The sequence below is a fragment of the Callospermophilus lateralis genome, chromosome 3 (assembly GCF_048772815.1).
Source record: "Callospermophilus lateralis isolate mCalLat2 chromosome 3, mCalLat2.hap1, whole genome shotgun sequence".
NCBI classification, from domain to species: Eukaryota; Metazoa; Chordata; class Mammalia; order Rodentia; family Sciuridae; genus Callospermophilus; species Callospermophilus lateralis.
In genome coordinates this window covers 43,447,217-44,528,007 of record NC_135307.1, presented here as the reverse complement: position 1 = coordinate 44,528,007, position 1,080,791 = coordinate 43,447,217, and the positions used below count along the sequence as shown (strand labels likewise).

General features: G+C 36.4%; 3 protein-coding genes and 2 non-coding genes across 14 annotated transcripts in view; 1 reads left to right on the top strand and 4 right to left on the bottom strand.

Annotated features, from left to right (window-relative positions):
* The window catches only part of Npas3 (neuronal PAS domain protein 3), an 834,969-nt gene extending 727,731 nt beyond the window's left edge, over positions 1-107,238 (bottom strand). For all 6 annotated transcript variants that reach the window (XM_076848201.2, XM_076848200.2, XM_076848202.2 and 3 more), the window contains exon 1: positions 107,081-107,238. In XM_076848201.2, coding sequence (XP_076704316.1) covers positions 107,081-107,238 — 158 coding nt within the window. The remainder of the gene's footprint in view (positions 1-107,080) is intronic.
* Positions 107,239-180,996: 73,758 nt separating this feature from the next.
* Positions 180,997-681,760, bottom strand: Akap6 (A-kinase anchoring protein 6). 3 transcript variants are annotated; one of them, XM_076850183.2, is made up of 14 exons: positions 681,595-681,760; positions 570,868-571,225; positions 475,777-476,028; positions 465,500-467,266; positions 432,763-432,885; positions 413,036-413,132; positions 411,759-411,922; positions 331,593-331,741; positions 315,827-315,947; positions 277,866-278,012; positions 274,568-274,792; positions 238,219-238,434; positions 193,385-196,802; positions 180,997-181,085 (listed from the first exon to the last, which is right to left on the bottom strand). In XM_076850183.2, exons 2-13 carry the CDS (start codon positions 571,189-571,191, stop codon positions 193,428-193,430), a joined length of 6,960 nt encoding a protein of 2,319 aa, XP_076706298.2. In that variant the 5' UTR covers positions 571,192-571,225; positions 681,595-681,760; the 3' UTR covers positions 180,997-181,085; positions 193,385-193,427. The 3 variants fall into 3 exon arrangements, with proteins under 3 accessions (XP_076706298.2, XP_076706295.2, XP_076706297.2); XM_076850180.2 differs by lacking the exon at positions 180,997-181,085 and adding an exon at positions 185,165-188,406; XM_076850182.2 differs by lacking the exon at positions 180,997-181,085 and adding an exon at positions 192,759-192,909.
* Positions 681,761-786,243: 104,483 nt separating this feature from the next.
* Positions 786,244-786,350, top strand: LOC143395963 (U6 spliceosomal RNA). Its single transcript, XR_013090868.1, has one exon. It is a non-coding gene; the product is annotated as a U6 spliceosomal RNA (small nuclear RNA).
* An 894-nt stretch (positions 786,351-787,244) lies between these two features.
* LOC143395962 (U6 spliceosomal RNA) lies at positions 787,245-787,351 on the bottom strand. Its single transcript, XR_013090867.1, has one exon. It is a non-coding gene; the product is annotated as a U6 spliceosomal RNA (small nuclear RNA).
* A 34,621-nt stretch (positions 787,352-821,972) lies between these two features.
* On the bottom strand, positions 821,973-899,935 carry Arhgap5 (Rho GTPase activating protein 5). Of its 3 annotated transcripts, none has more exons than XM_076850178.2 (7): positions 899,877-899,935; positions 882,634-886,516; positions 857,110-857,257; positions 834,409-834,486; positions 831,283-831,414; positions 829,524-829,629; positions 821,973-825,578 (listed from the first exon to the last, which is right to left on the bottom strand). In XM_076850178.2, exons 2-7 carry the CDS (start codon positions 886,351-886,353, stop codon positions 825,251-825,253), a joined length of 4,512 nt encoding a protein of 1,503 aa, XP_076706293.1. In that variant the 5' UTR covers positions 886,354-886,516; positions 899,877-899,935; the 3' UTR covers positions 821,973-825,250. The 3 variants fall into 3 exon arrangements, with proteins under 3 accessions (XP_076706293.1, XP_076706292.1, XP_076706294.1); XM_076850177.2 differs by lacking the exon at positions 899,877-899,935 and adding an exon at positions 899,499-899,652; XM_076850179.2 differs by lacking the exon at positions 899,877-899,935 and adding an exon at positions 899,499-899,652 and having other exon boundaries at positions 857,110-857,254.
* Between the last annotated feature and the right edge of the window lie 180,856 nt (positions 899,936-1,080,791).

Here is a 1,080,791-nt window from a genome sequence, read left to right as displayed (position 1 = left end):
TTTAACCTCAGTTTCCCCACATGAAATGGGAAAAATGAAAAATATCTACTTCATAACATGCTTCATAACAGGAGAATTAAGAGATAATTCCATAAACTGCTTAGCTGAGAACTTCCACATAGAGCACAATAATTGTTGGTTTTTAATAACAGTAATTATCCTCCTAAATAACAAAGTTAGCAAACTCATTGTAAGATCAAATATTTTTATAAACTACAGGCTGAAAATGGAAAACTGCAGATTTCAATCACAATGAGTCTTCCCCAAAGAGATCTTTCAAGATTTCTTCTTGCCAAATAGACTACATTCTTGATAGACTTTTGTTTTGTGATAATCTATCATCTCTAATGGTGATTTAATTAATATAGTATTTATTAAAATACATTTATTTAATCAATGAATTTTTGCCATTGGTATTAATGTGCTAAATTCTGGACCCTCTCCTTTAAAAGGCATGCCGATAAAATGGAGTAGAATGAGGTAAGAGTAACATCATAGTGAAAGACCAGGAGCCAGGGCAGATGATAAACCATTGAAGGAACAAGATCCTCTAGCAACAAGACCTGAACAAGATCATCATCTTCAACATTTGAAATGTTGACCTGAAGAAGATATTTGTTATGAGCCCACAGAGAGGACTTGGGTCCCATCGGTTGAATACATAAGATGACAGATTCCGACTTAAAAAAAAAAATTTTTTTTTTGAAGGACCAAACATAGTCAGAGATGACATGAGCTGCGTTCCTAAGTGGGGCGTTCCCTGTCACTACTAGAGGTTGAACTCTACTTGTGGCCAGGCTCTGAACAGTGGGCTGAAGCCCCAAACTGGGAAGAGGTGACTTTTAACAAAACCTGAGAGTCTGGGTTTTAAATTTGACTTTGAAGTATTCCTGCAGTTCCTGTTATCTCTGGAAAACTAATAAGCTTTACATGATAAGAAGCTTCAAGGCAAAACAAACAACAAAACTTAAGAGGGTAACTTGGAAAGTATTCGAGCATTTAAAGTAACTAGACTGCAGTGAATCAGACACAAGGGAAGTAATTACATGAGCCCCTATTTCTATTCCTTGGTCTTACCTACCTGATCTTTGAGGGTCCCCACATGTGTCTAGGTGTTGGGAGATATATCTAAGAAGTGCTTAGGAGCCCAAGCTTTGGAAGACAGACATCTATGCAAATTTGAGCTCTGCTACATACTAGCAATGGGACATTGAAAAAGGGGCACTCCAGGGGCTGGCGACATAGCTCAGTTCGTAGAGGGCTTGCCTCGAATGCACAAGGCCTTGGCTTCAATCCCCAGCACCACCAAAAAAAAAAAAAAGAAAAGAAAAGAAAAAGGGGGCACTCCCTCCCTGAAACTATAATGACAATAATAAACAATACTTCGTGGGTACTGGAGATGATGATATAAAGCACTTTTAATATCTGGAGCAAAATAAAGAGTTTTAACTATCACAACTACGAATTCACATTTTGAGTTATCTAAGTTGGTCATTGTGCAAGTATATCAACCTGTGCTGTCTAAATTCTATGGACATGTATCCATGAAGCCCACAGATACCATTGGTAACTGGAACCATAAACTGTAATTTCTGTGGATCTGGAAGATCTCTAATCATGGAAAGATGGTTGCTAAATGGGCTTTGATCTACATGTTGTAGTCCTGTAAAAGGAGATTAGTGCCTTCAAAGGAACTGAAATACCTCCATCAAAAGCCTCCTCTACCAAATATGTATACACACACCATTTTTCTTCACACAAGTGCTGTGTACCTCTTGGTCAAAGAGACCACAGATGCTTGTCTGTACTGGGAACTTTCATCCAATAAGTGTTAGAACATTATATTGTAAACCTCTCAGCCACTGAGGGTTTCAGGCCCATTCTGAGATGAGTGTACTCAGCAAAGTGGGCTATTTACCACAGTGACCTCTTTTTCTCCATTAATTCTGAGTTCTGAAGAATAGTTCTGAAATGTACTGGCTGACAAAATTATGCCAGTGCTACACCTGGAACTAGACAAAGGAACAAAAGAAATTAAAAATGCAAGGTCTATGTGGCTTGAGGCACTGTCCTGTTCCTGGTGGTGAAAGGGTGGGTAGAGATCTGCAGGCAAATGAGGATTTTGAGATTCCTCCCAAAGTCAAGGCAGCTCAGGAGCAGGCACCAAACACTGCAGGAACTATGCTGAAAAAAATCTCTGCCTGAAGGCAGCTTGACTCAGGGATCTGAAGAGAAAGGAAGAGTGATTTCCAGTGTGAAATGCCTACCCTTTGTCCTCATGGGCTGTGCCATAGTACATGGGTCCCTACAGTGCTGATCCACCTAGGAGCCCACCTCCAGGACCCAGACTCCAACATTAAAAGAATTATTATGTGTGCACGTATCAGGTTAGGATGACCATGCTTTGAGCAAAAGTAACTTATATTTGTATAAGCCTGACAGCCTTGAAAATGATCTGCACAACAGACATGCAATCTTTATTAATATGTTAATTTTAAAATGAAGAAACTAAGATTGAAAGCATTTAAGTCACACAGCTGATAAGTGGATAGAGCCTGATTTTCAGCTCAGCTCTTTGGACCCCAAATCTCAAACATTTTCCTCCAAACAAACCAACTCTCAGACAGGAGTATTCCCAGAGCAAATTCATACTACTAGGATTATCTACCTGCAATGCAAACAATCATCTCTAAGTTATTCAGATTTCATAAACTTTCTTTTCATTAATACAGAATACCCCATATAGCGAATCCCAATTGGACAGCTTTCAGAGAAACACCTCACACAAATCCATCCTTTCATTGATGAAACAGACTCAGGCAGGTAAAGAAGCACACCAGACTGTACCCAGAGAAGCAGTAACGGAGCTAGATATAGACTCAGACACTGCTAGAGTTCCAGAGAGTCTTTTCGTCTTTATATTTGAGGTCAGTACCACAACAGATTCAACACAAAACACAAAACTTTTCTATGCTTGAGAAACCTCAGCATGCATGTTGGGGGGTTTTCCTGATCACCCTCTATTGGGCCTGTGTAGGTTCTTCAGGGTCTGTTTTGAAGGGTTTGAAGACCTATATGTTTGTATCTATCAGTATTTTACCTTCTGCTTTTTACCTTACTTTGAAAAGAATCATACATGCAAGAAATAGACATAAATCATTAAATGATTTGAAATGCATAAGTTAAAATTCACTCTAATTCTATCCCCTGATATTAGGACCTCTGGTTACCACCTGATTTCTTTATAACTCTTGTCCTGAGTAGGAAAGGACAGCAGCAGGCACAGTGGGAATTTAGGTTTTAGGTCACATTCTAATTATCAATAGATTACACACTAACTTTACCATTATCAGTCAACCCTGAATATGCTTGAATAAATATTTTAGGCAATGAAATTGTTTGACTTATCAAAACTATTAAAGTATCAATGGAAAGATGCGTTACTTAGGAATTAATTTCTCTGATAACCACTATACCTTTTCTCAGGTTAATTTTAACCTTTAGCTTCAATTTTTTGCTATATATTATTGGCTCCCAATTCTTGGTCCCAAACCCAAGGCGTGTGTGTTCATCTATTAACTGGAAATTTCTAATTAAAGATTCTACCTGATCTTTTAAAAATGAAACCCATCACCTTTCCTCTCTAACTGCCCTAATAATCCTTGCTGGAATTATCTCAAAGATCAGTCCCACACCTTCTCCCAGGTAGCACATCCAGAACTGGCCCTTAGTTCTTTTCTTTCCTTGTCCTCCATTTGCAAGCAGTAACCAAGCCCTTTTGCATTTGTCTCCTACATACCAAAACAAGGTCATTTCTCTTTACAGGGTCCTATTCACAGTTTAGGTAGGTGACCTCATCTATATCACTACAACATCCTTCTCCAAGACTGTCTGGTTCAGACCCATGTTCCTTCACTATATCAGCCATTTCACCATCAGAAATGGGCTTTCTAAAGTGAAGTCTAATCAGAGCATGCTACAGTTTTTCACCTAAAATATTTCCCAGAGGCCTATGTGTTAAAGGCTTTGTTCTCAGGCCAGGGTTCTTTGAGAAATGCTGGAAACTTTAATGGTGCCTATTGGGAGGTTTTAGATCATTAGGGGACATTTACCTCCGAGGGGAATGGAGAACCCTGGCCTCTTCCCTACTTTCCCCCTCTTTTGTGTCCCAGCCTTGAGGTAAGCAGCTTTGTTCCACCACATGCTCCTGACAGTGATGTTCTGCCTTGCCATAGGCTCAAAAGCAATGGAGCCACTCAATCATAGACTGAAACCTCTAAATCTGAGTCAAGCGAAACCATTCTCTATAAGTTGATTATATCAAGTTTTTGTGAAGGTAATGGGAAGCTGACTAACACAGATCACTACCCTGAAGATTCTCCCAGAACCACAATCAGACATATAAAGTGTATAGATCTGGCTCATACGTACATCCACAACTTCCCCCATCCCCATTCCTCCATGCTTACAGTTTTCCTGTCAGACTCTGACTTACATGCCTACCTATTCTATCTCCTTACTCTTACCTCCTTGGTTGACTTGTATGTGCCTTTCAGGACTTGCCACAACTTTAACTTGACCAGCCACCATTGTAAAGTAGAGCCTATCTTTTATATAAGCTGCAAAATTTTCTCTAATAAAGCTTTTGTTGTTTTGTTTTTTGCTAAAGTATGAACTCTCTTTCAGAATATACTTTGTATTTCAGAATTTCACTTCTAAAAATTACTAAAAAGCTAATAAGACAAAAGAGTATGTACACAGAAGTGGTTTTGTGCTGGTATCCTCACAGTTCAGGTCCCCAATATTCAAAACCACTTTAGGAAACAGGAAAGGATTAAGATGAACCATGTCTACAGGCAATGAACATTCAACCCAACTCAGTCCAATTTTCTCCTATTTAGTCTAAAAGCTCTGGAAACAAATGTAGCTTCCCCAAAAGAAGTTATTGTAACCATTTTCTATGTAGTCTTAAGACCTGATTAAAGGCTCTTTGCTAAGCCTTATCCCAGACTATTTTTAGCTGAGAAAAATATCAGTCCAAATAAGAAATGATCATGAGACTCTTCTCAGCAGCTCTTGCCCAAATGAACTTAAGTGTAAAACTTTCCTAACTAGAACAAAAATGAAAACTCAAGAACAGCCTGGATCAGCTTCATCTATAAGACATCAGTTCAACCTGAGGTAATGGCATATTCCGCCATAAGTAGGAACATGTTTGCCTCTCTGATACAGGAAAGAAGCATATAGTATCTAGGCTTTGGGTCCCTTACTAGATGGATTAAATCAATCTGTGATGGTGACCAAAAATAAAATGAAAAAGTCCTCTGAAAATAGTAACAGAGGAAAACACTTCGTAGCAGGTCAAAACATAAACTTTACAATTTAAAAGGCTGGGAAGAGGCCATAAAATACTATGATTTCTCCAGTAAATCTCAGAAGATACACATGGAAAAAGGCAACTTTTGAACTTCTTTTTGTATTTCAAGATGACCTATGGGGTCCTTGGTATCTGGACTCTGTGTACCAGTGGCCATGGTAACAGGGCTGGAAACTAGATACCTAGACCCCCTTGCAGCTGGGTATAGTCATGTGACTAATTTCCCACCAATGGAAGGTGAAAGAAGGGTTAAGCACCACTTCTAGGTTGGGCCTTAAGACACTGGGTGTGTGTTCCTCCACACCTTTTCCTCCCCTCAGGCTGTTATCAAAGTAACTACAATTTAGCTTTGACCATGCAAATAAGAAAAATAATAATGGTAGAGCAATTAAAGAGAAAGGCTCTTAGGACCCTAAATAAACATGTGGAGCTGAGCCACCTTCAATGGGGCTGCTGTCTTGGTGCTGGTAAATGAAGGACAATAAAACTTCAGAGTTCTTTCAGCTACTATATTTTACAGTCTTTTGGTTACTATCACTTAGCTTTTATCTAATAATATAAACCTATCCAAGTTTTCCCGCTGCCACTCATCTTTCAAAAACTAGCTTCTTCTCTGGAGCCTTTCTGAGATTCCATGGTACATCTACCTACCCATCTTTTGAGTTACCACAGTCCTCTGTTCTCCTCGCTATTGTAGCACTCTTCACACTTCATTTTAACGGTTTGTTTGCCTCCCACCACCTCCCCTAAAGAACTAATACTTAGAATTCTGAAGGTAAGAATCCATGATATGCTATCTTACACAATCCTTGGCACAAGTGTGTGGCTTAATAATTCTAAAAGATTAAATCAAACTGGGAACCACACAGAAGTCCACAAATTGAATAAAAGTAAATAAGAGTTGTTGCCATACTCATCCATCAGCTCACACTCAACAGTAGTCATGCTGCATTACACTTTAGAAGAAATGTTCAGGTGTTCCAAGGGCATGGCCTTTCTGATAGCAATAGAAGTAAAATATAATGGTTATATATGTGATTCAAATGCATAAGGGTAAGGAAGACTGAAAAATAACTACAACTGAGTGGAGAAAAGATAAATCACCCTAAATAAATAAATGACAGCATTTAGTTTAGGTTGATCATTTTGTTATTAAAATTAATATGATTATTCGTGGCCATGGGTTACAGAAACTTTGGCCTCTTCCACAATGTATTATCTTTTAAATCTTTTAAAAGAAATGGCAAAAATAAGTAATATAAATGTTGCTTCTGTTCAACCCCTGTCATAGATGCTAGTGATATTAATATTGGTTTGATCCCAGTACTACACTGAATTTCACTGTCTATAAAAAAATATTGCATTAAATTCAAACAAAAGAAACATATGTTTGCAGCTGTATAAAAGAAAGGAAATGGTAATTAAGAAAATGTGAAGTAGATTATTAGAAGATATTCCTTTGGATATATAAATATTTTCATCTGGTTATTTTTTGTCTCCTAGACAAATAATTGGGGAATTTTTAAATTTTCCATCAATCTATTTTACAGTAACAACATATTTTTAAATTTGAATTGCTCTGAGATTATTAGCTGTAATTAGGTCTTTAAAAAGTAGTTTATGTTTAATGATCATGTACTGTATTAAGTGCTTTTTTTCCCCCCTCCTCAAACTCTAGTAAGAGTTAATAGCATTTGTCATGTTGCTCTTTCTGTTTCAGGAAGAGAAGTAAACAGGTAAAATCACAAGTAATCTTGACACATGTATTCTATTCATTATAACAATTAAATTTACAGAGTTAGGCAAATGCTCTAGAGAATCTGCTTCCTCAAGTTTGATTTGGGTTGAAGCCAAAACATTTCAGCTTTGGTACTCAGGAGTATTATTTAGAAGATAAATTGCCTGATATCAGATTTTGGAAAAGGTAGAATTACCATCAAGTCTTGTTACACAACAATTCATTGGAGGGAACATACCCTGTATTATTCAGTTTTGCTTATCATAAAAAAGGATTACTACTAAGGAGAATTTAATTGGAATAAAATACCACTGAATTATAGTTTAGTGTAGCATTTCAATAATAAATAGACCACCTCCTTCTCCCTGGGGGAGGAAAAAGTGTTTTATTTTGAGGTTTTACTCTACCGCCGGTGTGTAATATATATTTAGAAATGTGCTCTTATCATAAATCTTTTAACACTAAAGTAGACTGTACCAACTAATAGGAGAGCTTCAGTATTGATCTTCCACTTCTTTTGAATGACAAAAATGGTTTCAACTTTCAGTGCGGCAATTTCTCAAAAATAAATTTGAGTGGAGGAGATTACATTCAACTAAAACTACATTATGAAGCAGCAGCAGCAAGGTAATATAAAGTACTTTTCTTGGGTATATTTGAGATCTGTACATATTTTCAGTTTCTTTCAAGGTCTTGATTCAACAAGATTTATTAGCACTGTCTTCTTTAAAGGCAAAAAATGGCTCTGTGTAAAAGTTTGTATTTTTGTCTCTACAACCCATTGCTGTACTCAACTGTCTGAAAACCACCACTGTGAATAAAAGGCTTTCTCTAACTTGGTTAAGCTAAATTACCATTGAATGATAGCCAGCATTTACTCTTTTTGTAGAAAAACTCGTAACAGAAATAGCAGGCCTTCAAATTGGGACTTTAAAATTGAAATGCTAAAAGTGTGATGGAGGATAAGAATAATGCAGAGGCCAAGTACACGGTGGTCGTGTGAAGCGGCATGTTGAGAGTAGACAGTAATGCGTGTAATTAAATAGGAAAAAGTAGAGAACAAGAAATATATTTCCATTGTATTGCTATTTTGGCAAAGGTTTTATTTTGGCAAAATAAATTTTTATTAAGATAGAGCTATTAAGATAGCTCTATCTTAATAAAAATTTCACAAAATGTTCTAAAAATTCCTCATATATAGCCTGGTGAGCAGGCAAGTCCTTGCAGAACCGTATGTGCCTCTCATCCTGGAGCATGTCCACACACCTACATTCTCCTAAAAAGATAAGTCAACACCAGGATACAAACACCCATTTCCTCACCACTCTTTTCCTCACCATTTATGATTTCCAGTTACTGTCCTTACACAAACCATCTAGTCAGAACAGTCAGTCTCACAAGTGCAATGAAGAAGCCTTACAACATCAGGAAATGTTCTACATGGAAAAATCATGAGAGGCTTCCATAATCAAAAGTTTCCCAGGACACAATGCCCAAAGTTAAAGTGCTTCTAAAATATGTGGGAATATATGAGTATAGGATCTATCTTTGGTATATAGCTTCAGGTACCTTGGAATTTTTTGTTGGCCTTTAAAAGGTACTTTTTATACGCCTACAAAAAGAAAATGTAACATTTGGGAAAAGAATAAGACAGTTTGTTGGTCTTCCAATATTCTAATTGAATGATTCACATTATACCCCACTGTGAAGTCACTACATTCAGAAACATTTCCCTTCATTCACCACTGGAACATTGCAATATATATGTTCATGAATTTATGAACATAATTTATTTTGTAAACAACTGACCTGGAATTGTTCTGAAGAAGCACATTATTTTCATTAAGTGGATAAAATAATAAATAAATCATTAGAGACTATTAATAGATATTACAATTTAAAGATATTATTTGAGCACTGAAAAAAATCTTGATAGCAGTTCTTTTTATTTCAAGTTCTGATATTCATAAAAGCTATTCATCTCCATTTCCACCCAGTAGGCTCTAGACTCATATGCAGCTGACGCCCTTCTAGTTTTAGTTCTCCCACTTAACTACCAGTGCAGCCTTGACAAACTCACTCACTTATTCTGTGTCTTAGTTTCTGAAATCGGGAACAGTAACAAGCCCTCACTGCCTGACAGGGTCATTAGAAGGTCAAAAGCTTGGGAAAAGAAATCACTGGAAAATGTACATTCTGTGCAAATGTGAAAGGTGATTATTAGTGTTATAATTACCTAGGTCTGCAACTAGAAGAGATGTTAAAGATAATCTCATTCACTAACCACACTTTAGGGGTGTGAGAACCAAAGTGAGGAGAGGTTAGAAGACTTAGGTACAGCCACATACTCATTAGAGACAGGTCAGGTTAAGAACATCAGCTCATGGCTCCAATCTTCCTTCCTTCCTTCCTTGATTCCACACAACTCATGGAATGAAGTAATAAACCAAGTCATAGATGTATCAATGCCTCCTGTACTTGGATGTGTGTGTGATGTTAAAGCATCATTGGTGACACAATTGTTATTCTATGGATCATTTCATGGAGTATATGTGCCCTTCCTTATTAAAAAAAAAATTTTGATTTCAGTAACACTAACCAAATGTACATTAGAATGACTCATTTCATATATGATCGTTTTACAAAGTATCACAAAAATCTGTTGTGATCCTCACTTCATACCAAGACATTTGGAAAAATTCCACACCTACCCAGAATTTCTGTCACCTCTTTGATTTCTAGTCTGACAAAGTAAAGCAATCCAGCTAATTATACAGATACCTTATTCAAATACATAAAATTATCTATTAGTTCTTTAAAATAATAAGTTTATCCATTCAATAGCCTCCTGAAAATTGACTAAAATGCAATCATAAGATTCTTCTACTCCCCCCAATTCAGTCATAGAGTAATCAAAATGAGGAATATCCCTGTAGGTTACTGACACTTCTAGTGAGTCACTATTCTAACAGCTTAACTCTGGAATCTTACTAACAAATCTACTTTAGCAGAAAACAAATATTTGTCAATTAGTCCTTTCTTGCACAAGACCTTATAATGTAGTACTTAAAAATGTTCCCACAAGAAAACAGTAAAGCATCATGTAGAAAAAAGTTTAATAGCTCACCAAACACAATTCTACTAAGGAAATAAGTGAAATGTTTAAATATAACTTGTGTCTCTTTCCCCTTCTCTAGCAATCTAAACTTAGGCAGAGAAATTTTAAAGCCTCATTCCCAGGCCCCAGGCCCCTGCACACAGCCTGCACATGTACTGTGCCTGCTATTGAAAGTGTTTAATAATAGAGGAGCTTGCACTTTCATGTAATTCATAATTAGAAGAAGACTACAACTGCATTATTTAAAATCAAGCCTTTGTTATCAGCACCAGTTTTAGACAGAAGCTGAGAATCATTTGTGAGCTGTGGCAGACCCAGACTGTTCAAAGCAATTGCTGTTCAGCATGAAAGCTGCAATGGAGGTCACGAAACAGGTCAGGAGGAAAGATAGTGTATCGATTTCACACCAGGAATAGAGGCAAAGCGAGGGCCCACTGTTGCTGCATGTGATGAATTTCACTTCAGTTTAAGGCACATTTCATTCCAGTCCAAGAGGGGGTGGGGAGCAAAGGGCAGTAGATTTCACACTGAATCATGATGAATTCTGAACTTGTGGATTCCAGTAAATATCTCCTTCCTGGCATTAAGTATTTCTGTAGCAGAGTGAATATAATGGAAATTAGGCCTCCAGTGGTAGCAAGCATGTACCTTAAAAAAAGGTAACCATGTGGTAGGAAGTTCACTTCCTCCATTGATTAAAATGCAATAACAGTAGACATAAAATGTAGGCAAGTGAGCAGCTCTGCTGAATGACCTCACAATGAGGACCCTTTATACAGTCAGAGTGATGCTGCAGATCACTCAGTAAAAGAAGTTGATTAACAGAAACAAACCTTTCAAAAAAGAATTCTTGGGCATAGCCTCATCAGTAACTCTTCGATGTCACACACAGGATATTGATGGTATCCAAATATGTCATTTTGTGACCCTACACTGCACATGGTGTTTTCTTCTTCCTCATCTCTGAAAAGCCATCCATCCTCAGTAAGATAAAGGAACCAATTTATACCAAACTTCATCCTGACTGAAGTTGTCCTAAGACTACCTGTAAATGCCAACATTTGTGTCCAATAAATGCTGGTTATGACCATCAGCATTTGTCTACCTTCAAATTTTTAGATCAGTTGGATGAGGTTAGGAAAAATGAAATAGCTGATTGGATGTTTATAATTCTAAACAATTGGCAAGGGAGCAGCCTTGCTCTCTGTTCTTCCAGTTGGATAAAAATGATTTTCCAGGGTGCACATTCAACATAACAGTAAAGCTAATCCCAAATGCTACCCAACTATCATGGAAAACAAATTGCTTTTTAATGATAACAGCATTGTCCCTTTAAATAATACTAATTTCATTACATATAGTGCATGTGCACACCCACAATTCTGAATCCCTGGCTTTTCCTGTTTAAAAACATAAATATTTTCTCTTTCCTGAAAGCCAAGATTATATTAGAAATAGCAGAGGGACAGCCTCTTAAATTATTCATATCATTTCTCTACCTTATCATTATTTGTGTTAAACTGATCCAAGACATCCATGTAGGTCTTTCCATGGCTCCTTCTTCCTGCACAACTCTTATTATTTTTAAGTAAGGAAATAAAGAGATGTCACAGAAATTAAGAGATGGCAACTGAAGACTATCTTAGTAGATTTTTTAAAAGATCATTTCACTCATTCCTAAGACTCCTTCCCTAAATGGGGAGGGGGTGGGACTGAGAGAAATGGCTTATTTCCTTTTCATCCTGTAATGGAAAAAAAAAAAAGCTCAGATAGAAAAAAAAATATTCAAATAAAGAAACAGCAGCAGGGCTGGGGTTGTGGCTCATGGTTGAGCACTTGCCCAGCACATGGGAGGCCCTGGGTTCGATCCTCAGCACCTCATAAAGATAAATAAGTAAAATAAAGGTATTGTGTCCAACTACAATTAAAAGGAAGAAGAAGGAAAAGAAGAAGAAGCAGCAGTAGACTTTTTCCTGCAAAAGTAAAGCTGACAAGAAGAAACTACACAAGGTTAGGTGAAGTTAGAAATCAAGTGACAATGGGCTGGGATTGTGGCTCAACGGTAGAGCACTCGCCTAGCATGAGCGGGATCCAGGTTTGATCCTCAGCACCACATAAAAGTGAAGGCATTGTGTTTTGTCCATCTACACCTAAAAAGCAAATATACAAGAAAAAAAACTGCCTCTAATTTCAAATTACTCTCATTTTAAATCCAAAATATCAAGTTCTAAATTCACAGATATCTATAAGGATAATCAATCCAACCAGACATTTAGACGGACAATGAATTTAATAGAGGAAAACAACTGGATAGGGTAATATAGAAATTTCCTATTGAGCTATCTATGAAATTTGAATGACATTTTTCCTTTGAATGGTTCTAAGTCATCCACCCAACTTCCCTAGGCTTCATGAAATTTTTTTGTTACTGGAAATACATTTGTTTGAAAATCTTTAATACAGTAAGACTCACTTCTCAAACAAGTATTTTGACTTGGATAGCAATTTTGAAATGTCTAGCAAAGTCCCAGCTACCTATCTTTTATTTATTTATTTATTTATTTATTTGCTACATATGGACACAATACCTTTATTTTGTTTATTTTGTTTATTTTATGTTATGCTGAGGGTCAAACCCAGTGCCTCACATGTACTAGACAAGCACTTGGCCACTGAGCCACAACACCAGCCCCCAGCTACCTATCTTAATACAATATCAATTCAGAAAAAATAAGTGACGTTTCAATATGTATTAGAACTCACAAATATGTTAACATTTTTTAAAACCTAATTAAGGTAGTTGGTTCAAATACTCACTCCCAAGATGCTAATTCCTTTTTTAAAAAATTTTTATTAGTGGTTGATGAATTTTTTAATTTATTTGTATGTGGTGCTGAGAATTGAACCTAGTATGTCACACATGCTAGGCAAGCACTCGACCACTGAGCCACAACCCCAGCCTCCCCAAGATGCTAATTCTTGGCTTCTGTTTTTTAGAGTTTCCCTACTCAGCACAAGTGAATGTTAAAAGCACTAACTATGGTATGTACAGGCATTCTTTTTTTTAATATGTTCTATTTAGTTACACATGACAGTAGAATGGGTTTTGACATAAATCGAGTATAACTTGTCATTCTTCTGGTTGTATACGATGTATAGTTACATAGATTCTGTAATCATATATGCATATAAGGTATTATAATGTCTAATCAATGAGTGAATAGAGAGCCTACAGAATGGGAACAAATTTTTACCCCTCACACATCAAATAGAGCACTAATCTCTAGGGTATATAAAGAACTCAAAAAGCTAAACACCAAAAAAAAAAAAAAAACAAATAACCCAATCAATAAATGGGCCAAGGAACAGAACAGACCCTTCTCAGAAGATGATATACAATCAATCAACAAATATATGAAAAAATGTTCATCATCTCTAGCAATTAGGGAAATACAAATAAAAAACTACTCTAAAATGTCATCTCATTCCAGTGAGAATGGCAGCTATTAAGAATACAGGAGGTGGGGCTGTGGCTCAGAGGCAGAGAGCACTCGCCTAGCATGTGTAAGGCCCTAGGTTAGATCCTCAGCACCTCATAAAAATAAATAAATAAAATAAAGGCATTGTGTCCAACTACACCTAAAAAATAAATATTTTAAAAAAATAATAATAATGTCTGATTCATTCTACTCTCCTTCCTACCCCCATACCCTCTCCCTTCCCTTCACTCCCCTTTAATCCAAAGTACCACTATTCTTCCCCAGTCACCCCACCCTCAATTGTGAATTAGCACCCTCATGTCAGAGGAAACATTTGGCCTTTGGTTCTTTGGGATTGGCTTATTTCACTTAGCATAATATCCTCCAGTTACTGGAAAATGCCATAATTTCATTCTTCTTTAAGACTGAGTAATAGTCCACTTTGTATATATACCACAATTTGTTTATCCATTCATCTATTGAAGGGCACCTAGGTTGGTTCCATAGTTTAACTATTATGAGTTGAGCTGCCATAAACATTGACATGGCTGCATTACTGTAGTATGCTGATTTTAAGTCCATTGGGCATAAACCAAGGATTGGGATAACTGGATCAAATGGTAGTTCCATTTCAAGTTTTCTAAGTAATCTCCACACTGCTTTCCAAAGTGGTCCCACAAGTTTGCAGTCCCGCCATTCACATTCACCAGCAATGTATGAATGTATGTACATACATTCTAAACAAAAGTACAGAAGTTTGATTTCCATACAAAAAAGTCCACAGCAAAAAAGAGCATGCTAAGTTAGAAGTACAGCTTCAAATTGCATCCCCAGTTTATAAGCTAGTTTTGGCTTTTCTGCAGTGTGATCATTATGATGCCATGAAAAGATCCCAAAATTTGTATGCAGGTAGCTCTTTGATGGGTCTAAAGCAGAACAAGTCCATAGTGTATTCCTATGTAATTTGTGCTGAAATCATTTATCTTTCAGCACCCTTCAAAGAATCTCCTCTGGTTTATCAGTAATGGTCTGATTAATTCATTCATCCCTTCCTTCTTTTCTTTCTCCTTCTCTCCCTTCTTTCCTGTTTTTTAATCTGGAAATAGACAAAATAATTTCCTTCCATGTTATATAACTATTAACGCTAGAGGTCAATTTCCTATACAGAGAGCTTTATTTTACTTGATAAATTCTCAAGTTACTTTTTAAAAAATCTGCTTGAAGTGTGACTTGCCACAGTAATAAATGTGATGCTATACTCTATTATCACCCTGGAAAACTTACAGAGTTCAGAAATTCTGCTGCCTTTACTACCCCATCACCTTTTCCCATAGTTCCTTCAGGTGTCCAGTGCCCTCATTCTGGCCCAAGATCTTAACAGTAGCACCTACAACAATACAAGCAGTGATGTTCCTTCTTCTTCACTAGTGGATTCCCTCCATCGCTTTTGATCAGTGTTCTCTATGAGCACCTGTTCTTATCAAACTGCCAGCAGTCATTATAATATACCTAATAATATACCTTTCTTCAGAGAACTGCCCAGAATTCACAGGCCCTAGGCTCCCTAACATTACTGAGGCCATTGCTAGAAATTTAAATAAGAATACAGCACCCTACCACACTCCAGCCCCCAGAATTCTGACACCTCTGCTTTCCAGAACTCTTTTCCTTAGAAGCAGATTTTGGAAAAGATGAAGAATATCACTAAATAGGATGGCATGGGATCTCTCTGCCCAGATATTAGGCAAAGCCACTCTAAGGTTTATAGGTTGTGTACAGATTTTTTAAAGGGAGTGGCTTCCAGGGTAGTTTAAAAATAAGTTAGGAAAGCACAAGTCACTTACAGTTTTTATTATCCTATGTCTGTGTTCCTTCTTCATACCAAGAAACCGGTATCCCACATGGCAAGTTTGTGAGAGCCCTACATCCACCAGGAAATAACCAAGGACATTAGGAATTTCCATCTGGTAAAATGTCCCCATACCTGAAGCCCAGGAGTGTGAGGAAGCTACTGAGGATAAAACATAAATGGTACAAAGAGATGACCTAGTGTCCGTAAAGAGTCTGTCTAGCCCCCAAATCACATCAGTAGCACAGACAATTCTAAAATATCCCTTGGCAATCTTTTTTGCAAAGTAATTGGGAAATGCTGCACCAAAAGATAAAAAGCATTTCAAGTTTCTGCATAATGTCTGTTATATATTTTCAAAGTACCGAATGAAAAAAAAAAAAAGATGAAAACTAGTTCTGAAATAAACAACAAATATTTATTGAACAGTACCTATCAGGCTATCAGGCACTTTGCTGGGACTTCAGGGGATTTGAAGATGTATAAAACTAAGCTTACAATTTAGTTGGGAGATCAGACATGTGCACAGTAGAGGTTAAGCTCTAATACAACACAAAAGTACTTGAAGTGTCAAAAAACACCAGCAAGTATTTCCATCTCAGGGTGTGAGGCTTCTGCTCTCCAAAGGCAAGTCCTAGCCCATCAAAATAGACAAAAATCTCCCTCCAAGTAATAATAACCCAAGATAAAAACAAATCAAAGGGATCACTGTCAATTTGAAAATGCCCTCTAAAAGGTCCTTGATTTTTGTTTGCCCATTAAGCGAATATTATGTATGCATTAAATGGATCTTTTGCTAGGCTTCATTTACATGCAAAATTCACTAAATACATTCAGAAAATAAGACCAACTTTTTAAATGATGCCCTTTCATTACATGTCTGCAAAATATCAAAATAAGTGATCAGTTCAGTCACTAAAAAAAAGAATTTCATCGGATCAATGTGATTGGCATTAAACATAGCAGGCAGCCTAACAGATTTTTTTTCTATGAAATTGATTTCTTAAAAACTAACAAGATGATCTTAAAAGACAATAATGTTGTCTAAATAAAATTTTTCCAAAGAACCAGGATTACTGAGTGAGGTTCAGAGACAAAGAGCCCAATGGTGCTCTGTTACTGGTCTATGACCTCCCTGATCAAGTCATCATCCTCTTCTTGACTCAGTTTTCTTTTATGAAATGAGACACTGAGTAAGATGCTCTCTGGGGACCCTATAATCTGCAGTAGCACAAAGAATGAAAAATCTAGGTTATCAAATTAAATACAACTATTTTAGTATTCACAGTAAAAAAAAAAAATACTCATACCAAGCCCTTCACTGCTTTTTCTTTATTAAAATATATATGGGTGTGTATGTGTACATATACACATATTTAATCTGTATAATGTGTAAATGTTACATTATATTTAGGTAGTTTACATTATAACTACCTAAAGTAAAAACGACATACTAACTATTACATTTATGGTTAAATTCTAACTTTGAAGAATAATTTCTTATAGAACCAAAACCAACTTCATTCTTATTTTCTGAGTATGTAGCAAGTGTACCAAAGTATAGATGAAGTTAATCACATTTTAATAGAATGAGCGTAAAAGACTCAAGATTTTATTTATAATATTTTATAACTTTTGTTTGCAATATTTTAAAATGAAATGTTTTTATAATTCTAGGCTGCTAATCCTACTTTATAAATACTACTATAATTGGACTGTTAATTTCATGTAATACATATCTACATTTCTAAATTTTGTAATAACAACCTCAAAGTGAAAACAAATAATAAATAAACATTAATTCCCCCCCCCAAGAAATGGCTGTGCATCCAAATTAGAAGAAAAATCTCTGTAAATTTAGCATAAAAAGTACAGTTATTCAAAAACATTATTTTTACTTATTCTCAGAGATTATCTAATTTATATAACTATCATCACTTCAATTTATAATTAATTATTTTTGATATGTTCTTTTCAATTAAGGTCTCTAAACATTAAATAAATGTAGTTGTATAGTATACATCAGGTCCAAAGGTTAATGGCCTGTGAACAATTGTGCCTATAACAACAATTTTGTTCTTAATATAACAATTAACTGCATGTTCTTAACACATCAAAAGAATATCAACATACCAACTCTAAGGGTAAAAGAGTAAACATAAGCAAAGCTTGACTCTTGGCCGATGTCAGAATGTGATTGAGAGGTAACTGGTTTTGTGTGGACTGTAAATATGGAAGGTATCATTATTATGTGATGTATGATAGCTCTTAGGAAGTGAGGGTGGTCATCAGTTAAACAAATGAACCATTGGGCAGAGATTAGATGTGACACTATGGGCATGATCTTCTAATTTTCTGATAGGCAATGGACATTAACTGGTTCACAGATTTTAACGAGGACATACACTATATGTAGTACATATCCATGTACAAACAGGTCTATATATTTATTTGAGTGAAATAAAGATATTAATATGTCACAACGGAAGATGTAACTTTTTTCTACTTTATATCAAAACTTTTTGAGGTTGAAATTTTTCTGTCTACCTAAAGAGAATGGTTCAAATCACTGCTTAAGAGTTCCTATTTTTTTTTTTTTTTTTGACAGTCTGTATTGGGATATCTAGATATTATTGTAATTGAGCTGAAACCACTTTGGGATTGTGAATGAAACAAATTATACTTTACAGTTTGAATTTAGTACCAATGAAAATTCTGACTTAACAACTCCCCCTATGTATAATATAAGCTCATAAGATCAAAGTGAAACTTCTTCAAGTTTGCTTTTGTTTAGGGTCCCCTGCAAGCAGACCAATTTGAGTTCAAATAATTTACTGGAAGTTAAGGAAACTCTGAAAGGATATTGGGGATGTGACACAGAGAAAAGGAAACAGTCAATAAGGGTATGCAGTCAGTACTACCACTGTGGACCACTGGAGTGTAATCCCACTGAAATCAGGGAGCCACTGTAAACCACACATAAGGATAATCCCATCCAAGAGGTAAAGAAGCTGATGTACCTATAAGCTATCATAAATTATCACAGTCTTTGGGGACTGAGTTAATTCCCTGGCAGGGGTTTCAGCAGCCAGAGAAAGCCCCAGACCAAGGATACTGTATAGCAATTAAAAGTCAAGTTGTGCTCACTAATCACATAAACTATGGTGTTCTAATGCACTCAGAAGCTCCTGAGAAACAACCCATGGACATGCTGCCACACTCTTTGACACTTTCATTTCCTTTTGCCTTGACTATTCTAAGTATCTTCTAACTGGTCTTCTCTCACAGTTCCTCTCTCCATTTCAATCTCTCCTATACACCACTGCCAATTAATCTTTCCAAAAGATAGTTCCAATCATTGCCTTGCTCAGAACCTTCCAATGATTCTTCTTTATCTGCAGAACAATTAAGTCAAAATGTTTCAGTCTGGCTCTTTCTGTCCATAACATATACTCACTCTTCTTTTGCTGTGAGCTATCACTGTTCAATTGAACACACTTTCATCCTTGCTCACCTCCTACTCTTCATCTGGGACATCTAAACTTTATCACAGTCTATTTCCAAGGGTTCCTATACTTGTGTAAGGAGATGAGTCTTTTTCCTGCAGGTTTTCCTTACATGTGCCCTTTCTTTACTGACACAGCATCTGATTTCCTTCTCCACTTTATCATTCATTGGGCTAGGATTATATCTATTTGTATACAGTAATTATCTTTATTCACCTACGTTCTCATCTCTGTGAGATCGAGCACTTAGTTTTAATTCCTAACTAAAACAATGTAGATGCTTAAAAATCAAATGATAAGTTGAAACTATGACTGCAGGAAGGTGCCATGTGTCATAAAAAGAGAATGGAACTTGAAGCCTGGACACCTAAACTGCAGTCACAGCTAAGTGAATGACATTGGCATTCACTTAACCATTCAGTGTCTCAGTTGCTTTACCTATAAAACTGGATAATAAACTGCCCTTTGCTGCACATTTCATATAACTTGAAATCAAATAAATTAGCACCCATAAAGTAAATTTGAAATTTTCAGTGACAGAACATCACAGGTTATTTGTTTTATCACAGTGAGGTCCTGTCCTTCAGGTGATGACAGAGATGACATCAATTCACTGCTGAAATGCTGTGAGTAATTTTGCCAGTAATTGTCCTGAATATTCTTTCTAAATTTTGGCTCTCTTTAAAAATTAATGCCTATACATATAAGCTGACTAGCTGGGAAAAAGTATCAGCATTTGAATTTAGTTTAGAACAGGATCAACTAGCCTCCTATGGAAACTGAATAAAGGATCCAGACCTCGTTAACATCAGGCTTTAATGCAACAGGGTCAAATAGATGTGTGTGTGTGTGTGTGTGTGTGTGTGTGTTGTGTACTCAATAAACAAAAATGTCTACTGAAACAAAGAAGAAATTTACAGGACTCTCCTACTTGTCTATGGTACAAACAGATAATTTTCAAAAGCTATGCTTGTATACGTGTCTAGATAAAATACATGCATGTCCTCATCCTCCTCTTTCCTAAATGATATATCTTGACTTTACAGTATGCTCATACTCTGGCATTGACACACCCTTTAAATATTACTAAAAGGCTGCCTTTCTACAGTGTATTAAGCAGCTGCTTGCATATGAGTATCTTGTTGTCCAGAGTGACAGCTGTATTTTCGCCTGTTTTGACATTGAGTCTGATCTGGGTGAATAGCTCATATCCATTAAAGTGCTATTACAACACTGAATGACTGCCAGAATACTTCCTGATCAATTTTAAAAGCCAGCTAGCTGTCATCATCTAATCGCAACAGCAAAAAACAAATCTTTGGGGAATAAAATGAGATTTTTAAACATTTTTAAAGCAGTATATTAAATATAATCCCTAAAAACTATTTGAATAAGAATTATAAGCCACAGAAATGGGAAGGTGGAAATAATATTTTCTGCACTTTGAAAACCCTTACACTTGCATATTGGCAGGCAATCTCAAATACTCCTTAAATTTACCATTTCGGCAATCACTGAGTTTGAACTCCTGCCATTACATAACTTAATAAAGCAGCACTGAAAACAATCACCACAGAGTGCGATTGTGCTCACCATTAAATTTAGTTCTATAAAATTTAAGACTGAATTCAATCATCTTTCTGTCTTTGCTTCAATGGTTGAAATCCAAGTGTTCAGGTTTACACTTTACTTTCCTCAACAGCCAGACAATATGCATATTTTTAAAGTTACAAGGCTGGCACTTTTGGATTTGCATTTATTTAGCATTGCCATAGGGAGGGAGAACTCACTGAAACAGTTAAGACCATGTGAATCAACAATTTAATTGGGGAAGTCTAATTCAAAATTGTAATTCTGCCATCATTATACCAACAATATCAACAAGTACATTGGCATAATCCATATGGAGGACAAATATTTAAAGTATGTAATCTGCCAATATAATTAATCATCTGGGATGGTTTTCTCAATGGGTAGTCTTCTCATCTTGGTTTTGGCCTTCAATGTTTTCACATGGCCATTACGTCAGTAACACAATTTGGAGTGGGCCATCTCAAGTGCAGACATGAAAAGATCCAATTTCATGACATCAGGAGGTACAGTGATCATTAATTCCTTCCAGGATCTTGCAACATTGTGTCAGAGAATCTGAATAAAAGTCTAGAAATGCTAACTTCTCAACTCACATTTTATAGAGTATGATAAGAAGTGAACAATATATTTTAAAAACCCTTCAAATTTTAAGTCTCCTTAATAAAACAGAGCCATTAAGGAAATACTGGACTGATAAAAAAAATTCACTATTTGTTTCTGGAGATTCAAGAGCTCTTCTAAGAGACTAGAACCTCTGCTACAAAGAGTCTTCTCTGAATTATTAGATGATCTCTTTCACTTTTGATCAAAATCTCCCTTCATTTTTACTTAAAAAATTTTTTTCACTTTTTAATCCATTTTTAAATATTAAAATTGATGTTATTCTAAGAAACGGACTCATCTTACTTCCTCACTTAAATAGTCAATGCTCCCATTGCGAATCAGGGAGACTCAGGCACCTCTGTGGGCACAACGGCCTCCAAAGTGCTGCTGGTGAACTCACCTCTGTTCCTGAGCTCCTCTGGCTCCCTCTGTCTGGCCCCTCAGATTTCTCCCATCACTCCAGGCCCTTCTTATGCTCTGCCTTTGCACATGTTGTGCTCCATGGTCAGCCCACCTTCTGATCTCTTCCACCTAATCCAACTCCTGATCTTTCTTTTTTCCTTTTTTTAATGTGTATGTTTTGCTATATTTTAGTAAACTCTTTATTAATAATTTTAGGTTTACAAAAAAAGTTTCAGAGATGTTAAGCAGTACTTCAAATTCTTTTAGTGATTGTCACTTTAGACTATAACCTTTTGTTTCTTTGTGGGATTTTTGATGTTATCAAATTGATTTATAATTAGTGTATAATATTCAAATTAAGCAAATTATGTTATGCACATGACAAATACACCACAATGAAACCCACTATTTTGTATAATTATTAAACTCCTACTCTTTCTTTACAATATCTCCCCCATCACCTCCTCTGAAAAATCTTCTTTGATTTTCCCAAGCAGATATATATTTCTTCCTTGTATCTGTCATTCAGACCAGGAAGTAGGCATGACTATTTCACTTATTTATCTGTCTGTTTGGCTCACGGACATGAATACTGGTTCTGTTGAGAATAAAATAAATTCCACAAATAAATACCAAATAACAAAAATTATCTGACAAAGAGAACCCAGAATGAAAAGAAAACAGTAGCACCAGAATGGCATCTCTTAACAGTAGGTTCACGTCTATGTTTATTTTCTGTGGCCTTCTCTCACTTGTTCTTTTTTTTTTTTTTTTTTTTGTATTATTTCCACCAATGGGCAAGCTTTTCCCTTGTAAAGCAGAATTATCAAAATCTGTCAACGCTTAAAAACAGGAAATAGCTGAGGTTTAGACACAAAACAGAACACAAAAACTGACAAGGTAGAAAAGTCAATGAATTTGAGAATGAACTGCAAAAAACATCTCAATGTTTTTTAAATTTATGTTATTTTTAAAGGTAAATGCTCATATTGATGAGTTACAAATGTATTCTGCCATGTAAGGCAAAGACTAAATGTTCAAAAAATGAAGACTAAATAAGATTCACTATAGAGACTGAAGTGTAAGCTATGTGACAGTCCAAGGCAGGAGGTACTATTTACCCCAAGAAACTTAAGTTCATAAAAACAAAGTGACAGTTTATGAGTGACTGTGTGTTGCATGACAGCAGACTACAGTACAAGGGATTGAAAACTCTCTACCATATATGTATTCTTTTTCTTTCTTGAATTTGAAGATACTCTGAACAGAGAATCACGTGGTACATAAAAGAAGGTACCAGAAAAGGTCATAACTGAGGTCAGCTATTTGTGCCAATCCCCATTTCCTTTATATCCACTCCATTACTCTCAGCACAAGTTAGTTCGGCCTCCCCACATACTGTTAAAAATATGTATATTGCTTCTGGGAGATCTACTGCCCCTTGTAAATTCACATATTAAAGGGTAGCATAGAAGGGAAAGGAATCTGTAATAGAACCGTTTATAGCCAAGCACTAAATCATATAATACGGAAAACAAATGTAGATGACTTGGAGGGTGGGGGCAAATATATTACCTCTCCTCAATGAACATTCATAAAATAAAATGGGATCTCCAAGCTGCCAAAATTAAGTGGAGCTGGGCTACAAAAATATTAAAGAAAGAAGAGAGAGGGAAAAGGATAGGGAAGTGGAAGAGGAACGGAAGGAAGGGAAGGAGGGGAAGAGAAGCCAATTTAACCCTGTCTGAGTTAAGTAGTTAACCAGGTATTAAGCAAATTGGCATTATTTAAGTGAAATTCATTATACCAATACACATCTCCAAGGAGAGAGAGAGAGAGAGAGAGAGAGAGAGAGAGAGAGAGAGAAGCTTTAAAAAAAAAAAACTGGAAAATCAGGATAAAAAATGAATAGACTGCAGCTTTTCCAGCTTTCCCAATGATTTCTATTCCTCCTGACTCAGTGCCCAAACACGTCTTTCTCTGAACTGCCTTGCTATTTTGCCAAAAGAGAAAACTTATTTTCCATCTATGTAAACTCCTAGAAGAGGAGGGAGCAGGAAGACTACTCAATTCAGCCCAAGAAAAATAGGGCCCTTGTTCATATCTCCAAGTGTCTGGCAGTGACCCAGTCCCCTGCCAACGTTGGTGGTCCAGGCTGCAGGCTATGATCTGACCCAGGAATTAGAAGCGTTTTGCTAACCTCCCTTCAGTGGGTCAGCTGGAGAAAATGATACACTTACCGGGCAGGAAGGAAGGGCATGAGCACATCACATTCAACACCACCCCTTTCCCGGAGCTGGCAGGTCTTAGAGTCCCTGGAATTTAGCTACAAAGGATTAAGCCTTACTAGTTTCTGTAATGAGAGAACAACTTCAAAGATACAAGGGGGGAAAGGACAAAGAGAAGGACAAGGGGAAGGACAGGAACTGAATTCTGCATTCATGAAGACAAATCTATTTTTATTTATGCGCAATGTTAATTTAAAACAATCCAAAAGTCATAATAGAGACCAGCCATATATTTATACTAGCTGTCAGACGGACTAGTCTGCCTCAGCTAAGAGGAAGACTGGGGAAGGAGTGAACAAACTGGAAGCCAGAATATAAAGGACAATAAATCCACTGTAAGGAACAACTAAAATAAGGACAGGAAAGATAACAGATTTTGAATTCCTCCCTAACTCTCACAAAATGTAAAAAAAAAAAAAAAAGCCCAACCAGGAGAGTACCGTGAACAGTGGGAAACCAAAGAAGGAGGAAATCATTCCCCCCATTGTTGGTGAGCAGGCTTCTGTCCAAATGATTCACATGGGCAGATGTTAAGTCAACAGCTCTGCGAGTCAGAAACTGTGGTAAAGACCGCAGACACAATGAAAAGGCATACAGGCTTCCTGCCCTCAGAAAGTCTATATTTTAAAGAAAAGGGACAGTTGATAAATTTATAATTACAATTGGGCAAAATAAGAGGCACAAAAACAGATCATAACCAAATTTAAGGTACCTGAGGAGTACAGCACCTAGGTTGAGACCTGAATAGGAGCCAGCCAGAGGACTGGTAGGGAGGCACTCCTGTGTTTGCATTCAACTATAGTCATCTGATGAAATAAATTATTTGAATTTGACTTATACATCTTATTGCTATACCTAACATCAACATGGGACCTGGAATCTTGCTCATTATTGAGCAGTCAAGAGAAGACTGTAGGCTGATAATATCAGAGAAAGCCTTCAGTGAGGAAAGAGCAGAGGGTTAAGACATCTTATTTAAATAATTCCAGTATTTTGTCGTTTTCCTGTGTAACCTACCTGGAAGCTCTCATGGAGTTTAAAATAGTTCAATGCCTGACCTGGCAGACTTCTTCTGACCAGTTTTTCCTATAATAACACCATATAGTTAATGCCTGGACCATATCTATATTTGGAAGTGGGGGAAGTTAGGCAGAAAGAACTAGCATGTATTGATCACCAACTGTGTGCTTTATGCTTAGGGTATGACATGCATTATAATATATTCAGTTCTTGCAAAACCCTCAACAAGGAACATCCTGATACTTTTTTTTTTTTTTTTTTTTTTTTTTTTTGATGAGTACACAAGACTCAGAAACTTAAACATGTTTTATCAAAGTTTTTACGGTCAGTAAAAAATCCAAGACCAAAACCCTCATTTGTCTGATCCCAAAAGCCTGCTCAAAACCATTTAAGCCAGTTGCTCTCCACTTTCCAAATCTCAATGATCACTGCCAAGATAGCAGCCTCCTCTGTTCACCCCTCACCTCCTCCAACTCACAGGTGTGCCTTTGCTTGCTTGCACTCTCTCTGTCTCTCTCAAGCTTACTACTTTAAGATCTATAAAAACACACATGGTATTTTTATTAGTGGGCAGGGATACACATTTCAAGAGTACCCTAAAATTTCAGAAATAACCAATAGGTTAAGAATAAAATAGTGTTGATGGGCTAAGGATAGAACTCAGTGGTAGAGCATTTACCACCATTTGCAAGTCTCTGGGTTCAGTGCCCAGCACCACATACATACACAAACAGAGAGAAAATAAAATGCTTTTGAGAACACAGCTATGTGATATATTTTTTTTTAATTTTTTTAGTTGGAGATGAACACAATACCTTTATCTTATTTATTTATTTTTATGTGGTGCTGAGGATCGAACCCAGGGTCTTGCATGTGCGAGGCAAGCGCTCTACCGCTATCTGATGTATTTTAATGGCAAAACTATATGTGGTTTACAATTTAGATTATCATGACTCATTTAAGGATATTGTGTTCTAAAAAACACAATATCTGAAAAAAAATTTAAAAAAAAAATAACTGAAAAAAAAATTCTCTACATTTAGTATTTTCCAATTACAAAAGGAATGTATTTCAGTATGAGAGAGTTTGAAAGCTACACGAGTATAATCAAAATAAAAATTATCATAATCCCAACAAATGTTCATTCCTAAACATTTTGGTTGGTATATTTTTGTATTCTTGTGTACAATTGTCAACTAAGATTTAAACTGTGAATGATGTTTTGTAACCGGACTTTTTTCATTTAACATAATATGGATGGCATTTACATACAATCCCAGAATAATCAAGAACATGATTCTCAATGAAAATCCTATGGTAGTCATTAACCACATATGATGAAATATGAAGACTCAAATGTATGTTAATATATTTTCCTGTCCAAGAGTCATATCAAGTCTCTCTGACAAAAAAAAATTAAAGTTTTTCCTCTGCCATTTTTTCACATTCTGAACACCTAAGGACAAATTCTTTTTTGTTTTTAATCTTTGCATTCCCAATTTTATGACTGATACATAATAAATGTTCAATAGTTATTTGCTGAATTGATATGAATGCCTGCCTATATAAGACCTACTGGATGACAGGCAAGGCTACACAGGGTGGATTTCTGTGTACTCTACAAATATATGCACAATAAAGTCTAAGCCTTCCATTTTAATATTACAAATGAACACAAAATAATATTCAAGACAAAAGTTTTATTTGTCACTATTTTATATTAAGCCTAGAAAGAGATGTTTTCCCAAAACCCCAGACTACTGGAAGATTTAAAAATCTAATATGAAAAGGATGTATTCTGAATACTCTTCCCATCTACTTTTCCAGTTCCACATTCAGGCTATTATAAAACTAGAGAATCAATCCACCTTTATAATGCATTTTTAGAATGTATTAGGAATGACAATAATTGTTAACAGCCTACAGATCTATTTCCAGCAGCAAAAAGTATCAACACATGTATGAAAAAAGGTGATTCTGACTCAAACTCAAATTAGGAAATAAGATACATAGAAGAAATATGGAGATTAGGTCACACCTTCCAATGAAAAGAAATATTCATTCCAAAAGTGATGTCATGGGTCAGCTTTGAATCCAAGTGTAAGGTTAACATTTTGTCTCACTAGAAAAAAATGAATTTGACCTTGTAATATTTATATCACACAAAAACTACCACAGACAGATTTCTTTCTGAAAGCCTTCAGATTGCTTCTTGTCAAATCGTCTGTGTCAGAGATACGAAATGGGATCTTAACTGGTAGCCATATTTGATGGTGACAACCCAAAAGGCAGGCTGAGGAAGATTTTAGTGTGGGCATTTTTTGTTTGTTTTGTTTTGTAATTTGTATTTGCCACTACTTTTGTTATGTCTGCTTGGAAGAGTACAAATGTCACTGAGGGCAGCCCTTGGGAAGAATTTCTTCTTCTTAGAAAACTGTTAATAGTCTTAGATTAAAAATTTCTATAAGCACTCAGAAAAGTGACATACAACTTTTGACTTAAATGTGGTAACTCACTATAAAGAACAGAGAACAAAAAGAAAGCATCAACACATGTATGAAAAAAGGTGATTCTGAAACATTTCTAAACATGAAAATGGCAGACAAACTATCATAAGTTTATTTTGATGAATATTGATAATAAATACATTCCTTATCCCTTATAAATTATGCAATGAATATAAAGAAGTAATGCATTGCAAAATTTATAGATGGGTATTAATTAAGGAATTAATTGAGAAAGTAACCACCAGGTACCATGGTGCATACCTGTAATCCCAGTGGCTTGGGAGGCTGAGGCAGGAGGATTGCAATTTCAAAGCCAGCTTCAGCAAAAGCAAAGCGCTAAGCAACTCAGTGAGACCCTGTCTCTAAATAAAATACAAAATAGGGCTGGGGATGTGGCTCAATGGTCGAGTCTCCCTGAATTCAATGCCCAGTACACCCCCAAAAAAAAATTTGGGGAAAGTAACATTTTTCAAATCTCTAAAATATAAAATTTCTAGTAACTTTAATGGAACTGCCTTGTAGCATGATATTTAAGAGACATATAGCTGAGCATGGTGGTGCATAAGCCTGTAAGCCCAGCAACTCAGGAGGCTAAGGCAGAAGGAAGGTAAGTTTGAGGCCAACCTGGGCAACTTAGCATTAGTTGTTGATGAGGATGTAACTCAGTGTAGAGCATTTGCCTAGCATGTGAAAGGACCTGGGGACCATCTCCAGTACCAGTGAAGAAATATGAAGCTTGTACATACTTGTTACATTTTTCAAAGTATATGCTCCAATGTATTCTTTAAGATATGTAGTATTAATAGATGAATAAATAAAGAAAATGTGGTACATATACAGAATGGAATATTATTGAGCCATAAAGAAGAATGAAATTATGGCATTTGCCAGTCAATGAATGGAATTGTAGACTATCATGCTAAGTAAAATAAGCCAATCCCAAACAACCAAAGCAGATGCTGACTCACAGTTAGGGGGTGGGGTTCATTGGATTGGACAGGGTGGAGTGTTGGGAGCCATCCATGGGCTGTGTGTGGACTATATCGCGTATTACAGCCTAACAAATAGGAGAGTCTGGGGTCTGGGAACTTGCAGTGGACACTTCCTCTGTGTAAGAGTGTGCAGACACATCGTGAGCCCTATTCAAGCTCTGCCCCAGGTTCCACAGAGCACCATAGATGGGGTGACCTACTGTAGCCGCACAGCCCCTCTGAGATGGGGGTGACCTGCCCAGATGCCAATCAACCTGCTGACTTGAAGACATCACAAAGCAAGACTCCACTCCTGAAACCTTATCCCTGCCTCTGATGTACCACCTTTAAATAAACCACAAGAGCCATTTTCTAATTGTCTAGCTCCAACTTCTGTGTGGACTGGATCTATCATGGGCTCCAACTTTTGAAAATATTTCTGACTTTGTCTTTTGTTCTTCACTAATTATTCTAGTCTTTAATTTCTTAGGAGGCTTATCCCTCTGAGCAGGCAAGAATTCCCTGGTAAGATACAGGCCACCCCGCGATAGTGGGGTGGGGAGAAGAGGCGGGTGGGAATGGGAAAGATAGTAGAATGAATCAGACATAACTTTCCTATGTTCATATATGAGTACACAACCAGAGTAACTCCACATCATGTACAACAAAAATGAGAAGTTATACTCTATGTATATGTGTCAAATACATTCCACTGTCACGTATATCTAAAGAGTACAAATTTAAAAATATGTTATATTACTTCATAATGTCTACCTTCATTATTTCCCCATAGACATAAGAAAGTTTATGCCTTACATGTTTAAAAGCAAGGTAAAGACACCCTTTAAAGATCAAATATATGATTTCTTTGACATGCTATAAAACGTGGCAGGTGAAAATGCCTAATGTTTTCTCTGTTATAAGGAGCCTGATTCATAGTGGGATAGGCAGCAGGAGCATGGGAGGAATAAATGAACTCTAGATAGGGCAGAGGGGTTGGAGGGGAAATGAGGGGGCATGGGGTTATTAATGATGGTGGAATGTCATGATCATTATTCTCCAAAGTATAGGTATGAAGATATGAATTGGTGTAAATATACTATGTATACAATCAGAGATATAAAAACTTGTGCCCTATATGTGTAATAAGAATTGTAATGCATTCCACTGTCATATATAAATTTAAAAAAGTGAGAGATGCTTAAGCTTAAAAAAAATGTGGCAGGAGAGCAAGAGGCTCTAGATGAGAGGTAGCCTATGGATCAGGTGGAAAATGTATGGGGCTCAGGTCGGACAGCGGTGAGTTCCAATGTCCTACCCTCTGTGATTGGCATACAGCATTACCTAACTTCTGGAAGTCTCCATTTAGTTTCCTATCAATGCACTGCAGATAAAGACGTCCACCTTGATGTCCCATAAATCTATGAGATGGTCTTTGTATGTGTAAGATAAGTGTTCTAAGTGGTAACAATATTGCTCTATCATCACTCCTGCTATAATTATTATTTTATCCCTTACTATGAGAACTTAATTGGAGAAAGCCTGTGACACTTCAATGACACAAAATATTGCATATTTTGTTATATTTGTTACATAACTTTGTGTCAAATTAAGTATAGACTAAAAGTGTTAAAGGAGATCAGCAGAGAAAAGATAATGTTAGGGTACAAACAATTGTTGATGACTTCAGGGAGAAGGGACTTGATCTTTGCTTTGGAAAACAAGTGGGATTTAGAAATCTACAAGTGCTAGAGCAGGGACTCATGGGAAAGGCATTTTTATGTGAAAACCTGATTGCTAAAACCCTGTATAGCTGAAATGAAATGAGTAAGCCCACTTTGACTCTTGGGCCATTATTTGCGACTCCTGATATATAAGAAATGTACATATTTGGAGAAAGGAAGAAAACTACTTAGGCCCTCGGGTAAGGGGTTTAGTAAAAATAACCACCACTTACTGAGCAACTGCTATGTGCCAGTTACCCTTTGTGTCTCTACTTCCTCTAATAAGCATTTGAATGTTGGCTCTGATTTTCATGCTGCTGCTGCTGCTAGTTTGGATGCTCAGTACCAAGCCTGTGCCATGCACTTTCCCTAAGTGGCATCATCTACCCCCCACAATAACTCTGCAAGCCACATCACAACAAATGAGTTGAATAGAGTTAAATAGGAAAATGTTGGCCTTGGTATGGTAAAAGCAATCACTATGAACAGTTTTAGGCAGACCCAATATTTTAAAAAGATTGTCACAGCAGGATAGCTGGGAAGTCAATCCATAGCCCCTCATTCCCACACTGTCCAGAGAATGAAGGTCTAAGAAGCACTGTCAAAGTGGCAAAAAATAGGGAGGAGAGAAATTATGACACCCCCCAAAAACTGGACATGATTTATTATCTTACAGCTCACTACCAATTATTAAGTGCTTAAAATGTGCCAAGCAATGTGTTAAATGGTTTTTGTTTGGTTTGGTTGGTTGGTTTCTTTAGTGCTAAGGATGGAACTCAGGGCCTCTTGCATGCCGTGCAAGTGCTCTTCCATGGAGCTACACCCCTAGCCTATATTTAAATGATTTTTGTAGAAATTGTTTCATTTACTTATCATGGCATTACTCTGATAGTTATAATTATCATTTAAATTTGCAGATGAGTCATCGACATCATCTACAAAACCTACAGTTTACATCACTCACCCTATACAGTGGGTCAGCAGTGGGTCTGGCCTTGAACTCAGATTTGTCTGATCCCAGAACCAGCACTCTTGGCCTCTTCACTGTGCTAGTTCTCCCACGGCAATACTTACGATGACAAATATGGGATCTGATTGTAAAAATTAATTGATATTGACTTTCTTACTCTTCAGAATGTATCTCCTTAGAATCTAAAGTTTTGCTCTTTACTAGATATTGTCAAGGCATATCCATTTTTTAAGCAAAGAATGCAAATTCCAATTGCCCTTCATTAATCATTTGAAAGGTATAACAATATAGATGAGACATTTTAAAAATTTGTCAAGAGATATAACATTTGTGAAGTTTTTCATGAAAATCGACCTATTTATGAAAATAATTATTGATGCTTACCACTGGGTTCAGGTCTGTAAGCAGACAGAAGAGAGAGATTCATATAAAGCCCAAGCAAAAGAAGTTTCCATACAGCAAAATCAAAAAGTTCATTTCTTGAAACCAACAGCTTTAAATGGGGTTGTTTTGAAGACACTGTTCATATCTATTCAAATAGACCCCAGCCCGACCAAAATGTTAATCTGTCACTCCTAACTGATCCTTTACAAAGCCTTAGACCACTGCTTACAAAAGGAATGTAGTTTATTACAGTTGTTGCACTCCAAATGAATATTGATTTCAATCTCAGAATGCTATGAAAGGACTTGCATCAATTACACAGTACATCAGAGTCATAATGCAAGTTACCTAGTTCCAATGATGCACACAGCAAATCAATCATTCACTTTCACACACCTTTGAAGAGACACCAGCCACTATGAGCTTCCTTTATCTAAACCTTAAAATAAGCCAAGCAGTGCAAAGCGGTGATGGAAAAGGAAACCATCCCCGGTTTTTAAAAACCATAGGCTACTGTCAGAAAGCCATTATAATTACTCCCTTTCAAGTGGGCTGTGTGTTAATACAAATACAAATGAGGGGGTAAAAAAATGAAGCCTTAATGACAGCATTATGAGGGGAGGTTTCTCCTTTACATTATTTATTTATTCAATGGAAAATTATTTGGCAATTATGATAAAGCAACTAGAGGACAATGACTTTCCTTTGAATCACTAATTAAAATGCTGATTGCCTGTGGAGTGAGATGTGCAGTTATGGTCAAACAAGAACTTTCATTGTGCTAAACAGCTTGGGCTGGCCTGACACCTGGGTGGGGAGGGGAGAGGATGAATCAAGCCGACTTCGCTACCAAAACCAGACTCATTTTTATTCAGGAAAATCCTAACATAATGTTAGAAATCTGGGCAAGATAATAGTGCTGCCAGGAATCTTAAGAGAAAGAAGAAAACGAAAGAGAAAAGGGGGAAGGAAGAAAGCTAGTCCTGATTCTCAATGAATAACCTTATGATCTGAGAATATTCGATATATACCAAGTAGTCTTCCATGGGAAAGTTACTTTTTACAAGTCTGCATTTCCTATGTTCTTAGATTTTGCTATAAGCTACTTTTATATATACACAAACATCAAAGAAATGTCACCTTCTTAACTCAACATAAATGCTCTTTAAGCACAGACGATTTCTCTCCAATAATGGAAGAAATGTCTTACAATTAATTGTGAAGAGGAAACTGTCTTTCTTACAATATAATGAATTCAGTGCTTTGAATTTTACTAAAAAAATAATGTCTTTCCCAATAATACTGAAATAGTCATGTTTCTAAAATGAAAAATATATTTCTTATATTTGTAGCTTGATTATGTTCTTCAAAAAATAATTAAATTCATAAAATTAAGGAAGAGTAGACACCTTAACCAGTAACATCACCATTAGAAAATACATTACTTTGAAAAATCCAGTCTCTCACAGAATGATAAATTCTTAGATTCAGAAGAGAATTGAGAGGTCATCAATCCTATCCAATTTGAAAATTCCCTCCAGAGTGTCTCTCAGAAGATGCTCGTCACCTTCAAAGATAGACTGTCCCACTTCTGAATGGCTCTTTAGGTCAGCTAAAATGTAAAGGTCAAACTGGCCTTCCTGGGGTTAGGATGTGGCTCAGCGGTAGAGTGCTTGCCTAGCACTGCGAGGCCCTGGGTTCAATCCTCAGCACAATACAAAAAATAAATAAGTACATAAAGGTATTGTGTCAACCACAACTAAAAAATATTTTTTAAAAAACTGGCTTTTCTATAACTTCTATTCCTGGAACCCCTTCTACCCCTGGAGCATCACAAGATAAATCTCTCCCTTTTCCAAATGACACCCTTCAAATAGTTTAAGATGCCTCTCATGTTTCCTTCAAAGTTTTCACTTTTCCAAATCTTATTAATTCTGACTTTTCCAGCTAGTCTTGATGTGACTTTATGCCCATTCTCCACAATCTGTTTTTCTTAACAAAAGATTGAAGAAAAATAGAAAGAACTATATCCTAAATGGGGTCAAATTATTCAAGTGCATTGGAACTAGTTTCTTTATTTTTATTTCTATTTTTTAGAGCCATACATGACAATGCATCATATTTATCTCATATCAACTAAAACCTTTAGATCAATGTTATACAAATGATTTGTTAAAAAAAGTACAAGCTTTATGAAATTACAAAATGCTTTAAGACTTCAATGTCTTTGTCCATTTTTAACCCTAACAAAAATCCTTTCCTGTCCATTTGATGCTATTTGCTCTTTCTAAGCCTTAGTTTCCTCATGTATAAAATGCTTAATCTGATAAATTCTAAATAGACACTAGCTGACATTTATGGAGGATTTGCCAAGTGGTGGGAACCCTGAAAGGGCCCTACGTGTACCATGTGCAGGTAGATATCATCAGTTGAATCTTATGAATGAACAAGCTAAGGCATAGAGGGGTGTGGTAATTTGCTCAAGTTCTTCAGCTAGTGACAGGGCCAGGCTGCCTTTAACCACCACACTATCAATGATCATTCCTCTTAATTTCTTGACTTGTAAAACATTAACAGTTGGGACTATGATAAACTGTTAATCAGGATCAGATTAAAGCAGTGTTTCTTTAAAGATCAGTTCTCAGTTTGATTAATTTATCTTGGGAGGTTCATTTGCTCAAAACCCGTGAATCCCTCACCACACAGTACATGTCCCCACAAAGAGCCAGCAACCATGATAACATAAGGCGCTTTCTCAATTGGCTTGCACACTGAGATATACTATGCCTTGGGAATTCCCCTCATCTACAGATTTAGTCATCCTGGTTTTTTTGTTTGTTTGTTTTTGTTTTTTAAGGACAGGATATCAGCTTGGTATCCAAAGTGCTGTCAATCTACCCATTTCATAGTTCCCACTCCAGTATAAGCCTCACATTAGACACCTACAGGTTTTTTTGTTTTGAGTTTTTTCCCCTCCAAAATATCAAGAAATTGTCTCATCTCTCCTCTTGCCTATATTTTCCAGATTTCCAAGAGAAGTTCCACAATCCCAAATGAAAATCTCTTTAGTACCATGGGATGAATCTATAGCAATTTAAAGCGGCGAGCTCATTTAAAATCTCTACACCTACTTGGGATTTGCAGTTCTTTTAGTTACAGTTGTGCTGCCCTTTCCAATTTGAAAAACCATTATCCTTTACAGAGAAAATAGGAGTTAAATAGAATTTAGTGGTGTTTCTCTTTCTGTAGTCATCTTTTAACATGATACCATCTGTTCCAAACAATGCAAATCAGCAAATATTTCTGGAGTGCCTAGAATGTGCAAGTATTTTTATGAGAACAAAGGGAATATGAAGATGACACAGCATGCTTAAAACTCAGGAAGGAGGTGGGGCAGACGGCAGGAAGAGCAGTTACAAAGGCAGAAATGGTTAAGTATAATATAATAGAGAAACGACTACATAGAAGAGCAAACTGCTACAGGATCCTACAGAGAAGGGACCAATTTAGCAATAAGATAGTTCTTCTTTTCCCCCTTCTCATTTCTGTTTCCACACGTAACTTTAAATCTTTTTCTTTTATAGTTGTATATTATACATGTATAAACTGGCATGTGACACTTTTTGGTCAACTACTCTTTTCTTTATTGAGGTAATCTATAATTGTCAGAATTTTGTTAGGAGAGCCTCCCACACCAATGGTCCATACACATTCCATCACCTTTTCTCTCATTCATTCATTAAACAAACATTACTATGATAGCTAAATATTTTAAAGTCATAGTATTGTCCTACTGAGAGAGGGGTGAAGGACAAGTGGTCAGCTTAGATCATAATGGGTCAGAAAGACGAGGGCTGATTATCAAAGAAAAGGAAATGGATTGCTAACATTTCCAGAGCACTTTCCTGTTCAACCAGTTGCTAACACCTTCAGGGAATCACACTTTCCAGTACAAGGAGTTGCTAATGATTGCCCCCTGGGCTGCTCCTTCCTGCCCTTAGGCACATACACAGGAAAGAAAGAGAAGGTGGGGAGGGAGAGGAAATCTGGGATCTATAAAAAAGCAAGACACACCTTCTCCCACCAACACTCAGCTCTGGGCCCCTTCTCTGCAGAGAAATCTGCTGTCTCTATTCTATGTCTTTCTTAAATACAACTTGCTTTCTACTTGCCTCAGCATTTCTCACGTGTTTAATCTTCAACACTGGAGGATCAAAGACCTGATCCTGATTTCCAAGACTGGTGTCACTTTTATATTTTTAGATTATTTACAATTGGCAAATACTATAGAGTCACTGGCCTTGCATTTAAGGAGCTAAACCTTTTTTTTTTTTTTTTTAAATTTGGATTTTTAAAAATCTGCTTCCTTCTGGACATGGTAGTACACACTTGTAATCCTAGCTACCCAGGAGGATGAGACAGGAAGATCACAAGTTCCAGGCCAGCCTGGGGCAACTTAGTAAGACCCTGTCTCAAAATAAAATAAAAAGGGTTTGGGATATAGTTCAGTGGTGGAGCATTTATTTGCCTAACATGAATGCAGCTCTGGGTTAAATCCTCAATACTGGAAAAAAAATTCTTTCTTTAGTTATAAACCAAAAACTACTTCCTAAATTCTCAGATTACTAGACAGTTTTCACTTCACCAACAAATTTTCCCCTAATTTAAAATTAAATTCAGAGAAGCCAATCATTCCATTGTTTCCACAATCATTTAAGAGATTATTTTTTCAAGACAAATCATAATTTTTTCATAATCTTGACAGACTTTATATAGAGATGAAATTCTGCAACACTACTATATCTACCCTAATAACAGATTTAAAATCCCAACAATTAAAACATCATTCATCCTGATACGTGGCCAACAATCACTGCTGTTCAAACTCAAATGCTTTCTACTTAAATATGTTTTTATATTTTTGGTATTTAAAAACATTACTTAGTATGTTTCCACTATCAAAGAGTTAGGTGTCCACTATTTAAACATTTGAAAATATAGAAAATCAGAAAGGCAAAAAAAATATCCTACAATTTACTACCTGGAGGTAATTTAACAATTTTGGTATATTTCCTTCCTGAGTATATGTGAAGGTGTGTGGATGTGTGTGAAAAGACACATATGTGTCTATGTATGCCAATGTATTTATTCTGTGTATGTATGTGTGTGTGAGTTCTGCAGTTTACTTGTGAAATATATAGTGAGTCATCACTGTATATTTTAAAATTCATTTCTTGTTGAGGAAAAGGTGTTTCCCCTTAGTACAAGAGTTGCTTATACTCCTTATGCTCTAATTTAATTTTCTAGGCTTAATACCTATACTTATCTTCTGCATACAAATATCCGACCATACTGACCCTATCTATACTATTACTGTTTTTCAGAGAATTTTTAGGACTTCCCTCATCCTTTTTCTTTATTAATTAAGTATTAAATTTGTGTTTTTATTATTTTATTTTCTTCTCTTTACCAGTCCCAAATTTCAATTTAAAGTTCTCTTGGCTCTAATGATGAGCCCTCTGTCAAGCTCATCCTTCCCAGTACTAAAAACTAGAAAAATAGATTAAGACATTACTTATGTCAAAAACTGTAGAGACTTTCCCAGGCCCCTCTAACCATCTCACTTGCAAATACATAGACAAGAAGAACTCATCAATTCCTAGGTTCAAAGAGGTTTAACAGACCAGTCTCATCCATTCTAGGGTTCCTGCTCCAAGAATGTGGTGCATGTCTCCCAGCACTATTTCCACAGTGTATATTGTCTCCTTCCACTACTCAATAGAAACCACTGCAGTTTAGGGAGTCACCAAGGGAGATTCCACTATGCCACCTGACACTGTGAACACTCTTTGTTCAGCACAGCAAGAACAGTGCCTCCTGGAAAGGGCCTGCCTGGTGCTGCAGGGACATCTCCAAGGGCCCAGCAGCTAGGCTGGGCTGATATGCCTCTCCTCTTTCCATGTGGAATAAGTTCCTACACTCACCAACTCCTTGATGTTGATTTATAATTACCTGCTGATGCTCTTTTCTTCTCAGAATATTTGCTCCATTCAGACTGCCCTAATCAAAAAATTAATCTATTTTATTGCACATAATATTTGCACATAAGATATAATGTAATGTTTTGATTCATGTATCCATGGAATAATGATCAACTAGAGAAAAAAAGATAAAATGTTTGTGAAAGAAAATAAAATGGAGTGGCTGTCAAGTCAGATATGAATTTATTATTATACATAGTATGTTAAACATTAAAGTGAATCAAACGCAAACATATTAACATATAAAGTTAAAATCTAAATAAAAAAGGGAAATTTGAAAAAAAATCAAAGAATGAATGTTCAATCACCCAGGTATCTAAAACAAGCAAAACTTCTTTCCATAGTTTAACAAGTTTATTTACTAAAAAGAACAAATATGATTTATTATTTTAATATACCAAGATTTCATTATGTAGCACTTAATCATTTAAGATATGTCACATATCACATTATAAAGGCAATATTAATAATGATCTTCTTATCAGTATATGATCATCATTTTAAGATTAGCTCAAAAGAATGACATATAATATTTTATTACAATTGTGGCATTTCAATGGATTGTTTAAATTGAGAACACTAATTACAACATATCTCTAAAACTTTAACAGGAACAAAAAGCAAATATTTATTTCTCTATATTCTTTCTATTTTTTATTACTGAAAACATATTATGAAATACAGTCCTTAAATGTATAATATACTTTAGAAATAAAGAGTACAAATAATCCCTTGTCCTGTGTCTCTCTATAATATGCATCTTAGTATCATTCCCCAAGTAACATGATAGTAAGGTACACTCAAATATTAGCTAAAAATTAACATTTTCCTCTCTTGTCTAATTTTTAAAAAAATATTATGGGGGCTGGGGATGTGGCTCAAGCAGTAGTGCGCTTGCCTGGCATGCGTGCGGCCCGGGTTCGATCCTCAGCACCACATACAAAGATGTTGTGTCCGCCGAAAACTAAAAAAAAAAATTTTTTTTTTCTTAAGAGAGAGAGAGAATTTTTTTTTAATATTTATTTTTTAATTTTCGGCGGACACAACATCTTTGTTTGTATGTGGTGCTGAGGATTGAACCCGGGCCTCACGCATGCCAGGTGAGCGCGCTACCGCTTGAGCCACATCCCCAGCCCCAAAAAATAAATATTAAAAAAATTCTCTCCTGTCTCTGTCTCTGTCTCTGTCTCTCTCTCTCTCTCTCTCTCTCTAAATATATATATATATATATATATATATATATATATATATATATATATATATAATGGAAAATTCCCTTTTAATATTTACTTTTCTGATTTTTTTTGAGTAATGTCTTACAGGAAGTCAGAAGTAAGATCAAATCTACTGGGCCTGAACTGAAGATATTTCAGGCTGATTTTTTTTATTATTCTTTATTTGGACATACAGATAAAAGTAAAAATGGTTTTATTTCTTATTTCAAGTTACTGTGAACTTTACATGTTTTTACTGACATGAAAATAAAATTAAAAAAATCTAGAGGACAATTTGACAATATTCATCACAATTAAAATGTATATTCTACCTCTCTGAACTTAACCTAAATAAACCCAGTAACTGAACAAATATGCACACAAATGCAAAAAGATAACACTGTCCATAAAAATGAATATATTGAAATCAGGTTAAACATCCATTAATAAGGAGCTGCTCATATGAAATAATATATAACTAATTACTACTGTATAACTACAGAAAATGTTGATGTAAAAATTTCCACAATAATTTTAAAAGCATATTCAGATGAATGTATGGTAAAATACATTTTTAAAACACATGTATAAAAAGTCAACAAGATTATCACTAATTTTTTTAAATAGTTTTACTTCTGTAAGGTGGGATCCCAGGAAACTTTCCTTGTCTTTATATTTCTACATACTGTATGGTGTATGATGAGCATGTATTACATTTATAATTGAAAAAGGAAGATAATTAGACTACCCAAATTTTGAAATTTGCCAGTCACAGTGGTGCATGCCTTTAACCTCAGCAACTCAGGAGGCTAAGGCAAGAGAAGCTTAAGTTCAAAGCAACTTAGGGAGGCCCTGAGCAATTTAGTGAGACCCTGTCTCAAAATAAAATAAATAAATAAATAAATAAATATTTTTTTAAAATTAAAAAAAAAAAGCCCAGGCTGGGGATGTGACTTAGTGGTTAGAGCCTCTGGGTTAAATCCCTGGTACCAAAAAAAAAAAAAAAAAAAAAAAAAAAAAATTTAAATGTGAAATTTACCTTTAAGCTCCTAATCTTAAATTTCAAATATTAAAATGAGCCAAAGCACATGACTCTGAATTCCATTTGAGATTTTTTTTTAATAGAAATGCTAAATCTGGCTGATTTTAAAATATTTACAGGGAATCTGCTTTAAATATTTGATATCTAGAGAAATAAGATATCTACCATGAATAAAGAGATCCATTCATTTATTTATAACAACAAACAGTTTCATTAGTCATATGAAGAAACCATCTAATCCGATCTGTGTGTGCTCATTAGGTATAGAGAACCTGACTAAAAATACCATGCTTTTTTCAGTCTTCTCTCCTTCACTGAATTAGTATTATCTTTTCAGCAAGGGAACAGAAGTTCAGTGAAGTAGACCGTTAGGATCTGCTATCTTACAAGGTTTTAAACATTCTGAGTCAGAGAACCCATCCATTCTCACTGTTTTCTCAGCCTCTAAGAACACTGAGACTGATAACCATCATTCATACTACTAATCAACAAAATTCAACTCTATGTTCTGTTTCATGCTTTGCCACTATTTATGTATAAATATGTTGATCAAAAGATAAGACTTCAAGACTAAAAGTGTTATGCATTTTTCTTGATAGAATTTAGTTGGAAGTTCTCACAGGTCCAAATTAGAAAAGAGAAACTCTCAACTAAAAGGAAGATTTCTATTATTTTCCAAAAAAAAACATTTAGTGAGTTATTAGTTCACATTAAACTTTAGCTACATTTCGCTAATATAGCATGCCTTCACTGCAATAATAATCCAACATTCAAGACTGAATATTTAGAGTAGGTTGCAACTAAAGACTTTGTTTCATGCAAGAAGAGGTCTTAATCATCTTCAACTCTCCGCCCCAACTGAAGTTACTACCTAAGAAAAGAAAAATATTAAAATCTATACCAAGTAGATCATAAAACTCAAAGTGTCCTCATATCATTAATAAAATTATAAGGGACAGGTCAATGCTCTATACAATTGTGGGTGTTCAATAGGGGACCATGGAATGGAAAGAGAAAAACAAGCAGAAGAAACATCTGGAAAGCCAGGCACAGTGGCCCACACCTATAATCCCAGCAACTCTAGAAGCTGAGGCAGGAGGACTTCAAATTCAAGGCCAGCATGGCCAACTTAGAAAGACCCTGTCGCTCCCCCCCGCCCAAAAAATGGCTGGTACTGTACTGCAGGGGTAGAACATCCCTGGGTCCAATCCTTAGCACCTCAGTAAGTAGGTAGAAAGGTAAAAAAAAAATAATTAAATAAATAAATAAAAGTAAGGCAGGTGCAGCCTCAGGGCCATTCAACCTAGCAGTACAGTTCCTACCTGTGTCACGTACAGGAATTCTGTGCAAGTTTTAATTGGGGGAAATGGGCCAATTTCTTAGGGGGGAAAGGAGAAAAGAAAGAGAAGAAAAACTTTTGAGAAAAAAAAGTACATGACCCCAGGCTTTCTAACCTAGGAATCTAAATTTTTCTTTCATCTGTGCCACAAACCTGGAGCCTATTTTTCTCTGAAAGGCCACCACAACTTACCCAGCCTACAATGCATTACAGGTAACACAAATACCAAAAATAAGAGGAAGAAGATGAGGAAGAAGAAGAATATGAGGAAGAAGAAGCAGCAGCACCATAACTAGGTTATAATCAAATTATTTCCTAGGCATAAGGAGGACATACAGATACAAGCTACTGGAAGAATAAGTAGGAAAAGCAGGGCTCTCATTTAGAAGTTACTGGCTTCTTACAAATTATTTATAGACATATCTTAACATAAATCAGTTCAAAGTTAATCTAACAAAGAACTGGCTGTTCCATTTCTCACTTGGACTCTTGAGACTTAGGGATGTTGTTCCTTTTACAAAGCCACTGCCACTAAACCAAACACAATATACATGCAGTTATATTTCAACAAAGGTAAGAGGGCTTCTCAGATCGACTCCCTGGTCATGACCTACATCTTTAAGGCCTGAACCTAAGTAGAGAAGTTCATGCTAACCCTATGACATCATCGTCATCCAGCAGACGCAATGTAGAAGCAATTAGCTAAACTGCTTGTTTGATGACAAGATAACAACATTTTACTTATTGGACTCTAACAATATATTGTGTTCTTTTTGCCTGACATTATCTCACTGTCTCTCCTAATCCACACAGCCCCATTATTAACTCCACTTTCTGATGAAGTAACTGAATCACAGAAGTAATGCAAGGCACCTTTGTTTTATGATGGAGGGAAATGATGCAGGGGGTTGTTATTTAATGTCAGAGCCAGCACTAGACTAGGTGCCCACTGAGCAAGCCTCGCCTTGGGAGGTTTGAAACTTTGGGGTTAGACAGCAATATTTACATCCTGGGTTTAGCACTCACCAGCTGAGGGTTCTTGGGCAAGTTCTGTAACTTCTGTAAACCCAGACTGCTCCCTTTATATTGAGAAGGAAGAATGATACCATGGCCCTAGCCTTAGCCTCAACTCAAACTTTCCATTGAGTCCCAAATCAAGACACAGCTCTCTTACAGAGATGTCCCTCACCTGCCAGCCTCTGTTCCCTTATCTGCTTTTTATATTACTAGATTTTCAAATTGGTCTTTGAAAATGTGACATCTTAGGGTGTTATCTAATTTCTTCTTCCCCAATGAAGTGGGTTGCTCTTTCAGGAAAGGGGCTGTCATTCACATTTCCTTTGTTATCACTTACCTTTTTAATATAGTGAAGGGTTCATAGTAGGTCTTCAACAAATACTTGCTAGATTGAAAAAAGAACCTCTTCTCGGCTATAAATAAGAGTCTTTCAGCTTTGCAATTCTATCGTAGGTCTGGATTCACATAGTACATTAATTTATAAGTCACATTTTAAAACAATGTGACTTCTAAATTAAGGTACACTGGCATCAGTTCCTCACAGATTTCTTTCTCTAGAGAAGGCAGCATATTGCAAAGTTTCTTTATCAAAGTGTGGCACTAGCACAGGTAAAAATTCCTAAGGCCAAACTGACCATAACATTGATGTACAGCTCATAAATTGCCAAGCACTGTGGTTAGTCTACTACCTTTGCTAAGTTATTGAGTTTCTAAAACTTCATAATGTCCAAAGATTTTCTGTAGATCCAAGGCCTATGTAATAAATAAATCTTATGCCCATTCTATTGGAGGTAGAGTTTTTACCTAACATTAATTTCCTATAAGCCCATCAAAATTATAAAGACTGTAAATTTCACGTGCTCTAATTTTAAACTTAAAAATTATAAGCCCTCATACTTTATACTCTTTCAGAATATAAATGTCGGTCTAGCTTTTATTTTGCATGTCATTCTCTAATGAATTTTTTAAATTCATGGTTTCATATCCTCTTTGACCTTTGGCTAACACCCCTAAATCTAGTAGCTACCCAGCGACAATCACTTGTATGAGGTTGGTGTGTGTTCCCCTAGAGCTTTTTCCTATAAATTCACAAACATATATTTATATCCATGGAGAATACTGATGCTCTTTTGTGATTTGTTTGTTTAGTATGAATGTTGTGGTACTGTTCTATAAGATGCTTGTTTATCCTGTAAGAAGTGGTATTAGGAAGAAATTTCCTTGTCAGTTTAAAAAAATACATGTGGCTCACTCTTTTTTAGCTATGCATATTTTCACAATTTTTTTAACTAGTTTTCTATCAATGAACATTTAGGCCATTCTTCATTTTTTTTTACTACAAATATTTCAGGGATAATCCTTGCTAATGTTTCTCTATTATTTTCCATGGCATTTTATTAAGAATTATTTTATTAAGCATACATTCCAATTATATACAAATCCTCAATAAACAATATGATACAGGGTATTTTTTTATTGCTTAACTGGAATAAATTTAAATTCTGGCTTTTATCTATGCTAACAATAAATTTAGAGAGCTACCTTCACACTAAAATAGGAGTAAGCAAACTACTGACCACTGGCCAATCCTACTCATTGTTTATTATTATAAATAAAGTTTTATTGAAACAGCCACAAACATTCTTTACATATTATGACTACTTTTCTACTACAACAACAAAATTGAATTGTTGTGACAGAAACCATATGACTCACAAGGCCACAAATATTTACCATTTACCACAAATGTTATGGACCCCTCCACTAGAACACAAAACATTCTTTCTCAAAAAAAATTTTTTTTTTCTATTTCTCTAAAGTGCAAGTTAAAGGACCAGTATATTTACATTTAAAGTATAAGACATGTAGTGGCACTTGTTTCTAAAAGGCAAACAAAAAGTCCATCTCTGCTAAACAAAACAATATCTTTTTTGAGCTCCATGATCAAAACCAGGTAGTATTAAGCCACATCTGCCCTGGATCTTTCATAATTTTTGAAGATATTGAATGAATTAATTAAATTTAAGATTCTTCTTTAAATAGCAAGTTATCCCTGATAGGTGATTTAAGTCACCATTTTGAATAAAAATATGTTTTTATTATAGCTGAGTGGTGTGTAGTAATATTTGAGATTAAACAAGATTATAGAATGAAATAACTAGTGAAGTAAGCCAAGGGGATAATGCTTCTTGGCTTCCCTGAACCCTTGGCATCTGGGATGGTTGTTCTAGACTACTAAAATCCTGGTTAGTCTTCACATTTGAAATCACCTTTGATTAATACTTAAAAGGAGGTACTTATAATAGTAACTCTATGTATTTAAAATACTGAAAGCTATACAACATTCACAGCAAACTCTGTTATTCTGTTGCCACTGACTGCAAAATTCATGTTAAAGTTGGTAAGTGGATAACAACAATAACAAAAAATCATCATTTGAGCTTAGTTACTCTATGCTCATATACAATGAACTGGTACTTACAGAGTTAATTACTAATAGTTTCTACCACTTATTTAAAATAATAAAGGAGACTCAAAGCAGCATAGATGAATCCTAAATGTTTTGAACTCAATTTGCCAGGTTGTGCTACACTTGCACCAAAAGGGAACAGGGCTTCCAGCCATTGTCCTAGGTAAGTGTTAAAGTTCTCTCAGCATTCCTCATTATGAAATGTTTTACAAAGTATAAATAAGGTCCCAACAGTTGTCCAAAGCAACAAATTCTCATTTTACTCTCCTCTACAGAAAGAAAGAATAGAGAAGTGAGTCCACTAGTTTTGTTTGATCAAAAACAATAGTAATACTAATTACTTCTCAATTATTTGCTGGTTTACAGTTAGCAGACTTCTTAGAAACCTTCCTGGTAACCTGTCTGCTTAGTCTCTTAGGTGACTGGGCCATAGTAACCCACAATTGCCCCTCTTCCTGGAAACTATCTTAAAAAAAAAAATAGTGCATAGTTTGTTGGTGGTGCTGTTGTTGTGTAGGGGAAAAAAATGAGAAGAAGAAATAACTAATTTTCCCTACCAAAGTTTGGGTCCAGGGTGGACACACAACCCAGTTTGCACAGAACAACCAGGTGTGCACCAGGTTGCCCTATTGTAATTATGAACATCCCTCCCCCTACCCCAAAAAATGTCATAAGTTGAACTATAAATTCTGCATTTGATCTCACTAGGCTCAGGTCCATTCATTTTTGCCTCCTCCAGTGTCTTCTTTCCATCTCTTCTTTGAGAGTCCTGATTAGGAAGGAAAATACTGAAGGAAAAGGAGGGGAAGCATTGGATTGGAAAAATCAACAGAGTCAGAAACAAGAAGGGCTCCAGAGATCCAGAGAACTAGAGGTGAGGAAAGTAGTGAATGATAGAGAGTCTGGTTAGAGGTTTGGGGTCAAGGTCAGTTTCTCTCTGCCTTCTGGTAGGACGACTAGTCAGGGAAAGGGAGTTACATGCTTCTGTATGTGGCTATGAGGGTGAGTGTTAGGGGCAGAGTTTCTGTGCAACAACTGTAGCCATAATCATAAAGATAGTAGTCAGTACCCTTAAAACTGGTTAAGGAACAAACAGGAATATCCTTCTCCGGAGATCTAAAATGAAAGCAGAGATACTTCAGTGCCATCGTGGAAGCAGACATTTGAAAAACTGAGAAAAATCTCTGAATCTCAAAGACCCAACAGTCAATAAGTGTGCAGGAAACAGCTGGTTTATCAATTTTGAGAAGAGTTCCACAGCCTACACAGCTAGACCCACTCCCCTTCGAATCAGTCTGCCCCACTCTCTCCTCTAAACTAAGATTCCCTCTATTTTCTGGCCCAGATGATTTCAGAGTGAGTTTTCTCCTTAGGGATGCCTTGCCTAGGTGGAAAACATTGTCTGGGTGGAGTTCCAAAAATCTCAGGAGCTGGGGACTCATCTCTCAAACCCACTTCTCATGCTGTTATCAGCAGAGTACTGGGCAGTTGAAGGGCTATGACACTACGTGACTTGTGCTCTCAAGTAACCAAAACAGACACACTAAGTGATCACAAACAATACTACAAAGTATTATTATAGTTGTTGTATAGCTAACACTTATTGTTATCTATGTATCAGACTCTATTCTAAGCACTTCACACTTACTAATTCATACAATCTTCACATGACCCTAAGAATGATGGTATTATCCCCATTATACACATTAGAAAACTGAGGTTAAGCAATCTGTCCTGAGTCACATGGCAACAGGTAGCATAACCAAGATTCAAATCAGGGTGATTAGGTTCCAGACCCTACACACTCAACCACTTTACTCCAAGTGACCCTCTGATACTAACTCTTCTGAGATTCCACAATAGGTGAGATCTTAAAACTAATTTTTGATAGTTGACTTTTAGAAACCACTTTGTCACAAATTGCGGTAACCTCAGTGTATTCCAGCAAATCATACACACTATTCACTATTCTTGAATTTTCCCTCTTGAAAATTAAAATGTAAAAAACGATGCTTTGTAGTTTCCCAAATTCTTATGAAGCAAATAATAATCTTAAATCTTTCCAACTGTTTCATAGCTCACACTATGAAAATCTTACTTGGATTTCTTCTAAACCAAAATAACCTGCCAAAATATTCAGGGAAGAAAGCTCATGATGGCGTTATATTCCTTTTTGAAAGCTTCATTTAGACACCTACCAGAGATCCCTTCATGGACACAGAAAAATCTTAAACTGTTTCCATTTGATTGTGCTTGCCTAAGGCATAAAGTCCAATCCACCATGTCTCACCTCAGTAACTCGACACAGACTAGAAAATTCTTACAGTCAGCTTCCCCAAGGGATTTGTTAAGTTTCACATGCATTTAGTCGTGCAGTTGCCCTGCTCAAATTGATAAACTTGTAGCTAAATTCTTTCTGCAGCAATGGGCTATTGGGCTTATGTTTTTTATCGCCAAGAGAATAAATATCGCAAAAGAAGCTGTTGCTATGTGTTAGTGTTACCCATTAGTTTTTAGCATAATTGAGCTTACATTCCAATTTCTCAGTAACTGATAAGTATTTTGTGGATGTGGTTAAAAGGTGAAAGGAATTAAAAAGGGCTAATGCTGAAATATATTTGTAGCAAAAAAAAGAAAAAAGAAAAGAAAGAAAGAATATTTTGATGTCTTAAAGTGAGCAGCCAAATGAAACAAAAATTATGAATAAAATTATTACTTATATGAAAACTCTCAAGTTGCTATGTTACATGTCTTTACAAGGGATTTTTTTTCAATGTATCCACCCTGTAAAAATAATGTAGCCTAACCCATTTACATTACACAGAGTTTCAAGGTCACAACAGAGTCAGGACTAGACCATTGGTTTTCTAGCTCTACAAATCATAAGATTCTGACAACTCTGGTAAACATACACATCTGAAAGTCTCATTGCAATTGGAAACTGAAGGTATATTACAGTCATTCAAATCATCACTCATTCTCAATCTGTTAGTAACAGTATTTCGATACTATCAGAATTTGTGGGAGCCATTTCTCTCTTTGGTCTCCAGGGTCATTAAGTGCTACCATTTATTTTATATACTATGTTCCTCAACTAGAAAGCCTTTCAGGAATCATCTCAGGCTTTCACCTCTCCAATCCTATAGGACATAGAGCCACTGCATTATTTTTCCAAACAAAGTGGGTCTGTTGCTTTAACTCCATCTCTAACATGTTGTATTTGTCTGTTTACAATGTCTCAGGATCCTACACACAACCATAAGCATTTTCTTCCCTGAGTAATTTTTGTTTCCTGTTCTCAGAAGCCATCAATGGCTCCCAATTGCCTCTTGAATCAAATGAAAACTCCCATCCAAATGATTATCTTCACACCTAAGTACCTTCATCTTCATTCAATACGTTTATTCAGCAAGTATTTGTTGAGTAATCACTTTATGCCCAGTTAGATGCTAGGCTGTGTAGGAAATTATAAGATAAATGATATAGTTCCTGACCTTCTAGATCTTAACAATCAATTTGGAGAGACAAAACATGATCACATTAAACATTTTTATAGCAGGGAAAGGCTGCCCATGACCATGCACTCATAGGAGGGAGTGGAACACACAAGTCAAAGTTTACTGGGAGCCAGCGTACTTGTATGACGCTGCCTGAGCTATTCATGAAGTGAGTGGAGCCTGCTCCAGAATGTGTGACAAAAGCACATTCTCCTGGGAAAGCCCATGCCTCCAGGGTGGGAATTAACATCCTCTAAATTCAGAGACTAAAGTGACCAGTCTATCTGAAGTGGAGCCTTTTTGTGTTTAGTAGTCAGAAATGAGGCTAGGAAGGAGACGGAGACTGAATAACAGTGATTCTTTAAGTATATGCTGAGCAATTTGGAATTCATCCCTGCACAAAAGGGAGGAAAAGGGATTACTGAGTGAGAATACAGCAAGAAGAAAGTGATTATTTATCTAGTAGCAATATCCAGGGTGGAATTTTAGATAGGAAATTATTAAGCCATTGCAATTGTTATGAGATAAGGTCACTAACAAGAGCATGCATACATGGAGGAAGAAAAGGAAGACAGACTGAAGAGACTTTCTGAAGGCACACTATTAATACATACATAAAGAAAAGACAGCCAGGGGCTGGGGACAAGTGGCTCAAGTGGTAGCGTGCTCACCTGGCATGCGTGAGGCACTGGGTTTGATCCTCAGCACCACATAAAAATAAAATAAAGTTACAAAGAAATTGTTCTACAAATGTGAAATAACTTTTAAAAAAAAGAAAAGAAAAGACAGCCAGGCATAGGGGCACACGCCTGTAATCTCAGCAACTCTTGAAGTCTGAGGCAGGAGGATGGCAAGTTCAAGGCCAGCCTCAGCAATGTAGCAATACTGTCTCAGAATAAAAATATAAAAAGGGCTGGTAATGTGGCTCAGTGGTTAAGTCTCCTGGATTCAACTCGAAGAAGAGGAGGAGGAGGAGGAGGAGGAGGAGGAGGAGGAGGAGGAGGAGGAGAAGGAGAAGGAGGAGGAAAAGGAGGAAACAGACAAACCTGAAGGATTGCAGTACATAAGGTAATATAAGAAGAAATTGTCAATAAAAAAAAAATAACACATAATAAAGCAAGGAAAGGAGGGAATGGTGAGTCTGAAGTGTCAGCAGGGTAGATTGAAGAGACTAGCCTAAACTTCAGATTCAGGAAATGGGAATGTGCTCTAGATTTGCAAGATACTAGCATAGACATGATGGCAAGAGACTGCTACGCATTTCCAAAAGCTCATGACTTTTTCCTGCTGAGCACCCACCTCCACTACCTTTTCCAGGCTCTTGCCTGGAATCACAGCCAGGTGGAATGTGGGCAGGGTTACTTCTAAACTGGGCCCATATGTACTCCCACATATTATCCCCTGTTGTCTGTCCCTTTCACCAGGTGAATGAAAAAGGAACCTACAGGAAGACTCCTAGAACCTAGGATTTGGCTGGACAAAATCTGGATCCTTATATAATTGCACGGAATAGAAACCCATACATGTGGAGAATCCCACTGAATCTGATAGAAAAGATATGACTTTTGGTTGTATTGAGTCACTGTTACTTAGAATTGTTTGTGCAGCAGTCAGCCTATGCTAGTATGGTTGGCTTTCCAGAAGAAATCCATGTCCTACAAAAATCCAACTGTTAAAGCAAACCTTATGATCATCTACACCTTATTCAATGCCCACTCTCTGTTTTTTTTTCATTTCATTCTACTTTCTAGAATGATTTCCACCACTCTAAGCCTTGTCCTTCCTTCTTAATATTTTTGCGTAAGTTTTACATCCTGCGTTAAAGGAGCTTCTGATTTACCCCAGCTGACAATAGTCACTGCAATCATTTTCCCAACCCCACAGCACTTGTGCAAATATCTCTATCCATCTGTAACTGGTTATGACTATGTTTTTATGTTTATTTTATCTGTTATCATGTATCTCCATTTATATTTGTTCCATTAGATTATAAACTCAATATGAACAAAGATTGTGTTTCCTATTTCCTTTGTAATATCCTACATGCCTCATATATTGCCCTACACTGTCAGTGCTTCATAAACTCAACTAATTGAAGTTCAAACTTCTACTCATATACTTGCACCAGATGTGTAACCACTCACAAAATCTGTGCCTACAACATAAATGCATGCACAGTTTTTCAGTGGCACCCTTGTTTATCCACTGTCATCAGGGAACAAGCTGGCCCACAGAGTTAATCTTGGCAATCAAATATAATGCAGCAGGGAGGAACACAGTGGCTCAACAACACAGCACGCTTAGCTGGCATCCTTGCCTAAAAAGCTCTTTAGTAAATCACACTTAATAGTCATTAAAATAGGTCTCTACTAGACATCTGGTAGCAAACAAGTTCAAACTGGTTAATATCAGTTTGCATTTGTCAGACATAGGCAACAACTGATAAAAATATTTTAATCAGAGGCTTTTGACACTCCAGATATCATTACTCTTTTTTGCCCAAAAGTTCCTAAGACTTAACTCACTAACCATGGTACCCATGCCCCTCAGGTCACCAGGAGATGGAGGGGCTCCCTTCTTCTTTGTACTAGGTCATTTTGTATAAATGTCATTTACAGCATTCATCACACTGTGTGGTATTGATAAGCTTTTCTACCTGCTTCACCCCAACCCACTGCAAACACCTTGGGAACAAGGACTGAATCTCACACTTCTGCAATCCCTAATGCCTATGTAGCACTGTAGCCTCCTAAGTTATATTATTTGTGATAAGCTTTTACTATAAGAAATAGAAACCCAAGCTAAACAAATGTGAAGGAAAAGAAACCATATAACAATAAGGATAACTGAAACTAGTAAAAATACATCCCCACTAGATTTTCCTGCCCAAATACATCATTTTGGACGATCTTTTTTTTTTTTTTTAAATTGGTTGTTCAAAACATTACAAAGCTCATGACATATCATCTTTCATACATTTGATTCAAGTGAGTTATGAACTCCCATTTTTACCCCAAATACAAATTACAGAATCACATCAGTTACACATTCACAATTTTACATAATGCCATATTAGTGACTGTTGTATTCTGCTGCCTTTCCTATCCCCTACTATCCCCTCTCCCCTCCCCTCCCATCTTCCCTCTCTACCTCATCTGCTGTTGTTCAATTCTCTCCCTTGTTTCCCCCCGCCTTTCCCCTCACAACCTCGTATATGTAATTTTGTGTTACATTGAGGGTCTCCTACCATTTATTTTGGACGATCTTTACCAAAGGTAAAAAGCTTTAATTAAAATTGTTTCCCTTCAAAAATATGAAAGAAAATAACTAGAAAACTATATGTGTAATTATTGGAAATAAAAATACTTCAGGAGGGGAATATGCACTCTGGATAATCATTTACAAAATGTAACTGTGCTAGACAATTAGTATAACATTTATAATAAAACTCATCTAATTCCTCATGTATGCATATCAAAAAGTAAGGTATAGGGACTGGGGCTGAGGCTCAGAGGTCTAGCCCCTATACCTTACATATGCATGCCTCACATATGTAAGGCACTGGGTTCAATCCTCAGCACCACATAAAAAATAAATAAATAAATAAAGATATTTTTTAAAAAGTAAGGTATAGCAAAGTTCAACTGGACTTTTTTGACACCAGAGTCAGTAATTATAATCAAAAAATTATAATCAAATTATTATCTAAAAAACAAAATTACTATTTAAAAGCAATTGAGTTTTCACTATTTTCCACGGTGGTCACCACCCCAAAGGAAGACAGCACAAAGAGGGGAGAGGCAGAAGCACCAGTACCAGAGGAGTGTGACTCAAGCAGTGATCTGGTCTAGGAAAGCAAGGAAGTTGGAAGAATGCTATTGCCTGTCATGTGGCAAGAGTAGGGGATATTTCACAGAACAGCTGGCACATCTGTCCTTTGTCAAAGAATATGTTTGAACTTTACCCAGAAAGGAGACAGGAAGAACGGCATGAGCCAAAGCAAAGAATGATAAAATATATAGTGTATTTAGGGAAAAAAAATCTCCCTAAATTTGGGAAAAGATTATGGGGGAAGTATTAGCAGATCATAAAACAGGAAATGAGGTTGCAGCCTGTGAAACGTCTTCTAGGAAGCTGGGGAAGCTGGAGGTTCACTCTGTACACAAGGGGGAGCCAGTGCAAGTTTGCTGATTTTTTGTTTGTTTGTTTGTGTTTGTTTCCTCCAATTGAGGTGAAATTCCCATCATATAAAATCAATCAATCATGAACAATTTTGTGGCATTTCTGAATGAGATATTCAACCACTGCCTTAATCTAGTTCCAAAGTATTTTCATTGCCCCCAAAAAGAAACTCTGCACCTATTTAAGTAGAAGCTCCCCATCCCTTGCTTTCCCTGTAACCTGACAACCACCAACCTATTTTCTGTTTCTATGACTTTACCCATTCTAAATATTTCATAGAAGGGGAATCACATAATATGTGACATTTTGTATCTGGATCTTTTACTCAGCATAACATTTTCAAGGTTCATCCACATGGGTGTATCAGTACTGCATTCCTTTTTATGACTGAATAATATTCTACTGTGTTCATATAACACGATTTCTTTATCTACTCATCTGATGGCATCTGGACATTTTTTTCACCTTTTTTGTGTGTGAATTGTGCTGCTATGAGCATGCAAGTCTGTGTACTTTTCTCTGTACCCATTTTCAAATCTTTCAGATTATAACTAAAAGTAAAATTGCTGGTCACATAAAAAAAATCTATACTGAGCTTTCTGAAAAACTACAAAATCACTTTCCACCATGTCTGAATCCTTTTACAGTCCTACCAGTACAAGTTTTGAAGCAGGAAAGAATGAGGCAGTTAAGAGGCCATTCTGGTGGTATACACAAAAGATGGTGGTGCCTGAGCCAGGACTAGGCAGTGGGAAGCATGGGAGGGCAGAATAAAGAGCACACAGAGGAAGGAATACCATGGAAGGAAGACTCAGATGTGACTCCTAGGCTTTGAGCTTGAGAAACTGGATGGATAATTCCTTCAACCATGAACTAGGTTATATAGAGCAAGAAAACCTGAGAAGGGAAGGATTTGGGAGATCCCAGCAGCTCCCAAAGACGTTAAGTGAGTCATTAGAAATTCTGGTCATGGGATGAGGTTGGTTTTTACTGTAAGTCCAGGGGTGGTTAATAAAGAGGGGTTAGTCTAGTCAGGGAGATATGCAGAACAAGTCATTCAGAGAGGGATCTAGAGAAGAGAACCAACGAAAGCAGTTTGGAGGACACTCACTCAGTATGATGTGAACCAAGACCCTGAGAGTAAAAACAGAGGGGTTGGGGAAGTGGACTAAGAGAGCAAGAGCCAAAACTAAGATTTAAAAATTCTTTACTGGTATTTCATCCAGAAAGGCTGGACCCTAATTCACGGTTAGTTTCTCCTGAGCAAAACGCTCAACAGATCTAGATGGCATATTTCATACACCATTGTTTTTTATTCTACAGGAGCTCTGTGTGGCATTATTTACACTTTGGAAATGACAACCAGATATTTGGAAAAATCCACTTTCCCAAAACACAGAGCTGGTGTCAGCAGGAGGATTTGAACCCATTTTCCTTCTAATGGGCTGAGTGGCCCCAGCTTCAGTTTCTCCCTGAAACAATTCTCTTTTCTCTCTTCCTTAAAACATTTCCCAAGGGTTGTTTCCTTGATAAAACAATAATGGTTCCAAAGATAGAACCCTGATTCTAGGAATTCAAAGTATTTAAGTATTTAAAACATAAATACTAGAATGACTGTCCAATTTTTAAAATTTTAAATTCCAATAGCAAGCACTCGTCTTGCAAATTTTATCAAAGACTTTATGTAGCTTCTCATTATATGAAATCATTTTTGTCCATTTAAATTAACAGTTTTAATGGAGAAAAAATATTTTGTGCTCTAATGTGTAATTGACAAGCGTTTAATATAATTTTGATGTATTATATTTTATCTTTTGCTGAAAAATAAGGAGTATTAACCTAGCTTAACTTTTGTGAACAGCTATTAATTTAATATATAGGAAGTTAGTTTGGAAGTATCTCTTCTAACAGAATTGTACCATGTACCATGGAATGCCACAAGCATTTACAGTTTTTCTCAATAGTGTGCATTTAATATAAATACAAGTGATTGCATGTTTAGAGTACTCATGGAATTTATAGTACAGTATTTCAAACAAAATAATAAATAACTTCCTAACCCACTCCATCATCCATACTTGCTTCCCCTTACTTCCCCACAAAGTACCAGGCTCCATCCCCTTTCAAATTGTAAAAGTCAAAGGAGGATATCTCTGCAAAGTTGCTGGTACCTCTTCCCTAGGGTACAAGGTAATTAATTTGACTTAAAATCCTCCTCTTCAAATTCCTTCTGGGCTATGATAAGCTAAGATCCTGTTTATGTAAATAAAAGTGCTTAATTAAACAGAGTATGTGATAATGCCAAAAAGAACTGGAAAGATTTTCATGGTACCATTTCATTGTTAAAATTTGACTGTATCTAATGGAGCTTCCATGAAGATATATCTGTTCCTTAAAAGGTAGCAATATTTAATTTCCTAAAACTTTTATTTCATTTTCCGAAACTAACTTTGCCTCAAGTTAAAAATTAAGTTCTATAAAAATTTATAAGAGAGAATGGTTAATTTAGTGGGAAATAAAGGCCACAGTCTGTCAGTGAAGCCCAGTAAGGTGGGAAAAAACCTTAGTTGACCTAAAGCAAAAATATAAAGAGGTTACAAAATGACTCTTTTATCACATATGACACTATTATCAAATTCAATACATATTTGGGGTATAAAATCTCTTAGCTTGTTGCATTTGCTTATTTATAATCACCTCTTAAATTTCTTACCATCTTAAATCATCTGACCCTACACAAAGCAAGGAATTTGATTTCATTTCCTCTAGAATTCCTCACCTAATTGGGTCCCCCAACCCTGTTCTTCCATTGCCTCCTTGAAAGTTCAATTTATTTTCTTCTTGGAGTCTATTATTTCTCCTCTCTCAAACCTCCAAGACTGGCCAGTCAAACCTACGCTCACTTCTCTGTGCTGTCACATACACTCCAACTTTTAAGGGCCTATAGACATTTTTTAACACACCAACATCAATTCAAATGCAATAGAACTATGATTTTCCTTGCCAAACCAGCTCCATATCTTAATCTTCCTTTTTTGATTATTAACAACACCATTATTCTAGTTATGCAAAACTTTGGAGTCATCTTTGACTCATTTCTCTCTTTCATCCTGAATTTAATTATTTTTTTTCCTTATAATTTTTTTTCAATACAGATAATGTTTAGTGTCTTCACGTGAATGTATAAAATAGCTTATGCTCAGATATGTGGCACATAAAACATAGTCAGTATGTTCCCTGGTTCCCTACTTTCTGCCATATAGTACTTCTAAAGCAACAGTTAAATATAGGAACTTATCTGCCAGATAATCTCATGTCAGACTTTATGATAGATTCTAAGGCCAGGGATAAGCAAGTTCAGTCATTGCTGATCATCCCCAACTACTTCAGTTCTAGACATTGCCTGTACCTGATTGCTGAACAGTGGCATTCTACAAACACCTGGAGATTAAACCAATCTATGAAATTTCTGCCAAAATAATAATATATGAGAGCATAAATAGGCAAAGTCATTTTAAAGAAACAGAATGAAGCTAGATGTGGTGGCCTTGCCTGTATTCCCAGAGTCTGAGGCAGGAGGATTACAAGTCTGAAACCATCCTGGGCAACTTAGACCCTGTCTCAAAATAAAAATTAAATTTAAAAGTCTGGGAATATGGCTCAGTGCAGGAGCTTTTGTCTAGCATGCATGAGGTCCTGCGAGTCCCCAGAACAGCAAAACAAAACAAAAACAAAAACAAAAACAAAACAGAATGGTTTCTAAGCCATCAAGATTTGAACATCATTGGATGACCTAAAGAAAGAACATGACACTCACAAAGTCTCCTTAACCACAAGTACTGCTTAGAAAATGAGAGTCACAGAGACAAACACTGGGTGTGCCCTTTCACTCACTATCCCACACAGGAGCAGCCTTGGTTAATAGACTTTGGAGGTCCTTGTGCTACTGAACAGTCTACAGGCAGCTGGCCACACTGGGCTGTTACAGTTTGATCATCCAACTCCCCTATTCTAACTCCATGCTCAGTGGGCCCCTTCTGAGTATGATCCAGCTCTCTATGCTGGAAAAGAATATTTGGTAAGACAAGTATTCAATCTGTGACTGTGTTTCTCATTGTAAATGAGTGCTTTGGCATTCTGGTTTTATTAGCCTTATGAACATGGTTAATGTGAGTCTGCCTGAGAGAGATGGATCTGCCTTCAGTGCTGACAATGTCAGACTTGTGGACTGGCTAAACTAAGTAACAGACACTGTGTTACAGATAGCATCAAACCAAAAGGTGGTGAACATCTTAGTATAAGGCATAAAGGGAGATGCAGCAGTATTTTTGACCTCTCCCTGAATGATATTTGGAAGAACTGAAAGTAAAGGATAACATTAACAATCCAAATTGCTTGGAACCATGAGTTATGATACAAACAATGTAAATTAAGCAATGGAAAATAACTGTCATTCATATTTTTTTGTCTTCCAGTCATTAACTGAATAGTGTGAATTATTTTTGCAGCTTTCCAGAGCCACAGGAAAGAATTCTACCTATATTCGGTCTCTACTTCCATTACAAGGATAAAAACAAGGGATCTCCAGTACCATGTAGAGCTTCAAAGGAAGGTCCTGCTAGTGTTACTGAGGAAATCATGTCAGACAGGCAGCAAGCTAAAGACACTAAGGCATGTTTTGCCAAAGGCCAAGCATTCCTCCAACTGAGAATCTGCATCCTTCCAAAGCAAAGACCTCCACGTAGTCTTGGAGGGGACATTTTCCCTACTGTCTAGATTATACTTACATGGAATTTGATTCTGCTAGACTTATAGCCTAATTAACATATGGGATTTATGAGGAAGCATCAAGAACATCAACCTTTATTACAAAATGGTCACAAATATTCCTCTATAGGGTCATATGGAACCCTCCTGTACCTTGCTCATTGATTTCTGATCAGCCTTCATTAATAAACCTCAACAAAAACAAATTTTGAATCCAAATGGATGAATCCTCCAATTACTTTAATAAACTATACTCTCTTATAGTTTTCAAGTCTTTTCTCAGTCATTGTTTCTCTAGTTACTGAATTCATTCACTGGTAGCTTTCCATTGTTCTTAGGACATTCCAAAAATAAGTAATGAGGGGAAGTGGAAGGCGGTGGCACTTACATTAATTAGCTCTAAGTACAATCATGTACAGCCACATTAACTTGCTTGGAAATTTTTAAGCAACAAAGAAATTGTTCCTGCTATTTATTTTTTTAGTTTTATAATAATCGAAATGCTGATTTTAATAATTAGAATGTATGATTTTAAAATAATAATAGCAAGTCAATAATAGTCATTTAAAATGTAATGAATTGATGGCTAATCTACACATTTATTCAGTCATTCAATAAGCATTTGTTTACCACATACATTCAATTATTTTCATATTTAGGATTAGTCTGCAAATGCTTGGGTTTCTGTCATTTCACTTTTTATTGTAAGGCCTCAGTCTCAAAACAGGCCTTAGCACCTTCTGGCACAAATCTCTGCCTTTTCTCTATTTACTATTTCAGGATACAGAAACACAATCCACTGAGTCAGAAACCTTTGCATATCATGGCTCCTTCCTTCTTCCTCACCCCTCACATCCCAATAGCTAATTTGTGTAGACTTGCCTCTTGTTATGTATCAAGTCCATCCCCACACACACTACTTGGACCAGGGTACCACCTTCAGCCTGGAGGACTGAATGAAGTAGCCTCACACTGGCATCTCCTCCCTTTTGTCCCACCTTCTTTCTCCCTCCACATCACCAACAGACTTAGCTTTCTAAAATTAAAATCTAGAACTAATTCAATCCCTCTTGTAACTCTTTCAGTTTAATTCAACTCACAGCACTGTAATGGGAAGTAGAAAATAAGAAGCAAAATCTATTGCATGAAATACAAGTTTTAATGACTTCATTAAATATTGCTTTCCAGCCTCAATTCCTAGCCTATGAACCCAATGCATCCAGTCACTACAGCCTATATCAAATTCTCTATGATTTTTCTGCCTCTGTGCCTGAAATGTCTGTCTCCATTTTATCTACCTCTCTAGTTCTTTCTCATCCTTCAAGACTCAAAGGGTTCCACTGCCTTGAAGCCTGAGTTCAATCACTTCTGGGCCTTTACAATAAATCTAGCGCCCCAACCCTATGCCTCCAGATTATCCTATACTTATCTGTTCCCCAGCATGCATCATGTTGCAATTGTTGCTTTGCTCATGTTTGCCTTCCCTCCTGCCATTTGGACTGACAGGTTCCAGATGTGAGGTGCCACATCTAGTTCATCTGTGGTCTTTAGCACCCTGCCCAGTGGCTGTTGTATAGCAGGCACTCAATCAGTGTGTTGAACCACTCGATGATGGGAAAGATTCCTATAGGAATTGTGCCATGGGTTTCAAACTGGAGGTTCAGAATAATAAATGAAGAGGAACCTACAAATTGAAAAGCCTTCTTGAGGAAGAGATTTCAAGAGATTAAGTAAAGAAAAGTTTTGGAAAACAGGAATCAAGTGACAGGATGGTGTGACATCGAAGACAACAAAAGAAACTCATATGTCTTGTTTACTTGGTTTCCACTGTGTTTGCTACTCTGGTTGATGACACACAAAGGTGACATATGCTACTGGTGGTATAAAACCAGATTTGCCCTCCAGAGTCCTCATAAGAAAGGTATCAGATAAATAGATTTCTCTCTTTCTTTTTAAACAATAATAGACCAGTTGAAGGCTTACATCTTCATCATGTTTATGGATTAGTCAGGTTCTTACTCATTACTGTACTTAATCATTGTTAACATAAGGGGTGTGTCTGTTTCTAAAAGGGCTGTCATAAACTAAAAGGAATTACTTTTTATAACTTTTTTCATTTTTATGGAGAAGAGGAAAATTAGAGAAAAATTGAGTCTTCTTTGACAAAGCTTTTTTGTAAACATGTAGCAAAGGCAGTCTTCTGGAGTAAATATAATCATCTTTTTAATTACATGATCATCAGATTATGCCAAATGTTCACCTAGGAGGGCTTCATTCTGTTTTTCCCAAAGTATCCTAAATGCTAAAAACCACTATAAAATGTCTAAATGCTTTATAATGTATCTACAAAAACTACAAGAACATACTTTTAGGGAAATTAATTAACGGGAAAATCCATTAGAAGTCAAGTCAAAGAGGCAATAACCACCGAGAAGTAACTGTCTCCAATCCATAGTTCAGCTGGAAAACATATTTAGAAGCATATCAAAGTTACTTGCTTTATCTGCTACATCTATAAACTTTTCCCATTTTGTTCTAATATTAAAGTGACTATGTTCTCGTCCCCATGGGTATGGTCCTGAGACACAGAGCACAAGGGAGAGACGAGTCCAGTTCCATTGTTTTCTTGTCATTTCTAATGCTCCATTTCCAGGAAGCACATATAAAAAGCTGACAGAAGTTGCCGTTTTGCTTGCCTCTGCCAGTTCCAAGACTTCAGTTAGGTGAGCAAAGTCTCCCTTCTCACCAACCTTCCTGCTCCAAGGGACAGCACACTGAACTGCCACAGGACAGGGTCCCGGAGTTCACTGGCCTTGCCCGTGTATGTGAACCAGCCATCTCCCTTCTCCGGTTTTCTTTCCCTCCGTATTTAATGTTTTTCCTTCCCATGCAGGCAGAAACCCTTTGATCCATTAATGCTTTTCTTGATGTAAAGACCTTTCCCATCTATTACATAATGATTCATTTTCAAGCCATAATTCAATGGAGAACTGTAGTACACAAATATTATAATTCTTAAACATAGAGGCAATACATCACCAAATCAATGATTTCTTAACTATGATTTGAATATTTTACATATTAGCACTTTGACATATTTTATTGAAACTGTACTTGTTAAAATCTTTTCCAGAACTCCCATTTTTCTTCTATTGATATAGAACAGGAAAAATTAATAACAATAATTAACTTTACCTGTGTATTTATAGTTTAAAAGGGGGAAAAAGCATGTTTCTCTCATATATTAAACTATGGACAAAATATTTAGTTGTTATTTTAATTAACATGCATTTTATCCAAGTACAGAAATTTGTATGAAACTGTTCCAAATTAAGTCACAGTAAAGCCTAAAAAGAGCAAAAGGCAATTTAAAGTATTTTTGACATCATTCATTTAATACGTCTTGTAAATTCATAAAATTATAGCATCTAAAAACAAAGATTTAGTATTGAAATTTACAATTTTAAGTTTGTGATTTTTTTTTAAACAAAATTTACAACTATACTATCTTGCTGTTGTTACTGTCATAAATTACTATCATTTGTTTTATAACAACAGCACTTTTTTGTTTGTGGGAAAATGCTGTATCACTAATGGTCCAAGTCTGATTGCAGTTTTGGTCTGTCTCTAGTCATGGGAAATAACAAAAACTTTTGTAAAGGTCTGAATCCAACTCCCCACTCTCAGGGATCATCCTTAATTTTTAAATCTATCCTGAAAAATGTAACATTTTTCAAGCAGCTGATGCTTTAAACACGCTGGACTAGACTGAGCATTCCTTCGTCCTGATGTCATGCACAAGCGTTTGTCTCAGAAGACATCTTTTGTAGTTGTAACCAAAAGGCAAAAGAAATCAGAGCTGTGAACAGGGAGAGAGAGGGAAAGAAGGAAAAATGCTTAGACCAATTCACTCCAAAGAATTCAGACACAAACCTGTATGTTTTTAGTCACTCAACATGCACACTTTAAAATAATGCCTTCCGACTTTTCTAAGGTATTGTGTGTATTTTCACACTATTGGTTTTAAAAATACTCTCTGCTTTATGGTAATGTGTCACAGGGAAGTTAGCTATAGTTTCATGAAAGACGTTTTCATCCCTGACTGGCATCTTCTCAATAGCTGGGGCCCAGGCACACCGCGCTCTTCCCGGCAAGGCCCTCTGCACGGAACACAGTGCAGCATTCATAAGTATTCTCAGCACTGCGGGGCAGCTCACAGAAAAGCTTCTCCAGCCTAATGGGTTACATCACTGAAAAGTCTTCCATTGGCCTAGGTGAAAAACATGAATGCATGCCTCATTCATTTCTCCACCTTAAAAAAAAATCAAGTAAAATCATATCCACCCTAAAGCAAGACTTACATTCCCACAGCCCAGCTCCATCAAATCTAGGACTGAACCTTATGCAATGGTACTAACTTGCTTAACCACCACTCACCTTCAAAATGATTTTTACAACCTGTGCCACTATTAAAAATATCCAGTAAGCTACCAAAAATAACTTCAATTTTTAATGGAATAATCTTTGATTGGTGCTAGCATTGCCTTTATATTTAGGTCGCATTTTAAAAATATATTTGAGGTGCAGCCATAGAAACAAAAATCTCACCCTTTCCACTGACATCAACACCATAAACCAATGTGCACAGAGATTTCCATTTCTCCTTTTTCCATACCTTTCCTGATGGTCAAAAGAAATCAGTTGCATCCAGCACTTTTCAGAATGTGCCAAATATCTGTGATTCTTTGGAAGGTAGGCACCCACTAGTGTGTCCAAAATATTTTAAATTGAAGAGAACACACTTTTCCCTCATTAGAATATGCTTTTTAAGGCTAACCCATAGTTAATGGCTTGAAAACATTTCCACATTTTTCTCAAAACACAGGTTCAAGTGTGAATACAAGTAATACTTGGAGGGAAAAATAAAACCCATTGCTCATATTCTGTACTCTAACTCATACAAATGAAAGAAATGAAACTGGAGCTGAAGCTCTCTGGCTGTGCTTTTAAAAATGATGCCAAATGTCCAAAACTACAGCTGCACACAGACGTTCCAAAAGGCATGTAGTGTTCTGCACAGAGAGCATGGAATCCTCACGGTGGCATCCATGTGGACTCACGGGGTTGCTGTGACAATGGCAGCAGCTCCATGTCCTTACTGCTGTCTGTCTGAATGACAAGGGAAGCCATGTCAATTATGAAGAATCGTGGACTTTATGACTAATGATTCACTCAAAGCCATTTATATCCTTGATCGTGTAAATCCATCCTCGCTCACCAACCCATGACATGATAGAACTTTATAGCTTCTTCTAAGCCATTTCCGTGCATTATAGGGGACTCAGGCTGCTATCATCCGTGTTCAAAATCTGCCTAAACATCCTTGTGAAATGCTCACAGAAATCAACTCTGTACTCCTATGCAGCTAAGAACTTTTTTCTGCTTTATTTTCCTTTCTTAAAAGTTTGTTAATATTTTTTTGTTTGTTTGTTTTATAAACATAATCCCTAACTGGCAACATGAAAAAAAAATTCTTCCCCAAAAAGTCTACACTGAGAATTCCAAAAGAAGCTGAATTCTAAAAGAAACTGAATGCCTTTTCTAAACATAACATATCTCTTTGGCATTAGATAAACTCTACAGAACACAAGCATAAATATTAATTCCTGAAATAGCAGAAGTTCCAATTTGCATAGGAATGGCCTAACATCAACAAGGCAGACTTTTTTAATAATCAAAGGTCTCCTCATTGTGTTTTTTTTGTGTAATGTAGATTTTTGTGTCCTGTAGATTTCTGATTTTGCAAAAATGCTCTAGAATATTCAGCCTTTAGAATGTGTAGCCATATTCACGCAAGCCCTACTTAACTGAAAATAAAAAACAACACTGAGATACATAAAGGCCACTGTTACCAAGCCCATCAACAGATAATATTAAGTGCAATATTTCTCTGCTCTCCATTTTTTATCAATATATATTAGTTGCTTATCTGACTATAAGTATATCTTGTTGAGACAGGATTCTTACATGTCATACTAGATACCCCCATAAATATCTAGTAATTAGCCTTACCATAATTTAAACTCCCATTATGAGAGAATAGATATAATTTGGCCCTCAAATTCTTTACCTATCTATGCACATTATACCTAAGACTTCATGGTTTGCAAGATAGACATCAAGTCAGAAAATGCCCCTTCCTGAAAGCATCTTAGCAATTAATTCAGATTTTGAACTGTAGAACATAGAAATGACTAACTAGAGCTACAGATTGGGTGGCCATTCCTCCACACACTCTTTTAGAAGACAGGGCAAAAATTCACAGAATATTCACATGACTAAGGATAATCAACGTCAACCATTTCCACCCTGCAAAGGAAAATGGAGCTTCTGTTAAGAATGAACAATAAGGACATTATTTTGGTTCCATTGTGTTTTTTCGAAGGAGTTCCCATCTCTAAAAAGTACACGCAAAAGCACCAGAACCCAAGCATTATTCAATTCACTGATGATGCTGTTGTAAAGATTTATGTAAATACAAAAAGGCAATTAAAAACTGCTTTAAATATTATTTCCTCTCAAAACACAGCACAAGAAAGGCTTATAGGGAACTGAAACATAAATAGTTAGGAAATTATTCAACCAAGATGGTCACATCTCCAAAGATCAATGAAACAAAATATTGATAAAAGAATACTAGATCTGTTACAGTTGACCACTTTTCTTTCTTTTTCTTTTTTACTTAATGCTTTTTAAATATTTTCATATCATAAAAGTCCTTAAAAAGTTTGTATAAATACATGATTCTAATCCAATGAAAGATACTTGTAGAGCAGTATGAGGAAGAATCCTTACTCCACTTAGAACTCCATACAAAATTCTAAGTTGTAGCAGGGATTAAAATCAAACAAAAATAAGATTGAGCCATCATAATATAGGTTATGGATATATCTAAAAAGTAGGTAACTCATTTCCAGAGCATGAGACAACATATAATATGTTATTGCTGAACCTAGTCAGTTAGGCTTCATTTAAAAACCATGTTGCATTAAACAATTTCTCCTCTGAATGAGTTTTTCTGTACAACACTTAATAATTCTATTTCATTCAATAAGTTTTTACAAGTTCTATAAATATAGCACTGCATCACTAATTTATAGTCACTATTAGAGGAGGAAACCCAGCACATATCATGTAGTTTCAACTGAATATTTAAATTTACAGCATTTGACAAAGACTTTGGGAATGAATACTAGTATGTATATTTTTTTCACTTTTTAAAGGGGAAACTTTGTGATTTTGGAAGAATAAAATCTGCAATCCAAGATAAACTGTTCATCTCAAAAATTAATGATTTGATGTGAGTGACCCCCCGTATTGGGAATACAGGCAGACTTTAATATAATAAATTATTACAACAATATAAAGCACACAAAGACACAATTAGGAATTTGAACTCAAGGGCACTTGATCACTGAGTCACACTGCCAGCCCTATTTTGTATTTTATTTAGAGACAGGGTCTCACTGAGTTGCTTAGTGCTGTGCTTTTGCTGAGGCAGGCTCTGAACTCATGATCCTCCTGCCTCAGCCTCCAGAGCCACTGGGATTACAGGTATGGACCATCACGCCCAGCAATAAAATTGTTTTTATAGTCTAAAGAAAATATAAAATTTCACTTTCTTTTTGTTTTTTATCTTACATTTAGCAGTAGAATTCCCATTGCCCTATTCATAAAATGTAATGGATAGAAGCAAGCAATTGTGCAGAATGTAAGTATGTGGGATTCGGGAACTAAGTGGATTTAAGAAGGTAGAGGTACTCTCAAAAACTGGCAAATCTTAAGCATATATAACAGAAATAAGAAAAGGAAGGTAAGGGGTAAGTGTCCTAAGGAGTACAGAGATTATTTTAGGGGGCATCTTATTTTGAAATTTCAGAAGTTGGTGATTTGTCTGAGAGAGGAAACCACCAGGCAGTTAGATAAAGTAGAAAGATAAAGGATAAACCAAGGTGAGGGATGGGGAGAAGAGATGAAATGGAATAGGACATCAGCAGAGGCCTGCTACGCGACACTTTAAGAAAAAAATATCTCAGGAGAAAATGCAAAGGAATGAGAAAATGACCTCGACTTATTGAACTTGTGCGACGGAGAGCTGGGCCCATGTGGCTTTGCCCATCAGGACAGCGTGCTGCTGGAGTTCCACAGCCCCGTGCCAGAAGGTGAAAATGGACACCTGCGCTGCAAGAACATCTGACAAACATCTACAGGACACTTTAGGAAGATCCATTTGGCTTGACAAAGTAGCTCATCAGAGATTTTCTTTCTTTTCTTTTTTTTTTTTTTTTTTTTTTTTTTTGTGGTGCCAAGGGTCAAACCCAGATCTGTGCATGTTAGACAAGCACTGTACCACTGAGCTATATTCCTAGACCAAGATTTACTTTTAAATAGTAAACTTTCTGAGTATTTTTCTAATCAATTATTTTTCAGTAAGAATAAAAACTGAGTGTAAAAATTTTAATAAAAAAATGCGATTTAAAAAGTTATTTAGCCAAACTTTTATGGCCAGAGACACCCTGTGCTTACTATGTGCCCTGTTAAGAATAATTAAATGGCTGGCACATTTCACCCCAGAGGTGGATTCATTTCATTTCCATATTGGACTCAAAGATCACTTTCCATAAAGTAGTCTCAAGATGCATGCTCCGTTTACAAAAGCTCTTCAGATGAAAGATGTTTTTGCAAATGCAAAATATGAATTATTGTCATCATCATCATTTTTATTGTCCTAGGCATGTGAATGGATTTTGCATCTGGTGGCTCTAAGGTTTTACCACAGCAGGGTGGCTGGGTTAAAATCTAAATTCCTGAAGCAATACTGTAATACTTTGAACCATAGTGACATCCAAGAGGGATAATGACTTTCTGATGAAGTGAGCAGCTCCACCATGGTAAGAGGAGAAATGCCAAACCTGAACCTGGTGCAAACTCACTGCTAACTCCTGATGGAAGTGGATAATAAATGGCTGCAGGTTTTCTTAGTTCTTCTGTGTGATCACCTAACAGCAAGAACCACTGCAGGTCACAATGAAGAGCCTAACAATTTGAAAGAGGGCTGTGTGTGTGCGTGTGTGTGTGTGTGTGTGTGTGTGTGTGTGTAGCTAAAATATTAAATTGAAATACTATTTTCTAAATACCTTCCACAACATAAGTGGCCTGTATCGTCTTTCAAGACAGAGTATCAGTTTATTTCAAATTTAGAGATACTGGCCTCGATTCAAATTCATGGCAGTTATAGAAACCAATGTTCCGTGCCTTGATTCAGGTGGCAAGCATTAAATCTTTTTCCGGCTGTCATGCAACAACAACTTTAATACAAATTAGCACTGCCAAACTCAGTTTCCTGGGCTCAGAGGTCCTTGATGCTAGTCCGTGAATTTTATTCAGACTTGTACATGAACTGTATTCTCTTTTGAAATGGTAGCATCCGAGAAGAAAAACCTAAACAAAATACAATTTAATTACTCCCAATTCAGCAGTCTAATTTATAACTCACTACCCAAAAAAATTAGTATTCCCTTTTTTGTTATTTTGATTAACGGAAAATTTAATCATTATATCATATGTAGAAATGTTCTTCAATGCAAATTCCATTTCTATAATGGAAATCCTCCTTTTTAAGCTGTTAACATTGAATAGAAACCTGTCAATCAATACTAATTCAAAATATAGTACTTGTGTTAGTACCTCTTGGTTCTGAGTCAAATCTTCTAATGCTTACAACCCTAGGAACAACAGACCAAAATAAGAGAGCTACCTCTCTTCCCTGGATAAGCAAGCCAAATTGACATGAACCTGACACTCCAAACAACTTTGGAAGGATTTCCAGCTAATGAAGGTCTGATAGAGAAGCATTATTTCAAGTGAGGCTAGTAGTCTTCTTATACCTTAAATTGGTTTTTAATTAAGACACCCCAAGGGTAAACAGTAATCTGGTAGGTAGTTTTAGCTTCTAGGTTTCTAGATATGTGTGATATGTTCAAATCATGATCCTCTGACAAAATTTTAACACTCACAGAAACATCAGCTACCTGACCGAGAATTGACATAATAATAGATCATTTCTTTTATCTAAAAAAAAAGTTTTTGACAAATCAATTGGCCTGATTCTAAAAACAACTGACCTCCTAGTCAAGTAACTGCTTTTATTTAATAATCACTTCAAAACATACAAAATGGGCAATGTAACACAAAAAGAATCTCATTCCAAATGTTAAGCAAATTACTCTTTTTGTGATCTTATGTCTAGGGCTGGGAATGTGGCTCAAGCGGTAGTGCGCTTGCCTGGCATGCGCAGGGCGCTGGGTTCGATCCTCAGCACCACATAAAAGTAAAATAAAGATATTGTGTCCATCGAAAACTAAAAAATAAATATTAAAAAATTCTCTCTCTCTTAAAAAAAATCTAGGATTCAATAGTTTTAATCTGAACATTTTAAGAAGGAAAAAAAATGGTCTGAAAATTTTAAAAGAGAGGTTTTGGGAAATTTAATTCCTTTGAACATTTATTCCACTATAATGTATTTAAATCCCTAAACAGAGCAAATTAAGGCTATCCTAACTTGCAGCCCTCAGGCCTGAAGAGAGAGATGTCACAGTAATGTCCCACACATGTGCATGGCCCTTCTAAATGGCCTTAGAGACTAAAGTAAAGGAAAATGGTATGAGACAGACACTGTTTATGACTACTTATGGTGACCTTAATCTGAGACCTTTACTCCATGAGCCCTGCAATTCTGAACTACAAAATGAAAACAACAGTACCTTACCCAAGGATTTTCACAAGGATTTAATGAGATAACGTATTTAATTTGGTGACACATATGAAATCCACTAATAATTATTAGTTCTGAATCTTATTGAAATTTCACAATAATCAGTGATGTGGACAACAGTGTCTCTATTTTACAGAATAAGACTGAGAGAATTCAATTGGTTTGAGGGCTCATAGATTTTAAGTGACAGAGCCAGGAGTTATTTTTTTAAGAGACAAATGGCAGTAAGTAGAATAATAAAATTATTAGTATAGAACATTTATTTGTATGCTTACAATGTGGCAGGCACTACACTAAGCTTTTTAAAATACCACCCAATTTAATCCTCATAAAGACTCTGAGATTCACACTATTATCCCCATTTTATATATAAGGAAAACTGAGTGTCAGAATAGTTAAACAACTTAAATTACGCAACAATTATTTTTTGAGTCTTTACAATGTCCCAAACATGGGGTACACAAACACAAAAGGACAGACAGGATTCCTCACCTCTCAACATTTAAAAAATCACACCTAAACACTCTTTAAAAACTGTGACCTTTGGGGCTGGGGCTGGGGCTCAGTGGTAGAGCACTTGCCTAGCATGTGTGAGGCACTAGGTTCGATTCTCAGCACCACATAAAAATAAATGAATAAAATAAAGGTCCATCAACATCTAAAAAATATGTATATTAAAAAAAAAAAAACCAGCAACCCAGTAACCTTAGAGAATGAGGAAAACATCAGCCTAAAGTTCAATACATTATTACCTGACAGTTTGTATGAAGGGGAAAAAGTCACCAGTTGGAAACCTCTCTCACTAATCTACGCAATGTTTCTCTAGAACACAAAACAATTCTCATTTCCACCATACAGAGGAGTAAACTGAGATTATAAAGTATGTATATGAATGCTGTACAGAGGAGTAAACTGAGATTATAAAGTATGTATATGACTGAAAATAGGTTCTGAAAGGGGAACACATGCATGGCACACGCCTGTAATCCCAGCAAATATGGAAGCTGAGGCAGGGGGATCACAAGTTTGAGGAGAGCCTCAGCCACTCAGGCCCTGTTTCAAAAGAAAAAAACAAAAGGACTGAAGATGCAGCTCTGCGTTATATGTCCCGGGGTTCAATCCCCAGCACACTCACCCAAAAAAGGTGGGGGCAGAATGTTTCTGAGGGAATAGACCCTAGACACCTAGTGGTCCCAAGTGCCAGAGACCCTGAGGAGACTGAATTATTCTCCTTCCTCCTAGCTCCCTAGGAGCTCCCAGGTCCACGAAGACCAAAGATCTGCTAAGACTTACACACACACTAACCCCCTTACCCCTTTCCAATTCCTTGTGCCTGAAACAGAACCTTCTAACCAGAGCCACCACTTTGCAGAACTCTAGGGCACTCCACTCACAGAAGGTACACAACAAATATTGCTCTTCAAGTTGCACACCTATAGGCCAGCTCCCTGCTGTGAGTTTGGGATTTTCCTTGTGGGTAGGGTGGGTGGTGTTTCTTTTCCCCATAGTTGTCAGTCTCTATCCCAAATTCCAATCTTACAAAAGAGCCAGGTCCTAGTCAAAGCATGAAGGCATATATTAAGAAGCAGAGAACTTCACACCACCCAAGAACACAGCCTCTGGCATCTGGACCAGCTTCTTCAGCTTACTAGCTCAGTGTCTCTGAGACGTTTCATCATATCCTTAAGCCTCCATTTCCTCATCCATAAGATGGATAATAACAACAGCACCCAACTCTGTTTTTATAAAGATTAAATGAGATAATAAAGTGACACAAGAGTAACTAGCACATGTGTGCTCCATCAATATTACTAGTAGTTATATTTATTATCATTTTAACTCAAATTATGTTAATCCTCTCCTATTTGCCAAGATACTGAGAAATATCTGGAGAAAAATAGCATTAAAATAAGAATTTGTGGGGGGGAGGTGGGCTAGGGATTGATTGGGCCCCATGTACGCTAAGCATGTACTCTGTATCACAGAACTACACCTCAACCCCTAGAAATGAACTTTTAAAATGAGAAACCAAATTGGGTTTTAGAACTTCATATACTACATGTATTATGTGGCTACTAAAACACTGACAAAAAATGACCGAAGCTTTTCAAACCAGCAATTTTATGTTTTTTTTTTTCCTCCTTTATTGGCAATTCAACTGAAAAAATAATTGTATGTAAGAGAGAGACAGACAGACAGAAAGAGCAACAAGACAGAGAGACAGAGAAAGACTGTGTCAGAGACAAAACTTAAAAGAAAGTAATAATGGCCCCAGGCCTAGAAACACTGACTAGAAGAACTGGAAAATCTTTGGATATCACAATCTATTTTAAAGAATAAAAAATATGAAGAAGCAAAATTAATGGACAATATTCATAATTATGGTAAAAATTATAGTAGTTAGTTGTTCTAATCTAAAAAAGAATATCTTTTAAAATATGAAGTTATACAATGAAAACAGTTTTCTTTTAGCTTGAATAGATATGCTTTGTTCGAAAGGGTCCTCTGTGAACAGAAGAGAAGGGATTAAATTAAGGCTTTAAGACAAAGGATGAGGAAAGTCTCCAGAAAACCCACTTTATTCATATCCACTGATAAGTGGCACCAAGTCACCAAGCCCTACTAGGAACTGTAGTGACAGACAGAACCCACAAGACCTAAGCTACCTTGATTCTTATCTTCTAATGTCTCAATAGGGGTTTGTTTAAATAATGGTATCTGATCAAAAACTAACCTTAGTACACATATTTCTACCTGACAGAAACTGCAAAGTCCTTTCCTCCTCTCAATCTTTTGCTATGCTCTGTGTGTATGCATATCTAATAAAGAAGCCTTGAGTAATGTCGATATCTAAATGAAAAACAATTAAGGAACAATAAACTCTTGCACAGAGCTGGAAAGGGGTATGGATTTTGGCGTTGTTAATCATTTTAAGTAGTGATCTCCAAACTTCTTTGATCATGCACCACTTTCATTAAAGCATTTTCTAAAACAGACCTTTAATATGTATGTACCACTCTATTTCTAAAATATAAACATGTACAACTATATTAAAATACCATGTACATTACAAAATACAAACATGAAATAAGTTTTAAAAGGCAAAGTTAAAAAAAAATGAATGTAATCAGAAGTTACATTATTTTCTTCCTAAACCAAAGTAAGTCCTTATGCAGATCATCAGAAATACACGCATCCCAGTTTTTCATGGTCAGAAGTATCCAAGACGTGCAGAGACCTAGCATGGGAGACTTTACTACCATTCCAACCTCACTTACTGTGTGCATGGGTTTCTTGAAGTGTATTCCAGGAGCTGCCTCCATCAGAATCATTTGGATTACCTTTAAATTCTCAGTCCCCACTCTTACCTAACTTCATAAATCAGTAGGCCCCTAAGCCTTGGTATCTATCAAGCTCCCCAAAGGATCTTTATGCACACTAATATTTGAGGTATAGCAATCACAGGTGTTAATTGCTTTTGTTCCTTCTTGGTTGTGGTCCCCAAGGATGCCAGAAAAAGAAAAAGTCTAAGGTTGAAGTTGTTCATGCAAAACACACATACACACACAAAAATATGCATACATACACTCACAGACACCACTACCACCAACAACAAAAACAACAAAGCACTAAAGAAAATGATCACCTTTAGGAGGTAGAAGTACTATAAAAACTGCCGAGCTGTTTGTTGTTGCTTTGTTTTACTAACTATAGCAAGTACCAATCCTCTCACCATCTGTTGTATTTGTAGTCTTCCTTTCATAAAAAGGACTTCACATTTCTCCACAAAAATTTTTTTAAATTAAAAAAATGATGTAATACTAATTTAATAAGAAATTGGAAGCACCCTTTGCTCTACCACAGTGGTCTAATGATTTAAAGATAACAAAGATGATTGATTATTTGTAAATTTCTACTGATATTATATAAAAAAAAAATGACCATGATCATTTGAAAGAAACAACAGAAGGTAGTTTCTTCTAGAAATTTTAAAAACCCACCCATCCTTCCCTAAATAAGACCAGTAATCATCCAAATGTTAATGCCAGTTCTCTAGGCTGATGGTATTAAAAGTCTTGATCTGGAGAGGAATGGTTCTTTATTCTGATATCCTCATCCATTATGAGTCTTTAATCATTCTAGTGCTCGTTGCAGACATTTATGTTATATTTTTGCTAGAGTGGTACAGCAAAAAATTATTCTACCAATAGCATCTTCTTGAACACACAAGTCTAAAGAACATGATTGATTACCTACTAAATTCTGACAGATTACTTTATTGATCAGATACTCTTTCTATATGTATTCTCATTAGTAACACTAAAGAGAGCCTTGGTTAGTTTGTTCTTTTGTGTTTGTATTTTGATTTTGCCTGTTTTTTGTTTTTTTTTTTAACACCTCTCTAATAGACTTTGGATGATACCATGATAATGATGGTCACATGACCTTGTTCTGACCAATGAGAAGCAAGTAGGAGTTAGATTGCCGTTTCTGGGACAGTTTCTGCTTTTCTGATAAAAATCTTAAAGTTTTTTCTTCTCTCTCTCTCTTTTTTGTTTTTGTTTTTGTTTGTTTGGTTATTTTTTCCTCTAGTTGCCCCATGCTTCTGCCTTGAAAACTGACATGATAGACCTGGGAAAACACTGGAAAAGAAGCCAAGAGAACACAGGAAGACATCTACTCTGTCTTTGACTGCTAAACCAACATCAACACTCATCTGCCTTTAGGTTTCTAATCATGTGGGGGAAAATTAATCTTTTTTTATACCACTGTTGACCAGTTTTTCTCTTTTATGGAATGGGGAAAAAAAAGTATCCCTTACTAATATATACAGCTGTCTTCTCAGTATTTGTAGAGGATTAATTCCAGAATTCCTTACAGATACCAAAATCCATAAATGTTCAAGTTCTTTATATAAAATGACATAACACAGGCATATAACCTATGTGCACTCACCTGTATACTTTAAATTATGGCTATATTACTTATAATATCTAATCCATATAAGTTCTATGTAAATAGTCATTATATGTACTGTTTAGGGAATAATGGCAAATAAAAAGATCTGCATGTGTTCAGTATAGACATAATTTTTTAAAAAATGCTCTGGGGCTGAGGAGTGGCTCAGTGGTAGAGCACTTGCCTAGCATGTGTGAGGCACTGGTTTTGATTCTCAGCACCACATATAAATAAATGAATAAAATAAAGGTCTATCAACATCTTAAAAATACTTTAAAAAAGAATTTTAAAAAATGTTCTCAATCCATGGTTGAATCCATGCAGAACCATAGATCTGGACTCCACAGTGCTCAGATATACAGGCTGATTATATCATCTTTTTCTTATTGCATTTCCAAATTCAAATTTCACCAACACCTGAATTATTCTTCCTCTTCTGATCTACAAAAGCACTTCGTGTGTATGTTAGCTGCAGCCCCCATCATGTTCTCATATGTTATTATTACCACCATTCTCCAATGGAAGGGAAACTCCCTGAAGGGGAGGTCCTAGTTCATTCACCTTTGGCCCCACCGAGCCCTCAGTACAGTGCCTGGCGATTATAGGTGTTCAATTAAATACTTATTGAGAAAATTAATGATAAAAAGTAACCTCCTTTGTCACTTAGATGACTATAATAAAATTCACAAATCTCCCCATGTAAATGGCCCCAGGTAGTGTTTTTTTTAATATATTTTTGTATGACAATTCTATCACTCATTTCTCAATGTTAACTAACCACTTCATATGTGTGAAGAAATATACTATGTGCCAACGGAACAAAAATCCATTTTGTAGTTGACTTCAAAGAATTTATAGAAAATTAAATTTTACAGAGAAAATAAAAATATATTCACTGAAGTTATATTCTGGGACTAAATTAGATGTCAGCACTTGAAATAGTCATTTAATCTAGGTATCCCTGCCATAGAAATGGCATTCAACAATCATCATATACTTGTTTCATTTACAAGCAAATCCAAATTTATGAATAAATGAAATTCTAAAAGTACATTTTTACATGAAACTTGGAACACTTTTTCAAACAAATAACATTTCCAATTGTGGTTAGGTGTCTGATCAGGTCCAGATGCCTGTTTAACCTTAATGTGGTAAAATTATGGACCAAGTATGCCCAGCATGAGTAACAAGTCCGTGAAAAAGGAAGTTAAAATATTTTCAGTTTTTAGAGAACATCAACCATATTCTATTCCACTCCTTCTTTGGGTTTGGAGGTAAGGCAAAAAACTTCAAACAGATGAATATGTCCTCAGAATGCTTTATTTAGTTTGCTCTTTCCTAGAAGATACCTACCTGAATGTGGTATTTTTTATTCAAATCTTTATTCAAATCTTAATCACCCTCTTCCCTATATCACAGAAGGATTCCTCAGCATCTTCACCAAATGCATTCCCTGTCCTACCCTAACACCCCAAGAAAAACTCGCTTAGTTGAGAATAAGGGAGAAGGCAATGTGATCAGACTAATCTGCAAAAATGCCTTCCAGTACATCCTAACATTAAAAAGAGATGGGTATTCTAGGTGCAGGCCAGCAGCAGTTTTGTAGTGTGGAGAGTGGGGTAAGTAAATGGCCTGAGCTGACATCCAAGGGTGCAGCCCTGTCCTAATCTTCCCATCACTTCCAAACGTTTTCCACTCCTCAACTCACAGTTCTCAATGACCCTTCTAAAAACATTTCTTGTTCAACAAAGAAACATGAAGGATCAGCTCTGTGGCAAAGTGTTTCTTTTCTTCACTTTCCTTCAGCAGGTTCCACAGCAGACAGCCAGGATTTTAATAAGGGAGAGAGAGAGAGCGATGGGTGAGCAGGGGCAACCTGCTGGATTTATTATGGGTCATTTGGAATTTGGCAACCATCTGTACTTACAGGGTTGAAGATTTTAATTAAAACAAAAACGTGATTACAAGGAATTTAATTTAACTGTTCTTTTATGCTACAGACTTTAGCAAAGGCTGTGTGTGTGTGTGTGTGTGTGTGTGTGTGTGTGTGTATTTTTCATTGAGCAAATTTGGTCTTTAGGAATCTTCAAATATAATGACAGGCATAAATTATTTAAAAATTTTTTAAACTCAGAAAAGCCTTATTGCTTAATTAGGCTTAACAGGGTACTAAAACATTAAATTTATTTGCTTTTAACCAGCATTATTCTGGCAGATTTTTTACTTCAAGGATATGTCCAGCTGACCAAGAATCCCACTGATAGAAAAGAGCAAGACTTGAATAAATGTTATATACAAGATTAAAATATTTCAAAGTGATTTGATAAGAAACATAATAATTTGGGTCCTTCATAATGAATAATATAGAAACCATAATCATGGATTTTGTTGAAACATGAACAAACAGCAGAAAGAGTACATTCCAAGAGGTTTTTATGGATTTTAGTCATCAACTGAGAAGACAAAATATATTTTTTAAAAAGTTCAAATGTGATCAAAAGTGGAGTTCATAAAATATTCCATTTTCTATTTGACCCGCTAAAAGTTACAAGTATCATCTTAAAAGTTATTTACCTTTACTTGCATATGTAGGCATTTTCAATAAATATTATCTCAGGGAATTGAATATAACATTATACATAACATATAATTTTCATTCTATTTCTTAAATCTTATCCATTTAATTAAAAGAATCTTCAATGAAAGCTACTTTTAAGTTAGAGATGATGCACAATTGGTAAGACTACAAACAAAAATACAGAAATCATTTTCTCAAGAGTTCAACCCTGGTTACTATGGGCGGAAGAGCACACATTTGTAGGTGGCCATTTCTGATATGGTAATTATTTCTGATAATATCTGTCTTATTCGGTGAAGGAGCTTTGGGCTGAATTTTGTTCCCCCAAAAGACAAGTTGAAGTCCTAACCTTTAGTAACTCTGAAAGTATAACATGAGGTCACAGAGGTAAGCCCTAGTCCAATAAAGCCAGTATATTTATAGAATGAAGAAATTTGTACATGGACACGCACATGCGTGTGCACAGAGAGAATGCCATGTGAACATGAAGGCAGAGACTGCTGATGCATCAACAAGCAAAGTCTTGCCCAAAGTTGCCAACATACCTCCAAAAACTAAGAGAGTAGCATGAAATGGTTTCTCCCTCACAACCTGAGAAGGAACCAAACCTGCTGATACTCCATTCTTGGACTTCTAGACTCTAGAATGATGAGACAATAAAGCTGTGTTGGTTAAGCTACCTGCTATGTGTTATTTTGTTAAAACAGCCCTAAGAAATAGAATGGGAATTGCTTTAAAAGGAACATAAAGTGGTGTGAACCTTTCTGAATGTACATTTTCATTAACAAAAAAAGGAAAAACTACTACTTCTGTAGAAGAAAACAACATGAAACTGTACAAAAAAAAAAAAAAAAATGGGGTAGTGGGGGGACTCAACCACTGAGTCACATCCCCAGCCCTATTTTATATTTTATTTAGAGGCAGGGTTTCACTGAGTTGCTTAGCACCTTGCTTTTGCTGAGGCTGGCTTTGAACTCATGATCCTCCTGCCTCAGCCTTCTGAGCCACTGGGATTATAGGCATGTGCCACTGCACCCAGCCAAAAATTTTTTTAAATGGACATATATGCTATGTCCCTGGGTTAGAAAATGAATCAAGTCACAGAACTTGAGGATAACAGAAGCAACTGAAGCAGCAACAAAACTGTAAGAACAAACACGTTGCCTTTCCAAAAGAACTGAGAATTTTAGACATTAATTTAATTAATTTCTAACCCAGGATAAATTGATTAAAACAATCAAAATCAAGTTCAGTTGCTTTACCACTAACAATTTTTGATTCTTTTTAATCCTGTTTTATAATTCCCTTCTGGTTTTAAAATCATTTTTATTAATGTCCAAGTGTCTTAATATGCTTTAATTTGTTTCTCCCAACTATTACAAATACTTCTAATAGTTTATTTCCTTATTCATCTTTTAAGTGTGTTTCTCTTTTCTCAATTAGCCTCTATTATAGTTTAGGTATGAGGTATCCCCCCAAACATTCATGTGTGAGATAAGAATTTTCAGAGGTGAAATGATTAGGATTATGAGACATTTAATTTAAACACGGAATTAATCCAATGATATGAATTAACAAGGTGGTAACTCTACGCAGACAGGGTGTGGCTGGAGGTACTTTACTGGGGACATGCCTTCGGGTTTATATCTTGTCCTACCTCACATTTTTTTTTTTTAATTATGGCAGAGCCCTAAAAATTATTAATTGTTAATTGCATCGTTTTAAAAGAAATATTTCTGAAGGTGAACATTTATTTGTGTACTCCTCTACAAATTCCACTACCTACCTACCGTTCTTACAGATAAGAAAGCTGAAGTTCAGAAGTGGCACAATGGACATTTGAATGAAGTACCTATAGTTCTTCCTTCATAAAAATTTACTTTTCAGGGGCTGGGATTGTGGCTCAGCAGTAGAGCACTTGCCTAGCATGTGCAAGGCCCTGGGTTCAATCCTCAGTACCACATAAAAAAGAAAAAGTAAGAAAGAAAGAAAGAAAATAAGGGTATTGCGTCCAACTACAACTAAAAATTTAAAAAAAAAAAAAAAACTTCCTTTTCGTGATATAACAAATTCCATCTAAACCTGCAAAATCATTTCAAAAATATTATCCAATACTACCCATGTGTAAGGCAGGAAGAGAATTTGGCATAGACTTTTTTTTTTAATGATGATTTTTGTAGTACAATATGGGCAATATATCTTCATAAAAACTTAGGGACTTCAGGCTAGAGTTGTAGCTCAGTGATAGAGCTATACCACCTGCCTAGCATGTGGGAGGCACTGGGTTCAATTCTGAGCACTGCATATAAATAAAATAAAGGTCTATCGACAACTAAAAAAATAAAAATAAAAAAAAACTTTGGGTTTGGGCTGGGGGTGTAGTCAAAACAGGTACAAGGCCCTGGGTTCATTCATCAATAAAATATAAAAATAAACACTTTGGGACTTTATTGGCACAACTATTTCCTAAAGAAATACTTGCAATGGTCAGTCCCCATTATGGTTCCTAACAATCCCCACCTGCTAGTACTTCACACCCTGGTGTAGTCCCCACCCCCAGTGGACCAGGACTGGTCTCTGACCAACAGAATATGGAATGGCACACCTCTCCCGCCCCCACCCCCACGCCCTTTCTCTGAGTCAGTTGCCATCTTGAGGATATCCAGGTGGCCTATATAGAGAGGCCTAGAAGGTGGTGAATTGTGACAACTAGGCAAGAGCCACAGGGAACACCAGGATTGTCAGCAACCAATGAGCTGAGTCATCTTAGAAGTAGATATTCCAGCCTCAGCATTTGGTTTCATCCTCCTGAGAGACCCTGAAGAGAAACAACAAAAGTAGGCACTCCAAAATGCTGTTGTGACACAAGGGCAAATGACAGGTAGCTGATTATCAAAGAAAAGGAAATGGGTTGCTAAACTGTGGCTAACACCTTGGGGTGGTGGGTGGGGGTGGGGGGGTGGTTCACTTTCTACAAGCAATCACCCCCTCAGGCTGCTCTTTCCTGCCTTTGGGCACATTCTCAGGAAAGAGAGGGTAAAAAAAAAAAAAAAGTAAGACACACTCCTCCCTCAGGCACCAGCTCTGGGTGCAGGCTTCTCTCTAGAAGTCTGCTACTCTGTTTTGTCTCCTAATTAGGGTGTTTAATGTTTCACACAGGGGACCAAGGACCAGATCCTGATTTCTAAGAAGTATCAGTTGTATGAGGATTTTAGTTATGAAAAGTAATGTGGTTTAAAGTGTGGAAATGTACCATGATTAAACTATATTACTGGATTTAGGAAACAAGTGATCCATAATTATATTCCAAGTATAATGATAAATTAATTGATATTATATAATTAAATATATATGTAATAGCTTAGATCGTTGGAATTTTAATGACAATAGTTCAAATAAAAATATTTTATATACATTTACATTGTATGACAGGTATATTAAAAATTTTTAAAGATATTCTGTTGGACTTTCCAAACTTCCACTTATATATATTTCTCTAATTATACCTTTTCCAATATACAAACTTTCTCTGCAGAAAAAAATAAGCTACCTGATTTATAACAGATGTGTTCATTACATCTTCAGAATTTCCTCTATTCATATGGAATATTAAATGTCTTCATTAAAGTATTTCATTCTCTAATAGAACATATTATACGTAAATATGTAGCAATTGGATATTTTGTAAAAACTAAAAAGAATGGTTAAAATAAGGCAGAGATGCTGGGTGCAATGGTGTGTACCTATGGTCCCAGCCACACCAGAGGCTGAGGCAGGAAGATTGCTTGATCCCAAGAGTTCAAAGCCAGCCTGAATTGTAACAGAGCAAGATCCATACTCCAAAAAAAAAAAAAAAAAAAAAGTTGTATGTGGGGTGGGAGAGGGAGTTCAGTACATTTGACATACAGAACATGGTGGATCAGACAAGAATCTGGGACCTGGAGTCCAGGATACCTGGGCTAGAATCCTAGCTATAACATTTGCTAGCTGCAGATTGGCCAATTTACTGAACCTCTCCATACCCAGCATCCTCATTTATAAAGTGGTTCTAATAACACCTACCACATAGGACTGAATAAGAAATGAAGGATACATAAAATATTCTTAGCACAGAGTCTAACACACAGTAAACACTAAATCAATTAATATATATCATTTTTAGCGCAGTATAAAATGGAACAAAGAGCCAAAGGAGATTTTCCAGAGGAGACAATACTGTTTTGGATATTATTAAGTCATTTTCATCCATATTCTGACCATTGTTGTAACTGTGATAACTTTGAAATTTTCATTTTAGTAAGGGTGATGTTAATTTTCTTTGAATACTATTAAGGCATATCAAGGAAGAATAGACAGTGAAAAACTGAGTCTTCCATTAATTAATGGTGTTTCAAACCTCCCAAACCACGGCTTCTCCCCAGACTATTTTTCTCTTTTTTCCTGTAACAATAACAAAAGTCCATAATATTAAAGGTCAGGGATATTTGTGCCATGAAATTATCATATTACTGGGTACTTATAGAGAACTTTAGATTCTATAAAAGCACTTTCCCATGCATTATCTTACTGAATCATCTACTAAGCTCTAGTTGAATACTGAATATTAATTTCAAATGTAAAATTAATTTAAACGTAAAGTGGAAAGCTTGATTCTGCCTAACTTCAAAGTCGCTCATGCACTAATAACTGTTTCTGTCCCCTGGATTATTCATCTGGATAAGAAGAGGACAAAATGGCTGGGAGCAGGTCAGTAAGCATGTAGGGAGGCTGCAGTCTACCTTCCTGTGTCAACTAAGTTATGCCCACTCCACCCACTCCCCTCTCAGCACTTTGAGAGGTACCAGGAGAACCTCCTTTTTAAAAAGATGAGAGCCCAATTTCCAAAAAGCGTCACTTGTCTATTTTTCCCCATGAATTGCCTTGGAACAGCCTGATCCATTATCTTTTTTAGCAGCTCATTATTTCAATTTAATGTCCTTATCTGCTGTCTTCCACTTGGCAAAACTCCTCTTATCAAATGTTACTCTGTATTTAAAATCTGAAAAGTAGCTAATATGGGACCTATTACAGCAAACACAGAAAAGACCCTAGTTTGCCATTATGTATTTGCATTCTGAACTGCTTAAACTTCTCAAGTAATTTCTTTGACCTCAGAAAGTATACTTTTATCGTTAGATTCTACCTAGAATTTCTTCAGGGTCATCAGCTACCAATATCACTGGGTAGACCCATGTAAACAATGAAGACCTTTCAGAAAGGAAGGAAATGAAGGGATCTTGAAATAGATGGAAATAAGCATTTCTGTGGTATGAATTCCCAAACTTTAGTATTTCTTTATATTTCATATAGTGTAGGTAACTTATCTCTTGTTGATACCTGCATTTTAAACAATGCCACTTATAGGCACAGTCTCTTCTTTTCAGGACAATATTTTTCATCATTTTTTTAAGGTTTGTTCATGGTTCACCTAGTTCCACATCTGATGGGAATACTTTATACTTGCAGGTAACTGGGAGTGTTTAATAGTTTCAAAATTCATTTTTAATAACGGATATTTTAAAACTCTATCTTTTTGTTTTTCAGTTTAAACCAGTTTTTATCAACCAACTAATTTTTAGTATCCTCCTCTACAGGTAGGAGGAAATTCTTCAAAATACCCCATTACTCTCCTGTCCTCTACCTCCATTATAACATAATGCCCTAAACTGGAATACAGATAAAATTCCTCACCGATATCAAGAAGCCACATGGCACTGTACTGAAATATCTGTTAATTCCCCTTCCTTTTTTTCTAATTGTTCCTTTGGACTCCATAACTGAAAATTTATTGGAAGGGTTTTATATTTGTGTTTGATTATTTACTTAGGAGAATTTGAACTTATGTAACAACGTATCAGATGCTACTGTGTATTTGAACTTCTGAGCCATTCCCTTCATTTTCTTACCTTTTATTTAGCACTAAAATGTAGCTTTATAAAAAGAACTTAAATAAAAGTGTAACTGAGTTCTTAACCTCCTAAATAACTCAGGTCCTCACCCATAACATGGGCATGTCCTCAGAAGGTACTGTGGGAATCTAATGAGGTAAAGTATGTAAAGCTCTCAGCACAGCACCTGAGCTCACTGCATGTTGAATTCATGATGACCAAGAAGGTGAAGGGGGAGGAGGAGGAGGAGGGGGGAGGGGGAGGGGGAGGGGGAGGAGGGGGAGGAGGAAGAGGAGGAGGAGGAGGAGGAGGAGGAGGAGGGTGTGACCCTGCAGGATATCACACAGTACTCACACTATCAATGACCAAGAGTCCTCCTCAACCAGAGAGATGGAGCCATTTATCACAACATGTTCTGTAGACTGTGTGTGAAAGAAAGCAGAACCAATAAAGGATGGCAGCACTACCATCATATGAATTCGCCTTCTTCAAAGAACTGTTATTAGGTTTCAAATAAGGTTCAAATTTTGCTTTGAGTTTTAAATATTTGTTTTTGTAATGGGAATAGTCACAAAATATTTTTAAGTTTAAAAATGTTTATTTCAAGAACTGCCATGAAATTACCATTTACGTGGGGAATTAGGCAGCACAAACATTTCTCTAAATACTTCCAGAGGTTAGTGAACATGTTTAAACACATATGCTGGAGGAAACAAAACAACCCAAACACACAGCCTGCCCTCAGAGTCCTGGTGACTCAATGGGGCTGTTCCAGTGCAGCTTTTTGTTTCCCACTGTTTCTTAAATGACCACCACTAGGTTTTACATGATGTCTTTGCTTTTTCCTAATTCCACATTCAACTCATAAGTATACTTGAAATATGAGCAAAACTTATGGAGAAGAAATTATTTCAATCTATAGTAAGAGACCCAAATAATGGTTAAAAAACAAATTTATGACTACATTTGACTAATCAGTAATGAGAAAATTCCATGTTTATTATTTCTGAAGCAATAAAAGCTATTATAATGTATGGAATAACAGTGCCCTTTAAAAAGGGTCCTTGATTTGACCTTCCACAGTGGCATTCTTAGTGATATGTCTACTATGCTCCCTCAGCCAACTCCCTTCAGGGCACAGAAAGAAATGTGTCTCTGTAGTCTCCATTTTCATTTGAACTTATTCTTTTCATAGGAAAGCCTGATTTTACTTTTATTCTTCTCCTGTTTCAACAAACATTCAAGGATATAAAGATATAATAAGCTATGGCTTCTCCATGGCTCCTACAATAAATATTATCTTTCCTGCTTCTCTCCCAAACTTAGTACATGAATTTGGCACTGACTGTAAAGAATATTTAAGTCAATGAAAACCACTATATAAGAAAAACATAAAAGTTAAAAAAAAAAACTTGTGGCTAAAGTTCTAGATGTCTGACCACCATCTTATAATCAATATATTTCCCTGAATATGAATATGAATATGAAGTTCCCTGATCCATACTTTCTTTTAAAAAAGAAAAGAAAACCTTGACCCATACTTGGAAGTTGGAAGGATGGAAGTTATAGACTCTACCTAACTAAACAATTACTCCCCAACAACAACAAAAAATATAAATGGAAACTCACATAAAACCTTAGATATGTTGAGTCTCTTCATAGTATTCACAAAATATTTATTATAGTCTATACAAGCAAACTGACCTCAGTCAGCACATGCCTTCCATCTGGAGTATACTTAAAGGAATACAGATATTATCACTGTACTACATGAATACATAGCACTGGATAAATTCAGCAAATATGGGTTTCCCCTCCATAAACCTGGAAACCCTTGGGAACCTCAACGCAGAGCAGTGATGCCGTCATAGAGGAAATAAGCATGTACGACTCAAACCGGCAGGTGAGCATGTTCACAGAGCTCGAAGCACTGAAAGGCTCCACTCCTTTACCCTCACCGTCACCAGGTACATTTATGTCCATCAGAACCTCCAACACAATGTGCATAAGCTAGAGAAGACTTCATCAAAGAAAAGAAGTTTTAAAAGGGCAAAATGACAACAGAATTAAGCATTTACTCATGTAAATGTAAACATAATCCTAAAGGGTTAGCTTATTTTAATTATCTAATATTACTAGACAGGAGGTCATGACTCCTCTTTTGAATTTTTACTTGAAGACCAATTAAAACGTGCATGTGCAGCCAGGAGTGGTGGCTCGCCCTTGTAAATCCCAGCAGCTCAGGAGGCTGAGGCAGGAGAATTGCAAGTTTGAAGCCAGGCTCAGCAACTTAGCAAGGCACTTAGCAACTCAGGGAGGCCCTGTCTCTAAATAAAATATTTTTAAAAAGGCTAGGGATGTGGCTCAGTGGTTAAGTGCCCCTGGGTTCAATCCTCAGTACCAAAAATTTAAAAATTAAAAAAAAGTGTGCATGTACGTATGTGCGTGCGTGCGTGTACACACACACACACACACACACACACACACACACATATTAAATACCAAGTATCCCTTAGCAAAAGTCAGAGCTGGTCTAGGATTAAAGGTTTGTGGTTTCTGGAACATAAAAAGAAAGCAAAAGTTTAGGAATAAAATCTTGGAGCAAAAGTAAAAGAGTTCAAAGATCATTCAAAAATAAGTAAGTAGTGTGTCTAAAAACCAGGAAGTCAAAAGAGAAATTAGAAAGATGGGACAGATTTCAGGGTTAGGGAAGACAAGAGTTATATGTGTCATAGTTTGGCAGAGCAAGATAACATACCACCATCAATACTTTGGCATAAGCCTATTCAGAGGCTAGTTTATTTTCTAGATTATGTATTTTCTTTCTCCTGTACTCATTTATTTGTATCCACTTATTCATTTGACACGTAATATGCTGAGCACATACCATGTGCCAAGTAGTGTGCTGTTCAGTGGGGCCTCTGTAAATAGCTGTGGAAGATACACAGCTGTACATATGGATTTAGAAACCAGGGGAGAGAGATGCTGGTTGAAAATGAGCAGTTACAGTGTTGTCAGCTCTCAGGAAGCCCAGAGTCCTGGAGGGAGTACAGAATGGCATGAGAAGAAAACCAAGACAGAACCATAGATATCAACAGAGAACCGAGGGGAACACCAGAAAAGCATAGTAGCAGCTCTGTGGAGGAAACAAAGTATCTCAAAAAGGACCAAGAGTGTCAAATGCTGCTAAGAGATCATGGAAGATAAAGACCAGAAGTGTCTTTTGGCAATGAGTATCCTCAGGTTTGGAAATACACAAGGAAGTGCATGCTCCTCACCAAGGAAAAGCTGAAGGCAGTGATGGGCTCATGGGCTTAGGGGAGAGTATTAAAATTTCTGGAAGCATTCAGTTTGGAGGGAAGGGGAAATTCACTGTAAAGAATTTATAAGATAAGAAAAAAAATCAAGGTAGAGAATAGGTTGTTACAGGCTTAAAACACACACAAACACACACACACACACACACAACAACAACAACAACAACAATAAACAAGACTTTAGGTGGTAATTTAAAATGAAAAGGCCCAATTTAAAAGGAAACGGATGAAGTATACTGAAGGAAGTGCAGAGTTGAGTACAGCAAAGAAAAGTGGTTAAAATCCAAGAGCTAAACTGAAATATTTCTGTACTGAGTTGGAGTGGGGGATAGTGAATGTAACTACAATGTTTCAAAGGCTAGAGTTCCTACATGAGTGCTACAGAATGTCTTTACCTATGAAACTGAGAAAATGGGAACTTCCATAAACCTATGATGCCCACAGGGATTTTACCACCAAATTCAGGATTAAGAGGTGCATGATCCCAAACTGAGAGACAAAATCAGTCTAAAGAATAAGAGAGTAACTCAGTTAAATAAAACTGAAAAGAACAAAAAAAGAAAAATCTCATCATTCAAAATTTCTAAGAGAATAGGCAAATGCAAAATAAAAATCTGGACTAGAAAATAAACGCTTATAATAAGAAATATTTAAAGATATCAAAGATGAATTACAAATTAACAATTCAAATGGTTAGAAAGTTTAAGATAATGTGGTAAAGTATTTGCCACTGTTTGACACATAAGAGTATGATAAACAGTGATTATTCAAATATTATTACTAAAACAGGAAAACATGCATCTGCACAAATTTTCCAGGAAGAAGGGCACAGTATAGATATGGCAAATGTTTTTTTTTAGGAAGAAAACAATCTTCCCACATATATACTGGGAATAAAAGAACAGTTTCATCTGAAGTTGGGAAGTCAGAGCAGATCTGCACAAATTAACTGAAAACACTGTCATGCTAAGGCTTAGATAATAGCCATTCACAGATATATTTGTTTCTGGAACTTGGTGGTCTCTTTGGGAAAACAAAGGTTTTGTCCAATAAAATAGATAAAATGTTTTAATATCAACACCAAATATAATTTCTAACTGTGTTATTGGGTAGAGATCTGTTTGCCCAGCATGTATGTTGGGGGACAGGCATGTTTGGGGTATGCATCGAACAGATTTAGGTACATATGTCAGTATTTTGGTTGTAGTTTTGGTTTCACAAAATTGTGTTTCCTTGTCTGTATCTACCAATAAATTGTCAGTTAAAGTTTATTCCAAAAATTATTCAAGACACGTTAATGCCTGAATAAAGCTAATATGCATTGAAGACGAAATTTAGTGTCTACAGATTATAAACTTTGGAGAAAGTAAGCAATGTCCAGAGTAAAGAGAGAAAGGAATAAGTATATTTGAACTACTGATCCACTCTTTCCCTGGAGTTATTAATTATTTCATTTCTTTTTACATATTAAGTTCAGACAAGTTTATCAAGTTTTAGCCCTCTACTAATTTATATGATGAAAGTAACCATATTCACCACCATTAATCAATCAGGGTGAAGAGCTAAATTAATCACAGCTATTCAGCTCACCCTTACAAGAGATTTTATGTGCAAAGATTTTTCTTCTAGGTACTATGTACACAAGAACATGTGATAGCTGAACTGCATCACCAGAGGAGAAAGACCTGGAAAAATGTCAGCTCTCTTTGCAACCTGTTCTATTTTATGACTGAATTTCTCAATTTTGGTCTAATCAACTTAAATTATTATAGGTACAATTTTGTGAAATATAAAATTAATGGAATTCAAATTTTATGGAATTATAATTGACTATAAAACGGGTTTAATATGATCCTAATTGGAAATATAGTAGTTCATTGTTCCAGAATTCATCTATTTGGTGGTATCATTTAGAGGGTTTTTTTAAAAAAAACTATCAAAGATATATTTGATTCTAATTAATTTTCTTGATTTCTTGCTTAATAGAGAGATGCATCTTGAACTTAAAACTATTCTCTGCACAGTTACAAAGTATAATCTTCAGGGAATCTACGACGATGGACAATGTAAATAATTCAGCCTTGAAACCTAGGAGACCCTAGGAACTACTCAGCATTAGTAAAAGATATATAATTACAAACTCCCCACCCCCCTGTCTTTCTCTCTCTAGATTTGAGATCATGGGTTATGCTGAGGATGGTTGGAGATCTGACTAGTGGGAATTTCTGGGATGAAACATAAATAGGAAATAGGCAAAATTAAATCTGGAATTCATTCGTCCTTTTATTAATTATGTCCTCAGAATGTATTTCAGCATTCAGCATGCAAAAGGGACACCAAAGTGTTCCCTTTCAAAGAGGTAATGATTTATATAGAAAGACAAGTATAGAAGAAAACTATAATTTCTTGCTGTGAACTTGCGATCCTCCTGCCTCGACCTCCCAAGCCACTGAGATTACAGGTTGCGCCACGGTACCCAGTTATAATTTATTCCTTCACTATCCATCATTTTGGTTAATGGTCCTTTCTGCTGGTATGAATACTTATAACAATAGATTTCAGTGGTAAACTATGATCTGCTTCTCAGCACATTCCCCTGAGTATCTCTTCATGAGTATCTTACAGTTTGATATCTTGGCATGGTCTCCACACATTTGACTGGCTTTTATGCAAGTAGTTCCATTCAGAGAAAAATTGTGTTGTGTATCCTAGAAAGAACATTTGGGGTCCAACCCATTAATAAATAATGAGTTTCATTACTTATTATATTATGCTTTGATAATTAATTTGCATTAAATTATATTGATATACATATATTATTGTATTAGATCGAGATAAAAATTGGGCCACAAGACTTGAAAAGGGAAAAACAGAATGCCAAATCATTGGCCATTAAGTGACTACCTAATTTTATAATTGGATCTGAGTAGACCAAAAATCACCAGTTATATTAACCAAGAGTTTCAAGTGAGCTACATCAACAAATTATTATTTATAACAAGTGCAATGCTATGCAAAAAGTAGGAATACATTATGACAAAAAGAGTGATCATGCCACCAAAACTCATGAAAAATATGTCTCTTCTCCGGTGAGTAGTCTATAAAAACTATGCAGGAAATAAACTGGGCACGGTGGCAAACGGTGGCGAATGCCTGTAATCCCAGCAGCTCAGGAGGCTGAGACAAGAGGATCTCAAGTTCAAAGCCAGCCTCAGCAATGGTGAGGCACTCAGCAACTCAGTGAGACCCTGTTTCTAAAAAAATACAAAAATAGGACTGTGGATTTGGCTCAGTGGTTAAGTACCCCTGAGTTCAATCCCCAGTATCAAAAAAAAAAAAAATTTTTTTTAAACTATGCAGGAAATAGAAATCACAGACTGTAACTTGCTAACAAACACATCATAACTTCCTAGTAACAATCATTTAATGTTGTACCTTAGCATTATGCTAGGTGTGATCTCCAAACATTTGCTTGATCTATTTATGTTATAATTAAAATTGTTAGCTTGAGAGTTAGTTATTATAAACTCAGAAGATAAGGAAGGTGATGATTTAGTATAATTTCAGGTTGCAAAAAGACTATCCTACAAGTTCATGAGTAGTATTGAAAAGCAACATATAAAAGCAGAGTCAGAGAATCAGCTGGCCCCATATTGGCATGAAGAGGTACAAGGAAGAGAAAAACAGTATGATGCAGAAAAGTAATGTGGGAAAGTAGAGAATTCCCTGAAGAAGCAATGAAGAGAAAAAGAACTCTAAGAGTCAGAAGGAAGCCAGTATGATAAAATCATTTCATCATCATTATCATGCGGACACAGGCTAGTTTCAAATCTTTACCAGATATCATCTCATCATAAAATGGCAATATTAACAGAGCCTGCTCTTTTGAGTTATGGAGAAATTTAAATGATGTGATACAAACACATAAAGTGAACTTTCAACAAGTTAAAGTTTATGGATAAATACACCAAACCAGGAAAAGCAGGTTTACAAAACAGAACAAACATCTACTATGATAAAATATGCCATGAAAATATGAATATATTAACAGTGAACCCATCTCCCATTGAATCAGTGAAACCCATATAAGCTTGATGTTTTGTATAATTTGATTCATGCTTAAGCAATTTGGGCACCATTACATGTTTGGAACTTCAGTCATTTTCTGACTTAATAGTTTACTTCACTTTTTTTTTTTTCTTTTCTTTCTTTTTTTTTTTTTTTTTTTTTTTAGGTTCAAAGAAGCTCTAAACTATAGGACTACTAGATCCTCTCATCCCTCTATAATAATGTTGACATGTAGTGGCTTGGAGTGTCAAGAAACAAGAATCGATTGGTTTCCCAAATTTCTGCATATTGTGCAGGCAAAATACTAACCATCTTTGTTATAGACTCTCTATGTAAGAGTCTGTATATAGAGAAGAGCCTTGGATAACAGAGATACTATTTCCCTCCAAAGCAAAAGGAAGACATGTTTACTGCCCATCCTGAAAGATTCAGGTTCTCTGAGCTCAGAGTTCCTCCTGTAACCAACTATTGTAAATGTGAATGTCATTTGGCCTTCTTCACGTCATCCTGTGGAAACTGGGGCTCAGAGAATTGACTTAAATGCTGATAATCTGGCTACTACTAATGCTATAATGAATTGCCCTTTATCTCTGACCTGGCATCCTTTAAAATTATAGCAAACTAACCTGTTAACTTGCAAGTAGGATAAAAATCTCAGAGATTTCTACAATTCTTCACACAGAATGTAAGGGAAAATATAATCATTCAAATAAATAACAGGTAAAATAGTATCAACCTGCCACTTCAGGAGACTTTTGGATCCCCTGAAGTCTATTCACTGACCACTGTAACACAAATGAACTGTAAGACAGGAGAAACCACACTCAATCAGAGCCTACTGAAAGTTTTTGTGACCATGCATGAACCTAATACTGCTGACAAATGGATAATGGGTATAAAATATAACTAGATGTCTGTCCTTGGAATAAGACTTGGGAAATGAAAACAACTGCAGAAGGTAGAGAGGGACTGAAATCTAATTTTGTTTGGCTCAACTCAACTCTAAAAACTTATTTTTTACAAAGAACACTATAACCATCTATATATGCCAAATATAAACTGTTTCGGAGTGAGCAGATATTTCCAACTTTGGGATCAATACATATTAGTCAATTCTAAATTTCTTGACTTGGTGGTAGATTATTGCCATGTTGAGAAACCTTTAATTTAGTTACCAATGAAAATATATACAACACATTTATTTAACCCAACTCATGTTATTTACCCACTTTTCTCCTGAATAATATTATAAAACTAATTTAAAAAAAAACAACACAATGTCACTCTGAGACACCGGTTCCAGAAAAGGTGTGTCCAGGTACTAACGCATCTATAGATGTGTGCAGCATAGTAAGAAAAGTGCACATGACAGGTTCTCCATGTTCTTTCTATTCATTTTAAAATGTGCTAGTATAGCTTCTTTAGAAATTGAAGGTAAGAGGGGCTGGGGGTACAGCTCAGTTGGTAGAGTGCTTGCCTTCTTTCTATGCACAAAGCCCCAAGTTCAACTGCCAGCACCACAAAAAAAAAAAAAAAAAAAAAAAAAATTGAAGGTAAGGGTAACTTCTAAGCAGGAATTTTTCTAATCAGTTAATCCCCTAACACATAGCCAAAATTAGCTTTGAAAAACAGGATTTTGATAAATGAAGAAGATGAATGATTTTGATGAGTGAAAGCATTTATGGAAGTATAGTCCACATTAAAACATTTAAAATATTTTCCTAAGTACTCATAATTGAAAAACAGATAATCACTTTTTGAGGAATTGAATATTTCTTCAGGGAAAAATATTTTATCAGTAGTATTCAATTATCATTGACAAGGGCATAATATAGGTACAGGGGAAAATATTCTTAATTTACATATAATACACAGAATATATGTATAGATAATCTACATTTAGAGAGAAATTAGGCAAACAAGTTAATTATCTCATAGGAATATACTTGCATTTCCCATTAAGTATCATTAATTGGAAATTTCCAAGAAAAGAACAAACAAGTGATTAAATGATACATCTATTTAAAAAGTCATTAATCCACTCTAAGTAAAAAATCTTATCTAATCACAAATCTTTAGATCTGTCTACACTACAAACATTAAATCAATTCACCTTTACAAGTGAAAGAGTAGAATTAGAAGAAGGGTCTTTTGAAAAACAAGGTTAAAAAGAAATAAAAAAAACTGTTGTAATGCAGAAATGTATTTTTCTATAAATGTTTTAGAATACACAAAATTTTCAGAGATTAGTTACCACTAAGCACTTGCCTGTCTATCAAATACTCTTCTTCTGAGTATATCATCTAATCTTCAACTATTTCCAGAGATCTTCTATCTCAACTGAATTCAACCAACAAATGTATTTATCTCTAAAAACTTTAAGCATTTTTCTTCAGTACTACATTGAGTCATATGCATAACATGTCACTTTAAAATATAACTTAATGTCTTCTAGTCTCCCATTGCTTCCACACATTCCTCTGGACATTTTCCATCAAAGTTCCTTTCAAAGATGCTCTCAGAAAAGAAAAAAAATTTAAACATACATATTTTATTGACTGTAATCGATATGGCAAACATCATAGTTGATCTGAAACTATGTGTTTCATAAATAAGAACTATTTGTAAATGTTAATGACATTAGAAAAACACTGTATACTTCAACTCATTATTTTATGTTATATATTCAGGTAATCGTGTAATCATAGATTTCTATAGTTGGAAGTATTAGAAGCTCAATATACAAATGAAGAAACTGAGGCTCTGAAAGGTTAAAGGACCTGTGTAGAGTACGGTTTCCTATAAAGATAACGGAAGACTGACACTGCTGCCCAGGACTGATGTCATTCCATGCTTCTGTATCAGTTCCCAAGGACCAATAGCCAATGGAAATTCATAACTTATTTACCCTGACAACCTCAATATCCCTGGGCTTTGTCACTCATATACAGTTATCATTGAGTAACAAAACCCTTCTTGCTTTTTGCCTGTCCATTGTTGAAAAAAAAGATTGACACACTTTGGCACATCTTGATTTGGGGGGCTTTCTACTGACTTCTGCCCTGATGTATTTTATTGGTAGTTTAAATATCCTGATTCAGCAGTGATATTTAGCATCGCTGTTATGGCTATCTTTTAAAAAATACAAAGCCACATTAGTTAGAGCATGGTGCCCTAAACATGATATGCCAATCATGTTTCAGCTGTTGTGCAGCCACATCAACACAGCACAGAGTCGGGCCTCAGGAACTTCTTAACATTCTGAAGAGAAATACAAAGATGTGTAAATATTTTTTCTATTTGCTTAGAGTGTTCTACCTTGCTAGTAGTTGTATCAATTCTGAAATTGATTCTAAAACAGATATACTTAACTTTGCAGTTAAAAGTTTCTCTATACTAATGGAAAGTGATTTGTTTTATTTTTTAAATGATACTGATTTTCCTGCTCTAAAAACTAAAACAACAAAAAAGTACTACATGAGACTAAACCATATGGATGAAACCACATGCTGGAGCAGTACAGGTTGTGGGAAAATATGCCTTCATGATGTCTTCTGCTATCTGTGCTGCTAACTATAACTCTTGCATATATAATTCTATTATACTTTTATAATTCAGGGTTTTGAAAATGCTTTTGAGCCATTAATATATTTTCCTGGTTAAAATTCTTTGAGATGTTCTTAACAAGAGTCTTAGATAATGAATTTGGGCAAACTCTGGAACAGTCTTTACAGTATTATCATTCTCATTAATTTTCAGAACTACCCACTGTGTTGAGATGATTGTCATGGGCCTAAGACTTCAATTTGGCTAAATATTTTTGCATATATTTCAACATATAAGTAACTAACAGATGTTTAAATGTTAAGTTCATATGGAAGATATGGTTAAATGTGTTTAATCTTTTGATTTCTTTGCCACACTAATTCTTATTATACTATTTCTTTATGTTTTACACAATTTTCTCTATAATTTGTTCTACAATGGACCAATAATTACAAAATCCCTTCAAAGAAAACAACCCTTTAAAACACTTTGGAATTTAAGCCATTTGTGCATAGATAGCATTTAACATTTCTAGCATCACTACTTTTTAAAGAATACCATAAATAGGAACTCTGACATTTTATTTTATATATTATATGATATACAGAATAAGACTATGCTTTTCCTTTTCTCCTTTCCTTCCTTTCTTTTTTTTAATAGAAAGAGTAGTTTCCATTTATACTCTTATTTGTCTTTAACAACCTGATATATGATACTGCCCCGACCTGCCAGGGGGGGAAAAATAGATAGGAAACGAAAGCCAATTTTACTTTAAGAGAGTTAATGCAGTACACAGTTCCATACTTTTATCCAGTGTATTCTTTTTTTTCTTTGCCTTTTTTGGTTATCTCTGAAGACTCCTTCTGTTTCTATTGTTTCATCCTTTAGCATTCACATATCAGAGCAATAAGTATTTCATTACTGGTTTATCTGTCCAGAGGCTTGAGAAGCGGTAACAATTAACCCTCCCTTCACAGTGATTGATACAGGCTTTGCTTTCAATTTGTTCCACTACACAGATCATGAAATTCTGAATGCAATCATCCTCATTGACCTACACTTTCAAACACACAGCTACAATGAGACGAAAGTAATTATTAAAAGGAACACAGGACCACTGAGATCTGAAACAAAGTCTTTTAAAAATCTGTTAGATGACCTTCTGGTAAAATTGGCAAATTTTGATGCTCAAGAAAATGATAGCTCTGTGTCCCTGTCTGGAAATATTCGATGCAAATTGATCAATGTATATTATGGTGATTGCACTGGGTACAATATGTACTTAGAAAATGTATCAAACCATTCTAGAACTGCTACAAATAAACTGTTCACGTTGTAGCTTAAATCGCATATTTTTTTCCCCCAAGAATATTAAACTTCCTGATTTGTGTAAAAAAGTGAAAAGCTTGACCATAGCAGAGAATCCAGACTGGAAAAGCAACAGTCACTCTCAAGGAAGAACTGCATACCTGAGCTCCATATTTTCTCTCTCCCCTCCCTTTAGATGAAGATTCATGGTAAGAAATGAATACATTTTTCACAAAGTCTGAAAAATAGCTTCAAATAAATATTAATCTACTGCAATCGATATATATGAGGAATGGAGAGGAGCTGGTAGAAGAGTGGTGACTACAGAACTATATTAAAACAAGGGTTGCAGTTAAAGAAAATCAGGGCGGAAAGCAAGACAGCAGGCCTGAGGCTCTAATCACAGAACAGAGTGATGGAGATGAACCAATACTGCATGGATTAGCAATGAATTATTTTGAACTGTAATCATATGCCTGCATAGAAGAGAGGCAAAAACTAACCATTACTCATAAACTGATCTGCTGATTGAGAGACAGAGAAAGAGAGAAATTCATATGCTATACTAATTCAGAATAATGAAAACCTGAAGATGTGGTTACACTTCAAGTAACATTTTATTTTTAATGTCTGCTACTTACTACATAATATGGAGTATTTAGAGTATAAACTGTGAAGTGTTTTGATTCAAACAGTATTAAGCCAATCATTTTTGAAAGATCCAGGATGTGATATAACTAGTCCTCTCACACCATTCTTTTTTTGCCCACTAAAACCATTTTTGGATAACTTTGACACCCCCCCCCCATATAAAAAAATCTTTAAAGTATTTAGTTATAAAGGAGAAATAGCACTCAGAGAATTAACTCCTTTTGGAGAATCTGAAAAATTCATATCAAATGAAGATCCAATTGTTAGAACTAATTTTGTTAGGGGAAAAAAAATCAAAACTGCTGGTAGCAAGAGATTCCTGAGATTCTTATGAACAGACTGTTTAAATGAAGAGCACTTTAATCAGTAGAGGAATCCTCACGTTTCTAATGTCTTGCTGTGCATTCTGCAGGTTATAGTAGCAGCTGGTAGAGGTCATATATCTTTTGTGAGCATCCCAAAAAGGCTCACTGCCAGACTGTTAAATTATGAATAAGCAATGAACAAAAGAATGCAGATACGGTGGTGACAAGATAATCCAAGCAAATTTATCTATGACAAATTTCACAGGATTAACAAATTACATTTACACAGAACAATAAAAATGTGCAAAAAAATGATGAGCCTACTTTTCCTTACAGCATTAGGAAAACAAAAAAAGTCACCAACCCACTGCATATATTTAAATTTAACTCTATCTAAAGTAAGACATTTATAATACATTCAAGATATCTTTGTAACATTTTCACACCTTAGGTAGACACAGACAAACACGGTATATCTGGTATACACTTTATATGTAATTTGTGTGGTATGGAATGCATATATGTGTGTATAAGGCTTATACATAAACCATATATATCATGTATGAAAACCTTATACAAAACAATCCCACTCATATATATGAATAAAATGCATGTGTTCAGAGTAGATTCTGAGGAATAAATATTTTTATAGGGAAAATGCACCCTCAATCAGTGTAATACATACTATCTACTAAAATATCCTTATGCATTAATGTCTCCATTTTCCTGGACCAGAGAGAAAGAAAGGTTCTGCAACCAATCACTCCATTTAGCCCCACCAAAATATTTCAATCTCTCAGAGTAGTGTGCTTCTGAATGAAGTTTAACACTAGCACCCTTTCCTATAGTGTTACAGCAGAAAGGAAATTTCAGAGATTTGAGGAAGAGGATGTTAATTGCAGCTATATTCACATACAAATGACCCTTCATTCAATATTAAATTTTTCTTTATAATAAAATTTTTATGAATCTTTTTACAAATCTCACAAATGAAAAACCTGTAGTCTATCACATGTAATGAGATATTACTGAAATGACCTATGATTCTTTAAAGTAGCCTTAAAGTGCTATATGGCACTACATTTCAAAATATGCAAAATAAAGATTTGGTAAGTTTTAATGTTTTATACTAGCTACCCAAGTCAGAGCTCCTTAATTCTGCCATTAGTGTGTTGATGATAATAAAATACTGTAATCAGATGTAATTTCAAGATGATCTGAATGCTGTTTTAAATTTTGTAGCCTTTTTAGTTATACTTTCTATTGGCTTTTGTGGGGTTTTTTAGTAAAACATCTCTTTAAATGAATTATTACCAATTCATTTTATCGATTTTTATCAAGTTTTTATGTAAAAAAAATTGCTGAATGTGGAAGTGAATATCTAATTAAGATACACAAACAAAATATTCAGCCTTTTCAATCACAAATACCCAAATACTGCTTATCTAGTCCTTTCAAGTCCTGAAATTTCTACTAAACTTTTTTTAAAGAAGCTATTTGGTTAACTTTACAACCAAAAATGTAAAGATAAACAGGGCATGCTTATCTAGTACTGCAAATATAGCATACAGTCTGCAATAAGCAGTCATGGGGTCAGATGCTACAAAGTTTCCTAAAGAATAATTTTTATCAAAGAACTGTTACATACCTAATCAAGCCCTTTGGATCTTGGCATGGAGAAATAAAAATGTTACCAAAGACATTCTCTTCTTGAAGATGCCTGATATGTGTATGTATGTGTGTGTATAGACAAAATAATGACCTACTATTGTGTATTTATGGTGACCCATTATTAACATGTTATATTTTTAACTAAAGGAGTTAGCATGTATAAACACCTTAAACTATGCAAAACCCTTAGAAGAATACTTGTGTATTAGCATATAGTGGTATATAAATCCTTGCTGTGTTATTAAAATGCTTGATAATTTGGCCAGAGGCCAACTTGTACAATACATTTCAAAAGAATACCTAGAAACACAGCGAGGCACTAAAGTGTGTTATTCAGAAAGTTCTGTGGGACTGTGTCTACCCACTCAGTGACAAAACCACTACAAAATAAAAATCCTCAACTGTAGTTTCCAGCAGCATGCTGTGAGGATATGCTATGTGTGCAAGAGGGCCTTGAGTACTCTGTGTGCTATGACCAAAGGTATGTATCTACAGCAAACTGATTCTTCTAAACCATTCAGCTAAAAACCTGCCCTAAAATACATATCACTGCAGAGCTTGCCCACATAACTATTGGAATGTTACAGGGAGAAGAAAGCATACTTTAAATAATTGATTCCTCCTATAGCTTTATAAACTATGCTTCTGAAGTTCTCCAAACATCCAATGAGGGACCAAAATAGAGGAAAGATATAGTTCATTATCTACAACTTAACCATTCTTGCCACCATTGGAATTGTCTGTGATTAGCTCAGAAATTTCTGACTCTGGAAAGTCCAAAACTCCAAGTCCCTCCACACTGCTGTCAAGATGCATTTCTACAAAGATGACAGTGCCCAATTCCACATCAGCCATAAATCTGAACTCAATCCCCAACTCTACCACTGTCCTTGGGAATACTAAGCCTCTTATTTCCTTATCCATATGAGGAAACCAATGAGAAAACTGCTGGGAAGTACAAATACAGGGTGAAACACAGTGTCCAATGAATGATTTTTATTATCCTACACAACCTCTTTTTAAATCCCATCAAAACATCTTTTCTAACATTTGCTATAATTCTACTTATATTTAAATAGCATCTTTTCACTGTCTTTCCTCCAAGAACTTCTAATCACTCTATTGTTATTAATTGCCATATTTTACAAATGGGACACCTGTCCTCCCAGAACACTAAATTTTCAGAAGTAAATAAAGATAAAGAACCTTATAGTTTTATGAATCTGTGCTACTCACTCTTAGAAAAAGGTATTTTATGACAGTATCATGTTTGGCATGTCCAATGTAAGAGCCATTCAATAATCAGAACAACTGCTCTTACAGGGTATATTATTCAGCACTACCCCAAGCACAAGTCACTATGGTCCATGGTAAAGGTCCAATAAATAAAGCTGAATGGAAGAAACAATCAATAATTGCAGTCTAGAGCCAGAAGCACTGTGGGCCATAGTAACATGGGATTTTCATCATGCTTCTCATGATTTTGTATACAAGACCACAAGTATTCCAACTAATTCACCAACATGTTTTACAAGTGTACACTGAGGACAACTTCACATGTCTCTTCAATCTTGCCACTGCCCTAGTCATTTCAGATACAGTAGCAGTCACTTCATTCCGACTAAGCCACATCCTATTTATTCACTGTAGTATTACTAATATTACTACAAATTATTCTAACTATGTAAGGTTCTATCAAACTTAATAGTGCAAACATCCTATTCACACTAATGAGGCCCAGCGCAGTAAAAATACCATTCAGTTACAGTTGGTTTATTACATTGCCCAGTGAGGGGAGGGGGAAAAAAAAGCCACTATTTACTATGAAAATACTAACATCATTAAATGGAGATAACTGAACTTTCCTGTAGATTCTAGAAGTTTTAACCTAATCATAAGTTTAAATAATCATAAGTCTAAACCAATTATATGAATTCCCTTATATGCAACGTGGAAAAAGCAGCCATATAACCATAGCATGGAGAGGGTGGCTAGTCCTGCTGCTCTCATGTGTTTTGGTTTTCTTTAAATTTAGTAGCATTATGCATAAGAAATGATTACAAGAATTATAAAAAATAAAAATACACTAAGGTTTACACTGGGGTCATTATTAATTACATTGGGGTCATTTGAAGAAGTTTTTAAGGGAAAACATTACAGGAATTATATAGAAGCTTTTGTAATATATTCCCATAAACAAATATGAAGATCTACACCTTAAACAAGATTGAAGCTATTCTTCTAATTCTTGCAAGGGTTGCTTCACAGAAGCCTGTGTGTATGTATGTATGTGTGTGTGTGCATGTGTGTGCGTACGTACATGCATGCACACACATGCACACACACAGTCTTTTGTCATAGAGAACCTCACTACAAAACAGGACATCCTGGACAGCAGATCTTGCTTCAAACAGATGTGATTTTAACATGCCAGTGGGCCTCAGACTAAAATCTGGGGCAGGGAAAAAGAGTCGAAGGCATCATAGAAATTCTGGCATGCCTACAAAATAACTTTGTTATAGGGGTAACCATTGTAGAAAACTGCAGGGGAAGATCAAAATTCATATTACTACAACTATCAAATTGTTCTCATTTGTGGATTGTATTTAAAGGGCAATGTAATTCTCTGAATTCATTATTGAGAAAGATGTTAATTATATATAACTTTTAATCAAAGTTCTATTTTTAAGATCACATATAGACACAAGGACCAAAACTTCACTCATAATAATACTAAGTGCTATAAAGACCTTTTATAACTTTTTCTTCAATCAAACTATCAAATAATGTTGAAATCCAGTTTGCTCATTATATCAAATCCAATCTAGTGACTGGCATATTGTACACTTGGAGTAAACATTTCTCAATTCATAAATCAGACAGTGGAAATCTGAAAGGATGCTGTGATGTGGGAGGGTCCTACGTAATAAAGGTCATTATAAGTTCTGACTCTGGAGCTATACTATCTAATATCCTCTCTGTTGGAATCTATGATATGCCCATGCATTACAGTTCTTGTTGACAGTCTGTTGCCTTGGAAATATTTCATTATTTCAGTTTTTCCATTTGTAGACCCTTGGCCTTGTGATATGAAGGCCATCCTATTTCATATTTTTGATTATCATTTAAGCAATCTTGTGGAGCTATTTATATATATAAGCAAGTGTTAGACAACACATATCATCATTTATCAATGTTTAAGCTTATACTGTAGAAAGAAATACCTCCAAAAAAGTCTCCACCACCACCTTTCACTTTCAGTCAAAACCATGCACTAGTGAAATATGCTTTGCAAACCAGCATGGGCACATCACATGCTTGACACTTCTCTCTAATTTTCTTGGTTATATATCCACACAGTGGAACAACTCTGTGGCAGTGCTATATAATTTGCAGCCCACTGGAGTTTAAAGAAAATAAAACAAGTTTACACAAACAAGGTTTTTAACTTGTTCTTTCAGGTTCTAAAGAAGCATTTGGTGTGTGTATAATTCAGAGAAATTTAAGGAATACTAAATAGTATCCAAAGACATTATCAAGAATGAGCTTCTTTGTAAGCATTATAAGGAAATGATTTTTTGGACTGTAATATTATATGCAGGCCATGCACTTCATAAATAAACAAGACAATTCAACAGTTACATTTTTTCTCTATAAGTTTTGAATATGGGTATATTTGAAAAGTAGTAAATAATCAAGTGCCCATAAACACCTTTGCGAAATCAAAGGTTTGGAAACCACTTTTTAAATAAATGGGAAGATACAATTTAAAATACATCCACAGAAAGTCATCTTTTATAAATATATCTGTGGTTCCACTGTGGTTGCAAAGAATATTAACTTAGCAAGTTCTAGGCACAAAGTGCAAACAAAGGTGGAATGACTCTACTTAGTTGAAGAAAGTACTATGAAAAACAACCCCCTCCTGAACAAACCATCTGACTTCCCATTTCTCATTACAAAGCCAAATCAACTTACATGTGTAATGTTTACACTTAAAGGCTAAGAGCATTTAAAATCCTGATAACAAAGTAAACCCTTGGGACATAAAATAACTGTTGGGATAAAGGACCAAGTTTGTGGTTATTACTGTTTGTAACAGTTTAGAACCCTTTCTTCCTCTCCTCTATAATGTTCCTTCTATACTCTACCCCCTTATTACTCCTCCCTCTCCCCATAGGTTAAACTTTTTCAGATCCAACCTTTAAAATGACAGCATCCAAGCTGAACAAGAAGATGCTATTAAAGGGCATTAAATTAAATACAGTATATCCTCCTACAACTTCAATCAGAATTTCAGACCAAGTGTTATTTAGTTCAGCTCTCAAGTGGAGCAGAATAACAAATCGCACACTTTGATTTACCTTCTTCGAATGCCAAATGGAGACAGGTGATAAAGAACGCACTCATGCACAGGCTATGAAGTTTCCCCTAGAAATTAATTCTATCTTCAAGATTCCTATCTCAGAGAAATTCCCAAAATGGCACACAAATAGGCCTCTGCTAGAGAGATTACTGGGGCCATCCCAGTAAATACATTTACTACCAACACAACTGGGAAAGGAGGAAAGAGGAAAAGAAGGAAGAGATGGTGGGAGGAAGAAAGAGGGAAAGGGGAAAGGAAATCAATTTTAACCTTCTGATTTCAAAAAGTATTCACTATCATGTTAATGTAATTATCAAAAGCCTTGCAGGATGCCTTTAGAAATAATTTTTCTACCTATAAGAATAAAGTATTTAGTATGTGAATTCTTCCTGAAACACTAATACTTAAGGATGAAATGTTCGTTATTAGCTATCATAAGATGTCAGATCTGGGGAGTAATCGTTAATGTGTATAGCATTTAACATCTTTAATTATCTAGAGTTTAGAATTAGTCAATTATGTATCTTCTTAAAAATAGTTCCTTAATCCTGATAATTTTGCTGTCCCTATTATATGAAGAAAACAAGCAATAATACAATAGAAGCTTTTTACAGCCTGAGTGTCTCCCTATTTTTTCTCGATGTATGTTGTATCAAAACCTATGTTGCATCAAAAATAAAACTGCCTGTTATAGTTAAATTCTTCAATTAAACACTTCCCTCAGCCTCTTTTCAAGTTTTCCTGAGCCTGTGAGGAAAGTAAATGTCCATGCTTGGGGGCTCCGGGTGCATTTCCCTGACTGTATTTGTTTTCCTTATGAATCAGTGGGTAACATTTCATTGAGCCTTTTCTCTTCGGAAACAGAGATATTCACTTTGCTCAAGCCGATATGCTATATGCAATTAATGTCATTAACGCTGTCAATTAATAGCAAATAGGATTCCAAACAAAGTAGGCTAGGTGGACAGCAGGAGGGGAAACTACGTTGGGGGTGGGGGGGCGGGGTGCTTAGTTACTCTAACAATGCTGTTCACGTAGGACGATTAGAGAGATTTTGAACACAAACTCCTTTTCCCTTTGGCTCTACTAGTTTAAGTAACTTCAAACAGACATGCTCGACTGAGCCCCTTGCCTCGATATGCAATTCTCACCAGGAACTTTTTAAAACACAGATCCCCAAACAGTAACTAACGGGGCATAGATGCTCCAACTGCTGGCACATTTTGGATCTCGCTGTTTGTTTGCTTATTTGGATTTAAGGGGTTTCTTCTTATTTACTTTTTCTGGGAGGGGACGGAGACGAGGGAAGGATGAGAGCAGAGGGCAGAGCGAGAGACCCACAAGTTGCCAGGGCTGAGGGCGCAGCCCGGGCGGCGGGGAGGCGGCGGCGCGCCTCGCTCCGCCCGGCCCGGCCTAGCTGCTCCGAGCGGAGACGGCCCCTCCGCGACACATTCCGGGCCTGGCGCGAGCTCAGCGCTCCCCGCCCCCGGCCTCCTCCTCCTTCTCTTCTCCTCCTCCTCCCCCTTCTTGCCTGCCTTCCCTCCCCCTCCCCAGCCTCATTCCCTTCCTAGAGAGCAGCTGCCAAGGGACCTGCGGCGGCCCCGGGGATCCCCCGGCCCCCCACCCTCACCGCTGCTTCCCGTCACACAGCAGCGCCTTCTCTTTTTTGTTTCTCTTTTTCTTTTGCCCATTTTCTTTTTCTTTCTTTTCTTTTTTTTTTTTTTCATTTTCTTTATTCTTTCTTTTTTTTTTTTTTTTTCAGCGAGTCACTCTATTCGCCGAGCCGAGGAGGTGCGACTGCTCCGAGAGCCTGGCGCCGCTGCCGCCACCGCCAGAGCCCGCTCGCTGCCGCAGCCGCCGCCGGGCGGACAATGCGCGCGGGGACCGCGGGCGAGCGCTTAGCCGCAAGCCCCCAGACGAGGTCCCCGCGGGCTCGCGGCCCAGGAGGCGGGCTGCGGAGCGGGCCCCGCCACCTCGGCGGCGGCGGAGGCGGCGGCGGCGGCGGCGGCGGGAGCAGCAGCCCCGGCGGCAGGTTCAATAAACAGAAAAGTGTTACCGTTCTCGCCTGGAAGGATCCTGCTGAAAGCTGGGCTTGGTGGGCGCCATCTTCCTGCTATTTTTTTTCCTCTCTTACTTTTTGCCTCTCTCCCCCCTCCCGGGGTGGGGGGCGTGGGGAGGGCGGGGGGTGTGCGTGTGCGTGGGGTGGCGGGAGTGAGTGCGGGCGTGCGCGGCGCTCAGCTGCTGCCCGGCGGGCGGCGGCCGTGGCCGTGGCCGTGGCGGCGGCGGCGGCGGCGGCGGCGGCGGCCGTGCTGCTGAGGCAGGGCAGCTACGGAAAAGTAGTGGGGCCGGAGCCTCGCCGGCGGCCGGCCGTCCCCTCGCGCCACCGGTGCTCCCAGCCGCAGGTCGCCGCCTCCTCCGCCGCCTGCGCCTTCTCCTCCCCCTGCTCGCCCGGCGCCGCCGTCCATGCGCCGCAGAGCGCCCGCGGCCCGGGCCGCTCCGGCTCCCGAGACATGCCCAGCTCGGAGACAGGCGACCGGTGGAGGCGGCGGAGGAGGAGGGGGAGGTGGCGGCGGGGGGAGGCGGCCGCGCGGCCCTGCGGGCTGCCCGGCCCAGGGCCCCGCCGCCTCCGGGTTCTCACCCTAGTGCGCCGCCACACACACACACACACACACACGCACACACGCACACACACACACACACACCCACAGTCACCCCACCACCACCACCACCCAGAGCTGGCCGGGTGACAGGTGGGGCACACACTCTCCCGGCGGGGGGCGGCCGGGGCCTAGGCTGGGAGGGACAGGGAGGGGGAGGACACGCAGGGGGTTCCCAGCTTGACCGCTGTGAAAGTATTTCTGGGCATTTTCCAGCTGCTTTGCTCCAGAGCGCTCTCTCGCACGCAGACACACACACCCCTTCTCTCTCTCTCTCTCTCTCTCTCTCTCTCTCTCTCTCTCTCTCTCTCTCTCTCTCTCTCTTAGGGGGACTGGAAAGCTCGGCTGCTGGCGCAACAACGCCACTCAGTTGCAGTTTCAAACACTTCCCTTCTCTGGAGTATCGCAGCCAGGAGGAAGGAAAGAAAGACGAGAACTGGGAGGCCACGGGAGTGAGCTGGGGCAGGACAGGGTCCCGGGCGCACCTTTGGAAGCAGCGGGAATAAACGTGGGGCAGGGATTTGGGCTTGGGCTGGCCCGGGCTAGCGGCCGGGATAGTCCTGTGGGCCCGCGCAGCTGCAACACAGGCACCTAGTGGCTCTGGCGTTTCCAACAGAGTCCCCAAAGCCAGAGTATCTGCATTATTCAAGCATGTACAAATATGCAGACCCCAGGGTTTACAGGTGAATCCCCGGTGGTTAAAACGCAATTACATAAAACGCTTTTCCCGACTCAGGTCCGGGTCCCTGAGACCAGACTGCTTGCCTCTGGGGATCTAACCGGGCCGCCTCCCCATTTTACAGCTCTGCAAGGCCTAGAGAAAGAGAGACTCAGTGAAGGTCCAGCGCTGGAATCCTGTTACCTGGGTAGACCCTAGTCAGTGCGTTTTCTTCGCTAAGCCACTCTGCAGCAGGAGAGCAGTTTTCTATGCAGAGACTTGGGTCAGTCATATGTCAAAGAGGCATAAAGAAAGGACTCCCAAAGCTTTTCCACTTTTAATGAATGAAAGAGCCTGATAGAAAACACCAGTCCTATGCGAGGTTTTGCATTTTGCTTTTTAAACTTTAGGAAAAATAAATGAAAGACCTGAAGAGGAGGCCCCTGTGATCCTACCATTCAGTGAAGTAGGGCTGGAACTTGGAAACTTCCATCTAAAGCATAAGTGTTTTTCGGGGGGCAGAGGTGTTTAATTTGCATGATGATGTTTGAGTTCTCTTTGGAGTACACTCTACAGGTAGGAGAAAATGAGAATGATTGAGAAATGAACTGGAATAGAGACTGTTGTCTACAAGATACAAAGTGACTGGTAGAGAAGGGGGGAAAGTTGCCAGTTGGAAGCTCTGGCTGCAGGACAGCCCTCTAGGGCATTTCTGCCCCAGATGACAAATGAGAGAAGCTTGTGTTCTCCCAACCAGCAGGCTCTTTTGCATGAAAACGCCCCACTCCTGTCACTCTCTTATAGACTCCCCAAAAGTACTTAAAATATTTTTGGGGTGTGTGAAGTGATGTGTCACCATTCACTTTAGCATACACATCCAAGTCTGGAGGTAGTAACTAAGTCTGACCCTCAGAGTTCCTGAAGCCTGACAGATACTTGGTGGCCCACAATGCTGGCTCAGACCTTACCTCAAATACTTGCCAATAATCTTCTTGCCCCACATGACTCACTCGTCTGCCCCAAATTTAACTAAAATTAAAGACAGTAACAGGTGTCATCATATCTGAGTAACACCACCAAAGAAAGCTACATTTTTTTACATCATCTTCCCTTCTGTCAATATAAGAAAACATAAAAAGGGAGGGAGGGAATAATACATCTCAAAAGCTAGAGTTTAGTGGTGATTATTTTTTATCTTTAGAACTATAGGGGGACTCAAATGTTTGACAAGAAGCCCAAATTCAAAGACAAAAAGGTGGAGGGCTCCTGAGCAGTATGGAGATGGCAGGGACCATGGGGAACTGCCACTGGATGCTTCTAACTTGAAGAAGAAAAAAAAATGCCCCAAGATCATCTTTTTTAAGGACAACACCAACACTCAGAGCAAACCTAAAGGCTAAAAATTCATAACTGCCGCCTATGCCCAATTTTATATCTTTTAGTTTAGCTCAAGTTTCCCAGAGGTCCCTGAAATCTTCTAAAGGCCATCTGACATTTCTGACCCTTGACTCCCTACTTCACAAACCACACTATTGTGACTATTGCCTGCACTTCCTAGTTAAAGTGATCACCCAAATTCTATTGCCATTTAAATGTTTTATAAATGACAAAAAATACCTGACCATGAAAAGGAAAAATCTAATTCTTTTCCAGTCCTTCATGTTTGAAAGACTCCCACATCTTTTGTATTAAAGGTTCTTGTCATCACTGAAGTAAAACAGGGCTAAAATAATTTAAGTCAAAAATCACCTTAGCCCCTTTTTGAAATATTTTTAAGATTCCTTTTAAAACTTCTGACAATAAGCAGAGCCTATAATGAAGTCTTCTTTAGAATATTTGCATTACTGGGCATGAACTTGGATAACACTCAGTGTGTTATGCAAAATCTGCTCTGGTCACTGGGCCCTTGGTTAGAAGGCACAAAATATGGCAATGATAGATTATCTTAACCTTTTCAGTTTAAATACTGTTGGTTCAAATCAAAGGTTCTCAAATCAATGAAGTTTCAAATACAAGGTAAAAATAGGAACTGTTATTTGAATTATGCATTGTGTATATTTTAAGTTAAATGCCATTGGCAAATCTCTCAGATGTTTAATCGTGTGCAATCTGGGAAACACAAATATTTAATTTCACACTTTCATGTGCTCTTTTTTCTTCCATCTTCAGTAAAATTGAACCCCACAAATGGAGAGCTTACTTTTCTTATTACATTGTTAGTTTTTCTCAGCGCATTTTTATGGATTACATTTTCAATAAAATCTTGGACCATCGAAAGTTGTCCTTATGGAAAAACTTTAGAGTTCTAGGGCTGGTGGTGGAGGTCATTTCTCTCTCTCTCTCTCTCTCTCTCTCTCTCTCTCTCTCTCTCTCTCTCCCCCTAATTGAATTAGAGATTGTTTACTATCTCAATGTCACATCCATATTTTTTAAAAATCTACCAGTATGTGTAACAGAAATGCAGACAAGTATTACTTTAAAACTTCCATCCAACCACCTATCCTAACATTGTAAAATTGGTTTCCTAAATTGTATCTCGGAATTTTATCCATTTGCATTATAATGCATTTAAGATGAATACTTGCAGCGCCGAAAAGACTCGGATTTCATGCTGTATTTCCCTGTAGTAACAGGTGACATGATAACACTATTATGTAGAAATGCAAGTCTACCGCTACACGTGAAAATCGGTCCTATTCTGTTTGGAAACAAATGATCAATCAGCCTCCGGTGATCAATTGCCTCCTGGTTGTTGGTCAGCGCCGATCCGCACCCGGCAAAGGCGTTGAGAAAATTCTGCTGGAAGGGGAACAAGGATCCCAAACTTTGCAAAAGCACCTTGTGCGGCGTCTCAGACTTCGCTGCAACTCCTTCGCTACTCGGGACTGAGGTTCTAGGTTTGGGGCTAGACGGAGGGCAAAGGATGATTTCACTTCGCCAGTGCACTGGAGTGCTTTTCAATTCGGACTGTGATTTTTTTTTTTTTTTTTTTCTTCCTTCTCTATAGAACGAGAAGAAGGCAAAGTGAGCCCTGGTGGTGTGCATGTGTGTTGTAAGGCACAAAACAGGAGCAAAGTGAGTCCCACCCCAGCACCCCGGGGCGGGGGCACTATCCCAGCTCAGGCGGGACTACTCACCGCTGCTGGTAGGATGTGATGCCCTGGACGTTCTGCGGGGTACCGTTGGCGGCGGCGCCGGCCCTCCCCATGCCCGCGCCGGTCGGCACCCCTGCGGCCGCCCCGCCGGCCGCCGCGGCCGTCACCTGCACGCTGAAATCCGGAAAAATTCGGATCATCGCCGCGACTTCGGACCCCGGGTGCTACGACTCTGGGCTGGGGCTGGCGGGGGTTCGGGCTCGGGCTCGGGCGGCGGCGGCAGCAGCAGCGCGAGCAGCGGCGGCGGCAGCAGCGGAGGCAGGCACCAGCCTGCAATCCCATTAGTGAGCCGCGGCCACTGTGCGCGGCGGAGAGGCGCTTTGATGTGCGCGCAGCGGACTGGGGGGGCCGCGAGCGCGAGGAGGAGGTGCGGGGGGCGTGCGAGGGACTTGCAAACAGCAAAACGTGTCAGGGTGGGGCCTTTTTCCCTTTTGGGGGGCAGTGGTGCTCCCCCCTCTTTCCAGGATGTTGCTCTCACTGGCTGCTCAGGCTGCGCCGCGCGAGCCCAGCTGAGGGAAGAAGGGGAGGGGGTAGCGGAGGAAGGATGCACCGGGAGGCTTGGCTAGGACTTGGCCGGTGCAAGGGAATGACGGGCAGTGGAGAGTGCATTTCTTTCCCGCCCCTCTACACACACACACACACACACACACACACACACTCGCCTGCGCACTTCCGACCCAAAGTGCTAGACTGAGGCGCGCTCTCTCCCTCCTTTCTCTAGAGAAATAGCCACCATCCAGGCAGGCTCGCGCCTCCGGTGGCTTCCAGCAACCTGGACTCCAGCCTGCATGTGTAGGAATGGGGGCGCGGAGCCTCCCCTCCTAGCCCGGGCCGCTCTTTGCCAGTCTTCCGCACACTATGCAGCGCAAGCGTTGCCAAGCGCAAGTTGGGCTCCTGGAGAACTTGATACTTATCTGGGAGAGATGGTGTGCGAAGGTGGAGGGAAAATAAGTCGCTTTTGTGCAATGAAGAGTTTGTTCCCTTTATAAGAAAGGACTCTTCCCGCTCCTAGTGGGCGGGCGGGTTGATTCTGGGCAAACTCGTGAGGTGGGTACTGTAGGACCTGCTAGCGGGATCCGAGAGTGCACTGATGACCCACCTCCACAGGCCCCCTTTCCACCGATGAAACGAATAAATTAGCAGCCACAATTGAGAAGAACTCTGAAAATTCCAACCACCAGGGAAACAAAAAGAGAAAGCACGTGCATTTATTTCCTCGCGTCTCACAGTTACTTCTCCACATTGTTGCAGCAATCCTTAGGGGATGAGGAGGGATTCTTTATGGTTTGGGTACTCCTTCTTAAGTGATAACTTGCACTCCTTTCACTCGGCTAAGGGATGTGACGGTGGGAGTTTATCATTTCTTCCACCACCACCACCCCCCACCCCCCACCCCGGCCCTGGACCCCCGTTGCCCCACTTCCTCCTCTTTCTTCCGGCTAGAGAGCGGGAGCGAAGTTGCAAGCAGTGGTCGCAGCCCCTTAGGGATGCAAGGCTCAGGCGTCCTACCCCTTACGCTCCCACACTCCCTGCCTGGTTTTGCTATTGCTGCTGGTGGTTTCCCCTTCTCCTACTCTTCTCCTTTCCACTCCCCGCACGCCAAAGCCCCGGCACCACAGCCTGGGGAGGAGTGGTCGCCGCACCCTCAGCTCAAACCCAAGTTGGGCTCAACGAAGCGTGGTGACCGCTGCCGCGCCGCCCGGGCCCTCGGCCAATAGCGCCTCGCCAGGCGAGACACCTGCTTAACCCTTTGAGCCTGGGGCGCAGCCGGCCCGCCGGGGGCCCGAGGGGCAGAATGGATTGGCTAGAAGTTGCGGAGCCAGAGAGTAGCGGAGGCCGCTCAGCCCAGCGTCTCCGCACACGGTCAAGGGGCCAGGAGTCTGCCCTTGCTGCACACTCAGGCGTCCCCTCCCACCCTGATGGCTCTGGAAAACAGCCAAGCAGCACAAAGGCGAGTCCTCGCCCCAGTGGCGTCCCACGCCTGCCAGGGCAACCTCTGAGCTTCCCTAACCCAAGTCAGTTTCCGGAGGAGCCTCCCGCGCCCAGCAGCCACAGGGAGACAGAGGGAGGGAGCCTCAGCTCTCGCTGGCCGGGCCCACGGCGCAGCTGCGTTTCCATTTTCCTCTCAAAGAAAATGCTTTGGACGGCAGATAATACCAGGAGATATGAAACTGCTTCGTCCCCCACGTGTTGCACGTAAAAAGAATCGTAATGAGCATCTGTGTCTTGTACGGAGGATCCCACGAGTTAGTTGAAGACCTGAGCGAGGTCCTGACTCCCTCCTTAGGGTCATTTTCTAGCTTAACAGGGGTACTTGTTGAGAAGCCAAACGCGGGGTTCTTGGAGCCCGGGTTGGGACCGTGGGGGGGGGGGGCGGGGCGAGGTGGGTGGAAAGCCGCCTTGTAAGGATCATAAAAGTGAGTCGTGGTCCCACGCGGAGCACGCAACGACTAGGTGTCTCGGGCTGACTTGAATCTCTCCGCTCTCGCCCCACTGCCTCTCATCCTCAGGGCAGGTTCCGAAGAAATTTCAAATAACACTCTTCGGCCCTGGGAAGGCTTTCCAGCTGAAAGAAATGGAGTTCATGCCCATTCCAGATAGGTATCATAGGCCAAAGGAAGCCTAGTAAATGCCTGATGAATGAAGCTAAAAACTAACTCTCATGTCGGCAGTGACTTTCTATAAAATACCATTTGTCTGAATTATTAGCCCATTTGTAGGGTGTGCTGTGCCTGCCACCAATGTCTACACCAACCACTTGATGGAGGGATTCCAGCAAGTGGCTCCTGCCTCCTTGTGACTCCAGTACTGTCATATACTATTTCAGGCCAGATCCTGTTGATCCAGAGGCAGCCAAAATGTGCCAAGTGAGGGGAAAAGGGAAAGAAAACTCTCCTTGGCCAAAAGAGCAGAATTTTTAGAACTTTGGTTTCCCTTTTTAAGTCTTTCTACAAATCAACAAAAGCTATATTTATGAATAAAGAATATCACTTCTTTAATTGTTTCAATCCAACACTATGACTAGAAGAAGCCAGTAATTACATTTTATTACTACATATTTTACATAATAGTTGGTCAGCAAATGTGTGATCCTGTTTCCCTTCCCTTTTGGAGGGTAATTTTTACCTGGAAAACCAAAGGACAAAATTGTCCAATGGGACAATGTGAGATTTGCTGTTGACATTTATTTACAATGAAGCCTCTTCAATTATACTATTAAAGAGTTAAATGAGCACATTCAACTTCAAAATTCTAAGCTTTCAATTATCCATTTTTAAAGGAATTGATAGGACTCCTGCTCTCCAGATCCTTCTTTCCTAAAACAGAAACAAATATACTTAAAGAAGACTTGCACTATAGGTTACCTTAGAATGCATATGTAAGTCTGTTGTAGTATTTTATCCTTACATATATGGTTTCAGAAGGTTGGTTTGCATGCACAAGAGACAAATTCCTTATTGGAAATGCTTATCTCCATGTTCATTAAGGACCTTAAGCAAAATATAAGTTTATTCTCTCATTAGTAATTCAGATTCATTACTCTCTTTCTCAGTTAAAATCTTTACATGCTGGCAGCTGTTTTGAAATATTTTGAAAGTTGCTTTGGCGTTCACCCAACCAAAAGGGCTCCAGTTAACACTGAACTGTATACTTTCTCATTATATATCCTCCCCCACCCAAATCTACATATTAGTATACCTAGACACATAGATAAGAACTGTATGTTTTAACCCTGAATATATACATATAATATACACAGCTATCACAATCACAGATTTACATTTTTAGCCTTGTACAACTGTGCCTAATGTCCATATGAATAAAATACTTATTCTGGAGAAATTTATTTCCATTTACTTACATTCTTTGATTCTGAATTTTTACTATTTGCTGTCAGAAACTGTCAATGATAGGTTAGGAGAGAAGGAGGCTACAAAGCTTGATTATATCTATTTTTTGTTTTACTTTGGTTATATATTTATAAAATATAAAATAATCTACAGAGATTAGGATAAGATAAGGCAAAACGGGAAATAAATGGCATAAAAATCCAATATGCAATGAATAAAGGTAAGAAATGCTTTGCTCAGAAATGTTGGATGCTTTTATAGAAGTGATTATGCTGCAATTAAAGATTTTTTTCTATAAAGAAACTTACATGATAATATGCATCAATCTGGATACTTCACTTTAGTAAGAGCCATGAGCTAGTATTACGGTCCCACCATACCATTTGAAGGAGATTTTACATTCTGTAGAGGGGTTAAATATTTGATTTAACCAATTTTCCATCTTCACTCCTCAATCCAAATTGAATTCAAGCTCTTCCTGCTAAATTTTCCATGCTATTAATATATTCTTCAGTCCATTTAAAAGAAAAACAATAATGTCAGGGAAGGGAAGAATAACATAAACTTAGCAATATAGCCTTTCTCAATGATCTAACAGGAAAACTAAAAGAATATTCAATGAATCATTATTTATAATATATGCATGACCGTATATAATATATAAGAAAAGTTCTGAGGATTTTTTCATCTTAATACTACATGTATCAAGCACTAAAATAAACTATTATGCCAAACTAATCTCAGAGGACTTTATAAATATATAGCTAGGGAAAAAAAAGACGTTTGGTTAGAAGAAAATCCTTTAGCTACTTTTTAAAAAATTCAGTAGCAGGCAGTAGGGGAGGAAGAATTGTTTAGAAAAATTAGTGTGATGGGGGAGAGTTCTCAGAAATCCATATTTTTTTCTTAAAATATTCACACATTATGGCACATATTATTCCAAAGCACGTACAAATCAATAGAATCTAAGATAAACTTAGACTTAAAAATAAAATAACGGAATACACTCAACATATTTAATGGATGAATTTGACTTTTAGCAACAATCTTTTGCTTTTGCTTAATTTCTTGTGGTACGGTATTTTATTTTGAAGTTGAAATAGTTCTTATTTTTAAGGAAATAGTTTTAAGTCTACCTGTTATTATAAAGAAGTCCCAATTGCTGGTTCTAGTTTTGTTTCTTCTGTTACCATCAGCATAATTGGAGCTTGCATGGAACCTCTACTTGCCCGACAGATTCAGCAACCCATGGTAGTTTTTGTTCCAGTGAAAATTATATACAGTACTAACTTAAACTCTTGTCCCTATTTGACTTAATTGCTCCAGGTAAGCATTCATATAACCAATGAACTCCTTCTTCACTCAAGTTTCTCATTGATTGTAAAATTATTAATTCAGTAACTGATTGATTGAAGGAGTAGTTAATTGCTTTGGATTGAAATTTTCTTCCAAAATGAAAACAACCATACTAGATGAGTTTTTACATGAATTTTTCATTTTCAGAAGGGTAGGATATTGTATAAACCTAATCACACAGAAAATCAAACGAGTAGTTTTATTAAGCTCCATGCTGAGTCAACCATTCTGTTTTTATTAAACTGTTATGTCCCTTCACCTAGAGGGATGGTTCTCAGACTTCACCATGCATCAGAATTACAAAAAGAGCTTATTAAAACGCAAATTTCTGGGCCTTACTTCCATAGGACCTTATCCCATAAATCTGGGGCCCGGCAATCATTTTCATTTCTAACATGTTCCTGGGTTGTGTTAATACAGTTAGCTCAGGTACCTCATTTGACAACCACTGACCTAGTGTGTTTTTAACAGAAGATCCTGACTTTGGTACACATTGAGTGGTCAAGGACAGTTATTTAAGCTTTCTTGGCTTCAGCAACCTGATATTAATCAATTAACTAATTAATTTTTTAAAGATATTTTTAATGTTTTTTTTAGTTGTAGAAGGACACAATACCTTTATTTTATTTATTTTTATGTGGTGTTGAGGATCAAACCCTGTGCCTCATACATGCTAGGTGAGCACTCGACCACAGAGCCACAACCCCAGCCCCTGGTATTAAATTAGTCCAGGAAAAATGAACTTGTCCTATGTGTTAGGAATTCAGACATAGTTCCTTTCTTTAGGGAGCCAAGAGTTTATAAGCAGAGGTAGATATGTAAGGAAACTAACAACAATTATCCCAAGTGCAACAATCAATTTGTGTAAAAAACACAAAAGTGGCATGGGGGTAGGGAAGCTAAAGAAAATGAGAAGAAGAAGTAAAACATGGCCAAGTGCACAGGGTGAGAATCCTGCACTCTGGCTTGTATACGGTTCTACCATATATAAGCTGAGTGACTCCAATTTATTTACTTTCTCTAAGTCCCAGTTCTTTTATTTGTGAAATTAGTAAGACAGTTCTCAAAGGATTGTTGTAAGAATTAATTGCTATGAAGTGTGCAAAGTGTTTAGTAAATGCTTGACCCATGTTAATTATTCAATGAATGGTGGTCATTCCCATCAGAGCAAATTCTGTGTTCTCTTGAGGTCTCTTGGGTGGAGATGGAAAATTATTTGATTACCTAGATAAGTTATGAAATATCTTTATATTATATTTATGAATGTTGACAAGCCTAAACAGTTCTTTATTCTAAGCTGTATAGCTACATACCTAAAATCAAAGTAAAGAAAGACACCAGATAAAATTACTGCATGTGCTCCAGAAAGTTAGGAGTACTTTTCTGGAGATTTCAAGTTCTGCTTCACACAAAGGGCAGTAAACTTCTGGCATCAATCATATATAGGAAGTGTAGAGGCATAAAATAAAAGAGTTTCAAAAAATGTAAATTCTGATATCAGATCCCTCCTGTATTGGCAATTATTGGAGACAAGTTTTCTTGCATTTTTTTGTGAATCTTTTAAATCAATGAGAGTAAGGATAACTGTGATTTTTCATTAAAGTATCATTTGATGCAGTGAATCACAAACATTTTTGTCTCCAAGTCATCTTTTTAAAACATTATTCGAGCCACTAAAAAAATCTGGATTATTTATATCACATTTATAAATATTTACTCTACTCAAAGTTAAGACATATATGTAAGAACTCTTTGTTAGTCCATTTAAAAATGACCAATTTTTCTCAGTACCATTTGTTGAAGGGGCTATCTTTTCTCCAATGCATGTTTTTGGCACCTTTGTCTAATATAAGATAATTATAATTTTGTGGCTTAGTCTCTGTGTCCTCTCTTCTGTACCATTTGTCTAACAGTCTGTTTTGTGCCAATACCATGCTGTTTTTGTTACCATTGCTCTGTAATATAGTTTAAATTCTGGTATAGTGTTGCCACCTGCTTCACTCTTTCTGCTAAGGACAGCTTTAGCTATTCTAGGTCTCTTATTTTTCCAGATGAATTTCATGATTGCTTTTTCTATTTCTATGAGGAATGCCATTGGGATTTTGATTGGAATTCCATTAAATCTGTATAGTGCTTTTGGAAGTATGGTCATTTTTATAATGTTAATTCTGTCTATCCAAGAGCAAGGTAGATCTTTCCATCTTCTAAGGTCTTCTTTGATTTCTTTCTTTAGGATTCTGTAGTTTTCATTGTATAGATCTTTCACCTCTTTCATTAAGTTGATTCCCAAGTATTTATTTATTTTAGGTTATTGTAAATGGGGTAGTTTTCCTCATTTCATTCTCAGATGATTTGTCACTGATATACAGAAATGCCTTTGATTTATAGGTATTGATTTTATATCCTGCTACTTTGCTGAATTCATTTACTAGTTCTAGAAGTTTTCTGGTGGAACTTTTTGGGACTTCTAGGTATAGGATCATATCATCAGCAAATAGTGTTAATTTAAGTTCTTCTTTTCCTATACATATTCCTTTAATTTCTTTTATCTGTCTAATTTCTCTGGCCAGTGTTTCAAGAACTATGTTGAATAGAAGTGGTGAAATAGGGCATCCTTGTCTTGTTCCAGTTTTTAGAGGGAATGTGTTTTAACTTTTCTCCATTTAGAATGATGTTGGCCTGAGGCTTAGCATAGATAATCTTTACAATGTTGAGATATGTTCCTGTTATCTCTAGTTTTTCTAAACTGGAAATCCATATGCAACAAAATGAAATTAAATCCCTATCTCTCACCATGCACAAAACTCAACTCAAAGTGGATCAAGGACCTAGGAATTAAAGCAGAGACTCTGCATCTAATAGAAGAAAAAGTAGGCCCTAATCTTCATCATGTGGGATTAGGCCCCAACTTCTGTAATAAGACTCCTATAGTGCAAGAATTAAAACCAAGAATCAATAAATGGGATGGACTCAAACTAAAAAGTTTCTTCTCAGCAAAAGAAACAATCTGTGAGGTGAACAGAGAGGCTACATCCTGGGAGCAAATTTTTACCCCTCACACATCAGATAGAACACTAATCTCTAGATATATAAAGAACTCAAAAATCTAAGCACCAAAAAATACAAATAACCTAATCAATAAATGGGCCAGGGACCTGAACAGACACTTCTCAGAAGATATACAATCAATCAACAAATATATGAAAAAATGTTCATCCATCTCTAGCAATTACAGAAATGCAAATCAAAAATAGTCTAAGATATCACCTCACTCCAGTCAGAATGGCAGCTGTTATGAAGACAAACAACAATAAGTGTTGGGCAAGGACATGGGGGAAAAGGTACACTCATACACTGCTGGTGGGACTGAAAATTATTGCAGCCGTTATGGAAAGAATTATGCAGATTCCTTGGAAAATTTGTAATGGAACCACCATTTGACCCAGCTATCCCTCTCCTAGGTGTATACCCAACAGACTTAAAAACAGCATACTACAGGAACACAGCCATATCAATGTTTATAGCAGCACAATTCACAATAGCTAACCTGTGGAGCCAACCTAGATGCCCTTCAGTAGGTGAATGGATAAAAAAAGTGGCATATATACACAACGGAATATTACTCAACAATAAAAGAGAATAAAATCATGGCATTTGTAGGTAAATGAATGGCATTGGAGAAGATAATGCTAAATGAAGTTAGCCAATCCCCAAAAAACAAATGCTGAATGTTTTCTCTGATATAAGGAGGCTGATTCATAGTGGGGTAGGGAGGGGGAGCATGGGAGGAATAGACAAACTCTAGATAGGGCAGAAGGGTGGGAGGGGAAGGAAGTGGGCAGGGGGTTAACAATGATGGTGGAATGTGATGGACATCATTATCCAAAGTACAGGTATGAAGATATGAATTGGTGTCAACATACTTTATATATAACCAGAGATATAAAAAAATGTGCTGTATATGTGTAATAAGAATTATAATGCATTCTGCTGTCATTAGTTTTTTTAAAAAATCAATAAAAAAGAAATAAAATAAAAAATAAAAATGACCAATAAAATTCGTTACATAGCATTAATGATGTTTTAATAACTATTAATTAATTTTATTCAAAAATGGAAGAGAAATATTGTTTCTTTTTTTTTTTGGTTCTCTTTAATATAGCTTAGAAGACAATCAGATTCTTCTATCTCTTCTGCATTCAATCTGTTACGAAGTTAGGAAAGAGATAAGAAAAATTTTAACAACCTTCAGATAATTGTGAATTGTGAATATTCTTCTTTGCTATTATACCAAAACTCAGTAAGAGTAGTTTCTTAAAACTTAGTAGTAACATTAAAATTGAAATCATACTAAGAAATTTTCATACTATGGTCATTAAAATTCATTGATCTGTAGATATTTTTCACCCATGTGTGATTTTTTAAAAAACATTTATTTTTTAGTTGTAGGTTGACACAATATCTTTATTTCATTTTTGTGTGATGCTGAGGATCAAATAAAAGTATTGTGTCCACATACAACTGAAATTCTTTTGAAATTAAAAAAAATAAAATACTTAATGTCGAAGATCTGGGGTCAGGAACTTAATTTTTTCTCAATACTCAGAGAAGGGGACAGGAATACAGAAATCAATATGATATTTCAGAAAGAGGGAAAGATGAAAAACATAAGGAGCTAAAGTTCTATGTTGGAAAGAAGTTTTCCATCAGTCAGTACTGAAGAGGACCTCTGAGGTTCTGGCCTCCATCACTTAGGATATATTTTAGTAGAACGAGATGAACACTTTCTAGGAATTCAGATGAGAAATTTTGGCACTGGGGGATCTGTTGGAGTCAATGTTCCCTAAATTTACAATTAGTATAGCCCTACTCTTTAATCATGTCCTGTCAATGACCTGAGCAAAACATCACAACACTGTTCTCAAAGTGTGTGATCTTTCTGACATGGTCTTTACAGGCAGCCACAAGTAGTTTCCTTATTGTTTATCACTATTCTCAAGCAGGAGGACTTCAAAGTCTTCTTCAGAATAGGAGAACAAACTGAATTGCAATGTAAAGTATCTTTACCTTTTCAAAATAAAAAGGGGAAAATCTGTAATTTAAGTATTTACAATAATTAATTTTATTTAAGTACCCTGGACAGCTGCTCAAGATACCGACCAAATAGGCAGAGAGTAACTCAATCTTTTGAAGTTGGAGCATGGCTTGTTATTAGTGATTCATAATTGAAAGGAAATTTCAAAGAAAGTATAAGCCACTGAAGAATTAATCACCCAATATATAAATTAATATAATCTTATCCAATAATTATATCCTGTCAGATATATTCTTGATGAGTTCTAGAAGCAGCAGCTTGCTGGCTGATTTATTTCTAGAGAACACTTTTCAGTGTTTGTATCAAGAGGAAATAAGAAAGGTATTTATCAGATAAATGTTATCTGTGTGTCTTTGCACAAAACCAAGACACAAACAAACAGTTTTAATTAGACTTATTTTGACTGAGAAATAATCCTTCCTAAAAACGGATTTGTGTGGTCATAGTCAATAAAAACTATGCACTTGAGGAAGAGTCACTGAGAATTATAACATTATATGCACGAGGGAAGACATCTAAATAAATTGTTAAAATTTAACACTTTTGCCAAATTCATTTTATTTGATTTGGAAGAGTGACACAATGCATTTTCACTTGGAAATTTTCTTTGTTTAGGATCTTGGCTTATTATGATTTTCCTCTTGCTTAATTTTTCTAAAAAGAAATATTAAATAACATAGAAGTAAAATATACCATATATCAAATCACCTTAGATTTGTATGACAGAAACACAAGTTAGTAGTTGCTTACATAAGATAAAAGTTTATTTCTTAATCATATAAATGTTTAGCAGACAGATTACTCTATATCAAAGAACCTGGGTTCCACAATATCAGGGGTGTTGAAATAATCCCTACAGTCCAATATGATAAGCTACTACATCCAATTTATAAGTAGCAAAATAGAAGTACCATGACTGAGGGACAGAAGGGTATGTGGGTTCTCTTTAAGAACACACTTTAGAAGTGGCACATAGTTCTTTCACATGTCTTTGGTCAACACTTAGTCATCTGACCAAAAATGGCTGCAAGATATGCTGGGATATGAAGTCTATGTTATAGTCAAATGACAGGATAAAAATCAAGAGTGCTAGTATTGTAGAAGGGAATCATTCAATGTAAAAAAATCCACTTGAAACTAAAAGACAAGCAGAGATCCAATTAATCTGAAACTAAAATATTGGAAGTAACTCTTTATTGAAGCTAATGAAGATTAAGTTCAACAGTATTTACTTGAAATCTAGTAATAACCAAATTCAGAGGTGTTCATTCACCTACGGAACACATAAAGATGCCTTTCTGATTTTTCAGTGAAACCAAGGGGAAGGAATACAGGCGTGAAATGGGTTGACATTTTTCGTTTTGTTAAAAGGAAGGAGGTGACAAATTTCTAAGAACTCCAGTCTAATAAATTTTGTATTGTGAGGTATAATTTTCATTTGATTTATGACATGGAACTTAAGCCAAGCAAATATACAAATATTATTTATTCCATTGTAATGTGGGCATCTATTTTTTATTTGGTCCATGTTCAGAATATGAAGGAAAGAGTTCAAGGATCAAAATTATCTCATCACCATATCAATACTTTGTGGTCTTTAGAGGAAGGACTCCATGATGCTCAACATACCTTTGACTGTGGATAAGGCTACAGGCCTTCAACAGCTTAAGAATAAGAGAATTCCTGATGATGATCTTAGATGTCTATACTCACAGCCCAGTTCTGCACAAAGGTCCAATTCTGCCTACAGGTGATCCTGCTCCCCCTACTGTTCTCCAATAAAGACCCTCCTGCCTTCAACTTGAGTGTATTTTAAACTTTGCTCTAAACTCCAGGTTTCTTTTCAAACACATTTTGATGTTTTGCTCGCTGTTCTTATCATTTGAAAGGCACAGGAGTGTTATAAAAATGAAACAGATATTGCTGCGTGCCGTGGTGCACACTGGTAGTCCCAGGACTTTGGGAGGCAGAGGCAAGAGTCTCAGCAACTTACTGAGACCCTGCTTCAAAATAAAAGATAAAAAGATATGGGGATGTAGCTCATTAGAAAGTACCCGTGGGTTCAGTCTCTAGAGCAACCTGCCAAAAACCCCCAAAGTTACAAATATTTTTCTACACAGTATTTTAGGGGTCAGTAGAGAGAAACTTGAATTAGAACACTTGGATTTTAATACTATCCAGGGATGTGGGATGAATTATCTAACTTCTAAAAGAAGGTTTCCTTTCATTGATTCATGAATTCATCTGAACAAACACTGTGAGCAACTACCATATGCCAAGTATTCTTTTAAGCAGTAGAGTTATAGCAGGGTAAAAGAAACATAGGAAGCTCTCCCTAGATGTAAGAAGAGGGAGCAATGAACAAACATCCCTAAAAGGTTGGAAAAGACAACCTCATAGGGTGGCTATTCTAGTGAAATAAAGTAAAAACAATATAAAGTATTTAGCATGGTGCTTGGCATACAAACATAATTCTAGTAGGAGCTACTGTTAATAGCATTACATGGATTTGAGTAGTCATTATGGTAGTGTGCAAATGTAGTCTCACATGTTCACAAGGTTGAGGCAGGAGGGTCGCATGAGCCCAGGAGGCTGAAGCCCAGCTGGACAAAATAGTGAAATCCTGTCTGGAAAAGAAAAAAAAAGAAAGAACAAAAAAAGAAAGAAAGGTTGATTTTAAGTTTATAATAATAGTCCAAAATAGTAGGGCTCATCTGCATTGAAAGTTTTGTTCCTTTTGTCATTTCTCTATTTTGTAAAAATAAAAAATGTAAAATCCCTAATTCCAATTCTTGCATTATCTAGTGGAAAATAATACCACATTTAACACAATTTGTATCTCCTCCTCTTCATTGCCTTTGACTTTGCATCATAGAAAGTATTTTTTTAAAAATACGGCCATAGGAAATATATAGGAGAGAGTCAGGGAGGGTAGGAAATGGGAGGTAGATATGATCAAAGTATACTATATGCATGTATGAATATGCCACAATGAAACCCATTATTCTGTGTAACTAATATGTGCTAATAAAAACATGCCCACAAACAACTAAAGATGTTAAAATGTGTAAAGAAATGAAAAACTGATGTCTCTTCATCATGCCCTACTGTTAGGCATTACCAGACATACATTCTCTCTCTCTCTCTCTTTTTTTAAGCGAGAGAATTTTATTTATTTATTTAGTTTTCGGTGGACACAACATCTTTGTTTTTATGTGGTGCTGAGGATTGAACCTGGGCTGCACGCATGCCAGGCAAGCGCACTACCACTTGAGCCACATCCCCAGCCCAGACATACATTCTCTTTAAACCTCATCACAAGCTATATTAGATCCAGGTGGAAAATTCCATCAATTGCCACAGACTCAAGTAAATGCATGGAACAACTAAAGAGCTTTTCTTTTTCAGTTTCCAGTTACTGCTCTACAAATAATTGTATTTCCAAACACTTTTCTGGTAAGAAACAAAGGAAGATGACACCATCAACTAGAATGAGAAGATAATTGAGAGTTTTTATATCTTAAAAATGGTTTCTCCTCAAATAAAGCAGGCTTTTTTTCACCTTCTGTTTTTCAGTTCATTTAGTTCTGATATAAAACAATCATAGCACTTCCAATTCAATTAGTAATGCTCATAGAAATTTCAATCTTTTCTTTTTTTTCTTTTTTTTTTTTTGTACTGGGGATTGAATCCAGGGGAGCTCAACCACTGAGTAACATCCCCAACCCTTTTTATTTTGAGACAGGGTCTCTCTAAGATGCTTAGAGCTTTGCTAAACTGAGGAGGCTGGGTTTGAACTCTCTATCTTCCTGCCTCAGTGTTCCAAATGACTGGGATTACAGATGAGTGCCACCGTGCCAGGGGTTTTTTTTGTTTGTTTGTTTGTTTTGTTTTTTTTCCCCTATTGTGTAATGATAGCAGTGGTAAAAACAGTAGGGTCCTCTGACCAGCACCACCATTTTCAATGGGGTTATTAAAAATGGAAATTCTCTGCAGCCACCTATTGAGTGAAAATGAGGCTGGGTCCAATTGATCTGTGTTTTGAAATACTCTCCATGTGATTATGATATAGTAAAAATTTCTAGAGCTGTAGGTATGGATAAGTATTGATAACCAACAAACAGTGCTACAGATCATTATAATACTACTTTCTCTAAGGCAAGATCTTCCCTAGCCAACAAAATTTATGTCATTGGATTCTTCCCACATAAACAGAAAACAGAGTACTCCTTTAAAGATTCAACATATCGGGGAACTTCTAAGTGTCACCAATTTGGGAGCTACACTCCTAGTAAAACTAAAGCAAACATTTCAAAGACAACCAACATCCAGTTTTCTTTCCAAATTCTTTCGCTTCTAACAGGGTAGGGAATGTATTGCAAAGAGCCACGTACAAAAGAGCAACCCAAAGACAGGGTGAACAGAGAGCGTCACAATCACACTTTAGAGGCTCAGTTTCCTACCTGGAGGGTCTGAAAGAACGGTCCTGTTCCATATGTAGAAGGCCAGGGAGCAGGATTGGTTTGTTAAGGCTGTCACTGAGATTAGAGCTTCCCGAAGCTCCTGTCCTAACATCAAGTCAATTTCTTGCTAAACTCATTCTCATTTTAAATGGGAAAAAGATTAGACTGTTGAGTGCTTGGGGAAAAATATAAAACTGGCTGGTAGGCAAGCTTTCCTTTTTAAAAGAAAAATTCTCTTAGCCTTCTGAACTCAACGATAGCTTAATAAAAGCAATGGAAAAGACTAAAACCAGGGGGGAAAAAATAAGAAGACAAGAAAAAAGGAAACCAGATCCCCTTTAAAATCAGTGTTCATTAAATGCCAGTGAAAGAAAATGCCTTCAAAGTTCTTACAGAGATACTGTTGGGACAGAGGAAGAGACTAACAAACACTTCAAAACAGTAACTGAGTTTTCCACTTCAGAATATCACAGGAAATCCATCAGCTAAGGATGCAAAAATGTGCTTAGGCATAAAGGTAGCCATATTTCTTACATGTATGATGACCCTTTCGTGGTATGAATGCCAGGCTCACCATCAAATCGGAAGCTCCTCTGATGAAGACCTGTTGCAAAATATGAAGAGGGCAAAGAAAACGACAGTTTACTTTTTTTTTTTTTTTTACAAAGGTAGAAAGGGTTCCTGAAGGGTTGGGGCTGTAGTTCAGTGGTAGAGTGCTTGCCTAGCATGTGTGAGGCACTGGGTTCAAATCTCAGTGTGACAAAAAAATAAATAAAAATAAAATAAAGGCATTATGTCCATCTACAACCAAAAAATAAATAAATTTTTTTAAAAGAGCTCCTGAAGGTGGATTTTTTCACCTAGCCTGTTCACCACAAAGCTATGGCTTGCACTATAATTTTGAGAAATGAGACTAAGTGAAAGTTTCTGGGGTTGCTGATGTACTTGAATGAGGTCCTCGTGAACAATTGCCATGAGCTAAGCTGGAGGAGAGTTCAAATAATTTTGAAGCAGGTGGGCAAGGTAAGCTTTCAGCCCCAAACCTTCATTTCATCAAGTTATTTAGTTGGTTATCATGACTGAAATTGAATGCTAAGATGAAGATAATGCAGGCAGGACGTTTTAGGGAGGAGGGAGAAGCTAGTAATGCCTGCAACAGAGAAAAAGAAAGGAAGCAAGTTTTGGTGAAGATAGCCTCTAAAACAGGATGTAGATCTGAGATTTATGGAAAGAAAGCAGGGAGGAAGCAGAACCAGACAGGGAGAATTGCAAACTGTGGCACAGTTTAATTGTGCACCTAAGAATTCTGTATTGGGTAGAAGTGGCCAGCCTGGTTGTCCCACCATGCTCAGCCATTGCTTGAGGACCATCAGGGAGGAGTGTGGCTTTAGTTCAAAAGTTGTAACACACTTGGAAGGAACTGCCACTGGAGACTGTCAGCTTTCTGCATCCTTCACAACTGAACAGGAAACCTGTACAGTGTTCCTCCATGGTGGACACAGGCCACACTGTGCCAAGGAATCCACTTCTCCAGGATTCCAGGAAGTGCCTGCCTGTACCTAAGAAGAATGACAGTTTTTCTTGCAGCTCAGCTGGTATTCTGTATTTCCACTCTCCACTTTACTTGTTCCCATTTATCCTTTCTACTGGTCTTGGTGGCTTTTTCAAAAGTATACAATTCTCTGCAGCAGATGGCTTAGTCTTATTTCAAAACCCTAGGGATCTATACTGAGATACTTCAGTAGGGATTTGCCATAAACTCCAGGTCCTTGCACGTGCTAGGCGAGCACTCTACCGCTGAGCCACAACCCCAGCCTCACCATTATATCTTTTCCACCAGTGACATCACAGAACAAAAAATCATAGTTCTTCCTGGTCATTTGGTTGAAGCAGTAGCAGACCTGCTTGCACATTCAGTCTGGTCCTTGCCCCTGGTGTTTGGATTGCAGCAGCATTCCTAGGGATAGACCAAAAGAAACTTGCCAGGAATCGTACAGGTGGTCCAAATCTCTTAGGACTATACTATGGCAGAGACAACAGAGCCTTCTGGCAAAAGTGTCAATATAAATTGTTGCCCATACCATACAGATGTGGACTCTTTCTGTCTCCCTTGCTTGCTTAGAATAGAAAGTAACACATTTGCTAAATCAAAGGTACATATCATGTACCTGAATTCCTTGCCAAATAAGTCCTATATTCCAAGAGATTGTCTCTAAGTCTGTCATCTGGTCCTGTGTTCTGGCCCTCTTTGTCAAGTACTCTAAAATCCCAATCCTAGGGGTACTTTCCCAGCTTCTGCTAGTCGATTCTGACCAACCATTGTAGTTTTCTTTAGCATCAGGCCCAGCACAGGTTGGTAAATGCCATCACCATGGAAGCCAGAAGTGGTAGAGTTAAATAAATCCTGAGGGGAAGAAGTCCCTTGCAATATCCTTCTGCATGGAGAGATTTCTAGCTTTCAACAGGGATGGGTGTGAAAGTCCAGAGGAGCCCAAATCTTTAGGTATACCCATTCAGACTCTCAGAACAGTTTTCTTGATTTTTCCAGTGAGTGTTTTGACCATGAGACCCATGTCCGCTGGGCATTCCATTCATCATCCAAAGCTCTGTATTTCTAAGTCCTGAGAATGTTTTTGGCTTTTTCTCCTTTCCCACTGCAGAAGATAAAGACTGTTTTTTAAGCTGCCAAAGAGGCCCCCGGGGCTTAGCACTTAGTTTTCAGTTTACTAACTCCCCTTAGCTTTTCATTATCCTTCTGCAGGATTCTAAATCAAGCTAATAACAGCAAGCCAAATTCACTGTCCTTGTGAGCATTGTTTACCACCCATCTCTGACTCAGCACTTTTCAAAGTCTTGAGTAACTGTAGCAACCAGGGTGATCTCCTCCAATACAGCATCAAATTAGGCCACCTCCTTTGAAAGTTTTAGCAATGGAGTCACCCCCTTGTGCCAGAATCTACATCTGTTTATCACCCACAATGGGGTCCTCATTGCCAGATGAATGCTGAATGACCCAATCCTTAAAGTCCATCTTCTTGTCAGATTGGGTCCTGGTAGGCAGAAACTCAGAGTTAGGAATGTGCACAATTAGAGGGAAAGGTTAGCACCTGTGAAAGATAAAGGGCAAGGCAGCAGGATTGAACAAGAAAGGCTTTCAGATTGAGATGTGGATCTGAGAGTCTGAATGGAAAGTGGGAGAAGGCAAATTAGGAGAGCACAACTACTCTGCAAACCCAGTAGAGTCTTGACCAACTCAGGGGGAATCTTTGAGTCCAAGATTGCCCATAGAGAAGTCCAGCACTGGGCAGAATGGACCAGGCTCTGGAATTCCACCATGTCAGTCACTGGGAGGTAGCTATGTGGAAAGCAGGTGCCTTGACTCAAGTTCTATGATCCTGAAATCACTACAGCTGGAAAGTGGTTACTAGCCACTTGTAATATGAGTATTGCACTTCCATAGCTGACCTTAACAGATTTTTCCCAGGAACATATATTTATTTCTTCTCATTTCACAACACAGTAATAGCTTTGCTAGGAGATACAGAGATGAGTAAATATGGTTCGCAATTTTCAAGAAGCTGGAAGATAGGGGGGAAACCATTCATGTCACAAAGTAGTGACCCAAAGTACAAAGGTGCCAGAGCCATCCATTTGCCTTGTATTGGAAACAGAAATTCTGTTTTCTTTAGGGGAGCAGTCCCTCTGAGTTCACATGGAAACGCCTTCCTGTGTTCACTCCTCCCATTCAGCTCCTAGAGAGGGTATAACTCAGACCTGGCCACTCAAGGCTTGGGTTGGAAATACTGTGTGCTCTTTTACCTGCTGGTGTTGCTTGTGAGGATGAGGTAAGCCTAGAGTTACCAGAGAACACCACGTGGACAGAGCCTGCCTGAGACTGCAGCCAAGTCACAGGGAAGTAGAGCTGTGAGGGAAAGAACTTGAGAAACTGGATTTTGATGACACCTTTGGAGCCCTTGGAGCCCACCAGACTTCAAAATCTAGGTCTACAACTTTCAGTTATTTGAGCAAATAAAGTGTCATTTTGACTTTAGGCTGTTTAGGATCAGTTTACTGTCAACTCTTGATACAAAACTGGTAGAGGAAAGGCTGAGTTTAGAACAGTCATATGTTTTAAGGCACACTCGTCTACAACAGCACCCAAAGAAGCACCATTGAATACTGGAATTTGAAAAGAGTGTACCCAGCCTTCAGTCCAGCCTGTCTCTCTAAAAGAGTCCATGAAGGTTGACTCTTCTAAAGTCACAAGCCACTTGATAAAGCACATTTTTTAAGTCTGTGGGGTTTAGGCCACAGTTGTTTTCACTGTGACACTATGTGTCCCTCGAGAATAAGATGAAGATTACATGCTGTTTAAATTCAAAGAACTCAGAGAAACTGAAAAAAAAAATTAATTTATAAACAATAGCAGTCAGCTAATGCTAATTTAGTATTTAATGCCAGTAATCCTGGATAATGTGGCTATTGAAGAATAGTTACTAACGTGGGCTTCATACTATAATTTAGCATTACTTAAGTAAGAACAAAATCAAAATATACACTTTTGGATAAAGTGTGGAAAAAGTCTAATCCTTATTAATTTTTCTTTTTGTGACTAGCCTGAAAATGTTCCTTCCTTTTGTTCAGCACCTTTTAATTCTTTATAACTTATTCTGGAATGTTGTGAGAAGAAAATAGTTTCAGAAAATTAAAATTAACTTTTTCTAGTGCATTGTTATTTACTTCACCATTGCAAAGAACTTCAAAGCGACTTTTTGCCTTGAGACTTGTTTTTATGATGTATTCTTATGGCACCTTTTTTTTTTTTTTAAATTAGCCTTTTTAGATTTTAAAGGTTAGTTAAAACAAAACCAAATTCTTAAATGATGGCTGTGTCCACATAGAATACCTAAAGAAAGAGATGAAGATTTTTACATTTAAGAGTAATTGATTTTTTTTTTTATATTTTTTGGATTTTTAAAGAAAAGTGCTTATGAACCATTTGGGGACTTTATATTTAAGGGAAGATTTATTTGAGGGCTTTGATTTGTTTTACATAAACATTATATTCTTAAAATTAGTCCTAATTCTAAAATTGGATTTTTTTCCCATACCATGTTTTTGGGTATTTTCCAGATATTTCTAAAAGCAACATTATGATCAATCACATTCTCATCATCCCATAATTAGTTTAGTAGCTCAGTTTTACACATTGAAAAATGGAAACAGAGATTAACAGACCAAATTTGAAAAGAAGCAATGAAGAGAATTCATTCCTTTGTCCACATAACATTTGGCAATTCTGGACTTTTACTTTTTTTTTTTTTTTTGGTACCAGAAATTGAACCCAGGGGTGCTTAACCACTGAGCTTCATTCTCAATCCTTTTTAAATATATATTTTATTTATAGATAGGGTCTCACTCAGTTGCTTAGGACCTCACTAAGTTGCCAAGACTGACTTTGAACTTATGATCCTCCTGCCTTAGCCTCCCAAGTCACTGGGATTACAGGTGTGCAAGATTGTGTCCTGCTTGGGCTTCTACTTTCTAAGATAAATTGTTTATAATCTTCAGTTCAAAACTTGTTGTTCATTGTCAGGGTGTCACAGGCAAATATTCATATTCTTGACATCACAATTACAAAAAAATGGTGTTTAGTATGTATAAAAAAGAACAGTCATTGCAAACATCTAGTTAAAAGATTAATGGCAAGAAAAACAAAGAAACAAAATTTGAGCATATGAATAAGGCAGGAGAGTAGTATTTTGGTATTTCACTACTAAGGAAAACCTGTTTTTGCCTCCTCAGAGTCAATGAATTCTTCTACACATTGGAGAAATATTCACTGAGCATTTATGTTTAGCACAGAGGAAATGGAGATGAAGAGACCCTATTCCAGCCCAGAGGAGTGTGAAGAAGTAGGAAAGACAGACAGACACATAAACAAATGACTATGGGAGAAACAGTTCAGTAGAACTTTGTGATGATTGATGTGAAAACATAGATGAAAAGATGATATTACTTGGGCAAATCAAAGGGAAGCCAAAAGAAGCCTTTGTGAAGGAGATCAGTAGGATTGTAACAGTTGTAGAAGAATAGGGCATTCAAGGCCAGCATTTCCCAGTAGGTGTGTGGGAGCAGGTGTATCTCCTGCAGAGAATGGAGTTTTGTCAGAGAGCAAACAGGGTTTGTGGTGGGGCATGGAGGTGAAGAAGCAAAGCATAAAGAGCCACCAGAACTTATACTCATGTTGGCAGGGTGGGCAGGTCAGAATTTTAAGACCTTGAATTCAAAGTCATGAAATTTGGGTTTATCTAATGGTACACAGAGAGCCATCAAAGGTCTTTTCATTTTAGCAAGATTGTGGTACAATCATCTCATGACATAGAATGATAAAGTCTACAAGATGTGGATAGATTGGTGAGAAAAGAGACTAGAGCTATGAACCTCTTTAGAAAACTGTTCCAGGAGAAGGAATGGCGATGAGTACCTGAATAGCAGGAACAGCAGTGGAGTGAAGGAGACAGGAATGCCACTTGGATCAAAGTGTGGAGGTTGGTGGTGTTGACTGGGGGAAAAGATGAGGAATAGCTTGTTGATGAGAGCTGGAAAGGGGACAGGAAGGAAATATTGGGTTTGGAACATGTCAGGTTGAGGTACCTGTGGTTATCTGGGAATAACTGTCCATAATATGGATCCAGAGCTGGTCGGGAGTGTCCATCTGCTGAACCTGGCTACAGAATACCTTGAGCAGACAGAAGATGACTCAAGTCTATGTTAGCGATAAACCACAGAAAGTTGCATTTTCATCTTAATGGTCTCCTGCGGGGGCTACAGATGAATGAGAAAACAAAATTTTGAGTTCATGTATCTCTCATTTCACTATTGTAGAATAGGAGTCCAGAGAAAGCAAGTGACTCAACTCATCCCCACAGCTGGTTGGTTGTAATACCCATAAGAGAATCCATATCTCCAGGCATCAGCTGTTGTTTGGGACAACTCTCAATACCTACTGGCAGGATTATAAATGGGTACAACCATGTTGAAAAATTGGTATCATCCAATAAATCCAAACACATGTATACATTCCAATAGTCCAGTCTTTTCTCTATAATTCTCCATACACAAGAGAAAGTCATACATCTATTAACTGAGAGTCATGCATGAGAATATTCATAGTAACAGTATTCATACGACATCCTACCAAGGGGAAATTTCCCCAAAACCCATCCATGATAAATAAATAAATTAATTAAGGCATATTCACCATAAAATGAGAATGAATTGGGTATAGTGGTGCATGCCTGTAATTCCAGCAGCTTGGCAGGCTGAGGCAGGAGGATTACAAGTTCAAGGCCAGCCTCAGCAACTTAGTACAGCCCTAAGCAACTCAGCAAGGCCCTGTCTCAAAATAAAATATAAAGATATAAAGACTGGGGTTGTAGCTCAGTGGTGGAACACATGCCTAGTATGTGTGAGGCACAGGGTTCAGTTCTCAGCATTGCATATAAATAAATAAAATACAGGTCCATTGACAACTAAAAAAATTTAAAAATTAAAAATAATAAAACATGAAAATAGGCTGAGTGTGGTTCAGTGGTTAAGCATCCCTGGATTCAACCTCTGGTACCAAAAAAAAAAAAAAAGTTATTTAAAAAAATTTCATAATGTCTAACACATGTTTAGCATTGTCTCTCAGTAAAATTTATTTCTGGATATACTTACACATTTGCCTATACATTCTAAGCATCCATCTATTCTCCATAGCAGCATACCTTTCTGATTAGTCAATCCTCTCTATAATATACATGGTTTGTTGTAAGGTGGAAACATCTGGGTTTTCCCTTGCTGTCTGTGACTGGCAATGTTTCCTACTGGATACTCAGGGCCTTGCACATGGAACTTTCTTGCTAAATATCAGCTAAGAGACAATGAAATATTTGTCCCTGAACATAAACTCATCATCATCATCATCAAGTAGGTTCTTGAATGAGTTGGCAAGTAAGTCATTTTTTTTTAAAAAAGAGTTGATTTGAAAGTTTTATATAAATATACCCAGGCTTTGATTCTCTTATATATTGTTTCATTTCCATCATGATCTATTATAATATAGAAAAGTAATGTTGATTCTATTATAAATGATACTTCCTAATTATTATCACATGATAGGAGTGTGTCCTATGGATAGAGGGCTACTACACTAAAAATAACAGGTGGTTTTATCAATTAAAACATTGATGCAGGAAAACCAATACTTAAAATTATATTGTTTTAAAATGTACCATTGTCACAGGTTTAAAGACATGAAAACTAGGGGGGGAAAGTTGCCAAAGTGTTTCACATATGAATATTTGTGATGATGTTTAAAAAAAGACTTAAGTTTTTAATTTTTCTGTGATATTGAACATTATTTCAACTTTAGTTTGTATAAAATTAAAGGACTAAGATTAGAAACTATTCTTTGTTAAGCTTGAAAGAATGCTTAACATTTGTTAAATGAATTGAATATAACAGTCCCCAAATCTTATAATTCTCTAGTCCATTTTCTTCGTCCAACTGAAAATAAAAACAATTCTAGATCTGAAATCCCATATTAACTTCCCATACGACTTTGTATTTACAAACCATCTCCTTTTTTCTTGAGACAGTGTCTTGCTGTGTTGCCCAGGGTTGGCCTTGAACCCCTGGACTCAAGGAATTCTGCTGCCTGAACCTCCTTGAGTAGAGTTTATATTAACCTTTTTCTTCTTCTTCTTTTTTTTTGGGGGGGGGGGCAAGTTTGGAGGGCATACCAGGAATTGAGCTCTGGGGCACTCAACCACTGAGCCACATCCCCAGCCCTTTTTGTATTTTATTTAGAGACAGGATTTTACTGAGTTGCTTAGCACCTGACCATTGCTGAGGTTGGCTTTTGGACTCACAAAAAAATTCTTCTGCTTCAGCCTCCTGAACCACTGGGCTTACAGGTGTGTGCCACTGAGCCTGACCTTTTTCTTCCCTTAAAGTAGTGTTTTCTGTCACACAGTGGTAGGGAGCTGATAATAGGTGTAACTTATTTGGGGAATACTACTTCAGTGATGCTATTGTGAAATAAAGGCTTGAAACAAAAACAAAACAAAATACAAAAAATGTTCCTGAAGGTCTTGGCCACCTCGCTGGCTATAAACTATCTCTAGGTAAGGGGGCCCTTCTCAAATACACCAGTTCAAGTTTCTTTCGGGACTTAAATGATTTAATTACAACATGTTCAAAAGAGAGCAGACAATTGTGACAGAGGTATTTGCATAACAGCCCACTGAAAGGAAAACTAACGGGAGAAAGTCATGATGTGTGAATTATTTGCTCAAAAAGAGTTTTAATATGGTCCCTTCTCCTTAGCCAAGTGGTTCCTTTATGAATGGGTATCACAGGAGTATTGAAGGACATATTCTGTTACTTAATTTTCCTTGTGTTTAGTGGCCAATGGCATGGTTGGGGTGGTGGGGGGGCACATTTTCAGCAACCTGGATTTATAGGTAACTAGACATGGCTTTATATTTATCTCAAAGAACTCTTTTGATCGCCTGCCTATAAGTGGGATCCAGCTCCTAGTTAGTGAGGATATTGCAGGGTTATCCCTATCTCCTCTCATCCTCTCCCCTTCTCTTCACCCGGCTCACTGCCAAGGGCTTCAGAAGCATTTTGTGTACTTGTTTGTTTTATTTTATTTTTGTCTGAAGCCTTTATTTCACAACAGTATCACTGAATTAGGATTCCCAAAATAAGTAACACCCCTGCCGTTGTGTGATAGAAAACACCACTTAAAAGGTTAATGTAAAAATTACAGCTTTTACAAAAACAAACCACTAATTTTCAGTTTTAAAGGAAATGTGGAAGAGAAACAAAAGTCTTAGTTAATAGAAGATTGCAGTGTTAAAGAACAAAGTGAATAGTAGTTGAAAGTTGAAAGTCAACTCACCATCCGCACTAGAAAGTCATGGCAAAATAAAGGTTAAAAAAGGTGACAGATGTGCTGAGTAAAAAAATGATCTTAGAAACAAGCTTCCCTTGAATGTGAAATGGAAGAATCCAGAGTTGGGATTGCCAACTGTTTACAAAGAAAAGATTATTCAGAAGAACTACGTGACTTAAACAATAACAGCTTTCAGATTCTTCTGGGAAGATTGGTAGATAATATGAAATTTAAACTAACATTTGGACCTTGTCCATTTTGTGCACAGTGAAGACATTTTTGGCATGCTATTTAAAATATTTTCATATCAGTTTATCATTCCAAAATATAGTGAAAACACACTCTACAGTTGCATTCTGTGGCATGAAAAAAAGTAATGTCAGAGGCAGAGGCCACATTACCTTATATAGAAATAAATAATTCCCTGTATCCAATTTACACTAATTTGCACCTTCTTATGCATGTAAGGTACAATTCCAAGAAATTCTTTGTCAGAGAAAAATCATCATGTAAACTTGGGCAAATTACTTAATCTCTTTAGTATAATTCAGTTCCTAGTCTAAAAAACAGAGACAATAGTAGTAAACATTTCCTTTAGTTAATGTGAGGATTGAATGGACTGATACCTAAAAACCATATGAGGACTGCAAAGACTAAAATATTTACAATCTGGCCCTTTACAGAAGTATTCACCAAGGTCTGCTCTAAATGGTAATCTTGACTACAATAGGGATGTTTATTCAGTGTAAGTGAATAATATAAATGAAATGCCAGCAATATTTAGATTTTCTCTGGGGCTACATAGCATTTACTAAGATTAAAAATTGATTATATAACTAAATTACGATTTCTTGTATAAGTTCAAATGTTACCAAAATATTTATCAAAGGAGAGCTTTCTAAAGTATCTCTGACATCTGATGCCAGCAAATTGTTAGTCAGGGTTTTTATGTTTTGTTTTGAAGCTGGGCCTATGAACACAACCACCAGGACCTAGCAGAGATGCATGGATACTTCAAGGGTCTTATTGTGAAATTAACCTTATTCAAGACTACAGTGATGCACAACTCCAGGGGGCACCAGTTACATCACGTTACATGAGAAGGAATTATGCCTTCTCATGTAACAATATGAATCCCTCTGAGTTGTGCAAAAACAACTGTACCGACTTTAGTTCCATTCTTAATTGGCATTAAGTTGGCAAATAAGGAAATAATTCAGAAGATATATTTTTGTTTTAATAGACTATTTGACAATCTCAGCCTTGATATCTTCTTGTCAAGAAAGAGAAATATAGCTTGGATATTCACACGATAATTTGAGTAGATTGAATAATTTTTTTCCGAAGATTTAAAGATCATTGACTGATGGAGGCCAGCTGGTTGGAGGAGGCTGCCAACTGAATGGAGGAGGAGTGGCCTACTGTGAAACAATTACTTTGGCTGGGAAATTCAACATAGTTTTAATCTATGATCTAAGAGAGGACATAGAAGCTATGCTTATCAAATTTACATATGACATAAATTGGGAAGTTAGAGGATAGTAAATATAGTTTCAAGAAAAAAAATTTAACACTGAACCAAAACTAAACAAAACAATACACTAGAAATTGATCTTTACCAATCAAGGAACTCTCTAAACCATGGCTTTCTCAATATGTATAATTCGTAGTTGAACCTAAATGTATTTTGGCTTCATAAGACTCAGGGAGTCTTAAAAAAGACTGAATAAGTATGATTATCCAGTAATTATAGTTATCCTTAAATATTTGACTCTTTTCTTTACTATGTAAGTTTAATACATTGTTTCCCAAAGATAAAATTGTGAGATAGAATTTAGCTTATGTTTAAAGATTGAAGGGCTGCAAAACAGATATGGTCCATAGATGTCTTTTATTTGACTGCCCTCCTCCATTGTGTGTCAGTGAACATTTGAATTAATTGCTTACACTGAAAATCCCCAAGATTTCATGCACATATCTGGATCTTTGGCTTCTCTGGAGTAACGGGAAGATCCACTGCACTGGCCCCTTTCTTGCACAATAGCTCCCATTCTCCTAAGGCCAGACCTGCACCCTCAGGCCATCACATTCCTCCCCATTCCCTATGGTGTTTCTACCTTGTCTGCTTTACTTATTTATCTACATGTCCTGCATCTAGGCATTTGACGTGGTGTGACTCCTGTAAAGTAAAATGATGAAGACATTTCGAATATATGGAATCTTTCTCCAAATCTGTTGGGTTTCTTTAAGAGGTGTTCAACTTCTCTCCTATCATGGAAGGAAGCATCCTTGAAAGTATATGATATGGGTATAGGCCTGACCAATGTTTTTCAAATTTCTTTTTAAAAGAAAGAGACGAGCAGTGTTGCTTGCTCAGTGTTTACTCTGATTCTTATACAGTCATAAATATAAAACCTGTGAGTTAAATTCTTATGTTTTTGTTCTGATTTAAATGAATTCCAAGCAAATATTTAAATTCCAAAATTATTGCTGTCAAACAGCTCTTTAAAGACTTTAAAATGTCTTTTCATATATTGAGTGTTTACGATGTGTAGACACAGGCTATATTTATGATATTTCATCATCTTTGTAGTTTGGACGAACATTTTGGCACTGTGCATAGCTGGAGCCATAAATTTAGGGATGATTCCCATGGTCCAAAATTCCTATGAAGCTAGGTCATGCACAACCAACATTCAGAAAAGAAAAAGAAGATGATCCTAGTTATACCAGTTCATTTCACTTGTGAATTCCCAAGTCCTGGTTATATTTGAGATGCAGATGCACACATGTAGATTCCTTTTTCAAATGAGACACTCTGACTCACTGAAATGAAGTCAAAGGATATGTGTAGTACGTACTGAATGAGGGCCACCACTGTTTGGACAAAAAAAAAAAAAAAAGACGGGCAGGGGGTATGTAAGATTAATTCCTTGCTCCTTAGGAATGCACTCTTGTTGAAGATAAGTCACTAACACAAGAGATAATTAAAGAACAATAAAAGTAGTACCTAGTCAAATATACCACAGACTACACATACAGTAGGCATTTGGAGAAGGGACAGAGGAGCACAAACCATGGCAATTTGTAGAGAATGAATAGAATGTCATTCAAAGGATAATCCAAAGGCGGGGAAAAGATACACTGAGTAACAGTTACAGCATGTGCTAAGAAACATACTCCTCCTACCTCAGGCAGAATGTGAAGCATGTGTGAGCAGGCATGTGAGAAGCCTGATCATGGAGATGCTGAATGGTGTTTAAGACTGGATCATTGAGCATTCCTTTAATTATTGGTGAAAGGATAAAATGAAGCAATGAACGTGACAGCGTGCTGAAGACCACTAAGAAGGCTGGAGCTCTGACTAAAGTGGAGTAAGAGAAGGACTCTGCCAAGAGGAGACAGAAAGGAAAACACGATTTATTTCTAATGATGAATGCTCTCTAGGTAGCCATAGGTTGGTGTAGTAAGATGGTGACAAATCAAAGAAGTGCTGTTCCCAGTATGAGGAGCTGTGAGCATGCTGGTGTGCTGATGGAGATAGCTGTATAATGCGTTCACAGCAGAGCCTGTTGCATTTTGTTTGATATCATGTCTTTAAAGAGCAGAACTAGCCCTCCAAGGAGATGGGCTCATTTTTCTTAAAGATGGAAGCCATGAAAGAGCTTAGATAAGGCTACAAATAGGTAGGTGGATGTAAGAGAAGTTGAGAAGGGTTTGTTTCTTAATGTAATTTTTTTTTTTTTCCGGTGAAGTAGGAGGCAAGGACATCTACTACTGAGAGTGAATATATAAGACTAGGGAGAGAAGGGTAGGGAATGTGAAAAACGCAGGCAAAGAATGCACTCATTTAGGGATTCAAAAATCTATAAATAAAATAAGGTCACTATTTAAGCAGAGATGAAAGAACATGGATTTGTAGCTGAGTCCAGCATCATGGTTTTGAGAATTTTTCTCAGCAATCTTTGATAATAACCAAGTAATAAATTAAAAAAAAAAAAAAAGAAAGCAAGTAGACAGCAGGTGAAAGAGGCATGAGATTTTAGGGTGATATCTCATGCATGATTGACATGGTAGTTCTTATCAAGGAGTCCAGCCTAGTTAAGGAAGTGAAGCAAATCCACTTGCCAGGATGAGGGCCAGGAAGAAGGGGAGCATTGGCAGACACCGTGGAACAAGAAGAGCCAAGGGGATGAGGAAGGAGCCAGGTTGTGTACCAAGAGAAGAAGAATAACAAATTCCTGCATTCAGAATTTTCAAGTGTGGGAAGCGCTGGGTGATTGTGTCACCACAGATGTGGCTGTGCTAGGGACATTGAAACGGAGTGAGGAAAGAGATGAGATGAGATGTGAGACCAGGGTCCTAACCAAGTATACCGAAGTCAAGAAAATGGAGGCCGAGCACAGGCTGTTGAGGAAGATAGAGGCTTTAGCGCCACCATCAATGAGAAGGTTGGAACAGCATCTTGGTGGCTGGAAACTGAGGTGAGGGTGAGGGCAGTTTAAGGAGTTGTCATAGATTCCAGAAGAGGATTATTGACTGGGAAAAGTTAGGACAACAGTGGACCAGATGCAGCAGCAATCTAGGAATTAGTTGCCCCAGTATATAACACTTTGTGTGCCTCTCTTCAAATCATCTTGAGTGCCTCCTTATTGCTCCAGTTGCTTTAGCATAGAGCTTCACACAAATGGAATCTGATACCATCGAAGCTTGACCACACAGCTCTTATCTTCTGCCCCAGGCTTTCCTGACCATGCAATGTGGCACTCCTAACATGCAATCTAAACCTGGAGGGAGTTAACCCTGATTGGGATAGCACTAGACTGACCAGTTGGGGAACCCATGTTCCCTTCTTCCCTCCCTTGGGTAAATAATTCTGAGGTGCTTTCTATGAGGCTCTTTGGAGCACTCCAGATGTGTTGCTCTTCAGTTGTGCACAGCAATAATGAAAGGGGTAGCAGAGCTTGGTACTGGCTTTCCCTTCTTCCTGGCTTTACTTCTCCCAATTCCCTACCCTATTCCCTGTGGTTGCTTCTTAAAATACACTACCTGAGTGCAGGTGCTTGTTGTAGACCTGCTCTCTGGGAGGAACCTAAGACTCTTTTCTGTGAGTGGGAGCCCCTGAGTAATAAGGAAGATATCATGATCAAGTGAAAGCCAGGTTTCAATTTAGTTGAAGAAGAAGAATCCTTGAAAAAGAGGAGTTTCTGACAAAACACAAATTTCAAAAGAATCCTCCTGGATTGGTGGCAGGTCAGAGCAAGAGCAGGGCTAATGGAGATGAAAGCATAGGAGGAAAATGAGGAAGGTTAAATATGAATCATGTACATTAAGCCAGCTCCCCTGTTCCAGAAAATAAATATACTAATAAGCATGAGCGGCACGTTTTAGACAGTTGGATTTATTGCTGGAGCTTTGCGTTTGCCTTTATCTTCATTTGTTTTGCCCTGGGCAGAACATCAGACAGTCTAGCCTTGCTGTGTATTTCCTTTTCTTGCCAACATGCTGATGTCACCCTGTATCCAGCCCTTAACGTCACTTCAATTCACATTCATGTCTTTTGTCTTTTTCCTTGGTGTCTAATTTACTATAGTTTCATTGAACTTCCTTTTCTTTGAGTAGGACACATGGTCAACTCATCTAAAATGTCAAGAAACATATATATGCACCATAACAAAATGGAGTTATGTCCTTCAGAGGAAAAATTGAAATATACATTTACATGTGATTAAATAATTTAAATAAATATCTGCATTTTTAAAAAGCACACAGTTCTGACAGTACTAGATAGATGTTTCACATTTCACTGAAACTTGAACTGTTATTGCTGAGAAAGAATTTATATAGGAGACACATTCAGTTTGGAATCATAGAAAACGAGATCAAAAGAGAACGTTCAAGTCATTACCACCCCACTTCCTGTCAGTCATCTACACTACTGTTGCTCTTACTCAGCCTAATCTTAAATTCTCTTCACATATGGCGTCTTCAGCAATTATTCCACATGTAATATTACTGATAAAACTATTGCTGGTCACTGTAGGTCTGTTGCCCACAGCAATACTAGGCCTGATATTTCTCATGCAAAGTTTTGATTACTCAATTTCATTGCCTCTTTTCTTACCTGTCCACATTTATGCACATCGGAGTCATCTTACTCTCACAATTATCTTAATTAGTACACACAGCTTTTAGAATTCATCTTCTGTATCCAGGTTTTTTCAATTATTTCTGCAATTTGTTTTTAAATTCCTTTTACTTTACCTTTCACATCTCATTGATGAAGTTTTAGAAGATACTTTTTCTTAAATATAATTCATCATCCAATCATCATAGCTAGTGGTGTCTGCTTATGGATTTAAAAGCACAATTCAACAAAATGTAATCCCTAACCTCCAATAGACTCTAATCCATAGAAACAGTTTGGTTAGACATCCTCCCTCCTCTCTTGAACAGCTAAACTCTCCAAAAGCTACTTCACTATAGCAGTACTACTAATAAAGACTAAAATGTGTTTATAAAACATGTATCAGCAGATGCTTACTAAGCCCCATGTAAAATAAGCTAGTTTAGTGGTCTGTCACTGGGAGGTTGAAATCTGATATTCTCTCTCTCTCTCTCCACACACACACACACACACACACCTAGTTAAAAGAAAATTGTATTTTACTGGTATTATTTATATGAAAAGTGTAAGATAGTAGACATGGGCTGTTTTCTGTGACCAACATATTGATTTTTTTCTTCGGAGGGTGGAATCAACCCCACCCCATAGTTTATGGGACTTAGTTAGAACTGACCTGACCATACATCTCCCAAGCCACACAAACACATGCTGACATACACTCTCACATACTCATTCATTTGGTGTTTGGCTGGGAGTGGAGGATAGACCTGACTTTGGCCTGGTCGTTCAGAGTACTGTACCCATGGCCATGGAAATTGGTTTGGGGATGGGAATATGATACTATTCAGTCCAATGAGACTCAGTAACGGAATTTTTATAAGAGAGCATATAAACAGATAACTATTGGTTGCCATCTTGCCAACTATTAGAATTCCTAAAGGAAATGACTTGCTGGAAAACACTCTTAAAAGATGGAGAGAGAAATCAGGCCCTGGCAACATCCTTTGAAAGCTAGCAACGGTCCTACTTTGAAGCCAGTTCTACCTCTGTACTTTTCAGTTCTAAGAGTTTATTATATATTTTAGCTTTTCTTGAAACAAGTTTGATTTAGGTTCCTGTTATGCAGCTAAAAGAGTCCTTACTAATGTATGTAGTTTGCCAAATAACAAATTTGACCAGCCCGTTAGAGCAATCTTTTGCGTGTCAGTGCTTCTCAAAGTGAGAGTTGCATAGTGATCTTTTCAGAATCACCCGGCATGCTTGAGAAATGTAGATTTTTCTGTAGTACCCCCCAAACTTCATCAGAATCTATAAAGGTGAGGCTCTCATGTTTGACAAGCTACCTCTGGTGATTTTATGCACAGGAAATTTTGAAAAACACTCCTGAAGTCATGACTTTAGATTATATCAACTCAGATCAAGCTGTTTTTTAAATCAAATTGACCCTTAGGTTCAGTCAAACAGCAATTCTTTTCAAATAATTGATCATCAGATTTTAAAATGTCAGCATTGATGTAGCTAGAAAACAGAGTAAACACTTCAGGGCATATGTGAAGGACCTGTAATGGGAACTGTGGTGTTTAAATGACTGTGGAGTTCCTATCACCTCTTACCTGTAGTCTAAGTGGCATTGGAAGACAGAGCCTTCCACCAGGCACGAGGCTGGGCAACATTTGCAGGTAAAGAAGAAGGGATAAAGTAAGTTTACCTTGAAAAGGCGCAGAGTCAAGGCAGACCACGCTGGCGACGTGTGGCTATTGTGCCTTTGTTCTTTCAGCTGTTGAATGAACTTTACACCTCTCCAATATGGTATTAATTTCCCACACTTGAATAATTCCTCATTTCCCAAAGAGCACGAGTACAAGGAAAATCCTTCATTTGCGAGGACCCTATGGACTCCTTTACTTCTTTGGACCTTTTAAAATCCATTTAACTACAGATGTATTTAATTAGATAAATCTTTGGACAGGACACCTTGCAATTCAAGGAATTCACTCCCCAGTCAGTTTCAGAGGAGATGGAGTTTGTGGAGCAAAAACATGAATCTGTCAACTGTTCAGTAGATAAATACATTGTGGTGTAAACTCAGTTAAAAAAAAAAAAGGAAATAAATAGTAATGCACTTAACCAGACTGATGAATCTATAAAACATTAGGCTAAGTGAAATAATTAAAACACAGTAGGGTACATACCATGGGACTTCTGCATGAAATTCTGAAACGGTAAACCCACAAGGGACAGTGGATCAGCAGTTGCTTGGAGTTGAGAAGCAGGAGAAGGCTTCTGCTACACAGGGGCACAGGAAGCTTTTCAGGATGATGGAATCATTCTATATCCTGATTGTGGGGAAGGTTATATGAGTATATATAATCATTAAAGCTTATCAAATTGTATATCTCAAGTGGCTGAATTTTTTTGTATGTGAATCATACCTCAGTAAAACTATTATTGAACAGAGAAGTTTAGATGGAGTGGAAACAGATTTTACCAGAGCAGGAAAACTAAGACACACAAAAAAACAGTTTGAGAGAGGAATGAGTTGAGGTCTAAGGACAGTGTGGGGCCTGAGGATGCAGGCAGGTCTCAGCAAAGGGAATAAGTACCCTGTGGTCCAAACGGGAAACTCTGGTTTGGGCTGTGACTTTCCTCACTCTATCCTGTCTGCTGTTGCCTGAACAAAGTGCACAGAGCTAGAACAGGGTCCAAGTTCTACCTGAAGGTGACCAGGCAAGAATGAGGCCTTTGGAGACTGAAACACGGAGAACTAGGCTGTAATAGAAGGAAATGACACAGAGTGACCCCCCCACACACACACCCCAGGGTGGGCTGCTGTGGCATGCAGCTAGGAGATGTCTTGGGAGGGAGAGGATACTCTCTAGTCTAATGGATATTTATCTAGAGGCTAATGACCTTGTGTGGTAGGTTAGTGCCCTTGGAATTATTCTAAAGATGTCAACAGGTTATTTGCTCTAGAAACAAAGTTCCAAGTCACTCCCAGATAACAAAGTGCAGGATGCTAGTAAACATGCATTGAGTTAGCAAGTTATTCTCGGGGGGGGGGGGGCGGGGGGGGGGCGGGAAAGCTTTGTAAAAGATAGAAAAAATTGCTTCTGAAAAATTGAGAGCATTTAACAAGCAAGCTTGATTACAGCTGCTTTACCTTCCAGTGAGAATGGAAGGTTTTTTTTTTTTTTTTTTTGAGAGTGCTTTCCCATAAATATCCTGTCCACATGCTGAGAGAACAAATGAGAATGGTAGAATTCGGTCCATTTTGTGAACCCCTTAAAAATAAGAGGATGCCCCCATCAACAGTGTTTTATGAGCAAGAGGATGCTTTTGTGCTGCCAAGTGGGATAAGGTTTTATTTAAACCCTAATTTTCTCTTTCACTCGTTTGCTGTCATAAACCAAATGAAATTTGGCTTTTAAAAAAAGTGGTAACTCATGTGAAGAAACAATTAGAGGGATTATTAAAAATCCATAAATTATATTAAATTTATAAAAAGCTCTTAGTGCCAATAAATAAGTCATGTCCTTATCTAGACACATTCAAACTGGGCATCCATAAAAAAAGCACAAGGAAATGAAAAGTTCAAATGGAAGAAGAATCACTAGATGAATTACTTCATCCTAAATGTTGCAATTGGCTTCTTTTACAGGAACAATTTTTTTTCCAGAGGTGATAAACACAGAACCTCATCAATCTAGCTCTTTACCCTTGGCGGATACTTGTCTTTCTATATGCATATTTTTTTTTTTCTCTTTGGCTCCAGACACAAAACAGAGTATCATTGTGATCCAGGATTTGTTTGAAGAGATTTCATCTGGAAAGAAGTCAAGCAGGGCACTAGCAGGGGAGCTTTTACAGATTATGACCTGTAATCTGGTTAATACTCTGAAACACAAAGATCCGAATGTGGGGATAAGGTTACTTCATGTGGCCATGTGCCTCACCTCCCCCATCCCCTAGGAAGTCATCCCAGAGGCTGAGAAGGACCTGGCTTGTGCATGCTGGCAGGCTAAAGGGGAAGATAATATAGCTATAATGCATATATTCCAAATCTAGCACAGGATAATTACCCAATAACAGTACTCACTTATTCTGCTATTATTGCCAAAGGAGTCAATTTCCTTTTTAGTTCAGGATTTATACCTATGATCCTTGGTAAAGAGAGGGTGTAGGGGTTGAGTATAAGTGAGGCTTTTTTCTACTCCAATATTTAGGCTAGTCCCTAAAATTTTACTTTTTTACTAAAAGGTTGTAAAAAACCAATGTTTAACTTTACATATTCATTTGCAGACCAGTAAATTTTAATTCATCCGCTTTTAGAAACCATCTGCTGAAAGTAAATCTTCATAGCATCTAAGTTAAATTGTGAATATACTTTTCTTTACTTAAACACAAAGAAGTTTCTAGAAAATATGAAATGATATATTTTTTCCACCCAAAATAAAAGATTAAAGTTTATTTTCCTATTTGAATTTTTTTTTAGGTTGTGTTTTCTTAATGGCCAATTAAAGTCCCGAGACATTATTTCTGTTTGAAAAACAATAACTGCTTTTGTGCAGATCAGTTTTCCAACACATTCACGTGCATACCCATGCCTGTGAGCAGAAGGCTTAGGCATCTCAGTGGTGAGTCCCCAAGTAATAAATACTAGACTTAAGAACAATTTATATGCAGAACAAATTATCAGAGGAAGGAAACCCCAAGCCCCTAGTTCCTATGGGCATCATCTCTTTGTTCCCAGTAATATATGGGGAGCAACTCATTTAAAGGAATACTTTAGCTTGCAAACATAATAACAGAGACACTGACCCTTGATACTGTCTATCTACCTGCTCTTTGAAGGAGTCATTGACTTTGAATCTGTTCCCTCTCATACTGATCCATCAAGGCAGAGAGAAGTGTGAGAAGTTTGTTGCTATTGTAATTGTATTACAGTTCTTGATTTACTATGAAGATTTTTGCAGACAAATTGGGGTACTGAGTTGCATTTCTAACAATATTGTCCAAGAAAAAGTAAATTCCAAATTTCAGACATTTGATTAATATATTAACTCTTGGAAATAACCCACTCATAAATCGGGAGCTTCTGGGATGATTTTTGTGAGATTGACTATTTGCCATTTGGGTTGAGAAACTGAAGTTAGGCTAAGTGACTTCCACAAAAGTTTCAGAGAACAAAAATGATGAGGTGTACCCAGACACATGTCCCATACAAATCTGTATTCATCTAATTCATCCTACAGATTTTTTTTTTTTGGTTGTTGTTCATATATAAAATTACTTGTCAAAAAATAAATGAGCCAATCTTTGTTTCAAGTGAAATTTTAAATATGAACATTAAAAAAATCCTTTTGGGTAGGGAAACCAGTAGATTTAACTCTTAATCCTTTCATGGCTCCACAGAAAGGGAGGGAAAGTTCTAATATTCCTTTTATATCCCATGGTGTTCAAATAAACCTCTTTTTAAAAACTGTTCTGCATGTTTTGTACTTAAAAATTAGAGAAGAAAAAGCAAATGGAAACAGGGCGTTTCAATCTGATGACAAATGGGTGACTCTGGCACGCAGGAAGTTTCTTTGCCCTATTTTCTTCTGTAGATCCTGCTCCTCAATGCATTTTTACATGGAAAATTTTTAAAATAGATTTATTTTAGTAGGGAAACAACAGGACAAAATTTAAGATACCATTAATATAGTTCGGGGACAGAGCAAAGTGTTAATGCAGAAGGAGCATACATTAGAGAACATGTGACCTTTCTCAGGATGAACTTCCCACATAAATCCTCTCCTTCCTCTGGAGGTGGCAAGACAAATACCTACACTGTCAAACTCAGAAGGCTTTTGATATGGGGCCTGGGGCAAGTGGTATAGTTTTTAATACCATTTTCCTCATTTGTAAAATGAGGATAATGATACCTTCTTGTTCTATAATACTATGAAAACTAAGAATTGAAAATTTAAAAGTAGCCCCAGTTTCGCAGAGATACACTGAAAAAATCAGACTTTAAATTTGAAGACCACGAGGCCATTTGGTTGTGACTTTTAAATGCCTGAGGAGGGGAGAACTAATTCTTTTGAATATCCAAAGCTTTATTCCCCACCCCCTTTAATCAACAAGCTTATTAAGTTCGACTATTTATAGCATACTCAGAAGCCCACCATATATTTCCACATGCATTATTTCATCTGATGTCCACAGGAGGTCTTTGAGGTAGTTGTGATTTTTCTTTCTTTCTTTCTTTCTTCTTTTTTTTTTTTCATGAGGAAACTGGAGGAGAATCTAATGACTCACCTGAGCCTCATGACCTGGAAGCAGCAGAGGTCTGCCTTGAACCTATGTCTGCTGGGTCAAACTGTCATGGAGCCTGTGCAGGCTCCAGGCAGGCACAGCCAGCTCCTCATCAGGGAGAAGGCTTTGCTTTTCTTTTTCCCTTTCATTTTCAGAGCTGCACTAAAACCCACCAGAATGATGGGATGAATTCTCAGACAGGGACACATATATGGGCCCATCTCAAGTAGAATGCAGATTCAATACAGACAGCTGCAGAGTTTCATATAGTTCAACGAAGAAATGCTAATCATTAGTCCTGTACTTTATTTGTTCCAATTTTGTTTCTTCTAACAATCAAATGGGGGATGGGATCAGGAGGGAGTGAACAAGAGAGAAATGCCAGTAATCATGGTGAGTAACAGTCGTAGGGGTAAAGTGACAGCTCAAGGCTTTATTGTTGTCATAAAAGTGGTGCAGTTTTAGAGCTTTAAGATGAGCAAATCTCTGGGGTCTATGTCCACTGTGGTTCTAATAGCATTAGAAAGGGTGAGTTGGTATAAACAATAACAAGATTTATGTTAGTGCAAACTGCTGACTATTGACTCTGATTTTGAAGTGAGGAGAAAAGAGAAAGTGAAACTAGACCAGATTCCTGTTATGTCCCTATTTATGGGAAAGTGAGAAACTTGACCAGTTCTAGTAGACGTTAACAATGGGAAGGCAAGCAACTGTTTCTGTGCCTTAAGATTAGTCAATAGAAATCAAATGGAAAAGAGACAACAAAAAAAGCTGTGGTGTGGCTGTTTGGAACTGAAGATTCCTAATAGCAAAGAGGAGCTGACCAAGTGGTCAGACTGGGATAACTGTATACTCAGAAAAACAAAGATTTTGAAATCCTACTTTGTGAAACAGAACATCTAACCTGAAGTGTTCACCTGTGGAAAAGGAAACTCAAAACACCCTTTTATTCATAACTTGTCGCTCATTTGGAAGCAAAAGACCTAAATTTAACTGGATGTGAATTTAAGTCATATTAATATATGAGGGAGGTCACCTACCACCTTTTCCCACTTAGTCAATAAAAAGGACCCTGAGCTGATTCTTCTCTTTTTTATTATCAGTGAGAAGAGATACTTTTCTACTCTGAGGAAACTTCCCGTTGGCTTTGTGATTATTATTGAGCTACCGCAAACATCTTGGCTTCACCAGTTTATATTAACAATTTCATTAACTTAGCTATGTATTTTCAGCAACCAAGAAATCTTCCTAATTATACTCTTTTATATGGGAAGTCCAGCTTCTTAAAAACCACTATGCGATTACAAAAACAAACATATAGTAAAGGAGTCTTCAGCCACAGGAGGATATTTAACCAAAGTACCATTGATCTTAATAAAAGAAAAATCAAGCTTAAAATAGAGAATTGAATACTTTGAGCACAAGATCTGCTCCCATAATCTAGGAATTTTATGACCTCCCTAAAGGAAAGAGTATGTGGTCTGTTAAATCTGATCATAAAATATCTCCTTGAGGCCTTAAAATGTAATGTGTCGGATGTTCAATCCATCCAGTATGGCCAATTGTGAAGCTAAGATGTCAGCCACCTGTTCCCAAACAGTCCTTCTGGTGTTATTGCCAGTCTATAGCCTTCAGGAAAAGGGTGGAAACTATAAAGCTGAGAAATAGTACAATTATTTGGATAGAAATATACTTTCATTATATAGTAATTAAGTATACTTGAATCTCATATCTATGTGCCTACTTTTCTATATGATACCTGAAAGAACACAGATTGAACTCTTAGGTGGTTCCTGATGAAGCATATATTAGTTAAGAAGCAGCATTTGCTTTTTGTTTTGCATATTAGCACATTGCATGACTTTATATAAGAATTTATTAATGTAGCAAATAAAACTTAAGTCAACATGATCTTTTCTTAAAGAACACATGGGGTGAAAACTTTTTAAAAATTTGGTAGTCTTATACAAGTTCAGTGCAGTTAAACCCAGCAATTTGGGAGTGATCTTGTGGCCAAAGCAAAAAAAAAAAAAAATCACAATGTTAGAGTGCTATTTTAATGTTTACTTGTACAGCTATGTAAATTAAGTAATTCATCTTAATTTTTATTGCTTTTGAGATGCATTAGAATCAAGTAGTCAGCAATTATTTCTGTCTCAGAAGGAGAAAATCATTACCCTAGGTAAGCCACTGATTCATTACTGAGAGTTCATCCCCACCAAAGAACACTTTGGTAGGCCAATTCTAGGGGTGCATTTTGTAAAAAGATAAACTCTATGGCTTTGGATTAGGAGCTCATGCTCAAGAAATAGAATAATAGAAAGTTGGTAGCTTTTGAGTAAGATAATGAGCAATCCTATGCCACTTGGAAAGCTGGGATGCTCTGGCAGAGAACTCTCTGACATGTGCAGTCTCACACTGAACAAAGCAGTGTTTCAATACATAAGTCTTGTGAGAACAGAGACCAATAACCAGAGGGCACTTTGGCTTATTTCTTTGCAAATATTTTTTTTTTAAATACATAGTAGAAACCAGGAACCTAATCTTGAGGCCCTTATGATGGGGAGGGCACGATAGGGGTTGAAGGAGGTGGGTATACTTAGAATTTCATAAGTCAAGTCACTTATAAAGGTATATGAAGTAGAGAACAAGTTCACAAAAACCCAGAAACTGATGATTTGCAGAAAAGACACACTCTCTAAAGCAATTGAACAAGGAGAAAAAGGGCAAGAAAGAGATACTTCATAAAGCCAGGCCTAAACTAATGCTTTTTGCCCTACACCTTCACATTTACACTTAACCTAAAAAGATTAAAATATCATAATAATTCTGAGATTTCTGGCTCTCAAGATTTCCATTATGACACATCAATAAAGCAAGGCAAGGTGACTGAGGAAGAACGGCCGGCTTTCATTTCCTGCTCATTTGAAGGTCACTTTTGGAGATAAAGATTATATTTTTGCAGAACCAGAGGATACACGAACATTTCTAGAAACTTGTAACATCAGATGTTCTGAACGAGCGAAGGAAAATGAATGATCCTATTAAGATACTTCTGACCATAAATCAGAGGTGTTAAGCTCTGACTGGCTAACTTCAGCTTCCCATTTGAGTCATTTGAAAATGGAACTGATGTGAATATAGATTGGGGAAAGATGCTCAGTACCATTAGAGGTGGCTCATAAGCTACTACTCACGAATCTCAGATTGAAATACAATGTGCCTAGCACCCAGGGACAAATATTTGCATCCTTTCATTGTTAAGTGACTCCGTACAAGAAGCAGAAAAATGGGTGTCATGCTTGTAATACAAAAGAACTGCTTGTGTTAAAACGCACAGACTCGCAGGGAGGAGTGGTGAGCAATTTACTAATGACTGACACTTGGAAAGGGTGATTTTGTTTTCAAGCTCACCCCTCTCCTATTTGCAAAAGCATCTATTTCTTGACATGTGCTGGTGTTATAAACCTCTTTCTCTAACATTTTTAGTGATATTTTGCTTCAACCCTTTAATGGAGCAACCTTTTAACAAAGAGGATATGGATTCCTTTTCTGCCATTTTTCTGAGTTCTTAGTTTCTAGGAACTTTCCCCAGGCAAAATGATGAAGTTCTGCCACTCACCCATGGGCAAGTGATTTAACCCTTCTGAGTCTCTGCTTTCTCATCTGCAAAGTGAATCTAAAATAATTCTCATCCCACGGAGTAGCTCTGAGGCATCGAATTGGATTTGTTAAAGTATATATAAAAAAATCTGGCCCCAAATAGTAGCTAACAAATGTTATCTACTAAAAGGGTGCTATAGGTAAAGATAAACCTTGACAACAAAAATCTCTAAAATTAAGTGATGCAAGTGAATCTTTTTCATTGCTTAAAACGTTGAATGCATTTACCTTCTATTTTCTAGTACTCCATACAGTGGCATATGCTAGATAATTATGTTTGCCTTGTGACTATGCCTTTAAATGACTTCTATCATTGTAAATAGATCAATGGTCAATTGAAGGGGGAAAACATCAAAATGGTTTAAGAAATATTGTCAGCAAGCATCTGAGATTGAGGCAAGTGTTAGGGAGCTTGGTGAACGCCTGAACTGCCTCTCTTCTGCACTGGGTGGGGGCACCATGCACCATGTGCCATTTATCAACATGACTCAGAGGAGAACATTACAAACAGCTGCTTAAGGATTGCGTCAATATCACTTACTCTCAAATGTGAACTAGTGACACATATACTGTTTCTGCAAAGGAAAGAGACACCCAAGTCATGATCTTTAAAAGAAGCAAATTACTATCTTATATATTCTAGCATAACTCATAGCCATTACAATAGGGAAATCACTCCTCACTAGGACTCCTAAAGCTCAGGAAATAATGCCAAGAATTAATAAATGGGTTGACATCAAATTAAAAAGCTTCTGCACAGGAAAAGTAACAAGAGGAAACCTATAGAATGAAGATTTTATTTACTAGTTATTCTTCTGACAGAGGATTAATATCCAGAATATATAAAGTACTCAACAAACTTACCACCAAAAAATCTTGAAATAACCCGATTAATAAATGGGCAAATGAACTAAACAAACACTTCTCAAAAGAAGAAATAAGAAATGAGCAAGAAATATATGAAAAAGTGGGGCTGGTGCTGCAGCAGTGGTAGAGCACTTGCCTAGCATGTGTGAGGCACTGTGTTCGATCCTTAGCACCACATAAAAATAAATAAAATAAAGGCATTCTATCCATCTACATCTACAAAAAAATATGTTTTTTTAAAGAAATATATGAAAAAGTGTTCAATACCTTTAGAAATTATAGAAATGCAAATCAAAACTACACTGAGATTTTTATCTCACTCCGGTTGGAACAGCAGCCATTAAGAATACAATCAATAAAAAATTCTGGAGAGAATGTGAGGGAAAATGAACACTTTTACACTGCTTCTGAGATTGTAAATTAGTACAAACACTATAGAATCAGTATGGAGATCCCTCAAAATATTAGGATGGAACTACCATATGACCCAGATATACCACTCCTTGATATTTATCCTATATAATTAAGTCATCATGGCTGGGGTTGTAGCTCAATGGTAGAGTGCTTGCCTAGGATGGGTGAGGCCCTGGGTTCGATCCTCAGCACTACATTAAAAACAAATAAACAAAAGCAAACAAATAAATAAAAAGTTAAATTCTTAAAAAAAAGAATTAAGTCATCATACTATAGTTTGATGCATGCATAAACATGCATACTCATGTTTATAGCAACACAATTTTCAATAGCCAAACCATGAGAGGTATCCATCAACAGATAAACAGACAAAGGAAATGTGATATATAAACACAATTGATTTTTATTCGGTCTTAAAGTATAAAATATGTCAGAAAACCAAGGGCTTTTGTTTCTTCTCATATATGAAAGCTAGAGAGGAACAAAGAAAATAAGTGGTGGTGGGGGTAAATCTCATGAAAAAAGAAGGGAAACCAGTGAGGAAAGGAACCAAGGGGAGGGAGGAGAGGAAGGGAGGGAAAAATACTGGGGAACAACATTGACCAAATTATATTGTCATATCATACCACGTGCATGTGTGAAAATGTAACAACAAATCCCATTATTACATATAATTATAATACACCAGTAAAAATATTTTAAAAATCTTGGAAAATGAAAAAAAGCCAATTATAGAATTCATATATGAAGGGAATTTTATGGCTAATTATATATTTTTTAAAATCCTGGGGCTGGAGTTATGGCTCAGCAGTAGAGTGCTCGCCTCACATGTGCAAGGCCCTGGTTTCGATCCTCAAAACCACATAAAAATAAATAAATAAATAAATAAATAAATAAATAAATAAAGTTATTGTGCCCAATGACAACTACAAAAAAAAAATTTTTTTTTTTAGAAAATCCTAAGAAAGTGTCTCCTTTCTGGTCCATGTTCTGAGTAGCTTTCCTCTACTCTGCCCTTCCACCTTTGATGTTCTGCTTCACCTTGGGCCAGAGCAACAGAGTTGATCATCTATGGACTGAAACCTCTGAAATGTGAGCATAAAGTGAACTTTTTCTTTTCTACAGTTGTGCTTGTTGGGTCTTTAGGTCATGATAGTGAAAAAGCTGACTATAACAGAAATTAGTACAGACAAGTGGAGTCCTTGCTATGCTGTGTTTCAGAAGCTTTGGGAGCATTTTGGAATTTGGGGGAGAAATTTTAAAAGTTTAAACATACAAGCTGGAAAAGCTTTAGAATGGAGTAAGTAGAGCTTAATGGTTGATTCTCCAGGGAGTTCAAAAGAACAAAATCCCATAGGACAGTAAATACTGGGTTCATGAGGTTTCAGAGGAAGAAGACTTTGCAAACTGGACTAGAGACCGTTCATGCTACATTCTGGCAAAGAAGTTGTTTACATTTTCCCCATGTTCTGAGACTTTGAGAGGCTGAATTTAAAGGCCATGTAATAATTAATCTGGTGGAAGAAACTGAGGCAGCACAGCAGTCAGGTGGTACATGGGTATGGCTGGCAGCTTTTAGCCAAGTTTATTGTGATAATCAGGAGCAGAAAGCAAAGCAGAAAGATTTGGAAAACTTGGAGTTTGGCCAGAAAAGTGCTAATGAAACTGTGGTTACACAAAATATGGTTGTTAAAGATATCACAGCCATTAGATATTACTTTGAACAGAGACAATAGGAAAGATGACTCAAGTTCATCTCAAGAATTGGCAAGGCCACACCCATTTAAACGCAAAGGATGTAAAAGTAAAATCTCTTTGAGAATGGGAACACTCTGCTTGCACAGGAGGACCTAGAAAGTTGTTTTACTATGCTCAACTTCCTAGGTACTCAGAGGCTCCCTAGAGGCTTGGCTGCAGCTTAAGATGGTGACAGACTTTGGCATCAACCATAAGTTGCTGGTTCTGCAGGGATGCAGGATGCTGAAGTTGGGGGTCATGGATGCTTCCACTAAGATTTCAAAAGAAGGCCTGGGAGGCCAGGTAAAGTGTAGCAGGATCAGAGTTCTTGTGGGTTGCCCCTGAGAGAGCTATATATGAAGAAGTGAGAAGGAAAGCTAGAGTGGAGACCCCTGAGGTTAAGAGATACCAGTATCATGGAACATCTGCCAAGGAAAGCTGTAGGAACTGAGCAGAAAAAAGTCAAGAGAGAAGCCTCATGGGCTGCAACCAGCAAGGCCATAGCAGCAAAACTACACAAATCCCTTGAAGAGAACATTACATGTGCTCCAGGGAGCTACAGGACTTGTTGGCCCAGGTGGCTTTCAGTCTTGTTTGATCCCATCCCTTCTTTCTGTGCCACTATCTCTCCCTTGTAAAATGGAAATGCTTATTCTGTGCCTTTATATATTTTGATACATGTAACTTGCTTTTTGCTTTTTATATAAGGGGAAAATATCTAAGGATTTGTCTTGAGTCTCAGAGGAACTTTGGACTTGGACTTTTGGATAATGCTGGAACCATTAAGACTATGGAGACCCTTGAAAATAGATACATGTATTTTGTATTGTGAGATGGGCATGAGGTTTTGTGGTCCAGGGACAGAATGTTAGGGTTTAGATATGAGGTGTTCCCCAAAAGCTCATATGTGAGAAAATGCAAGAAAGTGCAGGAATGACATGATTTGTTTAATCTAATTGGTGCATTAATCCATTGACAGAGATTAGGTGGTAACTGAAGGCAGGTAGAGTTTGACTGGTAGAGGCCGGTCACTAGGGGTATGCGTTTGGGGTTTATATTTTGTCTCTGGTGAATGGAACACACACATACAAACACACACATATTCTCTCTCTCTCTCTCTCTCTCTCTCTCTTACTTGTTGCCATGTCCTGAGCTGCTTTCCTCCTTCTCCTGTGATGTTCTGCCTCATCTTGGGGCCAGAGTGATGGGGACAGCTGATTATAGATTGAGACCTCTGAAAAAGTGGACACCAAACTTTTCCTCCAAAAAAAAAAAAAAAAGAACTCCCCAAGCCAGACACATACACATACACACCTAAGAAAAAAGATCTAGGCAGTTTCTTAAACTGCAAGTAGTTGAGAAATAAAACTAAATGTTTTTCCATACTTAAATTTTGAATTATAAACTATAGTCTTTTAATGCTAACACATAAACAAAGAAGAAAAATTACTAAAGTAAAATTCTATAGTTTTTTTAATAAAGGATTTTTGACAAGTCTATAAAAGTCTAAAAGAAACACTTCAGATTAAGCAAGACCTCATTGAAAACCCACAGTGAGTATGCACTGGTTTTTTTTTTTTTTTTTTTTTTTTTTTTTTTTTTAGTAAATAAATGATCAAAACGTTATGTTATAGAATCCAGAATCTCTGTTTCTATCTCCCAAGAAATTCCTTGAGAGGATACTCTAATTGTGTTTTGACACGGTTTTTGGTGCTTGTAGGGATGACTTTTGCACCTCAGTACAAATATTATAGTTTGTAAGGATTTGAGAGTTATTTGTCTCTTTGTTCAGAGGCATCCCAAGATTTTCTTTCTCTCTTTTCACAAGACTAGGTTTCCTTCATTCAAGTTGCAAAATTAAACTAACAAAATTATCAAATATTTCTCATAAATTCTGAAACTGTACACAAATATAACTTGGTACAGGTATTAAAAATCACAAATGTTTTAAAGCTAGCCTTCCTAACTTACCATGTATGCAAATATTTTCAGAGTTTTCCAAAGTTTAGTAAAAAAATGGAAGAAGAAAGTATTATTTCTTATCTTTATCATGTTCACATACTCCAAGTACAACGTTTACAGTTTCCCACATTCATCAATTCATTTATTCATTTAAGTGTTTATTCCACAATATTCTCTACCCTGTGGACTTTAACATCTAGTATGGGAAAGAGACATTAAGAAAAATGTCCTATAAGATGAATAATTATGAACCATGATAAGTTTTCTTTTAAAAATGGATTGGGAGCTATAAAAACATAGAACAAGAAAACTGATCTAATGGTGGATCAGGGGAGACTTCCCTGAGGTGGAAATTGGACTGAGGTGTGAATACTGCTGATCAGCCAGTGATGGAAAAGGCTGAAACACAATGCTGCTTCATCCACTTAGTTCTAAAGATTGTGAAGAATTATTCTATTTGAAGTGAGTAGAAAGAAGTCTAGTGTAGCTGGAGATTTTGGAGCAATATTTCCCAATCCTGGTGGAATTTGGGGAACTCTAAAAGAATCCAGGGGCCTGAGACTCCTCCCCAGAAAGTCAGATATACTCATTATTCAAGAGTCTGGAATTTTTTGAATGTTCCCTAGGTAATTCTAATGTGTAGCAAAATTGAAAATTAGCGCTGGGGAGTCAGGGTAATACGGTGGAAGAGTGTAGTGGAGGGAAGTGGCACATGTGATGATCAGAAAGCAGAGGGACACTAACCCCAGCTAACCAAATATATTCCCCAAAGGCACCCCCCCATTGTCCCACCCCTTCCATCCACACCTGACCCACCTTCAGTTGCCACTCAATTAATCCCTATCGGGAGATTAATTCACTGATTGGGTTAAGGCTTTTATAACCCAACCATGTCACCTATGAATGTTCTTGCATCATTTCACACATGAGCTTTTAGGGGACATCTCACATACAAACTATATCAGGTACCTCAGGGGCCCACGTGTCCTTGGCCCCCAACCCGTGACTCTATTGGAAGGTGGTGGTACTTTAAGAGGTAGAGACCACTGGAAGGTATTTTTGTGATTGGGGCAGGTCCTTGAAGGGGATATTTGTATCTTCACCCCTTCCTCTTTCTCTCTTGTGTTCTGGCCACAAAGTAAGTGGTTTTGCACATGCTGCTGCCATGATGTGCTACTTTGCATGTGTCCTTTCAGTTCTATAATTTTTTTTGTTGTTCAAGTATTTGAAGCTCACTAATGAGCTACTCATATGTATGTGTTATTAATATCTCCATTTATTACTGATAATATTCCTGTTCTGAAATCAATTTCTTTGATATCAATAAATATTCCAGATTTGTTGTTTTGTTTTTTCATATTATTTTTTATCTCTTTTAATCTTTTCTTCAACATTTGAAGTGATTTTTTTTGTAGATGCCAATTAGTTTAGTCTTGTTTTATCATTCAGTGTGAAAAATTAATGCCTTTTAATTTCTTGTTTAGACCATTTATACTTAATGATTATTGCTATTATGGTTTTAAATGTTTCATCTTGTACTTATTTTCTACTTGTCTGATCGCATCTCTTGGTATCTATCTCCTTATGGGCTTTAGGCCTCTGAAAGCCCACAACAATAACTTTACTTTGTGATTTTTGTTTGTTTGTTTTTTCTGGTTTCGGTCCATAAAAGATATTTATTTGCATATTATAAGGTTGTATCACTCAATGTGTTTTTCTATATTTAAATGTTTTAAATCTTTTAGTATTTTCTGATTCATTGTTGTATGATAAACTGCAAAATGTTACCTCAGAGTAGCATCTTGGTAGGAAGTATTCTGATTTTATTTCTGTGTGGAGAATGATTAGAAGGGAGAAAAGATAGCTCAAGAGAAAGCAGAAGAACAGAGAGAAGGCTATTGCGATAGTCAAACTAAGAGGTGATAGTGGCTTGGAGTAGGAAGGTGTTCTAGTTATTTATTATGACTTAACAACTTTCCTATATGTAGTGAGAAAAACAACCATTTTATTTTGTTCACAGATTCAAGTCAGAGCTTCTAAAAGGGCACATTGAGGGGACTTTTGCTTCTGCTGCCCCATGTCTAGGGCCTCATTCAGGTAAACTCAAATGGCTGTGGTGGAGGAATGGCTGGGGGCAGAAGGAATTTGGAGCTTTCCTGTTCACATGTCCCATGCCTGCCCTCAGGTGATTTAAAACCTGGCTCAGCTGGACTGTCCACTGGAACTACATATAACTATACACAGCTTGGTGTTCTCACAGCACAAAGGCCTCAGTAGTGTTGTGTTGTTCACATAGCCACTTGGGGCTCCAAGGACAAGTGTTCTGTGACCTAGGCAGAAGCTGCAGTGTCTCTGACAACCCAGCCTCTAAGTCACATAGCATCACTTCTGAGTTTTGTTTTTTGAAGCAGTTATAAGCCCCTCAGATTCCAGGGAGGAGATAGATTCCCCTCAACAGGATAATACCATTTACATTTGTGCATATATACCTACAAGCCATATTTGTGCTCCCAGTGTCTGAGCTAAAATGTCTATTGTGTGCCAAAATATTTTAGGTTGATGAATTGCTCTATATTAAAAAGTAATATAATTTGAAATTTTGATGGGAAAGCAGATCCAGATATTCAAATTTGCAAGGAGGACAATTTCTCATTGAAATATATAAAGAAGCTTTTATAAAATACCTAAATATGGTCTTTTATCTTGAACAGAAGTACCACAATAAAGGATACAAACACACTTGAAAAATATATAACTTGTCTACTTATTTCTACATTAGAACATGTGCTATGTGCTTAATTATTAAACGTGTGCTATGTTCCCTGTCCTGAGTTGAGTTTTCAAACTGAGGTTTATTGATATCAATTCCCACCCACAGGGATCTTGGAGTCTGGTAGGGAAGATCAATATGCAAAACATCAATATCCCAAAGGAGGGCTGTTGTAAGGAGACACATACTATGTGCTGTGCAGGTGTAAGACGCTCATACACTCCAAAGGGACTGTGCCAGCATGCCTGACAGAATGAGCAGTGGTTTGCCCAGGAAACCAGCAGGAGCCTTGGGGATACAGGCAAGGGAAGAGCTACAGGTGCAAAGGGAAAGATTAGGAAGGTGTGTGAGAGGGGAAGTACAGGGGTTCTTTCTGTGTAAAGTCAGATTTAGACAGCTTTTCCAGTCTACAGAGGTAAGAGCAAGTTGTTCCTGACAGATTATGGTACCTTTCTGGCACTTTATTCTGAAGACACCAAGGAGGCCAGTCCCAATCTCTTGTCCTGATAGTTAAGGATTGGAAGGAATCAGATGCTGCAGTTATTCAGATAAGGGTTTTAAAACCAGCTTACAGGATTTTTTTTTTTTTTTTTTTTACTAAATGTTGGACTTTAAAAAAACCCCAAAACTTTCAAGTGAGAGTATCAGATCCAGTTTTACTCTTGTCAACCACATTTAACAAAAGTATTTCTAGAGACAATGCTGAAATTGTGCTTAGTATCAGTCAAACATTGCTATAGCTTCATCAAGTGACTAGAAGTTTTAATTGTAAATTTTGAAGAAGCACCTAATATCTTATAATTTGGCTTTCCTTAACATCTGCTAAATATGTTAGATTGCATATAAGTCAAATTTACATATGTTACTAATATATAAACAATGTTAGGAGAGCTTCAAGAAACATGTATTTGAGGTCTCTTTTAGAAATGATGAGAAAAGCAAATTGTGCTGGAGGTACACACAAAAGAACGTGGTGTGTTCAGGAAACACCATTTTTATTCATTAAAGGAGCAGCTATTGAAGACCTTATTCTTATAAATAATACTAAATTCAAAAGGGAAAGTTCAGTTTTACTCAGTGTCTTAAATCCATTTGGGTTTCTGTAACAAAATGCCAGAAACTGGGAAGTTTATAAACAATAAAAATATATTTCTCACAATTCTGGAGGCTGGGCAGTCCAAGATCAAGGCAGCAGCAGCTTCAGTGACTGGCAGGAGCTCTCTAGTTCCCTGAAAGTGTCCTCCATCCTCCCATCCTCCAGCTGAAGGACTCTCACAGGCCTCTTTCATTGAGGCACTAATCCCATTGGGGAGGGCTTTACCCTCAGAACCTAATCACCCTGCAAGGCCCCACCTGGTCACACTATTGCGTTGGCAGCTAGGATTTTAACATAGGGATTTGGTGGGGAGTCAAAAACATACACCATAGCACTCACTCTGGGTTTTCTTTGAAAAAGCAACAATGACAATTTGATCCAGATTTGATTAATACTTTTCTTCTCATCAGCAAAAAAAGAAAGATGATGATCTGAATTTTTCTGTAAGTCAGATTCCGTTTTCGGAAGTTGAGGCTGCACGGCTCTCTGAGAGAAACATCCTTTTCCACACGGAACATTCATCAGTGTCATGTTTTGCAGTCATCACTCTGAGTTTCTGTAAAGTTTCAGAAATCTCCCTTTTTTCCTATCCAAGCAGCATAAATAACATGGATGGTGTTTCCACTGTGAAATGACCTGGTGGTAATGGGGCTAATTTCTCCCTACAGGTCTGACTGATTCTCAGGCAATGCCACCCAAAGACGTTGATGCCCACATCCAGGAACAGAAAAGACTGGAGGGAGGTTTCCAGGATGGCTTTGGTGGCCTTCCTGGCAGCCGAACACAGCAAATGTGGTATTGAATGGGTGGAGGTTCTGGGATTTTGTCAGTGTCTACAATAAACAATAGTTTCAAAGCATCCAAAATTTCCCAAAGTTCTTATTATCAGCTACAAGTTAGCATTTTGAGATGATTGAGGCATATGTCCTTTGGAAGACTGTTTTTTGAGCTTGTTTGTGGCAAGATCTATCCTATATGGTAGTAGGTTCAGAGTTGATGCTACCTGGGTGCCATGCCTACATTTGCTCTTTTAAATCCAGATGTGAGGGTGTTCCAGACATTAGGCCCAACAGTAGCTATATTGTTACGAGTCCAACACCTAATCTTTGTCTGGGTAAATTCCCCTATTCAGATGTTAGTTTTCCTCTAGAAACTCCAGATTAGTTTTAATAAAAACTCTAGAAAGAAAACAGAAAGATGAGGCCCAATCTCTCCTTTATTGACCATTTTAAGTTCTTAATGAAGAACAAGCTATGAGGTTCCCAGATTAAAATCTAAGAAGTGTGATTTTAGGCAGATAGCAGGCAGGGACAGGTGGGGTTGCTGAGGGTAAAATGAGCTCATTGGAGAGTGAGAATGAGAACTTAAAATAGAATGAAAACTTGAAACAAGGAAACTCTGACACTCCAAAAGTTTTTAGGTGATTTGTTTCAGGCAGCAAGGGGAAGCCCCAAGAAAGATGGATATATAGGCTTTGAATCAGATTGATTTAGTCTGGTTTTATCATGTGGAGCTCATTTGCAAAGTCCATCAAGTGGTGCTAATTAATAGAATAGTCAATTGTGGGTTAGTTCAAGTTGAGCCTTGAAACCTTTGGAAGGCAACCTCCAAGGTGGCCCCCTATGATCCTGGCGTCCTAGGAATCATGTCTTCGCAGTCTCTTCCCACGTTGAATCATAGTTGGTCTGTTACCAATAGAATATAGCAGAGGTGACTCTGTGTGACTTCCTAGACCAGGTCACAAAGGACAATGAGGTTTCTACCTTGATCTCTTAGATCATTCTTTCTAGAATAAGCTAAGAGGATGTCATGGACATACTGGAGCACCCCTGTGGAGAGACACAGGTGAAGAGAAACTGAGGCCTCCCACCAGTAGCCAGCACCCACTGTCAGCCATGTGAGTGAGCCCCCTTCAGAAGTGGATCCTCCAGTCTCAGCAAAGTCTTCAGAAGACAGCTATTCAATCAGTGTCTAAAAGAACCTCTTTGGATACCCTGAAGCACAACTACCAGTGAAGCCAGAATTAGACAGGCAGGTAGGCAAGGGCAGGATCCAGAGAAGGGAGGAATTGGAATGTTAGTTCCTTCCGAGCGCTTCCTCCACTCTTATCCAGGTTACCTGCCCAGGCTCCAACCTATTGCTAAAGTAATCTGTCCCAGGAATTGCCCCCCACTACAGGGAGTTATAAAAGTTGTTAATGTGTCCTGGGCTGCTCCCTCTGGCCCTTCCCCCTCCATCTGCTTCTCACCTTTTGGCCACCCCACCTGACATCTCCTGGAAGCCGGCAGGAAAACAAGGGAAGCCTAGGACATACAAACACCCTCACTTCTTAGGATACCAGGATACCAGCTATGGCCTCCTTCTCCCTCCCGGAGAAGTCTGTTACCCCTTTTTAAATTAAACCCTGTTTTATATGCTTGCTTCTCTAATATTTACTTCAACATGTGAGGGAGCAGAACTCATCACTGGTATCGGGCGGTTTCACCATGACACCAAAAGGATCCTGAATTACTGATTCACCAAAATAATCAACAAATTTCATGGTTGTTCCAAGACATTCAGTTTTATAGTAACTTGTTATAGAACAATAGTTGCTGAGCTTCATTTTCCTACTTTCTATCTGATTTCTGCAGGATACCCTAGATACCTCAAAGGTACCTAAACTTGGAAGCTAAGCCCCCGTCAGGGGTTGTCTCCCTGTGGACAGTGGGTTGCTCAGGAAGTCTCTTCTTTGACTCCCTGTTTAGCCTCCCCAGGGGTAGTTTGGCCATCTGATTGAATTCTGGCTGTGGAATGTGGAAGGTGGTGTGACTTCAAACCTACCCCATGAAACTTCTCAAATGTGCCCTCCCACACTCTTGTTCATTTCTGTCTGTATGTAACCTCTGAAGCTGTGTGTTAAAGATGGCATTTCCACTGGGCCCATGTCCCTGAAAGATGTGTGGAGCAATGTGAACTGTCATGTAAGCAAGAAATGACTGCTCAGAAGCCACTAAGCTTTGGGGCCCATTGGTCAAGTAAAGCCAGCTAATTCTAATCTACTCAATGAATCCCATATTCCAGATTCTTTCTGGAATCTTTCCCTATAAATATCGACTATTTCTTTGAAGATAAGTTCTTCCATAAATCTAAACAAATCTAATGTGCTCAACAGATGGGTCTGGATTAAAATTTGAGCCCTATATAATAGTATTTTGCAATTTAACAAGATCTGGTGGCAGATACATATGTAAAAAGCAATGCCAAAGAATTTCAGGCACTTCAGCAAGCTCCTGAGATAGACTATAGGGGACAGAGTGATTTTGAGTGACTTCAATCACAGCACCAGGGAAACTTCCTGCCCTTGTAGGATGTTGGAACTGTGAGAAATAGAAAGTCCAGTGGTCCATTTTCAGAATATAGTATTCAGTCTTAAATGTAAAATTTGAATACAAGAAAGGCAGCTGCAGGGGAAAGCGGAATGGAAAGTTACAAGCAGTTAACACTGAGGTGTAAAAATTCACAGCCCCTTGCCAAACAGGGGAGAGGGAAGGGAGAGGGAGGGCAGAGGGAGGGGAGAGGGAGGGGCCTGACCAACTACATACTTGCCCAAAGGGGCCTTCCTGCCACAACAGAACAAAGGGGTGGGAACAACTAAAGGACTATTTCTTTAAATAACCCACAGGAGAAAGTAAACCTAGGAGGATGTTGGGGAAGATTGTGTAACCCATGGTACTTGGCCAAGGAGGAGCTATAGGAGGGACCTTGCATCTAGGGGACAAAATGCTGACTAAACATTCTGTGTGGCCTGCTCCCCAGACCTCCAATCTTGTAAGATTGTCAGTAAAGCTTTGCTTTTTGCTATGCCTTATGTCTCTGAATTCACTCCTTGGGTTTGGACAGGTGAACGGGTTTTTAGCAGTACTGAATTATAATCTGACTGACCCCGGATAGAAGAGGTTTATCTGGAAGTTTGGTGTGATACCACACCCTAAAGGGTTTGCACTTCCAGAGCCTGGTCTTTGGCCTCGTTTCTCATATATAGTTATGAATGAGCATTTTTTTTTTAAATTTAGTTGTAGATGGACACAATGCTTCATTTTGTTCATTTATTTTTATGTGGTGCTGGGGATGGAACCCAGGGCCTCCCACATGCTAGGCAAGTGCTCCACCATTGAGCCACAACCCCAGTCCATGACTGAGCATTTTCTTATCCTCAAATGCTTTTCATGTCCCTTAGACAACAGCAAGAGAGAAGGCCAAATATAGTGATCTGAGGCTTTGTCACACACTAAGATATTGAGGGAGGTTTCTGTAGTTCTTGAATAAAGACATCTTAGTTTGTTTGTTTTTTTTTTTGTATGTGTGTATGTGTGTGTTTAGATTGCTGTTGCACACTAAATACACTACATTTACACATATATATGTGTGTGTATATATATATTATATATATACAAATGAATGGAAATGAACGAGAATGGAAGGGAGAAATAAAACTTCCACGCAGTGTTGCTATCCCTGAAAGGTCATGCCAACCTGAGAAAGATTATACCAGAATTTTACCTTGCTGTTTTCCCCTCATGGCATCTACATATTTCCCACGGTTTCTCTGACTGACCATAGAGGAGTGACTGGAGAATATGTCACACTTATTAACTTTTGCAAGTGGCAACAGTGCAGGGTAAGAATGTCTTTACATAAACTATAATATGAAAACATTTCTCCAACAGTGGTGTCTTAGCCTGTGTCCCCCAGAAAGTAGGGTCTGGGCAAAGATCCTATGTGCAATTCCTTTCTCAAGAAGTGCAATCCCGCTGGGCATGGTGGCACGTGCCTGTAATCCCAGCCGTTCAGGAAGCTGAGGCAGGAGAATTGTGAGTTCAAAGCCAGCCTCAGCAAAAGTGAGGTGCTAAGCAAGTCAGTGAGACCCTGTCTCTAAATAAAATACGAAATAGGGCTGGGATGTGGCTCAGAGGTTGAGTGCCCCGGAATTCAATCCCCAGTACCAAAAATGAGCAAAAAGCAAACCAAAACAAAGTTCAATCCCTGGGAAGCAGAGGTGAGGAACAAGTGGCGTGAAGCAGGGTAGATGGGAGAAGGCTTGATCCAGGGGTCTCATCACCCATTGGCCAAAGATTTTTCCCATAAGGTGTCAACTCCTTTGAATTCCCAGGTTGTATTTGGGTGGGAACAGAGGTGGGGACAGGGTACTATAGATTCATTTGTGTTTTCCATAATGTATTTAAATGGAATCAAAGTATAAGTGGGTTTTGTGTGTGTGTGTTGTATGTGTGTTTTGTACTGAGGATTGAATTCCAGGTGCCCTTTACCATTCAGCTGCATCCCCAGGCCTTTTAATTTTTAATTTTTTAAAATTTTGAGACAGGGTTCCTTTAAGTTGCTGAGGCTGGTCTCCAATTTGTGGTCCTCCTGCCTCAGCCTCCCAAGTCACAGAGATTACAGGCAAGCGCCAAGGCTCCCTCCTGGCAGTTTATGCTTTCTTGTTTGCTTCTCCACCTCCTCCCCAACTCAGAATAATTATTTAAGTCCCCTGTATTGTTGCATGTATTAGTATTTGTCATGGAGACCCCTAAGGTAGCTTCCAATAGGTCCTGCCCTTTTCTAACCTCCAAGGAGGGTGGGACCTATGACTTGCTTCGAACCAATAGAATGTGGCAAAGGTGGTAGGATGCCAGGCTGCTACTTATTTCACTTTTTCCTTGCTGTTGGATTTAGATTGTTAATTCACCTAGAATTTATTTTGAATTATGATGTGAAATGAGGTTCTATAATTTAAAATAGCTCATAAGTAGTCCTAACAAATTTGATTTCATTTCCTTATCATTTTATGGTACCAGTTTTATCATATATTAGATTCTTATATCTAGAACAGATTCTGGATGAGGTAGGACTAAAACTGAAAATCAATGAATGAAAAAAATCACAAAGAATATATAATGAGGAAAAATTAAAAGATAAAAAGATGGGGCTGGGGTTGTGGCTCAGTGGTAGAGGGCTTGCCTAGCCTGTGTGAGGCCCTGGGTTCGATCCCCAGCACTACATATAAATACATACATAAATAAATTAAAGGTCCTTTGACAACTAAAAAAAAATTTTTTTAAAAAGATAAAAAGAAATTAATGGTGAAGTTTTGGCATCATGGAAATGGGGAAAGATGTGTTTACTGATTATAAAACTATAAGAATATAATAGTCTGTGTAAAGAAATTTACAAAAAAAGAGATTGAAGAAGACACAAATAAATAGAAAGATACCTTGTGTTCATGGATTAGAAAAATCAAATTGTTAAAATGTCCAGATAACACAAAGTAATCTGTAGATTCAATGCAATCTCTAAAAAAAATTCTAACAGTATTCTTCACAGAAATAACAAAAACAATCCTAACATTCATATGGAACCACAAAAGACTCCAAATAGCCAAAGAAAACTTGGGAGAAAAGAAAAAGCTGGAGACATCACATTAATTTCAAAAAATACCTTAATATACAAAGTTGTAGTAGTCAAAACAGTATGGTACTGCCGTAAAGACAGATGCACAGACCAATGGAACAGAGACTGATCTTCAACAAGTGCCAAGGCAAACAAGAGGGAAAGAACAGTGGCTTCAGTAAGTATTGCTGGGAAACTGGATAGGCGCACCAAGAAAGAAACCGGACTCATCCCCACCACAGCTAATAATCAACTTAACATGGATTAACACTGAAACATAAGACTGGAAACTGTAAAACTACTAGAAGAAAAACATAGGGAGAAAGCTTCTTGCATTGGTCTGAGCAATTATTATTTGGATATGATCCCCAAAACACAGGTGACTAAAGCAAAAATAGACATGGGATTGCAGCACACTAAGGAGCTTCTTCGAAGCAAAGAGAACAATCAACAGAGAGAAGAGACAACATACAGGAATGAAGAAAATATTTTGAAGCCATCAATTTGATAAGGAGCCAATATCCAAACTATGTTGATTTAAAAACAAAACAAAAAAAAACCCTTCAACTCAATAGCAATAAAATGAAATGACAAGATTTAAATGTAGGCAAAGGGTCTGTATAAACATTTATTGAAAGAAGACACAAATGGCCAACATATACATGAAAAAATACTCAATGACAAATAGCAGGCTTTGTCTGAATGTGAAGTCCCAAACTAAAAATTTATTTTAAATATTTTTTTAGTTGTAGTTGGACACATATCTTTATTTTATTTATTTAATTTTATGTTGTGCTGAGAATTGAACCCATCACCTCACACGTGCCAGGCAAGTCTCTACCACTGAGCCACAACCCCAGTCCCCCAAACTGAAATTTAATATACCCCCATTATTGCCTCCAGCAACAAAATCCTGCCATCAGTATCCTAATCACACTGGCTTTGCCTTCTATTTCAAATTTCCTGTGTTCTTTCTTTGCGATCCTTTTCTCTGAGGATAAGGACTTGTCTGTTTAGTAAGCTGACCCCCAAACACAGAAAAATACCTGGCACATCGTGAGTGTCCAATTAATGCTAGCTGAGTAGGTGGGTATGTGGACTGATGGATGAATGCTACTGTGGTAAGGGCAGGAAATGATGGTGGCTTGAACTTGTGCCAAAGAAAGGTGAGAAAGTAGGATTTATTTATTTTGCATATAGAATCACTTGGACTTAGCGAAAGGATTGAATATGGGACGTGAAGGAACATTATTAACCACAGTTGACTCCCAGAATTCTGGTTGGAGGAACCTGTATATCTTCACAAGTGTTTAGTGTTTAGCATCTAGGATAATACATAGTAGGTGTCCCCCAAATGATTGTTAAGTTAGTGATTGATCTGACCTTAAACTTTAATACATTAAAAGTATTAAAAGCTATGAAACTGAGAAGTACCTGTATGTATTCTGGCTCCCCTTTTCCCAAATCTGCCACCCTCATGACCCTTGATGCTCACATTCTGTTCTGGGTGGCTGAGCTATGGAGGCAGAGGCTGCCCAGTGGCCACATGCTGTACCTTGCTGGCCTGGGGAGAGACACAGGAGTGTGATTGCCATTACTCATTGAACTTGTGTTTTCAACCAGTTGCTATAAAGGTAAGCGGTTTGCAGTTTCTCACCCTCTTCCCTGGAGAACAATGAAGAACACTGATTTGGAAAAAAATGTGGCAAATTTTCAGGTTAATTATTGGAACAGTATCTGAACCATGAAAAATTCAGTTTCCAAACGAGGATTAAAAAAGAGCATACAGCACTAATTGTCATAGAGTCCTTGCTACATTTTATGTATTTTTCATTTTGTAAAAGCAGTGATTCATTTAAAAGAAAAATTTGAATGGCAATTTCAGCAAAAAAGTTAAATTAATACAGACTCGACATGAGCGATGCTGGCAGGTTACGTGCAGCTCTTGTTCCCAGGGACAGCACCCAAGCAAGGCCACCTCTGGATTTCCTCGCTCCTAAAGCCGTTTGTTAGAATGTGAACCCTGATGTGTCCTTGCCCCTGAAATTCATTACGTGGGCTTCAAAGGCCTGCTGACCCTCCAATTAACCAAGTTTCCTTGCCTGATTTCTTAAGAAAGGGACAAAGATATTTGAATGCAGCAGTATCTTGCACAATATGGAGTCTTGATCGTTTTTCCTTTCTCAATGATTTTACAAATAATGATGTGGAGAGTGGAGAGAAGAAAACCACTACAGCATGTAGCCACCAATCATCTCTTATTGTTTTCAAAGAATGGGCATGTGTCATTCTACACTTTGGGTCAAAAGAAATTTTTAAAAACCTGCTAGAGTCAAATGCACTCATATGTAGAAAAGTTTCATTTTTAGAATTAACACAATCATGCTATCTTTTCCTAACTGGCCCTGTCACATCAAGTCTGCACTGCCTGCCATGATTTCAGAATGCCATGAGCCTGATATCCTTTCCTTGCCCCTCTATGGCCCCCCACACTCTTTGGTTCTATAAACTCTAGGTGGCTGGCAGGACAGGGAAGGTAAGTGGGGCATTGGAAGAGAGGGCCTTGACTTTAAACATTGGCTCAGCCTTGTCACCACTGTTGGACAGGAAAATGAACATCTTCATCTGCAGAATGGGCTCACGATTAACTAACTCACAAGGTGAGTGTCAGAGATGGTACCTGTGTTAGGGAAAGTATGTATGAAGCCCCTGTCATGTATGAGTGATCCTAGTTGTCAGTGGCCTAATCCCCAAGCATCCTGATTTGCTTATTTTTCAGTGTAACTATTTTTCCTTGAGTTCTGCATTGTGAAATTCTCTTATGTTCCATTTATTACACACTTGTTTGTCTTTTCTCATTTATAAGTTCATAAGTGTGAGACACACGCTCACCTGCCCAAGCCCAAAGAATGGACTAAGAGATACAAGATTCACCAAAAAAAGTGAAGCTTTACTATATTGATGGTCTTGTAAGATCTGGTGCCTGGTGTTCAGGGACCCCCAGTTCCGGCACAATCAGTGTTTTATCCCCTAGTGTGCAAGATCCCTCTTCCAGTTCCTCACTGGCTGACTACTATGGGGTGCACAGTCTTCCAGAACCTCACCTAGGTTTTACTGTCTCCTATCAGTTTATTTACAACTTTTAGCTGTCCCCACCTTCCTTTGTTCTCTTGTGGCTAGATAGTCCCCTCGGATGGTACATACAGTTTATCTCTGTTGTCAAGTCAGACCCCTTCCTTCTCACCACCTGTTTATCAGGGGGCAGTGGATTTTTGCACTCTGGTGTTAACTGCTTGTAACTTTTCATTCTGGTCTCCCTTCCAGCTGCCTTTCCAACATCCCAAGTCATTTTATATTTCAAGCTAAATACTGTATTTTGAAAATGGACCACAGAACTTTGTATTTCTCAGAATAAGTATGAACTGTAGTTTATGATTTTCAGATAAGACACCCATCAAACAGCTCTGGAAATCTCCCTGCCTCTTAGAAGACTATGTCAAATTGCCTTTTGGTATTAAAAAATCCAGGCATGCTTTATTTAAATATGTAAATGCATATTTTAGTATTAGCATCAATTTATTGAGTGCTAATATGGTGTTTGCATTAGAAGACCAAGATAAAGACCACTAGGAGAGGGGGGATAGTAAAGGATAGGAAAGGCAGCAGAATACAACAGACACCAGAATGGCAATATGTAAATCAATGGTTGTGCAACTGACGTGATTCTGCAATCTGTATATGGGGTAAAAATGGGAGTTCATATCCCACTTGAATCAAAGTGTGAAATATAATATATCAAGAACTATGTAATGTTTTGAACAACCTACAATAAAAATTAATTAAAAAAAAAAGACCACTAGGAATTTGTATCCTAATAGTTGATTTAGCAGTGGGCAAAGTATTCTAAACCAATACTCTAATAAACTTGTTCATAATTTAGACATGGAATATACAGCTTACTATCTCTATTGTGGGAGGCCATATAATATCTGAGGAATCACAGAAAAAGAAAAGTGTATTTAGTATAATCTCCACTTTATGTAAGCTTGGAACTTCCTGGACAGTATAATATATACCATTTTTAAGTACAGCACCCAAAACAGTTGGATCCTCAGTTATATCTAGAAGTAAAAGTCCCATTTTTACCTGTGACTCAGTTTTCATGGTCTCTGAACTTTGAAGTCATAATTAATTTTTGTAATCACAAATATTCTGAGAAGACATTACAGCCTGTGCCTGGTTCTCTGTGGGAGTTCTGAGACAGAGAATTTGTCAACCAGGACCTTCAACTAGGATCTCCAGCCCCGTTTCCATCAAAAGTTCTAATGCTTTCTCCTAGTGAACTTTCAGCCAGAGCTACTGTCAATAGAAACAGAAAAAGAATGCCAGGACCCAAGGCCTTTCAACACAACCGCTGCAGCAGGGAGAATTTAGGAATGCAGAGATAGAAGGCTAGGCCACAGCCAGAAGCATGTAGGGAGCCTGTTCTTCAAGCAGGTTATACAGCTACAGAGGGGAGCCAGAATGTCTGCAAGGTCCACTCACAGCCTTACAACAGGAAGAGTCCCAGCATGATCTGTGTCTAAGGTCACTTGCCCCACCCGAGGCAAGTGACCTTAGAATACTATCCTGAAAATCCCCAGAAACAGTTATACAATTAATAATAATTAAGGGCCTACTGTGTGCAAAAGCTCTAGACATAATCTCACATTTTGCATGACCTTGATTCCACTTTTATTCTCCTCAAGAGATTCCACCAGAAAATCATCTTGTTAGGCAGAGAAAAGTGCTCTGTTTGTCATTTCTGTACTGAAGAGCTTCCATCAACCTTGAATTATAGGAAAAGTCTCCTGTACTCAGCTATTGTTTGCATCATCATCGTCATCATTATTCCAGGCTCCTGAAAGGGAGCTGAGCGTGCTTCTTTTAATGCCAACTGTGATTTGCATGTTCATAGAAGGTTTGAAGTTTCAGAAATTAAATGTCGGGGTGTAAAATTTTCTTGAAGGAAGAAAGTATGATTGCATCAAACTTTCAAAGTACAATCAAAGTCTAAAGGAAATATAATTATTATTGTCGGTTTATCACCTCAAACATGTTGTTGTAAATGTCATTATATCAGATGAGTTTGGTAACAGGTTTTCCATTTTGCACTTTATTTGACAAGGTGATTCATTGTTTAGTGCAGTTTAAGATGTCAGTCCTTCTGGAAGGAATTGAGCTGAGCTGATGTGCATAAGAACATTCTTCCATCAAAGTATATGATTAAAGAAGGGTTAGACTCCTGAAATATTGTTTCCAAACTTGCTTTGAATAAGAGTGGTTTCTTTGTGGAGATATAATTTATCACAGTTTGTTCCATCTGGGAAAGAGTGCAAAGACTCGACACGCTGTCTGGGGTACTTTGTGCAGCTCTAAGCCTGGGTGAGAGAATCCTACTTTGGATAAATTTCTCTATCATGGGAGCCTATCGAGTAATTGCAGTTGTGCCTTTTGTTTTGTTTCAAGTAAAGTATCTCACAATGAACAAGGAGAACAGAGAAAACTGCTTTCCCCACCTTGTGTTGCACACCGTATGTTGGATTACTGTGTGTTGTGTGTGTTGGTCATCCAGTACCTAACACTTCCCAACAAAGCACCCAGCTTTGGGGTCCTGGAAGGAAGCCAGGGCCTTCTTTTTGCCATGTTGATGATGCCATGACCTTTTTCTCTTTGTTAATTTTTTGTATTGAAATTTTAAATAAGAATATAGATCTTGGTAATGAAGACTCTTTTTTTTTTTTTAGTTGTCAATGGACCTTTATTTTATTTATTTATATGTGGTACTGAGAACCGAACCTAGTGCCTCACACATGCCAGGCAAGTGTGCAACCACTGAGCCTCAGCCCCAGCCCTGAAGACTACTTTTTTAATATACGTACTTACAAAAGGCCATGAAATGGGATAACTCGTGGATTACCTCTCACATTCAAAGCGATCTTGTAAATTATTTGCATCTGCACTCTAAAATGAGGGAGCCGAGGCTCTGAAATGGTAACTGATTTGCCTAAGACATGCTGACCACAATGGCAGAGCTGAAATTTCAAGCGAGGCTCTGTGACTCCAATACCAGAGATCTTTTCTTTCCCATGGTTGGCATGTGTCTCCACAACACATGAACTTACCCTCTTTTTTAATAAGCAGTTTGGCCTGTAGATTTTACTGCTGTCCTAGGTGATACCTGTCATATATACATAATATCTTTTAAAATTCTATTTGATATCTGACTGTTAATGTCTTATGTTAGGTGATATTGTGCAAAATACATACAAGCTATAAAAAGAAACATTCTTTTCTTCCTTTCACCCCAGTGGAGTATATGCTGATTTTAACAAAGGTTAAAATGTCCCAGGCCTTTTACAGGGAAATTAATTGTAAAGGAACTCCCTAATATCTTCCAAATGGCATTTAAAAATTTTGGCCAAGTAGAGGTTGTCACATGAAAAAAATTCCATACTTAAATTGAACAATCTTTTTTTTTTAATGAGATGCTATGACCAGTATTTGAGAATATAAAATAATAGTGAAGTATTTATGCAGTTGCCATTAAAAAATGACAAGTATGTCAGAGCTAAGTAATGTCTTCTTGTGATGAAAGCAGACGTAGGCTTGATACTTATGTGGGTTCAAGGCTAAGATATTGTCAAGCCCCCTCAGTTCCCTCAGATTCCTGGAAGTTGAGAAGTCCAGGATAATTTGCAGGACTCTCCATCTTGTCTTGGCCCTCAGCTTGAAGTAGGAGTCCACACACTAGATTTGAATATACTTAAAATTTCAAGCATTCCAAACTAGGTGAAGAGTTTTTTTGTCATTTCTGTTACTGTATAAGAAGTTTTGAAACTTGTGATTTGTATGTGTGTCTGAACATAGGGGTTTATTATTATTATTGTTGTTGTTGTTGTTGTTTTTCAACAAATAAAACCATCTCTGGCTAAGAGGGCTTGTTTTCATTTCTGTGAAATTTTAAAAATATAAATCTGTATGCATATAGTATCTATCTATACATACTTACCAACAAATGCACACCTTATGGTTTTAAATTTCTTAAAAGAATTGAAATAGCCATAAAACAGTCCATAAATAACTTATTGATCAGCCAATAATAGAGGATTGTATTGTGGTTTAGATCTTGGTCTCTAGTACCTGGATTCAGATCCAGTTTTACCCCCATTATTTCTTACCCCTTAGGCAAGTTTTAAAATATCTGTCCCTCAGTTTCCCCATTTTCAAGTAGTACCTAATTCATAGGCTTATCTGAGTTCATATTTATAAATCACCTAGAAGAGTGTTTGGATACACAATAACCACTATTTATTAAACTACTGGTTTAATAAATGAAGTTTTTCCTAGAAGCAATATGCTCACAATAAATTATAAAAAATGTGTTTAGGAGCATATTTTGAGAAGCATTAACTCTTTTTGTAATTTCACTTGGTTCTTCTGAGGAGATGGTTGATAACATTTGAAGATAAAAAGTCCCTCTTAAAGTGAACTGGCATCTACACTAGGGTAACTACAGGAAAAACCAGAATTCTGTACACAGTTCAAGTCAGTGGGACCATTATTATTCTGTTCTCAGTAGGTGATAGCGATCAGAGACTCAATCTGCTTGAATCTAAGACTGGCCTTGGATAAGTTAGTAAATGTCTCTGAGCCTCAGAGTCCTCCTTTATAAAATGGGAATACTATTGTAGCTACCTGTGAGATTGTTATGAGACTCAAATCAGATAACATTTGTTAAACACTATTAACCCAATAAGAGTGATGATCTATATTGATATTGATAATTTTGTTATTAAAGTCTTTGCTCATTTAATTTTCTCATCTCCTTATTAAGAATAAATAGAAGTGGTATCAATTGATTCCACTTATGATGGAAAAATACATGAAAACAATGGTGACCTATGGTAAGAACTGAGGAAGCCCCTGCATTCATATCGGTGGTAGCCAGGTTGTTGAAGCATGATTTGTCAGGTTTTGATTTGCTGTATTCTAAAAATATGTAGAGAAATCACAGTGAATTTAGAAACCCTAAAAATAAAATAAAATATTAAAAAATTGGAAAACAGTCCTGAGGAAAAGGATTTGTATTATTTACATGAGAAGAGACCAACAAGTGACTAGCTCAAAGCTTCTTCAAAAGATGGTTTTCATAAGAATGTTGACTTTCATCTATGAGAAGATAAAGGAGCTGATTTTAGATAGTAGACAGCAAGTCAGATGACATAAGGATTTCTGTTTGTGAGTGAGTTCCCACAGCAGGACATTTCTCAACAGATAGGGTGCGATCGTCACCCCTAGAAATATTTAAACAAAGGATAAGCAACGACTGTCCATGATGGTTAGTGTGATTAAATCTTATTTCTGGGCATGAAAATGACCTGATAATCACTTTCGACTCCAAGGTTCTATTTTTTACACCATTGACCAGAGCTCTCATTAAGTTCTACAGTATACCAGAGTACAGAGCTGAGGTTGGACCCTTAGATCCCACCATGGACTCCACAGTCATCAAGAGCAACCTCCTCCTCCATTCTCTCCAGGGGGAGTGTAAACTGTGAAGTAAAAATCTAGGGAATTATTCACTTGGTTGTGTAATGTACTGAAAAAGAGATGGTATCTAAAAAAAAAAAAAAATGTTATGGATCAATTAGAAAAATTTTGGAGGCCCAGAGCAACTCCTTGATACACATGTGGGAGCCAGACGGATTTGAGAAAATTAAGGAACTTATAGCTTTCATTATTCAGTCTGGTGAGGTATTCTTTAGATTTTACCTCCAAAAGAATATTACAGAAATTCAACAGAAACATTGCAATGACTTGGTCATTGGTAACAAGGTCTTTATCTACATGGCAAGTGCTGATGGAGCCTGCCCATTCTCAACAATCCATACCTTGAAACTTTCAAGCAATAGGATTCCAAATTTCCTTAGCAAGAAAGTCTAAACAACCTTTCAAATTAAAGGACATAGATCACATTCATCTTGCTCTTGAATTTTCATCTCTTTCTTCTGTGTCTCCAAACTATTTAGTTATGAATTTTATATTTGATCACAACCAAAGAAGGAACTATTAAACCATTTATTCAATCATCCCACATTCATTCTTTTAAATAGTAAATATTCAGAAAATGCATATACTTCTTAAAGCTTTGGTAGATCCAGTAAAACAGAAAGCTAATTCAACCTATAAGATATATGCAAAAATAACTATAATGCCAAAGCATATATAAGAAGAGACATAAGGATAGGTTAAGAAAATAAATTTTGGAAAATTGGGAGATGAGAAATCAGCATGCAGCATATATTTCTAAATACAAAATGTAGCCTCTCAGGAGTATTTTAAGAGGTTTCATGGAAAAGTCTTATTGATTTATCATTGGTCATTAAATTTATAAAGAGGACTAAGTGTATGATTTCAACATAGATTTGAGGTTTATATTTCTTTCTTGAGCCATTACTGTTGGCCAACATGGCACAAATTAACATGGATAGGAAAGGCCTTCTTCTTGACAGATGAAATGCCTATTTTAAATGGCACAGAAAGGGCTGCATCCCAACTACACTTCTTTTAATTTTATAACGGAACAAATTGGTTGTCATCTGGTGACCTGGCCTCCGTGGGACAAGCACCTCTCATGTGTCGACATGCATTACTATCTGGTTGCAGAGTTGCTTTGACAAGACAGCCAACCTGTTGGCCAACTTCTGTCAGGAAAAGCTGTAACTGTTAGTTCTACTAAAACCAAAATGATCCATTTTGGCCGGTATGCTTTGGTGTCCAGAGAGATATCAAACTAGTCTGCTTAGCTGGCCATATTTAGTTTCTAGTGGGTCACAGTTTATGACTTATGTGGTTAATCCTTGGGATGTAATTGATCTCCAAATTAAACATTGTACAGGAATCCTGATAAGGATCTTCTGTGGTCAGCAAAGACCTTCATATTTATATTTCTTATCCTCAGATAAATTCTTTATCACAAGAAAACATCTTTGTCATCATCTATTCATCATATTTTTTTTTTAATCAGCAATGTAGACCATCTTTAAGTACAACTGGACAGTAGTTTCAATTTTGAATCATCTATTCTTTTTCTGGCAAAAGCCTAACCAAGACTGTATGGGAGCCACCAGTTACTCATCTTTAAGTGCTCCCAAATATAACCATATCATGTCCTCAGTTGTTATGTATGTTTATTGTAAGAAGTAGTTCTATGTGGACTTCTTTTTTGTTTAAGATTTAAATTATATTATCTGTTATGCCCTTCAGTGGTCTGTAAATAAAGAACTATAAGGCAGACGTTATTTCCTTTATTAGAAAATATTCTCTTTGATCATGTTTTCTTTACCTAGATTGCTAAGCTTAGAGTGAATTTTTATACTTGCTTGGTTTCAGAATTTTTCCTTGGTCTGAATTCTCATATAGTTATTCCTTTTATCATTTTTGTTTCTTGGCTCATGTGTCTCTTATTATATCAATAACTTCCAAACTTTAATTGTGATTTTTTGTTGTTGTAAGCTGTGTCACAGCGTATATCACTTTTGGAAGAGGGGAGTCAATAAACACACATGAAAAATATAATCTCTTCAACATGGATCGAGTACCAGATCAGGTACTGCCTTGAGAAATGTCTCAGAAGGCCTGGTCAATGCAAAATAATAACCTGGGATATTTGTTCCACAGATTCGTACCTTCTACTCCAGATCTATTGAATCAAAATCAAGGTGGAGACAGGAGTCTTTATTTTCACTGGTTCCTCAAATGAGTCTTGTGCAAAATAGACCAAGCACCATTGACCTAGCATAATTCTCTAGTTGATCCATATGTGTGACTATATCTTCCCAAGTTTGTAAGCTGCCCTGAGAAAAAGGATGGGTGGTCCTATGTTCCACCAGCATTATCTGCAGCTCCATCAGAGCATAAATTTAGATATTCATAAAGGACTCCATTGGATATGATATAAAAGAGTCTGAAAAATTATTGGCTGAGGCAAAGTGGTAAGCACTGGGAGTGACCTCAAAGTGAATAGAGAGGAAATTATTGCTTTGAGCCATGTGTGAGTCTTGGGAGTCCTGGCATCAGATGTCAGTGGGAACAGAAGGTACTTATGCAGGATTTCAAATTGTGGGGAATTGTTATAGTTTATATTGTGTCCTCCAAAAGCTCATGTGTGAAACAATGCAAGAAGTTTTGGAGAAATGATTGGGTTATAGCCTTACCCTAATCAGTGAATTAATCCCTGATGAAATTAACTGAGTGGTACCTGGAGGCAACATAGGGTGTGGTTGGAGGAAATGGTTCATTGGGGGAGTAGCTATGGGTATATATTTTTATCTGGTGAGTGGAGACCCTTCTCTTTCTGCTTCCTGATCACCATGTGAGCCACTTCCCTCTGCCATACTCTTTTGTCATGTTGTTCTGTCTGACCTCGAGCCCCTAGGAGTGCAGCTGACTGTGTATGGACTGAGGCTTCTGAAACCATGAGCCCTCAAATAAACTTTTCCTCCCCTACAATTGTTCTGGTTAGATATTTTAGTTACATCAGCTATTTAGCTAAAACAGGAAGGGGCAACCAGTGCCTTTTCAATCACATTTGGAAGATGAGAGAAACAGAGGGAGATATCAGAGATACCCCACATTTGAATCTTGAACAAATGGGAAAAAAAAAAACATTAATGCCATTATCTGAGATAGGATATGGTATAAAAGAGTGTGAAAAAATTATATATTTGGCTTCAGAGTATGAGGGCCTGAGGAAAGTGCCAGGTGGAAGGACGGTTGGATAAAAGGACCTATACCAAGACTCACCAACAAAAGTCAAGCTTTAGAGACAAAGTGTTGGAAAAATTACACACCTAGAAGTGAGTTGAAATTGTGGGAGTAAAGAAATAACTCGGGAACTATAGAGTGAAAAGACAGGAAAGCTTTGAAGGCAACCTGAAAGAAGACGTGCAGTAGGGAGGGGAGGAGGAAGCCGGGTGTGTTAAAAGGTAGGAGTGAAAAGAGGAGAATTTCAGATTTCAGAAATCAGAAGAAAAATGACTTTAAAGAAGAGTGTCAACCACCTGAAGCTTTTTTTGCTACCTGGTAGGATTCTAACATCCTGAAGAATTATAGTTGTGCAATTTCAATAGAGTAGAAGGGGCAGAGAAAAGATGACCGAGAAAGAATGAATGGGAGGGACACAGCTACTATAAAGCTTGTGAGAAATCTGATAAGGAAGAATAGTGATGTGACGGGGAAGGAGAGTGAGGGCATTTAGTGCCACTTGAAAAAGGAAGAAAATGTGTCTCTTGCTGAGGGTGTACCTATTCCCACATGAGTGCTGATGTGACATGGCCAGCTGAAGACTGAGTGGATTTCACCCTAAATGACTTACCTAGCAGGGAGTTTTTGTGCATTGAGCAAAAGAGAAAGTTTTTATTATTTACTTATTTATTCATTAATTTTTCATTTTTTTTTTCTGTACCAGGGACTGAACTTAGGGGTGCTCTACCACCGAGCTACATCCCTAGCCATTTTTTCATTTTTTATTTTGATTCAGGGTCTTGGTAAATTGCCAAAACTGACCTTGAACTTGTGATCCTCCTGCCTCAGCCTTCAGAGTTGCTGGGATAACAGGCATGCACCACTATCTCTGGTTGAGAGAAAGGTTTTTCATGACAATAAATATTTAAGCACATTTCTAGGCCTAGGAAATGTTTCTAGTTGTTGAAGGTGAGGTGGCAAGAAATGTATGTATTTAAGAGAGAAGAGAATAAGGAAAATCAAACAGAAGCATGAAAAGCTGGATTCAAAACACAGTTGCCCTTAGACAATGAGCAGAGCAGAAATGGCCACTTATGCCAACACCTTACCTGAAATTTTTTTCTCATATCATTAATTCTTTTGCATAATACAGGCATGTAATGGAATCTAAATCTCCTTTTGTAGTTTTGAAAGAACCTCAAAAGTTATTTCAGTGAGTGTCATATAGTTATAAAAAAGACTGGAGAAAATCTATGAACTAATTTGCAGTGATTTCTAGGGATATTAAATTTTAAAAATCAAAGGCAAAAGATACACAAAGTATGATAACTGTTGGGCTAGAAAGAAGAGAAGATAAGAAAATATCCATATATATGTTTCTTATTACAGAAAGCCAGAAGACAATGGATTTGCATACTTCCAAGAACTGAAAGGAAAAGGGATGAGAAGGAAGGAAAAGGAAGTGATCAGTTTCGGGGTATATTTTTTTGAATGGTTTCAACTTGGAAAGCAGGTTAATTATTCCACAGGTTAGAAAAATGAAATTAGGCCAATAAGAATGGAAGGGAAGAAAAAAATAGACTAAATTGAAAGGAACTGAAATAAATGAACTTATTTTTAACTATTTTGAATGAATGACATAACTGTACTGAAGGGAAGAATTACTGAAGGGAAGAGAGGAAGGGAGGGAGGAGGAAGTACAAAACAAATCCATGTAAGGAATCACATTGAAACAGTTTAACCACACACTTCAGTACTGAGCTGGGTGGGACATGTGGGAAAGGGAGGATGGGCTAGGGAAAAATTACGAATGCATCCTGAGCTCTTTTTATGTTAGGTTGTTTATTTTAATGCTTCTAATGTAATTCTAATACCATTTTAAATGTATTGTATTTTATTTAGCAAATGAGTAAAGGGGTTGATGTTGTCAAGTGTCCAGGGTTTTCATGGTGGAAGAAGAGAAATACAAATATGGAATTAAGAAAGAATCCTAAGAGAATGGTTTGAAATCAGATACTGATATAAAGTCTTGATTTCTAAAATAAGGTATGTGCAGGTATAGTCACATTTTTGCGTGTGCATGAATGTGCCTTTGTGAATATATACTTGTGTGTATGTACGTATACATGTATGGGTACAAACATTTCCTTGCTCTGTTGACTGAAAGGGGCCAAAAGCAAACACCTCAGTAGCAATAAGTACATCTAGCACTCAGATCTTGTTCTTTAATCCTCAAAGAATCAAGGCTTCTCAGAAAAGTGGCTGATTCAAGGGCCGGGATATGGAGCTTCGAGTATAGCTCAGCACTTGCCTTGCCTGAGAGGCCCTGTATTTGATCCCCAGCAACACACACACACTCACACACACAAATTTGCTCAAGGGCTAGAACCACATAGTGTAAAAGAAGACTAGAATACTTTTTATATTAAAAAGTAAGGAGTTGCTTAAAAGATGTTAAAAGAATAGTAGAGCCAGATTGAAGAGGCTCCCACTGGCTCCAATTGGGACAATTTGAGCAAATTAAATAAGAAGAGCCATGTATTATAAACAGTTGGGGACAAAAGGAATTCATGAGTTCAGGTCTAAGGTAAACAGTTAGGGATGGAGGGGAGGATCTTATTTACTGTGAAATAACACCGATGACCAACCGATTATATGAAAAGAATGTTAAAGTTAGAAAATAATGCCAGGCATGGTGGCGCATGCCTGTAATCCCAGTGCCCTGGGAGGCTGAGACAGGAGGATCACAAGTGCAAAGCCAGCCTCAGCAAAAGTGAGGCACTAAGCAACTCAGTAAGACCCTGTTTCTAAATAAAATATAAAATAGGTCTGGGCATGTGATTCAGTAGTCGAATATCACTGAATTAAAAAAAAAAAATATCCCCAGTACTCCCCCACCAAAAAAATTAGAAAATAATAATTTTACAACCATCTTGGTAAAGATTAATTAGATAAGAATTATCAGGGGATAGCCAAGCACTGCACATTCCTATAATCCCAGTGATGTGGGTGGCTGGCAAGTTCAAAGTCAGTCTCAGCAATTTAGTGAGGCCCCAAGCAACTTAGTGAGACTCTTTCTCAAAATAAAACAGGCTAGGGATGTGAGTCAGTGGTTAAACACCCCTAGGTTCAATTCCTGCTACTAATATATATATATCGATAAATGCTAAAGAGAAAATTTTGAAGAGAGGCAGAATATTTGCATAATTTTAAAGTGCTTTTTCCATTAAGTGACTAAAATTAACATCTGTAGTAGGAGACATATGGACATTGTGTTTCTCCCGATAAGATACCCTGAGAAAGACAGAATATCAACTATGAGACTTTTCTATTGAGAAAGCATAATTTCAATCTAATTATAAGGAACAAATTGGAAAAACACAAAATAAGGAACAATTTATTTAAAAAGGTGAAGCTTATTCTTCAAAATTATAAATGTCATAAAAAAGACCAATAAAAAGCTGGGAAAATAGTTCCAGATTTTTAAGGACACCCAAAGAGATGTGATACCTAAATTCAATACCTAAATCATATACTGAAGAAAAAAAATGCTACAAAATATAACAGGAAAACTGACAAAACTGGAAAGATAAATTAGATAAAGACATTGTATCTTATAATATATGGATATTTATGAAGTTGATCATTGTAATTATGGTTATGTAAGAGAATATAGCTATTTCCCCATTAGGAAACATACAATGTAGTAATTTGGGATAAAAGACCATGATGTATGTGACTCACTTTCAACTAATTCAGAGAAATAAAAACCAAATAGAGAGAGAGAAAGAGACGGGGGAAAAGAGGGGAAGCATATGGGATGAAATAGTAATAATCAGTGAATCCAGCATTATTTTTATATTATCCCACAAATCTGAAATTATTTTTAAATGTGAAAGAATGGTCACCAGTTGTTACTTTAAATGTCTATAGTTGCTGTGTGGCCAGTGGTAAAATTCAACAAACGTAGTATAGGAAAACCTCTTGAAGATAATGAAAAATTTTGAGGTAAAATATTTTGCAAACTGAGACCTCAGTATTTACTCTTAAATCTAGAATATTCTGGAGGAGAATAGGCTCATGTAAAGAAAAATCACATATAGGATCCTAGAAATCATAGCAAAACTCACGTTTTTATCTCATTAAATTGAAATTAATTGATATTTTATAGGATTGTCTCCCTTACTACCTTTTTCAGAAATGAAATAAAACACATGGATGGGAAGTCACATATTTTAAAGCATTCCTCAAGCAAAATGTAATGATAAAATGTATGTTCCCACTAGAACATTAATCTCGTCCTTCATAATTAACTATTGCAGTTTTCTTTCATCAGGCTCTGACCTTTAAGGTGTTCCTGTTGTGTGTGTTTTTAATGCCTAACTTTTCTGGAAAATGTGCAGAGGTCATAATGAGGCATAATTATATACAGTATATAATTTTCTTTGGCCTTTTTCAAGTGCTAATTTAGCTATCATTTCTTCCTATAGAATTTTTATAAGAATTACTTTTTAAAATGAAAATTCTTTCCTTAGTTTTGGCATGAGTTATATATTCAATAAGTATTTAATACAGATAGGAAATTTAACAACATATATATGAATGTTAAGTGAATACTGTATGATAAATTCTTATTTATCTGGATGGAAAATAAACTTTAAAATTAGCCCTTTCCTTCTGCATGCACTGGTTGATATGAAGGGTCTGTTTTTAATCATTCTGAATCAATCAGAACTTGTATCTTTTTTTTTTTAAATGCCCATTAAAGCTTGTTTCACTCTTATAGAAAATGCCTCAACTTGTAAATGAATAATAATTTTACTTTTAAAAGGTATTTAAAAATATAGGGGCTGGAGTTGTGGTTCAGTGGTAGAGCTCTCACCTCGCATGTGTGAGATACTGGAGTTGATCCTCAGCACCACATAAAAATAAATAAATAAAATAAAGGCATTGTGTTCAACTACAACTAAAAAATAAATATATATTTTTTTAAAAAAAGATATTTAAAAACATACTTTGCTTGGAAAGACATCATTTGGTATATTAGAAGATAATATCCAGAAATTTATAATGCTGATAGAAGTATTTAGAAGAGGCAAATCGTGAACATGCAAAAATGGAATTGTTTCTTGAAAGTTAAGAAGTTTTTACTTTATGAAACCTTGCCATTAAGCATCATTAGTCATTTGACCAGCAGGGATGAGAGCATAAATATGAAGACTGATTTGATATTCACACAATTCTAATAACAAGATAAATTTCGCCAACTTGGTTTTGTATTTTAAAAGACACTTTAAAATAAATGAAACATATTTGCAAGCAAGCAAACCACACAGAAGGAATTATTATTTGTTTTGAATTTCTGACTTAGTGTAAGTAACTTGATCAACTAATAGAACCAGACTAATTCTATAAACCTCTGAGTATATTTTATAAACCAGTGGTTAGGGAATATTAGGATTTAAAGAGGATCTTAAGCATTTTTATGTTCCTAATGCCTTCAATCATTTTAAGTCCTTGAATAAATTTTGCTGAATAATACTTTCTTTCTGTAATGTTCCATTTGTTTATAGGGTTTGGATTTTTTTTTTTTTTAGTGGTAAGTGTACATAAAGACACAGTATATATTTATTACATCATGCATTTATAAATTTGTATTAAATTAACAAAGTCCACTATTATATGTCCTCATGGTAGGAGAAAATTCCAAATTTCACTCTGGAGATTCTGCCAAACTTTCCCACATAAAATGAAATAAAGAAAGGCAAAACAACAATGGCACAATCTATAAAGTTCATAAGCATGTTAGCTTAAATGGTAGAAACACAATGATTTTGTCTATACTGGAAAATCTTGATGTTCTGACTCTATAGTTAACAAGGGCAAAGTTACCTAGGCCAGATCATTGGGACTGGCCATTTTTCCACTGTAAATGAGGAGAAACTCTATGGCATTTTACATTTGCTTTTTGAATTCACTTTTTTTTTTTTTTTTTTGGAAGAACATACTCACCAGAAAACTTTGAGTGTTTTGTAGTTGGAGATCATCTGGGTCTGTCTATACAGGAGTTGTATGAAGTTGATCCTGTTGTTCTTTGGGAGCCTTTTCTCATATTTTGGGGTACCTCATTTCAAGCAAGAAAGTGTAAACTTCAGATTCATGGTTCTCAAACATGATGTTTAACATTTGTAACCAATAATAAAATGCTAAAGTGTTTTTTTGTTGTTGTTGTTGTTTTTTTGTACTAGGGATTGAACTCAGGGGCACTCGACCACTGAACCACATCCCCAGCCCTATTTTGTATTTTATTTAAAGACAGGGTCTCACTGAGTTGCTTAGGGCCTTGCTTTTGCTGGGACTGACTTTGAACCTGCAATCCTCCTGCCTCAGCCTCCCAAACTGCTGGGATTACAGTCATGTGCCACCATGCCTGGCCAGAAGAATTCACTTTTTTTGTTGTTGTTGTTTAAGTATGAATTAGATGGGCTTCAAAGTTACCCTTAGTGCAATGTTATTCCAATCCTCTGCATTGATACCCTCCTTGAGCAGGAGAGAGGGAAGCTAAGATTGCCCATACAGGAAATTTCTTATTAATTCTTGACAAAAGCCTGGAAATGTCTCTTCTATGTCTGTATCTCACAGAAATTCATATGTTGAAACCTAATCCCCACTGTGGTAAAGAGTTGGAGTCTCTGGTGGGTGATGAAGTCATGAGGGGGGCTCTCATGAATGCTATTAGCACCCATATAAGACACCTGCGGGGGCTTGTTCATCAATGCCCTTCAACCATGGGAGCACATAGCAAGTTGGCATCAAGCAGAGAACTGCCCTCACCAGACACTAAATCTTCTGTTGCTTTGATCTTGGACTTCTCAGCTTTCACACTTTAACGTATACATTTGCTTTGTTTAAAAATTGCCTAAAGTTTTTGTTATAATAGCCCAAATGTATTTAACACAAGTCTCACACATGTGAACACCTCCCAAGTTTTGTGTACTGTGATGGAAAAGAACCTGATAAAGTTGCATTATGCAACTGATTTGCTTCAAAACACAAGGACAAATAAAATCTGCATAATTTCTGCTATCGTGAGAGTCCATTAATCAAGGGTCAGAATAGTCCCAAAGTATTGGTCAAAAATGCCTTTGGTAAAGAAACCTATTGTGGACCTGACCAGCACAAATCACTATTATTTTATTCCAGACACACAAATATGTGGCAAGTCTCAAATTAAAAGATTATTATTATATGGAAGGTATGTGGTTGTTTTTAAAGAGGGAGCTAAAGCCTTAGTATGGCTAGGTATGCAGCAGTGAGGGGGGCAGTGCTGTCACAGGTAAACCAAGAGAAAAGCAAAAAAGGATCATTTCCATTGAAGATCTTTTATCCAACAAGAATTTCCACCTAGGGGCATAGCAAGGTCGGTGTTGAATACTCATTTCCTTGGTACATTTAGATTTGTATTTATGACCAGCAGTCAGGAAATGAAGGTATATCATATACAATCTTTCGATCATTTTACTTTTTAGGGAGTTGAAAAATAAAACATAAAAAGTTGACTGTGAAATGACTTGGTTTAATTCCTTGGCCTGCCTTAGGAGAGCATTCAGAGAAAAGATTCCAATTTTTGCTGTACTGACATGAACTTAGGTTGTATCATTTTTTCTGATGGTTTTGATTGAACTAATTAGTATCTAATTGACTAACCCATCAAAACAATCAGTTACAGGAGCTGGGAGTGTGGCTCAGTGGTAGAGCACTTACCTAGCATATGTGAGGCACTGGGTTTGATCCTCAGCTCCACATAAAAATCAATAAAATAAAGGTATTGTGTCCATCTATAATTAAAAAAATGGTTATAGTTAAGGAACTAAATTTAAATCCTTAAACTATGCATGGGGAGAGATCTTTAGTTTATGAAACAAGGCACATTATTTTTCTAAAGTAATAGGAACTAAGAATGCAATAAAATCTAGAAAAGAAAAAAAAAAACTATTCCAGTTCTTCTATGTTATATTGACTTTATAAATTGAAATCTATCTAACTCTAAGAAAATGGTGTCAGAAATTAGAACAATATGTACCAGGTCAGAAAACTTTCTGCAATGAGCCAGACAGTAAATATTTTAGGCTTTACAGACAATATAGTTTTTTGTTGCAACTACATAATGCTGTAGTTACAGTGTAAAGGCAGCCCTATGTAAACTAATGGGTGACCTTATTCCAATAAAACTTTAGACATCAAAATGTGTATTCCTTTTTATTTTTTCATGCCATGAAATATACTTTTGAGTTTTTTAACCACTTAAAAATGTAAGAATCATTCTTACTTCACATGTCAAAGAAAAATAGGCAGGGGACTAGGAGACTGGGTGTGGTGGCACACGTCTATAATCCTAGTGACTGAGGCAGGAGGATTGAAAGTTTTGAATCAGTCTTGGTAATTTAGTGAGACCCTGTCTCAAATAAAAAATAAAAGGGCTGGGATGTAGCTCAGTTGCAGAGTGCTCCCGGGTTCAATACCCAGTACAAACAAAACAAAACAATACTAGTGAACTAGATTTGGCCTTTGGGCCTAAGTTTTCTGATCCTTGCCTGGGACTAACAGAGCATGATGAGTTGTAACAATAAACTGTGAACTTTGAGACACATCAAGAATGTCAGTGTTTATTCACTCTAATTAAAGAGTTGAACACATCATCACCTAGGAACCATATTTGACATTAAAGTTCATCCTGAGGGGCTGGGGGCATAGCTCAGTTGGTAGAGTGCTTACCTTGCATGCACACAGGCCCTGGGTTCAATCCTCAGCACCAAAAAAAAAAAAAAAAATCATCCTCAGTTTAATAAAGAGGTTCCATGCAAATTGTGCATCATTCCATAAAACTGGCATGGACTCTTCAATAATGTCAATTTTATGAAAGATAAAAAAATAAAATTTGAGACTAAATTGTTTAAGATTAAGAAGACACAAAACCTTTAATATGTGATCTGTTTTGGAGCCTGGATTAAAACAACTGAAAATGAATATTATTTGGGCATTTGGAGAAATTTCAATATGGATTATCAGACAATATTATTGTATCAATATTATATTTCTTGAATGTGAAGATAAAATTGTAGACTTGTAGGAAAATGCCCTTGTTCTCATGTTATATGTTGAAGTCTTCACAGATTTGTGTGTGTGTGTGCGCGCGCATGCAGATAAAGAGAAAGGAAGTAAATACTACTACCAAATAGTAACAATAAATGAACCTGAGTGATGAGTGTGCAAATGTCATTGTAATAGTCTTTCAATTTTTCTATAGGTTTGAAATTATTCAAGATTAAAAAATGGAAAAATTAAAATAGAAAAAAGAGATAAGGCAGTAAATTTAGTTGGTTCAAATGATATCTGAAATAGAAAAATCATGATACTTGAAAAATCACTTATTCTTTAAAATTCCAAGATAATTCCAATTTCATTTGGACATTAAAGCCATTTTACTTGTAAGAAATAGCTGGGTCATTTCATTCTGTATTGATATTTTCACCTACTTTGTTCCAAGAAATTATAGAACAGATAAAACCTAAACTGGATGAGACAAACATAACAAAGTCATCAAACTTAGGTTATCCAAAGCTCTAAATTTAGACTGCTTTCTTGTTGTTGTCTAAAATGCATATTTACTCAGGATGCAGAAATCTGAAAAACACTTTCTTTTCTATAATTAAGACCACTGTACTTCTTCTAAAAGTCAGATCTAAATGGTTTTGTATACTACCTTGCTCACCAGATTTTTGAAAATGTAAAAAAAAACTTGATGAGAAACAAAATAAATGGGGTCATCATTTAATTTGGAGAAAAGTCATAATCATTTCACTCAAGGATATGAAAGGCTCTTTCAAAAGAAAGTCTTTACCCTTTGGAGATGGAGACCATGTGTTAGTTACCTTTGTGTACCTGCTGCCAAACACAGAGCCTCATAAAAGTAGCCATTTGAAGCGTGTGGGTTGAATGACTGAATGACTAAATGGATGAATAAGTGGAAGAGGACCCTGTTTTATATGGATACAGGGACCCTGTTTTATATGGATACAGGTTGTATTTGTTCAATGTAAAGAAAAGATTCAAGATGACTCCAGCACTGGACTGGGCCACTGAAGGAAATAGTGGATTCTTATTTATTCACTTATTTATTTGTTTATTTATTGAAATTTACAATAATAGAATAAACATATATCTTGAATATATTTTTAGAGAAAACTTAGCACTTAAATGTTCAGATAGTTTTCTACATGTATGATGATGAAGACAGTTCCTTGATTTCAAGGATTCTGTCTGTTAACATTCAGTCAGGTTGAAATAAATCTAAAAATCATGACATTTGAAGGGCAGTTGAAGGAATAGTGGTTGGGAGAGAATGAGTAACTGGCCTCAATTATGTTCAGGGTTGCCATGAGAAATAGGGAGCAGATACTCTAAGCTGCCCCAGGACCAGTAAGCAAAATTAAAGACAGGGCAGGGGGGAATGTACACACTTTAGCAACCAAAGAAAGAGCATTCTAACAAAGAGACATACCCATCCCTAAAACAGTTTGCCTTAACAGATAACAAACCACTGTCCCTGGAAGATATACAGGCAGAATTTGTGTGGCTGTTTGTAAGGGTAACTGGGGAGACAGCATCTATGCAGGATGTAAAATTGAGGCTCTTCCATCTCTTCCAACCAGAAAAGGCATTGTTCAATAAGCCTAAAAGTCAATCTAAAAATTTGGTGTTAATACTAAACAGATGATTAGTAAATACTTTGAACAACTCAAGGTCTTTTATGAGCATGTAAATAGAACACCATGGTCAATTCATTCTTTGAAGGTTTTATCAATAGATGCAGACTTGACATTAGTTGCTACCCAGGGAAAATTTAGGTTTTCTCAGAATGTAAAATAATACCATATTCCAACAGAGGTCCAAAATACTCGTAGGTATTTCAAAGACTCTAGGATTTGTTCTTTCTCTACATCCCAGGCCACTATCCCTGTGTACTCTATCATGTCTCAAATCTAGCTTATTTACTATAGCTGCCTCCTAATTAGACAATTATCTCTAATCTCTTTCCTCTGTAATCCTTTTGAATATTGCAACTAGATGTCTGCCTAACACCCCTTTGGAACAAATGACTACCTATTCAAAAGCCTACAATGATTCACTCAGAATTATGTATGGAAAAGATTAAAAGTGGACATAAAATACAAATATTTATTGAAGTGGGAGAATTACAAATAAGTAGTGTTCTTGGTGCAGTGCTAATAAAGTTCTGATTATAAATAAAATCAGGTGAAATCCAAAGAATCTACAAGGTTTCCTTACCTCCTAGAATACTTCACACAAAAGCTCCGATTTAGCTTTTTAGAAGACCCTTCATTAAATCCTCCCAATAGGTCTTTTCTTCTATTATCCTCGCAATAAAGCTCCACTATTTTCTTGTCTTTCTGCTCTCTCTTTATCCTGTTTCTTCCTCTGTGTCCCTCATTGCTACGTCTTCACTTGTGCCTCTTTCACTATTTGCTCTCTTCCTCACCTCCAGGACAACTACTGAATGTTGTCTGGATGTTCACTTTGTCTCTACCCTAGGTAAGCTTCCTCAGGGCAGGGCCTAGTTTGTTTGTTCATAGTTGCATTCCCTGAATCTAGAATAGTGCCTTGCAGATAAAAGGTATTAATGAATTATGAGTTAAATGAATGATTGTCATTTCTGTGACTACATGAACCCATAACATTTTTCCCTTTCTGAAATATGATATAAATTGATTATATATTGTGTGATTTTATATTGCATTATATCTTTTTCTAGCTGTGTACATGTTTTAATGTAGTTCTCTCAAAATGAAGCGATATGTCATTCATGTTTCCTAATTTGATATTCCAATTTAAGAAAATTTTATTGAATACCTACTGTGTGTCAGGCACTTTAGTAGGAATTATTAAATAAATTAAAAACTGCATTTAACAAGCATTAGTAAAGACCAAATGCAATACTTCTCTGCTGATTTCTTTTACACAAAATAAATATACCTGAAATCTATAGTTTAAATAAAAATAATAGTCAAATTTTCTATACTTTTCTGCCATCTTTCTATCAAATCCACTTGAAAGAATTATTTAAAATAAATTAGACATACAAGATATCCTGAAATCCAACATTAAACCATTAATGATATGTGGAAATAAAATTAGTATACATTTTTATTGGTTTAGGGGAACTGGCCTTTCATCATTTTTTGTTTCAAGATCTTTATAGTGGCCAGAAAGATTTTGAAAATTGTGTAGGTTTCATGTCTAGTCTGTAATTCAAGTAATTTTATGCCTTCTATGCAATCTGGATATTTTGGAAGCTGCTACATGTTATATTTTTCAGAACCAGATGAAACAATTTGGTAAAGAACACAGGTAGAAGAGATCACTAATTTTCCTTTTCCCCCAATAAACTATTTTTATTATGCCAATTTTAATTACCATGCAATCTAATGGATTTAAGGCTTATATTTTCCACATCACTAGACATCACAAACATGAAAGCATTTTATACTGTCATTATACATCAATGTTTGTACTTGGTTATACATATATACAGAAATTATTCACACATCTTAACCTTGCTATTTCCTCCTTTCAAACTAACATAATTTTACCATGAAAGCAGCTTTTTAATAAATGGTATAAGAAATACAGCAAGGCACACTTTTTTAAAAAACTTTTTTTTTCTCATTACCACCTCAAGAAGCATAAAAAACAAAAAATGTTGTACATAATTGAATAGTAGAGTATCACCAGTTTGTAATATACAACACTGTTATAGCTGTGTCTTGAAGTGCTGCATAGATTATTATTAAAATGAAATAAATAGAATGGTGCTTTTAAAAATTACTTAATTTTGAAAATTACTTAATTTTGAAAATTACTTAATTTTGACCAATGTTTCTTCTCTATGCTACAATCAAATCAAATGTTGATGTTTTGAGTAAACCTCTTTCAATAAACATAGGATCATATCATTAAAAAAAAAATCCAGATTGAAACATGAAATTGGTCAAGTACTGGCAGGGATGTCATTCCAGACGGTGAATTTAATGGACCATCAATTTGGTGAACTGCAGAACTTCAAAGAGTGGATAGAGAGGGAAGGAGGCAAACAGAAAAGTCTCACTGGAGAGAGAGGGTTGGTAGAGGTAGCTTGGGACAGGAATCCATGGGAGAACAAGCAGCTTTGCTGAACTTCAAAGACGATCACCTAAAGAGAACCAGTGCACACATCCAGATCACAAGGCTCATGTGGACAAACTGCATTCAGAAGAAAGATTCATCTTGGGAAAGTCAATGTGACAAAAGGCAGTGACAACATGATGGAACCAGAGATCAGCCCAAGGCGGGAGGATGAGGCCAGCCCTGAGTTGCAGCCAGACTATCTACAAGAAAGAAGAAAGTGACAAGAGAAGGTTTCAGAAATGTTTTTCATTTGCAAAACAAAGCCCTTTGTGGAATCACTGAAGGTTGCCATTTGGGGACTACCCCATAATGCTGTGAAATAAAATAATGATTTTAATAGCCCAAGGTTCACATTACTTATAAAAAAACACTTTGATATAGATGTGAGAAATGCATTTGTTTTTGAAAAATGACATGATTTCAAAGAAAAGAAAACTCAAGTTTGACCTTTTCTCTGGATCATCCACTCTTTTGCAGGTGAACTCATCTTTAAATACTCATGATTGCTTCAAATCTGTATGAAAATGTGAGGCACAGTTACTAAGTGATTCAGCAAAGTATTACCAATGATTTGGAGACTGAGAGCATGGGCTCTCAGGTTTAACCCTTCCTTCAGTGACTTTATGTGTGATATTGAACAATGTCAATATTATATAGAGGTGAAATATTTATAACATTGTGATAATCCTAAATGTTTTAGCCTCTTGCCTATAAAAGGCTAAAATTAGGATTTCTAACTCAACTATAATGCATTTAACTTAAGATACTAACAGCATTGTAGAAAAGAAACCGATTCAATTATTTTTGTACATCTGATGGCTGATGCACATTTGTTCCAACAGATTGGAACAGATTGGCTAAAAGCAACAGGTCAAATGTGAGGAACATCGAAATTCCAGGTTTAGGAGGTAACAGGATGCAGTTACTTTAGGTCTACTTTAAGTCCTTGGACCAGCTCTAAAATAAAGCAGGCTTTTGCTTGTCTGAGTTTAAACTAAGTTCTAAAGTCTGATATTAGGTTGTTTACTGCCCCTCTAAAACTAACATGCTCATTCTGTCTTGTTCTTGCCTTCTATTTTCTACAATCTTACAACTTTTATGAGAGCCAGAAAAACTTTTAACAAAAAAGTGGTTTGGCTAAAGCCACAGGAAGTTGGGGACAGATAAAAAGTTAACAGGAACAGGGGAAGACAAACAGACAGGAACAGATGGGACACGATTTGGTGCAGTAAAATAATCAGTAACTCAAGAAAGCACAGTACATTGTTCAAACGCTGAGGACATGACTCATCTGAAATTGGCTACTGAGTAGGGAATCCTTAGGTGAGGCAAATCTGGTCTTACTAAAAGCTGGCATTTAAATTCTTTCTGGATAATCAATTCTTTCAAGTTGGCCTACTTGGAAACAGTCAGACCAAACTGGCTAAGGCACAAATCTGGTGTGTGTGTGTGTGTGTGTGTGTGTGTGTGAGTGTGTGTGAGAGAGAGAGAGAGAGAGAGAGAGAGAGAGAGAGAGAGAGAGAGAGAGGGAGGGAGGGAGAGAAAGGCTATGTCAAATAAAATCTTTGTCATTTACCATGGCAGGGCTAGTTATTCAGAAGTTCTGGGTAATTGAAAATCATATCCAGCAGAACCTTGATTTATTAAAGCGATTTTAAAGGTAAATCTGATAAGATTATACCTATATTGTCTAGTGAAAAAGTAATACACAATCCCCAAAGACAGTTTCTTAAACTGCTTGACCAGCTTTGGGAAATATCAAACACTTAGCGTCAACCCAATTAAAAGAATGAGAATCTGTGCTGTGTACATTAGGAATGTTTGCTCTTACAGCTTTCTCAGTTTTTAAAAACTGAGCAACAACATTTTTAACTGTATATATAAGCTGAGTATGCATAACCACAAATAATTTCCTAAAATCTATAAGCTACCAACTATCACATTTACAGACCAATAAAGTAGAAAAGACAATAAAACTAAAAGTGCTAAAGGAATATACGTATTGTAAGTAAATACAGCTCCCTGCCCCATCTTCAAAACATATGCGTGCACAAAAACACACAGGCATACACAAATGTACATACACAATATCCCTAAACCACCAGAACAAACCAAAAAGAAAAATAAGTACATACTGGCTGCATGCGATGAGTTAAATTTTTATACCACAGGATTTATCCAGCCTGAAGTTTAGGGTTAAACCATTCATCAAAGATCAGAGGCTTATGATGAGGATTATGAAGAAATAACTGTCAGAATACAGCAAAAAGATTAGTGCAAAGTACATCTCTTAGGCAGGTCCTAGGAGGCACTCTAGACATACATTATGTGCTTTCCTCCAAATTAGGCAGAAAGAGCTGGATCTATCCAGTTACCTTGCCTTTGATGTGATTTGCTGTAACTGACCTCTCTATTTTTATAGAAACATGACACATAAATGAAAATAGTGAAAAGCACAGCAGTGTGCCTGGAAATCAGTGCAAATGCACACTGTTAGATCACGTTAAAGCTTCTCAAACAGTTTCAGTGGGTTTTTAATTAGAACACAGTAAATAAAAACCTTTTCAAAGATTTTTGGAAAAAAAAATTTGTTTCTGTTACAGACTGTATTCTAAGTTATATCTCTTCTGGATGGAATTATAATCATTTATTTCTGATCATTTCATCAGAATTTATTTTTTTACTTTAAATCAAAATTTATACCTGGGGAGAAAAACCCAGCAAATTGAATTTAGGTAATTTTAGAGTCTAGAAAGAAAGAGTACCCAAAGTGATAATTTTCAAATGGCTTTAAAAAGCAGAGTTTTTTCTCTTGCTTTTTTGAATCTTACAGAAAAAAACAATAAATAAACTCCTATAGTCATGAAACCTCATATTTCTCAAATATCTTCATTTTGTATTCCTCACATTAAATTCTGAAAGCTGGTCAATATTTTCAGACTAAATAATGTGTCCTGGTTGACAGCACTTTAACAATATATGAATATTGACATCCAAGTACCTAATGCTAATGATGGGAAAAATTCGGGCCTCCAGATGTTTTGTCCACATGAACTAAAAATAGCACCACCTGAATAGGACCAAATTGCTCTAGGCTGATAACAAGTCACTTGGGGGCGATGTAAGTTCTGCAGAAGTAAAATTTGGCTGCTTCTGCTTGTGTCCAAGATAGGGCCATTGTGGGGGCTCAACAAAATATTGCTGACTGGCATGCAGGCAGACTGGCAGATATCTGTTCCTGCTTCTTAAATGTGAGGACTATACAGATCCATCAGCACATTCACTTTCCTCAAGCCTAAAGATGGAGCAGCTCATCATTTACATTTCATTTCAATTCTATGTCTATGTAAGGCAGAGAAGAAACTCCCAGAGGATTGAAAAGGGAGAGAGTGTCCCAGAGGCTTCTCCAGTGCCAGAGTTTCTCCTGCTCCGGATCTCAGCATGACTGGTGACTCAAGGGTCACAGTCACATGATGTCATGCTCAGAGTGGTGTTGCTTTCAAGCCTTTATCCCCATTTAGCAAACAAAATCAGCCAGGCTCTACCAACCCTTCTGCAAGGTTGGCAGAACCCACAGTACAATTGGTTTTAATAGAACTTGTTTTGAAGCTGTTTATAGAATTGCAGTTACTCTCCCTTAATGGTCAGTTTTACTGCATACGGATAGAGAATGTGATTATAGGGTGGACACGACTTGCAGAAAATACATTTCTCTCCCCTATTTTTGTTCTCGCTTGCAGCCAATTGTAAATAGAGTCTGAAATACAGAAAATTAGTTGAGCTACATTAGTAAGTAGGATGCTTTTCTTCAGTTTTGCATATTGAGTTTATTTTTAGGGTATATATATGGTATAGATTCCCCCCTCTCTCCCCATTTCTAGCAGCTCTACACAGAATCACACATTTTAATGAGCTTAGGGCACAGGTGTTGCAGGAAAAAAAAATAATGATGTTTGCCATTCATCTTTCAAATTAAATAATGTGTTTTTAAATAGTAACTTTTTTCATAATACATTATGGGAACAACATTTATCTGTCACATTTTAAAAGATGTATTTGTAATAAATGTAAATTACTTTTAGAAAATCAGTAATTAGGCTCATCAAAAAATAAACAATCTGCCACAAAAAAGATAATCTTTAGCATAGTTAAGTATAATAACTGTTATTTGAATAAGTTAACAAATTAGGGTAGATTGCTTCTGTAATTCATTTCCTATAGCACGAGTTTAGGTTACAGCATTAGGCTTCTGGAGTAGGGGGTGGAGATGGCATTAGGCACCTCATACTTCGGTGAAATATGACTCTCACATTTGAAAATTTTCTTCTTTAAACTTGATTGAGAAAGCATATTCATCATTGGGGCTTCGAAATGGGAAATAACAGAATCTTTGTGTCACTTTTAGAGATATATCATCATCTCAGAATTATCAATCAATAGCTGTCTTATTAAATATGAAGAGTGGAATGACTTTCTTAAAAAAATTGATGGAAATCAGCCTGTCACCTTCAGGCAAAATTCAAAAATTCTGTTTTTATCAAGACGCCATTAACTTGTCATGTATTCTTTCTGCATTTGCTTTCTGTGCCTATTCTCAATCTGTGTGTGGATAAATAAGAGCCTCTTCTTTAACATCGACGTCCCCTCCTGTTTGAATTCGCAGACACGGCCATGATTAGAAGCTGTGACAGCACAGCCTTCCACTGGGGGAAGCAAATGTGACGATAGCTCCATTAGAGGGAAGCATAAGAGGGAGGCCCCAGGTAGGAGCTTCAGCCCTTAGCCTGCTCACTGCCTAAGTTCAGGTACTGGAGGGAAGAGGCCGCTATGAATAGGGAGTCCAAGTCGGGAGTGGTACATTTTGATGATGGGGTATAACTGCAATTTGGATAACTTTTTTTGAGGTCCTAAACTGTTCAGCTACTTCCTCAAATTTTGTATTTTTCTTGCCAGAAAGATGGAATAAAGATAATGTCACTAAAAATGTCAAATCTTCACTATTCTCCCCCTTTTTCTTCAGTTACTTTCATTGTTGGAATTATTTCCTTCTCCCTAACTGCCTCATTCAGATAAATATCTGCCATGATTGGTCATTCTGACTAGCCTTTTCTTCTGTTATGATTTGTTGTTGCCCACTCATATTTTAAACATATAAATGGAATGAAGACTGATACATACCTTTCTATGAGATGATTTTCATGCTCGGGGAGGGCACTACATTCTATCTATGCATATTTGTATGTCGTTCTTCATGAAAGTTTAGAAGATTTTCTCTGCAGGTCAGAGCCTTGGGGCTGGGATGCAATGCAGTCTTGTCTTTGGGCCGATTCACCTTCAAGGACAAGTCTTGAACTTTAGATTTGGCTGAAGCAGCATCACGTTCTGGCATTCCGGACTCACATGGCTTTCCTGAACTCTCCTTTTCACTGCCTAGCCTTGAAGGACTAATCGCTGAGCTTCCTGCATAGCCAGTGGATGTTTGGGGAAAATCACATACTTCCTTTCCAGAGTCGGCTCCTTTCTGCAGGGGAAGACTTGAAAAAGCCACTGTGTCTGCATCAGCCACGGAGGGAGAAACATCACTGAAGTCAGAACAGCTTGCTGTTGTTTGTATTGGCACTGCAGCTTCACTGGGAACTGCAGATTCATTCGGAGAAGGACTAGAGAAATAGGGCTCCTCTCCTTCAGGGTCATCCTCAACACAGGCCTCAAAGAAGCATTCGATGTCCTCTTTGTCATCTAAGCCAGAGTCGATAGCATCTAGTGGCAATGGAGTGTTGCTCTTCTCTTCTACGTAATTGGTGACCTCCCCACAATCACTGTCATGAGATGAAAGAGACAAGTAGGAATAAAAGTCCCCTTTTCTCAGCTGGATGGGCCGGTGAGAATGTTCTAATACCTTCTCCTTGATTTGAGTTAATGAAGTGGGAGCAGCCTCCTCATTTTCAGGTTGAGATTTACTTTTTAGGGCAGTTGAAGCCATGTCAATGATTTCCTTAACAAAGTCATGTACTGAACAATCTTCAGCATCTTTTTGATGGAAAACATCTGGCTCACAGTGGCAACAGGAAGTGTTGTCGCTGATAGAGGCATTTTCCTCTGTTTCATTTTGTTCAAGTGCTAGGCAACAACTAGCAGATTTTCCAGCCTCACTTGGTGCATCATTAGATGAAGATTCCAGTACATCACAGTCTTGTCTGTCGTTAACTCTGGTTTCTGAAGCCAGTTCTGGGCAAGACTTCTCAAGGGGAATGCAATCAGCAGCTTGATTTTCAAAATGGTGGCGATTTGGACATTTCTTTGGAGGGTGTCTGCCGTTTAGGGGAACAAATTCCTTTCTACCAATATCTGAATCCTCTGAACCATCCAAAAATGCTTTACACTTACAGTGCTCACTTTCTGAAGACTTTTTCCCATCTGAACCAAGATTTTCTGGTTCCTTTGAAATTCCATTCACTTCATCCTTTTGCCTTTCTGGAGTACTTTCAATATTGCCATTTTCCATGTCAGCCACATACGGATCTTTACTAACTTTGAAAATATTTTTCTTATTTTCACCCTTTGTCCCTAACTCATGTGTATGAGATGAATTCTTAGCATTTCCATTATTTTCAGGGAGACATTTTATGGAGCCATTTAGAAGGGCCTCAATGTTTAGGGTATCAGAGGGATTGGTCGTTTCACCCCTGCTTACATCTTTATTGCCCTTTATATCATCACTGAGATTGCACCGTTTCTTATCTTTTGTCAAGGAAAATTTTGGCCTAATCCAGGTCTGCAATTCATTCTTTATATAATCCAGCCCTGACATCAGGTTGCATTCTTCATAAATTTCATCATCTGTGGCAATACTGGAGTCATCATCTTCATCTTTGATGCACAGTTCTTCTTCAGTCAAGGTGAGTGTAGAGCTGGAGAGGAGATCACTGTCATCTTCATCATCAGTGCAAGCAGAGGTACAAGAAACATTAACGATCATGCTGACATTCACATCGCTTTCATCAGCCACAGAATGATTCAGGCGCTTCCTGAAGGATGCATTTGATTCCGGGATCTTGTTCTTGTGTAACACAATATCCTCTGAGCAAAGAGAGACTTCATCACTGCTACTAAGTTCTGTAAGAGATGCCGCTGAGTCTTCATTGATAGAAGATGCTATGTCTAATGACATCTGGCCAGCAAAGGACATCTTTTGGGAACTGCTCTGGAGAGTGATATCAGAAACGCTTCGTTTTATCTTTTGCTCTGAGGGACTCTGAATATTCTCCAAACGATTCAGGAGATCTAATGTCCTTTTACTTAGTTCACCAACTGAGCCACTGCTCACACTTAGGTCCCCAGAGCTGTGACAGCTAAAAAGATCTTCATTGCTTTTATAGGATGTCAACCAACTTTCTAAAGAAGTACTTCTCTGGAGGCTGTCACTACCATTTTTAAAGATGCCCAATCCAAATAAATCACCCCCTGGAGAAAGGGACTCAATAGATGAACTACGAGATAAAAGGGAGAGCTGTTTGGCATTCGGAATGCCAGTAAATGTCTTCTCTATATCACCACTTTTATATGAATTGCGATCCATTTCATGGGGTGCACTTGCCAAAATCCTTTCATGGGGAGTTGCATCTGGTTGCAACTCTGAAGCTTGATGTTTAGATTTGCAGGATTTTTTATCAAAATAAAAACCACGAAGAAGGGGATCCTCCACATGTGCCTTTTCACTTTGTGACTGTTTCATTATCATTGGTAATTTGAGTTTTGAGCCTTGGAGGTACGAGTAATCATAAAATGTAAACACATCATGTTTTCCTTGTAATTCTTCTCCCAAACAATCAGGGGTATGTTTGGTAACACTGTTTAAGTCTCCAACTTTTCCATTTACACAACTCACTGGTGAAACGGATGAGTGAGAGCTATTTGGGAGCTTATTGCATTCCTCCTCATCTTTAAATTTTTGCTTTAACATGTTAACTGCCTCTCCCACTTGTGTGTCCAGATGTTCGGTTTCAGGGTTACTTGGGGACCCATCTCCCACATTGAGCAAGTACATTTCAGAGTTGGTAGTCACTTCAGTGTCTCCTTCACTGACGATTCCACTCTCACTGCCAGAATTCTGGCTCATGTCTCCACTGTGGCATGGGCAGGGCTTCATCAAGTTGGAACTACCTAAAAGATCTGGCAAAGATTTGGTAGATGAAAATGAAGAGTCTTTACTGAGACTCTTAGTTAAAATACTAGGCTGTGTCATGCCAGTAAACTTTGGATTGTTTTTTAGAAATGGTATGTGGCTGTCATCATAGAGTTCAACATTATGGAGGCTATACACTTGGTAAATGTGTGGGCTAGGGGGTGCAGTGATATTTGAGGCATACTGAGATCCCCCATGGTCTCCTGCTTCTTCCTCATAACCAGGGTCCTCACTACTTGTCTCTTCAAGCTTCGATGAAGGCATGACAGATTGGGGTTCTTGATCAAGGTCATTTGATTCTTCATTTAAACTAATTAACTTGTTGCTTATATCTGTTTCATCCCATTCCAAAGCATCTTCACTCATTCCGTTTAGGTCCATCAAGCCAGGATCAATCACATTCAAAGTCTCCTGTGTAGGAAGAGAGGGAGAAAAAAGAAGAATTAGGGAATATAAATAGGAAGATTTTACCCATTTGAAATCTCTTGGAAGAGTCAAAAAACTGCCTGAAGCATGGATTTGAAAGATAGCAAAACTATCATCTCTGCTTCTCTCTGGAATAACATCCCCAAATTACTGAAATAGGTTTTTCTATCAATAGTAATTTGTCACTGAAGGCAATAACATAGATTAAAATGTTAAGATTATTAGACTCAAATTGTAATTTATGGAATTAATCATTTCCTATTGATTCTTCTACATTTTAAATCTTGGATTAAGTGAAGATAAAACTGTCAGGTAGATAAAAGTAAAAAGAGCACAGTCTATGATATCTGTTCAGGTACATTCACCCTCATATTATTTTAGTTTCCAAGCCCATAGTGGGATACCTGCAGTCACACATGGCAAATTGCCTTTATCTCTATTTCTGGGTTCTCTACTTGAAGTGGTTTTTTGCCTACAGAGCTAGTTATAGCCACCATAGAGGTCCATTTATGGACCAGAGGCTTTTGACTGTCCATCCTTTTCCCTTCCTTCCCTTTCAGGGCTATATGCCTCTTTAGAACTTGGCACTGCTCCCAATCAGACCCAAGGTGAACAACAATAACTGGTTTCCTCACACCTTTCCATGAACCCTAAGTGTTCTAGGGAAGTTCCTTGATCACAGTTTTCTCAGTCCCTCTTTCTTCAGTCTGTCTTTATGGCGGAGATTCCACTTCTGTCCTCGTTCTGATCTCACTATAGTCAGTCCTGACCTCTTTTTCTTATAGGCAAGACTTTCCCCTTCCTGCACATTTTCAGCCCCAGAATAATAACCCTCTGACAACTTTCTTGACTCCCAAGGATGCAGAAGCCCAGATCTCCTTACACTGTTCTCTGTCTCCCCATTTGGGATAAATTTTGATCTTCCCTTGAACTTCTTGGTTTTGCCCCTTCTTAGGTAGAACTTGATGCATTCTGGGATACAGTAGCTGGACAGGCTCCTGGATCTTGATCAGATTCCTTCACCATCTTTACTTGCTATCCAGCTTTCTGGATATGCTAGAGCCAAGAAGGGTGATAGATGTGTACTACACGCCCTGATAGGCTCACCCACAGAACAAAATACAAAATGAACTTAGCACTTTAGTCTCTGCTCATGCTGGGTAGCCAGGCAAATGAGCTTGGCTCTAGAACTAGCAGACTAGTTGAAGGGCTAATTTTGCTGCTTACCAGCAGTGTGATTTTGGGCAAGTTACTTAACCTTTATGAGCACATCTCATTACCTGTAAAATGGACATAGGATCATCTATCTTTTAAATGAGTGTTAGGTGAGCTAACGATTGTGGAGTCAGTCAACATTAGGTAGCTAAAATTCTTAATAAATGGAGAATGCACAATTGCTCTAGACTGGCCTTGAGTCAAGTCATAAAGGGTTCTCCCTGCCTTCTCATTCTCTGCTTCTTACCATTCCTTCCAATTTGCTATTAAAACCACAAAGAATTCATGCATATTAGAGAGAGGTGTCATGCCTGTAACAGACCAGCATTTTTGCATTACCAGTCAGAATTATTTTAACTGATTAAAAAATAGGCCATGATGCTTTTATTCCTCAGTTAGTGGGAAGAAAGCTTCACCTGCAGCACATTAGCAGAATTTTCCTAAGCCCTTAACCCTTCCTGAAACTGTTGGAGGATACCACACAAACACATTAAGTATAAATACCTATTAGCACTTTATTATACTGGATATGTAGGAGATTGTCTGTATAGCACGCTTAAGTTTAAAGGAGTCCAGTTACAAAGTAAACATTAATTAAGGGATATTTTAAAATTTTCGAACAGAAATGTTTCCTGCTGCTAGTGTTACAACAGTTAATCTAGTACACTGGCAGTCATCATAGTCACTTACATGTGGAGTACATTCACTGTGATGAATTTTTATTAGAATTCCTGTTTATTCTTTGCTTGATGATAAAGGGAAGTACTAATGACCAGTTTGCATGGCTAATGAATGTTAAAATCTTCAGTTGTAGGAACAATCAATCAGTCTAATCAAATAGTATATTAATTTCAAATACCTTAGCTGACACTGTACTCTGATAGAGCTAATAAATAATTGAACTAGTCTTTCAAAGGAGCTCTCTTTGTAACTCTCAGTTGACTTTAAAGTTTAGCAGCAAAGATTTTCATGAGGGTCCCATATCTTAGGGCTCATGTAGATATACAGGGATCGTGCCACCCGGATGTGTTGGGAGTAGAACCTAAGTGTTGCCTGCAACTCAGACTGGTGTTCCATGACACAGTCACGTTCAAATGCTGCCTTTATGGCTTTGGAAATTCAAGCCTAAGAAAGTACAAAACACAGCACCTGAAGGAACAAATCTTTTGCTCAATAAAATAGCTGGAGTGGAAAATTTGCATATAATGTAATTTTTCCCCTTAACTCTCTTGTCCTATAAACCTCTTAATTTCTTGTGATTTCTAACATTTTTTGGTAAGTCAATTCCAGGGAATATGTGACAGGATCCATTAGGAAATGAGTCATATTAGACTTTGAATTTTTTCCATATTAAAGAAGTGCTACTTACTCTGCTCTCTCTCACTCCCTTCTTGTTTTTTATTAAATTCTGTCATCATTTTTAGTAAAATCTCCATTTCCTCAGGATTTAATTTAAACCATAAAACATAGCCCTGGGGTAAGAAAGTGGGAAAAATTTCCAAGAGGAAGGACACTGGGATATTTATATAGCTAAGAAAGTTGCCTTTAGAAAAACAAATGCATATACAGAGATGTAACTGATGGGAGGATGGGAAATTATTTGGTCAAATGCTGTCTTTGATGATAGCCCAATACAGACAATAATGCTCAAACTAAGTAAGCATCTGTTTCATTGTTGTTTCCCTAGACAAAATGCTTAGAACTTCCTTCCTTCCTTCCTCTTCCTCCTCCTCCTCCTCCTCCTCCCCCTCCCCCTCCTCTTCCTCTTCTTCCTCCTCTTCCTCCTCCTCTTCCTCCTTCCTTCTTTCTTCCTCCTTCCTTCTTTCTTCCTCCTTCCTTCTTTCTTCCTCCTTCCTCCTTCCTCCTTCCTCCTTCTCCTTCTCCTTCTTCTTCTTCTTCTTTACTAGGGATTTATCCCAGAGGCACTTATCACTGAGCTACAGTCTTATTTTATTTTTAGTTTTAGACATGGTCTTGCTAAGTTGCTGAGGCTGGCCTCAAACTTGCAATCCTCCTGCCTCAGCTTCCCAAGAACCTGGTAAAGAGGTATGAGTCTGGTAGAAGGAGCATGAGTCCCCATGCCTAGCTCTTGCTTGGTACTTTTTTTAAAAGGTACTAATGATACTGTCTGTGATAAAGTGATGAGTCCAAATGGAGTTGGATTAAAAATCTGAATATCTGAATGAAGTCAAAAGAAGGTGATTAGTAAATGAAATTCCACTGGAATTAATTGTGCAACTCAAATTGAGCAATACATATACTACTTATGGTAACTTTGAAATGATAGTATAGAACTCTATTTTTAGAGTTCTATACTCTATTGAGAAAAATAATAGAGGAATTATTGGTAATAATAATCATTAATATTATTAATAATATCATGAATAATAAATTATAAACTCTAAATTAATTCATGCAAGAATCTTTTTTTGTTTAAAACCAGGGTATTATATAAATAATCACACACACACACACACACAAATTCTGCAGATATGTTCAAGAAATAAATAAAATTAATTGGTGCTATTTATTATTTTTATTCTTGAAAGCAGGTTATTTATAGAAATACAATGTATATCAAGAAAGGAACTAAAAGTAGCTAGAGAAATGATAACAATGATGATGATGATGATAGAACCAAGATTACAATTGAAGTAAGTGATATACATCTGAATTGGCATCCTCTATAGCTTTATGGCTTTAATTGAGTTATATATTCAAGGATTGCGTTTTCAAGATTTTCTTAAAATTTTAGGTTTAAGGGTTGATGTTTATAAGAAATAAGAAACACATAACCTACAGAGTGGGACTGAAGAAACCTGACATTCTATAAAACAACAACCAACAGATCTGATACATCAACCTCTGGATGTCTTGGATTTCCTTTAAAAAGTAGTACCTCTTGAAAGATTTTTCCTAAAAAAAATCTCAAGAAGATTAGGCTGAACTGAATATTTTAGTAAAACTTCTGGTACTGGGAGTAGGCAAAATCTTTAGGAGGTCTTGTGATTTGTATCGTCCCATTTATTCCGGATTCAGGATATTTTGTTCAGCTTTTTCACTACTGTGACCAAAAGACCTGACAAAAACAACAAAGATGAAGGAAAGTTTATCTGGGTCTCACAGTATCAGAGGTCCCAATCCATAGATGGCTGACTCCTTGCTCTAGGCTAAAAATGAGGCAGAACATCATGACCATTGGCAGAGGGAAGCAGCAGAGGACATAATCATCAGAAAGCAAAGAACTCCACTCACCAGGGACAAATCATAACCCCCAAAGGCACACCCCAGGGACCCAAGGCCTCCAGCCCTCCCCACTGTTGAAAGAATTAACACCATCCCGTTAATTCACATCAATGGATCAACATACTGATTAGGTCAAAGTTGCCATAATCCAATCATTTTACCTCTCAACTTTCTTGCATTGTCTTATGCACAATCTTTTGGGGGAACACCTCTTATCTAAGACATAACACAGGAGTTTAATGAGCAGTACTACATGAAAACTTGGTAGGGGGTATTTATCTGTAGAAAAGAGGAATATGAAAAAAAAGCAAAATTATAACTAATAAAGATATACTTGCTTACTCTATGGTGAAAAGCAGAATACATGGAGATTTGAGAGCACAATGGAGAAAATCATATAAAGATCAGATTGGGGAAATCAATCTAAATGAGAAAAATTCCCAAATTCATGTATTTACTCTGCTTTTTTTTTTTTTTTTTTTTATTCTGCAATGTTCTTTTTAGCCCCTACCCCAAACCTATACCCAAGTGTCTGAGCATTGGATGAATAATTAGTTTCCTAAATTGGATTTTACCAATCAAAATCACAATCAACAATCATAAACAGTCCTCAGAAAGAGAAAGACAGCTTTTAAAAGAATCCTGAATGTGTCATATTCTGCCTCTTATTGAGCGGAGAATGCACTCAGAGTTAGCAGAAAAATACTGAAGGGGAAAAAAAGCAAAATGTTCACTGTTTATCAGTGCTGGGAGCCATCAGCCAAGTAGGTATGACAATTTCCTTGCCAGCGTACCCCCATGTTTCTTTAGTGGAAGGACTCATGGAAATAGGACATTTTGCAGCGACATTGCATGTAAGGTGACCTTGCTCAAGGACCAGGGCGGATCCGTGTTTAGGGTGTTCCCGGTTTAGCATAATAGGAGATTAGGGTGTTCCCCGTTTAGAATAGGTCGTGTCCTGCTGCCTGAGTTCCTCTTGAGTTCTTAGGGTCAGACAATATATTTGGGAGACAGAAGCCCAGTGGGTGTGGATTTGGGCAGAGAACATGGATTTCCCCAGAGCGTGTTTGTAGAAGGCCGGTATGAGATCGGGAATAAAGAATTGCTGTTTGAATCTACAAAGCTGTGAGTGGCTCGTGATTTGTGCCCAGTCAGACTGCGGCGTCTGGTGGCCCGTACGGGGAACGCCTGAAGCTTGGGGGTAAGTGAAATTGCTCGCCCCTGAGGGAAGGCGAGAGAATGGGTGAGCATTTCAAAAAACAATGTGTTCTTCTTTTGATTTATTTTGTTTTTCTTTCAAGCTGCCTATCCCTAGAAATTTCTCAGGCAAACTGGAAAAAATGGTTGACTAAAGGTTTGAAGTTTGTCGGCCCTGAGGAAGAGAAAATTGATACAACGATTTTTTATTCCGTTTTTGTTTCATTCAGTTTCGGTTTTGTTTTGTGTTATCTTATTGGGTTGCGTTATCTTTATAGTAGATTAAAACAAACTGAAAAGATGATAAGTAAATTGTTAGAGGTTCAGAACATGGAGAAAGACATTTTAGATCAAGCAAAAGAGAAGGTCTCTCGAGCTAGTCAGACAAAGGAAGAAAATTTAAAGGAAAAGGGGTTGTTAGGAAAAAGGCCACAACAGGAGGCTGTTACTAACTCTGTCTTATCACAAGAGGGCGTAATTCAACCAACAGCCCCACTGATAGAGACAGCTGAGTGGCCCTCAAACCCCGTTGATAATTGGGATCCTGAGACAGGACCTCAAAGATTAGCATGCCCTGTACTCTGGGGTTGGATGTAGAAACTAAAACAAACCTGGGTTTGAATTCTGAGTCCCCTTACCCCATGTTAACTGTGGACAAGTTAGTGAACTGATATAAGCCTAATTTCAGCACAGTGTGTCTATTTTAAAGACTATTAGGAGCTTTAAATAAGGAAATATGAAATCCCATAGGGTGGGCCTGGCACACAGTAGGGGCAAAATGACTCACAGCTATCCTGTGTTGAAATAGCCTATATGTCCTGTGTTGAACTGAGAGGAAGATAGCATGGTTGAATGGTAAAAATCATAACAGTTTTTGTATCAAGACATGTGGTTTGGTTGACTAATCTCTTTGGTACAACCACATGCATGGGATTCAATAAAATAAATATCAATTAGGCCCCTTACACACACTGTGCTATACTTGGGGTAGGGTCTGCTTTTGTCTTGCATGCCCTAATTGGTTTATCCTACAGAAATAACCAAGCCAGAAAGGCACTAGCCCAACTCTCAGTAAGGCCCATAGCTCAAGGACTTTCTATTTCCTGAAAATAATCTTTTTTTAAAAAGGCAGGTCTATTGTCTGTGAAATTCTATCACAACTGACACATTAGAGCAATCAAATACTGCTCACTATCTATCAGATTGACAATAATGTTAAAGTAACTTGTCTCAGCTCAGAAATGCTTTGAAAGTCTATCTCACACTAATGATCAAACTGTTCTAGTGAATGCTCTTTTTCAATAACAAAGCTGATCAGAAACTCAAAACAGACAAGTAAAATCCAAAGTCATCTCACAAATCTTACTAAAATGAGTACTGACATGGACATATTTCCTAGTCTTGACTACATAGATAATTCTGAAATAGTTGAAAATGAAAAATCCATTAGATGTTGTTCTAATGGTAAAATTTGCCTTTCTTCTCAGTAGGGACTAGGGACAAAGGGAGTTCAATGATGGAAAGCAGGGGTTTTCTTTCCATAAATAAACTTCACAGGGGAAGGGGTTTTTGTCTTCTCTCCCTTATAACCCTAGTACCTAAAACAGTGCCTGAGATAAAGCAGGTTGTCAAAAATTTTTTTACCAAGTGAACTGAAGGAAGACTTGCCCAGGGTCTCAAGAATTGTTGAAGGGAACTGAGGAAAGCTCCTGAAGTTAAACTGTTCTGTGGAAAAACCACTTGAGGGATATCTGACTTTTAAGCTGGTGCTATATCTCAGTTATAAAATTTAAAGAGCTCAGTTATGAATTCTAAGAGCCTTGAAAACTTGCTCAGTGAAAGACACAACATCATACACAGTCATCCCTCAGTGTCCATGGAATATTTGTTCCAGGATATCCACATTTTCAAGATACCAAAATCAGTGGTTTCTTACATAAAATGTTACAATATTTTTATATAACTGATCATATACTCCAGAAAACTTTTTAAAAATTCTAATACTTTAAGTAATACCTAATACATATCATTGTTAAATTGTGTTATTTAGGAAATAATTACAAGGAAAAAATCTGCCCATGTTCAGTACAGATGTAATTTTTTTCTATTTTTGTTTTGTTTTTGGTACTGGGGATTGAACTCAGGGGCACTCAACCACTGAACCACATTTTTAGCCCTTTTTTGTATTTTATTTAGAAAAAATAAAATACATTTTTATTTTATTTAGAGACAGGGTCTCCCTGAGTTCCTAGAGCCTTGCTAAGTTGCTGAGGCTGGCTTTGAACTCAAGACCCTGGGGCTCTAAGCCTCTGGGATTACAGGTTTATGTCACTGTGCCTGGCTCTTTCAAATATTTCTTATGGATGGTTGGTTGACTCTATAGAAGTGGATCTTATGGATGGATATGAAGGGTTAACCGTATTGCCTGATTCTATTTATAACCAGATCTGGTAAATATTCTGAAATAGTTAATTTCAGAAAATAACCAGAAAAGATAAATCCACAGGGACAGAATGAAGATAGGTGGTTGCTAGGGGCTGTCAGGAGGAATGGGAAGTGACTGCTTAATAGGTATGTGGTTTCCTTTTGGGATATTGACAATATCTTCCAGGTGGTAGTGAGATAGGAGTTTGGAGATACAGAAAAAGACAGACTGAGTCTTAAAAGAGAAGCACCCACGAACTGTTGGCATGCAAAACAAACATTGCTGAGCAACAAAACCTGCTTCCTTGACCCACGCCCTTGCCAGCAAAAAGTAACACATGGGCAAATGTGCAAGTGCTGAAGAAACTGGAGTAACTCTGTGCTGACTCCTCTAGTCCAGCCCCTGGTTATTGTCCTTCTATAATCATTAACACTCCAGACTAAGGGGTTGCTGTCTCTCTATCTGGGGATGGTCTGCATTCTCCCTTAGATGTATATTTTTTACTTCACCCCAGAAGACATCTCTCCCTTGAGAAAGCCTGCATTCTCCTTTGAATGTGTGTCTGCTTTCCTCAATAAATCTGTGTGTCTGACTAACTCATGCTGAAATCCTTTTCCATCCCGCATGCCAAGGATCCCACTTGTTCTGAGCTGAGGTCCCCCTCTCGGGAACTCCTCTGGTAGTGGGTGCAATGTTGTGAATGTACCAAACCCACTGAATTACTTAAAGTTATTAATTTTGTGGGAATTAAAGAACTATTGAATAAAAAAAAATCATTTGTAACCTTAGAGATGGCTGGTCCTAGATGTTGGCACATGAGGAAATGAGTATAGAAGTATTAAAGAGAAGCACGAAGGAGTCCAGGACCCATGGCAAAATTGCAATTAAGACTGGCCGCATGTGCCTACCAAGGTTGTTTACCACCTTTCTTGTCCTCTAGCACCAGTCTTGGAAGGAGAATGGAAATATAGAAACCATGAAGGTCACAGAATGTATTGGAAACTCTTCAATTATTCTAATACCTTTTTCTTCAACACCAGGCACAGTAGCCCATTCCAACTATATTTATTTAACAATCAACCCCCCACAAAAATGCTGTTTAATACTCTTGATTTGATTTTGTTTGTAGAAAAACAGGTTGCTGAGAGCTTTTATGTTCTATAAGTAGAGGGATCCTCAGGCTGTAGGAAGGAATTTCACAGAAGAAAGCAGAATACACAAAATATAAACACTTTTTCTTCCTTTCCTATAACTTCAGTTTCATTGAAGGGTCTGCCCTAGTAAAGCACTGTTTTGATTAAGAAGCTAAGGTATAATAAGAAATATATTTGGACTTTGGTCTTTACCCAAGTTTCCTAGCACAAAGCTCTAAAAACCCTTGGAATTTACTGATAGGAATGTCTTTTGTTATTCACAAAGAGCCACTTTTGATTACACCCAGTTTATGCTAATGAGGTAATTTAGGTAGGGTCCCTAAGTAGCCTCACAGGTTGGAGCTGACCACCAGAAAGACCAAGTGATTAGAGGGCTGGAACTTTCAGCTCCAGTTACAGGGTCTCTAGAGAGAAGGATTGGGCTGGATATGAAAAACCTTCAAAAAATTCTTGAAGAATGAAATTTGATGAGCTTCCAGGTTGCTGAACTCCTAGAGGTGTTGAGAGGGTGGTACACCTGAGGAGGCAAAGCTTTAATCCTCTCACCCTGAGCACCTTCTCCATCTGGTGATTCCTGTGTTGTATCTTTTCATAATAATTTGTAAGTGTAAATAAAGCATTGCCCTAAGTTTTGTGAGCCATTTTAGCAAATTATTGAGCCCAAGGAGGAAGTGGTAGGGATTAAAAGTCCTGCCAGAAGCAGACAATGGTAAGATTGGCATCTGAGGTGGGGGAAGTCTTGTAGGACTGAGCCCTTTACCTTGAGGGATCTGACACTGACTCCACCTAGATAATGTGAGAACTGGGTTAAATGGTAGGACATCTGGCTGGTATTCAGGAAGTAGAGAGTTGCTCAGTATGGAGAAAACCTACACATTTGCTCTCAGAAATGTTGTGTGTAGGGAAACAGCAAAAAATGCTATCTATTGAGTAATATAATGAGTGGACTGGGGTTGTGGCTCAGCTGTAGAGCACTTGCTTAGCACATGTGAGGCCCTGGGTTTGATCCTCAGCACCACATATAAATAAATAAAATAAACATATAAAAAATAATGAGTGCCAATAAGTTAATGACATTTAGATACTTCATAGTCTCTAAATAATTCTTAGAAACTTTGGTGTTGGTAGTATTAAAGCTAGGTGACAGCAGATGACCAAGTTTTCTCTTAAGCTAATTGTTGTATAAATCATTTTCTCTCTTCCTCTCCCTCCACCGCCTGCCTCTATGTGTGTGTGTATGTGTATATATTTTTTCTTTTTTCTTTGAGTTAGGGTCTCACTATGGTCCTCTTTTGCCCACACTAGGCTCAAGGGATCCCTTTGCCTTAATCTTCCAAGTAGCTGGGACTACGGTACAGGCATGCAACATGTACCCAGTTCACATTATTCATATTCCTTAAACACATGCTGTAGGAAAAAGTTATTTTTCCACCCAACTCTGAATGCTTTAATAGAAAAACAATTTACTTCCACTGGCAAATAATTATTTTATCTTGACTGTTGTTTTATATGTAAACAACTGAAATTTTTATTTTCTTCAGAACAGCCTAACTAGGAAAACTGTTGTTTCCTTTTCTCAGTCACTATTCTGTGGAATTTCCTCCTGAATTTCAAGAAGTTCCTAAATTTTTAGTTATATAAAATAATTTTTTATTAAAATTTAGGAAGAAGTTTTTACACAAAAGGAACTTCTCTTTCTGACCTCTACAGTACTATGTAGAACTGAAACAAATTTTAAAAAAAAGTTCAAAAGAAAAAAAAAAACCTCAATGAGGTTGTAAAAAGCCCAACTGCAATAAAATGGTATTTTCTTCTCTCCACCACATGGTAAATCTATCTGGGTGACAATGACAGACCTACATGCCAGTTGCATAAATGATTTCCCCCTCTAATGGTAACATCTAGCTTCAGTTTTCTAGATTTGTTCTAGCTCTTTGGTGTTTGCTTTCTAACTGTCAGGAATTGAGATAACATTTGAGTTTTTTGCCACTGGATGTAGTTTTTATACCTCTGCCTTAGGGAAATGTATACTCTTCATGCTCCTTTATGACAGTGATTTTACATTAATAAAAACCTACATTTCCCTCAATATAAGGGACTGAACCCAGGGCCTTGCAAATGCTAGGCAAGCACTACCACTGAGATACATTTAAAAATACTTTTTAAAATACATTTTAAAATACTTTTTAAAATACATTTTAAAATACTTTTTAAAATACATTTTAAAATACTTTTAAAATTGTATTTTGAGACATGGTCTCGTTAAGTTGCCCCAGGTTGGCTTTGAATCCTCCTGTCTCAGTTCTTTATGGGTAATTGGGATTATAGGTATGTAACACAGTGCCTGGCAATACCTACAGTTTTTTTGGTTTTTTTTTTTTTAGTTGTAGATGGACACAATGCCGTTATTTTATTTACTTTTTATGTGGTGCCAAGAATCTAACCCAGTGCCTCACATGTGCTAGGCAAGTGCTCTACCACTGAGCCACAACCCCCGCCCCCATATCTTCAGTTTTTAAAACCTAAAAAATATTGGTAGTAAAGAGGAGATGAGGAATCATATAAACAAGTGAACTTTTCTAACACATGGGCTTTTCTTTGAGATAGAATTAAGGTCTCAACTTTCAATCTGTTTTGTAAGAACATAAAATTCATGTTATAATCCTCAGGTAGCCTCAGGTACAACAAGAGTATTGTCAACATGCCAAGGTCTGCTTGAAAAGCATACATCAAATAACAGAGCTCACCCATGTCCAGGATCCATGCCCTTTACAAAGTACCCACTGGAGTTCCCCTTAAACTGCAGTTTTGCTTTCTGGGTTTCAGTTACTCAAGGTCAACTGTGGTCTGAAAGTATTAAATGAAAAATTCCAGAAAGACAATTCATAGGACTTGAATTACATACCTTCCTGAGTAGCAATGAAATCTTGCTTTGCTTTGCCCCATTCTGCCTTGGACATAATTCATCTATTTGTCTAGTGTATCTATTTTGCATATGCTTCTCTCCTAATTACTTAGTAGACATCCCCATTATCAGATCAACTGCTATGGTATGGCAGTGCTGTGTTCAAGTAATCCTTATTTTACTGAAGAATGGCCCACAGCATAAGAGTAGTGATGATGACAATTTGAATTTACCAAAGGAAAGCCAAAAAATACTTAAAGTGAAAAGCTGAAAGTTTTCAATATAACATGGAAAGAAAAAAAAAAATAGACGGTGATGTGGCTGAGATTTACAGTAAGAATGAATCTTCTGTGAAATTGTAAAGAAGTAAAAAGAAGTTTGTGCTACTTTTGCTTTCAAACCTCAAACTTCATTGAGTGATAAATTGCTTAGTAAAGATGGAAAAGATACTAGGGGTGTGCTGGGGGTCTTAGAATATATTCTCAGGAGATGACAGGGGAAGGTTTTTTTTTTTTTTTTTTTTTTTTAATTAATTTTTATTGTAGGTTGTTCAAAACATTACATAGTTCTTGATATATCATATTTCACACTTTGATTCAAGTGGGATATGAACTCCCATTTTTACCCCATATACAGATTGCAGAATCACTTCAGTTGCACAACCATTGATTTACATATTGCCATTCTGGAGTCTGTTGTATTCTGCTGCCTTTCCTATCCTCTACTATCCCCCCTCCCCCCTCCCCTCCCCTCTTCTCTCTCTACCCCGTCTACTGTAATTCATTTCTCCCCCTTATATTTTCCCTCCTTTCCCCTCACTTCCTCTTGTATGTAATTTTGTATACCCCTGAGGGTCTCCTTCCATTTACATGCAATTTCCCTTCTCTCTCCCTTTCCCTCCCACCTCTCATCCCTGTTTAATGTTAATCTTCTTCTCATGCTCTTCTTCCCTACTCTGTTCTTAGTTACTCTCCTTATATCAAAGAAGACATTTGGCATTTGTTTTTAAGGGATTGGCTAGCTTCACTTAGCATAATCTGCTCTAATGCCATCCATTTCCCTCCAAATTCTATGATTTTGTCATTTCTTAATGCAGAGTAATACTCCATTGTGTATAAATGCCACATTTTTTTTATCCATTCGTCTATTGAAGGGCATCTAGGTTGGTTCCACAGTCTTGCTATTGTGAATTGTGCTGCTATGAACATGGATGTAGCAGTGTCCCTATAGTGTGCTCTTTTTAGGTCTTTAGGGAATAGACCGAGTAGTGGAATAGCTGGATCAAATGGTGGTTCCATTCCGAGCTTTCCAAGAAATCTCCATACTGCTTTCCAAATTGGCCGCACCAATTTGCAGTCCCACCAGCAATGTACAAGAGTACCCTTTTCCCCACATCCTCGCCAGCACTTGTTGCTGTTTGACTTCCTAATGGCTGCCAATCTTACTGGAGTGAGATGGTATCTTAGGGTGGTTTTGATTTGCATTTCTCTGACTGCTAGAGATGGTGAGCATTTTTTCATATACTTGTTGATTGATTGTATGTCCTCCTCTGAGAAATTTCTGTTCAGGTCCTTGGCCCATTTGTTGATTGGGTTATTCATTATCTCATTGTCTAATTTTTTTAGTTCTTTGTATATTCTGGATATTAGGGCTCTGTCTGAAGTGTGAGGAGTAAAGATTTGTTCCCAGGACGTAGGCTCCCTATTTACCTCTCTTATTGTTTCTTTTGCTGAGAAAAAACTTTTTAGTTTGAGTAAGTCCCATTTGTTGATTCTAGTTATTAACTGTTGTGCTATGGGTGTCCTATTGAGGAATTTGGAGCCCGACCCCACAGTATGTAGATCATAGCCAACTTTTTCTTCTATCAGACGCCATGTCTCTGATTTGATATCAAGTTCCTTGATCCACTTTGAGTTAACTTTTGTGCATGGCGAGAGAAAGGGATTCAGTTTCATTTTGTTGCATATGGATTTCCAGTTTTCCCAACACCATTTGTTGAAGATGCTATCCTTCTTCCATTTCATGCTTTTAGCCCCTTTATCAAATATAAGATAGTTGTAGTTTTGTGGATTGGTTTCTGTGTCCTCTATTCTGTACCATTGGTCCACCTGCCTGTTTTGGTACCAGTACCATGCTGTTTTTGTTACTATTGCTCTGTAGTATAGTTTGAAGTCTGGTATAGCTATACCGCCTGATTCACATTTCCTGCTTAGAATTGTTTTTGCTATTCTGGGTCTTTTATTTTTCCATATGAATTTCATGATTGCTTTCTCTATTTCTACAAGAAATGCCGTTGGGATTTTGATTGGCATTGCATTAAACCTATAGAGAACTTTTGGTAATATCGCCATTTTGATGATGTTACTTCTACCTATCCATGAACAGGGTATATTTTTCCATCTTCTAAGATCTTCTTCTATTTCTCTCTTTAGGGTTCTGTAGTTTTCATTGTATAAGTCTTTCACCTCTTTTGTTAGGTTGATTCCCAAGTATTTTATTTTCTTTGAGGATATTGTGAATGGGGTGGTTGTCCTCATTTCCATTTCAGAGGATTTGTTGCTGATATACAGGAATGCCTTTGATTTATGCGTGTTGATTTTATAGCCTGCCACTTTGCTGAATTCATTTATTAGCTCTAATAGTTTCTTTGTAGACCCTTTTGGGTCTGCTAGGTATAGAATCATGTCATCTGCAAATAGTGATAATTTGAGTTCTTCTTTTCCTATTTTTATGCCTTTAATTTCTTTCGTCTGTCTAATTGCTCTGGCCAGTGATTCGAGAACTATGTTGAACAGAAGTGGTGAGAGAGGGCATCCCTGTCTTGTTCCAGATTTTAGAGGGAATGCCTTCAGTTTTTCTCCATTCAGAATGATGCTAGCCTGAGGCTTAGCATAGATTGCTTTTACAATGTTGAGGTATGTTCCTGTTATCCCTAGTTTTTCTAGAGTTTTGAACATAAAGGGATGCTGTACTTTGTCGAATGCTTTTTCCGCATCTATCGAGATGACCATATGGTTCTTATTTTTAAGCCTGTTGATGTGGTGAATAACATTTATTGATTTCCGTATATTGAACCAACCTTGCATCCCAGGGATAAATCCTACCTGATCATGGTGCACAATTTTTTTGATATGTTTTTGTATCCGGTTTGCCAGAAGTTTATTGAGGATTTTTGCATCTAGGTTCATTAGAGATATTGGTCTGTAGTTTTCTTTCTTTGAAGTGTCTTTGTCTGGTTTAGGAATCAGGGTGATGTTGGCCTCATAGAATGAATTTGGAAGTTCTCCCTCTTTTTCTATTTCCTGAAATAGCTTGAGCAATCTATTCAACGAAATAATACGAGAAAACTTCCCAGACTTGAAGAATGAGACAGAATCCCAAATCCTAGAAGCCTACAGGACGCCGAATGTGCAAAATCATAAGAGATCCACACCTAGACACATTATAATGAAGATGCCCAACATACAGAATAAGGAGAGAATTTTAAAAGCTACAAGAGAAAGGAAGCAGATTACATTTAGGGGTAAACCAATCAGGATAACAGCTGATCTTTCAACACAGACTCTGAAAGCTAGAAGATCCTGGAATAACATATTTCAAACACTGAAAGAAAAGGGGTTCCAACCAAGAATTGTGTATCCCGCGAAATTAAGCTTCAGGATGGAAGATGAAATTAAAACCTTCCATGATAAACAAAAGTTAAAAGAATTTGCAGCTAGAAAACCAGCTCTTCAAAACATCCTCGGCAAAATATTACAGGAAGAGGAAATGGAAAATATCAATGAAAACCAACAGCGGGAGGTAGTACAGTAAAGGTGGGGGGGAATAATCAAAGAGGAAAACAAACCATGTTTTGTAACATAAATAAACAAATATGGCTGGAAGAACAACCCATATCTCAATAATAACTCTAAATGTTAATGGCTTAAACTCACCAATTAAGAGACACAGGCTAACAGAATGGATCACTAAACAAGACCCAACAATATGCTGCCTTCAGGAGACGCATTTGATAGGAAAAGACATACATAGACTGAAGGTGAAAGGTTGGGAAAAATCATATCACTCATATGGACTTCGGAAACAAGCAGGAGTGTCCATACTCATTTCAAATAAAATAGATTTCAAGCCAAAGTTAATCAAAAGGGATGAAGAGGGACACTACATACTTCTCAAGGGAACCATACACCAACAAGACATAACAATCATAAATATATATGCCCCAAACAATGGTGCAGCTATGTTCATCAAACAAACTCTTCTCAAGTTCAAGAGTCTAATAGACCACCATACAATAATCATGGGAGACTTCAACACACCTCTCTCACCACTGGACAGATCTTCCAAACAAAAGTTGAATAAGGAAACTATAGAGCTCAATAACACAATTAATAACCTAGACTTAATTGACATATATAGAATATACCACCCAACATCAAGCAGTTACACTTTTTTCTCAGCAGCACATGGATCCTTCTCAAAAATAGATCATATATTATGTCACAGGGCAACTATTAGACAATATAAAGGAGTAGAGATAATACCATGCATATTATCTGATCATAATGGAATGAAATTGAAAATCAACGATAAAAGAAGTAAGGAAAAATCATGCATCACTTGGAGAATGAACAATAGGTTACTGAATGATCAATGGGTTATAGAAGACATCAAGGAGGAAATTAAAAAATTCTTAGAGATAAATGAAAACACAGACACAACATATCGGAATCTATGGGACACATTGAAAGCAGTTCTAAGAGGAAAATTTATTGCTTGGAGTTCATTCCTTAAAAAAAGAAAAAACCAACAAATAAATGATCTAATACTTCAACTCAAAATCCTAGAAAAAGAAGAGCAAAACAACAGCAAAAGAAGTAGAAGACAAGAAATAATTAAAATCAGAGCTGAAATTAATGAAATCGAAATGAAAGAAACAATTGAAAAAATTGACAAAACTAAAAGTTGGTTCTTTGAAAAAATAAATAAAATCGACAGACCCTTAGCCACGCTAACAAAGAGAAGAAGAGAGAGAACTCAAATTACCAGCATACGGGATGAAAAAGGCAATATCACAACAGACACTTCAGAAATACAGAAGATTATCAGAAATTATTTTGAATCCTTATACTCCAATAAAATAGAAGATAGTGAAGGCATCGATAAATTTCTTAAGTCATATGATTTGCCCAGATTGAGTCAGGAGGATATTGACAACCTAAACAGACCAATATCAATTGAGGAAATAGAAGATACCATCAAAAGACTACCAACTAAGAAAAGCCCAGGACCGGATGGGTATACAGCAGAGTTTTTCAAAACCTTTAAACAGGGGAAGGTTTACTCTATTCACTGAGAGAATTTTCTATCTATTCATTCTCAAGGATTACATACATCAAGAACCAACATTGTATTATTATGGCTTTTAATTGTTAACTCCTCTCAGATAAACAAGGTGTGGTTTTTGCTGTTGTTTTTAAATTTTAAGTCTTATGATTACAACTCATCATTCAGACAAAACAAAAAGAATAAAGTGTTGACTAACTTGGATTAGGAAATTATGAGTGACCCTAAATGGCATGCACTGGATTGGTTTTTTTGTTGTTGTTGATCTTTCTCATGCCAATCACTATGCTTTTCTCACATTTATCATCTGATTGGTCCAAGTTTATCTGATTAATAGGCAGGTCAGCTATGATTCATTTCCTTGAGATGGTTTAACCCTTTATTTTATTTCATTTGATTATATCACTGTTTAAATAGCCTCTCGTAAAGATAACTGCTTTTAGACTCAGAGGGGAACTAAAGAGTCTCAGAATTGCTAGGATACCTCCCTTGAGCTGTCACTGCTCCCATCACAAAAATGACTAGAGAGTTTACAAGCTACAACTGATGCTCAGAAGGTTGCCTGAAATTTCAGGATGAATTTTGCTAGGAGGTAATAAATGTTTTTGAAGTAGGTTTCCACAAGATTTTTCCTATCCTAGAATCCTTAGACATGTTGAAAATGTAGAATCCTGGGGGATTTTCTTTTTGAGATCTCATGGGAAAATACTAAGTATTCTAAAATGCCATTAAATTAAAACTTCATCTCGACTGGAATAGAAACTCTGATCCTGGGCTCTCATGGAGACTCGTGTTAGTTTTAAATGTCAGGACCTTAATTCAAACTATAACCCAAATCATAGATTTCTAAATCAAAGAAATGTAAATCTCAACCTAAAGAAAAATGATATCAAAATGTAAGTTCATTTTGTAAATTAAGAAAAAAAAACGACATTAGAAGTTCATGGTTTTAATCCCTTAAAACCCTTTGTAATGTAAAAATTAGCTCAAAATAATGATGAACTCTAAACTCTTTGGATATGGGTCCTTAAGTTGGCAACTAAGAGAATATGCTGAATTTATAGGGCAGAGAGGCAAGGCACTGAGCAGCCAGGGAAGCTAATTACCTGGGCCAAACCTGAATTTACTACTCTATAGACACTTCACAATGGTAGCATTTGTGACTGATATCTCTGCTTTGCTTGCATTCAGTGCAGTGTAACATACTTTGCACTATGTAAGGTTTTCTTCTTCTTCTTCTTCTTTTTCTTCTTCTTCTTCTTCTTCTTCTTAATAAATAGAAAGTAATCAGGGAAATAGACTACTAGATGACCTCTACCTCTTACCAACCAACAATATTTTTTTAAAGGCCTCTCTGTAAGACATTCTCTGGTAAATAAATGTCTTTGCTGCTCTTAGGGAGCACAAGGAACCTCAGATAAATAGAGATCCCTTATGTTTACCTTCAGATAGTTTCCATATTAAGCTGACAAAGGCTTTATTTTTTTTTCTTCAAATATTAAAGACCCCCCTAAAATTAATCATTTTCCTTCATTATTTAGTAAAGTATTTGATGAGCTGTGACTCCATAAACTTTAGGAACTCATTTATTATGTTGCCTGATCAGACTTTGCATTTATTTACACAGTGTACCCATAAAACCCAGCTTTCATTAGTGCTGGGGAGGAACAGTCCTGCTTCCTTTGCTGGGGAAGGTGAAGCCGGAGAAGATAATTAACCATGAAACAATAAGGAGGCTTGCTGGGTAAGCAGTAGTGTGAAAACAGTTACTCCTCACAAAAGAGGGGAAATTAGCTTGCTGGATAAAAAAGGAAGTGTCAGATTGAAGACTGAAAGGCCTGCCAACAGAAGTAGATAGCTCTATGCATCATTAATGAAATTTTTTAACACTTAAACGCCACAGCTGTCCACATTTAAATGCATGTAAATGCCATGTGTTTCCAGAGATTAATATGCATGTTAAAATATTTTTTTTCTTCCTTAAACTTCTAGAGGTTGTCTCTGTTTCATTTCACCTTCTTTTTTTTTTCTAAGAATAAAAATGTACCAGCTTTCTCAGCATTGTGTCCTCATTTCCAAAGCCCACGTACATGATACATCCTGGAGATGGGCAGCGTGCTCATTATATTTTAACAAATACATTATTTTACATTCATAATACTGGTATTTTTAGTAAACAGAAAGTTTGTTTTGATTTTGCTGCTTCACAGAGTGAAGACTTATGATGTGCGTTTCCTTTCAAAACTTCCTCCTGGAGCATTAGTGTTCCCTGAAGCAGCCCCATTTTGGCAGAAATTCAGTTCTGTGCAGTGCCAAAAGAAATAGAATAAACAAACACTGCTCCATGCAGCTGGTGAGATAATTTACATATTACTGCACACCAAACATGAAGACCTGAATATGGATTAGAGCTACGGTGATGACACAAATGTCATATAGATAAAGAGAAACAAAATCCAACACATCATTGTTTATTTTACCACTGCTACTGTATGAATGCTGCCCAGAAAGAAAAAGAGAGAGAGAGAGAGAGAGAGAGAGAGAGAGAATTGCTTTTTGAAAATTGGAATCCTTTCCGTATTTGAAGTGGAGTTCTTTCAGACAGTAATACAAGAAAAGAAAGAAGCAAAAAGGTATAGGTTATTTTGGATCCCTGAATTATCCCACTTTTGCCTTGTCAGTTAAAGCAATTTTAAAGTGCATAAATTTCGATGAGATGGGCCAGGGATAACTGGCCATAGTTATCACACAGGGATAACTTTTAAAATACAAAGATACCTGAATTCCTATCTAGCCCCTTCTCTACCCTTGATAATTTCATTTGAACATTGAGCTCTTTGAGAATGAGGTTCTTGGTTAGGGGGTTGGAATAGACAGTATAGGTCCATGAAAGTTCCTTCAGGAGATGCCATTCATTGGGCAGAACCTGCCTAGAGATCTCAGCTAACATGTCTTCTCTCCTCATTCCTGCACATGCAGTTGACCCTTCCTGACCTCAGCTAGATGCAGACAGATACAGGCAAGAAGGGACACCTCTCTGGGTACTTACTGGGGATGAAAAGAGCATATAAAGAGAATAAGAAAGTTAACACATATAATGATGATGGTGATAGGGTAGAGAATAAAGAGAAAGTGAATTATTTTAGCCCCCACCAAATTAAAAATTCTTTATCCCAGATAAGACAATTTGATGTTTTACATTCAGAACTACTTTTGAAGTTGGATTGTTTTAAAAGCCTTTAGCTCTTTAATCTTTAGGAGTGATTGTCATGAGTACTCCTGATTAACTATAAAAACAAAGAGAAAAATTAAGGCCATGTGGGTGAATCTAATTAATTGAATATCACTAAATTTTAATAATCAAGGAATTTTCTCTAAAAATTTAGGAGAAAAAACATTGGAGAAGAATTTAGAGAGTAGGTGCTATTTTACAGATGAAGAAGAGACTAGTTTTTTCTATAGTATTTGAAAAGTCACTCTGATTTGGACATTGAAAATGGTCTCTGTTTCTACAACTCAACCTCAAAGAATGGAATTATATTGCAGCAAGAAAACAGATGGGATACACAAGAAGGATTTGCTATTTAAAAGTCAATTAAACCTTCTCATTGATTATCATGAAACATTTTGAAACTCTATCTAGGGACTTAAAAAGAATAGAAGGAACAATAATGTGTTCAATATAATCCTACATATCACTTCCAAACCAGACTTCCTAAAATAAATTCGTTCATTATATTACTTCTCTTGTTAAACCAAACCAAACTTCACCCCACCCACCCATCCCGCCCATACATACACAAAACCTTTAGTGTATATCTTATCTTCTTAATTATCTGGGCTGACTTTTAAGGCATTTCATAAATTGGTCAAATAAAATGACTGAAATTCAATTCATAGTGCTCCCCTGAAGCTCACCGACAGTATAGCAACTGCCCCATGCATGGTCCCTGCTCTCTTTGTCATTAGGCCTTTGTTCATAGTATGCATTCAATAACTATTTTTGAATGAATGAGTGTGGTTTCTAATAGCCTTCACCCAAATTTCTTAAAAGTCAGTCATAGATTCCTCTTAAGATTTTTTGGTTAAAGGATCTTCAGAGGTCTTTGTCTCCTTTGATTTGACAATGTCATAGAACTACATAATTTAGCACTTTCATTGGTTTATTTGTTCAATAAATGTTCACTGAATACTTCTTAGTACATGCCCAAGCACTGAACATATACAAAGACGAATCAAACACATCTCATCTCTCAAGAATATTGCAGTTTTGTTATTAGCTTTGAAATTTGTGCCATCGCTTTCATCCCAGACAGATTTTGGCACACTTACTGTCTCATCTATGTTAGTATTATCTTACTATCATAGCCTGTGAATTCCTTGAGAGTGAAGATAATATCTAGTATTATGTCTTTGCAGGCAAATCCTAGAATGATACTGAGTAATTAGCAGATACTCATGGGACATTTTTTGATTATTTGCCTATAGGTTTAGTTTCTTTTAATCCATAACTCAATGGAATCATACAAAAAGTGATCTATGCAAATAAAAGAATACAAAAACCAATACACACTTGCAGAATCAGCAATGATACATTGATGGTATTATGGTCATGGGAAGAATATTTAATCTATTTTAAAATATTTTCAGTTTGTCAGATCCTGGACCTATGGACTTACCTGTACTATTTTAAATTGCTACTTTCTTCTATGTAAAAATTACCTTATCAATTTTGATATTTTAGTTTAAGCCCCCGAATGACTGAAACATAGTGTATTTCCTTTGATAGTCACTAAATGCTGTTGTTTATATAATAAGAAATGATAAACACAATTCAAAGGAAACAACTGACCTAAATATTAGACCTGAATAAAAAAAAATCCGCAGTAAATTTGATCTTCCTACAACAGGGTAAGAAAATTATTTGACCCCATGGCATTTTCACTTAAATGTTTTCTCTTCAATCAAAATTTAAATGTGACTATTGCTTCATGATCAGCAGGTTGATACTGAGGTTTAATACCTCTTATTTCTGGACCAGTGCTTCCCAACATTTTTCAAGTCATGACACATAGGAAATGCTAATAGACTTGCACACTGAGAAGAAAGGAAGAGAGTTCATTGCAGAAGGCTATGAGACTGGACTCCTTCTAGTTCTTCTGCTTCACCTAAGGGTGTCAATATCTTAGCCCATATCTAACTAATTCAAGGGACATGACTGGGCAGTTCTGCACAAGATAACTATACTTAGAGGTTTCTTTGGTAAAAGTATGAATATATGAGAAGGTGTAGAGGTAGTTCAACAAAGACTAAATGATATAAAAAGAAAAATTAAGAAAATAGAAGACCAAAGCAAGTTATTATGGGCTTTTCCAACAACCTCATTTATTCAATAAATATGTATTCAGAAAATTTATGTATTCAACACATTTACTAAATACTAGGTACCAAGTGAAAACAGATAAGGTTTACTCTTAGGATCTACTGAGTCAGAGTATAATCTGACACGATACTGAAGGTAGATCTGAGTTATTCTAGGATGTCAGGAAAAGTTTACCTGAGGCAATGCCTTTTGATTTGATTTTTGAAGGATAATAAGAATTTTCTGGGAGGGAACTCAGGATATGGATGAATGGTGAATGCAGAAGGAATGAGGCTCTAAGGTAGGAAGAGGCATGCTACATTTGAAGGCCTCACAGCAAACAGAGGGTCTGGCCTGCAGAAAAATGGGATATGTGCCTGGAAATAAACCCCAAGGAATCAAGCAAGGTGAGATAATCAATTTGTGCCATCTCTTTCATCCCAGTATTATTAAAAGATTGTAGAGTATTTTTAAATACTCTATAATCTGTTTTAAAAGTATTTTTAAAAGATTGTAGAGACCTCAGGGTAGAGAACACACTGGAGAAGGGCAAGAGTTGGTGTGAAGAAAGCAACTGCAGTGGTGCAAGTAAGAATATGCATAATAATATTGATTTAATACTTTTTTTGTGCTAGGAAATATCCTAAACACGTTTCACATATTAAATAATTTATAAGAGACTCAGCTTGGATTAAGGTGGTGATAAAGCACTTTTGGAGAAAAACTGATTTAAGAGCTCTTCATAAAGTAAAATCAACCAGACCTAATGATGAGCTGGATGGAACGATACTGAATAAAGAGTCAAGGATGACCAATGTGCTTTGGTTTAACACAACTGAAGAAATTTTAGTATATTTCCTTGAGATTCAGAATACTAGAAAAGGATCAGTTTGTCAGGAAAGATTAGTAGTTTCTTTGGAACACAATGAGCTTGAAATGTCTTGGGGAGTTCTCAGGAGAGCTGTACTGCTGTGTGTGTGTGTGTGTGTGTGTGTGTGCGCGCGTGCGTGCGTGCGCCTGGAGTTCTTAAAGCTATGGGTGGGGTGAGAGAGCCTAGAGAGAAAGAATGAGATGAAAAGAATGTCCACAGTGGAAAGCTAAGTAGAAGGTGACGAATAAAGAAAGACAACAGATCACTGTGGACAAGAGTAGTCAGAGAGATAGAGAACTGGGAAGAGGAGGTATCTAAGCTGAACTCTAAGGGTTAGGCAGGAGCTTCAGAGCTATTTTCCCATAGGAATTTTTTAAACCTAGAAGCATGTAAAGAAGATAATAAAAGCATTCTTAATAACCCCTGGAAATATTTTATTTAATCCCTCATGCACACACACACATTTTATAAAATCATGACTATAATTATGCATGTATTATATGATCAGCATTGCATAAATGTCCTGTTTTTTTACTGTATATTGAATCCAATTTTTTAATTCATAAAATATTTCTGACAGCCATGATATTAATATGATTTTAAATATTCTTCAAAGTTTTCTTATAATGCATATTGTTAGAAATTCATATTTTTTTCTAATTTTTATAGGGGTTTAAAAATAAAATAAAGCAGGCATTTTCACATGAATAACTCATATTATTTGCTGAGGTCAAATTTAAGAAAGACAGATATTAGGCCAAAGATTGGGAATACTTTCCAGGATACTGATAAATAGCTAAAGATTATACCAGTTTTCAATCCACTCACCTCTCTAACACTGGAATTTGTCATTAAGTTTCCCTCTTTTAGATGGGTTAAAAAATAGCAACTGATAAACTATGTTACTTTTTATTTCTTCCAATACTAGTTATAGTACATATTTATTCATAGTTTAGTAACCATTTATATTTATTACTTTGTACATCATTGGGTCATATCTTTTGTCCATTTTTTTTCTTCTATTTGAAATTAACTGGATAGATAAGCTATTGTTGGTAGAAAAGCTTTATACTTAGAGTAAGATCAGTCTATGGAGGTTTGAGAGTTTATGAATTTGACTTACAAGCAAAACAGAACTATAACATATTCTTTGATGAGTGGGATAACATAATTATAATAGTGTTTCAGTCATTTGAGCCAGATAGTTGTGTGCAGAGTAGACCGGAAGAAGTACTTGGAGATAAACATACTAGCATTTAGTCTAGCCATCAGGTGATTCTGACAGAGGGAAAGAAAGTCTAACTGTTGTGAATATCCAGAATACTCATCATATGTAAGGGCCACGTTTTAGTAAAAAAGCCTTTATTACAGCCCTATCCCTCCTGAGGAGAGACATTTCTCTGACTTCAACCTCTCTAGTCTTCCTGTTTTAACAAAACAGGTGGCAAACTAAGAGACTCTTTTGAAGATGTCTTCCCTATTCCTTATCATCACACCAACAGGGCTTCAGTATAATAGTGTATAAGAGCTGAAAGAGATAAAAGATATTGAGGAAAAGTTCTTAGGAAACCCCAAAGACAACAAGAGAGACAAAAACAAGAAAAAGGAAAAGAAATTTGAAGCTCAGAATAAAATAATCATATTTAGAGTGAACATGAAATACAGCTTGACTCATACGCAGATTAACATAAAACTCACTTGAGGCCTATTTATCTCATTTTCTATTGCCTGGTTTCTATTAACTGATCATCATGCCTAGTTTTTAACAACAACAACAAAATTTCTACACATGCTAAAAGGCAAGGGAAAAAAATCCAAAAAACTATAATCTAAAGAGATAAAGTAAGCATCAGAACCAGATTCAATATGACATAGATTTTGAAACTATGAGAAAGTTTTAAATAGAAGATTAATATATTAAGAACTCTAATAGTGAAAGTAGAGAACATTTTAAAATGGATGGGTAAAGTAAACAGAGATATGGAACCTTTAAGAATAAATAAAATAGGAAATGCTAAAAATAAAAATCACTGTTAAAGAAGCAAAGAATGTCTATAATGGGCTCATCAGTGAATCTGAAGAAAGGTCAATAAAAATTCCTAATAAATGCAAAAAGAAACAAAGTGATAAAAATAAGTAAAACATCTAATAAATGTGGGACAATTTCAGAAGGTATAACATGTATAATTAGAATACCAGAAAGAGAAGAAACAATGGATCCAAAGAATTATTTGAAGTGAAATGGTCAAGAATATTCCAAAATTAATGTCAGACATCAAATCACACAGCCAGGAAGCAGGATAAATACCAAAAAATCTATACCTAGGTATATTATATACAAACTGCAGAAAATCAAAACAGAAAATTTTATGTCTTAGAGCAAAATTTAGAGGAAAAATGATAAAAATTACAAGGGACTTTTCATCAGAAAACATGCAAAGCAAGGATAGATTAGGTGAAATATTTTATCAGAAGAAAAACCTACTAACCTATAATTATATATTCAACATTATACTTCAGAAATGAGACAGAAATAAAAATTTCTTTTAGACAAACAAAAACTAAGGGAATTCACTCCCAGCAGTAATGCCTGGCAAGAAATATTAAAAGTTATTTAGGGAGAAGGAAATGATACAGGTTAGAAACTTACATCCACATAAAAGTAAAGTGTTGAAGAAGAAACATATGGAAGTAAAATAAAACATTTTATTTTTCTTTTTTGGAGGGTACAGGGGATTGAACTCAGAGGCACTCAAATACTAATCCATATCTCCAGCACTTTTTTGTATTTTATTTAGAGGCAGGGTTTCACTGAGTTGTTTAGTGACTTGCTTTTGTTGAAGCTGGCTTTGAACTCGTGATCCTCCTGCCTCAGCCTCCCAAGCCACTAGTATAATAGGCATGTGCCACCAAGCATGGATCATTTTTCTTATTCTTAATTGACTTAAAGGGTAACTTTGTTTAAAGTAATAATAGTAACAATATATTAGGTAGTTATACTATATGAAATTAATTTTTAATATACTAAATTAAATGAATGATAGCAGTATCATAAAGTCTGGGAAAGAGGAATTGAGAATATTCTGTTTTAAATAGCTTTCTCTTTAAGTGTGAAGCAGTATAATAGCATTTCTAAGGTAGACTTGAATTAGTTTAAAACATGTATTGCAAGTTCAAAGGCAACCTGTCATTTTTTTAAAAAGATATATAATTGGTATGTTAAAAGAAGAAAGAAAAATGAAGTCATACATGCTCAGTTAAAAATCAAAGAAAGAAGAAAAAGGAGAAAAAGAAAGATCAAATACAATGAATAGAAAATAGTTACAAATATGCCAGGTATTAGTCCAACTATATTAATAAAATGTAAACTTTAAATATAAATGGTTTAAATAATTCAATTAAAACATAAAGTTTCTTAAAGTAGATTCAAAAACAAGGCCCAACTATATGTTATCTATACAAACTCACTTTAAAACAAAGATTCAGTCAAGAAATTAAAAAGATAGAGAAAGATATATAATGCTAACCCTAATCTAAAGAAAGCTGGGGTAGCTATATTAATTTCAGAAAAAGCAGATTCAAAGCAAGGAAAAATCAAGAAAAAAATTTGGGATTTACACAAAATTAAAGAGGTCAATTCTTAGGAAGACATACACTTCTGACATGTATATACCTAACAACAAAACATCAAAACATGTGAGGCAAATATTGATAGAAAAACTGAAAGGAGAAATAGAAAATCCATTGTAGCTATCTATTTCAATGTCCCTCTTTCAGTAACTGATAGATCAAGCAGACCCCAAATTTGTAAGAATATCGTTGACCTGAAGAGCACTATCAATAAACATGATCTAATTGACACTTACAGAATACTTCACCCAACAACAGCAGAATACACATTCCTTCTCCGGCTTGCAACAAACATTAAAAACACATCACAATTGTGGCCATAAACACACCTTAACAAACTTAAAAGAATATAAATTATGCAGTGTATGTTCTTAGACCATAATGGAATTAAAACTAGAAATGACAGAAAGATAGTAGGGATATCCCCCAAATATCTGAATAACACATAACTTAAAGAAGAAGTCTCGAGAGAAATTTAAAGATGTTTTAAACTAAATAAAAATTAAAATACAATTTATTAAGATTGGTGGGATTCAGTGAAAGTAGTGCTTATAGGGAAAGGAAAGCATTAATTTATATAATTAAAAATGAATATTAGAAGAGAGATTAAAAAATCGTTAATCTAACCTGCCATTTTAGGAAATTAAGAAGAACAATTTAAGAATAAATCAAGCAGTAGAAAAAATAAAATAAAATAAAAATAAAAATTAGAGCAGAAATCAATGAAATGGAAAACAAGAGAGCAACAGAGAAAAATCAACTAATTAACCAGTACCAAGAGAGAAGTGTCCAGGATTAATTCAACAGGTTTAGCTTAGGTCCACTCTTGCTGAAAAGGATAAAGATGAGGATGGATGGTCAGGTCAACCACTGAACCCATCACTTAAGACAGAAATTCATCATTTAGTCACTTCTCTATCATTTGTTCATGCATTTATTATTAAATATTAACTGCCTGCTAGACCAGGTAATGTATTATATCTAGACAATTACAAAGATAGGTAGGTCTTTGGTTGCTACAACATAAATAATAATAGCAGCTAACATTTATTGACTATGTGATAGCAGCTATTTAAAGAACTTTTTACACAGTAGTTATTTAAACCTTATATAATCTATGTGATAGGTAGTATTGTTATTTCCATCTTCCAAATGAAGAAATGAGGCTAGAAACGTTAAATAATTTGCCATGATCACACAGCTACTAAGTAGGAGAGTGTGACCAAGCTCTTAGTGACCATATTCTATTGCAGTAGTCATGGAAATTTCCTTGAAAAATCTTCTCTATTTACTGGAAATCCTCATGTTAGGAATATCTTGTATTTGTCATCAAGCACTTCTACTAATTTAAACTCATTTCTTCCTTTTTTGGCTATGATAAGTAGAAGGAGTAGGGAGGACTTGTAGATCTCATATAATTTACTGTAATGTATTTGAAGAACAGCAATAAGGGATTTATAAAAGAAAAACAAAATTATTGAAAACTATTGTTAAAAGAGCTTTTTGGTATTGAAGCTTGGCTAGAAATCCTCTAAAGAAGGGAGCTGTTTTTGACATGTATAAAGACTTTTTTTTTTTTTTAACAACCATCTCTCTTGTAAGTAATTAAGTACAAGTAATTACATAATTACTTGATTATGTAGCAGCACTAAAATTTTACAGGAGGTTTTTCACTTAAACTCTAGCCTTATAAAAATAATTGCCACAGTCAAAATTATTTTCTAAATGCAGTAATTCTTTCTGCTTCTAATTTTTTGAGGGGGGGAGATGGTGGAATCTAGGTCTATTTTTGTTTAGCAAACCGAGCCAGAGAAATGTGTAATTTAATAATGTGTCACTGTGTTCAGACAGTGACTTAAAAACTTAAAATGAATCCTCAAGTTATGATGGTAAGAAACTAGATGGGGAATGAAATTTATAAGCCGGGGTTGCATATCAGAGGATTTCTTCAGTCATAAATTTCTAAAATCAACAGTTAGATTAGGATGAGAATTCTATTACCTTAGCCAAAAAATAACATTTAGAATATTTAGTTTTTCAAAATCTATCAGCAAGTTATAAGATTGAGAGATAGGAGAGGTATTTGATATAAAGGAAACTCACAAAACATCACTTTTGAGTAATCTTTGCTCATAAGCAAGCGGCTTGGGTAACATAATGTGTGGGTTTCCCCCTCCTTTTATTTCATTCTTTCTTTCTTTCTTTTTTTAAAGTGAGCTGTCTCATCATTGCAAATTTTCTCAAGTTCTTAGAACTCTAATTAAAATGTGGTAATTGGTTATGTTACCTCAATTACCATGATGCATGGACATTGATGCAAAGTGACACCAATTGAATCCCTTGGGTGTTTTACCCTGGGGCCATCCCATTTATCCTGGCCTTATTATTTTCAATTATGTGGCTAGATGGGTTGCATACTTTCAAGGCCAATAAATGTGTAAGGTTTTTCTGGACACAAGGTTCTGTTTTCAATGCAGACCTCTGGAGTGTCAAGCAAAAAGGAAAAAAAAAAAAAAATGGGAAGAAAAAAAAATCCTAAAACCCTAAATTCGCTAAGGTTCAAAGGCATGATTGCCAAAATAAAGGTATTCCAAATAAATCCAGACTATATCTGTTTAAAACAGTTGTTTAAAAAGCAAGAATGATTTATTCACTACTGATAACTACTCCTCCTAACAAAATAGTGGTGAGACCACTCAGAGTCCTCATGAAAGTGAAAAGGGTGAGTGAGCATACAGATTCAAAAGTTTTCTTCATCATCAGATAAAGGTTTAGGTCTCTAATAGAGCTAAGCAGAGATGTACAGCATACTTTTCAGATGTATATTATGAGAAATCTGTCCTCACGAAAGTAAGAATGCTATGGTTTAGATATAAATTTTGTAAGCTGTATCTCAGTAAACGCATGTGATAGACAACGTAGGAATGTTCAGAAATAAAATGATTATATTAAGAGAGCTGTAATCTAATGGGTGGCCATTTTGTGGATTAATAATTTGAATGTTTACTTGGTGGTAACTCTAGGCAGATGGGGCAAGGCTGGAGGAAGTAGGTCACTGGGAGCATAGCTTGGGATTTAGATTTTGTCCTTTGCATTCATATTCATTCTCTACCTCCCACCCCCCACCTCAGCTTCCTAGGTGCCATGAACTAAGCAACTTTCCTCTACAAAGCCCTTCTGCCATGAGGTTCTGCCTCATCTCCAACAGAGTAATGGAGTCAGCTGACCATGGACTGAACCTCTGAAACTTTGAGCCTCGAATAAACTCTTCCTGCTCTAAGTTGTTCCTGTCAGGTATTTGATCACAGCAATGGAAAGCTAGCTAACACATAAAAGTACTGTGAAATGATTATTCAGTATTCTGAATAAATTGTTTTCTACTGGGGACACTAATGGAATTTGTGGGAAAATTTGTCTGTTTATAGGCTTGTTCCACTCATTTTTGTTATCTCCTCAGACCTACCCATTCAATGTCAGTGATATATATCCTCAGTGGTTATGAATACCCTTTGTACATTCTCCTCAAATATCTAGGAAAAAATTAGGGCATTATCTGGGAACACCACCAATAAATATAATGTGATAATTTCTCAAACCAGTTTAATTTTATGAGAATAATCCTTGTGCCTTCACCAGCTTTTTTTTTTTTTTTTTTTTTTTAATTTTCAGATTTCTGAAAACTAAAAGAAAATTTGTCATTTGCCTATCTCCAAGTAGGTAGGGCACTGAATTGGGAAAATTGTGAAAGAAAGAAGGTATACTTACAAAGAACTTCTAAACCTGGAAGAACTGGAATTATTTATGGCAGAAACCCAGGCTATTCCGAGTCAATAACCAAAGAGCCTTATGTTCGCAACACTTTGAATGTACTTTTTCAACTGAGCCTCATCCATATTTTAACTGATAGATAATTTTTTCCTTCATTTTTGTCTTTGTATTCAAGATAGTTCTAAAAGCAAATTCAAGAGAGTTTTACCTAGAATTCATTCCATTATTTTAAAAATACTTTTGAAATAAAAAACTATTGAATGATTATATATAGAGACCTTATTTAAAGCATTTAATCCATAAAAAAACATTTTAAAATCTAAACTTTACTAATAACTTATTCAAACTTTTTATTTGAAGTTTAAGTTTTAATTTCACTTCTTTAAAAACAAAAACAAAAAACCAACACTTTCCTTCTAGCTTTACTTTTAACTCAATGATTTCTCTTTGTTTGGTTTGAAACTTTTCCAAACAATATCCAAACTGAATTCCATCCATGAATGTCTTCTGATGAATCCAACCATTTATATAAGAACTGATGGATGAATATGGAGGGGAGTAGTGGCTTTATTTTCAAATGATGTTCCCTGAGTACTATCTAGCCCTAGTCTTCAGACAACAGGCATGAATTCTTAGAACTGATCAACTAATAGAAAATAACCTATTAACAGAAATTACTGTGCTGTCATTTCATTACATAATTCTTCTTGAGTTCAATTAAAAAAGAAAACTCAGGTAGTTTCTAATAAAAAGGAAAAATAATAGTAGAAGTCAGTATCACAGAATATAATAACCAACCAAGAAGTCTTGGGTAGAAGAAGGTCAAGGAATGTTATCAATAAATCTTTAAGAGAAAAAAGGGCTTAAAGTTCTAGAATAGATATACCTGGATCCAGGTCTTTGGTACTAGCAGTATGACCAGGGTAATTTATTTAATCTTTCATCAGCAGTTGTAAAGAAAATTAAGTAAGAAAAGTGGTCATAGTGACTAGGATATGTTATATGCCTAATAATATTTACAACACAACAGCCCTATTCCCTTAGTGATGACACTTGCAATATACTACCTGGCTTTTTACGGGGATCCTTCCTAAAATATTTTAAAAAAACCCAAATTAGTATAAAAATAGAAAAATACTGAGAAACATATTTTCTCACACTGTATGACACCCTCCTGTGTTAGCAATTTTGTGGGTTTCCCTGAGGGAATTAGTCTATACTAGACTGAACCTGTCCAGAGAGAGAAAGTTTTATTGAGATGACATTTGAAATAATAAATTTGATTGGTGGTATATACAAATCACTGCTGGAAAACTGGTCTTACTACAAATCCCACGAATGTCAGGAGTTTCTGTGAAGCATGTGTGAACTTAATAACTAAGAAGCCCCATGTAGTTAGAGGAAATGCTTAAATAAATGTTAGTGAGTTATCAGTGATCATCCAGCACACATAACAGACCAAATCCTCTCTTATTTTCTCTAGCATTTTGAAAGAGAAAATGTAGTTCTCTTTCTTGAACTTACTGATTTTCCTTGAACATTTAGATATGGGTTAATTTTTGGTAGCTAAAAATTCTTTATATATCAAATGGCAATAAAGGAATTTAATCCATAATTTCCTAAACTACATGGAAAAGTGGAATCATCTAATTTCCAAATCCAGTTGGCTTAATTTGTATTTATAAAAAGTTTTGTTCATTTATTTAGTTTAAAGGTAGTTGCTGTGTATCTTAATGGCAAAACACTTGCCTAGCATGTGAAAACCCTGGGTTCTGTCCCTAGAAAGGCAAAACAAAACAAAATCAAACCTGAAGACTTCATCTTAGAGAGGGAGTTTAGTATATTCATTTAAAACTGGAATTCCCAGGTTCAAATCCCAAATCAATTACAAACTGACAGATAACTTTGGACAAGTTACTGACCTTTTTTTTTGCCTCAATTTTTTCTTGTGCAAAATTGAAAGGATAAAAATAGTATACATATTATATGGTTTTTAAGAATGTTAAGTGACTCAGCGTATCAGTTACTTAAAACAGTGCCTGATACACATCAAGTGCTATGTGAGAGCTATAGTTACTGTGTTTGGCTTTTCAGGAAAAGAATTCCCATTTTCATTTACTTCCTCTAAGGCAAGGATACCCACTGCCAGGTTTCAAGGTAGTCAATCAATCCCTTTGTAATTGATATTCTGAATATGCTCATGTAAAATTCTGAATGTGTTCATGTGTTTTTAAAACAGCTTTTTTTAGGGTATAATATGTATAAAATAAACTACATATATAAGATATACAATTTTGTTTTGATAATATGAACACAGTCATGAAAATTGTACCCTATGATTCATTTCTAATTTTTTTAAACATTTTACATGAAGGTCAAAACTCACAACCTGAGAATATAGATACTCAGTTGTTCCAGGATCATTTATCATTTTCTCCATGAATTGCCTTTGTACCTTTGTAAAAAACCAATTGATCACTTGTGCTTATTTTCTGGAATATCCGTTCTGTTCCATTGATTTATTTGTTGACTTTGGCATAAAGGCCACACTCTTGAATATTGTAGTTAATTGTAAGTCTTGATATTAGGAGGTGTAAGTCCTCTAACTTTACTGATCTGTATCAAAAGTGTTTTGGCTATTCTAGGTTCACTGCATTTCCAGATGAATTTTATATTCAGCTTACAAATTTCTGCCCCCCAAAATCGTCAGAATTTCCATTGGGATTTCATTGACTATATAGATAAATTTGGTGAGAAGTGATATCTTATTGAAGTCTTCTGATTCATAAATACTTTTAGATTATCATTAATTGAATTATCATTTAATTTCTTCCAACATATTTTGTTGCATTTTTGCACACATTTCTTTAGTTAGATGTATCTCTAAGCATTTCATAGTTTTGCTGCTATTGTAAATAGTACTGTTTTCAATTTCAGCTTCTGAAATTTCAATTTCATCAAGTAGTACATAGAATAAAACTAATATTCATATATCAGTGTAAAGTTGATGGAGATGATAAAAATATATGTCCTTGTTTTGTTCCTGAAAATACTCAGTCTTTTAATTCTTAGGTTTCTGAGGACTATATGAGGAAGGATATAGATTTTGTCAAGTGCTTTTGCAGCTCACATTAGGATAATCATTTCTAAGTCTCTAAATACAGCAAGTTACATTTTTTTCACACTTATATATTGTTAATAAAAAACTTTAAGAATCTTTTTATTTATATTAATTAGGAATTTCAGTCAGTCTTTAGTAGTCTTATATTGTCTTTGTCTGATTTATGGTATGTAGGTAATATTTGCCCAAAGAATGAGAAAGGAAAATATTCCTTCTTTCCAGTTTTCTGGAAGACTTTGCATAACATTAGTATTTCTTCCCTCAAACATTTGGTATAATCCATCTAAAGGGCCATCTGTTCCTAGAGTTTTCTTTATGGAAGATTTTAAACTAATAGTTCAATTTATTTAGTAGTTACAAAGTTATTCATAATATTCCCTTTATATTCTTTAAATATTAGTAGAAACTGCAGTGATGCCTGTTTCTTATTCCCAATGTTGATAATTTGTTTCTTATCTCTTTTTTCCCTTAATCAGTCTGACTGGAGAATTATCAATTACATTAATCTTGTTTTTAAAATACAACTTTTCATTTTGATTTTTTCCTCTATTGATTTTCTATTTTATATTTCAGTGATTTCTGTTAAGATCTTTTTTATTTCCTTTCTTCTACTTTGAGTTAAATTTGTTTTTCCTTTTCTAGTTTTGAAAGATTAAAGCTAAGATCAATGTTTTGATGGCATTCCACATCAAAATGTATGTGCCTAGGGCTGGGGATGTGGCTTAAGCAGTAATGCGCTCGCCTGACCTGCATGGGGTGCTGGATTTGATCCCCAGCACCACATAAAAATAAAATAAAAGATGTGGTGTCCACTGAGAACTAAAAAATAAATATTAAAAAAATTATCTCTCTCTCTCTTTAAAAAAAAATGTATGCGCTTTTTCTATTTCTATTCAGTTAAAAATACAGTTGGTACACCATAGCCATGGGTTTGGAATCAACTGCATATCAAACATACTGAAAAAAACTGCAACTGCAGACTTTTTTTATTGTCATCATTCCCTAAATGATACAGAATAAGAATATTTATATACATTTGCATTGTGTTAATTATTACAATTAATCTAGAGATGGTTTAAAATATGTTCGGAGGATGTGCATGGGTTATATGCAAATACTATGCTATTTTAAATATTTTTAAATTTATTTTTAATTGACACATAATGAGGGTTTTGACCATCTTCAGAGTTATATGATTGGGGGTCCTGGAAACAACTCTCTACCCTACCAATGAAGGTGACTTCATAATTTACCTTTCAAAATTTTGACCTCTGTACTATATATATGTGTTATTTATTTTCCATATATTTGAGAACTTTTCATACATATTTTATTATTTATTTCTAAACTAATTCTATTATGGTTAAAGAACATACTTTAAGGTTATAAGTTCTTTTAAATTTAAGACTTGTTCCTTGACGCAGAAGAGTCAGTTTTGGTACGTGTTCTGTGTGCACTTAAAAAGAACGTTTATTTTGCTGTTGTGGGATGACGTGTCTTATTAATTAACTTTTTAATTTTCATTTTACATATTTAAGATGTGCAAAATGATGTTTTGATATACATATACATAATGAAGTGATTACTACAATCAAGCAAATTTATATATTCATCATTTTATATAGTTACCTTTCTTTGTGCACATACGGAGGAGAGTACCTAAAATCTACCCTCTTAATAAACTTCTAGTATATAATAGAATATCATTAAGTACAGTCTTCATGTTATACACTGAATCTCTGGATTATTCATTCTACTATAACTCAAACTTGGTATTTGACCCACAACTTCCATTTCCCTTCTTCCCCCATCCCAACCCCTGATAACCAACTTTCTATTCTGTTTCTACATTTTGTTTTAAGATCCCATGTGTAAGTGCAATCATATAGTAATATTCTTTCCATGTCCTCTAGGATTCTCCATGGTATTGTAAATGGCAGAATCTCCTTTTCTAAATGTTGAATATTACACTCACAATTTCTTTTTCCATTCATCCATCAATGAATACTTTCACTTTTTTCACTATCTTGGCTATGGTAAACAATGATGCAATGGACAGGGGAATACAGATGTCTTAATGAGGTAGTGACTTAATTTCTTTTGTATATAAATCAGAAGAGGTATTGCTAGATCACATAGTAACTGTATTTTCTTAATAAACTTCTAGTATATAATACAATATCATTAAATACAGTCTTCATGTTATACACTAAATCTCTAGATTATTCATTCCAGCATAACTGAAACTTGGTATTTGACCCACAATTAGGAACTTCCCACAGTGGCTGCACCAATCTATTTTCCCACCAATGGTAAACAGGTTCCCTTTTTTCCATATCATCACCAACACTTGTTACCTGCCTTTTGGATAAAAAGACTTAATTGAAGTGTTTTAATTAGGTCAAGTTGGTTTATAACATTATCCAAATCTTTTATGTTTTTACTGATTTTCTGATCTATCAATTACTGGGAAATGGTATCTCTGCCCTAATTTGTCTCTTTTTCCTGTCTCTACTCAGGTGTATTAGCTTTTGCATGGTGCATTTGTAAGGTCTGTTTTAGATGTTTAATAATGTCATATTCTCTTGATTAACTGGAACTTTTCACATTAATAAATGTTATTTATACCTTATGATGTGCTTTGCTCTGAAATCTGTTTATTATTAATATAGCCACTCTGACTCTATTTCAATTAGTATAAACTTAGCATATTTTTTCATCCCTTTTTTAAAAATCTATTTTGTCTTTAATATGGGCAACATATAAATCTTAAATTTTTTTTTCTTGATCTAATAAATTACTTTCTTTGGCCTTTTAGTTCATTGTGCATTTCTGTTTAATAGGACTATTGCTATAGCATTTAAATCTTTCATCTTGTGCATATATACGTGTGTGTGTGTGTGTGTGTGTGTGTGTGTGTGTGTTGCTTGTTACGTCATCATTGTTTTTTCTTTAACTGGGGATTGAACCCAAGGGCACTTAACCACGGAGCCCGGCCCCAGCCCCCCTTTTAAAAAATATTTTATTTACTGACAAGGTCTCACTGAGTCGGTAAACCCTCACGAAGTTGCTGAGGCTGGCTTTGAATTTACAATCCTCCTGCCTCAGCCTCCCGAGCTGCTGGGATTACAGGCATGAGCTACAGCATCTGATATTATATCTGTTCTTTATTTTCTTTTTCCTCCTTTCCTGGATTGAGACTTTTTACAAAATGATTTACTTAATTTCCTTTTACTACTTGCTATAGTTTTTAATTGTAGTTTTAAAGGGTTATAGTATTCTTTTTATCTTATCACAGTCTACTTTTAAGGATATTATACCACCACACATAGAATAAAAGTCATACAAAGCTCAGTACCATTTTTTGCTTCCTGACCTTTGTGATATTGTAGTCATATATTTTACTCCTACATGCTATAAATCCTATAATTAACTGTTATTATCTTGATTTCAACAGCCTATTACTATTTAAAGAGATCTAAATAACATGAATTTTTTCTTACTAATCCACATGCTTACCATTTCCATTGTTCTTTATTCCTTTGTGCATATCCAGGTTTCCATCAGATATCATTTTTTATTTTTATTTTTTGTTTGCTTAAGGACTTCCCTTAAAAAGTCTCATAATATGGATTTAGTGTGATGAGTACTTTAAGCTTTTAATATTTAAATACTCTTTTTTCCCTTCTTTTTTGAATGATATTTTCTATGTGTGTTTAATCCTGGGTTAAGTTATTTCCTTCTAATATTTTAAAGATGTTGCTCCTGCACTTACATAATTTCTGATAAGAAGTCTGCTACTCTGCTTCTTCTTATTCTGTAAGTAATGCATATTTTTTTTTCTTCTGGATGCTTTTAAGATATTTTCTTATCTCTGGTTTTAATCAACTTGATTATAATGCCTTCTGATGTATTTTCTAAATATTTATTGTGCTTAAAGTTTGTTGAAGTTCTTGGATTTGTGAATTTATAGTTTTCATCAAATTTGGAAATTCTGGCCACTTTTTCTTCAAAAAAATACTTTTCCTCCTTTGTCTTAGAGATGCTAACTGTACACATATTTGACTAAAGTTTTCTCACAGTTCACTAATGCTGTTTTTTTGTTTCTTTTTGGATAGTTTCTATTGATATATTTTTAGGCTTATGAATTGTTTCTTCTGGAATCCTATCCTAGGTATTTTGTTTGTTTGTTTATTTTGTACTGGGAATTGAACTCAGGGGCCCTCTACCACTGAGCTACATCCCAAGCCTTTTTACTTTTTATTTTGAGACAGGGTCTCATTACGTTGCTGAGGCTAGACTCAAACTTGCAATTCTCCTGACCTAGCCTTTTAAAAAAAACTTTTTTGGTTGTAGATGAACAAAATACCTATATTTTATTTATTTATTTTTATGTGGTGATGAGGACCAAACCCAGTGCCTCACACGTGCTAGGCGAGTGTTCTACCACTGAGCCAAAAACCCAGCCCTTGCCTCAGTCTTTCAAGTAGATATTATAGGTGTGTACCCCTCCAAGGACTCCAGTGTATTTTTTAATTTAAGCAATTGTAGTTTTAATCCTTATTTTAGGTAGGTATCTTCAATGTTTTTAGTTATAATGCTCAATATTTTTCTAGCATCTTGAATACATGGAACCAAGTATAACTTTTAATGTTCTTATCTACTAGTTCTATCATTTCTGAATCCATTTATTTTGATGGATATTTTTCTCTTCATCAGCTGAATTTCCTATTTTTGTTTGCATGCCTGGTAGCATTTGATCAGATGCCAGATATTAAATTTTATGTTGTTGGATACTGAATATTTGTACTGCTATAAATATTCTTGAGCTTTGTCCTGGGATATGGTTAAGTTTGTTTTTTTTTAAAAAAGTTTTATCCTTTCTAGTCTTGCTTTTGGGAAAGACCACAGCAGTATTTAGACTAAATAAAATAAATTTTACTCAATTATTGAAGCAAAATCCTCCTTAATACTCTATCACATGCTCTGTGACTTTTTTTATGACTGAAAGGAAAGAGAAGTGTTCCTGGCTTTGTAGAAGCTTTGAAGAAAAATCCATAGATTGTTCTTTCTAATCCTTTCTGGTGGCTACTTCTGCTAAAGACTCAAGAGGATCCATTCTGTAAATATTTATCAAACACCTAGTATATGCCAGGAAATCATAGGCCCTGAATATAGGAAACAGAAGTTGGTATCAGTCCTCTCCATTCTTCTGTCCCTTTTTTTGAGTTACCTTCAACCACCATTTTTTTTTTAAGCACAGAAGAACTTATGTACTATCTTCACTAACCAAATAATATACATATTCAGCAAGGGTGAGTCTTTTTCTGCAACTTGTATCTACCTCTACATAGTAGCCTGAGCCTCTAAGAAGTAGCCCCCATTTCTCAAAGCTAAAATTTGCCTGTACTGTAGAAGTAGGATAAAAATACCTAAATTTGGTCTGGAGAAATCTAGCCTGGCATCCCTTATTATATGATTTCAAACCAGTGCTTAAAGGAAACCAGTTTGTGTCTTCTAAACCAGTTTGAATGCTTCCAAATGTTAGAACTTTCCCTGCTGCAGTTAGATTTTTGCCCAAACTTCTTTCACCTATATCAAACTTACAGGCTTCAAAGTTCAGAAAAAAAAAATGATAACCTCTTTCCCTTCCATTTACTCTCAAATATGAAAAAAAAATAATAATAATAAAGAAAAAGAAAAACATGCCAGTTAAATAGCTTCACAGCAAACAGGTCATTTCAAAAAAAGATATCCAATTATGTAGACTCTGATTACTGGTAATAATTTGGAAGTCTTAAGAAATTTAACAATTTCAGCTCAAAATAATTAAACAGAACTGTTGAAGAGAAAATCACCCTTAGACTCAACATGGCTTCAGATGCAAAAGATCAAGAAGGTTTACTGATTCTGTGTCCCTTCTGTTTAGAGTCCCTAATGCCAAACATCTGAAACTTAATATTAAAGCAAATACTGCTTTGTTAAAATTAGGATGCATAGGAAGAAGATATTTTTCAATGACAAGATTTTTATATTTAATTTTTCAGTTTCGAATCCTGAACTTTCCAAAGACATAGAACTGAAAATATAAACATATATGTATATATATGTATATATTTCTATATATATATGTATATATTTTTGTTTATATAAGTCAAATATGAGAGTTGGCCCTTCAACTAATAGCCATTGATTTTAAGGGCATTTGGGGAATACAATCTTTTTATCAATAAACTCTTTCTCATAAGAATAAGGCTTTCTGGACAATACATTTTGTATTACAATAAAGCAACTTCTAGTCTTCTCTATTTCCTTCATCTAGCAACAGCTTGAACCTGTACTCAATTTGGAAAATCCTTAAAAGGAATGACTATCCCCATTGTGATCATGACATTAAAACTCTAAGAAGAAACTTGTCAGTTCTCAGCAATTTAACTCTATCAGAACGAGCTCCAAGTAGAAACAATGGGGGAAATTCATGTACAAGTAGATGGTATTAACTCATATGATATAAGGGAAAGGTAAACAATATACATTATTTCACTGCATTATCTGCCACGCATACAGGTTGCTCCATAAACTGAGAATGTTAAGCAACCTTCTAGCAAAATACTCATGGGCGGTGCTGGAGTGGTGGCTCAGCAGTAGAGCATGTGCAAGGACCTGGGTTTGATCCTCAGCACCACATAAAAAAAAAATAAATAAATAAAGGTATTGTGTTCAGCTACCACTAAAAAATAAATGTACTCATGGGGCATTTTACAATTAATGAATATTTTTGGTGAAGGAATGATTGAAAGAATTAAAGGCTTAGGTGGTAAGGTAAAGTGAAATCTCCATTTGATTTTTTAAAAAGAAAAAGACAATGAGGTGAGCAGTTTGACCATTCGGAGTGCCTGCACTCTGTATCCTATTATAAACTAAAGTAAAGGGGGAAAAGGGCAATGAGATACCCTAAAAGGCATCTCAGTAAGACAAGTAACTCTTGTGTTATGACAAATGGAGTTTCACTAGTGGGTAGCGACACCTTTAGTTAGCAAAATCACTTGTAAGACAAATACATTTTCCAAGCTCTGGGAAAATTATTTTTTGTCTGAAACAAAAACAAAACAAGGGACAATTACACTAAAAAAAAAAAAAAAAAAAGAAAAATTCACTCACAGATTCCTTTCCCATCTTCTTTTGTAGTCGAGTTTGCCACTGGACGGCTTGCATGACAATGGCTTCCCATCTTCTTTCAAGATTTACAATGATCAGCTGCATGGGCTGGTGGTCTGCGTTCAGATTGCAGGTCTCACGGTCATCCAGTAGATGCTGGCATAATCGAAGAATTGAGGCCACTCCTCGACGTCGCTGCTTTATTTCACGACAGAGGGACTGCAACACAGAATTGTTACAATCTATGAACTGAACGTTTATAGGGCAGAGTTCCCTAAACATGAAACATTCCCTTCCACCATTATTTTGAATTGTAATTATATGCTAGTTACAAACAACAGGACAAGAAGAAGGGCCCTGAGGTCTCTATAGATAGCTAACTAATGCTAGATAAATTAGCTTCATTCCTTTTTCACTTATTTCTTCCCTTTTTCACTTATTTCTTCCTTTTAAATGTAGGTTCCCACCTTGAAACCTAGGTAGTTAACAATTTATAATCTAATGAAATAAATCATTTAGGGCATATGAACACTAAACAGATTGACATGCTTTTTCAAGGTCAAAGAAACACACAAAAAATTGAAATATACTCCAAAATAAAATGGAATTTTTCCAAATTTATTTCTAGATTCTTTGAAAAGAACAAGTTCAGTTTTTTACTGTCTGAGAATGAATTGAATAAGGTTGCAAAGAATTTTTATATATAAAAGCTATTATCTGAAAAAAAAAAGATAAGCAGTATTTCTCTTCCGAAGCTTGATTAACAAAGCAATAATGTTCTGAAAACAGAAATTAAGATACTGGATTATTACTGCACTATTTGTTGGTTGCTGTGTTTCTTTTAATAGATATCACACTATTTAAGAAGGATATGCATGCATCAAAATAGCATTTTGCCCCCAGAAGCATTTGTATTACTGCAGTGACCCTAAGCTGAACAATTCAAGGAAAATAGTGGGTACACATGTCTAAAAATATTATATCCTTTCTTTGCCTACGGATAGTGTGTAAGTGATATTCTAATTCAAAGCCTTCAGGAGAAATGATGATTATATCCACAAACATCACTGAATTACTAATCTCCCTCTACTGCCACAATTGGACTGTTCTAACAGTTAACAGATTGCTTATTAATCAACAAGGGTAAACAAGACAATGCAATTTCATTTAGTGTGAGAGTTTTAATGCCTGAAAGTATTTGTGCTTAAAATGTTAATCTAGATAAGGCTTCATTAGAAGAAGTCTTAAAATGATTAAGTGCAGTTCATTGAAATGTGCATGGAGTAGGGGTAGTAGATCAGCAGGTGGACATTTCATACAGATGTTCCACTTATTGATATAATGCATGCTATAGCTATTTAAATGACCGTAACTCAGTAATAGCTGGAATTCTATTATTTCTATAATGAGAGAACCCTGTACCTTTAATATTTCTGAATTTTAAATAAGGTGAATGACAAATTCCCAAACCTCTATTTATGGCAAAATATGACTAGGAATTTTATTATTCAATTTATATCATTGCAGCAGTTTCAGTTTTGTTTCCTGGGCTTACCCTTATTTATTTTCCTAGGGTTCATTACTATTTTCCTATATAGCTCCTGATACAACAACCAGGTCTGACAAATTTCTTTACTGATACTATTCATTAGTTCACTGCTGATTGAGGGGAAACTCCTAGACATTCAAGGATTAAACTTGAGAACCCATTAAAGCAACAAGCATTGTTTTCATCTCCTCCTCCAATTCTGCCAGCTGTCCTTTCTTGATCCACATGCATATTCTCTCTCTCTCTCTTTGACACACACACACACACACACACACACACACCTACACATCCTATACACGCTTACTCAACAACGACTGTTGAGCAGTCCAAACTACAAAGTCCACTGAATACTTGTCAATTTTTTTGGCCTAATACTGATTGTTCAAGATAATATCATCACCAATTGAAATTGGTTCAGATGCTTCCTAAGGAAATGCACACTAAGAATTCTGTTTTTTGGGGCTAGGATTGTGGCTCAGCGGTAGAGCGCTGGTCTAGCACGTGTGAGGCCCTGGGTTCGATCCTCAGCACCACATAAAATAAATAAATAAAACAAAGGTATTGTGTCAACTACTTCTAAAAAACAAATGTTTTTAAAAAAAGAAATTTTGTTTTTTGTTTTGTGGTTAATTTATTAAAAGAAAGGGCTATAAAAACCAAAAGATGATTTGTGTCATAGTCCTAGATTTTTAAAACCACTGTTTGAAGTTACACTAGAATAGTAATTATATTTCTCAAGTCAACAAAAAGTCTCCAAGTTCTTAGCCTAAGGAAAATTTGCAATTAATGGAACTAAAGGTATGTATGGATGACTCCATAATAAATGAGGCACAGGCCATACAAGATAGTATCTGCAAAATGCCCTTATGGGCTTCATTCACCCTCACAGGTATTTTCAAAGTTCTAAAACAGGACTCTTGAGGTTGGTATGGGAAATTTTTATAAATATCATAGGCCATATTTTTTGTAAGTATCTGTAATATATCTAATATCTAAATATCCAGAAAAGCTTCACCCCTTAATGCACATGAATTAAGATGAAATGGTGGTTTAAAAATGTAAAAGCAGTTACTATTGATATTCACTATCTGATTTTTCAACCTTCACAATTCTACATTTTTCTTACTTTAAATATCTAAAGGGCTTAGTCTACATTCTGGATTAATAATTTATTCTATATGTACACTCTTCAAAAGAGGAGGAAAATTGAGAATTTTACATGGCAGACATTTCAGTACTTTTTAAAATAGGAGATATAACTGGTAAAATAACATTCTTCTACATAAATGTGTTTCCATGACAACATTAAAATATACATATTTATTTATAATCACAAACACTTACTAAATAAAATCAGTGGATCTGATGGCAATATTTCTCAGAATCAGTAGTTTACATTATTTCCATGATAAACTATGCACAGAGAAATGATAAATATAACTACATAGGATAAATGATTATTATGACTATTTTTGTCTTACATTTCAGAGAACTGTACTTTTAAATAGAAACCCAAGCCAGGCAATCTAAGTAAGGCACAGAAATATGACAAACTTATCCTTACCTCTCTCTTCTCTGCTACACTGATCCCCTCAAATATGTACTGTACCTTCAATGCTAGGTACTCATTCAGGAATGAAGGTTTCAAAAATGAACAAGCTACTGCTCGTTTCCTCAAGGAGCTGAAAGTCTACTGGAGGTGAACTATACAAATAAGTATAACCATACAAATGAGTATAAAACAAAGAAGAAAGGAAGTCTGTGCAGGTTAATATTGGAGGAACTAATGAAATCTTCAAGGAAATGGTGGAAACCAGGAAATCCAAGATAAAAGATGGGTGATAGTAGTTACAGGGATAGAAGACCTAGAGACATATGAATGTGGCAAACAAGCCTGAACTAGTACCTTTGGGTGCTTAATAGTTGGGGAAAATGAGAACGAAATGGATGAAAATGGAGTTATAGCATAGAAAAGTTTGGAATGCCTCCCATTATTGCTAATTTTGAAGCATTTTCCTTAATATCTAATGAGGTCATGGCTGGTTCCTGTACATGGTCATATTGCCCTCCTGGAGAAGTATAAGACAAGAAGAGGTAAAGGAAATTCAAAAGAAAGAAAAGCATAACTAATATCAACATGTCAAAGAAAAGTATTCCAAATGCTTTAATATTTAGTTATCATTTGGTAATTTTTTGGCAATTTCTTCGTGCAAGGCTACCTTTGTTAGTATAGAGGATTGTCTCAGAAACCCAATTGTTAGAGTGCAGTTTGATGTGCCACTTTTAAATTTCTTTTCTTTTTTTAAATATTTTTTTTAGTTGTAGATGGACACAATACCTTTTATATATATAATTTTTTTTAAATGTAGTGCTGAGGATCAAACCCAGTGCCTATCACATGCCAGACCACTGCACCACCACTGAGCCACAACCCCAGCCCTCCCACACTTTTAAATTTCTAATGACCAATTATATTTACTTATGTTTCTACTCATTTTCATCATGTTTCCAAAAAGGCAGATTTGCTATAAAAAGGAGAAGCATTAAAAAAAAATTCTTATGTTTGTTTTTCCTTTACAAAGAACAGATTTAAACACTCTAAACATTTCCCCCCCTTGGGGAGGGATCATATTATAAAAGATTTGCTAAGAGGGAAAAGATTTTGTTTTACATCTATAGGCTGTCAATTTGGTTTCTAATTCACCAATGGCAATTTACAAGGGTTTTGTTTTGGTTTACCTCCTGACATCCCTGGTCAACTTTCCAAATGTTGAAATCATTCATATACTGAACCAAATAGACAAAATCATTCCTGGACTGGCTTCAGTATGATGTCATTGAAGGTAAGACTTTCAATGCTGCTACTTTATTCTTCACAATATCTCAAATGTATCGCAAATGCTAATGTTTTACATAGAAATATTACATTTACTTGTATGTACATGTACTTGATATTGAACAAATGCCATCTACTTCATATGATGATGTAAACAAACTTACAATAAAAATAATTACTATAAGTAGATCAAGAACTGTTAAAATATTATACATACATAAGTAAAATGTGAGAACCAAATAGAGGAAAGAGAGATTAAGAGAAAAACAATGTTTCAAAAACACCAAAACTTGGGCGGGGGTTGTGGTTCAGTGGTACAACAATTACCTTGCACATGTGAGGTACTAAGTACAATCCTCAGTACCTCAGTACTAAGTACAGTACCTCAGTACACACAAAAATAAATAAAAATACTGTGTCCATCTACAACTGAAAATATTTTTTTAAACACCAAAACTCAATATATGTTAAAAACATAAATTCTAAGAAATTTGTTTCCAATACCATAATTTTATTCAACATTAATTTAATATTATTAGGTAGGTCAATATAAACAAAGTAATAGAACTTCAGATAATCTGAAAACTGAAACAGAAACTATGAAGCAATTCCATTTATAAAGGCAAATAGTACTTCTAGATTGATCAGTATGATACCTATACCTATTTTTTAAATTCATTCTTTCTAGTTATACATGGCAATAGAGTGTGTTTTGACATATTACACATACATAGAATAAGTATGACTTGTTCCAGTTAGGATGATTTTGGTTGTCTATGATGTGGAATTACTTTGGTCATGTGTTAATATATAAGGATAGGAAAGATATGTCCAATTCATTCTACTGTATTTTCTATTCCCATCCTCCTTCCCTTCCCTTCATTCCCCTTTTTTATGATATGAGCAGTTGCTTTCTCTTTGTCTGCTACCTGTAGCCAGATTTTCTAGAGCAGAGGTCCTCAGAGTCTTATTCCCAGGTCCCAGGGGTATTAGCATCACCCAGGAATTGTTAGAACTGCAAATTCTCTGGGGCCATACCGTATCTTCTGAATCAGGAACTTTGGGATGAGGCCCAATGAGGTATAGTTTAACAAGTACTACATGTGATTTCACTGCATGCCAAAATTTGAGAAGACAAGTCTACAGGGAATAGAGAAATTAGTTTTCAGATAAAAGCATCTTGTCAAGTAGATTTCTTACAAGTATAAACAGAAGGTATAAATTCTGATTCTAAAATCAAACTGATAGCCAAGAGTTGAAGGACAATGATAATTAGTGATCACTCTTTTTCTTATTGTCATCAAATGACCAAAATATAAATAAATGAATGAATCAGTGCAATAGTTTGGATCTTGAATGTTCCCCCAGAGACCCATGCTTGGTTTTTTCCCAGGGTGATACTTCTGGGAGGTGGTGGGGCCTTTAGGAAGTGGGCCTAGTGGGAGGTCTTTAGGTCATTTGGGGAATGACCCTGAAGGAAATTGTGGGACTTTTCCTAGTTGTCTCTTTGCTTCCTGTCTAGAAGGTTTGTGGTTTCGCTCCACCACTCACTAGCACTCTGGTGTGCTGCCTCCTTACAGGTCCAAAACAATGGGCCAACCTGTCATGGACTAGATATTCCAAAACTGAGCCAAAACAAACCTTCTCTCTTAAGTTGGTTATCTCATGTATATAACTTGTTATGTCAAAAAGTTAACTAATATAATCAGTGAATAGATCTTTTCATCCAACCTTATCTTTATGTTATTAATATTTTCTTGATGATATCCAAAAATTTCAGTGAAATTATAATTGAGCCTGTGTTATATTGTTTGCATCCAATATTTGGAGCTTCTACTCCTATTTTTACCAAATGTCATTTACTAGTTAATGCCTCTAATAATACGACATTGTGCTAAATTAAATAGAAGCCCTGCTAACAGAACATTTACACAATAAAACAGAAAGATGAAGATTCCTAGGAAGGTAAAAGAGATCAGGTGCATATAATGTTGATACCTGCAGTCATGGTCCAATAAGAATATAGAACAAGTGGGGAAAATGAGAGGCTATACTGGTACCCTATGCAATTTCAGAAGATGCTTTTGACTGGTTGATTCCAGATCATTATTTGGGGGGCAAGGTTAGCAATAGTCATATGCATGATATTTCTTATAGCAATAAGCATTTTTTGAGTATCAATTATTTGCCATACACTGTACTTTTCATTACAGGATTAACATTAGTGGATGAGAGGCATATAATAAGAAGTGTTACCTGTTCTTAAGATCTTATAATATGATTGGAAATAGAAGATGCTGATTCCTCAGCGTGAGATAAATAGATGTAAAGCAAAGGTAATTGATAAAACAACTAATCAGGTTGAAATAGGTTTAAAATAATGTAAGGGAGGGGAAAATTATTTGTGAATAGTATGACCATGATCCAAGTTTAAGGTGCAATTGATATATATGCTATATTATGGCAATTTACTTAGAGAATAAGAAAGTCCATTACTAGCTGCAGTATATAGATTAGGATTCACAGAATTAAAACTAGGCTTGGAAGATGCTGAAGATTGGAAAGGAGGAGGGAAGCAAATATAGGCATTACAGATTAGAGTATGCACAGAAGAAAAGGTCAAGAAATCATAATTTTTGTAACATTTTAACATGGAAGTTCAAATGGATATGATGATTATCATTGTTAAATCATTCATTCATTCATCTAAATGTACTTATTGAGTGCCTCCTACATGCCAGGCACTGTTCTCAGTGATAGGAATATAGCAGTGTGCAAGGTACACAAGATTTCTTATTCATAGAACTTACATTTTCATGTATGCAGGTGAGAGAAGCTAGAAATAAAACATAAATAAATATTCTAAAATATCAGATAGTGTCAAGAGCTATAAAATAAATTGGGTGATACAATAGAACTAGATGGGAAGTTACTTTAGGTTAGGTCTTCAATAAAGCTTCTCTGCAGAGGTAACATACAATAACAAGTTCAGATGGAGAAACAAAATGTGACTTACTGTTCTGATGCTGTAATAGTTTAGATAAAATAATGTTTATAAAGTAAAAGCTAATATATTTCATTAAAGTCTTATTTTAAAATTAAATATAGAGTGCTATGATTAAAATTTAATGCTTATCAATAAAATAAATTAAGTTTAAAAATTATTAGTGCAATTAAGTCAAAAAACAATAGTCTTTATTAAAAAATGGTGCTGGGACAACTGGATATCCACATGTAAAGGAATGAATTGGACCCCGAATTTGTACCACATGTAAAACTAATTCAAGATGAATCATAGACCAAAATGTGAGAGCTAGAACTATAAAAATCTTAGAATAAAACAGAGGAGTAGGTGTTCATTACCTTGAGTTAGTCAATGTTTTCCGAGAATGACAGGAAAAGTAGAAATGACTTTTGACTTCTTAGATAAAATACCAAAGAATAAGCAATTTTTGGACTTCTTAAAACTTCTACATTTCAAGTGACTCCATTAGAAAGGGAAAGGACAACTCACAAAATGGAAAGAGATATTTCAACATTACATACCTGATTTAAGATTTATATCCAAAATATATTTAAAAATTCTTACAATAAAAGCAGTCTTTTAAATGGTCAAAGTATTTGAGTAGACATTTCTTTAAAGACATAAAATGGCCAATAAACACATGAAAAGATCCTCAACATCATTAGCCATCCATAAAATGCAAATATAAAACATAACTTGATAGCACTATGTTTCTATTAAGTTGTCTAAAATAAAAAAATACAAAAATAATAAGTGTTGATCATACTAGAGAATTTGGAACTCATATACATTGCAGATGGAATTGTAAAATGGTGCAGCTACTTTAGAAAACAGTATGACATTTTGTCCAAAATTTAAACATAGACTTACTCTATGATCCAGCAACTTTACTCCTAGGTAAGTATTCATGAGAACTGAAAACACTTGATCACATAAAAGTCTGTACAAAAATATTTATAATAGCATTATTCATAATAGCTCAAAAGTATAAACAATCCAAACATCCATCAATCAATGGGTGAATAAACAAAACATAGCATACTCATATAACAAAATATTATTTGACAATAAAAAGGAATGAAATATCAATACATACTACAACATGGATAGACCTTGCGAACATTATGCTAAGTGAAAAAAGCTGTACACCAAAGGTCATATATTACCTGTCTCTATTTATATGAAATGTCCAAAACAGGATAATGGATAGAAACAAAGTAGAACAGTGGTTACCAAGGGCTTCAGTAAGGGTAAAATAGGGAGTAACTGTTAATGGGTAAAGAGTTTCTTGTAGAGGTGGTGAAAATGTTTTGAAATCAGATTCTGTAGTATGTGAATCATACTTCAACAAAATTGTTAATTTGAAAAAAGTTCTATTTCTTCATCAATCATGTAACTGATTTTATAATCAGAAAACTTATTATTCTCCTAGGGTATTATATATGCTTGTGTTACTAGTGATACCAGTCATCATGGTTCTGATACCATGGGTTAGTGCAAGGATGAATAGACTTACAAATATAAACTTAGTGCTTTTCTCCCCCTTTTTCAACTTCTCTTCCAGACCCAGTCTTCTTTGTGAACTTTTGTATTTGTTTTGTTATTTGTAGAAGTAGAACAGCTATATTAAAAATTGCACTTCATTATTATATAGTAGAATATCTACTTTTCATGTTATTCTAGGAAAATGCTGTCTAACTCAAAGTAATGAACACTTCTCTGTTTTCTTCTAAGATTTTTATAGTTCAAGCTCTCACATTTTGGTCTATGATTCATCTTGAGTTAGTTTTACAGGTGGCACAAAGGGTCCAATTCATTCCTTTATATCTGGATATCCAGTTGTCCCAGCATCATTTCTTGTAAAGACTATTCTTTCCTGACTTGATTATACCAAGTAATGATTATAAAATCCATTGGGATTGAATCATTAATACAAACCTACATATCTTAGTCAAATGGTCAGACATTCTCCTATATTACAATAATGTATTGCAATTTTTAATATAGCTGTCCTACTTCTAGAAATATCATGAAACATACACAGAAAAATACACAAAGAAGACTGGGTCTGGAAGAGTAGTTGAAATAAATGTGGAAAATGAAGAATGTTAATTAAATCAAATTATTTCAGTAAAGAATTTCATACATAATCATTTACATCTTATAAAACTGTACTCTATTGCATTATTGGTGTCAGTACAAAAATGGGAGACCTGACATATTGGATGTACTACATGTACTTTACCAAAGATCATTCCAAATTGATTACATCTATCTGAACCAATAGAAGATAAAAACAATGCTATCTTCAACTATTTCATCAAGGCTTGCTTGAAAGCAAAAGCCAACAACCATTGAAATTTATCAATTTCTATAGTACTATTCTTAATAGAATTTTCCTAGTTATTTTCACTAAGCCCCAATATTAATGATTAACATTTTTTGTATATGTGTGCCATGAATTTTTAGGTACTTGTATGTATTTACTCATTTAATCTCCACAACAATACATGCACACACGTATGCTCATGTGCTCACACACATACAAACACACATGCACATATATAGAAAGGGGAACAAAGGGATTATGATTTAGTTTATAAATGAGGAAATGACAATGAGGGGAAGTTAAATAACTGATATGAAGTAATGCAACTAATAAACAGCAAGGCAGGATTTTAACACAGGAAGCCCAAATTCAAAGCTGATTCATAAAAACTATGTTACACAGTTTTCTTTTCATAAGAAATATGAAGAACTTGTAAAATGTCTACATTTTCAGACTAACTGGATCTTGACTTCAACTATATGTGGATACAGTTCTAAAGTTATTGTTCCTAAGAAAGCCAACAACCTCTTCTTGTAAACCTTTCAGAAATCCAATCTTCTAAAGGGCACTCTAGGTCTTTAAATATACAAGAATTAGTCATACACACAATACTTAAATTCAGGGTGGCTACGAAAGCATGGATGGAAAAAATGTAAATCATTAATTAAATAAGCATGTATGGAATACCTATTATAATGGGTACTAATCAAAGTGCTTGAGATATATCAGTGTACAAAACAGGCAAAAATCTTCTTTCAAGAACCTAATATTCTAATAGATAGAGGAAGTATTATCTCTTGAGAAGGGTATAAATTATAGGAATAATAAAGGAGAGATTGAACAAAGGTAGAAAATGTTCATTAGACAAATGATTAACATTTCTAGCAATGGGTCAGCAGCTCTTTTGGTCCTGAGAACACCATTCTCAAGTAAATTATGTGCTTAACTATATGTAGTGTATAAAGTGTTGAAATAAGAATTTTCACCCTAGAATTGTGAAGAAGTAATTATTCAAAACAGACAAAAAACTCATATTTCAAATTAAGTATGAATTATGACTTGTATATATTTTTTTAAAATACGGCAAATGACATCTGGCTATTTTAACTGATTCCAACCTTGAAAAACAACGTCAGCCAATATAGAGATACAGTTCAGTTGCAAACTCTGGGACTTAATCTATATTGAAGCTAAATATTCTATAAGCATGCAGTGAAGTGCAAAATAATAGCAATTGAAAAATGACATGATTAAATGGCAAGACATGCAATCATTTGCTCTCAATTATATCAATGTATCTTCTTCATTTCTAGGAGTCAGGCAGAAATATTGTTTTTTAAATGCCTCTATTAAATTGGTCACCAATAATAAAATAGATGAGAGTCCTAATAAGCTCATTTACATAACATATATCATACAGTACAAAACTATTCTCTCTAAACAGTTTTGCTCATAGATTTGTCTCCAGGTTGTCATGAGTCTTTGCTACATTAGCAGATTTTAAAAGCATAATATTGCCTTCAGGACCATTTGTAGAAAAATGTTTATGAAAGTTTTCTAGTTAACCCTTGGCAGGATCCTTATTGCTAATTATGGAAAAGTATTGATATAATATCTTGGCTGTCACATTCTATTATGGTGATGGTAGAAGCAGAATCTAGGTCTGACATTTTGGAAATATCATCTAATTGCAAGTCAGAAACAGAGAATGACAGTTTTAAGTAGATTATAACTTCTTTCAAAATAGCAAACTGGTTTGCTTAATATAAAATCTAGATTTTAAAAATAGTATTAAAGCCTCCTGAATTGGTTCACCAAGCACATCTCTATCAGCTCATTGGAAAAGAGCTGGGTTGTGTGTCAAAACAGTTTGAAACTGTACATGACAGTATAAGTGCAGATTCAAACACTGAATTATTTCTTATAACCATTTAGAATCAAAATATTTCCAGTGAATATTTTTATTTTTAAGAAAAATCACTTACCCTCTGTTAATTCACCTTGTCAGCAGAAAAGAAAAGGTCAAATACAGTGCATCACCTTCCAGGACTCTGAAAAACCAGCCTTTTGACCTAGAAAAATATTCTACTTCTTCTTGCAATCTAGAATACTCACCAATCAATCTGAATCACTAAAGGTCACCAGGAATATTAATTAATACTGTAAATTCTTGGAGACCCTTTAATAAGTGATGTCATCTAGGGAAAGATAATTATTATTTTATAAATATTCATGTTTATGTTTAATAGCATGTATTTTCATCTGATACAAAAATATGTAGTAAATTTTTATATGGTGTGACACTACATCATGTATAACCGTAGAAATGTAAAGTTGTGTACAATGAATCAAAATGCATTCTGCTGTTATATATGCTTAATTAAAACTATATATATAGGGGCTGGGTATGTGGCTCAAGTGGTAGCGCACTCGCCTGGCATGCGTGTGGCCCGGGTTCAATCCTCAGCACCACATACAAACAAAGATGTTGTGTCCGCCGAAAACTAAAAAAATAAATATTAATTCTCTCTCTCTCTCTCTCTTTTAAAAAACTATATATATATATATATATATATATATATATATATACATACATACATATAGTAAAATTTACTATATATATAGTAAATTTTACTTATAAGGGGGCATTTCTACAACTTTTAGCTTTTTTTAAGCTGTAGGATAATATAAATATACAAGGAGCATTCTAAAAATGCAGATACAGTGTTATTTCTTGAAAACTGTTGTTTTATCCCTATGTGGCACTCTTTAATTTCTTTGTTATTTTCTCTATACTAGGTTAAGTACTTTTAAATATGTTTGTTTTTAAGAATCAAACTCAGTGGTTGTGTGCTTAGTTCATATTCACATGTAATTAGTAATATATTATATACTTCCTTTTCTAAATTAAAAACACTATTAAAATTCCAGACATAGAAAACAATATGAAGATTAAGTTACTCTAAAGAAAACTGTAATAGCTTACAGATTGCTTGTATCATTACTAAAATGCTGGTACCTATTATGGAGTCTCCCTGGAATAAAGAATGTACTTTTGGCAATAATCTTTTAAAAACACGTCCATTATGTTAAGATGCTAAACTAGTCTGCAATTTCAAAAAGGTAACTTTTAGCAACAAGGGGAAAAGGGTGCTGGATTTAAATGCAACTTAGCCATTATACTACAAAATACTTTTTTTAAAACTCCACAATCACTCTTTTCATAAGCAAATAAGATATTAATTGTAATTTATTTTCATCTATTATATTTATAATACCCACTGAGGTTTTCTCTCATTGATTCCATGGGAATCATTTCAAAGTAATTCTTGGGAATGGATAAAGATGATTTCTTTCCTCTAGATTATCTGTTGGTCCCAGCTACCTGAAATCACCTTTGTTTTTTACTGGATCTTTAGTATTCACTGGCCAGATCAAAGGATATTCAGGACAGACTGGAGGAAAGGAAGAAAAGAATTCTGTATGAAAACATACAGTGCACTACAATACCCATTTTATAAAATCTATAAGAAAGGGCTTATCCTAATGACCATACCTGGAGAATGAAATAGCATAAGAAGGAAAACTAGAGAATATAGGAGCCAGGGTGAACCAAGAGGAATTTCCAAGGATAAGGTGAAACACACAGTCAACCTGACTCATGACGAAAAATAGACTATTCAACTAATTAATTTCATGAGTTGCTCGATCATACTGCATGGCGTTTTTTTTTTCACTCTCATCTGTCTATAGTTGGCTATACTTCACCACACTCCTCTTATCAAGTCCTGTTTTTCTAGACTGTCTCTGGCTTCTTTTTATTTCCTACGAATACACTCCTGGACTCATCACAAATCTCAGTCTTACTTGAAGTACAAGAGTTAAGAACTAATATTTTAGAAAAGTATTCCTATGATTCTAGAATCATATAGATGGAAAAAATGGGATTCAGGAACTCTAGGAATATATAAAGAATATTGGAAAGAGAGTCAGACTTTGGGAATAAAATTTCTAAAGAGGAGGAAAATGATGCCAGGGAGAAAAAGTCAACATTCGAAAAAAAAAAATCCTTTATTTAGTAGTCATTTAATACTCCTGATCTAGAAGGGGCAGAGGCATAGACAGCTTTATACATTTTATACTCTTCATTTTATTTTCATAGCATGTAAAATAAATAGGATGACTTTTTGTATAGAGTTTGGACCACTGGGAATTTGTTTCTTAGCCCTTTCCTTTGCATTTGCCGTGGAAGCCAGAGAATCTTGCCTTCTTTTCACAGGCTTTCAGTATTCCCAGGGATGTAGTAATACTAACCAGACTCTCAAGGTCATTTTGAAATTCAACTAATATGAAATAGAAAGTCACTCTTCAACTACTATGTTAGGTAGAAAAGAGATGGTGACTAAATATTAGCCAACTGGTAAATTGCTAAGATGATTATTTAGCTTAAAGCAACATTCGAGAAGTTTGTGAAAAAGAAATGTAAGAACTTCATTCTTCATCTCATAGCTAAAAATCAAGCGGAGGTCCAGGAACATTTTCTTAAATAAAACCAATTCTCTTCTTCTGGGAAGAGATACCACATCTCCTGCCTGTTGTTTTCCCATCCCCTCAAAAAAATTGAATACATGGGGGATTAGTTCTTTTGTTCACTCTATGTAACATTTTGTCAGCAAGACAGACTATTTAAGCTAATCACACAGGTGTTTTAGTTTATATTTGAGAAGCAACTTGGAATAAGAAACTACAATTTAGGATATTCTCTTAGTTTGGCAATAACTAGTTGTATGATAGCAAGTAAATGATATAACTTCTTTGTTTCCTTAGAATCCTCTTTTTAAAATTCAATGATCCTTTGTCCTCTAACATCTTCTGGCATCAAATACTGCATAACCTTCTACTAGGTCAGGAAAAATATCATATTGTGGTCTGAGATAGACTTTTTTTTTTCTTCTTGATACTGAGGATTGAACCTGGGGCACTCTACCACTGAACTACATCTTCGGCCCCTTTTATATGTTATTTTGAGACAGGGTAATCTGCTACCTCAGTCTCCTAAGTAGTTGGGATTAAAGGTGTATGCCACCACTCCCATCCTGAAATGGACTTTATAAAATAAAATTCAAGTACCTCTAGAATAAGTTACAAGGTGACTCTCATCTTTTCTTATGAACTTCTAGGGTGTGACAGAATATTAATTTTATTTTTATGCCTTTGTCATTTTAATTTATTTTCCTTTTTGCTGACTTTAACTGTGGTCACCTGCTTTAACTGGATAAGTATGAGTTGCGGTCATCTCAATGAAACAACCTTGCTTGGTTTCAGATTCTACTCATGTCATGATTATGTTCTAACATCTTCAAAGTCTCACCGAATAACTTTATAGTGAGAATCATACAAGTAAGTGAAGCAAGCACACGTGACTGAAAATTTAACTTCCATTGCTGTGTCAGTAAAATTTTGAAGTCTGTTGCACCTGTATTTTATTGAAGATGAAGATGTCATAACTGAATAGATACTCACTGCTGGTCTTGATGGTGGTCTTTACTGACAGATAAAGGAATAAATGAACTATCCCTCCAATTCCTAAAAGTCATTTCTCCTGGTCATTTTTAGAAAAGGAGGATGGCAGAAGGGGAAAGAGGAACTTGAGTTACTGCCCAGCCTGTGCTTCTCAAAGGAGCTTTCAATATAAGACCTGTCAGTCTCATTTTACATTTATCTGCAGGGCATTAAATTTAAAAAAGAAAGAAAAATCTCCTTGGGGAAGAGAATGTGGTATTCTAAATGTACAGTGTATAATTTAGGATTTAATCAACAGTTTAGAGCATCAGTGAAATTAAGAGAGATAAGTTAGGCTATTTTTTTTTCCAGATGGGAATAATGATTTATGCCTCCACCCTATCTTAGAGAGGTTTTGGGAGGATTAATGAGCTAATGTCTGTAAAGCTCTTTAAGCTCCTCATATGGAGGTGCAACATAAACACAAGGTGAAAAATGATAGCAAACTCTATATTCAATTGAGTTCCCAAGGGTAAAGCCCCTGGAAATGAGAAGCTGTTGCAGGTCAAGATGGTAAATACGTGAGTTCCAATGCCAGAGGAGCAGTGGTTTGTTGTCATATATGTTTTTAAATCTGTTTAAAATAGTCCTTAGTAGTCGTAATAAAGCATTTCAACATTTCCTTCTTATCACAGTATTCCTCATGATGATCATTTTTATTTCTATTTGTCAAACGAGACAAGATTATTATCTATATTTTACAGGGAAAAATTGGAATTTGGAAATTGCAAAGACATCAGTGACAATCCTGCACAAGAAATCACTGGCTTGGTAATATTGGATTGTGGCTTTGATTGGGATTCTGAAGATGCAGGCTGCCATCTGGCTCTGCTTGTTTTGTCCTGGGTGAGTCATTTAATTTTGTCAGACACCTAGTTTCTTTCTCTTTCAAATAAGGAGGCTGAGCTAGTTAGATGATCTCAGGTTTCATTCAGAGATGAAATTCTATAACCTGCTTTGTACTTTAGTATCTAGTAATTTCAAGGCATTGTCTAAATATTATGAAGGACAAGCAAAAGAAAAAAAAATAAAATTTTTTGATAGGATACATAGTCTGTTGATAGGATACATAGATGCATATTTATACATGCCTGAATGAAATAAGTAAGCATACAAACAATACAGGAATTTCTTTAATTACTTACCTCCAGCACTCCACATATGCACATAGTGTTCTGTTCCTTGCCCCAACTTCACTTCAGATTTCAATTTAGAAGTCACTTACTCTAGGAATTTCCTCATCTCTCCCCATGAGAATATATATGATGTCCCTCCCCAAGAATGTTCTATGTATATATTCACTCCTGTCAAATCACATGCTGCATCCTGTGTTCTACTTTAGACTGTGTGTTTCTTGGAAGTCATCTATGAATGGTTCACCACAGTATCCTTGGTACCCAGAATGATGCTTGACAAATGTGTTTGCTTAAAAAAAAAAAAAAAAAAGATGTCAAATAAGTGAAAAATATCTCTACCCACATTCCCAAAATAATCTTGAACTGGTTTTTCCTTCTAAACACCAAAATCCCTTCATCCTTATACACCTTCTATTATTTTTAATGCCTCTGTTGAATATACTCCTTTCATTCACAGGGGAGTGCAGGTGAAATAGAGGCAATAGCTATCATTCCAGGGAGAGAGGGGTCCTTTGTAGAATGAGACCCAGGAGGGTCTCCTCCCTCTTCCACACTCATATCAGCAAAACAGTTACCAAGTCCTGCCATTTCTAACCCTGAGGCCTCTTTTATATTTAGCCCCCATGAAAGGATGTCAGCAAGATGGTAAAACAGGGAATTTCCAGTGCTTGTCTTCTTATAGACCTTCACAAGAGCTACAAAAAACAGGTGAGAGATTACGGCACTTGGGCATTGCAAAGAAATAAGACACTGAAGAGGGGAGTAAGGTTTCAATTTCACCTTTCCAGTATTACTCCTCCCCCAAATCTAGGCAGGACATCACAGAGAGATACTGTCTACTAAGGAGGAGAGTAAAATAAGCTGCTGACTATCTGAGACTCCAGTGTCAGGCCAGATCCCAGTATCCCCACAGGTCATGCCATACTAGCCTTTGTAGTCCCAGCATACAGGCTGTTACTCATGGATCCAAATACCAGACTGACACCTCTCACCCCAGTCTCCAGGTCAGCACCTAAGGCCCCAGTTTTGTCTAGTCCTAGGTCAGTCCCTGTGACCTCAGGATTTAGGCCAACACACTCCAGAAGACCAAAGGTCCAAGTCCATGCCAGTAGATCATAACTCCGGGGCAACCTCCATGAACTTAGCCTCCAGGCCCAGTCTAGCACCAGGGCAACTGGTGTGGCCCTAGATTCTAGACCAGATTTAGAGAACCAGTCTCTAGGCTGGCCTCCCATGGATCAAGGTTCCAGGTCAGCACACATAGTCCTAGGCTAGAATCTGCTGACCCATACTCCAGACAAGCCCTCTGGACACAGAGTCTAGACTGGTGCTAATGGCTTTAGGTTCCAGTGGACCCAGGTTCCAGATACTCCCTAGCAGAATCAGTGTCCAGGTCTGCCCCTGTATACTCCATCACTGTACTGGCTGCTACATACTCTGGCTCTAGGACTACCTCTATGAACCCAAGGTATAGGCCAGCTCTAGGAACAAGTTCATCCCATAGATTCAAACACTAGGAAAGCCCCTACATGTAGTCTCAAGACCTGTGGAACACCAGGCTCACCTCAGTGGACCCAGTTTCAGGCTTGACTTTATCTCATATATCCATGCTATAGGTCAGCCTGCCCATGGATCCTACTAGATGTCCCACTCAGGAATCTTAAGGCCAACTGATTGGTAAAGGACTTCTACTGATGAAGTCAGTCTGTAGAGATGAATAGGTGCCTATTTCTTCAAATGTGTAGGCACCAATGCATGACCACAAGGATAATCAGGAAAACATGAATAACACTATCAGATGGACAAACTAAAGCATGGGTAACTGATCCTAAATAGTGGAGGGTTGTGAATAGCCTGGCAAAGAATTCAAAATAACCATCTTAAATAAATTTAGTGAATGTAAAAGGCCACAGAGAGACAACTAACAAATATAGAGAATATACAAACAAAACAAGAGTTCAAAAAAGAGATATAATAAAGAATCAAGCACAATAAAACTCAACTCTAAGTAGATCAAGAACTTAGACACTAGAACAGAGAACCTGTGCCTAATAGAAGCAAAAACAGTCCCAAATCTCCACCATATTGGCTTAGGAACTGACTCCCTTAACAAGACATCTAAAGCACAAGAAGTAAAAATCAAGAATCAGTAAATGGGATGGAATCAAACTAAAAATCTTCTTCAAAGCAAAAGAAACAATCAATTACGTGAAAACAGAGTCTAGAGAATGGGAAAAAAATTTTACCACATGTACCACAGATAGAGCATTAATCTGAACATTAATTAATATACATCTACAATATATAAAGAAATCAAAAAACTTAACACCAAAAAACCCCAAATAACCCAATCAATAAATGGGCAAAGGAACTGAACAGACACTTTATAGAAGAAGAAATACAATCAATCAACAAATATATGAAAAAATGTTTAACATCTCTATCAGTTACAGAAATGCAAATCAAAACTACACTGAGATTCCATCTCACTTCAATCAGAATGGCAATTATCAAGAATTCAAACAACAATAAATGTTGGCAAGCATATGGGGGAAAAGGTACACTCACACATTGCTGGTGGCACTGAAAATTGGTGCAACCTTCCTGGAAAGGTTTATAGCAACTTAATTCACAATAGCTAAACTATGGAACCAACCTAGGTGCCCTTCAACAGATGAATGGATAAAGAAAATGTGGTAAATATACACAACAGACTATTACTCATCCTTAAAGAAGAATAAAATTATGGCATTTTCAGGTAAATGGATGGAGCTAGCGAATATCATACTAAGTGAAATAAGCATATCCCAAAGAGTCAAAGTCTAAATGTTTCCTCCGATATGTGGATGCTAATTCACAATAAGGGGGTGGAGCTAGGGAAAAATAGAGGTACTTTGATTAAACAGAGGGGACTGAAGGGAGGAGAGAGGGTATGGAGGTAGAAGGAGAGAAGAATGAATCAGACATCATTACCCTGTGTGCCTATATGATTACATGACCAGTGTAATACCATGCATAACCAGAAGAATGAGAAGTTATATTCCATATGTGTATAGTGTGTCAAAATGTATTCTGATGTCATGGGTAACTAATTACAACAAATAAAAAGATAAAAGAATCAAGTAGATATTATGGAGCTAAAGAACACCAGAACTGTGCTGAAAATTTCTACAGAATGCTTCATTAGCAGATTTGATCAAACAAAAAAAATTGATGAGATCAAAGATCAATTATTTGAGAATTACCTAATCAGAGACATAAAAAGAAAAGAGAAAGGAAAAAAAAATGAAGAAAATCTATAGAATTATGGGACATCATCAAGTGAACTAATATAAACATATAAATCTTAGAAGAAGCAGAGGAAGGAGAAGACATTTATTTAAAGAAATGATTACATAAAAATCCCCAAATCTAGGGGCTGGGGTTGTGACTCAGTGATAGAGCACTTGCCTAGTATGCATGAGGTACTGGGTTCAATCCTCAGCACCACATAAAAAATAAATAAAATAAATGCACTGTGTCCACCTACAATTAAAAAAAAATCTCCAAAGAACCTCAAATTGATTAAATAAGAAATAGCATCCCCAAGACACATAAAGTCTCAAAAGTCAAAGACAGAGAATTTTTGAAAGCAGCAAGAAAGCCACTCATCACCTGAATCAAACTATCAGCAGAGTTCTCTTGTAGAAAAAAACTTTGCTGTCAGAAGAAAATGAAGAGATATATTGAAAGTATCAAAAGGAAAAAAGAAAAAAAATTGACAAAAAGGAGCTCTCAATCAAGAATATTATATATGGTTAAGGATTTCCTTCAAAAGCTGTAGGGGTTCATCATCACTAGACTTACCTTACATGAAATGTTAAAGGGAATTCTTCAAGTAAAAATGAAGGGATGCTAACAAAGGGAAAACATATGAAAGTATAAACTTCTTTGTAAAGAATATGGTCCAATTCGGAATATCCTACTGATATAGTGATACATAAATCACTAAAGTGTTAATAGTACTATAATAGTTTGATAATAGACGATATTTAAAAGATGTAAGTTGTGACATTAATAACAAAATATGGGAGGAGAAGTTAAAATGTACTGTTTTTATGCAACCAAAGTTATTATCAGCTTAAAAATAGGCTGTTATGTTTTATACAGGTTCATGGTAATCATGAAGGAAAAAAAGCCTACAGTAGACACATAAAAGAGAAAGAGAAAGTAATCAATGCATACCACTAGAAAAAGTAATCAAATCACAAAGGAAGACAGCAAGAAAGAAAGGATCAAAGAAACTACAAACCAGTAAAAATTAAAAAAAAATTGCTGTAGTAAGCCCTTACCTATGAATCATTACTTTAAATGTAAATGGATTAAATTATCCAATTAAAAGATACAGAATAACTGAATGGGTTCAGAAAAACAAATCCAACTATTTGTTGTCCAAAGAGAACTCACTTTGGCCTTAAAGACACACAAAAGCTGGAAATTAAGGGATGGAAAATATAGTCTATGCAAATAGTAACCAGAATGGAGCAAGTGTGGCTATATTTATTTCAAACAAAATAGACTAAGTAAAAAAACTGCTAAAAGAGACAAAGATTATTTATAACGATGGTAAATACATCAAGAGTACATAATAATTGTAAGTACCTAAATATATAAAGTAAATATTAACAGAAGTGAAAGATAAAATAGCAATACAATAATAGTTGCAGGGGTTGGGGTTGTAACTCAGAGGTAGAGCACTTGCCTACCATGCATGGGGCACTGGGTTCAATCCTCAGCACCACATAAGAGCAAAATAAAGATATTGTGTCCACCTACAACTAGAAAATTAAAAAAAGAAATTGATAGTTGCAGACTTTAATACTTCCACTTTTAACAATGGATTGATCATCCCAGTCAGAAATCAATCCATGGACTTGAACAACATTATAGGCCAAATGGATCTAATAGACATATCCAGGAAATTCTACTCAAGAGTAACAGCATATACACATTTTTTTTTCAAGCACACAGAAAAATTCTCCAGGACAGATCATATGTTAGACCACAAAACCAATATCAACAAATTCCAGAAGACTGGACTTATATAAAATGTTTCTTTTTAACATAATTGTATGAAAAATACAGATCAATAACAGGAAGAAAAGTGGAAAACTCATAAATATGTGGAAATTAACACACTCCTGAACAACTAGTGGGTCAAGGAAAAAATCAAATGAGAAATTGAAAAAGCATAAAAAATGAAAGTGGAAAGGCAATATACCATAACTTATGAGATGCAGCCAAAATAATTCTAATAGAGATGTTTATAAACACCTACAACACCTACATTAAGAAGAAAGATCTCAAGTAAGTCATCTAATTTTATACTTTAAGTAATAAGAAAAAAAACTTACTAAATCTTAAGTCATCAAAAAAAAAAAAAAAAAAGAAAGAAAGAAAAAAAGAATAAAATAAAAACCAGGGAAGAAATAAATGAAATAGACACTAGAAAAACAATACAAAGGATCAATGACACTAAGTTGGTGTTTCAAAAAGATTTTAAAAATTGACAAATATTCAGCTGGAGTAAGAAAAACACATCTGAATAAGATGAAAAAAGGGGATATCACAACTGTCATTGCAAAAATACAAAGGATTATAAGAAACTACTTGAAAAATTATACTCCAAAAAATTGGATAACCTGGAAAAAATGGATAAATTCCTGAAACATACAACATACCAATACTGAATCATAAAGAATAAAAGAAAATCTGAACAAAATGATGGAGATAGAGTCAATATTAAAAAAATTCCCCAAAAGCAAAGAAGAATCTTTTCATGCTTGCATTATACTAAACATTCAATGGATGAAATCCAATAATTCTGAAACTCTTCTAAAGAACTGGAGAGGAGAAAACACTTCCAAACTTATTTATGAGATCAGAATTATTCTCATACCAAAAAGCCAGACAGGGGCACTATAAGAAAACTATAAGCCAATATCCCTGATAAATGTAGATATAAAAATCCTCAACAAAATACTATAAAACTAAATCCAATAACACATTAAAGGGATCATACATCGTGATAAAAAGGAATTTATCCCTGGGATATAAGAATAGCTCAACATATGCAAATCAGTAAATGTTACAGAATCAAGGATAATGGCCATACCATATAGCCATCTCAAGAGAAGCAGAAAAAGCATTTGACAAAATTCACCATCCTTTCATAATAAGAAATCTCAATAAATTATGTATATATGGACTGACTAACATCATTTTCAACTTCCCCAAAAAGCATGAATAAGTTCAGGATGCCCTCTCACCACTTCTCCTTGACAAAGAAATTAGCAGGAAAAAGAAATAAAAAGGCATATTAACTGGAAAGGAAGAAATTAAAATATCTAAATTTGAGAATGACAAAAACCCTATATACAAAAACCCCAACTCTACCAAAGAAATGTTGGAAGTAATAAATGAATTCAGTAAAGTACAAGATACAAAGACCACCAAGTAAAATCAATGAACTATTCAAAAGGGAAATCAATAAACTATTCCATTTACAACAGCATTTAAAAAACCTTAAAGAATAAATTAAACAAAAGTGAAAGATCTGTAGATAGAAAATAATCAAACATTGATGAAAGAAACTGAAGACATACAAAAAATGGAAAGGTACCCCATGTTTATGGATTAGAAGTAATATTATTAAGTATCCATAGTACCCAGAAGAATCTACAATTTCAATAAAATTCCTATAAATTTTCTAAAGGCATTTTTCACATAAGTAGAACAAAAATCCAAAAATTATATGAAACTTCAAAAGATTCCCATATTGCCAAAGCAATCTTGGGCAAAAAGAACAAAGCTGGAGGCATCACAATCTGATTAAAAAATAAACACTACATATCTAGGCTGGGTGTGGTGGCATATACCTATAATCCCAGAGAATTTGGAGGTTGAGGGTAGGGGATCACAAGTTGAGCACAGCCTGGGTAACCAATCTAAAAATAAAAAATTAAATGGCCTGGTGATATATTCAGGGATAGAGTGCCCCAGGTCCACAAGCAATCAATCAAACATAAGTTAGTCGACCAATTAAAAAAAAAAAAGAAAGAAACACTACAAAGCTACGGTAATTACAACATCATGATACTGGCATAAATGCATGTAGACAGTCCAATGGAACAGTAAAGAAAAGCCAGAAATAAATCCATATATTCATGGTGAGTTGGTTTTTGACAAGTGTTACAAGAACATACCATGGGGAAAAATAGTTCTCACTGATCTAAGAAAAAAATGGATATTCATATGTAGATTGAAATGATCCCTTTTCTTATCCTATATGCAAAAATAACTCAAAGTAGATTATAGACTTAAATGTAAAACCTGAAACTGAAGAACCACTAGAGCAAAATAGGGGACAAGCTTCTTTACGTAAGTCTGGACAATAATTTTTTGCCTATCACTTCCAAAAGCATAAGAAAAAAAATAAACAAAGAAAAAAAGACAAATGGGATCACATAACAAAAAACTGCACAGCGAAAGAAACAACTGAGAGAATACCTAAAGAACAGAAGGAAATACTTGTGTACCATACATCTGATAAGGGGTTAATATGCAAAGTATATAATGAATTCACTCAATGACAAGAAAACAAATAACATAATTAAAAAATGGCAAGGAACGTGAATAGATTTTCCCAAAAGAAGACAAACAAATGGCCAAAAGATATATGAAAAAATGCTCAATATCACAAATCATCAGGAAAATACAAATCAAAGCCATGATGAGGTAACAAGTGTTGGCAAGGACATGGAGAAAAGGGAACATTTGTACATTATTGATGGGAATAGAAATCAGTATAGCCCTTATGAAAAACAGTATGACAATTCCTCAAAAAATTAAAAAGAATTACTATATGATCCAGCAATCTTGCTTTGGGGTTACATTCTAATAAAATAAAATCAGCACATCAAACAGGTATCTATATTCCCATGGTTAGAGCAACATTATTTACAATAATCATGATAGACAATCAATCTAATGGATAGATGGGTGAATAGATAAAGAAAATGTGGTAAATATATACATACAACAGAATACTGTTTAGTCTTTAAAAATAAGGAAATCAAGCCATTTATAACAATATGGACAAATCTGTAAGACATTATACCAAGAGAAATAATCGAGGCACAGAAACAAACAAAAAATTACTGTAGGAGCTCAGTTACACTAGAATCTGAAAAAGACAAACTTAGAGTAGCAAAGAATAGAATTATGGTTGCTAGGGGTTGGGAAAAGGGATCAATCAATTTTTAAAAAAGAAAAGAAACACTACAAAGCTACAGTAATTACAATATCATGGTACTGGCATAAATGCATGCATATCATCCAATGGAACAGTAAAGAAAAACCAGAAATAAATTCATATAGATTGGTTAAAGGCTATAAAGTTTCAGTTATAAAGATGAAAAAATGATAACTATGTGAGATGATGAATGTTGGTTTGACTTAGTCACATTATAATACATGCATATATTAAAATATCACATTGAACACAATAAATATATACAATTCTTATTTTTCAGTTAAACTTTAATAAAGATGGGTGGGGGAGTAATCCTGCCTCCTCCTCCCTACCATAATTGAACTATTTCAAGCCTCCACAATATAGTGTCACTTAAATTACAGAATAGTAACTTCCTAATAGGTCTTTCCCTTTAAAAGATTGGCACAGGCTCTTTAAGCCTACTCTCTTGCTTAGGAATACTGAAGATATCCCTAATTAATGAGCAAACTGTAGGTTCCTTGTCCTGCATTCAGTCTCACCCAATTCTGCAGTTGGTTACAATATGCATCAGTATCAATATATAATATGTATCAGTATCAGTATACTCCATGAATATGGTCTATACTTTCTTATCCCTGAATTTCAAACTAAAGAAAATCTACATCTTCCATTTCTTGTCTTAGTCTGAGATATTTGTACAGGGGACAATTTGTATAATCTCAAAGAGGACCTATTTTTAAAAAAATATTTATTTTTAAATTTTTAGGTGGGTACAATATCTTTATTTTATGTGGTGCTGAGGATCGAACCCAGTGCCCCACCGGTGCTAGGTGAGCACTCTACCACTTGAGCCACAACCTCAGCCCCAAGAGGACCTATTTTAATACTCAGTCCTGAATAACAAAAACTCTTAAGAATAAGTAGATGTGGGTATATATTCAAAGGAGATGGAATCTTTATACCAAAAGGATACTTTCCATTCCCATGTTTATTAAGCAGCAGTATTCACAATAGCTAAAATATGTAATCAATCTAATTGCCCTTCAGTGGATCAATGGATAAGGAAAATTTAGTATAGTCATACAATGGAACATTATTCAGTCATTAAAAAAGAATGAAATCCTGTCATTTGCAGCATTATGGATGGAACTGGAAGTCATTATATTACCTGAAACAATTCAGACACAGAAAGACAAAGACTACATGCATTTATTCATTTGTGGAAACTAGGAAGCCAATCTTGGAGAAGAATGGAATGGAACAGTAGTCACTAAAGACTAGAAAGGGGAGGGTGTCAGGGGAATGGAAGAAAGTTCAATAAGGGGCACCAAAACACAAAGTATAGTAATTGCTTCTGGATCTTTTTTAGCCCAGTAGGATAACTATTGGTTAAAAAAATACATGGTATATTTTTAAATGACTAGAAAATATGAAATTCCCAACACATAAAAATAAATAATGGTTGAAGTGATTACCCTGATTTATTACTCTAATTTGATTATTACACATTGTATACATGTATTGAATTACCATAAAATACCCCTAAAAGATGTATAATTATGTCTCGATAAATACTATATGCTTTAAAGAAAAGAATAAGTAGAAAAAAATAAAACAAACATATCAACAAAAGTAGTTGAAAAGGGGGACCAATTTGAAGACTCACAGCAATAGACCCATTTTTAAATGAATTGATTGAGAAAAAAGAAAACCTTAGAAAAAAATTTTAAAAAACTTGTTGTTGTAGATGGACAAAATACCTTTATTTTGCTTATTTATTTTTATGTGGTACTTCACATGTGCTAGCCAAGCACTCTAGCCCAGAAAACCTTAGAAAACTTTACTTCATTTCTTGAAATTATGTACAAGAATATCACATTCATGGCACTAAGGGCACTTTTATAGGTGAAACAATTAAGATCAGTAAAGATTATACAAAGACAAAAATAATTTAGTTGAATTAAAAATTGAAATTGGGGGGCTGAAGTTGTAGCTCAGCAGTAGAGCGCTTGCCTCATACATGTGAGGCACTGGGTTTGATTCCTAGCACCACATATAAATAAGCAAATATAATACAGGTCCATCAACAACTAAAAAAAAAAAAAGAAAATTGAAATTAGGATGGGGGTGTAGCTTAGTGGTAGAACTTTGCCAAACATGTGTAAGGCCCTGGGTTCAATCCCCAATTCAGAGAAGAAAAGGAAAACAAAGAAAGGGAAACAAATAACAATTTCAATAAAAACTTCAATAAAAATTTTAAAATCACCAAGTTGCAAAAGCAAAAAAGAAACTTGAGGATTCTACAAGAACTCCCTAAAATAGTGAAAATAAAAATAGTTTTTTTAAAGTGGAAGCAATATGTAGAGCATAGGACTTTCAAAAGGAGGCAATCAAATATATGAAAAAGTTGTGATAATCAAAGAATGTATGATAATCTGAAGATATATTTCAGTTTTCAAAACCCATTACAAATTGTCATGTTATTAGCAACAAGAAACTCCAGTTCTATACAAATGAAAAATAAAATGTACCTTGACTATAAATCTCAAAAAAATCAATTATCAGATTTTGTTTTGTTTTGTTTTTGGTAGTAGGGATTGAACCCAAGTATCTTAACCACTGAGCCACACCCTCAACCCTTTTTTATGTTTTATTTACAGCAGGGTCTTGCTGAGTTGTGTAGGGCTTCTCTAAGTTGCTGAGGCTAGCTTTGAACTTACAATCCTCCTGCCTTAGGCTCCCAAACTGCTGGGATTATAGGCATGTGCCACTGTATTCGGCCCATTATCAGTTTTGAAGCCATAAAGTTTTACTTCCTCTAGCAAAATTTTATATTCAATAAGCTATTATATATGCAATAAAGTAAAATACATTTTCAGATATGAAAGGGTTTGGAAAATATAGTGGAAATGTACTAAGAATGCACACATACACACATATATATATACATACACATATATAATATATAATACATACACATATATAATATTACATATATATATGTATGTATATAATTTTTTTTGAAGTACGGGGGATTGAGCCCAGGGGCCTCCAACTTGCAATCCTCTTGCCTTAGTCTGGGATTACAGGTGTGAGCCACCATACCCAGCAGAATAAAAAATATTTTAATGGAAAATCATGGTATTAAAAAAACTGAAATTGAGCAATGAAAAATACTTTTATGAAGAATCAACTCTGAATTACTTTTAATATTATAAAACATGTGAATGTTAAAAAATTCTTGAGCAAGAAAAGTACATAATTGTATTAGTAAAATAACAATACTAGCCAATAATTAAATCCAAAATTATTTCAGAAAATGGAGAAAGAGGGCAAAAGTTATAGAAAGAAAACCAAGTTCAATTTTTCATTATAAAAGGGGATTCAGTAAGTGGCTAATTTATTCTTTTTTTAAAAAAAAGAGAGAGAGAGATAATTTTTTTAATATTTATTTTTTAGTTTTTGGTGGACACAACATCTTTATTTTATTTTTATGTGGTGCTGAGGATTGAACCCAGTGCCCCGCACATGCCAGGCGAGTGCGTTACCATAACTTGAGCCACATCCCCAGCCCGCTGATTCATTCTTGATGTTGTAAATAAGGCAAAAATTTTAAACAAAACTTCCAATTCCCTAGATTGAAAATGAACAAAACAAAACTCCTTATAGCAAAATATTTTTAAAAACCGCAGTGTAATCTCCTTGTGTTGCTAACATCCAAGCCTATTGCCTTTTGCATGGTAGGTATCCAGTAAATATTTATTAAATGAATGAATGAATGCGAAGAGATAAAAGAAGATCTTCTAATCTTAATGAATAAAAAAAGTATAAATGGGCTCAATCTTATTAAACAATACAAACTTTTAGATTTGATTATAATGCAATTTACAAGAAAATCACCTAAAATAATTATGGCAAAAATCTACAACAAAAGGACAGGCAAGGATACTCTGATAAATTTTATGAAGGACGTCACTTAAGAAAAAAGAAAGTAATAGTGGCCTAGGGTTTCTCGTTAGTTTTGTTAGATTTAAATCCTTTGACTCTTCAGCCTGTCATTGATTTTAACCAATAATTTTCTGTCTCCCATTTTTTACAGATCTGTACATTGCTTGTCATCACGGCAACTGGCCGTTTATTGGAGTATTTCGTTGTATTTAAAAAATGACTCAATCAAACAAGTTCTTATTGATTTATAAACCATTAAAATATATTCATGCTATCTGTGGTGCCATGCAGACTGGAATTCATAACTAGGAAGACTTTCTTTTTCCATTTTAGGCTAGCGTCTGTATTCAAATTATAAATATATTATAATATTGGAAAGGAAATGGGTATAAAAAGAAAACTTGCTACCATGGTGCCCAAGGCAATAACATTGCAACTTTGGTTCAAAAGATACTTTTTGTCCTTTTGAAGCATCATTTTCAATGAAGTAAACATGGATGCTGGGATACAGAATTGGCTGGATCCGATAGAAATTTGTGCCAAACTAAAAGTATTGTTTAGAGGAATCAAATGGCATCTATAATCGAATAAATCTACCAATGGACAAAGATGGCGATTACCAAAACCAGAATGTGAGAATCAGAGGGAATCTAGAAACCAAATCAAAATTAACAAATAAAAATTTACAAATAAAGAAGACTAGGCAGAGGTAAATTATTTGCCAGAGATTACACAATTGAAAATCCTAGACTATAATATTATCAACTAACAGAACCTGTTGAAAGTACTCAATAAATACTATCAACTGATCAATTATAAAGACATGATGCTGAAAAGTTGCAGAAGCTGACTGATAATTCAATATGAGCATGAAAAATTAGTCTTGTTTGTCTCTTTAATTGAAGATTAAATGTGTGTGTGTGTGAAGATGTAAAAATAGTTTACAAAAGATTAGAGAGACAGAAGGTGGGGAAGAAAATGAGATCCACTTTAAAATGGTTTGCCACCTTACTCAAAATCTGAAAAGTAGCCCAAAATGTGGAGAATTGCCCTTTATTTGAGATCTGGTTTTCTGTACCTAATAAAGAGCTGTCCCTTCCACAAGTCAAAGTGCAATCTTGAGAATTGTACTAACTACCTCCTTTTTCCCTCTAGTCTTCAGAGAGAAAACAATTCTCTTGTGGTTTTACCTAGATAATAATAGGTCAATGATTCAATTAATAGATAATTCAGTTCCTATAAATTATACAACTCGCCTAACATAATTGAAACTCCAAGGGATTTGCTATATCTATTTACTACAACTCTTCCATATTAAACATAAATGCCTAAAAAACATATATGAGTTTATGCCTTAGTAATTATAATGATGGCAGCTAAAATATATTGAGCTCTTACTAGGCAGGCCCTATTTTTAAAAGTTTTCATATATATTATCACATTTAACACTTACAACTACTCTTTAAAGTATTTTATTATGTTTATTGTTGAGATGTAAAATCTGGGGCTTTAAGAAAGCAAAAAGGCAGAGCCAGCATGACCTAAGCATTCTGGGAACCCACATGCTTAAGCCTCTATACTATGGTGGATCAGATTCACTGCTCCAGTCCTATATTTGCTAAAGCAGAGAACATGGGAACAACTTTTCAATTCTGTTCTCCTAATTTTGTCCTTATCTGAGTTTATTAACAAAGAAAATTACACTGAAGTCATGTTAAGAGATCACTTAAGAATAGAAACATTCATCACTCTGGTTTCTGAGCCATTGTCTGATTTTTAAGGCAATGAGAAAAGAGTATGTGAGTTCTCCCTTTTTTATTTCTAGATTAGAATGGCAGTCCTTGACTTCCATAAATCTGGCTTATCCAATAACAACAATACAAATGATGCACATAAATTGAGCATACACTTGTATCTTTGTATTTTTGCATCTTCAAATTAGGGCAGAACTTCCCACTTCAAAGGAATATCATTCAGCATCTTTTCCTCACAGAAGGTGTGATTAGAAAGGATTTGGCCTTTATTCCATTTTCTTTTACGTTAGAAAACTGCTCTGGAACTGCCTATAAAAATTTCCTTTGGGTCTTTCCACCACCCTCAGGCAGTAATATGAATAGGATTTATTTAAATGTAACATTGAATTTCAACCTTAACCCAGCCAATTTTTCTTAGAAGTCAGTTCTGGATTATATCCAATTATTTCCAGGGATATATTAGGTAACAATTTTTATTTTATGTGTGGGAGCGGAAACCTGATAAGAGTTTTTTAAATGAATATATATAGTTTTCTTTTGATTAACATGTATGGTTAGTATAATAGTTTCTTAAAAATTATCTAAGACCTATATAAAGGAAAATCATCTAATGTCTGTTAATTTTGAGTGTTTTACATGCTTTGGTTATAACCAGATTACATTACTGTAATTCTGTGTTTGCAGCTTTGCTAATAGCATCATTAAAAATTTTGTAATGTCTCCAGGATAGAGTAGCATAGATAATTCAGGCACCTGTAAGAACCATGGCTACTTTTCTCATGTATCAAAATTTCCAAAGTATTCTCTCCTGTCTTTCAATCTAATCTACTTTAAAATGTAAATTTTGGTGCTACGTGAAGTGGAATTATTTATGATGCCAATGGAGATAGGTTATAGTGGATATGGGAAATTTCCCCTAAATATCATAATTACCTTGGCCTTGTTTTTATTTTTAGAAATTATGCATTGAGATTTTAGGAAATATTTCTTAAAGCATGGACTGTGGTTAGGGGCTTAATTTCTCTATTTTACAAAATTATGTTAGTGGTATTTCTTTGTAAAGTAATTACTTGGTAATACTGCACATTTCATAGTCAATGTGAATCCTTTTCAAGGCTCTACTCTGTAAATTTGATTTAAAAGATTTAAAACATTGACTCAATGACTTCCTTTAGCCAGCTGTCAAGTATTCAGAAATGGGAAGAAACAATGGAGTATGTTACCAGCTAATGTATTTTTCTCTTTCCAGAAATAGAACTTTGACCAAGGGAATGTCACATTTACAAAAGTAGTGGTTAATTGTGGAATGATTTATAGGTCTGGATATTAGTTCTATCATCTACTGACTGTATGAGGTTGAGCAACTTACTTCAATTTCCCTTCTTCAGTTTTTACTCTGTAAGTAGGAGATAATAATACCACCTGCCTCAGGATGGTGATGAGGATTAAACAAATAAATGCAGGTAAAACATTTAGAAACTGTGCCTCATACCTTAAGAGCACTCAGTCAGTATTTGTTGTGATTACAGTTACTAAAAGAATGCTTCATCTTCCTACTGCAATTCTAGTGTAGTCTCCATTTTTAATAGGAGGTACAGATAGCAGCCATTTACCCATTTATAATAAATTTTGTAATCTAGAACAGGGTCAGGAAACTATGGCCTGTGGGTCAAACCTACCCACTGCCTGATTTTAAAATAGTTTTATAAATTAACTTCATTGAATACGGCTATATCTATTCATGTGCATATTGTCTGTAGCTGCTTTTGCATTAAAATGGCAGAGTTGGGTAACTGCGATGGAGATCATATTATATGGTCTTTCACGGAAAATGTTTGTCAACTCCTGGTTTAGAATAAAACAAAGTTTTAGCGTTTCTTTGAAAGGTCATCAAATGACAGAGTGGGAGATTATTTGAATTTATACCAAAATGCCATTGTTTTCACTCTTTTTTTAGTTGTTATGTGGATTCAAACAAGTTCCATTTATTTTCCACAATTCAAGCTCTTCATTCATAAAAACATGTAAATACACATAAGAGAAGGTGATCATAATTTTTAACTTATATAATTATGGTACATGTTAAGTATAATAACATGGAAAAGAGTATATGGTCAAATTTAAATTTCGAAGCAAGTCTGGTGCATTAATCACTGACAGGGTTACCAAATCTATCCCACTCATTCACCTTCTTCATGACAGAATCTTATGACAGGTCTAAACTTGCCTTTCTTAGGCTGGTAATGGGTCCAGGCTAGCACTGTGGACTTCTGCAGTTATAGTGACAGATAATTTCGTCCCAATTTAGAGCCTTTAGAATAATGAGTTTGGTTTGGGGATGCAAGGACACATGATTAAGTAATTATATTCTTTTCTCTCTGAAGGGTCATAATTAAAAAGCAGTGATTTCTAGCCAATGGCATTGAAGCTGCTCACACACAGCTCTATAGTGCCCTTTGCCAGCTGGCCTCATTATATCCTTGATATGCTTGCTCTCCTGCATTTTGTTGTCATCGTGTTCACTTCTTGCCAATTTTGCATTTCTGTCCCAGGGCTTCATACCTTTATGTTTCTCCTCCTTTGCTGGGCTTCAACTCTTTCTTTTTTGGATAGAATTTTCTCGTGTCTAATTCCACATGTACCATACTTACTGCTTTAATGAAAAAGGAAACGATCCACAGTTGCTTTTCCTTTTCCAAAAACTTAAGATCCTGATCTTTAGTCCTATCCCAGATCAAGCTATGAATACGAAATGCAGTTCTATCTACAATGTGAAGGGCTTTCCTTTTGGTCTGAAGCACTCTCTTTCCTGTTCTTCTGGATAGTGGACTGTGATTTGTCTATCATTGCTCTCGGAGTCATATAAAGGAATTCAGTTGTCTTAAAAGCCTAAGGTTTTTAGATGGAGAACCACAAAGTTAAAGCCTATGGATAAAGTCTGCCCTCTTCTGTGTGACCAATGACAGAAAGAGATGTGGGACCACAGGAAGAATCAGAGCACAGCAGTTTTCAAACATAAAGGTTCTATAACAACTCTCATATTTGAATTATTTTATCACTGAGAAAGGCTGAGGGTATCTGTTTTTTGGATTTATGGCAAATAAAAAGTTTTCATTCTGTATATGCTTGTTACCAATTATGATTTTGACAGTTTATAAACATATTACATTGTTATTATTTATTATACATATTTGGTTTCACTCTTTCAATGAATGTGGTAAGACAGAGAACACTTGATTAATCATATACAAAGAAAAGTAACTAGAAATATTTAAAATTCTCACTATAAAAGACATTTATAAACATGTATAAATTTTTCTTTAAAAACAAGAAAATGCTATGCTAGACCCCTTTAACTATCTGATCAAACTCCTCAAGCTCAACTTTAGAAAGGAAATAGAGCTTTAAAGTTATAAAGAAAAATCATCAGTAGTTTTAGGGCTTTATCACCTCAAAAAGTTTGAAAAGTTTCAATTTAAAAAATTACAGAGAAAAGAAGTTTGCACTGACATAGAACAAAAATTCAAGCCCAAACCACAACTATCTTCCCAACCCCCAAATATCTTCAATAGCTAAAGCTAATTTGCTACTCTGGCCAAACTGCTAAAGGCAGTGACTGATAAATCTGCCATAAAGAAACAATGAAACCTAGTTCTGTCCCAGTTTTCTCTCTGAGTCATCTGATATGGAAGGATACTCAGTGAATATCAATAAATACTAATTTTGCATAGTGGTTCAGAAAATGGACTTTAGAGTCTTATTACTGGACTTAAAATGCCAATTCTACCATGCATTAAAGGTGACCCTGGATACAGAAGACTTAACCTTCCTGTGCCTTTGTTGCATATGGAAAATCAGGATCTAAATAGCAGTCCTATGTTGCTATTAGGATTAAATGAGATACATGTATCATACTCAACAACATAAATAAATCTTGGCATTATTTAGTAAATGAAAAAATTCTGAAAGACAATTTATAGCAAGACTATCTTTTTAGAAATTGAAAAATAACTGAAATAAAAATACACTTTCCTATAAAAGGGAAGGAAGAGAATAATCAATGTGGGGTTCAGGATTACGATAAACTTAGGGGAAGAAAGCAGGGGATGGAATGGGTATGAAGAACTATATGATTATGTATACATTATTTTTAAAGTCCTAACTTTTTAGAATAGGAGATTCTCTGTGATAATTGTATTATTTTAAAATAGCTAAATAAAGTGAGATATAAAAGCAGTTTAATGAATAATGACACTGAAAACAAGAATGCTCCATGATAAAAATACATGTCTTTGAAGAAGAGAATAGAATGGCAAAACCATGTGATGGTCTCTACTGTAGTTTAGAAATAAAACTTCTATGATTATTTTCAGTTACAAAAATGCACTTGGTAAATAATGAATTAGGTGTAGTGACTATTCCCCTAGTGGCTAGAGAGTGGTAGTGCAACTTTAGCAAAAGAGTAGAATGCCCCCCACCTCCACCTATCTCCTTCTCTCTTTGCTTCTGAAGTTCTTTCAAATTTTTACTGGGACCTCGCTAAAAATAATGTTGTCACTATATAAAGTCAAAGTATAAAGCTAATGTCCTGTGGAAAAAACAACAAAATTAATGTGGAGCCTTTCATGCTTCTACCTATAGTAATAGCAAGTAACAGCAAATGGTCTATATATAAAACAGAAAACATAAGTAGATAGGTTGATCAATACTGGTTGGAACAAACTTCTTGTTGTTTACAATTATTATATAACACTTTTGGGTGGGACAAGTAAAAAATGACAAATTATGTGGGTACTAATAGGTTTTAGACTATAAAACCCACTTGTCTTGTCAAGATGTTTTCACTTTTCAGTTTGATCTTGTCAACTAAACAGCAGAAGAGGAGGTTTCCAACCAAGACAATATATAAATGTGTAATGTAGACAATTTATTGGAAAATATTGTGGCCTTACTTTGAGAGTGCCTCCTCTTGGGTTCTACCATGAAGCAAGATGAGCCTGCCTATATGGCAAAAGGAAAGTGAACCACAGGGGACTAAATTCTCTAACAGATTGCTGGGTGGGGTGAGATAAATAAAAACTGATCCTGGAAGGTTTTGAGAAGAAATGGTTGCTTGGTCCCAAGAAGTTCTTTGTTTCTTAGCTGTCCTGTTTCTCTTAATACCTTTCACACTAGAAAGTTTCTTGCCACAAAATTCAAATTCTACAACCCCAAAGCCTCAGGCTGATACCAGCCAGAACACAAATAATTAGAACCTTTTCAGGAGGGGTCAAGCAGTATGAACAAGCTAGGACTATATGATTAAACATTCAAATGTTAAACTGCTTTTGAATAGATACTGTGTAAAGAATAGAAACAAACCAGGGGAAATGCTTCTCCATGGACATGAACATGAAAACAGCTGTGTTGCTAAGGAAAGTATTATCCTACAATAGAATATACTATAATGTAGGAACCTCTTTTACTTTATTTCTGCCCTCCATAGTTGACTATTCTATATGTAAAAATTATGTTTCTTTTTGTCAACATTAATGGCCTTAAATTAAATCAGGTGCTTTGATCAGACCAATTTATAAAACTATTTTTAGTCAAGTTATTTATAGAACATTTAGGTCTACCTTTCAAAGTCCCCAAGTAATCTTTGGGTGTTTGCTGATCTGCTTTTAATTTACCAAAGTCCTCCCTCAATAGGAAATGCATAAAACACACAAGTAGCAGAGACTTTTCTACAATGTGTATTTGATATGCTTGATGTTCATCTTTATACGCATACAGGCATTAGCATATAAGAAATGTGGAAGCCATCTATAAATTCAAGGAAACATTTAAGCAAACAGTGATCCATAGATACATGGGCATAATACTTTATGTAGTTGATAAATATTTCATCTCTACCATAAAGAAAGCTTTTTATCAACTTTGATTGTTTTTTTATTACCTTAAAGTATTGCAGTTGTTTCTCAGCATTCATTGTTCCTTCCTTTTCTTGTCTCAGGCAGGAATTGAAGATGAAAAGCTCTGTATCTCTTAGCCACCCTTTCAGTTCTTTGATCCTGACCTCCAGCTGCCTTACCAGGCTTCCGCTTTCTGGAGAAAGCAGGTCACGTGAACCTGACCCACTGTGCCCTGCCATTGTGTCCTGGATCTTCTCTCCTAGGGTTTTCTAATGTATCAGATTCAAAAACAAAAACAAAACAAAACAAAACAAACACCAACAACAAAAACAAAATCATGTATTAGCTCAGGTGCCAAAAAAAAAAAAAAAAAAATCTTTAACAAGAGCTACATTGAAGTGTCCAGTAGTACCTTCCACCTCACTACTGATAATTAGTTTAGGCCAGCTTGCTATCCCATTTGGGATTCAAATTCTCAGACAGTGTGCATTTTTCTGACTGCCCGTGGATGCTTAAGAAAACCTTATCCACTTATACCTTCCTTTTTAACAGAAAGGAGATTTAGTCCAAAACTTCACTATGGTCACAGATAAAAATTCATTTGAATATTCATGACAAGAATTTATAGTAAAAAGTTCTCTACATAACCTGTTCAAGAGATAGAAGTCAGAGTTTAATCAATATATGAAAGAGGCCAAGAGTAGATTGTGCAGAGAATTAAGTTTCTTCTTTTGTTTTGTGAAGTACAATTTCCCAAACAATATGACAGAGGACATTTAAAAAGAAGTAGACTCCTTGGTGCTGATGTTGATTTTTACTTGACTGGGAAATTGTTCAACCCCACAATTCTTCCCATTTAGCATTTTGCATGCTAGATGCTATACTGTATGTGTTAAAATAATGCCCAACTCACTCTGTAGAAGCCTACTTAGATTAACAACTATGACATGAAGGTGCCTTGGAACTGGTTCTCTTTTCTTTTCTTTCTTTCTTTCTCCCTCCTTTGGTGGAAAGCACTCTCTTTGTAGAATTAATAGGATTTAATCGATAATGATAAATTAAACCTACAAAAGTAGCTTTAAAACACAAATAAAATTAAATCAACAAACATTCATCTGCTGTGTAGGTTCTGTAAATAGTATTTTTAGGAGATTGTACCAGAAAAATAGTCTTTCTTGGCAACACCCTTATATTTTCATGGTGCAAATATTGATAATTTGAAGACCCTCAGTGGAATCCAGATTTAGCTATTGTTTTTATGCTGTAACAAAAGTAGCAGCAGGAGGTGAAATCAATGCCCTTGGAGGGTAGGGTCACAAAAAAGAATTTATTGCCACTTTTTTGTTCTGGAACAGTTTGCAATCATAAATTCTTCATAAACAGAATACTTCAGAGAATGGTCCGTCTTCATAAATATACGACAGAGGACATCAATTTCATTTAATTCACAATTTGTGTCAGCACAGCAGATGCCAATGCCTGCCTTGATAGGGTTGTTTAATATGCAATTGAGACAGAGTAATATGCAGCACAGGGGACAAAATTTCACAGATTAAACTGTACGCACCACTGACATTTCATTCTAATGTATTTCCATTCCACACTGTTCACCTTAGATGAAAGTAATATTAAAAACCATATCCCTCTATTTTACTATTGTTAGAAGTTAAAATCCTTGTCTTTAATTTTTTTCATGCCAATTAAAATGTAATCAAGCCAATTAAAAGAGTATGCCTGGGTGGTGTTAGTGTAGCACAGGTTTTGTATTATAAAATCTTTCCTTCATTCTACTCTTCCCCCCAAATCACTGCAAAATGGTGTATTGTATTTGAATGATATTTTTATCAAAATCACAACTATTTTAAGGCATCTGATCAATAAAAGATAGTTAAACAATCTTTTATTTTTCTCTTCAATATGATGGTGATTTAAAATTTTTGTGGTGGAAGCAATATAAATGACATACTCTGAACAGTTTTCTAAAAAATGTTAGTTATGTATCAAATTAGCAAAAGATATATTAAAATGCAATGTCAACAGACTATCAGTTTATTGATGAAGCAAATAAAGTTGCTGTTGTTATCTATTTAGTAAACAACCTTTTAAAATGTCATAGACTAACTGCATTTCTCATGTCTGAGATCAGTGAATCCTATAAAATTTAGTAGGTTCTGACTTACATCACCATAAAGTGGAAGACATTAATTACTATTAAAAGGCAATGTAACAATAGATTAGAGTAAAAACTTTTAACATTTTAAGTTACTTTGCACAACTGCAGAGTGTAGAGAATTTAGATGAGAACCAAGGACTTAAAGTTGCAGTTTTTTAATCACCTAGATTAAGCCTGACATAAACTCAACGCTGGCATTTCTCCAAGTCATCAAGGTACATGGAATGCTTCTAATTCAAAATATTTTTGGAGTATTATTTCTTCAAAAATAATTTTAAAGAGGCAGAAAAACGGAAGGCATGAAAAATTAGGCTCCATAACTGACACCACCCATACTTAGCTGTTCAAATTAATCATTTAGGTAATTGACAAATTTAGCTTACCCTTGATTTGAAGTGAAGGCAATTTAGGGGAGAAGCTGATGAAAAAAATAGAGGTTAACTTCTCTCTCTGCTGTCTTCCAATAAAAGGACAGCACTGTCTCCTGCACAGTGCCACCCTGGTCTCTGGGTAACAGAATCTCTAGATTGCCTTTTTGCCAGATTCTTGCATCTCAGTCTTTGGCTGAGACCCAGCCCATCATTGCGTGAAATGAATTACATGAAACTTTTTTCTTTCTTTTGTTAAAAGTGAGCTGGAAATTGAGGCACAAAACAGAGGTTGATTTAATTCTGCATTTCAGATTTAGGTCAAATTTGCATCTTTGTTTTGGTGCTTTAGTGGGACTTGAAAGCTGTAGTGACAACTCCACTTTTCATCTTAAGGGTACAGTAAATAGTTAAACAGTAGATGTCTCTAACATGTACCTTCAGAATAAATTCTATTAACATTCACTCAAGCATGACAGTCAGTGTATATCAGATATACTGTATTATAGTTGACTTGGTGCATACCCATAATACATGGCATATTTTACTTACTTTTTTATGTATTAAAGAACCAAAATTATTAAAATCTGAGAGGAGACAAGCTCAGAATTTTAAAAAAAATCAACGGAAGAGGAAAAGCAGTGTTTTCCACATAATAGCATGAATAGCTTGTTTGAAATGTAGGTAGTGAATTGAAAGAGAGAGATATTTGTGCCTCAAATTAGAAATCAGACAGATAGAGTACTTCACTACACAAAAAATGTACACATAACCTACAAACAGTAATAAAAATGCAAATACCCCAAGCAGTTCCCATTTTTCATTAATTGAATCCACTTTTTCAAGGAGATCATTTGGTAGTAAAACGCCACCTTTCTTCAAAGCTTCAACCTTACTAAGCAGCTCCGTCTTTTTCAGGTGCCTGATGGACATTTCCACACTGTATCGCTAAAATGAAAAGAAAAAAAGAGATATCATCAGGGAGAGAGGTGCTCTTAGAAAAATCTTTGAGCAGAGTATGTAATACTTATGGGTGTGAAAGTTTTTATTTCCAATAAAATTTGTAAGGATAATGAACTTAAACTAAGTACCTTGAGTGGTTGAGGAATATTGATAGAAACAGTTAAAATATATATTATGCACATATACACAAATATCTAATTTATGTATTGAGTTGACAAAGATTTATGTCTTTTTAAATCAAGTTTACATCTGCATTTGATCTTTAATTGAAAGTATCCCAAATGGGAAAATATCCAGTCTTGTAGGATTTAATATTACAGTTAATTTTGATCAATATTTGGCTCCAGAGTGCTGCCTGTCTCATGTGTCCCCAAAATAAGTCTCTGTGGTTTAAATAAAATTATCAATGAAAATTATGTGACTTCTTTCTTATAAGTTGCCTGAGTTCTCAATTAACATTCTGTTTCCATTTTTCTTTTACTTAAAATCTCTATGTGGGCTTAGGGAAGAGGTTCAAATACAGAGGAAAAAGAAGATCAATGTTTGGGGAATAATTACAAACTATACCTCTTTATTGGTCATTGTAAAGTGTTTCCAAAAATTACAGTTTATTACAGAATCCTCTTCCTCAATACACCATATTCTACAAACTGCGAAATGATCTCTCTTAAAAGATGTTTTGAGGGAAATAATGTAAGAGCTATTTAATATGACAGCTACTATAGTGATTCTCTTGAAATAACTATACTTGTATAACTTCATAGTTAGAAAGTCTTATGGATAGCTATAAATAACTATGGCTATATTTTTAAAATTTATATGTAAAAATATCTCAGAGTAGAAAAATTATATTCTCTTTAAAACATTAAACATACTTTACATTTTTAGAATATTTTAAAAATACAATGGCAATTCCAAAACTTCTTTCTTTGAAACACCAAAGTTAGGTCACTGAGTTCCATGGTAACACTCCTCTTTTTTCCAATTGAGCAAGGTTGCCTTAAGGTAAGCACCCTTATCAGATCTAATATGAAACATTTTTGTCTGGGCAAAGTAGCATTAATCAGTGAGTTCAAAACATACCCAAGCACTTGGGTAATTTTATTCACCTTGGAAACATGATATTATATAAAATCCTAAACTAAAATACAATTGGAAGCAGCTTAAAGGAAAAGAGGGTATGAAATTACTATTTCAGTTAATAGATTTTCAGCATTTGCGTGCATATGTTTGCATACTTTTAGTTTCATATTTTAATCTTTCATTTACACTAAACATGCACATCATTTGTATTATGTAAACTTCTCCAAATGTTAGTCATTTGTGGATCACAGAACAAAATGTTTTAAATGAGGTGATTTAAAGCATTTCATATTATTAATGAATGTTGATCAGGATGTCAGAGTATCCAAAATTACATGAATATGCATAGTGAAGAAAATCAAGGGTTGCTTTAGAGCGCTTTCAGAATTTGGCCTGTGATACATGGGAAACTCTGATTGCATTTTCTAATGACAGGCAATTACCAGGACCACGTTACTTTAATACAGAAAACATACTGTCCACTTGAGTTTTGGGGACTCAATACTCAATAAGTATTCTAGAAACCCAGATAGGGATTTATTTGTCAGAATGATAACTGAAGAAGAGGCCAATATGCTTTATGTAATCAGATTCTCATGTAAAGATTTACATAACTAATTTGGTAAGACCTTGACATAATGTTGGGGGAACCAGTATTTCAGGGAGGCAGAAAAGTCCTGTTCAAATCTTTTACTTATGCCACATGTGTTAAATGACAGAGGGAGTCCTCTGGCTATGACACCTGGCAGTGGCCTCTACCATTTATCATTTTTACTTGTGACAACTCATTTCTCTTTAGCCCAACTCTGAATGCCTCCTACACAGCAAATTTGTCAAGAAAGAAAATAGTTTAGATGTATCCACAAAAATCATATTTTTATAGTAATAAAAATATAAAAAGCAAGTAATTGCCAGATGCAGTGAAACATGCCTATAATCCCAGCTCCTTGGGAGGCTGAAGTGGGAGGATCACAAGTTTAAGGCCATTGTATTGTTAATTGGACATTGTATTACATTGGCCATGTATTGTTAATTGGACACAGATTACATTATCTTTAATATAAATCATAATACAAATATTAAAAATGAATTGCAAATTCCCTAATAGGGAAATTTAGAGAGGCCCTGTCTCCAAATAAAAAAGGGCCAGGGATGTATCTAAGTGATAGAGTACCCTGGTTCAATCCCCAGTACCAGAGAAAAAAAGTAATTAATTTGAAATGGGTTATAAGTAGTTACAGCAATATCTTCTAAAATGATTATTATATTTAAAAAATATTGTCTTTATGTATGCTCTTGTCCCTATGTAGACTACTACATAAATAGCCCGATGAAAGAGATGATATATGGACAATGTCTTCAAACTATAAAATCTAAAAGAATTTAGTTAATGGTTAGATATATTGGTATATGCATAAAAGAATGTCATGTAATTTAAGGTGAAAATATTTATATTTTAATTTATGAAGCACTCTAAATTTTGGATTTGATAAGACTTAGGGTCTTAAGCTGTATGTGTAATAATACCAGGAGGGTTATATTTTTATTGACGATAGTATGTTTTTATTCTTCTCTACCATCTTTTCAGAAGCATTAGAGGGGGAGCAATGACAGCCAGCTCTGTCTATTCTCAGTCATGCTATCAAGTAGGGTTACTTTATCCTGTGGTGGAAAGATAATTTAATCTTCATATTCATTCCACCCACAGCAGTAAGTGAGCAGAGGCTGCCCCATTGTGTCCTGTAGTCTGGGGATGTTATGATATAGACTACTCTTCAATAGCCAAAAATGAGATTAGCAAAGTTAAAGTCAGATGGCTTTTCTTGAGTGCTAAGGTAAATAAGCATCCAGTATTTAATTTCCCCATAGCACCTGCTGTGGGCCTCTCTGTCTAGTCAAAAATAAAATATACTCTATTGAAAGGGCATATTTACATTATTAAGTGTATTTGCTTGGCCAATTCAATTTTGACTAATGAATCCTCCTAATAGATTTGTGAATAATCTAAATTAAAGACACAGGACACTACTATCCTAAATGCTAATCCAGTATATATAACTATCAAAAATTTTTTTAAAGAGTTAAAAAATAACCAGAAATAGTATTTCACTGTTCTAGCTATGAATTAAAGAAATTTTTAGGAAATTCTTACTGAAGAGTTTCCTTTTTACAAGCACAATGATAAACTGAATTATAAAACAAAACCAGCAAAAACAGGGATTTCTGAAATAAACACACTTAGAAACGCATGCAGACTTGATTGAGATAACTTTTTTGACAGTTATGCTAAAGGCTTTTTTTCCCCCCTCTAAAACCCCCTTTTTTTTTTTTTTTGTTAAAAATCACACCGAAAATTCTGCCCAAATGGAGACTGGAACAATGCCTTGAAACAGTGTTAATTGTCACCATGGAAACCAGAAGAATAAGCCATTTTGAAACTGGTATAGAAGGCACACATTGAGCAACTCAAGCATTTTTCTGCCTCCCTCAATGTTAAAGAACAAGATGCCTTGTCACTGTGAGGTCAGAGAAAGAAAGCATCATGAAAGGGTTGTAGATGCTCACTGTCTAGTAAATAAAAAAATAAAAAATAAACTATATACAGCTAATGTATAAGACTCTACCAGTGAATCTTTTTGAAATAGAAAGATCATCAAAAGATGGCCAGGATTGGGGGATGGCTCCCACCTAAGCAAAACTTCAGGGCTATATTATGTGAACCTTGCCCCCAAAGCTCCCTGGGAATTCTGCTGTTGTAATAAAACTTCAGAAGAGGAAAGAAAAAAGGCAGCATGATGGAATTCAAAATAATGCTCTAAAAGCACACAGAGAGATTAAGACATCCATTGTAAGACTTTTGTATGGTGCTTCTGTTGGTTATGCTGAAAAGAGACCAGACATTGCTGAGCAGAGAGTGAAGCTCTGGTTACAAGAAACACAAGAATTAAACCAAATAATTTTCTTGATTATTAGAATAGGACTGTCAAATTCTGTGTCATCGGGGTTCGAGTATTTATTTCATATAATATATTACTTTTAACTGGTTTCATGTGACTTTATATTAGAAGAGTTAAAACAAGGAAAATGATCTATAAAAATATCAAATTTGAATATCTTTCCTGGTGCAATTTAACACTTCAAATACCTGAATGTTTGGCATGATCACCTTTCCCATATACACATAATAGGCAGATAGAAGGAGAAAATACAATGAGAAAATAAAATATCTTAGTCTACTGACAAGACAGTACATGCAGAGAACATATGAAACACAAAACTATTGGCAAAATTATGGGTGAAAATGTGCATTTTTTTTGCACAAAAATGCAAGGATGTGTCTATGACTCTCACATTGTGTTCTCTGGCTAGTGTTTGCCCTTCTCATTGGAGGCTTCATGGTGGCCCCTCAGCAAGTCCATGCCTAATGCCATTCAGTGATGAACAAAGAGTCTTTTTATATGAAAGTCCAGGGTCCACAGCTCAGCTGTACTGCTAGAGACCAGTGTTGCCTTTGCAGCAGCTCTTGTGCTGCCTCCTTTTTCTGAAGACCAATGTCCAGCATCTCACAAAGCATGTGATGCTTCACAACGAGTCAGGATCACCAACACTTGGGGAAGATGTTCAAAATTGAAGAAGAGGGTTCAGGCCAAGACAAATAATAGTTGTCATTTCTTACAAACGACTTGTATTTTACCATTAGCATTTATGGCGAATAATTGCACAGAGAAATTATAAAGACTCCTACAATTGTCCTTGTAAATTAATAATAGGCTTTCTTGATTGGGATAAATTTGCTGCTGAGCCTTTGGAAAAATTAAAAAGTGCAATGTCATTTAAAATTGCCAGAACTCGCACAGCAAATTACATCTGAGGTTAAGAATTGAGTTTCCCCCCCTCTTCTAGCTTATTCCATTTGCATGATCTGGAAATCACATTACATTGGCCATGTATTGTTAATTGGACATAGATTGCATTATCTTTAATATAAATCAAACTACAAATATTAAAATGAATTGCAAATTCCCTAATAGAAGATCATAAAACAATCTTTTTAAAAGTATCTCCCATTAATAATTTAATTCCAATTATATCACTCAGGAAACTTAAGTAGGAGATCTGGCAACTTATTTCTCCAATCATTTCTTTTACATAACAAATATCTAAGCCTTTTAAAATAAATATAGCTGGAGAAGAATTTTTCATTATAAAATAAAAATAAAAGCACAAGCCTGAAAACTTTTAATGTCAATTTCATGTAAAGTACTGCATAAGAACAGCAAGCCTGCCTGTCTCTTCCCTTACCAACACATGTCAAGGATGAGAAAAAACACATCCTATAGGAAAGATTCATGAAGTTTAAGAAACATTGTGATTATACCCTCTAAAATTACAAAATTGATCATTATTATTCTATTTATTTTTTAAAAAGGTTCTTTAGCCCCTTAGATATTTCCAGAAATTTGATATCTTTCTGAAGCCTCTGCATGGCCTTTAATGAGTTTATATTAAATATTTAATACTGTTTAGGGCATATCCACTACTACCAAAAACAGTTATATTCCCAGCAGTCCCACTGTTTCAGGCAGAGGACTTGATTGATCCTCCTAGTCTGAATTGAGTAGAATGAAAAGAAGCAGTTGGAAAATAGCTGCAATCATTTAATGCAGATGACCTCTGACAGCCTCGCAGCTCTTCTATCTGAACAGAAATTTGCATGGGGTCTCTGTGCAGAGGAACAATGTAACCTAAATGGTAGACAATCTTTATTCTAATGAAGTGGGTGTCAAGGTCAATGTAAAACTGCAATGATAAATGGTCCACCACTAGGCAAGAGAAGTTGCATAGGCATTGTAGTGCTTTCACGTTAATTGAAGACTGAAATGCACTGCGTGAAAAGCACAAGCCTCTCTTTTCACCATAATGTGTTAACGTGCCAATGCTGAAATGATTTCTTCAAGATGTTTGCCTGTTGACATGTATCTTATTGCAAAAATAACACAAATGTAGAATTGTGGCCAAAAATGGACATTTTTAGAATTTCGCATTTTCCTGGTACAGAATCACAAAAATTAAATAAAGTGTCCCCCAAACAACATCCTGACACCTAATGTAATTCCTTTGATCCCTTTTTCTTTTCTTTTTCTATTTAGACCTGTCTTTAATTAGTTTCAACCAAGCAACCTTTTATAGAACCTTCATTAGGTACTTTCATGCTGGGCTAACTGTAAAAGAGGACAGAAGAGAATCATTTAAATATTATTTTTCTCCCTCAGTTTTCAGCTTAGTCTGCAGTTAAGATCTTCAGGTGTTGTTTGTTTTAAATGAAAATACAATGAAAAGCCCATGGTTTGTAAGAGAAAATAACTATTTTCTATGGAGGAAACTAGAAAACCATAATCTGGTCACTTGACATTGACAAAATGACTGTACAGCAATAATTACACCATTTCTTCAGTTGATCTAGCAATTTTGTGGCATTCAATATTTTTCAGCCCATAAAAATAGGGATAGTAAGCTGCTTTTAAAAAATCCTGATCTACTTAAGCCTGTAAAGGGGACACTGTTTGCTAATACACTCATTAGCAGCCAAGCACTTTAACTTCATCAATTAAACAGGAAATGGAGTTGCACCATTAGTTTCACAATTTGCTAAAATACTGATAAGAGCATATTACTAACCATTTGAGAAACATTTCCAGGCTCAACTCATAATAGGTTATAACTGAATGCATTTTTATGGTTGCCTTTTTTTTTTCTGATTCTGGTAAACTCTGTGATATTCCAACAATAAGCTTCTTAACTCCAAATAGATTTTAATAATACAATTACAGTGTTACTAGTCAAGAATGTAGTCTGCAGTCTTGGCAACTAGAAGGTTATTAGTATACATTTGTGTAAAATAAATGATATTGCTAGTTTGTAATTCTGATGTAAAAACAAACTGCCTCAAATAGAAATCAACGATTACTGAAATGGTAATTCAGAGAAAAAAAAAATCATACCATGAAGGAGGATAGTGAAAAAGAAAAAAAAGTTACTGATGAAACTGTTTAAAAAACTGTACAGCTTCATCTGTGTGTGATTTGTCAGGTCTGAAGCTTTGACGTGCCCAAGGGGCAGACCCCAGCGGGGAGTAGGCTGCCGAGCTAAATAGCTGTGAAAGAAGTCTTAATGTAGGATGGAATTCAAACTAACCTTGACATGACCTCGGGAAAAATATGCAAAAAGTAAAATGAATGCTCTCTGCAAGATACATCCTAATTTTGTGGTGGAGCTGGTTAGTTTTACAAACATAACTGAGACCTTAAAAGAAAAACAGAAAGCTAGTAAAAGAAGAAAACTTTAGAATCCAGGCAAAAAAAAAAAAAAAAAAAAGTAAGCAAGCATGATGTGTTACTGTGAAGGCATGTGAACCATTTGGAAGGAATCCAAATAAAAACCCACACTGAACAATATTGTTGTCAGCCTGTCTATTCAGAAAAATTGTTTTTTTTTTTTTTTTAAGATTGAATATAAATGACACAAAGCCAAGATTACATCACTGCATTACAAAGTCTGTTGTGGCTTTTAGCTGAACAAGCCCAATGGATCTATTGGTTTAGGACAGTAATTCAGTAAGGAGGTTTTAATGTGTTATTTTTTTTTTCCCCCAGAGTCAATAAAAATAGTGGAATTTGAGAAGAAACATCCCATGTGTTTTGTAGTCTATTTCTTGCTTTTGATCTGTATTCTATAAGCAAAACTCCAGTTTTCATTGATGCATTTAGTCCTGATTTGACTCTATTATAAATTTTGCCTGTTTTGAAGTGATCAGCTTAGTAGGAAAGCATTTGCTTTAGTTCCCTGGACAAGAACTGGCTAACTCACTGGATATATGGAAATTTTAATTGAGTGTCAACTTGTGTAGAAATTCAATCCTATTACCTTCTCAATGCAATTTTGTAGCAATACCAGTTATTTACTACACTACTAACCAGATTTTAAACATAATTAAGTTGCTACCAACATAAACCCAAAATCTAATGACTTAAATCCCTATAGCAAGGATATGAATTCATGGATCAGGTGTATGTACTTCCATTAGATTTCATAAGCATAAAGTGAGCAGAGTGATGCAATAGCTTAAAAGTGCAGGGATTTTTGTTGAAAACCTGTTGAACAACCATAAGTAAAGATAACTGTTTAATGATATGTTATGCTATAACAGGTCTCTTTTTTGGTCCAGTCTTAATCAGTATCTTAGATAAGGAAAACATGCATGCAGTATGTTGATCAAATTGACAGATTATACTAATCTCATTGATTAACAAAGAGTAATAAATAATTTAGATCATAAACTCAATTATCTATAGGTACTTATATGCTAGTAAACTGGTTTTCTGGAAGAAGAAAAAAGAAAGACAATGTCCTAATCTGTAGTGTTTGCCAATTTCCCTGGTATAAATACTCCCACAACAGCAGATTCCAAGAAAGCAGTGGTTGTCACTACTAGCAAAATCCAACACACTACTACCCAGCAGGTAATGTAAAAGAGATGAGTGGGGTAAGCCTAAATCCTTTTCTGTTGAGAGCTGCCACGTAGGAGCTGAGCGCCCCCTAGCTTCAAGTGATGGAAATGTGGAGACTGGCTTCCCTGTGTGCGGAAATATGTAGCTCCACATCTCTGCTGAGCAGAGGAGCAAAGCTTTGGAAGTGGGCATTACCCAATGGAGTGGGCTGCCTTCTTGTTCCTTTGGAATACTACCCCTTACCTTTTGTGGATAGAAGTTTCCATCAAACATCCCCTTGTGTGCCCCCTATAAAAGTAAAGAATTTGAGTGGCTCACTCTCTTTTTCCAACGGAACCCCAAGGTTGAGAGTCATCACTGGACCCTAATAAAAAAGGTATTTTCTGTCTGCCCATGTAATTATTTTGTTGCAACCCAAATTCGCCTGGGATGACCCTCAATGATTTGGTTGCGTATCGTGACACTCTTCCCTCATCATATTCTCACTATTGCTTAGTATCACGGAAAAGGAGAACTACTTTCTCTATTGAAGAAAAAACAGTGCATAAATGTGATTATTATTGATATTTGATGTAATGACAAGAAATATAAGTGGGGAGAGTGATCTGTGGTGGATAGAAGAACATACACTCCATCTAAAAGGACAAATGTTATTCAGCTATGCCAATTATTATCACATGAGATTATAGATTCAATGTGGTTTCAGTATGACCAGGTGTGTTTTTTAAGTGAAGCCAAAATACAACTTTTTATGTGAAATATGTTTATATTTTGCATTAAAACTTCTTAATACTATACAAGCCTAACTATGCCTCTGACTTGGATGTGAATCCATAGGCAAATACTTCATATTGTCTATGTCAGATGATAATAGTAGACTCTAAAGGGAACAAAAGATGATGGCATAATAAATTAAATCTAAGAAGGAGAAATGGCAAATGTCAAGCCTTACAGAATTAATAACCACTCTCAACCCATCCTACCCTCATCAAAAAGATAAATTTGTAACAACTACATAAAGGACACAGGTAACTAGGCTTTAATTGCCTTTAGGTTCACTATGAATCAGTAAACAATGGAAAGTATATGTAAGAAAAGGGGGGGTGCTAAATTGAGACAAATACAAGGTCAAGAGGATGCATTAAATGTCCAAAGGAAGATCTGACACTTCTGCAATGGGAAAGCTATTGAAGAAGCTATGTCTATTCAGAAGACATGTTAGCTGGCTGAATATTTAGAGGACTTTCACATAAAAAATATTAATTTGTTCCATTTGGTCTTAAGAGATTGGACTAGGGATCAAAGACCAAAGCATGAGTAAGAACACAGCATGGGAGAGACAGTGAGTTCCCATTCACCAGAGGTATGCAGGCAGAGACCAGAAGTATACTTGGCTGAGATATTTTATGGAATAATAAGGCACTGAATGAGAACTGGCTTGGAAAATGGAGTCTAAAGTTCCTCTCTGTTTTAGAAAGTTGAGCTTCTTTGGGTTCATATCTACTAGATCAACCACAGCAATCATTTTATTTGATGTAAAAGAAATGCCAAGATCAAAACCCACCAAATAAAGATGTCACTTGTTTGAACAAGATGCAGATATAAGATTCTAATGCAGGAAACCTGGGAGAAAACAATGGTGCAACGGACAGAACCACATAAAATGTAAACTATACAATTTAAGCCCAAGATATAGAGAACCAAAATAAAGGGCAAGGTTAACTAAAAATTCTGAAACAATTTTCAATATATCCTACTTTAGTGGAGCATTAAATTGGATTTGAGGTATTTAATGAAAAATTTCAAGTTCTTTTATTTGATAAATATATAATAGGAGCCTTCTACTATAGAACTTAGGAAGTTAGAACCTTATTTCAGCAAGGTCCTTCCTGAGATTTTTTTTCAAAGACATACTCTTCCAAATGCCATTCTCAAAAATTTCCTTCCACCAATATAGACCTTTCTCCAACAGATATCTAATAAATGCATTATAACCATTGATACCAGCAGCATGGGCATAATGGACTTTCTCTTCCAGACTATGAAACTTCGTGGTTGTGCTACACTACATTCCAAATCTATACTTCTTGATAAGTTTTCTGTGCATTCCAATGCACTTCAGTGATGATGTAGCTCATTGCCATAATACATCACGACTGCTCTAATTATGGTTTTATTATGATGCACCATATCAGAGCTATTAGAATGTTTTGTCAGCACATAGTGAGAATGGTTATGTAATTACATAATATCTGTTAGAGTATGCAACCTATGGTGGAAAAAAAGACATGGGGAGTAGAAATAAATATAATAAAAATCAGTTTTCTCCTTTTAAAAAGGTTCCAATTTGGGGCTGGGATGATAGCTCAGTGGTAGAGCACTTGCCTGGCACATGTAAGGCACTGGGTTCAATACTCAGCAGCACATAAAAATAAATCAATAAATAAAATAAACGTATTGTGTCCATCTACAACTGAAAAAACATATTTTAAAAAAGTTTCCAATTTAAAGTAGTATCCTTTGTTTTCTATCCCTCGATCTAAACAAATACCTCCAGACACATTTATTTTTGTTTCTTTGGGAACTATATAATTTAATGAATCTCTTATATCAAGCAAAATAAGAATTAAAAAGGAAAATTCTAGACTTTAGCTATTCTCTATATGTAGTAAAAGAATTTAGCTAGTACGTGCTATCAGAAATCCAGTAAAGGGCTGGGGATGTGGCTCAAGCGGTAGCACACTCGCCTGGCATGCGTGCGGCCAGGGTTCGATCCTCAGCACCACATACAAACAAAGATGTTGCGTCCGCCGAGAACTAAAAAATAAATATTAAAATTCTCTCTCTCTCTTCAAAAAAAGAGATTACTTTCTTAAAAAAAAGAAAAAAGAAAAAAATCCAGTAAAAATTTAAGTGTAGTAAATTAAAGTTCAGCAAAGGTTTATCATTATCAAACTTCAACACTGCATTCTGTATTCACTGCATTGACCTCTTGTGTAGACATTACACTTCTTGCTTCATCCACTAAGACTTGACTGACTGGCCGAATTTTATTAAATAAACTATGAGGATAAAATAAGATAAAGTACTGATAACTTTACTTCTTTCCCTAAACTCTGACTATAAATATTCCCTTGATTTTAGTCTATCTGCCCCAAATCTACCCAAATATAAAAACAGAAATCTTGTTATTTGTCTTATAAATTTGAAGAATGAACTCTCAAAGCATGAAGGCTATGTCTTCTTTGGCTGACCATGAAGTATTCCGAATATTTGAGGGTTTCAGAAAACACTAAGCCAATCAATGGTTTCTCAAACTAAGTAATACATGACTGCTATTTGTTGTTTTAACATATAATCACAGGAGAATTTATGTATCAAAGCTAACCCATATCTTTATAGCTGAATTATAGGCCTGTTCAATGCAAGTATTTATAATGGAAATGCTGATGAAGCCTAAACTATGGATGGGAACGTTGTGCAGCAGCAGCCATTTCAAATATAGATATATTTTTAGCATTAGGAGGCACCAAGTTTGTTTAAATCTGGATTTTTTTTCTACAATTGCAAGTAATGTTAATAGCACACTGTAAATGTTAAGGCTAAGTGTGCAATGTCAAAATAGATTGGATCTCTCTGAAAATTGGAAATTCAGGCTTTTCAAACATAATCCAGATGTTTGGCTTTTATTCAGATTTCAAGAAAGAGGGAACTAATATGATATAAAATTCATACATGCATATTTCATTAGTGCCTTTTGTATCGCTGAATTAAACATTCTGAAACGTGCTTTTCCCAAATCATGCAGAGTTTTAAACCAAAGCAGTTGCCAAGATGTTGTGCACCTCAAAAAGAATGCCAAAAAGGCCAAATTAATTTCATAAGGAAAAGACTATATTTCTTATGCTGACTTTGTTGATAATGTTTCCTCAGAGAGAATATCTTGCTTTCTCTTTAAGAAAAGAGAAAAATCAGAACACTGAACCCATCGTAGTTCATCAAAAATGTGTTGCTGCAGAATATAGTGACTTTCAAAATCTATGTGAACCAGTGGACTGAATGAAGGCTGGAAGTTCATATTTTCATCATCAAAAACTATATTTTCAAGTTTATCACAAATGGGTATTCCCCAGGGACTAAGGACACCAGCAATGAGAAGCTGTACTGGGAATTTACCACGTGATGGTAGGTGTTAAGACACTGCTGATTAAAGCTTTTCTAGGGTTCCTGCTCCCAAAATACAAAAGTCATCATACCCTTCACATTATAATTTTGTATGTGTGTGTTTGGTGTGTGTGTTTTAGCTTTTCAAAGGTTTTCCCATCTATAATCCATTCCCCCCACCCATTCCCCCCAGCCTCAGTGCTAGAAATGGAATCCAGGGCCTCATGCATGCTAGACAAATGCTCTTGTCTACATCCCTAGCCCTTCTCATCTATAATCCTAATAGATCCATTATGTCGTGGGGTTTTAGTGGTCATTGCCCAATCCCTGCATAAATATTTGATGTTTTACGTAACTTTTTGAGGGTATCTGGTGCCTTCATTTTAGATGAGGACAAATGTGGCTCAGAATTAGATTATAAAATCCTGCAACAACAGGACTCTGTGAGGTCAAGAACCATGTATTATTCACCCCTTACCTACTCTAACTCTGAGCACTATGGCATAGATGTAGAAGACAGATGGAAAATATTTATTCATTTGAATTTCTCCCCAAAGAGTAGTCAGGTGGGCTTATATCAGCTGTTGCAACATATATGCCAGGCATAGTGTCAGCACACAGGAATGAGGAGAGTATGAATGCCCTATCTTTGAACTTTATTGTCTACAAAAACTTATTTGATAAAACATCCAATACAGAAATATTCTCAATTTTCAGATACAAACTAAGAACAAACTTAATTGCTTCCCATAGCCAGGAATGGTTAGTATGCACACGAAAAGCTTCTATAAAATGCATGGCAGAAAAGAGAAAGGTAACAGCAATTCACCTTAAATCTTTAAAAATTTAAGGGCACCTTTAATGAAGTAGTGTTTTCTTATAGAAACAATATTTAATCAGGAATGCAAAAGTCTAGGTCTAATTTCCAGTTCAACACCAGTTTGTTATGGACTTTTAAATCTTCTGATCTAGTTCCCTTTTTGTTTCTTTTGGGTGTCTGTTCATATTTGCCCTGAAGAGATTTTAAGAAAATAAATTTGAGAGACTTCAGGTTTTAAGCTTTACATGCTATTGTTTCAGCCTCAGAAAGCTTGTTTGTCATTGCAATGGATTTTTTTTTCTCTTAAGGGAAGCTTATGATGAAAGTCAGTAAAATAACTTCCATCTTAAGATTAAAAATTGTACATAGAAGCTAGGTGACTCACCCAAAGTCAGTAAGATAGTGCTAAAACACAGAAATACAATTTCAGAGGGAATTTCATCTTAGTTTGCTAGGTCATATTATTGCTCTTGAAAAGGTATCTTTAGATCTCAGTCCAGAATCTAATAAAATTGGTAGACCCTAGGAATATAATGTACATATAGGGTCAAGAATGTCATTCAAAATTATTTTGGAGTGGCCAAACACAGTTAAGAATCCCAACATTGTGGCCTCCATGGCCTGATTCATTTTGGCATAGGCTCAGCCTCTAAAACTTCATACATTTTGAATAGCATGAGGCTGATTCTAAAAGGGCAAACAGAAGAGTTCTCTCTCACTGATAGTCATGCCTGTCACTCAGAGTAAAAATGGCTCACAGCTTAAAGAAGTTCTAGGGTACAGGTGGGAATTTCTTAGTATATATTAAGACCCAAAGCAGCAAATCTTGGTTATGATAATCATGTTGAGCACATTTCCAGCTACGTTAGGGAATCTGCCATAACATTCAAGAAAATTTATTAGAACAGTTCTACCAAAGACAAAAAGAATGTGTATATGTGTGCACGTGTGTGTGTGTGTGTGTGTGTGTGTGTGTCCAATCACAAGAGACAGAGTGATAAAAGTAAGGAGGAGGAAGAAGTGAAGATTTGGAGAACAAAATAAAGAAGATGCACAGAAAATGAAGAGAAAGTAGCAAGTGAGGAAAGTTAGAAACGTTTAGTCAGAGGAACCATTACCGGTCTACAGAGATTAAGTCATAAAAATTACATAAAAATAAATAGCATTGTAAAAACAGAAAGAATCACAGCTAAGAAGAAGGTCTTCAATGAATGACTTCCCTGAAATAAATGGATGAAAGCATATAATATATTGTCTTAAAATATAAGGGCTGAAAAAATTCATTAAAAGAAGACTGGAGCTGGGCCTGGTGGTACATACCTATAGGAGGGTAAAGCAGAAAAATCATCAGTTTGAGGCCAGAGTGAGCAATGTAGTAAAACTCCATCTCAAAAATAAAATAAAAAGGGATGTGAATGTGGATCAGTGGTAGAGTGTTTGCTAGCTTGTAAGAGGTCCTGAGTTCAATCTCTAGCACTGAGAGAGAGACCACACACACACACACACACACACACACACACACACACACGGCGGGGGGTTAATTGGAAATAAAAGAAACAGAAGCACAAAGATGTGGTCATTTAAAACAACCTACAGCCACAACAAAAGATAACTATTCAAGAAATAGGTACTAAAACTTGTGACATCAAGGATTTTCCTCAGTACCATTGAGAGGAAACCCCTCCACCAAGTTCCATCAGTCCTGTATTGTTTTTCCTGCCTTTATTCCCTTGGTGGCTTGCCACATAATCCAAGGGAAGTCATATTATATTTCCATAGTAATTCCATCTGCAAAACAGGAACAAAACCATACTTGCCATTTATCAACCATAGATATTTTAAGAATCATCATGTTTGTAAAAAATTTCATGTCTACGTGAAGTGCACCACTAAGAAAAAGTATTCAGCTTTAGTACACCTGACTTTTGTAATAAGATTTGTTGGACTGTTACACATTTGCAAGTAAAACCAATTTCTCATCAGTTTTTATTTTCTATCTTACAAATACTGTGTTCTAATTATTCTCTGGCCACATTAGAGAGTAAAATAAATCACATCCAAGTGGAGTCACTGGAAAGTAAACATTATATAAATGTTCAATTCCCATCTTCTAGAAAATACAAAGTTTTACTCTCTCTCTTTTTATTTTTATCCTTAATGAAGAAAGGAGAGAACATATTGATATCACCTAGTAATAGTACTTCTTAAAAGCTACACAGAGATATCCATTTAATCACTCACTTCTAAAACTGCGGTGGCAAGAAAGGACCATGCCAAACATTTTAATTTGTCAGTCAACGAGACTGACAATAAATAAATAAATACCTGGATACATATTATACATGTTTAAATTTTGCTTGCCTTGCTTACCAGTTATGCCTTCACAGTGCCTTAGTTGCTCACCTAGGGATAATATTAATACTTCATAAGGCTGCTATGAGGATTGATGAGCTAATATATGCAAAGATCTTAGAACAATGCCTGTTACACAATAAGCATCACATACAGGGCTGGGGTTGTAGCTGAGTGGTATAGCGTTTGCCTAGCGCATGTGAAACACTGGGTTCGATCCTTAGCACCACATAAAAATAAATAAAATAAAGGTATTATGTCCATAAAAAAATAAGCATCACATACAAACATTGGTTCAAACTTGATCCAAATGTTGCATGCTAAGAAAATATGACTTTGGCATTATTTTTCTCATCTCTTTTATGGCACAAGTTTGTATAACTATCTTCACTAAATGAAACACTGAATTTGGGAACCAATAATCAATAGAATGAAAAAAGATATTGAACATTACAATTTGTCACTGGTTTTATTCTTGTCTCTTGTGTGTCTTACTGGTTTTGGTAAAGTCCCAGGACTATGTCAAACTAATTTCCAGATCTAAGATTTTCTTCTGATATTGCATTCTTCTGCAAAACACCTACCTCTATTTTACCTATTTATTTCACTTCTATCCAACAAGGTCCACTTCATGTCTCATTGCTTACTTAGAGACTTTCTTAAGAAGATTAGCACTTAATTTTTGTACATGCAAATATGTGTCTTTACTATTAGTTCATGTTATTTTCTAAATGGATTATAATAAATCACTTAAAGAAGAGGATAATCTTTTTATTTGGTTTTCTTTCCATAGCATACTCCATACAATACCTAACAAATTTTTACTGCTGCATCATCATATGGTTACCAATGAGACAATGACATTTTCTGCTCTTTTAAAAAATATGGATATATTTAACTGAAATCCCTAATATATGTATTAGTACATATGAACCTAGAATATTTTTCAATATATAGATATAGATAGATAGATCAAATAAAGGAATGAAGGTAAGAAATGTTTTTGTGCTTAGGCATACAAAAATTGATGCAAATTACACAAATTATTTTTTGGGTTTGATACCAATTAATGCAGTTTGCAAAGGAGAAAAACTTGCAATCAATTTTTTTTCCCAAGCAAATAAGACCCTTCAATCATACAGCTCTCCAGAGAAGTAGCTCCAGTAGGGAATTGGGGATTAGAGTGACTGCCTGTCACTAGTCTCCCAGGGTAGACTTTTAATTCAAATGTGAACCTATTTTTTTATAACTTTATTGAAATATAATTCAGATATCATAAAATTCCTCCACTTTAAATGTACAACACAATGGTTTTTAGTTCACAGAGTTGTGCAACCATCACCACAATCAATTTTAGAACATTTTCATCATCCCAAAAAAGAAATCCCATAATCATTTCTAGTCTTTCCCAATTTATTTCCTCCTTCCCCACTTATCCTCCCTCACCCAACCCCCTCAATTACTTACCTACTTTCTTTCTCTATATATTAACCTATTCTGAACATTAAAAAATTCATCCTAACTATAATTATATATATATATATATATATATGTGTGTGTGTGTGTGTGTGTGTGTGTGTGTGTGTGTGTATTATATCCTTTGGACAACATTAAACCATAGCACCCTCCCCTCTAATCACTTAAGTCTCTAATAACCACCATTCTATTCTCTACTTCTATGAGATCAACTGTTTTAAGATTCCACATGAGTGAGATCATGTGGTATTTGTGTTTCTGTGTCTAGCTTATTTCACTTCATATCATATTCTCCAGGTTCATTTATTTTCCTGTTGCAAATTATAAATTTTTGTTCTTTATGGCTCAATAGTATTCCACTGCACTGGAATGCTACTGTATGCATTGAAAATATATATATATATATTCTCCATCTTCTTTATCTATTCATCTGTTAATGGACACTCAGAATAATTAGGCAAGAGGAAGAAATAAAAGCATCTAATTTGGAAAGGAGGAAGATAAAAATTGTCCCTATTTGCAGATAACATGATCTTATATAGAGAAAATCCCTAAGATTCTACCAAAAGTAAAATTGTAGAATACAAAATAAACATATAAAATTAGTAGCATTTCTATATATTAATGGCAAACTGTCTAAAAAAAAGAAATAAAGAAAACAACACCATTTACAATGGCTACAAAAAATAAGATACTTAGGAATACATTTAACCAAGGAGGTAAAAAATCTCTACACTGAAAATGTTAACATCAGTGAAAGAAACTGAAGAATGAACACATGAACACTCTCTCTCTCATGAAAGATACCCCACTTTCATGGGTTGAAAAAGTAAATATTATTAAAATATCTATAGTATCTCAAACAATATACAAATTCAATTCAATACCTATCAAAATACCAATGACATTCTTCACAGAAAAAGAAAAAAAACCCCATAAATTTATATGAAAACATAGAAGACCACATACGGCAAAAGCTATCTGAAGCAAAAAGAACAAAGAAAGAGGTATCACACTACATGTTTTTAAAATATACTATAAAGCTATAGTAAACCAAAACAGCATAGTATTAATATAAAAACAGAGCCACAGACTAATGGAACAGAATAGACAGCCCAGAAATAAACTCACATGTTTACAGCCAAATGATTTTTTGATAAACCATGGGGAAAGGAAAGTCTCTTCAGTAAATGATTCTGAGAAACTGGATATCCATGTAAATGATTAAGAACCTTATCTCTTACCATATTTAAAAATAACTCAAAATGGATTAAAGACTTAAGATCTAACACTATAAAACTACTAGAAAACATAGGAGATAAGCTTTTTTTCAGGGGAAGGAGCATTGCTGGGGATTGAATCCAGGGCCTTGTGAATGCTAGGCAGTCATTCTACCACTGAGCTACACCCCCAGCCCTAAGACAAGCATTTTTGGCATTAGTCTGAGCAATGATTTTTAGGTATGACCTTACAAGCAAAAACAATAAAAGCACAAATAGATAACTGGATTTTATCAAGCTACAAAAGCTTCTGGATAGCAAAGAAAAAAATCAACAGAGTGAAGAGACAATCTACAGAATGAGAGAAAAATTTGCATGCTACACTTCTGACAAGAGGTTAATATAAAAAATATGTAAGAAACCCAAACAGCTCCATAGCAAAAATATAAAAATCTTGATTGAAAAACAGGCAAGAATCCTGAATAGACATTTCTTAAAAGAAGATATAAAAGTGAACAAAATGCATATAAAAATGTTTAATATATCTAAGCATCAGAGAAATCCAAATCAAGAACACAATGAAATCACTTCACTCTAGTTAGAATGGCCATTATAAAAAAGACAAAAGATAAGTGTTGGCAAGAATGTGGAGAACAAGGAATCTTCACACACTGTTGGTGGAAATGTGAATAAAAACAGATATGGAAAAAAGTATGGTGGCTCCTCAAAAAATTAAAAAGAAAATTGCCATGTGATCCATCAATCCCACTACTGGGTATATCCAAAGGAAATGAAATCAGTATGTGGAAGAGATTATTTGCACTTTCATGTTTAGTAAGCACTATTCACCATAGCCAAAAAAAGGGAAACACTTAAGTAAGCCTGTTCTTTACCAAAATGCTTTAAGAAGTACTTAGATCCTTTCCTCATAGATAGTTAAATTATTTTAGCTGTATTCACTATGACTTCCAATGAAACAATTCAGATAAAACCTAGTGATGTACATACTGCAACAGAAGTAAAAGGTAACACTTAGCTCCTCTAATATGTGTATCGTCGGTATAGAGAGACCCTAAACACCATATCACTGAATGCCCCTTTTCTGTTCTCAAAAACCTAGCCAAGTTAAGGCAACAATGACAGCAAGCCTGGGCTAGAAAGTCCAGATACATATTATCTTGAAAGACACTGGCTTTCTCTTATGCACACTGGGAACAAAAGTAGGGTTTATCTATAGATGGCTACTTTCTTGCATGTACACCAGGACAGTTGCTCCTTACCATGCTGGTCATACAAGCAAACAAAGCAAGCTAATGCTGATGATGTCACTGCTTCTTCAGCCTAGCCCCTTCTGAGTGGGGACAGGTGTGGAAAAGATACATGTGAAAAGGATACATGTCACTTGTTGGGCCAGCAGCCATGGTACAAAATACTGTGTGGGAGACAAGGTACTTACAAAGCACCATGAGTGACAGAGGTGCTATCTGCCCAACCTATAGTCATGGAACTCTTGGAGCAGTCACTGATCTCTTATAAGTTCCCTCTAATAAATCTTATGTTTCCCATGCTGTCTCTAGACACTTTCATTGGCTTTCCTGCAACCAACCCTCCTGCTCTGGTACAACAGTGCTATGGATGTGACAATATGAAATGACTGGTTTTCAGTGGAAATATAGATAAATATATCTGTTCTATTCTGTGAGAAAAAAAATGAGGAGTATTTGTTAAATTTGCCTATAGGAAAAAGGTAGAGAAATTAAAGTGTGTGGAAAATCAAATATTAAAGAGAAAGCTAAATTTCCATGACACATTTAGGAAAAGACACATTGTATAGGATCCAATTGAATAGTTATCTACCACTGAATGAAAGTAAAACATAAAGAAAAGTATCTAAGATGCTTCAGAAAAATACATGTATGATACTACTTGAAATGAACAAAAAACAGTTTGGCATTTAAAAATTATACTTCTTATGGTAGTTTAAAAAATATTATATTTATCCCTAAGTTTGTAGTCTTTGAAATTGTGCTCCTAAAATGCTGGTTTTGCCAGATTGCTAATAGGTAAATTAAAGCAATTTTTGGTAGTTTTCAGCAAAGAGGGAATGCTGAAATTGAAAGGACCTTAAAGCCACTCATTCCATCCTCCCCATTTCACATATGAAGAAAATGAGACCTGATAAGATAGTCATTGTCCAAAGGAATCTTGCATTCTTCTCCAGCGCTTTATCACATGGCTTCTCTACACTGGTCTTTAGCAAAGCTTAAAAATAAGCTTGAAGAAACTTCAAAAGAAGATCTATAGAATAAAATATAAACTGGGCATGGCAATGAGATGAGGTCCATCCATTCCCTTCAAGAGTGATAATCAAGATTCTTTTTTTAAAAAAAAAAAACTTCTTTGGTGAATGTGTATGTGTGAGTACACATTTGAATATATTTTTATTTTTACTGTTTTAATGGTTTCCAGCTCTGATAGATAATTTATTTTCTAAAAATTGTCAGTGTGAATTTATTTTTGTTTCAGGACCAAATATGAAATGTATGGTTCATAAATCGATTTCAGAACAGACGAGAGCCACCAATGAAGATCTATAATAACATAGTGACAGCCAAACTCGCAAGAAGTGTATCAGATCCACTTTCTATTTTCTTTGGGTCCCACAAGCACAACAGAGTATAGGAGGCCACCTGGTGGTGAAATGAAACAATTAACCATTTACTATTACACTGAAAATCAAGAAAACAAGGAGAGTTTTAGTTGTTACAAAAGGAAAATTAGAACCCTAGGCAAAAGAATGATAGTCAACAGGTATTGCTGAAATATGTCAGACAGAAAAGTAATTGGAAAATCATTCAAGTCTGAAGAATCATGTATATTGCTAAAGTGTTGTCATAGTAGTTATTATTTATATGTAGGGATTAGTAAACTTTTTCTGTGAAGTTCCAGGTAATAAATAATTTAGGTATGTTGGCCACATGATTATTGTTCAAACTACAGTTTTGTCATTGTACTGTAAAAGCAGCCATAACTACATAAATGAATGCGTGTAAATGTGTTTCTAAATAAAACTTTATTTAAAAAGTAGGCTGTGAGCTGGATTTGACCTGCAGGGTATGGTATATCAATGACTGATTCTTTATTAAGTACTGAGCACATGCAATTTACCAAACACCAGGTGAATCCCTTATATACATTACCTCACTGAATATTTTTTGGGGTTGTAGGGGGGTGCCAGGGATTCAACTCAGGGGCACTTGACCACTGAGCTATATCCCCAGCCCTATTTGTATTTTATTCAGAGATAGGGTCTCACTGAGTTGCTTAGAACCTCGCTTTTGTTGAGGCTGGTGATCCTCCTGTCTCAGTCTCCTGAAATGTTGGGATTGCAAGTGTGTGCCACCGAACCCGACTTCCTCACTGAGTCTTAACAACAACCTCTCAAGGTGAGTATCATCAAATTTTCTAGGTTTGAAAACTGAAGTCTAAAATGCTTTTTAAAAATTGGTGGAAAATGTACTCAGCTATTTCTGCCTTAGAAATGCTTCACGTAGCTCCATGACCATTTTATTCTGAGATTGAACACATTTGTTCTGACCCTCCTTCTCATTTATTTTATAGAGAGGCTGTTTTCAGTGTCCCTCGATGGTGACTTTGCTCCTGTATTTTCATCTCATGTTCCCTTGAAATGCTGTTTGTCTCTAACCAACTCTTTCTCCATCATTTCTTTTATGTTTAAAAACTTTATGTCAGTTTTCATAACAACAGATGTAAGCAAGCATGAGAAAGAGACAAAAGCAATGTATTAAAAATAGATAGCCACATATACAACAATAAGCCAAAGAAACTGTCATACAGTGTGTGCTCCAAATGGAAACGGAGCCAAAAACGTGAGACTCACTCTTACATAAATTATGTATTATGCATCTACTGGGAGAAGAAGCAGCTCTGTTCCTAAGTGAAAGAGAATTTGGGGGAGGTTCCTTTTTAAAAAAAATATACATGATAAGTCAAAGCATCTCAAACCACATTCCTCTTCCAAACCATCCATGAACTCCATTATTAGCTGCTAATGTGAGAGAGCTGAAAAATCTGATAGAGGAATCTATGGAACTTGTTAAAGTTCCTCAAATATACGGATTTACCAGAAGTCTCTCAATGTTACCATATTTTCTCCTACAAAAGAAGATGGAAGCAGTTTCACTTAGATGAAGTGTAGACAAAATTGAAATGACTTAAAGACTTTTTTTTTAACTTGAAAAGAATAATATAAAATCATGAGAAATGTGACTACATCTAAAAAAAGAGAGAAGAGGGTTAATTACAGAGCATGGATTCTGGCTGACTTGACAATTAAATCTAACAACAGAGGGGATATACACTAGATATAAGAAGACATTCCTGGCAAGGAGAGTTGTTAAACATTTTAATGGGAGGTTGTGGAATTCCCTCTGGAAAGATTTTTTAATGGAGGACAAATTTTCTCCTATCCGGAATGGATAAAAAAAAAAAAAAAAAGACCAACCCTTGAAAGAAAGGAAATGAAATGAAGGTGCTTTGGAGGTCACTTATAGTTCTGAAACTCCACTGAAATTCTTATTTTCCACAGAACTAAGTAACTGCACAAAACCTCTAAGAAATTTGGAATATTCAAGAGAAAAGAATCAGTAATCAGGTAATTCAATTCAGAAAGTATTTACTGAGTGCCAAATATTACCTGTTCCTGGGGGGATGTTCACCCTAGTAGGGCACAGGTCTGAACAGCAGTGTGGACAATGGACAGGGAACAGAATTATTTCCCTCAGTTAAAACTCTAAAACAAACAAACAAAAACCTTTTGTGCTCCAATCAGGTTTCTGGAACTATTTCCTGAACTTGTGAGCTCAAAACTCCCACAAGCGCTGGCTGTCACATGAGATTTCTGGCATTACTCATGGTATCCCTGGATCTTTTTATAAACAGAAAAGGCTTCTGACAGTGTTTCCATACTTTATTTCTTTTTCTAGCCCAAACTTGGACGGATGGAGCTTTGTGAAACTATCATCAAAACATGGATTACAAAACGCTAGCCAAATTTGAATTCTTCTGCTATATTTTAATGTTGTAGAAAAAAGATTTTAATTAGCTCAACTCAACAGATTCATTTATACTTCAACTTTTAGTGAATATGAGGATTTTTTTTGCTCATGGTCTATAAGACAATCAGGGTTTCACAAAATGGGTCCTTAGAACAACCAGGCAGATGACAGTAAAAAGAGAAAAACAAAATCCTACAGACAGGAATGTTTTTCATGTATGTTTTTAAATCTCACGGTGTCCTAGCTGATGAAAGCTGAGGAGGAAGGACAAAGTTCAGTGGGAAGACAGTAAGCCCCAAAGGATGTCAAGGTAGACACATACAGGGCCAAGGAATGAATTCATTATAAATCTTTATCAAATGGTGTGTCTTTTAATCTAATCTTAACTGATTAAAATAATGAAAATTCAGAACTGTTACGTAAAAAATATAAATATCCATATATATGGATTCTTTTTAAAAAGTTTGAATAGTACAAACTTTTTTAATTTAAAGTTTTTATTAGTTGTTGATGCATCTTTATTTGTTTAGTTATATATGGTGCTGAGAATTGAACCCAGTGCCTCACACATGCTAGGCGCTAAGCACTCTCCCACTGAGTTATAGCCTAAGCCCAAGTATTAACATTTTTGTAAAAGAAAATGTGAAAGTTTTAAAAGCTTGTTTCAGCCCTCTCTTGGCATTATAGCAGTGAAGTTTAGATTTTAAGTTTTCACATTCTGAATTAGCTAAGCTTTGGAAAGGTGAATTATTCTTTTAAACTCTACACCACACACACACCATGATGAAACTGGATTAAAGAGTTAGCCCAAGTCCAAGTTCCTTATTGTATTTCTTACTCTCTCCGTGACTACATTTTTAGGAAAACACATTCACCTCAAGTCAAGTCTAATTTTCTGCAATGGATATGCCAATAAGCTGTCCTGTACAAGAAGAAATTGTGTTGGTATACCTACAGTTTCTAATGACTATTCATGTTCACCTATATTCACTGTTTGATTTTTAGGTCTCACATTTGCATGGGGCATGTTATCCTCATATCTATAAATAATCATACTGGTATGTGTCTAAATAATCAAGAATATATCAGAGGATGTTATCATTTGAGAGGTCAGAGATTATTAATTCATAGAATAATCATGATCAGTTGGACATTCTTGTACCATTTGTCTCACATATGGGGCATATTTGTCCTTCCCTTTGCCTCTGCTACTTCCTATTGTTCTCTCTTTCTTCTCAATATCTGCCTGGACAAATCTTGAGTGCTCTGAGTATTAAGAACCGTCCTTACTGTACTTGTTTCTTTCAAGAAGAAAGATTTTTTGTTTTTATTTTATTATATATAATACAAAAGGCCATAAAGTTTTATACTCAATTACCATAGAAAGAAAGTAGGATTATTTTCCTGAAAAAGTAATAAAATTATAGTAAAGTTCTAATTAATAGAGTTTAATTATAATAATTAAATTTTTAGTGAATGGGGTTTGATATAATATAATCCTCAAAATATACTGAGTTTTTATTGTGCCAGGCAGTGTGGTGGGAACTAGATGTATATCAGTAAACTATAAAGACACAAGCCTTCCAACCTTGGAAAGTGGAATCTAACAAAAATTATAAACATTCATTTTCAAATTTGGTCAACAAAGTCCAAATCTATCACCATTATTTAAAAACCTGCTTTTAATTAATAACAAAGTACTCACACCTTAATTATCCTCAAGGAGGGCTTTCTCACAGAGGCACTTCTGAGTATAAAAAGGGGTACTATTATTGTAATGAAGGTAGCAAAATCTAATATGCCAAAATTTATAGCATAGAAAGGCTCCAGACTGAAACTTGGCATACATGAAATAATTTTGCATAGTTATTTATATTTGCATGATTTAAATGTCTTGGGACTACCAGCATATCTGATCCAAGGAATCTGGCTTCATCCAGATTCAATTCTGATGAAAGATTTTGTAAAATTAAACGCACACATTTACATGTAGGTGTACACATGTAAATAAATGCATGTGCAAAAACATATTCATGTGTGTACTTTCACAAGTTTCTGTTTTTAATGGCTAACATGACAAAGGGAATATCACAAATCATAAATTTTCTTATACAAATGTCTACAAGCATATGGAATCAACTACTTAGAAAAACAACTGAAATAGCAAATTCAGATGGGTTTCAGGAGTGTATAGATATCCTTCTGGAGAAAAATCTCTCTGTACAAGAAAGTTTAGAGGAAAATTGAAATCAACCCCCAAACAATAAAGGTATTAGCCTAGCTGGCTCTTTCCTAACTTGGGAAAAAGAAATATGTATGTGTATATATGTGTTTTGTGTCTTATGTAAATGAATTAAGGTTCAGCAGGAATACTACTCCTTCCTTCTTAGCTTACCCCAGTGTGCCTCATTAGGGATAGAGTGTCACAGAAGTGCCTAGTTTAAGAATGTATGAGCTTGACAAATGCCCACATTATTAAAAATATGCTTGTTTCTGAGAACTGAAATTGCTTCCTTGACAGGAGTGAAAATGGTTTTTTCTGCAAATGATATTCCTATAGAGTATCTCTCCATGGGGACTCTTCTTCAGTAACTTCTTTGGCAATAACTGGATCCATGAGGTTGAATCCTCCTAGGGCAATGCTGCCTTTAATGCATCTCCAAAAGAGCATATATTTTCAGCCTTAGCTTTCCTGAATCTGACAGAATATAGAAGGCCCCTGTGAGGCTCAACATAGCAAGGCTCCCTAGGGTGTTGAGGTGCTTATGAAAGTTTGGTGGCTTTCACAAAACAGCCTGATGATTGGCTAAAGAGCCAACACAAGTCCATCATGTTTCTTTGCAGACGTACTCTCTAAAATGTAGGAGCCTCTTCTATCTATCCAAGCACAAAAAAGCGCATGTAGAGGCAGGAAAAAATGTTCTTGCAAAAATTCTACCTGTTAAAGAAGAGGATATGAAGCAACAATGAGTAGGTAAGCATCATGTGAGAGAAAGGAAATGGGCATTAGAGCTAACCAGATTGAGTTCCAATTTGGACTTATTTACTTAGTTCTTGTGGCAGTAATTGATACAGTTCAATAAATATTTCTAGCCTTTCAGACACATGGTATTTCTTTACCACTTTGAAGTTGGTTAGAGCCATGTGATTCATTCTGGTCAATGATGTTGGGTATGTTGCAGTTCGGATCTGGACCATCCCCCAAAGGCTTACATGTTTAAGACTTTCTCTCCAATGCAGCAACATCCAGAAGTGGGACTCTGGGGAAGTCATTGAATCATGAGGGCTCAAATCAGTGGAATAATTCATTGATAGGTTTATAATTTGATGACATTATTGGGAGGAAGTGGGAACTAAAAGACATGGGGCCTACTTGATGGAAGTAGCACTGGGGGCATGCCCTAAAAGGTTACACGTAGTCCCCAGTCCCTCCCCAACTGCCCAGCTTTCTCTTTCCCAACCACCACGAAGGTGAGTAGCTTTGCTCCCTCATGCTCTTCTACCACAGTTCACTGCCTCACTATAGGATCCAAAATCATTATGAGCCCAGACCCAATGGAGTCAGCTGACTATAGACTGAAAGCTCTAAAACAATTAACCAAAATAAATCTTTCCTTGAGTTATTTTTCTTAGGTATTTTTTCACAGAGATGAAAAGCTGATCAACTTGGGTGGAAGTGACTTGGGTCTCCTCCAGGTGGAAGGATTAATGGCCAGAATGAGACCCCCCAGAAATCCTTTTACTCTTTGCCACAGTGAGGGAATATTTAAGAAGGTGGCTACTGTGTAAGTCTAAGTAGTGAAGTGAAGACAATGCCAAGATGAACCAAGAGCCAACTTATGATGGACACGTAGAGAAATAAATCTTTGTGGCTTTAAGCTTCTGATATATTTTTTTTTAAAACTCAGCATACCCTAGACCAATATGACTAAAAAACTAATTCTGTGTCTTTTAGGCTATCCACTTAACCTCTGTGTTTTAGGATCAGAATCTATAAACTAGGGGAAATAATCTAGGATCATTGAGAGCATTAACTAAGATAATGAGAATACAGATAGTAAGATTTGACCAACGTTTCTTTTTCTTTCCATCTTAATTCCACGCCAGAGTACACAAATACACTCGCTCACATACGTACACATGAACACATTTCTATTTTTATCAAATGGTAGAAAAGATATCTGTTCTTAGTTCTTTTCCTGGATTTCTCTCAGTCTACTACCTTCCTTTCCCATGCTCTTCCATTTAAGTTAGATGTTAAGATTGGCATTTCATTCAATTATTGCTCTCCAACATTCCTCCATAAACTATCAGCATCTAGTAGAGAGTATTCTTTTCTACCTCAAACAAATGACTCTTAAAGACAGGATTAAAGGCAGTATGGACATTTAGAAATGGAGATAGTTGGATTGAGGTATTTCTAACACTCCAAAAATGATGTACCTTGGACATCAAAACCTATAAATCTACTCCCTCTATAGACATGGTTGTGAGGTAAGGACAGAAGAGATAAGGTTAATGAGTTTATATGTGAAAGCATTGTGATTGAGCTTATCCCCTCAGTGTTTACCCCCTATTCCAAACAGGTAGCAGAACTTCTGAAATAATGAAAACATTATCAAGGTAGCTTTTCTAGCCCTACCTTCTTTCCTTCTTTTTTCTTTCTCTTTTTCCTTTCCTTTTTTTTTTTTTGAGAGAGAGAGAGGGAATCTTTTTTTTTAATATATATATATATATATTTTTTAGCTCTTGGTGGAAACAACATCCTCCATTCTATCTTTATGTGGTGCTGAGGACCGAACCTAGCGCCCCACACATGGCAGGCGAGCGCGCCACTGCTTGAGCCACATCCCAGCCCCTAGCCCTACCTTCTTTTTACTTCAGGAAAATACATGCATGGAATTCTAATAACTTGTAAAACTAGAATAATAAAGACAAAAGACTTGGATTTAGTAGCATATATATTTAATATATTTCCTTGTGGTTATGGTTACAATAATCAATGTCTTCCTAATGTAATTACATGGAACATTAATCCTAGTGTTTATCCTTATATATTCTTATATCAAGACCCCTTTGTCAATGAGGATACTTGGTTTTCATCTTTAAACTTTTGTACCATTCTCTTTTTTAAAATAAAATAAATAAAACCCAATTCGTATCATAGTAGTCTATGAAGTTTAATCACACGTCATATTTTTCCCAGCTTAAAACCAAATAAGCCTAAATATAAACATAATCACTAAAGATAAGTAATTCAAAAATAGGAAATACTAATAAGTAGGTGGGAGACATTTCTATTAAGTTATTAACCAGAAATATATACACAGCATTGAATAGTTCAAGATCCAAAGACAGCAGTGAACCAATTGCTGTTTCTTATTGGGAATTTAAATGTTCCTCTAATCATCCTTTACAAATCAGAAAGAAATCTACAAATATCTGAGTCTAAAGCCAAAGCTCTCATCTTAATGAAGGAAGGAGCACTGTATTATGCCGATTTTATTAAGTAAAATTTTTTGAAAAGTTAAAGATGTAATTTTTTTGGTAATTTAATCCAAAATTTTATTAGTGAACTCTTAACGATTATTCCTGATTGCAATTAATAAAATTTCCATAGCAGGTCAACTCATTTAAGTGCAATCTGTAATCATTTGGACTTTAACATGATGGTTATTACTTATTACCCTGAAACCAAGCAGCACAATGAGATATTGATTACTTTTAACCTTTAGATCCAAGGATTCAAGAAAGGTCAGAGGAGGGGAACACTCTACTTCTCTCAGCTGGTAAATGGATAGCCTTCAGGAGAATTCAAATGATTCCCATTGGCCAGGTAGACCCAAGATTAGTTTATTTTCTGGGTTGACAGGAAATGATGAGACTTTTTAAATAGCAGCACATATTTAGTGAAATATTACATTTATATAACAAAGGGCCTCACATGTGCTTTACAATTCTGCAAGTCTCAGGCTGTGAGCCCTTTACCAAGTTTCGTTGGAGGCAGCATCTTTGTTGGAATGAGATATTAAACACAGTACCTTTTATTAGAATGAACTCATTTCATCAGACTTAAGCTCTCTTGGTAGGTTCCCAAAGGTTGAATACAATTATTGGTAACTGTTGGTCACTCGCATGTCTTTTGGTTTCCATTTTCCATGATAGCATTTAGAAGTATTTTTCACTTTTGTGCTACTGAAAAGCAAGGAGTTCTAGGCAGGGTCCCGTAGAATCACAGGCAAGAGAAATATAACTGTTATGTGTTAGATTAATTTGCAGAACACTTGGCATTATTATTGCCAAGTCCTCAAATTGTTCCAAGTTGTTCCGGAAGGTTGTTATTAATAGTATGTTTTCTGAGGAAAGTTCTGTCTACTTTTGGAACTGCATTTCTGTTGCCAAGGAAACTCTTTTAAGCAGAGTTTTCTAGGAGCACACTGCTGCTTTTGTTTGCCAGTGTCCTATTCATATCATCTAAGTAAGCATTTTACATGCACTAGCCTTCAGTCCCAAATGTTGAAGTTTTAGGCCATTTAAGTTGCTTTTTCAATCATGCCTGTTATGATTTCCCTCTCCCCCTTCCTCCTAGCTTCTCACTCTCCTCCCTTCATCCAAACACCCTCTCTGTCCCCACCTTCTGCCCACTCTCCCTCCAACATGACCAACTCTTACTATTCAAGGCTTATTTTTTTAAACAGTTGCATTAAAGCAGATAGTTTTCATAGTTTGATACATTAACTTTAATTTGAATAATAATTCCATAGGTTGTAGCATTAGTCCTTCAAGTGTTAATTATCTTTTCACTCTAAAATTAATGTAGTCATTTCCTACTGACTCCCCTACCCCATTTATTGAAGTGCTGAGGAAAACATGTCATTGAGTCCTGAGCCAGCCCTGTTGTTGTGATTAAGCTGGTCACATGGCCCATCTCTGCCGAAAGGAGGGCCCTGAGAAAAGGTGACAAAGACAGTGATTTCCTGTCAGCAAAGAGTACGACAGGGCTGTCTAGAAGTGATGCAAATGAGGGAACTTTCCCCACGGCTTGTTTGATCCACTCCAGGCCAGAGCCGGCCAGGCCAGGGAGAGAGGGAGCAGCACAATGCTGCAGAGGCCAGCTCAGAGAGCCAACGCACCTTCCGGACAGTAGCTCACCCACTAGAGACAAAAACTGCTGGCGAGGCTTCCCTTCCTTGCCCCTCCATACACAGAGCCAACTATTTCTTGGCATCCTATTCTCTTAGCATCTTTTTTTATTCTCCCTTCTTTTTTAAAAAGTGATTCAAATAGGAATTATAAGATCCAGCATGAACGACATTTCATGTGACATTCAGAAACCACGTTCATCTACCTTTTCTTTTCCTAAACAAACATTGCAGGATGTTTTACCTTCTCTCACACTAAAAAAGAAAAGGAAAAGACAAATATATTCAAGTGTTCATACCATTGATTCATCAAAGCTCAAATTAGCATAACAGTTAATCTAAAGGCTTTTGAACTTTAATAAAAATGGAACAACAAATTCATTTCTAGATAGGAGAGAGTCTAGGTTTTTCCATTCTGATCACTTAAAATATGACTAGATAATGTTATTTGAAATATTATAATAATTATAAGCATATTCTTATCTTAATGGAGTTTTAATCTAATATACAATTAGGCTATACAATTAATCTACTGGGAAAGAGGTAAAAATTATCATTAAGTTCTTGTGCTTGATATATCTAGCACACTTTTACCTGGACTGCTTCAATAACTAATAATTTGTTTAATTTTGAACAATCAAGGTAGAGATGTAAAACTTGGTGCTGAAATTCCAATATAAGACCTAATTAACAGGATTTAATTTTTGATGCATATTTCTATTCTATATACTAATATATGAAAAAAACCTAAAGTTAATGGATTTTTTTTTTAAGGCTGGCTACTATGACCTGGACTATATAAAGCAGATAGCATTGCATTTTTAGAAGTTAAAGTTCTGTCACAAAGGTATCAAGACACATCTGAAATTATTTAGATCAATTCAGTCCAGAACAAAATGAAAGCAATCCATTCCAGAGGGTTGAAATTTGTGAATTTATAAAATATAGGCATAGCATGATTAATCTGTTTTCTATAATCAGTTCATAGCTATGACAACATCATTTTGGCATCAATAGTGATAAAATAAGAAGTCAATCATATCCCATTTATCTTCTTTTTACTCTATATTTCTTATTCTTCAAAAATATCTAATCGTATTCCATACACATTTCTTTTAAAAGTAATGATGTTTGCCGTTAACACATACCCAAATTCTTTAGAGTAATATTTTCCTCTACTCCTTTAAAATTTATCCTTTCCTCTGATAACTATTACTTTCTAAGCCAATTTTTCTTTCACTGCTTAGTTTTTAAAATTTATTTGTATTTTTTTAGCATTTTCTTACCTATTTGTCCACCTGCTATTTTAATTCATTTCTGTTCTCTTTTCTGTTTGATTAACTCTGAATTAACTGATTTTAACTGCCCCCCACCCAATGCTTATAGTTCCCTCTCACTTTTCTAATATTCTCTTCTTTTCCAACATACAATGTTGACATCCTGTCTTAAATAATCCCACCTGGTCAAACTATCATTGAAAGGAGCCAACTTTTGGTGTGAGTTGTACTCAAAGTCTCTGAATATTACCTGGCAATGGAGACAGAGAAAAATATTTAGTTCATGTGCTAGAAGTATTATGGTTACACATTTACCTGTAAGAACTATTCTGTTCAAAATTTGCCTGTTATATTATTCTAAGCTATATAAAAAGTCTAAAAATATTTTCATATCTAAATTTCAAAATAAAGTTAATTTTCTCAAAGGAAGTTATTATGCTTTTTTTCTCACAGAAAAAGCAAACTGTGTAAATGAGCACATTTCCCCTTTTGCTTTCATCATGAGGAAACTCAAACTTTAAGATTATCTTTATGGGCCATATAAGGCCTTACAGTCTATATGTAGACATATCAACTCTTCTCGCAGAAATAGCCTTTAATCTCTATATTTTCCTTAGTTCTGATTTGTTTGTTTGTTTGTTTTAGAAGGGGTCTTACTATGTTACTCAGGCTGCTCCTGAACATTTGGGCTCAAGCCATCCTCCTGTCTCAGCTGAGACTATGGGCATGCACCACTAGCTATATTCTTGAAATATATTTATTATTTTCATGTGGATTCCTAATCTCAAATTCATAGCAAGGTAAAATATATTTAATATGTTTAATAACCATTGTATTATGCAAAGTGAATGTTCCCTTTCCTTTTACACATAGGACATGTTTGTATACTACTTATATCTATGGAGGAACACACAGAAAACTTTCATTTTTCCCATAAAATGCAGAACCATATAAGTAACTAACCTTAAAATTAAATGTACAATTTTCAGTATAAGTTTCCTGCAATCATAAAGGTCTTAGGTGAAGTGGATACTTATTTCATACTATTTTTAAGCTTTAACTCCTTGGAAATCATATAATCTTTTATTGATAAGGAACAGGTAAGGAATTCATTCAATAAACAAATATATAAATGTGTTGTTGTAATGAGCTTCATACCATCTGAAAATAATTCTTGTTTGATTAGAACAATAATTACCAAGAATCAACTTCTTAATTTGGCCCCTGAAATTAACTTTTGGACTCTGGAATCCCCTACCAACCCAGGATCACTAGGAGCTCTGCAATCTGTGCTCTGTAGGTAGCAGAGAACTGGCAGTACTACTCTGTGCATAGGTAAGGAGCCCCTGAGAAGGCACTTCCTTAAAACACTACAAAGCCAGCTGTGATTGCCAGGGACCACATATATCACTGACAGCAGCCAGAAGCAGCCTGAGATACAATTCTCCGATCATTGATACTTCCAGGTCACTCAGTCTATAAAATTTATAGGATGGAGGAGGAGGTGATTGAGCTTCCCTGAGTCCAAGAATAATGCCATATTTGATCTGTAGAAATGAAAAAATTGAGTTTTTCCTTTGCAAGTGGGTTTTAAATATTTCTCCATTAATAGTTAATGCACACACAGACTAGCAGAGTGACAGCTCCCTGTGATTATGAATTCTGGCTTCGTAACTCTAGTCCAAATAGGAGCTGAACTTTCAAAATCACAGTGGTTACTTTTGACAAATTAAATTGTCCTACTTAGGAAGGTAGAAAGAATGACGAGAAAGAAAGTGAGAGAGTGGGAGCAAATTCTCTTTGGATGTGATCCACAGACTGAGGAAGGAAGAAATGAGAAAGGACGATGTTTATATTTTCTAGGATGATGATACTGCCAAAGTTTATTAGAAAACTGGTACAGAAGGTTACTATTCAGATATAGCGTAAGACAGAGAGTGGGTAGGGAAGATGTTGGTAGTATAGTTCAACGTCTCCAAATTAAGAAGAAAATATATTTTAAAGAATGATTAATTTTTAATAAGAATTAGGTTGCTCTCAAAACCCTGTAGTTTAAAATTAATTAGGAAAAAAGGTCTTAAACATCTGAAGATCCGAAAATAACAAGAAATGGTTTAAAGAGAATATGCTCTATACAGCTCAATGTAGTATTAAGATTTCTAAATATTATTTTTCTCTATGAGTTTCTGTGTATTTTGCAGGCTTTCGGCAGGCAACAAGTGCTTCACTTAGGAGGTCTGGGGTATTTATCTGTAGTTCCATATCTAGGAGTTAAGGCCATTTGATTTTCTAGCAGAGACAAGAATATAAAAATAGATAGTCAAGAAAACAAAAACAATGCCAAAAATAGCGAATAAGCTTTACTTTCTGTGACCAGTAGAAAATCTTATTAGATTTTTTTTAACATGACATTTCTAAATGTATACCTTGGGGGATCAACTTGGGACTGTACACAAACATAGACATGGGTCTAGACATAAGGATCAGTGCCAGAAAAGGAGCTGGATGATGAAATACAGTAACCCAGGAAGAGCACAAAGGTTCCAATGCAGTAAGAGCAGAAATGCTCATAGTTTCCTGAAGATGTTTCCATCGTTTGCTCAGCTGAAGATCTCCCTTAAAAGTTTCACCATCATTCTTTCACTTATATCAGGTATCAGCAGCTTCATTTCTAATTGTAAATTAGTTTTTTCCTTTTCATGCTGGGGATTGAACACAGGGCCTTAACTCATGTCAGACAAGTGCTCTGCCATTTAGCTACATCTCTAATCCCTTAATTTTTTTTTTAAATTCAACAACTATTAGCTCAGTATCAACTATATAGAGTTCATATGTATAGAATACAAGTGCAAGGCATTTGTGTTGGTGTTAAAAAGTATTTTATGAAGTGAAGATGATATAAATAGGTTAGGATGAACTGGAAATGCTGTGAAATGGGTTTGGGTCCTGTTGAGTTGTGACAATGACCGGGAAACATGCCTAGAAAATGTTCTGTAGTACAAGGGATGGTACCACAAACTGATAAAAAGTTGCCTTAAACATCAATGATGTTGGGGCTAGGGTTGTGGCTCAGTGGTAGAGTGCTTGCCTAGTGTGGGTGAGGCACTAAGTTTGAACCTCAGCACCACATAAAAATAAATAAATAAAAATAAAGGCATTATGTCCACCTACAACTGAAAAAAAAAAACTTAAAAAAATCAATGATGGTCTTCCTTTTAAAATAACATCTTTTTTGGAAAAAATAGTTGTAATGGACATAATAACTTTATTTTATCTATCTATTTATTTATTTATTTATTTGATGCTGAAGATAGAATCCAGTGCCTCAGATGTGTTAGGCAAGCACTCTATCCCTTAGCCACAAACCCAGCTCCTCAATGATGCTCTTAATAAGAAATGTTGATCAAACATTTATATATTTGGAGGCCAACAAATATGATGATTAAAGATAGTTAAGGCAGTCTCAAATGGTATTTAAAACCTAGGAAGGCCTGGGGACCAACTGAGAAGCTTTACTCCTTCAGGGGTCTCTTTGATCAATAGGCTACCAATTCCCCTCCCCCAAGTCATCAGTTTAGCTGATTCCTGGAAAAGCAGATTTAAACAGAGGAATGGGATATTGAAAATGTTGACCTAACCTGGGATCCCTGGGGATTCTTTGGGAAGAACTGAAATTAATTCTTTTCAGTCAGTTTTTCTAATTCAGGAGGCACCCTACGTTCTATATGAGTCCTTAGTCGATATCCTCAGGATTGCTTTGGAGGTTTCCAAACCTCTGGAATATTTTCTGGGCTCTCATAGAGAAAGATAGTACAGACTTGTAGTATCTGCCCTTGGTTTCTAACTCAATCTTTGATTTTGCTTATAACTCAAAGAGAAGTTAGTGCTGGTCTATGTTGAGCACCTCAAAGCAGAACGATGGTGACAGGACATGAGTCACAAATGAAAAAAACATAGTATAGAAACTCTCTGGAAAAATACTATACCCCAGAAGCACTGAGTGGGTGGAATAATGGCCTTCAATGTGGTAGAATAGGAATTCTCAGGCAAAGCACTTACAAGGAAACCACAAGAAAAAGAAGACTGCACTTTTTGTTCGATGATTTCCTATTAATTGTGATGTAAATTATATGAATGTGATTTTGACAAAGAATAGCACTGTTTCTGAAAAAATAGTGGCATATGTGCAAAATACAAAATGCATCAAGAAGAAAAGAAATGTTATTTGGCATCATGAGTGCAATAATTTCTGAGACAGTGGCTTAGGAATAAAATATTTTTCTATCACAAAATTAATATATATTTATAAGTATTTTATATGTAATTACTGATCCTGACATGAAATGTGAAATTACCTAGCTTTACTCTAACAATATGTTATGCCAGAAGATGCATTGGGTAGCTTTGTTATTAATGTGGACAGTTATCCATACAGGACACAGCTAACAGTCAACAAACTTAATCAATGTTGGACAGAATTCTTTAGAGAGTTAAGTGTCCGCATGTGCTGAGTCCTTGGGGAGCTTATATCTTCTCTTAACTAAGGTGATTCCCAAGGGACACTAATTAAAGTAAACCAGACTCTTGAAAAGTATAAATATCTCTATTTAGAGGAGGCACACATTAAAATATATTATTAAAGAAAGGTAACTTAGAATACTAAAACTGGAGAAGAAAGAAGACAACTTTTATTTGACCTTGAATGTACTTCTTATTCTATAAGAAAATTTGAAAAGCTAGAGGGTAGTTGTTTCTTGTCATTATACTGTTGCTGATTCTGTGGTTAGTTATTAATTTTATTTTTTATGATTCACAATCTGCTCTTTGAAATATGCCATATGCTCAAAGCAATTCAAGGATGACAACTGTCAGAATTACTCCAATAAAAATTGCCTAAATGAGGAAGATTTACTGCAGTCTGATATTTCAGTGGAAAGTCCCTCTTCTCTCTCTGACAGCTTTTTCAGGCACTGTGAATCTTGCAACCATTTTTTCAGTCAAAATCACTATGGTTGTTTTGTACGAACTTCTAAGACTATTTAAATTGAACTGGTAAAACATATTAGGCTAAGAGTGAATTAGCAGACACAGAAACAATATAGATAGTTATCAGATGGATTGCCTGCAATCAATATGTGGGTTCTAAACCAGTTTTCTTAAATCACATGAAAATGTATTGACTTAATATGACCATGTCTTCTCTATGTATCACTAATGAACATTAAATTGGATGAGCTCCATACTACGTCAATAATAAACCAAACTGAAGGCAAATTTCTTTTTTCTCAGGAAAGATCTGAGAGGTGGAAAGAATTCACCTGAATGCTCCAATCAAAATACATTTTGTTAAATGTTACCAGTCCATTTATCCTTTGTTTTGTTTTAGTCTATTTATTAATGCAGTTTCATTTATTCCTATTCATCTTGCAGATAAATCTTTGTACTTCCATAGAATTACACCAAATAGAATGTGATAAAGGGAACTTTCTTGCAATTATGATGTCGGTGCAGCCTGTCAGCACACAAGGGATGGAAATGAGTTTGGGGACAGGGAAGGGAATTCTAATAGACACCATGATACATACAATGAACGCAAAGATATCCTGTGAGAGAGAGAGAGACTTGTCAGGCTAATCAGATCTTCCACAGCAAGGTAAAGGCAGGAAGGGTAGCTCTAACCTTGTAAAGATGCTGCTGCTGCTCCTCTGACATCATCAGGTCGTGGCTGTCCATCACGAGGGACTCCATGTCAATCAGCCAATCCCAGAGCTCCTGATATTCTGAATCAAAGTCCAGAAGCCTGAAGATAAGGCACAAAATGTATTATGCATAAATACAGTGTAGTTGTTAAAATCTCATATTAGAATAATATATTCTTGAAAAATCATGATGTTCCTAGGTGATACCTATAAAAAAGAGAAGGGAAAAATTCTGTGTGGTTACACAGTGGATAAAATAGGAACTCAATGCTGTACCACTGACACCTCTAGATTCTAAAACGAAACATGTAATTCCAATGCTCATACCTGAAACATGTCATGGTTATTTCCATCTTTCTGAAGGTTTGTAGCACATGAACAAAATGATCATGACCATGTCCTTGAAAAAGAATATTGCCATTTAACAGACTGAGAAACAGAGGATCAGTGATTTGTTGACAGTTTCATGGTCCAGAAATTTGGGTAAGAACAGCACCTTCAAAATTTGAAACACTTTCCCATCTACTAGATTTTCCATAGACAATGCATCTCAATAAATTTATGATTAAGATTATTGACTTATATTTCTACAGTGATAATAAGATATTATCAGATCCCAAATGTTTATTTCACTGGAAAATGACTCAATCACTTATCTGTCCTTCTGCTGTCTATCTGCCTATCTCTGCAAATATATATCCTATACTTATTGTCATGGATGAGTAGCCAGCATTTCAACTTAACACTCAGAGATAGGCTTGAGTGACTCTGGTAAGCCAGTGAGAACCAGTGGCAGATCCAGTATTAGACAGGTGTTCCCCACAGACATGTAGGAAACAAAGGTAAGGACAGGAAGTCAAAACAATGAATCTTTGAATAGCCAGTAATCATTAAAATTCAAAGGAGGATCACTATGGTTTTCAACAAAATAAATCATTAGAATAAGGAGCTTAACAGGATTAATGTGATTCTCTATTGAAAGTCTGGTGAATAAGTAAAGCCCAGATTCTTCTAAAACACTGTGATCAGAAAATGAAAATTCAGGATGAAAAACTATGACTTTTTCTACCCCCACCCCAAATCATCCTCCTAAAAGAAGTACTACAGTTTTATCAAACAGTAACTGAGCAAAACGCTATCGGTACTAATGCAGTAGGAGCCTCAGGTAGGAATTTGGATTTATCAGTTGAATATTGAATAACTACCTTGTTCCTTTCTCTCTATATATTAGACTACTTTATAAAAAATGACTCTCCACTTCTAATAACTTATAGTTTAGCCTTAATAGATCTGTCAAGAAATTAAGATGTGCCTGGTGATAGGGAAACTGGATCTGGAACTGTCTATTTTATTTTAATTACTTTACCATCAAATAAAGATCCTTGGCCAAGAACATAAGCACCCAAGGAAAGGGTGGCTAACATATCGAATTGATCCATAAGTGTTTACTAAATGCCAATGCTAGGTATAGATAATGTTGTCATAATCTTTATTAAGGCTATGATAGCCTAGAGCAATGTTTTTCAGACTTAAATATGTACATGGAACAACTAAGAATGAAGGTACTGATTCTGTAGTTGGGGGTGGGGAAAGCTTGTGATTTTGTGTTTCTAACAAGTGTTGGCAATGTTGTTGGCCCAGAGATCAACCACATTTTGAGTAGCAAGGACTTCTAGTATCCAAGTGAAATCTGAACTAGTTCTCTGTTTCAAAATACTACAACACAACAGCAGCAGCAGCAACAACAAAACCAATCACTATAATGTGGCAAATAAACCACCAGTCTTTCTTTATTAGTGCTGTGACTAATAAGGAGTGACTAATAAGCATTTGCTGACACAACAGGTTTAACCATTTAGAAATGCCTCCTGAATTATGGTCACCATTTCTCTTGCTTTTCACCTTCCCATATTTGAACCATAAAGCCACGGGAAAAGTGAAATGGCACCCACAAAATTAGAAAAGTATGATCGGGAGGAATACTAAAAGTAAAGGGAAAAGCTCACTCTTTTTAATTTAGTGGACTTGGAGAATAAGAAGGCAATGAAGGCAGGAGGAACAGGTACTCTAATGTGTATCCTCTCCTCTTTGCTGAAGATTTAGAGGGGAAAGCCAAAAGCACAAAAATGTCAGCTGCACTTCCTACTAAGAACTCTAGGGTGAGATTACGCTATAGGATGTCCTTACAATAAAGTGGAGTAGAGATGTTATAGTTAGAGCATGGGAAAGCATTTTGGTTAGGATTACCTTTGCCACTGAGAAACTAATGTGACTCCATTTTTGAGAAACCAGCCTCTACCTCAGAGCAAAGCCTGTCCAAGGAAGGGGGCGTGACCCTGGTCCTTGGAAAAACTCACAGAGCACTCCTGGGCACATAGCCACCCTGCTGAGTTGTTTGTCTGTAAATAACAGGAGAGGTCTGTGGCACCAGGTGTCCCTGACTCAGTTAGGCTAGGTGAGGACCCATAGCAACCTCCAATCATCATGAGACAGGGAAAATACCTGGAATGCCAGATGACCCCCAAGTAGTTTATGGTGGTTGATAACATGTTGGGAAACCATGTAGTTTAGCACATATACCCCTCATGGCCTAAACCAATTAGTTCAAACGAATCCCCCTCTTGTACTAACCAATCACCCTACCCAACTTGTTCCCGCCAGTGAATGTGCTAATCAATGTTAAGAGTTGTTGTTTGACTTTCCCGTGGTATGGAATGATTTTCTGTGTGATGTTGTGATGCATAGAATATTCCCCCAAACCTATAAAATCTCACTGAACAAAGGGCCGCTGTGTCAGGAACAGTTGTGAGTCCAGGCTTGAGTTTGCAATAAAGACTCTTGTGTGACTGCATTGGATTTGGCCCCTGGAGATCTACTGGGGTCCCACGAATCTGGCATAATACCACCATTCTCTGATTCCCCCAAGGAAAGACTCCAAGATTCCTAAAAGTTCACCTGGTAAAACTGTCAGAGGCATTGCCATGGCAGCAAAAGCACAAAAACCAAGGACAATCAGGTAGTCCTTTGTAGCTAGACCTCAAGAGAGCTGGGAGGGCCAGTGAGGGCTGAGATGTAGCTTGGTCAGGAAAAGATTCCACTGGGGCCTAACTGAGCAAGAGATAACAAAAACTAGACCAGCCACAGCCCTCTACCTTATATGCCCGCATAAGACCCATTTCAACAAATCCATTAGCCTGTACCCAAGCACAGTGTTAAACTAGGGGATCCGAAAGTACCCCAGAATCACAAAGTCATATGAACACCTATTTGCTCAGATATCATCTTGGAGAAAAGAATGAAGAGGAAGAGGAAATCTGAAAACTTGAGCATTATCTCAAGAAATTGTTCCTTAGAGAGATTATTCTCTACAGAGAATGATAATTAATTAGAGAAGTAATCATGTCTTTAAGAGCCTGAACTCTGAACTTTATATTATTGTTGTAGGGATTAAACCCAGGGATGCTTTACCACTTAGCTATATTCCCAGCCCCTTTTATTATTACTCTTATTTGTTTTGAGACAGCGTCTTGCTAAGTTGCTCAGGGCCTCCCTAAATTACTGAAGCTGGCCTCAAACTTAAGATCCTCCTGCCTCAGCCATCCAAGATGCTAGGATTACAGGCATACACCACCATGCTTAGGCTCAACTCCAATCTTAAAGCAAGTTTTTGTTTTTTCTTGCTTTCCCAGGAATATGAGTATAAGATGTATCACTAAAATTATCAATCAGATAGAGAACATAAAGAAGCTCATTTTCTTTTTGTATGTTTATAGTAGAGAAGAAAACTTTGATCGTGACTAAGTAAGTCAAAGGCAAGGGACAAATTTATTATCTTTTCACCTGCAGTGTCCAGCATAGCACCTGGTGATTATGATGAATTAATGTAGATGATGAAATCAAAAACTTTCAGTAGGGCAAGGATGACTTAAAAGAGCAGTGAGTGATGGAGACAATATTATCTCATTCTCCAAATCTAGTGCCAAAGCAATCAGAGCAACATGCATAGACTTTCACTCATTCTGTAGGTGAGATTTTATGTTCAGTATATGGAAATGGCACATATGCTTACTTAAAATAATTATAAGTAGTGGATACTCAAATTAATTAGTTGCCTTTCATTCCTTTCACCTCTTCATCTTTTCTACACAAAAGTTAAAGGAGATTTATGAATAAGATAATTATTAATGAATAAATTTCAAATAAATGAAAAGTATATGCAGGATAATAAAACACTCTGAACCATGGAAATTTTTTCCACAGGCTCTTTACCATGCCTTCATATATATTGAGCTTCTCCTTTCTATTTTTCTCCTTATTGAGGACCTGAGAACAAAAGACATTTCTTTCAGATGAATGCACCAAGAGTTCTCAGACAGCCTACACTTGATCCAGCAAGCAGTGAATGAGCCTAATACAGATACTCACCATTTTTCTAGTCTAGTCTGTTTTCATCCTAGCTAAAAATACTCAGGTTTGATATTTAATGTGCTAGGTACAGTAAATACTTTGGTACCATATTTTGGTTTATCAGTGTAGAATCAACAGCAATATTCCAAATAACAAATGCTTACAAAGTTCTGATATGAGAAGATAAAAACTCTTTAAAAAATAATTTGCTCCTGATAATCTTGGCTATGTGTTAATTTGAAAATTTGGAAAAGGCCTGAGATTTTTTTGAAGATCAAGTATTTAACTTTGTGGCAAATTAGAAGTAAATTACTAAATTTCTTTGTTGATTTTTGTGAAAGCTTCTGAAATGGCCACAATTTTATATGCACATTATTTCAAAAAACTGCTCAAGTAAGGAAGCAGATAACTTTCCTATTTCTGCAAAGGTAATATGTTTTTCAAGTGATTTTATAAAATACAATGCCTTCTAGAAAAGTGCTAGCTACTTACTATACAAGTAAATAGAAAAGATCATAGATGAGTGAACTTTGTTTTTGTTTTGGTTTTGTTTGTTTGTTTGTTTTGGTACAGGGAATTGAACCTAGGGGTACTTATCCACTGAACCTTAATATTTTATTTAGAGACAGGGTCTCACTAAGTTGTATAGGGTCTCGATAAGTTGCTGAGGCTGGCTTTGAACTCACAATCCTCCTGCCTCAGCCTCCTGAGCCACTGGGATTATAGGCATGCACCATTGTTTCCACTCAGATGAATGAATTTATCAAGGGTACTATATAACTAGTTAGCAGCTTGATATCACATCAAAGAATACACCTATTCTATTCGCTGAATTCAGAACCAGATTCTGCTCTTGAATTTCTAGTGACAAATGCCCTAGGTCCCTCTTTTTAGAAGGAAGAGAGGCAACTGACATTGTGGCAAGTAGCTGGGAATCTTAGGGGATGTGAGGGTATAAATTACTCTTTTAGAATGACTTTCCTCATAAAACATACTTTGTAATTGCGTTTGGGTTTATTACATCAACTCAAACACTATCATGTGATCTCTGACTTTCAAGGGTCTGAAAGCATACCTTTTAGGTATTCTACAAATATGTTACATTCTTTACAAAAGTGGTAAATTCAAATATACTCTCATAGAGAATATTCATAAAGTGGATATGAAAGCAAACACACTACCAAACTTGTATTATTTTTGATACATTTCCTTAAAATTACCATATACCTGATCTTAAATAGGTTTACAGTAAAAGAGAAAGGTTTTGTTTGTTTGTTTGTTGTGGTAATGGGAATTGAACCCAAGGTTTCATTCATGCTAGGAAAGTCCTTGGCCACTGAGCTACATCTGCAGCCCAAGAGTTAGACATTCCATTGGAGGTATAATATCCTCATTTTAGAAAATTTAAAAGCTTAATCATGAGGAGAAAAACATATTCTAACTCAAAGTCAGTTTTTGTTGTAAAAATAAAGAATTTTCAATGTTTTAATGTTATAATCAAGACTATGGAGCAATAGATGTGCAATATTTTCTTTAGTGTTTGTAAGTTCAGGTATAACTACTATGGATGATTGCCAAGTATTTCCTAGCATATTGCCCACCATTCTACCATGCTACTTCAAAGTTAAAAAATATTCTAGGGTTTCTCATCAAAGAAACAAAATAGTAAAAGTTTAGTATCATTTTCTAAGATTGGATGGCAATATATTATTTGTGAGGCTGGCATAGTTTAAGAAATAACTCTTCTTCTAAACCCTGGTGGGAGTTATGTTTGACTAGCTAAGTATTTGAATACATAAATGCATTCAGCCTTTGGTATTTAAAGTGAGCATCATTAACTCAATATTTCAACTTAAACTTTGCTTAAACGATAAAGTTTCACCCAAGTGAAATCAATGGGAGGTGTGTGTGAATATATGAGGTTTCAGCTTGGCCCACTGAGGAATTTTGATTAAAACAGACAACCAAATTAAGAAACCATCAAAATAGAGCAATTATTGGTTGAAGAAAATACTAAAAAAGTCCTCACAATTTTTCTACCTCAGGCTGAGTATGTACGCACACACACACACACACATATACACACACACACACACACAAATTTAAATATCCATCTTTTATATGCTTAATCGTTCATTTCACACTAACACATCTAAAAACATCAGGCTGGGTCCTGAAATACCACCTTGCCTATACTGGGAGTTCTATTAAATGATCCAATTTTCCTAGCTTCTTTAGCATATTGATTCTTTCCCCAAATATTCACTAAGTATTCACTGTTCACATTATTTGAGCAGGGAAGTTTGCCTCTGGTTTTCAAAAAGAAACTAAAGAGAGTGGTAAAAAAATCTTGCAAAAATATAGTTTAAGTGTTTTCCTGAAGTAAAATGCTAATAATAGATCAGAATTTCCCATCATCCTCTACTTCATGTGGGATGTAAGCAAGAAGAGAGATATATAACAGTGGCACCTAGCCCAATCATAATATCATTAAAGAATAAAATTTAGCTTTCCAGACATGGAATCTGATATGTGCAGTTGCATGCAGAATCCCTTTCCACTCTAAACATATTAAAGTGTGGACACTAATTTACTATTTTGAATGAAAATTCATGAGCAACTTCCTCATGAGAAAAGCAGCCTGCCTTTGCCATTAATAAATAAAAAGGAATATGGAGTTCTTTCCAGCAGTAATATTCTCAATTTTCATATATACCCATGTACATGTGAAAATGTCAAAGAAAAATAAAATCATGCCTACAAACTTGCTAATAACTGGCCCTACTTTCTCAAGGACCATCTGTCCACAAACACCTATAATTGAAATAAAATGCATAAAGTACCAAAATAATCCATAAAATTCTAACCAACAGGATTATTCATAAAATTAAAAATAGATTTCTGGGTATATTTTGAGGATTCTATTAGGCTGTCAGGAAATCAAACCCTTATCCAAATTGTCAGATAATATACTGGACTAAGTTCTAATCCAAAGAACTAAGAAACATTCTGAAAAACGTTAGAATCAATACTTGAGCAAAGAATTGAGGGACCTGCATTTCAGAAGACAAAACAAGAGTTAACTTTAAAAAGCAAGAGATAAGCTGTCTTATATCATCTTCTATCTGTATATTAAAGGGACACAAGATCCAGACCTTCTCCTGGCACACTGGTGTGGGTTAGGCAGCTCATCCTTTTGTAAAATAGGTCTTTCTGGGTTAAAGAAACAAATAAAATCTCATCAGTAGAAATGGGTCCAGTAGTACATTTAAACCCATTGGATTCATCTATCTGGGTCCAACTGATTTTCAAAGATTTCATAGGTGATAGAGAATATTTACTCTTTGTGTTACAGAATAAACAAGTAAACTGAAACAATTGTCTGTTGGCCCAATCTCTAATAAAAGCCTGGTAGCAGAAGTCATATGAAGCATTCTCAACACAATGTTGTCTCCTCCACTGGGGCTGACCCCACCTAGAGAGTCCAATGCTGAGACTGAAAGGCTTAGTTACTTACAGAACTGCTTTTACTGAATTATGCTTAGACATCACTTCTGTAGCCCTACATAAAAAAACTGCTTTGGGTATTTGGTTTCTCTTATAGAGATATAGTATTTTCTCTTGGGTGTGAAAAGCTTAGCACCAAATCATGGCCCTTCTTGAGGCCATGCATAGAATATATTTTACTTTGGGGCTTGGTATGTAGCTCAGTGGTGAAGTGCTTGCCCAGGACAACACCCTGGGTTTGATCCCCAGCACCACACACACACACACACACAAATTTACTTTTGCCTAAATTACTTCAGTCAAACATTTATTCTGTTTTATTGTCAATATTTTTTTAAGTTGACTCAAATCCTTTGTGGAAGGAGATGGGGGAACAAATAGGGAAATAAATGTTAAAGAACGGAGTTAAACTCTGCACACTAAATCTTGGCAGATTAAGTTTATCCTAGGTGTCTTCTTATTGTCATTCTCTACCTCTTCAAAGGGTCCCATCAACTTTCAGAAATTTGTACAGAAACCCATCATTGTTATATACATTTATATAGTTTTTTAATATATATACACATATATTATATTTATACATTATTATTTGACATCACTATTAATTTGAGGTCTCACTTCCCTAGAAAGCAGTCTTCTGCCTCTCTGGCTTGCCCTTTGTTGGCTCCTTGTATTAGATCACTATAGTGGAAGACTATCTAGGTCTACAGTTATTTTAATGAATTTTCCCATTAAAACAGTATAATATCAGGGTTGGAGTTATAGCTCAGTGATAGAGTGCTTGCCTGGCATATATGAGGTACTGGGTTTGATACTCAACAAAACATAAAAATAAATAAATAAATAAATAAGACAAATATGTTGTGTCCATCTACAACTAAAAACAAAATTTAAAATAGAACATAATATCATAACCCCAAATTATTTCTACTGGTCACATTTTGTTTGTTCCTTTGAGCCTGGAAAGACCTATTTTAATAATCACACAGTAATCAAAATATCAGTTATTTGGGAAGTAGCCCTGTACTTTTTGCTCCACTTTTGTTTTATTTTCTTCCTTCCTTCCTTCCTTCGTTTCTTTTCTGAGTCAGGGGTCTCATTATGTTGTCCAGTCTGGTCTTGAATTCTGGGGCTCAAGTGATTTTTGAGCTTGCCTCAGTCTCCTGGGTGGCTTAGTCTATAGGCACATACCACCAAGTCTGCCTACCTGTTGCTCCTTTTGACTATATGCTACATTGTGATCTTGCTATTTAAGAATAGCAGAAGTATAGGAAAAAGGGCCTGAACTGAACACTGATCAACTAGATGTTCATTAGAATAAGATAGGGCAAGAGTTGGGAGAAGGAAGTACAAATACAGGATGGAAATGTTTACTTAAGTTAACTGGTGACTTAGGTATCTTAACATTGGCACATGTAGGAGATAGAACGTCATTTATATGGCTGGTGTGTACCCCCAAAGAAAATTTTATATAACAATGTTCCAAAAATACCCATGGAGCAGATATTCAGAATGGTCAGTGTATGCATGTTAGAGAGAGAGTGAGCAAGAGAAAAAGAGACTGTGAGTGAGCATGAATGTTCACCAGTTACCCAGAGATGCTTGTGGCCTATTCAAATGAAAATCAGAAAAATCACAGGGCAACAGTGAAATCCAAGGTGATTACATCCCTTCTCAGGTGGTAAAAGTTACTTGATGTATCTTATTGCTCAATTAATTTAGAGAAACAAAGTTGATCTTTAATCAAGCAATATTTTAAATTCTGATTTATTTACTTTCACTTGTCAATATAATTTCTCTTTAGGGATGTTTTACATACATTTGGGTATGTGTGTGCTTTCACACCAATCCAGGGGTACATCTTTTCCTAAAAAAAATTTACTCATCTAGCCTGCCAAACTTTTAGCCTTTTATCTATTTAAAGTTCCTTTCATTCAAACTATTACACTAGGAAATAAGCAATATATACTGTTTGGATATGGAAATTTATGCTAAAACCTTGCACGTTAAGGAGTGACTTACTCCAATATTTTTAGATATAAGATATAAACCTCATCTATATCTTCCCAAATTTCTATAGACATTGCCTGACTTCCTTCACTGCCAGAGAAAGCCTTGCATGTGGCTGATGAGACTGAGGTATCTTATAGAATTTCTCCTCCTTGGGGATTCCTCGTCATTTTAGGATGAAGAGTCAGGCATTATCTCCATGCCTCTATGTCAACAACATCAAATTATTTATCGCGATTCTTGACATACATGCTCTACACATTTACTCTCATGACTGAAATCCTCACCCTCCCTCTCCCTCTTCTAATGGCTAAAATCTAGGCATCTTTTAAGATAGCTCCATTGTTCCCTCCTCCCTTGTCTCCATGACCCACTTGAGGCAGGCTGGATTAAATAGTCCTCCCCTTCTCAGTACCCCTATAACACTCTATATATTGAACTTTGTACATTGTTATACAAGGTTGTGTTGTGTGTGTGTGTGTGTGTGTGAGGTGGGGGGAGAGAGAGAGAGAGAGAAGTGGGGGTAGGGAGGGAGGGAGAGACACTACACTGAGGATATGAGGACTGTGGAGATTAAGTCTTATGTATCTTTTTCATTCCTAGCACCTCTATTAATCCCCAAACTAAAAATCTCAATGTCCAAGCACTGTTTCTCAAATTTCAGTATCAGAATCACCTAGTGTTGGTCTCTACTTCCAAATTTTGCAATTCAGTAGGTCTGGAGTGGAACCCAGAAATAGGATTTCTAATGAATTCCTAGGAGATGCTGATGCTTCTGGTATAGAGATCATGCTTTGAAAACTACCAGAGCGGGTTCTCAACCAGTGGTGAACATTACACATAATCACTATCATCCACTCCCACCTACTAAATTAGAATTTTCAGTAGGGTGGAAAGGCACACTTTTTCCTCCTCCCTTCCTCCCTTTATCTTTCTCCCTCTTTCTCTCTATACTCTTTCCAGCCTTCCTCTCTCTCTCTCTCTCTCTCTCTCTCCTCCTTCTTTCCCCTCTTCTTCCTTTTTTCCTGGCTTAAAACCTTCACAGATGATCATCATTATGAATCATAAGCTCAAAATTTAACTCCAGGATCTGGACTTTATCTTCTTCCAAAGCCTTATTTTTCACACCTCCTCCAACTTTCTACCCTGCTTTCTAATCCTATGACACAGCAGGCAATTGAATGATTCCAGACCTTTGCTCCCTCTTTCCTGGCCCCATAGCAGTTTCAGTTATTAATTCATGCATACATTCATGAACCCATGCACATTCTGAGCACCTATCATGTGTCAGGCACAGATTCAAGGAAATAATGTAGCAGGGAATACAATGGATGCAGCTGTGCCTCACAGAGTCCATCTCATTGTTCTAAGCCCCAGGAGCACCCCTGCGTCCCCTTCTTTCTTACTGCACAGGTAAATACTGACTTAATGTTACACTCTCTTGTAGACTGTAAATGCCATGAAGGCAGGAACTTTCTCTGTCTTTGTGGATGATCAATAAATCTGTTTCAGATTAAATTGAAAAGCTCTTCCTCTAACATAGTTCTTCTAGATCATTTCCAGAGCCTTCTCTCCCTGCTGTCTGGTCTGACCTGCTTCCCCTCAACACAGTCTGAATTGAGCTCTGCCTCAAAGAGCCTGTGCCCTAACACACACAGACTCAACACTTAAAATCTTTATTCTATTTTGTTTACAGATTTTTCTCCTCCTACCAAACTGAGCTTCTCAAAGTTTGGAGCCATTTCTTTTTGCCTTATTAATCTTTGCATTTTCATATAGAACCTAGCATATAAAGGGAACTTACGAATCTTTGCCAAACTCATGTATGCATTTATGTTGTTTCTTCTGGGTGGGGGGTATTTTGTTTGCTTTTTTCCTTTCCTTTTTATTGGTGCATTATAATTGCACATAATAGTGAGATTCATGGTTACATATTCATATATGCATATAATATAAAAATAAAGTTTGGCCAATTTCATTCTCCAGTAAATTTGTTTGTTTGTTTGAGACAGGGTCTCACTATGTTGCACCAAATAGCCTTGAACTCCTGGGCTCAAGTCATCCTCCTGCTTCAGCCTCCTAAGTAGCTGGAACTGGATATGTGTGCCATTTTGTCCTGACTTATACTTGCTTTGCATTGTTTTGTACAAAATTCCTTGTAGTTTTCATAAAATCTTCAGATGTTTTCATCTCTCTATAGTTGGAAGATACCCTAACTCAAATTTCATAGGTTGGAATATACACAACACAGAATTTAGAGTAAAATGTTTGTCAAGGATATAATTGAAATCCTAAGAGAGAGGGAAAAGTGAGACTTTTTGGAATAGCTTTTGCATTCTTGACAGGAAGTTGAATTGAGGACTTAGCTCCACCTTAAGCCTTCTATCCTGGATAAGTGAGGCACCCAGACTTTTCACTTTTTAGGCCTCTAACTTATCAAACTAATAAGATACTACATATGATCTTAGCCAAAAGGCCGAGATGCAATAGGCCTCTAACTTCGACATGGAACAAAAGACATGTTTTTTTTTAATATAAACTAAGTTTTGACAGCAAGTAAGAGGCTACTTAAATGAATTAAATAACACCTTTGAAATTCATTACAAAATGATATCAGACAACTTCTTGATAGGAACAGGTGCCTGAAAAAGAGATGGTTATGCTCTACAAAATACAAAGAATATAAGTGTTCTTAATAAATTATGTTCAAAGCATTATGTTATGTGCATAGTAGGCCCTCAATGAATATTTATTGGATGAAAGACACAAAACAATTAAATCTAAAATTACTGGCTTCTGTTACTATTGAGAATCACCAGAGTCACACATTGCAGGTCCTCCAGGAGCCATGGTTTCACTCCCTGATGCTGGAGCCAGTGCTAAGTGTCTCCACAGGTAAACATAGCCTACTATTAGAAGTCATTCAGCTTTACATGTGTTCAGGGAGATCATCCTGCCACACATATACATGACTGCTAATCATACAATTCATAACTGAATATAAGCTGATATGTCACCTTAATGCACATCTTTTCATCAAGCTGGAGAAGTTATAAATTCATTTCTACATGATATTATGATTATAAAATTTTTGCAGAAATTTAAGATCACTATTTTATGTAGCAACTGAGTCTTCCTTGAAGTAGTATTAGATATTTTTCAATTACACTATAGTACATGTAATTTAGCATGCATGTAGGCATATATGAATTTTACTACCAAATTCGTTTTCTCTGCAGTATATTGGATATCTGTATATGAATGGACATTCTAGAAAGCCACATTATTCCCATAATTACTTACTGGAAACAATGCTCATTCTATGTAACAAAAGGAAAGGTTAATGAAATTTATATATCATTGGAGCAGATAATTTTACAAAGCTATATTCTTAAGGCTTCAGAATGAATGATTTGACTGTGGGAGCAGAGTCTTAGGGGCAGGATACCCCAGATAACCTCACCCACATGCATTTCTCAAACAATGCTTTTCTGTATGTAAACAGAAAATAGAAAGGAGTATATGGTTGTTGTCCTTATTATTAAGTATCTGGCTTTTCTTCAGTGCACTTTTAAATTTCTGCACAATACACAGCCTTCAGCACCCCAAGGAGCATAAACAAAGGATATCAGGCAAGTTCACCTACTCCCACTTCACAGAACAATGCTTGTTGTTAACTAAGCAATTCCCAGGGCAGATTTATGATTTGTGGAGCCCAGAGTAAGTACTCAGGTTGGGTACTTGGAATCTGGGGTCAGAAGCATGTGGTGCTGCTTAGTCCCCGGGGCTTTTAAAAAACATGAAAATGTGACCTAAAGTTTATGCCTGCATGTACACCAGAGACTATTTAGGCATTTAGAGAAATTAAAGCACATAAAGATCTCAAAACAGTTTATTGTTCATGCTCCAAGATTTAACCTTTTCTTTCTTACTGCTGCTATGGTTTTTCTCTGGTGAATAAGTGTCTACTGAATAAATAAGAAGAATCAATTATATATATATTACATGTCTTATAAAAAATAGACTGATAAAACAACAAATCACATAGGTAATTAAATATGAAAATTTAAAAAATTTGTCTGAATTTCATAAACAAATTTATGATTATGATTTAATGGGATCAAATTCTGTTTTTATAAGACAAAATTTGTAATCTGTATACTTAATTTAACCCAAATTTCGTATGAGAACTGTAGTTCCAGTCAGAAGTGAAGTGCATAAAAAGGCTTCTTTTCTCCCAGCCTCTTTAGGAAACATTCTGGTTAGAGTTACATTCTGTTATAGTTTGGATGTGATATGTCCCCCAAAACCTCATGTGTGAGACAATGCATGAACATTCAGAGGTGAAATGATTGGATTATTACAGCCTTAACCCAATCAGTGAATTAATCTTCTGATGGGGATTAATTGAAGGTGGGTAGGGTGTGGCTGGAGGAAGTGGACATTGGGGCATGCCTTTGGTATATATTTTGTATCTGGCAAGTGGAGAGTCTCTGTCTCTGTCTCTGTCTCTCTCTCTCTCTCTCTCTCTCTCTCTCTCTCTGATCATAATGTGAGCTGCTTCCCTTCACCATACTCACTCATCTGCCATGATGTTCTGCCTCACTGAAACTGAAACTGTGAGCCCCCAAATAAACTTTTCCTCCTTAAAATTGTTCTTGTCAGGTCTTGTGATCACAGCAGTGAAAAAAACTGACTAAAACATATCCCACAGTTTTATGTTATGATAAAATTTTTAAAGTAGCTCTTTTTTTTTTTTGTACCAGGGTACCAAAAAACCACTGAGTCAAATCTCTAGCCAGTGGTTTGTTTTTGTTTCTGTTTTGAGACATGGTCTCCCTAAGTTGCTTGGGCTTCACTAAGTTACTAAGTTGCTGAGGCTGGGTTTGAACTTAAGATCCTCCTGCCTCAGCCTCCCAAGCTGCTGGGACTAAAGTGGCTTAAGAGAATCTTTTCTACCCCTTGTTGTCTGGCTCAGGTATAAAAAAGAAATTGACTACTATTTCTATTTTTATGAATATGATTTTATCAAGCCATTAAAACTTTAAAATAATTAAATTTCATCACTACTCTTTCACTCTTTAATAATCACCCATTAAATATTAAAGTTGAGCCAGAAAAGATAATATAAGAATATATATACACACAGTATATAACAATGTTTTTATAATTTTAAAGAAACTTAGAAATGTTTAAATACATGACTTAATTGTTGAATTGCATGGGTAGTTAGTACTATATAACACAGCCATATGTCTCAGGCTGAATAAAATTCTTGATGGGTCAATGAAGCTGTTGGGTCCCTTCACATACCATAGACAATTTAAGTGCTAGTTTACAATTCCAGTTAATTTTCTGTGAGGCTAAGTGGCTATTCCATAGTCATTAAATAATTATTAACTATGTTATTGAGGAAAATTATGTCCTACCAAGTTCCCAATAAAATTCTGGTGTTTAAAGTTTCCATAAATAGACTTTAACATAAACCATGAAGCTTCAAAAGGGGGAAAATACAACAAGAAAAAAAAAACTATAAAGAAGAGAGATCAATACTATTCACACAATGTTTTTTCAAAATACTCATAAAATTGCTTTTTACAAAATAATTATAAAGTTAAGAAGGTCTGGGTTAAATGACAGAGTCTGATAAAATCCACAGCCTTCAATTCTGACATGAAGGGAAAAGAACATAAATGCCTGGTCTACTGAGCTTTCCCTTGTCTGTTAGCTAGGGAAGAAATGCCTGCCTAACATCTACTAGTGCAAGGTCAACGAAAAAGTAGATTAGTGAGAATAAAACAACAAAAAGAACAGTCCCCTACCCATTGCTTCCTACTGAATGAACTTTTGACATATCAGCAAACTCTTCTTTTCTCTTGCTGCTGCTGGTATACTGTTCGCTGTACAGCTTGAGGGACATCTGCTCAACAGCATCTCTTTGTGCTTCCAGGTAGCATAGCTGAACCTCAGCCTGGAGAGAGAAACAAAGAGGAATGGATGCTTTAATCCAGAAGGAATGCATTTCAAGTGAGGTGTAACAACTCAAAAAATGGGAATTGTTCACATCATTATATGCTCCTTTTGGGGTTGGATTTAATGGGATCAACTGGGCATATTACAGGATTATATATTAGAGCTGAATCTTGTAAGTTCTTCCTTAAAATATGACCCAAATAAATGAACTCTTGGAAGACTCAGTAAATATCACAAAATATCCCTGAGATCATAATACTGTATGATAAAACTTTACATAAAATATCTGTAAAATTTTTTAATAATGATCTTGTTCACATTGTCATATATAATATTTATTTTTTTTTAAATTTCCCCTTCCAACCCAGAAACTGGGAGATTACACACACACACACACACACACACACACACACACACACACACATATATATAATATATATATGTTTTTTAATTTTCTTCCATAGAAATAAAAAGAGAAAGAGAATAATTTTTAAAAGTCCAGTATTAATTATAGTACCTCTCCAATGGTGAAAATAGGCTTCCTTTATTACTTTTTTTCCCTTTTGATTCTCTGTATTGTCTTAATAATTTTAACTCAAAGGAATAGTAATTTTGGTTACATGCAGGTTTGGATTATTAAATCTTTCATAGTTATTTGGGCTTCCTGTAAAGAAGAGGTAGTAAGTTCACTATGCTGTTTTCTATCAAACCAATGCATTCAAAAGAATGCTGAATAATATTTGGCATGGAAATGTATTAAATAGATGCTTTATTTATTGCAGCTGTTATAATCCCTGTGGCTTTAGGGTTCCCTAGAATGCCAGATGAGATGGAGAATGAAGCCTCCTCAGGGGCAAACTTGTCCATGGTAAAGAGGAAGGGACAATACTGAGTTCATGTACACCGTGGACCAAAGCACTCTTATTTTTCTTTTAGTGTGATTTACTAAATCCAAGCACATCCACTAACATTTCTAATAAGCCTTAAGACTTCTATTTTTATTAATAGTCTCCTAAGAAAAACAGTTGTGGGTCAGCTGTTGAATAGTCACCAGAATTCTACAAAATGTAAGAAAAGTCAAGGAAGACATGACCTCTTCTTAGTCTCCAGAGCCAACCAAAACCTTTTATCTGATCTATAGTTTTACAGAATAGACTAAGGAGAAAAAAATGTTATACAATGGTGGCTGCTTAAAAGGCTGAATTAGAATTCTGTGAAGAAAAATGGTTATCTTGTAAGAAGTAAGGTCTCAAACTATTCTAGAATTTCTGTTTTTTTTTTTTTTTCCAAACAGCTAATTATGAGTGCTCTCCATTGCTGAGGAAGAACTTAAAGAAACAATGTTAAATATTATAGTTACACAGTTAAAGTTTCATAAAGTAGTTCAAAACTAATTTGTATATTGGTTCATGTGAACTTTTCTTGCTTAGACCAATTGGCTTGAATAAGAATAGAGACATCTGGATTAAGAATTATGTCTTAACACTATAAACAAAGTATAATGTTACATGGAGTATATCCAGTTGGGAATAGGAGGTGTGACTGGTGAACAGGACAAAGGAAATGCTAAATCCAGTGTTATTTTGCATCTTTATTAATGATGTGGAAGAGGAGTATGCAGAATGTTAATGGCATATATAGAAGAGTGCAAGCTAAGAGGTTTGCAAATACCACGGGACCTGGAAGAATTACACCTACTGATCTAGGAATATATTTTTAAAGATAAAACAACATAAAGAGTCAATAATTAGAAAAACAATATAGTTTTTTTTTAAAAAAAGCATACAAGTTTTTTATGTGACAAATAATAGAGATAACAAACAATTTAAAAACAGTACTCTTCCCATGTGTTGTCCCCTCCCTTCCATTGCAAAGCTGTAGGCACAATAAGATCATCCTATACTAAGTATTCCACGGGAAACTCTATTACAATAATGCATCTGTGCCATTAGAGGCATGTTTGGTATGTAGATGTTTCTGTTATTTTTAAATTATCCTAAGTAACATGCTAGACCATGGCTTGATCTCACGTATGTGTGCCACTAAAAGGATCAAAAAGAGGGAAGCAATGCAGACTCATTATCACTATGGAAAATAATCAGTGGTCATCCCTTTGTGATCCTTGGTCATTTTTGTGTACAAAGTAAAACACCTTTCACATGACAGGCATACATGAAAAGGAGTTTAGAGAACAAAGCTGAGAACAACTCCAAAGATAGTTACTTAACAAAAACGACTGAAATGTCATAATCTAAGACTTTTATTGCAGAATATTTCACAGGCATTTGGTACAGAAACTTCAGTGCACTAACAAGGAAATGAATTACATGGCCCAGGTCTTTCCTATCTATCTCTATTTCTATTCCTGCTCTCAGTGATTCATTCTTAAATGTGCTGATAAAAATAGAACCACAGTAGTTCCTTTTGCTAAGGTTGAATGGCTTTTCTAGCCTAAATCTCTCTGCAGACTGTTTTAAATTTTTCTTATACCATATCTTAGTCTAAAGATGTATTTTAGAAGAAATATTTCAAAAAGTACAGTTCTCAAAATACAACAATTTCCCTATTAAAAGAATTTTATTATCATCTATGATAATAGTGGATACTTTAAAAAGTGACTATATTTTTACATATGGAAACAATCTGATTAATATTAATGACATATAATCAATAATATTTGGCAACTTAATAATTAAAGAAATAAAAAATAGAACAAGACTCTGTGCATCTACCTCATTTCTAGGCTGCTGGGAGGCCTATGGTGCCTTGAACTGGAGTAAGAACAGGATGGGTAGATGAACTAGATTTGTGTCTTTTATTTTGAAGCACTGAGTGGGACAATCAGAGAAAGATGTTCATCAAGTATGTTTAAATATTAGAACCAAAATACAAACCTAGAGGCAGCAGATGAAATTAGATAAAGTGAGAATTTCATGAAGAGAGAGAGTATGATGAGAAGAGAAAAAGGATCAGATCTCACATCACCCTATTCTAGGCCTGCATTAAACCATTGCCTGACCCAATACAATAGATTCTCAATTGTTCTACTTCTTTCCTTCTCCACCACCCCCAATTTCATTTTAGGTGTTGTTCATTGATTGATCTTTTTGTATCACAACTGATGTTACTGGTTGTGTCGGAGCTTGATTCTGGAACTCTTTCCTTTATAACCTCTTTTATTCCTTTTATTGCTATCGATACAGTAATGCCTTCTAATTTTGACCTCTGAACTCCACATTAAAATGTCCAACTAATCATGTGCCATCACTACTTGGATTACTTTAGAATTTACTGTTCAAAAAAGAACTCTTTATTCTCATCTTTACTACCCACCCCAGATCTTTTCATACTTTCCATTTAATTAAATGGTATCATCTATTGCTCAGATCAGGAACGTAACTTGACTCTTCCTCTTGCCTCTTCCTCTTCATTACCACAAGTTACTCCATGAGTTGTTGATTTGTCTTCTAAAATGTCTCTCCAGTCTGTCTTTCCAATCTGTACTGCTGCCAGCCTAGTACAAGCCTTTATTATCTCTCACCTGCAGTATAATTATCTTCTAACACGTATCTCCTCTCTTGATCACTCCTACCCCTCTGCTCTCCTCCCAATTAATTTCCTAAAAGTTAGTGTGGTTATTAAAGACTTGCTAGAAGTGGTATTTGTGCTAGAACTGAGATAATGGGTATGACTTCGTCAGAAGAAGAATCAGTTAGTTTCTTTACCCCCACGCCTGGGGATTGAACCCAAGAGCACTCTACCACTGAGCTACATTCCCAGCCCTTTTTATTTTTTATTTTGAGACAGGGACTCACTAAGTTGCCAAAGCTGCTCATGAACTTATGATCCTCCTGTCTTAGTCTCCCAAGTTCCTGGGTTATAAGTGCAGACAGATACCTTTATAGGCAGACTAACTCCTTTTTATAAGGGCCTAAAGTCAAGAAAGAATATAATCTGCTTAATGGAGAACAGAGAATGGAGAACAGAGCTTTGGGGCATTTAAATGAAGAAAATAAAATAGAAAAGGATAGAGTGTGGAGAAAGTCAGGTTAGGGAATTTAGATACTGAGGAAATGCCACCAAAGTTGTCAATGTTTCTGTGATAGCCTTAATCTTCCCTCATCTCTCTTCTTCTGTCTTGACAAAATAGTCATCCAATGAATTAGAACAAATATGCTTACATAGCTCCTGTCACTTGTACTTTGAGAACAGCACAGTGAGAAGGGAATTATCTGTTCCCATGAGGCTGGAAATCCAGCCTTCCAGACATAGGGAATACCTGAAAGATTCCTATGACTAATACCTCCAGTAAACCTTTAACATATATACTGAATCATGTCCCTTTACCTCCAAATTAATACATTGAAGCCCTAAGCCCCAATGTGTCTATATTTCAATATAGGATCTTGAGGTAATTAAAGCTAAATGAGGTCTCTTGGGTAGGACCATAATCCAATTGTACTGGTGTCCTCATAAGAAGAGGAGACACATATGAGGCCATGTGATACTTTGAGAAGATGGTCATCTACAAGCCAAGGAAAGAGGCCTTACCAGAAATAACACTTATAGATACCTTAATCTTGGACTTTCAACCTTCAGAACTGTGAGATACAAATTTCTTTTATTTAACCATCCTATCTGTTGTATTTTGTTGTGGCAAACCAATAAAGTTAGACACGTGGCTTTTCATCTAAGATTTAATACAATTGCTTTGCTATTTATCATTAGTAGCATGTTTTCCCCCTTTATTTTGTATGCACCTAGTGCCTAAGTCACAAGAGGTACCCCTCTTTGAATTTGGACTACAAATTAATAATTTAATCAGGATACAAGACACAGAGTTCTAAAATATTTTCTTTAAATTTGGCTTGGTATGTGGTGACTTAAATTCAATGATCTTCTTTGGGGCCTGAATAATGACTCAACTATAAACTTCCCTCTGATCTTGTGTGTCTGACTAATAAACAAAATAGCTCATAGTAAATGGAGTCATTTTGGGGGTAGAAAAATTTTAGTAAATTTAATAATCTTCAAGGATTATACATACAATCACTATTATAAACATATTTAGTCACATGCCTTAAACTTGTTCTTAAAAAGTACTAATTTAGTTAAGAAACATCACTAATTTCCTTACACTCTATGTTCTACCATCCTTTTTGTGTTATTATATATCCTGGAAATATTAAAATTAATTTCACTCTTTCTTAATTCATATCATTGCAGAGCTTCCTGCTCTCTCTCATACTAAACTTTATAGGTTACCATCAAATTCACCCAGCTACCTGCATCTAGGTCCAGATCCTCTACTTTCCTTTCTGTTTCTGTGGAAGTTGTCCATTTTTCTACTAAAGTTTATCGCTCCATTTGCACCAGACTCCCTCAAAGATGATCATCAATGAAAATCATCTTTTTCTCCTGAATCAAATTTTATCCTCTATTGTATTATTCATATTAATACATTATCTTTCCCACTACCCCAAAACTGTAGCTTTTACTATAGTTGAAAAAAAGAAAAAATAATTCCTAAATATCAATTGACACTGATCTGTTCTCCCCATTTCTTTATTCTTCATTGTGGCAAAACCACTATGCATTGTCTATACTTGCTGATTCCAGTTTCTCTCTTATCTTCAACATCCTCCAATCAGGTTTTTGCTCATATTCCCTATGTACTGATCTTTCCTCAGTCCTCTACCCATTATCACCTGCTCCAACAGGGCTTGTGGGCACACTCTTAAGGGCATTTGCTCTTGTTTGCCTGATAGCTCAGTGTCTCACCTTCTTTGGGTCTGCTAAAATGTCATCTTGTCAGCAAGGTCTTCCCTGACCTACAACCTAAAACTGCAACTTACTCCCACCGCTAGCAATGCCTATCCTCCTTTCTACAATTTTACCACATGTAGCCAGATATATTATTTATTTTATGTTGTTCTTCCTGCTCCAGTGGATTGGAAGGTCCATGAGGGCAGACTCTTCTGTTTACATGTTTACTTCTGTATCCCTAACACCCTTCATGACCCATGTATGTGATACACATTCTATACACATTGACTCAAATTTTAATGAGTTTGAATAACTTCAATGGATTAAAATGTACAAAGAAATAAAAGTTTGAAGGTTGTAGCCTCAGCTTGATATTTTAAATTGTTGGCTCTGTACTCCCTCAGGAGACAATTGTTTCTTTGGCAGAAAAAGAAAATGATTGAAATATATAACTTGTTTACTATTTTCTAGAAAAAAAAAAGGAGAAAAGAAAACCTCTAATTTATGAGTCATGTGGGCATTTGGAGGCAATATCAACAATGCCACAGTTTGTATTTGGAAGACTGTGTATCAGCTTAGGAAAATCATGAGGATTCTTTAATAGGATGGGGTAAACTCTATTTTTCTAGCAATAGTTTTATTATTTGGGGGATATTTTCCTACTTCTACTACTTGGTCTTTTTAAAGCTAAGCATACACCTTTTCCTTTACTGCTTTAAACAAATATTTACCATGCCTCCCTTCCTTACCCTCAGTAGTATTCCTCCTATCCACTGGCCCAGATTGCTTCCTTTTTCTAAAAACACTATCAGGTCTCAAGACCTCCACGGGTCTTGCCAAGAACTTCCAGGGTTGATTAGAATCTGCACTTGGAAATATTTACTCTTTTCTTTGGCAGAATTCCTCATACTCATTCTAGGATTTAGATTTCTCACCTTTGCAGCATTTTTACCTAAGATCTGTTTAAGTTTTTTATATTTTTGCTTTTCTTTGTCATTGTTGGCAGTTCATAATTTCCTAAAATAACTCACCTTTGGGACAGAATTCAAAGTGCATTTCCTTTGTTCAGAAACAAGCTTTCTATGAAAATCAACTCACATATCCATGATTAGCTATATTCTGGTTAAATACAAATAGCATTTGTCATCACAATGAATAAGAATCTCATGTCATGTCATTCTTCCAGCCTTAAATGCACAACTAGGTAGAATGTCAAAACTTCTTTCTGCATAGTCAGAACAGGGAGTCATAAGGTTTAAAGAAGTAACTTTTTTTTTTTTTTTTTTTGAGTAAGGTGGTTAAGGGCCTTCATTTATTCATTCAACAAATACATCTTGTGTATCTTATATGTAAGACACTGTACAAGATAGAAACATGGGTCAGACACAGTATCTATCCTCAGGGATAATATAATCTAGAATCACAGAAAAATTAATGGTATGTAAAGGGAGTTCAAATATTCATTCAAGAATAAGGCTAATATTACCATTAAAAATGTTGCCAAAAAACAATTAGTAAATTTGTTAAATGTTCTTTTTATTATTGGGTAAGAGAATTATAAAAGTCTTAAAAATGTATTTCCCTTGTTAAAAATTAAATACACACACACATATATATTTAACAAGGACTTTCAAAACTATTTTAATATTGTTAGTCATTAAAGACTATTGCATATACTAATCTTTGTACATCAGTACAGAAACATATAACCATAGTGGTAACTTCAGAAAACCTAGCTTTAGATCATCAAGATTTATTATAACTCTCATGTCTATATGTGATAGATAACTCATTTAAGTTGGAATATTATATTTGTACCTATAAAAGATTTTAATTTTTATTGACTTGTTTGCAAATCATTAAAAACATTCACTATAACGTTTAGGAAATTCAATTTTAAAACTACATCCTTAATGATATTTATTAAATGGTAAGCATTTAAACAAAGTGGAGAAATTAACAGCAATACTATTTTAATTATGCCTTATGTATTTGTGTGTAAAGAAAAATGTTCTCTTCCTCTAGTTTAATCACAGATGTTTACTAAAAATACAACAACAAAAATACCTCCATCTGACAAACATGAAAAACAAGCATATCACACAATTGCATTTGTGAATTGTGAAGTGTTTCATCCATCACTCCCTCTATTTTGATAATGCAAGTAGTTAAACTTATTAAAAATTCAGCATTTTATGTCATGAGCCAGGGTGGGAAGGAAGTGTGATTACACTGTGTGGACTGGAGGGGATGATTAGAATTTTCAACGTCTCTCCATTACTGTTTCCTTGGCAAATCTCTGCACGACGAAACAGGCATCAGGTCTGTATTTATATTCTATGGCACTTTTCTTATTCTCATCTTCAAATTCCACTAAGGAAAAATCCTTATTTACTTTCTGGTAGAAACTAAAAATTAAAAATGTATATTGTGAAGATACAATCATAGTTTTTTTGCCCTGCAGGACTGGCATTTCCTTCCCAAGAACAACTATGCTGGCAAATGCTACTATTAACTCTATAACTATGACATGCACTCCAGTTTCTTTGAAATTCTATAAAATAGTTACCCTTAGATGGTGATGGAAAAGGAGGAATGAAGCAGGAACAACAAGAATTATTTTACATACTAATAATAACAATTTAGTTATCAAAACAGAACTGAACAAGTGTGCCTTTATACTGTTCTTTTAAAAATTTAGCCTCCTAGGGTTCTAATAATCAGGGCCTATGGTTCAGGAATGCATGGTAGCACTCAGGCTCAGTGCCTATATCCTCATTTCAAAGAGAATCATTCAAACCGACATCTACCCTGTCAAGAATCTCGACTTTGAGCTGCTAATGTAGAATAAAAATCAATATAAATTTTGATCATTTGATGAATATTTACTTCTTTCTTTAGTGTTTGGGGATTTAGAATTGAAAAGTGCTGAATCAAGTCATTTTATTTTTTTGTGTTTGTGCCAACACCAATTTACTACCCTCCAGAAAGTTCCTGAACAAGATGTCTCAGGTGGCACGCATGTTGGTTTTTCCTGTCAATCATAACAGTATGTCACTAGGGAACCATAATCATTTCCCTTTCATATTCTTAGTGTTCCAAAGAGGAATATTTTGATTACTTCCCTGGAAAAGGTAAACTTTCTCATTTAGACACACTATTGTAAGGCTAGATATCTGTTGTTTTTGGCATTCAGTTATGCCTAAATGGATGCTATTAAAAGTCAAACACTTCATTTTAGGCTCTAAGGGTCATGCACAATAAATAGAATTTACAAATGGGTTTCTCTATAAGCAAAATTCAGTATCACTCCCAAGACAAAGAGCTTTTGTAGAAGCTGCCATCTTTCTCTATGCATTTTCTAAAAGGTAACAAAATATCAACTGACTGCTCTAATCAGCAAAAAAGCTTCACAATAGAAGACTTTACATTTTTATTATACATGAAAAGAAAATACACTGCAAATGACATTAAGAAAGCTTCGCAATTAAAATGTGATTCCAGTGTGAGATTAGTTACATTAGTAGAACAGCATGCCACCATTTTTACTATGATACTTTGAGGTGTGTGTGTGTGTGTGTGTGTGTGTGTGTGTGTGTGTGTGTATGTAAAACAAAAGCTTAAAAGCTGACTACCATTCTTACAGAATGTTTCCATAGTGATTTTTAAAATAATGGTCTATCCCAATCTAACAAAGACTAAATTATTTGCAAGCACCAAAGAGGTAAACTACTCTCATTTTTTAAAAATCTCATATGATATAGTGGCAGAAGACTCAATACTAAGGAGGCATTTTTGTTGGTTTCCTATAAATTAAATAAAAATGGCAGCAGCTGCCTTTCCCAAGGATGATATAGCCCTGGACAATCACTAGATATTATGTAGACAGATGTTTTAAATAAAATAAAGTATTTAGATTGCTAGATACCTTGCTCGATATGAAGGCAATTATAGGATGTCTTTGTTAAATTACATTTTTCATTTTTGTGAGGAGAAAAAAGAACTGTCCTGGAAACAGTACCAACAGGAAATGATCCTATATCTAAAACAGCTGGAGACTGTAACTAATATAAATTTACTTGAAAACAAAAATGCTGTGTGCCTCTGGAGACATGCAGTAACATGCCATAAAAACAGATGAGACTATAGAAGTATTTAAAAGGGAGAAAATACATTTTATCTAGATATTAATCCGAGATGTGATCCACTGATAAATGAGAAATATTCGATGATGAAGAAAAGAGAAAATCAGAAGAGTCATTTTAAAAACTACAACAAAATTTTATTTAAAGCTATATTTGTATTTGAATTTGTATTTTATTTAAAGCTATATTTGATGTTACAAGAAATCTTTGTTTTTTATATATTGGTTATCAATCAATTTACTAAAGTCATAATAATAATGTAAAGGCTGATACTGTGCTTGGAAAATTCTAATGGAAGCAGAGAAGATTTACTATGAGTAAATTAAGGACCCTAAATTTTGGACAAAATATTATAGTAATTTTCAAAGCTATATATAAAAGCGTTACATATAATAGCACAAAGACTTCCCACTACTTTTGGCCATCTCCCAGATTCTGACTCTTGTTAGTTGTTGAATTACAAAGACGTCTGATACACTAATTCATACTAAATAATCATAGACATTAATATTGTAACATGGATTACTTCTAATTGAACAAATTTTAATATTCTTTACTTAAAATTGAGACGCATTAACCTACATGATAATTTTAAGAAAAGCTGTGGCTAGAAATCTACTTGCACAGGCGTGGCAGGGAGAACCTGGGTAAGCACATCCAAGTCTTAGGTGTCTACCTTTTTCATTTCTCATCTATGCCTAAGACTCATCTTGGTCCAGCCCTTGGGGTCTTGGTCCAGTGGGGTCTGGACCTCCAAGAGGAGGACACTATGTGAAACTGGGATTTTTCAGGGGGCTTAAATTCCCATAGTCAGGGAAGATCCCAAAGCCTCAGAAGTTGCTATATATTGTATATATATATATATATATATGTGTGTGTGTGTGTGTGTGTGTGTGTGTGTGTGTGTGTGATGAACAGTTACCACAATACTGCCCTCAAAACCCAAAATGTAATGTTCTTAAACCAGATCTTGATTTAAAGTTCTTTTGTAAATTGATGTTGCTATAATAACCTCAAAAGTAAACCTCCAAAGCATAAACTAAAACTGGAAACAAATCCAATAATTCTTCCTACTTTCTATAAGTTCATCAAATATTTTTTTTCTTTTATTGGTTATTTTTAGTTATATATGACAGCAGAATCCATTTTGACATAATTATAAAAGCATAGAATATATCTTATTCTAATCCTGACCCAGTACTTCTCTTTCCCCTTTGTTTTCTCCACCCGCTGTGTCCTACTCAGCTTTTTCACTGCTGTGACTTAAAAACCTGACCAGAATAACTGGGGGCTCATAGTTTCAGAGGTCTCAGACCATAAACAGTAGGCTCCATTCCTCAGGGGTCAAGGTGAGGCTGAACATCATGGCAAAGAAGTGTGGTAGAGGGAAGCATCTCACATGATGATCACGAAACAGAGAGAGACAGAGAGAGATCTCTACTTACCAGATACAAATATATACCCCAAAGTCATGCCTCACAATGCCCTACCTTCTCCAACTACATCCCACGTGCCTTCAGTTCTCACTCAGTTAATCCCATCAGGTGATTAATTCACTGATTTTGTTAAGGTTCTCATGGCCCAATCATTTCCCCTCTGAAGTCTCTCACATTGTCTCATACAATGGCGGGGACACCTCACATCTAAACCATAACATCCTACTCCCCTCCCTTTTTTGATCTTTCTTCCATTTACCCATAGGTTTTTTTTTTTAAATTCTTTTCTGTGGATGTACACGACGGTGAGATTCACTGTAGTGCATTTATATATGTATATAAGAAAGTTATGTCAGACTCATTCCACTGTCTTTCCTTTTCCTATCTCCATTCCTTCCCTTCATTTTCCTTTGTCTAATCCATTTTCCTTTGTCTAATTCTATTCTTCTCCCCCACTCCATAGGGGAGAGAAATGTGGTTTTGAGGATTGGCTTATTTCACTTAGCCTGATAGTCTCCAAATCCATCCATTTACCAGCAAATGTCATAAAGTTTTCTTCTTATGGCTGAATAATACACCATTGTGTATATATACCACATTTGCTTTATCCATTTACCTGTTGAAGGGTACCTAGGTTGGCTCTACAGCTTAGCTATTGTGAATTGTGCTGCTATAAACATTGATGTGACTGTATCATTGTAATATGCTGATTTTAAATCCTTCCAATTATATACACCCAGGAGAAGAATAACTGGGTCAAATGATGATTTCATTCCCAAGTTTTCTGAGGAATCTCTATACTGCTTTCCAGAGTAATTGCACCAGTTTGCAGTCCCACCAACAATGTATAAGTGTACCCTTTCCCCACATCCTTACCAACACTTGTTTCTTGTATTCTTGATAATTGCCATTCTGAGATGAAATTTCAATGTAGTTTTAATTAGCATTTCTGTAATTGCTAGAGATGTTGAACATTTTTTCTTTTTTTTATTTTTATTTTTTCATCTTTCATACATTTGATTCAAGTGAGTTATGCATTTCCATTTTTACCCCAAATACAAATTGCAGAATCACATCAGTTACACATTCACAATGTTTACATAATGCCATATTAGTGACTGTTGTATTCTGCTGTATTTCCTATCCCCTACTATCCCCCCTCCTCTCCCCTCCCATCTTCCCTCTCTACCTCATCTGTTGTTGTTCTGTTCTCTCCCTCCCCCCCCTTTCCCCTCACAACCTCATATATGTGATTTTGTATAACGATGAGGGTTTCCTTCCGTTTCCATGCAATTTCCCTTCTCTCTCCCTTTCCCTCCCATCACTCGTCTCAGTTTAATGTTAATATTTTCCTCATGCTCTTTCCCCCTGTTCAGTTCTTAGTTGCTCTCCTTAAATCAAAGAAGAAATTTGGCATTTGTTTTTTAAGGATTGGCTAGCTTCACTTAGCATAATCTGCTCTAATGCCATCCATTTCCCTGCAAATTCCATGATTTTGTCATTTTTTAGTGCTGCATAATACTCCATTGTGTATAGATGCCACATTTTTTGTATCCATTCATCTATTGAAGGGCTTCTAGGTTGGTTCCACAGTCTAGCTATTGTGAATTGTGCTGCTGTGATCATTGATGTGGCAGTATCCCTATAGTATGCTCTTTTAAGGTCCTCAGGGAATAGTCCGGTTCAAACTGTACTACAAAGCAATAGTAACAAAAACAGCGTGGTACTGGTACCAAAACAGGCAGGTGGATCAATGGTACAGAATAGAGGACACAGAAACCAATCCACAAAATTACAACTTTCTTATATTTGATAAAGGGGCTAAAAACATGCAATGGAGGAAGGATAGCACCTTCAACAAATGGTGCTGGGAAAATTGGAAATCCATATGCAACAAAATGAAACTGAATCCCTTTCTCTCGCCATGCACAAATGTTGAACATTTTTTCATATATTTGTTGACCATTTGTATTTCTTCTTTTAGAAGTATCTGTTTAGTTCCATAAATATAGTTATCTAATAATAGACAAAGATGTTAAAAACATACATTGGAGAAAAGATAGCCTCTTCAACAAATGGTCCTGAGAAAACTGGGAATCATATATAGTAAAATGATATTTAACCCCTATCTCTCATCCTGCACAAAACTCAACACAAAAGTAAATTAAAGACCTAGGAATTAGAGCAAAACCCCTGCACCTTCTAGAAGAAAATGTAGGCCCAACACTCCAACATGTTGGCTCAGGAACAAACTTCCTTAACAAGATACCTTATGTGCAAGAAGTAAAATCAAAAGTCAACAAATGGGATGGAATCAAATTGAGAAGCTTTTTTACAGCAAAGGAAACAATAATGTGAAGGGGAGCCTATGGAACGGGAGAAAATCTTTGCCACCTGCCCCTCAGATTGGGCATCATTTTCAGGAGATACAAAGAACTCAAAAAACTTAACACCTCCCAAACTAAATATCTCAATAAATAAGCAAGGGAACTGAACAGATACTTCTCAAAAGAAGAAATATAAATGGTTATCAAATATTAATAGGAACTACTAGGGTTATTTTCCAGTAATCCTGTAACAAAGCATACACACACACACACACACACACACACACACACACACACACACCCCTACAACAGTGATTTCTATGCAGTGTATCATCTTTATAACTATACAGATTGATTATCACTGTTGTTTACTATTTGTAAAGCATGATGTGTTGCTTATTTTTTCTTGAATTTTCTTACTAGCTCCATGCTATCCCATCTGGAGGAGACTAAGAAAAAAATACACATTTTTTTCCTCCCTTTTTGATGGCTTAGTTCCTATCTCTCAGGCATACTGATATACTAAGTAAGGAACATGTTAAAATTTTATATACTCCATTTTTGGGGTCTAGCTTTACTTTAGGGTCAAACTGAAAAGATAAATATTGCCATCTCCTAAGCCAAAAGATTAGTTGTGAAAAGGTTCCTAAATATTGCTCCATCCAAAGAAGTCAAATTTCAATGATTATTTTCTTTTTGCCCTTAAGTAGTAAGTAATATCTGATAGATATTAAATGTTATGCTTAAAATTTATTTTAAGTGAAAGATTGAACCTCAATCCTTTAACAAGTGTGTTACCCACATGTCACTCCTTGGCTCAGGTCTCCAGAAAACTGCCTTGTGCATGACTCCACCCTCCTTCTGAGCTGCTCTTACTCTTGCCCACATACTCTAGCTATACTCAGCTTCTTTCAATTTCAGTTCCTTTAATGAATCTAACTCCTTCCTACTGGTACGTGCCATTTCTTTCTCTCCTTTTTACATGGCTAACACCTTCATATTTTTAAGTCTCACTTTAAATGTTACTTCCATGATTATCTTACCTAAGGTAGGTATTTTCTCTCTCTGATCTTTATTTCTTTTCTTCTTAATATTTATTACAACTTAAAATTATGTTTATTTAAATGAGTAACTTTTGTTTGCATACTTGATTGTTTTAAATCCATATCTCACTGAAATGTAAATTCTACAAGAACAGGGACCACATCTTTTTTCTTCATAATTGTATCCCCAATGCCTAGAAAATTGTGTGTTGAATGAATCAATGAGTTGTTGAGTAAAAATCCATGAGCAATGTTGATAGTTCTCAGATTAGAAGAGTAATGACCTTGGTACAAGCAAAGATCCATGCTGGGCATGATAGCACATGCCTGTAATCCCAGTGGTTTGAGAGGCTGAGTAGGATGATGCCAAGTTCAAAGCCAGCCTCAGCAGCTTGGTGAGGCCCTAAGCAACTTAGAGAGACCCTGTGTCAAAATAAAAAATTTAAAAAGGGCTAGAGATGAGGTTCAGTGGCTAAATGCCTCTGGGTTCAAATCTGGTACCAAAAAACCTGGTAGGCAGGTAGGTAGGTAGGTAGGTAGGAAGGAAGGAAGGAAAGAAAGCAGAGATCCTTGGCCAATACTGAAAACACCTTGGGTTGCCAATCTGAGAGACAAGGTATGCATGACAGAGAGCATCAAAAAAAAAAAAAAAAAAGCGTTGCTTTGACCAAAGTCTCCTGAGATTCCTTTACCTTAATAAATGGGTTGGGATTATCTAAAATTTGCAAAGGAAAATCCTGGAGTCTATTAGTCTTCTGTGTAACACATGTTAATTTAAAGTGATGATGTTTAATTTTAGTGGTCTCTATGAAACTTTAACTGTGGATATAAAAGAGCCAGCTGAACTAAGACATGGAGAAAATATATCAGATTCAGAGCATAGTAGGAAATAGAATTCACAAAGTCATAGTAGAGAATAATGGTTGAACAACACATAAAATGGTTGAACAGGACAGAAAAGCTCAAATCACAAAGGAAACAAGAGAAAATGAAAATGCTTAATAAGTGGTCAGATTCCATAAGCTGATTCTCAGAGACCCCAAAACATACCTAATTCAGCTATCAATTATCAAAGGGGAGAGGATGCAGTAATTTACTTCTTGAAGTACCAGTAATTTTTCTTTGAATCTTACTTTTTTCATTTGGAATGTGAGTCTGAGATATTTCATATCCCTAAACAGAATCTGTTCTAAGCATTACTGTTAAAATATAAACATTGATTACAATGCAATCATACTTGCAAGTATTATGGGGACTGCTTTTTGTTACTCAGAATGTTTTTAAACCCAAAATGATTTTGGAGTTCTAGTTTCTGATTTTAAAGCTTATGCTCTCCACTACCTTCATGACAGAACAGCTATTTCTTGCAATTCTTTATTTTTTGGTAGGGGAGAGAGTGCCAGGAATTGAATCCAGGGGTACTTCACCACTGACCTACACTCCCAGCCCCCCCCACCTTTTTTTTTTTAATTTTGAGACAGTTTAACTACATTGCTGAGGCTGGCCTTAAACTTGTGATCCTCCTGACTTAGTCTCCTAAGTAGCTGGGATTCTAGGAGTGCATCATTATACCCAGCTATTTCTTTCATTTCTCAATATGACAGATTTTAGTAGCTTGTCTCACCTTACACATATGTTAAATTAAGTTTAGAAGCTAGATAACTAAAGTTCCAGTAAGTGTATCAAAAACAAGAGTAAGGAACCTTAGAATGAGCATGAGAACATGAGAAGTCTCTTTTCAATATGACCTCCTAGGCCTTGATTTTCAGTAGCATTTTGGTTGTTTAGGTCATTTTGCTTTTCTGCTGTAGCTTATATAATTAAAATTGACCATGTAAGAAATCCATGGAGGTATAACTTTACCATAATTTTCAGAAGAACCAAGAAGAAAGGCATGTTATGCTTGATAGACAGATATCTGGTAAGAATAGAATTTTCCATAGTTATGGGAAGTTGAAACAACTCTTATAATGAAGCAACATTTAAACTTCTTGTGATTTTCTGTGAAACAAATCATAGGAGTGGCTAGTGCCTTGTCCATGAGCTTTTTCAGCATCCAACCCACTAGCTGTATGACCAAATTTCTCCTTATGCTGGCTCACATGAGGAAAGGCCTTTATATGAGGCTTCCCATAGCACATTTTCAGTCAAAACATTGTTATGATTTTTAAAATGAAAAAATGACAATCAAGAACAAAAGTGGTTACCATTTAGTGGTTACCATTTTCTTCAGAAAAAAATTGAATGTCATACCATAGTAATTAAATGGACTTCATGATTGGATCCTAGTTCACTCCCATGACTTCCTTTTCTGACAAATGGCAAAATTCACCTATACTCACGTTAACCTAAACTGTGTCCTCCCGTGTACACAAGTTTTTCCATCTCTGCTTTTCAAACTTTTCTTTATTTCTGCAACTCCACATTCCACATACTCCTTTAGGCTTAAGACCCACCCCCACCCCCCGCCACACCTAAATTTCCTGGATACATGAAACATATCTAGCATAAAACATATCTCATTCTACTAGTAGATATTCAGCTCACCTAAGTAGGAGATGAGCCAGATTTACTTTGATGTTATCCTCAGGTTTTTGACACTTAGTTTCTGACACTCAATAATTGGGAGCTAAATGGATAAATGACTGAGGCAAAGAGAGAGGCTGGTAGGTACAACCTATTTCTATTTAAGAAGAGCGGAAGATACCATTTTAAAAAGTCTTTTAAAAATTTGGGGCAGGAAAAGTCTAAGATGAACCTGGGATGTTATCTTGTAACAAAGAACAAACAAAAGGACACAGTTGTTATGAAAAGACTCTTTTTTTTCACAAAGGCGTGAAATATATGCATCAAAAGAAATTATTGTACCTGATTATTGCATAGTGAATAAATAAAGATCAATTGGACTATAATTACACTCTAAAGAGAAAGAAAAATATTTAATTTGATTTAAAGGGAAGCAAAACATTTAATTTGCAAGTTTGTTTGTTTGTACTGAGGATTGAACTCAGGGGTAATCTAAGCTACATCCCCAGCCCTATTTATTTTTTATTTTGAGACAGGGTCTTGCTAAGTTGCTGAGGCTGGCCTTGAACTTGCAAGACTCCTGCCTCTGCCTCCGAGTCACAAAGATTAAAGGTGTGCACCACCACATCTGGCTTCATTTGTGTTTTAAAAAACGGACTTATTAGCTCATCTAAAAAGTTGATATGAGAAAGTTTTATATATTTAAAAAACAATGCCAGCTAACAAAGTATAAGAAATAATAGAATGAGGAAATAAACATTTTGTAACTCCCAAAGAAATAATTGATTATAGCAAGAATCATCATTGGAATCGAAAATCCTACAGTAAATCTTTAACAGGGAACTAAATATTCACATGATATCCAAACAATGCCCCAAAGGTTATCTGTTAATTACAAAGAAAATCTCCTCTATATAAAGAAGGTATTGGACTGTCACCACTTTAGCATCACAAACAGTGGAAAGCCTGACATGAAGGGATGCCATTTGAGTGTATTTGTCAAAAATATTTAATCTGAATCTGAGCAAGCCTCCAGACCAAATTTCCAGTTTATAGGAAATAGGGGATAGAGATAAAAACTATGAGATACCATGAGGAACAGACAAATCTAGAACACAAAACATCTGTTCGACGATTCACTTGGCTTCTTCAAATTACCACCCCCCCAAAAAAATAAAAATAAAAAAATAAATAAAAATGTATGAAAAAAAAAGAAAGAAAATGAAGAATCAAATAAAACTGGCCCTTTTTACAAAAAAAAAAAAAAAAAAAAGACTGTTGGAACTTCAATTTGAATGAAGTTCTGAGACAGAAAAAAGTGCCAGATTAAAAAGACAGCAGTGAGAAATCCTTTCGTACTGACGTTAAATGCACTGCTGTCTTCAATCTGCAACTTCACAGATTTAGAACCAGCCCTAAGAGAAAACTATATTCTCCAAAAAATAATAAATATCATACCACTGCTAGTCATTTTTCCACACTTATAATGAACGTCTCTGCCATTTCACAGAACATTTAAAGAGAACTATAAACTTTTATATTTTACATAATTAGATATTTATATTTTATAGTTCCATCTCAAATAATCTATTATTCTATGAAATAAGTATCAATTTGTGCTCTGAAACAATATGCAAATTAACAGATTAATTGGATGTAAATTCACTATCACCTAGAGCAGCTCACTACTGGGTATTTAGATACATGCTTAAATTTTGAGAGTAATGTTTTGCTTGATCAGGAATCACTTGCTAATAAAGTACTGATACTTTTGATAAGAAATTATATTTTATGGCTTATGATTTCATGTATATTATCTTATTTGATAATCATAGCAACCAGTAGATCAGGTATTACTATCCCTACTAAATAGAGGCAGAAGCCAGAGATCAAATAAATTAGTTTTTCCAAAGTTATATAGCTAATGAGAAGAACAGCCAGGAGTTTTCTGGCTCCAAGTTCATGGCCAAAACTACTAACCATCCCAGGCATCTTCTATAGCCAGCAGTCCTGAAACAATGGCTTCCAATTTCCAGTCAGTCCCTGCAGTTGCCAGTACAAAGACAATTAACACAGCTGACAGCTGGAATCTACTATATCAAGTCTACTGTATAAGGTACACAATTCAGTTACTTTTTGCAAGGCTCAGTACACAGTATGATTTAAGCATGTATCTAGATACCCAGTAGTGAGGGAATCATTCAAATCTCCTTGGCCCTAATGGCTTCAGAAATGCACTGATTCTGCACCTTTGGTGGCTGTGCACCACCACTGTGTGCTCCTTATCCATACACCCTGATTACCTTGCCCTATTACAGATCATACCACTATCCCTCTTTCCCTGTGGAAAGGAATGAAATCTTACTGAGAGGATCATTTTTCTGGTCATCTCTTAGTGCTGACTCCCAATTAGGCACATGATTTATTACCATTATCATGATTTAGAGATTCATAGGGGGATTATAGTAACTTAGAAATTTAGGGCTGGGGTTGCAGCACATGCTAAGCTTTTTCTCATTCTGCCATCCTGTTATTCATTTCTGGAGACACTATGCCCTTCCTCCTCTGACCTCCTTTCTGTTCATTTGCCAACATTTTTTCAGAATTGCCTTTCCAGGGCTTTCATGCATGTGCCATTCTGACTGAATAAGCTCCTGCTAACCCATTTCCTCTCCAATCTCTGGCTCCTTACTGTCTTGTTCCCCTCCCCTTCTTCTGTAGTTGGATTCCACCTGGCCCTCTGATCAAAGCAACCTGTTTTTCTAACAGGACATCTGGACCCTCATTGCTTGGAAACTGAGAAGGTGAGACTCTGCTTAATGGTACACTCTTTTCTTTGTTTACGTTTTCTTTCTTTGAGCCTGGTCCCCCCAAAAAAGGACAAATACTAAGACCAAAAAAAAAAAAAAAGAAGAAGTGGGGGTTGAAAGGATTTGTCTAGTAATCTGGGAGATAATCTTCCCTAGTCATGAAATGGGCAGCAGTCTATTTTGTCTTTCCAAATTCTACATATCAGTTCCTTAGAAGTTCTGTCCTCATGGTTCCTTTATTCTGTAGAAAATTAAAAGCTCCCCAAATAAAATTTTATTCTATAGTGAGACTTCAAAGACAAGTAGTTATGAAAAATTAAGTGATCCTTGTGAGCAATGAGACACACATAGTCAAAGACAAATGGCTGTAGTAAGGAAGAGGAGGGGGACGAGGAGAAGGAGAAGCAGCAACACAGAGCCAGAGATAGCCAAAAAGCCTTTTTTATATTTCATCCAGGTTCCAGAAAAGCCATGGATAGTAAATTAAGATAGAGGAATGGTGATGTGAGTTATTAAATAATCCACCTCCCTTACCCCAGTTTAATTAGTTTCCAATATTCTCTATAAATGCATAACTTTTCTATATGCCCTCAAAATCCCATATTTTATATATTATTCATAATTTGGTATTGAAATAAATATCTTCACAAGGTAGATTACAGGTCCATATATGCCTTACAGACTCCTTTAGAAAGTCTGCTCTTACTTAGAACTTGGGGGAAAGCAAATTAATGTTCTATAAGCTATTCACCAGACTCTAAAGTTACTTCTTTTCAGAATTCCCTCAAATCCCTGAACTAGAATGTATTGCTCTGGCCAACTCATTTCTCCCATCAACCAAAACATCAAAATTTCTTTCCAGGATTTCCAGTAATTGCCTCACAATTAGGCACAGCCCAGCATACCCATTAGGTTGTCACTTCCTACCAGATGTTTTCCAGCTGTTCTCAATGTCTTTCTGCTAATGCTCTGCCATCTGCCACCTTAATGGTGGCACAATGGGGAATGGATGCTTTGGTGACTTTGCTTTTTGAGTTGTAAAGACTTGGCCCATTGCCTCATCCTAGGGAAGTCTGATATGCACATTTGTTACATTTCTCCAGCTAGTTATTATATTTATTTTCACCAACCTACTAACCAGTATCAAGCCAGTTATAACATGAAATATGTGGGTGCTCATTATCATATCTAAATCTGCATTACTCTTCATTAATGAACATTTTTATTTCATTTCTGGCTATCATATGTTCTGCCATAAGGATAACAATTAACAGCTTTTATTATTATACCTTTAAATATATATATTTAACTTGCCAGTTATATCTTACATATTAAGATTTTATGTTTATTTTATATTTTCTACAGCTGAAAGGAGATAAATCTTGGCCCTCTGAGATCAATGGTCAGTTATCAAAGTCTGCTAAGACATAACAGTTACTGATGTTTATTCCTAGGGAATCATAATTCAGTTTGTAATCTATTTGTATATGATTATTGGGAAGATTATTGCTCCCTTCAATTATTTAGAGTAATGGAAATTATTTTCCTGAAACCAAGATTACACTAGATGTCAGAAAGGTTAGCACCATTAGCTCATAATCTCTTCCACAGACCCAATGGGATGGTTATTATTGGGACTTGAGCAAATGCAAGAGTAAATTCAGAAGAACTGATATGCATACTAATTGCAATGTGCCTGTCTTCAGTCATCTGTTGAATTATATAAATATATACATATTTTTTGTGGTGCTGAGGATAAAATCCAGGTACTCATGCCTGCTGGGCAAGCACTCTATCAATAAATTATATTCCCAGCCCATTTAATTATTTTAAGATTTGAATCCTCATCACATGATAACCCCATGTGTTATTTTCCAAAATAACATAAGCTTCTATGGCTCTTCTATGGCTCTTAAGTGAATACCTTATTTAAAGTATTTGTGCTTATAGTTACAAGCCAGATTTCTAAATTGGCTTGTAGGTCAGATTATAAATATGGGGCTCAAATAGAATGTTAACATCATTCATACCAATATAGGCACTTGTTTTCTGGTCTCAAAACATTGACTTATCTTGAATAAATACCCTCCTCCCTTTCAGTTCATATTTAACTGAAATTAACAAAAATATCAATCATATTGACAATGTTACGAATTTCAAAAAGCAGCTTCATGCTTTACTTAAAGCAGCCATATATGTAGCATCAATGCAATAGTCATGTTCTAAGTGTTCACTCTTTCCCACTTTAGTCAGTAAATATATTTAGTTGTATTACAAATATTTAAAGAGTGGTTTTAACTTATAAAACCTGTTAATATCATATCAAATATGCTGGTCCTTATAAGTAATGAAGACAACAAGGAACTTTCAGTTAGCAAAGAATATAAACTCTTAACAACTAACTATAATACAAAGCAGAATGGTATAAAAGAACTAAGAGTGATATAATGAGGCATTAATAATTAGTTACTGAATATACCATGGAAAAGATAATGTTTTAATTTGATTTTGATGTATGAACAGAATTTTGACCAGTAGACAAGAAAGAAATACAGTTAAGTTAAAAAAATAAGTCTTTAAAAGTGAATCTACCAAACTCCACTGTACTTCATATAATCACTGCTATTTTGCACCCCTAAGAGTGTTATTTAAGTTTTCAATGCTGTTAATTGAAACCCTACTAGATGCAAATCAAAAGTTTCAGCCTTAATTGAGATATTTTGAAAATTGAACCCATTGCTTCAGGCAGGTGCTACATGAGATTCCATTAATATAGGTAATTAACATTAGCCTCTGCTTTAATTAACATGCACACTTTAATTAGCAAAGCATTAACCAACATTAAAAAATCTGATCTTCATGCATCACAAAAAACTGCAAAGTTATGACTACTATGTTATTTTTCTCCAAGGTTGTAAATCACAAAACAGCAATCACTTTTGAAGTACACTCCAAATATTAAAATATTAAACAGGAAGACATATACACTATGAGTAAAAACTCTATCAACATGAAAAAGAACGCCTCTTTAGAAAATATAGAACCAATGACTTTCAAATTTTAAACATGAATTACATTATAATCTTTCAGTGATCATTTGGAAGGCAGAAGACTGACTTGAAATATCCCCCAGAGACTGTCACCATCCTTGTATATATATAAAATAAACAAATGACTATACCAAAGTACAATTACTGATGTGACCATCTACCTCCTAACCTCTTCTCATAGATTTGTAAGTTGATTTGTTGTTTTAAGCTGTTACATTGGAACAATTTGTTTCCAGGGACTTCAAAGAGGTTTGGGCTTCTCTCTTGGTCCTAAGGCTTGCCACTTCACCACAGCCACCAAAGGATCAGCATGAGTCAGCATCTTTACCCTTCACTATGCTCTCCTTGTAAGCTGACAAATTGGAAAATGAATGCTTCCTGGATTTTCAAAGCCATCCTCCAAGCTGTTACTGTGAATTTCTTGGTTCTTTTCCCCATGGCAAATCAGAGCCTGGGCTCCCAAGAGATCATGCAGAAGTTTGGTGTTCTTTCTGGATTGGCACTGAGGACTGTGCTCTGGAAACAGGTGCAAAGGCACCTCTCAATTTTGTTTAAATTAACTCAAGGAACCTTTACCAAATTCTCCCCCTATTCTGTAGATTATATTATGACAAAATATGTTGAATTGTCATAGATCCGTATTATCCATGTTCTGCTCATTATATTCACTTAGGCTTTCACTCAGGAAAGGTACAAACAGAAGAGACAGACCGAAGAATTTCTAAGAAGCACAGAATCCTGATTTATAAATGTGCAACAAACCCTCACAAATACCCCTCTCAGTTTTACATTCCTGGGGCCTTCCTTAGAGAAGTCCATTCAACAGCATCAAACACTGAGTCACTTGCTTAACTGCTTATAAATATTTAAGACAATTACCAATGAGTGAGAATTCATTCTCTACTACATTGATATCTTTCCCCTCATTCTAGAGAAATATTCTTTCAGAAAGCGGTCCTTAGATCATAACTTCAGAATAGGCTGATTTGATGAACTGCAGATTCTCAGGCCTGGTTAGGATTGAATGAATCTGTTTCTGAGAGTGGGTCCAGTTTACTCAGCATTTCCAGGTGATGATTACTCAGAATAAATCTGAGAACAACTGAGAGAGTGAAGCTATAGTCTCCTATTTACCATGCCATAGGAAATGCTTATAAAAAATGAGCAAATGTTCTGTACCTAATCTTACAACTCCCTTATAGCTTAATATAGGAAAAGAAAATAGGTTTTGTTGGGAGAAAGCTTTTACTAACCTTTGGTAATGAACAAAATTTGATAGATAATAAAAATCATGTAAAACAGAAATATTTACATTTACTTTTAATAAACTTTTATAGTCATCTCTCTTGTAAAGGTTGCTTCATAAATGCATTTTAAGCAGTTTTCAAACGCATTTCTTAAAAAGTTCTGTTGGTAGAGTAATCTGATTTTAACACTCTTACTTTGCCAACAGTATCATGTTTCATGTCAACTAACTCCTTATGATTTTCACAGAAATATCTGAAAGAGAGGTGTTTATCTTGAGAGGAAACAGATTTAGCTTAAGAGAGTGAGATTTAACATACATTTACATTCTTTAGATTTCTGATTATATTCCATGTGACATGATCACCATAAATCTGGCACAATACAGTGAAACTCACCTAGCTAAACAAAAAATGTTAGATTAGCCAAAATGACTTTCCCCAGTCTGACCCCAATTTCCTTTTAAATCTTATCTTTCATTACTTTCACACAACCTTGTTTCCAAGCAGTTTGTCTCTTCATTACTGGCTCCCAAATAATAGCACTTCCTACCCCAAATCATTTTTCTAGAAAAAGTAATTAATTTATTTTTATTTGAACATCATAATTATATATAATAGTGGAATTCATTATGCCATGTTCATACATGGACATAAATTTGTCCTGCATAAAATGCCACCTCTCTTTAGTGAAACCAAAATGTCCTATAAAGGCCAATGCAAACATCTCTTTCATCTCCCCAATTCCAACTCTTTTGTTTCTATTCATCCAATATGGACCATTGACCACCTTGCTTCAGTAGAGATCTGTTGGCTCAAGTAAGTTATAGCTTCTTAACTGAATCTTGAATTCTTAGAATTAAGGCATCTCCCACAGTGGTTAGGACCCTGACTCAAATATCAGAGTTACTTGAAAACTCAATGTTAACAATTTTAAAATATTTACATAGACATTTTAAAAACCTAATAATAAATTGTTCAAATATACTACAGGGTTTAGACTTAGTAAGTTTTACATTCTTCCCCTACAATCTAGTGGAGAAATCAGATACAATTTCATGCAGTTCACAGTAGTCACCAAAGAAGGAGGAGAATAATACAATGTTAATGACTAGGTATGTAGGGGCTTTGTATCTTAACTCAAAATCCAATCTTTTGTTGATATAAAAATTTCCACCACATTCAACAGTTTCTTAATCTGCTGTGTATCAATCTTTCCCTGATGGTTAATATTTCTATTTCAATAATTTCACCTGTTCATATTTTATTCCCATTTGATGATTTTTCTGAATTCAATTGCTCAATTGAGATCGCCTCATCAAAATAGTTTATCAACCCAAAATTATATGCTAAACAAGATTAAAGTTGCAAATATTATACAGATTATTTTGTAAATTTATATAAATCCTTAGAACATGAGTCTTTGCATCCTTTATATATTGCATATAAATAGTTCTTCATACTATTTCTAATTATGTATAAGGTATCTTTATAAAAGACTACTGGTGTGGCATAGATCATTCTAATTAATCCACAGAATTATGCATTTTGTTTATTTAATTGGTTTGTTTCATTTGTGATTGGGTTCTCAATACACTTCCTCACAGAGAAGAAAATTCTCATTTTAGTCAATGCCATTTTATTCTATGACAGAAGAACCCCTAGGGTATCCCTTAGGGTATGGGAAATAAGCTGTAGGTCTGTGTCAGAAAAACAGACCTAGAATGTCAGTGGTACAGTCTTCAGAGCCCAACTCATGTGAAACTAGAGTTTGTAATGGCTTCACAAAACTCCCCCAGCCAGTTGTAAATGACGTACCAATATTAAATTGAGCATGACATTTTTTGAAAGAGGAAATTATACAGCAGATATATAGCTGCTAAAAATTATGGGCATTTTATAGGGCAAAGTCTCATTTTTAATAAAGATCTGAAATAATGACTTTAAGTTTGAGCAATTAGTAAGAGTTTAAGGTACAATGGTTTCAAATTAGACTGTGCACATGGCAGAAGAACCCAAATGGCCCAAGACATGCGTCTTCTGATTTGCTACTGTGAGTCTGCATAGGTTTTTTTATAGGCAGAAACCTGGAAATTACTACTCATTCAACTTACATGAATGTGAAATGACAGAATTCAATTATTCTGTTTTTCCATTTTACATATCAATTCATGAGCATAAATAAAAATGAGGCAATATTTTGTTTCCTTTAGTTTTGCTATCACAAAAACCAGAGAAATCAAATGAACATATTCAAACCTGTTACTTAATAGCTATCAATTTTATCATGCTCTTCAAGGTAAGTATTACTATTCCCATTTTATAGATAAGGATATTGATCCATAAATTTTACTTATTGGTTAAAAGGGAAAAAAGGACAAAATGGCCAAATATGGTAACTAAACTTTCATTGGTAGAATACTTAAATTGAGGCCTAATGTGTCAATTAGCACAGCAATCTCCCCTGCTGTAAATATCATGACATGCAAAGTTGAGTGGGAGTAAATCAATGTTGGATTTAAAAGCTTTAGGGATATGCATTCAAAAAGAGGAAGTGGAGAAAAATATTAAGTGAGGAGAAAAAGGGAAGAGCTATGAGAATAGCAGTACATTTATTGCTTGAACAGAGTATAAAGTCTTCTTGATTAGAAATAAAAAATAATTCGGTGTTGTAACTTGCAGAATCTTTAAAGGAAATTCAAAGTACCTTTGATTTGATACAACATGTATGGTTATAATGTCTTGTATTTCCTTTTAAGAAATTGAGCTTTTATAAAGATCAGAAAGGCATACAAATGCTTCAAAATAATACAGTTCCCTGATTCTGGGTTTCTAAAAAGAAGGAAGGAAAATCAGGCAAGAGGCAGGTGGAGTAATATAGACATAAACAACTAAAGGCCTAGGTTCCTATACCACCTATGGGAATAGAAAAGCCTGATTCCAAGAGACCTTGGCAAGGAAGACTCAACCGGACTTGGAGGTTGATAGTTACCATTTTGGAAACAAAAGAGAGAAGAACAGTGAAAATCACTTTCAGTCTCTATTGCTGAGGAGACTGGCACACATCGGTAGGGTAATAGGAAAAGTAGAAAATCAAAAAGAGATAAAGTTAGTTATTATGGAAAGGTATTATGCCAAGAGCCCATGTAAAACTGGCAATCTTCAGGCAGGCATGGTGGCATACACCTGAAATCCCACCTCCTTGGAAGCCTGAGGCAGGAGGATCACAAGTTTGAGGCATGGCTGGGCAACTTAGTGAGAGCCTTTTTCAAAATAAAAAGAACTGGAAAGGAAGTTCAGTGGTAGGGTGCCTCTGGATTCAATCCCTAGTATAGGAAAAATTAACCAATCAACCAAATAGACAAACAAAAAGTTGGAAATCTCCTACAGGCAACTGAAGATGGAACCATACTGTGCAAAGTAAACAGAGATTAAACTGAAGATATAGATCTGGGCATCATTGCTGATGATGGTGGTTAAAATCACCCCAAAATAAGACTCCTAAGAGAGTAGGTATATATGAAGAAGAACAAGTCATCCAGAATTCCTCATCAAAGGGTGGCAAGAAAATGAGCATTCAATAAAAAATGAATTTAAGATGTGAGTGAACCGAAAGAAAATTACAGTGATTTGTTAATAATCTCTATAGGAAATAAATCTTTCACAATACACATTAGTAAAATTGACCCCTGCTATGGTTTTAATGATGGTAACTCTTCCTAAATTCATGTTGAAACTTAATCATCAATGCAACAGTATGAAGAGGAATGGCCTTGGGGATGTTATTACATCATGAGCTCAACATCCTTCTACCAGCCTGAGATTGAAGGCAGTGCACTCTTGCTCTTCCATTCCTTCAGGTTAGGATGCCACATTCATTTCCTCTAGAGGATGCAACAACAAGTGCTTTCTTGAAAGAGGAGGTTGTACCCTCACTACACACAAACCCTGCTGGTGTCTTCTCAGTTTCTAGAATTGTGAGAAATAAATGTCTGTTCTATATAAAGTCGTGGGTACTTTGTTACAACCTTACCTAGAATAGTCTATCAGAAACAATTAGATACTTCACAGTTATCTATGATAACAAAGAGCCATTTAAATTTTTTTGGAAGAGAAGAAATCATTAAACATAGGATTCTTGGCTGCTGTGACACATATAATAAGTGTGGGCACCTTGTTTAAAAATTTGAAAGTAGCTAGGAATGTGGCGGAGTGAGCAAAGCAGACACTGCATGGTTTGTAAGTATGGGCTACTGGACATTCAAGGAACCATTAAAATATATATTTAAGAGCAAAGAGGGATTATTGAACAAATTCCTATGACTGGTCAGCATGAAGAGCACCAAATAAATTATAAAAGTACTGAGATCCTTTATGTCCAGGTAGGAGTATCCTCTAGTAGTTTTCCTATCCTAATCAAAAGTGGAATAGTTAGTTATCATGGATAATTTTCTCCCTTGTACGTCTCACCTTATGGCATGAAAAAAGAAATTTTTATAATCTTCTTAGGTTCAGTCACAGGATAATATTCATAAAAATATAAAATATAGAAAAGAGTTCTTAGAACTATTTACCCTAAACCAACCTTCCAAATAAATTTTCTTATTTTCTCAAAGTATTAGAAATTTATGCATAGTCTAGGTAAATGTAAAACACCAATATCATGGGGGAACTCTGGTTTATTGAAACATGTTTGAGCTGGAAATTGATTTACTTTTCTTTTTTAAGGTTATCTGAGCTTTTGCAAATTAATTGTTTAGCATTTAGAAGCTAAGATAAGTCATTGTTGTATCTTTAAAATATAAACTACTGTAAAGTATATTAAGCTCTTGCACAGTACCCAGCTAAGGTGACTTAGGATAAAGTACCACAGAACAAACTAGATATACTTATTTGCATTACATACTACTTTAATATTTAGGGAGCTTAATTTTAAAAAGAAAGAACAAGACCCTTAAACAGGTTATCTTTTTTGCCTCTGAAATTTATAGCTATAAGACAAGCTTAATACTACAAAATTAAAATAAAATTCTAAACCCTAGATAATGAATTCAACATTTATGTTGGAGAAAGAAAAAACAAAAGCCTTTCTCAGGCTCTATTTTTAAAAGTGCTCTATATAAAATATGTGCTGTGTGTGCTGCTTAGACAAACCCAGTGTTGCTATCAAAGATAAGGAACTTGATAACATATTCTTTGTAACTTCTCTTCATTTGTTAAACCAACTTAAACCAATTTACCAAGCTAATTTGCAAACCCAGTTTACTGATCAACCAGCTATTATTTTTTATATGATTCTTATAAAATGAAGGTCACTTCAAACAGGGACTACATAAACTTACTCATAAACTACTAAAAGTGATTTGCTTACTATTGCATATTTCTTCCATTTTTGTACCCTAAAATTTATACTTTATTGATTTATATTTATAAAAATAAGAAATTATGACATCAATAGTAAGAAAAAAGCAAAAATCTTTAAATTTATGAGATAAACACAAAAATAAAATAAAATTACATTGAAATCTATTGTAACCTTTCATTTCATGCCTTAGAAACAAAGAAATTTCTAGAAATTCAATGAAAACTTTGCAGCACAATTAAATGTAAAATAAGTTTTAACATGCATTTCTCCTGCCAATTGGCATACATAATAGAAAAATGGGAGAGAATAGGTTAAACAGTCTAAAAGGATTTTAACCTTAAATTTGACAGAAGTTAAATGGCTGTGACATTGGGTTCTTCTGCTTTATTCCAGCTAGTAATCCACCCTCAAAGTTCCTGTCAGGTAAATGACCTTGTATTTCATTAACTGATAATTAAATGGATTTATTCCACTAACGGTTTTAATTAAAATGCTAGAAATATTGATTACCCCTCTCATCCTTATTCCCCCAGATGAAAAAAAGGTTTTAGGAATGTTTATTTAGAGAAGACAGAGAATTAAATTAGATTGAATCTCTATGAGACCCGAAGACTGGTTCTTTCATTTCTGCTGCTCAAGCAGAAAAAGGTTTCAATTTTTTGATGTTTGATTAATTATTTTGAAATCCATTTATGCTTACCTTGGTGTTTAATTAAAAATGTCATTTTTAGCATAATTAAATTGGCTATCTGTGGAAGACTAACTTCAAACTTATATTTTAAAAATTCGATGCCTTTTTTTTGGTAAAAGAAACTTTTTAGTTATTTGCTTTTTCAGTAGAGGTGCTGCCTCATGAATGAAAAACTAAGGAGAGCAGGAGCTTAATTGGATTTCCTACATTTGAATATTAGACCACATATGCTTATGACTAGTCTAAGTTTATTTGGCTGTACTCTTTAATCCATTAGTAATTCATTCATTCTAACAAACACAGAGAATGCTCTTCCAAATGTGTTGGATTTCATAGTGTTTACACTGACAAAATGTACCTCATAAAAACTGTCTCTAGCATGCCTGGATGCCTTTCTACAGCACTGATTCAAAGAAGTTAAGATACAGTTTCTACTGTCAGTCCTGTCAAAGCACATCTAGGCAATTGGAAACCATTTTCACTAAACATCAGACCTGATAATGACATAGTGGGAAGTGTAATAAACAGAAAAAGAAGACCCAATCATTCTTGCATAAGGTGCTCTACCAAAGGGATGCCTCCATATAGGCTCACCAAAAGGGCAATTCTAAAAATGATCACCATTATTATTTACAAAACAGTGCTATAATAATAATTTCCACGTAGGCAAAAAGTCATTCATGAGAAAGCTACAACATGAGAGGTAACTAATGGAAATCAAATTTCATAAGAATACATATTTTGATGTAATTTTAACAACAAAGTAGGTTCAAATCAACATATTTTTCTGAAATGTTTCTTTGAAAGATGATTCCTTCTAAATTCTCCTTTAGTTAAATTTGGGTTTTAATGCATAGTTCTGACCTGCTAAAGTCACAGAGATGAAACACACACAATTCTCATGCTTATGTCTACTGAGGCCCTAAGAACTAATAATGGTCATTATTTTAAATGGAAAGATAATAAAGGGAGAAATACTGATCCAAAGACTCCAGATGAATTCTTACTTTGGTACAATTCCATATCTCATAACTTGTCTTCTTTATAGTTAATATTGTATCTTTTAAGGGTACACCTACATATTTTCTCTTGTGGTAGAGAAAGGCAGTATAATCAATCTGATAATATAATATTTTGAATTCTTCAGTGAATTTCAGAAACGGTTCTGAAAATGTTTGTGCTCTGAAGAGCAAAGTATATTTCATAGAGCTGGGCAGACTGGAATTGTGGTAGCCCAGTGCTCCGTAAATATGAAGCCCTGAGCTTCAAGTGCTCAAGTTATATGGTGTCAAACATCTACTGGCTACATTTTAGCAGTCTAACATCAATATTGTAGCTTTTTTTTCAAAGACTGTTATAAATCATTGGTGCAATTTCATTCTATCTTAGTATCCGAAGAAAATCTTGGTCAAGACTTTTGCCAGAGAGTGCATTCAAAAACTAAGAAAACTATTCAATCTTTCTAATAAAAGATAAGGAGGAAGCGCTTGTCCTTTTCATTTGTAAAAAATAGGACTAAAAAAGTGAAAGAAAGTTGAATTATAAGATTCCATCATTCTTACCAGTAAAATGAAACCTATATGGTCATATACCTCAGTTTTCTTATCTACCAAATGGGAACAATAATAACTAAGGAGAGGATTGTTCTATTCTGAAAGCTCTGCCATCTGGAGAAGTGAAGACCAGTGAACACCATTTGCAAAATAACTGCATCAGAGGTTTGAATTTAAAGACTCATAAATAAGGGATGTTGGCTTAAAACTTATTATACCTGAAAAATGTCACATTTCATTTCCATAACAATAGCAGCAGGGTTTATCATAATGCCTACCATTTCTGGTATTTAAGCAACAACACTTGTCAAGATTACTGATAGTTCTATCACATACACTTACTTTCTTGACTATTGTTTTGAGAAATAGTGACATGGTATTTCCTTAGATATATATATGGAAATATTTTCAAGACAATAGGGTTTTAGTGTCTTTCCTATGAACTTTAAGAAAGTAGCCAAGATGAATAACTTCATTATTAACACTGATATATGACTTACTTTAACCTGTCTACATACAAAAGTAATGCTGTTAACAATTGCAACTTTCTTCAAGTATGCTATGAATCACTGTATTCCTTTTCCCCTTTTTCATGCACCATTGCCACTATCTTACCTTCAGCGGTTTTGCTAGATTTCAATGAAGATGGAACTAGAGGGCACACATTAGAATTTTATATCAGTTCAAGAAGGGGAGAAAAGAAAGACATATGAAGCCAGAATGACATTCATTGAAGGTTCCCTAGGGAAGATAACACATGTTTTTGTCTCTCACCTGCTAGGCATGCTAAATCAGTGCAATGATAAGCTAATTTATGAAATATATTTCATCAAAATATGAACATCTTTACTGTTGCTAGTTCAGCCATTGAAATTTTCTAAAATAATAGCAACCTAATTTTTAAAGTGTATGAGACTTGAATTGTCTGATATAATGCTTGAATGCTTGTAGTAGATCATATATGTAACTTAATATTTCTAACTAAAATAATTGTTACCAGGTTGTTGCTTGGCCGAAACTCAGAATTTTATGCATGCCTCTTTAAAACTTGTCTTATCAATTTTAAATACCAGTATTTTCATTCCACTGTCATATGGGTATATACATATATCTTTTATGTGTTCTCAGATTCGCACAGTGGCCATTCAATTGTTTAAATGATCTTTTACAATGCTTTACTACTCAAATGTCCAAACTTTGCTTTTTACCTGTCTTTCTTATACCTAGCCTTTACCCAAATTTCTTACAAATGACTTTAATGAGGCTATCAGGCAATCACAACTAGAAGAGTAGCCCTACAGATGCTATAGATAACTCCAGAGGTATGTGCTTCCATGCTTCCAGGTGGACACCATTAAAATACAATACCATTATGGTAGCCCTTGAAACCAGTCCTGTTCCATTAGCAATAGAGCAGATAGTTTTTTATATAATCAATGTCTTCTCCAAGGAATGCAAATTAAATGTGTATCAAATTAAAAGCATCTAAGCATAAAATTAGACTCAAAACAAGAATTTTCCATTAAAAAGTGCTATTCAGCCTTGTGTGATATTTTTCAATGACTTTTCCTTGCCATGCTCTGATCTTCCTGCCAGGTTTCCAAGAATTATGTATGAACAGTGTCTGACTCTTTTACCATCTACCTGCTCCTCTTGCCAGACTCACTTGAATTCAACATACATAGCCCTGTTTGAGACTTGGAAACTCATCATCACAGGACTGAGTTCCCCTGTTATCCATACTAGATGGTGCCACAAAGAAACATACAAGATAGGAGGAGGCCAGTTATAAAAGAGAGACTGTCTGTTTACCCACAAATATATTGGCAATCAGCAATGATGAGAAAGGAAACGCAGCAAACATTACTGATAGCTTAATGGCATTTAAATAAAATATTCAAGTTAGAAAATTTCCTCAGTGCTACCTTGCTCTTTTAAGTGTTCTCTTTAGAATGAAATAGCTTTCCTTAAATATTATGTATACAAATAAATAATTTGTATAAATAGGCTATTTATTTAAAAACCTAATTTTCCTGTGCACAGAGTCAAATTTAAGTTGTCTAGCCTTTTTGACATTAGGTTACTGCCAAAAGTAAACACTCTTTTTATTTAGCTGGATAATAGCATCATTCTAAGCTTTGTGCAGATGCAGATTTTATAGCAAAGATGATAAAAGATACAGGTTTGTTACAGAAATAAATTCATAACTGGAAGCTTACTGGTTTGTAACTTTTGTGCTTGATCAATTGATTAAAATAAACATACCTGTTAATCTGTGAATGAACAGAAGCATCATGGTAGTTTTTTTTTTTTTGTTTTGTTTTGTTTTTTTAGAAAAGAGGAACCCTCTGTTTACAAAGACAGAAGGAAATTTGGGGAGGTAATCAAAAGGATAACTGTTGAGAATTTTAGGCATGAAACTGAGGCATTAAGTAAGAAGGCAAAAAATAAATCATATATGTAGAGAAACATGGATGCTTCTTTTTGTGAGGGTTGTTGAGGAATAAGAATAGAGAAAAGAGAATAGAGGCAGAGAGAAACAGAGAGGCTAACATTTTGATCCTCAAAATAGAATACACAACTAAAGTGATCCAAGACCTTATTATACAGAGTTTTATAGCAAACTCAAAAAGACTATTGAGTGCTCAAGAGCTTTTTTTTTTTTTCTAAAAACAAAAACTTCCTAGGCCAGTAGAACTCTTGGGAACATTCCAGAAACAAAACCCCTGGGCAGTATTTACAGAGAGATCAAATAAATGTTCAAGAAACCAGAGATATGTTAAAGTTTCTTTGCTCTAAGTTCACCAGATACAACTCAGCCAGGTTAGAAATTACTGACAGCTTTACTTTCTAATGTTAGGTCTGGAAACACTTGATGGGAGGAAGAAATAACCTTCATAGAAAGAGCCATTTCTCTGCACATTATTTCACAACCTTTGGAGTTGCAACTTCAAATCACCAGAGCAACCCCAACTCCATCTGGATTTAAGATCTCTGTGGTCATTGGACTTCTAATGCCTCTGCATCATTCTGTAGCAAATGAAAGATCACCAGACTAAATGGGACCATTTAAAGTCAAATGATCTGCTAGTAATGGTCTAAACCAGAAAACATCTCATCCTCAGGGGTGTACAAGTGAGTAGCTTTACCTAAGTCAAAATGATGTGCTCTGTATATACATGTACAACCATGAATGTCTTAGGATTCATTAATATTTCAGTGCATCAGGTGAATATTTCTATGAAAAAAGGGAGAAAGAGGCAAATAATTACAGTCGGCATTATGTTTAAGATACGGACTAAATACTAACTGAAGATGAAAAACTAAGTATTTTTAATTCCTATTTCAGATGGCTTTGCTCTGAGCAGAGAATCAACACTAAGAACCAAGTTTATTATAGTTCAAGTGTCCATTTAGATAAAGGACATGTCTTATATCTTTGTGTTTCTCCATGATGACACAAAGTTAACATAAAGAAAAATCTGCAATTCCTCTTCAATAGCTCAACTGTTAAAAAAAAAGGAACTATTCATGAATCAGGAGAGAGAAATAAAAAGAAAGGGAAAGGAGAAGAAAGGAGAACAATAATACAGGAAGAAAATGAAGGAGGAAAGCAAAGAGAGAGAGAAAGAGGGGAAAAGTGGGGAGGGAGGAAGGGAATAGGAAATACTTTTCTCAGCATAATATCCATTCTGGTAGATGGGTTTCACCATTTTCTCCTACTTGACATTTTCAGGGCTAAAAGATTTCAAACATCTATTGGGACAACACAAAGGCAAGAAAGTCCCTTTTAAGAGACTCAGAGCATTAATCTTTCTTATTACATTTGTTTCCTAAGAGTTATATTGACATGTACAGATTTGGTCTAGTTGTCCTAGTAAGTCTCGATTTATCCTCTTATACTGTCATGAAAACTTTATTCTAATGAAAAAATTCTAATACTATGTGGAATTTAGTTTGTAATTGTATTGCCAATTTCCTCTTCATATGGTATTCCCATGACACAGTATTAACACTGATATACTTTAACTGTGCTTCCTGTATAAATTTTTAAACACAAAGGCATATGCATTTTTTAATGGGATTTACCTGAGTAATGCTAATGGGAAGCCACACATGTAAATCCTCATGCATCAAAATGAAAATATATCTCTGCATGTTCTCAAATAAGGTTTCTTAGGGGTTCATTTAATGTTTATAAGAAATTCATTCATATTTGTAACCAATTCTGACCATCTGAAGGTCACAGCATGTGCTGTATTTCTACAATACATCCTATGAGGTGAATAAATGGAATAGACTATGTTCAAATTTGCTGCTCTCCTCTGAGCCTATTTAAAATTAGATGCCTAATTTTAAGGAGATTTACCCCCTATTTAAAAACAACTTTGTGAAAGAAAAGAAGTATATACCACTGCCAAGTATATGTAAGTTCAAAAGTTTTTCTATTGCCTGAAATAGAGACGCGAGAAATTACATTAAAGTTTTAAACAGAAACATAAGTTTTCAGCTGATGTAGATCAAAATCTATTAGAGATAAAATTGTTTTGACAAAAACTGTGTAAATACAATGCCACTGGCTGCAAGCCTATTATTGAATGCAAGTGGAAAATAAGAATAGCACTCCTGAAGGGGCATTGCTAAAGTGACACAAAATAAACACAACCATTTCAGTATAATTTTTCACATTAATTATGTTCTCTTATCGTAGATGTATAACTAGCCAAGTATAACAACAATAACAAGATAGCACTGAAGTTATTTTGCAAACAGGAAAAAGCAAATAAAATAATACTGATATGCTAGTTATTAGATTACTAGCCTTTTATCTTGTGAAATAGCTTCCTTGAACAAAAAGACTATATTAATCATTTCTGTTCTTCCAAGTAAATGATATTGCATTTCTGAAAAAAAAAAAAATGTTAACCGTATTTTCCCTTAAAGATACCTTCATTTATTTGCTGATTTGCCATTCCCAAATCTTTTGCTACTAAGAACATTTTCAAAGACAATACCTGGCAAGTAGTGTTCTACTAAGAACATAGGCTGGCGCATGTTCTCTCCCTCTGTCTCTGTTTCTCTCCACCCCCCACCCCAGGTTAAAATTCAATTCCCTAAAAACATGTTTGCCATTTTCCTTAAATGGGACCCTTATATTGGTAATTTATATATATTTTTTAAATCAAGGAACTACCTACAAAATTCACCATTTTTTAGTCTACTCAAGTAAGCTGCCCTTTCCTCATGTTTTAATTGCAGCTCTTAATTACTTCTCACTCAGTGGATTTCAGGGACCATACTGAATTCAACCAATCTCCACTGGTAGTCTTCAATATTTGTCCATTACTCTTAAAAACAAGTCCAAAGCTGAAAGCTAATAGATTTGGTAAACTTAAGTCTTCCAGTTTTTACTTAGAAGACAATAAGACATTCTCTTTGTCTGGAAGGTCCTAGCTTTCTGATTTTCTTTTCTTTTTTTTTAATTGTACATTATTGAACATTCTGCTTCCATTTACATAATTTATCTTCTTCTCTTGCATTCAGATCTACCCTTCTGTACATGAAGCATGCTAGATTAAATCAAATACATACCTGATTACTCATTACTGTAACAGATAGGGTGGTATTTTTCTTTACTAGTCCCAAAACATTATTTTCAGAGAAAAAAAAAATCAAAAGAATTTTCCAGGGAGTAAAAGAGTAGTTATCTGTTTCTTTTACATTACCATTAAAAATATTATCTGCTGTGGACCTTGAAGAAATATAAGAATTCTCTGGGTAGTATATCCAATACCAGTAGTTTATGGAAACATGCCACCAAAAAAGTCAAGACAGGGAAACAGCTCGGCATGGTGGCACACACCTGTAATTCCAGGGACTTGGGAGGCTAAGACAGGAGGATTGCAAGTCTGAGGCCAGTTTCAGCAACTTAACGAGGCCCTAAGCAACTTAGTGAGACACTATCTCAAAATAAAATTTAAAAAGGACTAGGGATATAGCTCACTGATAAAGTGCTCCTGGGTTAATTCCCCAGTACCAAAAAACCAAAACAAAACAAAAAAGGTGGAGTGGGGGTGGGGAATGGCAGCAGCTAATGATCCTTCCTAATTCACCATCTGTGTTTACATACTTTTGTTGTACATTTTTGGTTTGCATATTTCTGTAATAGAGGCCCACATCATTGCTACATAGATTCTAAAAAGTAGAATTTCTGTGTCATTTGTGAATCATATTCTTTGAAGCTTAGCATTCATAAGGTTTTACAATCGTGATCTCTTTGGGGAATAATAGTTATTAGAATATACTACCAAATATGAGGCTGTTAATTAATTGAGGGTTACCTATGAGCACAAATAAGAGTGCCCTGATCTCTACAATGTGAGGCACATTGAATAAGTGACTTATTGTGAAGATTAGAACAGATGTTTATATGTTTATATTTTATTTTTGTAGACATTTATAAATTGTTAGAAAAGAAATGGTTTCTTTTCATCACCTTAGATTAACTATGAGGAGAATAAAGAAGACATGTTGAGGAGAAAATTGGGAGGTCATGGATTCTAAAAAGAAATAAGAGAACTCAGTCCTCTCTAGGGCCTAAATCAAAGCTCTGGAGTGATTTTAAAATGTTTTAAAAATGTTTTTTAAAAGTGATTTAATATAGTGAGTTGAGATACATTACATTAGATATAATTAGACCTAGACAGGAAAGGTGGTTCTGAGAAGCTAATGAAATATCATTAAGGTTGAATATAAGATTGTTGATTAGGATAAAGCTAATCCTGATTAGGATAAACAAGATGGGAGCTAGAGATCTTATTTTTCCTCTTATTTATTTATTTTATAAGTGAAGAAGAAGGGTGCTATCTTGCTTTAAGCGGAAAGAAAAAATAAAGAATATTATCACTTTTATATTTTGTTAAAATATTCTATCACAATAATGTTTTTTCCACTTTATTTTTTGGAAAGGCATTTGCCTTGAGATGTATCTCTATTAAGGTAAAAGATATGAATAAAAATTGAATTTACCTGCTATATATTTTACCTTCACAGCAAAGAACTGCAAGGCCCCAAGCAGTCTGGCTGCTCCTTCTCCTCAGTCTTGCTCCACGCTATTGCATTCCTTGTACTCTCTATTTCAGCATTACTGTCAATCTCTGGTCTTACAATCACCAATGCTGCCCCACCACTACCCAAGCTCCCACCCCAGCTATTTAAAGATTAATCATTGTATAGAGTCCGCTTCTATTTTGCTCCTTTGATAAACTCTTTCCAACTTCTCTGACTACATCAAGCCAACTAAAAGTTTTAACACTCTGGAATTCCCTCTTATGATATTTTTCACAGGAGCAATTTTATTTTTATTTTTGAAAATATTTAGTTTTGCTCACTCTTCCTCAAGCCTCTTATGGCGAAAAGTCATGTCTAGTTTTGCTCACTATTGATTCCCCAAAAGTGTGGTGTAGCTCCTAGAACATGGGAGGTACTCAATAAACATTTGACAATGAAGGAGTCAATTAACAAATAAACATATGAATGATTTTTACTTTTTATTGGAATGATTCTGCTGCATAGACACAATTAATCATTAGTTCTAGTCTTAAGATAATGATGGATGCATTATCCTCTCTATAAAAATTTGATATATACTTGAAAACGTCTCCAATAGCAAGTGTCTCTATACTTTAAGTACATATCACAATGATTAAACACAAATTATAAATTCATGTGCACTCATAAAAAATCAACCAAGATATTTCTTTATCAACTACAGTTCTTTAATAATCTTCAGGGCTTATTCTTTAGTGTCAATGGATCATAATATTAATATGAACCATTCAATAGCAATAGTATTTAAATATACTATAGATTGCATGTATGTCAGTTATCCCTTTTGATGGAAGAAAACCAAAGTAAATTCTATACATATCACTTATATTTGAAATTTAGGGAGCACTGTTGCCATATCAGCACCAAAATTCCCACTAAGACACAAAAATTTGTAATACATTTCATATTAGCTGATTGCTCTTTCTTCCATAAGATTATTTATTCCCTGATTTTAGTTCATGATTTACAGTGGCATTATCTGTACTGTCAATTCTGTTTCCTTATCTATAACAACCTTAGGAACAGGAATGAAGTTCTTGTCATTGTTTATCATCTCTGACACTTCACTCTACCAAGAACCAAGCACAATGCTTTGGTAGTTAAAACTTAATAAATAAATGTGTGTTAAATTAAGGGAGCGGGGGAAATAAAGTATGAGAGAGAAGTAGAATAGAAAAAAGAAAACATATAAAGTCTTCCGATTTATGACATCATATTGATCAGACCTGGCCATTATATAGTATTAACATTTTGTAGCATTTCTTCCCAAAACCAACATTTTTTAAAGGTTTCATCACAATATGCAGTCATACACTGATTAGATCGTCATTTCTTTTCACTCTGTCTCTCTCTCAATTTTCTGGCTGAAATGCTAATGATACACAGTGAAATAGGCAAAATGTTGGATATGAGAGAGAAAAAGAAACAAAATGGAGTTGAACATGTCATGTGTCCATTAGGTCACAGGTTGCTGACACTTTCCAGTGCCTCTGCCTATGCCAGATTGGAAGTTTGGGACCATTAATTTTACCATGCCTCTTTCATCCTTGTCATTATTCACCACTGCTCAAAAGAAAGACCCCGTTTTCTGTGTTTCTTATTCTCATCCTAATACTTTCCCAGAAAATCTTCCCCTTGACATTCCCACTTACCCTTTCCTTAGAAGGAGAGGTTGCTCATTCTTCCCCTCTCCACGCACCATAATGTACACAAGAGAGTCAGTCTTTGTGTTCCTATAGCTTTTGCCAAACAATTGCTCCTTTATTCTATTTTTAAAATATGTTCCTTAAGATTCATCCTAAGTCTCTCTGTGTGGCTCATCCTCCTGTTACCCACACCCAACAAATTGGTGAAGGATTATGGCTCCTGGCTCAGGATCTTTGTCTCTCCCATTCCCATTCTGCTTTAAACAATTCCCATGTATGTGAGGATGACTCTTTCCATATTCCAGTTACTTGACTTCCTCAATCCCAATGGCCTACACAATTCTGCAACCTATTCCCATATTCATAGTCTTGCCATGGCTAGGATATCAACTCCCATGTTCCACTTTTGGACCACAAATTCTGATTCTCCCGTGTGTGGACACTGTATCGCTTTCTGATTTTCAATGCATTAACTCTTTACAGACACATCCTAAGCAATTCTAATTTCCACCCATGTATAAGTTCTCTTCTGCTCTCCTTTTTTTTCCAACTTAGATCTCAGGGTTCACTGTACCAACCACTCCCTTGTCAGTACTTTGTAACTTCTGACACACCTGAATATAGGCTTATGTTACAAACAAATGTGCCCAAATGAAAACAAGAAGAAAGCCTGTATCAAATATCTCCCTTTAGCTATTATCTTGTTTTATTCCTTTCTTCACGGTCACATACCTTGTTAGTCTGTCTTTTCTTCAATTCTTCACTCTGAACTTTATTTTTGAATCCACTACAGTCTTACTTTTGCCTTTCAGAATCGATCCCTTCTCCACAATGATCTATCTCAAAATACACTGCTATTTGTCCATTATCTCTTCTAAAGCCTATAGTTGCCTATGTTCTTCTTCTCTTCCCATGAGTTACCAAGTTCTGCTGATGTATTATGACATAGCATAAACCAACATTTACTGAACTTATTCTAAGTGCCAGGCCCCATCTTAAGTGCTTTACATTTAATCCTCACAACAACCCTATGGGGTATATAGTAAAGTACTACAATTGTTACGTTTCACAGATAAGGAAATCATAACTAGAGGTGATAAGCTAAGTCAAGATCTTCATACATCCTTAACATCCCTGGATCTATCCTCTCTCTATTCCCACACTGAGCGTGCTGAGGTTCTATCCTCTCACTGCTTTCTCTGACTCCATTTCATGTCTCCCATAATCTTCTCCATTTCTGACAAAGTTCCCTCTAAATTGCACAACTACTCACATCACTTCCCTGCTAAATACCTTCACAGGTGACCCTCAGCTAACAGACTAATTTCAGTGGTTACACTTATTACCCAAGTCCGTTCATAATCTGCTCCTTGCTTGCCTCCTGGTCTCATCTTCGGCCATTGCTTTCTTTCCCTATACTCGGTGGAATTAATTATTATTCCCAGAGAGTGTCACTCCATGGCTAATGCCTGAAGACACTTTTTTATTATTTATTTTTTAATTGTAGTTGGACACAATACCTTTATTTTATGTATTTATTTTTATGTGGTGCTGAGGATTGAACCCAGGGCCTCACACATGCAAGGCGAGCGCTCTATCCCTAAGCCACAACCCCAGCCCCTGAAGTACACTTTTAAATGACTAATTTTTATTCATTATTTAAAACTCAGTTTCAGTCCAGTCTGTCCAGAAAGCCATAGTGTTCCCTGGTGTAGACACCCTTCTCCACCATTGTGAGTTACTACACTGCTCTCCCAGCACAGAGTTATGTGTCATTAACTCACACTCCACTACAAATTCTTGTAGGGCTAGCAGGACTGTGGCTTTCTCAACTTTAATGGCCAGTGCCTGCCAATATACAGGAATTCAAATATTTACTTCTCAATCTTTTTCCTAATTCAGCCATTTTGATTTTAATTCATACATTAAGAGTATTTTTCAAAATTTATAATCCTTCTAAAGAAATTTAAAAAATCATTTCAAGTATAACAAATGATGTTTTGATAAGCCAACATTCCTAACGAATTGAGTAAAACAGATACCATTTGTTTGTTTCGAATGGCAAGTCATTTGCTTGCCAGCAATTACGTTGTATGTTTGTAGATATTTCTGCACATATACCATTTACAGCATTTCAAATCTGTTATTTTTCAAGTTACGTAGGTTTTGTCTACTAGAGATTAGGACACTTTTATTTTAAATAATTTTGAAAGTAAGTGAAAAACATTTCTGGGCATAATACAAAGTCCTTACAAATACTAGTCTATAAAACAACTCAGAGAGGAGACCACTATTTGCATGTAAATCAGTAAGCTTAATGGTGGATTTCAGGTCTCTTGAGAACTATCTAACATAAAGCAACGAATAAATTGAATGGTGGTGCATTGCTTTCACAAAAGCTAATAAACACGGCTTTATAACACCCTATTCTTTGAAATAATCTCCTCTCCTACCATTATTTGGCTTAACATATATTTCTACACCTTTCACATATGAAAATCACATTTTAAAAATTAGGTATTATAATTAATCATTAAATTTCAACATTCTTTAGAATGTGCTAAGTAAAATATTTCCATTGAACACAATAATTTTCCTGTAAAATATTTCACATTCTTTTCCCCCACTATAATGATTAATACCTTGACATGTACACTGACTTTTTATCAGTGTTCTTCAATCAGTTTTTGTTATACCCCATTCATTTAATCTAGCTACAACACCACTAGCTTCTAGTTCCAAGACAGCTTCCTAGTCACATCTAAATTAATAAGGTTCTCTGTTGAGGGTAGTACTTTCTGAAATTACTTTCAATTTAATAATTACAGATGGATTAGTGATGTGATTGAATCATATGATCCTTTTTATTTTTTGTGAATGATACAAATTCAAATTAAAATGGACCATAAAATATCCATACAGAACCCTTACTTATTTTGTACACATATATACATTTTCTTCTGAAGCAAGAATTCTTATTCTGACCATGACTTATACAGCAATTTCCATAATTCCTTGTTTTTCACAGTTGTATAGCATTGGCAAGATGCTTTCCAAACCCCCATTTCCTCACTAAAATAAATTGACTCCCAGAGATTCCTGGAAAGGATATAACTTTATTTTCTAATTTGAAAATAATTAGTAAAGTATTCAGCAGTGAGTCTCAAATAATATAAGACAGCTTGACCTTGGCAGAATATAACTTCAATTAGCAAGGAATAATCTTCTCTTTTAAAACTCTCCTGATTAAACTGTGGTAATACTGTGGTCACTCTTGAGCTTTACACTGAAAACTAAATATACTGTCTGGATCTCTCTTCCTTTTGCTTTGAATATTTGACATGTTTTTATCTTAACACCAAACTTCTTATTATAGGATTCCTTCAAGTTGGAGGTGCATTTGAGAAGAAAACTGAATGACATGGAGTTCAATCATTTCCAGAGAGGTCTATAACTAATATTCTATTACAACTGTGAACATTTCTATACTGATTATCCCTTCTCCTCTAGTCCCACTCCAGGCAAAAAAGAAAAAGTAACTGCTCTCAAAATGAATAACCTCAACAAAGGAATTATTATCAATTAGATTGGACAGCCATCATGTCCCCAGAATAGAAGAGAACACAGAATAGGTTTAACTCGTAGTTTAATTGTCTTCTAGAAGATTAGAACCAGAAATGAGAACCTAGTTTACTCAAATAATAATGAGCACTGAAAAAAAAATGTAGTAGAAGACTTCATAGAGAAAGTACGCTTTGAACTCAAACCTGAAGTTTGGTTAGAACTTCAAGTTTGAAGGCAACAGCATAAGGCCAGTTAATATTGAGCATTTACTCTGTGACAGGTACCATACTAATCATTTTACATGCCTACTATTACTTATTATTGTGGCCTTACAAACTGAGTAGTCTTATTATCCCCATTTTGCCTTGAGGAAGTTGCTGCTTCAGTAGTTTGAGAAACTTGTCCAAGTTTCTCCAGCTAGTCTGTGGTGAAATTAAAGTCCAATCCTAGACTGTCTGAATCCAGAAGCCACTCTCAACTATTATACTAGAATGTATATTATACAACTATTATACTAAAATGTATTTGTACAGGCTGTGAAACAGTGGGAGAGCTAGCCCATGTAATGATAGAAGTTTTGTTTGACATACGAATTAAAGTATTAGCTGTATTGGAAATAGAAAAATTTCAAATTTAAAATAAAGACTCATGGAAAATTTGTGAACAAGAGAGCAATGCTGGAGGAAGATTGGGGAGACAAGCAGAAGTGAAGAGTTCTTTGATGAGTTTGGAAAAATACTTGATCAAGCTTTTGGTAATTGCATTTGGTAAGCTCTGCTGCGGTAACAACACCCAAATGTCAGAGGCTTATGCAAACAAGTGTTTGCTTCCCATTGACTTTACAAGCCCATTGAGGATGGTTTATGAGTGATTCATGGTGTTTCCCAATTTGTTATCTTCATTCTTGCATTGAAACTGAAGGAGAAGCTCCTATTTAGACATGCTATTCTTGTGGCAGAGGGAAAAGAACCAGATCACTGGAGAAGACATGCAATGATTCTTAAAGCATCTGCTCACCTACCATTATCCAAAGAAAATCACACAGCCAAACTCTATGTTGACAGTGCTAGGGTGCATCCTCCTCCATGGAGGCCTACAGATCACACGGTAATAGGCAGGGTATATAATCCTTTTACAGGAAAGAGAGTGAATCGTGGGAACAATAATGTAATCTACCAGAGAAAGCCTGTGCTCTTTGCAGATGCTGTCACGATTCATTAAAGCAACAGAGCGAAATGAGTAAACCTCATGGAGGAGGTGAAATCTCTTGTTCTCCCTAGATAGAAGGCTCTGTCCTAAGGAGAACAACTGTTGCTCTGTTTCCATGCTTTCTGATGTAAAAATCTAATGCTGCATGATTTTGTCATGCTGCACTTGAAATCTGTCAAAGATTGAAATGTGAATCAAAGACAGTTTATATGAATTGATGGAAAGGATATGAACCCTTTACACTGTTTCTTTGCAATTACAATGAAATTAAATTAGAAAAAGTAAACACAGAAAGGACCCAGTTAGCATGTATTTGTGCCTTCTTTTTTCCTATCCTAAGTGGCATTAAGTTTAGGATGATTTTACCTGTTGCCTCTTTGTGACTGTTGACCTCATAAACAATTCTAGTCCCATATAAAATATATGCAATACAAATGAGTAAGTGTTAAGAATTAACAAAGTATATTTTGGTGCTAACAAGTCACACCCAAATATACAAATGATTAAATCAAATAAAAATCATATAAGGACATTCTTAGAATAAGTCATTTCTAAGCCTTTTGGGGAATTTTATTAAACATAAAACTAAAGTTTGAATTTATCTTCATGCTGTCTGTTTGGCTTTCTTGCTTAAGTATCTGGCCCCCACTGATCATTTATAGCTTCCAAGATCTTTCCAAAGGGTCACTCTTTCTCTGGTCCAAAGCCTGGCTTTCTCTTCCCCTTGTACCCCCCATCAAGTTCTCCTTTTTGAATTCTTAGACATACTATATATGTAGCTCCTTGCAAATTTATCATTTCATCAGAGCATAACTTTTGCTGATACCAGTAAATTCCCATTAAAGATCAATTTTACCTGACAATCAATTAGAAAATGATTTGTCTCAGACTGAAGTTTTAGCTCAGTGGTAGAACGATTACCTAGCACATGTGAGGCACTGGGTTTAATCCTCAGAACCACATAAAAAGAAATAAAGGTATAAATAAAATAAAGGTATTGTGTCCTTCTACAATAAAAACTTTTAAAAAACTAAAATGGTTTGTCTCTTTCCTTTCTTGAAGTTATACCAAATCTTTTACAGGGGAAGCCCAAGTTTTTCCAGAACCTAAATCTTCAAAGTCCAAGGAACACAATATATGGAGATATGTGATAGATATCAAATATTTGTAGAATTAATAGACAAATATATAAATAAATTAACTACTCTAGCAGGTAAGTTTCTCCTGAATAGAAAAAGCTCCTAAACTTTTATTTAAAGATAATTTCATATATATTTTTTATACAAGACATTTGATAAATATTATTTGTTTACCTGGGCAAGGAGGGAAAAGTTTGATGGTTCATAGCAAAACAGATTCCCTAATCACATTATTACTTCCTGTTACCCATCAGTTTTTTTTAAGAAATGTTTATAACCCTGGGGAGAAATAAATATAAACTGAAAATCCTAAAATTAGGAAGAGAAAGTTGTCTCCCGTCTTCTAAAATGCCTTTTTCTAAAAACTTAGAATCCTATTAGAATGTCACCAAGATTTAAAAAGGTTTCTTTTATGTTGTAATGATCTACTAAACATATTATGCTTATAAAAGAACACTAACAACTCATAGCATAACCATATCCACAGTATATTGTATTTGCTTTCTAAAGACCTTTACCTAAATTGACAATCAAAACATTGCTGTAAATTTTTAAATCATTTTAAACATCTCAATCATGTGACAACTTCAACAGCTTATTCTAAGGCTACTTTTGACAGAGGAACTCAGAGTCTTCTGACCTCCTTCTTACTGGTAAAATGTGCAGTGCTGGGTTCAATCTCAACAACAAATTTTGAAGCACTGGAAAAATATGAATAGAATCCCATTCCCTTATGCTGCAATCCCTATTCTCAGAGATCAATAAATGTATTTTCCCTAGTTTCATATAACTACACAACTATAGTATATAGCAAGTCTGTTTTGGCACATTTGTAAGACCTATTTAAAATCTAACCAATCACAACTTTAAAAAAAAAAATCATAAACTTGGGGCTGGGGTTGTGGCTGAGCAATAGGGTGCTCACCTAGCATGGGCAGGGACCTGGGTTCGATTCTTAGCACCATATAAAAACAAATAAATAAAGATATTGTGTTGTCCAACTACAACTAAAACATAAATGTTTAAAAAAATCATAAACTATTCAATCATGAAATTATAAACTATCCAAGGAGGCATTCTAAAAAGTGGAAAACTGGTAAATATAAAACCTGTCATTATAACATCATGAGTTTATTTGCATAATCACAGAAGTGGTGCTAATCTTAACCTTATACACAAATAATTATGCTCAAAAAATAAATTTCTAAAATTATAATGGTAAACAGTAGATGGAACATTCAGCTACAATGTAAGATCTTAGTAAAATAAATATAAGAACAGACCTTCCAAACAAAATGTTTTTTTTTTTTTGGAAAATGAGATATAGAAAGCATATTTCTTGACAGAAAACAAAAATGTAAAATATCTTGGTATATTTCAAATTTTTCTATATAATTTTTGAATTTTAAAAACTGTGCTTAAAGTATTAGCAGTAGAAAAAAAGAATAGAAGGAAATACACATTAGAATATTAGAGTCCTTGTCATTCAATGCATTAGAATATTAGAGTCCTTGTCATTCAATGTTAAGACAGTTGTGACTTTTAAATTTATTTCTATACTTCCCAGGTTTTCTTCAGTAATCATCTATTATTATTAATATCAGCAAGAATAATAAATTAATTTATAATATTAAGAGAACTAACCAACTCCTTAGCACCAGGAAAGGGTTACACTGTTAAACTGACTTTAAACATGCTAGAAGGGCCTACCTTTTACCTCAGATTTTAGCAAACACTAGAGGCTCTCATATCAGGTAATAATTTCATTTATATTAGAGTTATTACTTGTTTCTAAGTCCTAGCAAGTGATTGCTTTGATGGGAATATTTTCTCTCTGGTCCAAAAGTATCTTGCCTTTTATCCCTGAACTACTGCAAAAAAATTATTACAAAAATGTCTTGGAAAATAAAATCAATGCTGCTACCCAACGCCATTGTATTAACAGGTTTTTCATCAAACTCTACAAATAATGCATTATATTGCTTTTTTCCACAATAGCAACATGAGGTAATTTCCATTATACTGCTTTTATAGTTGAAAAAATATCTTTCATTTTCTAAATATTGAACAATATGCTAAGCTCTTATACTCTCATCTGGGACCTAATTTCTAATTTAAATTTAAAGATCATTTGAAGTAAATTAAATGGGCCTATGAAACAAGATCTTCTCAAAGCCCAAGTTTAAAATGAGATAGATCTTTGATAAAAATTTTTGCACATTAAACTGTGACGACTTTAGATAATGGGGACAGGAAGAGGCAGTTGAGGACTGCAGCCTCAGTTTGCAACTGTTCGACTTATTAGAGTAATACATTTCCAGGAATTACACAGAAATGATCATATAAACTTAGCTAATGGGAAGCAGTTACATCAAGGTAATTTTAAACTAGTACTTTGGTTAGTTAGTGAATTATTGGAGAGTATTATCATTCTTACAAAAGACACTATTTTAAGTCACACTCAAGTACTGAGTTGTGCTCAAAAAACTGGGTTCTAGTCTTTCTGGTTCTCTGTCAGATGAATGCTTAAACTAGCTGCCCTGAAACATGTTATGTGTATATATATATATATATACATATATATATATATATATGTATATATATATATGTATACATATATATACACACACACACACACACACTCCACACACATGTGTTTATACACACACACACACACACACACACACTCCACACACGTGTGTTTATACACACACACACACACACACACACACACACTCTTTTTTTTTTTTTTTTTTTTTTTTTCAGTTTTAAAATTTTATTTTTATTTTTATTTTTATTTTTTTTTTTAATTAATTTTTATTGTAGGTTGTTCAAAACATTACATAGTTTTTGATATATCATAATTCACACTTTGATTCAAGTGGGATATGAACTCCCATTTTTACCCCATATACAGATTGCAGAATCACATCAGTTGCACATTGATTTACATATTGCCATTCTGGAGTCTGTTGTATTCTGCTGCCTTTCCCATCCTCCGCTATCCCCCCTCCCCCCTCCCCTCCCCTCTTCTCTCTCTACCCCCTCTACTGTAATTCATTTCTCCCCCTTATATTTTCCCTCCTTTCCCCTCACTTCCTCTTGTATGTAATTTTGTATACCCCTGAGGGTCTCCTTCCATTTACATGCAATTTCCCTTCTCTCTCCCTTTCCCTCCCACCTCTCATCCCTGTTTAATGTTAATCTTCTTCTCATGCTCTTCTTCCCTACTCTGTTCTTAGTAACTCTCCTTATATCAAAGAAGACATTTGGCATTTGTTTTTAAGGGATTGGCTAGCTTCACTTAGCATAATCTGCTCTAATGCCATCCATTTCCCTCCAAATTCTATGATTTTGTCATTTCTTAATGCAGAGTAATACTCCATTGTGTATAAATGCCACATTTTTTTTATCCATTCGTCTGTTGAAGGGCATCTAGGTTGGTTCCACAGTCTTGCTATTGTGAATTGTGCTGCTATGAACATGGATGTAGCAGTGTCCCTATAGTGTGCTCTTTTTAGGTCTTTAGGGAATAGACCGAGTAGTGGAATAGCTGGATCAAATGGTGTTTCCATTCCGAGCTTTCCAAGAAATCTCCATACTGCTTTCCAAATTGGCCGCACCAATTTGCAGTCCCACCAGCAATGTACAAGAGTACCCTTTTCTCCACATCCTCGCCAGCACTTGTTGCTGTTTGACTTCCTAATGGCTGCCAATCTTACTGGAGTGAGATGGTATCTTAGGGTGGTTTTGATTTGCATTTCTCTGACTGCTAGAGATGGTGAGCATTTTTTCATATACTTGTTGATTGATTGTATGTCCTCCTCTGAGAAATTTCTGTTCAGGTCCTTGGCCCATTTGTTGATTGGGTTATTCGTTATCTCATTGTCTAATTTTTTTAGTTCTTTGTATATTCTGGATATTAGGGCTCTGTCTGAAGTGTGAGGAGTAAAGATTTGTTCCCAGGACGTAGGCTCCCTATTCACCTCTCTTATTGTTTCTTTTGCTGAGAAAAAACTTTTTAGTTTTAGTAAGTCCCATTTGTTGATTCTAGTTATTAACTGTTGTGCTATGGGTGTCCTATTGAGGAATTTGGAGCCCGACCCCACAGTATGTAGATCATAGCCAACTTTTTCTTCTATCAGACGCCATGTCTCTGATTTGATATCAAGTTCCTTGATCCACTTTGAGTTAACTTTTGTGCATGGCGAGAGAAAGGGATTCAGTTTCATTTTGTTGCATATGGATTTCCAGTTTTCCCAACACCATTTGTTGAAGATGCTATCCTTCTTCCATTTCATGCTTTTAGCCCCTTTATCAAATATAAGATAGTTGTAGTTTTGTGGATTGGTTTCTGTGTCCTCTATTCTGTACCATTGGTCCACCTGCCTGTTTTGGTACCAGTACCATGCTGTTTTTGTTACTATTGCTCTGTAGTATAGTTTGAAGTCTGGTATAGCTATGCCGCCTGATTCACATTTCCTGCTTAGAATTGTTTTTGCTATTCTGGGTCTTTTATTTTTCCATATGAATTTCATGATTGCTTTCTCTATTTCTACAAGAAATGCCGTTGGGATTTTGATTGGCATTGCATTAAACCTATAGAGAACTTTTGGTAATATCGCCATTTTGATGATGTTACTTCTACCTATCCATGAACAGGGTATATTTTTCCATCTTCTAAGATCTTCTTCTATTTCTCTCTTTAGGGTTCTGTAGTTTTCATTGTATAAGTCTTTCACCTCTTTTGTTAGGTTGATTCCCAAGTATTTTATTTTCTTTGAGGATATTGTGAATGGGGTGGTTGTCCTCATTTCCATTTCAGAGGATTTGTTGCTGATATACAGGAATGCCTTTGATTTATGCGTGTTGATCTTATAGCCTGCCACTTTGCTGAATTCATTTATTAGCTCTAATAGTTTCTTTGTAGACCCTTTTGGGTCTGCTAGGTATAGAATCATGTCATCTGCAAATAGTGATAATTTGAGTTCTTCTTTTCCTATTTTTATGCCTTTAATTTCTTTCGTCTGTCTAATTGCTCTGGCCAGTGATTCGAGAACTATGTTGAACAGAAGTGGTGAGAGAGGGCATCCCTGTCTTGTTCCAGATTTTAGAGGGAACGCCTTCAGTTTTTCTCCATTCAGAATGATGCTAGCCTGAGGCTTAGCATAGATTGCTTTTACAATGTTGAGGTATGTTCCTGTTATCCCTAGTTTTTCTAGAGTTTTGAACATAAAGGGATGCTGTACTTTGTCGAATGCTTTTTCCGCATCTATCGAGATGACCATATGGTTCTTATTTTTAAGCCTGTTGATGTGGTGAATAACATTTATTGATTTCCGTATATTGAACCAACCTTGCATCCCAGGGATAAATCCTACCTGATCATGGTGCACAATTTTTTTGATATGTTTTTGTATCCGGTTCGCAAGAAGTTTATTGAGGATTTTTGCATCTAGGTTCATTAGAGATATTGGTCTGTAGTTTTCTTTCTTTGAAGTGTCTTTGTCTGGTTTAGGAATCAGGGTGATGTTGGCCTCATAGAATGAATTTGGAAGTTCTCCCTCTTTTTCTATTTCCTTAAATAGCTTGAAAAGTATTGGTGTTAATTCCTCTTTAAAGGTTTTGAAAAACTCTGCTGTATACCCATCCGGTCCTGGGCTTTTCTTAGTTGGTAGTCTTTTGATGGTATCTTCTATTTCCTCAATTGATATTGGTCTGTTTAGGTTGTCAATATCCTCTTGGCTCAATCTGGGCAAATCATATGACTTAAGAAATTTATCGATGCCTTCACTATCTTCTATTTTATTGGAGTATAAGGATTCAAAATAATTTCTGATAATCTTCTGTATTTCTGAAGTGTCTGTTGTGATATTGCCTTTTTCATCCCGTATGCTGGTAATTTGAGTTCTCTCTCTTCTTCTCTTTGTTAGCGTGGCTAAGGGTCTGTCGATTTTATTTATTTTTTCAAAGAACCAACTTTTAGTTTTGTCAATTTTTTCAATTGTTTCTTTCGTTTCGATTTCATTAATTTCAGCTCTGATTTTAATTATTTCTTGTCTTCTACTTCTTTTGCTGTTGTTTTGCTCTTCTTTTTCTAGGATTTTGAGTTGAAGTATTAGATCATTTATTTGTTGGTTTTTTCTTTTTTTAAGGAATGAACTCCAAGCAATAAATTTTCCTCTTAGAACTGCTTTCAATGTGTCCCATAGATTCCGATATGTTGTGTCTGTGTTTTCATTTATCTCTAAGAATTTTTTAATTTCCTCCTTGATGTCTTCTATAACCCATTGATCATTCAGTAACCTATTGTTCATTCTCCAAGTGATGCATGATTTTTCCTTACTTCTTTTATTGTTGATTTTCAATTTCATTCCATTATGATCAGATAATATGCATGGTATTATCTCTACTCCTTTATATTGTCTAATAGTTGCCCTGTGACATAATATATGATCTATTTTTGAGAAGGATCCATGTGCTGCTGAGAAAAAAGTGTAACTGCTTGATGTTGGGTGGTATATTCTATATATGTCAATTAAGTCTAGGTTATTAATTGTGTTATTGAGCTCTATAGTTTCCTTATTCAACTTTTGTTTGGAAGATCTGTCCAGTGGTGAGAGAGGTGTGTTGAAGTCTCCCATGATTATTGTATGGTGGTCTATTAGACTCTTGAACTTGAGAAGAGTTTGTTTGATGAACATAGCTGCACCATTGTTTGGGGCATATATATTTATAATTGTTATGTCTTGTTGGTGTATGGTTCCCTTGAGAAGTATGTAGTGTCCCTCTTCATCCCTTTTGATTAACTTTGGCTTGAAATCTATTTTATTTGAAATGAGTATGGACACTCCTGCTTGTTTGCGAAGTCCATATGAGTGATATGATTTTTCCCAACCTTTCACCTTCAGTCTATGTATGTCTTTTCCTATCAGATGTGTCTCCTGAAGGCAGCATACTGTTGGGTCTTGTTTAGTGATCCATTCTGCTAGCCTGTGTCTCTTAATTGGTGAGTTTAAGCCATTAACATTTAGAGTTATTATTGAGATATGGTTTGTTCTTCCAGCCATATTTGTTTATTTATGTTACTAAACATGGTTTGTTTTCCTCTTTGATTATTCCCCCCCACCTTTACTGTACTACCTCCCGCTGTTGGTTTTCATTGATATTTTCCATTTCCTCTTCCTGTAATATTTTGCCGAGGATGTTTTGAAGAGCTGGTTTTCTAGCTGCAAATTCTTTTAACTTTTGTTTATCATGGAAGGTTTTAATTTCATCTTCCATCCTGAAGCTTAATTTCGCGGGATACACAATTCTTGGTTGGAGCCCCTTTTCTTTCAACGTTTGAAATATGTTATTCCAGGATCTTCTAGCTTTCAGAGTCTGTGTTGAAAGATCAGCTGTTATCCTGATTGGTTTACCCCTAAATGTAATCTGCTTCCTTTCTCTTGTAGCTTTTAAAATTCTCTCCTTATTCTGTATGTTGGGCATCTTCATTATAATGTGTCTAGGTGTGGCTCTCTTATGATTTTGCACATTCGGCGTCCTGTAGGCTTCTAGGATTTGGGATTCTGTCTCATTCTTCAAGTCTGGGAAGTTTTCTCGTATTATTTCGTTGAATAGATTGGTCATTCCTTTGGTTTGGACCTCAATACCTTCCTGTATCCCCATGACCCTTAAGTTGGGTCTCTTTATGTTATCCCATATTTCTTGAATGTTCTGCTCATGGTTTCTTAACAGCTTTGCTGAGCTGTCTATGTTCTTCTCCAGTTGAAATACTTTGTCTTCATTGTCTGATGTTCTATCTTCTAAGTGTTCTACTCTGCTGGTAGTATTCTCAATTGAGTTTTTAAGTTGGTTTATTGTTTCCTGCATTTCCAGGATTTCTGTTTGTTTGTTTTTTATAACCTCTATCTCCCTGTATAATTGATCTTTTGCTTCTTGGATTTGTTTGTGTAATTTATTGTCGAAGTGGTCGAAGTGGTCTTTCATTGTCTGATTTTGCTGTCTAATGTCTTCCTTGAGACTCCAGATCATCTGAAGCATGTATATCCTGAATTCTTTATCTGACATTCCATCTGCTGCAGATATTACCTCTTCTAAAGTTGAGTTGACCTGCATTGCTTGTGGTCCTTTCTTTCCTTGTCTTTTCATACTGATCGCGTTTCGTTCTTCTGGTAGCCACGCCCCCGTATCTGGTGCAAGAGACCTCAGTTGTCAGCACTGGTGGGGGCTGTAGCTGGGAGACCCGCGCCGCGCGGCTCCCGCCGGCTCCTGCGTCAGCGCCGCCTCAGCTCCCGCCGGTTCCCGTGCCGCTGCCGCGGTTCCCGCCAGCTCCGTCCGGCTCCCTCGCCGCTCCTGCTAATTTAGAGTCCGCTGGGAAGGAATCTCTTTGGCCGATCTTTGGTGACTTCCCCTCTCTGCTATGGCGGGCCCCTGGCTCCTTGCAGGAGTGACCGAAGGGAGAGGTGGAACTGGCTTGTCTCTGGTCTGATATAATCTCTGGTTTTAGATCCCAGTTCGCTAATTCATAGAGGCTTGGTTAGATTTCCTTCCCATCCTCTCAAGGTGGGGAGCCCTTTCCTGGGTGGGCAGGGCCGTTAGCAGAGCCGGAAGGGCACGTGCCTTCTGTCGGGCCAGGCGGGGACCCTTCTGGCTGCGCTGGGCCGCCGGGGGCTCCCTCAGCGCCAGGCAGATGGCGCCCGCGTGGCTAAGAGCCGGGTGGGGTAACCCTTCGCAGAGCGGGCGGGCCGCCAGGAGTGCCGGGATGGTGGGAGCTGTCTGCCGGCCGGGCAGGGACCCTTCTCGACGAGCAGGGCCGCTGGGGGCGCTTGTAAAGCCGGGCGGCTGCCGCCGCGTGTCTAAGACCCAGGCGGGCGGGGTGGCTGTTTGCAGGGCAAGAGCGGGACCGGCAGGGTAGCCGGGATGGCGGAAACTGTCTGTTGGCCGGGCAGGGACCCTTCTCGCCGAGCAGGGTCGCCGGGGGCGCTTGTAAAGCCGGGCGGCTGCAGCCTCGTGGCTAAGAACCAAGCGGGCGGGGTGGCTGCTTGCAGAACAAGAGCGGAATGGCGGGAGCTGTCTGCCGGCAGGGCGGGGACCCTTCTCGCCGAGCAGGGTCGCCGGGGGCGTTTGTAAAGCCGGGCGGCTGCAGCCTCGTGGCTAAGAACCAAGCGGGCGGGGTGGCTGCTTGCAGAACAAGAGTGGAATGGCGGGAGCTGTCTGCCGGCAGGGCGGGGACCCTTCTCGCCGAGCAGGGTCGCCGGGGGCGCTTGTAAAGCCGGGCGGCTGCAGCCTCGTGGCTAAGAACCAAGCGGGCGGGCTAGGTGTTTGCAGAACAAGAGCGGAATGGCGGGAGCTGTCTGCCGGCAGGGCGGGGACCCTTCTCGCCAAGCAGGGTCGCCGGGGGCGCTTGTAAAGCCGGGCGGCTGCAGCCTCGTGGCTAAGAACCAAGCGGGCGGGGTAGCTGCTTGCAGAACAAGAGCGGAATGGCGGGAGCTGTCTGCCGGCAGGGCGGGGACCCTTCTCGCCGAGCAGGGCCGCCGGGGGTGCTTGTAAAGCCGGGTGCCTGCAGCGGCGTGGCTAAGGACCAGCCGGGTGGGGTGGCTGTTCGCCGGGCGAAAGCAGGGCCGCCAGGGTAGCCGGGATGGCGGGCGCTGTCTGCTGGCTGGGCGGGGACCCTTCTGCCGCGCTGCTCTGGGCCGCCTGCCGCTTGCAGAAGCGGCGGGTGGCCGCGGGATTGGACTCTGAGCCCGCGCTGCCAGTCAAGTTTCACTTGTTTGGGGCAAACTGTCACATCTAATAAACTTACTAATTCTCGGCAGGTCTCCTTTCAACGGAATTTTGCTAGAAGATCCTCAGTAGGTAGAATGTAGCTGTTTTAATTGGTGTTTCTGATCCCGTTAATGTGGAGATATTGAAAGTGCAGCTTCCTCGCCGGCCGCCATGTTGGATCCCCTCCACACACACTCTTATTAGAAATAAAGCCTGGGATTGTCCTCTCACATTATAAAAGAGGTCCAATTTACAACTTGGCATCCAGAGATGTGGGACTAATTTAAGTGTATATTTCTACAGGTTCTTGAGTTTAAAAAAAAATATATATTCTAAATAGTTGCCTTTTTTCTTTCCTTTTCTTTCTTTTTCTTCTTTTTTTTCCCCTTTCTTTTTCTGAAACTAGCACTTTGGTAAATCACATTGTTGTACTGTGTTTTGATGCATGATATTTTCATGGTAATACAACATGTATAAATGACAAAATTCTGGCTATCTCCCAAAAATGTAAAATAGTTAAAATGCTTTTTCAAAGGAAAAGAGCCCATTATCAATATTTTTAACACTTTTTTTTTTTTTGGCTGTAAATGGCAGTCAACCAACTTAATACCAAATCTCCATAGAGTTTATGATTACAAAGAAACAAAAGAGTCTTAGGTATGGGCAATTTTGTTTATGAAATTTTTCACTACCTAAACTCCTTCTTGGCTCAAAAAACAAAATTATGAATTTTGAAATTTCTTCTATTTTTTAGAGAAGTAATAATAGAAAATTCCCTCTACAAACCACATATTCTTCTCACTTCTCCTTGAGATTTGAACTGCAGGTGGCTGGATGTTTTTATTTAGAAAACAGTCCATTTATAAATCATGGATGGCAAAGACCTGACATTAACTTTCATTTCTGATGGTTTAATTTAAATGTTTTTAATAAAGTGCTCTTGTTGTATTATGTCTTCTCACAGATACTGATAACCCTGATAGAAATGATGTCACACAGATATATTGAATTCTCAAGAGAGATAAGCTTCCTTAAAATTTAGTGAAAAAGAAAACAAACTCCTCTTTAAAAAAAAAAAATTTTTTTTCTATTCCCATTTAGTTGGAGAGGAAGGAAGAAATGACGGGGTTGGGGGGGGGATGGGAGATGTATACCATATTTAAAAGAGTGGCAAATGCTTTTAGACCTTGCCATATAAATGAGTCTCTTTGCCTTAAATTTTTTTAAAATTAAAGCAAAGAACCACCACCTAATTTTTGCTCCTTTCTTCTTCTCTTAATATTTTCTTCTTTTTCTTTTATATTTTAACGTGGTCCAAGTTAAAATATTTCTTGGAATCATTCACCCAGCCCTAATTCTAATAGAAGTCTTCAGAGTTTGTGTCTAATAACAGCTCTGTGGAGGCCCTTGAAATTCTAATAAAGACCCATCAACCTATCAGAAGAACATGTAATTTTATGTTCATTACTTCCTGGTGCCCGACTATAGAATTTGGATGGTTGCACCTCAATTAAAAGTTGAATTGAAGTTAATATCATTTAAATAAAAACTTCAATAAAAAGTTAAAGTTCTATTCTTAATAGCATTAATACCCTTTAATGACCGCTATGCTCATTACCACCAGATAACTGACCTCTTTGACCCTTTCCTCACTGAGAAACCTGGCAACACAGACAATTATTTAGCAATAATGAACACTCTATGGGAGATGATTGTGTAACCAAGTACCTTGACTTACCATTCTGTTGCCTCCATTATTCAAAAAAGTTGCATTTTTCCATTATAGGTTTTTCTATTTTTAAAAAGAAAGCTGCTCAGGCTTCAAACTCACACCCTCCCTTTGGCCTGCAAAAGTTCACCTTATAGTTGGCAAAAACTTTAAATATAATTAAAATGGCGTAAATTAGGTGAGTCTACTATTCTTGAGCAGTGACTGATGCCTGTTAAAGAACTTAACCTTTACTATTAGAGACCACTCTAAAGAAGAAGAAAAGAAGGCATAAAAAGGAAGTTAAAGGTGGCTTTCCAGGTCTCTTTCTAACTAGGCTTTGTGATTGGTGTTGAACTTATCAATATGAGAGACTTAGCAGTATGAGAGACAAAAAGAAGAAAAGTCCAAACAGATGATTTTTAACAGGAGAGACTTCACAAATCCTTTGAGACCTTAATTCCTGTTTTCCCTTCCTGGAGAATGCTATTATTAGGGGTAGTGCCAAAAAGAAATGGAAGGACATTAGCCCAATTTTTTGCTAAAAAAAGACTCAGCTCCTGAGAACTCTGAGAAATCTTATTCCATAATGTAAGCTAATAGAGGCACTGTTTAAGGAAAAACAATAAACTTCTTGCTATGCTCTATAATTTTATATCTTCATAAGCATATCAAGCTAGTAGAAATCATTCTAATTTTTGTGGCAACTCCAACTCATAATCTAGAAAAGTGAAATAATACCAAATATTGATTAACAACTAATTCTCTTACAATTCAAACTGGACTACAATTGAAGTTAAGTAATGCTTATATATTGAGATACCCCTAGCTCAGAGTTCATTTATTTTGTTTCTATGCTTTTCATATTGAGTTTTTACTTCAGTAGGAAATTATTCAAAGAATGAAGGCAAGATAATCTTTGATTCCTCTGAGGACAGATACAAGATGAACTGAGCATTTGATAGAACTTTCAGATGTAAGCAAAAGAATTTATTTAAAAGGATTTTGCACTAACATAATTTGTTGCTCTGAGGAGATTATATGATCTCTATTTCTATAAGTCTGTCAGATAAGTTCAGGTTTATATCCACATCCATAAAGCCTGAACAAAAGCAGAGAAACTGAGTTGATATCAGTCTAATAGTTCAATGTTTCCCCATTACTCCAAGCCTAAAAAAAAGAAATAACAAAAAAAATCATTCATTCTCCTCCAATAAAGCAGTACCTATTATATACTGTGCAAGGTATTGGTAAGGAAGAAAAAATGAAAGTGGTATGGTTCCTGCCCTTAAGGAGTTTATAATCCAGTAATAAGACCAATTGAAATATGTGAGAAATCAAACAGAAGCAACATACTAAAGGAATACAACCAATGTGATTAGTTTTGTCTAAGGGTGAGTTAGGAATAACTGAATGGACAATGAAATATTTGAGCTGGATTTTGAAAAAATAGAAGATGAAAAGACTGAAAATGGAACAGAGCACCCACTGTGAAGGAAAAGTACAAGTGCCAGCTTGGACCTATAGGCAAATGTGAGGCAGGAGAAGCATTGAGGAATCCATGGACTGAGGTTTAGGCAGGGCAATAGAACTAAGGGCCAATAAGCCTGGAGAGGTGACTTGATGATGAATCAAGAAATATTTTGAATACTTTGTTAAGGAGTATAGGTTTATTCATTGGCAAGGATTTTGAACAAGAGTTTGATGTGATCCAACATGTACTTTAGGAATATGACAACAGAAATAGAGATCAGTATATAGAAGTTGAAGCTAAGAGTCAATTAGAAGTTAGTGATATTATTTGGCCCTGGAACTCTGTACAGGAAAGATTACTGGGGTCAGGGTGAATGCTGCCAACATTAATTATCATATTATAGTGAACACACCAGGATACCATTAGAAGTTCACTTGTTAAATAAAAATTGTTTACATTATCTGTGGGAAATAACATTTCTAAGTAAGTCTTCAGTCCTTACCCAGAAACTGGAATGATGAGGCCTGGATCAAGTTTAGCAGTGGGTATAAAAAGGCCATGAGACAAAAATGTATGTGTGGCTCTACCAGATGCTACTGGTTCCACTGATTTGTAAATAAAATCATCCTTGAACCAAGCTAGGGAAGCAAACCAAGTTAAACACACAGTTTACTGCTGCAATGGGCTTCCCATTTAGTCCCTATTGGTCTCTGCATATATTAAACAAAAGCCAAGCCAAAGCAGAGTCATCAAAGTAGTACCAAGAATGACCCTGGAAGACTGAAATACCATTCCTTTGGTCAAAATGGTGCTTAACTGATATATTTCCAGCAGATGCCAAGAGCAGGAAGAGTCATGTTCTACATGCATCACCACATGAGACCTGGGGCATGACCACAGTTGAGATTTTCATAGACCAAAAAGAAAAACTGTCAAGCAAACATTTTTGCCATTCTGAAAGAAAATGGAGCAAGAAGGATTTTTTTTATTTGTGTAAAATATATTGTTCTTCCAGGCTGCAGTGAAATAGTTTCTATTTAATTGCACAGAAATCCTAAGAAGGTTACAGCAGTGAAACATTAAAATTCTAAGGGCAACTAATAACATTAAAACTTTATAGCCCCAGATAGAATAATTTAGACAAAAACAACATGAACATATGTTTTGTGTAATAATAACAAACATTTATAGCTGTCAAGAGAGAAAAACACAGGTTTATGCACACCTTAATGGTGTGCATGGGTGAGCATGAGTATATTTAAAACATAATATATTACAAAAATGACAGCATGCATGGCTCTTCTGGGTACTATGTTAAATCAATGAATAAATTACCAAAAGTGAGCTGTGGCTGTTTGGATGTGTAATTGAGCTTAACGTATGTAGTGTTATTTCAAAAGAAACTGTTCAAGGAGTTTCGAGCCCAATCTACTCTGCATCTATCCTAGGCAGTTTACAAATAGCAATAAATGAAACTGTTTCACAGTAGGAAGGAAGTTTAGTTATACACATTACTTAAATTGAGGAAAAGTTAATTTTAATATGCTTTGCAGGAATTGAAAACAAACTTATAATAATTTGCTTATGTTCACCAAACTGGAAATTGAAATGTTAATATTTGAATTTAAATTTATTTTAATTATTCACTGTAGGACTCAAGAAAATCACTAGAAATTATCTGTTTAACTTAAAACAAATACATACACAAACCCTTCATAAATATGTTTATTATTCTACTTGTTTTAATTACACAATCTGAATTCCACACTTTTAAAAAAAATATTAGGACTACAGAATAAGAAATAAATTTTAAGCTTGTTTGTGCCAACAAGTTAATGGCAATTGGTAATAACTGTGCTGTAGACAAAGCCATTAATGTGATTTTTTCGGATAAAAAATAACTTCTCATAATTTTCTTTCTAATTATAAGGTTGTTTGTCTTACTTAGTATTCTACCAGTTTTATGAAACAAGGAAAGAGGTATATTTTCTTACTTTTCCCTGCCTAATTTTTCCTGGCCTTTATTGTCTTATGTTTTCTGCTTTATGTAGAATGCTATGACCATTTTACATAGGAAATTTGAAATAAAATCATAAAAATTAAGTCCTGAAGCTTTTGAATTACAGATCTTGCCAGGCAGCTAAAAGAGCTACTCAACAAGTGTAATCTCTTTTAGGAGACTGCAACTTTAAGCAATTTAAAATGTTATGATGGGCTTAGGTAACAACTATGCTGACTCCTTATTTTTCATTTCTTTTCTGTTAATAGGGTCATTATATCATGGCAGATGCAGGAATGTCATATGTTGTATGAAAAGGAGACTATTTTTCTTGAACAGCATATTTTTATCTGTTCTATTAGTCCTGTGCTTTGTCATCATTTATGACCATCTAATACAACAAGTATCTTCCAATGCTGTCTGCAATTGTATAAGGCCCTGAACTCATAAATCCAAAGGCTTGCTTTTCATTCTGCACTAGATGAATAGATTCTTACTAACATTGAAAGTACAAAAATAAGTTTGTACTTATCAAGATCTTTTTATTCAAAATAACAATACAATTAGGTAGAAGGTCATTTCTCAGCATTTTTAGCACTACTTTTACTCATGTTGTCACTGTTAATTCACTTTTCCACTCTACTCTCTTCTCCCCAAATTTTGCACAAACCAACCAATTTACTGACTCTGCCAAACAATAATCCTACAGGGTTTCCATGCTTTTATGAGCAGATGATGATTAACACAGTTGGAGCAGTCAGATGCAGACAGTGAAGCCCACTTATAGGCGTTTCTTAGATCAAGATATGGAAATTCATAAGACAGGAAACACTGCTTTAAACATTGGGAGTTTTAAGGCCTAGCCATTATATGCTGAAATGGGTAAAGCTACTTGGAAAAGCTTTCTTCTTTCACCCTCTTTTTAGTCTATTCTGTCTGCAACATAAGTCCCTGGTCTTTGTCTATAGCAGCTGACCCCACAGAGGCATCATTGGTTATTAAGCAACAAGCGTCAAATATTTTGCAGAAAGAATTTACTGAAGCTTCTATGAACAAGGCCATAAGAACCAGAGACTGTCTCTGACTACACTTATTTTAGGTGACCTATTTCCTTTCCTGATTTAAACTGAGTCCTACAGAATTAACAGGCAAGGAGTAGGGGTTTGTGGGAAATGGAAAGGGACCAGCAGCTAAGTCAATGTTAAATCAACTAGACAACTACCATGTTTCAGATGTTACCCTATGAATATCAGAGCTAACAAAAGTAAATAATAAACTCATTGTCATAGAAGAAGTTTACTGTAGATCTCAAAACTCATGCTAATAAAGTCTTAACATCAAAGACCCTTGACAAGCTATCACCATAATAATATCTAATAATAATACTGAAAGCAAACATTCAAATTATACCTATACCTCTTAAATCTCCAGATCTAGCCACCTTAGAGTATAATGCTGAAGCTTAAAAAATATGAAGATGTCACACACTGAATCTGTGGACCAGCACAGAAGAGGGAACCCTGAGAGTCACAGATTGGTGTGCATATGATACAGCCTATGCTAGAATTGATATTTTTGGCTTCCTAGCTACTCTCACTACTACTACCATCACTGGTACCACCGGAGGTCCTTCCTTGAGGTATTTGACTCTGAATATTGGTGCCTCAGCGTGGTAGTCTCCAGGTTCTACTTCTGGTTTTCCTTTTTACATTCTTTCCCTCTGCCTCCTGTTGTGGATTGTTTTTGCTTCAGACTGTATTTTTGGTTCTCAAACCCACTTTTTCCCTAGATGCTGTGATTCTCCTTCATTCCATGACCCACTCAAAGCCCTCACTGTAGCCCAGATCATTGTCCCAGCTTGCTACCCAACACTGCATGAAAACAGGGAGGCAGACTCCCACCCGACAGTAATTACAGGAGTTTTGGAATGTTCCAAACATCTCTGATCATCTTAGCAATCATGTATGAATTAGTCAACCAACTTTGATATTTTCATATATATCATCTAATCTCTTTAACACCTCTGTGAGGGAGGGATATAGCATTATTATTCCTCATTTGTGGATGATGAGACAGGTAAAGAGATGGGATTCTCTGACTTATTTATCCCTTGGATCAGCACATTCCATTTCCTTATAGCTTATGGATATAGAGACTTTATTTTAAACTTTCAATTTTATGGTTCCAAAATTATGATTATTTGTCTCTATCATTAATTCTACTCTTCAAAGTTCCTCCCTAGTGAAAACAACTGATAGTAGGAATCTTAAAAAATATTAAATTTAAAAAAATTATCTACAAAGCATTTCAGTCACAACATTATTACTACTGTAATAATATAATTTTATTTCAGATTTGTAAAATATTAGCTTACCAAGTCAACATACCTTTTTCTTATCATCAGAACTATTTAAAGATACTAAAGACATATATTAAAATTAGAAAGTACTAGGTAATTAAAATGAAATAGTAGAAACTAAATAGTTGTACAGTGTGGTATGTTCTTTCCTGCATCAACTTTTGATACATTTATTAAACTTGATACAACTCTCACACACATTCTATTAAGAAATGCTAATTTTACAGGGATTTTAGGAAACACAAACACAAAAGGAGATGTTTTATTGAAATTTATTATTCTCACTGGGAACTCAATAACAATTATTTAAATGAAAAATTAAGTGTTTAAAAATTATAATAGTAGTACAACTGCCCACACTTATCATTGATTCATAACTGGTATGCCTAAGATGTCAGCAAGCTAATTAACTTATAAATAATTCCATTTAAAATGTTTTAAAAAGCCAGATTTCCAAGTCTGGACACATTAGTCTGCTTTGTTTTTACTTTTTCTTTTTAACTGTGAAATGTAAAGTTATAGAATATTTTGCACTAAAAACACTTCACTTTAGTTTTATAGAACTGGATTGTATTCTACCATATCAATTAAATTTAATCAATTATATCATTTTAATTCCACACAACCTCAGAGAGAATGGATCAGCTTATAAAACTCATACAAATACTAAAGGACTATAAAGGAAAGCCACATACCTTAAGGGTTTTGATTTCTGGTGTGAATTTTTTGTTCATCCCAAAAGAATTTTTTTAAGAACAGTCTCTGAGGGATATAGTATGCTGAGCATTGTAGTATACAGGAAAATGAACAAGAAATAGCTCCCTACCTTCAGAGAGCATGAAACCTGAGAAATATCTTTAATATAAAATTCAAAAAGAGAATATGATATTGCTATAATTGAGGTATAAATGCTAAAAGAACATTGAAAAATCAAGTCATTTTGATATAGACAGTGCTGGGTGGGAGACAGCTAGTATAGTCCATGGTAATGGAGATTAAATAGGGATAGAAGGGCAAAGACATGGGGAGCTGAATGAGAAGAGTATAGGGAAAAAAAGGGACAAACTTGGGAAACCAGGAGTGACTTCATGTGGCTACAGAAAGGGGGAAAAAAAGAGGTTTTAAAAACCAGTTTAGAAAAGTAGGAAATTTAAACTGGCAAGCTTTGTAGAGTTTGAGGACAGAGAACCAAAGAAGGTCTAGAGAATAGTAAAAGCAAGAGACATAGCTCTCAGGTTCTGACTCAACTGACAAATTCTACTGTGGTTTGTTTTATATGTGGGAACTATGAGTAAGATTTGGTTTGAAAAAAATGATTACTGAAAACCACCAACCATGATCAAATGTTTTATTTGTAGATTGGGAAGCTAAGGCTGAGCAACCATTTGTTTTGATAACCAAGAAGCCATGAGTGAACATTGATGAGAATTACTTCAGTAGAATGTGGCCAAAGGCACCATTAACAATAAATTAGAAGAGGTTTAAAACAAAGTAATGGTTTTAACAGTGGCAAAAAATACTAAAAAACTGTTTTGAGATGTAATGTAATGTAATGTAAATTGTATAATATTCAGTAGTCTATAATGTTTTTATTAAGACAGTGAATTTGTTGTTTATTACATCCCCCCAAACTAATAGAAAGTTAAAAAAAGAAGAAAATTATTTAAAAAAATGTTGAAGGAAGGGTACCTTCAGAGTTTGTTAATTCAGCTATTCAATAACAGAAAAACCCATCATTCCCCTCTACCATCTTTGGCATATAAGTATGGGTTCTCAAGCTAGTTTCATAGAGACAAAATGGATAAGGCAGCTGAGCTTCCTGTCCCTTTGAAAATATTCAGAGTTTGAAAGGGAATCCTTTCTTATTGTTTGTCTCTTTGTATAAGAAAGAAAATCTTCCCAAAGTCTCACAAAGACTTCTTTTCGTATCTTACTGGCCAGAAGTGCACTGACTATGCCTAAACTAATCATTAATGCGGCAAAGAAGCTCTTATGGTTGCCTATGGACTAGTCATGATTTACACACTCCCTGGCTGAGGAATAGGATCCATTGCACCTGAATAAGAGCATATGAAAAAAGGTGGCTATGTAGACAAAATAAATGGTTCTGTCAGAAAAAGGAAAAGAAAAATAGCTATTGGATAGGCAGTCCACAATGCCTGCTATATTAAGTTTAATACACATTATTTGATGCCACTGTTGATGGTTATATCATTAGTGCAACATCAGCAACCCATTTCCCTCTTATGAGGAGAAGTGTGCCTATACTTCCTTATATCCAATTTTACCATTTATGGGAAGAAAGAACTATTGATTGCTTTGGAAAAGTATACAAAACAAGAGCTTCTATTTTGAGGCATTCATTGATAGAAGGCTGTGTGAGAGAACAACTGCTTAAAATTCACAATTTCTAAAGAGATTCTATCTTCAAGTTCTTTTGCCTGATTTCCCTTTTGTGTATTATCCAATGGAGAATAGTTGTTAAGCTTTTTATGTACAACTGAGACTAAAAGAAGCTACAGATAACGACAGAAGATTCTATTTGTCAAAGGTCTAAAGGAGAAATACAACTAAAAACTACTACACAATTGGGTAAAATATAAAAGTAATTACAAAGGAAGAAAAACAGTCAAATTTGCCTTTATTCAGAGATATCTTTGTTCATATCTTGGTCTCCTTGTCCTGTATCACACAATTAATAATTCTTAACTTTTAACCCAAAAAGGGGGCTATTTTCAATTACAGATTAACAGTAATACTTACAAAGTTTTCACCTATTAGGAAATGACATGATTTCATTTCCTTCTAAAATACAACAAAAATTAATAGTACCACTATTCAATGACAATTTGAAAAATACATTTTCTTCAGTAATATTAGTCTAACTTACTTGACAGAAAAAAGCATTATGATATAACTTCATAATGAGAATGAGTAGTAGAACCCAGAAAGCTGTTTTTTTAAATATATATCTTTTAGAATAGTTTGTCCAGAGGAAGAAGAATGTGTTATCATAAAAGAAAAATCAGGGCTGGAGTTGCAGCTCAGTGGCAGAGTGCTTGCCTAGCATGTGTAAGGCACTGGGTTCGATTCTCAGCACCACATATAAATAAATAAAAAGCAGGTCCATTGACAACTTAAAAAAGAAGAAGAAGAATTAGAGTAAAGGCCCTTGATAAGTGTACATACAACAGGCCAGGTTCTAGAATGTCCAAAGTCTTGAATAATGGGGAAAGTTCCACCACATGAAGCTGGCTGGCATTGCATTAAAACAGTCATTATCAGGGATGCTACTGGGTCTGTTTAGCATCAGAGTCATGAGTTTATATCATGCTATTGTTAGTTTACTTTCAAATAGAAGAGAAATGAATACTTTGGGGACGAGGGGCTGGAAATTTTACAAAGAGATGAGACAAAGAAGAGTTTTTAAAAATTCTTTATAATTAAAAAGGCATGGCCCTCAAGTTATGAGTGAACTTCAGAAAGTTTGGATAAAGGCTGCAAGTTTAAATATGCTGATGAAACTTAATTCCTTTCTGGTCTCACAACTAGACCAAAATTTCCCATTAGAAATGAATGGTTTTATCAGTTTTAGCCAGATGGATCTATCCAGTGAAATTCAGTATTCCTCTCAGAAATATAATGATAGTCTGAGTATATACATGAGATATTAAAGACAGCAGAGAAATAAATTCAGCTAAACTGGGTTGAAAAGAAAATGCAAGAGTGTTTGTTTTTGTGTATGTTTTATAGAGACCCTATTCCAGAGAAGTGATCCAGGTCATTTTACAGAGCAGAGCTCTCCAACTTTGTATTTCTTATAAAGGTCTAGGAGGATATAAACTATGTTATGTTAGCTAAACCTCATTCATCATTTACTAGAAGGATGTGTATGTACACAGATTACAGTGGACCAAATATAATATGTCAGAGATTAGACTTTGTTAGACATTTAAATAGTGGTATGATCTAGTTCTGCCCTTTGAATTTATGTCAATTTAGAGACCTTTACCTTCTCAGGTTCAATCTCACCTAATCTTGTTAGAGAGCTTTAAAGCAAAGACTACAAATCTCATCAACCAGTGAGCTAGCCAGCGACATATTAGATGCTTTTAGTTTTTTTTTCAAAGTCACTCAGAAGTATATCTTCTCAGAAAGCCCCTTCAAACAAAGACTTAAACACCCCTGACAACCTGTTAAAACAATCAGCCAACTAGATTTACCTTGAGGAATAATAATAATAATAATAATAATAATAATAATACCACCAATATCAATTTTATAGTATAAATTACTAGTTATTTGGGGGAAAATAGGTTAAATGGCTCTTTTAGAGGTTTTCAATAAAATATTATTTTGTGTTCAATAAAAATCAAGAGGCAAAGGAAGTAAGAGAGAAGCATAGAAAGAAAGAGAATAAGATGGGGTTGTATCATTATTTATATAAGATAAAACATCATGAAAGATGAGAAGATAAAGTGAGGTTCTATCTTTAGCTCTAAAATGAACACTATATATTAATCAAATCAAATAAAATATATTTCAAGATGAAATAATGTATAAAGTAAGTAAAATGAAGATGTTTATAATATAGTTGCTACCAGAAGTAGTTTGCAGTCATGAAGAATGTAATCACCTTAAAAGTTAACTACAAAGATACACATGGAATTTCAAGACAAAAACAGAAATGTTATCATGAGACTGTGTGTTATTAATCAGCAAATGCATGGTATTAACAATTAATATAATGCAGTTTAGAATAGGTAGATATTATAGGAAATCTTTTTTTTTGAGAGAGAGAGAGAGAGCAGAATGAATCCTACTATACTCTCCAGTCCCTTCTTACCCTCTACCTTCCTCTATTGGAATAATTTTTCCAGTGACTAATCACTTCATTTGAAGTCCCTTGACTTCCTTCCATCTTTACTGAGCTTATCACTAAAATTCCTTCTTTCTTTAACTCAGAAGCTATATTCCCTTCTAGAAACTTACATTTCTACCTGATTCACTTCCTCTCCATCATCTAAATCATTGTACAGTGGCCTCCCTTATCCATGGTGGTTATATTCCAAACCTCCAATCAGTAGATACCTAAAACCATAGATCGTACAAAACCCTACATATTCCTCTTTTTCCTATACACATATACTTATGATAAAGTTTAATTTATAAATTAAGTACAATAAGAGATTAACTAATAATAGGGGTTGGGATACAGCTCAGTGGTAAAGCACTGTCATGTGTGAGGCCCTGGGTTTAATCCCTAGTACTGCAACAAATAAATAATAAAATAGGATAACTATAACAACATACTATAATAAATTTCTATGAATATTGTCTCTCAAAATATTTTATTGTACTTCAGTCAACTTTCTTCCTGTGACGATGTGAAATAATACCTAAACCACTTTACAGCTTCTCTTTGGCAGGTCTGAATTGCCAGTATCACTACTCTTGTGCTTTAAGGCTATTATTAAGTAAAATAAGGGTTGCTTGAACATAAGTACTGTAATACCATGATAGTCAATCTGATAGCAGAGATGGCTACTTCATAACTAATGGGCCAGTATAGTATACAGCATAGATATGCTGGACAAGGGGGTGATTCATGTTCTGGCTGGGACAGAGAAAGATAGTTAGAGATTTCACCACACTACTTAGAATAGTGTACAATTAAAAACTTATGAATTGTTTGTTTCTAGATTTTTTTCATAGAACATTTTTCAACCACTGTTGACTATAGGTAACTGAAACCATGGAAAATGATATTAGGGCTAAAGGGTATTATTAGTGATCCTCTTTCTTGTTCTTGAAACTGTCACCTTCAACTGACCTTATTTTACTATTTTTATTCTTCAGTTTGACCTACATTGCTACTGGCTGCCAGCATTCTGGACTGTTGAGCATGTTGATTCTCACTTAATCCCTAATTTCAGTACGTCATCCTTGTTCTCAGTTGCCCTAGGCATTCCTCAGGATTCTATTGTATCTCTGCTTTATTTTCATACAATAGTATCTTACTTGTCAATATCAACTTCCAAAGCTATAGAGGTTATTATTTCAATTTGGATTGTCAAACTTACATTCTTAGTGTTGATTACTCCAAACTTCAGACTTGCATTTTCAACAGTTATATATGACCACACAGATGATTTTTAGGGTTATCCTATTTCCAAATCATCGTTATCAAAACTACTTGTACTTTGGAATAAACTGGGGGGTGGGTAACAGAAGCATTTATGCTCAGGTTATATGCCTACATATTCTTATTAATTGGTCATCAAGGTGACTGTACTAAATGAGTTAATTATTTTCTTCTTCAAAACTGTTCCTTATCAAAAATGTGTTCAACCTCAGTTAATGTTATTTTAACTTATCATGTTCAATTCCCTAAAGTCACTGTTAACTCCTCTCATCTCTCCATCCCCTAAATGCCAAATTCTATTAATTCTTCCATAATATTGCTCTTATTTGTTTCTTTATATTATTATAGCAACTGCTATAAATCAGCTGCCTTTAGTTATTGTACTAGTTTCCTAATTTGTTTTTATGACTTTTGATTCTCCCTCTTTCATCCTACCTTTTCCACCTGTTTTCTGTGGCCAAACTGAATCATTAAAAACATGGTACACTAGTAAAAACAACTCTTCAACCTGGTGTTCAAAGCTGTATGGAATATTGCTCAAAGTTTTTCTGGCTTTATCCTCAGTGAGGTCCTCTACCTTCCCATAAGCACATGAACATTCTATGTTCCAAAAAGCCAAATTTTTCACTGCTCTCTATTCTCTAGATGCCCCTTGTGTTTTCTCTTTTCCATTCTTTTGACCATGCTATATCTTCTGCCTGGAATGTTCTCCCTCTAATATCTTCCTAGTACCATTTAACTGAATATTGGAGACCTCTGCAAAATCCATCTTCTCATAGGGTGAAAGCCTTCTCAGAGCAAATTAGATTGAAATAATGTTCCCTTCCCAAATTTCCATATCTTCTCTATTCCTTATTATAGTATTCGTCACATATTATATACATGTGTGTAATTTAGGATTACATACATGCAATAAAAGTGAAGTTAGCCAACCCCCCAAAAACAAATGCTGAATGTTTTCTCTGACATAAGGAGGCTGACTCATAGTGGGGTAGGGAGGGGACGCATGGGAGAAATAGATGAATTCTAGATAGGGAAGAGGGGTGGGAGGGAAAGGGAGGGAGCAAGGGTTTAGCAAGGGCGATGGAATGTGATAGACATGATTATCCAAAGTACATGTATGAAGACACGAAAAAAAATATCTCTACTGTTAGGCAGTGTGAAAGGAGAGACATGTTGTCCTGTTCACGGTTATATCATTACAGTATAAAGACACATTCAATAATTATTAATTTTAAGGACAGATTAGAATAGTATAGACAGAATGAGAAAAGCAATTAGCAAAATCAAAGAGAAAAGAAAAGGGAAAACACATTTGGAAGATGATAAACTAGAAGAAATATGAAATGAAACACTGACGTGAATATTGACTAAATTGGAATCACACAAGCTTAAGAGGTTTAGCCTTTAACCTGTCATAAATTGTTTCTCAGAAGACTGTCTCAATACACATGATTATGTAATATGTTTGGAACCTAGGTTTTTTCATCAGAAAGGGATGAATTTTAAGAGTTGGGACTGCTAGAATTCTTTGGCAAATGAATGAGACAAACCAGGTAAAACCTTAGCATGAAACTGAACCACAGTAAGTCTGTGGTAAATGCTAGCCCCATTAATAAAATATTACATAAACACACACACACACACACACACACACACACACACACACACACTCACACAGCTTATATAATAATATCTAAGATGTCAAAGAAAAGCAAGTTTTTCTGGCTTTGATTTCCAGAGCTTGAAAAGGAATGAATAAAAGGGAAGAGACCCATGAAAACACTAATGTCCATGAAATTCCTTGGGCAGCTTTTGGAATTAAGACCTCTAAATGACAAGTGAGGTAATGGTTTTTAACTTCTACTACATTTCACTAGTATGATACACATTTTCTTCTTTTATCTTTCTCCTCTGTTCTCCTTCTCACTTCTCTTTTTCTCTTTCATTGTTTAGCCTCTTTAGGCTTCTTTTATCCTTCTCCCCCTTCTCACTCAGTGAAGTCCCTGGCTTTGATTAGTCCTGCAGGGGCAATACTAAATGAGTATTGGTCTCTGCATCCTAGCTGAGTATAAAGATGAGAAGCTATTGCCCCAACTCAATGCAAAATGGTCTAGAAGTCATAGTGAGGTGGGGTCTTGAGCTCTGTCCCAACAGGATTTCCCATTTATTTCCTGAGAAACATTAACCTTCAGTTAGCCACAATAAGGGATAAGACTGGGAATGTTATGGACCTGATGGAAAAGAGCACTCCAGTAGATTGGAAAAATATCTGTTTTTGGTAGTATCATAAACACATAAATAGCCATCATCTTCCAAGTGAAATCTAAAGAGAAGGATAAAACAAAATGTGGACATCTCTATACCTCTTGACTTCACTGGACAGAAGAGATATTCTGAGTGTGAAAATACTTAAACAATTGTTTGGAGTATTCAAGGTGTTAAGTTGAAGTACAGTTGCCATTTTAAAAGAAGTCCTAAGTGACTCAATAAACACAAGAGCCAGAGCAAAGTAATTCCTATAGCAGGCAAGGTTCTCCCTGGCTCAGCCTGGGGCCCCTGCCAGAAACAACACATTCCAATAAAAAGTGTAAATCACACAACAAGGTAATTGTTTCATGATTTCAAAGGATTAACTTATTAATTTTAAGGCATTTTTAGAAGATATTCTCATCTTGATTTTTTTTTGTGCTTAAATATTTATAGATTTTTTTAAGTTGACATCCACTGTAGATCAAAAATCCCTCTAATGTGCTGATTATGTTATCTTCAAAATAGAAAAGGTGGAATATAAAACATGAATTCTGCTAGTAAAAGATGGCTGCTTTACAAAAATCTAAGTTTGTATCCAATACCATACATTTTTGTAATTCTATATTACAGAGTCAGAGATTAGATATCCTTAGACAAAATGAGAAAAAAATGAAACAACCTATATACCTCAATGACATTTCCCTATGTTGATCAGAGTCACCAAAGAATTTCACTTCTAGATTCTTGCTGAGCCAAATGATTCCATTATCAAAGACACCAGCAATTGAAGTACAGTGTGGAAAACCAAGATAAGCTATGGTCTTATACACCATATAGACTATGATAAGGCTGACCACTAGCTATCCTTTGACCTACTATTTTTAATTTTTATGGGTATATCCACTTATACAGCTGATAACATACAAATTTATGTACCTCAAAGATATTAGAGAAAATATTTTTTACTTGATTCTATCACAAATTTAATAACCATGTTGATCTTCAAAGAAGTAATTCAGTTTTGTTTCTGTCTTTCAAAAAACACTTTTGAAGAATTCTGCCCTTCCTATAACAGCAACAAAAAAATACTGTCAAAAATTCCACAGTGGAAGAAAGAGCTCTGCCTATGTACTGCAAATCAGAACTATGATTATATAGTTCAGTAGAAAAGGAACTGGATCAGATATGGGCTTTTAGGAAGTATTCTGAACAGAAGAGATGGAATTGGTAATGCATTTACTACTCACTTGCTTGCATCAAGAACTCCATTCCATTTCAATCTGCCAACATCCTAATTAAGATGATCTGAATCTTAGGTGATCTATTATTCTAGATCTAAGATAGCCCAAACTACGTTAGACAAGATGTTACTCTGTGTGCTTACATTGAAATGATAAGGCCACTGAGCAGAAAACCATGTCTTCTCTTGTGTCTGGCTCAGCACTGGACAAAGTCTCTGTCAGCACTCAATAAATAACAGGCAGGCCTTTGCCTACTGTCTTTTTCTCTACTAGTTTAGGCAAGATTTAATTTTATTAATTCATTTCAGATTCTTTTTGACAACATATACCTGTACTTTTATTTACATGGGTGGGAGAGAAAAAAGTGTACCAAGTATATTTTTATGCACACGTGCATCAGTGTATGCAGAACTAACAACATATAAATGCAAATTCCCATTCAGTGTCTTAATACTGCTTGTGAAAAGCCTATATTAAAGACTATGCCCACTATATAAGCTCCTGAGCCAGCACAGAAAGGAACGTAGCTTCTTCTTTAGGCTTCTTTTATCCTTCTCCCCCTTCTCAAAAAAATTATCAAATCCTTGAAAAGACTCAGCATCAAACTACTCTAGACAATAATGTCCACTTGAACTATTACTAGTGAGGCACCATCTAATATAGGGAAAGCATCTTGTAAATGTGCTCTCAAAATCAGCTCTTTTATAGTCCTTCATTTAAAAAAAATGTACCCATAAAATATTAGCATAATGTATTATGCTAAATGGGTTAAGACAGTCACCTGGTAAACAAACATACAAAAATACGTTTTAATGCTAGACGTCCCTTCACTTGACATCTCAAGAAAGGTCAGGTTGTCAGTGATAAGCCCAAGTCAAAGGCCATGCAAATGCCCATTCTCACCAATACCTAAAACTGTCATTTGTAGGTCTGAGCAAACATACTTGAAAAGTGTCTGTAAACTTACTCTCCTGCTATTGTTGAACAGATATCATTGATGACCTTCAGAGTCTGATATCCATTTCCAAAGGATGATGACTTCAATCTAAGAGCCTCAAAGAAGACAGATAAAATAAGCACAATCCTAGAGTTCAAAGCAGCTAACCCTCTGTCTCCTTTTACTAAGGAAATGAAGATGCTGTTTGGGACCCAGGATAGGTCACCCTTATAGTAGCTGTAAAGTTTTCTGAATTTATAATAAAATCTTCAAATATTCCTTGTTCTGGAAACTTATCTGTTTCCTTAAAACGGACAAAGAAACCATTGTTGCCTGCTTTCAGTGATGCAAAGTTTGATAAGTCATGTGGGGAAATCCTGGCCTGGATTCTAAGACATCTGTAAAGATGCATGTTTTACAGGAGAAAAGTAAAGACACAGGAAAAGAACGTTTTTAAAGAAGGTTATGTGAAAAATCTGTAAATGCTTTCTTTTTTCAGGATTTTTGTTTCATGCCTTAAAAGGTCAAAAAATAATATAGCCTTTGCAGGACATTGGATATTCACTGTGTTTTGAAATCCCTCCAGCTATATACACCATTAAAAGATTTAACATACAGAAAGCCTAGTTTAAGGAGATAAACTTTTACCAATCTAGCTAAAATAAAATACATAATTATAAGCATATTTTCAATTTTAGGATGTGAGTACCAAAGCTCTATTTCTACAACTGTTAAATTCTGTTCTCCATTTCCATGTATAAAAGATCTCACAGTCCTGGGAAAACACTTTTTTAAAAAATGAAATACAACAAATAAGGTATGCTGCCAAGTCCTGGGGGAGAAGTTTCCCAGAGTCTTTGAATTTCCTCCTATCCTCCTTCTTTACAAGATTTCTAAGACCAAGTCCTTTTCTGCAGTCTCTCAAACAAGGTAAAAAAGAAAAATACCCCCTAGATATATTCCTTAGATTTTCTATTATGCTTCTCAAGCTCCCAGTAGCTTCTGAAGTAAACCTAAGATGAATTCTGGAGTTATTTTTATTATGTTTTAATTTCAGTTCCTCTTTTAGGTCTAAGATGAAATAGATGATCATAACTGCTGTACTTAGAGATGCATTTCATGGCACAATTTGTACATGACCTGTGCAAGGTCACATCATGGAAAGGGGACTGACATTATGGATAAGAAGCCAAATCCTGATTTTAGTCTTAAAGAACTTCAGTTTAAACTATTTAAATTTGCACTATTTGGTGTGATATGGGAAGAAAAATTTCTTTTTTAACAGTGTTTGTGTACATATACCTATATATTCAATATGGAAAGCTCACTCTGGCTTGAATTGTGTCAATTATTGTTTGAACCAACAATCATTAAGAATATTTTTTTTTTTGGTCATGTTGTGAGGCTCAGTGCAGACTATCGCAAGCCAGCCTAATCATCTATGACACAGTCCTGGGTTCTGAACATAACATATATTTTTATACTTGCAGGCTTTATTCAAGCTCTTCTTTTTGCCTATTATTTTCACCTTAGCAAAAACTCTTTCTACCCTTCAAAACATCAACTCCTCTGCAAATCTTTCCTCAATATCCTCAGAAAAGGTCAATTATTTCTTTCTCTGTGTACTCACAGCCCTTTATACCAGTTTTACCAGATATATTATAATTATTTGCTTACTTTCTCCATCACAAGAATATGAAGTCTTGTATATTACATTCCCCTTATTTAGGATTTACTATATGCCAGGTTCTGCTCTAAGTACATTAGGAATGTCACCTCTTTTCAATTTGAGTGACAATCTTTTGAGGTGAATATTATCATTACCTCTATTTTACAAATGAGGAACCTGAGACATAAAGAAGTAAATTCCCCAAGGACATAAAGAAGTAACTTCCCCAAGGACACCCAAATAGTAAATGCCAGTCATTGAACCCAGGCAGTTTGACTTCACAGTTTGAGCCTCTCTATCACTGTGTTTGCCCCAGAGACTAAGAGAGGCAGTTCATAAACATTAAACAAAAGAATGATCATTCTGATTTTTCCATAGTTTCCTAAGCTTAAATTGAGAAATACATTTTTTTTGTCTTAAATTGATTCTACATTCACCCTTGAATATGTATGTATTTATTTAAACAGAGAAAATTTATCCCAGACTAGGAAAGAGAGAAGTAGTTGGGAGGTTGAAGGCCTAGAGTTCTGCTGGCTTTTGCATGTCAAAGTCTCAAAACTCTCAGTGCCTCCCTCAGGTTCCACATCCATAGATACCTAGAAAAGCCTATTATTGTATCTGCTTTCAGCTACACTACATTGTGCAGATAATGTGACATTAAAATGCTTCAGAACAAAACTGCTATCAATAAGAAAAAAGTATGTTATTGTTTGTAAACTGATATGACTCCAGGCATTTTCACTTTTGGAATGATTCAAATAAATTTCATATTATTGTGGTTGTTGTTTAAAGAAGTGAGGCACCCAATTTTAGGCACCCATTAAAAACCAGATGTATTTATTTTCCCTCTGTATATATGAGTTCATATCTTAATAAGTCTCCTGAGTTCTGTGTCACCTATTTACCCTTTAAAGCATATTAATATTTATATTTTACATGTATTCTTTATTTTCTGGTTTACAATAATTCTTGCCAAGTGTAGAGATTTGGAAAATTGAAAGATATTTAAAAATATATTTTAAAATATGTAACTGCATATTATAGGTCTCTTATGATCTATTTATTTATTTATTTTTGAGTGCCAGGTATTGAACTCAGGGGCACTCAACCGCTGCCCTTTTTATTTTTTATTTTGAGACAAGGTCTCACTAATTTGCTGAGACTGGCTTTGAACTTGTAATCCTCCTGCCTCAGCCTCCCAAGCTGTTGGTATTACAGGCATGTGTCACCACACCAGGTACTATCTTCCAATTTTTAAAAATTTCTTCTAAAACGTTTTTAGTAACTATGTAAATCTTTCATTAGAATAATATATAGTATAAATTAAACATTCCCAGTTTGAAAACATTTCAGCTGATACTAAACTGTTCATAATTATAAGTAACAATGCAACAAATCTTCTTTCTTTTTCATGTTGTATGTAGTTCTGCAGGAAAATGGCCTTCTTAGAGCCTATTTCAGTGGTTTTCTGGGAGCTTGTTGAAGTGCAATTCATGGGCCCCTCTAGGAGGGATTGATTTGGTCTGAGGAGGGGTGTGGGCAAGCAGTCACTCTTTTTGAGAAATGCTAACATCATCTCTATTGCGAAAATACTTTTCTCTAGGTTATATTCTTCATTCTCAATACCTCCCTATAAAATGAGCTGATTTAGAACTGTCTATTTCAAACTGACTCTGTTGATTGGGGTTCTCTATTGTCAAAAAGTGCTTTTATGAATTTAGGTGATTTTCCATCTCAGGAGTTCCAGGTTGGCATATCCATCACCCTTCTCTCACTCGCCCCACTCCATTGGTCACTACATCCAGGAACAGGTTTTTATACACCTTGACTGGGTGTCATTTCCTTGATTTCTTCAAAACCCTCTTCTTACCTGATAACAAAACACCCAGCTTCCCCTAACTCCTCCTTCTGTAAACACACAGATGTCACTTCCTCAGAGAAGCCCTCTCTGATGTCCTGATCTAAATCACTTCTCCCACCTCAATCTCTTATCAAAGCATGTATTATGACATTAGAGTCTGTCTCTCCAACTTCACCGTAAGTTCTGTGAGTTAGGCCCTGAGTCATCCCTAACGCCTGGCACCACAGTTAGCCTTGAGCAATACCAGTGAAAGGAAATGTGCTAGGTGCTAACAAACGTGGACTCTAGGATTAAAAGGTACAGATTCAAATCCTAGTCTTGCTATTTAGTAGCTATATGTCCTCTAGCAAATTGCTTAACTTCTTTGTACCTCCATTTTCTCCCATGGGGATTATAGTAGAACTGTGTTATATAATTCTGTTGAGATGATGAAATAAGAGAATATAGAATATAAAATATTGTCTTGCACACAGAATGTACCTAATATAGGACAGCCCTTAAAGAATAAGTACTCAGTATCCTTTCTGTTAAATAAATAAAACACAACCGAGTTTTCAGTTGCATCCTTTTTCATCTTCCTTCTTCCCATTCCCATCCCCACAAAGCCAAAGCTTTGCACAATTTCTCCCTGTAGCCTGCTCCTTAAAATAACTCCAAGTTTGCTGAATACACTCTCCATTCCACTTTATTAGTTGCAGCTTTGATCCTTTCATCACATCACTTCCTAAAATATGTGCTCATGTGCCAAGCCACCTCTCTTCCTTCCTTCAAGTATTTCCTGAAATGTGACCTCCTCCATGGAGCCTTCTTAAAGTAAAACTGAGCTCATCATTCCATCCTCTGTTTCCAACAAATAAGCTAAAGGTTGTGGTTTGAGGTTCCAAATCTGTAAATCGCCTGAGCTTTTCACTGGCTGCATGGGTCTCAGCATTGCAGGGCTGATTTTGGTTTTTCCTGTCTACATTTAAGAATTTGAGTCTAACAGGGCAAAGTGCTTGTTTAACTTGGTCTGTATACATTTAGCACAATGTCAATCCACATGGATACTGAAGAACTGTGATTTGATAATCATTTACTTGCTTTGTCCATGCCAGGAAAAGAAACCAGAACTCTTAAATCTGTTTCCCCCTTGTTATGATATGTTTCAATGCGAAATCTCTTAGGAAACACAGATACAAAAGTAAGGCAAAACTACAGAAAAATATCAAATGAATAAAATTATTTTCCACATTGTAAGTCCAAAGATATCATTAGAACAGTAGCACTATGTACTGAAAGGTGTCTCATTTAAAGTTCAGTTGCATAGGCTGCATGGGTTATTTTGTAAATATAAAATGGATAACCAAAACATGTCAATACTCATTTTTAAAATACTTGTTGTATTCGGTGCATGCACCATTATAGAGAACTTACACTCAGAGCAAAAAGATTTGTAGCAAAGCATATGACCTTCTTCCCACTACAATGACCATCCCCTAATTAGGCAATGCATCTGATAGTCATTAACAGGAATGAGATAATGAATCACTTTCTCTCTTCTTTGTTAATTTGCTGTAACCAAGCGGCTAATGGATGTCAGAGCTGAGTGATTGCACTGATTATAGTGATTTATAGTTGCAACAAAACAATTTAAAACCATTCTGATTATTCATGTTAAAGATGCTTTATGTTTTGTTTACTAAATGTTTTATGTCCCCTTTTCTCCCACCCCTAAAGTACTATCCCCCTCCTAACCGGCCACTTTTTACAAAAAGACCTCTTCCTGTAAAACTTGAAAGTTGTAGGCTTTTCCCCCTCCTTTTTTTCATTGTTTTAAACCAAGCCACTTCGTTTTGTTTATATAGAGAGAGATAGATATATAAAGTTTACCCACTAGACACGAAAAGCCTTAGGGGTGGAAAGAAAACTTCAGTGGTGCATAGTTCAAAAGAAGACAGAAATGAGAGGAAATAAGGCAAACTTCAAGCCACTTACCTTGGGGCTTCCAGTCCCTTCCTCATCCTCCACAGACACATCAGTAGCCAGTATCTCTGCTTTGATGGTATCCAGAGCTCTGAGAATCCAGCTGTGTTGCCGTTTGATTTGCCTCTGCAACTCCTTCCACTGACTTGCAATCATCCGCAGCATGTCCTTCAGTCCTTCTCCAAAAAGAGAGGAAAGCACAAGTTGGGAATCTGATTAAATTTTTACCCATTATTATTTTTTATGTAGTAAATTAGGTGGCTATTTCAAATGCTATACATATTTTTAAATGACCTTGCCATCACCTGCCACATTAGCACTTGTCATTCAGAAAAGAGAGTGGCAATTTTTGAAACAATATATAAGGATAAAAAATAGAATAACCACATGCTTTGGAAACAGACTTAGATTCAGCTATTGACTGAAAAAAAAAGGCATGTGGAACAAAAATCACAATGCATAAAAATTATTAACACTATAGCTTCTCATTCAAAGGAAAGGGCCTGTGTGTCTGTGTGGGGGCATTATAATGATCAGAAAGATGTATTGAAATAGGTAAAGTTAATTCAATGAGAAATACAGTAAATGGGTCGGATGTAACACAGCAGTCTTTAACACATCCGATTAATGTTGTGCTTTTCCTATTTAGCTGTAGTAAGCTCAAAGAGCCAAACTGTAACTCATCCTGTCTTATGATCTTCTACTACCAGGATAAGTATAGCAAATTATGACAAAATGATTTTTTATTTGTAATCTGTTCCCCTTAAATACATTAATACTGGGCTAAGAATTGGTTGAAGGCCCAAAATCCTGCTAATGCAAAGACCAGCAAAAAACACAAAATGTTCATATGTGAATTGGCTGGGAAATAATCAGATACCTCTAGACTGCCTGCCTTATATCTGTAATGATATCTATAAGCACCCTGACGCATATGCATTGTAACTATATGTACAATTCTCATTCATTATCTTAATGTTATTTCCAGAGCACCTACATCAAAAAGCATGTCAATGTGAAGTTTTCAAGAATCTGATTTCAATTGAAGCTCAGGCGAACAGCAAGCCCAAAATAAAATGAACAGACCATTTGGAGGCAGTATTTCATCTTATAAGTATCACAGCATTGTATGCAGTATATGAAACATTTATAAATCTTGAAGGTCAATCTGATAATGTAAATATTAATAATACATAAGGAAGTGAATATATGCAGTAATTTACAGCAATGCTTCTTCATTCTTAATAGTCTGGAGACATAAAGACTTGCAATATTTCAGGAGGATTTACCTGCTTTGTGGGATGCAATAAGCTCAAGAAGTTGGTGTCCTTCCTCCTCCACAGCTTCCTTGAGAGCACAATGGCTGTCTACATTCAACTTGAAACTCTGCAAAGAAAAATATGAGCATCAAACACTGGAAAGACAGTTGCACATAAAACATCCATACAAAATTACTTGCTTCTTTTTATCAAGAACCACACAGCCCAATTTACCCAATAGACAAACTAATTTGCAATACTAAAAGCTATTGATATTTGGGATCTGGGCTCAAAATGTTTCCATTAGATTAGCAGAGTGCATCTGTTTGGAAACAGCTGACAAATCTAGAAATTCATTAGGCTTTTATGAAAAGTCACATCCCGTAGGCTATATCAAGAAGTAGCAGTGTTCTATAAAATACACTGAATTTCTGCTCACATATATGAGCTCTTTTCTTCATTTTTTTAAAAGAAATGTTGGTGATAGACCTATTTATGAAACCATAAAAATTGGCAGAAGGAAATATATTAGACTTATGTGTGCATATATAAATTCATTAATACAGTAGGGTTTGATTCAGCTGTTCCTCAGATATTTCACAACCACAGAACATGGAGATGAATTTAGGTGCCATACTGAGGAGTCAAATGCTTTTCAAATCTTTGCTTTTAAAAAGTTTATTCTTTACAATATGACACTGCTTTGTAAATAAATATATTAAGCAAATCAGGGGCATTTTCCCTTCATTACAGTCATCTAAAAGACAGAAACTGCTCTCAAGAGTAATTTCTTGCAGGAAGGCTTCCTTAATGCCTCTGCAGAGTTAATTATTCCTTTTTTATCTGCTCCTGATACCTGCTTCTATTGTAGAATTTATCATATAGTATATGGGTTTATTTCTATCTTTGTCTACCAAATTATAAGTAACATGAAAATTGCCACTTTCACATATATCTCCAATTCCTGTCACATACAAGATGTTCAATAGTTGTTTGCAAGCATAGTAAATATCTGTTGAACTTGATCAATAATACTCTCTAAAGAGGAAGGTTTATACTTAAATATTAAGGGCTGGGGATGTAGCTCAGTGGTACAGTGCTTGTCCAGCATGTTTGAAGCCCTGGGTTTGATCCCCAGCACTACAAAAAATAATAAATAAAATATTTTAAGAAACACAAATGGATTGCCAAATATTTCTCTACCTATGGAATGGTCATAAAACATTTCAGTCACAGGAAGTTCAAGAGAGTATAATCACAGTAACCAATTTGTTGAATCAATGATTAGTCTTCAGGGTGAAAATTCATTCCTTGACTTGACTAATTGGAAAAAGCACAGATTTGAAATAACTGTGTGCCAAATTTTGGCTTCTTCATGAGAGGGCTCCAAAATATACAACTGTTTAGTTCTCACAAACATTCATTGAATAATAGTGTATATACTGCATTGTACTTGGTATTAAGAATATTTGAGAGAAGTTCAAAATGATCCAGTCCAGGTTGGAATATGTTTCAGATTGAAGAGGTAAACAACCATAAGTTGTGAAATTAGGTATTCATCCAGTCATCACTTAGAAACAATGCACTGTGACTGCTATAGACACTAGGCCAGGCAATAGAGATTTGGGTAGTATAAAGCATGACCTCAGGCATCAAAGGGCCACAGCAGGTGTTGCTAGGAGAACAAAGTGCAGCCTGAGTCAACTTGGATGCTTAAGGGTGAGTTTGGGCTCTCCCTTTCACCATGGTGAAAAGGGTATTTTTAAAAAGTGCAGAAGAGGGGCTAGGGTTGTGGCTCAGTGGTAGAGTGCTTGCCTTGCATGGATGAGGCCATGGGCTCGATCCTTAGCACCACATATAAATAAATAAATAGATAGATAGATTGATAAATAGATAAATAAATAAATATATTGTGTCCATCTACAGCTAAAAAATTATTTTTTAAAAAAAGGGCAGAAGACAGAAATAATGATCAAAAGAACCTGGAAATGAAGGATAGAGACATGCAGATCAGGCCTTGAAGTATAAAAATAAGAATTTTGACTGAAAAAATTCAAAAGTTAAGAATCAACTTTCATCTGACTTTCTGTTGTAAGATACAGTGATATATCAGCCAAATATGACAAAAAGTAACAATATTAACTTTACCAAAAGGGTATTCACCATTCCTTGTATTGGTCTTTCAGCTGCCAGCATTTGAATGAATAAAATAAAATAAGTCAATGTATAGGAAGCCTAGTGTTTCTGGTCAATGTAAATCTGTGAAAAATTAAATATTTATTATTATATAGTCAAAACATGGCTGTATTACTTCTTGCCACTGCCATGAAAATCATCAATGCTATAGCAATGCCATGAAGAATAAATAATGTGTATGTTGCAGAAAGAAGGAACAGGGAAAATAGAAATACCTAAGATCAACTGAAAAGCACCAGAGTTTAGGTGGGGAACCTATTCTAGAAATTTCTTCATAACTGTAAAGTTGGCTTAATGCTCTCTATAATTCACGGTTTACTTACAACAGATTTGAATGATTGGTGAGCATGAGCTTTTGAAGGGGTATGTCAAGCCTATGTCATAGAGCAAAAGAGAACCTTAGGACCTCTAAGCAGACTGGATAATTTGATATAATTGAAGCCAAGAGTATAGAACAGATACAGCTGGATCTGGCTGTGTTTCAAGATGATGTGGTAGCATTTGATTAGAAATTAGGAAAGATGAGATATTCATTATTAGGAAAAAGAGAGTCTGATAAGCTTGATGCTGTATAAAAAAAACATAACTATCTAACATAACTATTACCCAAATGGTACAATATTGCTTGATTTTTCAGGTGCACCCATTAACTATTAATATAAACTAAGGAATTCACAATAGGCCTCTGAGAAAGCCGCCAAGTAGATACATTAACAAAATTGTCAATAAAATTTCTGGCTGCTAAAGGATTCTGTAATAAGCTCTCATATTTTGCCCCTACCTCTTCCTTAGAGAAGGAAGTGGAGATAAACATGCTTTATTTTCCTAAATTTGATATTTGGACACATTTCCATTCTTGGGTTACTAACATATTTCCTCAGAATGACATATGGTGTATATTCTTTCTGCAACATCTATACCACTCCCTGAAAATGTGGGACATTCTCTGGAGACTTGATTTATAGTAAGAACATTGCCACAGGCAGGTACCATGGTCCTATGTCACTGATTATATGAAATTCCATAAATATGAGTAATCTGGGTCCTAGGGGACACCAAATCTTTTTCAGTGTCTTTAAAGCAGCATGTAACTGAATGACTAGAAGAGAAAAACAAGAAAACTAGAAAAATTCAATGACAGAAACAAATATTAGATTATCCAAAAGATGATACATCAGAGGTTAACCAATGGGCATTTACATTACTATAATTTCTGGCATGACCAGCTTATATAGATCTTGGATGTACTACTTCTTGGCAGGAGCCACATTCAGGTATGCCCACTGATTATACTTTGTAGAGTCTCCTACAAAGCAGATAAAATAAGACATCTAATCCTATTACATGCATTTTTTTTTGTAACCAGGGATTAAACTCAGGAGTACTGAACCACTGAGCCACATCCCCAGCTCTATTTTTGTATTTTATTAGAGACAGGGTCTTGCTCAGTTGTGTAGGGCCTCGCTAATTTGCTGAGGCTGGTTTTGAACTCAGAATCCTCCTGCCTCAGCCTCCCAAACTGCTGAGATTACAAGCATGTTCCACAGCACAGAGCTTACGTGCATATTTCTGAATGGCACTGTTTGATGGGAATGTGATGGTCACACAGACATGAAATAAAACCAAGGGTAAGTACACCTTAATGGAAATGAACCAATAACAAAACACAAAGAATGGTTACTTATGACGAATCATAAGAATAGACATGAATTTTCTAAAAATGGTAGGAATAATCACAAAGGTTTAAACGTCCTATCAAAGTGGTCCCATCTTAGCAGCATCACATCATAAACACAGACTTTCAATTCCCCTATGGAATACTGTTAATATCTGCCAGATCCAGAGTTCTATAAGTCTTGTAATGATTGTGAACAGAGAAGACAGGAAGACAGACTGAGTCTTTCCTGACCTAATTTTATATTTTTAAGACAGATATTCATACAATAAATATTTATTGAGCAGCCTCTGTCAGGTCTACAGATACAAACGTTATCAATAATAAAGATAATAAAGTTGGTAATCCTGGTCTTCAAGCAGCTTACAGTCTAGTCTAAGCAGGGAAGAGATTAGCACAAGTATCTTTTATACAACCCAGCGCAGAATAAATGTGTAATTAGGATTTGGTGTATAATATAGACTGATGGAGTCTTAAGCAAACTGAACAATAATGTGCCTTGTTCAATGAGATTTGAGTGTGTGTGTTTGTTTTTAATTTAAGGATTATGCCAGTCAAGCAAAAACAAGACTGTGGGCTGCATTCCATATGAGAGTGATAAGTGATAGGTGTCATAGGGGTCCATGCTGGGGTCCAGATTTAGCAGAGCTTGGCAGGAGCTTGTAAAGAATAAACTGATTTGTACTTGGATCTAGGGACACCCTTTGGTATAGCATGAAGTAGGGAAGCAGGGAGGCAGGAGAGACAGCAGCTGTAGCTACAAAGGACTTGCCTTCTAGAACCATGGAAAAATATGGAAGTGACATGAGAGAGTGACCAATGCAGATCTATGATCCAAAAAGATCTTTCTGGCTATTGTATAGAGACTTGATTTTAAAAAGGCAAACTGAAGACAAGAAGGCCATTTAGGAGGCTGCTGTGATAATACAGGCCAGATGTATCTGCATGATCATTTTTATAATTAAAAAAAGATATGCCTTTTTTTAAATGAATGGAAGAATGAAAAAATGAAGAAAATCTTCTGTCTTTTTAAGTTTTACTCAGTGCGTGAGAACAGCGTGTGCCAGAATTTAGTTCTTTGGCTGTTCTGATGATAAATACCAGAGGTTATTAGTCAGGAGTCTCCAAATGTGAAAGACATATTGAACTGATGAACTTTTACTCCCACTGTCATTTTAAAGAGATGGTATATATGCTGATGAATAAGACACTTGATGACACTTTTTCTTCACACAAAAGATTTTCGCTACCCTAAGAAAATGAAAACATGTCTTTTTTACAAGGGCAGGGGGAAGAATGTATGTCCAGTCAGAAAAGGCAAGGCTTCAAAAGCCACCTGCTGCCTTCCTCAGGCCATTTCTGCCCTGCTCTACTTTGAGCTGTGCCCAGCACAACTCTACATTTTCAGATAGCCTCCTGGTAGGAAAGGAGCCATGATCATGGTGCAGAGGCTGACAATTTTTCTTCTCCACCCCATAATGCCATCCATGGAAAATGATCAGCTGTCCTGGTCCTCAAAACATAAAATACACCTGCAAAATGCCATGTGTACCAATAACTGGACAATTTCTGTGAGTAAATACTTATTTAAGAACCTTCTGAAAACTCAACCCAACATTATATAGCCATTAAAATGAAGAATGGCGAATGTGTAGAACATGCTACAAGCAAAAAATGAAAATTCAAGACTATATTAACAGCTGGATGTTATAGTGCATGTCTCTAATCCCAGCAATAGGAGGCCAAGGCAGGAGGACTGCAAGTTCCAGGTCAGCCTCAGCAACTCAGTAAGATCATGTCTCTAAATGAAAAATAGATATAGCTTAGTGATAAAACATCCCCACGTTTAATCTCCCCAATATAAAAAGAAGTATCAACAATTCTAGCTATCTAAGTAATCTCAGTTCATGGAAAAAGATACATAAACATATAGAATCTTGACATCCTTTGTTCAAGAGCAGACTTAAGAGTTATCATGATCTGATCTTACAGAGCCAGATGTAAGTGCTTTACTTTTCTGAAATATGAAATGGAAACATTACTGACTTCTAGTTATTGTAAGAATTAGAGATAATGAATGTGAAGTATTGAAACAGTGCATGGCAATGAATAAGGCTTAAAAAACTCATTATAAAAATTAATTCATTTCCCTGTTTTTCAAATGTTCTAGGTAGTAGTTGATACTTTATGTCCTGTATTTTTGAGGCCCTCTAAAGTGCCCAAGGACAAATACCAGGTCTCATTTGCTTTCTTTTCCATCCAACACAGGCCTGCTCACAGGAGACACCCCAAACATAAATGCCATTATCTGAGACATGAGGAAGCACATGCCCAGGCTGAGAAGCCAATGATCTGGGTCTTCCTTTTCCTCTAAAGTGTGTCCTTGGACAAGTCATTTAACCCTCTGGGCTACTTATCTATAATCCAGGCATTTGGACTCAATATTTTCCAGTACTTGGATGTTTTGATTTTTATCTTCTTAAATCTAGGTAGTTTAAGATAGGCAACTTGAGAGAATTTTTATTTATTTTAAACCAGAGAATTTTCAAAGAGGGAAGAATCACAAAGGCCATCTAACCACTCATCTACCCCAGGGCAGCTCCATCCCTCAACCATCCCAGGCAGATGTGTCCCCTTCTATTTTTAACCATCTCCAGGGAAGTATCTTCTAACTTTTCATTGTGGATCTACAGCACTTCTTCTCAGGATTTTAAAATCTCTGTGAAGTGCAGCATGAGTTTCCTCCTTCTTCAGATTCTATTGCCAAATCATCTCTCCAGTATAGGGACTGGAAATCAAAAGAACTGAGAGACTATGCCAATAAGATCTGCATGTCCAATCAACCACCAAACCCAGCCAATTTGATTCTCCATCCTAACCTCTCCATATTGACCAACAGTGCCTTAGACTCAAAAACATTCCTTATCAGGGGGACTATGACAGCCCCAATGATGGTCCCCTCAAAACTACACTCATTCCTTACTTTTTGCAAGCCTATGGAGATCCAGACACTGTAGAAAGCTTGAAGGCTATGACTTTGGACAAGATAAACGTGGTCCCTGCCCTCGCAGAGTTTACAGTCTAGTGAGTGAGTGGGGGAGGGTCAAAGAAATGGAATTGTAGTCAGTTGTGTCAAGGGAGTTTTGAAATGAGTTGTGTGCGGGTGACAAGCAAGGACTCTGGAGTTAGACAGGCTGGATTCAAATCCTGACTCTTCCAATCATCACCATGTAACTTTGGGCAACCTATATATAATTATATTTTTCTATCCATGAAGAGGAGAAATTGTTACCTCCTTCATGGGGTTGATGAAAATGCACTGATACGTGTAGAACAGAGCCTGACACATTGTAGAAGCACAATAATTGTTCTTATTCACAAAATGATCTGTCTGCCAAACAAACCTGACAAAGACTCCCCTCTTAAGACTCTCCAGTGGTTTTCCAAGGCTAAAACAAAGTCCAGCCCTCTAGCATCATCAAAGGGCCCTTGAGGTTCCTCACCAGGTCAGTTCTTCACACTCAACCTGCCTTGCAATGTTCCTAAACTGCTTGAAGTTTCCATCTCACACAAGCTGAGATGTTCCTCCAAGATTCTTTTCATGCTACACTTCTGTCTGGCAAACCCTTCCCTGTCCTTCATGTCTTTTAAAACTCATCTCAGGTGTCACTCTTTAGGAAGCTTTCCCTGACAGTCTTCTACTCTACCAACTTCCCTTCCTGTGACATCCATAGTACCTCTGTAGAGCTCAAACCTCCAAGTACTATGTTGTATTCAAGTTATTGATAGATACATCTACTTCCCACATTTGAGTTTCTTGAAAATAGAACTGTGTTTTCACTCATTTTTGATAGGTATCCTCAGTGCCGAGGACAGTGCCTGACACACAGCATACAGCTAACAAATGGGCAGGGGAGTTAATACATGTAGATTTATACCAAAACGTTCCACATAATTTTCAAACAGCCTACAGCATTTGGGGAGATATTGGTGCAATCATTCTTCACTTAGAAGTGGTTGATAAATGTCCCCAAATTTTACTCATTGAACACCATGTAAATGAGCTGTCATGTTCCTTCGCTTACAAAATTACTTGCCAATTACACTTAGATGATCCCAGCGTTAATTGCCATGTAAACTATACCCTGGCTGAGATAGCCCAAATCATCAATTTAACTTTACCCACTCATCATATGGTACTTACCACATAATTAAATAAATGGTCAGCCACTGCCACAATTGTGTATTTTCCCAATGAAGTGAAGTGGCTACATTTGTCATTGATTTATCAGTTATGACAATCTGTAACACACCTCCAGGTACAATCTTAGAAGCTTAAAAAAATTCAAAGAACTCTGTATGTTTGAAAAAGAAGTTCCAAATTTTTGATTAAAAAGATACATATCATAAAATCTCTGTTTTTCTTTAAAACAAAGACACAAAGATATAAAAAACAAAACTACTCATTATTTCTGGGAAATAATTCTTTCTTCCTGAAATCTCAGATAATAAAAATTATTCCAAGCATTTGAAGTGAATTTAGCTCTTTGAGCAACTTATAATTTATTTCAAATAGTTGATTTTATGTGTGAAAAGTAGATGCATCTTACTGAGGCTGACATTCTTTTCTGATAGACTGGCTAATATCTTATGCAAGATTTAGATAGATGAGAGAGATACTGAATGCTGAATGTGGCTCTGAGTGTCAGAATTTTCATCTGCTTCTCTGGATGCCGCTTCCACACCTGACACAGGTAATCACATTGACTTCTCAGCATGGCCACATTAGGCCAAATGAATTCGCAAACAGAGGTTCTGTCTAAAGGGACCATTTGACTTCCAGAACATACTGCTCAGAGGCCTTGATTGAAAAGGAGGTCAATGCTGGCCCAAATATCTCTCTACCCCCTGAGGTGGAATAATTGATGTGCAGCAGCCCCTACAGATGCGGAGTCACCAGGGTGATGGATGGATATAAGTATATTATTCACATGTACATCTGCTAATATACAGGTCCCAGTGCAAACACCAGGACTTAAGAATATTATGTGGATTTAGGACAATCCCTGAAGGACTCTAGTTCTATTAAAATTTTGTTTGGCAGCCTGGGGCAGATCTATTCCAACTCCCACAAGCTTCATGCATCTGAGAGGGAGAACCAAACCACTTTAAAAATAAATTTAATAAATTTTGTAATGTCAAGTCATTAACATCCTGTCTAGTCATATAGTCTTCATATTTTGAAACATTAACCTGTGGAATTGTATTAACCCTTGTAATATCTGTATTAATGTTATGTGTGTGTGTGTATTTTTTTTATTAAAGAGGATTAATTACATCCCAAAAAATTGAAGAAAAAATTTCCATTTTTTCTCTATAGGTGTTTTTCTTTTCTATTTATCAATGCATTATAATTATATATAATAGTGGTATTCCTTATGCCATATTCATACATATACATAACATAATTTGATCAGACTTATTCCCTAGTACTTCCCCTTCCCTCCCCTCTTCCTTCCCCCATACACCTGCTCTACTCTACTGATTTCCCTCCTATTATTATTATTATTATTATTGCATTATATGTATGATTCATTGTAGTATATTCATACATGGACCCAGCACAATATGGCAGATTTCATTTCCCACTATTTTTTCTTGCCCTCCCTTCTTCCCTCCCTCTTGATCCCCTTTTATAGGTATTTTTCTTGTCACAGCTACCAGACAGTATCCAGAAAGCCCAGTGATCAGATCACTTTGGTTTGTAAATGTTAGAGAAAATAACTTACAGATATACTTGGTTATCATTTTATGGTTTATAACATTAGTTAGAATTTGCTGCTGTAGTGGTTATAATGTTGCTTTTACAAGTGTTCATTCATTCATTTTAGCATATTTTTTTAGTATCTACTATGTATGAGCAAGTCTGGGTGTCAGAGGAGAACCAAAGAGACATAAGCTGTCCCTCAAGTCATGACAGCTACAAGAGAACAGTTGAGGGGTGAGTGGGGAGGTGGGGAGGATTTCAACTTCTCTAAGAATACCTGAGCTTCTCATATATTCTCAGGTATCCAAGGAAGAATATACAACTTTCTAAAATGAAAACATAAAAATAAAAAGCATCTTCACATTCAACATGTTCATTTGATCTTCACAACAACCCTAAGTAAATATGACAGGCATTTTTTTCTGGCTAATGTAAAGATCTGAGATTTCCAATTATTTACCAGGTAAATTATTTTAAGATTTTAAAATTCCAGGTAACACAGTGGATAACCAGGATCTGAACATGGTGTACACAGGATGAAAGATAGAAGGTGACTGTACCTAGCTCATGTGACTTTCTTGTCCAGCCACAACATTCTCTGGCCTGTGCACGAACACCTAGTACAAGGCTCATCTACAAACTTTTTCTTCAAGGCTTAATATACCATTGCCCTAATTAGGAAGTGTTTAATAAATATAGTATTTCCCTGGCTTCTAGTTAAAAAGTCATCACTCCAGGAATTCAGGAGGCTGAGGCAAGAGGATTGCAAATTTGAGGCCACCCTCAACAACTCAGTGAGAACCTCAACAGCTTAGTGAGATCCTGTCTCAAAATAAAAAATAAAAATGTCTGAGGATGTAGCTCAGCAGTAAAGTGCCCCTGGGTTTTGCCCCAGTGCAAAACAAAGTCATTAATTCCTTAAAAAAAAAAGATAAAGCTATATATCAGTAAACTGTTTGGGCACCAATAATTTTCAAACAATTAAAACTGCGGATGTTATGGCCCAACAGTCCTTAAACTCAGGTAGAAAATGTATTTCTGAGGTGCTTTAAGCAGTGCAGGGATCCTTTTTAAAAGAAATGGAAAAATAATACTATTTGTCTCCTAGATGTACAGAATTGATTATATGAGCAAAGGTATGTGGTCCAGGACTTTCACATGTCCAAAAAGAGCCTCCTACCACACCCACTCCCCACCTCTCCCAACACATCAGTCTCAAATGCATGCATACTGTAAATTCCTGACAGACCCTTCTATCTCTATCCACCAAAGCTAAAAACTCAAGGCTGTGGGTTCAGTATTTCAAATTCCCTAAAGAAAAGTAATATTGCTGTTCCCTACAAAACTCTCACCTTAAACTCATGGGAATCAAGGAGGACAGGCAAATGGAACTTCACTAACTTTTTTTTTGTGGTGCTTGCTCACAGGGGCTTGTGCATGTGAGCAAGCATTCTACCAACTGAGCTATGTCCCCAGCCTGGCAAATGGAACTTTAAAGGTCCTGTGATGGCACCAGCCTGCTCATGGAGGCTGAGGGAGGTGGAAGGCAGGTTGGCCACACAACTCTGGCTTTTGAAGTCTGACTGCCTTACAGTAGCCGAGTAGCACCATGCATATGGCTACCGCTGTTCTTGGGAAGCTCAACTTGCTTAGGCCATGCTTGTCTATCATCTCATCAGGGAAAGGGAGGTGGGAGAGGTGGGCACCAGGAAGTGGAAAAAAGAAAACTGTATCATCTCTTAACTTCAAGCAATGAAACATGGAGCAAAGGTGAAGACAGAAGGATACACAAAAGAAAACAGCCTCAAGTATTTTTGAAAGTTTTCTTATATGGCTAAAAACTCTGTGAGAAGTATTTTTTTTGTTAATGATACACATGAAAATTATTTAATCATAAATGTAATATAAATATCTATATTGGATGACAAATGTGTACAAATATTTTTACTGAGAATTTTGTTAGCCAGGCTTTAAAAAAAATAAATAAATAAATACTCAGGGTAATGACACAATAAGGAAAAATTGTCAAACAATTCATGGGTACAAAAATAATGGATTTTTGTGCTGCTCTGCCACCCTGTGGCAACCAACTCAAATTACAGGTATTAATCCTAAAATGAACAAAAAAGTTCGGAGAGGTGTGCTTTTACAAGTCCAGCCCTGTAAACATGGACCAAAACACATACACATACAAATGTGGATCCTACTCACTTTTAAGGACATGGAGTAATAGTTGTCTACAGAGTGTGACAGACTCTCATTGCACGGAGTCCCTGAGTTGTTGCTATAGACAGACACTAACAGGATCAAGAGCAGACTCTCAAATGGTGTAAAAATAATAAAAATAATATGGATGTTCATGGAGTATTACTTGCAAAGTCATAAATAAGTAGGAAGCTTAAATTCCCATCATTGTAGGAAACAATAACACAATAAGTTAATTAACACAACGATTAATTAAGAATTAATAACACCACAATAAAATACTAAAGAACTTCTAAAACATACAGATCATATTCTTATGGAAGGATATTTGAGATATTCTTAGGTTCAGAAAGCAAACTGTTAAATAGTACATTAAAATAAATTTTAAAATCCTTGAAATGTATGCTTTTACATAAAAAGTTTCAAAATTGTTTACATTTGCTACCCAGGGGAGGGTAAAGCTTTTTACTTCTAATTTTATGCTCTTTTATATGGTTTTATTTTGTGTGTGTGTTTTTCGTGAGTAAAATGTAATGTTTTTCTTTAACTGGAATCAAATAATTTCAGTAGTTTTATGAAAGAAAAAGTTTTCTCCACCTTAAACACATGCCCCTTTGTACTCACTGTACTCTAAGGATATCTGCCCCTTCTTTTCCATGAAAATACTATTGGTAATGTTCACACCACCTGGTTTGACACAATCACTCCCTAGAACTGCTCTTGAGCTCAGTCCCTCTCCACACCCACTGCAGCTCTCAGCGACGACTATATCCTTAGCTACATACAAATCTTACCCAAACTAATGTCCAATGCAGGGCAGTGGGCCTTAGCAAGGGCCCTCTTTGGAGGAGACAAGGGCAAATGGAATACATGTTGGTCATGATATTTCTCACCAGATAAGAGTGGCCTCAAAAAGAGAGCTGTTGACTTGTCTGATTTGTCCCCTTCTCTAATTTGCCCCTGTTTCCCTATTCTCACTTTCCTCACCTAACATTGGCTCACATGCTGTCCACATTTCCTACTGCTCAATCATTCTTTAATCTACTCATTCAAGTATGGCCACCCTGATTGTAAGCTTGTTTCTTCCACACGTAAGTAAGAAAACTTTCCTGCTTTTCCAGGACTGGAATGCAAGTGTGCTTTTGCCAAGGGTAGAAACCTGTTACATGTTTATCAGACTGGCTTTTTAGATCTATCTAACCCTGGATTCATCAAGCTGTTAAGCTACCTGTGTTCTTTTAGAACAGAACCACTATAATATGTCTTTTGAAAATATTTCTATTCACATTATAGACAGTTGATTAATTAGGATTAATATTTTAAAAGCTCCTGTAAATATGGAAACAAAAGACCAAAGACCAAACAGACAAATGGGCTCATAAAATGAGCAGATAGTCTTCAAAAAGGAAATGCATGTAACTCCTAAAAAATATGAAGAGATACTCACCTCTATTTAAAACATAAGAAATACACACTGTTTAAAATTCAATAAGATGCCATTTGTAACTATCATGGTAACTAAGTTCAACCAATACTTCGAATAGCAAGAATGTGCAGCAACAGACATTCTCATGCAATGCTGAGTACAAACTCACATAATCTCTATCACAGAGTTTAGCAAAACATGAAAATTTTAAATGTGCATAATATTTTTATTAATTTTTTATTTATATATGATAGAAGAATGCATTATAATTCATATTATACATAGAGCACAAATTTTTCATATCTCTGGTTGTATACAAGGTATATTCACACCAATTCCTGTCTTCATACATGTACTTTAGATAATGATGTCCATCACATTCCACTATCATTTCTAATCCCATGCCCCCTCCCTTCCCCTCCCACCCCTCTGCCCTATCTAGAGTTTGTCTATTCCTCCCATGCTCCCCCCTCCCTACCCACTATGAATCAGCCTCCTTATATCAGAGAAAATATTCGGCATTTGGTTTTTGGGGATTGGTTAACTTCACTTAGCTTTATCTTTCCTAACTCCATTTTCCTGCAAATGCCAGGGTTTTATTCTATTTTATTGCTGAGTAATATTCCATTATATATACATGTCACTTTTTTAATTTTTTAATTTCATAATCACTAGCAATTAGAGAAATGCAAATAAAAACAACTCTAAGATTTCATCTCACTCCAGTCAGAATGGCAGCTATTACGAAGACAAACAACAATAAGTGTTGGCAAGGATGTGGGGGAAAAGGTACACTTACATACTTCTCGTAGGACTGACTGCAAATTGGTGCAGCCAATCTGGAAAGCAGTATGGAGATTCCTTGGAAAATTAGGAATGGAACCACCATTTGACCCTGCTATCCCTCTCTTTAGTCTATAGCCAAAGGACTTAAAAGCAGCATACTATAGGGACACAGCCACATCAATGTTTTTAGTAGCACAACTCACAATAGTTAAACTGTAGAACCAACCTAGATGTCCTTCAGTAGATGAATGGATATGTGCATAATGTTTTATCCAGAAATTTCACATGTACAGTATTCTAAGGGTATATGTATAATATGTAAGATGATGAATTTCAAAGCATATGCACTAAAGCATCATTTGTAATAGGAAAAAAGATTACAAAAAAAACCTAAATTTCCAGCATAAAAGATTGCTTAAATAAGTTATGACATATTCATAAAAGGGAATACTGTACAGCCATTCAAAAGGAGGTAGTTCTATGTTTACTGAGTTTTCACTACTGCTAATATTAACTGAGGGAACAAAGAACATATATGCATTTATTTTTAGATACTTGGAATAACTTTGAAATTATATAAAGAAATAAGGAGTAGTGGTTGCTTCAAGGGAGAATTGGCACCTGAGAGAACATGGTTAAGCGGGAGACTGACCTTCAACATCTTACTGCTTTACTTTATTTACTTTTTGAATTCTATTGTCATATCTACACACAGTCAGTCCAAAAACATTTTTAAAACTGAAAACTATCTACCTGTACTAGTACATCAAATACTATACTCAAATCCATTTTCTATCATGTCCATAATTATTCTCTTTTAAGCCCTGTACTTCACCTAGTTAATTATGCCAAGCTGATTTTACTCCCATAGCATTTATGGTTGATTCATGTCACTCTCCTGTTTTACAATAAAACAGACCTTCAGTGAGTCCCTATTTCCTCCAGAGAAAAACTCAATCTGTTTACCATCAGCCCCAACCTGCAAGATTCCAACCTAGTCTAGGTCACACCAGATGGCTCAACACACCTACCTTACCTAACCTATAAAATTTCCTCCCATTTTCTTTCCTCCTGTCTCTACCTACCAAAATTATACATGTCCTTTGAGGTCTACATCAAACTACTCTTTGAATCTTCTCTATTCCCAGGAATAACAAATAAAAAATTTGCTCCATACACCTAAGAGTGCTTCATTTATCCTACAAAAAGTCCTGAACAGAATATTATATTAGCAATTAAAGGGTCTATAAATGACTACATACAATCTATGATTTCCTGCCTTAGATTAAAAATCCCTGAAAGAAAGAAACTAAGTTCATTTACCATGTATTCCTAACAACTAAATAACTTCCTGGCAATCACAGTTGCTTGAAATAGATAAACTGGAGTTCATAGTCACCATTTCCTTCCACTTTTCTCATTCATCAAACTCCATTAATAATGTGGTTTCTCTAAGACTAATTCTATGTGGTTGGTTAAGGTTTGCCTATTAAAACATATGCTGCCTATAAAAATTTACTCCCCAAGTTTAAGAGGGGCCCTGTGGTTGGTTTTTTTTTTTTTTTCCTAGATCTTGGCACAACTGTCTGGTGTTGATTTGACTTCACTTTCGCTCACCAGACACTCTGATTGGCTCTAGGTAAGTGAATTTTTTATTTGATTTCCAGGGACTGATTGTATATGCTCTAGTGGTCATTGGGTGAGCAAGGCATGTGTGAAAACAATTTGGGAGATCAGAATTATCAATTCAGGAACAAATGGATATGAAATGGAAGCTCTAGAGAGGTGATTGCTGGCCTGATCTGCTGCTTTGCTCTTAAGCACTCTAATTCTGAAGATCCTCTTAAAAGATAAAAATTAATAAACTCTCTTAAGAGAAAAAAAATCTAAAGAGCTTGCCAAGAGCTATTTATGATGTGTATTTACTATGCTTTTATTTATTATAGTTCTGCTCAAATGTGATCAATCAAAAAGATTGTGGGGAAAACAGCTTAAACATCCATCAGCATGCGAATAGATAAACCATTGTATATCCATGTAATGGACTACTACTCAGCAATAAAAAGAAATGCAACTGACAAGAGAAACACAACATATCTCAAAATAAGTATGCTGAACGAAGGCAACCAGACCTCTTCCCTCCAAAAAGAATGTATATGTTTGTTTCACTCACATAAAATTCTAGAAAATACAAATCCAATATATAAAGCAGATCAGTGATTGCTGAGGAATGGAAAGGGAAGGAGAGAGGAATTACAAAGAGTCATGAAGAATCTTTTGTGGGTGGATGAGTGTGTTCATTACCTTGATTATAGTAATAATTTTATGGGCATATATTATTTGCAGGTTGTCAAAACATAATATTGTATACTTAAAAGTATACCATTTATGACAATTGTACCTCCATAAAGCTGTTTTTAAAAGTAGTAGAAAGATAGAGGTGAGGGAAGAAACAGAGAACTGAGTCTATTCAAGAATAGACCAATATAATGCTATTTTAGAAGTAATTTTCAAAGAAGGATTGTTCGATACCCCCCAAAATACACTTCCAAAATGACATTTTCTTGAAATGTCATTTTCTAAGAAGATAGGAATTACAGTTTTGAAAGGAGCAGCCAGGTTTCAAGCAGAAGATTAATTATCATGGAAAATCATTGATGTATAATTGCAATTTCACAGTATTTCTTACTGTTAAAATAAAGCTCCTTCATATCTCTCATAAAAGTATTATAAAGCTTTAATTGATTTGTGTTGGTGAAAACCCTTGGTTACCATCATGGAAAATAATTGAATCAAATATCAAAATATAAATGTACAACTTTTGTTATAATTTTTATATTTGTTTTTCTTTACAATTAATATTACAGGGTGCCAGCTATTATACTAGGGTAGATTCTCACTCTATGGGATTGTGCCTCTCTTCATTTAATGTTAAGTTATAGAATCTATAAAGTCATTTAAATAAACGTGTAGCTATCTCTACTATTGGATAACCTTGCAAATACCACTTAGCCACTTGTTAGAAGCAAAAGTCATTTACATAGGATGTAAGGAATATAAATCTCTAGGCTTACTTATATATTTGCTTTTAAGGGAAGGTAAACTTTCTTTGCCTTCTCTTTGAGAATAACAATATTAATTCAGCATGACAGCAAGGATATGCAATAAAAATATAAATGACAATAATGGTCAGAAGGACAATATAGAAACACAGAGACAGAAAAACTTAGTCTGTTTGAAGGATTTTTGAGCCACAGGCTATGTCTAGAGTAATGAACAGCATGAACAGTAACTATTAATGATTTTTTTTTTTTTTTTTTTTGCAGTTCTGGGGATGAAACCCAGAGGCTGTTGTATGCTAGGCGGGTGCTCTACCACTGAGATACATCCTAGCCCATGACTGTCCTTAAGTGTCACTTAGTAGCAATCCATACACTCTAGGGCTTTAGCAACTGTCAGGCATTGTTATTCATAATTTCAAAAGTGAAATTTGTGATTGTGACTTAATATCTAGTGGTCATAGTCTCTTACTATTTGAAAAGCCAAGGAAGAGAAGATATTCCTAAATTGTCTTTATTCCCACCAACATAATCAGAAAAGATCAAGGAGAAAACTTGTCAAAGAAAGTATTCACTCATTAGGCAGAAACAAGGCTATTCTGAAGAGAACTATCTTAAGAAGGACCTTCTGCTATGTCTCTCAAGTATAGCGATCTATAGCAAAGTAAATAATGATTTTCACGTTTTGGATGAGAATGTCATTATGAGGCAGATACAGATGCCTATAACTCACCTTAAAACATGCTGCAATTTATAAAGATAGATAGAATAACAGTAGTCACTAGGCATGTGGCAATTTAAATTCAAATGTAGTCAACTAAAATTAAAAATTCATTTCCTCAGGTGCACTAGTCACATTTCAAGCTCACAGCAGACACATGTAGCTAGAAGTACCTGTACAGGACAGTGCAATATAAAATAATCCCTCTTCACAGACAATTCTAGTGGACAGATTTGGGATAGAATGAGACAGAGTCTAACACAAGGATACCAAATAAGGATCTCTGGAGTACTGGAGTTGAGAATGGGAGCACACACTGGTTTAAAGGGGTGTATCGCTCAACTGCTAAAGCAGAAGGAGATCTTGGCTCAGCCTCTCCTAGCCCGGCTTTCAATAAGTAACCTAGAGTTAAAGTGCTCTTTATGCCCCCATGCCCTCTGGGACCTCAAAAACTAAATGTGTGTTTTCCATAAAATATTAAATCAAGAAAATTAAGACAGCACACTTAATGTGAAATAAAGTTCATATACTCCTGTTTAAACACAGATTAGAATTTCTGTCAGAACAATGCCAGTGAAAAGTTGACATTCTAATTAATACAATTTACATTATAAAGCACTGAATATCTTTATCTTGCTATTATGAAATGCCCTCTTAAAAAAAAATTGGAACTGTACTCAACAGGGAATTGAATACTAAGGGCACTATTTAAAAATACATGTACAAGAGAGGCAGTTGGGGTCACTGGCATTTTTACACACCATCAACTCAGGTCTCCAAAAAGAGAAGCAATATGCTCATCCTCTGCCACACATTTTGTCATTTTTATCATCCATACAGCTATCTGAATGCAGCAAGAGGATTTTGAGGCTTTCTTGCAACAAAATAAACATGCTGCAGAACACAAACACGTAAACACTAAGACATTTTCTTTCTCTTGCTCTCCTCTCTTTTCTCCCTCTCACAGTCTTTCCCTTCTGTCTCCCACTTAACATCACAGACAGCAGTTCTGCAGCCCTGTGAACACACACATATGTAGGACTCCCACACGGTGTTTTCCCGATCCAAATTCTGAGTTTATAAGAGGGGCAGAAAATCAACCCCACAGTTGGGTACCCAAGGATTCATTGCCTTTGTCAATTTTATGCTATCAGTGAGGGGAATGAAGATGAGATCCTTAAAGCTTGGATTTTCATTTCCTGTGACAACGTGCTTTTTCTTCATGCTTTATCACTCTCTACTACTTGGTTTCCGCCCCTTCATAATTGATATCGGCCATTTGAAGCATTCAGTAAAAACCTCATGAGGTTCATCAAATGTCCCCCAGTCTATAATTCTTGCTTTTAACATACTCAGAAACATATTCATCCAAGTGTATTTCACTTCTCCTCCATGGTTTTCTCTGTGCACAGGGACGGGTATAATGGCAGTTGTATTAATTATCTGGTGAAAAATCCACATAGCAGCAAAAATGATGGAGATCATTGTTTTAAATATTTTATTAAAATAACCCAGTGTAGAACAGATAAAGTAGACCCTCTTGATAATGAGAGGCTCATTAATTTTACAAGAATTCTAGAAAGCTTAGAATGGTCATCAAAATTGTCTTTCATTAATCTATTTTTTTTTAAAGAGGAAAACCTTTGATTGTCACTTGAGAGAGCAAGGCACTAGTAAAATTTTCTAAGGTATTTTTAAATAGCTATTTACCCTTCTGGAAAAAAAATTTAAAAATTCTAAATTTCATAATATTACTTGAAACACCTATAAATCTTCAGCTTTTGTAGTTTACCCCATTAGAATTTGGTTTCACTAGCATGTAATGATTATTGGTAACTAAAACTGATGTTTTAAATAGACAAACAAGCAGCACATTAACGTCCTTCAATTACTGATAATAAGAACAATACAATCTTGCCTACCAAGTGTGTCTCCAGGTACAGTTTGAGGCCATCCGTCTCTGCTTTAGGGGGAGTCCAATTCTCAGTGGTTTCCATGGCTTCATTTAACCAATGAATAAATTCATCCAGCTTGTTGACAAACCCCTTATGAGAGAAAATAAAAGGGCAAAAAGAAAAAGAAAGGCATATTAGTCAGTTATTTTTTAAGCCAAACTTAAAAATTCCAAACTTCACCTGTGATGAAAGTGATACCACTTCACACCCACCCTAGCACCATTTTTGCTGTGATGAGATTTCTACTATTCCTGGCCCTGAAATCTCTCCAAATAGGAAAACAAAAACGAATTTCTAAAACATGTTCTTTCATTTCTCCCTCCCCCTTAGGAACACTTTCCTGAAGAATCTGAATTGGATTGTGGGGTATCACTGCATAGGTGACCTCAAAACATCAAAACATTTTTGGTGTCTGTCAAGTATCACCTTGCCAAAAAGTCAGATCAGATGTTTTAGGAAAGCCCACTGACTTCAGGTGATAAAAGCATTCTTGTAAGGATGGTGTTCTTTACTCAGAGGCCTATGGAGTTGAGGTGCCTTTGCTGAACTAGAAATATATTCTGAAATCACATAAGCACTTGGACAAGCTCTATCCGAGGTCCAAAGGTCTGGCTGAGTCTGGGTGCTAAGAAAAATGGAAGAGAAGAAGAGTAAGGCCGATGAACAAACACAATCACCTGACTCTGGGTATGTCTGGACATAAATATTCTTGTCTAGCAAGCACAAATCACAATAATCTTGCAATTTTTCAAATAGTGGCTATAAAATTTTATTGACCATTTAAAAGAACACATCTGTAGAAACGAAAAATATTTTGAAGAAATGAAAGACCAGCTACAAACCTAAGCAAAGGCATGGGGCTTAGCATCTGCTTTCCATGTCTAGGTAAACAGCACCACCTGGAGGTCATAATGAGCAAGGGCAGGCTGCCACACTTTTTAACTTGGGATGCTATTTCCCCATTAAACTAACTCCTTCAGGTTTGCCTTTTTATTAATTTTGACTAATATCTTTAATGCATAACTAGGCTATCCTGAAACCAAAGTGAGAATAGCGAAAATTCATTTTCTTTTATCATGCCTCTCAGAAGCTATGTTTTGCTGTTTAGCATTCTACTAGATAATTCTTTAAGGTCCATAATCCTTTAATTTGAGCAATTGATTTGTCTCAAAAGAATTATTAGAAAAAGAAATATGGGATCAAGGAGGGTTATAAATAGAAAGGCAGAAAAATAACACTTAGAAACATTCCTATCTATTAGAGGACAAAGCAGAGATGTGGACAGAGGCCCAAGGAATCAGATCATAACGTCCTGTCCATAGTTTCATATTGTCAACCTAAATGGAGCTCAGTATTTTACCACATGGGGTAGTATGTCATGTATTTTCCCCATATTCTATAAATGCTAGCAAAAGCTTTCTTTATTGAAATGTTGCTACTGTGTCAAGACTCAGAGGACACAGGTGACTCATTACTAAGATTTCACAAATGAAAGGGTTTTTAAAGTGTTTTAAAAATCTATCCTAATCAGGTAGTTTGGTAAAGCCAATAAGAAATATCATATTAGAAACAGTTTAATCAGAAACTGTGACCTAGACAATTGCAATTGGTTGATTTTGCATGATGTAATTCAATGCATCAATCCTGGCCTCCAAACCTAAACCAATGATATTAATGAGGCTTCCTTTAAATATTATTCAGAAGAGTTTCTTCTAGATGAGGTAAAAGCATACTAAAGAGAACATTTCATGAATTTCACAACTACATTCCCTTACAAAATATATTTCTAATGATCCACAAAATCAACATTTTTCTAGTTTCTTCATATTACAAGTTTTTCTAAATGCTAGTAATCTATGCCAAATAATTCATTTTGCCCTTTCTCATATATTTTAGATATCAGTTTTTGAGCTTCTTCTCCTTTCCTGCATTTTCATAAATTTAAGAGTTGCTTTGTTTTTCATTTCCTCCCCAATACTTGACTCTTAATGTAGAAGTTACACATATCCACATTCAGTCTTCTCAAGAGAGCTTTCCACCTGTTCAACATGATATTCCCCAAACTCCTTTTTCTGATAGACTACCTAGGACTTAGAATATTTCACAAATTCATATCTGACTTGATGATTACCAAGAAGCCCTTCAGATGTTTACATTAAGTTTATGAAAAGTAGAGACAGAGACTATTAAAACTCAAGTCCTAACTCTTGATACTCTCATAATGGAATTTTCATAAAAAATCGAGACCCTTTGTTGAACAGATGGGCTTACAGAAATACTACCATCTATAGAAGTTTATCAGCAAAGCAGATGGTTGATGATTGTGAGGTGAAAATAGTATTTCATAGTACTTACAGTACTGGCCACATTTTTACTATTGAATTTGGACTTCAGTTGCTATATCTGTGTAAACAATTGGTTTTGGGGGAAAAATTAAGTCAGGAAGTCAATTATTTTGGAAAGGACTGATTAAATCCAAGAAGACAAATAGCAAGAGATAGTTTGTGAAACACAAGCAGTAACAGACTATTAATTACTTTATTTCTCTCTGAAAAACAAATCAATGAGAGAGTACCTAAATGGATAGGTGCCTCATTATAAAAGGTTATTCTTAGCCAAGGATTATTAAACAATGTGTATCATATTTCCTAAAAGAACCATGATTACATAGGTAGCTGCAATTTTTGAGGTGCATATTAGGCAAAATGCATGGGAACTGGGAGAACTTTTATGGATGATCTCTCTGTAGCCCAACTTAACAGAAAAACTGTTTGTTTGGGGTCAAAGAAACAAGGGCCCTTTCAAGGCTCCTCTCTGGATTTTTTTCTGAATTATATTCTCATTTGTACCAATTTTTATTTGTTGCACTTTTCCTCTTTTCTTGTCCATACTCAGTTTTATCAGTCACAATAGAAACCTGAAAAATCCTAGTGTTCCTGCCTTATAATTTAAAAAAAAAACAAAAACTTAGTACCTCTCCCTTTTGGGGAGATCTAAGTTTTCTACTTCCTCTCCTGCTTCTATATGTAAGTTTCAAGAATATACAGAAATTATGAAAGCAAGTAAAACTGGAGTCCATTCAATTCTTGCTATCTTTGTCAATTCTTCTTCTCCACCTCTCTCAGCTCCTACCACAGTATTCTGTGTAGAGTGTCTGGGGTTATCCCTATATCATGGGGCTCTCTTTCTTAGAAAGATCAAGGAAGTAACACTTGATATATATACAAGGTGGGTAAGCAAAGTATTCACATTTAAACACATACAACACATGTTTGATGCTCATTTTCATAAGTTCTGCTTAAATCTTGGTGGTATGAATGTAGTAAAATGAGTCTGACTTAAGTACCAACATAGAAAAATAGAGAAAATATTTTTAAAATATTTTTGAACACCATTTAAAATCTAGTACAATAAGTACTGATCATTTATTCATTCCATTAACAAATATTTATCAAGTGCCTAGTATGTGCAAAGCACACTGCTAGAGTGTAAAGATGAATACCATTGTGGGAAAATTTTCAGTAGACAATAAAGCATGTGTAAACACTGACCTACCAAATTCAAGTAATTTTAATCATTAACAAAATAGATTTACAATAAATAAGAACAGGGACACACTCTAGGACCTTTTGAAACATATTCTATGTCATGGTTTGAACAGGAGGTGTCTCTCAAATGTTCCTGTGGATGCAGAAATAGTCAGAGGTAAAATGACTGGATTGTGAGAGCTGTAATCTAGTCAGTCCATTCTAGTTTGAATGGACTGGGTGGTAACTGTGGACAGGTAGGACAGGACTGGAGGAGATGATTCAGTGGGTATACCCTGGAAGGGTGCATCTTCCTTGTGGCTCCTTCTCTTCCTCTCTGCTTCCTGACCCTGCCATGAACTGAGCAGCTTTCCTCTACTAGGCCCTTCCCCCATGGTATGCTGCCTCACCTCAGGCCCAAACCCAAAGAGTCAGAACTCTATGGACTGAGACCTCTAAAACCGTGAACCCCAAATAAACTTTTCCTTCTCTAAGTTGCTTTTGCCAGGTATTTTTGGTCACAGCAATAAAAATGCTGACTAAAACAATCTATATCAGAATCCTATCTGTATCTAAATTTGTTCCTATTGTTAATATTGATCTATCTGGTGTTTCTGTAAGACTCGGAGTTCATACTTACTTACCTGGAGAATCAAAGATGACTATAAAAATCAGATTTTCTTCATGACAGTTCAGTGCTGCCAACTGCACTACGTAAAAAGCAAATTTTATGCGTATTCAACTTATTGCCACACGCTGAATCACAAACTTTTGAAAGTCCACATTTCAGTCTTCATTATTCAAACTTCTAGTCATGTAGTTGGTCACTCTCTTTCCCATCATTTTCTACCACCAAATTCCTACTTTCCCTCTCTGACCCTTCTTCCATTGCCTTTCTCTGCCTTTCTCACAAGCTGTCCAGGGTCATATGGAACGTGATACAATCCAGAGGCCCAAGTGCTCCCCACCCTCTCATGGTATAATTGCTTCCTTCTGGGTAGATCCCTTAGCACATTCATATCTGATACAGGCTCTGAGAGTCCATAACCTCATGACTGGGGCCAAACAAGGACTCAAACTCCAAAAGAAATATCAGTCATTAAACTTGGAAGAAAATGGAACTACAACAGGTTCTCACCAGTTGGCAGCACAGATCCTACTTTCAAATCATTTGCATTTTCGAAGTTCTATCATAAGCTTTTTTTTTCAACTTACTTTTAAACTTTCTAAAGCATCAATCTCTTTAAAGACTAAGAAGCAGTGAAAGTACATGAAAACATATACTTATTGGTTTGTAAAAAACATAATTTGCTAGTCCTTAGCTAACTGACACACATTTGAAGTGGAAAACAAGATATTTTCCCTTCATTGTGGAGTCAAAGCCTAGGGATTTTTTTTTATATGACATGACTTTTAGGCCAAAATAAAATTGAAAATGCTCTAAAAAAAGAAAAAGGAAGTATACAGCAGGAAGTCGATACTGTGTAGTCAAAAAACTCCATGAGGTGGTGCTGAGTATAGTCATTTACAGATGAGGAAACTAAGGGTCAAAGGTGAGTGACCTCTCCTCTGGCAGAAGCAAGATTTAAACCTGGATCTTAATCCAAAGTCTGTTCCTCCCTCAGTAACACACTGCCAGCTTAAAAACAGCTCTTCCAGAGACACAGTTTCAGAGCCAGGTGAAGAACCTGCATTTCTTCCCAACCCAACATCCTGGAACTGAAACAGAATCCTCCAGGTTCTATGCCCTTCTTCTTTCACATTCACTTTTTTTTTCCCCCTGAAAAGGATTTGTGATGAGGCTAAATGCATAAAAAGATGCAAGCAAATATCACCGTAAAGTTGATTTCCTGACATAAAAAAAAAAAATTAAGTGAAAAATTTAAGGGAGGTATATTCTTGAATGAGCCCATTCCACTCATGCCTCAACTATGGTTGAGTGTGGCTCTGTTTAATCACAGAAGAGATGGTCCTTGGTTATCAAGGGGAAGTTTAGCCACCCCCATAAACTGCTAGTTTTCTTTTGTTGTTTGTATATGTATGTGAACATGTGGCATTCCCCCCTCAGAAGAATTTACATTTCTTTTTTTCTTCTTTTTAGTACTGGGGATTAAACTCAGGGGCACTAGACTACTGAGCCACGTCCCCAGCCCTGTTTTGTATTTTATTTAAAGACAGGGTTTCACTGAGATGTTTAGTGTCTCACTTTTGCTGAAGCTGGCTTTGAACTTGAGATCCTCCTACTTCAGCTTCCTGAGCCACTGGAATTACAGTATTGTGCCACCGTACCCATCAGGATTCATGTTTCTTGATGGACAGAGAAATCAGGTGTGATGTCTGATCCAGTTTAAATCAAATTAGCTCCTCTCAGTGAGTGGCATGTTGATGAACATCAAAAAAGTAAACTAGAGATCCAAGATGGCAGGCCAGAGGGAGGCAGTATTCTGTGTCGCTCAGTGACCTGGGACTCAAGTAGTGAAAATACTGCTTCTCTGCTAGCAAATATTCTTGCTCCAGGGCAGAAATCACGTCCCAGGCCATCCAGGGCTCCAGTCCTCAACTTCAGAGTAGGTCTCCTAAGTACTCGCTCAGGCAGGACTACTAGGTACCCAAGTGAGACCATCAGTGTGGCAGCAGCACCCGCACAGAACTTTTAGCTACTCACACTAGAGAAATCACAGATGCTGCTCCCATGTAGGACACCTTGGAGCTTCCCATAAGTAGGAAATCTCGCCACCACTACCCATCTACCAATGTGGGACTCCCTTGGTAGCCGCCTTCATGGGACTCTGCAGCAGCGGAGATAGTCCCTTACATGCAGTAGCCTGCCTGCACCCAAGAACCTCACACAGGCTCTGAAGTCAACTGATAGCCACACACTGCAAGGCACAGAGCTCATCTCTGAACTCATCGTCCAATACCATCGTTCTCGGCTCCCCCCGCCCAACCCAACACCCCACCACTGAAAGCAGGTGCCTCCATCTTGGGTCACCTTCATCACCATCTTCAGTGGGGGCAACTCCAAGTTTGGAACTCTGGCTGGCCAGGAATCCAGTTTCTAACTACCGCTTTCTCCAGCAGCCACTACCCCCACACAGTGATACCCTGGTTACTTTCACCAGCCTGAGGGTGGACATACCAACTAACAATAGATGACCCCACCTATTAAATGAGAAGGGAAGCAGGAAAGATACTGATCTCCAACCAAAACAATACCTGTTTCTTCCTTCAAGATTTTTTTCCCCTCTCCCTCTCTATTCTCCTGCCCCCACATCCCCAACATGTGAAACCAAGTACTATGCATGAATTAGGATTTTGAGGACTGACATGTATGAATAGTATATTACAATTGTGTTGTATATATTTTTTCTTTTTTCCCCACCAGTTTCTACAATTTTAACATTTTTTATTTTTCTTAATATATATGTGTCTTCGTTTTATGTACTCTACTGTCTTCCCACCTACTTGTCTACCCCAAATTACTTCCTCTTCCTTCTCCTGTTTCTAATCTTCCTCTATAGATTTCTCTTTCACACTTCCTAAGATATAATAACTCTACATTGTCACCTTCTACCTCCTCAGCATATCATCCTACTCCTCACTCCAGGTTCTTTGTCCACCATTAGAAATTGTAACCCTTTTACAAACCTACTGAGTATATTGTAGATAATAATTGAATTTATCATTTTTGTACATTGTGACCAAACTGTAAACGTTTTAATAGCAAACATTTGTTTTTTAGGGTGGATATTGTTTATATTGGGAGCTGCTAACATTGTCCTTCGCCTCAAAGGAGATGTATTGGATTCCTACAGGGACACTATAAGGCTATAGGGTAAAAACAGTTACGCCTTAGATCCACAGTACTAAAATGGAAGACACACAAGCAATATGAAGACAAGGGAAGAAAGTGCTCCAAACAAATCAAGAAACCATATTATCAGAATCCATGGCACAGTAGAAGAAATTACAGAGAAGGAGATCAGGATGCTCATAATTAAAATGTTCTATGACTTAAAGGATTATGTAAGTGAGCAAATACAGGCAGCAAAAGATCATTTTGACAATGAGCTACATGAAAAATATAGGAAGCAAAAGATTACTTCAATAGGGAGATAGAGGTTCTAAAAAAAAACCCAGAAATCCTTGAAGTGAAAAAACAATAAGCAAAATTAGAAGTTCAATTGAAAGCATCACCACTTGGAAGACAGGATCTCAGACAATGAGGACAAAATATATAATCTTGAAAAGAATGTAGACCACACAGTAAAAATGGTAAGAAACTATGAGCAGAACATTCAAGAATATGGGATAGCATAAAAAGACCAAATTTAAGAGTTATCAGGATAGAGGAAGGCATAGAGTGCCAAACCAAAGGAATGAAAAATCTATTCAATGAAATAATATATCAGAAAATTTTCCAAACATAAAGAATGAATTGGAAAACCAAATTCAGGAGGCTTACAGGACATCAAATGTACAACAAATTCACACCAACGCACATTATAATAAAATTGCCTAACATACAGAATAAAGGGAGAATATTAAAAGTCACGAGGGAAAGTAATCAGATTATATAGGGGGAAACCAATTACATTATGTGCAGATTTTTCAAAGCAGACCCTGAAAGCTAGAAGATCCTGGAACATATATCAAGCTCTGAAAGAAAATTGATGCCAACCAAGAATCGTATATCCAGCAAATTAAGCTTTAGATTTGATGATGAAATAAAAACCTCCATGATTTAAAAAAAAAAAAAAAGTTAAAAGAATTTACAAGTTGAAAGCCTGCACTACAGAACATCATCGGCAAAATATTTCATGAAGAGGAATTGAAAAATTACAGTGAAAATCAGCAAAGCGAGGTATTACACTAAAGGAAAAACTAATCAAAGGAGGAAACCAAGTTATGTTACATACCAAAAATAAACAAAAATGGCTGGGAATACAAATCATGTCTAAATAATAACCCTGAATGTAATGGCCTAAACTCACCAATCAAAACACATAGACTGGAAGATTGGATTTAAGAAAAAGACCCAGCAATATACTGCCTCCAAGAGACTCATCTCATAGGAAAAGACATCCACAGACTGAAGGTGAAAGTTTGGGGAAAATCATATCACTCACATAGTCTGTGGAAGTAAGAAGGGGTTCCTATCTTTGTATCAAATAAAGTAGATTTCAAGTCAAAGTTAATCAAAAGGGATAAAGAAGGATATTTCATACTGCTTAAGGGGAACCATTCATCAACAAGATATAACAATAATAAATTTATATGCCCCAAATAATGGAGCATCTACCTTCATCTTACAAACTCTTCTCAAGTTCAAGAGTCAAATAGACCACAACACAATAATTCTGGGTGACTTTAACACACCTCTTTCATCACTGGATAGATCATCCAAACAAAAGCTGAACAAAGAAACTATGGAACTCAGTAATATAATCAATAACTTAGACTTAGCTGAAATATATAGAATATTTCATCCTTCAATGAACAAATATACTTTATTCTCAGCAGCACATGGATCCTCCTCTAAGACAGAGTTGTAGTTGTAGATAGACAGAATGCCTTTATTTTATTTGTTCAGTTTTATGTGTTGCTGAGGATTGAACCCAGTGCCTTGCACATGCTAGGCAAGCACTCTGCACACTGAGCTACAGCTCCACAAAGCTACTCTTAGCAAATATAAAAAAGTAGAGATACTACCCTGCACTATATCAGATCAAAAGGAATGAAATTAGAAATCAACGATAAAGTAAAAATAAAAGCTAATACATCACCTGGAGACTAAACAATATGCTACTGAATGAACAATGGGTTGTGTAGAGAATCAGTTGTGACTGCATTACTATTACTGTCCTTGATGGAGTCTGCCTGCAAACAGGATATTCTGTCAAGGTATAGATAAGTAACAGTGGACATGCTTGAAAACAAGGTGTCTGCTGTCCTTGGGAGGGCCTGCTCGCAAAGGAGAGGCTCCTTTAAGGTTTAGATAAGGTAACAGCGGACATGCTTGAAAATGAGGTGTCTGCTGTCCTTGGGAGGACTTGACTGCAAACAGGATGTTCTGCCAAGTGGGCTAGGAGGGTGCTGAGAAAAATTTTATTATCTGTTCTTAACAAGAGCACAGAGTTCGGCATGCTCCAGGCCAAGAGTAGATTAACCATGAGAAGCGGGTCACTTCTGCTTAGAAAGTAAAACTTCTTTATGTTATGTTTAATTAGCTGAAAGACCTGATTTATTGCTGTTGGAAGGCTGCCTTCTTTGTTCACAATACTATAAAAAGATTGCTTGTATACAATAAAGGACTTTTTTTTCTGCTGCTGCTTTGCTTGCTCTGCTTCTTCTTTCTTTCTCATGCTGACCTACACGTGAATTACTGCAACAGGTTGCAAAAGACATCAAGGAGGAGATTAAAAATTTTTTACAGGTGAATAAGAACATAGATACAATGTATTGAAATTTCTGAGACACCATGAAGGCAGTAGTAAGAGGAAAATTCATTGCATGGAGTTCATTCCTTAAAAGAAGAAAAAGTCAACAAATAAATGACTTAACATTACATCTCAAATCCCTAGAAAAAGAACAAATCAACACTAAAAGCAGTAGATGATAGGAAATAATTAAAATCAGAGCTAAAATCAATGAAATTGAAACAAAAGAAATAATTTAAAATATTGACAAAACAAAAAGTTAATTCTTTAAAAAAATAAATAAAACTTACAGACCCTTAGCCATGCTAACAAAGAGAAGGAGAAAGAAAACTCAAATTACTAAAACATATGCGATAAAAAAGGAAATACTACAACAGATATTACAAAAATACAGAAGATTATTAGAAATTATTTTGAAAACTTGTGCTCCAATAAATAGAAAATACCAAAGGCATTGACAAATTTCTAGAGTCATATGGTTTCCCCAAATTGAATCAGGATGATATACACAATTTAAACAGATCAATTTCAAGTGATAAAATAGAAGATGCCATCAAAAGCCTACCACCAACCAAGAAAAACCCCAGGTAGATACACAGCCAAGTTCTACAAGACCTTTAAAGAAGAACTAAAACCAATATTCTTCAATTTATTTCAGGAAATAAAAAAAGAGGGAGCACTTCCAAATTCATTCTATGAGGCCAATGTCACCCTGATTCCAAAATCAGACAAAGACACATCAAAGAAAGGAAACTTCAGACCAATATCTCTAATGAACATAGATGCAAATATTCTCAATAAAATTCTGGCAAATTGAATACAAAAACATATCAAAAAGATAGTGTACCATGATCAAGTGGGATTCATTCCAGGGATGCAAAGTTGGTTCAACATATGGAAATCAATAAATGTAATTCGTCACATCAGTAGACTTATAAGAACCATATGACCATCTCAATAGATAAAGGCATTTCTGTATATGAGGAAAACTACCCCATTTATAATAGCCTCAAAAAAAAAAAAAAAAAAAAACTTAGGAATCAGCCTAACAAAAGAGGTGAAAGACCTCTACAACAAAAACTACAAAACACTAACAAAGAGGTGAAAGACCTCTACAACAAAAACTACAAAACACTAAAAAAAGAAATTAAAGAAGACCTTAGATCTCCCTTGTTCTTGGATAGGCAGAATTAATATTGTGAAAATGACCATTCTACCAAAAGCATTATACAGATTTAATGCAATTCAATCAAAATCCCAATGACATTCCTCATAGAAATAGAAAAAGCAATCATGAAATTCATCTGGAAAAATAAGAGACCCAGAATAGCTAAAGCTAAAGCAATCTTTAGCAAGAAGAGTGAAGCAGGAAGCATCACTATACCAGACCTTAAACTATACTACAGAGTGACAGTATCAAAAACAGCATGGTATTGGCACCAAAATAGAGCTATAGACCAATGGTACAGAATAGAGGACACAGAGACAAACCCACAGTCTCTTCAACAAATAGTACTGGGAAAACTGGAAATTCATATACAATAAAATGAAATTAAACCCCTATCTCACCATGCACAAAACTCAACTCATAGTGGATCAAGGACCTAGGAATTAAACCAGAGACCCTACATCTAATAGAAGAAAAAGTAGGCCCAAATCTCCATCATATCAGATTAGGCACCTACTTCCTTAATAAGACTCTTATAGTATAAGATTTAAGATCAAGAATTAATAAGTGGGATGGATTCAAACTAAAAGGTTTCTTCTCAGCAAAAGAAACAATCAATGAAGTGAATAGAAAGTCTACATCTTGGGAGCAAATTTTTACCACTTGTACATCAGATAGAGCACTAATCTCTAGGGTATATAAAAACTCAAAAAGTATATATATATAAAAAATAACCCAATCAATAAGTGGGCCAAGAAACTGAACTGACATTTCTCAGTAGAGGATATATAATCAGTCAACAAATATATGAAAAAATGTTCAATCTCTCTAGCTAGAGAAATGCAAATCAAAACAACTCTAAGATTTCATCTCATTCCAGTCAGAATGGAAGCTATTAAGAATACAAACAACAATGAGTATTGGCAAGGATGTGGTAGAAAAAGGCACACTCATACATTGCTGGTGGGACTGCAAATTGGTGCAGCCAATATAGAAAGCAGTATGTAGATTCCTTGGAAAACTGGGAATGGAACCACCTTTTGACCCAGCTATCCCAATACTCGGTATATACCCAAAGGACTTAAAAACAGCATACTACAGAAACACAGCCACATCAATGTTTATAGTAGCACAATTCACAATAGCTAAACTGTGGAACCAACCTAGATACCCTTCAGTAGATGAATGGGTAAAGAAAATGTTGCATATATACATGAAGAATACTACTCAGCAAAAATAGAGACAAATCATGGCATTTGCAGGTAAATGGATGGAGTTGGAGAATATAATGCTAAGTGAAGTTAGCCAATCCCAAAAAACCAAATGCCGAATGTGTTCTCTGATAAAAGGAAGCTGATTCATAGTGGGGTTGGGAGGAGGAGCAAGGGAGAATTAGACAAACTCTATATAGGGCAAAGGGGTGGAAGGGGAAGGGAGTGGGTATGAGGGTAGGATAGATGGTGGAATGAGATGGATATCATTCCCTAAGTACATGTATAAAGACAGGAATGGTCTGAATATACTTTGTATCAACCAGAGATATGAACAATTGTGCTCTATATGTGTAATATGAACTGTAATTCATTCTGCTGTCATATATAAGAAATTAGAATTTAAAAAGTAAACTATTTTCACTCTATGAAAAAAAACTGATCATCCTCTGCTATTAAAATGTATTTACATCTTTCTTAGTATTCCAAGATTAAAATATTAGTGAATGTCCTCGTCCAGATAATTCTAGCTGAAACAATAAGTATTCACTATGTGCCAGGACCTGTTTAAGTATTTTATATACAATATATTATTGAAGTCTCACAATGACCATGTAAGGTAGATATTGTTATCACTTCCATTTTGCAGATGAGAAAACTGAGGCAAGAACTGCCCACTGTCCTGTGGCTAGAAGGTGGTAGATTCAACCTCAATTCAGAGAGTGCCACTGGCACTACATGAACTCATGAAAGGCCAACTGATCTTTCAGCTTTTGTATATCCTAGCAGAAATTAGAAGATACAAACTATTCAAATGAAGATTGTGAGTGGGTAGAAGGGGACATATTTAAAAGTAAAAGAAAAAAAATAAAATAACAATGCTCATCATGAACCAATAAGGATAATGTTAAGAGGGTAGTTGTTAGAGTCAGACAAAATTGAATTTGATTTTAGGAGTAAACAAAATGAGTTATTTAATCTCCAGACCTCAGTTTCTTCATTTATAAGATATAATAATATTCACCTTGAGGTTACATGAGAACAACAAAAGAAAAACATATTGAAGCCTGATGTAAAACAAGGGCTTGATAAATGATTTTTAAAAATCATTCCTAATTAGTTCTAGTTTGATATTCTATTTCACTCAAAAAAATGTTTGATTATTTACTAAGTCCAGCACTGTGGTAGATGCTAAAGAAAAGATGGATGAGAGAAGTCCCTATGTGACTAGAACCTAAGGAGTACCAACAAGAACTCTAGGGATTCAGAAGTGTGTTAGTCTATCTGTTGCTGTGACAAAAATACCTGAGAAAAGGAACTTAAAAGGAAAAAGATTTATCTGGGTTCACAGTTTCAGAGGCTTCAGTCCATGGTCACATGGCCCCATCACTTAGGCCTGTAGCAAGGCAGAATATCATGGGTTGGATGTGGAGTATGGGGGAACAAAGCTATTCATTTCATGGTGGCCAGGAAGTAGAAAGAAAGAGAGGGACCACAGACAAAATATACCCTTCAAGGACACAACCCAATGACCTAACTAGGCCTACCTCCTAAAACTTCTACCATTTCCCAATAACTCATTAAACTATGAATCTGTAAATGGATTGATGATTCATGAGATCAGAATCCTCATAATCTGATCACCTTTCAAAGTTCCACCTCTGGACACTGCTATGTTGGGGACCAAGCCTTTGATACATGAGCTTTTGGGAGACATTTAAGATTTAAAGGATAACAAAGAAGGAAAATTGGTTTTGCCTCACATCATCAATCAGAAAGTGAGAAGAGGATAGCATCTGAACAGTAAGAATTTTATTACCTCCCTACTCCCCCAGTGGGTCTGGAAGTGATCATAGTTCTTTATTAATAGCCACAAGTTTAAAAATAATCTGATAAGTTTCCTAAACAGGCCATATTCTTTGGAGCAAGTCTTTAGATTAGCAATAGAGTACCACTGAGTAATAGCTAAAGGATATCATACTCACTGCTTTATTTAAGCACTGAAAACTGGTCAGTTAGAACTCTGTTTAGAAGCGACATTATGTCTTGAGATTTGTTATGTATACCTAACAACATATATATTTAATCTTGCATTTTGCACATAATTATTATATGCAGAATTCCAATAAGAAACGTCTAACTTAAATTTGCATACAACAGCACTCAAATGCATTTTGCCTTTTCCTTACCACCTTTCTAAGTACTTAATATGCTCCCAAGACCCAGAGGCTCAAAATGAAGTGCTAAGGAGTTAAAAGTAGTGCTCTGGATCCTATCACCTTATTCATTTACCTATCTTCCTGCCTATAAAATCCCACCCAAAAGAAATGATGTGGTGTGTCCTTTTAGAACAAAGACTGAAAAGAAGGGGAAGTGGTTTCAGGCAGTGTTAACTCTGATGTCACAAAAACTCAAATACTGAAATGCCTTATTAAATATTTAGCTTCTTTTCTAAAGGTTGAATGGGATGGCTTTAGAATATAAAAATATTCCTCATGAAATTCTTCCAGAATAAAGGTAAAAGGCTATAAGCAGGAAATAGCAAGAACGGCAGAGATCAAGCTTTGGAACACCAGATCATATTCTCTCTCTAACCAGACTTACTTTCATGAGGTCCACAGAGAAAAAACAAAGGACAGTCACATCCTCTGCTGCCTAAGCTTCTGTGAGAACCCTAGCCCCTGTCACGCAACTCAACCACTCCTATCTCAGCCCCGTTTTAGGTCATTCCTTCTGTGCTTTATCCTCTTCCTTTTCTGTCCACCTTTCCTTTCTTTCTCAGCTTCTGTTTCTCTTTTGCCTTTTTCTTCTCCCCTTCTCCTAGCCCTCTCCCAGCCGGGTTATTCAGTTCTCTTTTTCCTTCTCCTCGGTTTCTCTCATCTCTCTCCCTGATCTTTTTTCTTACAGCTCCAACCCCACCTTTTGGGCCTAATCAATTATTTTCAATAAACAACATTTCCCAACATGTCTGTGAAGTTTTAATGAGAAGGGCTGGCTCCTCCACACTGAAGTTCAGAGCTGAACATGCTGTTATAATCCTGGGTTTAGATTAGCTCTAACCACTTTCCTGATGGGTAAGACAAATCAAGTATCTGGAATAGGAATGTACATGGCTAGATAGGAGTGTCTGTAGAATACTAGGTTATCCAAAGGATTATATGTGATGTTGAGTTGCTGTTTATCCAAATTTTCTCTCAGAAGCATACCATTCTTTAATAATGACAAAGTTTTTTTGTTTTTTTTTTTTAAAGTTGAAATTCCATGTGCAGAGATTATTATACTGAATGAGTAAGAAAATGCTACAGCCAACTTCCTCTCGGAGAAGACCAGGGCAGCAAGTCAGTAGAGAGTAATAATTCTGCCAGTACAATATCAGGAGAGTCAAGACAGAAAATAGGAAAGGAGAAATGAGACGAATGCCCAATCTTCAAAAGATCCTTAGACTCTCTCTAGTTCAAAGCACCCCGCCATCCCATTTTACAAGTGAGGAAAATGAGGCTCATAAAGGTTTTGTGCTTGGCTGATAACACATAACCCACAGGAAGCAGAGCCAGAAGATGTCAGTTGTTGTGTCCTCAACTATCAAACTCTAATTTTGCATCTTAAAGCTTTCATAGTCATCTTTTAGACAAGATTGAAGTTTTTTAAAAAATGGGGGGGGGGCAGAAGTACGATTAACAAAATTCTAGAATACTGTTTGTTTAGTAAATTTATATATTATCAAGATTGACTAGCTCTAGGCCAACTGAAATAAGGATTAAATTGCATTTTTGTTCAAACTTCATATGTATGCACAAATATGCACACATGTGAAATAGTTCCTTTGTTTAAAAAAGTGTTTGAGACTTTACTATGAATAAGAAATTGTATTAGAGCCTATGCCTCACTTATCAATGACCCAGATTCTTAAAGAGTTCAGTGCAGTGGTAGATATAAAATGTGATATGTATGACAATGTCGATCGGTGCTTCTCAGACTTTCAGTCTCAAGACTCCTTTAAATTATTAAGAATTATTGAAGACTCAAAGAACTTTTGTTTTCTTTGAGTTATGTCTATCAATTTTCATTTTAGAAATTTTTAAAAATGCATTAATTTAAAAATGATGATAATTTATTATGTGTTAAATAAAGTATTATTATGAAAAGTAACTATGCTTTTACAAAATAATGGAAAGAGTGGCAGTTAGCTGTATGTAAATTCTGTGAACCTCTGGCTCAATAGAAGACAACTGATTTCCATTGCTAATTCTCCATTTAATCTATTACAACATCACATATCATGCAGCCTTTGGAAAATTCCACTGTAAACAGAATGAGAATAAAAAGGCAAAAAACACTTTAGTATTAATATGAAAATAGCTTTAACCTTGTGGACCCTTTAAAAGGGTCTTTGAAGTCCCTGAGACCCCTGGACCACACTCAGAACCTCTGATCTAGATAATCCCAAGTGCTCAGGGGACATTGGAAAGGCATTAAATTTAGCATTGAAGCATCCAGGGGAGCTTTGTGGAGGAAACTGCAACCAAGCTGATCCCTGGCAGATAAGTCTCAGTAATTCAGAAAAAGAACAAAGAGGACTGGGAGGAACAGAGAAGAACATTCCCAGCAAATAAAGCCCAAGAGAGAACAAACAGTTTGTTCTGAGAACTCTTAGCTTCAGCATGGCTAACACTCTACAGGTGAACAGGAAAGCAATGAAAACTTAGGTTGGAGAAACTGGCCAAGAGCCAGGCCATATTTGACATGTTCTGGAGTTTGGACATCATGCTGAAGACAATGGGAAGCTGCTGAAATTTTGAAGCAGGGGAATGAGAGAATTTGATTGCCATCTTTGAATACTCACTCTGGCTGCAGTGCAAAGAAGAGATTTCCAGTTGTAAGGCTGGGAGCAAAGAAGCCAATTAAAAGGCTGTTATAGCATTCTATGAAGAACTTCATGAGGCTAGAGTAGTGCAGCGTCAGTGGATGTGGAGAGAATATGCCAAGATACAGAGAGTGCTTGAGAGGAGAATGGACAAGACCAGTTGAATAGGATATATGAGAAAGATGTTAGAATCTGAGATGACTTTCAATATTCCCAGAAAGAAGGAATAAGAAGTTCAGAAGGAGGAATTATCTGAAGGAAAATCATGAACATGATATTAGATATCTTGAGTTTGGTTTTGTGATTCACTAAAAGCATCCAGTGAGGTGGCTGATAGTATGAGCCGGTAACTCACGAGCACGATTTAGTCAGAGAAGGCAACAATAGCAGGGCACTGGAGACATGGGTGCACTCATCTTCCTCTACCCCAGTCCCTCTCTTCATTGTCTGTCTCTGTTCTGGCTGTGTCTCAAAATCAGTTGTGAAATTTTTAAACATAAAGTGAATTCAGAGAAGAGAAATCTCTTCAAAGACTATCAGGGCTACAAAGATAAAGAGACAACACTAGGAATATTTTAGTGTTGATGTTGGAGGGTGGGGAGTTCTTGCAGCTCCTTTGTGACAAGCTTGCAATATCTGGTAAACCTGGAGATGGGATGTTGTAATAGGAAGTGTTCTGGACTGGAGAGACAGGTTTCAGTTGTAAAATGAAGGTATTGAGCTATTGTTTTTTCAAGTCTTTCTGATTGGTAACATGTTTGGTTCTTGCACATATCACCTCCTTCAAAGTCAGAGATGTTCAGATGATTTACCTTCTTCCTTCTAGTTAGACAAGTGACTGATCTTTTAGGTCTTCCTTATACCCTTTCAGTGTCTTCTAATCTGCTCACCCTTTATATCCTTTATGATCCACTCAAATGCTCTACTCCAACAAACCATCTCAATTTCTGCTACTTTTGAAGTACATTTTCTTAATCTCTCCATACTTATCAGTCAGTAGTTTTAGGGACAGTTCTAAATCTATTAGAGGTCTTTCCCTTTTCCTCACATAATATACTATGACCCTCCCTCTGGTTAAAATTAGCTATGGGAATTTTTATTTGTAAGCATGTAATTATAAATGAATATTTCAAATATGTGTAAATACAAACTATATATAAGTACACATTATTTATAAGGTTATGTATGACAATATTATAAATCAGAATATTTTTTGTATTTGGCTGAACTTACATTCATAGCATAAATTCCCCACATAAACTTCCTAAGATGTCATAGCAGTGCACCAACTGAAATTATTAAGCCAATTAGAGAAGAATCATCTGTCAAGGCTGGAGGCTCAGAGTTTAACAAAGAAGAGTGCACAGGAACCTCCAGAGGAGGCCATTACAGGTCCCAAGAAGGGGAAAGGGTGACCTTGACCATTGTGGATAGGGTTATTTAGAAGTGTGAGGGAGTTGACTGAAGGTAAGAGGAAAAACAGGGTGGGGGCATTTTTATCTCAAAATACCCCAATCATTTATATACAGCAGCTGCTAAAACTGGACTCCTCCTTTCCCACAGCAGCAACCACCACCATAAGAGCTAACATTTATCAAATGGTTATTAAATGCCTGGTACTATTCTATGTTCTTTATACATTTTAATACATTTAGTCATCACAACTCTATGTGATAGATAAGGCTTTTTAAATTCTGGTTTGCAGAAGATGAAACCAGAACACAGAGAGGTCAAGTCACTTTCCCAAAATAACACAGGTGATAAGCCCAACAGTGGTGGATGAGCTAGGCCTTGGTTTAGACAATATGATTCCATAGCCCACATTCTTTGCCACCCTGCTTCCCAACCATCCAGCACCAAAGAAGCTTCCTTACCCATTAATATACATTGCTCTAGAATTCTCTTCCTAGGGAATTATTTTTTCTTTGTCAAAAAGCTCCATCTATTCCTTTTCTGAATATTCATCTTTTTGGTACCTTGAACAAGTGTCTTTCTTGGAGTCCTTTCCAGACATATTTCCCCAGTATAAAAGTGTGTCAGAGAAAAAGTAGGTCCTGCATCCCATTAAGACCCTGCTTAATAATTGTCTCTTAAAAAAGATGGCATGCAGGAAACAGCATGAAACTTGAGATGTAGTGAGGATAAGATTAAACAGCTTTAGTGAAACTTTATTTTGGACTAGTAGTCTTCTCTAAACTATAGAAAATAAAAAACTAAACTATTGTTATTGAACTTGTCATCTTTGTTTTGGGGCTTAAGGAAAAAGAAAAAGAATACTAGAGTACCAATTGTGACATATGCTTGCGCCTCTGCCTGCCTGCCTGATCCCCACCCCCACACACATACATTCATAAAATGTAGTTTTAAGTTCTCAGGGGGGAAAAAAACAAAACAGAATTTCAGAATACCACCTATAAGTGATACCTTTGCTGTGTGATTTTCCTAAAGTTTTAAAAAGATAAAATACTAATAATTTCCTTTATTCCTAGATAAAGCATGAAGGCCAGTGGTAAAGCGGCTAGCTTCCTAAGAAGGAAAATACTAAGCCTTATCAACCTGAAGAATGTAAGGCATGAGGGCCTGAGTTCACAGGCAGCACTTTTCCTGGATAAAGTTGCTTATTCACCATGCAAAAATCTAGACCAGTCATCTTTAGATAGTAAGATCAGCCTCAGACATGGTCTGACATCATGAATGCCCTTGACAGAGAACCCACATTCTTGGAATGTATTTCCCCATGTTGTCTGAATATAGGACAAGCAGCAGTGCTGATGGGTAATTTTATAACATCAAAACGCCAAATCCACCAAGATGAATGTTTCCAATCTGCTTCATTTAACTGAACTTAACTTGCCATAAATTCAGACTAATCCATATCTAATTCTTACTGGGTTACTCACTTGTTTACTGTCACCATTGGTCCTGGTCTTTTGGTATCTTATAAACCCTAACCAGGCCCCAAATTCCTCTAGCATGTCTGGTTCTTGTCATATTACAGTACTAAGAATGCAGCATGAATAGTTTCATACCTCCAGGCTCGTTAATGTCTCAACCTCATATTCGCTTACCATTAAGAATCTTCTAAGGGTAATTCATGCAGAATTCCATGGAACATAAAGCTATCCATGTTGTAGTGATATAGTCCAAAATCACTGAAAATCACTGCTTTTGTTAATTATTCCTCATACTCAGTCTCACATAAAAGTTCAGAATTAAGAAGTATTTATTGATCAAGCAATGTGATTCCTTTATTGTTTATTACTTAAAACTGAGGCTTGAAAGACTGTTTCAAGGCTACAATGATACTTAGGGGCAGAATTAAGGTTCTTATTCTAGTTCTTTTCACAATAATTGATGCTAGTTCCCTAGATTCATAGAAAAAGTCACAATGGTGATAAAACTAATATTTATGTAAATTTTAAAGTCTACAATGAGCCTTTGCTCTTTGTAATTTCACATAATTGGTGTAATGACATGACAAACATAAATAAAATTTTAAAAACTATAAGGCTTATATAGTAAACTTTAAGTGACTTATTCATGTTTTTATAATTAAGCCCCAAATTCCCATCTTCAAGTCCTATACCCTTAGATAAGTTAAAAAATTCGTTCCTCATTGGTAAAATGTAAACATAACATGTCTGCATCGAGGAGGGATGTTTTTTGAAAAGTCAATGTGATAGAGTATTAAATGAATAAACTCCTAAGCATTTTGTCTAATGCATTGAAAGTAGAAAATAAGTGCCAAGATTTCCTTTTGGTTTTTCATTATATTTCCAATACATACCACCAGGGATAACAAGTTATGACCTTAAGCTTAAAGATAAATAATAATTCACCAATTTCCTAAGAATTATTTTATTTTAATTTAAACATGTAGGACTGAGTTTATCCCTTTTTGAGATTTTCATCACCATAGAACTGTTTGTTATCAAATGCAATTAGGCACTGTTATCACCTTGACACAATATGTTATTGAGTCATAGCCTTTCCACGCTAAGAACATCACAAAGAATTTGATATTTTCATTGTGATATTTAAAACTGCACACAAAGAAGCAGACCATCTTGCCCATAAATTTCAGGGCAAAAACCAGATGCAGTGATCAGATACAGCCTCACGGTGGAGCTAAATCATCACTGATAAAGCCTTCTAGACGCAGAGAAGGCTTTGCAGAAACAAAACTGACAATGGAATGAAAAGAAGGCTTTGCTGTGTTAACCAAGAAGGCATTGCTTTGGATCCCTGTGGTTCTTTTCAACCAACCTTGAGCAATGACTTGACATACTCAGAAAAATCTATTAGCAATGTTAATTCACAATATGTTTTCCTGGCATTGCAACAAACAAAAGATACACAAAACGTTTTTTTAATTATTCTTAAAAAGAATTTTATAGGCTTGTCTTTAAAAATGTTATGCTGACTTAGAATTCTCAACTTGGACTTGGGCCACAGAATTTGCATGTAAGATAACATTTACCTTTCCCCCAGTTACTGTGTATCTTCATTTCATGTGTCCGTTGGAACATTTCATCTCCCAGCCCCAAAATTTTAATTGAAATCTCAATTCTTTAGACTTTCTTCCATTCTCTTATTTTAAAACAGGCACAAAATTTTATTAATTTATCTAACATCTCTTTATTCAGTCTGCTTCCAGAAGCACAGTTCAGACCCTTTTACCACACAGTCTGGACTATAGCAATAACCTTCAAAATTAGACTTAGAGGACTAGCTCCCAACCTTGACTGCACAATGCAATTGCCTGAAGAGCACATTTAATTGCCCTGGGGTGGAGCCAGAGGCTGAGATTTTTTTAAAAGCTCTCTGGTGATTATAATAAGCAGCCACAGTTGAGAACCACTGCTTAGAGGTGCATCCAGCCAGCATACCATGACCAGATTAACCTTCTTAAACTATCAACTCTCTAAACCAAAACTTTTATGTAGCTTCCTATTAAAGGTTGCAAATTAGTGACTTAAAGGTCAAATGTATTCTATAGGTGTGTTTTGTTAAGCCTGTTTAAAATTGTTCAGACTCAACATTTAAAAATTGGGAGATGTCACATAAAACCCAGATTTTCTAGTTCTTTTTAAAAAGCTGCAAGATCTTGCCAAATAGGCCAACAATCCTGTGCAACTTTCATCTGAAGCTGAGCAGTGGCTGCCCTTTAGGCATGTTGACATTCTCCAGTTGATTTGGTCCATTGCTTCCCTTTTACATCTGGTTATATAATTTCTATCATCTGCCTGGCCTTTTAGAGTCCTTTTAGTTTGTAATACTGGTCTTGAAGATAAAATTCTAACTCAATGACACATTCACTCACTCATTCACTTATATACTCACTCATGAATTCATGAGATAATTATTTTGTGGCTTTGCTATGCAAATACTTGGAATTCAAAGACCCTATTTTGGCCCTATTCTTTCTAGCTTTATATTCCCCTTCCTTTTAACAAACTTTATTCTAATCAGAAGTTAGTTTAAGAGACATTCTCCTCCCAATATTCATAACCTAGTGGTTCATTCCAAAACTCCTTTGCAGTTAGGTGATGACATATGACAATGCCTGGCCAATAGGATGTCCGTAAAAGTGAAGTTGTATGAAACTTTCATGTTATAACCGCAGAGAAGAAGTTGGCTCCCCTCTATTCCTCCTTCTCATGAGCTGGAATGCAGGATGGTATGGTGAGCATGAGGGAAAAGAAACCCGGATCTCTAATTGTCTTCTGTCTTCTCTAGACTGTCTGTCTCTTGTTAAGTGAGAAAGAGACCTCTATCTTACTGCACTTTGGGGTTTTTTTTTTTTTTAATAGAAGCTTAGTTTGCTCTCTAAAACACAGAATCTCTTTTACTACTTCCTGAACATACCTTGTTTATTTTTTCCCTCAACCTTAGTCTATGTCAAAGCTTGTATCACTCATATTCCTTCTCCTCATCTCTGCTATATAAATTCTACTCATTATTCAAGGCCCAGCTCAAGTACTCCCTCTTCTGTGAGGCTTGCTCTAGCTACACTCGTTTTCCTTCCTTTGTTCTATCTCACATGACTTTCCCTTGGCATTTATCAAATATTGTCTTATGTAGGAACATAGAAACTTGAATTATGTTACCATATCTACAAGTTCCAAGCCCAGAATCTAAAATAAAATTTCTGGTTATGCACAGTTGAAATAAAAAGAGTATTTAGAGTCCTATAGTATTCTACTCTTGTTGAATGATCATCCACATTGTCAATTCATGTTCAATCTGTAATCCTTCAGGAATCTTGAATCTTCTAATTATAATTACAAAGCTGAGTCTGGTCAATATTTTACGAATGTAGCTTTTTACCTGATATTTAAGCTGGATTCTAGTTTCTATCTTTTATCTAATCAACTCCTTGACTTTCTGGGTCCTTATTTCTAAGTTTGAATGGTGTTAGAGAGCCAACTCCTATTGTTCTCATATTGAGAATCTGAAAGTATCTAGGACAACATTAGAGGGATAAGGAAGAAGATATTCTCAGGGGAAATTTGTGAAAGAAACTGAAAGCTAAGTCCAAAAGAAGAATACAGAAAAAAGAATGGGAGAGAAGATATAAAGAAGATGTGAAGATTCAAAATGCTTCCAATCCAACAGGGTGCTCATAAGAGATCATTATCTACACCTAAGAGAACTGCCACTCCACTCACACAAGAAAAACTAGTATGTAGTCGGTATAAAAGAAATATCAAGCAAATGAGAATTGAATTTATTGCAAAACTAACAGTAAATTTCTCTGTGAGTGAATAAAGATAAAATTGTGTTTCAAATAGGACTTATTCAAATCTCCAGGCAAGTAAATAATGTCCATACAGGACTTTTAAAAATGAGAGACCCTCAGTATTTTTTTTTTTAAGAGACAAAGCCCAGAAGATGACTTAGCTCTGACCTTGAAGCTGGGTCCTATCCCATAAGAGAGTCCGGGGTGAGTCCTCAAAAACAGAAGAAGTAACCATAACCACACTGAGATATAATAAAAGAGAACACAAAAGCCCCAGACTATAAAATTATTAGGAGAAAAATTTCATGCTGTTAGATTTATCAGTGATTTCTTGGATATGGAAACAAAAGCAAAAATAAATAAGAGTACATTTAATCTAAAATAATTTATGTATCAAAGGACACAATCAATAGAGCAAAAGGAAACTTACAGAATGGAAGAATATATCTGCAAATCATGCACATGTGTGCACATATATACCTATTATGACTTTTATTAAAATTATAAAAATTTTATGATTTTATTTTCTCCTATTTCTTTATTATTCTCTGGACTGAATACACACATATGTATGATTTGCACATCATATATATATGAACAAGGTGTTAACATTTAGACTCTATAATGAGCTCCTATAACTCAATAACAAAAAAAAATCAAACAACTCTATTAAAAAATGGGCAAAAAATGAAAATAAGATGATATGCAAATTTCTCCAAAGATGATATACAAATTGCCAACAAGTATATTAAAAGATGCTCAAATCAGAGAAATACAAATCAAAATCACAATTAAATATCATGTTATATCCATTAGAATGGCTAATATACACAAAAATACCAAGCTGGGAGTGGAGGCACATGCCTATAGTGCTAGCTACTCAGGAGGCTGAGGCAGAAAGTTTCCTTGAGTCCAAGAGTTTAAGGACAGCCTGGGCAACATAGGGAGACTCTGCCTCAAAAAACAAAATAATACCAAACAAAAATTAAAAACATAAAGTAACAAATAGTTAAAGTATGTGAAGAAATCCTTGTGGCCACCCCCCCCCTTTTTTTTTGGTACTGGGAATTGAACCCAGGGGCACTTAATCACTGAGCCAAATCCCCACCCCTTTTTGTATTTTATTTAGATACAGGGTCTCACTAAGTTGCTTAGGACCTCACTAGGTTGCTAAAGCTGGCTTTGAACTTACCATCCTCCTGCCCCAGCCTCCCAAGTCACTGTGATTATAGGCAGGCACCACCATCCTCAGTCCCTGTGTACTCTCTTAATGGAGTTGTAAAATGATGTAAGACAGATGTTTCTCAAAAAATTAACTAGATTATCATATGGCCCAGCAATTCTACTTCTGGGTACATACTCCAAAGAAATGGAAGGAGGATTTCAAAGAGATATGTGCATATAAATGTTTATAACAGCCTATTTTCACAGTGACAGATAAGAGATAAAAGCAACCCAAATATCTATCAACAGAAATGGATAAAAAATTAAAATGTAGTATACACATACAAAGAAATATTATTCAGCCTTAAAAAGAAGGAAACCCTGTTATATATCATACCCAATAAGGATGAAACTTGAGGACATCATGCTAAGTGAAATAAACCAGTCACAAAAAGACAAATACTGTCTTGATTCTACTTCAAGACACTTAGAGCAATCAAAATCATACAGACAAAAGTAGAATGGTTAATACTAGGGACAAAATAGAAAGGGTTTTGTTTAATGGAACAGAATTTCAGATTTGCAGCATGAAAAGTTCTGAGGATCGATTTTACAACAATATGAATATACTTAACACTATAGAAATTTATGCTTAAAATTGTTACGATGGTAAATTTTATGCTATGTGGGCTTTATTTTTACCACAATAAAGAAGAAAAAAGGAAGGAAAGGAAAGAAAACAAAACTCAGGACAGCATATTTTTATTATGACTTCCACCTTCATTTTAAAGTCATTATAAAATCAAAATGAAGATAGAAAAACAGCATAGGTTCTGCCTGGACCCATTTTACGATAGGGAAAGAAATGTAAAAATCAGTGCCAAGTGAAATCTCATACAAAACCTCCTCTTCATTGATGTTAAACTGGGTCCACCACTTTCCAGCTTTATCTCTAGGCAGGAGCAATGGTGGCAACCTTGGTGCCACTACTACAAAATCAGAACTTTTGATTACACAGTCCAGTTACAAAGAGTAAGCATTCAGCTGAGTACTGGCTGCACTGAATCCAAAATAATTTATGTGCAGTGACATCCCCAGCTGGCAGCAAAGATGTTTTTAGAATTGGGTTATAGATGTTTCTAGGACAAAATGCAACAACAGCTGAGTCACTGGGCAATAGCCGAGATGCCATAAGCTGGATGTGAAGACATTTACATCTCTGTGGAGAAATGGGTTCAGCTATACCATGCACCTAGCAATGATACCAATGATTTCAATCTAATGGAATCCTATTTCCAGGACAAGTTTTGAGAATTTAGTGTGAGCAGGAAGCCCATGATGGAAGAAGTAGATCTTGCACTATATCCCAAAGGACAGACCTGAAATGCTTCACTGAGGTATACTTCCTGGCACTGCACTCTGCCAGCCCTCCTGGGAATCATATAGCTATTAACCTAGCATCAATAATTTCCTACTTTGTCCAAGTGGCTACTTATCAGGCAGTTGATTTCTATTTGTGTTGTGAAGAAGAATCCACACTGTTCCTTTACTCAATCTAGAGGTAGTCTATGGGTTTTATAAACAAATTTTATCTGCATATATGATTATTGTCTAAATTTCCTGGCATTTGAATTTATCTGTAGGAGAAAACCAAGTCACTTTTGGCATCTCGGTTGGAATTCCAGCCCTCACACTTAGCAGCTGTGTGACAAATAATTTGCATTCAAACCTCAGATTCTTCATCTATGAAATAGGGTCAATAACAGATCTTCCATAGGGTTGTTGTCTAAATTAATTAAAATAACCTACTCAGAATCTGTACATAAAAGATGCTGATCAGAAATTATTTCCTCTTCTTCTGCTTTAATCAAGAGCAGGGGTCAGTGGTTATTCTCTAGTCTTTGCAGGCCACACAGTTCCTGTCACAACTACTCAAATCTGTCATCACAGGCCAAAAGCATGCATTTATGATGAGCACAACTGTGTTCCAATAAAACATTATTTTAGAAAGCAGGCAGTATGCTAGATCTGGCCCACAGTCTATAGTTTGCTAACCCCTATTAGTGATAACATCTATGTCTAGATATCACACTAAGTTAATTTTTCACCGTTCTGTTAGATTTCATCTGCTCCAGATATGTCCTGCTCTCCTTTCTCCTCATTGCTTTTGTTCTATTCCTTAACTGTATCAGGACAGGTGAGTCTAGTTCAATGGCTTGCCTCTTCTTTTTTCACTTTTATGTATTGAGAAACTCCCATTGGTACTCAAACCCAAGATGCTCAATTAACTTATCCACACCACAGGTTCTGAGTAAATCAGCCACCACTGAACAAAATCCCCTCAATCCTCACACGGAAATCAGAAAATGGACCTTTTCTTGGAAACTGACAGTTTACAGAGGAGCTTTCATTTGTGGGGAAGGAAAGACTGTAACTTATTTCCTGGTTTTAAAATTTTTGATTCACAAATATGTTTACATTTGCTTGTATGTGTGTAAACTTCTTAAAGGACATAAGATTAAAAACAGCAATTAATACCTATGGCGGGGTCAGAACTCAAGAAGGAGGATAGGGATGAGAAATAGATTTACTGGGTATCTTTTAATGTCTATATTTTAAAATTATGTGAATATATTATCTGTTTAAATTTTTAAATTTCCTAATGAATAAAGAATACATACTTAAAATAAATATTTTAAATTAATGAAACCAACCAGTGAAAGACACAAACATAAGAGATAGGAGGTTATAGGAAACTGTTAGGTACCTAAAACATGTAGTCACCAACCCCAGCTGTTATCCTAAGGAATTCTACCACAGTCCTCAAAAGTCCCACTTTGTTAGTGGGCTTTTATGTACCTTCTACCTTCTGCTCTGATGACTCAGAGAAGACAGGGTGGAACATTTAGGGAGTGGCAAGAGAAAAATATGTACCACTCTCCATTTGATAGAGTAGAACCAGAAGAAGGATATATTCAGTATTTTTTTAATGTCAGGCTATAATCCTTCCCATGTGTTCCATACACTCTCCTTTTTAGTCTCAGTGTGTACCTACCTGTACACTCCATTTTGAACTTTCTTGCTACTTCTTAATTTAAATAAGATTTAGTTTTAAAAAAAAAACTTTCATTGTGTCTTATTTTGAACTACCATCCTTTGTTTCATGCTGCTTTCATAACCAAATTCTTGAGCTGTTAGGAATAAATTTTTCTAATTTTTCAAACATCTATACTCCAGCTTCTCCTTCCATTCTCCATTAAGTCAATTTTTCTTTAAGGTCCTCATGGACTCTTTCAAACAAATCTAAAGACTTATATTTTTCTCCCTTAGTCCTTATTCTTTTTGATCTCCCTTTTGAAAGGAACAATGCTGATGTCCACCTTATTAAATATCTCTTTCTCCTATTAAACACTGGAGGATCTTCTCTATCCTTTCCTGATCCCCACAAATGAGCTTCTTCCTTATCTTGCCTCATCCGTGGGCTACAACTTGAATCTCAGTCTTTTTATTTTCTCTATTTATCCTTATTCTTTTACATAATTCATCTATTCTCAAATATTTAACTAGTAGAGAGAATAAAATAGATGGGGGCCCAAAGCATGGCTCTGTGCTTCGTTAGCTGTGCTACTTAAGAAAAGCACTTTCATTTGTCTGAACTCAGTTTCCTCCACTCCAAGATGGAATTTTTTTCATTCATTCAACAGTTTCCACTGACTGCTTACTATATGCCAGACACTGTTCTAAGTACATGAAATTCACTAGCAAACTAAACTGTTAATATCCCTGCCATTATGGAGCTCCCATTCTAATAGGGGGAGATGAAACAAATGAAATAAAAATACCACATATGAAATGACATAAAAGAAAAAAAAATGTGATAAGAGATTTAAAAAGCAGGGTTATATACCTTTTTTAAATAATAGGTGCTGGAAATGTGGCTCTGTGGTAGAGTGTTAGTGTCACATGTGAGGCCCTGACTTCAATCCCCAGTTCCCAGAATCACAAAAGAAAGGCAGTCAGGCAGGCAGGCAGAGAGGGGAAGGGGAAGGGAAGGGAAATAGAGAGGGGAGAAGAGGGGAGAGGGAAGTGGTGGGGGGGTGGTAGGTCAGATGGTCAGGTTTCTCTGAGAAAGTAATTTCTGATCAAAGACTCAGAAGAGGTAGAAAAATCAGAAATTAGGGCATTTAATGGAAAGACTGTAGTCAAGGGAAACTGATATCTCTACCCTAGCTATACCATATAGGAGCATGCCCAGAATTTTCTAGGAACAACAGAAGCCAGTGGAAATGGAGTGAAATGGGGAAAAGCAGTTGGAAATAAGGTCAAAGAGGAAATTAGGAGACCACTCCATGTAGGACCTCTAAGTGCATTGGTAGAAGTTGCTGCATTTTAAGCAGAGAGTGACATCATCCGATTTATATTTTAAAAGTATCATTCTGGCTGCCATGTTGGGATTAGACTGAAGGGGGAATAGAATAGAACCAAAGAGACCAGCTAGGAGGTTTCCACAGCAATCTAGGCAAGAGGAGAGAGTGACTACTAGGACCAGAGTAGGAAAACCAGAAGGAGAGAGAAGTGGTCAATTTAGGATTTTTTAAAAACCTTGGGGACTGAATTAAAGCAAGATATAATCCATGATTTTATAGTTATGTCAAAATGTATTCTATTGTCAGTATAACTAAGAAGAGCCAATAAAATTAAAATAAAATAAAAACCTACTTTTTTAGGATTATTAAAAGAATCCTACAATAGAATTATCATAAGTAATTCTATTATAGGACTGGTACAGAGATGTTAAGTAATATTGTCTCTTAAATTCTGCAAGAAGAATAAGTTCTCTAGGTCACTATTTAGAAGAGACCAAAGCTACGGTGTGATATTCAAGTTTAGTTGACTAGGGGTTGGCAACTACCGTCACTACTTCAGCAACCAGTGAGCGAAGGGAGGTTGAGCTGAGGAAAGAACTTAATCTTATTGCCTTCCTTTACCTCATATCCCAACCAGTATAGTATTTCTGATTACCTAACAGACACTTCTTCTTAAAGGCTTTACCATATACTCACTTATCCCATCTCTTCCTTAAACTAGCTATCAATCTAAATATTTTCATCTATCAGTCCCCAGATGATAGATGAAAACTTAGCTTTCATTTTTATAGAACTATAGAACTAGAGGATGCTACTATTAGAAGTTGATAGCACAGCCATCAGTTGGTTAAAACATGTCTTTTTATAAAAAAGAAATGAAGCTCAGAAAGAAGTATGACTTGCTGGGGGCCACACCAGGCTTTAATGACTAGACAAGGCCTGGAACCAGTTTGCTAGATCATGTTTACTTCCTTGACAATGCCTCCTTGTTCAGTCTACATCACATCAATCCCTGAGTTTTTCCGCCTCAGGGATATCTCCGCACTAGGCACTACCACAGCTACCAGGCACCACCATTATTGCCAATTAAACCTGCCAGAAAGATGATTGGAGGTAATGGCCTACCCTGCTTTAGTATACTGGCTTTGCCTTCAAATACTGACTTTGCACCTAATAGTTGTGAGGACTTGAATAAGTTTCCTAACATATGCTGCCTTAGTTTCTTCATATGAAAAATTCCTATATTCTACAACTTAAATAGAATGAGAAATGTAAATATCCAGTACAAGAAAACACAAAATAAGGGATCAAAAAGCACTATTTGTTATGGCTTGTATTACCATTCTCATTCCCTTTCAGAGAAGTTGTTGATACCTGGTAAACAAATTCTAATTGCCTTAGTGCAACCTTCAGGGTCTTGCTACAATCAGGACTATTACAGGTGTGGAAACTTTTGTTGTTCTCTAATCACAGACCTTCCAATTGGGACAGCTGTCTTTGCACTCCCATATCCATTCTCATTCCCATTCTGATCTCTGCATTTTAGCTTAGACTGCTCTTCCCTGACATGCCTAATTTCCTTTTTCTTATCTGTCTAAATCTTGAATATCCTTCAAAGCCCCATACAAGGTGTAGTGCTGTATAATAATACTCCAGGCAAATTCTAGTTCCATTGACATTACTTCTCTTCCATATTACATTGTTTACATTTAGTACATATTAACCACTTCTTTATGGAGAGGCATGACAGCATTTAGTCACAGTGTGGGATCTACAGAAGACTTCCTCAGTCTCCTCATCCATAAAATGGGGTTAATGTTAGAATTGTTGTGATGAGTAGATAGATAAATATATGATTTGTATTAATTAGTTTTATGTTATGATTATTGTATATTTATGTTAACTCTTGCTTTTAAGAACCGGCGTTTACTCCCAGTTATTCTGTCCATACGTATGACTCTTTAACCTGTGTCTAGCATATCACTGGTCTCAGAATAGTGTTCAACAATAAATGAATGTGAAAAACTGGGAATAGCAGCCACAAACCAACCATTGGGTTATACTAATCTTCTCTATCAAATATGGATGGCTCCTAAACACTGTTCTCCTATGATTTTATAGTTGCCTGGTGAAGGAGAAACTCTAACCTTTTTCAGGGAGGCAACATGATATAACAGAAGAAAACTGGACGGAGACTCAGAAGACATGGTTTATGTCCCAGTTCCCAAGCAAAAGGTTCAGTGTGTCTGTCTGGCTATCTATCTGTCCACCTATTTCAGCTTGGGGAAAACAACTTGAGCTTACTATTTTCATCAATATAAAGGGAGAATACTCAGGCATTACCTGCCTGCTTCACATAATGGCTGAGAAGATCAAGTAAAAAACTCATATGGAAGAGCTTTATACACAGTAAAATGCTATATAAATGACATAAGGCATACTTATTTATGTCACTGAACAAGAAACCATAAGAACGATCAAATCGAATGAATTTATTTCCAGTGAAGTTCTGGAGAAAGGGCTATTGCCACAGTAATCAGAGTGAATCTTTTTGGCTCAGTTGTCTCTTAAAAATCAACTCATAACTTGTATCATGGAGCTCAGCCCTAAGAATTTTGATAAGCCTATCCTCAAAGATTTTATCACATCTAACAATTCATTCAAAAAATACAGATTTACCCAAAATATCAATTCCCCAGATGGCATGGTCACAAAACCAAAGGTCTCACCAAGGATGGAGAATAAAGAAAAACAAAGATTCCTGATAAATTACAACTGTGTGGTCTATTTCAACAGAAAATTACTAGAGATGGGGAAGCTATTCTGGGGTCAGAACAAATTAATCAAAAAGCACTGAAGATAACTGGAATATTCTATTCATATATTCCTAAGATACTTATATATGTATAGCTATTGTTTTATTTTATTTTGTTATATGCAGGAGTCTACCATTCATCAGGAACCCTGTTAAGTTTGAGCAGTACCAATAGAGCATTCTATACCAGGCAGGGACTCATCAATCCAACACATTGACAAGGGCAGTTCCAAGTGATACAAATGTCACAATGTAGTGATCATTGTGCCTTTTTCTTTCTTTCTTTGGGGAATTGGTTATCAAAAACAGTAATACACTTGATAATAAATTGGGGACGAAATTGACTTTTTCCCAGCATTACTTCCAAAAATCGGGTAAGAAATCATTCAAATTAAGACCACCTTACCTCTATTTTTTCCCATATGGCTTCATAGTTGTCTTGGTGTTGAATATCTTGCATTAGTTTCTCAATTAAAGCTGATTTTGTGGTGGAATGGCTCTCATTTTTCTCAGAGGATGAAGCTGTCTCTGATTTCTCATCAATTAATTTTTTCATGCCAGAAAGAGGCATGCACAGCTCCTCATCAGAAAGAATGTCACTCAGTGGCCCAGATTCAATGCTTTCTCCGAGGGAAGAGGCTATGTCACTGGATGAGCTGGGAGACACTCTGCCTAGCCTTGTGTGTTTTTTCTTGACATGGTATGTTGGGTACATCTCAGAATCTGAATTCATTTCAGACAGTTCCCAGTCATCAATATTCTGAATGATTTCTCCTCTGGGTTTCTGAGGCAGAAGTTTTGTTAGCTTTTCCAGCTTCAAAGCTAACACTTCTGTCTGCTTAAGGTGAGAGGGTAGTGCTAGATATTCATCAGAGCCATACCAGGCCTCCACAACCTGACCATTCCTGGTAACATGACTTGGGGAGAAGGAGCAATCTTTTTTACTTTCATGTTTTTTAAGAAGGGATACTGGAGACAAAGTATTGTCTGAACCAACAGAAGATTCACTGCTCTGAGTAAAAGGTGGTGAACTGGATATTTCTGACGGCACTGACAATTTGGCATTTTGACTTCTCTGACTGCACGGCTCAACAGAGGATGTGGAAGCAGAATCTGTTTCTGGCCCCTCTATGGCCTTGGAAGTACAAGAAGGCATTCCATTCAGCATTACTGAGCTCCTTGTAGTTTTAGTTTGCTTGCCCGAACCAGTGGCCTGTTTCGGTATTCCACTTGGAGGCACCTCTTCTGAGGTCTTGGGTGGTTTTTTAAGTCGAAGTTTCTCTTTGTGGCAGTCATTAAGCCTTCCCAGACTGGAAGAGATTTCTTTAATGTGACTTTTGACTATGTTTTCAAGATTCCCAACCCCCACCTTGTACAAGCACTCATAGGACTGGCTGGCAGCAGAAGGGCTGGTGGGGTAGGAAGACTGTAACACCAGGCAAAGCTTAGATCTGTCAGGAGGGTCCACCAATGAAGGGGTGCTTCTACTCATCTCAGGCTTCAGATCAACCATCTTCTTCTTGCCGTCACTGCCTTTTAGATCATTCTTTAAAATTTCTTCTTTAAGGAAAAGCCCTCTTTTTGGCAATGTGGGCTGCGTGGGAGAGTCCTCATTATAATTAAAGCAATCTCTGATGGACCGCTTGGGGGTTGCATTCTCACAAGGAGGAGGCTGTTGGTTCTTTGCGCCAAGATGGGAGGAGGAACTGCATTCTTGCTTCACAGTCTCGGAAGGTGACTGAACAGCATTTGTCAGAGCTTCCCCTGAAGATGGCATACCCGATGTTAAGCCTGGTTGCTCTTCGATTGTACAAGCGCTGTTTTCCTCACGTCCACCTTTGTCCTCTGCTGAGAGAGATACCTGAGACATCTCCTCACTGACTGCTTCACTGCAGCTGGAAGGGACAGGGTCAGCAGCCACGGTGAGTAACCCAACACTTCGGATAAGCTCAGGGAATTCCTTTTCCATCTCACTATAGCTCCAAGAGTCAAAAGGTTTGGTTTTGACCTGGCTAGAGGTCATGTCACCCAGGCCACTGAGCAAATCCTCACTTGGACTGTAGTCAGATAGTTCAAATGCAGTAATACCACAATCCAGAGACAAGTAATTCTGAGAACATTTGATAGTTAACTGTCCTGAGTCATCCACTTCCGTTAGAGAATCAAGTCGGCCCTGAAACAGAATGGTAATGGTTTCAGTAAATTCAACATGAATCATACTCAACTGCTGTTCAAATGAAATCTCAGCACAAGCTGCTATTAAGCTCAGAAATGTATCAGTCTTGACTGCTTCTGTTTTGACATACAAAAAGGCCTACTAATCAATTACCTCATTGAATCATAGATCATATCCTGTTCTTAAATATTTGAAGACTTTTATTTCATCTAGAACATAGAGCCATAAGAGAAATGGTCAAGGTCAAGCCCAAAATATCCATTCTTATCTAATTTTCTATTTAAAACTAGTATATTAATCCTTTAATATGCATTCATAAGTAAAGCCTTAAGTAATAAAATTTCTGAGAACAAAATAATGTAAGAGTAAAATCTCTCTGACTATGTGTTTTGTTTTTTGTTATCACACCAATACCTACCACAATGGTTAGGTCATAGTAGATGCTCAGTAAGTATTTTAAAGTGAAATAATTAATTATATTAAACAAATCATAAAAAGTAAACTATTGACATTTCAAATACATAGCATAAATAGTTCATGACCAGTTTCTGTTTGGTCCCATGTTTTCAAAGGTATACACAGTTACTCCTGGAGAAAATTAATGTCAAAACTTTATCATCTTAGCCCCATCTCCTCCCTCTGTATGCATTTCTCCCCCTCCCCCTAAATCCACCAGTGTATGTTAGATCCTAAATTCCCACTTCCCTTGTTAATAATTCCAGGTAGGCTCATTGATCTGAAACTCCTCCATGCTAGCCAGGCATGGTAATACATGCCTGCATTCCCAGCAACTTGGGAGGCTGAGGCAAGAAGATTGCAAGTTCAAAGTCAGCCTCAGCAACTTAAGGCTCAAAAAAACTTAAAGAGAATCTTTCTCAAAATAAAAAATAAAAAAGGGCTAAGGATGCAACTCAATGGTTAAAGAACCCCTGAATTCAATCTTCAGTACCAAAAATAAAGAAAAGAAACCTCTCCACGCTATAAAATACAAGGGTTTCAAGTATTTACTTCAACTGTGTGATTAAAGTTTTTGTCTCATTGTTAATGTAGTTTTTTTTCTTTCTTTTTTCTGTGGTTCTGGGGACTGAACTCAGGCCTTGTGCTTGTCATGCAAGCGCTGTACCACTAAGCTACAACCCCAATCCCACTAATGCACTTTCTCAGATCACACAGCAAATAGGGAGATTTCTGATTGATTATTTGGGGCAAATGGACCCCTGAAATTCTAATTTGCTTATCATGCTAAGGGACAGTTGGTCTAATCAGGCCCTTTAGGAAATAAAGGAAGGAAATAGAAAAGTGAAAGTTTATTTTATTCCTTGACCTCTGTTCTGCTGGAGGAATAACTGGGATGAGCCCACTGAAGCCTGATCCTACATGGTTTCTGGACCCTCTCTCCCTTTCAACCAGGTATCCTGAGACTTGGCCTTGTCAGGATCTTACATGGGTTTTATTGTTCATTTGCTTGTTTTGGGTTGGGAATGCTTTCTTCCTTTAGACTTTCACTTGCCTTTATCTTCCACTCCTTTCACTCTTTATTCAAATCTGGATAATTCAAATAATAATAACAGAAACTTTTAACTTTTTTAAGCCTCAGTTTCCTCATCCATAAATTGGGATGGTTGATTCCTATTATCACCTTTTCATTTAATCCTTAGAACTTTTCTCTGGGCTCTGTACTATTCTGTTTACAAAAGACCCTGGGTCAAAAGAAGGTACAAAAGGAGCCCATAGAGGCTGTCTGACCTAAAGTCCAAGTTCTGAGCATTAGAAATTACTTTAAGCTGGCATGTCCCCTCTTCTAATTTGTTTTCCACACTGCCACCAATTTTAATCTTTATGAACTGCAAAATTGGTACTGTTATTTCTCTGCTTAAAATTCTTTAGTAGCTTCCTCTTGCTGTTCAGTTAAAAATCCTAACCCTTCCAAGGTCAGGTATGAAAAAGCCTCTTTCATGCCATTTTATCTTCCACAACTGTACCCAGTCACATTATCCTCTTTATAGTCTGAACATATCATGTTTCCTCCTGTCTCAGGGCCTTTGCTTATGTTATTTCATATCTGGAAAGCTTCCCACCTACACCTCTTAACTCTGATTCTCATTCATCCCCAAGAGTTTAGCTCAGGTTTTTATTCTTCGAGATGTCAAACCATCACTTAAGTCAGAATCTTTTATTGTAAGCTCTCAAATCTATACCATTATCCCTTCAAGAATTTATCTCAATGTAAATAAATACTATTGTGATTTCTTGACTCATTTGTTTCACACAGTTTGTAAACACTGTGAGAGTGTAAATCACACAGAAAATGGTTGACTGACCAGTGTACCCACAGCATTTAGCAAGAGATCTGTAGAGAGTGAGCACTCAAAGACACCTCTGTTGAATGAGTGAATGATGACATTTTGGGGACGTTTCTCTATTCTTTCATGTAACTCATTCCTCTGATTATGTACTTCTAGTTGACTCAAATGATTAAAATCCCAAGCTTCAGGGTCAAATTCTTGCCCTGGCACTAATTAGCTATGCAACTGAAGGTCAACAGTTTGATGTTGCTAAGCTTTGTTTCCTTCATCTGAAAAAGAAAATGGTAAGCCATTGCTGCAGTCTGGCTGGGCACAAAATCACGAGCCACTCAAGCAGGAACAAACTTTATTTTTGAAACTCCCGCCAATGCCATGCATGCTCCTGGGAAAAATGCCGAACCACACACACAGCGTTCTCCCAGGACACACTACACCAACAGACAAATCCCTCCTCCGGAAATCCCTCCTACTGCACTTCCCCAACCAATGGGAACTCTCCAGGAGTCCCGCTAGAGCTCCAAAGTAGCAGGTGGAGGTGGACAGCAGGGGTCTATATCCATTTGAATGCAGATCTTAACATAATCATATCATCTCAATGGCTTGCTGGCGTCACCTTTCAACCAAAAATGCCAGGCATCATTCCTACTTGGCTATGGCTCTCAGCAAGCCATATCACAGGGATGTTGAGAGGCTTAAACGAGATAACATATGTAAGATATGGTGCTCAATGAGTGGTCACTGTTACTGCTCTTATTATTATTTTTAGTAATATGATGAGAAGGAAACTTTCTTTAAGATGAGAGTTACCTTTAATACCAAATTACACTGCACAAAGAAAGAAATCAGTTTCAGCTGCCAATCTCAACAATAATTATCTAAATGGAATTGTGTGACTTTTGAGGTTCATACCTGGACTAGGTTCTTTAAATAACAAATTCAAAAGCAAAAAATACCAAGGAATGAGTTAGCCAATAAATGTCACATTTTTGTGCAATTTGTAAGAGAGTAACAGTGATATTTGCACTTTAAAACAGGTTGCACTTTTTAAAAATCTTTCATTTTGGTTGTTCATTACTCAGAAGTTACTCTTTTACAGAAATAGTATTGTAAGTAATGGTCAAGTCCAAAAATTATTCCATAAGACCTAGTCCAATTATCAACTAATTACAAAATAATTGCAAAATTATTTTCTGTCATTTCTATCATAGTTTATTGCACTGTAATACTTACATGAAGTTAAAGAGGCACTAAAGAAAAGTGTTTCTATGATGAGTAGAGAAAAGAAACTCAAAGTTTCTTGAGAGTTCAGGTAACAATTAGACCACTGCAAGTATCAGCCACCAGCCTTTGGACAAACAGGGAACACCATGGCCCTAGGAGTATATTTAGTTCCCATTTTGGTGGTCACAGCACCTTAAGACCAGGGACACTGTCTTGAATGATAGGTGCTCAATAAATGATGTTAGATGAATATTGTGAATATATATGTTAGATGAATATATAACTTTATCTCAGAGAATAGAGTATGACTGCCTTTCTTAAATCTTCAGGGATCTCTGGTTTAGAAAATAAAATACACGCAAAAGTACTCAATGTTCCAAAGGGGCCCTCTCTGATTCTGTTCCCAGCAAGGCCAACTATCTAAACTAGTGAGACAGTTGAATCACTTTAGGATAATTATTTTTTTATTCATACTGTAATTTGTTAATGTGAAAAAAATTTTAGGGCGAGAGGAGGGGAGCAACGAAAAACAGTCCTGTCTTTCACCGTACAAAGGCAATTTTAAGAAAAGAACGTTCTTTACAGTTTTTCATAGCAGATGAACACTGAGTTTCATTATTTGAAATATTTTTTAGTATTACTAATACTTTTAGTTCTATTGCTTCCTCCTGACTACCTTCCCAGATAGTTTTCTAATGCATGTAATAGTCTCAGATAGGCATCGGCTCAGGGGATGAGTGCATGCTGTTTTACTGTCTTTATTATTTCAGAAACATCATGTTTAATTATTAGTGCAGACACCTATGTTAGAACTGCCTTGCAATGACTCCACTCAACTATACCTCCATTTAATATACTATGAAGCAGCTTTTCAGAAGGTTATATTTTATAAACGTGCTAATTTATTCACTTTATTACAGGCCACAATCTTATCTTAGATATTAAGGAAGCCCCCACCACCATTTTCTAATAATTTGAAGCAAGAAATTTTGCTTTGTTCCTTACCCATAATTAAGTGAACTTAAGTCTTGTTCCAAATACTTTTAGAGCCTTCTTTTTTGAACGCTATACTGTATTTTGCCACCAAGTGAACATGAAATTTAAAGTCCATAATTTAGAAGATCTCCCTATTAACATGCCCCAAGAGTACATCAGTCTCCATTGCTACTTAAGGTCATTTTTATGCCTAATCTAGTATTCCTCTTGAGAAGAAAATAAGAAATAGAATTCTATTTTTGGAAGTATAGGTATAGTAAAAAAAAAAAAAATGTATATCTCTCTGTCCCCTAACTCCTTTAATCTAACTACATAGTGTTTGTTGTTTTAATTCCTAACATATAAATTCATGGACCTTTAATCAAAGTGCCACACATCCCCAGAGTCCTCAGACCCCAATGGACTAAACTCAATCATATTCCTTTCTGTTCTACTGTTAGGAGTCCATGATTCTAAATGCATTCCAGAGAGCAGCAGTAGACTGAGAGGTGCAAGTATGATAGGGAAATGTGAGGTAAAGGTCCATTTCTAATGGGCAATGGAAAAAGTACACAAAACATTTCAATATTTTTATTTATACTATATTAATGATTTTTAAGAATATCCATTTTCTACAGGCTGAAATTATGTACCAAAGAATCTCTATGATTAATTCATAGTTTACCAACCTAAAGTGATACCTCCCTGTTCCACACCTCAAGTGGTGATTATCTGTATTATTTCATTCAATTTATAAAACATTTATATACAGTGATACAAACTATATTCTGTGGAAGACAGATGAATATAATCTAGTATTAATCCTTATACAGTTCAAAATCTAACACAAACTTTGTCTTCTTATAAATTGGTTCATAATAAGTGCTAGTGGAAGAATACACAAAATGCTATGTTGTAAGTACTCTGGAAGGACCAATGTATCCTCATGGAGAAGGAAGTATCATTTAGGTGAGGTACTTACTACATCATCTGCCCATAGCCTTCATCAATGTTTGCTATTGTCTTAATATTAATTATTGTTATAGTTTGGATATGCAGTGCCCCCCCTCCCAAAGTTCATGAGCTACCATGTTCAGAAGTGAAATGATTAGATTATGACCACTGTAACCTCATTGGTGGATTAATCCATCAAATAGATTAAACATTGAGAGGACTACTGTACTGGGTGGTAAACTGCAAGGAGGTGAAGCGTGGCTGGAGGAAGTAGGTCACTGGGAGTATGTTCCTGAGGATTACATCTTGTCCACCTGGCTCCTTGCTCCCTCTCTGCTTCCTGACTGCCATGAGCTAAGCAGCTTTCATCTGCTGCACCCTTCAACCATGACATTCTGCCTCACCTCAGAGCAAGAGCAAAAGTGTTGGCCATTCACAGATGGAACCCCTGAAACCATGAACCCAAAATAAACTTTTCCTTCTCTAAGTTGTTCTTATCAAGTATTTTGGACACAACTTATCACTAGTTTTGTAACGTTAGCTTTCTCAACTTGGTCCTCTCATATGTAAGATGGATGCAATGATTAACACCCATAAAATGAGGATAATTACACCCACCCTGCCTACCTTCCAGAACAGTATGAGGAGCAAACAAAATTAGGAAGATGATTACTAATATGTTATTCATCTTTAATGCCTAATGTGTTATACATAGCAGAAATTCAATACAAATTTAGAAAAAGTAGAAAAGAAAGAAGGAAGAGAGGGAGGAAAGAATTGCTATTGAAATAGAAATCAGTTAAAAACTGGTTTGGTTTTATTTAATTATTCCTAGATTCATGTCCTTAAACATTTGCTTAACCTCTCTTAAATTCAGATTCTACATCTGTAAAATGAAACAATTTTAATACCTCTTACCTTTCTTACTAGATTAAACAAATACTAGGTGATTATCACAGTGTCTAAAATATAAAAATTTCAATTCCATACAGTTTTTATACAATTTTGAGTTTTACTTTAGTTTTTGTTCGTTTGTTTGGTTTGCCAATTTGTTTACTATATATGGTTAATTCCATACTTATTTATTTATTAATATTTATTTTTTAGTTGTATTTGGACACAGAACCTTTATTTTATTTATTTATTTTATGTGGTGCTGAGGATTGAACCCAGGGCGTTGCACCTGTTAGGCAAGCGCTCTACCCCTGGGTCACAACCCCAGCCCTAATTCCATATTTAAATAAAGAATAAAACATATTTTGCTTTTTCAAGAAACAAAAGAGTTAGAACTTGCCACTTTCTAGAATTTCAAATTCTCTCTTCAGTGTGGCTCTGAATTTCAGCTCACTTCTCAAAATAGAAAAGTGAATCCTCCTTCACTGGAAAGACACCTACTATTCTAGTTTTTCAGAGTTTTGTTATGTTTTGTTGTGTTTTGCCATTTCTCTCTTCAATCTACAAATCTTTCACATGTGAATTTATTCTGATAAAGCTGAGAATTTTATCCAAATCCCCTTCCTGTTTTCCACAATCCCAGTATGCTGGTAAAAACAAAACTAAGCAGTCATTTGATTCTCATAGAGTCACACACAAAACACGCAACACAAATAGAATAAAAATCCAGTTTCAGGAAGGATGGTCATGGAAGTATAGCTTCAATTCATAGAAAATATTCACAAAGCAGATGACTGAAAAATCCACTGTTTCTCTGCTCCTCACACAACATATTCTTACAACTCTGCAATAATAAAGACTGATCCCAAGTAAAAACTAAACTGCTTCAAATCCAATCCACAAGTAATTGTTGAGTTCATATTGTGAGAACCATTATGTATGTGTCATGACACAGCTATGAAAACAGCATTCAGAACCATTAGCCTGAATGGCTTTTCATAGTGTGTGTGTGTGTGTGTGTTTTACTGAATTTTGAACCCAAGACCTCACACATGCTAGGCAAGTGTTCTACCACTGAGTTATATCCCTAGCCCTTTTTATTTTTGAGAAAGAGTCTCAATAAGTTGCCAAGGTTGCTCTTGAACATGCAATCCTCCTGCCTCAGCCTCCCAATTAATGAAAGTGTCAATTTTATTTGAGAATGGTAGAGTTCACTTGGATTCAAATTTACAGTATCCCTGATGAAATAATTCATCAGTAATTTTAAAAAACTGTTTAAAGTCCTATTAACATAAGCAAGAAAAATAAATTAGCTCTGTAATATTCTAATGTTCATTTGATTCACTACATCCAGAATAATCTTTCTAAAGCATGAATCTAATCATGGCAATTCCCTGAACAAACACTTATTTTGTCCTCAAAATAAGGGTTAATTCACTTAATATGGTTTTAATAGCTGTTTATTTTCATGACTAACCTCTGCTTACTTACTGGGAAAAATCCTGCATCCTTTTCCCTCAAGTCTTTTTGCTCCAGTCTTATCTGTCTGTAAGCCTGTCACCCTCTCTTACCTCTAAGTCTCTGATCTCGCCATTCCCTCTGTGTAGAACACATTCTACTCCATTCACCTATCTAATTCTGCCTCTCCTTCAAGTTTCAGGTTAGATCTACTTTTTCTGAAAAAGCCCTTCCTGTCTGAATTAGGTGTTCCTTTCTCTATCCTCCAACTAAATTTTTAAACTTACCACAGCTGGGCCTTAATGTATGTTCAATTCTCTCCATTCTCCACTATAGTCAAAGTTCCTTAAAGGTAAAGACTATGTTTTGATCACTATTATATTCTTGACACCTAGGACCTGGAATAGTAAGTACTCAATAAGTAAGCATTAAATATTTGAAGGGGAACAAGAAGTCAGGTTAGTACCAAAAACTATGGACAGGATTTGTGTAAACTACCAGATGTGAGTTAACTCTGACCTAAAGCCTCATTCACATTAGAAGTGTCCTAGCTTCTGTTCACTACACCTAGATTCAAAGTCCAACTTAGGAACTGCTTATTTATCTACAAAGTATCCCTACCTGATCTCTTTACACGGAAAACATCCTCAAATGGTCATACTTGACAAGGCATTACTTCTCTTCAAGGAAAACACTCACCTCCTTTGTCTCTTCAGAGAAAGCCTGCAGAATGTCTGTCTGCCTGGTGTAGTTGCCATTGGCATCCTGCAGTCCTTGCAGAATGCGCTCTCTCAGAACCAGCACTGAGACTCGGAGCTGATGCCAAAGGAGCTGCACTGCGTGGATGTCCACAATCACATTGACAGAGTAAGACAGCAGCTTTAGAGAGAACTCTGTTTCAAGGAGGGCATGGATTTGCTCAACATGGTCAGAAATATCTTCACAAATGTCCTGTAGCAAAGAAAAGCAAAATATGTGAGAAGTTTCCCCCATCCTGGGGTGAAAGGGGTGTGGGACTGGGGAGTTCACTCTTTTACCTGACACCAATTATCAGGGTCAATGGTAGCACATGAATAATTGGTCTTAGTTCAGATATATGGTCATAGGCCATACACGTTTTTAGTTGTGTACTGGGTCTTCATACATACAGGTAAGTTGATCTTTCTCTAAACTGCAATATTGCTGTTCTTTAAGTTCAGCCAAGGTGGGGGGTTCACTTCACCAATCCACTCTCTGTTCTCTTTTATAAAGTTTGTTTGGGGTTCTGGAAGGGAACCAACAGCTGTTCTATTTTCTGTATAGAGCTCATAATATTTCAGGATAGAAACCTCATTCAGACATCCAGCAGGAAGAAAGGTGTGGTAGAATGTGTGCTTCATAGGGACTCCGGCCCTTCTCAGTACCTGCTTATTTATCTACAAAGAATTCCTCCCCTACATCTCTATACTGACAACATTCTCCAAAGGTCACCTTTGACAAGGCAAGTTCTCAGTGAACTTTGAGGTCTTCAGTGAAAGAGGCAATTGTCACTTTCCCCCAAGGACACTATTCACTATTTAAATTCACAATGAATATTTAAATTTCCAACCTATACTTTGCAAACAGAAATCCCTTTTAAGCAACAAAGCCAAACAAAATCCCAAAGATGAAAAAAAAGACAAAATACATTTTTTTTCAGACCTAGACTTTTTAAACAAAAACACTACTAAATCAAGGTTTCAATCTCCTTCACACATACTATTAGGTAGACAGATTTGATATCTGACATGTCACTTGCTCTTACAAGTTCCCAAATTTCCATTGTGCTGTCAGAGGCCAGAAGCATGAAATGAGTGGCATCAACAGAAACATTTACTTGGGCAATTTAAGAGACCAATAAGTATCAAAATGATGTTGGTGTCAGCTAAAAGTGCTCAGTTACACGTTTTTAGTTGTGCATCAGTGATTTTTTAAAATTAGGCTTTTAGTTATGATTTTTGTTAAGGCTAAAATTGTGTGATAGCAGTTAAGTTCTGAGACCTACCATCAGTGTCAAAACTGTCTTTCTATGCTAGAAACATGCCTTTCTGATTTTGCATAATTCAGTAATTATTTTAGAGAAAAACTTTCAAAACTCCTCTGCATTCCACTAGAGAATGCATCTAGTTCACATTTTCCTCTCTCCATACTAAGCATACCATTATTTGAGGTAATTTCAATATTCACACTGATGAATCAATCAATGCCCTAGCACCGGATTGCCTTTACTTCACAACTTCCAGGACCTTCATGCCATAGCTCTACTCTGGGCCTTTTCATCTACCATGTAACAACATCAGAAGGTCTCCTATGTCATCTATGTCTTTGTCCAACTTTTTTAATCCTGACTCTTCTAGCTCACCCAGGCTACCAGCCCCTCCACCCCTTTGCTCCATATGTGACCCCCTCCAAATAGAGCATCTATGGGGATCACTTCAGTCACTCTATTGGCAGTGTTTTCAACTTCCTCACCCTCTTGATTTCATAACTCAGATTTGTTAGACTCTTTCTTTTGGGTCTCACTTTGATCCTACAGATGTAAAATACTTTACATACTTAGGAAAGAAAAAGGCTTGGGTGACCTTTATACCACCTGCTCAAAACAGCCAAACAGGCATTTCTCACCTCCCCACTCACATCCCCCAATACAAAAGGTTATATATAGCTTTGGCACCATGAAAATTTCATGCCAAAACACTTGCCATCTGTTCCTCTTGATTCAGCTTCTTCATAATGGATATATTAATGCAGTAAGAGCCAGGTCATGGGTCAAGATTGCCAGGCAACAATTCAGGGGAAACAATCTATAAGACATTATTGTGCCAGTTAATTTAGGTTTCCGCACCTGACTCCTCATAAAAGAGAGGTAAATTGGCTCAATTCTCACAGAATCAAATGAAACCTTAGGGGAAAGAAATACTCTCCCCCAAGAATCAACTTCCCTCCATTGAGTACTTTGGCAATGTACTCATGCAATCTCTGTTGAAGTTTTTGAAACTAAATAATACATAGTTTATTAATATATAATTTTTGTATTATTTAGTGCAACTTTCTGGAGTCTATTAACTTAATTATTTTTATGCCCTGGACTCTTCCACCAATTGTCTGGTTTGACAACAAGTACAAGAACACACAAACTGTAAAATAATAATTACAGGTGTGTGTTGGGGGGTGGGGACTTTGCTTTGAACTTTTAGTGGGAGATTTGTTTAAAGTAGGTAACTGAGCACACTTCTGACCTGTATACTTTTTAAATAACAGAAAAATGTGTTTTTGCTTCCCCTCTATAAAATGTTGAATGACTGTTTATGGAAAAATTAGTCCAAACTATCTAATGTTTAGCCCTTTAACAATTACCAATTTGTTGTACATTCATATGAAAGAAACTGAAGATTATGGACTTTCTGTTTATTTTTATTCAGTCAGGTAATTAGGTATTAGAGACTTTCAAAAACAATATGCTGAATGGCTGCCTCTCAGCAGGAATGGTTTGCAAATTAAAGGCTCTAAGAGACTCAACCTGTTGGAGGCCTTGCAAGCTCTCCATTATTAAGGTGAAGTAGAAGCATGGGGGTGGGAGTAGAGGAGGGTTAGAATAGCCTAACTGATGCATGTGAGGAATGACTGGTGTTCACACTCAACTGCACATGTGCCTCTAGCAAAAGCAACCTGAAACTGGCTCTGTTCGCATGGCTAAAGTGCTCAATGTATTACAGATTTGCATATACTGTAGTGCAACACAGTGGAAAGTAAATAGTAATTTCAGAACAGAGCTAGTTTTTTAGGAATATAGAAAAAAATAGTCCCTTCAAAACTAGACATTTATCTACCTACCTACCTATGTATCTATCTATTCACTTTAAATACCCATACACAAAATATTTTTCCCATCTACTTACTAGGAGAATTAACAGGAAATAAAACCTTATGTTCCACAATTAGAAATTTTAAAACTTAATAAGGCAATGACTGGTTAGGCTGACACAGTAAATAAAATTCACAGTGAAGTGAAATCACCCAAGAAATGTGAATGTTTGATTTAGAATCCTTTCCTGTTTGGATAGAGAAAAGGGTGGTAGTAGGAGGTAGAAAACTGAATCTATATAAGGTCAAGAGAGGGATGAAGATGGTGAAGACTGTATGAGTGATAGGCACGGAACCATATCCAGCTTTGATGGAATAGATGGTTAGGTCTACCAGGACATCTTCTATAAGTCAGGTTATTTTTGGAAACTCACCTTTCATAGTATGAAATTATCCCATATCTCTTGCTCACACATAATTTTTGCTCATGTTCCTATCAGTTTCAGCCTCTCTAGCCAATGTCTTCTCTGCCAGACTGTTCTTCTCTGATTTCTAGACTCCTCTTCTCAAGATATATTTGGAAAGTATATCTCTCCTGGGACAAACATACCCTGGAAAAAATCTACCAGTTCAAGCCTTCTCTCACTCTCAAGACCCCAGATTCAGACTTTTACTTTTAAGGTAGCTTCTACTCATTGTAAGCAAGGTCCATGAACAGACAACTGAAGGACTTTGAGAATAAAAGGGTAGAAGAAAGGCAGAATCAGAAAGAGATAGCCAAAGATCTCAAGACAAACTGTGTTAACCTTTAGAAACTTGCTTGGAGATGGACCTGTTTTCTGGTATTGTTATAAGCAAATGAAAGTTACTATATCTAACTTCTTCAGAATATTATTAAATAATAGGATGCTTCCTTCCTATAATTTATAAAGATTTCATCATCAAAAGGAGGCAGCTTCATTCCCAGAGGATTTGTTTATTTCTGTATGTGAATCTTCTCTCTAACTAGAAGACTGTTTCCCTATGTTCTCTTTTATATAATTAATGGCTGCCCATTAGTTGGTCACTCTTTTAGTCAGTTTTCCATCACCATGACAAAATACTTGAAATAAACAATGTATAAGTAAGAAAGATTTACTTTGGCTCATAGTTTCAGAGGTTTCAGTCCATGGTCCCTTGGTCCCATTGCAACACGTATATCATGGCAGCAATTACACATGGTAGAGTAAGACTATTCACCTCATGGTATCTGAGAAGCAAAGAGAGAAGAAGGGTCGGGGTCCCAACATCACCTTATAGGGTACACCCCCAATGACCTAACTTCCTTTCACCAGGCTCCACCTCCTAAGGGTTCTACCACCTCCCAACAGTGTCACAGGCTAATGACCAAGACTTCAGCTTATAGGCCTGTGGGGGACATTTAAGATATAAATCATAACAGTCACTCAAGAATTGTGATGATATTTCTCTCCCTTTGACAGACTAACAATGAACAAAAAATTAATTTTGGTAGATAAAATTATTTAGATTTCTTGTCTTTTTTCCTTGCCTTGTATGTTTGTTTTTTATTGTTTTGTTTGGTTTTTATTTGTTTGTTTTGTTTTGTTTGTATTAGGGATTGAAAACCAGGGCCTTGTGCAAGATAGGTAGGTGCTCTCCCACCAAGCTACATCCTCAGTCCTAGGTTTATTTTTCCAAATCACGAACTAACCATTGCTTTAGCTACTTGAAATCTCCTTAATTTCCTACATTGATTTCATTCCCTCTTTATCCTTTCCTGAGGAAAATTTTTTTAAAAAAAAGTTCTCCAGCAAGTTCACTTAAATGATTATATTACCAGATGTCTCTAAAAATAACAAATTTTGTTTTTAAATTGAGGATAGTTTTTAAATGTTTTTAAAACAACTTTTTAAAATAGATACTCAAATTTTCCACAGCTCAACCCATACTTATTAAGAACAGAAGAAAAATGTCATTAGAAATTAATTACCTCACTGAATATATTGAACATGCACTAATCAATATGCTAGGAATACAAGGTGAAACAATACCTAGATCTGCCCTTCCAGAGTTCCCTGCCTGGTAGGGGCATGTCAGCAGAAGATACAGTCAAGAAGATAAATGTTCATTAAGAGTACACAGACAAGGACAAAATGCCCATGAGAGCATGGGGAAAAGACGCAAAAATACTTTTTAAAGAAAGCAAAGTTTAGATCTTGAAGAAGACAACTAGGAAAATATGGCGGAGAAGAGCATTCCAAGGAGCAGTAAGTGTCTCTGTTAACTATGAACCTGTGGTTTGGCAGTGATCTCTTGCACATGGAACTAAACACAGAATTCACAGAGGAAAAAAACTGAACTTTATAAAAATTTAAAACTTCTTTTCTATGAAAGAAATTTTTAAAAATGAGATAGGTTATAGCTGGGCATGGTGGCATACATCTGTAAACCCATAAGTTCAGGAGGCTGAGGCTGGATTGTGAATTCAAGCCTAACCTCAGCAACTCTGAGATGCTAAGCAACTCAGTGAGACCCTGTCTCTAAATAAAATACAAAATAGGCTGGGGATGTGGCACAGTGGCCAAGTGCCCTGAATTTAATCCTGGGTACCAAAAAAAAAAAAAAAAATGGAGGCGGGGCTACAGATTGGGAAAAAATATTTGCAAATCAAATATTCAACAAAGAACTTATATCCAGAATATAGAAAGAATTCTCAAAATTCAACAGTAAGAAAACAACTAATCCATTTTAAAAGAGGCACAAAATTTGAACAAGCATTTTACCAATATGGATACAGTATTAAGCATGTGACTAAAATGTTTAGCCTTGTTAGCCATTATGGAAATGCAAATTAAATGCAAATTAAAGCGCTCTCCCGCGCTCGCGCTCTCTCTCTCTCTCTCTCTCTCTCTCTCTCTTTAATTTTGAGACAGGGCCTCACTAAGTCTCTGTGACTGGCTTTGAACTCATGATCATCCTGCCTTACTTTTCTGAGTCACTGGAATTACAGGCATGTGCCACCACACCCAACTGAACCCTACTTTTAAAGAAAAATTCTCCTCACTCATACTTCTTTTTCTTGTCAGAGTTTCAAAAATCCTGGACCCTTATTTTATCCAGAACATTCCATTCCACTTAGAATTGAAAGTTTTCATATTTTATAGTCAGTAAGCAAAAGAGAAGTAAATATAAAAAGGATTTTATGTACATATTTTGGTTTTACTACAAAATGCCATGTCATCATTTCTGCTCATGTTATTATCAGTTGTAGAAATTAATGATAAAAGTATCTTTACCCATATGCATACCATATGTGTATGTACTCTTAGAAAAATCTGGGAGCATATTTTTACCTAATATATGTACCTTATATTTAAAAATTCAGATCACGAGAACAACATAGTTACATGTATAAAAGTTTCTTTTTTCCCATGTTTTAATTGGTACATTGTAGTTGTACATGATGGTGGGGTTTTTTTATTACATATTTGTACATTCACACAATATAACAATATCATTTGGCCAATAAACTTTCAAGTAAGTCATTTCAGCTAAAACTTGAAACTTTATTAAAAAAAATCAACTTCCTTTTGTAGAGTATAACATTATTTTCAATTGACTATCAAAACTGTGCTTTCTCCAAAAACAAACCAACAGATGTTCTATGACAGGTGTTTTTATTTTCTAAAAAGTAAACTTCCTCTTTTCCATATAGTAGCAATAAAGGAGTTGATAAAGAATAACTATTAAAAAAAATACCCTGTAGCTAACATCAGAGTTAACAGTGAGAAACTAGAAGCTTTCCTACTAATATAAAAAATAAGGTAAGAATGTCCCCTCTCAATAGTTTTTCTCAATATCATATCATACTGGAAGTCCTACCTGTTATCCACCCCCCCCCCAAAAAAAAAAAGAAAAAAGGGAGAAGAAGAGGAAATAAAAGGTTTGCAGATTGGGAAGAAAGAAATAAAACCATCTTGTTCACAGATAATATGATCATCTATGTAGAAAATCTGAAATAATTGACAAAAAAAACCCCTCTTGGAACTAATAAGTAATTATAGCAAGGTTGTAGGATATACAAGTTAATATGTAAAAGTCAATTGCTTTCCTATACACAAGCAATGAACAAATAGAATTTAAAATAAAAAACAAAATACCATATAAATTAGCACCCTCAAAAATGAAATACTTAACTATAAATCTATTAAAAAGTACAAGATACATATAAGAAAAACTACAAATTTCTAATGAAAGAAATCAAACACCTGATGTAAAGCTTAATTCAATCAATAACCCAGCAAGTTATTTCTTGGACATCAACAAACAAAGTTTATACAAAAAGACAAAAATCCAAATAACCAATATAATACTGTATTGAAGAGAAATTCCTCTCACTTTGTTAGTAAGACTGACATTATTCAACTTCAATTTTTCAATAAATGGTGCTGGAACATTTGGATATCCACAGGAAGGAAAAGAAAAAAGAAAAAGAATCTAGATGCAGATCTTTCTTCCTTCCCCAAAATGAATCATAGATCTAAGTACAAAACCTATGAAATCCTTGGAGACACCATAGAAGAAAATCTGGATCACCTTGAATTGGCAAACTATTTAGCTAAAATATCAAAAGCATAATATTTAAAATGAAAAAATGATAAAATAAATTTCATTAAAATTAAAATTCTCTATTCTGCTAAATATACCATCAAGAGAATGAAAAGATAAGCCACAGACTTGGAGAAAATACTTACAAAAGATTCATCTGATAAAAGATCATTTTCCAAAATATACAAGTACTCTTAAACCTCAACAATAAGAGAACAACCAATTTAAAAATGAGCCCACATTAACAAAAGCAATCTACAAATTCAATGCAACCTCCATCGAAATATTAATGACTTTCTTCACAGAACTAGAAAAAAGTCCTAAAACTCATATGGAAGAATAAAATACCAAAACTAACCAAAGCAACTCTGAGAAAAAAGCACAATGCTGGAGGCATCACAATACTCAATTTCAAATAATACTACAGAGCTATAGTAACAAAAACTGCATGGTATTGTCATAAAAGCAGACATGTTAAACCTAGTGAAATAGTGTGTTAGTTGAGCTTTTCATAGCTGTGACCAAAATACCTAAAAAAGAAAAACTTAGAAAAAAAATGTTTATTCTGGGCTCAAGTTTTCAGAGATTTAGTCCATGGTTAGCCAACTCCATTGCCATGGGCCTGAGGTAAGGCAGAACATCATGCAAAAGGGCATGGCAGAGGAAAGCTGTTCATTTCATGGCAGTCAGGAAACAGAGAGCAAGAAAGCAGGGACAATATATAGTCCAAGGGAATTCCCCCATTGACCTGCTTCCTCCAGCAACATCTCACCTTCCTACAGTTACCACCCAGTAATCCATTTAATTGATGAGGTTATAACTCTCACAATATAATCTTTATGCCTCTGAACATTCATGCTTTCAAAACATGAGCTTTGTGGGGGACATTTCTAGATCCAAACCATAACAGATAGATTACAAAGAGACAAATCCACACAGATACAGTCATCTGACCTTTGACAAAGGTGCCAAAAACAGAATGGAGAAAAGAGACAGGCTTTTTAACAAATAGTTCTGGAAAAAGTGAATATCCATATGTAGAAGAATAAACCTAGATCCCTATATATCCCCCTACAGAAAATTCAATTCAAAATGGATCAAAGACCTAGGAATTAGACCCAAAACTTTGCATGTACTAGAAGAAAACAGGACAACAATCCAAAATGTAGGTACAGGCAACAGCTTTTTCAATGGGATTCCTAAAGTTCAGCAAATAATGCCAAAAAATAATAATTGGGATCATACCAAATTTAAAAGCTTCTGCCCAGCCAAAAAAAAAAAAAAAAAAGAATTTGGAGAGTGAAGAGAAAGTCTACAGAATGGGAAAAAATCTTTACAAGCTACTCTTCTGACAGAGGACTAATATCCAGAATATATAAAAAGCTCAAAAAAATGATAAATGGGCAAAAGAACTAAATAGACATTTCTCAATAGAAGAAATACAAATGGCCAAAAATATATATAAAAAATGTTCAACATCTTTAGCAATCAGAGAAATGCAAATCAAAACTACACTGAGATTTCAACTCCAATTACAATGGCAATCATTAGAAATACAAATAATAATATATGCTAGAAAGGATTCAGGAGAAAAGTAACAGTTATACATTGCCGGTGATATTGTTAATTACTACAACCACTGTAGAAATCAAAAGGAGGTTCCTCGAGGACTAGGAACAGAACCACCATATGACCCAGCTCTCCCACTCCTTGATACATATCCAAAAGAACTAAAGTCCACATAGTATGCAATACATGTATACCCATGTCTATAGCAGTGCAATTCATAATAGCGAAGTTATGGAACCAGCCTAGATGTCCATCAACAGGTGAATGAATAAAGAAATATAGTATATGTACACAATGAAATTTTACTCTACCATTAAAAATGAAATTATATCATTTTCAGGAAAATAGATGGACATGAACAGCATCATGTCAAATGAAATAAACCAGACTTTGAAATTCAAGGGTCATATGTTTTCTCTCATGAGCTTTGTAGGGAACATTTTTAGATCCAAACCCTAACAGATTACAAAGGGACAAATCCACACAGATACAGTCATCTGACCCTTGACAAAGGTGCCAAAAACAGACTGGAGAAAAGAGACAGCCTTTGAGGCTAGGAATAAAAAGGGAATCTCATCAAAGTAGAGGGAAGACTAGTAGAATAAAGGAAAGGGATCAGGGGAGGGAAGAGGAAAGGGCAAGGGAGGTACAATGGAATGAAATTGATATAATTATGTTATGTGCATGTAAAAATATGTCACAATTAATCCTACCATTATTTATAATATACCAATAGATTTTTAAAAGAAAATAAAAATTAAAACAATAGAAATGGACTTGTCAGGCTCAGTGGTGCAAACCTATAATCCAGTGCCTTGGGAGGCTGAGGCAGAAGGATTGCAAGTTCAAGGCTAGCCTTGACAATTTAGCAAGACATGGTCTCAAAATAAAGGATAAAAAGTGTTGGGGATGTAGCTGAGTGGTTGAGTGCTTGCCTAGCAGTACAAGGCCCTGAATTCAATCCCCAGTTTTTTTTAAAAAAAATGACAAAAATTTTAACAGCTACCTCACTAAAGAAGGTATACAGATAACAAGTAAGCATATGAAAAGATGCTTCACATCATATGTCATTAGGGTAATGAAAATTAAAAGAATGATGCAATATCATTATATACCTTTTGAATGGCCAAAATACAGAACACTGACACCACCAGATGCTGGTAAGGAATAACAGGAAATCTCATTCATTGCTGATGGGAATGCAAAATGGTAGAGCCACTTTGGAAGACAGTTTGGTGGTTTTCTTACAAAGCTATACATACATTCTTACCATACAACCCAGAAATTATGCTCCTTGGTTTTTACCCAAAGAAGTTCAAAACTATGCGAAAACCAGAACATAGATGTTTATAGCATCTTCACTCATAACTGCCAAAACTTGGAAGCCACCAATATGTTTTTAAATAGATGAATGAATAAATAAATCATGGTGCATCCAGATAATGGATATTATTCAGTGCTAAAAAAAGTACTATCAATCCATGAAATATGTAAATGCTTATTACTGTATATTGGTCCACCCACCTGTTTTGGTACCAGTACCATGCTGTTTTTGTTACAATTGCTCTGTAATATAGTTTGAAATCTGGTATCGCTATACCACCTGATTCACACTTCCTGCTTAGAATTGTTTTTGCTATTCTGGGTCTTTTATTTTTCCATATGAGTTTCATGATTGCTTTCTCTATTTCTACAAGAAATGCCGTTGGGATTTTGATTGGCATTGCATTAAATCTATAGAGAACTTTTGGTAATATCGCCATTTTGATGATGTTAGTTCTGCCTATCCATGAACAGGGTATATTTTTCCATCTTCTAAGATCTTCTTCTATTTCTCTCTTTAGGGTTCCGTAGTTTTCATTGTATAAGTCTTTCACCTCTTTTGTTAGGTTGATTCCCAAGTATTTTATTTTTTTTGAGGATATTGTGAATGGAGTGTTTTTCCTCATTTCCGATTCAGAAGTTTTGTCGCTGATATACAGAAATGCCTTTGATTTATGCGTGTTGATTTTATATCCTGCCACTTTGCTGAATTCATTTATTAGTTCTAGTAGTTTTTTTGTAGACCCTTTTGGGTCTTCTAGGTATAGAATCATGTCATCCACAAACAGTGATAATTTAAGTTCTTCTTTTCCTATTTTTATGCCTTTAATTTCTTTCGTCTGTCTAATTGCTCTGGCCAGTGTTTCGAGAACTATATTGAATAGAAGTGGTGAGAGAGGGCATCCCTGTCTTGTTCCAGATTTTAGAGGGAATGCCTTCAATTTTTCTCCATTCAGAATGATGCTAGCCTGAGACTGAGTGAAAGAAGCCAATCTGAAAATGGTATATACTATAGGATTCCACCTACATGACCTTATAGAAAAGGCAAAACTATTAGGGCAGTAAAAAGAGCAGTGTTTTCCAGAGGTTTGGGGTGAGGAAGGAAGGAAGGGTAGAATAGGTAAGCCAAAGAGGAGTTTATTTCAGTGAAACTATCTTGTAAACCAAAAAGGTAGATATAACATTATACTTTTGTCAAAATGCATAGAATGAGTGAACTTAATATTAACTATGAATTCTGGATAATAATGATATGTTGGTGTAGGCTCATCAGTTGTAACAAATGCACTCTGGTGGCTTATGTTGATAATGTGGTATCCTATGTTGGGGCACGGAGTACTCAAAATATTTCTATGTCTGGTTCTCATTTTGCTGTGAACCTAACACTACTCTATAATAATGATCAAGTCCTAAAAAACACAAATCAGATCACCCCTTTTTTTCTTTCCTCTAACAAATACACTTTTCTAATGGAACTACTTTTTTTTTCCTTCTACTTCATTCTTCTAGATGTAGTGCTATAACAGACAATAGTAGGAAGAGTGGTGAGTTTTATGCTCGTCAGTACTTCTCTTAAAAGTTTGAATAAATCTGTAATGGTAATTCTTTTTACTGCTAAAATCATGTGAATGGGATCATTTAAATGGGATCATTTATGCAGAAATGATTTTGTTGTTATAATTAATTATACTCATCCATCTCCCTGACTAGACTATGCATTCCTACTGGTAGGAAATGTGTCCTGTCTTTGCATCTATAATGCCACTTAACTAGGATACTGCCACGCATTGGGCAATGTCAAAGGATGTTTGCAGAATTGAATTCAGTTGTACAAAATATATTTCACAAATCAAGAGGAAAGTAAGTAGTGGTTCTGATTCCTCTTTAAAGATATCTACACTTATCAGCACATGGTCAGTAAATGTAAGTGACGTTGATTGAATCATCTCCTATTTTGATTACGAGAAGTGTATAAACGCATGCAGATTTGGAAGAGTGGGGAAAGAGGTAGAAAGAGGAGGATGAAGTCTTCATACTTCACCTTCATGCCACAGAAAATCTCCTTTGCCTTCAACTGAGGAAGGACCATTTAGAAGCAATGGCAGGCCAGGACTGGAGGTGTGGCTTGGTGGTACAGAGCTTACCTAGAATTTATAAGGCCCTCTGTCTGATCTCCAGCACCAATTAAAGGAAAGGAAAAAAAAAAAGTAATGATAGGTCAAACCTGATCTATCCAGATGTGAACTGTACTGCTTTCCATGATTTGAAAAGGTTTTGCTTAAAGTTGTTATTTAAAAGCTTCAGAAGATTAATTGATTTAACTATGACTTTAAATCTCAAATCCCAAATTCTGACTTATTTGTGTGTGTGTGGCGGGGGTGGGGTGGGGTGGGGGGAGGACTAAGCAAAATGTTCAGAGGAAAACTGACCATCACTATGGAGAGATTGTTTACAACTTCATCACTCATTTACATTCACTGTTCTATATGACTTTACTAAATATAGGTTCAAAACCCGAGTTTCAGCTAGGTGCAGTGATATATGCCTATAATCCCACCTACTTGGTAGGCAGAGGCAGGAAGATTCCAAGTTTGAAGCTAGCCTAGACAATACAGCAAGACTCCAACTCAAAGAATAATAAAAAATCTGAGTTACTTCATGAATAAAAGTTATAGCTATGGCCTTGACTCTCAAAGGCTTATCTGGAAATTCTCAGAAGATTTGTACTTTTCCCAAGACATAGTTATAGAACTGATGCTTTGGCAGTGCCTCAGACAGAAATCAAGAGAGAAGTCAGTGGTGCTTTTTATATAGCAATGTGCTTTTTTATCATGCAAATTCCTAGGTGCCTCCTTTTGATGGTAGCTGGGACCAAACAAATAACCTACATTTTCTTAAGCATGTGGTGGTTTTCTATGCACAACACATTGAAAAACCCAGGGACAGAAATGGGTCATCTATCTAGGCTGACTAGCACAGAAACAGGAACTAGAACAAGACAGCAGCTACTATTATAAGGCCCTAGGCAAACTGAAAGGTAACACTACTAACATTACACAGGTGTATCAAAGGTATAATTTACATTTTTCATGCACCAGAAAATAATTTCCACAACTTTATTTATCCAATGCTGAGAGTGTTATGATAATCTCTAGAGCAGAGTCAGGGTTTTGGGTTTTTCTAACATGCCTCTTTTCCCTCACAGTTTTATTACAGAATGAAACTGATACAGAATACCACAAAAAATATAGAAAGAGCCATACTCACTTAACAATGGAGATACATTCTGAAAAATGTGGCACCAGACAATTTCATTATTGTGCAAACATCCCAAAGTGTACTTGCATAAACCTAGGTGCCAATCATTGGATGTGGCCTGATGCAATGAAGTCATGTGATAAACACAAGTTGCATGAGGCTGCTGCTAGTGTAACACAGCATACTGTTTCACAGTGGACTTTTTTTAATAAATAGGAATATACTTTAATGAGTAATAGTTTAGTAAATACAGAAACCAATAACAATCATTTATTACCAAGTATAGAGAATTATACATAATTGCCTAGTATTAATACTTACATAATTGTCTAGTATCAAATATTTATTTGTATAAGTATTTATAATTGTCTGTGATATACTTTTTTAAAATATTTTTTTAGTTGTCAATAGACCTTTATTTTATTTGTTTATATGTGGTGCTGAAAATTGAACCCAAGGCCTCACACATGCTAGGCAAGTGCTCTACCGCTGAGCCACAACCCCAGCCCCTGTCTGTGCTCTACTTTTTTTACTGGCTGTGCAGAAGGTTTGTTTACACCAGCATTACCATAAAATGTGAGCAATGTGTTACACTGTGATACTAGAACAGTTACAGCATCATGAGGCAATAGGAATTTTTCAGCTCCATTATATTTAATCTTATGGATTAAATATTATGCAGCCAATTGTTAACTGAAATGTTATTTTGTTGTACATAACTTTATTTATCTATCCCTATATATGTGACATAATAAATTGTATATGGCAAACACTCTTAAAACAAACCACCCAGCTCAAATTTAGAAATTTAGTACTTCCTTGGGTCCTCTCCCCATCACAGACCCTGCATCCCATCAAAAGTGACCACTGTCCTGACTTGCACAGCAATCACTCCCTTGCATCTCTTTCTGGTTTTAGCACTCAAGTATACACACCCGGATACAGTTTTTAACTTGATACATATTTTAAGTTTCTTGTAATCTGAAGGTTCCATCTGAATTCCTTTCTTTCATATAATTTATTGGTTAAAGAACCTGGAATGTTAGACCTGCAAGTTCCCCACGATTTGGATTTGTTGATTGAAGCCACATGAAGCAATCCATCATGTTGGTTCCTCGTCCTCTTTATTTCCTACAAATTCACAGCCAAATACTGAGGACAAATTAGTATAAGTTCAATTTTTTTGACAAAACTTTATGTAGTATTGTGTCTTCTCATCAATGCACTTAATTTTGATTTTTTTTTTGTGCTCTTTTTTGAAAGTTGATGATATCAACTATTTTGGTAGTTGATGGTCAGTGTATAGATCTGTTAATGCATTAGGGTTTATAAGAGGTTGATATTCTCATGTTTTATTTATTAGTTGGAATAACTTTTTCAGAAAATGATTCTCTTTATCAACTATTTTAATACATTGGTACAATTCATTAATGAAAACTGAAAATATAGCTACCAAAAATCTTTTTCATATCTCTAAAAAATTCTTGTAAAATTACTGCTATTTCCGGCCATTAGTAGATTAAACACTAGACTGGGATTCAGAAGACCTAAATTTCCTGACTCAGGGACACTGAAAGGTATCACTCTGGCTCCTGCAGGCCACCCTGCTCTAGGCTCTGAATAACAGAGCAGATCCATACCACCAGACTGAGAAGAAAAGAATTATGGTTCATTCAGAATTAGGGCCGAGACCATCATGTACCACCCCAGGGTTAATGTCTTAAACAGTCATTTTGGTTATCTTTTCCTCAGTTACCATGGTGTGTTCTCCACCCTCCAACTCTCCCCCAATCAGCAACACAAACACATATTCCTTTCAGTCTAATTTTCATCTGCCTATATACCACCCACTACACTTTCTACTTTATAATCATTTAAGAATTTACCTTCCAAAATATTTATCAATATCTAATATCAATTTTGATTTATTATATCTAAGCTAGAAAATTTCTAACTCTGTTGAAAGACTCTCTGAAGCATTTCTAGGTTTAAAGAGCTCTATAGTCTCTATAGTTCATTTATACATGCTTTCTCTTTTCCATAAATACTTTTTATATGATGAGAAAGAAGTTAAAGAGATCCAGTTCTATTTGGGATTTCACTGCTGATTCATGGTGTGACCTTGGTTAGGTCAACCTCTTTCTTAGATGTACTTTTTATATATTTAGATCACTAAGTCCATGGCACAGCATCTAAGGATGTGTTTCTATCTTCCTCCCCCGTATAAACATCCGCAGCATCTAGCTTGGCTGTTGATTTGTATTTAAACACCTACAACATGCCCGTTGAGAGTTAATATTACAGACACAAGTTTTTAAGTCTCACATCTGAGAGTCTAGACCAGGGGACCAGGGAATGAAACCTATAGGAATAGAATCCTATGAAGAGCAAATTTTAGAGGACATGGTTAGGACCTTGTAAGTGAGATAACAACCAATTCAGATTCTGAAACCAATGTCACCCTTTCATGTAGGAAAGATGGAAATGCAAGTCTCAACTGACCTTCTGGAAACTTCCCATTGCCTCCTATTGACTCAATAATTTCATTTCTGAGAATTTCTCCTTAGGCAATAATAGATTTAGTAACTAAAATGTTATCACAGAGTTGTTCATAATGGTGAAAATTATAACAATCACAAGATCTAACGAGGAGATGGGTTTAACATGATGTTTTATTCCATATGATGAGAAAATACAGAGGCTAAAAATGATGTGGCAAAACATATTTAATGGCATCAGAAGATGTTCAAGATATATATATATACACACACACACACACACACACACACACACACACACAGATATATATATATATTTTTAATTGTCAATGTACTTTATTTTGTTTATTTATATGCAGTGCTAAGAATTGAACCCAGTGCCTTACTCATGCTAGGCAAGCATTCTACCACTGAGCCACAATCTCAGCCCTCAAGGTATATTTTTAACTGAGAAAAAGTTGTAAGAGTTCTATAAAAAATAAAAACGAATTCTATAAAAAAATGTAGCTATGTATACTCAGAAAGAATTTTAAAAGATGTCAAAGCTGTTCATAATATTTTCTCTAGGTGGCAGCATTACAAATGATTTTCATCATACTATTTTATTATACTATTTTAAAACACAAATCTGTATGTTTTAAACTTTCACCACTAGAAATTTGTTTCTTTTGTGAGAAATAAAAACAATAAAAGTTAAACAACTAAGGAGTAAAGTTATTTCCAAGGCAGAACAACAATCGAAGAATGTAGGTCAAACTATGCATAATAATAATATGAACTACAATATCAAGGTAGCCGAAGAATACCAATGCCAAATCAACAGGATACTTAGAGTCCCAGCATTCTCTTTGTTTATAAGGAGAAACCTGTTACTTCATTCATAGTTATCTTCTTTTCATTCTCTTAAGTTTCTATGTCAGGTGGTCAAGTGTTATTTATCAGTCAGGTATCAACAGATAAATAATACTTCACTAACGCTGATTATTAAGACTTCTGTTGACTTTTATTGCTTCCCCCCCCCCTTAAATTTAGCAAGATTGAGATAGATAGAGATAAAAGAACAGAAGTGAGAGTGGGAATGTAAACATTACTCATCCCCTTCTCCCTTTTAATTTGATCCATCGGTTTGTCCTACAGCACAGCAGAATAGGTCACCAAACCTCCTCTATGTTTTCATATAAACCCACAAAGGGAAGAGATGGTTTGAAGGCAGGTTTCACCACTTGACAAAGCCAGACCTTGTCACTTCAGGATTGACCCTGACACCCTGTGATTCAGAATCTCCTACTTTCTGCCTTTGGGTAATTACTGGGAGAGTGAAGACATCTGAGGACTTTGTGTTCCTTTGGAGGCATACGTTACATGACTAAAATTCCAATCTTTCACAATTTCTTATGAATTATTGGAATATATAACTTTTATAATTAATATATATAAATGTTTGTTTATTTTCATTAACCCAAATAATTTGTACTGGTAGATATTTGTTCCCCTCACCCAGGAGAATCAATATGAGCAAAATGTATATATCTAGAACATTTTCTGAAAAAATTAATGCTGAGCATCAAAGCCCAAATTAAAATACAGAATTCAGCTTATATCTTAGTTAGGAAAATCTATTTTGATATTTTGCCTGCTGCATGCTCAACTGACTCTCCATTTTAGAACTACTGTTAGGCAAGCCCTAGACACACAAAATAAGATGAAAGTTATTGAATTCCAATAATGTGGTTTTAAATCTACCCTCATTGCCCTTTTCTAGAGGTTCCTCTGGGAAATAAAAATGGATCAAAATAACATATCTGACCAAGAAATGCAGCAAGCATCCATTATTAATAGCTCAATGACTTACCAAAATGGAGGAGGAAAGGTCCTTCAAATAATCCTATAGCACTGATTCAATCTCCTCAAAAGACAATGTACTTTACTTTTGAAATCAGCTATCAGTTAAAAAACAAATTCAATTCCAACAGACTCTTCAGACTTCCAGATTACTTGTATCTATAAAGTCTATTTTAACTCATTGCTTATTTAAATTGACCACAAACTTAGTGAGGAAGAATTTTCTTCTCTCGGATTACACACCCAGGGTTCTATTCCTATCAAACAATAAGCAGAGTTTCAGAAAGCATACAAAAGGAAAAGCAGGACCAATAAATGAGCTCTGAGCAAGCACAAACATCAACTAAACCTCAACTCATTCCTTTCGGCATTTAATCCATGATTAACAAGTTCTTCCTTATAGCACCCTAAATCTTATGTCTATCCCACACCTACTTAACTGCAGACAGAAACCATTCTGTGAAATGCCTAGCAAAAATCCAGATGTACACAGTATATTAATAAATAAAGCACATAATTAAAGAAACAAAAAGGACAATCAAGCTGGAGATACAGAAAACATAAGAAAAGACTACATGAGAGATTTACTAGGATGAGACAATTTATAGTATTTCTCTATGATTTAGGCTTTACCTAAATTCCAAAAAAAAAGAAAAAAAAGGCAGATTGCAGGTGATTTACAAACAGTAGAATGTACTATTCATGTTTATAAAAAAATATACAGGCAGGAGAGAAAAATGAGCAAGACACGTGTTAGTCAGCTTTATGCTGTGACCAAATACCTGACAGGAACAACTTAAGAGGAGGGAAAGTTTATTTTGGCTCCCAGTTTCAGAGTTCATGGCCAGTTGACTCCACTGATCTGGGCCAAGGTAAGGCAGCACATCATGGTAGAAGGAGGATATGATGGAATATGATGGAGGGAAGCTGTTCAGGATATGGCAGCTGGAAAGCAGAGAGAGGGAAGGGAGAAGAGACCACAGGGAAAATGAACCCTTCAAGGATACGCACCCCCAGGAATCCACCTCCTTCAGCCATGCCCTACCTGCTTACCGTTTCTACCCAGCCTATTCGAACTAGGATGAATTGATGAGGTTACAGCTCTCACAATTTAATCATTTTACCACCTAACATTCCTGCACTGACATAGGAATTTTATGAGGACACCTCATAGCCACAACATAGCAACATTTAAAATGAGATAGTTACTGCAAGTGAACACTTAGTTTAGCTCTGTGAAAGAAGGAAAAAATGTGTGGCCAAAAGTAGATGGCTGAAGACAGTGAACTAGTATGGGAAATTAGAGACATAAAGGGATTACTAACAGTTAAGACAAGAGGGTAGCAGGAGATGATTTCTGCAACAGAGTGAAATAAAGGAAGATCTGGAACACCCAAGCAGATATCTTGCTTCTTTAGAATTTTCATGGCATCTTTCTAACAATTTAGACTCTGGGAGGCAAAGCCAAGGTTTAACAGAGAAAGCTAGGTGAATAGAAGTCTACTCTGGAAAGGGCTGATCTCAATAATCAGAAAGAAAACACTAACAACATGGAAATTTACCAAAAAAAAAAAAAAATGTATCTCTGAAGCTAACAAAATGTGAACTCTGTAATTAAGTTTTGTCCTTCCTGCTTGTCCACCTGCTCACAGTCTATGGAAGATCTGTGCTCACACAATGTCAAGATAGTTCTCACACTCCAAACAGAGGTAAAAGGTATGTGTAGAATGATTTTGTCCAGAGGGACTTCTTTTCCTCTTTTCTCCCTTGAGTTAGTGAAAGGTCAAGATCTATCAGTGACCCCAGGAGAACCTCTGTGCTAACCTGCCCCTAGGGTTTCATTACGAAGCTCCAAAAAGTGAGAATTATGTTGGCTAGCTTGACTCCAGTGATTTCCCTCACTGGAGCTAGAACAGACTTGTAAAATAAATGAAGCTTTCTCGAAATAAACAAACATTCTGTTATTATATGGTAAGGGCCAAGAGGCCATTTGATGTTGAGGGGGGAAAAAAAGTAATTAAGCATTTCATTATGATAGCATTTGTTCTCTACAGAACAAATAGGCCTATCTACATGGAAAATACTGGTACAGATGAGTCTAGGATCTATAAATAGGCAATATAAGTGGTAGAACAAAAGCTGAGAAACATCATGTGAGTAAAAAGCAAAAAAAAAAAAAAAAGTACACAAAGAAAATATACCAACATATCTCTGAGGAATAGGAACTGTAGGTAATTTTTTGCTTCATATGTATCTGTTTGTTTATATATTATAATTTATTATAAGAAATAAAATAATTCGGTGGGTTTTGTGGATTGTTTGCTTGTTTTTCAGCATATATACAAAGATCCAGCATTTTAAAAATACGAGGTGATGATGAATGCATTAAAGCAGAGACACTATTAGTAGTGTCTTCTCACAGGAAAAGAGCTAGGAAGAGGGAGGGGAAAATAAAACAAAGGTAAAAGCACTGGGATCTGGTGATTGCCCAAACTCCCCTTTAGTGAATTTGCCCACAAAACTACTATTACCAAGTCTTTTCCCATGAACTCACCCCCAAACTCCCTTTTAATGCAGCCAGAATACATTTTGTTTTTCAAACTGTGGGAGGTCAGCTGCTTGGAGGGGCAGCAGCCACAGCTTATGGAATGATAGACATTTCCGGGAGAGGCAACTTCAACAGGAATAAAAAAGTGTCAAGTAACATACAGCGAATGTAAATAGACACCAGGGCTGGAATGACTGGCTCCTTAGAAGGACTATAAACAGCCAACAGAATCCCAGTCTCATCAGCAAGACTCTATTTGCTTTGGAGCCAGAACTAATTGAGTTCTGACCACTCTGGCCACCAAAGGACAGGCAGTGCCCTGACCTACCCCAAGCAATAGAGTGGTGTCCTGGAGCCACCTCTTTAGTTGCATAAGACCTAGACAAAACACAGGACAGGACAGTGTCATTTTTAATCGCATCCTCTACTCCACTTGTACAGTCAAGGATGACTGGGAACAAACTTACACATAGCATCAATGGCCAACGGAAGGATTTTTAAAAACATGAAAAAAAAATTGTATTTCCACAGAAATAACATGAGTTCATTGAAAAAAAAAATAGAAAAGACTAAATATTAATCATGGATCATATCTATCATTTTTTCTTTTTTACCACTTATCCTTAGACCCCCAAACAATGCCTGGCACCCAGTGGACACTCAATAAACAATTACTGAATGAAGAGCACCTATATAAATCACCAATAACTGTATTATCCATATAAAATGGTACACAATTTTCTAGATTGTGTTCTATATTTGTGTTGTTTTTTACTTGATGGCATAATATGAATATTTTTCATGTCAATTAATGTTTAATAATTCTTTATGACTGCCAAATATTCCATTTTATGAACATACAACATTTATGTAGCCAGTTCTTTGTAGCTGGACATTGGACTATGCCTCTCTTAAAGGCACAAACACCCTATTCGTCATTCGCCAAATTTCCTTTAATTAGAATACAAGTCTCCAGAATAGAGGCCTCTCTGTTTTGCTTATCACTGGATCTCCAGGAATCTAGAGTAGTTTTTAATCAATAAATAATGGATAAACAATTATTCTAGTATTTGCCACTTCTTTTAATTTCTATTTTAATTTCCTTGCTCGCATTTGAGTGACTAGCCTAGCTTCCAAGCTGGTTTTCTTCCTCTGGTATGTTTCATTCCCTTTCCCAAGGCACTCATCCTTTCTGAGTTTAATACCAACAACTGCCTCTTTCATTATGTGATCTCCCTCCACCTTCATTATGTAATTCCCCTGTTCAGAACATACTTAAAGTTTCCACAGTGTTAGGATGGATCCAAAAGTCCTATTCTAACTTATCAAGGACTACCATAAAAGAATCACCAGATACCTTTAAAGATTTTTTTTTTTTTTTCAGTCTGAAAGCATCATTTTGTATCTCAGGTAACTGAAGCTTAGAATGCTCAATGACTTGCAAGGACACAGGTTGGCTTGTAATGGAACCCAGGTCTCTGGGTTTGCAGGCCACAGCTTATACCTTCAGACCCCACTGGCTCCCTCCCAGTCTCCCCTGCTAACTTCACTTCCTACCCAGATCCTCATTTCAGAGAAGATGGTTTTCATGCTATTCCTGAAATAAGCCTGACTCATTCTGGCTCTTGCATTTTGCTCATGGTATCACCATTGCTTGAACTGCCCTCCCATCCCACCTCTATGCCCAATCAAATCTTTTTTCAAGGCCTGATTCAAGCCCTGTTTCCCTAACTATGTCTGGCCTCAGCTACACTGAATTCTTTGTTCTTTACTCCAACAGCACATGCCCCAGTCATTCCAATACTTAATTACACCTTGTTTCTCAATGGTGAATATATCACAGCTGAGTGAAATAGCTTGCTGTGGGTATAAGGAGGAAAAGAAGGGCAGGAATGGAAAAAAAAAAAAAAAGACTGCTATAATGTGCTTAGCCAGCCAGATACATTCTAATGCCGGAATACACCACTTAACAAGCACAGGCACCCAGGTGTTGCATCTCGATGTTTCACCACCCTTGCTTATTTTAAATGTAAAACTTAATTTGAGTCTAATATTTCTAGTTTGCTTGTTATAAAGCTTTCCACTTAAAAGCAAGATTTTTTTTTTCACTTTGAGGTAATGGATGGTAAAGTCTTTCAGAGGAAGAATTGTGCCTTAATTTCTTAGTATTTACAACAGTGCCTTATACAAATGTTAGATTACAAATTCTGGAACAAGCCTGATTACTTTTCTATAAATAATTCTACAAATGCTATGATTCCCTAACTGTTTCATTGACAAATGATAAGCAATTATTGGACTGACAGATGATACCTACATAACTATGCCAAAAAAAGATGGTCAAGAATTTTACATCATAACTGTGCTAACACAAACCTCTAATTTATTTAATTTACTTTATGTTAGTTACCACTGTCTCCCCCTATTATATAATTTGGGGATGTACTAGTTTTTAGGTATGCACCTAGACATTTTTTTCCTTTTTCTTGAGATTTTTCTAAGAAGTGCCTGTGTGTTCATGGGTGTGTATTATTATATATACATACACCAAAAAGGAGATGGACATTTTCTTTAGGATAAAAGAATTAAAATAGGATATGCATATAAAATACAGTTAATAAGTCATAATGTCATAAAACACTCTCTATTATTGATATATTGGTACACAGGTTTGGTTTTAAATATACCTTTGTGTATTTCTGAATCAGGGCTGGGTAACTAATCCATTCAGAGATTTACGGATGCATGAATAAACTATTTGTTCCAATTGGCAAATAAGTCTATGTGTGTCTTGATACTAATATATATATAACTTAACAAAGACCAGATTTTAGAACCATAAAATGACTTAAATTCTGGGCTGAAGAGGCAGTAGACAGATTATGTGGATATGGTTGGGGCTAAGATATTTATCATAGTCTCCATGATTTCTTATTCCCAATGACAGAAAAAATGGAACTATAACTTTTGTTTTATAATGTACAAAGCTGAGTCAGTGTTCTTAGAATAGTTCTACCAAGTATATGATCCAACCCTATCCACCAAGATCTTACAACATTCATTCAAATGACTGACATGACAGAGGAGCTACATTAATGTTATGCATCCAAAAATAGTTTTCCTTCAAAGTTGTCATATTGTGGAGTTATCTTTTTTTAAAAAAAAATACAGTTAAAATAAAAATTCCTGGAATTATACTTTAGAAACTGCTTTCAAAGCAAGTTCACAAGTCACATAATAAAATGAATATTCTGTCTTCATATTTATTTCTTGGTTTTGACCAAAGATTAATATCCAGTTTCATAACTCTGTTTATGATGATAAGAGACATGTAAAACAGAAACCCCCTTCAGTACCCAAAACTGAACCCTAAATAAGTTTTGCCTGTTTTAAAAAAAATCAGATGACAAAAATTGAAAATTAGGCATCACAGAGAACTTTCAAAGTATTCAGAAGTCACTATAGATATTAAAAAATGAATTCTCAAACTGAGTATATTAACAAACTAGGATTACAAATGGGCCTACATTTATTTGCTAAAAATTCCTCATGACTGATTAACTAAATGGAATCATTTGTATTAATATATGCCTTACAAAAAATACATAAATATATATTATGCACACAATTTGTAACATAACACTCAGTAAAATACTTTTTAGGGCTGAGGTTGTGTCTCAGTAGAGCACTTTTCTCGTACGTCTAAGGCCTTGGGTTCAATCCTAAGCACCACATAAAAAAATAAATAAATAAAGGTATTGTGTCCATCTACAACTAAAAATATTTTTTAAAAAATACTTTTTAAATAATTGCTCATAAAGAGAGGATCAGTACTACTGATTCTCCCATTTGCCTCAGGCTCTAAAATGTCTTGGCACAACATTGTTTATTGATCTTGCCTTCATTTAAAATTTTGATATTTTGTTCATAATGGATTTATTTCAAAAAAAAATGCAGGGGAACTACTGGGAAATGAAGTAGAGCAAATTATATTTCATGCTTGTATGATTATGTCAAAATGAATTCCAATATTATGTATAACTATAATACACTAATAAAAATTATAATATTATTTATCTTGATTACTAGGTTTGTTTGTTTGTTTTTTTTTTAGAGAGAGAGAGAGAGAGAGAGGGAGAGAGAGAGAGAGAATATTTATTTTTTTAGTTATTGGTGGAAACAACATCTTTGTTTGTATGTGGTGCTGAGGATCGAACCCAGGCCACAAACATGCCAGGGGAGTGCGCTACCGCTTGAGCCACATCCCCAGCCCAGATTACTAGGTTTTTTTGTCGGTCACCTTTTACATTGGGTGCCTATGGTAAATACCTCACTTTTCTCACCCTAGTCCCAGCCTTGCCTTGGCCAACTCACTGGTTCAGGAAGATAAGAGACATGTAAAACAGAGACCCTCTTGCCTAGTCCACCCTTCACTAGATACTACCAGCCAACCAGCAGACACACGACCTAGATAAATGCTTATTGTAACATGCCACTAAATTGTGATTTTTCTTTTTTTAATTTGTTTTAATTAGTTACACATGACAGTACGATGACCTTGACATATCATACATAAATTGTGCTTTTTCATACTATAAGAGTCAAGTGATAGATTAAAATGACAATTATAGATAGGTACGAATTAAGTACTCTGAGTATGTGAACTCTGAATTATGATTATTCAAAGTTCATAGCTTTCTGGGAAAGTTAACTAGAGAGAATAATAGATTTTATATTATTGATTTTTTCACAGCCAGGATTCCTCTCTGTGAAAGTATTATACCTACTCCTCCTATTGATATCACAACTTAGCCACATGAGTTGTTGTAGCCAAGGAAATGTGAGCTGAAATGAAGAAGATGGAATTTTAAAAGTCATCAAATGGCTCTGCCATGACTTCTTTCTTCTTGATTTCAGAAGACTAACACATCCCTGATGGAGCCACTCCCTTAGTATAATCCCAGATGATAAGGACATGGAATAGAGCTGAGTATCACCCCGTGATGGGCATGTTACATGAATGACAAATACACCTTGTTGTTAGTCATAAGGATAGGGAGTCATTTGTTGCCACAAAATGACTTAATGAAAACTTACAGAGCCAGAGTAGTAACTATTGGCAAAGAGAAGGTAAGTCTACCACTATTCAAAGATTATACAACTCTACAATTGGGAAAACTCAAGAAGTGACTTAAAAATTTCAACAATCAAAAAATGCAATCAGACAGTGAAGTAAGAAATAATATTTACAAACCAATAGCAATATATACAAATTACAAGCTCTTAGGAACTGGAACTAAATACTCCATTAACAATATAGTATCAATAAAGATAAAATGGCTTTAATAAATCTAAAATGCAAATATTCTACTTTAAAATACTACTGAGGAAGATAATTAAAATGAAATGGAAACACAGGTTCTTATATAGAAAAGCTCCATAACTTTAAAATAGCAGCCTTTCCTAAGTCATTTTATAAATGTAATGTGATTTCTAATTCAAATAACAATAGGCTTGCCTTTTTGTGGGATTAGGGGTTGTAACATAGGAAAGGAGAATAATCTGATTTTAACATTAAAACAGACAATCAGGAATAGCTAGAGAAAATGGGAAAAGAAGGTCAGTGAGGGAAGACTAGTCTAGCCATTATTAAAATATAAAGCTTTAGTAATCAAAACTGTGTAACGCTAACAAATAAGGCAGACAAGACAATTAAAAAGAATAAGGCTAAAAGAAGATACAAATAGGGGCTGGGGCTGGGGCTCAGTGGTAGAGCACTTGCCTCATACATATGAGGCACTGGGTTCAATCCTCACCACCACATAAATATAAATAAATAAAGATATTGTGTTCATCTACAACTAAAAAAATATTTTAAAAAAGAAGATGCAAATATACATGGTTATTTGAGTACATGATAAAGGATACATCTCAAATAAGTAGGAGGAAATATAACAATGTGATAAATATGTGGAAAAAATTAAGATGGATTTAATTATACACTTTGATAAATTCCAAACAGACCAAAGGTTCAGATTTTTTTAAAAAATGTAAATATTACTAGAAAAAATATGCAGAATCTTGAAGTGGGGGAAGTCCTTCTTGATTCAAATTCCAGTCATTAAAGAAAGATATTTGACCTATGATAGAAACTAATGGCAAAAGTACTGAAAATAAACACTTCTTAAGCATTCCTGGTTGGAGAGTAAGTTAGTACAACAACTGTGGAAAGTAATTTGGCCATTTTTATGAAATTATAAATGTATATGTACACTGAATAGTGATCTACTTCTGAAAATTGATGTCACCAATATATTTACACTTTTTTGTGAAGTTACTTAAATGACAGACTATGTATGGCAATGCATGGATATTTTTGAAATATCCAAAGATTGGAAACAGACTAAATGTCCACTAATATGATACTAAATAAAATGATACATTTATTCTGTAGAATACTGATGATGATGAAAAGTCTCCTTATATTCTGACATAGAAAGATCTTCATGATATTGTTAAGTTTACAAAAGCAAGACATGAAACAGTGTGTATAGTATAAAATAGGAGAAAACTAAGAATACATATTAATATGTGCTTAGAAATGCATATTTCTAGAAGGATGTACAAGAATTCTTATTTAAGAATGAGCACCTACCTAAATGGAGTAGAGAAGGGAAAAACTAGTAGAAAAGCCAACACTCTGAACTGGAGGATAGAAGGGGAACCTTAAATTGTATATATTTTTGTATTTTAATGTTTTAATCCTATAAATATATTTCATGTGCAAAAATATTAGATGATAACACAAACTTCAAAACCAGATTTTCTGTGGGTAATTTAAAGTTAAAGGGCACTTGTCTAATTACACTATAGTAAAACCTCTCCCAGATGGTCACTTGTGCTATGATCAGTAGTCCACAGCCTGCCATCACTCTTTACCACTAGTCTGCTTTGAATAGCATCTCATTTCTCCATCTAAAATATCCCCCCTTCCATCTATAAAATAAAGCAGCTTATCCAAGCACTTCAATTCAACAATTTCACCATTAAGAGCATTTTCATTACTATTTTTCTAAGCACTTTTAAAAAGCTAAAAACTTCAATTGAACAGACTGCTCATTATAACATAAAGTGCAATTTATACATTGATTGAAATGGTTTGATGAGGACCTTAATAATTCTTTGCTTTGAATGAGGAGTTTCAGTATGCAGAAGGAAAAGGCCCACTCAAAATGATAATGTGGTGCTCAGAATAGTACTATTAGTTGAACCATCTAGTAATAAAGCATATTGCTTCATTATGCTGGGTTGCTTGTCATTTTCTAAAACAGCAGTAAGTAATAAGATACTGTCATTAAGTGAGAACTGATGAGATAAAAATATTGATGACATCAGGTTTACTGCAAGCACTGCATCCTCATGGACAAAGTTAGAGGGGAGGCCAAGGGAGAAATAAAGGAAAGATAAGGCAGGGCAGTCAGATGGAAGAAATATCACTCTAGGAAGTAAAGATCTGCATTCTACTTATATTTTCCCATTAACTAGCCTATCACTTAATGTTCTTTGGCTCAGTTTTCTGATTTATAAAATGTGCTAATAATAATAATGTATCTGCTGTGGTACAGACACCACTGCAAGTGCTCAACAAATCTATTTCCTTTCCTCCTGTGATGAAGCTAATCTACACTTTCCAGGTGTCTCAGGCAGGTAGGCAAGGTCATAACTGAGAACTGGCCAGTGAATGTGGGTGGAAGTAACAGGCTTTGGTGCCAGATCTAATCCCTAAGACAATTTTGGAGATCCTCCATGCACTCACTCTTTTCCTTGTCTGCTGGCTAGATTCACAGTATTCAGAGAATGTGAGGTCCTAGAAATATGAGCCTCTAAATCTGCACGTTCCAACATGGTAGCCACTGAAATGCAGTTAGTCCAAATTGAGATATACATAAGTATAAAAATACACACTATATTTCAGAGACTGTGTAAAAAAAGGAACTTATAATGGCTTAATAATAATTTCTATACTGATTACATGTTGAATTGGTTAAAAAATATTTTTTTAAACTCACCTGTTTAACTTTTCTTAATGTGGCTACTAGAAAATTTAATCCTTATGTTATTCACATATATGGTTTGTCATTTTTTTAAAAAAAATTTTATTGGATAGCACTTCTAGGGGATGGCAGAAGCCTCAGTCTCTGAATGACCATATAGAGCAGAGCTCTCCCAAATACTGTGACACAGACCAAAATGCACTTGGAAGAGAAAAGCTCAGGGCTCAATCTTTGTTCCTTCAGGAGTCCATTTTAAAGTTCCCTATATGCGTACCTGCCCCAGATAAGATAAAGGAAAAAGGAATTTGTTCACCCTAAATCAGGGTAAAGGGGATGGAGGAAGAGTATGTCATGATATGATGGTGGCTACAATTATCATATGTTTAGACTATAGATGCATTACAAAACTGGCAAAGAAAAAGAAAAAAGGTTAGGTAGCATTAAGTACAGCTGTGAAGACTCCCCCCCCTCACGTGCAGTAATTAATACGCAAGTACAGAACTATTCAGGGAAGATTCATGCATACTGAAGTCTTCATCATTCCAACTACTACCTGCGCTGGCAACACTATACCAATTCTGGGTATATAGCCTGCTTGGATGCATGGATGCAATTTTAACCATTCACTCCTGTGCATCCCATATGGTAAATGTGCCATTCATTCAACCAAGGATGCAGGTTAAGAATGTTCATTGTCATAACAATACAAGAATAAGAAATGGTAACTGGCTTCAATATAAAAATATTTCCTACTACCCTTGTAATAAGAATCCTTCAGATGCATTGTAATATTTGTTTTCAAACAAATACTAATAATATTCTAGAGTAAATACTTCATAATGATCTGTCAAATGAAAAGGTCATGGGATGTGTGTGGGTACCTATTTCTCCATTAAATCATTCAAGTCTTTTGTTGGCAAGATCACTGGGAAGAATAATCTGTTTATATTTCCTGTTGAAAATTTCATGGATCAAGCTAATGAAGCATGTTAGCTAGTTTTCCTTCCCTTTTCTCATCTCCCTTTTCTTTAAAGTAAAAGATCTAGTATAAGCTAAGTTAAACATAAAGATACTGGGGGGGAAAAGAAACAAAATCTAAGTCTCAAGTATTTCTGGATATATAAATTACAATTAAACTCATAGATAATAGCTAAATATAGATGCATTGTTTTAGTTCACACAAATACCAATTCTTATTTAAAAGCTCTAGTTTTAAATCAGGTATACATGTGCTTTTAAAAATAAGTATTTGGAAGATTGAATACTAATCAACTGCAATTGTGACAATTTTAAAAGTTAAAAATCATATATCATGCTGGATGTGGTGGTGCACAACTGTAATCCCAGCAGCTCAGGAGACTGAGGCAGGAGGATTACGAGTTCAAAGCCTCAGCAACTTCGTGAGGTCCTCAGCAATTTAGCAAGACCCTAACTCTAAATATAATATAAAAAAGTAAGGGGCTGGGGATGTGGCTCAAGTGGTAGTGCGCTCGCTTGGCATGCGTGTGGCCCGGGTTCGATCCTCAGCACCACATACAAACAAAGATGCTGTGTCCGCCGAAAACTAAAAAAAAAAAATAAAGAAATATTAAAAAAATTCTCTCTCTCTCTCTCTCTCTCTCTCTCTCTCTCTCTCTCACTCTTTCTTTAAAAAAAAAAAAAAGTAAGGTTAGGGACATGGCTTAGCGGTTAAGCACCTCTAGGTTCAATCCCCAGTACCAAAAAATAAAACATATATCATGAATATTGTGTTTAATCTCTTTTTAAGGATTAATGCTTTAACAATTAAACATGCAATGTATACTACTTACAGTAACATTTACTTTTAAAATATAAAATAACAAACTGTTTTAATGATAAATTTGATAAGTCATGTAATACCTCAAATATCATATATTAATAATGAAATTTATTTAACATTATTAATACTTTGTAAAAAAATATTATTCAAGTTTTTTTCAGACCATTTGTATCAATGCTTTTTAAAAATATATATATTTTTAGTTGATGGACACAATACCTTTATTTTGTTTAGTTTTTTTTATGTGGTGCTGGGGATTGAACCCAGTATCTCATGCATGCTAGGCAAGCACTCTACTACTTAAGCCACAACCCCAGCCTTGTATCAGTGCTTCTATTTTTTACCACATTCACCTTCTGAACAGGTCAAATTATAATCTCAAAGAACTATATAAGACTTCAATCAAATCAAGTCAAATGCAAATTTAGTCACCCAAAAAATGAAGCAAAGGCTGGGGATATAGCTCAGTGGTACAGCATTTGCCCAGTTTGCACAAGGGCTTGGGTTCAATCTCCAGCACCCAAAACAAACAAACAAATTGAAGCATGAAACAACTTTCTTAATTTAAAAATGTTATCCCTAAATGAGTGAATAAAAATTAAAATTCCTTCTCTCTCTTTTTTCATTGTTGCATTCATTTTTATTTTCTCATGTGTTTTCAACTTTTGTTCTATATAATATGGCTTGCATAGATAGAATTTGATAAATCATAAAAATTACATCACAATTATAAAGTGAACAAAATGTGTAATTCTCACTCTCCTAAAGAACTATTCACTGCTGATAGCCAACATCCTGGCATGTGCCTTTTTGCCTATAGAAGAAGACCAAGCCTATTACTTTATGGTACTCACTCCCTGGTTTCTTTCTTGTTTTTTTTTTTTTTCCTCTCTTCCCCAGCCCCTCTCAAAGATTTATAGCAATAAATGCCTATATTTTTTTAAAATGAAGGTAGGTCTCAAATCAATGGCTCAAGTTTCATCATTGGACATTAGAAAAAATAAAAGCACTGAGAAACCCTAAACTATGATGTAAATTTGGTCAGTACAAGCAATGAACCTTCTCAAATATACCCCAACTTCTGAATTTCAATCAGCCATTAAGGATATATGTGCAGGGATACTAGATCTGATAAACACTGGAGGCAGCACTTGGCAGAAATTGTTTTTTTTTTTAAGGAGTTAAGAATCAAAAGAAGGATATAACACACACATAGGATCAACTTACAGGAAACAACTCTTGATTCTATTTTTACCTAGAGAGTTCTCATACTTTATGAGACTATCTGACCCTTGCCACTACTATTGTCAGGAGATTAAGGTTAGCCTTAATATGAGTTAGTGTCCATTAAACAATTAGGTTGAGCTACTTAAGACTGCTACTTTTACAGGTCTCAAACTGTTAAGTATTGGCAACTTCATATCATTCAAGCTAATAATTCCAGAGACTTCAATAGTACAATATGTTTCAAGAATAATAGCACATCATTTCAAGTTTATTAAATTGACATACATAATTTCAACTTTCATTTTTTTAATTTCTTGAGTTCATTATCTTTGTCTCCAGAAAATCTTTCTCCACCAAAGGTATAATTTAATATTTAATATGTTTAATAGGCCACTTCTAAATCCCACCACACAGATGTCCTCCTAGGGATCCCTGAAGGGCTTTATGTGATCACATGTGTGTATAGGTATATGTACATATCTAAATGCACATATACATATATATTACTTGATAATGAAAAGGCAATTTTTGTTCCTGAGAAGTTTATACAAAGTTATACAATATCAGTAAATCTCAATTTAAGAATCTGATAGACAAAAAGTGCCATTAAAGCACAAATTAATTTGTGACTTCCTATTCATTTAACACAGACTCAGCTCCTCAATCACTCCAATTATATGTTTATACATATTTTTTAGGAATATGTTTATCACTTTATATGAGGTATATTTTATAAATTTGAACAACTGTTGGATTAAATAACTCAGATGGAAGTTTCAAAGTATAATATGCAGCATTTATGTACTTATTTTACACTCCAGATACTTAGGAGCCAAACTAAATTTGACACTTTATAATGTAGGTCAATTTTGGAATAAGAAGAGCAACAAAACTTTTATGTTATTTACACTGATGTGGACACAGTCAGGAGCTTAAAGGAGGCTACTTGGAAAAGATAAGTGCCGATTTTCATCTTAATCTAAAAACAAAATTTAGACCCTAAAATAGTTTAAAATATACAAAAACCATATGTTCTAAAATCTAAGAAGCTTTACATTTTCTTCTATTGTTCCTCACAAATATAAAAGCCTGTCTTTGGGAAATAGAATAAGGGAAATAAAACAGAAAAGAGGAAGGTAAAATTTAAGGAGGCATTTTATCAAATGCTGGATAATCACACTTTGTGTGAACTCCCTCGGTTTCCCTCAGCCTTAGAATTTGACTGCCCTTGACTAACAAAAATATGAAGACTTTCATTGCATATTGTCTAATAGTGAGTGAAACAGTGCCCAGCAATATAGGCATGCTCTGTGCAGACGAGACACTTGAGACTTGCATGCCCTGCTCTGGAATTGAACAGTTTAATGGCCTTTATCTGTCTTATAAATAATTCCACATAAACAACAGCCTACCTGAACTGCACAGCAAGAAGAGATCCAAAATGCAGTGGGGTCTTAAATAGGCTGCTGCAATTTCATGTCTCTCAGGCAAGCCATCCGCTTCTGTCGGTTACTCCACCACCACCACCCAACAGGTTGAAAGCAGGGTAGAGAAAGCCCAGATCTTGTAACTTAAGTCGATTTGGTTTTTAACCAGTTGTTGCTGGTTAACCAGCTTTACAAAGAAAAAAGCTAAAACACAGCACATGACTTTTTCCCCATATCTGACCACTTAAGAACTTTGGGCCTATTTAGAGGCTTGTTATGAACTATAACCACAGTAAGGTTTCAAATGCTCTGTCACTCAGCTCCCAGACTGCTAACTGGAATTTCATTCCACATGTGCCCCTCACAATTAGCAGGGTTATTTTAGGCACTGACCTAAGTTCTCAGAGAATGTAAGCTGATGGCAAAGGGCTGTCTAATGTGTCAGTTGCTTAGTTACAATAGAAAGCTTACATGTGAAACTTAAAATCCAAGTAGTGATTCTTCTATGTCCTACTGCATGAGTTTTTACTTTAACTGAGTATAAATACTGAAGTTATACATCTATCTTTAAATACCCACAGAGCTTAGATCCATCATGGATAAACACAGAACAGTTACAACTGTTAGTGCACATATTGTCAGTGCAAACAGAATTCAAGAGAGGCATGCAAGTGACTTGGACAGCTGTTTGATAAAACAATTTAAAATTCTGACTGGCAGTATCCAGTCACATAGTGCATTGTGCCACAGAAAGTCTTAGTAAAAGTAAACTAACTGTCCAGAATCTTATCAAGATTGTTCATTCCCTTCTAGGCTTTTATAAAGAAAGGTATAAATACAAAAACACTCTAAATATTTTTCATAATTAGGAAAGTTAGTTCCCTTCTGCAGTTTGACACTTACCTAGTAGGGCATGCTATTTATAATAAAGTACTCCACCTACTGGCTAAGATGACTGTCTTGTAGATAAATATCTTAGAAAAGAAATGAACAAAAGTGAAACAATGGAAGGAAACTGCATTATGCCACCTTACCATAGAGTCCATCCATGCCAGCTCTGAGCAGTCTTACTCCCACAGGCAACCTGGACACATCGACAAATCTTCCAACTTCCTCATTAACATCCTCCTCATAGTTTCCACAAAAGTCAGAACTCCAGGACAGAATGTGAATTCCCCCAAGGGGACAAACATAAATTAGACATAAGGATGGATTTTCCTGGGTTAGAGATTTGTGAGAACTACTTGTAGAAAGAATCAGTCATCCTCTTCCCAAAGACATTTAAATCAAAATATGAATAAATCTGTTGGGAATGATTAGCCATAGTATTCCAAAAGAAAGAGTACCAAAACATCCAAAAATCTGAAAGTAACTTCTTCTTCCTTGGTTGCTATTCTATCAAACTTCTTGACAGTCAGCTCAGGTTCATTCACCTACTCTAGAAGTATCATGACTCCCCCTGGTTGGCTTAATGCTTTTTCCTTGGTGTTGCCAGGCTGCCTCTGCCTGACATCTTAATGATCTCTTTACCTCCTTCCTCACCTGGAAACAGGCCACTCATCAACAGGCAATTGATAGGTCAGGTTAATTTTTGCAAGGCTGGTTTTAAAACAGCACTATCCTTAGCAGATGTAAATGAGTGTTTGCTAAATGAATGGATTCTGCAGATTACAGAATCAGTGGAGCAAATGTGGCCTGCTTCTGAGTTCAACAAGCTACTCCCACCCAACTCCCTGTCAGTTCAGGGTGACCAGCAACTCTGAAATAACACAATGAATGGTATGTAGATTTATTATAAAACAAAATTATAAAATTCAAGAAATATCTTTTGAATGAGCAAACAAATGAACCAACTTCATGTCAAAGTTTTAGTAAGAATGTGACTTACAGCCCATTCCCCTCTCCAATCTTACACCAGACCTGCTCTAGTCAGTCCTGATGACAAATAAGAATCTATCTTCCCCAAACCAAAAGACTTTCATTGTTTGCTCTCTGACATGCAGCTACTTTTCTTCTCTACCAATCAAGCTCACTGAAATTCTCCAAATTGAAATTTTCCAAGCTGAAATTCTTCCATTTGTGATGATAAAACGGAAAGAGAAGTCAAAGCCAACCCACAATGTAGATTAATCACAGATTGTAATGGCCTCAACCAAAGGGACTTTAACAAACTTCAAATTCTATGAATATCTTTCAAGAATTAAAACAACAACAACAACAACAAAACCCTTTATATTCCTGAGTAGAGGTAAAAGTATTTGAACCACTAGAATATCTCCCAGGAGCTATTATTAAATCATTTTTTTCTTTATTTGATAACGTAACCAGGGGCAAATTTTCTTTTCTCTTTTAACATGGAGAGAAAGAGATGATCCCAGTCCTGTGGTCATGATCATTTATATCCCAGCAGAAAAAAAAAAGGAACATGTAATTCACAAGGTCCTATTTTTAATTCTCATTTAAATAGCTGTCAGCTCTTGCCAGCACAAAACAAGAAAGACGACAAAACCAAGACAAGATTTTCTGACCAGAACCAAGTATTAACATTAGTCTGGAGAGCTACGCATATTTAAAAAGTTACACATCCTTCAGAGAATTTAAGAAACATCCAAACAAAATTTTCTCTAATTCTGCCACACAAAAAATGTGTATACACATTAAGTATCCTTTATCCAAAACTGCTTGGGGCCAGGAGTGTTTTATATTTCAGATTCTCCTTAATTTTTGGAATATTTTCATATATACAATGTGATATATAATCATGAAATTAATTTGTTTCCTGTACACCTTGTACATGTAGCCCAAAAGTAATTTTACATAATATTTTGGTATATCTGTATTTTGACTACAACTAGTCACATGAGGTCAGATGTAGAATTTTTTTTTATTCTAATTCATTACATATGACAGCAGAATGCAATTCAATTCATAGAACACAGATAGAGCACAATTTTTCATATCTCTTGGTTGTACACAAAGTGGAGTCACACCATTCGTGTCTTCATACATGTACTTAGGGTAATGATGTCCATCTCATTCCACCATCTTTCCTATCCCCATACTCCCTACTTTCCCACGCCTCTCCTTTGCTCTATCTAAAGTTAGTCTATTCCTCCCATACTCCCTACCCACTATTCCCACTGTGAATCATCCTCCTTATATCAGAGGAAAAAAATGGCATTTGTTTTTTTGGGATTGACTTACTTCCCTTAACATTAAATTCTCCAACTGCATCCATTTACCTGCAAATGCCATGATTTTATTCTCTTTTAATGCTAAGTAATTTTTCATTGTGTATATATACCACACTTTCTTTACCAATTTATCTACTGAAGGGCATCTAGATTGGTTCCACAGTTTAGCTATTGTGAATCGTGCTGCTATAAACATTGATATGGCTGCATCCCTGTAGTATGCTGTTTTTAAGCCAAGTGGGTATAAACTGAGGAGTGGAATAACTGGGTCAAAAGGTGGATCCATTCCCAGTTTTCCAAGATATCTCCATAATGCTTTCCATACTGGCTGCACCAATTTGCAGACCCACCAGCAATGTATGAGTGTGCTTTTTTCCCCCATATCCTCGCCAACACTTATTGTTGTTTGTATTCTTAATAGCTACCATTCTGACTGGAATGACTAGTTTTGATTTGCATTTCTCTAATTGCTACAGATGTTGAACAATTTTTCATATATTTGTTGATTGATTGTATATCATCTTTTGAGAAATCTCATCTGTTCAGTTCCTTTGCCCATTTATTGATTGGCTTATTTTTTTTTTTGGTGTTAAAGATTTTTGAGTTCTTTATATATCCTGAGACATGTGCTCTGATGTGTGAGTGTGTGGTAAAAATTTGCTACCTTGTGACATCATATTGGCCTCAAAAAGTTTCAGATTTTGGAGCATTTTAAAATTTGAATTTTCAACTTAGTGGTGTGTGTGTGTATGTGTGTGTGTCCCCAAATAGATATTTGACAGAATTAGCTATAAGCAGAATACCTTCTGATTCCTATAAGGAAAATCTATTTCTTTAATAGCTTTCATTGTGAAATATATTTATTCATTTAAGTACAAATAAGTTTGTTCAATACACATTATATATCAAGCCCTGTGCTCAGCTTTCAAATTTTTTAAAAATGAAAAGGACATTGTCCTAATCCTCAAGAAACTTAGACTCTAAAGGGACATAAACATAAATACATAATTATTATGTAGTTTAAGAAGCACAGTGATATCTGCAGAGGGTATCATGAAAACAGAAAGAATAAGAGGAACCCCCAACCCAGAATAAGACAGAGAAGCCAGTCAGAGGTGGGGTGGCAAAGAGGAATTCCAAAAACTAAGTAAGAGAGGTGAGCAAGTATTTAAGAAGTAAAAGTATCATACAAGAAGACCTGGCAGCATCAGTGTAAGAGGCACTTTCATTGAGGGTGATGAAAATACCTCAGTATTAGAGGAGCTTCACAGGCAAGAATAGGAATGAGCAAGATATGGAACTGATGAATCAAATAATCCCTCACACTTCAGGGTAGGTCAGAAGAAGGAATGTCTAGGATCACTGCCTACAATTCATCTTAATCCTAAGGGATTTCTGCCAGCCGTTTTACTATGGAATACTTCAATTAAGTCATGACTTAGCTTCCCATTAAAGTCATGAATCAACACAGATGAAAGAACTGATATTGAATATTACTTTCTCTATAATAGTTACAACCTAATACTGATGTTAGTATAAACACAAACTTCATTTTTAAAAGCACACACAATACATTTTAAGGCAATGATTCAGAATCATAAAGTCATTTGGTTTGGAGATCTGGATCTACTTCCTCTTATTGAAGAATAGGAAACTAAGGTCTAGAAAGGTCATCATTTGCTCCAGTCATATGATAGAAAGGGACAGCCCCTGTACAAGGCAGAAGTCTTTGAGTATCCTACAGCACAAATTGCCTGCCTTCAGTATCTGCTGCATGGGCATATACATTTGTGTGTGTGTGTTTGTATGTTTGAGTGTGTGTGTGTGTGTGTGTGTGTGTGTGTGTGTAATTTTATCCTATGGGTTAAAGAAAGGTGCAATTGGATTTGAAGTACAGTACTGAAAGCTTGGGTAAGATTTCTATTTTAGAAGGATCTTTCCTTCTTTTGATAAAGGATTGTTTTAGGGTTCTTTTAAATAACTCAGACAAAAACCTAAGCAAAGACAGTAGAGGTAGAAAGGAGTGAAAAATTAGAAAAATATTAGGGAGACAATAATAAATATAATCAGGAGACTAACTGGACATAGTAGGTGAATAAGCAGAGAAACTGAGAGGGTAACTCCTCATTTTGTATCATGAGTAACAAGTAACTGAGATAGATGCATATAAAGCACTTAGGGAGACAGGAGACTCTTCCTAGCATTTGAGATGAGCAGAAATAGCCTGAGATCAATGGAGTGATGGATGCCACACTCAGATCACTTTCACATTCTTGGGATATTATATGGCTTTCTTGGTATTTGAGGTATCTTGTGATGCCTTTGTTCCTCCTAGAGACATAGACATAAAATTAAAATCAATGTTCCCTGACAATAATATGGCACTTTAACAATATCTTAATTTGTCATTTTATAACATTTCTTGGTTTTCATTTCTGGTTACAGCAGACTAGCTTATGTAGGCCACCAAGGACAATTAGATAAGTTGAACCAAAGAGAGAGAGAGAGAGAAAGAGAAAGAGAGAGAGAGAGAGAGAGAGAGAGAGAGAGAGAGAGAGAGAATCAGTTTATCCAGGTATGGTGTTGCATACCACCTATAATACCAGCAACTCAGGATCCTGAGGCATGAGGATTGTAGGTTTAAGGCCAGCCTCAGTAATTTAGCAAGGCCCTAAGCAACTTGGTGGGTAGTTCAGTGGTAAAGTGCCCCTGGGTTCAATCCCTATTGCAAAAAAAAAAAAAAAATCAGTTTGAAGGCATCAGAGAGTTTCCAATGTAGCAGAAACTTGAGAGTTTAAGATCACATGAAGAACAGAAATACAGAGAGGTAAGCTATTTGACACTATTTTCCCTCTCAAGTGCTTTACAGATTTGTAAGCAAAACTAGAGTTTCAAAAGTTACAGAGAACTTATAACAGGCTTCAGTACTGGAAAGATGAAAACTTGAGCTTAGAACCCACCAAGAAGGAGGAAACTGGGTAAGAATCCAGGCTTTCAGAGAGGACCTCTAAAGGTCTACACCAGGAGGACAGGAGTAAGCCATAAATAGACCATTCTTCACAAAAGAAATCCAGCAATACATTAAAAAAAGATAATGCATCATGACTAAGTTGAATTGATTCATACTGGGAAACCAAGTTTGGTTTAATGTTTGAAAAATAATTTTTCAAAAAATCATATGAAAATCTCAATACATTCAGAAAAAAATGATAAAAAGGCAACATTCAGGGATAAATCTCATAAATATTTTAAGCAAAAAAAAAAAAGCCAGATACAAAACAAATATACCTTGTATTATTGTATTTACTTGAAGCACCAAAACAGGTAGATCACACAATGTATTTAAAGATATGGGCAATAAATCTGTATATCAAAGAAATGATCATAAAGTCAGAAAGTTGGTTTCTTCTGAAGAGATAGAGGGGATGTGATCATAAAGGAGTTTACAAGGTGTTTATGTTCCTAGAAAAGTTTGATTTTGTTTTTTATTTTAGGTAGGTGTTTATAGCTTCCCAAGGTAATGAATACTTAAAATGGAATGAAAACTGAGACTGCATTTGGAAAAAGATTGGAAACCATAGGAGACAATTCTTCAAGGATTACTGCTATAAGGGAAATAAAGTAATTGGGTAGCTAGCAGGGGATATACAAGTCAAGGAAGAGTTCCTTCTCTTTCGGGCTGGGAGATGTAACAGCTTGCTTATGTACTAAAGCATTTGCTCTTTTTATTTTCTTTGGAAGGATACATACAAAGTTGATAACATGACTGCCTCTGGAGAGGGGAACTGTGAAATAAGAAAACAAGGGTAGTGAGTTCTCAGTTTATCATTTGCCATCTTTGGAATTTTGTATCTTTGAATGTATTATCTAATCAATAAATAAAATCAAACAGAAAGGTAAATCTTTACATATTGATACAGAAAGAAATCCTAAAATATTACACAAGGTAAGAAAATAGGCTACATAATAATAATCAATATACTTTTAAAATTACATAAATATGAAAGTAGACATAGTGGCCCACACCTGTAGTCCCAGCTACATAGAAGGCTAAGGCGGGAGAATCATTTGAGACCAGGAGTTCAAGTCTAGCCTGGGAAAAATAGCAACACTCCATGACTCAGAAAAATTACATAAATATGAATGTAAATATGGACTGAAATCCTAAAAAGTATATACCAAGTAGTCAACAGTGTTTTTCTACAAAATAGAAAAAATTTCACTTATCTATTATTTAATTTCTTACAACAATCTTATATATCAGGAAATATATATAAACATTTTAAAGTATCTTTACCATACACCAATCTATAAATATGAATGAATTACCTATGGTTGAAGCAACTAGGAAAACAACTAGATACTTTTCTGTGCTAGTAGCAGCTGCAGGCTTAGGCAGGCAGTGTTTGGGGTTGAGAGATAAGAAAAATCAGACCCAGGCTGATCAAATGTATTGAATTCCAACTCCTGAGGTTATGTCTTTTATCAGCTTTACCTATCAAATTGCCTATCTCAGTGACATCTAAATTCAAAAAATGATAAATTAAAACATATTTTTTAAAAATCTTTGGGATTTACAAATCTTTTGGCTCCACTCGGGTTTATACTAAATCACAAAACTGTTTTCTTCCTTCAGATTAGCTATATGAGTCACTTTACATAAATGTCTACAAATCATGGAAAGAAATACAACATCAGAAAGCATGACTATGACTTTCCACACTGACTAAGGCACATATTTTTAAGGAAAAAAAAAAAAAAGCTCTTTGGATTCTGCATCTAGTACTACTGTTTCAAACATAAGGCTTCAAGGCTTAACATAGAGCTTTCACTAATGCATGATTTCACTTAAGAGCATTTATTCTTCATATCAATTGTGATTTCTCTTTTCTTTTTCAACTCTGACCCAAAATTTCTCTACTTGGAGCTCTTTTTCACCCAACTCTGGAGCTCAACTGCTTCTTTTTCTAAATGTCTGATATAGTACCCAATATTTCTCTCTTAGTCAAGAAGCTCCCTATCATTTGTTTGAATTAGGAAGCATTTAGTCAGACACCTCAAAGAAAAAGTATTAAGAGACACAAACCTCAACTCCAAGGTTCAACTCCCTTGCATTTACAAAAATATTGTTTTCTCCTCTCATAACCCAGGGCAATCTGTTAATCTAAAACAGTCCTCTCAGGTCCTAAACCATCACTACACCAGTATGAGAAAGGTACAGAACTCTAAAACATGTCAGTCCACTTGGGCTGTTAAAACAAAATGACATAAATTGGGTAGCTTTGAAACAACAGAAATAAATTTCTTACAGCTCTGAAAACTGGTCAGATGGCTGGTTTAAATCCCCACTGCCTTGATAAATAATACATGGCCTCTGTTGAGATAGCCAATCCATACTAGTCTCTTTATCAGTTACTTGGCCACACTCTTATTCTCTCCCAAATGGGTTTTCTCAGTTTTCCAATATAGATACTCTGAGAATTTTTCAAAAAAGTTAAGTTCTGCTTTCCTTATGATTAAAAATTCAATCCTTAAGTCATTTCTCTTTCCCTGAATTTTTTTATAAAGCAATCAAAAGAAATAAAAAGTCAGGTATGATGACAACACACCTACAATCCCAGCTACTCAAGAGGCCAAGGCAGGAAGTTCACAAGTTCAAGGCCAGTCTCAGCAACTTAGTGGGTCATAATTTATAAGGGGAGTGGGACTTGGGGTAGCTCAATGGTAGAGCATCCCTAGCTTCAATTCTAGAAAGAAAGAAAGAAAGAGAGAGAGAGAGAGAGAGAGAGAGAGAGAGAGAGAGAGAGAGAGAGAAAGAAGAAGAAGGAGGAGGAGGAGGAGGAGGAGGAGGAGAGGAAGGAAGGAAGGAAGGAGGGAGGGAGGGAGGGAAAAGAAAAGAAAAAAGAAATCAGATTGCTCCTTGAACACTTTGCTTAGAAACTCAACCAAGTATCTTATTTCATTACTCATATGTTCTACTTTCCATAAAACACTAGGACACAAACAGGATTCAGCCAAGTTCTTTGCTACCTTATAATAAGACTTCCATTCATTATCCAATAACTTGTTTCTCATTTCTGTCTTGAGATCTCTCAGGATGGCCTTTTCATCTATACAATACTACCCAAATTCTGTGCATAATCACTTAGGCATTCTTTACCAAGACTGGGGCTTTCTCAGCTCTCTTCCTCTCTTGAGACCTAACTAGAATTACTCTTTTTAGTCCATTTATGGCATGTATATACCTCAAAATTATTTCAGCCTGTTCATTTATTTCAGCCTATTCATATATTTCAGCCTGTTCATTACGTGGTTCCAAAGTCACTTTTACATTGTTAGCTGTTATAGCAGCATCCTTTCTTGGTTCCAATTTTGTGTAGTCCTTTGGGCAGCTGTTTTTTATAAACTAGATAGTCTATGTTCTGGAGACTAGGAAATCTAAGATCAAGAGGCTAGTAGATATGGTATCTGGTGAGGGTCTTCTTACTCACAGATGGCACCTTCTTGCTGTGTGCTCACAAAGTAGAAGAGGCAAGGGGTCTTTTGGGGCACTAATTCCATTCATAAGGGCCACGTCCTCATGACCTAATTACCTCCCAAAGACCCCACCTCCTAACACCATCATCATAGTATTTAGGATGTCAACATATAAATTTGAAGGGCACACAAGCATTCAGACCATAGCAAAATCCCTTTGTAATTAGTTTATTAGAGATTTCCTAAGCATAAGAGTTGTAAGAAAGTAAATTTAGGGGCTCATCTACATAACACAAGAAAAAGTTAAGGATAGAATGTTAAGTTAAAGAAACAATGTATAAAATTGTGATGTATTCTGAGTTCAGTTTTTGTATACATTTAGATAAAAACTAGAAAGAATAAAAATATATATTGGCAACATTATCTCTACGGGGCCATAGATAATTATTTTATAAGAATATATATTATTCATACACTCAGAAGAAACACTAGAAAAGTTATTTAAAGGCAATTTATTCAAGATTAACAATCAACTGAGGTGAGAACTTGCTGTTTACTTGATATAAGCCACATGTTCCTAAGTCTAAACCCCAAAAATCAATGGAATCCTTTCTCCGTAAGAATTCTCCCCATATGCCTAGGATTCTTTCACCATGTCAACTTTTCATGGAAATAGGAATGGGCAGATCCTCTTCCTCTCCTCCCAGTATATTTTACTCCCAGTATATATTCTCTCTGACTTGAGACTAGCTCCTTTCTTCTGCATTCTTATTTTATTCTGAGTAAAGAATTAACTCTGTAGAAATTAGGAATTCCTGACCATTACACCAAGGAATTTTTTCCATTTGCTGTCCAATCCAGTCATTCTCTTTGACTCTATGTGTAACAATCTTCTATTCATCCCTATATTTTTCTTAAAAGAGATATAGTTATCTTTCTTTATATCTAATTATCACAATGTAGTTTATGTGTTCTAGGCCCTCCCCATAAAATCTGCCTGGATTTTACTCATCTTCTTTCCTAATTGGCACCTTGAACAGACCTGAATTTCAGATTAAATCTAGTTATCCACATGCTGATCATCTCTTTCTTGTATCAAATTACTTTTTTGTGTTTTCTGATAGCAGATGTCTCCTCTGATGGCCTTCCCTCCTGAGGACATTCAGTCCATTTTTTAATCTTTGTCACCTACAAGATGTTAATTTAACTGTTGCTGCTTCACATCTTGACTCCAATTGGTGTTTGGAATTTTCCTTCTCACTACTCATTTACTTTATCATTCAGTCATCTGTTTAACAGAAGGCTGGTTGTCTCCCTGATATCTATTCTATAGTTACACAGATTTGAGCATGATGTCTTCCTGACACATTTGATGGCAATCACAAAATGACTTGGCTCACAGGCTTACACTTGTATGTGTGTGTGACATATATTGGCAATGACATTCACTGATATTGCTCTTAATCACTGAAAAAGAAAATTTAGGAAGCTGGGTGCAATGGTGCCCACTATAGTCTCAACTACTCAGGAGGTTGAAGCAGAAGAATCACTTAAGTCCAGGGTTTGGGGACCAACCTGGGCAACATAGCAAGACCCCATCTCTTTAGAAAAAGAAGAAGAGAAAGGAAAAAAAAAGAAAATCCAAAACTTCACACACAACGATGCTCAGCATATGACTTTGCTCTGAGTCTCAAAGAGTTTGCTTTTAGCATTTAGGGTTGATACCCATGAGATCTGTCAAGCTGTGTGGATGATTTACCATGGAGGGTAAATCCCTAGCCATGCCATGCCTATTTACAGAGACTCTAAGACTCTGTCACTAGACAACCTATATTTATATAGTGCTTTCTATGACCAGGCATTGTTCTAAGCATTTAATAGATACTAGGTAATTTAATGCTCACTGTAGTCCTATGAAGTAGATGCTACTATTACAACCTTCATTTTACAGCAGAGAAAAATGAAGCACAGGCATTTGGGCTCCAAGAATCAACTCACTTAACCACCACTCTAAACTGCCTCTCAGTTATAGCAAGATCTCTATAAATAAAAGTGTTTTGTTATTGAAAAGATATGGCTAAATCTGTTTTGGGGGACCAAAGTAATAAACATGACACAGGAAATTTTTGAAAGTTTGTGATAAAACACTAATTTGGAATTGTGGCACTAATTTCGTTTGCCAAGACAGACACTAACACACATATGGAAGTCAAGTTGCTTTAGAACTGAGCTTCAACCCACCTGCCTGAGCCACTGCTTGGGAGAATTGCAAACCCCACCCTCAGCTTCTCTCTTCAGCTGCTTCTACTTATGAATATTTCTTTTCTCTTTTTCTCTCAGTTATTTTTCAGTAGGTAATATAGAAAGATCCTCAACTTGGGGACCAGTGTATAAGGGTTTTAATCTTTATCTGACACAAGTAAAATATAGCTAGATAAAATTTATAAATGAGAAAAAAAGGATAAATCCAGTAGGAGACTTCATACATTTCTTTTCAAATTCTTTTAGTTGTAGATGGACACCTTTATTCATTTTTTTTTTATGTTGTGCTGAGGGTTGAACCCAGTGCTTCATATGTGCTAGGCAAGTGCTCCACCACTGAGGTACAACCCCAGCCCTCCTACAATACATTTCTAAGAATAAATCACAACTTAAACCTCCTTCAGTCCCCATTTTGTTGTGTGCTCATCTGAGTAGGATGACTTCAGAGGCTCCTGAATTACAGTTTCTATGTATTTCTCCCCAGGTCTCTCAGTATTACCTAAGGAATTTCTTCTATAGATCCATTTTTTGCCTTTGTCTTCTGTTTTTAACTCTTAAAGACTAATCACTAGGAGAATGTTAAGCACTGAGGCATGTCTGGGTATGGAGAGTTTAGAAATCAAAGACACTGCCTGGCTAAACTGTAAGGTGCACTGTACAATATCCTTGTCCAGGAAAGAAATCGCATCTCTCTGGCAGCATGCAGAGGACAGAGGAAGAAACCATTTTGCAGCCATGGTATTGGGACTGAAAACCGAGGGAGCCAATTTCTGGGAGGCCTGAGTCTGTCCCAAAAACCAAGCCTGGCAAACCCAAGCTGCACAAAAGGAAATGTGCCTATGTGAACAGAAGAAAATCAAGCATGGAAAGAGGTTTACACAGGGTAATATTGGTTGTGGAAACCCATCCAGCTTCCCCCTACTCCTCCAATACAGCTGCTTATAGGACCAGCCAGGAGAGAACCACCTGACCAGGAATTCAAAAGGGCAAGGCAGCAGATATTGAGTTTGGAGACTGAACCTGAGACCAGTAATCCTAGGGTCTACAGGCAACATAGTAGGCTAAAAATTGATTCCTACACCACACAAGCGAAACCCAAAGGAGATCCCTAGGGACCAGTCTTCCAGCATGGACTGACAATTGCTGGGCCCAGGAGGTACTCTGATTTAAAATCTCCAGACCAATTGGCATTAATCGAAGAGCCTTGAGCACACCAAAGGCTAACCCCTACCTCCAGGATTAACCCTCTCACCTTAGCAACCCCATCCTGAGAGTGGAGCAAGCATTACACTTCACAACTAACACTGTGGAGAAGGGAAGCTAAAAGTCTTTTTTCTTAGTTGTTGATGGACTTTCATTTTATTTATTTATATATGGTGTTAAGAATTGAATCCAGTGCCTCACACATGTGAGTTAAGCACTCTACCACTGAGCTACAAACGCAGCCTGCCGAAAATCTTTTGACCTCCAATGGAAACAATTCAACTTTTCATCGAGATCTTTTTTTTTTCTTTTCTCTTTTCCACATTCTTTTTCACATTTCCACCATTTTTTGAAACTGATTGTTTTTTTCATCAATCAGTTTATTGAGGACAAGGATGTCTGATTAGTACATTTCAGTTTTGTTTTGTATACTTTTATCTTTACTTTTTTCAATTAAAAAAATTTTACTTTATAGATTTATTTTTCTCTCATGTTTCCCTTGATTCTCTTCCTCTCTTTTCTCCTGCTAATAGTCATCCTGTATTGTTCCTTCTTTCACTGTTCTTTTAATTTTTCACTTTTTTTCTATTTTCCCTACTTCTTCCTCATAATCATCATATCCTACACCACTTGTGTTTGTTCCTTGTCCACCATTTGAAATTGTAAACCCTTTTGCAAACTTACTGCTTTGATTGTAAGCAATAACTGAACATATCCTTTCTAATTATTGCAACAAAACTGTAAATGTCTTAGCAGGAGCTATTTGGTTTAATGCTGTAAAAGTTTGCATTGGTTGCTGTTCTTATTTGTCTCCCCCTTAATAGCAAGGTACTGGAAACCTTCAGGGGAAACTATAAGTCTACAGTGTAGAAACTGTACTGCTTCAGACCCATACTACTGGATGGGTAGACACACAAACAACATGAAAAAAAAAAAAAAAAGACAGGAAAAAAAGTCACACCTAAGAAACCACGATGTTCCAATAGTAGAATCCACTGACGCCACAGTGAAAAAAAATGTCAGAGAAGGAGTTTAGAATATAGTTAAACTGATCCATGAGGTAAAGGACAATGTAAGGAATGAAATCAGAGAGAAAGACAGAAGGTGAAAGATCAATTCAATAAAGAGATAGAGATTCTGGAAAAATATCAAGCAGAAATCCTTGAAATGAAGGAATCAATAACCAAATTAAAAATTCAATGAAAAGCATGACCAACAGAGTAGACCACTTGGAAGATAGAGTTCAAGACAATAAAGACAAAATATATAATCTTGAAAATAAAGTTGACCATGGAGAAAAGATGTTAAGAGAACTTCAAAGAAATATAGGATAACATGAAAAGACCACATTTAAGATTTATCAGGATAGATGAAGCCAAGGAGATACAAACCAAAGAAATCTTTTCAACAAAATAATATCAGAAAATTTCCAAAATCTAAAGAATAAAGTGGAAAATCAAATACAGGAGGCTTACAGGACCCCAAATATACAAAATTACAACATACCCACACCAAGACATATTATTATGAAAATGCCTAACATACAGAATAAGGATAGATTTTAAAGGCAGTCAAAGAAAAACATCAGAATGCATTTAGAGGGAAACCAATCCAGATCTCAGCAGATTTCTCAACCCAGCTGCTCAAAGCTAGGATGTCTTAGAATAATATATACCAAGCTCTGAAAGAAAATGAAAGCCATCCAAGAACACTATACCAAGCAAAATTAAGCTTCAGATTTAATGATGAAATAAAAACCATTCATGATCAACAAAAGTTAAAAGAATTCACAACTAGAAAGCCTTCACTAAAGAACATTCTCAGCAAAATATTTCATGAAGATGAAATAAAAAATAAAAGTAAAAACCAGCAAAGGGAGGAACTACACTAAAGGAATAGTCAATCAAAGGAGAATCTATATTCACATTAAAAACCAGAAATAAACCAAAATGACTGGGAAAACAAATCATATCTCAATAATAACTTTGAACATAAATGGCCTAAACTTGTCAATAAAAAGACATATACTGGAGGAATGGATTAAAAAACAAGACCTAACAATATGCTGTCTCCAAGGGACTTACCTCATAGGCAAAGACATCCACAGACTAAGGGTGAGAGAATGGGAAAAAACATATCACTCACATGGATTTTACAAACAGCAGGGGTTTCTATCCTCATATCAGATAAAGTAGACTTCAAACCAAAGTTAGAAGGGACAAAGAAGGACATTTCATATTGCTTAAAGGATTTCCACATTAACAAAGCATAACAATTGTAAATATTTATCTCCCAAACAACAGAGCATCTACATACATCAAACACACCCTTCTCAATTTCAGGAATCAAATAGATCACAACACAATAATACTGGGTGACTTTAACACCTCTCTCAGCACTAGGTAGATCCTCCAAACAAAAACTAAACAAAAAAAACTATTGAACTAAACAATACAATAAATAATTTATACTTAACAGACATAGAGTATTTCATCCATCAATGATTAAATACTCTTTCATCTCTGTAGCACATGGATTCTTCTCTAAACTAGACCATATATTAGGCCACAAAGCAACTTACCAAACACACACAAAAAAAATAGAGATAATTCCTTGCATTTGAACAGATCATAGTAGAATGAAATTAGAAATCAACAATAAAATTAAAAAAAAAAAAAAAACAGAAGCGACTCTAACACCTGGAGACTAAATAAAATGCTATTGAATGACCAATAGATAGCAGAAGAAATCAAGGATAAAAAATCTATTAACATTGTCCTTATCCCAAAGGAAAGGTTTTGGAATTCTACAGGAGCACTACAAATCTATAAGGGTAAAAACAATAACACCCTGGACCCACAAAGAAAAAAAAACCTTAGAGGTAAATGAGAATAGCAACACAACATTAAAATCTCTAGGACACTATGAAGGCAGTTTGAGCTCATTTATTATAAGAATAGAAAATTACCAAATAAATAACCTAACATTACATCTCAAAGCCCTAGAAAAAGAAGAACAAATCAACAACAAAAGCAGAAGACAGGAAATAATTTAAATCAGAGATGAAATCAATGAAATTAAAACAAAAGAAACAATTTTAAAAATTGGTTCTTTGAAGAAAATCAATAAAATCAATAAACCCTTAGCTATGCTAATGAAGAGAAGGAGAGAGAAATCTTAAAGTGTTAAAATTCGTGATGAAAACAGAAACATCACAACAGACACTACTGAAATACAAACAATAATTAAAAACTATTTTGAAATTTTATATTCTAATAAAAAAGAAAATCTTGAAGATATTAATGAATTTCTAGAGACATATGACCTACCCAAATTAAATCAGGAGGACATACACAATTTTTTCCTTTCCCCTCTCCCCAGCTACAGTAGTCCACCACAGTAGCTGCCCAACTCAAAACAACTCTCAGTAGGACTGATGTGCAGTGCGACCAGGGCACCGCCCACCGCCCACAGGAGCCCTGAGGGAGAGGGAAATAGGACAAAAGTTTGGAGACTAACAGAGAGACCAGGAACTGGGAAATCTTCAGGTAAGATAGGGAGAGAGGACCGGGCGCTCAAGTCATATGAGTGGACCCCAAAAGAGACCCTTGAGGTGCAGTCTCCCTGCGGGGACCGGCAGGTGCCATTCCTCAGTTCCAGGTGCCCTGCACCAGGATTAGCCTTCCCACCCTGGTTACCTTCGCCATCCTAAGGGCAGAGACACCAGCTAACAACAGAAAAACCCGCCTATTGGATGAGAAGAAAAGCAGAAAAGATACAGATCTCTAAAACTAGCAATAATCCTGGTTTCTTCCTTCAAGAATTTTTTTTTTCTTTTTTCTTCTCCCCCTATATCCTCCTTACCTCACATCCCCAACATATGTAAAACCAAGAACTTTGCATGAATTAGGATTTTGAGGACTGGGACATCTGAATAATATAATATAGAGGTGTTGTACATGCCCTTTTTTTCTTCTTTTATTTTTCCCCCCCTCCAATTTTTACTATTTTAACATCCTTTATTGTTCTAAATACATATGTGTGTTTGTTTTATGTACTCTACTGGCCTCCCTCATACCTGTCTGCCCAAAACTACTTATATATTCTCTTGCTACTAACTCTCTCCATAAGATTTCTCTTTCACACTTCCTAAGATATCTTAACTCTATATACTCATATCCTATCTCCTCAGCATATCATCCTAAGCCTCACCCCTAGGTCATTATCCACCGTCAGAAACTATAAACCCCACCCTTTGACAAACCTACTGATTATATTATAGATAATAATCAATTCCAACATTTCTGTACATTGTGACCAAACTATAAACATCTTAATAGCAACAAATTGTTCATAAATGGCATATTGTTGATATTGGGATCCATTAACATTATCCTTCCCCCAAAAGGAAAGGTTTTGGAACTCTACAGGAGCACTACAATCTATAGGGTAAAAACAATAACACCCTGGACCCACAGAGAAAGAAGGGAAGACACACAAGCAACATGAAAAGACAAGGGAAGAAAGTGCCCTGCAAAAATCAAGATACCACATGATTGGAATCCATGACCAGCATAGCAGAAGAAATTACAGAGAAGGAGTTCAGGATGTAAATGATTAAAATGTTCTGTGAACTGAAGGAAGATATAATACAGCAAATACAGGCAGCAAAAGATCATTTCAACAAGGAGCTACATAAACCAATACAGGAAGCAAAAGATCACCTCAACAGGGAGATAGAGGTTCTTTAAAAAAAAAAAAAAAAAAAACAGAAATCCTTGAAATTAAAGAAACAATAAACCAAATTAAAAGTTTAATTGAAAGCATCACCAACAGAGTACACCACTTAGAAGATAGGACATCAGACAATGAAGACAAAATATATAATCTTGAAAAGAACATAGACCACACAGTGATAATGGTAAGAAACTGTGAGCAGAACATTCAAGAAATATGGGATAGCATAAAAAGACCAAATTTAAGACTTATTGGGATAGATGAAGACACAGAGTTCTAAACCAAAGGAATGAATGATATATTCAATGAAATAATATCAAAAAACTTTCCAAACATAAAAAATGAATTGGAAAACCAAATTCAAGAAACCTACAGGACGCCGAATATACAAAATCACAACTGATCCATGCCAAGGCACATTATAATGAAAATGCCCAACATACAGAATAAGGAGAGAATATTAAAAGCCATGAGAGAAAGGAAACTGATTACATATAGGGGAAAACCAATTAGGATAACAGCAGATTTTTCAACCCAGACCCTGAAGGCTAGAAGATCCTGGAACAACATATATCAAGCTCTGAAAGAAAATGGATGCCAACCAAGAATCTTATTTCCAGCAAATTAAGCTTTAGATTTAATGATGAAACAAAAAACTTCCCATGATAAACAAAAAAAAGTTAAAAGAATTTAGAGCTACAAAACCGGCACTACAAATCATCCTTGGCAAAATATTCCATGAAGAGGAAATGAAAAAAAAAAATGAAAATCAGCAGAGGAATATAGTACCCTAAAGGAAAAACTAATCAAAGAAGAAAAGCAAGTCAAGTTAAATAACAAAAATAAACAAATATGGCTGGGAATACAAACCATGTCTCAATAATAACCCTGAATGCTAATGGCCTAAACTCACCAATCAAAAGACTTAGGCTAGCAGATTGGATAAAACAAAAAGACCGAACCATATGCTGCCTCCAAGAGACTCATCTGATAGGAAAAGACATACACAGACTGAAGGTGAAAGTTTGGAAAAAATCATACCATTCACATGGATTGTGGAAGCAAGTAGGGGTTTCTATCCTTATATCAAATAAAGTAGACTTCAAGCCAAAGTGAATCAAAAGGGAACCATACACCAACAAGACATACAATTATAAATATATATGCCCCCAAACAATGGAGCAGCTATGTTCATCAAACAAATTTTTCTCAAGTTCAAGAGTCAAATTGACCACAACACAATCATCTTGGGTGACTTTAACACACCTCTCTCACCACTGGACAGATCTTCCAAACACAAACATTCAAGAAATATGGGATAGCATAAAAAGACCAATAATCTTGAGTGACTTTAACACAGCTCTCTCACCACTGGACAAGTTGAATAAAGAAACTATAGATCTCAATAATACAATCAATAAATTTTATTTAACTGACATATATAGAATATTTCATCCAATATCAAGTGAATATATTTTCTTCTCAGCAACACATGGATCCTTCTCTAAAATAGACCATATAATATGCCACAAAGCAACTCTTAGCAAATACAAAAAAGTAGATACTGCCCTGCATTTTATTAGATCATAAAGGAATGAAATTAGAAATCAACGACAAAATAAAAATAAAAATATCTCTTACACCTGGAAATTAAACAATATGCTACTGAATAAACAATGGGTTGCAAAAGACATCAAGGAGGAGATTAAAAAATTCTTAGAGGTAAATGAGAACATAGACACAACATACTGAAATCTCTGGGACACTATGAAAGCAGTACTAAGAGGAAAGTTCACTGCATGGAGTTCATTCCTTAAAAGAAGAAAAAGTCAACAAATGAATGACTTAACACTACATCTCAAAGCCCTACAAAAAGAAGAACAAATTAACACCAAAAGCAGTAGAAGGCAGGAAATAATTAAAATTAGAGATGAAATCAAAACAAAAGAAACAATTGAAAAAAATTGACAAAATAAAAAGTTGGTTCTTTTCAAAAATAAATAAAATTGACAGACTCTTAGCTACATTAATGAAGAGAAGGACAGAGAAACTCAGATTACTAACATACGTGATGAAAAAGGAAATATCACAACAGACATTACAGAAATACAGAGGATAATTAGAAATTACTTTGAAACCTTGTACTCCAATAAAATGAAGATATTGAAGGCATCGACAAATTTCTTAAGTCATATGATTTGCCCAAATTGAATCAGGATGATATACACAATTTAAACAGACCAATATCAAGCAATGAAATAGAAGACACCATCAGAAGCCTAACCAACCAAGAAAAGCCAGGACTGAATGGATACACAGCAGAGTTCTACAAGACCTTTAAAGAAGAACTAATACCAATACTCTTCAATTTATTTCAGGAAATAGAAAAAGAGGGAGTGCTTCCAAACTCATTCTATGAGGCCAAAACCAAAATCACCCTGATTCCAAAACCAGGCAAAGACACATCAAAGAAAGAAAACTTCAGACCAATATCTCTAATGAATATAGATGCAAAAATTCTCAATAAAATTCTGCTAAATCGAACACAAAAACATATCAAAAAGATAGTGCATCACAATGGAGTGGGATTCATCTCAGAGATGCAAGGTTGGTTCAGTATACAGAAATCAATATATGTAATTCATCACAACAATAGACTCAAAGATTAGAATCATATGATCATCTCAATAAATGCAAAAAAAGGCATCTGACAAAAGACAGCACTCTTTCATGTTCAAAATACTAGAAAAATTAGGGATAACAGGAACATATCTCAACACTGTAAAGGCTATCTATGCTAAGCCCCAGGCCAACATCATCCTAAATGGATAAAAATTGAAAGCATTCCCTCTAAAAACTGGAACAAGATAGGGATGCCCTCTTTCACCACTTCTATTTAACATAGTTCTTGAAACACTGGCCAGAGAAATTAGACAGACAAAATAAATTAAAGCGATACAGATAGGAAAAGAACTCAAATTAGTACTATTTGCCAACAATATGATTCTATACCTAGAAGACCCAAAAATTTCCACCAGAAAACTTCTAGAACTAATAAATGAATTCATCAATGTAGGAGGATATAAAATTAATACCCATAAATCAAAGGCATTTCTGTATATCAGTGACAAATCCTCCGAAAGGGAAATGAGGAAAACCACCCCATTTTCAATAGTCTCAAAAAAAAAAAAACTTGGGAATCAACTTAATAAAAGAGGTGAAGGATCTACGCAATGAAAACTACAGAACTCTAAAGGAAGAAATCAAAGACCTTAGAAGATGGAAAGATCTATCTTGCTCTTGGATAGGTAGAATTAATATTATCAAAATGACCATACTACTAAAAGCACTATACAGATTTAACGCAATTCCAATAAAAATCCCAATGGCATTCCTCACAGAAATAACAAAAGCAATCATGAAAATCATCTGGAAAAATAAGAGACCCAGAATAGCTAAAGCAATCTGTAGCAAGAAGAGTGAAGTAGGTGGCATCACTATACCAGACCTTAAACTATACTACAGAGTAATAGTAACAAAAACAGCATGGTATTGACACCAATTAGACAGGTAGACCAATGGTACAGAATAGAGGACACAGAAAATATTCCACAAAATTACAATTATCTTATGTTAGACAAAGGTGCCAAAAACATATATTGGAGAAAAGATAGCATCTTCAACAAATGGTGCTGGGAAAACTGGAAATCTATATGCAACAAAAGGAAATTAAACCCCTATCTCTCACCCTGAACAAAACTCAACTCAAAGTGGATCAAGGACCTAAGCATTAGACCAGAGACCCTATGCCTAATAGAATTAAAAGTAGGCCCAAATCTACATATGTCAGCTTAGGAACTGACTTCCTTAATAAGACTCTTAAAACACAAGAAGTAAAATCAAGAATCAAAAACTGGAATGGAATCCAACTAAAAAGCTTCTTCACAGCAAAGAAAACAATTTAAAAAATGAAGAGAGAGCCTACAGAATAGGAGAAAATCTTTGCCACCTACACCTTAGATAGAGCATTAATCTCCAGGATATATAGAGAACCCCAAGAAAATAACAGCAAATAAATAAATAACCCAATCACAAATGGACAAAGAAACTGAACAGACACTTCACTGAAGAAGAAATATGATCAGTCAACAAATATATGAAAAAATATTCAATGTCTTTAGCAGTTGGAGAAATGCAAATCAAAATTGCACTGAGATTTCATCTCACTCTAATCAGAATGGCAATTATCAAGACTACAATCAACAATAAATGTTGGTGAGCATGTCGGGGGAAAGGTTCATTCATACATTGCTGGCGGGACTGCAAATTGGGGCAACTACTCTGCACTATGGAGTGCAGTATGGAGATTACTCAGAAAACTTGGAATAGAACCACCATTTGACTCAATTATGCCACTCCTCAGCATATACCCAAAGAATTTTAAATCAGCACACTATAGTGATACAGCCACATCAATGTTGTAACAACTCAATTCACAATAGCTAAACTATGGAACCAACCTAGCGCTCTTCAACAGATGAATGGATAAATAAAATGTGATATATATACCTGGTGGAATATTACTCAGCCATAAAAAAAGAAGGATATTGTGGCATTTGCTGATAAATAATGAAACTGGAGAATATAATGCTAAATGAAATAAATCAATCCCCCAAAACCAAAGGCCAAATGTTCTCTCTGATATGTGGACACTAACTCACAATAAGGTGGGGGTGGGTTAGGAAAGAATAGAAGTACTTTGGATTAGAGAAAGGGAAAATGTAGGAAAGGGAAGGGGAATGAGAATAGGGGAGATAGTAGAATTAATCAGACATTAATTTCCTATATGCATATGACCAATGTAATTCCACATCATGTACAACCAGAAGAATGGGAAGTTATACTCTAAATATGTATAATATGTCAAAATACATTCTACTATCATATATAGCTAATAAGAACAAATTAAAAATTATTTTTAAAAGTATATAGAATATGGTAAGAACTCAGTATTTATTTAATTGATATTGTATAAGATCCTAAAAAATATACCATAGAAATGTAATTAAGAATAACACATTAAACATTTGTTTCTGCATAGAAGTAGGAAAGTTTAAAGGCACTAAATAAATAATGTGCAAGTACTGCTAGTTAAAAGAAGCTTAAAACAATCTTATGGATATTCAAAAGAGATGAAAATGATTTTTATCTGCAGATTCTGATTATCAAATTAAGATACAAGAGTGCAGGTGAACATATTGGTTATATACAAGCAGAAGGTAATTTGCTTGCTCCTCCACATTCAGAAAATTCACAAAATTCTTCTTTCAAAATTTTGGTCTTCATATAGCTGTCACTACATACCTTTTCAGGCCTTCAAAACACTGTGCCCAGGACTGGGGTTGTATCTCAGGAGCAGAGTGTTTGCTTAGGATGCCTGAGGCACTGGGTTCGATCCTCAGAACCACATAAAAATGAAACAATAAAATAAAGGCATTCTGTCTATCTACAACTACAAAAAAATAGAAAGAAAAAACATTGTGCCCAAATGTCACCTTCAAAATAAGAACTGACAACAAAAACAGTCACCAAAAACGATTGGAGGGATGCCTGAAACAGTTGCATTTGATATGAAGGCAGAATGGTATAGTAATCAAGGAAGCAGTCTTTAGAGACAGTCTGAAAGTCAATCTTAGCATTACTATTAACAATCATGGGTTCTTGGGACAAAAACCTCTCCTCTATGCCTCAGTTCCCTCATTTTTAAGGGATTTAGACAGAGGATGAAAATGTGATGGTGTATGCAAGCACCCATCATATAGTAAGTATTAAGTAAAGATTCACTGTGACTATTATATATTTATAAGCTATGGAGTGAAAATATGAAGTACTACACTGAGATGTCCATTCCTTTGTATAATCTCTATTAGGCTATAGCTCCATGTGTTCATTTCCAGAGAGAAAAATTAAAGAAATATACTACTATGTCTCAAATGAAAATATAAAATTAAGAATGAATGTTTAGCACTGTTGTTATGGTTTGGATATGAAATGTTCCCCAAAAGCTCATGTGTAAGACAGTGTACAAATGTTCAGAGGTGAAATCACTGAATTATGAGAGATATAATCTATTATTCTATTTGATTAATAATTTAAATGAATTAATGGATAGTAACCATAGGACGGTAGCGCATGGCTGGAGAAAGTAGGTCATTGGGGGCGTGCCCTTGGAGATTATATTACCCCTGGCTCCTTGCACTCAAGCTCTCTTTGCTTCCTGGCTGTCATGAACTAAGCAGCTTTCCTCTGCCTACCCTTTCACCATAATATTCACCAGCCAGACCCACCTGGAATTTAGTTTGGTTACAAATAAGTTTCAGTTTGTTTGCCTTGATGCCCTTCTTCTCTCCTCAGAGAATTCTAATAGTCATTCAACTTTTTTTTTATTTTTAATCAAAGAACTTGTTTGTATAGAAGTTGAACCATGTGCAATTACCTATACTCAACTTCTTCTGACCTATTAAAACAGCAATTTCACGTGGTTCAGCTTCACTTACTATTAATTGGATGAATGCAATCTTGAGGGAGTTGGGGAAGCAAGAAGTAGATGGGCGAGAAGAGATTTATTTCTTGTCAATGAATTTTTACTTCACTTTCTCAAAGTTGTTGTGTCATAAAATCAAACACTTTTTGAAGAACTAGAACTACTTCGTGTGGAAGGAATTAAATTCTCTTAACAGTGAGAAAAAAAGATAAGGACGATCACGCTGATGGCAGCAGATCCATGATCCAACTGCACAAGAAGGTGTCAAAGAAGTCTAACCTCTCACCCAGCATCAAAGCTACATATGTGGTGGATGAACAAGTTATTCTGAAAAACAAGACTAGGCAATTACCTACCATGTAAAAGCACTAGATTCTCAGTCCCCTCCCCTGTAATTTACACCCCTTCAAATGAATCTTGTTCAGGCAGGTTTACTAAACAGTTGCAAAATGCTTGGATTATGAACTTTCAAGAATGCAAGGAGCAAGCAGCTCACCCCATTAATTAGACAGTTTTAGGCTCCTCTTGCCCATCCATGTTTCTTTGTTTCTCCTTTTCTGCTTTGAATTTTCATTATAGTATGACATTTGATTCATTCTGAGAACACAAACTCTAATTTTCTGGCTTTCCTAACTAGATGGCCTCTTCACCAGTCCAATGGAAGAGGCAAAATAACTTGTTATCAATGATTTCACTTGGCTTCCACTTTTAATTTTCTAATTTCCACATGTGCCATTCCATTGTTACTGGTTGTTCACACACCCTGGAAACATTGCGAGCAGCCCAAGAAGCACATTTTTGGCACATCACTGCCTCCAAGGATCATCTCTCACTTTGTTCACCTCTGGTCCCTGTCACCACTGCCCACAAATAAAATAAAATAAAATAAAGTATAATTCTAAATTGTCATCCATGTTATTCCAGATGTTTCAAAACTTCAATTAAAAAATTGTAGATTAATCTCAGAGAAAATAAATGCAGAACATAAAAACTATTTTCCACATTGCTGTTCCAACATTCCACAGGGATTTATATTTAGGCAAATACATGTGTTTGAGGGAGCTTGTGGACTCAACTTTAATCATTCTGAGAAATAGTCTAACCAGTTTAAACTGGATTTTTGCTCTTTGTAACCCATATGGCATTTCAAACATTTCTAAACATTAGGATTACATCATTCTCTCCCTTTAATACAGACAGCTATTATATTCCATTTTCAAGACCTTTAAATTCCCAGTATCAAATTGCCCAGCTGCTATTTCAATCTCTCTCAGTTGCTAAGAGATGGAGATGGTAGCAGACCAGACTAATTTTCTTGAACATCGAATTGCAAGTTGACATAAGAGAGAACTAAATTCAGCCAAAGCACAATGAGCCCAACAGTTGGCAGCCAAACTATGTGTCTTTTCACAGCTGCAGGAGACAGTTGGTTCAGAGAACCTTGTTGCCATCTCCCTGCCAACATCACAGCCATGTTTTAATGCATTCTCCACAATACCTCTCAGCAAAGAGAGGCATTGCCATTTGCATTACAGGGATCAGTCTGCTATAACAATACCTCTTCTAGAATTAACTTCCATAGCTAAAGGCCACAGTATTTTTTTTTCTGGGCAAAGCCCTTCTTTTTTAATAATAATAACAACAACACTTATAGTTATTGTTGTAGGCAACACTTGTACTCTTCCTCCCACCTATTCAGCTTTCTGATCCAAGAACTTATTCTCCTAACTTCCAGGAGTGTTGCCTGCTTACTCAGCTAAGACCCTTCCTGGGAACTGCTCTCAGCTGTCTGATTCAAGGTCATACCCTTCCTTGGGAGCTTTATACATCTAACACCTGTTCAATGATGAACATATAAAAAAAAAAAAGTGGTGAGAATATATAGCCTGGGAGAATGGGAGAGCCACCAGTTTCTGGTACAAGTGACTGGGGTCTGTACCAACGCTACACTACACTGCAAAGTTCTGCCTCTGTTTGATTTGACTTCCCTCACTTGTCAGAGGTACTTTCCCCCATAGTTCACTCTAATAAACCTCTAGCATGCAGAGTTCATAGCCTTGAAATGAGCTTCCTGGGGACCCAACTTATGGCAAAAAGTAAATTCTTAAACCTCACATTTCTTTTATGGAAAAATCTACAAGGCTTTCACATAGTAAAGAAATCCCATAGGACTATTTTTCTTGATTTACTCATAACTGTGCTAGCATAAGTCATAACCCAAAATTCTTACACACTGAAATATCTGTTTCCTACACAAGAGTCCAGTAACACAGGACTCACAGTATCATTCTTAGCTAAACTCCAGTCAGGGAGCAATGTCAACAGAGTTCCTATTAAATGAAGGGAAATGAGACAGACAATAAACTATAAAGACAGTATGTATCCCAGATAAAGGTGAGGTTTCAATTAACACTAATTATGCAAAGAAGACATTAGCTGTGGCCCTAGAAGGGGGATTCAGAAATCTATCTACCCAAACTGTGTGAGAAAATGTTAAGAGTCAACAATAATAATTGAATAAAGGTAGAATACACTCAGGAGACAAGGGATGCACTGGGTCATGAAACTAAGCCCCAGCTAACAGCCATGGATGTGGATCCCACAGAAAAGGAAGGCTTAAACTAAGGAAGGTTCATCATGGTAATCTATAGTTTAGGAAGTAGATCTGAGATCTTGTGTTCTGGTCCATTGCCTTTCTATACCTGTTCATAAATGGATCAAAGTACTGGTCATTGATCAAATATGACTTTGGCTTTCTTTAGTTGGGTGTCTATTAAACGCTAAAACAATGTAGAAATATAAAAATGACATAAGTCCAACCCATGAACTAAATTTAGTAGTAAATTTTATGATTAGGGAGATAATCTTCATTTATTATTTAAAATTTGCAAAATGTTTTAAAGAATCAGAAATATCATATTGCCTTGAAGTTTTAATTTGAAATCTTTAATAGTTAATAGATATTAGCCATGAATTTAGCAAAGGTAAGAATTTGATTAAGTATATTAGCTAAAACAACCTAGTTTATCATGGCTATAAATTTGACTTATTATATTTTCAAACTTGCCTAAATTCATAGAAATATTTGTTTTAACTGTTTCTAAGTCCATCCTACTGTGCATCTAAGATCCTTGAGATCATTAGGTGATTAAATAGCTTAAGAATTTAAATTTGGGATGATATTAATGTGTCAAGTTTATGAACTAACTTAACATGAATCAAAAAACAAATGTCCAGGTCTGGGGAAGTGGCTCAAGCGGTAGCGTGCTGCTCGCCTGGCATGCGCAGGGTGCTGGGTTCAATCCTCAGCACCACATAAAAAAAAAATAAAGATGTTGTGTCTACCGAAAACTAAAAAATAAATATTAAAAAATTTTCTCTCTCTCTCTCTCTCTCTCTCTCTCTTTAAAAAAATAACAAATGTCTGGAACTTCTCTTATTCTCATAATGAACTTACTAAATTTGTAAACAGAAGAAAGAGAAAGTAAGAAAAAATTAAGATCTAAGATGAATCAAACTTTAAAATTTCCAACTTTAATAAGTTCTTTCCTAAAATCTAAGTGTTTATTTCCACTTCAATTGTCAGGAACTATTAAGCTTTACCTCCTACTATCAATTCAAACCATGATTCTTCCTCAGTAGACCTAAATAATTTTGCTAGTGTTTTCATGCCCTGAAATTTCACAGTTGGCAATTTCCCTCAGCTACCCTAAATGATTCCCTGACTGTATTTCCCCAGAGATGAAGCTGCTAGATCTGGTAGGAAAGGACTGCCTCCTTTGTTCTGTTGGTGATGTGTCTCAACAATAGTGATAAGATTTTTATGAAATAAGCCGTGAGTCAGAAAGTAAAATTTTTCTAAGAGTGAAGTATTGTAAATCCAAAATTCATAAATGAAAGTCCTTAATTGTGTTCTGACTAATGTTCAATTTTGTGGGGTTTAGGGAGGAGAAGTGTTTAAAAAAAAAAAATCTCTAAGACAGTGCTTCTAAACATTTAATGTGCGTCTGAGTCACCTGGGGATTTTGTTAAAATGCAGGCTGATTCACATTCCTAAGAGTTCTCAGATGTTGCCATGGATAATACCTTGGGTATAAAAGCTCTAAATGTCAGTACCCAAGTTGATGCTTTGTGGCTTCTTTTAGTTGTGAAATTCTGTTGGAGGTGGCAGATAGGGAGTGCCAACCCTGGACCTAATGACATTTTGTATTACCAATTACATTAAGATTAATTGATTATTGCCACTTAAAAATATGTTTGTTGAAAAGCAACTGAAGTTAAAGCAAATTAGTAATTTCCAACATTCACGGGCTATTTTATTAGGAAATAAAGAGACATTAGAACTGAAGAGTGATAAAATATGTCAGATATGGATGTCAATATATGTCAACTCTGATCACTAGGAATTTAAGATGTTATTCTTATTTTGGAACTAAATCTAATGTAATCTATATTTCATGACTTAGAGACATCTCTGAGCAGCACTTTTTTGGCTGCCAGGCCAAGGAGATAATATACTTAGATATCTGTTTTTCTCAGCCTGCAAAGCAAGGCAACCTAAGAAAGCTGTAGAATGCTAATTTCTTTATGAACACTAGATGGTGCTACAATACAAATAAATAGCAGCCAATTCCTTCCCTTGCAGGATTCAATTAATGATTTAATCAAGTACCAAATCTTGACCCCCCCCCCTTTTTTTTAAACAGATAAAGATCTAAACTGTCTTGAATTTATACAACAGATGAATGGACATGTTTTTAAAGTTTATTACTACAGAACACTGGTGATCTACTGATAGTTTAATATATCACATAACTTTGTTTTGTAAATGAACATTTGTATGCATGTGTATCTAATTCTTCTTAGATTACTTGGAAAACATAAGTGGTCACAAAGCTTGATATTCAATGACATATAAAGAAGTTTGTGAAAATCTCCTCCCTTGGAGATTAAGAGCAATACAAAACCCCTCCACTGCTTTCACAGGCTTACTTCAAAGCAAGTTGATGAACTTTACTAGACAAGCTTAGAAATTATTTCCTGGCACAAGATCTCATGGCAGGACACAAAGCACTTCCCCAAAGCTGCACTAGTTCTCACAATAAACCCCATGAGTCAGGGAGAAGTAACAAAACAAGAGGAGTCAGAAACATCTCATTAATACATCTACCAGTAGCATCGCCATAAAGTTCAAAACAATCTGATTTACACACTTGTACTAATCAGAGAATAATTTGGACTAAACCTGCCTATTGCTTGCATCTTATTAAGAATGACACAGGAAAAATGCTCCAAGATCAGTAACCTAGAAATAATGATGTTGATAAAGGTGACAGAATTGTCAGAGCAAAGGGGGCAACTCCAGTTAGAACAAAGGACATTTGGGGACTGGCAAGTCTTTAGAGTTGTGTTGATGGAGGGACTCTCATCAGGAGAAAATGACAAAAGGATACAGAGGGTATAGAGTAGGAAGGCAACAAAAATAAACCAAAAATAAAAATCCTGCTTTGCAGTTTTCCCTTAAGTCATGGAAGCATTGATGTATGACCCAGCAGAGAACCTCTGTATACTGGATCTAAGGAAAAGAACCTACAAGTGTAACTTTCTACAACTATAGGGTGTATATGCACAGAGATCTAAACTTGAGTTAACAGGATTCCTGCCCTAAAGAAGCTCTTAATCTAATGTTTCTGTGCTTCACTGACAGATGGGCTAACATTCACTACATGAAGGGCAAGGCATTGTTTCGTAAGGCTTTGGTGTATTCATTTCCTAGATAGAAAGCAAGGTGTGTAGGAGGTGAAAACTACAAATCTCAAAAGGTATAAGGTAAGGTGACACTGTTGGGGGGGGGGGAGAAACCCTAGCTTTTATTTTATTTCTTCATTGATGTCTTCAGTAAATCAGTAAATATTAATAGAATACCTACTGTGATCAAGGTACCAGCATTTCAATAATTTTTAAATAGAAAAAGCATGTGTCTTCCTAGATTCTGAGTACTATTGTCTAGGTTACTATTCTAAGACCACCTTGTGAGAGCTTCCTTTTCTGAATTCAACTCTTTGAAAGGGAGTGATCATAGAGTGAGGATGAGGGAGAAGGAATAACATCTATAGCAGAGCCGAGAAGGGCTGTAACCAGCAGTCGAAAAGTCACTCGATAAATTGGGCAAGACTAGGGAGAAAAGGGAACAGAGATAAAGGGAGGGAAAGGGTTTTTAAAAATAAAATATAAAATAAAGGCAAATAAAACCTGGAAATTTTAATATGTGATGATAAAAGAATAGAGAGGTGAGCCCTGAAGGTAAGCTGAAGAAGATTAGAGATCTCATTAAAAAGTATTTTGTGTGATTGACATTGTAGGAATCTCAGAGTAACTACTTTGGATTCTGACATCGCCCACACCAAAGATCAGAGCACTGGAAGAGTTATTCAAACAACCAGGCACAAGAAACCATTTATGACTTTAAGATAGCATGGCTTAGACAAGCAGATCCAAGATACAGTATAAGATGGTAGGGTAAGTAAGATTTCTGATTCTGACACTATAGTTACATGTCCTGGAGCAAATTATCACCTCAGAATGTTTCCTGTCCATGAGAGTGATACAGGTTTTTGAAATATCTTATATAAATGTTATTCTATTTTTTAAGACATTTTAATGGAAAATTTCAAACATACAAAAGCAAAGATGACAGGATAATGAACTTTTTAAATATGTATTACCCGGAATTAATAGTTATCAACCTGACCAATCTTTTTTCATCTGTTCCCATCCACAGCACCTGATCTCAAATTATACTGAAACAAATTCTAAATATGCTGTCATTTCATCTAAATAAGGAATGTTTCATTATGTATTGCTAAAAGACAAGGACTCTTTAAACACAACCACAGTAATATTATTATACTTCTATAAAGTTAATTCCTTAACAATATCAAATATCCAATTGCTGTCCATATTTCCTCAATTGTCATACATATATATACATATATATATATATTATAAAAGGGAGAAAAGGGAACAGAGATAAAGGGAGGGATAAAGATAAAGATATATATACATATATATGTATATATATGCATATATATATATATATCTTATTTTTCACCTTATATTTTGAATCATGATCCAAGCAAGAGCCACATATTGATTGGTTAATCTTATGGTCTCTTTTAATTTTATCTCTTATTGTCTGTTTTAATCTATACAATTTCCTGAATTAATTCTCATTTCTGTTCTGAAATTTTTATTAAGAAAAAATAGGGTTGTTTTCCCTATAGAGTTTCACACAGTTTGGGTTTCTGCTGAATACAACACCATTATATTATTTAACAAGAGTCCCTTCTCTTCTGTTTCCAGGAAACAGATTTTTTCAGGTTTTCTTTTCCTTTAGTTGACAATACTAATTCATGTATGTGGCGTTATATGGTTTTGTCAAGAGTTGCATAGGGCTGTCTTTATTTTTGTGATTTTATTAACCGATGATAATCACTGCCAGCAGCACTTTTATGGATGTTTCTATAGTAATTCTGATCATGTAACATATACGATCCAGAAGATTCCTCAATAACCATCATGGAAACAATATACCCCAATTTCTTGCAAGTTTGTCTGTGGCCTTTACACTTGAAATTGTATTTAGTTGATTCTTTAGCTCCTATTTTCCTTTCCTGAGACTCTTACATATATTACTCCATTATCTTCTGGCCAAAAGAAAAAAAAAACAGCTAACAAAAATTTCTGGTGACAATCCTATCATCTTTGCTTTATTTGTGACTAGGAGTTTAGGCTGGATGACCATAGACTTTTTTTGCTGTTATTTTACTAATTTTTTTTCATTTATATAGTCCAGAGGTTTTTAGTTTTCCTCATAAGTGTAGCACTTTTCCAATGTGTAATTTTAAATCACTTGAAATTTATCTCAGGAATGTTTTCGTGATGTATAAATGTTAATATTATTTCTAGAATACTGTTTTACTTTCCTTTCTTGGGGATTCCTATTATGCACATGTTAAATATCTGCCTGTACTGATTTTCTCAAAAAATTTTTTTCTCTTATTTTTTATGAGATACAGTTCACATACAATAGAATTCATCCTTTAAAGCATGCAGTTTGGCAAAGATTGGCAAATGTACACAGTATATGACAAGATAGAGACCATTTCCATCACTCCCAAATGTTCTCTCATGCCTCTTTGCAGTCAGTTGCCTCCTCTCAACCACAAATGCATATTTCCAACTCTAGCAACACTAATCTGTCCCTATATTTTTCCTTTTTTAGCATGTCATTTAAATATAATCACATGGTATGTAGTTTTTCTTTGCTTTTGAGATTTATTCATGTTGTTGCATATGTAATTAGTTCATTATTTCTACTGATTAGTAGTATTAATTTATGGATAACTTTTTTATTATTATAAATATTAATATATTAATTATAGAAATTAATTGCATTCACTCTGATATTTCCAAACATACACACATTCAGCTGAATTAATTGTTTCCATTTACCCTTCTTCTACCCTTGCCTCCTTCCCCAACCCTTCCCTTAGCACTGTTCCCATTCTCTAGGAATCTCCTTTTACTTTAGGGTTCTCATTTTTGTTGTTCTTGTTGTTTAGTTTCCATATATGAGAGAGAACATGTAATACTTGTCTTTCTATAGCTAGCTTATTTCTCTTAATATGATGTCCTCCTGACCCAACCATTTTGTGCAAATGACAGGCTTTCATTTTTCTTTAGTGTTGAATAACAGTGCATTGTGTATATATATATACCATATTTTCTTTATCCACCCATCTATTGACAGGCACCTATGTTGATTCCATATCTTGGCTAATGTGAATACTGCTGCAATAAATAGAGACATGCAGGTATCTTTTTGAATGATGGCATCATTTCCTTTGGATAAAAACTCATGAGTGGGATAGCTGCTGGATCACACGGCAGTTCTAGTTTTGGGTTTTTGAGAAAACTCCTTACCATTCTCCATTATGGCTGTACTAACTTACATTCCCACCAACAGTGTATTAAGTGTTCCTTTTTCTCCACATAATTACCAGCATTTTTGGAGGAGTCTTTTTATAATAGCCATTCTAACTGGGGTGAGATGGTATTTCATTATAGTTTTTTCATTTCCCAGAGGACTAATGATACTGAACATTTTTTCATTATTTATTCCTACTTTTACTTCTTCTTTTGAGAATTGTCTTTTCAGATCATTTGCCCATTTTTAACCAGATTACCTTTTTGTTGTTAAGTTTTCTGAGTTCTTTATATATTCCGGACATTAACCCCCTGTCAGATGAACAGTTAGCAAATGTTTTCTCCTATTCTGTTGTGAATAGGTAGTCCCTTCACTCTGTTAATCATTCCCTTTGTTCTTCAGAAGCCTTTTAATTTATTCATTTGTCAAGTTTAGCTTTTGTTTCCCATGCTTTGTGGAGTCCTACCTAGAAAATCATTGCTTGTACCAATACCTTGAAGGACTTCTCTTATATTTTCCTCTAGTAGTTTCAGGTTTTATATTAAGGTTTTTGATCCACTTTGAGTTGACTTTTGAGAATGTGCATATCCAGTTTTCTCAGCACCATGTGTTAAAGAGGCTATCCCAGGCTGGGGTTGTGGCTCAGTGGTAGAGCACTTAACTGGCACTTGTGAGCCCCTGATTCCATCCTCAGCACTACATAAAGATAAATAAAGTAAATATATTGTGTCGATCTACAACTAAAGAAAAAGATATTAAAAAAAAAAAAAGAAGAGGAGGGGGCTGTCCTTTCCCCAGTGAATATTTTTGGCTCCTTTTCAAGAATCTCATAGCTGTAGATGCATGCATTTATTTCTGGAATCTCTGTTGGGTTCTACTGGTCTATGTGCTAGTACCATGCTGTTCTGGTTACTATGGCTCTCTATAGTATGTCTTTAAATCAGGTATCATGATACCTCCCTTTTCTGTTTTACTCAAGATTCTTTGATTATTTGGGGTCTTTGGGGCTTACATATAAATTTTAGGATATTTTTTCCAGTTCTATAAAGAATATCATTGGTATTTTGACATTTTAACAATGTTAATTCTCTAATCCATGAACATAGGCAGTCTTTTCCATCTTCTAGTGTTTTCTCCAATTTCTTTCTTCAGTGGTTTGTCATTTTCATTATACTTTCTTAGTTAAGTTTATTCCTAGGTATTAAATTTTATTTTGTGGCTACTGTGAATGGGATTCATTTCATGATTTCTTTATCAGCAAGTTCACTGTGTATAGAAAAGCTACTGATTTTTGTATGTTGTATCTTGCTACTTTACTGAATTTGTTTATTATAGTTTCTAACAGTTTTTCAGTGGAGCTTTTAGTTTTTATATAGAGAGAATCATACCATCTGCAAACAGGGATAACTTGCTTTCTTCCTTTCCTATTTGTATACCTTTTATTTCTCTTATCTAAGTACTCAAAAATTTCTAGTACTATATTAAATACCAGCAGTGAGAATGCATTCCCTTGTCTTGTTTCTGATATTAGAGGAAATGCTTTCAGTTTTTCCCCATTCAGTATGATGTTGGCCCTAAGTTTGTCATATGTAGCCTTTACTATGTTGAAGTATTATCCTTCTATACCTAATTGGTTCAGGGATTTTATCATGAAAAGATACTGAATTTTAGGAAATGCTTTTTCTGCATCAGTTGAAATGATATGATTTTTATTCTTCATTCTATTTATGTGATATATTATGTTTACTGATTTGCATATGTTGAACCAATCTTGCATCATTCCTGAAATGAAATCAACTATCATGGTATATAATCTTTTGATATGCCATCTGAATTTGATTTGCTAGATTTTGTTGAGGATTTCTGCATCAATTTTAATTAGGGACACTGGTCTATAGTTTCCTTGTTTTGTTGTGACTTTGTTAAGTTTTGGTAACTGGGTAATGCTATCCTCATAAAATGAGGCTGGAAGGGCTCTAGCCCTTTCAATTCTATAGGATAGTTTGAAAATCATTTCTGTTAGTTCTTCTTTAAAAGTTTAGTAAAATTTAACACTAAAGTCATCTGATTCTGACCTTTTTCTTTATTGGGAAACTTCTTATTACCAATTCAATCTCATTACTTGCTATTGGTCCTATTGTGTTTTTTGTTTGTTTGTTTGTTTGTTTTTGGTTTTTGTTGTTTTTTTTTTTTTCCAGATCTTCTTGGTTCAATTTTGGCAAGTTTTACATGTCCAAAAGTTTTTTAATTTTCTCTAGATAGTTCCAATCTGTTAGCAATTATTATTCAAAATAATCCCTAATGGTCCTTGAAATTTCTGTAGTATCCATTGTAATGTCTCCATTTTCATCTCTAATTTTATTGATGTGAGTCTTATCTTTCTTAGTCTCTAAAAATTGTCAATATTGTTTACCTTTTCAAAGAAACAAGTTTGTTATGATGATCCTTTGATCTTTTAGACTCTATTTCTCCTCTGATTTTATTATGTCTTTCCTTCTATTAATTTGGGATATCATATGTTCTTGCTTTACTGAGACCTTAAGATGCATTATTAGATTTTTTTTATTTTAATGTAGGCACTCATTACTGTAAACTTCCTTCTTAGTACTGCTTTGCTGTATCCTCAAGGTTTGGGTATGTTGTGCTTCCATTTTCATTTGTTTCAAGGAATTTTTAAATTTCCTTTCTGATTTCCTCAATGACCCACTCTTCCTTCAAAAAGGTATTCTTCAGTCTCTGTGTGTTTGTATAATTTCTAAAGTTTCTCTTGCTGCTGACTTCTAGTTTCATTCCACTGTGATCAGAAAAGATATGATATACATCCAGTTTACAGTGGAGTTGGCATTTTAAATTGGCTGTTTAATTAGCAAAATTCTATATGATTAGTGACTTGAAAAATGTAAAAGAAAAGATATGAAATATGATTTAACTTTTTAAAAAATTTGTTTAGATTTGTTTTGTGGCCAATATATGGTCTGTTCTAGAGAAAATTGCATGTATGGATGAAAATAATTGTATATTCTGCAGTGTTTGATGGAATATTCTATAATTGTCTATCAAGTCCATACGACCTATAGTGCAGTTTAACTCCAATGTTTCTGTTTGTCGGGGTTGGGGGGAGGTCTGGTCAATCAATCCCTTAGTAAGAATAGGGTAGTGAAAGCCCCCCCTATAATTGTATTAGAACCTATCTCTTCCTTTAGGTCTAATGGTGTTTGTTTATAAAATTGGGTGCTCCATTATTAGGTACTGTGCACACCTGGATGGGGTGAGGGCTTTTATACCCCTACTTTTTAAAGTTGTGGTACCTTCCAGGGATCAAGCTCAAGTGGGTTGCTGCTGGAGCCAGGCAAATTTTTTTTCACCCCCTCATTTTTCTCATTTCTCAGGAGCAAGGGAAAGAGGATTGTGAAACTCTGCAGGTACCAGACAAAAATTTCTCTCCAGAATTTATTAGGCTGTATGCCTTGGGAGAGAGATGGATTCCCTACAGCACTGCTCAAAACTGACCCCACCATACTCCTGTGGGTGGGTAGTGGTAGTATCTTAGAGACGGTCTGCCTCTTGGAGACAGGTGCTAAGAGAGGAATAGTAGGAACTGCGAGGTCAACCAGGATTCCAAGCAAACAACATGCAGCTGGCTGTACCCCTAATCCCAGAGGGCATATTTCCCAACTCACTGGTTATTTTCAGGGCTGTGGACAGCACCCTCTATACCCCTCCACATCATCATGTCCATGGCCCACTGTGAACCATTCTCGGGGGGCGGGTTATGTCAGATTCTTTCCACAAACTAAATCTGGCTCTGGCTCAAGAAATAGTCAACCACTGAGCCAGTGCATTGGAATATCTGTAGGGGATCCCAGAAATTGGAATATGCGGGGGTTTCTGACCCCTTGAGAAGTCCAAATTCAAACAATAGTCCCCTTCTCAAGATGGCTCCTGGCTCTAGCATTCTGGGGATTCACTGCAAGATTAAGTGAATTCATTTTCCAAAGCCATACTACTATGTAGGTTTCAAGCCTTTACCTATTTTAGGCTATAAGCCTACAAGGCCTGTGAAACATAATAGTTATGACTGCCAGTATCTGCACTGATAGTTTGCTAGGACTTTCTCTTCTACCTTTACACTTGGGGAAGGGAGACTCTCCCTCTCTCTGCTATGGAAACAGGGAGGCAGGTGATGGGCTATTTTCTCTTGCCATGCTTCTCATCCAGGTCTCTGGATTTTACAAAGTTTCCGTTTTCTACTGTTGAATTCCAGAGTTTTCCCATGGTCACTCACGTCAATATGCAATTATTTACCTATTGCTTTGATGCTTCTTTGTGGAGAATCAGGTGAGTGCTAGGTCCCTCCATTCATCCATCTTGCCTGCCAGAAATTTTGTCTTTTCACAAGCTGGTGGGTATTTGGGCTGTTTTCAGCGTGGGGCTATTATGAATAAGTCTTTCGTACAATGGATATTCTATTTTGCTTAAAGTATTATCTGTTATGTTTATGTGTCCTTGTGTTCTTCCCTTCTAGCATAGTCTTCTTTCCTGAAATTATTTTTCCTTTTATTTCTAATTCTTTCTTGAGTTTTTCACCTCTTTTTAAAAATCTCCCTTTTCTTTAATGATCACATTTGTGTTTTTCTAATTCTGAATCATGTTATTTCACAGCTTCTATTGTTTTCTTAATTACTTTTGACTCAATTGGAAATATAACCTTTTCATGTGTTGGAGGGTACCTTTCTGGCATGCTTTCATTATCTATAAAGATGTTATTCTGCTCTTTATTCTCTTTTTTTAAAAAAAACGATGACTTAGTGGGTTAATAAACTTTTTCTGTTACTCATTTTTTAAATTTTTTTTTAGTTATAGTTGGGCACAATACCTTTATTTCATTTGTTTATTTTTATGGGTGTTGAGGATCAAACCCAGTGTCTCGCACATGCTAGGTGAGCGCTCTACCGCTGAGCCACAACCCCAGCCCCTGTTACTCATTTTTTTCACCACTATTGTGATTAATAATATTTATTTTAAGGGCATCTGAAGTTACAGATGACAGCGATAAACTTCCTTAGAAAAGAAAATTCAAAATTAATAGTAGCATCCGCAACATACACAATTGTACATATTCTGACATCTGTAGAAAGTAGGCAATATTATTACGTGAATATTATTACATGAATTTTATCAGTATTTATCCTTACATTACTGGGGAAGAAATTAATACACAAAAATAAAAAATCTTCTTCCAAGTTTATGGTAAAACAACATTATAACTCCATGATCCAAATTATCAGATTATATATAAAAAAGGATACATTGGAACAGAGATCATTATTTTAACTTGAAGAACTGTCTTTCCCAAGTAGATTTTTCTCTGCTTTTGGCTGCTTTAAAAAAAAAATAAAGAAAAAGAAAATTTGAATGTAATGACTCCTGATACTATTTTAAAGTGGTAAAAGAATTGCCATCCAGAGCAAGTTAATTTTCTTTTATATACTTACATGTGTTTTTTAAGGCTTTTCATTCAGACTAACTTGCTATGAAACAGGCAAATGGAAAAAGATGTGATTGTAATCATCAGAGAATATGTGTAGCAAAACTGATGGAATCCCTAAATGTCAAAAAAATCCCTAAGTATATTGCTGAACTGATGACCAAATCAGCCTTGCCAAGTTGAGGAAAAGAGGTCTAAGACAATTGAACAGAAAAGTTTAAATTCTCTATTTTGGCATGATATGAGTCACAATTATTTAATTAATGCCTCTGAACAGAGATAAAAATGCCAGCAGGAACATTTCAGAAAGTTCATGTTTATGACGTACATGAAAAGCATGTGGTCCAGAGACCAGGCCCTGCCTGCACAGCTTCACCAGGCGCCTGAACTCTATCAGGATGTCAGTTCCAGCAGCACACAGGGAAGAATTTCCAGTGTGTTCATCACACAAGTATCTTTCTGTTTGGTTTCACCCTGTCATCTAGCACTGTGTTGAAGTCCTGAAGTTGATCCGAGATTAACAAGAAGCTTGAGATTTTTTTGAGTTTCGCCTACTCCAACACATTGCTGAGTATGGTGAGGGAAAGAACGCTCTTTGCATATTTGCTGTATTGAGAACTCTCAAGCATCCAAGGCAAGTTCCTGATTCTGAGCTGCCTCTACTCCATCAGAGCCATCTGAGAGCCAAACAGTGAAGCAGATAAAATAGGAGTCAGAGCCATACACACGCAACCCCAGCTATACAAGAAGCTGAAGCAGAAGAATAACACGTTCTCAGCCAGCCTAGCAATTTAGGAGGCCCCATTTCATTATAAAATTTTTTAAAAGAGCTGGGGATGCAACTCAGTGGTAGAACACTTTCCTAGCATACACAAGACCCTGGGTTCAATCCCCAACTACCACTCACACACACAAGAATAGGGGTCAGAATCATCATGACCTTACCTGATACTGCTAAAAATGCCTATTACCAGAGGAATTTCATGCCCTTCCACTCCCAAAACTTAATCAAAACCTACCCCTTCTATATCAGATTTCCTCAGGCTTTACTCAGTATATGTTAAGGCCCCTATTAAGTAGATTAATTCAGTAGTTCTCAAACCTTGTCTTCAGCAAGAAATCTCTTTTGTTAGCTTCCCCATTAGATCCAATTCTTTTCCACAATAAGCCCCATGCATGGAAAGATTGTGCCTGTTGGACAAACTGTATTTATTCAGAAATGATTAATTTATTTTTCCCTTTAATCAATGACAGAAATAACTGCTGCTTTGAGCTCCCTGACGAGCATATGAAGTGTTAGTTACCTCATGCACTTAATATAATTCCAGACAGAAGAAAAGAAAAAAAATGTTAAGCCATGAAGCCATACTGGATTGATTTAAAGTTCACATTAAGCAAAATTATTTGTTTCAATTTGAGAGTATAATTCATTTTAAAACACTTGCTATCAGTTACAGATTTTGTTACTTCATAATAAAACAAAAATATCTTGCAGATTTAATTTCTGAAGTTACTCCTTTCATGATTTATTTAAATAGTACTATAACTTCTTTATGTGTTTTTGTGAAAAAAAGAGAAGAATTTTAATTTATACTTTGTATTCTTTTTAAAGTTGAAATTGAAACTACATTTTTCTGTGGCATAAAGATAAAATGTAGAAACATTTTCATCATTTTGAAAAATTGGCCAAGTTAAATATGATGGCACTAATGTCATTCATAACTTTAATGATCAGCTTTAAAATTAAATCATGGTGAATGTTGCTTTTCATGTAAATCACTATGATGATATAATATTTAGAAGACTTCCATGGATCATATTGGCATAAGCACTATTATTATTTTTACTTTATAACTAAATATACTCCTGCATTTATCAAATATTAACCATATCTACTTTTCCAAAATACATATATATTTGCCCTTTTCTACATATGTACCTTCACCACTAAAAAAAGCAGAAACAAAAAACAAAACAAACATCTTCAACTCTTTAAAAAAATATTGCCAGGTAAAGGTTATAACATAATCCCTTCCTCAGGAGAACAAAGGGAAGAAGGAGGGAAGGAAAAAGGGGAAGTATTGGGGAATGAATTGGAGCAAATTATGTTATATGATTGCATGAGTCTGTCACAATGAACCCCAATATTGTGTATAATCTTAATGCTGTAATAAAAAAATAAAAAAATCCTTTCCTCTATCCCTTAGTCTAATCAAAGTAGCTACTCCAGAGTCAATCACCTTCCACCACCAACCCATTTTTTTATGTAGACAAATGGACAGCCAGTAAATTCAATCATCAGTTTAGGATTTATACTTCATATACTTGTAAAGTAGGTTTGAGGCAGGTTATAAGTGTTACGTAATTTTAAATTAGGGCAGAATTGATAAAAACAGATCGGAGTACATCTAAAAAAGATAAAGGGGACAAGGACTACAGGATTTACCATATTTTCTCCCTATCATGACCATCACAAAGTAAAAAATTTGTGATGTGAACCAATTTTGCTTAAAAAAGAAAAGGAGAGGGCTAGGGATGTGTTTCAGTGGTAGAGTGCTTGACTAGCATGCACTAGACCCTGGGTTTAATCCCCAGCACTGCCAAAAATAAAATTATTTTTCAAAGGGAAAGAGAGCAAGTACATTTAATTTTAAATTAATTTTTAAGGAAAATTTTCAGGATTTTGAGCAAGCCAAATGGGACATACACTAAGATAGTGTTCCAGTAATTCTCACATCTACATCATCACACTACCTAATTGTCGAATGTACCAGAAGAAAACAAAACAATTTTAAATGAATAAAAAAAAAGTATTTAGCATAATGAAGCATTTTGTTGGAGGAAAATAACCCTTTCCATTTCAAATGTATACTTATGTGCCTTTTAACTACATAGCAAAAGAGAAATATGAAATAGAGTAACTTTTCAAATGCCTAAAATTTTATATTATCTGAATCTTTTTTACCTTATGTAAAAAAATCAAGCTTTCACTCTAATTTATCTTCCTCTTGGTCTGCTAAAGCAAACCCCATTAGTCCTTGCATTGTGTTACTTCATTTTCTACTGTTTTATAGTTGAAAAATTCAACAAGTGCAAGACCAAGTGTTGCCACGCAAAGACATCAGATACAGCCATATGAGAAGCTGTGATCTATCCAGAAACCTTGCAAGTCTGTGATTTCCTGTAGAAAGACAAGCATTCTCCCTTGGTTGCATTGTGACTGGAGAGGGTCTGCCCTTTCTGAATTTAAGAGCTTTGCTGCTTCTTAGAAGATCTAAATGCTAAGTGAATACATAAATGCAGCAATCTTAGTTTCCTAAGATATTTATTGCTAACAGCTACTAGGCTTTTTTTTTTTTCTTGTCCAGGAAAGAGAGAGAGGGGGATCCTGAGGTTGGTAGAGACACTCAGGGTGTTGCATGCTCAGAGAGTGTTAAGAAGACTTAGTCATCTAATTGAGTTCACAGGCTGATTGAAATCGCCTGCATAATTTGTGGATGTCTACACTCATGATTTATCACATCAATTCATAAAGTGAATTAAAATTCAGAGATTAACTGAAGACCAGAGACTCTCAGAGCATCACCAAAAATTTGTTTCCAAAGAATTTGCTGGCTAAAATCAATACCATTCATGAGAAACAGATTTAATTTGCAATTTGGCCTAAAGACTCAGTTTGAAAAATTGTATTATAATTCCAAGTGATTAATAAAAGTTTGGCAGCCTGACTTCAATAGCCCAGTTAGCCTTTACAAGCATTTATTTCAAGAATGAACTAGACAAATATTAGTTATCAAACCGGTTATGACACTGGCTTAACTTTCACCTGAGAGGTAATAAAAGTCCTGCCACCTCCTGACTGCAACTTTCATAGATGTGGGATGAATGTAAAGGAAAAGACAGAGGACAAGGGTCAGAAGGCTAGAGTCTAACTGATTCTGCCACTTGTTAGTAATGTCAGTTTTCTGGGCCTCTGTTTTCTTATTTATAGAAAGAACAGCAGAGTTTAATAATCTCTCATCCCATTCTCTCTCATTCTAACATTAAAACAAAAATTTTCTCACTTCTCTAATTGTCCTTGTATGGAAAACCCTACCTCCATATTAACCTTCATATACCTACAATAATAAATGATGTTTCTGAGGTTAGGACTAGCAGGCTCTCTCCCATGAGGAAGTCTATGTGCTCACTTCCACCACAATCACCATTCCTCCTTTTGGATTAAACCAGGTCACAGAAGATTCAAGTTCCCTGATTGATCCTTACAACTACCAGACAGTTTAAAATATGAATGCCATACATGACAGCATTTTCCTTTTATTTTTCAAAACACTCACATGTTATTTCATTTGTAGCTCACAAGGCGCTGGATAAGGCAGGTGGTACGTATTGTTATTTGTATTTGAATAGAAAAATTCAATGAGACTTAACAAGGTCCAATGACTTGATACAGTAATATGAATATATTCTCACAATAAACCAAGAGAATGTTTATTGATACAGTCTCTGGGGGACAGCTTAGCAGTATGTATCAAAATATCCTAACATGTAAAATATACAATTCCAATTTTAAATATTTTAGACAAGTATACAAAGATGAATACTCAAAGATAATAATCACAACTGCTTTTACAATAGAAAAAAATAGAAATAACCATATGTCTGTCGATAAATAAGAGGTTAGAAAAATAAATTAAGGAATACTCAAGCAGTAGAATGTTATGCATAATGAACAATGACAGGATAGAACTCTAATTAATAAAAATATGCCACAACTTGTCTTTAAGTTACAGAAAAGGGGTGGGGGAAAGAAAGTTAAAACATCATCAGTTCTATCCAATAAAACTCTCTAAAATTTTAAAAATGGTCTTCTATGTTATTTAATACAGGTGCCATTAATTATATGTAAAATGTGATTAGTATGACCAAAAATGAATATTTTATTTTTATTTTTTTTAATTGTTTTAAATTTAAATAGCCACAATTAGCCAATGGCTACCATATTGGAAGGTATGGCAGACATAGTTATTTTATGGGTTGTATTATAATCAGAAAAAACATAAAATCGATGTAAACAACAACAAAGTTTACCAACCTGTGTCTAAGAGAACAGCCAGAAGATAAAAGAAGAAATTAATCAACAACATTTTACCTAAGGAACTGTTATGCCTTCAGTGTGAGGCCCCAGTACATATTTTATACATGTGGTTTCCATACATGGGCATGACTGTGCTAATTTGGAAAGTTTCCTAAATACCAGTTCACACACTATCAAATAAGTAGCTTTATGCCAAGAAAGCTGTATCCTTTGTGCTGTCTCTGCAGAAGAGACCAAAAATAAAGGGTGATAAATGGAATTAAGCAGAAAATAAAAGCTGAAGTACTGAAAGCAGGATCATATTTTTTGAAAGGCTAATGAATTATTGAACTCATTGAATGGATTTATAGTAATTAAGAAGCTCATGTTTTCTACTAGCAATTTTTTATTATATCAAAATGTAATGAAGCTGCCAGGCACAGTGCACACGCTTGTAGTCCCAGCAGCTTGGGAGGCTGAAGCAGGAGGATCATGAGTTCAAAGCCAGCCTCAGCAAAAGCAAGGTGCTAAGCAACTCATGAGACCCTGTCTCTAAATTACAAAATAGGGCTGGGAATGTGGCTCAGTGGTAGAGTGCCCCTGAGTTCAATCCCTGGTATCCCCCCACCCTCAAAAAAATGTAATGAAACAACAAAATATATTATTTTCTCATATACCAGCCAATGTAAAGTTGATTCCTAGGAAATCATACAAACCAGCTAAAGAAATGATTTGATTTTTCGACCTGTGCAAAGCAGGAGGGATGTTTGTTCATGGGGGTTTCCAAATTCCAAACTGTCTGCAAATATAAAACAGTATTTCCCCAAGTCAACAAATTTTTTCACTATAAGATTATTAGATAAATCATAATGATATTTACAAAAATAAATAAATAGATTAATTTTTAAAAAGATTATTAGCTAGATGAAACATAATAATAAAACCACCTTCCCCATTTGTGTTTTTTTCCTCAGAATTTGGTTATTAATAACAAAATAAATAGTAGGGCGGAGATGTAGCTCAGTGGTAGAGTGCTTGCCTAGCATGTGTGAGGCATTGAGTTAAATTTCTACCACCAAAAACAAACAAAACAAAAAATAAGATATAGTATACATATCCATATGAAAGCCTTTTTTCTACATTTAAAATTTAAAGAGCCTTTCTTAAAGAATGAATTGGCCCAAACTATATCATTCTTAACAGTATGACTATAATTAACCAAAGTCCTGAATTAATTAGATCCCCTCATTCCACTTTTTTAGAAAAAACTTTTAGTGTAAATCAATCTCTCTCTCTCTCTCTTTCTCTCTCCCTCTCTCTCTCTCCTCTCTCTCTCTCTGTATATATATAGATATATAGATATAGATATTAATTTTTTTGTACCAGGGATTGAACTCAGGGGCACTCAACCACTGAGTCATATCCCCAGCCCTATTTTTTGTAATTTATTTAGAGACAGGGTCTCACTGAGTTGCTTAGTGCCTCACAGTTGCTTAGGCTGGCTTTGAACTCACAATTTTCCTGTCTCAGCCTCCCAAACTGCTGGGATTAAAGGTGTGTGCCACTGCACCCAGCTTCAGTGTAAATTTCTTAATACATATAAATCTATATTACTCTATTATGTGAAAATTATGTTCCAAGAGATAACTTTAAAAACAGCAGTATTGCTAGGCATAGCAGCACACACTTGTAATGCCAGTGGTTTGAGAGGATGAGGCAGGAGGATTGCAAATTCAAAGCCAGCCTCAGCAAAGGCACTAAGCAACTCAGTGAGATCCTGTCTCTAAATAAAATACAAAATAGAGCTGAGGATGTGGCTTAGTGGTAAAATACAAAATAGGGTTGTGATGTGGCTTAGTAGCCAAGTACTGCTGAGTTCAATCCCCAGTACCTGCCATCCCCCAAAAACCAACAGTATTATTAATTCTGAAAAAGATTTAGATATATTCAGTACTATGCACATGAAATTTAGGGAAGAATAATAATAAAAGTGAAAATTTTAGCAAGTTTATTTTTCATTTTGTTTTGTTAACTACAATTTTCAAACAAAATATGTGCTGCTCTTTGTAAGTCTTATTAATTAAGACTATTTATATTGTGCTTTAATGGCTAAAAGCAAATTATAGAAGACTGTATTTTGATTGGAAATATGTATAGTTACCCCAAATCTAACACACACACACACAAAGTTCATCTGAATATCGTAACCACAAAGGCAACAAGCAGTATTTGGACTGTGAAATAATCATAATTACTAATATTCATGTAGCATCTGAGATTTACATAGCTCTTCTAAAGAATGATTTACTTGATTTTTACAACAGCTTTTAGAGGTAGATATTTATAGCCAAGTAAATTGAAGCTCACAAAAAATTAGTGAATTGCTTACTTTCTTAGCTGTTAATACATAACAGAGACAGGATCACAACCATGACCACAATTTCTAAATCACAGGGCCTTTCCACTTGGCCTCACTTTTGGCACTGGTCAGCAGGAAGGGAGACTGCAGGATGATAACTGACACTGATTTGAAGAATTCTGTTTTCAGTATTATAAGATGGTTGATAGTAAAGAGACAGCTATCTTTGCCCAAAATGTGCTTATGAAATCTCTGAGGTAGCTTGAACTAAATGAGCCACCATCCAAAAAGCAGGCTAGGATATTTCACTATGCCATTATAAACTCTAGAAAACAGACACTGCCCAGTTTTAAGAATACCTTCAATTGTTATACAGCTACAATCTTATGCTTGGGATCTAGTTTAAATTAGTAGTCCTCACACCATATGACCCAAGGTAAAAACTGGCAGCTTATTGGTGAACTCTCTTTCAGAATCCTTTTCCTTTCACCTTACCTTGTGTGAGACTCTTTCTTCCATCAAAAGCATCTGGTATTCAGTCTTGATGTGACTGTAAGCTAATGTATTACTTATCCTAATAGCATTTATTTTTAATGCCATATCTCTAATTATAGAAAGATAGACTTTGCAGAGGTTAAGAGAAATTCAGACATTAAAGAGATTAGGAATTAAATATTTTAGGTTAAGAATCTGTCCTGCAATACCTTCTACCTACAAATGGAGGCTTCCCCATGGCCCCTGATGTTCACGAAAGTAGCAAAACCTAATGCAAAGGATCCAGATAGCTATTTTCTACTAAATGTACAACTGTGAAATTAGGTATGCATTTGGGGGGATTGGGGTTTACTGGGAATTGAATTCAGGGACACTTGACCAATGAGCTACATCTCCAGCCCTATTTTGTATTTTATTTAGAGACAGGGTCTCACTGAGTTGCTTAACACTTCACCACTGCTGAGGCTGGCTTTGAATTCAAGATTCTCCTGTCTCAGCCTCCAGAGCCACTGGGTTTAAAGGCATGCGATGCCAAGCCTGGCAGTATGATTTTAAATCTCTCTTCCTCTACCCATTTTGAAATCAGTTAAAAGGCAGTATGATGCAGTATTCTAGGTGTTAACTTGGAGTCCCCCACCCCATAAACAGATTTAAAAGGGTCTCTTGAAATACTACATATATATATATATTATATATATATATAATATTAATGTATATTATTATTACCATGCCTGTGCATATGTCTTGAGAAGATAGTTTTATAGTTTTTGTCACGTTCTCAAAGAAATTACTAAACTGAAAAGGATTACCACAGACTAAGATAGACCTGGTTTTTATTCTTAGCTCTATCACTTTCTAGCTGTATGACCTTAGCAAGTCAATTAACCTCTCTGTGCCTCAAGTCCTTTACCAGAAAACTAGATATTATTACAAAGATTAACTGAGATTCTGCGTGCAAAGCACTTTGAGGGAAAGTAAGGCACAAGTAATTGCTGGGTAGCTAATTAGTATTATCACTAAAAGGGTAAAGGACTTGAGAAACTTTAAGAAGAAAGGGTCCTCTTGCAATGCAGAAAGAGGAGATTGGGGGTCAAGGTCACAAAATTAGCAAAATCTACAGTGTGATTAGGGTGTGTCTAGTTATTTTCACAAAACATTAGGTGTAGAAAGTGCCCTGTAACATCCTCATTTTGCTAATGAGGAAGCTGAGATTCAGACATGGATAGCACTGCCACATCATACTTTGGTAACAGAACTTAGATGGCAGATTTTTGTTCTAGTTCAGGCAGTTGAAAACAAAAAGAAGCTGCCACTGAGGTACTGCTACTATCCAACTACAAGCAAAAACCCCTCATTTTACCAGATTCATACACATTTTTTTTCCTCCCTTGAAAGATGACCTTTGGTCCTGAGCATCATTAATCAAGATGTCAGTGGATTTCACTTCCAGTTCTTCCCTCTTTGCTTTCCTTACAGAAAAAGCAGTGTACATGGGTAGATTTATAACAGATTTTAAAATGTCAGTGAATTTGTTTTAACCTTTGAAACCAGGACTCCCACTGTAAGCTGTTGAGAGAGCCATGAGTGAGTACATTTTCATACCATCTCTCAGGCAGAGAATGGATGTAAATTAATATTAAAGCTGCCAACTAGTCCAGGATTGAGTTAGGTTCATAATTCTATTTTCTCTCAGATATGAATATGCAATACAGTGGAAATTAGAAGAATTTAACTGACAGGACTTTCAGAAGGGCTCTGAGATATACTTTGGTTTCTACCTTTGGGTTATATTAACTGGAATCTAGGGCTAGAGATGTAGCTCAGTGGTAGAGCATTGTCCTATCAAGTGTGAGGCCCTGGGTTTGATCCCCAGCATCACAAAAAAGATACAAAACAAAAACAAAGGAATACATAGAGTGTGTTGTCTATGATGAAATTTAATAAAGGTTAATCAACACTTATTTTTTTTTAATGTCAAATTTTGCTCTGAGTTAATACCAGCAAAATTCTGCTTGTTTCTGCCAATCCCTAACCCTAAAACTACTGTGAATTTTACAATGCTTATGTATACATTTTATTGTTTCTCTGAAAAACTATGGGAAGTTTTGCTTCCCTGGCATACTAATCCCACTTAGAGCAGAAAGGAAATTTTAAAATGATAATATGAGGACTCAGTCATTCAGCTGACCAAATAAGTATTAGTAGTTTTATAAAGATAAATAGAACTTGCCTTTAAAAAGCTTTTAGATTATTTGAGAAGATCAGAAAATAATATATGAAAAAAAATACAGTGCAACCTTATTGCTAACTTATGGAACAAATAAGTAGGTACTGTGAGTAGTGTGGATGGAGCAGGCTGGCAGGCTTTTCAGTAGAAAGAAGAGTTGAAAGCTAGACCTTGGATCACTGGTTTGAAGTCAGATGTGCAGGGGTATACTTGTGAGTCTACAATTCACGCTGTGATGGTTAGCTGGAGTCATGATATAAGGAAAGAGAAATAATCATCTTAATTGGTTCCCATTTGAAATAAAAATTGGGGGGCTATCTTTAGCTATTACATCTACAGAATTATCAATGAAAGACCACAAGCAAAAGAATTTAAGTTTGATGAGGAATAAAACATACCACACTGTTTTTTTTTTAAAATAAAAGCAAAACCATAAAATTCTATTAAATAAATACATAATGTTTATAAAGTCTTGTGCTTTAATGTAAGCTTCAATAAATTTGTTCTGGAAACTTGCCACACATTTATGGACCTGCATTTTAAAAAATGTATTGAATTTTAGGATAAACACATTACATGGTTGTGAAATATTTATTCTTATTTATGATCTTCTGACAGACAAAAATAAAGTTGTGTGTAGATCTGTAGCAAATGCTAAGCCCAGTGGTTTTGAAAACCTAAAATGAACAATGATAACAAAACAGATGTCTGCCAACTCTGAGAAAAAAAATTCACCATTTTAAACATATTTTTATATATCTACAACTTAATTTATGAAAGTTTAAAAAAGATTACTTTTAAAAATATAGACACCTCAAGTTTATAACCAAACAAGCAGCAGAAAGGAAGGAAAACTGTAATCATGTCATCTACACTGAATTTAAATTTATTTTTATTTATTTAGCTTATTACTTATTGACAAGGCCATAGTCCAACAGATTTGTATATCTAAGGGTGAACTTTCAGAATTAACACATTTATATGAACCAAGGAAATTACTAAGTCCATGTGGATGTTTAACAAATAGTTTTTGCCATGAAAATGAGGTATCCAGTTATAAAAATCCTACATTTATCAGTATGAAACATCGTACAGAAAAACTCAAATAAGCTATAACATCTCATCATCTTTGAATGTCTTCTTATAGTATTCATTCTTCCTTCCATTTCCATCTTCAATGACAGTATAGTTTACTTCTAAACGTTCACTGAAGTAATATTGTTGAAATTGAATAACAGAACTTTTGAGGTAAGGACTCCCCCTGCCAAGTATACCCCTTAAGTGTCACATATAGTGTCCATGATGTTCTGTCCTAGGATAAACAAAATGAAAATATGTCCATCCATGGTGGTGCACACCTGCAAACCCCAGTGGCTCAGAAGACTGAGGCAGGAGTATCACAAGTTCAAGGCCAACCTGGGCAACTTAGCGAGGCCCTCAGCAACTTAGCAAAAACCTGTCTCAAAAAATAAAAAGGAATGGGGATGTGGCTCAATAGTAAAGCACCTCTGAGTTCAATCCCCCATACCCCTCACTCCCCTGCAAAACAAAGAATAGATGTCCATTTTCAGATTTCCAGTACAAGTGTGGGAACAAATGCTCAGAAGATCTGCTAATTATTCACAAGTCTAAATATGCTGGTTTGTTTTCAATCAACAAAATGATATAAGAAAATGTGTTTTATCATGATTTTTTTTCTTCTATCCTTATTTCAAAGTCTTACCAAGTATCACCCGAGATACACAGCTATAGAATAGAAAAAATAGATTCCTTATAAGAGTTGGTGTATAAGTCTCTCAAATTGAATACTGTGTCCATGACTATGTCACAATTAATACCATAGGAAAATATGGGGAAAGTTCACAGAAAACCTCAGCAGGTTAGCCTGCAAGATGGTTTCACCATCATTTTAGCTACCATTCAGAAGGTTGTGTGGCAATTTTCCTAGGCAGAGAAGTTTGGGGTAAAAAGTGAGATGATTTCCTAGGAAGAGGAAACCATGTTCCAAGGCATAAATATCTGAAAAGGCCTGGATTGTTGAAGGTACAGAAAGAGAAATATCAAGAAAAGGTCAGCTGGGTCTAGAATTTGAAGGAACTCATACCATGCCCAAGCATTTGAACTTCATGTGGGAGGGGAGCTAGAAGCTAAGATAGATAAACATTGTGGTTAAAATATTTTTAAAAACAACACTTCACTCCATTACTCTAGGATGAGGATATAGATACATACATAAAGGAAGTGGTCTCCTATATGATATTATTTGAAGGACCCAAGAGCAGTCTTGGTGAGAGTTTCTCTCCCCATCATGTTACTCACTAATGCCTGACTCTCACCATTACAAAGATGGATTCCTTTAGTCAGTGTGATATTAAGTCCCTTTGCAGAGGTAAAAGTTTGAGCTACTGCCATTATTGACACTATTGTTTGACTCACTGTATAATCTTCTAATAGAAATTAGGTTTCTAGATAGGGGAAGAAAGCAAAAAGCATTGTAGACCTACATAATTTGTCTAACGCCAGTTTCCCTTTTTGTAAACTAATTCTCTTATGGATCATATACTATTCCTCCTTTCTTTGAAGAAGAGAAAATTGCTTTTCCTATTGTATTTCATATATTACTTTCCCATTTAAGCATGTATTTGGCCAATCTACCTTATTCATTTGGCCAATCTACCTTATTCAAATAATAAAGAAAATTGGTACATTAGAGTAGTGCAGAATAACAGAAGTGGCTTACATCAAAAAGCTCACTAATAACAGAACACTGTTAAAATGTGAACAGAAGAGATATTTCTATTCTATTTCCTTTTATTTTATTCACAGTTATTAAAAAAATAACCCTTAAGCCCTAACACAAAGCAACAACAGATATATCAGTTCAGTTTGAGCTTGATGAGGGAAAATTAAACCTTAGAAAATTAGTCACCTCTGACATCCCTGAGAACTCTCTAGATTAGCATCAATATCTGGTCTGATGGACTTTTTCTTGCTTCCTACGTTTACCACCCAAGTCCAGCCACTCTGTATCTCTTGTTGAATAGTCTCATAACATTCTCATATCTCTCTCCTTTCCATATTATCCTGCACAGCCCTATAAACTCATCCTAAGATATAGGTCTTTAAATTTTTTTTTAATTTGTTCTAATTAGTTATACGTGAGAGTAGAATGCATTTTGACATATTGTACACAAATGAAGACATAGGTTTTGATGGCATTTTATCTTAGTAGATAACTTTATGTGTCAAGCTCAGACTCCTCTGGGGCATTTTAAGTTTTTATGGTTCTTCCAAATATGTTTCCACCAATCACAGCAGTATTTTCCTCCTATAATTCCTTAGCTATAGACAAGGAAAAGACCCTTCTGTCTTTCATAATCAGAGCACTTTGTGCTCAGGCAATCTCGGCCGCCTATATAAAGTGAACATAAAAGGCTATGCAGGTGATGACTGCGTGACTTCAAAGGTACCATTCATATATAACCTGTGCAATCGCAGGTAGGCAGCCCTGTGCCTGGACCTCTCATAAGACAATTTCTACTTCAATGAGTTCTTTGAGAATAATTAAAGGAGAGAGGAACATAGTTTAAAATCTGGTTTGGGTTGTTCTTTTGTCTTTAAAAAGTTTAAGAGAATAACATAAGATAGCACATCTAAAACATACAGACTAGTATCTGGAATGCACTTATGCCCCTTTTTTTCCCCTTTTGTTTTAGTGACTTTGTGAGGTCACTTGAAAAACTGAAGAAATTCAAATTAGTAATTTAGGATATTTTGCTTCTAAAAAGGCATCTTTGAAGCCCTGGCTATCTTACTGGAAGAGAAAAGGAAGAATGAATGGAACAAACAAGATGTTTCCTCTCCTCATAAACGTCCTTGAGATTCCTCAAAAAACTAGAAATAGAACCACTAAATGACCCAGCTATCCCACTCCTTGGTATTTATCCAAAAGAACTAAAATCAGCATACTACAGCAATACAGCCACATCAATATTTTATAAGCAGCACAATGATAAGAACCAAATTATGGAACCAGCCCAGATGCCCATCAATAAATGAGTAGATTTTTTAAAAATGTACTATATATACACAATGGAGTTTTACTTAACAATAAAAAAGAATGAAATTATGGCATTTGTCTATAAATAGATGGAAATGGAGAACATTATGCTAAGTGAAATTACCCAGACTCAGAAAATCAAGGGTCAAATGTTTCTCTCATGTGCAGAAGTTAGAGAAAAATTAAAAAAAAATGGGAGGGGGTGATATCTTAAGATATGGGGAAGATCAGTGGAGGAGAAGAAGGGGATCTACAGGGAAGGAATAGGGAAGAGAAAGGGGAGGAAATGTAGAATGAATTTAATAAAATCAAGCTATGTGAATATAAAGGTATGCCACAGGGAATTCCACCTCTATGAACATGTAGAAATCACCAATCAAAAATAAAGAGGTAAATGAGCAAAAGGAAAATCAGTAGAGCAGGGGAAGTAGAATAGAGGAAGGGATGAGGTGAGGGAAAGTACAGGGAAATAGGGTCTAAAATGGAGTATACCAAATTCCATGCGTGTATGATTTTGTTAAAATAAATCCAAAACTATGTATAATCATAATGTTCTAATAAAAAAAAATGACCAAAATAATCTCTAAGTGGGTGTCAGCTTTGGCTATGCATTAGAATCACCTAGGGTTGGAGTGGGGTCCTATAAAAACTGATACTCAGGTCCAACCCAGATTCTGATAGCTAGTCTAGAACATGGCCTGGCAATGTTGTTGTTGTTGTTGTTTTTAAGCTTCCAAGGAGATTCTCCTATGGATAAGAATCATGGACTCTACACATGTCCTACCTGGAAACCAATTGATTTGTTAATATTTCTAGTTAAACATGCTCATTTCATGTTCTACCCATTTCCCTCTTAGTATACTAGTAATTCATACCTTAGAAGCATTTTAATTAGATCAGATTTTTCTGCCTTTTGAGGTGTCAAATTTTGAAGGAGGCAATATAGCTGCAAACAATGAAGAAAGGGAAATAAGCTATAACATTACTACTCAAAGGAACTCCAGAACTTCATTTATGTTCCTACTTCAAACGGCTCCCTTTCCTACTTGTGATGAATTAAAATACTTAGAAATTGGATATTCTTCTTAATTTAAAAACAATAAGCCCCCTACCTTCATGCCCATTCATCTTAACTATCTAATATAAGAAAACCAGAACTATTATCTTTTACTCCATAGGCACCTGAATTTTTCACACCTATGAGTGTGAGGAGTGGTACAAAAATGTGATTTGACTTACTGACCTTCTGACACTTTGAAGTGATCACTTACTCACCTTCTGACACTCAATTTCTTCATATCTTAACTGTAGATTGTTGTGTGATTAAATAAGAGATTTTAATCAACAGTCTTGATACATATTAGACATTCTACAAATGTTACTGAACCAAAATCTCCTTAGGTAAGAAAAGGGTTAACTCATATCCTATCTCTGGTGGTTGCCCCTACAAAAAATTCTCCCCTTGAGACCACAAAAGCAGATGGCTACTGTTGCTCAGAGTTAGTTCATGCTGATATTATTAAGCAAAGCATTATCTTTTTCTAAAATCTGTTTTATAGTTTATTTCAAATTATGCAATCTGTGATAATACTCATTTTCCAAGCTACTTTTGCTAATTAAAAATTACACAGCTATACAATCTGGTAGAAGTATTGAGCAGTTGGCAATTAATGCTCCCATTCAGAACCCTACATTATAGATAAGGTTTATATATACCCAAAGATCTTCCATAATAATATGCATCAGAAACCACCAAAGTTAATTTTTCCATGTTACACTTTCCAGGTCTTAACAAAGAATATTTATATGTAGTACAAAAAAAGGTGCTAAGTCTAAAATTTAGCTCATTTCCCCAAATAAGATGAAAATATATTAATCATTCAACAGTCAAAAATTATTCATTTAGTACTTAGCCTATTTTATAGCACTGGATGTACAAGGAGGGAGAGATAATTAATAATTAACTAGGACAGATTTTTTTCACATAATTATATCTTCTAAATATCTAAAATTAGCCTTTTAAACATCAAACCCCTTTATATTTCAACCATTTTTATTGGTCAATGATACCAAATATTATTATACAATCCAGTCACTAATCATAGGGAAAACTTTTCCACTAATAAACATCTTAATGAAACCACATTCCCAAGATATTTAACAACTAGTATCAGCTTCTCTAAGAAAAGAGTCCCTAAGGAAAACTACTGTCAGTCTGTTAAGGCTGCTGTAACAATATACCTTAGACTGAATAATTTATTAATAATAAACATTTATTTCTCATAGTTCTAGAAGCTGAGAAGTCTAGGATCCAGGCACCAGAAGAATTGGTTTTGCTCTCTGCTTGCAAGATGGCACTTTCTTGCTGTGTCCTCATATGGCAAAAAGGTAGAACAGCTTTCTCACACCCTTTTTATAAAGTTACTAACCTCATTCATGAGGGTGGTACTCTCATAATTAACCACCTCTTAAAGGCTCTATGTCTTCATATCATCACTTTATGAGTTAAGACTTCAACATATAAATTTGCAGCAGCGGGAGGGGATGCATTCAGACCAGAGTACACATCAATCCAAAAACGATTATAGCCACAAATCTGAGCTATAATTAAAATTTTTAATCTTTATATCTACCAACCATCAGCTTCATCTTTTAATTTCCTGAGGTTTGGGATATGCCTTTAAGGTTGCCAATTTAAGGGCATTTCATATAAGTTTTGGTCCCATATAAGAGCAAAAACCAGTAAGGTTGCACTAAAAAGCACCAGATTACATTTACTTGCATAATATTTTCCAGCTTTGGAGTATATATCAAAGTTACGGAGGAAAGTTGAGAATGGTCTAAAACAGTAACTATCAAACTGCTCTGGCCTTGACTCAGGAAAAGATGTAAATTTACATCATGAACAAGCATATAATATATACATAATTAAGATTAAGACCAAGGTCTACAAAATAGTTCTTGTCTTACTTCATGTGATTCTATTCTACTTCCTTGTTTTAGCTCTTTAATTCACTAAACTTATTTTACAACCTGCTAATGGTGGAGACCTACTTCTTGAAAAGTAGCTGTCTAAGGAACAGAAAGGAAAATATCTGTTCTTCTCAGAAAACAAAGGTACTTCTTCCACTAATCTTATTTAAGACATAGTATTCAAAGATGGTATAACTGGAATGCTTCAGGCTTTAACATATGATCATGTTAATGTTAAGATCAGAATTCTCCAAGCACCCAAATATTGATGTCAGAAGTTTGGTTCTACTCAGAATTCCCTTCATCAAGAAATTTTGAGAATTCCAGAGGGTTTTCAATGTGCCCAAGAGCCAACCCTGGCTTTTTCTCACTGTCACACCAGCAGATCCTGGACTCCATAGCTATCACCTCTGTGCCCCCACTGCCATATCAGGCACAGTTCTCTTGTTATGCTCTAGCAATGGGGGGGCGGGGAGAATGCTCTTTACTACTGCTCCTGCCAAACAAAGAGCAAGAGCCTCAGCCACTGGGAAGTCATCTGTGTCGTGCCCATAGCTTCTTCTTCTTCTTCTTGCTAATTACCCACACTACCAAGGTGCCTGCTCAGGATGGATTACAGAGCTGGAAACACACTGTATCACAAATCACCACTACTCTTTCTCCCCCACACTGAAGCAGACTCTTTGTCCCATGGTGACAGTGAATGCTCTCTTAGGAACTTCACCATCCCTAGATTTCCATCATCTTTGGTCCATCAGGCACATCTGTCCATCAGTCCATCAGGTACAAATCCCAGCAACGGAGAGGATTCAAGCCTTTCTCCCAGCAGGCCCTCCAGACCCTATGTGAGTCACTGGGTATCAGTGTGACAGGCACATCTCAGTCTAGATATAGCCCATTTAAAATACCTTGTAAACACAAGCTCTGAACTTTGAAAATCAGGCCAAAATCAGAGTTACAGACATGAATCATATGTGGAGGTGGTTTAGAATTGAGTTTATCTTAAGTCAATTTTAGGTAAATGATTAGAGCTAAGTCACTTCCAGATTTCTGTTTGTTAGCCAACTACATCATTTAATTTATGCCAGCCACTCTAAGCTTTATCTCCTTATTGTTATCATGTTTCCAGGAATATAAATAACATTCTAAGAAGACTAAAAGTAGGCAGAGATTCATACTTGCCTGTTTAGACCCCAAATACATTCACACGGGTCAAAGGTCTTCATTAAAATCTGGTCTGGTTTTCATGTATAGCATAGCTTCTGAAGCCAGAGAGGAAGGTCAGATTTTCTAAAAATGGTTCAGCTGCTTTCCCATACTTCTTTCTAAAGAATATTTGGAAACTATGAAGCAAAATATGTGTACTGCACTTTCAATTTTAAAAATAATGGAAAGAAAGTATTTAGTATACTTCATTGTTTCTATTTTTTAAAGTTAAGGGTAGATGATTTTGTTAACTCTCAATAACAATCACTCCCCATGGGAACTTTATAATAGTGTATGTTTGCAGTTCCACCTAGAGATTATAGTAAAATGCCTCCTAAGAACTTGGAAATAAGAGAGGTAATAGTGTTCTCTGAGGAATAAATTCTAAGAGCAACCCAATGACCACAAGATAAATAGTTCCATTTAAAGAAAAAGAGTGGTTCTCAATCTAGAAGAACCGAAAGTACATTTATTGACCAAAACCATGACCAAAGAGTCAGAAATGGGGGATAAAGGGAGCCAGGCATAGTTACCTACAGAAAGAATAGACACTCCTGGGCAGATTTCCCAGGCAAGATCTCCAAGACTTCAGAACCATTCACAAACCCTCCCTGATGGAAAAGTAATGTACCAAACATACTTTGACCTTGTTTCATTTAATGCCTTTGTCCAGATTCATTCTTCACTGAGCAGCCTTCCTTCTGTGACTTGCAGTGCAAGCCTGCCTATAGGGGGGAAAGGCACTGACCATAAAGACTTGGACTCACCTGTCCACCACAGGTATGAATTAGACTGGCACCAAATGCCTAACCCTGTCCTATGGAAGAGAGATACAGTAGAGAATTAGATATTTGAGGAAGGGAACATAAACAAGTAAACAAATAAATGGGATGGTTGCCATCTGAGAAAAGAAATATCAACAAAATAAATAAAGCTAAGTAATAGACTAGACAAAGACTTGGAGCAGGGTTGGATGTTTTAAGAGTAGAAATAAGGAAATGCTTGAGAAAGTGACATTTAATTTAGGACCATTGGCAGAGTTACTCCTGTGAATGTTCTAAAACCATTTTTTCCAACCAAGTTTTACTTTTAAAGTAATATACTGAATAATGGTAGAGAAGACTATGTTGAAAAAAGAGTGGCAGTGTGATATAGATACATAAGGTGGACATTGTGTGTATATGTATGTGTGTGTGTGTGTGTGTGTGTGTGTGTGTTTCACCAAACATAGCACAGGCTCCACTTCTTATTCCAAACTCTTGCCCAATCCTCTCCCAGACTTGTGTCTACAGAGGTTAGAACTTGACTGTGCCTCTTACTGATAGTCTGATGAGGATCCAAAATCTGTCATGCAATAATGGGGGAAGAGTTTCTAGGAAGAAGGAAAATTTTTGTGAGACAAGAACTAGCCTAGGGGCTGGGGATGTGGCTCAAGTGGTAGCGCGCTTGCCTGCCATGCGTGCGGCCCGGGTTCGATCCTCAGCACCACATACAAACAAAGATGTTGTATCCGCCGAGAACTAAAAAATAAATATTAAAAATTCTCTCTCTCTCCCTCTCTCACTCTCTCTTTAAAAAAAAAAAAGAAAGAAAGGAAGAACTAGCCTAACATTTATTTAGAACTTCCAATGCCTCTGGAGTTTTATAAACAAGGTAGAAGGTAAGAAGAGCCATGACTAGAGAAGAATGCAGTGCAGAGTCACAGGCAAAGACCTTAAGTCTTATTTTAAATCCAATAGGAAGCAAAGTGATCTGGCTTACATTTAAAAAAAAAATCCCATTGGTTTATAAGTAGAGAATAAAATGGAAGGGGGTAAAGGTGAAAAGTGAGAGCAAGATTAGTTAGGAAGCTTTTGAGCAACCCAAGGAAACAGTGATATGGATTGACCAGGCAACAGTAGGCTGAACAGAAGTAAATTACTTTAGGGCATGTTTGGGGGAGATATTCTCTTGTTGATAAACACACATGTAGGGCAGATACTTGTGCTTGGTTTGGTAAAAAGTGGTGTCTTTTGCTGAATGAGGGAAGATTAAGAGCTCTCTGATGGGCACATCCAGTTTGAGATGTCCACCAAGACACAAGTGAAGATGTCAGTTAGACAGCTGGAGCTCCTAAAATTGGGAAAACATTGGAATGGATATACATTTAGAAATTATCTAGACCTAGATGGCATTTAAAAGCATAGGCATTTCTATCTCACGGTGGTTGTTTTTCACTGTAAATGAATAGATTGAGTAACTGACTAAAGTAAAGTGAGCTAAGTGGGACACCACGTAGCAGATGGTTGGCCTTGCCCAAGCTGCACCTTGCCAGACATCTGTCTCTGTTGACAGGTACTTCTACAAGAAATTCCACATATAAAACACTGTGCCAAGTTCCCCTGTAGTCTTATGGATCAATATGGAAATCTGAAAAAGTGACATATATTTTAAACATTTTTTGAAAAATTCATCAAAGTACTAAATTTGATTAAATAAAGACATATTACACAAATAAAGGGGTAATGAACTAAACATGTTCAGAGATAAAACCAAACTCTTTGTATAGACCATTTTAGAGGCCATACACACTGATCAGAACTTGTTGACTCTAGGTTCAATGTAAAGGGGCTCTATTCAATAAAATATTTGAGAACATTACAGAGAATGTTGAGTGTTTATGAAAAAAGCACCCAAAAAAGTAATGATAGAAATTATAGGATGAAATGAAGGTAAGATATCTCAATTCATCACCTTAACAGCTACTGTTTAACTACATAGGATTATTATGTTGACTTCATGTCCTATAACTCCCTTCTTAGAAGGGGAGACAGACCATCCCAAGGAATAGAGCTTATAGGGGCAGGTAAGAGATGATGACAGGTAGTTACAAAGAGAAAAAGAGAAATCACCCTATAGGTACATTACTCAAACACCAAATATAACCACACATTAATTGTACAAAAACTTCACATTTCTATTTAGAATTAAAATCTAAATTTTTACTTTTACATTACTGGCTTAATTAAATAAAGTTAATTGACATGTTGATATGTTTAAAATTCCTTAACATTGTTTTTAGTTAGGTCTTCTAAAAATATTTCCATTTTGCCCCATTCTTTTTTATCATTTACTACCTTTTTGTGTAAATCTGAAGGATTCTGAAGGTAATAACTGCTTTCATTACAATCCCAAACCTGAATCTATTTATGAGAGTCATACATTAGTGGACAGGGCAAAGCAAAGTCTCCTAATTTCTATTTTATTCAAACCTCAAGGAGTTGGAGTGTTGTTCCTCTGATTAAATTAATGTTTCTGAAACTGTATCACATCACTCCCTGTCTCCACAGCATGGAATCTGCATTCTCTTGAGGCTGGTTCCTAATCTTCTGTTACCCTGTTTTGCATTCTTCCCAAGAACCTATAGAAAAAAGGAAACCCTAGGCCTTCTCAACCTGGGAGAAGCCCAGCCATTTGTGACATTCTGGTTCCTCTGTTCTTTTTCCCCTTCCCCTTTCCTCCCCTAGAATTTGTTGAATTAGCCTGAGAAGGCTAAACCAGATCTTCTCTAAGCACTGAGGCGTGTACTTTCTCTTTACTGCCCATCTTTCTTCTCTGATGGCTACATCCTGTAAGTTATGTAAGTGTTAAGATCCAAGAATCTGTTTAGCCTTCTCTTTCAGGTCATTTAGGACGAACCTGGGTAGGTAAAAGAATTTTCCTTGGGATTCCATATAACTGGCTAGAAATTAACATAGGAGTTTACAAACCTAATTGGATATAAACCTAACTTGTTTTGCTGGTCATTGACCTAAGCATGCATTTCCCTCAATGACCTGAGAGAAAGGAGAGGGTACATCAGGGCCAGAATTCACAGTACATGTTTTAGGGGCCCTAGGCCAAAAACTCTATCACTAGCCCTTTTTAATAGCACCTCCAATTCATTTCCGCCAAGAGTCAAGCTTTTATAAGGGCTCTAGAAGCCACAGACATTTTTTTAAATGTCTGAGCTTTAGATGAGTTGTTACAAAAGAACCTTTGTTCTTCATGATGCATTGTACCTGGAGGAAAGACTTTTTTCTAAAAAGAGAACATTGCCCTTCCCCACCATGCCAGAATCCATTGTTTGCCACAAAGATAGCATCAGCTTCAACAGCAAATAATAACCACATGCATATATTCACAATCAGATCAGCTTGATGCTCAACCTGTGAGTCTTAATTTATCTTTTGTAATCATTTAAAAAATAATTTTATTCTTTATAACTGATTTCTATGGCATTATACTAACATCCCTTGTTTTCCCTACTTCTCTGTTCTAGTCCCAAAGGCCAGTTTTATTCGAGATAATTGACATACAAAGTAAAATCAGAAAAGCACTAATTCTGTCCACATCTACCTTCAAGAATAATGGTTTCAACCCTGTTACTCTATTTTTCTTCCTGGACGTTTCCTCACTGGGGAATACAGAACTCAAGATCCACATGTCATAGCCTTTGTCAGCCTTCTGTCCTGAGAGAATCTAAGCCCAAAATCAGCCTTACCTTTAGTTGAACTAGGTGCACATCCACATGCTTGCTGTCTGAGTCCTGCTGAACTGAATAGGTTAGGTCCCGGACCCTCTCTGAGGTCATCCGGAGCCAGGTCTCAATTTCAGGTAAATGGAGGACAATCTTCCAGTCAGCCCCTGTGTGGAGTGGAGGTGGCTTTTCATACTGCTGTTCAGAATCTAGGTCCTTTGTTGCCTCTTCTCCCTCACCCTGCTCCACAGTGGGTGTCATGTTGATAGCCATGGGTGAAGCATCAGTAGCCATAGGATCCAGGTCCTGTGACCTCAGGGGGGAAAGTGTCACACTCATGGTTAACATGGAGAAGTCTAAACCTTACTTCTTTCCAAAACAGCTGAAAGGCAAGAGGAAAGAAAAAAGCAAGAGTCAGACGAGATTGCCAAATAAATAAATGGTACTTCACAGAAGAAACAGGATTTCTAAATTAAGCCAGATTTCTAAATTAAGAAACCATTGCTCATAACAAAAACAGAAAGAAGTACTTTGATTTTCTACATGGTAGCCCCAAGACTCAGCATGTAATAAGAACACAGCATCACAGTGACATTGTCTACCCGAACATCCATTCTCCCCTCATTCCTTAGTAACAAAACACTGATCTTTTAGCTGTGAATATTTCGGCCTACAATTTAAAACTGCATTCCCTATCTCCTTTGCAGGCAGATGTGTCCATGTGGCTAAGTTCTGCCCAATGAGCAGTAAGTAGAATTACTATATAGGAATTCTGGAACAGCTGCTTAAAGGGAGCTGACTCAATTAGGAGGGTCCCCCTTTCTACCCTTCTGCTTTGCCCTTTGATTCAAGGGGGTACTATGGAGTTGATGGCTGGAGCTCCAGCTGCCAGCTCAGACCCAGAGACAATTTTGAGTATATCCAGTGGAAGATGATGGAGCACAGAAATAAGAACAAGGGTCCTATAGGAAAATAAGGAGCTACTAGGTACTATGACTTCAGTCTTCGACTTTTCTTATGTGAGAGAGAAAAGCAAACTTCTATCTTAAGTCATGATTATTTGGGGCTTTCCTACTATGAGCATCTAAACTATTTTGATTATAACCAACATATTCAAGTACATGGATAACTAGAGAGGGAATATTTTCTCATTACCAAAAACATTGTGGTAACTTCAAATACTGTTAGATATTTGTTAGATAAATAGATATCATGAGAAATTCTAAGCTTTTACTTTTCTAAAAGTTATAAATGATGGATTATATTAATTAGCATTCAAAGTAGATTACATTAATATTTGATTATATTGAATTTTTAGAGGTGCTGGAATTTCAAGAGTAATAAATTCCTCTAAAATGTATAACAGTAAAATATTAGTCAAATAGGTGAAAATAACAAATATAAGTGATAATAAAGTAAGCTTGTTTTTTTAGGATATAGATATTTTTTTAGTCTAGGAGCAGCCTCTTCCTCTCAAGGAAACAGATTCCTCTTTTACAGGTTTTCTTCTGATCATACACATTGAAGTTACTTTATATCTTCATGCTTATAAAGATGAAAAGTGACTGACCAAAAGATCAGAGATTCAATGTGATTGTCAGAAAGTAGCTCATATTTCTTTATATTCTTAATATTCACTTAGTAACAAAATAAAAATTATTTTTACCTACAAAAATGGTCAGCGGAGAGGGCAGGAATCAAGACAGCTCCTGATTTGATCAGGAACATGCAACTTTCCACACAGAAATGTGCACAGGGAATAAAAAAACATGTAGAACTGACAAAGGCCTTAAGAATAAGTTATTCCTATGACATACTATTTCAGAATCCTTTCAGCACTACAGTGTAATCCCCATCCCTAATTTCTTGGGCATCTAACTTTTGAATTAAATGAGAAGAATATTTTCAGGTGAGGTTTTGAAAGCAAAATTATTTGCAAAAGCAAAATATAAGTCATAGAGTAGGTTTATCACGTTGGTGCCTGCTTTAGAGAAGGGCTTTAGGCTGCTACTCAACAGCTTTCTCTCCCTGATTGCAAGAGGTAGAAATCCACACCCCAAATTTTTAACCATGTTTGTATTTGGTTTTTAAAATAATAATAATAATAATAGAGCTGGGGTTGTGGCTCAGTGACAGAGAGCTCGCCTAGCATGTGTGAGGCCCTGGGTTCTATTCTCAGCACCACATAAAAATAAATAAATAAAATAAAGGTATTGTGTCCAACTACAACTAAAAAATAAATATTTAAGAAATAATAATAATAATAAACTTAGCTATTTAATAAACCCAATTAGAAGGTAACAAAATTTCACCAGGAATGACAAAATTCCATGAAGAGTAAGCTACTTTACCATTTCTTAATAAAGCATACTTCGGCTTCAGACAGGCTCTTATTCTGATTTACCAAAACACCTTTAAATTATTAATTGATTCATTGCTCTCTGTGGGGGTCAGTTTAGAATCACATCCTAGAGAGGGAATCTGATACACAAAGGTTAATAAAGGTTTCTAGTTCAAGGACATAGAACTGATTACAAATGAAGAACACATTCGTGTCCCAATGGTTCCCTCTCCTAAAAATTTAGATTCATTCAAGGAGATAACTAAATGCCAGGGTGGTATTCAATAAATTGCTCCAGCTATGCCCACATTGACCATTTGCCCCAACTCCTGCCCAAGAGCCCTGCATAACTGTGTCCTTGTGTTTTCTCTAAAATTCCTAAGTCAAGGCAGGGCCTTCTCTGGGATGCACATCCTACTCTAAACTAAAGAACATACCAAAGAATTAGTTCAGTGCAATTTATGACTCATCTTACAACGTCTTTATATCAGGCTATGTACCAAGTAAGCACAATGCAGTTTTTTTGTAATTTAGAAAAAAAAAAAAAAAACAACTCCGTATTTCTGGACCTCAGTTTCCTGGTCTGTAAAATGAAAAAAAAATTAAACTGGATGAACAGTAAGATTTCTTCTGGCCTAAGAATACATGACTGCTTATAATTATTAATCCAGAGATTTCAAAGCTCTTGGAAGCTTCCTACCTAAACTGAGAGCTGTGCAGCTACTAAAGAATGACCCTCTATTTTACCAACACACACAAACAGCATCAACAGATTTGTTCTACTTAACAGGAAAAAAAAACTGTCATGATAAAATATTGTATAAATTACTATTTTTATATTAGGTGTTTCTGATTCTTCCCAAAGGAACAAACATGGGAGATTCTCCCCCATAGGAACTTGCTACTCCTTAGACTAACAATATAGATGTGGTTAGAGAGAGAGAAGAAACAGGATAAAATTATTAAACAAAAACTTGACATAAAAAATGCACATAAATTACAATTGAGAAAGGGGCAAGGAAACCTGAAATTCAAATTGCCAAAGCAAAATTTTGCTCCATGTATAGTTTCAACCTGGATATGGTATTTCCCAAATAACTGCTCAGACTCTAAAGAAGGGAATTTTTATAATCCTGAGAAGTAAAGCAAATCAGTGTTTAACTCAAGTTTCATTTCAACTTTTGTCTATTACTTTCCTTCACATATACTTTCACAGCTGAGAAAGAAATGCCTTAGGTGTCAAAATAGCCTAGCAAGCCTGAGAAAGCAACATAAAATGGATTAATTATCCATTTTCTTTAGAAGGCATTTACTATAAATATTTAATTTTCAATTCTAGCAGTTCACATTTAAATGTAGCACCCATGAATAACCACAGTCTACCTGATTTTCACAAAATCACATTTGATTTGAAATATAAATTTTTAATTCAAGGAAAAATGCTTTAAATTTTGGAGATTATAGTAACAATCTTTGTGTATATTTTTTCTGCCCCTATCAGGAATATTCAAGCTTGCTTTCAAACCATCAAATTAATCATTCTATTTAAATACAAACAAATAGTTGGAAATTCAGCACAAGTCTATACTTTTAAATGCTGTTAAGTATTGTGCTCTTCTTCTACAAGTCATCTTATAAAGGAAAAGATTCCCTTCTAGTCATAGAGAAATTGAAAGAAAATAAGACCACTAGACAAAAACTTCTGATGATACAAAGGGAAGCATTAGACCAAGTGCACAGAGGTACCTACCGAATTATAATTCTGACTCCAAGATGTTCCAGCTTTTTGGAAACCAATGGCCTCCCATTCCCTCTTCCTTATCAAATGCTCATCTGTGGTCACCTTTCCAGCATTAAAAGATAATACAACCTTTATCCCAGCTATTGTTAAAAATAACATCCATTAAATCCTTTCCTGCCACAAATCTAGTGAAGAAGCAATATTTAAAGTGGAAAACCTTAAATCATAACAATTTTAAAGCTTTTTTACTTCTTAGTTTGTGGAGGATATTTCCCACCTTACTCTATTAATCATCCTACCACAACAGAAGAAAATACACTATGAATCACTTAATAACAAGAACTTTTTCTGCTATCTCTTTGACATTAGCCAAGTTGAAAACCTGACATTAGTAGAATTCATTTGACTTGATGTATTTAAATCAGGATAGTGTTCTTTAACCAAATCAGAAGGGAAAAAAATTCTAGCTACATAGTCATCAAAACTACCCATCTCTTTCTCCTTTCTCCTGTTAATTTTCTCTCCAAATGAAGGGGCAGAGAAGTCAATATCTGAAGTCTATGCTACTCATTGTAAATGCTTTTGTCCCTAAGATCCCCTCAGGATTAAGCATCTGGCTACTCCTCTCCACCCTCTGGCTCTCTTCTTATGCCCAAACAAGATAAGGTTAGCATCAGGGCTGCTCCATGCCAATAGGCACCATTTCATATGCTCTCAGTGACCTAAATCTTTTGCTCTGAGAGGGCTGTTACACAGCTATTTGGAAGCTAATGTATAAGCTCCAGGACTGCAATTATAGGCAGGCCTTTTGCAAACAAGTGATGATAAGTGAGCTGAGAAAAAGAAGATGATTGCCAAAACAAGAATAACTACAGAAAAGAGTGTTTTGGTGGACTGAGCACATCCAGTCATCTCAGAAGAACCAAGACTGTAATCTAAAATATAAATAAATAAAATTAAAAATAAAAAAAGAAGAATTTTAAAGCAGGATAAATAGTTAACATGACCAGCTGATAAAGCCAATCTGAACTAATTAGACTCAGGTTATTTATTTTCTCAAGAAGAAACCGTTTCTTCCAAGCAAGAACATCATCAGGTGCACAGTGTGAGAGGAAGTCTTGCCATAATGTAAATCAACCTTAAGCCCAAATACTTAATATTTCTGGGTCCTGCTACCCCTTAAAACACAAACAAGGAACTAATGCATAATTTTGGCCAAATTAACAGATTGGCTTTGCTACTTAGCACATTACAGAACAGAGGTAGAGGAAATTATGTTAGACATCAGTATGTATCCTTATCCTCTCACCCCCTTCATGTTTTTCTTTTGTATTCTCATAACCACTCTTCAGAGAATCAATTAATAAACATTTTAGACAGAAAAAAATTCCTCTGGATTGTTTCAATTTTTGTCTAAGGTTAGTTCCCATGGTTTGATTGCATTGAGGAAATATAAATTAATTCAAGAGGTATATTCTATATTTGAGTCCACAATACCAGAATTGGACTTTGTAAAGAAAACACAAAAACAAGTTTAATAAATTGCTTAATTAAATGTCCCTGCCTACCCAGATGAATGAGGATCTAATTCATCACCTAGTCTTAAATCTTGCTGTGTGCCTATCTCCCTGACTCTTATAACAGTCAAGAAACTTTAGATGGCTTTAAAGTTCTTAAATAGGAAAGTAGAATAGTTGTTGCCAAATATAAAGTTAAATTTGAATTTAGAAAAGAAAGAGAGAGTGGCTTTTGTAAAATGTTCCTAAGGAAATTTCCACAATAGCTGTCCGATACCTCTTCCTTTGCCTTCTCCCTGTCACAACCCCACGTCCTCCAGCACTCACCTAGAATAACAGTGAATTCACTACAGTAAGTCCTGATCAGTGTCACTTTCTAATCCTCCTGTAATAACAGGCCAGCCTGCAAGCAGATATCAGTAAGAAGAAGAACTTCAAGCACGTGCAAGGGTGCAAGAAAGCATGTTAACAGGGAAGCCTGAACAGATTTCTACAATTTCTTCTTGGTGTTATTCTCTCTCTTTCTCTCTCTCCCTCCCCCACCCTTCGATATTTCCTTTGTGTACAGCTCCATCCCCAGGCAGATGGCTGATTACTTTCTGCTAATCACTTAGAGACCATGCACCCTCTCCAGGTTCTCCCTTCAATCATCAGATAATTCCCTTTCCCAGAGCATGGAATCTTCTGTCAGCCATACCACGCATCATAAATCATTTTCCTTCCTTGACTCCTCCTCCCACCCCTTTCCCTGATTATACAGATCATCTCTTGTGGCAAGGCTACCCAGATTGTCAAGGCTAGTCTTCACGCTCTCCATGTTTTCTTTCTTCCACTACTAAAATCAGTTCCAGTCACACAAAGATTCATTTGGCTACTTCAGGCAGTCAGCCACATGGATGCCCCTGGTCATCAACCATGTGGACATGAATGCAATGAACATTAATGAGTGTTTATCTCCCTCACATCTCACCTTTAAGCATTAGGCATCCGCTTTTCTATTGTTCAAGAAAATGTCCTGAGAAGGACTGGATTTGTAAAGTACTAATATGTAATCTGTACCATTGTTACTTTTATCAATGCTATTAATTCAAAGAACATGAGATAATTACTTCAAATCAAATATCTTTATTGAGAATGAACAAAACTCAAAGCATTATAATGAATCCTATAATCCTGCCCCCTCCGTCTGTGCATGCACACACACACATTCAATAATATCTACTGCACAGGCAGGCTGTAGTCAATATATGGGAGGCAAGATCAAAACCAAGTGAGGCCCCAGTAGAATGGTATTAATTGTGGGTGGAGGAAAGATAAGTGGGAACATCTAGAGTTGGGAAAATTTGAAATAGGTTTGTAAAAATGGGTCTGATTTCAATAGGCAGAGATAGAAGGAAGATGATAAAGGAATTCTAGGAGAGGAAATGCATGAACAAAGAAACCTCAACATCATGAAGTTGGGGAAATTAGCAAATGCTTGTGTTGAGAACACTGGGAACTTGATGCTGCCCAGAAATAGATAAAGCTGGAAGGTAAGTCACAGCCACTTTATAAGAGAGTTTTGAATGCTATGATATGGAATTTGGAATGAATCCAACGGAAGCAGGAATTCTAAAATGACTGTTTAGAGAAAGAAATCAGATTACCATTGTATTCTAGAAACAGAATAGTAGACACATGCAGTCTTATTTATCAAGAAAATAAAAGGAGAAATCAGAATTGAGAGGATCAACATTCCCTTTTCTAGATAAAGACTTCATTAACATGAAATGTTGCCTTAAAAATCTTTCTATCCCAGAGAGTGAGAGATGATTGAGAGACACAGACTGAGAGAGACAGAAAGAGAAGTTACAAATCTGACTTTTAGATCAGAGTGATAAAGGAGTTCTCTGCTATGTCCTACCTACTCCATTAAATATAAATAAAATTCTCCATTTTTAGTTCTCCATTAACCCTACTCACAATCCTAGCTTCATAATTTGAAGTGGAAAATTTTTAAGGATTATTTTATACAATGCTTTTTTTTGGTCTAAAATGACTTTTTTACATTAATTTTAAAGTAATACATATTAATTCCAACATTGTAAAAATAGATAACAGTGAAGATAAAAGATCCCTATCTCCATATTCTTAACCCTAGTCAACAAGTGATAAGAGACTATTTTGTTTTTATTTGTGTTCTCCATATGTGACATTGAAAGGAAATAAGTTCTAAAAGAAGAGCCATCTTTAAAGATTCTGAAGCCTAAATTAATTAGTTATCTCTATTAATGCAGCAATATTGCAGTATTTGCTAACACAGAATTATTGCCCAGGTATTAATAAGTATAATACAAAAAGTTGCTACAGAAAATAAATTGAGAGAGTGATGGCAACTTCTGGGTAGAGATAGCCAACTGAATACACACATGTAGTTTTGCTTCCTCCAACTGAATACACACATGTAGTTTTGCTTCCTCCAAAAATCTCTCTAATACTACTTAAAAGGCTTTTCTAGTAAGCATAAACACTCAAGAATAGGCAGCAAATAATATTTTAGAAGCCAGAAATTAGATGAACAAGTGATAAGTGACTTAGTCAACTTTCCAAAAGTAAATACTAAGCCAGCAATTAGGGGACAAAGAACCAATCTGATTTTTACTTCAAAATCCCTAAATTATTTTGGAATTCATGGAACCAGATATATCTGGAAGGAGGAGGCATGAAAGAATTAACTTTCCTAAAAGGAAATATGGACTTTGTCTTACCTCCTGGACGGTAACCTCTTTAGAAGTTAGAAATTTCTGACTGACAGGAATATCTTTGCTGTTTGTGGTGGGCTCTCTAGATCACACCTCAAAATTTATGCAAATGAGCTGATTCAGGAATGAGGGCAAGCCAGACAGAAAGCCCAACCATGTGATTAAAGTTTGGGGTCTTTGGAAAACTGTGTAAACAATGATCCAATCAATTGTGCCTATGTAATTAAACCCCCACCCAAAAAAAACTATAGACACTGAACTCAATTGACAACACTCCACATGTTATATCACATGTTAATGACAGAAAATAATGCATCCCTGAAAGTTGGAAGCTTACTACCCAGTCCCAGATTCTGGGAAATGGGCTTTGGGATAGAGGTTAGAGACATACAAAACACCACAAATTAGAGAGTACTGAATCTCTCAACAGCAATACTGGAAGTCTGAAGACAATTGTTTTGCTTAAGAAGGAAAAGAATTCTAGTCTATAGATGCTTCTCCAAAGAAGATATACAAAAGGCCGAGTACATGAAAAATGTTCAATCTTACTATTCATCAGGGAAATGCAAATCAAAATCACAATGAGATATCCACTCACCCCAATTATAGTAGCTGTCATCACAAAGACAAAAAATAATGAATGCTGATGAGGATCTGGAGAAAGGGGAACACTCATACACCGCTGGTGGGAATATAAATTAGTATAGTCATTATGGAAAATAGTAGGGAGATTCCTCAAGAAACTAAAAATACAACTATCACATGATCCAACAATTCAACTACTGGATATATACCCAAAGACAATGAAATCACTATACCAAAAAGATAACCTTCACTCCCATGTTCATTGCAGTACTCTTCACAATAGCTAAAATATGGAATCAACCTAGATGCCATTCAATGAATAAATTTATCAATAAAATGTGTATATGCTATACACAATGAAATATTATTCAATCATAAAAAGAATGGGATCCTATTATTTGCAGACATGTGAATAATATAGGAGGTCATTATGTCAAGTGAAATAAGCCAGACACAGAAAGACAAATACCACATGTTTCTACTCATTTGTGGAAACTAATATATCAATCTCATGGAAGAATGAAATGGAATAGTGTCACTAGAGATTGAGAAGGGCAGAAATAAAATATGGTAACCACTGCTTGAAATAATCTATGATATACTTTATAACTAGAAGAGTATGAAATTCCTAACTCATAAAATTGATTAGTGTTTGAAAGAAAGATGAAAATGCTTACTGCCTTGATCTGATTACTATACACTGTAAACATACTGAATTATCGTAACATATTCCATAAAAATGGACAAATATTAAGTCTCAAAGCTATAAATTACACTTACATATTCTTGATAATATAAACACTAGATGTTGCTATATCCCAAATCACTACATAATTTTTACAAAGACAGGCAGGAAGTTAAGAAAGGCAAACCAAGCATCAAAAAAAGAAAAAATCTAGACTAGAACAGCAAGAATAATGTAAATTAGTAAATAATCAATGTGACGGTAGAATAAATTTGGGGGGTTTCAAGACTTGAGCCCTGGGGCACTTAATCACATCTCCACCTTCCACTCCCACCACCACCACCCCTTTTTTTAAATTTTGAGATAAGGTCTTACTATGTTGTTTAGGGCCTTACTAAATTGCTGAGGCTATCCTTGAACTTGCTATCCTCCTGTTTTAGCCTCCTGCATTTTGGGGATTAAAACAAGTATGTGCCATCCTACCTGGCTAGAATATTTTTAAAACACACACACACACACACACACACACACACACATACACAAACACACACACACATCAACTTCTGCCTACTTTTAAAAGACATCGGAGGCTACATTCTGTGAAAATGAAGGAGTAAACCAAGAAAAAGAAAATCACAGGAATTCTAGCCCCCAAGCATGATGAGGAAGGGAAATTCCAGGATGGCAGCTATGCACCAGGGAAGCCAGGCTTCCTGTCCCCACTAACCAGGTCAGAAGGCTCATGGTAAGACTGCTTCAAGCAGATAACACTGAGAGAAAACCTGATGTAAACAAATGTCCTAGAAGAAATTTATGCAACTGGTAGAAAATCAGGGGTCAAATTGGAGATGAATTCATAGAAAACCAAATAAATAATAATAAACTCTAGCAACAAAAGTTTGTACAAAAATAGAAAAATTGGTTCTTCTCAGTAGGCTCTACAAATCATCTGTTTATAATTTTTCAACTAATACATAACAATCATAATATTATGATACAGTTATTGCTCTGTGCGGTTTAGCTATAAATTACACTTACATATTCTTAATAATTTAAACACTAAATGTTGCTATATTCCAAATCACTACATAATTTTACAAGAATAATGAGAGACAGGAATTTTTTGTGTGTACTCAAGCAAGTGCATATGTGCCCCTCCAAGAGAATAACAGAGCCAGGCATGGGACATATCTGTAATCCCAGCTGCTCAGGAGGCTGAGGAAGAAGGATTGCAAGTTCAAGGCCAGCCTTGGCTGTGGAAAGCCATCTGTGAACTGTGCATGAACTAAAACAATGTTGGTACCATAAGGCAGGAAATGCTGGTAATGGGAACTCCCAGCAGAAACACCTGGTTAATGTGGCTTCCTACCTAGCTCCATCACTAGCTCAGCACAGCATGGGAGATGGGGTGACCCATTGGATCCATACTGCCTTTTGAAGATGGGTGTGGCTTGCCAAAATGTCAATCAACTTGTTTAGTGCAAGATCCCAGCCACACTGAGAAGCAAGCACCCAAGACTCCTCCCACTGAAACCTTATCCCTGCCTTTGATGTACTTCTCCTTAAATAATTGGGGCCCCTTTTCAGTGTTCAACTCCCATCAGGACTGGAAAACCCATCAGACACTCCTTTTCTATCCAATTTCTGGCTCTGTCTTTAATTCTCACTAATTATTTCAGACTTTTTATTTCTCAGGCAGTTCATACCTTCTGAGCAGGAACCTACCCTGGCAGTATTCTAGTCACCCTGTAATACTTGGCAACTTACCAAGACCCTGTCTCAAAATAAAAAGGGCTGGGAATGTAACTCAGTAGTAAAAGCACCCCTGGGTTCAATTCCCAATACCAGAAAAGAGAGGGAGAGGGAGAAAGAGAAAGAGAAATAGGGTAGGGTAACAAGCTAAATAAATTCCCATCTTTCATAGGGAAAATTCAAAAGATAAAACTATGGAAAAAATACAGCATGCTTGGGAAATAGTCCTACCATCCTATTGTTTCAAGATGGAGGTACTCACCAAAAATGTCAGCCAAAAGATGACACCAGATTGCCTCTGGAGCATGGGGGGTGGGGGGGGGGGAAGGGCTGGAAATGGAAAAGAAAAGGGCTATTGTTTGTCTCAAGGAACTGAAGCACTACTCACCTCTTAACTATTTGTCTGCAAGCATAAAACTCAAAAATATCTAGATTAAACAATGAAAGCTTTTTTATTATAGAACACAGTTTTAACATTCTTGAGTGTCACTGAGTGTTTCTATATGGGACATGGAATATAGGAAACATTATTTCTCAAACTTGTTTGACTCTGAAAATAATAATTATATATATTTGCCTTTTGCTTTCTGATAGAGAATATCACAAGACTGGGTAGAGTACAACTTAAATGATGCTAAATTTAACATGCTAAGTTCAAATTTGTGCCTATGTACTCCTAAAACATTTTTCTTTTTCTTTTTCTTTTTGGTATCAGGGATTGATCGTAGGGGCTCTAAACCAATGTCTCCAGCCCTTTTTATTTTTTTATTTAGAGACAGGATCTTACTAAGTTGCTTAGGGCCTTGCTAAGTTGTGGAAGCTGGCTTTGAACTTGTGATCCTCCTGTCTCAACCTCCCAAGTCACTGGGATTTCAGGTATATAACACTATGCCTGATTAAAACATCATATTTTAAAATGCAAAATGCTTACTGTGATTCACTTCAATAATAAAGTCTTGCTTGTTTCACTCAAATAATCCCTTTAAGAAAGAAATGTTTTCTACAAACTAAACCTGATCCCACATGACTAAGTGAGCAAGTCAAAGGTAAGCTTATTTTAGTATTTGTCCTAGTAGATACATTGTGGAATAAATAACTTATTTTTTAAGACAACTGGATCAGGCTGCGATATCAAATAATAAATTAAGTCATACCTTTCAACTAATACTAATTTGTTTTTTACTATTCATGCTATAATGTGAGAACATATTTAATAACTATCTATATTGTCATTTTTTCATAAATAGGAGATGTTATTTTAGAGGTGATAAACTCTCATAAAAACCAGGATTTTTAAAAGCATTATTCCTATTCACTATTATTTCCTACTCAATCTAACTTCCCAAACTTGCAAAACAATTTTCTTTAGAAGATTCTAATGTCAAATTAAAAAAAAAAAAACTAATGGGAGATGGCAAGAGCTGTTAATATCCAAAGGTCTATGATTCTTCCTCATAGTTTTCTTTATTAGAGAAAGAAAAATGAAAGTCTACTACCATATCTACCTTTCAAGAAAATATTTCACTAAGATAAAACCTATACATTTTAAAAATTTTGAAATGGTTTTGCTTAAAATGCATCAACTTTATTAAAAATTCAAGTATTTCAGCTCAATTTGCCATCTAAATTGAAAGTGAGTGTCTGATTAAATATGACTTGCTCTAAAATTAACTGGTGTTTTGAGAAACTAATCCCTAGAACAAATAAGTTATATATCATAGACCTTCAAAAAAATCAAATACATATTTTCTAGTAAAAAGTAGATAATACAAGGTAGTAAATATTTTTGCTTATATATTCTAGTAGACAACAAAAAATAAGAAGCATGGACTAGCTTAGCAAAAATTCACCTTCATTGAATTTTTGTTTCTAAAAAATAAATTATTTATTCTCTTGCTTAATAAAATAAACAGCAATAATAGAAACTATTAAGTAAGAGCTAATGACTTAAATGTCTCCAAAAAGGAGGAGGAAGAGGAGGAGGAGGAAGAGGAGGAGGAGGAGGAGGAGGAAGAGGAGGAGAAGGAGGAGGAGGAGGAGGAGGAGGAGGAGGAGGATCTTTCAATAATCCTAGAAAATTAGTTGTAGATTGAATTTTACTAGATGCTTTGCCAGCTCTTACATTCATAGAAAGTAAAAAAAAAAAAAGATTTTAGTTTTTAAATTTAGGAATCTCTCTAAATCACAGGGATACAGAGGGCAAAATGCTGAATGCCAGAACAGGCTAACTCATACTCCTCTCTCTGCTTTAAGAGGGGGATGGCCTAAACTAAAAGCAAAAATCCTTCAGTCATTTGATTTGATCACTTACCACTAACCAAAGTCTAGTTGCAATGAAGAAGAAAAGGAGCAGCAGTCTCCAAGAGAGGTTATGATTTCTGGTTTTTTCACTTCTTTCCTTCCCTAGGTAGACTTCACTTTCCAAGCACATGAGCATTTGGCTGCCATCCAAGAGTGATTCAGATGCCTAAAAGTTGACTGTGCCCTAAATTTTTTCTTTTAATTTTTCTTATCTTTCTCTTTGTTAACAACAGTTTCTCATAATTGATATGATACTTAGAAACAACTTGTCCTTCCAATGGGCTCTAGATATCATCTATTTATAATTTTTCAACTAATGTACCACAGTCATAGCTATCATATGACACAGCTACTTTTGATCTTAGTCATTTGCAGCCAAATACAAAAGAACCGCAAATTCTGCTTGTCATAGCTTCTATTCGATGTGCTCTTTGCCCTGATACTATTATTGTCAGTAGTTCTGTATGATTCAGACATGAATTTGAATACCCAAGGTCCTTTGATTGAATTTCCTGGAGAAGAAATGGCATTTCATGTGCCTGAAAATGAATAACCTAGAATATTTCATTAGTATTCAGCTGACTGCATTTTTTTTATTATTTATTTTTTAGTTTTCGGCAGACACAACATCTTTGTTTGTATGTGGTGCTGAGGATCGAACCCAGGCTGCATGCATGCCAGGCGAGCGCACTACTGCTTGAGCCACATCCCCAGCCCAGCTGACTGCATTTTTAAAAATAAAAGTGTTTGAGATGACCTTTAATTAAGTTGAAATCTATAAGGTAAGAGTTTTTTTTTGAACATTATTTAAAACAGAAACAGCTGGAAGACTAGTTTTACTTTGCTTCGATGTGAAAAATGACATGAAATTTTTAAACAAAACTAATCCAGGCAGATTTATACAAAGGCAGAGGAATATATCAGCAGGCGGTTGAATGCACACTATTATTTAAGGGGGAAAATGGTGTTTAGTGAGCAGCTCACTTTATTTGGCACCTATCCCTCATGCTCTGGCAAACAAGCAAGTCATCAATTGTTCATCCCTCACCCTCCAGGAAGAACTGGCAGCTTCCATATGTATCATTTCTCAATTGATCTGTAAAGGGAAATAGGTTAGAGAAAAACTGATCTTGATCCTATAGAGTAAGTCTCTACTGTTAAACCAAGCTTTTCAATTGTTTACAAAAGTTACCTGCCCTATCACTTAACTGGTTTCTAACAACAAGGTTTATATTTAACCTTGTTAAAATATGACAAGATTTTTGTATATTTAAATGTAACAAGCTTTATTTTATAACAGGATCTCAGTGTTCAGACAAGTTTACAACAAAATTTAGAATATTTTTATGAAGGTAGAACACTTTAAGTTCAGACTATGAAGCAGTCACTTGAATTAAATAACACCGCTTTTACCTAAAAAAAGCACACTATAGGGACACTGCTACATCCATGTTCATAGCAGCACAATTCACAATAGCAAGACTGTGGAACCAACCTAGATGCCCTTCAATAGACGAATGGATAAAAAAAATGTGACATTTATACACAATGGAGTATTACTCTGCATTAAAAAATGACAAAATCATAGAATTTGCAGGGAAATGGATGGCATTAGAGCAGATTATGCTAAGTGAAGCTAGCCAATCCCTTAAAAACAAATGCCAAATTTCTTCTTTGATATAAAGAGAGTAACTAAGAACAGAGTAGGGACGAAGAGCATGAGAAGAAGATTAACATTAAACAGGGATGAGAGGTGGGAGGGAAAGGGAGAGAGAAGGGAAATTGCATGGAAATGGAAGGAGACCCTCAGGGGTATACAAAATTACATACAAGAGGAAGTGAGAGGAAAGGGGGGAAAATATAAGGGGGAGAAATGAATTACAGTAGAGGGGGTAGAGAGAGAAGAGGGGAGGGGAGGGGGGAGGGGAGATAGTAGAGGATAGGAAAGGCAGCAGAATACAACAGACACTAGTATGGCAATATGTAAATCAATGGATGTGCAACTGATGTGATTCTGCAATCTGTATATGGGGTAAAAATGGGAGTTCATATCCCACTTGAATCAAAGTGTGAAATATGATATATCAAGAACTATGTAATGTTTTGAACAACCAACAATAAAAATTAATTAAAAAAAAATAACACTGCTTTTTATTATTCACAAAATAATCAGAAAAATAGACAAATTTGACTTCATGAAAATGTTAAAATTTTGTGCATCAAAGAACAATATCAACAGTAAAAAGGCAACCCACAAAATGGGAGAAAATATGTGCATATCATATATCTTAAGAGAGTATATTTAGAATATGGCAAGAAACACACGAAAAGAGGCTCTACGTCATTCATCATTAGGGAAATACTAATCAAAACTAGAACACATCACCTCGTGCCCGATTAACATTACCACCATATCCAATAAATAAAAACAAGTGTTGACATGGATGTGAAAGTGTTAGAAGTTTTGTGTACTCTTAGTAAAAATATAAAATAGAATAGCCCAATGGAAAATGGCAGTTCCTCAAAAAATTAAAAATAGAATCACCAGTCAAAAAAACAAACAAAAAAAAATCCCAGAGGGAAAAAAATCCACTTCTGGATATATGATCAAAAGGACTGAAAATAGTGTTACAAAGAGAAATCTATATATCCATGTTTAAGAGCAGCATTATTACAATAGTTAAAACATGGAAGCAACCCAAGTATCCATCAATTGATAAATGGATAAACAAAATACAATGGAATATTGTTCAACTTTTAAAAGGAAGGAAATTCTGACATGCTACACTTGAGTGAACTAATTGAAATAAGCCAATCACAAAGAGAAAATACTATGTGACTATACTTAAATGAGTCACTTAGAATAGTCAAAACCATCAAGATAGACCACAGAATAGGGATTTTCAGGTTCACAGCAGAAGGTGAAATTAGGAGTCATTGTTTAATGAGCATAGAGGTTCAGTTTTACAATATTAAAGGAGTTATAGAGACAAATCATGGTGATATTTATATAATATTATGAATGTCTTGAATACCACTGAACTACACATTTAAAAATGGTTAAGATGTTAAATTTTGTGTTATATGTATTTCACCACAATGAAAAGAATTGGGGAAAAAAAGGACTGATAAGTTAAAAGAAAGAAAGAAACAATGTTGTAAGCAATGAAAGTATTATGGGTAGATCAAAATATTTATAGGTCTAAAAGTTATCAGCTAAATTAACATAGATCTCAAATTGATAGATGAATTGATTTTTAAAGACAAGTCAATATACAACCTAAAAATAAAAGTAATCAAAAGTCTTAAGTAACAAAAGTAATTCCCAAATACTTATGGATATCTGCTCACTTAAAGCACTAGTATAGGCAGATACACCCCCATACAAAACCTTAGAAAAGGTGTTTGCATTGTCTACAATAACATTGTAGGATGATATCATCAACAGTTTATAGAGGTTCTTCTATATTTATGCAGTTATTATATCTCCCAAAGAATTTGTAACCAGGAAGATTTAGCTCTTCTTATTTTTTAATTCTTTTCCAGTATCACCAGTGACATCTGTGTCCATGAACTACTTAAGAAGAAAAATATCCAAAATCTCATTCTCATTCAATCTATTACCTCTATTTAAAACTGAACCTATGGAAGTTGTGAGTGTTGTTCAGAGGTTGAGTGCTTGTCTAGCATGCACAAAGCCATGGGATCAATCCCCAGCACCAAAAACAAAAAAAAACAAACAAACAAACCTGAATCTGGGAAATTAAAGTGTGTGTGTGTGTGTGTGTGTGTGTGTGTGTGTGTCTGTGTGTGTGTGTGTGTGATTACTTGCACTTCAAACTAAATATGAATCCAAATTCAGTTATATGAATAAAGACATGTTTAACTCAGTGAGTACATTAGCCTGATATGCTATTCAAGGTCATTCATTCCCTGGGATAAAACTAATTAGAAATCTGAACTGCTCAGTTGGATCATTTTCCCTTTTTAACTTGTCTATAAAGTGGGAGGGCTTCAAATTTTTCTCAATGCTTTGTGTTATCTTAATAAACACTGTCTAGATAATAAGGATAATATATAATAACATATATTCAAGATGAAAATATCTACTCTGGGATATTCAACTCAGCCTTTTCCCATCAAAATGCAAAGAGAGCAATTCATTCATCTGCAAAATTTAATAATTTGAACTCTGAAAACCAGCAAAACAAAATGTTCTGACCAAGAAGAGATGGCAATTAGAATGTGAATATAGGTGTATTCAGAGTATCATTTCCCAAAATATGGTCCACGTAATATTGGTTCTGTTAGGTAAGAGTTTAGGGATGTCAAGATGGCAGAGGCAGGTTAAAAGAAAAATGCTGCTGGAGGACAAGAAAGAGGGATTCGTAGCCATGTATGTCCCTGTTCATCCTAAGTCTCATTACCATACAATTTCTGCCACTTAACACCTATAACAACCCCTGCCACAGATTTGGTATTCTAAAATAACCAATAGGACAGTATTCTAATTAGGTATTCTAAAGTGGGGGGGGGGATTGGACAATAGTTTAATCAGGTATCATAAGGTAACCAATGGGAGCAAATGGGGTAAGGTCTTCAGTCAGGTCCATGCAGAGAGGAGAACATTTCACATCTCAGCAGGTCAATAAGAATTCACAGACATTGGGGCCTTGAGCCTCTCTCTCTCTTGCTTCGTCCACTCTGCTTTAATTTATGGAGTGCTACTTTCACCTTAACCTCCAAAAAATTTGTGTTTCACCTGTTACAGCTATGTGTCTTGCTCAATTCTTTGGGACAACTGGACATCCCCAAAATAACAGTCCGGTATTGACTAAAACAGAAACAAGTACCAAGAAATGAGGTCATTGATATGACTAACATGACCATGTGGTACAAAAGGTTTTGTAGCTTTTTGGAATATGTGGGAGAGATTTTTAAAAGCTTAGAGAAACATGCTGGAAAAACTTTAGAATGTTATAAGGAGATGCTGGTGGGAGCTCAAAGACCAGAATGCTGATAGAACTGATAGATAGTAAAGACTTGGCTCATGAAGTTTCAAAGGAGAAGGAGGTTGCTATTAGAAATTGGACTAGAGGCTATTCATGTTATCCTTACCATCATTAATATCCTTATTAACATTCATGTTATCCTTATTATCTAGACTGTGTTTATCAAGATAACATAAATTCAGGCCATTTTAGCTAAGAAGTTGTCTACATCTTGCCCACATCCTGAGACTTTCTATGGGGTTAAATCTAAAGGTGACGAACTTCTTACAAGAAATTTCTGGTATAGCATTTGGGCGATGGCATGGCTATTTTTGGTGGGTCTTAGCCAACTGTACTGTGATAATCAGGAGCAAAAAGATTTGAAAAACTTGCAATTAGGCTAGAAAACTGTGAGTAAAACTGGGGCTAAGGACGGTGTAGCTGTTAAAGAAATTACAGCCACTAAAGAGATGTTGCTAAAGTACTTTACCCAGAAACAACAGGAAGGATGACTTGAGGGTATCCCAAGATTGGCAAGACCACACCCATCTTAGACTCAAGGATGTAAAAGTAAAATTTTCTTTGAGATGAGACCATGGGGCACTCTATTTGCACAGGGGAGCCTAGGAAGTTATTTAACCATGTTCAGCCACCCGGCTTCAGAAGCCAAGGTACAAGGAGGGTTGGCTCCTGCTCAATATGGCAGCAGACCTTGGCATCAACCACATGGTACTAGTTCCGCATGACTGTAGGAAGTTGGACTTAGTGGGTCCTGAAGGCTTCTGCTGAGATTTCAAAGGAAGGCCTGGGAAGCCAGACAAAGTGGAGCAGGGTTGGAGTCCCTACAGGCTGTCCCTGAAAGCACAGTGAATGGAGAGGTACAAAGGAAGCCTAAGCTGCAATTAAGACCCTGAGGTTAAGAGATGCCAGCACCATGGGACATCTGATAAAGAAAGCTGAAGGAATTGGGCAGACACAAGCTGAGAGAGAGGCCATGTGGGCTACAACCAGCAAGGCCATGGGGTGGAGCTACACAAGCCCTTTGGAGAGAATATCAGGATGCTATGTGCCCCAGTTCCATCCCTTCATTCCATGCCCTATTTCTCCCCTGTGGAGAGGAGATGTTTGCTCTGTGCAAGTAATACTGTGTATATGTAACTTCCTTTTGATTTCTACAGGGGCTCACACTGAGTTTGCCTTGAGTCTCAGAGACTTTGGACTTAGACATTTGGGCAATGCTGACACTGGTAAGACTATAGAGACTCTTAAAAATGGACTAAGTGCATTTTGCATTATGAGATGAGAATAAACTCTGGGAGGCCAGAGACAGAATGTTAGGGTTTGGATATTAGGTATCCCCCCAAAACTCCTGTGTGAGACAATGCAAAAAAGTTCAGAGGTGAAATGATTGGGAAATGAGAGCCTTAACCTAATCAGTTCATTAAACCATTCAAATGGATTAACTGGATGGTTACCATAGGTAGATAGTATATGGCTGGAAGAAGTAGATCACTGGGAGTATGCCTCTAGGGTATACATTTTGTCCCTGATGAGCAGAGTTCACTCTTTTTCTGCTTCCTGATTGTCAGGTCCTGAGCTGACTTCTTCTTCCATCATACCCTTCCACCATGATGTTCTGCCTCACCCTGGGTCCACAGCAATGGAATCAATCATCCATGGGCTGAGACCTCTGAAACCAGGAGCCAAACAAACCTTTCCTCCTCTAAAATTGATCTTGTCAAGGTCTTTTGGTCACTGTGGTAAAAAAGCTAATGAAAACAACTAATAAGAAAATGTTTAGAACTTGTTACATCTAGGAAACAACTTACACACACACCCTACTGGAGATATGAAGGTCACATTAGTTCCCAGGAGTCTTCACAGAGAATCTTGTTAATTTGGCATAATTTAGTATTATACAGTATCTTTTGGTGATGAGGAGAATAAATATCAAAAAGAGACAATTTAAAACAATATATCCACAGATAAGTACCTCTAGACAGCCTCCACAGTAGAAATCCAGAATACATTATATAAAATGGCACTTTATGAGTCAGTTGTGTTTGCAAAAAACCTTCAAATTCTACGTTAAGTTAAAAGCAAGATGTTAACACCTACTTCTGCCCCACCATACCATCTTTTTTCTTTAACCAAAGGCATTTGTATTTGTTAAGAATACGAATAACACCAGGTCAGGGCAAGCTGGTGATACCATCATCTATGTCATATGTCATTGAAGGTCTACTGTACATGTGGGCATGTTGATTCATTTAAAGGAGGTTGTTTCCTGGTGCCTATTATATGTTCCTTTAGAGCATTCAGCAATGAATTTTTAGTTTTACTTCCTAAGTACTCAATAGAACCAAAGGAAGGTGAGCAGTAATTTTCTCTTGGTTATCATATCTGTTTAAGTGAGATTCCTCCATTTTCATTTCCCAGACATAACCTTACCGCACCCCCCAAAAATGCCTTTCATAGTTGATGATATGAAAGAAAATGGTATTGTGTCAGTATTACATACAAGATTAGGAAGTATGTCACATTATCTTGAAAACATCATCTAACTTAATTTACTTCCAAAAAATACAAAGATAATAAACTTCTTAAAAGCAAGTATTTGTCTGAGACACAGCATTTCACTCAGACTCTTCTGCTCAGCAGGCATATTATAAACATGTACTGAATATATGAATGAGTCAGTGGGTCCTTGAGTGTATGAGTGATTCAATCAGTGAAGACATAAAAATTCAACAAATCCTATGTATGAGTAGTCCAAGAGTCAATTGTATGCCACATATTAGATAAATGGGTATGAAATATTTAAAGAGAAAAATAATCCAGAGAGGTTAAATGTAACTATTACTGGGAAACGATTTTGTTTTTAGGAACAGGGTAAAACTTTTGAGACAGCATTAAATCTAGACCCTACCTCACCCCCCAAAAAAAGAAAAGAAAAACCAATATATTCAATAAATCCTTCTTACTTACATGTGGATGTGGGTGTGGGTGGGTAGGTGTATATTTAAAGCCGTTTCCTATATGTATTAACAGAAAACATCTTAGAGAAGAAAAATTATTTTTATACTTCTGGTAAAGAAATAATGTCAAATGCTCTCATTAGCTTTTGTTTCCTCCCAAAACCCATTTAAAAATCACTAAAGGAATTAAAAACAAAGACAGTAAGAAAGGCAATAACAGCAAGAAAATTTTAGAAACCAGAAAATAAGTTGGCAAGGAATAACTGATTAAAGCAAACTGTGTAGTCTAAATCCTAAACTGGTAATGGGAAAAATGAAAATCAACCTCATTTACAGGTAGAGCTCCCAAATGCCATTAACTGATAATATCTTGTTACCCTGGAATTGGAAGGAAAGTGGGTCTAAAAATAGAATAATCTCCTGGAAGCCAATTTAAAAAGCAGCTAAAACCCCAGATTCTCTCTTTTAGGAATAAGTCTCTCCCTGGAAAGAGTAAAATAGAGTCTCTTGACTAGGACACCAAACACAATTGAAGGTGGGGGCACATTGCCCTAAACTGGAGAATTAGGTCAATATATGCTTATTAAATGTTTAGATCCCATATTCTTCTTCCTTTTAGCTCCCAGAATGCTGTCATCCTGGCCTTGACCCTCCAGGCAGGAGGCTGAAATCTGATCAGATCTAAAGGAAAGATCTAAAGATATTGATGGAGAAAGATGTTCCATCAATAAACAGCATATATCCCCCTGTAACAGAATTTCTCAACCTTGATACTATTGACGTTTGGAGCCAGATAATTCTTTGTTATGGGGAGCTGTCTTGTGCATTACAGAATTTTTAGCAGTCTTTGTAGTCTCTTCGCTCTAGATACAAAAGCAGTACTCCCCACAGCTCTAGTTATAATAGAAGTATCTGTAGATATTGCCAAATGTTCCTTGGCAGGCAAAAATCCTCCCAGTTGAGAACTTTTTCTTTATATTGAGGCTCCTTCTTGACAAGCCCCTCCCACATATCCAGTTTCAACTCAGCTTCTTAGCTACTAATTGATACTAACTTTAGCTATGTCTGGGTAAATGTATTCTGGTAATTTATGCTTAAACTATTTAACCACTTAGGAAACATAATGTAGTTTAGTTTTTTTCAACTAAATTTTATTCTTTATAGGACCTAAATATTTTTTAATTTTGTAAAAAAAAAAAAAAAGAACATCATTCTGAAGTTAAACTATTGCAAAAAAATTAAAAAGCAAAAACAAGAGCATGGATATAGCTCAGTTAGATCACTTGCTTAATTAGCACAGTGATACCCTGAGTTCAAACCCTACTATAGGGAAAATAAAAAAGATAGAAACAAACAAAAATAATTGTTAGCTTGGTCAATTTATGGGGAATTAATTGGAGTTTACTGTAAAATTTTAATTCCTCACTTAAGAAACATTTGTTTTATTAATAACAATCATGATCTTAAAATAGCTCATCATATAAAGGGGCTAAAAACATGCAATGGAGGAAGGATAGCATCTTCAACAAATGGTGCTGGGAAAATTGGAAATCCATATGCAACAAAATGAAACTGAATCCCTTTCTCTCGCCATGCACAAAAGTTAACTCAAAATGGATCAAGGAGCTTGATATCAAATCAGAGACCCTGCACCTGATAGAAGAAAAAGTTGGCTCCGATCTACATATTGTGGGGTCAGGCTCCAAATTCCTTAATAGGACGCCCATAGCCCAAGAGTTAATAACAAGAATAAACAAATGGGACTTACTTAAACTAAAAAGTTTTTTCTCAGCAAGAGAAACAATAAGAGAAGTAAATAGGGAACCTACATCCTGGGAACAAATCTTTACTCCCCACACTTCAGATAGAGCCCTAATTTCCAGAATATACAAAGAACTCAAAAAATTAAACAATAAGATAACAAATAACCCAATCAACAAATGGGCCAAGGACCTGAACAGACACTTCTCAGAAGAGGACATACAATCAATCAATAAGTACATGAAAAAATGCTCACCATCTCTAGCAGTCAGAGAAATGCAAATCAAAACCACCCTAAGATACCATCTCACTCCAGTAAGACTGGCAGCCATTAGGAAGTCAAATAACAATAAGTGCTGGCGAGGATGTGGGGAAAAGGGTACTCTTATACATTGCTGGTGGGACTGCAAATTGGTGCGGCCAGTATGGAAAGCAGTATGGAGACTCCTGGGAAAGCTCGGAATGGAACCACCATTCGACCCAGCTATCGCCCTCCTCGGACTATTCCGAGGGATACTATAGGGATACTGCCACATCAATGATCATAGCAGCACAATTCACAATAGCTAGATTGTGGAACCAACCTAGATGCCCTTCAATAGATGAATGGATAAAAAAAAATGTGGCATCTATACACAATGGAGTATTATGCAGCACTAAAAAATGACAAAATCATGGAATTTGCAGGGAAATGGATGGCATTAGAGCAGATTATGCTAAGTGAAGCTAGCCAATCCTTAAAAAACAAATGCCAAATGTCTTCTTTGATTTAAGGAGAGCAACTAAGAACTGAACAGGGGGAAAGAGCATGAGAAAAAGATTAACATTAAACTGAGACAAATGAAGGGAGGGAAAGGGAGAGGGAAGAGAAATTGCATGGAAACGGAAGGAAAACCACATCGTTATACGAAATCACATATATGAGGTTGTGAGGGGAAAGGGGGGGGAGGGAGAGAATGGAACAACAACAGATGAGGTAGAGAGGGAAGATGGGAGGGGAGAGGAGGGGGGATAGTAGGGGATAGGAAAGATAGCAGAATACAACAGTCACTAATATGGCATTATGTAAACATTGTGAATGTATAACTGATGTGATTTTGCAATTTGTATTTGGGGTAAAAATGGAAAAGCATAACTCACATGAATCAAATGTATGAAAGATGAAAAAAAATAAAAATAAAAAAATATAATAATAATAATAATAATAATAAATAGCTCATCATAAATTAGACACAGTGGTACATGACTGTAATCACAGCCATGTAAGGCTGAGATTGGTGGAAGAGGATCACAAGTTCAAGGTTAGGCTCAAATTTTTTCAGATTGTGTTGTGTGTGCATGAATATATCATAATAAACCCCACCATTATGTTTAATTATAATTTACTAATGTACCAATTAAGAAAAAGGGCTGGTAATATAGCTCAGTGGTTATAGAAATCTGAGTTCAATACCCAGTATCACAAAAACAAACAAACAACAAGTCATATATGAACAAGAAAACTAAGCCCAGTGGCTGTCCTGGGATGCCTCTAAGATTCTGGTCTTTAAGAAATGAATATTTGACATCAGTTTGAAAATGTGGAATTTGTTTTACCTTTTATAATGTTTACTAGTTTTAATGTCAATTTCAAATTAGAGGAGAAAAACTTGGTCGTTAATCTGTATCAATATACAAAGTACATTTTGCATGTAAGAAAACATTTTTTCTGGCAAATTAGACAATTTCAGAGTAGAAAGGTACCTCAGACGCCATCTTTCAACCTTCCACCCAAGGAAAGAATTTCTGATATGGTAAAGCTAATTTTTTGAAGAAGATACTTTAGTTGTGATCACTTAGAAAGGTGCCTAACTATGTGTTATTAAAAAAAAAAAAAACAACTTATCCATTGGTATAATGGAGGAGAAAGTGGTTTTCTCTCTAATCATTCAGTTTCAATTCAATAATTTGGGGCTTTGTTTTTACCTATGCAGTTAGTTTTACAGCCTCTAAGAAATTCTAACACCTAAACAACACCAAGAAATAAAGAACCAAATGAACTTTCTGAGACATCTGACACAGCATCCATGTCTCAAAAAAACCTTCTTATCTGTACCAACTCCCTTTAAACATATCCTAGTCATCTAGGAAGGGCATCTTTATATAAGATTGAGTATATGAAACTAATCTTGATTGGTTGTAGCAAATAATCACCCCACATGCAGCCTTTGACCAGCATCTGCCTCTTCATGGATAAGAGAGAGTCTACCCTCACCAATATCCATTCACCAAACTGCAATCCTCATTCCCACTCCAAGGCCATAAGAGTAAAGGCATAAAGATCTCTTCCTCCTCTACATAGACATACTCAGAGATATTTTTAAACTACAGCAAAGTAATTAGTAGCCTTGATTATAATAACAAACTAAAGTCAAGTCAGACTTGTATAGAGCAAAAAGCCTGCCTCCAAGCCTAAAGCAGCCAGAAGGTACTCTTTCACCATTCTTGTGATTATGCCATAAATATCTCAAGCTTGTTCAGAGTCGCAGGCATGAGTCTATTATAAAAGGGACAGGAAAAGGGGAAAAGAGAACTCTCTCAAGGAAGAAAGTGGGTCCTCTTAGGAGAAGGATGGTGTGTATCCCTCTTACCCTCCAGTTTTATTGGGGGTCTCAGGGATGTTTCCAGGGAGTTCTACTCAGGCCTGTCTCTTGACTTTTGATCAATATCAGGATTGCATCAAACTTTTAAGTCCCTACTGTGCATGTTAAAGGTGAAAGGCAACTCTAGATCACTTTGACCCATGCTGTCTGGTTCTAATTGGAACTTGTTCTTACAGATTTTATGGATAAGAGGAATTATCCTTATCTCCCAGAGTTTGGGGATCTGTTTTTTATGAGTATCATGAAAGTCCTCCCACTCCTACCCCTCAGGATAAGTTAAGTTCTCCTTATATGCAGGGAGGAGCCTTTCAGACCTGCATTTCTCCTTCAGATAATAGGTTGCTTGCTGGGGAATGTAATATATCCTACTGACTTAAACCTGGCAGGACTGCAGGTAAATTGCTTTTTAAAAGAAAGCATGTTGGGGTCAACACAGTAGGCCCAGTTTATAAGATTATCCCCTTACCCTCATGTTCCCACTGCTCACATCTGTTTGTTACCTATCAACACTCAAGTTATTTGTATTTTTAGGAGAAACTCCACAGCAGATGACCTAGTTTTCATTCTTGAGTTTACAGAGACTCTTTATCCATCCAATGAAAACTAAATGAGCGTCTAATAGTTAAAACAATCAGCCAAAACTCTCCTGTCTTTTATTCTATAAACACTGAAAACATTTTAGTATAAATATTATTGCTAGTCTGAGACCTATTCCTTTCTTTTTAATAATTTTTAAGTCTCTAGCCCAATCCAAGTCAATCATTTCAAAGTTTAATTTGCAAATGATACAATAACTACTTTTACAAGATAATGTAGCATTTGAAGGCTCATTAAAATTTTTATTGTATCACTCAAAAGACCTTGGTTATTCTCCCCTGCTTCCCTGTTCATTTTCACTTGCATAATCTGGCTCCTAGCCAGCCAGTCTTGGAGGAGATCCTGTTCAGTCACCCACTCCCCACCCCTAACCATGGGGTGCCAAACAATAATTTTTTCTCATGCTATGACAGCTCCTGTCTTAGAAGTTTTTCTGCTTCCTCTGTTTTACAATGTTAGGTAGTTACAAGGCCAATTATTTGTGCAGGTAAAAAGAGGATTCTGACATCCCCTAGAAAAGTGCCTAATCTTTTGTTACTTTTCTGCATATTATCCAACAGTAAATACTATCTGAAGTCCAGAAAGGAGGTCATTGTGTTCTGATGCCTCAGTTCCTAATTGGTATTAAGACTAAATGTTGGGGGCTAGGATTGTGGCTCAGTGATAGAGCGCTTGCCTGACATATGTGAGGCACTGGGTTCGATTCTTAGTACCACATATAAATAAAGAATAAAATAAAGGTCTATCAACAACTAAAAAAAAAAAAACTAAATGTTGGGCTGGGGTTGTGGCTCAGTGGTAGAGTGCTTGCTAAGCACATATGAGGCACTGGGTTCATCCTTAATACCACATAAAAATAAACAAAATAAAGGTATGCTATCCATCTACAACTACAAAATTTTTTTTTCAAAAACTGAATATTTTATCCAGATCAGAATACTTATCCTTTTTTCCTTCAGGACATAGTATCTCCCAATGTAGAATCCTTGGGGATTTTTTTTTGTCTTGATTTTTGTTATGTTGTGTGTATGTGTGTATAAAGATTCACAATCAGAGTTAAGCTCTACATGCCATTGCTCTAAGGTTACCTGGTACTGTTTTAAAAAACTATTAAATCTAAGACTTTGGATTTCCCTAAAACCCACTAGAAACTAGAATAAGAATAAGAGAAAGATCAGAAAAAATAATAAAGGAAAAAGCATAGAAAAAGAGAATCTTAAACCACCGCACCAGCATGCACTATCAGTTTTAGGAGTCCCACAAACATACCAGCATCTCTGCCCAGGTGCCTTTTGGGGCCTAGGCAGGTAGACTCAGCCTCTGCCCTCATCTTCACTTTTTCTATAGAGAATTAGGCTCCTTTCTGTGCCTGTTGGGAATCTCCTCAGACACAGCTAAGTTTCAAAACTGATGCTTCCTGGACCTTAGAACAGAGGGGGCTAAGTGGTTTGTCTAATTCTCTGAACATAAACTTGGCAAGAGGTTCTTAAGTTACTAAGCAACTAGACATCTGACATGAAGCCTTTTAACAATCTTTCCATAGATTACCAAAAGTTCCCAGAACAAATTCATGTCTGGTCCAGTGAAGAAAAAAAAGGAAACAGAGGTAGCCAAAAAGGGAGCAAGGAGAAGGAAGCCAAGAGTGTGAAAAGAACCATAATGTCCTTGTGACATGTGGAAGCAAGAAAAAGAGGAAGGTACATAAATGGAGGCACTGGCGAGGGGTGGAAGCACCCAGCGAAAAGTGTATAAATAGAGGATGGTACAAATGACTCCAGAAAAGCATTTGCTACAAGATCTAGGAAGCAATCTTTCAGGAAAAAGAAAAAAAATTCTAAGGTTTTCATTCATTATATAGAAGTACTGGTCCTTCTTCTACTTTATTACACTCATTCCCAATCAAGCAGGGAACCTCAAGTACATGGCTTATCACAAATTCTTTAAGGATAAGAGGCTAACAGGCTTCTCTCATGAAGACAGACAAGGAGTACCTGGGCAAGTTCTCCATTCATAACACAATACCCTGGGAAAGCCCCTCCAGATTCATACTCTACCCACTCAGTGGCCCTGGTGCTGACAATGAGATTAATTATTTGTGAAGAACTTTTAAAACAATAGTAAATGAACCAAAAGTCAACCTGCTTTACATTAATACAATGGCTAAAAGTCTAAAACTGAGAATAACTTCAGTTTTACCAATATTTAGGCCTCAAGTTCTCTCTCTAACTTTACGTTCTTAAAAACATTGTATTTAACATGAAAGTTATTTCAGAGAACTTGTACTTACAGTGGCTATCCTGACAAACAAAAGACTCAGGGACAGGGCATCCTTTCCAAGATAAGTTTCTAGCCTTCAGAATCATATTTTACTTCAGAGAGACTGAAGTCTCTATAAATTCTCAGACTTCCCTGAGAGTAGTACCTATTTGTTTAAACATTGTCAAGAGAAAGAACCAAAATCAGAGTTCTGTATGTCACTCTGTGTGACTACTAGGAATTTTATTTTATTTTTTATTTTTTGGTACTAGAGGTTGAATCCAGGGGTGCTTAACCACTGAGTCACATCCTCAGGCCTTTTTATTTTTAAATAGGATCTTGCTCAGATGCTTAGAGCCTTGCTTGGTTGCTGAGGCTGGCCTCGAACTTGTCTCAGCCTCCCAAGTTGTGTTGTGTGATTACAAGCATGCACCACTTTGCCCAGCCAGGAATTTTAAATTCTTGTTTAAAATTTAAAACAGTGAAACAGAGTGTAAGCCAAAAAAGTAATATTTTTTATTTAGAAAATGCAAATTTTAGATCATACATGAAATACTTCACTGAATTTAAATGATTTCAACATTGTAATTTAATCTTCTAAATTTGTTCATTTTATTTGTTGTAAACCTTAGAGATGAGTCCAGGAAACCGTTATTATGACTGAAAATAATTTTATCCTATATGAGCAGGAGGAGAAGGGTTAAAAAATTATCTGCCCTGGAGTATCAAAAACATGAGGTACAGCATTGCCTACATGGAGCACAATAATAGCTTCCTCGGTAAAAAATGGCTTCTTAATGGGATCATAAGGGCCCACTAGACAGAGATCAAGAAAAAAAGAGCAAAACTGTGGCATTTACCCTTCCCCTTTCTGCTGGCTTGCTCTGGTTTAGCAACATGCTTTGCCTTTAACCAGGGCTCACAGGTCCTGTCAGAGTCTCTCTTCATAAAGCTGGTAATCATCATTCTCTTTCTTCTCCCTCTCTCATCTGGATTATGGTAATTGTTTGCCCTTCTTGACAGTTCGGACTTGGAGCTACAAAGGCACTGTCTTTACTTACACTTCCTAGTGTAAGGATACTGTATCCCCTTGTACTTTCCCTATAACCTGCCTTTACCTTTATAAATTGAGTTTAACTCTGAAAAAAAAAGCTTAATACATATACTTATATTTATTAAGCCTAATTTTCATCACAACTTTTCGTTATCATGGATCATGGAACTGAAACGGCTGAAATTAGTTGTTTCATTACAATTTTACTGTTCAGGAAAGAGTGGGGAACTGTCACACAAGATATACACTTACTTGGTTAAGGAACCTGCTGCAGCACAACCTCTAAAAACCACCTCCCCTTCTCAAATACTTATCAGTCAGCTCATAAAAATAAAACTTGACAAATTGCCTTATTTAACACGACACCTTCCCTGACAAAAATCACTTCAGTATTTTCTACTTCTCTCAAGATTGGGAACTAAAAACATACCAGACATATCAGCTCTACAAATTAAATGTATACATTCAGGGATTAATCAAAACCTTTGATCATTTTTAAAGGGATAATCTTAAAGCTAACTGAAGGCCTGACTTTAATCTATCCAAAACCCCAGTATTTTACTTTTTCCTTTTACATGTTAACCATAACTTCAATGATCAGTAATAAATACACTAAAAAAAAATTAGAATAAATAATTCTTTTGTTGCCAATTTTTTAATTAATTTTTTGTTTATTTATGACAGCGGAATGCATTACAATTCTTATTACACATATAGAGCACAATTTTTCATATCTCTGGTTGTATACAAAGTATATTCACACCAATTCGTGTCTTCATTCATGTACTTTAGATAATAATGTCCATCCCATTCCACCAACATTTCTAACCTCATGCCCCCTCCCTTCCCCACCCGACCTCTCTGCCCTATCCAGAGTTTGTCTAATCCTCCCATACTCCCCCTCCCTACCCCACTATGAATCAGCCTCCTTGTATCAGAGAAAACATTTGGCATTTGGCTTTTGGGGATTGGATAACTTCACCTAGCATTATCTTCTCTAACTCCATCCATTTACCTGCAAATGCCATGATTTTATTCTCTTTTATTGCTGAGTAATAGTCCATTGTGTATATAGGCCACATTTTTTATCCATTCATCTATTGAAGGGCAATTGTGAATTGTGCTGCTATAAACATTGATGTGGCTGTGTCCCTGTAGTATGCTGTTTTTAAGTCCTTTGGGCCAAGGAAAGGAATAGCTGGGTCAAATGGTGGTTCTATTCCCAATTTTCCAAGAAATCTCCATACTGCTTTCCATATTGGCTGTACCAATTTGCAGTCCCATCAGCAAATTGCCAACACTTATTGTTGTTTGTCTTCATAATAGCTGCCATTCTGATTGGAGTAAGATGAAATCTTAGAGTGGTTTTGATTTGCATTTCTCTAATTGCTAGCAATGATGAAAATTTTTTCATATATTTGTTGATTGATTGTATATCATCTTCTGAGAAGTGTCTGTTCAGGTCCTTGACTCATTTATTGATTGGGTTACTTGTTTTTATTTGGTGCTTAGCTTTTTGAGTTCTTTATATACCCTAGAGATTAGCACTCTATCTGATGTGTGAGGGATAAAGATTTGCTCCTAAGATGAAGGCTCTCTATTCACCTCACAGATTGTTTCTTTTGCTGAGAAGAAACTTTTTTGTTTGAGGCTATCCCATTTACTGGTTCTTGATTTTAATTCTTGTGCCAAAGGAGTCTTATTAAGGAAGTTGGGGCCTAATCCCACACACATGATGGAGATTAGAGCCTACTTTTTCTTCTATTAGATGCAGAGTCTCTGGTTTTATTCATAGGTCCTTGATCCATTTTGAGTTGAGTTTTGTGCATGGTGAGAGATAGGGGTTTAATTTCCTTTTGTTGCATATTAATTTCCAGTTTTCCCAGCACCATTTGTTGAAGAGGCTATCTTTTCTCCAATGCATGTTTTTGGCACCTTTGTCTAATATAAGATAATTGTAATTTTATGGATTAGTCTCTGTGTCCTCTATTCTATCCCATTAGTCTACCAATCTGTTTTGGTGCCAATACCATGCTGTTTTTGTTACTGTTGCTCTGTAGTATAGTTTAAGGTCTGGTATAGTGATACCACCTCCTTCATTCTTCCTGCTAAGGATTGCTTTAACTCTTCTGGGTCTCTTATTTTTCCAGATGAATTCCATGATTGCTTTTTCTATTTCTATGAGGAATGTCATTGGGATTTTTGATCAGAATTGCATTAAATATGTATATTGATTTTGTTAGTATGGTCATTTTGATAATATTAATTCTGCCTATCCAATACACACAATATATTTTGTGGTGAAAAAGTAACATTCATTGAAATTCAAAGATTCTTGATACTCTGAACTTATATTTAAAATGAGTTAAATACCTTTATAGTGTGAGAACTTGATCTCAGAGTTCCACACAAATGCAATTAAGAAAACAAGAATTATACCTAGCAAGAGTAAAATCACTTAATTTCTGCAAAACAAATTTATCAGTCTATCTGACCTCAATATGATTATACAAAAGAGAACTCCATGATTAAAAGGGCTGCAGAAATATACTGACCATGGCTAATCTAACTGATGAAAATGAGAACTAGAGTTGAACACCAAAAAAGCAATAGCAATAAGAATAGCTGACACTTATATCATGGTTACTATATGTGCAAGGCACTGACTAAATGTTTTTCATGCATTGACTTATTTTATCCTCAGAACAATGCGAGAATTTAGATCACTCTTACTATTCCCATTTTACAGATGAAGAAACTGATACTAGGAGAGTATACGTAATTTGCCCAATTCACACAGCTAGTAAGTTATGAAGCTGGGATATAAGCACAGGTCATCTGATCTGTGCCCATACATCTAATGCTATGATATATCATCTCTATGGGAACACAGTACTTTAAATAGTGTGCAATTTAAAACATACAATTGGCATAACAGCAGCACATGAATTCCATTTAACCTTCTTTTCTCTTTCGGGAACAACTAAACAAGAGAACCTGAGGAATCCCAAGAGAACTCTTACTGCCACAACATTTGTGAGGTCATGATAGCAGCACCAATGCCTTGGGACCTCATACTGTCAGGAAGAAAAGACAAACTATTTCAGTTATTGACATCAGTTGTGATGGAATCAAGAACCCATCTGTGATTCTATTGACAGTTATGGTCTTTCTCACAAGAAAATGTCAAGAGAAATTGGTTAGATTGAAGAGAGGTAGGAAAAGACTGTTGATATTAGAAAATAATAGAATTCTTCATTTTGATACCTGAATCTATGGGATGAAAAAAATTAATTTTATAAAACAATGCTTCTAGCTATAATTATTAAGAATCTTACCTTCCTGCCAGATAGCGTGCTTCATCACACACCAGTACTAACTTTCACCTCAGCACAGCCATCTGTAGGGAAGGTATCACATAACTGGAAGCCCTTGGCCATCCCTCTCAGAAGCCAACTAGAATGCATGTTGCACTGTTAACCATGATAAGGATACCCGTCAATAGAAATTTACTTGAGGCTCATAACTCATTTCCTCATAGCCAGGGGAGTTAACAATAGAAATTTATTTTGATTCCAACATGGCTTTGTATTTCATTAGCAATCCCATGAGTTTCTAACCCTTTTCATTCAACTGTCAACAGTCCTTGATGTTATAAATAAAGAAGCTGTCCAAACTGGGATTAAAAAGAACAGGGGGGAAAAATCAGTTCCCTTTCTCAGACTCTATATGGAGGAGCTGAGCTGGTTTAACTCCCTAGGGAGCACCCTTTTATTTTCTTTACAATCCTGGTCACGACTGGGATTCTGGCATTTGCATTATGCAGCCTTGATTCCTGCTACAATTCTTTCCAGTAAAAATACTACACAAAAGAATAGGACATATTTGAAATTCTAGTAGAATCAATGTTAATTTGATTGAGGAATTCTAAAAATTAAAATTAAAATCTGAAGGGAAGCAGATTAAGTTACCAATCAGTTAGGGTTGCCAGAGAACAACAATGTATAAAAATAGAATGAGGAAGAAGACATCCAGTAAAACTGTCATGCATTCAACCACAAATGGATCGCACATGTGCAAATGAGATGCAGTTTGGAGCGGTTGCCTCCTTTCAAGGTTTAAGATTCACAATCTTAAAGTGTTACAGCATATTCCCAAGGACTGGGTGAGATTGGGGGTGGGGATGAGGTAAAGTGAAAAAGAAAGTATCACAGAAATTAGAAATTTAAGAAAATAAATGAAAGCAAAATTTGAAATGAACTTAAAGACTTTGGTACTCTATAGCTGGGGGTGGAGCAGGGAATAAGATTCAGTGTAGTGATATGATGGATGCATTACTTAGAGTACTTTGGGCTGCAAATAACCAGAAAACCCTGACTTGAATTGTATTTAATTTTTTCTATTTATATAGTATCCTACAAAAATAAATAACACAAGTAGGGCAGAACCTAGGCAAGGAGGAGTTATCAGGATTCCAGCTCCATTTTGGAATTCTCTTAATTTTGCACTCTATGCAGGCAAGATGCCTGTGGTATTTCTACCACATGTCATGGCTTGACAATGTCCAGAGGAAAATCACAACCACCTATTCCTACATTTCTTTCTCAGAATTGAGGTAACCTTTCCTGAAAGCCCCAGCAGTTTTTCCCCTTATAACTATTCTGGCAGATTTAGATTACAGTCCCATTTGTATATAATCACCAATGAGAAGGAAAGAATTCCCATGACTGATTATCAAATGTGGTCCCTAGACCATTAGCAATTGAGAATAAAGTTGAAGAACCAACTTCAAACTTACTGAATGAGAATCACCAGAGTTGGAAAACAATAACTTGTGTTTTCATAAGAATTCCAAACAATATAGATGCACTTAAGTTTGTGAACCACTGGTTTAGAATAGAGCAAAAATGATGTTAGGTTCTCAACCACAATGGCCAGTCTACCTGTCAAAGAATTAGCAATTAGGAGAGGCCATAGCCATTAAGATGACCAAAGAGTCATCACATTCAACTAGGATTTTTGAATGCTTCTTTCTTTTTCTTATTTGTTTTGTTGTTGTTGTTTTTGCTAAAAGCAGACTACATATCCTGAAATATTCTTGCTACCAAACACCTAAAAATGCTGCATAGAATATAACCAGTAATCTTTTAAAATATATCACCAAACTCTTGGTAATTAAACTCCCAAAAGCCAAAAGAAAGAGAAATTTTCAAAATAGATACTGAAATTTCTATTACTCTCATCTGGAGGTTATTGCCAATCTCAGGATCAAGGCATCTATGTGTAAATGAACACAGGTAGCCACAAAGTAAAATGATAGATCTAAGTTTTTTATGTTGAACTAAGACCCTTGAAGATTATACTTCTGAAAACAGGTGAACTAGAATAAAAATCCACTCACAGAAGGAGGCAAGAAGGAACCTTCTGTATCATGTTCTGATTTCTGAGGAAAAAAAAAATTCCCCTGACAATGTGTAACTAGGGGCCCTTTTATGGGTTTGAGACAGGATTTACACTACCTACAAGGGTGGATAAACCCCAAGCAGAGCAATAAACATAAACACAGATTTCATCCCTGAGGTCCTAGCTGAAGAAAATAGAAAGCTATTAGTAAAGACACATCCTCAACTTAAGTCACAGGATTCTCACAGATACAAAAGCTTATGACTCCAAATCACAAAACACCCAAGGAAACACATCACCTTAATCAAGTCAGCAAAACAAAATAAACAAAGTCCAACATTTAAGAATGTGCCATACTAAACTCAAAATTATGCTTAACTAAGTCTGCTGTGACTCTATTTAGTATTTAATTTATTTCAAACGACTTGTACAAATATAAGTGGGGGGATGTAGTGTTCAGAGTGCTATCAATTTGCATCAAATCAAAATTTGATTCTACTGTTGGAGGAAAACTACTATAAAGGCCTACACTTTAATAAGCATCGTATATTTACCTATTCAGAGACTGCCTCATCCTTTCTACTGGCTAGACCCAATAGAAGCCTGAAACCATGGGAGAGGCCTGAGAAAAGTACGGATGGCTGGAAAGCACAAGAATGTGTCAAACCATGCCCATCAAATTTGATGTTTCTATCTCAATCCATTCCTGGCTAAGGGAAGTGCCACTCCTTCAGATTCTTCTCTGCATTCCCAACACATGTGAATCATTTGGCAAAACTTAATGCAAAAGAAATGCAAAGGTGATTTAAAGCCAAGAAGCCCCTGACTGAGGATGAACAAATACTGGGTTTAAACAGAGGGCTGGAGCAAGCAGGTCCTCCAGGCCAAGGAGAAGGCCTCCCATTTGCTGAATTCCTTCCATCCCTAGTCAGGCAGAGCCTCACTGCATTTGGGACCACTGTTGCTGCTTGAGAAGAAAGCATAGAAACACTCCTGACCCTTGCACAAACACTATGTTTCTTATTTAAGAAATATTTGTCTAATGTAAGCTATATAAAGGGATAGGAGATTTTCTATTACTTTTTAATAGTCTGCGATTTATCTGAAACACAGGCAGTCTCCTTGATTATCAACTTGGAGTTGATATATGTATAGAAGGAGTAAATACTTGAAGGCAAATTAACTTTGCCCAATTAATAGAACACAAGTATTTACTGTATTTTGTGCTTGGTATGAAAAACAGAAAGCGACAAACAATGACAGTTGTTCTATTCAGAAGCCCAAGACTACAAAGAGGAGACCTTAGACCTTATTTAAGGCTCAATTTTCCTTAAAGGAAAAGTTGTTGGAGTTTCTTAACAACTAAGTTATCTCTTATTTATATAATTATCATCCTGGGCTAGCTTTAGCATTCCTGTATTGTACTTAACCTTGCCTTCAAATATTCAACCACAAGAGTTTGGCAGAAAGCCCTTTGCTTCAAGCTAGTTAGCCAAGTGTTACCGAGTACCCATAGTATGCTTAGGGCTATGTGTTAAATCCTATGGAGAACAAAGATATTCAAGTCAAAGCTCTTCACCTCACGGAATATATGGTTCATTTAAGAAAATATAAAGTAAGTCTGATAACTTGTTTCATCATGTGGTTTTATCTGCCCAATAGGCTTTGAAGAATTTAGAGCTCCTCCAGTGAACAGTTAGAGCTCATTTTTTGATAACCGCGTGACTATCCTGGTATGCAAAGCAGCTTGGAATACTTGGAAGTTTAAGTTTGTGGTTCTCAAAGTATGGTCCCTAGATTGGCAGCATTTCTACTTCTGGGGAATTAGTTATTAATTAAATTCCCAGGCCCCACCCTGAGCCATTGAATTGGAAGCTCTAGGACTGAGCCCCAGGAATTTGTTTTAACAAGTTAGTTCTTTGGGGAATTCTAAAAGTATGAGAAGCAGGGGTCTAAGGAGACAATTGTTTTACTCCCCTACCTGCCAAATTATCTTTCTTTCTTCCTAATTTCCATTTTCCACCTATTCAAAATTAGAGAAAGTTTTTTTTTTTAAACAAGTTAGGACATTTTGTGCTGCAACTTACAGCAGACACATTTATCAAATAAACTTAACAATGAGAACATATTATTGGCATAAGGGCAGGTTCCATAATCAACCTAATCTAACACCTCTCCCTTGGTTTCTCTGGAAATCTATTAATTCTGCCCTCTTCTGAGGGTTAGCCTTGCCCTCAGGCTGCCAGCAAGCAGCATCCGCCTTCAGTCTCACACCTACATGTAAAAGCTAATATATGTAATATGAGATGTCAAGAACTTTGTAATATTTTGAACAACCAATAAAAAAAAATGTAAAAGCCTTTAGAGGAAAAGAGAGGTTTCAGTTCTTGAACCTCTTCCCAAGAATGAGGCATTAACTTTCCCAGAAATCCCTATAACACCTTTCCTATTTTGTTCCTGGCCCAAATTGTAGCACATACTCATTTCTGTTTTGTTTGCTTTTATTGGGGCATTATAGTTATATAAAATTGTTGCGTTCATTTGAAATAATAATACATACTAGAGTTTAATTTACTCTATTTCAATCCCCAGTGCACACGTTTCCCTCCCCGTCTCCCTCCCCTATTCCTCTTTCTCTATTACATTGATATTCCTTTAGCTCCTTTATACATAAAGCACCAATTAAAAAATAAATATAGCCAGGAGTGAAGGTGTACACCTGTAATCCTAGCAGCTCCGGAGGCTGAGGCAAGAGAATGGCCAGTTCAGAGCAGCCTCAGCAAAAGTGAGGTGCTAAGCAACTCAGTGAGATCCTGTCTCTAAATAAAATACAAAATAGGGCTCAGGATATGGCTCAGTGGTCGAGTGCCCCTGAGTTCAATGCCCCTAAATAAATAAATAGAAAGATATAATTCACTATGGTATAATTTTTTCTACACATCGTATAATTTTGTCAACTTCAGTCCACATTCCAGTACCCCCCCCAAAAAAATAAATAAATATAAGGATATAATTCACTATGGTATACTTACTTATACCCGCACATAGTATAATTTGGCCAAATTCATTCTGCATTTTCTCCCCGTCCTGTCCCTCCTCTCTCTTTCCCAATCTCCTACTCTACTGATCTTCCCTGATATCCACCCCTGCCCTTTTGTCCCCCTTACTTTGCTCTAACTTCCACACATGAGAGAAAATATTAGACCCTTAATTTTCTGAGTCTGGCTTATTTCACTTAATATGATATTCTCCACTTCCATCCACTACTGGCAAATGCCATCCATCCTTTCTTTCTTCTTTATGGTAATGAGTAAAACTCCATTATGTGTGTGTGTGTGTGTGTGTGTGTGTGTGTGTGTGTGTGTAAAAGGAAAATGAAAGTATGAGTCTGGACAATCCTTAGAAATCAACAGTACAAAATGTAAAAGATAACATAGCATTGCATCTGCATAACAAATAAGGGGAACGGTCCCAGGGCAGGATGCGCCACTTACACTTGTTCAATGACCATATCTACCTCTTATGAAATATGCTGAAAGTTATTTGCTAACTAATACCAAAGTACTAGAATATGCAAAAAAAATTACCACTTAATAAATTAAGTGGGTTCAAGATTATCACTATAATCCTGTTACTATCAATTATAGTCTCATGTGCTTCAAAGGTGGAAGAAAAAGGGAATGGAGTTACAGTGAGTTTGCTGGGATGAATGGATGGAGATATATATATATATATATATATCTCCAATATATATTTAATATATCCCTGGATTTCCCATTATTGTATATTATGAATATGAACAAAATCTGTTTTCAGTGCTTGGAAGAAAAGTTTAGAAAGGCAAGTCTAAGGATTAATATAATGTTACCACTTAATTCCTGAAGTTAATTCCTAACTTATAATAACCAAGGCCCCTGGAAAACAAACCAAGGTGGCCATGACTTCTCCAGAATCTACTCTATAACAAATGCTGCTAATTAGCAGACACAATTTTTTGCACTCACAATTTGTTTTGCCAAACAATTTTTCAAAGACTGGCATTTTTACTTCTTTTCCTTTAGTTTATAAGAATGATAAATTTAGTCTTCAATATAAAAGTAAATCCATATATACAGGTTGGGAACTAGTTCTCCAACTAAATGCTAGAACAAAAATTAAGATAAAACTACATTTCAATTGACTAGAGAATAAACCAAATGTTACCCAAGCAAAAACAGACATGTGTCACAAATATGGCAAAGCCACATTCAGGGGTAATGGTAAGTGTGTCTATTTGTGTGTATTCAGGTACAGAGAAAAGAAAGGAAAAGAAGAACTATTATTTAATGTGAATATAAATTTCTCCCAACATTGGGTGACCTTGAATGCTCTTTGGTCTGTTTGCCATGGTGCATCAGTGACCCCACATTTTCTAAGTTCCAACACTTTACTCTTCTTGAGACTCTTGATTCCAATGTTCCATCTGAACCTATAGAAGTACAAGACATATTCTATACAGTCATAGTCTACTGCATTCCATGGTCCCAGACATATTCTATACAGTCTCAGTCTACTGCATCTCATGACCCCAGTTTTGGACCCTTATTTCCCTATTGTTATAACACGTTTACAATTCTTCTTTGGAATCCTGAATCTTTGGAAGTATAAAACATTTGCCTCCAACAAGTAGAATATATCCCTTGCATATTAACACTCAACACATCATGGATTGATGATAGTAGAAAATGACCATAAAAGAAGAGCATCAAAAAACCCCTCCCTGTTCAGACCACTACTAAATGGCTTTTGATTTTGTATATTATTTAAGTCTTACTTTAATGAATGTTATAGTACTAGTTGTCAATTTCATATTTGAGAAAGCAGAATTTAGACACTCTGTTAAGTGCAATCATTTAATGTGACCTAGATGTCCTACAGTACATGAATGGATAAAAAAATGTGGTATATATACACAATGGAGTATTATTCAACATTAAAAGAGAATAAAATCATGGCATTTGTAGGTAAATAGATGGAGATGGAGAATATAATTCTAAGTGAAGTTAGTCAATCCCAAAAAACCAAATGCCGAATGTTTTCTCTGATGCTGATTCACAATGTGGTTGGGGCAAGCATGGGAGGATTAGATAAACTCTAGATAGGGCAAAGGGGAGGGAGGGGGCATGGGGATAGAAAAGACATAGAATGAGATGGACATCATTACTCTGAGTATATGCATGAAGACACAAATGGTGTGATTCTACTTTGTGTAAACTCAGAGATATGAAAAATTGTGCTCTATATGAGTAATATGAATTGTAATGCATTCTGCTGTAATATATAACAAATTAGTTTTTTTTAAATTTGACTTTCCATTTTAATTTACAGAGGAGTTGCAAAAAAGTACAAGAAAGTCCAGTACACTTGTCACCTTACTTCCCCAAATGTTAATATTTTATAGTTATCAAAATGAGGAAATAAATGTTGATATAATATTATGAACTATCCATAAATCTTATTTAAATTTTGCCAATTGGCCATCTAATGCCCTTTTTCTGGTCTAGGGTTCATTCATTCATTCAATGCACTTATTTTTCATGTCTCCTTAGACTTCTCAAACCTAGGACAATACTTCAGTCTTTGTCTTTTATGACCATGACAATTTTGAAGAGTACTGGCCAGTTATTTTGTATAATGGCCCTGATGTCTGCTCATTATTAATTTCAAGTTATGAACTTCTAACAAGAATATCACAAGAATGATACTGTACTTTTCTCAGTGAATAATATCAACATATGTATGATGCCACTATATCTTATTGCTGATGATGTTAACTTGTATCACTTAGTTAAAGGGTATCTGTAGGTTGTTTTACTATAAGGCTACAATTTTTCACTTTGAAATTAGCATTTTGTGGAGAGATACTTTGATACTATGCAAATAACGTTTGTTCCTGATTTCAGCATCAATTGATGATTCTGGCCTAAAATAATTATCATAATATTTGACAAACAGTGATTTTTTTTCTATTTTCATATCTTTCCATATTTACTAATTAGAATTCTGCTGAGATTTTCTTTCTCCCCATTTATTTGTTAATTTTAATGAATAAACTCAAGTATATTTATTTTATTCTACAAATTATAATCCATTACTACCATTATTCATTTAGTTGCTCAAACTGTTTTCAATTTGGCTAGAAGTAGCTCCTTCAACTTGGCTCCTAGGCATTCGTGGTATGTCCCAATCATTTCTTGAGCACAGCCTTATTTTCTGTCATAATAAGATGCTCTTAAGTTCATCTTACACTTTCTCTGTCTCAGTCCTGGAATCAGCATTTCTCTGAGGAGCTTAGGTTCTTTTTATTTGCAAAGGTATTTTGAAACCAGGATCTGAGCTGGTAATGTTCACTGGGTTTTCACTACTTCTACACTCTCTCAGTGGACAGAATTAGGAAATATATCTATTATTCTAAATCATGCATGTGTGAACATATATATCTATTTTTATATTCATGTGTGTCTATATTAAAAACCAAGTTTATACTGATCAACCTCTAATACCAGTCAATCAAAGGGATCATCCTGGCGAAATTTCTCTCCTTTGTACTTCCATTCTCTCTCAGACTAGGTTTTCTATACCTACAATATATTCACTTATTTGCTTTAGGATATACATAAAATCATTTTAAAACTGCTAACCCACCCCTGTGGAAAACAAGCTATAACCTAATAAACATTATTTGTGTGCAGTCCTGTTAGTCTTTTTCCTTATATATTATATAATATACATTAAATATATATTACAATAAAAATAAAACAACAAAAAATACCCAAAAGAAGTAGAAGGCTAGAAACATTAACATGTTGTAAAAAGCAAAAGGAAATATATGAATGACAACTCAGCTTCCACAAAATTATTTTGTGGTGTGATGATCATTAACATAGATAACACAGTTTTAGTTCATACCATACTTTTATCTCTTCAAAATTATCTTTTTTGTGTTTCTAGACTTGTGTTTTTAACCACTTTTTTCATCAGTGATACTCCCCAGTTGCCCTTTTAGATATGTTTTGTAAACTTCCCTCATAAAATTTTAATACCTCTGTGTGTGTGTATATGTGTGTGTGTATGTGTGTACTGTATGTGTGTATTGTATGTATATCTGTGCTTTATATACAAAGAGTCATGTATTTTTGGCCCTCCAAGAATAAATTTTCACCTACTTGGGAAGATATTAAGAATGCAGGTTCAAGATACTCTTTATGATGCCATTTTCTGTTTAAAAGTTTTCCATTTCCAAAAGGAAAATGAAAAGATATGAGAAATAACCAAATGAATGTCAAACTAATGAACAACAACTAAAAGAAAAATTAGAAGGAAAAAATAGGTAATAAATGAAAATAAGAAATAAAGTATAATTCAAGTATAAAGCAAGAAAACATATTTTGTGTATTAATCCACAACATTTGGAAATGGCTATGTGGTAAAGTTGTCTTTGTCAATGCTGAACTTTATATTTCACTATTAAAGAAAATTTAGTTTCACCAAACTATAGCTATACTTTCCAAGGGCAGAAAATCACTTTGAATAAGATTTATCTCTGTCACCTTAGCCTTAAGAAAATTTACATTAAAAAAAATTTCTTAAGTTGTATAACTGGACCTAAAGAAATTAATCTGATAATAATAGTGTGGTCTGTTTTCATATAAACATTTTTGTATTCTGAACAAAGCTTATCAATGCTGAAAAAAAAGAAAGTAATCTGAGAATGAATGACTCACTTTTCAAGAGGAAGAATGTTGGGGATTTTTTTTTTTATCACTATGAAATGAGAAAATTAGGAGATTCCCCTTGGCATTACCCTTGCTACAGAAAGAAGAAACTATGGGAAATTCAGAATCATTATTTCCCAATAAAGTGGGGAACAATACTGGGTCTTTCTATTCCTAATGATCCAATCTTCCCAGAAACAAACAGTGGAGAAGAACTGTGAAATTGAAAAAAAAGAATTGGAATAGAGAGAGGTAACCAATGTACACAGTATGCCAAGTAATTTCATAGGTTAATATGTTTATTTCTCAAAACTACACTATGTTGTGATATCTCATGTCATTTTAAGAGATGAGGAATATTCCCTGGAAAGGTAATCTAATTTCTCTCAGGGCCACATGATGCAATGTGGATTTAGATTCAGATCTACCTCCAAAATTAATATCCTTGTTCCATCATGGCTCTAAAACTTTGCTATAGACGCCGACTGTCCAGCTTTACTTTTTCATGACACTTCTTCCTATGTTTTTCTCATTGTTTTCTCCATAAGGTTCTACAACCAAAACCAGCATGTCTTCATATTCCCTTAACCACCTCCTTTTTCCTTCTTTAGTCAATGCCTCACTGGCACTGGCTTGCTCCTCCACTTTAAAATTTCATGGAATACTTGAAGGCTCAGGTCTTACTTGCAAGTCTTCTGGAGAAGTATTAGGAATACATGCCTGCTGAATGCCCTACTTCTCATTGTCAAGTGCTAGCCAGAACAGTAACCCCTTGCATTAAACAGCTAGGCAGTTTTCCTTGGTTCATTTCCCTTTTAGTCTCAATCCTCATCACCTCATTTTGCACTTTCATGTAAAATACCCGAATTCTTGACTTGGGCTCTGTTTTCTAGATAAACTAAGTGTATCCTTATATGAAGCTTGATAATATTTAAGATTTTTATGCAGAGCTTCATTGGATTTTTACAAAATTGAAGTCTGCTACATATACTTTGTTTTGGAGTGGTTTTAGGTCCACTGCAAAACTGAACAAAAAGTACAGAGATTTCCCATATATTCCCTCCCGCATCGTATGTACAACCTGCCCTGATATCCAAATCCCATACTAGAGCAGTACATTTATTATAATCAACAAACCTATGTTGTCACATCATTATACTCAAAGTCCATATTTTATTTGAGGGGTTCACTTTTGGCATTGTACACTCTATGGGTTTTGCAAATATATAAGTAACAATGTATCCACCATTTTAGTATCACACATTTTCCCTGATCTATCAGTATTCAGTATTCTGCCTATTCCTCCCTCCCTTTCTCCTAACTCCTGGCAGCCAATGATCCTTTTTTAATTTAATTTTTATTCTAATTTGTTATATATGACAGCAGAATGCATTACAATTCATATTACACATATAGAGCACAATTTTCATATATTTGGTTGTATGCAAGGTATATTCACACCATTAGTGTCTTCATACATGTATTTAGGATAATCATATCCATCTCATTCCACCATCTTAAAACCTTCCATGATAAATAAAAGTTAAAAGAATTTATAGCTAGAAAACCTGCACTACAGAACATCCTTGGCAAAATACTCTATGAAGAGGAAATGAAAAACAATGAAAAGCAGCAGAGGGAAGTATTACACTAAAGGAAAAACTAATCAAAGGAGAAACAAAGTCAAGTTAAATAAAAAAATAAACAAAAGTGGCTGAGAATACAAATCATGTCCCAATAATAACCCTGGATGTTAATGGCCTAAATTTACCAATCAAAAGACATAGGCTAGCTGATGGGATCAAAAAAAAAAAAAAAAAAGACCCAACAATATTCTGCCTCCAAGAGACTCATCTAATAGGAAAAGACATACTGAAGGTGAAAGATTGGGAAAAATCATACCAATCACATGGACTGTGGAAGCAAGCAGGAGTTTCCATCTTGTATCAAATAATAGTAGACTTTAAGCTAAAGTTAATCCAAAGGGATAAAGAAGGACATTTCATATTGCTTAAGGGAACCAATGATCCTTTTACTGTTCCTGAAGTTTTGCCTTTTCCTAAACAGTATATAGTTAGAATCATACAGTATGTGGCCTTTTTTCAAATTGGCTTTTTTTCATTTAGTAATGTACACTTAGGGTTCCTCATATCTTTTCATGGTTTAATATCTCAATTCTTTTAGCACTGAATAATACTCCACTATCTGGATGTACCAGAGTTTATTCATCAGTTCACCTATTGGTAGACATCTTGGTTGGCTCCAGGTTTGGGCAATTATGAATAAAACTACTATGAATATCTGTGTGTTTTTGTATGGACATAAGCTTTCAATCATTTGAGGTAAATACCAAAGAGTGATACTGCTAGATTATATAAAAACATGTTTAATATGTAAGAAAACTGCTCAAGTGTCTTCATAAGTGGCTGCACCATTTTTCATTCCCACTAGCAATGAATGAGAGTTTTGGGTGCTCCATATCTTCACCAGCATTTGAGGTTGTTAATGTTTTGAGTTTTGGTGATTCTAATTGGCATGTTGTGCTGTCTTACTATTATACAGGTCAAGTGTCCCTTATCTGAAATGTTTGGGACAGAAGTGTTTTGTACTTTGTGGTTTTTTTTTTTAATTTTTGAATACTTGTATATACGTAATGGGATATCTCAGTGATGGGACCCAAGTTTAAACAGAAAATGCATTTATGTTCCATATACATGTTATGCAGATAGCCAATACATATACTTACACATGTACTTGGAATTATACAGTATGTAGCCTTTTCTAATTGGCTTCTTTTATTTAGTAATGTACATTTCAGTGTACATGTAATTTTGTACAATATTTTTAGTGCATCTACATTTTGAATGCAAACTGTCACATAAGGTCAGGTATGGAATTTTCTACTTGTGAAATCACATTGACATACAAACAGTTTCAGATTTTATAGTATTTCAGATTTAACATTTTCAAATTAGGGAGGCTTGACCTATATTAATTTGTATTTCCCTGATGATATATGATATGAAGTATCTTTTCTTTTTGAAATATCTTTTCATTGTGATTATTTGTGTATCTTTTGGTGAATTGTCCAAACCATGTCTTCATTTTTAAAACCAGGTTGTTCATTTTCTTATTGTTGAGTTTTAAGTGTTTTTTGGACATGTGGGATAAGTCCTTTTTTAGATATGTCCTTTGCCAATATTTCTCCTAGTCTATGGCTTATCTTTTTTCTCCTGACAGAGTCTTTTGCAGAGCAGAAAACTATTAATTTTAATGATGTCCATCTATCAATTGTTTCTTTCATAGATTATGCCTTTGGTATTATATCTTTAAAAATTATTGTTATACCCAAGGTCATCTAGGTTTTCTATAAATTGTCTTCTAAAAGTTTTATAGTTTTGTGTTTCACATTTCAGTCAATGATCCATTTGGAGTTAATTTCAGTGAAGGGTGTAAGATCTACATTTTGACACTTTTTTTCATAGAGATTGTTTCAGTACCGTTTGTTGAAAATATATATGTTTTTTAATATAATCCTTTGTCAAAGATTGATTAATTACAATTAGGTCAAACTACTTCTGACCCTTATATTGTTCCATTAATCTCTGTTTGTTCTTTCAACAATACCACACTGATTTGATTCTATACCTATAGAGTAAGTCTTCAAGTTGGGAAGTGTTAGTCCTAGGACTTTGTTCATCTTCTTCAATATTATATTAGCTATTCTGGGTTGTGTACCTCCATATGAATTTTAGAAACAGTTTTTCAATATCTATAAAGTAACTTCTTAGGATTTTGAATGAGATTAAATTGAATCTATATGTCAGGTTGTAAAGAACTGGTATCTTCACAATATTGTCTTCCTATTTATAAGCATTGAATATCTCTCCATTTATTTAGTTCTTTTATTTCTTTATCAGAGTTTTATAGTTTTTCCTCATATAAATCTAACATTTCCTTCTTTCCTTTTCTTCTTTTTTTTGATGCTAATGCAACTGGCACTGTCCTTTTAATTTCAAATTCCACTCATTTGTTTCAAGAATATGAGAAAAGGGCTAACTTTTGTATATTAACCTGTATCCTAAAACTTCGTTATTATTATTTCTAGTAGTTTTGGATTTTTTATATGGACAATCATGTTATCTGCACATATATATGGTTTTATTTTTTCCTTCCAATCTTTTATCTCCTTTTCTTCCCTGGGATTCTAGCACAATGTAGAAAAACAATGGTAGAAGGGAACATCCTTGACTTGTTTCAGATTTAGCAGGAAATAAAATATCAGTTGTAGATTTTTTGTAGTTGTTCTTTATTAAATTTAGAAATCTACCTTCTGTTACAGATTGCTGAATTTGTATTGGATTCTGTCAACTGCTTTTTCTGAATCTATTGATATGACCATGTGATTTTTCTTTTTTGATGTTGTAATGATGTACATTAATTAATTTTGGAATAGTAAATCAGCCTTACATAGCTGAAATAAATACCATTTGGTCACAGTGAACAATTGTCTTTATATATTGGATTTAATATGCTACTATTCTATTGTATTTAATTTTGGTATAAAAACATACTTTTCTACTCTTAAAATGTAATTACTACATTAAAAAATAATGAAGGAAATAGAAAAGAGAAATACCATCTAAAATCCTACCTTCCAAGAAAATCAATGTTATTATTTTCCTGTATATCCTTCTGGTATTTTTTGTTTGTTTTATATAATTTCTAATAATAACTATAATAACAGTGATAAAATATCTATATTTGGTTCAGAAACTAATATACACCACAAGACGTACAAACAATAGTTAAACAACAATAACATGTAGATAGTTAAAAGTGTTCTTAGAACACCAACTATGCTTTTTCTATTCTAGTTTATTGTTTTTTGTTTTTTTTTTTTTAAGATAGAGAGAGAGAAGAGAGAGAGAGAATTTTTAAAATATTTATTTATTTATTTTATTTTTTTTAGTTTTCGGCAGACACAACATCTTTGTGTGTATGTGGTGCTGAGGTTCGAACCCCGGCCACACGCATGCCAGCTGAGCGCGCTACCGCTTGAGCCACATCCCCAGCCCTCTTGTTTATTGTTAAACCAAAAAAGAAGACAATAGGGCCTGGGGCTGGGGCTCAGTGGTAATACACTTGTCTGGCATGTGTGAGGCACTGGGTCCAATTCTCAGCACTGCATGTAAAAAAAAAAAAAAAAATCTATCAACATCCAAAAAAATATTTTTAAAAAAGAAGATAATATATGTCAGATAGCCTATTTTCTATCTGTCATTTGTTTTTATACACTAGGAATATCTTAATATTATGATTCAACTTTTATCTCTATTTAATTTTTTATATAATAAAAAAAGGAAACAGCTGAGTCACATTCTAAAGATAATAATTTTCATGGATCTTGTGAATCTCTTAAAACTGATTTTGATTCATTGTCAAAGTTACATCATGCTCTAGAATATAATATTACATTCTGCCAGTATGATTGGTCTTATTTCCAGACCACTATTGCAAATTAAAAAACAGATTCACATAACAAATCAAGAAGTGAACAGGAAAACCATCTGCTATTCTTGTTTCTTAGTTAACACACTCAACACAAAACATATTTCTAAATGAATGTTTTTATGTATACTCACATATATCATTTGCAGCAATGCATTAATGTCACATTTGAGAAGAGAAATCTTTTTAGGAAATTAGTTTTCTTTCCACAATTTATAAGCTTCATTAACATAATGGAACATGAGGCAATCATTTTAAAGGCTGGTAACAATCTACACCCTCCTATATGGAAAGGATATCCAAACATATTGTTGAGTTAAATATTCAGATAACAGGGAATTTCCTCTTCTGACAATAAAGGATTAGCTAGAGGGCTGGGGCTGTAGCTCAGTGCCTCAGTGAGGCACTGGTTTGGATCCTCAGCACCACATGCAAATAAACAAATAAAATAAAGGCATTCTGTCCATTTACAACTACAAAAAAAAAATTTTTAAAGGGATTAGCTAGGTCCAGAATTCTTCTGCCACTTTGTAACAGTTAATTTGAATTGTCAACCCGATTGGACTAAGAGATAACTATGATTAAGAGGCTCCTGGGTGTGTCAATGAAGGTGTGTCTAGAAATGATTGGCATGTGGGATAGCCAACAGAAGTGGAGACCCTCTCTAAGTGTGGGCAGCACCATCCAATAGGATGATGGCTTGGATGGAATAAAGAACAATGGGCTGGGGCTGTAGCTGTGTGGTAGAGCACTTGCCTAGCATGTGTGAGGCACTGGGTTCAAACCTCAGCACCATGTAAAAAAAATAATAATAATTAATTAATTAAATAAAGGTATTGTGTCCATCTACAACTAAAACTAAATTTTAAAAAATAAGTTGGAAGAACAAGGAAGCAACAGCAGATGCAAGCTCCATTCTTCTTGAATGGATTCTTGATTGCTACTGGGATCCTCTGAGAATATAGGACTCTCACTTCTTCACTCTTACAAAGTGGACTCTGTCAGTGATTCTCCAGGAATTTTCTAGAAGCCTTTGGTCTCCAATTAGGGTAGCACCATTGATCCCTCTTTTTCTGGGGCGTCAGCCTCTTGGACTGCACAGCTACTGATTCTTCCAGCTCTCCAATCTGTAGACTGCTGTTGTGGATTATCCAGCTTCTGGTCACATAAACCAACCTAATAAACCCCTTTTTTATAATCATACTTCCTGTTGATTCTGTTCCTCTGGAGAACCCTAACTAATACACACAATAAACAAAAGGAAAACTGGATAAAATGTATAAGCAACTGTTTTCAGCAGGGCTGCAACTGTGATGAAATAAGAAAGGTGCTGGATTGCAAAATTTAAGGGAGTATTCCTCTTTAAGACTGACCTTGCATCTGAATGACCCTTAAGATGGATCCTTTCTTAAATTTGTACACTTGGTGCCTCTCCTCATCTTGATCTCAGTTTTGGTCTTTACCTACCAGACCACAGACAGTAGCATGACTGATTTCCGAGAAAGGGAAAATAAATCAGATCAACCAAGAAGAGGAAGGAGGGGGAAGAGAAGGAGGAAGAAGAGGAAGAAGAAGAAGGAGGAGGAGGAGGAGGAGAAGGGAAGGAGGAGGAGAGGAAAGTAGAGGGGACATGAGAGGAGGGGAGTGAAGGGGAGAGTTGAGAAGCGGTGAGGAAGACAGACATACAAGATTTTTTTCTAGATGCAAATTCCAGATCACAGTGCTGGGAGGGGAAACCCATAGAAAATTCATGGTCTCATTGAATTGAGGAGACAAAAACTGGACTCTAACATGTGTATATTTGAAATCCTCCCAAAAAAGGGGATCAGAGAAAAAAATGGAAAATTTTAGAAATATTTAGAAAAAAAATCCTATTTCTTATGGAAAACATTCCCAGAAAGTCAAGATAATCAATGAAATCCAAGGAAGATAAACAAGAAAATCACACAAAGGCACATAATCAAATCACTGAAAATCCATGCTAAAGAATACATTTATAGGGGCTGGGGCTGTAGCTCAGTGGCAGAGTGCTTGCCTAACATGTGTGAGGCACTGGGTTCAAGTCTAACCACCACATAAAATAAATAAGTAAAGGTACTATGTCTATCTACAACTAAAAAAAGAATTAAAAAACAACAAAAAAGAATAGATTTATAGCCAGGTGCAGTGATGCACATCTGTAATCCCAGAAGCTCTGGAAGCTGAGGCAGGAGGATCGCAAGTTCAAAGCCAGCCTCAGCCTCAGTGAGGTGCTAAGCAACTCAGTGAGACCCTTTCTCTAAATAAAACACAAAATAGGACTGGGGGTGTGGCTCAGTGGTTGGATGCCCCTGAGTTCAATCCCTGATACCCCCAAAATGAAATAAAAAGAATACATTCATAAGCAGTGCTGGAGGGAGAATAAAGAATAAATAATACTTGATCACAGGTTTCTTGTCAGACACTAATGCAAAACAGAAGTAAACACAATGGCAATTTTAATATACAAAAATAAAAATACTGAGAATTCCATATCCAGTGAAAATACCTTTCAAAAACAATTCTTTTTTAGACAAATAAAGCTAAGAAAATTTATCACTTATAAAAAATGTAAAAGGAAGTTATTTAAGCAGAAGTTAAATAATGCATATTAGAAATATAGTTCTATTATGGCATGAAGAGCATTAAAAATGGCAATTGTAAAGATATATAGATGTCCCTCAAGATCCATGAGGGATTGTTTCCATAATACCTTCACCCCTACAGAAACAAAATATCAAGTCCCTTATATAAAATGGTATAATATTTGCATAGAACCTATTTATATCTTACTGTATATTTTAAATAATCCTAGATTACTTATAATATCTAATGCAATGCAAATATATAAAATGTCATTATATTATTTAGGAAATAGTGACAAGAAAAAATGTATGTACATTTTTAGTATAGATGCAATTTATTCCCAAATATTTACAATCTGCATACATGTTTCTCCCATTTAAAATTACTTTAAGATGCAAGAAGGAAAATCAAGAATCAATAAATGGGGGGTCTGGGGTTGTGGCTCAGTGGCAGAGTGCTTGCCTAGCATGTGTGAGGCACTGGGATTGATCCTTAACACCACATAAAAATAAATAAAATAATCATTTAAAAAAGAAGAATCAATAAATGGAGCTGAGATAGGAGGCTCACAAGTTCAAAGACAGCTTCAGCAATGGCAAGATGCTAAGCAACTCAATGAGACTGTGTCTCTAAATAAAATAAAAAATAGAGCTGGGGATGTGGCTCAGTGGTCAAGTGTCCTGAGTTCAATTCCTGGAACAAAAAAAAAAATCTATAAATGGGATTATATCAAACTAAAAAGCTTCTTCACAGCAAAGGAAGTGATTGAGAACATGAAGAGAGAGAATGGGAGAAAATCTTTACCACACACAACTCAGATGTAGCACTAATCTCCAGGATATATAAAGAACTCAAAAACTTAACACCAATATAACAAATAACCCTATCAATAAGTAGGCAAAGGAACTTAACAGACATTTCATAGAAGAAAAAATACCAATGGTCAACAAATATATGAAAAAATGTTCAATATCTCTAGCAGTTAGAGAAATGCAAATTAAACCTACACTGAGATTTGATCTTACTCTAGTCACAATGACAATTATCAAGAATAGAAGCAACAATAAATGTTGGAAGGGTGTGGGAGAAAAGATATGCTCATACATTGCTGGTGGGACTGCAAATTGGTGCAACCACTCTGGGAAGAAGTATGGAGATTCCTCAGAAATTTGGAATTGAACCACCATTTGACCCAGTTATCCCACTCCTCAGTATATACCTAAAGGACTTAAAATAAGCACAGTATAGTGACACAGTGAGATCAATGTTTATAGCAGCTCAATTCACCAAAGCTAAGCTATGGAATCAACCTAGGTGTCTTTCAGTAGATGAATGGATAAAGAAAATGTGGTACATATACACAATGGAATATTACTCAGTCATAAAGAATGAAATTATGGCATTTTCCAGTATATGGATAGAATTGGAGCCTATCATATTAAGTGAAATAACCAATCCCCAAAAAAACCAAAGGTTGAATGTTCTTTCTGATGTGCAGATACTGACTCACAATAGGCAGCGGGGGAGTGAGGAGTGGATGTTCACCAGATTGGACAGGGGGAGTGGGAGGAAGGAAAGAATGGGAATGGGAAAGACAGTAGAATGAATTAAACATAACTTTTCTATGTTCATATATGAATACATGACCAGTGTTACTCCATATCATGTATAACCACAAGAATGGAAAGTTATACTCCATGTATGTATGGTATGTCAAAATATATTCTACTGTCATGTATAACTAATAAGAATAAATTTTTGTAAATGACTTTAAGATAAAATTAACTATTTAAAGAAAAATATTAACAATTTGTTGTAGGATTAACAACATATATAGAAATAAAATATATGACAACAATAGCACAAAGACCAGGAGGGAAGAAATTGAAGATTGTTAAATTCTTACATTATACATGAAGTGGTATAGTAACATTTGAAGATAAACTGTGATAAGCTAAAGATGCATTTTGTAAACCTTAGAGAAATAAAGTTATACAGCCAATACAGAAAGATAGATTATTTAAAATAATACTCAACACTAACTTAAGTGTACTAAAATAAAATAATACTAAATACTCAAACCAAAAGAAATCAGGAAAAGAAAAGAGAACAAAGAATAAACAGAAAATAAATGGAAAAAAAATATTTATTTAAATAAATTTAAATCTAACCATTTCAATAATTACTTTAAACATAAACTGGTTAAATATTCCAATTAAAAAGCAGAGATTATTAGTATTGGAAAACCCATGGTCTGTCTATAAGAAACTTACTTTCAATATAAAGTCACAGATTAACAGTAAAAGAATGAAAATAAAGATATATAACATAAGAAACCTAGAGTCTACACCCATTTCTGTAAGACGCCACACTGCACTATGAATGGAGGACACCACAGGACACAAATCACCAGAGAGGTTTCGCTTTATTACAAAAGGCTGTGGGTTTATATAGATCTAAGGAGAGGTGGCAGGGCTGAGGTAGATAACGGGTCACCCGTTTACTGGCAAGCTCTTCCATATGTCAGTTCTGGAGCCCAAGAAGTTAATTCTTATTGGGGCTAAGGTTTCCCACCCGCAAGATTTGAACATTGGCGCCAGCAGGAACATTTCGCACCAGTGAAAGAAAAAAGAGGAGAAAGAGGGTCGTTAGACGCCATGTTGGGGTTTTTCTCTGGGGTGCTGCTGCCGTTTTATATCTTTCCCAACAATTTCAAACAAATGGACTTCAGTACAAAGAAAAGAACTATACCAAGAGGCAAAAGGGACATGATAATGATAACAGAGTCAATTCATCAGGAGGATATAATAATCAAATAGAATTTCAAGCTCTTGACAGATTTTCAAAAAATAAGAAGTGAAAACTGGTGGGACCAAATGCAAAAAATCCCTTCTTTTGTAAAGAATCTTTTCAAATCTTTTGCCCATTTTCACTGGGTTGTTTTCATATCACCGAATTATAAGAGTTCTTTATATTTGTCAAAATTCATTGAAGTATATATTTAAAATGAGCAATTTATTAGCATAAATTATACTTGAATTCAGTTGATTGACAAAAGTAAAGCTTAAAAAAAAAGTAAAAGATTAATTTGTCACCTGCCTATTAGATATTTGGATTTAATTAAAGTGACAAATTTTAATTGAAGGAGACTACAAAACAAAATGTATAGTATGATTATATTTGCATAAAAATACTGTTTACATATGTTTTTATAAATACACATAACCCTAAGGGCCAGGAGGAAATATGTATATGAGTTGGCTTCATGACTGAAATGGGAGTAAATCTTTCTTTGTGAACCATACTTTTGTTGTCGTCAATCAATAGCAATACCTATTATAAGTTCTTTGTGAGCTGCTGCTCTACAAATAGTCTTGAATACCTTCTACTTATCTGTGTACAGCTGGCAGGCAAAGGGCAAATAGCAGACTGGAGAGTCAATATGATAAATCTCAGACATCTCCAGAATTTTCTTTCTCTGCTCTTCCTTCTCAAACCTCACCAAGATGCCTTATGCTCTCCAAGTCTTTAATTTTCCCAGTCAGACAAAAGATGTAAATGATATCAGCCATGTCCACTCATCATTCCTTTGGTTAGAAGATTCAGTATTCATTGTCACTCCCATCAGAAACTAAAGTCAGTGATTTATTCCTGGAAGAAGACAGTATCTTTTCTCAACAGATTCCTCTTGCAGGATTTAGACCCTAGGCTGCTCCATCACAGGCTTCCTACTGCAGACACGTCATCCTCTCCTTACTTAACCTCAAACGCAATTGCAACCAATCTTTTTTTTCTTTTTTTCTGGATTCTCTCAGCTATTGTCAGTTTTCTGACATTTGATATACTCACATGTTTCCAGGGTATAGTACAAAGCACATGAAATACAAGTCCACAGAATTGTGTCTAATCCCTGCATTGCCTCTGACTAGCTGGTAAACTCTAGTAAAGTCTCTTAACATCCCTGTGCTTCAATTTCTGCTTCTGGGAAAGGGAAAAACTAAACTGGGATGTTTTCTAGCTCTTACGCTAGAATCTTAAAGATTTTCTGCTCTTGAATTATATTCTGGAAGATAGCCAAATCCTCCTATGATATATCTTAAAGTCTGACATATATATTTCTATTTATAAACATGTAGTTAAAAAGTATTGTCTTAATTTTCAGGGATATTATTGAATAATGGGGTTAATTTCTAAATTATTAACCTAATCCAGTAGAAAGTGAAATCTCCTTTTAAATCTTTTCCCTACTTTCAGACATTCTTTTTCTTTGTCATCTCCCCCTACGCTCTTATGTGCTCTCTTTCTTCTTCTCCCTCTTTTTTCTCCCCATTCCTCATCTTGCCCTCTCCTCACACTGCTGTTTCTTTTGACCTCTTCTTTCTTCTCTCTCCTTCTATTTTTACTCATTTACAGAAGGCATAATTAAAGCAGAACATCAGACAATCAGAAAGCTAGTAAAACTACTGAGCTATATTTGAGAATAAAATTTATGACAAAGTCATTTGTACACAAATACTAATTTATTCTGATTTAGCTCACCCAAAAAAATGGGTGGAAAAGCTATCCAACTACCAGTGAGTTCCATAATATCCAAGTAAATACTTGCAGGCTTTAGCCCAGGGGTATTATACATAGATTTAGGGACTTCTGTGGAGAAGCTTTCTGAGTAGTTGCTTTCTTCCCAATCAGAGTCCAAGTGAACCATACAGCTGCTTTCTTTACTACTCCATGGTTGGGAACAATCCAAAGTATATGTTTTGGAGGAAAGCGTTCCTCTTCTCTCAGTTGGCTGATATTCACATATTTGTACAGAAGCATGTAGGTACAGAGATATTTAGAGCAAGAGTATGAACTTTCAGCTATTGCTGCTAAAGACACTAAGTTTTTCCTAGTTGATAATAAAAGTCTGGTACAAGGGAAATAAGTTCTTCAAGGCAGAAAAAGAAAAGCTGAAGACTAGGATATCAGAAAAGATCTGAATAAAACAAGAGCAGATATACTTCAGCAAAGGAGTTTCGTGACTTTCTTATCAGGAAGCACTAGAAATTGAATATGAGATGATGTGTGTTGTTTGCCTGTTGCTTTACGTTAACATTTAGCCATTGTAGATCCTTCACACTTAATCCCTCAGTTGCTTTAATAAAGTTCACAGTCAAGCACCGGTCATGTGTCACTTAGAAGAAACATCTAGGTCCTAGCAAACAACTATACATCCAATAGAAAATAGTACAGAAAAAAAGTCCCTTATACATCAGTGCCTAAACAAAATTTAGTCCTTTTGGGTATAGAACATGCTATTTTAATAGCAAAAGACCGTCTCATGGAAGTTGAGAGTTAAGATAGTGGTTATCAGAGGCTGGGACAATAGGGAGGTAAATAAAAGGGAAGGAGAAAAGTTGACTAGTGGGTACAAAATTATAGTTAAGAGAAATAAATTCTGGTGTCTTATTGCACAGTAGGGTGACTACAGATAAGGATATCACACTGCATATTTTCAAAAGCGAAAAAAATTATTATAAATGTCTGATATAAAGAAATGATTAATGAGATAGATGTGTTTACTCTGATTTTAACATTATGCAATATACACATGTATTGAAATGGCACATAGTACCTCATAAATAGGTATAAGTTTATGGGTCAATGAAAGTAATTAAATACTTTTTTAAAAACATAGAGCTACTAGTTGCAAGTAAAAAAAAAATAATCTTAATAAACTTCATTCAAACCAGTGCCATCAAAAAATAAAGGAGAAGAATGTCTCTCTTTTTATGGCCATAGGACTTGAACTCTGGAACTTCAAAGGTTCAATCAAAGTAAATATTTAAATAAAGGCTTTCAACCTTACATAATGGCTGCTGCTTTTTCCCCCTCAGAAAATGTTTCTTAGGCCCACACATTCTTTCCAGGGTGTTATGAGGCTACAGGGATCTTACTGAAGGTGAAATTAAAGCAAGACTATTGATAGTATCATGACAGATAAATTACTGAGAAAGTCTAGAGCTATTTATCACTTCAAACTTGCTTCTTGCAGAGCTCTTTAAGGTCAAACAAATCAAAGCATGGGAGATTCATAAAACCCCCATAAATTCCATAAGCATCCATTACCATAAGTGGAATCAGTTTTTGCAACTGTAGGTTTCATCATAAGCATCATCCATGCTCCTTTACCCATCCTAACTCACTGCATTCCAACCCTTCCTCACTCAGCAACAGAAGCACAAAATGTTTTCAGAGTTTATGTTCACTTGGCACTTTGCCAATAACAATCATGCTCCCTAAAACTAAAACAAAGTAACAATAATATGGACTTTGTTCTCCCCTTTTCAAGCAGCCCATTGAAGGGTGGAGCCCTTATTGTCACAAAACAGGCAAAACCAGTTCCTCAGGCAGCACACCAGCCTGGGGCCAGAAAACTGAGGTTCTTTATCATGCATTTTCACCTTAAATAATTTCACACAACTAAAACAATGAATACAATTTAGGTCCTTCTATTATTAAAATTCTATGGTTCTGTGACTTCTTGTAGAGAGCCATTATCAGCTGGTCTTTGCCTCTCTATTCCCCATATCACTAAGCAACAGTAATAAAACATGAGGTGACAACTTTAGAATCTCCCAGCTTTTACTCCCTACTCCCCCCCCCATGAGAATTCTTCTAATGAATTAAAAATATCCTGAATACTTTACAAATTAGGGCAATGCAAGACACAAAATCTGTACCCTAGAGATTCTTCCTATTGCTCTGGTATGATGAGAATTAATCTAGGAGAGAAAGAAAGCACTCTTCCCCTATTCTCGAAAGAAGAGAAAACAATGACCAAAGATTAGTCTTGGGCCTGTAGTCCAATTTCAATAATTAAGGGATTTTGTTCCTTCCTAGCATTCGCCAAACCTCAGCCTTTGGTTAGGAGGCATTAACTCCTGATCAAGTGCTTCTAATTTCAGCACTGAATACCACATGATTTCCTGAACATGAACTAGCCCTGAACAGCCTGATCACTTCTAAAGAAGAAAACATGGTCTGAGGGAGGAGTGTGGAATAGGAGATATAAAATAGAAGATAGATAATGGTGGAATGAGATGCTGCATTTCATTTTCTCAAGGTAAAAGTCTCATTTTGAAAAATCACGCATGAAAATCCTTTGGGAAATTCTTCGCCTCTCAATAACATTGTTTTCCTATATGGGTAAAATAGATGATGATCATCTATTTAACCATACTTGGTTAAGCAATACATGAATGAACTGGCTTGCACTCAGGACCATGTTTAAATACCCGAATCACTTTCACCTCAAAGAGATGTTCCTGAATGGGAGGCTCAAAGGAGCTGAGATCAACTAAAAAAAATCAAAATCATACCTCCTATCCCCAGGAGTTCTTAGGGCTGGTACAGGCTTATTGTGTGAATTGGTATGTGAAATTTAAATTTCTTTCCAAATGGTCCTGGTTGAATTCATATGTATCAAATGTCACATGATATAACTCCACCATAATGTCACCAGGCAAGGATAATGTATTTTCTGCAACTGGTCAAATTTAGATATGCTGCTTCAGTCTTAGAGTATACAGTAAATCATAGGTTTCAGAAACTAAATCATTCTAGAAAATAATACATTCCCTTGAAAGATAATTTAATTACACTTTCAGACTAGAATAGAAAGTAACATAGTACCTTTAGGTACACACAGTCCTGCCTTGTTTCCCCAGTAAAGAGCACTAATCTATTCCTGAAGCAAGTATGTGATAGGATATTATTTTTGACAAATAAATACTCTTTTAAAGTTTATTTAAGACCATTGTTGTTTTTGCATACCTAAATAACATTTTGCTGGTACTTGAAGTAGTTTCTTCTTTAGCCTCTCTTATTATTTTTTCGCTGAAAAACAAACAAACAAAAATAACCCTGAAATCTGTCCCCCTGAGTAGAATCTCAAAATTCTACCTGTAATTCTAGAATGAAGCATGATCTTTGTAAAAAAAATGTTTGGGTTTGTTGTTGTTCTTTTTGGAGGGATTCTTTTTAAAGTGGGGGTGTAGGTTCTGGTACTCTCAAGAAGTTCAGAGCTGGTGTGGAAAGAGTGAAGCCAGTGAAGATACCAAAAACATGCAGGTGGTGGCAGCAGCACCCTTTGTCACTCCACTCCAGCCCAGCTGTCACCTCTTTCCTTTTCCAGACAACCATATCCAGATCCTGGCAATGGTCCCTCTTACCTGGATTTCCTCCAATTGGTAGGGTTTCTCTCCCATGAATAACAAAGCTACCACACATTTCTGCACTCTCCCTCTAACACAGGTAGTGAAACCCAGCAAGCATGTATCAAGGGCCTGCACTGGACACACTATTCTAATAGGCACTTAAATCCTGCCAAACTTTCCTCTGAGATCAGAAAATGAGGATGGGGCATTGAGAACATTGTGTCATGAGTCTTAAGACACTCAACACACTTTCTAAATTTAAGTACCTAATAATAGCATTTATTGAGTACTTAAAATGTGCTGGGTTTCATACTAAACTTTTCATGTAGTTCATTTAATCTTCACTCTAACCTGTGAAGTAGAAATAATTATTGTTAGGAAATTAGGCCACAAATGAGTATGCAACCTGCCCAAAGCTCACACAGCAACTACATGGTAGGACTAAGATGTGAGCCTGTCATGTCTGATTTTAAAGCTGGTACAGAGATGTCCTCCTCTCAGAGCCTTCCTCTGAAACCATACACTCAGACACAGGGGGTGACTCCAGGCAGAATTCCAGAGGCAAATTCCCAGAAGATGGCTTAGTTGGCAAGAGGATTGAAGAGCACTGATATCAGCAGAGAAGTAAAGGAATGGAAATAGTAGCAAAAAAGCAAAAGAGGACACTGTGATGCAGCTCAGTGGTAGAGTGCCCCACAAGCATAAGCAGTGCCCTGGGGTCAATCCTCAGCACCTTGAGGTCAGGAGAGGGAAGCCAGGGAAGGAAGAAAATGAATATTTGCTGAAAACCTGCTGAGTGACTCACAATTTTATAAGTATGTACTACTAATTCCCCTTTTCACAGATAAGGATAAATAACACAACAAAGGTAAGCTAAGACTCCACTGAGCTGGACATAAACAGAAATTTTCATTCTTTTGGGCAAAGAAAGAGAAGGGATGAGATCACACAGTGAGTGGGACCCTGGACCTGGGGCAAGTGGGGTTTTGAAAGCAGAGACCAGGAGAAAGACTGATTCAAAACTGAAAGAAGAATCTGAGGGAGCTTAGGTAGACATGTCATTGGAGGATGATTTGAGTCAGATGAGGTGAAATTAGAAGAAAGGGAGGGACAATGAAGCAAAGTCCAAAAATAGAATATTTATGAGACAATCAGGCAGTGACCACAGAAGCAAAAGATGCTGGCCTCTTCTTTGGGGATTGATCGCCCCTCCCAGCCTTTCCCTTTAACATAAGCTTTACATTGTCTCTTTATTCCCCCAGTACTCTGCCTCCAGATTATAGTCTCTCCCCCCTTTAATGGCCCAAACAATGGAAGCAAAGAATACTTTCCTTCTATGTATTTATTAAATAAAGTCAGATGCTCCTACTAAATTTTTTAATTACCTATATAAATTATTTTCTCTCTCCACCACTTCCCAGAAACATGACTAAAATTAGAATCAAGTTTCTCTTCAAAAGGAAGGTCTTATTGATATTTTCTATAGTGCTTAAAAGTTTCTTGTTCCTATCATAGATTAGGTACTCTGAATTCATGTTTCTCCCACTGGACTATCATTTTCTAAATTAAGACTTTGGGAATTTGTTTGATTGATTTATAAGGCCCGATAAAAAGTCTTTTTAAAGAGGGTCTTAACTGAAATTTCTTCAGCAACTGTCAAAAGTGAAAACCTGAGGTAGAAGTCTTCTCTCCACACCTGATTTCAGTGGTTTTAATGAGAGGAAGCTGCTTTTCTTGTGTAACAAGATGATAGAAGAGTTTAGGAATATCACTAAAGACCAGCACTTTACTTTCCTTCTGCTAAGTCACCATCAGTATGCTAGAACTGTTTTTCCTTATGAAAGGCAAAAAGTTAATATCTTTCCTATCTATATGCCTCCTGAAAGGAAAATCTATTTAAATATTTTATTAAAGTTTGAACCATCTACTTTAATAATATAAAACACAACTTAAATCCCAAATGTAAGCAAAAAAGACCTCTCAAAATCTTCACTCATCCATTCACGCACCAAATATTTAATGATTTGTAACCAATCTGAGTTAAGTGTTAGGATAGAAATTGAAACAGAAATAACAATGGACTGGAGTCCTGGCTCAGTGGTAGAGTGCTTGCCTGGCATGTGGGAGGCCCTGGGTTCGATCCTCAGCACTGCTTATAAATAAATAAAAGATCCATTGACAACTAAAAAAAATATATATTAAAAAAGAAAGAAAGAACTATAAAGTACACTCTCCAGGAGCTTTCATTCTGGTACGGGGGATTCATAAAAACAGGCCATCACAGATCACCTGGCCAAATACTAATAGTGAGGAAAAAACCGAGTGTGAAGAACCCAGAGAAGTGACAAATGACAACCTGAAGACTTGGGGAAGTGTTTCATGGAAGAGACAGTCCCCCTAATCTTCGAGGATACACAAATATTTGCCAAGTACATTTCTAATGACAGAATGAAAAAGGAGTTAGAATGTCAGATCAAATTATAAGAGTTTTTAGATACTCCATGGAGACTAAAAGGGGGTTCTTATGTCTAAGCAAAAAGGCTTCAAATTTTAGGAAGACAACAGTGTGCAGACAAGTTTGCACTGAAAAACCAGAGAGGAGGCATCCCTAAGATATGATAAGAAGTTAGATGAAGCAGGGGGCCAGGAAGAGTGGAGAAGATGGACAGATTATGAATTTCTAAGGCAGATGTGACAGGGTTTAATACATGAGTATAAGTGACAAGGAGGAAGTATCAAGGACAATTAACAAATTTTTCAGTCTAGATAGAAGCTAGAGAGAAGGTGATGCCACTCACAGACACTGAAAATAAAGTTCTTGGCCTGATCTCTGAGCAGTTTTAAAGTAACATTTGAATTTGACATTCTGAGAGGCATCTGGATCAAGATCCAATCTGAGATGCAGCGCTCAAGCCTGCCATCAAAGTTTACATGTCAAACACTGATGGCAGCATTCTCTGCTCTTCCAAGGGTATGACATCATGAGAGTAGATAAAAGGGGAAAGGAAAAGAAGCAGGAAGCCCAAGGAGAAGAGGGATCAGAAATAAGGAACAGGGCAAGATGAGGACAAGAAAAAGGAAATGACAGAAGGGACAGTTTTTTGTACCTTATATCAAAGGAAAGATATATAGATATTAGATCTTAGGCCTCCTGCCCTACTTCAGGCAACTCTGGGTAAAAAAAAAAAAAAAAAGAGCAGAGTAGAAACAAAGACCCTGCATCCTAGAAGACAACTGACAGCAGCAAAAGAAGGTGGGCAAAGTGAAAAATAATTAACTTCCTATTTTGTTCCAAATTATTTAAGAGATTTTAAAAAGAAGCAGTACAGTCTGAAGTAATCTCATACAGATGAATTATTAGTTTCAGTTATCTGGAAAATTCACTTAAGTGAAACAATGTTTGTGAGCTTGTCAAGATCAAATAATTGTTATAAATATGATTTTTCCCCAACCATTTGAGACAAAAAACAATACTATTCTAAAAATAAGTTACTGATTTTGGTCATTTTAAAAGTATACTACTAGGAAATGAATCAGACTACTATAAAAGTCACTTTGGTGTGGAGCCTAATAGATCAAGCACAGGAGAGCAATCAACAAATATTATTTTCTGGTGATGATTAGGCCAGTCCCTCTTCCCCAGCAGGCACCCAATCCTCTGCCACTTCCCTCTCTTCCAGGCATGAGCTCCCACTGACTTCAAAGGAAACTTTAAAAATGGATTAAAGCAAAGATCATATATTGACTTCAAAGGAAGCGCTGAACACACAGAAGATATTTCATGGAGGAGGGGACAGAGATAGAAATTTTGTTCCCTTACTTCATGCTTGATGAATACCATCAACATTCTCTGTGAATTCAGCCAAAAGTATACATTCCATTATGATGACATCATAATAGTTGTTCATTCCAGAAAAAAATCTAATATTTGCTCTAAATATTTCAGTATTTTTATATTGATGCTAAATATTAGGTTTTTTCCTGATATGATATAATGTCCATGACAATAAATTCTGTCAGATCATGCAAAATATTGTCATTTTAATTGCATACTATAATGTCACTTGGAAAATAATGATAATTTTTCTTGATATCACAATGTTCTTTTATTATACACATCCAGAACTAATTTTCAGGACTCTTTATACAAAATGCAAATAATTTAATATAATGCATATAGAAATGTCTAACATGCTTGTTACCTCTCTGTGTGATGATTATCAATATAGCATCACTACTCCTTCAGCATATGCAAATCCAGATAATTTATTCCTTATAACATTCAGGAAACTCTGAAAATAAGAAAGTATATTCCAAGTATGGTTGACCTTCTTCATAAAAACTTCAGACTCACTCTAAAACAATAATTATGATTAATCAGAGGCTTTTAAATTTAAGTATGTAAGCTAATAAAACTCCTACAGAGCCCTTTAAATTCATAAGAATTCTGGTGTTCTGATCCAGAGGTAGGACATCCAGCTAACAGACAGACAAACTTGAACATAGGTAAGGTTGATGTCTGTGTATGAGGAAAGCAGCCATTTTTATCTAAAAGCTCAGGCCTTTTCAGGATTTCCATGTTCCTGTGACTGCCTGGATTCATGGCTGGCCTCTCTCTCTCAACACAACTCACCCTGACTTCTTTCTTTCCCTGTTTCTTTCTCTCTCTCTCTCTCTCTCTCTCTCTCTCTCTCTCTCTCTCCACACACACACACACACACACACACACACACACGCACTTCTATATGACCTAACCACACATGGGAATTATGAACCAAATGAGGCAGAAGAGTGTAAGAGGAAGTCAGTGAAGACTTTCTTTTTTCCCCATGGGGAAAACAGAGAACATAGTTGAATTTGTTATACATTCAAAGGACAGAAAGATCAGATACAATATCACACATGATTAAATTCCATATAGGAACTCACAAGTGAAATACTGAAATCAGTAGGGCTTCTGCCTATAATAAGACAAAATAAGCAAAATAATAAAAATAATAATAATAATTGCATCAAACCAGTAAGAAAGTTTTAAAGTGTATAGGCATAAATGAAATCCAAGTCTGACTTTAAATTATAAGACAAGAATCACTCATGATGTTTCTAAGCCCTAGTGGTATATGCAGTCAGGACAGAAATAACCAAAATGTTGCCTTCCACAGTTTACTCAACAACTGAACTGAGAAGTAAACAGCTCAGCTGAAAACAAAAACTAAAAACATATAGTCTTTTTATTTTTAATAACCTGGTTTGTGTCTAAATTTACATCTACATTTTGAACCAGATACATTCTTTTTTGATATTTATTTTTTAGTTATAGGTGGACACAATATCTTTATTTTACTTTTATGTGGTGCTGAGGATAGAACTCAGTGACTCACTGATGCTAGGTGAGTGCTCTACCACTGAGCCACAGCCACAGCCACAGATACATTCTTTCAATAAAGAACTTATTTAAAAGAAAAAGCACTAACTTCCTGTTTTTTGTACATTTTATTCATTCATATAATAGACACACACCAATTAACTCTATGAAAGGCACTTCACAAGGTCCTGTGTAAGAAGTCAAAATGAAACAAACATGGACTCCATTTTCCTGAGACCACAGGAGGAGTACAGAGCATGAATAACAATACTGCAAAGGAGAATGTATTCTATGGCCACCAGGAATAAGATACAGATAAATTTTTTTGTATTCCACTTAAAACCAACCAAGAAAAAATAAAATCCAATTTTACTTAGAATGTTTTATAATACTATCCCTGAGAAAAGTTTATAAATTTTCTAGATAGGGGTCTTCTAGGAAGAAGCAGTGGTCTCCAAGACTGAATAAGTTCAAATAAATTTGGGAAGCATTTGATAGACGAAGTTAGACTAGGGTCTTTATTGTAGGGCTTCCCTACTTTTCATGAGCTAATGTAAGTTAGAAATTCTAAGAGAAAAATAGATTTGGCAGCATTTCCTGTACTCATTTGACCCCAAACACTTGTTGGTTTTCTTTTCTTTCTCTCTCTCTTTTTTTTTCCCCCCACAAAGCATGTCATGGAACTACCAAAACACTTTGGTAAACTCTGGTAAAGTTTGAGTTTATGCTGAAAGAAAAGAAGCATTTAAAATTTAAAATTGACCAGTCTTGAGTAAGTTAAAATAATAATAATAATTGCTAAGAGCCACAGCCAAGTAATATGATGCATGGCATTTTTGGTTGAAAGGCGAGGCCAGCAAGCCATTGAGATGATATGATTATGTTAAGATCTGCATTTATATGGATATTGGACTCCTGCTGTTCACCTGGGGGGGGGCCTGTGGAGAGTTCCCATTGGTTGGGGAAGTGCGGTAGGAGGGAATTCCGGAGGAGGAGGAGGAACTCTCTCTTGGGTTCTGGGAGAACACCTTGTGCGTTGGTCGGCAATTTTCCCCGGAGCGTATGGGGCATTGGCAGCAGTTTCAAAAATAAAGTTTGTTCCTGCTTGAGTGGATCGTGATTTTGTGCCCAGCCAGACTGCGGCAAATAATAATAATAATAATAATGGTAGAAAGGTAGGTTAAAATTAGTAATGAAGGAAATGTTCTCTCCTGGAAACATCTTTCTTTCCTCAACCACTATGATGAGGAAAGTTTGAACAAATTGATTCAAAAACTAACTTTACCACTTACTAATTGCAAGACCTTCAGCAAATTACTATTGTTTCCATATTTTCTCATTTATAAAAAAGCGTTCTTAGGAGGATTCATTAAGCCTATGAATATAAAACTACTTGTGAGGACTAACAATATCTATTGCTTGATCTCCTGGTTTTCCTTTCTAGACTTCTGAATATTCTTCTCTGCCTCCCTTTATGGCTCAGCATTTCTTCAGGTTCCTTAAATGACCGGTTTCATTAGAATCATTCTTTTAACTCCCTTTTCCTACTTACTCAAAACTTTCCTTGAGTGATAATAATTCATTTTTCCTGGACTAATATGTGTTTTATGATAAAAAAAAATATCCAAAATCCATTCTAGGTTTTAAATATATACAGTCTATTATCATCATTTATAGTCACTCTGAAGTATAACACCAGGACTTCTTTCTTCTAACTTTAACTTATTAACCATTAATCAACCTTTCCTTTACCTCACTCCTCTCTTTTTCCAGCCCCTGGTAGCAGGGAGGGGGGCTGAACAGGAGCTGAGCACATCCCCTTAGCCTTGAGTAATGGGGGTGTGGAACTGTCATCACATTCAGTGAGGCAGGTGGGCCTCACCTTTCCTTGGGCAAGGAAGTGCAGCTCAGAGTGGAGAATGGGCATCACCTATTAGGACTGGGCTACACCCCAGTGTTTGCTGTAACACAATCCCTTGCCTTATTTGGGTAGAATCTTCTATGGAATGTCTTTCCCCTAAATAAAAACGGGGGTTCAGGTACACTCGCTCTCTTGCCTCTTGCCTCCCTTGCTCCCCTTGCCTTCCACCATGGAGCTGTTGTCTCAGAGCTGTCCTTGAACCCTGAAAAAGGTATTTCTATGTTTGTGTGGTCTTTTCGTTGCCAGCCCAATTCACATGGAGTGACCCTGACTCCATCACCCGCGCAGGATGTGGGTGATAGGTAACCACCATTCTACTCTCAACTTCTGAGATCAACTGTTTTAGATTCCACATGAGTGAGATCATGAGAAACTCATCTTTCTATGACTGACTTATTTCACTTAACCTAATGAACTCCAGTTCCATTCATGTTGTCACAAATGTCAGGATTTGATCCTTTTTCTAACTGAAGAGTATTCTAAATGTATTTATGTACCACCTTACCCATTCATCAGTTGACAGACACAGGTTATTTCCCTGTCTTGGCTATTGTAAATAGTGTTGCAATAAACACAGGAGTGTAGATGTCTCTTCGACAAACAGATTTCATTTCCCTTGGCTATACTCCTAGTAGTGGGATTGCTGGATTATACAGCAGTCCTGTTTTTAATTTTTTGAGGAATCTCCATACTGTTTTCCACAATGGTTGTACTAATTTACATTCCTACCAACAATGGGCAAAGGTTTCCTTTTCTCTATACTTTGCCACACTTATCTTCGTTTTTTTACAGTATTTTTATTTTATTTTTAATTAACATGTATTAATCACATGTCTTAATGAGAATCAGTCTGGATATTTCAATACATACACACAATGCACTGGTAAAATCCAGCCCCCCTTTATCCACTTTCCTCCTACCCACTACCCTCTTTTGTTTTCTGGATAATAATCATCCTAACTAGAGGAAAGCGGAATATTACTGTGGTTTTGATTTACATTTCCCTGATAATTAGTCATGTTGTACTTTTTTCACATCCATCTTGTCCATGCATATGTCTTGCTTGAGAAATGTCTATTAGATTTATAGCTCATTTTTTAAATCAAATCATTTGGATTTTTTTGTTTTGTTTTGTTTTGGGGGTTTTTTGATAACCTTATCAGATGTATAGTTTGCAAATGTTTTCTCCCTTTCTGTATGTTGTCTCTTAACTTTGCTTATTATTTCCTTTGTGATGCAAAAGTTTTTTGGTTATTGTTTTGGGTTTTGTTTTGTTTTGTCACTTGGGATTGAATCCAGAGGCACTTTAGCATTGAGCTACATTCCCAGCCCTTTTATTTTTTATATTGAGACAGTGTCTCACTAGGTTGCTCAAATCCTGCTAAATTGCTGAGGCTGGTCTCAAACTTGTGAACCTCCTGCCTTAAACTCCCAAATTGTTGGGATAACAGATATACAATACTGTCTCACTATGAAAAAGTTTTACTTTGATATCATCCCACTTGTCTATTTTTGCTTTTGTTTCCTGTGCTCTAAAGGTCTTATCCCCAAAATCCTTGTCCATTCCAATGTTTTGAAGGTATACTGTGATATTTCTTAAATATAAAATTGATTATCTGGGGCTGGGGTTGTGGCTTAGTGGTAGAACACTTGCCTTGAATGTGTGAGGCACTGGGTTTGATTATCAGCACCATATATAAATTCAAAATAAAGGTTTGTCAACAACTGAAATGAATAAAATAAATAAAATTTTCAAAAAAATTATCTTATTCTCATACTTCTATAAAGATTGTAGTTTTACATCAAGCACCTTAATTAATGAATTAGTTAATAATACTTATGCTGAAATATTTAGAAATGCACTGAAATCTGTAATTTGTTTTGTAATATATAAATAACAAAGTCTCCATGGGTTACTAAAGGGATGGACAGATACGTGATTAAAAAAGTCTAGCACATTTTTAAGAGTGCAATCTAGAAAGTAGTCATACACAAGCTCTTTATATAATTCTTAAAATTGGTTACTATTATGGTTTGGATATGAAGTGTCCCCCCAAAAGCTCATGTATTAGGTAATGCAGGAACTATCAGAAATGGTTATATTATGAGAGTAATAACCTAATCAGTGGATTACTCCACTTGACAGATTAATAATCTGAATGAATTACTGGGTGATAACTAGGCAAGAGTGGTGGGACTGGAAGAAGTAGGTCACTGGGGGCATGCCCTCAAAGACTACATGTTGTCCTTGGCTCCACATACATGCATGTTCTATCTCTATTCCTATCTCTTTCCTTCCTAGCTACTATAAGATTAGCCATTTTCATCCATCATGATGTTCTGCCCCACTTGGGCCCAGAGCAATGGAGTCAGCCAACCATCCACTGAACCTCAGAAACCATAAGCCCAGAATAAACATTTCCTCCTCTAGGATGTTCTTCCTTGTCAAGTACAAAGCAGAACAGAGACAAAAAGCTTATTAACATAGAAAATGATACCACAAGTGGGGTCATTGCTAGAACTAACCTGACCACATGGTTCAGAAGCCTTTGAAACTGGTTTGTAGGAGGGTCTGGAAAAGTTTGGAGATACAGGCTAGAGAAGCCTTAGAATGTTATAAACAGAACTTAGATGATTCTGGTGGGCTCTCAGAAGACCAGAATCCTGCAGGAATGTGGGAAGTAAAGACTGTGCTCATGAGGTTTCAGAAGGAAACAAGGACTCAATTGGAAATCAGATTAGAGGCCATTCATGTTACATTTTGACAAAGAACTTGTCTACAATTTTTTCAGAGGGAAACAAGGACTCTATTGGGAATCATATTAGAGGCCATTTATGTTACATTTTGTCAAAGAACTTGTCTACATTTTGTCCATATCCTGAGACTTTTCGTGAGGCTGAAATTTAGAGGTGATGAACTAATTAATATGGCAGAAGAAATATCAAGGTAGAACGGTATTCGGGTAATGGCATGAGTATTACTGGCAGCTTTTAGCCAAGTTGACTGTCATAATCAGAAACAGAAAGCAGATCAGAAAGATTTTTAAAACTTGCAGTTTGGCCAGAAAAGTGCATGTAAAATCAAAGTCAAGAAAGGTGTGGTTATTGAAGAGATTACTGCCACTAAGTAGTGTGCACAGAGTCAATAGGAAAGATGCTTTGAGGGAATCTCAGGAATCAGCAAGACTACACCAATTGAAGACTCAGGGTTTAAAAGTGAAGACTCATTTCCAAGACTGGGAGAGCTCTCCTTGAACATGGGTGCTACAAAGTTGTTTCCCAGGATTTTTTTTTTTTTTTTACCATGCTCAGCTGCCTAGGTACTCAAAGGCTGCTGCAGCCATGGTCCTGGGAGGCCCAATTACTTCTCCAGCTTATGGGCCTCAGTGTTGTCCACATGGTGCTGGTTTTGCAGGGATACAGGACATGGAAGTTAGAGAATCATAGAGTCTTCCATCAAGGTTTTGAAGGAAGGTCTGGGAGACTAGGCAAAGGTGTAGCAGAGTTGGAATGCCTTCAGGACTCCCCCAAGTCTGTACCCTATGTTTTGGCCAAATGGAATGAATCAACATATTCTAATGCCTTATAGACTCTTCTTTGGCCAAGGCTTTGTCAGCCTTTTATCTTTTCCTGGAAGACTCCTCCATTATTTCTCTAACTGATGAATGTCTAATAATTCTTAACAGCAGTAGCATCTTCTTTGAGTTGACTCCCTGGACAATGTTAATTGAGATATATTCTCATTCTCTCCTACCTACCACCCCCTCTCTCCTGTGTCTCTCACAGCACTTTCTGTGGCTGTGGCTGGTGCTTATGGGTTTCTCTCACTGGTACTAGCTGTTCTTTGATGAACTATGTCTCCCAATTTTGTATACACAGTATCTAGCATAATTCCTAACACATTCTAGACTTTTAATACATGTTTCTGAATTAAACTGAACATGAGATTAAGAAGTATGCTATTTTTATGCAAAGTATTACATTGCTCTCTCTGGACCTTTTTACTTTACTCAGTGGAAATCTGTTTTATGTTCCATATGTCAGGTGTTCTCACTATCCCTCATCTTTAACCAGGATAAGTATGATGCCAGCATGTAACACTATTGTATTTTAATCCAAATGGGTTTCATATATTTCAAATCTTTTTTCTGTAATCAAGACTTTTACATCAGCATGTGAGGAGAAGCTTACTTACAACAAGTGAACACTGCTCCATTTGCATAAAAAATAGCATCCTTCTTAGTCTATTTTTCAGTTTAATTCATAAACATGTATTAAAAGCCTAGAATGTGCTAAGGATTATGCTAAAAATGATCTTATACAAAAAAAAAAAAAAAGAATTGGAAACATCAGACTCTGAAACATTGAAAAATCTCTCTGAATTTCTACCAGTTTGCTTCTAACTTCATCTTTCCCTAAATTTCACAGCAACAACTATAAATAATGCATCAACTTTTTAGTTCACTTCCACCTAATAATCTCAGCATTCTCATAAGAAATTGCCTCCATACATAGCCAAACTCCCTTGCAGGATCTCTCTCCCCCACCCCCACCCCCCCGTGTGTGTGTGTCTGTGTGTGTGTGTGTGTGTGTCTGTGTGTGTGTGTGTGTGTGTGTGTGTGTCTGTGTGTGGGAGAGGTATGGGTATGTGTGTGGGGGCGTGGGTGTCTTATCTTTCTCACTTTTCCTGTCACTCTTGATCTCTCTCTTTTACCATACTCACAGGCACATGCAAACATACATAGAAGGAAAATAAAAAGAAACAGGGAAAGAAAAAGGACCAGAGAGGATGAAAAGAGGACTAATCTGTATATCTTGCAGATAAAGGAATTGTCCTTCAAATCAGGTTAGTGACATGCATAAAGAACATTAACATAATACTCAAAGCTAGAATATCCTTCTGCCTCTTTCTGATTTCTTATCAGCTCATCCTTCAATAATTTCACCTATTTCATGAAGCTTTGGTCTTTCAACCCACCATGACCTTTCCTTCTACTAAAGGTCAATAGCACTAATTTTTATATAATCACTTTAGTATTTAAATAAACAAAAATAGGAATATTCATATGTACATTTTATTTATTTATATTTTTTCATAAAAGATTTATGTTGAATTTTTACATATGTAAGTTTTGTCTCTCTAAAATCCATATAAATTCATTAAGGATAGGATAATGACTCATTTGCCTTACTGATGATAACTCTTATGTCACAGAAAATAAGACAAAAACTTATTTTTAGGGCTTAGTTAAGATTCATGTTTCTGGATTTCTCCTGTCTTAGTTTAATAAATATCACTCTAACCCTAACATTACTGTTTAAACTCTCAAATGGCTTCCCTCAAAATAGATCAAACAGTAAATTTAAACAAAATGATTCTCTGATTTAGTTTTGCACTTTCAGGAATCCATTAAAATTAAAACTAGGAGTCAGCAAGAAGTCACTCCTCCTCCTCTTCCACAAGGAAAGAAGATACACAAAGAAGGAGACAGGTCCTGCCAGTACTAAAATCTTCCCAATTCTTCCCATACCAGCAACCCTAGAAAATGCAAACCCCAAACAAATCTCTAACCACTTACTCATTTGTTTACAATTTAATAGCTTTATAAGAGTAATATGTTTAAGCCTTAAGAGAACTACCCAACCCTCCATTGTTTGATTTCCAGTGAAATCAAAAGATTTATTTTATGCAAGTCACTCATTCCTTCCATTTTACAGTATTCACAGAGTCCCTGGTTTCCTCCCTGATCAGTCAATAAGCCATTTATAGCTAAGCCTTCAGACTGCACAATTAAAGACACTTCAGGTCTCTGCTAATGGCCACATGAGGGGAAAAAAAAGTCCTAGTTTGCAAGGAGTCAAACTCGTCATTATTTGGGTTCACATCTAGTAATTAAGCACTTAATTATCACTTTGCATACCTAGCATTCAGTAATCACTTTTATAAGCACTCCTCATAAGAACTTAGAACATCAAATCAATACTACCATCTTTATAAGATAAAAACTGATGGTGGTAAGGGTGATGCCACTCCCTTGAGGACAAACACCAAGTTGTACCAAATTGTAGTTTGTTCTGCTTTGTCCACGGTTTTTCTGTATTTTACTAAGACCCCTCTTGAAGGATGGCAGATGTTTCAGAAACTCTGATCCTATCCTGCAAGTACCATGCATCATATGTTCCATGGCCAAAGTGGAACAAAATATACTGGCTTAGAAATCATCATCATATAAGTTGCTTTAGGAGTTTATGATTTAAAGGGAATTGACTTTCTAAAACAATCATGAAGAACAACAACAAAAATACTTATATTTGAAGCAAGTCAACCACTGAAGAAATAAACCCAATGCTTAAAATGGATTGCTCTCTTCCTCATCTTTCTAGGAAAGGATTTTTTAATCCAATTTAATAAACATACCATGCATTGATTACCAGGCAAAACTTCAAAGGAAAGGGAACAGTAGTCCTAGGATCAAAAGAATGCCTGTTGTTGAATAAATCATATCAGGCTAACTACCTGCCACTTCTTTGTTTCTAACCAGGTTTACTGGACCAAAAGTTCAGAAAATGTCATGTGTATCTAACTGGAATTCAACAAGAATTTTGACTAAGTTGGTTGTGATGTGTACAAGATAAAAGGACAATGGGGAATAATGAACAGATACAGTGAAATTATAGTTACTAGTTTCTGTGTCCTTATCAGTCCAAAAGGAAAATTTTGGTGTCTATTTTGGACAGAAGGCTTCCTCTCTCACAGTATTTCTCAGAACCATCCACTTACCGCCACCTCACTGTACATCTTGGTAACAGTCCTGGCTACCGTTCACTTAGGTCCCTAAAATGCCCATCTTCATCCCAATCTTGCTTCCCTCCAGACTTTTCCCTACATTTTAAAAGGGTGTCCAACTTTCTAACATTGACCAGTTTATGTGCTGTCCCATTCTCAAAAGTGCCCCCAATACTTGAAATTATACGCCTTTCTTTAAAGCATGACTCTAACCATATCACTCCCCTACTTAACCCTTTTGTTACTTCCCCTTCCCTTAAGAGTAAAGCCCAAATTTCTTTGGGATAGCATTTGAACTTCTTGTTGTCCACTACACTGAGTTCCATGAGAGCAGAGTTGTGCAAAGAACCATTCCCAGCACATACTAGTAGGTACTCAAACGTATGTGCTGAATAATCTGCTTTTAAGGGGCCCATAGTTGAGTGGGCCTATCTCTCCAACTTCATCTTTGCCTTCTCTTATCCACAAATTAATCTTCAATCAGAATATATTTTGTTCAGCTCCTTTCTCACATGTAGTCCTTTACATATGTCCTTCCTTTGACCTGGTATATTTCCAATTCCCCACTCCAGCCTCATCTCCCTAATTTCTTAATTTCTGTAGTGTCCATCCTAAAAATCACTTTCTCTGGAAGGCTTTCCCTAACCTTTTGACTAGAAAATATCCTCCATGTGTGTACTCACACCACCTTACCTTCTCCAAGGCTAATTAATGCTCATTATACTTTACAGTTCATAATTTTTGGTAATCTCTCTTTCTCTTTGCCAGTCTATTCATTCTGTTACATCATTTGTACATATTCTCAGTACCCAGTCACCTAGTACAATGTCTATCACTGGAGAGGCACTAAATAACACCTGAACTGAAACTAAGCTAATGTGATCTTAAAAGCAGGATATAAAGGGCTGGAGATATAACTCAGTTGGTAGAGTGTTTACCTCTCATGCCCAAGGACCTGGGTTCAATCCCCAGCACTACACACACACACACAAAAAAAAAAAAAAAAAAAAAAAGCAGGATATAAAGATGAAATGCAATGACAGTCCTACCTTACATTGTAATAGATTATGTTCATTTCTGGGCACTAAGTGTTAATGGTATGCTTACTCAGAGAAAAGAAATCATGGGAATTAACCAACTGCAAAACAGAAAATAAGATAGTTCAGCCTAGGAAAGAGAAAAGAAGAGGGAGGGAGAAGATGAAAGACATGAAAACTGCCTCCAATTTTCTAGAAAAAAAAATATTAAACATGATTTGTAGGGCCCTGGTAGAACCAATGAAGGAAATTAGAAGGTATAATTTGGGGATTTTTAGTAGGTAAAGGTTCCTGAAAATAAAAGTGTTGCCTGTGAAGTACTGAGTTTCCTGTTTCCAGAGGCATTCACAACAGGTCAAATTGTAAATGTGATAGGGATGTGAACTTGGACTTGACTATTTTTGGTAGTAAACAGCAGACAGAAAACACAGTAACAATTATAGTAGTTAAGTAGCTTGGTCAGATTTAAAAGAAAGTCCAAAAATGGTCCCAGTGCATATCTCATTGAGTTAGCTGAGTTCCATCCCTGTCCCCATTCTACAATTCTATGAAGGAAATGGGGATGGATGAAGTATAACAAAACAAGAGGCTCAATGAGCAGGATACTAAAGGTGATACAGTCCCCGAGGAGAAAATTTAAATTGTTAAAATGTGGTTGACATCAATACATTCCTGTTTAAAACACATAAAAAAAATAAATATTGGAATCCATAGTCAACTTTCAATAAAAAACAAAGAAAAAGAAATATCGGTTCACTTTAATTCCAGATGATAAAAAAGATACAATTTTGTTTCAAACTAAATAATATACAATAATACTTACATTTACAAACTTAAATTCTGATCAATTAATAATTTAAAAACAAACAAGCAAAGAGACAGAATTGAAAAACAATTCCATGAGTGTAAACACTTCTGACTGCTTCCTGTTCTTAACCCACACTTCAAATGACACTAGTGTAGAAGTAACTGTCTTATTGGGTCTGTGATATGACTTCAGGTAACAAATTAATGACTCTGATCTATGCTTTGTAGGCTCTGGAATTTTATTGATTTAGTAGGACAGGAAAGAAATTCTCAGCTGCCAAATCTAAAGAGGTCTTTGGGCCTCTCTCATTCATTGAAACCTTTCCTAGGGAAATAAGACCACTGTTCCCAGGAGAGCTTCCAAAAGAGCTTCTGAATAATTCATGGTCTCAATTGGAATAGACCACTGCAAGCAATTTCATAATGCCCTTATGCTTGACTACAATGCAGGCCCCTTTCAAGAACATATTCTGGAGCTTCACTAAAAGAGAGGTTAAACTAAATTTATAAAGCATCCTAGAGAATGTGCTAGAACTTCTTTCTCCTCAGTTTCCCCTAAACTGTGCTATAACCCTGCAGAAATCTTTCTCCTGGAGAATGAACCTGAGATTTGAAAATCTCAGTTTTCATAATTAACATTTGACGAACCAGACTAAACATAAATGAAAATGTTTTTTACACACACACCATTTTCCAATATAAATATAAAGAAAGGTTTCACTTTCTAGTTAGAAAAAGAGAACACAGCAAGAGATAAAATATGCAAAGCCACTTAAAGTCAACATTCTAAAATTTAGGGGTTTTAGGGGTTTTTTTTTTTTTGTTTGTTTTTTAAAGAGAGAGAGAGAGAGAATTTTTTAATATTTATTTTTTAGTTTTTCGGCGGACACAACATCTTTTATTTGTATGTGGTGCTGAGGATCGAACCCGGGCCGCAAGCATGCCAGGCAAGCGCGCTACCACTTGAGCCACATCCCCAGCCCGGGGTTTTAGTTTTAAGGACAGATTTTTTGCTTTTTTGATTTTTTCTAAAAACATTGAACTGAAGCCAGAGAGTATTTGCCAAGGATCACAGCACCCCTCACTCACAGTCACTGTCAGCCACTGAGTGGTAAAGAATTAGGCTATCAGTGCTCGTCTGATAACTCATCTGAAGGAAACTCTGACCCCAGAAGGGCCTGCCCTTCAAAGAATTAACTCCTGAGGGGCTAGGGATGCAGCTCAGTGGTACAGTGATTATCTAACATGCCTGAAGCTCTAGGTTCACACATCAGCAGCACACACACACACACACACACACACACACACACACACACACACACGATTAACTCCTGGGGATCAAGAGCATCAAGTTTAGTTGAAGTGCCATATTTTAAGTGAAGGAAGACTCATTATAAAGCAAAATAATGAAATCTGGCAATCAGACATTAGGCCACTTCAACTGAACAGGAAGAAGCCAGATCAGAGTAGTTGTTAATGGAGAGGCTACAAACAAGGAAGGCAGGAGAGATAGGAAATAGTGGTCAAGGGAGGCTAGAATCAATGGGTTGCTGTTTGATGTATATGGTTTTCCTTATATATTTGTTTATTTTAGTGGAAGGGATGTTAACAATACTTATAACCTAAGGAACAAGGTGCATGAAGAGAAAGAGAGTAGTAGTAGAAGAGGCAGTAGTAGAAAAGGATTCTGCCAGTGGGCAAGAAATCCAGGAAGTGGGAGAGGAGTGAATTAACTGAAGACTGGGCAGAGACACCTCTCCTCACAGCAGGGGTAGGGGGAGTAAATAGTGAGTACAAATGACCATAAGCAAAACAGAGCAGGAAGCTGAGGCAGTCTTACCTAATGATCAAATTTTTTGGTGAAATAGGGAGCATGGCCTTCCTCTGTGAAGTGAGGAAGTCGAGTATTGGGGTAGCATCTAAGGTAAAAGTTTGGACGGGCTATTTAGAGGACAGGGAAAAGGCTGACTAGTAGGGACCAGGCTATTTAGAGGACAGGGAAAAAGGCCCAGAGGCCTCCTGACAGTTGACATGGGTACAAGTACCTCAAAAGAAGCACCTACAGAAGATCACAAGAGAGACTGGGGCCCCTGAGGGGCAAGGTCAGCTGGAAGAGGCTGCCTAGAGGTAAGAATAAATTGCAATTGGTAGCCAAGAGGATTAACTGAACCATATAAGGCATATTTTATATAGTCAGTCCAAAAGGAAGACAGGAGTCCTGGAGTTGTCCTTTTATCAGGACATCCTTGAAGACAAGTGACCTTTGAAGCACTCTACAAAAGGAAAAAATCCTAGGTCCCAGCATAAAGAAGCAGTATGGAAATGCCTTCTGAGCTGCAGATAACTCCTATCTAGAGAATCTCTTTCCCTATTCTTCTATGACTTCATCATTAGATAAGTAACTTTACCACCCACAGATGACTCATTTGACCCAGCTACTACAATACTGTATTTTAAAAATCAAGGGAGAGATAAGAGCAACCCCAGAAGCAATTATAGACTTTCATGGCAGAGTCCACATCTGAAGCAGACTCATATGTCAGGCAGTGAGGAAGTCCTGGTGGGACCAAATGTGAACGACCTTAGCCCAATATGCTAATGAGACATGGTATTCCCTTTGAGTGTCAGCTTCTTTGTATGTAAAAAGAATGTTCTACTAGTCTTTATAATTCCATCATTAACTCTTCTTATAAATTAAATGCCTGATTCCAGAGTTCTGGTGATCTAAATCTACCAGTTTACAACAAATAAAACCAAAACATTCTGAGCAGGGACTCTATTTATGTTGTCAACTATCATCTAGAAAAGTAGACTTCCCATCAATTATGGGAAATTATTCAAAAATCCTACTCCTTGGTTTTTCTTGGATTGAAAATTTTATCTCCTTTCCCTTAAAACAGCTATACTTATGCACAGGTAGAGAGGGAATTTGGGATAGAAAATGGGTAGTATTGAAGTAGAGAGGGATGATAAGATCTAAAGGAATAAAAGGTTGGAAAAAAACACTTCTAATGTAAAATATCCAAATAAATTATAGCTATTTACCCTAAACAAAGGGATAAGTAGTTACTTATCTACTTAATCCTACTTCCTCCTCAACAGATGGGGTAAGAGAGTTGTGAAGGGGTAATGCTATTAGAGCTACAAGCCTAACAATAGTTGAGGAGTCCACTCTGCTCTTGCCCAACCATAGGCTTCAATACAGTCAGATTTTCCAAGGGCTCTGGTTGTGGTAAAATGTAAGTGAAGACTATAATAGAAATTGTAGATCTATATCTAGAAAAATTCCAGAGAGAGTACCAAACTGAACTGTTGAGCAGTTCAATTTGGTACTCAAAATCTGCTACCTCCTTTCTCACACCTTCTTTTCCTGCTCTACTGTTAAAAGAAACAATCTAGATTCATTGTCTGTATGTCCCATCCCAGAGTACAGCAGCTTCCTATCATACTCCTCCTATTTCTGTTTTTTCTCCTAACACTCAGACTGGGAATACAGTGCTTAGCAAGGACCCAGTCCCTGCCCTTCATTCTGCTTACAATCTAATGGGGGAAACCAGCTATTTTCTTTGCAATCCATCCTCTTTCTTGCCTATGCAAATGTAATTCCCTCTCTGTGGAATGCCCACAGCCCTCTTGTCTCCTAGCAACTACCTATTCACCTCAATGGAAGCTCAGATGGTACCTCCTCTGTGAAACCTTTCCTCTACTCCTCCAGGTAGACATAAATGCTTGTTTTCCTGTGTTTCCTCAAAACTTAGTAGACAATCAACCTGTTAATTGTAAGGGTTTTATTTTTTGATTGGTTTATTTTTGTGAATCTTCCTACTAAGGTAGTAAATTCTATGATGAAGGTAAATGTGAGGTTTTTTTACCCTCACAGTTTCAGTGCCCAAAAGACTACTGTACAGCAAACTAACCAATATGTTATTTAATCCATATCCCAGATAATAATATTTCATCCTCTTATCTTATCCAACTACAAACATGAAGGTCATCTTTGATTTACTCTTTTCTCTTTTCCCCATCCCATCATAGTCTTGATATATACCTTTGAAATACTGACTTTCTTTTCTGCTCTCCAACCTCACTATCAGAGCTTCATATCAGTTCTTGTTTCTTCTCACTTTGACTATATTTTAGTCAGCTTTTTTTGCTGCTGTGACCAAAAGACCTGACAAGAACAATTTTAGAGGAGGAAAAATTTATTTGGTGCTCACGGTTTCAGAGTTCTCAGTTCATAAGTGGTGTAAAGGTTAATTTGAATCGTCAACTTGATTGGATTAAGAGATCCCTACGATTAAGAGGCTTCTGGGTATCTTAGTGAATGTTTCTAGAAATGACTGCTATATGGGAACTGAAGTGAAGCACAGACCTTAAGCATGGGTAGCGCTGTCCAATAAGTTGAAGGCTTGGATGGAACAAAAGTTGGAAGAACAAGGAAGCGGCAATAGCTGCAAGCTGGCTTCTTTTTGCATGGGTTCTTGATTTCCTGAGGACATCAGACTCCAGCTCCTTTACTTTTCCAGAGCAAACTCTGCCCAGTGACTCTCCAGAGAGTTTTCAGGCCATTAGTCCCAGACTGGGCCTGCATATTGATCCCTCTTGTTCTGAGGCTTCAGCTTCTTGGACTGCACAACTACTGGTTCCTCCAGCTCCCAGCCTACAGATGGCAATTGTGGGACTATCCAGCTTCTGATTGTGTTAGCCCATCTAATAAATCCCCTTTGTATGATCTCATATTCTGCTGGTTCTGTTCCTCTAGAGAACCCTGAATAACACCAATGGACAACTCTATTCCTCTGGGTCCAAGGTAAGGAAGAATATACCATGGCAGAAGGGCTCGGCAGAGGAAAGCAGCTCAGAACATTGCACCAGGAAGCAGAGCGTTCATTCATCACTAGGGATAAATATTATATACCCCAAAGGCATGCCCCTAGTGATTTCTGTCCACACCTTACCTGCCTAGTTACCACCAGTTAATCCCTATCAGGAGACTAATGCACTGATTCGGTTAAATCTCTCACAATCCAATCATTTTACCTCTAAATTTTCTTGTATTTTCTCACACATGAGCTATTGGGGGACACCTCATATCTAAACCATAACACTCTATAACAATAACCTGCTCACCATTTTCAGTCCTCTCACCACAGACTGATTTTTCAAGTTGTTAGAAAAGTGATTTTCTAAAAACTGTTCTTCTAATTGTGTAATTTTCATATTCATTAGGATAAAACTTAACTTAGTGTGGCTCCAATTCACATCTCCAGTCCCATGTCCTACTTTCCCTCTATAACTTGCCTGCCCCCACCAGCCTTTTTGCACTTTACATTGTTGTTGGTTTTGTTTATTTTTTCATGCTTTGCATAATCTTTTTCCACCTTTTTATAGGTGCATTATAGTTGTATATAATGATGGAATGTGTTGTTACATATTCATATGTGCACACAATATAACAATATAATTTGGCTACTATTATACCCCAACACTTCCCCACTCCCATCCCTGTATCCATTTCCTCTACTGCTCTCCCTTTGATTTTCATTAAATTCCCCACCACCACCACCACTTTTATTTTCCTCTCTAACTTCATGAGAGGAAACATACAACCTTTAACCTTCTGAGTTTGGCTTATTTTGCTTAACATAATGGCCTCAAGTTCCTCATTTTCCTGCAAATTACATAATTTCTTTTTTCTTTATAGCTCAATAAAACTTTATTGTGTATATATAACATGTTTTTTATCTACTCATTTATTAATGGACACCTACTGGTTCAATAGTTTAGCAATTGTGAATTGTACTGCTATAAATATGGGTATGCATGTATCACCGTAGTATGGTGATTTTAGTTCTTTAGGATAAATACCAGGGAGTGGTATAGCTAGGGCATATGGTGGTTCCATTTCCTAGTATTTTGAGGAATATCCATATTGATTTCCATAGTGGTTATACTAATTTATAATCCCCCAAAAGTATTAAAATGTGCCCTTTTCTCCCCATCCTCTCGAGCATTTATTATTGTTTGTATTCTTGATGCCTGCCATTCTGAATGTGTGAGATGAAATCTCAATGTAGTTTTGATTTGCATTTCCCTAACTGCTAATGATGTTGAACATTTTTTCATAGATTTTTGGGCCATTTGTATTTCTTCTTTTGAGAAGTATCTGTTTAATTCATTTGTCTTTTCTTAATTGAGTTATTTGGTTTTGGGGTGTTAAGTTTTTTGGAGTTCTTTATATTCTAGATATTAATCCTTTGACAGAAGAGTAGCTGTCAGGAGCCGTCATCCATGGGCTACACATGGGTCACCATACATGGAAGCCAAGGGGATAGACATCTGGTGTCTGGGAATGACCAATGAAAATTTTCTCTAGTCAATTGCCCAGGGAAAAATGTAGATTTTTATCCTGCTCTGCAGTGGCCCACACAGCACCTGAGATGGGTGTGACCTGCCAAGATGTCAATCAACCTGCTGATTGCAAGATATCAGGAAGCAAGACTCTGCCCTTCAAAACCTTATTCCTGCCTTTAATGTACCCCCTTAAAGAGACCACAGGAGCCTTCCTTTCTTTGTTCCAGAACCCATGTGGACTAGATCTATCAGGGGCTTTGCCTTTTGTAAATATATTTCTGAATATTTGTGTTTTGTCATTCACTAATTATTTGAGATTTTTAAGTATTAGGGTAGCTTAGATTCTCCTGGGCAGGAAGAAGAACCTCCCAGTGAGACACTAGCCATTAACCACGATTAGCAGCTAGCAAAAATTTTCTCCCATTCTGGAGGTTCTCTCTTCACATTCTTATTTCCTTTGCTGAATGCACTTTATATCTGACATTAACTGGTATATGCCATATTTGTTCATGCTTCAATGCCTTTGCACATGCTATTTGCCCTATCTTAAACACCAATACCATTAGTGTGTGTCCTCTCATCTCCAAACACACATGCACATGCACACGCACACACACATGCATGCATACACATAGCTTCTCCTGAAAAATTCTTATGTAGGATAGGAGCCTAGCTCAACTTCTGAGGTTTTTCCAGGGTTGGGCAGAATTTATTTATTTCTTTCACACTCTATCCATATTACTTTGTTTTAATGCACTGAATTTAAATTATGTCTACATAGCTTTTTTCCTTACAATACAAAACTCATTGGTGCCCACAACGTATCTTATTCATCTTTGTAATTCACATATGCCATGTAGTACTGACATAAAAGAGATTCTGACTGAGAGTTTTCAGCACTGTTGAAGATGACTGTAGAGTATGCATGCCGGAAATATTCAAAACAGAAAGACATTTAACCTGAATGCTGGGGCACTTACGGGTCCACAGGCAGAAGGACACACTAGATAATCCCTCCAGGACTGTCTCAGATCTAGCAAAATTCTCATAGCTTTTATTGAGTACCCATAATAGACCAAGCAATGTGCTACGTAATTTTTTAAAAAAAATTTTATTCATTTCTCACAATAACACTGTGAGGTTGTCAAATTATTTCCATTTCAGTGCTGAAGGAAAGGAGGCTCAGAGAAAAGACTTGCCCAAGTTCAGCACTGAGCCAGCAAGCTCCCTACTGACAAGCAATTCAACAGCAAGCCTGCACAACAGGAAAGGCGCTTTTTTTAAGCACTGAAGCATAGCAATATTCTACTGACCCTCAGTGAATGGGAAAGAGCAATCAATTGATAATAAATGAATGTATAGAAATCAAGTGGTTTTTCCCTATAGCCTAAGTGAACTCTGTTCCCTGTTGAAATTAAGCCTTATAACTATAAGGTAAATTTAACAAAAGCCCATAAGAATCTGATCCTTATCACAAATGTTAGGTGGGGAAATAACCCCTGAAGGAAGGAAAAAAGATTTCAGAGGCAATGATGAAAATTCTAATTAGTTTCTCACATCACACTTTATTCAGCAGAATCCAAAACAAAATCTAGGTGGCCTTCTTATAATGACTCAATGATTCATTTGTTACTGTGCCTTGAAATAGATGCTAACTTGGCTGGCTGCTGCCTCCTTTCCAGTGCTGACCTCACTGACCTCCTGTCCTATGTTTGTCATGAGTCCCCTGGCCTCACTGCCCTCATCCTCTACCATTTATAACAGAGTTTGATCTCAATTCTTTGACTCCGCTAGGCTCTTCCCCTGTCAGATCATAGCTCACACTGTGTTCTCAGTGTATTACGATTTTACCCGGATTCTCAAAAATATACATTCAATAGTCAAAACTGGAACAATTTAAGCAATGTAATAAATAAATATGGTATTGAATGATAGTAAAAAATAACCATGAGTCTAAACTGATATAAATAAATGATTGGATAAGTAAATGAAGCAGGAAAAATAGCAGATAATCATTACAGGGAAAAAAATCAAATTAATAAATGCAGAAGAATAAGGAAAATTAAAAATCGTCATCATAACACCACAGTAATAACTGCTATAGGCAAAATCTATTGATTAATGTTGTAATCAGTGGATAAAATTTTTAAAAAAGAAGATATATGCATAGCCTCAAAATATCTCCCACTTAAAATAGCATAGGGATACACTCTATTATCTAGTTAATGTTGAATAAACTTTGGTACTTTGCAACTTTCTGGAAATTTCATCTATATCATTAAATTTATTGGTATAAAATTTAAATATTTATTTATTTATTTATTTATTTCCCCCCACCTCCAGATTTACCAATAACTGTGGTACTTTTAATATATGCCCAAAGAGTCTGACAGACCTCCTTCTAAAAGATGGTACTCAATTTCTCTCCCATTAAGTATGGCTGAACTTTCTTCTAAAGAATATAGCATGGAAGAGGAAAAATAGTAAAAATAGTAACCTTATTAGCAAACACCACTTGAGCATGTGATCAAGGTTAAAATAACCAGTAATTATTTGTGTGGATGTTTTGGGCCTTCTGATATGATGTGATAAGAAAGGCACATCACTGCTGTGGTATTCACCCCAAACTCTGTAACCTCAGACTATGAGAAGGAAACAGTGGACTCAAATTTAGAAACATTTTGAAAAATATCTGACTTCTAAACTTCAAAAGTATCAAGGTCATAGAACACCAGGAAAAACAAAGAAATTGTCATAAACAGGAGGAGACTAAGGCATATGACAACTAAATGCAATGTAGAATCCTAGATTGCATATTGGAACAGAAAGGGGGCATTAATGGAGGACCTTAGAAAATCTGAAAAGGTCTATAGTTTAGTTAATAGTAATGTACCAATGTTAATTTCTTAGCTTTGAAAAATATACCATTGTTATGTCAGATTTTAACATTAAAGGAAGCCAGGTGAAAATATACACGGGACAACTTTTACCTTTGCAACTCCTTTGTAAAAAATTATTTCAAAATTAAAAAAAAAATTCTTAGAGTATACCTTTTTTTCCTGCTTCTTATGTATATTTTATATTTCTTTCTTTCTTTCTTTCTTTTTTTTTTTTTAATGAGGATGTTTCCTTGCAAAACCGGGAAAAGCAGAAAAATGTTCCTTCTAAAGACCAACTTCTTGTGAAAAGGCTCTTCTCAGTGAGACGAATTGCTCTTTTTTTTTTTAATATTTTTTAGATGTTGATGGATCTTTATTTTATTCATTTATGTATATGTAGTGCTGAGGACCAAACCCAGTGCCTCACACATGCGAGGCAATTGCTCTACCACTGAGCCACAACCCCAGGCCCTGAGGCAAATTGCTTTTTATACTGCACTCCTTCAAGATTTTGTCTGTTCAGATAACACTCCACCTTAGCACTCAGTTTATCCTACTTCATTTTATATTAGGTATGTGTTTTGTTTTGTTGCCGCTCTATAGAAGCAAGGATCCTTTAATTCCCAACCAAGCCTTAGAATCCAATGAGTGCCAGCTGAGTTATTGTTATGGAAGGAAGTCTGCATCCATCTAAGGCCAGTTCCTGAGCCAACCCTAGCTTTGGGTTCAGCCTGCCAGCTGCTGTTTCTCTAAACTTCTGCACCTGGGACCTCAAAATATAATATAATACCAGAGCTCAAGGCCAATCAGTCCCAGGGTGATTCATTCAAATCTTTACTATCACTGGTCACCACACACACACAAACAAAAATATAGCCTTATGTGATAATTGATCCTTAATGAACTTCTCATGCTATCCCACATCTTTTTAACTATCTCACATCCCATAGTTTTCCTTCCTTTCCACTAACCCCAACAGAACTTCTACTCAGAATGTTCAATCCAACCCCCAAATTTTACTGGAATCTCCTGTAATGACAATCCTCTTGAGAGGTTAAAAACCAGAACATACTTGGAATAAATTGCTCTGGCTCAATACATACCACCCTCCAACCCCTCAACACATAGTTCAGAGACTAAACACAGAAGGAAAAAAAAGGAAACAAAGAATATCCAAATTCTTTTAGGTCAAAAATTTTGTTGTTTATGAGAAAACAAGCAATGGTTCATTTTTAACCAGAGAACAAAGAGTTTTCTGGCATCCTATATTGAGCATCAAGTCCAGGATTTGCACAAGAAGAGGAATTTCAATTTCTAGACCAAGAAAATTTTAAAAGTAGCAAAGATCATATTTTGGCCACAATTTTTGATGCTTTACTGTGGTCCTAAAATATGTACTTGGAAATCTGTCCCAGAGTTTTAGAAGAAGAAGCAGAGAGCTGAAGATGTTCCTTTTGTGGTGCCATAACTAAAGCACTTGGTGTTTCAGATTCCTTAAGGCTATAGTTTTCAAACCAGATAAGCAAAAGCCTAGACAGAGTGCTCTTTGATGCCACTTCATTTCTGTAGGAGACAATGGTCTAGATGTGGCTCCAGGGTTACTTGGATATGCTGTGAGTTAGCTTCTTCTCCCTATCAGTAAAGTGCAATATTTTTTGTTTTTCATCTTCACCATCTTTTGAATAATAAGTAACTGGGAGCAAAACCACACACAAGAAGAGAATACTAAATAGAATTCCATGGCTAATTCTATTCAATATAGTTCTCGAAACACTGGCCAGAGCAATTAGACAGACGAAAGAAATTAAAGGCATAAAAATAGGAAAAGAAGAATTTAAATTATCACTGTTTGCGGATGATATGATCCTATACCTAGAAGACACAAAAGGGTCTACAAAGAAACTACTAGAGGTAATAAATGAATTCAGCAAAGTGGCTGGATATAAAATCAACACGCATAAATCAAAGGCATTCCTGTATATCAGCGACAAATCTTCTGAACTGGAAATGAGGACATCTACCCCATTCACAATATCCTCAAAAAAAAAATAAAATACTTGGGAATCAACCTAACAAAAGAGGTGAAAGATTTATACAATGAAAACTACAGAACCCTAAAGAGAGAAATAGAAGAAGATCTCAGAAGATGGAAAAATATACCCTGTTCATGGATAGGCAGAACTAACATCATCAAAATGGCAATATTACCAAAAGTTCTCTATAGGTTCAATGCAATGCCAATCAAAATCCCAACGGCATTTCTTGTAGAAATAGATAAAGCAATCATGAAATTCATATGGAAAAATAAAAGACCCAGAATAGCAAAAGCAATTCTAAGCAGGAAGTGTGAATCAGGAGGTGTAGCGATGCCAGATTTCAAACTGTACTACAAAGCAATAGTAACAAAAACAGCATGGTACTGGTACCAAAACAGGCGGGTGGACCAATGGTATAGAATAGAGGACACAGAAACCAATCCACAAAATTACAACTATCTTATATTCTATAAAGGGGCTAAAAGCATGCAATGGAGGAAGGATAGCATCTTCAACAAATGGTGCTGGGAAAACTGGAAATCCATATGCAATAAAATGAAACTGAATCCCCTCCTCTCGCCATGCACAAAAGTTAACTCAAAATGGATCAAGGACCTTGATATCAAATCAGAGACTATGCGTCTGATAGATGAAAAGGTTGGCTCCGATCTACATATTGTGGGGTCGGGCTCCAAATTCCTTAATAGGACACCCATAGCACAAGAGTTAAAAACAAGAATCAACAAATGGGACTTACTTAAACTAAAAAGTTTTTTCTCAGCAAGAGAAACAATAAGAGAGGTAAATAGGGAGCCTACATTATGGGAACAAATTTTTACTCCTCACACTTCAGATAGAGCCCTAATATCCAGAGTATACAAAGAACTCAAAAAATTAAACAATAAGAAAACAAATAACCCAATCAACAAATGGGCCAAAGACCTGAACAGACACTTCTCAGAGGAGGACATACAATCAATCAACAAGTACATGAAAAAATGCTCACCATCTCTAACAGTCAGAGAAATGCAAATCAAAACCACCCTAAGATACCATCTCACTCCAGTAAGATTGGCAGCCATTATGAAGTCGAACAATAACAAGTGCTGGCGAGGATGTGGGGAAAAGGGTACTCTTATACATTGCTGGTGGGACTGCAAAATGGTGAGGCCAATATGGAAAGCAGTATGGAGATTCCTGGGAAAGCTGGGAATGGAACCACCATTTGACCCAGCTATTGCCCTTCTCGGACTATTCCCTGAAGACCTCAAAAGAGCGTACTACAGGGATACTGCCACATCGATGTTCATAGCAGCACAATTCACAATAGCTAGACTGTGGAACCAACCCCGATGCCCCTCAATAGATGAATGGATAAAAAAAATGTGGCATTTATACACAATGGAGTACTACGCAGCACTAAGAAATGACAAAATCATGGAATTTGCAGGGAAATGGATGGCACTAGAGCAGATTATGCTAAGTGAAGCTAGCCAATCCCTAAAAAACAAATGCCAAATGTCTTCTTTGATATAATGAGAGCAACCAAGAACAGAGCAGGGAGGAAGAGCAGGAGGAAAAGATTAACATTAAGCAGAGTCATGAAGTGGGAGGGAAAGGGAGAGAAAAGGGAAATTGCTTGGAAATGAAAGGAGACCCTCATTGTTATGCAAAATTACATATAAGAGCTTGTGAGGGGAATGGGAAAAAAATAAGAAGAGAAATGAATTACAGTAGATGGGGTAGAGAGAGAAGATGGGAGGGGAGGGGAGGGGGGATAGTAGAGGATAGGAAAGGTAGCAGAATACAACAGTTACTATTATGGTATTATGTAAAAATGTGGATGTGTAACCGATGTGATTCTGAAATCTTTGTAATGTTTTGAATAAAAAAAAAAAAAAAAAAGAATTCCATGGCTAAGGTTGCCATATATACCACAATGCAGGCTATGCATTATACAAAGTCATTACTTCAAAGGAGGTGTCCTTTGCATCAAAGATACCATATATCTGCATATTTATTAGTGTGGTTTTCCAAACAATGACAGGAAGACACCCTATTCTAATAAAGCCATTCTGTTATGACAATTTCCTACAGATGAAGTAAAGTGTTTTGAGTAAGGGATGTCTTTTTCTATTTCCCATAAAAGTGTTATATGGGCTAGTAGCAGCCATGATTTAATTGGATGTTATAAGACAGTTTCCCATGCAGTAATTCTACCTCTAAATTCTTAAACATAAGTCTGCAGTAAAGACCCACAAATATTTCTGAGTTTTGGGGGTTTTCTCTAAGAGTTTCCACTTACAGTAAATCTAACCTCAACTCAGATAAATATTTATAGATATGTGAGAAAAGAACAATATCACACATAATAATAATACATCTAGCTAAAACAATATCTTAAAACAGATATGGTTGGCTGGGATTTTATATACAGAAACTTATACCAGTTTTAAATTTCAAAAAAAATCTACAATTTCATCTTTTCTGCACTACAACAGTTACTTGACCCAGTTTCTCCACCAGAGAAGTCCAATTATGTTATACAGTGAGACTAAGATTTTGTCCTAAATTTATAATGGAAGAGATTCATTAATTTGCTCTCATCCTCTCAAATAAATTTACTCTCTGTGTGAGTCACATAATAGTTATTTCTTAAGTAACAATAAATATGTCAACAAATATTTCTTGGGAACAAGGGCTATATGGCAAGAACCTATATTCTGCTAGGAGCTAGAAATATATTATGAGGATAAAATAGAGTCCTTTTCATCAAGAGAATTATACCTTAATAGAGAAGAGAAATATATAAATACATAGTGGTAATTCGGTGTAATATGAACTTCACCAGAGGCATATGTTAGGTTCAAGCACAAAAAGAAGGGAGGAGTCATCAACTGTATGTGAGACACATGTGAGTTATCATAGACGCTTTCCTAGGATAAGGCACTTGGGCCTAGTCTTGATAGATGAGTAAGAATTGGTAGGTGGGTAAGGTTAGGCATACAACAGACTGTGTAAAGAGTTTCTGGGCATAAAAAAATCAAGGGACATTCAGGAAGTTCCAAATATGTGTATAAGGTTAAAGCAAGTTGTGCCAGCAAAAGACAGAGACAGAACAGAGGATGGAGAGAGGAATATGGTAAGAGATAGAAGCCATGGCATCTCCTATGGAGGGCTTTTGATAACTTGAAAAGAACTTTCAATTTCAACCTGTTGGCAAGGAGGAGTCATTGAAAGGTCTTATCTAAGGAAATTATATGCTCAAATTTGGAACATGCCAGCTTTTTAGATGATCCTTCTGGCAGCAGTGTGGAGGATGAATGGAAGAAAACAATACTGGAACTTAACCACAGAACGGGAGAGAGATGAGAAACGCTTGGGAAAAAGGAAAGGTGTAAAAGTAAATTCAGGTATAGACATGTTGATGAGGAGCTGCCGATGGGTCATACAGCAGAAGACCTCTGAACATAGAAATCCTTGCTGAAAATAAATCTTGAGTCTTCAGGATTTGAATAGTAGCAGTAAGCATAGGCATAGATGAGAACCCCTAGACAGGGCTGAATCAGGGATTCTTCAACTGAGTCCTTGGACTTCTAAGAGTTCTGCAGATAGAATTCAGGGAGTATGAGAACTTAAATAAGAGAAAATTACAACCTGTTTTCACTAAGTGAAATTTCCCTCAATTACCTTCAATTATAAATAAAGGCAATAAGTACCAGAAGTATTAACAGTATCTGTGATTAAATCACAATACCTATAATCACCAATAGAAACCTCAGACATTTTTAAAACCGCTTCAGTTATTAAAGATATCTTGAAATTACTGCTTCAAAATTATGGTGGTGATTAGACCCACCATTAGATATTATTATTTTGTGGGCTAATTTAAAAACTCTCATATTACTGTATCACAATATTTAGAGATATTTTGACAACTGCATTTTTTAATTTTTTTTTTGTAGTTGTATATGGACAGCAGGTCTGTATTTTATTTGTTTATTTCCATGTGGTGCTTAGGATCGAACCCAGTGCCTCAGATATGCTAGGCAAATGCTCCGCCACTGAGCTACAGCCCCAGCCCTTGACAATTGCATTTTAATATAATTACTTTCCTTTATATTTCTGTGCATTTTATTCAATGCATTCGAAACATTGTCCAGAGAAGTAATTAATGGGTCTCCTTCTCATGCCAAAGGGTCTGTGGCACATTTAAGAACCCCTGGGTTAGTATAAGAACAAAACCAAGGGAGGAAGCCTGGGAAACATTTTAAAGGAGTGGGTTTTGGGGCAGGGTGGGACTAAGAATTATCAGGTAGAAATGTAATAGAAGAACCAGGACAGTGCATCACTGCAGGATTTATAAGAACAGAAAGTTGCAAGGACAAGTGATCAGCAGTGTTAGGAAACATATTATAAAAGGACTAAAATATTTCCCTTTAATTTACCAATTAAAGGGCTGGGGTTGTGGCTCAGCGAGAGCACTCGCCTAGCACATACAAGGCCCTGGGTTCGATCCTCAGCACCACATAAAAATAAATAAAGGTATTGTGTCCAACCAACTACAACTAAAAAATAAATATTTTTTAATTTATCAATTAAAGACTTTTATTAGAGTTCTTTTACTGTAAGCCATAGAACCAACCCTGTGACGTAAGCAAAAAGAAATGTTTTGAAGGAATATGAGGTAGATCACAGATTCCAAGGGGAAAAACTGAAGAATTGGTCTATGAAAAAGACAGGAAAGCAGAGACTGTTCAGGGAGATTTCAGTAGCAAGAAGGAAAAACTCACCATTTGTCATTCCCGCAGTATGCTGGCTTGACCTGACTTGGGGTCTTGTGTCTACTTCTGGGCTGGGAGAAAGCTGGGCACCTGAACTGAAGTTACATCAAGATTCATGGAGAATGGCAGCTCCCTGAGATGGTACACTGTCACCAGGAGGGTAAGGATGCTAGGTAATTAAAGCACATGTTCACTTCAGGGGTATCTTACTGGCAAGTTTGGTGACAGCACAGAATCTAGGGGTTTTGTTGTTGAGACAGGGCTTTTGCTAAGTTACTGAAGCTGTCATCAAATTGGATCCTCCTCCCTCAGCCTCCTGTATCACTGGGATTACAGTTGTGAGCCAAGCCTGGATTCCAGGTTGTTTTTGTCAAGGGGCTGCCCAAAGTGAAGCAGAATATGCCACTCTGCCAAAAAGAAGTTGGCTGCGAGAAAAGATGCATGGAGTAACAATAAGGAAGAAAGGCAGAATCAAGGGAGAGGTTTTGGTTCTATTGTTTCTAACCTAGAAGATATTTGAGTATATTAATAGATAGAGAAAGGAGCCAAAGTAATAAGAAAAGTTTAAGATCTAGATAAACCGTAGAAGATGCATTGGCTCTGAGTAGAGAGAAGTTACTATTGCCACTTTCTACATCAGGTATTTATTAGGCCAGAAACCATGCTACACAGACTTCACCTGCATTATCTTTTAATACTAAAAAGTATCTAATTATAATCATCTTCCATTTCATAGAGTAAGGAATTAAAAATAGCAAGTTTAAAGTAAATTGTCCAAGGTCACATAGCCACAGGGCAAAGCAGGGAGCAGGCACATTTCTTTCTAACTCCAAATCAGCCTCTTTCCATAAAATCCAGAAAAAGGATTTTATCTAAGAGAGATGCCCCAGTTTGTCAATTTGTACCAGGGAGGTAGGACATAGAAAGGATTTTTGTCACTTAGCTTCACTTTCTTCCACAAGGAATCACCAGCCTTTGGTTGAAAAATAGAAAGCTGGAAATGGCACAGCAAGGCTGACCGAAGAAAGATTATTACAATCTACGCAAAGAATGGGAGAGAACTGGCTATGATAGGAAAAAAGGTCTGAGGAGCATGCTGACATCCCTGTCCACACACAGAGATGACAAACACATACAGTCTTTCAAGACTGCACAGTATCCAATGTTCACAGCTGTGTAACTTTACAGCTTCTACAGCAAGGCTACCCACTCAGGGTGGGTAGACCTACACTCAAATTCCAGCTCTGTCAGTGCTGTGAAGAAAGGTGAATTTTTTTAAACATATAATTATTCAAATTAGTTATTTCTTTGGCTCTGAGTTCAGATAATCAGAGTTTCCAATTCTAATCATTACTGAGCCAGCAGTAAAGTAATGCCTTTAAAAAATTGTGTGTTTGCAATGGGTGTGTACATTCATACATATATTCAATTTCTATCACCAACAACTTTAGCTAGCATCCATCTACAAAGTTTAAATATGGTCAACAATAGACTTCTTTCCTACTTATATTTTTCTAAATGAAAAATAAGTTTTAGTCTTCATTTTTTAAAATCCATAAAAACCATGTAATATTTTTAGATCATATGTTTTTATAATGTAACAAAAATTCAGAAATGCCTAGAAGATTTTTTTAGACTAGAAGAAAGAAAGGAAAAACTGTTTAAAATCTATAAAGAGTATAGTCAAAAGGCTTAAAGTATGGACTTGTTTAATACCTTTGGGGAAGTAATACTCTCTCACAAATATTTTTTAAAAAATCACCTGGAGAACTGAGGATGTGACTCAGTGATACAGTGCTTGCCTAGTATGCATGAGGCCCTGGGTTCAGTTCCCAACACTGAAAAAAAAAAAATCGCCTGGAAAATCATTACAATCTATCTCAAAACCAAGTTTATGATTAGTGCTCAGTTGACAAAAAATATAAGTCACAGAACGGAATAAAAAGAAAGATTATATACTTTTAAAGCATCTACCTATAGAACATAGAAGTTATCTGGGAAGATTCATGCCAAATTGTTGAACTATTTACCTGTGAGATTGGAATGGTGTAGACTTGGGAGTTCCCACTCAGGGAAGAAGGGAATTTAAAATTTTCTATGATATTCTGCTTTTTTAATATAAGCTTATATTGCTTTTTAAATTTAAAACTACTAATGTGTGTGTGTGTATATGTACTTGTGTTCATTCATTCATTTAATAAACTTTATTTTGGAATAATTTTAAATTTCCAAAAAAGTTGCAGAGATAATACAGAAAATTCCCATAATACTCTTCACTATGTTTCATCTATTGGTAAAACATCGTGTTACCAAAGTATGTGTGTAAAAACCATAAAACTGATCTTGGCACATTACATTAATTAAATCTACACTTTATTTGGATTACCAGTTTTTCCATTAATGCTTTCTTTCTGTCCCAAGACCCAACATTATCATGGGAGAACCCCATGAAAATACATAGTAAAACATTTTAAAATGGATTCAGTTAACCTCTCTCCTTTGTCTCCTCAACAATAGCTTCTTAGGCTTTTCTTATTTTTCATAACCATGAAGATTTGAGGAATATAAGCTAGGTATCAGGTAGAAGAACATCCTTCAGCTGAATTTGCCTGCTATTTTTCTCATGATTAGAATGTGGTTATAGATTTGGAGGAAGAATATCATCAGTATGAAGCACCTATCTCATCACATTATATAAGGGGTATAGGATATTCACTACCATCATTGGTGATATTAATCTTCACCACTTGCTTAAGGTCATGTTTGCCATGCTTCTCCATTGTGAAGTTATTATTTATTCCTTTCCATACTCTGTTCTTTGAAAGCAAGTCATTAAGTCTAGTCTATCCTCAGGGGGAGGTAAGCTTTTCCTCCTAAAGATGGGAGTATTTACGTACATAATTTGGAATTCTTCAGTAAAGATTTGTCTCAGCCAGTGCAGTGGTGCACACCTATGTAATCCCAGCAGTTCAAGAAACTAAGGCAGGAGGATCCAGAGTTCAAAGCCAGCCTCAACAACTTAGCAAGACCCTAAGCAACTCAGAGAGACCCTGTTTCTAAATAAAATATAAAAAAGGACTGGGATGTGGTTCATTGGTTAAGCACCTTTGGGTTCAATCCCTGGTTAAAAAAAAAAAAAAAAAAGCACCAAGATTTGTCTCTTCTACCCTATTTATTTATTTATTCAATCACTTATTTTTAATAGTGCATGTACTCATGCACTATTTATTTTATACTTTAAGTTATAACTCAATGCTACATTATTTATTAGATTTGGGCAGTTGAAGCTTTTTCAGCTTTGCTCCTGTCCCCCATTGAAGTGCCTATTCTTTTTATTTTTAAATACTCCCTTACTTTCTCAAATTTTATGACGCTCTTTCTTGCCTTGAACTTCTCCCTGCCCTGGCCCTAGAATAAACCACTTTGCACTCAAAGCCTTGATTCTTTTATTGAAGAATGGCATGCAAAAACCAAGTTCTGGCTAGTCTGTTCCTTCAACTACCTTTTAAATAAGTTTGTTGTCGATTTGAGTTAGCGTGTATGAAGCACTCTCAACATAGAGCCTAAGACACAAGAGCACTCAATAAAAGGAAAAAGACATCATTGCTGTTATGGATATTAGTCAACTTTTTATTGCTGTGACCAAAATACCTGGTAAGAATAACTTAGAGGAAGAAAGATTTTGGCTCATCATTTCAGAGGATTCAGTTCATGGCCAGCAGACTCCAAGGCAGAAACATGGTGAAAGGGTATGGTGGGGGGGAACGTTACTCAGCTCATGGCAGCCAGAAAACAGAATGAGGGCCAAGAGTTGGAGAGAAGATAACCCTTGACCTATTTTCTACAACCAGGTCCCATCTCCCAATAGTCCATCAAGTTAATGGATTAATTGATTTGATGGACTAATGAGATCAGAGCCCTGATAAAGTGAAACTCTTTAAAAAGTTCATCATGTACTTTTTCTGGTGGCACAAAACAACATACCAAGAGTCTTTCACCAAAAAGGTAGTTGTTCATTGTTTCAGCAACTATCTTGGCAACATCCTCAGACTCAAATTCCACAAAGGCATAGCTTCTTCTATTTTCAGTCCTTTTACTTCTGGACAGTCTGAATCTTGTATAATAGCGCCAAACTGGTAAAAAATATGCTTTGATTTGGGTATAATAAAATGCTGGATGCAGGTGCAGTTTTTGTGGGGGGTTTTTTTTTGTTGTTGTTGTTTTGTTTTTGTTTTGTTTTGTTTTTTCTGGGTTATGCACCGGTGAACCTCCTCTATGTCCTTCTGAAACTGGACATCTTCCTGCAGGTTCAGAATTGGCCCCGATGGCTGAACCAGTGAATGCCACCCTGCTAAAAGCTCCCAAATCTGTATAAAATGTTTTGTGCTTGTTTTGCTAATGAATGCTAATCTGCTAAATATTTCTATGTGTGGCAAAATTTGGTCTGAGACTTGTATTCATTAAACTTGGTACCAAGGTTATAGAAGAGTAACTATTACTACCTCAGATTTCTTGGGTGGCTGCTATGATTTTCAGAAAGAATCTGAAAATTGGGTGTGATAAAAATGGCTTAAGGAATTTTTAAATGTCTATCCTTCATACCCCATAGAGTTCTTGAGAAGTCACATTTGAAGCTCCCTATGTATTTTGTGCCCTAAGAATAGGTATATTGCCCCTGTGTCTGCTTATATATTCAGTCTGTATGAGAAATACATGAAGTTAACCATATAGAACATTTCAATATTTGAGTGTACAATAGATTATACACACTGAACCTGTTAGAGAAGTAATGCACATTTTAAAATATGAAATTTCCATTTACAATATTATGAGTTTTAGCTATGATTTTTATTATTCATTGGGTCCCCAAATTTTTCCTATGGAAACATTTTCCTCAAATTAGATGGGAAATATAAAACTAGATATAGAAATATTCTTTTTACATAGCCATTTCATGAAAAACCCTTCTGATTCCTGTCCAAGCTTCCCTGAGCCTTCTCCTAAATATTTACTCTGTACACCATCATTTTCCTTATATACATTCCTTCTTTCTTCCTTCCTTTTTATTTATTTATTTATTTTGTGTGTGTGTGTATGTGTGTGTATTAGGGATTGTATGTTGTGTTACTAGGAATTTAACTCAGGGACACTCTATCACTGAATCACAACTACTTCAGCCTGCCTTTACTTTTGTTTTGAGACAGGGTCTCACTAAATTGCCAAGGTTGGTCTTGAACTTATGCTCCTCCCACCTTAGCCTCCTGAATAGCTGGGATTATAGGTTTGTGCCACTGCACCCAGCTTCCTTACATCTATTCTTATGATATGCTAGTTTATGTGGTAGGCTCTTGTACTCAGGAATGTTCTGTACCCCACCAACTGGAACCATAGTCATTCCTCCAGGTTCAGGTCAAATTTACCTTCTGTTTAGACCCAGAATCCTGACTGAATTAATTGAGCCCTCATCTACTACTCCACAGTACTTTGTACTTACTGGAAATAATTAGATAGTTTTATAATTTCTCTGACTTCACCACTAATTGATCAGCTTTGTATATCCTGCACAATTGTGGTCACTGTGTAAGTATTCAATCAATGCATGCTGAATTTGATTGGTGTACATGCAGGACACTGAACAGAATCCCTCAGTCTTATATTTTCCCACTTGTATAGACAGCTCCCAGAACATTTCATCCAGAATAATGACAATAGTGTGTGGGTAAATCTTGGGGCATTGCCTTTGAAGACAGGCTTGATAACAGGCTCTGGGAACAGATTCCAGACATCTATGAGCAGTAGAAAGGACCCAGAACACAGGGAGAGTAGGCCAAATTACACTTTTCCAAGTTTTTCAGGGGCCAGCTATGAATAACATTATTCCATATTTCTTGAGGAATGCAATAACAGCCAGAGTTGCCTTCATCAGCAGTGTTTCTAATTACTTAGAGCAAAAATGTGATATAAAATTGAAGTATAAATAAGTAGTAAATCATGATGAAAATCATTAAATTACTTTAAGAATTCAAGAAAGCTTATAACCACAGAGAGTTGGAGGAATGAGCAAAAGCTTTAAAAAGGACCTGGGGTTTGGATAGGGTATGTAGCAAGAGCCAAGTTGACAGGCAGAACTACTGCTAGTTTTCTAAATTCATGTAAAGTTGTTATGTGATATGATTGTTCCTGTACAATTCAGGGAAAAGCAGGAGAATTGGACTAGATGCTAGCACAAGATTTATTTGACCACTTATATACCACAGGTCTGAAAGTAGAATAAAAATTCTCCTAAAATGAGAGCCAGGTAAAGAGATAGACCACTATCATAAGTAACCCAGTTTCCGCTGACCACACCTGAGTATTTCCTGTATCCCAGAAATTGTACTAGGTGCTTCACACACATTATTTCTAAGCCTCACAGTACTTGATAAGGTAGGTACTATAAAGATAAGCAGGGCCCAGAAAGGTTAGGCAATATTCCCTACATACAGAGCTAGTAGGTAACGGGACTAAGGTTTGAACTCGGAAGATCTAACTAACTACAAGCCTAAGCTCACCAATATCCCACCTGTCTTCCTGTGAGAATCAGTCCTCTGAATCTTTGAGGGGAAAAAATGTTGCTGTTTAAACATTGTTGCGAATAGTAATGCCAGCATTGTGGGCTTCAGAGTTAAAAATGGCTCTTGTCTACAGAATTAATTCAGAAGACAAATAAGAATCATGCCCACAAAAAAGAAATACATTATGGTGCTAAAGTCAAGAGTAAGTAATCCCCCAAGTCAGGAGGTAGTAACTTAACATATCAGTGTTGGGAACTCTCTGATCAGATTAGCTTTTATTTAAAATTTTAACTAATAACAAACTTTCTGTGTTGAACAACAGGTCTTATTTAGTAGAGTCCCCATCCAGTACACTAACTTTGTATTTTCTCCCCCTCTTCACCACAGTGCACCAGCCACAGTGGCTGCTGAAGTTGTCCTGGACACAGACTTTAAGGTGGAAAAGGTTTAGAGATCAGCTAAAAAGATACTGGGGATTTCCATGAGAGAACTGTCTACTCATATCAGGTCTATGGTTTAGTAAAAGGGAAGTCAGGAGGTGGAGGAACATGACCCAACCTGTCACACAATAAAAAATTATATGGACTGATCCTAAGTTCATTTTCACCAAATCCCAAAGACTTAGAAACAAGACAAAATGGCAATTCAACATATCTTGAGAGGGCTGAAGATGACTTCCTGTCTCTACCTTGAAGGATAGGATTGAAGACAATGCTTCATTCCAGATAGGGAGTTCAGAAAGGAACAGGTTTAGAATGGAGAAGATGATATTATTTGAGTTGTGCAGAGTAAAGGTGTCTGGAAGATTCAGGAGGAAACATAAGAAAGCAGAAGCATGTAAGTTTGAATCTCAGGAAAAATAATCAGAACCTAGAAATCCAAATTTAAAAGTTATCAACACTTTTCTTCTCTGTAGGGATAACCATCAAAAAACATAGAGCAGCTAGAGAAAAGGAAGAAAGTGAAAGATTTGTCTCTTCCTATCTGGGACTAGACTGATAATCCCATGAAAGTAATTTTAGACTAAATAAAACACTAAACTTGATTAGTGGTCAGGATTAAGCATATAGAACACTTGTGAACATTTAACTTCATAAATTAATTTTAGTTCAAAGAATTTTACAGAAATAAAATGTAAAGTCTATTTGTTATCATCACATAAAAACTTAACTGTTTGTGGTTTTCTTAATAGATGTTTGTTATTGTTTCTCTCAAAAAAATGAAAAATAAGAAGAGGAAGAGTTGAAGTAAATTTGCAAATGCCAGACAAATTATGGGAATTATAGTTCCAGAAATAGTTACCTGAGGATGACATGAAAGACAATCTTCTTATTCTCCCCAAAATTGTCCTTTGGAAACCTTTTTGAAATCATATCAGCTCTAGTAGCTATAACCCCAAGTCACATTACTGGAAGGACACCTCAGGAATCTGCCCCTTCTCATAACTATTTTCTTCTAATCTATAAAGGTACAATTACTTGTTTTAATAGCTAAACATTTAAATATTGATGATTGAAGAGCACTATGCTAGTAACAGCATCATGATTATTTATTGAGTTCCAAGTACATGTTGGGCACCATTCTGGGAGCCATGGCCATTCTCAGTAAGCTTACAAGGAAAGCATTATCAAATCCATGTTACAAATGAGGACTCTAAACTCAGAAAAGTAAACAACTTGCCCAGGGTCACATGTTGGTAGCAACAAAGCAGAATTCAATCCTCTATCTGTTTTTTTTTTTTTTTTTTAACCAATGCCCTTGAATACTCTGCAATACTTTACTTGCTATTTAGAGAAGGACTTTCATCAATGAGCTATAAAAATTGTAAAGATTAACACTGGTATGACAATAAACAAATTATTTGATTAAGTGACATGAAACTGCTGATATCTGGCCATCTTTGACCACAAAAATATAAATTCCATAAGGTTCAACCTAATAAAAGTGCATTCAACCATATTTTATGTGAATGTCTGGAGCAATGGGGTGAATTTCTAAAGAGATTCCACATCTAACAGAAGAGACTCAAATATTTCACCCAGTGCACTAACTGAAGAGTGCATATTGTAGCTTTAAAAAAAAGGAAGAAAAAATAAAAACGAATGAATTTGCAAGACAAAGAAACTAGGGAAAAAAAGTGTTGTGAAAGATAGTAACTTGAAAGTTTAAGTGAACCTTATGTGTTGATTTTATATTGACCACCAAGAACTCTATGAAATTCAAACTAATGAAACACAAGTATAAAATTAAAATGGTATAGAAACCCTATTTTCTAAGTTTTTGTTCCCAAAATTCATGTTGACATCCTAATCCCTACAATGATGGTACTAGGAGGTGGGGTCCTTGGGAGGTTATCAGAACATGGGAGCAAAACCCTCATGAATGGAATAAGTGCCCATATAAGGGAGGACCAAGAGAGATCCCTCCCTATCCCTTCCACCATGCAAAGACAGTTAAAAGGTCTGACCTGTCATTCAAAATGTAGACACTTAACAGACACTAAATCTGTAGCACATTGATCTTGGACTTTCTATCCTCCAAAACTGAGAAGTAAATTTCTGTGGTTTATAAACTACCCAATTTTTAGTGGTTTTTGTAGTGGCCTAAATAGAACAGGACAATAAATTTTAATGTTTTTATCTACACAAAGGCACTAAGTAGGTTTAAACTATTCTTTGGAAAATCTTTTTTGAAAATCACAAGGCTAAATAAGTGAATGGTTTGGAGAACCTATGTAAATGAGGTATAAAATATCCTTGTGTCCTGCAACTGGCTATGCCATGTATTGTAGATATAAGAAAATTCTCATGAGGCATAATTTTTATCATGTAGCATGATGAGGTTGATAAAAGTAAATGTATTGAACACATTTTAAGATCATAACAGTGTGTTTTAAAATTTAATGGCATTATATTTTCTTATTCAGTCTACTAAAATATAACCAAAGTACTGCCTTATCCTAGGATGTTTTTCTAATTGCTTTTGGATATTGTTTGTCTTCTTAAAGAGGAAGGCAACTTAAAAATAGCATGTTGTCAAAATGGTTTGAATTTCAAGAAAAAAAAAACTCATACCTCTTCCTGAGAAAGAAATACTCAGTTCATAAGCATGACATTTTAGAATGCCTTTGGTACAAAATTCAGCTGTAGACATATCCACTGCTAAAAGAGTTTGCCGGTAATTTAAAATAAATAGCAGAAATCAGTTATATTCATTATTCTCTTCATATATGAGGCTTCATATTCTGGCCAAACAATTGTTTCATTGTGTTCCTCTGTTTTGCTTTATTTCTCATTAGAGCATTTTTAATAGTAATAGGGAAGGGCTGACTACAATGGTTTATCCTTCTCCCTATTGGGTGCTTTAAATGAAGTTTCTTTGAAAATCTACCAATCCATTGACCTAAGACTTATTGCTAAAAATTTAAAGATTAAAAAAATAAATAACTTTGTTCCTAAGGGAGATTCAAATTCATTAATGAGAGAAAGAAAGAGACAACCACCAATAGAAGAATCAATATATCTTTTAAATGACCTGCAAAACCTAGCTCCCTCACAGAAACTCTGCAGAGGACATCAGTACTACCCAGACAATATTCTTGCTCTCAGTGGAAGAATTCAGAATAATCAGATGGAACATAATGCCCTCACCATCAGCCAAAAGGGCCTCTTGACATACTATTTGAAATAGCAAGAATCACTCATGGGTGTTTAGCACCTTGAAAAGGACCACTGCGAAAGAGAATTAATTTCCTATATATTGAATATGATCATATTATTTCTTTCTAGGGTTAAGTGGATTCATTTATTCTCATAACAAATATTTATTGAGCACATATCATATGCAAGGCACATATCATATTCTAGGAGCTAAGAAAATATCCATGAACGAAACACAAAAAATTCTGCCCTTGTGCAGCTTACATTATACTAGGATGAAGAAAACAATAAATAGGTAAAATGTGTGATAAATAAATGGTGATAAATGTGATGGAGAAACATTAAACATGGAAAGAAAATTAAATAAGAATATATGTGCTGGCACAGTATAAGCATTTATACTTTTAAATTTATACTTCATACAATTAAATTTATACTTTATACATTTAAAATACTAAAGCACTTTTCTCTCTGCTAACAAATGCTCTAAAAATTATTTGCTTGCTTTCAGGATTGAGTTGGAAAAATTGCATTTTTTTCTTGGAGAAGTAATAATTTTATCACACTACTTGTGAGTAGGTAAAATAATAACAATTTTCATTGATCAAATGCCCTCTTTGAGCCAATAACTTCATTTCATCCTGTAAAATGGATACTCTCCCTATTATATGTTTGGGAAAAGTAAGACTCCAAGAACTTAAGATCACAGATTTAATAATTAAAGAACTAAGAAGCAGAGGTAGATACACCTAGCTTCAAAATCCTACTAGGCTGTTTTCATCCAGCTTATAGATAAAAAGTATCAGGAGAGAATTATTCAAGAAGGGAATCATGACTATTGCTCACAAGGCACTACCCATTCCCTGCCTAACTTCCCTACCTCTAAATCTCCTGCCCACAGAATAGCAGTCTATATACATATGTGTAAATTGTTAGGTTTTAGTAGTCCAAAACTCAAAATGGACACGTCTCATTCGGTACAAGCTAATGAAAAAAAAAATCACTTTAGGTTTGGTAATGTGGCATGTTCATCTCCAGTTGAGGTTCTCTTTTATTTTTGAAAAGGAACACTTTTGTTTTCTCATCAAGTTTGTTGACAGCACTCAACTTACTTCTTGTTTGCGTATTTTAGCATATACGATAATTAGACAAGAATGGTGTTAAGATCTAAGAACCAGAGAAAAACATTGTGCCAGAGATCATAATTTCCATGATATTTTTAAAAATATCCATGATATTTTTAAAAAATTATTTCAAAAAGTAAAATTAAACATGGATTTATTCACTTTCATGACAAATAAACCAAATAATATTAACCAGAACAAAGAACAAAAGAGAAAACTCTCAAAGCAAAAAATAACTGGTGAAATATGTCTCTTCATAAGCTGATTATATCATCTTTTCCTTGGTCCTCTGCCTCTCAATCTATTCCTTTTCAGTTTAACTAGACAAACTTCAAATGTTTAAAAATCTTATTATTAATTATTTATTTTAAATTAGTGTCTTAATTCACCAATCTGATTCTTTATTAATCCTCAGAGCAATGACATCTGTTTTTGTGATCATTTTTATTTTTACCTCTGTTTTTAGATTTGTCTCTATTCAATCAGCTGCCACTCTGAGGCATGTGTTTCCCTATAGTATTCAAGAAGCTACATGTCACTCCCTGCCAATGCTGAAGAAATGTGCTTTGCTCTGGCTTCTTGCTGTGTTGCTTACCTTCTCATTACTGCTCCCCTTATTTTTATTTATTTTTAATTAAAAGTGAAATTTAACAATAGTACCAAGAGATTTTTTTCTTAAACTACACTTGCACACCTGTTTTCAATTTTGGATCACCTTTTCTACCACATGTGGCCCTGCTACTTCAGTCATTTCCAGTTGCTACCCATATAGACTACCTACAAGGCTAACTAATGTGAGTTTTAAAGGGTCATTCCCTTTTAATTCACACAAACGTGAAAACCAGATTGAATACAGGGCAACATTTGAATTAACCATTAAAAACTAAATGCAAGTGAATTACTTCACATGGAGCATATCAGAGGAGATGCAATGTCATTTGGCTTTAGATGGGCTATTTTTATGGAAATGTAATGGGAATTAAGAGTGGCACAGAGAGGAGAGCCTTAGGAGGTAGGATTCTTGCAGGAACAACTATGGTGGGATCAGAACTGTTCCAAAAGGTGACAGTGACAATAGGTAGGATAGAAACAAACTACAAGCACTAAGGATTAGGAAAGCTGAGAGTGGGCCAGCAAAGATAATGAGTTATTAGAAACACATTGAAATCAAAAAGTTGAAGAGAACAGAAAGTTATAGGCAACCACAGATATGCCTTAAGCTCCATCTCAGGGTATATCCAGAACAATAGAAGAATTAATTAGGATCATTAACAAGCAGAACCCAGATAACATAGTGTTAAATCTGTGACAAACTCTCCAAGTAATGTACATGTGTGTCCCTAGGGTTGTTCTTATTTATAAAGTGTTTTGTTTTTCTCCTTAACATATGATCTTGCACAGAGATTTGATGCTTTTGTTGATTGTTAACTACTGGTGAAATTATCTGAAATAGCTGGTTTTATGGCTTGTACAATGGCAAATGTGGTGAGCATGAGAATTGTTAAGGGACAAAGAATAAGTGTTCTTGGGGCTTATTCCCTGCAAAAAACTCCAGACTTCCAAGCAGTGACAAGTACCCTTTATGGATTTGTCAGATTCCCGTTTATTGACATAGTCAAAAGAAGAAGAAAAGGTTACCTTTTATCCTTTTCCTGTACAACAAAAACCATCCTTCATATTAATTCTCTAACCACTGTCTGCAAATCTCTAGACTAATAGAGTAAGGCAGCCACTTCTCACTGTGATATGATGGGTAAGAATGCTTCACTTACCGCAGGGCCCAGGAGCCAGTCATTGGCTTCTCATAATTATAAATGGTGGATCTGGAATTTAGAACATTAGCATAACTGAAACTGCCTTGCTGGAGAAAGATTCATTATAAATATTGACTATGATTCCCTTCCTAATTTAAAAAAAAAAAAAAAGCAAACTCTTCTGTAGTAATATAAGCACAAATTATGGATCCCCAGCCTCCTGGAGAGAGAGAATTGGGTTGAGGAAAGGACAGTGCTAAAAAAAATACCCAGAATAAATATGCTATGTAATTTAAATGAGAGTTAAACAAAGAAGGTGATGATAAAAGTAATCAAATAGTAAACAAAGGGCAAGAAAATTAATATAAACATTGAACCAATACATGGTTAATTACCTTGCTTGGCAAAGAAGATTTGATTTCTCCCCTGAAAGCAATAGTGGTGACAAATAAGCCTGATCAACCAAATATCTTCAGGTATAATGTAATATGTCCCCCTCTGGCTATAAAAGAAATGTCATTGGATCACTGTGCACACTGCTGAATTACCAAGGGGCAAGGAGGCAGGTGGTATTTTGCTCTGGGTTGTTTTAACAATGATGGTCCCTTATATTTTAAGCTTCACAATTTCTGTTTGAATATTTCCAGATCTGGGAGTTGAGGGAAACTCAAACTCAAAATACACACAGGACTCAGGCAATAGGGGATGCAAAAGGACCATACAGAACAAGCCACATAATTTACAGAGTCCTGTGTAAAATGAAAATGCAGAGCCTCTTATTCAAAAATTATTAAGAATTTAAAGATGGTAACAGCAAAGCATTAAACCACACATAAATGCTTGTAGGTGTAGGGCCCTATGCAACTGCACAGGTAGCACATCCATGAAGCCTCCCTGCCCTAGATCCATACAAAACAAGCTCTAGGTCTGGTTCAGTTCATGCATTAGCCAGTTTGAGATCATGTTCTAAAGTTCCATACTCTCTCCCTTGTTTCCTTTATGGCTCAAGTACATAGTACATAGCAAGAGGGCTGGAAGAGTCTAGAAACTTTCCCTTGTCCCCTTTGTGGCACAAGCACATAGCAAGATGGCTGAAGGAGTCTAGAAAATGCCTTATGGCTGAAGAGCAAAGAAAAACATAGCTGGTGGCTTGCAAGGGAAACAAGTCTCTCCTTTATCGTCACCAAGTATTAAAATCAACTCAAGGATTCTGATAGTAACAGGTATGTACTAACAGAGGAAAAAATCTTCTGCCTTATTAATTCAAAATACCTGAAAGTCTGTTAGTATGGACAAAGTCCTATAAAAATGTAATGTGTCTTTGAAAAGCCTTCTTACTTACAAGCTGTCTACAGAGCTGGGTATTTGTAATTGCCATCAAAGAAGGAGGAATAATCAATCTGCAAATGATTTTTTTTCCCCTACATGGGCATACCAAGCTGAACATACTCTATCTGCATGAATATGTACCTTAAAAAGTCATGCAAATACATCATAGTACATTAGTTAAAATGATTATTTAAAGAATGGTTCCCATTTGAAGTGATGTTTATAAGGTATGCTAGGATAAATGCACAGGTTAGATGGACCTTGTGTGGTACACACTTTTACTAGCATGTTAGCTAGAATGCTTGATTTAGAGGGCTCTCTAGAAAAGTAGCTTTTAAAAATGTGAGAAATGGCTTTCATTAAAATTTTCTAAATTTCTCCTTAATTGTCTGTAACATGCATTTCGTCTTACTATATGTCAGTTTTGTCAAATGAGACAGACATACACTTTTTGAATGATTGCAATTATATTTCTCAAAATAGCTTAAACAAAAAAAAATCACTAATTGCCATATTGGCCATATCTACACCCAGTAAGCTTCTAATCCAACTCAAGCAGGAATAAAATTTCTTATTCAACACAGCAAAAACATATAGAACCATTTATGTATATGTACCTCTACATATTTGTGGAGATAATGGATTTATCTACTAGCACATGGAATAGAAGTGAATAGAAATACATTGCAGAATCACACAGGAAAATATTCTAATACAAATTTATTTGTTTATTTTTGTCCCTCCTTACAGAATGTAGTTGGGGAAAGGATTTGTATATGTCATATGTATTGTGGTATTCCTTAACAATGCCTGGACATAGAATACTCCATATTTGTTGAACTGAATCATAGAATTTAAAAAATGCCTTTCACTGATTCTAGGATTGGAAATAGAAGGGCATCAGAGATATGTAGCAGGATCCCCAACTTCCCTAAATTCCACTATTTTATTCCCTAATTGGTACCTAATTCCTATAGTCACTGTACCTGGAAGCTCTCTTGCTTTCTGTCAGTCTCTCATTCTTGTACCTCATGCAGGCATGAGCTTTAGCCTCCTTGGAACAGGCTAGGATAGAGGTTAACTTCTTCCCAGAACCTACAAGAGGCTAATAAGCCCTGTGGAATAATATTTCTAAGTATTCACCATTCTGGAATCAATATCAATGTGCTGTCAGTATGTGCATTAACCCCACACTCAAACAAAGAACTGCCCTTAGAGCCCAGTAATGACACTGGGCGTGGATAGCTGGGGATGGGCAAGATGATGCAGAGATGACTGTATCATCTATCCTCAAACACAAGACTTCCAGGATGTTGCACAAGACTGTCATTCTTATATTTGGTCAGAAGACAGCTTTTGGTTTCAGCCACTAACACATTCAGAAAAAAAAGAAGTCTCTTTTTATGTTTTTTACTTAAGAGATAGAGATTCAGATCACACCTTCACACCTTCCATGCTGTGAGAGAAGTTTGTTTCTCTTCCTTGCCTGGTATTGCCAGAGAATGCAAATGTCTTAAAGTTAGCAGAGCCACTACATATGTAGCTGATAGAACAGGAACAACAAACTTGAATCATTAATGACTCAGGTCTAAGACATGCTTTTTAGTGACACTCCATCACGCCCACACTCATTTATGTAGCTTTTTCCACATACAGGTCCTGCTAAAAAGATATGTCAAGAGTCATGGCAAAAGGTCTGTGCATTGATTCTGCATTACTTAAATCTCTAGGATAAGAGTAAATATTCACATTTGACCAAGATTCACATTCATCCTTACAGGAAAATAGATCTTCATGTAGTAAATGAGATTTTGTTCTACATGTGAAATCTGATTTTCCAATTAGAATGAGGAAGGGTGGGGTATATATAATACAGTGTTGATGACTGATCTGTATGGTATGTACAGTTAAGATGTCATAAAACTGGGATGACTGTGAGTAAGCATGTATGATGCAGAGCCAGATTACACTGGTTTAGAATCCTGACCCAAACACTTATTAACTATGTGACTTTAGCCAAGTTCATAACCTAAGAATCGGTTTCTGCAAAATGTAAATAATAGAACCTAATCCTATAAAGTAAGATTATTACTCTGTACCTCATAATGTCATTATAAGGACTAAATAAGATACATACAGGGCTGGGGTTGTGGCTCAGCGGTAAAGCACTTGCCTAGCATGTGGGAAGCCCTGGGTTCAAGCCACAGCACCACATAAAAATAAATAAATAAATAAATGTATTGTGTCCAACTATAACTAAAAAATAAATATTAAAAAAAGATACATACAAAGCTTAGTCCCATAACTGATACATAATAATAACTGAATAAATGATAGCTGTGGTTGGTTAATATGATTATTAATTTTATCATTTCTACCATGGCCTAGCTATCAGCAAAGAATTAACTTCCTTGAAAATTAACTTCTTTGAAACTTTGTAATTTAGTATGAAAACCATAGCTGTAAGTATGGTGTAAATTAGCTTCTTGTAAGGTTTACATGATCTATACAATAAATACAGTCTTGATTTTTCAGTTTTTATTATGAAACAAAATTCTCTAAATTCTAGAAAATTTCAGTGAGACACCAATAAAGGCAACCAGAGAAATCTCTCCCCTTACTCAAATGGGTGCACACATGTACACACACACACACACACACACACACACACACACACACCATCTACCCCTTGGGGATATATTAAAACTACAGCAACTGAAATAGACTTAGCCAGTAATTAAGACACACAGCTAATCAGAGAACAGCACAGGCTGTAAGAAGAAACAGAAGACCTGGATGACAGCTCTCATTACCAGGGCTTTGTTCTCTTAGAGCAAAAGAACACATAAGCATAAAGTTGAAGAACTATTAACTGCATTTTGAATACTTGTGGGGGTTAGGAGAATCATGGGCTTGTCTGAACTGGGAGGATATTCCACTAGATAACTGCGTCAGCCCACACCCACCCTCAAAGCATGACTTCACTTTTTCTAACACTGCCCTAAAGAAATCTGGCCTCTGCGACTTCCAGTAATTGTATAAATCACCGATGATGAAGCAACTGAGAGCACTGTTAGACAAAAGAGACAAGAATTAAACAAATAGAAAACTCATTAAAATTCTGCCTTTGGTTATTTTTTACTCCTAGCAATTCATGTTACCAAACAAGTCTTTCTTCATTGCTTTTCATTGGAAGTAATACTTTAGAAGAATTCTAATGGGCAAGGAGTGATTTTTTCCAGACTTGTAATCCAGTCACTAGACATACTTTCCCTTCCCCCATCACCATCTAACACTCCTCCCTGTCACCTTAGAGCTGCCGACTTAGCTGTGTTCACACCCAGCAGTCCCAACAGAGCTTTCTGTTCACATTATGCGACATAAAACGGCAGGCAGTGATCAATTCATACTCCTAAGTGCTTGCGATAAAGCCAGGCTGAGCTGACCTCTCCTATCTCACATAGCTGTATGTCAGCCATATAAGCTTAAAAAACAGAGTAGCATGTGTGTGATGTAGTATAAACAAACTAATTAAAATCTGAGCTCTTTCACTCAGGCTAGTGCCTAATGGGACCAATATGCTCAACTCTGAGAAAAAAAAAAAAAAAAAAAAAAAAACAACCTCCAAGCTGGCTAGAGGTATTGCTTTTCCTACTTCCTGTGATATGTTTGTTTTAGGCTCAATAAATAGGCTAAAATAAAAGGAACTCAAGGGTTGCCATTCTTTCCTGTGAGACTTTTCAAATAAATACTGTCAACTCGGCAGCACAGAATCACAAGACCACTCCCTGATTCTAAGTGGACATATTGATCAATTGAACTGACATGTGCCTCCTCCTTTCTCTCCCCAGTAGCAATCAGTTGCACTAGGGAAATCCATTTCATTTCCCAAAACAAAAGGCAACACATTACTCCGTACTGACAGTGTTAGGCTCTATTTTTTAGGGGAAAAAAAATGATGTAAATGATGATGATGATGATGAAGATACCTAAAGACTGAGCTAAGAGTTGAGATGAAAAAGATACATAACATGTTTATCTAGAGTTTCAGAATTGAGTCAGGGTTATGATTGAGTCCAAGGATCTAAACACCTTGCAATCACTGAGGATTCTAATATTTATTCATCATACCAGATTTTGGTTAAAGTTAAGCAAGAGATAGCAACACCACTGTCACTTCCAGAGGCTCTCCTCAGGGTTAATGTTGACTGCAACTGCCGCAGAGAAGAGACTTGTTCCTTTCTCAGTTACAAGTCAGCCTGAAAAGAACTCCAGCTATTTTAGAAACTAGCTAGAGACAGAAAAATATTGTGGCAGTCTTTCAACTAACTATGGAGGTCGTGAATTGAAGAACCACCACATAAATCAAAAGGCTTAAATAATTCCATTTTGTTTAAGTCTTTATGCTTTTAATAAATTCTTTCCAGAATATGCAAGAAATTCCCTTTCACATCAGGGTATCAAATGCTTATTCAGCATTCGTTCCTTACCATGAAGAAACTGAAACCCAACCGAGGTAAATACTGAATTCCATACTAAAAATCAATAACTATTTCATTAATCACAAGAACAAACAGGGGACCAATTAGCTCTGCACCATAAAAAAAGAAATATATATCCTTACAATGTTTAAAAACTGTAAACTACTCATTTTAGAGCTTATCCATGGCTTTTCAATAGAAAATCATCATGTTTATAAAAAAATTCTATAAGAACACTAAAAATAACATACAGAGATGGAGCAAGAATAATTCTTTATATTTTGATTCCTGTATGACTCTTACAGGCCTTTGTCTTAACCCAGCAGCCTGAAAAACAGATTTAGGCAAAACAACCCTTCTTTCCCCAGGCCATTTTAAGCAGAAAACATCCCCCAATCTCTGCCTTAGCAGACACCGACTAGCCAACAAAACAGCCATGCAATTAAGGTCCAGACATTTAACACTCACCATCTCCTGCTCCCACCGTCTTCTTTTGATGTTTATGGCACATCTGTAGGATGCAATACTAGGAGATGCCTTGTTTGACCTGCTGCATGATGCTGTGACATCAGTTCAGATGATGCAGCTCATTATGGGAAAGACTGCTGTTGCTATGGCAACTGGGATGTGCTAGGAATCCTTGCTGCATTTCCAGTGGAGCCTCAGACAATACGGAAGCCCTGTAAGAAACAGACAATATGCAAAATTTAGACCAAAGGAAGAGGATTCCTCATTGGACTAAAATTCATAAGTTTAATAGGGATTTCCCTAAAAGCAAAGCACTTTGGAAAAAATTAAAATTACCTCCCCTTTGTTGTTATACATTTTGAAAAAAGATGAGAGAGGAATATAGATTTAGTACACAGCAAATAAAAATTCAAATGCATAATGATTCTATATAAGAAAATTTGATCAAAAAATTTACAAGATAATTTTTCCTCTCTGAATAGTAGCATTATGATACCTTTTTAACAATTACTAAAAAGATTTTTTGCTTCTGTCAAAGATCAAAAGAAAAAAGCAGAGAGAAGAAAAATACTTAAAAACCAAATATAAATAGCTGACCAAGTATTTCTACTTCTAAAGTAAACAGACTTTAATCCTCAAAACACAGGCAAACTATTGGCCAACTAAGTATGCTCCCTGAACACCAACCTACAGAACATTCTTATGTATAGTTACTCAGCACTCATCTAAACCTAAACTCTGAACAGCAGTGCAAGGAGGTTTGGATTCTGGGAGTTGGGGGGGGGGGCGCACCACAGCACCCTCAATTTCTGGGGGCTATTCCCTTGACCTACAAAGAACTCTTCCTACTCATGGCCAAAATGCAAGAATCCTTTCTGGAACTAAATCTGTTGGTTGGAACAAGTGGCAGACCTACTAGAAATGTCCTAAGTCATTGGCATTCCAAATATCGAAGTCTGTTTTTTGTTTTTTTTTTTTTTCCTTTGGGGCAATAAGACAGCCTACCACATAGATTATTCACACCCCTCCCCCATAGAAGCTGGAACTGTGTGAAAGCCACATTTCACTAAGACACAGTGCATTATTTCTCCAGTTGCTTAAAGAAAAGCAAACACTTTTTTCCAGTCCTGAGCAGAAATAAACATCATATGGCAACAACTGGAGAAAGGAGAGTTGGACAGAGCAGACCATCTCTTGCATATTTAATACTTGCAGGCCACTGGTAAAGACAGAATCAAGTTGACCTATATCCACTCTATATTCACAACTCTGAGAAAAAACAACATTCTAAAATCCCAAAATATAATGAAACAATTATGCTATAATACTTGAAATTTTAAACAGAACTGTAGATCAACAGCATGGAGGGGGGTGTGGAGTACAGAAGAAATTCAGGCAGTCTCTCTGTAAATAAGAGCTGATAAAATGCCTGAGAGGTGCCAAGATCCTAGCAGGGTGCACCATCAGCCTTGCTTAGAGCAACCATGCTCTGCGTGGGAAGCCAGGATTGATTTTGCCTCACCTAATGAAGAACTAGGAGACCAAGAGAAAGAAGTGAGCCGCCTGCTCAAGTCACCTATCCTCTCAACAGCAAGACAGAGCCTGACTCCCTGCTTTTATCTCAGATCACATGCCACACACACCAAGGAAGACTAAGAGGAGCCACTCCAGTGCAAAGAGCACTGACCTGGGATTCAGTAAACCCACACAGGATGCTAGTTCCTCCAAAAGCATCTGTATGACTTTGGGCCAATCAGTAAACCTCTCTGGGCCTCAGGAGTTTCATCTACAGATATGAAAGATTTACCCTGAATAGTTTTCAGGGGTTCTATTAGTAGCAGAACTTTTTCTTTTAATGATAATACAGATCAAAGCTGAACTGCCATGGATATAAGAAGGCCAAAGCCAAGATTGGTGGACCCTTTTCACTCCCACTCCCTAAGCTTGTCTGCTATAAACTGGCCCCTACCAGTATCTATTAAGAACACATCAGCCTCTGGAGAAGATGGAGTAAAAGCCATTTAGAACAAAGATTAGACTCTCCAGAACTAAAATCCCATGATTCTATAGAGAAGAAAGGGCAGGTTGGGACCAGGTATTTCACTTTTGAATATGGCTTCACAGGATGAGAAGAATCTTGTTAGTCCCCTTTGCCAGCATCAAGTAATTTATTTGGTGGGGAAGAATAGATAGCTCATCAAATCTGAGACCAGGTCAGACTTTTAACAACCTGAACTAGATGAATAGCTGGCTCACAGATTGGCCTGAATTGGCTTTTTTCTTTTTTTTTAAGCCCTTTTTAGCAAACGCAAGTCATGAGTGTTTCCTTGCTTTGTGAATGGGTGTTTGGTGGTTCACTTTGTACTTCTCAATGACCTTACTGCTCCTACAATCCCAGCTCCAGGGGTTTTTTAGGATTGCATTCAATAATGTATATAATAATATTTGATAAGCCACAAGCATCATAAAAATGACAGACCTTGCTAGTATCATCATTAACAGCACACTAACTTTATTAGTGAAGGCTCTTTAGTCCTCAGAATCTGGACTATGGGATAAAGACAAGGAAATCACCTTCAAAGTCTACACAGTTACAGAAGAGAGCCTACCACTCAACCTTCTCTTCATGGGAAGTCAGAAAAAGGTAACTGGTGGGGGATCCTCCCAGAGGACAATGCTAGAACCACAGGTAACTGTGAACAGATAAGTTTCTCCTGGAGAACAGAATCAAGGTAAGATCAGTAAATTGAAGCAGGGAGTTTCATGCCTGAGAGACTCAAAGGATTTCATAATTGCTGTGAGAAATCCTTAAAAATAATTTTAAATGGAATATAGACAGCTGACCAAATGACTCTCAACCTAATAAATAGGCTTTAAATAAATAGGCTTTAAAACCCATGAGACATATGTCTCCCAATCTCCTCAATGGAAATAATTCTTTTTTTTTTAACACCATCAAAAAATCCTGGACTTGAGCTAAATGTAGAGACTAAATATCATATTAAGTAGCTCATTTGGGATGTATGTTCTTTGAAGAGGGAAAGGGAGCAAAGAGACATTGGAGGTCAGCAGGACAACTTATGGAGAGTACCAGGAGTGTTCAACAAGCCCCATTTCTCTGGCTCCTAGGCACACTTAGAAGTAATTCTTACCAATGGAATGGGAGTAGATCTGAAGTCATTTTCAAAGACAGTCAAGAGCAAGTATGCCTTCTTATTTCCCTCTGCTGTTAGCTGTATGCAAGAATCCGGTGGAAATCTGAAGCCCTGAAATGGACCCAACTTTAAATACAGCCTGGGTCCCTGAATGACTATATGGGGCGGAGTCATTTTCTCCAAACCATCTACTGACACACACTGAGCTATAATAAGTGAGAAATAAACCTTTATTATCTTAAGATATTGAGATTTGGGGCTAGTTTATTATGGATAAATAGTCTGTTTATAGATAAAGTGACTAGAATTTAATATAACAAAAAATATTTAATAAAACATTAAACACTATTTAATAAAATATATTATAAAATTATAAAGCTATATATTAGTTATTAATAATACTAAACTTAATGTTAAATTTGTTATATATTATGTTATATATTTATTAACTGATAATGTTAAAAACAGGTTTCTCTCAGGATTTTAAGTTTGAGGCCAGCCTTGGTAATTTAGCAAGACCCTAATCCCAAAACAAAAATAAATAGGGCTGGACATATAACTCAATGATAAAGCACTCCTATATTCAATCCCCAGTACTGAAAAAAAGGGGGGGTGTATCCTTTATTGTAGACTTTCTCAGAAACTATAATCTTCTGATATGTACTAAGACTCTTTCATAGGAAGAAATATGGTACACAAGTGCTTTCTTAATTTATTTAACCCTAGAATCCTTTTTTTGTGGACTAAAGTTCCATCAGCCATTGAACCACAGCATAAGAAACATGACAGTGAACACAATGGGTTAGAAATCCCCTGGGTTCCCAATTTAGCCTGGGGGGCTACAGAAAAGGGAAAAAATTAAACTTATCTCCATTACAATTCAGTTGGCCTCCAATTATTCTCTGCCATACAGAACTGACAAGACAGAACTTTCATGTTACCATAGGTAACTACATTTATACAAATGTTTCCCCCAACCATTTTCCCTAATTTATAAGTAGGAGTTACATCACAGTTTCTCATGATTTCAGAAGCAAACGAGTTTTGTTTCCCAAATCAGTAGCTCATGATGTAAATGTGTTTATATTTTAGGATCTAAAAAAATCTTAAAGCCATTCCTGAAAATGCATCAGATATATATATATATGATGTAGATGTGTAGATGGACACAATGCCTTTATTTTATTTACTTATTTTTATGTGGTGCTGAGAATCAAACCCAGGGCCTCACCCGTGCTAGGCGAGTGCTCTACCGCTGAGCCACAATCCTAGCCCCAGGTCTACATTTCTTAATAAATGATTTCACAGGTAAGCCCCATAATTACCCTGACTAAATAATTTTATTAGTCAGATTTTGAAATCTGAGCAGATGTTATTGATTACAGGTGACCATCTATATAATCATTTCAGGGACTCTGACTATCCTGGGATTTCACCTTATACTACAACCTTACCATCTTTGGAATTAATTGAGCAATTAGGGAAAGAAGATAAGAGATAGCACAGGGAAGAGTTTTATGGACGTACTACACTCCACTGGTTAGAATTCAAGCAAATGGCCTTACCTACTGTAAGAGGCTGGGAAACAAAGTCTATCTTTGTTTTCTCCAGGAAGAAAAGGAAACAAGCATAATGCACAGTTCTTTAGTCTCTGCTACATCATAAGATCAGGAATCTTATCCTTGTTTTAGGCTGTAATTTATATGTGTGTCTGCAGTACCTCCAGTGGGTCTAAAGCTCAACTAAACATTTAGGAGCACAAGACTATTTTAGTCAACATTTGGTAGCAGCCTACTCAGTTTGCCAGCAGAGCAGCATCAGTTATGCCTCTTATTAAGCATTCTTGCAGCAATCTATGCAACAATCCAGTGTCCATGAACTATTATATCTGGCCTCTAGGTGACAGCTGAAGAACAATGAGACAAGAACACACTAGGCAAAGTCAAGAGTGCCCAGCCTTTAAAACCTCATTCCTTACAAAGAGACAGAGAAGACCATCACCATGACTTCCTTTTAGGATTCATAGTTATGTTAATCCAACTACGAGGGAAGGCTTATACCTCATCACCTACTTCAGATGTAGCCAGGGAATACAGTGGATGGTCCAGTGTTATGACAGAATAAACAAGCAAACCCCTTGGAAGAGCAGAGTTAGAGCCAGTCCAGGTAGTAATTCCCCTGTTCCAACGTAGGCATTTTTACTAACCATGGGTCATTTTTGTCCCAAGCAATGCTGCCTAGCAACATAGTTGACATTTTACTACTTTCAGGTTTCCAGAAAAACAAAGCTACAGAGTTAACCAAAGGTCAAATTCTCATGCAGAAGGAGAAAGGATTAAACGAATCCTCTACCAAAAGTACCCAATTCTGGCTTTAAAACTAACCTTCATTCACAAAATAAATAAGTATTCAGACACTTTACCACAAACCTATATGGTCATAAGTCTATTCTGATTGTGGATGCTGCTTCAATCAGTATATTTTATATACTATCTGAGAATATCTAGAGGCCAAAAATATTTGGACACTAAACTACAGTGGACATTTGTGTTTCTTATAATTGTAGAATGTTCTACATCCCTTCTGCTTTCCTTCAGTAACCATGCAAAAGCAGAAATTGTTTCCTAAAGATTTTTTAATCATTGACAACCAGAATAGAACTTGAAGCAATAGGATCAAAACTCAGTTATCACTGTTATCTCATGCTTAGATTTATTATTTCCTCTTAGACATTACTTCTTTCACATTCTAATTTATGATGCTTTGGGTGAAAATCCAACCAAGATAATGGAGTATGTGACCCAGTCTTGGGCCAATCAGTTTATTGCATTTCCTGATTCACAGAAGTTCATTCAAAGATGGGTATGGGATCCCATTGAAGCCAATACGATGAAATGAGGTATTTTATTGGATATTAATTTTGGCGACTAGTTTTAAATGTGAAAGGACATCAAATCTAAAGCTGTGTACCTATTTTGCACCCATGAAAGCCATCTAAGAATTAAGCCACACATGAAGGACAGCAGAGCAGAATTGAGGGATAAGAAACAGTTTTAGTGACACTACTTGAACCAGAAATCAGTGTAGTCTAGCTTTATCAGTTATGAGCTAAACAGTCCCCATTTCTGCTTAAGCCAGTATGGGCTGAGGTTTCAGTCATAGTAAACAGAAACCTGATTCACAAAGCCATCTGAGAAACTGCTTAATATATCCATAGGCATTATTATCATGTTTCCTGGGGAAGGGGAAAGGAAAGCTCAGGACCCTGAGCAATTCACAAGCCTTAGAGATAAGACCCCTCCAAAGGACTGGTGTTAGGACCAGAAGAGGCAAGAACTCTTCCCAAGGGAGTTGCAAGGCATTATCCATCTTTTCTCCTGGACATTCCTAAATTTGTAAAGTGAACGTCTGCCTCAGTTAGACTAAGCTCAATTTCTTTATCATCTTTCAGGTAAAATTTTCATCAGTAAAATCCAAAAAGTCTCAACAAGTCCAAGAAGAGCATATACTTCCTGAATGAACACTAGATTTGCAGGCTGAGGGGCCCTTGGGTGATTTTTGCCCACAGAAACATGCTCTAACAAGTTCAGAGATTTCCCGGTCATCCTTCTGAAATTGAAATTGTTCTCTTACCTGACTTTATGGAGCCAGCATTATCTGCTGCTTTGTTTTGATTCAAACACATTCAACAGGGAGCCAAATGGCTTGAATGTTCTAATGGAAGCAAACAGAACTGCTTCATATAGGGCAAGGAACAACACATGAAGCAAAGGTTAGATGCTGTTTAAACTATGCACTGGTATTTCTGGGCTTTCCTGTTTTACCATTTGATTTTTTCATATGTCTTAATCTTGACTATTCACCTAGGGCATACAACCTTTTTTTTTTTTTTTTGATGTCTGATGCTTTATTTTATTTTTAATACCTCTATTTTTTTTATTTAATACCTCTATATTTTTATGGTGCTGAAGATTGAACCCAGTGCCTCACACATGCTAGGCAAGCATTCTACCACTGAGCTACAACCACAGGCCAGTATACAACTTTTGATTTCTCCATAACCTTTAGTACATTTCTAAGCATAAGTAATTTTAAAATAAGTTTTTCTTAATTCTTAATTTCTTTTTTTAAAGAAAAGTACCATTATTTCTATTCCAGGCAAAGGCAAATTTACTAGCAGTTTTTTTCTTTATCACCCCAGGGTTTGAAATATTAAAAAGATTTCTTAAGGCTTACATGTATGAATTTTTATCCCTTTCTTTGCTGCCTAAAATACTAAAAAGTAATTTGCTTCAAAAAAGATCTGACCTTAAATGACAAAGGAAATCAGCAAGAAAACATACTGTGTCATCAGAGTCACCATTGGCAGGAGATGGCAGAAATGGTGATCATGGTAACTGTTTATAAGTTATTTACATCAGAGTTTTGTAACACAGGATTTTTCAGCCCACATGGTCTTTAATCTAAACTCCATCTCTTACCTGAGAAGAATTATTAATGAACTAGTCAGCTCTTGTTTATAAATATTCTTCCAGTATGAACATAATATAAAATGGGGATTTCTAAGATAACTTGGAAGAAGTTAAAGTTGTTTCTTCTTCTGTGGAAAAGAAATTATATCATACCTTCATAGTTAAAATTTGTTCAGTTAACTAATACATTAAATGATTCATTATAAGGAAGTCACACGCAGCTCTCATAAAAGAGGCTTGTTTCAGGGTAGAAACATTTTCTTCAGTGAATAATCCAATAATGCACTCTTAAAAAAATCAGCTCTAACTAAAATGGAGTGTCATATGCCATTGACAAAAGTGTTTTTACATTCACTAGGGTACCATGAAACAAACAAGAGAGCTGAAATCCTATGTCCTAGCTGAGCCTTATGTTCTACTACCCGGGTGTGTATCTGTCATGAAAACAACTTGAAGCTTCTCCAAGGAAAGAATTTTATCAGGGCCGGGGCTAGGGCTCAGGGATAGTGCACTTGCCTGGCATGTGTGAAGCACTGGATTTGATTCTCAGCACTGCATATAAATAAAGGTCTATGAACAATTAAAAAAAAATACTAAAAAGAAAAAAGAATTTTATCTTCTAGAGCAGAGAACCGAATAGGTGTGTAACAAATACTTGTTGGGTACCTTGCTTATTAGTAAATGCTACTTTACCTGAGTTTGTCAAACTCAAAAGACTTAATCCTTCCCATTCTCCAACCCTACTCAGCCAAACACATATAATCAAAAACATCAAATTACCAAACATGAATATATGTGCATATAAATACACACAGAGAAAGTTTTAAAACTAAATGAGAATGAGTGTTTCACATAACACTTTTCTTTCCCTCTTACTTTGGTAATGATAACATTTGACTCTTAAATTACTAATTTACTAATAGAGTTAACATTCTATCAGTTACTTTTATCAATTAAAAACATTTCACTATAATATAAAATAATACTTCATAGAATTCTTTTGAAAAGGATAACACAGACACAGACTTAGAAGTAAACATAAATTATCATATGTATAAATGTTACAAAAAGAAGATATGCATTGAAATATGGCAAAAAGAACAAAATCAGGTAATAAAACTGTTATTTTTACCCAGTTCTATGTTTATAGTGCTTATGCAGCTCTTGTATGGAATTTGGCCAGAGAGAACCTTTTTCCTAACCAAGATTAAAGGACACTCCAGAGCCTGTTTTATTGGCACACTGGCCCAGGGCTTAACATCTTAAAACACCCAAGAAGTATGGCCTAACTTTAGAGTAACCACTGTGGCTGGTCAACGCTATAATAATGTGTGGTTCAGGTTTTAAATTGTTAGTGGTATGCTGTACAATATCACTAATCTACTACAGCAATTAAAACAGAAGGAAAAAACGTGACCCAAAGGTGAAAATGAGCCAATACTGTTTTTATATGTAGGATTTCAAGTGTTGGTTTTTAAGGAGGCAAACGTCAATGCCTATCCCACCCCAGGCAAGGGGACAATCTGAGCCTGAGTGAAATGCTGATTCTGAGGTTGTGTAAGGTTCCCATGCACTGAAAGATTTGAGAGTCAACTTCGGAGTCTTCTTCAAAAGAAGCCAGCCTTATGGGCAACTAGTGGTGGGATTTAAGGAGAAACCAAGTCCTTCCCTCTGTTATTTCCCTCACAAATCTGATCTGATTCCTAAATTACCTTAGAATTCAATCCACTCAGTTGGAAGCTAATGAATATTTTTTTGGAGGAAAGGATGACTGCCAGCCACCCACAACCACTGATAACTACAAAGCAGTGCATGCTGTGGGAAAGGCACTAACTAGACAAGTGGAAAGATAATCAGGTCCAACGCTAACTAGCCATAGGAAACTAAAAAATCTGAATGACTTGCCAGTTTCCTATGGCTAGTTAGTGTTGGACCTGATTAATCTCTAAGTTGGTCTATTTTCCTTATTTTTTAGTTTATCTATAAGTTATTTTAAATATATACTCTTATCTTAAATTTCTAAAGAAGCATGTATACAGAATCAGTAGAAGAACAAGGCATTCAAATATTTTAATCAAATGTGAGTTATTTTTTGAGAAATGAAGAAAGAACAAATGAGATAAAAATTCTAATAATTATTATTATAGTAGTAACTATACAACAGGCACTTTCAGGGTATTATTAACTCATTTAATCCTTATGTAATCCTAGGAGAAAAATATTGATCCTCATTTTGCAGATAAGAAACAGAGCTTCTAGAGTTGCCAAGAATTTGCTGCTATTAAACAGCAGAATCAGGATTTGAACCCAACCATGAGCCAACAGAGCCTATTCTCTAAACCTCCAAGATAATGCATAATCCCCAAAATGCATTTACCTCTAGAACACAGATCCTTCTTTATTAACATACCAATTCAGTTCTCACTACCTTTATTCCCCAGCAATAATCCAGAATTTAGCCATCAATGAAAGAAGAGGCAGGGTTCATTCTGATAATCCATAAAATATTAGCCATGTACACAGCATAGAGTAAAGACTGCCTTAAAGAACTTTCAATAAATACTCATATTTTAGAGGTTAGCAAATGGGAAAAAAATCTTGCCTAAGGAAACTTTGTTGGTACAATTTGACACTGGAGGACGTATTAAGTTTTCAATATTTTTTTATCACAGCAATAGGCAGATCTCAGAAATATTAAGCTACTAGACCAATTCCCACCAAGATTTTATTTCTCCATTATAACACCATTGCTGATCAAGGGTCAAAGACAATGCTGCTGATCAAAGTGAATATGGTTATACAAAGTATGCAGCGTCATGAGTGGACAAAGAAGGCTCATCTCAACAATTGACAGGACTGGTCACCCTAGTGTAATTTTCAGGCTATGGGCCTGTGCAGAAAGACCCAAATCACCAGTTGAAAAACAACCCAAGTTGAACCTGGGTACCTTGAAGAAAATGACAAAGAAGTCTGGGAGACTGACCAGAGTGCAGCCAAGAAAATAAACTTAAAACACTGAATTTGCTGAGCCAGTTTATAAAGATCGTAATTCAACTGTTGCTCCACGAGGGAAACAGAGCACCGGGCTGGGAATTGGAAGCCTCGAGTTTCAGTCTCAGTACCTAGCACTAAGAGTCATTCATATTCTCTATTTGTGCTTCAGGTTTTTTTCATGATACATGCCCTTCCATTTGTAGATACTATTGTGGGTACTGACATAACAAAGGAAATTCATTTTTCAAATTTAAAGACTACAGTCCTGTCTAGTGAAAATGCTGTAGGTTTTAGAGCCCAGTAGACATAGGTTTAAATCCCAGCTCTGCTGTAAACTAGCTACGCAATCAAAGGCAAGTCACTTGCCATCTCTGGATCTAGTTTCCTCATCCATTGAAAAGGTACAATAAGACTTGTCTCTGAGGATTGTCAAGCTATCTAAATGAGCTAACTATGGTAAGCATCTAACACATAGTGATGCTATACAACTGAAAATTATTGTGCCTGGTTTCTAGCCATTTCTCAGGTTAATCTTATGTAGACTATAAACATCTTGAAGGCTTGGATAATTGATTTTTTAAATCTTACAGCATCTAGCATAAAATGAAATTATGAGTGGTGACTAGTAGGAACAGAAGGAGCAGTATTAGCTACATCAGAATCCACAGCAGCAGCAGCAGCAATAATCATGGTTTACACCAGTAGTTAACAGTAACAACAATAGCAGTAGTAATAGTAGTAGGGCAATAAGAATAATAGTAGCAATCATTATAATACTATCATAGACTGTTCTTTCCTATACAATGGATTATCTATCCCCACACCAAGAAGATAAAGTCTTACATGCAAATAGGTACTGATCTATAGATAGTGAATCAATAAGAAATCAAGCAAACCCTGAAAGCTGAGAAAATTCAAATGCTTATGGATACAGGTTTCTCCACACTGGTCCGGTAAGTTGTCATCCACACTGGTATCAGACACAGTATCTCTATGTCACTGTTAAATATATAAGATGCTGCCAGGCACCACCACACTTGTAATCTCAGTGGCTCGGGAGGCTGAGGCAGGAGGATCTCAAGTTCAAAGACAGCCTCAGCAAAAGCAAGGTGCTAAGCAACTCAGTGAGACCCTGTCTCTAATTAAAATACAAAATAGGCCTGGGAATGTGGCTCAGTGATTGAGTGCCCCTGAGTTCAATCCCTGGTACTCCCCCCCAAAAATGCTAATAGAAGAAACTGGTAGAATTATAAATGGAGTGGTGAATTTAATTCACTCAATACTTGAAGAGAAAACACTCATGGGCACTTGTGCTCTCAAACTTCTTCCTTCTCTGACTTTCAAAATTCCCAAATCTTAAGAGGCTATACTCTTCCAGGTTCAAAATCACTTTATCAGGAAAGTAGCAGATAGATGCAAATCACCAGCTGAAAGACAGGCCCAGTTTGATTCTGAGTACCTCTGGGAAAATGACAGAGAAGTTTGGGAGACTAACCAGAGTAAAGCCAACAAAATAAACTTAAAATACTGGATGGATTCCTTTACCTGTCCTCAAAAGTAAATTTTCCTCCTGTGGGAAAGATTTTAATCACTGTTTGAGAAAATAACCAAAAGCATGCAATGCATGCACTGGAACACCCTTTTTTTAATTCATGGCTTCCCATGGGGAAAATGAAGGAGAATGTTTACTTAATAATATATACATAGGTATATGCTTAAAAAGAAAAAAATTATAGAGTCAGACTCTGACCATAGCCATATATATAAAGAAACATTCTTCCAAAATGAGCAATTCCAAAGGGGAAAATATATTTCCTAATTAGCAAATATATGAAGAAAGATGCTAGCACACTTGTATACAAGACTCAGTACAGTCAAAGAAATGCATCACACCAAAAGGACAACACACTATGAAATAAACATCCTATTGAAATAACTCAAAGACTTAAAATATATCAGGAAGAGAACCACTTACCACTACTGTATAGCATTTTTATTACCATGAGGATGAGGGACAGTAATCTGTCCTTTGAGAACAAACAAAACAGAAACCCTGTTTTCTGTACAGGCCTGATGAGCTCTCCATAACCCAGCACCTTCCTCATTCTTCAGCAATAGGAAACCAGAGGTCACAAAGAAGGCTCCATTTGGCTGAACCCCAAGAAGGGGAGTAGTTTTTCTCTAAGCTGTTTAAGCTCTGAGGAATAGAAAGCTTGAATTCTCTCCGGCTCTGCAGTAGACACACGTGAACAGTGATCTTGGTAGCAGTACTGGAAGAGAGTGTCCTCAGCAAAATCTATCATCTTTATCTCATCATCAGGTCCCCAAGGACCTGAGCTCACAGGTCTTAAAACTTCCTGTGACCCACCCAAGAACGGATTTCCTGATTCTAGGTTCCTAATCTTGCCAAGTTCAGTATTTGTCAACAGTAGGCCTCTACTGAGTAATGGAAAAATACAAAATCTGGTGGTGTCAAATGTGTGAGTACTGGTAACTACCCATCAACTTTTAGACTGTGAGCTAGGATGAAGATATAAGTACAGTGATCTGCAGTAATAGTTTTGTGACATGATTATCTCACAGACACCTCTTTCTTCATTGGTAGCAAAGACTCCTTCATTTCTTTTTGATCCCAGAGGCAGGCAGAGGCAGGGAAAAGAGAATGGGGTAATCTAGCAGAAACTGAGGTGATACTGGGAATGAGAAGGAGCAAAACTAGGCTCCAACCCCACTATGAACACATACTAATTATTTTAACAGTAAGATTCGAAGTTACTTATCATCTTGGGCTGGAACAAAGTGCTCTTCCCTTAAAATGGACCTAGTTGGCAACCCACCAAACACTTTGTAAACTTGAAAACATTATATGTAATAACTGCAATCTATACTACTATTACCAAAAAGATAATATCAAGAATCAAAAAGTTGGGAATTATATTTTACTCTATGTTTCTTGTTTTTAAGCTGTTAGTGGTTTAGATTTCTTCATTGAACTTTGGAACATTTATTAGTCATGTTAAACATTCTCCACAGAAATTTGCCTTTCCCTTCAGAGACATTATTTTCTGTTCCTAAAGAGAACACTTACCACACGGCCCAAAGTATGTACATTTGGATGGCCTTACTAATATTCAAGACAATTCTAAACATAAGCAATCAATTCTTTTTAATTACAGCTATATGACCTAAAGGGCTTTCAAAACAAAGACAGACTATGCTCCAAATATTATTCCCATTTCCACCCATCATATACACAGAAAATATTTCTGGCAGCTTTAGTATAGTGTTTTTGTCCTTCATTCCAGCCATGAGTGGTTTAGAGATACAGTGATGCAACTTTGAAGGTTAAAATACCATACTATGTGATTCAGTACCAATCCAAGGCACTGCAAAGCATTATGAGTTCTGGCCACTTCTAAAATTATCTACTACCTGATGGGTAAAATTTGAAGGGAGAGATGATAGAAGGAATCTACCATTTAAGTACTGGAAACAATTCTCTTCTTGCAGATAGCAGTACAGGGAGGGACTTCAGTTCTCCTTGGGATAAGCAGAGCCTTTGTTTGAGGGTCGGGGGTGGCCGGGAGGAGAGTGGAAAGTTTGATTATACCTACTAATTTCTCTTGGGGAAAAAATGTGAAATAACCTAAATGCAAATGGAATACTACTCAGCAATAAAAGGGAATAAAATAATGGCATTTGTAGGTCAATGGATGCATTTGAAGAATATAATGCAAAGTGAAGTTAGCCAATCCAAAAAAAAACCAAATGCTGAATGTTTTCTCTGATATAAGGAGGATGATTCATAGTGGGGTTTGGAGGGGGAGCAAAGGAGGATTAGATGAACTCTAGATAGGGCAAAGGGGTGAGAGGGAAAGGGAGGAGGCATGGGGGTAGGAAAGGCGGTGGAATGAGTTAGACATCATTAACCTAAGTACACGTACGAAGACAGGAATGATGTGAATATACTTTGTACACAACCAGAGATATGAAAAATTGTGTTCTATATGTGTAATATGAACTATAATGCATTCTGCTGTCATATATAACAATTAGAATAAAAAATATAAGCACTCTGTTTGATAGAGAAGATTTTCACTTTGGCTTGTGCTTAAGTAATCATTAGAGACTTTTTTGTTGTTGTTGTTCTTTTGTTTTAGAAGGGAACTGTGCACTTAGGATAAGTTTCCCCTAAAAGGAGCAGATATTTACAATCCTTGTTGAGACAGACTTGAATAAAAAATAAGGATTCAGAAAGCCCACCTTAGACTGGAAGAAGAGAAACTTTCTCTTTCTGGGTGTTCTAGCAGGTATGCTTAGATTCTTAGGAACAGACATGCTCAGAGCACTCAAGGGTATTATGACCACTACCACATAAAAGTATGCCAAAAAGTAAGCAGCTAAATACTAGAAAAGTCCCTAACGATACTCAAAGTTGTGTAGTCTAAAGGTAATCACAATACTATGGACTGAACTGTGCCCTTGACATTATTGAAGCCCTAACCCACAATGTGACTACATTTGGAAATAGGTCCTATAAAGGGACAGTTAAGGCTAAATTAGGTTATATGGGTGGGGTCCTAAACTGATAAAATTAATGTTTTTATAAGAAGAGACACCAGAGAGCTCCCTAACTTTCTTTCTGCCATGTGAGGGTCACAGAAGGCGACCATCTGCAAGCCAGGAAGAGGACCCTCACCAGATACTAAATAGGCCAACACCGTGATCTTGGACTTCCCAGCTTCTAGAACTATGAAAAAACAAATTTCTGTTGTTTAAGCTATCCAGTCTATGGTATTTTGTCATAGCAGCCTGAGAAGATTAAGACACATACCTAATAAATATTTCAAGGTATCTTTTGTGTTATATTTTTGTATTATATTTTTATTATATTTTGTATTATATTAGCCAATCCCAAAAAACCAAATGCCGAATGTTTTCTCTGATATAAGGAAGCTGATTCATAGTGGGGTTGGGAGGGGGAGCATGGGAAGATTAGATGAACTCTACCTTAAATATTCTCATTAAACCTAACAATGTAGCAGATCTTTCAAGTATTTGAATACTCAGTATGCTCTAGGTGCTACACTATGCAAGGATAATCAATGATGAATAAGATAGTCATGGTCTCTACCCTTCTGAGAAGTCTAGAGTGAAAGATATTAAACAAATAAGTATACAAATAATTCATGGCAACTGTGACAGTTGCTACCAATGAGAAGTGTACCCTATACATTCAAGAGCATATGTCAATCTTTCCCATGCTCTATAAAATTAAGGGAAGATCCTCTCCCTGTGTCACACAATAAAGAAGAAGACAAGGCCAGTGTGGTAGTGGGTGTACTCATGGTTCAAGGGAGATCAGAAATCCCACCACATGATGCAAAGAGCATGCACCAGCACAGCAGCTTGATAAGGAGACTGGACACTACACTATAGGCCTTATAGGGTCAGAAACTCTTTTTTTATTTACTGCTACATCCCCAGAACCTAGCATCCTTAGCACACAATACACATTTAGTAAATATTTCCTTGAGGAATGAATGAACATGAATGACAGGATCATGGGGGAAATAAGTGATAGGTAATCTGAGGGCACTATCTATACTTCACTAAATAAAAACACAAAGCTGCTATAAAAAGATTATAAAAAGTAAGTAATACCTTATTCAAATTCCCAAGGATATTCTAGTAATATTAGACTGAAGATTTGTTTGGGGAGCCACATAAGAAATGTTCTGTAATAAACACCTGTTATTTCTATCCAATAGCCATTTCCAAAATTTCTAAGGAATTCAAAGTTTCCTTTGGGAAAGAGGATCCAAAATTTCATTTGGAAAACAACCCTCCACCACTCTCTAGTCATGTGGTTTCCATGGAACCAGCTCTAACATTAGCTTACAGAGGGGTCCCTGACTGGCTTAAAATAACAGTACATCCCATCCCTGTAGCTATGCTAATCTAATTAGTTCCAGAATAGCACTTAACCCAATCACACCCATGAAAACTTCTTTACTCTTTCTCTGGAATTGTTAGTGCAAGGATAATACCACAAAGTGAGTTCGTAATTCTGACAGCCAAATGAAGCAAATAGAGAGACAGATCCAAGTGATCATATTTGACACTGGATCAAATATTGATCCATTGGATTATATTGGAAGCTCAGTCTTCTTGTGGACTTTTATATAAACCAATAAATTCCCATCTTGCTTAAGGCACTTAAGCTAGTTTATTTAGCACTTTCAATCCAGAGAATCCTAGCAGATGCATGCTGTTTGCCCTATCCTCTCTTCCAGATTGAAACAGGCTAGGTCATAGAGACAGTAGGTCCCTCACATTAGATCTCTTAGCAAGGGCTTCTGGGATTTATCTGGCATTGTCTCCATGGTCATCCTGCCAGCAATGAATATCCTAGGGAGGGATCCCTATTCTCTTATGATTAAGGACTCCAGCTTACAATCTGTCTTCCCTGCATCTGTTTCCTATGGCAAGAAGGCAAATAAATGCCCAATGTGCGATAACTGGGGAAATCCCTGGACTTGAAACTCAGAATATTATTGTAATAACCAGTTTCAGTTATTTCCCTTTCTATCTCTCCCGTTTCAGTATCCTAGCCACCCAAACCAAGAAAGGGGAAACTTGGGGGCCCAGTAGAATTACAGAGACAAGAAGGATAGTTTCTGAAGGTGAAGAGGCACTTTAAAGTCTTCATACACTACCTGGGAACCCAAAACTAAATATCCATGGCCTTTTCCTTCAGTACTCCATCACTAATATCTAGCATATATCTTTATCCTTATCATCACAGGATTCTATGGGCTGAACTGTATCCTACTGAAATTTATATGTTGAAGCCCTAGCCCAAAACATAACTATATATGGAGATAGGGCCAAGGAGGAGGTGATGAAGTTAAGTGCTATCCTAAGGGCAAGTCCCTAATCCAATCAGATAGGTATTTTTTCCATTTTTTAAAAAATAAATGACAGTAGAATGCATTACAATTCTTATTACACATATACAGAACAATTTTTCACAACTCTGGTTATATATAAAGTATGTTGACACCAATTTGTGTCTTCATACATGTACTTTGGATAATGATGTCCATCCCATTCCACCATCCTTGCTAACCCCCTGCCCCCTCCCTTCCCCTCCCACCCTCAGGGAGAGATTCTAGGAAAGACCATATGAGGACTCAGGGAGAAGGTAACTGTTCACAAGCCAGCAAGAGAGTCTTCACCAGAAACCAAATCAGTTTGAATCTTAATTGTGAACATTAACCTCCATAACTGTGACAAAACAGATTTCTGTTGTTTAAGCCACCTAGTCTATGGAATCTTTATAGGGCAACATGAGTTAACTAATTACACAAGAGGTTTTAGTTACTTAGAGCCAATTAGAGAAAACCATGTGATAAGATTTCCAAAGAGCCAAATGCAATCTCAACCTACATTGAGAAATAAAGAAAGTATGATTGATGGACAACTGTAGTCATGTTTTACTCTACCATATGTAGAAAGAGACAATCAATGACCTAACCAGAATGATGAGTCCCCACAGACAGAAACTGGAATTGCTGGCTTGGAAAAGAGGAGACAGTAGGCTGTCATGTTGAAGACAGAACTAAGCTTATTCTGGGTACATCAAAAACTAGAAGATTGGGGCTGGGGATATGGTTCAAGCTGTAGCACACTCGCCTGGCATGCACAGGGTGCTGGGTTCGATCCTCAGCACCACATTAAAAAATAAATAAATAAATAAAGATGTTGTATCCACCAAAAACTAAAAAATAAATATTAAAAAATTCTCTCTCTCTCTCTCTTTAAAAAAAATTAGAAGATCAATGAATAAGGAAAAGGTAAAGCCAGCTTCAGCTTAACATTAGAATGTTATCACAAAGAGTTTTGCCCAGTAATTAAAAGGGTTGCTTCATTGAACCAATGGGCAATTGTTGCTAAAGACAGAGAAGCAGAAGCTGTATAAGAAACTCAGAATATCAAGTAATTCCCACTGTGGGTCTATAACACTTCTATTTCTTCTTCCAACTTTATGATCCTATGAAATCTATGACAAATAGCACAGCAATTAAGAACTAGACTACTAGTTTCAAATGCCAGCCCTGTCCCTTACAAACTATGTGACTGGGAGCAAGTTACTTAACACCTCTTTGTCTCAGTTTTCTCATCTGTAAAACTGGGATACTTCAGAGTATTTTCTTCATCTTATGGTAAAGTTTAATGAGTTAATATATGTAAAGAAACTTCTAGTAACCAAGCCCCTGGCTTATGATAAGTCTTTAGAAGTGCTAACTATTGTTATTAATAAATGAATGAAAACTTTGTGCTCAGTCACATCACAACTAAAATAGAACATCAAAATATACATATGAACCTGGCCCTCAAGATTAATACATGAGTCCCAGCTCTCCTGTGAGCGCAATAGCCAGACCGAGGGCGGCACGGGAGCCGGCGGCAGCCGCGGCTGCGGCGAGGGAGCCGGCGGCAGCCGGGGCAGCGGCACGGGAGCCGGTGGGAGCCGCGGCGGCGCTGGCGCGGGAGCCGGCGGGAACCGCGCGGCGCGGGACTCCCAGCTACTGCTCCCACCAGTGCTGACAACTGAGGTCTCTTGCACCGACTCGCCTCGGCGTGGGACTCACAGTTACCGCTCCCACCAGTGCTGACAACTGAGGTCTCTTGCACCGACTCGCCTCGGCGTGGGACTCACGGCTACCGCTCCCACCAGTACTGACAACTGAGGTCTCTTGCATCAGATACGGGGGCGTGGCTACCAGAAGGTAAGCAAATTTGCTGGGGGTTCTCAGCCCCAAGCTCTACAAACTTAGGGCCTGAGGGAGGCAAACAAGGAGAGTGTGCCCAGGCACTAATGAAACAGCTGCTCCATGCGTGTGCAAGGTAGGCGGAACTGTGACCACCGACAAAACAGGCCCAGTGGACTGCCAGACACATCGCTCCGGTTGGGGGAGGGGCAGAGCCGCTGGGCGCCTGCAAGTTACGCAGACCTGCGAATCACCAGCAGATCAGGCCCAGCAACCACGGAGCAGCAGAGCCACCCCTGGGCCTGCAAGCTAGGTTCACTTGCCACCCACCGGCAGGTCAGGCCCAACAAACTGCGGAGGGGCACAGCTGCCCCACGAGCCTGCTAGGTAGGCAGAACCCTGACCACCGACAGAACAGGCCCAGCGGCCGGCCAGACACATCGCCCCGCCCCAGTTGGGGGAGGGGCAGAGCCGCCGGGCGCCTGCAAGTTAGGCAGACCTGCGAATCACCAGCAGATCAGACCCAGCAACCGCGGAGCGGCAGAGCCACCCCTGGGCCTGCAAGATAGGTGCACTTGCCACCCACCGGCAGGTCAGGCCCAACAAACTGTGGAGGGGCACAGCTGCCCCACGAGCCTGCTAGGTAGGCAGAACCCTGACCACCGACAGAACAGGCCCAGAGGCCGGCCAGACACATCGCCCCGCCCCGGTTGGGGGAGGGGTAGAGCCACCAGGCGCCTGCAAGGTAGGCAAACCTGCGTCTCACCAGCATATCAGGACCAGCAACCCGCGGAGCGGCAGAGCCACCCCCGGGCCTGCAAGGTAGGCGCACTTGCCACCCACCGGCAGGTTAGGCCCAGCAACTCTCGGAGGGACACAGCTGCTCCACGCGCGTGCAAGGTAGGCGGAACCGTGACCACCGACAAAACAGGCCCAGTGGACCGCCAGACACATCGCTCCTGTTGGGGAAGGGGCAGAGCCGCCAGGCGCCTGCAAGGTAGGCGGACCCGCAACCCACCAGCAGAACAGGCACAGCAATCCACAGAGCGGCAGAGCCAACCCCCGAGCCTACAAGGTAGGCAGACCTGCGATCCACCGGCAGGTCAGGCCCAAAAACCTGCGGAGGGGCACAGCTGCCCCACGTGCCTGCTAGGTAGGCTGACCCGTGACCACCAACAGAACAGGCCCAGCGGCCGGCCAGACACATCGCCCCGCCCCGGTTGGGGGAGGGGCAGAGCCGCCGGGCGCCTGCAAGTTAGGCAGACCTGCGACTCACCAGCAGATCAGGCCCAGTGACCCGCGGTGCGGCAGAGTCACCCCCGCGCCTGCAAGGTAGGTGCACTTGCCACCCACCGGCAGGTCAGGCCCAGCAACTCTCGGAGGGACACAGTTGCTCCACGCACGTGCAAGGTAGGCGGAACCGTGACCACTGACAAAACAAGCCCAGTGGCCCGCCAGATACATCGCCCCGGTTGGGGGAGGGGCAGAGCCGCCACCAGCGCCTTTTAGGTAGACAGACCTGCAACCGACAGAACAGGCCTAGTGGCAGCGGAGGGGCAAAGCCGCTGCTCACGCCTGCAAGGTAGGCGGACCTGTGACCACCGAAAGAACAGGCCCATCGAAAGTACAGGCACAGCGGCCTCCCGGCGTGGTAGGCACATTGCCTCAACTGGAGGAGGGGCAGAACCACCACCAAAGCCTGCGAGGGAGACTTTGCAGCTATACAAGAGCAATATAAATATATAGGGGGGAAAATCAATAACACAACAGTTTCACCAAGCAGAAAGAAAAGCGATCAATATGAAAAGACAAGGAAAGAAAGGACCACAAGCAATGCAGGTCAACTCAACTTTAGAAGAGGTAATATCTGCAGCAGATGGAATGTCAGATAAAGAATTCAGGATATACATGCTTCAGATGATCTGGAGTCTCAAGGAAGACATTAGACAGCAAAATCAGACAATGAAAGACCACTTCGACCACTTTGACAATCAATTACATAAACAAATCCAAGAAGCTAAAGATCAATTATACAGGGAGATAGAGGTTATAAAAAACAAACAAACAGAAATCCTGGAAATGCAGGAAACAATAAACCAACTTAAAAACTCAATTGAGAATACTACCAGCAGAGTAGAACACTTAGAAGATAGAACATCAGACAATGAAGACAAAGTATTTCAACTGGAGAAGAACATAGACAGCTCAGCAAAGCTGTTAAGAAACCATGAGCAGAACATTCAAGAAATATGGGATAACATAAAGAGACCAAACTTAAGAGTCATTGGGATACAGGAAGGTATAGAGGTCCAAACCAAAGGAATGGGCAATCTATTCAACGAAATAATACGAGAAAACTTCCCAGACTTGAAGAATGAGACAGAATCCCAAATCCTAGAAGCCTACAGGACGCCGAATGTGCAAAATCATAAGAGATACACACCTAGACACATTATAATGAAAATGCCCAACATACAGAATAAGGAGAGAATTTTAAAAGCTACAAGAGAAAGGAAGCAGATTACATTTAGGGGTAAACCAATCAGGATAACAGCCGATCTTTCAACACAGACTCTGAAAGCTAGATGATCCTGGAATAACATATTTCAAACACTGAAAGAAAATGGGTTCCAACCAAGAATTGTGTATCCCGCGAAATTAAGCTTCAGGATGGAAGATGAAATTAAAACCTTCCATGATAAACAAAAGTTAAAAGAATTTGCAGCTAGAAAACCATCTCTTCAAAACATCCTCGGCAAAATATTACAGGAAGAGGAAATGGAAAATATCAATGAAAACCAACAGCGGGAGGTAGTACAGTAAAGGGGGGGGGAATAATCAAAGAGGAAAACAAACCATGTTTAGTAACATAAATAAACAAATATGGCTGGAAGAACAACCCATATCTCAATAATAATCCTAAATGTTAATGGCTTAAACTCACCAATTAAGAGACACAGGCTAGTAGAATGGATCACAAAACAAGACCCAACAATATGCTGCCTTCAGGAGACGCATTTGATAGGAAAAGATATACATAGACTGAAGGTGAAAGGTTGGGGAAAATCATATCACTCATATGGACTTCGGAAACAAGCAGGAGTGTCCATACTCATATCAAATAAAATAGATTTCAAGCCAAAGTTAATCAAAAGGGATGAAGAGGGACACTACATACTTCTCAAGGGAACCATACAACAACAAGACATAACAATCATAAATATATATGCCCCAAACAATGGTGCAGCTATGTTCATCAAACAAACTCTTCTCAAGTTCAAGAGTCTAATAGACCACCATACAATAATCATGGGAGACTTCAACACACCTCTCTCACCACTGGACAGATCTTCCAAACAAAAGTTGAATAAGGAAACTATAGAGCGCAATAACACAATTAATAACCTAGACTTAACTGACATATATAGAATATACCACCCAACATCAAGCAGTTACACTTTTTTCTCAGCAGCACATGGATCCTTCTCAAAAATAGATCATATATTATGTCACAGGGCAACTCTTAGACAATATAAAGGAGTAAAGATAATACCATGCATCTTATCTGACCATAATGGAATGAAATTGAAAATTAACGATAAAAGAAGTAAGGAAAAATCATGCATCACTTGGAGAATGAACAATAGGTTACTGAATGATCAATGGGTTATAGAAGACATCAAGGAGGAAATTAAAAAATTCTTAGAGATAAATGAAAACACAGACACAACATATTGGAATCTATGGGACACATTGAAAGCAGTTCTAAGAGGAAAATTTATTGCTTGGAGTTCATTCCTTAAAAAAAGAAAAAACCAACAAATAAATGATCTAATACTTCAACTCAAAATCCTAGAAAAAGAAGAGCAAAACAACAGCAAAAGAAGTAGAAGACAAGAAATAATTAAAATCAGAGCTGAAATTAATGAAATCGAAACGAAAGAAACAATTGAAAAAATTGACAAAACTAAAAGTTGGTTCTTTGAAAAAATAAATAAAATCGACAGACCCTTAGCCACGCTAACGAAGAGAAGAAGAGAGAGAACTCAAATTACCAGCATACGGGATGAAAAAGGCAATATCACAACAGACACTTCAGAAATACAGAAGATTATCAGAAACTATTTTGAATCCTTATACTCCAATAAAATAGAAGATAGTGAAGGCATCGATAAATTTCTTAAGTCATATGATTTGCCCAGATTGAGTCAGGAGGATATTGACAACCTAAACAGACCAATATCAATTGAGGAAATAGAAGATACCATCAAAAGACTACCAACTAAGAAAAGCCCAGGACCGGATGGGTATACAGCAGAGTTTTACAAAACCTTTAAAGAGGAACTAATACCAATACTTTTCAAGCTATTTCAGGAAATAGAAAAAGAGGGAGAACTTCCAAATTCATTCTATGAGGCCAACATCACCCTGATTCCTAAACCAGACAAAGACACTTCAAAGAAAGAAAACTACAGACCAATATCTCTAATGAACCTAGATGCAAAAATCCTCAATAAACTTCTGGCGAACCGGATACAAAAACATATCAAAAAAATTGTGCACCATGATCAGGTAGGATTTATCCCTGGGATGCAAGGCTGGTTCAATATACGGAAATCAATAAATGTTATTCACCACATCAATAGGCTTAAAAATAAGAACCATATGATCATCTCAATAGATGCGGAAAAAGCATTCGACAAAGTACAGCATCCCTTTATGTTCAAAACTCTAGAAAAAATAGGGATAACAGGAACATACCTCAATATTGTAAAAGCAATCTATGCTAAGCCTCAGGCTAGCATCATTCTGAATGGAGAAAAACTGAAGGCATTCCCTCTAAAATCTGGAACAAGACAGGGATGCCCTCTCTCACCACTTCTGTTCAACATAGTTCTCGAATCACTGCCCAGAGCAATTAGACAGACGAAAGAAATTAAAGGCATAAAAATAGGAAAAGAAGAACTCAAATTATCACTATTTGCAGATGACATGATTCTATACCTAGAAGACCCAAAAGGGTCTACAAAGAAACTATTAGAGCTAATAAATGAATTCAGCAAAGTGGCAGGCTATAAAATCAACACGCATAAATCAAAGGCATTCCTGTATATCAGCGACAAATCCTCTGAAATGGAAATGAGGACAACCACCCCATTCATAATATCCTCAAAAAAAATAAAATACTTGGGAATCAACCTAACAAAAGAGGTGAAAGACTTATACAATGAAAACTACAGAACCCTAAAGAGAGAAATAGAAGAAGATCTTAGAAGATGGAAAAATATACCCTGTTCATGGATAGGTAGAACTAACATCATCAAAATGGCGATATTACCAAAAGTTCTCTATCGGTTTAATGCAATGCCAATCAAAATCCCAACGGCATTTCTTGTAGAAATAGAGAAAGCAATCATGAAATTCATATGGAAAAATAAAAGACCCAGAATAGCAAAAACAATGCTAAGCAGGAAGTGTGAATCAGGCGGTATAGCTATACCAGACTTCAAACTATACTACAGAGCAATAGTAACAAAAACAGCATGGTACTGGTACCAAAACAGGTGGGTGGACCAATGGTACAGAATAGAGGACACAGAAACCAATCCACAAAACTACAACTATCTTATATTCGATAAAGGGGCTAAAAGCATGCAATGGAAGAAGGATAGCATCTTCAACAAATGGTGTTGGGAAAACTGGAAATCCATTTGCAACAAAATGAAACTGAATCCCTTTCTCTCGCCATGCACAAAAGTTAACTCAAAGTGGATCAAGGAACTTGATATCAAATCAGAGACATGGCGTCTGATAGAAGAAAAAGTTGGCTATGATCTACATTCTGTGGGGTCGGGCTCCAAATTCCTCAATAGGACACCCATAGCACAACAGTTAATAACTAGAATCAACAAATGGGACTTACTCAAACTAAAAAGTTTTTTCTCAGCAAAAGAAACAATAAGAGAGGTAAATAGGGAGCCTACGTCCTGGGAACAAATCTTTACTCCTCACACTTCAGACAGAGCCCTAATATCCAGAATATACAAAGAACTAAAAAAATTAGACAATGAGATAACGAATAACCCAATCAACAAATGGGCCAAGGACCTGAACAGAAATTTCTCAGAGGAGGACATACAATCAATCAACAAGTATATGAAAAAATGCTCACCATCTCTAGCAGTCAGAGAAATGCAAATCAAAACCACCCTAAGATACCATCTCACTCCAGTGAGATTGGCAGCCATTAGGAAGTCAAACAGCAACAAGTGCTGGCGAGGATGTGGGGAAAAGGGTACTCTTGTACATTGCTGGTGGGACTGCAAATTGGTGCGGCCAATTTGGAAAGCAGTATGGAGATTTCTTGGAAAGCTCGGAATGGAACCACCATTTGATCCAGCTATTCCCCTACTCGGTCTATTCCCTAAAGACCTAAAAAGAGCACACTATAGGGACACTGCTACATCCATGTTCATAGCAGCACAATTCACAATAGCAAGACTGTGGAACCAACCTAGATGCCCTTCAATAGACGAATGGATAAAAAAAAATGTGGCATTTATACACAATGGAGTATTACTCTGCATTAAGAAATGACAAAATCATAGAATTTGGAGGGAAATGGATGGCATTAGAGCAGATTATGCTAAGTGAAGCTAGCCAATCCCTTAAAAACAAATGCCAAATGTCTTCTTTGATATAAGGAGAGTAGCTAAGAACAGAGTAGGGACAAAGAGCATGAGAAGAAGATTAACATTAAACAGGGATGAGAGGTGGGAGGGAAAGGGAGAGAGAAGGGAAATTGCATGGAAATGGAAGGAGACCCTCAGGGGTATACAAAATTACATACAAGAGGAAGTGAGGGGAAAGGAGGAAAAATATAAGGGGGAGAAATGAATTACAGTAGAGGGGGTAGAGAGAGAAGAGGGGAGGGGAGGGGGGAGGGGCGGGATAGTAGAGGATAGGAAAGGCAGCAGAATACAACAGACACCAAAATGGCAATATGTAAATCAATGGTTGTGCAACTGAAGTGATCCTGCAATCTGTATATGGGGTAAAAATGGGAGTGCATATCCCACTTGAATCAAAGTGTGAAATATGATATATCAAGAACTATGTAATGTTTTGAACAACCTACAATAAAAATTAATTAAAAAATAAATAAATAAAAGATTAATACATGAAAACAAGAGCAAACAATGATAGCTACCAATTTTTGACTTCCCATTACAAAATGAACACTTTACATACTTCATGTATAATCTTCCAGTAATCATAAAAATAGATACTATGTTCCCATTTAAGATGAAAGAAACAAAAAATTACAAAATTAAGTAATTTGAAGCTAGTTATAAGGTAATGATGAAGATTCAAATCCACCTCTGTCAGGTTCTTTCCATTCTACTATCTACTCCAAAACTCGGTTGTCAGGCTCAAGTTGTAGCTAAGTGATAGAGCATTTGCCTAGCATGTGTGAGGTAGTGGGTTCAAATCTCAGCACTGCATATAAATAAGCAAAATAAAGGTACATTGACAATTTTAAAAAATTAAAAAAAAAAACTTGGTTGTCCCTTTTTGTTACTAATTTTACCCTTGACACACAGTGTGAGATAAAAAGTATTATATGGGAGTTGAATATACAGGCTCTGGAGTCAGACAACTTAGGGTCAAATGGGAACTCTGACATTAGATAAGTTACTTAACTCACATCTCAGCTCCTTCACACTATAAAAAGAATGATAACTTTATGTGTATCAAAGGATCTCGAGAGGATTAAGTGAGCTAATACACAGAAAATACCTAAACCCAAAAAGCCTAATGAGGTGATTAGCTATTATTGTCATCCCATTTATGGATAAAGAAACTAAGGCAAATCATTAAAAAAAAACTAGACCACAATTCAGGTTTCTTAGCCATTTTTCCACTAGCTCATATACAGTCATGCATCACTTAATCATGGGGGTATGTTCTGAGAAATGCCTCATCAGGTGATTTGATTGTGTAAATATCACAGAATATACTAACATAAACCTAGATGGCAGATGGCATAGCCTACAAAGCTAGGCTATAGCATACATATAAGTGTATACATCCCCATCTTGTCACTCCTAGGACCATGATGAACAAAGCAACAGAAGTTTAACTTAAGCACAAATGAAAATGATACAATCAAGAAACAAAGCCAACACAAAATATATGAAGTTGCTGCTGGGGTAGCCTAGCATACTGTTTTACAGTAATTTTTTTTAATAAGTAGAAGTAGTGAACTCTGAAATACAAATTAAAAAGTATAGTACAGCAAACCCATAAACCAGTAACAGAGTCATTCATAATCAAGTACTGTGTATTGTGCTTAACTGCATGTGCTATACTTTCATACTACTTGTTTGTTTGAACCAGCATCATCACAAATATGTGAGTAATGCATGCACTAGGACATGACAACTACAATATCACTAAGCAATAGAAAATCTTCAGCTCCTTTATAACTTATAAGACCGTTATCATTCATGTGCTCTCTCACTGACCAATATATTATTATGTAGCATACTACTACAGTGGTGCTAATAGGACATATCGGGGTTTCTCTTTCAAAATTAAAGACTAAATATCATCTTTCTACAAACCTGAATATTATTAATGCTGGGGCCTTAGTCATAATAATTTTATTCCCACCACCTCCACAAAATGCAAATATCTAATATGCTTTAATATTAATGCTTTAATCCCTAACCATCACAAATTAGGTCTCTATCTCTCTTCTCCTCATTCATACAGTATCATTTAATATAAAAAAGTGCTTTCTGGCCCTGTGGTCCAGTAACAGCCTCCACAGTGAGATACTTACAGGACTCAGCCCCTTGCTTCTGCCCACTACAAATCTTGGTATGTGGATGCTATGCAAAAGCTATTTGCTTCACATCTGGCTTCCATTTTTCAAACCAAATGGTAATGTTTTCACTTTGTGACCCTTCAAATTACCCCTGCTGGACTTCTGAACAAACCCACTATGGGCAAGCACTTTCTCCTAGTGAAACTCTTTGCCAACCCAACACCAATTATTGTTTGGTTTTGGGGGGGTTTTCCCCATATTATAGCCCCTGATGATGTCAAAGTAAACTTCACTCTGTTGTGGACCAAAATAACAGTCCTTGAATTAAAAATTTTTAATAAAAGGCAATTGTGCATTAACAGTGCTATTCCTTCCTTCCTCTCCTCCCCCGCTCTCTTGAATTAGACCTCTAATCCACAATTTCACATGAACAATGGAGTTTGTACTAGCCTGGGGATCCCAATTCCATGCCAAATCTTGCTCCCCCATATGGCAGAAAGGGCTGTTGCCATGGGACAGATGCTGAGATGTAGCTCAATCCTGTATGAAACACTTACTGCCCAGAGGGTGTCACCTCCAAGATGTTCAGGGCTCCATCTCTCCCTCTCTGCCTGCCTATTAGGCTTAGAAACAGGCATGCAGCATAATCACCCTGCCTCTCCCAGATCCCTAAGGACAGCCCCCTCCTCAGGGTGGAACGTCTGTCATATGGCTACCAGGCATCTGGTTTTAAGCAGATTTTTGCTGAAGGGTAAAATGGTGCCAGTATTGTACTGTTTTCCTTCCCTGTGGACATTCTTCAGAGTAAATGAGAGTAGATTAGCCCATTAAGGATCTGAGTCTCACTTGGCTAAAATGAATTATTTGGATCCAGAGTCTTAAACTTCATATATTAGAGATTTCTTTCAGTGTTAAAGTGTTGGGGAACTTGAGTTGTATTTCAGATTTTATGTCCTTGTTATGCCCTCTAGAAAGAGAGACAGACAGACACATACACAATTTTTCAACCTATAGATGGTTTCAATTTTTTTCCTTATAATTTCTCCATATCCTTGCTAGTGATGTGGAAAGCATTTTGTACTTCAAAATTCGGGCTGATGAATGACAAGGCTTTGGGCTAAACTAGAAGTGGTAGAACAATACTAGGGTCAAAAAGGCCATCTTCTCCCTCAGCACCAGAAAAGTCTGGAATTGGAGGACCGGAAAGGCAGACAGATTCCGGCTACCAGACAAAAGCAATAAATGGATAAGAATGACATTATTCAATAATATTGAGACAAGAAAGAAGAAAGGGATAGAGGTAAACCAAAAGAATGTTGATACACGTAGGGGGAAGAAGAAATGAGCATCAATTAAACATCTGCTCTGATCAAAATCTTATGATTTTATATATGTATAATCCTCATGAGGAGCCTGTGGGAGAGATAGTACCCAGTTTTTACAGAGAAGTAACTTGCTGAGATAGTACCCAGTTTTTACAGAGAAGTAACTTGCCTGGCATTATCTAATAGCTACAAAGTATAATATAAGACCTAAATTCTATTTTGTTCAATCAAAACCTCACTATTCCAAATATATCTCTCTGTCTCTCTCAAATCTAAATGACTATGCACATGTACATGCTCAGTCACTAAAAAATGAATGTTAACTACTGGATACATAAATGCTAACATTAGAGAAAGCTGTGTAGAAGGTATATGGAAACTCTGCATTTTCTTTGCAACCCTTCTATAAGGGTTTTTAAATTATTTAAAAACAAAGTTTTAAAAATGAATATAACTCCATTTCACAGGGCACACATAATTCAGACAAAGAGTTGGTATCAATCTATGGATTAAAAGCCCAGTGACTCAGGGATCAATAAACAGACTTAATATGATTTACTCACTGTCCTTTTAACCTCAGATGCTAATGACCCCAAATATTTCTTCTCACTAAAATGAAATAAATACTTTAAAAATTGCTGTCAATCTTAAGACGTTTCTCAACTAAACTTGCTATGTTGCTAACTTAGACACAATATTAAAAACTGCAACTATTCACAGAGCAACATGTGTATACTCCTTTGGAATATATACACAGGAATTTCATTCATATTACAAGCAACTAAATACAGTTAAAAATGTTAGACTTTTCAGGTGATGCTATAGTTTGAAAGTATATGTGCCTTTAAAAAATCTTATGTTGGAATCTAAGACCCAATGTGATAGTATGAAGAGGTGTGGCCAAGGGATGAACAGATGAGTGGAGCTAAGTCATTGTGATAACAGTTTTTACTTTCTGTAATACTTTCCGTGAGTTCTTCCAACTGAGATCCCGTAGATACCACGGCTTCTATACTTGTGAGGTCTTATTTTTCTGCTACTTAGCAAACTACACAATATTCAATAAATTTCCCTATTTTTTCCTTAGTAAAATTTAGTCTATTTCTGTCTCTATCAAACTTAGAAGATAAGAACATCCTATCTGGAAGGCATCTTAGAAATTATTTAATAACAATTTCCCTTTATCCCTGCTACTATATTAAAATTGAGCAGAATTACTTTAATTTGTGTTTGGTCTTGCTACATGGAAAGTCAATTTTTTTTTGTCCTTGAGACTAACAGCACTCTAATATAAATAGTCTCTGAGGGCTTACCCATAAATATTCTACAAGATATTGCTATTCCAAATTAAAAAGGAGGGTCATATCTTCAAGAGTTATTGATGCCATGAACTAGCTTTCTTTTTAAATGGAGACCTAACAACATAGAATAATAATACTTCTGCAGTATTTTCCATTACTGAAATGAATTTCAGACTGCAGAAAGTACCTCTGAATCACTAATGTAGTGATTCCCTCAAATTTCAGTGGCTTGGGGCTGGGGTTGTGGCTCAGCGGTAGAGTGCTCACCTAGCATATGTGAGGCACTGGGTTTGATCCTCAGTACCACATAAAAAATAAACAAATAAAATAAAGGTATTGTGCCCAACTATAACTAAAAAAAAAAATTTAAATTTCAGTGGCTTAGCACACTATTTCTTAGTCCAATTGGACTATTTCTTAGTCCAATGAGGGTCATCCAAGTGACTTGCTCCACAAATTATTCAGCACCCCAGTTCTTCTATCTGGTAACTGGTGATCTCCTTTGTCTTTCAATTTCTCCATTCAGCTGACAAATGAATAGTAGAGCTTGTCCATGGGAAGCTTCTACAGAAAGGTCTAGAAAAGGAGCACATCACTCCCTCTACATTCTATTGATCATACTTAGTTGCAAGGTCACACCTGGAAATAATATGCAATAGCAAGTACAAGAGAGGCCAAGAAATTAGGTCTAGCTGTGTGCCCAGAAAGGAAAAATATCAGTGAGTTCCAGTGGATTCTGACAGACACCAAAAAAATTCCCTGACTTATTAAAAGGGCTCCGGAGGAGTCTGAGAGCAATTTCTATGGTGTAGTTTTTCCCTACTGAAACATAGAGATTGACCTACCAAGCTAGCTGCACATAGATATATTTTTTAAATACTTGGTTTCACAATGTCACAGAAAAACACTAAAATTATCTAAATACTCTAGATATGCAAATTTGTTTCTTATTAAACAATCAAAGCAAAAAACCTACCAGGATGCAAAGAAAGTTGATTAATTAGGCCTTATAAGGAAATAAGCCTGCTGGTTCACTTTTGATGTCCATATAATCATTACCAATAAAAGTGGGGGGGTAGAAGGTCAGAAGTAAATTCTATGCTCCAAGTGTTGTAACATGATTTAAGTTCTGTAGTTAAGGAACAGAAAGAAATCTTTGAGCAGAACTTCCTATCTTCTGCTGAACACTGAATGTCCCTCTTCTGTTTCTATTGTCATATGGGATGTCACCACATCAGAATCTAATCCAGGTGTTTCTTATGTGATAAACTGCTGTGATTCATCCATCTCTGCCATCTTTAATTAATAGAACCTACACTCTCAGTCTCATGTCCTTCCTTGGGCTTCTCCAGGACCACAGTGAGTGAAAGAATGCTCCAAGATGTGTCCTGAGTTCACAGGAAAAAAGAAACAAAGAACAGTCTTTTCTTGCTTCTAAGGATTGAACCCAGGCCTTGAGGAAGCTAGGCAAGTACTCTATCACTGAACTTCATTCCCATCCCTTTATTTTATTTTGAGACGAGTCAACTAAGTTCCCAGACTGGCCTCAAACTTGTGACCCTCCTGCCTGATCCTTCAGAGTAGCTGGGATTACAGGCATGTGCTGTCATACCAGCTAAGAGCAGTTCTCTTTTATAATCTCAATATCCAAGGATATAGAGTCCAGTTGCCAGGGGGAACGCAATGCTTCTCACCCAAATAAGGTTTTTGGCTCTGGTCATTTCTAAGATCTCAGTCTGGGATTTAAGGCCCCACAGTCTGAGTTTCTCCCTCCTGGCACACTCCACCCAGAATAATAAAGCCTCTCAGTTCCTGGTGTTTCCTAATGATTATCTGAAGCACAATGGCTTGGGAAGAAAGGGAGGGGGAGATCACGGGAGTATGGGCTGAGCCAGCAGGCATGTTTGGGAGGCAGTCAGCAGGCTGGGCTGGCAGCCCCTCAGAGCTTGCTGTTTTCCACCAGGGGTTTTCACTGACCAGATCAGAGTGACACTAGAGAAGGCAGCAGCTGTGGCTAGAGTCAACACCCCCAACTCCTTAGCTAATGAACTGGAAGGATCCAGAGGGAGCCAGGGAAAAATGAGTCCCCTGGGGCATGGAGAGAGGCCTCTCCTTCCATGAATTTTCCATTTTAAATTAGACTTGATGGTTTGGTTAGGATAAAACTTTTTAGATAAAAAATACTAAGAAGGGATATCCAACACCTACTTCATCAAGAAAAAGAAGCAAAGAGCAGTTTTCCCTTTGCTTCTGGGGATCAAACCCAGGCCTTGAGGACTCTAGACAAGTACTGTATCACTGAACTTTATCCACATCCCTTTATTTTATTTTGAGACAGGGTCAACTAAGTTCATCATCTCTCTCAAAATTTTAGACCCTATACTACCTCTCACTTGGGTCTCACTTATTTTGATGAAGCCAAGAGGGAAGGTACAGAGTATTTTTTAAAGTATGTTCTTTCTTCATTTAAAAAAAAATGATAATTATTAAAAATTGAAACAGTTCTAAAATACATGTCAGAGAAAAAAATGTGTCCCATAAATCTACTGTCCCATGGGATATCAATTAAATGTTTTATTTAGCTTTTGTTTTATATACAAAGGGCCTTTATGTGATATTTGTACATATATGTAGATATTTAAGACAAAAATTTGATATTATATACTCTTGCTACTTGCTCTTGTCCAGTTATCATAGTTACTTATAGATCTATCTTATTCACTTTAACAGAATTTTATTCTAAGTGAATGCTTTTATTTAATCAATCTTAGAGTGACTAGTATTACTGAATACTTTTCAAAATATTTTAGTAGAATAAAATGGTAGAAGGATTGCTAGATAGAAGGATATATAATAGTGTGTGCATATATATGGGTTCTATTTTAATAGACATTGCTAAGTTGTAATATTTTAATTTTTTGTTCACTATAAATATATATCCAAAACAAATCTAGGACAAGTTATTTGAGTGTTTAGGCCATGAAATAAAGCCATCAGAAAAGTTCCTGCCTAGATGAGTTAACTGTGTTCAGAATCTACACATATGGCTATGGAAAGAGTTGGTATGATCATAAGCAGATAATCTACTCAAAATAGACAAAGTCATAACATTTATGTCAATGTAAAAATTACTTGCACAATTTTACATTCAATCTCTGATCCTGGAAATTATTCACAATTGTATATTAACTCCTTTGAATGTTAAAAAAAAAAAAACCTGCCTCTTCATGTTTCTATTAAAAACTCAGTTCTAGGTACTTTGGAAATTAGAAATGGAACAGCATCTATAAGAAAAGAAGATGTATCAAGTGCTACAGTGCTCACAGTATGAAAAGTAGGGAGTGAGGAAGGTCCACAGCCTAACAAGCCTCTCCCTCCTCACCCCCATCTCTCAGATACTAGGATTGGATGCAGGGACACTCTACCACTGAGCTGCATACTCAATCCTTTTTATTTTTATATTAAGAGAGGGTCTCACTAAGTTGCCCAGGCTGGGAAACTTGTTTGAAAAATACACATATGAATTCATTTTGCCTTATGTATTTACTACTGCTATCCACATATCAAAAACAATTTTAGCTAAATTTTTTAAAATTATTAACAGTTGATTTCATGAAAGCTCTATGTAATTGAAGGTAAAATAAAAAACAAAAAAGAAAACTTTGAAGATCAGATAGACTTTGATTTTGAATAATTTGAGAAGTCTGCAATTTTCACTTTTAAATTAGAAATATGATGCAAAGAGTTAAGTCACTTCTTGGAGTTAATATAAGAATTACATGAGAATGTTGATAACCACAGTTTTTTTTTTTACAGTAACTAAGTCTAATATGGGGATTAATACAGAGAAGGATATTTTGAATGCCATCAACAGACACAAATACTAGCATAAAATGCTAATAGCTTTTATATATATATATATATATATATATATATACACACACACACATATATATACATATATATATATTTACTTTTCAAATAATTCTTATGAAGAAAAAGTACTGTCTCACCACCTTGCCCTATTAATGTAGAATATTACATCTCTTTAGAGAAACAAGTGATAACTTTAATCAATCAATAGGTAACAAGTATAAAAATGGAAGAGAGAAAATTAAAAAATTAGCAAACACTAAATCAGTAATCACACATAAATATTTTTATATAAAACATGTAAGCAAGAACAATTAATTATCTGTTGAGAGAAGAATTCTATAAATGTACATTAAATTAAACTTTTTCATTGTTTTGTCAAATTTAAATGTGCTTCTGTGTTGGTGTTTCTAACATAATATTTGAGAGATTTATGTTAAATCTTCAAGTCATATCAATTTGTCCTTGAATTTAATAAATTTTAGCATGTATATTTTGAGAATATTTTGTCAGATGAATAATCATTTAAAATTCTGGTATTGTTCATGTATATTTATACTTTGCCAATAATATTCTCTATCAGTAAATGTAATGTCTTTGAGCCAACACTGTAACACCAATATTATACCTACATATACTATCCTAGCACAAAATTATAAATATTGAAAACATAGTTAATAGGCTGGAAATCAAACTATAAATATATAAAAGTGAATTAATGACTTGAAAAATAATATAAACTGAAGAAATTACTCAGGGATCACAAATGACTAAAATGAAAATTATGTAATAGTAATTAGAAAATTAGAAGATATTCAGAATTACATAAGAAGGTTCAACATGATTCTAATCAGAATATTTGGTCTCTTTAAGGAAGGCTAATGAGAAGACAACAGTATAGGACTGTGGCATTATGGCAGGGTCCTTTACAAAGAGTACCTCCTGATTTCCTGTTCAGTTGAGGCAATCTGTAATTAATACTGACCCATTATTGACAGCTAGATGAAAATTTGAGGTACCACATTATGATTCTTCAAGTCAGGTCTCCATTCACCAAACACAAAGGTTTTTATTTTGTTTTGTTTGCTGGACCTGAGCAAGATTCAATCAACTCTAAAGAAAGAGAAAGGGCAATAAAAATTTGCATGTGTTCTGTCCATCCTTGATGGAGCCCACTCTTGTTCTCCTGCCCTTTGCATTTTACAGCCATCTTGCTTTTCCTGATTCTACTGTGTCCACAAGTTTAGCATCAGACATGAAGATGACAGCCTTCCAGAGACTGCTTAATCAGATCCCACAATTACATAAAGTTAAATCGCTGTAACAAATCCCCTTGTGTGTATATGTGGATTTTATATACATGTGTGTATGTTTACTTATGTGTAGATGTGTGTATGTGTGTTATATATATATATGTATATATATACATATATATATATATAAAATAACTTTTTACAAGGATGTAACCTTATGTTATAGAGACATATAGATATACACATAATTTTTCTGATAGAACCCTATTGATATAATACCCTTATACTTAAACTATTATTATTTTTTTCCCTTTTGTTTCTCCAGATGTCTCAAACTTCTTTGCCCTTCTCAACATGGAGGTTGGGGCAAATAATTAAATGAGAAAAAACTCCCTCTCTTTCCTTCAGCTTACAAAGTCAAAATTAGTGGCCAAGAGGCTGGAGTTATAGCTCAGTGGAAGAGTGCTTGCCTAGCATGTGTGAGGCACTAGGCTTAATCCTCAGCACCACATAAAAATAAATAAAATAAAGGTATTGTGTCCATCTACAACTAAAAAAACTATTTTTTAATTAGTGGCCAAAATCATGATGACATTTCAGGATAAGGTATACCCAAAAGCCATTTTTTATCTCTTCCCTCTTATCAGAAACCCAGTATGATTCACATATTAGAGACCCACTTACCTTATGAGAGAGTGGGCCTAAGGGATAGATTTCCCTTCCTCCTTCCTTTTTTATATTTTAATTGACACACAGTAATTATACATATTTTTGGACAACAATACATATATACAATGTGAAATACTATTGGCAGATCTGTCACCTCAGCCTTTTGTCATTGTTGACAACATTCAAAATCCTCTCTACAGTTATTGTGAATATGCCATTTATTGTTGTCAACCATAGTTATCCTACTGTGCAAGAGGACATCAGAAGTTATTCCTTCTATCCAACTGTACCTTTATACCTGTTAACCAGTCTCCCTTCTTCCCTCACATCCTTCCCAGGCTCTGGTATCCACTATTCTATTTTCTACTTTTTGGATATAAAGTTTTTAGCTTCCACATATAAGTAAGAATAAAGTGTTTGCTTTTCTTTTTTTTAATATTTATTCTTAAGCTTTAGGTGGACACAATGTCTTTATTTTACATTTATGTGGTGCTGAAAGTCGAACCCAGTGCCTCATGCATCCTAGGCAAACACTCTATCACTGAGCCACAACCCCAGCCCTAAAGTGTTTGCTTTTCTGCGCCTGAATTACTTAACATAATGTCCTCCAATTTGACCCATGTGCTGCAAATGACAAAATTTTATTCTTTGTTTGACTAAATAATATTTAACTACATACATGAACACATTTTCTTTACTCATTTATCTGTCTATGGACATCTAGGTTGATTCCATTTCTTGACTATTGTGAATGATGCCACAATAAACATGCAAATGCAGAGGCATCTTTGACATACTGATTTCAGTTCCTTTGGCTATATACCCAGATTGCTGGATCCTATGGTAAAATACTGTCTCTAGTTTTTTGAAAATTTTCCATTTATTTTACAGGGGACAGTTCTTAATTATCCCAAGTCAATCATTTATTTATTTATTTGCCAGTGATTGGGTTAGGAATGGGCATGTCATAAAATTCTGGCAAGTAAAATAATGGTAAGAGATCTTAAGGAAAAAATTTCCTCCTTCTTTAAAGAGTACATGAAGAAAATATAGCCCCCTTTCTAGTCATTAGATGTTGCTGAGTAAGAAGATGGTATTGGAGTTACTACAGTACTTAAATTAGACAATTTGCCCTTGTCCTAATCCTCAGAGCATGTGAGCATGTTAGGGAAATTAATTTGCCAATAGAATTAAAATTGCTAATTATTTGACCTTAAAATAGAGAGACTATCCTGGTTTATCTAGAGATAAACCAACACAATCACAAGGTTCTTAAAAACGAAAATGAGAAGCAGAAGAGGAGAGGGAGATGGAGATGGACTATGGAAGAAAGGCGGAGAGAGAGACAACACTGCTGACTTTAAAGATGGAGAAAAGGGCCACAAATAGAGAAGTGTGGGTAGTAATTTTATAAAGTGTGACTCTGTCCCCTGATATAACCAGGAATGAGCATGAAGCATAAGCTAGACCAAACAGGGTTCATTTGCCAATATTTGAAATGAAACAGTTAAGAATGAAGTGACAGAGACAGATTGGCTTATTGTTTTGAGAAGCTTCATTCAGTTACAAAAAGTTTTGAGACCTGTAGGCTGGCCATTTTCCACTTGTGATGTAGGTCAAAGGGGCACAGGAAACAGGTCTATAGAAAGAATGAAGCAGCCATGAAAAGGGACAGTAATGAAAGCATCAGGATGGTATGCCATCCCTGATGCTAGGTTCTCTGGAAGCCTGACTATATTCTCGCTCAGTATTACTTGAGGCACCCCTGTATCTTGAAAACTGCTTTTTCCTTAATTAATTTTAACTGGAGCCTGTTACTTGCCACCAAAAACACCAACAACAAAAAGTAGTGCACACCCGTCGTAGCTTCATAATGTGTCAATATGGCCATGATGAACTGTTTTTCAGAATTCCCTTTCCTATATAATTCTGAAAAGGGTTGTACACAAAATGATTCCTGTGGAAGAGTTAGTAGCAGAAATGATGCAGCAGCCCATTTGTTGCTCACACATGCTGCTGCTTATTTCTGCTGGTTCACCTCATTGTTTTAAAGCAGCAACTGGGCCTACAACTTGCTCTACTTTCTCTTGGTTCTTTCTTCAGCTGTTCCAATTCCTGGGTCAGGTATGTGTGTTTAACTGGGAGATGAAGGTTTATAAATGTTACTTTTATTATTTCGTCTTATACATACTAAGCCCATCATCCCATCATATTGATTACCTGCCATTCTGAACTTTAGCTCCTAAGCTGTTACAGTTCCAGCCTGACCACTGGCTGTCTTCCTCCATACCCTTCTTATTAATAATCCTGGAGACCTTCCATTTTCTTTAAATCTATTAAAAGCACTGGGCAAGAACAGAATAAGATCTAATATATTAATATACTACCCTACCTCTTCCTTATTCAAACAAGTGTTTCTAATAATAGCATCAGCTCAAAGGAATTATTTTTGTAGACACACAAATTTCAATTGCCAGTTCAGGCTTGAAGGCAAGAAGAAGCCCCAAGGTAAGTGACCATCTATTCTGACTACTCTTGCAGTGGGCCTTGGTTACCACACTAGGAAGCAGGAAGCTCCAGATTCTCCCATTATCTCTTAGACATGGCAAACATTCTTTACCCTTTTCTTTTCTGTTCTCACAAATGTAAAATCATGAAGTCAGGGAAAGTATCTGACTTGTTCCCAGACTCATCCCCCTCATATCCCATTTGCCTGGCACAAGTGGGTACTCAATAATATTTGTTGTTCTTTGCTGCATAAGCTTGTACAAAGGCCCACTTTGACTCAAGAAATCCCAGCCAATCCTGAAAAACTGCAGCATAAACACCATACAGCAAGTCCATAGCAGCAGACACATTTCTGCCACTGGCTGATAACAACACTTGGGTAAAACAGGGAAGAAAGAAAAAATGATTATTCCTTATCAAATCCATAGTTCCAATTTAAAACTACAGACTAGTCAGACATAGTATTATTCTTTTAAAATTAAAATGCACCACCTGAGAAAAAATGTGTGTAGAATGTTGTTTATCTAAGAAAAGAGGAGATGTGAAATAGACAAATATATAAATAATATATTTAAAAACAGAAAATGGCTATCTATAGGAGAAAAGGAATAAAGTAGAGAGGACAAGCAGAGAAGCTAGGCTTCTTTGCATATACTTTGGTTTTTTTTCATATGACTGGACTCCTATAAATATATCATTATAAAACAGAATTAATCCCTTTAGGCTGAGTCCATATTTAAAAAGCTATATGCTCCTGGGCATATGGGTATACACCTGCAATCCCAGCTACTTGGGAGTCTGAGGCAGGAGGATCATTTGACCCAAAAGCTTGAGATCAGCCTAGACAACACAGTGAAATCCCATCTCAAGGGGAAAAAAAAGCTATATGCTGTATGATTGATTATATATTGTAGGAAAAAGACAAACTACAGGGACCAAAAAAAAAACTAGATTCATTTACAGGGACTGTAGGGTAGAGGGAAAGGCTTACTACAAAGTGGCTCAGGGAAATTTGGAGGGTGATACATATCTTATATCATGATTTGGATGGAGGTTTATGAATTGGTCAAAACTGGTAAAACTATAAAAAATTAATTTTTTAGCATGTAAATTATATTCTAATTTTTTCCAAGCTGTAGGTTTTATGTATTTATTTTACTTTGTCTTAAAGCATTGTGTTACAAATATTATATTCTATTTTTAATCTAACTATTCTAATTTTTTAAAGTATAAAAATAATGCCCAAAGAAGGCACGGTGGCACACACCTATAATCCCAGTAGCTTGGGATGCTGAGGCAGGAGGTTTTGAGTTCAAGACCAGCCTCAGCAAAGGCAAGGCACTGAGCAACTCAGTGAGACCCTGTCTCTAAATAAAATACAAATAGGGCTGGAGATGTGGCTCAGTGTTTGAGTGCCCCTGAGTTCAATCCCCAGTACCCCACCCCCAAAAAATCCCCCAGCCAGGATTTTACATGCCTGTAATCCCAGTGGCTCAGGAGGCTGAGGCAGGAGGATCCTGAATTCAAAGCCATCCTCAGCAAAAGCAAGGCACCAAGCAACTCAGTAAGACCCTGTCTCTAAATAAAATACAAAATAGGGCTGGGAATGTGGTTCAGCAGTCAAATGCCCCTGAATTCAATCCTTAGTACCCAAAAAAATAATGATAATCCCTAATACTAAAATGTTTTAAAGAAAATGAGTCTAAATATATATCCAGTTGGTGTTATAACCACCAGAAACAAGTTACTCTACATGACTTTAAAACACCATAATGTGTCTGCTCATTCTTTTTGAAATATTTATATAAAGAACTGAAAACAATTTTACATTTTTTGAACTAATCATATTGTTAATAGTTACATTAGTAATATTACAACTACTGTGTTGTCTAGCATGGAATGAGGAAAATGAATAATTATATTAGTGTTAAGAAATATTTTGATGTAGAAGAAAGGAAAGATAGATCAATGAGATGAAGTAAAAAACTTGTGGTATTTTAACTAGAAGCACCACTAGGAATTCATAGTGTATTTTAGCTTTAAAAAGTTTTCCTATGCCGGGCATGGTGGCCCACACCTGTAATCTCAGCTACTTGGGAGGCTAGGACAAGAGGATTGCAAGTTCAAGGACTGCCTAGGCAACATAGAGATAACCTGTCTTCTAAAAAACATTTTTAAAACTATATGTCTACTAAAAAAACTAGAAATAATGGCTAAAAACAGAAGAAATACACACCCATAGCACCCAGCTAGTGTTTTCTCTGAAATGCTTGTGAAGTCATCAAACACTACTAAAGTAGAATCTTGGAGCCAACTTGAATGTTTCAAATGGCGAAATATGGAAAAATTTAGGCTCCAGTAATGCTTAGGCCTCCAATCAATTAGAACACATCTCATGTGTTTAAATGTACAAATTCATAATGATACCAAAAAAAAAAAAAGGGTCATCACAAGAGCATGGTGGAGAACCACTTGATATATTTTTTTAAAGCTGGTCAATAAGGGAAAAGAATCAAGCACCTCTCCTGCCTTTCCTTTATGAACTTGTTTTAGTCAGCTTTTTCATTGCTATGACTAAAGGACCTGACCAATTATACAGGAGGAAGAGTTTATTTGAGAGCTCATAGTTTCAGAGGTCTTAGAAAGCTGGTTCCATACCTCAGGGCTCAAGATGAGGCTGAACAACATGGTGGTGGTGTAGGGAAGCAGCTCACATCAGGAAAGAGAGAGACTCCACTCTCCAGATACAAATATATACCCAAGAGAACAGGCACAGCAATCCGCAGAGCGGCAGAGCCACCCCCCCACCCCCCGCGCCTGCAAGGTAGGCGGACCTGTGACCCACTGGCAGGTCAGGCCCAGCAACCTGCGGAGGGGCACAGCTGCCCCACGCGCCTGCAAGGTAGGCGGAACCCTGACCACCGACAGAACAGGCCCAGCGGCCCGCCAGACACATCGCCCTGGTTGGGGGAGGGGCAGAGCCACCAGGCACCCATAAGGTAGGCAGACCTGCGACTCACCAGCAGATCAGGCCCAGCAACCCGCTGAGCAGCAGAGCCACCCCCCGGGCCTGCAAGGTAGGCGGACCTGCGACCCACTGGCAGGTCAGGCCCAGCAACCTGCGGAGGGGCACAGCTGCCCCATGCTCCGGCAAGGTAGGCGGAACTGTGACCACTGACAGAACAGGCCCAGCAGCCCGCCAGACACATCGCCCTGGTTGGGGGAGGGGAAGAGCCACCGGGCGCCTGCAAGGTAGGCAGACCTGCGACTCATCAGCAGATCAGGCTCAGCAACCCACGGAGCGGCAGAGCCACCCCCCGTGCCTGCAAGGTAGGCGCACCTGCCACCCACCGGCAGGTCAGGCCCAGCAACCCGCGGAGGGGCACAGCTGCTCCACACGCCTGCAAGGTAGGTGGAACCGTGACCACTGACAAAACAGGCCCAGTGGCCCGCCAGACACATCGCCCCAGGTGGGGGAGGGGCAGAGCCGCCACCAGCGCCTGCTGGGTAGACAGACCTGCAACTGACAGACAGAACAGGCCTAGCGGCCAGCGGAGGGGCAGAGCCGCTGCTCGAGCCTGCAAAGTAGGCGGACCTGCCACCCACTGGAAGAACAGGCCCAGCGGCCTGTAGAGGGTCTGAGCCGCCGCCCGCGCCTGCAAGGTAGGCAGACCTGCGACCACCGAAAGAACAGGCCCCCCGAAAGTACAGGCCCAGCGGCCTGCCGGCGTGGTAGGCACATTGCCCCAATTGGAGGAGGGGCAGAACCACCGCCAAAGCCTGCGAGGGAGACTTTGCAACTATACAAGAGCAATATAAATATATAGGGGGAAAAATCAATAACACAACAGTTTCACCAAGCAGAAAGAAACGCGATCAGTATGAAAAGACAAGGAAAGAAAGGACCACAAGCAATGCAGGTCAACTCAACTTTAGAAGAGGTAATATCTGCAGCAGATGGAATGTCAGATAAAGAATTCAGGATATACATGCTTCAGATGATCTGGAGTCTCAAGGAAGTCATTAGACAGCAAAATCAGACAATGAAAGACCACTTCGACCACTTCGACAATGAATTACATAAACAAATCCAAGAAGCAAAAGATCAATTATACAGGGAGATAGAGGTTATAAAAAACAAACAAACAGAAATCCTAGAAATGCAGGAAGCAATAAACCAACTTAAAAACTCAATTGAGAATACTACCAGCAGAGGAGAACACTTAGAAGATAGAACATCCGACAATGAAGACAAAGTATTTCAACTGGAGAAGAACATAGACAGCTCAGCAAAACTGTTAAGAAACCATGAGAAGAACATTCAAGAAATATGGGATAACATAAAGAGACCAAACTTAAGAGTCATTGGGATACAGGAAGGTATAGAGGTCCAAACCAAAGGAATGAGCAAGATATTCAATGAAATAATACGAGAAAACTTCCCAGACTTGAAGAATGAGACAGAATCCCAAATCCTAGAAGCCTACAGGACGCCGAATGTGCAAAATCATAAGAGATCCACACCTAGACACATTATAATGAAGATGCCCAACATACAGAATAAGGAGAGAATTTTAAAAGCTACAAGAGAAAGGAAGCAGATTACATTTAGGGGTAAACCAATCAGGATAACAGCTGATCTTTCAACACAGACTCTGAAAGCTAGAAGATCCTGGAATAACATATTTCAAACACTGAAAGAAAATGGGTTCCAACCAAGAATTGTGTATCCAGCGAAATTAAGCTTCAGGATGGAAGATGAAATTAAAACCTTCCATGATAAACAAAAGTTAAAAGAATTTGCAGCTAGAAAACCATCTCTTCAAAACATCCTCGGCAAAATATTACAGGAAGAGGAAATGGAAAATATCAATGAAAACCAACAGCGGGAGGTAGTACAGTAAATGGGGGGGGGAAATAATCAAAGAGGAAAACAAACCATGTTTAGTAACATAAATAAACAAATATGGCTGGAAGAACAACCCATATCTCAATAATAACCCTAAATGTTAATGGCTTAAACTCACCAATTAAGAGACACAGGCTAGTAGAATGGATCACAAAACAAGACCCAACAATATGCTGCCTACAGGAGACGCATTTGATAGGAAAAGACATACATAGACTGAAGGTGAAAGGTTGAGAAAAATCATATCACTCATATGGACTTCGGAAACAAGCAGGAGTGTCCATACTCATATCAAATAAAATAGATTTCAAGCCAAAGTTAATCAAAAGGGATAAAGAGGGACACTATATACTGCTCAAGGGAACCATACACCAACAAGACATAACAATCATAAATATATATGCCCCAAACAATGGTGCAGCTATGTTCATCAAACAAACTCTTCTCAAGTTCAAGAGTCTAATAGACCACCATACAATAATCATGGGAGACTTCAACACACCTCTCTCACCACTGGACAGATCTTCCAAACAAAAGTTGAATAAGGAAACTATAGAACTCAATAACATAATTAATAACCTAGACTTAATTGACATATATAGAATATACCACCCAAGATCAAGCAGTTACACTTTTTTCTCAGCAGCACATGGATCCTTCTCAAAAATAGATCATATATTATGTCACAGGGCAACTCTTAGACAATATAAAGGAGTAGAGATAATACCATGCATCTTATCTGATCATAATGGAATGAAATTGAAAATCAACGATAAAAGAAGTAAGGAAAAATCATGCATCACTTGGAGAATGAACAATAGGTTACTGAATGATCAATGGGTTATAGAAGACATCAAGGGGGAAATTAAAAAATTCTTAGAGATAAATGAAAACACAGACACAACATATCGGAATCTATGGGACACATTGAAAGCAGTTCTAAGAGAAAAATTTATTGCTTGGAGTTCATTCCTTAAAAAAAGAAAAAACCAACAAATAAATGATCTAATACTTCATCTCAAAATCCTAGAAAAAGAAGAGCAAAACAACAGCAAAAGAAGTAGAAGGCAAGAAATAATTAAAATCAGAGCTGAAATTAATGAAATCGAAACAAAAGAAACAATTGAAAAAATTGACAAAACTAAAAGTTGTTTCTTTGAAAAAATAAATAAAATCGACAGACCCTTAGCCACGCTAATGAAGAGAAGAAGAGAGAGAACTCAAATTACTAGCATACGGGATGAAAAAGGTAATATCACAACAGACACTTCAGAAATACAGAAGATTATCAGAAATTATTTTGAATCCTTATACTCCAATAAAATAGAAGATAGTGAAGGCATCAATAAATTTCTTAAGTCATATGATCTGCCCAGATTGAGTCAGGAGGATATTGACAACCTAAACAGACCAATATCAATTGAGGAAATAGAAGAAACCATCAAAAGACTACCAACTAAGAAAAGCCCAGGACCGGATGGGTATACAGCAGAGTTTTACAAAACCTTTAAAGAGGAACTAATACCAATACTTTTCAAGCTATTTCAGGAAATAGATAAAGAGGGAGAACTTCCAAATTCATTCTACAAGGCCAACATCACCCTGATTCCTAAACCAGACAAAGACACTTCAAAGAAGGAAAACTACAGAACAATATCTCTAATGAACCTAGATGCAAAAATCCTCAATAAACTTCTGGCGAACCAGATACAAAAACATCAAAAAAAATTGTGCACCATGATCAGGTATGATTTATCCCTGGGATGCAAGGTTGGTTCAATATACAGAAATCAATAAATGTTATTCACCACATCAATAGGCTTAAAAATAAGAACCATATGATCATCTCGATAGATGCAGAAAAAGCATTCGACAAAGTACAGCATCCCTTTATGTTTAAAACTCTAGAAAAACTAGGGATAACAGGAACATACCTCAATATTGTAAAAGCAATCTATGCTAAGCCTCAGGCTAGCATCATTCTGAATGGAGAAAAACTGAAGGCATTCCCTCTAAAATCTGGAACAAGACAGGGATGCCCTCTCTCACCACTTCTGTTCAACATAGTTCTCAAATCACTGGCCAGAGCAATTAGACAGACGAAAGAAATTAAAGGTATAAAAATAGGAAAAGAAGAACTCAAATTATCACTATTTGCAGATGACATGATTCTATACCTAGCAGACCCAAAATGGTCTCCAAAGAAACTATTAGAGCTAATAAATGAATTCAGCAAAGTGGCAGGATATAAAATCAACACGCATAAATCAAAGGCATTCCTGTATATCAGTGACAAATCCTCTGAAATGGAAGTGAGGACAACCACTCCATTCACAATATCCTCAAAAAAAATAAAATACTTGGGAATCAACCTAACAAAAGAGGTGAAAGACTTATACAATGAAAACTACAGAACCCTAAAGAGAGAAATAGAAGAAGATCTTAGAAGATGGAAAAATATACCCTGTTCATGGATAGGTAGAACTAACATCATCAAAATGGCGATATTACCAAAAGTTCTCTATCGGTTTAATGCAATGCCAATCAAAATCCCAACGGCATTTCTTGTAGAAATAGAGAAAGCAATCATGAAATTCATATGGAAAAATAAAAGACCCAGAATAGCAAAAACAATGCTAAGCAGGAAGTGTGAATCAGGCGGTATAGCTATACCAGACTTCAAACTATACTACAGAGCAATAGTAACAAAAACAGCATGGTACTGGTACCAAAACAGGCGGGTGGACCAATGGTACAGAATAGAGGACACAGAAACCAATCCACAAAACTACAACTATCTTATATTTGATAAAGGGGCTAAAAGCATGCAATGGAGGAAGGATAGCATCTTCAACAAATGGTGCTGGGAAAACTGGAAATCCATATGCAACAAAATGAAACTGAATCCCTTTCTCTCGCCATGCACAAAAGTTAACTCAAAGTGGATCAAGGAACTTGATATCAAATCAGAGACATGGCGTCTGATAGAAGAAAAAGTTGGCTATGATCTACATACTGTGGGGTCAGGCTCCAAATTCCTCGATAGGACACCCATAGCACAAGAGTTAATAACTAGAATCAACAAATGGGACTTACTCAAACTAAAAAGTTTTTTCTCAGCAAAAGAAACAATAAGAGAGGTAAATAGGGAGCCTACGTCCTGGGAACAAATCTTTACTCCTCACACTTCAGACAGAGCCCTAATATCCAGAATATACAAAGAACTAAAAAAATTAGACAATAAGATAACAAATAAACCAATCAACTAATGGGCCAAGGACCTGAACAGACACTTCTCAGAGGAGGACATACAATCAATCAACAAGTACATGAAAAAATGCTCACCATCGCTAGCAGTCAGAGAAATGCAAATCAAAACCACCCTAAGATACCATCTCACTCCAGTAAGATTGGCAGCCATTAGGAAGTCAAACAACAACAAGTGCTGGCGAGGATGTGGGGAAAAGGGTTCATTTGTACATTTCTGGTGGGACTGCAAATTGGTGCGGCCAATTTGGAAAGCACTATGGAGATTTCTTGGAAAGCTCGGAATTGAACCACCATTTAACCCAGCTATTCCCCTACTCGGTCTATTCCCTAAAGACCTAAAAAGAGCACACTATAGGGACACTGCTACATCCATGTTCATAGCAGCACAATTCACAATAGCAAGACTGTGGAACCAACCTAGATGCCCTTCAATAGACGAATGGATAAAAAAAAATGTGGCATTTATACACAATGGAGTATTACTCTGCATTAAAAAAATGACAAAATCATAGAATTTGCAGGGAAATGGATGGCATTAGAGCAGATTATGCTAAGTGAAGCTAGCCAATCCCTTAAAAACAAATGCCAAATGTCTTCTTTGATATAAGGAGAGTAACTAAGAACAGAGTAGGGACGAAGAGCATGAGAAGAAGATTAACATTAAACAGGGATGAGAGGTGGGAGGGAAAGGGAGGGAGAAGGGAAATTGCATGGAAATGGAAGGAGACCCTCAGGGGTATACAAAATTACATACAAGAGGAAGTGAGGGGAAAGGGGGGAAAATATAAGGGGGAGAAATGAATTACAGTAGAGGGGGTAGAGAGAGAAGAGGGGAGGGGAAGGGGGAGGGGAGATAGTAGAGGATAGGAAAGGCAGCAGAATACAACAGACACTAGTATGGCAATATGTAAATCAATGGATGTGCAACTGATGTGATTCTGCAATCTGTATATGGGGTAAAAATGGGAGTTCATATCCCACTTGAATCAAAGTGTGAAATATGATATATCAAGAACTATGTAATGTTTTGAACAACCAACAATAAAAATTAATAAAAAAAAACAAATATATACCCAAAGTCATGCCTCAATTCCCACCTCCTCCAGCCACACCCCACCACTTCAGTTACCACTCAGTTAATCCCTATCAGGGGATTACATCACTGATTGGGTTAGGATTCCTACAACCAATCATTTCTCCTCTGAACCTTCTTGCATTGTGTCACACATGAGTTTTGGGGGGACACCTCACATCTAAACTGTAACAGAACTATACCTCATAGAACCCTAGTAAGAGCTGAGAGAAAGTTCTCCTTTAGATGGAAATATTTCAGCTAATATGAAAATAGGGACAGTCAAGCATTCTTCAACAACCATAACATATTTAAGAATAAATTCTGTAAAGAAAAAAAAAGACAAAGAGCATGATAACATGAGCAGATAGGTCTTTTGGTCATGTTTTGACTAATAATTAATAGCATTATATTAAATAAAAACTTTTGATCCCAAGAACTAGTTTTCAATAAAATAAGGTCAGAATGAGGGGCTGGGGACGTGGCTCAAGCGGTAGTGCGCTCGCCTGGCATACATGAGGCCCAGGTTGGATCCTCAGCACCACATACAAACAAAGATGTTGTGTTTGCCGAAAACTAAAAAATAAATATTAAAAAAAAAATTTTTTTTAAAAGTCAGAATGAGTAGACAACTCCTAAATCTGACAAAAAAGCGGGAGAAAAGGGAGAAGGCGAGTAGTTGGATCAGTGTACTTAGGTGCTTTGAGACAATTCTTTCTTATTAAAGTCGAAGCTAAGAGATCTGATACTAGACAAGCTCTTTATGAAAAGGATACACCACCAAAATCTTCAATTTGACTAAAGAAGAGAATTCCAAAAGCATCATTTAATGACTTTGTATTCTAAAATGTGGAAAAAGTTTTTAATTAGATATTTTGTGAAGCCTAAGAGATTAACGAGAAGAAGATAAGTTGCATAATTCAGGTAAATTAATGGAACAAAAGCAAACAATCCAAGACCTCAGATTTTGGTGTCTTGAACACAGTGCTTAACTAAGTGGGCCTCTGTAACAAAACTATGGAGTAAACCAGCCATCTATTATCCCCAAAGAGGACGCAAACTTTGGAAAATCATGGTCTTCAGAAGTGATTGATTATATATACTTAAAGAAAAACTAGAAAACAGGTTTTTAATAAAATGAACCTACTAAAGATTCAGAGAAGAGGAGATTTGGGGCCATCTTCCCAGAATAAGAGGAGAAATCTCTAACATTATGTCTTGAAATCACTCTTCAAAAAAACCCAAGATAATTCAGAAAGAGGAAGGGTTTATATCTTCCATGATTAAAACAAAAATGTTAGAGGAGAATGAGATAAAATTAAAGTATAGAAACATCCAGAAATATGAAAGAAGAAAGTTTCAAAGCAAAAACATATATTTCTTCTGAATACAATATGGACTGAGCAGCTCTTTGAAAGCCACTGAAAAAAATTTCAAATACAGAAAAATCAATGAGACCAAAAGTATTTCAAAAAGAGGTAAGTTAACTGTATTTCAGAGGGAAGGAAAAAAAAGCTAACATAGAATGATGTCTTTGAAGAGAAAACTAGAGAGGATGTGGGGAGAAAAGCAGGGGAATAGGGGAATAATCTGAGAATAAAGTTGATTTACTCAAGAAAATGGAGAGTTTTTAGGGCTTTTTAAAAGTTTAGAACATAGAAAATAAAGGTGGAAATGTTACAAAATGATAAAGCAAGGAAATGTCTCAGGAAGAAAAGGTTTTGAGAAATTATTATAGATGAAAGAGGAAAACATCAATGAAAAGTACATTAAGAAAGAACTTAACTGATCTTTGAGGGGAAAGAAGAAATAAGTGAAAACAGAGAAACTAATACATTAAAACAAGTAATAATTGTCAACTAGAGATGGAAATATTGGTATTTTTCTCAAACCTCAAACTTAAACAATTTCTGGATTTTTTGTCAATTATGTATAAGTTTTTCAAGAATTTCAGCCAATTTACACTGCTGTTTGTTTCCTTTGCTGTGCAGAATCTCTCTAGTCTGTAGTCTCACTTGCAAAAGGACTAACACTACATGATTCCACTTATGTGAGTTATCCAAAATGGTCAAACAGAAAGTGCAATGGTGGCTGCCAGGACCTGCGGGGAAGGAATGGGGTTTGCTGTTCAACAGATAGAATATATGTTACACAAGATGAGTCAGTTCTAGAAATCTTGCTGTACAACATTATGCTTACAATTAATAATATTGTAATTGTGCACTTCACATTTTGTTAAGAGGGTATATCTTATGTTGTATTCTTACCACAATAAAAATAATAACAATAACATTTAGCCTGAGAGAATATTAATTATAAACTATTTCCCTCAAAGTCACTGTAACTATGTCTGCACCGCTCAGGGGAGATCTGAGAACTGTGATCTCCAAAAAATAGAGAGACTACTCATATTAATAATCTGGATGAGTATATAGCAGGCACTCAACAAACAATGAATAAATAAGAAAGTAGAAAAATAGAGATGCACCCAAAACACTACTTTTTCCTTTAGACAGCAGTCAAGGCTTCTAAGTCATATAAAAGAATAGCAAGAATTTTTTATCAATTAAAAACAAACAATTCAATTAGACAAAAATGCACAGCTTCCCAGACACTGGATCCACATTTTAAAGTATTATCTCTGTTGACAGATTTAAAAGGTTTCAGAATTTAAAATCTGGCTATTATTGAAAAGAACAACAGACACCTATTTTCTTACCTAAGACAATGAATAGGTTTATCACTGAAATTATTTTTATCTTTCACTGAACTCCCCAGCCTTAGTTGAATCCTGTTTAAGAGGCTACTTCTGCATAATGCTGCCAGCAGCACCTTTTATTTACAAGTTTGCAAGAAATTGGCCTGGTAGTAATTAAGATTAGTCAGCAGCTTGCATAATGAGTATAATTTTTCATTAATAGAAATCTCTGCATTTTAAAAATAGGTTAATCATTACATTCCAAATAATGACATCCTTTTCATCTGAAATCTATACTCTCTGGTTAGATACAGGATAGGTGTGGGAAGATTTTAATTCTAAATGTGATCCCTAATATAGGCTTCAGCTTCACCTCAAAGAACGCCTGGTTGAACTACATGAAGATAAATCTACCTGGCCATGTTATCACTCAAAGCACCCATTGCCTTACCCCTACTTTATAAAAAAAAAAGGGATTGACAAAAAGATAATCTATGACATTCATTTTCCTGCCTCCAGTCATAAGACTCAGAGTCCTTGAAGACACAAAGCAAACATGTTGCCTCTTTGATCCTGTGCCTAACATAAGATGTTTTTTTACTTAACTTAGGTAAATGACTTCTGGGTATGAGATCCAAACCAGATATTAAAATGTGGTGTATTTGTCGTGCTACCAGGCTGAATGTTTAATATTATATTCAGCTATCTAACTTGGAAAGCCATCTTTTTGCCCAACAAACATTAATTATCTTCTTGAACCAGGCATTGTTACATTGCTTGGAATGTCAGATAATAAAATAAAAATTTCTTGATCCTATTGCCTACACTCTAGTGGAGGAAGATAGACCATAAGAAATAAGTATAATAATTTATATCCAATGTGAAATAATAAGTGCTATGAAAAACAGAAAAAAAATATAGCAAGTTAAAGGAAATCAGGTTACAGTGGGAAATGATTGATATTAAATAGGGTAATCAGGGTATATTTCCTTAAAAAGATAACATCTGAACTAAGACTTGGAAAAGTGAGTGAATGATGAGGACGTGATTCAATGGTAAAGCACTTGCCTCACATGCATGAAGCCATGGGTTCAATCCCCAGCACCATCAAGTGGTTAGCTGGTAGTCTCCAAGGGGTACACTTGCAGGTTCTGAGGTAGCATTCATACCAAGTCCATGAACTCTCTGGACTACTCCCAGCCAATGACTGAGCACAGCAGGGGTCCTCAAGGAGCTTGTTTCTATCCAGGCAGAGTGTCTCTGAAGGCAGTCTTTGCTCTGGTATCTGCTTGCTGGAATTTTCCCAGAGTTGTAATGAACCTGAGCTCCTTCCTACACTTTCCTCCCTTCTTCCTTCTGTCTTTTCGCAGGTAATCAACCAACAATGCCATCCAAAGACTCTCTTGTGGCTTCATCATCCTATGAAGGCATATCATCCTACGCCTTCTCTCTCTCCCCTTTATCCTTTATAAGAGATCCCCTCTGTGGATTTACCCTTGCACTTTGGATAACATCTGGGCATCCATGTCTGGAGAATAAACTTTCATAATTAGTAGGCATTAGTAGTCTGAGAAAGCAGATAGTAAGGTAGGATTTTTGGACTGAATCACCCACTACTTAACTGGACAAGAGGATCACACCCAAGTGGATTATAAGTCACAGACTGTCCCTGACACAAGATGGGGGGTCCAGCTGCCAAATATTTTACTAGTAGTGATGTGGGAACACATCCCATTGAAGGGAATGAATGTCCTTATCAATTAGACTCAGGCATTTGAAAGCTAAAGGCAAAAAAGCACAAAAGGAGAGTGGCCTTAGCTGACTATTACTAAGGTTGTTATCCTGTAGAAGAATAACTAACAACCCAAAAGCAGTTAGTAACAATTAAAGTTTTAGTATAACAATCCAAAAGCCTTTTGATGGCTTTTAAAGAGGTTTGTATCTCCCACAATGGTGTTCAATAGTCCCTGAGCTTGCTCCATAAATATTTAAATGCTTAGCTGAGGCAGGTATATACAAAAGTCCTAGTTGGAAAAAGCTGGAACCCAAGTGTAGCATCTGGAGATCAATGCCTCTGATGATTGTAACTCTATAATTCCTCAGAATCCTCAGAACCTGCAAAAGTAGTTCACTACTTCTCGATAAAAGCTAGCTTATCCTCCATGAGTAAGACTCTACAGAATACTCTACAACACAAGGCAACACATGCCACCTTCAGGAGCTGCCCCACCTTGTCCCCTGGCATAAACTCCAGCACAACCTGTGGTGACATGTTAGGACTGATAAGGGAGGGAAAAGATTACACCCCAAAGGAACAGCAAGAATCAGTCAGCATGTTCCAACAGGATCCAGGGCAAGGCCTCTGTGGCTGGATTTTGAGGGTGGGTGATAAAGGGGAAATGAACATAAGACTATAAGCAAGTATGCATTGAATTCAGGACACTCTTTGGGGACATGGGCTTTAATGGTCTGGCAAGGACCCCAGGAAGGAAAAACCTTATCACTAGTGTGACACACAGAAGCCTGGAGAAAGCTAGAACCTATGCTCAACAAAGCAGACATACTTGAGTACTGATATGTGGTAGAGGAAGAGATAAAGAAGCTGAGAGAAATAGGCATACTGGAATGGATGCATTATGTGATGTCAAATGACTCACGAGAGGATTCTATTTCATAGGAGGGCTAAACGGATACTTCATTCACCAAGGCCATGAAGAATTTGCTGGTAGGAGAGGAGCTAGCACACTTAAGAACTTCAGTAGTGACAGTACTTTTGACTGCCTCTCCAGAGCCTAGGGCAGGAAGGGCAGTCACAAAATTTGGTTTGTTTATAGCAATAACTGTGTTGAAGCCCCAAAGCAATAGAGACCAGATGGCAACACAGAAGCCAAAAGGCCAGAATCACTGCAATAACAGGCAAGTCTAGAAAGGTAACCAGCTGGTCAGAGACCTGAAGGGAGCTATCAGAAGACTAGTAACAAAAAAATATCCACCATGTAAATGGACAGATGGTTGTGAGCATAAGTGTGAATATTTTTATATCCCATGTTTATTCTCACCAGAAAAAAAAATCATCATAGAATAGGCATTGGATAGTCCAAAAAACAAACTGATGCATCCAGTTGTCATGAATTAGCCTTTGTCATCAACCCCTGGTCCCCAGGAACAAACAAGATAGAGACTTATTCCTGGGACCAGCACCATGAATTCCACATACCAAGCCCAATCTAGCTACTTCCATCTCTGAATTTCCAATTTCAGAAACTGTTACTAAGCATCATAAATGGCACTATTCCTTGAGGAGGTCAAGTAGCCACCTGCATCCCCTCCACTCTGGGAAGGTCAATAATTTATTCTCATAAGAGCAGACACCTGCCGCAGTCTGGCTGGGCACAAATCACGAACCACTGAAGCAGGAACAAACTTTATTTCTGAACTCCACCAGCACACTCGACACACACTCCCCAGGAACTCCCCTGAACGCCTCGAGGCTCCTCCAGGAACCAACAACTGGAAATATCCCTCCTCTGGCACTTCCCCAACCAATGGGAACTCTCCAGGAATCCTCGCGAGAGCTCAAGTGGAACTCACCGGGAACTCTGCTAGAACTCAAAAGTCATCTTCTTAATGGCTCGCTAGCGTCACCCCTCAACCACTACTTTTGGCAAAAATGCCATGTGTCATCCCGACTCGGCTGTGGCCCTCAACAGACACCTATTATGGATAAGGGTTTCTCTTTACTATTTGAAGATCCTCAACCAGCACCACTCTACAAAGATCATAGTATGCCTATTTTATAGACAAAGCATAGTATCTGACCAGAGAAACCACTTTGCAATGAAGGAGATGTGTCCACAACTATGGAATGCATTGGTCATATCAAAACTGCACCATCCAGAAGCCACTAGCCTGATAGAGAATTGAAATATCTTGTTGAAGGCATAAAGTACCAGCTTTGAAGTAATTATCTATAAGGATGAGGTACCATTCTTCAAGATACAATATACAAATTGAATCTATGTCATGTTGTATTCCAATAGGAAAATTCTAAGGCTGGGACCAAGCAGGAGTGACCTCACTTAACCATCACTTTCAATGACCTACCTGAGGTCTCTATGTTTCCCATCCTCATTACTATGGGCTCTGTAGGTTTAGAAACATCTGCTAACAAATTTTTATCTTTTAACTTTTATATTAGGGTTAAAAGAAAATGACGTACCATTACAGTGTTACATAAACCTGTGTATGTCTATATATTTACACTCACAGTGAGATCTATGATTTTGTGTGCTCTGTGTTGCATGTTTTTATTCCAATTTGAAGAACTTCCATTAGCACTTCTTAAGGCATGTCTAGTGGTGGCAGACTCCTTTAGTTTTTGTTTGTCTGGAAAAGGCTTTAATCTCTTCCTCTAAAGGATAAGCTTGCCAGGTAATGGTATCTTAGAATGGCAAAGTTTTTACTCTCAGTACTTTTGAATACATCATCCCACTCTCTTCTGGCATGCAAGGTTTCTATTGAAAAATCCAATGATATTAAGACTCTGTAGGAATTCCCTTGTATTGTGATACATTGCTTATCTCTTGCTGCTTTTAAAATTCTTGGTCCTTGACTTTAAATGGTCCTTGACTTTAAATTGCAATAGAATGAACATCAAGAAATTTTTTGCCAAGACTCATTATTATGTTCAGTCTATTGCAATTTAAGCATCATGGATCTGGATGTCCATTTCCCTCCCCTGTCTGGGCAGTTTTCTCTATTTCTTAAGTTAAACTTTCTTCCCCTTTCTTTTTCTTTACTCCTTCTGAAACTCCCATAATGCATATATCATTTTGCTTGTTGTTGTCCCATAAGTAGGCTTTCTTTATTCATTTATCTTTGTTCCTAAGGCTAACTTCAAGTCATTTGTCATTAAATTCACTGATTCTTTCTTCTGTTTGATAGAGCATGCTGTTAAAGCTCTCTACTGAATGTTTCAGTTCACTCATTATATTCTTCACTCCATAATTTTCACTTTTTATATTGTGTTCCTGGTTTGTTCAGTTGTCTGTATTCTCCTGTAGCTCACTACCCTTCTCTAAGATGATTATTAAAAACTTTTGTCAGATAACTTACAGAATTTCCATTTCTTTGGGGTCAGTTGCTAGAAAGTTATATTCCTTTGGTGTTGTCAATTTTCCTTTATTTTTCATTTTTCTTGTAGTCTTGCTTTGATGCAAACACATTTGAGGGAACAATCAGCTCTTCTAGACTTTAATGGACTATTTTAAATGGGGAAAGATCTTCTCCTGTGAGTGGTACAGGGCATTAGTTCAGTGGAGTGTCACAATTTCAGCTTGAAGAAGATATATTGCTATCATCTCTTGGAGTTCCATTAACTGATATCAATATTAACTAAGAATTTAAGTGTCCTCTACAGCAGCCCAAGTTCCTAGTGTCTTCCTTTTCTATCCTCTACAGTAGGGTGGGAGAGTCATGGCCAAAACGATCTCTCTTGGCACCAGATCAGGGATCTGGAGTACAAGCATGCACAAGTGACTGTAGCTTTTAAATCCAGGGCACAAGTAGCACCAATATATGAGGCACAGAAACTTGTAGAAAAAATTATGAATTGAGGGTTTAGAGCACAAATGTACATACTTAAGCAGTTCTGCTGGTGTCATGGACATGGGCACTCATGGAACAGCTGCAGAGTCAAGGAGTAGAGCACAAGCACATGCAAAACAATGGACTCCAGGGTCCATATGTGCACATGGACACCAGAGGCAGGATGGTAGCTCAGTCTGAGTGTTGCAGTGATGTCTCCTTTTCCAGGAGATTAGTAGAAGCAGTGATAGCTACTGAGGTCCTTGGTGGTAAAAAATGCTAAAGGGCAGGCCATGGGAGACCACAGTAGCACTCAACATGAGGCTGATACTAAGAGCCATTGCCCTTTTCTTTGTTCCTAACCATCTTCAGATGTCTCAGCTATGCAGATCTCAGTGATCTGGGTTGGGTTAAACCAAAGAAGGTCTTTTGGTCAGTACCTTGAAAGGCTGGGGAAGCTGGTTGTGCACCCTGCTGTCCTTTTATCCATGAAGAGAACTTGTGGGATGGGGACTTCTCACTTGGCACTGAACTGTGCTGGTCTAGGGGACGGGATCATTCAGGTAATGAAACTATTGTTCCTTGCCTTTTTGCGCAGTTATTATTTTTTTTTCCTCCTTTATTTTTATTTATTTTTTTTTACCCCACTGTGCTGCAGTAACTTCTTAATTGGACTAGTAGGCTGTCACTGAGGCATTTTCACTCATAAATAGCTAGCTATATAATTGCTATTGCTGTGAAGAGGAAAAAAGCTAGGATCTAGTCCACCATTCTACCATTGTTCTGACATCATTCTCTATTCTCCCAGTAAATCTCTTATAGTTCTAATTCCATCTTGGCATCCATTCCCAGAAGATCTGAATTAACACAGGAAGGGAAATAAAAAATTCAATTTTGGATATGGTAATTCTGAAATATCTATTAGATATCTAAGCAGAGCTATGAAGTTAGATGTACAAGTAGATTTAGAAATAAAATTTGAGACAGACATGGTGGAATGTGCCTGTAATCCCCAGGTACTCGAGACTGAGATAGAAGAGCTGCTTGAATTCATTAGTCTGAGGCCAGCTTAGGCCACATAGTGACACCTTGTCTCAAGAAAAGAAAACAGGGGGCTGGTGTTGTGGCTCAGTGATAAGAGTGCTTGCCTAGCATGTGTGAAGCAATGAGTTCAATCCACAGCAGTGCATAAAAATAAGTAAATAAAATAAAGGCAACGGTGTCCATCTACATCTTTAAAAAGAAAGAAAATAAATCAAAATAGGTAAAATTTGGGCTATACATATAAACTTAGAATCCATTTCAAGTATTTGAAGACACAAGACTAGATGAGATCACAAAGGAAGTGAATGTAGATAAAGAGGTACTTAGGATTGACTCCTAGAGTACACACCAATTTAAGTATCCTAAAAGAACAAGAATAATCAGCAGTAGTGACCACAAAGATTAACAAATAAAGTAGGAGAAATCTAAGAATGTTTTATCCTGGAAGCCAAGTAAAAAAGTACATCGAGGAGAATGGAGGAATGAAACATAAAATGCAGCTAATAGGTCAAATTAGGTAGCAAAAAAGGAGTGACAGCTAGGTTTAATAAACTAGAAGTTGCTTATGATCTTGATAAGGAGCAGTTTTAGTGGTGTTAGTGGTAGGGAGGATGGAAAACCTGAATGCAGATTTAAGAAAGAATGAAAGAAGAGGAAGCACAGACTACCAAGTATAGACAACATTTCCATGGAGTACTGCTACTAATGGGGAAGCAGGAAAATGGAGTGATTTTTGGAAGGGAAAGTGATTTGTTAAAAAAGGATTTGTTAAAGATAAGAGACAAGTTTGGGTGCTGATGGAAATGCCCTAGTGGAGAGAGGAAAACTGATGATGTAGGGAAGAGAGATGAATTTCTGGAGTCCTGTTCTTGACTAGATGAAAGATGATATAACCCAACACAGAAGTTCAAGAATCAACATTTAACAGAAGCATGGATAGTTAATAACAGAAGGGAACATAGAGTTCATGGATATTGATGATGGTAAGTGCATGACAGAGGGCATGAAAATCTGCAGATATCCTTACTTATTGCTTCAATGCTCTCAGTGAAATAGGAAATAATAACATGAAATGAAAATGAGAGGGGAGAGCTGACAGTTTGAAAAGGAGATGTGAATAGTTATTTTATCAAGACTATATTAAGATGTGCTGGGCATAGTGCTAGGCGTAGCACTCCTATAATCCCAGCAGCTCAGGAGACTGATGCAGGAGGATAGTGAGTTCAAAGCCAGCCTCAGCAAAAGCAAGGTGCTAAACAACTTAGTGAGACCCTGTCTTTAAAAAAATACAAAAATAGGGCTGGGATGTGGCTCAGTGGTCAAGTGTTCATGATTTCAATCCTAGTGTGTGTGTGTGTGTGTGTGTGTGTGTGTGTTTGTGTGTAGATATAGATATCTATATATATATATGTGTGTGTGTGTAGATAGATAGATAGATAGAGAGAGAGAGAGAGAGAGAGAGAGAACAGTAGATAATAGGCAAAGTTATCTTAACTTCCTCTGTATATCTCCTTAAACTCTCTTGCCTGTGAGGGACTATTTTATATAAATATTCAGTGGAACTAGATTATTCACATAATACTATCTGAGGTCCCATTCTGTGGACTCTACTAAAGCCAACCCTAGAAACAATTGATTTAGCTGATCTCAATCCTTCTGGAATGAGAGTTTACTGGGAGACTTATACATGACTACTGCCCTTCCTTTCTTTGTGAAGTTCCTCTGGATAACACATAAGTGACAGTGACAACAGCTGACCTTAGGATGTCCTGAGGTAGGTAAGTATGTAAATGTGTGTGTGCAAGCATGATATAAGTGTGTGTCTGTGTGTGTGTGTTTATATCAATGCCTAATTACAAGAGTCCCACCATTCTCCACTGTCTTACATCTGGCTCAGTTCACTAATATGTCATCGGCATGGCCTATGAAGATAAAGTCACAACACTTCCTTCAAGGAACAGAAAAGGGAGATAAGAAGAAATAACATATACATAAAAATATCCACATATTTGATAACTTATTGTGACTTTTATATAACTCTAGTGTAAACTACCTATTCCACAGAAGTATATGTATATGGCACAGTCATATATTATCAGCCTTGATCCTTTTCTATCCTCCAAATTCAGTTTCAACCTGATTTGTTCACTCCTGGCAGTTTTCTTTGCCATCATATACACCTGTGAAATGTAGAGGCCGTCCTCATTTTCCTTCCTCAATCTGGGATTCAAGACAGGCAAGATATCACCAACTTCAATGGCTCATGATTGGATGAGGTATGCAATGCAAAAATCACATTTGATGTCCCTTATGCATCTATCTGGTTCCAACACTACTTTATAATATGTTTAGAGCATGAAAAGATTATCCTCTGGTTTACATATATGCTGCTTACAAAACTGCCAAGTTTCTTAAACTGCCTTCCTTAGGGCTGTTTCCTGTAAAAGTCCCAATTTAGCAAGAGATCAAAAGAACCACCTGCTGCCAGAGGCCAGGGCTGAGTTGGTGATGATTCACAGCTTGTCTAACTCTTTTACATTTGCCAGATGTGAGTGACACCACCCTCTCTTTGGAAATAGAAAACATAGCACTATAATGAACATCTAAGACCAGACATTTAAAATAATGGGTTTTTGCTATAATGAAGGTTATATTAAAAATCATGTTCTTAATACACAGAAGCTAAGATAAAAGGTCAGTTTTTCTGTAATGAATTAGAAAGTGAGTAGATGCTTATTGACTGTGATAGGGAGAAAGAAGCCACCATTCTAACCACACCCTTCCCTCTACTAGAATTTTGAAAGCATTTATGATATTTTTTTTTTTGGTAAGTAGTTGAGATATTTGACTTTTTGAGACACAGGAGAAATCAGAGTTAAACCTCACTAGTCCACGGAACTAAAAAATGGGAAAGCTTAGATGTCTTTATTCCTTCTAAAAACCAGACACTTAAGACACCTTCCCTTCAAGTAAATTTTGTACCACAGGGTCCATAAATATGTTCTACAAAATTATTCCTTCTAGAAAATTCATAATCAACCAAGAAATAATAGAAAGCTACTAGGATTCAAAAACAGCCAGTCCAAAAAGCACCCCCTTTTTAGAATAAGCTTCATACCCAAATATAATTTTATTTGTAGATGTCTCTGGTCTCAAAGAGAAGGGACAGGTTCTAAAGATAAATGAGTTGAAAGCCGGGCAGTCTGGATGGCATTCCCTGAGATGCCAGTCACTTGGCATCCAGTACATTCAGACTTTTAGTCTGAAAGGGACAGCTGTGGTTTTTAAGTCCTTAAGTGGAGTTTCAATTTCCTGGAATGCTAAAGGAGGAGAGTTCAGGCCAACCCAGCCTGTCTTCTGAAAAACAGCCAAACTCTAGTGACAATCTGATTTGGGAAGCCAAAAGTTTTATTTTTGAACTTTTGTGAGAAAAAGTTGAAACTCTATCCAAGTTAACAGAGAAGAAAAGAGATCAGGATGGGAATAAAGCCTAAGAGATGACACGTGCCTATACACTGGATAGGCATGGCCATTTGGAGGCCTCCTGCTTTCCTGCCTAGCCTTCAGCAATTACCAAGATGCTGTTCACTAAGACTTCTGAGAGTATATTCATAAACTGTGTCTCTGTCATGTTATTTTAAAATCTCTTAGAGAGGGTGACAGATGACTCTGAGCTAGAGAACAGGACCTTGTGACCTTTCTAGAACTCTTCCCTGGGAGATCTAAATTAATTTCTTGCTTTTCTCAATGCTATACACGGAGGAGGGTAGCCAGGTTAGGATCTCAGTAAGTTCATTTGGCCTATGGAAAACTGTTTTCTCTATAGCATATTACTGGAAAATATGTATGGCATAATTGTTTCAAATACAGGCCATGAAATCAAAGCTGGGTCAGTTCCCAGTCTTGCCACTTAGTAGCAATGTAAATTCCAGCAAGTTTTTAAATCTCTGGAAGCTTCATCTGAAAACAAAACAACAACAAAATTATTAAAAAAAAAAAAAAAGAAAACATGAATTATATCTACCACACACACATACATACACACATACACACTCTCTCTCACACATACACACACACACACACTAATGGAATACTACAAGTAAAGTGTTCAGCATATAGTAAGTTGTTGACATCTGTGTGGTCATTATTACCAATACAATAATGGATTGAAGAAAAGAGAGACAGGAAAGTGACTCCTCATTTGTAACTGTTTCCCAAGTTTTAAAATAGAGGCATGATTACTCATTTACCTTACTAGATATTTGGATAGCATTAGTAAACCCAATTGGGAAAGATACAAGACAGTGTCAATAACAGAAAGGTATGACCTAAGGAAAGAAGGACATGGCCTTGATATATGTCTTCTAATTCTCTTACTACATATAATTCACATTTCTGTTACTGTTGAATCACCCATGAAGATTTTTAGATGCAGTTGTTGTTGAAATCTTACAAGCTCTTTAGGGCAAAAATTTTTTTTAAATATTTTTTAGTTGTAGATGGACACACAATATCTTTGTTTATTAATTTATTTTTTATGTGGTGCTGAGGTTCAAACCCAGTGCCTCACACCTGCAAGGCAAGCGCTCTACCACTGAGCCACGTCCCCAGCCCAGGGCAAGAAATTTTTTAAGAAAAAGAAAATGAAAACCAAAGTTTCCACATGACAAGAGTTTCTGGTTACCATCAATGAAAGAGAATTAAATTACCCAATATTATCAAATATAAGAACTTTTTTCCTATCTTGAGAATAAAAACACCTCATTTTCTTACCAAAGTTCTGATTCAAAAGCTAACAAACCTACAGTGTTTTGTTTTTGTTGAAAAAAAAAATCTTTCTACAGTTTATTGCCTTTCCTTGATAATAATATACACAAAGTCCTAAATATTTACCAGATGATACAGATCTGCCAGTATTTTTAGCCAAGTTTCAAAGTTCTATGAAATCAGTTCTTGGACATATTCCTAAAAATTTGGCCCATGGAAATTAACTGGGAAGGATTTTCCACCTTCTTCACATGGCTTTAGGTCACCACCTCTTTGTGTATCCATAAGAAACCCACATCCTGCCATCGTGAATAGCCTTGCTTGCTCAGAAGCTGTTGTTATCGATAGATAAATATACAAAAATTTAATTCTTTGGGAACATCTATTTCCAATAAAGACACCACATGCTCTGGCTTCAGTACAAACCTATTTCCCCAGCCTCCACCTACTCAGATCACAACTATCTTTAACTAAATATCTTCTCAAAAGTAAATTTCAATTCAAGTTCCCTACACTAACAATTCTCAATTCAAGTTCCATAAAGCCAACTACCAAACTTGTCCCAATCAGATTTTTTCTTTAATCTTTATAATTTTGTTTGAATTAAGGCTTGAAAAATTGGGGGAAAAAATCACCCTTCTGTAATTATACCCCTTAATAAAGAAATCGGTTTCATTACTTCAGTTACTAAAATGTTTTTTAAATAATCATAAATATTAAAATGTCATATAACCATTTTAAAATCTTTCAAAAGTATTTTACATCTTTGAGAAATTTCAAGAAACAGGGAAGCTGGGCCTCCACATCCTGTCCCAGTTGCCTTGAGGGTCTAGCTGCCAAAAATCTTAAGTCTGTCTCATGGGAGTTCCACATACACATCCAGCCAGGAAGGTCACATTCCATCCAGAACTCCAGAAGAAGAAAATGATCCAAAGGGGTGTGAAACCAGGCCAAGCATTTACTACAGACCAAAATTCATCTATACAGCAGCGACCCAGTTAGTGAGGAAACATTATCCTCATTCCATCACACTATTATTTTTGTGTTTCTATGTGGGTCACATTACAGAAAAATCCATGGAGAATTTGCCAGCGAAAATATGAAAGTTACAACTGAGGATTGTTGACCCCACTTTTTTGCTCAAGTTGCCAAATGAAAGGAAAGGTGAGACCACAGGGAGTAGCAAACTGCATTTGCCCAGATTTTAGGATTTCATAGACAGGAAAATATTTTAAAAGAATTAAGGAACTGATTTATAGTTGCTAACTTTTTCTTTGGACAAGCAAATATGTGTTTTTAATGATAACTATTATCTATTAGCATCTTTTTGTAAAAGGGAATTTTAACATTAAGAAGTAGGAAGCCTATAATGTCAGAAAGAAAAAGGACTTTCCTTTCCTAAATAGGTCAGTTGGTCCTCTCATCCTGACATCACAATGAAGACAGCTATCTTGCTCCCTACTTTAGACTTAATGTTTTATTTTCTTTTGTTTTCACTTTAAACAAGTGAAAAGTAATTCAAGTTAATCCCAGTCAACATACTGGCTATCCAGAAAAATGGGGCCAGAGGATGGTATAAGAGGCAGGCTCCCAAAGCAGCCTAGATCTGAGGTGGGTGACCAGGATCAGCAGGTTGGAAAAGAAATCCCTGTGGTATAACTCTAGCTGCCAGTTATGGAGATCCAAAAGAAAAACAAGGGTACCAAAGCATTTTATAATCTTTGCTATTCTCTGCCCATCCCTGGGAAAGAGATAGAGGGGCCTAGAATACATACCCTCCTCTACTTTGCTAGTCAGCTTTCCAAGCTTAGTGATCCTTTTCCAGCAGGTGGCAGAACACACACATAAAAAACTCCAAATCCACCCAAGGTTTTTTTTTTTTTTTTTCTCTCAGTTGGTCCTTTCTTTAAAAGTCAGTGAGGGCTAGGGGTTGTACTTTAGTTAAAAGAGCATGTGCTTAGCATGCATGTATAATACCCTAAGTTCAATTCCCAGAATTCAAGAAAAAAAATCAGACATGTATAGAAAGAAATATTGCAGATTAACAAAACAAAAACAAACACCCACCCACATTCCATTCTGAAATCCTGTTTACACAATACTTTATTCTTCACAGAGAGGCAGAAACTCTACAAAAACTCTGCAAAGAGTACTACAAAGTTAAAAAAAAAAAAAAAAAAACCTAGCCAATAAATGCAAATGCCAGGACCAACATCTTCTTGCTGTTGGAGAACTAGCAAATAATTCTCACATTAAAAAAATTAAAAAGCCAAATCTAAACCTAATCATTCTTCATTAATCTTCTTTACATACACCTATAAAGATATACACATGAATTGTCTTTTCTAAAGAAGTCCATGGACTTTACATTGCCTCTTTCCAAGGAAATAATTAATGCAGTATCCAAAGATACACAATGGGTCAAAAGAACAACCAAGAACACCAGTCACGTCTTTCTACTAGAATATGTCTTCACAAAAGCAAATTCATATTTCAAACTGAAAAAGTATTTTCTAAAATATACTATAATTGGATATTTCAGGTACAATAGTAAGTAGGTCACTTGCTTTCGAGGATTCAAGAATATCAGTCTACAATGTCTGTTTCTTTCCTGAACAGAAAAGGTAAAGGGGAAATACTACAAACAAGGAAATCAACATCACACAGCTCCTAAAGCAACCTCAACCTGACCTTGGGGGGTCAAGTCAATAATTGTGAGCTTTGTAGATAATTTCAAAAACTAATTTGACCCACAAAAGTAATTCCCCCCAAATCTGCAAAAACTTATTACTTATATTACTACCAACCCTCCCTTTCAGGTAATTTCTAATCAGAAATTAAATTCAGGCATAAATGCCCTAGAAACATCTTTTAAACAGCCTAAATTTGATTATCAAATCATGTTCCTTCTCTATGCTTATCTTCTTTTTTCTCAGTGTCCAATCTGATCCTATCTCTACCCCCAAACAATTATCTAGGGTCCCAGGGGTACCTTATGCTTGGCACCTTCTTGAATGGTATATGCCACATGAAATAGAATGGCAGATATAGAAGGAATCTGACAGGAATGAATAAAGCTATTTCTAAAGATAAGGGAAACATGGCTGTGAGAAACAAACTCCCTCAAGGCCACAGCTTGCTAGTCACAATGTTATGAATCCACCTCATAGTGTTCCCATTCCTCTAGGTCATGTCAGTTTTTTCATTTTCACGAGACAAAAAGTTTGAGGCCCAAATAACTGGCTTCATCATCACTTCTTTAATGGACAAGGGATTTAGGTTTAGAAATTTCAGGAAAGACTGAGCAATAGGTACTTTTCTTGTCTTCAAATCACACTGTTCCTATAAATAACTCATTTTTAAAACATTAACATCAAGGTCTGAACTGATCCTTGGCAATGATAACAAATGTAAGCTCCACGAGGGCAGTGACTCTTGTTTTATTCACATTTGTTTTCTTTTAAAGAAAGAGTGAGAGATGGGGAGAGAGAGAGAGAGAGAGAGAGAGAGAGAGAGAGAGAATTTTTTTTTAATATTTATTTTTTAGTTATCGGCGGACACAACATCTTTGTTTGTACGTGGTGCTGAGAATCGAACCCGGGCCGCACGCATGCCAGGCGAGCGCGCTACCACTTGAGCCACATCCCCAGCCCCCACATTTGTTTTCTTCTTCCTTCTCTCTATTGTCCATCTTTATCCTCCTTTTGTTCCCTGTTAGTGTTAATGTCTGGTTGCTTTAAACAAAATTGTGTTACCAGGTGGATATCTATCATTTATACTTTAGTAGCCTTTAAGTCTGGAATATCACTTTTACCTTTAGAAAAAAAAAAAAAAAAAAAACAGCAACCAAACAAGGCATTGGCCCCCACCCCACTGTAGGTCTCCAGTCTCAGTCAGCAGTGGAAGATCTTTGTGGCGAGGCCCATATCCATCCTCCTTTCTATGCACAAGGCCAAGCTTTGAATACTTTGGAAAAATGGCAAATTGGTCACAGGAACAGCTCCCTCCCTGATAACCCCTGGATTCCCTCCTATGGCTCTGCTTAGCCTTTACATCTTTGTAAAGTAATCTAAAACCTTACCTTTTTGCTGTATTTATCTTCCTTTCACAGCTGTCAAAACCTAGAAAACATTCTGATATTGCATATTTAGAATCAACTATACTGTTTAACAAATGCCAAACTGCCTGTTTCCCACACCCTGCTCTGTGAAGCCAGCACACCTCTCCTTACTGAGTCAATCAGGAGCCCATTCTCACCCTCTAACACGCTAGGGGGTGCTGTTGCCATTTCCAGATACAATTAGCTTCTAAACAGAAAAGGGAAGCAAAAGTCTTCAGGGTCCTGGAAGACATTTCTAGGTGGGCCTCTCTCTGCACAAGCCCTCTGCACAGATCCTCAGCATCAAAGAACCCTACACTTTACCAAATCATACAATTTCAGGATGAAGCTCACAAACAGTGTAATAAAAAGAGAAGGATAAACATCACCATGATAATGATTTTATTATAAGACTGATTTAGGTACATGAGCATACACAATCATCATTATGATGACTGCCCAATGTGAATAATTAATCCTTATTTGACACCAGAGAAATTCTGTTTAAACAACCAAGTGGCAAACACTATCAGGCAGAATTAGACATATCGAATGCAAAAAGAACAGCCAGAAAACACTCAAGCTTATTCTTGCTTTTCACAATCATCTTTCCTGGTATGTGGTGTCTAAGGCTTGAGAAATGAAAGGTTTATATACAAACAAATGAACATCAGCCTCTGTCAGCTTTTAGCTGGGCTACTGCACTAAGCTTACAAGCTGCCTGAGAAGCCTACTGGCTTCAGTTAACTCTGCTTGAATGGCTGTTGAGCCAGCATGGCAGGGAAAGGTCTATTACACATCAAAAGGCCTTTTCAGATTTCAAAACAAGTCATTCATGATAGTATTTTTGCTGAGTTTGTCAATTTTTTAAGATAACTTTTTTAAATGTGCATTAAAAAAAAAAAAGTTCACTGAATGTGACTCTTACCTAACATTAAACATTCCCACACAGAGAAGAATGGATCTGCACCAAGGAAAATAATTCTGGTATTAATCCAAGAAAAAACAATCCTGTTCACCCTCCACCCCCAAGCTAGTGTTTCACACTCTTTGTTGGTATGATTTGGATACTCCTCACAAATGCTAATGAGCAACAATTCACTAATGCTAATGATTAAACTCTCTTTGAGTCTGAAAGCAACCTAACAGATCCAGAAATCTGAAGAATCCCAAAGTAGTTCAAGGTGTATTCAGCTGCAGGTGCATTCTAGAACAAATCTTACACAGAGTGGTGCCCTTTTTTGCCATGGACTCCATCCCTAGGAAGGACAGAATCCCAGATGTAAATATATCATACTTTCAGATGAAACTCGAGAAATATCCAGTGCAAGCACTCTTTTACTTCAACTACTTGATTGCCATTTCCCCACAAAGCGCTAAAGATAAGAATGAATATACTATGCTTAACAGAGCAGGTAACAGGAAAGTAACTCTTAACATAATGTCTGCCCTCACATTCCCAAAAGGTACACTCCATCAGTTACCAAGTCTGACTTCTGCAGTTATATAACTAGGACCCAGGGAGCAAATCGGGAGGGGGAGATTGGGAAATGTACTGTGACATGTAGTTGGAAAAGCTTTCTGAAAAAAGGTACTCGAATAGCCCCCTAGAAGTTCAATCAACCTCATGAGGAAACTCACTGAAATTAACTCATACCAAAGAGAGTACACAGATGGTAACACCAATACCAATATATTCATGGCTTAAGTTCCTGACTAAAGGTAGGTGAGCATTTCCAGTCCGATAAACCTGAAGTTCTACCTTTGAAATGAAAAAATATAAAAACAAAGCCCTGTAGCTATTTTTGTCCAGAAACCTTCATATGCAAAATGCTAAGTCCTCAGAGAGGGACAGAAAGCAAGTTTTAATTTAACATTATCAGCTACATCTTTAAAATTTTTTACAGTTATTCATGTGATTTCCTAATTCAAACAGAAAAAATGAAAAGAGCTGTTTCTTTTTTATTTATTAATTTATTCTAATTAGGTATATATGACAGCAGAATGCATTTTGATTCACTGTACACAATTGCAGGCACATCATATGTGCAGTCTACATGTGCCTAGGATAATGATGTTTATCTCATTTCACCATCTTTCTCCTCCCATATCCCTTCCTTTTGCCTCCCTCCTCTTTGCCCAATCACAGTTCCTCCATTTTTCCTGCTTCTTTAATACATTAAGCAGTGAGTCTTAACTAAGATTGCCCCTCAAATTCACCTGAAAAGATTAAAATATCCTGTCCTGACTACTCAGTGGATTGTCACCTTTATTGGCTTGGGAGTAGGATCTGAAGTGAGATCAGTACTTTTTAAAAAGTCCTCAGGTGTACAGCCAGTTGGGTACAATTGAATTGGTGTATCCAGGCCAACTACCTGAACATAACTGCCTTCTTCAAAGTTTCTCACATCTAAATTTTATTGTGCAAAATGAAGTTAATAATGGTCCTCTCTCCTGGGTAGTAAAGATAAGACTATGATCATAAAGAACTTTGAGGAAATGAAAAAAAGGAAGTGATTACTGATATCTTGATATTTGAAACCAATTTTTGGCACTGATGACAATAAGACCACAAAATTTTTGTAAGATAATATCACAAATACACAGAAAGTCTGTACTTCTGAGGTAGAAATATATTACATCTCCTAACCAAAAAATTGATTGCATTGCAAAATTTAACATTAAGTTCAAACAAAGAAGCAGTAATGGGCAGAGAGAAGAAAGGGATATGAGAATCTTGAAAAATGAAAGGTCTAAACACAGATCCAGATGATAGTAAAGGAGAGGTTTAAGTCACCAGTCCTGTTTAAACTCAGCAAAAAGTCCCCTTAGGAAAGAAGCCATTAAAGCCAAGGCTTGCAAGCCTTCCCATACCTCCCTGCAAGCCTGATGGACCTAGTGGTTTCTAAGTCAAATCATCCCCTCAAATCTCTCTGCCCTGAACAGTGGAAAGTAGTCAGTCCTTCACTGCTGACAGAGGTTAGAAAGGGACATACATCCCTAGAGCCTATAACAACATTCAGGGCCAAATCAGATCTTGGCAGTGAGAATCAAGGTGGGAACCACAGAAATCAAGACTCTCTAAATCCCAATGTACCTTCAGAAGAAGAGTGGCACCTCTCAGATAAACAAGCTATGTTCTGGCAAATTTCAACTTCTTTGAGACCAAAATTCATATACCCACTTAGCCAGCAGAGGATGGAGAATCTCCACTTATCCACACCTGCAGCATCACCATGACAGTAACTCAGTTGGCAGACAAATCATGAGAAATACCTTACATAATGAGAGATATGAAGAAGGGTGACATGCGTGGACCTGTGTTGGAATTTCACAGAAACAAAAGTATCTAGCTACTTCCAAATGCATTTTTAATGACCTAATTTGGTCAGGACTTCGGTGATAAGCTTAGCAACCAGCACAAAGTAACTTCTCCATCCATCTCTTCCCTCAGTGTACTCATATCCTCTCTGATTTGAGTCTTTTTTCACCCCTTTCCAGTCAGGGTAAGTTATACCTCAACAATTCTTCATGCAGTCACTGTCAAACTCTTACTCCTGGAACACTAAAACAGACTTTGGTAGCCATCAGTTACCAAACACATACAATGTTTGAGGCACCAACTTCAATTTCACCTTCACAACAATTGTTAAAGCAGACATATTATCTCTATTTTACAGAAGGAAACTGGAGTATAGTGAAATTGAATACTTTCAGTTCAAGGTCACAGGATTAAGTACCCAGTACAGCAGGCTTTGAACTAAGGTTTGTTTGATCTTAAACTCATACTCCTTAAAATAAGAATGATGGGTTCTTAATACAGCACCACAAGCCAGGCTCTGGTCTAAACACTTTTTAAATACTATTCATTTACTCTTCACAAAAATCCTAGGAGAGAGGTACTATTTTTACCACTGTTATTATAAAAATGAAAAAATCTGAGGAACAGAGAGGTCCAGCAACTCTGTCATAGTTGCCAAGCTCTTAATGGGCAGCATGAGGGTTCAAACTCTGGCTGGTTTAAGCATCCATTGAGGCTTTAACCACTGCATTTATAGCCTCCCTCCTCTGTGTATCTTAGTTCTTTCTAAATTCATTCATTCAAATATTGCTTAGGCTCCTACTTGTGCATCTAATATCATACCAGCTACTGAAGAAAAATAACCAGTATTTGAGGGGTCCCTGCCCTCAGAGATCAATGACCTAAATGGGCAAAATCAGTGAAACAATATAATAAGGCAGTTATAAGAATGTGAGGCCAGGTAATATGTACTGGAACACCAGGAGGACTCAAGAACTGAGACAGATAGGAGGACCTCACTGAGTGTGAAAGGTGAGTTCCAGGTAAGGAGAATGACGTGCAAGCAAATGTAAGCAAAGGAAAGGAATGGAGATGCCAGAATCTGCACTGCTTTTTTATATGTATTATCTCACTTGATCTTCCTACAGTCCTGTGAGGCATTATCATTTAACAGATAAAGGAAATGAGATACACAAAGTCCAGCAATTTATCCAAGGTCACACAACAACCAAGTTATAGAGTTAGGTTTTTCAGGTTTGTCTGACTCAGATACTCTTTCCCTATCACACGTGTAAATCCAAACTGACTAGGACAGGGTATCCATCAAGCACTGGCAAAGCCAGACAGAATCAAACCATTCTCATTTCTAGACCCCTTAGAAACAATTAGGGTCCATCATCATCCTTCCATCCCCAGAAGAATATATGCAATTTCAACTTAGCCTCTTCCCATTAAGTTCCCACTGCAAACAAGATTGCTGTCTGCAGACTGACACATTGTGACTTGGCTTTTCCAGATATAGAGCCACACTCAAGCCAGATGAACTTACTAGGAAAGGTGCCAGTTTGTGGGGACACAGGCAGAAGAAAGGATCCCCTGATTCAGACCCCTTTGTCAGAGAGGAAAACAGGTTCAAAGAGGGTAGTCAGTCAAGGTTATATATTTCCTCACCTCATCCCCCCAAATTTTGAGCTCCATAAAAGTACTTTGGCAAGCAGAGATCTGAAATTTCTGCAACAGCTTGGAAAAGAGGTAACTAAGGATCTGCCTTCCCACAGAATCTGTCTTTAGATTCCAGTGCTGGTAAGACTAAAAAGAGCAAATCTGTTTTCTCAGCAAGGTTCAAGCTTGACTCAAATTTTGTGTTATTAGGAAAGAGGTGGGAGTGGTGGGGCATCCAAATGTGATTCATCAGCTCTTAATCAGCAACCTGGGGAGTGGGATGTTTTGGGAAAGTGCACCTTCTTGAGACCTTGGATCCACTTTCTTCCCACTTCAGGGAAAGCAGGCCCTGATTTACAGCACCCACTTGCAGCCTCTTATAGCATGGTTTTTTCAGCACCCACTGCTTGTAACAGGGATGAATATAGATGTCGTGATGTTTCTGCCACTCCACCCTTAGGTGGCTTTCTAAACAAGCTTGAAATAGCCGACCTAATCACCCAAGAGTTTTCTGGTAAAAAGTAAAAGCAGCCCCCATTATTTCATTGTCAGCATATTCAAAATGTATATCAAGGTCATTACTCACCAAACTTTCCCTCTGGGAATAAATAATACTCACTGCTCTTTCTAAGGCCAAAAGACTGTGTGCTACCTTCCATAATATTTCCTATCACTCTTCAGTTCCATTTTCACCAATCATCCCACATTAGACCATAGCCAAAAGACATAACTTTTTAAAAAATGCACTTACTTTAATGTCCTCAGAGTATTCATAGGTCAATTTCCCTGCTGGCTACTATTAGTGTAGTTGTACAGTGTATAAAGAGGATTTCTTCTCATTCTCTTTAGCAATAGGTAAAATCCTCAGAGGAACCAGAACCCAGATGTGTTTAAATAAAATACATCAATAACTTTGAGCTATGTAATTCATAAGTACTGTCTGGATATGCTTTCTTATTTTTTTTTCCTATTCTAAAACAATTGGTCATAAGTAATTTGAAAAATTTAGAGACCTAGAGATTAGATAACAAAGGTGAGGAAGCTAGAACATTGTACCATCTTCAAATTCTCTCTTCCCCAAGCACACCTCTCTGATCACTTATGGTTAGGTTTCTTTATATGACACTCTCCCTTAATCAAGCCCTTAAATATTGGTATTCCCCTCAAAAATTCATCTATTTCAATGCGTACATCATAAATATTCACATCTATATTTCATTTGATGAGCTCTCTTCAGAACTTCAGACCCATTCATTCAATTGCCAACTACACATTCATAGGATGTCCCATAAGCTTCTCAAACTTAATGTAGAGAACTTAACTCATCACCTCTATCACCTCCCACACCTTTTTCTTTTTTTTTATATTCCCTTTTTGATGACACCACTTTCTATCACTGTCTTTACTCTTTGTGAAGTCTTTACCCAAGGTCCCTTATATACAACCAACACAGAAAACTGTCAATTCCCTTTGAAAGCCATCTACTTTTCTCCATTCTCATTGTCTAATATAGTCCAAAATCATCATTTCCCAAAAATGACATAACAGTCTCCCAACTGATTCCTTTGTCCCTACTCGAGCTCTTTCAATCCATTGTTTAAATTGCACCCAGTGATATTTCTAATGTGTATATCTAAATCTAAGCATATCATACCCTCACTAAAAATCCTCCTGTAGCTCCACTGTGCAAATGCTTTGACTAAAGAGACTTTGTTTAACTCAGTCTCTATTGATACCTCTCCAACCTCGTCTTTCACCAGAAGTCCTTCCTTCATGTTCCATGCTTCAGCCACTCTGAATCTCTCAGATTCTCACACCTGCTTGTTTTTCTCTTGCCTCTTGGCCTTCTTAGGATTACAGAATTTAGAAAAGTGGGGCTAAAAAACACCAGGGCAACTTTATGCTTACCTTCAGAAAACTCAATCCAATTTATTATTTATTGAGTATCCACCATGAGTAAAACACAAATTTGGTAGCAGCAAAGACATTTAATGAGTAAGATATAATTCATGCCTATGGAGTCTCATTGTTTTGCTTTCCCTAAACCTGAGTTCAAAAGTTCAAGTTCCTAAAAATAATTCAAGCCACAGCCACACTAAGAAACCTGACACTACTGGCTTATGCCCACCTACAGTTCTACTGGGTATTTCATCCCCTTCTCTGCCAATCCAAAGCCTATATTTCTCCTCCAAACCTCTACTCTTCAAGGAAATTTTCCACCATAGCCTCACCAGTTTGCGCCTGGTTTAGAAAACTTTAAGTTTCTGTTGGCTTTCTTAGTTGTGCTTGATGTACTATAATTGGAGCCAATGGCCAGAGATTCCCAGGAAACAGAAATCCTGTATGAATTAGCTATGTTGCATCAATCAGGATGGCAGAGAGTGTTTAATTTCAAAATTGTGGAGACCAGTAAAGGAGATAGAGAGAAGGGCTATCCAGAAAAAAAATTATTATCCAGCATTTCTAGACTGTTCTTTGTCACACACACACACAGCAAATCAACAGAACTAGGCAAAGAATAACTCTCTGGAATCCAAAGACCATATCCTTGTCTTCACTGATTCAGAAATGTTCTTGATAATGGAGACACTGATCTTGGTAGGTTTTTCTTCCTTCTTGGTAGGTAGATGATTAGAAGGCTTAGTGTTATTATCATTACAAGAGGCATCCCTTTGCCTAGCATGGTGGCGCACACTTATAATCCCAGTGGCTTGGGAGGCTGAAACAGGAGGATCCCAAGTTCAAAGCCAGCCTCAGCAATGTCAAGGCACTGAGACTGTCTCTAAATAAAATACAAAATAGGGCTGGGGATATGGCTCAGTGGTAGAGTGCCCCTGAGTTCAATCCTCAGTACCCACCCCCGCCAAAAAAACCATCCTCTCTGGGTAGACAAATGATAAACAGATCCTGACCATCTCACAGCATCAGAGGGCAGGAGCACATACTTGGTGACTGGAGATGGGTTTAATTTAAGGATACTGCATGCTCACACCTAGCTGGCCAACATGACACCTTTTTGCCTACTATCAATTCATGGCTTTTAGTACATAAGTGGTAGATACTATCTGCAGTTTCTCACCACCAAAACCCTGAACAAGAGGAAGTGGATATAATACATTTTTGTACACTTCTCAACTTGGAAACTCATCTGAAGTTCCTTAATGCCTGAACTTTCTTTATCTGCACATTGTGGCCAATCCTTACACTACTACTCTCCCATAGTAAAGTATAAATTTGAATTATTGTCAAATGCAACACAAACACAATTCATGGAAAACCATTTTACCAAGAGGTAGTTATCAAGCATAATATCCCTGGATGACCAGAAATCTGACAACTGCTATTAGAAGCAATATGAAAGATTAAAATCTTTTGTTGGGGGGCTGGGGATGTGGCTCAAGCGGTAGTGCGCTCGCCTGGCATGCGTGCGGCCTGGGTTCTATCCTCAGCACCACATACAAACAAAGATGTTGTGTTCGCCGAAAACTAAACAATAAATATTAAAAAATTCTCTCTCTCTCTCTCTCTCTCTCTCACTCTCTCTCTCTCTAAAAAAAAAAAAAAATCTTTTGTTGGGCAAAGGAGTGGGAGGAGTAGGGAGGGGACATGGGAGCAGGAAAGATGATGGAATGAGATGGTTGGTCATCATTACCCTAGGCACATGTATGACTGCATATATGGTGCAATGCTACATCATGTACAACCAGAGAAATGAAAAGTTGTGCTCCAATTGTGCACAATAAATCAAAATGCATTCTACTGTCATATATATGTAATTTAAATGAAGTAATTAATAATTTAAAAAAAAGAAAGATTCAAGTAGGACAGAGAACATTGTGCAGCTGGGTTGAAATGCTAAATCATTCAGAACAGGATACAGATAAACAAGTGCCCATTTTCTCTGTCCTTAATCACTTTGGTTGTTTAGGCTTGATTGATTCTTGGCCAGTTCAAGATGAGAAACATACTAGATTATTTTGGTTAATCCTCCAACTGAGGATTCTAGACACTCCTTTTAAGGTAAGCCCCAGTCCCTAGTTTAGCTGAATGTTTCTAGAACTAAGATAACCTTTCTTTCCATAAACTTGCAAAGTGGGTGTGTATGTTAAGTCACAATAGCAGTAAGCAGAAAAGTGAAAAGACTCAATGTTGCATCAATGCCATTTATCTGCATTGTTGAAGAAGAGAATATTCTGTACCTAGGGTAGCAAAATCTCCCTGAAGAACAAGAGACAGGGTGACTGCTATATTTTCCACACCTTTGGCATGGCCTTATTACCCAAATGACATTTGAGTAATAATACTCAAATGTTATGCTGCATTTCAACTAAGAACTTTTCAGTGAGTCTTTCAGTATAGAGCAAGCAACAAATAAGGGAACTATGGATTTATAGTCCAAAGATACTGAGTCTAGAAACCATTGCAAATTATCTTCTCTTTGGAAAAAAATGTATTGAACACCAGGGTGAGAGATGGTTTGAAGATGACATAAACACAAAAACCCTCTCCAAAGAACCTTAAAAGGGGGGGAACAGACACCAACATGAATAAATAAAATAAAATAGGGAAAGAGTCCAAGTATATGGGATTATGACTGCTGAAAGAGAACCAAATTTAGAACTTGCCACACCATCAATACCTTTTAAATGTTTTTAATTCTTCCAAAATAAAACCTTATCATACCTGCCAAGGACAGAAACTACAATAAACAGAAATATGTGTCTTGGGGAAGACTGTCTGTACTCTTCTCTAAGACCTTTTCAAATTGAAATTTTTTAACTTTATGAATTTTTTATTTGTTCTAATTAGTTTTACATGACAGTAGTTATACATGACCTATGGTTTTTGGTGATTAGTGGGCTTCGCTTCGCATAATATTCTCTTAACTCCATCCATTTACTGGCAAATGCCATAATTTCATTCTTCTTTCAGGCTGAGTAATATTCCATTGTGTAAATGTACCACATTTTCATTATCCATTCATCTATTGAAGGGCACCTAGTTTGGTTCCATAGTTTAGCTGTTGTGAATTGAGCTGCTATAAAAATTAACGTGGCCAGTATAGTATGCTGATTTTAAGGCCTTTCAGTATAAACCAAGGAGTGGGATAGCTGGGTCAAATGGTGGTTCCATTCCAAGTTTTCTGAGGAATTTCCATACTGCTTTCCAGATTGGTTGCACCAATTTGCAGTCCCACCAGCAATGTACCTTTCCCCCCACATCCTCACCAACATTTATTGTTGCCTGTATTCTTAATGATTGCCCTTCTGACTAGAGCAAGATGAATTGGTTTTGAAGTATAAAAATGATTTGGTTATTAAGATAATAAACTATTCAATATATCAAAAGGATCAGAAAGGTCCACTGAGGCAAAATCATGATCCATACACTGGTAGGATCATACCTGAATTCTATAGCAAGGCTCAGAGGGAAACAGACCTTACTAATTCAAAGGCATGCCATCATAACTGATAAGTCCCTATCAGTATTTCACACCCTGGAGAAAGAGTAGCTGTGGTCCTAGCAGGAAGGTCTGGGAAACCAACTCAGACCTCCTGAACATACATTAAAAAAATAGGAGACTTTACTGATGAAAGAAGTTGATCATTTGAGAAAGTAACAGGATACTGAAAATCCTCCATCAGATCCACTTCAGCTTAATTGCAAATCTTGATTCCAGGCTTATTTCTGAAATATATCAAACATATAAAGAAAAATAAAGTATTAGGGAAAAAACATAGTTTATGCTACATGGGGGATAGAGAATGAGACATGTAACAAACGGCATGGGGAAGGGCAAAGAGTTTAATAAGATTTACTACAAGATTAGGCATTTATTTGGTTAAAAGCAGCCTATGCAGGACAGAAGCAGAAAGAAATCACACTGCTTTTATTCATCATGCTTCAGGGTATGCAGCCACCGTTGTGTAGACAGGACCAGGTAGAGCCATGTACACACAAGCCCTAGTAAGAGGCATCACAATTGGTGAAGTGAACTGTGAAGGTTATACCTTGCTCTTTAGTGTTATTAAAGTCTAGGTCAAAAAGACAACAGAATGAATCAGACATAACTTTCCTATGTTCATATATGAATACATGACCAGTGTAACTCCACATCATGTACAACCACAATAATGGGAAGTTATACTCTGTGTATATATGTCAAAATACACTCTGCTGTCATGTATATCTAAAAAGAACAAATTTTAAAATTATAAAAAATAGATAAAATCTAGAAAAAGGAAAGAACAACTCATCTGGTACAAAAAGAAAAGGGGCCAGTTTTGTATCCTCAGCATCTAATATAATAACAGGCACATTAGTGCTTAATAACTGTAATTTGAATGAGTTAAGGTATAATCTCTTGCTTATATCTACGAGGTCCAGAAGGATATATAGGTTTAGTCCAGATTTGCCTGACAGTCCTATAAGTTTGTATCAGCATAAGGCTTAATGTCATTTGCATTTGCAAATGGTTATCAATGTAGATAGTAAATTGAATTTTACTTTAGTTTTATCATCAAAATGAATGGCCTTCTATTGATTAGATTATCATAGAGACACATGGGGAACTGTATTTTTTCCATCAAGTTACTCCTTATAGAGCCCATCTTAGATAAATTTGGAAAGTCCTTTTCTCTCTGGTCTCCCTTTGTTTTTACTCCCTCATGTCTTCTTCATTTCTTCTATCCCAGTCTTCCCCCCAAGTGTCCTGGCATTATTCTTGGAGTAGGGGAATACAAATCAACTTTGAAGTCCTTCAGAGTCTTAGAGGAATATCAACTGTAACACTGCTTTTCCTGACTCTACTAATATTTGCCATCTTTCATAGTATAGGTTTAATACACTATTATTCTGACAGTTCCATCTTTTTCTCTGACTTATCAAAAAATCCTTCCAAGAATGAGTGATAATGAAGAGAAGGGAGCAAGGGAGAAAGAAAATCCTATCTTGCCTCAAATGAATAAATGAACAAATAGGGAGGTTATGCATGTGGGTAAGGAGATATACTTTTAGCCCTTTGGATTTTTTTCTTATTTACCAGAAAGTAAGGACTAAATTACATGCTTGGTTTTTATGTAAGCAGACTGATTTATTCCTGGGACTTATATCTATTTCCATTTATTTAGCTTATAGTTTATACCAGCAGGGTTCAAGAACAGACCCTATTTTGTTCAAGACAAATCATCACTCACTGCAGGAAGCCCAAAGCCATCACAAAAATAAAAAGAAACAGGAAGAGAAAGGAAAGATAGTATTGGTTTGGGCTTTGGTATCTTTTATATTTTAATTTTTATGTAAAACTTTTCAACTCAGATGAGTCGGAGTTTGTTTTCTGGTATGTAAACCTGTGAGCTTTGCTATCACTTTTTGTATCACTATTAATAAGAAAAGTAAAAGTAGATCTAGGGTCTCTTCCTTGGTAAAAAGGAAGGAAGAGACTCATTTGGCCCTATCAGATGCAAGATTGAATTAGAAATCTTTAAAAATAAATAAATAAATAAATTCAACCCCACATAATATGATATAGACTCTGAAGACATGGATTGGAATCCCATCTACTCTTGTCTCTTCCTATCTGTGTTGACTTAGGCAAAACCCTTAAAGCTTCAGTTTCTTATTTGCACACTCAGGGGTTTGTTTGCTGTGACTTTATCCATCACTAATTACTTGAACAAGGAGAATTTCTTTCCCCTATCAGCCTGTCAGGGAAGATGGTCCACTCTCATCACCTATGCCCACATCCCACTAATTATCTTCAAACAGAAGCACATGGGATCGTGATGCACTCTCACAGCCCATCATAGTGATTTCTGGTAACAAAAACTGTCTCTGCTCACCATCCTTGGCTATACCTTGACTAGGAACTCTCAGCACAACAAAATGCCTCAGATCAAAGGATTCATTTTAAGCTAGAAAAAGAGTTTGAATAATCAAGTTTGCTACAAAGTAGCCATTTCAGGTCTGTCACTGAGAAATCAATTGTTCAGCTTTCTAAGACTCTCTCCAGTATATATTCAATGGATTCAATCCTTCCTTCTCCTTGGAAAGGAATGTTACTTCATTATACTTGCCTAGAAAAGTTCAAGATTTCCTTACTTGCTACTGACACTCCGATTCAAATCTGAGACATATTTGTTTGTTTAAAAGGGCCTAAGCAAAGCACATAATACTTATTTTCCATTAGTGAGTAAAGGTCTTGTAGGATCTTATCAACCTGGTTTAAAAATGGTAGTCACAATTTGTTAGAATCATGTTCTTTTGATATGGAAACACCTTTAACATAGTCAGTCCCAGTAATTTTAAACATCATTTAGATATTTCCTAAAATAACCCTTATAATACTACCCCCCATGGAATGAAATAGATGATGCATGTGAAGTACACCATATATAGCACATATAGGAACTCTATTTTTCCCTCCAGTGATGGGAAAGATGTCTTAGAGAAGGGAGACTGGAGAAGCTCTTTTGATGATGATAGAGGACTACTGGGATCAGGTGGTAAAATGGTAGGAGTGAAAAGAAGGAATGGATTCCTAAGTAGGTAGAAAAATAGAAACAAACCAATATGGAAGAAACCATGGGTACAATGTGGGAAAGTTCTCCAGATCTGGCTTCTCAGCATCCCAAATGACCACACTCATGAAAACCTTATTTACTGGTGTTTCTCAAGTTCCACTCCCATTATAGCATCTGTAATCTATCTATAAACTTCCTCCTACTGCTTCCTATATGCAGCAGTCATAAAAAACATACCCTCTGCTCTCTAGTTCTTGTGTAATTCCTACATCTCCCCCATGGTATCAAATGGAATTCATATAACTGCATTTTATTTCTGTGATCTGAGTAGAAACAGGCATCTAAGGTTCTGTTTTATAAGTAATTTGGTAAATTGCATGTTATCCAGGCCCATGCTTACCTTGTTCTCTAGGAAATTAATTTAATGCTATTCTGTATTCAAGGGTCCATAGTTGATATTTTCCTTGTGGAAATCATGGGAGTCATATATAGATTTTCAAATCCCTTCAGTGATGAGCTGAAAACAGTTTCCTACATGAGGACTATTGTGCTCCAAACATCAAGGCTGCCCCACCCTTATCGCTGGTAAACTCTAAAGACTAACAAAATGTCCCAAAAGAGAAGTTCATCAAAAGCTTCCATAATTCTAAATATTAGGCTTGCTAGACTAACTCTTCCCTTCCCAACTACAAGACAAATTCCCCATGATCCTTGAATCCCATCTCTGGTTCCTGAAAGCTGACCACAGACATTCTTGATCTTCCAACTCCAACCATAACAAGGAACCCTTGGACTGATTAAATTTGTTCCCTTTTCCTTGATTTTCTTTCTCTAGCTTTCTCTGTCCTCCTAATTACAAATAAGCCTCTCCTTCCCTCATATATCCTAAACTTCCCTGAAGGAATTATCTGTCAAGTTCTGGCAATTAGAAAAAGTAGCAAGAATGATGAAGATCAGTACAAAAACAAAAATGCATTTGGTTCCAGAAACCACATGCTTTTATACTTTCTTAGCCAGTAGTACAGAAGGGTCTCCTGAGAAGGAATCAGGCTATAATATTACTCAATATTGAGGTTTGAGTAAGCATTGCAAGGTGATATTCACCATGATTTTGCTTATACTAGAGCCTGGATTTCCAGCAATTTCTTCCCTGGGGCTAATTTCTTTTAGTTTTATGGCCACAGAAGTTGCTACACAACTGTGCAGGAGAGAGGCAGGAATTAGATCCAAGTCCAAAGTATCATTGTCACTACACACAAAAAGCTGGCTAATGTAGGGAATAAAAACTAGGAGTTGATCTGGCCACTTGGCAGCTTTAGGGTGTCATTAGCTGGAGAGAATGTCTGAGTTATAATTAAGATAAAAGAGGAAGCTGGCACCTCACCTGCCAGTTCTGTGTGCACTGAAATAAAAAAAGGAAGTCCAGCCTCTAATGCTTCTTCCAGCAGCCAGTAGGTTGGCATGACAACTTGGTGCTAGTCTCTAACCCTGCCTTCACTATAACCCAGTGGGAAAGTATCCCCAGTATAGAATTCAATAACCTAGAAAGAGATTGTAGATGTGTTCTTGTTTGGCTTCCCCACTCTAACTGATGTCTTTGTGTAAGTTAGAGGGCCCTCACTCTGAATGGACTCAGAACCATGGGTACAAAGGTTAGGTGAAACACAGGCTAGATTTCAGGCCCCACAGGTCCCTGTGCTTAGGAACTATGTACAACACACATTCATACTGACTACCCTATTCCATAGCTCAGGAACAAAAAATAACTTAGGTTGAAGGCAGAGAGCTGGAAAAAACAGTAGCTATCATGCCTGGTCACCAAAAGCTGCCCCTCTGTGCACTACAATGCAAGTCCATGCCAGGCAAGCAAAGAACAGAGAGTTTAAAGGAATAGGGGTAGAGGGAATATGATGGCCCTGCCAGAACTCATACATACCAGCCATATCCTAATCACAGCTACTGAAACTCAACACGCTCCTATCACCAGTCTCTAAATAGAATTATTAAGAACAAGTCAGGCTTGCTTGCTCTGGTCATATTTTGGGATCCAATAGTGACATGAGGTGTGAGTAATGGGCAAAGCAGCATAGTTACCAATTAAGGAATCAAAAAGAAAGGGAAAGGTCTCGTATCAGGATGGATTAGTTCTTGAAAGAAGAGGAATGGAATCACATCCCTCCCAGCAAAGCACTAAAAACAAGTAATAGATAAAATGTCAAAATAGGCTCAAAAGCAAGATAATAATCTCCTTGGACCCAACAAATTTCAGCTTTTATGGATTCATGGGAATCCTACACATAATGGGGGCTCTGAAGCAAGTTCATTGTGGAAAATCAGGACTAGACCAAGGTCTCCCATGGCAGAAGAGCTACTTGCTGCTGCTGCCTGAGGTTGAATCTCTTATGAACTGCAAACTAGGGATACAGGAGGAAATTGACCTGATCAATCAAGATGACCTGACAGGGCCTTTAGTAAACTGCTCACAAATGCAAAAACTGGGCCTGTAATGTATTCCGTTTCACAGTTGACAGGAGTCCACACAACCTATATAATATTCAACTCTGATGTGTGGCTCCTGGGGGCTTGAAGTAGAGACAACCATTCAAAGAGATAAGTGAAGAGAGAGAATCAAGGAAGAAAAGTAAGCAATAAATGTCAGCTGATATTACAAACACAATGGAAATAGTAATCTAAAAAGGGTGTATGTATTTTCAGGATCCTCACAGAGGTAAAGGAAGGAATAATATTCATTTAAAAAGTGAAACAAAAACAGGCACAAATGAAATTAGAGGAGGTGGATGCAAGATATAATAAAAGAAAAATACAGAAACTGAAAACTTAATAACAGATAAGAGAGCACCTCTAGTCTATATACACTTAAAGAAAGAATAGGAAATTGAAAAATTATGCTGAGCACAGATTTCTGAGAAGGAAAAAAATTATGAAAGTTCAAAGACACAGAGACTTTATTGAGAAGCTTCAAAATACACCTAAATCAGTTCCATAATAACAAAGAGTGAATGGAAGAGAAGCAATATTCAAAGGGTCTGTACCTAATAATTTTCAAGAATTGAAGAAATATGAGTACACAGTCTGAAAATGCATTCTGAGAGGCAAGATGAATCAATAAAGATAAATCCACAACCCCAGTGTGTTATCAAACTACAGAACATTGCAAAAGCTACTGGAGAGAAAAGACAGATTCCTACAAAGGAATGACAATTAGACTGACAAGAGATTTATCACCAGCAACAATTAATTCCAAAAGAAAGTGGAGCAGTATTAAGAGGAATTCAGGGGCACAGAGAGCACTGAGTCTCAAAAGGGAAATGCCCATGAACCCTTGGAATGCAAAACAGACCACTTGCAAGCAACCTAGTTGCAGTCCTTGCCTGAGGCTTGCTGACTGGTTGATGAAAAAGCAAAAACAATCTGAAAAACTAAGGAGGATTAAAACATGGGAAGGCAATGCTCAAGTGTAAGGAAACTACTGGTGACAGACTGTATAACCCTGCCCTGAGTCCACCTCTACTCCAACCTCCAGCTTCTCTATAAATATTAGAACCCCAGCCTAAAATGGCATGACCTCCTCCCTTTCTCCCTCTCATTTCCCTGAGTTCCCCTACACTCCCATTATTGAGTGTGTACTGTCCCTTTATAATAAATCTCTTGTTCTGCTACTCATACTGATTTACATCCTTAAATTCTTTTTTTCTGCAATGTGACTAAAAACCAGGAAGGTCTGAGTAGAGCTCTAGGAGATGTCCTTGGACCTCCATGTCATGACAAGATCTTCCACATACAAGAGAAAATTATTATCCACTCTGAATTCTATACCCTACTATTCAGGTATAAGAAGGGGGGCGGGCATGGGAGAAGGAAAGATGGTGGAATGAAATGGATATCATTACCCTAGGTACATGTATGAATTCACAAATTCTCATGGGGAAAAAAAAACTAAAGAATGTACTTTAGCAAGAAAGAATTCAGAGGGCAATAAGCAAAGAAATTAGAAAAGAATAATAGTAGTATATTTAATTCTTAACCATGAAAATAATTTTTTGTGACTTTTAAAATAAAGCTTTGAAATAAAAACCCTAGATAGTAATAAGAAAATGTATAAAGCAGTGGTTTGGGGAGAAGAAGAATAATCAAGAAATTCTTATCTATAGAAGAGAAATGCGGACTACATATAGGCTTTATAGAAATTTCAAAAATTCAGTATATGTTAGAATTTTGAGAACGAACTCTAAAACAAAACAAAAAAAAAATCACATATATTCCACGCCAACAAAACAAATGAAAAGAAATAGGGGGAAAATGTCAATCCCAGGAAATACCATACAGGGAAGGGAGGAACAGCAAAAAATTGGGTGGCTGTGACAGAAGTATCCAGATGTCTGCCAAAGGTATGTGTTAATCCACCACAGTGAAAGACTGCTGTTAGGAAGTGGCTGCCATACCAAAAACTACATTTCCCAGGCCACTCATGATTCTAGGTGGGATGGTATGTCTAGTTCTCATTTAAAAAAAAAAAAGTGCTGCTATAAATGTTGATGTGGCTGTGTCACTAAAGTATGATGGGTTTTTAAAAAATATTTTTATTTTATTTATTTTTATGCAGTGCTGAGGGTTGAACCCAGGGCCTTGCACATGGTAGGCAAGCGCTCTACCGCTGAGTCACAAGCCCTAAGTGTGATGTTTTTAAGACCTTTGGGTATAAACCGAGGAATGGGAGGGCTGGGTCAAATAGTGGTGCCATTCCGAGTTTCCAGAGAGGTTGCACCAATTTGCAGTCCCACCAGCAATGTAAGAGTGTGCCTTTTCCCCCACATCCTTGCCAACACTTACTGTTGCTTGTATTCTTAATAATTGCCATTTTGACTGGAGTGAGATGAACTCTTAGAGTAGTTTTGATTTGCATTTCTCTAATTGCTAAAGATGTTGAACATTTTTTCATATATTTGTTGATTCATTGTATATCTTCTTGTGAGAAGTGTCTGTTCAGTTCCTTAACCCATTTATTGACTGGGTTATTTATTTTTTTAGTGTTTTTTGAGTTCTTTATATATCCTGGAGATTATAGCAGCACAATTCATAATAGCTAAATTGTGGAACCAACCTAGATGTCCTTCAATAGATGAATGGACAAAGAAACTGTGGTAAATATACACAATAGAATATTACTCAGCATTAAAAGGGAACAAAATCATGGCATTTGTAGGTAAATGGATGGAGGTAAAAAATATCATGCTAAGTGAAGTAAGTCAATCTCAAAAAAACCAAAGTCCGAATTTTTTTTTTTTTTTTTTTTGGTAAGTAGATGCTAATCTATAATGAGACGAGGGACAGGAAGCATGGGAGGTATGGAGCAACTTTGGATAGGGCAAAGGGGCGGGAGGGGAAGGTGGGGCATGGGAGAAGGAAAGATGATGGAATGAGATGGATATCATTACCCTAGGTACATGTATGAAGACACAAATGTGACTGGCTCTACTTTGTATACAATGAGAGAAACAAAAAATTGTGCTTCACTTGTATACTATGAACTGAAATGCATTCTACTGTCATGTATAACACATTAGAACAAATAAATAAATTATTTAAAAAATAATTTTAAATAATTAAATAAATAATTTTAAAAATAAAAATGTGTAAAAGTGATATAAAGGACTTCTAAGTTGATATGGCTAAAAAGCACATATGCCTTCTCCACTCTTGGAAGGTAAATGTAAGGTGTGGCAGAGCCACTAAATGAAAGTAGCTTGTGTTCCTGAATGGCTACAGGGAGCAAATAATCCCTGCTATGCCATTGATGGATTTTACATGATAAAATATACAATCATGCACTGCATAATGACATTTAAGTCCATGACAGACCATGTATACAATGGTGGTCCCTATGATTATATCTCTCTAGTGACAATGCAGCTATCTTAGTTTGTGTGAGTACACTTGCACAATGATTAAATTGCTATCTCAAAACATGTCCCTTTCATTAAGTGATACATGACTGCATACTTCTCTGTGCTGAGTCATTGAGGTCTTCAGAATCATCTATAATCTCAGTCAGCATTGCCCTAAGTAATGCAGATGGTAAATAGAAAACACAAAATGAGGGGCTGGGGTTGTGACTCTACCTCTGAGCACTCACCTACCATGCGTGAGGCACTGGGTCCATCCTCAGCACCACATAAAAATAAAGTAAAAATATTGTGTCCATTTATAACTAAAAAATAAATATTAAAAAAAAACACAAAATGAAATGATAGAAAGAAGTCCAAACATTGTCAATCACAAAAATGTAAATAGATTAAGCATGATTGGTAGGCCAAATACAGCCCTGCCCATTCACCTACATATGATCTATGGCTGCTTTGGAAAGTTGGAACAGAGACTGTATGACACATAAAAGCAAATGTATTTACTACCTGGCCCTTTACAAAAAGAAGATCACCAGCCCCAAGACTAAACACACATTAAAATGCAATAAGAGACTGGGTCAATTTTTAAGACCCAAATAATGCTATTTATGAGAAATATAACTTTGAAAAATCACATCAAAGGTTTAAGAACAAAAATATAAAAATATGCCAAGCATGCTGGGCACTGTGGCCGCAAGCCTGCAATCCCAGTGGCTGGGGAGGTTGAGTCAGGAGAATCACCAGTTCAAAACAAGCCTCAGCAATTTAGCGAGGTCCTAAGCAACTCAGTGAGACCCTGTTTCAAAATAAAATACATAAAGGGTTGAGGATATGGCTCAGTAGTTAAGTGCCTCTCAGTTCAATCCCTAGTACTTAAAAAAAAAAAAAAAAAAAAAAAAAAGCCAAGCAATGGTAGCTCAAAGGTAGAACACTTGCCTAGCACATGCAAGGCATTGGGTTAGATTCTCAGCAGCACACAAAAATAAGTAAATAAAATAAAGGTATTGTCTGTTTTAGTCAGCTTTTGTGCTGCTGTGACTAAAGGACGCAACCAGAACAACTGTAAAGGAGGAAAGGTTTATTTAGGGGCTCCTGGTTTCAGAGGTCTCAATCCATGGACAGCAAACTTCATTTCTTAGGGCTCAAGGTGAGGCTGAACATCACAGAAAAGTGTGGTGGGGGAAGCAGTTCAATGGTTATCAGAAAGCAGAAAGAGAGGTCTCCACTTGCTAGATACAAATATATGCCTCAAAGTCACACCCCCAATTCCCACCCCCTCCAGTCACACCCTTCCACTCAGTTACCACTTAGCTAATTTTTATCAAAGGATTAATTCACCGATTGGGTTATGTCTCTCAGAACCAATCATTCCTCCTCTGAACCTTCTTGCATTGTCTCACACATGAGCTTTTGGGGAAAACCTCACATCCAAAACTTGAATGGGTCATGCTTTTAGAATCACATAAGGAACTTAAATAATACATACACTGGCTACCTTAACCAGACAGGAGAAAAGAAATTTCTTTTCTTTTAGAGCCTAGAAATTATCTGATGTGGCACTGGTAGAGTCAGTTGTTTAGTGAGAGTGAGGGTGCTCCTATAATGGCACTTTGAACGCTGCATCCTCTGAAGGGTGTCCTCATATGACAGAAGGCAGAAAGGCAAAAAGGGAACTCCCTCCATCAAGCCCTTTCAAAAAACACTTAATCCCATTCATGAGCAGAGGAGCCCTCCTGACCTGACTTCTTAAACTTCTGACCTTTTTTTTTTTTTTTTAGTTACACATGACAGTACAATGATCTTGACATTTCATACATTTGAATCAAATGGGGTATAATTTCTCATTTTTCTGACTGTACAGGTTGCAGAATCACATTGGTCTTAATATCATCACACTGATCATTAAATTTAAACATCTGAATTTTGGACAGTACATGGTCACACTTATAGGTAGCAGACAGACATGAGCAGTGGGAACATAAGATTAATCTAGTTCTATAGATTGGGCCTTCCGTGCTGACTGCCACTTTTTTTTTTTTTTAAGCAATTTATCTGAGGCCACTCTGACCCTGTCCTGATTTAAGTCAGTAGGTTATACTATATTCCTCAGCAAACAACCCGTTATCTGCAGGAGAAATGCATGCCCAAAGACCCCTCCCTGTTGATAAAAAGAAAACAAGTTACCCTGAAGAGGGGACTTTTGTGACGTTTATATAAACCTGACTCCATGACTGGGGGAGATGAGATAATTAGAAGCAAAGTTCCAATTAGAACCAGTCTGTGTGGGCCAAAGTAACAGGTTACCTTGGATCTTTAGCATGTCATTATAATAGTAAAATTTCCCCTCCATGAGATAAGACTATGCACAATGGAAATCTGAAAGTCTGATGCAATCCTATCATTCAAAAGGTGGATCTGGACCGGACTCTTTAGAAACTTCCCTGGAACCCCCAATAAAATTGGAGGGTAGGGGCTAGGGCTATTGCTCAGTGGTAGAGCACTTGCCTAGCACATGTGAGGCACTGAATTCGATCCTCAGCACCACATATAAATAAATAAATAAATAAAAGTATTGTGTCCACGTACAACTAACAAAAATATTTAAAAGAAAAAAAACTCTGTAGGGCAGGAGGGATGTCCCTTTCCTCTCTCCCTCTCTCCCTGTTTCCCTTTTTCTTTCTCTTCTAATAAGCTCCTGTCTGCTACTATGTGCAATTTGCATGAAAATTTTCAGGCATGTTTAAGAGAGCCAATGGTTGCAGACCATCCCACCAACCTCTTCAAATGGTCCCTTCAGTTCTGAGGGAAGATTGTGCTCTTTCAAAAAAAAAAACTAGCAGCTATGGTGAAAAAACGTTGAATGAAAAGTGAAAGTCTTTCTTGAAGTGTTGGATAGCAGTCAACTTCGATGATAAGTGCTCTCTGAAAATAAATATAAGCTAAGAAATTAACATATAATTATACATGTTGACTTATCAATTACTTAAACCAATTCCAACATGGGCTAATCCATGGCTACCAGAGATACTGAAGGACTAGAACAAAGAACTACAGCAAAACATCTGTTTTAATAGTGACCAGTTATCTCTCCTAAATTTCTGGATAATTAATTCTAAATTTCATGATTTGTCAAAGTTTTGTCTTTAGTAGTTTCAGTTTAACTAAATAAGAAGTGCTCAGGACAGGAAAATATTTTTAAAGTTGTTGAAATCGACCTATATTATCAACTTAAAATTTTGGTCATCCAACTTTAGGGAAATTTTGCCAACAGATACAGTATTAAAAGGTGCTCCATTTCCTTTTTAAAAAAGTTCAAGGTCAAAATTCATTGAGCAGGAGAAATTCAATTTAACCTAAAAAAAAAAAAAAAAAGCAGCCAAGGAGAAGTTTAACTTTGATAAAACAGAAAAATACAAAGTCCTCCTTCAATCAAATCTATTTGATTTCCTTTCTAACCCTCACCTATAGAAAGAAATTTATAATAATGTAGCCCATACAGCAAAAGTTATCCTTTATAAGTAAGTTCTATGTCATTAAAGTCTGCAATAAATATATTTTCAGACTCAAAGGCAAGATAAATAAATTATGTCTAAATAATGGACAGCAGGAAATATTTTAGAGCCATGAGGAACACAGCTGTTAGAAAAAAATTCTAATGTGGGTGATGGAGAATTAGTGATGTTTACTTCTGATGTGGAAGACAGAATCACAAGTATTTCCTGAGAAAGTGAGCATTATGGGTTTATGCAAATGATAATCAACTATGTGCAAAAGGGAGTCAAGCAGGAAAAAAGAAGCTAGAATTTCTAGTCATCTAGACTTTCTGGAGTCAAGATATATGGTCATGAGAGTGGCAGGGGGGGTTCAGAAGACCATGAGAATGAGATGTAAAGTAACTGAAGACTAAGGTGAATGAGCCAACTGGACTTAGTGAATAACTGGGTAAGAAAGAAAAAGGAGCTAGGGATATAGCTCAATTGGATGCATGCATAAGGCCCTGGGTTCAATCCCCAGCACCACAAAAAAAAAATCATTTTGGGGGCTGGGGCTGTGGCTCAGTGGTAGAGTGCTCGCCTCTCACGTGCAAGACCTTGGGTTCGATCCTTAGCACCACATAAAAATAAATAAGTGATATAAAAGTATTGTGTCCAACTACAACTAACAAATAAATATTTTAAAAAAAGAGAAAGGAGAGGGAAGGAGAAAGAAGAATAAATAGAGGAAGACAACAATGCATTTATAAAACTTTGGTCTAGGTATTGCATAGGGAAGAGAAACATTTATTTATAAAAGGTTAATTTTAGGTGCCTTGAATGTGAGATAAAGGGGGTGGGGGTAAAATCCAGGCCAGCAGCTAGAGAACACAGTGATTCTCAAAAGGTAGCCTACAGAACCGTGAATCAAAATACTTTGGGTGCCTATTAAAATAGAGATTCTAGGGCTCTTTCCAGATCTACTAAATTACAATCTTCAGGGGTAGAGAGAAAGGAATGGGAGTTCAGAGAAGGGAAGAACTGAGCAAAATGGAGTATATTACCTACTTAACCAGAAATGTAGATATGCACACTGTATAGACCAAATCCTGAGCAGCTAAGCTTACCTAGTTATTGAAAAGGAAGAAAGATCCAAACATTAAAGCTTGAGGGTCTCAACAGTTATGGGTCATGGACAAAGAGTAGCCAATAAAAGACACAGAAAAAAAAGGAATTTACAAACTTAGCCTACACCAGAATTATACATTATCACAAGGATAGGGGAGTTTCTAGCAGAAACACTACCAGATGCTTAGATATTGTTTTGTTTTGTTTCTCCCTCTAAAGTTCTGGATGATTGCATTGACAGCTTTACAGCTGAGCAAGAATACAAGTGTGACCAATCTTCCTTGAATTATTCCATGAAATTGAAAGGGAAAGAACACTCCCCAATACATTCTATGAAGCCACAATGACCCTTAATCCAAAGCCAGACAAAGACACATCAAGGAAAAAAATCTATAGACCAATATCTCTGATGAACACAGATGCAAAAATCCTTAATAAAACATTAGGAAAATACATTCAAAAATTCATCCAAGAAAATAGTACACCATGATCAAGTGGTGTTTCATCCCAAGGATACAGAGTTGCAAATAAATAAATATAATTCACCACATAAATAGAATTAAGGACAAGAGTCATATAATTATCTCAATAGATGCAGAAAAGACCTTTGATAAAATCTAGCACATATTCATATTAAAAACACTGAAGAAACTAGGGGTAGAAGGAACTTACCTCAACATTATAAAGTATATATGAGACAAACTCACATAAATGCTATATATGACAAATCCACAACATATTGAACAGAGAAAAATTGAAATAATTTCCTCTAAAGTCAGGAATAAGACAAGGATATCCATCACTCCTATTTGATATAGTCCTTGAAACTAGCCAGGGAAATCAGGCAAGAGAAGGAAATTAAAGGGATACAAATGGGAAAGGAAGAAGTCAAATTACCTGTTTGCAAATTATCTATACAAAAGACCCCCCCCCCCAAAAAAAACTCCACCAGAAGACTTCTAGAGCTGACAAATAAATTTAGCAAAGTAGCAGGATACAAGAACAATATTGACAAATCAATAAGTTTCTAATGGTGATTCTGCAGAAAAAGAATCAGGAAAACTATCCCATTCAGAAAAAACCTTCAAAAATAACATAGAGAATTAATCTAACTAAGGAAGTGAAAGAACTCTATGATGAAAACTATAGAATACTGAAGAAAGAAACTGAAGAACTTAGAAGATAGAAAGACATCCCATGTTTTAGATAAGCAGATAATATTGTAAAAATGGCCATACTAGCCAGGCACAGTGGCACATGCCTGTAATTTTACTGGCTCGGGAGGCTGAAGCAGGAGGATGGGAAGTTCAAAGCCAGACTCAACAAAAGTAAGGTGGTAAGCAGTGAGACCCTATTTCTAAATAAAATACAGAATAGGGCTGGGGATGTGGCTCAGTGTTTGAGTACCCAGTACCAAAAAAAAAAAAAAAAAAAGTCATACTACCAAAAGTGTTATACAGATTTAATGCAATTCCCATCAAAATACCAATGACATTCTTCACAGAAATAGAAAAAATAGTCCTAAAATTTATTTGGAAAAATAAAAGACCCCGGATAGCCAAAGCAATCTTAAGCAAGAAGAGTAATGCTGGAGGCATCACAATACCTGATCTCAAATTATAGTACAGAGCTATAGAAGCAAAAACAGCATGGTATTGTCATCAAAATAGACATGAAGACCAATGGAACAGAACTAGAAGACACAGAGACAAACCCACATCGTCATCTGATACTTGAGAAAGGTACCAAAAATATACATTAGAGAAAAGATAGCATTTTTTAAACAAATTCTGGGAAAACTCGATATTCATATGTAGAAAAATGAAACTAGATCCCTATATTTCAATCTGTACAAAAGTCAAATCAAAGTGTATTAAAGACTTAAGAATTATACCAAAAACTTTGCAACTGCTAGAAGAAATCATAAGGTCAATACTCCAACATATTGGTACAGGTACTGACTTAAGACCCTGAAAGTACAAGAAATAAAACCAAGAATCAGTTTAAGTGGAACAGTCACAAATTAAAAAGCTTCCACCCAGCAAAGGAAGTGATAAGAGCATAAAGAGAGAGAGCCTATAGAATGGGAGAAAATCTGATTCCTCTGGCAGGGGATTAATATCCAGAATATATAAAAGACTCAAAAAGCTTAACAACACAAAACAAATCACCCAATCAATAAATGGGCAAAAGAACTAAACAGACATTTCTCAAAAGAAACACAAATGGCTAACAAGCAAATGAAAAAATGTTCAACATCCCTAACAATCAGGGAAAAGCAAATCAAAACTACACAGAGATTTCATCTCATTTTAGTTAGAATGGCAACTATCAAGAATACAAATAAGAACAAATGCTGGCAAGGATGTAGGGAAAACGGTATACTCACATTGTTGATGGGACAGCAAATTAATACAACCACTCTGGAAAGTAGTATGCAAATTCCTCAGAAAACCAGAATGGAACTACCATATGATCCAGTTATCCCACTTCTCATTATTTATTCAAAAGAATTAAACTCAGTATATTATAATGATTAAGCCACATCAATGTTTATAGCAGTGCATCTCACAATAGCCAAGCTGTGGAACCAGCCCAAGTGCCCATCAATAGATAAATGGATTAAGAAAATATGGTATAAGGCTGGGGCTGTAGCTCAGTGGTAGAACACTTGTCTTCCACATGTGAGGCACTGGGTTCAATCTTCAGCACCACATAAAAATAAATAAAGATATTGTGTCTAAATATAACTAAAAAAAGAAATTTTAAAAAAAAGGAAATATGGTATATATTCACACAATGAAGTTTTACTCAGCCATAAAGAAGAATGAAATTATGGCATTTTCCAGTCAATGGATGGAACTGGAGAACATCACAAAATAAGCCAGACTCAGAAAATCAAGGATCAAATGTTTCCTTTCATAAGCAGAAGCTAGAGAAAACTAAGGAGGAAAAAAGGCAAGGAGGTTGGATATTATAAAGACAAAGGGAAGATCAACTGAGTAGGAGGAAGAAGGAGGGACAGGAAAAGAAAGGAAATGCAGAATAAATTTGACAAAATTATGCTATGTCCATGTATAAGTATACCACAGTGAATTACACCTTATGTATATCTATAAAGCACCATTTAAAATATATAAATGAATGGAAGGTAGACCAGTAGACTAGAAGAAGGGAGAAAGGGAGATGGAGAAGGGGAGGGAAAGGGGAGCACTGGGGACTAAAATGGAATAAATTAAATTTCATGCATAATTATGTCAAAATGAACACAAGTGTTATGTAAAATTATAATGCACCAATAAAATCAAAAAAGAATAAAAGAATACAGCCTGAGCCTGTTGATATTCACAATAACAAAGGCCAATAGGCCAACAGTAACTACAAGTAATAAGGCATTTAAGTCTTACCCAAAGTGATAGTGAATCTTCTCTAATCTTCACCATGTACTTAAGAAGGATGACCCAAGAGCTGGGGTTGTGGCTCACAGGTAAAGTGCTGGCCTAGCATGCGTGAGGCACTGGGTTCAATCCTCAACACCACATAAAGTAAAAATAAAGACATTGTGCCCACCTATAAGTAAAAACTAAATATTAAAAAAAAGATGACCCAAATGTACATAACTTTGGGGTTTAAAAAATGATTAAGAAATATTTGATGTAGGCCTGTGCATTAAGATCCTGATAATATTTTATTTTTTGCTGTGCTGGGGCTCAAACCTAGGGCCTTCTACACACCAGGCTAGTATTCTATCACTGAGACATATCCCCAGGCAAGATCCTTTTAATATTTAATTAATATTTAAGATAAAAAAACTAGGTTATATTAACTACTATTTCCTCATTTACTACTATCTTTCTAAGATGAATGATTTCTTTTTCATAGTCCAACAGTTTTGATATTAGATTCTCTTAATGTAGTTTGATTTTTAGTACAGCAGACCCTCTTTTCCTTGTGGGATATGTTCTAAGATCCCAGTGGACGCCTGAAACTGCAGAAAGTACCAAATCTTATATATGCTATCTTGTTTTCCTACACATACATACCTATGATAAAGTTTAATATAAAAATTCAACACAGATATTAACAGCTAACAATAAAGTTATGTGAATATACACTGTAATACAAGTAATATAATCTTTTTAAAAAAAGTTTTTTGTAGGTGTAGAGAAGCATAATGCCTTTATTTTATTTGTTTATTTTTGTGCAGTGCAGAGGATCAAACCCAGTGCCTTATACAAGTTAGGAAAGCGCTGTGCCACTGAGCTACAGCCTCAGCCCAAAAGTAATATAATCTTAATCTCTTTCAAGATCTTATTGTACTGTATCCTTGTTGATTACAGGTAAATACAACCTTGGGAATAAAACCATGGATAAGTGTTTTTAAAAAATGATTAAGAAACATATTTAACAGATGCCTAATATTTTTAAGTTTGGGGAGAAAAAATGTGATTGGCCCCAAATGAGCTTTTCCTAAAGTCACACTGTTTTCTTTCTAGTGATATTTTTAAACAAATATAGTTTCCAAGGTAATGGCTAGCAGCTGTTGGCTTACATTCCTCCTCTTAAAAGAGTTGTAGGCAGGTGCTCTTTGGGATAAGGTCTCTGAAGCTAACACCCAAATGCTTTTCTTGAAGTGAGTAAAAAAAATAAAAATAAAAACCCAATCAATGTAAGCCATACAGATGAAAAAATTTCTCACTGCAACAACAGCAATTTATATACCTTCCATACTTTACAATGCACAAGGCACTCTCTCAAGCATTTTTCATAGATGCTCTCACAAACAATAATTATTATCCCTATTTCACCAGAGGATATGAGTTGTCCAAGGGCTGGAGCTGGGATTTGAACTCCCACCACTGGGATCCAAATATCTTTCCATGACACCCTATATTGTCTCTGAAATAAAGGGGGATAGTAAAACACCATGTTCCTTAATGTCCCCTTTCTCCTTCCAGAAACCTAACCAAGTTATGGAAACAATGAGAGCAAGCCTAGACTAGAAAGTCCAGACACACATTATCTTGAAGGAGTATGGTTTTCTCTTATGCACACTAGGAACTAGAACAAATTAGTGTTATCTGTAGAAAGTTACTTTCTAAGTGTGTGTCAGGACAATTGCTACTTGGGATGCTGGTCATATGAGAAAATTAATTATTTATCAAACTAATGCTGATTACATCACTGCTTTTGCAGCCTAACATATAAAACCTCTCTCTGAATGGGGACAGGCACAGAACAGAGAGCACTCTGAAAAGGATAGGTATCACTTGTCCAGCTGGCCACCACTGGACCAAACACTGTGAGGGAAAAGGAGGCACTGCTTGGCAAAACACGGTGAGGGACAGAGATTCTTTCTGTCAGCATGTCACCACTGAATTCTCCTAGGAGCAGCCGCCCATCTTTTTTAAGTGTTCCCCTAATAAACCATATGTCTCCCACGCTGCCTCTGAACACTTTCTTTGTCCTGTCTGCAGTCTATCCCACTACCCTGGCACAACCAGGACGAGATTCACCCAAAACATAATTTATTAAAAAGGGATATTTTCTTTCTTTAGAAATAAATCAAAGAGAGAGTTTGTCTGATCAGTGTTTTGTATGCAGTCAACATTATCAAATACTACAATGGAGGCAGCCTTAGTTTTTCTAATGGACTCGAAGTTTAAAATTTCCTGGGAAACAAAAACTTTTTGCTGTTTAAACCAGCAAAAGTGGTAAGAGAAATGAAACCACCGGATAAGGAGATATGAAAAATAAATGCTTTTTTGTAGCTGAGGTCTTGGCATTAGAAACTAACTCCTACCTGCCTTATGATCCAGAAATATGTAGAGTCACTCCTAGAAGCAGTAAGAATGGAACACAGAAGTAGTCATCTTATACCAGGATCTAAACAGTCTCCTAAGGAAAGAGAAACTGCAGACTCATAATATGGGACCCGGGTGAGGGATCAGGGCCTGAGCGTTTGTCATTCAGATGCACTGTTATGGAATGATTCAGGAACTAATCTCAGCTGGTATAGAGGTGGCTAAGATAAAAAGAGAAAATTAAAATAATGGATTATCCAACATCTTCCTGAGACCCTAAGAACCTAAGGCAACACTTTTTTCTGGTGTTTTTGTTTGTTTGTTTGTTTGTTTGTTTGTTTTTGTTTTTTGAACAGACAGTAGGTAGACTGAGCAAAGGGAGGTAGACAAAAAAAAAAAAAAATTCCAGCTCCACTCCTGAGTGGCACCCAACTGGCTATTACTATCACCTAGGAACTACACTACACTTTATATCCAGTTTTCCCCATATTAGTTCCCTCCTAATCTGGGGAAAACTGGATACAGCCAGCCTGAGAGACTATAGCATGAACATAAGGACTGAAGTATATAGTCCTTGGGTGATCCCAGTTCACCATGGTATCATTTATATTATGCTATGCATGCAAGGGGTTACTTAAGTTGTTCCAACATAGGAAAATTGACGAAAGTGAATCAAACCTAGGTGAAAACAAATGCAACCACCCCAAAATGAATAACTCAGGAGAAAGGATGAAAAAGATCTCAAATAGGCCATAAAAGCCCACAAAGCAGAAGATACCAGGCTGCTCCCTCTCTTGATATGGCTAGCTCTACATTCTCTGGAATGTACTTTCATTTCTGTAAATAAAACCCTTTGTGCTTACTTACTCTGTGTTCCTTGACTGAAATCTTTCTTCCTGAAAGACTAGAACCCAGGAAATTTCACCCAGTAACAGTACTGGTTTTTCTATAGAGCAACATGAAAGTACACAGGGATACAAAAGTTATTTCTGAAATGACTCACATGTGAGCATAGGCCATCTTAAAGTGGAGTAAGTAAGGTAAAGTCATAAAAATATTATGTTGTATGGCCTTCCTACACATTAATTCACTCAGAAAGTACTAAGGAGACTTTGTGGCATCATTGTAGGTAGATGAGATAAAAGCAGTGAACAACAAAGATGAAGTCTTGCTCCTCAGAAAATTTATTCTAGGGGGAGAAGACAGAAAATGAGTGAACAAATAAATATATATGTGGTATATGCAGCTGCTGCAGAACAAAGTGAACAAAGTAAAGCAGGATAAAAAGAACGTGACTTCGCAAAAAAATAAGTTGTATTTCTGTCTGAGGTGTTTTTTTAGATCATCAAAATTCATTTGATTAATCCTAGTAGTTGTGATTGTTGAGAAATGTTTCATAATGATAACAAGATCGATTCATCAAGAAGACATAGCAACCCTAAATATCAGAGATTCCAAATGCAGCAAAAATTGTCAAAACTAAAAGGTCAGGGGCTGGGGTTGTGGCTCAGCAGTAGAGCACTTGCCTCAAATATGTGAGGCACTGGGTGTTGTGGGGAGACAGCTCAGAAAACATACGAACTCCGAATTTGAAATAATTTGAAGGATTTTTATTTTACCTATTTTACCAATTATACCTGGCCAGCAGGTCTAACAGAGTCCAAGTGGCTCTCTGAAAGAACAGCAATTTTCTGGCCTGTGTCTTGGGAATTTAAGGGACTTTTCTTAGTGTCCTGCAAGCAAGCCAATCACAGAAGCTAAAACAGCAGTTAGCAGAGCAACTCAGACAACTGCGTCTGGGGTTTAAGCAGGTGTTAGACAATCATATCCTGAGTTGCATACATTTTGTGGGGTACAAAGTACAGAAAACAATATATATTTTTTAATTTAGCAGACAACAGCTTTCATTTTGTTTTCTCAGAAATGGGTCCTGCAGCTATCTCTTCACAGGAGCAATAACAGAAAAACTAAGGTGGAGTCTAGAATAGCAGAGATGGAGTCCCTACAGCCATACCTGTTTGCTCTTATAGCCATAGTGACTCTATTATTGCTGCTCCAGCAAGGAGGGAACTGTTACAAGTGATCAGGTAGTTTTACCATAGCAATTGCTTTACCCAACCAGTATTAATCTATAACCTATACCTATAGCTTATACTCTTATTGACTTTATTGATTAGTCCACACCACAACATGGGTTTGATTCTCAGCACCACATAAAAAAAAAAAATGAAGGTATTAAAAAAATTGGCTTTCCACAATTACAGCTGAAGATTTCAAAAGTCCTCTCAAGAATTAATAGAAATACAAAAAATCAGTAAGAATTTGCATGATTTGAATGTTATCAACTAACCTGACCTATGAACATTTATATAATGGTTGAGCAATCAAATGCATATTTTCTTCCTGCACATGTGGAATATTCCCTAAGGCATAATATATTCTGGACCATAAAACAAGTCATAATAAATTTTAAGTAATTGAAAGCATACCATAAGAGAATTAAACTTGAAAATGTATATAAAGATAAATGGAAATATTTGAAACTACAAACAAACATCTAAACAACCCATGTGACAAAGAAAAAATGGAAGTAAATATTTTTAACCAAATGAATATATTAGCACAGCACATTAAAATTTAAATGGCTAAAGAAGTGCCTAAAAACAAAATCACATAAATATTATACTAGAAAAGGAGAAAAGTCTAAAGTTAACCATCTAAACTTCTACCATGAGAAACTAGAAACAAAAGAGCAAATTAAATCTAAAGTAAATGGAAGGAAATAATAAAGAACATAAATCAATAACTAGAAAATGAACAATAAAAAAGAAATTAAAAGCTGTCTTTTTAAAATATGGTAAAATTCATAAAAATTTCAGTCAGAGAGAACAAGAAACAAAGCCAGGTGTGATGGCACACACCTGTAATCCCAGCAGCTCAGGAGGCTGAGGCAGGAGGATTATGAGTTCAAGGCCAGCCTCAGCAATAAGGAGGCAACTCAGTGAGACCCTGTCTCTAAATAAAATACATAAAAGGGCAAGGGATGTGGCTCAGTGGACCAGTGCCCTTGAGTTCAATCCCTGGTACCTAAAAAAAAAAAAAAATAAAAGAACAAGAAACAAATACAAATTTGTTTAGGAATGAAAAAAGAGAGATCTTATTATAGATGCTAGAGAAATTTCTTTAAAAGTAATATAGGGGGGCTGGGGTTGTAGCTCAGTGGTAGAGCACTTGCCTAGCATGCGTGATGCACTGGGTTTGACTCAGCACCACATAAAAATAAATAAATTAAATAAAGGTATTATTTTTTTTTTAAAGTAATATGGGGCAGGGGCAGAGCATTTGCCTAGCACTTGTGATACACTAGGTTCAATCTTTAACACCACACCACATAAAAATAAACAAGTTAAAAAAGACAGATCACAAAATCAATAAAGAAGAATAATTAAATTAGAAAAACAGAGAATCAGCCAAATTCTATGGTCATTTGGAAGTCAAGATAAATATATCTAGGCTTTAAGCAGCTTATAGTTGTGTATGCTTCTATGATGAAAAGTATGCCTGGTTTTCTTAGATGAATGCAATGGACAACTGAGTGGAAATCCTCCAAACTTTTATAATTAAAGAGAAAAAGGAAAATCAAACCTCATATGGATTTTTAAAAGAACAAGTATTAAAAGTTTGATTTGATATATTAATCCATGTGTATACAAATGGAGCAAAACTAGCTTCTTGCATAATGGTAGAGAGATCAACTGAACTTCTACTGGTCAAGATAGAATTTGCAAGTCTATAAACAAGAATTATTTTTTGTATTACTATCACCTATCTACAGTTTACAGAGTTGTAAAATTGCTTTCACAGAATTGGAATCAGCTACTAGATTCCATACAATAAACTTGTGCCCACCCAGGCACAAGTTTTTCCCCTTCAAGGGACACCTCCCCTCTAAGACAAGAAGGGAACAGAGTGAGTATTTACTTAGGTAAATTTGTAGTGATTACAAGAAATCACTACAGTCTTTCTCCCCATTCTGTGAAAAAGAACATGAGGTTATCTGCTACAAATTAAGGGAACTGATTACATTGAAAGACTTGAATGCACAAAAAATATTTCACAACAGCCTCGGGTGAGTGACTCTATTTCATTAAAAGTAAATGTTAGCTCCGGGGTTGTGGCTCAGTGGTAGAGTACTTGCCAAGCATGTGTGAGGCACCATGTTTGATCCTCAGCACCACATAAAAATAAATAAATAATATAAAGGTACTGTGTCCATCTACAACTAAAAAAAAAATTTTAAGTAGATGATAGAACACAAATAGGTCATCTGAAAGATATACTTGATCATTCTTTGAATAACTGAAATAGGCCGATCTTCTGGAAGCAATAGGTGAAGGACATGGAAAATGACAACCCCCAGGACAGGAAAATGACAACCCCCTAAAACTGTCTGACATGAAGGAAGATGCAGGAGGAAGGGAATCATTAATTATCTCCCAGTAAATCCTTTCCCAGTAACAATGGGTCCTGAAGAAAAGAAAGAAAGCAATATTTCATCCCTTCCTGAGTTCATCCACCAAAAGCAAACATTCATCCCTTCCCAACCACAATGGATCCTTTTTTTTTTTTTTTTTTTTTTTGCTACCAGGGATTGAACTCAGGGGCACTCAAACACTGAGCCATATCTCCAGCCCTATTTTGTATTTTATTTAGCGACAGGGTCTCACTGAGTTGCTTAGCACCTTGCTGTTGTGGAGACTGGCTTTGAACCCATGATCCTCCTGTCTCAGTCTCCCAAACTGCTGAGATTACAGGCATGCGCAAATATGCTGGGCTCTGGTCTTTAATCCTTTCCCATTGCCAAAGAGTCCTGAAAGGAGAAAAGCAAATACTGTAGCACTGGGAAACAATGAATCACAGAGAAAGAGGATAAGCAGTGAATACCGAGTTCTGAGCTTTTCCCAGTGACAATGAGTTTCGGACTTTTTACACCTTTTTCTGACTACACAAATCTACACATTCTGCTTCAGTCTCCAATGATTAAATCATCCTCATTGTAAACTATGAAACTCAAACCCCTTCCTACCCAGAAAATGAGCCCCTCCAATGCCTGATTGACTCCCCTGCAGAATAAAGGAAAGCTCACTGATCTGTCTGAGGTTTGCTTTCGTCCCAGTTATTTGTGTTTCCATAATGGCGCCAAAACCATGTTGGTTATTTTTGCTTACAGTAGATTCTGGGAATCTATCATTAGACAAGTTTGAGAAATACTGCCATAGCATATTTTATTTAGTTTATGGGGCTAACTACTAGAGCTCTGAAGAAATAAAAAACAGACTGATGAGGTTTTAAAGCTCCTTGTAGTTATTTCCAGGTGGGACATTAAGAAGGAGTCCTGGGGAGCCACTGAGTGCATTATTAGGAGGGAGAGGCTATGACCATAAAAGGAAGGGAGTAGTAAAACAAGTGGCAGGGTAGAGAATTCAAGATTAGCTTCCCCTGATGGACAGTTTCTGAAGAAAAAGAAAGGAGAAGAGGGAAGAAAGCCTGCTGACAAGCCAAAAGAACAAGATGGACTTTCTATTTATCAGTGTGTGCTGTCCTGTTGTTGACAAATGAGAACTCAAATGTGACTGTAAAATGTCAGGCAGGAAAGTCTTTTTTCTTTTCTCTGTAATTGTTGCAAACCTTATGACTTAGTAACACCATGAGTGATGCAGCAGAAAGAGCAAATGAAGTTGGCCTCTGAAGATGGTAAAACCAGGGCCAGTACTGCCCAGGGATACCATTGCACTTATTTTCACCTCAGTTTTCTTCTTTGAAAAATGAGATACATCTCTTGGATCTAAAATGTTCTGATTATAAGAATTATAATAGTTTTTATTATCTACTCAGAAACGGTAGTTGTTTTATTCTACTGTAAATATAAATAGTTGGAATTATTATTAATAGACTCTACATCTTCCAAAATATAAAAATAAAGCTTTTTTATTAAAAAATGTGATAAACTGAGGAAAATCAATGTCTCCTAAAATCAATTTAGCAATTGAGATTTATCCTTCTCAAATGAGTCAAATCTTAAGATACAAAAGATAAATATTTAACCAGAAAGTCTTTTACCTCAGTTTCCTATATAACTTCCAAGAGATATGATAAAGAACATTATTTTCACCTAAGAAAGTAATTGAAAATTCTTAGTGATAAGAGCAAGAATTAATTTTGTCAAAATGAAAATATGAGATCTTAAATAATTCTGAGTAATATCATAACCAATAGGTATGTGTGTATGTGTGTGTATGTGTGTGTGTGTGTGTGTGTGTGTGTGTGTATATATATATATGTTAGTTGTAGATGGACACAATACTTTTGTTTTATTTGTTTATTTTTCTGTGGTGCCAGAGATCAAACCCAGCGCCTCACGCATGCTAGGCACTCTACCACTAAGCCACAACCCCAGCCCACCAATAGTGTTTTAATATTGCAAATGTGTAATGTGAAGATATCAGTATAATAATAAAGGCATAAGGTGATCTGGATAAACATGTTCAGTCAGTGATGCATAAAATGTAATGGGGGAGGTATACCACAGGAAAGAAGAAACAGGATGAAAAGGCCGTAGGGGAGGACAAGGGTTTGAAAAAAGACAATTTTTAACAAAAATGAGAGAACAGAGTAAGGAAATCCAAGATGTTTAAACTTGAATACCCCTGGCACACTGCCCTACTAAATGATGTGTAATGTAAGTGCAGAAAATATCCAAAAAAGAAACACAGCCTACATTCAAACAGAGATGAGTGCAGATGAAAAGCAAAGCTAATTTTCTGTTTATCCACTTGATTGGACAGGAAGACAGTATAACTAAAGTATAATAGTGCAGGAGAGGTATGGCCTAAGCCCTCAGGACCAGCATTAAAAGACTACAGAAGAGACCTCAGCAGTGAGGAGACAGACAACTTCAACCTAGCCCAAGTAAGAAGGGGAATTTGTTAGCTAAAAAGCCTGCATAATGGAAAGCACCTGTTAATAGGTGACCCAAAGATCCGGAGACTCAACATGAACAATCTATTTTAATCTCTTTTCAAGGTCTTATTCTCTCAAGTGTCTTCCGTGGAGTATAGAACTTTGCCACCAAAGACCTTGTGGTTACATCTTTGTAACTCATGAGCCTAGGATTCAACACAAACCCTTTACCTGGGCAATGTTCATCATTGTATTCTAAAACCACTAAGTGAAAGATTTCATGAGTATGTTATATTGGAGGGATCGGGCTGTTGATACCACCAGAATTCACTGGTGAGGGTTGCGCGTCACTAACACTATTTCATGCTCCCTGCTGAGATGCAATAGCAAGTACATATCCTATCAGTATCCTGTATATGCAAATATAAATAACTTAGCAGGAATCTGACTTTATACCTAACTATATATTTTCAAGAAACATTGCAAACAACATCCTTAAAAAATGGAAAATTAAAGGCATTTCACAGGGCAAATATCCCGTTTTCTCAATAAATCAATGGCATGAAGAAAAACAGAATGGAGACCATTAGTAGACAAAACAGACCTAACAGTCATAGCAACCAAATCTTGTTTGAGTCCTTATGAAAATTCAATCATGAAGTGGCATCTTTCGAAATAAATAAAAAATTTAACATGGATTGAATATTAGCTAATATTAAGAAATTACCTTAATTTTTATCTCTCTCTCTCTCTCTCTCTCTCTCTCTCTCTCTCTCTCTCTCTCTCTCTCTCTCTTCCTTTCTTTCTTTCATGTTCTCATCAGAGAAAGTTAAGTGGTGAAATGACCTGCTATAAATGTGCGCAACCCACAAACCACTATCTCAGCTCAGCGTCTCCTGACAGGACCTCCCGTTTCCCGCTCCCTCGGCTTTCTACAGCCAGGAGCGTGCATTCCCAGCATGCCTCGCGGGCGGAGCGCTACAGCCGAAACTCTCAGCCCTGTGCCTGGGTGCAACCTGGCGGCCACGGCCCAAAGTGCCACGGGCGCTCATTTGCATGTAACCCGACAGGTAAACTTGGCAGGTCCCTCACTACCAGATGCGGCCTAGCAACGCGAACACCAAGCGTGCGAATCTGGTGATGCGGTTCCCTTACTTCAAGCTTTCCTAAACGCCCCAGGGTGGATGAGATGGCGTGAGGGCAGGTCACCCTAACTATGAGAGGTGACAGTTCACCGTACTTTATATAGACCGTGTGCAGAACTCGTAGCGTGCTCGCTTCGGCAGCACATATACTAAAATTGGAACGATACAGAGAAGATTAGCATGGCCCCTGCGCAAGGATGACACGCAAATTCGTGAAGCGTTCCATATTTTGTGCAGTTCCTAAATTAGACGACCGTAAGCATAAAAGAAGTTAACTTGTTCCTTGCTGTCTGGTTCTCCTGCTCTGTGTTTGGGCCCAAGCTGCCTACCATCGATACAGCATCCTATTTACGTTACTATCATATTACCGAAAATAATCCTTCTGTCTGCACCTGAATACTACTTTTCATTTATCCGATTCTGCTTCTGAATTAAGCAGTGAACTTTAAATCAGATTTCCTATAACAGAATCCGCCAGATATGTGTAAACCGACCTTTCTGATGGCCCTTTTTATACAAAAAGAGACTAGTGAAAACAGATCGTAATGAACTTGCTGCTTTTAGCCAAACTTTATTGGTCCTGGAGCTCTTCAATCAATCCAAGGCACCGGCCAACAGTAAGCTCATCCAGACAATACCAGCCCTTGATAATAAACTTTGCTTTTGTGCGGCTTCACAGACTGAGAAAGAAAGAGGGTGGATGTCACTCAAGAAATAAATAATGTTGCTTCCTTTGGAAGGACTCATTAATTTAGCAATGATTTAGTAAGAATCCATCCAGCAATTCGCATGTCAGGTATCTCCTAAGTGAATAACAAACAAACAAAAAGCCAAACTATCCAGGCCTCTGGAATTTGTGCTGTTAGGTAGACAAAGCATAACTCAATTTCTGACTTTTAAGTTAAAAGAATGGGAGAGGCACACTGACATTTTCTCATGTTTGAGATACGTACTAAGGACATATTCACACACAACTTTTCAAATGTAACTCCTTTTTGTTCTCTTTTCATAGATCAATTACAGGAATATTTTTGTATGAAAGTTACATCTCAATATTGGGTGTTATCCACTGTATCTTGAGTCTGTTTTCTCACGTAAAATAGTGAAGTTGTATTTTGTGTTTGCACAAAATATGGAACGCTTCACGAATTTGCGTGTCATCCTTGCGCAGGGGCCATGCTAATCTTCTCTGTATCGTTCCAATTTTAGTATATGTGCTGCCGAAGCGAGCACGCTCTCCCTCCTGCACAGAGTCTATATAAAGTACGGCGGGCTCTCACCTCTCTTACTTAGGGTGACCTCCTCTCAGTTCATCCACCCCGGGACGTTTAGGAAAGTTTGATGTAACCGGAACCACTTCACCAGATCCGCACTTCTGGTTTTCGCAACGCTAGGCCGCTCCTGGCAGTGATTTTTGGGACCTGCTGAGTTTACCTGTCGGGTTACATGCAAATGAGCGCCCGTGGCACTTCGGGTAAGTGGCCTCCTGGCGGCACCCAGGCTTGGGGCAGAGAGTTTTTGGACCTTAGCTCTCGGCCCGCGGGGCATGCTGGGGATTCACGCGGCGCGCAGGCTGTCTCTCAGAAGTCTTTCTGCGAGCTTGGGAATCCTTGGCCTGCTAGTCCCTGAATCGTACAAGGGTCCTATAGAAAAATTTGGGGGCTGGGGATGTGGCTCAAGCGGTAGCGCGCTCGCCTGACATGCGTGCGGCCCAGGTTCGATCCACAGCACGACTTACAAACAATGATGCTGTGTCCGCCGATAACTAAAAAATAAATATTAAAAAACTCTTCTCAATATTTCACCGTGAAGTAGGGGCCTTATGCCAGAAGGCTTTGAAGTTCGCCCAGAGCGATCCCTCTGAGGGGGCGCTCCCTCCCAACGACTCAGTCCTGTAACTGTCCACACCACACTCCAAGTTGCCTGGGACTCTGCGTGCATCAGCGATAGTGTCTCGGACATTTATCCGCTGTACGCAGGCTCCGGACCCGGAGCGGAAGAACTTGGACGGGTGACCACGCCCCTCCTCTCCCAGTCCCCCCCCCCCCCCCCAGGTAACTCAAGGCTGTGTCCAACGCTGCGCAGACGCAGTGGACTCCCGAGCGGAGAAACCGTGACTAGGGCCGCGCCTCTTCACGGGTGTCTTGCCCCAGAGCCGGTTGCAGGTGCCAGGCTGCCTAAGATTCGCACTACTGAAGGACCGGCTGAAGCCTGCCTGTTTGACCTGAGAGCTTGTTTTGAGTACTTAACACCGTCCACTTGCAGAATCACTGCACTCTGTCCCTATTACGATACAAACTGCAAGACAAACCTATATGCAAGAAATGTTCCATTATTGTCAAACATTCCGATTTTTAATTATAGCAAAATTTGTGCTGTTCGAGTCATAGCCTTACGCGTTGTGAAATGAAGTCCACAGGTTAAAGCCTCTGGTATTGATATGGTTACGGTATTCCACATATGGAAGTAAGTGAAGGCCTCGAATTGAAATGGCATCATTAATAAGGAATATGGCATGTTAATACAATAACTGGAGTTTTCTTTTTTTCTCCTTTCTGTTATTGCACCCTCACCCTCAACTGTAATACAGTATTTTTTGGAATAAAAACCTGCTGAACGTCAGTAATTTCGAGGAATTTCCTGACACCCTATTTTCTGATGTGCAAAAAGAAAATAGTGTGAAATCATATAAGAATTCTAGTATTGCTAAGACAAAAACCAAGAAGGGAATAGAAAGCCCACAGGGATTATTGCTAAACCTACCTTTCTTTTTGTTTATGATTGTAATTATTTTCTCTCACAGCTTTTGAAAAGTAATTAAAAACTATTCATTCGCCACTCAAAAAAAATGACATGCCTGTTGAGTTAAATTTTCCAATTACAAATAAAATATGCTTTGATATATTTCTTCTAATGGCCTGTCTTTCCAATATGCTATTTCTGACTTCAAAGCTATTAAGAAATAGTAAATTGATGTTCAGTTTTATAGTTTGAAGAAATATATCAAAATTCTTTCATCTTACTTTCTTAAAAACTTTACATTTATTGAATGATACATGCTTAAAGACATCTATAGTCGGAAAGCTGGTCAGAGTTAACAGGGTCACCAACTTGATGTCTCTACACGTTTTAAGTTCTTTCTGAGTCAGACTACACTCCAGAATGATTATTTATAAACCTTTTATTCTTAAAAAAAAAAAAAAGAAGAAGAAGAAGGAGGAGGAGGAGGAGGAGGAGGAGGAGGAGAGGGGGAGGGGAAAGAAAGAATTTGAAAGAAATGTTTACCAAATATCAAATATATACAGAAAAAAATGGAAGGTGTGCAGCACAACAAATTTATTGAGATGAAAAATTTTTATATATAAAGTGGTTTTAAAGTATCATGTGTACAGAAATAGTAAGAAAACATAATTTTAGAGTCATGGCTCTACTGAACAATGCAATGTTAAAAAAACTAGAATAGAGGGGATGGGGTTGTGGTTCAGTGGTAGAGCGCTCACCTAGCATGTATGAGGCTCTGGGTTTGATCCTCAGCACCACACATTAAAAATAATAATAATAAGTAAATAAAAGAAAGGTATTGTGTCCATCTACAATTAAAAAAGAAATCTTAAAAAAAATTAGAATAGAATTTCTCACAGGTGATTTTTATGACACCCTTTTAAAAAAGAAGTTCTCCCTTGGACTTCCAGTGTTATTTCAGTGACCTATTATTTAGATAAATCTAAACAGAAAACTGGGCATAAACTCCTCATTCTTTCAGCTGTTATACAACTCTAAAACCAAAACCATATTTACAAATTAAATACAAAAGTAGAGATCAACAAATTCAAATCAACAACAATAATTTATTGCAGTAGAAGATGTGTTTGGCTTTAACGAAATCATCATTGAGTTTGCTAGTAGAAGGATGTAGCCTCAGGACACAGCATACAACAATGGGATCTGAGAATCTATGAAAAATGGTAATTTAAGAAAATCACTTCCCCCCAAAAAAGTTTTTGTTTTTGTTTTGTTTTTTTATTTTAGCCTGAGTTCATAAACTGTTGAAGGCAAAGAAGGAACAAGGCTTCTCAATTTGGCCATTATTCCAACAACTGTTGGCAAGAGAGAAAAGGATCAACTGACAGAGTCTGTGTACTCAGAAATTCCCTCTTATTCCCAAAACAAGGCAGACAGTTTCCTAGAGTGAAACCAGTCTGACACAGGTATCACATGGCTTGGGTATTTTCAGATAGGCTCAGCATCACATCTGCTATGAATGAGGTTTGTGAATGCAGAAATTCACACAGGAGGTTAGAACATACTGAAAACTACTCATTTGCAACATTTCAAAATTAATCATAAATTAAAGTTTATTATTATTGCTGCTATTGTGTTTTCAATTTGGAATGTTCAAATATTAAATCTTTATTTGTTCAGCATGTCCTGAAAGCTTGTGGCTTTTGCTTGGTGTAGATACATTACTTGCATTATTCGTCTGTCTCCATTCATTTCTTAATAGATCCTGCAAAATTCTACATTTACTCAGTTGCATATCATTTTCATGATGCCAAATCATGGTACTGATTTATTAAAAAACATAAGAAACTAAAGTCTTATCATTGAATGTTATTCACATGTATATTAATACTAGAAAAAAGAAGGTTTGCCTCCATAGACAAATAATTTATCCTGAGTATAGTGGCAGGCACTTGACATTGTTGTCATTTAGATAACAGAACATAACCAAACCTGACAGCCACCAGTTAAAAACACTGTCACATTGATGGTCCATTAGCTCAATACCATGATATAACAAATGTAAATGCAGATTCATACTGCAATTTTATAGCAATACTTAATTTTAATGTGAATATCTAGATGTTTTACACTCTACTTATTTTAATATTTTGAGATTATCCCAATAAAAACCATTTCTTAAAAATAACCTGTAGGGGGGCTGGGGTTGTGGCTCAGTAGAGCGCTCGCCTAGCATGCACAAGGCACTGGGTTCGATCCTCAGCACCACATAAATGTAAAATAAAGATATTGTGTCCACATAAAACTTAAGAATAAATATTTTTAAAAAAATAACCATGTAGGATTCTCTTTAACCTCTACAAATTCTAGATCCTAGTTTGAGAAACACTGTATGGGCTGATATAGACAAATCTAATTTCTGGTGTTTGTGTAGCTTTATGTGTATTATTTCCTGGAGAGAATAACTTAAAAATTAGACATGGAAAAAGGGGGTGGTAATATTTATTGAGCACCAACGGCTAAACAGTCATTTTACAAACAAGATTGTATTTAATATTTGCAGTAACTATCCTGCATCAGAACTACCCATTCTACAGCTGAGGAAAGTGATGCTCTAAAGAATTATGTGCCTAGCTGGGCTTGGTGGCACACGCCCGTAATCCCGGTGACTCTGGAGGCTGAGACAGGAAATTGCAAATTTTAGCCCAGTCTGGGCAACCTAGCAAGATCTTATCTCAAAATAAAAAATAAAAGGGCTGGGGATGTAGCTCAGTCATAGAGCACCCTGGCTTCAATCCCAAGCACTACAAAATAATAAAATAATAATAATAATAATAATAATAATAAAATAATTATGTGTCTTGCTTAAACTCATAGAGGTAATAAGCAGGTTACAGAAAGAACATTTGAACTCCAAGTCTTCAGAATCCAAATTGCATGCTTCCATAATTCTGTGATATAAATTAACATTAGAGATATCCAAATATATATATATATATATATATATATATTGAGCCAGAAAAATCTTTATGAACTGTTTTGAAATTCCTAGGCAATCAATACATAGAACATAAAAATTTCAGCCAGGTCTTGTTCTGTTTCTAGATTATGAAAGAAAAAAAAATCAATCTCAAACTAGCTTTCTTCTTTCTCTCAAAAAGTGCTTCATGGTTACCTTCTTTAGACTTATGATGTTTACACATGAAATGAAATGTAATATAATTGTCATAGAGGTAAAAAAAAAAAAAAAAGGAAAAACTGCAGCCATATAAAACAGTAATGAAATGATCAAAGTGAGGCCATCTGTGCCTATGTTGTTCTCCAATAATACAAGTGATTCAGAATTGCCTAGTGTTTTGTTATTTGAGTGCATGTTTTATCACACAAGATCAGCTTTCTAGTTTAGGCAATAAACTTTGGTTCTAATCAATTATTTTTCATTGTAGCATCCCAGTATAGCTATAGTTTATTTGTATTTCTTAGAGCTCCTAAAAGGGTTGGTAAAACTCAATTGTCTTTCAAGTGCACAAAAAAAAATAATTGGAGATATAGATTCTAAAAGAAAGCATAGGAAAGCATTTTTGCAACCTCAAGGTTAACAAAGATTTCCAAGTCAGGATCCAGAAAGCAGACACCATTAAAATTTTGATAAATTGCACTTCATCAAAACTTAAAACTCTGCTCAACCAGACATCCTTTAAAAAGTAATAGAGAAGACACGTGCTGGGAGGAAATAATCATAATCAAATATCAGAAACTTATATAAGGAATAAATTAGGAGCCAGGCACATTGGCACACGCCTTAATGCCAGTGGCTCGGGAGGTTGAGGCAAGAGGATCGGGAATTCAAAGTCAGCCTCGGCAATTTAGTGAGGCCCTAAGCAATTCAGTGGGACTCTGTCTCTAAATAAAATATTAAAAAGGGCTGGGAATGTGGCTCATTGATAAAGTTCCCCTGGGTTTAATGTCCAGTATGGAAAAAAAAAAAAAAGAAGAAGAAGAAATCAGGAACCAATAATTAAAGAACAACTCAGAGAAAATATTATCAAAAGTCTTGAAAAGACATTTCACAAAAAGATGTTTAGCATCATTAACCATCAGAAAACTTTAAGTTACTACACAGTGAATACCATTTCACACCTACTAAAATGGCAAAATTAAAATGACTAACAATACCAAAGTGTAAGTATGTGAAAAAACTAGAACTCTCACACATTGCTGGTAGGTGGTACATGTTTTGAAGAATTGTTTGGCATATTTTTATAAACATACACTTACATTGTGACCCAGCAATTTTACTCCTACATATTTTTCCAAGAGAAATTAAGACATGCATAAAGTTTCATATAAGAAAGTTTAAAATAATTTTATTTTTTTTTAAAGAGAGAGAGTGAGAGAGAGAGAATTTTTTAATATTTATTTTTCAGCGGACACAACATCTTTGTTTCTATGTGGTGCTGAGGATCGAACCCCGGGCTGCACGCATGCCAGGCAAGCGCGCTACCTCTTGAGCCACATCCCCAGCCCAATAATTTTATTTTTTAAACATTTTTTTATTTTTATTTTTGGAAGTGGTTGGAAACAATATCTTTATTTTATTTATTTATTTTTATGTGGTGCTGAGGATCGAACCCAGGGCTTTGCATGTGCTAGACGAGTGCTCGACTGCTGAGCCACAATCCCAGTCCCTGAAATAATTTTATTTATAATTGCCCCAAACTGGAAACAATCCAAATGTGCATCAATAGGAGAATGAATAAATTGTGGCATATTAATAGAATCCAAGCAGCTCCTGAGGCTGATGCAGAAGGATCACAAGTTCAAGGTCAGCTTCAACAACTTGGTGAGGCACTAGCAATTTAGCAACACTCCGTCTCCAAATTAAAAAAAAAGATTTAAAAAGGTTTGGGGATGTAGCTTAGTGGTAAAAGCACCCCTCAGTTCTATCCCAGTACCAAACAACAACGGAATATTACTGAGCAATAAAAGAAATACACCTCTGATGTGCACAATAACATGGATGAATTTCACAGACATATTGCACAAAAGAAGTAAACATGAGAGAGCATGTGTTGTATGATTCCATTTATATAAATTCATGATCAAGCAAAGCTAATCCAATAATCATAGAAACCAGAACAGCAGTGCTTAGAGAGGAGAATAGAAATGCAGACTTGACTAGAAAATGGTAAGAGAATTTTCTGGAATGATTTAAAGTTCTATGTTTTGGTTAGTGTGTAGGTTATGTGTGGGTGTATTCATTTATCAAAACATATTAACTATACACTTGAGATTTGTGTGTCACCATTATAAATTATATTGCAATTAAAAACATGCTTACTGAAAAGAAGGAAGCATCTGAAATAAAAGAACGATTGCTTAAATCTAAAGCCAGTGGGTTTGCTGTTTATCCGCTGTGCCATGGTTTCTGGAACTTTGTACTCTATCTGTAACTTTTCACTAGACATGTATTAATCCCTCTGAAAACAAGGCACTTAGTAAAGCTGGAGGCTTCAGTCTAGTCGAGGTGAGAAATATATATATATATATATATATATGAACTTCTGAAGTAATTTGTTAAATGTTTTTCAATTTATATTACTCTGCACAACCAGACATTCTTTAAAAGTAATAGGCAAGACACATACTGGGAGGAAAAAATCATAATCAAATATCAGAAACTTGTATAATGAATAAATCAGGAGCTAGGCACGGTGGCGTACACCTGTAATTCCAGTGGCTCAAGGCTGAGACAGGAGGATCATGAATTCAAAGCCAGCCTCAGGTGCTCAGTATTTATTGAGCACCTATTATGTGCCAAGCAATATTCAAGATACCAGAGATACAGTAATGATCAAGACGCTACACCCCTTGCCTCATAGAGTTTCATCTGAATGCAGAAGAGACAGAGAAGGAAAAGGTATGCAAACAGAGACCATTTCCAGTAGTGACGAATATGATAAAGAAAATTAAATATATAAAAAATGAAATATTTGGCCACATTTTACTCATTTTTGAGAAAGGGTATGCGAATCACACATTTGCATGCCAAATTAAATTATATATATCTCCACTATGGCTTTAAAAATCAATTCTCAAAAATTTTTGTTCTCACTGTATGACAAAAACATAGTTTCAAAACACAGGAATATATATATTTCATCAAGCCACATCTATGTACATTTTATTTTTTCACACTCTCTGTCATCAAAAGGACAGATTAACTGTTTTACCAAATCATTACACACAAATAAATAAAGAGCATGTGGACTGTGTTTAATCCGTTTTGTCTCAGCTTCCTGTAAGTGTCCTGTATTATGGGACACTGGGACATAATGGGTTAATCTTGTAGCATCTCCTCTACATCACACGATTCACATGGAGAGAAACCTGTGCAGATTGCCAGCTGAGTCTATATTTATGATCATTTGCCTTGTGAAATAAGGATGACAATGGTGATGTTGGCTCTTCTGAAACCCTGGAACAGGCATTCAAATAAAAGTAAGCAATTAAATTGAGAAGGACAGTTGGGGCCACACAGTCACCTGAACAAAAAGGTGAAGCAAAACCATCATTTATGTTAAGACATAATAAGGGGGTGAGGGAAGAATAAAAGTTCATTGTATTAGACAAAGGGGAAGGAAGAGAAGGAGAGAGGATGGGAATAGGAAAGACAGTAGAGTGAATCAGACATAACTTTCCTATGTTCGTATATGAATACACAACCAGTATAACTCCACATCATGTACAACTGCAAGAATGGGATCCTAATTAGAATACGTTTTATTCTATAAATGTATAATATGTCAAAATACACTCTACTCTCATGGATATCTAAAAAGAACTAAAAACTGCTAGTTCTTAGATTTAATCTCACAGCATGGAGGGAAGGACTGGAGAGAAGGGGACTAGATAGAATAATATTTTGATAATCCAAACTTGGAATAGGAGAGCAAGGACCAAGAAAACAGAAAAAGAAGGAGGTTAACTGAGCAAAAAAGATTTGACAAGACATGTTGATTGATTCTAGAGGACAGAAGGAGAGGGAACTAGAAAGCTCTAGATGGTGGGGATAAACACTCTTGACAAAGGGGAGCTGTTTTCTGTGGATGGAGGTAGATAAAGCAAGAGGTACCCAATTCTTTTTTTGAATGTTAAATTATCCTGCGTTATTAATTATCTTGCAAGTAAAAATTTTAATTTATTTTAAAAATCATCATTAATACAGATAGCAGTATTAATGAGAATAAAAGTGGAGCGTTATATTTTATACAGTGAGACTGAGTTGGGTTTTCTTTTTTTCTATTTCATGAAAATATGCTGAGAGGTTTGGTATCCATGTGAATAAAAAACCCCGGTGGGGCTGTACTCAGTGATAGAGCCTCGCACGTGTGAGGGTCATTCTTCAGCACCACACAAAAATAAATAAAGATATTATATCCAACTACAACTAAAAAATATTTTAAAAAATAATAAAACTCAATTACTGGGCTGGGATTGTGGCTCAGCCGTAGAGCGCTCGCCTAGCACGGGCCTGACCGGCTTCCATTCTCAGCACCACATAAAAAAAAAAAAAAAAAAAAAGGCTGGGGATGTGGCTCCCGTGGCATGCGTGCGGCCTGGGTTTGATCCTCAGCACCACATACAAAGATGTTGTGTCCGCCGAAAACTAAAAAATAAATATTAAAAATTCTCTCTCTCTCTCAAAAAAAAAAAAAAAAAAGATATCCTCTCTCCCCCGCCCCTCTCTTAAAAACAAACAAACAAATAAACTCAATTATTTGTATCTTTTAAAGGCAGACTTTGAGGCTGATGGCAGAGACAGGAAAAATACCATCTCTTCCAGCTGAAAAATATCTCACTCTAGACTAATAATTTCAAATCGCCACTGGATGGTACAGATGTTTTAAGTCATCATAAAATGTTTTATCCTTCTTATCAGTCTGAGACACAGGATCAACAAAGAATCCCTTTTCTGTAAACAACATGGCTCCTAATCTATGGGATTTTAGAAACACTTTGGGGCAGAACATATCTGGATTTGAATCTCAGCTGTGCCACTTACTAGGGTGATCCTGGGTTTGTCCTCTGTTTTTTTGAACTGATAAAACCTTCTTCATAACATTATCCACATGGACATTTTGCATTTTCTATTTACCTTCTTCATACTTTCAGACAATTCTCTACTCGTCTTGTTCTCCTAACTGGAAATATGAGATCAGGGGCCAGAGTTACTTGTCTTTTGGTTTCCTGAAGGTCTTTGCACACAGTAGGCACTTAATAATTTTTTACCAAAAGGAAAAATGGTATACATCATTAGAATTTTTATCGGAAGTATTAGGCAAAGACATCATCAATTACTCACCCTTCCCTGTGCTCAATTTATAATGTCCTACATGAGATGAATATTCACCAGCTTTGAGCAGCCCACTACTGTTGCTTTTTAACATAACTATTTTTGAACAAGTTCCTCAATTTGGACATTTTTTTTTCTGGGTTCTAAACTGTGAATGTATGATCTCTGGGTATAATTCGTTCATGTTCAGAGTTAGAGGCAGCAATGAATAATGTTTTCATTATCTGTAAATTAAATTAAATTCACACTATTGAGGAGTCAAAGTGTCTGTTTACTAGAATAAATATCCTTTATCCTTCACTTAAATGATGTTTTTAAGCTGGGCGCAGTGGCATACACCTGAAATCCCAATGGCTTTGAAGACTGAGACAGGATGATTGCAAGTTCAAGGCCAGCTTCAGCAACTTAGTGAGGCCTTAAGCAACTTAGTGAGAGCCTGTCTGAAAATAAGTAAGTAAATAAATAAATAAATAAAGGGTTCGGGATGTGGCTCAGTGGTAGAGCACCCCTCGGTTCAATCCCTGGTACCCCCCCCCCAAAAAAAAAGAATAAAAAAATGATGAATAACTTTGTGTCAATAAATTGGAAAACTTAAAAGAAACAAATTCACCGAAAAAAATTACAATTACCAGTCATATCAGATTGAGAAGATTAGAGAATGGTATCTACTGGAAATTCACTTAAGAATTTTCAGGCGCACACCAAAAAGGGAATCTCCCTACGATCCTCCCCAGATTGTTTGAATATGTCCTGTCCAGAAAAGGGAGGACTGACTGAATTCTCAAGTTTCGTGCTAAATTCTAATGATAGACTGAAAGTCAATTTAAATATTATCTGAGGTGGGAGTGAGAGAGAAAGGACAAAGCATCAGCACTCAGGTCAAGCATGGGAGGCCAGACAAGTCATGGAATTACTGTAAAGGTCACACTGAGAGAATACCTCCACTGCTCCTTTTCATTATTTTGTGCAATCTCGGAAATTCGAAAGTTTCCGTCTTGAATTTAGAGTTGAACTCTTCCTAATTTGATCAAAACTGGAAGAATATCGATTTTGCAGGTTTATCTGCCATTTCCTGTTGCAGTAAGAATACCCAGTATTATGAACTTCTTCTTCATGTAACTGCGTTTCTACTACTTCTGCCCAATCAACAACAACAAATAATTAAGAAGTGGATGAAATTATGCAAGAACATGGGCTTTGAATTCAGTGGAACCAGGATTCAAATCTATCATGTATTTTGTACAGTGGTATAAGATTTAGTAATTATTAGAATTACTAAGCCCAGTACAGAAAGCCTGTATGTAGGTGCTCTGTAATAAGTCTAGGCCCAGCTCCTTCAGAATATTGGTGGAGGTAGCATGTTTCTAAATGGATCTAACTCATATTGATGAAAATACTTCTCCTAGGGTCTGGCTTGGGAAGCTCTAAATATCACATATTTAATAATCCTATTGTTTGAACAAAAAGGTTCAGATTAAAGAACTTTTTAAAAAATTTTTGGCTTACCACATTTCCCAGGAAGCTTGTTAATGTTTTAATCTGTTAGTATGGAAGATAACATCCTTTTTAAGTGGCTCTGGAAAAAGACAATAGAAGACACAGGGGCATCAGTGAAGTGGCTGGCTGCCAACCCCAAGCTGCTCTCCTGGTGTTCTATTCGTGTGTTGAACTATATGGAAAGCTACTTCTGTGGATTGGCCTGCCTTTAAAAAATGAATTCCCCCAGTGGGAAATGTATTTACAGGATAAACAACTTCTAATAAATAGTTCATATTTGGCAAATTCGTCTTTGGGAACATAATGATATCAAACTAATTTTGGACTCTAGGAATTGTTAGTTCTTATAACTCTCAACATGAGAGTTTTCCTAAACTCTAGGACCTAACTTATTACTGAGCTCTGAAGTCACCTGCTGAAGAGAACTGCAACATCATTAGTTGATTATAAACAATGCTAAAAATATAGAGAGACAATGTCAGGGATCATCATATATAGTAAGGGGAAGTACTGTTTGGAAAACTTTTGGGTCTATGTTATATGTGAGTGTATATGTGTGTATACACACAGGCATGGTGTCAAAAGTACTCCTTACTCTGGGTCTTGATCAAAATGGGAATAAAAGCAGCTCTACGTTAGCTGAGAAAAAGGTTTCCCAGTATGTGGGCCAGAGGGTCTAATTCTAATGATTCTAAAATATGAGATCCCACAACAAATGCTTCACACACATAGTCCCCTTATACAGTAGGCAGTTGCCAGTGCTTAAGTTTGTATGTCAGTTTTGGGTCTCAGAGTATATCATATAAGACTTATTAAGCCAGTCCACTAAAGTCTTCTTTCTTTTTGTACTCATTTTTTTGTTTGTTCTTTTTTAGTTATGCATAACAGTAGAATGTGACTTGATATATCATACATACATGGAGTATTACTTCCCATTCTTGGGGTTGTACATGATATGAAGTTAAACACTGGTCATGTATTCATATATGAACTTAGAAAATTATGTCTGATTCATTCTACTGTCTTTCCCATTCCCATTCTCCCCTCTTTGATCCAGTGAACCTCCACTCCTCCCCGCCCCCCCACATCCCCACCTATAGTGAATCAGCATCTGTATATCAGAGAGGACATTCAGCCTTTGGTTTTTTGGAATTGGCTTATTTCACTTAGCATGATAGCTATCCATTCACCAGCAAATGCCACAATTTCATTCTTCTTTCAGGCTAATATTCCATTGTGTATATGTACCACATTTTCTTTGTCCATTCATCTACTGAAGGGCATCTAGGTTGGTTCCACAGCTTAGCTATCATGAATTGAGCTGCTATGAACATTGATGTGGCTGCATCACTATAGTATGCTGATTTTAAATTCTTTGGGTATATGCTGAGGAGTGGGAAAACTGGGTCAAATGGTGTTTCCATTCCAAGTTTTCTGAGGAATTTCTGTACTGCTTTCCCGAGTGGTTGTGCCAATTTGCAGTCCTACCAGCAATGTATGAGTATACCTTTCCCCCACATCCTTGCCAAGATCTATTGTTGGTTGTCTTTTTGATAAGTGCCATTCTGACTGGAGTGAGATAAAATCTCAATGTAGTCTTAATTTGCATTTCTGTAATTGCTAGAAATGTTGAACATTTTTTCATATATTTGTTGATTGATCATATTTCTTTTGTGAAGTGTCTGTTAAGTTCCTTTGCCCATTTATTAATTGGCTTATTTTTTTTGAAGTTTTTTGAGTTCTTTATATATCCTAGAGATTAATGCTCTGAGGTGCAGGTGACAAATATTTTCTCCCATTCTGTAGATTCTCATTTCATGTTATTGTTTCCTTTGCTGTGAAGAAGCTTTTTAGAGGGCTCAGGCTATAGCTCAGTGGTAGAGCACCTGCCTTGAACATGTGAGGTACTGGGTTCAATCCTCAGCACCACATAAAAATAAATATATCGTGTCCATCTACAACTAAAAAAATTTTTTTTTTTTAAAAAAAGAAGCTTTTTAGAGTGAAGCCAAGGACTGGCCATAGAGATGTCTTGCTGGATGCTGGGTCATCCCATTCTGAAAAATTGTAGATGGGATTGTAAAATAGTGATCTAAAGTCAAATTTATTCTACTAATATATTTTTAGCTTGGACAGTGTGTTAAGAAATTTTGATTTAGACATTAATAGTTTTTCAAAGACTAAAGATTCTACACACACACACACACACACACACACAAAGCAGCTTTTTAGTTTGATAAAATCCCATTTATTGATTCTTGATTTTATTTCTCGAGCTTTAGGAGTCTTCTTGTTAAGGAAATCAGGTCCTAAGCTGATATAATGGGGAATTGGGCCTACTTTTTCTTCTAGTAGGTGCAACGTCTCTGGTCTAATGCCTAGGTCCTTGATCCACTTTGAAATGAGTTTTGTGCAAGGTGAGAGATAGGGGTTCAATTTCATTCTGCTACGTATGGATTTCCAGTCTTCCTAGCACCATTTGTTGCAGAGGCTATCTTTTCTCCAATGTATGTTTACGGTACCTTTGTCTAGTATGGGATAACTTTATTTATGTGGGTTTGTCTTCATGTCTTCTGTTCTGTACCATTGATCTTCACGTGTATTTTGGTACCAATACCATGCCATTTTTGTTATAGCTCTGTGCTCTGTAGTATAATTTAAGATCTGGAACTGTGATGCCTTTTGTTTCACTTTTCTGGCTAAGGATTTTTAAAAATTATTTTTTGCTATTCTGGGCATCTTATTTTTCCAAATGAATTTCATGACTGCTTTTTCCATTTCTATGAAGAATGTCATTGGAATTTTAATAGGAATCACATTAAATCTGCATAAGTGCTTTTGGTAGTATGACTATTTTGACAATATTAATTCTGCCTATCCAAGAATATGGGAGAATCTTTCCATCTTCTAAGGTCTTCTTCAATTTCTTTCCCACTAAAGTCTCTTTAACCTCTCATGTACTCTCACAGAAATACTGTAAACACTCCAAGAACCATGCATAAAAATATACTATATGGACAATGCAATTATTTTCCATTTATAAAGTAAGAGGCTCAATAACCTCATGATGACTTTAGTTAAAACAGTCACATCTCACACTAAGCCTCAGGCTAACATCATTCTTTTTTTTTTTTAAGAGAGAGAGAGAGAGAGGGAGAGAGAGAGAGAGAGAGAATTTTTTTTTAATATTTATTTTTTAGTTTTCGGCGGACACAACATCTTTGTTTGTATGTGGTGCTGAGGATCAAACCTGGGCCGCACGCATGCCAGGCGAGCGCGCTACCGCTTGAGCCACATCCCCAGCCCAGGCTAACATCATTCTAAATGGAGAAAAATTGAAGGCATTCCCTCTAAAAACTGGAACAAAATAGGGATGCCCTCTTTCAACACTTCTATTCAACTCAGTTCTTGAAACACTGGCCAGAACAATTAGATGGAAGAAATCAGAGTGATATGTATAGAAAAAGAAGAACTTAAATTAGCACTATTTGCTGACGATGATTCTATACCTAGAAGACCCAGAAAACTCCACCAGAAAACTTCTAGAACTAGTAAATGAATTCAGCAAAGCAGCAGGATATAAAATAAACACCCATAAATCAAAGGCATTTCTGTATAGCAGTGACAAAGCCTCTGAGAAGGAAATGAGGAAAACTACCCCATTCACAATAACCCTCCCCAAAATAAGATACTTTGAAATCATTGAAAGAGGTGAAAGGTCTATACAATAAAAACTACAGAACCCTAAAGAAAGAAATTAAAGAAGACCTTAGAAGATGGAAAGATCTTTTGACAATATTAATTCTTGGATAGGTAGAATTAACATTATCAAAATGACTATACTACCAAAAGCACTTTATAGACTTAATGCAATTTGGATAAAAATCCCAATGACATTCCTCATAGAAATAGCAAAAGCAATCATAAAATTCATCTGGAAAAATAAGGAGACCCAGAATAGTTAAAGCAATCCTTAGCAGGAAGAGCGAAGCAGGTGGCATCATATAGCAGACCTTAAACTATACTACAGAACAATAGTAACAAAAACAGCATGGTATTGGCACCATAACAGACTGGTAGACCAATGGTACAGAATAGAGGACACAGAGGCTAACCCACAAAATTACAATTATCTTATATTAGACAAAGGTGCCAAAAACATACACTGGAGAAAAGATAGCATCTTCAACAAATGGTGCTGGAAAAACTGGAAATCCATATGCAACAAAATTAAATTAAACCCATATCTTTTCCCATGCACAAAACTTAATTCAAAATGAATCAAGGACCTAGGAATTAAACCAGAGACTCTGTGTCTAATAGAAGAAAAAGTAAGCCCTAATCTTCATCATGTGGGATTAGGCCCCAACTCCTATAGCGCAAGAATTAAAATCAAGAATCAATAAATGCGATGAAATCAAACTAAAAAGTTTTTTCTCAGCAAAAGAAACAATCTGAGTTGAACAGAGAGCCTACATCCTGAGAGAAAATCTTTATCCCTCACACATCAGATAGAGCACTAATCTCTGGGGTATATAAAGAACAAAAAGCTAAGCACTGAAAAAACAACCCAATCAACAAATGGGCCAAGAACCTGAACAGAGAGGATATACAATCAATCAACAAATATATGAAAAAATGCTCATCATCTCTAGCAATCAAGAGAAATGCAAATCAAAACTACTCTAAGATATCATCTCACTCCAGTCAGAATGGCAACTATTATGAAAACAATAAGTGTTGGTGAGGATGTGGGGAAAAAGGCACACTCATACATTGCTGGTGGGACTGCAAATTGGTGCAGCCAATCTGGAAAGCAGTATGGAGATTCCTTGGAAATCTGGGAATGGAACCTTCATTTGACCCAGCTACCCCTCTCCTCAGACTATACCTATAGGATTTAAAAACAGCATACTACTTCTTTGATATAAGGGCGGGGGGCGACTCAAAACAGAGCAGGGAGGAAGAGCATGAGAAGAAGATTACCATCAAACAGGGACAAGAGGTGGGAGGGAATGGGAGAGAGAAGGGGAATTGCACGGAAGATGGAAGGAGACCTGCATTGTTATACAAAAATACATATAAGAGGATGTGAGGCGAAGGGGGAAAAAAGAGAGAGAGAGAGAGAAATGAGTTACGGTAGATGGGGTAGAGAGAGGGGAAGGGAGGGGAGGGGAGGGGAGATAGGAAGGGCAGCAGAATACAACAGACACATGGCAGTATGAATAAACGTGGCTGTATAACCAATGTGATCCTGCAATCTGTACAGTGGGAATAATAAGAATTCATACTCCATTTGAAACAAATGTATGATATATAATATGTCAAGATCAATGTAATGTTTTGAGCAACTAATAAATTTCTGATGTTTAAAAAATATATAAATAATTCTAAACTGTGAATTAGTTGTAAAGAAGTCAAATAAAGATTTAATTTCTTTGGTGATGAGAAAAAAGAAACAGCATACTACAGGGACACAGCCACATCAATGTTTATAGCAGCACAATTCACAATAGCTAAACTGTGGAACCAACCTAGATGCCCTTCAGTGGATGAATGGATTTAAAAAATGTGGTATATATACACAATGGAATATTACTCAGCAATAAAAGAGAATAAAATCATGGCATTTGCAGGTAAATGGATGGCACTGGAGAAGATAATGCTAAGTGAAGTTAGCCAATCCCCCAAAAAACAAATGCCAAATGCTTTCTCTGATATAAGGAGGCTGACTCATAGTAGGGTAGGGAGGGGGAACATGGGAGGAATAGATGAATTCTAGATAGGGAATAGGGGAGGGAGGGAAAGGGAGGAGGCAGGGGATTAGCAAGGATGGTGGAATATGATGGACATCATTATCCAAAGTACATGTATGATGACACGAATTGGGTGTCAACCTACTTTATATACAGAAATATGAAAAACTGTGGTCTTGATGTGTAATAAGAATTGTAGTGCAAAAAATGTACCTGTATAAAGACATAAATTGGCGTGAACATACTTTATATACAGAGATATGAAAAATTGTGCTCTATATGTGTAATAACAATTGTAATGCATTCCGCTGTCCTGTATTTAAAATAATAAAATCAATTAAAAAATGAAATAAAAAACAGTCACATCTCTGGACTCAGATGACTCTGGGGTGAAATAAGAAGGATATTTAAGAATTCTTCTCACTCCATACATGATGTTTTCAAAATCACCTTTTACTATTTAGCCTTTCTCATCACAATGGAAGAGGGAGTGTGGGTAGAGGGACAAAAACAGACTATTGCATTAGCTGTGAGCCACTTCCTACATCCACTCTCATTAATTAGTTCTCTTTACTTTTTGCTCTCCCAGAAAAATCTTGAGCTTTCTTATGACCAAGATAAAATATATTTTCTGACTCAAAAAAACATTTAGTCATAATATTTTAAAATACATTTGGATATTAATACTTTTAAATTTTATGTTATTTGACTAATTATTCTAGACTGATAAAATAAAAATTAAGGTGCCAGGTATCAAGATTTGAAATGTTCTGTTAGCAAGAAATTGATAAGGCTAGAAAGGAAAGATAAAATCAAAGATGATTAAGAAATATCTGCCAAGTCTTTAGTCTGGCTGGTGTTTCCTATTAAAAAGCAGATGGTTGTAGAGGGATAGAATGCCTTGTGGTTTACTTAAGATTGATGAGAATTTCCTATGAAGTCCACTCCTAAAATAAAGCTGCAGTCCATTTTTTATTTATTCCCCTCAATTATAAAATGAGTTTAAATATTATTTTCCTTTTCCATCATCTTGTCATAAGGGACCCTCCTATACAACCCATGTTAGTTTGGGGCCTCTGGGAAGCAGACACCAAGATGGAGTTGGAGATATAAGATATTTATTGGGAGTAATCCTGTGAAAGATACAGAAGTAATGTAAGTAGGCAGGGAAAATCTGTAAGGCCATTAATTCCTGCATAGTGTGAATCATGATATAACCAGTAGATTCCCATGGTCATGGACCTACACCTATACCTCTTTTACTGAATGCTATAATATGTGAGAATTCATGCCTATTGATGGACCAGGTACTTTGTAAGTCTCCAGTCAGTGGTAGTTTTCCTGAGGTTCTGGGGATAGAAAAAGGCAAACTCGTACTTGAAACTGATGTGCGTTCTTCTGAGGATGAACTGCTCATCTTTCCAGGGCAGAGTGGGCCAAAGCTAATCAAAATGTCAGAAAATGTTTGATTGGTCTCCACAGGAACAGTACCATATTGGAAGGCTCAGGTTTGGTCTCTTGTTAGCACATTGGAAATTCAGAATAGTTGAATTAGCCTGAATCAGTAGTCAGATCAGTCTTGTTAAATGAAAGTTCATCTCTGCTCTAGTGACCACTCTACTCATGAGTTCATCATGCCACCACGGTGCCTGATGACAAAGCCTAGCTAATGTCAACTGAGTCATCTGATCTATTTGGTCAGTGCCTTGTTTGTGACTGATACTTTTCTGGTGGGCATTATTAAATAAGTAAAAAAAAAAAAAAATCATGCTTCCTGTTCATTCCCATAAGCTCCTTCCAGAGAACTCCTTATCTCTGATTTTTTAGTCTTTTTCTCTTCCAGGCCCTTACTAGCCAGTCGGGCTATTCATTACAACAGGTAAGTTAAGATAATGTTCACCTCAGGCTTTCTCCTTCTACATAAAGTAGTGATCAGGACAACTATTCATAGTTCCATCCATTGGAAATTTTCTCCCTCAACACTGTCTTTTGAGATCAACCCAGGGACTGTTTTGAATGCTTTTATTGATAATAAACCAGGTACAGTCACAAAAGAAATAGCAGAGGCTCAGGAAGACAAAGTTCATTCTATTCACAGGTTCTAGAGACAGAAGACAGAATATCCCACACAGAAAGACCCCAGCATGGCCAGGAGTTAGAAAAATAGGAATGAGAGGAAAGCATGAGACCAGAGCTTTTAGGGATTTCTTCTGGAAAGAAAATGCAGAACAAGGTGAATAGTTTAGGATTTTGGCAGGCTTTAAGCTGTCAGGGTGGTCTCTGGTTGTTTGACCTGACCCTGGCATAATTACAACAGAGGAATATTGTTTTCTGGGGAGCAGGGAACAGATAGAGATGGTTTACCTCTGGATTCATTTGCATAGCAAAGACATGTTCCCAGCTTATAAATCTAGTTTGGTTTTTTTCTCCTTCTTCACCTGGTCATACAACCGTAGATGGCTGAGGAAAAGAAACAGATGCAACTGGGGTGGATGATAGAAAAATATGGACTACTTGCTTATGTAGCTTATTTGTGCTCTCTAACCCTGCTCAGGTGCAATCCCCAGATGTACTATTTCCATCTCACAATGAATTGATACTGGGCATGTCATAAAATTGATGGGTCTAACAGAACCTGTTCATTATGGGCAGTTCCAGAGACAAGGTAGTCAGATGCTATCTCTACTAGAGACCAGGAATATACCAGGAGTTTTTTTTCAAAAGACATAGAAATATATCCACTGTAAATGGTATATGCTTGTGGCAGAAACCCAGGGGCTTGCATTATAATTTTCTGATTGGGTTTTCCATAAACTTATATTCTCTCTCCTCTCGACACCTCCAATGCCATAGGATCTGGTGTATTGCATGGCCCAAGAGGCAAAGTTGACTGTGCCAAAGGCTGGGCCTTCTGCAGAATTCTTTTCTGTTCATGACTCCATGAAATCTGGAAGCCTTTCCTGTCACTTGTTATATGGGTCAAAGCAGAATTCCTAGGTGTAGATAATAGTTCTAAACCAGGTATGATTTTGTTCCCTAGGGGGCATTTGGCAGTTTGGAGCCATTTTTTAAATTTCTGACTGGAGAAGAGATACTGCTATTGGTATTAACTTGGGTAGAGGCTTAGAACGCCGTTAAACATCCCATCCTTCAATGCACAAGATGTTCCCTTACATGAAGAAATATCTGGTTACAAATGCTAATAGTGCGAAGATTGAGAAACCTGCTGCAAAATGTGTTGCCTTCAAAGTCTGAAGAGGCCTACATACCAGATGCTGTGCAGTACAAGACGAAAGATGCAGCAAATTTTAAATGATTTGTTTTTAGGTGCTTACAAATTTAGGTAATTTAAAATTTAGAATTGCTCTTTTTCTGAATTGAACCCTTTATTATGATTAATTGTTCTCTATCTCTACTGATGTTTTTGCCTTACATCGGGCTCTGTGTATAGTATGGCAACACCAGCTATTAACATTTATATTTGATCTTTTAAGTGCTTTTGTTTACCTATTGACATAACCAACATTTCCTTATTCTGTGATTTGTCAAAATTAAGAAAACTTAATTTTCCTCATAATACTTTGCTAAATACAAGTGTTTAAAATGTTTGCATTTCTATTTGAATGAGATTACCCTACAATTATATGCTTGTTGAACTTTCTTATCAAGATTATGCTAGTTTCATAAAATCAAGTTTCCTTTTTTAGTCTGCTGAGAACTTACTCTATCTCTATTATCCTTTCCTTAAAATTCAATAAATCCTTACAAATTACAAATAACTGAATATCAATATATTTGAAAGTTTGAAAAAAACCTTTTCCTCCCAAAGCACAATCTAACTTTTTGATAAACCTTTCTCTTTTATTCTCTGTATTTTTAGTTCTTGAGGTTTTATTCTATTTTTTTTGTGATGCTGAGGGTTGAACCCAGGGCACCTTGTGATGCTAACCATGACTCTACCACTAAGCTAAACTTTCAGCCCCATTTCATTCTATTTCCTTCTGATGGGTCTTTTAGACCCATGAATTCTATCTTTAGCTGTGACTAATCGGTTATAAATCCAACCAATGAGTTTAATATAGATTTTTAAGTTGAATCACGCATAAAAATTGTACATATATACGGGGTATCATGTGATGTTTCTATATACATATGTATACACATTATGTTTAAAACATAATTTTTAACATTTAAAATCTTTTCTTCTAGCTTTTTGAAATAAACAGTAAAATATTGTTATCTATAGTCACTCTACTGTGCAATAGTACACCATTACTTCTTTTAAAAATAATTTTTAAGTTATAGATGGACACAATACTTTTATTTATATATCTTTATGTGGTGCTGAGGATCAAACCCAGGGCCTCACATATGCTAGGTGAGCACTATACCACTGAATCACAACACCAACTCCACAATATCCAACTCTATCTTAGTACCTATTGATCTACCCTTTCCTATTCACCTCTCCCTTCAACTCTCTTCATCCTCTGGTAACGATTCTACTCTAATTTCTGTGAATAATATTTTTAGATCCATCAGGTCATGCAGTACTTACTTGTCTTTCTGTGTCTGGCTTCTCACTTGACATAATGATCTCTAGTTCCATCCATGTTATCCTAAATGTCAGAATTTGCTTTTTATGGAAATACTGAAGAATATTCCAATGTGCTTATGTACCACTTTTTCTTTATCCATTCATCAGTTGATAGACACTTAGAACCTATTTCCACTTCTTGGCTATTGTGAATACTGCTTCAATAAACATAGAAGTGCAGACATCTCTTTTGACAAACTGACTTCATCATTTAGGATGTATACCCAGTAGTGGGTTTCCTGGATTATATGGCAAGCTATATTTTTAATTTTTTGAGGATACTTTATACATTTTCCACAACTGTTGTATTAATTCACATTCTCACCAACAATGTGCAAGGGTTCCTATACATCCTCACCAACACTTGTGTCTTGATAATAGTCATTCTTATTGTAGTTAAGTGATACCTCATTGAGGTTTTGATATGCATTTCCATGATTAGTGATGTTGAACATTTTTTTCATAGGGTTGTTGGCCACTTGTATGTCCTTTTGAGAAATATATAATTAGGCGTATTACTCACTTAAAAATGTTTTTTGAGTTCCATGTATATTCTAAATATTAATCCTTTATGAGGCTTCCTTTGCCGAGTTTTTAGTTACTCTGTTCGGTCCTACCATTCCATTTGGTACTTTCTGGTTACCTGGTAAACTCTTCATCTTGTCTCCTAGGTTAGGTAAGCATAATTAAAAACCTGTGGTTCTGACTGATCACAGCTCTTTCAGCTATAGATCAGCGGGGAAAACTTAAGGGCCCCTCCCAGCTCTCCTGTGAGCGCAATAGCCAGACCGAGGGTGGCACGGAGCCGGCGGGAGCCGCGGCTTCGGCAACGGAGCCGGCGGCAGAGGCGGCTGCGGCGAGGGAGCCGGCGGCAGCGGCGGCTGCGGCGAGGGAGACGGTGGCAGCGGCGGCTGCGGCGAGGGAGCCGGCGGGAGCTGGGGCTGCGGCGAGGGAGCCGGCGGCAGCCGGGGCAGCGGCACGGGAGCCGGCCGGAACCGGCGGGAGCCGCAGCAGCGGCGCGGGAGACGGTGGGAGCCGCGGCGGTGCTGGCACAGGAGCCGGCGGGAACCGCGCGGCGCGGGACTCCCAGCTACCGCTCCCACCAGTGCTGACAACTGAGGTCTCTTGCACCGACTCGCCTTGGCATGGGACTCACGGCTACAGCTCCCACCGGTGCTGACAACTGAGGTCTCTTGCATCAGATACGGGGGCGTGGCTACCAGAAGGTAAGCAAGTTTGCTGGGGGTGCTCAGCCCCAAGATCTACAAACTAAGGGCCTGAGGGAGGCAAACAAGGAGAGTGTGCCCAGGCACTAATGAAACAGCTGCTCCACGTGTGTGCAAGGTAGGCAGAACTGTGACCACCGACAAAACAGGTCCAGTGGACTGCCAGACACATCGCTCAGGTTGGGGGAGGGGCAGAGCCGCCGGGCGCCTGCAAGTTACGCAGACCTGCGAATCACCAGCTGATCAGACCCAGCAACCGCGGAGCAGCAGAGCCACCCCGGGCCTGCAAGGTAGGGGCACTTGCCACCCACTGGCAGGTCAGGCCCAACAAATTGCGGAGGGGCACAGCTGCCCCACGAGCCTGCTAGGTAGGCAGAACCCTGACTACCAACAGAACAGGCCCAGAGGCCGGCCAGACACATCGCCCCGCCCCAGTTGGGGGAGGGGCAGAGCCGCTGGGCGCCTGCAAGTTACACAGACCTGCGACTCACCAACAGATCAGGCCCAGCAACCGCGGAGCGGCAGAGCCACCCCCGGGCCTGCAAGGAAGGCGCACTTGCCACACACCAGCAGGTCAGGCCCAACAAACTGCGGAGGGGCACAACTGCCCCACGAGCCTGCTAGGTAGGCAGTACCCTGACCACCAACAGAACAGGCTCAGAGGACGGCCAGACACATCGCCCCGCCCCGGTTGGGGGAGGGGCAGAGCCGCCAGGTGCCTGCAAGGTAGGCAAACCTGCGTCTCACCAGCATATCAGGCCCAGCAACCAGCGGAGCGGCAGAGCTACCCCCGGGCCTGCAAGGTAGGTGCACTTGACACCCATTGGCAGGTTAGGCCCAGCAACTCTCGGAGGGACACAGCTGCTCCACGCACGTGCAAGGTAGGCGGAACCGTGACCACTGACAAAACAGGCCCAGTGGCCCGCCAGATACATTGCCCCAGTTGGGGGAGGGGCAGAGCCGCCACCAGCGCCTTTTAGGTAGACAGACCTGCAACCAACAGACAGAACAGGCCTAGTGGCCAGCGGAGGGGCAAAGCCACTGCTCACGCCTGCAAGGTAGACGGACCTGTGACCACCGAAAGAACAGGCCCATCGAAAGTACAGGCACAGCGGCCTCCCGGCGTGGTAGGCACATTGCCTCAATTGGAGGAGGGGAAGAACCACCGCCAAAGCCTGCGAGGGAGACTTTGCAGCTATACAAGAGCAATATAAATATATAGGGGGAAAAATCAATAACACAACAGTTTCACCAAGCAGAAAGAAACGCGATCAATATGAAAAGACAAGGAAAGAAAGGACCACAAGCAATGCAGGTCAACTCAACTTTAGAAGAGGTAATTTCTGCAGCAGATGGGATGTCAGATAAAGAATTCAGGATATACATGCTTCAGATGATCTGGAGTCTCAAGGAAGACATTAGACAGCAAAATCAGTCAATGAAAGACCACTTCGACCACTTTGACAATCAATTACATAAACAAATCCAAGAAGTAAAAGATCAATTATACAGGGAGATAGAGGTTATAAAAAACAAACAAACAGAAATCCTGGAAATGCAGGAAACAATAAACCAACTTAAAAACTCAATTGAGAATACTACCAGCAGAGTAGAACACTTAGAAGATAGAACATCAGACAATGAAGACAAAGTATTTCAACTGGAGAAGAACATAGACAGCTCAGCAAAGCTGTTAAGAAACCATGAGCAGAACATTCAAGAAATATGGGATAACATAAAGAGACCAAACTTAAGAGTCATTGGGATACAGGAAGGTACTGAGGTCCATACCAAAGGAATGAGCAATCTATTCAACGAAATAATACGAGAAAACTTCCCAGACTTGAAGAATGAGACAGAATCCCAAATCCTAGAAGCCTACAGGACGCCGAATGTGCAAAATCATAAGAGATCCACACCTAGACACATTATAATGAAGATGCCCAACATACAGAATAAGGAGAGAATTTTAAAAGCTACAAGAGAAAGGAAGCAGATTACATTTAGGGGTAAACCAATCAGGATAACAGCTGATCTTTCAACACAGACTCTCAAAGCTAGAAGATCCTGGAATAACATATTTCAAACACTGAAAGAAAAGGGGTTCCAACCAAGAATTGTGTATCCCGCGAAATTAAGCTTCAGGATGGAAGATGAAATTAAAACCTTCCATGATAAACAAAAGTTAAAAGAATTTGCAGCTAGAAAACCATCTCTTCAAAACATCCTTGGCAAAATATTACAGGAAGAGGAAATGGAAAATATCAATGAAAACCAACAGCGGGAGGTAGTACAGTAAAGGGGGGGGGAATAATCAAAGAGGAAAACAAACCATGTTTAGTAACATAAATAAACAAATATGGCTGGAAGAACAACCCATATCTCAATAATAACCCTAAATGTTAATGGCTTAAACTCACCAATTAAGAGACACAGGCTAGTAGAATGGATCACAAAACAAGACCCAACAATATGCTGCCTTCAGGAGACACATTTGATAGGAAAAGACATACATAGACTGAAGGTGAAAGGTTGGGAAAAATCATATCACTCATATGGACTTCGGAAACAAGCAGGAGTGTCCATACTCATATCAAATAAAATAGATTTCAAGCCAAAGTTAATCAAAAGGGATGAAGAGGGACACTACATACTTCTTAAGGGAACCATACACCAACAAGACATAACAATCATAAATATATATGCCCCAAACAATGGTGCAGCTATGTTCATCAAACAAACTCTTCTCAAGTTCAAGAGTCTAATAGACCACCATACAATAATCATGGGAGACTTCAACACACCTCTCTCACCACTGGACAGATCTTCCAAACAAAAGTTGAATAAGGAAACTGTAGAGCTCAATAACACAATTAATAACCTAGACTTAATTGACATATATAGAATATACCACCCAACATCAAGCAGTTACACTTTTTTCTCAGCAGCACATGGATCCTTCTCAAAAATAGATCATATATTATGTCACAGGGCAACTCTTAGACAATATAAAGGAGTAGAGATAATACCATGCATCTTATCTGACCATAATGGAATGAAATTGAAAATTAACGATAAAAGAAGTAAGGAAAAATCATGCATCACCTGGAGAATGAACAATAGGTTACTGAATGATCAATGGGTTATAGAAGACATCAAGGAGGAAATTAAAAAATTCTTAGAGATAAATGAAAACACAGACACAACATATCGGAATCTATGGGACACATTGAAAGCAGTTCTAAGGGGAAAATTTATTGCATGGAGTTCATTCCTTAGAAAAAGAAAAAACCAACAAATAAAGGATCTAATACTTCAACTCAGAATCCTAGAAAAAGAAGAGCAAAACAACAGCAAAAGAAGTAGAAGACAAGAAATAATTAAAATCAGAGCTGAAATTAATGAAATCGAAACGAAAGAAACAATTGAAAAAATTGACAAAACTAAAAGTTGGTTCTTTGAAAAAATAAATAAAATCGACAGACCCTTAGCCACGCTAACAAAGAGAAGAAGAGAGAGAACTCAAATTACCAGCATACGGGATGAAAAAGGCAATATCACAACAGACACTGCAGAAATACAGAAGATTATCAGAAACTATTTTGAATCCTTATACTCCAATAAAATAGAAGATAGTGAAGGCATCGATAAATTTCTTAAGTCATATGATTTGCCCAGATTGAGTCAGGAGGATATTGACAACCTAAACAGACCAATATCAATTGAGGAAATAGAAGATACCATCAAAAGACTACCAACTAAGAAAAGCCCAGGACCGGATGGGTATACAGCAGAGTTTTACAAAACCTTTAAAGAAGAACTAATACCAATACTTTTCAAGCTATTTCAGGAAATAGAAAAAGAGGGAGAACTACCAAATTCATTCTATGAGGCCAACAGCACCCTGATTCCTAAACCAGACAAAGACACTACAAAGAAAGAAAACTACAGACCAATATCTCTAATGAACCTAGATGCAAAAATCCTCAATAAACTTCTGGCGAACCGGATACAAAAACATATCAAAAAAATTGTGCACCATGATCAGGTAGGATTTATCCCTGGGATGCAAGGCTGGTTCAATATACGGAAATCAATAAATGTTATTCACCACATCAATAGGCTTAAAAATAAGAACCATATGATCATCTCGATAGATGCGGAAAAAGCATTCGACAAAGTACAGCATCCCTTTATGTTCAAAACTCTAGAAAAAATAGGGATAACAGGAACATACCTCAATATTGTAAAAGCAATCTATGCCAAGCCTCAGGCTAGCATCATTCTGAATGGAGAAAAACTGAAGGCATTCCCTCTAAAATCTGGAACAAGACAGGGATGCCCTCTCTCACCACTTCTGTTCAACATAGTTCTCGAATCACTGGCCAGAGCAATTAGACAGACGAAAGAAATTAAAGGCATAAAAATAGGAAAAGAAGAACTCAAATTATCACTATTTGCAGATGACATGATTCTATACCTAGCAGACCCAAAAGGGTCTACAAAGAAACTATTAGAGCTAATAAATGAATTCAGCAAAGTGGCAGGCTATAAAATCAACACGCATAAATCAAAGGCATTCCTGTATATCAGTGACAAATCCTCTGAAATGGAAATGAGGACAACCACCCCATTCACAATATCCTCAAAAAAAATAAAATACTTGGGAATCAACCTAACAAAAGAGGTGAAAGACTTATACAATGAAAACTACAGAACCCTAAAGAGAGAAATAGAAGAAGATCTTAGAAGATGGAAAAATATACCCTGTTCATGGATAGGTAGAAGTAACATCATCAAAATGGCGATATTACCAAAAGTTCTCTATAGGTTTAATGCAATGCCAATCAAAATCCCAACGGCATTTCTTGTAGAAATAGAGAAAGCAATCATGAAATTCATATGGAAAAATAAAAGACCCAGAATAGCAAAAACAATGCTAAGCAGGAAGTGTGAATCAGGCGGTATAGCTATACCAGACTTCAAACTATACTACAGAGCAATAGTAACAAAAACAGCATGGTACTGGTACCAAAACAGGCGGGTGGACCAATGGTACAGAATAGAGGACACAGAAACCAATCCACAAAACTACAACTATCTTATATTCGATAAAGGGGCTAAAAGCATGCAATGGAAGAAGGATAGCATCTTCAACAAATGGTGTTGGGAAAACTGGAAATCCATTTGCAACAAAATGAAACTGAATCCCTTTCTCTCGCCATGCACAAAAGTTAACTCAAAGTGGATCAAGGAACTTGATATCAAATCAGAGACATGGCGTCTGATAGAAGAAAAAGTTGGCTATGATCTACATACTGTGGGGTCGGGCTCCAAATTCCTCAATAGGACACCCATAGCACAACAGTTAATAACTAGAATCAACAAATGGGACTTACTCAAACTAAAAAGTTTTTTCTCAGCAAAAGAAACAATAAGAGAGGTAAATAGGGAGCCTACGTCCTGGGAACAAATCTTTACTCCTCACACTTCAGACAGAGCCCTAATATCCAGAATATACAAAGAACTAAAAAAATTAGACAATGAGATAACGAATAACCCAATCAACAAATGGGCCAAGGACCTGAACAGAAATTTCTCAGAGGAGGACATACAATCAATCAACAAGTATATGAAAAAATGCTCACCATCTCTAGCAGTCAGAGAAATGCAAATCAAAACCACCCTAAGATACCATCTCACTCCAGTGAGATTGGCAGCCATTAGGAAGTCAAACAGCAACAAGTGCTGGCGAGGATGTGGGGAAAAGGGTACTCTTGTACATTGCTGGTGGGACTGCAAATTGGTGCGGCCAATTTGGAAAGCAGTATGGAGATTTCTTGGAAAGCTCGGAATGGAACCACCATTTGATCCAGCTATTCCCCTACTCGGTCTATTCCCTAAAGACCTAAAAAGAGCACACTATAGGGACACTGCTACATCCATGTTCATAGCAGCACAATTCACAATAGCAAGACTGTGGAACCAACCTAGATGCCCTTCAATAGACGAATGGATAAAAAAAATGTGGCATTTATACACAATGGAGTATTACTCTGCATTAAGAAATGACAAAATCATAGAATTTGGAGGGAAATGGATGGCATTAGAGCAGATTATGCTAAGTGAAGCCAGCCAATCCCTTAAAAACAAATGCCAAATGTCTTCTTTGATATAAGGAGAGTAGCTAAGAACAGAGTAGGGACAAAGAGCATGAGAAGAAGATTAACATTAAACAGGGATGGGAGGTGGGAGGGAAAGGGAGAGAGAAGGGAAATTGCATGTAAATGGAAGGAGACCCTCAGGGGTATACAAAATTACATACAAGAGGAAGTGAGGGGAAAGGAGGAAAAATATAAGGGGGAGAAATGAATTACAGTAGAGGGGGTAGAGAGAGAAGAGGGGAGGGGAGGGGGGAGGGGGGATAGTAGAGGATAGGAAAGGCAGCAGAATACAACAGACACCAGAATGGCAATATGTAAATCAATTGTTGTGCAAATGATGTGATTCTGCAATCTGTATATGGGGTAAAAATGGGAGCGCATATCCCACTTGAATCAAAGTGTGAAATATGATATATCAAGAACTATGTAATGTTTTGAACAACCTACAATAAAAATTAATTAAAAAAAAAAAATAAAAAAAAAATAAAAACCTGTGGTTCTGTGTATTGTATTTTTAGTTGTTTCGCGTCCACACATGCCTTGTTACTTTGTGGTAGACATCTAATTTATAAAACTGTAGTTAATACTTGGAAGGCCTTGAACTCTAATTCCTGTCCACCTTTATCTGCAGGAAGCCATCAGAAGTATTTAAGTATTTTCATCTTGGATACTTCCTCCAGGAATCTCTCTACAAAAACCTCAAAGAAGTTGCTCCCATAGACAAGTTCACTTAGGTTTCTGATGTCCTTCCAATTGATTTTTTGAAACAATTTTGTTCACTTTCTAAATGCCCTCAATTGGGAAGTTAGTTCAAATCATCTTAACATTACAGCAGAAATCCCTTCCTGTTGAAACTATACAAGAACGCTTCTGAAAGATAAAGGTATATGAAAAGGGTATAGATAACAGGTAACATTTACAAGTAATCAAATTTGGCTTTTAAAAAATTCCACTTATGTTCACATAAAATGCTTGTATGCAGATACATAGCAATATTGGCATAATGTATAATGTTGGAATGATGATTAGTATATCTTATGCAAGAATATAAGTAACAGCAACTGGGATCATTGGAAGTCATCTTGGAAGAGGGCTTTAATTCTATAATAAAAGTTTGATCTGTGGCTAACAGTCATTCTACATAAGATTTCTCTTCTCCATTAAATTTTGGTATATGAATTCCTACTTTTGGGTTAAGGCTTTTCCATAGTCACTCCATTTGTATGTTTGGTGTGCATTATTTTGATACCAGTTCACCTTAACATGTACATAGGTCTCTCCAATATGAACATAAATGGATATGAGGCAAACAATCCTTTGGTGACTGTCTCCCCCAAATATTTCTCCATTGATTGCAGATATTGAGGTGTGACTAAGAATTTCCCATGATTACATTTTCTCCATTTGAATTCTCTGAAATCCAGTAAAACTGAAGTCCTGCTCTCACAAATTATTTCTCTCCTATAAGATTCTCCAAAGGAACCTAAATACTGGTCAGTGTGGTCTAACTATTGGAGAAATCATTCATGAATTGACTATCATGTCTTTTGGACTCATTATGGTTCCATAATTTTTATATTTTTTATGTTAACTACATGTCACTTCATTAATCTATGCTACAACTTACTGAAATCTTTACCTGGTAGTCATTAATATAGCATATGGAAATGCAATTACTAACCTCAAATACCTTAGTCATCCTTTAGAATAGAAATAAAGCTGTGAAAACAATTCAGTACTGAAGTATATATCCACCTATCTTCTTTTAGATGCCTTGTTTCAATAATTTAGTTAAGTTTTTTACAAACACTCCACATAGCTCTTTTTAACTTAGTACTTACACCCAAAAAAGGTAATTTACTTTGGAAAAAAAGTAATAGGAATAGAGAATATCATTCCTTGTAAAATTTTACTCCAATCTGTATTATTTTGAATTAATCTATTATTATTCCACAGATAATTTAGTTATTACTAATAATCAATGCCAGGGATCAGTCAAGCATAGTTTGTGGGCCAAACTCAATTTTATTGGAACACATTCATGTTCATTCACTTCTGTATTGTTTATGGCTAATGGCAAAACTACAACAGCAGAACTGAATAGTTCCATAATGATTATATGACTTGCAAAAAGCATAATATACTCACTGTCCTTTCCCAGAACAAGTTTGCTAACTCCTGTCTATACCACAAAAATAATAGTTAAAATGGACTTTAGGGTAATCCAACAGTCATTTTTTAATTAAAGTACTGGGTGAAACAGATTTTCATTTGTATTTTAAAAGTACATTGCTACTAATAGTTTCGGCTCATTTCAAATACTATAATACCAAAACATTCACAACTATGTCTAATTACCAACAAATGTAAAATCTAGAAATGAAATTTCCAAGAAGTAAATCTGAGAAGATTATCTAAAGACTATATCCTCTCAAATAATTAGTTTATAACTATTATGTTTTAAGATAGTTTTTTAAACAAATGGTGCTAGGATATCCATTTGTAGAAGAATGAAACTAGACTCCTGTCTTTCACCCTACACAAAAGTCAAATCAAACTTTATCAAAGACTTAGGAATTAGGTCATATACTTTGAAACTGTTAAAAAACACAGGATCAAAACTCCATATTCATGCAGGAACTAACTTCCTGAACAAGACCGCTAAGGCTTAAGAAGGAAAACCAGGAATCAGTAAGTGGGATGGCATCAAATTAGAAAGCTATGCACAGCAAAAGAAATTATTAAGAGCATGAGGAAGTGCCTGCAGAAATGGGGAAAAAAAAATCTCTGCTAGCTACTCCTCTGATAGGGGATTAATGTCCATAAGAACTCAAAAAGGCTACCACCCAAAAAACAAATAACCCCCAATCAATAAATGGGCAAAAGAACTAAATAGACACTTCTCAAAAGAAACACAAATGGCCAAATACATGAAAAAATGTTTAACATCTAAATGCAGATCAAAACTACACTGTTTTTCATCTCACTCTAGTCAGAAAAGAATTATCAATGCAAATAATAAAAACTGGAAGAATGTGGGGGGGGGGGGAAATCACACATATACATTGTTGGGGGAATTCCAAATTAGTGTAACTGCTCTGGAAAGCAGTGTGAAGAGTCCTCAAAAAACTGGAAATAGAAATCAGACAGACCCAGCTTATTCCACTCCTTGGTATTTATCCAAAAGAATTAAAATCAGCATGCTACAGAGATATAGCCACAATGTTTATAGCAGCACAATTCACAACAGCCAAATTATGACACCAGCCCAGGTGACCATCAATAAATGAATGGATTAAAAAATGAAGTATATATATAAAATAGAGTTTTACTTAGCCATAAAAAAAGAATGGAATTAAGGCATTTGCTGGTAAACAGATGAAACTAGAAAAAAGAATCAGAAAATCAAGGGTTCAATATTTTCACTCATGTGGAAAGCTAGAGCAAAATGAGAGTAGGGTGGGATCAGATATCATAAAGATATACAGATAATTAGTGAAGGAGACTGAGAGAAGAGGGAGGGAGGAAGGAGAGATGGGCAAGGGGAGAAAATACAGAATGAATTCAACAAAATCATATTACGTGCATGTATAAGTATACCACAACGAATTCACCCTTTATGTAGATTGATAAAGCACCAACAAAAAACAAACAAGTGAAAGGATGAACAGCAGAGGAAAAATAGAGGGAGGGAGGGAGAATTGGGAAATGTAGTAGAACCAGGGACTGAAATGGAATAAAGCAAATCCCATGAATGGATGATTTTGTTTAAAATGAACAACTACTATGTGTAACTATAATGCACTAATAAATGAAAAAAAAATCACCTCATCTATACACTTAAAAATGAGTTCTATACAAATGACTGTGCTTGTTTCTGATTTCACTTATTATATGGAATTAAATATTATAATAATTCTGCTTCTTTAAACACATGAATTGAGGAAAATAAAACAAATAAAATAGAATACCAAGAATCAGGAGTAAAAGGAAACTAAGAGCCACACATGGAAAGTTGGTAAAATATTTTCAGAACTTACAGGAAGAACGTGGAAAACACTAAACAGGACAAAACATTCACAATTCAAGGACACAAGAAAAAAATTATCTAATGAAGAATACAGACACAATTAAAACTAATTTGGGTGAATAGTGAAGTAATAAACAAAAGATCAATTGCTAAACCTACATCATTCATACTGATATAAAACAATATAGAAATAAGTTTGAAAAAAGTTAAAACTGAAAATTCAAACTAAATATCTGGCAAACTATCAGGACTGAAGGACATTATTAAATTGCTCAAAATAACTTTCCAGTTGAGAGAATAAAATCAAAACAGAAGTCTACACTGTGGGAATAAATCAAGTAAAAATGTTTCAAGTAAAAATTCTTAAATAGCTACTTACAAAGTGCATATATTGGAGATATTAATACTCCTAATTACAGGTAAATATGACAAACCATAACTGTCAGGATTATATTAATTTTAAGGGTAATATATTTATTAATAAAATGTTTTATTGACTATTGACTGGCTTTTCAAAAATCACTCCCACTGCCTTCAAAATTTCCACAGAACACTAACCTTATAACTTTTAATTAAGTTGTGAACAATATTAGATGTCATTGCTCTTCCTATCTTCTTCCTCCTGACAAAAATAAAAATAGCATGTTTATATGTAAGTGAACTGAATCATGCATGTAGAATGATGATGAGGTTCAACTGAATGGTGAAGATTCTCAAAGTTCACTAGTTAGACTTGAACTACTTTATAAAGACTAGTACTTGTATCATATCAAATGACAAGATGTTGAAATATGAGGTATTAATGCTTATAATCTTTTCAAGTATAAAACAATGCTACCATAAGAAAATGATTTTAAAGAGTAGCTTCTTCTCTATTCAAACTTAGCAAATTTTATTTTCAGATATATGATCACCCAAAAGGCTAAGAATTTCAAGAATTTAAATACAATAAAAAACTAAACATGTCCCAAATGTACTGAAACAAGAGAGAAGTTATGCAGCCTAAGAATTAAACTGCTTAACTAAAACAATTAAATTGAAGATAAATACAAAGATTCAAGTCTAACAGACCTCACCAGATCCATAGAATCTGACATCATACACTATTAAGGTTTGGCTTACTATTACCAAACCACGAAAACAAAAATATTGTTATCCTTTAATTTTAACATTTCTGCCATAACTAGGATACACTTCAAAATATTTCCAGTGGCTCAAGAAAGTCTAGCCACAGCTCAAAATTCAGATAACATTTGAATTTCAGAAATCTATACATAATCTCATTTCCCTGACCATTTTTAAAATCCAATTTTCATCTGTATACATGAATTTTAGATCTCCTTTTATGATACAGGGGAAGTGCAGTAATACATCTTTCTAATAAAAATTTCATATTAATGTCAATTTATTTTTCATATTTTACGTGAAAAAATTAGTTGATTTTTACCAACAAAATGGTAAAAATAGAGGCAACTATAACTTAGAATTACACAGCTTCTTAATGTTTTATTTATAGCACTCTTTGTACATCAGAAGCTTCACTGATACTTATTTTACTGCAGCATCCTCTGGGTGAAGCACAAAATTACATTAATTATAAACAAAGAAACAAACCACTTTGACTTTTTAAAATTATATATATATTTATATCCAGTTGACAAATAGCATCACAATTATTACTGTATAAAAAACTAAAATTCACCATGGAAGCTAAGGCCTAAGTTCTTATTCCAATCAATCCCTTTTTATCTAAGAGATATTAGAAATTAGATTCCAGTACCTCAAAACAAACAAACAAAAACAAAAACAAAAGGTCTACATTATTTACATTTGGTATGGAAAATAAAAGCTGCTTTTTGGCTAAGTTAGATTGCTGTTACCTACAGTATTTACATTGTAAATGTTAAGGGGGAAAAAGTACTACTAAATACCATTTCAAACAGAAATATGTTGTGTGTCTGGAATTTTGTTCTAAAATTATTTGTATATTCTAATAAGTATCTGTGAATAGTATTTGACTTCTAAAAAATCTACTGAAAGTTTGAAATAGAGTACCACTATGTTTCTTTATATTGCTAATCTAGATACTGTTAAATCCAATATTGTAGTAACTGTTAAGCATTGAACTTTAAATGAAACAATGGCAACATGTGTAGGTGGAATTTTATTTCATATTTTAAAATATAATGCCTTAATATTTACCCATAATAATGAGACTATCTACTACTCTTTAAATCCTTTAAGAAGTCTCACATATGATACGTCCCTAAACAGTGAAATCTTCTAGTAACTTACCAGAAGAAAGGTTAATTTGTTATTTTGTCTTTAGAATTATTTTGCTAATATTTAAAAACATATCTAAACCCTTGGCAAAAACAAACACAATCAATTCAGTGTAACAGACTGAGCTTTAAACCGTACTTTAATTTTCAAAAACTGTAACCTACTGGTTGATTGAACCAAATGTAGAATATTTAAAATGACTCACTAAGAAGTGAGTCAAATCAACAATAGAAATGCATAGAAAAGTAGAGATAAGATTTGGGAAAGGTGTAAGGGAGTTCATATGAAAAATGGTAAATGCTAATTTTAATAACAAAAATGATATTAAATGCAGATGAATGTTAAATTAACACAGTATAAAAGAGAATAATAGCTTAAATAAACTGGGATTCACATATTACAATAGCAAAGTTATGACAGAATGGACCAGACATGAACAGTTCTGAAAATTCTTTTCAGCCTACTTCCAATAGAAATAGTCAGGCTTTTTTCCTGTACATAGTTTGATGCTTTGTCTATACCATATATAGTAGAAAAATAAATTCTTTAGCAACCTAGAAACAGTTTATAAAACTCTTAAAGTTTAATTTTCTTTGCCAGACATGCCAATGTTAAACTGACAGCTATAAATTAAAGCTATATAGACAATAGGTATAAGTAATATAGAACAAGTTAAGAATACTACATTTACCGGATTTTTTTTTTTAAAAATTACTGTACTTTCTTAATTCCTGTGTGCTTTGCAATAGGAATAATAGGGACTTTGTTTTCTTAGAAAAGATAATAACATGTAAGAGTATAACACAAATAAGATAATTTATAATATACATGTACTTCAACAGCAGCCTGGTTCATGTCAACATCTTGGTTCTGAAGTTAAAATTGGAAGTACAATGCCTAGGACATAACAGTTAAGAAAGAATATTTTAGAAAAAATGGAGCAAATCAAACTCTTAGGAGCCTTGAATCTCAAAATCATCTATTTACTATCATACATGTAAGATAACCTTAAAATTGCAGTATGGATGAAGATTACAACATTGACCAAAAAAATTTATTCTTTACCACATAAAATATGATGTAGCAATGAAATACAAACCATTTCCTTTTTTCAGAAAAAAAAATGGCATGGTTTGATAATTAAAGAATTTTGAATAAAGCCTAACAAAATTTACCTGTGCCATCTATTCCAAATTTTTTCCCATAATTTAGTGCTCTGGTTGTATCTTCACTAACAAAATATTTAACCCCAAAAGCAGCAGTGATTTATAGCAACTCTGGTACCAACATGAAAGGAAAAAAATTGGTTTAAAAAATGGTGTAAAAGCCATTTTGGATTTTAGTACAACACACCACAGAAAAGAATATGAATACAAGTTTGTAATTTTATATACACACACTCCAAGGAGTCTGTCAGTACCCAAAGTATTTTTATTGCTATATTAGCAATGGATCTTTTGGATATGTTTCTAAGGGCCACATAAAAATAGATTCAAGGAACAGATTAAATTGAAGTCCTAGATTAAAATGTTTGGTTTAAAGAATTTTCTACAACAAATTTCATGTTTATGAAAAGTTATATAACCTTATATGAAAATGTCATGAAGTATTTCTCTACACTATACTAAATGTATTCCCCAAGAGGGAAAAATTAAAATATCTAAAATATATTAGATTAAGATTACAAGACCATCATAGATCTTTTGAACATGCATCTGTTTACAGAATTAACCGTATACAAAATGTTTATTTCATTATGGACCATAAAGAAATGAGTTGGTGACAACTATCCTTTGCACAACATTATCAACTCACTTTAGCCACAAACATGTCCTTGGTATGTTCATAAAAGAAATAGGTTCATTTATCCCTCATCAAATCATCCACAGGTTTACTCAGAATTAATGATGAAGGTATAGAAATGTGAAATATGCTGTATAATTTTTCTTTCTTTTAAACAACATCCCAAGCATGGCATTAAGTAGCCTGAAATTAAGAAATACTTAACTGGGCTTTTAGTTATCTATGCAGACTGCTAGAATGTAAATTAAGTTGTCCAAATTAGCACATCAAATAACAAAACCAGCCATAAAGCAGGCTGAAAAGCATTATATGTTTCATATATATGTGAGTTTTTAAATCAATTAATTTCTATAGAAAAATTTTATTCACAATATAATGTGACAGAAATTGCCACAGGAATGATATACTGATTGCAATAAGGTTGCATGCAGCAGTAGCTTTGTATTTTATAGCTATTTTTGTTTATAAAAATTAAACCTCTCCAGTCATGCTTACCACATGGTCTTAGATTTGTAATGTAAGTGAATGAGGAATACCATACAGTTCAGAGAGAAAATGTCTCATCATTTTGAATGTGAATTATCTGTACGAAACATGAAGTATTCTACTGAACCCTGAAACATGCATGTGTAGATTTGCTTTTTTTCCAATTTCAGGCTGTCTGCAATCACTTTCTATTTATATAATACCAAGAGGATCCGTCTGTAATTGTGGTTGTATCAGCTGAGGTTGCAATGGTGGTGGTAACTGAAGGGGTACCATTGATTCAACCAACTGTCCTGGATTTGAAGGTGGTGGAGGAGCCACAGTGTTCCCAGTATCTACAATTTCTCCATTGTAAAAGAAAAACTGACACTGTTGAATGAATGTTTCAACAACAGATTGATGGATCTTAGTGGTAGACAGAAACTCTCGATTTTCAAAATCAGGTCTCATCAGGGTTGGCCAAAAACAGATGGATAAGTTGTCTGCTGTCATTAGGTTGATTTTATTTTGCTGACTAACCCTGAAATTATGAAAGGAAAAAACAGAAATCAGAACTCATGACAATTACAGAATCCTAGAGCTAGAAACTATCTCATATTAGTGTTACCTTTCATCCTAACATTGAATTTATGCATCTTTCTTCTCATTCAACTACATTTTGAAAAAGGAAATGAAAATAAAAATCCATAGTGAGAATGTCAGACAGTCTTTTTAAAAAGTTGTGCCTTGGAAGCCTTCGTAATTTGTGTACATATGTGGGGAAACCCTAAATTCATAAGACATTTATGAGATTAAAAACAAACAAAACCCCACACATTCTTAAACTATTATGAGATTAAAAAATAACCAGGATATGCCATCTCTTTCAACTAGTTTTAGAAAAATTTTTTTAATATAACCCAACCAAGAATATTTTGAACTTTCAAAACACTTATTTTTTTGTATTCCATAAAACAACCTTACTTGGGGGAAAGTTGGAGGGTGGAGGGGCACTGAGGATTGATCTCCGGAGTGCTCTATCACTCAGTTACATCCCTAGCCCTTTTAAATAAATTGTTTTTTTTTTTTTTTTTTGAGACAGGGCCTCACTAAGTTGCTGAGGCTGGCCTCAAATTTATAATCCTCTTGCCTCAGGCTTCTGAGTGGGTGGAATGAGGGAAGTGTGTGCCACTATACCTGGCTTCATAAAGCAATCTTTTAAATCCTTTAGTATATTGTTAGAAACATCATCTGAAAGACAACATTCAGTTCATGACACATTCTACCTTAAATTTCGTATGTGATTTAATAATAATTTACAAATGATCATATACAATATTAAGTCAATGGCATATAGTCCTTTAAATTTGGAGGCAAGCACTTCTATTATCTTTAATAAGCAAAAAATTTAAGAGGCAAATCTTGGGCTAGAACTCAAAATTATTCAACTGGGAAGGACCTTTGGAGTTAATCTAACTTTCCTAATTCATACATAAGAGTCCAGAAGCATGTAGGACAGGAGGAAAATCTTAAATATGAAAATAAAAAATTCCTAAGATCTAAGCCAAAAGAAACCCCAAAATAAAATTTGTTCATCTGAGATAAAATATGTGGTCAAATTATATATATACTATAGATTAATTTATATATATATATATATATATATATATATATATATATATATACACACACACACACACACACACACACACACACCCCTCCCCCATGGTAAAACTCATTAGTATTTGTTAAAAGAGGCTTAAAATCAACCTTTTGTTAAAAGATCTAACATAACCAGCAGATCTAACATAACCCTCTCCTTACAGTACTGTACTCTTCAAAACAGGAAACTGCTAAGTATACTACAATACTATGTATGTTGGTATGATAGATTTGTGGAGAGGGTTATAAAAATAATATGGTATTTTTATGTAATAGGAAAGTGCTAGATTTGCTATTTTAGGTACCACTTTTTAGGAACAAGAGAGGCAGCCATGTCAAGATGTAATGACAAACTAGATACAAATTGATACTTTTATATCAATTTAACTAATTGCTATTAGTTAAAATACAGCAGAGCTTAGATTACCTATCTGGGAAAAGGAAGGGTGATGCAACTGAAGAAGTTAGAACCACCTAGTGTTACAAGGTTTAGATTTGCTCCTAAGAAAATAAAAACGCTATTTAATCATAAGGGATCTTTATAGAAAGATGTTTTAGAAAGATCTTTCTGACATTGGGAGAAAGGAAAAATTAGTAAGGAAAGATGGCAGAGAAAGAGCTCAACTATAACTATGCTATAAGTCCCTACGTAAGAAATGTTAACTAAAGTAGTGGCAAAGGAAAGCAAATGAGGAAAAAAAAAATAGAAAAATCTCATCTTGACACTCAGTGGATGTGAAGAGTCAAAGAGAATATAGCCAAAAAATAATTCCACAGATTAATTTTTGTAACTTTTCAATCATCTCCTACCCATTTATTTTCTCCTTTACTAGAATGTAAGCTTCATGAAATATATAGCTATTTTATTTTGTTCACCAACGTCCCTAGCACTTTGAGAGTACCTAGTATAAAGAAGGCCTTATCCAATTATAGTCTAGTTGAACATTCATTTTAAAAATTTAAGTCTGATTGTGTTATTTCTCTGTTCTACTCTCTGGTGGATCTCCATATCATTCAAGTTAAGAGAGAATGTATTCATGCAATGCTTCTTTTATAAAGGAAGAGAGGCCTTTTCATTTCTTTTCTTAAAAGAAGAAAAAAAAATCAGCTAAACTCAATATGGTACTTAGATACAGGGTCTTGTTAAGTTACTCAGGCTGACCTGAAACTTGCGATCCTCCTGCCTCAGGCTTCTGAGCTGCTAAGATTACAGGAGTATAGTAATTACATTTGATGCATTCATCTCTGTACCCAGCATTCTCTAATCTTTTAATTGAAGTTGTATTTTCATTTCAGTAAAATAGTATATATTCATAAAATACTCCTATACTTCATGTTAGGTAAAGTCTGCTACAGTATCCATTTACACTGTTATCATTCTGCCAACCTCTCCTTATAGTACTGTACTCTTCAAAACAGGAAACTACTAAGTATACTACAATACTATGTATGTTGGTATGAGAGATTTGTGGAGAGGGTTATAAGAAATGTTAATACAATTTGGTACTACACATTGATAGCAATAATAAACTTTAAACTTCTTTTAAGAAATACAGAGTAAAATACACTTTGTATAGACCTTGATATTATTTAGTTTAAAAAAAAAAAACAAAAAGACCCAAACTCTGCAGTTACTGACTAATTGTAGTGCTAAGGATCAAACCCAGGGCTTCACACATGCTAGGCAAATGCTCTACCATTAACCTACACCCCTAGCCCTGCAGTTAATAAAAATATCAGTAGAAAACACCATGAAGAGTAAACACAGCTATTAGTATAAAACTAACAATCCCATTCAGTCCTCAGAACAACTTTGTGAAATGTTATTTTTCTCACTTTACAGTTGAGAAAATCAAGACTTAGCAAGAAAAAGTAATTTCCCCCAAGGTCACAGAACCAGAAATATTTCATACTGACATCCATTTGATTCTACAGATTAAGCTTATAACTATTAACACATTATTACCTTTTAGTTAATGAATGCTTTTTGAGAATATCATCTTTTCAGAAAAAAGCAAAAGCTTGAAGCTATGATGTTAATATTTAGGCATAGAAATGTAAGGATTAGTGCCCGGCATTTCAAGTAACAGGATAATTTGTGATAAAATTTCACTGTGTGGGTGGGTGCGGTGGTATATGCCTGTAATCGCAGCACATCAGGAGGCTAAGTCAGGAGGATCTCAAGTTCAAAGCCAGCTTCAGCAGCTTAGTGAGGCCTTAAGCAACTTAGTAAGACCCTGTCCCTGTCTCAAAATTTAAAAAAAAATAACAAAAAGGGCTAAGGATGTGGCTCAGTGGTTAAGGGCCCCTGGGTTCAATCCCCAGTACAAAAGAAAAGAACCACCATATGGAATATTTAAAATAAGATATAAAACACCAATATAGTACAGTAGAAGAAGCAAATCAAACCTCTTAAGAATTAGATTCTGGGCATAAAATGTGTCACTTATTTTAGTTATATGATTTGGGGAATAAAATTTCCTTCTTTAAGCCTCAATTTTTCCAAATCCAAATAGGATGATTTGATTAATTATATGAGGGTCATTTTACAAATAAAATCATGATTTATCCAAACTACAAAAGAATAAGTAGGATAAAAAGAAAATATAATGATCATACTTGGTATTTATGTTATTATTTCATGTACAAAAATAACCATATAGTTTTAGAGATAAACAGGAAAATATAAATTAGACACCATTATAGATAAACCAATCATGTTTAGTTTGCATTTCTTTAATGAAATTTACAATTATCCAATTTATAAAGTTTACATTTTTTAAATGGATAGTGAATTTTATTTGCAAAAACAAAGCAAAAATACCTGTTTAGATGTGTTATTACATATCTGAATACATCATAGTTTACAGGATGAAATTTCTTAACAATTTCTTTCAAGGCATGAAGACGTTCTGCTTTTTCTGGGATTTCTGTAAGGGTAGTAAAAATTTTGTGTGAAACCCACATACTTAAAAAAAACAATTAAGAATGTGTTTGAAACATATTAGGATAGGTAAACAACAAAAAGTAATTAAGAATCTGCTAAATTATCTAAATTAAGAAATTAATTCGACTGACATTATCTATGTTGCATAGCCTTCTTATAAGTAAAGCTATTCATCAAAGATCAAAGTGACTCAGCACTGATAATATAGGAAATGGTATATTAGCAATTTACCCAGGCAATTTATATAATTAGATACTGATTTAAAATTTACTAATTCCTTATAAATCTTCTGGTCTCTTAAAATTAATGCTACAGATAGTAAATAAATATTTCAAGCTTTGTGGGTACAACTATTCAAAGTTGCAGGAGAAGCACAAAAGCAGTAATAAATGATATAACAAATGAATGTTGGCCATCTTCCAATAAACTTTTGAAATTTGAATTACGCATAACTTTAACATGTAATGGGATTTTCTTTTGTTGTAATATTCTGAAAATGGCCCCTGGGTCATAGTTGTCTATACACACTTACTCATAATCTACTTACTAAAAATGGTCATTTATAGGCAGTATAAGCATTTTAAGATAATTACTCTTCAAAAAATATGTAAATTATAAAATAAGGTAACTGAAATGTGGTCCTGTGAAAACTGAGAGATAAAGAGATTGCTTTCTTGTTCTTCTTTCATTTTGGAGGCCATTGTGCATGCTATATCATCATAACTAACAAATACTAACAAATTCTCATGTGTCACATTTTACCTCTGATCCAGCTCTTGAAAATGTCCTTAAGTAGGAAAGTTATGGTCAAGAAATAAGATGATTTAAGCTATCAGCTGAACCCCTTTCTTAGTTTACAAGCTACACATGTGATCATGTGTAGGACAACTATATTTTTGGAGAATATACCAAAGTGGTTTTTAATTCCTTAACAAAAGTTTTAATATAATCAAAACTATAATGAAGTAGTAAAAAAACTTGAAAACTACTAATAAAAAGAAAATGTTAAAAAAAATATAAAGACAAATTTAGTTGTTAATGTAAATCAAGCAGTAGGTTACCTGATGCCCAAAATGATGCCTCATTTTCCAGATAAGCGAGTATCTGCTTACTGGAAACATCTGAATGATTGATATCAAAGTAGGAATTAAGTATCTCATGTTTCTGCCTTACCTTTTCCAAAAACTTAATATATGAAGCCAAAGTTAATTTCCTTCATTAAAAAAAAAAAATGTTTAAATGTGTGCAGACTCTACACAGGTTAAGATTTTACTGAAGTACATTACATATCCATTCATTTGAAGTATTTAATATTGTTATAGTGCTTCTGGAGTTTGAATTAAAAATATAAACCACAATAGCATTTAAGTCATCTGGGAGGCTAACTAAAACTGAATATTCTTGGGGGCCACCCGTGGGGCTCCTGATTTTATTTCAGTTTAGAGGAAAACATCTTTAAGAAACAGAGTTCTAGTAAGATGAATTTTTATAGCTATATATTTGAGTGTATGACTTGATTTTTTAATATTTAGCAATCAATACCTGAAAACTGACATCAGCAACTTTCTCCCAAAGGGTGTGTGTATGTGTGTGTGTGTGTGTGTGTGTGTGTGTGTAGGCAGAAATTTATACTTACTTGCTGCTTCCAATAGCTCTGGATGCAGAGAATACGGAATTAAAGGATCTGGAAGATCTGCAAAAAAAGCTTTAAGAGCTCCAGCTACAGCATTTACTGTTACTTCCATTGAGACTAGATTGATATTATGATCTATAAAACAAAAATTAAAATTTTAACTGATTATAGAAGAATAAGCTAAAAAGATACTTTGAGATCAGAAGATATTAAAACTTCTTATTAGCCACTTTTCTTTAGAGACTGAAAAACTGTATAGATAAGGGAAAAGAGAACCACGAAAGAAGCACTTTCTGTTAACAATAAAAAATGCTGCTAGGTTTATTATATTGAAGAACTTTACTAATCCTTAGAGGAATTATGTAAATAAATTATAATTTGAATTTTTTAACTTGTTGTTTTGTAAGGTTAATTATGTAACAAGTTTTTAAAATGAGAAAATATAGAACAGCAAAAAAGAAAATAATTACCCCATCACCTAGAAACAATAATTGCTTATGCTTTTAGCCATGTTCCCTTTCAGCTCTTTTCTGCTCATTAAGAACAAACAAACAAACAACAGCCTAAACATCTGTCCATTTTATATTTGATTTCATTTTTAAAACATTACTAAAGGTTATTAAAATTTCATGCAACTTTTTAAGACATTTTGTTTTCTCTGGGTAACATTTAATTGTCATATAATTTCAAATCTGCACAAGTTTTCAGAATAGTTCTAAGAAATCAAACATATCCTTAACCCAGAATCTCTTCACTTAGAATCTCCAACTGTTAACATTTTGTTCTACATAAACAACTTTAATGTCTACAAAATATTCCCCACATTGATCAACTTACATGATATTTTTATTACTGAGCATTTTATTTCATTTAAAAATATTAAAAGATGCTCTGCTAAATACTTTCATGTATAAAAACTTACTTCCTTAGGCTACATTCATTGGGTAATAATAGCTACCCAATGAACACACAGAAAATTCTTCACACGCATTATTTTCATGCTCACTCGACACCTACACTAGAGATGAGGAAACCAAAATTTAGAAAGATTAACTTTAATAGAGCACAAAGATAGTAAGTAGTAAGACTAGAAAACAAAACCATGAAATTAAGAGCCTTGGTATTAACTACTAGACTGCCTTCATTATTAGAAATGAAATTTTACCAATTTGATATTATAAAGTCTAAACAGGTTCTCCATAATATTTTTTTAAATGGAATAATATAAATAATAATCTTTGGCAAATCATGTATTTTTTGTACACATACATGCCACTCAACAACTGATATCCTGCAATTTTAACAAACAAATTATTTTACATGGTTTTAAGTATTCTACACTTACAGACACACCAGTGGTTCCCCTGTTCCTTTTTTTTTAAAAAAAAGTACCAGGGATTGAACATAGTGCCTCACACATACTAGACCAAATGCTCTGAGCTATATCCCAACCTATAGTTGCCCAGGGTGGCCTCAAACTGGCTATTCTTCTGATTAAACACTGGGGATTATAGACGTGTACCACCACTCCTTGTACCCTACCATTTTTTTTTTAATTACAAAAAAATCCTGCAACAAATGCCCTGGTATGTTTGTGCAAAAGCTTCTGTAACATCAGCTGCTAAATGTAGAATTTCTCTAGTAAAGCTACCTGCTTTTTAATAGATATTCACAATTTTCCCTTAAAAGGCACCCACAATCAATAGTGCACTTGATACTTGATTGCCCATACTATATCAAACAGTCTTCCACTCTGATAATATAAGCTTTGAATAATTTTTTTCTTTTATCATTGATAGAAGCTAAGCATATATTCAAGTATTTACTGGTGACTTTCTTCTGATATAAATTTCTTTACCTAGCATTGGTATTCCAACACCATCATTAAGATTATACTTTGTCTTCAGGTTTTACATTTTTTATTTTGCTTGTGGTGCTGGGGATTTAAGAGTGATTCTCTGCCATTAAGAAGCATCCCTATTCATTCATTATTTTGAGACAGGGTCTCCTTAAGTTGCCAAGGCTGGTCTCCAACTTGCAGTCCTCCTGCCTCAGCAGACCCTGAGGAGTTGGAATTACAGGCATTTTCCACTGTGACCAACTTTATGTTTTATCTATATTCTCATACAGAATTTTTATATTTTAAGTAGTTCAGTCTATATTACTTTGGTTCATTCTTTCTAGTTTTTACATGAAGTTTAGGAACTTCCCTAATCCAATACTATTAAAAATATTCACTCATGGTCACCCTAGTACTTTTAGCTTTCATTTAAATCTTTGAATATATACAAAATTTACTTATGAAGATGAAGGGTATTTAGCTTTATTTTTATTCTTAATGGTAAATATCAAGGACACCCCCCTCCAACAACATTTACATTGGATTATCTCTGATATAAAGATGCTAATCTATCATAAGTCAACTTATTGCTTTTCTAATTCTAGTGATGGATTTATAAAATTGGGTCATACACTCTTATTTGTGATAGCTTACTGAATTAAGAAGAAAATATGGAAAGAATATGAAATATTGAAAGAAACTGAGAGTAGTTTGCCATAAAATATCTAATCTTGCCCCCCAAAATTTATTTTGAACTATTCTCTGTAGTCTTAGAATATGACATAGTCTCGCATTATTACCAGAACAAAACCTATAAATTCTACTTCTTTATTCCAGTGGCCCTATAACAGACTATTTCAATACTGAGGGCCTTCTTTTGCATTACCTCCTTTCTTATAGCTCTTTATATGTATATAAATACTGTATTTTCTTGATCTACTACTGTATTTTCTTGATCTACTGCTTATTGTTTTCAATCTTTCTTCTCCTTCAAATGTATTTTAAAAGTTTTTTTATCTCCAACTGCCTGATTCCCTACTACTCAGTACCTTAATAACAAAAGGTTCTAAAATAATAATTTTCTTGCTAGTGTAAAAAACAGACTTTTGCCTGTTCTCCTGTACCTTTACTATAGCATCTATTCTATTTAATACTTCTAATCCCGCTTTGAAACTCCCTCCTCTAAATATTCATTTCCTTAAGAAGTTTTCAAATAAAAAATCTTCCCACCATGCAACGCCAATAAGGAAAACAATAAACAATTTTATTGTACACAATTATCTTCCTACCTTGATCAAACTGCTTTTGAATGTTGTCTTGATCAGTTTTGTTACCACTAACACGGTACAGTCCTTCAGTACATAACCCTAAAAGAATAAAGAAATATACATGTTTTCAGAAACACATAAGAATATACTTAATCTTATGTACTTAGTGACTTACCAAAACATGATGATAAAATATTTTTAAGAATAAAATATTTTGGGCTGGGGCTAAGCAGTTGCACAGCATGTGTGAGGCATTGCATTTGATTCTCAGCACCACATGTAAACAAATAAAGGTCCATTGCAACTAATAAAAAAAAACAACTTCAAAAAAAAATAAAATATTTTGAGCATTTTAAGTTTTTTTTTTTTTTTTGAGTGAGAGTGAGAGTGAGAGAGAGAGAGAGAGAGAGAATTTTTTAATATTTATTTTTTAGTTTTTCGGCAGACACAACATCTTTGCTTGTATGTGGTGCTGAGGATTGAACCCAGGCGTGCGGCATGCCAGGTGAGCGTGCTACCACTTGAGCCACATCCCCACCACATTTTAAGTTTTTAATGAATTGATTTCTATTTGAAATCATTCAGTACGTTCATTTCTGAACAAAATCAGTAGACAAAAAACTTTTCTCTATTCTTCCCAGTAATTGCAGCTTAAAACCCTGAACACAGTATGTTTAAAAAAAAAAAAAAAAAAGGATTCTTGCTGGGTGCAGAGGCACACACATAATCCCACAAACTCCGATGGCTGAGGCAGAAGGATCGCAAATTCAAAGCCAGCCTCAGAAACTTAGAAAGGCCCTAAGCAACTTAGAGACCCGGTCTCAAATTTAAAAAAAGACTGGAGATAAAGTTCAGTGATAAAATTCCTCTGGGTTCAATCCTCAGTACCAAAAACAAACAAACAAAAAATAACCCTCTTACAGTGGAGCAAAGGTGGAGTGACTTATGATCACAGACTTTAAGAGCGACATTACAGGAGGTTTCTACATTTTCTTTTCTTTTGGCAGGGTGGCCAAAGGGGCACTCAATCACTGAACCACATCCCCAGCCCTTTCTTATATTTTTTTAGAGACAGGATCTCACTGAGTTGCTTAGCACCTCACTTTTTCTGAGTCTGATTTAGAACTCATGATCCTTCTGCCTCAGCCTCCCGAGCTGCTGAGATTACATATGTGTGCCACTGCACCTGGATGCATTTTCTTTATGCCTCTTATATGCCTTGGACAGGGCAAGAGAGAGGTCAATAGCCCAGAAACACCAATGAGTACCAACAACAAACATCCTATCCCAAACTAAACAACAATAATAGAACAAAAAGCCACCAACAAGAAAAGCTTGTTCTCTTTTTAGATCTGGAAAGGTACAGGATAGCAAGACAAATATATTTTTGACATTAATGGTTCCATACTCAAGCCAAACAGCATGAAATGCTTCTCTTTACCCTTGTCAATCAGTGGGGAGGCCTACTGGGAAGACTACAGACTTTCACCCTTGATCATTCATAACAAGGAGTTCTTTATCTTCCCTCAGTATCAGTAGAGGAGGAATGGAGAGCCTAAACTTCTACTAATACCCAGAGGTCATAGATACCCTATCTTCCCAAATGTGGTACTACTAATCAATGGACGCAAAGTGGGGACTTGGAAATTTTCAACAACACCTGGCAGGGAGGCCTCCTCTCCTGCTGGTTCTGCTAAAACACAAGATTTAAATAAGATCCAAAGTCCCACAATATCCAAAATGGCCAGAATATTATAATAATAATAATAATAATAATAATAATAATAATAATAATACAAAAATTACTTATCATACCCAAACCCAAGAAAAATCTCTATTATTCTATTATTATCTGACATGGATTTTAGGGTAAGCATTATAAAAATACTTGAATGAGGAATTATGAACACACTGGAAACATGAAAAAAAAAGTTTCAGTAACGAAACAGAAAATACAAAGAAGAACTAAATGGCAAGTTTAGAACAAAGATATTAATAAAAAAAACTCACTGAATGGGCTTAATAGCAGGAGAGAGATGACAAAGAAAAGAATAAATGAACTCGAAGATTAATCAGTACAGAATTACCAATCTAAGTAACAGGAAGAAATAAGACTAAGAAAAATAAAAAGACTTCAGGAATGGGTGGAACAACAAATAATCTAGCATTTGTCAATGGCCAAAAGTACGAATATAAAAAGGAAAGTGAGAATTAAAATGTACTTTGTGGTGTTGTATCAAAATTGGAAATATCAGCATAAACTCAGTTTTAATATAAATAAGAGATATAGATCTAAAGTATGCAAATACATACACATTACTATGGTTTTGCTCAAGGCTATCCAGGAAAAAAAACTTACACATTGGAATAAAGGGCCTGAAGCCTTAAACTTAACTGTCAACATATGTGTATACAGAAGAGAAGCAATGGAACAAAATAAAAATAGATGGGAACTTCTTATTTAGCGTTACAACTTTTCTATGAGCACAAAATTAGAGAAAGTAAGTTACAAAAAAATGTTACTCAGCTTTCTACTTAGTTCTTATGTGAGAACTGCTAGAAATCTGAACAATTTTATTAGTTTCAAACTAGGCAGTTCATTGATCCATTTATAAAAGAAATAAAAATTGGGCTGGTGATATGGCTCAGTTGGTAAAGTGCTTGCCTTGCATGCACAAGGCCCTAGGTTCAATCCCCAGCACCACCCCTGCAAAAAAAAAAAAAAAAAAAAAAAAATGCTTATTTTTAACATACTTTGCTAATTATAGATAGAATAATGGTCAGTTTTGTGTGTCATCTTTTCTAGGCATAATATGCAGTTAGTCGATCAAACATTAAATAGATTTGGATATGAAGGTCTTTTATTGTGATCAACATTAAAAATCAGTTGAGATCATCACCAATAATATGGGTAAGACTGATTTAATCAATTAAAAAGCATTAAAAACAGAACTAAGGTTTCCTTGAGGAAGAACTTCAGCTGTGGATACGGGTATTAGTTCTTGCTTAAGAGTTTCCAGCCTGCATTTCCTGACCACTCATCTTCTGATTTTGGACTTACCTAACCAGCATTGCATAATCACTTAAGCCAATTTCTTATAAAAGTGTCTCATGTTATCTCCTACTGATTATATCTCTAACAATTAAAAGCAAAAGAACAAGAAAAAAAATGGCTAATATTTTTATATCTTTCTGTTTCAAGCATTCTAATACCATACAGGAAATATTTTCTTTTAGGAACATATAATTTCCCCAATGCCTATTGACTTAATGTCTAGCTCTTTTAAGGTCTAGTTCCAACACATTGTTTTCCTTCTACTCTTTCATTTACATAACATAAGTGCTACCCCCAAACAACCTATAACTTTATTCTCTAGATAAAAATGTCTTGCCTTTGTGAATAAATTCTTTTATGAAGTTAATTTTTACTATTCCAAGTCTTCAGAACCCAGTTAACACATCCACCTCATTGACATGTTTCCTAATGCCAACTAGAAGCTATTTTTTCTTCCTTACATTCTGATAGCACTCTACTTATAACCCTTTACTACTTAGTACTTTCTGGATTGTATTATAATAGAACATTCTTCTACTCAGCAGTAAAGTATTAAAAGGAACAGCAGTGTCCTTTTCAGAGTCCTCTGGTTCATTCACAGAGCAGTGGTTTTCAGCTGGGTGACATATCATACCTCAGGAAATACTTGGTGATGCCTAGAGATATTTTTGGTTGTCAAAACTGGAGGAGGGAGATACTATCATCTAGTAGGTAGAGGCCAGGGATGTTGCTAAACATCCCAGAAGGCACAAGACAAGCTCAAATGACACAGAATTAAATGGCCCCAAATACCAATAATGTCAACTTGAAGAATTTCTTACATAGTGATAAATAATTAGCAGTATTTGTTACATAAATAGTATAAGGTATTTAATCTCCATGTTAAAATCTTGCTTTCTACACACTTATAAAACTAAGTGGTTTGAAAAAACAAAAAAATACCAAATTATTTAGATATGAACTACTCAAGTTTTACCTGAACTTAAATCACCCAAAGTTTCTATCCTGGACAGCTAATCAATAAGGGGATCAACAATCTATCCCAATATACCAAAATTAAACATAAAAAATTTGAAAATTTATATTACCTTTAACCAAATATCACTGTAAAAATTCATTTGGAAAGGTCATTAACTAAGCTCATAAGTACTCTACAGTATTGAAGATCTATTTGAGTTGCTTGTAGATATAAAACTAGGGTTTCACTGCCTATTTCAGGTTGAAATATAACAGATGGAGTAGAAACAAGATGTGTCAATAATTCATATAGTAGACTAATACGTTCTTGCGGGGTGGGGGTGGTAGCACCATCAGAAGTGGTAAAGGAAATTCCTAAGCCCAGTGCTTTCACAAAAATGATTTGTGAGTGGCCAAAAGAGTCATAATTATCTTTTGCAGAACTCTAGAATTTAGTTAAAATAACCCAACAATCAGAGGAAGTCTTGGTGAAGAATGAAGTTTTAAAATTACCCGTTTATCATCTTCCATACCCCAGCATAGTAACAACTATGAGTAGAGTATAGGCTGTTAAGTGCCAGAGGGAGCAATAAGGATCTTATTCAGAAAGAACCTTCGTTGTGAATTTTAATGTGTCTGGTGGCCTCAAGTGTAAAAGGACTTGCCTTTGTTTCAACCACAAGACTTAGAAAGAATTTTCATTTTTTTGGCTCCAGGCATTTAAAGAAACTATCAAAACATTAAACTAACGAAACACAGACTTCAGTGGCAACAAATAACAAAGAATTCAGACTTTACAACAGGAATTTTGAGAAGCTGCTGAACAAGCAAACAACAAACAGCAAATAAATAAACAAACAAACAAACAAACAGTGAAGGGGAAAATCTGATTTCCAGAGTTGCCATATTATAAGGTTCAAAACAACTTATTTTTACCAAAAATTAGGAGGCATGCAAAGTATTGTCCATTGCAAGGAAAAAGAAGAAATTAATAAAATGTCCATTTGGAAGCCCAACCATCACACTTACTAGACAGAGAATTTAAATTAATTGTTTTAAAAAATTCACAAAGGACTAAAGGAAACCCAGAGAACAATGATTCAATGAATAGAGAACATCAATAAATTTACAAATTATTAAAAAAAATTAAAAGTCCCCAAAAATAAATTCTGGAGCTAAAAAGTACAATAAATGAAATGAAGAAGTCACTACAGAGCATATTTGAGCAGGCAGAAGAAAGAATTAAAGATTGGTTAATTGTGAGATAATACATCTAAGAAGCAAAAAGAGAAAAGAATGAAGATACAGGAGAGAAAAGGCTGTCATACAAGCATTCTTGAGTAATATTACGAGTCTATTTCTGGAAACAATAGAGGTCAGAAGGCAATGGAAGGATATATTTAAGGTGCTAAAACAAAAAATATCTATCAAAAATTCTTCTACTACTTGGAAAAACTTCAAAAATGATAGAGAAATTAAAACATTTTCAGAGAAAAAAAAATTGAGAGTTCATCACTAGTGGAAAGGAATGCCCTAAACTGAAATGGAGTAGCAGTAATTTCAATCTTATACAAAAAAATAAAAATAAAAAAATAAATAAAAAACTAATGAGGTAAAGAAAGATAAACACATAAGCCAGTAATATTATTTTATTTTTGATTTATAACTCTCTTTGTTGTGATATGATTTGAATGACAAATGTAAAAAATGACAATTACAAATGTGTGTTAACAAGTACACAACGTATAAAGATATAACTTGTGAAAATAACATTAAGGGGCCAGAGAGTGCTACAAAGGAACAGGAGTTCTGTACACTTTTGTAACTCAAGTGAGTTTAATTACAACAATCATTATAAAGTTAAAATATTAATTTTAATCCCCAGGGTGATGATTAAGAAACTAAACTCTGTCTTCACTACAATGGACAAAATAGAAAAATGATTCATATTTTCAGTCTACATGCAGTCTACAAGATATCTGGTATAGAATCAAAGACATCAATATGTTGGATATAAAAGTTTGAAAGGCTTGGAGTAATGGCATGTGCCTGTAGTCCTGCATACCTGGGAGGCTAAGGCAGGAGGACTGCTTAGGCCAGGGTTTGAAGCCAGCCAGCCTGTACAACATACCAAAATATGACACAGTGAATGAATGGGAAATATATTCCATGCAAATAATAACAAAATGACAACTGGGATGGCTATCCTAGTATCGCAAAAAGTAGACTTTAAGACAAAAACTGACACAGAATGACATTATACCTTAACAGAAGGAATCCAAGAAGATATTAATTATAAACATGCATAGCTAGTGAGTGTTCTGTATTATGTGAAGCAAAAATTAACCGAAGTTCAACTTAATAGTACACTGCAGTAATTAATTAAAAAAAAAAAAAACCTGGTGTCAAAGATCACCAAAGAAATGGAACACTTGTATAACACAAAAAACAGACTAGAACGAACAGAAAAATGCAACCAGCAACCGTACAATATGCATTCTCTTCAAGTATACGGGAAACATTCTTAGGACAAACGACACGTTAAGTCACAAATCAAGTCTAAATAAACTTAAAAGGACTGAAATAATACAGAGTATGTTCTTTGATCACAAAGAAATGAAATTATAAATCAGTAACAAAAATCCACAAACATGTGGAAATTAACACTGTCTAAAAGAGCCTACAGATCAAAGAGATTACAAATGAAATTAGAAAATATTTTTCAAGCCACCCTTAATTTTTAGAAGACTATACTACTAAACAAAAGCTGCAGTACCATGTAAATATATTTCAAAAGGAAAGCAGCTATTCAACAAAGGCCCTTATCAAGCATTTTAAAAATAGTCACACAATAAATACTATTCAAATGAAAGAAGCCAAGAGGAAAAAATAAAATACCCTTGAGATGAATAAAAAGGAAAACCTATGGAATGAGGCAATAGCAGTGTTCAGAGAGAAATTCTGTAGCTGTGAACACTGACATTAAAAACATCTCAGGCTGGAGATGTAGCTCAGTAGAATGTGTGTTTGGCATGTACACTGCCCTGTGTTCAATCCCCAGCACCACAATACAGACTAGCAAAAACTTGACTTTACAATTAATTTTAAGGAACTAAAAAAAGAGAGCAAGATAAACACTAAGCTAGCAAAATGAAGGAGTATAAATCAGAATGGAGATAAACAAAATACAAAGCAGAAAAAACAACAGAATCAACAACTCCAAAAATTATTGCTTAGAGGAAAAAGATGGTGTGTGTGTGTGTGTGTGTGTGTGCGCGCATGCGCGGGGTGGGGGACACCTCCTATTACTAAAATCAGAAATGAAAATAGGGATATTACTACTGAAAATACAGAAGTGAAAAGGTCAAAAAGAGTACTATGAACCACTGTATGTTACTAAATTAGATAAACTAAACAAAATGGGCAAATTCTTGGAAACATACAAATCACCAAAACTGGCTCAAGAAGAAATAGAAAAGCACAACTAACCCACAAATAGAAATAATAAGATTCATCCAGTGATAAAAAAATTAGAACAGGGGCTGGGGATGTGGCTCAAGCGGTAGCGCGCTCGCCTGGCATGCGTGTGGCCCGGGTTCGATCCTCAGCACCACATACAAACAAAGATGTATCCGCTGATAACTAAAAAATAAATATTAAAATTCTCTCTCTCTCTCTCTCCCCTCTCTCACTCTCTCTTTAAAAAAAAAAATTAGAACAAAGCAAAGCTCAGAACCACATGGCTTCACTGATAAATTATATTGAACCCTTAAAAGAACTACTAATAAGAATTGATCTCAAATTATTAAAAAAAGAAAGAAAGAAATGCTTTCTAACTCATGTTAACAAGCCAATATTACCCTAATACAAAAGCCAGATTAAAAAAAAAAAAACACTAGAGAAGAAAACTATAGGGTATTATTCTCTACAAGTATAAATATAAAACTGTTCAACAAAATACCAGTAAAACAAATCAAGCAACATATTATGAAGATTATACACCATGATCAGGTAGGATTTATCCAAGGAAAGCAAGTTCAACTTTGGGAAATCAATTAATGTAATAGACCACATTAATGGAATAAAGGGAAAAGACTACATGATCATCTCAATTAGTAGACAAAAAATGTGTTACAATGTAATATCCTTTTATGATAAAAAGTATTTAGATTAGGAATGAAGGGATCTTTTTCAACATGATCCACAGCTAGCATCACATTCAAGTTGTGATAGCAGGAGCAAATGTGACTCCATTTTGTTTTATGACTTCATCCTATAAAACAACCATGCCAAGTAGAAGAGTCATGACTGGAGCAAGATGTTCTTTTCCTTTTGCTATAGAAACCTTTAAGAACACGGAACTACCTAATGGGATATTGTTTCTGTAACTGGGGTGACTGGGCTAACTGTGATTGGTTAGGCTTCCCTCCGCTTGACTGCACTGTCCCGCTTCTGTAACCTGGCTTGCTTGCATTGGCTAGACCCCTCGAACATCCCTTTTGCAGTTTTCAGGCTTATAAGGAATGCCCTTGCAATTGTTTGGGGCTGATCAGGGGAATTAGCTTTATGTTCTGGTCAGCCGCCACCGGTGTGCTTCAATAAAGGCTCGATTCGATTATATGTGAGTGGTCTGGAAGTCAGTTTATGAAACCCTGGGACAAAGCTTTAACTATAACAATGTCAACTGTAGTAAAATATGGTGATAGAATAAAAAACAGTAGATCAAGAATAGGACAAATATGTCCGTTTTGCTGTTTCCATGAAACATTACACTGGAGTTCTCACTCAAAGAACCGGGCAGGAAAATAAATGAAGGACATTTATCTTATAAAGGAATAAAGTAAAAATGATTCCTATTTGCACATGATATGACTTGCGTAAGGAAATTCTAAAGAATCCACAAAAATATAATATGGTTAATTCAAGAATTCAGCAAAGTTGCAGGATATAAGAAATACAAAAATCAGTTGTATTCTTATACATTATCAGGACAATAACCCCAGTTACAACAGCACCCAAAAGAACAAATACTGAGGGATAAATTTGACCAAGAAGATATAAAACTTGTATACTGAAAACTACAAAATAGTATTAAGACAATTAAAGAAGACCTAAATAAATAAAAGACACCCTGCATTTTGTGGATGAGAAGTGGTAATATTACCCAAACCAATCCATAGATTAAATGCAATCTCTAACAAAATCCAACTGTTTTTTGTTTTTTTTTGCATAAAAACAAAAGCAGATCCTCATATTCATTGAACTGCAGGGAATCCTTTGGCCAAAGGAACTTTGGGCGGGTGGGGGACCCAATTTGGTGAATTCCACATTCTTATGATTTCAAAACTTACTATAGGTTGAACTTCCCCAATCTATATGCTAACACCTGGAGTTTTGGGGGCACTGACAATGCTACAAGTGGAAAATTCCACATCTGACCTCACATGATGGGCTATAGTTAAAATACAGGGACACTAAAAACATTATATATAAAATTGCCTTCAAATTCTGTGTATAAGTTGTATATAAACAAATGAATTTTAGACCTGGGGGTCCATTCCCAAGATATCTCATCCTATATATGCAAATATGCCAAAATATAAAAAATTCAAAATCCAAAACACCCCTGGGTCTTAAGGATTTTGGATAAGAGATGCTCAACCAGGACCAGCAAAAACCTAACACATATAGATCAGGGGAATACAACTATGAGTCCACACATCTATGGCCAATTATTTTTAATAACAGTGTCAAGATCACTTAATTAGGAACAGATAATCTTTTCAACAGATGGTACTCAGACAGCTGGATATCTACATACAAAAAAAAAAATAAATTTAGATCCTTATCTCACTATAAAAAAATCATCTGAATGTAAGTGCTTAATACCATAAAAACAGATAAAGGGCACACAGTGATAAATCTTAATGATTTTGAATTTGGCAAACATTCTTACACATGATACCATAGTATGATCAATAAAATTTTAAAAATATATATTTTTTAGTTGTAAATGGACATAATACCTTTATTTTATTTATCTATTTATTTATTTATTTTTATGTGGTGCTGAGAATTGAACCCAGTGTCTCACATGTACTTTACCACTAAGTCACAACCCCAACACAACATTTAAAACTTTTATCAAAGGACATTATTAAAGATAAACCATGGTACATGCCTGTAATCCCAGTTACTCAGGAGGCTGAAGCAGAATATCAAGTTTGAGATCTACATGAGGAACTAAAACTCCATCTCAAAACAAGATAAAAAAGACAGGGTATTACCTAGAGATAGAAAACTTGCAAGAGGTTCAATCCCTGGTACTATCAAAATGGCAAAAAAAAAAAAAAAAAAAAAAAAAAAAAAAAAAAAAGGAAGAAGGAAAGAAAGAGCCTATAAATTGAAAGAAAATGTTTGCAAATCATTTATCTAATTAGGGCCTAGTACCCAGTATCTACAAGAACTCTTACAACTCCACAGGAAAAAAGACAACTCAATTTATAAAGGGCAAAAGACTTAAAGATCTTCAACATCACCAGTTATCATAAAAATGCAAATCAAAAAACACAAAGAAGTATCACTTCACAGTAAGGATAGTTATAATTAAAAAAAGGAAAATAGCAAATGTTGGTTGGTAAGGACACAAAGAAACTAGAACCCTCTTATTACACTGCTGACAGAGATGTAAAATAGTACAGCTGTTGTGGAAAATAGTTTGGTAGTTCCTAAAAAAACTAAACATAGAATTACCATATAACCCAGCAATTCCACTCCTAGACATATGCCCTAAAGAATTCAAAACAGGTACTCAAATAAACCTATACGAAAATGTTCATGCAGCACTGTTCACAATAGCCAAAGAATAGAAATAACTCAAATATCCACCAGTGGATATATATGGATAAACTAAATGTGGTATAGTTATAAAATATTACTTAGCTAGAGAAAGCAATAACATAATGATACCTGATATAATAAAAACAAATCTCAAAAGTGTTAAGCTAAATAAAAGCGCCCACATAAAGGGTTCTATTTTGTGATTCTGGTATATGAATACCCAGAATAGGCAAATCTGCCAAGTCAGAAAGGAGACTGGTAATTATTAGGGCTGTGAGAGTTTTGACTGATTTGTGGGTTCATAATTTCTTTTTGGGGTGATTTCCTTTTGGATCTAAATAGAGGTGATTATTAAACATTATAAATGTACTAAATGCCATTTAATTATATACTTCACAATTTGAGTATACTTTAATTTTATGTTATGTGACTCTTCCCTCAAAAATTTTCAAGTCCACCAGGGGGACAAACACAAGAATTATAAGTTGAAGGGAGACTCTACTGAATTAAAAGCACATTCTTATTGCTTAATATAAATTTAAAGACCAAAGAGTAAGGTATATGGGTAAATGGTAACCTTAAGTAAAAATTGCGTTTCAAGAGAGTTGGGGATGTGGCTCAAGTGGTAGCGTGCTCACCTAGCATGCGTGAGGCACTGGGTTTGATTCTCAGCACCATGTAAAAATAAAATATTGTGTCCACAAAAAAACAAAAACAAAAACAAAAAAAAAACAACCAAAAAAAAACAAAAACAAAAAACAAAGAAACATGCCAAATTCAAAGTGCATTTAAACAAAGTAACAGATATTCTGCATTAATCAATTAGCAAAATTAAATAATTGTTTTATTATTTGAGAATATAAAATGAAGAACTAGCCAGTCAACATGGTAATTATGTCGTGGTACTCACTGAATTCTCCCTCTGGAAATCTAAAACTGATCAAGTATGCCTGATTAGGTTCAGTATGTGGTTAGAACTCAGACCTTGTGAACAGCTGAGTCTAGAGACAAAAAAAAATGACACAGAGAAATAGAGTAGCATACTGCCAGGTTCTAATTCACCAGATTAGTTGCTTTTGTTTTAGGCTTATATCACCCTTTGTTCCAGTTAAATGCATTTTTTTGGACTTGGGTTTTGTTGATGTGCAATCACAATAATTTAAATAAATAAAACCTCAAGTTCTTGGCTATAAGTTAGGTATTGTCTTTCTATACACCCAACAGTTTTAAGTAGGAGACTACAAGTTGTAGGAAGGCAACTTGATTGAAAAGAATACAATGTAACAGACCTCAATGTGGTAATGATACTGTAAAAAAACGATGTAAGACAAAAACTGCTAAGAATGGGCAAGGATTAGCAATTAATGATATGTGGACACAATGAGTGAAAAAGTCAGACTGATGAGATACCAAAGCCCAAGCAACTAGAAAATGAAATTGGCATTTTGAGAAAAAAGGAGAACTAAGAAAGGAACTGGTTTGGGGGAAGGCAAATTGTACTTTAAACTTAGGTTCTGAAACATTACATTTAACTAGAACCATTCAGTAGGAAGTTTGAAATACAGTAAAACCTGAGATAAAAGAAAATATCTGGGAGGTATTCTTGTAAAATGTGATGGCCCCAGCAACAAAGAAAAATAAACCAGATATGTATAAATGACAAATACTAAATGAAATGACTATAAATTATTGAAACTATTTAGAAGATGTACCTAAATGACAAGTGAAATAAGTCAATCCCACAAAACCAAAGGGTGAATATTTTCTCTAATATGCAAATGCTAATTTACAATAAGATAGGGGTGGTGGGGGCCCACTGGAAGAGTAGTGTTACCTTAGATTAGGTAGAGGGAAGTGATGGGAGAGGAGGGGATATGGGGATAGGAAAGATAATAGAATGAAACAGACATTATTACTATATGTACATATGTGACTACATGACCAATATGATTCTAACATGTACAATCAGAAAAATGATAAATTATATCTCAGATATATATGACATATCAAATTGCACAAATGTATTCTACTGTCATGTATAACTAATTAAAACAAATTAAAAAAAAAAGAAATGTTGCGTATGGGCTGGGGCTGTGGCTCAATGGTAGAGCACTTGCCTTGAATGTTGTTGAGGCACTGGGTTCAATTCTCAGCACAGCATATAAATGAAAAATAAAGGTCCATCAACAACTAAAACAAATAATTAAAAAAAAAAAGAAATTTGAGTATGTAGAGGCATACTGCATGTTTTTATTTGAAATAGGATTTAATGTTTCTTTTCTTTTGGGGGGGTAATAAGGGTTGAACTCAGGGGCACTCAACCACTGAGCCACATTCCCAGCCTTATTTTGTATTTTATTCAGAGACAGAGTCTGAATTGCTCAGTGCCTCCAAGTGGCTGAGGCTGGATTTGAACTTGCAATCCTGACTCAGGCTCCTGAACTGCTTGGATTAAAGGTGTGAACCACCACACCCGTGGAGGATTTAATGTTTCTTAAATGCTGTTATTAGAATATGCATGTGTAACACAAGACATAAAGTACATTGTCCCTGCACATATAGTTCAATACATAGTCATTTTGAGTGTTAAAACAATGGCTGAGGTTAATATACTCATGCTGTTTTCAGTGATCTAATGGAACTTCACATCAAACTGAGTGAAGTGAGATTTTCACGTTAAAAAGCTGACAGAGATGAAGTGACATCAACAAAACTAGAACTTTTAGCACTGCCACTGGACATTTTGGGCACAAAGCCACTTCAGGAATAATAAAGACTAAAGGCAATATTTCCTCTTTTCAATTTACCAAAACAATGTGGGTTTTTTGTTTGTTTGTTTTTTGGGGGGCAGGGGTGTGGGAAAACATGCAAATTATTATAACCTTAGCTTACTGAACTATAACATGTCAATACTTTCTGGTCACTAAACTTTAATCACTGAGACATAATAATAGTTTTCTGATACTTCATTGTTAATTTCATTACATTATTAAAATTTCAAATATTTATTATTTCAAATAAATATTACGTGCATCATTTCATTCCATCTTTGAAATAATGCACTAGTAGACTTATTAAAGATAAGGAGGCAAGTTTTAAAAAGTGAAGTGGGTTCCTTAAGGTCACAGGGTAAACAAGCTGGGGTCAGTCTGTCCCATTTAATACATAATATAAACTTTTGAAATGCCTCTCATTTGTTTTATGTGCTAAATGTTTTCCTCTCTCTGCAAGATTACTATTATTGGAGGTAGCTCTAGAAATTTTACGTTTAAACATTTTTCTCAGAAAATACGAATACAAATAAATAAAGACATATATAAAAGGGTAACTGCCAAGAATATTGAATGTTTGGAGACTTATGCCCAGAATTAGGAAGTTACTGAATAAGTTATATTTTTCAGTATGTTATAATATGACATACAGCTATTAAAAGTAATTCTAAAAATTGATACCTACTTGCATAGAAGAAAATTATTTATATATTAAAAATATTACAAAAACAGTAAGCTTAGTTTCCCCTTAAAAAAAAAAAGCTATGCATGTTTGAACATGTATTCTATACTGGGTAAATTTACAAGGAAAAAATATCACTTATAAAATCACAGGTGGTTTTTAGTTTTACTCCTTATGGACTCATCTGTATTTCTATTGTGTTAAAATAAAACAGTAGTCGACGCTTTTCTTAAAAACTTCTGGTTATCAAAGATCACCTGTAAGATGTGTATGGGCTAGAATCCAACTGGGTGATTTCAGATAAGTTATATAATTTCTCTGGGCTTCTGTTTCATTCCTTGGTAAAATGGTTGTAACTACACATATACTGTATTTCACCACAAAACTGTTGCAGATTTTATGACAAATATTAAAGTGGTATGCAACCATTATTTGAAGTTTGTTTGATTAAACAAATTGTGCTAGCATTATTTTAAAATCAATTAGTGAACTGGCTTTAGTAAAAGATCAGGATGCACGTAATACTCATGAATACATGTTAAAATTGAAAAATCCAAACTGACACACATCATTTCCTTGTGATAGTTAAAAGAATATTTTTCTTCTGGAAAAACAACTCATTAGTTGTTACTGATTTGTGCATTAAGGCTGAAATATTTATTACCCTTAAGGAAATTTACTACAGTGTTGTGAAGTATGGACTTAGAAAATTTAATCTTCTGTATCTGAAGATTCTGTGTAGCTATTATTGGTTCATTACATGATGTGCCATCCTCGGTACCATTCTATAAGATGTATTTATTAGTAGTACTGAAGCGCTCTACACAAAACATGAAAGTTGGCTTTCAGAAATGTACTGACAATTGTGTGTGTGCTGAGAATTCTAGGCTCACAGCTCCAGAGAAGACAAATACAGATATGACACTGTTGCAAACATTGCTGCTGTGTTTACCTTTTATACAATGTAAGGAACAGAATTCTAGCATGTGACAATTACAGGATGAGAGGTATACATCAATTTTTGGACTGAAAAAACAATGCAATGGTTATGTGGTAATGGTGATTATGCAGTGAAATACAGTATTCTGCCCAGATATAAAAGTTAAGTAAACAAAGATTATTTTTTAGCTCACTAAAGGTTTAATGTGTAAATAACAAGCTTCCAGTAAAACTTTGATTATTACATTTTCAAAATAAGTATTCCACATGGAGGAGTAAACGGGTAAAGACTAGTAATTCTTCAGCCTTTCACTACATTCCTTCTCCTGTATGAATTTCAACATTTAAAAAAAAAAAAAAAAAAAAAAGGTGGGGATTGGTAAAACACTTGCCCAGCCTGTCTGGGGCACTGGGTTTGATTCTCAGCATCTCATAAAATAAATGAATAAAAAAAAAGCCCATCAACAACTAAAAATACATATAAAACTTTTTTTTTTAAAAAGGTGGTCTAGATGTACATCATCTGTCAACTACAAAAATGGCAATTTCAACTGAATCCATCTAACTTTAAGCAAAGCACTGAAATAGATTCTGCCTAAGCCTTTTTCTCTTACAACCACTGAGCATCTTGAGCTCTGTATAACTTTTATCACCTAGTGTTATCACAATACATAAAACCATTCAAAACCCCTGCTTTTATAACACTATAACTTAAATGGTTAATCTAATGCAAATTACTCAGTTGACATAAAATCATGAATAAGTCTCTGTAGCACAAATGCATTAGCCAGTCTTTCATTACTATAGTGAGACATTTAAAGCATCTTAACTTTACAAAGAGGTTTATATGGATCAAAGTTCAGGAGGTTCAATGATATGGTGCCTGCATCAGTTCCTGGCTATATCACTTGAAGACAGAAACATATTTGGGAACAGTCCTCACATTACCAAGACAGGAAGTCAGAGAGAGCTGGGTGAAGCCAGGCTCAGGCATTTATAATAACCCTCTCTAGAAAACTTCTTAATCCCTTTTGAGGGCATATATAGGCCTGATCTCTGAAAGGTCCACACCACCTCGCAATACTGAAATACAAAGGACCAAACTTCCAATACAGGGACCTTTGGGGGTGTGGGGGTCAACGGCAACACTTAAGCAACAAATGATAGCATTCTCTTAACTTTTCCAATGATCATGCATTCTTTATATGTGCAGGGAAAAAAAATAATGGTAATTTTAGTTTGGAAAATAAAGAGAAAAATTATCAGTGTGTAATGTCACAAGGATACCATATTATTAAAATTTCTTTATTCATTTTAAAAAGCATTTATTCAGAACTAATTATGTGCCAGACACTGTCTTAGGAGCTTGGGGTCTCTATACACATGAAGATTAAATTCTAGTGGCTTTGGGTAAAACACAAAAAGTTTTTTGTTTTTGTTTTTTTTTTTTTGGTACCTGGCATTGCATCTAGGGGTGCTTAACCACTGAGCCACACCCCCAGCCCTTTTTTATTTTGAGATAGGGTCCCAACTAAGTTGCTTAGTCCCTCGCTAGGTTACTAACGCTGCCTTTGAATTTGTGATCCTCCTGCCTCAGCCTCTAGAGTCACTGGGATTACAGCTGTGTGCCACCATGCCCAGCAAGCTTTACCTTTTTGACCAGTTATTATGACCAGCTACTTCAAGAAACGAGTTCTTGGTAACAGATAAAAGAAAGTTTCAAAGTCAGAAACCACAAGGCAAAATTAATACACCATAAAACCTTAAGGAATTTGTTGCTAGATATAAGCTTACTAAAAGAATCTTAAGAAATGCTTTAAGGCCTAATTTATAATTCTTTTGTGTTAGAGCAAGAAAAAAAAAATCACCTAATTATCTCAATTGCCACACACACAAAAAAAAATCATTTAACACTCTTTCATCATAAAAACAAGTCAAACAAAAAAAATCACTCAACAATCTAGGAATCAAAGAATATTATAGGTTTAAGAGTCCCCCGTCCACCCCCCCCCCCCCCCCCCGCCAAAATGTTCAAGTCTTAGTCTCCAATATCTCAACAGGGTAACTTTATTTGAAAATAGGGTTCTTACTGATATAATTATATAAAGATAAGATCACACTGTGGCATAGGGTAGGTCCTTAACCCAGTGTGTTGGTGTCCACATAACAACATAGACACACATAGGGAAAATACCAAAGGCAGAGATTGGAAAGATACAGATTTCTATCTTTCAGAACAGTCAGAGTAACTTTCTGTTGTATTAAGCTTCCCAGTTTGGGGGCTTTGCTATGGCAGCCCCCAAAACAAACACAGGACAGAACTTCCTCAACATTATAAGGAGTAATTATGAAAACCCCACAACTAATATTCTCAATGGTGAAAGAATGAAAGCTTTCTCCTAAGAAAAGAAATAAAAGATGCTTGTTTTCACAACTGGTATTCACCACTACACTGGAAATTCAGCTAGAGCAATTGAAACAAGACAAAGAAATAGAAGGTTTTCAAATATGAAAGTAGTAAAGCTATTCCCTAATCCAGAGAACAACAAAAAAAATACAAATATGTGTATGTATACATAAATACAAACACAAGAAATTCCAAAGAATATGCACACACAAAAGCGCTTAATAGAGTTAATAAAATAATTTAACAAGATTGCAGTATACAGGATCAACACACAAACAATTGCACATACCAGCATATACACTTCTAAAACTAATGCCATTTACAATATCATCCCCTAAAATATCCAAGAGTAAATTTATCAAAAGCAAGACTTGTACACTGGAAACTATAAAATAGGATTAAAAAAATTAAAGAAGACATAAATAAATGGAGATATCAAGCATTCATGGACTAAAATGACAATACTAAAAAATAATCTAGAGATTAAATGCAATCACTATAAAAAGAGATAGGATGGCTTGAATTCTCTCTTTCCCAGCACACTACGATGTGGAGATATTCAAGTCCTCATACATTTGCTAGGGGAATGTAAAATGGTACATATACGTAGAAAATAGTTTGTCCTTGGAAATTTAAACATAGAATTACCAGGAATCCAAAGAATTGAAAATAGGCACTTTATAGATGTATATGGAGCTTTACAGCAGAACTATTCACAACAGCCAAAAGGTATAAATAACCTAATGTTTACCAGATGATGAATGAATAAATATATATCCATACAATGATAATACTATAATACAGATTAATCTCAAAAACATTGTTAATGAAAAAAGAGACAAAAAAGTCATGTTATATGATTCCATTTATATGCTATATCCAGAATATGTAAATCCACTGAAACATAAAGCAGATTGGTAAACTGAAGAAAGCGGGTAATAAGAAGTAACTCTTTGTGGGTTTAAACTTTTCTTTGGGGGCGATAAAAATGTTCTGGGACCAAAAGAAGTGGTGGTCAAACAACACTGTGAGTGTATTACATGCCATTGAGCTATACATATTAAAATGGTTCATCTTTTACACATATAATTTCACCTTAATAAAAAGTAACGTGGCCTGGAGTTGTTGGTCATTGGTAGAGGCACTGGGTTCGATTCTCAGCACTGCATATAAACAAAGGTCTACTGACAACTAAAAAAAATTATATATAAAAAAAGTAATGTAACAAAATCAATCATCAAGTCATTTAATACTAACAACCATGCTTTTTCCTTAATAACTTTTTTCTCTTTTTTTGCAGGGGGTGGGGGGCGGGCAGGGGGATCAGGAATTGAACTCAGGAGCATTCAACCACTGAGCCACATCTGCAGCCCTATTTTGTTATTTTATTTAGATACAGGGTCTTGTTGAGTTGCTTAACACCTCTCAGTTGCTGAGGCTGGCTTTGAACTGTGATCCTCATACCTCAGCCTCCTGAACTGCTGGGATTGTAGGCGTGCGCCACCATACCCGGCTAATTATTTCTCTCTTTTGTGTAGTCTGCCAACTTTCCTTCTCATTTTAAATATTGACCTTGAGGCCCAGGAACAAAAAAGCTACATTAAAGATCTTATATACTCAAAATTACCAAAACAGTATCTAAAGACCAAAACATTTTCCAGAGCTTCATAGCCACACATATTCATTCAACTAAATTTTGGTCTTTTATAGGGATTTTCCACAGGCACTTTAAGATTTAACATGTCCAAGATATGGATCTGCTTTTCATATTTCAACTTCCATTTTCATTAACAGAGTACCACCTAACATGGTAATCTGAGAGGCATTTTAAAGTCCTCTTCCATCCCCACAACTGTCTGTCTTATTTACTTAAAGAAGCCTATTGTTCCCTTTCTTTTGTGTTTCTTCCATACTACCCCTTTTTGTCCTTTTTACACTTAATGCTACACAAATTGCCCTCCCACAGTAAAGAACTAAAATTTTAAAAACAGTTTTTCTAGCATTTAACAGGCAGCTTAATATTATGATTCATAAAGAAAAATGAGTCAAGCTAACAACGCTGGAGAGTATTTAGGTGGTTGTGAAGGCATGTGGAATAGTTTATCAAAACTGAGGAGAAAGAGACACAAGTTCAGAAAAACCGAGAAGGCTACATTTGTAGGGCAGAGTACCAAACAGACAAACATATACACAGATAAAGAGCCTTAGATACATGCAGAGTCCCTGGTGTCTTTGGATACTGCACAGGTACAAGTGGAAAGTTTCTGAGGCCAGGGCTGAAATTATTCTCAAAATATCTTTTAATATATAGGGCACTGGGTCAAATCCTCTTCTTTTCTGTAGACCTACATAAGTACCAGAATAGAAGCTGCTTTGAATCCTTCACATTTTAGCAACTGAATCCAGCAATATATAAGAAGAATAAAAACACTATGACAAAGTGGTGTTTATCTCAGGAATGCACCAGTAATTTAACATTAGAAAATCAATTAATATAATTCACCATATAAACAGAGTAAAAAAATTCCAAAGATCATCTCAAAAGACACCGGAAAATTGTGGGACGCATTTGGGAGAAAAAGTTTCAGTGAACTAGGAACATTAGAATACTTTCTTGACCTAATAAAAAGCATAGGAGAAAAGTAATAGGGTTGGGGTATATTTCAGTGTTAGAGCACTTGCCCAGCAGGTGCAAGGTCCTGGATTCCATCCCCAGGACCACAGAGGGGGAAAAAAAAGGTCAACAGTGAATGCTGCACTTAATCATAAAAGACCAGAAATATATTGTATGTTAATATATGAAACTTTTTTTTTTTTTTTGGTTCTGGTGACTGAACCCAGGGATGCTTTCCAATGGAGCTACATTACCAGCTCTTTTTTTAATCTTTTATTTTAAGACAAGATTTCACTAAGTTTCTGAGGCTGGCTTCGAATCTGCAATTGTCCTGCTTTAGCCTCCCGAGTTGCTGGGATTACAGGCATGCACCTAGCAATAAAACTGACTTTTAAAATCTACCATTATATTTTCAAAGTTGTTCAAAAAGTTTAGTCTTTTAAACAAGAGAGCTGATTATAACAAGAAACTTGTCATTTATGTTACTATATCTAATAATCTATAAACAGCAAAATGCAATTTTAAAATAATGGGTGTTTGCAATATATTTCCATTACTGCATGTTGAACCTTAAATATAAGAAGACCGTGCAACAGTCCATACCAAGAGCTGTATAGTGAACTCTTAAGCAACTGGAATTTAAAATCACTAATTAAAAAAAAAAAAATCAATCATTATACTAAAATAACAGCAATAGAAGAATTAGCTTTAATTTTTTATTCTATCCTTATGGTACCTAAGTATAAATTACTTGTTAGTGACTTGAACTAATTCAAGTGTATTAAGAATTAGACTATAGGGTTGGGAATATAGCTCAGTGGTACAGCATTTACCTAGCTTGCCTGAGGCCCTGGGTTCAATTCCCAGTGCCAACAAAAAAAAAAAAAGAAAGAAAAAAAAATTGGGTGGGAACCGAATTTTACCCTGCACTTGAAATTTAGCCATTTTGTTCAAATCACTCAGCTACTTTGAAAGTATTCAAGAAATGAGATTTTTAAAAAATTATAATAATAAATGCTAACCCATCATTTTATTATGTTTCAACCATTAAAGGAAAGTATTTTATAATTGCCCAGTCACATCTGTAAGTAAAGAATTATATTACAAGAAAGACTGCTTAAAGCAGGAAGGTAATATTGTAAGAATCTGTATTTCTTCTATGTTAAAGATGAACAGAAACACAGAAAAGAAATTTGCTTGAAACACACTTCTCGATTTGTTCAGGGAAAAAGTAAATAGTTAAGAGCATATCCCATGTAGGTTCTATAAACTACATTGAACTCAGGGACATTCAACCACTGAGTCACATCCCCAGCCCTATCTTGTATTTTTATTTAGAGACAGGATCTTGTTGAGTTGCTGAGTACCTCACTTTTGCTGAAGGTGGCTTTGAACTCAATCCTCCTGCCTTAGCCTCCCAAGCTGCTGGGATTACAGGCATGTGCCACCTCTCCCAGCTATACTAACCCTTCTTAATTGAAGGAAGACTATAATACTAGCAGGTGACAGTTTAACCACCCACATGTCACACCCTTATTAAAACTGAGAAGTCACCATTCCTCAATAGAGACAATACAATATGTATAGAACTTAGGTGACAATCAGACTAAAAGGATAAGATGCACATATGAACAAAAGTAAGCATGCTTATTTATATACAACATTGTTATGCTTTTTTAAAAAAATGCTCATATATCAAAAAAGATCATTAAGTAAAGCTGAACTACCTTAGCTCATGTTTTCAAACCATTAAAACCTGTAGTCCATTCAATCAGTAAGGTTCCATGGTTAACTTGTGTTCATTTTAAATATACTCTAACACAACAACCTTCTGCTACCCTACAAGATATCTTGACTTGTGCAGCTCAATTTTTTTTTAGTTTACAATAGGCAAAATAAATAAAAACAAGCTTATTTTTTAAAAAGTAAGAGTAATTATACATTTCTTGAAAATATCACTCAACCATATAAATCACATCAAACTAGAACTGAATAAACTGGAACATCATAATAAGCTGCCTTTCATACATCTATAACTATGCCTGTTTTAAAAGAAAATAATCCACATGTAAGATAGGTAACAAACAGTATTAGATTTTAAAATATTGGAAACTTCCAAATTACTGATTCAAGTAATAATGATCTGTTGATAGCATAATAACCCAGTTATTCTAAACTTCAAAGTAATATAAAGTTTAACGCTTTAGCATCAATTTAGCCATTTATTAGGTTCAAGAGAAGTCCAACAAAAGCATTACTGGTCAACAAAATTCCTTCCAAATATCAAGTGGTTATCTTAAGAGTTAATACTCAAGACAAATAAGACTCAACCCTAATAATGAGAACTATAATCCTCTTTCAAAATTTAGCTTAAACAAGTCACAAATATTTGATAAACTGTTGGGGTAGCACAAGTGAAAATTTAAATCAAATCTTGTTTTGATATTTCTATCCTACCTGTATCTTCAATAAATTCCACACATTTTTCAACAAACAGTGGTATGGGCTTCTCAGCTGTAACCAGATCCTGGAGGGGCATCCCAAAGTAATTACTTTCCCAATTTCTACGCGTTGGTGGATTGAAGTTCTTAGTTTTCTTTTTCTGCTATAAGAAAACATATTTGAGTTAAAACTATTAAAAACTAATCTCCCTCAAAATATTAGTATCAAGCAATATAAACACACAGTTTGGATAAAAGAAAATATTTACAAGTCATATCCAATTGAAATGTCCAGGAAAACCGGACACATTACGTTCTACTAAGAGCAGCAACCTGATCAATGGAGGCAAAAAAGTGAATAGGGAAAAAAATTAGCTGACTAGAAGAAAATGTTCTCTTTGGAAAATAACATAAGACTAGATAGGGAGAGATGAGAAAGATTAGATAGTAAAAGACAGGGAAGATCATTTCTCAATGCCAATATAGGGGACAAACTAGAAATACACAGAGTAGGGTTTTGTATAAATCTGTATTTCTAAGAATAATTTACTGATTATATAATGAGGCTATATATTTGCACCAAGATTTTAGTCTATTTTCCCCACATTTGTCCAATCCACTGTGACTTAAATATTAAGACAGTTTTCAGAAGAAATTTGTAAAATATTTTCAATAGAGTAAAAACCCAAAACAAATTTTTTTTTTCAGAATTTAACCTTTATCTAACCATTAGAAAAACATGGATTATTAACCAGGAATGTTCATCTCAAAACCCAAGGATGAATTGTCTGGAATCAATGTTGGGGAGATTCTGATTCAGTCTTTTTTGAGTAGGGTATAGCAAGCATCTTCAAAGATGATTCTGTTATGCATATCCAATTGAGAATCTCTAAAGTACAGGAAGAAAAAGTTTTCAGAAATTCAAAGAGCTTATTAAGAGCACTTTTACTAACAGCCCTGATTTCTTTTTCAGTATAACTATCTAAAAATTCTTACTTTCTCTAGTATAAATCACAAATCTATTCATATTGCTCATATCACTACTGGCTTACAAACAGAACAACAACAACAAAAATGTCCTTCTATTTTAACCTAAAGAATGGTCTACCTTAGGACTTTTGCATGGCTGTTTCTTTTATCTTTTGAATGAGGCCTACACTGATCGCCCGATTAAAAACCACAAACTGCAATTCTACTGCTTGTCTTCCCCAGTACTTCCAATCCTTCATATCTTAATTCTTCTCTCCTCAACATTATAAAATTTATTCATGCATCATCTTTGTTTCAGGGGTGTGAGGAAGGAAACAAAGATAATGCATGAAATTTCTGCTGCAATAGAAACTCTACATATGGGCAGAGATTTTGATTTGCTCATCAACATATCCCAAAGATCAAGAATACAGTCTATAAAAGGAAATAGTACAAATGGTACTAAAAAACCCATGAGGTCTCAAATTGAAGAAGACCTTAGAAGATGGAAAGATCTTCATGTTCTTGGATAGGCAAAATTAAATATCGTCAAAATGGACATAATACCAAAAGTGCTAAACAGATTTAATGCAATTCCTATTAAAATCCCAATGACATTCTTCATAGAAATAGAAAAAGCAGTCATGAAATTCATTTGGAAAAATAAGAGACATAGAATAGCCAAAGCAATCCTTAGCAAGAAAAGTGAAGTAGGAGGCATCACAATACCAAACCTTAAATTATGTTAAAGAACTCTAGTAACAAAAACAGCATACTATTGGCACCAAAACAGACATGAAGACCAGATACAGAATAGAAGACATGGAGATAAACCCACATAAATACAATTATCTAATACTAGACAAAAGTACCATAAAGATACACTGGAGAAAATATAGCCTCTTCAAAAATGGTGCTGAGAAAACTAGAAATCCATATGTAGCAGAATGAAATTGAACCCATCACTCATCCTATACAAAACTCAACTCAAAGTGAATCAAGGACCTACACATTAGACCAGAGACCCTGCACCTACTAGAAGAAAAAGCAGGCCCAAATTCTCCATTATGTCAGCTTAAGAACTTAATTCCTCAACAAGATTCCTAAAGCTCAAGAAATAAAATCAAGAGTCAATAAATGGGATTGTATCAAACTAAAAAACTTCTTCACAGCAAAAGAAACAACCAAGAACACGAAGAGAAAATCCTTGCCACCTGTACCTCAGAGCATTAATCTCTAGGCTGTATAAAGAACTCAAAAAAATCTAACACCAAAAAAAAAAAAAAAAAAAACAAAGGTACACTCATACATTGCTGGTGGGATTGCAAACTGATGCAACTAATCTGGAAAGCAGTGTGGAGATTCCTCAGAAAACTTGGAATGGAACCATAAGGTATTCAAATCAGCATACTTCAGTGATGCAGTCATATCAATGTTTATAAGAGCTCAATTCACAACAGCTAAGCTGTGCAACTAACCTAGGTTATCCTTCAACAGAAGGATGGATAAAGAAAATGTGGTATCTATTCACAATGAACTATTACTCAGCCATAAAGAATGAAATTATGGCATTTTGTGGTAAATGGAGAGAACTGGGAGGTATCATGCTAGGTGAAAAAAACCAATCCCCCCAAAACCAAAGGCCAAACGTTCTCTCTGATATGCAAATGTTAACACACAATGGGGGCCGGGTGTGGAATAGAAGTTCACTGGCTCAGACAAAGGGGAATGAAGGGAAGAAAGGAGGGATGGGAATAGGAAAGAAAGCAGAATGAATTGAACATAACTTTCTGATGTTCAAATATGATTACATGACCAGTGTTTAACTCCACATCATGTAAAACCACAAGAATGGGAAGTTATACTCCATGTATGTATAATATGTCAATACATTCTACTGTCATGTATATCTAAAAAGAACAAAGATGAATAAATCCTCCCCCCATATTTGAGGTCTCTTCTAAAATGATGAGCTTGGTTTATAGTTTGAGTAATCTTACCATACATATACTAGGAAAGATAAAAGTGAATCATCAAATTAAGAGATATATTGTGCTACATTCAGTAAGCCTCAAAGAATATTAAAGGTTCCAGACAAGATGAAAAAAACAACAGTGGGGAAAAGTAACAGGATAGATAGCCTCAGAGTTCTCAGGAAAAGTACAAGTCACAGGATTCACCTATAGGAATGCTCATGGGAAAAAAATGTGTCACGAATTCTTTACCTAGCCAATATATATGTCATTCAGGTGTGCATAACCACCAGCTGTAAATTTTTTTTTTAATTTTTCAAATATGCAATAATCAAATTTAAATTATAGCATGCACAAACTCCTTCTTGAAAGATCATAAAGAACACACAATGAAGAAATCAATAAAAAAGAACTTATATTGGAGAATGTTGCTATGAAAACCATATGAACACTAGACAATGAAACAAAACTAATTCTAAGTAATAATATATATATATAATCAATAATTTTCCAGGCAGCATTACAAAATATAAAAATTATTTGTAAGAGGTCAAAACCAAATTCTCAACCTACCCCAAAAGAGGAATGGGTGGGATATAAGAGATAATGTAATTATAGTAGTGCATGACAGGTTATCAGAATACACTGGTAGGTTGAGCAAGAATAATAAACTGAAATAGGTTTGTAATATTTAAAGAAAAAATTAAGCAAACCATAAATTAGTAGCACCTTCATTTTTCTTATCTTTTTTCTGATGGCAAAGAAAAAAATTGAAAACAAGGAAAAAGCAAACTGATATTTATAAAAACAAGTGTAAACAGAATAAGATCAGCTATATAAATAAAATTCTAAGACTTGGTATAAAACTAAACCAACTAACCATATGCCATTTAAACCAAGGGACTTAAATAAGTTAAAAATGACAGGCAATTGAACAAAGTATGTACAGAAGGATTGTACATAATGTACTCAATATGATATGGTCTACAAATTATCAACCCACAGCCAATCATACCTAATGAGAAAAAGCTGAAAATCTTCCCTCTAAGATCAGGTACAAGAAAAGATGTTCATTCTCACCATTCTTATTCAACACAGTACCCAAAGTTTTAGCCAGAATAATTAGAAAAGGGAAAGAAATAAGACATACAGATAGGAAGAAAATCAAATTATTCCTGTTTGTAGATGACACAATTCTCTCTATATAGAAAAACCTAAGGACTCCACCAAAATACTATTAGAACTAATAAATTTAGTAAGGTAGCAGGATACACAACCAATGTACACAAATCAGCTGCTTTTCTATACACCATAACAAATTTGCTAAGAAAGAAATCATGAACGTCATCCCATGCACAATAGCTACAAAACAATAACAACAATACCACCTAGGGATAAACTTAACCAAATTAGTAAAAGACCTCTACAATGAAAATTATCAAACACTGATGAAAAAGAAACTGAAGAAGGCACAAAAGCTGGTAAGACATCCCGTATTCATGGATCAGGATAAATATTACTCAAATGTCCATACTATCCAAAGGGATTTACAGAGTCAATGCAATCCCCATCAAAATACCAGTGACATTCTTCAGAAACAAAAGAAACAATACTAAAATTCACACAAAACCACTTCACCTGAATAGCTGAAGCAATTTGGGCAAAAGAAAGAAGCTAGAGGGACCACAAAACCTGATTTCAAAATAGCATGGTACTGGCATAAAAACAGACAAATGAAACTGAAGTGATATCAGAAATAAACCCAAACAACTAACTACAGACAACCGATTCTTGACAAAGGTGCCAAAAACATTCATTGGAAAAACATACATTGGACAGCCTCTTAAATATGGTGGGAAAACTAACACAATTAATAAAACTAGGTTATTCATAAAACTATAAACATAGATATATCACATGATTCCACATGCCCAAGAAATTGAAATCTGACCCCTATATCTCACCCTGTACAAAAATCAACTCAAGACAGATCAAAGACCTAAATATAAGCCTGGACATTCTGGAAAGTAAATGAAGAAGCACTTTAAGATACTGATGTGGCAACGATTTTCTGCACAGGACCCTAAAAGTACAAGGAAAAAAAAAGAAGTAAAAATTGGCAACAGGAATTACATCAAACTAAAAGGTTTCTGCATAGCATAGCAAAGGGAGAAAAATCAACAGAGTGAAGGAACAACTTACAGAATGGAAGAAAATATTTGCCAACTAACTATGTATCTCACAGAGGGTTAAAATTCAGAATACATGAAGAACTCAACAATTGAATTAAAACAACCAAATTATCTGGATACTTCTCAAAAGAAGAAATATAAACAGCCAATAAACATATGAAAAAATGGCTCAAGATCATCAACCATCAGGGAAACACATATCAAAACTACAATGATACCATTTCACCCCAGTTAAAATAGCCGTTACCCAAAAAACAAAAAATAAATGCTAGCAAGGATATGAAGAAAAAGGAACTCTATACACTGTTGATGGGAATGTAAATTAGTACAATCATTATGGAGAACAGTATGAAGGTTACTCATAAAAATAAAACATAGATTATTTCACATGATTCCAGCTATCCTATTTCTAGATATATATTCAAAAGAAGTGAAAACAGCATACCAAACAGATACCTGCACACCCATGTTTACTATCCACAGTAGCTAACATATGACATGACATCAGCCTAGGTGCCCACCGACAGATAAATGGGTTAAAAAAAAAAAAAAAAAAGGAATACTATTCAGAAATAAAGAATGAAATTCTGTCATTTGCAGAAAAAGGGATGGACATTATGTGAAATGAAATAAGCCAGATCAGAAAGTGAAGTATTTTCTCTTATCTGTGAAAGCTAAAAATGTTAACCTGGCAGTAGAAAAGAGACTATGGGTTAATTTTATGACTTGCATGCGTTAAGTTTTAATATAGTTTAGCTTTTTATAATAGATCTGTGTAAACGTTCTGTAGTAAATGATAACTCATCTATATGTATTTTATGCATTCATGACCTACTTAACTTTTTTTTCAAAAAGGAAAAATAATTCATAGGGTGGAAAAAATGATTTTTTTTTAAAAAAGCAACACTGGACTTGTCTTTAAGGCAACAAGCTTTGAGTTATACAAAAAGACTCACTTGGATAACTAATCAGAATTTGATCCATTAGGTAGTAATATTATATTAGAAATAAATATAAACAACTATGGAACAATAAATTATAAATGATCTCCTTTAGTTCTCATCAGCTCAATTATGTTTAACATAATGCTAATAAAGGCTTGAATTAAGGCAGCTGATTTTAATAGAGCCATATATACTGGTACACATTAAAGTTTAAGAACAGTATAAGCAGTACAATACTACTTCGCTAAAAATAAGTCATTCATATTAATATAAATACAATTGACCCTTCAACACTGCCAGGGGTTAAGGGTGCTGATCCCCCTAATAAAAAAATTGAGTATAATTTTTTAAAAAAATTAATTAAGCTCTTTATTAACAGATACTTGCAGTTTGACTTTTCAAAAAAAAAAACAAGTTTCTATTTGTAAATAAGTATTACAAATTTAAAAATAGATTTAAAAAAATTCAGATATAATCAGATACAAAACAATTTTAAAACCTTTAAAGGTATACCGAGAAAAATAAGGCTTTAAAAAAACTTTTTTTTTTTTTTTTTAAACCAAAAAGATATATCTTTAGGTAAAAACAATGAAAGCCCTATGCATGCTGCAAAGATAATGCAGATCGTCTATCTGGTCAAAAAGCAAAAAGCAACCACTGTAAAGGTCTTCAGCTCCAATCTTCTACTCATTTTTTACTGCTAGAATTCTGTTGGATGTGCTCCATCACATTTCCCTGCACAGGAGAGGTGGAATACTGTGGTCAATACCCAAAGGATTTCTTCTTATGCTAAAGTGGGAACCTCCACCTGAATTAGGGCAAGTATTGTTGAGCCTACTATCTGAAAGTACTTGTTCTTTTTCACCACTCTCACTATTCTGGTAATTCTGATGGTAATTGTATTGAGGACCCCTAGGACATGGAGAGCATCTGTAATGTTTACAGTATGTTGCATATTTACTGCCTTGAACTCTAAAACTTCACCAGAACATCTGGTGACTCCACACCCTTTCCTCCTTCAACATCAAATTCGAGTCTCTTCATCTCATACACTTGGAAGGTACTTCCCTAGGATTATTCTTTATGGCAGTCTGATATACAACTATATCTTCCTTGGTGTTATTTCTGGCATTAAAACCTTATCAGTTTCTTGCATTGAATGATTTCACTCTTCCATAAATCTTCACTGTATTAACTTTCCTGGCTCCACCCACCAATACAGCCTGCCAAAGTGAGTTGTCCCTTTGTCTCCTCTCTGTACCACTGCTTTTGGTGCCTGGCTTGGTGTCAGCAGTGCTGGAAGTGGGGGTGGTAGCAGCTGTGGCAGCTGCAGATCTTCTTAGGCTTGGTACCAAGGGAGCAGTAGAGCTGCTTAGCTGCTTTGGAGTCTGCTCTTGGCTCCTAACTGAAATTTGGGTATAACTTTTACCCAAATCTACCCACTGTTGACCAGAAACCTTATCACATAAGCAGTCAATTAACATTTCCCCCCGCCTTTTTTTGGTGATAATGGGGATGGAACCCAGTGTTACTCTACCACTGAGCTACATCCATAGCCTGTTTTATTTTTTATTTTCAATCAGGGTCTAGCTAAGATGCCCCAACTGCTTTGACCTGTGATCTTCCTGCTTCAGCTGCTAGGATTACAGGTACGCACCACTGCACCTGGCTACATATGCTGAAAAATTAGGCCTTTTGGAGTGTGGAGCAGGTGCACAATACAGAGAGATAGTTAACTGCTCAGTTGAAGAGGAGTCCACTCTAACAGGCATCTCCTACAGAATTACAGTAAATCAGTTATGGACTACAGTTAATCTAATGTTACTATGAATTCACATTACATCTTTACATATGTTTACATTTCTCTTAACTGGGGCCATTTATGACTTGCATGCGTTAAGTTTTAATATAGTTTAGCTTTTTATAATAGCTTTGTGTAAACGTTCCGTAGTAAGTGGTAACTCACCTACATATATTTTATGCATTCATGACCTACTTGACTTTTTTTTTCAAAAATATTTATTTTTTAGTTGTAGATGGACAATAACTTTATTATATTTATTTTTTTTTATGTGGTGCTGAGGATTGAACCCAGGGCCTCGCACATGCTAGGCGAGCACTCTATTGCTGAGCCAAAACCCCAGCCCCGACCTACTTAACTTTTAAAAAATGTTTTCAGTATTTCTAGGCTACACCAACTTTCCAAATAAAAACTCCAAACCTTAAGTGGTTTTGTGCAGTTTGAACCTGTATTATTCAAGGGTTGATTGTGTACAAAAATGTAAAAAACAAAGAAGGAGTTACAAAGCATTTCCATTTTAAGTCATAAATTTCCTTGAAAGGAAAAAAATTTTTAAAAGGAAAAAGATTACTTGTGTAACCTGGAAAAAAATATATAAGATTTAAAAAATTATGGGCTGGGATAGTGGCTCAGTGGTAGAGCCCTTGCCTAGTACTGGGTTCAATCCTTTGCACCACACAAAGTTTTTTACATCTTTACATATGTTTACATTTCTCTTAACTGGTGCCATTTATGATTGCATGCGTTAAGTTTTAATATATTAAAAAAATAGATTTATTTTAAAAAATTATCCACAAATTCTGACTTCTCTTTCTAAAAGGAAAGAAATGGGAAATCATACTTCCCTCCAACAGCTTCCCATTTGAATTTTCTCTCATCACTATATACTCTGGTCCCTCTGTCCTAAACTCAAGGAATTTTAAACATATCCCAGCATACAATGCAATCAAAGAAACCCAAGTAACCACAAGAACTACCTAACCTCTCCCTTCCTAATGTTCTAAAACCACATTTCATTATGTTACCGCCATGACCAACTTTCGTATAGTTCTACCATGTTTCATATTTTCCCACCTGTAACAACCACAGTATAATTATAAAATCTACTGCCCCTTCCATCATCTAAATCGTGCTTTTTCTCTTTTATTTCTTTGGGGCTACTCCTACTTTTCATACTTTTTTTCTTTTAGCATCAATTTGTCCCAACATACAAATACTCTTTAATCTTTAAAACCTACTCCAATACCACATTGCCTTCTAATCACTGCCTCAATTTTTGCTCCTTCTCACAGAAAAAAAAAAAAAAAAAAACTTGAATGTCATTTAAATCTTCATTTTTCACATCTTACTCTTCAATTCACTTTTATCTGGCTTTTCATACCATCTCATTAAACTGATTGTGAAGATCAGATACTTCCACACTATGAAATTAAAAAAAAAATTCCCTCCATCCTTATTTTTCTTCCTTAAGTACTTGTTCTTTTGGCTTTCAGAGTACTCATCTTTACTAGTTTCTCTCTTTTCAGTCTCATCTGCCAAGAACTCTTCCTTTTTCTAGCCAAATTCAATTCTGAGCTCTCCTTTCTTCTCTATCTCCCCTTGGATGAATTTATCTAATCATGCATAAATTCTTTTATGTCCTGATAACTTTTTCTCTGAGTACCAGTTTCACACATTTAATTTTTTAGACTAATTCCACTTGGATATCAATAGGTATATATTTAAAACATAAAACACACAAAATAGATGTCTTAACTCCCCCCCCCATCTGAGATCTCTCACCTCTAGATTTTACTATTTAATAAATCCACTCAGTTGCTCAAAACATAAATCAAAATACTATCTAGAATCTGGTCACTTTTCTGTTTCTTGGTACTTGAACAAGAAATAATATAGATACTTAGTAAACACTGACAAGAAGCAAACAAAACTGTGAACAAGAACCTGAAGGCCAGGTGCAGTAGTACAGTTCTGTAATCCCAGTGGCTTCAGAGGCTGAGGCTGAAGGATCACAAGTTCAAAGCCAGCCTCAGCAAAAGTGAGGTGCTAAAAAACTATGAGACCTTATGTCTACATAAAATACAAAATAGGGCTGGGGATGTGGCTCAGTGGTCGAGTGCTCCTGAGTTCAATCCCTGGTACCATTAAAAAAAAGAACCTGAAGAATCTTTACCATGTAAAATTTCTGTGCTGTTCCTTTATTTACCAGTTTACAGAAACAATTTCATTTCCCTAATGCTTCATTCCTACAAAAGGCACTAGACAGCTATGCCTAAACTTACATATCTTAACTGAAAAGAGATTCATACAAAAGAATGATTACTTGCCATAAAGTTATGGTAAGAAATAAGCAGTTAGCTCTACGTAAATTCATTTGGATATAATGAAAGATGCTTTCAACAGTGTATAAACTGAGAAATATAACCTGCTAGGTTACTGTGAAGGATACAAAAACCAGTAGAATTTAATATACTCAAGAAATATACAATCTATTATGAAGAGTAAAACACCCCACTACCAGTCAGTCATTTAACAGCACATATAAAATGGTATTTTTTTGTTGCTGTTGTTTATTTTTATGTGGTGCTGAGGATCAAACCCAGGGCCTCATATGAGCGAGGCAAGTACTCTACCACTACAACCTCAGCCCCCATCAAAATGATATGTTAAGTATCAAAATAACTAGAGGTAAGGCTTAAACCTAGATTTTTAAAAATTTATTATTATTATTTTTTAAATATAAACCTAAACTTTAAAATATGGGCTGGGGATATAGCTCAGTAGGTAGAGTGCTTGCCTCATATGCATAAGGCCCTGGGTTCAATCCCTAGCACCACAAAAATAATTTAAAAAAAAAAAGGTAAACCTCATATAAGAAATAAAGCTAGGGACATTTTAGGAATTTAGAAAGGAGTAAGTCTAGGCTCTGTAAGTGATTTATTCACTTAAATGTTTGGGTGCCTATTAACTAGTACCTATCATATCAGAAAAAGGACCAGAAACTGCCATTTATATACTGCTCACCATCAGGCACAAGTTAAGGCTATGTACACAATCTCACTCTTCATATCAGCTCTGAGACAGGGCTTCTATTTTACATCTATTTGGGTATTCCTGGAATTTAAAAAATGCACACAATGGAGGCAGAAAGGTAGACAAGAACTATACTGCAACAGCTTTAGGTAAAGAGTCTGAAGTTTACAGAGGTTACAAATATATTTTGTAGAGCAAGTGACCAGGTATTACTGTATAATCACTATCCCTTACAAAGTAACATAAGGAGCTGTTTGAATTAATGTTGACTATAACAGAGAAACTCAATTAAAAAGTTATTGCACCACAAATATTGGTGAGGATGTGGAGAAACTAGATACATTATACATTGCTAGTAGGAATTTAAAATGGTACATCTTACTCTGGAAAACACAAGAGTTTCTCATGAGACTAAATATGAAATTACCATATGACCCAGCAACTGCATTCTTAAGCATTTATCCCAGAGACATGAAAACTTATTTTCATATAAAAACCTACTCTCAAATGTTCATAGCAACTTTATTCATGATTGTTAAAATCTGAAGATAACTTGATGTACTTCAACAGGTTAAAAAACTGATATATTTATACCATGAAATATCATTCAACAATAAAAAGGAATAGTTGATATATGCAATGATTTGACTGAATCTTAAGGGAATTATACTGAATGAAAAAAAGTCAAGTCTAGAAAGTTACACACTATATGATCCCATTTATATAGCATTCTTGAAAGGACAAAATTATAAGCCAGGTGTGGTGCTACATGCCTATAATTCCAGCTACTTGGGATACTGAGGCAAATTAATCTCAAATCCCAAGCCAGCCTGAGAAACTTAGACGCTGTAATCAAAAAAAAAAAAAAAAAAAAAAAAGGTGGGGTCGGGGGGTAGGGGAGGAGGAGGCTAGGGATGCAGCTCTGGTAGAGTGCCCTTGGGCTCAATCCCCAGTACCGGGGTGGAGTTGGGGGTGGTGGCAGGGGCAAAAAATGACAAAATTATAGAAATAGAAAACAGATTAGTTGCTGCCAGATTAGGTCAGGGGTGGGGGAAGGGTAAGGAGGAGGTTATGGTTATAAAAGGATAACACAAAGGATATTTATGGTGATGAAGGCAGGACATACACAAAGGAGTACAAGTGAAACTGAGGAACTTAAGGTATTAATGTCAATATGCTGGTTGTGATATTGTACTAGTTTTCCAAACTGTTATACCATTGTGAGAAAGCAAGAAAATGGTACACGCGATCTCTATTATTTCTTACAATGGTATGTGACTCTACAATTACTTAAAAATAAAAGGTTTAGTTAGGAAATTTAAAAAACCACTGTAATAATCCAGATAAAACGTAATGACAACCTCAACTAAAACTGTGACAATTTTATAGCTGAATAAAAAGTCAAGTATTATAAATAGCAATAGCATGTATCTCTGGTTTTATAGTACCACTTTCCTAAAAGCGCATTCTTACTTCTTACTCAGTCATGGTAAAGACAGGGAAGTAAAAACTATGACCGATGAGGAAAAAAATGCTTTTCCTACTGAACAAGTACAAACATGACATGAATGATTGACTTCTAAAAACTCACAGCAATCTCTTTAATAAAATTAAAGAACCTACACCAAGGTTTCTCAACTTCTTTAATGAAATTAAAGAACCTACACCAAGGTTTCTCAACTTCTTTAATGAAATTAAAGAACCTACACCAAGGTTTCTCAACTTCAGCATTATTGACATTTTGGGCTACATGATGTTCTGTTGTGAAAAGTGGCCTGTGAATCTTACCATGTATAGCAGCACCCTCCCAAACCCAGTTGTGACAGCCAAAATGTCTCCAGACATGACCATAAGTTCACTAGAGGGCAATATTGACGCTGGTTAAGAACCACTGTGTTCTTAAGGACCAAGGAAGGGCTGGGGTTGTGGCTCAGTGGAGGAGCGCTTGCCTAGCATGTGTGGGGCACTGGGGTCAATCCTCAGCACCATATTAAAAATAAATAAATACAATAAAGGTATTGTGTCCATCTACAACTAAAATACACACACAAACACACACTTTTTTTTTTTTTTTTAAAGGATCAAGAACTCAAGCTGGGAAAATGGATACAGATGTATTTCTGAGTAAGTCTGAGAAACTTGAAGAAAAAAAATCCATGCATGACTATAGGTTGGGAAATACCACTGTACACAAAGATGAATGATGATCTCTACTGCTCTCAAAATGTTTACAATGTAGGGAAAAAAAACACAAAAATTTGTGTATTGTATATAAAGCAATTATGTTAGGTGGGGAAGAAGAAATATTAAACTATAGAATAATATCAGTTTCAAGAAATTCAAGCGAATGGGTAGACTTCTACCCTGCTTCCCCAAATTTATATTTTCATGTATATTCAAAAGAACAGTAAGTTTTATATTATACCTCATATTTCATTCTTAGAACCACTATTGTTCCCTTTGCTTCCCATCTCATCATTAAGTACTCTTTGTTATTTTAATGGTTGGAATTCAGAGAATTAGCAAAGAAAGAAGAAAATTTTCATTGTATCTTCCTTTCCCACACATCTTATAATGAGGTCTTAAACTGGGGTCCACAGGTCTTTAGAAGTATGTGAAACTCTTTAAAACTTCAGTAAAATTTTGTGCATGATCATTTTTCCAGGCAAAATACTCAAATATTTCCTTGGATTTTCAAAGGCTAAAAACAAACTTCCAAAAGTTCACAATTATTTTGTACAAAGTATGCAAGGTGTACCTCTTATATGAACAGTTACATATAGTCATGAAAACCCCTTTGTTACACACCCATAATTTGTTCTAAGGACTGGAAACATCAAAAATTACTATTTTTTAAAAGCAATCCTCACCACCCACTATGGCACATGGCTATCATGGCTATAATCCCAGCAGCTCCTGGAGGCTAACACAGGAGGATCTTGAGTTCAAAGTTGGCCTCAGCAACTTAGTGAGGCACTTGCACTTAGCAACTCAGCAAGACCCTATCTCTAAATATAAAAAAGGGCTGGGGATGTGGCTCAGCGGTTGAGCACCCCTGGGTTCAATCCTCAGTATTAAAAAAAAAAAAAGCAATCCTCCTTCCCACTGGGCTTTCTCTTCTTTAAAAATCACAGATTAAACCTTATTTACTTGAGTACTCCTTGACAACATTGGTGAGATGACAGGAAAACATTATAGAGGTGGAAATCATAAAATTGAATCTACTGCAAAAACAAAACAAAAAGAAAACTCTTCTAGGATTGAGTAGAACAATTTGTAGTATACCAAATTTGAAGTTTATAAAATTGGCAATCCTATAAATTTACCTATAAAGACTATAAAACACAATATTCTGTTATGTGAGTTAAATGCTTCTTTGACAAACATTAACTATGTTCCTAATAATCAATAATCCACTGAAGAAATAAGTAACTTAATTATCCTCATTAAAATACATGAATCCGAAATACACTTTTAAAATTAAACAGCTAATTATATTTTAACTATTTGAAAAGCAACAAACCATGATTAAATGGATAGCACAGACCAAATTCAAAGAAATAGCAAACACTGTTAAATATACTGTTAAAATACTGGTAGAAATCCCTAAATTTATATATCATAAGTCAGTGAGGCCAGCACCAGAAATGCTACTAAAGAAATCAATTTTAGCTTTACAGAAACATCATAGATCTAGGTAATGATCAGAAATAGAGCAATTTAGTCAATTAGTAAGAAAGCAACAGAAATATTTATTACAAAAAGTCTCAGTGAATGTTTTTCAGATAAAACAGATACAAGGAAAAGGAGTTTGGATAAACCTTGTGGAAAATATATTTAAATTTCAAAAAAATCAATTTTGCTAGGCTGAATTCCTTGACAGCAGAGCCAATGACTAAGTTATCCTTCTATCAGCTTCTAACAATATTCAAGCACAGCAGGTATTCAATAAAATGCTTATTAATTAAAATAACAATTTCCTTAAGTGAAAATAACTTATAATTATTAAGCAGATTCTTTTATTAGTTTTCTACAAAAACAAGGCCATATATATTTATACTGACTTCAACTGATCACAGCACAACAAACATCACAGCACAACAACATCTCCCTAGGTTAGGGAGATGAACTATAAACAGTTTATAAATTTTGTCCATAGTGGACACCACGGTTTTCATCTTTTAGAATTTCGCCCAATTTAGAGTAAAGCTAGCTTCACCCAGAGCTCTGGGATAAAGAGGCTCAGAATTAAATTCAGTAGTTAATTCTATTCCTCTGGTCAGAAAATATTGACTAGGAGTAGATACAGACCCAATTCAAGACAGCAATGATGCTAATTGAAGGGCTTGGACTAGAAAAGATGCTAACTGCTAGCTTTCTCATTCTTCTAAACATACTTCCTGCTGGGAATAGTGATGTGTGCTACTCAGAATGCAGAGGCAGGAGGACTCCAAGTTTGAGGCCAGCCTGGGTAACTAAGTACAACCCTGTCTCAAAAAAAAAAAAAAAAAGATTGTGTTGGGAATGTAGCTCAGTGGTATAGTGTTTACCTAGTATATCCAAGGCAATGGTTTCAATTCCCAGTATTACAAAAAATTAAAAGTAAAAAACAAACAAAAAACCCACAACCCCTCAAAACTTCCTATACAAAGATGACCCTCTCTTTTTAATGCTGTGTCCAAAAGGAAATAATGTATATAACTGACATATTTTTATCAACTGCCAATAAAACCTAAGCAAGAAATTCCCAGAAAATAATTTTTAAAAAATTCTGCAACTTTCAAGCATCAAGACTTTGTTAAAGAATCCTTGCTCAGGGGCTGGGATTGTGTCTCAGTGGCAGAGTGCTTGCCTCGAATATATGAGGCAGTAAGTTTAATCCTCAGCACCACATAGAAATAAACAAAATAAAGGTATAGTGTCCATCTACAACTAAAAAAAAATAAAATTAAAATATGTATTTCTTGCTTATAAAACAAAATGCAAGTCTAACCCACCAGACCTGTAAATATTTTTCTACTGTCTCTTAACATCCAATTCATATGTAGCCTTAATTAAATTTACCTCAAAAACCTGATGTATCTCAGATGTGAACACCGATAGTCAATCTCTGGTTAAGGATATACACTAAAGCAGGAAATATGAATCAGGTGGTATAGCGATACCAGATTTCAAACTATATTACAGAGCAATAGTAACAAAAACAGCATGGTACTGGTACCAAAACAGGCAGGTGGACCAATGGTACAGAATAGAGGACACAGAGACTAACCCACAAAGCTACAACTATCTTATATTTGATAAAGGAGCTAAAAGCATGCAATGGAGGAAGGATAGCATCTTCAACAAATGGTGTTGGGAAAACTGGAAATCCATATGCAACAAAATGAAACTGAATCCCCTCCTCTCACCATGCACAAAAGTTAACTCAAAGTGGATCAAGGAGCTAGATATCAAATCAGAGACTCTGCGTCTGATAGAAAAAAAAGTTGGCTCCGATCTACATATTGTGGGGTCGGGCTCCAAATTCCTTAATAGGACACCCATAGCCCAAGAGTTAATAACAAGAATCAACAAATGGGATTTACTTAAACTGAAAAGTTTTTTCTCAGCTAGAGAAACAATAAGAGAGGTAAATAGGGAGCCTACATCATGGGAACAAATATTTACTCCTCACACTTCAGATAGAGCCCTAATATCCAGAATATACAAAGAACTCAAAAAATTAGACAATAAGATAACAAATAACCCAATCAACACATGGGCCAAGGACCTGAACAGACACTTCTCAGAGGAGGACATACAATCAGTCAACAAGTACATGAAAAAATGCTCACCATCTCTAGCAGTCAGAGAAATGCAAATCAAAACCACCCTAAGATACCATCTCACTCCAGTAAGATTGGCAGCCATTAGGAAGTCAAACAACAACAAGTGCTGGCGAGGATGTGGGGAAAAGGGTACACTTGTACATTGCTGGTGGGACTGCAAATTGGTGCGGCCAATTTGGAAAGCAGTATGGAGATTCCTGAGAAAGCTGGGAATGGAACCACCATTTGACCCAGCCATTGCCCTTCTCGGACTATTCCCTGAAGACCTTAAAAGAGCGTACTACAGAGATACTGCCACATCGATGTTCATAGCAGCACAATTCACAATTGCTAGACTGTGGAACCAATCCAGATGCCCTTCAATAGATGAATGGATAAAAAAAAGTGGCATTTATACACAATGGAGTATTACACAGCACTAAAAAATGACAAAATCATGGAATTTGCAGGGAAATGGATGGCATTAGAGCAGATTATGCTAAGTGAAGCTAGCTAATCCCTAAAAAACAAATGCCAAATGTCTTCTTTGATATAAGGAGAGCAACTAAGAACAGAGCAGGGAGAAAGAGCAGGAAGAAAAGATTAACATTAAACAGAGACATGAGGTGGGAGGGAAAGGGAGAGAAAAGGGAAATTGCATGGAAATGGAGGGAGACCCTCAATGTTATACAAAATTACATATAAGAGGTTGTGAGGGGAAAGGGAAAATAAACAAGGAGGGAAATGAATTATAGTAGATGGGGTAGAGAGATAAGATGGGAGGGGAGGGGAGGGGGGATAGTAGAGGATAGGAAAGGTAGCAGAATACAACAGTTACTAATAGGGCATTATGTAAAAATGTGGATGTGTAACCGATGTGATTCTGCAATCTGTATTTGGGGTAAAAATGGGAGTTCATAATCCACTTGAATCTAATGTATGAAATATGATATGTCAAGAGATTTGTAATATTTGAACAATCAATAAAAAAAATTGTAAAAAAAAAAAAAAAAGGATATACACTAAATCCCAAACTACGTTTTCCCTACAACTTATGCATTTTCATAGAGTTCAATACAGACATGTTTTCATATATTTCATTAACTTTATATCTGGAATGAACCAAGTTAGAAATCAACTAAAATGGTGGTTACCACTGTTTGGTTAGTGGTATTTATTTTTTAAAAAGTGTTTTACTTGATAACGACTGTAAGGTTCAAGAATTCAGAAGTCAAATAAGTCTGAAGATTCACTACATTCTAAAGGATCTACTATATTAATGGCATTGCAAGTTGCTATTTGCTATTATCAAATTAACATCTTTTAACCAAATACATACACATTAATGTATACCTGTTCAAGTCCTATTTTCATATCCCCCCCCACCCCAAAAGGCTTCAAACCCTGGTTTCAGCAGTAGCAATCTTGTAAGCCTGATAGTTCATTTAGATAAGAAGGGCACAGTAAAATGCAGAGAAAAGAAAGGGCTGGAAAGTATATTTGAGTACAAAATAATATTTGGTAAGTGTTAATATAAATAAGAGGATGAAAAGAGCTAAGACCTGGAAGACAGGAAAGCAACTTAAAAAGAAGTTATAAATAAAATATCATTACAAGACTTACACAAATGCACCATAAAATTCAATAAGCATTTTACCATTTACTCTTGCTGAACCAAATTGACAACAGTGAAGCAGATACTGAAAAAAAAAACCAACAAATCAGCTTGAACACAGGTATACTTCCTTCCTTCACTGAACACTGAACAGGAGTTAAAAACTGGCAATTTTATTAATGACTCAAATTTTCTCAGTTTCATTGTCTTAAAACATGGCTTTTCAAATATTAGGTTATTAAAACAAAACAATCCAGTAGATTCCAGCTAGCACTTCTTTTTTCACTGTAATAGACCAGAGAATCAAAGTATGGTACAGCAACTGAGCACAGTGGTGCATGTCTATAATACTAGCTAGCACCCAGGGAGGCTGAGCCAGAGGGGATTACAAGTTTGAGGACAGTCTCAGCAACTTAGTAAGATCCAAGAGCCTGTCTCAAAAAATACAGAGATGGAGATGTAGCTCAGTGATAAAGTGCCCCTGGGTTCAATCACCAGTATAAAAAAGAAAAAAAAAAGTATATAGTGAAACTAGGTATTGTATTGCCATTTCAATTACAGAGATATATTTAGGTAATACGTCATGATTTTTAAAAAATTCTCACTGCTTGTGTCTTATAGGTTAAATATAAAATATTTACTATAATTTTATAAATATAAAACTATAAGGTTAAATTTTAATTTAAGGTTTTGTTCCCATTTGGAGGATTAAAAAGATAGCTAAGTATAAACCCTTCTCTGATTCTAAATGGATGAGCCCATTAATGACTCCCTTGATGCCATTAATACCCAGAAGTTACAGATCAAGGAATCTGAGTAAAGATTCCTAACTTCTAGACTTTGGCTCCCATCTTAAAGAATTAAGGTAAAGAAAATGATCCTTTCTGTGGTAAGGGAAAAAGAAAAACTTCAAAGATGTGCATAAGCTCAATTAAAAATTATAGGAGTATTTAATTTTGAAATGTGTCAGAGATTAATTCAGCAAATGGGACAAAAGATTGTTTTGAAATACAGTACACTGGGATACTTCAGGCCTGATACTATTTTTGAGCAGTATGATATGCCAGGCACTTGAAATACCTAGTTCTAGTTCCTACCACAACACCAAGGAAAGTACTCTAAGTCCTAATTTACAGCTGAGGAACCAGCTACAGAAGGGTCAGGGTTAGTAGTTTTTGTTGTCTTTTTTTGTGGGGCTACAGATTAAACCAATGACCTCACAAATGCTAGGTAAATGCTCTACCACTCAGACACACCCAAAGTGATTTATTCTTATAGTCTGCTTAATTAAGGATCATCTCAGTTATTTGTTGTTTGGCTATTCAGTACTAGCAGTTCCTCAGAGATCTATGTTAGGCAATCTTCTATATTCACTCCCGAAGAGATTTCATCTATTTCCATCTCTATTTCATTGTCTCCTAAATATGTATTTCTAATTCAGATTTCTCCTGAGAGCTCTTAACTACCTACTCAACATATCCATTGAACTCTATAACCAAAGTTGTAATTCCCACTTCCCAATCCAAAACCTGGCAAATTTCTAATGGTCTATTATTGGATTTCAAAAATTAAGAATCAAAAAAATAAATTAAGGATCTATAAAGCCTAACTATAAGGTTAAATTTCTATTTAAAAATTTTTTCAGTCATGAATAAGACAGACATGTATTTTTTCTTTTTAGTTGTAGATGGACACAATATCTCTATTTATTTATTTTTATGTGGTGCTGAGGATTGAATCCATGCCTCACACATGCCAGGCAAGTGCTCTACCACTGAGCCACAGCTCTCTAGCCCTGTATTTTTCTTTTTTTAAAAGTACTTTTTTAGTTGTAGAGGGGCACAGTATCTTTAGTTTTATTTATTTATTTTTATGTGGTTCTGAGGATCGAACCCAGGACCTCATGCATGCAAGGCAAGTGCTCTACCACTGAGCTACAATCCCAGTCCCTATTTTCCTTATATCATTCTTGTCTGGTTATAAAATTAAGGATAAGCCAGGTGAGGTGGCACACACCCATAATCCCAGAGACTCTGTAGGCTGAGGAAAGAGGATCACAAATTTGAGGCCAGCCTCAGAACCTTAGCCAGATCCAGTCTTTAATAAAAAAAAAAAAGAAAGAAAGAAAGAAAGAAAAAACAAAAACAAAAAACAGAAAAGGGCAGGGGGTGTACCAGCTCAGTGGAAGAGAACTCCTGGATTCAATACCCAATACTATTAAAATAAAAAAGTAAATAAGATAAACAGATGACTTAAGAGAATGAATTGAAAAATGTCTTCTGTTTTCTGGAACAATTTTTTAACAATGGAATGACCTGTTCCTCAAAACTCTTCTGTAATTTTTATTTTATTTTTAAAATTTATTTTATCTGGGCCAGATATTTCCTTAGTGGGAAAATTTAACTGCTATTTCACATATTTTTATTAAAAGCTTTCTTATTTAGGTAAATTGTATTTCTTTTAGGAGTTTATTTTGCCTAACTTCCAATTGTGCTGGCATAAAATTACAGTACTCTATTATCTTTCTAATCTGATCTATCTCTAATTTTGTCCTTTTTATTCTCAGTGTTTATGCATTCTCTCTTTTCTCATCCATCTTACCAGGTTTGTCTACTTTTCTAGTCTTTTCAAAGAATCAACTTTTAGCTTTGGTCATTTCTCAAGTAGTCTCAAAACTCTTATCATTTTATAACTCAATGGTCCATACCTGTCCTTTAACATGACTATCTGATACAAAATCTTTTTCCTTAGTATAACCTGAATTCCAACACAGCTGACCTTATGGCTCAGGCTCTGCTTAACCAATTTCAGCTCTAAATTAGCTTTTCAGTTTAGAAAAAAATCCTTTTAAATGTAATGTTATTCCAGAATTCCATGACTAGGACATCTTCCTTATACTTTGCCTTATACTTATGCCTCTGTACAAGTGATTTTCCCCACCTAAAATATCTTTTATCTTTTTAGAAGCCAACAAAAATATTTGTAACTGATAATTTATACTGTTTTCATCAAGTTTTGTAAAACTACCACCCCCACTACTGGTGGTCTCTTTCCATCCTATGTTCCCATAAAATATTTACATTTGGATTACATTATCACAGAAAAATATATTTTTTTAGGGGTGGGGCAAGTACTATGGATTGAACACGGGGCTTCACACATGCCAGGCAAGAACTCTATAAGCCTTTTAAAAATTTATCTTGAGACATATCTTGCTAAGTTGGCCAGGCTGGCCTCAAATTTACAATCATCCTGCCTCAACTTCCCAAATAGCTGGAATTACAGGCATATGCCACCATGCCTGTCTACGTAAGTAATTTTTATTCAATTTTACGATGTCCCAGGCACTATTTGAAATAAATATTAACTTATTTCTCATAGCAACCCTAGTAAGTATGATTATTTCCATTTTCCCAGATGTACATACACAGAAGTTATATAGTTACATAGCTAGTAAGTAGCTGAACCTGGATTCAAATCCCTTAAGTCTGTCTCTAGACCATGTGTTCTTGACCATCGTGACCATCGAACTATGCTTCTTTCAATTGTTCTAATAATATTCTCCTAACCCTGGCCAAACCACAGGTTTATAGGGTCCCAGGCTACCATATTGCACCTCTTTAAGGGATACAAGTTTTCAAATTCTTGAGAAAGAAGCAACTTTGATGATTTAATATTTAATTTTTAATACAAAAACAATTTTTAGGCAAAACTAAGATGTACAGTCGTGCTCCAGTCATTCTGTAATGACTGAATGTAATGGAAAAATGCCATGGATAGTCATATAAATGGCCCTTTATAAGAAATGTCTTAAGACATTTCACTATGGATAAATAAAAGCACAAAAGTATAATTTTGGCATAAAACTTTTATCTATGATGTTGCATTATAACCTAAGTTTATCTTCTTGAGACCTGTGGTCCAGAAACCAAATGTTTTTTTTTTTTGAGAGAGAGAATGTTTTTTTTTTTTTAATATTTATTTTTTAGTTCTCGGCGGACACAACATCTTTGTTGGTATGTGGTACTGAGGATCGAACCCGGGCCGCACGCATGCCAGGCGAGCGCGCTACCACTTGAGCCATATCCCAGCCCCAGAAACCAAATGTTTATGACACCAGATTTAATATTACTTTAAGACCTAAAAGTTTTGAGGCCTGTCATTTTAGTGTTAAGAGTTCAAACATAGGGGTTGGGGTTGTTACTCAGTAATAGAGCACTTGCCTGACACGTGTGAGGCACTGGGTTAGATCCTCAGCACCACGTAAAAATAAATAAATACAATAAAAAAAGTTGTCAATCTGCAACTAAAAAATATTTTTAAAAAAGAGTTCAAACTTAAATAAAAAGCATGAATCTACTACTTAAAGCAATGTTATAAGTGTAAGGCAATTCTGGAAAAAAAAAAGCTACAAAACAGCTAAGACTGAGTATAATCAACTGAACACTGATTAAAATTCTAGAGTTAAAACCCAGTTACTATTTCACTGCAAGTGAGGAAAAGCCCGACACCAATTAAGGAGAGGTACTAAGCAAATAATTACAAAATACTAGATTCAGTGAATGTAAGATGCTAGTGATTGTTAGCAGCACTATTATTTTATCTCTCTCTAAAAAAGAATAAAAATAAAACCTGCACCATTTAAATTGTGATATGCTATCGATGTTGGACACGTCCAGATTTCAAAAATGAGAAAAAAACCCCTAGATTTTAGAACCAATGAAATATAGTTTAAATCACTATTTAAAATAGTGATTTAAATATAATCAGGTATGAGGAGACCAAATTCAATTCAAGGCATACTAACATTCAATTCAAATAACATCATTAATTAAAGGGAATTAAGAACTGTGCTAAACATTCTAGAACATAAAGCTGGCACATTGTCCTCCTCAAGGTGTTCAAGAGTTGAGAAATTTAACACTCCTAAGAACTATAGTAATAATAAATTTCAATCTGAAATATTCAGGCATTTTGAATGTAGTAATTTGATTCAACTGTATATTTATTCTAAAAAAACACTCGTTTATGCAAACTGGCCCATACAAAAATAAATAAATTAAAAAGTAAGACTTGGAAATCTAACCAACCAGTTTTGATAAATTTGCTAAATGGAAAAATCATGTAATGACTATAATTATAATCTGAAAGACTACACAGCACTATGGAAAAGTATGATTGTACTACTGCTATTAAAGAGAACAGTTCTGTCTTAGGGGGATATGATGAAGAATTTTATGGCAGAGAGTCTAGTATCTCCAATTTAATCTTAAAAGGGCTCAGAACAAACAAAAACATACAAACAAATATATATACTGTTCAAGCAAGTGGAACTAAACGTAAACAACTGGTAAATATGTGTAACAGCTGTACAAAAACTTTACTATTCCTGCAACTACTACCCTAATGGAAACTATATCAAAATAAAAAGTTACCAAAACATTTAGATTTGTGAACAAAAATGGAAAACACACACACATAAAAAGCAATTTAAAAATGGAAAAGACTGCGGATGCTTTATTTTTGTTAATAAGTATCAAGTAGTTTTCATAATATAGGCTGTGTTCCTTGGGGCCAGGAATGTTTTGGATTTCCAATATTTTCCCATTTTGTAATATTTGCATGTACATAATTTTCCCATTTTGTAATATTTACACATACATGTAATATTTGTGGATGACACCCAAGCCTAAAACCAAATTCATTTGTTTCATATACACCTTACAATATAGTTTTAAGGTAATTTTATGCAATGTTTTTAGTGCATTTGCATTTTTTGGGAGGGCTGCGAAATAATAAATTTTATTTTATTGGTAGATAAATAATTATACATAACAGTAGGAAGTACATGTACATAATTTGATCAATCTCATTCCCCAATACCTTCTCTTCACCCTTTATCCCCAGATTTGTTTTAACTGATACCCATCATAAGAGGTCAGGTGTGGAATTTTCCACGTGTGGTATCATATTGGGGCTCAAAAAGTTTCAGAGTCCGGGGAAGGGGAATGGGAAAGACAGTAGGATGATTTTGACAAAACTTTCCTATGTTCATATATGAATATATAACCAGTGTAATTCAATATCACATACAACCACAAAAATGGGAAGTTGTACTCCATGTACACATGTCAAAATATATTCTACTGTCATGTATAACTAAAAATTTTTTAAAAAATTTAAAAGTATGTGCTATATGAGTTTATAGTTGAAGGAAATTTTGATATTGGAGAGAGGAGTGATTATTTAAATGTCCACAAAGAGAGTATGCAGTATCAATATTTATACATTAAAGTCTTTCTGAAATTTTAATATTTGATTTGGAGTTTGAATAAACACCTTTAAACAAAAAAAAAAGTATGGGTCTCATTTAAAAAGTTTACATGCTTAGTGAAAAGAATAATGATAAAAGAAACACTGTTGCTTAAATTTAGAAAATAAAATGCAGTCTATCCAACTATAATGGGGAATTACCATATGCAGGAAAACTATCTAGAGTAAACTTAATCAAAATATTCATACCTTTAATTGAGCCAAATAACAATCACCTGTAGTAAATATGTATTGATAATTTATATGACTATGGAATTAACTGATGGAGAAACTTTCAATACATTGAAATACCACTTTAACAGAAACATTTAATATATGTATGTATGGGTTTCTCATGCTTCATAACATCAGATCAATTAACCATCTATTGAAAATGTAAAAGATGAAAACTTGCTATTTGGTCCAAATTCTACAATTCAAATTTAAGAAATCCCTCTGCATGTTTTCAGGCAGTATAGCACTATATACAAAGAAGCTTCCTGGAAAAGTTAATACATTTCCAAGACTATAAACTGTTGCATTTTAAACCTATATTGATATCCCTGAGTAAAATAAATGAATCAAATTAATATCGCAAAACTGATTGCTAGAAAGGAAAAACACAAACAGGATTACAAATAGAAAAAAAAAAAAAAAATCACTCCATATCTGGGTTTCTGTTGAAAGAATAAAGCCACCTACAATTTTTATGCTGAAGGAGATGAAGTCAAAATTCTACCAATTAAGCACAAAAAAGAACAAATTTGCCCCCACAAAATACTGAGAAAACTAATAAGCTATTAATTATACTTACTGAATGAGTAAATCTTAAATTGATACTGATATCAAATCTATTATCTTAAAACAAACATCTTTATAAACATCACTTACCTTTTTATCTTCTTTTACTTTGTGGGTTTTCTTCTTCATCTTCTTTTCATCGACCTCCTGGTCAGAAGTGATTGCAGGATTATCAATACCACCTTTCCAAGTTTCAACAGGAGAAAGAAGTGGATCTTCTTCACTTCCACGATGTCTTCCTTTTCTTTTTGTTTTTGAAGTAGTGAAAGCCTCATCATCACTTGCATCTGAATGTGTTCTTCTATAATATGACTTGGCTTTACTAAACAAGGTTTTAGATTTATATTTATATTTAGAAGGCCTCCGTTCCCCATGACCTTTTGAGGTTCTATCAGAAAATCCATTTTCTTCATCTCCTTGTGTGTTATTTACAAATGAGTTTCGAATTTTAATAATTCGATTCTGACTATCATCTGGGACAACATAAATCTCATCAGAATAGCCCTTCTGTTTGAAAATTGTGTCAATGGGTTCTGCGTAATTATCTGAAGAATCCATATCTTCAGGATGTGCCAAAGGCACCCGGGAGGTCTGTTTTCTTGGATTTTTACCAATACCAGCTTCAATTGTTTTTAAGAGATTTGGATCCAATTTTTTCACATTTGTCTTAGGTACAACTGGTTTAGGTTTAATAGGTGGAGGCACTTTATGGTTGCGTTCATGATCGTGACAGTTTGGAGTGCTATGAACAGGGTATTCATTTCCTTCCAAATCTAACCTGTATCTGGAACGGTCACTAGGTGTTGGAAGCAACTGTACATCATCCCCAATTGGACTATAAGGAGGTGGTGCTTCTGTATCATCATCTGAATCAGGGTAGTTGTTATAAGGAAAACAATCTCTGGGAGATGGTAGAAAAACATCTTCACTTTGATGTGTTGACTCCCTTGTATTATCAGACAAGTAAGAATTTTCTATCATATTTTTTTTCTCTAGAACATCACTAAAAAACAGAGTAAAGACCTCAGTTTGCCGATGATACTGAGATAAAGAATACAATGCTGTAAATTTAGCAGTGATCTCAGTTGCAATGTGTTCTCCTTCAGTCATTAACTCCTTGATAGCCTCATTTTCAAAAAAATCTGCTTGGCTGTCAGTAACTGCCACCAGTTGTACAGGAATGGTATCTTGAACTTCTGATAGAAATGCTCGAAGCATTCCCATTGATGCTTTCCGTTTAGCAGAGTAAACTAATATATACCCATGAACCAGTTCATCCTTCCTTACTCCAATTGAAGAGTGATATGACAATATTGTGATCTGTATTCGCCTCCTTTTTTCACCGATAATTTTATCAAGCATTAAGGAATTATTTTGTCCAGCTTGAGCAGCACTACAAGAATGAGAATCAAGAAATGGTGAAAGAATAAGATCCACACTAAATGGATCACCACACATGGCACACATGACAATTCTCAAGTCAGCTTCTGATACATCCTTATTGGTGGGAACTGGGCTCACCACATCTAAATTGTGTTTAACTGATTCCAGTACTCCTCTTAGAGCTTGCTTTATTTGGGTTTCATTAAATTTACGAGGATATGTACCTGCAGGCACATCTACAAAAGGACACTGTAACTTGTTTGCCAATTGCTGCCCTTGGTGCCTGAGAATGGGAAGGTTCTTGCTAATGGAATCTCTCTGATTAGCCAGAATTAATGTAAATGGAAGATTAGCCATGTATTTATCTTTTCTGATCTGGGAAGCTTCAGTTCTTATTTTTCCAATAAATTCCCCAATAAAACTCAGTGACTCAATGGAATTAAATACACAGAAGCACCCATGTGGTTTAAAGGCAGCAGTCCATAATTGACTCAAAATGTAAGGCGATTTGGCATCAACTGGCCGAAGATCAAGTTCATAAATTTTTCCATCTAAGGCATACTCATCATCAGTGGACTGTGTCCTTATCTCATTTGCTAGTTCTTGGGCAAGTCCATCTTTCCCTAAAATGAAAAGGTTAACTTTATCTATATTGGTACTATCATGATATAACCGTGAGCGGCCATGATCCAACTGCAAAAGACTACTAGCAAGTAACTGTTCCACTTTAATGTCTGTACAATTTTGGCCACTAAGGCATGTTTCTTTAGTGGGATGATAAACAAATCCGATATGCTTAAGTAGAAGAGATTCCCTATCAGGTGCAAGTTTCTGTAAAGCTTTATATCTAGGTTCTTCACTCAGAACTGTATGAATTTCGCTCATTTTATCTGAACTTGGTGTTGCATTAAGATCTAAATCATAAAAAAGTTCAGAATGCTCAAAAAGCATTTCCTGAAACTCTTCTTTGGCTTTTTCAACTATCTCTCGCTGATGCCTACCATATACCTCCTTACTATCAGTCTCAGTGATATATTTGAAGGCTTCATCCTCCATAACAAAGCACATAACTTCCTCCCATGGCTGTCCAGGTGAAATGAAATGAATTTTTTCCAAAGTCTTTTTGAATTTTTCCTTCATTTCTACTCTCCTTTTCTCTGATATTAGATGCTGTACATGGTTCTGGTAGACTTTTTCAGCTTCTAAAGTGCCTAGGAGGTCAAATGGGATTCGTCTATCATTAATTTTGTCTATATGGTCAGTTTCATCCCAAGGTGTTTTTTCTAGCACCACAAAACATAACTGGAAATCTGCTCTCTTCTCCATTAACTTCAAAGCTTCTGACCAGTTCATATGTTCAATCTCTTCTAGATTTGGCAAAAGAGTGTTAAAAGCTCTTGGTAAGGTACTTATATATTCTTCTCTCCTTTTTCTTATATGTTCCTGTTTAAGTTGTTCTATGTGTTTTGAGAACGTATTTCTGGCCTTTCTTGTTCCCTCTAAGTTGATGTACTCTTCATAATCGGGATGATTTTTTAATTTGTTACTAACAGTTTTCCAAGTTGCATGATAATCTCTCACAGTCTGCACAAGTTTTTCAAACTTATCTGTTGCTGTGACAACAAGTTGTCTCTGTGTTTTATAAGCATCCAGATAGGGAATAATTTTAGGCTTGCCACGAGTTTTATCCAACATTTGTACTAGTGCAGTGAAACATGTCTCAATGTTGACATTAAATCGTGCTGATGTTTCTACTACAAGAAGGTTCTTTTTGTTTGAAGCAAATGCCTGAACTTCTCTAAGATAATGATCCACGCATTCATCACATTTAGTTGCTGCTATTATTACAGGTTTTTTTGATTTTGACAGCTGGACAAAAAGATTGTTCACAAATTTAAGTTGATCATCAAATTTCCTATTGCATCCCTGACTTACATCAATGCACAATAAAAATCCATCTACATTGAGCTTCCCTTCAGGCATCTGCTTCTGCTCAAAGTCTTGCTCTAAGCCTAGTTGATCAGTGCAAATGTACATTAGTTTTTCCGCTGACTGCAATTTAGAGGCAGCTGCACGTTTTATATATGGTTGCAAATTCGTACTCCGATGAGGCAAGAAAGTCTGGTCATCAATGAACTCTGTTTGTTCAATGACATGAATTTTGCATTCTACTCCATCTTCACCATTTTGTGTTATGTCACCCCAGTATAAAAAGTGATCATTGTTTACTACTCGTCCTCCAAAGTCAATGGTGCTAAGCACAGAAGTATGCTCTGGATAATATTCATCTGCTTTTGAGCGAACAAATCTATTGCACAAACAAGATTTTCCAACTCCACAGTTACCTTTGTCTTTTTCAGTCCCAGAGAGTCCAACTACACTGATAGTATAGGATGGGGGACGAGGCTCTTTGTTTTTTGCCATCATAACCGTTTTCTCATGTCTCTACATTCATAAAGGTAACCATGTATACTTCTCATTCTGAAAATATCATCTCAAAATACAGGTCCCAAATTTCAGAATTGTATTTGGTTCTTTGTATTTCCCTCATTTCTGCGCAAAGGTCTTCAAGGTCATATGGATCATCTTCCTAGAAAGAGGGGGGAAAAGGACAAATCTTTATCATGAATTATTCAGACTGAATTACCATATTAAAGACATTCATAAAAGCACTATGCAAGTTAATAATAATCCTAGTTATAAGGTTACATGTATTTTAAGAAACCACAACATAAACAGTTGACTCACTATTAAAAATGCAAAATGCTCTCAAATTTTAAGACAAACCTGACAATAAAATAATCAAATACAAAAACCTAACATAATATTTCACTCTAAAATGCCTACTAATCAAATGTGCGCTTTGCCTCTAATTACTCTTTGTGAATTTGAAAAAAACTAGTCCTTTCCACTCCCTTAATTTTCCTGCCTTCTGCAAGACTATGTTGGTAATAACTAAAATGCATTGGTTATTTTAGCAACTCCTTTGTGACTTTTAAAAAATACCAACAATCTTTCTATTACAGATTTCCTCAAAATTTATTCCCAGGCTGGGGTTGTAGTTCAGTGATTGCCTAGCATGCAAGGCACTGGGTTCAATCCTCAGCACTATATAAAAATGAATAAAAGTTCATATGAATTTAATAAGATTTCAGAATCTAAATTTTTCAGGAAGTTTCAACTTCTATGGAATCTATCAAATTTTATGCCCCAAATTAAGAATATTCAAATATTTAGTGGGGCACAATGGCACACACCTGTAATCCTAGGGGCTCAGGAGGCTGAGGCAGGAGGATCTTAAGTTCAAAGCTAGCCTCGGCAACTTAGTGAGGTCCTAAGCAACTCAGAGAGATCATGTCTCTAAATAAAATTGGCTGGGGATGTGGCTCAGTGGTTAAGTGCCCCTGGGTTCAATTCCTGGTACCAACAAACAAACAAACAAACAAACAAATATAAAAAATACTGAAAGAAGGGGATTGAAATAAATGGAGAGGTGAGAGTATAGCTCAGTAGTATGAATTTCACCCCCAGCAAGAAAGAAAAAAAGAGGGACGAAGGGAGAAACAGAAAAAGAAAAAAAGGGAGGAGGGAGCAGGGGTTGTGGCTCAGTGGTAGAGTGCTCGCCTAGCATACATGAGGCACTGGGTTCAATCCTCAGCACCACATAAAAACAAAATAATGTGTCCACCTAAAACTAAAAAAATACATAAATAAATAAATATTTAAAAAAAAGAAAGAGGAGGTCGGTGGGTAATATAAATAACAACAGCAGTTAAGTAGATTGGTGCTTTTCAAACTCTAAGATGGAAGAGATTTTTATTTTCATATGGGTAAGTCCAATTGTAAAATAAATTTAAAAAAACAACCAAGCATTTTAATTAGATTCAAGATATATAAAATTATTGTCAAACTGTTTCTAAATGTTCTTGATTTCTGTATTTTCTTTCAGAGTAATCAATAGCTTTAAGACCATATTCTGAGTAGTACCAAGCTAAATAATTTTAAGATTATATATTTGAGACAATCTTTTAGAATTTTTAACATTATCAGACACATTAAGTATCCTTCCAAGAATTATGAAATTTAATTTTGGTTATATATTTACAAGTAAGCAATGAATCACTTTTAAAAATTAAGTTTTATTTGGAGAGTCTTCATATACTTTTGAGGCTGAATTAAAAGCAATATGTCATTTCTACCACCTAAACCTTAACCAGATAGGAAAAAATATATTCAGTCATGTACATCAACATATATGAAAATTATTTACAATGCAGACCCCCCCACACAAATATAAAAAGAACACAAAATATTTTAAGGAAAGACTGTATTAGCTCTCCCCTTCCAAATTGCTGGCTTCTTCCCTGATCTCAATTGCAAGATAACATTTATTTTTATTATAGTGCACATTTGCTGTACTAATGGTGAAACTGTCCTTATAATTTAAAGGCTTGACTAATATTTCTGGCAAAACTGTAATAATTTTAAAAATAAAACTGAAGATTATTACATTTTTATAAGTTAATTCTATCAGCCTCAATTAAATTTTAACAATCAGCCACGTGATAGTAAAACAAAATGTGTATTAGGTTCACTTCTGAATAAATATTACCATATGGCAGCAACACTTGAATTATATAATGAAATACAACTTTTTATTAAAGAAACATCTAAGATATAATTCAGAGACTATATCTAAAAAGAACTCAAAGATGTTTAAGACTGTCTCTTGCCTTCTAGTTTACAAGACAGACAGGTTAACAGAAAAATAACACCACTATGTGATAAAGACTTGAAATATTAAAGAAATTTTTCAACTAAAATCTAATCCTTATCAAAACAGTAACATCTTTATTAATACTTCTTATATATTCTTACCTGAACACAATATAATTCTGGATACTTTTACTCATTAAAAGTTAAGACTTGGGGCTGAGGATGTAGTTCAGCTGCAGAGTGCTTGCCTAACCTGTGCAAAGCCCTGGGTTCAATACCCAGCACCACCAAAAATAAGACTCACCTCTGGTCTTTTATAGCATAAATCCCCAAATACTGAAATATACTTTATTGCTTTAGAAAGCTAAGAGTAGAAATGAAAACACTCTACCATAAAATGTATTATTAAAGTTTCTGAGTTTCAAAAAGGGTTTTAAAATTATAAAAATGAAGATCAAGTGGAGTCATAGAAATCTTTTTTTGTTGTTGATAGACAAACATCATTTATTTATTGATTGATTTGTGGTGCTGAGAATTAAACTCAGTGTCTCACACCTGCTAGGAAAGTGCTCTACCACTGAGCTACAACCCCAGCTTGAGACATGATCTCTTCACCCTGTCATTGGTCACTGAAAACTGGAAGGCTTTTTATCTAAGAGACAAACTCCTATTATATTGAAGTTAAATTTTAATACTAAGGCTTCAACTCATCCTAATTAATGTGACAGTAGCAATCCACCAATCATGAATATTAAAGTTCAAATAAAAAATAAGTTAGTTTTCTGTGAGTTTTATGGTTTTCACCAATTCACAACAATCTGTCAATTACACACAGTGAACACCAAAGTCCTTTTAAAAAAAAAAAAAAAAAAAAACACTGCCAGACAAGCTACTTGCTGGTATTTTGAAGTCAGTCCCAGAGCTTACGATATGAATTACCACACAGTGATTTTTATAAAAATTATGGTAGAAAAAATCCTTTCACCTAGACGTAGGAAAGATGAATGTTGGGCAAATAGTTGCCTTTTCTTTTCAACTACGACTAGTGTCATCTTTGCCTAATTTACAGGTTTGACTCAGAAGATTTAGTTTGAAGTGTTTCAAAATTAAAACACAAACGTTTGAGAAACCCTAGACTAGAAAAAATTGTTGCTACACTGACCTCAAAAGGATTTTGCTAGGTTTTTAGTATGGTTAAGTGATATAATAAACTTTAAAGGATAAAGTTAGATCTCATGAAGTTGGCCATAAAAGGTTTATAAGAGAATTTCATTTTAGACACTGGGATAGTTATATTATTAATTATCCACTGGATTCTAACATCAAAACTGTACTCCATTAACTAACCAAAGTAGTTTTATTTTTAATTTCAGTGCTAAGAATAAAAAAATTCCCTTCTGTCTTTTATGTTCTCATTAATAAACCAATGACTACTATCTTCAACTGTATATAGGTTAAGATAAAAAGTATCTTTCAAATATGATCACTTTTAGTATCCAACTGTGTCAACTATGCATATCTTCTCTTTTTTTTGATGTAATTTTGCTTTTGTATACAGTACCTTGGTTTCATAACTTCTAACAGCATGTTTACTTTTACTGATGGAAAAAAAACAAGACAAAAGTAGCAATGACCTACACAATACTATAATATTTGGTAGGATCAAAGCCTCTTCATGCCCAATCTTAGTACTGCTTTTAATAGTATACAGTCTTTCATTTTGCCTTTAAGATGACCTTAGAAACTTGTTTTATTTCAAGGAAATATTTCAATAATTATCTTAACAGAAATTAATGACAATGCATTATATACATGAAACTCTTATAATTATCTATCAAAATGAAGCCATTTCTACAATAGGCCATTCAAACATTACATGCCCCCTTTAATGCAATTTTACTGACATGTAGTGGCTTTCTGCAAATTAAGAGAAAAAAAAGTTACACAAGAACTCTCAGAGTGGAAAAAATATTTTTTAATAATTCAGGACTTAAACCAAAACATTTTTAGAAAACAGAATAGTAGTTACCAGAGTTTTAGAAGGGTACGGGAAGAGGGATGAAAAGGATGGTTTATGGGTATAGGGGTATAGATAGGAGGAATAATGTCTAATGTTCTATGGCATACATAGAACATACAACCATAGGATTATGGTTGACAATAGTGATTTCAAAATAGCTAGCAGAGATGATTTTAAAAATTCCTGACACAAAAAAATGATATATGGCTGCAAAAAGAGATGTCAATCATCCTGATTTGATCATTCATTACACACTACATACATGTATTGAAATGCTATGCTATACCCCATAGATACGGTTACCATGCGTCAATTAAAATATAAAATTAAATTTCAAAGAATTAGTTTAAAAAAATAAAACTGTTCTATATCTTTTTACAAAACTGTCTCATTCATTAATAAAAAGTGCAATTTAGCTGGGCGCAGTGGTGCACACCTATAATCCCACAGGCTCGGAAGGCTGAGGCAGGTGGATCAAGAGTTCAAAGTCAGTCTTAGCAACTTAGCAAGAAACTTAGCAACTCAAGTGAGACCTGTCTCTAATATTTAAAAAGGGCTGGGGATGTTGTTCAGTGGTTAAGCAACCCTGTGTTCAATCCTTAGTACCAAAATAAAATAAAGTAAAATAAAAAAGGTGCAATTTTTAAAAAGTATGCTTTTAAATTGCTATGTCAGGAAATTCCTATTGGCCCTATCTTCAAAATACATTCATAACTTACCTATTTCTGCTAACTTTATTATTATAACCTCATCCTATCTTCCCTATCTCTGGCCCAAGCTTACTTAAAAGTCTTTACTAGACTAATTTCCCTGATTCACTCCTATCGCCCCCTCTCCCTACAATCTATTTATATCCATGCAGTTGGAATATTACTTTTAAAACCTAAGTCAGAGTTTGCCATTATTCTGTCCCAAATTTTCCGGTGCTTTTTATTATCAAAAAAAAAAAAAAAAAAAGTAAAAGTAAAAGCCATATCTTTTCAATGACTTGCTACAAGATCCATCTTCTCCAACTCTTCTCCTACCTCTCTGGTGCTCTCTTATTATATTCCCCATTCTCATTCTGCTCCAGTCACATTGAGGACCATAAAATGCTAAGGAAGTTCCTACTTTTGCACTTACTTTTCCCAATACCTCCAAAGATAGAGTTATATTCTATCACTTTTCCCATTCAACTCCAGATTTAATGAAAGGGCTAGAAAGGCACAAATCTTTGTTCATTCCACTAATATATCCCAAGACTAGAAGAGTGCTTCCCATACAATGGTTACTTGACACACGAGTAGTAACAAATACTAAAATTGAAAATACTAAAATTGAAAGCATCAAAATAAAGGCAAACTAAATCTATAGTTATGCATTAAGCCAGAATAATTACCTAATTTTTATATGCAACACTTATAAAACAAATTTTATAAGATGAAGGTAAATATATATATATCCCAAACATAGTTAATTCTAAATATTGGCTAAAAAGTTTTTAAAATCATAGACATTATAGCAAATTACATGTTCAAGATCTAATTACATGAAATAAGTTTTATAATTACCTGCTTTATCTTAAGTCAAATATATATAGTATATACTTCACAGTCTTAGACAAAGTTGTCCAAAATAGCTTAAGAATTAAAAATAAGAAAAAAAAAAAAAAAAAAAACTACATACTAAGCAAGGAGTAATGTAATACTAATGTATTACTTTTTTCACTGTTATTAAAATTTCAGTAACAAATTTGCCAATGTTAGGAGGAGCAAAAAGAAATGACACTTTAGCATGTGTAAGGTAATTAAGTAATCTAACAATATTTGTAGGAGAGTCAATCATATTCCATAATTTAGTTTACCACTGAATCAAGGTTCTGTTATATAAACACACAACCTGTAAGTTTAAAAAAAACTTAAAGTCACCATTCCTATCAATTAGTTTTTAGACAAAACAATAATCAGGTTAACAAAGAAAGCCAATAAAAAATTTCAACAATTTATGTTGTGACTGAATAACCTGGAAATATTAGAAATTTTTTTCTTTTACCTTATCTCCAGCACCCAGAACGGTGCCTGGTATACAGTGAAAGCTCAATAAATATTTGATTAATAATAAATGAATATATATCCAGGTTTGGAACACTCAACTCTAAAAACACTAGACAATCCTGATGACCCACTTGAAGGCACAATTAACAAATTTCACACTTGGCAGAATATTCTAATATTAAAAAGTCCAGGAGGCTGGAGTTGTAGCTCAGTGGCAGAGCATTTGTCTAGCATGTGTGAAGCACTGGTTTCAATCCTCAGCATCACATAAAAATAAATAAATCAAATAAAGGTATTATGTCCATCTACCACTAAATATATATATAGGGGTGTGTGTTATATAAAGTCCGGTCTTTAAAAAAAAAAAAAAAAACCTATAGTTTGATTATTAACACACATGAAACAGTGAGTCTCAAGATTCCACATAAGTTCTTCTAAGGAGGATCCAAGCAGGTAGGACTCCAAGAGCTTCCTACACCCTACTCAGCAAATGTAATTGTTGTTTTACCTCCTTTTGACATTTCAAGTTATTGTTTGGAAAAAGTTTCAATGCTGAAAATATCTGAAAACTAACAATCAAATGATTCCCAAACAGGTTAACCATGTACCGTATTATTTAATCTACATCTTCCTCTAATGTGTTGTTCCTAAGGTCTTGGTATAAGTTATTCCTAATTCTTCCCAGTCTACTTCCTTATTCTGTGGTGAAAATAGAAGAACCAAAGGTCATTTCATTTACATCAACCTAGAAAAACAATCTATAAGTATTTACTGTGCTTAGCTACTATCTGTTTAACCTTATGTCAAAGGTTTTAAAGGTTCAAAGGCATGTACAGGGAAGTATACACTAAGCCAATATAGGTCTGAGTTCTTTTAAACTTCCCACTCAGAACAAAGCAATGGGGACAAAATCCAACCTTTGATATTGTAATGCTATACACAGAGGACTCATCATTCATAATGTAAACAACACTGAGTAAGTTTTAGCCACTTAAAAAAAGATGAGAAACATATGCTGATGGGAACACTGAGGTCAAATAATCACAGAAAGAGGGGTACAGAATTAAAAACATGGGATTTAAAAAGAATGCGGGGTTGAGGGTTGAAAAGTACTTTCCCTACTACATATTTTTAAGAATATTTAGAGTATCATAATTGAGGAGATAAAGGCAATGTGCTACACCTTGGAGTTGATAAATACAATAGGAATTTAAAGAAATGAAAGGTAAGTACTAACTGGAATTGATCAGGATTTGGATTTTTTTCTTTTTTTCTGTGAAGAGCCAGTCAAGCAGCAAACACTTAAGGTCTGCATACTATACAGTGTTACACTACTTGACTATGCAGTCATAGTGTAAAAGTAGTCACTACTAAAATGAATAACTATTGTCACATTACAATAAACCTTTATTCAGGTACACAGAAATTTTAATTTTATATAATGTTCACATAACAAAATAGTTTTTTCCACAACCATTTTAAAATGTAAAAAGTCATTATGCAAAAACAAGTAGCAGGGCAGATTTGATTAAAACACTGCAGTTTACAAACCCTGAAATAGATTAAAAAGTTTCAGTGATGGGGCTGGGGTTGTAGCTTAGTGGTGGAGTACTCGTCTTGCACAGGGGAGGGACTGGCTTTGATCCTCAGCACCAGCACCACATAAAAATAAAGGTATGTGCCCATCTACTACTAAAAATATTTTTTAAAAAGTTTCAGTGAATAGCCAGACATGGTGGTGTATATCTGTAATCCCAGTGACTCAGTAGGCTGAAGCAGGAAGATTCAGAGTTCAAAGCTAGACTCAGCAATTTAGTGAGACCCTAAGCAACTCAGTGAGACCCTGTCTCTAATAAAATATAAAAAAGGACTGGGGATGTGGCTCAGTGGTTCAGAGTCCCTGGGTTTAATCCCTGGTACCAAAAAAAAAAAAAAAAAAGTTTCAGTGAATAGAAAGGATTTGAGTGAATCTTAGAAATAGGCTGGATTTAGTTTAAAAATTAAAGTCATTCCAGGTGTGTGATTAGGATGGAGTGACTGAGCCATAATGGAAAGTAATTAGGTTGAAGATAAAATATGACTATCATCTTCAAGGGTAAATAGGACCTTGTAATAAGCATAGTCAAGAAGTAAAATACTGGATTTGGTGGGGCACAAAGCCCAAGACTACTGCTGACTTGAAGTACCTGAACTATCATAATAGAACTAAAAGAGTAATGTAAGACACAGAACTTAGTGCCTGGCTACTAAATATAAGAAATAAAAGACAAATGAATCAGTGTTTCCTAATAACTATTCAATTTTAGCAACAAATGGTGATATCACCCAAGTTTCAGACATTATTTCCAAAGACTAATTAAATTTTAGCAGTGAAATGAGGCAAGGTCAAGATGACTAACATAAACCGGGTATGGTGATGCATGTCTGTAACTGTAATCCCAGCCTTGGGAGGCTGAGACAGGAGGATCATGAGTTTAAAACCAGCCTCACCAACTTAGTGAGGACCTAAGCAACTGAGTAAGACCCTGTCTCAAAATAAAAAAATAAAGAAAAAATGGGCTGTGGATGTGACTCAATGTTAAAGCATCCCTGGGTGCAATCCCTAGCACGTACGTACACACGTACGTACACACACACACACACACACACAGATGTAGAACGTAAACTTCAAGACTGTAAAACAAAGAAAATTATCCAAGAGACCATTTAATATTCTTTAAAGCATCTGAAAAGTTATACAGTCAAATAACAGGGAAGAATAGGACATAGTAGAGAAGAACAGAAATCTGCATCTTTCAATTCCTCAGATTAATAGCAATATTAATTTTCTATTTGTTATCTAAAGTCAACAATAAAGACATCAAAAGAGGAATTATCATAGCACTGGAAAGAGATGTAGAGAAAAATGGACAATTTTCTATCTGACAATGTCTAACACAGCAACTAGAAACGCAGTTACATGTATTTTTTTCTTCACCACCCCATCTATTATCCTTGCATTAATACTTTCCTAGACCTTTCAATTTGGCTTTTAGGTACAAACTAATGCTCTTACATCTTTACCTTATATTTTCATCTCACTTGCCAATTTGTCCTTACTTCCTAGCACTTCTGGTCCCAACTGTCATTAATGTACCTATATGTGCCCCCCACCACTACCCCAAATCTTTACCTACTTTTAGATACTGTCTCTTTTACCTATCTCTCTTTATAAACTAAATTTTAAATCAGTAATATACTTCCCTATATAGAGAGCTTCTATTCTGTACCAAACTGGCATTTAACATGTGGTCTCTTGATCTCACCATCAAAACTGTAAGCTCTAACTGGAGCTTTTAATGAAGTAATGTTATTCTTTTGTTGTATCACTCAACAGTGCCTAGCTGCTCAATAAATAATGTTCTGGGATTATAAAAATAGGCTAAATCTAATCTGATACTTACCATTAACTCTTCATAAGAAAAAACAGGAATCTAACCAATTGACACATATTATTCATATTTTAACTATGAAATTACAGTTATATGTAACTTTTTCCCAATTAATTAGCTCTAATATAAGGCGTGAATCCTACAGGTGGCGTCAAAAATTGACAATCTGTTCCACTTCACTGCATATTCTCAGGCACTATAATCTACAGTGAGCCATCTAAAAACAGTGGGAAAAATTTTAAAAAGACTCCTTGCTTGTCACACATTCAAATGTTAAAGCAGTAAAATTGGTGTTTAATTTCATTAAACAAAACAGGCCCTGATACAAATAGCTGTTCTCTTTTTTGCATCTTTTAGTATTGTTTACTCCTTTATAGTTACTACCTCTCCAATTAAGGCTCAAGCTTGAGCTATACCTTAATTTATCTTAATTTCCTAGCACATAGTAAGTGCTAAAGAAAATTAACCTGAATTAATGATAACAAATCTGGTTTTAATATTTTTTAACGTAAATAAACTTTTTAAAAAGTAATTCTTATATTTAAGTAATAGATAAAAATAGAATCTGCCTTGGTTTGGCAAGGTTGTTCCTAAGAGGAAGTCTCTAGGCATTTAAGGAAAAAACCAAAGGGAACCAAGAAACAGAATTTGAAAATCATTTAAAGTTCACACTTAAAATTCTTAGCATATTTTAAGTGTGAACATATAACTATTTTTCTTAATTTCTAATACTGTTTTTCCTAGTTGGATAAAATAATCCACAAAAGTCTACACATAAACAGATAAGAGCTTCATTACTCAAATTACCAAATGATGGATCCTTTATCAAATTTTCTCACAGTTCTTTTAGAAATCAAATTCTGCTGATAAACTTTAAATGTATATTACAGACCTCTTTCAGAAACCTAGTATTACTAAAACAGAACAATGCTTCTGGAATCAATTATCTGCATCCCTTCTTGATGTATAAAGAAAAAACAATGGAATCTTAAAGCCCAAATAGTACCTGTGGAACTTAAGTTGTGATAAAACTTATTCAGTAACTACTAAGAAAATCTCTATTATGCTATTTCATATTTAAGCTGTGAAAACCAAGGCAACACTTACCTTACATCCTAATGCTGAAAGTACAGTCTTAATGAAAAATACTTTTTCTTCAATTAAAAAACTATTACTCTAAGCTGCACCATAACTTCAAATCCAAAAAAGGAAAGCAAATATTTTATTCACTAGAAAATCTGAACTTTCAAGGTCAAAACAATTCATTTTCTCCAAGAGTGTGTGTTTACTAAATTTACCTTTCAAACAAAAAGGGGGAGAGGAGGAGAGATGGTTTTCAAAACATTTAGGGTAAATACCTTATGACAGAATTAAGATATTAAATTAGTAATACATTTTTTGAGTTGCTAAAGTAGTTTAAATGGAGGGATACTAAAAAAAAATTGATAAAGATAACAATTCTGTAACTATTCTTAGTATCAAAGTGTAATCAATCCCACTACCAATATCTCTTAATAATTCATATACAAAGATTTGTAAAGAAAGATGCTGATCTGGGTTAAAAAATGTAGCCTATGCAAAATTATCAAATCAACAATTACTTGTAATCTATACTCTGATTCTGTTTTGAGTCAATCAGATCCATTACGCTATTTCTTGAAAGGCAAATATTATGCATTCCAACCTTTCAATATTTTTAGTCATAAAGTGTTCCAATGCCTTTGCAAGTCTTTGGTGACCCAAACACTCTCTTCCTCTGCTCTATTTACCAGATTCTAGAAATGTGGGTCAATTACAAAAAATAGATGAAAGAGCAAAAAAAAGAGAGAAAGTAATTTAAAATGGACGCAACATTTGCTCTGGAAAAAAAAATATGTAGTAGGTTACCTACACCATTAGTATGTATATTTTAAAACAGTGAATAAGAATACCATTTTATATTAAAGTACGAATAACTGGAATCTGTAGTAAAATATTTCCAAACACATTTTACTAGTCTGCTTTAAACCAAAATATCTTTCCTAATAGCTGCCATCTAGATGAAATTTTTGCTAGAAGTAATTTTAAATGTAGATTTAGAGAAATCTTCCAAAAAGTGAATGAGATCCTCAATACAAATAAATATTACCTAAAATTCTGTTCGAACAGAACACTGGTTTGAGATTTAAGTGGAACCGGCAAACCTCCTCCCTCCCCCAACACCTGTAGAAGGCAGCACATGCAAAGGCTCGTTAATACAGAGGTATTCTACTGTTTTACATCCGAACATTTAAAAAATGTTGTCACTATCTAAAAGGAAAAAAGTAAATTATCGATGTTAATATGAATTTTAAAATGCGCGCACAAACCCAGGTGTATGGCTATTCTGGTGTAGATTTAAAGCATTTAAATTCCCATTTTCTAAGTATTGGTCCAAACTGCATTTCTATCATATGGTAAAAGTATAAGCGTCTTCCCTCCAACTTTCTTGGAATTTTACTAACCGTCCGAATAGTCTGCCCTTACTTGCGAACACCTTTCGGTCTCAGCTACACTCACAGCCTCCACCTCACTTGCATTTCTAATAACACTGTAGAGGGAGGGTGTGAGTGTGTATTTATGTGTGGATAAGTGTACGCGCGCTCCCGCGCAGCTCCCCACCCCCACCCTGATACTTTTCTTCAGTGGAAACAGGGAGAATCTAGAGGTTATTCTACCGAAAACTCAATAGCAAAGCCCCAACCTTACTAAGACAACCGACTGGACTCCGTGTTTTCGTTGCGCAGTGCAACTTCTCACACCCTACCCCAAGCTGAAGCAGCAGAAGGGAATCTGAAGAGAACCCAGGGAGGAGTCGGGGAGATAAGGAAAAAGTGAAAGGGCCGATCCCTCTGAAAGGCGTTTAAGTTTGCAACCGAGATCTTGTTTCCGCGAATCTGCGCCCACCCCGCTCCCTCTTCCAGGTGGAACTCGTTAACAGCAGCAACCCAGCCAACAGACACCGCCACCTTCCTTCCCCACGTACCCTCCCAGACCAGGGCAAGTCAGGGCGGCGAGCGAGAGCGGACGCCTGGCGGGGCCGCCGCGATCCCGGGCCACCACCAGGCCTCCGCCGACCCCAGCCCCGTCACCTGTGGAGAAAGCGCCCCCTCCCCGGCCTCTCTGCCCTTCAAGCCGACCGTATCCCCGCCGCAGCAGCCGACCCCCGTCCGGCCTGCAAGAACCGAACACGGCGCCGGGCTCCCCTCCGCGGCCGCGGGGCCCCAGCCCCCCGAACTGGTTACAACCGGCGGCTGCGACCGAGCGGGGCAGCAGGCGGCGGGAGGGTCCCTGTCGGGAAGGGGAGGGGAGGGGACGGGCAGGCCCGAGGAGCTGGGGGTTGCAAGGTCCTACCTAACAACGTCGGTCTCCTCCGGCTCCTCCTCAACGGCAGCGGCCCCGGCGGTGGCGGCGGCAGCGACATTCCTGGGGAGCGCTCCTGCCGCCGCCGCCTCCTCCTTCACTCAGCTCGCCTCTCGCCCCCGGCGCGCTCACCGAGCGCCGCGTCCCTTCAGCCACCTCCTCCCGCCCTCCCCAATACACACGCCCCGAAACCCAGAGCCCTACGGCTCCCGCAGCCTGGTAACCCACCCGCCCTCCCTCCCAGCCACCAGCGGCGGCCCCGTTCCCTCCCCCCTTCCCCAGCGCCCGCCGCCGCGCCGGGCTCAGTAATGGCGGCCACTCGGGCTCCCTCGCGCTGACGGATCTCTCTCCCTCTCTCCCGAACTTTACCTCAGCATCTCTCCCGGCGCGCACCGCCAGAACGCACGCGCGCGTGCACAGCCACACACCCGGCCGGGGGCGGAGCGGCGGAGCAGCCGGGACGGGAGACGCGGGCGCGCGCGCGCGCGCCCCCAGCCCCACAATCCCCCGCCCCCGCCGCCCCTCACCTCGCGACGCCTCCCGCGCCGCGCGCCCGGCTCGGCCCCGCCCCTGCCCTCGTCTCCCGGGAGCCTGGGAAGGCGCGAGCGTTGGAGCCAGAGGGAGGGGAGCGAGCGCGCGGGGCGCGTCCTCGCCGCGTCCCCGCTCCCCCATTGGCTTCTGCCCCTCCCCCTTCTTCCTCCGCCTCTCCCATCCATTGGTTCCCTCTCCTACTCCATTCCTTCTCACCTTTTCCCTTCTACCCATTGGCGTGAGTATTTTCCCTTAGCTTTCCTCTTTCTCCGTGTTCTGCTCCTCCTCGGTCCCATCCTCCACGCTTTAGAAGCTGCATGCCGTGCGCTGTAGTCTCCGAACCTCCCCTGCTTTCTCCCTTTCCTTCGTTTCTGTTTCTGGCCATAACTCAGAACAAACCGCAATACTGAAAAGGAGCCTCATGTTGTGTTTGCCGTTGTAAAAAATGGCACGGGCACTGAATGCTTCTCGATAAATCCCTCTATGGTCTCTGAGCATTAAAGAATGCAAAGGAGGAAAATATGTGTCCAAGCTCGTTCGCAGGGGCATGTTCGCGTGTGTGCTTCTGGGTGTGCTGCCAGTTTTCAGCTTGGAGAATTGCTCGCCAACTTATAGACATCACCCTCCTAGGACCTGGTGCCACGCTCACCCCAGAAACCAGAACTCCTGAAGGGCTAGAAGAGACCATTTCTCCTACACGGCACGGGGGCGCAGGCCCTTGAACCAGTCGGTTCTTGTGGAAGTTGAGGAAGAGTGGGTTAATTTAGGATGCAAAAGACCCCAGCTCACACCACCAGCAGCCCAACTTTAAGAACTATCGACCACTTGGCTTTTATTATACTGCTTTAAATATATTCATTATTTTTTGAATACTGGTTTGGGGGTACACTGGATTTTCCATGTAGTTTTTATCTGTGCGTTGACATTGAATAGTAGAGGGAGAAAGAATGGTAAAAATTAATGCTTTCCTCTTACCAATAAAGAAACTGAGGTCCTGTGACTTTCCCAAGGTCATCAGACTCTGTCTTACACAGAGGTCTTAAAATAGTTGTCAGTAGATAAAAGAATGATCAAAAACACTAATCTGCCCCAATTCATTGTAAAGTTTAAAAGAAAAAAGTAATTTGGAGAGAATTTCTCTTTGGAGAAAGATTTATATCCTGCATTGAAAATTGTTTATCATCAGTGAAGTTAACATATAAAAAAAAGTCTCTGAAATTCAAGTTATTCTTTATTTCTTGTGTTACATAAGATACTGAAGTTAGCCAAGGTTGCTTTTTAGTGTTATAATGGTGCAGCTGCTGCCAACCAGAGTACATTTACGGTCTGTCAGTAAAGAAAACAAAAACTGCCTGTTGGTAAAAATCTGTTAGAAAATATTTGTCAGTAAATCTGTCACAATATTCCAGCAGAAGTTCTGTTCGTTTGTTCCTTCCCCCTGCCCCACTACTCTCCATATTTCTCAAAGGTAAATTTATTAGCAGAAAAGGCATTTCTAATTTCTCTATGTGCCTCTTACTCCCTATAATTCCTTATTCCAGCCACTCCCTTGCATCTGAATGTTACCAAGCAGATTTAAGACTGGTTAAGGTCTGTAGGTACTCCTTTCTTTCAGGTACAAATGATAAGCAAGGAAAAATACACTGGAAAAAACTTTCAATGAAAATAAACACAGGGAGAAAGAGAAAAAAAGAGAGAGAAGAAAATTGGGGAGAGGGAGGGCAAACCACCAAAATGTGCTACTAATCCCATTGGTATTCAACCACTTATATAGGTTGGAAAGTTAATGCATTAAAATGCATTTTTTTTTGTATTTTTGTACTGAAAGTCCATAAAATACATAAGCCAATTCAAAGTCATAACCTTATTTAATGTTAAGTACTATATAAGTGGCCACCCTAGAGATAATTTTTAAATTATTTCCTAAATAATTAGAAAAATTTTAACCATGAACATATATTATTATAAACTGAAGCTAAATAAGTCAGGGTGTTTAAAAGGAACATTGAGATAAAAAAGATGTAGTTTTCAATTATAGGATTTTAGAAATTTAGGATTTTGTTTCTTATTAATAGTCTAAAACTACAAATAAACTACAATTTGTATTATTTTTATGTTACTTACTTTTTCCAAAAAATAAAGTTCACTGTTTTCTATACCAATAGAAATCTGAAAATGGGAATTGGGAGCCAAAAATCTGTGGTTGCTTATGTATCTACAAATAATGGCGGGGGGGTGGGGGGGGTGGGAGATAAATATCATCTTTTAAAGTGTATCAGGAGTCACACCTCACAGCCACACCACACTTTAAAACATTACCCTCCCCACTCAAAAGGGAATATTTTGGGAAAAATAAGAAGTTTATTCTTTATACACATGCAAATATTGGGGAGAGATGGAATAAATATTACCAAGCCTTCTCATATCAGCTATTCTTCTTATCTAGAATAAAAAATTTAAGCACTTTTTGTGCTGTACTGGATAATTAAAATCACCTGAAGCTTTGTTCTTCGTTTACTTTGAAAAAATTGGCAGAATAAGATTTCAGTCAGGCAGTTTAGGTTTTTAATTTAAATACTCTTCTCCACAAATTTCTGCTTCTTCAACATATCCTAATAAAATATTAATATGCATGGTCTTTTTGGATCAAAAGAGGTGACAGTCATTTAAAAAAATGTTATAATTCCAGCCTTTACCATCAGGAGTAACACTGCAATATTCAAATACATGAGTGTGATGTGGCTTCCAAAGAACTTACCCTATAGAAGCGGCTACACCCTCTGCTGGAAACCTTTGATTACAACAACTTTGGCTTCTGTAGCCTCAAGAACACAAGAAGTCAAATATAGGACCTTTCCACTTACGACAAAATCCACCAATATTTTTGCCTGATACAAGACAGGCTTTTGAGGAACAAGCTATCTCAGAATGTCACCTTGATTACTAACAAAATATACAAAAAGTTGGATAATAAGGATGTAAGTAAATACTCAAAACAGTTGTAAGATTATTTATTAATTTCCTGTTGCTTTTCTCATTTCCATCCCCTACTCTATCTCCACCTCCTGCCTATAATTCTCTTCCTCCCTGTCTTGAACAGTTAGGACTACTCAGGTGGGGAGACAGAGTAATATGAAGTGTTATTCTTGCAGGTAGGCAAATCATGATGTCCCCAGAACCACAGCAGCCATTTGCTGAGTTAAGGTGCTTAAGGGCTTTCCTCAGATTTGTATTATGGCTATCAATAGTTTCAACATGGAAAAAAGGGTGATAATTATGTCTTGGCTGTTACAATAGGAAATATTTTGATACAAGTTAAGGTCATTATGAGTAAGGTCCTAGAACAGGAGGAAAGTAAGTAATGCATTGACCTTCCTGGCACTTTGTTCCACAGAACCTTGTTTTCTTGATTTTTCCAGAATTGTATTTTCAATCCCAAAGATGGTATCATGCTCATGCCACTCTGGTCCTAGGACATAACTAAAATAGTGAAAGCAGCACTACATTTTAAAATAGTATTTTATGAAGATTATTTGTAATGCACACTCCTCTTAAAGGAATAACAATTCATTCAGGTCCCACCAGCACAAATACTTTAATTAGACAAAAATCTTCAAGTTATTTCCTCTCACAAAAGGAGGTATTGTTGGGCCATCTGGACCCTCCATTGAGTTTTTATGAAAGATCACAGCTTGAATTTAATCAACCTCAATAAGGTTAACCCAATAAAGCTAAAAAATAATTGCAAGGGTTGCTAACTGAAGGATTTGAATTCTCTCTTTGATATTGTCACCATGGATATTTGTAAATAATTTCAATGGGAAACATCCACGTGTATTGCTTGACTATTTAAGACTATTTAACCATATGAACATAATTTTGATTTTTTGTGAATTTATTCTCACTCTGTTTTGACAAAATTTAGGTCGTGAGTCTCTCTATATAGGTATCACAAATATTAGGCTCTATACAGTGGCTAGAAGATTGTTAGTAGAAAACTCAACAAATGTTTGATAATACTATGAAACACTCTAGGTTTTATGGATTCCTGTGAATTTATTGCTAACAGAAGAATTTAAATTATGTTTTGAAGTAACAGCTTAGATAATCACTTTGGGAAAAAATAAAATCATTTAAAGAAATTGCTGAATTAGCCTGCAAAAGATGAATTAGATGTCCTTCCCCAAGTACAGCCCACATTCTCCACATAGCATCTGTCTAGTAGGTAAATATGAATTTCTAGCAACAAATAACTCTGGGTCTGAAACATCAGGGAACATTTTTAAAAACTGATGCAGTGTAAGAGCTTCTGCAATCAACAATAAAGGTGGTTAATCACTCTGCAATTAAGCCTCTGTCAATTTTCCCTATTATTATAAACTATCGTGGATGGTAAATATTTGCCTTGCCAATCCATGCTTCTGCATTTCTTCAGAAAGTCAAAAATATCATGGCTATTTTTCTAGCTCAATAAATATATCCTTCTAAATCTTCTATACTTCTCAAATCACATGTGATCTTTCTGACAACACAGCTTCTTTCATATACATCTATTAGTAAGGAATAATAATACTCATCTTCTCTCTCCAGCTAAGCTTCCCACGCCTCTTCTGCATAGTCCAGGACAGGGCTATGTCATTACTTCATTTGTTTTGAGCTCTAGTTCCTATAGCAATGGACATTCAATAATTATTTTTTATTCTTTTCCACATGAGTATTTACATTAGGAATTCTGAGATTTTTATAAATGTAATGGAAAAATTTATAAAGAGCAACATGTATCTTATAATCCAAATCTTATAAAATTAAACATAAAAGGAAGCAAATACTTAAATAAATCAATATTTAAATTAAGTATTTGTATTTAAGAAATTTATATTTATTGAGGTAGAAAAAATAGACATAATATTTTATGTGGAAAAAAAAAGTCAGGCTACAGAGCAATAAAGGCTGATTTTTGTAAAAATAAAATGCTTAAAAACAAGACTTGAATTTTATTTTGGGTTTTGTTTACTGTTGTGATCTTTAGAAGTCATTGAATTTCCCTGAGCTGAAGTTTCCTCATCCACAAAATGTTCCCTTTACCACTCTAACATTTTTTTTTAATTTATTTATTTTTAATGAGGTGATGAGGATCGAACCCAGGGACTCTCACATGAGAGGCGAGTGTTCTACCACTGAGCCACAACCCCACCCTCCACTCTAACATTTTCTTCTTTTTGATTTTATTTTCCAATTTTTTACAATTAACATATTATTTTCTTATTCAACAAAAAATTGGGTTTTATTGGGGTTGAAAATTGAGGCAGACAGTGCATAAATCAAGATAAGGCAAACGTCTTAAAGCAACTAAACTGCCTACCATGTATATCTTTTCATTTTTCTCTTTTAGACTTCCCTTTTCCCCTTTCTCTTTTTTCTCTTCTTTCTCTTCCTTTAGATGTTTTTTCCTCCTTTTTTTAAATTTATTTTTTTCCTCTACTGATTCTCTATCTTTTCTTTCTTAAATATCTCTTAGGCCTTTTTTCTTTTTTCCTTCAGGTACTGGGGATTGAACCTAGGGGTGCTTTACCACTGAGCTATATATCCCCAGCCCTATTTATTTTTATTTTCAGATAGGGTTTCACTAAATTGCCCAGTCTGGCCTGGAACTCTAGATCTTGCCTCAGCCTTTCAAGTAGCTGGGATTTCAGGCATGAACCACTGCACTAGACTATTGCACCTCTTACGGTCCAACCTGGGTATTGCTTAGTTCTGTTTGCGGCAACCTGATATCTGGAATGAAATAGTCTAAGGGCTAAGACTTAACTTTTGTGATCTTCAAAAATCATTGAATCTCCCTGAGCTGCAGTTTCCTTGACCATAAAATTGTCCCTTTGCCACTGTAGCATCATTTAGTTGAAGTTATTTTGCAAGGTTAGCCCACACACCAAGCTTCCCTTTTTCCTGGTTTACACTTAATTAACACTGAGCACCACACCCAGGACAAAACTCAGTTTTAGCTTTCCTTTTGGTTTTGTCTGGGGTCCTTACTCCATCCCTCCCACAAAGATTAAAACAAACAAAACAACATAACAAAAAGTTTCATCCTTATGAAACCAAGTAAATTTATGTTCAATCAAATCCCGGTCCTAAAATCTATTTCATTAGGTTTGAATTTTCAGACTTCCTGGAACAAACTTGTCCCCTTCATGTTATAAGATCACTGGCTCTGTACCTTCTTTGGCAAAAGATTGCCTTGTATGTTCTAAGCCTACAGTTCTTTAAACTCCCCAAATTTACTGATTACTTTGCCCCCTAAGCAGTGCATCCTAGAACATCCAGTAGCCCATATTGGGACTTAATAACTCTGTTTAATAACCTATTCAGGCCACGGCTTTTCTCCCTACTGCCCATTTATGGTCAATCTTGTTTCCATCCTTAGCTCCACATGACCACAAATCAACTTTCTTTCTTTAGAGAAAGATCTGTCCTATTCTGGACATTTCTTATTGATGGAATCATACAATATGGTATCTTAGGATCTGGCTTCTTTTACTTAGCCTAATACTTCTGAGGTTCATACATGTTTTAGCTTGCTTTGGCACTTCGTTCCATTTCACTGCTGAATAGCATTCCATTGTATGAATACACATTTTTTTTTTTTTTTGTATTTTGTTTTATCCATCCATCAGTTAATTGACATTCAGATTGTTTCTATCTTTGGGCCATTATGGGTAATACTGCTACAAATAACCATGTACAAAAGTTTGTATGGACATAAGTTTTCATTTCTCCTGGCTAGATTCTTATTATATAGAATTGATAGATCATATAGTAAATTTATGTTTAAACTTATAAGAAAATATCAAACATTTTCCAAAGTGGCTGTATCATTTTATATTCCCATCAGCAATGTATGAGTGTTCTAGTTTTTCTACAATCTGGCCCACACTTATATTGTCTGCTTTATTATATCCATTCTAGTATGAATGAAGTGGTATTTTATTGTAGTTTGAATTTACATTTCCTTGTATGATAAATGGTGTTAGCTTATTTTGATGTGCATATATTTGGCCACTGGTATCTCATGTTCAATAATATGTCTTTTCAAATCTTTTGCCCATTTTTAAACTGGGTTTTTGTCTTATAATTGAGTTGAACCTCACTGGATATTAAGTTCTTAGGTTGAATTTTCTAAACAAATCCTTAAAACTTCTTAATGCACTGTTGACTTTATTTTAATATTTTTCCTGCAATACTTCCTAAGATTAATTTCCTTGCATTTTTTTAAATACTTCTTTCCCTCAACTTGCATAAATTTTTAAAAGATTTGTCTTGAAGGAAAATACTCCTTTAGTTTATCTTAATTTAGTTTACTTTAGCAATATGTAGTTGTTTAGACTTTTTCTCTCTACTTTTTCTTGCTCAAACAGGATAGCTGAATACCAGTTATGGATATCATTATTATTATTGTTACTTTTTTAAAGAAATAATATACTCATTTTATCAGAAAATCTATGTAGACTATTAAACAGGGACCAATCTGTTCCCTGATCCACTTATTATTGTAATCTCCATCTCAATAACACGAGCCTTCAGCAGGACTTTTGAGGCATATCTATCAAAAGTGAGAGAGACTACAACTAACCTTCTTCTTGGTGTCTAACTCACTTTCAGAGTAAATGAACTCCTGTAATCCCAGCAGCTCAGGAAGCTGAAGCAGGAGGATTGAGAATTCAAAGGCAGCCTCAGCAAATTAGTGAAGCCCTAAGCAACTCTCCAGACCCTGTGTCTAAGTAAAATATAAAAAAGTGCTGGGGATGTGGCTCAGAGGTTAGGTGCCCCTGAGTTAATCCCTGGTACAAAAAAAAAAAAAAAACATAAATATAAAAAATTAAGTTAACTCTTTTAAGTAGTGCAATTTTAGAGTAGTTCAAAGTGATCTTTTCATTTGATATCTCAGGATATCACCATGCCTTTTAATATTTTGCTGTGCAAGGCAACTTCTTGGCCCCAAAGAAATCATGTGCCACAGTGATTTAGGGATTAGAAAGAAAGAGGTTACTGCAGTTTGGATACTCACTTCTGATTTACTATGTGTACATCCGCAGTGAGGCCTGCGGGTTCATGCTACTGTGGTACATATCCCAAGTGTCATCCTAATTCTGATAAAAGAGGTCTGGCTTTGACAGTGTTCTGTATGTTTGCCGTGTAATGGAACAGGCTACTGACAATTCTTAGAATTCACCTGAGGGTAAAACTCTTAACCCACCCCAATCATCCCATCAGTTAACTCACTATAATCCACTGCCACAGCCCATTGTTTGGATAAGCATTTTTAGCTAAATCACCAGAATAATAGGTATTTGCAAAAATGTTTTCTGATCAGATACCATTATATACACCTGCAGCTTAGAACACTGGCCTATCAAACTTTCCTAAGATATAGTGAAGACTGTAAATTTCTAAGAGGGTGTGTCCTCATTTAAAAATGGATGGAATCTTCATACAAAGGAGACACATTTTAGGAATACTGACAACCTAGAAAGTCAGGAACTCTCCATTAGTTATAACTTTGATATGGATCTCAGTTTTAGTTTTTCATTTTGTTAAGAACTCTTATTGTTTAAAAGTGATATGTATTTCATATTAGCTACTTATAGGGTAATTATTTCTAGTTTACTCTACCTGAGATTTTATATATTCTGGAAATTCCATATGACCCCAATTTGTACAAATACAAAAATATTAATATGTATTTTAATAGCCTGGAAGGAAATATACCAAAATATTAATATTAGCTATCTCTTGAGAAATTTTCTAAATATAGATACATGTATATATATTTATTTTGTACATGTTATTATATAAACAATATGTATTATTTATATACTAATATTTTAATTTTATTACATATGATATATTAATTCATATATGTTAGTTTTACACATTTTTGTATATATTCACCTTACATTCTCATATACACTTGTGTATGTATGTGCATACTTTCTTAGAATTTAAAAAAGAAGGCATTTTTTAATCTGCACATGCTAATCATGTCTTTTCATTCAAAACATTCCTTAAAATTACACTGATTGGTACTATGCAACACAAGCTTTAACTCTGAGGTAGACATTCTCTTTAGAGTAGTACTTTGAGACATTCTCTCATTTAATAACTATCAATTTGCACTCACTCTGTGCCAAAGACTGTGCTCAAGTTAGATATAGAAAAATGAAAGGCATAATTTGTGTCTACAACAAGATCATTTCCCGCCCTAGGATTGAATCTTAACTACAAAGTAGGCCTATTGATTACATTTTTTAGTGACGAGCAAATGATTCTTTCAATTTCTGTCACATTATAATAGCTTCATCACTTGTAATTTCTCACTTTAAATACAACAAGCATGATAAGATAGACTTTTGGAGGGCGACAAATTTGAATGGATAATACTTTCTCCTTTATCAAACTGACCAACTAACTTGCTCAAAATCACTTTTTTTTCCAAACCATTTGTTAAAGACTATTTTTATTAGTTGTTGATGGATATTTATTTATTTATTTATTTATTTATTTATTTATTTATTTATTTATTTATATTCAGTGTTGAAAATTGAACCCTCACACATGCTATGCAAGTAAGTACTCTACCACTGAGTCACAAACCCAGCCCCTCAAACCAGTTTTCTGATTAGGGTGTTTTCAAAGCCCACATTCTGAATGTCAGAGGTACTTTGCATCAACTGTGTTATTTTTCTCTTCTATTGTCACATTTGTAGTCTTGTGGTTTGGGTTTTTTTGTAGTCTTCAGGTTAGGGCCCTACCACCAGATGACACAGGCCATTCTGAGACTGAGTGAAGTCTTGTTTTAACTGGCATACAACTGTTTTTGTTTGGGTTTCTGTGGAATTTAGCAGTCTGAATCTCATCCAAAATAAGGGCATTCCACAAATTCCGTTTCAAAAAAGCCATCCCTCCCTCATATACTGTTTCCATTTCCTTCAATGTTACTAAACTTTTCACAGGGCATTCCAAGGAATGTGATAAAGGGAGGTGTTTTGAGACAAGGGAGACAAAATTCTTACACAGCAAGTTTTCTTGGTGGTATTAATAGAAGTAGCAGCAGAAGCAAGTAGTCATAGTAGTTAAGAAAATAAAGTCATAATACAGTTAAATACTTAAATCACTGACCCTTTTAAATAAATTCAGAGATTCCAGAATTAAAAACAATATTTGTACATATTAGATGATTCAATGCAAATAATATTTATAATCTTTTAGCAATATGTGTTATTTCTAAAATTGATTAAACAAGAACTAGATTTTTCTGGGTGGCCAAATTGTTAGCCTAAAAATAAATCTTACTTTTTCTTTCAAATACAAAAATTGATTTGCACCCCAAGTATTTTTAATGCAAAGAGAAACTGAGGGACAGATTCTAGAGTGGAGGCCTTAAAAAAGATCTGGGTTTTTCTCTGATATAACATTACTCCTATTGGCATCTTGTTTCTTGAGAGATACAGCTAGTGGCAGCTCTCCATATATGGAGACTCAGTCTATTTTGACATGCTGGTAAAACTCATGAAAGCTAATGGGGACAAGGAACATACATAAGGTAAGCATGAAACCTACTGAATATAATAGCAGAGAAAACACTAAGAACATTCTGACTGTGAATGCCCGTTGATTTGTTGAATGGTAATAAGGTTTGCATTCCAGCACCCTTGTCAAGGTTTTGGAGGGAAAGCCTTGGCACATTCAAACTCTGCCTTTGTGCAGACTCTTGGTGGAATGTTTTGATCTAGTGATGTGCTGCTTTCTCTACATTGAGCACAATTTAGTACAAATACTTCTGAGTGCTCTGATTTTATGGGAAATACACACTATAAGAGTTGAAGTAACTTGGATTCTTTTGCTTGAGAAAAGGAAAACTATTTTTTAAGCATATAAATGAGGCAATGAAGAATGAATAAAAGGAAATGAGCTTACACAGCCATAGTTAAAAAGAAAGATGATGTCCTTACAGTGCTGATTTTTTAAAATTCTGTAAGGCTTTGCAGGCTTCTGTAGAGGTGTTTAAAAATCAGAGAGATTAGTGATGTTGAACATTAATTTTCATGTACCTGTTGATTATTTATGTCTTTTGAGAAATGTGTTATTAGCTCATTTGTCCATTTTTAAATAAGATTATTTGTTTTTTTAATCACTGAATTCCATATGTATTTTATATATTAACCAGATATATAGTATGCAAATATCTTCCCCCATTCTGTAGGTTTTCTCTTGATTCTATTGTGTCCTTTGTTGTGCAGAAGTTGTTTAGTTTGCAATAATCCCATTTATGTACTTTTTTTTTTCTCCTGTGCTTTTGGAGTCTTGTTTAAAAAAAAAAAAAATCCTTGCCCATTCCAACATCCTACAGCCTTTGTCCTAAGTTTTCTTCCGGTAGTTTCATAATCTATGGTCTTACATTTAAGTCTAATCTATTTTGAGTTGATTTATATATATATATATTAAAAGATAGAGGTCTAGTTTTATTCTTCTGAATGTGGATAACCAATTTTCCCAGCACTATTTATTGATAAGACTGTCCTTTCTCCAGTACATGCTTTTAGCATCTCTGCTGAAAATCAGGTGGCTGTAGATTCATGGGTTTACTTCTAGACTCTGTATTCTATTCCACTGGTCTATGTGTGTGTCTGCCATGCTGTTTTTAAAAAATATATATCTATATATCTATATCTATAAAAATAAATAAACAAAATAAATATTTATTTATTTTTTTGTGAGGCTGGGGATCTAACCCAGTGCCTCACATGTGCAAGGCAAGCGCTCTGCCACTGAGCCACAACCCCAGCCTATGCCATGCTGTTTTGATTATTATGGCTTTGTAGTATACTTTGAAGTCAGGTAGTGTAATGTCTCCTTCTTTCTTCTTTTTGCTTAAGATTACTTTAGCTATTTGGGATTGTTTTGTGGTTCCATATGAATTTTAAGGCAATGCAAAGTAAAATCACATTGAGATTCCACCTTGCACCTGTTAGACAAAAAGACAAAAAATAAATAGTACTGGAGGGGCTGGGGTTGTGGCTCAGAGGAAAAGCGCTCACCTAGCATGCGTGAAGCACTGGGTTCAATCCTCAGCACCACATAAAAGCTAAATAAAGGTATTGTGTCCACTTACAACTAAAGAATAATTAAAAAAAAATAGTACTGGAAAGGGCATAGAGAAGGAGAACCCTTGCACATTGTTGGTGAGAATGTAAATTAGTACAGCCTTAGGGAAAACAGTATGGAAGTTCCTTGAAAAACTGAAAAGAGAATGATCATAAGATCCAGCAGTCCCACTACTGAGTATAAATCCAAAGGAAATGAAATCAGCCTATTGAAGAGACCTTCACATTTCCATGTTTACTGCAGCACCATTCACAACAGCCAAGAAATGGAAACAACCTAAATGTCCATGTAAGGGTGAATGGATAAAGAAAATGTGAAACACATGCACATGCTAATGCATGTAGAATACTATTCAGGCATAAATAGTGCAATGTTGTCATTTAAAAAATGATATGGATGTAAATGACATTATTATGTCAAGTGAAATAAGCCAATCCAAGGAAGACAAATATATATAATCTAAAAAAAGTTGATCTCATAGAAATTAAGAGTAGGAAAATAGTTACCAGATGCTGGGGAAAATAAAGGAGAAGGAACAATGGGGAAAGATTGGTGAATGAATACTAAGATACATTCAGGAAAAATGATATTTCTATTGCATAGTTGTAGGATGACTATAGATAATAATATACTATTTATTTCCAAAAAATCTGAATTTAATGTTTTCACCATAAAGAAATGATAAATATTTGATTGGAATATTATAAAATGTACCTACTTATATCAAAACATCACATGGCACCCCAATATGTATGACTTTTATGCGCCAATTAAAATAAAAAAAAAAAACAGGCATGTTGCTGGTTAAGTCAGGATAAAAGACTAGACGGGTGTTCCCATGATACCTCTCTTGCCAAGTGAAACATGCCAATAAAATAAAATGTTCCATGTGTCTTAATATGCCTATAAACTTGTTTTTTACTTGGTATGACCACATGTAAACAATGCTCCAGTGGCATGCTGTACACACCGGGTCAGAGCACTTATCTATGCTATTGTTTCATTGTGTAACTTGTCTGAGATCTTAATCTCAGACTAACTTTTGCATCAGCGATACTGGTCTTCTGTTCCCATAACTAATAACAACAGAATAAATGAAGGATTAAATCATTATCCCCTTCGTATTTGTGACATCTTGAATTATTCAAAGTGTCGATAAAAAGTAGAAATAGTAGAAGGGATATTGTGCCATGGTTCCCCAAAGTTTCATATTCACTTCCAAGAATTTCAATGGTTTTCATATAATATTTTGACAAATATAAAATAGCAACAACAAAATACCACATATTTCATACTTAAGAATAAGTAGATTTTGTTAATACCAGTGGCATTTACTCACATTTGAAAAATTATACCCATAGAATGTGGTATGTTAAGTTTCTAGACAGTGTTTAGTATGTATATTTAAGGGTCCCAAGTAAAAGTCAGTATTTCAGAGGTTCGAATCCACATGTTGAAATTAACAACTGGAGCTCATCATTCCTGGATCTGTAGTAAATCCCTGAATCATCTGCAAAATAAGGAGATTGGACTAGCTGATCTTTTAGAATGCTTTGAGCTCTAAAGCTTTGATTATATCAGGTCCTTTATTTAGCACCCATATATAGCTGGATTTAAATGTCATATGTGGACTTTAATGTCAACATGTAGCAATATTATTATGCTTTCTGTGCTAGAGAAATTGTTTTTAATCAAAGATTTATCAGTATTCCTATACATTTATGTTTAGTGAATCCATGATAAATGTTCAACATGTCTACTTTTAATGCCTTCACTAGCATTTCATTTAGTCAATGTCTTAGTCCATTTGGGTTGCTATGACAAAAATTCCATAATCTGGGTAATTTACAGACAGAAACAGATGGAGTCTATCCAAAGGAGTCTCTCCAAAGGATCCCATATCAAGTAAGGTAGTGACAGAGTTCAGATTAGGGCTCTCATTAGGAGATGAATTCTGTAAAGCATACTCAAGGAATCTGTTTATGCTATCTTCACAGCAATGAGTAAGTATTGAAATAATAACTGTAGATGATTTTCTTCTCCAAAATTATCACTTTCTTAATTACTGATGCCATTAAGTCAGTATTTATCTAGTTTATGTTACTTGAGTATAACTGATTAAGATCATGATGCTGCTGTATCAGGTTTTTATGCTTTTTAAATGTTGAATGGTACCTTAAAATATTAATTTAATATTAATACTATTATTGCTGATATAAATAATATTTGCAGGAAAAATTTTAGAGTTAATGAGTTAGTAAAATTCTAATAAGTGCTGTTCTTAGTAAATTTCAATACATTATCATACTGTTTAATTTAAAACTATCCAGTCACGTTTAATGTTTATAGACCTATTTGATATGTTTACTTTTCTTCAGTGATATGATTCTAGATTTATTGTTAGTATTGATTTTACTCTTTGACCACGTTTTTTCCTAAAATGAGTTTTTATATAAAACTAATGTAACTTTATACACAATTATATAATATCAAAATTTCACACACACATCTTCTCATTTTGAACTCTCAGTGAATATTTTATGTGGCCATTGGAATACATTTTATTTTTCACTATACTATAGTTGTAAGCCTTAATTATGGGAAACCTTTTTTTTTTTTTCAATTCTTAAACACCGGGGGGTCTAGAAATGAAGAGATTTCTACTTCAAGAAAGAGGATAGCCAATTTTTTAAAAGCAAGTAAGTGAGCACCTAACATGCCGGGAAAAGTAGCTTTCTCTTTTTAGGAGCAATAGAGCTATTGTCCAGAATAAATCAGTACCAGTTTAACAAGGGTTTAGTATGTTTGTATTTCGACCACATATAAAAAATTATATTGAGTAAGAAACTAAGGAATCCTTTTAAGATGAGATAGGCATGATAAAGGTCCAGGGGGTTAGCAGTTAATAGAAAGGAGAGAAATGGGGTTTAAAACATGCGAAACTTAAACCAGAAAACATCCACAGAGCCAAGTGTACAGTATTGAGGCTTGTGTCACCTCAGCCCTTCCTTCTTTTCATCAGTGTCATTCCTGAATGAAGTATGAGGACGGAACCACATTGTAGGCCTCCATGAGGGGTTAGTCCCCTTCAAAGTCACTCTTCTGTGTGGAGATTGATGCATTCACAGAAAACAACCCTCCATACCAGTGAAGCAGGCTTTGAATCCTGATTAAGCATTTTCAGATTCAAGGCTGTGAACAGTCTCTTCAAGAAGCATTCCCAGGATTGCTTGGCAGAGTCAGCAGAGGAGGAGCTTCCTAAAAATATACTGAGTAGGAAATGGTTCAGATACAAACTGGAAAGTGCTGCATGAGATAATTAGGGTCAGAAGTAACTAGTCAGAAACTCAGGGTATAAATAGGCTCTTGATTGGCCACTGGATGATGAAGAGGATACCAGATGGGATTCTAGACACAGACACAAATAAGAAGTTGAGACACTCTACTAGTTTTCAAGGTTAAAAGAAAAAAAAAATCAGAAATTAATTTCAGGGATGGGGCTGCAGTTCAATGGCACAGCGCTCATGTAGCGTATGCAAGACCCTGTGTTCAATCCCCAGTACTGCTAAAAAAATTAGAAATTAATTTTATCTTTACATAATCTCACAGGAGCCAATTAAATGAAACAAGACAACCTGCTTGTTCAGAAATTAATTTCTATGCTAATCTTGAACCCTAAATTTTTGCTAATCCTGTTTCAGTTTAATCATTTTTACAAAAGTGCACACACTTAGCCATTTTTCCAAGTACCACTGTTTAGCAGTTTTCATAGCATACTAATATAGGCCTTATCATTCTTTTATTTGTAATTTTTTTTTAGTTGTTGTTGGATCTTTATTTTATGTATTTACATGTGGTACTGATAATTGAACCCAGTGCCTCACACATGCTAGGCAAGCACTCCAGCCTTAGGCCTTACCATTCTTACACTCATCCTAACAAATAAGAAAGGGCAATCAAACCTGAATACAATCACACACAAAATTTGGAATGTTTCTTGACACTAACCCCCACCGCCTCACTCAAAATTAAAATTTTATACATCAGTTTGGCCAAGTCCAGTTGATCAGAGAACCCTGAAACAAACCTTTGGAATTGTTTCTATGGGCTGAGTGAGAATCCAGCAAATTACCAAATGGTGGATGGACAATTGCTGTCATGATGCCATTGTGTGATCAATGGCCACTGAATCATGCAGTAGTCATTTTCCAAAGTAATGGTTAACTCCTGTGTTATTTAGCTTTCTGTTGATGTGACAAAATATCTAAGAAAATCAGTTTATAAGGAGGAGATTCACTTTGGCTTATGGTTTCAGTCCATGGTTGCTTAGCCCCATTGCTTTGAGCCTGTGGTGGCACAATACATCATGGCAGAGAACATGGAAAAGAGAAAGTCTGTCCTGGCAGCTAGGAATCAGAAGGGGGCAGGGAGGCTAGTATCCCAATATTTGCTTCAAGGGCACACCCACAATGAACTAACTTTCTTCCACTAGGCCTAACCTTCTGAAGTTTCACAACCTCTCAACAGTGCCATAAGCTGGTAACTGAGCCTTTGGGGGATCATTTAAAATCTAAACTATAACACCACTTACACAGTCATTTTGAAAAGAACAAGTAAAATGAGTATAACTTTACTGTGGACTCAGAAAGCAGCTAGGGACTTCTAAACTATCTTTATTCCTCTAGATTAAAATTACTTTTGACACCTAAGAAAGGAATAATTGGCTTATTTTGTCAAGTGTTCACTGACCCATTCATTTAGCCAACAGTCACTGAGTGCTGGATGTTGTGCTTGGTACTGGAGACATAAGGACATTGTTCAATGTAGGAGACAAACAGAAAAACAATGCCAAGCTACAGTGATACTCATGAGAGACCAACACTGTCCCCTGGGAGTGGAGGTATACTGAGGAAGGCTTCCTTAAGGGGGTGATGGTGCTCAGAGTCTAAAGGATCAGAACGGGTTGTCATGGTTAACAGGTAAGGGTCAAGAAACAGGCACTTGGGCTGGGGTGTGGGAGAGTTTTATTTGAATTTTGATTTGATTTAATCTCATCTGTTTTCATCACCCATCATTATCTTCAAAATTAAAGGAAAAAAGAAAAAAAAACTCATGGGAATCATTTAGAAAGACAAATGATTGATGGTTACACTAGATTGCAACTCAGAGTTTTATTGCTTTAAACCAGAGAAAAGAATTTGTGGTCTCTGAGTACCGATTTCCACTTTAAAAATTTCTGATTTTTGAAGCTATAGCATAAGCTTACCTATAAATGTGATAAAGAAGGTCAACTTTCATTTGTGACCACAGCAGACAGGATAGGTTTAGGGGGTGGGGTGTACAGAGAGAATACATGGAAAGTACAAGAGGTATAGCTCATAATTTAAGCCATTGTCCAATAATTTTCCAAAACTCTACTGCCTTGGTTCCTCAACCCCCTTTGAAAATTATTTGTAACTTCATATTTGAGAGGTTATAATATACTTTTATTTTTTGAAATATCCATGACCTTTTAATGATATAATTTAGAGAGGTATAGTAGTATATGCCTATAATCCCAGTGACTCAGGAGGCTGAGACAAGAGGATTGCAAATTCAAGGTTACTCTGGCAATTTAGCAGACCAAGTCTCAAAAAGAAAATTAAAAGGGTTAGGGATGTATCTCATGGTAGAGGGACCCTGAGTTCAATTACCAGTACTGAAAAAGTGTGTGTGTGGTGTATGTGTGTATGTATGTGTGTGTGTGTGTGTGTGTGTGTGTATGTATGTGTGTGTGTGTGTGTGTGTGTGTATATATATATATATATATATATATATATATATATATATATGATCCAAGTTTGGTATGGTAGTGCATACCTATAATACTAGCAATTTGGAAGGCTGAGGCACAAGAATCAAAATTTCAAGGTCAGCTTTAGCAACTTTGTGAAACCCTGTCTCAAAAAATAAAAAGGACTAGGGATATAGCTCAGAGGTAAAGTGCTCCTGAGTTCAATCCTCAGTAAAAAAAAAAAACAAAACATGATCCATGGGATTGTATCCTAAATTTCTCATTTTCAGCACTTAAAGATTCAATTAAAAATTTAGAATCCTTATATGCCTCCCTTTCTCTAACACAAAGGAATAATAGAAGCATTTGTTCTTCCAAAAGCAAAAAAAAAAAAAAAAAAAAACAAAATACTATATTAAATTTAATATGGTAATAACACATATTAAATTTAGCATCAATCATTTGGTGGGCTTCAATAGAATCAGATTGTAATTGTCTAATCTACTGAGAAGGACTTTGTCTCATTTTTGCCTGTCCCTTCAAATCCATGTTATAGGATAATTTTTAAGTGAATATTTAATTTAAATCATTAAACTCCTTCAATGTGGTATATGATAGAATACAAATAAAACTTAAACTAAATTTCACTTTAAAACAAATCTTGTTGTGAGGAAACCCCAAATATTTAGACATTATTAAACTTTGTGATTGAATTAACAAAATGGGCTTGATCACTCCTTTGTTTCCCTTCTGTTTGAGAAGCTTTTTTTAATATTTATTTTTTAGCTTTAGGTGGATACAATATCTTTATTTTATTTTTATGTGGTGCTGAGGATCAAACCCAGTGCCTCACGCATGCCAGGCGAGCGTGCTACTACTTGAGCCATGTCCCCAGCCCAAGAAGCTTTTTTTTTTTTTTTTTAATATTTATTTTTTAGTAGTTGGACTCAATATCTTTATTTATTTATTTTTATATGGTGCTGAGGATTGAACCCAGGGCCTTGCACATGCTATGCGAGTGCTCTTCTGCTAAGCCACAACCCCATCCCAAGAAGCTTTTGCTCTTCATAATGACATCTCAATGTATGTGAAATGATCTACAAGACAGTAAGTGAAAAGCATTTTGATAAATAATATACATAGCTGGAGATTATATCTAGAAATGTGTACATATATTTTTAAATTTAATATACAGGAAAAGGTTTGGAAGGATTAGCAGAACATGGATGGATTACAAAGAAATGAGAAAGGGAACAGCAAAAGGAAATATGATACTTCTTTTTGTATTATGTACATTTTTATGATTAAAACTTCACACACACACACACACACACACACACACACACACACACAATCAGAATGCATCAATTGTTAACCAAGAGCAAAGAATAACAACCAGAAGCTTAAAAGAAAAAGAAAGTTAGGGTCCAAAGCACACATTAAGGAAGGGGTACTTGAGAAGGCTGAAACTATCTTAGTACCAGCTGCTTCTTTTCCTGATATCAGATGAAATATTTTCAAACAGGGAATTATGTAACCCCAAAGCACAACATCTTTGATTTGTATACACTGTAACTTTACAGTATACAGATTGTATCATTTTGTACTATGTGTCAAGCATGTCACTAAAAAGGCATCAACCATATGCATTTCACTTGTGATAAATTTTTTTGACTAGGTCACAGAACAAGTAGATTGCAGACAGCAAAGTTTTCTAAGTGCATAGAAGAGAACTGAAACATGGTGGCACTCCTCACATTTTGCAAAGATAAATGACACATGCCATCAAACTCACAGCCCCATCTCACATTTGCTACATTTTTGACAAACAATTTTCATTCAGTAATGCTTGTTCATTTATAGAGGCATAAAACAAAAAGGGCATATATCAGTTTTCATTCAAAACTATAAAGTAGTATTCAAATATGTTTTGTAATGCTATAATTTCTTAGAATTATTATGATAAAACATAAATAATTAAAATAACTTGAATGATATAGGGATTTTATCCATGATATTCAGCTTTTCCTAGTACTTAATACTTTCCTTTCTTCTCTCTCTCCTCCTTTCCTTTTCTTTTTTTCCCTACCCTGAATGTCTGTCTGCCTGCCTTCCATAAATATGTATTAAATATCTATTATGTGTCAAGCAGTGTGCTGGGTGCCAGGAATCCAAAACCAAGCATGGCACAAATCCCTGCCTTGGATGAGCTTGCATTATAAGTGGAGTAAACCCATATGTAAACAAATGAACCTAAGTAAAACATGGTGTCATAAACAAAATGCCAATGAGAAACAAAATAAAATTTAATGGGCATCTACTAAGCACTACATTACATTTTTTATGTACATTTTCACTTAACCTTCACATTTAAACCTTCAACAAAGGCTCAGCATAGGTATTTTTATCTTCCTCTTGCAAAATGAAAATTCACTATGTAGGAAAAGGCTTGGAAGAATGCATAGCATGAATTTCAGAAAAAAATTAAATAGTTTTAAATTTTTTTTCAAAGTGCTTAAGAAATAATCAGCAGAGCTATTAGGATGGTAAATTATAAACTAGGTTGGATGAACTGACTTAATACTTAAAACTCTTGGTATCAACTGCCAAAGCTCACTTTTAAATAGATGGAAAAAAGGAAGTTGATATAGTTCATTACAATGAAATACAATGTTTGTTTTTGATAATTGAGTTTTGAATTTCAAGTATAAGAAGAAAACTCTCATTTCAGTAACATTTAACTCAGAATAGAAAAGAATTGATAATTGGATAACTGAATTTCATTAAAACAAAAGTTTTGACATTACATACAGCATTTAGAGGACTCTAGAAATGCTACTGAATGACTTATCTGACCTCTGTTTTACCAGATTTTTTAAAATTCACAGCTCATATGCATTCTTAAAATTGGACATAATTTTTCTTCCCTTTTTTGGGGGGAAGAGCAGTATTGGTATAATTTCTACAGCCAAGAAATATCTAGAGGCATTAAAGCCTTGTAATTTTTGCATGTTATATCTTATAAGATTGGCAGGGGTTGGGGGGTCACTGACATTTTATAGCTGGTGAAACTGAAGCTCTATAAGTATTAACTAAAGGGTGACAGAAAGGATAGTTAATGAGCCTTCCTCATAAATACTGCATAGTTTAACATTTTCTCTTTGCTAATGAAGATGAAAGGTAGCTTGCCTTTCCTTCTTCCCTTTCAACAAACATATTAGATACCTATTGTGTTCTGGGCTTTGGGCTAGATAGTACAGATGCAAAACTGAAGTAGCTTACAGATTAACAAAGACCTATAAGAGATTATTATAACGGAGATACTACTGAACACTTTCTACAGTTACCATGTTCCAAGTACTATGTGCTTTATGTGGATTATCTCATTTAATACTTAAAACAACTCCATCAGGTATGTACTAATATTACCTTCATTTTTCAAATAAAGACAGCAATACAAGTTAAGTATTTGTCCAAGATCACACATCTAGAAATTGGCATTGTTGGTGTGTTTGTATTTTAATTATCACATAATGCTGTTATGATAGAGATGTAAACAAAGAATTATGGGAGCCAGAAAGACATAAAGGGGTGTGATTGACTTGGCTTCAGACAATCCAGAGATATTTAAAAAAAAAATTTTTTGTAGTTGTAGATGGACAGCATACCTTTATTTTATTTGTTTATTTTTATGTGGTGTTGAGGGTCAAGCACAGTGCCTCATACATGCTAGCCAAGCACTCTGCTGCTGAGCTACAGCCCTAGCCCCCCAATCCAGAGATGTTTCATAGAAAAGTTAATATTTGAGCTTTGCCTTGAAAGAAGAAATAGTGGATATTCACTGTGTGGAAAAGAGAGGAAGGCCATTCTAGGCTGACAACACACACACACACACACACACACACACACACACAAACACACACACACACACAAAGGCATGGCAAAGTTGAAGAAACAATTTGGGATCATCTAAAGCTAGATGAGGAGGTTTTTTTTTTTTTTTTTTGCTTACATTTTAACTTTTTTAATTTAATTTTATTTTTTTATTGGTTGTTCACAACATTACAAAGCTCATGACATATCATCTTTCATACATTTGATTCAAGTGGGTTATGAACTCCCATTTTTATCCCAAATACAAGTTGCAGAATCACATCGGTTACACATTCACATTTTTACATAATACCATATTAATGACTGTTGTATTCTGCTACCTTTCCTAACCCCTACTATCCCCCCTCCCCTTCCCTCTTAGATGAGGAGGTTTTGCATCCTTCAACAAGGAGCTTACACTTTGTTCTGTAGGCTGCAGAAAATTAAAAAGCAAGTAGAGTAAATTGTGTGTATGTGTGTGTGTGTGTGTGTGTGTGTGTGTGTGTGTGTAAGATAATGCTTATGGCAATGTAGAGAGCAGGCTGGTGTACAAAGTCTACATGTAGCTACAACAGTCTAAAGAGAAAGAAGGGGCTGCCCTGAGACTCAAGTTTTGGAGATGTCCAGCTATCAGGCTGCCTATACTATGCAGGATGTTGAGAGGGTAAGACAGACCATGCTACAGGGAAGTAATTATGTTCATATCTCATGTATGTGTAATTACATAATCATCTATACATACATGCAAAGATATATTATCTCAGTTGACCCTCAAAACATTTCTCAAAAGTTATATTTCTTTCTACTTTAAGGAGGAGAACCCTGATTGCTAAGGAAGTTATCCAAGGTCACATGGGTGATCACTAGCAGAGATGGAATTCAAACCATCTAAGTCTGTCTTCCTCCAAAGTCCATGGCCTTTCCACAGAGGACACACTCAAGGACGTTACAATCCATTCATTCCAGTTTGCTACTGGTTTTAAATAAAGTACCCTCAAGAGCCAAAATGTTAAAACAGCAAACAGACATGATAAAATAAGGATCACAAAATAGATCTATAAAATCAGGGCTAGCTTTTTTTTTTTTTTTTTTTTTTTTTTTTTTTTTTTTTTTTTAATGCTCTGTATTTCACCTTTTATGGCATACTGCCATTTTCCTAAAGGAGAAATTTCTGGAGATGCATATGTACTTTGTATTTGTGATTTTGGAAACTACCCAGAAAACTGATCTGAATAAAAAAGATGTAGTATTAAGGTAAAAATTACACTTAGCTTTACTTAGCAACTCAACTCCCTGAATCAAGGTTATTACCAAAACGATTTTGAGCAGGCTTTATGCATTTACATGTATGCATTCACAAACTCAAGCATGTACATGTACTATGTACACACATAGTTTTTATTTAGAGAAATCAGGTTAGGCTGCTGCCTTTAGGACCTGTCTGCAACATCACATTCCTTTAACTAAATGTCCTTGATACCATATTATATCAAGCTTCCTAATGCTGTGGCAATGTGCCATTATACTTTTATTATCATTCATTAACTTTTACAAATGGATTAGAAAAGATAATCCACATGGTGCAAGTGCCATATAAATATTAGATGTTGCTGTTTCTGTTTTTATTATTCATCATCATTACTGTTATCATTATTTTCCAATCCAATCAGTCATCAGCATTTAGAAGGTCTAGCAGTAGTAGGAACTTCATATGTCTTCTTCTATCTGAAAAGGGAGTTTTCTTCAGATAATCAGATTTGCTAAAACAAGTCAGTCATTATCCCATAATTTCTCTCTTCTATTTTATCTTTCCTTCCTTCCTTCCTTCCTTCCTTCCTTCCTTCCTTCCTTCCTTCCTTCCTTCCTTCCTTCTTTCCTTCCTTCCTTTCTCTTTCAACAAACATCTTTTCACCCTAATGTCTAATTTATCCATTTATTCAACAAATTTTTATTAAACACCTTCTCCAAACCACACCTAGTACCAGGTGCAGTGAATGAAAAGACCTGCCCTCGATGAACTGCCATTCAAGTGAATTGGTCTTGCCACACATCTTAGGCAGACAGTTCATCAGGATCTAGGTCTGACAAAGGTGGAGTCAGGAAAAGAAAATACCAGACAGTTGCCACCTCTGACCTGTGCCCTCCTGTTAGAGTCTGGCTACACACCAAAAGAGTTAAGAAATATTTTTCCTTCTTGCCACACTCACCTTTGTGTGATACTTTGGGTTGTTACCACCTCCAGAGACTTGGAGACTCTCACTTCCTGCGATTGCCTTTATGACTCTCCTTTCCAATTAGTGTCAGGTGTCTGGGATATCAAGCTTTTCATGAGGAAAAATCTCAATCTGAAGAAACTGAGGGCATTTTACAGGACATCTGAGACTCCTGGTTATAGGCTCCACACAGACACCTTCTCCTTGGGTTTGAGTCCAAACTGAGGAGCTCTGCAGTGGAGGAATCCATCTACACCCGGTCAACCTCCGCTGAGCTAGAAACTAGTCAGCAGTGCCTGAAGGGCATGACCAGGGAGACAGTTTGACCTACTTCATACTTGGGTTCTTTCTCCATAGGATCTTAATGAGTTTCCTTAAACTGAATCTTTTTGGTTTTCCTAAAAAGTGGGAAAAGAAACAGGATTCAAAATGAATCATTTAGAAATATCCTTTTTTCATACAATGTTGATTAAAAACACTGCTTTTAAATTGGGGCATTTCAAGTGGATGGCCATTACTTATCCATTGCAAGAGCAGGAAAAGAGACTACCTAAAAAATAGGTAAATTAAACTCTCACAAAACTCAAAACTGCTATTTTGGCCTGTAATTCAGCCTCTTTCCCTCAAACCAAACCTTAAACTGGAAGTAATAACATAAGAGGAAAATGGATGTTTTGAGATGCATTTCTTACTTTCCCTTTCTCTTCCTACTGGAGGTGACTAATGAACAGTGAAATGGCCAAGAGGTAGGCAGGAAGCCACAGAGTATAGGAGGAGGATCAAAGAACAGAAATAATCTACAAATGGCAGCTACGCCTGAAACAATGTAGAATTCAGTGTATTCTCACTTTACAAGGTAGCGGGAGAGGCCTGGCAATAATAGTTATGTTAGCTTAGGTAATGACAGTAATTAATAGTTGTATGCCTTTTACTATGCCAGGCCTAGTGCCTCCCAGGTATTTAATATATATATTTAATATATATATATATATATATATATATATATATATATATATATATATATATTTTAGTTTTAGTTGGACACAATACCTTTATTTTATTTATTGTTTTGTGGTGCTGAGAATGCTAGGCGAAGCGCTCTACTGCTGGGAGCCCCCCTTCAGGTATTTTATATATTTTATATCCATTATCTCTCAGCAATCCTGCAAGGGTAGCCTTATGCTTATTTTAAAGAAGAAAAATTGGAGGCTCAGAGAGTTAAGCAACTTGTCCAGGACCACATTGCAAGATGGTGGTGTCTGAATTGGAACTCAAACTCTTTGCCCTTCCTTTTCAACACAGGTTTCCTCTGTAAAACACCTCAGACTCTGCTACAAGACATTACATATTTCTTCATAATACTATAATATTATGAAGAATATATTATAGTATTATAGTATTATAGTATTATAATATTATAATTATAATATACTATGTATTATAGTATTATGCCAATTTAAAACATTTTAAAGAATATTCCAATAAAACACACTGGCGTATGGAATGTAAGCCTTAGTATACATAAAAATTATCTAGAGAGTTCACATCATTTTAACATCAGTACTGGGTCTTGAACTCAGGGGCACTTTAGCACTGAGCTACAGATACAGCCTTTTAAATTATTTTTTATTTTGAGGTGGGGTCTCTAAATTGTTAAGGCTGGCCTCAAACTTGTGATTCTCCTGAGTCGCCAAGATTTCAGGTGTGTACCACTATATCCAGCAAGTCTATTTAAATTGCATATTCCTGGGTCTTGCCCCTGGATATTAAGGTTTATTAAGTCTGAGGAATGGTCCAGAAATTTAATATTTTTAAAAATATTGTTTTTTCAGTGTTGGGTTTGAACCTGGGCAGAAATTTACTTTTTTAATAGGCATTGAAGTGATTAATATAAGTGACCACACTTTGAGAAATAATATCAGAGACCTTATCCCAAATTGTCATTTCTAAATTTGCCATTCCCTTTCTTTTTTACTTACTTTAAGATATTTAGAGCTATGCCAGTGAGATAGTCAGGTACAGATAAAAAATCACAATACTTTTCGGAGAAATCTTGATTCTAGGTAAAATTTTATGGCTAACAATTTTGGAAAACAAATAATTTCTTTTAATTTTCTGGACTTTATTTCTTCTCATGCAAAATGGAGAGTTTCTAAAATCACACATTTATGATTTTAATGAGCTGGAGAAAGCCACATTTTAAAATGATAGTTTATAAAGCCTAAACATTTCAATGATAAAATGTATGAGCAGAGTCTAATTTCTTTACTAATTTCTAATATTAACTCAAGGTCTCCAAATGTCATGGGTTTGGGGGAAGGGAATGGGAATCCAAAGATGGAAACAGTTATGACTTCAGTTATATCAAGGCCATTCAGTTGTTTGCTTAGCAACCAATTGCTTTAATCAGTTAGTTGTATCTGTAGCTAAGAATGTTTCAAGTATATTATAATATTTTAAATCTTAGAAATCACATTATTGTGCAGTCATTTACTCTAATTTTCATTAGCATCTTGAGGTCCAAAATTATTTTGAGTTTTTTTTTTTTCTTTTAAGAAGTAGACATCCCCGGATTTACATTAACATGCTCCTAGATATTAAAAACAAGTTGAGAATTGCTGATTTACATCTCGAATAAAAATGCCCATGGTATGGCATACTGGATGATTAGTGTCCATGGAGACAAATTTAGTAAGTAAAATGAGTTGTACAAATGAAGTCACAATTTACAAATGGGAAGAAAGACCCCTTGCAGTAGAGCTTTGTGGTTCCAACTTCACAAGGAAAATCATGAAGTGAACTTGTTGCATCTTCAGAAGACTGATTATTTCCTTGAAATTTTCCTCTTTGCTCTATGACTTGGCAACACCTTCCTAGGAGGCACTAATTTGCTTGCTCAAACACACTAATCTAGCAGCAGAATTTGGCAAAAGAAACAATGAAAAGTTATATTATTATGTGGAAAATCTGAATCATCTAAAACAATTTACTCAATTAATGAACTAAGTTGAAACGCACTACTTTTACAATGTTGAGGGAGACATTAATTTCATATTTAGATAGTGTGTAATATTTTTTCCAGCATCTTATAGTATAATTTAACAATTCTTATTTAAAAAGGAACTTTTCAACTCAATTGATGCTAGTTTTATCCCCAAATCTTTCAATTATACCCCATTCCCAAATGTATCATATTAAGTAAACTTAATATATTCATAATCTTACATAACTTATATAGCATAGTAGAGTCATTTAGGGAAGTATACTGAGATTATTTTTGCATGTTTCATAAGAATAAATACATGTTTTCTATGCATTTTCTAGCTATTTCCTTAGCAAGATCTTGGAGAGTTCATAAATTGATTTTGACTTCCTTAGTTTATGATCTTGTAGCATCCAAGAAAGATAAAATGTTTTATGCTGTAGTCAAAGAGTTTAATATTGCTTTAGCCTATTTACTTGTATTGTAAGGTAAACTCAGACTTTAAAATGAAAAATGTTACTTTTTTAGATCAATAATTCAATTTTTAAAATATTCTATACTACCCTTTAATAACATCTGTGAATTCTATTACCCCAAAAACCAAATAATTGGTTTTTTTTTCTTTTTTTAAATCCAGCCAATAACCTGTAATCCACACACAACTCAAACTGTGAACTTCAGAACAGAACTACTGATGAGCCATCAAAGACCATGTGGGCACCCGGCTATGTAGGTTCCAAGGCTCCTTCTGCACTTTCCTGCATCTTCTGAAGTGAAAAAAAACAGTTCTAAGAGACTGAAAAGGGTTGGTGGTACTAAGAGCTCGCTCTATCAAGACAAAAGAGAAGAGTATGTTCCCAGCAGACCAGGGACTTCTATAATCATGACTTCAGAAGTCATGGTTTGGCCTGCAAATTTTACATTTAATTACCTAACTTCTTAGAGGTCTGGGCCCACTTATACAACTTTGGATGTAATTATGGTTGGAAGATATCATCTTATCAATGCTGAGGGGAAAGAGAGAGAGGAAAATAGGTCCTTGTTGGAAATGTACCTATTTTGTAACTAAACGGTAAATAACTTTTTCTAGAATTGTTCTTTAGGTACTCAGAATTTTGGTAGACTAAATAATTCTGAATAATCATAATTCTAAGTAATTCTGGTGTCTGAGAGGCCAGAAGAAGAAATATCAAAGTAGATGAAAAGAATCATTAAAATGGCAGCTAAAATCTATCAAATGTTTGACATGAATGATTTTGGCTAATCTTCATGGCAGTCCTTTGAGGTAGATATAATTATACAATCTATTTTTCAGATAAGGAAACTGAGGCTCCAAAAAATTAAGCAAATTACCCAAGGATTGGTAGTTGATATTGGCAGAATCAGAATTTAACCCAGGTAGCTGGGTTCCAGATCTGTCATATTTAAACAGCAGGATATGCCACTTTCCAGTAGTGAAGAATACAAAGGAAACTCCTCTTTTGCTTTGACAAGTCCAACTCTACAAAGGTAAGTTTATCTCTGCCTAACTGTCATTAGTTGTCAAGGAAATGAGACATTCCTATCTAAGGTAAGCCACATAAAACATTCAAAGAAGATTTGAATAAACTCATGTTTTTATTTATACTATATTGTGCTGCACTGAAGGCAATTTATTACATGCAGTACTTCAGAAACCATACTATTTATTTTGTTATGTGATACCACCATAGAAGACATGCCCAACCTAATCTGTTATTTCTTTCAATAGAAGTTTTTCAAGCATTGAGGACATAAAGTTCAGAGGCAGGGAATTATGGCTCTTGGGAGCACATACCAAGTCCTAGAGCTCCTTGTAAAGGGTTGAGGAAGATGGGAGAACTCTCCATCTAGAATTTATAAGAAGAGGCCCTAAGACAGAATTCATGTCTCTCTGGGAAGATCTCACTGCCCTGATGTGCCTGGAAGAAACTTGCTGCCAACTATGAATGGAGAGCTTGTGGTGTTCCAGCAGAACCTTTTCCCTTATACCCCATCTCTCACCTTTAGGGACCAGTGTGTTTCTCAGCCCCAGTACAGATGCTAAGGAATCCCAGGAAGACTGTGTGATTCCTGAGATCTCATGGGAACAGCTAAATGGTACCCACTAGTTTCTTCCCTAACCTTTCTATTCTGAGTTGTGGTGTTCTGTGCATGTACATTGACCTCAAGCCTTTGGAAAGTGACAACGACCAACTTCTCTTTTAATCAACTTATTCAAAGCTTATGGTCAAAACCAACAAAGAAATTACTGGAAAATACTGGAAAGGCTAAGAAGGTTTTAGTAACTTATGCAATATATAAAACTACCTAGAAGTAAAAGTACCTTTTCAAAAGGCAGCATTCTCATTTGTAATCACATTCTTATTGTCTAGACACAAGTTCACCCTGTATTTCATGAAACATTTTATTCTTTTCTTATCTGGCAATGGTTATTCTTGAACCTGTGGTCAGATTAGAAGATTAGGCAGATGGTATTTTCAATTTAAATGGATTTTATGCCATTAAAAGGAATGTTTGCTCTGCCTAAGAAGAGTATTGACTATAAAAGTCACAGGCTCCTCCGGACCATTTCCTGTGGGATTTTCCCACCATCCTTCCAATTAGTCAGTCAAAGTGATGTTTCTCTAAACATGGTGATTTATTTTTCTCTGGAGGGTTGCCTTCTATCCTACCCAAGAAAGATGATACTGGAAAATAAAGAAAGCTTTCTATCCCCCTCTTCCCAGTTCAATATTTATGATTAATTGCAGCCCCTCAATGAATGACAAAAGAAAAAAAAAAGCATTCAGTTTCCTTGTTCCTCTCACATAAAAAAAGCATTTGTTGCAGTTTGATTCCCAGCCAACTTCCATTGTTTAGGCAATAATTAGTCAAATTATACCAATCACTAGCAATCATAACAGAAATTATATAATTGTAATTTAGACCAATGACCCTGGACTTATGAAAATAGAATATGGGGTATTTAATTGCACAATGTGGCACTACAATTCTATACCTATAAACTCAGGGTTTTTATATTAGTTGATTAATTTACAATGCCCTGGACCTAAACATTTCCAAAACTGACAAAATCTATGTTAAATTGCACACAATATCCAAGTAGCATTTTGTTTTTAAAAAGTTGATCCATTACTAATATAAAATAAGACTCTCCTGTAAGTAATGACTTCAGATTTTTCATAAATGTGAATGAACTTTGCTGCAAACATTTAAATTAAACAGTTTCAGGGGGTCTAATTTAAATTATTGAAGATGAAAATGACCCAACATCTTTTCTAATCAGAGAAATGCTGACTCTGTTCAATACCCACTTGTCAGTTGAATTCACCTTAAGAAACAGAATGAGTTATGCATACAAAAACAAACCTCCAGTTGGATGCTTCACATCAACAGAACGATGAATAAAAGACTCTTCCAGCACAGTAGGCAAATTTCCCCTTTAATAAGCAGCCAGGAAAAAGCAATATTTCAATGTTTGCTTTCCTTCCTCTGAGGGAGAAGGTTTCACTATGACTTATTTTACTTCCTTTTTATTCTGTCCTATTTTCTTGGCTCTCAAAGTCAGCTCCAGTAGCAACATGACAATACCACTTTGCACTTGCCGAAAGCGCCTTTTCTCTAAAACTCTCAGCTGTAGTCTATGCGAGGAGAGTATAAAACAGGGGAAATGATGCAAACATTGAAGTTCATCCTCTTGTACAAACGTTTTGAGAGACCCAGAATAGTCTTAATTCAGGACTGGGAATGAGGGATACCCCTAAAAAACAAGAACAACAACAACAAAACTCCTCCAAAAATTCATGCTTAGTATCCTGGAGGCCTTTAGCAAAATTGACCATTATCTTGAGAGCTGCCTCACATGTAAAAGAAAGCTGTGCCACTTTCCTTTATGAGGATGTGAAGAGCAACTGGACTGCATTTTCTAAAATAAAACCTGGGGGAAAAATCATATTCTTGGAATTCTAAAAATAAGTCTGAAGTGGTACCTAGAAAGTATCAATTTTGAAAGCATGTTTCTGGGATAGGGGACACTCATATTCCTAATTTTTAAGAAAATAAAAAGGCTTGTTTGTCTAGGGAAGAAATATCTCAAAAAGAAAAATATTTCAAAGCATAATTTTTCAAAAGATTGTTGATGCTCCATCTACATGCCTATATATAGGTATATCTATATCTACACAGTACTTTTTAATGGATGAAAGAGATTTCTTTACAAATATCAGAGTTTTCTGATGTTTATTTAAGGTTATACTCAAAGCAGAGATTTCAGACTTCCCAGACAGCTGGAGAGGGCCTGCATTTTAGAGATGTACTCTTTTCTTTGCTCTTAGCATTTATAATGACATTCAAAACTTAGAGCAGTTTTCTTTTCCCATTTTGTCAAAGATGTAAATAATTCATTTCAGAGTTTATTAGCTAATTAGAAGAGTTGGTTTGTGTGAGCTAGAACTTGCTTATCCCAGTTTTTGAATTTAAGGAACCTGAAACAAAATATGCACAGCTACCTATTCCCTTACTAAAAGAAAACTAGGGGGAAAAATCTATTGAAGTAATCAGGAAGAAATGTTCTTATAAATATGTATTTCTTTTATATTTAAAATGATTACACACCTGTATATAGTACCATTATCCTGCTTTTTTCATTTAAAAAATATACATACATGCAACTCAAATATTGTAACATAGAAAGAATAATATATCATGGCTGAGTAGGATTTCTGCTAGGAATGCAAGGCTGGTTTAATTCTGGAGAATCAATGTGATTCCTCATATCACCAGACTAAAGAAGGAAAATTATGTGATCATCTCAATATTCATATCAAAGCATTAAAAAAATTCTATAAGCCATTTGTGACACTTTGAGCCAACAAGAAGATAAAGGGAAATTTCTTAGCCTAATAAGGGGAATCTACAAAAACCCCAACAGCTAGTATCACATTAAATGGTGAAATAATTAATGCTTTTTTCCTAAAAACAGGAATAAGGTAAGGGTGAATGAATGCTAGAACCACTCCTTGTTTCTTTTTTTCTTTCTTTCTTTCTTTTTTTATTTTTTTGCTGTGTTCAAAAACCTGACAAGAACAATTTTAGAGAAGGAAAAGTTGATTTGGGGCTCATGGTTTCAGAGGTCTCAGTCCATACATGGCTGACCCCATTGCTCTGAGCAATCATGGTAGAAAGGTATGGAGAAGAAAAACAGCTCAGAACATGACAATCAGGAACCAGAGATAGAGAGACAAAATTCAGTTCACCAGGGACAAAACACATACCCCAAAAGCATGCCCCCAGAAACCCACCTCCTCCAGCCACAGTTTATCTACCTACAGTTATCACCCAGTTAATCCATTCAAGTGTATTAAGGCATTGATTAAGTTAAGGCTCTCAGGAGCCAGTCATTTCACCTCTAAACTTTCTTGCATTATTCCTCATATGAGCTTTTGGGGGACACCTCATATCTAAACCATATCACTCCTATTCAACATGATACTGAAGGTTCAAGAGAACACAAACAGATGGAAAACAGAAATAAATGCATATAAACTGGAAATAAATTGCATTTTCTCTATTTGAAGATAAAGGGACATGACTAAAGATGCCCAACAAGATTAGTTATTAGAAAAATGCAAATTAAAACTATCATGATAAACAACTACATTCCTATTAGAGTGGCTTTAAGAAAAAAAAAAAAAACAAAAAAAAAAAACCACTGATCCTGCCAATGGCTGCTCAAGATGTAGAGCAATGGAACCCTGTACTTGATGATGGGAATATGAAGTAGTACAGCCACTCTGGAAAACAGTTGGGCATTTTTTTATAGTTAAACTTGTACTTAACATATGATTCAGTATTCCCATTCCTATGTAGTTACTTAAGAGAAATGAAACCTTATTTCCACACAAAACCTTTCTTTAATTGTTTTAGGACTTTATTCATCATTGCTAAAAACCAGAAACAACTCAAATTTTCTTCAGCTGATGAATGGAAACAAATTATGATACATCTATGCAATGAAATGTCACTCATCAGTAAAAAGATGAACTACTCATACCTGTGAAGATATGGATACATCTCACAAGCCTTATGCAAAGTGAAGGAAGCCAGACTCAGAAGGCTATGTGATTCTACTGAAATGACTTTCCAGAAAAGGCAAAATAATCAGAACAGAAAATAGATCATGGACACCAGGAGCTGAGGATAGGAATAAGAGGAGGAATGACCCTAAGGGCAGTAAAAGGAATTTTTTGAGGTCAATGGAATCATTTTGTATCTTGACTGTTCTTGGTTACATGACTGTGTATGTGTGTGTGTGTGTGTGTGTGTGTGTGTGTGTGTGTGTTTTAAAAGTTAAAGAACAGCATCCCAAAAGTGTGAATTACTGTAGGCAAATAACAGTAAATTTAAGAAGTTAATTAGGACACACAGACACACACATAAAAACCTTGAAGGATATGTACAAAATATTGATGGTGTTTATCTCTTGGATGCGGTATTACAGATGATTTTGAGGGTCTTCCTTGTCCTTTTCTGAAATTTTAAACTGATGCCCAATCAACATGTTTTACTTTGTTTCTAGGGAGAAAATCAGTTACATTCCTTCCATCTTTGAATGTGACCCTTCTGACCCAATTAAGACTGCAACAGCCTTTTGGAAGCCTCCTCAATTCCAGTCTCCTCCTTCTTCCCTTCTGTCCTTTATCCTTCATAATAGTTTCAACACACCAATCTTCAGTTCAAGAAGCAGCATTGGTTGATTGATGTCTATTCAAGCCGGCCCTAATTTCTTTGTTGCATTTTGAATCTACTTCTGATAATACAATTAGGCAAAGATTTATTGAGTCCTTTTTACGCACCAAGCACTGCTAGGTGTTCTACATGCAATACCTTAGGTAATCCTAGCACAGCAACCTTAAATTATATGTTTTTTTCCATTCTCACTTTATAGATGTCCCTGGTCACCAGAAAATAGAGACATAAGTTGGAAAATTCCAGAGTACAAATTCTTAACCAGTGCAGTAGAATGAGATGGCTAAGGAATGTGGCACCTGGAAGAAAGCTATCTGGGTTCTAAAGCTCAGCTCACCACTTCCTTGCTGTGTGACCTTGGAGAAATTATAAACTTTTCTAAGTTTGTTCCCTAAGAATAAAATAAGGATATAGTAGTAACTACTTCATCAGTTAGTTGTGAGAATTAAATTATATTAGAAAGTCAGAAAGGAAGTGCCTACTACATAATAATGTGTCCCCCCAAAGCCCACCCCATGTCCAGTCTTCTTTTTTCTTTGGCTCTAGTAAGAACCGTCAGTGCTCATTTGAATGATCACCTAACTGTTTAGTAATAACATCACTTGTCTTTTGGTCATTGGTTTATTATTCTCTCAGCCTGAACATTCTCTCCTCTCTTTCCCACCTTCTCTCTTACCCTAGCCAACAAGGGTCAGCTCAAGCTCCCTGTATCCAAAATGACATTGCTTTATATGTCTCCTTATGGATGGTCACTACTAATTCTATCTTCATTAATGTTGTCTTCAATTAAAATGGAAATACAACGAGGTAGTCAACAGCCTTGTGTGGTTATATAAACTTAAACTGATTAATTTTACATTCGCCACATTTGAAGTGCTCAAGTAACTGATGTCAACTGAATCAGTCAGCATTAATGTAGAGAATGTCCTTCACCATAGAAGGTTCTCTTAAAGAGTGCTAGTCTAAAATGTAAACCCCTGCAGGGAAAGGACTATTGATGAACCCAAAAGTGCATAATACAGGGATTACCTAGCAGGAGCTCTGTGGAGTACTTGGGTTGTGTTTTATTGATTCACATTTGATGGGAATACTAAAGTGGGCCTGATCTTTCAACCTAAGTTACAAAGTATTCATTGATTAAATTGATTTAACTTGAGTTTCTTTCAAAAGACCAAATTTCTAAAGATCCAGCCAACCTTTCTTTTATTTGTTTATGTATTTTTTTTTTTTTAGGGAAACAAAAGAATTATTCTGCCAGTGACTCCTTCAGTGAAGCTGATGTCCTCTATGACATGTGCAATTTATACAGAAACTTAGATATGAGGCTGCCTATGTTAAAAACTCTTTTGCCAAATCTTACCTAAAATAATTCTCTAAATGAAGAGCTTGACAAATACTGCCTTGATAACCTGCAGCATTTCCATAAAAGTGAAATGCATATATTCCTCTTATTTTAAAGGTGAAGAATTAAGGTCAAGTGATTTACCCAAGGTCACATTTCAGTGCTACTGGATCCAGTTTTCTCAGACACCTGAGCCCCTATTTTCCCCTTACCGAATACCAGAATTCTAAATCATTCCCATACCCTTAGGACATTTTATGTTCACTAATGATGCCACTTATTCTGAGTGCCTACAATTTGTAAGCTCCCTGCAAAAGCAGCAAAAGCTGAGGCTGATGCACACTGCCCCGCCCCCACTGTGTAAATATCTCTGCTCTACCCAGCTGAGTCACAGTCACAAAGTAAAAGATTCAAAAAAACCAGACCAAGCTTTCACCATTCCACTAAAACTGCTGCAGAAAAGTAGGTCATTAAGAAATAAGACATAAAATTAGCAAAACTGCATTTTCCCCCACTATATGCTAAGAGGTTTCACCAAAGACACACATACACACATGCACACACACTCCATATATCAGACGGGAGAGGGAATTGAGAAAGTGGCTTCAGGGATGCGTTGATTGAGATACTCAAGCAAGATGAATTGCTTTTTGATAATTAAATTTGGGGAAGTCTTTTTTTTTTTCCTTCTTTGACTCCATTGTTTTGTATCTTTGTATATTATAAAAGAACTTTCTCTCTTTGTGCTTATATCCAAGATACCATAGTGAATGTTTTTTTTTTTTTAATGGCGCTGGGGATTGAACCCAAGGGTGCTCTACCACTGAGTTAAACCTGCAACTCTTTTTAATTTAATTTTATTTTGAGAGAGGGTCTCACTAAATTGTATAGGCTGGACTAGAATTTGTGAACCTCTTGCCTTAGTCTCCTAAATCACTGGGATTATATATCTGTGTGCCACTGGCCTGGCTACAATAAGAACTCTTATAAAAAAATTTTTATAGGTTTATTTGCCAAATATTTTCAATATTAAAATGTTTCAGTTTTTCAACCAATCTATAATTAAGACTTCAAGAAGAAAGTTATTCCAGGGTACATATCATTAACATTCAAAAAGAATAAAAAGGGGAGTAGATGTGAGTTTCAACACATGAAATTAGCAAAATGAACCTGATTTTATATTTTCAGTATTCCCTGGTCACTCTTGGAATCATAGTATAAATAATTGGCCCCAATTATTAAAACTGAGAAATTTAACACGGCACAAGATTAAAGTGCATGCACACTGGGTTAACCTCACTTCTCATTCATTAACAATTATTAAAAATGCTTTCAGCTAGGCTTGCACTTTGAATTCAAGAGGATTTCTTAACTGACAGCAAATTTACAGCATTTCTTTATTGCAGCAAATTTGCTTGACTTTTGGTCTTTATGCTGACATTTTGATAAACTAGTACTTCAGTTCCATCGAGAAATAGCATGATAATAATCTATAGCAAATACTTACAAATTAAAAAAAATAAAAAGAGTGGGGATAACCGGATATCATAGAACTCTCCAGCATCTTAAAATCAACAGTACCAACAGAAACTTATTAGCAGTCTCTCTGCTTTGGTCCACATGGAAATCTAATCCTCCCTGCATCCATCGTCTGGAAAGTGTGCTGAATCTTTTCATTAAAGAGTTCAGGATGGGGAGGGAGAATAAATAGATTCAGAGGGACATAGAATGTGAAGAAAAGATACCAAGAGAGGAAACACATACACACACACACACACACACACACACACACACACACACACACACACACGCATACGAGGGGGTGGGGAGCAAGACAGATGACTTGGTTAGGGAGGCAGAGAAAGAAACAAAAACCTCTAATTTAGAGCTAGTTGGTGTTATGTTAGGAGTTGAGTATAATAATCTTGGAAAGTTCAAGCAAGAGTAAAACAAAAGTGAACAGACTCAGCTGAAATTAACTACTCAATGGCCCAGTCACATTTTCCCTGACCTTTCAACCATGTTGCACTCAGTTCATGCTCTGGTCTCTCTTCTGAGCTCCAGCCAATCTTGGAGTGTTCACTCATACTGTTCCAGTTATCTCCAGAAAATGTAGAATCCTAATTCATATTATCTAAGGTATTTGGATCCAGAAGTTATTTTTCATTTGAAACCCAACTGTTTGAACTACTTGTTCTCTCAAACCATTATATAGCACAGCTGCCCACATTGCTCAGATCCTGGCATTGCATAAATTACTACAGGAGATCATTGCCTCTGACACTTGCATTAGTCAAAGCGTCCTCTTCACTGGTAAAGTAAGAGGTAGAGATGTTGTAAGATTGATTCTGGGGACTGACAAAGGGAAGCAAGTCTGTGATTTGCTCTACATCTGGTGACATTGGCCTATTTTTTTTTAAAATGAAGTAACTTTTTTTTATAGCTTTATTTTATTCATTTATTTTTTATGTGGTGCTAAGCCCTCACATGTGCTAGGCAAGCACTCTACCACTGAGCCACAACCCCAGATTGGCCTATTTGTTATACACAAAATATACTGGTGAACTTCGTTTTTAAATGTACACCAATAACATGAACTATGTCAGTGGTTCACAAGCTTTAACATGCACCAGAATCATCTGGACAGAAGGGCTTGTTAGAATACACAAGTTGGGTCCTGCTTGGAGAGTTTTCAACTCAGTCCGTTTGGGGACCCCCATGAGAAACACTGATTTTAGCAATCTCAGGAAGATTAAGAAGGGAAGGCTATAGGGGAAAACTGAGGGAAAGAAGATGCCTCCTCTAGACCAGGGTTTTTGAAACTTGAAAGTGCCTATGAATGCAGATTCTGATTGACAAGCTTGGGATGGGTCCTAAGATTGCACGGTTCTAACAGTCTCTCAGGTTATAGTGTTGTTGATGCTGCTAACCCGGGAATCACAGTTTCAAGTCTCTATGTTAATCAGGGCAATGTTTCTCGAAGTATAATCTGAGAACCATCTGTATTAAAATCCTAAAGTTGTTTGTGCAAGTGAGAGGGATTGTCATTAGGGCAAATTCCTAGGTCCACTCCTAGATACACTGTATCAGAAACTCTGGAGGTGGGACCCAGGCATCTCTCTCACAAGTAAGAGTTTCTGACATTCTTATCCAGATTGAGAACGATGGACTAGGGATTACAAGTGGGTGTTTAGGGATCAGTATTTCTAGACACTGACTATGCGGATTCCTAGCTATTTTCTTTCTCTTCTTCATTCTACTACCCATCTTTTGTCAACTGTTGATGACATCATCTGAAAAGGTAAAGAGGATTCTATAAGAGGAGGTGAAACTTGTAATGATCTATTTTGTTCTATATTAGCAAAAACTCAGGGAAAGAAGTGGAAAATATAGGCCATATTTTATTTTTTTCCATAAATTTAAATTATCTCTGTCTTACCTATTCCATTCCTATAGACAATTGCAAATTGTTGTCTAGACTTCTTTTGTTAGCAGTAAGTGAAAAATGGTTTTGTGATGATTACTTAATATGTTTCTAAATCTAGAAGACAGAAACTGTCTGCCAGCAAGTGCCATATTGAAGTTTCCTAAACACTACAGAAAATAGAAATTATTTACAATTAGCACTCAACATTGGCAAACAAGTCATGCCATTAAAGATGTATTTGCATATGTTATATTAGGAGGCATGCAAATGTACATGCAAAACTAGGCATAATTAATCATTTCTACCAATGATGAATACCCCATTTCTTAGTCTTACCATCCAATCACCCCTACCTTCCTTTTGAACACAGATGTGTATTTCTAACCTCCTGGGATTCCAGCATTATGTCTTCACCCCAGTTCTTGTGCTTACATGTATATTTCTTTCTTCTTCTTCTTCTTCTTCTTCTTCTTCTTCTTCTTCTTCTTCTTCTTCTTCTTCTTCTTCTTCTTTTTTTTTTTTTTGGCCTGGGCAACATCTCCAGCCATTTTTAATATTTTATTTAGAGACAGGGTCTCACTAAGTTGCTTAGGGCCTCCCTAAGATGCTGAGGCTGGCTTTAAACTTGTGATTCTCCTGCCTCAGCATCCAAGCCACGGAGATTACAGGCGTGTGCTCCTGTGCCCAGGTACTTTCATATATGTATTTGAAGGACTGAAACAGTGAAAATGATTCCAAACTCTCATTCAATGACTATGAAAATAGCCAGGAGTGGTGGCACATGCCTGTAATCCCAGCAGTTTGGAGGTTGAGGAGGAGGATCTCAAGTTCAAAGCCAGTCTCAGCATCTTAGCGAGGCCTTAAGCAACTTAGTGAGACCCTGTCTCAAAATAAAAAATAATAAGGGTAGAGATATGGCTCAGTACTTAAGCACTACTGGGTTTAATACCCAGGACAAAAAAATTATGAAAATAAAGTTTGATCAGCAGTGAATATGAACAGTTGTTTCTAATCCTTGTTCATTTTATCAGAGCCATCCAGGGGAGCTTTACAAAAGTTCAGATTCCCCAACCACCTCAAGGTTCAGATTCAGTGGGTCTTGAGAGGCCAAGAAACTTATAACTTTCTAAAACCCTTCAGGTGATTCAGATGATCTGAACACTACTGGCATACATAAAAGAGCTTTGGACAGAATCAGGAAATTTCAATAATATTGTCATTATTTTTGTTGTTAGTAATTGTGTTTATTAACATTAATTGAATTCTTCTTACATGTCAGACAGTTTATTAAACACTTTACATATATTATCACAATACCATCCATCCTCTGGACAAGGAAGCTAAGGGGAAGAAGTTAAGTAATTTGCCTAAAGCCATAGAGATTGTGGCAAAGCAGGAATTTGATTTTATCACTGAGTAGTAGGTAAGTCATTTAAGTAGTTTGAGTCATTTAAGTCACTAAGTTTTCTTGCTTGAAGATGAGGGGTGTTGGGCTAGACACTAGATTATATCTCAGATTCCTTCCAGCTTTGAAGTGTTCCTGTGGAATGGAATTGAACTGGAGGACAAGGGTTTTGGCCTTCTGAAGCTCAACTGCACCTGTTACACTTTCTTGCCCTCCTTCTCATTTTAGGTTTAAACTGCCGTTTTATCTATGGCACCTCATTTCCCAAAGAACAAAAACTCCTTTAAGATCGGCTGTAATTCCTCTCTCCAGCTCCCTCACCCAGCTCTTGGGGCAGACTCCTGACTCTCTGGCCTCACCCCATTACTCCGTGTCCTTACTCCCCATGTTCTTTCTGTCCCAATGCTCTTGTCCCTCTGGGTTACTTGATGGGTTAATCCAGCCAACCCATACATCAACTCCTTTGTGAGGACAACACCTTTCTCCTGTTCAGAATTAATTTTTAAAAAGATATTGTTTTAATCTGAGTCATTGGTAGAGTGAACTTAAGTTCTCAGGAAACTTTAGTTTCAAATATTGTGTCAGTTTATCAGCATAAGCATGCCAAATGCTTGGCAGCCTTGACTGAGACAAGATGAAAATTGTATTTTGGTATATACCTGAAGAGGGGTATCAGTTGTTTCCTTTTGGTGAGGTTCTAGAGGACAGAGGAACCTGCTTTATCTGACTGTCCTTACATCCATATCCATCCATTCAATGATCCACTCATCTATTTGCATATATGTCAAGTTATGTATTCCAAATTGAAGTTGACTATATTCAGCATGGAAGAGACTCCATTTAAAAAACAATTGATATTAACTTCTTTTAAATGAATCTCAGTTAGATAAATCTTTTGAAACCAGCTTCTATTCTACCCTCTGGCCCTGCTACCTTGGATAAAATGTTTCTTCTGAATAACTAACAAAGTCACAAAGGAATAGTAGCTATAGAAAATGAATGGAAGGACAAAAATGTTAAATTTGATTAGTGTAGGCTACTGGCATAATAAAAGAGACAAAGCTGACATTGTGCTTTTACGACACAATGATGAAGGCCAAGCTCTTCACCTGGACCTGTGCCCAGCACTGCCTTTCTACTAAGCCTGGAAAAGGAGTCAGAGAGCATGTAACCAATGTGACCTGTACAATTAAGTGAAGATAAACAAGGGCCACCAACAGGTCCCCCAGAGTCATCCAACTCACCATAGCATAGGGTGGTGGCATTCAGAAGGAAAATATATGGTAGGCTTCTAGAAGGGTTTTCTGTGCCCTCAAACACCAAGAGAACAACAAATGCAGGAAGGAGAATTTAAATCTGAATCCTCCTTTTACAAAGCATTGTTGCTTGGCAACTTGTGGCAGTTTTCAGTGACTTCCTAAGGTCTTCTTAAGCACCTCTCCTTTGTGCTCCTAGACCTCCATCCATTAACCATCACACTGTGGTTTCCTGTGATTGTATGCTAACTTGAAAATTCTCTCCTGATAGAGTAGGCTTCACTTTGGTATTTTCAAGGCCTAGTAGAGACTCAATATATGTTTGATGAATTAATGAAGGAGAAAATTAGCCATCTGTACCTATCACAAGCAAATTTCTTCTAATGATCAAAGACGACTTTTACAATGGAAAGTGTTCTGTTTGTGTCATTCTGACAAAAAAGCAGGCTGTGTCTGACTAGAAGCAGGTTTTTGACCCTAGAGAAGTTTACAGCTTCGCAGCAATTAGGCGGAAAGGATCAAAGCACTGGAGGCCTGGTTATACGAAATCCCCTTTAAACCACAGAACACCAGATCTTTACTCTCCCAGTCATCAATAGACGCAGTCCTAAATCTTGTTGCATTACACTAGGATAGGCAAATGTTTCTTTTGCTAGGGTTTTCCCCCTTCTTCCTGACTCTGCGTGAGTATCCAAAGAATTCCTGTAGAGATAGCAAATGGTCTCCTTGTTCCACATAAGAATCACAACTTTAACATTTATCTCCTCTTAACCAGGGTCTAGGAATCGTGAATCAATAATTTCAAAAACCAAATAAAATGGCCTGTGCTTTATACTGTGTTTTTAAATCCCACTGCACACATACGCTGCCATTTTCTTTTTGCAATCACCTGCAATTAGTTTTCCTACTTAAAATGGAAGATGCATTTTCTTGATCATCTACATGAATATTGCATGATTACTTTGTATTTGATGAAACCTAGGTTACTGAAAAGTGTTTGGGCACAGATTACCATATTTTCTTATAGGGAGTCAAGAAACTAATTTTTGAGACATGCATTAGGAAGTTTCAAAAATTAGCAAATGCCAAAAATGTGGATCTCTCAACATTCTCCCAATGACATCTCCAATGCATGTTGCCTTCTCTGTCTCGGTCAGAAGTCAAAGAAATGTGATTCTTACCTTAGCCCTATTAAAGAAGATGATATATTAAAAATAAACCATGCCATACAAATGTATGGGAAAATGTTCAACATCACTAATCATTAGGGAAATGCAAATCAAAACCACAATGAGTTATCACTCACTCAAGTAAGAATGGATGTTATAAAATATATAACAAGTGTTGATAACGATGTGGAACTCTTGCATATTGTTGGTGGCAATGTAAATATAGCCAATAAGGGAAACAATTAGAAATTCCTTAAAAAAATAAAAAATAGAACTACTGTATGTTCCAGCTATCCCACTATTGAGTATATACTGGAGGAAATGATATCATTATATCAAAGAGATACCTTTGCTCCCATCTAAATATATCACTATTCCTAATAACCAAGTTTTGAAATAAAATAATTCCATTGATGGATGACTGAATAAAGAAAAGGTGGTGCACATATACATAATGGATTATTATTCAGCCACAAAAAAGAATGAAATTCTGTCATTTGTGGGAACATGGATGGAACTTGAAGCCATCATGTTAGGTGAACTAAGCCAGGCATAGAAAGACAAATACTAAATGTTCTCACTCATTTGTGGAAGTTAAAAATATGATTTCATAAAGAAGAGAGTGCAATAGTGGCCATAGAGACTGGGAAGAATAGGGGGAAGGGAATATTGAGATAGTTAGATAATGGGTACCAAAATTTGTTAGATAGTAGGAATTAGTTCTGGTATTCTAAAGCATAGAAGGGTAATTACAGTCTATAGCAACTTATGATATATTTCAAAATAATTAGAAAAAATGAGTCAGAAGTTTACAATGAAGTTTACATTTACAGAAATGATAAATGAGTGAAGAGATGGAAAAGCTAATTATCCTGACTTTATCATTAAACATTATATATATGTATTGTGCCACCACATTATACTGCATAAATATTATGTATCAACTAAATATGTCTGTGAAAGAAATAGGAAAATTGACTACCAAAATCATTAATGCAATTTAAAGTTTGCAAAAAATGAAAAGGGATGTAATGACTATTGAAGAAAAATTTAAAATTAAAAAAAACCTACACAAGCTATGGTGAATAGTAAATATTTTGACTCTTTTACTCCTTTTTCAAATCCCATTCCTTTCCCTAATGCATCCCTAAAGAATATGAATCAGCTTAATGTCAATTAGTGGAGTGAAAGGAAAAATAATTGTGTGTATGTGAGATGTTGTCAATTTTCTGTGGAGATTACATACATTGTAACTCAAGTTCTTTTTGGTTGGGAAGCTTTTTTAAAGTCAGATTAGATCTAGATTGAGTTTAAGAGGAGTCTTTCAATGGTTAAAAAAAATAGCAAAGCATTTAAGAAAACTTTATCTACATACACTTAGTTCAGACCTTCAAAGGATATTTTATTCTTTTTGACATTTAGCAATCATGGCCATTTCAATAGGCCATATGCAGAAAGTATAATTCTCCTTTCCTCACTTTATTATTTCTGATTATGATATCACAGACCAAAGGACCATCAAAATTGGGCCCTGGATTTTTCTTCAAAGGACTTCAAGATAAAGGTCATGCTTTTAAAATCAGCTTATCATTGACAAGTCAGTCTTTTTTTTTTTTTTTAACAGTACTAGGGATGGAACTCAGAGATGCTCTACCACTGATGTACAATCTAGCTCTTTTTATTTTTTATTTTAAGACTAGTTCTCACTAAGTTGTCCAGGCTGGGATGGAATTTGCCATCCATTTGCCTTAGCCTCCTGAGTTGCTAGGAGTACAGTCCTTCACCAGGATTCCCGGCTGGTAACTCTTTAGATTATGAAAGCTATAGGAACTTTTACAAACATAATTTACTTTTTATAGGGAAAATTTAATTACTATGGTAAGAAGAGAATAATAATGTAAGTCTACACCGAATTGTTGAGAGGCATAATTTTACAAGACATTATGTCTTGTAAAACCATCACCTCTCAATCATTCCAGTTCAGAGTCTCTGCTATGTATGTGAATGAAATCTTTTGCTGCTGCTTGTCTCATTAGAGTCAGAAGGTTCTTTCTCCAGAATATCTGGTGTATTGCTTCTCAAAGTGGTGTTCTGAAGACTATTAACCTTCAGGGTGGTGGCAGAGAAATAGAGCAGAATGGTTAAGACCATATTGGTTATGTGTACAAGTTTTACATGGATCAGTGATACAGTACGTAATGGGCCCAGGATCTTGGCTAGTCCAATTCTGTATGCACATGATATCCAAAACATTTTTTTTTTAGAGAGAGAGAGTGTGTGTGTGAGAGAGAGAGAGAGAGGGAGAGAGAATTTTTTAATATTTATTTTTTTTTAGTTATCAGCAGGCACAACATCCTTGTTTGTATGTGGTGCTGAGAATCGAACCCGGGCCGCACGCATGCCAGGCAAGCGCGCTACCGCTTGAGCCACATCCCCAGCCCCTATCCAAAACATTTTTAAAATAGATTTTAAGGCAGATATAGTCCAGCTCTGGCATTTCCACTTCTATGATTTAAGTAAGTTATCTTCTTTAATCCTCAGGCTCATTGTTTATAAAATAGGCATGATAAAAATAGACCCTGTCTCATTAGTTGTGACAATAAGATGAGATGATGTGTGCCAACCAATTTTTTTGTTCATGTATCTGTTTACTTGTTTATTGTCTGTCTTCCCTTACCCCACCTCAAGGTAAAAATCATGGACTTTTCCTTTTTCATCGAGGTATCTCCATGGCCAGGAATAATGTGGCACACATAACAGAACTCAACAATTATTTTAATAAATGAATAGATAAAAAATACACAAAAATACATAATAATGTATGTATTAACTACAGCATGAAGCCTTACCATGATGTGAAATAGTAAATGCTCAATGAAAATGAGCAAAAACCAGCCTAAGTCTGTGAGATATTTCTCAAATAAAGGATCTGTGCAGTATGTATTATAGACTCTTAGATATCCTTCAAGGAAGAAATGTGTATAACTTTTAAAAAATCTCTGTTTACAAATCTTATTTGGCCACAAACCCCTGCCTTTCCAGCTATACCTGTTAATTAACATCTTGCTACATAAGTGTATCACCAAATACACTTAGGGAGATAATCAATTAGTCTCATGTCCCCATTTTATAGGCAAGAAAACTGAAGCCTGGATATTAAATGGCTTGCCTGTCACATGACCTACAGCAGCAATTCCAGAACTAGAGGCAAATGTCCCACCTCTCAAGCGTGCATCATTTCTCCAGGACAGGTAAGCGGTGGTGTGTGGACAGTGATGTTGTACTTTGGCATTAGAAGGTATTGGATTTAAAGCACACCTGTATTTTCTAGCACCGAGGTCTGTATCAGACTCGACTGGTGGCCCACCTCATATCCTCTTCTTCCTGAATGGAATAAGGAAGTACGATGCCTGAGCACAGGATACAACTGGAACAGGCCCTTGTGAATGTGCAACCTGAAAGTGCAAAGGTCGGAACACCTCACAAGGCAACTCCTTGGCCAACGGGAGATGACAACAAATGGGTAAATACTCCCCCGACTCTGAGGTGCTTTCTGGCTCCTTTGAGGGTCCTGGTGGGATCAGTCCTAACTGTCTACGTCCACAACAGTCTACAACTGAGTGACAGCAAAAGCAGACTCTCCACATTCCCAGTTTTTCTCCTTTCCAGTCAGTCTGCCTTTTCCCAGGTGTGTTACTCTTTTGCTTACTATTGAAAACATCTGTGTCATCTCTTGTGAGCCCATTAAACAGGTGCTGTGTTTCACACCAAAGGTGGCTGCGATTCCACAGGCAAGAGGTGTGAAATAGGAAATGACTTCTAAATATAAGTTAGGCAAGAATGAGCCTCTAACAGATGAGAGAGGTGCTACTAAACTCAATGCTCTGTTGGTGTTTTTTTTTATCCTCCCAAGCATTCAAAGATTTGGGGAAGGCATGAGAACAATGTGTTTACAAACACACTCAGTGTTTATGACACCTTCTGGTTTTTCTGTTATGCTGAATAACAGAAAAGAGGAAAGAGGAAAGCTACTCTTGATGTGGGAAAACAGTGCCATCTGAGATAGTTCCCGCAATCCTTTAGCAACTCATTGGGTAACCTACTGGAGAGTTAGAGGTCCTAGCTGTACACCTGCTGTAATGCTTTCAGCCCCTGAGGCACTATGAGACTCTGGAGACAAATAGATCTCCAAATCTCAGCTCATTTCTTGCTCATGTAACAATATAATACAGGTGCTTCTGGGCAGCAGTTTTCTTTCATGCCGAATTCAAGGAACATGGGTGTTCCCACACTGCTGTTCTGTGGTTCCCTGTGGCTTTGAGGTCACTGGCATTCAGCTAGCTGAAGAGAGCATGGAGAAAGCTCACAGGTGACATGAAAACCAAAGCTTATACCCCACTGACAAAAGCTAGTCACCTGGCTCCCCCTGGAAGCAAGGAGGGTTGGGAAATGTATGACCATCTGGCAGCAACTTTCCAGATACAACCATATCCTATGGAGGGAGCAGCCAGTCATCTCTGCCACAAAGGTACTAGTGTTAAGAATGCTACTCTAGGGCCCAGTGCACCTGGATTCAGACTCTGGTTTGCCACTCAACATCTGTGTGAACTTGGACATGTGTCTTCACCTTTCTGAGCCCTTTTCCTTATTTTGAAATAGGGATAATCTATCTCATAGGGTGGTCACAGGGTTTAAATGAGATCACATACATAACTGCTCTTGTCACAGTGCCTAGCACACAAAGAACACTTGATAAATGGTGAACCTTTTTATGATTAAATTATAAACAATGCCATCCTCTCAATTGGTGAGAGGTGTTAGTTTTCTTTGGTTTGCAAGAAATGGCACCCAGATTATCCCAGTTAATTAAATTAACTAATTTACTTCTTAAAAATATAAGGAAACAAGAAAAGAGCAGGAAAAAAATTGGAGCAGCATCTAATTCTCGGCATATTTCTTTCTGGCTGCTTCTGGATGGCATCTTTGCTTTTCTCAGTAGCACCTGGTTTGTTCCACAACCTTCTCATCAGAACAGTTCTATTTCTATTTCATTGGCTATCCTTTGGCCAGTGCAACAAAAAATGACCAGAGAGAAGGGTGTTAAATAATACATGCTGTATTATCCAATAACCACTTTCTTCCACCCTGAAAACTCAAGCACTGTTCCTGGACCCTCTGGCATAAGCTGAAATAATATTGTGGTTTCTGTTGTTCCTTCCATGGATGTAGTACATTGCATTGATTTTTCACATGTTGAACCATCTATTTATTTCAAGAGTAAGTTCTTCTTGAACGTGGTATAGAATTGTTTTATTTGTTTTTCTTTTCTTTTCTTTTCGTGTGTGTGTGTGTGTGTGTGGAGGGAAAGGAAATTGGGGTCCGGGTAGAACCTTCTGGAAACTTTTCAGAGGTTCCAAGTCCGGGTTCCACAGCAGAATTACCAGGAGAGATGTTTAAAAAAGCAGAAAAACATGCCCAGATCCCATTCCATTCCAGATCAAGAGACTCTTGGGCATGAGGGGCAGGGTGTATCTTGGTTGCTTAGCCACCATGTTTTCTGTGAGTCTCTGTCTTGTACCCTAACCCTAAGAGGATCTGGCTGATAAATAGATCTTACCCAATAAAGATCACACATTATTGGCCAGAATCCAGAGTCCATCCACCATGTATAGTGGTGGATATTTTCTGCCTAGTATGAATCCTTGATTCACTCAACTATGACCATGATAGTGGAGGTATATCATACAAACATGGTGACCTGGGATGAGAAAAGTCTTAACACTTCCTCATTCAGAAAGGAATAGTGGTGGGAGACAGCAATCAGAGTATGAGACACAGGGCCACTCATTAAAATATCACTGGTGGAAATCTTCAAAGTTATTAACTGCCTTCAATTTATTCACATGGCTTTCTAAATTTTGTTATGAATGGATGCTTAAAGTAAAATGTGAAAATCACTATTTCTTACTGGTATTCCTGGCTAAAGTTTGTTCACATGTAGCCTCTTCTATACTGCCATTAGAGTTCTTATCCTCATATAAATCTGATAATTTTACTTCAAAATCTAAATTGGTTTCCTTCTACCTATAAAGCCCCAATCATTTTCCATTCTTTTCTTCATCACTCTTTCACCAATGCCTCACTACACTGGATTTTCTCTACTCTCTTTCACACTTTTGTGACCACATGTATGCAGTTTTCTGGTTGGAATGCCATTGCCTACATCACCACCTGGCAAATCCCATTTATTCTCGAAGGCCTAACTCAATTGTCATCTTTTCTGAGATGATTTCCCCAGATCTGTCTCTATGTCCCACCAGTATTCCCCTATGCCAGATTGAAATCACTTGCCTCTTTGCCAAATTCCCAGAGAATGCAAGCATACATTCTTTGTGGTGTTTATTATTTTACATGGAAGCCATTCCAGAGTAATGGCTTCTCCAGGCACAGCTATAAGCCTCAAAGGCGGAGACCACCATATTCATCTTTTATATTCCCAGGGCCCAAGAGAGCATCTGTCTCATTTAGCACCCAATGACCAAATTATTGGGATTCAAACCTCTGACACCATGAAGGAATCTGGGATATGGGACAGAACTCTCAACTCTTTCTTCTGTGTGCATCTCCTTTGTGTGATCTTTACTTCTGAAGGGTCATTTCGCAGTAGAACGTACTTAATCTATTCCATAGAAGTGTGGAAGAGAAGTCTACATTGTCTATAAAGTATATGACATTGTTCTATTCTTATCCAAGTTTCAGGAAAAGTATACATTGTGTAAGTCACGTGACTCTCAAATGTCTTCTTCTGCCTTTTCTCTTAATATCAGTGTCATCTTCAGGGAACAAGGATGCTGCTAAGGTACGTTAACTGTAGATGTGGGCTGGAATGATGGAGGTCACATTTTCCATATGTAGACAAGTGTCTCTCTTCAAGATGAAGAGAAAACTAACCTCTTATTACCAGGCCTCTTTTCTTCAAAGAGACACATGCATTGTGAACTCTTTCACTGCAGTTGGCATTTGGCAATGTATATGTGTGGGTTTGGTATTGTTGTTGCAATGAGTAAGGAGGCCTTCTCGGGTTTAATGGGGTACTAAATACCTTTCAATATATGGGACAGTCATGCAAACTGAATATTATCCTATCTAACACATAGACTCCCAGTAGAGAACAATTGATTAAATTAAGCTCCCCAGTTTCAAACCATTGGGTTAAGGTATATACTTAAAATATTTGTTTTTCATTTTTTCTTCCTTTAGATGAGATGAGCACAAACCATAGGAATCCAAAAGGAAGCTCTTTCCTCTTTTTTAAGAAACTTTGATTCAAATAAATTTATGCTTTTTCTTGTGTGCAAAATATAGACTTACGGCAAATTTCATGGAAACATGAGACTCTTTAAAAAAATAAACAGAAGAAACGGTTAGTATGCCATCCTGCTACTAAATATAAGAAAATAGCAGAACAAACTGTCCATTCCTTTGAAATGCATTTAATTTAATAAAATACCAAATTAAAGGTAAGACAGTCTCATCCCTATTACCAAATAATCTGCAGAGTGAAAACTGAGACATGCACAATTTCATTAACTTTCCATTCATAAAGCATAATGTAGGGAGAATGCCATTTCGACATCCAAATGAACAAGGCTATTTCCATGCCTTGAGAGAGTTTCCCTTATTAACATTATCTGTCAGCATGGATACAGGAAACTGTAGAGGGAAAAAAAAAATCCCAGCCACATACAGCATTTATACTTTTAATGGACCATCTTTTGAATGAAGATATTTTCCTTTTCTTAAGAGTATTTTATCTGCATTGTTAAATATTCTTAGCAGCAAGCATGTGGAAAAGCATGTCAGTTTGTGACTTAGTGATATTTATACAGTTTGGAGATTTTGTTAAATCCTGACTCAGAGTTTAACAAATGATAGAACTTTAGAACCTCAGAACTTCAAAGGCCCTAGAGAGCACAGGCTTTAGAGATCAGGGCATCCAGTTCCCTATTTTTCAGATGAAAAACTGAGGCTCAGAGAGATCAGGGACAGTGGAGGTGATGAGCTCTCAGGACTGTCTAGTTATAGACTGTCTTCAGTGTACCTTTAATTATTTCCTAATAGATAATGGCAATTCAAACTCTGTTCATTTTGTAGCAGTCTCTGACTGTGCTAATACAATGAGCTCCTGACCAAAAAAGAAAAAGCAAAACCAGAGCAAAATTCACACAATTTATAAAATGGCAAAACATAACCATCTAACATTTCAGAAACATGTCATATTTCATCAAGGTTTTGTATCGTATTCAAATAGTCATCCCAGAAGGATGCAGCACTTTTACTTCCCCAGAACAAGCCAGGCACATCCTTTCACACTTACCTCTTCCTCCTTCTCCCCAGCATGTCATTTGCAAATGAATTGTACACCTAACATTTGCTTTGTACAAGTGAATTTTAAAGCAGGAAACAGCACTGTATATTTTGGTATATTATAGCAATAGGCTTCAAGTTTAATGAGCTTTAGATCTAATGTAGCAATTGGGAAGTCTCTTCAACCTTGGAAAAATGAGATTCTACCTGAGATTATAAGCAGGTGCAATAACACTTGGAATGTGACCATGTCTCCTATCTGAGAGTCTTTTCGGGGAGTGTACGTAAAGCAAATTGCCTCTGTAATACTCTTGCTTCCTTTCCAGAGTTCTATTCTATGACCAATGACACTGGAACAAAATGTCCCCATCTGACAGGTATTGTAGCATTTCGGTAATTAGCTTAAAATGCAGTTGATTTGTTCTCCTGCTGCTTTTCCCGAGGCGACAAGAATCTGAAAGCTTGTTTTAAAGCCATTCAATGAGCAGGAAGAGCCACACCTGTTGCATCTGATTTCCTCCCCATTAAATCAGGATGAATAATTTAATAAGAACTGCTTTATCCACAGACAGTCCAGTGACTGGTTGGAAGGTAAGGCTGTCGGGCTGTTGGCATCTTCACTATTTCTGACTAGTTTTGAGCGGAAGCTCAAAAGGTTTTTCCCCTCAATGGCAGTAAGCCAAGTAGCGCAGTGACCTCAGACTTTCACCTAAGCCTTTACTGTGTCAGGACCTTTCTCCTGTAACAAAGACCATTGTTTCTTTTGTAATGGTGGCAGACACTGTTGGCTGGTTAAACTGCCCTTCCCAGCCCCCACCCACCTTAAGGTAGAAATAGGCAGGTCGCTCTATTCCCCCCTGCGGCCAGGATGGTCATGTGACCCCGGTCTAACCAATAAAGCATAAGGTGAAGTCTGCTGAGGGGTTTCTGGGAAACCTCTGCTTCCCTATTGACAGGTACTTTGACACCTTAAGGGCTACAGAGCCTTTAAGTTCCAGTTCTACCATTTGTTTAGGTAATGCTGAGAAGTTAATTGTGCTTCTTTGTGCTTTGGTTTTCCTTATTTGCTATAGAATTAAATGAATTGATATACGGAAAGAGTGCTTAGGATAGTAACTGACATATGGTAAGTTCTAAAAAAAATTAGTTACCATTATAATTAATTAAGAAGGAAGGCATATGATGAACATTCTTTCTTCCTGCCTTTGGGGATGATTCTGTGAGGTCAAAATGCCTGGAGTTATGGCAACAATTTTGTTGCCATGTGGGGAAGGTTAAGGGAATTGCAAAGACTTTGACTCACTGTCTTTGGGTTGTGGAGATACTGGCCCAACCCTGGGATTACCTAGCTCAGGATTTTCTTAAGCAAACAATAGATATTCTTACAGTGGATTTTCTGTTACTACCTGCTGAACAATTCCATCTAATATCATCACTATTAAACTAAAACTTAAGCCTTGCAATCTCTGCCTCCAGCTACTTTGTTGGCTTTGCTCACCATGTATTGCTTCCTCCTCTGGTAGAGATGAGATGCCCCCTTCTAACAGTCTGGGACTGATTTCCTTTAATCTTCTCTGGGAAAACTATTAAATAGACTGTGGGTCTAGTAACAGCCTTGTGTGTAGGAATCAGGGTTTACTGGAGGAGGAGTGTCCTTAACCCTTCCACTTTATCTGAACAGGATAGAACTACATAACAGCAGGCTTTCCCCCACTCCTGTAGGGCTGGCAGCAGCATGCAAACATCTGGATGGGCTACAGGGTCCTGATCTAGCAACCCAGAGGCTATGTCTAAGGTGGTTGTCAGGGGGTCTCAACCTCCAGGTGCCATAGCACATTGCTGCTGCTGGGAATCCATGGCTGCCATGTGTTTGGGTGTGGAGGGAGACAATGAGTGGCTCCCAAAGATCACATGTGCTCCTTTGACAAGATTACGGCAAAGCTGCCCACCTCTTCCCCAGTACGTTTATGTTTCTTGGGGTGAACTTTGTTCTCCATGTTTCTTTGTTTTCCACATCACTCCTAGGCAGACTGTTGAGGAAAATGTTGAAGACACAGTTTAATAGAATGACAGAAAAAGGAAGAGTCGCAAAATTAGAAACTCTGGAACTCGCTCTTCTCCAGACAATTGGCTTCTTGCTAGGTGTCTTACATTTTTGTTTCTGTATTCAACTTTGCTGATAAGGCCCTGAGGATTTCTTTCAGTCTGTTCTTCACTGAAACCACTGTATGATTAGAGTAAAAACAAGGCTAGTGAAAAGAGTAGTCACTGCATAGCCTCCCTGGGTTTGAGAATTAAATCCAACTCAGGTCAGGAAGGAACCATGAGACCCAGGTGCTGTCACCTATTATGGGATTTCAATAAACTGTTTTCGATAGTTCCAGGACACTTGTAGATGATTTTTCTATCACATAAAATTTAGAATGAGATGAAAATTTCTCTAGGGAAATTTGGAAGAAAGAAAAGCACATTCATCTGTTGTCTGAATTTGTTTTATTTTAAGTACATCAGTATACTTATTATTTAGCTAAACACCCACACATGTAAGGATCAACACAACGCCATGGGATACATTTTCAGAAGAGACTAGACCCTTCTGGAAGCAGACAGAAAAGCTTTAGGTCATTAGGGTGCTGGTTAATGGATTGTCCCCATTGCTTAGCACCCTATATCTTGCTAATTCCAAGGAAATGCTTCCTTGATGGAACAGTTTGACTCAACATGAATAATAGATATACTTCCACACACATCACTCTGAGATGTCCCAGGGTTGGACAGGGACCTGAATTTGTAAAACTGCCAGAACCAGAGCAATAGAGGAAGCTCTTTCATGGCTCCCCTCATACCCCGACACACACACTCAGGGTAGCAGATACGCCTAAGCCCCCTCTTCGGCTAAATGAGCCATTTTTTCCCAGTGCTTCCTGAGTCCTTAATCCTTTTAAGGAAGCCAGAAAAAGAGGTCAGTACAACAATATTGAAAAGAAAAACCCTGGGTCTCTGGTAACCCAGAAAAGCAGAACATTTTTGAATTTTGGCTCTGACACAGAAAAGCCCTGTCTCTAAGTCCCTGCTCATATGACAATTGCCTGGGGACTAGCTGGGAAAGTCTTCTGGCTGATATTAACTGCCATGATCACATACTCTGGGAGAAACACTTCAAAAGTACCCAGAGCCAGTTTGTGGGGAGAAAATAGGCCGAGTAGTTGACTATGCATTTAAGTTTAAATGAGAGGATATAGGTAAGAAGGCTTTAAGGTCTGTAAAGTCTTATTGTGTCAAGTCTTAGTGTATCAAGCCCCCAGCACAGAGCGCAGAAGATTCAGAAGACAAGCATCCTATGCTCCAAGAAAGACTCCAGGAGGAAGACAGGGTCATTCCATGTAAAATAACCAAACAATTTCTGGACTGAGTGACAGTAAGAAGAGCTATGCTAAGTTGGCATGAGATAGCACTGGGACTAAGGGAGTCAAGGGACACTTGGTGGTAAAGCTACAACCCCAATGGTGCCCTGTCAGGGACATCATGTATTAGAAAATGTTGAGATGGAGCGGCTTTCTTTATTCACAAAGGGTATCAGTGAGGGTCAGGAATGCAATCAGACAGCTTGTGTTGGTCTGACTCAAACTTTGTACTTAGTTCAAAGTATGATTTATGGCTTCAAACACTTTGGCCTACAAAGACTATGACATGGCAAAATGATTTCAGTATTTAAAATAGAAAGTAGCAGCTGGGCCTGGTGGCATATGCCTATCTTAGTGACTGGAGACTGAGGCAGAGGGATCCCAAGTTTAAGACCAGGTTGAGCAACTTAGGGAGACCCTGCCTCAAAATAAAAACTATAAAAAACCGAAGATGCCGCTCAATGATTGAACCTTCCTAGGTACACTTCCTAGTACTGCAAAAATAACAAAACAAAACAGTAGAGAACTGGTTTTAATATAGCATGTGGCTATGTAAGAACTAATGTTTGATGGCTCATTCTCACTAGATAGATGATAAGCCATAGCTTTGGTCACTTCCTTGCTAGATAAGCAATAAGAGGAGGGACTGAATTCATTCCATCCATGTACTTTGCTTTGTCTTGATTCCCAAAATAATGAATGAGCTTTTAGGCAACAGTTGTTGAATTCTTCTTTGCTTTGTCCTGACATGCAGACTATTTAAGAGGAAAATAAAGTCAGGGAAGTATTTATAAGGAAGAGTTCTGATGTCTACAATTCATTTTGAAATGGATAAAAAAAAGATAGATTATTGGGCAGATGGGGAGATGGTTAGATATGTAGCTATGTGACAAAGCAAGTATAATAAAATATTAATGAAAAACTCTAGATGGTAAGTATAAGAATGTTCATGCAAAATTATTTTAACTTTCAGTATAATTATTAAAAAATGTCCACAATAATATGGTAGGAAAAAATCAAATCAGAGATTTCTTTGTCTTACTATTTCTTTTAATAGTTAGAGATCATTATCTGAAAGAGCACAAGGAAAATAGCTTGGACTAAGTCCTAGATATAAATGAAAAGTGATAATTGTGTGTGTGTGTGACTTTTTAAAAGAAACCCTCAAATAATTTCTCTACTAGGCAACTATTGATGCCAGAAATTCCACTATTAAAAACATGGTCTTTAGAGTTAAGGGGTTATTGTATAAAAACCTCTTGAGATTCTTGGATGACTACCAGATTAAATTCCATTAGTCATTAATATTCAACTGCAAATCAATTTAAGTGACCACTTCCAAATAATATGCAGTTAAAAGGGTTAGAATACAGGAAAGGGAAGAGACCTTAGAGACCCTAAACACTGACCATCTTAGGGAGGCATGGGAAGTATGGAAGACTATCTGGAGAGGCACTGAAGATCAACTCTCTTCTTCACAAGGTTATCCTGGGACAACACCAATCCTGAAATTCATGTTTGCCATGCATTAATTCTATACAAAGAATTTTTGAAAATGCAATGGGGGGTGTCCTGTGGCACTTTAAAAGCCTTTTAAACTGTCCTATCCCTCTTTTGATAGAACGACTTAAGCCCAGATCTTCTCCTCACAGGGAATCCTGGGTACCAGGGGTTGTGCATCCATGTTTAGGTTTAAAATTTTACTTATGTTCCCTGTATGGAGGTGAATTTTTTTCATTTTTGTACATTTTGCTATTTTTTCTCTCTTCAAAGACATTCCTTTTCTCAGCCCAGTTTCTTTAGAAAGCAGGGCCTGAGGCAAGGTTTATGTATCACTCCTTTATTAGGGAATGTGCAGTAAGGACCAGGAGGGAGGACAAGGGATGTGAGACAGGAAAAAAGATAAAATCAATACAAGGAAGGGCACTGAGCTGGCTACCACAAAGCATAACTGATGTTTGATATCACAGGACCGTCTTCCATAAAGTCATGTAAACAATGTCTCAGGAATATCCCTCTAGGATAGAAAAAGGGAAGAATTTATCCCTTCCTTCCATGTTGCATTGGTTAAAGGTTCTCTCTATTGCCTTTATTCTCCCTCACAAGCAGGTTGTACATGTATGAGCATTGATGTGAATTTCTGTCTTGGTATGAAGCAGAGAAATACCAGAATACCCCAAAAATCAAAGGCTAGGGCACTCATGCAGAGCAGGTCACTGCTGCAGCAGCTGGAATAAGACCAGCGAGGCTGAGAATATCTGAAGGGAACCAAATGTTGGATATACTTCTTTTAAGTGGTCATGCCTCTCTCCAGGTCTCCAGGGTATAGCAATCAGTATACCCTTACTATGGACTTCTACTGGCTTTTGGACTCTATCTGCATTACACCCTCTCCACACCTCTCTCCCTGTTGGTGTTCTTGGGGATGCCAAGTGATGTCTCTGAGGCCTCTACTCACTGTGACAACACCTCTCTGTGTGTCCTATTCCCAACAAGGCCAGCCTCTGCCCCTCCTGGCTGATAACCTGACACTGCTGATGGTCTGCTCTAGAGATAGAGTATCTAGAGATACTGCCTGGCAGTAGAGTTGCTTAGACTCTATAACTGGTGTTACAGAGTTTGGTGGCACTGTTTTTCCAGCTTTATTTATTCTTCTCTCTAGGGTCAGCATACAACACCAAAGTAATTGGGCCAGGATGGGTTCAAATAATAGCCTCTGTGCTGAACCAAGGCTCATTACTCCTTTTGATCCTTAAGTCCTATTGCTAAGCCCAGCTTGCTGTGCCAGAATCTGTCTTCCCCTAAGGATAGATTTTCTTCCAGGGACTGTATGGCTCTTGCAGTTTTGTATTAGATATGTCTTTTTCCCTCAAATCTCTTTCCTCCAGTTTGCTAGAGGACTCAGTGCAAACTCTTTGCCTGGGAGGTTCCGGAAGACTCTGATAAACCCAAACTTATGAGGGCTGAAGGTGCTGCTGCATTAATTCTTCCAACTAGTCATATCTGACCATCAGCTCTGGCCCAGACCTTAGGGCTCCTGAATCCTTAGAACTGAGAAAACATCTCTTACTCTCTCTCTCTCTCTCTCTCTCAGGTTGGTGACTTTCAGGTTTAAGTTGGAAGGCATAACAAAACAAAACAAACAAACAAAAAAACTCCTGCTAAATGTTTACAAAGCTTATACCTACACATCCTGTTTTCCCATTGTGCCAACTTTGGTGATCACATCCTCATTCGCTTTTAATGCCCCTAAGTTTAAAACATTGGGGTTGGGTAACACATGGTGAGACCAGGAAACCTGAAGTAGAAAAATGCTAACAGGAAAATATACAATAGATACCCTTCATTCCCAGGGCTCCAATCATCACCCAGTATCACCACCTTGCAGTACTGGACCTCAGTGGATAGTCCCAACACAAAGGGGATGCTGTTGCCCCTGAAAAGTTATAATGGATCTCAGACCCTGTCTCTTCACACTTTGGGTAGAAACTTCCCCTTTGCATTTCCATCATCTCCAAGAAAATAAAATTTTATGTCAGCTATGGTTCAAGTTAGTCAATACAAACCTGTCTGACCCAGTAGTAGAGAAAACATTTTATATGATGCTGCAGGTAGGCACAACCTGGACTAGCTGCCTTCAGCTGAAATACTCATGTAAATGCTCACTTCAACATACATGCGCAGGTCAGGCCCTGGGACAGATTCCAAGAATCTGCTAATGTTGTTTTATTTGGTTGTCATTTTTTTTTTTTGGTGGTTTCTTAATGTAGTAGTCTTGTTACTCTCTTCCTTTGGATAGCATTGTATATGTAGTTGGTATTAAACATGTTTATTAAATAACTAGATGAAAGAAATAATTGTACAAATCATTACTTGAATTACATGCCATGAGCTGAGGATCTGTCCATTTAAAAAATAATAAAGCAATTTTAACTGTAAAAATTTTCAAAACACTTTTTGAAAGAGAATTGAAACTGAAATGATATATATAACCCATTTGAATATTTGCCTAAACATTGACAAATATGACTAACACAGATTCACAAATGCAACATGCAATGATAGGGAAAAAGTATGACTAGGATATAAGGATATAGTCTTATTTGATATTTCATTTGTACATACTTTTATACTTTTATAAGTTAGAATATTAGAGCTGGAGGAAATTTGCCGGATATCAAAACTGAGGTCTGAAGAAATAAAATGACTTGCCCAAGGTCACATATTAGTTAATAGCAGATTCTGGACTATAGCCTGGATGTCCAATGCCCATTAGTCATTCTCCCCTCCACTTCTTGCTCAGTAATGAGGCTTTCTCCTGAGCTGTATTTTTGCTACCATGTCACATGAATGTCTCCCTCTTTAATTTTGAAGTCCACTGTGCCAGAGGCGAGCTAGTCTCATTCCTTAAAAAAGACTGCTGAAAGCAGTATTTATATGACTAGATTTTGGTCATTTTCAAGCTTTAATGACATTTCTAACGAATTGATGGAAACACTGATGTCCAAAAAAATTCCAAGCCAGCTGCCACCTCTTCATTTCCCCCGCTATGCTAATCAGAACAAGGGCAAATGACTGGTTAGAAATGCTCTGGGTCCTTCTCCTCTGCTCTCTGTCTTCACACAAAAATGCTCATGAACACATGTATGTATACACACACACACACACACACACACACACTCATACACAGAGTTTATTATCTATATTCAAAAGAGCGAAAAAGAAGCCTGAGAAGTTACCCAGTTTGTTCCCTTAGCTGTGACCTCACCTGTACATCCAAGATGTAAGCAAATTTGGCTATTTATACAGAGGAATCCTCTCTCGGAAGTGCCCTTTAGTTTCTCATAATTATCTCTAGAAGTGAGCCTCACAAGTACACACCACACACAAGCACAGCCAGCGTGGGTCAACAAAGGAACTAGAAAACCCCCATTGCCCCTGGAGGCCCCCCAAAGGCAGTGCAGACGAGGAAGGGCAAAAAGGTAATCCACTGCTACATTTTCTACACATATTATGTTGGGCTTTTGCTTAGAGCTGTTCCTGGGAGTCATGCCCCAACAGTCCCACCCTTCTGAATGAACACGCCCAAGGTGCGGCTGGGAGCTTTTAACAGGTAAAGTCTCTGGATTCATCACACCATCTTCTTATCAAGTAATCCTTCCTATCTCAATCCCTGGTAGTAAAAGCCATTTCTATAATTGCTCATGATCACTGCAAAGATGTAGAAAAGTAGGTGACTATCTTTGTATATAGTATGTCACTGTATCATCCTTGATCCTTAGTTTTCTCCAAGCTAAGCCATCCCAAGTGGGGATCTTCTAGCCTCTTGCTTGATCTAGAAGTCACTGCTTTGAAATTTATTGAACTGACTTTTATCAAAAGCATCATATGGGTTGAACTCTTAGTAGCTAAAGATAAATACATGAACTCTCCCCTTGAGGAACTTAAGATCAAGTGAGAAAGATGATTTAGTGATGATGCCAATGACGACGAGTATATTCCAGGCGCTTACTAACTCATTTAGTCCCCACATCAACTCTATTATTACTCATAAGAAACTGAGGCTGGGAGAGGTTAAGTGGCTTTCCAAAAGTCACATAACTCATTAGTACAAAGCTATACTGACTTCCTTTAAAGACTACCATGCCAACCACTGAGAAAGCAGACAATTTCTGTAGAAGGTGGTATGAACTTAAGGAAGGTACATAAAATACCTGGGGAGTTCAGTGAAGTAACCACAGTCTGAGGAATTAGAAGAGTCTTCCTGGGGCGGATGACTCTGAACCCATGCCTTAGATCGGGGCGGGGCCTCTTATGCAGTCACAAGGCTGGTCACATCTCCATCTCCCTGGACTTCTGTCAAGTCTCCACCCACTTCTCCTTCCTCCACATCTTGGTTGCGTATGACCTTCTGAAATTGCCAGTGGTCTTGGTATCAGGCTCCTATTCATAGGAAATTTTTCCTTATTCTTCTGCACCATGACCCCCAACTTGGATTGCTAAATTTCTACCATCTAAAACAAGTAAAAGAATTGGTTGCTGCCTCCCTTTCACCATTAAGTGAACCCAGATGGCAGGCGAGGAGAATCAATGCATTGAATCCGGATATATCTGGGATGGAGTGACTCCATTACAAACTCATTGTGTCATACTTGAACAATATAAGGATTCTTTCCTTCTCTCAGAGAGCCCACAGCTGCAATATTTCTATGCTGTTTTGCAGACTCTTATCACAGTTTTAATGAAGTGTAGTTGGTTTGAAGTCAAGTCTGTCGGTTCTCATGAAAAGAATTAAATTTTCGTCTTGTGCTGCATATTCAGTTCTAACATGGACTCAGGGCTCATTATTCAGAAAACAGTAATATATTTTCATCCCCAAATATTAATTGTGCTGCAGAATTTTCACCTGATGGGACGATGAGCTCATTATCAAGAAGGGTTTGCCCATAGGAAATGATTGATTACAATTATCTAGAAACTGGTGCTCAGAATTTGAAAGGGCTAAACACTGCAATGCTGAAGGGGCCCTTGGCTGGAAAGAAGAAACTAATTATCATTCACAATCCGAGTGACATTCCCAGGCCAGCCAGTATGGATGTTAGGACATCTGCAACATTTGTGAAAGTCTTCTGGCTGCACTTTTTATTTTTATTTTGGGGTCAATAATCATAGATTTTGAACATAAGGGTGGGGAATAAAATAAGGTCTTTTAGCCCATCCCCTGATTTTTCAATTAAGCTTGAAGGGTAAGACTATGTCTGTCTCTCAGTTTATAGATTGCCAATAGTTTTAATCTAGGGGTCCTGGCACATAAGTAGCTGCTCAATAAACACTTGATGAGTGAATAAACAAAGGTGAGTGCCTGCTCTGGTCTCCTGACCCCCTCAGAAGTGATTTTCAAGAACACTTCTATTGCAGATTTCAAGAAGCAGTCTAATTTGTCTCACCATGGCTCTGAAAGGAGCAGAGAAACATGACTTAAGCTGCAAGAGAGAAAGAGGAAGAGAGGGAGGAGAAAAGGAAAGAAGGAAGAGAAGGAGGAAAGAAAGAAAGAGAGAGGAAGAAAGGGAGTTCGAGCAATGGAGGAAGAGAGCTATCGAGATATCAGGAGATGGGCTGGGGTCGTAGCTCATTGGTAGAGCGCTTGTCTAGAACATATGAGGTGCTGGGTTCAATCCTCAGCACCACATAAAATAAATAAGGGTATTGTGTCCATCTACAACTAAAACAAATTTTTAAAAAGATATCAGAAGAAGACAGGACAGGAGAAAGCAAAAGGGGTGTGGAGACTCAGGAGGGAGAGGGGAGAACATAAGAGGAAAGCAGGGTAGCAGGGAAGCCCGGCTGTGGGTACAGGACGGTGACTTGGGAGAGCTGGAGTCTAGTAAAGCAGTTAATGGTCTAATAGCAGCTTTAAATAGCTCTGGGTTAATCGAAAACAAGTGATCTGACCTGGTAGTCTCAATAAATGGGAAGCAGAAATAGCCTCTTGGGAAGATTCTGTCCCTGGTGGTTTAACAGACTGAATAAAAAGGTTTAAAAGCAGAAGGAAAGTAGAGAAAGGAAAAGAAGGAAAAACCCTCTCAGCTTAAAAAAACAGACTTCTCAGAGCTGCCAGCGACTGCACTTTCACTGTGATGAGAAAGGTTCTAGTTTCCAGAAGGTTCTTTCTGGAGAGAATCCCTCAAATAAATGCCACGCCCACAGGCCAGAGTGCTGGTTGTAGGTAAGCAAAGCCTACTTCTGCCAGAAAGCAGATCTGGCTTATTCAGATAATGTGGACTCTTCCCTTGTGTGAAATGGCACACATCACTGCTTTCCACACAAGCCAAAGTCAAGATGATGATTTTTGCCTACCCTGCTCATCAACTTTAAATGCTCATAATCAGCAAGTCCTTCATTATGTCTTACCTATAGTTCTCTAACTTTAACACAAGTTCCTTTACTCTTGTTCTTTCCAGCATCAACACAGGAGATTAATTAGTGCCTATCTTCTGCACAGTACATTCCTTCAGACTCTTTACTCTTAGGTCATTCATTAGCCATCTCCCCGCAAGCAAGGATTTGAAAAATAACTAAACAGATAATGAGACCTATTCCCACTGCCTTTTCCTAACATATCTCAGCACACAGCATTATAGATCTGCCATGGGGAAGAGAATAACAATTAAACATTTTTAGATTCGGAATTAAGTGCATGTTTCTTTAAAAGCATTTAGCATAGATTATCACCCAAAACATTAACCACATAATCTTCCAGACATTTTTATAAAACACATACAAGCAGGAATGATCCCCTCCAGATGGAGGAAAGAAAGTAGAAAGTGCTTTTCCCCAGCAGGTTATCAGCACAGTCAGGAAAAACCTCCCATGTCTGGACTTGAACTTTCTTGCCCTGCTTACAGTCCAAAATATCCTTAAGAAAGAATTCTCTCTTAAGAGAAACACAAGAGAAGTCCTGGAAAATCAAAGAGCCATACTCAGAAAGGAGAGCTTGTTTCTGGTCTTTGGGCCACTAGGATTTGAGTGGGGAAGAGACCCTAGGCTTCCTGATTTACCCTCCCTTCACACCACCTGAAATTCTTTCTCCAGAAAAGACCCCGCAGGAAATGCCAGTGCCAGTGAATTGCTTCATAATGACAAATTTCCCAAAAATTTCCATTAGGCATCAGCTGCTCTTTAAGTTAAACTGAAAAGAAAGGTCATCATCTTTCTTGATGCTTCAACGAGAGCATGACTCAGAAGAACAAACAAGGAAGAGATGGCAGTAATCCCTACATTATTTTTTAATACCACACGTGGTACGGCAGGCCCCAGCCAACAAGATCCAGGACTAAAGTGAGTCTATTTTCCTTAGGTAACTGTTTACCTTTGCACAGACTCCCTAATCTCCAGGCCATGCAGGTGCCTACAGAAAAGGCATTACATTCTTTCCCCTCATCCTAGATGAAAACTTGCCTGGCAAGACTGGCTTCCTCTGGGTCGGGGAAGCAGTTGACCCACCCATGTCAGAATAGTAACTGTGGAGCTGGGAGTGTGGGAGTGTGGACAGAACTTGTCCTGGGTAGAAAAGGTGGTGGGGACTGGGGGACATGAAGAAGCCCTATCTCCAATGAAAATTCTCTCCCAGGCCCAAATGGCATCTGGGAAATTCCATCATTAAGAGATTCCTTGCCTTATGTTTCCTGGGAGAAGACAACAATTCACATGGTGAATCATTAACAAGCCAGTGAGAATTTGCTCAACAGATCACTCCCTCTGAAAGAGGGCTGGATGCAGCAGAATCCCCCAGGTGCCTGGGAGCTGCTAGTAGCTGGAAGAGTTGGAGGGTTTGCAGGCAGACTCTTCCATTAGCAATGTTCCCCAAGCCCCATCTAAGAGGATGCAAATGAGAGCTATAGAAGGAGTGAGAGCAGGCATCCCAGTTTTGCTCCTTGGTTGAGGTAGTCAATGGTTTTGAAGAATCCATGACTAATTTCTGCTCAGTGGCTATTGAGCTGGCACACCATTTATATGCACACTCAGAAGAGTGTTGCTCTCAGACAGGAGCATTCATGATTTTGATCTGAAGACCTAGGTTTTAAGTTATACTATGGTCAGAAGAATAATTGACCAAAATCTTTAAAAAACCTCCATTCTCGGAATGGACTTTCTCTGTGTATAATATCAAGTTAGGTCAATATAATATCAGTTTTGGTATCTTGGCAATTGTCTCTGAGGTTAAAGGCTTGCTTAAAAAATTTTTAAAAAGGAAAGCTGATACTTGCCCCGTTACCTACTGGGTGAGAAGGAAATATTTGCTGTGCAAAGTGTTAAGTTAGCTCTGTCCACTCTGTCCTGAGCAGACCACATGGACTAGGAATCTCCTTTATACCCCACATTCCTGATAATAATAGTGTCCCATTGGCAACTTCCAAACACAGGGTGTGAACTCTTTCCTTGGTTTTGAGGCTGGAATTGCAGAGTGATCTCAAGTTTGATTGCTGAATTCTTGTTTTCTATGGATTTTGGTGAGCCAGCTGTCTCTGACAGCATTTTTCTCCACTGATCTCTACCCATTACGGTGTGCATTTCAAACTGAGGTAGGCCTGTCCTGAGTTACAAGGTCTCTTGCTTCATTTAAAAGAGCAAGTCATCCAGAACTCAGCCTATAGGCAAACTTCTGGGTGGGCAAGATTTTTCTTGAATGGGATATCCCCCAAATGAAAATATATGCTCAACCACATGATGGACTGACAGCCTCCCAGATTTTACTGGGAGGCTCAAGTGACATTTCTAACTAGAGGAGAAGAGTAATGAAACGAGAAACACATTTATAATTCTTTTCCTCTGCAAACAGGTTTCTCAAGGATTTGGTCGATTATTTTTCTGGCCACAGCATGTCTTAAACAGATGTATTAACATTCTCCACTTGGAATAAGCTCTCCCCATATCAATTGCCGTGGGAAATTGGGTACCTTTCTGGGCCATTCAGGCAGGACCTCACTTGTGTCCGAATCAACTAGGTTAATTCAGAAATAGGCTAGATTTTTACCTGGATTTTTATTTCCATATTGTGCTTTACTATGAAGACATGGCTTTTTAGATGTAAGTGGAGTCTCACAAGTCTCTCTCACATGGATTTCTTAACCCAAAGTGGTCATATTATAAAGTTGAGACAGGGTTAGATTTTTTAAATTATCATTTTACTTTACTTTCTTCCCAGTTTCTATCCTTTTCTTGGAAAGATGGAAACTACACATCTTCTCTTTATGACCATTATTTCCATTCCAAAATGAAAAAGGAAGCTGGTGACTGAAGGGTTCTGACCATCTCTGCTTCAGAACCTTCCTTGTAGTTCTATGCAGAGAGGACCGAAGCTCTGTTGGCTCTGTGAAAGACTGAGACAAGTGGGTTTCAATGATGCGTAGCTTTTCAATCTATTAAGGAGGTGGCCTTGTGGCTGTTTACCATACCAAAAAAACTGAGAATTGGCAGGGACTCATATTCAAACGATACCAACACGCGGGCACAGGATGGAAAGGAGGAGCAGCAGTGGTGGCAGCGACAAAGCAATGCCTCAGACAACTGCTCCCCCACCCTGGCACAGGCAAGATGTTTCTGTCGGTGTCGCTACTCATTTCCATTATGTTCTGTTTCTCAAACCAGAACACACACAGTGCCCCTCTGGGAATATGTAGCCATGTGTCAGGTCCTGGCAGCCAAGGGATAAACAAGTCCATTTTCCTTCAATATGAGAATTTCCTCCAAGATTTGGGGGTCGGGATATATAAAGCAATATAATTGGTGATTTAAATATTTTCATATTTTAAAACAATTTATTATAGAGTAGGGTATAATACTCTAACATATTTTTAAGAGAAAAGTGAGAGTGAAGAGTACAACCAAATTTTTCCAACCGCAGTGAGTATTCTGCCAAGTGTCGTACTTCCAGAGGGCTGCATTTCCTCGCTCCTGTCGGTGGGATGCAGAAACATTTGGGAAGCATGTCCTGCTCTGCCTAATAAAGACTATCTGCCACCTTGGTGTCCTCAGGCTCTTCAGCGGCTGGGCGTTGTTGGATGGGCCCGACCTGGGCTGTACGAGCTGGATGCATCATGCCTGGGCCAAAAGGAGCTATTCCACTCCTCCTGCTCTAAATAAATCCCCACTGTCTGCCTGTGGCCACTGCTTCTCACTTGACTGTGGTTATGAGGCCATTAGTAGAAACAAGAATCTGCTCTTTCCCCATCTGCATATTGGACAAGTCCCACTCTATTTAGCTTGTGAGGCTGATAAGAAGCCAGCACAATCTGCCCATTGACTGCTGCCCTTCTTTTCCAGTCCCAAGTACCAGAGTCTCCTGGCTTAGGCTCATTTTGCATGTCTCTAGCTGTCCCCAATTGAATGCTTTTCAGTCGCACCTGCATGGCACTTGTAAGAGAAGAGAAAGGGCTTCTTTTGAGCTCATTCAAACTCCTGGTCCTCACACTTGTTGCCCTCTTGTGTGTCTTGGGGATCTCTAATTGAAGACATAAACATATTTACAGAATGCTGTTCTCCTGGCCCCACAATGCTCTGTTTATTTTGACCCATACTCCTAGGAACATGGTGGGAACTTCCTTGTGCCTTCCCCATCCCCCAAAGGGAGGAGGCGAGGCAGTGCTGACAGGGCTCTTTCTCCTCCTTGTTCTTCATGACAACTGAGATCAGCTATGCCTATGTCCAGGCCTTTGGAGAAATTTCAGAATGGTCTCCTCTGGACTTAGCATCTTAAATATCTTTTGTAGATCTGGTTTTCTCTATGCTGATTTTAAAGTACAGAACCTTACTTGGGACATGAGTAGATGACTAACATATTCCCATGAGGGCTTAACACATTTGAAAATGATGATGATGACAGAATAGTGAATGCCCTGAGGAATTAGGAAGCTCAGATGCCAATTTATAATATAGTGAAGATTAAAAAGAACTACTGAGATAACTGTTGCTACTAGAATTCCTTTTGTGACATCATCTGCTATGCTCCCTGAGGATAAGGACTACACCTCTTTTATTCTACTTTGAAAACCCAATGCCTAGCTTAGCACCAAACACATAGTAGGTGTTCCATAAATATTTGTGAAAGAAAATGAATGCACACACACACACACACACACACACACACACACACACAAACACACACAAACACAAACACATTGATGGGCCACTTAGATAGACCAAATATATTATCTGGAAAGACAAGGCAGAACCAAAGACAAGCAGGCAGCTAATGCATAAGAAAATGGGAGAAACTGGCCCTTAAACGAGTAAAAAAGGGAAGAGAAGGCTAACCAAAATTCAGGAGGCAGGAGCAGAGATATTTAAGCTTCAGGGGTGTATTAAATTCAATCTTAAGTTGTTTATGTTTCAAGGGTGTAAAATCCCTCCATCTCCCCAGATTTATGTAAAGTCTGCTATACACACAAAGGTCTCAAGTGAGGGCTTTTGTTGCTTTACTTGCTTAGTGGGAAGCAGTGGTAGGTGCCAAGTTGCATTTGTGGGAAAGTACCAAATGAGCAAGGACTGCACACATGGATGGTAAGATTGTCCATAAACTACTTCACTTGAAGCAGGAACCAAGAACCAGAGGTGCCACCCTCCCTTCCCCCTACTCCCAGTTCCAGGAAAGTTCAGTTAAGCGGGGCTTATACCCTGCACATGGGGGATGGGCTTCATCTGATCTCCTCTGACATCTAATCATGGAGAGAGACGACCTACTGCACTGGTGTCTGATATTATTTAAGACTTGTTTTTTTTCTTTCATCCCATCCTTTCACCTTCTATTCCATTCTTTATGATGTCTTGCATAATCTTTACTATCATGAAAAATGAGAGAAAGGTTCTGCTGAGAAAAGCCACAAAAAGAGAAATATTTTAATTATTCCCATAACCTTTCAGAGACATTTAGGTCTTATTGTCTTTAAGACCCAGTTGGTGTAGTTAGAATGGCTTATGAAAAGTGCTTGTTATCTTGAATCCAAAATAATAATTAATTGGCATAAATAAACTTGATAAGAAATCATGATAAAATCTGAAACTCCAAATGAGTTTTGTTGAAGAACAAAATCTTTCAGGTCACTAAGGAAATTTGCTTTTCCCATCTCCAACCATCTCAAACCACCATGATGAATTACTGCAATTAAAACAATAACTTCTTCTCCATCACTGACTGTGATAATAGGTGTCCTTTATCATATCTCTTTATTTAAACTTTAAAAAATGAATTCAATTAAATTTAAACTTGTAGGAAACTTGGCTACCAAGGGACAGTTTGAGGTTAATGTTCTTTGAAATTATTTCAGGCTTTTCTCCAAATTCTTCAAAGATTTTTCCTAGTACAATATCCTGGGGTAAAAAATGGGGAGAGCAGACCCTTGGCATTTGAGAATTTAACACTGCCATATTTACATTCTGCAATTTCTGCCATTTGTGAGTGACCTTGGAGTTCAATGAAGGAAGAGGAATTTGTCATTTTGAACTTCATCTCAACATGGCTCTGTTGTTCTTTACTGCCCTGGTATTCAATAACTTTCCAGAAGAAATGAACTCCCTTTCTCTATAAAGAAGGACCAATGAATTTATTGAATTTTTTTTAAAAAAAAGATGGTTAATTCATGGTGTGCAGAAAGGCACAAGAAATAGACTTTTATTGGAAACATGATTCTAGAAAAATGGATACCCAAAAATAAGGAGAAGCAAACTTTTCAAATATCAAGAAGTTGTTGGTGCTGAGTGAAAGAAATGAAGATTCAGAAGGAATCATTTTTACTCCCAGTTCCTAGCTTACTTTAATACAGAGGCATAGTATAGTTAAAGTGATATTATCCTCATATTCTGTTTCCTACGTACCTACTAGCCAGCTGTATGCATTTGGGGTAGTTACTTCACCTCTCTGCTGTTATCATCAGAATCATCATGGCCAGGATTTCTTGAGTCCTTTCTATTTTAGGTACTAGATAATTTCATTTAATGCTTATAATAACCAGATTTGATAGGCACTATTATATCCATAGAAGAAAATAATACCAGATAAAAACAACTTGCATTTATTAAGTGCTTATTGCTAGTTTGGATGTGGTTTGTCCCCACCAAAACTCATGTTGAAATTTGGCTGCCAATATAGTGGTGTGTGGAAGTGGGACCTTCATGGTGTCAGGGACTGAGTTCTTACTCTTGCATGACTGAGTGGGTTACTTTGAGAGTATATTGCTATAAAGTGACCCTTGAACACTCCCTGACCTCCGTCTCCACATGTGCTTACTCTTCTGCTTTTTCACCACTGTGTAATAACCCTAGATGAGGCTCTCACCAGAAGTGGAGCCCAATCTTGAACTTTTAAGTTTTCAGAACCATGAGTCAAGATAAACCTCTTTTCTTTATAAATTATCTGAACTCAGTCAGAGCAACAGAAAATGAACTTATACACTTATGTTGGAGGATATTATGCCAAGTCCTTTACATGCATCATTTTATATAAGCCTCACAATAATGATCTGGGAAATGTTAAATCTATGTTTAACAGATACAGGAAGCTGAGGCTTACTTTTTCTAAGGTCATACAGCTAGTAAGTAGTAAAGGAGGATTTTGAATTAAAATTTCTGACGCTTGAGCTCTACATCTTAACCACTAGGCTTCACTGAGTATAAAAATAAACTAATCATACTGAAAAAAATAGACATCTGTGCAGATATTGGGTTCCTTATATTTATATAAGCATCAACTGTTGGCACTTTACCATCATTTAGTCATTACATCACATAGATAGTATTTCCCGTCAATGGGGCCAGCCCCTTTGAGTTATTTCCTCTGTAATCATTTTCATGGAGCCAAATTCACATCACATGGCTTCCCATATGTGGCCAACAGCAAATATGGAGAGGACAGCTGGTCAAGGTTCAGGTGTTAGAAATACTGATTAAGAAACTGGTTTCATCACTGTGACATTAGGATTGAACCTGTGCTCTGGTTGACTTAGCACTGTACTTTATCCAAAGAAAGCAATCATCTTTTTCATATCCTATGTAGTATCTGGAGAAATTTCATTTTTTGAACGGTGGCAGATAGATGGCAAAATCTGGATTTCTAATTAAGAAAACTTTTTTTTTTTTTTTTGTCTTTGGCTCACAAAAACAAAGGGATAGACAATGGAAGTTCACTAGGATTTCTTTTCTTTTTTTTTCTTTCGGTGCTGAGGGTCAAACCCAGAGCCTTGGGCATGAGGCAAGTGCTCTTACCACTGAGCTACATCCCCACCCTGGAAGGCAAATTTCTAATTTAGATTTTTCAAAACACACACACACACACACACACAGCAACCAATAACAGAACAGCAGAGACAAGAGTGACCAGTGATTTGCGAATCATAAAAACACAGTGGGAGATCTGATAAAATTTCATTTTCATGCATTTACTTTAAGGGCTCACAGGTCAATGCCAAGACTTCTCATAGAAGACAAAGACACAAATACAATCTGTTAGATTGATTGTAAATCAGAGGAGCAGTTGTATCCAAATTATAGTTATTAACGTTATTTCTGTCTCTGGGGAAATGATAAATTATATTTGAGTCCATTACTTAGCAGAATTATTATGCATTTAGGAACTTAATTTGGGGACAGTTTTTATTTTTCTTTGGAAGAGAAAAGACAGACACATCTTTTGGCTCAAGCATGACTATTTTGGGTTCCAGTCAGAGATCATCTCCTACGAGACTGGTCAAGTGTCACTTTTTTCCTCCATGGGTGGCGCAGATGAAAAGAGAAGCCATATGCAGGGAATGTGTTCTCAGCTTCATAATGATACCCTTCCTTTATCCAACATTCACTAAAAATAACATTTGAATGAAGGAATTGGGTCACCTGGTGACATTTTAGGTAGTAGCAGAAAATTAGGGGGAAAGGCCTTTATATTTTCATGAAGAGTTGCACTAGTTCGATGTGTTGGGTTTGTACAGGTATTTCCAAAGAAAGCTACAGAGATTCCTCATTTGAATCTCTTCAAAGCCCAGAGGAGAGGGCCACACTTCTAGGGCAACTTGGGAACTCCCTCATCTAGGCAGGGGTGGAGGTAATGAAGACAACTTTGAAGTCTCCTTTCAAGCCTGCAATTCTATATCTTTTCCCATCTGATTTACTGTCCCCAGGAAGTAAGCCAATCACTTCATCACTTTATCTCTTCTAATGCACTTGTTTCATTTTCTGAGCCCAGAAAGCACAAGCTGCAGATTATTTTAATTTTGTATGGCTGGAGTGAAATTTGGAGCCTTTGAAGATAGACAGCTATTACATTCTAATTTCTGATTCCAGGAGCTTTGGGATACTTGGCACACAGTAGAGTTCAATAAAGACTACTGAATGAATAACAATGATAGTCTGAAATCTCTTACAACCTCTCTGATTTTTCTTCTACCACTTCGAGTCTTGTTAAGGTCTGTAAACAAGTCAAGATGGCGCCTGGCAGTCTCACTCACCCAGCTCAGCAACATGGGTCTCCTGACTGATTCACAGTCACATGAAGCATGACATTGTTTCCCCATAACCTTGCTGTATCATGTCATACAACAGCTCCAGCTCCGAGCTCAATGCTTCACCATCTCATCCGCTCTCTCCGTCTCAACCAAGAGAGGAATCCAGCAATCTCAGATCATCTTTACAAGCCTAGCCAATACTTCCATCTCCGACTGCTCCACTGATGAGCTGATGCCCTCCCTGGGTCCACCCACCTGTGATGTGGAGAAGGCTTCATGCTGTCAGCTCACCTTTAATAAAAGTCACTCACTCAAGGGGCAACTTCTAGAAGGCTCAGGCCATTGACCTCCTATATAGTACCCTTTTCCTTCTCCAAGGATGCTCTTTTATCTCCTGCATACCCCCTCAAAGGCAGTAGGAGGTTCATTGCACATTTTCACTTGATGTTTTTAATAATCAGTTTTATCCAAAAGTGCCTTCAAAATCATGTGTGTTGAAGATTTATAGTTAATGTGAGCACATGAGCACTCTTTTTGTCTTGGGCATCATGGCAGATTCTGGAAGGAGTCTGACAAGTTCAGCTGGTGTGTCAGGTCCTGCACATTCCTGGCTGAGAGGTCCTCACAAACCCAACTGGCCAGAAATGCTGTATGCAGGGGCCTTGCTCCTCTGATCAGTTGCGAGGATTGCCTGGACTTGGCACAGGGCATACACTGAGGCAACTACATTCAAAGCAAAGAGACTAGCAGGAGACAATTATTTGGTCCAGCCCAGATGCTGAAAGCTAAAGCTCTTGAAAGATGTGTAATTAATCCTTTCTACATCCTCTTTAAGTCTCTTCTCAAGCCAAGGATTTGTTTTTCTTTCTGGTCTTGAGAGATTTTACAGTAGAGGACCCTGAGCTGAGCACATTGAGGGCCAGCATGGACATTGGTCATGTTCTGGGAAGCTGTTGCCCTCAACCATCTATGGACAGCAAGCAGAAAGGAGAGAGTGGGGAATGACCCACCTCGAGGCCCATAAATACATTCTGCAGACCCAGGCCAGACGCTGTGACTCCCAGCAAGTGGCAAGTGATAGTCCCTGTGGGCTTCAGTTTCTTCTTCTCTTAATCTCAGAGTTATAGAATCAAAATCTAATTGACACACCATGTATAGAAAACTCCTGGGTTTTTAAGCTCATCAGAAAAGAGATTTTATTTTTTAGAAAAAGGGTCTACACCTATGGTCCATGGGCTAAACCTAGATCTCTGTTTTAAATGTTCTATAGTGTTTGTACTTTTTAATGGTTGGAAAACCTGAAAAATATATGAAATTCAAATTTGTGCCTGTAATAAAGTTTTATTGGAACACAGCCATGCTCATTTATTTGTGTATTGTCTGTGACTGCTTTAGCACTACCGAGTAATTATGACAGACACTATATGGTCCATAGAGCCAAAAACAATTTTTTTCTGGCCCTTTACAGACAACTGTTGCCAATTCCTGTTTTAGAGCATAAGAGAGTGAGTCAGACAAACCTCGGTTCAAATCATAGTCCACCTCTTACTAAGTGTCGGTCATCTGGAAAAGCTACTGAATTTTTCTAAGCCCCAGTTTCATCATCTGTAAAATGGAGTTAAAAACAGTCTTTATCTCAGACTGTTGGGAGGAACTGAACCAGGTCGTCAAGAAGCACCACGCAGAGATACTGGCACAGTGCACCAATCAAAGCATGATTCCAAGACTCTCATCCTCAGCATCTGGCTCCACGATGGCGAAAAATAAGTGCTCCATATATGTTGGCAGGATAAGTGACTAAACTGTGAAGTACAAATGTACTTTTATTTGATATATCACCCTGAAGATGCCTGGGACTGAGAGGTCAGCAAGAGAAATGGGAAGGATAAGCCTGAGCACCAGGGTGAGGCAGGACCAGGCAAAGTCAACCAGCCATGGAGTGATTCTGTTCCTGCTCAGCTGTTGCAGCTCTATAGGGCCAACGAAGTCACAAGGCAGCTGTCACTGGACACTGAGATTTTTTTTTTCCTGCTTAGGTTTATCACTTCCTTATGGAGCCAGAAGTCATTCATTCACTCACTCACCCACTCATCAAAAAAAAAAAAAAAAAAAAAAACATTTTGGCTTTACTTATAAAATATACTCCAGGAGCTGTGTAGGATGACATGTGACTGTAATCCTAGTGACTTGGGAGGCTGAGGCAGGAGGATTGTAGGTTTGAAGGCAGCCTCAGTAATTTAGTGAGGCCCTGAGCAATTTAGCAAGACCATCTCTCAAAATTAAAAATAAAAATGGCTGGGGCTATAGCTCAGTGGTAGAGCACCCTGGGTTCAATCCTCAGTACCAAAAAAAAAAAAAAAAGACCTCACCCCTTCTCTCTTCTTACCCTCTGTCGTTCCTACCTCTCTGAGGCACTATGTCTTCTCTCACTTTTTTTTTTTTTTTTAATTATAACAGCATCCTAACTGAACTCTCTTGCTTCTACTCTGCTACTATAGTCTATTCTTAGTACAGCAGCTAGAATTACCCTTTTAAAAGATCAGACCATGTCACAACTCTGCTCCAGCTGTCTAGTGGCTGCCCATCACATGCAGAGAAAAGCCTAAGTCCTTACAGTGGCCTGCCCATCACCTTTGACTCCCTCTCCTGTTACTCTCCTCTTTACTCACTCTGCTCTGGCTACAGACCCTCTGCTGTCCTTAAACGCACCAGGAGGCTCCTGTCTAAGGACCTTTGTCCAGTCTGTCCTTCCCATCTGGATTTTCTTTCTCCACTCTCCTTAAATTTTACTGCTCAATGACATCTAGCTTGGCCACCTGGTTAATTAATACTGTTTAAAATAATAACTGCAGAAATTTTTGTCTTTTTTTTTTTTTTATTCAGTGATATATCCCAGGCATCTAGAACGGTGCCTGGTTGATACCCAATAAAAGTTTGTTGACTGACTCAGTTAATGATCTAATATTTTATAATCCAATAGTATCCTCCAGTTCTAGATTTTGTCTCTTTATTGAGTCTTCCAGGAAACTGACCACCTCCTGGAAGCCTCTGTGCCAGTATCTTAGGTGCTATAAAGAAATCTGTGGGGAAAACTGTACTTAATCTCAGAAAAATCTGAGAAAGCCCAAACTGCATCTAACTCCCACTGTACCTTCTGATCCAGGAGTGGCTGCTGTTCCTGCCCACTTAGGGTGGATGACCAGCGCTGGACTGTTCCAACTCTTTTTCTTGTTTTGTTTTTACCCTAGTATCATTGACACCATTTGGATAACTTGAGCAAAGGAGTGGGGACAGACATAAGAATCTAGCAGGAAAGGGAGTAGGAATTGTTGACATGAGTCAGGGGCAGAGTCTGTCTTGAGTTATCTCAGTTCCCTTGGATAAGGTGAGGTTGTATTGTCACCTCTAGGGAGGAACAAAGGGAAATGAGAGAAGGCTGAGGCAATGTCCTCAGGTTCTGTTCTCTAAGCACTCCACGGACATAGCTGTGCATTCATCCCAAGCAGGAGGCTGTCACTTACTCACTAGTATCCAGTTCCCAGTTGTCAAGGAGTGAGGAATCTTATCAATGTTCACAGAAAATGTCCCTGAGGCTCTACCCCTCTGGCCTATGTTCCATGAGAGATGGCTGTGGTCAGAGTCATCATAAAGTATAAGTACATGAGTCATAAATAATGGTGAATAACCACATTATAAATTTTACAAGTCTTGTTTTACTGAGATGAGATTTACACCTCAAGATACAGGCAATAAAGCCTCCCTCTACCCTTTAAGGCCTCAGAATACTTAGCAATAAACAATGAAAGGAAATGGTGTGAAGAATTTATTGAGGAAAGTCCTTGATCAGACACAGCCCAGAGTATCCCTTGTGCTTCTCTCCTAAGTGATGTGTGGGCTCCTTTATTACCCATGTGTGTTCTTTTACTTCTCGTGTTGGGATCTAAAGGAAAGAAATGGAAGGCAAGAAAATTCTCAAGGGAGAGCTAGGTCCAGCCTCCATTCTCCACTGTGAGCTCTTTTCTAGAGCCTGCAGTTTTGAGGTAAAGCTTCAACTCTTCTCATGAACATGGAACTATATACTCATGTCCAACAGGCACTAGTATTCTTTTTTTCCCACCTATCGATTTTCTGAAGGTCCTTTAAAAAAAAAAAAAAAAAAAAAAAAAAGGAAGCCAAACTCTAGTTCCTCCTTGTGCCTACAGTCAGAATGTACAAAATTAAAGAAATGAAATCTTCGTGGTTTACCATGACCCCACAGGGAGTGCCGCCTTCACCCTGGGCCAAGGAGTCTATTTACAAAGCTGATTTAACATGAAAGTGAAATAGACTGAACGAACTGTACCCCTCTGCCCTGATGAATATTTTCTGAGTGAAGTTTGACCAGCTCTGAAATTCTTCACAAATTCAAGAGGAAAGGCATTAGGCTTCTAAAAGGCCTGGCTCAGGTTTCCATAGTAGCTTGGTTAGACAACAGACCTTTTTCCAAGAGTTATGCAGATCTTGTCAATAATGCTGGTATGAAAACAAGAAAGCCAACAATGGGGTCTTGTTCATTTTGAGCTGAGTCATGAAAATCGTGCACTAAAACCATCCTTGGAGAGAGACCTGATTGGTAAAACAACAGCCACTAAACTTGGAAGGAATTTTTGAAAGGAAATGTTACCCTCTGAATTCTGAAAGGCATTCAAAGCAATGAGAGATTTAAGAAAAATAATTGACACCGTACTTCTCAACCTCATAAAACATTTTTAAAACTAAGCTCATTATCATAATTTATGGCAGGAACTAGTCCCTTACGTCTCAATGGACAGTCTGTCTGACATCATGGTCCCATTTATGTGATTCATTTTTTTAAAAGGCAGTCTTGCCAGACCATTAAGGAGTAAAACAATTAATTATGTTTTTTATGATAGTTGGTTGCCTTCTGGCCCCTAGTTTTTCTTTTTGTGGGGAACATTATATCATTCATGCAGTCTCCCCTGATATTTTGGACAACCCATGTCAGAATGCTTTCTGCATATCAACACAAACCATCCAAAACCTGCAAAATGAGGCCCTTATTTCATTGGGCATTGCAAACTTAATACTCTTCCTGTCTGGTGTTGCTTACAGCCTCTGCCTTTTACTCCAGGATTCCTTCACAGCAAAGCAATTGTTCAAACTGACCTGGACTACCATTACACCAAATGTCACCATTTATCCCCCCAAATAGGAAAGCATTCGTTAAGGACAGAGCTGTTTTCACTGGTGCTTGCTCAAAGGGGACAGTGAGAAGGTTGTGGTGATACAGAATAAAAGATTAGAGAATTATTCCTTCTGAGATCCATCTTATCTCCATCTACCTCCAAAGGAAAGTCAGATGCCATCTAAATCATAGCAAGGCTGGCTTTCATTTCTTCACCCCTCCCTCTCTCTTCTCAATCTTCTTTACAGTTACATAAAAAGTGGAAAATCACTTCTCTCTTTAGATTTCTTATTATAGCAACTATGGCTGGATGGATTTTTTATTCTCTGATATTTTTACCACAATGAAGAAATCAAATCCTCTTATGAATATGAGCTCATTAGTTCCCATAATAATACTCTGAGATGAAGTAAGGACTGAGATCTTTAATACTGATTCTTTATGGATGGGGGAAATGAGACAAGGTACTGGGAAACCACAGAGGATTTAGCCAAGCTGAAACTAAAACCTAGTGTTTTCTCATTGAGTGCTGTTGTTACCCTAAATGAGTCTACATCTCAATGGCACAAAAGGAACCTCTGAGGACCAGCCAGGATGACATGAAAATAAAAATAATTCCATGGAGTTTTAATACAGTCTCTTTAAGTTTTCACTGTTGCTCACTGCCTGAAGTATAACATAGACAGTCAAAAGAGAGTTAGACACAGCAGACTGGAACTTTGAGACTGCTCAAAGAACAAAATAGTTGACCTGTTTGCAAAGAAAGTAAAGAGAGGAGAAACTGTCAATGACTAATGGAATCATAATGCAAAGTTTAAGCTAGTGGTTTAAAAATTGTATAATATGAACAGTTTAGTGAGCTTTTGAGGTATGTGAAGGCCACCCACACACTCATTCAAACACTTTTTCCATTGATATGAACCTTAAAGTTTATTTCTTCCATGAAGCCTTATTTGCTTGCTTTACCCTGGAGTAAGTTCTATCTTGGTTGGACTCTGACAGCACCTGCAGCTAAACCATGGCTCTAGTTAGAGTGAATTTTGCTATACAGGGCATGGTGGGGCTGAGGTGAGGAACAGCTACTAAAACCATATCAGTTAAAAAGTGAATTTTTGAAATGATATTATAGATTATTATAGGGATAATATTAAAAGCACAAAGAAGATTCAGTGGGAAAATTGTCAGGTAGGATTCTATATTTTTTTCCCAATGCCTCTGCAATAGCTCTATTTTTCTGTGTGTATCTACTTTGAACTCTCTATAGATTACTCACCCATAATTCCTGCTCCTTCATAGCCCACAACTTGGTCATGACTTTGGCTTGTCTCCATGCCCACTCTATTCCTCAGTCTACTTTATTTTACTAGCTAAACATCTATTACCATCTGACTACCATCTCTGAGCTTCTGAATTCAGATTCTTGGAGGGGAATTTCACTGGCTAAGCCCTATGCACGGATTGGTTTTGGGTCAGGTGTCCAATCTTGGTCCAGCTCCTGTGACTCGGGTGTGGGGAAGGGATCCTATATGATGCAAATGGAAGGGGAAGTTAAGCCAGGTTTGTCTCAGCTACTTGTTTCACTCGGTTTTAGCATATAATCACATTCAGCTTTGCCTTCATTTTTAATTTGTTTTGTATATGTGACCTATCCTTCCTAGTACAGCAAAAGTACCTTGACAAGGGTCAAATGTTTTCTTTCATATGTGGAAGCTAGAGCAAAGTAAGGGAATGAAAGGGGGAAGGGTCCGGTCTCATGAGGAGAGAGGGAAAATCAGTAGAAAAGAAGAAAGGGATTGAGGGGGAAGGAGGAAGGACTGGAAAGGGGAGAAAACATGGAATGAATTTAACAAAATTACATTATGTACACGTATAAATACACCACAGTGACTTCCACCTTTACATATATCTATAAACGACCAATTTAAAGTAAATAAATAGAAGGCAGACCAGTGGAGTAGAAGAAAGGGAATGGGGAGCCGGGGGAGGAGGGGAGGGAAAGAGGAGGCAAATCAAATGGAGCAAATTAAACTCTGTGAATGTACGTCTATGTCAAAATGAACCCAACTATCATGCATAAGTATAATGCACAAATAAAAGCATTTTTTAAAAAAGTACCTTGACATTAGGGCTCTTATTTTCTTTATGCCTCTTTTAGAGCCTTGTACGTGGGTTATTGAGAATATTTTTTGAATCGATTTTATCCTTTTGTACACACCAAGTGCAAAATGTATCGACTTCTTAGCTATTGACGAATGAACTAATGGTGTCACATTTCCAGTTGTGATATTTTCAAAAACATTCATTAAAGAAATAACCATAGTTTTTATTAAAGAAGTTTGGTTTTCTTATTGCCAAGCATCACAAACCAGCCTTTGTTCTTTGCTATTTTTCAAAATAGTTTTCAGATGATATGTTTAGAGACTTTGCTTCCCACCATAACTGAAACCTGACTTACCTTGGCACTGAAATAATCTATAACAATTGAGCAAAATATATAAGGCAACTGTTTTTAGGAAAGGAACAGGCAGCATGGGACTATCATTGTGGAGAAAAAGGAAGGATGAGGTAAGCCCACAATTGCCCCAGCTTTCTGCTGCAGGCATGCTCCTGCCATAGCGTGGGGAGATGGAACCAAAGCAGAGTGAACAGATGAGGCAGAGATTACAGTTCCATGCTGCTGAAATAGCTGGAATTTGTGACAGGAGATAGAGGAGTATCTATGTAGAGGGGAAGTCGCTCAGTGAGGATTTACTATGGGTCCTTGGCAAGGGCTGAGATGTACTTTCCCAGGGCAAGTGTCTTTGAAGCTTAGCAAAAAACTCATTGCTGTGGGGCTGTGAAGTACAATGCTGATACCAGAGGTTGTACAGTGCTGGAAGGTATTGATGTTGTGGTCTAGAATCCAGAAAAACTGTGCCTCAGGAATAGGTTCCTAGTTTAGAAATAAGAACCTTAAGAGTAAGGACCACACCATACGGTAAAGCTTATCTAAATTCAAAACCAAAACCCAAATAGACCTTCCTTAACAAAACAAAACAAAACTGAACCTGACAGAATCAGAAAGGCTTTAACCGCTGACAACAAAACTCAGCACTCTTTAAATTCTACGCTCATAACCTAGAATTCCTGTCATAAATCATGCATAATATCTAGGTTACAACAAAACTTTACTAGAAATGCAAAGAAACATAAAATTCTGATGTACAATAAGGAAATAGAGAAAGAAAAAAATAGAAAAAGAACCCAAGATGACCTAGTTGTTGGAATTATTAGGCAAGGACTTTCGAGTAGCTACTACAAATATATTCAAAGACTTAATTAAAAGACAGTCAAAATGTCTTTGAAATGTGGAATATCAACAGAAAAATAGGAAATATAGAAAAAAAGAATTAAATGGAAATTCTAGAAGTATAAGTGCAATATTTAAAATGAAAATTTTACTGGATGGGTTTTGCAATAGGTTAGAGACTTCAGATTACATGACAAATACACTTGAAGAAAAATAAACAAATTATACAATCTGAAAGTAAAATAGATTTTTGAAAAATGAACAAACCTCAGGGATCTATGGGACAATCTTGAGTTCTAAGATACATATATTTGGTTTTCCACGTGGAATGGAGAGAAATATTGGAACAGAAGAAAATATTTGAAGAAATAGCAGCCCAATTCCCCCAAATTTGGTGAATAGCATCAAACTATAGATTCAAGAAACTCAGAAAAGTCCAGGTAGGATGAATACAAAGAGAACTAAATCTTAGAACATCAAAGTCAAACTCTAAAAATCGAAGATAAGGAGAAAATGAAAGCACACACTCAAAGATACATCATTGTCATGGACTGAATGTTTGTGTCCCCTGCAAAATTTATATGTTTAAATCTGATCCCCTATAACATGGTGTTTGTAGGTGGGGTCTTTAGGAGGTAATTAGGTCATGAAGGTGGAGCCTTGATGAATGAGATTAATACCTGTATAAGAAGCAACAGAGCTAGTTCTCTTTCTTCTCACCATGTGAGGATATGAGAGGCACCACTTGCAACTAAGAAGCAGGCCCTCACCAGATACCAGGTCTGTCAGGGTCTTTTGATCATGGATTTCCCAGTCTCCAAAACTATTGTATAAGCCACCTGTCTATGGTAATTGGTTATAACAGCCCATACTGGATAAGATAATTACATGTAGGGAAATAATTATACATATGATTGCTAACTTCTTATCAGAGATATCAGATGCTGGTAGACAATGGAATGACATTTTAAAAAACTGGATAAAGAAAACACCATCAAGTCAGAATTCTATATCAATGACCAAGGATGTAACTCAGTGGTAGAAAGGTTGCCCAGCATATGTGAGACTCTGTGTTTAATGCCCAATCCTCTACCTGCCAAAGGAATCATATATATTAAGCAAGAATATCTTTAATATATTTTATAAGTAAAAATTGAGATAATCAGATACCAGCAGACTTGCACTAATAAGAAAGACTAAACCAAGTATTTTAGGATAGAGAGAAATGACACTGGATGGAAATCCAGCTCTAAAGGGTGGAATGAAGAATACTGGTAATTATAAATATGTGGATAAATTTTGAAATACCATCTTTAGCTTCTCCCCTTAGATTATTTGAAAGGCTAAAGAATGTTTGAAGCAAAAAACATGTAATTTTGTCAAAAAGGTTTATATCACAGGTAGATACAAAATGATATGGAAAGGATGGCATGAAGGATGGGGGATGAAACGTGGAACTTTATTGTGGTAAGATTTTCATATTTCATATGAAGTGACACAAATTTTTTCCAAAGATATTGTGATGAATTAAGGATTCATATTGTTATTCCTGGAATAACTGCTAAGTCAAACATAAACAACACATATACACATACATATATAGCTAAACTGTCAACAGAATTAAAAGGTATCCTATTAACTTAAAAGAAGTTTAAGTTAATAGCATTAACTTAAATCTGCCTATAGGATTTCCCCCTCACACTTTAGGAAAAGAGAAACAGAGGAACAAAAACAAATGTAACAATTAGGAAATAAAACCAATGAGACAGTTGACTTAAGACTAATAATTACGTTACATGTGATTAGACTAAATATTCCAATAAAAGGGGAGAGATTAAAAAGTGAGATTCAAATAAATACTATTCATAAGAGATCCACTTGAAATATAATGACAGAGATAGGCACAAAGTGAAAGGATGGAGAAAGATATACCATGTAAACAGAAAGCATAAGGAAGCCACTGTGGTACACTAAAATCAGAGAAGGTAAGGAAATCAGAGAAGGACATTTCTTAAAGAGAAAAGTGCCGATTTGATCAGGAAGACATAAGAGTCATAAATTTGTATTTATCTAATTACAGAGCTTCCAGATACATGAAGCCCTAACTAGCAGAACTAAAGGGAGGAGGAGTTTCAAGATGGTGGAAAAGAGAAAGTCATTTTCATGGCTTCTCTGTGGAAGTCAGATAGGAAGCTTCTCAGTAAGGTAGGTGAAAAAAGTGTGTGGTGTGTGTGTGGCGGGGGTGAGGACTTAACTGGAATTTAATGCTGGACACTCAAAGCAGATGTGGGACTCAGGAGGTTGGATATAATAAAATAAGGAAGAAATCCCCAGTATCAACATTGCTGCCACTGCCAGAGGAATCAACCATGGTGGTCCCTCTGTGAGAAAAGTGGAGGAAGAAAGGAATTAAAGGAACCCACATTTTTAGGAGGCCTGAGGCATGTCTGGGTATGGAGAGATCAGAGTTCAAAGACACTGCCTGACAAAACTGAAAGGTATCTCTTTGTATGGGAAAGAAGCCACATCTCTCCCAGCTGCTTATGGAGGGTAGAGGAAAAGAACCATTTTGCAGCCATGGCATTGGGACCAGCAGGTGAGGGAGTCATTTTCTGGCAAACTCGAGTTTGGCCCAAAATACAGATCTAGTAACCATACTGAATGGTGTAAAGTATGCTTAAATTACCAGAAGAAAATCCAATGTGGAGAGGGGTTTCCACAGAGGAATACTGGTCATGGAAACCCACATGGCTCCCTCACTCACCAATCTGGCTACTTGCAGGACTGACTGGGAAAGGTGCACCTGACCAGGAATTTGAAAGGGTGGGGGCAGGTTAGATTGAGTTTGGAGACTGAACCCAAGAGATAAGGAAATATGGGGTCCACAGGTGATGGAAGGGACTAAGAATTGGATCCTTCACTGCATGAGCCCAGGGGAGATACCTGCGTGTAATTTTCCAGTGTGTGCTGGCAACTGCTGGGCCCTGGAGGTGTGCTGATTTAAAATATTCAGATGAATTGCCATTCAACAAAGGATCTGGAGCCTACCTAAGCCTAAACCCCACTTCCAGGAGTTCTGCCTATAGGCTTTCCCCTCACCCTTCAATAACTCCAATCTGAAGGTAGAGTAGGCATCAACTCAAGAGCACCCCACATAACACTGCTGAGGAGGGAAGCTGAGAAACTTTTAAACACCAATGAAAACACTTCTTTAACTTTTCCTTAAGATCTTTTTAAATTTTTTTTCTTTTCTCTATTTAATTGTGACCTGAATTGTTCGTGGACACTTATACACATTCATATTTTTCCCTAGCATTTTTAAAGCCAGTTGTTTTACATGGACCAGTATTTTGAGGACTAGGATGTTTGATTAGTGTATTTCCATTTTGTTTATATTCTTTTATTTTAATTTTAAAATTTTTTATATTTTATAATTTCTTTATCACTTATCTGTTTCCCTTGATTCTCTTTCAATCTTTTCTTCTGTTATCAGCAAATCTCTATTGTTATTTCTTTCATTATTCCTTTAATTTTTTAGTTCTATTTTCTCTCTTCCTCCCTCATAATCATCACATCTTACATCACTTGTGTTCTCCTCCTGTCCACCATTTGAAATTGTAAATCCTTTTTCAAAGTTACTATTTCTACTGTGGGCTATAACTGATCACATCATTTCTGTTTATTGTGTCAATTAACATTGTAGATATCATAGCAGGAACTATTGGGTTAATGCTCTATATTGTCTGCATTGGTTGTTGTTGTTATTTGTGCCCCCCTAAATAATTAGATACTGGAAACCTTCAGAGACACCAAAAGTCCACAGGGTAGAAATTCTGTTGCCTAATATCCATACTGTTAGATGGGTACACACACAAACAACATGAAAAAGCAAGAGAAAAAATTGTCCCAAACAAACCAAAGTACTTCAGAAATATCAGAGAAGTAGCTTAGAATGTACACAGTTAAACTGATCTGAGAGACAAAGGATGAGGTAAGGCATAAAATCAGAGAGAAATTTCAGGAAGTTAAAGATTACATCAATAAAGAGAGAGATTCTGAAAAAAAATCAAGCAGAAATCCTTGAAATGAAGGAATCAATAAACCAAATTAAGAATTCAATGGAAAGCATCACCCATAAACTGGACCACTTGGAAGACAGAGTTTGAGGCAGTGAAGACAAAATATGTAATCTTGAAAATAAAGTTGACCATAGAGAAAACATGTTAAAAGAACATAAATAGAACTTTCAAGAAACACAGGATAACATGAACAGACGAAATATAAGATTTATTGGGATAAATGAAAGCCCAGAGCTACAAACAGAAGGAATGTACAATCTTTTTAATGAAATAATATCAAAAAATTCCCCAAAACTAAATAATGAAATGGAAAATCAAATACAGGAGGCTTACAGGATATACAAAATTACAAAATATACAAAATTACAACAGACCCACACCAAGGTACATTATTACATAAATGTCTAACATACAGAATAAGGATAGAATTTTAAAGGCTGCTGGAGAAAACAACAAGTCACATTGAGAGGAAAACCAATCCAGACTTCAGCTAATTTCTCAACCCAGACACTCAAACCTAGGTGGTCTTGGAATAATATATATATTAAGCTCTGAAAAAAAATGGATGCAAGCCAAGAATACTATACCCTGCAAAATTAAGCTTCATAATTGATAATGAAATAAAACCTTCCATGATAAACAAAAATTAGAAGAACTTACAACTAGATAACCTGCACTACAAAACTACTTAATAAAATATTTCACAAAAAAGAAATGAAGAACAAAAAAATGAAATCCAGCAAAGGGAAGAACTGCACTAGAAGAATAGACAATCAAAGGAAAAACTAAATCAAATTAAAAACCAGAAATAAATTAAAATAACAGAATAAAAATCATTTCTCAATAATAACATTAAATGTAAATGACCAAAACTCAGCAATCAAAAAACATAGACAGACAGATTGTTTTAAAAAAATAAGACCCAATGAAGACAAGACACTCACCTCCTACACAAAGACATCCAAGACAGAAGGTAAAGATAGGAAAAATTATCATTCACATGGATCTTGTAAACAAACAGGAGTTTCTATCTTCATATCAGATAAAGTGGACTTCAACTCAAAGTTAATCAGAAAGAACAAAGAAGGTCATTTCATACTGCTTAAGGGAATTATTCATCAATAAGACATAACAATTGTAAATATTTATACCCCAAACAATGGACCATCTACGTACTCTTCTCAATTTCAAGAATCAAATAGACCATAACACAATAATACTAGGTAACTTTAACATGTCTTTCCCATCACTGGGTAGATTCTCCAAACAAAAACTAAATAAATAAATGATAGAACTAAAAAATTACAATTAACAATTTAGACTTCAAAGGCATATGTAGAATATTTCATCCATCAATGACCAAACACACTTTCTTCTCAGCAGCCCATGGATCCTTCTCTAAAATAGATCATTTCTTAGCCCATAAGCAACTTAGAAAATACAATACAAAAAATAGAGATAATATATTGCATTCTATCAGATCATAATGTAATGAAATTAGGAATCAATGAAAAAATAAAAAACAGAAGCTATTCTAACACCTAGAGACTACATAATACATTATTGAATGACCAATGGATATCAGAAAAAATCAGATGAAATAAAAAATACTCAGAGGTAAATGAGAATAATGACACAACATATCGAAATCCTGGGACACTATGAAGGCAGTTCTAAGTTCATTGCATTGAGCTTATTCATTAAAAGGATAGAGAGCCACCAAATAACTAACCTAACTTTACATCTCAAAGCCTAGCAGAACAGATCAATACCAAATTAGTAGAAGACAGGAAATAATTAAAATCAGAGCCAAAATCAATGAAATTGAAACAAAACAAAATCCAAAAAAAATAAACAAAACAAAAAGTTGGTTCTTTGAAAAAATAAATAAAATTGATAAACCTTTATTGAAGTGAATGAAGAGAAAGAGAGAAAATTCAAATTACTAAAATTCATGATGAAAAATGAAACATCACCACAGACACTACTGAAATACAAAAGATAATCAGAAACTATTTTGAAAATTTATACTCAAAATAGAAAATCTTGAAGACATTAATACATTTATAGAGACATATGAGCTACACAACTTGAATCAGGAGGACACAGAAAATTTAAATTGTTCAACTTCAAGCAATGAAATTGAAGATGCCATCAAAAGCCTACCAACATAGAAAAGCCCAGCACCAAACAGATTTTCAGCTGCATTCTATCAGACCTTCAAACAAGAACTAACACCAGAATGAATTGGACATATCTCTTCTATGAATAAACAATCAGTATAACTCCATATCATGTTCAACCATGATATATGAATAAACAACCAGTATAACTCCATATCATGTTCAACCACAAGAATAGGATCCTAATTAGAATAAATTATATTTAATGCATAATATGTCAAAATACATTCTGGCATTTTTACCTAAAAAGAACACATTTATAAAAAAGAACTAACATCAATCCTCCTCACATTATTCCATGAAATAGAAAAGGAGGGAGTCCTTCCAAACTCATTCTATGAAATTAGTATCACCTGGATTCAGACAAAGACACATCAAAGAAAGAAAACTTCAGACCAATATCCCTGATGAACTTGGATGCAAAAATTCTTAATAAAATACTGGCAAATCACATACAAAATCATTTTAAAAAGATAATGCACTGTGATCAAGTGGGTTTCATTTCAGGGATGCAAGGTTGATTCAACATATAGAAATCAATAAATGTCATCCATCACAGCAATAAATTTAAAGACAAGAATCATATGATTATCTCCATAGATACAGAAAAAGCACTTGACAAAATACATCACCCCTTCCTGTTCAAAACACTAGAAAAACCAGGGTTAATAGGAACCTACCTCAACATTTTAAAAGCTATCTATGCTAAGCCCAAGGCCAACATCCTTCTAAATGGAGAAAATTGAAAGCATTCCCTCTGAGAACTGGAACAAAACAAGGATGCCCTCTTTTACCTCTTTTATTCAACATTGTCCTTGAAGTTCTAGCCAGAGCAATTAGAATAAAGAAATTAAAGGGATATGAATAGGAAAAGAAGAACTCAAACAATTCCTATTTGCCAACCATGTGAGTGTATATTTAGAAGAAAATTCCACCAGAATGTTCTAGAACTAGTACCTGAATTCAGCAAAGTAGCAGGATATAAAATTAATACCCATAAGTCACATGTGTTCCTATGCATCAGTGATGAATCCACTGAAAGAGAAATTAGAAAAAACTATCTCATTCACTGGAATTCAATCTTAAAAATGAGGTGAAAGACCTCTACAATGAAAACTACAGAACACTAAAGAAAGAAATTAAAGAAGATCTTAGAAGATGGAAAGATCTACCATATTCTTGGATAGACAGAATTAATATTGTCAAAATGGCCATACTACCAAAAGCATTATACAGAATTGATGCAATTCATATTAAAATTACAGTGACATTCTTAAAAAAAATAGAAAAAGTATTCATGAAATTCATTGGAAAAATAAGAGGCACAGAATAGCCAGAGCAATCCTTAGCAAGAAAAGTGAAGTAGGAGGCATCACAATGTCAGACCTTAAATTATACTATAAAGCAATAGTAACAGGCATGGCATGGTATTGGCACCAAAAGAGACGTGGAGACCAAAATGGAACAGAATGGAAGACATAGAGACAAACCCACATTAATACAGATATCTCACACTAGATGAAGGTTCCATAAACATACATTAGAGGAAAGATAGCCTCTTCCACAAATGGTGCTGGGAAAACTGGAAATCCATATGTAGCACAATAAATTGAATCCCTTTTTCTCACCCTGGACAAAACTCAACTCAGAGTGGATCAAGGATCTAGGCATTAGACCAGAGACCCTGTGCCTAAAAATGTAGGGCCAACTCTCCATCATATTGACTTAGGAAACTAATTCCTTAACAAGACTCCTAAAAGCACAAGAAGTAAAATCAAGCATCAATAAATGGGATTGTATCAAACTAAAAAGCTTCTTCACAGCAAAGAAAACAATAACATGAAGCCTGCAGAATGGGAGAAAATCTACCACCTGCATCTCAGTTGGAGCATTAACCTCCAGGATACATAAAGAACACACAAAAAAACTTAATTCCAAAACCACAAATAACCCAAAGGAACTGAACAGACACTTCACAAAAGAAATATAATTAGTCAACAAATATATGAAAAAATGTTCAACATCACTAGCAATTAGAGTAATACAAATTAAAACTGGGATTCCATCTCACTCCAAACAGAATGGCAATTATCAAGAATACAAGTAACAATAAATATTGTCGAGGATGTGGTAGAAAAAGTACACTCATATATTGCTGGTGTGACAATAACCACTTTGGAAAGCAGTATGGAGATTCCTCAGAAAACTTGGAATGGAAACACCATTTGACCCAGTTATTCCACTCCAAAGGACTTAAAATCAGCATACTATAGTGATACAACCACATCAATGTTTATAGCAGCTCAATTCACATAGCTAAGTTATGGAACCAGCCTAGGTGCCCTTCAACATTGAATGGATTAAGAAAATGTGGTAGATATGCACAACAGAATATTACTCAGCCATAAAGAAGAATGAAATTATGGTATTTGCAGGACTAGAGAATATCATGCAAAATGAAATAAGCCAATCCCCAAAAATCAAAGGCCAAATGCTCTCTCTGATGCGGATGCTAATACTCATTAATGGGGGGAGGGACAAATAGAAGTTCATTAGATTAGACAAAGGGAATGAAGGAAAGGAAGAGGGAATGGGAATAGAATGAATTGGACATAACTTTCTTATGTTCATATATGAATTCACAACTAGTGTTACTCCACATCATGTACAACCACAAAATGGATTTCTAATTAGAATAAGTTATACTCTGTGTATGTATAATGTGTTAAATCACACTGTCATGTATATCTAAGAAGAACAAATGAAAAATGCAACAACAACAACAAGCAAAAAGAACTACAGGGAGAAATAATCAGTGGGAGGTTTCAACACCTTTCTCTCAGTAATTGATACAACAGTTAGACAAAGAAATCAAAAAAGGGTAAAGAAAATAAGAGGACTATTGATTAATTTGACCCAACTGCCATTGATAAAACAGTATGCCAAGAACTGAAGATAAATATTTTCCTTAAGGAGCACAAGAGATGTTCACCAAGAAAGACCATAAAATAAGTATCAATAAATTCAAAAGATTGAAATCTTACAGAGCATGTCCTGCAACTACAATGAAATGAAATTGGAAACTTATAAAACTTATATATATAATATACTCAAATATTTTTAAGTGAAACTACATACTTTTTTATATTTATTTTTTACCTTTAGGTGTACGTGATATCTTTATTTTTTATTTTTATATTTATGTGGTGCTGAGGGTCAAACTCAGTGCCTCATGCATGTTAGGTGAGCACTCTACCACTGAGCCACAACCCCAGCCTGAAACTACATACTTTTGAACAATCCACAGGTCAAAGACATCACAAGGAAAATTAGGAAATATTTTAAACTGAATGATGATGATATATAATGTAGCAGAATTTATGTGATGAAGCTAAAGCAATGCTTAGAAGGAAATTTATAGCCTTAAATTTAGCTTATTCTAGAAAATAAAAATGATTTAAATTCAAAGATCTGTTTTCATCTTATACAGGTAAAAAATGAAAAATTAAATCCCATATAAGTTAAAACAAAGAAAAAAGAAAGGAACAAAAATCAATAAAACTAAAAACAAAGCAACAATAAAGACCACAAAAAAGAGAAAGTTTAAGTAATTCACATTAAAAATGAAAGACAGTATTCTGAAATTTTCACACTAATAAATTTGGCAATTTAGAAGTCTTGGAAAATTTCCTTGGAAAAATTCAAAGTACCAAAACAAAAAAGAGAAAGAAAATCTGACTGGCTTTATGTCTATTAAGGAAATTTCATTTATAATTTAAAAAAATCTTTTCTACAACAGAAACTCTATGCCCAGTTTTTTTTTTTTTTAATTTTTACAGTAATTTTTTAAAAACACTTATGGAAGAAATGTTACCACCATCATGGACTTTGAAGATGCAGAGGTGGTGATTCCCACCACATCACTATTCAACTTTTCTACTTGCTTGTGCAGAAATCGGATGGACACTTGATTATTATAAAATTAACCAGATGTAACTCCACTTGCAGCAACTGTTCCAGATATAGTTTCAATGCTTGAGCAAATTAAAAAACCAATTAATGCAACTATTGAGCTGGCAAATGCATTTCTTTTTCTCCCTCCCTGTCAATGAGAACCACCAAAGCAGTTTGCTTCTAGTTGGTAAGGCCTGCAATACACCTTCACCATCTTACCTCAAAGGTATATCAATTTTCCAGCCCTATATCATAATTTAGTCCACAGATAATTTGATTGCTTTTCCCTTCTAGAAAACGTCACACCAGTTCATTACATTGATTGATGTCACTGTGCTGAGTGGGCCTAGTGAGCAGTAAGTAGCAACTACTCTAGATTTAATGGTAAGAAATTGTTGTGCCAAAAGGTGGAAAATAGATCTGACAAAAATTTAGGCACCTCGGTGAAATTTCTAGGGGTGGGGAGTTTTGAAATATTGTTTCTTAGACAAAGGATAAGTTGTTACACTCAGCAGTAACTGCATCCAGATTGGCCCTGGTGAGTGGAAGTCCATGCTGCTGATTCCATGCATAACCTCCTTGCTGCTGTCATGGCCACTTTGTCCATGGGCTTTTGGGGCAGTGGTAGGAGTGGCTGGGGAAAAAGATTGACCTGTATCCACAGAAAGGGTCATCCTGTTCATTTGTTAAGATCCTCTTCTGAAATCACCCTTTGGGGAGCATTCACATGGGACACAAATAACACTTTCTTTGCCTGTTCAGAAAAGACTATCCATATTCCTCTTTCCCAGACTTCCTTGTCACCAATTTTCCATTCATGCTGTTTCCCATTCACACCCATCAGGCCAAACCACTGGCATAGCCCTGAATCAGTATGAACTCATACCTCTTACTATTTCTCCTTCTAAGCAAAATAAACACTGAGAGGAATTCCCTTCACCACTGTTATTCAGGGTTGTCCCAGAGAGGGGCTATCATGATGCAGCTGCCCACACTCAGGTGGTACCTGCAATATGGTGTGGGACAATCTGTAAACGTGAATTTTTTCTTCTTCAGCCAACTAATTGTAGGGAACTCCCCATGAGGTTATAAAGTGGGTTGGCAGAGAGAAAGCAGAGTCACAGGAATTAAGGTTACAGGTATTTGGGACAATTCTTCATATAACTTCATTGTGCGTTCAGAACCTGCTAAATCCCAGTCTCATGTATACCCCCTTCCATTTGACAACACCATTATTTGAGGTGATCAGCCAGCTACTTGATGGCTAGTTGATTACTTAAACCACTTACACCACAGAAGGAGCAATGTTTTGTTCTTACTGGAATAAATCCTTAGTCTACTTATAGGTTTGCTTACCTTGTGTAAAATGCTTCTGCCAAAACTACCATCCAAGGAGACTTACCAAATGCCTTATTCACTCTCATGATATTTCCAACAGTATTGCTTCTGACCAAGAAACTCACTTCACAGTTAGGTCACAGTTAGGCTGTGGTCATGTAATTCATTGGTCTAAGTATGTTTCCTATTATCCTGAAGAATGGTGGAATGATCTTATGAAAATTCTGTTATAGCACAAGCTAGGTGGCAATATCTTACAGATTGGAGCAGGGTCTTCCATGAGACTATATATTCTTTCACCTGGCATGTTCACCTTCTCCCACAGTAAGGACTCATGGGCTCAAAAATCAATGGATGGAAATGGGAATAGACCGACTCACTATTACCTCTAGAGATCCATGAGTAAAACATTTACTTCCCATTCCTGTGACTTTACACTCTGATGGTCTAGAAATCTTGGTTCTGAAGGTAGAAGTGCTTCTACCAAGAGATGAAAAAAAAATGATTCCATTTAACTCGAAATACTACTGGCATCTTGTCAGTTTGTGTTCCTCATTGATCTGAGTCAATGGGCAAAGAAGAAAATGAGGATGCTGGTTGGGGTTGTTGGATCTGATTATCATGGGAAAATTGGACTGGTACCACCATATAGGTAAGGTAGAGTATATATGAAATACAGGCTGTCTCTTAGAACTATCACTAAAAACCAAATGATTGGTGCTGAGTGTGGTAGTCCCAGCAATTCAGGAGGCTGTGGCACAAGGATTGAAAATTTAAGGTCAGTCTCAGCAACTCAGTGAGACCCTGTCTCAGAATAAAAAACTAAAAAGGGCTGGGGATATAGCTTGGTGGCAAAACACCCTGGGTTCAATCCCTGATTTAAAAAAAAAAAAAAAAAAAGTGTTTGTATCCCTCTAACGTTCATATAATGAAGCCTTACTCTTCAATGTGATGGCATTTGGAGATGGGGCCTTTTGAAGGTAATTAGTTTATCAGAGTGGAGCCCTTATGGTATTGGTGCCCTTATTAAGAAAGACACAAGAGAGACGAGCTCATTCTGAACCATGTGAAGATATAGGCAGAAGGCATCCCAATGAGGAAGAAAGTCCCTCAATAGTAACCAGATTGTCTGGCACCTTGATCCTGGACTTCTTAGACTCCAGAACTCTGAAAATAAATTTTTATTGTTTAGGCCACCCAGTTTATGGTATTTTGTTTTAGCAGCCTGAGCTAAGATAACTACCATCTAAGATAACTACCGAGATTGAAGTCAGTGGAAAACTACAATTCAATCCAAGCAGTGCTGCTAATATCCTCATTCCTTCAGGAATAAGTCTGGGTCAGCTCACAGGCAAAGGCCATGACCAGCTGACATGCTTTCTGCAGGCAAAGGGAATATGGAAATTTTATGTAGTTTTGTTATTGTTTTTATTTTGGAGACTTAGTTTAAGGAGATAGATATGGGTGCAAGTTGACAAGGAGTAGACAGGACTGGTCAGTTTTATGGGTCAACTCTATTCCATTAAACACTTAGTGGAAGGAGGTAGTTATAAATACCATTGATAACTACATGACAAGTTGTAGAAATAAGATCTGTCAAGTGTTATATGTAGTTCTTTCTTATTTTATTATAAACATGTTATATATATAATAAATGTTAAATATTACATATACCCACATAATATAACTTGATGAATATAAAATATTTTTGTTTTCTTCCCTATCTTATCTCCAAATCATCTAATGTAGGCTGTATTAATAATAGTTAACTTTATATCAAAATATTTGTTATAAGATACCAAGGAGAAGAGTGAACATCACCCAAGGTCTTGCATCCTCTTCTGGAGAAAAAATCTGCATATTTTTGGTAATAAACAGGATACTTGTATCATGTTGGACGGAAGTATAGTTTTGTTATTGTTTTTATTTTGGAGACTAAGTATAGTTTAAGGAAATAGATATGGGTGCAAGTTGACAAGGAGTAGACTGAACTGGTCAGTTTATGGGTCAACTCTATTCCATTAAACACTTACTAGGAGTTATTCTAAAGGTATTTTGTAGATATGAGCAACACATACAACCAGTTGACTCTAAACAGATTATTCTCAATACAGATTAACCCAATGAGTTGAAAGATATTAAGAGCAAACAGGGCTGGGTTGTGGCTCAGTGGAAGTGTGCTGAGAGCCATAGCCAAGTAGGAATGACGCTTGGCAATTTCCTTGTCAGCCTACCTAATGTTGCTTAGAGGAAGGACTCTCCATTGTAGAAATGGGCTTGCCTTGGACCCAGGTCATTTGCAGTGACATTGCATAAATGTTTGAGAGTTTTGGTTTGTAAGGTGACCCTGCAAACCAAATTAAGGCGGCTCCAGGTTTAGGGTGGATCCTGCTGGATTAGGGTGGCTCCGGATTTAGGGTGGATCCTGCTGGGAATAGGGCGTATCCTGTTGCCTCAGGTGCCTGCTCCTTGAGTTCCCGTTGAGTTCTCGGGGGATTCTGAGAGTATTTGGTATGCAGAGCCCGGTGGAGGTAGTGGATTTTCCCAGAACGTGCATGTAGAGTGCCAATGAGAGTTCGGGAATAAAGAATTGCTGTTTGAATTTACAAGGCTTTTGTGGTGGCTCGGTTATTTTGTGCCCAGCCAGACTGCGGCAGAAGTGTGCTTGCCTGACATGTGTGGGGCACTGGGTTTGATTCTCAGCTCCACATATGAATAAATAAAATAAAGGTCCATCAACAACTAAAAAATAATTAAAAAGAAAGAGTAAACAGACTTATCTGAGGAAGGAAAAAATCTACCTGTGGTCTAAAGCTTCAGCTTATGTCCAATAGTTTCTGTCTGCCCTTCCTGGTGGCCTTCCCTACAAAATTTGGGTTTATCTAGCCAGTCCCCATGATTGTATAAGCCAGTTCTTGGAAATCTACATATTTACCTATCTAAACACACACACACACACACACACACACACACCTCTTAACTCTTTTATAAGATCAGAAACTCCTAAAACCAACACTTGACAAAGCACAGAAGGAATGAAATTTACAGACCCACATCCTTCATGTCTATAAACACAAAAATTTATAATAAAATCTTAGCAAATCAAATATAGCAATGTAAAAAGAATAATATACCATGACCCAGTGGGGTTTATTCCACAATGAAATTTGGTGAAATATTTGAAAACTGATCACTGAAATTCATCATGTTAACAAAATAAAAGAGAAAAATTCATATCATCTCAATGGAAGAGCAGAGCATTTGACAAATTCTACATCCGTATGTGGTAAGAATTCTCAGTAACTAAGAACTGAAAGGAGACTTTACTGGGTATGATAAAGAACATCTATAAAAACCCATGGTAGCCAAAGGCACACACCTGTAATCCCAGCAATTTGGGAGGCCGAGGTGGGAGGATCACAAGTTTAGTGGCAGCCTGGGCAATTTAGCAAGGCCCTAAGCAACTTAGTGAGATCCTGTCTCAAGATAAAATTTTTTTAAAAAAAGGACTGGGAATGTAGCTTAGCTCAGTGGGAAAGCAACCTGAATTCAATCTCCAGTACCCAAACAAAAACCCCATAGTAAACATCATATCTAGTACCAAAATATTGGCTGCTTTGCTTGTAAGGATGGGAACAAGGTAAGGATGCTCACCCTTATTATTTCCTTGAGCACAGAGGTTATAACCAGTGTAATAAAGCAAAATAAATAAATAGCATAAAAATCTGAAAGAAATGCTAGGTGTGGTGGTATATGCCTGTAATCCCAGCAACTAGGAAAGTTGAGGCAGGAGGATCACAAATTCAAGGCTAGCTCTGGCAATTTAGCAAGACCCTATCTAAAAATAAAAAATAAAAAGGGCTGGGGATATATCTTTGTGGTCAAGCACCCCTAGGTTCAATCCCAAGTACCAAAAAAAAAAAAAAAAAAAAAAAAGCTAGAGTAAAACTGTATTTATATATGGTAAGATTGCTTATGTTGAATCATAATTCTATTTAATAACTTTATGGTTTGGAGCTAATATCTAATATAACAAGCTTACTGCCCTTAACTATAAATGGTGATAACAAATTATGTGCATGGAATGAAATAGCACACATATGTGTTTAACTCTGCATCAGCTCATGAAATCTTAGTGTTGGCAACTTCTCTATGCCTCTATTTCCTCATCTGTTAAACAGTGATAATATTTCTTACCTTATAGGACTTTATGAGAATTATAAGCAAAAGCATATACAGTGCTTAGATCATTGCCTGACATAAAATACGTGTCAATAAGTGTTAGTTAATTTTATAATCTAATTATATGTTCTCATATTTTTAAATTGTTCTCTGATAAGCCACTCTATTAGAAAGGACTTGAGTTCAATCTTCTGCAGGATATAGTAGATTTTCTCCAGAACCTAAAGTAATTTGGGTAAATTTTTAAAAAGTTAATTTGATTCAATAACATTTGATACTGCTAAACACCAATCACAGCTAGATACATTTATATGTTTTAATCTCCTTTAATCCTTAAATCAATTTGTGTTGTGAGCTCTCTCCTTGGGCTCATTTTTATTGGAAACTGAGACACAGAAAGGTTAAATAATTTGCTTTAAGTCCCATCGGTAGTAATTGGCTGAGTTAAAATATCATTTCCAGGCCTCCAAGTGCAACCATTTCCACTGCTTCTTAGTCATGTGCAATATGAATAGCTCCTAACTAACCTTACCAGACTGTGTTTATTCTTTGTGTACAGATAAAATTAGTTAGTTAAGAGCATTTATTCTTAATGTCCAAATTAACACTGTAAGTGTGTGTCAAATGAATCCAAACTGTTGCTGGGGGGCAGGGAAGGAGAAAGTTCCTCTCCATTCCAAATGATTTGGATCAACACCAGCATTGATGCCCCAGCTTTCAAAACTCTATGCTATGCAAAAGAGAAATCAGAGTTTATAGTAAATGGAGTCTCACCAAACTCTATGCCCAATTCTTGCCAGGAAGAAGAAAAAAAAATGAAGAAGCAGCTAAAAATGTTCCCCATATTGGAGCCTGCACAAAGTCAGCCCGCATTACTTACTGCTACATGTTGGTCTAGAAGAAATGTTTCATTAACTACACTCTTGCTGTAGATTTTATCTAGTTACCATAGAAACTTTGGAGGAAAGCTTGTTTTTAACCCTTGGACTAGGTTTGCTACCCAGCTTTATAGCTCTATTTAAAGAGCCCCCTTGTTATTTTAAACTCTTCCCCTTCTGCTTGCCTGTTTTCCCCTCCTGTTAGACAGCTGGACAGAACCTGTTCATGACCTTCAAACTGCCACTTACTGTGATTTTCAAGGCACAATTCCTGCGGGTAGATGGCTATAGCCAAGAGTGCTCATCTGTGTGTATCTGTGAGATAGGCTCTGGTTGCAACAGTTCTTTTCTTTTCTCTCTCTTTTATTTTTTTTTTTAAGTTGAAGTTTCACTTCATCAAAAATAAAAATGAACTGTCTTGTTTCTATTGCCTCTGCCAAACAAGCTTCCCACCCAGCCCAAGTCTTTAAAGAAGGCATCACGAGCTCCCACCCAACTCCCCAGACAGCTTTCAAATTGGAAGTGTCTGGTTTCTAGATATCCTGAGTCCTCCTGTCTTCCCATCAGTCCCCTCCTCCCAGAGTTTCTAAATACACCATGAAGGCTGTGCTTGCCTGGACAGCTTTCCCTTCCCTGGGGGACATATGCATGAATTTCAGAGCAGTTTATAGCCAGTGGGTCCCAGAATGTGGACTCCTGCAGGTCTCCCTACTGGGCGACATTTTTCCAACACTGTCCCTTTGTTCTACTTGGTGCATATTTGGTGCATATGGAAATTCTCATCTGGTTGTAATTGATTTTGTTCTACAGGAGGGAGGTGGGTGTTGGACAGTGGGGTTGTATTTAGTGAGGTCAGTCAGGCCTGGCCTTACTCTGGGTTGAAGGGTATTTTGAAGACCAGATGTTAGACATTTTTGGAAGCTACAAAATGTAACCTGTAGGGAGTAGGAGGATTACTTCCAAGTTTAAAAAAAAAAAAAAAAAAATTGTCATAGATGGAGATGTGGTCAAGGGCTGAGAACAATTTCACATAAACAACATGCAGCTCCTGCAAAGGCACATTTAGTTTCCCAGAGAGGAAGTTGAGGAAGGGCCTCACTATGTACAGTTCACAAATGCTACTCCAGGGGGCTTAACCCCTCAAGGTGAAGATGAAAATTAGGTCGGATAACCTAACAAGGAGCTTGAAACTACCAGGCGATGGCACATCTCAAGTGTGCTCCCACCTGGGGTAGCACTTGTTTTAGAGCTCCTGAGACCCAACCTCTGCAGCCTGATGACGCACACAAGCATGGGAAGCCAGAGATCCACCGCAGCCTGTTCTGTTCCTGCAGTTACTAACCAACAACTGAGATAAGCCAGCTCATCAGGGAGACTCCCTGGAGATGAAAGAGTTTCCTGGTTGCCAAGATAGGCAGTGTCTCCTGGCCAGGCAGTCCAAAGGTGACCACTGTAGCCCAGTAAGTGTCTACATCTGGCTTTAGGCTTACAAAATTCCAAGTAAGCCCTAGATATGGAAAGGAAGTGTTTTAATGCATTTCAGAGTTATTTGGAGCTACAAACTCCTTGTATGTCTTATTTCTAAATGCCTCTTGTGCCTCAGAAAAAGCCAGCATATAGTGATGCTAAACAACTATTTATTAATTGTGAATAGGTTTTTTTTTCTTGCTACAGATCATAGAATTTCTTTTTTTAAAAAAACTTTTAAAAAAGATTTATTGAGATATAGGTGTTACCATAAAATTTACTTTTATTTTTTCTTTTTGCAGTACTGTGGATTGAACCCAGGGGTGCTCTACTACTGAGCTACACCCCCCAAGCCCTCTTTTTTTAAAAAATATTTATTTTTTAGTTGTAGTTAGACATAATACCTTTATTTTACTTATGTATTTTTATATGGTGCTGAGGATCGAACCCAGGGCCTCGCACATGCTAGGCGAGCGCTCTACTGCTAAGCCACAACTCCAGCCCCCTCTTTTATTTTAAATTTTTAAATTTTGAGCTAGGGTCTCCCAAGGTTGCCCAGGCTGTCCTGGAACCTGCAATCCTCTCACCTCACGTTCCCAAGTTGCTGGAATTATAAATTAATTCCAGCATAATTAATTAATTAATAATAATTAATTAATTATGTACCACTGTACCCAGCTCACCCTTTTGAACTATACAATTCAGGATGTAGCTCAGTGGTAGAGCATTTGCCTAGCATGCTCAAGGCCCTGGTATTGATCTCTAGCACTGAAAAAAAAGAGTAAAGTATACAATTTAGTGGTTTTCAATAGTCACAGAATTGTGCAATTTACACTGCTAATTTTAGAACATTTTCATCACCCCCTTAATAAATACTCTGTAATCATTCTCCTTTCTCTCTTGTCCCTAGCTACTGCTAACCTGCTTTCTGACCACTGCATTCACAGTTTTATAGATTTCTATGCAAGCACACAAAGCAAAATTTCTACCAGGGTCATGCTCTTCAGAAAGCATTCCTATGTTTTCCTGGTTCTAGCTAATCCAGTCTCATCCTTTCTATCACTTAAAAGAACAGATGGCTTAAGCCTTCTCCAGGCCAAGGCTATGTCTCTGAATTGCCAAACATGTTGATGAGCACTGAAATTCTGCCCAGAATCACAATGAAAGCAAATGTGAAATACCTGGACATGGCCAAAGTAATTCAGGCATTACCCCAAGCTCCAGCACCATTTAGCAACTGCATGGGCAACCATTTCTGGTGCAATGACTCTTAGCAGAACCAAATCTGGGCATGCCAGGTCAGTCATAGGAGGTCAGGCTTGGCCTGAGAAGGCAGTATTGAGGGAATTTGCTAAGTGCTGTTTTAGGATGAAGCCCCAAACTTGAAGCTTTAGCAAGTGAGGTTGTACTGGGAGTAGAAAGCCAAGTCCAAAGGTCTCAAGAGCAGACATGAGCTGGTTCAGAAGCCAGGGTGGGCAGCCAGGAACCCATGGAAGCTGCACAGGTGAACAGTATGGTTCTGAGAACTGCTGCCCACTCAGTCAGAAATAGTAGCCCAGATGAGAATCTTTAGCCTGGGAGGTAAAGCTTCATGGGCTCTTTGACACCGGGAACTGAGACACATTGGTAGATAACAACCTGGAGGAGGTACTTCTTCCTTCAACAAATTAGCCTGTTTAGAAAATAAAAGTTGGTAGAAAAATGCTTCAGTTCCAAGAACATCATGGGGGACTCCTTTAGAGGGAAGACATCCTGATGTGTCTAAAGCAATCACTAACATGATTTTTCTGGGCCAGAATGTGAACTTCTTACAAGAAAAGTCCACATTGTTTTCATTTTTGGATCCCTAGTACTGAGAAGTGTCTGGCACAAATAGCCATTCAATAAAGCCTTATTTCCTAAGTGAATAAATTTCTAGTGCCTAATTCCAAGATTTTCCACAGAACTCAGTGGCAAAGAGTACCCCTTCTCCAACTCACTGTATTAAGGAGGGCAATTCTAATGAAATGTAATGTGTATTTTAAAATATGCTACTCTTATCAGGGGAAAAAAAGGGACTATTTTCCAAGGGGAAAATGTGTGAGCTGAATAAAGATTTTTAAAAACCACAGAAGACTTGATGTAAGGTCATAGAAGCAAGCTCTTAATGCAGGTGCAGAGATGGCAAATGCTGGGCATGCATGTTGACTCTCCCTTCTGTGCCCCTGGAGGACACTGCTAATTAAGGTAGGCTACTCTTTCCCACTAAACCCAGACATAACTTGTCAACCTTATGTTCCTTATGGTTGTCACTGTGTGGTGGGTGTTGACACATAGAATTTAACTTATTAGCCACCAATGAGTTAGAGTATAAGAATGACAGGACTGTGAAAGAGTATAAAATCATCTAAGAAAGATGAGAAGGGGGGGCTGGGGTTGTGGTTCAGAGGTAGAGCGCTTGCCCAGCATACGTGAGATTGGGTTCAATCCTCAGCACCACATAAAAATAAAATGAAAATATATTGTGTCCACCTATAACTGAAAAATAAATATTAAAAAAAAAGATGAGAAGGGGATCTTGGAGGAGCACACTGGACTGGCTGAGATCTGCATGTTGAGGGGTATGGGCAGAGCAGCTTTAGCTAACTCAAGAAATGATCCTGGGTCTGGATCTGGGGCCTAGTCAAGAAAAGTTCCCATTTTTCAAGAGCCCAAAGGAACTTAGGTAGCCAGAGCCTAGAAGTCAGATGAATAAAGTCGGTTATCCAAAGCTTGAGTCTGGAGGAGTAGCCAGTTAACTGGAAGAGGAAGAAAGTAGCATTAATTCCTCACCCAGTTGCTGAGTAAATGGGTCTTCCCAGGAGACTTGTCTCAGCTATAAGTTGCTTGGACCCCAAGATACTCTTCCCATGCAGAAAATACTGGTGTAATACAATTCGATAGTACAAACTATACCTGCCCCTGTGTTGGGAAGGCAGGAGGCCTTGTTTCAGGAGTGAAGAGTCCTGCTGAGTTTCAGGAAAGTTGGTTTACAGGAGGACATTTCCCTTCTGTCTTCCCAGGAGCAGACGATAGAAAGTTATGGTCATGTACCACATAACAACTTTCCAGTCAATGACAGCATACCCGATGGTGGTCTCATAATATTTTACCACCTAAAAACATCATAGCCATCTTAGTTTGTGGAAGAACACTCTATGATGTTCACACAACGACAAAAACATCCTAATGCATTTCTCAGAATGTATCCCTGTTGTTAAGTGACACCCAACTATACCCCAAGTATAGCCTTTTATTTGGACTTTTGTGTAAAGCTGAAATGCTGGCACCTGTCTTCAGAGCACAGCTCAGTAGGACATGTGGTTCCAGTTTCCCTTTAGGTGGAGGAACTGAATGTCAGACAGACTACATGACAAGTTCCCCCCACACACAGTGAGACAGCCAGACCAGAAGGTAGGCTCTCCTTATTCAAGACTGCCTTTCCACTGAGCAGTGCTGACCTATCTTGGCCCCTCTGAATCTCCTGAAGCCTGATTCCAACAGTGACCTCAAAGAATGGTCATCATGGCCCTGAAGAGAAGTGGGTAGGAACCACTATGTGCCCAATTTGAGTTTTCTAGGGCATTTTCCCTCTTGCCTTACAAGGGACTCAATAAATAAAACTTCTGATGTTGACAACATCCTTCTAATATAAATGTCCAACCCTACTGCAGAAGAGCAGTGCATGGTGACCCTATTCCTTCTCAAAGGTGGTGTGGTAAAGGAGGGAAATCCTGGGCTTGAAGTTAGGAAGACCTCAGTTCCAGCTTCAGCACTTACAAGCTGTGAAACCTTGGGTTCTTACTCTCACTGAGCAACTGGAAATTAGGGAGACTATAACTTATTTCTAAAGGACTGTCCTGAGGATTAACAGTATATGTAAGTAGCTTAATACATAAAACAGTCCATCATGATAAATCCATTCTTCCTAGGCAAGGATGGAAGCTGGTGGCTTTGTTCTTAAAAAGTAGGCAACTCAGGAGAAGGCCAACAGCATAGAGACAATCCAGGACTCCTAGGTTTCCAGGTGTCCAGGTCCAAACCCCTCCTTCTTCTTGATCTCTCTGCAGTCTCAGACTGCAGGTAGGGGTCGAGGTGGAAGAAGCACTCAGAAAGTGGGGTGGGCTTTCTGACCCCTAAGGTCCTGGCTCCTAAATAGAGACAGTCGGTGGTGCCCTGCCTTCAGGGATGCTTTGGGGTTCACTTCAACTGAGGCACAATGTGGAGAGAACTACAGTCATGTTGGGAGGTGACAAAAGCATGAAAGTCTGAGTGGCAGTGGGAATTAAGGAGGGGCTAAGAGAGAGCCATAGCACAATAGCAAAAAAAAAAAAAAAAAAAAAAAGCAACAAATTCCCTTCCCAGCTTAGAAAGTACAGCGAATCTCAGAGTCCCTGCTCAACCTCCTCCCCTTCCTCATGAGCTCTGGGCATCCTCCCTGCCCCCTCCACTCCGCCCCCAGCTGGCTCAGCTTTTGGCAGCTTCTTCAGCCAAGCCCTACAGCTCGCCAGGAGGTCAGCTTCAAAACCCAAATGCAATCGCAACAGTGAAGGCTGAGCAAACGGGCCCCAAAATGATGATGAAAAACTAAAGCAGGAAAGCAGGCAGGCTGTCCAGGAATGCCACCAGAATAATAATAAATCATGACAACCAGGCCCCAAGTTCTGCAGACCAGGAGCTTAGCTCGGAGTGGTAGTGCCAGAGAAATGGTTACTCACCCCCTGACACATTTTTGAAAAGCATCGCCTTTTATATCAACATGAAGGGTGCTAAGACCATGATGAAGAGCCATTGGAAGGAAGTGGGAAGGCAAGACCATGAGGCCTTAGAGGAGACAAAGACTATGTATTTGAAAAAAATAAATAAATCTTTCTTAGCAACCACCTGAGGAAGTGATGGTTCTCTTCCTTAGTCCTGCTTCCCCTGTCACACACCTGGACCTCAGCACAGCCTGCAGCACAGCCTGGGTCCTTAGTCCTGGAGGGACTCAAAGATTTGCAAGGCAGCAAGAGGACAACCACCCTTAAGCCACCTACCTGGAATATAAAATTGGTCCTGAGAGGAGAAGCAGGTCACTCCTGTGCTGGAGAAGACTACTCTTGGGGAGTGCCAAGGTTGGCAGAAACATCTCTGGGGAAGGCAAGGGGAGTGGACAGCAGACACACTTTCCATATGTTCTCTCTTCTTACCAGCTATCAGAGCCATTGTTCCCAGGGAGCAGCCACTTGCAAGTTCAGGGATGTCTGCCTCTTAGGCTTTAAAGTATTTCTCCAGTGGAGGCCAGACTTCTACTTACTTCTTTGAAAGTGTTCCTGGTTTACCTTTCCTTCTCTTCATTCTCTCCCGGCCCTGGCCCAGGTCATGGCGTCTCATTCTTGGATAACTGCAACAGCTGCTAAGTGGTGTTCACAGTGCAGATAGCTCCCTTTCTAGCTTTTCCCACCACAACCATAAGGCTTTCTCCCTAAACTGTCTTTTTTCTTAAACATAAAAATCCCTTATTCGAAGTTTTATATCAATGTCCTGTTACACAGTATTTGAAACCCAGACCTCTAAGCCTGGCTTTCCAAATCTTCCACAATCTAGATCCAACATCTACAGCTCATGGAGAATCTGGACTCCCCAGCTCCAGCTCCTCCCAGTTCCCTCCTATTCATGTTAGTTGTCCCTACTTTCATTTCTTATTCCCTCCTCTTGCATTACCCTCCTCATTCTCCTTGCCTAATCAGATTCTACTCCTCCTTCAAGACCACCTGTGGTCTTAGTCACTCCCTGAAGCCTTGCCAGACTTCTTAGGCCTCCAGGTTTTGTCACTCCTCATCTGAATTTGGCACCTAGACATAGCTCTTGACAAATTTCTGATTGTTCCATTTGTCTAACTAGCATACAAGAGATTTGAAAGCAGGGTTCACCCCCTTGTGTTCTTCAATGGCCTCCACAGAAACAAGACAGAGCATAGTTTTCACACACAAGAGGGTCACAATTCATACTTTGGTTTTATAAAGTCCAGGGTGACCTTGAATTATACGAGATTTTGCATTCAAATGATAAATATCTGTTGAGTATCTGCTGTTCACCATGGTCTGTTCTGGTGATTCAAATGTGAAGAAGAAAGTCAAGGTCCTTGGCCTTAGGGAGCTTACAGATAATGGGAAAGAGACAGTTAAGCAAGCAGCTCCAGTAGGGGCTGACCTGATAGAAAGGGACAGTGTACCATGGGAGAACATTCTAAAGGCATTTAGCTTAGTCTTGGGAGATAATGGAAGGTTTCACTGAGTTAGTCCTACATTAAAACCTTGAGTTAGTTGGTTAGAGGGGTTAGGGAGAATGAGAGAAGAGTAACTTAAAATAACCGAAATTTAGTGTAGCTCCATTGCTTGATAGAAATGTCACTTTGGTTTTTCTCTATTTACTTAAAAGACCTTTATGACATAAATAGTTATTAAATGATAATGTAACTGTCTATACCTATTAATCTATCTGTGCATACATCTGTATATTCTCCATGAGAATCTCCAATGACTCCAAGATGTCTGTCGCTTAACTAGAAGTCAGTAGAGAAAACGAGTCAAATGCAACAAGAGTTGGACTATGGAACAGAACAGGAGAACTAGTCAAGTGGATGCCTCCAAGTCCCGTGTGTTCACCAGGCCTGGGGGAGAGCGTGAGACCTCCTTGGCTTTTCATTCCCAGCTGCCTGAGATGTTTGGGATAGTGATGTTACAAGTGGAGGGGGTGGGGCAGGGAAGGGGACAGGGGCGGATGGGTGTTCACGGGCAGAACCCTCCTCCTATCCGTGGGTTTCACAAGCTCCGTTGCTATTCACAGCAATTCCTTTTCAACTGAAATGTGGGAATCATCTGACTGCCAAGCTATTATGGACAAAATGAAGAGGCTGCCTACGTACAAATCTGTATTCCCTTCCTATTACTGAGAGCCAAAGGGCTGAGGCCCATCCCAGCTGGGTTTTCACACGTGCAGATTAGCAGGGCAGTTTGTTCCCTGAATAGAAAGAAGGCAGGATTTCTACACCCATTTTTCTGAACTCGGAGTCACCGTCTGGATGTACTGATGTTTTATTATGCTGCTTCGGGATTATTTATTTAATACTGTTTCATTAAATTTTAAAGAACACAAGCAGTTTTACAAATAAAACATGAAATGCCCGAGTGCAAAAAATGGATGGTTTAAATTCAACAAATATTTTTAAGTTTCTGAAGGAACTGGAGTATGATGTCTGCGTGTTTATGCAGGAGAAGAGATCATCTTTTGTGACTAAAGATCCTTCTAGTCACGTTGAGGCCTGCGAATCCAGAGGCATGGTGCTGCCTAGCAAACTGGGCTCTCCTCTCATTTGTCAAAGTACCACAACCTTCCATTCCTGTGCAGAGCAAGTGGCTAGACTTCGGCATCTCATGCTAAGCATTCAGGGCACAGACATCAAACTCCTCTTTGTTTTCCATGGGGATGGCAAAAGGCTGTGAAACACACTCAAGTCCCCACAACTCTATTGACGGGTTTGGAAACAGGAAGGCCCTGGCTGCGATATTCAACCACATTAAATGACCAGCATTATCTAGAGCCCTGCAACATGAGTTAATTGTGCTTGCTGGGCTTTGACGCTGAGAACACTAGAGAAAGGCTGTGCGTAATTAGGAGCTGGCCTCATGAAAGGGCTTGGTTCACACCGCATGCCCAGTTTTTGTCCTCAGTAGAGGGTGCCAATCTGACAAAGGGTGAGCCCTGAGGGAGACATATTTATACAGAATTTTAAGGAGTCGTGGTTATCTTGTTACCTTCACTCTGGAGTGGGGAGGAGATTCCCAGTCAGAATTTAGGCCAGGACACTTGCCGGTGATAGAATCTCACAGAACTCTGCTGCTCTATTGTGCACAGTGAGCTGCAGGCTCCGACGCTGGGGGACAGAGACATGTTTCTCTAATAAATTCTTCCTGGTCCAATGTGTGAATTGTTTCCAGGTACTTAAATGACTCAATGACTTAATATTTTATTCTAAACCACCCTCTGCCTAGGAAACAAGAGTAACATGATAAGGACTTTCAGAGTTGAGATATGCCTCATCCAGATTGGTTTCAAACCCTGAGGTGGCACTGTGCAAATATTTCTTATAAATGTTAACAAATAACTCACTTTGTTCTTTAGAAAAACACAATCAGTCTTTTCAATGGCTTGAAAAAGACTTGAAATGAGGAGGGTATGGAGGTTTCCAACACAATTCAGACATAAATCCAATCCCTGTGAATAGAGGGCCTTCCACCCATATTGCCTGCTTTGATTTGCTGAACCCCAAGGTTTCCTTAATCCCTGAATCCTTTATCTTGTAATTTTTTTGAATAGTTAATAATCTGATCAAGTTAAAAAGCTCTCTTTCTTCTTCCTTCAGTCCTAGTGCGGTTGTGATTTCCAATAAAGCTAACTCTACTACTTACTGACCCACCTCAGAAGTTCGGTTCTGCCCGAGTCCTGCTCTGAGCAGGCCTGTTTGTGATTTAACCATGAGCAAACTCAGGACCTCAGCATTTAAAAGGAACCTGAAATGTGGCACATTGCGATTCAGCATTCTTCCCTAACAGTAATCTTGTCTCTATTTGAAATCCTTACTACTTGATAGGAGACTATGGAACAGTTGGCCATAACCAATTGCCACAATAGTATCCCACCCTCACCCCATTGGTTCTCCTTCTGCCATTCTATATCCCCAATGCAGGTGCAGCCCTTTCCATAAAGATTATATCTAGGGCTGGGGTGTAGAGCACTTGCTTAGCACATATGACGCACTGGGTTCGATCCTCAGGACCACATAAAAATAAATAAAGGTGGGGCTAGGGATGTGGTTCAAGCAGTAGCGCGCTTGCCTGGCATGCATGGAACGCTGGGTTTGATCCTCAGCACCACATAAAAATAAAATAAAGATGTTGTGTTCACTGAAAACTAAAAAATAAATATTAAAAAATTCTCTCTCTCTCCCAAAAATAATTAATTAATTAATTAATTAATAAAGGTATTGCATCCATCTACAACTAAAAATATTTTTTAAAAAGATTATATCTAGTTGTTCATATGTCTTTTTGCACTGCTGAATTCTTGAAGGCAGGAGCCCTGTCTTATTCATCTTTGTACCTCTATTGTCCCTGACATGAACTGAAAAAAAAAATAGGCAATCCTTCCAACTTGCCACTTCAGCATCAATTCATCCCACTCCACCAGTCAACCAAACAAGTCTACTTAACTATTCTATAATTCAATCAACATTTCCCCAACTTGTCTGGAAAAATTATCATAAAAGAATCCATTACAGTCTTCTAAAACCCAAATGTATTCCATTGAACTTTGGGCTTAATATTTCAATAAAAGATGGAAATGAACTTAATTTGGGATGCTTTGTTTTTAGTGACTGCTTGTTAGAACCTAGTAGATCAGAACCTAACTAGAACCTTTTTACAATTAAGAAAAAGAAAAAAATATATATATGTATATATTAGTTGTATTTGAACATAATACCTTTATTTTATTTATTTTTATGTGGTGCTGAGGATTAAACCCAGCGTCTCGCACATGGTAGGTAAGTGCTCTACTGCTGAGCCCCAGCCTAGTCCCAAACCTCTTTACATTTTAACAAGCTATTTGTTTGATAACCCATTCTGGAAATTTGCTGGTGGCTAATGCAGATTACCAGCCTGTACTTTTTATAATCCACTTTTGAAACTTAGGGTAACAGTTTCCCCCTCTTATCTGTGAATATTCATTCCTTGTTATCTTGTTCAAATATTGTTAAACATAATTCCTCAATCATATCTTTAAAAGATTTTTGTTCTCTGGGATGTAATTTATCTGATTTTGGGGACTTGAATGCATTTCAGATAGGTAGCTGCTCTCATTATCCTCAACTGGGCTTCACCTCAACTTTTTTTAAAAAATTTTTTCTTTATAGTTGTAGAGGGACAGTATGCCTTTATTTTATTTGTTTATTTTTATGTAATGCTGAGGATTGAACCCAGTGCCTCACAAATGTTAGGCAAGTGCTCTGCCACTGAGCTATATAGCCCCAGCCCCATATCCCAGCTTTTCAGTGTATGTTCCCATTGATAAAGAGAAACAGAGTCAGTGAACTCTGCCCAGTGGGACAGCGGGACTCTGGAATATGGTGTGTGGTGGTAGCCTGGAGAACTGCTAGAGCATGCCTGCTAGGTAACGACAGAGATGTATTTATCATGATGTTAATGAAGACTAACCTTCAGATTCCTTCATTAATTTTGTATTCTTTTCCTTAAAATTGGCCTTACAAACTGTATAATCTGGGTCTGAACTCTGAGTCTTATGTGAACTTGGATATTATGCCTCTACTGGAAGTATTCTCATAGGCATTGCAATGACCAGCCTATCAAAGCAAAAAATGAAAATGTAGAGGTGTTTTATGGGCCAACCAGAAGGCTTTAAATACCCAGTGCTGATACCAACATTTCACCAGATGTTATGGTTTAGATATGAGGTGTTGCCCAAAAACTCATGTGTAAGACAATGCAAGAAAGTATAGAGGAGAATTGATTAGGTTATTACAGTCTTAACCTGATCAGTGCATTAATCCACTTGAATTGATTAACTGTAGGTAGGTAGGGTATGGCTACAGGAGATAGGTCCTAGAGGCATGTCTTTAGGGTATCTATTTTGTCCTTGGTGAGCTCTCTGCTTCCTGTTTGCCTTGTCCTGAGCTGCTTTCCTCTTCTGCCTTACCTTAAGCACAGAGTAATGGAACCAGCCAGCTACAGACTGAAACTTCTGAAACAGTGAGCACCAAATAAACTTTTCCTCCTCTAAAACTGTTCTTTTTAAAAAAATGTTCTAATTAGTCATACATGACAGCCAAATGCGTTTTGATTCATTATGCACACATGGAGCACAATTTTTCATTTCTCTGGTTGTACACAATGTAGAGTCACAACATTAGTGCAATCATACATGTACCTAAGGTAATGATATTCATCTCATTCCACCATCTTTCCTATCCCCATGCCTCCTCCCCTAAAATTGTTCTTGTCAGGTATTTTGGAAAATAAACTGACTGAAAAACTGGAATTAAGAAATACACTTAACCTCATTATTCTGTTTTCTTACCCATAACATAGGGATAATCATCCTTATATTAGTCTTGACAGTCATTCAGTGTTAACAACCTGTTTGAACTTCAATAAAGATAAATATATGTGTGTGTGTGTGTGTGTGTGTGTGTGTGTGTGTATATATATATATATATATATATATATATATATATATATATATATATATAGAGAGAGAGAGAGAGAGAGAGAGAGAGAGAGAAATTCACCTGGCAGGAAGAACATTTACTCTGTGAAGAAATTAATTTAATTAACTAATCCAGAATAAAGAAAATAAGATTTGCAGTCAGGAGAACTACTTTCTGAACACAAGCCAGGGAGCAGCAGAAGGTTGAGCACATCTTTAATCCCTGTGAGTCTTAGTTTCCTCATCTGGAAAACAGAGATTAGAATACCTCCTTACAAAGATGATGTGAAAATTGAGATCCTATGTACTAAGATTTGTAAATTTTGGAAGAGATTTATAGATGTTATTATCACCCTTAAATGACTAAAATTATGATTGACTTACAAAAATTTAATTTGCACAAAAATTTCTAAAGCAGACTACACATACTACTGGCAGTTATGCATAGCATGAGACAAAAAAATTGTGAATGACAATGCAAATATCAAATGCTATAAAGACAAATATCAATTTTAAAAAAATCAATAAAATGTCCAACCTCAAAAGCAAACCCATCCAATTCACACCATGATTTTAACATTCTGCATAGTAGAAACACTTGCAATGTTGGGGGTTATACTGGGAATCAGGATCATTATATTTATTATCTGAACTCATACTATAAACATTCCTTCAGGGCCTTCTTTAATGTGCCCCAAAGTATGGGATATTTTATTGATTGTTTCTCCCCAGCTTAAACTAGACTCCTGAAGTGCTGACACCCAAGGCTCTGACTCCTCTTTCCCCATAACATCGCAAGTTTCCAACTTGAGGATATCCCTCCATTCAGAGAAACAACCTTGCAGAGTGTCACAGGGTGCCCTTGAGATGCTTAAGCTCCTCTGTGGCAGAAGGAATTTTGCACCTCTTTGCATTCAGAGTTTGCCAGAAGACTCCAGAAGCTTTCAAGATTCTTACAGATTTCCAAGTACCCAGCTTGCAGGATTTATCTGTGGAATTGGAACACTATTGCTTGACTTTTCTTAGCTTTGTTGAGTAGCAATTTAAACACAGATTCCTCTCCTTACAATCTGCTGTTCTACAAGGAAGGCCCCATTTCACAAAGTTCCATGCATAGTGGAGCTTCTAGGCTCAATAGAGACAACTGCATTCATTATCACCAGCCCTGGCTTTCAATTCAGAAAGGAATCCTGTTTCAGTTCATTATCTCTCTTAGTTCTGGCTTCATCAGTCTTCATTAGGAAGTAACTTGCCTTTCTGCCAAGAGGCACTGAAGGTGAGTAGCACAGTTCCCCTGCTACATGCACTTGCAACCCACAGCCTCCTCCTGGCAGAATGCTTCCCCCTCCACACCCTATCTTCTGTGGTCTAGAAACCCATCTTCCCCATTCCATTCATGCACTCCTGAAATCACCCTCTGACACTGAGCACTGCTGGTACACTCTTTCTGTACTTCCCTTCTCCCCTTCATTCATGCACACAATTTCCTTGGTGAGTTAGCTTATCAAATCTGTTCTCACCTCAAATAAAACCTTAGTCCTTCAAATGATCCAGACTGGGTGTTCTAGCCACCTTACTCAGCCTCTCTCCCTTATTATCAGCTTTGAAAGAAAAGAAGGAAATCAAGAAATTCAGGCTAACTGTAGACAGAAGAGGGAAGAGTGAGGAAGAAAAAGCAATCTGTAGGGCATGAGTCTTAGGACAGGACTTGGTGGGGTTGTGGGAGGAGAGTACTGGACAGCAATTAGGAACCTTTCAAGGAGCAAGGCTGCAAGGCTGTGGGTCTGAAACAGGTATTCAATTGCCATGAAAAAAAAATTAGTTCCACCAATCCTTAATTTTACACAAAAAATCAAAAACTTAGAACTAAAATATGTTCATGTTTGTGGTCTGGTAGGGGTTTTCTTTCTCTTACCTTTACTCTTATCATTTCTTTTCCTTTTCGAGTTTGCTAAAAGCCAAACAGACCTTGTTTAGCACAAGACACAGAGAAACTTTGCAAGGAGAAATAGTGTGTGCCTGTGAGAGCCGAAAGGCGTGTTTGTTTTGAAGACTCTTCACTGAAGCATCTAAAATCTCCCTCAGCCCCAAACCAGAGAAATTGTACGCCACCCCCTACAGGCCAGAGTCGGGAACCTTCAGGGTTGGTCAGGCACCTGAAGGAGCAGGCCACCTCCTCTCCCTACACCAGCCTCGCCAGCCTGAGCCGCACCTTCATGCCTAGTGCCAGCCCCTGTTCTGTTGAAGGACCACCCTCAGGCCTGCACACACACTGCGAAAGTGACAGGAAGTATCCCCTGGGGAGGGAAGGGGGAGGGCTTTAACAACCAACTGACTGTTGGTTCCAGAGGTGTAAAGTACTCAGCTCCTCACCCACCCCCTCCTCAGTGATGACTCTCAGGTGTGGCCTCCTCCAGCTCCCAGAGTGCCTCTGTAGGCTTTGCTTGCTACCACTCTATTTTTCTCTTCCCAGTTCCACTCCCTCCCCAGTTTTGTTTTTGTTTTTTTTTTTCCCCAGAAACGCTTCTTAACAGTTACTTCCACGTGATTCCTTATCTCAGAAGCAGCCTCTGGAGAACCCAATTTAAGACACCCTAGAATGGAGCTAAGAGGCTGTGAGGAAGGGACAGAAGAGAGAAGGGCTTGATATAGGAATGAAAGGAGACTTGGTGGGGAAAGTGAAGATGCATAACAGTACCACCTTCCAGATCCCACGTCTTTTCCATATTAAGGAGTATGTATGTGTGTGTGCATGCACTCACATGTGGGTGTATGTTTTTCCCTTACTCTTTTGAGCAAAGGGTTCACTACATGCTCTTGAGTTATTATAGACATAACTAAAGAGTTGCATGTTTTTTTTTTTAATCCTAAAATGTATTTTCTTTATGCTTTCCTAACTTTGGTAACAACAAAATAGCTTTGACAGGAAATAAAATAAATGAAAACACGGTTTAAAGAAAATGGCATTTACAAGCCTCTAGCAAAATAACTGAAGGCTATAAGACAGGAAGAAGAGGCAGGAGTGGAGAAGCACCTCCTTTCTGGGCTCACATTTGGTCCTCCCACTCCTGAGTTTCAATAGCCAGCCCAGGTCCTGTGGAGGTTTTAGGGGTGCCACTGTTTTATCACTTATCCATTTAACCCATGCAGTGACTCTTTGAGTAAATATTATTACTATCTTTATTTTGCAGGGGAGGAAATTGAGGCACAGAGAGAATATAACAAAAATCTGCTTTTGCTACTTCATGTGGTTATAAAATAGTTAGTATGTAAACATGTGGACACACATGTAGTGTTTTTCATTATGTTGTAATTATTGTTGCCATATTAACAGCTGCTTTCAGGACAATGGACCTGTCCTTAGTGTATGTTATATTTCCCTAGAGGTCATACAAAACAGAAAGGCTACATTCCGGGTCAGGGATGCCATATGAAATGTGATCACCTGGAATTTACAAGGTTCCTTTTGTCTGAGGTGGGAACCTCAATCTGAAATTGGCATTTCTCTCTCCTTTAGTAAGGAGCCATGTCTGGAGGACTAGCAAAGGGGCTCACCAAGAACTCGGGAGGAGGCCCAAGAGAAGGCCCAAGAGAGGAAGGAGAGAGATGTCTGTTGGCTCTGCCTTTAGGTGCTCTTATGGACTAAACTGATTTCTTCAAAACATGTTGAAATCCTTCCAGCAAAAGTGACCTTATTTGGAAATAGGGTCTTTGCAGATGATTAAGTTAAGATGAGGTCAACAGTGTGCACCCTAATCCAATATGACTGGTATCCTTATAAAAAGGTGACATTTCGACATAGAGATAGATATCAGAAGGAAGACAATGTGAAGACACAGACAAAAAGTCATCTATGAGCCAAGGAATTCCTGAGGTTACCAGAATTTTGGAGAATGGTATGGAACAAATTCTCCCTTAGAGTCCTTAGAAGAAAATAATCCTGCCAACACCCTGATTGTGGTTTTCTAACCTCTAGAATTGAGACAATGAATTTCTATTGTTTAAGCCACACAGTATTTTGTTACATCAGCCCTAGCAAACTAATACAGCTTCCCACTGATAAGCTGCCTCCCAGCACACCCACCCCCAGCACACCCACCCCCATAAGGGAGCAGAATATTCTTGTAACCTTCCCTCTGGGTCAAAGCCAATGGGAGGAGAGTGAGAAAGAGCTCTGAGCCAAGGACAATCAATCCATAGCTGGCCAGGAACCAGGGCTGGTGCAGCTTGGCTCAGAGAGTTGACTCAGGACCATCACAGCCTCTCTCAAACAATAAAAAGTTGTAGTGGCTGGGGGGGGGGGGGGGTGATTTGGAAGTTCATGTAGACCCTGGCACCTAGCTGCCATTTTGGACTATGTACAAAATGAATAAACAGAGGAAGCTGGTCAAAAGAATGCAAATAGAATGGAGAGAGGGAAATACTGGGGTGGTGTGGGGGGTTGGCTGTTGCGGGGTGGGAGTGCACACAGAACAGCTGAGCCCAGGGTTGTCTTATTTCTGCCCTTCATGACAGATTTCTCTGGTTTCCCACACATGCATATCCTTTAATAAATACCTCATCTTCTTTCCTCAGGTAATTTGACTATCCTTTTTATTGCACCCAAAGTGGTTAAAGATGACAGCTTAAAAAGGAAACTCCAGTCTCTGGAGAATGATGCCCAGTAAATCAGTGACAGCATTTTACTTGGTTCAGCTTCCCATGTTTTTCTGTCTTAAAAATCGCAGAGTTAGGTGAGTTAACAATTGTAAACACTGTTTTTCTAAAAGCCCTAACATATTAGGGCTTTTAGAAAAACAGTGACAAAACCCCCAAAGAGGGAGAAAGGTGAGAACAGGGATAAGGAAATGGTTCGACCGACGGGCTAAAGTTGGGAGAAGCTGGCCTTGAAGGGTCCTGTAGACCAGTCTAAACAGTTTGACTTTTTCTGGGAGAAACTGATACATATTTTAGAAAGAGTAAGACATCAGCAGGGCGTGGAGTGAATTAGAAGGGAACTAGGGAGTGTAAGATTAAGAGGCTGTTGAAGGAAGCCAGCCATAGGGTGATGGTGGCTTATGACTGGACCCTGGAGGCCAGAGGAGAGGAAAGAGTGAAGAGACATGCGTAACACTGAGTGAACTTGGTGATGCTGGGCTCCCTAGAGAGGGGAGGGAGGAATGGAGGAGGGCATGCTCTGAGGTGACTGGTCTACAGAGGCAAACCCCTGAGCTGGGGCCCAAGGCAGCTACTCTCCTAATCCTTTTCACTCCAAGGACCAGTTTCTGACATTTAAGAGACAGGCCCCCCAGGGTGGCCCCATTCCTAGGGCTGACAGTATTAGCCATTCCTGCCCCCCACCAGCAGGAAATCTCTTTAGGCTGCTGCCTGCTTGGAACCTCACACTGGAGCTCTGTGTTTACACATTCAAGAGAATCGAATCTCACATAATCATATATGTGACAAAGTCCTCAGCTATAAGCAACATTAATGAAGACAAATGAATCAGCCAAATGCTGCAGCCTGCACCCGGCTCCCAAGGCCCTGCCTTGCACGCAGGGGGCTGCTTGGCGGGGGAGCTCACGTCTGCCTGCAGCTCTTCCCTGGCCTGATGGAGATGTATGTGATGCCCCCAAGGAGGGGTGGCTCAGCTACAGCCTCGACAGCCCTGCCAGGGGCAGGCAGTCACAGGGGGCTTTGAGAGATTTTAAAGAGGATTCTAAGAGCATGCTTACACAATTTTATGAAAGCTATCTTAAGGGAGATATGCATGCAGAGATTAGTTGCCTACATAGAGGCCTGATCGCATTAAATAAACAAGCTCTCTGCATCCTGGTGGTTACCGATTGGGAAAGTAGCTATTGGAATTTTAATTCCACCCAGTGAGTAACCACACCCTAAGAGCATCTTGGCTCTGAGCTAATGGCCTTTTCCCCTTTAAGGGCGGTGGTATCATTCTTCTCATCTTTGTGACAGATGAGAAAATATTGAACTTTTGAGACTTTGACTCCAATCTCTCCTGAGGGGATCAGAGCCAGTAAAAACAGGCAGGCATTTATAAATCAAGTGGCGTGAAACTAGAGCTGGTGAAGGCAGGGGCTGTGGTTCCTCCCCACCCAGGCCCTGCGTGACAGGGACACACATCCATAAGCCCCGCCCCAACCGGCTGTTTTGAAGCTTAGAACCAGTTCAGACCACCCCCAGAAGTGGAAAGACACAGTCCTAAGTGTTCCTGGTGAGAAGACATAAAAACTGCCCCATGATCAGGCAGATCTGCTTCTTGTGAAAGCATCCAGACCTGGCAGCAGGAAGAGTCCCACCATCATTTTGGCATTTGCTCCATGTAATTCAAGAGACCGCAGGAAGGACAAGCTGTCTCTCCCAAGGGATGTCTCCAATAGAGCAGTAGGGAAAAAAAAAGGCCCTTATCAGAATCTGAAATGAAACATTCTCAGAAATTTCCTAACACGAATTAAACAAGGCGATATTATTAGGTCAAGACGAAGGGGTTTGAAACTAATTAATTAGTATAGAGATGGGATCAGCAGATGACAGTGAGACAATGGAATGAAAATTTGGCAAGTCCGTGAAAGCCCTGGGTTCAGACAGTGAAATAACACTGGGCCTCATCCCCTGTGGAAGAAATTTCAAATGCTCAGTAAAAAGAAAGTAAGTTGGGTGACAAATCCACTGTTGCTAGCAATCTTCTTCAGGGAATTTTCTGTTAGTGACACTCAGATTGATTTTCCATTCCTGGAAGGAAGTGGAAGTGATCAGAAAACATAAATATCTTTTAATAAAGCCAGGCAGGCTGCTGGAAGGACACATGTATACAGGAGAAATAAGCAATAAAAATAACACACTTGGGAATACAAGTTTCCAGCATCAACACAGTTACTATGAGGCAATAAAATTGGGAAGAAAACAGTGGGAACATCCTCCCTCTGTTACTTGGCCAGCAGACTGCCCTCTCAGTGGAGACAGAGGGAAACTCCCACTTAGCCCCAGGCTCATCTCTCAGCCTCCAATTTCCTCCTCACCTAAAACAAAGGGTTAGGCCAGAGGAACTCTAAGGTCTCTTCTGGCCTACAGATGCTACTGGTCATTATTATTCCAGCTCCCCCAAGAGATGGCCAGGGCTGCATTAGCTGTCCTGAATCAGGGTTAGATCTGTCTTCTCTCATTCTTGTCACTTGATTTATCTCTCAAAACCTAATCAAATTGTAACACATTATTTTGTATTCACATGACACTATGCCAGCCACATGGTAGCTCAAAATGTGCACATCCCCCATGTTTCCTAGAGTAGCAAGAAACACTCAGCCTTCAGAGTTGGAGAGAACTGGGTTCAAATCCCTGCTGCACCACTAGTTGGTTGTGTGATGCTAGGCTAGTCACTTCCATGAAGCAGAACATTAGGCTGCCATTAGGAAGAATGAGAAGGCTCTGTAGGAATTCACATGGAAAGATGTCCACAATCTATTATTTCAAAGTAAGCTGTGGAGCACACCTGTAATCCCAGTAGCTCCGGAGGCTGAGTGAGGAGAATCGAAAGCCTGAGGTCAGCCTCACAACTTAGTGAGATCCTGTCTCAATAAATAAAAAGAGTTGCAGATGTTGGCTCAATAGTAGAATACCCTTGAGATCACTCCCCAGTACTGCAAAAATGTCAATCACAGACAATAGCCAAAAGACATAAGCCACCCACCTGTCTATTGATGGATAAAGAGATAAATTCTGATATATACATAGACTATTATTGAATTCTGAAGAAAGGAAATTCTGACACATCCTACAACATGCATGAAACCTGAAGACATTGTGCTAAGTGAAATAAACGAGTCACAAATACTGTATAATTCCGCTTATATGAGGTACCTACAGTAGACACATTCAGAGACAAACTTAGAGGACAGGCAATGAGGAGGTAGTATTCAATGACTGCAGAGTTTCGTTTGGGAATAGGAAAACAGTTGTGGAGGTGGATAGTAGTGATAGTTTCACAACATTGAACTGTGCACTTAAAAATGATTAAAGTGTTTTATGTATGTTTTACCACATTTAAAAAAGTAAATGGAACATGAGGCCTCAGGTTCTGTCCCCAGCATTGCCAAAATAAATAAATAAATAAATAAATAAATAAAAATGAAGAACAGGTCAGCTGTTCTCAAACTGTGGTCCCCAAAACGGCAGCATCACATCACCTGGGAGCTTCTTAGAAATATAGATTATCAAGTATCACCCAGAAACTGAATAAGAAACTGTGGGTGGGGTCTAGCATCCTGTTTTAACAAGCCTGTCCACATTATTCTGATGAATTTTAATGTTTCGGAATCGCTATCTCAGGGCACTATTTCTGAAACATTGCTGCATAGTAAAAATCACCTGGGGAGTTTTAAAAAATCCCGGTGGCAGTCCACACCCCAAGACAAGTAAATCAGAATCTTTAGGGGTGGAACCCAGGTATTTGTTCTTGGAAAAACTTCCTACTTGATTACAATGTGCAGCCTTGGTTAAGTCCCATTGTACAGGTAAGGGACTTGAGAATACCAGCGTACTTTTGCCCAGACCTCCAGGTTGGATAGGGAACAACTTCTTGTAGTCTATTCATCAAGAGGGAAGTAGGAGGAGGCAAACCCGCTACCTGGAAGTAAGAAGAAAACTCGGACGCTCATATTCCCTGAGGCTTCAGGTATGTTAAAATGAACTGTTCAAATAGGATTTCAAACCCCTTGATATATTTCAGAAATTTACATTTAATAAACTAAAGTTTTTAGCACATGCAAAATTTTAAACATACACGACAAGGCAACATAAACCATCCTATTTGCAATATGACAGCAGGATTAATTTTTTAAATTCACAGACCTGCTATCAAAGTCAGGGATAAGTTTAAGGCTGATGATCATTTCCTTCTATAAGTCCTATTAGTGCATCTTGGGAGATAAATCTTAAAATATGATGTCTCTGTGAATGAGATCCCTGGATGCCCTCCTTTGCCATGCCTCTGGAACAGATCTAAGAGGACTCCTGGAAAGAGATCCTAATCATGATCCCCAGAGCAGCTGTGCAAGGTTAGGCCATGAAGGCAGCATCTGGGTGCCTTGCAGCAGCCTGCCCAAGTGGGCCCCAGGCACATGGGAGGGAAGCCAGAGTGCTGTAGGTGTTCCCAAGCAGTGCCAACCTCCCCCACCCACACTGTCAGAACCTGTGCTGCTGCTAGCCACGCTCCTGGCCTCTGGCTCCCTCTCTGTCCTCAGACATGCTTGGCTGCCAGCAACAAGAAGTGAAGCAATGACAGCCACAAGATACCCTCTTTCACCTATTCAAGCAATCCCTCGCATTTTATACATAGGTGTCAGGAGGAGAAGAACTGGGGAGACATTTCCCTTGTGCAGCAACTACAGTACTATGGGCTTATAAAAGCCCCAATTCTTCTGCCCCAGAGACTGAGCCATCTCAGGGCTGAGGACTCCATTAAACTCTATTAAACTTTAGGAAGAAGAGAAAGGAATCCCAGGTTGAAGAACAATAACTGTTCAAGTAGCAGGTGAACCAGTGAGGAGCTGTAGTTGGTCCCAGCAGCACATGCTTCTTCTCTGGGAGGTGGACACAGAGAGACACAGATAAGGGGACCACCAGCTGCATGCCTCAGAGGTCTCTTAGGAGGCCCATGGCAAGGTCTGTGGTGGACAACCAAGGCAGGCAGCCTGGGCACCACATGACAAAGAGTGGGGGTGGGGAGCAGGCCAGGGAGAAATCAGTACAGAGAAAAACAGCTGCCCTTGCTCTCATCGACTCTTGAGTCAATGACTGCTTCCTGCATTTCTATTTCCTGGAGATACAACCCCAAACATCACACCATCCTCTCCCCAAAGGAACAAGGAAGGCTCCCAGGGAATAAGGGCCACACCCAGTGGAGGTGGGTGAGACTGGGGTTCAAAGTCCAGGACCAGCCCTTACATTGGTCCCAGCAGCACCTGCACAGATATCATCATCCACTGTAAACCCATGGTGTCTCCAGCCAGGGTAGGGGCTGATTCTTTTGTCTCAAATACCTCATTGTTGGGTCAGGAGGAAAATAAGAAGAGGAGGGGACAAAGTCTGGGGGGTGAGGAAGGAAGAGGAAGGGCAAAGGGAACACATGGGGCTGTCCAGCCCACAGCCCCATGGCACCAGGGTGGTAAACACTTGGAGGGAGGCCAGCCGTCTGGCGCCTCGAGTCTTCCCCATCTCCCCAGCCAAGATTCAGACCTGTACATTCTGGGCTCTTTCTGCCCCATTTCACCCAGGCTTTAAATTACCCAGGCTTGTGTCTGGGTTATTCTGTCCAAAACTTTCCTCTGAAATCTAGATTGCAACCCAAGGTATACATTTATTCTCAGAATCGGATTTCTGAGAACTACATGCCAGACAGTGTGGACTTAGCAGTCTGACTGCGTACTGTTTTAGTCAGCCCATCAGATGAATACACAACAATGCGCTCATCCCTCCAGCAGCGCACGGGAGACAGTGATACTCCAGGTAAATTAAAGAGAACCAGCTGGAGCCAGCTAGTCAAGGCAATTTAGGGCAAAAAAAAAAAAAAGGGTTCACTGAGGGTCTGAGATGGTTGGGGAATGAAGCCAGAGGTTGCTGAATTGCTCCTTCATTGGTTGTGCAACCACTGGTTCCAAAATCCACCCCTCAATTATGTAAGATGGAAGACCATTGAGGAAAGATAATGTGAGCCAAATCCCAGAGTCTTGGAACAAGCCAGTGACAGCAGCAGTAGCAACAATCATGATGCTTAACATTGTTCATGTGCTGTGTGCTGGACACAGTTCTCATGCTTTGAATAGATTTACTTGGGGAATCTATCTCTGGATGGAGATGAGGACCACCCTGGAGGACAGTCCCCTTCTCTCTGACCCAGATCCATTTTTACTCTTTAACATTTTAACTTGAGTCTTGGCCAGCCATGGACCTGGGTCTCATTTCTGCTTATCACAAGGACAAAAACAGGCCTAAAAAGAGTTTGGAGCCCCTGACAGCTGCCATTAAGTGAGCCAGACTTAGGAGAAACATTGAAAGGTGTGGTCAGACAAGTCTCCAGGAGGCAAGGAATGTCTGCACCTTGCTGTTGTTCCTCTAGGGAGCACTTGGGGGTAGAGTAGGAGGGTCTCTCAGTTTGTGAAAACACAATATATAAAAAGCTTAAGTGGGGGCTGGGGTTGTGGCTCAGTGGTAGAACGCTTGCCTGGCATGTGTGAGGCACTAGGTGTGATTCTCAGCACCATATAGAAATAATTTTTTTAAAAAAATTAAGTGAAAATAATTCAGAAATTATTATTATCTTTATAAAACAATCTGCCCTGGATACTTTTTTGTAAAATATGATTGTAAAATTAGATTTAATGAAAGCTCATCAAGCACACATGCATTGCATGGTATACATCTGTACAAGTGCTCTTAAAATGCTCATTAGCATGAGCCTTCTTTTTCCTAGAGGAATGTGTCCTGTGGGGAGGGAGGAAAAGAGGGAGTAAAAATAGCACTGTGCAGCTGCTGACTTCGTTGGCCACAAAGCTGAGCACAGGGTGTCTAGGGAACATCAGGAGCACCATCACATGTTCTCCTCACAGGAGACCATGGGGGAGGCGCATCATCCCAATTTACAGGTGAGGAAACCAAGACTCAGGAGGTCAGCTTATGTCTTCATTATCACACAGCCATTAAGAGAAGAGCTTGGTAGAGTTCAGACTTGTCTGACCCCAAAAACTAGAACCACAAACAAGGCTCAAAGCAAGGTAAGGTCATGACAGTGTTCAAAGTCATACCCCATGATCTCTAACTTGCAGATATGATTGCAGAATCCCATCATTTCCTTTCTTTTTGGTCTCCTTATTTTCTCAGTCCAGTCAGGATGATTTTAATGCATCCCATACTGAGTCTGCCTTCAGCTGCAGAGAGCCAATAGACACTTGGTGCTAGCCCAGCTGGTGGGGCCGTTAGTAGGTGTCACTTCTGGAACCATTTTCCAGCAAGCACAGCTTGACGAGAAAGACTCAAATGCCTGTACTGGTCCAAATGGGCCATCCTACCAATGCTGCTGAGTCTGACCCACAGGAATCCTGGCCACAGAACCACTGGCTCTTACACTAAGTCTGCAAGGATCATAACAGGAGGTTCTCCAGAAGATTCCTAAAGTTCCAATGAGTCGATCTCCTCCTAGATTCAGCAGTTGAATGAACCCATGCCAATTCTAGCCCTGGCATGTCTAACAAATGCAGCACTCAACCCAAGACGCTCAAATTGTTACCTCATGTTATAAAGGACCTGAAGCTGCAAGCAATTAGCACTGCATCTGTGAGACTAGGAAAAGACAACCAAAAGAACAGGGGCTTAAAATGACTATTTTGGTCCATATGGAAAATTGGTATGTTTTGTGCATGGTAAAATCCTTTCAGATATGTTTTTAAACCTTACATTTTTTAAATTGGGGTTTTAAATATTATTCCAGGAAAAGCAGCATGATTCCTTTAACATCAAAAAGAGAGCTGTAAGTACACTAAAAAGCTGCTGGAACCTTCAGTAAAGGAATTAACATCATGAATGAACCCAGGCATTAGTGCAAATTAATCAAACGGCATAAATTACAACTTTAATCAGTCATGGAATCTCAATCCTCGAAGGGACCTTGGAAATCATCTATCCCAAGAGCAAGAATTATGGAAAATAAATTGGCAGGCGGGCAGAGGAAAAACCTTCTGACTAGAGAAATGAACAAAGAAACAAAGAGTCGGAGGCAGTGTGCACAGTAACTGAGAGCTCAGGGGTCTGCACAGATGGCCTGGGTTTGCAGCTCTGCTCTGCTTTTTGATGGTAGGGTGAACCAGCTGAGTTGTTTGACCCTCCTAAGTGGCAGAGCACACCTGTAATAGGTAGGGTAACATGAGGTTAGTCTGAGTCTTAAGAAAGGGCTAAATGTGGTGCTTGGGACATTAGAACCCAGTAAATAATAGCTGCAGAAAAAAGAGAACAGCACAAATAGAATCTAAGTGAGTCGGACTGACATATTATCTGTCACCATGGTTGTTCTCTTTTATATGTCCACAAAAGGGAAAAAAAATGTAGTACACCTAAGCCCTCAGATTTCTGACCGCAAGAACAAGGCATAGTACCCATAGCCTTCTCTGGAATGGAAAATGAACTTTGTGGAAGGGAGCCATGTTCCAGATATAAATGAAGCCAGACCTGATACAAGAGAGAAGGGGACCTGTGGAGTTGGTGAATCTCCTCTTATCACTTCTAAAGGTAAGAGCTGCCTCTAACAGGTCATGATGCAAAGCTGTTCAAGGTTTAGAACTCTAGGCAAATTCCTGGCCCAAAGGGGTCAAAATGAGTGTCCACTTTGTTCTATTTTAGCCTGGAGGTAGAATCAATGTCACACTAACAGTGACTGGGAAAAGTTAAGGTTAACAAATCAGACATAGCTCTAATTTGTGTGCTTACATCTTGATATAAACCTAGCTTCACCTTATAATAACATTTACTAATTATGCTCAGGGAAGGGATGTGGAATAGCAGAAGAATTATAGGCTCTGGAATAGAACATATTCTGAAACTGTCCATTGCTCTTGTGAGATCTTTGGACAACCGACATAATCTCTTTGTCCTTCATTTTTCTCATACGTTAAGATGCTATGAAGGGCCAGCACAATACCTGCCACCCAACTGGTACCTAAGAAGCATTCATTTCGTCTTCCCATTGTGTCCACATTTGTCATATCATTAAACAGCTCTATTTTTTTTTTTTTAGTGGAAAAAGAGGATTATTCTTGCTTGACTCAGTATCCAACACTGATAGGAAGTTGAGCTGCTCAGACCAACACCAAGAAATTGACAGCACTATCCATTCAGCGTTGACACACCTGAATCACAGACACAGTGTCTGCAAGGAAATTACCTCTGGAACTCTAATTTCCCAAAACGGAACCTACAGTAACAGAAGAGACAGTTGGATTTAGAGCAAGAGGCAAGGGCCTTATCCCATTTCTGCAACATGCTAGTTTTTTAGCCTTAGGCAAGCCACTTCGCATTTAACCTAAGCCTTTGGTTCCAAATCTATAAAAGGAGGGCTTTGACTAGACAACTTCCAAAGTTGTTTCTCAAAATCCCAAGTTTTTATAGTTGGATTCCTGCTGTTTCTTAAAATGTGTGACTATGTTCTACTCCAAAGTCACAGGCCCCTGTCCCACGTCTTTCACCTTCGTTCAAGCCATGATTTGTTCCCTGTGTTGGTGACTCCATATAAACAGCAATTACACAAACAGAACGTAAGTGAGCCAGGCTGCCAGCTGTCACTGCTGTGCCTTCTGCTCACTCTGGAGATCAGCTGAGGCCGCGTGAGCTGGGAATAAATGGATCTGCCATGAAGACAGGATTTTACTGTGAAAATGAGTTTTGTGATGAGTCTAAAGCAGCAAAAACACTCTGAAGACTGTTTCACACCTAAATGATGCCACATGAATTAAAAAAAAAAAAAAAAAAAAAAAGCACAACCTTTGATACCTCTTTGAGTTTTAGAATCCTGTGGCTGGTAAAAATGTTACTAAATTCTCCAACTGAACCCTTCCACAGCCAGAAACATGTTTGGTAGGAATGCAAAATAAAATGGGGGCATATGCCCATTGTAGCACCTATACTAAAATCAGTGAGGCCAGAGCTTTGTTTTTATATAATATTGATGTCACACAGAACTAAGCATTTGATTCATCATATTAGACACTAAGCAGACTGGAAAGCTCATGGAAGGCAGAGATGATATCTAGCACAGTGCCTGGTATACGACAGGTACCTTCTAGGTACATTTGAAAACCAAATGTAACATGCTGGGTGGCTTAAACAGAAATTCATCTTATTATAGAAAAAGAGTTTGGAAGCTTGAAATCAAGATGGTAGACTGGTTTATTTTGAGTTCTCTTTCCCTGACTTGTAGATGACCATCTTCTCTTGTATGTGGTCTTCTCTCTATATGCATCTGTCCATATCTCTTCTTCTTATAAGAATATTAGTCATACACAGAATTAGGGTCCATCCTAAGGATATCATTTTAACTAATTTTCCCTTTAAAGACTCTGTCTCCAAATATAGTCATCTCTTGAAATATTGTGGGGTAGGAGTTCAACATATTAATTGGGGCTGGGAGAACACAATTCAGCTTGTATTGAATAAGTGTTTTATGAGTAAGTAGAAGAAGTACGGGCAGATGAATAAATGAATGGATGGAGGAATGGATGGATGAACAACCAAGTAAACAGCAAATGCTTGGTGAAATGAGTGAATTTACACAATCACTTGTGGAAACTGGGTTTTGCTGTAGTACCATTCACAGGTTTTAAATTTTTTAAATTACGTATAATAATCTAGCCTTATGAGACATTTAAAATTTTATTTAAAAATTATTGCTCACCAAACATTATCACCAATTATTACTCACCAGCTTCTATCAGGTGACAAAACTCAGCCACATCTTGACTTACCAATGCCATTTCCCCTGCCCTAATCATCCCCATCTTCAATGACTTTCTGTAGCTGAGAGGAGGTATTTGCCTACAGCAAATAACTTTTAACTCTCCCATGAATACCAATACACTTAGAATCTCCACATTAAGAAAACAGAAAAAGAATAGTTAGATCTCTTGGCTGATACTGTTTGTTTGCTTTTAACGGAAACTGGTCAGTACTTAGTTTCTAAGTTGTCTTTGCACTTTGATTCCATGCCACAAACTACAGAAATACTCCCATACATTTGTAGAGAAGAGGGAAAATATCCATGAGGGACCTCCTAAATCTCCCTTCTGATTCACCTGGTCACTGTAGGTGCTTATTGCATCTTTAATGACATAGAAGTTCACAAGCTAACTCTCTGTCACCAATGTTCTTTCTCTCTTTTCCTACATACCTACAGAATGAACTTGGTCATGCATAAAGCTACCAAGCTGGGTGTGCTCAGAGAAGTGCCTGTGCTCCTTTGTCTTGCCCCATGGTGTCCTGAGTCATGCTGCAGGCTGTGAGTCTGACTCAGAACTCCCCTAGGGCCCTTCCTATCCTCTCACAATAGGAAGAGATGCTTGAGATTCTGCCCAGCTCTAATGAGTGAACTGTCTGTGGCACTTCTAGTGTGAGATGATTCGTTAGTGTCAGGACCATGAGGGCGCTCATTCATTCATTCCTCACTTATCCATTCCCTACTGGAAATATAACATAATAGATAAACCAGAGCAGAAGTGTCCCTTGAAGCAAGTGTGGAAATTTTAAAAGTTCCATTATGATTTATACTATTTCTGTGATTAAAAATAATAGCAGAGAGATAAATGGATCGTGTGAGTTCTGTCTGTATAATAGGTGATTTAGATATTAATATTTAAAGACAATTTTATTGTGGTCCCTTGTCAATGACAATGATTAATTACACTGACTTTGACCTTTGGACAGACTGGCTACTGTAAACTTAGAATCAATCCCAGTGATTGTCCCTCTCCTGCCCTCCCCCGAGGCTCCCTGAGATGAGGAGGTATGAGTATTTCCATGGAAATCACTGGGAAAGATGTTATTTGATGATATTTAAAGATGTCATTTGTTATTTGTTATTTTAGAAACATGTAGAATGGGCCTGTGAATTCCAGGCCCTGCTCATCTGCAAAGTTCTTTTCCTATTCCTATTCACCTAGACATTTGTGCCAGGAATTGATCACGTACATTCATATGCTATAAAACTTCTTGTCAGGGATTCAAACCAAGTGATTTCTGACCTCTGTCTGCTTCTCTTTTTAAAATGTGTTCTAACTGTCGTGTTTTTTAGACATATTTTATTGTGAACCTTTTTGTGAGCAGGTAGCATGCAAATCAGAGTTGAAGAAAAACCTTCAAACCAGCACAATATTCCCAGAGCATGAAAAGCCCAAGGAGGAGGAGATGAAGGGGAGGCTGAGTCCCCTCAGGCCCACCAGTCCAAGAGCACCTGTCACTCCCACCTTCAGGCCCTGTTCTCTACAGGCTGGGATGATTGAAGAACCATCCAGCGTCAGTTAGCAGCCCCCATCTGTCAGAAGCAGAGCATCTAATTCACTCAAGCCTTGCTCTCCTGACAACTTCACATCACGGAAGGACAAGGATGCAGTGAAAAGAGCTGCTGCTTGAACTTGTTTTTGACCAATGAGGGAGAATCCATGGATGACAGAGAGGAAGTGACTGGCACAGGAGTGAAATACAGACCTTGTCATCATATGATTTGTAAGAGCTAGGAAAGGGAATATGAGCAGTTTGTGTTTCTGAGGCTTAAGGAAAGCAGAACTCCACGTGTGCAAAGAAAAGAAGGAGATTCTGTGAACTACGTCTCAGAGAGCAGCATATTGTGGAGGTTAAAGTCCACTCTCTGGAAGATAGACAACCTGAGCCAGGCTTTGACTCTGCCCTTAAAGGTGCAAATGTCACCTCCTTGAATCTCAATTTCTTCATCTGTAATCATAAATAAGAACTATCTTATATATTGCTTGTGAGAATTAGATAATACAAAACAAGCCCCTATCACAGTGCTTGAATCATAGTAAATACTCCATAAAAGTTAACTGTTATTGTTATCATTATTGCATGATTCCTACATGTGAGGCATGAGGTTAGATGCTTTTTGTTTTCCAAGATCAGAGACTTTCTTCTTTATTCAAGAAGAACTGAGGGCACACAATATTTAATTCTGACCATCCATTCATACAAAATTCTACAGAGGAAGAAGAGAGGGAGCTATTCAAAGAAATTAGTTTAACTTTAATGAGTTTATATTTTATCAGGACACCTGTAAAGGCAGGAAGGAGGAATTTGCAGTCAAGAGCAGAAAAAAAAGGAGAGGCCTAAAAATAAGTTTGGGGCTTGGGATAATGCCCACGTAGAACAACAAGAGCCATTGGGGTATGTTCAGAACAAGGAAAAGGACAAGAGAAGCTCTAGCCTCTTCCTTGGGGCAGATGACACAGTTAAAACAGAATTACTGAGCTCCTACTCTCTTTTCATCTTCTCTATCAAGAATGAACTTGGAGCCAGAAAGAAGAGCAAAAACGGGGCCAATAGGAAATTACAGTCTGAGATAGTGCAGAGATAGGAGGGGAGCACCTGGCTGCTGCACTTGAGTCTCTAGGCTCAGATGAATGATATCTCAGCATGTCTGTACGTGGACTCAAATAGAGATGGTAAAATAAAGCAAAACAAAATAAAAAGAGCGCTGGTATGCTAAAAATAAGAATCCATGAGTACAATATCTAATGTTATCTGGGGAAAAAATGGCAATATGATAATATATGAAAGTTTATGAAGCATGGTGGAACTTCCCATAACTCGAAGAGGAACAAATGTCTCAATTTTTATCAGTAGAGACTTTTTGCCAAATTCTAGCACAGATAAAACACCCTGTGTTGACCCAGAAAGATGAATGCTGGTCTGACAAATGTCTCTTCTCTAATGGGATTCCTCAGATGGTAACTTTATTCTGCAGACATAGTCTAGTTAGAAAATGGTAACAAATAAAGCTGCATAATCCCTTGGTGCAGATAGAAAAACACGTGCTCCATGGTAGTCCCATTAGGGGCACTCAGAGTGGCTCAGCTATAATGCTCAAAGAGGACTGGAGAACAGGTCTGCAGAGGGATTTTAATTGCACATGACTTAGTCTTTAATACCTCACTATACAAGGGCAGTTGTGACTTGTATGACAAAAGAAGTTTGCTGACATCTGCTGGGAGAAAGATCAGGAGGCAGTTGGAAGGTGGTGGAGGGGCTGAGACCCCAGGCTTCAGAAGCAGCCTGAATGAATCTTAGTTCTACCACTTACTAGTTGTGATGTTAAAAAAACTACTTTATCTCTCTGACTCAATTTTTCCACCAAGAAAATGGGGATGATAATCTACTTAGTGAGGTAGATCAAGTTAGTATTATAAAACATTTGTATCTGATTACCAAAGTTGTGATAAATAGGATCCCAACCATCTCCGCACAGCTGAAATGATAGAATCTCATAAAATGAACACTGTAAAGATATTTATATATCTCATATTACCTGAAAGGAATACAATCTAAAATTCTGGTCAACAGGGGATGCAATATTATACTTACTCAAATTGTTACAGGCAACAAAAGCAAATATAAATAGGTGGGACTGTATCAAACTAAAAGGCTTCTGCATAGCAGAGGAAAAGATCACCAAAACAAAGAAGTTAACTAAAAATTGGGAGAAAATATTTCCAAACCATATATTCTATAAGAGGCTGATATCCTAAATAAAGGAACTCAAATAATTTAATAGCAAAACAAAACAACACCACCACAACCCAATTGAAAAATGAGGGAAGTTGCTAAAGAAGATATAAAAGTGGTCAATAGGTTTTAGTGCTGAACATAAATAATCATCAGGGAAATGCAAATCAAAGCCACCATGAGGCTGGGGATGTGGCTCAAACGGTAGCGCGCTTGCCTGGCATGCGTGCGGCCCGGGTTCGATCCTCAACACCACATACAAACAAAGATGTTGTGTCCGCCGAAAACTAAAAAATAAATATTAAAAATTCTCTCTCTGTCTCTCTCTCTCTCTCTCTCTCTCTCTCTCTCTCTCTCCTCTTCTCTCACTCTCTCTTTAAAAAAAAAAAAAAAAGCCACCATGAGATATCACCTGTTAGGATGACTTCTATTTAAAAAAAAAAAAGGCAAGAGATAACCAGTGCTGGTAAGGGGTGGAGGAACAGAACATTTGTGCAATCCTACATTGATGGAAATGGAGATTGGTACAGTTATTGGGAAACCAGTAGGTTCCTTAAGAAGTTTAAAATAGAATTAAATATGACCCAGGAATCCCTCTTTTAGGTATACACCCAGATGAAGTCACTAGCTCATAAAGATTTCTGCATTCTCAAATTCGTTAGGGTATTAGTCACTAACCCAAATACGGAAACAACTGACGTGTCCATCAACAGATGAGTGGAAGAAGAACTTGTGGCGTGTATTAGCACAACCCAGTATTCTTCAGCCTTAAAAAAAGAAACAGCTCTGCCATTTGTGACAACGTGGATTAAAACATTATAAGTGAAATAAACCAGATACTAAAAAATACTACATGACCTCACTTATATGTGGAATCTTTAAAAAATAATATATATATATATATACACACACACACACACACACACACACACACATACATAGAAATGGAGTAGAATGATGCTTCCCAGGGGGGCCTAGAGGAGGAAGAATGGGAAGATAAAGTTCAAAGCATGCAAAAATAAACTAAATAAATCAAAATAAAATCATGTTTCAGAAGACTATTTAATGTAGTAAAGAAAATGGGTGAGAGTAAGGGGGAAAGGAGAATATGGAGGCGGAGGTACTATTTGGGGGAAGGTATTTTCCAAGGAAATGGTTATTTTATCAGACTGAAATGAAGGATCTGGGCCTTGGAGTGCTGGGAAGAGCAAAGGCCCATGAGGCTGGAGCAGGTGAGCATGAGGGAGAGGGGCAGGCAGTGAGGCCTGACCAGCAGGCAGTGCAGGGCCCTGCAGGCCAGGGCAAGCTCTGGCTAGGGTTTTATTTTTATGTGATATGGAGGCCATGGAGGACTGTGAGCAGGAAAGAGTGATGATGTTAATTACGCTGGCCAATTTTTTTTGGAGAATAGACCGTACAGAAGAGTCTGTAAGTATGGCAGCAGAGAAACTAATTTTAGGGAATAGTAGTCTAGCAGTTTTGCAATAGTCTAAGAAAGAGAAGGTTGTGACTTAGGCAAAGCAGCAGACTCAATGTCTTTTGAATAGGATAATCTTAATTTTATTAAAAAATGAAATACACAAACATATTAGAAAAATAAAAATGAAGAATAGTGGTTATCTCTGGATCATGCTATTCGTGGTGACTTTAATTTCCTCCTTTGCACTCTTCTACATTTTAAAAATTTTTCACAGAAACATGAAATCAAAGGAAAAAATGATATTTTTTTCAGAAAAGAAGAAAGGAAGGGCAGGTCAAGAAGTTGTGGAGCAGCAACAGCCTAAGTAAAGAGATGTCAAGAATTTGACTAATAGCAATTTCAACATCTGTTGACATTGTAAATGAGTAACTGAAAAGTAATGCCTCCTAAGACTTCAGGTAATAGGACATAGCACCTGGTGCGAGGGAGGTGACTGTCCCCTTCCCTGTGCTTTAACCTGAGCCCACCTTGTGGAGCATGGGCCATTCTGGGTGTCCCATTTTAAGATCTAACTGAGCTGGAGGAGAACAGTCAGGATTGGGAAGAGGCTTCAAACCACATATTGCAATCATAGGAATAGTCACCCCTAGCTGATTATGTGTCAGGCACTTTAAAAACATGGAGTGGTTAAGATGAGATGCTCATTTGAATAGGAGAACGGTGGCAAATGCCCATTTTTCGGAGCACTTATAGAACTAGCGATCATCGCTTTTTCATACTTTATTGCAACTAGTCCTTAACTATAGCACTCAGATAAGTATCATCTCTGTTCTTTAAAATCAAGTTAGGGAAGCAGCATTGCATCCGTGTCATGGAGCCAGAGAGCCTAGATTCAAATCCTAGCTGTTACATGACTTCAGGAATACTCCTAAGCTTTCCCTACAAAAGATATGGTTCTTTTTGTTGGGAAAAGTATAAATGGCAGCCATACCCCAGAGAAAAAACCCCAACATGACGCCTAAGGACCTCTTCTTCTTACCTTCTTCTTCTCTGCAGTGGCGCGAAAAGTTCCCGCCCGTGTGAACTCTCCCGCCGGCGCCAATTTTAAACCTCGCTGGTGGGGAACCTTAGCTCCAATGAGAACTAGTTCCTGAGCTTCAAAGCTGATATCTGGAAGAACTTGCCAATAAACGGGTTGTCTGCCACTTATCTAAGCCCTATCACCTACCCCTTAGTTCTATATAAGCACACAGCTTTTTACAATAAAATTGGAATTCTCCCGGCAAAGTGTCTTTGCCTGGGGAATTCTTTCAGTTTTAAGATTAAATTAGATAACGTATTAGAGCTTCTAGAACAGTGCTAGACATGTGGTAAGCTCAACAGCTATTATTGTTAAAAATGTGACTACTCACGCAATGAGTAAGTGGAGGAGCCAGTGAAGAAGAATCCAGGGCCCCAGGGCAGTTACTTGTCTAAGGAAGAAGGAAGAGGCTCCTACTGACCTCCAGAAGTAGAACCTGACCCAGTGAACATTAAGTGTAACAAGTATCTGATAAGATGCAAACTGAAATTAGCTAGCTGGGTAAGGTCAGTTACTTTTCTACCATAAGGATACAGATCTTCTTCATTCAGGAGAGTCATTAAGTGACCACTCTTACTTAAGATGCTGTAAGATGTCTCTGCCCTATTGCTTGGAGGGGAGAGCTTAGCAGAACTCAGTGTGGCTTGAGGAAGCCTGACCCTCCAATACAAGTGAGGTGTTATGCGGAGCTGGTCACTGGTGAGTAGGAGGATTACAATCTCCCTGGTGGGTTAGGAAAGACCCCACAAAAAGCCCTTTGGAGAAAAGGACACCAGGAATTCCCAAGGGGAAATTCACCAAAGAAAAGAGATAGTGTGGCCGTTGATCTTGGGTAACTAATGGTGGTGGTGATGGTGAGGGTGACTGGTTCCAACACAACCTGTGGCTGAGACAGGAAATCCTTCTGGATGTGGGTGTGTTTGCGAACAATGATTGAGCAAGAGGAATTGAAATCTTGTCAAAGAGCTGTAATCTTGGAGCCTAAGCACTCAGTACTAGACTGGCCCTCTGAACAAAAGAAAGATCAGGGTTTTGGCAATCTCAGCTGTTTAGAAAAGGTGGTGGAGGCCTCAGGGGTATTTCACTTAAGTATTTCACTTGCTACTAATGTGAGTAGGACAATGTTCTGGCAACTGATGAGGTGGGGGAGATACATCTATTATTTCCCCCTTCCCTCAAAGTGGTGGTTAAATGTGTTGTCTCAGTTGGATACGTTTTAATTCCTTGATTAAGCTCAATGCTAAGGATTTCATAAAAGTCAGAATTAATAATCACAGCAGCTAATATTTGTTCAGTGTTTACTATATGCCAGACTCTTTACATGCCTTACTTCATTTATTATCACAAAATCCCATGAATGTGAAAACAATTCAAGAGGTCATGGACAGACAGATACATGAGTAAACAAAATATGGTATGCACATACAATGGAATATTACTCAACCTTAAAAAGTAAGGGAATTGGCTGCAACATGGATGGGTTTTAAAGACATTATGCTAAGTGAAATAAGTAAATACTTTATGGTTCCACTTATGTGAGGTACACAGAGTAGATAAAATAAGAGATAGAAAGTAGAATGGTGGTTGCCAGGGACTGGGGGGAGGTAGGAATGAGGAGTTAGTGTTTAATGGGTATAGAGTTTCAGTTCTGCAAGATAAAGAGTTGTGGAGAGAGATGCTGATAATGGTTGCACAATATTATGAAATGTATTTAATATCACTAAATTGTACATTTAAATTGATTAAGACAATACATTTTATGTTATATATTTTGCTACAATTTTTAAAAATTGAGAAAGAAAAAAGTCCTCCTGAGATAGGGACTATTTATCACCATTTTCCAGGTAAGAAAACTGAGGCTGAGAGAAGCTAAAGTCTCTTGATCAAGGTTGCATAATAGCCATACGTGGAACAAGAACTGGATGATATGGCTGCCTGGCCACAGAGCTTTTTCTTTCAACCTCTGCACACCTCTGACTCCCTGTACAGATGGAAAGGGAGATGCAATACCACGTAGGGATGCAGTCGATGGGATTAGTTTGATGGGCTGTCAAACCAGAACACCTAGAAAGTCCCTCTCCATGCCACCCCACTGAAATTGTACCATTCCTTCCAACCTGAAGAATTTTTGTGCTTCAGTTAGCTGTGCAGAATTGCTGTCAAAATGAACTGTATATCACTGGTGGAAAGCAGATTTAGCAACTATTACTAAGCCATATAAAGATAAACCACATATTAAGAGGCATTCTAAGGCTGCAGGTCAAATGTTACAACAATCTTTAAAGGAGTAATATTTGCTCATTCAATAAATATTTGTTACGTGTCTTCTATATGTATGCATTGTTCTAGGTGCTTGGTATAGAGTAGTGCACTAAATGGACAAACATCCTCTACCTTGCCTCCCTATCCCTCTTGGAAAGGGGGCGTGAAAATAAACAGTGTACCTAATAACTCAATAAATGATGTATAGGACCTCAGAAGGCAATAAGTACTTGACCACAGCTGTGATTTTAAATTAGATCAGCAGGGGAGACTTCATGGAGAAGGTGACATCTAAGCAAAGACCTGGAAGAAATGAGGCAGCCATATCTGTAGGAAGAAAAAGTCAGGCAGAGGAACCAGCCCATGTGAAGGCCTGCGTTAAGAGCTGGCATGGGAGGAGCTGCTGCAGGTAGGTGGGTGTGACTGGGGCAGGGTAAAGGTGCAGGTGAGGGATAGGAAGTGAGGTCCACGAGTGAGGAAAGGGTCACTGGTTTTTCAGGTCACTGTGAAGACTTTGGCTTTACATAGAGTGAGATGGGAATCCAGGGTAGGATTTTTAAGCCGACAAGTGACACTATCCAACTTACATTGGATAAATTAAAATGCACTGTATATAATACTATCTTCACTTGAAAATCTGCTTTATCACTGAGATCATTGCTCATGAGGAACTGCAGCTTATTCCTAAGTGAACATCAGCTCGATGTGCAGAGAGCCCTGCAGGTCTTGTGATTGGAGTGGAAGGAGGCGTTGGGGGAGTTGAATAAAAATAGTTGTGTCATTTAGTTCAAAGAGCCTCTGGGAGGAATAACTAATAACAATAGCTGTAAAGGTCACTGCAAATATTAAGAGCTATCAAATGCTAACTACTACTTAAAAATAAAAAGCCTGCCATTATTCTCTGGCCCAGGAGTCAGGACCTCTGGCAGCCTGCATGCCTCAGCCAGCCCAGCAAAGCTTTGGTGCCTTTAAAAGGCTTTTCCTTGAGTCTGTGTTATCTGAAGGCTGTATCTTCCATCTACAGCTCTGGTGGAAGGAACTGTTTACCATATGTACGCAGCAACAAAACACAAACCTGAGGGCAGGGGTTGATGAGCATTTGTTTTCTGATTTTTGTTGTTGTTGTTTTAATCATTAGTTATTAAGCTGTGTTTATAAGATAGTCTCCAAAAAATATTGAGTGTCCGAACCAATGACATAGATATACATGTAAAAACCTCTTGCAATGAGTTGTTTACACCAAACCTTCAGGTCATGGAAATTTTGCTCCAGATTTGTTTGTGTGGGAATAGCACTGGAATACTGGCTTGCCGGTGCCAGCTTTGAAACTGACACAATGAATAGCTATTGTTCTGACAGAGTATCCGGCAGCTCGAGTCTGCATACACTGAAGACAACCTTCCTCTTTAGAAATAACTTCCAGTCATTTATATATAATTTTAATTGTTATTGGTGTACCCAGTGTTCTCAGTGGCTGGGGAGGAGGAAGCTGTATAAAGATATTTCAGTTCCTCTCCAAAAGGATTCTACAGCTTTTCTATTTTGGTAAGTCAGGTCACCAATATTACTGCATTCCTAGCATGAGATATGGTCAAAGAGATGCAAAATAAAGGGGGGAGAATGTACAAGGTGTTATTAACCAACCATTAAGTACCAGATTCTAAGCTTTGATATCATTTCATTTCACCATCTTAACCTAGTAAAAATAGATATTGTTCACCATTTTGCAGATGAGGAACTAAGATTTAGATATTAAGTATATTACTTAATATATATCAGACCTGGGATTTGAACCTAATTCTGTTGATTCTAAATCCATGCTTTCCCGCCACACAGACCTGCCCTGGAGAAGACTGTCATCTAATGGGTCACAAGACTTATATAGAAAAATCAATTGGAGAAAAACACAAGTGAAACATAATCAAATCAAAAACATAATTAAATCCTTAATTCATGTAATGTGGGCTCCCAAGTGCAATTTTACAAACAAGTACAGTGCCTACAAAGAGCAAGGCCCTCAGCAAAGTACTTGCAGGGACATTAATGGAGTAGAAATGACTAGAGGAAGTAAGAGTTTTCTATCAATGACACATACACCTCAGATGATCTGAGATGACAAAGAGGATAGCTATAAGGTGGTGGGTTCAGGATGGCACTGCCCAACTCTTGGCATGCCCTGTACCCAATCCTGTCATTTCCCTGAAGTTCTACCGTCTGAACAATAATAGACTTGGGGTGGGAGATATTGAAAAGTTCTAAGCAAGAAGTCCTAAGACATTAAAGAAAGTGAGAGTTAGAGGTCACAAAGACAGCTGTAGTACCCACAGATAACTATGAAAATAAATCTAAAAGATGATTTGTTACCTGCTGATGGAATCTTTGGCTTCTGGGATGGTGGCCCCACTTCTTCTTGTCCGCGGATATCCACCCTGGGAATGGCGATTGTGTACATAGTAAGCTATAATCTCTCAAATTCTATGCTCTGGCTTGTGGTTCTGAGCTGGACTCTGGCCCACTGGCTCCCTAGCAGGCTCTGCCAAGGAGTGCTAGACAGAGAAGGCAAGGCTGGAGAAGGAAGAGGGGACCTCCTTTTTCCTGTTTGCTTTATAGTTGCTTCTCACTTGTCAGCACCTCCTGAATCTCACTTCTTCTTCATGGAAGTGGCAGTTCATTTCAGCAGCAGTGGTGGATTCTACTTTGCAGTTTTTCTAATACTCACAGAACTAACCTCATAGTCTGTAGCCACCCCCCCCCCACACACACACACACCGAAAGCTTTTAGGTTTTAATAATTCTGACTTCTTTCCATGTCCTTCTATCCTCAGGACTGGTAGCTGTTTCCCTCAGTTACTACTAACTACCATGACATTTAAATGTACTCTTTGTCTTCTCAGTTCTTCAACATCCCGTTAAAAACTCCTTATTTTAAGTTCTCCCCGTTGAAATAACTGATGTGACTTCTGTCTCCTGGTTGATAATCATTTCATTATTAATTTAAATTAAAATAAATGAGAAAGCTATTTAGTAAATGCTGAAGTGCCAGAAAAATGTTTGGAATAAGAATATTTAATTCAGGGCTGGGGTTGTAGCTCAGCACCACATAAAAATAAATAAATAAAATAAAGGCATTGTGTCCAACTACACCTAAAAAAATAAATATTAAAAAAGAATATTTAATTCATTCTCCCAAACCTACTTGAGGCTGATGGCCCTAACATGTTAAACTATGTCCCGGACTGCATACAATCCAACTTCTAGAACCAGTTCCTCCATGACAGTCTCTGCTCCTTTTCTAGATCCACCCTCCTCAACCACGCCTTATTCAAACCCACCATGCTGTTTTTTACCCTCCATTCTTTTGCCTAAGTAGTTTCCACTGCTTAGAATTTATCTGTTAAAGTCCAGCTCAGTTGTCACCTCTTCTAAGAAGTCTTTCCTGTACTACTAACAACTATACATACACTCCCTACTCTGTAACCTTTTGCTGCTAAGTATAAATGTTCCTTCGTAGCTAAGCAAAGTGGCACATACTTGTAATGTCAGTGACTTGGGAGAAAGAGGCAGGAGGATGGCAAGTTCAGGGCATCCTGGGCAACTTAGCAAGACCCAATCTTAAAATAAAATCTTTAAAAGATAGTGCTGGGGATGTAGCTGAGTGGTAGAAAACCCCTGGGCTCAATTCCTAGAACCATCATAATTAAGGAATTTAAAAAATAAATGAATATATATACATACTGTCCTATCAGATCATAAGCTTCCCAAGACCAAGGAAGACATAGCTATTATTGCTTTAGCATTTGGTGCACTGCTAGGTGCTCAGCAGGTCTTTAATAAATGATTCATGACTTAGAATTACCTGGAATTTCTTCATTATCCAAATTTCTTGCTGCTCACTTGAGATATATAATTGAAAGGGAAATAAAACTTCAGTGTTCAGAGAATTTTAAGACTCATTTCTTTCCCTTTTCATTTGGATAACACAAAACTGTTTGTATGCCTTTGCATTAGATTATATTCTTAAGAAGCAAGGACATTATAATTTCCTTAGTGCAGTGCCAAGAAGGGCTGACATCATTCCGAATGCAAAAGCTTCAGATGACAAAGAAGTAAAAATGGCTCTCTAGGACCTTGGCTAAAAGGAAAGTGGTCCCTCTGGCTATGGCAGGCCACTAGAGTGCTGAACAGTCCTATCTCTTTTTCTCTTCTCTTTAATTTTTTTTTTTAAGAGATGGGGGTCTCACTGTGTTAAGACTGCTCCTGGGGCTGGGGATATAGCTCATTTGGTTGAGTGCTTGCTTCACATGCACAAGGCCCTGGGTTCAGTTCCCCTAGCACCACCACCAAACAAACAAACAAACAAAAAAGACTGGTCCTGAACTCTGGGCTCAAGGGATGCTCCTGCCTCAGGCTCCCAAGTAGGTGGGACTCCAGGTGTGTACCATTATGCCTAGTTCTGAACAGTATTCTTGAAAGTCCTCTGAAGTCAAATAAGATCTCCTTTTGCAAGAAGTTAAGCCATTTATTTAAGTGGAATCTAGAACTCGGCTCTTTCTTGTTACCAGTTGTGGAGATAAGCTTGTTACTTTCTGGGAGTATAATTCAAGCATCCGAGTGTGGCCAGGGTCCCCCATGGATGAAGGAATTGGCAACATCCCCAAATCAACTATATCATCAAGGCAACAGGATTTTTGCTGTCCCACATCTCAGGAGTCCTTCCTCCATCTGCTGGTTGGCCACACATATGCTTCCCACTTTGTTGTTCCCTCAAACTGAAGCTGCCAAGGGAATGCATGTGACCACAGGAAACTGTGGGAACCTGGAGGCAAGTAGCGGGCAGCACAAACCCAACTCTGACCAAGGCCACTGTGTACTCCTCATGGTGGAGGTGGGGCTGGAAAAGAACAAGGGCAAAAGAGAAGCACAGTTTCTTGTTGGCCTATAATCTCTCTCTTGATCTTTTAATATGTAGATAGTAAGCATCTGTTCTTTCATGAGGAAGGAACAAGAGTCAGTTTGGTCAGAAATAACTGTGACCTCTCTAAAACAGTTGGTTTTTTTAAGCCACAGATATGTGTTTTCACACTGTAGATATCACAAGGACTAACTGAATCACATGGAGAATAAATGATTATTCTGTTTTACTTTGGAGTAATTACATCTAGTTTCTGTAGCCTTATTTTTAGGAATCTCTGCTGAGCAATTGTTCACTTTTTTTGTTATCATTCTACTATTGAAACGGTGTAAATGCAATTGATTGTGAAAAATCCACTTTAGAGATGTGGCTTTGGTTTGATATTAAGTCTAACATGGAGAAAGGAGATAGTTAACAGAACAAAAAGAAATATGTTTCCTACTCTAAAGTGATAGATTTAAAGAAACCAAATCTTTAATTGATTCCTTCTTGTAAAGTGTAGAGCATTTCATGTGGGACTTGAACAATTTTGAGAAATTCTAGATGAGAAAGACAATTAGATGGTAGGCCAGGTGTTTTGCTTCTAGATCATTCTCCACCCTCTCTACTTTGAGCACTGCCCCAGGAGGCACAAGCCTATTGACTATCAATGGCTCTTGCTCTTTCAGGCTTCCCATTGGGTTCTACCAATGGGAAACTTGAAGAGCTGGCCTTCTGTGAGTTGTACAGGGTTTGTTGGAACCCCTGCCTTCAGAGTTCCTTAGGTTGACTGTCTTTGACTGAGGGTCACTTCTATCAAGGCAGCCTTCTCTTTATTGGAGTCACCTTCCTCCATCCACTAGGGTGCAGAGTGAAGGCAGGTTGCTGCTCCTTGCCCTAGGGTTACTGCCTGCCCCTGTGATTTCACTCCACCCACACCCACACCCACACATGCACATTTGTAAATAGTTCCCTCATCAACAAACATTTATCAGATTATCTTAATTTCAGTGTGCCATCTCTTTCCTGTTAGGTCACTGGGTAATGCTATACTGCTCCATATTAAGGGGTAGAAACAATCCAGTCTTTTATTGGAAGTCTGCTTTTCAGAAATTTGGTAATATGCTAAGGTGCTCTTCAAATGTTTAATATAATGCTCTAGCAGTGTTTTGGAGCCCCTGTTTTATTAGGTCCTGTTTTCAGTTGTTGTATTATAGAAAGGTCTAGAGGATTGCAAGAGGTGGGCTAGGGCAGGCAGAGCAGAAAGCACTTGGAGGTGTCAGAATTGTAGCTATTTCCCAACTAACATGGAAGGGGTTAGTGTTTTCATAGCTGGTGCATCTTAGCTGAATGTTAGCCCAAATAATGTGCCTACCTATTTATGTGCACCTTTAGGTTACCACAGAGTTCATTTCTATGGTTACTTAACATATTCTGAAGACAGAATTGCAGGCAAAACATTAGCCGGGAACAGATGTTGCCTTGTATGTATGATGAATGAGCAACAAATTTTGCATTCCCTTAACCCCACCCCAAATGAACCAAGAAAGAACCAATTTTAAGCCTCTGGCAGAATGGGTAGTGTATTGACAAGCTCGACATATGAACCAAATTTCAAAGGCTGCCCAGCACTACCAGGCGATTTTTAGAACTGTGACATTTGCATCAAAGATTGTGTCTGTGCTAAGCATTTTGCATCCCTTATGACAATCCCTTTAATCCTGGACTTTGGTTTCTGAACTTATTTGTTTGAGCATATAAAATAAAGCACTCTTTGATCCTTAGCCACACACAACAAGTTTCTTGATTCTTTTAGAGCTTATCTTCTGTAATATAATTGGTTATTCCTCCTCTGAAACATGATTATTTCACATATTTTTATATTTCCTTCTGCTGCTTCTATGGTGACACCATTTACATATCTCAAGTGGTTAGTCATAAAAGGGGGGCCATATGTTTATAACACATACTATCTGGGTTTTTTAATCCTGTTAGTTTTAACCATGGACAATTAAATAAATTCCTCTTTTATTCACTGTGTTCCAATTGCTGAATAAATAAACTATCTTGCTAATAAAGCATCAGATTTAAGAAAATGATATAACTAATGATTTTGCCAGAATTTGAAAAGGGATCTTTAGCTATTCCTATAATAATAAAATGGTTGAATGTGAAAAAATTCCCATCCCCAAAGCTAGCTTTTCAAGAGGAGGACACAACAGGATTAGGACACAGACATGGAAAGTGTGCATATATGTACAAGAAGCTAAGGGATATGGGACAGATTAAGCTATAGAAGAAATCAAAAATTATGTGGTGTTGTATATGAGCCAGGCATTTAGTATGAATGACAATGTCAGCTAGAATCTATAATTCATAAATTATACTTCTGTTTAGTCTCCTAGTCACAAGCCTAATTGGTTAAGGAGGATATCCTATCTTGATATAAAGATATGTTCTTCAAAGTTTATTTGTAAAATATGTTTTCTTACTATGACATACAAGATTTATGAAATCAAACATTTATTCCTATTAAAGAAAAATACTATGTCATAAGCCTTTAATTAAATGACCACCTCTAGAAACAGAAAGGTAAAAAGAAATACAATTAACTAATTGTGCCAACCATTTCTTCCTGAGGGCATCAGCCAGGTCTTCTAGAATTAATTAGAATAATATTAATAAAACAGAATTATCGAGCTCCATTTAGTACTTTTCCATCTTATGAAACATTTCCAGAAAAGATGGGTATGTGGTCCAGTTAAGTGAGCAAACAAATCTTTTCCACAGTTCTAAGAATACTTTGTCAAAATTCTCTGATAATTTTAGCAACCCTAGGGTCATTATTAGTCTCCCCTGCCAATATGTTCCAAAACATACCCACAAAAGACCCGAAGGCATGGAAATAAGAAGCAATCTTGGTTTCTTGTTGAAAGTTAGTTGTTCTGGGAATAAAATGTACTATTACCCAAACTCTAAGAGGGAAAACTCAATCAAACTGCAGTAAAAGTATAATGTGAAGCAGGCATAAAGTAAACCCTTCACTTCCAATGCTGCTGACAAGTGGCTGCTAACCACCCACAGAGACAATTACAGAAGCCCCCGCAATTCATTACCCCACTCAAGTAAATTCCCACTTACTACTGAGCAGCAGAAGCTATAAATTTTTCTCTAAATGTGCTGCCATAGCAAATCTATGACCAGAGCTGCCAACATTGCCTCAGCAACAGCGTTGGCTTCCCCATCTGACAGCACTGCAGCCCTGGGGCTGCCTTTCTAAAATAGCCTCAGGAGACTTTAAGAAGCAGACAACAACCAATTCAATATAAAGGCATCAAACCAATTTGTTTTCCAAGTTAAAAAAAAAAAAATACTACTGATCTCACAGTCTAAAAAAAAAATGCAGAGACCGAGCCATCTGGAATCACAGTGTGGCCTGTTTATAATTACAACAGAAGATCTGGGAGGCGCAGAAGTCACAGGGACTTGTGAGGTCTTCTGAGGGACGGTCAACCCCACACTGGGATTGCTTCGGTGACATTTCTGGTAGATGACCCCACTGCTAGGGAGGCTTTCCTAAGATAGCCCATCACCGCTTAAATCAAAGTGACAATTGTTTATGTAAATCTAGAACCTCCATTCCTGTAACACCCCTGTTATGATTTAGATATGAGGTATCCCCAAAAGCCCATATGTGATATAGTGCAGGAAAGTTCAGAGGTGAAATGATAGGGTAGGAGAGCCTTAACCTAATCAGCACATTAAAGGACTTGAATGGATTAGTTGGGTGGTAACTATAGGCAACTAGGGTGTGGTTGGAGGAGGTGGGTTGCTGGGGTGTGGCTTTGGGGTTTATATTTTGTCCCTGGCAAGTGGAGCCCTCTCTCTTTCTCTGCTTCCTGCTTCCTTGTTGCCATGTCCTGCACTGCTTTCCTCCTCAATCTCTATTTTTTATTATTTATTATTTATTTTTTTAGTTTTTGGCAGACACAACATCTTTGTCTATATGTGGCGCTGAGGATTGAACCCGGGCCGCACACATGCCAGGCAAGCGCATTACCGCTTGAGCCACATCCCCAGCCCCAGCTGCTTTCCTCCTCTCTACACTCTTCCACCATGATGTTCTGCCTCTCCTTGGCCATGTGTAGGGCATGATGTAACGTGGGGTATGTTGCATTAGAAAAGAGGAAACCTAACTTGCTGGCTGCTACCTGCTTCCCAGTCGTGGGGCCACGTGTGGCTAAGAGAGCACCTAGCGATTAGCCAGAAGGCATTGCCGTGGGTTGTGATGAAGAATCGGACCACCTCTAGGATAGGCTCAGAACACTTCTGCTCTCACGGACAGCTGTGTCTCCCATTCCTGCCTGTAGGATGGGTATAGATGTAAATTCTCCCCACCCTGCTGACCTTTACCCTGATTGGCTCCTGTACATTATATTAGCTGTGTATGTTTTCTCAATAAACGAGATCCTGCTTTGACTGTTCTCCCTGGCACATCTGATTGTCCTCCTGCAATGGAGGGTTGGGTGCGGGCTGTGTGTGGGCGGCCAGTCGACCTTTACCTTTCTTGGCCCATCCTGGTTACTACTGAGCAGCAGAAGCTATTTTGGGCGTGCTCCCCCAATCTCTCCCGCAGGTCAGGAGGGAAGTGGGGGGGGGGCTAAAAACCCCGACAGACAGCCATGGAGTTGGCCATCTATGGACTGAGACTTCTGCAGCCATGAACACTAAATAAACTTTTCGTCCTCTAAAATTGTTCTAAAATTGGTCACAGCAGCAAAATAGCTAAGACAACATCGATTCACACTCACTTTTTGTTATTCTGAAGAAATAGATGAAGGCGAGCCTGCCTCTCTCATACAGCTCTGCATGAAGTTGATGTTCACCAGGTCTTCCTTAAGTCTTCTCTCTTCAGTCCATGAACAGGTGCATATTAGCTTCTTGTATCTGGTTAAACACAGGGGATTAAAAAATGAGCATAGTGCAATAGCAGACACACTTCATATATGAGAATCATCATTACATCTAAACTGCTTTTTGAAAGTATTTTTTCTTTTTACCATAGCAATATAAACTTTGTCTCAACAAAGTCTTACAAGAAACACAGGTGAAGAGAACTGCTCTGGTTAAGCGAGATGGGGAGCTCATAACCTCATCTGTCAGCTTTCATCTTTTCCCTTTGGAGCCCCCAAAACACCCCATGGAGCTCAGAGCCTTGTGTAAATCAGTGCAAAACCTCATTTTAGAATTTCAGGAGAGGGTGAAAGTAATCTGCTGGTTAGAGGTGGAGTGTTGGGAGTGAAGGAATAAAGAGCAGGTAGTGGAAAACCTCCCTAAGGTAAGCGGCCTTTAAGCTGATCTTGAAGGATGCACAGAATTGGGAAATCAGAGCAAAGCTAAGGAGCTGGCATTTTCATTAGCCCAGAAATCATGGTGTTAACCAAAGCTGGAGAAGAAGACAGTGGATGGAAGGAGGAAGATCTTGAAAGCCATGCTGAGGAATGTTGAGAGCCACAACCGACTTGGAATGGCCCCTGGCATTTTGCCAGAAGTAATGGTTGAGAGGCCAGCCATTAAGATGATGCTGGATTGATTCAATTGTATATTAGACCTTTACTGTCTGGTAATAAGATGGCTCTTGCTGCGTTGGGCGCCCCTACTTTGGAGTTCCCGTTGAGTTCTCACAGGTTCTGAGAGTGAGTGCGCGCGCAGCCCGGGGGAGGGAGTTCCGGTTGGTGTGTGGTGTTCCTGGAGGAGCCTTTGGGAGAGTTCCCGCGGAGCGTGTGTGGAGTGTGCTGGTGGAGTTCAGAAATAAAGTTTGTTCCCGCTTGAGTGGCTGGTGATTTGTGCCCAGCCAGACTGCGGCAGAGGAATCTGAAATAAAGGAAAATCCATAGGAAGATTTTTAGGCTGGGGAGTGAACACAGATTTATGTTTTAGAAAGATAAGTATGATGGTGATATGGAGTTTATACCATAGAATGGAATGACGTAATTGAAGTTAATAATGAAATGATGAGAGCTGCTGAAAGGATATTTTCCAACTTCCTTCTAGCACTCCTTTTTGTGCACTAGGGATGGGACCCCTGAGGACTGTATTTCCTAATCTCTTTGCAGCTCCATTTCCCCCAAGGACCTTACCTCTGTCAAACAGAAGCAAAGATTGACCACCACAAGGGAGAGCCCACATGTGCCTGTAGCCATTGTTCATACTGATGAACATGATTGCGGAGGCTTTTGGGTTTTAGTGGCAATGGTGCCAATGTCTAGCCCCCAACTTCCTGGGTACCATGCTGATGTGGGTCTTGGCAGAGGCAGCGTGAACCTCGAGTAAAGGATTGCGGTGGCACCTTCCACATTTTCTGACTTTCTGATCATGCAAAGGCAGCAATCTCTTGGTAGACCAGTTCTGCGTTGTTAATTTGGGAATCATTCCTGGAAACTCAGCCTACATTTCCTCTAACCCTTCCAATAATTTTATAGGAACCTAATCCTTTCCATTCCCAGCCTTTCTTAAAGCTAGCTGAACAGATTGTTAGCTGTAACTAATTCCTAACTGAATCAAAGGAATATTTAACACAGGCTGGAGGTAGTCAGGAAAGGCTTCCAGAAGATAATGCCTGGATGAATCTTAAAGGGGCAGTATAATTCAGACAAGCAGACAACCAGGAAAATACTTTCCAGGCAAAGCCAGGAAGGTGTGGAAGAGAGAGTATGTGTTCAGAGAACTACACAGGATTTACAAAGGGGGATGCTAGAAGGCGAACGTAGAAGGGCAGTCAGGGACATGTTCACAAGAGCCTTGTGTCAGTCTAAGCAATTTGAGTTTTATTCATAGGAGTAATTGGAAATTGTAAGCAAAGAAGTAATATAAGCATATTTGCATGCTAAAAAGACATCTCTGCAGAAATGTGAAGTATAGATTGGCACAGCTGGAGTGCAAACTTGGGAGACTTCATCAGAAGGGAATGCAATAATTCTGGCAAGAAATACTGAATATTATGAGATTAGCTAAGAGACAGGAGGAGTGGAGTGGTAGGGGCAGATTTTAGAATAAAGAATAATCTTGAGATTTTAACACTATCTACATACACATCTCTTACAGTGAATGTGCAGCCCTGTGGTTTAGACAGTCAGCTTTGGAACAGTACTGACTGTATTCAATTCTGGCTCTGCCACTTGGTGTGTGATCTCTAGTAAGATATCTCACATGGCGAAGATTAGTAAGCCATTCACAAAATTCTTATTTTCTTTTGAGGTATACAACTAGACTCTCTTTCCTAGCCTCTCCAGAGTTTAGGAGTGACCACAAGATTGAGTTCTGGCCACTGGAACGTGGGTGGAAATTAGGATTGGCTCTTAAAAACTGTACAGACCTCTGCTAACTCTGCCACCCTGGCTGCTGGCCTGGTATGAATGAATACCCAGGGCAACCTGGGAAGCCACATATTGAAGCACAAAGGCCTCTATCAGTGCATGGAGTGAAAATCCCATCCCATGGTTGCTGCCAAAGCAATTTTACTTGATTAAGAAATAACCTCTACATGACTAAGGAATAATGTTTCTTTTTGTTAATCCAGCAAGATTAACCTAAAACCCTAATATTTTTAACTTCTCTAAACTTTAGTTACCTCTAGTACCTACCTTCATAATGCTGTTGAAAGAGGATTAGAAGAGAATCCATGAGTGTGTAATACGATGACTGTAAAGGGTGTTAATGCATAGTGCCTGGCAAATGGTAAGTATGAAATAAAGGTTCGTCATTTATTATTCTATGAAACATTTTGTTAATTTCTCTTGTCTATTATGTTTGGCACAATAGAAAGCTCTTACCCACATTAAAATGCCTACTTCTTATGGTTTGAAATTCCACTCAACCTTTATGTAAATCAATGCTTTCTCTCTTTAGGAGTTCTTTTCCATATTTAATTATAAAATCAAAAAACTCATATGTTCATTACAAAAAAAAATCTATAACAACACGAAACTTATAAAGAACCAAATATTGATCATCTATAATCCTATCACCCAGAGGTAATCCCTGCTAGCATTTTGGCATATGCCCTTCCAATTTTTTGATTATTGATATAGGTGTGCATATATGTATGTACATGTATATAATCAAAAAGGGAAAATACAAAACATATAGTTGCTTTTCTTACCTAACATTTTACCTTGAACAGGTTTCTATGTATTCCAAGATACTTTGATTATTTGATGTGTACATATGGGGGTATAACAACTCATTTAACTATTATATGGGAATATCAGAATTTATCTAATTATTCCTCTATTGTAGAATATCTTTGTTACTTCTACCAGAATGTAAAATTATAGTACCAAGCCCCTGGCATATAATAATTTGCCCTTTCTGCCTTCACTTTCCTCTACTTGGGCTTCTTGAAAATAGAATTTTTAAAAATAAATTTTGAGCTCTCTAGATTATAAAAGAACTGATACGTATTTCATCAGGATTTATGTTTTATGTGTTCCTTTGCTATTTATTTTTTCTTATCATTTTAAAAACAAAAATGCCCCTTTTTGGTCCACAGACCTTATCTCTGAAGCCTTTGTGCTAATGCATTTGTTAGATTGTTTTATGTGCAGAAAGGAAAAACAGGCTATATTTAAATCCTAAAAGATAGAGGTAAAAGGAATTCCGAGGGAAGAGAAGGCGGTGGAGAAGAACAGAATATGGAAGTGAAATTACAAATAAAATCTCTGCATACCTCAAATTTCCACATTAAGAGGAAGTCTCTGTTTTATTATCCTAACCATCCTTAGTAGATGAGCTATCTATGACATTTCTTCCTTTTAAGATCCATTGGTACAAAAATAATGTGAAACATTAAAAAACTGAGATCTTGCTTGAGTTTTGCTGAGCATATAAGTGGCACCAACAAAAGTAAACAATGGCATCAATGAAACATATTCCTTACATTGGTGTTCACTTACCACCGATTGGCGTGGGTCAGTGCCTGCAGATAACTTAATCATGGTTGCCTCTATATGTCTCAGGCACTGAATTAATGCCCACTTTTCAGAGTAAGGAGATACAGTGCCCCTCCACTACATGTATCCTGGGGAGAGTGGTTGGAACTGCACCAGAATGCAGTTTACAACCTTCTTTGACAAATTCTACACATTACAATTTTATATTTCCATGGCTGGAGTGGAGCACATGAGTCTTTAACTTGTGCTTACAGTGTCATTATCTAAAATAAATGCTCTTTCAGCTCATTTTCATTTACTTCTGAATTGTTACCTGTTCTCATGGTTGAAGATCTAGACACAGATATTTATTCCCTTCAGGCTTTCATCAAGGTGTAACATGAAAATGGACACATGTATGCCTTTCTAATATCCTGACACAATGGATGGTCACTTTCAATAATATTTTCTTCAAATAAAAAGAGTGACAATATGGGGTACAATTAAGGTCCCAGCAGGAAACAGATGGCATACTCGAATTAGGATAATTCATAGAGAGTTTAATGAAGGGACTGTTTACAGAGGTGTGAGCAGGGTGTAAGGAAATCACAAGCCATAGAATGATACCCCAAGGTTAGTAAACAGCAGGGCAGTGACCAGCCCTCAGCCTTACAGGGAATTACCAGACCCAGAAAAGAATCATGTGGAGATGCTGTGTTGATCTACCTCCGAGAGAAGGGCGCAGCCAGCCCTGGGACCACCCTGGGGAATAAACACCCTGACCTCACACTCCTGTCTCCCCCATTTCCTGCTGGGATCTACACTGATCTCCCAGTGGGGAGCGTGAAGGAGAGGAGGGGAGGTGGAGAGTGGTTATGGGGAGACACATGGAAGTGAGCTGGCAAAGGGGGAAAGAATAAAGTTCACTTTGGATGTGTCAGATCTGAGAGGCCAATTAGACATCAAAAGGAAATGTCAGGTGGGCAGTTGAATCTATGGCCTGAGCTGGAGATGTGTGCTTGGAACTCAGCAGGTTTTGTAAAGTCATAAGTCTGAAGATGATCACAAAGGGTGTGAAGGGGAGAGATGAGGACAAGGGGCAGAGACCAGAGGATCTCTCAGCTACCAGGCTAGAGAGAAGGGAAAGTTCTGGAAAGAGGAACCTAAAGGTCAGGCCAGGGAAGAACAGCACTGCACTAAAGGGAGGGAGGGGACACTGTGTCACTGGTGCACTTTGAGGAAAAATGCGATGTGGTGTCACACTATAAAACATGTCACAGCACATTGGGGTGGAGTCATGGGGGCCAAGCTTGACTTCAGTTTAAGTTAGGGAGAATGAGAGCAGAGGAATGGAGACAGCATGAGCAACTCTTTTGAGGAGTTCTTGTTTCAAAGAGAAAGCAAATGGGAAGGAACAGCTGGCAGGGGAAGTAGACTCAGAAAAAGGTTGACTTTCTTTAAGGAAGGGGCAAATAACATTAGGGTTGTGTGAGGTGGAAATAATCCAGGGGAAGAACAAAAATGATACTGGAGTCAGTGTCCAGAATAGAGGGGTTAAAAAAAAAAAAAAAAAAGTGGGAGAGGAGAGAGAGGAGATTATGGCAACGAGGAGCACAGTTCCCTAGATTAGGGGAGAGCTGCCACTCAGCTCTAACCCACTGTTGCCAGGTCTTTGGTTTTTCAAGGGAAGCCAGAAATTGCCTTTTTTTTTTTTTTTAAATCAAAAGCATAAAACCTCCTGATATTTAAATGTTGGCAACTAAGTTAGGAAATTGTTTTTAACTATGAAATCCAAACAAAACTCCTCTGCAGGCTGTCCACTGGCAATCTCCTACATGGCAAAATCTGACCCCTCTCATGGTTAACAGGTGTGGTCTCCTATTTGGGGGCATCTCTTGAAGGACGCTGGCTGTTTAATCTCTAAAATCTTTGAACTTGTAAGTGCCCTGTGGTGGCGCTTGGCTAGGGTGGTTAATGATACAGTCATTGTCCCTTTCATAAAGCGCAGCGGAACTGAGGTTGCCAGAGCAGGCCGCACATCCTATACTTAAGTCCTCACAGTTAATACTTAGGCTTCACATGTGCCCTTTACCTCCTCCCGCCTCCTCCTCACTAAGGAAACTGACTATTATCTGCAGGCCAATGCAAATAAAGGTCACCAAGAGACACTTGCAGGCCAAACACCAAATGCTGGCATGCAGTAGAAGGGTTGATTGTTTGAAGGCTCCCAGCTAATAAAGGAAATGCCAATCAAAGGGGGCCTTCGGGCCTGGTCCAAACTCAAATGGAGCCCTAGCTGTCAGCAGGGGCCCCAAACTGGACAGTGCTAGGATTTTCAAGGATGTCCACCACCTGCACAGAAAAACTGCAGAGCCTGTTGACTTGACAGTCCTTCACTGACCTGGGGAAAACACCATGCCGGCCAGGCAGGGAGGAAGGAGTGCTGACCTCCTTCCTCCTGAGGCAGGAGCAGGGAGGGAAGCCATCTTGGGGGGGGAATCTTATGTATTTTTATACTTTTGAGACTGGTCTTTATAAAAGGGTTAATCCAGACCTCTCCAATTTTCCCCATGGAATGGTACAAGCATTACAAATGCTCCTCGGATCATAGTGCCGGTTTTCTCCAGTGATGTCCTGCCTTTGCCTGGAGTGTACTATCAGCCCCAGAAAAGTGACACTTTAAATGACTTCCTCCCATTAAAGAATAAACAATTTAAGCTCTAGGTGGGGGCAGAAACAGCTTTTGCTTCTGAAACTTTGTGCTCTCATTCACTCTTTGGTTCAGTTCTATGGAGAGTAATGTATCACATATTCATTCTTGTTGCTAAACTCTAAGGCAGGTCTGTTCCCTTCCATCCTGCCAAAGCCTGCCTGGGGGAATAAGGGAGGGAGAAGGGGTCTTGAGCAGACCACAGAGAAGAGAGAGAGTTCTCCCTCAAAAACACCTCAGACGCTGGGTTTGTAACAGAAGGGCAGAACACATGCTTAGCATGGCTGAGGCATGGGGTTCAATCTCCACCATAAAACAAAGCAAATATGCAAAAACAAACAAAAATCCCAACAAACTCCTTTCAAAGGTCTTCACCACAAAGGCTAAATTAATTCTCCCTGCTCTAAGTGAGAAGGAAATGGGGTGCAGGGGACATCTCTTAAGAGCGCCTTCTAGAGGAAGACTCTGAGACGACAGCAGTAGTGGCAAGTGTAGTTTTTCAATCTCTCCAAACACAAACGTAAAAACAGAACAAGACAGCAAAAAGAAAAGCAAATGAACATCTTTTCGAACAAAATTAGATAAATTCCCCTAATTATAAGTGAGGGGAAACAAACACCAATACACACAAGACCTATATGGTAGCCCATCAGTACAGAGGGAAGAAGAGAGGAAACAGTGGGGACTCTGATTTATGAACCTGAGAACAAAAAGTGTGCAACACAGTCGGCAGGTATTCACTGGTAAATATGAAGGACTGACCTGAGAACAGCAGTTGAAACTGGAGGTGTTGTGCTCTCAAGTAGCAAGTGAGCAGAGCAAAGGGCCTGCAGTAAGAAGAACTGGAAAGGTCCCTGTGTACTCCCCAATCCCACTCATCAGCACTCCCTTCTAGGACAGGGCCCTGCTGGGAAGAAGCTGCTCAGAGCACAATCAAAAAGGAAGCAGAACAAAGACAGAGGAAACAAAGTTCAGAACAAAGTGGGGGAGGGAAACAGGCCAAGACAGCTCAGAAAGCAACTGCCCATATATTTGAATACTACACAAAAACAACAAAAGAGGGAGCTCAGTGAAGTAAGGGAAGCATTCTGAAGTTCAGAAAAGCTGATTTTGCTAAAAATGAGCTATAGAATTGTATCAAACTAAATACCAAATAATAGTATTTATCATAAGTTATAAGGAAAAAGAAAATAAGGACTTGAATAGCATTCCATAGGCAAAGAAAGTATGTTAGGAAGGTATGCCTCAAAACAACAAATGTCAACTAATCCTTGAAAATGAGTTAAAAGACATTTAGAAAATATGAAAAAGAAAAACAAATCAAGGGCCGGGGTTGTGGCTCATTGGTAGAGCACTTTCCTAGCATTTGTAAGACACTGGGTTCTATCCTCAGCACCACATAAAAATAAACAAATAAAATAAAGGTGTTATGTCCATCTATAACTAAAAAAAAAAGAAAATTTTAAAAAATACAAATCAAAATTAGAAAAATTCAGAAATGCAAAAGAAAAAATCAGAAAAACAAATATTTCAGGAATGATGAATGAACTAGAAGGAACATAAGAGTAAATATACACAATAAATAATGCCTTAACTGAAACAAAATGTGCAAAAGAAAAGCATTTTAAAACTAAAAAAATAAATAAAAAGAATTCAAGAGAAAATGAGAAAGATTAAAATGCACAAAGGAGTTTGAATAAATTGATAACAAGCATCATTTGTAGAAAAAAAGCCACCAAAGTGGGGGAATAGAACAAATTCTAAAAACTATGATTCACAAAATATTGTTCTAAATTTTAAAACAAAAAGATTTGAAACTACATATTGAAAAACAAATACACCATGTACCTGAACTTATCAACCCAGAATGACTAATACCAAACCTCACTGTAGTAAAAAAAACAACAACAAAAAAAAACCTATGCTGTTAGCAAACAAACAAACAAACAAAATCAGGAAGGGAGGGGAGGGGAAGATAATAAAGGGGCACCTAAGAAAAAGAACAGGAGACTTAGCATAGAATAAATTAGATAGTTAGTTTTTTTCCACAGTTGCTTTCTGCTAGAAGGAAATGAAGTAATATATTTAAGATACTCAAAGAAAGAATGAGCCAATAATTTTAAATCCAGCAAAACTCACTTTCACATATAAAAAGAATACACATTTTTAAAAATTTGTTATATATGACAGCAGAATACATTACAATTCATATTACACATATAGATCACGATTTTTCATATTTCTGGTTGTACACAAAGTAGAGTCACACTATTCGTTCTTCATACATGTATTTAGGGTAATGATGTCCATCTCGTTCCATCATCTTTCGTACCCCTATGCCCCCTCCCTTTCCCCTCCCTCCACTTTACCCTATCTAGAGTTCATCTAATCCTCCCATGCCGCACCCCCCCCCACAACCACATTATGAATCAGCATCCTGAAATCAGAGAAAACATTCGGCATTTGGTTTTTTGGGATTGGCTAACTTCATTTAGCATTATAAGGAATAGACATATATATCAACAGACTCAAGAGCCTCTCCTGAGGAATAAATAAGGAACAGACTGTCTTAGGGTGACACTGACATGAAATTAGGTGGGCATTAAAAACACACTTGTTCTGTGAACTAAGACTCCATGAGGGCTTGGCAACAGTATACATAAAGTATAGCTATTGAAAAATGGGGCAGAAAGAGTAGATTCAAAATATATGCATGTATGCATGTATGTGTCTACATACATAAACATTTCACAGCTCTGTTCATGGAAGAGGTTTAGAAATAAACACTAATCTAGTAACAAAGAGCATCCCTATATCAGATGTGGTATTAAAATACAAATTCTCATGAAAATACAAATTATATACATGGTAAATTCCAGGACCGGCACAGGAAGTACACAAGACAAGTCTAGGACATCTTGTCATAAAACAGCAACTAAGCTATGAACAACACTCAGGTCGCGTCTAAAGGACTTAGGAGTCACTTTGAAGAGGGTTTCTGCTAGTCATAGATATTAACAGTTTAAGCTACAGTGGTGATAATAAATATAAAGTTTTGAAGCCTATTAAACACATTTAAATCCATGAATTCTTAAATGAGTTTTCAAAAAAGGAATTGGTCATCTTTGAGTATTAGAGGGGACTAGTTTATTATCTTAAGAATTAGTAAGTAAAGGGAAAGAATCAAGCATTTACCCTTCTTTTTCTACATGAACCACTCCATCAATAAATCAGTAGTAAATTAGGTAGCTCTTTATAAATATGGTCCAACTAATAAATGGGAAAGAAGTGACAGAATAGTACCATTTGCAACCCCAATGAATTCATAGATATAGACATTAAACAACAAAGCTGTTACTGTCATAAAAAGAGAGAGAACCGCATGTTCACGTGCCTCCTATGATCTTGACAAATACCACCTAGAGTCTTGAAAAGGGAGTAATCATGGGTCTGATGCACTGTTTGCATCTAGTTGTGAAATAGTCAGGAAATACAGAGGACAGGAACATGCTGCACTGCACCAAGAGACTGCAATCAGCAAAACCCAGACTTTGAGAAACTCTGAAGACCAAAGACCTGGATTATTTCACATAAAGTTTAAAGAAAAGAAAGGGATGGAGAGGAAATCTATAAAGTAAAAGAAACTTAGGGCTGAGGGTGTAGCTCAGTGATGGAGCACTTGCTACCATATGTAAGGCCCTGGGTTCAATCCCCAGAACCATCAGAGAGAGAGAGAGAGAAAGAGAGAGAGAGAGAGAGAGAGAGAGAGAGAGAAACAAAGAGAGAAACAGAGACAGAGAGACTGAAAAGGCGCAATAAATTTTAAATGTAAGACTAAACTAATGATGCACATAGAATAACACTGTAAGCATGCACTAAAGTCATTGTGATAAAGTCAGGACCTGGTTTCTTTTGTAGAGAAGGGAACTGTGATTGGAATGGGGCGCATGGAATGGGTGAAAAAGTTATATTCCTTGACTACACTATATTTCAAAAATGTTCACATTAGAATAATTCATTGTGTCCTATAGTTGTTTTGTATTGTTTTCTATACCTGTGCTTAATTTTTTGATGATGAGGAGGAAGAGAAAGAGGAGGAAGAGCATAAAGCTCCCTAAAGCTTTAAAAAGTATCACATAGACTGCTACTTAATAAAGTAGTTCTTTGGCCAGTAGCTTGGTCAAATAGTCCTCTTGGAGGAGAGTTAACTTAAAGTTTGACACCTAGCAAATAATCAGTCAGAGCCGAGGTACCTCAATTTCCTTTAAAGACAACTAAAACATATAAACAGCACTGTAGAGACAAGGAGTACAAGAAACTGTTCTATTCACTCATCAATCATGGGGAAAAGTAAATAATACACTTCCCTGCACCATGGGTTAGGATTTAGTGATTTTAGTTAATTTTAGGATTAACAAGATGAAAGAAACCAGGTGTGGTGGTACATGTTTGTAATCCCAGCTACTTAGGACACTGAGGCAGGAGGATTGAAAGTTCAAGACCGGTGTGATCAACTTAGCCTTTCTCAAAATAAAGTAAAAAGGATTGGGGACGTACCTCAGTGGTAGAGCATTTGCCTAGATATGTAAGGTCATCAGCTGGCTCAATCCCCAGCGCTGGGGGTGGGGAGAAGGAAAGAGGAGAGCAGAGCCATCAAATTCAATCACAGGTTGGGCCTCTGAACTCCCACCTGAAAAGGACCTCCCACTTTTGTGGGAGGGAGCAGAGTCTGGTGTAGGCTCAGGAGATGAAAGCAATTCTGCACCAAAGACAATGTTGTCTAACCAGGCAGCATGATGGCTTTCCCAGGATGCTGGGATGATGGACCACCACTAGCACATTCTTTGATGTTCCTCACCCTGTAGGGAAGGAAAAATCATTGAATCCTCTTGAGAGAACTATTAATTAATATCCTGGATAATTGCTATTTTTATGTCAGAAGATATGCAAAAATAACTTTAACTGAGACAAGTCAGGAAAGCTCAAGCTAATTTTTGCAGACACCTTTAAAAAGGGCTATAAGTGGATGAGGAATAGGGGGTATATGACCTCCTGGAAAAAACATCAGACCTTGTTCCAGCCCTCATCGTCAAGTCCTCTTCCATCTAGAGCCGTGGTCAGCTCAACTGAGTGTACTGTGCTATCTAATTCTTGACAATTTTAATGGCTTTAAAATCTGTAAAAGGAAAACTTTTTATCCAACGAAACAGAGAATTTCTTATTACAAAAGCCGGTTAACCACCAGAATAGACTACTAAGGAAAACTCTGCCACAAGAAACTAAAGATCCTTCTATGCAGAATCCCGAAGGTGTGGGAGCAGGAGAAGACAGGTCAAGCACATGCCATGGGTGTCTCCCAGGAGGTGATGATTGCACTGTCCCTTCACTGCCCAGGTGTGCTGGTCATCACAGGATGGCAGGAGAGTAAGATGGTGGGAGTATACACGATTTAAGTTCAAACCCTGATCTTTGTCCCTTTCTAACTCTGTCCTTGAGCAATTTAATCCACCTTTCCTCATGTCCATGTCCTTTGGGGGAACACCCATAAGCTATATTAAGCATCCTTTTTCAGCCTTGAGCCAAGCGGGTGTTGGTCGGTACTGCATGCTGTTTGAGCTGCCTGATGTAGGTGGTCTCTACCTTCACTCGGCAAAGAAGTCTGCTTTCTCATAGCTCTGGACTTGGGCGTTACCCAGTGGGGCTATGTCAGCCCACCCCCTGCCTTATTTGATGAAGAACATTCTTTCGAGACTCCTTTGTTAATTTCCCTATAAAAGGATTCCTGGGGCTCACTCTCTCTTTCCAGAGTGTAAGCTGACCCTAAGGTCGCAGAGCCATCCTGCCCTCGGTTTAAAAAGTACTCTCTGTGTTGTGTGGTTTTTTTGCTGCTTTCTTAGCTTAATGTTGCAGCCAGCTATTTTAAACCCAGTTCATCTCATCTGCACGGATCGTGGTGGAGATGTCCTCAGATGTAGAATGGAGGTGTAATCACATCTATTCATTAGATTGTTGTGAAGGCTGAAGGTAATGAGGGATGCAATGGGCAATTTATCTGACATTCCACAAGAACGCACTAAATGAGATCCATTTCCATCATCATTATTGACCTCACCGTTGCAATTGGAAGGAGTGTTTATTAAGCAACAAGATAACTAGTCTAGTGGTTCTCAAAGTGTCATTCCCAAACCAGCAACATCTGCTTCACTTGTGGACTTGCTAGAAATGCAAATCTAGCCCCACCCCCACCTTCTAGACCTACTGAATCAGAACCTCTGGGGTGGGACCTAGCAATCTGTGTTTTAAAGAGCCCTCCAGTGATTTCAGGCACATGAGTGTCTGAGACCACTGATACAGAACAATCATATGTTGAAGCTTCTTGGAAGCTTTAGAAGCCAGAGGCAAGCTTTATTTTTCCAGGAAGCCTTGCTAAAATTTTACTTTTTTTTATTGTCTGAGAATAATGAACTTGAAATCTAGCCTTGATTCTATCAGTCATTGATGCTGAAAAGAATTCCTGTCTGGTGCCTCACTACCTTTTAAGTACATTGAGGGCAGAGATTGTGATTTGTCATCTAGGTGTCCCCCAGCATCTCACACATTGTCTGACAGGTGTAGACACTTGATAAATATTCATTGCCTGAACAATGAGTCAAAGTTAGAAGAAAGTCTGCAGATGATTATAGCATTCAATCATCAGTTAAATTCACATCTAAGGAAATCTAACTTAGATTTTGTTTAAATAATACTTTCTGGAACTTAGAAGATACTCATTTCTTGGGTTTAGTAAGCAACTTAAACATATTTTATTAAAAATCTGACTTCCAATTGAAATAGGAAAAAAAGATTGAGTGATTTTAAAACCTCAATAACTAAATCCCCAATGAAATTGAATTTGGGACAGTATTCAGTTATCCCTGAGGTTAAAGAGGAAACCAAAAGAAAACAAATGGGAATAAAGGATTTTAGTTATTGTTTTAGCTTCAATTCTGAAGTTAGAACCTAAAAATAGAATGAAATGGCTTTCTTCCTCAATATATGCAGATATATATTACAGCAGAAACATAAATAATTATATCCCAAAGCATGACAAAAATCCAGATTAATCAAAGGAAGTAGACTAGACTAAAGATAATTTAGTTAGGCAAGGATATATGAAATTTGTGTTTGTTTTAAGAAGGTTTCAATTAATCCCTATATCTCATTAAACATGCATCCCTGTTCATTAAAGTTTAAAATATTTAGAAAGTACAAGTCATATTATTAATTTGAAGCACCACATCTTCATAAAAAATGTATTTTCCTTGAAGAATTAGGATATAAAAGTAACAACTGTAATTCCAGGAGGTATTAAAAAAAAATGAATGCAGTTTGGCACTCATCCATACCTATAGATTATATAGAAAAGAATTAAAGAATAAAAAAGTTGAAGGCAGTAATGCCAGAATCAACCATATTTATTTTGCTTCTTTTATTTGACCATCTATCAGTGTAAACAGCCTTCCATGAAAACAAATTATTTCATCAATATTTTCAAGAAAACATATTTGGTTTCATTGTAAGATCTGTTGTCACCAACCTTGGAAGTTTGGTCTCCTGGCCCTGGAATACCACCTCTCTTGGAAAGTTGACTTGGAGAATGAATGAAGAGCAGCACCTATGTGGAGCAGCTCCCATACGTTAGAGAGAAAAACAAAACTGGGTGACTGGCAATGATTCCTTGGTAAACTTGATGAAATAATGCAGAGTTAACTAATGAATTAATAAGGGTGTTAGATCCATCATTTTTACTTTTGGCTTAGGAATAACAAGAGACTCTCTGGCTCAGGAGCACCATGGCAATAATTTGTAAGTAGGCTGAGGAAGATAAGGGACATCCCAAAGAGCTTAATTTACTCCCAACGAAAACTTACTGACTCATTTCTTCATTCATTTCTCTTTAATTTGCTCTCAGTTATACCTTTAGATGTTCTTTAGATTTTAAAAGTAGGACAATTGATTTATCCACTTTTCTATGTCTTCTGTTGACTCTTTGGATGACTGAAATCATCCTGTAAAACATTTAGAGGAATTCTGTTCACTTTCCAATCTTCCTGAAATTAATAAAAAATAGTTCAAAAATTTTCCTCATTTTAAACTTCACCATGTCCTCACCCTTTCTTTTTCCACTAAAATGGTTCTTGATACCATATAGCAGTGGTATTAACAACTCTGATAATAGAATATATTGCAATATTTTTTGTTTTTAAAAAAGTCACCTTGTGCTGGGTGTGGTGGTAATCCACAGCTTGGGAGGATGAGGCAGGAGAATCATGAGTTCAACCTCAGCCTCAAAAGTGAGGCACTAGGCAACTCATTGAGACCCTGTCTCTAAATCAAATACAAAATAGGGCTGGGGATGTGGCTCAGTGGTTGAGTGCCCCTGAGTTCAATTGCCAGTACAAAAGAAAAAAAAAAAAGTTTTTACCTTATTTGCTGAACCTTTGAAACTAAGAAATTTTGTGTGTGCAAGAAAGAACAAAATGTCTCAGCCTCCACCAGCATGTCATCACTCTGAAAGCTCTGCCTCCTGGCTGCACACAGAGCTATACACTATCACTCTGATAGGACAGAGGTTGTCAAGGCCTGTTTCAAATACTCAGCATTTAAATCACATGTGTATGCACACACATGCACGCCTGGCATGTCCTATAATTAATTGATAATAGAGCCTTTGTGTGTGTGTGTGTGTGTGTGTGTGTGTGTGTGTGTGTGCTGGGGATTGAGTCCAGGGGCACTTTACCACGGAGCTACATTCCCAGCCCTTTTGTGTGTGTGTGGCAGGGCGGGGGGTGCTGGGGATTTAACTCAGAGGCACTTGACCACTAAGCCATATCTCCAACCCTATTTTGTATTTGATTTAGAGACAAGGTCTCACCAAGTTGCTTAGCACCTCACTTTTGCTGAGGCTGGCTTTGAACTCGTGATCCTCCTGCCTCAGCCTCCAGAACCACTGGGATTACAAGTGTGTGCCACTGTGCCCACCTTTTTTGTTTGTTTGTTTGTTTTTCTTTTGAGACAGGGTCTCACTAAATTGCTGAGGCTTGCTGTGAACTTGGGATTTTCCTGCTTCAGAGTCCTGAGCTGGCGGAATTGCAGGCATGCACCACCACACCCAGCTCATAAAACAGCCTTTAAGAGTGGGCCTTTGTGTGGCAAATGAGCCAGGTTTTCAGGATAGAGGCATGCTCAGGAGACATCTCAGCTCATGTCTTCTTCCATGCCTATTTTAGAGGCCAACCAATGTTGCAAATGGCAACTGATAATTCTAGGCCCTTTCAGATGCCTGTGGTATAGTTAGGTACTGACCATATTACTCTGTCTCCTCCTTGGCTCACATTTGATTGAGCTATGATTTTATATGCTTAGATTAACCAATGAATAAACAGAGGTTTTTTTGAAGAATGTTATTTGATAGTTCTTCAGAAAGTGTACACTTGACTATTATAACAATACTTGTTAGTTTGTGATATTAGAGGTATTTTTCCTTCATTATTAGCTCCCCAGCTTCTGAGTCCACTTGGTTTGTGATGAGCTTCTGACCATTAATAGTTAAGCAAAGAGAGCAAGATCTTATATAAAGATGGTAATAGACTGCTGAAGCTGCCATGAGTTGGGACTTACCTCTGATGTATGTGCATGGTATCTCTGCTGGAACAAAGGTCTTTTCAGTTACATATAACAAATCCTTTCTTAGGGATTAGGTGATTAGCACTGTTCCTTTCATTTCTGTGACCTAGGAGATAAAAAATGAACACACACGATCTTAAGGGAAGGGAATAAGTCAGGCTGTATGTTCTAGGCATAATAAAAACCATTCAAGCCAGGTGTGATGGCACATGCCAGCAGCCAGGGAGGCTGAGGCAGGAGGTTTGCGAGCTCAAAGCCAGCCTCAGAAAACAAACAAACAAACAACAACAACAACAACAAAAACGAGGTGCTAACCAACTCAGTGAGACCCTGTCTCTAAATAAAATACAAAATAGGGCTGGAGATATGGCTCAGTGGTCAAGTACCCTTGAGTTCAATCCCTGGTAACACTGGTAACACTGTTTTTTAATAGGGCCCTGCAAAAAAACCATTCAAGTGGTGACAGTGGTTACATATGTTCCTCAGAGTCCTGAGACTTAACATGGTCCAAACTACATAGCATCTTCTTAAAACACCTCTTCCAATTTCCATTTCTCCATGACTGGTACCATTTGCTGAATCACATCTAGACACCATGTCCTAGGATCTCTAAATCCAATTTAGCTCCCTTATCCTGAGTTGGTGGGTCAGATGTAGGAGTTGAAGGTGGACATTTAGGAGGTAAGGTGAGTTGAAAGATGAAATAGATGATTCTGGAGAGATCAGATGGATTCAGGATTCAGGTGGTAATGGCCCCTGCCCTTCAAAGAGACCTCAGTAGTAATCATCAGAGTGTGTCAAGAAATCTACTTGGAGATTTGTAATTGCTGCAGACAATGGATGACTGCTGAGAGGCTAGTAGTAAGACCTATAGGGTGTTGTGTTAGATATGGAGTCACTGAAGTCTGTGGCAGTTCAGAACAGCTATGTTATCTAGCTGAGCTACAGATACAGAAACTGAATGCAGGTCTCCATCCTTGCTACCCTCTACTTTCCTGAGGAAAACAGCCACCAGAACATATGATCTTGAGAAGTGTGAAGGTCAAAGCCAACATGTTGAGATCACACTGAGTCCCTGGTTGAAGGGTTAAGGTGGACGATGGGACATAGAGCTGGGTGCAATGGTGTGTACCTGAAGTCCCAGCTACTTGGGAGGCTGAGATGGGGTTATGCTTGAGCCCAGGATTTGAGAACAGCTTGGGTAACATAGGGAGATCCTGTCTCAAGAAAGAAAGAGAGAAACAAGGCAGAAAATGGAAGGAAGTCACCAGGAAAGTCAAAACTGAGAAGAATCCGAGTTACTTGGAAAGGATTTTGAAGACAAGTAGTGTAAATACCTACTGGACTTTTTTTTTTTTTTTTTTTTTAAGTTGTAGTTGAACACAATACCTTTATTTTATTTATTTATTTTTATGTTGTGCTGAGGATTGAATCCAGTGCCTTGCACATGCTAGGCGAGCCCTCTACTGCTAAGCCACAACCCCATCCCCTACGTATTGGACTTTTTATCAGCTCCCAACATTCTCTCATGTGGGCAAGCTGAGATCATTCAAATGATTAGCACAGGGGCGAAGAGCAGCAGGACAAGCTGGTTCATGCTCAAGACCTTGATTGTCACTGTGCAATAACAAGTAAATTGATCTGGTGAGAGGGAGAGAGACGGGGGTGGGAGGTGGAGAAAGAGACAAAACTCTAAAGAATTGTGTGGGTCTGAAATAACCTTTCTGGGAATGGAGAGGAAGTTGATCAGGGACACAAAAACACTCCCCAACAACCCTGTGATCCAGCTGAAACTGAAGACTACGCATTACCACTTTGACTTATAGTTTTCTTTAGTATTGAATGGTTTCAGGAAAAGAGGAAACAGATTGCAGTGTTAACAAGGAGAAACCTAAATAAACGCTCTAGCTTCATTTGCTCTGAATTGACCTAAAAACCATGAATTTGGGAATTCATGTGCATAGCTGGGCAATGCATTACTAGTCTCCCACTAGCTTTGGGGTGGGTGACACCTCTGACACATGGGTTATGATGGTAATGGTTGACTAGGTTACTCTTCAGTGACCCTAAGCCTGCTTTTGCTGAAAACACTGACTCTTCACTGGGGCCTACAGATGTCTGATGGGTGACTGGATTGGGATGAAAAGGTTTGATGTCTGTTTCCATGTTCTTATTGTTCTCCTTTGTTGCCTTGACTTTGGGGTTAGATTCTACTCAGTTCTATATGTAGACCTGTTGAACGTTTGAGATGTGTTTAGTCCAAAGTGATAATATAGGGTTAAGTTGATCTAGACTTGCCTAGTCTTCCTCCCCACCAACCCTTACGGCTAAAGACACCTACCAGTCACCATGACCAGAAACCATGAAAGGAATAACAACAGGTGGTACCCAAGTTCCTGGAAGATCCCTGTCTATTCCCAGAAAAGACACTGTTAACCTATCCCTCTACCTCATTATTTCCATCCTATATCTGCAACTCCTCAACCCCATGGAGTTGAGAAGCTGATTTGTGACCAAAACTCCCTCTTCTCCATTCTTTGTCCACCAAATACAGACTTTCTTTCTTGCTAACATTTGTCTGTTGAGTGTCTCTTGGATTGATTTTTCAAGGGATTAAACCCCCCACCTGGGGCCAGTAACAGTAGGGGTGACACAAGCTTTGGCATTCACAAAGCAGAGGCAGTGGTTATAAAATAAGGTAAGAGAGTGAGAAGGAAGCAAATGAAACCATCCACTGTGTAGGTCTAGGTTGAAAAGAAAGATGCAATGGTTAATCTTATGCGTCAATGTGGCTGAAAACATTGCCCAGATACTTTTTCTTAAACAAAATTCTTTAAGTTTTTGTGAGAGTGATTTTGGAAGAGATTAAATCAATATACTTTGAGAAAAGTAGATGGCCTGCAAACATTTGGGTGGGCCTTATTCAATCTATTGAAAGATATAAATAGAACAGAAGACTGAATTCCCCCAACCAAGAAGGAATTCTGCCAACAGACCGCTTTCACACCTGAACCACAATAGGGGATCCTCCTTGAGTCTCTAACCTGTCGCCCCCAACTCCCTGCAGATCATAGACTGGCAGCCTCTGTAATCATTTGAGCCAATTCCTTAAAATAAAGCTCTTTCTAGATATACATGAAAGCTATTTATTGTGTTCTCAGGAGAACTCTGACTAATATAGAAGGTAAATCAGGACAGAGGAAAAGAACTGGGTGAAGGGACATCAAGGTATCAGAGCCCTAAACAGTAAGTTCAGTGAAGGAAACTCTGTCTGGGACTAAGAAGGATGGTAGGTCACTGCCTTCAGAGTGAGGAGAGTTTCAGGTTTTGTGCAGAGTGCATCTGAATAAGAACAGTCAAAGAATAAATGTAAACAAGGTGGAACTGAGAGAACTTTGAGGCTTGGGAGCTGGATGGGCTTCATGTGCACAATGAAGGGGTGCCTTCCACTTCAGTGTGGGGCCTGGAATGGACAGAGGAGATGGTGAGCCAGCTTGTCAGTAGACAGGGACCACTGCCTGCTAAAATTCTCCAGTGCCCTTGAGCTCCTTTGCATAGCAGGAAGGCTCTTCCTGACTCAGCACTTTGCACCTTCCCTGTTTGACTCTGCTCAGCCCCAGCCCAGCCTGGCTTCAGCCACACTGAACTTTTCTCAGGAGATCTGGAAGCACACTATGCTCCCGCCTGCAAGTCTTTTCATATCCCATTCTTCCTGGCTGGCATTCTGCTCCTGCCCCTACTCCTCTTTCCATACTGGAGATTTAAAATGAGGTCAAAAAGAATCCTCACTTTGACTACCACTCCTAATAAACCAATGGCTATCTGGGCAATAGTCTCTTAAGGGGGTCAGGAAAATTTCTTCCTATACTCAGTGATGAGTTGAACTTTCAATGGAGCAAATTGCACTTTCCTATGGAACTGCAGATTCTACAAATAGTTTTAAAAGTTTCAGACTGTTCAATCTCAATCACATCCCAGGATTTGAGATCTCTTGATTCAGTTCAAGACTGAGCTCACAGCAGGTAGCAAGGAATGGGTTTGCCTCCAAGTTCTTCATTTTTTGCATTGTCATCTCTCTGCCAGACTTCCATTTGCAATGTTTAGTGCAGATATATGCTTTTTGCATTGATTTATCTTACTGTTCTTGATTTTCTCCCTACAGCCTCTCTTGAACTTAGTGCTTTATTTAAAAAGTGCTAAATAAAACATGAGTTGGTTTTAGCATTTAAAGCATGAGGTAGTGCGATAAATAGATAAGTGGACAGATGGTAATCAATTACACTTGATTCATGGCTTTCCAACTGATACCTGGATCAGAGATTCTGGCAATAAACTTTATGGAATCAGGTTCCCTATTTCTTTTTTGGCCTGAGTAAATTCACCCCTGTGACTCATTTTTTCCCTCCATAAAAATTGTATAGAGGCGAGGAGTCGTGTTAGGAACAATTCCATTGCAAGTGGTTACCTTGCGTGTTACTCTTCTTCCCAATCATGGCCCTCAAGTTCTCCCTAGTGATACAGATGACATGCCAGTACAGCTCCATCTACGACCAGTCACAAGTGACCCTTCTCTTTATAATTAAGCAAGCTGAAGCATACAGTGGAAGAAATAAAGTATGATTCCCTTCCTTCTTAAACTAACTACTCTCTTTCTTTAATAAACTTCTTTTTCACTGTGAAATTGAAAACACAGCTTTTTCCTGATGACCAGATGGCCCAGCAAACTTAATCACTTCAAGTACTCCACACTTCCTCTCCACTGCCCTCCATGGTGGGGAATCAAGAGGCAAACTCCTCATTTCTCCCAGATGCCAACCTCCTTGAAAACTTTCCCCAACACTATTATAAAAACCAGACATGCATGAGCAATGAAGTTGGAGAAAGCAAATGTTACTTTAAGCTATAAAACAAAACCAAAAAATCTTTCAGAAGAGGGTCATAGTAAATAAATAACAGAAATAAGTCAGAATTATATTCCCGATTAATATTTAATTCAACAAGAATGGCAAAAGCTATGTGAATTAAAAGTTTCCTTCAAGTTCTTAATTACCCGTCCAGAAAGTAAAGCAAGGAAATTTGGATATAGATATTGTTGGACAAACTCTCAGCCACATCAATTAATATCCACTTAATACTGTGGACTTCACGATTCCTTAGTATATCCTTCTTAGACAGTCTAAGGCATATTGATTGAACTTTCCAAACTTGTTTCTTGCACCTTAAAAAACAATGGATACCGTAGGCTTAGCAATATATGTAAAAACACAAGGAAAGAAATTCATGTTGGTAAGGTATTTTCAAGCCCAGATAAATTAACTACACAAAGAGGAAATTATTCCCATAATTGGATCTCCTGTATCATCAGGAAATCAATCCCCTCCTCCTTCCTCAAACCAATTTTGAAGTTAGTGACTAATGCTCTTGCTTACATGGGAAACAATAACTCCATTATTGCTTAAAATAATAGCCTGCAAGGATTGCTAGGAATTGTCAAGGAAAATTAGTTTGCTACAAGGATTTTTATTAACAGAGTTGTGAAGTGAAACCAGAACTGAAGGAGCAGCACCTATTCTGCATTAGAAAATCATGTTCTTGGAAAATGTTCAAGCAAGTCAAACAGTGGTGTATGCCTGTAATCCCAGCAACTTGGAGGGCCGAGGCAGGAGGGTTGTAAGTTCAAGGCAGGCCTGGACAACTTAGCAAGATCCTGTCTCAAAATAAAAACCAAAAAATGACTAGAGATGTAGCTCAGGGGTAGAGTATGGCAATAAAATCATCATCCATAAATAAAGAAGGTTATACAGGTGGTGGCCTCAGGTCTTAGATAGTACACTTTCCCACCCTTGAGATGTTTCATTTTATAACATGCAACTTGACTGGACTCCTGCACTCTATTCTTTCCCAAAAAGAACTGATTACCACAAACCTTCACTTTTGATAATCTGTTGTAAACTTTAAGGAATCAGAAGCCTTAGGTGGATACAACAATATTGTTTATATGACAATTCCTCCCTAGGAAAGAAAAGAAATCTTCCTGAGTCAACAGGAAAAAAAAAATCACTTGCTAATTCAAGACAGTAAAAAAGTTCCTCATCATAAAGACATATAAACCAAGAAGGTATATATTTATATACCTGGTTCCTGCAGAGGTAGACTAAAGAACACTATCATTTCCAGCAACAGTCTGAATGCTAATGACACCAGGAAAAGCAACTCAGAAACACGTCTTGTCGCTCCTCCATAAGACACTGCAACCTGGACTTTGAACTAGAGGGTCACAGAATATTTATATTTTCTAATCAGTTAGAGAAACATTTCCTTTGGTGCAAAGGAGTGATCATCACACAATATTTCATAGTAATTGTTCAGCAAGGAAAATAGTGTGCAATAGAAAAAAATAAAAAGACTGCAGATCTTAGTTCCTAAAATAAACTTTATGCAATCACAGGAAGCATTTAGATCCTTTTTTTCCCCCTCCTGCAGGAAAATGGAACTATCTCTGGGCCACAGGAAATAACTCAAGTTTTAGAAAATCCCTGTGGTATGAGAGAAAAAACTTCAAGTGGATTTCTGAGTCCCATAAATGATGACATAAAGGACAACAGATGTTCGGAGACCAAGGTATTCCAATAAGAAGTAATTGATTTGTAGTGGTGAGAGTGACAACTCCAACGAAGGTGCATGAAAATAGGGCACAGAGTCACCCATACAGCACTACATCAATACATCTGCACACGGCTAGCTCCTGGCTTCTTATTGGCAACAAAAGCAAGAGTAATGATGGCAAGAAAAGCTGAAGAAAGGGGGATGACAGGTGGGAAGGGAGAAAAACTGGACAGGACTCTGATATTGGAATACAGACAGTTCACACAGAAATTAGTGGAAATATGGGCATGTCAACATTGATGGGACAACTTAAGAAAAACCAACAACCCAGTTCTATAAATATGCAAAAATTCATTCTACAAAATACAGTAATTAGGTAGAAAAAGCAGTTTATAGCATGCCACTGTCTGACTGCAGCCATCAAATTCTTATGGTGAACCTAATCCCAAATGTGAGAGTTGGGGCCTTAAGATCTCCACAGTTCTACATTCAAGAGTGGGATTAGTGCCATCAGAAGAGGCTTCAAGGAGCTTGGTCTTATCTTCCTCTTTTGCCACATGAAGATGGAGACAGAAGACACCATCTTAAAAGCAAAAAGTAAGTCCTTATCAGCCACCACATCTGCTAGTGTCTTGATCTGGGATATCCTAACTCCAGAACTTTAAGAAATTCTATTATTTTTAAATGTAAACCGGGCACAGTGGTGTGCACCTGTAGCCCAGCTACTACTGGAGAGGCTGAAGTGAGTGGATCACTTGAGCCCAGGTGTTAAAGTCCAGCCTGGGCAACATAGCAGCATAGAAACCTAAACAACATGTTTACAACATGAACAAATAACCCAATCTATCTTTCTTTCCCTTAAATCCTTCCTTCCTTCCTTCCTTCCTTCCTTCCTTCCTTCCTTCCTTCCTTCCTTCCTCTTTCTTTTTTTACAGTAATCGAAAAGGACTGACATAGCAGTTTTATCAAATTTAATTATAGATGTCAAGAGAATAAATCCTTTAAAATCTAAGATACCCACAGCTCTGACATTGCTTTGTAGGGCATAGTAGGAGGCAAACATTTTTATAATCCCCCAAAGACTTATCAGTAGTTTATATAGAATGAATCAGGAAGAATTTCAGTTTTTGTAGAGATTTATCCCTTGTGGTATTAGTGCAAAAGGAGATTCCACAAGACCCTCTGGAGACCATCTATTCTGTGACAGTATTCGACTACACTTTGAATTTAACAGGCCATTAATAATAAGCTAAGTTGCATTTAATAGATTGGAAATGTAGTTTTGTATGACTTTTTGGATTCTGGCAACAGTAATTAAGCAGACTGGACCACTTAATCATTTACATCATCAAAATATATATTTCCCTATGTTCTACTGTCTAGAGCCACTGCCGTCCTCCTTATCCAGGTCTTGCTCCCTCCTGGCTATATTCCTGTGATGGCATCCAACCGTTTTCCTCTGCTTTTGTAACTGAATGACCTTCCCCTCCCCTGCCACCACCACCACCAACACCAACAACAACACCTAACTTCCTGCATAGGGCTGGACCAATCTTTCTAAAAATATGGCTTCTATAAGTTATGTCCAGAGTCAAGAACGTCCATAAGAATTTTGAGGGATGCGTCAGTAGAATGCTATCAACTGTTTTTTCTACCTATCTTAACTTGTAAAGATAATGACGCATGCAACGTAAATTGTAGCATTTCTCACACTTTGCCTTATAACAATATAATCCAGTGATCATTCCATTTCAGAACATTTGTGCTGTTTCGTTCTTTTTTAGTAGCTGTATTGTACTCCATGGTATGTATGCATGTTCCGTAATTTCTCTAACAAGCCTCTGTTGAAGGGAATGGGCTTGAGTCAGGAGGAGGTTGTATGTATTTCTCCACATCATATTACAAGGTTTTATTTCTGTACAAACACACAAATGTAAAAATAAGTTAAATAGAACAATACCCATGATTCCCACTCAACCTCCTAACTTAAAAAAAAAACCTTAACATTTACCAATATCATACCTGCTCATTGTGCTCCTTTCCTGCCTCATGTTCCCGTCTCATACCTTAGAAGGAACTCTAAACCTGATTTGAATGTTTATCACCCTTTATGTTCTCTTTTTTATATTTTTAGTTGTAGATGAACACAATACTTTTATTTTATTTGTTTATTTTTTTTATGTGGTGCTGAGGATGGAACCAAGTGCCTCACAAGTGCTAGGCAAGTGCTCTACCACTGAGCCCCAACCCCAGCCCCAATCCCATATGTTTTTATCCCATTTTTATATGGAAAAACCAGACATGTGTTGATTTTACGCCTTATGAAATAATGATACGCTGTAAATAATCTTCTGTAATGTGCACTTTTCTCACATTATGTTTCTAAGATTCATCCATTTTATAAAGTAAAACTGATGCATGATATTCTATTGTGTGACTGCAACAATGAATTTATTTATTCTTCTATAATCAGATGTCTTGGTCTGGTGAAGCTGTCATATAGACTGGGTAACTTATAAACAACAGAAATTAATTTCTTACAGTTCTGGAGGATGAGAAGTCTAAGAAAAAGGTGTCTCATACAGGTTTACTTCTGGTTCAGAGATGGCTGTCTTTTCACTATAACTTCACATGGTGGGAAGGAGAGACTAGGTAGCTCTCTGGGGTCTCTTTTATAAAGGCATTAAAAGCCATGAAATACTCATGACCGAGTCACCTCCTCAAAGCCCCACCCTCCTGGCACTATCACCTTGGGGGTTAAGATTTCAACATAGAAATTTGGGGACCTGTATTATATTTTTGTCAGTATAATGAAATATCTAATGCCAGTTACATATAAAGAACAAAAAGTCATATAACTCTGGAAAGTTCAAGGGCATGGTACCTCCATTGGCTCAGTTCTCAGCAGCATGACGTCTTGGCGGATAACAATGGCAGGAATGTGCAAGGAGTTACATCTTGAAACAGAACACAGGTGGTGTGGGGGGTGGCTTTTATAACAGCTCTCTTTTGAGATAAACCAAGGATCTCTGGAGAACCACATTTGGAAGGCACATCTCCAATGACCTCCTATCAGGACCCACCACCTCCCAGTAGGGCTCCTCTGTGACCAAAACTTCAATCACAATGGACTCTTGGGGAACATTCAATCCACACCCAAAGATAGCAGGAGAGCACATTCAAACTGGTAGCAGACAACTGGATTATTTGCAGATTTTTGCTACTTTGAGCAGTGCTGCTCTGAACATTCTTATACATGTCTCCTGGTGACATGTACAAGGAATTCTCTGGAAATACCAAGAAGCAGAGTAGTAAGCTGTATGACTACAGTATTACAACAGTGTTCCTAAAAATGGTTGTGCCACTTTACTACCCCTGCCAGCATTGTTCAAGACCCATCTCTTCTAACACTTTATCAGGCCTTTCAACTTTTACAATCTAGTAGGTATCAAACAGCATTTCATTGGTTTTAATTTGCCTTTTCCTGATCATTACTGGGATTGAGCTTGTTCTGTTTATTGGTGACTCATGTTCTCTCTTTTGTGAAATGCCTGTTTGTCTCCACTGCTCAGTTTCCAGTAGAATACCCTTATTGACTTGTAAGAGTTCTTGAATTATTCCCAACAACTAGTTCTCTGCTGGTTTTACGTGCTTCAACCATCTTCCTTGTTGGTGGCTTATCTCACTTTCTACATGATGTCATTTACTAAACAGATATTTTAAATTGTAATATAGATAAATTTACTCTTTTATGATTAGTGCCTTTTGTATCTTGTTTAAGAGCTTCTTCCCATGGTCAGAAAAATCCAAAAATTTCCTCTAAGTTATCCTTAAAAGTTGATTTTTTACATTGCACAAGGTAGGAATCTATTTTTTCTTACCTGGATAATCAATTGTCCCATCCCAATTTTTCCAGTGATCTGGAATGCCCTATTTTTTTTTTTTAAGAGAGAGAGAGAGAGAATTTTTAAATATTTCTTTATTTTTTTAGTTTTTGGCGGACACAACAGCTTTGTTTGTATGTGGTGCTGAGGATCGAACCCAGGCCGCACGCATGCCAGGCAAGCGCGCTACCGCTTGAGCCACATCCCCTGCCCTGGAATGCCCTATTTTTAAAAAATCATATATCAGTGCTCAAATGTTTAATGGACTATCTCAAGTCTATTTTTCCAATTTTCTATTCCTGTATCAAACTAAACCGTATTAATTACTATAGATTTATATAAGTCTTGATAGAGTGAGTTGCCCTATCTTGGAGCTCCTCAGCTATTCCTAGACCTTTGTTCTTCATGTAAATTTAAAAATCAGTTCGTGGGGCTCTTTAAAAAGGGATAATTATGTTTCATGGGATGCCTTTTTGTACTTTTAAGTTTTTGTCTGGGAGACGTGCATCATATATGTGTGTGTATGTATCTATTATATATATATGTATGTATAATTTTGGGGGGCTGTTCTGGGGTTGAACCCAGGGCCTCACACATGCTAGGCAACTGTACTATCACTGAGTTAAGTCTCCAGCCCTATGAAAAACATTTTTTTTTCAGAACTGCTTATTGTATCAAGGTCAAATAATATTTTATGTCACTCAAGGCTCTCTGTATTCTGATCTGTCTTCCACCCTGTTACCTGTTTTACACATATGAAGCTACATCTCCAGTAGGCTGGTTTCTTCCTGGCTTTCTGCATGTATAATTTTCTCACCCTCATCATTTCTTGAACAAATTGTTTCCTCATATTCAACCACTTATTTATTTATTTATTTTAGTTGTCAATGGATCTTTTTATTTATTTATATGTGGTGCTGAGAATCAAACCCTGTGCTTCACACATGCTAGGCAAGTGCTCTACCACTGAGCTACGATCCCAGCCCTCAACCACTTATTCTTTATTTTTCAAGCCTGATTCCAGGTCTTCTTTCCCTAATCCACTCCTTAAAAGAGCAAATGTACCATTTGTCAGGTATAGACTCTTTTATTTTAAAATCCACTTAATTTGTGGTAACTTAGTATCCTCAGTTAAAGCATGACTCCCCAACAGCAGGTGCAGGCTGAAAAAGAGTTGAAGGAATATTCTTGATTGGCTCTTCTCGTGTTCAATGTATTTTAGACTAACCACGATTGCCAACCTTTGGATCCAGTCACAATAAGGCCTTTTAGTTTTCCTATGCTGGCTTTTTGTCGTACTTGATCTGGGTGAGCAACTATGCTTCGTGAGTTATGAGGGAAAGCCAACATCTAATGGAATTTATTTGCAAGTGGCTTTTACAACATAATTTGAAAATACCTTCATCAGCACAGACAGCTTAATAACATGATCTTATGGTGGTTTACAATGTATCTGTATAGTTCTTCATTTGAAGAGATGATAAAGAAACAACTGTGTGAACCATAATTAAATCTATTAGGCACAGTGTGAAAGATAATGTTTAAACAACAGTTTAGCAGCTGCGACACGCATACCCTTCAGTGGATTTTCATGGCTTGAAACATATGTAGTTGAAAAGGATTTATTATTCCTTATTTTTCAATTATTTAAAAATGAAAATCTTCATTGCTTGACATGTTTTTCTAAAAGAAATCTGGTGTTACTCTAAAGGTCCAAACTAACCTGCAGTATAAAATTACCAAAGGCACAAAATGTAAGTGAGATGAAACAAAAACTCCCAGCTATGGAACTTTAAATACCTAAAAGATTAAAAGGGATAAACAGCAGTAAAGTAGACACTGAAATATACAGACACTTTTTGTCTTCTTTTAATTAAAGAACTTTTTTTTTGTATTAAAATCCTTCTTCTATTAAACAACTCTGTTGCTAATAACCTAACATTCAAGGGGAATGTTGGCAGTTAATACTTGGCAATTAATAAGTTGGCACATCTCTGTTTTATATAGGCCATCCAATTTCAGAGTTTCACATTTTCAGAGTTCTTTTAGGAACTTAAAACTGAAGATTGGATTTAAATGTTCGTTAAGTAAGAGTTTCTGATTAGGAAAGTGGTCAAGAACTAAGTTCTAGTGTTATTATGCTCTTTGGAAACTTCAAGCCAAATTGTTTCAAAATAGTTTAAAATGTGATTAACAATTTGCTGCTCCAGATCACACAATAGGATGTGGCAAAGAAAGAAAAAAGAGAACAATCGAACTGATTATTATTCAATTTTCAACCTGAACTCCAAATGTCAGTAGTTATACAAACTTACAAGCGAAAGGAAGAGAATGCTCATCTAGTTTTTCAATATGGTGTCATTAGTAGAGAGAGAGACTTTGAAAAAGTAATTTTAAAATAATCTTATATGGCAATTGTGACATTTTAGGCATTTAAAAAAGGTTAGTGTCTTATAAAAATACTATTCTAAGACGGGTGCAGTGGCACATGCCTATAATCCCAGTGGCTCTGGAGGCTGAGGCAAGAGGATAGCAAGTTCAAAGCCAGCCTCAGCAAAGGTGAGGCGCTAAGCAACTCAGTGAGACCCTGTCTCTAAATAAAATACAAAATAGAGCTGGGGATGTGGCTCAGTGGTCAAATGCCCCTGAGTTCAATCCCTGGTACCCCCCCCCCCGAAAAAAAAAAAAGAATAGACAAAATATTGTCCTGAAAAGCATAATCCACTATCAGAAAGCAAATCATTAATGTGTCATTTTTACAGATTTGTTGAAGTATAACTGATGCATAATAAACTGCACATATTTAAAATGTACACTGACCAATGTATATATACCTGTGGAACCATTGCTAGGATCAAGTTAACAAACATTTCTGTAACTTCCAAAAGTTTCTTCATTTCCTTTTTAATCCATCCCTCTCTCTACAACCCTTCTCCCCCAGTACTCACCTCCCGGTGGTACTAATCACTTTGTCACATAATTGAATTCACATTCTGGAGAACTGTATGTAACTGCAATTATGCTGGTTGCGTTGTTTTTTGTCTATCTTTTTCATTTAGCATTATTATTTTAATACTCAATTGTTACATCAATAATGCTTTCCATTTTATCACCAAGGAGTATCTATTGTTTAGATATAGCAAACTTTAGCCATTCACCTTTTGTTGCATATCTGAGTTATTTCCTGTTTTTGTATATTATAAACAAAGCTGCTAGGAACATGTACATGTAAGTCTTCATGGAGATGTATGTCTTGTTTCTCTTGGGTAAATATTGAGAAGGAGAATAGATTTTATGGAGAGTGAACCTTTAACTTTTAAGAATGTGCCAGATAGCACTCCAAAGTGGGACTCTCACCATCACTGTGTAAGAGTTCCAGTAGATCCACATGGCCATAAACACTTGGTGTGGTTGATCTTTTTTTCTTTTGAAACGGGTCTTGCAAAGTTGCCTAGGTTGGCCTCAAATTTGCAGTCCTCCTACCTTAGCTTCCCAAGTACCGGGGATTATAGTCACCTGCACTACTGCTCCTGGCCTGGTCAATCTTTTACTGTAGCCATTTTAGTGATTTAAATTTGCATTTCCCTACTAATTAAAAATGTTGAGCATTTTGCATAATAAACTGCACATATTTTGCTCATTTTAAAATTGTGTTATTAATGGGTGATAAGAGCTCCTTCTATATTTTAGATATAAATTCTTTGCTAGACATATGTCTTACAAATGTTTTCTGTCTATAAATTGCCTTTTAATCTTTCTTAACTGTGCCTTTCAAACTGTTAATTTATCAGCTATTAGTGTTCTAGTTTTAGAGTGATTTTTGTGTCTTATTTAGCAGTTTTTGCATAACTCAAGATCATTAGGATATTCACCTATATTTTTCCTTCTAGGATATTTACAGTTTTCATTTTTACATTTTAGGTACATAGGATTTTGTGTGTGTGTGTGTGTGTGTGTGTGTGTGTGTGTGTGTGTAAAGTGTTGCTGGAGATTGAACCAGGGCCTCTTATATGCTAAGCAGGCATTCCACCACTGAGCTACATCCCCCACCCCTGCCTTTTTGGAGGAGGGGTACCCAGGATTGAACTCAGTGGCACTCAACCAATGAGACACATCCCCAGCCCTATTTTGTATTTTATTTAGAGACAGGGTGTCACTGAATTGCTTAGTGCCTTGCCATTGCTGAGGCTGGCTTTGAACTCGCAATACTCCTGCCTCAGCCTCCGTAGCCACTGGGATTACAAGAGTGTGCCACCGTCCCCAGCCTACATCTCCTCCTTTGACTCATACAAGTGCAAGTAGCAAGGTGTAGGGAGAGGTTCACTTCTTTGCAAAAAGATGTCTAACTGTTCAAGCACAATTGTGAAAAGATTCCATTCTCCACTGAGTTGCCTTGACACCAATGCTCTAAATAATGTCACCAAACTATGTAGTCTATGTCTTCATTCTCTAATCTATCTCACCATTCTATATTTCTATATTTATACCAAGACCACATTGTATTAATTGCTCTACTCAAGCTTTATAATAAGTCTTGAAATCAGGTGATATAAGTCCCCAACTTTAAATTTTTTTTTCTTCAAAAACTGTTCTGGCTATTCAGGGTCCTTTTTATTTACATATAATTTTTAGAGTCATTCATTTCAATAAAAATGTCTCCTATGATTTTGGTGGGATTGCATTGGATATAGTTCAATTTAGGCAGAACAGTTATCTTAACAATACTGAGTCTTTCGGATCATGAGCACAGTACCTCTCACCACTTAACATGTTTTCTCTCATTATTGTTTTCTAGTTGTTTGCATATCAGATTTTTTAATATCTTATTACATTTATATGTCAATATTTCATGGGTTTTTTGGGGGGTACTATTGTAAATTATACTTTTTAAAATTCAATTTCTAATTGTTCATCAGTATATAGAAATAAAATTGATTTTTGTACGTTGACCTTGAGTACTTCAATCCCAATAAATTCACTTCTTAGTTCTAGTTGCCTTTTTGCATATTCTTTGCATTTTTTTCCATAGATAATGGAATCATCAATGAACAGTTTTATTTCTTCCATTCTAATCTGTTTGCATGTGTTTCATTCTCTATTACACTGTGTAAGAGCTTCAGTCTGATATTGAATAAAAGTGGTAAGTTTGGAGAGCTGTGCAATGAGTCTTCACCATTAGCTATGATGTGAAATGTTTCTTTCTTTCTTGGGGGGGAGGGGGTGGGGTGGGTAGGTACCATTTATTAGGTTGAAAAAGAATAATAAATTTTGTATATGCTTTGTGTATATCTAATGAGAGAGACATGGTTTTCCTTCTTTAGTCTTTTCTGCTTTAGTCAGTTTCCTTCTTTAATCTGCTTTTTTTGGGGGGTGGGGGGAGGGTATCCGGAATTGAACTCAGGGGCACTTGACCACTGAGCCACATCCCCAGCCCGTTTTTGTATTTTATTTAGAGACAAGGTCTCACTGAGTTGCTTCACAGCCTTGCTTTTGTTGAAGGTGGCTTTAACTGTGATCCTCAAATTCAGCCTTCTGAGCCGCTGGGATTAGAGGAGTGTGCCACCATACCCAGCTAATCTGCTGTTGACTTGGATTGCTTTTCAAATATTACATCAATCTTGAATTTGCAAAAAAAAAAAAAAAAAAAAAAGTATGGCCATAACATTTTTGTATTTTAAACGTAATGCTGGATTTAATTAATTAAGATGTTGCTGAGAATTTTTGTCCCTGTTAATGAGAAATATTTGTAGTCTTCTTTTCCTTCCCTACCTGCGTCATGTTTTGAGTACCAGGTCAATTCCAGCTTTATCCAATGAGATGGGAAGTGCTTCTTCCTCTTCTGTTTTCTGGGAAAGTTTGCATATAACGGGCATTATTTCTCCCTTTAGTGTTGGGTACATGTTGCCACAGAATGCATCCCCAGCTGGAGATTTCTTTGTTAGTTCTTAATTACAAATTACATTTCTTTACACGATTCATGACTATTCAGGTGATCTATTTCTTGAGTGAGGTTTGATAGTTTCCATCAAGGCATTTATTTCATCTAAGTTGTCAGTTTTATGCGCATAAAGTTGTTGGTAATGGTTCCTATTGTCCTTTTAATTGTACAATTAAATTGTAGTGATATTTCCTCTTTCATGTGGTGATTTATGTCTTCCTTCTTTTTCTCTTTTCTTAATGAGACTAGCTAGAGTTTCTCAGTTTTGTTCACCTTTACAAAATGCCAACTTTTGATTTCACTATTTCCTCCATTGATTTCTTCTCAACTTCATTGATTTTTTTTTCTTTCCTTTTCTTGCTTTGGGTTTAATTTTCTCTTCTCTCTTTAGGTTCTAATGTGGAATATCACTGATACATGATCTTTCTTCCTTTCTAAGGTATGTATTTAATGCTATAAATTTCCCTTTAAGATGCATTGCTTTAGCTGCATCCCATAAATTTTGATATGGCTTGTTTTCATTTCTATATAATTCCGAATATTTTATGATTTTCCTCTCTTCATTCTTGAACCATGGATAATTTAGAATTGTTTCCTTTTTTTTTTCAATTTTTTAAATTGTAATTTGTTATATACAACAGCAGAATGTATTACTATTCATATTACACATATAGAGCACAATTTTTCATATCTCTTGTATACAAAGTATATTCACACCATTCATGTCTTCACACATGTACTTAGGGTAATGATGTCCATCTCATTCCATCATCTTTTTTATACCCTTGCCCCCTCCCTTGCTCTTCTTCCCCTCTGCTATATCTAGAGTTCCCATGCTCCCTCTACCAACCCCACTATGAATCAGCCTCCTTATATCAGAGAACACATTTGACCTTTGGTTTTTTGGTTAGCATTATGGTCTCCAACTCCATCCATTTACCTATGAATGTATAATTTTATTCTCCTTTATTGCTGAGTAATATTTCATTCTGTATATATACTACACTTTCTTTATCCATTCATCTACTGAAGGGCATCTAGGTTGGTTCCATAGTTTAGCTGTGGTGAATTGTGCTGCAATAAACATTGATGTGGTTTGTGTCTCCATAGTATGCCGTTTTTAAGCCTTTTGGGTATAGACCAAGGAGATGAATAGCTGGGTCAAATGGGGGTTCCATTCCAAGTTTTCCAAGGAATCTCCATACTGCAATGTATGAGTGTGCCTTTTTCCCCACATCCTCGGCAATACTTACTGTTGTTTGTATTCTTAATAGCTACCATTCTGACTGGAGTGAGATGAAATCTTAGAGTAGTTTTAATTTGCATTTCTCTAATTGCTAGAGATGTTGAACATTTTTTCATATATTTGTTGATTGATTGTATATCACCTTCTGAGAAGTATCTGTTCAGGTCTTTGGCCCACTTATTGATTGGGTTATTTGTTTCTTTTGGTGTTTAGCTTTTTGAGTTATTTATATATCCTAGAGATTAGTGCTCTATCTGATGTGCAAGTGGTAAAAAATTTGCTCCCAAGCTGTAGGTTTAGAGAGCCTGCACTGGTTGCTCACCTCACTGATTGTTTCTTTTACTGAAAAGAAGAGTTTTAGTTTGAATCCATCTGTTTATTAATTCTTGATTTTAATTCTTGCTCTATAAGAGTCTTATTAAGGAAGTTGGGGCCTAATCCCACATGATGGAGATTAGGGTCTACTTTTTCTTCTATTAGACACAAGGTCTCTGACTTAATTCCTAGGTCCTTGATCTTGATTCCTAGGTCCTTGAGTTTTGTGCATGGTGAAAGATAGGGGTTTGATTTCATTTTGTTGCATATGGATTTACAGTTTTCCTGGTACCATTTGTTGAAGAGGCTATCTTTCTCCAATGTATGTTTTTGGAGCATTTGTCTAGTATAAGATAACTGTAATTATGTGGGTTGTCTCTGTGTCCTCTATTCTGTACTATTGATCTACCTGTCTATTTTGGTGCTAATACCATGCTGTTTTTGTTTCTATTGCTCTGTAGTACAGTTTAAGCTCTGGTGTAGTGATACCACCTGTTTCACTCTTCTTGCTAAGGATTGCTTTAGCTGTTCTGGGTCTCTTATTTTTCCAGATGAACTTCATGACTGCTTTTTCTATTTCTATGAGGAATGTCACTGGGATTGTGATTGGAATTGCATTAAATCTGTATAGTGTTTTGGTAGTATGGTCATTTTGACAATATTAATTCTGCCTAACCAAGAACAAGGGAAATCTTTCCATCCTTTAAGGTCTTCTTTAATTTCTTTCTTTAGTATTTTGTAGTTTTCATTGTAGAGTTCTTTCACCTCTTTCATTAGTTTGATTCCCAAGTATTTTTTTTAAGGCTATTTTAAATGGGATAGTTTTCCTCATTTCCCCTTCAGAAGATTTGTCATTGATATATAGAAATGCCTTTGATTTATGGGTGTTGATTTTGTATCCCGCTACTTTGCTGAATTCATTTACTAATTCTCGAAGTTTTCTGGTGGATTTTTTTGGGTTTTCTAGGTATAGGATCATATTATTGGCAAATAATGCTAATTTGAATTCTTCTTTTCCTATATCTGTCCCTTTAACTTCTTTTGTTTGTCTAATTGCTCTGGCCAGTGTTTCAAAAATTATGTTAAATAGATGTAGTAAAGGTGGGCATCCCTGTCTTGTTCCAGTTTTAGAGGGAATGCTTTCAATTTTCTCTTTAGAATGATGTTGGCCTGGGATTTAGCATAGTTAGTTTTACATTGTGGAGATATGTTCCTGTTATCCCTAGTTTTTGCAGTGTTTTGAACATGAAGGGGCGCTGTGTTTTGTCAAATGCTTTTTCTGCATCTATTGGGATGATCATATGGTTCTTATCTTTAAGTCTATTGATGTGGTAAATTACATTTATTGGTTTCTATATGTTGAGCCAATCTTGCATCCCTGGGATGAACCCCACTTGATCATGGTGCACTATCTTTTTGATGTTTTTGTATTCGATTTGCCAGAATTTTATTGAGAATTTTCGCATCTATGTTCATTAGAGATATTGGTCTGAGGTTTTTATTTGATATGTCTTTGCGTGGTTTTTGGAATCAGGGTGATATTGGCCTCATAGAATTAGTTTGGAAGTGCTCCCTCTTTTTCTACTTCCTGAAATAAATTGGAGAGTATTGGTATTACTTCTTCTTTAAAGGTCTTATAGAACTCAATTGTATCCATCTGGTCCTGGGCTTTACTTGGTTGGTAGGCTTCTGACGGCATCTTCTATTTCATTGCTTGAAATTGATCTATTTAAATTGTGTATATCATCCTGATTCAATTTGGGTAAATTATATGACTCTAGAAATTTGTCAAAGCCTTTGATATTTTATATTTTATTGGAGTACAAGCTTTCAAAATAATTTCAAATTAACCTCTGTATTTCTGTAGTGTCTGTTGTAATATTTCCTTTTTCATCACATATATTAGTAATTTGAGTTTTTTTCCCTTCTTCTCTTCATTAGCATGGCTGTTTGTCAATTTTATTTATTTTTTCAAAGAACCAACTTTTTGTTTTGTCAATTGTTTGAATTTCGTTAATTTTAATTATTTACTGTCTTCTATTGCTTTTGGTGTTGATTTGTTCTTCTTTTTCTAGAGCTTTGAGTTGAAATGTTAAGTCATTTATTGTTGACTTTTTTCTTCTTTTAAGAAATGAACTCCATACAATGAACTTTCCTCTTATTACTGCCTTCATAGTGTCCCAGAGATTTTGATACATTGTATCTGTGTTCTCATTTACTTCTAAGAATTTTTTCCTCCTTGATATCTTTTGCAACCCACTGGTCATTCAATAGCATATTATTTAATCTCCAGGTGTTGGAGTACCTCTTATTTTTTTTTTATCATTGATTTCTAATTTTATTCCATTATGATCTGATAGAATGCAGGGTAGTATCTCTAATTTTTTATATTTGCTAACAGTTGCTTTGTGGCATAATATATGGTCTATTTTAAAGAAGGATCCATGCTGCTGAGAAGAAAGTGTATTCGTTCTTTGAAGAATGAAATATTCTATATATGTCAGTTAAGTCTAAGTTACTGATTATATTATTGAGTTTTATAGTTTTTGTTCAGCTTTTGTTTGGATGATCTATCCAGTGGTGAAAGAGGTGGGTTATAGTCATCCAGAATTATTTTGTTGTGGTCGATTTGGCTCTTGAACCTGAGAATCGAGTTTGTTTGATGAACATGGATGCTCAATTGTTTGGGACATATAAATTTATCATTGTTATGTCTAGTTGATGAATGGCTCCCTTAAGCAGTATGAAATATCCTTCTTTATCCCTTTTGATTAACTTTGGCTTGAAGTCTACTTTATTTGATAGGAGGATGGAAACCCCTGCTTGCTTCTGCAGTCCATGTGAGTTAGTATGATTTGTCCCAAACTGTCACCTTCAGACTGTGGATGTCTTTTCCTATGAGTCTCTTGGAGGCAGACTATTATTGGATCTTTTTTTAATCCAATCAGCCAGTCTATGTCTTTTGATTGGCGAGTTTAGGCCATTAACATTCAGGGTTATTATTGAGACATGATTTTTATTCTCAGCCATTTTTGTTTATTTTTGGTATTTAACTTGATTTTGTTTCTCCTTTGATTAGTTTTTCCTTTAGTGTAATACCTCCCTTTGCTAATTTTCATTGTTCCTTTTCAATTTCTCTTCATGGAATATTTTGCCGACAATGTTCTGTAGTGCAGGCTTTCTAGTTGTAAATTCTTTTAACTTTTGTTTATCATGAAAGGTTTTTATTTCATCATCAAATCTAAAGCTTAATTTTGCTGGATATAAGATTCTTGGTTGGCATCTATTTTCTTTCAGAGCTTGATATATGTTCCAGGATCATCTAGGTTTCAGGGTCTGGGTTGAAAAATCTGCACATATCTAATTGGTCTCCCCTATATGTAATCTGACTCCTTTTTACCTTGGCTTTTAATATTCTCTCCTTATTCTGTATGTTAGGCATTTTCATTATAATGTTCCTTGGTGTGGCTGTTGTGATTTTGTATATTTGGTATCCTGTAAGCCTCCTGAATTTGGTTTTCCAATTCATTCTTCATGTTTTGAAAATTTTCAAATATTATTTTATTGAATAGG

What these genes read in the sequence shown, in the direction of transcription:
- Arhgap5 (XM_076850178.2), bottom strand. Translation starts at nt 886,353, where the DNA reads ATGATGGCAAAAAACAAAGAGCCTCGTCCCCCATCCTATACTATCAGT. An exon ending in AAGTAAAAGAAGATAAAAAG is followed by an intron (nt 857,258 to 882,633) that starts GTAAGTGATGTT and finishes GTTTTCTTATAG; the next exon opens with CAGAAAAAGAAAACTAAGAA. An exon ending in GTAATAACACATCTAAACAG is followed by an intron (nt 825,579 to 829,523) that starts GTATTTTTGCTT and finishes TCATAATTTCAG; the next exon opens with GGTTAGTCAGCAAAATAAAA.
- Akap6 (XM_076850183.2), bottom strand. Translation starts at nt 571,191, where the DNA reads ATGTTAACCATGAGTGTGACACTTTCCCCCCTGAGGTCACAGGACCTG. An exon ending in CATTCAGTAGGAAGCAATGG is followed by an intron (nt 315,948 to 331,592) that starts GTAGGGGACTGT and finishes CCTTATCTTCAG; the next exon opens with GCTTCTGGACTTTGATTCAG. An exon ending in AGCAGCAGCATCTTTACAAG is followed by an intron (nt 278,013 to 315,826) that starts GTTAGAGCTACC and finishes TTTTCATTTTAG; the next exon opens with CGATACAGTGTGGAAATGTC.